The following is a 1,153,433-nucleotide window of genomic DNA, read 5'->3' on the forward strand; positions in this document are numbered from 1 at the left end:
AACCTAGTGACAGAGGATGTGGAAAAAGCTAATGTACTCAATGCTTTTTTTGCCTCTGTCTTCACGAACAAGGTCAGCTCCCAGACTACTGCACTGGGCAGCACAGCATGGGGAGGAGGTGGCCAGCCTTCTGTGAAGAAAGAAGTGGTTCAGGACTATTTAGAAAAGCTGGACATGCACAAGTCCATGGGGCCGGATGTGTTGCATCCGAGAGTGCTAAAGGAATTGGCAGATGTGATTGCAGAGCCATTGGCCATTATCTTTGAAAACTCATGGCGATCGGGGGAAGTCCCGGAAGACTGGAAAAAGGATAATGTAGTGCCAATCTTTAAAAAAGGGAAGGAGGAGGATCCGGGGAACTACAGGCCAGGCAGCCTCACCTCAGTCCCCGGAAAAATCATGGAGCATGTCCTCAAGGAATCAATTCTGAAGCACTTAGACGAGAGGAAAGTGATCAGGAATAGTCAGCATGGATTCATCAGGGAAAGTCATGCCTGACTAATCTAATTGCCTTCTATGATGAGATAACTGGTTCTGTGGATGAAGGGAAAGCAGTGGACGTGTTCTTCCTTGACGTTAGCAAAGCTTTTACATGGTCTGCCACAGTATTCTTGTCAGCAAGTTAAAGAAGTATGGGCTGGATGGATGCACTACAAGGTGGGTAGAAAGCTGGCTAGATTGTTGGGCTCAATGGGTAGTGATCAATCGCTCCGTGTCTAGTTGGCAGCCGGTATCTAGTGGAGTGCCCCAAGGGTCGGTCCTGGGGCCGGTTTTGTTCAATATCTTCATTAATGATCTGGAGGATGGTGTGGATTGTACCCTCAGCAAGTTTGCAGATGACACTAAACTGGGAGGAGTAGTAGATATGCTGGAGGGTAGGGATAGGATACAGAGGGACCTAGAAAAATTTGAGGATTGGGCCAAAAGAAATCTGATGAGGTTCAACAAGGACAAGTGCAGAGTCCTGCACTTAGGACAGAAGAATGCCCTGCACTGCTACAGACTAGGGACCGAATGGCTAGGCAGCAGTTCTGCAGAGAAGGACCTAGGGGTGACAGTGGTCGAGAAGCTGGATATGAGACAACAGTGTGCCCTTGTTGCCAAGAAGGCCAATGGCATTTTGGGGTGTATAAGTAGGGGCATTGTCAGCAGATCGAGGGACGTGATCATTCCCCTCTATTCGACATTGGTGAGGCCTCATCTGGAGTACTGTGTCCAGTTTTGGGCCCCACACTACAAGAAGGATGTGGAGAAATTGGAGAGAGTCCAGCGAAGGGTAACAAAAATGATTAGGGGTCTGGAACACATGACTTATGAGGAGAGGCTGAGGGAACTGGCATTGTTTAGTCTACGGAAGAGAAGAATGAGGGGGGATTTGATAGCTGCTTTTAACTACGTGAAAGGGGGAGCCAAAGAGGATGGATCTAGACTATTCTCAGTGATAGCAGATGACAGGACAAGGAGTAATGGTCTCAAGTTGCAGTGGAGGAGATTTAGGTTGGATATTAGGAAAAACTTTTTCAGTAGGAGGGTCGTGAAACACTGGAATGTGTTACCTAGGGACATGGTGGAATCCCCTTCCTTAGAAGTTTTTAAGGTGAGGCTTGACAAAGCCCTGGCTGGGATGATTTAGTTGGGGATTGGTCCTGCTCTGGGTAGGGGGTTGGACTAGATGAACTCCAGAGGTCCCTTCCAACTCTGATATTCTATGATTCTATGATTGTATGAATGACTCTTCAGGGAATTTAACTGCTAAAATCTAAGTCTCTGCTAAGCATGAGAAAACTGCATTTTTTCAAAGGCTTATAACTTTACCATTTGAGTAGATTTTCATGGGGAACAGTAGTCCCTGCCAAATTTCAAGTCTCTGCTTCAAGGTATTGGTCTTTAGATTATTTCAAAAAGGTAATCAGATTTTTTTTTTAACTTGGGTAGAAATAATATGTTTGTCATAGGTCTCATTCTTAAAATTAGCATAACCATTTTGGCTGAAATTAAAAAAAAATCATCTTCAGGCAGACACCTGGCATGGAAAATTTTAGCACAAACAATTAAAGTTTGGAAAAGCTATAAGTAAATGAAAACAAGGACTTATAAGAGAAAGTGTTGGGCAACCTTAATAAAAAAGTGGTGCTATCACCCCCACTTATAATAAATACAGAGATATTAAAAGGGCATGACTTATGGAACTGTGTAATATCCAGAAGCCCTTGTTCAGTGTTTAGAAGACTTTCATATCCAGTGTTGTTGATCATGAACCTTTCACACACATAAACCCTTCCTTTAAAAATAAAAGTCAGTCTCAAACACCAAGAATTTCCAGCTAAGTTAGTTTTCCTCATACAAACACTCAGTTGGGTAGGTTGAGTGTGCAACTAGCCATCCATCTCTAATTCTAAATTAACAGAACATCCAGCAGTTAATCATGGGTGATCTATAGACAAGATTCCAACCACAAGCATGTTTATTAGTGATGAAGACTTTATGAAATGTTTTAGCCAACAAAACAGATTTCAAGGTAAACTATTTCCCTTTAAAGAAAAGGAGTACTTGTGGCAACTTAGAGACTAACCAATTTATTTGAGCATCCGATGAAGTGAGCTGTAGCTCACAAAAGCTTATGCTCAAATAAATTGGTTAGTCTCTAAGGTGCCACAAGTACTCCTTTTCTTTTTGCGAATACAGACTTACACGGCTGTTACTCTGAAACCTATTTCCCCTTGTTTTCCTAACTCCCCCCCTCCCCGCCCTTCCTCAGACATTCTTGTTAAACCCTGGATTTGTGCTGGAAACGGCCCACCTTGATTATCATACACATTGTAAGGAGAGTGATCACTTTAGATAAGCTATTACCAACAGGAGAGTGGGTTTGTTTGGCGCCGGGGGAGGGAGGGGGCGGAAACCTGGATTTGTGCTGGAAATGGCCCACCTTGATTATCATACACATTGTAAGGGGAGTGATCACTTTACATAAGCTATTACCAGCAGGAGAGTGGGATGGGGTGAGAGAAAACCTTTTGTAGTGTTAAACACCCATTTTTTCATGATTTGTGTGTATAAATCAAACATCTTCTGTATTTTCCACAGTATGCATCTGATGCAGTGGGCTGTAGCTCACGAAAGCTTATGCTCAAATAAATTGGTTAGTCTCTAAGGTGCCACAAGTACTCCTTTTCTTTTTGCGAATACAGACTAACACGGCTGTTACTCTGAAACCTGTCATTATGCAAGGCACTGCATTTAGCCGTATGGAGTGGAAATCTATCAACTGCATGAAAAAACTTCTACAGATACAGACAGACATCATCTTCCGTTCCAAATGCAAACAGAAGGACATCGTACCAAAAGGACTGAAGGTAAAAAATCCATTACAGTCTACATACCACACAGACTATGCTGACAGCTTGTGCCACACGCTCTCAAAGAAACTGCGGAACCACCTGATCAACATCCTCTACAGCAAACAGGGAAAGATAAAGAATGAGCACTCAAAAATGGATACTCTCATAAAAAACCAACCTTCCACACAAACTTCCTCGTGGCTGGACTTTACTAAAACTAGACAAGCCATTTACAACACACACTTTGCTTCTCTACAAAAAAAAAAAAGGACACTAAACTTTCTAAACTACTACATGCTACAAGGGGCCACAGCAATGGTTCCCTCAACCCACCCAGCAATATTGTTAACCTATCCAACTATACTCTTAGCCCAGCAGAAGCAGCTGTCCTATCTCAGGGCCTCTCCTTCTCCCCCTCCACCCCCACGAACATGATACAGTTCTGTGGTGACCTAGAATCCTATTTTCGACGTCTCCGACTCAAGGAATATTTCCAACACACCTCTGAACAACATACTAATGCACAGAGACCTCCCTACCAACACAACAAAAGGAAGGATTCTAGGTGGACTCCTCCTGAAGGTCGAGACAGCAGACTGGACTTCTACAGGGCTTCCGCTGACGTGCACGGGCTGAAATTGTGGAAAAGCAGCATCACTTGCCCCACAACCTCAGCCGTGCAGAACACAATGCCATCCACAGCCTCAGAAACAACTCTGACATCATAATCAAAAAGGCTGACAAAGGAGGTGCTGTTGTCATCATGAATAGGTCGGAATATGAACAAGAGGCTGCTCGGCAGCTCTCCAACACCACTTTCTACAAGCCATTACCCTCTGATCCCACTGAGAGTTACCAAAAGAAACTACAGCATTTGCTCAAGAAACTCCCTGAAAAAGCACAAGATCAAATCCGCACAGACACACCCCTGGAACTCCACCTTGGATATTCTATCTACTGTCCAAGATCCATAAACCTGGAAATCCTGGGCGCCCCATCATCTCAGGCATTGGCACCCTGACAGCAGGATTGTCTGTCTATGTAGACTCCCTCCTCAGGCCCTACGCTACCAGCACTCCCAGCTACCTTCGAGACACCACTGACTTCCTGAGGAAACTACAATCCATTGGTGATCTTTCTGATAACACCATCCTGCCCTTATGGATGTAGAAGCCCTCTACACCAACATTCCACACAAAGATGGACTACAAGCCGTCAAGAACACTATCCCCGATAATGTCATGGCTAACCTGGTGGCTGAACTTTGTGACTTTGTCCTTACCCATAACTATTTTACATTTGGGGACAATGTATACCTTCAAATCAGTGGCACTGTGATGGGTACCCGCATGGCCCCAGAGTATGCCAACATTTTTATGGCTGACTTAGAACAACGCTTCCTCAGCTCTCGTCCCCTAACACCCCTACTCTACTTGTGCGATATTGATGACATCTTCATCATCTGGACCCATGGAAAAGAAGCTCTTGAGGAATTCCACCATGATTTCAACAATTTCCATCCCACCATCAACCTCAGCCTGGTGCAGTCCACACAAGAGATCCACTTCCTGGACACTACAGTGCTAATAAACGATGGTCATATAAACACCACCCTATACTAGAAACCTACTGTCCGCTGTTCCTACCTACGTGCCTCCAGCTTTCACCCTGACCACACCACACGATCCATTGTCTACAGTCAAGCTCTGCGATACAACCGCATTTGCTCCAACCCCTCAGACAGAGACAAACACCTACAAGATCTCTATCAAGCATTCTTACAACTACAATACCCACCTGCGGAAGTGAAGAAACAGATTGATAGAGCCAGAAGAGTTCCCAGAAGTCACCTACTACAGGACAGGCCTAACAAAGAAAATAACAGAACGCCACTAGCCGTCACCTTAAGCCCCCAACTAAAACCCCTCTAACGCATTATCAAGGATCTACAACCTTTCCTAAAGGATGACCCAACACTCTCACAAATCTTGGGAGACAGGTCAGTCCTTGCTTAAAGACAGCCCCCCAACCTGAAGCAAATACTCACCAGCAACCACATACCACACAACAGAACCACTAACCCAGGAACCTATCCTTGCAACAAAGCCTGTTGCCAACTCTGCCCACATATCTATTCAGGGGACACCATCACAGGGCCTAATAACATCAGCCACACTATCAGAGACTCATTCACCTGCACATCTACCAATGTGATATATGCCATCATGTGCCAGCAATGCCCCTCTGCCATGTACATTGGTCAAACTGGACAGTCTCTACGTAAAAGAATAAATGGACACAAATCAGATGTCAAGAATTATAACATTCATAAACCAGTCGGAGAACACTTCAATCTCTCTGGTCACGCAATTACAGACATGAAAGTTGCGATATTACAACAGAAAAACTTCAAATCCAGACTCCAGCGAGAGACTGGTGAATTGGAATTCATTTGCAAATTGGATACAATTAACTTAGGCTTGAATAGAGACTAGGAGTGGCTAAGTCATTATGCAAGGTAACCTCTTTCCCCTTGTTTTTCTCACCCCCCCTTCCTTAGACGTTCTTGTTAAACCCTGGATTTGTGCTGGAAATGGCCAACCTTGATTATCATACACATTGTAAGGAGAGTGATCACTTTACATAAGCTATTACCAGCAGGAGAGTGTGGGGGGAGAGAGAAAACCTTTTGTAGTGATAAACACCCATATTTTCATGATTTGTGTGTATAAAAACAAACATCTTCTGTATTTTCCACAGTATGCATCTGATGAAGTGAGCTGTAGCTCACGAAAGCTTATGCTCAAATAAATTGGTTAGTCTCTAAGGTGCCACAAGTACTCATTTTCTTTTTCCTCCACCCAAGGTGACTCCACACTTTGCTTGACACACAAGGAAAATGAGAAAATCAATAATGTTACCACTTCCTGTGGAGCATAAAATCTAGTACACAAGAAACAATAATTTACATCAATTCAAATGAATGGCACACCCAGAAATAGTGTAACAAAAGAGGAATTTTTTGGGGGGTAGAAGGAAGATAGGATCGGGGGAAGGAAAATTTAAGGTTAACTAATAAGGACTCAACATTAGCAACTCAACCAATTCTTCACCTTCTAACACTCACCACCCTTCTCAGCTCCCAGTTCACTCCCTGACATATTCCCAGGCATCTGGTACACTGGGGATGAGTCCAGAGATGAGTACAGCAGCACGATGAACATTGGCCAGATTAAACAAAAAGGGCCCCCTTATTGAGTCTTTGCCCCTGGATGTGGCAGGGTCTTCTTCTAGCACTTATGGTCTGGAGTCCCGTGGAGGTGTCAACTGGCTCTCAGTTTGCTGGCACCACGTCAGATCTCTGCCCTCTGGACAGTCGTCTCTGCAAGGCTGGAATTGCCTGACCCATGCATGAGATATCACAGCATTCAAAGATGTCCTGTGTAGGAAGTAGGAGTTAATCAGAGAGACACCCTGAGCTGTTTTGCTTCTCTCTTAGCTCCAGAATCAAAGATCAGACTAAACTAAAACTAGTCTTTTTGTCTCTGTCAGGCTATCCCCTCCCACTGATACGTTGACCCACCCTGGCTCATCATTGACCCAGCAAACTGCTGGTCACCAGACACAGATCACCCTCAACAGCAGAAGTTCCTAATCCATTCTGTTCCCACCCCTGGCTCCAAGCATGCTGGAAAGGGATGCCAGAGGTGCTCTGGTAGCCATTATTGTTGTAATCCATAAGGTAGGACTCCTTGGAGACTCAGTCTGTATCTTCAGAAGCTTGCAGATTTGAAGGTGGGGGAGGTTGCACACAAAAAAACAAAAAACGGTATTATTAATATGGAAATATTGATAATAGACACAATTCTCCCACTCTTTGTCAAACAAAATTGCTCCTCACTTATAAAATTCCATTCTTGCTATAAAGTTGATCTTGCATCTGTGTGATTCCTTAGTAACTTATAATGGCACTTACTTCTTAACTAATGGAATTTACAGAGGTAGGAGTGTTGCATGGAGAAACTGAGACAAAATAGCTACAGGTGATGAGATTTAGAGTTAAACTTTGCAAATAGGCACTATTCTCAATCTTCTGGGGTTCCTTTGCACCACTCCACTGGCACAAAGGGGCCATAAACTTGGTGGACCTGACCATTTGGGGATTTAATATTTAATTCAGTAAAAGGTTCCGTTAGTGAATATACTTGAAGCTGCCAATGAATTAAACACCAGCCTGCTGCTGATTCTTGCTGCAGAATTTAGGTTGTATTTGATGCAGAGCACATGAAGCCTTGATCTTGGGGAATCATCTAGTGAGCTACAAATTTAGTGCCAAGGTCCTTGCCATGCTGAAAATTAGGGCAAAGCAAATGATTTCCTGAATTATTTGGAAAAAACTCTGACTCACTTGCAATCCTGAGTTTGGATTTTCTGTTCCAAAGATAAAATCTTACAACAGTCTGTTTCAAACGAAAGCAGATCCTGGAGCTTACGTTTGGGAACACTCTGAAAAAAATCTGAATGAGCCTATTAGCCAAATATTTTTCAAGTACAACTGGAAACATTCAGAAAGATTAAGATATATAGGGTTAATATTACTTTATTGTAAACATAGCTATAAGTTAACTTACCTCATTTTAGAATATCCCTATCATGTGTAACTGTAGCATGTTACACTCCTCCTCTAAAAGTGGTACAAATGTGGAGAAATTTCCCATTTGAAGCAAAAAGTACGCTTTTTTTAAAATTCCTCAAAAGGAACTTTAAAGCCATCCTCCAGAGATCTTTGTGAAGCAATGCCAGATGTTCCATGGAAGATAGGATTATAAAGAAGTGACAGCGAGACATCTCACTTTTTTCTGGACTTGCTCTATGACATATTAGATGCCAGATTTACTGCTGTCCCTCAGAAAGTCAACTAGTATTAGATGGAAGTTGCCTAAGATTGGCAACGAAAGATTAAAATAGTCATAGTTGGCAAAAGTTCAGATCAACAGGTTAAGCTTGCTAAAAATGATAGCAAATATCCACAAAACATCATATGTGTTAAAGTGATGGGCATTGAGTTTAGAAATGCTGTTTGTTATAGTGTTCATATATTCATTTGTTTAATGCTATTACAATCTTTGTATAGCAGTAGAATCAATTTACAATGATAAGCCTTATTTCCAAGGCCCCTTGATATTTTATCAAACATATGTATGCAGGCATCGTGCATTTTTTACTGTATGTATACAAAGTATGACCAATAAAAATACCTATAAATACATCAAATGACATAATTTTTAAATAAATTTTCAATTATCTTAATATATTTAAAACTGTCGAACATGAAAATCCCAGAAGTTCCAGTTATGCTAATTATTATAAATTATTATTATTTTTTAACATTTATTACATGATCACCATACTGATTAATCTTGACTTTTTTAATAAGACTACAATGTATTTTTTTCACGTACAGTACAATGCTATTGTAATATTTGCACTTACCAGGTTCCATTCGGTACTTTATCAACACAGTAAACAAAACACACATTAAACAAAAAGAAAAGGAGTACTTGTGGCACCTTAGAGACTAAGTGCCACAAGTACTCCTTTTCTTTTTGCGAATACAAACTAACACGGCTGTTACTCTGAAACAACACATTAAACAGTTCACTATTCACCTCCTGAAATACACTGCACTCCATATGGCAGGAGATTCTCCAGATTTTTTGTACATCTTAATAGCAACTTTTCCCATGGACATCTCCCTTCCAATTTATGAAGGTGCAGCATCTCTGTACAAAGAGACTATCGTAGTTGCTTAACATGGAAAAATAATTTTAGGGAAGTATTTAGTGCATTTAATGCTTTTTAACATTTTATTCCTTTTGAAAAAAAATAATCACACTGTCTTCTTTTGCTCTTGATTTTATGTCCTTCTCATTAGTTCTGTCGTTCTCTCTCTCCCCATGAACATCTTTCACTGCCAGATGGTTCTCTTCTTCCCAGGAACTTTGGACATGCTGCTCAGCCACCCAGTTCTTTTCTCCTCTGAACCTGCTGTTCATAGGTCTGGCTCCTTTCTCTCCTGAACATTTCACTCCCACTAGCAACTCTGGTCCCATTGTCAACTGCTGAGAGCATCTGCTGACAGCTGGCAATTCCAATAAGACTGGTGGCTAACAGTGACTGAGCATAGCTTAAGTTTATACTCCTCAAGGAAGCAGTCTCTTTTTTCTTCTTTCTCCTCTAGGTTACTTTGGAATAAAGATCCTGAAACCTGTAGAAGCAGCTGAGAACAAGGACACGCCAATGCCATGAGACCTGTCAGTTACATGGAACACGAGCAAGAGATCCTTCTTCTCTACTAAAGCTGAGTGGAATTTTTTGGACTAAACTTTTTTTCACTGAAAAATTCAGATTAACCAAAACATTTCATGAATTTGTATTGAACTTGCCAAATTGCTTTAGATGAAAAACTCAAATGTTTCGATCTTTCAATTCAAAACATTAAAAAAAGCTTCAATTTTACTGAACAAATTTTAAAGATAAGAAACCCTTCAATAATTAAATGAAATATTTTGTTTGACCAGAAACAATTTTTTTCAATGGTTCAGTTTGGCCATAAAGACCCCAAAAATGAATTATTTACATAGCTCTAATCTCTACCATTCCTGCTCTCTCACTCTTTCACATCTCCCCATTGACCTTTGCTAGTGCCCTCCTCCTTTGATATTAATTTGCATCAATTTGCTTACATGATGTTCTAGATATTAAATAAAAGCACATCTTAAGGCATTTTCACCACCAAGATTAAAACAACCACAAGCTACCCCTCCCAGCTCCCTGAACATAAACAGTAATGGTGTTTGGATTTAAAAGCCAAGCCTATGTGAATCACTATCCCTAGTCATATGAATGAATACTCCTTCTTTATGAATACTATTGTAAAAGATGTTGCGGGGGAGCAACCTGCCTGTTGCAAAGGTTGAAAATCTCCCAAGACATCTAGACAGACTTATTTGCAGTGCTGGGAAGAAGCAAGGGGTCATGGTACATATGGATACTAATGATATAGGGAAAGGTAGGATTGAGGTCCTGGAAGCCAAATTTAGATTACTAGGTAATAGATTAAAGCCCAGAACTTCCATGGTAGCATTCTCTGAAATGCTTCCAGTTCCATGTGTAGGACCAGAAAGAGAAGCAGAACTACAGTGTCTTAATGTGTGGATGAGATGATGATGTAGGGTTTTAGGTTTATTAGGAACTTGGGTACCTTTTGGGAAAGAAGGAAGCTCTACAGGGAGGATGAGCTCCATCTAAACTAAAAATGGAACCAGACTGCTTGAATGTAAAAGTCAAAAGGTTGTAGAGAATATTTTTAAAACTAAGGGCTGGAGGAAAGCTAACATGCTGAGAAGCACATGTTTTGGGTGGAGACATCCCTTAGGGATTAATTTGGAGGGAACTCTATATCCTAGAAAAGAGGACAGAAAAGAAGCTGATAAAGTACAGATAGGAGGTAGTGAGGAACAGTCAAACATAAAAGAGTCCCATTTAAATATAGCACATGAAGGCAAGCAACTGAATACTAACAAAATGCACAAGTGCTTATGTAAAAATGCTAGAAGTCTAAATAGTAAGATGGTGAACTAGAGTGCCAGGCATTAAATGAGGATAACCAATGGGACACAGTAATACCAGGATACAAAATATAGAGTAATAACAGCGTTGGTCACATTGGTGGGGGAGTGGCACCACATGTGAAAAAAAAGCATCAGTCAAATAAAGTAAAAATCTTAAATGAATCAAGCTGTACCATAGATTCTCTGTGGATAGAAATTTCAGGCTTGAACAATAAGACCACAGCAGTAGGAATATACTACTGACCACCTGACCAGCATGGTGACAGTGACTGTGAAATGCTCAGAAAGAATCAGAGCAGCTACAAAGGCAGAAAATGCAATAACAATGGAGGATTCAACTATATGGCACCTCAGGAAGAGATGCAGGCATAACATTTCTAGACACCATAAATGACTGTCTCTTGGAGCTGCTTGTCCTGGAACACTCAAAGGGAAAGGCAATTCTTGATTTAGACCTAAATGGCGCACAAGATCTGGTCCAAGAGGTGAATATAGCTGAACCACTCAGTAATAAAGACCATAATGTAATTAAATGTAACATCCTTGTAGAGGAGAAAATGCCAAAGAAGCCGGTCCCAGTAGTATTTAATTTCAAAGAGGGGAACTAAATAAAAATGAGGAAACTAGTTAAACAGAAATGTAAAGGAACAGTCACAAGGGTGAAATGCTGGCAAATTGCATGGAGACTATTTAAAAACACCATAATAGAGATTCAAACTATATATATACCCAAAATAAAAAAGTAAGAGGACCAAAAAAATTCCACCATGGCTTAACAACAGAGTAAAAGATACAATTTGGGAAGTCATATTCCAATGGGAAAGAGCATGAACTCTGGCAAGTCAAGTGTAAAAGTATAATGACGCAGAACAAGAAAGAATTTGAAGAGCAACTAGCTAAGAGCACAAAAACTAAAAGTAAAAAAAAATAAGTACATCAGAAGCAAGATGCCGGCCAAACAATCAATAGGGCCACTCAATGATCAAAGTCCTAAAGGAACAAATTCAAGGAAGACAATGCCACTTCATAGAAGCTAAATTAATTCCTTGCATCGTTCCAGGCCAATGGGGGCTGCAGGAACCAGTGTGGGCCGAGGCATGTGCTGGCCACTGCTTCCTGCAGCCTCCATTGGCCTGGAACGGCGAACTGCGACCAGTGGGAGCTGCGATCAGTCGAACCTGCGGATGCTGCAGGTAAACAAGTCGTCCCGGCCCACCAGCAGATTTCCCTGATGGACCGCATGCCAAAGGTTGCCGATCCCTGATCTAGACCATCCCTGACAGGTGTTTGTCTAACCTGCTTTTAAAAATCTCCAATGACAGAGATTCCACAACCTCTCTAGACAATTTATTCCAGTGCTTAACCACCCTGACAGTTAGGAAGTTTTTCCTAATGACCAATCTAAACCTCCCTTGCTGCAATTTAAGCCCATTGCTTCTTGTCCTATCCTCAGAGATTAAGGAGAACAATTCTTCTCCCTTCTCCTTGTATGAACCTTTTGTGTACTTGAAAATTGTTACCATGTCCCCTCTCAGTCTTCTCTTCTCCAGACTAAACAAATCCAGTTTTTTCAATCTTCCCTCATAGGTTATGTTTTCTAGACTTTAAATCAATTTTGTTGCTCTTCTCCAATTTGTCCACATCTTTCCTGAAATGTGGTGCCTAGAACTGGACACATTACTCCAGCTGAGGCCTAATCACTGTGGGGTACAGTGGAAGCATTACTTCTTGTGTCTTACTTACAACACTCTTGGTAAGACATCCCAGAATGATGTTCGCTTTTTTTGCAACAGTGTTACACAGTTGACTCAGATTTAGCTTGTGATTCACTATGAGTTCCAGATCTCTTTATGCATACTCCATCCTAGGCAGTCGTTTCCTATCTTGTATGTGTGCAACTGATTTTTCCTTCCTACATGGAGTACTTTGCATTTGTCCTAACTGAATTTCATCCTATTTACTTCAGTCCATTTCTCCATTTTGTCCAGATCATTTTGAATTTTAATCTTATCCTCCAAAGCACTTGCAACTCCTCCCAGCTTGGTATGATCTGCACACTTTATAAGTTCATTCTATACGCCATTATCTAAATAATTTATACAGATATTGAACAGAACAATACCCAGAACTGATCCCTGCAGGACCCCACTTGATATGCCCTTCCAGCTTGACTGCAAACCACTGATAACTACTCTTTGGGGATGGTTTTCCAACCAGTTATGCACTCACCTTGTAGTAGCTTCCTCTAGCTTGCATTTCCCTAGTTTGTTTATGATAAGTTCATGCAAGACAGTATCAAAAGCCTTACTAAAGTCAAGAAATATCACATCTACAATAAATACCCCCCCACCCACAAGGCTTTTTACCCTGTTACAGCAAAGAAACATTATTTTCTTTACACTCAGATAAGCCTGGAAGCTATGTGATATATCTGCAAATGCAACAGACTTTCTTCCATTAAAAAATTCTTAATCCTTATCAGCAAACATATCCTCAAGTTAAGAGTTCTCATTACTACCTTCATTAAGCATTACTTTACCTTCCAATTTACATAATAAAGAATTAAGCATTAATATGTTAAACAAATGACCTTTCCTCTATCACCTTCACTCAAACACCCGTACACATGATCTAGAGGTTGAAATATGTATCGATTTCAATTTCACTTTATCCGTTTAATCAGTGCCATCAAAGAGAAAGAAATAATTTATTTTTGTTTGCAAAAAGACTTTAAGGTTATTTGCATGTTCCTAATTATAAGTAGTGTTTGTAACTACAGACCATTTCTTTCCTTTACAGGAAACAAGGAAGCATTTTGAAGAGGATTTTGGTTGTTTTTTTGTTTTTGTTTTGTTTTTTGAGGGGGGAGGTTGGTTGGTTGGGGTTTTTTTTAATCATGTATTTTTACTCCCTTCTCCTTAATATAGATTTCTCAATCCACTCAACTGTATAGCATAAAAATTCCTTTGAAAATTTGTCTATGTAAAAAGGTAGAAAATGCTTTTTGATCTGATTATCTCCTACTGCATTATCTTTCACATTTTTTTTTGCAGGTTTCTTCATTATGTCTGAAGCATGTCCTTGTTTCCAGTGCCTGCTGTGTAGATCTAATGTCCCTCAACACAGTATCCTAGGCCTGGGAGTCTGATGCTGTATTTACTGCATGAACAACAACTTAATTAAGTGGTACTTTAGAAATATCATCAGTGCTTTGTTGCTGGTATTGCACTTGGGCATGTATCACATTGTTTTGACAAACGCATTGGGAGAATCGCTTTGTAGTTAGTCATGTTTCTGGAACACTACTGGCTAAGAACCCAGGAACAAATTATTTCTATCACACAAGTAGGGATAATACTTTCAGTTCCAAAAATGAGCACAAAAGACACAAGATGAGGAGGAAGGTTCTTCTGAGGCAGTACAAAATCTGAATCAAAATTAAACTTACTTCACTTTCATTGACTTCTAACCTGACTGCTGTAGGAGATTAATTTTCTCTTTCTTATACTTTAATAACAAAAGGCCCAGATGTTTCCCTGCTCCCCCCCCACATATTCCCATAGCCGTGCAATGCAGAAAAAAATAGAAACCAAAGAAATAACGTTATTACTAACTCTATACAAGCTAGTGCCAGCATTTTAAACTCAAGGGGCCTGACTTTCTATTGCCTTGCACATTGTATAGTCTTTTTACCTATGCAACATGAATGTAAAACATTACTTAATAAAAAAAAGCAGATGCTGATTCTCCATTGTCTTGCAGCCTATGCAATCATTTACACCTATGAGAAGTGAGCGCAAGATAGATGCAAATTGTAACTAAACCAGAATGATAGCATTTTTCAGTCACTTGGCACCCTGTGGATGATGTGCAAAACCACAGCGCTATGAAGATGAAAACCGGGTATCCCAGAAAAGGAAACCCCAAGCTGGTGTCTATCTGTTGCTTAACCCATTGAAATTGTGAAAGCAGAACTGGGGTTTGCAGAGATATTTATATGTGAACATCTGTGGAATAAAACTCACAGTACCATTGTGCAGCTACAAATAAAAAAACACAAAAGAGATGCCCTTCTTTCTCATAAAGTAGATAAGGTGATGCTGAAAGCACAGTTCATACTCGGTGGTGTAACCCCCTTGGCTAACTATGTACACTCCATGTTTCTTCCGATACTTCACTGTTTCTTCTTTGCAAAGTCAAGTTTGAATGTTTTATGGTCTATAATGTCTCCTCACATTTTTTATGTTATTGCTTCAGTTGTACGGCTAGCTGATGCTCTATCCCCTTTCTGGTCTCTCTGAGTACACCCGCTCAGGTGAGGGGCCTTCAAGCCTTGACCACTCCTGAGCTGAGATCATGCAATTTCCCCCACTCTTAGACTAGGCTACGGTAGCCTATATATCAATCATGCTTAACCAGCAGGCCTATCTGAGTTCTTTCCTTTGGGAGTCTGTGACCAGTGATCTATATTGTGATCCAGTGGCCTTCTTAAACCAAAGTAATGTTTAGTTTCTAGCATTTAGAGAAAAAAAGGGATTTTTAAAAGAAGCTTTACACACATCTATCCTACCTAAAGTCTTTACCATCTCTTGATGGTAACCTAGGAAGGCCTAACTTCTTCAGACATTACAGTGGATACCTAAGTCTAAGCCTGGTTCCTCCAAACAATTCCCCCACAGAGAGAGAGAGAAAAAGCATAAGAACATAAGAATGGCCATACTGGGTCAGACCAAAGGTCCATCCAGCCCCGTGTCCTGTCTACCGACAGTGGCCAATGCCAGGTATCCCAGAGGGAGTGAACCTAACAGGTAATGAGCAAGTGATCTCTCTCCTTCCATCCATCTCCACCCTCTGACAAACAGAGGCTAGGGACACCTTTCACTTCCCATCCTGGCAAAAAGCCATTAATGGACTTAACCTCCATGAATTTATCCAGTCCTCTTTTAAACCATTTTATAGCCCTAGCCTTCACAACTTCGTCAGGCAGGAAGTTCCATAGGTTGACTGTGTGCTGTGTGAAGAAGAACTTCCTTTTATTTGTTTTAAACTTGCTGCCCATTAATTTCATTTGGTGGCCCCTAGTTCTTATATTATGGGAACCAGTAAATAACTTTTCCTTATTCACTTTCTCCACACCACTCATGATTTTATATACATCTACCATAACCCCCTTAATCTCTTCTTTTCCAAGCTGAAAAGTCCTAGCCTCTTTAATCTCTCCTCATATGGGACCCGTTCCAAACCCCTAATAATTTTAGTTGCCCTTTTATGAAGCTTTTCCAATGCTAGTATATCTTTTTTGAATGAGAGGGCCACATCTCTATGCAGTATTCAAGATGTATCATGGATTTATATAAGGGCAATACGATTTTCTCTGTCTTATTCACTATCCCTTTTTTAATTATTCCTAACCTCCCGTTTGATTCTTTGACTGCCACTGCACACTACGTGGATATCTTCAGAGAACTATCCGTGATGACTCCCAAGATCTTTCTCCTGATTAGTTGTAGCTAAATTAGCCCCCATCATATTGCATGTATAGTTGGGGTTATTTTTTCCAATGTGCATTACTTTACATTTATCCATATTAATTTTCATTTGCCATTTTGTTGCCCAATCACTTAGTTTTGTGAGATCTTTTTGAAGTTCTTCACAGTCTGCTTTGGTCTTAACTATCTTGAGCAGTTTAGTCTCATCTGCAAACTTTGCCACCGCACTGTTTACCCCTTTCTCCAGATCATTTATGATCAAGTTGAATAGGATTGGTCCTAGGTCTGACCCTTTGGGAACACCACTAGTTACCCCTCTCCATTCTGAAAATTTACCATTTATTCCTACCCTTTGTTCCCTGTCTTTTAACCAGTTCTCAATCCATGAAAGGATCTTCCTTCTTATCCCATGACAACTTAATTTACATAAGAGCCTTTGGTCAGGGACCTTGTCAAAGGCTTTCTGGAAATCTAAGTACACTATGTCCACTGGATCCCCCTTGTTCACGTGTTTGTTGACCTATTAAAAGAATTCTAATAGATTAGTAAAACATGATTTCCCTTTACAGAAACCACGTTGACTTTTGCACAACAATTTACATTCTTCTGTGTGTCTGACAATTTTATTCTTTGCTATTGTTTCAACTAATTTGCCTAGTACTGATGTTAGACTTACCGGTCTGTAATTGCCAGGATCACCTCTAGAGCCCTTCTTAAATATTGGCATTACATTAGCTATCTTCCAGTCATTGGGTACGGTAGCTGATTAAAAGGACAGGTTACAAACTATAGTTAATAGTTCCTCAATTTCACATTTTAGTTCCTTCAGAACTCTTGGGTGAATGCCATCTGGTCCCAGTGACTTGTTACTGTTAAGTTTCTCAATTAAATCCAAAACCTCCTCTAGTGACACTTCAATCTGTTACAATTCCACAGATTTGTCACCTTCAAAAGATGGCTTAGGTTTGGGAATCCCCCAACATCCTCAGCTGTGAAGACTGAAGCAAGTAATTCATTTAGTTTCTCTACAATTACTTAAAAAAAGGAAAAACTTTTTAAACTTCCACAGTCCTTCTGTACTTCTGCTTCTCCAGACTTTTGCTCTTCTGGACAAAACTAGCTTTTCAGATTGGATGGGGAGGAGGTAAAATCTTCAAAGCTAATAGTTTGGGCATCATCCCTTAAAAACCCTCAAGTGTTTGCTGAGTGGTGGCTTATCTTTAGCAGGGCCAGCTCCAGGCACCGGCTTTCCAAGCAGGTGATTGGGGCGGCATTGAGATTGGGGCGGCAGTCCGTGTCCCATGGCGCCAATTCGGCGGCTGTTCCGCTGCTCTTCCCGCCACGTTGGCTTTTGGGCTGCAGCTCCACTGCTCTTCCGGGTGCGGCGGCAATTCAGTGGCAGCTCCGCCACAACGCGCAGCAATTCGTCGGTAACTGCTTGGGGCAGCAACATTGGTAGAGCCGCCCCTGATCTTGAGCCATTATTTTGCTTTCCTATTTGTTTTCTTTCTGACAGCCTCCTCTGAAACTAAAACAAATATATTCATATTGTAAACATCCCAAAAATCAGGTCACAATGCAATATTACCGAATGATTACAAAGCAGCTCCAATTCTGTACAATTCCCATTATTTATTTTTGTTTGACTTATGTGCTGGAATCACTTCATCTAACCAAGCAGTTAGCTGTCATGTTTAGTTTCTTTTGTTGGGTTTTCCTTGGGACTTTCTCTTCATATTGGCTTTTCAATCTGTAAAACAAACGTTTCATCCATGTGTTGATAGCTACCTGTATTCATTATCTATGAGGTATGTTAATTAATCAACATTCATTCATTTCTTTACTCATTTACCATTTAAAATGAACAGAAAAATATGGCATTTTGAATTACAGTATCCTAGCAACAGAACTCCCTCATAAGCAGACCCTTCTCATTTCCTGGAGTCTGTGTCCAGTATACTTTAGATCAGGGATGGGCAAACTTCTTGGCCCGAGGGCCACATCTGGGTATGTAAATTATATGTCGGACCATGAATGCTCACAAAATTGGGGGTTGGGGTGTGGGAGGGTGTGAGGGCTCCAGCTGGGGGTGCGGGATCTGAGATGGGGCTGGGGATGAGTGGTTAGGGGTGCAGGACAGTGCTCTGGGCTGAGACCTAGGGGTTCGAGGGCAGGAGAGGGATCAGGGCTGGGGTAGGGGGTTGGGGTGTGGGAGGCGGTCAGGGGTGCATGCTCCATGTGGCACATACCACAAGCAGCTCCCAGTAGCAGCGGCATGACCCCCATCCAGCTCCAACGTGGAGGCGCAGCCAGGCAACTCAACCCACTGCCCCCTCCAAAGGCACTGCCCCTGCAGCTCTCATTGGCCACCGTTTCAGGCAAATGGGAGCTGTGGAGGCAGCGCTAGGGGCGGAGGCACTGTGTGAAGCCCCCTGGCTGCCCCTACGCATAGGAGCTGGAGGGGGGACATGCCGCTGCTTCCAGAAGCCGCGCAGAGCAGGGAAAGCCCCGACCCTGCTCCCCAGCTGGAGCTTGAGGGTCAGATTAAAACCTCTGTAGGGCTGGATGCAGCCCCTGGGCCATAGTTTGCCCACCCCTGCTTTCGATAAACTTAATTCTCCATTTAATTTCTCAAACTTACCATTCCTTTTGTTTACATAAGGTTTTCCTCCTAACAAAATTTCCTATCAGACAAGTAATATAATATACTATGGTAAATGTAATTAATGTAATACTGAAAAACTGCTTTTGGCCCACCCTTGGGGCTTTTGGATGCAAGTCAATCACAGACCTTAAAATGAATGGGTGTGCAAAACCGTTTTCTTTTGTTCCCATTAGCACAACTAAGTCTCTTTTGATGTATCATCTAGACACAGAGGAAGGGGTTGATTTCAGGAGCAAGACCATGTGTCTAGCTCATGAAGCTAACAGGGCATCCCAGATGCCAAATGAAGGGTGTAGGTGTTGGTTCCATACTGTGAGAGCTAGTGGAAGTAGCTTCAGTGAGAGGCTGTAAAGAAGGAGAAGCAGAGACGCAGTTGTTTCTTGGCCACAGTAGTGTTGGGGGCTCTGTCTTAGGGTTTCTCCAAAAGCCTGTGTGCATTGCTGTATTCAAAGTAGAGCTGTATGAATAACCTTTTTTTTTTTTTCTGGCAATTAAAAAATTAATTTGGAGTCAAACAGAAAATATTTTTTTCAAATTTTCCAGCAAATCAAAAGTCAAAAAAATTAATTTGGGGTTGAAGAAAATGTTTATATTTTGACCAGTTTAACATATTTTCATGGCTTTGTATTGACCTTAAAGAAATTTTGGAAACAAAAATGGTTTTGAATCAAAAGTTGAAACATTTCCTTTTAAAAATGACAAGAAAAATATCTATGTTTTAAAGGATTTTAAGGGATTTCTTTTAGTATTTTTCCCCCCTCAACTGAATGAAGTTGGAGAAACCAACATGAGTTCACAAAATATTTTGGTGTCTCAAAATCTGTATGTTTTGCAGGAAAAAAAGTTGTGATTGAAGAATTTCACCCAATTCTAATTAAAGAGTTACTTCTCTATTTCTTCAACAACCTGTATGTAATTTTTATAAACCTTCATACATTTTGGTTAAAAACAGATTACACCATGGAGTGTGCATCATTGATTTCTCAACAAAATTTAACCATCATTTCAGCTTTTCATTCAACCAAAGAGACAACAGTAATTATCTCACATCTTCTCTGAACAAGACAAGATTATTTTATTATAAACAACCACAGATAAGAAGCATTTACTCTGATTTTTATGTCTTGACCAGTTGTTTTGCAGTCTGAAATGCATCTTCTCAGAAGCATAAAAACAGGATTATTAGTTTATCTCTCAGGAGTTTGGGCACGTACAGTCTATTCAAAATTGATATACTTTATTATCATCATCATCATCATCATCCATACTGTCTGAGTGTCATCATCATGACATTAAACTTGCAAAATAAGACTCTCCAAAGTCAGGAAATTCAAAGAATTAAGGTTGATCTAGCAACACTAACTCAGCCATTTTGCAAAAGCAACATCTTCTATTTCATAGAATCATAGAATATCAGGGTTGGAAGGGACCCCAGAAGGTCATCTAGTCCAACCCCCTGCTCAAAGCAGGACCAATTCCCAGTTAAATCATCCCAGCCAGGGCTTTGTCAAGCCTGACCTTAAAAACCTCTAAGGAAGGAGATTCTACCACCTCCCTAGGTAACGCATTCCAGTGTTTCACCACCCTCTTAGTGAAAAAGTTTTTCCAAATATCCAATCTAAACCTCCCCCACTGCAACTTGAGACCATTACTCCTCGTTCTGTCATCTGCTACCATTGAGAACAGTCTAGAGCCATCCTCTTTGGAACCCCCTTTCAGGTAGTTGAAAGCAGCTATCAAATCCCCCCTCATTCTTCTCTTCTGCAGGCTAAACAATCCCAGCTCCCTCAGCCTCTCCTCATAACTCATGTGTTCCAGTCCCCTAATCATTTTTGTTGCCCTTCGCTGGACTCTCTCCAATTTATCCACATCCTTCTTGAGCTGTGGGGCCCAAAACTGGACACAGTACTCCAGATGAGGCCTCACCAATGTTGAATAGAGGGGGACGATCACGTCCCTCGATCTGCTCGCTATGCCCCTACTTATACATCCCAAAATGCCATTGGCCTTCTTGGCAACAAGGGCACACTGCTGACTCATATCCAGCTTCTCGTCCACTGTCACCCCTAGGTCCTTTTCCGCAGAACTGCTGCCTAGCCATTCGGTCCCTAGTCTGTAGCTGTGCATTGGGTTCTTCCGTCCTAAGTGCAGGACCCTGCACTTATCCTTATTGAACCTCATCAGATTCCTTTTGGCCCAATCTTCCAATTGGTCTAGGTTCTTCTGTATCCTATCCCTCCCTTCCAGCGTATCTACCACTCCTCCCAGTTTAGTATCATCCGCAAATTTGCTGAGAGTGCAATCCACACCATCCTCCAGATCATTTATGAAGATATTGAATAAAACTGGCCCCAGGACCGACCCTTGGGGTACTCCACTTGATACCGGCTGCCAACTAGACATGGAGCCATTGATCACTACCCGTTGAGCCCGACAATTTAGCCAGCTTTCTACCCACCTTATAGTGCATTCATCCAGCCCATACTTCCTTAACTTGCTGACAAGAATACTATGGGAGACCGTGTCAAAAGCTTTGCTAAAGTCAAGAAACAATACATCCACTGCTTTCCCTTCATCCACAGAACCAGTAATATCATCATAAAAGGCGATTAGATTAGTCAGGCATGACCTTCCCTTGGTGAATCCATGCTGGCTGTTCCTGATCACTTTCCTCTCATGCAAGTGCTTCAGGATTGATTCTTTGAGGACCTGCTCCATGATTTTTCCAGGGACTGAGGTGAGGCTGACTGGCCTGTAGTTCCCAGGATCTTCCTTCTTCCCTTTTTTAAAGATTGGCACTACATTAGCCTTTTTCCAGTCATCCGGGACTTCCCCGGTTCGCCACGAGTTTTCAAAGATAATGGCCAGTGGCTCTGCAATCACAGCCGCCAATTCCTTCAGCACTCTCGGATGCAACTCGTCCGGCCCCATGGACTTGTGCACGTCCAGCTTTTCTAAATAGTCCCGAACCGCCTCTATCTCCACAGAGGGCTGGCCATCTCTTCCGCATTTTGTGATGCCCAGCGCAGCAGTCTGGGAGCTGACCTTGTTAGTGAAAACAGAGGCAAAAAAAGCATTGAATACATTAGCTTTTTCCACATCCTCTGTCACTAGGTTGCCTCCCTCATTCAGTAAGGGGCCCACACATTCCTTGGCTTTCTTCTTGTTGCCAACATACCTGAAGAAACCCTTCTTGTTACTCTTGACATCTCTGGCTAGCTGCAGCTCCAGGTGCGATTTGGCCCTCCTGATAACATTCCTACATGCCCGAGCAATATTTTTATACTCTTCCCTGGTCATATGTCCAACCTTCCACTTCTTGTAAGCTTCTTTTTTATGTTTAAGATCTGCTAGGATTTCACCATTAAGCCAAGCTGGTCGCCTGCCATATTTACTATTCTTTCGACTCATCGGGATGGTTTGTCCCTGTAACCTCAACAGGGATTCCTTGAAATACAGCCAGCTCTCCTGGACTCCTTTCCCCTTCAAGTTAGTCCCCCAGGGGATTCTGGCCATCCGTTCCCTGAAGGAGTCGAAGTCTGCTTTCCTGAAGTCCAGGGTCGGTATCCTGCTGCTTACCTTTCTTCCCTGCGTCAGGATCCTGAACTCAACCAACACATGGTCACTGCCTCCCAGATTCCCATCCACTTTTGCTTCCCCCACTAATTCTACCCGGTTTGTGAGCAGCAGGTCAAGAAAAGCGCCCCCCCTAGTTGGCTCCTCTAGCACTTGCGCCAGGAAATTGTCCCCTACGCTTTCCAAAAACTTCCTGGATTGTCTATGCACCGCTGTATTGCTCTCCCAGCAGATATCAGGAAAATTAAAGTCACCCATGAGAATCAGGGCATGCGATCTAGTAGCTTCCGTGAGCTGCCGGAAGAAAGCCTCATCCACCTCATCCCCCTGGTCCGGTGGTCTATAGCAGACTCCCACCACTACATCACTCTTGTTGCACACACTTCTAAACTTAATCCAGAGACACTCAGGTTTTTCTGCAGTTTCATACCGGAGCTCTGAGCAGTCATACTGCTCCCTTACATACAGTGCTACTCCCCCACCTTTTCTGCCCTGCCTGTCCTTCCTGAACAGTTTATAACCATCCATGACAGTACTCCAGTCATGTGAGTTATCCCACCAAGTCTCTGTTATTCCGATCACGTCATAGTTCCTTGACATCACCAGGACCTCCAGTTCTCCCTGCTTGTTTCCAAGGCTTTGTGCATTTGTATATAAGCACTTGAGATAACCTGTTGATCGCCCCTCATTGCCAGTATGAGGCAGGAGCCCTCCCCTCACAGACATTCCTGCCTGTGCTTCCTCCCGGTATCCCGCTTTCCCACTTACCTCAGGGCTTTGGTCTCCTTCCCCCGGTGAACCTAGTTTAAAGCCCTCCTCACTAGGTTAGCCAGCCTGCTGGCAAAGATGCCCTTCCCTCTCTTTGTAAGATGGAGCCCGTCTCTGCCCAGCACTCCTCCTTCATGGAACACCATCCCATGGTCAAAGAAACCAAAGCCTTCTCTCCGACACCACCTGCGTACCCATTCGTTGACTTCCACGATTCGACGCTCCCTACCTAGGCCTTTTCCTTCCACGGGGAGGATTTCTTTTCTATTTCTTTTCCTTTTTGAATCTAAATCTTAATATTTTACCCTTTGTTATCAAGATACACAGAAAATACAACAGGTGTGTAACTGTGGCATTAATACCATGAGATCAAACTTAAATTTGTGCATTTCATCTTGTAACAGTCATGTAGCATTAATAGTACTGGTAGATGTTTTTAAGCATTAGCTGTTAACATAAGGCTGCAAAAATTATTAAAATTATGCTTTTTTTTCTTTTTCAGCTGCTTGGGCAGATCTGGTGGATGTATTCAAATATGCACCCGAAAGTATCTGTAAAGCTTTTATGGTGTACTTTAAGCTGCTGCACATTTTGGCTTTGAGAAGGAGCTTTACCCTGAAGGAGAAATCCTTCAGAGATAAGAAGAGAGGGAACACAGGACTCAGAAAAACTTTTGCAACTGTAGAGAATGATTAGTACCAGAGAGGAAGGAGGAGGAGACATCTGTTGGTGAAATGGTTTTTAGAGATAATTAAGTGCATTCATCCAGAAATAATAAACATTATACATCATTTGTAAGCACACGTGGTTTTCTTGAAAACTAGAGAGACTTTAAAGGAGCCCATAAAAATAATCAAGCAGCTTGGGGCCAATCAAAACTATGTTACTGGAATGACCTTCCCCTGCCTTCCATCACTGTGATTTTGTGTGAACTTCTGTGAAGCAATGGGAGCTACAGGGTGCTCAGTTTTTGAAAAAATCAGGCCACCCACGCAGGTATCTAAATATGGACATAAGAGGTTGACTTTGGACAACATTTGTTTTGAAAATCTTGGCTAGTGTGGCACTGACAGCTAGCTAGCTCAGGTCACAATCTGAAGGAAGTGTTAAGTAAACCAATTCACTTGTTAAAACAGAGAAAAAGGGGGATGTTATCACATTACCTGTACTTGGCATGCGCCCAGTAATTACATATGCTTTAAACGCATGAAAGCTCGTGACATAATAATGTTATTGTCTTCACCGATCTGTTTCCTGGGATTGGTATCATTGTACATAATTGACCCTAGATCAAAGGATGTTTAGCTTTTAGATGTAAGATATGTAAACTGCATATTAGCTAATGAAGGGTTGTTCCTGGCTGTCACATAGCTCATGAAAACCAATGGGTCAGATACCTGTTATTAACTGTATTATGTATGTCCCTGTAATTGAATGGTCCATCAATCGGGACTGAAGCTTTAGAACTTTAACGGAGAAGGTTGTTAACTTCAAAGCATGGGTCATTGTGTAGGACAATGGGAAATCCGCAAACATCCTGTGCATTGGGTCAACAAAGCAAGAACCCATGCTGCGCTACGAACACCTGCTAGACTTTTTTCAGCTTATCTTCTGTGAGCAAGATCTATAAAATACTGAATCCTGGGAGTGATTTATCATCTCTGGACTGATGAATTCTGACAGAGGGGAATTCTGAGCAATTGGACCCAGATCCCTAGAGCCATTCTAGGTAACCCTGACTATTGGAACTATAGAGACTATTGGAAACCAGCAAATTACTATATCTCTGCAATCATATTGGACTTACAAACTTTAATTCAACTGTAATGTACTTACCTGCTTTAACTTCTCAATAACTCTGATTTCTTTTCCTTAGCTAATAAATCTTTAGTTTACTAAAGAAATTGGTTATCAGTATTGTCTTTGATGAGATCTGGAGTATACCTTGACCTGCAGTAAATTACTTTGGGGCTGGAAGACCCTGTGAGGTGATTTTTGGTTTTAATAACCTTTTATCACAAGTTTTGAGGGCCTTAGGGAACTGCTTGTGGCTCCAAGTTAAACTAGCATAGTTATCCCGGAGCACACATTGCTTGCTAGTTTGGTTAAAATCTAATTATAGAATATATCACCAGTTGGATGCATCTGTCCAGTTTTTTGACAGTCTGACATGAGATTTCGGAGTAACAGCCATGTTAGTCTGTATTCGCAAAAAGAAAAGGAGTACTTGTGGCACCTTAGGGACCACAAGTACTCCTTTTCTTTTGACGTAAGATTGGCTCTCTCAGCTGTAACCCATTCAAGGCACCTGTGACAACTAGTATAATCTTCATTAACTCATTCATGAATATTTGCCATAAAGACACCATAATTCAGATCACCTCAGTCATGCTCAGTTCAGAGCAGTCTTTTCTGGTTTCCTCCAATTTCTCTAGGTCACTCTGGGCCCTGTCCCTACCCTCCAGCATATCTACTTCTCGCTCCAGCTTAGTGTCATCAGTGAACTTGCTGAGGGTGCCATCCATCCCATCATCCAGATCATTAATAAAGATGTTGAACAAAACCAGCCCCAGGACCGACCCCTGGTGTACTCCTCTAGATACCAGCTGCCAGCTAGACATGGAGCCGTTGATCATTACCCACTGAGGCCAACAATCTAGCCAGCTTTCTATCCACCTTATAGTCCAGGGATCAGCAAGCTTTGGCACACAGCCCACCAGGGTAAGCCCCCTGGCAGGCCGGGCCAGGCTGGTTTGTTTACCTCCTGAGTCCGCAGGTTCAGCTGATCGCAGCTCCCACTGGCCACGGTTCGCCTCTCCAGGCCAATAGGGGTTGTGATTGGCCAAATGTGGGGACGCAGCAGGTAAACAAACCAGCCCGGCCAGCCAGGAGGCTTACCTTAGTGGGCCACGTGCCAAAGCTTGCCAATCCCTTTTTATAGTCCATTCATCCAATCCATACTTTTTTAACTTGCTGGCAAGAATACTGTGGGAGACCGCATCAAAAGCTTTGCTACAGTTAAGGTATATAATGTCCACTACTTTCCCCATATCCACAGAGCCAGTTATCTCATCAAAGAATGCAATCAGATTGGTCAGGCATGACTTGCCCTTGGTGAATCTATGTCGACTGTTCCTGATACCTTCCTCTCCTCCAAGTGCTTCAAAACAGTTTCCTTGAGGACCTGCTCCATGATTTTCCAGGGACTGAGATGAGGCTGACTGGTCAGTAGTTCCCTGGGTTCTCCTTCTTTCCTTTTTTAAAGATGGGCACTATATTTGCCTTTTTCCAATCATCTGGGACCTCCCCTGATCACCATGAGTTTTCAGAGATAATGGCCAATGGCTCTGCAATCACATCAGCCAATTCCCTCAGCACCCTCGGATGCATTAATACTCAATGCTTTTTTTGTCTCAGTCTTCACAGACATGGTCAGCTCCCACAATGCTGTCCTGGGCAACACAGTACGGGGAGGAGGTGAGCAGCCCTTAGTGGTGAAAGAACAGGATAAGGACTATTTAGAAAAGCTAAATCCTGAACTCAACCATCTCATGGTCACTGCTGCCCAGGGTGCCACCCACTTCTACTTCCCCTACCAATTCTTCCATGTTTGTAAGCAGCAGGCCAAGAGGAGAATGGCCCCTGGTTCATTCCTCCAGTAGTTGCACCAGGAAGTTGTTCCCATCACTTTCCAAAAACTTCCTGGATTGTCTGTGCATTGCTTTATTGCTCTCCCAGCAGATGTCAGGGTGGTTGAAGTCCCCCATTAAAACCAGGGCCTGTGTTCTGGAAACTTCAGTTAATTGTCCAAAGAAAGCCTTGTCTACCTCATCCTCCTGGTCCTGTAGTCTATAGCACACGCCCACCATGACATCACCCGTGTTGCTCTTGCTTCTAAACTTAACCCAAAGACTCTCAACAGGCTTTTCTCCAGTTTCATACTAAAGCTCTGAGTAATCATACCACTCTCTTACATACAGTGCATCTCCTCCACCTTTCCTCCCGTACCTGTCCTTCCTGAACAGTTTATACCCATCCAAGACAGTTTCTATGCACTAGAAGGTTCTATGCACTAGTTTTGAAACCACTATCTGGTTCAGCCTGTCATTGGATTTCCACATGTGGAATGACTGCCTTTGTGTGGTTCAGAGAGAAGGATTTTGTCCTACATTTCTCAGGCCAATTGCCTTATAATGGTGAATTCTCAAAGACAAAGAAATGTTCAGCCAAGCACTAAAAACACAAAGTATAATATTTAAATACGCACATTGATCCAAGTCTGCTTTATAATCCTCCAGTGCTGGAGTTCTAATTTCTATTGTTATACAATGATGAGTGCATTTGAAACAGAACTGGAAAAACACTAAAATAGTCCTCCAGTCATTACACGTGTAACTTTAAATGAAGTTTTGTGCGTAGCCGGACTTCAGGATCAAGTTCTGTTTAGCACATAAATAGACTTTTATTTGAATGTGGTCAAAGTTGTTATTGTGATACTAACCTGATCAATAACGATCATATTGCAAATAAGGATAGTCTCAGTTGAAGGATCCAGAAAAGAGCCAGCTATATTTTTTTTGCTTCTCATAACTTCAGAAAAGGATTGCTAATATAAACATTAAATAATATTGCAAAGACTTAGACATCTGACAAATCAGAGATCAATGTGACAGCTATGGTAAGTTTCTGCAATATCCTGGACAAACCTTATTGAATTAAGTATCTTAAGAGTTCATTGTATTCAGTATGCAAAGTGCATATATTATTGTGGGATTGTGTATAACTTCTGTGCCAGGGAGGGGTCAGGAATACATAGTCAATACACACCTTGGTAACTGTAATGAGCTTCAAAGGACTATTTTGAACAATGTGCCAGATAAACAAAGTTAAATGGGGTTCCTAGGAAATACCTTGTAGGAGGTGAATGTAAATGACTACTTCAAGTTAAGCAAAGTCACAAACTTTTGAAACTTTGCCCCGAGGAAGGGACCATGGTCCATCTTATTACCTGTTCATGGTATCTGCAGATCAAAGATCAAAACCATATAAAGGAGTGAATCATGGGTTCATGGAGGTGCTTATTCTGAATTTACAGCTGTTATGGACTTGTGGCCACAGACAAACACTTAGTGGGTTTGAAGGACTGATCATCTGCTACTGTTCTTGTTGGAGTTGGAGGTGTGATCTCTGATAAGGTATCAGCCTATGTGTAGCTTCTTTTAGTATTTTAATATGTTTTCACTGAGCACCAATGCTTTCACCCTGAGAATAAATGTGCTTGCTTAGGAAGGGCTGAGTGGTAACTTATAGCTATGGGAAATGGTGCTGTTTATAGCCTCGGAGGAGAAAAACAAAGCATGCCTGCTCAGGCAGTCTGATGTGTTGGGGAACTTCAGGTCTGAATTTGCCTCGGTGTTTCATCTCAAACGTATAAGAGATATCACTGACAATCAGATGTCAAAAATCACACCGTTTTACTTTTTCAAAAAGTTGCTACTTGTATGAAGTTTATTTCTGACACTTTTAATGCTTTGAAAATGTATAGCATATTTGCCACTTGAGGATTTTGGCATAATTATTTAACTTAATTCCTCCAATCTCGTGACAGCTAAGAGTAAAAATTGTAAGTATTAAATGGGCATGACCTGGATAATTTTGTCCCCTTAGCCTGTAATATAATGGAATTCAAAGGTGTCTAATATTTCTTCCTTGATTCATCATAAAAATCTAGAGGTGGAAATCTCATAGAGTCTCGAGATGGAAAAGACCTATTAGGTCATTGAAACTCTTTCCCCTCTGTGCAGAATTGGTCCTGTATTCTTGTTCCATCTAATTAGTTTTAAATGCCCCAAATGATGGGGATTTGTTCCAGCGCTTCCTCTGGGCATTGGCACAGCCTACTAGGTTGACTCTCGCCACTAAGAAATTTGATACTGATCTTCATCCTAACTTTTCTTTCCTTAATTTCATCACATTTAATTCCTACTGTCAATTATTTTTGTGCCACCACCTCTTATCCCAATTCACAGTTCGCACCCTTTCAGACTGCTATCATGCCTCCTCTTTTATTGTCTCTCATCCAAGCTGCAGATATTTAGCTCTTTTAATCTTTGCTTATCATAAGTCAATCACTTCAGTCCCCTGATCTTTTTTGTTGTTACACTCACTTCAATTCATCAATATATTTCTGGCAATGAAGTGACCCAGAATTGAACACAGGCTTGAATCTTATCACTATATAATTAAAATAGATCTATGAAATAGCTTTTAACTAAGTGAATAAAGCTTTCACAATGAGAAATCGGTCAAGCTGAAGTATTAAGAAGGTTACATTTAGCTCCTAAAAAATTCTCCATTTGTTTACAAAGAGAGAGAGGTGAATTTTAAAGGAAATAAAGACTACATTTCATCTGAATCAGCTGAATCAAACATTGCATCTTCCTATACTTGTAACTGACACAAGCTGTGAGAGAACCTCTACCATAAAAGCCAATAAATGTGTGAAAAATGAACCCACAAGTTATAAAGATGAAGATCAAAAGAGGGGAAAAAAGAGAGGGAAAAGCACAAGAGGGGTAATGATGCTGAACACTTAAGGCAAGTCTACACTACAAATTTACACCTTTGCAATTGCACCGATGCAGCTGCACCACTGTTGCGCATCTGATGAAGATGTGCTAAGCCAATGGGAGCTCCCATCAGCTTAATAACTACACCTCCATGAGAGGCGGTAGCTATGTCGACATGAGAAGCACTCCTGCCAACAAAGCACTGTCTACAAAGCAGGTTATGGTTGCGATAACTATGTCGCTCAGGGGTGTAGATTTTTCACATCCTTTAGTGACGTAGTTATACCAGAGTACGTATGCAGTATAAACCAAGCATTAGTATTCCAGCATTAGGGCTCAGTCCATCAACACACTCTTCACACTTAACTCCCATTCACTTTAATGGGAGATGAGGGAACACATCGCCTCTTTGAAAGCACTGAGCACCTTGCAAAATCTGATCTTAAGAGCCAAATACTGGGAGACACTAAGCACTATGTGAACTCATTGCAGCTCCCATTGGGCCAAATCCTCTGAAGTTCTGAGCACCAATCATTTCACTAGGAGTTGTAGTGATCAGCAGGTGCTCGGAATCTCTTAGAATTTGGCCAATTATTAATTTTTGTAGAGTGTTTTAAATATTTATAATTCTATATTAACAGTAAATGTTATTATGATATGCATGTGCAAAAAGAATATGTGCAGCTTATAGAAATAATAATAATAATATGGTTCTAAAATCAAACTCAGCAAAATGTTGACCAAGGGGGAAAAAATACTTTGATTACATTCTGTATAATTTCTACAGCATGATACATCTCTCTATCTTTATCTGTATCTGTGTATTTCTATTGTGCTAAACACCACAGTACAGCATCCAGACACCAAATCTAGGGGTCTTGGTATAGGAGGCATCCAGATGCCAAATCCAGGTTGGTATTGGTATAGAAGGCAATGTTCTCTGATTCATTCACAGTGGGGTTGTAATTCCATAGGTTGTCATGGCACTGTTCCACATTATGCTATGTAAGATGGCATTGGTCTTTGCTACGGCCACCAAATGAGGGTTTAGGTGGGAATTCTAATAGGTCGCTAGAGCTCCAAAGGCTCGTGCCAATGTCAAATCAATGGTGAGCTTCACAAGGGCACATACCTCTCCATCCTGCTCTGTGATGAGATAAAATAAGTTATACTTTCCTGATTTTGTCCCCTGGCATGTCAACATGTGTATACAGTTCAAACTCTTGTTTTTACCATTTCCATGCCTTGGCTAGGATCTTGTCAGAAAAATCCACGGTTCCCAAGGGCTATGCCACCATCCGCTTTATCAATAAAGTGATTACATGAACAGGCAGAATGGTAGGAAATCATAGAATCATAGAATCATAGAATCATAGAATATCAGGGTTGGAAGGGACCCCAGAAGGTCATCTAGTCCAACCCCCTGCTCAAAGCAGGACCAATTCCCAGTTAAATCATCAATGGGGTTTTAAGTCCGGTATTACATGCTCCAACTGTGCTCTCTCTCTCCATGCTCACTCAGGAGCATCCCCAAGGCTTATCTCCCACAGCCTCTTATCCATAACAATATATGCTCGTGTTTGAAAATGGAACCCGTTGTTCCAGTTCCCTTCATTATATTACATTTTTCAGAATGAACTGTATTACTGCAGGCATGAGAGATTTCTGACAGGGATGGTGCAATACTATCCAAATATGGTTGAGTTTTTGTAAAGAGTCTTGACAATAATCCTAATCCACCCTTCTGTTTAGTGGCAACGTCTGACAATGAGATTTCACGAATGGACAGCCCCCTCTAGACTGTCACTTCCTCCTGATAGCTTGTAACAGAGTCTTCCACAGCAAGTACCTTTTATCAAGAATGTCTTGTCTCAAGCTCCAGTGAGCTTCATTCTAGTATCAACATCGGCATCATAACTGATGACTGCAATATGCAACCCTTGCACTCCCCTGATTCTACAGCCAGGACTGTGCAGTAGAGCTGGTCAAAAACTACCAATTGTTTTTCTCAGGAGATTTTTGGGAGGAAATCTTTATTTTTTAATTGAAGAAAAGTTTCCAGGGTTTAAAAAAAAACAAAAACAAACAAAAAAAACCCCACCAAAAACCTGAAACGCTTTTTATTTGCAAAAATCATTTTAATAAAAAAATCCCAGTGTTTGGTACACATTTTGGGTTTTCAAAAACTTTCACCAAAATCCAATATTTTTTTTACCAAAAAATGGTTTCTTGTTTTGAATTTCAGCCAAGATGAATTTTTTTTCCCCACAAAAATGTTAATTTTGGTTGAAAAACCATTTCTGGTTAAAAAAAAAGGTTTGACCACCTCTGCTCTGCAGTGGTAAATTAATATCCTCTGCAGCAATTAATATCCTGAATCAGGATGAGCGTGCTCTAGAAGCTTTCAGAAGGCTGCTTCATAAAGGTAGTAGAGGCACTTCCCTTGCACTCTAAAGAGCTCTGGAATGTGCACTCCCTTCTTGAATGTAAGCTGGAATGTGATGGCTCCACACCATTCCCAGTGAAGGCCTCTGCTGATAAAGCAAAATTCAGTCAGGCCCGCTGACAGGGGGGGCAATTGCCCAGGGGTCCGAGCAATTTAAAAGAACACGGGGGCCCTCGGCTGCTGCCACTGCCAGGGTAGCAGTGGTGGCGGCCGGGAGCCCCAGGCCCTTTTAAATCGCCCCAGCGGGCTGCAGGCCTCCTTGGCGCGTGTGGGGTGGTAGCTGCCCTGGCAAAGGCTGCCGGCCGGGCATGTGGAAGCCCTGGCCGTGCACACACACACACACACAATTCAGTGAATGCGGTTATCACGTCACATATTTGTACCTTAAGAAAATATCTAGCAATATTCAGGAAGGCGTCTTTGGCTATAATGTTTTCAGGCAATTCAGTATAGCACTATCAGTAAGACTGGTCACTGTGCAAAGATACAAAGCCCCACATTAAGGACATGCATACGAATAACTTTGCCTCTCAAGATCAGATAAAGTCCAATATTTTTCCTAGCAATGAAAATTTGTGTTGTATGTTTTATTTCAACTTCCTCTTCTATAGCATATGTACTGTATACGATGCTCCATATCTTATAAAGAATTAATTTCATACCAGGTAGTTGAAGGCTGCTATCAAATTCCCCCTCATTCTTCTCTTCTGCAGACTAAATAAGCCCAGTCCCCTCAGCCTCTCCTCATAAGCCATGTGCCCCGGCCCCTGAATCATTTTCGTTGTCCTCCACTGGACTCTCTCCAATTTTGCTCCACAATGTATTTATTTAATTTTAATATACAATTCAAAATAACAAATTCTACATCTTATATTTAGGCTCACAGTTTGTTTAATAGTGGTGCTGTAACTGGGAAAAAAAAAAGTTAATTACATCAAGCAGTGCCACAACTTACATATAGTGAGTTCTAATGTGTTATCAATAGGATATAAAAAGTAGTGTCATAAACCTCAGCCATGCCTTTCTAGGGGGCCCATTGACTGTTCTGCCCTGGGGCTTGGAATTGCTGTCAGCAGGCCTGAATTCAGTCATTCATTTAGGTCTTGATTCTGGAAGGTGCTAAGTGCCATCATCTTTCACTGAACTGAGGATATATTGTACAATACTATTTTGAAATCAGATCATGCGTGTAAAAGTTTATAAGGTATATGTATGCTACTAGAGTTGGGGCTGAGCTACATGAACTGCAGGCAGTTCTCCAGTCCCTGCCCCAGCTCACTAACTGCAGGTGTCCTAGGATTCAGCATTTTTATTGGGGACCACTTCTCATCCAAAGAGTTATATTTGTAAACAAAGAAGCTAACTTTATACTATACCAATTTAAAAGCTTCCATTTGAAAACTCTTTCTATATGAACTACAGATTTTTAAAATAAAAGGTGATCTATATCCCGGCCCCCCAGTTATAAGGTTTTTTCCATTTGTGAAGCTGAATGTTGTGGTTATGATGAGCATTGGAGTGATTGTGCTGTAAAATGATTACTTCTGTTTATACACAAATGAGGCAGTAATGCAAGCTTTCTTGTCAACCATGATACCAACATTTCTAAGAAGGTAAGGATAGTTCAGTCTCCAAGTCCATTCCATCCTTTTCCTATTTTCGAGGCTGTATATTCTGACAGTGTTTTTTTTTTTGGTTTTTTTTTTTTTGGTATTCTGCACACTAAAGACTGGACTGAGACCAATAATTCATTTCAAATACACTACTGAACAGTCATCAGATGATAAAACTTTCCATCACTACCAACTTTGTATTGGTTTCAACCAGTGACTTAGAGGGGAACGGATTCATAATTTGCTATAATTCCCTTTAGCTATTCACTCTCCCCATTCTTTCTGACCAATAAAATACAAAGAAAATATCCTTTTCATTATACATGGAGACCTCCAAACCTGGCCAAGTGTGTTTTGATTAAGCCTCTCTATATTGTGTATTGGCTCTAAAGAAGTACAACTACTTTCAATTGACTCATGGGGGCTAGGCACTGTAAAGACTATAAATCCCATGATGCAGTTTGGCACACTCTGGTGCACTTTGGACTTGGCTTTGTCATCCTGTATCTTCTGGGCAGAAGTGGAAAAGTTATGATATCCTGACAAGAATGCATTGAGAGGATTGGAGGGCTGAGGGCTGGGTAAGGGAAGCTGGAGGAGAGAGGAGGCTGTATAAAAAAGAACAAGTGCCTGAAAAAGAGGGACCAGAGATTCCTGAGAAAGCTCAGGCTGGAGCTGTGCTAAGTTTAGGTGTCCAGCAGGTAGGAACTAGTAGCAGTTGTCTGTGTTTAAATATAGAGGTTTCCCTAGATGTCCCTGTGGAGACCATGCAACCTATATTAAGGCCATGCTGCAGTTACAGGCCTGCTAACACCGAGTTCCAGCATGCTTACTCCCTTCTCTACAGCCAGCCACTGAAAGCTGCAGACAGAAAACACTGCAGATCCTCAGTTCTGCCCAAAGGCCACTGTGGAAAGTGTGGGTACCCCTGAGACTAGTCTCCTTATTTGCGGAGACCCTGTTTTTCCCCTTGGTGCTCTGGTGTGGAATTGCTTGTGCGAGGGACAGAGTCTCATCACAGGGTAGCCAAGGTGAAGACCAGGGAGCTTGTAAGAAAAGTGATTGCCTGTTTAGTACTGGTGGCTGTTGTTTTATATCTGGGATTACTAGTTGCTGCTGTTGTCAGTTTTAACCTACTCTATACATAAGTGCCTCACCTCTATTATCTGGCCTGCCTTAGCTGATTCACAGATATGTTGTGCTGTCCTTGAATTCCCATTCAGCAAGTGCTCCAACACAAGAAAGTGTCTGGGATTTTAAAACTACAGGGGAGTGCCCACTCCAGGAGGGTTTGAGTTCGTATAATATCAAGAGTGAATGTTCTTGTGTACATTCAAGTTTTGTTTTTACATAAGCCTCCAGTGTAGAAAGTAGTGGAGAGGTTTACTTCAATGTTTTAAATTCACCACCATTAACTGAACTGTTGTGATGTCACAGTCTTGTCACACTCATTGACTTGTCACAGTCATTACTGTAGGTTATTGTATTGTCATTACATTTTGCTAGATTACTTCTAAATCAGACTTGTCCAGGCTTCAACTTCAGTTGCTTTACTAAGAGCAATAAGTATCATCTACCTTTATCTACTAGGCCTGTTGCATGGTTTTGGCTGGAGTTGTTCCTTGTAGCTATTAAAGTACCCAAACAGAGGTATACAGTGCATATCCAGGTGGAGGTACTTACAGCTATGAGTAGAGAGCTGCTGCAACTGGCTGGATAGAAGATGCCCAACATTCCAACAACACCTCCCCAGGACCTCCATTATCCTAAAAGATATTAGGCATCCAGACAAGAGGTGAGCACTTGCCTGTGTAGGGGTGATCTGGGAAGGAGGAGAGGGTTACATACACATCAGGTGTTCTGTCTTTTGTTTGACTGCAACTCCTGTATAGAAGACATGTCTGTGACCGGATATCTATGTCACTTGCTCACCTAGTGAAATAATTGTTTATTTTAACACAGCATGTGCACTGTCTGAAATGGGAACATAATTGAAACTTGACAAAGTGTACTTATGGTAGAACTTTGTTTGATAATACATTTACCACAGGCATGGAGAATGAAAACCCTCTTTTTATAACCCATCCAATCCTTGGTTTCTCTCCAGTGGGATGCCAACCAACAATGCCAACTAGTGACAATTAAAATAGCATTTTTAGTGTTTATTGTGGGGATTTTTTGTGTGTTGTGAACACTGGTCCACCAGGATCTGGCTGAAATCACCAATTACTTCTGAATAAACCACAACAAAGGCCTCACAATGTAAGAGCTTTGGATCACCACCAACTTACACCATATTACAATCAGTAAATTAGAGGAGAAAGGCTTTGTAGCCTATTACCAATCCAGGATCCAATCATCTCAATTATTTTAAAAAATCTAACTTATTTGAAAGTCAGGTATGTACATAGTTGGAAATGTGTTTAATGCAGCTGTTCAAAATGTATCATTTTTTAAAAAAAAGTTGGAAATAGTTTCATTTTTTTCAGCCAGCTATAGTTTTCAAAACGCACGTATGACTTGTGAAATGCACATGGAATAAATTCCATCCCTTGGGTAACACCACTGAATTCAGGGTAGCCACTCAGTTGCGTAGTGGTTGCTGGATCAGGCTCTAGGTCTAACATAAATCATCAGCTTGGAATAGCATTGTGTGGCTTCCAGATGGTGCTATGTTGTGCACACTGCAACATACAGCTTTGCAAATAATTGTAGAAATGTTTGATCCATACTTTGCGAAGTGTGAGAGTACAATAGAATCCGACAATTCACAGAACGGTCAAAAATTTTTAAATACACAACATAATTAAGGAATGACAGTTTTGGATAGCTACAAAATGCCACAATATAAAAATTAAAAAAATGTTGTTTTCCTTCCTTCTGTGAGTTTGAAATTACCCTGCTACCTCTTTCTCTGATTTCCATTGAATCACCTCAATAATAGAGCATTTTACATTTTCTGTGTGCTCTGCATCCATTAACTAACTAATAGAGCTGTTTGAATGATGGTGATTTTTTTTCCCAGAAACTTTATGAAGACAAATCCTCTGCTCCAAAAAGTTTATAATCTTTGGCTCTGAGCCTGCAAAAAGGTAAATATATGAGTCACTTTACATATTTGTGTAATTACACTAAAGCCATTGCAGTTTTTGTATGGAAAGTTATGCATGTGCTTACATCTTTGAAGGTTCAGAGTCTAAGGGTATGTCTATATGTACAGCACTGCAACAGTACCTGGTGAAGATGCTCTATGCTGACAGGAGAGAGCTGTCTCTCAGCATAAAAAACCCCACCTCTGCAAGCTTCTCCCACCAACATAGATGACTGGTGACTCCCCATACTGGGGTGGGGGAGGCACAAGCAAAAGGGGAGGACATGTGACCTCCTCACATGTCTCTTCCCTGCCCTGCCCCCACTCCGGGGGCTCTCCCCACCTCCTCCCCACCTCATGTTACCTGCAGGAGAAGAGGAGACTCTGTCCTCCCACTGCACCAGCTCTCCCCCAGCACGTTTGGCTGCTCTCCCTGGCAGCCAGGCTGGTGAGGGAGCAGTACGGAGCTGCTCCCAGTGCAGCGTGCAGCTACTCTGTGCAGCGTAGCCAGCTGCCTGGGAGAGAGCCTGGCTGGGAGACAGCGGAAGCCCACTCCCTGCCTGGGCTTGGCTTCCAGGGACAGGGGCCAAGCATGCTTGGAGGGTGGGAGGGCTCCGGGTTGCTCAGCCACTGTCCCTGGAAGCTGAACCTGAACGGGAGGCAGCCCGCCATCGTCACAGCCCCAGGCACTCTCCCAGGCAGCTGCTGCGATGCACCTGGCAGTGTCCCAACAGCTGGAAGAGGCTCTGGCCCCACCCCTTCTGCTCTGGCTCTGGCCCTGCCCCTTTCTTTCCCTGCCTGGGCCGGGCGCTGGGGAGGGGAAGGGGGACTTGACCCCACATGCCCTCCCCGACGCATCACCTCTACCAACTGACATAGCACTGTACACACAAGCATTTATGTCGGTGAAACTTATGTCTCTCAGAGGCTGAAATATTCACATCCCTGAGCAACATACATTTTGCTGACATAGGCTGTAGTCTAGACATAGGCTATGTCTACACTATGCACCTTTTAGCGACACAGCTGTGCCGCTACTGCCATGCCGCACTTCCATCCCCAAAGAGAGGTGGTAGGCTTGTCGGCAGGAGAGTGTCTCCCACTGACAAAGCACTGTCCGCACCGGTGCTTTCATCGGTAAAACTTTTGTCTAAGAGGGGGTTGGGTTTTTTTTTTCACACCAACGAATGTGCAGTGTAGACAAAGCCTAAGGCCTAAGACTCTGATCCTGCAATGAGCTCTACGCAAGCAGAAGACTGCCTCCATATACAGCCCCATTGATTTCTATGGGCCTCCCTGGGGTCAGAGGAATACACCATCACAGGTCAACATTAGAGCTAAATAGACTACATAGGCAAGAGTTTAGGCAAGGAGAAATAAATAAATAAATAAATCACTGGTTGGGAGTTTTCCATCAGAATAGCTTTCTGATGAATAATGCTCTTTTTTGTAAAATAAAAATTTTCACAGAAAAAAATTATTTGCCGGAAAATGTAAGTTTTCTGGATGAAAAATCAAAATGACTTCTCCCTGACTGCTTGCCTAGAAGGGTCTTATCAATTTTACCTCCTGTGTGCAAGGAAAAAGTGAAATTGAAAAGAGCATTCCAGGTAAGCAGCCCACCAGCTGAAATATTCCACTTTGGTTTTCCTGAAATGTAATTTCTTTGGCAATCCTTTCCTACAAAAAATACACATTATTTCACTTTTCATCCTGACTGAGGAGGGAAAATTTTTCAAAAACAAGATATTTTTCATGTGTAGGGATTTCCATTTTCTAGTCCATTCTTTAAAAAAAATCCCACCATAAAGTAAAACAAACAAAAACAATGTGAACAAAGACTGAAAATAGCCAAGTATCATCATGTTAGCTGCAATATTTGGCTATATCTTGTTTGCCCATCTGTTGCAGTTAACTAAGCTATTTGGCCCTTAACTGAATTTCCTGATCCAAAGTACCTTTACATAAGAACGGCCATACTGGGACAGACCAATTGTCCATCTAGCCCAGTATCCTTATTCCGACAGTGGCCAATGCCAGGTGTTCCAGAGGGAATGAACAGAACAGCCAGCTTAAAACAGGTATTTGCTTTATAATTTTCCAAAATGTAGTAAATACCACTGAATTACAGGCTAGGGACCCTTTCCTTTAAACTATTTACTTGCATATGTAGTTTGACTGAAGTAAACAGGATTACTTATAAATAAAAGCTACTCTTGTGAATCAAGTATTTGCAGGATCAGGCCCTTGCAGTGAGGCCTCAATACAGATTAAAGAAAATCCAAGGTAAAGGATATTATAAGGTGTTTGGGGTACAATTTTCAATGGACCCTAAGTTCCATTCTCAAGAGTGACCTAGGCACGTAGGGCCAGGTCCTCAAAGGCAACTAGATACCTAAAGTTTCAGATTGGAGCCTTGTTGAATTTTCAAAAGCATCTAGGCACCTAGAAAGCCAATATTGTTGCTGTAGCCTTTGTTGGTAAATGCTTCTTAGCAAACCTCCATTGTAGCATGTAGAATGGCAAATACTAATATCCAGTCAATAGGTCAACAGAATAGTGCTGTGATGATAAGGCATTCCTGCCTGTGCACTGAGGCTGTGTAGAAATGCCGCAAAGGCTGTGTACCAATGCACATTCTTGCACCAGTACTGGTGTGAATATTGAGCACCAGATCTAGCAGAACATCTGAAACACCAGCTTCTTTCAGTGCAAGCCATAATGCTTATCTGTCAACCAAATCAAAAAGCCTCTTTGATGTCAATATACGCCACATGAAGTGGGTAGTTAAATTCTCACTAGAAGCATGTCATATGTGCTGTCAGTGTCAAATCAAGAGCATAAAATGATTTCACTTTCTGAAAAGGTCATAATCTTGCAAAGATCTGGCCTTCCTTCAATCCCTCATGACATTCAAAGGGAACATTGCGTGCTCTTTGGCCATGACTTCAGTATGGATGAAAACACCCCAGCACATCATACTTTCAAACTCTCCGTTGATGTGCAAAAGAGTGTATGTCCTCACTCTACCGTGGCCCCACCTGCAGGGCTGCCCTGAAGATTCATAGTACCATACGATTGAGCCAGATCTGGAAACTTCACTACATGATGCTGGCACAGTGCCATCAACCATGGTCACCCTGGTTGGTGCAATGATCCTAAGAAGACTATGCATGTTTGATGTTGACTAGGCACCTAACTTCCATTTAATTCAACTGGGATTTAGGCAGCAAACTTCTTTTAAAAATCCCTCTAGATGCCTATCTGTAGGCATGTAAATACCTTTAAAAATGTGGCCCTTAGGAATTTACGTCCCTCTGACTTTCAATGAGATTTAGACTCCTAAGTACCTAAGTCACTGTGATGTTTCCCTGATGTTATGCTGGACCGGTGATCTGCTAGGTCACTCCAATCCTTGACTCTGGGAGCCAGCCTTACCCTGCTTCACTGTGAGAACCCCCACTTCTGGGCTGTTCATACACAGCCTCCAGCATGTAAGCTGCTCTTGGCCAGCTGCTGCTTGGATTGTGCAACCAAATGACACTAGCCAATATCTCCAGTCCCAGATACAACCCTAGGAACCTCCGTCTTGCAGTGTCCAGTTATGCCTGTTGGACGCTGCAAGCTTATATGAGTTTGTCAATTTAACAAAGAAATTGCTATGTACCAGGCTTGTTATCCCAAGGGGAGTCTCTGACATGCTCAAACCAAATGTACTGCTTCAGATAGAATAAACAGACAAATTTATTAGCTACAAAAGATAGATTTTAAGTGATTGTAAGTCATAGCACAACAAGTCAGATTTGGTCAAATGAAATAAAAGCAAAATGCATTCTAAGCTGATCTCAACACTTTCTGTGCCCTTACAAACTTAGATGCTTCTCACCGCAGACTAGCTGGTTGCCCTTTAGCCAGGCTCTCCCCTTTGATCAGCACTTCATCACTTGGTGGTGTCTGTAGATGGAGGTGGAAGAGAGAGGAAGAGCATGGCAAACATCTCTCCCTTTTATCGTGTTCTTTCTTCCCTCTTGGCTTTGCTCCCCCCATTCTTCAGAGTCAGGTGAGCATTACCTCATCGTAGTCCCTTACTGACCAAAGGAAGGGAGGTGACTTACTCGAGAGTCCAACAGATCCTTTGTGGCTGCCTAGGCCAGTGTCCTTTGTTCCTGTGATGCTGGGCTGGGTTTGTCTCATACATGCCCTGATGAGGTGTAAACTGCCCTTCTGTTCCTGGAGAGGTTTGCCTGGGCTTGTTTTAAGCCACGAGAACACGTTTTCAGCCTCATAACTTTATACATGAAATTAAGTCCTATAACATTACCATAACAACAATTCTCCATGCATCATGAGCCTTCCAAAGACACCCGACATGACAAACTTTGCATTGGATACCACACAATCATATTCTCAGGATGAACATGGGGATGTAGGGTGTTCCCCCAAGATACAGAGTGTCACAGTCACTTTTGAAAATTTTACCCTTTGTCTTTCACCGGGGGTGCAAATCACTCCTGTGCAGAGAATCAGGACAAGGCTGAGTCTCCTTTTAAATCCTATTTCCATCATATTTGAGAGTTTAAGTGGGATATAAGTACTGCATAGGGCCAGTGCTTGCTTTCAGCACCAGGGTGAATTTCACCCGTCAGGAAGCAAGTTTACAACTACTGTACTATTGTTGTCTTTCTCATGCTATACAGCTGAGATATATTATTCTCTCAGCTTGAAAAACAATCAAAACATGACTTGTTCTACACAGAATAAAATAAAGAGAGCAGTAATAATAAGAATTATGTTACCAGATAAGGAACAGAATTAATGGATTGGGCTGGAACATGAAGTAAGCATGAGTGAGAAGATCCAGAGCAACAAATGGCAGTGTGCAAGAAGTGGTACTAACAGAAAAGATGACAGATTGTTGAAGATAATTCTAGAATGTATGCCAAGGACTGAAAATCCCAACAGAGGGGAAAAAGCAGCACCATGAAGAGAGAGAATTTGGAAAAAAATCGAGAGCAGCAGGAACGCAGGAATAACCAGATAGTGCAGAAGATGTAAGATGCAGGGAGTCCTCTGTCCTGCAGTGGATTGATAGTGGCAGATACACTAAAAATATGTTTCATTTGTGCTTCTAATGCACCCATGTGATGCTGCCATATTAGATTATGCTGCTTCACACTGAGTTAATGTCACTTATTCCAAGTCCATGTGATCTACATGATACACCATAAAGAGACACAGGAGCAGAATTGTTTTTTTTTCTATGAATTTGATGTCAGTTTGGATAACAAATATTTAATTCCAATTTTATACTGATTGCCTGGTGAATGATTATACATTAATGTATTAAACAGAAAATAGATTCCATTTCTATAACAGGTCATTTCAGTTTTTTATTCTCTGAACTGCAAGTGCAGATCCTGATTTTACAGTCTTTCCTCAAGTATAATTCCCATTGACTTCCACAGGAATTTTGCCAATGTTAGGATTTTGAAAGCCTAGAAGACTGATCCAAAGCTGTTGAAATCAATAGGAGCTTTTCCAGTGATTCTTATGGACTTTGGATCTGGCCCTTTGCACATATTCTTTTTACAGCTTCATGCTATTTTAATTATTTTCAAAGGGGGTTGGTAATTATTTTGTAAATATATTGTCCTTTGGTGTATGAAATGTATTCTTTTGATAGTCAGACTTCTATTCCTCAAAGAGTATTCTTATAATATTCATGCATGTGTTTAAGCATAAGCTTAACGCCCATTGACATCAATGGAACATAAGTATATGATTCACTTTAAGCATATGCTTTTGTGCTTTCCTGAATACAGACATTAAGTAGGTGCCATTTTAAGATGCAGTCCTTTACCCTTTATTCTTAGGTCAAGCTGCACTGAAATAACAATTTCAGGCTGGGGTAACAGTCAATACAACATTTTACAAACAAATAATTGTGCAGATGCTGAATGTTGTAAATTACCTGCCAACACAAAAATGTGAAGTCTGAGTGAAACATAATATGTTTGCAAAATTGGATCATAAATGGATGCCTGCAACCCCTATGAGAAAAAAACTAAGTGCTTTAAGAAAACTCACAAAAGCAGGACTATAAAAATTTTGTCAATGCAGACTTTTTAAATGATCCCAGATCAGGACTCTAAGAAAAAGCAAAGCACAAACCTGTAAAACCCAACACTAGCAAGTAACATTTTAAAGCATTTTGATATATTGAGCAGTTTTAAATGCTCCCTTCAGTTTTAAAAGAGACGGAGTAAAAATGGCAACTAAACCCAAGACACCTAACACATTCCTCAACTCACCTATTCTCTGCTATAAAAGCTAGGATGAGAAAACCATCTTGACACAGAGATTTAATTTGGAATAAGATACATAAAATTTGATGTGTCCTCATAGGTTTTTTAACCTGACACAGAACTGCCATATTCTACATACTGTATAAACACAATTCTGAAGGTATTTCTCACACTAAAATTAGAAAAAAAGAATGGCATACACATTTTATACCTCCCTGAAGTGTTTTACTTCAGCAATAAAACATAGCACTGAAGCAAGAAAAAGCTTGCACTTGCTTTCCCGTGCTGTTTGCCCAAAAGGATTACATTGCAGCATTTGTTTTATGTTGTAAAAGTGAATTATTTATAATGGAAATGCACCGTTCCACACCCACTCTCATTTAACAAAGCAGCCAGTTTACACAGTCCATAGACAAGATTTGATCTTTGGCAATTTGGATTTAGAAACAGTGTAGCCCTGGAAAAAGCAATCTGTTGTCAATTTAAACTGTTGGATATGCTCTTTACAAGCCTTCTCTTTTAGAATCAAATGTGAAAATTGTTTGTTGAACTCTCTCTCCAGTTACTGTATTATGCTATCAAGTGTAATATAATTAAAGTAATGGTGCAAAAAGAGAGACCCATGTATTACGTATTAACCATGTTTTTCTGGACTCATTATTGAACTCACGATGAAGTGAATTATTAGTTGCACAAAAGTACATTAGTATATTTCCATCTACAGCACTATCACAATGAAATGCCACATAACAAGTACCCTGGTGATTATGGTCTTGCTTTTGGCATGAAAGAAAGAAAATCCAATGCAACCTTTGTTCTTGTAAAAATTATTTCCATACACACATACAAACACATTCCAATTAAAAGCACTGCTTGTTCTGTGGAGAACATTGTCTTATTAGCTAAGGATCTTTTCTACAGCACTGTAACACGATGGTAGCAAAGGTTACATCTGAAAGTCACTGGACAGCTACACCAGGAGACAGGCTAACAGGAAATTGAAAGGCAATTGTGAATACTGTGGTCCAACTAAATGCCAATTTAGAAACTAGATATAACTCCTGGATTCGGTTTGCACTTTTTAAATTACATTCCAAAGTGTGACAGGCAAGCAAAAAACATGGTAAATGTTCTTCTCCCAGATATTTTATGACTTAGGCAAGTCAGGCTGCAAATGGATATGCCCTGTTAAAATAAATTAGCAAAAATAATTAAAAATAAATCATTATTTTCTAAGGGTAAGTTCTGATTTAATTTTCACTCATATAAATATGGCATACCTACACTGAAGAGAATAGACCTACATGAACAGCGGTGTAAACAAGAATTGATTGGGCTTTATCGTGCCAGCATTGTACAGAGCTTAGTAATAGCAAATCTACTGGTACATCTATCCATGGTGCCTTCTGTCCTCATCTGTGACTGTGATGGGTGTATAACCTCACACTGGAACTGAAGCAGTTAAGGAGCAACTCTGGGCCCCACCCATCTCCTCCTACAAAACCTGCTCCAGGGAACAGACAGCTCAGAAGGCTCCTGAAGAAGGATGCTATAGAAACCTTTCGCTCGGAGACAGATCCTGCCTGCTGAGCCCAGAGTGGCTGAAACTTTGGTTATTCTGTTTTTCTTTGCTACTGTTTCATTCAATAAGAGTCTGGTGAGGTAGAGAGTGGTAGGAGGTGGCCCAGGGAGGCAACCTTAAGGCACTCCTGGGTGCCGGACACTGTTGCTATTTACAGGCCCCTGGGTCAGAGTCTGGTGGACTGTGAGGGCCTGGACTCCCCTACCAACCACTTTGTTGTGGAGAATCCAAAAACCCTCTTTTCCAGACTTCCCCATGAGAAACTCACAGAGGGTAAAGACATTGCAAATTCCATGGCTAGGAGCGAACACCCGCAGGGGTCATTAAACAAACTGAATGTTCTTTCCCCTCCACTGGGAAGGCATGGGACCCACTATCTTTCTTGGTACTCTGTTACCCCAGAGAGGGACATGGCTAGTTTCAGTGTGGGAATGATTTTCAATCGCTGTCTTTTACAGACTTCACTCTCAAATTTCTTACTACCTCAAGCCTAGTCTACATTTGGGAATAGCCATCAGTGATATTACAGCTCCAGTCAAGTGCCCTCTCAGACTGCAGTCAGGGGAATACAAGCCTCTGGATCACTGTGTGGTTTAAGCCTCTGACGCTGGAATGGCATCCAGCCACTGCCCTTGTCTTGGGGTCCTTATGTAACCCACACACCTCCTGGGTGTGGTGTTCTGTCCCATCTAATGGCACCGAGACCACTTAGAGAGAGTTAAATGAGTCTTCTCTACAGCCTTAGTTAAGAGTCAGTTGGCTTTTAGCTCATGAGGTAGAGGTTCATGCACTAAGCTCCAGAGATCCCTGGTTTGATCCCACCTGCCGATGACTGGGGTCTGTCTGCGTTACACTTACACACATTCTCCAGGTGCAGATGCTTTGTCTAGTATCCCTCCTGACAACTGGAACCTTCCTTCCAGCTGCCTAGCCCTTCTGGATACAGTGTTGACCCTTCAGGCTCCCCTGTACTTAAACACATTCTCTCCCAGAATGCCACTCTTCAGGTGTGAACCCTCTAGTTTACAGCTGAATTCTCAGGAGACTCATGGTCTAAATCATGTAATACACACATGTAGATATACTTTGCCCAGAGTCTAAGGCCTGCTCTGCAATTAAAACTTAGGTCAATATAACTATGACACTCAGGGATGTGAAAAATCCACACCTCTGAGTGCTGGAGCTATGCCAACCTAACCCTTGGCAACAATCTAGCTATGGAAAAGCCCCTTCCATTACTGCAGTCTACGTCTACACTATACGGTTAGGGTGGCATCATGTTCATAGTGTAGACATGGCCTTATGTTGTTGCTCTTTTACTTAATCATGTAAAACACAAAAGAGTACAGATCATTTACAAAACAGTAAGCATCCTAACCACAATGTCCGCTACTGGCTCACCCTTCCCCTGGGATTCTGTGAGGCGGCATTCAGGCTCAGGAAAGCAGGCAGGGCCTCTAAATCACACAGACCCTACAGGTTGGGTTGTTTCTCTCTGCTCTTTGCTCTTGAGCTGTAGACAAAATGTCCAAAGACCCCAAATAGATCAGCTCTTCCCTTTTTATAACTTTTACCCCCTCTGTCAGCTTTCCCAGATGACCAAGAATCCCTGCCAGGTGATGTGGCTGCCAACTGTTTCCCCTGCTAAACTTGTTCTCCTGGTTGGGAGCCAGTGCACTGTTTAGAAAAATTCATTTTCAATAGAAGAGCACACATCACTTCAATGGTTCTCTTTTGTCATTCCTTGGCCACCAGCCTTTGGCATTTCAGCCCAATGTGGAGGCGAACAAACAACAGAGAAGACAAAAGGCTGCACGTGCAAAATGAGTTTGCAGCTTGGTAAAGATATATACAGTGACGCATTCCTGATACAGAAGTTTGCACAGTGACATTTCATAATGTCAGCCAGATTTCATAAGTTCTCAAATCATCACAAATGGCCACTAACTGCAAAAGCTGCACTAGAGATAACTGCTAAGAATATTGAAAGGTAACTGGGAGCAAATTGGGGTTTTACAAATCAGGCTAAACCCAAATTTACTCAACTGGTTCAAGCCACTGAATATCTTTGTCCACACATAGGATCAGCAGCACTAGTTTAACTACATAGATAGCTGGCCATGGATGCTGAGTCAGGGATATTTCTGAGGCCTTATACTAGCCCTTAGACCTGGATTGTCTTTGTGCTAACAAATATTTCATAAGTTTGCTATTTCATTTCCAGTAGTATTATCAGAATATTAACTTCTCAATAACTGTTTATAGATTCAATGTCGTAGGTGGTTTTCAAACCAGGCACCACATAATTATTTGTCAGTATCTTTTGGCTTCTCTGGGAAATCTGGCAACATCATTTTATGTGTGATACATATGTTGTAAATTCCTCTTGCTGTTCAAAATTGTCATCTGGCCTGGAAATAGAACTTCTTGAGTTGTAACCAGAACATGCATTATAGGACCTACAATAGTATCCACTTGAATCTTGTATTACTCAGGAAATTGCCCTAATCCATGAAATACCTTTGGCTTCATTGGCTCACCTGGAATTAGAATATTTCTGACAGCTACTACCAATTTGATCAATTTGAGATTTAGACTTGAGTTCTTAAAGTTGCAGAAGCTCATTTTTATATTTACCGATGATAGGTTTTATTAAGAAATACAAAGAGAGATTACATTATAATTATCATTATATCACATGAGCTAGGTAGATATTAATAATAATAATGTTTAATATTGTGGTAGCACCTACAGGCGCAAGCAGGATTGTAGTTCATTGTACTAGGCACTGTAGACTCATATGATGAAAAGATGGTACCCATCCCAAAGGTCATACAATCTAACAATGCTGGTTTAACATTTGAATTTTCACATGGACCCTTTTAAACTGAAATGCATCTTATTGCTATCTGATGCCAGCCAGATGGATAACAAGTTGTGATTGCTGTGACAGCTGTTACTGATTGGCTACAAATTGTGTATAAATGAGACCAGATTCTCTAGCTAGGTTACACCCTTTTGCACCACTAAGAAGGCACAAGGAGGCTGTAATCTGACTGACAATGCCCATCAGAGAATTCCTCTAGCACAGGTGAACTCCCTGCTGATGCCCTTCCTGGTGCAGGGTTGGGGAAGGAGTGTGCCAGCACTCCACCAGGACAATCGTCCACTGAATAACCTTGCTGCCTGACACTCCTCATACATTGAGTCTGCGATTAAAAAAATCCTATTATTTTTGTTATCCCTTCATCCTCCACCCCCTGGCTCATGCACTTGTTATATCTCACCTTATGGATTGTACATTCTTTGGGGCAGGGATTATATGTTTATGTAGTGCATGCATGGGTCTCAACCTGCCTGAGCCCTCTAGACAATGCCACAATAGCAACAAACTTTTTTTTTGCTATATAGCAAACCAAGCACTTTCGAAGAGTCCAGTTTATAAATAAGATTGTTTATTATAATTCAGAATAGTATTAATACCACTGCCAATTAATAGCACTGACAGAGAGCTGGGCAAGCACTAGAGGGTGTTGTGCATCTCAATACATGTTTTGATATGAGAGTTCAGGACATACGAGCATTAACCCAGAAAAATATGAGCTCAGTGACGGAGGTTGTTAAAGAAGCTGAGGAGGAGTGAAGTCCAGCAGTTCTGAAGCCATAATGATAACTGTCTAGTGACAATCATATATTTAGTAACAGGAGGCAGAACCCAGATACATTTTAAGTAACATGACCAACTGCTACATTTATATTTAGATTCTCATTTTCCCTGTAACCAAAGCTAAATATGGCTGTATAACTGGGTGGCTTGGTCCTTAACTGGGAGGCCACAGCCCAGTGAGAAGGATGCTCCTGTGGGAAACCCTGAGTGAGTTTGGGCCTGGAGACCAGAGCCAGAAGGCTGAGCTCCAGCTAGGAAGAGCTGGGAGGACTAGCTGTGAGAACAGACTGGGACAGGTGGAGAACTCTGGTTGTGATAGAAGATGCCAGAGCTAAGTAGGAACTTTTGTGTTGTGGTGATGGACTTTATCCTGAGGATTGTTTTATACTGTTTCTGTTATTAAAACAGCCCAACACAGAGGTGGTTTTAATCCAGAGAGAAGCCTGTGTGCAGATCTTTCCAAGGTCCTGAAGAGAGGGAAAGAGAGGCAGAGAGCTGCAGAGTGACCTCTGACCACAAGGGGGATGGCTAATCTTGTTACAAGCTAGAAACTTAAAACACCAGAAATGCCACTTTTTATGCAGTAGTTATAATTTTCTGCATTGACATATCAGAAGACAAGGAGAGTGAAAAACTAAATCCATTCAATTTGCTTGTGACATTTAAAAGTGCTAAGGGGAAAAAAGCCTTTTCAGAAAAAAAAAAAAAAAGAATATGAACCAAGGGCAGGTTTTAGATATTTGGGCTGTAACAAATGATGACTGAAGCCCTGTTATGTTACATTCTGTTCCCCCAGTCAGTCAAGATCCAGAATCGCAGCAGTATATTTTTGTTTCTCCCTCTAAATATGCCAGACCCAAGCATTATCCTATGATCTTCCACCAATTTAAGGAATCCCTGCTGCTGGGACAATAGCTGCAATGCCAGGTTACCACTGTGAAGGAAGTGACAGCATAACACAGCAGCATTTCTGCTGCTAGAAGAGGTCAACAAACATGATCACTGTTGAGGAAGGAAGTCAAGCTTCATTTGTTCCTTTCAATTACAACAAACAAATGCTATAGAAGAAAACAGTAGCATGTTACAGTAATATTTGTAACCTGTGCAATCTTTACCATATGTTCTATAAGCCCTTTTTTCTTTGCAAGAAAGAATGTATACCACTATTTAGACATTTTTGACACAGAACATGTGCTAACATTTATTCAGTGTAGTTTGTCTTAAGGAATAATGCTGAGGGAAAGAAATGTGTGATTTTTGAAATGATAACTGTGCTTCTTGTACCCAGCATTACAACACAATAAGCTTATATCTGAGTATTTTTTATGAGGTGAATTTAATCATCTGAGTAACTAAGCCCATATTTTCCCATTTATAACACAATAAATCCTCACTCTACAAGTTTGTGCCAGAAGTGGACTGAGATACATTTGCAAAATAATTAAATGGTATTATTAATTGATATTTTTTATTGGTGATCAGGAGTTCGTGTTTGTTCTTCTTCCACTGCTTCTTTTTAATAGATTTTTAAGCTACGTATGTGATTAGTCTAGCTTCATTTCAAATGAATTTTCTTTTCCAGAAATGTTACCTCAATTACAAAGTCAGTGTGAAGACAGCTACTATCCTATCATTGATAGGGTTTGGTATCATTGTGAGCCACTGTATCTTTTCATTTAATTTTCATTTGGTGGAATCATTTTCTTCAGTGTTTCTTCATTTCAACTCTAATCTGTTTCCTGAAAGGACAATAACACTTCTGATTTCTACATTATTTTACACCTGAGGAGCTCAAAGTACTTTACAGTAGTAACTAAGTCCCATGACACTCCTCAGAGGTAACTAGCATCCCCATTTTACAGATGAGGAAACTGAGGTTTAAAGGTAAAAGTCTCAGACCTTTACTCACATTGATTAGTACCATACTTTGCTAATAGAGTATCAGTGATAATTTACTGTGATAATCAGTGATAATAAAAGTGGTAAATTGCCTTGGGAGGTTGTGGAATCTCCATCACTGGAGATTTTTAAGAGCAGGTTAGACAAATACCTGTCATGAATATTCTAGATAATATTTAGTCCTACCATGAGTGCAGGGGACTGGACTAGATGACCTCTTGAGGACCCTTCCAGTCCTGTGATTCTATCATTCTATGTCAGAATTGCATAATAATGGGTGAGGTTTTATAAAGTGCCCAGCCTTGGTCTAAATCTGGTTCTGTTGAAATCAATGGTAAATCTCCCATTAACTGTTATTGCTGCTGTTGAATATTTATTGCTGAAATAATGAGAACAGTAATGTTTCAATAGTCAAGAACCAGATGAAGAAGAGGCATGCAACCACCTTGCTTTTTTTATAGAAGAGGCAGTATAAAGCATACAATATTTGAAAAAAAATATATATTTTATCAATACCAAAGGGGGAAAAGAAGGAAAATCCATTTAAAATGCATGTTAACTTTCCAATAATGGAAACACAATCATAAATCTTCATGCACATATTACAGCTATATATAGGGAGGTAAAAATGAATGCTGAATGACTCAGATATTGGCCACACAATTGCAACAAATGAAGGTGGTTTGCAGTCCTTCACATAGTGAATTATGTTGTTATTTCAACAAACCCAGGATTTGCACAACTTGATCCAAGTTGTTTCAATGTATTTGGATGCCAATTCCATTTTGGAATCTTGCTGATAGAAAGGAGTGTTACTGCCTGAGTCTTTTCTTCATAGCATTTTTGGTCCAATTAGCTTAATTAGCTTGTGAGTGTATGTAGACAAACACATACTTGTTGAGAAGCATACAGAACTAGAGGAGCTGGGATGTTCTGAGACTTAAGAAAGTCTCTCAGGAAAGTAAAAAAAAATCAACAAACAAAATATACAATAACAAAGAATGGATAATAATGAGACTGAAAAGCTGTAAGCTCCAGCTGAGTCAAGACTACAGGTAGCTCATATGCAAGCATTTCTGAAAAACTGATGATTATATGCTAATAACAAAACAACCTAATAAAATAATTAGGATGACAATGTAGGGGTCTCTTAGTAAAGTAGTAGCCCTTATGTAGACTCTTGGAAAGAAACACAGAGAGGAAAAACAGCCGAATATTATATTTGAAAATATTCCAGTTAAAACATGAATTATGACTTTTAAAATAGAAAACCCATCCCCTACAAAGCTAAGATAAATTGGTGTATTTGTTGCCATTTGTAACATTCCTGTTAAAATGAAGCAGCATTAGACATATTAATGTGTTTTGTTCTCCTTACTTTATGATTCCCTTCCCACTTTAATGAGATCTGCTCTACAGCCCGTAAAATAATTGTTATGGTAAACTGACTTTTTAAAATTAGCTACACACCAGTTGGTCCAGAAACCTATTCCTCTGGACTATTCATGCACAAAATACCTTTGTGTGAAGCTCTTTCCAAATGGGTAATGACTGGAGTAAGTCCAGAAGTTTGCCTGCAGAGTCTCTCTGCATGATTACCAGTAGAAGCGGTCGTACAGTTTCTTTTCTCAACAGAGTTACAGCCAGAATCCCTGCAATGTAGAAACACCACTTTCAGCCTGATGATGAAAATACTTCCTAACCATGGTACCATTTCAAATAAAAGTTAATATGCTTTAGTTGAAAGAAAGGTGTAACTGTGTCTCCACCAATGTATCACAACTTTCTGGTGGAGAATCTTTACAAGTATTTTCAGGATTTAAAAATCTGATCTTTATATTTCATCTACGTTATCATTGTCTTACACCAATGTGCTACAAAACTGCACTTTGTCCCTCAGATCATGCATCCCACTGTGATAGTTATTCTACCACAGCAATTCCTGCTGGGAGTGTCAGTCTAGGTCACAAACAATGTTTACCAATGATACTTACTAAGCAGCACTAAAAAGAGAGAGAAGCGTATCATGATATTCTGTTCCCAAGAATAATCACTCTGGGCCATCAGAGATAGCCTTTCTGGCCTAATGCAACTGAGCTATGCCATATTTTAGCATTAGAGAGCAATTGAGAAAGCCCTGCCTAAGGATACCCCATAGCTCAGTAGCTAGGATGCTCTCTGGGGAGGATGGAGACCAAAGTTCTAATTCCTGCTCAGTATTAGGCAGAGTGGAGAATTAAACGAATGTTTACTACATCTGGAGTGAGTACACTAAGCTAAAAATTGTAAGGGGCACCACCACTTCTTCCTCTCCTGGCCATTTTGTGAATGGTGCCAAAGAACCCTTATGAATCTAGCCTGAACAACTTTTGAAGGCTGATACTGTCGAATCTGTGAACTGTTTTGGGTCAACTGAACCTCCATTTTCAGCAAATAAGCTATTCTACCAAAAAAAAAATCCACCCAATTCTACTAAGCACTCCTTCTGAACAGCTGTGTGACCTGATTTCACCCCCTGATATCTCTACTTTGCTTTCCCTTTTGGACATGGGAACAAAACATAAATGAAAGATCTAGATTGGCTCATGAGAAATGCTAACCACGTTGGCAGAACAACGTTATTCTTAAAACAGTCATGATATTAGGTTTATGTGGTTCTGAACATGACTTACCATTCACACTGTTGATCACATGGCTCTGGAACCGGGGAACAAGTGAAGCATGCTTACTTGCCATTAGTGATGTCACACTCATGTTTAGAAATCCTAATTAGCCCACCGGTACATTTCCCTTACGTCTCAGTATAATTTCTATCCAGCCAGTGCAACCTTGGACTGGTTGGTACTATAGCTGGTGCAGGAACTGAAAAGGGAGGCTTTTTCATTATTCAAAGGCCATGGGGGACTGGGACTCTTCTAACCTGTGCCCCTGCTGCCAGAGCTCCATGTAGGCAGAATATATCAGTTCACATGATAACCACAACTTTATCTTTCTCTACTCATCTCCTACATATCAACCCCTGTGTGACAATGCTGCCCATGGGAGCCCGCTGAGGTCACTCAATTAGGGTGAGCTGCCAACAGAATGGGGCAGACAAACCCCAAAAGCTGGTGGATATTCCAATACTTAGATTTACCAAGCCAGCACAAACCAGCTCACATTATAGCACAAATTATACCTCACTGGTTACTCAGAAGTCCAAACAACGCAGTTCCCTTAAAGTGCCCAGCCTCCGGCCTCCATCCAGACACACATGTCAGATATGATGATGATTACTGAAAATCTTATTTCATCATATAAAAGAAAAGGTTCTTCCAATTCCAAAGGATCAGCCACACATCCAGGTTCAATTACAACTTAGATCTTACCCAAAATACACACTTATAGTCAATTCTTATTAACTAAATTAAATTTATTAAAAAAGAAAAGAGAGAGAGTGTTGGTTAAAATATCAATATGCATCCAGACTTGAGTTCAATTCTTGAGGTTCAGATACATAGCAGAGATAAGTTTGTAGTTGCTAAAAGTCCTTTTAGAAATAGTCCATGGATTATAGTCAAATGTCCATGTTCAGGGTCACTCCAGTCAGTGACTGGGGATCTCAACCCTTATGGATCAAGGTTTCCCCTTCTTGAAACCCAAAACAGATCTGAGATGAAGAAGAATCATGTCCTAAGGTTTTTATACATTTCCAGCAGCCTTTTGGCCTGAGAAAACAATAGGCTTACCTTTCCTTCTTCCAAACATCATGGCAATTAGCACAGGATAATTTATCCATTAAACAGTTCAGATACAGGTCATCACAACCTTCAAAGAGACATAGACAATAATACTATTTCACTCAAGTATCTTCCTAAATGTTAATATTCCTTTTTTGATTTTTGAATCAGAACTATAGCCATAGACAAGACTTGTTTGCTTACATCACAAGACCTGAGCAAACATCCACTCTTCTATCTCTAACAGTGCAGGCTGCATTTTAAAGCTCTATTCATTTACATATCTTCCTAACCAGTCTCTAAAGTTTGGCCATGGGTCAGGTCAGTCTGTGAGTTAATTAACTCTTTCTGGCCCTGTCACCTTTCAATGAGATATTATATTACACTCATTACGTCACACCCAGCATTGGGAATTTCTGTGCAAAGGTCACTTGTGCCACTGCTACTCCCTACAGGACCTGATGCCTTCCCAATGGTTCCTTCGCATTGGCATAGCCAGTGCATGGGAACCATAGGGCAAGGCTAACTTTTGTCCTATGTAACTCATGCGGTGTACAGTTCAAGGAGTTTTTCTGACTTTTATGAGTCACAGGCAGTTCATTCAGATGCTGCATTGTAGAGTGAATTGCACAGTAAAAGTCAATTAAATCCACACAAGGAATTGCTTGTATTAGCTTATTTGCATGAGTGGTGGAAAATGTCCATGATGATCATCACAAAAATAATCAAGCTTTTAAATCATATCAGAAATACCCTTGTGTTTAACAATTCAGTTATAACTTACTCATTTTTGCGCATCTCCTTTTCCCCAGGGAACAGATTCTCAGCAATGAAGAGGTTAAAAAGAACAATAACTCACTATTAGGTGGGAAAAATACCTCTAAAATGGTAAAAATGCTATCCCAGTAGGATGAAGATTAAGAAACTACTGCAGCAAGAGCCCTTGAGGGAGTTTCATTTCCCAGAAAATATGCAGCAAACAGAAATAAAATGAAAGCATGATAAGATTATCCAAATTGTCAATAAACATAAACATGTAGTATTCTTACCAAACAAGACACAAATCACATCATTAAACTTCCAGAAACCTCACATTTGCAACCAATGTATCATCATACTTTAAAAACCGCCTTAAAAATTAAAAGCAAATGTATCAGCATTTGTTTTTGCGGGTGTTTTTTTTTAAGTCATATTCAGGCAATGAAAGTATTTGCAAGGAGGCTCAGTAAGACATTTGAAATTTCTCTCATTTGAATTGCCTAAACTTCAAGTGTTTTTAAACACACAATGGTACCAGATCTTCTCTCTGCAACTCTCAATGTCAAAATGTCATGATGGGAAGAAAAGCTCACCCTCCCACCAATCAGGGAGGAAAAATCTGTAAAAGATATTAAATCTGTAAAATATGTAAATATCATCATCTCAACCAATCTACACAATCAGGCTTTTCAATGCAGAATTATAAATCAACATAATTACAAAATTCGACTGAAAATGTAAAATCAAATTCATAGGGATAAAGACAACGATCTCGTCTATACTTTATTGCAAATACAAACACAATGGATCAGGACCTAATCTAAAGGACATTGAAGTCAATGGAAAGACTCCTATTTCAATCAATGGGTTTTGGATCAGGCCTTTATGCAAATATACTAAGCCCAACGTTGCCACTGCCTGCCCCGTCCTGGGCAAGTTAAAAATCAATCAATCAATCAATCAATCAATAAATCTTCCCCGTATCTCAGTTTTCCTATGTGTAAAATGGGAAGACTAACACCTACCTACCTCACAGGGCTGTTGCGAAGATTAACATTTGCTTTATGGTTCCGATGCTACAAAGTATTGAGTGCCTATTGTAAGTGCTCTCCGAGGGGCTCTCTATGCCCATTGACCACAATTAGGTGAGGAGGGCCCTGACACATTGCCAGTTTGAGTCCTATAAATCAGAATAGTAGGTGGTGTTATTAGCCAGGCAGGCAGACAGAAAGAGGGAATTTTTGCTCTGCAATAAATAGCTACGGTTGTAGTCCCAGCAGCACACCTTCAAAACTTTCTGAAAAAGTCCACACGTGTCAACCCAACTCAACTTATACAGGTATGTGGGGAAAAACCACGCCTTAAAAAAAAAAAACCACCTGAGTGGCTGTCCTTGCATTTCCTTGCCTCCAGAGGAAGGGTAGTCAATCAGAGGGAATAGATTGTGGAACAACCTGTGGTCCTTCCCCACTCCCCTTTCTGAAGTGCTGGAAGAATGACAGAAGCACTCAGCCTCCTGAGTGCACAATAATGGGAAAGGTTTCAGAGTAACAGCCGTGTTAGTCTGTATTCGCAAAAAGAAAAGGAGGACTTGTGGCACCTTAGAGACTAACCAATTTATTAGAGCATAAGCTTTCGTGAGCTACAGCTCACTTCTTCAGCTGTAGCTCACGAAAGCTTATGCTCTAATAAATTGGTTAGTCTCTAAGGTGCCACAAGTCCTCCTTTTCTTTTTGCGAATAATGGGAAAGACTTCACTGGCTTCAATGGGCTTCAATACAATAGAAATACCTGTAACTAAATTATGGTCTCATGCATGACTTGTATTCCATCCTGGTTTAACAATAAACCATATTGTACTTGTGATCCTCAAGTGGAATGTGTAATTCAAATTTATAAATTCAAACATTAAATATAATATTTAATCAGTGGCTTTTAAATTTTCATTATAAAATGGATTAATGGATGGGTTTAACACAGGGATCAGCAACCTTTGGCATGCGGCCCCTCAGGGAAATCCATTGATGGGCCGAGACAGTTTGTTTACCTGCAGCGTCTGCAGGTTCGGCCAATCGCAGCTCCCACTGGCCGCGGTTCACCATTCCAGGCCAATGGGAGCTGCGGGAAATGGCGGCCAGCACATCCCTTGGCCCGCGCCGCTTCCCGCAGCCCTCATTGGCCTGGAATGGTGAACTGCAGCCAGTAAAGCAGCTTTATTAACTAGAGAAAGATAGGTTTTTAAGTGATAAAGCATTAAAATCAGGATTAGTTAGAAAAGAAATAAAAGGATCATCTAATTTCTAAACTTTACTAAGGCTAATAGCTCTGAAGCAAAATAGGTTGTCTCACCATTAGCTGCAACATATTTCACAGTCTGTTTCTTTTTCCAGCCTGGGACTACTCCCCTTAGTTCAGTGTTCTTCAGGTATTCATTGATGTCACAGGAAGTAGAGAGGAGAGGAGAGGAGAGGAGAGGAGAGGAGAGGAGAGGTGGCCAGAGGCCCTTTCCCACCCTTCTTATATTCTGATCCTTTGTACTGTAAAAGTCTTTGCTGGGTCATGGAGTCAGCAGTTTCATTGTATACATGCCCTGCAAGCTGTCCTTCAGGTGAATGGTATATACTTTGTTTATAACTCCTCTGCTGGTGAATCTCCAATTAAATAGGTAATGGCCTTTTAACCCCTAGCTGGCACGCCTGGGTGCCTTTGTCTTTGAGAAAATGGTCTGAGGGTGTTACCCAGAACAACAATATATTTCAGTAACAATCATAAATATCTCATTTCTCCACATTCAATGTCAATACACTCATTTTAACAGGACAGTGACATTCAGGACATATTGTACAAGATATAACCATATAAAAGTGATGAACATGGGGTACAGGGTTTCACACTCACTTCTTCATGTATGAACCATAGAAGAGGTACCTTGAGAGTAGAAGGGAATAGGCTTCTACTCACAATATTTCACAGTGCAAGTTGATGGGAGAGGTGGAAGGAAGCTTGGAAAAGCTGCAATAGGGCAAAGTAGCTTCTGGATAGAGTAAATGAAGTTCTTCTACATGTCCCTTCATTGCCTTGGGTCTTAGTGACTGCCTTCTACGCACCGGAATACATTTTGTGTGTATGCATGTGGATGTTCTGCCATGACACTGAGGCCCCCACTTTCAGCCTGGCTTGATGGAATGACACCAGGCTTGAAAACTTTTGCTTGAGCTAATCCATCTTCTCCTGAAATCAATGGGAGTTTTTACATTTACTTCAAGGAAGTTGAATTGTGCCCTTGCGGCGTAATGACTACATTAATGGCTTTGACAGCAAAGTGGAATATTGTTGAAGAGTCTTCTTTAAGGGGAGCAAGAGCTCATCTTGATGCAAAGTATCTTCCTCACAACCTGAGGATCTGTTCATTTGCAGCCTGAAACTAGAGTCAATGTGATGGGAAGTAGAGGAGGTGAGGGAGTGAGGACAATGCAGCTAGAAGCAGTCTTGGCTTGTATGTGCCCATGATGCATATTCATTGATGTGTTCACTCTAGCATGAGTACAGAGCCAAAACATTGTTTGGGTTGCTGAATACCCAAACATTTTTTCTATGCCTTATCTCTGTCTTTCTTTCTCCTTCTGTTCTATTTTTTTTAAAAAAATATTCTTCTTGGATTGTTTGCTTCAAATACCCCAAAGACATCAAAGTATGCCAAGCAAAATTGCTATCATTTTTAAAACAGGTAAATTTTGAGTCCTAATTAAGTCATCAGTGTCCTTTTTTAAATCATCAGTGTCTACACCCTATGTTACTGTAGTTGAATTAGTAATTGTGCAATTGTTCAGGACCAAAGAATTACAGTCTGTGACTGCAAGCTTATTATATACAATAATCACATATTTGATATTCTGAAAATGCAGAGAAACTCAATTTCTTTGTACTTCCCATACAAAAACCATATATTAATTGAATGAATATTGGTATAGAATTACTTGTAAGCTTATTGTTCTTAGCCTCAGCAGTAGTAAATGAACCATATACAGTAGGACAGTCAAATAAAACAAAATGCTAGCAGGATACTTTCCTTCAACTACCACTTTTGCAAAATAAACATTGTTCCAACTGGGCACACTCATTAGGTGATCCAGGCTTTGGAGACCTAAGATGCTTAAGCCAGTTAAGGCTGGCTGGCTGAACCTATTATGAAGGTTTCACATATGGAAGCTCTAGAGTACTATCCGTACAGAGACAGCTACAGAAAGATAGAGTGAAGTTGGCTCTGGCTTTGCAAGAATATGCTTAAGTACTCTACCTTCTCTCTAAACTCAAGCAGCATTATCCTGCAGATATCTGGAAAGAAAACAAAAAACGGAGAAGACACTAGGAGTAATAAATTATATATTTGTTTAACCTGATTCCACATTGCAGGTTTATGTTCCCCTTACATGCCCTCTCAGGGCTTCTTAAATCTCCATATCAATAAGGCCTATGCCTCAACATTTGGAACATGTTGTGTTCTCAACATTCCTATAATTCAGGAATATTAGTATCCAGGGCTACAGTCATTTGTAGACATTTATTCACATGAGGTAAATCACTAAGTTCATATCGAAATCTGTAGCTAACATCCCCCAGAGTTCAGCAGTGTTTGGGTCCAAAGATGTGGTTTAGGCCCCTTTCTAAAAATAAGTTTCTTCTTTGGTGATTTTATATATATATCAGACTTCCTGATTTCATTTAATGTGGTCTGTGAAGCAGGGAAGAAACAATGTGTCACTGAACTGCAGTCAGCAACAGTATGTAGTTTTGGCTGATTGAATAGACAGTTGTACCTTTTGCTTTCAGACCAAAGTACAGGTTTCTTGTGTAGATAAAACAATTGTCTTTATGTGGCTGCCTCCTGTTCTTTTTCATTTTGCTCTTGGGGGTTTAACACCACATGGTTGTCAGCAATTATGCATGATCTTTATCAATAATGTAGATGCAACTTCACAAAGAAGATATAGTTTAAGTGTCCTAGGAACACAAGATCATGCATTAAAAACACAGGCCTTGCACATTCACTGCAGAAAACATACACATGGAATCCTTTAAAAAAATCAAAAGCACATAAGCCAGATATCACATTCAAACCCAAAAGAAGGTAAATTACTGGAAAAACAGACTGGAAAACATGTAATTATGCCCTGGAAAGCATAAAAACTAAGTCCCACAGTGTAGGGGGGATATCCACTCTTCTTTTAAGAAGAAAATAAAAGATTATCCAGAAATAATTTTAAGTATCAATAAAGATAATGGAGTGCTAGCCACATATTAGTTAATTGGAAAATGACTTGCAATAGGAAAATGAACAGTATATAGTGATTATATTACAGAACATCATTATATTGTAGAATATCATCATCATACATTTTAGAATATCAGATTAAAGGAACATCTTCACGACTCATAGCTTCTTTAACTTGCATAACATGAAAGTATATCCACTATCAGGGCATTCAAAACCTTATTCTCATCAACTATATCTTGGTTTTGGCTACAGCTGATCGAACTATAAGTTATGGGCAATTTGTTTTTTTGTAGATGGTCCTTTGTTTTAATCTCATTGCAAATTGGACACAGATCACAATTATAATTTCTTATTCATTATGGCCAATGAGTTGTTCACAAACAGTTTGTAGAAAGTGATTCTTTTCCTATTTGCATAGATGTTACCAATATCTCCTGAGTCTGGCATGTACAGTCTAGCTCACTAAAGAGTGGCCTGTGAAATAATTTATAAATGCTTATGTCATATTTGATCCTCAATCACTGTTTTATGTATATTCAGCTGATATTTAAGGAGTTGTTTATATATACTGAAAATAAGCTTTAAAGTCTGTCAACAACCACAGAGGGAAAACAGGTTTTCATCCAGACAGGCAATAAGATGTATATCTCTCTATCAAAATGTAAATGTAGCATTATAAGCAGACTAGGGTGACCAGATAGAAAGTGTAAAAAATCAGGACAGGGATGAGAAGTAAAAGGTGCCTATATAAGAAAAAGCCCTGAATATTGGGACTGTCCCTATAAAATCAGGACATCTGGTCACGCTAAAGCCAATGCAATGGAAGACCCATTTTTAAAGTCAACAGGAAAGGAACACATAGGGAAAAAAAAGCCATAGGGTTTAGCCTGGCTATGTGCAAAGGCAATGAATTTGGTGAGGCGAGGGTACATGTAGGAGGCAAGGAAGACACCTCTTTATCCTGAACGTAGGAAGCAATAGGGCAGTGTGATTACATGCTTGAAAACAGGATCTCAACCAGACTTTGTTGAAATGCTGCAAAGAACATTCTGGGTGAGTTCAACTTCTTTAGACAGAAGGTTAGCCTATTAAGTCTAGTCTCTCGGAATTGTGTTGTGATTTTGTTTTATATGCAACCCTTCCATTATCTTGATCTTTGAGAAAAAACTGATGATTGTTTTCACAATGTATCTATCTCAGTGCTGTGGTATTATGCAAGGAGCTGATCCTGAGTTGAATCAAAGAAGCTAGCATATACACTGACCCCTTAGATACAGTAGACTTGATATTACTGTGAACGTACAGTGGATAAGGGGCTGGACATTACTGGAGAGTACTTTGAAGGGGCTCAGGGATTGGGGTACATATACTGTTGACTTGCAAGGCACAGTATCAGCTGGCATAGCTCAGAAGAGGTTGTTTAGATGGCTAACAGACTGAAGGTGTCAGGGAGAGGATTCCCAGTTAAGTACAAGCAAGTCTCCCTCTCACTGAAGACAGGGAGGTAACAAGGTGACATGCAGTCTCGGGTTTCCCCAGAACCATTACAACTGCTCGTTGCTGGTCCTCCTATTTTTTCCTGATAACAGCCATGGGAGTTAGTAGCCCTCTTTCATATCAGCACTCATTTGATACCATGTCCCCAAGCTCCTGGGTGGTTGCAGGACCACATGGATGCCCACCTTGGTGGAGACTGGTACTGAGAAATGTGTCTGTCAGTGCCAGGAAAGAGGTGTTGTTGATAGATCCAGCCATGGAAGAGCTTTACCTGACTCTGAGTATACAAAGAGTACAGGTGGCCTTCCAGGGATGGAGGAGGGGAGAACAAATATACTCGGGATTTCTGAAGATGGCTGATGGGGAGAGGAGCCATCTGGGATTCCTGAAGAGGAATTATGAAGGAAAGGAAAACCATCCAGCACAGAAAGGAGCTCAGAGGTCTCAAGAAACTAACTGCCTCCAGCCACTATTCTAGCATCTTCTTCCCTATATTTCCCGCATATCCAGAAAATGCCAAAGGCAAGGAAAATCAGGAAGGGGGTCCCCTCAAGTCCAGTGGAAGGGAGAAGGGATAGGAAGGAAGAAGAGAAATGTCCTGGAAGGAAATGAAAATCCCAAATAGTTAGGGCTCAAATGGTGACATCCTGGCCCCATCAGAGACAAGGGCAAAACTACCACTGACTTCAACAGAGTCAGGATTCAACCAAAATATTTCTGGCTTACCAGTGAGAAAAACCTGAGTCCCTCAAAAAGGTCACCATTCAGGTTAATAGTCAGGCTGAATATCCCTAAAAAATTTCCTGGTAGATGAAATACACAAGGCTGCCTCTGCAAGTAAGGCACTAGATTCCCTGACTTAGCTACTATTAAGTCAGCCATTCACAATATTATCTTTTGGGTACTGCAGGCTCACAAAGAGGGAAAATTGGTAACCAATGACCATGCAGCACTGGAGTTTCACAGTACTTTGGATGAGAACTAAAAAAAATGCACCGATTTGTGACATCTGCAGTAAGTGAGCCATAAGCATTGTATTGCTTGTTTGTTTTATGGCTAGGTCAAGTGTGTGGGTCACATCGAACAAGGGCAGCTTAGACATTTTTAAGCAATTGGGGCATTCAGAGTTACACAAGGAATTAACTTGGCTCAGCTTTCCTTTGAATTTGGGCTTATATACTAGATAACAATGAACACACATTCTTAAAACTCGGATAACTACTTAAAATTGTCATAGGCATATATTTAGACAATAAGAGAAACAGTTACAATGCCTGCACAGTACTTAGCCATTTCACTTTATCGCATGTTTGTACAAACAGGGATATTAACACACAAAAGAAAGAACTTTATTTCATGAATAAAGGTGAGGGTAGTCTTCAGAATATGCTTTTTCATACAATTTAAAGTACATTAAATAACAAGATTCATAGATTCAAAAAATTCCATTAAATTATATTGAGCAATTATGTGCTTGATAATATTTAAATATATATCATTACAAATAAATACGGTATCTATTCACATGCCATGCATTCCTAGAATGTGTTTCAATACCTGGGCATGACAGATTGATTTCAAAGTGGCTGTCATCCATGGAGCATGATGTTTGGACTGAGGGACATTACCTTCTTTTGAATTCTTTCCAGTCCTAATAGGCAACCAGAACTTGAGATCCTGTCTGGTAGCTAAAGAGCTACTTTTACACTCCATCAATCAGGCAGCAGTACAAATATTACAGCTGCAAATAGACTGTTACATTAAGTGATACAGTCAGTGAGAACATTAATTCTTCAAAACCTAATGTACAACATGCTACCACATGGGCCCAGTCCTAGCAGATGCTGAGCTTCTCCTACAAGGTGGTGATGACTGTTCTCAGCTTCCATTGTCTGCAAGGTCAGGAGAAGGTGCTCAGCTCCTTCAAGGAGCAGCTCAGCATTTTGCAGAATTAGGCCACATGTCAGCACATAAGTTCCAGGGAATCTATGTGTGTAGATCAAAAAGAGAAAGAGCTGCTAGATATGTACTTGTTAAAGTTAATTATAAAGCCGATAGTTTAAGAATAAACTACAATTTATTTAATAAATCCGGTCACTATTGTCTTCATTTTTTCAAACAGTTGCCAATGCAAGGGGCATTGAAACACTTGCAGTTTATCGTTTTTACTAATTATGGACCACTGAAGGGCTTTCATTCAAGCCAGTGGACTGAGAATCTGGCCCTCTGCTGTGTTGTCACTGTCCTCAGTGCAGTACAAAACAAAGAATGGTCCCTGCCCCAAGGAACTTAAGAGAGCATAGCAAACAGCTATACTAGGGGATTACATTTCCACAAAGCCAGTTTTGCAGAATTAGGAAATGCAGTCAGTAAATTGGGGGAAAGTGAAGCTGAAGGCTTTGGCAGCAGGATATAAACCACTTAGGGCTTGGGGGACAAGTCAAGAAGTCAGAAGCATTATCGGATTGTGAGATAAACACATTATTTGCTAAAATGATCAGCAGCAGAATATGAATAATGCTAACAATTAAATTGTTGTCTTTAGCTTTCAGAGAAAAAAAAATCCTAAATTTGTTCATCTCTCTGAGAGCTATTGTCTCAGGCAGTGTGTAGATTACGAAAGACAGTGCATTGGTTTATGCTTGGTTCACATTTTCAAGGTTTTCTTCACAGCAGAAAGGGCTAGACATTTTTCATTAATGAAAGCTGAGGTTTTGGAGCTCAAAAATCATTCTTTAGAAAGTGCCGTGTGACACAGCAAATTATTTAGCTATGGAACCACAGATTACTGATAATAGTCTTCAAATGTGTTGCGGGCTGTTGAGGAGAAGACTGTGGTCAATTGTTCTCCATGTCCATTGAAGGTAGGACAAGAAGTAATCAGCTTAATCTGCAGCAAGGGAGATTTAGGTTAGATATTGGAAAAACTTTCTAACTATAAGGGTAGTTAAACTCTGGTCCAGGCTTCCAATGGAGATTGTACAATCTCTCTCACTGGAGGTTTTTAAGAACAGGTTGGACAGACAGCTGACAGAGATGGTCTAGGTTTACTTGGGCTTGCCTCAGCACAGTGGGCTGGCCTTGCCATTTCTAAGATTCTGTGAAGCCCTGTGCTGTAGTCTCTGGGTATGGCAAGTAGCCTGACACCTCAGCAATAACTAAAGGTAACAGAGTGTGGTAAGGAGGAAGGTATGAATGCTCTTTTGTTTTGGCTGTGTGTGTTGCACAGCACTGATAGTATTGATTTGGCAACATCACAAACACAGGCACACACAGAAGACAGCCATATTTTATAATTAATTGCCTGAATTGTAACTATGTGGTCATGGAGAATCTGTCCTACCAAAGATCAGTCCTTCCTATGATCATGCTGTATATCATGAGAGTGTTCTCATGGCAATGAGAGCATTGTTTGTTATCTTCTTATGTGGCATGCATCACTGTAGTACTTTCCCCCTCCATACTGTCATCCTAAGAGTTATGCTTGGCCATGTCACCCCCCTTCTTTAAATCCCTCCAGGGCTACCGACCCCTCAAATGGCTTCAGAATTAAACTTTCAATCACTGCCTTTAAAGTCCTGTATGATTCTGCCCCTCCCTACTTATCTGATCTTAAAAATAAATGAATATTAAAGCAGCCTGTGGTTTATCTTTCCACACATTCGTTTAAATGTGTATATCTGGGGGAGGGAAAATGCACCCACCTTGCCCAACTGAGGGAAGCAGTCTGGAACTAACACAAGCAAGGCATCCACATACAGCCCAGCTTGCTCACCAATAATTGTCCGTAATGCTTGGTGCCAAGCCATGAGAGCTGAAGGAACATGTGAATAATCCTGGGCATCTATCAACATTTTCAGCCTCTGCAAGGGGGGAGAGTGAAGAACTCCTTGTCTGGCACATCAGTGAATTCCTCAGCATTTCAAGTGTGTGGGTTTTTGTTTTTTTTTAATATATGGGATTTACACAACAGTGCTAGTACCAGGCACTGAGCCAACTAATTAGTTGTAAATAAATGAGTACACACTGACTAAATATTTAGGGCCAAATCCAGAGCCTATTGAAGCGAGTGGCAAAACTCTCATTTATTTTAATGGGACTAAGACATAGTGTATTACCATATTAATGGTGAACTGATTTTTTTTTTTTTAAATTTCAAAGCTGGTGAATATATTAAAGACTTACAATTACAAATGAGTAACTCATTTAGAGTGAAATAAAAAAAAAATTATTTCACCTACCAGGATCCTAGCTTGTATTTCTGTGTTTTTCCTGCAAGAGTTGATGACAACACAAACTATGGAAGTAGATTAAGGAATATGGCTCCTATCTGGCTGTGGAAATGTCATAGTCAATTCTTACTGGCCAGAGAGGGAACTCTGTTCCTGACGGGTAAGCAAATAGGAACTAGTTTCAAATAGTCTTCTTAAAAAAGGCCCTTATTTTTAATTTTAAGGCATTTTGAGAGATGTTTAGGATCTCAAACAGTTTTTCTATTTTTAATTTGCAATTCATTTCATCTCTAGGTTTTGAAACTCAGCACAATCAAAAAATAGGTTACATTTCTCATTACCCCTTTATTTCAGTGTGTTTCTTTTTCTATAAAGCAACAAAAAACTATTACGTGACCACAGTGACTGATCTTTAAAAATATTCCTATTTACTACATCACACTATTTTGACATTACTGTAGTACCTTCTATTCTTAAAATTGAAAATACCACAGAATACTCTGAGATTAGATTAACAAACTGCAAAAAGGTAAATGCAATATTTTTTTAGGGGCCACTAAGGTTACTAAGCATGATGGGGAGATGTTTCTTTACTTCCATTTGCCAGTAGCTCCTGGTTACTCTGTGTGCATAGGTTTGCCTAACAAAGTTGGACAGATGCTGACACCCTTAATTCCTGGTAAGTGGTCCCTTGCTCCTGAAGTTCTACAGGACTCATTTTCAGTGAGGTCCGACTCACCAGAAAAGTCGCTGAATAAGGCCCTAAATGATTGCCATTTTCTCTCTGTACCTTCCTCATCCAGGACTAGGTGAACCAAATGGATATGTTTAGAAGAATAACTTATATATTCATAATGAGCCACCACCAACAATAAAGGAAATGAATGGAAATAAAGTCCCTTAGGCATTTGCCCAAGAACTAACACAAGACAATCAGGAATTCAGAACATTTATTGCAAGAGCTGAATAACTGTAAATAACGTTGAACTGGCAAAGCAGTAACAAGGATAACTGTTTAGATATTTATTCTGTCAAAGTCATCAAACACCCCTCACAAACTGACATAAGTACTGCAATAAACAATGCACCCCTAACCCATTTTATGTCTTTATACTGTGGTGGAAAAAAACTGTGAACTGCTATATACAAAAAAAAACTTCTTTTTTTTTGGTAAGAACAAATTAACCTTCAGATTACCTAACTTTGTTATTTTAAGACTGATCAACTGTGGCATAAGATAATTTTCCCTTTTTTTTTTCCTGTAAGGACTTTTTTTTTCTTTTCTTTTTTTCTTTTTTTTTTCTTATTTTTTTTCTGCATGCTATTTATTTGTTTAAATCATCTGTCATGCCTTAACAAAAACCGCCTAAGAATGTCCAGATTTGGATTTGTTTTACGTGCAACTTAGATCTTATTAATAGTAGGAGTCACTCTGCTGGTTTGACTGAAGTGACATGACGCCGGTACCTGCCAGGCATTGACCAACTATGATAACAAACAGCTAAACAGCAATAATTAGAGTTTTAACCCTTAGTTTCCCCAACTAGCCTACCAGGAGAATGCTCTGTTACATCATGAAGGCACAACACATTAAATATTCTGTGGCTATGGTCTAAAAACACTTGTGTTACTACAACATTAACGCAGATGAGGATCAACACAAACGCCGCTTTTTCAGCAATACAAACTGTCTTAGGTATAGACACACACTTGCCCAATTGGAAAGAAAATGACCCTTGTATTTTGTTTCTTCAAATTTTCCTCCTTCTACTCCAAAATAGCACACTGTTACTTTTCATTAGTTGAGAGACTACAATCAACTGATCAGGGTTCCTAAATAAATGCCCTCTGACACTCCTTTGCCACCACCCACATAGCTAACTTCTTTTTCATTTTTTTTTAAATTCCCCTGCTTTGCAAAACAGAATGGAAGTGAAATTAAAGTTTTTAAAGTTTAAAGCCCTTGCGTAAGTCCTTTTGTTTTTTAATATTTGCAAACAGTTTTGCTTACTAGAATGCCAGCATCATCTGCTGTTAAACACAAGCAAGAGGTTTTTTGTTTGGTTTATTTTTTAAACACAAGTGTTTTGAGTTCCTTGGAACTTTGTGTGTCAGACAGACTACTAACACAGAAACACCATCACTGAAATTAAAAACAAAACAAAACAACAGGAAGCAAATGAAAGAAAGTAAAAAGCAACTGTGAAACAAAGAATTATGCTACAGTATCCTTTTTAGGTGAACGTTATAAGTACACAAATTTTGTTAGTAATAATTGTTCCTATTTACAAGTATTTGAACACTGATTGACTTACAAGTGTCCACTAATGTTGTTAATAGCACAATAGGTTTAATATTTATAGTTTTAGTTGTTTTGTTTGCAGTATGATATCAAGTATAGCAGTCCCAGCACAGATCAATGACAGCAAGAGCACAGTTTTCTAACTGGATATGCTTTTTAATCATCAGAAACCACTGAACTCTCTCTCTTGCTCTATCACTCTCCAAATGCATCTTCTGTTGTTTGTAGCAGCAGTCCAGGGTCAAAAACCAAACAAACGAAAAAGGATATTTGCAAACTGGAGAGATCTCGGCAGAGTTGAATCATGTCTATTTAACAAAACCACACAACTAGTAGAAACACTCTTTTGTGTTGCAGAACATGATACTTTCCATTGGGCTAACACAAAGATATGCATCTCTCTGCTATGTGAAGCATAGTTCTAGAGGTCTACCCAGTACATAAAGCTCTGACACACACACGCACACAGTATTAGCAAGTCTAAGTAGACTAAAGTCATTGATCCAAAGTAGCCATTTCTTATAGCTGGTGCTCCTTTGGACTCTCAGCAGGTCCTGAGGCCTGTTTATAAGACTTCAAGTTAGCCAAAGGAATGTCAGTCATGTGATTGCCAGTGTTGAAATGGGCCTCACCAGAGCCATACTGCTTTCGGTCACTGAACTGGTTTCTGTTGCTATCTTCTTTCCAGGTTCTTGTCAACGTGTGTCCATTCACTAGTTTGTCCTTCTTAACCCATTCTTTCTGAGGTGCAAAGGTGGAGAGAGGCGACTTTGGCTGCTGGTATGGACCTAGGCTGGGAGGCATCCAACAGTTGTCTGAGTGACCCAAAACCAGGCATTCTTGAGTACACATCTCTGTAGCTTCAGCTAATCCTCGTGGACCAAGAGGCCCATCTGCATAAGACAACAAAAGAGACCAGAAAAAAGAGAGAAAGAAATAGTGTTAGACTTTCACTTTGGAAACATTGCTATCAAAGCTGCATGTACTCCTGACATTTGCTAGAATGGGAAAAGTAATTGCAATGTTCTTAACCCTACAACCAGCTGTGCCACTGACTTAAAAAAGGGACATTATGTCAATGTCACAGTGTCAAAATACACTTGCATGCTAACAGAGAGTGGTTATCTGTTATTAAGGTCATTGGTGAACTGTGACTTTTGTGATCAAAACATTTTGACTAGATCTTCTGTGTCATTGCCCGTATACTTCCCTGTTCCTCAAAAAGGGATAAATTAGTCATTAGCCAACAGACTCAGACACTGGATATGAATCAGTTCCAATTCCATTTTTAAGGATTCCTTACTAAGGAAGTAAACACTTGAGCAGAGGAAAAACAGTGTTGAGCAAACACATTGACCAAGATTCTCTATGAGACCTTATGCCAGGGTGAATTGGCATAGCCCAGGTGTGCTCTCATCTCGCCTCCCATTTCCAGGTATGTTGGGCCCTGGATGTAGGAGCAGGAATGATAGGGAATACTCAGCTGGCTAGTTAGGTCTAGATCAGAGGTGGGCAAACTATGGCCCACGGTCCACATCCAGCCCGCGGGACCCTCCTGCCCAGCCCTTAAGCTCCTGGCCCACAAGGCTAGCCCCCGGCCCCTCCCCTACTGTTCCCCCTTTTCTGCAGCCTCAGCTCACTGCACCGCTAACACAATGCTCTGGGCGGTGGGATTGCAAGCTCCTGGGACAGCGCAGCTGCAGAGGCCAGCCTGAGCCGGTGCTCTGAGCTGCATGGTGGCATGGCTGGCTCCAACCGGGCAGCTTGGCTGTAGCACTGCAAGCCACTGGTGCTCCAGGCAGTGCGGGAAGGGGGCAGGGAGGGATTGGATAGAGGGCAGGGGAGTTCAGGGAGTGGTCAGGGGGTGGGGGAGTGGATGGGGGCAGGGCAGTCAGAGGGTGGGGAACAGGGGCATTGCATTGGGGCAGGAGTCCCCAGGGGGCAGTCAGGAATGAGAGGAGGGGTTGGATGGGGCAGCCAGGGGCAGTCAGGGGTGAAGGGTCCGGGGGCAGTCAGGGGACAGGGAGTGGTGGATGGGGCAGGAGTCCCGGGGGGGCATCAGGGAACAGGGAGAGTTGGATAGGGGTCAGGGGCTAGACCACGCCTGACTGTTTGGGGAGGCACAGCCTCTCCTAACTGGCCCTCCATACAATTTTGGAAACCCGATGTGGCAATCAGGCCAAAAAGTTTGCCCGCCCCTGGTCTAGCTCCTACCACTCTGCAGCACCTGAGTGGAACAAAGTAAACAGAACGAGAGAATCCATACCATTGTCAAATTGTCTTGCCACATACAGATCCCCATTTGGTACAGTAAATAGATGAAATACATTAGTCCCACTGGACATTAATATGCATCTCAAAGATTTGCTATAAAACTACATAAATCAAAGGGTACACACAATGTGAACCTTCCGTAACTCACTTGTGTTCTCATGGTTTTCTTACGTTCATGAATATGAGACCACAGGAGATGGACCATGCAGTCTGTAATATGCTATGCATATTAAAGACCCATGTCATCTTTCACCCATTATGGAGAGCACAGCTGGCCTGCTTCAGAGGCCTGACTATCAGCTCAGTGGACAAGTCACCTATATCTCCAGAAAGTGCTGACCTTCTCCCCCATCTTAGCCTATTTCTAAGTGAGTGAACTTGCAGCTGAGACACTGATCTGATCAGACTGGATTTACACATAGGGTAAGATGTTCCAAAAGACTGATAAACTGCCACATGTGTCTTTGTTATCTGTTTCTCAACATCTGAGAATATACACACCCAATGACCAATGATTGGTCATGATCCCTTGCTAGATGTATGATGATTTTGATGAAGACTTCAATAGGGAATCCTTTTCTTAACTTCAGGCAAATCAACGGCCTAGATCTCCAGGCAGTCAAAGAGTTAAGAAGCATTTTTTTTCTTGATTAAACAGTGAAGTAACAGGAAGGAAATTATGGATTGATTTTGAGAATGAGGTTAGCCAGATAGGAATGAATGCTGAAGTCATGCAGGTTAGCATTAATCAGAAGAAAAATATGGACCACAGAAAGACCAGTCTGTGAGGGCTGTGCCAGCACAAAGATGCCTTTATAATTGTGAATTTGGGCCAGTAATTATCACTGAAGATATTTACATGAAGATGTTTGTGCTGCAGAGACAATGGAGATTTCAGTCTCTTCAACTGCAGCAAACGCAGCATAGCAGGTTTATTTTCAAATCCCCAGATCATCCTAATTAGTCTAATTGTAGCTGCTATTCTTTTTAACTTGCCTAATGTTTTTTTTAATCTTCCTAGGCTAATTGCCTCATGAGATCCTGTGGCAGTGAGTTCCACATGTTAATCATCTGTTGCATTTAGACTCCATTTTAGCAAATCTAATTTAGATGCATTTTCTTAAAAAACATGTCAACTATTGTTTCCTTCATCCTTATCTCTGAACATCTTTTCTTAGATTGTGAGGTCACTGGGGCAGGAACAACCCTTTTTGAATATCAGTCTCTAACAGTAGATTCTGGGTACTATGGCCAACAAAAGTAATAATGTCTTTTTAACTAGCTGAGCTATGACTGGAAGCTCCTGCAACCCTTGTACAAGCAAATTTCCCATTGCAATAAACTGGAATAATTTAAGAAATATAAAGACCCAGTGACATTGGGACAATTCAAGATGAAATAATCAGTTCTGCAATAATTTAGGGTAAAAAAGTGACTGCAAAGCAGAAGTTTAGCACACATTTCAAGGAGAGCCAATAATCTTGGTTTTAAAATAACAGCTGTGATAATTCATGGGAACAGAGAGATTCTTGTTCTATAAAAGCCCCTCTTTGAAATCGCCACTATACAGCAATAATCAAATTGAGGCAAGTACTTAGTACAAAAAGCTATAGTAAGTAAAGGAAGTAATCCCAGTATGTTGTTAACATTTCCAAAGGTTATCTATAGGTTAAAAGCTGATTTTTTTCTGCTGAGAACAGAAATTTAATTTTAATTAGGTTTTTCCCATTTTCACAGGAAGAAAGTGAGAAGTGGCAAAACTCTTTCCAACTGGTCTGATCACACAGTAAAATGCTATCTTGCTGACCCAAGGAGGAAAGGTTTGGCAGGGATTAAAACTTTCAATACACAAAGAAAAGCCTTCACCACAGAGTGACACAGTTCAAGAAATACAGTTCATGCACCCTGGGCTTCCAATTTGCAATGTAATAGCAGGTTAACAAGAGAACTCTCAGCTTCACACTCCTGAAGTGGATCTGTTATGTCGCCCTGTTTAGCTAAATAAAATAAAATAAAGTTCAAAGAGATATGGCAATCACTTGAGTTTAGAATTTAAATGGGTAATAAGCTGTTTTTACTTAGAACAAAATATGCATGTGGACCTATAAGCCATGTCATATTAATCTTGGAGAGATTTACTTCATGTGTTTAGCTTTCCTTAGTAAGAGTCCTAGAGTGATAATACAGTTAATCTCGGAATGGATTTCCTTTTAAGTTGGTGAAGTTTGTGGAGAGTTTTGAAATATTTGGATGAAAGGTACTATTTAAATATCTATTCCTAAGAATAAGGGGCTGTCTACCGAGGTGAAAGTAAGTCGGTACGCCCTGCTACGGCATTCCCGCAAGAGCTGGTGCGCTGTACCGGGGTGGATCAGCTTCCCCAGGCTCAAATTAAAGGTCCACCACTTCCCCAGGGCAGGCTCCGGGGATGATTTAAAGGGCCCGGGGCAGTAGTGGTGGCCAGAGCCCCATCCCCAGAGCCCTGCGCCGGAGCCCTGGGGAAGCGGCGACGGAGCTCTGGGGACAATTTAAAGGGCCCATGGCTCCAGCCGCCGCTACTGCCCAGGGCCCTTTAAACCGCTGCCAGAGCCCCTGGCTGCCGCTGTTACCCCAGGGAGAGGGAAGAAGGCACTTGCCGGTACAGGGTGGGCAGGGTCTGGCTCTGACCTCTCCCAACCCAGCCCCATACCGGTAAGTCCCTAGACTTACTTTCACCCCTGGCTGTCTAATAAACAGAGACAGGATGGTGCTGTGGAGATAATCACCTATTTTGGAGGAACACGGTGGGTGAGGTAATATCTTTTAGTGGACCGACATCTGTTGGTGAGAGAGACAAGGTTTTGAGCTACACAGAGCTCTTCTTCAGGTCACTTTGAAAGGGATATTTCCCATATTTCTGGTTAGCCAAATGTCACTTTCTCACTTCGACTCTCCAAAAGACTTTCTCAATCCAATTCATTTCAAAGAGGGATGTGTTTTTGTTCTCAGCTGTCCCTGTCTATAGATTTCAAATGCAGACAAGCCTGAGAGGGGTGTAGTACTCTCTGTAGAGGGCAAATCTTGCTCTTTGTGATTCACCTGCAAATATATGACTAGTGTTTTGGCTCTAGCACTCACAGTGCAGGCCTGGGAGTCAGGAACACTCCTGTAGTACTCATTCCCACTGTAGACTTAGAACAAGTCACTGATGCTTTCTGACTCAGTTTCCCTAGTCTGTAAAATGCTGAGAGGGTTTACCAGTCTCACTAGAAAATTGTGAGGTTTAATGATGGAATAATTGGACAAAATGCCTTGAATGACTATATATAATTGTTAATCAGCAAATAACATTTTGATACTTTGCCTTTAAAGCATCACAACATAAAAACAGCCTCTTACTTTTTGTTTGAAGTGATGCTACATTATGTGTACACCCAGGGGTACATTTCAGGTTATAGACAATACCTTTAATGGAATAACAGTACATTCCAATCTGGGACAAGGACAGTCTCATTTATAATATGTACATATGGTGACTATCATCATAGGCACCATGATCTCTGATTAGGGCATTTAGATGCAACCACAATACATTTAATACATCTTACTAATAATCATTATGATGCTTTGGGGGCTCTGCAAATCCCCTGATGCAAGATGTATGTGATTTAGAAGAAAAAATAATTAGTTTTGGAGAAAATATGAGCTCAGCACAATAAAAATAAAACACAGTAGCATGGTTTTCTTCTGCTCCTGTCTTGTGTAATTATGTTCTCTGTGAAGACAGTTCATTCCTTCTTAAGAGTCTTCTTAGTATTCAATGGCACAAGTGAAATAATCATGAACAGTATGATGGGGGAAATAATCTTTTGGGATACGCAGGATGGTAGCGTTAGTTATTTGTATTGAGAAAGCACGATGTTGACTTACTGGTAATTATCTTTCCCCTCCACCACTACCAAACAATAGCTTTCACCCAATTTTCTAAACTTGTTTCATTACTGCAAACAATGACACCACTTAAAAACCTATTCCTGATGCTTTAATTTCATAATTGCATTAATTTGTTTCCTTTCTCTCCAAAAAATGTCACTGTATCAAGTTTTTCCACACTGAAGTACTTTATTGATATGTTTTTTCAAAGTATTTGTTCTCTGAACAATCTGTAATGCATGAGCCTGGTTATCAGTCTTGGCTGCTTGAATACATAATGACACAACTGCTGATAAAACTGTACAAGCCATCTGTCTCTGGATTTAAATGTTTTGAAAGCAAACACAAAAGTACATAACAAACACTCCCTTAAATTGTCTTGGTTACTATTAATAAAAGATCTTATGCCTCAAAAAGGCCTTTTTTTTATTATTTTATTCTGTTAATAGCTGTCAGGCAACTGCATGGCTTGCTGCCTCAAAAGGAGACAGGTGCAAGCAGTTAAATGCCAGTCAAATGTTGGCCATACCCTAATTGTGGAAATTCGGAGTGGTCTTTTATCTCATTTTATTATACCCAGGAGCTGAACTGTTATTTCATTGATTAACTAACTGCTGCAATTAGCAACTAGCTTCTGGCATGTTGACCAGCTGCTTTTCAACCAGCTCCTTCAACACCCTCTTGCTCAAAGCTGGAGGCTCATTCTTTAAATGTGAAAGAGTCAAGACCACAAGTTAAGCTATACTCAGAGATGCTTTTCAGCCTCCTCTGTGAATTAGGATCCATTAGCCAGGATGCATTGCTGTTAGGTATGGTGGTGAACATGGTGTTGACCCTTCACCGCGGCCTGATTTTAGGGAAAGTTATTATGCAAGATTAAACTATATATCATGTATTAAAACACATTAAAATGTTTTAAGATAATAAAATGGAAGCCATTAGAGTTGTAATGCAAGCAGGGAAAACAGATGTAAAAGTATTTGTTGTAGGTGTTTCAAAAGTATGAAGCCTAGATAAAGTACTTGACCTAGGGTTATAAGATTTAGCAATATGTATACTGTGATAAGCAAGTAAAAGGAAAAAGAGCAGTTTAAGCTTGAAATACCAGATTTCTTGGGGATTTCGGCATACAGGTAACCATGGAATAACCACATTTACGTATCAAAACTGCTGGGAAATGTATGATGCTAATAGCCCATGGTAGCAATTGGAACCTTAATTATGGTTCCCTCAGAATGACAAATATGGGCAGTGTGCTTAAGCCTAAATCGTACATGGTCCTGGTTGTGTGGGGGGATGCAAGGGTTAGGGTATAAAAAGATGGTCATACCAACCCTAGCTGGGACATTGGGATGACAGGAAGGTGGTAACTAGCTCATCACTGCCCACTTACGGTGCTCTCCACTTACTATTGTCTTCATCTTAATTTCTAATGGTCACTATAGGATTAGAATCATAGAATCATAGAATATCAGGGTTGGAAGGGACCCCAGAAGGTCATCTAGTCCAACTCCCTGCTCGAAGCAGGACCAATTCCCAGTTAAATCAAGTATGCAAGTATGCCAGCCTTGGAGGTGTTTTGTAATATGTATCTGTTTTTGTACAGTTCTGCTTATGCTTTGTTTTATTTTGATTTTAAGGTAAGTCTTCATATTTCTGTTTCACTGATCTCACTCAATAATAATATTATGTAGCCACTGCATACAAAACCTGTTATTAATGACTTGCGCAATTTTGCATTCCAATTAATGAGAGGCTGCAATGGCCACAGCTGCATTTAAAATGTGATATAATCATATTTATTCAACTTTTCACACCAGACCTTTAACAAAATTCAGCTCTATTTAACCTTGGATAAAGAAAGCCTTTTGTTGACCATGCAACACATTCACACGCTGCATTGTTAAATGACCTTTCCTGAAGAGATCACATATTACAAGTTTTATAAAACCTTCCGCCCCCTCCACTTATAATTACAGAACTGATTTTCCTGCATTCCATGAAGGTTTTGCACCTATTGTATATGATTAAAAGAGGAAAATGGTTTATAACACAAAGATGGTTCTGACATATTTTTTCTCTTCAATTAATTGAAGAATTAATGTAAAAGTGCTTTCTTGAATCCTAGGTTATGTTCCGGAAAACAAAACAAAAACTCTAACGCACATGCTGTACAATTTGCTTTTTCTGATTAGTAATTAAGGGCTAGCTTCTGTCACCCATACATTGAAAGACACTGTACTCCACAGCTCGTCCCATTTGGCATTACTGAACACAAATAACGGTGGCAACAGACTCTGGTCTTTAATTGGGCTAGACTGAGGGACACATGCTGCCACCCTTACACATACAGAGTAGTCCCTTTGAAAGGAATCTGACTATTCACAGAGTAAAATACTAATCAAGAGGAGTAAGTGTGGCAGAATATGACCATGTATATGACGACCGTAGCATCACTTCCACTCTGCAGAAGTAATAGTCACATTTCCCAGGTTCCCCCACCTTATTCTAAGAGAAAGTAATTCTTTACCAGATGTAGATTACTTTCTCCCCCATGCTGCCTCAGTTGTACTGGTAAGTGTGCAGGTTACATGCTACCTGCCTTTCTCTGCCCACTCCCAATCCACCTGCGTGCAGGGAGGCAGATGGAGAGAAGATGGGTGGCCTACATCTTCTGCTCCTTTACTCCTCTGCATGGCAGCAAAAGGGCCAGATACAATTTAACCCATAAAGAGGTAGTTTTCACTGTGCATGCTATTCCAGACTTGAAGTGTAATGTACTCTATACCCTACCACATATAGCTTTCCTTCAAGGAATCTTAGAGTACCATGGAGGTGTTTAACAACATTGCCATCTTGTTTCCAGTTCTTTTACAACAGATATTGCTAACAGAGTTCATTGGGCACTGGTTTTGGCTGTTAGATAAAATCAGATTAAGGGGTGCTTCATAAACTTCAGTCCCTTTGGGGCAAGATCCTTTTGTTCCCTGCATGGCTACATAGTTTGAGCCAAAATATAGCCCCATGGTATTTATCACAGATGGGTAGCTAACCTGCTTTCAGTTCTTTACTACCCACTTGTTACAGAGGTACCTAGGTGAAATTCCATGGTCCATGTTATAGAGGAGCTCAGCACAGGGGCTTGTCTACATGGGGACACTCAGCAAAATTAATTGGAAGTCACTAAATGTGTGAATTTAAATTGGCTTAGTTAAACCACATTAAAGCCTGTGTGAACACACTCATTCAGAATTAATGTGTCCTTAATTAGGTTTAGCTTAATTAACATCCAAGTCCCCCTGTAGAAAAGCCCCAGATGATCAAATGGTCCATTTTGACCTTAAAATCTATGGATCAGCAAATATTAGCAGAAAGTGCTTGAACTTTCATAAACTTTCATTGATAAACTTAGACAAATGGGTGTGTGGGAGGGGAACTGCTTTAGAAATGTGGAGGGTGTTTGACACAAGTCCAAATTTGGGAGTGTGATTCTGGTTTCTGATTAAAAGTAAAAACTCATTCTGTGATTTAAAAAAAAAAAAAGTACTGTAACCTGGATTTGTGTGTCACATTGTGGCTGCAGAGAGAGAGTCACCTTGGGACAGCAGGGAGGGGGAACAAATAAGATCTGGCAAAATGTTTTGTTAACAAATAAATAAGGATTACACGTTTTATGTGTCTCTCATAATGATTTGATATTTTGGTGAAAAGTCAACATTTGTAAATGGAGACAGTCCAAATACAATAACACATGGGCAGCCAAAGCAGCAAATTCTCTCCCTGGGAGGATAATGTTATTTAGACAGATTTTATAGTACACAAATAACAGATAGCATATCTTTATAAATCAGCACCCTTCCTCAGCATGATATGGACCTTATCCATCTTCTTCTCATCTGCTTAAGCTATGGCTCAGGAGGGCATTATCTCAACTAATTCTATCTTCTCAAAATTAGCATTTTTTCTGCAATCCATTCAATTTCTGGGGGACAATCTAACAAATAAGATCTCCATAAAGGATACAAATAAACCTTCTAAATTTGACTTGATCGCCTATTGAGAACACAGCACCCTTACTGTTAAAGTATTTGGACTAGAACTTGTTTTTTAGGATGCATCTTTTTCCTTATTTAGCTACGATACTGCTGCCTACAAAACAAAACAAAAACAAAATGAAATAAAAAAACTCGTTCCCTAAAGATGGTGATAGATGATAACAATAACATATTTATAAAACATCCTGTAGCCACAGTCATATACAAGCTTTTCCCCCTGTACCTAATATTTATGGTTCTTGATCAAAATACTTTGTTGAACAGATTTACAGGCAATGTGCTGAAACAGCACCAGTTTTGACACGGTTACATTTTCTTCTCTATTAATTTACCCCAAATTTACATTACTTCTCTATTAATTTACCCCAACCTGCTGCCAGTTGAAATAGCTCACCTGAAGTCTCATTTCCAAAGTTTCTATCAATTATTTCTTGATTATATATGCATTCTTAAATATTTCTATAACATTTATTTAGCTAGAGGATTTTTATCAGGAACACAAATCCATTTGGTGTTTAATTGAGATCGATCATGTAGATATATTGGTTTAATTGTACTAGATTGTGACATACTTACACTGAACAGTACCTTACTCTATGAGCAGTGCCCTGGAGTTCAAGAGGACTGCTTGTGGAGAAAGGTACTACTCAGTGTGAGCAATCTTGGCCGAATGCTGACAACTACAGCAACTGAGATATGTTAGCAACACTTATAATGTTACAGTAGACCATTGTAACATTTGTATTTTTTTCATTTTATTTTATTTACAGCTACTGTATGTTTGGCCTCACAACCATGTCGGTTAACATAAATGTGAGTTTGAGCTTCAGTCTGGTTAAGGTTTTTTAAAAAAGAAGTCTGGATCAAAGACTTATTTTCCCTGAGTGTCTCTCTATATTAGGGCCAGATACTGACCCTCCATCTCATATTAAATACACATTATTCCGTGAGGGCAGGATTGGTACCCTGTGATCTTCCCTAGCTAAGGGGCAGTGTGTAACTGCACTACCCCTGGGACAGGCAGGAGCCAAAACATGACTGAGACTCACAATTCAGCCTCTGTGTTGGCCCTTTTTTCAGAAGAATCTTCTTCCCTCTCTGTTAGATATTGGGAGGAGAAGAAGGAGTTGAGTAACCTTGATCGATTGGCCCATAAGCCCTCACAGAGAGAGTGGTGATCACAACACCATGTTTATATTGTTCTAACCATTCCTTCAGCCACCTACTGGCCAGGCTGTCAGGGGCACCACATACCCGATTGGCATAATGCACCAGAGCCCAGAACCCCTGAGCTCAAGCAATTTGCCATCTTTAGCCTTCCAAATAGCCAGCATTACAGGTATGTGCCACCACGCCCAGTGAGAGGTGAGTAATCCTGTTAAAATCAATGAGTCCACTCACGGAGTAATTTTCTACTTTAACACAAATACGGGCATCAGAATCTGGCCCCTAATCTCCCTAACCCAAATATGTTCTCTCTGAATCATAGAATCATAGAATATCAGGGTTGGAAGGGACCTCAGGAGGTCATCTAGTCCAACCCCCTGCTCAAAAGCAGGACCAATCCCCAATTAAATCTGCATAACAAATTTCTGCATAACTTCCAAAAAGGGAGAAGGAGCCAGAGACTCCATGAAGTCTGCTAGACTTTGTCATTACCCATTTAATTAACATGGAAGGTGCTCAGCTACTACTGTAATGGGTGGCAATGCAAAACCCTAAAATATATCCATAATTCCAACAGGTTCCTTTGCTTATAAAAATTATGAAGTTTAATTCTAGTACTTACTTGAATACAGCAGAAATCTGGAGGCTTACCAGACATACTGCCTGAGCTATAGAGATTCATAGGTTTTTGAGGCTAAAAGGGAACACTTTGATCATCTAATCTAACCTCATGCGTAACACAGGCCTCAACATTTCACCCAGTGAATCCTGAATCAAACCTATACTGTGACTAAGCTAGAGCATATATTTTAGAAAGTCATCCAATCTTCATTTAAGAACCACAAGTGACGTATAATACATCACCTCTCCAGGTAAATTTTTCCGATGGTTAATTACCTTAATTGATAAAAATTATGAACCTTAAATCTAGCCTGAATTTCCCTAGCTTCAGCTCCCATGCACTGGATTTCAGTATGTCCTTATTTACTCGGAGCATCAGAAACCTCTCCATGTACAGTCTCGTAGACTGTAATCAACTCACCTCTGAATCTTCTCTTTGATAAATATAAACAGATTGAGCTTCCAAAATCTCGCACTGTAAGGCAAATTTTTCAGAGCTCAAATAATTTCTGTAAGGCTTTTCTGAAACCTTTCTGGATTTTCAACATTCTTTTTGAGTTGCAGACAGCAGTAATGGACAGTGGATTCCAGTTATGGTCTCACGGATGCCACCTTCCTATTTCTGTTCAACATTCCCATACTTATATATCCAGGAATCACATTAACTCTCTTAGCCTCAATATTGCACTGGGAGTTTACATAAACCCTGATATTTAAGTCCCTTTCAGAGTCACTGCTTCCCAGGATATAGTCCCCCAAATTTAAGGCTGCATTATTTGTTCCCAGATGCACGTATTAAAAGATATGTTGCTGAAATGAGACAAAATTTACCAAGCAATCAAGATCTCTCTGTATGACTGACCTATCCTTATAAATATTGACCAGTCTCTTATCTACCAATCTTTGTGTCATTTGCAAATTTTACCAAGAATGGTTTCATATTTCCTTCATATCAATGCTAAAGTTATTGAATAGCATTAGGCCAAGAAGAGATCCCTGTGGGACTCCATTAGAAACACCCCTATTGAATGATGATTCTCCAAGCCTTTTAACAGGTAGAGAAGTCTGAGATGGTTGTATTCATGAGAGGGAAGGCTGTGTATTTGCAAGTAATCTAGGCGAGACTACTGGTGGCCTGGAGAATGGAGAGGTGATAGGAGTAGAGGCCTGGAGAAGCATAAGAACTGGCGACAAAAAGGAGCAGTGATTGAACTCTAAGGACTAGATGCCATGATTCTTACTCTTATTGAATATATCTTTCTCCATAAGGTACAACATCACATGCATAAGGATGGCAGAATCAGCCCCTAAATGACATACAATTTTAGACTGGTAGAGATTGACCTGTCTATATTGCACCTATCACCAGGATATTCTGTGCACTAACATAATTAAATACACAACAGAAGACCAGAAGACTTACAGTTTCTATCCCACTCTTTAAGTAAAATGTTTGACTGTACATTGAAAAGATCATTAAGTATGTTGGTTGACACATAGAACCACTGAAATCTGGGCTCAGCCATCACACAATAATTATTAGTTTATATTCACCATCCTTGAAGATTCAATCCATATTCCAATATTATCTGTAGTCTGGGTGTACATGATGACTAAAAGCCACCTCCCTCCCACTCCCATTTTCCTGCTGCCCTAACATAGAATTGATAACTTAAGTCCAAAGGCTTGTATCTTCCATCAGAGTGTGTTTTCTGATGGAAAATATTTTACCGCTGTTCTTTACAGATACAATGTAATTCTCTTATTAAGGATAACAAAACCCTGCAAATGCCCACAAAAAACGTATTGTTTCTAACAGCGTCAAGAGTTGGAGCTGGCTGAGTTCCCATCAGAACATGTCAGAGAAAAAGATCAGAGAGCACAGGAGTGTATGAAGGGGAAAGCTCCTGCTGTCCTCATTCACCAAAGATAAAGGGAACATCCAAGAAACGTAGCAAGATGTAACCTAGTGTTTTAGTTCAAGCAGTGAAATCTGTGACCAGAGCAAATGCTTCTGAAACAGATTCTTTCACCCCATTCCTACAACTTGCTTCACTAACCTACAACTATTAAACCTCCATGGACTCCAACTTCCTGAGGTCTGCTCCCAGCTGGATGACTCAAATTTCAGTCCCTTGCCATATTCCTTCTGTCTGTCTCTTTCTTTGAATTAACCAAATCCACAAGCCAGCTCTCTCATTTAATTCTTATGGATATTGGTTGGGGTGTCAGGTTGTTTCTCTCTAATAGAAGTGGCCTGTGATGTGAACCTTTTCTTTTTAATTTAGATAGCAGTCCAAAGTTCCTAGCTCTGAAACCTTTGGCAAGATTTATAATGTTAAGCTGTCATCTAGAACAATCAGTATGGCTTCAGTTCAAAATCTATCACTTAAGTATACTTCTAATCATGTTGAAATATACCCCAAATACTATCGCTGTTGCAGTATATTAGCCAATGTAAACATCTTCCCATGACTCCTGAAAGAAATGGGAAAATCTACAGCTCACTTAAAGGCATAAATGCAGAACTGGAAAAGCAGACACTACCCAAAAATCATGGATTTTCAGTTCCGGTCAGCAATGATTTTAACAGCAGCCGATGTCATTAATAATGTCAGTTATCATATGACATAAAAGTCTATTATGAAACCAATGAATTTATTAACAATCCTGCCTTATTTTCGGGTTCGTTTTCTCTTTACCTATACCAAATGACTTTCATATTCGCTCTTTAGTTTACTCATTCTACCTGCAACCTTCCCATTATGTTTCTCCTGCAATAATTTGGTTTGATTATCCTTCCCAACCTCCTTCTCTTCCTTCCTTCCTTCCATCCTTCCATCCTTTCTTTCTCAGCGGAGGCCTTTCTATGTGTGTGTTCACTTTCTATTTACTCTCAGAACTCATTCCTTGCATTATTCCCCAGCGGACATGCAGTTTCATATGACTTTATTGTTATGCCACAATTCTTCACTTGTTTATGCATGTGAGTGACTTTATACATATGAGTAGTTCAACTAAGTTGAATGAAATTAATGAAATATGCAAGTGTTTGCAGAATTGGAGCCTTGGGGCTGGATACACAAAAGGAGTTAGGCCCCTAAGTCTCTGTTTAGGCTCCAGTGTGTTGCATAAAATTCCCTCCAAACCCTCTAGGTGCCTAAACTCGCTCTGTGTCAAAGTTTCTACAGTAAAAGTTCCCTCAGTGTCTAGTTCCTGCCTCTGAGCCACACACTGCTGCCTCCATCCAGGTATCCAGACACCTATCTCCTGCATCCAGAGCAATCCACAAACCAGAGGATGATCCAGTGTGAAACAGGAGACATTCGAAATCTGAAACATTTTCTCAGAAATGGGAAAACTATTTTCACCCCAACTCTACTTCAAACTGTCAGGCTAAAGAAAGGCAACAGGAAGCTAAAAATCAATACCAGAACTGATACAAATGGAGATCAGAAACAAATGTAAACATTTGGCTCCATTAAATACTGTCCATGCTTCTTTGCATCCAGATTCCCAAGTTATCCATAATATAGTTCTCAACAAATCACACCTAGCCATTGGAAGCTTACCAGGGAAAGCAAAAACAAAACACTGCTTCATATCTGAAACAAAATCTCAGCTCAGATTTGGGTAGTAGTATACCAAGATAAAAACAGGTATTTTGTAGTTTTTGAAAACATTATTATAGTTTAATGCTGGAGTCAAAAAGAGAGATGTAGGTTTGGGGCACTGCTTATTTGTACAGAGAGATCCTGATGGTCTCCTGGTTAGTATTATTTAATAATATAATGTATTGCCTGGGAAATCTTATTCCTTGCCTCAGCCCATAGAAGATTTTAAAGTTTACTCTAAGATGTAGTTTCTAATGTATTTACCTATAGCTTCAGTGTGGTTTTTTTCTTTTCTTTTCTTTTTGTCCCCATGAGATTGATACATTAATAAGTGGTAAGCAGTGTTTTGATATTTATGATTATATTGTTTTCATTTATCATATAATAACAATTCAATTAAATAAAATATTTAAAAACAATTAGCACATTCAAAGCCTCTGAAAACCAATATAACATGAAATTAATTTTTTTTCAGAAGAGATCTATTTAGCTGATTTATTGAAATATGAAAATGAAATGAAGAATTCCAGTTGTCAAGTTTTATTAGGATTCACTTATTCAGTGTTTCACTTCCCTGACAGGAATAGCAGCATAGATGTTACTCATCATTTATAAAATGCCTTGTCAAAACACCTAAAAATCCTTGACCTGCTTATGCTCTGTCCCAGGTTTGGGTTAGACAGCTACCATGAACTAAAGAATGATGAAAATGATCACTGGTAGTTTAAAAATTTCAGCGTCACCCCCTCCAAATCCTTTCCCGTAATACTTGGCTTTGTGCCAACAATTTAGCTTTAGAAGAGGAACTATTATAAAATTGTAGTTATGATCATTTAAACAGATTATTACCCTTGCACTGAGTGAATTAATTTATTAAGTAGCAATTTCAGAGTCAGTGAGACATTTAGAAACAATGGCAGAAAGACATTCTGATGAATGCATTGACATTATCTGAGATGTCAAAATACTTTATTGTTAGAAAAAAATCTGCTCTCTCATTCCATGGAACAAGAGACAGACCACAGCTTCTCCATGCCTTTGTTGGGCCCAACCTTTTCTCCTTTGAAATCAATGGGAGTTTTCCTATTGACTTCACTGGGAGCAGGATTGGGCCCTTTATCTGTATGTAATACTTAATGAGTGCCAATGAGGTCACTTGAACTGTAGGTGAGGTAACTTGAACTGCGCTAGGAGTACAGGCAGCAGAGGAGAAGATGTCTTCTCTAACCAACCACAGGTGGTTCCTTTAGCATAGCTCCTCTCCACTTACTGTCCTTCCAGGGGCTCAAGCTCAAGACCCACTTCTTTTCCAGGTTCCACATTCCTGCTATTCCCTGCTCTGATGCATTCCCCACTCACCTTCCCAGACCTCCCCAACACTCCTACTCATTCCCCAGTAGTCTCATTTCTCTCCCTCCCAGATGCCCTCAGTTGCCCAGACTAGCTTTGACTTTCAATGAGACTTAGGCTCCTAAGTCACTTCAGGTGCTTTTGAAAATTTTACCCATAGTTCTTTCTCTTTTTTAATTTTAAGAGTTATAAAATGGCCTATGCCTGAGATATCAGCATACTCTTGCTGTTGTGTAACAAATTATTCCTCGTTATGCAGTTGTTGCCTAAATTCTCATATATTTTTCCCTTTAACATTTGCCCCATTATTTATTATGGGCTACATTACATTTACATAATGGCAATTAATAGGGCTAGTCTTAAAAAAAAATTACAGATCATGATTACATCAGCAGTTTTGTAATGCCCTGTGTTGTGTATTTCACAGATTCCATATTATCAGAAATGACTCATATACAGTCATTCCTTAACTGAATTAGTCAAGTAATATACAGCAGTGGCTCTCAACCTTTCCAGACTACTGTACCCCTTTTAAGAGTCTTGTGTATTTGTGTCTGGGGATTTGTCTTGTATATCCCCAAGTTTCACATCACTTAAAACTTACAAATTCAGACATAAAAATACAAAAGTGTCACAGTACACTATTACTGAACATTTACTTACTTTCTCATTTTTACCATATAATTATAAAATAAATCACTTGGAATATAAATATTGTACTTGCATTTCAGTGTATAGTATATAGAGCAGTAAAAACAAATAATTGTCTATGAAATTTTAGTTTGTACTGACTTCGCTATTGCTTTTTATGTACCCTGTCATAAAACTAAGTGAAGATCTAGATGAGTTGATGTACCCTCCGGAAGACCTTTGAGTACCCCTGCTTGAAAACCACTGATGCACAGCACAGTACTGAGTTAGTCAAGGCCCTGAAACCTATGATAGTGTCACAGACCACACTCTTAATGTTGCTATGACCCACATCACTGTTGATACTTAAGAAATATACAGTAACAGCAATGTATTCATGTACAATGTACAAGGAACCAAATGAGGACATTCTATGCCCCACTTACAAGTTAAGTGAAGAGAATAGGACAGACTGAAAGGGCTCAGAAGAAGTATTAGTTTTACAGTGCTTTTATTGTTTGTATGTGTTCACTTCCCATGGACATCACAGAAGCAGTGAGTCTGGAAAGTGGAGAGGTGGTGGCTGGCTGAACCAGCATTGGGGGCATTCCCCACATAGTAGGGTGTGTGAAAAAAGGCAAGGAGAAAGGAAGAAGAGAAGTATGAAGAGTGGCAACGGATATATTTGGTGCAGAGAGCATTCTGAGGACAGTAGCTCAGAGACGTAGGCCAAAGTGGAGTTAAGAAGGTCTGCTGAATGCAAGAATAAGCATTTAAACTTGATATTGTGGACAATGGGGATCCCACAGAAATTCAAGTAGTAAATGGGGGTGGTGACATAGTTTGAATAACTCAGGAGAAAATAATGTTAGTAGCTGCATTTGGAAATTGCAACAGGTTGTGATATGAGTGTCCTTATGTTCAAGAGGCTTGGAGATCGCTGACATGGATATAACTTAAGCTGTAAATTTTCAAAACTGTGCATGGGGATTTAGTTACATATCCATTGGGCTGTCACACAGTGAACGCTCTAAGTGCCAGAGTTTACTCCTGTAGCACTTGAGGCTACTGAAGTAGTTTATATTTCTTCCAACTGATCACTAACTGGAAATAGCATTCTGTCTGGATGGAATACAGCCGTCCAATGTGCAAGGCCCGCAGACATCCTCCCCACAAGTTAGTGTATCAGTGTGCCTTTTATCCACCCTGAGACAGGGAGACTTTCACACAAATATCAAAAACTCACAATCTGACCCTCCAAGCAAACATCTGGGGTCTGACTTACTACCACAGCCCTCCACTTCTATATCAGTGTTACATCCTTGATTTCAATAGAATGATGGTGCCAGAAGAGTAGCGTTGCAGCAGTGGATCAGACCCGTGGTTTTAAAACAGAAAATCCCAGTAATAAGAATGGCAGGATTGTGGCCCATCCTAACAGCCCATGCAAGGGAATAAAAGTTATCCATTCTGGGCGTAGCTCCAAGGCAGAGAGACTAGCCTCCACAGAACACCCAAAAAGAATCTGGTGGAGCTGCTTGAAAAAATATAGAAATGATTTGCAAAAATTGTTTTTAAAATCTGCAAAAAAAAAAGGGAATTCTCAACCAGTTTCAGTCTGTGGACATTGCAAAGGCAGTTGAGTCCCACATTACTTTTGAGCCCATGCGGCACGTAAGGAGTGCAGGCATGGTGCAAAGGGGATATGTCGGTGCATGTGGTGGGCAAAGGGCAGATGTGTGGAGAAGTGTAAAATGTCAAGGTGACAGTTGAGTTTTTCTGGAAAAAAAATCCTGCTTCGAAGGGGTGAAAGGAAATTTGCTGCTGCTTTTGGACCCCTGCTCAAAACACACTTACATATAAGCATACTAAAAAGAAAACAACCCCAACCTTCAAGTGCTGATAACAGAAAACACCTGGTGCTTGCCTAGTTTTATTTTTATTAAATGTGTTTTTTTTTACTGTGCTAATTAACTGATTTCCACACAACTGTAGGTATAAACACTTAGTAAGCACTCAGGAGCCTGAGTGGCAAAGAAGCATTGCACTTTGTCAGTTCATATATTGCATCCACTCACAAAGAACGGGCATGACATATGAACAGCTTGGAAAACAATTCAGGGCTGACTCCTGCTTCCCCTCCACAATGTTCCTTTTCAGAAAAGAAATAACAGTAAAAACATTCTCTACTCCAGTGGTTATGCATCCACTAGGTATTCTCTGCTTGTCAGCTAATTTACAGTGTAATTGCTTCTGGGGTCCCATTTTTGCAACTAAAAAATGGAGGTAGTGAGATCTCACTGTTTCATGCTGATCAAGTGACATAATTGTTTAAGTAAGCTGGGAAGCACTGATCTACACAAGTGCCTTCCTCAGCATGTCCTGCAGCAATTCACAGCACCCACCATAAACGCTTGCATATACTGCATATTTACCACATTACAAGCCTGAGAATCACCTTATCCTCCCTGTCAATACTGGACGTACTTTGCTTTATTATATGTATTTCCTGTTGGATAGGCATTTATCGGTGCTGTACTAGGTCCATTATTGCTTTTTTTATATTCATGGTATGGGATACTGAGAGCAAAATTAAAAACAAACAAACACTAGCCTACCCTACTCTACCCCCAAACCCCCTAAAAAACACTCAAAACACAACCCAGACACAAAAGCTTGCCATTAAACCAACCCAATAAAAAAAAATGTCACAGAAAAATCCCACCCTGATTTTTCCCATTCATTATAGTAGAAGTGTAGCCTCCCTATAGACTTGTATCATTTTCGCTGGCTAAGGACCATCTACAATTCATGTTCAGTATACGATATATCTGCAGTATGTTAAGGAATCATGCCCTAATAGATTTTAGTTATCACCTACAATTCTTAATATAAAGCAGTTAATCAAATGCACACTATGATAATCTGCACTATTAAATATGCTGGGCTGTTTTGTTCAGGCTGCATATAGCTCCACAGGAGCCTTGGATATGGAGTCTAGGAAAACCTCTCATGACACTTTCAGTTTTGAAAGAAATTGAGAGCTAGTATAATTAGGAGTGGGCAAAGTAAGAAGTGGCCAAACCTCCACCTTTCCCCAAGTAAACCTTGATTTTTTTTTCAGATTTGTATAAATTTAGATAAATCATCTAGAAAAATTAGGCACTGGGCTCCTACAACTATATCTGATGTGCCAATTGATACATGTCTGAGAATATCTGGTGTGTGTATTCCTATTTCCAATCTTAGAGGAAGATGGCATAGTGGCTAGGGCATTAGCTAGAGACCAGGGTTCAGTTCCCTGCTGTGCCACAGACTTCCTGTATGACCATGGGCCAAAGACTCAGGTTTTCCCTACACATGAAAGTTAACCTGGAATAAGGTAGAATGTGAATTTAAAGGAGATTAACTATTCCTGATTAACTCCAGGAGTGGACATTCTTATTCCAGAACTAGAGTGTCTACACATGGAGTTAAACAGGAACATACAATCAGGAATAGAAATTCTGGAATAACTCCCCATGTAAATGAGCCCTTAGTCTCACTGTGTCTCAAGTCCCATCCTGTTAAATGGGGATAACAGTACTTCACTGCCTCATAAAGGTGCTGTGAGAGTGTTCACATTGTAGGACTCAAAGATACACGGTAATGGCGGCCATTTAAGTGACTTGGGATATGTCTGCAGTAATGCAGCTGTGCCGCTGTAAGATCTCTCTTGTAGCCACCCTATGCTGATGGGAGAGAGCTCTCAGGTCAATCTAATCCACTCCTAATGAGTGGCGGTAGCTATGGTGATGGGAGAAGCCGACATATTGCTGTGCACACTAGTGCTTATGCCTGCGTCACTCACGGGGGACGGAATATTAACTCACTGAGTGACATTTGTTTTTCCAACAGAAGTGGTAATGTTAGACACAGCCTTAAGATTATGACATTTAAAGAGATTAGCACTAATGAAGCCTGGAAGAGAAGATACACCACACAACTAGAGCTGGGTGGCATTTTTTTGACAAATAATATATTAACCAAAAATGTAGTTTTGGTCAACCCAAACTGTTCATGAACTTCACACACATTCATAGAATAGCTTTGGCCAGGAAAAAATAAAAGCAAAAATGCAAAAATTTGGGCTAGAGTCACAAAACGGTCAGAGAAGAAGGTGGTAACCTCCCCCCTAACCATTTTTAGCCATTGGTCCAGTGGTTAGGACACTCTGAAAGAAGGGGGCTCCTGTAGGAGAAAAGGCTACTAAACACTCCATGAAAAGCCACTGTTGCCACAGTGATCCTCAAAAAAAAAAGAGTTGTAACCTTGCTCTTACTTAAAACAATTTGTGCATAATATGATTTTCTGTTTTCACAAAAGGTGCTCCATTTGTCTCAGAATTCAAGTGAACAATCACTGCAACAACAAAAGCTTCCTCTGTATAATCTGCCTACTGATACATGATATATCTGTTTTAATTATCTTTGCCCTCTTTCAAGACAGCTACCAGGAAAATGTTTGGCAGTGTTCAAATCTCAGATGAAAATCTCATTGCAATGTGCTTCGAATTTTACACTCTGAGTCTTTTGACAAGCTATGTGCTCATTTCATGTATGCAAAGACTGAGAGCTGCATTCTGATCTTACTTAAACCAGACTCCATCAAACTGAGTCAAGTTACTCCCAATATCCAGCAGTGTGACTGATACCAGAATCAGCCACATACTTTTAGTTCATATTTCAACCAGAGGCTGCGTATCTCCATCACTACACTGCCTTTTTATTCCAAGGCTAGATTGGTGTACATTCAGAATTTCCCAGGAATAAAGATTTTTAACCGCATTGATTCAGAGAAACACAGAGGGTTTATTTATTTAAACTCAAGTATACTACTATTACAGTAACAGCAACAGAAGAGAAGGCTAGTATTCAAAGCCGTTACAAATACTAAAATTTGCCTTTTAAAACAAATGGCTGATGCTGGAATTTGGAGAGTGCAGAGAAATAGGCACAGAGAAAGTTGTTTGAAACAACAAGAAAAACACAGCACTGTGTTTGCAATTCACAATTTAAAGCCAAACTAGATATTTTTTTCCCCTGGTATTTAAGAAGAGTTATCTGCATCTCACAGGCCTAAATTTGAGTCATTCTATGCCACTCAAAACAAGTACTGAGATATCTGTGCTAGAGATGATGGGCTAGTAACCCCCAGGCATACCAGCCCTGTGGGCTGCCTTGTTTTCTATGTTCCTGCCAAAAGTAACTGTTTGGGAGACGCTCTTTTTTTTTTTGTTTTTCCCTGTCTTATTGCCTGAAGTAGACTCCCCATTGATACAATCAGCTATTTTTAAGTAATGGAAAAATATAGAGGGACTTTTGATCGAATTTGAAATGAATTTCCATAGGAACAAAGAACCCAGAAATATAGGTAGTTTTAAATCTTATTTTTCCTTCCAAAAAGTTGCAAGTCGAAAAAGCTTCGGCAATGCCAAACATTCACAGGGGTACTGACAAGTCAATGTAGCTAACTATATGGGGCATATCCTCAACTAGTGTGAGTTGTTATAGCCCCATGAAGTCAGTAAGGATCTGTCTGAATTGTGTATACTGTATGGTCCAAAATAACCCAGTATAAATTATTGTCAAAGGATGTAAACAGAAATTTTCAATTTGAACATTTGGTTCTACATCTGGGAACACAGATGTTTAGATCAGAAGGCTAGACAATTGTGATCATTTAGTCTGATCTTCTATACAGCACAGGCCATAGAACCTCCCTGAATTACTTCCTGTTTGAATTAGAGTATCTTTTAGAAAAAAACCTCATACAATCTTGATTTTAAAATTGCCAATGATGGAGAATACACTACAACACTTAGGAAGTTGTTCCAATGGTTAATTACCCTCACTGTTAAATTTTGGACCTTATTTTTAATAGATTGAAGAGCCCTCTATTATCAGACATTTTTCCCTACATAGGTACTAATGGACTGTGATCAAGTCACCCCTTACCCTTCTCTTCCTGAATATCATATATGGTACGTTCTTTAATCCTTTAATTATTCTCATAACTCTTCTCTGAATCCTCTCCAATTTATCAAGATCCTTCTTGAATTGTGGACACCAGAACTGGAAAAGTATTTCAGTAGCAGCCACATCAGTGCCAAAACTAACCTGACTTTGCTGCTACTTCTTCATATTCCCCTGTTTATACATCCAAGAATTTCATTTGCCCTTTTGGCCACAGCATCACCCTGGGAGCTCAGATTCAGATGAGTATCTACATCGAGTCTTTTCAGAGTCACTGCTTCCCAGAATAGAGTCCCCCATCCTGTAAGTATGGCCTACATTCTATTGTATTTGGCCCTATTAAAACTCTTATTGGTTGCTTATGCCCAGCTTACCAGGAGATCCAGATCACTCTGTGGCAATGACCTGTCCTTTCCAGCATTTACCACTTCCTGAATCTTTGCATCTTCTGCAAATGTTATGTTTTTTTTCCATATCACTGATAAAAATGATAAATAGTATAGGGCCAAAAACTGAACCATGGAAGACCCTACTAAAAATGCACCTGCTCGATGATGATTTACCATTTACAGTTACATTCTGGAGACCTATATATATATAAAACACATTCTTTAAAATTGTTGATTCAATAGCAAGTGAATTCTTCACATTTCAAGTTTAATTTGCAGGGAGAATTGGTATAGCTATGCTGGCAAAACTCTCCTGGTATAGACAGCTTCTATAGGGAACAAAAATGGCTTGTGCTGGTAAACATATTGGTTTGAGTACCAAAATAATCTATAGTGTCAAAAGCACTAATTCTGTCTAAGGTTCTTGCTGGCATAACTATGTTGTTTAAAAAAAAATAAATCACACCCATAACTGGCACAGCTACGATGCCAAATCTTTTAAGTGTAGTCCTGGCCTTATAAATTGTATCTGCCCTCTAACTACATTGTTTTTTGTAGAAATGAGATCCTGAACTTGCTGATGGGTGCACACATACAGTAACTGACTTGTTCAATTCAAAGGTAATTATGGAAATCCATCCCCTCTCAAGAATTACACTTTTGAGATGCAAAAATATTTTGTCTTTAGGCCTCCGCTGCTATTGTATACAAAGCAGCAGGTTGACTTTTCTTCTGGAGGAGGAAGCAATTGTGAAAACCCGCAAAAAACTAATTGCAACCTGGAAAAAAAAATAGCATGCAAGAGAGACAAAGATGATCGTGACTTCGAACATTTACAGATCTTTTTGGTTATGTTATAGGATATATGCTGTAGAATATATCACTATTTTGAAGCACTCTGAAATATAGATTTACTTGTTCCTAATTCTATATTTCCCCAGTTCTCAGACCAAACCCTCCCATTGGAGTTATGCTGATTTAAGCAGACCAGACAATGGGTTTTACAAAAGAAATAATGAGCTAACATCGTATAGATTCTAGACCATATAATATAGAGAATGGTGGGTGTTAGTGGACAAATAGATGTTTTCCATCTCTATCTTTTAGAATTCTATGATAAAATGTTGTATTATGCCAATACAAGCACATGCTTGCCTTCCTCTAGCCTCCCTGATGGTAAACTATCTCACACATCATGCTCAATCTGTTCAGCCTCATCTTTCAGGCTCTTCAAGATTCTTCCCCTTCCTACTTCTGTGCTCCATCCCCTCTGATTCACCCTCACACACCTCATGATCTGCAAAATCTTGCCTTCATCCTTTCTTTGGGCTTGATTTTCAGACCACAGCTTCCTCCTGTGCCCAAACAATATTGTTTGTGTGCAAACATTCTCCAGGCATTAATTCTTGAATGAGCTTGTGGATTTAAACACCTATGCACATAGGTATGCCAGTGGTGTAAATTATGGCTGCCTTTGTGCAGTCATAATTTGTGTCAGGGCTGAGTGGCCCTGCATCCAGAAGCTGCAGCTGGTTCCCTTTGTGGCTCTTCTGTCAAAGAACAGCGCAGAAAGAGTGGAGAATCATGCAACTGTCTTTGGTGGCTGATTCTTATCCTGTTCTGCTTACCGAGGGTTGGGCCTCGCTTAGGAAGTGGAAACAAATCACTTGTGAGAAGGACCCACATCTTTAATGTTAAGGCCAGAGAAGAGACTGTTGAGCCATTATTGCCATAGATTGTTAACACTTGTTTTGGAGAATGCCAACTACACTTAAACAGGCAGTGGATATGTCCTTGTTCAATAGCCACCTTCAGGCATTAGTGACCTTGCTACATCCTATCTCTTCTCAAATCTCCTATCATTTGGTCATTGAGAAAGTAGCAATGCGACAAGTGGTTTCAGCCCAATCTGTGCAACGTAGATTTTATTGATATTTCTACTCATATAGGCTTTTAACGTTGATTAGGTTACAATAGGGAGAAAGACATGGAATATAAAAGACAGTAGACATTAAGACTATCACTCACAATTCATTAGAATTTCTTGTAAAGCTATTCCATAAACACAGTTACACAGGATTGAAGATAAAAGCAATAACACTGCCTTACTGCTCCCATAATGGGAAGGCTGTTCCCTTAGGCATAGCTGTTTTCTTAGCCTGCCAGAGCTACCTCTAAATTGACATATCTTTCCCTAGTTCCAGATGTCACCCTGTTAGCCCAATCCCCTAAAACAAACACATCCACTTTTGATCTTTAGCTGTTACAATCAAAAGATATAATTTTCTTTCTCTTAATTCACAGCACATTTATACACTGCAGAGATTGTTCATAGAACATGCATCTTCCTTGAGAATTCCCTCCTTAAGCATATAGGAGGTGATCCTGATTTACAAAGGAAGTGTTTGACTCATGTCTATTTCAAACAAACTCTTTGAACTAGGTTTGTAGGAACTGAACTATCATGTGAGATGTATTTCCTTTTTCCTTAAACACTTTTTGGCTCCTCAAAGCTGAATCAACTCTTTGAACTTTGCACACTCGAACAAAATAAAACTTATCGGACAATATTCTCTTTCTCTTCCCAGCCTATAGGACAAAAAGGAACCTGTGTATGTTTTAAAATTATCTCTCTCTGGTCTGATCTGTGCTAGGGAATTTTAAGAAAGAATATTGTGCTAGCACTCAGTGATATTGACTAACAGGATGTTAAACATGACAGAAGCCTCCGAACCCTTTTCTACATTGGGGGTTTAAGGCCCTAGGTACCCCTGTATTTACACCCTACACACTACTTCCATAATATTTGTACAAAATATGCCTTCTGAGGTATCACTGGAAAACTAATAACTCACTGATCATTAATATACTTGTGTGATATATCTATGGGGTGTGTACAAAGAGCTATGGATATATGCTGGGATTATGTTCTTTAAAAGTGTTTGGCTAACAATCACAGAATATCAGGCTTGGAAGGGACCTCAGGAGATCATCTAGTCCAACCCCCTGTTCAAACCAGGACCAATCCCCATCCCCAATTTTTGCCCCAGATCCCTAAATGGCCCCCTCAAGGATTGAACTCACAATCCTGGGTCTAAGCAGGCCAATGCTCAAACCACTGAGCTATCCCTCCCACCCAAATGCATAAGCCCAGTCTGCTCTAGACAAAGGAATGTGTATTTGTTTGTCTGAGCAGCCTGACTGTCAGGCAAAGATAATGAAAGTATATTCACATAAAAGGTAAACAAAGACATCAGAAGAGCAAGTGGAGAAAAAGTGATCATGGAGGCATGGAGACTGTACCTCAGGAAGCCTTGCTGCCTCTTGAAGCAGGATCAATTAACTTTGAGAAATATACTTTTGAGAGATCTACTGGATTATAAAGAGAGGGGCAGAAAACCCCTGAGTTATCCTTCAGCCGAGGAGACAAGGAAAACCAGCACGTTGAACTCTGTGGGGATCCTACTGAGAGGTAACCAGCTATTGTTGGGAAAGGGAAGATCAGTAAGGAAACTGCCTTGAACAAAACTGTGGCTTGTTAAATTTGGTCTTAGCCATTAGAAAGCATATTTTTATTTTTGTTTGCTTGTAACTCTTTCTACCTTTATTCCTTCCACTTAAAATTATGACATTTGTTTATTAAACTTGTTTTACTTTTACTGTAAGCCATTTCAGTGCTATGTTTGAAGGGAAGGATGTTTTTAGCCCCCAGTTAAATGAATATGCTGTAATGTACTGACTCTTTAACAGAGCAGCAACCTTAATATCTTCTGTGAATGTACAGCGAGATGTGCCAGGCACTGCAGAGAAACATCTCTGAGGAGCTTGGAGGCTGGAGTTCACTGATTGTTACCTGCTAGGCAAGGTTGGGGCTGGGGGAGCCTTGAGAAGTTTGCTGGTGAAAATGATAGACCAATGTGACAAGGAGCTGACACACAGTCTAATCTCCAACAAAGCTCACTCTTCCTAAGGTAACATGGTGACTCATAGACCTGGGTATCCCCAGCAGAGAGTTACAGACTCCCACCAGTGCTAAGACCAGATAAACCACTGTTAATACTCGTCAGAATTTTTTCCAAGAATTCCCTACTGTGGACATGGTTTTTGTATGGCTGACGAGTGCCATTAGCAACTCTACATCAACCGGTTTCCACTCTGGTTAAGTAATATTTTAATTGGAAATGGTATTTGTCTCTTGTAACATCAATACTGGAATGAACATGTTCATTCTCAGTACAGTCCAAAGGAAACATAAATAATATCAAAATTAATACAGAATATTAGTAAAAGTAGGAAGGCTTTTCTGGAATTTGGCAATAATTCATTTAATAGATTTATAGATGCTAAGGCCAGAAGGGAACATTGTAATAATCTAGTCTGATCTCCTATGCAACACAGGCCATAGAATTTCCCTAAAATAACTCCTGTATGAATTAGAGCATACCTTTTAGAGGAAAAATCCAGGCCTGATTTAAAAATTGTCAGTCATAGAAAATCCCCACATCCCTGGTAAATTATTCCAGTGGTTAAAAACTTCCGCTTTCACTTTATTTCCAGTGTGAACTTGTCTAGCTTCAACTTCCAGTCACTGGATTTTGTTACACCTTTGTCTGCCAGACTGAACAGCCCATTATCAAATATCATTCTGTATGTAGGTACTTACAGACTATGATCAAATCATCCTTGGCCTTTGTTAAGATAAATAGATTGATTTCAGGATTGGAAAACTTGCCTTATGGTGACAGAGTTAAGAAACTCATTCTCGTTACTTTTCTCTGAACCCTCTGAAATCTATCAACAGCCTTCTTGAATTGTGGACACCAGTGCCAAATACAGAGGCTATATAAAACTTCCTATCCCTACTCCAGATTACCCTGTTTATATATCCAATGATCACATTAGGTCTTCTTGCCACATTGGTCGCTCATTTTCAGATGATTATGCAGCATGACCCTAAAGTCTTTTCAGAGTCACTGCTTCCCAGGATAAAATCCCCATCCTGTAAGTACAGCCTACATTCTTTGTTACTAGATGTATAACTAGGGTTGCCAAATTTCTACTCGCACAAAACCGAACACCCTTGCCCTACCCAACCCTGCCCTCCTCAGAGGCCCCACTCCTACCCCACCCCTTCTCCGAGTCCCCACCTCTTCTCACTCCATCCCCTCTTCCCTCTGTTGCTCGCTCTCCCCAACCTCACTCGCTCACTCATTTTCACCAGGCTGGGGCAAGGGGTGGGGTGCGGGGCAGTTGGGGGTGTGGGCTCTGGTGTGGGACCCGGGATGAGGGATTTGGGGTGAAGTAGGGGGATCTGGGCTGGGGGAGGAGGTTAGGGAGCGGGAGGGTGAGGGATCTGCCTGGGGATGCATACTCTGGGGTAGAACTGGGGATGAGGGGTTTGGTGTGTAGGAGGGTGCTCCGCGCTGGGACCAAGGGGTTTGGAGGGTGGCAGGAAGATCAGGGTTGGGGCAGGGGATTTGGAGGGTGGGAGGGTGTCAGGGGTACAGGCTCCAGCTGGGGATGAGGGGTTTGGGGTGCAGGAGGGTGCTCCAGGCTGAGACCGAGGGATTTGGAGGGTGGGAGAGGGATTAGGGCTGGGGCATGGGAGGGGTTCAGGGATGCAGGTTCCGGGCAGCATTTACCTCAGGCAGCTCCTGGAAGCAGCGGCATATCTGCCCTCTGGCTCCTATATGGAGGCGTGGCCAGGCAGCTGTGTGTGCTGTCCTGTCCACAGGCACCGACTCCCCAGCTGCAGAGCCAGCATTTGGGGCGAGGGCAGTGTGCCCCTATGTGTAAGAGCCGGAGAGCAGACATGCTGCTGCTTCTGGGAGCCACATGGAGCCATGGCAGGTAGGGAGCCTGCCTTAGCCCCACTTTGCCGCCAAACAGACTTTTAAAGGCCTGGTGAGCAGTGCTGACTGGAGCCACTAGGCACCCTTTTGAACCGGGTGTTCCTATGTATAACTTTACATTAGATCATATTAAAATGCATATTGTTTGCTTGCAATCCAGATCATTATGTATGAGTGACTTGTCCTCTTCATTATTTATCACTCCACCAATCTTTGTGTCATCTGCAAACTTTATGAGTGATGATTTTATGCATTCTTCCAGGTCATTGATAAAAAATTTTAAATACTGTAGGCCTGAGAACTGATCCATGCAGGACCAAACTAGAAACACACCCACTTGAAGATGATTTCCCATTTACAATTTCGTTTTGAGAGCTGTCATTTAGCCATTATTTCAGGTGCACCATGTTAACTTTGTATCATTTATTTTGTACTGTTTGGACAAACTCTCAGGAGCCATAAAAGCAAGTAATTATCAATTGAATGAACATAAAAATTTCAAGTTTCTCAAGCACACATGTTCAAAGTATCTGTTTTATGCTGCAGTGCCAATTTTCTTAATCAGATCATAACTAAATGTTTAAAAAATGTGACAAACATGTCACTCAGATCATTTATTAACAGTAAACTGATTAGCATAACATAGTTTATTTCAGTCTGAAATGCAAAACCTGTTATGGATAAATAATCTGGGTTTACAGGATTTCATCAAACACTGCTATGCTTGACCATGCTAATATAGCCTTTGTATTTCAGAAGCACAAAGGCAGGAAGCATAAAATCATTAATAATTATATAAATATTAACACCATGCAACTGGCTGTATTAATGTTTTCAAATGGTAGCATCTGCAAATTCAGCTTGTTATAAACACCCATGCATCAAGGGAGAGAAGAGTGTTGACACATGAATGGGATGCTTTGTCAGACTGGCAATAAAATGTAGATGAATTGCAGAGAAAGAAAACCAAAGAATTCAAAGGGTTTCTTGATTGCCTTCTTTAAAATGCCAAGAACTTAAGCTGGCCTTTCTTATCTTCCTGTACATGCATGTGACACTTTAGGAGGTCTTTCTTACTGTACTATAATTCAGTGATTGTTCCAGCTCTGTGCACCACGCCTTTCTTCCAAAGGGCATCATGAGATATATAATTCTGGTAATGAACAGCTGCATAATTTAAGGGTCGAGCTAGGAGGGCACTATTCCTTATTTGTATTTCCTTAGCAGTTGCCAAGATATTCCAAGCCTATTTAGGAACACAATCTTTTGATTGCACTATTTCTCACAGATGATATATGTTGGGACTTGGTCATGTTCCAGAAAGCAAATTTTATCAGCAGAAGTACCAGAGCAAGCTTTTCTTTCATTTTACTCCAAAGGGCAAAAGCGCTGTAACTTTTTCCCAGTCATGCATGTTCTCTGTTCTATCATGCAGAGTTGTTTAATCCTGTTACTGTCCCTTTCTCAATCACAGAGCTATCAAAGGCATTTCCACACGACATCTCTCTCACACAAGGCCAATCTTCCAAACATTAAAAAGGTCCAGGCAGTGAGGCCCTTCAAGATGAAAGCTGCATGCTGATTAATCAGCTGCTTTTTTATTCTGTCTTGGCAACTGTTCTCTGTTTGTAAATAAATGGTTTACCCTGAATTTCTTGTAAATTAAGAAGCATAAGGCTGCTTTGGACCACATTCACAAAGCAACAAAGCCTTCTCCTGTTGCATCCACAGGGATACGTTGCGTATTCTGTCATTAATACACTTTCAGGTGTCCTGAAGAGAATGAGCTCGTCTAAAACAAACCTCATTCCGACATGAGAAAATGATAAGGCGGCCTGAAAGTTTGTCTGCTTATTAACTGTGTTCTAAGGCTTCCAGCAGCACTTTCATTGTTGCTTATTTGGAGGGACCTGTCTGCAATCTATGCTATTACAGAGGCTCAGGTTGGTTTATGATGTGTGACACGATATAACACAAGCCCCTCACCGAAACTGTCATATTAGAAGATGAATACGTTTATTTATGGCTCAGGGTACTTTCTCCCTATTCAGATGGTAAATAGCTAGCATGAAAGAAATGTGACAGAACCAAGAAAACTAGAAAATCGTCTGCAAACTGGCAGCCACTGTGGTTCAATGATGGCCAGAATTATTTTCAGTTAGTTTGGCATGTCTCCATTTGTCACATTTAAAAGCTTAGCCAAATATATCCAATTAATACAGAATACAATATTTCTCCTTTTTTTAGCAGGGACAAATATATACATACAGTATTTAAAACTCACCACATGCATCATACTGCATACATGCCACAAAGGGATGTAAAATAATTATATGTAAAAGGTAAATAATTTAACTCACATCACACGCTTCTGGTCATCATTCACCTTGGATTATCTTCTATGCAGTGCAGCCAGCCACTGTAATATTTATTCCAATGATTTCTCATGCAGACTGAATCTCCCCTGTTGTAAATCATGCAAACTGCCAGTGTACATATTTTGTGGGTATGGAAAGTATCAGCAAATGTGCTTTTAGAAATATCCATCCAATCCCGAAAAGTGAAACTATTTTTTACCAATTTTGAAGGCAAGTTGAAGGTTGTTTATTTTGAAAGTAGCAAAACCTTCACGAATCAATATCAGTTTTTGACATTACTATAAAAATCCATCCATCACAGCATAACAATAAACGTTATAACTTTTGCTAAGACCCAATGTTAGTTTACGCTATCTGAATTATTGATAGCATAGTTATGAGGGTCAGATTTATAGAGCTCCGATATTGACACAATTTTTGTGGACTTACAGAAGTTCTCTGAAGCATTTCCTCTGTCACTGAACATGCTCATAGGAGTCCTGTTGTAGCGAAATAAAGTACTTTGTTTTTGAGGATGTGGTGAAGGAAAAAAATAACATATTCATATGTTATAAAGATAAACACTTTGCTAAACCAGAGAATCATGGCTGTGGCTCGAAGTTCATTCTTACAGTTTCTTGATGATAAATATGGTATGTAAGATCAAAATACAGAGGGCAAGACCCCTGCAATATCTAATCACAAAGGTGTGACGTATTCTGTCATTTACAAGATATCTGATGCTTATGAAGATAAATATCTTCAGTATACTAAACATCCATTAGGTGCCCACTGCACTTTTGGGAGCTAGCTAAATACATAATATTGAAAATTAATGTCAAATAATACTATATATAAAGAACAATTATCCTCAGCCCCCTCAATTTTTTACTTCCCAGCCCCTACTCATCCCCTCTTTCCTTTGTGGTTTGAACTAAAAGTAGATCCATCATCTTCCAGATAGAAAGGTTAGCACGGTGCTTATGACCTAGCCTAGGACTCAGGATTAACTCCTTGCTCCATGACAGATTTCCATTGTGACCCCGGGCAAGTCACTTAGTCACTCTATGCCTCAGGTCCCATGACTCCCATGTTGGGTGCTCACAGAGTAGTATCATGGCCCCTTGCTAGTGCTAATTAGCCAGCAGACTTTAATAATAATAATAATGATAATATTTACCTCATATAGGAGGTTTTTCATCAATAGATCTCAAAGTGCTTTACAAAGGAGGACAGCATCATTCACCGCATTTTACAGGCAGGGGAAGTGAGGTATGAAAAGGGGAAGTGACTTGCCCAAGTTCACCTTTAATGGCTGTCCCCAGCCCTCAGATTCCTTCTCTCTCCTTTTAGTCATTCTGGTGACACAAAGCTTTCCTAAACCTGTCCACTTCAGGTTTCCCCATGTGTAAACGGATCCTTTGGTGATGTATTGCCACTTTAGTAGCTCTTACAATGTCTCCTCCACCTACTAGCAGAGGGACATATCGCGGGGAAGAAGGCACATGGCCATGTTGCCCTGCAACCTGGTAATTCCGAGCTGCTGGAACATTGCTAAACAGTAGGATACAAAATGACAGGTTTCAGAGTAACAGCCGTGTTAGTCTGTATTTGCAAAAAGAAAAGGAGTACTTGTGGCACCTTAGAGACTAACCAAAGCTGTAGCTCACAAAAGCTTATGCTCAAATAAATTGCTTAGTCTCTAGGATACAAAAGGATAAAGTTCATGAATGTATAGTTGAGCTACTGGCTACTCAGTCACAGGGCTTGGTTTCGAACTCACACTGGTCAAACTCCAGTAATGTCAATGGAGTTACTTCCAATTTCCACTGATGTGAATGTGATCAGAACCACAAACTTACTTGAACTGCTTTAAATACACAATAAGCGTGATACCTTATATTGCTATCTCTCCTATATAGTATCTTGTTATCCTTGAATTTAAGGGCCAACAATCAATAAGCCAAACAAATAATTTATTAATAAAATATCTGAGAATGAGTTTTAAAGTTGCAGTTTTGGGTGGATTGAGGGTATTGAAAATCATACCGCTTTAATTATTCATGTTGAAATGCTGAGTCAGTTTTCACTCTTTTACTTCTCTTCCCTCCAAAAAATAAAATCAGGAAAGAATTAGAATTAGAAGGAGGAAAAAAACTCAATTTCCTTAAAATAGACCTGCTGAGGGTTATTTATTCTTGCATACAACAGGCAATAGTTTCATGTATTTCTGAAGCTTCACATCCTTCTCACTTTGCATTGTTATTATTTTCATACATTTACTGGATTAGGTAATAAAATACTATAGGCTAGATTGTGATGTAGGGCTAAAGGCTAGATTCTAAGGGCTAGATTGGGACATGTAGCCATCTCCCTTAATTAGGTGCAGTACCACACCATCAGAAGAGCAACTCCTCATCTTGAAAGGCAAGAGGGCTTTGTCTAGACAGGTGGAGAAAAAAGGGCAGTGACTCCCTTAAGGGTCCTCTCACCCTGAGGCTTTGGAAGGCGGTGGCTGGGAGAGAGAGATAGGTATCACCTGAGCTGGTGGGCCTTAGGTAAGCCAGTGACCTCTGCACACCTGAGGGAGGGTAAATAAACCCTGTCCCTCCCTCACCTGAGCCCCCTGGATTAGATGTTCCCACCCTCCAACTCCTGGCATTAGTGGAGGGCCAGGTTTTTCTGGGCTTGTGCTTGTCATTTTTTTGGAACTGGGAAGGATGTCCCCCACCCCCTGACAGATTGGCCAGGATGTAGTGCGTTTTCACACCTTCCCCAGAGCAGCTCAGAGACCTTGTGAGTAGATCAGGAGATATGGTTCAAGGTGCCACAACTCAGCAAAAGTACCAGAGCAAGCTTTTCTCTCACTTTATCCCAAAGGGAAAAAGCGCTGTAACTTTTTCCCAGTCATGCATGTTCTCTGTTCTATCATGCAGAGTTATTTAATCCTGTTACTGTCCCTCTCCTAATTACAGAGCTATCACAGGCATTTCCACATGACATCTCTCTCACACAAGGCCAATCTTCCAAACATTAAAAAGGTCCAGGCAGCGAGGCCCTTCAAGATGAAAGCTGCATGCTGATTAATCAGCTGCTTTTTTATTCTGTCTTGGCAACTGTTCTCTGTTTGTAAATAAATGGACATGTGTCCACTGCAAGCATTCATTTTATAGGGGTCCAGTTCCTTGATCAACCAGAATTGGAAGTGGTCTTAGGAGACGGCATTTCCTAAAAAAGCAGGAGAATGGGGCTGGGGCTCCAAATGTCTGGTCGAGAGAGAAGAAAACCCCTTTCCTTTGCCTCTTCACCCTCATATGAGGGGAGGTTGGTGAGGTCCCAGCAATGGGCTGTGGACCAGCTGTGGTGAGCTGACAGCAGCCTTCACCCGAAGAAAATGATAAAGGAAGGAATCATGACCTGTACTGCACAAGCCATTTTCAGATAGATCCCAGATGAGTTAAGTTAATAAAGTTGCAGCCTAATTAAACCACATCCCTTGTACCTTGCCTTTCATTCCGTGTGTCTGGGAAAATATGCCTCAGCAGGCAGTTTCCTCAGTGCCGCTCACAGCATAAGTACGTGTGCATGTTCCACTAACTATTACACTGGCACAGAACGTTCCCCCCAGAGTGTGCCAAGAGTATTCAGCCAATGCAGAGAGGGAGAGGTGCCAGCTTTCTCCCCAGAAGGTGGCAGGAGGAAGTAGTCATTTGTATACCTCATAGCATAGGAAAGCCAGGGACTGCTTTTGTCTTTGAGTAGCTGAGCAGGGCGGAGGGAAACTTCCTGCCTGCTCCTCCATACTTCAGCAAGGAGAGCACATTATCTGGACCTAAGATTCCGATCTTGGTCTCCCTGAAGTCAATATATATTTTTTTCCACTGGCTTGATTGGGAGCAGGAAAAGTCCTCAACAAAACGGTTGCATTTAGAAGTAAATCTGAGGGATATTTACTGTATTATAAAGAAAAATATTGATGTATTCTTTCTACACACGCTTTTAAAATATATTTTAAGCACAAAAAAGAGTCCTATACAAACATTAAAACTACTCTGTCACTTCAAAAAAAATCACAGAACATCACCACAAAATCATAGCCACTTGCTTAAAGATAGGTTTCAGAGTAACAGCCGTGTTAGTCTGTATCCGCAAAAAGAACAGGAGTACTTGTGGCACCTTAGAGACTAACAAATTTATTAGAGCATAAGCTTTTGTTTGCTACAGCTCACTTCATCGGATGCATTTTCTTTCACATTAGACTCTATAATTGTGAATTTAGAAATCAAACGGACATAGCTCTCTGTCTTTAATGAACACACCATGGAGACGAATGGAATTGAAGTCAAACAGCAAATACAAGTATTATAAAGCAGTGACTATTAAAAAGAATGCATTGTAAATAAAGTATACTGTGCAGAGAACACAAAATTCTAATATTACATCTGGAGAAAAAGTTTATTGCGGTGTTTTATGATGAGACCCTGCAGTAATGTAAGGTGAAGGCTATGTGATTTTGGCTGGATGCAAATTATTCCTTTCTGATAGTGTGATTTTACTTGATTTGTATCATAAGTGTTATATGCTAGGTGTAAGCAGGGTCTGAATGAATGCTTCCCTGACAGCTAGCTAGGAGCAGGGAAGAGACCCTAGGTGTGTTTATGTAAATACTTTGCTCCTGCTTTGCTGAGATTTGCTAGCTATTCAGCTGATGGAGCAGTGTTTTGCTCATTGTAATCAACTTGGCTGGTGTTGGGTCACAAATTATGTTAGTACTGAATTCAGCGGTAGTGAAATATGGTTACCAATGTTTGTAATTATTGTGAGAATACAGAAAAGGAGGACTGTGCTTAACCTGTCCCAAAGGAGAGAGTCATTTTCAATTTAAAGAACTTTGGTAAAACAAGTAAAAGTAAGTATGAAAGTAAGAGGGGCAGGGGCAGGAATACCAGCCAGGAGGCTACACACTCTCAAGGGTCCTCCTTAGGCTGGTTTAACCTGTTCCCCAGCCCACTATTCAAAGAATAGAGCTAAACAGGCTTCATTAGGAGCCTCTTTTGTTATTTTAATTGCTCAATCAGAGCTTAAAACCAGTTGTGATAAGACTGTGTTTCTGCCCTGCCTGCCCAGAGCTGGAAATCACTAAGAGCTGAAATCACTTGCAGCAGGACTCTGTTTCCTGCACAGAGCTAAAATCACTAAGAGACTGGCTGACAGGGGCGGCCAGCAGGAACAAGTGGCTGACAGGGGTGGCTGGTGGGCCAGCAGGGCGGCGGCAGAGCGGCATGATGAGTGAGTAAGTTGCCTCTTACTCCCCACTTTACCCTCCACCCAGGGTGGGAGGTGAACTCTGCAGATGCACCTCTGAACTCTGGGTGGAAACTGACCAAAGGCAGCAACTGTAAGTGAGGTGCAGAGAAGGGTCGGGCATGTGAAGGGGACTTTCGGGTTGCTGGACTTAAGAACCTGAGGGAAATAGGACACTGCCCAACCTACTTAGGCTGGCTCTTTTACTCATAGTTTATGTTTATGAACCCTGTTTGGTGTTTTTCCAAATTAATGCCAAGTTACTTCCCTCCTTTTATTAAAAAAATATTTTCTACACTCAGACTCTGTGCTTGCAAGTGGGGAAGTATTGCCTCTCAGAGGCACCCAGAGGTGATGTGTAATTTTCCCAGGTTACTGGGTGGGGGCTTGAGCTGGTTCTGTGTTGGACTGATGGAAAGGAACCCTTAGATATTGAACCCAGTCCTGGCTGCTGCTGGCTCCACCTGGCAGAAGGGTTACATAGGTTTGAATAACCAGAAATAAAAAGGAAATCCTACTGTATTGTTCCTGTGTATTCACCATTTAAGCTGCTGTGGAAAACAATTTGTTTAATAGTTCAGCCTTATCTGCATTCATTCAATATATATTTTAAAATAAATCTGCTAAAACTTTGTCACTTCAGACTTTAAACCAGTATCAAGTAATAGCTGGGCACTAAGATGGCCATCTATGATACATACGATATGAAAGGCATAGTGGAGTCTTGAAAACAGCAGTAATTTCACTTCGATATTTTTTTTAAAAAATGACCAGTTTATCTTTGATTTTATGATAACTCAGAATCCTTGTTCTAATAAACCAATCTTTATTTTTAACCCCTAAATGACGGGCCTGATCCTGAATCCACTGAAGCCTTTTGCAAATCCCCACTGACTTTGATGGCACAGGATCAGGCACTATGTGACAACATGTAGTACACATACCAAATATTTATTACTGCTTGTCATGGAAAACTTAATGTTAATGTTAATGATGGATGGATGGCAATGGAGATGAATAGGCCACAAAAAGTGAGCAACTAATGAAAATAGTCTTTACTGGATTTTAATTTCATTCCTCCAACTGTGTGTCCTACCTTAAATATTACTGATGCAAAAGTATCCTGGTTTATGAGACATTCCATCCAGTTCCTGGAATTACTGGCTAACCTTCACTGTTTTGCCAAGAAGTGTTTTCTGAAATATATTTATTCAATTATTTTTAAAGGAGGGGGGAAATTGTTTTACTCGGAAAAGTTTGAGATAACTTCCAAAAGAAAACAATGTAATGAAATACCTTGTCATGAATACCAGCTAGGAAGTGAAAACAATTCATAACACTTATCGGCTTCAGGATGATAGTTTAAAAGGTGACCTGGGAAAAATGTCCCCAGAACCAAAAGGTATGATCAACAAAGAAAAAGGCATTTGTGGGACAAAAAACGGCTATGCCCACTACTTGTATTGAGAAGAGGAAGTTTTTCACTGCCAGAACTCTACCACGTAGTCTTTCCAGTGAAAAAAATGAGTATTAAACATTCAGTGACTTTGTTCTTATGCACACAAACATAGTGATACAGTCTCTTTCAGAAGATTATTCTTGATATAAATATACTGAACTCTAGCAGCCAACTGTACTGAACCCCAATATGAACGTACAATTCAATATGAATGTATTGGCCCCCAAATGCAGCCTGTTGAAACTGTATTATGTCTAGAAATTTGCCTTCTGCTACTTGTCTTGTACACCTTTGTGGTATATTCTCCAGTCTAGTCGTTCTGTACTTCCCTCAGCATACCATCATTTTTTCCACAAATCATAATCCACTAAAGAGAATTTAATTAAAAGATACACCATGACATAGGAGCTCAAAAGTCTGAGTATAAACTCAGTATTGCCACACTGGCTGAGAAATAGTAATGTGAATTGAATTTATACAGAGGATTTGGCTCAGGGGTTTGCTCCTCTATCTTAGAGAAAATAGTTTTGAACTAAGAAGAATTTTAAGCTAATGTGAACTCAATAAATAATAAGGAATTTGCACAATTACTTTCTCTTTCATCTGAAACGGCTAAAGGGGATGCACTGGATTTTGAAGTAAAAAAAAAAATTTAGTGGGGAATTTATATGAATGAACAGTGGACAGTGTTTTATTAAAAAGATATTCAGCATATTATTTTCCTTTCGGATATTACTGAATACCTTTTTACTGTATTATTGATAAGCCTGGGTAAACTAATTGTGTACTGAATGTATACATTGCAAACCACATTTCTCCCTCAATTGAAGTGGACTCTTGTTAGGGTTTCAGTATTGCCAGAAAGATCATCCAAGTTATCTGGACTTCATGCTGCTGGATTCCTCACTAAGGACTCAATCAGCAGAGGAACCCCCATTAATGTCAATGAGAAATATGATTGAAGTCTAGGGAAGTATATGACCCTCAAAGCCAAGGTCCAAACAATATGTAATGTATATCATCAAATTACTTCCTATTCACAGGCTGCAACGATAGCTTTAAACTTGATACAATGAAATAAATGAGCAAAGAACAAGTGACAGGTGTCTCAGGGCCTTTTGGAAAAAGTGCGCTTGTCAAAAATGTTACTATTTTGTTTAATATCAGCTGTCAGCAGAAGGAAATTAAGAACTAGTGCCTTATTGTAAACTAGATACTTGGTAAGAATAAGTTTAGGAAAATGGATGGAAAATGGATGTCATCTACACAAAAGCTTGTATAAATATACAGATGCACACTTGTGCACAACCCCACACCCATGAGTGTCCATGGAAATACATACTCACATGGGCATGCAAACACATCTGTGTAGATAAACACACAATTAAATACGTATGTATACACGGGTACACATGTATCATGTTCATGAAACTGAGGAAGATGAGCTAAGCAAAAGTATTGCGACTTCTTTTTGGACAATTTCCTGGTGCAAGTGCTGGAGGAACCAACTAGAGGCAGAGCTCTTCTTGACCTGCTGCTCACAAACTGGGAAGAATTAGTAGGGGAAGCAAAAGTGGATGGGAACCTGGGAGGAAGTGACCATGAGATGGTCAAGTTCAGGATCCTGACACAGGGAAGAAAGGAGAGCAGCAGAATACGGACCCTGGACCTCAGAAAAGCAGACTTTGACTCCCTCAGGGAACTGATGGGCAGGATCCCCTGGAAGAATAACATGAGGGGGAAAGGAGTCCAAGAGAGTTGGCTGTATTTTAAAGAATCCTTATTGAGGTTACAGGGACAAACCATCCTGATGTGTAGAAAGAATAGTAAATATGGCAGGTGACCAGCTTGGCTTCAGAGTGAAAACCTTGCTGATCTTAAACACGAAAAAGACGCTTACAAGAAGTGGAAGATTGGACAAATGACCAGGGAAGAGTACAAAAATATTGCTTGGGCATGCAGGAGTGAAATCAGGAAGGCCAAATCCCACTTGCAGTTGCAGCCAGCAAGAGATGTTAAGAGTAACAAGAAGGGTTTCTTCAGGTATGTTAGCAACAAGAAGAAAGTCAAGGAAAATGTGGGCCCCTTACTGAATGAGGGAGGCAACCTAGTGACAGAGGATGTGGAAAAAGCTAATGTACTCAATGCTTTTTTGCCTCTGTCTTCACGAACAAGGTCAGCTCCCAGACTACTGCACTGGGCAGCACAGCATGGGGAAGAGGTGACCAGCCCTCTGTGGAGAAAGAAGTGGTTTGGGACTGTCAAGGTTCCTCCCCCACTCTGAACTCTAGGGTACAGATGTGGGGACCTGCATGAAAAACCTCCTAAGCTTATCTTTACCAGCTTAGGTCAAAACTTCCCCAAGGTACAAAATATTACCCCCGTTATCCTTGGAATGGCCGCTACCACCACCAAACTAATACTGGTTACTGGGGAAGAGCTGTTTGGACGCGTCCTTCCCCCCAAAATACTTCCCAAAACCTTGCACCCCACTTCCTGGACAAGGTTTGGTAAAAAGCCTCACCAATTTGCCTAGGTGACTACAGACCCAGACCCTTGGATCTTAAGAACAATGAACAATCCTCCCAACACTTGCACCCCCCCCTTTCCTGGGAAATGTTGGATAAAAAGCCTCACCAATTTGCATAGGTGACCACAAACCCAAACCCTTGGATCTGAGAACAATGAAAAAGCATTCAGTGTTTTACAAGAAGACTTTTAATAAAAAATAGAAGTAAATAGAAATAAAGAAATCCCCCCTGTAAAATCAGGATGGTAGATATCTTACAGGGTAATTAGATTCAAAAACATAGAACACCCCTCTAGGCAAAACCTTAAGTTACAAAAAAGATACACAGACAGAAATAGTTATTCTATTCAGCACAATTCTTTTCTCAGCCATTTAAAGAAATCATAATCTAACACATACCTAGCTAGATTACTTCCTAAAAGTTCTAAGACTCCATTCCTGTTCTGTCCCCGGCCAAGACGACTACAGACAGACCCTTTGTTACTCTCCCTCCTCCCAGCTTTTGAAAGTATCTTGTCTCCTCATTGGTCATTTTGGTCAGGTGCCAGCGAGGTTACCTTTAGCTTCTTAACCCTTTACAGGTGAGAGGAGCTTTCCCCTGGCCAGGAGGGATTTCAAAGGGGTTTACCCTTCCCTTTATATTTATGACAGGGACTATTTAGAAAAGTGGACGTGCACAAGTCCATGGGGCTGGATGTGTTGCATCCGAGAATGCTAAAGGTGTTGGCCGATGTGATTGCAGAGCCATTGGCCATTATCTCTGAAAAGTCATGGCAATTGGGGGAAGTCCCGGACGACTGGAAAAAGACTAAGGTAGTGTCCATCTTTAAAAAAGGGAAGGAGGATCCTGGGAACTACAGGCCAGTCAGCCTCACCTCAGTCCCTGGAAAAATCATTGAGCAGGTCCTCAAGAAATCAATTTGGAACCACTTAGAACAGAGGAAAGTGATCAGGAACAGTCAGCATGGATTCACCAAGGGCAAGTCATGCCTGAGTAATCTAATTGTCTTCTATGACAAGATAACTGGCTCTGTGGATGAGGGGAAAGCAGTGGACGTGTTGTTCCTTGACTTTAGCAAAGCTTTTGACACGGTCTCCCACAGTATTCTTGCTAGCAAGTTAAAGAAGTATGGGCTGGATAAATGGACTATAAGGTGATAGAAAGTTGGCTAGATTGTTGGGCTCAACGGGTAGTGATCAATGGCTCCATGTCTAGTTGGAGTACTGTGTCCAGTTTTGGGACCCACACTACAAGAAGGATGTGGAAAAATTGGAAAACGTCCAGCGGAGGGCAACAAAAATGATTAGGGGACTGGAACACATGACTTATGTGGAGAGGCTGAGGGAACTGGGACTGTTTAGTCTGTGGAAGAGAAGAATGAGGGGGGATTTGATAGCTGCTTTCAACTACCTGAAAGGGGGTTCCAAAGAGGATGGCTCTAGACTGTTCTCAGTGGTAGCAGATGACAGAACAAGGAGTAATGGTCTCAAGTTGCTGTGGGGGAGGTTTAGGTTGGATATTAGGAAAAACTTTTTCACTAGGAGGGTGGTGAAACACTGGAATGCGTTACCTAGGGAGGTGGTGGAATCTCCTTCCTTAGAAGTTTTTAAGGTCAGGCTTGACAAAGCCCTGGCTGGGATGATTTAGTTGGGGATTGGTCCTGCTTTGAGCAGGGGGTTGGACTAAATGACCTCCTGAGGTCCCTTCCAACTCTGATATTCTATGATTCTATGATTCTGTGGTTCACTCAGCAGAACCTTGCCATCTGTGAATGCTTGCTACTTTTTTCAGATCATCTTTAATATCACCAATTTGGAAACACCATTTTATAAATTGCTTCATGCTATTGTGGCTCCAGCAGGCTGCAGTTTCAGAATAAAACTGTTATTTTTGCGCCAATTCCATTTGGCAATTTATTACAGGGTCACAGTGCTCTGAAACACTTAAATTAATTCTTCTAACCGAACTATCCATTAAATGGTAATCATGACCTGGTGCATGGCCCTGATCAATACAAATGCACAAAGTTGCTGTAAAACAGCTTCTCTAAGCAGGGAGGGTAATCCACCATTTTACAGATTTGAAGAACCAACCAATTAAACAACTGGTTAAGGTCAAATATTATTGATTGTAGAGTCAATGAAATCCCTTCTTCTGCCTTTCCCTCTTTTCATTTGCTTGTAATTCAAGTATGATTTCCTTAAAATATTTTTTTCCAGAGGCTGCACTTACATAGCAACAGAAAACAAGTGGTCTTGGAGCAACCTAATGATTCTTTGACATGAAGATCAATATTGCTATAAAACTTTGGAGCCAAAACCTAAAGAGAATATATATATATATATATATAAAAAAATAATATATATAAAAATAATAATTTTAAAAAAAATAATGGCTAAATTTCTATAACATTTTAAAAAGCAGGATTTGAAAATCTAGAGAACTTTGCTAAGCATCTAGTATCCACATATTGGGCAATGGCTGGATATGTTGAGGGGAAAGGCTTAATTAATTCTATTTTGCTATTTTCAGATTCTTCATAAGAATCCTCTCCAGGTATCAAAAAATATGTTAAGACCAATTAAAGGTAACAGTATTCTAAAGGTTCAGTACTTAAATTTATAGGTGAAACTAGTTCTACTGGTACTAGTTCTTTTACAGTTTGTCTGAAACAAAATAGAAATATTAAGCAGAACATCAAAATTACATATTTTCCAAATATTTGTAAAATTGCTTTCTAGATGTCAAAAAGTGTTTGTGGTAAAGGCAGCATTTGCTGCTCTTGGTTTTTCTGATTCTCTCTTGTTTTTGCCACGTTTAGGTCAATAAAAGGCCATTTTTTATTAAATTGTTTTTCGTGTTATATGTTTCTTGCTACTCAAACTGTAGGAGATTACTATTTTTATTTTATTAGTTTTATTTATTTTTGCAGCTATTTCTTTTAGTCTAGAAAAATTCTCATTTTAGTTTTTGCATTTACCATTCTCTTTAATCTTTCTTAAACCTTGTCTTCCAAAGTTAGCTTTTCTCTGGGTTCCTAATACTAAACAATATTTTTCCTCTACCTTTCACCTTACCACTAATAAATTGTTGCTATCCATTACATTTTTGGTCTGTAATTGAATTAGTCTGAGTCTCATAGACATGCTCCTCTATCTGCAAGTACAATGACTTCCTGCTATATTTTTATCTATCGGTCTCCAGAAAGTAGTAAACAGAGAACTGGAAATATCATATTCTTGGAGAAATGCCACTTGGCACAAATTAGTCACTGGGTGGCTAAATATTGTGAACAGAAACAACTGGCAAAATAGAAAATCCACTTATTAGAATCTAGCAGTACAATTGACTTTCACGTTTAAGAGTGAAGCAAAATATTTGTCTTAGTTAATAGATTTGATGGTGTTTAATGTTTGCAATTTCCTTCCTTGTTTTTATTCTCTCACTAATGCAATATGTTGGAACTTGTCATATGGTGGGGGGAGGGGTTATTGATGCTATTTTTGATACCTTAGTTTTCATTTTTTCTAACTCTGTAGCAAAACAAGAATTGGAGAAAGGTATGTGGGATGCCTGTGGTTTTCGTGGGAAACATAAATACCTTCTCTAATGGTTCTTTCATAGTTCTATCTTTTTATCAGATTTTATTTTTTACATGAAAGGAGACATAGTATAAAATAGAAGGTTTCATAACTTTTGCAATGCTGTAGAATCTTCTAATGTCAACTGTTGCAATGGTATATACACCCACTTCCTCAAAATATGGATCCGACACTATTATAGGCTGAACAAGAACAGAAGTGAGATACCAATTGTCTGAATGAGTATCAGCCAAGGATAAAATGTATAATATACATGTTAGGGCTGGTTGAAATGTTCGCATAAAACTATTTTTGAGCAGAAAATTAAATTTTCAACAAAAGGAATTTTTTTTCCTGTGGAAATTTTCATTTTTAATTGAAAAAACAAATGTTCAAACCCCCAAAATATTTCAGTTGAAAACTAAGTATTTTGATTTTGATATGCTGCCACAGTTTCTGTGGGACCATCTTGGCTGGACTACATTTCCCATGCTGGACCATGGGTAGAGAATCCCATGATGCAACTGCCTTCCCTCTTTTAATTAAAACTACTGTAACATTGAGGCTATCTGATGGAATGAGTTGAGACCACATTATCTAAAAATCCTACACATTTTTAATATGACCATAAGTGCTAGCCCTAACACAGCAGCAACTGGCTTATAGACAACAGGTTGCACCTCCCATCAAAACCACTTTGCTTCAGTGCTATACCTCCAGCTTTTCTCTCAAACCATGCCTACCTGCAACACAGCTAATGGTGGAAGGATAGCCCATTACCATTCATAAAAGACCATCTCATGAAAATATCTAACCATAAAAGACCATCTCATGAAAATATGTTATGTAAGAGATAGCACAGACACAAATATGTGGTGACCATATCAATGCAGTAAACTTCACAGCTGTGTGACAGATTGTGTTTACTGAGTACCTTTTTGTTCTCTGCCCCACTAATTCCTTTCTGCTGGGACTAAACATTCCAAAACCTTGAGCTGTCAACCTGCCACTTAAAAAAAAACAAAACCTCCACAAAAATGTGTTCTCTTTCCTCCCACATTACCCTGCTTCAGTGTGTAGAAGACAAAGATTGCACTGTAGCATCTGCAGCAGGAAGCTACACACTGTTATACATATTCCAAATTTCAGTTATAATCTGAGTAAAATGTTTACAGAAACAATGTATTTGACAATTTTACCCTTTTTTCTCTTTGTGAATTTTCTACAGATTTTTTTGTAGGTCCTGAGCGTACAATGACTCATGGACATTCTTAGTTTGTGGTTCTGTGAGTTCCATGGGACTCCTCCACTCAGTGCATATAAAGATGAGCTTGTGTAATTCTTGGCAGGATTGTTTATAATGTAAATGTATAGTGCAAGTGGACACATTTCAGTCCATGGACTACTTTCATTAGGGTCCATGGGATTAGGTCTCTTATGTCATATACTTTTTCTGGCTCCTGATTGTCTGCCAGACCCACGAAGAGATTTCAATATAACCGTGTAAATTCTTCCACTGTAAATACACATTTGCAATAAGTATTTGTAACACTCTTCTTCCATAAACATTTTAACAAATAAAACCCAATCATATAATCTTCTAATTTCACTTTCTGCCTTGGACTCACATACACAGGTATATAAAGACACCATCATAGACTGGAATGAATTTGATGGTGTGAAAGATATAATAGATACAAGAAAGGCAAAGGCATGACACTGACAGTTATCAGTGGGAAGGACTGAGGAAACGTTAGAGCTCTTTTTAATTAAAAAAATATTATTTGTTATGAGGATTCAATATAATTATATGTATGTTAAGAAAAAGAGATATACACAGTTCTATAATCACAAATTTGATTACAATTTTTGCATCATCATAATCATTATGATCATTAGAACACCTGCTGTGATGTGTTATTGTTGAAGGAGATTTACAAAGAACATCATTCACAATACATAATTATGGCTGTTTTAGACATTGTTTAATAGCAATTCGTTCTTAAAAAACACTGCCCATTTTCTTATCCCAATGTCAACCACACAGCAATGCAATCAGATAATTGTAATCTGTCCGAGGCATCTCTAAGAGACACAATTTCTGCTTTACATTGCTTAATTATTTTATGTTGGAGACTATATGGAAAAAAAACCACATTCTTTCCCTCTGTTATTTTGTAGGGCTCGATTCTGCACTCATTAATGACCACAAATTCCTTTGGCATCCATGAAAAAAGAAATGCAAGATCAATATAAAAATTGGCTAGATTCACAGGATATACCTTGAAAATAGGTGGAGCGTTAGGTGTATGTGCATGTGTGGGCACGCATGTGAGTGTGTGCATAAGTCCCAGTAATGGTGGAACAGCAATCATTTTTCAGGCCAATTAGCTATGCTGATTTATACCAGCTGAGGATCTGGTTCATTAACTCCACCCAGGATGAAAATAAACAAATATTTTTTTCTTGGCTTACATGACTGTGGCAGAAGGGGAACTTTTTTGTGAACTTGATCCTGCAATTGCTACACATACAGTGGTGAATGGAAGTGTGAGTGTACAGGGACTGTAGAAGCATAGATAGCAGGTAGTCATCATATTTTCTACCCCTATATACAAGAAAGGAAGAACAGAGTTTCAGACATACGATGGGTGAAATCCTAATCCCAGTGAAGTAAATTAAAAGACTCCAACTGTCTTCAATGGGGCCAGAACTCTCCCCTTTATGTCCACGTACACCACACAGAGGAAAAGTTGTCCAAAGAAGCCCGCAAATATGCAGTATTGCTACTTCCAAATGTTCAAAAATCATGAGACTATCTCCCCACTCCAAAATGAATTTTTCTAAAACAATAAATGTTGGGTTCTTTTTCATTGCCTTTTGGGTTTTTTCCCCCAGCCTTTAGGGTGCATTTACAGTACTTCATGTTTTCAACATTTTCTTTGCCACCATGAGATAGAAATTTACTTTTCCTAAATAAAATGAAAGCTGAAATTGTCATGCAATAGCATGAATTCAGCAGATGGAGCTTTGAACAAAACACTAACAATTGTAAGAACTGGCAACACTACATATTGGACCATGTTCTCCTTCGGCACAAAGTGCCCAGAAATTGCATATTTACAAGAAAAATTCCAGTGGACCAGAAATGAACAAAACTGCACAGCAGTATATTACTGATTCACACATCAAGCCCAGTAAGCATGCTCCAATGGTCAGAAAATGACACAAAGAGGAGATGCAAGAGAAAAAGGAATATATATGTGTGTGTATATATATATATATATATATTCTTCAATAAAATACTTACATTGGAAAGTGCAAGAGGCTTTAGTATATTGTCATAATTGAATGGGGGAGGAAATCTGTTGGTTTCATACCTATTACAAAAATATTAATCAGCAGTACACTCAGTGTAATACATAATAAAGTGTCATTCTAATTAACATTAAATCTAATATACACAATGTATTTAAATTGCTTAAAATAAATATTTAATTTTAACATTGAGGATTGACAACACAGCATCTCAATTTTAGGTACTTTAGTATTCAATGTAGAGGGAAATATTTAAGAACTTTCATTTCAGTGAAACTGCTGATTAAAGAAAAAACTGCTATTTCAATTCACTGAAAACTTTAAAATGGTTACTTTTTTTTAATTCAAAATATCCAGCATATAATATTTAAAATGTTATTGACTTATTTTGCACTTAATATAATTTGCACTACAATGGTGCACACATTACATTAAAATATAGACCCCTATGACACCAGAAAACATGACTCTATTTCTAAGGAAATATTTAGGGCCAAATTCTGCTCTCATTTACACCAAGGCAAATCCACAGTAAAAGCCTTGAGTTCAGTAGAATTATTGCATACTTCCCTGGTGCAAATTACGCCAAAATTCTGTCCAGTATGTCTATGGCTTCATGTGTACACTCAACCGCAGAAATATATTCTATGCTTTGTTAGATATCATTGGAGCCTGTATTTTTCAGTTCGAAGATATGACTGAAGAAGTTCACAACAGGGCCTGACCTTGCTCTTTTTAAAAGCAATAGAAACAAGACCAAGCCAAAAAGCTGACTTTAGAATTCAGAGAATACTTTTAAATAAACTGAATTAGTTTAGGAAGGCTAAGGAAACATTAAGGGTAATTACATCATGTACTCTAGTATGTGTGTGTATTGTAGTAACACATTATTAGTGTTAAGTGCATTAGGCACCATCCTTGAAAATCCCACAAAAAATATTCACAGAAAGGATACCAAACTACAGTACATGGCTCAATGGCTTGTTCCATTATGGAGAACAAGAAGAACATCCATTTTTACAAACTCTCATATTCATTACCTTTTTGTATTTGCAAGGATCTATTTGGACACTATGACTTCCATAGGGATGAGGTCAATAAATTGCATTTTGTAGTTGCTTGCTGACTGTCTGCAATCTAAGGCCCAATGCTCCTAAAATACCTTCAGCGATGTTATTGTATGGTAAATGATGTGAATGACTTGTTGCTAGATTCACAATACAGATGATCTCAAAATCTATATCTATAAGTCTACATTATGTGACCTAGTTCTGAAATGTGCTACTCAGCTATTTTATTAAACATACCATGTCGAATACTTGAGTATTGCAATTCAGTAGATGGAGATCTTTAATTCATGTCATGAATAAGAACGCTCATGTGTTGTGTCACAAAATATCTATTCATTCCATGTTCTGTTGTGTTGCTAGTCATTATTTAATTAGAAAGGCTTTTAAAAACAATTAAGATATTGATATAATGAGCCAACTTCATCCCTGTGTAATGTCATCATCTTCCATGTGATTTAAATCAGGGATGATTTTGGGTCAGTATCTTCAACAATATATGCATCTAACTGAAGATGTTTATTCCTATGACACTAGCATACAGACCCAAAAGTGTCTCCTCTGAAAACACTGTGAACACCTCACAAGATACACTGAATGTGCAGCATAGGGATCACCCTTATTCTTTTTGAAGGATGATCGGGGCATGGTTTGGACTGATACTGTTGTAATAAATCAAAGTATTAGGGCAATCCATAAAAATATATGCCAGTTAAACTTTTCCCCTCGTATAGTTGGGTCATCATTCATAATAGTGAAAACATGCTGAATGTCTCTACAAAAATAAAATAGAATGCCTCTTAGGAGTCTTTCCTGAGCAACAATAAAAATATTGCAAGCTATAAAATTTGTAAGCAGGTTGTATCCTGTCTGCACAGAAGTAATGAAGATGAATTGTGTACAAGAGGAAACATCCAGAAGACCCATAGTAGTGGCACACTGGTGGGCCTTCAAGCAGTAATGGTGATGCAGAACGGTTCTCTTATCCACTGAACTGATAAACTCTGAATATGAACTCAAAACCAAAACAAAAAACATACTACAATGAAAATTAGCAGCAGTATATACCTCCTGTTGGCCTTATGATGCAATATAGAAACTGTGAGGATTTGTCTTTTTCACCTCAGATCAGGGTTACTAAACCCTAGGGATCAAACCAAAAGTCAATGGGAGTTTTTCCACTGACTTCAATGGGTGCTGAATTCAGTCCTTATAAAAAAAAAAAAAAGGACAGTGAGAGAATCCCTGTGAGCCCTCACATAACCAACCTCGTGCACACAGCAGCAGTGTGAAAAAAGTAAGAAAGAGCTGGGTGTGTTATTTCATTGAAACCGGTGCTAATGGCGAGTTATAAAGTGAACAACATTCTTTTTCTTGCCTCAACCAAGGTCATCTTCTGGAAAACAGAACTCTCACTCCAGATGCAGGAACCAGGAGAGTGTTTATTAATCCAGAAATGTGGAGCATAGGGGGTTATCAACTTCATGCCAGCTGCCATACAATTGATCTCTTTAACGTTCCATTTAACTTTGCATTTCAGTTTTCTCTTTCTTTATTAATAATAAAAGGCCCTGGTAGAGTACTTTTGATCACCCAACTGATTGATTCTGGCTGTATTTGATAGAGCATGTATTTGATGATATATTTGAAATTTGTAGCATCAGCCAAAAAAAACCAAAAAAACCCCCCTCACAAATATGTACCATCGAAGAATGAGTGCATTTCAAGTTCTTTGTACACTTACATAAGATCGTTTGAAAATACATTGAAAATCACCCTAATCCACAAACTGAGTTCCAATGATTGACTGTCATAAAGGAAGGCAGAATTCAAGGTGAAGCAGAATGACTGTTAATTGGAAAATCTGTTAACCATTTGGCTCTTTAGTTACTGTCATATAAACACATTTATATTTATATATACTACAGAATTCTACTATAGATACTAACAGAATTCCAATTATCCAACTCTTTCAGTCATTGGCTCTTATTCTTTGCAATCTGGAAAATCCTTCCCTCCCCCAACTAAAATAATTCTATGATATATTTCCATTGATAAGAGCAGATCACTGAAAGCAAGCTGGAAGACAATCCCTTCACATGGGGCTTCCACTTTGTTTCCTCAAATACTTCTGCTAAGATCTCATAGAGTCTAGCACTGGCTGGCTGATGAGATAATCTTCATAATAACATGGCCCCACTGTGTGTTTCTGCTGAATCAATGGAGCATTGAATCTGTACAAAAGCACAACTGTAATGTATTAAGGGGACAGAAACTGCAGCCCCACAATGGCTTTCTCAGCTGATGTGAAGAGTCGTACACTAATCTCATAATTATACTCCTAGCCTCCTCCATTCATTCCAAATTTCGCTTGTTAGGAGTAAAATGTGTGTAATTCTAAGGACTCTTCCTTCTGTATAAAATAAAATGCATTGCATTGTGATGTAATTACTTGCATTAAATAGGTGGACAAGAATTGTATAAATGATTCCTCAGTAACAAGAACTAGTGATGTTTCTTTCTGTTATTAAAAATGGTATACACACAGTACCTGTTCTGAAGAGATATTCATTTAGAACCTGAAAATCCTACCCATATATACTTCAAAGGTTATTATATTAAATGTGCCTTGATGCTCAGACATGATCTCAAAACAGCAGAACTGTTAACAATGATTCTGCAGAAACAGCAAACTTATGCTTCATGACAAGGCTAGTTCTGTTTTTTATTCTCAATTTTCACAATAAAATAATCACAAGCAAAAGCTTAGATTAGTCTCAATTCTGCAAGGACTCTATATAGGGAAATTCCACTGAAGTCAACTGGAAAAGGGAGAAGTTCCAATGAAATCAAGACCTGCAGGGTCAGGCTCATTGTGTCATAAGAAATGGGGTATTTCCATTTCAATTTCTAGGGTCCAGTCAGATATCATTGAAGAGTGGCTGCTATATTTTTCCATCAGTGGAGTAACATTAGAGATGACATTGGTAGAAAATATCAATATATATATCACACTTTACATGTTCAAGGAACTGTACAGATACATTAACTAACTAGTCTCAAAACCATCATGAGGCTCCATTTGGTTTATCAAAGTCACCTTCTCAGAAAAAAAATAATTGTAAATTATATTATTAGCAATTTTGAGTACTTCACTGGAAGGACACTGCCAATATAACATTTCCTGAAAATATACCTCTGATAGGGTTGCCAACTTTCTAATTGCTGAAAACTGGACACTCCTGACCCACCTCTTCCCCCCGAGGCCATGCCCCCTGCCCTGGCACTTCCCACTGAGGCCCTGCCTCCTCCCTCAGCTCCTCCCGCCCGAGGCCGCACCCTCCCCGCTTGCTTCCCCCTCCCAGGAAGCTGCTGTGATTGAGCAAGATGGTGCTGATTCATGAGACTTAGGACTTGTCTACATTACCCGCAAGATCGACAGGCAGCAATCGATCCAGCGAGGGTCGATTTATCGCGTCTAGTCTAGGTACGATAAATCTATCGCTGAGTGCACTCCCGTCGGCTCCAGTACTCCACCGGAGCAAGAGGCACAGGCAGAGTCAATGGGGGAGCATCAGCTGTTGACTCACCGCACTGAAGACACTGCGGTAAGTAGATCTAAATATGTCGACTTCAGCTACGTGAATAATGTAGCTGAAGTTGCGTAACTTAGATTGATCCTCCCCCAATCCCCCAGTGTAGACCATGCCTTAGAACAGCATGAGATGTTTAAAAGAACTGTTTGTTCTTTGCCTTTTGGAAAAAATTTTTCTAATACTTTGATTCCTTTTTATACTAAAATTCTCAACAGAAAAATCATGTCGAAAAAAACCTCTAGCCTTACAAGCATCCATTAAATGGTCTTACCTGTTCTGTAGGTAGGTTTTACTCACATACCTTCTCAGGGACTTTTTTATTTTTAAAAGAGAAAACTAAATGCACACTCAAATGAAGCAAACCTAATTAGCAGATTCAGTGTTGCATTATACAAATACATACTGACATATACCCAAAGTGCAACTATTTGCAATTGTGTCCTAATACTTAGGGCTTGTCTATATTAGAAAAGTTGTACAGACTTAACTAAATTAATTTGAAATCTGTGTAGTTAAATAGGTGATACTCCTTAATGTAGATACACTTCCACCCATTTAGTCCTTGTTTAGCACATACTAATAAATTACTAAATTAAACCAAAGAGATTTAAGTGAGGGTTAAACAGGTTTAAGTGTATCTACATTAAGGGAGAAGTATCACCACCACTAATATTCAAAAGCAAAGTTTAAAAATCTTCCTATAACTTGATTACAAACCCATCCCACCTCTTTTCTATGTGTTATTAGATACCAAACAGTACAGGGATGTGAGTTTTTTCTTGGGGTGAGGGTGAATGAGAAGTTCCACAAACATAGACTGTTTCTGCTACACAAACAGCTGTAGCTCACAAAAGCTTACGCTCAAATAAACTGGTTAGTCTCTAAGATGCCACAAGTACTCCTTTTCTTTTTAAGAATGCCTTGCTAAAACATAATATACCAAGATCATGCTAAATAAACCTGGCAGCATTTGTAATTCTGCTATAAAAAGCAATAACCCATTTGCCAGGCTGCAGCTATCTACCCATCCCATTTTCCACAGTCCTAATCTTCTTGTTTCTGTTTTAGAAATCTCTAATTTTGGCACAATTTTTCTGGCTTCTGGCATATTATGCACAGATTTGTTTTTCAGAAATTAAGTCTTTTTTGATGTCTAAATATTCCTTTGAAAAGCTGGCAAGTGATTTTTTGGCTGTTTAAGAAAGTATTGTATTTAAACCAAACTTATTTTAAAAATTGTCACTAGAATAAGCATCTCAGAACATTGTTTGAATAGAAATGTATTAAGGCACACTCTTGATAACACAAAAAATTAGCCTTGCTCTACTTCCCAAAGATGGTGGGGATGTTGCCAGTAACTGGCATTGAGAGTAGCTGGGATTGTAGGGGCACTAACTGGCATTGAGGGGAAATGCTGGGGGGGGCACTAAGATTTTGGGAGGAGCAGTAAATGCCATTGAGGGGATGTTGGGGGTGTGGAGGGAGCAGTAAGCCATTGATTGGGTGTGAGGAGAGGACTAACAGGAATTGATGGGGCATACTATGGGTGGGGTGACTATCTGGCAGAGACAGGATGCTGGAGTTGCGAGACCACTAACTAGTCGGGAGGAGGGAGAAGGGGCAGCGAGGAGGGGTGTGCTATGTGTGTGGGGGAGAGGCAGTAACAGGCAGCAGGGGGGCATGCACTGTGTGCAGTGCGGAGACAGGAGTGGGGAAATCTGGGCACAGCGGGGTTGGGAGGGCAGACAGGATCAATTTCCCCCCGGTGTTCCCCCCAGCAGCAGTGACATTGGTATCTACCTCTCCACCAGAGATGCTGGAGCTGGGTCTGGGAACCAGCCAATTCTCTCCATCAGCAGCAGCAGCTCAGAAGCTGCTGCTCTTCCTGCCCTCTCAGCAGGGAGGCTGATCACAGTTACTCTGGTAGCCAGACTTTTAGTAACCAGAACTGCTGACCAGACTCTGCCAGGTCCCCTTTCTGATTGGACTTTCCGGTCAAAAACTGGACACCTGGCAACTCTAGCCTCTGACCTGTCCTGGTCTCTCTGCATGCACCCTCACTAGCTCACGGGCTATTACTTCTCTCTTGGGGTGGAATCACTTTATTCTCCCATTTCCAGACTGGATGCCTGGTGGCAGTCCCTTGTGTATCAACTGTGACCACCTTAGGATGTCTGGCTTATGCTCAGACCCTGCAGTTTTGTTACTTCTCAGGTCATGACTGTGGTAACCAGTGACCAAACAGACTTCTTTGAGTAAAGCATTGTTAATTTAGAACAAAAAGCACAGCAGAGAAAATATACCTTAAAAAGTATAAACCAGCCTAAATGCAGAGCTTGCTTTCCCCTAATGCTTACCATTCCCTACATCAGGGAAGGACCAATTTCTTTAGACTGCTTCACAGAGCCAGTTTCTCTCTGTGTCAGCCTGTCTCTCATAGACAACTTCTGACAAGTGCCCTGCACCTTCACAGGGATCAAAACCACTTTTAAATTGTTTGTAGCCCTTTGATCAGGCATTGCAAAACAAGGTTTACAATGCATTGGAACTTAGATGCAGGCTCTCTCATGCTAATAGTTAGGCACCATTGTCTTTCAAGTGTGTACCTAGCTATTCATACCCAGAAAAACATTATGTTACTTCACGGTTTGTTCTTCCCACAGTCCTTATTGACTTCAAGCATTATGGTGTATACTAAATATTTTCCTGCCCCTAAATCAATTATACTGACTCTCTCAAATACAGGTTACTATCAATGTTGTTGCATTCTTACACAGCTGCTCCTATTGTATTTATAACATTTTTGTGCATTCATTTCTGTCACAGACCCACCTCACGATGTTCAGAAATATCATTTTAGAAAAGGACACAAAGATTGAATGCTAATATCCAAAGCTCAGTATGGATAAGCAAATCTTGACATACCTGAAGCTGCAGGTGACATACCCTCTCTCTTCCGATTAAGGATAGGCTGAAATACTGGTAAAATTTTTACTGCTTTGGGGCTGTCCATAAATTATGTAACACATTTTTAGTGATTTTAAAGACCCCTCCATCCCCTGCAACATTGAACCAAACACACAACATTAAGGCCCCACCAATCCCCTAATGTATTACATCATTTATGGACAGCCCCTTGTGCTTCAGCACTACATGGATATTGTCAGAGCTACTTCATGCAGGAGAAGACCACTGTAGCAAAAATCACCTGAGCACCATTATAAATCAGAATATATTTCCATTTATCATAGCTCTGGCCAGGGCAAGCTACCTTTTAGTGTATGAGCATCCTTGCCTAGGGGTTAGTGTTGGGCATAGGCCAAGGGGCCAGGAGCCAGTTACCAGGAATCAGGCCAGGCAGGAACACCAGAAGATCCAAAATTGACAGACAAACTGGAGGGCAGGAATCAAGAGTCAGTTACCAAGAGTCAGGGCAGGTCAGGATACCAGGATTACAGGATCAGGTGATGGAACCAAAGGGCAGGAACCAGTACCAAGAGTTAGGCTGAGTCAGGAAACTGAAAACTCAGGATCAGAAGGCAGGAACAGGTGACCACGAGACCAGCTGTATGGACAAATTCCTGTTTCCTCCTTTGGCTTGAGTAGTGACTGTGGTCCAACCAGGAGCCTTGGATCTCTCCCAATCAGCGCATGGGGCAGGATTGTGCCCCAGTTGGGCTTCATGGACCCTGGTCTAAGCTATTGTCTGTGAGCTGCCTGGTGGAGGATTGGAGTGTGATGACTCCCAGAACTCCCACAGACCCAGATTCGAGACCTGTGGGGCCTAACACACTTCCTCTTTAACATGATTTGTGTATCTACTGTTCCCTTAACTCCTATCCCAAACACACACAAAAGTCCTGGATGCATTATTTTACCTAACCCAGTGCCAGAGCCCACTAACCCCTACAACTAGTGTGAAATGGGAGTCTGTACTTGATGAACGCGAAGAAAACTAAACAATGGATCTTGGGCATTGAAGACAAAAGGGACAGGGGAAGGAGATTGAAAAGCTTGCCCCAGATTGACTTGAAGCTTATCTGAATCTCCGAAGTGTTGTTTCCTTGCTTTTTTGCTTCACATCCACACTTATAAAACAATATCATTGTTTTCCCCAGTACTGGATCAAAATGCAGAAACACTCTACTAACACTATGGTTCATAAACTAGAACGTTCTGGCCCATTACTGTAGAATAATGCAGTATTATTCTAGAGCCAGAGATCCTTTCCTCTTCTTATCATAAACTTCACTATGCCACCACGTAATATGAAAAGTCTTTCTCCTTCTTCACAACCTCACTAAATCAGTAGTCTTCCTCCTCCCCCGACACCCAACACTTTCAGCAACACTGTCACAATTTCACGGGCAACTGTATTCTCCCTCTGTGGTCTCTTGAGGGCATCTGCTTAAGATTTCAGGCTCTTTTGGGTGGAGACCTTCAGCTCTCTTTCTCCCGACCCAGGGGTTTAGGCTTGCAGTCCATCTGCCCCTTACTGTGATTCCCGCAGGAGGTTTGACCTGGGTTCAGCACCTATGGTTAACCTTTCTCCAGGGGCTACAACAGTGTATGTCAGTTATCAATCAACCTTCACAAAGCAAAATATATTTCATACTTAAGGAAAAGCATTACAGGGAAACCATATAAAATTCTTGACATTCCTACACAAAAGCTAAAGTTTACCAGAGGCCACCCATCAGCCTTATGGGGCCCTAGTAGTAAGGCAAAGTCTTTCTATGCCTTCTGCAAGGTTTGCCCACCCTCTCTTGGACAGACTGTCCTGTCTGTTTGCTGAAACAAAAGAAGGCCTATGTGTTAATTTAAACCCCTTTTTTTGTCCGTTGTTCTCTGAAAAACCCAGTCTGAACTCATATAAACAAGCCATTCCAGAGGGTGGTACCTCTTTGGAGGTGTTTATAGTTACAGGGAGTAACCTTAATTATCCTCCACTGTTTTTAGTTCCCAGAGGAGCTATGATAAACATCCCCCTGCCAGAATTGCACACAAACCCTGGCTCACAATGATACAAAACCATTAATAAACTTAGTACAATATATTCCCCAAAAATACTTCATAACATTGCAACTTCTGTCACACTTACCACTTATCACAAATTCCTTGAGGTCCAAGTTGCCATTTCCCCCAACACATGTTTTTTCATCCCGTTTCGGGCCCAGTAGATGTCCAGTATCTCTGTTGGGAGAAGACTGTTTTTTCTTTTCAAAGTTTGTGTGCTCCCTTGCCAGATATGCCCTACGATGCACCGTATATCACTGGCAGGAAACCGCCAAAACGCACCGATTAAAAAACGGGAAACCAGTCTCAGGCCCAGTACAGAATGGAAGAAAAACTCAAAAATTCTTCATAGTTTAGTTAACTATTTTAGAACTGTATGGAAGAAGATATGGCCAATTAGCTCTCTCCTATCCCTTTCTGAGGCTCACTCAGACAAGTCCTTGGCTCTCTTTAGTGTTCTCACTTGCCTTTACATTCTTATGCAGCCATAGGAGGACATGATATTCGTAAGGGATAGCCAAAACAAGTGAGTGAATACTGATTTCACATGGTAGAATAAACAACTAAGAAGCACATCCTGTTCTGCAGAATTTTGAACTAACTTCATCCAAAGAATCTAAAACATTTAAAAGGAAAAGCAAATAATACAACAATGCTGGCACAACTTGTATATCTAATACTTTCAATATCACTTCCTCAGTGACCACAGCAGTTAAAAGAAACATAAAACTGTGGTGTGAGCAACAAACACAGTAGCTAAACTGTGTCCCTTTAGATAGATTTTCTACTGTGTGTAAACAGAATGAATTTGACAAATTGGTTTCTTAATACCAGTGCAAATAGTTAACATTGCTTTTTTTTTTTCAGTTTATCACTTTAACTTATAGTATTTATTTGATTAAAATGTGTGTGCATGCTACAAGACTGTAGAGCTGCTATCATAATCCTGGACTGATGAATGAGTTTTGATATGATTACCTCCAGCTAACCAGATACTGCAAAATTGCAATCTTAGTTGATTCTATCATCATCCTGGTTTAATGCAGATGGGAAATGGGAAATGTTTAAGACCTTTACTGCAGAGAAAATGATTTTGTTCAAACAACTAGATTGGCTAGATTGTCGGGCTCAACGGGTAGTGATCAATGGCTCCATGTCTAGTTGGCAGCCGGTGTCAAGTGGAGTGCCCCAAGGGTCGGTCCTGGGGCCGGTTTTGTTCAATATCTTCATAAATGATCTGGAGGATGGTGTGGATTGCACTCTCAGCAAATTTGCGGATGATACTAAACTGGGAGGAGTGGTAGATACGCTGGAGGGGAGGAATAGGATACAGAAGGACCTAGACAAATTGGAGGATTGGGCCAAAAGAAATCTGATGAGGTTCAATAAGGATAAGTGCAGGGTCCTGCACTTAGGACGGAAGAACCCAATGCACAGCTACAGACTAGGGACCGAATGGCTAGGCAGCAGTTCTGCGGAAAAGGACCTAGGGGTGACAGTGGACGAGAAGCTGGATATGAGTCAGCAGTGTGCCCTTGTTGCCAAGAAGGCCAATGGCATTTTGGGATCTATAAGTAGGGGCATAGCGAGCAGATCGAGGGACGTGATCGTTCCCCTCTATTCGACATTGGTGAGGCCTCATCTGGAGTACTGTGTCCAGTTTTGGGCCCCACACTTCAAGAAGGATGTGGATAAATTGGAGAGAGTCCAGCGAAGGGCAACAAAAATGATTAGGGGTCTGGAACACATGACTTATGAGGAGAGGCTGAGGGAGCTGGGATTGTTTAGCCTGCAGAAGAGAAGAATGAGGGGGGATTTGATAGCTGCTTTCAACTACCTGAAAGGGGGTTCCAAAGAGGATGGCTCTAGACTGTTCTCAATGGTAGCAGATGACAGAACGAGGAGTAATGGTCTCAAGTTGCAGTGGGGGAGGTTTAGATTGGATATTAGGAAAAACTTTTTCACTAAGAGGGTGGTGAAACACTGGAATGCGTTACCTAGGGAGGTGGTAGAATCTCCTTCCTTAGAGGTTTTTAAGGTCAGGCTTGACAAAGCCCTGGCTGGGATGATTTAACTGGGAATTGGTCCTGCTTCGAGCAGGGGGTTGGACTAGATGACCTTCTGGGGTCCCTTCCAACCCTGATATTCTATGATTCTATGATTCTATGAACTGACTGAAGTAGAGACATACCCACTAGCAGGTTTTTATTATTATTATTATTCTCTCTTTTAACCTTCCTAGTAGAAGTAATATATTTAGGATATATGGAGAAATAATTAGAAATAGCTTTTTTCTGTCCACTGTATTAAATTGCTTAATTTTCTGAGAGACAGAAATGCATTCCCTGTGTCCATTGAGAAATGAGCAATATGGGGAGTAAAGATCTACTGAAGAGTAAAGGATTCAAAAAGAAAGAAAGAAGAAATAAAAAGAAAAAAAAAGCTGTGTGAAGAAAGACCAAATGGCAAGATGCTGTTACAGACTTCAAATATGTGGTTTGCAGATTGATTTCCCTACTTCCTTTGCATAGTAGATGCAAAGATTATGCTGAAAACTGGGAGAACATAATTGTACATGTGCCACAGTGAATGGAGGATTTGAGTCAAATGTCTGCCCCTTTTCTAACAAATTTAAAAGAAGGAAATAGCTCTGCAAACCATTTCTAGTAAACACCATTCAACTAATTTTGCAGCAATACATTTTAAAAGAATGCAGGCACAAAGGACGAGTCTCCCTGACTAATTCAGTTTGTTCTTTTAACTTGCCTGAATTTGTGCAGCTACCGCCTTGCTCTGTAATAAGAGAGATGTCACACATTACCTTAATTATCTCTCTATTTCTTTGCCAAACACCAGTGCATAACCTTTCCCTTTTTTACACTCACACACTCTACACAATTCATCAGTGTCAGCATTGGTGGCAGATCCTACAGCAGAAGGTGGAATTGCTGCAGGTTCCACTCCCCCCAGCAAAATTTCTCTTGCCATTCACATTCAGATTCATTGATATACTACTGCTGGAGCAAAACTCTCCACTGTTATTCCTCAGTCATCTTCATTTATATGAAACAGTTGGCTCTCTCCCTTCAGATACTTGTCAGCATTTCCGGAAGATGTTTTAACTGGCACCCTGTCATCTGACATATCTAGAGTAAGAAGGCTGACTAGCTGTGAAAGATCTGACTCCCAACCACAACAGGACTCAAAGCACTGAATATTGAAACAACCCCCTTTAGAGCATATGTTACCCTACTTGTTATGAAGTTTTTCTGACATCTTTTTAATTGCAGCCATATGAGACTTACTTGTAAGCCAGAGGCACTGAGTGTGAGTGAAAAGTCTCATGTGAAGCACTATGCGTCCTGTTTTCAGAGATACTTTCTACATAGACGTGTTTTTTGCAAAAACAGAAGGTTTTTTTTTTTCCACGTCCAGTGCTACAGAGAGTGGCCATATGACCACATAATTCCTAAATGTAAATAAACTTTAACATATATTGCCAAGCCAGCATGTTAGGACAAGAGGAACCATTTGTAGAATGCTGAGTTGAAGAATAGTGTGGGTTGGTGGGAACACCAACATGGTGTGTTGCATGCAGGTTTTTAGACAAGGACTGTGGAATGTACCTATCTCTGATATGTAGGAGCTAGCTGTAGTGGGAGTGAGACTGTTCCCCCACCTCTCGCTGTCCTGTGAGGGTCCTGACTAAATCTCAGCTCTCCAAGGACTTTGATGTGGAGGCCTCATAGTGCCTCCTCTGTAAAACCTGCTAGAGTCAACTGCCCACAATCCCTTGAAAACCCGCAAAGAGCTGGCAAGGGACCAACTGAAGATATATAATGGTAAAAGGAGGAGAGTGGTTGCATGGAAAGGGATATACAGCACACTCTGGAAAATGCAGTGTAGGAAAGAGATTTAGTGCTGCGTGAGCAGCTTTCACTAATCCTGCCAAACATTTGAGCAAATAGTTACAGGTTATAAATGGGCCTAAACCCACGCTACAGTACTCATATGGCGCTCCATTACTGACTCCTCACAGTTGTTCATGTATTTACCCTTACAACACTCCAGTGAGGTAGGGTAGTACAATTAACCTTATTTTGCAGATGAGGAATTAAGGCACAAAAGCAGAATCCACAAAGGGACTTAAGCACTGCAATACTGAGCTTCATAGCACCTAACTTTTAAGTGCCTAGAAAATCACAGGAAGAACACTGTGACCCACAAAGCTGAATTAGGCTTCCTGTACAATAACTGGGGAAAGACAGGTGCCTTAGTCCACAAAAATCAGCACTCGAGGCATAGAGCTACCTAAGCTGGGCAATAGGGGGCTCCGATGTGCTGATCCCCACCCCTCTCTCCGAGTTAGGCTGAAGAGACAGAGAGAGAAAGAGAGTCAAGTCCCCCTGGTCCAATCACTCTTCATTTATCTATCCACAGTGGAAGAGTTTCAAAGGGAGAGACTGAGGGAGTCCTACATCAGCCTACCCATAGCTCAGCGGTTACAGAACTCCCCATGGAGGTGGGAGACCCTGTGCAAATCCTTTCTGCCCGGGAGGGGGGAATTTTATAAGAGGGATTGTGGCAACACCACCAATAGCTGGCTTGTGCCAATAGGCACAAATCTGGTAAGTATACTCAGAGAGCACCCACCAAATTGGGCCCTTTGGACAAGTTAGGCAGCTAAACATCTATCTTCCTCTCATTTGTGAATTGCTCTGGGGCTTAGGTGATAGGTAGGCATCCAGATGCCTAGAGCAAGGCAGCAGTGCACATGGCCAGAGTTAGGAACATACGCTCCTAGGGAATTTTTACTTTGAATAATGCAGGCATTGAGTGAGTTTAAGAACCTTCAGGGTTTGGCAGGAGTTTTGTGGATCACACAGGGGAACTTTGGTTCCTATGCAGCTCTGTGGATTCCACCCAAAGAAACTAATTGACTTGTCTAAGGAACATAGGACATTTGTATGGGAGCATAGCACTGAACCTAATTCTCCAGAGTCCCAGGCTAGTGCCCTAAACACTGGACTGTCCTTTCTCCTGTTCCCTGCAGACTTAAACATTCCATAGAGCTTTCACAGTCCTCATTGAATCTGTATTTTAAGGACTTCTTGAAAAAGCAAGACAGACATGAAGGTGGAATTATATACCTATACCTAGGTACCTAAAGTACAGGACACAGAATTGGGGGAAGGGAGGAATGGAACCTAGAAAACCAAATAAAGAAAGCTTAGGTGTTTGTTCAAGTGAATTGAACAATCAGCTGGTAAAATGTATGCACATTTTCTGAAGACACTTTTAGAATGTCAAAAAGATGATCATATTTAAAATCTACAAATATTATAGGGGACACCTGATCAAAAAATAAAAGATAAAAATAAATAAAGGCTGATTAGAAACCAATATTTACATGGCATAAAATTGCTATATATGATTATAATAATCATGATCTGTTGTATGCGAAAGTAATGCTGGAGTTCTCTCTAGCAGGAGAAAAGCAAGGGAATTCAGAGTTAGACATTCCATTTTTAGTAATCTTGAGCTCACTAACATTGCTGCAGATTCGTGCTGGGAGGTTGCAGAATCTTATTTTCTGACAGTGCTCTGCACTATTCAATCACTTGACTATTCTGCCCCAGATCACAGCTCAGCCAGATCCAGGGCTCAACGTAAGACTTGGGACAAAGGAAGAGAATGGTGCTTCTAAAACATCCTTGAATTCCACAAATCCTGGGCCTGACTGGAAGGGTCATTTCATCCCCAGAATAACTTAGAGCAGTGGTCTAAGGGACGTACTGGCCAACGGATGTACTAGCCACCACTTCCAGCAGCTCCCATTGGCCTGGAGCAGCGAACCGCAGCCACTGGGAGCCGTGATCAGCTGAACCTGCGGATGCGACAGGTAAACAAACCGGCCCAGCCTGCCAGGGACTTTCCCTGCACGAGCGGTGGAACAAGTTTGAGAACCACTGACTTAGAACATAATTATACTTGCAGCACCTGTCTCCTTGGTACTGGCCAGGTTGTAACAGGACATATAGTCACCTAATAGTACAGAATCTCTCCTTCTCCACCCACACTCACTTTACCATTACCATAAAAACATCATAGACCTGAAACAAAACTCTTCTCTTGTAGAGATGTTAGCTGTATAGCACCACCTTTCCTGTATTAGTACTTTCTAGCAAGAATACTAAACCTTGCTGTGAAATTTGCTTTCTAGAAACAATTGTGTCAATCAACTAGATTACTGAAATGCCACATAAAATGAACAAAAAAGGTGCATGATCAGGGCAGAAGTGAATTAGTTAAAACATCTCATTTTTTTAACATTATATACCCAGCTCTTTCCTTTTTGTTCCAGATCGGCCTTCACTTTCATTTGTGTAACTCACCTCAAAGTCTATGGGTGGTGTATGTGAATATCCAAAGGCAGACTTGAGGCATTTCCTGTTTAAAAACTGTCTTACGGAAAGATGCTTTAACCCTAGTGAATTAGTGTAAGTTGTTGTCAGTACTAACAAATTGCGTCTATTGTGTTTAACTTCTGTGCATTGCATCCCTTCCGCATTCTGAAAAGAACATCTATACCTATTTATTTTCTTTCACAGAATCCAAAATTTTCAGATTGGGAAACAATGGAGTTTCACAAGGTTTCTTTATCCTTTTTGTATATAATGGAGATGTGGCCTAAAGGATCAAACAGATTAAAGTACTGTTAATTTAGTTTTGAATTGAATTGTTAGCTTTCAGGCTAATAAGCTGTTTAAATAACAGACTCTTAGGTATCAAATGAGCTCAACACCACTCTTTAACATACTATTGGCAAAATTCTGGTAGGTGTGCACAGATGCTGACAGAAAATCACTGCTCAAGCAACTAGTAATAGCATGAAAGGTGGCCATGCCTATTCTGCCTCTACCAGCTCCCACAACCAAATTGAATCCTATTAATAAACACATGCAGAAGCTTTTCCACAGCCCCACTCAGACAGGAGCTGGAAAGTGAACCCATAACAACATTTTTTTCAAATGGATTATGAGATTTGCAGAGAGAGGGTGGAAATTTGTTCCCCATCACCAATCATTTTCAGTCCCTGAACTCTACCCCATGGGTACCAAGCTACCACCAGCTATTCTTACTTTGGGCCTGCTGCTGCAGATATCTGCATCTCAGATCACATTCCTGGTCCTCTTCTCAGCAATGCTTCTACTAACCTTATCCATCTAGAGTTTTCCAATTCTTTCCTCATCCATAGTACATCCCCACCCCTGGCACTTCCTAGTCTCTCCCCCATAACAACTTTTACCACCTTCCTCCTTTCCTCCTCTTCTCTTGCAAACACTCCTTATCTCAAATTCTCCTCTCTTTTTTAATTCATCTTGCTGAATAGCATGGTTACTGTGATGCTGGCAGACCAGGTGCCAGCTCAAGCCAAGGTCCCCATGTCTTAACACTGACAAATACATAGCTGAAACCAGTCTGGATCACCTGTATGTTAGTATTGATAAAATAGGCATTAGGATTATAAGAATGTGTTTAGATTTTATTGAATGCTTTTGAGTTGCTGCATGCATTAATCTCACTCATATCATTTGTATCACATATTGTAAGGTAATACTTAAGCATTCATACTGTAAGCCTCTGTAACTGTGTACATCACCAGACAGGAGAGAGACATTCACAAATGTAAAGTGCTGGTCTCCAACAAAAGGTGTTACATCCTACCCAACAGGGATGGAACATCACACCAGACAGACTAGTGTGGAACATGAAAAAGGAAAAAAAGACTTTTTTGTTCAACTATTCTCCCACCACAAAGATGAGTCGTGCAACTGAATTACTCCCTGATTTTGCATCTCTGAGCACATGGCATGAGGGAAATAAAAAACCCTAGCAAGAAGGAACTGTATCTCCACTCTGCATGACCTTTGGGGGGCAAGATTTTCTAGGCATAAGCAAGAAAAGCTCTGTGCTTAGACTAGGTTAGCCCTAAAGAACATATAGAGCTTGCTTATTATAGAAGCTTCTCTTACCTTTTGAAACTTAAGATTGTAACTCATTTTGTGTATCTATGTTTACCTGCTTTAAACTTGTAAATAACTCTCTTGTTTCCTTTTGTTATTTAATAAATGCTTAGATATTTTATTATAGAATTGGCTACAAGGTTTGACTTTAGTATGAGATCTAAAGTACAATTGACCTGAGGTAAGTGACTGGTCCCTTTATGAAATCTAAAGTACAACTGACCTGAGGTAAGTGACTGGTCCCTTGGGACTGGGAGTAATCTGAATATCGCTGTGATTTTTGGTGTAAGGGAGCATCTGTCACAAAGGTAGGCTCCCCTGAGTGGCAAGACATATTGGAAAACCCAAGGGGACTGTCTGAGTGTTCATGTTTAGACTGTAGAGTGCCTGAGGAGTTTACATTTGATAATTGGTTGCTGAAATCTAGGTATAGAACTCACAATCAATTTGGGGTTTGTGTCCTGGTTCCTAACAATCTGCCCTAAGTTTGGTACTCATGCTCTTGAGCCACACAAACAATGTTGGAACTTAATGTGAGCAGCTGTCCATCAGTTTCCACTCTGCTTTAACACTGGAATTTCACTTAAACATTAGAGTTCTTATTCATGCTTGCTAAACCACAGTTAAAGGAGGATGGAAACTGGCTTATAGTTTGGGGGTTCTGCAGTTGTGAAAAATCTATATACCAAATCATTGCCCAGATGAAACTCATCTCTTTAGCTATCACAGCACTTCCCAATACAGAACACATCCACACAATTAATTTTTGCATTATTATTCTCCTAAACAGGGACTTTCAAACTGGCTGAAACTCTGAAGTATATCAGACAAATATAAATCCAGATAGCAGCACCATTCATTAGATTTTCATAACTGTCTTAACTCCCAACACTGTGTGTGTTTGAACATGATTTTGTTCCAGCCCTGCCCAGCTTCACTTATTTGATTTTACAAAAAAATCAATTGTTATTGCTTGTGTGACAGCTATGATAATTTCCTGCAATAGTCTTGAAAAAAACCTTATTCTATTAAATACAAAGTTTCTGTCTTATTGTGGGCCACGATTGTATGTAACCTCTCTAGGGGGAAGATGTGATGTGAGACCTGAAGTTCAAAGGTCTATATTGAAATTGTGCTAGACAAGAATGGACATTTGGAACAATACATGTGAAGTGGATTTCCTGCTGAATTCCCTAGGGAAGGTTAATGTGAATTCCCAAATTCTGGTTATGCAAAAACCTAGCCTTTTGAAGCTATGCCCCAAGAAGAGGGTCTTTGTCTTCCCCTTACCTGTTACTGAAAGCCAAGATCAAAGGCCTAAACTGTATAAATAAATGGCAGCTCTGCCCACCCTGGGTTCTGGTTATGAATCTGAGACAGTTATGAACTTGAAACACAGGGGAAAAACAGTAGTTTTGAAGGAAAAATACCTACCAAAGCCCGAGGCTGGAGTTGGGGTGACCTCTGATAAGCTTTTTAGTATGCATGTTTGTTGTTTTATTGTTTTTAAAGTTTTTTCCTGTAATGCTTTCACCTTACAAATAAATGTGCTTGCTTATAAAGAGCTGTGTTGTAATGAATAATTGCAGGCAATACACTGGTCATAGCCTCTGGAGAGAAAGCAAAGAACACATGCCTTTTAGGCAGTTTGGCTTGCTGGGAATATGACAGCTTATACAGGGAACTGTGCAGCCTGGAAAACCTCGATCAGGAGGGAGAGAAATGTGGGTCTTGGCCCAAGAGACGTGATGGCTGGGAACTGGAAACCTTTACGTGGTGCTCCTTGGTGGACCATAAGGGGGGAATACAGGTGCAATTGCCCTGAACTCTGACAGCTTTTATTCTAATAGCGTCCAAAATGTGTTAGCTGCTGTACAAATATATAAGAAGTCACAAGAGGAAAAAATCATGCTGCTATATTTGTATCATCATAGACAGACAGACAGACTGCCTTTACCAGACCTGAAGATCTGTGTAAGCTTGAAAGCTTGTCTCTTTCACAAACAGAAGTTGGTCCAGTAAAAAATATTACCTCACCCCTCTTGTCTCTCCATTATCAAAGTCATATCCATGGCTGCAAACTGATGACAAAACCTCAGGGTTACAAAAGTTGTGAAAAATAAGGTACTTATTAAAACACAAATATTGTTCAACTAGAACTTCTGCCATGACATCTATTGGAAAGGGCTAACTGGTGATGGCTAGTTTAGAGGAATACGTGGGTTTGTTAACAGATATTATGAATGATTCCCAACCATCAAGTCGGGCTCATAACTACCCTATGAACCAGGTGGTCTTATTATCTGTATCCTGTATTCTCTCCACCATGCCCTCATCGTGTTTGTCACACTCAATCAAGTTGTTGCATCTTGGCTTAGATTAGATGGCAAGCACTTCTGGGCAGAGACCATGTCTCTCTGCGTGCTTGTAGAGTATTTAGAACAATGGGGCCTCTGGGAAGGTTTTATATTGGTGGTTCTCAAACTTGTTCCGACGCTTGTGTAGGGAAAGCCCCTGGCGAGCTGGGCCAGTTTGTTTACCTGCCGCATCCACCGGTTCGCTGCTCCAGGCCAATGGGAGCTGCTGGAAGTGGCGCAGGCTGAGGGACGTATTGGTCGCTGCTTCCAGGAGCTCCCACTGGCCTGGACCAGCAAACCGCAGCTGCTGGGAGCCGCGATCAGCTGAACCTGTGGACACGACAGGTAAACAAACCAGCCCAGCCCGCCAGGGGCTTTCCCTGCACAAGCGGCAGAACAAGTTTGGGAACCACTGTTTTATACTAAATGGTGTCTTTTACAAGGTTGCTCCACTGTGCAAATCCTCCCTTTTTCGTGCTCACTATACTTAACTGCATGTGTTTTCAAGGTCTTTTATGGATTCTCTAGTTCACAGAGTACACCGAGAGTATATCAAAGGAACGTAAAACTACAGTTATAGATATAATAATCCACTGGGGGAAAAGACCATTGGCCACTCAAACTATGGCTAGCACTGGGGCTGAGGAGATAAAATAGTAACTCTGTAATTCAGAGTTTGGGCATCTTTAGGTTGAATGTGGAAATTACATAAAGGAGGATGCTTTTTACATCAGTCTGTTATACATACAGGTCACAGTGCAATCAATATGCAAGGGGTGATGAATAACCTTCAGTATACACTATTGAAAAAGCAGGTAAGACAAACAGAGCACTTAGTAGACAACTGGAAGTCCTGTCAGCAGCCTGAGGGGCACTGATTATTTTGGGATGAGATGCAATACAATGTCAGAGAGAACCTCCAAAAAAACACAACTCAAAGCAGGAATTAGAATTCAACGCATGCTAAATATAACCAATGTAGTCCAAAGTGTTTAGGCATTTATTAATAATTTGCTGTAACAGATTTTACATCACTACCTAATTCCCAAACCTATAAAAACATGGGCCTGATTCACACTCTGTTCCTTCAGATGCTAATTCTCAGACCATGGTGTTTCAATGGCAAAAATGGAGTAATGTAGCATCAAACTGGGCCTTGGGTTTTCACTGTAAGTCATACAAGAGTCTCTCTTTCTCTAGATGTCAGTATTTCTGGAAGTTATTTTGAAACAATATGAATAGTCCTAAGACTGGTTGCTGCTAGAGGAAAAGTGAAAGTGGCCTTTCCTATGAATGACATTGTAGGATGATGTTACGCTGTTCCATTGTATATAAGTAAAAATGATTAGATATTAAAAATGTATTTCCTAAGAAAGCTAAATTACACAGAAATAGAAATATTCATGCAAAGTGTATTTCTGGGCTACATTTTAAACTCCTCTTTATAGAACTGATTATGGAAATAACTTTGCTGAAAAGCTTCAAGGAAGAAGCAGAGTGCAAAACTGTGTATTTAAATGAAAATAGATTTAAACACATGAAATACTGGAATTGCTATCATTCAGCATTTTGGAGGTGTAATCATATTTTATAAAGGCTTCGCAGCACAGAGCCTCTTGTAAAGGAATAATACATCTCTGGTTCATTGGTGTTCTTAGCTCTTAGACTGCAAATGTACAAGTACAGTATTTTCCCTTTGTCTCGTTACCATTTCAGGCACAAAGAAACAACACAAGTAACTCCAGCTTCAAGATCTGATCAATATGAAACCTTTGTTTGTTTCTTCTTTTCTTAACATCTTCACAATAGTTCAGCAAGACATGTGGTTCAGCAGTGATAGTAAACACATACAAATAAATCAGAAGTCTGAACAGGCTAGACCCTGCACAAAGGGATGGACAATGCTTTCTAGATGTGCTGTACTAAGTATGGATCTGATTGTGAAAACAATGCATTAGCTTCACCTGCTATAAAGTGCAGAAAACTGCCTCTTCCATGGTTTAGGCCACCATGAACACATCAGGTTCCAATCCCCAGCTTCATTAAAAGACCAATATTTGACCCAGGGACTGCCAAGACTGCTGCACTCCTCTGGGGTGATGCAGGTGACAAAGCCCAGGGTGAAGTGTGTCAGAGGTGGGAACAAAGCATTCTTGGCTGCAGAGGTGTACCTTGGAGCAGACTTCCAAAGGAGATCAGACAAAGCTAGATTCAATTATTGAAAAATCAAACCCCAAAATATTGAAAAACAAATAAAACCCTCCAAAACTGGTGAGTAAATCAACAAAACAAAACAACTCTACCCCAAGCAGAGTTTTTAATACCCAAAAAAGGAGAAGAGACAGAGACTTCCCTTGGCCCCTCACTGCTTCCCGCCGCCCCCATTGGCCTGGAACGGCGAACCGTGGCCAACGGGAGCTGCAATCGGCCAAATCTGCAGACACCGCAGGTAAACAAACCACCCCAGCCTCCCTGCAGATTTCCGTGTTGGGCAGCATGCCAAAGGTTGCCAATCCCTGCTTTATGATATCCATGAGGGACTTTGCTATTTGAAATTCATTTTACAGGGAAAGTGCTCAGATATTGTGTTTAGGAGGGTGGTATAAAACCCTTAAACAGAAGATAGATAGAAATATTGACGGGATTGTACTTCTTATACAGCAGTTGCTCTTCATAGAACATTAGCATTAAAGGATATTTGAAAATTATAACATATATAAAAATCAAACTCAAAATAAGCTACTTTGTGCTATGACAGTGAATGCAGGTATTATTTTCTAAAAAACTGACAGATGAACTTAGCTTAATTTAACTTAAAAAATACAATATTTGACAGCTGTGTTACCAGATCTATATAGACACAAACATGTCCAACAAGTTGGGTATGTTATTAAGTGGAAGTTTTAGCCAATTATTGAACAACAGTAATAAACTTTTATTTATATGACATTCCATGCAGCAAACAAAAATATAACTAAGATATTCTTTTTAAAAACTAGACATCATCTTCTGATAAACAAACATTCAAAACAGTATAGAGCCAAAAAACAACAGAAATACTCAACAAAAAAACCAAAGTATAGCTAAAAGGGAAACCCTTTTACCTTAATTACTAATGCCGAACGGGTCAAACTTGGGAATTACCTTGACATCCTACTTCAGAAGGAATCCGTTACTTGCCGTGACAATACCTGATGCTACAAAGAATCATAAAATCCACTAAGCATCCTTTATCAACCCCAAACCAATGGTGCATAAGAAATCTCAGAGTAAATCTGCTTCCTTATGGCTTAATTCCTTACTTAAAAATGATAAAAATAAAAGTAGATAAACGTGCCTTTCTTTTTACACAGGACAATGTGAAAGTGTACTCTAGTGTGCGTTAAGGGAGAAGGGATTCCGTAATCATTTGTGCTTGACAAAGTTGGCCAGGAATCCTATCTTCTTGAGATTCTCCCATGAGATATTGCACCAATTGTAACAGCCATTAAACGACATAGGACAGCAGCTTGTCCCTCAGATACATTGGTTCTCTATTAACTGGGGCTTTCTTCATTAAAGTACAATTGAAATGCACTTGCTAGATACCAGACAACCAAAATGGTTTGGAAAGAATAAGCACAATGAATGCCAGATAAACGAAGAGACCCAGGAATATCCACTACTCAGGTATATCTCCTGCACTTCAGCATGTCCCAACTCCAGGAAATGACTGACACTTCCTCAAGCCACCCAAACCTGTGGATCACAATGTTTCCCCTTGCTTCAGAGAGAGAGATTTGGGTGACAGCTGTGATCATCTAATCTGATCTCCTGCATAACACAGGTCATAGAACTTCCCCAAAATAATTCTAGAGCATAAAACTTGTCAGTGATGGAAAATCTTGTACAACCCTTGCAATGGCTAATTACTCACAGTTAAAAATGTATACCTTGTTTCCAGTCTGAATTTGTCTAGCTTCAGCTTTCAGCCATTGGATCATATTATACCTTTCTCTGCTCCCTGTCACTTTCACATTGTTTCACACTCCTCTGTTAGCTAACCAAGACAAAATAATCAGGACTCTGTCAGCCTTTACCCTGCTTTGCAGGCAACACTTGTTGCACCCCAGTTCCTGAGCCCCCATGGAAGAGTGTTCCCCTGGAGTACCTGGTTGCTATCAATGGCTACTCACAGAAATTATCATGTTTGCTATCTCCAAAGAGACAGTGTAAACACCAGCTTGTTTAATTCAACTAAAAAGTCACAAATTGCTTGATATTACATCAATGAGCTCCATTTATGATAAAACAAGGATAAGTTTATTAACAAAGACAGAGGTTCAACTGATACTCAGTAAGGGTGGTGGAAAAAGATATGGTTACAATTAAAACAAAACTATAACACACTTATACAAGACTAACCATCATTTTAGCAGGGTAAAATCCTTGTCTAAATTAAGTTTCGCACCTAAAACGACATCTCTGTGTCACCAGCCCCTGGGCCAGGATTTAACTTTCGTGGATACAAAAAGCACTGTCCCATTTTCTTCCTCAGTGATGGACAATAAAAATGTATTTGCATCCTTTTTATAATCTAGTGAATCTTTAGCATGTATTCTTTTGAGGTGTACCCCCAGATGAGAGTTTTCCCTGTTGGTTCCACATCTCCCCTCCAAACTATTTTTTTTTTCTGTTGACTTAATAATGATATGAGGGCTTCCTTTGTGCCTGGCTTATCTGCTTCATTTTCATCAGAGACTTAGGAAGACAGGTAAATCAACATTCCCTTGTCTGGGAAAAGCTTATTTTTCAACTCTTCCTGGTTACTTAGTCTAACAATATTTTTCAGACATACAAACATATATATTTAAATATGAAAATATTTTTCAGACATACAGCCCCCCAGCCTGAAGCGAATACTTACTAGCAACCACACATCACACAACAAAAACACTAACCCAGGAACCTATCCTTGCAACAAAGCCGGTTGCCAACTCTGTCCACATATCTATTCAAGGGACACCATCATAGGGCCTAATCACATCAGCCACACCATCAGAGGCTCGTTCACTTGCACATCTACCAATGTGATATATGCCATCATGTGCCAGCAATGCCCCTCTGCCATATACGTTGGCCAAACTGGACAGGCTCTATGCAAAAGAATAAATGGACATAAATCAGACGTCAAGAATTATAACATTCGAAAACCAGTCAGAGAACACTTCAGCCTCCCTGGTCACTCAATTACAGACCTAAAAGTCGCAATTCTTCAACAAAAAAACTTCAAAAACAGACCCCAATGAGAAACTGAAGAACTGGAATTAATTTGCAAACTGGACACCATTAAATTAGGCTTGAATAAAGACTGGGAGTGGATGGGTCATTACAGAAAGTAAAAACTATTTCCCCAGGCTAATTTTTCCCCCTACTATTACTCACACCTTCTTGTCAACTGTTTGAAATGGGCCATCCTGATTATCACTACAAAAGTTTTTTTTTCTCCTGCTGATAATAGCCCACCTTAATTGATTAGTCTTATTAGAGCTGGTATGGCAATGCAACACCCATTTTTTTCATGTTCTCTGTGTGTATAGATCTTCCTACTGTATTTTCCACTGCATGCATCCAATGAAGTGGGGTTTAGCTCACGAAAGCTTATGCCCAAATAAATTTGTTAGTCTCTAAGGTGCCACAAGTACTCCTCATTCATTTTGCGGACACAGACTAACATGGCTACCACTCTGAAACCTGTTACATGACAGTGACTCTTTTGTCAGATGGCAGTGAGGGTCCCTTAGGATCATAATAATACATTGCCCTGGATATGGGATACCTGACCCACTCCAGGGAATCAGTCCTACCAGGGAAGCAGCCATGGGTAGCAACCTGGAGGTGAAAATGAACCATTTCTTGAAGATGATTCAGTTGTCCCTGGAAAGTATCACTGTATTGTGTTTGTCATTACAAATTTTGTCCCACTGTCTGTAGATTTCTCTGTTGGTTTAACTGAGAAGCATGCATTAATGGATTCTACTTTTCACCCAGAGAAGCAGATTTTAAGATCTGAAAACATACAGATTTCAACTTCAAGAATTAAAAGAAGTCTTGTAATGAAACTCAATTGCCACCTTAACTATAGAGAGACTAATTATTTCTTAATAAGAGGCACTTCAATTGTATAAAATTTGTAGAAAATGGAGCCAAGATCTATTAATAGCATACATTTCTGAAAAAGGGGAAAAGATGTATTCTAATGAAACATGTGTTATGAATATAAGACAAGTTTTAACTCTTGATATTTACCATTTGGAAGTAATAAGCACTGCCTCTGCATTACAGGCATTCACTGTAACATCATGGTAATGGTTATAACTGTAAAATAGTAACTGCTAATATTTAAATGGCAACCACTACACGATTATTAAAAAAAATGTCAGGGCTGCTCTGAGCATCATTACCACCTGTGAGCCCAATACAGTCCTTGCTAAATTTCATAAGTCACTAAAAACTTTGAAATAAAAGTGAAATAATGTTCTCTTGCTGAAGATCTCGATTTTCAACAAGTGTTTCTATGGACATTATAACTTTCTAACTGGAACAGCAGACAGCATGTCTTATTCTGAGGTCACCCTAACAGTAATGGATTGCCTCATTAAAAACAAACATTGTTTTTGTGGTCTGCAAGATACAGTCATATCTGTTTTCCACTCTAACTTCCTCACCCAGAAACATTCAGCCCTGAATGAGGTTGGAAGTGTCATATCCATGTCAGCCTTCTGCTAAGAGAAATAGGAAAGAAGCCATATATCAGCATCAAAATTGTCATCTAAAGCCATCTATTTAAAAAAAGAACAGTTGTGTGAACCAGCTTCCAATGTAGAAATAGATAAATAAATAAGAGCATAAAGAATCAAGCATGGTTATCACAGGACCGCAGCTGATGTAAGTCACTGAAATCAATGGTGCTGCACTGATTTACACCAGCTGAGAATCTGGCCCTCTGTGTCCAGATAATGGGGACTTTATTCAATATTATGTGTTACAGCTGGAAATCACTCTAATCATGAAAATGGTGCTAAAGCAGATAGGAACGAGAATAGCCATTAAGGTCAAATTAATCCACATGCACTCACTGAAGTGCAGAATTTGGTCTTGGAATATTAGGTAACAGGAAAGTATTTTGGGTTATGGCTATATTCTTTCCTATGTACCTAAAGAGAAGTAAAGAACTGTATCTTATACAAGTTGCTGAACCTTCAAATTACTGGAAAGCCCCGGGGCACACCAGACTGCTCCGCAGGGCCTTACAACAGTGGAAAACAAATAAATACTTTAAAAATAAATACTCTGAAATAACTCACTACAGTAAACTGTAGACAGCTTGATCACTGGCATAGACTGACAAGACTTACAGTAGTAGGACATCTACTGGGTATTCTCAAATGCGCATATGTAGAGAGATCAGAAAAGAAAGACCAAAATTAAGGAGATTAAAAAAATAAGATTTAGTTAGAGATATAGTATAGGATTTTAAAGTAAAATCTTCTATGAAAATCTGTCAGACACATATTTCAAGTTGGAACAAATGCCACAACATGTTATAATACAATAATTGATCTGATGAATAGAAAGCCAATTGATCAATCATAACAATCCTAAGAGCCTGAAATGATGAAGGCAGAGATTGTAAGGTGGTTCTATTCATGTGATTTTAATTATGCTAAGGGCTCATATTCCTTTCACTTCTCCTTGAAAATGAATTCACACTACACACACCTTTCAGTAAGTGGCTTATCCATCAGTATTTTAAAACTTTAGGACTCTTATCCAGATTCCACTTTAAAACTGCAGTAAATTAGACAAGAGTTCTTAAGTTGTCTCTAAATGGCTATAATTAAATCTTCACTTATAGCGATGCCATCCATACCAAGGACAAATTCACCACGATAAGAGGTGTACAGGAGGAGAATTATAACAAAGCCCTGTGACTTGGCATAGATCCATGTGTAAAGGGCATACATTAGCACTTCACTCCTTTTCACCCCCAAACCTAGTGTTGATCTTATAACTATCACTTAGAAATCCATTCATTGTTCAGTTCTGTGAAATATGACATTTTCAAACTGCTTTATAACCATGTTTTAGGCACATTGGTGACTCTAATATATCCAGTTAGTAAGGGGATACAAGACGGATAAATGAGTAGGAAAAATATGTGAACCAGATCATCCCTTGTGAAGAACAGGTGAAGACATGGATTGCCGAAAGTATAAAAAAGTGAGATAGAGGAAAGGAATCTTAGCAGATGGTTCAAATGTCTGCCAAGCTTCTGAGAGAGCTTTGACTGGAAAACCTTACTGAAAAAGAGTACCGTATATACGCGATCATAAGCTGGTTTGTTTATAAGCTGACACCCCCAAGATGGATAAGTAAACATGAAATTTTTTTATGACCCATTTATAAGCCAACCCTATAATTCAGGGGTCGGCATACTTTGGCTCCTGGGCCATCAGGATAAGCCACTGGCGGGCAGAGATGGTTTCTTTACCTCGAGCATCTGCAGGCACGGCGGTAAACCTAAGTAAACAAACTGTCCCGGCCCGCCAGCTGCTTACCCTGACGGGCCAGAACAGCAATTGGTGGGGAAATTTTTTTTGGGGGGGAGAAGCTGGGGATCAGGGGAGTAACCCCTGTGACCACAACCACATGACCCTACCCCTAGCCTGGGACCCCCATCCCTTCCCACCTTAGCTGGGGTGGGCCAGGGAGGATGTCTCTGGCTTGGCCGGAGCTGCTCTGGCAGGCTGGGTGGCTTGGCCGGAGCCTGCTCCAGCAGGCCAGACCGAGCGGTGCGGCCACAGCATGTTCCGGCAGGCTGGGGCGGGTGGTGCGGCCGCAGCCTGCCAGCCCCAGAGCTGCAGCTGCTTTGGAGGCTGGGGAGAGAGCAGCGTGGCCAGAAGCGGAGAGACTCTGACCCCGCCTCTTCCCTTCTGGCTCTGCTACCTCTCCTTGCCCTCTCTGTTGCGGGAGGGGCTGTTTCCCACCTCTCCCTCTCTCTACCCGTTCATAAGCCGACCCCCCTTCTCTGATGCTTCCCTTTTTTGCTAAAAAAAATTGGCTTATGAACAAGTATATACAGTATATAGTACTCAGATCCAGTTTTCACAAAAATACTATGTCAAAATGGCTTTTGTTTATACCCATCATTAAATCCACACTTTTAGATCTATCACATTATTTATATTTAAGAGAATTTTAGGTCTCCTTCCCAGTCTGACAATACTGGAAACTAAAACCACAAAACAGCATGGAAAAGGTAGCTGCAGTGTAGACTTTTCCACACTCTCCCAGCACTGCTCCTCAACACTGTTCTGAATTACCGACTCCATGGGTGTTGGGGGCAGTGCAATCTTCACTCTTGTTTTCTGCCTGGACCTTGAGCTGAGAATAATGTGTGAGGTAACACTTAGTTGCAATTTTGGTGCTACTTTCAGTGATGGTGATATCTTCCCTCTTAACACATTTCACAAAGACCATCAAAAGCCATCAGATGATAATGACTTTAAGGGCATGGCTACACTTGCAAACGTAGAGCGCTTTGAGTTAAACCAGCCTTCGTAGAGCACAGTAGGAAAAGCGCTGCTGTCTGTACACACTGACAGCTGCAAGCGCACTGGCATGTCCACATTTGCGGCACTTGCAGTGACATTGGGAGCAGTGCATTGTGGGCAGCTATCCCACAGAGCACCTCTTCCTATTCTCAAAAAGAAAAGGAGTACTTGTGGCACCTTAGAGACTAACCAATTTATTTGAGCATGAGCTTTCGTGAGCTACAGCTCACTTCATTGGATGCATACCGTGGAAACTGCAGCAGACTTTATATATACACAGAGAATATGAAACAATACCTCCTCCCACCCCACTGTCCTGCTGGTAATAGCTTATCTAAAGTGATCATAAGGTGGGCCATTTCCAGCACAAATCCAGGTTTTCTCACCCTCCACCCCCCCACACAAATTCACTCTCCTGCTGGTGATAGCCCAGAATGTAGAATGTGTAGAATGACTGTGGAGTATGCTTTTGGCCGTTTAAAGGGCCGCTGGCGCTCTCTATAAGGGAAGCTGGACCTGGCTGATAACAGCATCCCCGCCATTATATCTGCATGCTGTACCTTCCATAACATTTGTGAAGGGAATGGTGAAAGATTCACTCAGGCATGGAACTCAGAGGTTCAACACCTGGAAGCTGAATTTGAACAGCGAGAGAGCAGGGCTAGAGGGGCCCAGCGCGGGTCTGCAAGGATTACAGATGCCTTGGGGGAGCAATTTGAGTCTGAAAGCCACCAGTAATGTCTGGTGCCCTGCACGGGAGTGAAGTGTAGTGGGTCGAATGTTAGTAGAATCTTTTTTTGCTACGTATGATACACTGACTTGCAGTGCTGTTGCTTTTCTGGGCTAAGGTATCTGCTATGCAACAATAAAGAATATTTTAAAAGCAAAAAAAAATCCATTTAATGAAAAGAAAATACATTTATTGAAAAGAAACACAACTGCTTGGGAAACACAAAGGGCAAGGGGGTGGGGTGGGGAATGGTACAATCACAGATTTGAGTATGTCCTGTTATCATACTCAGCCTTCCTGTTTGGAGTGCTGTGCAATGAGTGCTGCACTTCAGGATGGGCATACTGCATGGTGATGGGGGTTGGGTGCAGTGGGTAAGGGTCATAGTTTTCAGGGCTGAGTGGTGAAGCTACAGGTGTTGGAGGCAGCTGGTGGTGATAAGAACCCGGATGTTGGAGAAAGTGGGTTGGAGGTGACATGGGGGCACAAGGGAAAGAGTTTTGGGACAAGGGCTGCGGGGAGCAGGGGGTGGGCATGGTAGTGCTCTGCATGCGTGGCTACGAGCACCAGGATTGAGTCCGCTTGGCGTTCCAAGATGCTTATCAGCTGTTCTGTGCTTTGGTGCCAATGATCCACATTCTGCTGGCAGACCCTCCTTTCACCCTCCCGCCATTCCTGCACTTTTTGATTTTCATTAAGGGAGTGCTGCATGACTTTACGCAGCATGTCCTCTTTGCTTCTACATGGCCTCTTCCTGATTCTTTGCAGCCTCTGAGCCGGTGATAACACGGACAGTTGAGATCTCAAGGTTGCATCTGTAAAGGCAAAATGCAACACCTAACAGAGGCAGCATTGTTCACACCAGACAGAACAATGATTCCCCCGTACTTAAGGAGGGCAAGCACAGTCTACACAATCGCATAATTTGCCTGTCCCGAAATGAGCGCACATAACTCCGAGAAGCCCCCAAATGGTGAGTAAGCACAGGGTCAAGGAGGACTGATTCTTTCATGGCTGTACTGTCCTCTGGGTTTCTGTGCCTTGGGGAGAGCCAGCAGCCAGGGCCCCTATACTGAACATTGTCCCCACATTTTCCACAGGTGTTTGTCCTGGAAGATATCTCGCTGCTGAGGGTGACCTGGGAAGCAAGGGAGGGTCTTCTACTGCAATGCGGCTTCTGCCCTGGCCCATATGCAGCTTGCCTGTGTGCAGCAATGGTCCCCCCGCCTGTCACGCCACAGTGGCACGGACATGTTAGCCTGATTGGGACAAGGACCACAGTGGCTCTCCCATGAAACCTGCGCAAGCGCATTGCCTAGGTTCTGGTTGAGACCTTTGAAGAGATCACTGAGGCCAATTACAATGATGTTAGAGAGCACATCAATGCCCTATTCCGCATCTAGGCATGTATGCAGCCCTAACCCTCCTTGCCCCAAGAGCCCGCACCGAATAACTTACTTCCCAAAATAAAAGCCGCTTACCGGGAACTTCCTCTGGTGTTTGTCCTTCCCCAAGCACTGGCCGCTGCGACTGGCTACCTTCCTTCTGGCTTGAGAACAGCTCCTGGCTGCATACATTTAGGGATGCTGGGGTTTCTTCCTCCTCCTCAGCACCCTTGCTCCCACTTTGCTCCTCCTCCTCCTCCTGCCTTGTTGGACTGTGCTCTGAAGTGTCCGTGGTACTCAGAATGGAGGTGGGATCGCCCCCAAGTATCACGTCCAGGCCTTTGTAAAAACGGCAGGTCGCGGGGGCAGCACCGGAGTGGCTGTTTGCCTTGTGGGCTTTGTGGTAGGCATTCCACAGCTCCTTTACTTTAATCCTGCACTGCAGAGTGTACCAGTCATGGCTCCTTTCCATCATGTCCCTTGACATCTGCCCAAAGGTATCGTAATTCCTACGGTTGGAGCGCAGCTGGGACTGGACAGCTTCCTCCCCCCAAACACTGATGAGGTCCAGCACCTCGCCATTGCTCCATACTGGGGATCGCCTGGTGCATGCAGGCATGGTCACCTGAAAAGATTCGCTGAGAGCACTCCACGCCTGGCTGAGCAAACAGGAAGGGGATTTTCAAAATTCCCAGAGAATTTAAAGGGCGGGTCTGATGGTTGGGCACCGGAGAGCAGGGCAGTAAAGTTCAAAGTGATGACCAGAGTGGCTAGAACAGGCATTGTGGGACACTTTTGGAGGCCAATCAGAGCACATTAACAGACCAAGGTGTCCACATTGGTGCTGCAGCGCTCTAGCCGTGGAGTCAGAGAGCTCTATGTGCCTTGCCAGTGCGGCCGTGTCATGAGTTAGAGTGCATTGGGCTGCTTTAATGTGTCTAACTCGCAAGTGTAGCCAAACCCTAAGTTACTACTGACCAAAATTTCTGTTTTTTTTTTATTTAAGAGGCTATGTATCCTACTACTAAGGTTAATTATTATGTACTATTTGTATTACAGTAGCACCTCTTGGCCCCAACCAAGACTGCAGCTCTACTATTCTATACACCGTATATAGATACTCTCCCTATCTCAAAGAACTTGCAGTCCAAATGGAGCCGACAGACAAAGAGTATGAGAGAGAAAGTATTATTATAGAGACCTCTGTATTGTTACAGAGAGATTAAGCGCCTCACCAAAAGTCACACAGTAAGTCTGGGGCAGAGCTGGGAATTGAACGTAGGTCTTCTTCCTTTCAATTCAGCTAGGTAGAAAGAAAGTTTTGTTGTTCTCTAATAATGGCTGTATCAATGTTTCCCCCCATCAACACAGGGCTGAATTTACCCCTGCTGCAATTCCATTGATGGAATATACAAGAGTTTAATTTGGCCCAGTAACGAGAAAAGAAGAGGCAGGGAAATATTCTACATACAATTAATATTTTTTTCTCTCTAAACAAAATAGAATCTTTATTATCCAACAAGACCAATTCAGGCATTTGTCAGTGTTTAGGTGCATGTTGCAAAACCATGGGAATTACGGCAGTGTAAATTTGCACCCTCCTCTTACAAAACACTCTTGACCCTCTGACGCTCAGACCAGAGAGTGTGATCTGAATATAGATCTGTGTCTCTTGATTGGGCCACCCCATGTAGATTAACCATGAAAGGGACGATTCATCTGCACAGGGCAGAGTATCAAGCAGCTGTTGATCTTAGTATTGACTCATATTACCAATGTTTTGTAGGTTTAATATGCACATTTCCACTGCAGAAGGGTGTAATATTATATATGAGAACTAATGTCTATCTTGTGACTGCAAATTATTCTTGTGCATATACAAACTGTGTAATTTGATACATATTGTAGATTTCATGTGGCAGTTTGCAGGTGCAACTGAGGCATCTGTTTCTTTTAGATGGTCATAAACGTATATAAATACGTTAATACACACTTTCTAAATATAGGTTCTGAACATTTAATAAACTAAAGCAGGTGGCTGTGGTAGACGAGGCTTTTGGGGAGGGAGAGCAGGAAGTTGAATCACTGAAATGTAATCAGAAAAGGGGCTAGAACTGCAAAGCTGGTGTGTTTTTCCAGTCTCTTCCTTTCTTCACCACCACTTTTCAAATCCAGTGTTTGACTTTCTAGTACTAATCTGACTATTGACTGGCCAGATAAATGCTTGCCCTCATTGTTCTACTCTAGCAAATTAACTAGTGAGTGCCTCCGGTTATCTAAATAAGGTGTTGATTGATCTTGTGGAAATAATTAATCAAGCTGAAGCTGATATGATCTCCAGCCACATCAGAACTTTCTTTTCTCATTATGCTTACCTAGGATAGAATTTAAATTTACAGCCTGTAGCAAAAGGTAATGGTTTTTGAGCGGTTTCTACAAGTCAAATTACAAGGAAGAAGTCAGATTTCATTGTAATAAGACTTTAAATGAGTCCAATTACATTTTAGTTCAAGCAGCTTGTTTCAAATATTGTTCTGCCTGTCTAGCAGGATTTAATAGAAACTAACATCAGGCTTAGAACACTGGGGAATAATATGTCAACCTTCTTGTGAGGAATCATGGGAAGCAAGAGTCTTTAGTGGACAGGCACTTAAAAGTGTGTAATGAAGAAATTGGAATGCTGTTACAACTGTATTTCTTCTTAGGGAAAAAATTCTGATAGCTAGACAAGGTAGTTAATGCAAAACCTTTTTCTGGACCAACCACTTCATTTTCCAAGTGTAGGGGGAAGGCATGTAAGCTTCTGTATAATAATCTATTTAACCTGAAAGATTAGATAGCACAAGTTATTACTTGGGCCAATTAAAAATATTGTATTCTCAATAGTGCCTTTTCTTGTGAACCAAGATAGTTATTAGTTACCAGTATTTTCCACAATATCTTACATGAGACACTGCCTCTCTTCTTATGCTATATTGCCACAGTTCTGATCAGCAGAGTGGCTCAAACTGGAGTTCCTCCTATCTATAAGAGAGAGCTCTAGTGGAAGAGCACTCTCTGTGAAAGGCCCTCTTACATTTCAAACCTACTTACTACAGCTGGTTGGGAATTTTTTGATTAAACTTTTTTCATTGGCAAATGCCAATTCACCAAAACTGATTTTTTTTTTTTCAGGAATGGGTTGGTTTTGATAAATTTCTTGGCTCACATTCTTTTGGAAAAAGAAGTTTAGAAATGTTTCATTTTCACTTTTTGTTTAAAATTTATGCAAATTTTAGTACAATAAGAGAGAAAAAAGATAAAATCTTCCTGATTTGGGAAAGGTTTTTTTTCCCAAAAATCTTAAAAAATTTTGCTGGAAAGGAAAACCACTTCCAGCTTTACTGCTCATTTTCCTGGTTCAAAATAATTCAGGTCTGATGACCTTCAGAATACACCATAAAGCTTCTATATTTAACTAAACTTCTGTAGAAAGAAGGGCCTTATGAGGGCTCAATTTGCATATGAGTTAGGAGTTTTGATGACAGTACACAGCTCCTCATGGCTGCTAATCTCTGCCATGTGTGTCCAAGACTGCCAGATTGTGTTTAGTGGTCAAGGTGGTACAGGCTATTTGATAATGGAGCTGGAAGAGACTGCTCGATCCTAGTAGTGGCGCAGGGAAGTTAGGCCCTACTGATGTTTCTTTTAAGTAGCATGGAATCTTCAAGATGGCCAAGCCTCAGGAGACTGTTAAGCTCCACTAGAGATTGCCTAGAGATCAATAAACTAAAACATTTCCTAGTTTTCTTTACCCCTCTGTAATGGGTTATATAGAATATAGCAGAAAGGAGGAGACCCTTCCCAGTTTACAAGCAACCAGGCTGACTATATCCAAGCACAGATGCCAAAACTGCCAGTCATGGACCCATGTACCCACATCTCGGACCAATAAGGAAGACAAACCCAGAAGGAAGACTTTAAAACCTGGAGCTTAAGGGCTAATTGATTTGTTTTTTATTAAGTAGATGGACTTAATCTACTCATTTGGGCTCATTTGAGTTAACTAGAGGAGACCCAGTTTGAGCCACCAAACAAGGGACTACACATAGTATAACTGACACCCCCCCAAGCCCTCTTCTCCCTTCCTCCCCAAAAAAAGCCCCAACAAAATGCTAGCAGTAGGTGCAGGGTGGAAGATTACTTGAGATATAAGCAGAAAGGCAATCTTATTTCTATTGCTTGGCCTGACCCCAGTTAAACAGGCTGTTGGTACATCCTCTCAAAGCAGGAAGAGAAAGGATTTGCCACATCAGTTCTCCCCATCACAGCCTTGTCTCAGAAGAAGGGGGAGCCTCTCAGAAGAAGAGGGAGCCTCTCAGGGTTGATCTAGCTCCTACTGAAGTCAATGGCAGAATTCTCATTGGCTTCATCAGTACCTCAACCAGGTCCTCAAGGCACAAACTTACATTTGCCACTTTAAGAAAAGTATGGACAGAAAATGAGTCTCCTTTTAGCTGCATTTAAATCCAGAGGAATATTGTTAAGTCTTCTCACCTTTAAGATGATTTTGGGGATGGTTGAAGAGAAGTAAACAGAGGATCTCCGCTACCGACAGCACCCAAGAACTGAAAGGACACTAGGAGCTATGACAACCCTTAGCAGGGTGAGCAACACCAGTAGCCTCAGGGAGCAAGCTGTCCTACTGATCATGTGCTGGGAGCATGGACCAAGGAGTTGAGCTCTTCTACGACCGGAGTCTTTACAGAAACATTCATGCAGGTGGTTGTCATTGAAATGTAGTATTCTCATGCCATGTGCTTAGTTTGGAATGATACCCTTGTATAGCCTTTTAAGCTCTCCAGTGAAAGGAGTAAAATACAAATCTACAGCATTACCCAAGCGGGAAAACAGTTGGTCATCTTGTTACACTTATAACGGAAGACCCCTGGCAGTGAACTGTGGTGGGGAACTTCACAGAAATATATTACCTCATTTCCAGGATTGACCATTATCAAATGCTAGCACATATTTATCTCAATCACTGGTGTCATGAATGAAAACTATAATGACATTAACTAATTTTCTAGATGGAGAAAACACGGGCCTCTTCACCCCAAAGTTATTAATCATGGGTAATGAGTATTAGAGGCCAGGGAGGTTAAGACTCCCCAAACAATTCCGGCCATGCAGGAGGGAAATGCTGTGGATGTAGCGTAAAAGTGGGGGCCACTCCCCACCCTTTCTCTGCCTCTTCCTGCCCCACTACACCTCCTTCCCGGGGGCCTACCAGCCACTGCTCACTCCTCTCCATCCACTCCCTCCCGTCGCTTGTCTAAGCCAGGAAAAAGTGATGGGGCAATGGCAGATGGGGTGGAGAAAAGTGAATGGTAGATTGGCGGGGCCTCATGGGAGAAGGTGGAGAGAAATGAGAAGAGGGTGGGAGGGCCTTGGGAAGGGGGCGGGAAGAGGCAGAGCAGGGGCAGGGCCTCAGGGGTAGAATCATGGTCCGGACACAGATGGCCTCTCCGACTTCCAGGTTGTTTCTGGCGCTCGCATGTGAGCCTCCCTGAATGGAGGACTCACATACCACCTATGTTGATAGTCCCAAAGTAAGCTTTGATTTTAAATGTGATTCTATGTTCATTCTGGAATGCACAGTTTGTACAGGCAACAGCATATGTGAACATTTTACTAGATGGTTTCTGAGGTACTGCAGAAGGCTGGGTAGGTGGCTCATTGGAGTCTAATTCCCAAGGGTAATGTAAATATCTGGAGAGCAACCTCACTCTTAATGTTATCAGCAGTGAGTACATCATCAATAGATTTAATTCTTTCATATTTGATTCTGCTCCACATCTATAACCATTCAGAATAAAGACGAATTTCTCTAAAATAATTATGCTTGCCAGCTGAAAGGAAGTTTTCCATTCTAATGGCACGGAATATATGTAATTTATGTTTATGGAAGTGAGAGAATGCATGACTTATATATGCTCATAAAAATTCCATTCCTTACTCACTGGGAGAAGAATTAGTCTATATACAATAATGATTTTACCTTCACTGAATTGAATTTGGATTGCATGGCTACTAGACTAATGTAGATTTTGCACTGACAATGCTCTGTGATGCAGATATCTAAAAGCATATTTAAAATAGTTTCAACATTTTACCTTGAACAAAAGAGGCACTGGTGATATACCCACAAAACAGTTCTGAATATAATTTACAAAACATCTTTATATTTGACATGTCACATATCCCCAGTTTTAGAAATGACCAGATTTGATTGTTTTCTAAAAAGAGAAGTTGAAGTTTTCAGATTGTATGGGCCACATCCTCAGCTGGTTTCAATCAGTGTAGTTCCATTAAAAAGTCACTGGAGCTTTGCCGATTTACAGCAGCTGAAGATCAGAGCTTTTTTTATGTTTTCTACTTTTCAACCCTCAGGCCCTGTTCCAACATTGCTAATTCTGACTTTTTTCCTTGTGATTCATGGGATTTCAGCCAAGGCTGGAGCCTGTCTTGCAATCACACCAGAACTTCAGCACAAATGTCAGCCTGGCCTGGGGAAAATCACCCCTTTTGTTGGCTGCCTTTTCCCTTACCAACCCCCTGGGTAAGAGCAACCAATCAGCTGCTGCAGAGGCAGGCAAAGCTCTCTCCCGCACCTTCCCTCAGGAACTGACACTGTTACCACAGGAGGGGAGTAGGCAGCAGAAATAACCCAACAACTCAGGGTCGCTCCACTCCCTCCCATCCTATGAGCAATGGGACTGCTCCTCAGCTCCTTCCCCCTCCACAACATCTAGCCTAGAAATAGGCAGAGGAGGGTGAAGAACCTCGGGAACTGCCCACCCCAGCCTGGAAGTGAGAGAAAGGGACCTCACTGCAGCTCCCAGCCCCACAGGCCTTGGAGGGGGGACGAAGAACCCCAGGAACTACAGGAGGAGCACAGGTGAGGCTGGGGGAAAGACTGAGGCATAATTGATTTAGTCCCTGGGGGGCACAGGATTTATTTCAGGTTTAGGGGGTGAATAGATGTGGTAGAAAAAGCTCTTGGAGAAAGGGCCAAAATCACCATACCCAATATATTTGGTGGGTGCGGGTGACAGTACTAGTCACATACTCACACTGGGGGAAGGGGCAATGGGAGTCCAAAAATTAAAAGACAGACTAAAAACAACACAATATAATATTTTTGTTTTAAATCTCATGATTTTTTGTGTCACTCTCATGAAGTTTGTACATCTGGAATTTGCAATAGGATGTTACTACTTTCCAAGATATTCTGTGCTTCAAAAAGTGCTGAGGACCCTGAACTCTCAGTGAAATCAGTGGCAAGTCAGGGTGCTCAGTACCTGGCATGAATGGCTAACTAAAAGGTTCTTATGAAACTACATATGTCTTGTGAAATCAATTGTTTCCTCCCCCCAAGAGATAGAGAAATCTTATGATGTCTATTAGAGCATTTCCACTCATAAACACATATACAAACAGGAAACCTACAGGAAGCTCTGAGTCATTATTTTCATCCTGCCTTGAAGGTAATATAGTTACTTAGATAAAACAAGTTACATATTTTGAACACAAAATACTTTTCATTTACCTTCTTTCTCTTAATATGGAATCTTGCTCTCTTAAAGAAATCTGTTTAAGTAGCATGGGCCTCATATAGGCCTATATTTACTGAAAATTTTGTATTATATTCCAGTATTAGTTTTGACTACAGTAGTCACTGAATCATACATATTCTGGAGAAGACAGACATATCCTTCTGGTACATCTTTCCACCGCAAACTCCACCAAAATAGTTTTCTTGGTTCATGATTGCACACCTTCTCCAGGTCCACAAAGCCCAAAACTTGTTGCCATGTCTTTTCTCTGAACTTCTCCATGAGGATTCATATCAGAAATCTAGCATCAATTGTGCTCTTTCCCAGCATGAATCCATACTGACCTTCAAAATTCACTTTTCAGTAATCTTCTCCCATACTTTCATAGCATGCAATGTCAGCATAATTGGGTGACAGCACACAGTGTAATATCTCCTTTATATTTTAAAATAAGCATCATAAAGCTTTTACGCCAATCATCTAGCATTTTCCCTTTACGACTATTATTGAACAAACTTGTAAGAAATTTGATGCCTTCCCTTCCCAATGACTTCACTGGTACTTCATCTGGCCCAGGTGCTTTCACCTTTTTCATTTTCCAAAGTACCTCTGCATCTTTTTCCTCCTATATTCACTCTATCACACTATCACCTTGTTCAGCTTGTTCTTAATTCCTCCCTTGGGTTCTCCTCATTCATCATTCTTTCAGAATGACAGGTTTCAGAGTAGCAGCCGTGTTAATCTAGTCTCTAAGGTGCTACAAGTGCTCCTATTCTTTCAGAATAATCACTCTAAACTTTGTTGATGCACCATTTGTTTGTAATATACCATATTCATTTCTAATGTAAGTAAACTCATTCCCATCCCTCCTCATTTTCATTCTTCCTTTGGCAAGTCTATAGATGGTTTTCTCCAGTGCCCAGCAGTACAGATGCTTCTGAGATCACCATATTCTGAAGTACATAAGCAGAGACCTATGGTATTTCAAAAGGCACTCACCAGCTACTACCTTACAAATCACTATTCATGGGAAGAAAGAGAACCTGGGGAACTACAGACTGGTCAGCATCACTTCAGTCCCCAGCAAAATCATGGAGCAGGTCCTCAAGGAATCCATTTTGAAGCACTTGGAGGAGAGGACAGTGATCAGGAATAGTCAACATGGATTGACCAAGGGCAAGTCATGACTCACCACCCTGATTACCTTCTATGATGACATAACTGGCTCTGGGGATATGGGGAAAGAGGTGGATGTGATATATCTTGACTTTAGCAAAGCTTTTGATACGGGCTCTGACAGTATTCTTGCCAGCAAGTTAAAGGAGTATGGATTGGATGAATGGATTTTAAGGTGGATAGAAAGCTGGCTAGATTGTCAGGCTCAATGGGTAGTGATCAATGGCTCGATGTCTAGCTTGCAGCCAGTATCAAGCGGAGTGCCCCAAGGATCGGTCCTGGGGCCGGTTTTGTTCAACATTTTCATTAATGATCTGGATGATGAGATGGATTGCACCCTCAGCAAGTTTGTGGATGACATTGGGGTGGGGGGGGGAGAGGTAGATATGCTGGAGGGTAGGGGTAAGATCCAGATGGACCTAGGCAAATTGGAGGGCCAACTGGATTGGGCCAAAAGAAATCTGATGAGGTTCAACAAGGACAAGTGCAGAGTCCTGCACTTAGGAAGGAAGAATCCCATGCACCACTACAGGCTGGGGACCGACTGGCTAAGCAGCACTTCTGCAGAAAAGGACCTGGGGATTACTGCGGTTGAGAAGGTGGATATGGGACGGCAGTGTGCCCTTGTTGCCAAGAAGGCCAACGTCATATTGGGCTGTAAAAGTAGGAGCATTGCCAACAGATCAACGGAAGTGATTATTCCCCTTTATTTGGCACTAGTGAGGCCACACATGGAGTACTGTATCCAGTTTTGGTTCCCCCCCCACACACACACACTACAGAAGGGATGTGGACAAATTGGAGAGAGTCAAGGGGAGGACAACAAAAATGATTAGGGGCTGGGGCACATGACTTATGAGGACAGGCTGAGGGAACTGAGGTTATTTTGTCTTCAGAAGAGAAGAGTGAGGGGGGATTTGATAGCAGCCTTCAACTACCTGAAGGGGGTTCCAAGTCTTTGTCTAACACTTGGATGGAGCTAGGCTTTTCTCAGTGGTGGCAGATGACAGAACAAAAAACAATGGCCTCAAGTTGCAGTTGGGGAGGTCTAGGTTCAATATTAGGAAACACTATTTTACTCGGAGGGTGGTGAAGCACTGGAATGGGTTACCTAGGAAGGTGGTGGTTTCCATCCTTAGAGGTTTTTAAGGCCCAACTTGACAAAGCCCTGGCTGGGATGATTTAGTTGGTGTTGGTCCTGCTTTGAGCAGGAGATTGGACTAGATGACCTGAGGTCTCTTCCAACCTTAATATTCTATGATTCTATGATTCTCTCCCTCATGTCATCCTAGTTGGTTATATAGACCTCCTTTTTTTCCACCAGTTACATCATCTTATCATCATTCAAGTCACTGGCCTGTCATTTTTTGAAAGTCTGTGCATTACTCCTTGTTTGAAAGTTTTTTCATTCCCATCTTTAAGTGCCTCCACTTAGGCCTCTCCAGTGCCCAGCAATTCAGATGCTTCTGAGGTCACCATATTCTGAAGTATATAAGCAGAGATCTGTGCTGTTTCAAAAGGCACTTACCAGGTACTACCTCACAAATCATTATTCATGATCTCTCTCTCTTATTATTATTATTGTTATTATTACTATTATTATTAAAAAGGCATTAATTGGGGGTTGTGCCCCCCATGGGCATACATTATTAAATGGCTTTCCCTCTTCTGAAAATGTATATTTGCAATCGCCAAATCCAGTTTCAAACAAGTCTGTAGAACTGATTGCTGCTCAGAGTTTTTGGTTCCAATGCCATCCATTGTTTCATATCCAGCCTTCATTGCTGCAAAGTATGCATTTAGATCTGCCCTGATAATTATCTTCTTGCTGGACAGTATGTTTCCAATAAGGCACAACAATTCGTAAAAAACCTCTCTTTTCCCTTGATTCTCTCCTTACCTGTGTTGCACGCTCACTCACTATAAGGATAGTTAACTCTTCTGAACACAGTTCAATGCTCAGCAGTTGGTCCAAACTTCTAGTAACCTCCATCACATCCCTCTGCATGGTTTCATCCAGAATAACTGTAACACCATTTGGGGAGGTTGAATTCTGAGTAATAGATTTTGTAACTCTCCACCAGCATCCTTTCCATTTTCAACCTCTCCATTTAGTCTCTTGTACACATGCCACATTTACTCTTCTTCTCTTTAAGACCTCTGATAGCTCCAAACTTCTTCCAGTCAGTGTCCCTACATTCCAATTTGCACATCTCAGCTTACTCACTTAGTTCCTTAAGGTCAGTAGCCCTTGCCCAGTTACAACAGTAAGGCAAGGCTTTTGTACATCACTTGCAGGGAACGCCCTAGCTCTCTGGGGTACATTTGACATGAACATTATCAATCTAGTTAAAAACAAATCATCCTTTGTACAATATTACTGATTAAAATCAATACTAAAATATAGCTGTCTTAAGCTATGGTTTAGATTTTCAAAACCACTTAGCAATTTTAGTCTGTGACTTTAATTTGTATGGTGTTTTAAACCTGGTTTGGGTAAAATCAAAATGCTTAGCAGTTCTTGAAGTCGATGCAGGGTGTTGCATTGCTTATCTAAGTAAATCAAGCCATGAGTCAAAAAGTTGAATGACCATTTGGGACTATAAATAATTAAAGAACCAACTTGAAATAATTTATTACAAACAGATTTTATAAAGGGAGTAACTAAGTGCACATGAGTTTCATGCTAGCAGCTCTCACTGCTGCAAGCACTGAATTTGCACATAATCATTGAGATCCTGCTGGGAGAGCATCACAGGGGCTGCTAGCATGAGCCCCTTGCTTGCTTCTGGCTCCTCCCTTAATGTGCATGTGCAAGGATTCCTTGTCTCTCTATATAAAATGTGGAGGGGTGGGCTGCTCTCTAAGATGGAAGGTGTTTGCAGCGAGAGCTGCAGGTTTGGATTATGTTAGAGGCAAATTACAAAAGTACAGTTGCACTCAAGAGGAGGAGGAGGAGGTATCAGCGGTAGCACTCATTTTGGGTGGGAATCTCACTTCCCATGTGCCTTTACTGAGTTTATACACAAAACAATGTGTTCAGTTTGTTTGCTATACAATACGGTCCACAGGGCCACTCACAATTAATTTACAATCCAAGCCCAAGCTATTAACAGCTACTCACTCCCATTTATGATGGTTTGTCATATATATTGCCAACAGAATGTTGACTGTGCTTTCCCAAGATAAAGCTTGTGCTTTTTTATATTCATTAATACTCTTCTCCCTTGTGTACAAGACACCCCAGTCTCTCACCAACCTAACAGAAGTGGAGTCAGATAGAAAGGGATTCCTAGTTTAACCAGAGAAAATTTGTGTATTACAACCATGCTGTATACAGCACTTTAGTTAAGGGGCTGTCTACATTTCTGCTCTTTTCAGGGGTTTATTATCCATAAAAATTCACTCTGGGATAAACATGGCATTCAGCGTCTAAGCACAGAAGCAAATATATTAACAACATTTGAAAAAAGAAACTGTTGCACTTTTTAAAAAGATATAAGTGCACCAAAATAAAAAGACTCCATGCACTTGCACAGAGAGCCTGGAGGCTCCAGTCTTAAACACATACAATTTATTTCAACTCCTTATGTGGTATATGTGATATAGAATACTTAAGGAACTGGCTGAAGAAATCACTGAGCCATTAGTGATTGTCTTTGAGACCTCGTGGGTGATCGGAGATATCCGAGAGCACTGGAAAGGGGCAAATATAGTTCCTATCTATTTTAAAAAAAGGGGAATAAGAATCACCAAGGGAATTACAGACCAGTCAGATTAACTTTGGTACCCAGAAAGATAATAGAGGAAATAATCAAAAATTAAGTTGTAAGTACATAGAAGATAATAAGGTAAGTAACAGTCAGCATGGATTTGTCAAGAACAAATCATATCAAACCAACCTAATATCCTTTTTTTGACAGGGTAACAAACTTTGTGGATAAGCGGTAAGCAGTAGAAGTGATATATCTCCTCAATAGTAAGGCTTCTGATACTGTCTTACATGACCGTCTCATAAGAAAACTAGGGAAATATAGCCTACATGAACCTGCTATAAGGTGAGTGCACAACTGGTTGGAAAACCATTGCTAGAGAGTAGTTATCAGTGGTTCACAGTTAAGCTGAAAGAGCATATCAAGTGGGGTCTCACAGGGATCCATCTTTGGCCTGGTTCTATTTAATATCTTCAAAAATGTTTTGGATAATGGCAAAGAGAGACAATTATACAGATTATGGATGATAACAAGCTGGGAGAGGCTGGAGGACAGGATTAGAATTCAAAATGTTCTTGACGAACTGGAGAAATTGTCTAAAGTAAATAGGATGAAATTAAATAAGGACAAATGCAAAGTAGTACACTTAGGAAGGAATAATCAATTGCACAAATACAAAATGGGAAATGACTGCCCAGGAAGGACTATTGCAGAAAATAATCTGGGAGTTATAGTGGATCAAAAACTAAATATGAGTCAACAATGTAATGCAGACATCCTTCTCCGGTGCATTAAAGAGGGAAGGATGTAAGCAAGGCACAAGAAGTATATATTCCACTCTACTCAGCACTAATAAGGCTTCACCTGGGGTACTGTGTCCAATTCTGGGCACCACGCTTCAGGACAGATGTATACAAATTGGAAAAAGTTCAGAGGAGAGTAAAAAAAAATGATCAGAGGTGTAGAAAACATGACCTATGAAAAAAGAAAAAAAATGGGCTTGTTTAGTGTAGAGAATAGAAGACTCTGGGGGACATGATAACAGTCTTCAAGTATGTAAAAGATTTTATAAAGAAGAGAGTGATAAATTGTGTCCTTAAGCACTGAGGACAGGACAAGAAATAATGGGCTTAAATTGCAGTGAGGGAGATTTAGGTTAGCTATTAGAAAAAAACTTCCAATGGTAAGGGTAGATAAGCACTGGAACAAATTACTTAAAGAAGTTATGGAATCTCCATCATTGGAGGTTTTTAAGAACCGGTTAGACAAATACTTGTCAGGGATGGTCTAGACTATGCTTAGTCCTACTTCAAAGCACGGGACTGGACTAGATGACTTATTGAGGTCCCTTCCAATCCTATATTTTTATTATTCTACGAGTAGTTAAGTTTCCCTGGCTCTGGCTCTAAAGAAGCTACAAATGTCAGTCAACAGCACATCTTTTTTATCAAGTGAGCAGGTAAATTTTTCTAGTACATAAGTGTCAACAAGGGTTATCATGTAGAGTTATGTGTTTCATTGCTTTTATAAAAGAGAAACTTCTTGCAGAACACCTGGGCTTTTGCATTAATATTCAGGCTGGACATCTAAAGGCAGTGTTGCATGGCAAGGTTTCTATGCTTATTTTTTGGTGCTATGATTTAGAGATATTTGAAATGTGAATGATCATACTCAGCTTCATAAGTGTTCTACAGCAACCTCTAAATAATAGCATTCTCTAGTACAGTGGTTCCCAAACTTGTTCCACCGCTTGTGCAGGGAAAGCCTGGTGGGCCAGGCCGGTTTGTTTACCTGCCGCGTCCGCAGGTTCAGCCAATCGCAGCTCTCAGTGGCCGCAGTTCGCTGCTCCAGGTCAATGGGAGCTGCTGGAAGTGGCACGGGTTGAGGGATATACTGGCTGCCACTTCCAGCAGCTCCCATTGGCCTGGAGCAGCAAACCGCGGCCACTGGGAGCCACGATTGGCCGAACCTGCGGATACGGCAGGTAAACAAACTGGCCCGGCCCACCAGGGGCTTTCCCTATACAAGTGGTGGAAAAAGTTTGGGAACCACTGCTCTAGTAGAATACTTCATCATGTACTAGTATGAAACTCAGTTTAGGGGCCCAGTTCTGCAAACTGTTACCTGCATGCACATAGCTACTCTGCCTTGGAGTCCCACTATATATGCTTGATTAACCATTTGCAAGATCATTTCAGAAAACATGTTTTAAGTAGTGATGGGTAAATCTACAGAGTTTCTTTGACTCAGTTCAGGTATATATCGAACAGATCCTCTCTTCTGATCACGCACATATTCCTCCCTCCCACAACATGCCCTGTTTCCTTCTCTCTGCTATGTTCTCTTTTGCACTGTAGTATTACAAAATCATAGAGCAATTAAGAGATCAGTGGTTGTGCAAGTATAAGATTTCCCCCCCCCCATCCTTGTCCCAGTAAGACCAACTTGGAGGGAGAAGACTAATCAGCTCTCCCACCCTTTTTGGAGCTACTCTCCTCTGCCTGTCTCTCACGAGAGGAAGGGAGGAATCAACCCACCCCATTTTCACTGCCCTGCATCTAAGTGGAGCCATGCTGAAACATGCTGACGTCCTCTGTTCCTTGCTGCTGCCTCAGCCTGCTCCATGTAAAAGGGGAGCTTCACGCACAGGGCTGCCCATTTTAAACACTTCCACCCATCCAGTTCCCAGGGGATGATTCAGCGTCGACATGCTGGCCCCTTGTCCCCTTTTCCGGCAGTTTTCCTCTTCCTCTACTCCAACCATAAAGCACTGTTCCCTTCCTTTGGCCAGCCAGACTAATGCCTCCCTGCTTAAAGGTGCGGTGAATCTGTCTAGAAAAATATTTCATGGTGTCTGCATTTCTATGTACTCGGGGGATTTCCAGTTCATACCAATAATGCACTGAGTTTGAGTCCATATGAATGAAAAAACGAAGTATAGCCTTTGGGAAAGGTTCTATTAAAAAAATATTGATCCACAAAGGGAGCTTATATAAAATAGTCTCTTAAAAATGCCTTGAGCCAGTGTCAGTGTGCCATATGGACACTGAGGAACTGGATTGTAGGCAAGCACTTACTGTTGGATGATAATTATCAGTAGCCCAAAACATTACCTAGCAACTCTTTTTTAATAAGAAAATAGATTATGGAATCTGAGAACTAAATATACAATTTTACTGGTTTGACCAGAAACATTTCAACATTCCAAGTTTTGAAAAAACAATAATTCAGCCATATAAAGATGTGCTATCTATGGATACAGCCATAGTAGATTGGATTAACAGTGGAAATGATTAAATTAACTCAAACAAGATTGTTTTGCCTTTTGCTACTGAACCTATACATGGGAACTAAATTAGCACTAAGTTAGGTGAATAGATACTCTGGTGATGAGGACTATATAAGTACCTACACAGATAGACAAACAGATAGATGGACAATAGTACCTTAGTTAATTTGAATGGCTAAATCTTTCCTGATGTGACTGTTCAGATATTTCACATCTGCATATACCAGAACTGTCCTTTTTCTCACTTGCCTCTTCTTTTTAATATGTGAACTGTTTGAGCTATTATACTTAATTTTATTTTTTATTTCATTCTAAAGGAAGTAGTAATTCATAATTGCACTGATGGAAAAAAAGGTAACTGAAATTTTAAATAAACAACCACCAACAAAAATGATGAGGCATGGCAGCATTAAAATCAAACGTAAAAGCACAATAAACATTTATTACAGAGGTAAGTATCTATACCTATATCTCTATATCTATTAATGCATTGTATGATTGGTGTGGAATCAAAGAACTATTAGTAAATAAACTTCAAATTACCCTTCTGCATTATACCATGAAACCCATAACATATTGTGCTAGCACATTTGTATTACATGCCAGCAAAGAGAGTTCTATAGTATTTTGTTAGACAATTTTTATGCTAGATATGCATGGGCCACCCTAATTCTGGCATTTAATAACATCTGAAGGATTCATTTTGCAGCCTTAACATTATTTTAATGTAGTTCTTGGCTATGTAATAGGCTATGGATGGTTATAAGCACATCAATAGGTGGTACAGCTGGCCAGAAGTTACCTATGGACCTAACGAACTCTACAACAACTGACTATGCATTTATCTAAATACCTATTAATCATTCATTATCTCTTTATAAACTGTGTTTAAATGTATATTTAATATAAGGTGTGCCAAATAGCATTCGAATGGTTAGTTTCCACAAAATACCCGAGATTCCTCATCAAGTTTTCATGTACAGAGAAATGGTGTGGCTTGTTTTCTAACTTGGTTTTTAGTCATTTGGCTTTTCAATTAGAGGGTGTCTATATTCAGATTTTTTTGCAAACAAATACACAAAAATCCCACTGCCTTCCATAGAAGGTCTCTACAACATGGTGCTTGAAAGAATGATGGCCACAAGTCTACATTTGTTCTTCTACCATTGCTACCACCAATAGAGCTGAAATTGTTGATAACATTTTGCTAATAGGTATAGTGTACATCAGGCTTTAACTGGGTAAAGGAATTGCCTCTTTTATACTATACTAGTGACTTACTTTCTGCTCCACACTAGAAATAGTTAAATGTGATTTTTTAAAAAAGAAACACCATTTATGGCCCTGTACAACAAAACAATGTGGTCCCATCAAGTATCCAGAGTCATAAAGTACTGTACATTCTATATGGAATATCTTCAATGGTAATTCAATGGTTAAGAGCCCACACACTTACAAAAAAAAATGAACAAATTCATATTAGAACATGGAAATGTAATTTAATCCCCTATGTAATTTAATCTATTTGATATGCAAATTCAAACTATTATTACAGGGAAGGTGGCATAAAATGGAAGATCATTTCAAGACCCTTCTCTGTTTCAGCCCAGCAGTTTTTTGTCCTTTAACTGTTCAAGTGGTTCCACAGTCCTGTGTGACCTGAAGTAAAACTGCAGGACAATCCAGCCTATTCATTGCACTGCAGCAGGTGCCAGCTGTCACAGGCTGTCTAAACAAAGGCCTGATTTAGACAAATGATCACTCTTCTGTTGCCTGTATAGTCATTGTCTTAGAATCTGCATCTCTGCTTAAAAGCAAAGCATCTCCCTAACTCACTATGATCTCAGTGGGACGCCTGTGCTACTCATCAGTCCCAAGATATGCATTACTGATTTACATATATTTTTTATTTCAGGACAAGAGATACGCTTCTCCACTTTTTTCTGAGTGATCAGAGGTGATTCTATTGAAGGGCAAAAGAGTAAATTTCTGAAAAAAGAATCAAACCTTATTATCTGATGATTTAATTAAAAAACCACAAATAATTTCCTATTTACAACAAATTGGGCCTAATTCATCTGTGATGTAACTCTATTAACATAGAGAGGAAGTGGACATAGGAATTGTGTGGTTAAAGCACTTAACTGGATCTCAGGAGATCTGGGTTCAGTTCGCCGCTCTGCTAATAATTTCCTGTGTGACCTTTGAGATGTTAGTTAATCTCTCAATGTCTCAGTTCTCAATCGTCTGCTTTTTCCCCATGCTTTGTATGCTTTCTCTAGTACCACTAGAAGTGTTCCAGAACGAAGATCTCTATTATTTTTGGGCCATTCATTGGACTTTATCTATATGAATTTGGCAATAAAGGATAAAGATTTTTTTTTTAAATATCTACATGTATGGTAAAATACATTGACTAGCATTAACAGGACATAAATATACCTGTAGTTGTTTCTTGCATCTATTGGCAATTAATCTGTATATGAACTCTTCGGGAAGGTATAAGTGGATGCACTGTCTACAAGCAATCAGTAATATAGAAAGGTGATTTATTTTCTGCCACTAAGAAATATAATTATTAACCAATAAATGTTGTACAGATATATGTGGGGAAATTTACTGATTTAAAAATTGCTTTTTAGAAAATGTGCATATACTTGAAGTGAGTCATTTGAGCTATGGTTGTACTGGTATAAATTTAATAAGTAGCATTTCTGTCACTTTATGACAAGTATTTCTTCAGACAGGCACATCTTTTTTATGTAAAAGTTATTTATGAGTATATTCATGTCCATAATATCCTATTATATGAGTAAGCTAGATCCAAAACAGGTTAGGTTCCAAACTAAGATTTTGCTGAGTCAGGAATAAAAAGCACTACATAAATCAGACATTTTATCTAAATAGGAACACATAGATGGATAGATGAAAATAAGCAAGGGTCATTAATATACAGCAAAATGCTAATATACAGCATAAAAGGAACAAAACATCACATGTTTCTCATGATAGCACATTTTTGCATGCTTGGACATCACAGTTAGAAAACAGGTAAGCAAAGAGTCATATGAAATTAGATTTTTATTTTATTATTGCCAAATCTAAATGGTGAAATCCAACTATCTACTGAACATATCTAATCTGAGAGATGACAAATGTCAGCAAATAATTCAATACAAATAATAGTCAGAACAGTTATTCAACATCTTGGCTAGTTTATACAGCACGTTTCAAGAAACTTGCTTTTAAAAATTTGCACTGGCTTTGAGCCTTTAAATGAATGCTGACTTTATTATCATGGCTTATGCTGATGTACATGCCAAGGTAATTTAAGATAACCATTAATATTCATCCTCCCAGTTTAGGTATTTGAAAGTCATAATTATTTGCAATATTGTTGTTGATTGACCTGGATTTTTGATTTATTAAATCTTGTTAATGGATGCAGCAAAGATTTAGCTATTAATTTTGTTATAAATTAAAGTTCTTATTAATACTGACATGCTGTGTGATGTGTAATATGTTAAATTCACCTATACTGAAATGTTTTGCTCCCCAATAGTTTAAAGCAAAATCATGCTGACTCTGAACTTAATCACGGAAAATGCACTTAATGTAATAGAAAACCAAAACTTAATGTAACAGAGAGCCTGTGAAACTAAACATTGTCAACATTAATATTGTACTAATAACAAAATTAATAATAAAAACAAAGTTCAGACAGGCCCTGCAACGTACATTATTTTTATTAACTTTCAAAACCTCAGGGATTTTGTTTCATCAAGGATAATGCTGTATCATTGTAGCCATAATATAGTGATTGATCATTTAGTGGAAGACCATTTAGAACAGTGCTTCTCAAGCTGTCTGATGTGGGGGAACGGCAATTTTTTTCCCCAATGTGCGCGCAGACCAGCAGCCGATGGCTCGCGGACCGGCACCAGTCCGCGGACCACCACTTTGAGTTGCACTGATTTAGCGGGAATCTTTTAAACTGCAACCTGTGGATTTTGACTTAAAACTCTACATCTGATTCTGAAATGTATCAAAATATTTTTATTTCTTTCCTAACAGTAATACCCAAGAATATCTTTGGTCCATCATATTTTCCCTTTTCCTAAACACAGTCTCAAAAAGTGCAGTGACTGAAAGCACACAGGATTTCTTGCAAACAAATCTTCTCTATGAAGAAAGTATTTTCAATGATTATGAATATCCATCAACCATAACTGTTGCTCCCATTTCCACCCACATATATACTTATTTTCTTAAAGGTTATTTCACAGATTTTAAGGCCAGAAAGGACCTTTATGATCATCTAATCTAACCTCCTGCATAATACATACCACAGAACTTTCCTGAATTAATTCCTAATTCAAGTCCAATAGCTGTGATTGGACTAGGGCATATCTTTTAGAAAAACTTCTAACCTTAATTTACAAATTTCCACTGATGAAGAGGCCACCACAACACTTGATAAACTATTCCAATGGTTAATTAACCTTACAGTTAAAAATGTGTGCTTTATTTCTAGTCCTGAAATTATCTAGCTTCAAATGCCAGTCCTTGGATCTTGTCTGCTGATAGATTAAAGAATCCTCTACTATCAGATTTCTTATGAATTGTCAGGTTTCAGAGTAGCAAACGTGTTAGTCTGTATCCGCAAAAAGAAAAGAAGTACTTGTGGCACCTTAGAGACTAACAAATTTATTTGAGCATAAGCTTTCGTGAGCTACAGCTCACTTCATCGGATTCATCTGGTGTAGCTGTAGCTCACAAAAGCTTATGCTCAAATAAATTTGTTAGTCTCTAAGGTGCCAAAAGTACTCCTTTTCTTCTTATGAATTGTGATTAAGTCATTCCTTATTTACTTAGAAAAGTTCAGTCAATGTTTTTAGATAATTCCTGTTAACACATGGCGGGGGTGGGGATGGACTGAGGTAACCAGGATTCAACTATTTAAGACTGTATATATTAAAACTATCTTAAATTGTACCAGGAAATTAATCAGAAGCCAACATGGATCACGTAGCTCAGGTATAACATGGTCCCTGTAAAAGAGACCCTTTAAAGACAGGTAGCTGCATTTTGAAGCAGTTGAAGTTCCTTAATGATTTTCAGGTGTAGCCCTAACTAGACACTGCAGTAATCCAATGTCAAGGTGAGAAATGTAAAGGTAACTGTTGCAATGCTGGCATCTCCAAGAAAACTTAACAACCTTTTGGATAAGTATAGACAAAAAAGAAACAGTTGTTATCAGAAATTTCAGGATAGAGCTGGGCAAAAAATTACCAGGACAAAGTAAATTGGTCAAAAAATGATTTTTTCAGGGCACAGAAATTTTAGCAAATAATACAAAGAGTTTTGTCCCAAAAAATATGAATTGTTTTCCTTTCAAAATGTTTCATTTCAAAATAAACCATTTTGACATTATGTTCTGAAACAACATTTTAGAAACAAAATGTTGATTCGAACAAAGAAAATGTCCTTTTTAATCAACATTCAAAAATTTTGTTCCATGTGAATGAATTTTTATTTTATTTATGCATTGGGTTTTCATTTTGCTGAGAAAATATTTTTAAAAATTCAGCTTCAGGTAGAAAATAACTGATTTATTTTTCTAGATTTTTCAGTTCAGCCACCGAAACAAAAAACAACAATCACTTGCTCAGCAATGATTCAGGAGCAGTTGACAATCAAACAACATACCCAAGCTGGGAACCCAAGTAACAAAAAGTGAATTTACTCCTATAGATAAGCAATCACCCAACACCACCTTTCAGGTCATCTGAAAGAGAAAAGAATAGAGCCACAGAAAGGAGCAACTTTGCCTATTTCTGTTAAGGACAACAGGATTAATTATGGCTGACAGATCTAAAACAGTCAGTGTGAGTACTTGATATTATATTATCAATATTATAAAATGATCAGTTTTTATGTGTAGGGCATGAATTAGAACACTTTCACAAGGCGCTAGGAGGAACACTGCCTTTAAGAGAGCAGAACAGACAAGTGACTAAGGTAAATCTGGATTTTATTACTCATTATTAGATCTGTTTCCCATGTGTAATCAGAGTCATATCAGCTTATTTTAGTGACAAAATAAGTTCACTTGTCTTTTACTCCTGAACGTATAAAAAAGTAAGCTGGATTCTTTTCAGATTCAAATATCAGCAACAAAACTTTTTATTAGGTGACAAATGAAGGCTCTTTATTACAGTGGCGTGCCATGACATTTTTAGTCAGACATTCAATTGTACACATGAATTCAAAATGGCATCCTCTATGCGGCTTGACCTTGCTTGTACAGTTTGTTCTACAAAATGGCATTCTTCATGTGTGTTTGGGGGCTTGACAGAACTGCCCCACAAGCACAGACAGTCCTGGGGCACAGAATGCATGCCTGGCATACACAGATGGCACACCACTGCTTTGCTATCAGCAATGTATGTAGTGCAGTTATAGATGTGTCAGTTCTAGGGCATTAGAGAAAAAAGGTGGGTGAACTAATATATTTTATTGGACCAGCTTTTAAAGAAGAAATGTTTGTGACTCGAAAGCTTGTCTCTCTCACTAACAGAAGCTGGTCCAATAAAAGATATTACCTCATCCACGTTGTGTCTCTAATATCAGCCATGTGTCAGCCAAGAAGAAGCCAGCCTGACTGTCAGAGTCTAGGCTGACTTTGCAGAGCTGATAGTTAGAAAATCATCATTTTGATTGTAGACTGAGCACATCTGATACAGAGATTCACACTGACTTTTTCAGTCGATGTTCAGCTCAGAAACTCACTTTAATGTATTCTTCTGTTCCAGCATCACAATAATAGGCCCTTCTAAAGTGGTCTTAGAGAAGATTGTATGGATACATCATACAAATAACTTCAGGCAAAAAATCCCAAGGAAATCTTTTGGCCATGATTCATATGACCTACATATACCAGTTAGAAAAAAAGCATCCAAGTGAAAGAAATAAAAGAAATAATGTTCCTCAGAAACAGACCTTCCATTCAACTCAGAAATGAGACACACATTTAACTTACAACAGAAAAGACCCTGCTTAAAGAATGCTAGAGGATAAAACCTCTCCAGTGAATCAGTGTCATATAACCAGATGACCTTCACCCTTTCACCTCTGATGTAAGGCATTACTGTACTAAAGTTTGAAGTGTTTGCAGAACTAACAAGGCAGGAGAAAAGAAGCAATTAGTATGCTCAGGCACAGCTCAGGAAGATTAAAACAAACACACACACATCTAGGAAGATGTATAAAAGCACTACATCACAAGTCTTCCTCTCCACTCAGCCCCCTCCCTATCCAAAACTGCCAGCACCCAGCCCCATACTCCATACTCTCCCTGGCAGATTATACAATGAGTTCAAAATGGGACACAGTATTTGGCTTCACTAATGGAGAATCATCCTTTTTTTTTTTCATCCCAAATACATTATATAACTTTGTAAGAGGTGGAAGCCAATTCTACTGCCATGCCCTTGAACAGCATTCATCTAATGCAAACAGCCATGGAGAAATCTGCTGCTGCTTCACATGTGATCCCAATCTAGGGAAAATATAATTCAAGGCTTCGCCACACATCACAGCCTTAACCATTTCGTTATGACACTTACAGATTTCATAGAAAAATGTTTATTTTCATTGTGCCTGGTTCCAAAGTAATAAAGTAAACTCCCTACAGTCATAGCAGATCTCCAGCCTAAAAGGTTTAGCTTGAATCACTGCAAGCAATCAGCTTTGCTTGAAACTCTAATCAAATTCACACTGATATTTAAAATAAAACCAGAAGTTTAAAGCACTGGCATTTATCAGCCATCAAGATTTAATTTACTTATCTGACTCTGCTGACCACCTACTATAGTTTATATGTTTAAGTTTCTCCCAGTTAATTTTTGGTCTAGCACTGCAGGCAATGTCTCTATGCCCTGAAAAACACATGAGATGATGAAACTTTCTTATCCTTTCAAGCATAGCGTCAGATAACAAGTTACAGATACAGAGTTAAGGACAAATAAAGTTGTGTAATAGAGGAGTGGAATCTTAAGCAGCAATTTTTCCTAACCTGAGGGGGTGGTCACCGAGGCAGCTCTGGGGACCTACTAATCCTGTGACCTGGGGAGGCCTCTGATTTCTAGGGGACAAATGTAAACAGTCCCCTAACCATTCCAGGTGCTATTTGTACAAACTAACTTGCCATCTGCAGAGTTTGAAAGGAAAGAGAGACAGTAATTAGAGGAAAGGGCTTGGATGAAAAAGGAATAAAACCTGAGGGAATAGTGAAAGGAAAGCAGTGATTAAAGATAGGGAGAGTCCCCATAAAGTTAAAGCTAGCTCAGATTATTTATGTATAGAAAAGACATGTGTAAGTTGATCATCTGTATTGAAATAAATACTGAATAGTTTACAGCGAGCTTTCCTGGCTCCAATTATACACTATAATGGGTTTTAAAAACTCTTTGACCTTTCTTAATATGAGGTGATAATTAATTCTAGATTTCTGCAATAATAGAATAGTCTCTCTTAGGTTGCTGTAATAGTTGGCAATAACACATTAGTCACACATTGGTTGATATCTAATAAGGAAAGCCACATGCAAGAATCTTTAAAATAGGGCTAAACCTAGAGACTGTTGTTTAGCACTAAATCTTCAGTTGCTCACCACAGGTTCTTAATGCTATACTAATCGTGAATGCAGTCCAATATACTGAATGGACTATACATAATTTTCATTGATAAATCAGTGGCATAGGACACCGATCAAACAATAAGTAGCAACAAAGAGCTACTGCAACATAGCCAACCTTGAACAATGAAAGCTGCTTCACATTTGCCTGTTGTTAAAAGAGTCCCTTTGAGATTCCTCTTGAGCAGTGGAAGCTACAGATCCGGCTGGTGTTCAGCTTCAAAAGCCAGGAGACATCTATATCTTATTAAAATTTGTGTCTGATATCAACAGCTTTTAGGAATCTATGTGTGATGCTACTACTCAAATTCAACTGGAGATGTTCAGTAATGAAGCAGTGTAAAGTAGACACAGTAAGGAATAGGCTTTGTGACCACATCTCCTTCCCTCCACAAATGGTTGGCTAAACTCAGTACACCCAGAAAATAAGTTTTAGATTTCCAATCAGACCTCTGATAATAAAGTGTAACGGTGAAGGAAGCCTGTACCAAAGGAACGCCACCACTCCCTTTATCCCCCCCGCAAATCCCCAAACAATAGCCCTTTCCCTTCCTTATTTTTTCTTTTGATAAGTATTTAAGCTATCACATGAAAATCAAATTTTCCTTCACAGCTTCATTTTATAACTACATAAACCTTTAAGAACGTCATCTTGTTAAAATGTTTAATCACATCTGCTAGTTTCCAAAAGCAGCCTGTGCATTATAAGTTGCTTTCATGTCATGCCACAGCTGTTGCATATACAATGTTTTGGAAGCAACCTAAAGATAGCAAAGTGAAAATATCACTTTAATTAAGAATTAAATACAGTCCCACAAGTGTTGGTGAACAGACCTCAGTGGTCATTGTTAACTTAGGCTTGTGCCAAATTGACTTTGTTTAGCTTAGTTATTATTGCAGTTGGCAGGGCCAGAAGCTGCCATTCAGAATGGATGAGTTCTGATGTATCAGAATAATGGAGGTCCAGCCAGGTGAAATCTTGGAAATCAGCCAGGTGCCACAATTTTACCTAAACTGCTAGCTGAGCAGATCAGCTCCTTGAGGACTGTGATATTGCTGAGCATGAAGCTAGAAACTGGTTACTGAAAAGCTAAGCATCACAACTAGGATTTGGAACTACTACAGATATTAAGAGAAAGAAGCATGTGATGCATTTGGCACCCAATGTGCAATGAAGACATCAAGAAAAAATGCTACAATATTGTTTTTCCCCCTCAAGATAGACCCCAGGGTTTATAATAATTAAAATATTTTCTTTATTGTTTAAAAAATTTTGGGAATGAACCACAAGAAATAGAGCACTTACCCCATCAAACAATAACCAAGCAGCTCATTAATCCAACAGTTATAATGGCAGACATACCAAATGCTACTGGGGAAAAGCTGTTTTTTGATTTATGGAAGCTCCCGTAACAATAAAATGCTGACATAGTTCTCCAAGCCAAGTGTGAGGTTGGTTCGTGTCAACCCACAAAGACAAGGAAAGCAATAGAAAATACAGATATATATGTGGATTTTAGAGCATTTAGAAGAACTGGCTGTTAAACAGTAAGCTCTTGTCAACCTTAACTACATTGCTGCCACTGCCCAACTATAACGTAGATATGCATAGATAGGAAGAAATGAACACCATCACTAATAACTAAATGCACCACACGGAGTGTTTTCTTGTGATAGCATTCCTTTTCTATACAAGCAGCTTTCTGCCTCAGATAGCTCAGTTTAATAAGCAATAGTCAGCTGAAACCTTGTAAGACTTAGAATGTTGAGAATATGAGAGAATTTATGTATGAAGTGGCACCAGCTGAAATGAGATGGGGTCTGGACTGGCATAGAAAATCCCAAAGAAAGAAAATTATCTAGTAGGAAAAACATCATATTCTATTTTTCAATTCAGTCAAAATGATTGGGGATCTCTCAAAGAACACAAATAAAGATGAACTCTCAACTAGTCTGCAAGTTGCATCTACTGAATGCATCAGTTCATATCTGGGCATTGTATGGCATACAGAATCCAATTATTTGCAAAGCTTAGGACACGTAGTATTCTTTCCAGTTCCAGTCTTTTCCTCTTTATTAAATTAATAATATAGAGATGGAAAGGAAAAGGAAATATAGGAATGAGGTGAAATATTTGGGTGACTGCAGAGGGAGGCAGAGATGAACAGCAAGTGTGAGGAGGAATGTGAGGAAAGGTGTGGTAGGAGAGGATGGGAAACCAGGAAGAGAAACTGGATGTGTATAATGCTGTGCAATATGGTGAGGTACTGCAAGTCTTACAGGGATAAAGAAGTTTTAGCACCCACTGCAAAGTAGAAAGAGTGGGAGGCTGTGATCTTGTATATCACTAGATCAGGGATTGGCAACCTTCGGCACTCAGCCCATCAGGATAATTCATTGGCGGGCCACGAGAGATTTTGTTTATGTTGATGGTCCACAGACACAGCCCCACGCAGCTCCCAGTGGCTGCAATTCACCATTCCCGGCCAATTGGAGCTGCGGGAAGTGGCAGGCTGCAGGGACGTGCTGGCCGCCACTTCCCATAGCTCCCACTGGCTGGGAATGGTGAACCGTGACCACTTGGAGCTGCAGAGGGCCATGCCTGTGGACGATCAATGTAAACAAAATGTCTTGCGGCCCACCAGCGGATACACTGATGGGCCGGCCATGTGCCGAAGGTTGCCAAGCCCTGCACTAGATGGTACCTGCCAAACAACAGATACTATAGGGAAACAACTAAAAACATCACTGTTTTCTATGTTCCATTCAGAGCATGCAGCATTGAGGAGACTGTAACAATGTTTCTGTCATACATAATGTTTCTAATGAATCCACTTACAGCAATTTTCCTGGAGATCTGTGAGATCCAGCACATTCCTCAAATCCAGCAATCGTACAGAATTCTGGGCATTGAAACATGTCTTTTTTTTCTCCTCAGGCTATCTCTAACACACTAAATAAGTAAACAAAGATACCCACCCCCCTCCAGAAATATCAATATGAACTCTTGTATTTCTTTTCAGATAACATGTATGATATAAGCCTTTGCACTTCTGACCAATTTCACGTGTTTTTTTTATTTCATATTGATCTAGATATGTTCTCCTGGCTACTACTAAGGACAGTGTAATCCTCAAATTTATCGCTGTGCGCAACAATTTCGCTTGCTTCCACAGAAACAGAGATAACATTATTATTATTTTAACATTAAAATGCAGAGCATTTTGAAAGGATTACTTTTCCACTTAAAAAAAATGAAGTAGATGGAGAGCCTAAGGAAATACATAAAACAACACTTCAGTGTTCACCTTCACCTCACTGTGCAAGGAGGATCAAACCATACTTTGGAAAAGAACAGAAGGAAGAACAAATGACTCCTACAATATAGATGTCAAGGTTCCTCCCCCACTCTGAACTGTAGGGTACAGATGTGGGGACCTGCATGAAAAACCTCCTAAGCTTATCTTTACCTGCTTAGGTCAAAACTTCCCCAAGGTACAAAATATTCCACCCATTGTCCTTGGATTGGCCGCTACCACCACCAAACTAATACTGGTTACTGGGGAAGAGCTGTTTGGACGCGTCTTTCCCCCCAAAATACTTCCCAAAACCTTGCACCCCACTTCCTGGACAAGGTTTGGTAAAAAGCCTCACCAATTTGCCTCGGTGACCACAGACCCAAACCCTTGGATCTGAGAACAATGAAAAAGCATTCAGTTTTCTTACAAGAAGACTTTTAATAAAAATAGAAGTAAATAGAAATAAAGAAATCCCCCTGTAAAATCAGGATGGTAGATATCTTACAGGGTAATTAGATTCAAAAACATAGAGAACCCCTCTAGGCAAAACCTTAAGTTACAAAAAAGATACACAGACAGAAATAGTTATTCTATTCAGCACAATTCTTTTCTCAGCCATTTAAAGAAATCATAATCTAACACATACCTAGCTAGATTACTTACTAAAAGTTCTAAGACTCCATTCCTGGTCTATCCCCGGCAGAAACCAGCATATAGACAGACACACAGACCCTTTGTTTCTCTCCCTCCTCCCAGCTTTTGAAAGTATCTTGTCTCCTCATTGGTCATTTTGGTCAGGTGCCAGCGAGGTTACCTTTAGCTTCTTAACCCTTTACAGGTGAGAGGAGCTTTCCCCTGGCCAGGAGGGATTTCAAAGGGGTTTACCCTTCCCTTTATATTTATGACAATAGATAAATTAAATTTTATGCCCCAGAACCTATGTTAAATGAATGATAAAACACTAAAGAATTAGAAAATGTGAAGTGATAAATGAGGGTGGAGCAAGTGTTTGTGGAAAGGAAGAGGAAGAAATGCAGATTTCACCCCCCCCCCAATCTCTGGGTTTTATTTTCATTTTTCAAATGTTATCAAATTAAGCAAAATAAAAAGGCAGATAATTCTAAGTAAAGTAAAAAGGCAGAGTGTGTTTCCCCTCACCTATAACTTGTAAGTGGGGCCATTTAAACAATTCCCCCACATTCTTATCTGACTTGCATGTGAATAGGGCTGGAATGAAGAACAAACACTGGAAGTGGATATTGTTGTGCTGCCTTTAGTCAGCTCTAGGGGAGATGAGCACTTTTGTAGGTAGGTTGATGCATTAAAGATTGATTATAGAAATGTGGTCTTAACTCATTTATTTGTGACTAAAGGACCAACATGGAAATCTACGGTGCAGTAATTAGGGTTTACCTTTGTTTTTTAAATCCTGAGGTATCAGGTGTAGCTTAACTGACTTCAGGACATTGAAATTGCTTACACCAGAGCTAAATTTTACCTTCCCATATAACCTTGTTTACCTTATAGTGGTATCTGATCTAACAATATCTAAGGTGTAGACTCTCTGTAAAGCATATATAAAAGCCTGCTTCTACAAGTGAATAGTAAAACTTCAATACAAATAAGAGAGACCCCTTTTGCTTTATAATTCAGATTCTTTTTTTTAAATGTTTTTGATGAAAAATTATGTCTAGTTAAGAGGCTTTGAGTTCACTCAAATTTTACTTCAGTCTAAGACATAAAGAGATAGAGATTCCAAGTTGGTGATGGAGATATACTCAGAAAATACTGCTGAGCAACTGTCTCCAGGTTTAAGCACTACTGTCTCAGTATGCCTTGGAAACTTAGCCTGTACATGCTATAATTGGACACAGTAATTCAAAGGTGTCAAACACACAACCAATGGACCTGGTTTGCATGACATGTTCAAATTTGGCAGACTTGAAACCTTCATAAAAAGTGGGGGAGGGGCAAAATCCTGGCCCCATTGACATCAAAGGGAGTTTTATCATGGACTTCAACGGAACTAAGGTTTCATGGTAAATTTCTAGTCCTCATGGCTGTGAGGAAAGCCTTCCAAATAGGAATCAATCCTATGAAGTGATGCCATTCTGTGTCTAAAGACAGCCTGAAACAATAACTCAGAGGTATGAACTCCCTGCTGCTAATTAACTGAATGGGAAGTTGACTCCACAGCCAATTGATGACTCTTTAGTGTAATGTAAGCATTAACTATTGAACTGCCATCACTTTAGTGTAGAAGAATGGGAGAGTGGGAGCATGGCCTACAGGAGGTGGGAACATGGAGTTTCTGTAAGGAAAAGAATGTAAAGGAAAGAGTAGAGGAGAAATAAAGAAAAGGGAGAGAAAGAAAACATAGGATGTGGAAAGAAGAGAAACAAAGAGAAGAAATAGTGATAATTATAAAGGAGAGCATATATTTCCCACTGATTGATGCTGAATGTAACAATGAATAGTGAAGATAAAGTGGATGCTTTTTATACATAAAGGCCATAGTACATGCTTGATCACTATGCAAATCTTCCATCAACATCACTGGGAGCTCCTCTTTGGATTCAGGGCTCTATCAAGACCCTACACAGATTGTGATTAAAAATGGAAATTGGCCCTCTCTATAGAGTGAGTATCTGCCTTTTTCTGTGCAATGATGTAATAAATCAATCTGGCTAGATTAATAGCTTTTAAAGGCAGACCAATTTTTCAACATCCTTTCTAAAATGTGGCACCAGAACTGGACAGAGTAGTCTAGTGTCAATCTCACCAGTGCTGTGTGCAGAGGTAAAATCTCATCTCCTTATTCCTATTCACTACTCTCCAATTTATACACCCAAGGATAGTATTGCCCTTCATGCCACAGTATTACACCAATCAGACATATATTCAAATGTCCAATGCCTCCACCTGCAACATCTGTAACTTTTGTACTACACTTACTCTTGAAAACAGGCCTTACACTTTCCCCAGCTAGATTAGTACAGCAGGAGAAATAAAAATGGGCTTTAGGTTTTATCAGCATCATGGGCAGGGGAGAGCAGCAAGGAGGGCACAGTGTTGGAAAACTGGCAGCCAACACTGACACTATCCTGTTCTTTATAAAGTTTTCTTCTGATAGACGGTACCCTACTGACACTGGACTGAGCAGAGGCAGCAGCTGAAGTGGTAGCCTGCCCCTTTACCTCAGGTACAGATGATAAACCAGTAGAACCTGCACAGCCTGTGCGATTGCTTCTATAGGAGTGGCTGTGGTCATCTTTTGCTCTTGTTATTTTCCCTTTTCCATCATGTATGACTTTTTTTAGGATAAGTTCTGAAACATAAAGTTGCTTTGCTTAGTCGGCTGGGGAGATGAGTATTTACTGAGATATAAAATAAACACAGAGAGAAAAACATCAAGGATATAAGATTCACTTTGCTCTTGGACCAGCTTTTGTTTTATAGTAAAGATGAAAAATACATATTTAGTATATCTTCACACTACAGATGCTTTACAAGACAAGTACCATAGATAAGCCAAAAACCTCAACAGGTATGCCTTTTGGCAGACATTGAAGTAGTAGGTGCTTTCTCCCTCTAAAATACAAAAATATAATTACACAGAGGAAATCTGGTTACAGCATGAAACATGGTAAATTATAGTATATTTATTATTTCAGAAATACATGCCATACTTTGAAAGAACTCATTTAAAATGCTTTCTTTTGTACTCCATGCTCCAAAGTGTTCACATTAATATGAACAATACATCGATATTAATATGACTGCAAGACATCTCAAGACATGCCTTGAGTGCAGGGGACTGACTAGATGACCTCTTGAGGTCCCTTCCAGTTCTACAATTGTTCAGTAGCATGATGGCTATGTATGCTGTTCTGTATGAATTTTCAGGAACAATATACATTTTATTTTTACAAAGTATGGAAGTGTATTTAGCCTAATGTTTTTTCTTATTTGTGTTTATTTTAAAGAGTAATGAACTATATTAAAACTATGTAAATTTATTGCACAACACACTATATACAATAGATAGAACTCATTTACTTAAATACAAGTGTATATATATATTGCACTGTGACATCATCCCAGATGTATGATTTCTGCCATACAGTAGGTCATCATACGTAATAAATCAGAAGCATCTATTTGCCTTTAACCTTTTTGCAAAGGCTCTTCAACCTTGTAAGTCTGGTTACTTTACAGTTAAATATCCAGCACTTCACCTTGTGTTTGCTTCATTCTACCAATAAGTGACAGCAACTACAGTTATATATTTTTATAATGGTGGAAGATGAGAGTTACCGTTAAACAGCATAACGGACAGCCTCACATAGGGTTTGAGATAAAATCCATTTAGTCAATGGGTGTATTTTGATTGACATCAACGGGATTTTTATCAAGATTACACAATTTCTGGACAAGGAAAATTAAAACAAGCTAACATTTTAGAAACCCAAAGAAATTTAAACAGGATTTAACATATAGAACATGGAGACTGTATTTTCAGAAATAACAGTGAAGCTGTCCCAATTAGTTAACCTGTCCTCACAGTTAATGTTCTGTACCTAGACTAATTGCTGTAAGTTAACATGTCTTGAGAGAAAATAATACACATAAATGGGCTGCAGTCTCAGGAGTCACATCTTTTACAGCTCACACCCATACTATCTCCAAGCCTCAGGTGGATGAAGCTTGCTCAACACAAGCGGTCAACTGAGTCTTTGCTGAGGGGCACCATAATGCCATTCTGCTCCAACTGCACTTAAATTGTGTGACAGATTTAAAGCTGTTCTGTAATAATTTATGAACACTGCATGTTGACCTCGTTATAGGAATGTGTACAGTATGAGTATTGGTTTAATTCAATATGGGGCTGTCTAGAAAAGCAAGCTGGAAGGGAAATAATGACTCAAGATAAGCCAGCCCTTGGTAAAGACCTAAAGATTGTTTAGAGACAATGCCTGACATATTAGCTTTGAATATTCTACTTCCTCTTCAGCCATCCTATGAAACTGGTTTGAACCAGGACAGGCAAAAGCCTACAAGCACAGAAGAACAGAACACCCACTGGGGAAGTCTGAAGAAGTTAAGGATTCCTAGGCTAATATCTAGGAATGGCAAACATTTAGGTAAGATAGACATGCATGGAGGCTGTTTTTAAAACTCCTTTTCTCCAAGAGCTTTGCTCCTACAGCTAAAATAAACAATACTTATATTTTCAAAGGGCTGTCTGATCACTGTTACATGAGGAAAGGGCAGCTATGTATCCCTCCTTCTGGATCCATAAAAGTGGAGGTTGCACCAGGAATGCACTGAATATGGCCTTCTAACTAACACCATTCAATTTTAGGGCAGCACAGAGCCCTTGCAAGTCCCATCATTGAAGGAAGATTGCTGGATCAGCAATCCTGAAACTTATGCCTTCCCTTTTTCTTTTCCTAGGATTATAGTAACATAGGTAGAAAAAAAAATCTGACATAGAGATAACTATACTAGAAGTTAAAAGAGTTAATTCCAGTGTTGTTACATGAATTTGGTAAGATGAAAAGAGAAGAAAAAGAAGAGGGAGGTGTGGAGAAAATAAGTATTTGACACCACTCTGAGTCCGGATCTGAAGAGCTAATTAATATCATGGAATGTGAGGACTCTGAGGAGTCAGAGAACAAGGCAAGGGAAAAATATTTCCCTTCCTGTCCTTCAAGTACTCTGTGCACTTTGTGGTCTGTACATAATGGGTCTTTCCACACACTGGGCAAAATTCATCCCTGTGAGGTGGGCCATCACAAAGCATATGCAAAGTGGGACTTACGCAGTGCATGGCTTTATGCATGCTCTCTGCATAGAGATGAATTTCATGCATTATGCAGGGTGGTCACACACATGAATGAGCTCTGGTGCTAGCTTCCCAGGCATTATGGGCCCGATTCAGCTCTTGTATAAATTTGTGAAACTGCACTGTTGCTAATAGAGCTGCACTTGCTTACACCAAAGCTCAGTTTTGACCACTATGTGCAATGTTCTTACACAATGAATCATACTGAACATGTTGAGAGAATACAGTGAAGGGCAACAAAAATGAAATACAAGAATTGGAAAGTAAATCATATGAAGATAGGCTGAATGATCTAATAATGTCTAGAAAAGTGAAGACTCACAGGACATGATCAGTGTCTATAAATACCTTTGAAGGAAAGGATTCATTCAGTATTGGAAGATGGTAGGACAAGGAACAGTGGCTTGAAGCAAAAAAAGGAAAAATGTGGGGCAGTTAATAAGAAAAAGGTCTTAACATTAAGATCAACTGGTTGGTGAAATAGACACCTTATGGGAAGGTGGTCCAGGTACCATCATTGCAGATAGTGAAGAAAAGAGGAGATATCATCAGTGGAGAATGATGTAGCAAATATCCTTGAAAAAATGCGAGAGATCTGACTAGATACCAGTGTGATGTGTTTTAGTCTTACCATTGGTCTATGAAGACTACAGTATCATACATGCTGTTCAGTTGCCCTTAGGTGTCACAGTCTGTACATGCCTAAAAAGAGTAAAGCCAGAAGAGAGTCCTAAATTTCTAAATAACGTTATGAATATCAACATCGAGGTGCTTACATTTTGACTAGTTCATCTGCCAATAGTCTCAAACTTTAACTTTTAAATGTTTTAGCAGCTGATTGGATTGCTGCCTAGGCTTTAATTTTACAGAAAGTTATTTTAACTTTCTTGCATAAATATATCTGTAAACACCAGCTAGACTCAGATTAACCAGAAATATAATTTTGAGAGGAACTTTTTTGAGCCTTGGTTTTTTTACACTTGTAATGTCAAATGTAGCAATGGAAGGATGTACAAAAATAATACTTTTAAAGAGTCACCATTAATTTTATTTTAATTTGAGTCCAAAGAATAATTATTTTATCTGTCTTTATTCTAGCTATCATATTTCAAGTAGGAGATTGAAACAAAGGGAAAGGAAACATGACTTCATTGAAACAATTAATATCTTGGGTAAATTCTTGATTCCATTTAAGTTAATGGCCTAAATACTTAGAGATCAGCTCCCTATAAATACATACATTTGAAGAAATAGTATTAAATCAATTGACAAAATTAGATAGACACAAGACAGTGAGAGTGGAATCCTGTGATTTTCTGCCTTTCCACAGTAACAATTAAAATCAATTCATTCCTGAATACTTGTAGTAGAGTTGATTTAAAAACAACCCCACAAAACAAAACAACCTTTGAATGTTGTTTCCTTTTAAGGGCCAAGGAAGCGTTATTTCTCCCTAAAAAATGTACATAGTTGATTACAGGACAGGGGCATGATATGATAATCAGATGTATTGAAACTGTATACTAAGGCTTTTATCATGCAGTGATGAAGTAACATCTGATAATACAATCACTTGCTTTGTAATTGTGTTGTGTTAGTCTGAAAGGAAAGCTTACTTACAGGCTCCAGAGAGGCAGAGTCTGACACAAGCAGATAATAACGAACAGTACAATATTGCAATATAACAGGCCTAGCTAGGGTGATATGAGAAGAGAAAGCTTCTGGGACTTTCTGCAAACGTGATAGATGAGCTTTGGGGTGCTTTCCTCTAAGCATGTGCTGCCACACTGCCTTCAAAGCAATATTTTGTTTAATACTGCTTTCACTATAAAATGTCCAAAAGGTAGCAAGAGCTACTTTGTCCTCTTCAAAAATATTACATTATATTCATATTTCGACCAGAAGATCCTCTTGCAAGACTTGGGGAACAGTAGACACCAAAACCTGTACTTTACTAGGTATTAAATCAAATAATGCTTATTATAGGAACTATAATATTTTTCCTCACCCAACACACCGTGGAATCATCTATATCTTTCTCATATCCCCCAACAAACACTTTTGTTTCTGAGGCTCTTGTTTTAGTGATCCCTACCAGATCTCCCAAAACCAAGGAAGTACCTAAAGATTAGCCAGTTTCCTAAACGGTTAAAATTCACCTCCATTTAGAGACTTCTTTTAGGACGAAATACACGTGCATTCCTTAAATCTCACTTATGCCCTCAAAATCAGGCATATTACATACAGTCCAGGTACTTAGTTAAAGCCATATAGTTATTGCTCAGTATATCAGATGAGATATTCATTATGATCTATCATTGTTAAACACATTTTAGAAATGCAATAAAGTGTAGGTAGATATAAATGCATCATAACTGGATGTCACTGTACGTTGGATGTATATAAAAAGCATGTCTTCAAATAAGATATTAGTGATTTATTGTTAGCCACATCTTTGCTTTTTTTTGAAAAAAAACAACATTTTAGCAAAAAACACTATTTAAAAACATTTTTGCATCCAACTCACAGAACTAATGTATTCCAACTTTTATAAATACAAATTAGTGTTTTAGGTTGACATCTTAATGCTCAATGGGAGGTCATGGAAAACATTTAAAAGTGGAGTATATGCCCTGAAGTTGAGATATAAAATGGGACTGTTGACATTTCACTATAAAGGAGCAGCACACAATCCATCTACTTTAATGCAAAACAGAAACTAAGCTGTATAATTATGCCTCAAAAAATATCAACAGAATGTTAGGATTGCATGTTGAACACTCAGAAATGAGGAAATGACAAATTTAAGGTTGCACTCACAGTTTTAACTCCACCTGTTGTGCATATTCTGTAATAGTCTTTAATTACATGATCAAATACTTTGATCTGAATAATACAATACAATATACAATTTTTCTAAAGCTTTGGCATCAGAGTGTAACATATCGTAATATTTGTTTTCTATTCCTTTCTACTTATACTAATTTTATTTTCATAGGGGTCCTAAACACCTTGATTTCTTAGGTCTAGATTTACAAGGGGGACTTAGGTGGTGCAATGCAGAGCTCAGTGGTTAGGGTACTCACCTCAGCAGTGGGAGACCTGGGTTTAAGTTTCTGCTCAAAATCAGGCAGAGTGGGGATTTGAAGAAGTAGGGTGTACACTCATGCATCTCCAAATACCAGACATTCTAATATATCTAGGAAGGTGGGGGTCCACCCTCGCTGGCATGATCTCACATGCAATGTGCATGTGAGGTCATGCTGCATAGGGATGCCATTTTGAAGAGCACATCACCCTTCCCCCAGTGAAGGTGACGCAGTGCGCTCTTCACAATTTCATTTCCCCACATCCAATAATGGACCAAACCATATCTCTTTGGATAGGGCACAAAACTTAGAAAAGCAGGACTGTCCATTTTAAAATGAGACAAATGGCCTGCCTCTGAAGAGGGGACTGGTCCAACTACTGAGCTTGTCTAAGAAGGGGCAGAGGCATGTAGGTAAGATAGGTAAGGGAATGCCTAGTTTCTGAATCCAGGCAAGGTTTAGGCATGAGTTGTGCAGCATCAGGACTTAGACAGCATTGCATATGTCCATTGGCAGAAATGTAGGTGTCCCTTGTTCCATTCACTGCACACAGTACAAAATGTACAGTACAATGAATAAACAAAGAGTTTCTTCAGAGACTGCCCTCATTGTCTGCATGTTTACTTCATTTTTAACTATGGAGATAAGTTTGCCATGCTTGCATGTGCACCACAGCCTGGTTTTTCTGTGATTAAGAAAACCACATATACCAATTCTAACAAACATGTGAAGCATAGTTTTAAATGCTCGTTATTCAATTAAATCAAAAGCAATTTAAACCACAACATGCAAAGGCATTTCTCTCTTTCCCTGCTAAAATTAAAATGTCTAGCCCCATCATCAGTGCTGTTTCAGTTTTAATTTAAAAAAACAGGCTCACAGATCTTATTTTATAGTGGGGAAAGTATACTTTTCCAAATCTCCTTATATTCCAAAACAGCTGAGCTCAAATTCTGCAGAGATTAACAAAACAAAACAAAAATACCTTCAGACACAGACCAAGTGTAGAACTTTTCTGGCCCAAAAGTGACAGTTTCAGAGAATAATAAATGATAGAAATCAGGGGATTAGAATGGAAATGCTTATATAATCTTGACTCTAGTATTTACTAGCCCTCCTTTTATAACAATTTTAGACTAAATAAGCAACAGTGTATTGATTATTTACACTCAATACACACTGAAAGGAATTCTTTGGAAGATAACTGTCATACAAAAATAAAAATAAACCACCACATATTTTCATTAGTACATTTATTAAATAAAAATTTGCAACTTTATCAACTAAATTAACACAGATTAACCTGAAATTGCAAAGTTTTAAATGCCCATTTAAATATAAGGATTAACTACAAGTTTAATTTATTAATATATGGGCAATTTTATGTTTTTTTAATATTTGTAATTATTTAATTATACAGCAATAGGTGAATTTATCTTGTCTTTCGTAAGTTTTCATAACAATTACATGTAATTAAGAAAGAATAAAATTGACACTCAGCTTTACAAAGTAGCTGTGTGGTTCCCAAGTGATAAATTAGTGGCGTAAAACCAACTGTTTTATTTCAGTATGGAAATCTGGTTGGAGCTGAGGAGAAGAGGGTATCACTCTATTACAACTATTTAGCAATGGATGAACTAACAGCATGTGATTATGCGCTCACACTGATGTAAATCAGGACAAATTCTGTTGAAATCCGTGTAAAACCAGTGCACGCAAAAGTAGAAGGATAGTCTAGTTGTTAGGGAAATAGCCTAGGATTTTCATGGCCTGGACTCAATAACTTGCTGTACTATAGACATCCTGTGTGACCTTCCTTTTGGACAAGTCACTTAGTACCTCTGTGCCTCAGTTTCCTTTCTGTAAAGGGGGATAATAGCAATTGGCTACCTTAGATGGCTGTTGTGAGGATAAATACATTTTAAAAAAATGTGATGTACTCAGATATGAGGGTGATAAGGGGCATATAAATACCTAAGATAGAGAGCAAGATGATTTGTTTAATAATTAGTTAGAATATAGATTTTCTATTTGTTAATGTATACATTACACACACACACACACACACACACACACTATTTTATATGTATACACACACATGTAAAAATAAACCTGGGGTTAGGAAGAAATTTCTCTTGTGGGCGGGTCACTACATAATTGTTCACTATGTTTTTATATTCTTATAAAGTTTAAGGTATTCTGCCTCTGATAGTGCTTGATACTGGACTAGATGGATCACTAGTCTTATGTGTTATGGCAGTTCCTACCTATCCACATTGATATTGTCATGAGTTTGTAAAGATACTAAATACAATCAGTTAATGATACTCAACATGAGCTTTTTTTCCCCTAGCCATCTGGATGATGAGTTCAGCTGGCAGCTGTCACACTGATTGGCTTAGGTCAGACACATGTCATTAAGACTGCTACTGAGCTCAGAGCTTCAGTTAATTGCTACACTCTTGTTAGAGGGAGTCTGGGAACAATGGATGAGAGGTGCATAAAATTCATTGTTTTCCCTCAGAAGAAGGGAACCCAACTCCACCACACACAGTCCTGAATCCCCTAGTCACAACCACCATCTTTCAGGCCAAAACCAATTTGACTGGTCAGTAGTGATTTTTTAAATCAGCCAGAGGTTCTACTGAAAAAAACAGCATGCCTGCTCTACATTTAGGGGCTTATCCAAAGCCTGCTGAAGTTGATGAAAAGAATCCCATTCTTCCATTGACTTCAGAGGCCATCAGATTAGTCCTTTAGACAATGTGCATTTCCCCCCACAACACTCTCTGCCCCAGTTACTCCATGAGCAACAGGCAGGGTATGTGAATCAAAAGCTAGGTTTATTACGTGAAAATTTAATTGTTTTAAACCTTATATTAATTGACCATGAAAACAGAAATCAGGGTACTGAAGGACTGGAAGGAAACTATTCCTGTTAAGTAAAAGGGGTAACTGGGGATTTAAATAGAGATTGTGGTAGTGAGCTGGAAGAAGGGAGAGAGGAAAATTTATTATGAAAGAATGCAACATTTTAGTATGAGGGGAAAGAAACAGGAAAACTTTTTTTTAAAATCAGTTTCAATAGCTATGTAGAAGTTAAGATGATGATGTGACATTGACCCAGGAAGGGAAAAAGGTGAACACTTTGGTAGTATTCTGTGAAAACACCAGCTTCTTTATTCAGAGGTAACAGCCATTTTGTGGAATAATAATAGTAGTTATTAAGCACTGTCTGCCAGGTGCTGTACAAAACAGATACCATGAGAGTCTCTGTCCAGGAAAGCATATAATGTAGAAGACATGCATGGAGAGACAAAATGGGATGGAAGACACAGAGGAAGGAGTCAATTTAGATTAGTTTCTCCCCCTACTCATATTCAGTATGAAAGGAGCCATGCATTCTGATTATCCAAGAGCCTCCACCTGCACTACACTATCTATCAGAATTTTAAAAAGTAATAAATAGTTTTACTGAAATCCTTTGTCATGGATAGACAGAGCAGCTCATTCTTGCTGTATCCTGTATCCCACAGTTTTTTGTCAACAAGATTAAAAAGACACTAGTAACTTCAGATGAGCTTTCATAACCCTGGAGGAATAAACAGGAAAGCAAAGTGCTACATTCATAACCTTTACATCCCTGAATTTACGCATCACTGAAATGTTCTTTGCCAGAGAAGGAATTAGAACTAGAAACAGCCTTTTGAAATGGGTATAGAAATCCATTAAGCCTCTACTGGATTCCTTGGTGTTTCAGGGAGCCTCAACAACTTTACTTTTTTCATTTCCGCCCCAGACAATTACAAGCTCAATAAATAAATCTGTTAATCTTTAAGGTGCCACCGGCCTCTTGTTGTTTTTACAAGCTCAATGATGTTTCGGAAAAAAAACCTAGTGAACTGAAAATGTGGATCACAAAAGCACAATTCAAAGAAAATATTTAAGGTAATGTAATTAAAAATAGAATTAATATATGCAAAACAATGCCTTTATCTTAAGGTTCATCAAGTTTAGAATCTACTGCCAAAAGGGAAGCTTCATCTCACTCGGTGGGTTGGTTGAGGTTTTAACTCCATGCTTCAAGAAAGCAAATGAGTATTTAACAATTTGATTTTGGCAACCAGTTTCAAAAAATGGTATTAAAAACATATGATAGCTATTTTCCTCCTGTCATTCCTGTTTGAGAAGGGAGCTCTGATGTTCCCAGTTTACCTTCTGTATTCTATTAATTTTACAGACTTTTATCAGGTCCCCTTTTAGTCATCTCCTTTCTAAGGAAAACAATCTTTTCAAACTCTCTTCAAATGAGAGTTTACCCATGTTTTCTAACCATTCTTGTTGCTCTGAACTTTAAACAAATAAAAAAAATGAAAATGTTTTTGCCACAAAATAAAAACATGCTTTTCTTTGAAAACAGTTAAAATAAAATAAGTCAGTTCATCTCTGGAGCTAAACTGGGGATGGACTTGGCCAGTGTTCTACCTCACTTGGCTCTGCCTCCTTCCTAGTGTCATTCAGGTAAATGTTTCAAGTAAATGACTGGTAGAACATTGCTATATGTCATTGCATTAACAGACTTCAATCTCAAGGGCTATCAATACAGCAACTTAAATAAGCACCTAATTCAGTTAAAACTGTTTTGCTTTAAATTTTTTCTATGAATTCCTAAAATAGTCAGTGATTGATAAATACTACAGCACTAAGAAATATAAATACTAGCTAGTGATACAATAATCTGTAATGGTGGGAAGCTAGGTTCAATTAAGCATTCAGGTTCATCTGCTTATTCAAACCATATCCATATCCATCAATACTTATGGTGTATGTGGCCAATTCCCAACAGTTGACAAGAAGGGGTGAATATCAACAGAGGGAAAATTACTTTTTGTAGTGCTAAGGAGGCCAATTCAATCATGGTGGATGTGGCCCATCCACCCTAATAGAATAGGCCTTGTTAGCACTGACCCCCCCCACACACTTGGGAAGGCAACTCCCATCTTTTCATGTGCTGTATATTTATACCTGCTTACTGTATTTTTCACTCCATGCATCTGATGAAGTGGGTTATAGCCCTCGAAAATTTATGCCCAAATAAATGTGTTAGTCTTTAACGTGCCACAAGGACTCCTCATTGTTTTTGTCAGGGAGGGTTTCTTAGGTCCTTGATGTAAGTTCTTGTCAAAACAAGAGCGACAGCAAGCAGATGCATGTCAACAACCCCAGATTAGCCAACAGCCAAGTGCTTTGGAAATTCAAGGGGGATGAGGGAGGTCCAAGTTCAACTACCTGCTTTGCTTAACTTGGGTTATTGGCTATTCTAGAGTGTGTTTATCTTTTTTTTTTCCATGAGAAAATTTAAAAGGTCTCAGGTTGGCCTCAATGAGAGCAGAAAAAATTTCTAAAGTCACCAAAATTTTCACGAGAGGGAAAAAAGCGTTTCCCACCCATGTCTATTTGTAATAATTGTAAGGGACTGAGACATTTGGATTAGGAAGAGCAGAAGTGATGTACGTCTAATTGCTTCCATGGTGGACGTCAGTGAGCTATCATAGGTACATAAAAAGAAAAGGAGTACTTGTGGCACCTTCGAGACTACCAATTTATTTGAGTATAAGCTTTCGTGAGCTACAGCTCACTTCATCAGATGCATACTTTCCACAGTATGCACCCGATGAAGTGAGCTGTAGCTCACGAAAGCTTATGCTCAAATAAATTGGTTAGTCTCGAAGGTGCCACAAGTACTCCTTTTCTTTTTGCGAATACAGACTAACACGGCTGTTACTCTGAAACCTGTCATAGATACATAGAACAAGCTACTGAATGAGACTGCTAGTGGTTTTATCAAAGCTAGTAATTCAGTACAAAGGACATATCATATTACTTGCTTTTGTATTACATTAATTGCTTTCTTATCATATTAACCAACTCCCCTTTCCTTACTACCATAGGAGTCAATAATATGCTAAAACGTTGATAATACTTTAAGACTTATTAGCAACTTTCATGAGATTAGCTTATTTCATTTTCACTAACATGATAAAAGCTCTCAGATCATATATAGCTAAGTACCTTTCATATCATATTAGTCAAAATGAAATCCATTAAGACAAAAGGGAGGCCGAAGATATGACACCAAAGTATCACTGTTTAAGCAACTCTTTAGATATACATGCTTATGTTTTGCCTACACCAAAGTGTTTTCCATTGGTAATACTTCCCTCATGTCATTCATGGAACAGATAGATTAATATGTTATATTTAACAGTACGGTCATGGCCGCTCCAATTATCCTCTCTCCACAGTACAGCTACTGCATTAACTCAGTATTCTAGGATACAATGACTGAAGTACAACTACAGACGTAACCAAGGATCCTCGTCTTTTTTTCCTATCCCTTCCAGAAGGTTATTCCCCAGGCTCACATAGCACCCAGCATTACACTATCCACTTAGTCCCTTTGCCACAGGGGCATGTTGAAGTTGGGATAGGGCCTGTCCCCAGGAATTTGGAACAAAAGCGGCTTTAGAGAGGAATTATTCATACAGATATAAAGAATATCCAGAATTATAGTAGTAAATATTAAAAATATTTTTGAAAGAATGTAAATCCTCATATTTCAAGGCATAAAGTAACCTCTAACTATTGGGAAGTTAGGAGGAAATTGCCATTGGGACACATTATCCCATAACTGCCTACACTGCAGTGTTTCTTACATTAATCCCTGAAGCAGCCAGTAGTGGCCAGAGTAAGTGAAAGGCTATTAGTCTGAATGGGCCCAGCTCTGACGTAGCACATCAATTCCTATTTTCCTAAACCACTTTCACCATCCTCCTCCCTCTGCAAAGTCCTGCACCAGATGAAGCTTGGCCAGACCTGAAGACCTATACCGCCAAAAATAAAGATATGGTGGGAAATTTCTAAATAAGTGATGGACTGGTAAATATTTGAGTATCACCTGCTGTCCATAGCTACTTACAGCAATAAACCGAGTAAAATGCACCCTTAGGACCCTCATGGACTATCCCTCATGGAGCTGCTACCTCCTGCTTCCAGACAGGTAGTAGGTGAGCGCATGGATGACAAGAACTTTTACTCCAACCATCCTTTGTGGTGGCTAGCACAGCTCTGGTAGCACACAAGGAGAAGTAATCTGCAGCAAGTTTAGGATGAACAAGGGGAAGAACCAAGGACAAGACTGTAATTTTCCATGTCACAACCTGGTCTCTGGTCTGCTCCTGAACAGCACACTATGCACTGCCCCACTTAGCTCTGGTGTCAATGCACCACTTTAGCCCTAACAAGTTTTTCTGATGAGTTTTAAATAAATGTAGAGGTACAGCACAGTAGGCCAAACTACAGGCTTGGATATTTGGATAGTGTCCCATTACTAAAGGTTATGTGTTCTAAATTAGTATCTTTTTTTTTTCTAGTCTTTGTAAAACAGAACTTCCCTAATACAATTTTCCTCCCAACGTTATTTAGCATAGGACCAATAAATCTTTATAGTTGAGAAACCATCTATGAGTCTCTCTCAGTAAAACTAATATTTGTGTATTGAATAAAACAGAAGTTTGCAGAAATACACAACACTCATGTGACTTGCACTACAAGCAGTCCTCAGCATCTGCAACGTAAGTAAGTTTATAACGTCTGTGCTTTCTCAAATTAGACTGGCTCTTTTAATATTGACTTTAAATGTCTTCTTTTGTTTTTCTAACAAACAATAGGCCTTAAATGGGAAATGCACCTGGAAATGTGCATTTCCTACTCAATTATATTGCTTCCTGATTGCCAGTCTGCTGTTGCATCCTATAAATACAACATCTGCAGACTTTAGAAAAAAACCTCTGTCTGTGTCATTTTAATTCCTCCATACTCTAACATTAAAATTTCACCAATTTTGTCAGCTACAGAAAGTAGACCAGGTGCACGCAGGTGCGCACACGCATGCACACACACACACACACGCACACGCACACACATACACACACACACACACAAATGGTAGAGAAGAACGTTTAATCCTTCTGATATAAACATTATTTTATGGAAAATAAGTAAGGAAAACTGGGGAAGTATAAAATATTCCCTGTACTCTTGGTTTGGAACATTCATCTTGACTAATAGTATAAGCTCTATTTCTAAGAATACATACCTATATACATACACACACACACACATTATATTAACCTTGATGGTTTATTCTGGCACTGCAGAAGAGAGTATAAATCTACTGTGGTTCAAGTAGTATCTTTATCATATGGTCACCGTTAACACTGAAACCAAAGTCTAGCATTCACTGCCAGTTCTGAAGTTTAAATGAATAGAAGGCTAAATCCTTCTCTCCTTACCCACACAGGCCCTGATTCAAGAAACCATCTCTATTCAGCAAAACACTTAAAGTTAAAAGAAAAGGAGTACTTGTGGCACCTTAGAGACTAACCAATTTATTTGAGCATAAGCTTTCGTGAGCTACAGCTCACTTCATCTCACGAAAGCTTATGCTCAAATAAATTGGTTAGTCTCTAAGGTGCCACAAGTACTCCTTTTCTTTTTGTGAATACAGACTAACACGGCTGTTACTCTGAAACTTAAAGTTAAGCATATATTAAATTCCTTTCCGGAATCAGGACAAGTAGTTCTACTGACTTTAGTTTTGGGAGAAGAATAGTTAATTCTTTTAAACAGTAAATCAGTGGAGTTATTTGATTCATATAAAGACAGCACGAGTGAAATCAGAATCAGGGCAAATGGAGCTACTCATGTGAGCCAAGTGAGTAGGATTTGGTCCTAACGGGGTTTCATCTTATGAGTATTTATAATAATGTGTGGGTAATGGTTAGGAAAAATAACTAAACTATACGTTTTCATGTTTTGTAGTTTTGCAAATTTGTTTTCCTAATGAGAGAATTAAAGATTCTTTTCCATGCTAATTACTAAGATTAAATCCTAACATCCTTTTCTCAGTAAAAATACCCCCACCATAAAGGATTCTCAAAGATGCTATAGATTTTCAGACTAAAACCTGATTAATAGTGGGACACGTCAATGTAAGGTATCTTACTATCCACAATCACAAATTCTTTTTCCCCCTCTTTTCCATGTAGAACTATATTTAAATACATTTTAACCCTTATGGAAAAATAGCAGTAAAATAATATGCCCATGCAAATTCTTAACAGCCAGGACTTTGTTTTATTTCAGTAGAGTATTCCATACATAGAAAACCACATGTTCAGAAGCAGCAAAACTGAGTTTCTAGTGTAGGGGGGCTAATTTGTGTTTGCCTCTAGTAATGCCTGTGGTAGACAGAAGGAATGGCATAGCTAAGCATCTAAGGGAAACCCCAATTTAAATATTTCGAAGCCAATAGTAAGAACACTGATTATCTGCACCAGAAGGAACAGAAACAAATATATAAATATTTACTTCATTTATTTAATTACTTTGACAACAGTATATCTAGGTGAGTGGCTGTATATTTGCCAAGAATGGTGAATCTATGCATATATGTATGTATGGTTGTGAGGACAATACAAAAGGCCGTGATCAAAATTCTGACCACACTGAAGTTAATGGCAAAGTTTCCAGCATTTCACCACAGAAATTTTGGATTCTTATTTAGTTGTCTGCTCATACTTTCAAATCCCCATATCTACTAAATACAACAGAATCTCCTAATATTTTGAAAGATACCATCTATGAATTAAAAGCACAAAAACTGTAAAACTTTTTTTTTTACTGCTGTAGATTCTCATAATAAAGTCTGTTGTTGGCTTGCCATTGCCATTTAATAAAGAGAATTTCTCTCTCTTCAGTTAGTACAGCTACCTGAGCCAAAAAATATGGGAGTGGAGACACGCCAAGGTCCCTCTGAGTAAGTCAGATGCCAAGCCATTGATGCTGATTATACATATATGAAAAGATAAATGCATTTACTGACATTTGAGGTCATTGTGACTGCCAAGAAACAATATTAAAAGATTTTCACTAGCTTGACTTTTCCTTGCCTTATCCTCATACATGGACACCGTGCCAAGCCAGTCACAGATGCTGAACTCTAGCCTAAATCAAACTTTCACTATGTTCTTCACCCTCTCTCTCTTCATTGGGCCCAAAGCAATAAAACATCCAATTCCTCACCAGGCACCAATGATGTTTCTTAATTGGCCACCCAGGGTATGAACTACCAACAAAGAAGAACTTTTTCTCCCAATGTGGGGACAGTGAGTGTGATCTCATAAAATTCTACAATGAGTTTCAGAGTTTCCCCATGCCTTGAGCTTCTAACTTATTAGTGCTTATTGATACCATGCAAATAATTAAACTAGAACAAGAGGTTTTTGTCTTCATTTTTGTATTTATATCAAATCTAGCAGCATAGCTTTTTTCACATAGTCAAAAGTAAGCCAAACAAAAATAATCATAGAAGGTATAATAACTCCCCATTAGACCAATCCTCAACCATTTTCACCTGTTCCAAAAAGCTTTGCACCAAGTCCTGAAGATCAACAGATTTAGAACCAATAACGGGATGAGTTCCAAATCAAAGGTCTCTGACACAGAATGTCCCACCAGCACTCTCCTGTTAAAACCAATGAGGCTCCATGTCCATTGTACTTTTCACTATTCTCCTCCCCTTCTCATTAGATCTCTCCCCCAGTGTTTCCTTTTCCACACCTTCAAGCTTATCCTCTTTTTTTCTCCTCCCTTTTATCGTGGGTGCCACCTCCACCTGCACACACAAAATTAAAAAAAAAACCACCTAAAACTAATGTTCTGTTATACATAAATACATACTGAAAAAAATAAAGGGAAACAAAACAGGGCATGGACCAATTCTCTTCCTGATCACTTGGCATGTGCATTCTTTTCCTTCCACCTTCTGTGTGTTTTTATCATTTTTAGATTATAAACTCTTTGGGGGTAGGGATTATGCCTTTCTGTGTGTTTTTATTAGGACCCTGATCCAGACTGGGGCTTTTGACAGCTACTACAATATGAATAAAACAACAACAAATATAGGCATCTAATTTAGCAAGGCCAAACAGCAGAAATTAAGATGTTTGTACACCAAGGCATCTAATTTAGATTATGGAGCACACAAATTGTTGAGAAACTAGGAAGTCTCAGAAACTCTAAACATTATTGTCAGCTTGTTTTGATGGTAATAAAGAAAAGCAGGATTCCTGGAAAACTTTGGCCTGTTCTACAGAGCTTAGATCTCTTTAATAAGTAGAATAAGTTTCTGTGTGTTTGTGTTTTGTAGGATCAGTATGCTTCAGGTTTCTGCAACCTTCTTTAAATCAAATTTCTGCAAACTGTTTATATTTCAAATTTCATTATTGACTAGATTATTGTCCCTGTATATCAACAGAGCAAAAGAGTCCCACTAAGTAAATTTCTTAGATACCTGAACACAAAGTAAGCACATTGTGATGTCATCATTTGTCTCCTTGAAAACAAGTCCGTTTATTACATTTTTACCCCCCTGTTCTCCTTGCAGCATTAAAGTTTCAACTGAAGTTTGACTGCCCTTGAAATAGACAGATAATTTTGTTATTTCAGCTTTTCTTGTTGCATTTTTCCATGGACCAAACCACCTCTGTTTATCTCCAATCCCTGGGTGGTGCAAGCCTGATCCTATAATCTGCTAATATCTGATTCTGTGAAAACCAGTTGTATCCCATAGAGAATAAGCCATTTTTGCTCTCCAGCACATTAAAAATTAATATTTGCCCTTCCTGCCCCTTTCAGCCTCTTCCAGAAACTTTAACAAAAGCTGGGCAAATCTCCATCCACTATAGACGGGGAAGAATAATAATAATTCCTTTTGATCTGAATTACTCTGTTGACCAGCAATGGTTTCCATGGTAATCAGGTGGTAGACAGAGTTGAAGCAGATTTCATCCGTTGTAAGACATCATTAGAATTATCCTACACTTATAATTATAACTTAGTGGGACTGACTTTTATATGTTGTAGCTCAGAGGCACACAAAAAAGACAGCTTTAACTGTTGAAAATCTTCCTCTAGGAAAGAAATGAGAGTGCCTTCCCCTAATAAAGCTGCTTTTTTAAGTCAAAAGTATTGTCAATTAGATAGAGGATTTTTATAAAAAAGGACTGAATATGAACCCAAGCTAGGCTAATGGCAGTCTTATAACAATGAAGTTTTTAGTGAGTATTTAGTGTGCTAATGGTAGCAACTTTTAATTTGCTCTAGGTCTTTAGTAATTTTATGCCAAAATAACCTACAGTCCAGCAGTTTCGGCGCGGGTGGGGGGTCGGGGGGGTGGGGGCAGGAGACAGGCGATTCCAGCAGCAGGGACAATCAGTTTTTCAAAATTGTGCTGTAAACAGCTGTACTAGATTTTTTTAAAGAAAGTCCTAGGGAACAGCCATTAAGAGAGTTTCATTCCAGTGCCCAGCTGGTTCCCCTAGCATAACGCTAGCCAACATATGATAAGCATGCCAAATCAGCACTTAATCCTTATTTTAATGGCAAATTCAGGAGTTGGTTGGTGCCTGTTCAGAATACAAATGAAATCCGCAAAGAAGGGAGCTGAAAAGGATATATAATAGGCATTTACTAAGACATGGTTTAATCTAAAGGGCGGTGATGAATTTTTAATAAAGATTCCAAGAGGATCCAGGCAGACCTAGGGGAAGAGAGAAGGTGGGGGATGGAAGGGGGAAATCAAGAATTTGGAATGTGGAGTTTATTTTGCATGTGAGAAGACTTGGGTCAGGGGTAAAGGGAGAGAGTCAATGTGTATTTTGATAGAGAGTACAGGAATAAGTAGTTAGCCAGTCTCAATCCAGCAACTTTTGTGTATGCATCTTTCTGCAAGTCCTTTTATCACAGGTAGAGTTGTGCATGGGGAAACAGGGCTGGCCTTACCATGAGACAAACTGAGGCGGCTGCCTCAGGTGCCAGACTGGGGGGGGGGGAGGGGGCGCCACTCGGACTCAGAGTGTAGAAAACTGTGTCTGCTGCTGGTGCATATGTATTCTCTCTGCCCAAGATGCACAGAGATAGTGGAGTGTTGTGCTGGAGGAAGGAGGGCACAAGAGACATAACAGGCAGGCAGGAGAAAAGGTGAGAGGGAATAACATAAAACAGCAGGAGCTTCAGGCAGAGAGAGGAGGAGGAGCCTCTGATGTACCTCTCTAGCACCCCTAGGAGCCTGGACTGATTAACACCAGCTTCTCATGGATTCACCAAGGGAAGGTCATGCCTGACTAATCTAATCGCCTTTTATGATGAGATTACTGGTTCTGTGGATGAAGGGAAAGCAGTGGATGTATTGTTTCTTGACTTTAGCAAAGCTTTTGACACGGTCTCCCACAGTATTCTTGTCAGCAAGTTAAGGAAGTATGGGCTGGATGAATGCACTATAAGGTGGGTAGAAAGCTGGCTAAATTGTCAGGCTCAACGGGTAGTGATCAATGGCTCCATATCTAGTTGGCAGCTGGTATCAAGTGGAGTACCCCAAGGGTCGGTCCTGGGGCCGGTTTTGTTCAATATCTTCATAAATGATCTGGAGGATGGTGTGGATTGCACTCTCAGCAAATTTGCGGATGATACTAAACTGGGAGGAGTGGTAGATACGCTGGAGGGGAGGGATAGGATACAGAAGGACCTAGACAAATTGGAGGATTGGGCCAAAAGAAATCTGATGAGGTTCAATAAGGATAAGTGCAGGGTCCTGCACTTAGGATGGAAGAACCCAATGCACAGCTACAGACTAGGGACCGAATGGCTAGGCAGCAGTTCTGCGGAAAAGGACCTAGGGGTGACAGTGGACGAGAAGCTGGAGATGAGTCAGCAGTGTGCCCTTGTTGCCAAGAAGGCCAATGGCATTTTGGGATGTATAAGTAGGGACATAGCGAGCAGATCGAGGGACGTGATCGTTCCCCTCTATTCGACATTGGTGAGGCCTCATCTGGAGTACTGTGTCCAGTTTTGGGCCCCACACTTCAAGAAGGATGTGGATAAATTGGAGAGAGTCCAGCGAAGGGCAACAAAAATGATTAGGGGACTGGAACACATGAGTTATGAGGAGAGGCTGAGGGAGCTGGGATTGTTTAGCCTGCAGAAGAGAAGAATGAGGGGGGATTTGATAGCTGCTTTCAACTACCTGAAAGGGGGTTCCAAAGAGGATGGCCTGAGTGAGGGATGATATCAGCGTCTTAAGGGCCTAACTGGCTCCTACTACTTCAGTTGACTGCCTGTTCTCCTCAAGTGGGTTCAGGGAAGCAGCAGGAAACAGGAAGCTCCCTGAATCATAGAATATCAGGGTTGGAAGGGACCCCAGAAGGTCATCTAGTCCAACCCCCTGCTCGAAGCAGGACCAATTCCCAGTTAAATCATCCCAGCCAGGGCTTTGTCAAGCCTGACCTTAAAAACCTCTAAGGAAGGAGATTCTACCACCTCCCTAGGTAACGCATTCCAGTGTTTCACCACCCTCTTAGTGAAAAAGTTTTTCCTAATATCCAATCTAAACCTCCCCCACTGCAACTTGAGACCATTACTCCTCGTTCTGTCATCTGCTACCATTGAGAACAGTCTAGAGCCATCCTCTTTGGAACCCCCTTTCAGGTAGTTGAAAGCAGCTATCAAATCCCCCCTCATTCTTCTCTTCTGCAGGCTAAACAATCCCAACAATCCCAGATGATCAGCATCAAGAGAAGATTGCTCTTTACTGGCAAAATGTTCTGAAAAGGCTCATTGCCATTGTGAGAATGCTTGCTACCCAAAACCTAGCACTGCATGGCACTTCCGATCTGCTGTATGTGCCAGACAATGGAAACAATGGAAACTTCCTTAAAATTGTGGAGCTGATGGCTGAGTTTGATGCTGTACTCCAGGAGCATCTAAGAAGAGTCACGACCCAGGAACTGTACACACACCACTACCTTGGAAAAACAATTCAAAATGAGATCATACAGTTACTGGCAACAAAAGTTAAACAGAAGATCTGAAGTCAGCAAGATATTACTCTGTTATTCTGGACTGCACACCTGACATCAGCCATATGGAACAAATGACGTTAATGGTGCATTTTGTAACAACAGAATCTAGTGAAAATGTCCCTGCAATGGTGACTGTCAAAGAGCATTGATGATACTACAGGAGCTGGTATGACAAATGTGCTTCTCAAAAAGCTGGAAGATACGGGAATTGCGATAGCTGACATAAGATGTCAGGGCTATGATAATGGTGCCAACATGAGATGAAAGAACGGAGGAGTGCAGACACAGATACGAGAGTTAAACCTCAAGCTTTTTTTGTCCCATGCAGTTTTCATACATTGAACTTGGTGGTCAGTGATGCAGCATCAGCTTCTAGTGAGGCTGCTGAATTTTTTAATGTAATTGAAAGCATCTATGTATTTTTCTCTGCATCAGCTCATTGATGGCAAATTTTGAAGCAACATCTGCGAACATCCTCTCTGACACTGAAACCACTGAGTGCCACATGATGAGAAAGTCAAGTGGAAGTGATAAAGCCTATCAAACACCAAATTGGGAAGATAGATGATGCCACAGTTTCATGGTCTGTGTGTATAAAAACATCTTCTGTATTTTCCACAGAATGCATCCGATGAAGTGAGCTGTAGCTCACGAAAGCTTATGCTCAGATAAATTGGTTAGTCTCTAAGGTGCCACAGGTACTCCTTTTATAGTTGACATTATGGAGGATAATGCTATGACAGAAACTGTTCGTGGGAGAACAGTGGCAGAGGGAAATGGAATCACGAGAAACATACATAAATTCAAATTTCAATGTGGCTTAGTGTTGTGGCATGACATACTGTTTGAAATAAATGGTATAAGCAAGAGACTCCAAGGTGTTGACCTTGATATATCTGGAGCAATGGAACAACTGGACAAAGCAAAGTCATACCTACAGTCAGATGAGGGATTTCAAAACATTCTGAAGAGTGAACAGAAGTTGGCAGAGGAACTTCACACTGAAGCTATTTTCCCACCCATTCAAGAACACAAGAGTCACCAAAGAAGAAGACATTTTGATTACAAGGCATGGGATAACACCATCAGTGATCCCAAACAACAATTCAAAGTTGAATTCTTTAACCAGGTGCTAGATTGTGCAATACAGTCAGTTGAAGAACATTTCATGCAGCTCAAGGAGTATATTTGGGATGTTGTACGATATTCCAAAACTCTTCACTATACCTGAAGAAGACCTACACCAGCAATGCAGGGCACTACAGACAGTGTTGACACATGATGACATATGCGGTATTGATGCGAGTGATTTAGGTGATGAACTGAAAGCCCTTTCAAGATACATTTCAGCAGAATCAACTCCAAAGGCTATTCTGGAATATATGTGCACAAAAAAGATGACCACTGTTAGGATATAGATATTCAGGCCTGTCTGTAAAGGCCTATATTCTAAGAATTTAGGTGTATTCTTATCACTTAGCTAGTTATAGAGGTATTAAATAAAGAATCAAAATCACTGTCTGCTGGTGTAAGGTCCTTCTCTTTCTGTGACAGTCTGAGGCCTGTTCTTAGGCTAAGGCCTTTGGCTAAGCAACAGAGGCAGCCATAAGCTGGGAAGCAAATGGTCACATCCTCACATTCCAAACTAGTCACATTGAAAGAAGGTGCTATTGGACTGTTAGGAATATAGTCCTGTCCTGATAGTGCCTATCACCTCCAGAGAAAGGGAAGTGCCTAGAAAATGTAAAAGGAAACTTAGTTTGATAGCATCCTGTCTGGCAAGAACTTACCTATCAATAGCTGGGATGTGAAATCCTCATTTCTTTGTTGTTCTATCACTGTAGTCCCCATTTCCCTATTGTTTGTCTGTATAATCTCTGTCTGGTTCTGTGATTGTTCCTGTCTGCTGTATAATTAATTTTGCTGGGTGTAAACTAATTAAGGTGGTGGGATATAATTGGTTACATAATGATGTTACAATATTGTAGGATTGGTTAGTTAAATTTCAGGAAAATGATTGGTTAAGGTATAGCTAAGCAGAACTCAAGTTTTACTATATAGTCTGTAGTCAATCAGGAAGTGGGTGGGTTGCGGGGGGGAATGGGAACAGGGAATGGGGATGGGGAAATTGGAATCATGTTTTGCTAAGGGGGGAAATGGGAACAGGGACACAGGTAAGACTCTGTGGTGTCAGAGCTGGGAAGGGGGACACTAAGGAAGGAAACTGGAATCATCCTTGCTGGAAATTCACCCCAATAAACATTGAATTGTTTGCACCTTTGGACTTCAGGTATTGTTGCTCTCTGTTCATGTGAGAAGGACCAGGGAAGTAAGCGGGTGAAGGAATAAAGCCCCCTAACAACCACTCTCTTTCCAAATGCTTTTGTTGCTCTGCACGTACTTCTAACACTTCCTATAACAGTTGCCAGTGGAGAACACAGCTTCTCCAAGCTGAAGGGTTAATAAAAACACATCTACGCTCCACAATGACACAGGAGAGGCTGGTCGGCCTTGCAACCATCTCAATAGAGCATGACCTTCAGGAAGCAGTTCAAATCTTTGCAACCAAGAAGGAACGGAAAGCACCACTTTGATTATTCAAATAGATAAAATGCCAGTGTTTACTATGCAGACAAGAAAAGTTACATTTGCTGTTCAGGAGTTTGAAAGTGAAGTGTTACTTAAAATTTTTGAACAAGGTATTTTAAGTTGTTAGTTCTTCTTTATTGGGGTAGGTAACAGAGCAGTACCATGAGAGAAGTAGAACAGGAAGAAGGCAGATTTGAGACCTTTCAAAGTTTTGGCCCAAGCGAGGGGACATAGGGGCATCATTTGAACTCCCCACCTCAGGTGCCAAAATGTTGTGGGCTGGCCCTTTATGGAAATTGGATAATTTTTCAGACTGTGACCCTCTCAGTTAGCCCTTTAGTGAGTTAGTGAATATTAGTAATTTGCAGGAAGGAATGATAATACAACTCTCTCTCCTAGTGGTAATTAAAGGACTGAAGGTGCACAGTGTGTTGCAACACTGTAGTTACTTAAACTTAAAATTTCATAATGTAGAATTTAAGATTATTAAGATTTGCAGGGGTTTGAATGAAGGGATGATGCACTAAAGAATCACATCCTGAGCCATTATATTATTATACTGGTTTAGTGGATTGGGGGAAGCAGTAGACATGACATATCTTGATTTTACTAAGGCTTATGACACAGTTCCACATAAGCAAACTAGGTAAAGGCAGTCTAGATTAAATCACTGTAAAGTGAGTGCACAACTGATTGAAAGACCATACTCAGAGTATTGATCAATGCTTTGCTGTCAAACTGGGAGAGTGAATTGAGTGGAGGCCTTAAGGGGTCAATCCAGTACTATCCAATATTTTGGGAAGATATTTGATTTGGAGTTTTGCTATGTTTTATTTAAAAAAATGAAAACTGATAATAAACCAATGACAAAAAAATTGTTCCATTTAGAATGGAATATTTAATTCAGCCCAAAACAATTCCTTTTTTTTTTTTTTTACTTTTACATATCTTGAAAAAAATTAAATTCAATTTGTTCAGGATTATTTTTTTGTTTTCAGTTTTGCAATTTGGCCACCAAGCTGCCCAGCTTTACTGAGATGCTTATCTCTCTTTGAAAGTCACTTTTAAAAATGGGACTTAGGTGCTTTTGAAAATTTTATCCTTAGCCCCAAACTTTTCAATCTTAATTTTGCCTAGGAGTCATGTGATGTTTGCTAAAGGTCCCTTACTGAAATGGATGATTGAGAATTTTTTTCAGAAATGCACTAAAACCTCTGATAGTTCAGTACAGATTTACAACAACTGATATAATCTGTACACAAATTATAAGTGTAATGTCATTTGAAAACTGAAGCTCTACAAGATGAGTTATAATATGGTTCAGCAAGGAGTCAATTAAAACAAAACTGCAGAGAAAACAAGAACAACAAAAGTGAAATAAAACGACTGGGAGAACTAGAAAGGTCTGGTAAAGGGATATGGTGCCTGTTCACCTATAATAGACTATTCATTTGTCTCGTTCGTTAGTATGTCCAGGTCAAACGTCATTACCATCTGATGACTGCCATCATATGGTAATGATACCATTTGATAGGTATCTGTACTACAATCTACATTCTTGTTGGCAGTATCAGCAAAGAGGCTAGGAATGTGAACAATCCAAGGAGGGATTCAAAACATGTCATCTTTCGTAAAGATTTTTTTTTAAGTGTAGAATTTTGGATAATTTTTCTAATCATATTCTCCGTACAAACAATCATGGGACTGACACTGTCAGCAACTTTAGTGCAAGATAAATGCAGCCAGGAGATGCTCAGTACCTTGTAGGACTGGTTCCTATATTTGATGATCATCTTCAATACATTGTATAGACTTTTAAAAACTTGCCCATTTTATATTAGATAAATGGATATTCCCCAATATTTGCAGTATTTCATAAATTTCCATAGGCTTCTAATAAGGTATACTGAAAATAGTCTTCCCCCGCCCCCATTTAGCAAGGTAATTAAACACATGCCAAACTTTCAGCTTGAGTAGTATCACTGACTTCAATGGCTACTACTGACATATCTGAAGTTAGGTGCATGCTTAAATACCTTGCTGAATGAGGACAATACTAAGGTAAACAATTTAAATGTCTAAGACAAACTGACAGGATTTTAAGGGTGACCGCTGTACACAAGACTGAAGAGTGCATAAAGTTTACTAAATCTTATAAAAAACTAGTCAGATGCTTATCACTGCATCTGTTTAACAGAGAGGACACAAAGCAATAAGCAAAAGAAAGAAAATGAGTTCCAGATTTGCCTTGTAATTTGCAAATGTTGGGTAATTAACAAATTAAGTTTAATGTTGCAAGGGAAAGCAGAAAAGAAGGACAAAAGTGCAACACAATTAGAATCACATTAGAGCAGGAAGCCTAAAGACCTGATTCTGTGCCCGCTGAAGTCAATGGCAAAACTCCCATTAACCTAAATTTATGCAGGATTGGACCTTTTAAAAGAAGCATTGACAAATTTCCAAAATACCAAAACACTGAGGAAAAACAGCATAAAAAGAAAACAGATGGTTTAGACACTGTTTAGAAAACAGAAAATAGAACTAAAAGGATGTCCAAACATACATGCAGTGCAAGACCCACTGCAGCAAATATTCTTTTGTGCTTCCAAGCCATACAAGAATTTAGGCCAAATAAAAATGTATTCTCACACAAAGCTTACCTTCTCTGTAAGTAAATGAAAATTATTTCTTAGGAACAAGTTGAAAAGCAATCAAGGCAGAAACTGGGATGAGATCTTCAGTACTTTATTACTTTACTAGTAGCTGAAAGCCCATGATATCACACAGGTGTAATTCAGAAAGTCATGTATGTAAAAAAGCTAGAATTGGCTGAGAACTTAAAAATTGGATGGTAACAGACTGCGAATCCCAGTTATGATTGAACCTGGTGATATTCTGAACAAAGAGAGCTCTCAAACTTGTAGCTTTCCATCGCTTCATGCGGATGTAGACATTCTAGGCTTCAGAGTGATGATTGGAATTATTGTGTGTGCTGGGATTATTTTGTTGTTCTGTGGGTGGTTGTGTTGATTTGTGTGTGGGTTGTGTTTTGATGGGAGATTTGTATTGATTTGTGAGGGTGCTGAATGAGAGGTGTGTGCTGCAGTGAAAGGGGATATGTGTTTGTTATTACTATGTATGCTGGTTGTATTGTATGAGTTGTTATGTTAATTTGTGTTCGGGGGGTTATGCTGGGAGATTTGTGTTGATTTGTGCAGGTGGTTAATGGCAGGAGTGTGCTGCCAAGAGGGGCTATGTGTGTTTGAGGTTATGCTGTGTGCTGGTTGAGTTGTGTGGGTGGTTTTGAAGAACTCTGGCAGTTGGGCCAAGTAATCAACCATCAGAGCAGTTTCCAATGAACCTGTTGCATGCAAATTAGCTGTAGAGTAAGGGTAGTGATTGAGTTGCTTCTGATACCACAATCATCTAGGACTCTTGGCATGGCATGAATAAATATCTTTCTGTAGCTTGGCACTGCACAGATGTAATTTATAATATCTAAATGGCTGAGAATTTAAAAACTGGACAGTAACAGACTGTGAAATGCAGTGATGGTTCAGGTGAGAAAACCTGGATTTGTGCTGGAAATGGTCCACCTGATGATCACTTTAGATAAGCTATTACCAACTGGACAGTGGGCTGGGAGGAGGTATTTTTTCATATTCTCTGTGTGTATATAAAGTCTACTACAGTTTCCACGGCATGCATCCGATGAAGTGAGCTGTAGCTCATGAAAGCTCATGCTCAAATAAATTGGTTAGTCTCTAAGGTGCCACAAGTCCTCCTTTTCTTTCTACTTTCCTTGAGAGTCCTTGGTGAGAAACCATGCCAAAGGCTTTCTGAAAGTCCAAGTACATTATATCAACTGGATCACATTGTCCACATACTTGCTGACACTCTCAAAGAATTCTAATAGATTGGCAAGGCATGATTTCCCTTGCAGAAGCCATGTTGACTCTTCCCAAACAGATCATGTTTATCAGTGTCTGATAATTCTGTACTTTACTGTAGTTTCAAACAATTTGACAGATACTGAAGTTGGATTTTCAGGCCTGTAACTGACAGGTGTCTGGAATCTTTTTTAAAACATTGGTGTTAAATTAGCTACCAACTAGTCATCTGGTACAGAGGCTGATAGGTCCCACAGTTAGTAGTTCTGCAGTGTTCTATTTAAATTCTTTCAGAACTTTTATGTGAATACGATCTGGTCCTGGTGACTTATTACTGACTAATTTACCAATTAAATATATTCTCACCATGTTTACAGCTTTTTCCATCACTTCACACTGATTCAACAGACATTTTAGGCTTCGGAATGAAACACAAGAGTGACAATCCCGGAATCTTTTTATATAGATAATTCTGTCCACCTATACTGGGCTTCATAACCAAGAAAATTGCTACTATTCAAAAGTATGTTCTGGGGTGATAAAATGTAAGTAGTTCCCGATAAGCCTTTGGGCCAGATTTAAAAATCTAGCTCTGAGTGAGCATACATGCTTGCTTACCTTTCCCATCTCAATAAAGAGGGAGACTGACACTGTTAATCAGATCTTCCAAAAAGTTCATCTCCCTCAGCCAAGGTCAGCCATGATTCCAGTTAAACACCAAAATCAGCATCAAGATTTTTCAAAAGAGCTCAGAATATTTGGGGCTGAGCTCTTTTAAAACTGTAGCCATATGTGTCAATGGGAATTACTACAAGCTGACCTCTTTTGAAAATATGTCTCCGTGTGTGGGTGGAAGCGGTAGGAAACAGATTGCGGGGATGACCTCTCTCCATTTTCCAAGACCCCTTGTGCATATTTTTTCTGTTCATTACTCTTCCTATTTGTGTTCACGCTCCCTGATTTCAGGAGCTGGAGAGGGGAAAGCTTTTGGTTAGCTTGTTAAAGGTATTTAGCTACCTAACCTGGCCCTTTGATCTGAGGTGTGTTGTCCCTCCATCTCCCTAGCTGACATTTGGGAAGGGCTTGATTAATTCAAGATGAGTCCCTCACAAATGCTTCTCCTGGCAGAGCAGAAGCAAAGGATCCACTCCTGAGGTTTAGGATAGGAGTAACTAGAGAATGCCTCTTTTTACATTACATAGCAAGTATTGCAAACTCCAAGCATTCAAAAATCGTAAGTCAAGCCGCCCCAAATCATTAGACTGGCTTAAAACTCATGCATTTTAAAAAAAAATAAATGTGGCTTTTTTTTCCTTTGTGTTCGAGAATCCCTAGGGTGCACTCATTTTCATGTTTCTCTCTAAAACCATGAGGACTAGAAACATCCTTGAAGAGAAGACAAGACAAGATAAGAGAAGAGTGAGATTCCCATGTAATCTTTTGATTCCAGCAGCTGGGGCTTTAGGAAATAATGCTAAATATCATAAGAGTTGGCAATACTGCAAAAAGGGATCAAGAGTAGGCTGAGGGAACCAGAGCCCCCACAGAATTTTCATTGGTCAGCTGCTGTGGAGGTTCATTCCAGCTAGATTAGACCCACTTTTCTCTGTTCACTTTCTTAATAACACGATTATACAGTATGTGCGGCAAATGTGTGTACCCGCTACCTGCAAGTATAGCATATTACAAAGAGAACATATGCTTTCTTGTGCATTATCGGATGGGCAAACCCTAGTTTAAGTCCTGTGCTTTTTTCACCACCTAGCAAAAAAGATATTGAAGTAGTGAGCAACAAGCAGGTTAATCCCTAGATTAAGGAGAATGAGTTATGAGGACACATTAAAAACCTTAATGTAAAAAATGTCCAAAACCTATGTACAGCCAGCTCTCAGTGATGCGGACATATTCATATTTAGTACAGATAAGCCACTTCAAAGAAATTGGCTCAGGAGACATAAATGGGTCTGAAGAAAAATAAACTTGACCCAGACTTAAAGCTGCAATATGGTATTTTGGACAAAAGGAAATAAATATTTGGAAATCGGACTGTGTGAGGGAGATACAGAGTTATTTAAGGAAGTAGTAGATACACAGCAGGATCTGTTTTTGGAGGCAGCAAAGGATGAGTTTCAATGTGATTTTGTTTTAAGGTAGTCATCCATTGTAAATATTGCACAAGCCAAGCTGAACAGGTTAACATATTTCATCTTGAAGTATAGCAAGGTAACACTGCCCGTTACCTTTAGCAAGACTATAGAAAGCATCTTATCTTTCAGACTCCCACAGAAGGCCACACATATTATTTTTTTTAGTCTATCATCCTAGCCTAATTCTTTTTAGTTTCTATTTTTTTTTCTTTTCAACCCCATGGCAGAGGCGAAAAGCCTGATACAAAGAAATGAAACAGTGCAGACAACCTGCTTAATGCAGTTCAGCAGGACATATCGGGGGTAGGGTGAAGGAAGCATCTGTTCTTCTTAATGATGCCTCCTAAAAATTTATCTTAGGCATAAAGGGGGACAGTAGCTATTTGTGTAGGTCTATTATGAGATGTTTTAATGTCACTGAACCTGTATACAATGATAATTGCTTTATGATGCTTCTGAATAGATAAAAGAAACTGAAAATTGTAACAGCAGTTTCATTATTCTACTATTTACACAATGAAACAATGACCGCTTCCAAGTGAATTTCATTTTTATAGCACAGGACAGAATCAAAGGCTTTCCTATGTCAAGAACATGGACTTTTTTCCTTCTTGAAGTTGTGATGTGGGGAATAACTACTAACGGTAGGGTTTAATTCTTTGGAATGTTTTAAATCCCCAATAAATTTATACATCACAATTAATCATTAGCAACTTTTGGCACAATCAACACCAGAATTTTTTTTTCTAGAAAATTCCAGTAAATAAAGAATGACTAGATTTTTTGTATCCTTTTGGTCTTATGCATACAGTGGAACCATTACAATTCACATTTGCCTGGTAATAATGAATGGAATTATTTTTCTTTGCAGTTTTCACAAAACTATGTCCCTTCTTATCATAGAATCATAGAATATTAGGGTTGGAAGGGACCTCAGGATGTCATCTAGTCCAACCCCCTGCTCAAAGCAGGACCAATCTCCAACTAAATCATCCCAGCCAGGGCTTTGTCAAGCCTGACCTTAAAAACGGCAAAAGCAGGAGATTCCACCACATCCCTAGGTAACGCATTCCAGTGCTTCACAACCCTCCTAGTGAAAAAGTTTTTCCTAATATCCAACCTAAACCTCCCCCACTGAAACTTGAGACCATTACTCCTTGTTCTGTCATCTGCTACCACTGAGAACAGTCTAGAGCCATCCTCTTTGGAACCCCCTTTCAGTTAGTTGAAAGCAGCTATCAAATGCCCCTCATTCTTCTCTTATTATGAACATATATTAACATCTATTCTTAAGCCGAAGCATATAAACTCAGTGCACAAATACTTTGCCCTACTTTATCATTCTATCCTTTCCTAAACAACTGGTCTACAACTAGAACATTGCTTTTTTGCCAAATAAGAGCATAAATTACAAAGTAGCTCATGAAGAAGCAGCCTTCAGTCCTTCCAATAATTCAATAAACATTTTTATTATTTGAAGGATACTGAATCAATAAAAATGTAGCCTGAACAATCACTTTTAGAAAAAAATCAGAATAATTCAGCTATATTACTCAGAAAAGTATTACCCCTTTTGTGAGTCAGCCCATTGAGTTTTCTACAGCTTTCCTTCAGCTGAGTAGACAGATATGTCTCAACAAAACACAAGTCCTTTTCTGTAACCAGATATTCTAGATATGCAAGCTAACAAACACCTGTGCCCTCTCTTAAAGACAACCCCAATACTGCAGTATCTTAGCACCTCACAATCTTTAATATGTTTATGCTCACAACATCCCTGTGAAGTATGGAAATTCTACTTTCACTACTTTATAGATGAGGAAGATAAGCTATAGAGGAGATAAGTGACTTGCCTAAAGTCACCCCAGAAGCCTGTGAAAAAGTAGAGAACTGAACCTGGATTTCCCAAGTCCAAGACTAACCACTGGTCCGTGCTCCTTTCTAGCCTATCAGAGACATTTTCTTTTACTGAAATAGTTAATCAATTTTAGAAACTGCTAATTTCAGTTATTTACAAGCTGCACGCCTATTTCAGGCGTGGCCTACACACAAACATTCACCAAAATCACTAGGTTGGTTTTTAGTTACACCTTTTGTCACCTCTGTGCAAGCTTTTAGGTAGACCTTGTTACTGTATTTTGGAATAAAAGTCTTCTATTTCAATATTGCAAAATAACAAAAAATATGCATTGCATTAATTTAGCTATTGCAGGATAGACCAGTCCTTAGATAGACATTACTAGAAGCAACATTTCACTCTTCCTTACATAGAAAGTAAGGGGGCTTAATTCAACACTACTTAGCAACTTTTGCAGTTATATACACCTGTGCAAATTCAGGAAAAGAGAAAGCATGTTGTGTCATACTTAGGGTGTCCTTCAGGAGCATCACTGATGAGATTTGGAAGAGAGTTCCTATATCGAGTGATTATTTTGCCATGCAAGGTTCTGTGGAACCACAAGCAGGCAGAATGAACCAGGATGGCAGAAATGGGGAGAGGATACTTTAAAACTAAAGAAATAATTAGAGGATGCTCCCTCTTATTAAAAAACAAGAAACACAGAAAAAAGAGAGAGAGAGAGGACGCAAGCACAAGAAAATCATGGTTTTATATTTTAGGTAGGGCTATAAATACAGGTTGATATCAGCAAGTTATGTCGAGTTCTTTAATAAGATACACTTAATAGTCTACCAGATTTAAGTGTGGATTCCTTACTAGATGATACACAAAAATAAGTTCAGTTTACGTTAACTTGTGTTAAAGGCATGCATCAAAAAAAGAGACTAGATAGAGCCTGGTTTCTTGAAAAGAAAAAAAAAACCTATTTTTGTTCTTTTATTTGTTTATTTGTTTGTTTGTCGGTAGTTGTGAAGGAGTGAGTCCCATTTCCATGTTCTCAGCATGAGAGCCTAATGCAATGGACAAAAACTCAGGGAAAAATGAGGATTCATCCTCAGTTCCATTGTAGCTTTGTCAACTCTGATAAGCAGATGGATTTGTTTTAGCAGCAGCTCCAGCTCCCTGGGGTCTGAGCTCATTGACAGAGAACAGATAAGTCTGAATTCTAAAACACAAGTGATACAAATAAATAAATAACCAAAAAAAAATACGCTATGACAGTATCTCAGTGATGAGCCTGCCCAGCGTGCTCTGACTCCATTTGTGGCAGAACACAGTGTAGATGTTTTAGACTGGTAACAGAGACATATACCGTATAATAACTGTATATGTATCTCTGGCTGGTGCACTGACATTCAGAAGATAACAGGTGGAATTTGCATTCTATTACACACATAACAGAGTAAAATGTAGCAAGCTGAATTCATTCCTGAAAAGTATGAAATATCCTTTGTGCTATATCTGAATGACTCAAATTGCAACATGCACATATTCACTGCAACATTTTATCTATGGATAACTCTTAAGAATTCCAGAATGTAGTGTATTTTCGATGAACGGCCATTCATTTGGCCCACACTGTACAGTATGTTATGCCATTACTTCAATTATAATAGGTTTGCCTCTTGTGCAACCTGGTCCCCTGAGGCTCAGCAGTTACAAGAGGTTAATCTAGTTTTCTGATTTTTGATTTAGTCAAAGTTCTACTATCTCCACTTGCCCGCAACTTTCCCAGAGGCTGTGCAGTGGAGTGGACACATGCACAACCTCTCATCTTTCTGAGCTCAGGAATAAATTCAGAACAAAAGGAGAAGCTCAGTTGCTGTACTGAATGGTAAGATCACAAAGACACCAAAATTAAATTGAATTTGTGCAAAAGATGCATAGTTGGAAAGGATATGGAACATGACTAATGCATTCCTCCATAATGCTTAGATCTAGGCCATTTTCAGAATATTTGTTACATGAAAGAACCAAATTCATAAAACAAACTTTTTCATCTTCCCCCAACACGAGCATAATTGTCACTTCAGCTGAAGCAACTCCAATACCCTGAGAAAAGGCCTCCAGATATAAAGGACATATATAATGCCAATATTACCAACATCTCTCCTGTAACAAATGTGCAATACTCTTTTTTCAAAGAAAAAGGAAGGAATACAAGATACTACTAACAACCTGATATTAAACTCAGAAAACACATTATGTGTACACACACCCACGCAGACGTGGAGGTATAGTATCTGAAGTGATTAGCCATCAAGAATGTATTTCAAACCACAATAAGGCCATTTTAGGGTGACCAGACAGCAAGTGTGAAAAATCAGGACACGGGATGGGTGGTAATAGGAGCCTATAAAAGACAAAGACCCCAAAATTGGGACTGTCCCTATAAAATCGGGACATCTGGTCACCCTTGGCCATTTAAATAATCATATGGGTATCACCAGCTAGAGACATTGTTTACTTTGTACAAACAAACTATGATCCAGATGGATTAGCTGCAGGCATGATTTAGCTGATGGTAAAATCAGTAGCAAAATAAAAGGGCCTAACTAATATCTGATTAGGTTATCTTCTTGGATCATTAGTTAAGGAAGATTATTTTATTCCTGTCTAGCATAAGTGGAAAAGACAAATTTAAATATAACTAGCAAATCTTTCATACAGTGACAAGCATTTTTAAGATAGCAGCTGCAATAAGGGAAGTTGCTTTTAAATGAGTGTCACTTGTAGGTGACATTTGTCGATTTTTTCTCTCTCTGTTGTAGTGATCATCCTCTCATCTCCCCATACCTCTATTTTTAATCTTGTTTTGTTACCCTTTCAGCTGTTATTTTTCTATTTCTCTTCATGTTTATAGTAAATACAATTTTATGCATCATTACTTGGATTTTTTAATAAGGTTCTGCAAACCCAAGTACATTTTTAGTAGAGTTGACAAACACACTTACACACCCTTTGTTGCATTTGTTTCTTCTGCAACTCCTCTATTTTTTTTTTAAATCCCTGGGTTTTTTTCAATAAAAGTAAAGTAAGCTAATTCAGCTAGTGTCACTACTGGGGATCACTGGAATATAAATTTTCATTTCCCTTTCTTGATATGGTGATGATCCAAAATAGTAGAACAACAAAACTTACAGTCTATCTGAAAGCCCTGTCAAATGTGATAGCACTGTCGATAACAAAAGGTTTAAAGAATAATACTATGGCACTTGTTTGAATCGAGGGCAAGATAATTATTATTTGAAAAACATGGTAATAAATTTATTTTCTATCTCCAATGTCTCCCACATACACTAAGTGTGGTAGCTCAGTCATAGGATTCTCTTGAAAAGAACTGTACATCTATTTCAAATTAAACTCAATAATATCAGAGATGTTCAGAGAAAATTCATTCTAATACCTGTGAAAATGTAAGTTATTCTATAGCTGTCCTCAGAAAGAGTATGCTTTTCTTCCCCTAAATAGTGTTTGGCAACAGAATAGTTACAAAAGCATCTTTATCCTTGAGTGAACATTACAATTCTCTTTTTAAAAAAAAGTTTTCAAAAATTAAAGTAAAACTGTTTTTGAGTGTACCTAAATTTTTTTCACAAGTCCTGTGCTAATAATTATGCAACTTACAGGTGACAAGTGACAAGAAAAAATTGTTTAGAATAAGAATGATGCATCAATGCAGAATTTTGCAAAAGCAGCAGCCATGAAAAACATCTCAGTTTAAACCACAAATAACCCATGAAGCAACATTTCCCCCATTCACAGATTTCCAATTGGTCCTGCTGCAGCTGAATTTAGGCTGAAGCATTTCTACTAATAGCCTATGGATTATACACTTAGGGGTTGGTTGCCATGGACTGTGAAAATCATCTTCTCCCCCTAAATTAACCAAAGCCCATGTCAGTTGTCATGTAGGGCATCATGTAAATCCATCCCAGCAGAACATGGTGATTATCTTTAAAGTTCCATTGACCCCAGATTCTCTAGATAGGAATGCTCCAGGCATACAGGTAAGTTGTGTGGTGTCCCACATACTTGATCTGTTAGGCAGCAATGAGGTATATAATGATAAAGAACAAATGCTGCCTTCATATTACTTTTTTTTCCTACCTTTACACATTTTTTTTAAAGACAGTAATTCACCACTTAAATCCTTTTAATAAGTGGGGCCAAATTACAGAAGCCAGGTATTCATTTCCCTCAGGATATACTCTGCTGTTGTACTAGATCAAAAGACTCTCAGATTGAACCTTCATATCACTACATTACTGTTGAAGTTATTGCTTTATTCTTTTAAAACATTTGGAGACTGAAAGAATGACTACTGCATGGGTTGCTGGCATTTTCATCCCATGCCCGTGTATTTCACTATCATAAATTGATGTGACAAAATGTTTTTTTTTTTTTCTGTTCAGCACTCACTGGAAGATATGCCTTTACCCAACATATATGCAGATTAATACTAGATCTTTGTATGGAAACCATTTTGCCACCATTGTTCAGTAATGGAAAGTAATTGCAATGTGCAGGCTTCCAGTAAAAGACAAGGACATATTTGGGGAGAATAAATAGATTTTTTCTATACTTTTTTTTAAACAAAAAACAAACCAGAAAAATTCTTTTCCATTGGAGGACTGACTCCCAACTCTGCTGCTAATTTTCTGGAAGTGTCTTTGGAAGAACATGTAGGAAGATTACTTTTGTTTAATTTCACTACTTAACCTTCACAATGTTTGCTTGTGTCCTTGTCAGCAAATACAAGTCATAAAGAACATACTCTGTTGGAAAGACAGTTAAGTGTGATGTTAACTAACTTCTCATCATCATTTAATCTCTGTGCAGATCAGGGAGGAAAAAGAACCATGCATAAAAGCACATGCATAAAAGCATCTGAAATGAACAAGAACTGATATGTGTAGTTTGCCAGCAGTGAATATGTCTTATTGATGCAAGTATCCACAAACTGATGCAAGCCTGATTTTATATGATACCATCAACAATGTAGTGATGCTCGGCTATTCATCATTTAACAGTCCTGATCTATATTTAATTATATTATTTGTTTGTTTTATAGATTCTCTCAGAGATGGAGAACAATGACATTTTTATTTCTTTACTTATGAAAAATTGTTCAAATTTATATTTCATTGGGTAACATTATAAACACTGTTTTAGTAATTGTAGAGCTACAAGGAGCATAAAGATATGTTATAGCAATTAGCTGACCTAGATAAAATTGAATATGATGCTCGGAGTCTTCTGTGGGTTAAAGCAAAATAATAATGTGTGTTAATCTACCAGAGATCCAGGAAGCTGGTAACATACCTATCTGGGTTTTACCTGTTTTAAAATATGCATTTTAAATTATGCACAAATTCAGCAGAGGGAAGGTTATTTGCACAAGTTTCTTTTAAATTTATTATTTTCTGTGTATTTAGTCTCAATACATTTCCTGGGGTGAAAAATTTCTATTAATTTATGACATTTGGCTTCCAGGGGTGTCAAACCATGTCCCTTCATACAACACAGAAGGAAGCAGAGCTGCCAAAATTCCCACTACATTCAATCACAGCATTAATTGAGAAAAGTCTGAGTAAAAACTGTGCCTTCCAGTTTTTACTGAGTAAAGACTTTCCCTTCCAGTATGATTGGTAGAGGGAAATGAAATCCAGTATCTCTCTCCTGGGCCAGAAGAGTGGGAGCTTTAGCTCCATGGCCCTCTTCTTTTTCCCCTCCCCCCTCCCAGGGTGCCTTGTGAAAGCCTTTCTGCTGAGGATCTAAGGGGAATTGGAACCATAGTATTTTGGGAGTGTAGCCAGGGACCAGCCAGTTTCTGCAACACCATCCACTGCTCTTTCTGTAGCAGGCTGGTGTTAACGCTGAGTTACTGAGAGTCACCTCCAGGGCTGCTACTGGATTGCTACAAAGGAACTAAAAAAAGCTACTCTGCTAATACAGTACCAAGGTTTGGTAACCCTATTAGTGCAAATAACTTCTCACTTCATGGTGCATAGGAGCAGGAACATGATACTGTATGGACAGCCTAGCTTTTTAAAATTTCCTTGTGGCAATCCAGTAAGCCCTTCAGAGAACTCCCGACTGGAGGGAAGCATTGCTTGAGAACTCTGTCAGTTGAACTAGGTTATTGTTTAATCCTCAAATCAAATTCCTTGTTTGTCTTCCTCAACCCCTTTGCAAAGATTCTGGTTTCTCCATTTATTCTTGACAATCTGCTGATTTCAACTGCTTAGCCTCCATTTCCCTTTCTTTCTTTCATTTTTCCCTTAAGAGGAGGCAAGGGACAATGAATAAGTGCGCTACACTTATCTTAATTTAATTGAAAATTCAGCAGAACACAAGAAAGCTACATCAGCAGAAGAATAGGGCAAAGCTTTGATCTTATCTGGGAAGTAATCAAAGACAGTTTGCACTACTATATCAAAAATGAACTGTGACATTCAAAAAGTTTGATACTATCTTGTAGTGTAGGTGATCACAACACACATGACCTTCTCTAAGATGCTACACACCTTGCATATACTAGAACAACTGTACTTGTTAGATCATCATAATGAGAAAGAACTGATCAATCAAGAAATCTCTAATTTAAATTGTGCTATGGACAGTGTAGCTAAATAAAAACAAAAATCCCACCAGCCACTCAATGTATTAATGCTCTGCTGATACTATGCAGTGCTTACTGTCCATAAAAAATATAACTTAAGTTCTATTTAGACTAGAGTAACAACCTAGTATGAAACTAAAGCAATGCTCTCTATTTGATTGTTATGGCTAAAAATAATTAAGGACTACTAGTGAAGCCTCCTGTTCTTGAAATCATCAGTTTGCTCCCCATTTATGTAAGCAAAGTCTGAATGAACTCTCCCCGACCATCAGTTTGGGGGGGGGGAGAAAGACTTCAGGAGCAAGCTGTATTTACATGAACATACCTACTCTGTGTAGGTATATAGCAGACAGGAGCTGTGTAGCTCCAAGTGATCGGAGGCTGGCAGGATCGGCCAGTAGAGAGGGACCAGGGCTGGCGGGGCGGCCAGGAGGTGAGGAACAGCGGCTGGCGAGGTGGCCACTGGAGAGGAACCGTGGCTGGCAGGGTGGCCAGACAGAACAGGAGGTCAGATGGTGCAGCTATCCAGGTGCCTTTTTCCATGGGTGGGAGGTGAACTCTCACAGATGCACCTCTGAACCCTAGGTCTTCATTGACTAAGAACAACCACTGTGAGTGGGGTATGGTGAAGGAGCAGAGAGGGGCACAGAAAAGGAACTGTTGGTTGTAGAACTCAAGAACATGAGGCAGAAGATTCTGCCCCATGCACTCTGGGGTTGGTGTCCTGTTCACAGTTTCATGATTATATATACAGTATTATCAAGCATAAAGCTTCTTGGGTAATATTTAATATTGTAGCATTTAGTAAATATGTGCATGTCATATATGACAGCAAATTCAGTATAACATACTTTGTGCGATATCACAAAACCTACAGCTTTTATGCAATCGGCATGACACAGAGATGATGCAAGACCAGAAGGAAAGAAGGTGCATATCACATGACCTAACTACATTTGTTCATCTAAACGCAGTCTACTATCTGTACTAGACCTTAAACTGACCTTAAAGTTTGCTGGCTCCAATGGCATTTATGATACAGCTTTGAGAGAAGCTACTGAGTCCAAAAGAGAACTGTACTAATACATTACATATTTTAGCACTCTTAAATCTAACTCACTTCACTTTTTATATCTCTTCACTATCATTTTTATATTTTCAGACATTTAGTGAAATATGCACTGCAGACAGTGATCTAAAACTATAAACATTGCATTTTTAAAGTATCTTTTAGCGAGATCTACATATATTATAGAATCAATATTAGACTCTAAAAAAACTGAATTAAACTATGAAACTAAATAAGGGAGCTAGGGGTAAGATTAAGAAAGAGAGGCAGAGAGAAGTGAACTGTCCCATAACTTATAAAAATTAATGGCAGGAGCCAATTGCAGAGGTGCAGCATTTTCTAATTTCTGGGAATAGCTGAAAGGTTTTATCAGCCTGCAGCAATTCTAGCAGAAACAAGTCACAGAAGACTAATATATAGTTTTCCAATAAAGACCGAATGGCAATGGCACCTTTTAAAAAACTGACACAGTGATGGCAATAGTGATGGGGAACAGTGGTAGCAAAACAAGTTCAGTTCGGAAAGGTAATTATAATGGCCAAAGTTAAGACAAAGCTCAGAATGAGGAATTAATTTTTAAACTCCCAAACAAATAGATCAATTTTCATCAGTCTGGTCTTTTAAAAATGCAAGAATCACCCAGGTTAACAGCTGTTTCTTAAACCCCTTTTGTCTCCCTAAACTCCGATAATTCTCTACCCCTTCCACTACTCTCAACCTTGGCATATTCTTCAGACTGAAAATATTTTATTATAACTGTTCTTAGCCCTAACTTTTAGTCTGTCTAGGAGGTACCTCAGGGAAGGGGTGCAACAGGTAAACGCAGTGTTCTCAGGTGTTTAGGACCGGCTCTGCTGATCATGTCAAACTAGTATAGTAATAGAAGCTGGAGAGGTCCTGCCATCTTTCATTTGATTGCACTTGCCATTAGATGGCAATTATTATTACAAGTGTTTAATAATAAGCAATTAGTGCCCTGCACATTATTTTTGGTCATTGTGAGCTACATACATACTAGAGCTGGGTGACTATTTCAAGTAGAAACATGCACTGGCCCAAAGTAGGTGCATCTCTGGGTTATATCCTCAATGGGACTATAGCAGTTAATACCAGCTGAGGATATAATACTGTATCCTTTTGGAATGTATATGTAACTTTGATTACTTGTAACAGCCTACTTCACATAACAAATGGGTATAAACCAGTGGTGGTCGTGGGCCACATGTGACCCATCAGGGTAATCTGATTGAGGGCCGCAAGACATTTTGCTGACATTGACTGTCTGCGGGCATGGTCCCCTGCAACTCCCAGTGGCCGCAGTTCACTGTTTCCAACTGTTCTCTAGCTCTTCTCAAACTGTGGGTTGGGACCCCAAAGTGGGCCATAATGCCATTTTAATGAAGTCACCAGGGTTGGCTTAGACTTGCTGGGGCCCAGGGCCAAAGCCTGAGCCCTACCACCAGTAGCCAAAGCCAAAGCCCGAAGGCTTCAGCCCTGAGCGGCGGGGCTCAGGTTATAGCTCCCCCTCCCACCCCCCACATTCCCCCCCCGCCTGGGGCTAAAGCCCTTGGATTTTGGCTTCCCCTCTTGCCTCCAACCTGGGGCGGTGGGGCTCTGGCTGTGGTGACCCCACCCGGGATGGTAGGACTCAGGCAGGCTCTGGTTTTGGTCCCGCATCCTGAGGTCATGTAGTGATTTTTGTTGTCAAAAGTGGGTCATGGTGCAATGAAGTTTGAGAATCCCTGGTCTAGATAATACTTAGTCCTGCCATGAGTGCAGGGGACTGGACTAGATGCCCTTTCAAGGTTCCTTCAGTTCTATAATTCTATGATTCTATGATTTTACACCTCAAAAGAATGGCTCAGGTGTGGGTACCTCCCTCACATCCTCTGCAGTGAAGACCAAGGCAAAGAAATCATGTACCCTCTCCACAATGGCCCTATCTTTCTTGAGTGCTCCTTTAGCACCTCAATCATCCAGTGGCACCACTGATTGTTTGGCAGTTCTTCCTGCTTCTGATGTACTTGAAAAAAAAATTGCTGGTACAGTTTGAGTCTTTGGGCAGTTGCTCTTCAGATTCTTTTTTGGCCTGCCTAATTATACTTTTATACTTGACTTGAGAGAGTCTATGCTCCTTTCTATTTTCCTCAGTAATAATGTTGTTTTCAGTGGGACTATTTACCAAGTGAGTTATTACTCAATGTTTCTTCCTACTTTATGTGCTCTTAGGAAAAAAAGAAAAAGATGAAGAAGTAGGTGAATTTTGCTCTGCTCTCTAAATTAGCTACTGTAAAATAACCTTAAGGGGGAAAAACGGTAGACAAACAAGCTCAACATGGCAAATGTTAAAGAAAAACATCCTTGTGCTCAATTATATTGCACGAAAAAAGTTCAAAAATAATTTGTTTCTGTGATGAAAGGACACTTCCAGTATTTTCAAATGTTAGTGAGATCCGGAGCAATTTGCTGAGTAAGCTGCAGCCACACAAGTTAAGACTAAATACCTTGCCTGGGTAACTTCCTACGTACAATTAGTAACCAGGTAACCTTCCCAAAGTACATACCTGGTTTTAACAAACAACATAGGCTTAGGGTGATATAATTTTGAGACACATTTTGTTATCTGACATAACAATAATAATACTATCATGAAACACATCATATGGACAATATTAACCAAGGGAAACATAACTTTCTTAAGGCTTGAAAAGAACAAGCCCTTTTTTGCCTCTGTTTGAGTTCCTCCCACACAAGCACCCACACTGGCCTTGTGTTCACTAGGACAAAAAGGTGGGTTTTACTGTGTGGTAGTTAACACATGGTAAAATCCAGTGTGAACAAGGTGGTGCGTAGTTTTCATATGAGTAAGCTCATCACATTAAACCCTCATGTAAACCCAAATTCTAACATCTTGAGCAGTCCTGGAGGGGCTTCTTGTGGAGTAAGGTACCACTCAACGTGAGTAATGGTTGCAGAATGTGGGAGCATAAAAAAGCTTTCAGGCAATTTTTTAAATGCTTGTGCAATTTTGAAATAAAATCGAAATATACATGGATACGGCACAGGGAACGTGAAAACTGTTGAGGTTGAGCCAATAATGCCCCCAAACCTCTGGTATTAATTATTGACCTATGTGAATCCCATCGGTTCAAATGCCCCAGCTGTACACCACTTGTGAGAATTAAACCAACACCTCAATACCACTTTTTCATCAGTTAAAAAGAAAAAAATATATACCCTAATATATTGATATCCCACCCTATCGTAGTTGTGGTCTGGGCTCTCTTCCTTGTACTTCAATCCAAGACTGAGGGGCTATTTTTACAAGCTTTTTATCATCTCCTGTGTCACTAGTTATTTGCCCTTAGGCAACAGTACTCCGTAATCTCAGAATTGACATTTTAGACAAATTCAGTCTAGAAATAGGATACAATGTTGTAACAGTGAGGATAATTAGACGTTGGAACAATTTACCAATGGATTGGGGTGAATTCTCTATCACTGGAAATTTTAAAATCAAGATTGGATGTTTTTCTAAAAGATATGCTGAGTCAAACTATAGCTATCGGACCTAAAGCAGGAATTAATTCAGGGAAATCCTCTGCAATGTGTTATGCTGGAGGTCAGACAAGATGATCATAATGGTCCTTTCTGGCCTTGACATCTATGTGCTACACCTCAACCCACAATTCTGGTCAACAGTTTCCATACTCCCCATCCCACTTTTATAGAATTCTGGAATATTCCTGAGCTCAAACAGTATTTGAAGTCAGATGAATTATTGTCAGATGAATGAATGTGCCTACTTCCTGGTTGGTAGGTCTCCGAATCACAAAAAGCACCAGCAACAACTAAAATACTTTTTGTCAGTCTGGGCAGAAATGTCAAGTTTTGAATGAGCACAGAGAATGAATTACTCTCTCACCCATAGCAGTAGCCCTTACATATCAGAGTTGTTGCACATTGGCTGAGCATTGGTAGAGAAGTTTACATATACTGTCTTTGCAGTAAATAGATAACTAGCATCCACAGGCTATCCATCCATGGTCACTTTGTATAAGCAATGCATTCACATAAAAATAAACAAACAGAGAAGATGCCTCTAGATAAAGAACTTGACCAATATTCTTTAAAACAAAATTTTAAATAAACAAATGCATTTTTAACTGAAATTGCTTTGTTTGAAAGTTCCCACTGATGCCTCTCTAAGCCAACAATGTGGGATTGTTTGGAAATTCCATTTGTATAAAAACCCAGAGACATTTCTCATTCCCTAGTCAAGGTGGCAGTGAGTCCAATATGAGACAGAACTCTTCGAAAAGCACTGCTGACTAGAGGTTCCTCAGCCCAGTTAAGAGTTTCATGTTAGGCTGTAGTAAATCTAATGTCATCTCCTTAACTCAGATAATTAATACAGAACTCCTTTAAAAAATAAGTATCTGAAAAATGGAACTCAGAAAGTTCCAAAAAGATTTTGTCCCACCTTCCATTTAAAAAACCCATGAATTGTAATATGAGGAGTAAGGCAGTGAATGTGTTACTCTCTGCTCTCAGGTGTTTATTCACACTCTTTGTTAACAGTCAATTCTCGGCCCTTAGATGCTCATCTCAGGGCAGATTTGGGGTCCAGAGACTTGTTAGATCATAGTCTTTGGCACATTAATTTTCTTTTAACACTGAATTTCAGCCCTCCCACCTATTTCCTGAGATATGGTTCTGATTTTAGATCACACAAGATTGTGTATCATATGCTATTAAGCCAAAGCCTGTGGCATTCCCACAGCCAAAGATTACTTGTTCACTCCTTCCTGCTTCTCCACGTGGGCACCAATGATACTGCCAAGAATGACCTTGAGCGGATCACTGCGGACTATGTGGCTCTAGGAAGAAGAATAAAGGAGTTGGAGGCGCAAGTGGTGTTCTCGTCCATCCTCCCCGTGGAAGGAAAAGGCCTAGGTAGGGAGCGTCGAATCGTGGAAGTCAACGAATGGCTACGCAGATGGTGTCGGAGAGAAGGCTTTGGTTTCTTTGACCATGGGATGGTGTTCCATGAAGGAGGAGTGCTGGGTAGAGACGGGCTCCATCTTACGAAGAGAGGGAAGAGCATCTTTGCCAGCAGGCTGGCTAACCTAGTGAGGAGGGCTTTAAACTAGGTTCACCGGGGGAAGGAGACCAAAGCCCTGAGGTAAGTGGGAAAGCGGGATACCGGGAGGAAGCACAGGCAGGAATGTCTGTGAGGGGAGGGCTCCTGCCTCATACTGGCAATGAGGGGCGATCAACAGGTTATCTCAAGTGCTTATATACAAATGCACAAAGCCTTGGAAACAAGCAGGGAGAACTGGAGGTCCTGGTGATGTCAAGGAACTATGACGTGATCGGAATAACAGAGACTTGGTGGGATAACTCATATGACTGGAGTACTGTCATGGATGGTTATAAACTGTTCAGGAAGGACAGGCAGGGCAGAAAAGGTGGGGGAGTAGCACTGTATGTAAAGGAGCAGTATGACTGCTCAGAGCTCCGGTACGAAACTGCAGAAAAACCTGAGTGTCTCTGGATTAAGTTTAGAAGTGTGTGCAACAAGAGTGATGTAGTGGTGGGAGTCTGCTATAGACCACCGGACCAGGGGGATGAGGTGGATGAGGCTTTCTTCCGGCAGCTCACGGAAGCTACTAGATCGCATGCCCTGATTCTCATGGGTGACTTTAATTTTCCTGATATCTGCTGGGAGAGCAATACAGCGGTGCATAGACAATCCAGGAAGTTTTTGGAAAGCGTAGGGGACAATTTCCTGGCGCAAGTGCTAGAAGAGCCAACTAGGGGGGGTGCTTTTCTTGACCTGCTGCTCACAAACCGGGTAGAATTAGTGGGGGAAGCAAAAGTGGATGGGAATCTGGGAGGCAGTGACCATGAGTTGGTTGAGTTCAGGATCCTGACGCAGGGAACAAAGGTAAGCAGCAGGATACGGACCCTGGACTTCAGGAAAGCAGACTTCGACTCCCTCAGGGAACGGATGGCCAGGATCCCCTGGGGGACTAACTTGAAGGGGAAAGGAGTCCAGGAGAGCTGGCTGTATTTCAAGGAAGTATTTCTGCAAGTTAAGGAAGTATGGGCTGGATGAATGCACCATAAGGTGGGTAGAAAGCTGGCTAAATTGTCGGGCTCAACGGGTAGTGATCAATGGCTCCATGTCTAGTTGGCAGCCGGTATCAAGTGGAGTGCCCCAGGGGTCGGTCCTGGGGCCGGTTTTATTCAATATCTTCATAAATGATCTGGAGGATGGTGTGGATTGCACTCTCAGCAAATTTGCGGATGATACTAAACTGGGAGGAGTGGTAGATACGCTGGAGGGGAGGGATAGGATACAGAAGGACCTAGACCAATTGGAAGATTGGGCCAAAAGGAATCTGATGAGGTTCAATAAGGAGTACTGTGCCTCATCTGGAGTACTGTGTCCAGTTTTGGGCCCCACACTTCAAGAAGGATGTGGATAAATTGGAGAGAGTCCAGCGAAGGGCAACAAAAATGATTAGGGGACTGGAACACATGAGTTATGAGGAGAGGCTGAGGGAGCTGGGATTGTTTAGCCTGCAGAAGAGAAGAATGAGGGGGGATTTGATAGCTGCTTTCAACTACCTGAAAGGGGGTTCCAAAGAGGATGGCTCTAGACTGTTCTCAATGGTAGCAGATGACAGAACGAGGAGTAATGGTCTCAAGTTGCAGTGGGGGAGGTTTAGATTGGATATTAGGAAAAACTTTTTCACTAAGAGGGTGGTGAAACACTGGAATGCGTTACCTAGGGAGGTGGTAGAATCTCCTTCCTTAGAGGTTTTTAAGGTCAGGCTTGACAAAGCCCTGGCTGGGATGATTTAACTGGGAATTGGTCCTGCTTTGAGCAGGGGGTTGGACTAGATGACCTTCTGGGGTCCCTTCCAACCCTGATATTCTATGATTCTATGATTCTATGATTCCTAACCATTATGCTGCCTTTCCCTAGGCATCACAGCACAGTATAGGAAAGGTCATGTTCCCCAGTTACATTCTGCCCATCAAACAAATTCAGAACCAAAGAAGTCAAGAAGGGCACGGTGAAGGATAACTAGACTCCATTCCCCCAAAGGAAGATACTTTTGTTGTTAATACGTGAAGGTAGGATTCAGGAGATCTGGGGTCAATTCCTTGCTTTGCCACAGACTTCCTATGTAAAGACTTCAATGGCTCTAAGCTAATTTACACAAGCTGAGGACCTGGACCTTAATCTCTCTTCCTCCTCTATGAAAGTGTAGATAATAATACTTCTCTATCTCTCAAGAGTATTATGAACATACATTCATTAGGCGCAGTAGTGATGGAAGCCATATAAGTAGACATTTCAGTGAGAAAAACTCCAAATTCAGGCTCTCACTATTTTCCCAGGGGGAAAAGAAAGTGATCCACCATTAAACTGCACAAAAGTTTGTATATGACAAATCTTTCAGACATTGAAATTATAAGATATATAAATAGATTTCCTGAATTCCTCCCGGACGTACTGAATTTCAAGTATATTTCTGATAAACAGGCTGTTAAAATATTCTGCAGAACTTCCTCTATTTGATTCTTAGAATGCACTTATTTTTCAAGAGTTGTGCAGCTACAAGCTGAAGGGACAGGGCTCTCCATCCCTTAATTTTCTATTTTATTGCATTTTTTATTAAGATACATCATTAAGGGATGTTATAAAGAGGACAGTGATCAATTATTCTCCACATCCACTGAAGGAAGGACAAGAAGTAATCAGCTTAATTTGCAGCAAGGGAGATTTAGGTTAGATATTAGGAAAAGTTTCCTAACTATAAGTACAGTTAAGTACCGGAAAAGGTTATCAAGGATGGTTGCAGAATCCCCATCAGTGGAGATTTTTAAGAATAGGTTAGACAAACACCTGTCAGGGATCATTTAGGTCAGGGGTTTCCGAATTTGGTTTGCAGCTTTTTCAGTGTAAGCCCCTGGCAGGCAGCGAGATGCTTTGATTACTTGAGTGTCCACGGGTACGGCCACTCACAGCTCCCAGAGGCTGCGGTTGGCCGTTTCTAGCCAATGGGAGTGGTGGGAAGTGGTGGCCCAGCCCGCGCTGCTTCCCGCAGCTCCCATTGGCTGGGAACAGTGAACCGCGGCCACTGGGAGCTGTGAGCGGCCGTACCTGCGGTCGCTCAGGTAAACAAAGCATCTCACGGCCTGCCAGGGCTTACCCTGAACAAGCCGTGAGCCAAATTTGGGAACCCCTGATCTAGGTATACTTGGTCCTGCCTCAACACAAGGGGATGCCCTAGATGACCTCTGGAGGTCTTTTCCAACCCTACATTTCCATTATTCTAAGGTTGTTTGCATCATTGCAATTATGTTTGCTTTGATCTTGATGCAAGAGCTAGAATTATTTGTGATAAGCAAAAAAGACCATCTTACTTAGTGTATGTCAATGAATAATTCACCATGAAGCCACTCATGGCTTATTTATCAGCATCTATCACCATTATTGGGGTTGAAGTTAACATTAAAAACCATCAAGCAATAACTTGATTGAAAGCAACAGACAAAAATAAACATGCAGAAAATAAGTACAATCTGAAGGGTAATGGGTTCCCCTCCTCCATAAACCACGTATAGAAAAGGAAGATTTACCCAAATTCTTCAAAACAAAATGAAGGCTGATTAGCACCAATGTATCCTCTCAGGGGCTAGGGAAAGTAGGCAATGAAGATAGGGAGCATGGCTCCAAAATGAAGTCTGGAGAGCTGCAGATATTCAGAGGCCCCTAAACCCCACAGATCATAAGGCAGAAACACACAAGAACTCTCCCTCTCCTTTATCATTATTTATTGATTTCTATTACTGTAGTACCTAGAGGCCCTAGTCATAGACCACCTTTCCTCCCTATTACTGACTGGACAACTTGGCTCGGTTGCTATGCTAGCTGGGCTGCAGTGGAACACTGACTCCTCAGAAGGGTGTCACAGAAAGCAGAGGTGCAGTTAATCCTGCAAGCAGCGTTAACCAATCTTTTTTAAATTCACTACTTATGCCATGGTGGTGGATGAAAATTCACTGTGGACTTTCCCTGATTTCTGACCTGATGGCTGGCTTCCTCTGAGCCTTTTTCTGCATAGAGTTGGTGCAGGAGGTCTGACAATGACTAGAGCAGGGGTTGGCAACCTTTGGCACGCGGCCCATCAGGGTAATCTGCTGGCGGACAGCGAGACATTTTGTTTACATTGACTGTCCGCAGGCACGGCTCCCCGCAGCTCCCAGTGGCTGCAGTTCACTGTTCCCGGCCAATGGGAACTGCGGGAAGTGGCAGCCAACATGTCCCACAGCTCCATTGGTGCCCACTGGGAGCTGTGGGGGGCTGTGCCTGCAGACGGTCAACGTAAACAAAACGTCTCATGGCCACCAGCGGATTACCCTGATGGGCTATGTGCTAAGGGTTGCCGACCCCTGGACTAGGGAGAGGAGGGATACATTTAATTTAGCTGCCTTGGCCTATTCCATATCTCTTTATAAGGTTCCCATTTGATCACTGTGGTTTTGTTCCCCGCCATCCAACCCAGCAGAGGGGAGCATATCAATACATGTACTATCCCTGCTGATCCATGAGCCCCCCTGATTATGTTATAAAAACCTACCACCACAGATTTCAGCTGGAGGCACTTGGACTTATTCTTTACTGAATGGGCTTGGAAATGCAGTTGCCTGAGAAGCTGGCTGGGCAGAAAGCATTTTTCCCTTTGTTGTACATTCCACTTCTGTAATGTTAGATTTAATCCTCAGATTATTTGAGCAGCCTCGAGTGAGAAAGCAACGTCTTTACCTCTCCATTACTCTTGGCTCTCAAATTGTTGAGCTGGAGTTAAGCTATTGTAACAGCTTTTTCAATCTTTTCAAACGTGCACTTGAATTAAAAAGTGCAGTCAAGTTGGTAAATTTAAATTGCCTTGACTCTGAAAATGTCAGTTCAAGCTGAAACAAAATTGTTTTGAAAACTAGTAATTTAATACAAATTGAGTACTGTATAAAGTAAGCATATATTTGAGTATGCAAGCTTCATCTAATGCTATTCATTATACTCCTTGAGAACCTGTGAAATGAATTAATAGTCCACACAAAACTCTTCCCTAAGAAACAATATCATAACTGCAAAGGAGAGGGAAAGTGCATTTTGCAAGCCCATACATTCTTAGAGCCAAAATGTCCCTTATGCGGATTATTCCTTGGCACTTCAATGTTTATGATTGGTAGCTTGATTGGTGTAGAATGGAGTGTCTCCATCCCTCCTCCCGCTTCCCCCTCGTCCCCCATTCTCTTCCCCTCAAAGAACTCAGAGGGGACTGGCCTAGAAACCTTCCTCAAATTTTGCTGGAGGCCCAGACCATGCACACAAAGACCTTGCAAATTGAAATATGGATTGTAGTGATAGGACAGGGACTTTTTTATATCATTCTGAAAGAGAAACTAGGATAAATTAATGTTGAGAAGATGAAGCTGTAAACCCTGTGGGTCAAAGGGAACATGCCGTAGGCACAGATGGGCCTACCTATGGTGCTACCCCACCCAAGTCCAGGGAGCCCAACACTCATAGAGCACCTACAGAGGCACTCCTGAGTGGCCAGGAGGAAGAGAAAGAGCATAAAGCAGAAGTGACTCTCCTCTCACCATCATTGGCCTGGATTCACAATTTTTTCTCTCCTTTGCTCTTGGAAGAGGAGTGCAACATTTGGTCTTACAAAAAATTGCAGTAGAGATTCATTCCTTACAATCCTGCAGTCTCTCCCATTTTAAATGACTCAAGCAATGGGGTTTCCACCACCTACCTTGCAAGACTATTACCATTAGGCATTCTACTTTGCATCACTTGTTTCAATATTTCATTCTGTTCATTAATATTATGCATTGCTGTAATAATATTTATTTAGTCCTCTTTTCCTTCAAGCCTTGACTTCGCCTGTTTGGAGCTGTTTGGTTACTAATTCTTTCATATGCATGGTATTCAAAGTAGTTATTTCTTCACTACTGTACTACCTGTAGTTTCCTCATTTTTTATCTCTTTCTACATTCTTTCTTGAAATAATTATGGCTTTGTTTAGCTGGATTACCATTCTTAGTATCATTGTAATTGCTAATATATGCAGTAATTGTTTACCAGTAAACATGTAGATGAACGGATAAAAATAAGACATAAAAATAATGTAATGAGGAGCAATTTGCATTTAATGGAAGGTACAATGCAACTGCATGAGAGAATGAGAGAGATTTTTAATCTTATACCCAACACCAGAAAGTTCCTCGTGACAATGAGGTCAAGCCTGCTCTCAAACAGAGGCATACAACTCCCACTGAGGTGAAGGGGAATTGATCATATATCTGGGAGCAGAGTACAGGGCTTGATGCTGAAAGGTATTTAGCACTCTGGCCTTGATTCAACAAAACATTTACAAATGTGCTTAAAGATAAGCAGATACTCAAGCTCAGTACCTTGCAGGATCCGGCCAACTGCTCTTTGACCTCAGTTCCTTTCTTCTAACAAAGCAAAATTTAAAATCTGCCCAGGGGAACTACAGAAGAACTCAAAAAATATTTGCTTCATTAACAGAGAGAACAATGCCTCTGGATCTGGACAAAGAGAGTTCAAATCAGGATCCAAAATGTGCCAGATTTTCCTGATTTGATCTATAAGTGAGAGAGTCTTGAGGTGAAAAGCCTGATCCTAACTCAGATCTATAGACAGGATGTGGAACTTTGGTCTAGGCCCATTTCTAATGCAAACCAGTAATTGGTTATACTTATTATAGCAAACTATATTTGTTTTGATTGTTAAACCAAAATCAAAAGAGTTAAAGGACAAGATTATCAGATGATTTAAACTATTATAGCTTCACTAAAATCAGTGCAGGGCACTGATTTACATGATAAAAGGATCTTGCCCCATCTGTGCTTACTGTAGCAAACACATGGAATTTTCTTAATTGTGTTTACTACAAGAATTGATCGGAATTTTTGTTCAAAACTTTTTATGGAAAAATGGTCTTTTAAAATTTAATTTCCTGAGAATATTTTCATTTCCCCTTCCCCAAAGTTTGCAGGTTTTGGTGAAAAACAAAGTCCATAAATGGTTTTTGCTCAGTTTTCAAAATCACGTTTAATTATGTTTTTTCTTTGCTTGCTCCCCACCCTTCTCTCCCTTCATTACTTTTTTGCCCATTTTTCAGGCACAAAAGGGAAAAACTAATTCAAAATATATTTTGTAAATCATTTTTTAAAAACCTGTTGTATTTTCATAAGGACTCCTCAAGCCAGAGCCTTAACTTGAAGCTAACTGAGCTCTCTCATTTTATCTGAGTAAAGGATCTGGCCCCAAGCATCTTTATTTTAGAAAAAGATGTAAGGTGTAGAAAATACCAACAACACGCACACATATCCATACATACCTGGCACAGTGCGCTAAGAAAGCAGTATTTCAGTCAGACTCACAAATAATTTCCATTCACCACATCTCTTTAGAAAATTCTGACAAATTAAATAATTAGATATACACTTGTGGTTGACAGTTTAATTTTGTTTTAATGAGGACAGTAATACACCTGTTTTCAGCACAAAGAAACATTGTGCTTTGATAAAACCACATTATGTTGTCTCACAAAGAAAGCAAAGCAGAGACAAGCATTGAGACTGTAACAATAGAAAGTGAAAACATGACAAAGATCTTTTCCCAGTCTCGTTTTATTTATGTATATTACACATAGGAGGTTGCTGGGGCATTGTACTCTTTTTCTTACTGGATCACAAGAGAGGGGAAGGATCATAACTTAAAAGAGACATAGCTTCAAATATGTTCTGCAGTTCCTCCCATTCATGCGTGAACGAGTAAGTACTAATCCGCTTCTAGCTAATATTTCAATTGCTTAAATGGCAGTATTTTTATTCATATTTTGTCACAATTATAATAGTGGCAAATAGCTAAAGAATAGAATTTGCTGGTTGCTGTTTCTTTCTACTAGAGACTGCTATGGTTACCAAGGCAACAAACACAAGGCCAACTTCTGCACAGACTGACGACTGACAACTTGTGTAGTTCCATTAAAGTCAACAGGATTGTACAGGAATGCAAGAGACAGAGCATTTGGCCCAGAGATATTGACTGGCTATAGATACAAGGTGTCCAGAAAGCCATCTTCAACTGAGATTTCTATTAGTTGAGCCAAAGAGAGGGTCCATTTTGGCTCTCTGGGAAGGACACTACTTGGGCATAAAGAAAAGGAGTACTTGTGGCACCTTAGAGACTAACCAATTTATTTGAGCATGAGCTTTCGTGAGCTACAGCTCACTTCATCGGATGCATACCGTGGAAACTGCAGCAGATATTATATACACACAGAGAATATGAAACAATACCTCCTCCTACCCCACTGTCCTGCTGGTAATAGCTTATCTAAAGTGATCATCAAGTTGGGCCATTTCCAGCACAAATCCAGGTTTTCTCACCCTCCACCCCCCCACACAAATTCACTCTCCTGCTGGTGAAAGCCCATCCAAAGTGACAACTCTTTACACAATGTGCATGATAATCAAGTTGGGCCATTTCCTGCACAAATCCAGGTTCTCCCACCCCCTCACCCCCCTCCCAAAAACCACACACACAAACTCACTATCCTGCTGGTAATAGCTCATCCAAAGTGACACTCTCCCTACAATGTGCATGATAATCAAGGTGGACCATTTTCAGCACAAATCCAGGTTTTCTCACACCCTCCCCACCCCCATACACATGTTCCTGAAAGCTGCTGACTATGGGGTTCACCAAAGTCATATAAAAGCAAGTCCAGCCACACGAATGGAGGATTCCATTAACTGGCCAAATAAAACATTCTGGCTGGCACCCTCTTGGCAAACACTGAAGTAGGTTAACTGTTGTAAGCAGTGTTACCCCCCGCCTTGAGTTTGCCAGCTCCTGGAGTGCCAGACTGAATCTCTAATGGTACATCTATACTGCAATTCAAAACCTGCAGCTGGCCTATGCCTACTCACTCAGGCTCGTGGGACGTGGGCTAAAGGGCTGTCTAATTGCAGTGTAAATGTTTGGGCTGGACTCCCCCCTCGTGGGCTCTAATTAAACAGCCCCCTAGGCCAAGCCCCATGAGTCTGATACCACAAGCTTGTGCCAGCTGCAGGTTTCCAATTGCAGTATAAAAATATCCTGCAGGGCCCTACCAAAAGAACTACAACAGGAGTGGTTGTCAGAGTTCTCTGCGAGCTTTAAGTAGAAGTGGACAGGGCAGCTCTCATGGGCACATAAAAATTACAATTTCAGAGGATTATTTTTAAAAAAACCCACAATTTTAGAGGAGAGAAATGATTATTTATTATATGTATTACCGTACCACCTAGGAGCCCTAGTCACCAGGTCTCCATTGTGATAGGCACTGTAAAAACACAGAAATAAGATGGTCCCTGGCCCAAAGAGCTCACAGTATATGAAAAGAGACAACAGGTGGACACGGACAGATGGGGCAGTACAAGAAAACAATGAGACAATATTGGTCAGCATGACAGGCTGACCTCAACACAACGGTAGCCTAACCATTGTCAGGTTTTCTGTAAGCATCAGAGCAAAGGAGAGTTTGGAGGTGGGTTTTGAAGGTGCATAACAATGTACCTTTGCACCTTCTCCCAAGCATAAGGGGTACCAGGAGAGGAAGCACAAAGGATGCTTGTTAAAAGTTTAACATGTGAATTACAAAAGACGGATCAGAGACAAAAGTCGACATCTCAGTAACAAATGAGAGATATTCGGTAAAGTGGGGACAGACTGTGCCGGGCTTGGAAAGTGAAGACAAGCACTTTATGTTTGGTGTGACACAGAAATGGGGAACAAGTGGAGGGATGCAAAGAGAGGAGTCACATGGTCTAAGTGATGAGCTAGGAAAATGATTTTTGCAGCAGCATTTTGAAGGGATATCAGTAGGAAAAGATTGCATTTGTCAAGGCCGAGGGAGAAGGATTTTGCAGTAATCAAGCTGTGAGCTGATGAGAGCCAGGACCAGAATTTTAGCTGTATAAGAGATGATATACAAAAAGAATTGGCAAAAATTAGACATAGCCTGGATATGAGTACCTAAAGAGAAGTCCAAGTCAGCGATGATACTCACATTATAGGCCTGAGTGACAGGCAGGATGGTGATATTGTCCATGGTGATTGAAAAAGAAGTCAGCGGGAAAGGTTTGAAAGGCAGAGGAATTCCAGGACTGTCAGTGATAAAGTATGAAAAAAACTTTCTATGAGATGCAAGGAGGAATTGTTATCTAGCAGTGTGGTCCAAGCTGTCTCTATGCATAGAGACAGTCACAAACAAGAAGATCAGATACGGAGTGGTAAGACTGAAAGTGTGTTTTAGTGGAATCCACCTAACATCCCCAAACAATATTATATTTCTTTATTGAAATTCCACTAATATAAAAATAGCAAAACAAAAACAAAAGTATGTGGGAAAGAAGAGTTCAGGGATCAAGCCAGTTCCCTATTGCCCTATAGTCTGCCATCATTCACTGTCATCCTATTTGACTTATTTGTATTCTTCCCACACATTCTCTGAGCCCCCTCTTTATGTCCCTTCAACTTCTCAAGCTCCCCTCCATCCCTTTTCCATGCCCTGCCATATCCTGTCTCCACTCCATATAGCCCTCCTATTCTTGCCTCCCACAGAGCACTCATTCCAATCCTGGGTAGCCCAATTTTGAGCCACCCAGTCCCCTATCTCAGTCTAAATCCCTCCTAGTCCAGTACCCTCCTCTCTATGTCCCTCATTCTTGATCCCCCAGGCTCCTTCCAAAGGAATAATTCCAAATTACATTACACATTGACATCAACTTTATGAAAATACTTTTTAATTGAAAAAGAATACATTTTTAATTACTGTGGTATTTTACTGCATATCAGATGTGTTTCTGTTCATCTCATCTCTTAAGGAGCATATGCTACCTTATAATGAACATTGCTAACAGATGCATATTGAAGTTTAACTCGTATTACTTTATTAGAATTCTACCAATAACTCCTAAATAATGCATTTATTAGACTTCATACTACAATGTAGCCTGCAATTTACTGTATAAGAGATGATAAATGACAAAAGATGAGCCCTTCAGAATCTTTCTAAGTGTCATTAGGAATTCGCTCACGTGTTCTACAAAACATCTTACAACACTTAACATCCTTGTAAAAGAAGTCCTAGCTCCAGATATTGGTATCTTTATTTAAATGCAGATCTTTAGATTCCCTAGAGATTGGTAAAATTCCTTGTTTTTCTCCTGGCAGCTCTATGCAAACTTTTCTCATTTTCCACAAAGAAAGAACTTTTCTAGTTTCTGTTTCTTTTGTAGACAAGATCTACATTTTTTTTGTACAGGTCTGCCTTTAATACTGTAACTATACCTGCAATGATGGGTCACATAAAACAGAAAACGTTTATACTACAAGTGAATAGGCAGATTATATACTACAATCATGTTACATACAGAACAATTAATCACAACATCTCCTAGTTCTTATAGTGCTTTTCATCAGTAGATCTCAAAGTGTTTTACAAGGAGGTAAGTATCATTATCCCCATTTTACTAATGGGGAAACTGAGGCACAGAGCGGTCAAGTGATAGAAGGAATATGAATTCAGCCCACACAAAATTTAGGGATTTTCTTCCTTAACCCATGTGGTTGGGCCTAGATATTTAAGGAGATTGAAATAAATTTATAACATTTTGCACCACAGCTACAATGCAGCTAATTGAGAGTTAAGACGCAGTAGTAATCTTGGAGCCAGGACTCCTGAGTTCTTTTCTTCACACTGTCACAAGCATACAACATAATTTTTTTTTAATCACAACATCCCTAATTTTAGTTTATGCATTTTTAAAAACTAGTATACATCACCAGATATTGGGACAAATTCTGCATTCAGTGACACAGCTGTAAAAACCAGTATAACTCTGGTCTGGAATAATTTAGTGGAGTTAACACAGGTGTTACCTAGCATTGAATTTTTCCCAGTGATATCAGTTGCAATGAGCATCAAGACTTATTGACCTCAGAGGTAAAAATAATTACCTAAACAAAGCTACAATCAATGTAAAGGAGGAAGTGCAGTCTAGAGAAATGAGCACTGGACTGCAAGATATAACACCAAAATTCTAATCTCTGCTGGACCATTAACTTATTATGTGGCCTCAGGCTATTTAGTTAACCTCTCTATTTCATTTTCCCAATCTATAAAATGGGATATGAATATTTACCACACAGGGTTGTTCTGAGAATATTTAATATTCGTTATGAACTTCAAAAGGTGTTACAGCAAAGTATTATTATTAATTATTATTATCATCATCACCACTGCCTGTGCAAATGAATAAATAATAATGTGTTTATGCCTAAAGACCTCTGAACCCTAGTTATAGATAACAGCAAAAGGTCACGAACTTAAAAAACACGTCATAGAATATGAACAATGAGTCAAAATTAATCCCTGGTATAATATTCTTGAAGCCAGTGAAATTACATCATGGTCAGAATTTGCACCATATCCTTAGGTATCCATAATACACAGATTATTAAATGTTGAAGTATAGTTAGGCACATAAAAGTAATAAAGTCAGTGAGAATACATGGAACTGTCAAGGAAAGACAACCCTCTTCAAAAACAGCATTATTATTATTACTTCTGATTCACAATGCAGTAGACTCAAAGATCCCAATCAGCATTCAGGCCCTAGTGTGCTAAATACAAACTTCTAGAAATACATGGTACCAGGGCCAATGAGCTTACAGTTCAAAATAAAAATGAAAGATAACTAGGGCTATGTTTTAGTCATGGATATAATCAGACTTCCAACTGATTATTTTTAATTCTTCTTTATGCTTAAACTAAGAACAAGAAAACTTTCTGAACTTTAAATTCATGTATTTTACTGACATGAAAATACACTTCATTTTGTTATTTCATTAGTTATTTTTGTTATGGCATTATCTGCAGCTTTGGTATTGCATTTTTGCTGACCAGAGGTAAGCTGTTTTTATTACAGGGTGCTCCATTTACAATTCATCTAAGAGAAAACCATTCAGTTTTGCTTACAATCCCATAACTTGGAATCAGAACTGATCACCTTTTAAAACAATAGGAGTTTCCCTCAGGGTACAATAATATATAAATTGATAGAACAGTATATACAAACTAATTTCAGTGTTGGGAGACTTGCTTTCTATGTTTCACACATAGAGACACATACAAACATGGGTAATTCACTCTGATTTTATGAATGTGTCACCTGACACTGTGATTGGTGGGATGACACCAGGCACTGCTAAGTGAAAGCATCTAACGCAGGTCAGGAATGACTGCAGCGTGTCTCTAAAGACAGATGAGTTGGCAGGTAACGCTATAAATTACCATCAGGTGCCAGTCACAGAGGGTAGGAGTCTCATCCTGCATGACAGTCATTGATCCGATGCAGAACGAAGATGTAACCTTTGATGACATTCCTTGAGGATAAAAGGTTATGATTCACATTTAGTTATGAATAATAAGGTCATGTTTGAATTAAAGTAGCATCTCCATGGAATATTAGGGCAGGGAAAATGTACAAATTAGTATGACTGTTACAACAATTGTTGCTGGGATAAGAGCCTAGTGCTGAGGATGATAATGCAGTGCAGCAGTCCAATTATATTAATGAGACAAATATCCCACCTCATTAAAATTATCAGAACTATTCACACACACAACTAAAATTGAAAAAAAAAAGGTTAAGGTTGTGATCCAAACTAGTAAAGCAAGGAAATTCATTGCTATGTGTGAAATATATTATGCATCATGCATCCTCCAATACCTCTGGACATTAATTTCAGAATATTTGATTTGAGAACCAGTGCTCAAAAATATTAAGGACTCAAACCAAAATTAACCTTGAGTCTGAAAAGCCATGACTGTTTTGTGGGTCTTCTGTGTTCAGCAGTTGAAGAGGCTTTTTTCCTAAGAAAAAAAAATACATGCTTTTTCAGTGCCCACAGAATGCTTGACTGAGTATCCTAAAAAGGGATACTTTTGGTCAAATAATGAATACATGTATTTTCAAATAGTTAGTAAATGAAAATTAATCAAAACTTTGTAACAAATATTTCTCACAAACACTTATGGCCTCCATCCAGCAAAGCGTAAGCATGTGCGTAACTTCACGCACATGAGCAGTCTCATTCATTTCAGTGGGACTATATGTGCTCAAAGTTAAACACATGAATAAGGGCTAAATCAGGGCCTTCATTACTAGCTCTTTTCAAGAGAACGTGATGTGGGGCATCATTCAGAGTATGATCAGGAAACACCAAACCACAGTGCAAGGTAGTGTTCTTCCTTGAAGAACCAGGCATCAGCCAGGCAGTGGAGAATTCTGCTGGCTAACATGTTTTCTTCTGAGTAAGCTGATTTTCTGTGATACTCAGGGGAAAGCAACTGAGGCTACTTTTTGATATTTACCTCCCCTCGCACTGCTAAATTAGAGACCAACACCGGAATTAACCTGTGTCAAGGTTCCTCCCCCACTCTGAACTCTAGGGTACAGATGTGGGGACCTGCATGAAAAACCTCCTAAGCTTATCTTTACCAGCTTAGGTCAAAACTTCCCCAAGGTACAAAATATTCCACCCGTTGTCCTTGGACTGGCCGCTACCACCACCAAACTAATACTGGTTACTGGGGAAGAGCTGTTTGGACGCGTCCTTCCCCCCAAAATACTTCCCAAAACCTTGCACCCCACTTCCTGGACAAGGTTTGGTAAAAAGCCTCACCAATTTGCCTAGGTGACTACAGACCCAGACCCTTGGATCTTAAGAACAATGAACAATCCTCCCAACACTTGCACCCCTCCTTTCCTGGGAAATGTTGGATAAAAAGCCTCACCAATTTGCATAGGTGACCACAGACCCAAACCCTTGGATCTAAGAACAATGAAAAAGCATTCAGTTTCTTACAAGAAGACTTTTAACAAAAATAGAAGTAAATAGAAATGAAGAAATCCCCCCTGTAAAATCAGGATGGTAGATATCTTACAGGGTAATTAGCTTCAAAAACATAGAGAACCCCTCTAGGCAAAACCTTAAGTTACAAAAAAGATACACAGACAGAAATAGTTACGCTATTCAGCACAATTCTTTTCTCAGCCATTTAAAGAAATCATAATCTAACACATACCTAGCTAGATTACTTACTAAAAGTTCTAAGACTCCATTCCTGGTCTATCCCCGGTAAAGACCAGCATATAGACAGACACACAGACCCTTTGTTTCTCTCCCTCCTCCCAGCTTTTGAAAGTATCTCCTCATTGGTCATTTTGGTCAGGTGCCAGCGAGGTTTCCTTTAGCTTCTTAACCCTTTACAGGTGAGAGGAGCTTTCCCCTGGCCAGGAAGGATTTCAAAGGGGTTTACCCTTCCCTTTATTTTTATGACAACCTGTCAGTCAACAACGAACATTAAAGGACCCAAGAATGGCTAAAAGATTTAATAGCAAATGACAGGAAAATACCATTGGCAAGATGTGCAGGCTGTCAGCATGGCAAACTTATATATTTATATTTCTTCAAACAGCAAAAGACAGGACACCAAGCCTGTCATTCTCCCCACTCACAGCCACTCCAGTCTATAGTGGCTTCAATCCAAGCTAAATGTTCATGTTGCAATTACTCGGCTGTCAGATGTTAAGTGAAATATAGAATACATAGTAGGTACAATAAGTACTTAATAGCTTTAAAAACAATTTCCATCATAATGTCACCAGTTGCTTGTCAGAATTAAAACAAAATTAAAATGTTTAGCACTCAATCTAGCAGAAAACATCCACACTGGAAAGTTGTGGATTCTAACTCCACAGGAGGCCACCCATAGAAACTCATTCAAAAAAAAAAAAAATCAAAACCGAAACAGCTCTCAGGTTGAAAATTGTAGAGCCGATTGGGAGGTGGAGAGATTATGCAAATGAGCTGTCCACCTCCCAGGGAGTAAAACACCAAATACTCATTTTCTTTACACTTCCCATCACCTACAGCCTTGAAGCAAAGGAGAGCTACTACAGACATATTAACACTTCCAGCATGGCTGTAGGGCTGTCTGGGCAACTAAATATAAGCAGGGTCTGCATGAGTTTTCCCTTGACATCTGGTGACAAACTGGGGGAACAGACTTCAGGAGCAGACCATATTTGCATAGACACACCTACTCTGCCTTGGTGTTCAGCAGACAGGGCTGCTTTGCCAAAGTGATCATTTGGGGTTGCAATTCACTTTAACACTGAATGCAGGGATAATGAAATATTGTTTTTCTTATTGTATGAGCAGCAGAACTGTACTTGGTTTGCCCTGACTGATGGGGTCACCCTAAACTGAACCTCTCTTGCTAAACAGGGAATAGGGATGCCAAATCCTAGTGAAAGTTAGATGGGGTGGGGAAAGATGTTCCTATCTGGTGGTGTGGATTTTGCTTAAAGAGTACTAGAGACATCATTTGACCATCCTCTCTCCAGTGCCGCTGATAAGAATCCATTATGAGCCCTTCTTTCTGTTCTGTGAGTGCTAGAGCTGAAATCTGTGATTGGTGAGGTTTAGGGGCTAAACCTTATATCTCATGTGGGGACAGTGTGCAGTGAAAGACAATGCAGAGACTGCACTAGCCATGAGGTTCCCACTACCCAGTGAAATCAGTAAGAGCTGGGCTAAGTGGTGGAACCTCAGAACATGGCATTGCAGGATCGGCAGTGACAGCAAACAGCAGCAGAGAGAGCAGCAGAGGTAGCAGTGAGCAACAAGCGGGGGCAGAGGTAGTGGCAGCAGGAGAAGCAGTGCTCACCGTCACACCCCTTTTCAAGGGTTGCAGGTGAACCCACTTGAATGCATCTCTGAACTCTGGGTCTTTGCTGATCAAGGGCAATCTCCTGTGAGTGGAGTGCAGCAAAAGGAAAGGGGAGTGGTGTGTTACAGGAACATTCATTATTCAGACTTCCAAAGCACAAGGTGGGAAACTGAGGCAAAGAACACTGCCCAACATCCTGTGGGCTGGGCATTCGCTTATGGTTACATGCTTTTAAATTGTAATTGTGGTGTTTTCCCAAATTAATGCTGGGTTCCTGTTCATAGAATACCAGGGTTGGAAGGGACCTCAGAAGGTCATCTAGTCCAACCTCCTGCTCAAAGCAGGGCCAATCCCCAATTTTTGCCCCAGATCCCAAATGGCTCCCTCAAGGATTGAACTCACAACCCTAGGTTTAGCAGGCCAATGCTCAAACCACTGAGCTATCCCCCCCCCAAAAAAATTGTCTTCTATGTTCCCTTTTAATAAAAGTTTTCTTGTTATACTCAGTGCTTGTGAATGGTGAAGTTTTACCTCTTAGAGGCACCCAGGGGAGGTGTTTAGTTTTACCAGATTACTGGGTGGGGGCTCAAGCTAGTTCTGTTTTGTAGTGTTAAGACGAATCCCTAGATATTGAACCTGGCCCTTGTTGCTGCCAACACCACCTGGCAGATGGGTTCCATACATAAATGAGAATTTGGCCTTGTGGATTGCAAAAGGCAGGCAGCAACTTTGTATGAGGGTTCTACTTCTGAACTGGATCCAGAACATCCAGCTTTAAAGCTGGGATGGAGGTGCTATCAACTTATATGTATGGCCTCCCCTGTAGCCACAATCCACATCTTCCCAAAGCAGATATTTTCTGCTGAACAGAGTCTTATCATTTTACAGCTTGCTCATTATGACAAGCAACCAGTGACATTCCAATAGAAAAATGAAAATCTTTTAAGTACTTACTTCATATATTGTGTATATTGCAGCTAACAGGAGACAGCAGCTGTGATTGAAAAATTAACACACAGTCTGGATTGAGGCCACCTGAGAAGGCTATGTGACATGTTCAAAAGTGTACACTATGAGCTAATCTTTGAGGTCACTATTTGCTTCCTATAATTTTGCACTCAACCCAATTTCATGACATCAGATGCATGTGCAAGTAAAAACACATTTAGCAAAATGCATTATTGATCTTTTTTTCCTTCCAGATTTAGTGTGTGTGTATGGCAGGGGCGGGGAGGAATAGATCTCTTATTTAAAATAAAAATATTTCTGGTAGGCATTAAGACATATCATGGGTATAGACAAGCATATGCCATGACGTAGATTTTTGTATTTCCTGGGGGAAATGTTGTTTTTCATCAAGGCTTTTTATTAACATGCTGCTTGATAGCTGTATCTATGTACACCTGCTGGGTTAAGTGATCATATTCTATGTAACGGCATGTCTACCTTGGGGAATTTGGGGACTGCAGATGGGAATACAAAACATCAACCAGTATGTACACATTGCTAGCTATGGCCCCAAGGCATATACTGACAAAAGAATGGAAATACAATTTTAAAAATATGAGACTCAGTTTGTTTGTGCGTTATTTTTGAGAGTTTCATTCTGGCTTCACTATGGAATAAATATATTTCACAAACAGCTCAGCTGAGTTCAATTTTCAAGGAACGTGTGTCCTTACCCTACTCTGCATGTATTTCTTTTCATATACCTTCTTCCAAGGTACTTTGATTCCTCAATAACACTATGTTCCCAAGTAATTTTCTTGAACTTCAGAGTAATAATGACCTACTTACCCTGTAATTGGACACTCTCCCAGTAGGTGCTGGGAGGGCATCCAAGTTCAACAGAGGGAAGAGAACAATGAAAATGTAGAGGATACAGGATGATCCTCATTGTCTGGCATAAAGACTGCAGTTCTACACATTGCCAAGTGTGAAGTCCATCTTTTTTCCTCTCTCTTATAATAAGGCATTGTTGCTATCTCTCATTGTGCTTGTGTGCCCACGTGCACTCTCTCTCTCTTTGTTTCTATTTGGCAAAACAATAAAAATCCAACTATTCCACTAAAAATACTCTAAATATGAGAAGAATTCCATATTTTCAACTTACCAAAGCCTGAACAGATATTACTAGTTTTACAGAAGCTCTTCTGGTTTATTTTTATGCCAGTTCAGATTGATTATTTCAGCACAGAACCATCTCTACTTGTGAGAGAAAATGGATCTCTAAAAAGTATCAGGGCCCAACTGCACTTGCACTGAGGTCAATGGGAATTGTGGTACTGATTCCCATGTGACTGAGAGGAATGACAGTCAGGTTCAATGTGTGGATGATTTTTCCAAGTAGGCAATTTTTAGTGACATTAGTAGCTTTATTATTAATAATTATAGCCATTCATTTCTTGGCCTAAAATTAGTGCTCTATATTTAGAAGGATATGCCAGCATTTATGAGTGAAGGCTTGCAAACTGAGTATGTTATTATGCGTGAATATCATAAACACCAAGCTAAATCTATCATATACATTAGTTTACCTTTCATCAATAAAATGAAAGCTTCTGAAACAGTGTATATTTATCTGAAAGACACGTAACTAGGATTTGATTCTCAAATGCCATATGGCTAGGGTTGCCAGATGTCTGGTTTTCGACTGGAAAGTTCGATCGAAAAGGACACCGGACACCAAAAGTCTGGTTGCCACCTGCAGGAGCAGGGGCGATGCGGGGGTCAGGGGGAGACATGCGGGGGTAAGCACCCCCTGAGGTAGGCCCACAGGGAGAGAGGGGCTCTGTCCTTTCCCACTGCCGCCTCCCGCAGCCAGACTCTCTCTCTCTCTCTCTCTCGCAGGTGGCCACCATGCTGGCTGGAGGTATCACATGCCGACACAGACTGGAGCGGCTGGTGTGAGAAGTGGGTGGTTCCACCCCTTCCTCTCCCCACCTGGGCCTGGATGGCAGGGTCAGAGGCTGAGTGAGCTGGAAATGTGCCGGGCAGTGGAAGAGGTGGCGCCACCTACTTCTCCTGCTGGCTGTTCTGCTCTGGGTCGGCATGAGAGCCTCGCTGCCCAGCAAGGTGGCTGGGCTGCCTGAGAGAGACACTTGCTGTGGGAGGCAGTGGCAGCAGGCTGCCCTCTGCCCGGGCCCAGCTGCCAGGGACAGGGGCTGAATGTGCCGGGGGCAAGTGCAGCGGGAGGAGAGAGTCTTCCCTCCCTCCCCGCTTCAGGTAACTGATGGGGTGGGGAGAGTGCAGCAGTCCCCGGTCTGGGCATGGGGGGTGGGAGGGGAAGGAGTGAGCAGAGGTCAGGGTCTTGGGGGAGGGGGGATAGCACGGGGCGGGCCTCAAGGGAAAGGGGTTGGAGCAGGAGTGTCCAGGTTCCATAAACTGGAAAGTTGGCAATCCTACACGTGGCAGAAACTCAAGGAGTGACTTGCAGGGAATTCAGAAAGACAAATGATCAGGAGATGGAATGACATCAGATTTAAATGTTCTTTCCCCATACTCTAGCCAAATCACAAGAACTCACAGCTAAAATTGAAAAAGGAAAGGTAGAAAAAGGGTTAAAAACAGAAGAAAAACAACTGAATAGCAAATACTTTGCAATTTGAACTCAAAGGAAGCTTGAAAGCCATATTTCTGGAGCGCAGAGATAGCACTTGAAATATGTTTGTTGTAGACACTGATACTACTACTGGTTTAGTACTTAATCTGGCTAAAATAATAATAAAGGCTATGAGAATATGGGAAAATTGCAATGGCAGTAGCATAGCCCCAATAAATGCTAACATTAATGACAACTTCCTGATGGCAAAAAAATGGTTAAAGTTATAGGATTTGGTACTCCTAGTTATCACCGATCCTTATCACCTGAGAAAATGTAAAAATATAATACAGATCAAAAGTCTACAATATAAAAGTATACTAATTGATTCCAAAATTATATTCCTTACCAGCGCTTTCACTGCAGCTTATCCCTGCAGTCCATATTTCAAGGATACATTACTAATATTTTAATATCTTCACTTCAATGCTAATAGGATGCACTCTTCAGTTGAGTCTATAATTACCATGCTGTGGGGTCCCTCCTCTCTCCTACCCCATAGACATAGATGATAATCTACCTTGTTTTCCTCACTGAGACACTCACCCTTCATAGAACACAATCTCAATACATTTATTAGCATGAAACTTGATTTTTAAAAGTATAAGATTGACCAATGGGATTCAGTGAGAAATATCAAAAGGCATTATAGATAGTATTCATCATCATGTTTAAAGGCCCATCTAGATATAATATATTCAGCTTTATGCTATAGTTAAAACAAACTATACTGAATCCTTTTTTAAAATAAAAACTGTTATTTTAGAATAGAAAATTATCTAGTCCCAGGGTTATTAAGGGATATTAAAATTAATATATGCATTATTCACCAGCTCTGTTCTCTATTTTCCTTTTGGATTACATTTCCCCCCTAATTATGAAACATGCCAGAGATAGTGGGCTGGCACTGTCGTATGCATACAGGATATTAATCAGGGATACACCTGATTTAGGTTCAGAGATCTCTTATCCCTGTGTGATCCATTAAACAGTGACTTTGTTACTACTAATTCCAAATCTCCTGTTCTCTAACTGACAATTTCACAGATCTTGACTTAAAACGCTGACACAAATCCTGCATTCTTTACTCAAGCCAAGCTTCCCACTGACTTCAGTTAGAGGTTTGCTTCTGTAGAGAACAAACCCCATATGTTCCATTCCTAAGCAAATTAGGTCCTGATAAAGCAAAGTATTTAAACCTGTGCATAGCTTTAAGTGTTCAGGTACCCCCACTAACATCAGAAAGTCTTCTTGTGTGCTTAAAGTTATGCATGTGCTTCAGAGCTTTGCTGAGTTTTGAAAGCAAAATCCAAGTATTTTCCACTCCCACACATGGCTGAACAGAGAGAAATGCCTTTTCCCATATATATTGGTCTAGTTAGCCTTTCCCACATATTTTGCTCCCTTTCACCCCATGCAGTAGCCAGGCATAAGACCATGAGGAAGGAATTCAGCATTTGGTCTACTGATTTTTTTTTTTTTAAAGTACTTATCTTTCCTTTTTAGATGCTGTTCCTGGTTCTTACTATTCCATGTCTCCATTTCATCTCCAAGCTAAATTCACAAAGCCAATTTGTTTCATTTATTCGTAATCTTAAAGAAGAAACTGTGAATCTCTCTGCTTGGAAAATGTTATAGACACATGTAGATTACACACTCATACATATAGACAAGTACACTTTCTATCAAATAAAGTTAAGCTAAGCAGGGAATGAGTGGGATTCTGCATCTTATGAGATTCACAAAAAGAAAAGGAGGACTTGTGGCATCTTAGAGACTAACTAACAATTTTATTTGAGCATAAGCTTTCGTGAGCTACAGCTGTGAAAAGATGATTCACTCTGTGAGTAGACTTAATCAACTGTAAGTTACGTAGGTTTAGAAATTCGTCTCTGTCTGAACCTCATAATGACAGGTTTCAGAGTAGCAGCCGTGTTAGTCTGTATCTGCAAAAAGAAAAGGAGGACTTGTGGCACCTTAGAGAGAAAAGGAGGACTTGTGGCACCTTAGAGACTAACAAATTTATTTGAGCAAATAATAAATAATAAATAATAAATATATGCTCAAATAAATTTGTTAGTCTCTAAGGTGCCACAAGTCCTCCTTTTCTTTTTGCAGATACAGACTAACACGGCTGCTACTCTGAAACCTGTCATTATGAGATTCAGGCAGAGACGAATTTCTAAACCTACATAACTTACAATTGATTAAGTCTACTCACAAAGTGAATCATCTTTTCACACTTTCTGATAAAATTGCTCATTTTGAAAAACTGACAATTTATTACTATAATTTTATTAAACACTAATTTAATTTAGGTAAATAAACATTCTTTCTTTGTTAGGGCATGCTAGATCATTGGTATTTCCAGAGAGACACAACATTATTGTGACAATGTTGTGACACTGCAGTATTGATGTTGTGACACTGCATTGTTAGGTCTCAATATCATCTTTTGGGAAGGCTACATCATAAGGAAAACATTGCAAAGCCTTGCCAGGGCAAAACATTGCAATCTCTGGTGCAACTCTACTTGAATTGCCTCATCTGCCTTCAGGGAAAGATGATGTCAGAGAGGGTTTATCTCCCTGCCATCCCACCATTTTCAGTATCTTGGGAGAGAAGAGTAAGGGACCCTAGAGACCCACAGCATGTTCCTTTGACTGGCACTCTGCTCATTCTGTGTGACAGTAGGGAGAATGAGAAACTCTGATCTGGGGACTCCATGAGAATGGAAAATAGGATCTTCAAGATACATGGATGACTCTAGGGCTATAGGTTGGATATCACTAGTCTTAATCGTTAAAAGAAGGGAGTTATATACTGAGATTTTTGGAAAACATGAGCAATGCATTCACCCGAATTATTAGGCAGTGCCTCTAGCTAAGATTTTACATATGCTCCTTGTTATGATTATATTGATTATTAAGTCAACAGAAAGCCATCACAAGGGACTGCAGATCTCTGTACCACTGCTCGGTAATATTAAAATGTCATTACTGAATCACCAACTTTTTGCCCTGCTGCAATATTATTCTCTGTTGATTGCCTGCCTGAGTTGAAATTTGAAACTGTCACCCACAGACTAGCAGAAGTGATTCAGCTTCACTTATAAGGGAAGTGAAATTAAATATTCATTCAAAGGCTGCATTTCAAGTTGAAACTGACTGAAGCTCCTTAAGGCAAAATGTATTTAAATTGCAGCAGATTTTTTTCATTTTTAAATATTCAGGATGTCTATTTATCGGGGCTGGACAAACAGTCAAATAACCATTTATTCTGAACTTTAGCAGAATAAATGATTTCCCCCCTATTTTCCAAGTAGCTCATTATTGGCTCAGCCAACTTAACTACTGTTTCCAGACTGACCATATTTTTACTGATGGGCACTCCAGTACTGCACCCAACAACTGGTAGGTGCTGTGATGCTGTGGTAAGTAATATGATACAAGAATTTAGAGCTAGACTGCAACCCTTAATCATGTAGTAGTTCCCATTTAACTTAACGGGACTACTTACAAGAGTAACTGCTTACAGTTGTGAGTCAGAGGTTCACAATCTGGCCCTTAGGAGCAGCAGTTTCTGATACAGCAAAAATATCAATTTGCAGACTCTCTTACTTCAAGGAAAACCAGTCAGATGCCCATAAAAAAAGAGACCTAAAGTGGAGATCTAAGGCTAAATTTTCTTCTGTACCAGCCTCTGCTTGGCATGGGAGAGAGCTGGAGGCCTTTGTGTCAGGAAGCTGACACCGTTTAATATACCTAGTGGACTGCTGTAAATTGCACCATTAATACAGAAAGCTTAACCGGCACCACTCTACAATCATAGAATCATAGAATCATAGAATATCAGGGTTGGAAGGGACCCCAGAAGGTCATGTAGTCCAACCCCCTGCTCAAAGCAGGACCAATTCCCAGTTAAATCATCCCAGCCAGGGCTTTGTCAAGCCTGACCTTAAAAACCTCTAAGGAAGGAGATTCTACCACCTCCCTAGGTAACGCATTCCAGTGTTTCACCACCCTCTTAGTGAAAAAGTTTTTCCTAATATCCAATCTAAACCTCCCCCACTGCAACTTGAGACCATTACTCCTCGTTCTGTCATCTGCTACCATTGAGAACAGTCTAGAGCCATCCTCTTTGGAACCCCCTTTCAGGTAGTTGAAAGCAGCTATCAAATCCCCCCTCATTCTTCTCTTCTGCAGGCTAAACAATCCCAGCTCCCTCAGCCTCTCCTCATAACTCATGTGTTCCAGTCCCCTAATCATTTTTGTTGCCCTTCGCTGGACTCTCTCCAATTTATCCACATCCTTCTTGAAGTGTGGGGCCCAAAACTGGACACAGTACTCCAGATGAGGCCTCACCAATGTCGAATAGAGGGGAACGATCACGTCCCTCGATCTGCTCGCTATGCCCCTACTTATACATCCCAAAATGCCATTGGCCTTCTTGGCAACAAGGGCACACTGCTGACTCATCTCCAGCTTCTCGTCCACTGTCACCCCTAGGTCCTTTTCCGCAGAACTGCTGCCTAGCCATTCGGTCCCTAGTCTGTAGCTGTGCATTGGGTTCTTCCGTCCTAAGTGCAGGACCCTGCACTTATCCTTATTGAACCTCATCAGATTCCTTTTGGCCCAATCTTCCAATTGGTCTAGGTCCTTCTGTATCCTATCCCTCCCCTCCAGCGTATCTACCACTCCTCCCAGTTTAGTATCATCCGCAAATTTGCTGAGAGTGCAATCCACACCATCCTCCAGATCATTTATGAAGATATTGAATAAAACCGGCCCCAGGACCGAGCCTTGGGGCACTCCACTTGATACCGGCTGCCAACTAGACATGGAGCCATTGATCACTACCCGTTGAGCCCGACAATTTAGCCAGCTTTCTACCCACCTTATAGTGCATTCATCCAGCCCATACTTCCTTAACTTGCTGACAAGAATACTATGGGAGACCGTGTCAAAAGCTTTGCTAAAGTCAAGAAACAATACATCCACTGCTTTCCCTTCATCCACAGAACCAGTAATCTCATCATAAAAGGCGATTAGATTAGTCAGGCATGACCTTCCCTTGGTGAATCCATGCTGGCTGTTCCTGATCACTTTCCTCTCATGCAAGTGCTTCAGGATTGATTCTTTGAGGACCTGCTCCATGATTTTTCCAGGGACTGAGGTGAGGCTGACTGGCCTGTAGTTCCCAGGATCTTCCTTCTTCCCTTTTTTAAAGATTGGCACTACATTAGCCTTTTTCCAGTCATCCGGGACTTCCCCGGTACGCCACGAGTTTTCAAAGATAATGGCCAGTGGCTCTGCAATCACAGCCGCCAATTCCTTCAGCACTCTCGGATGCAACTCGTCCGGCCCCATGGACTTGTGCACGTCCAGCTTTTCTAAATAGTCCCTAACCGCCTCTATCTCCACAGAGGGCTGGCCATCTCTTCCGCATTTTGTGATGCCCAGCGCAGCAGTCTGGGAGCTGACCTTGTTAGTGAAAACAGAGGCAAAAAAAGCATTGAGTACATTAGCTTTTTCCACATCCTCTGTCACTAGGTTGCCTCCCTCATTCAGTAAGGGGCCCACACATTCCTTGGCTTTCTTCTTGTTGCCAACATACCTGAAGAAACCCTTCTTGTTACTCTTGACATCTCTGGCTAGCTGCAGCTCCAGGTGCGATTTGGCCCTCCTGATAACATTCCTACATGCCCGAGCAATATTTTTATACTCTTCCCTGGTCATATGTCCAACCTTCCACTTCTTGTAAGCTTCTTTTTTATGTTTAAGATCCGCTAGGATTTCACCAGTAAGCCAAGCTGGTCGCCTGCCATATTTACTATTCTTTCGACTCATCGGGATGGTTTGTCCCTGTAACCTCAACAGGGATTCCTTGAAATACAGCCAGCTCTCCTGGACTCCTTTCCCCTTCAAGTTAGTCCCCCAGGGGATCCTGGCCATCCGTTCCCTGAGGGAGTCGAAGTCTGCTTTCCTGAAGTCCAGGGTCCGTATCCTGCTGCTTACCTTTGTTCCCTGCGTCAGGATCCTGAACTCAACCAACTCATGGTCACTGCCTCCCAGATTCCCATCCACTTTTGCTTGCCCCACTAATTCTACCCGGTTTGTGAGCAGCAGGTCAAGAAAAGCACCCCCCCTAGTTGGCTCCTCTAGCACTTGCGCCAGGAAATTGTCCCCTACGCTTTCCAAAAACTTCCTGGATTGTCTATGCACCGCTGTATTACTCTCCCAGCAGATATCAGGAAAATTAAAGTCACCCATGAGAATCAGGGCATGCGATCTAGTAGCTTCCGTGAGCTGCCGGAAGAAAGCCTCATCCACCTCATCCCCCTGGTCCGGTGGTCTATAGCAGACTCCCACCACTACATCACTCTTGTTGCACACACTTCTAAACTTAATCCAGAGACACTCAGGTTTTTCTGCAGTTTCGTACCGGAGCTCTGAGCAGTCATACTGCTCCCTTACATACAGTGCTACTCCCCCACCTTTTCTGCCCTGCCTGTCCTTCCTGAACAGTTTATAACCATCCATGACAGTACTCCAGTCATATGAGTTATCCCACCAAGTCTCTGTTATTCCGATCACGTCATAGTTCCTTGACATCACCAGGACCTCCAGTTCTCCCTGCTTGTTTCCAAGGCTTTGTGCATTTGTATATAAGCACTTGAGATAACCTGTTGATCGCCCCTCATTGCCAGTATGAGGCAGGAGCCCTCCCCTCACAGACATTCCTGCCTGTGCTTCCTCCCGGTATCCTGCTTTCCCACTTACCTCAGGGCTTTGGTCTACTTCCCCCGGTGAACCTAGTTTAAAGCCCTCCTCACTAGGTTAGCCAGCCTGCTGGCAAAGATGCTCTTCCCTCTCTTCGTAAGATGGAGCCCGTCTCTGCCCAGGACTCCTCCTTCATGGAACACCATCCCATGGTCAAAGAAACCAAAGCCTTCTCTCCGACACCACCTGCGTAGCCATTCGTTGACTTCCACGATTCGACGCTCCCTACCTAGGCCTTTTCCTTCCACGGGGAGGATGGACGAGAACACCACTTGCGCCTCCAACTCCTTAATTCTTCTTCCTAGATGCCCCTAACACATCCATACTGCGAAGAGTAGGGGGTGCAGGGCCCAGGCAGCTTATTATTTCCCACCAATGCAGAAATTCTTTGCTGGGTATTTGCAGCCAGTTTATAGCCGTAACCATGTAGAGAATCCAGGCCCGTAGTCTTGAGTGTGGCTTCATTTACAGTGTGCTCAAAGAGAGAAGCACACGAGCTTTGTTGAGCATTGGTTAGCATTCTTCTTAAACTGTCCCCTTCTATTACCACCATCGTTGCTCCTTCAGTGGGAGCGCCAGTATAGATAGAGCTCAGTCATTTTAGGCACCATATCACTTAATCCTACCCAGAGCAGGTCATAAGAACGTGAGTGCCAGCACCTTACCTACATTACTCTTCTCATTGCTACCACTTATGAACCCGGTGGTAGCGAAACAGTGAGAGATTTTTATAACATTGCTAGTGTAGACAAGGCCAGAGAAAACAACAATGGAAATGCAGATGATGGGAAATAACAAAACCCAGCCTCCTGTTAACAGAACAATAAAGGGAAAATATACATTTCTTCAGATGCTGCTCAAGACAATCTGCCATCTTACACAAAACTTTACTCATAGGCCTAAGGCAGCAGATTGGGCTGAGACAGAGGGGCAGCCAAAAAATCTGCCCCACCGCCAGGCAGTTGCCTAGTTTGCCAATAGTTAAAGCAGCCCCTGCATTTCCTGATGCTCCCATTAAATTCAATGAGAAACAAGGGGCTCTACTCCTATATGAACTAAATAATATCCACTGGCTACAGGGATGGCTGTGGTGAATAGCTGCTACCATTACTGAGAATTGGTACCGTTACCACTAAGTAAATCCTAGGTCTCAGTTTAAAAAAAAAAATCAGCCTACAGCTGAGTGGACTCTCAGATGAGAATTCTGGCTCACAGGTCAGGGATTTCTAGGAATGAGAGGTTTATTGTATCAGGCACTTTCATTCTGTGTTGCTCAGCTAAGCAGATCTGACTAAGCACAAAAATTTGGTGTGAAAATCTTGACATTTAACCTGTCTTGCAGAAAGGGGAGTGCCCGTTTTTTATTGTAGGAAGTCAGTATAATTCAAAGGACCTCTCTTTTGCAAGACATCCTGGGCTACATGGGTGAGATTTCAAGACACCAAGACTACAGAGTCAATTCCTAAAACACAAAACATCACAGTTCAGGCTTCCTCTCTGTTTAGGGAAGTTCCAACTCCCTTGAAATTCAAGATCTGATTTGTCTTCATTCCACGTTCTTTATTCAAGCTTCATTTTTCTTGGATATTAAAATGCTAGAGAGCCCTCAATGTAAAGTTAGGACATTCATGCTTATCTTCCTTTTTGTAACAATATTCCTCTCCCTAGGCTTCCCTTCTACATGAAAGCATAGGTCTTGACCTAATACTTTTCTTCTGAATGTATAGTACTGTGTAGTATAGTTACGTATCTATTAAATTTGGCTTGTGCCTAAGCAAATGTCATATCCCAATTACGAAAGAAAGAACTCAGGGTATTAACTGCAGAACACACATATTTTTTCTCTGTTTCTTTTTGATGAACAGCACAGCAAGATGCATTTAATTATTGTTTAATCATGTTTACCAAAAGTACAGACAAAAACTATCATCTGCCAAGAATACATCCTGGGAAAGATGTATTAATCCATGCAGTAAACATGGAGAATATAATTGTAAAACTTGTCAATCTTTACAGAGCCCCTTTATTCATTAATTCCTCTTAATGACAAGAACAAGGCAATTGCTGTTGGTTTCTCATGGATCAAAATGCCTGCTTCAAAAACTGAAAATCAGCTCAAGAGGATAAAAGTTATGAACAATGTGATCTAATTCTTTTATTCCTTGGGGATAATTGTGGAATATGGATGGAAAGAAAAGAAAGATAGAAAGATGGAAGAAAGCTAGTGTGGCACTCAGTGCTATATGTTCACTGATAAATGGGATAACACAAAACTCAGTTCTTCATATGAAATCTACCACTTATGACTCATTTTCATTTTGAAACACATTTTTATTATTTGTTATAATGAAAGAGACACAAATCCTACAATCCTGAAGCCTCATATATTCTGTCTGCAGAACGGCTAAACACTGCATATAGGTCCTCAAATCATAACTTCCCTTCAGTTGCAAGTGTTTCTTTAACTCATTGGTGAAATCCTAGCAGACCATCTACCTTCAAGGCAGGTTTGCATCAGGGATAAAATTAATTCTCTCATTGTGGGTTTCAACCCAAAGTGTCAAAGTGATAGGAACTCTGCAGCTGAATTATCCATTTAGTATGCTGCCATTACAATTCCGCCCAATTACCTTGAAAAGTTTCAGCACATGATCAAAACCTTTCCATGGCAAAGGGAAAAACCCAAGAATTACAACAGAAGGATACAATTTCCATCCCACCATCAACCTCAGCCTGGACCAGTCCACACAAGAGATCCACTTCCTGGACGCTACAGTGCTAATAAGCGATGGTCACATAAACACCACCCTATACCAGAAACCTACTGACCGCTATACTTACCATGACAGGGTTGGGCCAGATGGCTATAGGAGAGAAATAGAAGGCAGATATATTAGCCCCAGGCTAAGTAGGTCCCTTTTCCCTGGGTAAGATAACAGGGAAGGTTCCAGAACAATCAGGAACCTTCTGGAGACAATTAAGACAGGCTGATTAGAACACCTGCAGCCAAGCAAGAAGCTGCTGGAATCGATTAAGGAAGGCTAATCAGGGCACCTGGGTTTTAGAAAGGAGCTCACTTCAGTTTGTGGTGTGTGTGTGTGAGGAGCTGGGAGCGAGAGGCACTAGGAACTGAGAGTGAGAACGCGGACTGTTGGAGGACTGAGGTGTACAAGCATTATCAGACACCAGGAGGAAGGTCCTATGGTGAGGATAAAGAAGGTGTTGGGAGGAGGCCATGGGGAAGTAGCCCAGGGAGTTGTAGCTGTCGCACAGCTGTTCCAGGAGGCACTTTAGACAGCTGCATTCCACAGGGCCCTGGGCTGGAACCCGGAGTAGGGGGCGGGCCCAGGTTCCCCCCAAATCCTCCCAACTCCTGGTCAGACACAGGAGGAGTTGACCTGGACTGTGGGTTCAGAAAAACGGCCAAGCTGAGGGCTGCTGTGAAGCTCCAAGGCGAGCAAATCCGCCAATAAGTGCAAGACCCACCAAGGTAGAGCAGGAACTTTGTCACATTACCTACATGCCTCCAGCTTTCCTACAGACCACACCACACAATCCATTGTCTACAGCCAAGCTCTACGATACAACCACATTTGCTCCAACACCTCAGACAGAGACAAACACCTACAAGATCTCTATCAAGCATTCTTACAACTACAATACCCACCTGTTGAAGTGAAGAAACAGATTGACAGAGCCAGAAGAGCACCCAGAAATCACCTACTACAGGACAGGCCCAACAAAGAAAATAACAGAACGTCACTAGGCATCACCTTCAGCCCCCAACTCAAACCTCTCCAACGCATCATCAAGAATCTACAACCTATCCTGAAGGACGACCCATCACTCTCATAGATCTTGGGCGATAGGCCAGTCCTTGCTTACAGACAGCCCCCCAACCTAAAGCAAATACTCACCAGCAACCACACACCACACAACAAACACACTAACCCAGGAACCTATCCTTGCAACAAAGTCCGTTGCCAACTGTGCCCACATATCTATTCAAGGGACACCATCAGAGGGCCTAATCACATCAGCCACACTATCAGAGACTCGTTCACCTGCACATCTACCAATGTGATATATGCCATCATGTGCCAGCAATGCCCCTCTGCCATGTACATTGGCCATACTGGACACTCTCTATGTAAAAGAATAAATGGACACAAATCAGACGTCAAGAATTATAACATTCAAAAACCAGTCGGAGAACACTTCAATCTCTCTGGTCACTTGATTACAGACCTAAAAGTTACATTTCTTCAACAAAAAAAACCTCAGAAACAGACTCCAACGAGAGACTGCTGAATTGGAATGAATTTGCAAACTGGATACAATTAACTTAGGCTTGAATAAAGACTGGGAGTGGTTGTGTCATTACAACAAAGTAAAACTATTTCCCCATGTTTATTTTCCCAACCCTACTGTTCCTCAGACATTCTTGTCAACTGCTGAAAATGGCCCACCTTGATTATCACTACAAAAGGTTTTTTTTTTCTCTCCTGCTGGTAATAGCTCCCCTTACCTGATCACTCTGATTACAGTGTGTATGGTAACACCCATTGTTTCATGTTCTCATAGAATCACAGAATCATAGCATATCAGGGTTGGAAGGGACTTCAGGAGGTCATCTAGTCCAACCCCCTGCTCAAAGCAGGACCAATCCCCAATTAAATCATCCCAGCCAGGGCTTTGTCAAGCCTGACCTTAAAAACTTCTAAGGAAGGAGATTCCACCACCTCCCTAGGTAACCCATTCCAGTGTTTCACCACCCTCCTACTGAAAAAGTTTTTCCTAATATCCAACCTAAACCTCCCCCACTGCAACTTGAGACCATTACTCCTTGTTCTGTCATCTGCTACCACTGAGAACAGTCTAGAGCCATCCTCTTTGGAACCCCCTTTCAGGTAGTTGAAAGCTGCTATCAAATCCCCCCTCATTCTTCTCTTCCACAGACTAAACAATCCAAGTTCCCTCAGTCGCTCCTCATAAGTCATGTGTTCCAGTCCCCTAATCATTTTTGTTGCCATCCGCTGGACTCTTTCCAATTTTTCCACATCCTTCTTGCAGTGTGGGGCCCAAAACTGGACACAGTACTCCAGATGAGGCCTCACCAATGTCGAATAGAAGGGAACAATCACGTCCCTCGATCTGCTGGCAAGTGTATATAAAATCTCCCACTGTATTGTCCACTGCATGCATCCAATGAAGTGAGCTGTAGCTCATGAAAGCTTATGCTCAAATAAATTTGTTAGTCTCTGGGGTGCCACAAGTACTCCTTTTCTTTTAACAGAAGGATAAGAATTTAATAAAACAAAGATGGCTTAGGGTTTTTGAATACAGCATTCTATTATGTTGTAAATGGTATTTCATAATTATCTCATCATCTTGGATCTACTGAATCACTTTCTATTTGAAAACTTTTACAAGCTACAGAAATGACACTTTATCCAATCCTGCCGGTGAAAAAGAAGACACACAACTGATCAACTTTTTACCAAAAATAACCCTTTTTTCTTCCATCTGTAACAATGCTAAAATAAAATTGGCAGGTATCAGTAATCTCCTTTACTGGGAGGAACAAGAAAAGGTAGGGATGATTTCTCTCTGACTTATATCTGGAAGTTTACATGCTCTGTTTGTACCCTTGTAAATGCAAGCAATTAAAATTATTAATGTAACTTCAAGTTATTGCATTTCTGTTTGCCCATAGCATATAAGTCAACCCCTTCAGTTCCTGGTATATTAAAAATTATATCCTCCTCTCATCTAGTCTCAATGCATAGGCAATGTTATTTGAACCACCCTATTCTACTGGTGCATTTCAGTCTCAAAGGCTATAGGAGATAAATGTATTCTTTTGTGTGGGACTATTAATACTGAACTATGCTACAACAATTGATAGTGAATCCAAAATGAAATTACAACTATTTAAAATCAGACAAAGAATGTATGGATTCCTGCATATTTGTTCAAATATCATAAACTAACACTATGGGGATCAAGGTACTCATTTAAGACAATCACATATTGTCCTAATAGAATCTTTTTGGTCAAATAATATGAACATTATAGAAAATGGTATAGAATCATAAGATACTGGCTACATATTTGCTACATGAATTTTTATTAATATATTGAACCAAAAAAGTCATTTAAAATGGATTCCAAGTTCCTTTGGTTGTGCAAAAGCTCAGTCATCTCACTCTTTTAGTGAAATTGGCTGAATTAGCTCAAATTAACATCATGTTTATAAAATTAATGGCAAAGATTAAATATTTTTGTGTGAAATTAGGTCAATTTAACTTTTCTAATTGGAAACAGAGGAGAGGTACATGAAATTGATATGGAGTTCATATAGTGATTTAACAGTTCAGGATTTTGCTGTTTGTCCTCATCTCCATTATTCTTATGTGTTTTTATCTATATAAACATTTTATATATTAAAAGCTACTTGAATAAAGATGGAAGTAACAGATAGGAACTCAGCATATACATAAAATCACATTTTCACCAAGACCTTAAGAAATATTTGCTATCAGCAAGAAGTCAGAGAAAGCAAATTTTTAATGTATGGACTCTTTCTTTTTTAGAGATGGTTTTCCTCTGAACATATTTCAAGGAAAGTGGGGAAAAGGATATTTAAAAACCCCAAACTTCACAAGTAACCAATCCATGAAAATAGATTCTTCCATTTCATTTTATCATTCTTATCAGATATCAATAATTTAAAACTAGAATCTGGCAGGCTATAATCAATAATATAGCAATTTGTTCAAGTAGCAGGGTGTTTATGATGGTACTTAAGCCATCTGTAAGTTATTGAAAGTTGAAAATTATATTGACAGTAAATGGTTTAAAATTGATTCCTGCCATCTTCCTTTAGTGCGGTGATGAAATAGTTTTCAAAAGGCCAAAAAATCTGTGATCAGACAGATAAAAAATGTGAACTATTCTGTAAGGAAATGTTACAGCTCATCCAATGTTAGTTCTTGATCAATGAACACTACTTTAGTTTTAAATATACAGATTGGCTGCTTTCTCACATACTAATTGAACAGTACCCACTAACAAAAGAAATATAAAGCTTAAAAACAATAAATGTAACCAAAATGAAAAATGTGAAACGATGTATACAATTTACTGCATAGAAAACCTATGCCCTCCTAAATACATTATTTTCCTCTTGGTGTTTTCTGTTCCTTACCTCCTGCACCTCTCTTCCTCCTTCCGTAGTCATTCACCATTTTATTGTGTTCTTGAAGCAAATTGAGCCTTGATCCTCCTAATGCACCCGCATGGGCAGACCCTTACTTTCAGTGTGGAGTCCCATTGAAATCAATGGGGCTCACCATGGGCGAAAGTGTCCACACATGTGGATCTGATTGCAGGCCTGGGACTTTAGCTTGTGAACTCCGATAGACAAAGGACCTTATCTTTTTCTTCATGTGTAAAACATCACACATCCCTGTTGTGCTAAGTGCATATAAACAACATTGTTATTTATATAATTTCTCTACAGGATGGTTAAAAAAATAAACAGAAAGGAGATAATTTCCCATTGAATTGGGAGTTATTTCTATAGAACATTATTTTTTTTTATAGACCTATATGGGTTGCATCCCTATTATATTCTGTAGAGGTTTGTGAGGGATGGTTATAGCAGGGTAAATCAGAGAAACTCCAAAGGCTAATGGAATCAATTTCAGATTTAGACTCTGATTCAGGAAATAACTTCTATTCAGGACAGCTCCTAAGATGTACTTAAATCCCATTGAAGTCGTGCTTAAAATTAGGCAAATGCTTAAGTGCTGATCTGAATAAGGATGGACTTAAGTCCATACTTAGGTGTTTTCCTGGATCAGGGCCTTATTGAGATGTAACAGAGACAAGAATTTGGCCTCCAGTAGTAAGACCATATCAAATATACCAATATAACCAGTTTTGCTCCAGATGTATATATGAGTATATATCTATATAGACCTTTACCAGACATGAATTTGGCCATGTTTGCAAGAACTCACTGCTGACTGTATCTTTCATTTGTGTCATACCCTATGTCAACTCTCATCATGCACCATTTCTTGAACAACATTTGAAATATTCCTCACTCTCCAGATATGCTGTGAAAAATCTGTGTTTCTGGTTGTTTTTGTTTTGTTTTGTTGATTACTATAGCAGCCTTTGAATAAATATTTGTGTTATTATACTGTCACATTAAACATCTTACTGCTAGCTTTGGAGGAGCTCTTTTTTGCTACTGTTACCCCTGCTGGTATGCAACATCACAATTTGTTTTGTGTCACAAGTGAGACACAAGTGAGTATAATAACACTTTTTTTTTAAAGATGTCCATTGAGATCTCTCATTGAACTAATGTCCAGAAAGGGCTAGGCACAAAACTTGTAGATACTGAAAAAGATGTTCTGGATGCTGTTCTTTGGTTGGTCAAAGATAAAAGACAATGTCATATGCAAAGCTTTTATAAATGGTGGAAAATTAGTGAATCAATAAAAGACAAAAAGCAGACAGGCTTTAAAACATTGGTGATCTAATGATCTAAAAGGCTCCTGGTATTTAATCAGTGCATAGAGAATATGTAAGTGGCTACAGCGCCTTAAAGGTCCACCAATCCCTTCCCCCCAAATATTTCCATTCTTATATAATGACCATGGTCAGCAAGGTTCAGCATTACAATTCTCGACCATATTTAGATGCTATGGTAAAAAAGGGGTCATTGCCCAGGGATGTGTATTTAGTAGTCCTTTATTTTCAATATCATGTCAATGTATCAATTTCTCTATAACAAACACATATGCTCTGCACACATAAGCTCACATTATACCTTCAACAACTGAAGGCAAGTGCAGGAAGAGAATCCTTTTACCAACAGAATCTCTTTTCCATTCTTTATCCTTCCACAACCCCTTTTTCCTTTTATTTGTAATACCTAATATACTCCTTAACTTCCACAGATTGGTGCATTTGAAGATTACTCAGTCTTTCCTATAAATTAAATAGGGAAGCAGGTTGTCTTACTATAGCACTTGGCAGAGTTCTAAAAATCCAAAGGTCTTTGTGCATCAGCTGCTGGGGTGGTTTGAAAAGTGTGCCTCATATCAAGGCAATGAAAAACCCCAGGATGTTCTTAACCAGATCACAAGATCAGAAAGTACACCATATTGTTGGGACTTTGATATGACAGAGGATCTTCTTCACTGGCCACTGAAGCCTCTTCTTTAAGGTGCTACCATCACTCCATAGACCCAACTGCTAACCTATCAAAAGTTTTTGTGGACAAAACCTATTCTCCGATTAAGAGGACAAGAATGCTAATCTACATCAGACATATGTTCTTGTCTTGGCCAGACTGTTCTATATAATTATGTTTTCCCCTAACTTAATCATGTTTTTTTCTCTTAGCTTTTAAAACAAATAAAAAACATTTATTAAAAAATAAAAAACAGAGGAATAATGGATAAGTTGTCCCCCCATTGGAGGTCTTCTACAGGTATTGCTGAATACTACTGGAAATTTTTGAAATGAAATATTACTCTAACAATTTATACTTTTGAGAGAGAGAGAGAGATATTACACTGTCATTTATCTGGACACTGATAATGGGATGGGTGAACTCCCTATGAAATTTAAACTACACTCTTATTGCAAGACATATTCTGCTGTCAACTCAGCTCAGACATCTTCAATATCTTATAGTGCAAAGATGTCTTTTTGTGAGCCTGATAAAAAGATATGTACATTGTCAATTAAATCAATATGCCACATATGCCAAAGTGAGTAAACATGTTCATTATCCTACTTTTCATTATTATTCCCCCCCCCCCCGTAATGAAAGATATACAGATGGAGCCAAATTTTCTGGAATATCTTATGTTCATTTATTCTGTGGAAATAAGTAAATATTGTTCTTCTTTGTTTCTAACATGTTAGTCATAATGCTTTGTTTAAATTTTCCACTTAAAACAAATTGAATACATTACCTAGTAATTAAAAAAATACATTTTACTATATTGCAGTTCTGCCTTCCATACTACCTGTTCTTAAATCTTGCCGTATTTTACATAAATTTGTTCTCCAGTAAGAATTTCAATGCCCTTGCTCTGAGGTTTTAGACAAAAGATGAAGCCTATAAACACCAGGCATATCAATCAGAAACATCACAGTCAGCACTAAGTCTAATAATGAAAACCATGATTTTATAAATCATCTTCCACAGGTTGGGGTCATCTTTTAAAAAATTCTTATCAGGTACAGCTTGAAGATTTCTCGGTCTCTCATTCGTCTTTTTTAATGAAAACAATAGAATAGATGTCAGCATACAAATGATGTGACACTTTTTTTGCTTTAAAATATGCTGGAAAGGGGAGATTATACTTTGCTTTGACCTTGAAGTCAGGTGAAGTCAGGATTTTTTCCCTCAAAGACCAAGAATAACTTCCTTTCACAGCTTAATAATGAAATACATTTTTCTAATCAGATGTGGTTTTAATTTAATCAGATGCAGATTTAATTTAAAGGACTTGGTGCTCTATGAGGCTTTACCCCTTGGAGTCACTGCCCACCAATCAAATACTAGTAATTGCCAAAATGTCCCTCATTACTTCAGTTCCTTAAATGAGTCAGGAGCCCTCCACTTATAAAATCAGACATTTAAATTTCAATAGACAAGTCATTGGCACTCTAAAAACAAAATCCTTTTTTCTTCATTCTGCTCTAATACATGAAATGAAGACTAATGTCACATGTGTCTCAGTTACTGATCTGAAAGGCAGCTGGTTCTGCTTGAAAAATACAGGTCCTGATTCACCGTTGTTACTCCAGTTTTACCTTGTCTGGATGACTTACATAGTGACTTTCAAAAGTCAGTTTTGTAGTTTTTTTTCAATAATTCAGTCCTCAGCACCCTTTTGATACAAAGAAAATCTTATTTAAAAGAAGTCAAATTGTTTCACAAAATAAATTATGTGAATATAATGTAGTATAAGTGATAAAATGGATAATCATGATACTGACCGGAAATGATGAGTGGTTACCAGTGAAAAGCTAACATTTTTCAGTAAGTTTAACATTGTAGTATCTGCATTTACTAATGAGAGCATCAACAGTGTTTGCGAAGGTCTGCTGAAAGTTTGGTCACAAGTAAACAAGGAACCAAAAAGCATAAAGGAATCGTGTGTGTGTGTGTGTCAATTTCAGAGCTCAACTGCAAGCAAATTCAATTTATTCAGATACTGGGGCAAATCATTTGATTTCCAGAGAGCTTCTGTGATTTATTTAGTAAGCAATAAGCACCTGAGGGGGAAAAAAATCTTTTGGAAAGAGAGTACTATTTATAGACACGGATATCTTTTCTAACAACTTTGCTAAATTTCAATTGTAAATCTGCTTCCTAACATAATTGTGTTGAACTCATGTAATGTGTCACCTGCATTGCTCCACTAGTTAAGGGCCTGCGACCCACTGACATGCTGCAGTATATTTCTATAATAAATCTTGAGCTGCCAAAATCAATATTAAACACACATTAAAAGTCTACCATTGAACATACCAGTTTGAAACTGATGTCGAAATACACTACCACAATAAAAAGTAAACCCTCCTACTCAACTGTATGTGCATCAGTGTCAGGAATTATAAACAAGATAATCTGTGTTGTTAAATTCTTTTTATGTACTCTGTATGGGGATGAACTTTATATTTCCATTTTTCTGGATGAATAATCCATTGTGCAGATCAACTACTACAAAAAACTAGATGAAATACATAGAAACAAAATCTGTCAAAGCAACAGCCAGTGACCAAAGCAAGCCCACAAAGACTGTGGAAGCCCCTTTATAGGTGTGATGCATGGAAGATACTCTTGTTCCACGGGGTATATGGTTGTGGAAATGGGCATCAATCAGTATCTTCTGCACAGCCCTTGGTTAGCCCAGTAATTCCCATGTGGAAATGTCATTGGGAGTATCAATAATGCCTGAAAAACATGCTCTGTAGCTAATTTTCTGCAGCCACAAGTAACAGATCGTCCTGAAAGGAGTCATGCTGACAATGGAAGGGGATACCTGTAGGTGATCAACATAGAGAACAACACCTGTCTCCTTAGATCTAGTGTTGCCCTTCCTTGTGGATCCCCTAGATCTAATGGCTGGGAGATGTAGCCTTTTGACATGTTTGTGGCCTTCAAAAATACCTTATACCTGGAGAGATACTTCCAAAGAAACTCCAAAAGAGGAATCTTTTGGATTTGTATGTAGGAGTAAGTGATCTAGCCCACAGAACATGCTAAAAGCCTACAAAATTGAGCTTGGTACATCAATATTGATCTCTCCACATTATTGGGACTCATTGACTACAGATAGATGTGCATGCTACAAAGCAGGTGGAGCTGCTAACCATGACCTGTTCTGAATCCCCTACAGAAATCAGTGGCAGAATAACCATTAAATTGAACTGCAGCACGACTGGTCTCTTACAGTCTCATCCTGCAATGGATCCAGTACCTCATGCAGGGGGTTCAGAACCTTCAACACTGATTAAAATTAATAAGCACTGAATACACTCAGTCTCACAGACAGGTAGCAATTTATGGACAAGGACCTTTGTCATAAATATAAAGGCAAGGGTAAACACCTTTAAATCCTTCCTGGCCAGAGGAAAAACCCTTTCACCTGTAAAGGGTTAAGAAGCAAAGACAACCTCGCTGGCACCTGACCAAAACGACCAATAAGGAGACAAGATACTTTCAAAGCTGGGGGGCAGGGGGAAGAAACAAAGGTTCTCTCTGTCTGTGTGATGTTTTTGCCAGGACCAGAGCAGGAATGCAGGTCAGTACTCCTGTAAAGAGTTAGTAAGCAATCTAGTTAGATATGTGTTAGATTCTGTTTTGTTTAAATGGCTGATAAAATAAGTTGTGCTGAATGGAATGTATATTCCTGTTTTGGTATCTTTTTGTAACTTAACGTTTTGCCTAGAGGGATTCTCTATGTTTTGAATCTGATTACCCTGTAAGGTATTTACCATCCTGATTTTACAGAGGTGATTCTTTTACTTTTTCTTTAATTAAAATTCTTCTTTTAAGAACTTGATTGCTTTTCATTGTTCTTAAGATACAAGGGTTTGGGTCTGTGTTCACCTATGCAAATTGGTGAGGATTTTTATCAAGCCTTCCCCAGGAAAGGGGGTGTAGTGTTTGGGGGGATATTTTTTTTGGGGGGGAAGACGTTTCCAAGTGGGCACTTCCCCTGTTTTTTGTGTAACACTTTGGTGGTGGCAGCTTTTAACCTAAGCTGGTAAGAATAAGCTTAGGGGGTCTTTCATGCAGGTCCCCACATCTGTACCCTAGAGTTCAGAGTGGGGAAGGAACCTTGACAACCTTTGTTTTTTTAATTGTTTGTAAAATGGCATGTGCTCCTATAGCACCACGTAAGTAATATTTTAAATAATTATAACAGATTCAATAGGATTTGCAGTTTTGAAATGATGTTCTTAATTTTACCATTGTTAATGCCCACAATCTTATTGAGTTCACTAGTGTTACACTGGTGCCGGTTAGGGCAAAATCAGGCATCGTATTTTTAAAAGGATTATTCACCTTTACAAAACAATGAGAAGGCCAGTACAGTATCTGTTTTAATTCTTATATACCGCTGACGTGAAATATTTTACAGTTAATTTGCTTTGTTTTTCTGCTGTGATATTTCATGGATAATTTTCTATTAAGGCAATGACATAATACAATTAACAAACAGGGATACTTTTAAAAATATATAATTAAGTTTCAAACACTATCGTATGGGGGCAAATGCAATACTACACATTTCCTGGAGAAGTCATTGTTCCCATCCTGAATAATATCCTTGGAGAAAACTCTTGGGGAAAAAAAGCATACATATGTGCAAACATACACAATGTGCAAGTTTATTAAGGGTTCTCTTAACTCCACAAATGAATGGCAGGTTCTCTGCAGGACTTGACCTTGTGTATTGTGGGACTCCTGCTTGGATTATCATAAACTAACAAACATTTCTTGAGATTTGTTGTATGCAGGAAAACTCTACTCTCAGAAAGCCAACCAGAGCTTCTTTCTCTCCTCTCCCTTCCCCCTGCAAGTAGCTCTATGCACATTAGCAGGTCAACAGAGCCAGCTTAAAATTCCACCTCCCTTGGCTCCTAGAATGTGTGTGTTTCAGATCTAGCTATCAGAGGTTTTGAAAGATCTTTATTTCTCTGCACAAGGACCTAAGTGTTCTGCGTAATTACTTTTACCAAGATCAGACATAAGTCATCTTTTCTACCACATATTTCAGATCATATAACTTAAAGGAAGAATCCTTGACTGATGATTATTCGATGTTGCAAACACATCCATACTCACACACGCACCACTTAATTACATTATTTACATATATATAGCTATTCCATTTACATTTTTCTATGGCCATTTTGCTGCACTCAGGAAGGAGAGTATACTGCACTAAGAGTAACGTGTGACAAAGTGAAAATATATTGAGGAAACATCAGAAATAAGACTTGCAGGTTTCTTCTACAATTGAGTAAAGTTCTTTTATATTATAAAGATTCTTGAAGTGTCATCCTAACATGATTTAAAATCTACTGTTTTAAAAGGAATTAGTGTATCTTCAGAGATTACTTCTCTTTCCTACTTCTCATTTATTGCTAACCTGAGGAAGTTTGTAATAATTCAATTTAATTTATATTTCCCCAAAGTAATTCAACTCAATGGATAATGCATACAGTGCTTCTGTATTAATAACACCAAGCTGGAGACAGTAGAGTACATATCGTATACAGTGGTTACAATTAAGTGGTAAGACCTGAGACAGAAGCATTTAAATCAGTAGCTTTGCACTGCTTAGGAGAGTAATGGACCCTGAGGTAAAACTGAGGGATCTCTTTATCTAATATGATTAAAACTATTGATAATTCCTAAAGTGCAGGCTTCAGCTGCTGTTTTACACTGCATTGCTCTAGGTATTAATAGAAAAGTAGGAACACTGGTTAAACAATTTATTTAATAACTAGGGACCATATTCCATTTTCAGTTACAAGTAAACCAGTACAGGTCCAGAGTGGGACCACTGATTTTCTTATGAGACTGAAATGGTCTATGTGCCTCAGTTTTATATATCTGTTAAATGCCTTCCAGGTGTGTTATGAAGCATTATAAAATCCTCAGAGAAAAGGTGCTAGCTACCAATTATTCACTATTAAGGCTGGGCCTATAACCCTAAATCCTTATTCACTGTTTAATTATCACTACTCAGGCAAATTGCCATTAAAGTCAATGAGACTGCTTCTTGAGTAAGGAAAGAGTTGAGACTTCAGGATTTAACCTATGATTAATTTTAACATTACTAATATTATCACTGCTGGCCACAGTGGAGCAATTATTATCTCCAAAGTTGAGGGTGGGGATGGTGTTGGGCCATAGTACTGTTATGCTGGAAGAAGTTAATGGCTGCCATCAAGGGGATCTTTGATCTATGGACCATCATAGACTCAGATAAAACTAAGTGGAGTGCTAAACACCCTTCATTCAGGTTAAATGGAATCAGCAATTAAATGCCATTTATGTAGTGATAGCTGGAAACAGTAGACACCATCACCCAAGGCAATGGGTAGCATGGCAAGGCCTGGTCAGGATCTAAGCCATGTGGGCTGAGGGGTTGACCTAAAACTGGTGACAAATGCAGAGGCAACCACATGGATGCGGTTGACTTCCAAAAACTCTGTTTACTAACTATATGCAAACATACAAGACCAAGCTAGACAATGCTGCTCTGTTCTGGTGGCTTCTGCATTAAGACAGGGAGGCCCACTGGATTGTTCCCAATTATCTGAAGGGATACTGACCAATTCCTAATTCATTACACTCTCTTCAAGGAATAACACAGGTTCATGGTGAGTGTTGCTCCCTTGCCTTTTCTTGATACTTTTTTTACATACTTAGGTATATTTTTGTAACTTACCTCTTGTAATTCCATTTACTGATTCATTTTTTACCTCCTCTTCTCTTGTTTGTCATTGATAACTTCTTTCCCACCCTATCACAGCTTGAAATCCTCATTCAATTTTTCCCATATACCATTTCAAAGCTATTACAGATAATGACCAGGACACACTATATGGCTCACACACAATATTCTGCATCATGCATCATCGGCACACTTGAAATTGTACAAACAGAAAAAAGATCTTGGTTCCCGGCAGTGAAGACCTTACAAACTGTATGTGTGAACAGGGGCACCCTCAAAAATTCTTCACATGTCACATACAGCTGAATCACTCTCACTTTAACTGAGCATGATGCCACTCAGGTTTGGCCCAGCCACCCCTTCATCATGAGAAGGGCTGCCAGGCCAAATGTCAGTGACTGGTGTTGCAACACAGCATACAGGGTTGCAGTGTCACTCAGTTCGGTGGTCCTATCAAATGGGTGTCTGGGGCAGTCTGCCTCTCCCCCCACCTCCCCGGCAGCCCTGAAATATCGAATGTATACACTGTGCATAATGTGCCGATGACTGTGGATGTCACTGCGCGTGAGAGGCAGAAAGCAAGAGACATAATCGTGAGGTGGCCCTGAGAGGGAGCAGAGGCATAGAGCCCCTTGGGGCACAAAAGTCACCAGAAAGGCAGATTTTGAAATGGTCATCAAGGAAACTGCCTGCTGTTGTTTATTTCCTGTGTTCAGGGAAACAGGACTCTGTGTACATTCTTTGTATATAAGCAGGACTGCACCTGTCAAGAAATACCTCGCTCTATCAATTATTCCTCCTAATTGTAAAGTCCTGTATATTGGATAATTGCTCAGGTCAAAGGGCCAACAGTATCATGTCTCCCTATTCCCACCAATCTCCAATCAATATATAGTTCCTCCTATCCTTCATCCCCATTGTGAGACACACACACCGGTGCTTACTTCAGTATTGATTACCCTGCTTTGACCCGCATCAAGCTCCCCAGAAACCTTTGGCCAGATCTCTATTGTGCTTCTTCAGGTTTTCCCAATGCTGGATGGTATTTTTAGTCTACAATGCCCCATACATCTTTTAGTCTAGATGCCCCATACATCTTTCCATTCCACCCTTCACTTTTCCCTTCATGGTCTCCCACCCTCTATCTTCTCTTGGCTGCCAGCCCAATAAATCCCCAAATTCTGCAGCCTCACTGGACCTACATTCTGCACATTTTTCCTTTATGCTACGAAGAACCAGCAGGCATATAGAGTGCACAGGGGTCAGGCTAAAAGAGGCAGCAAACGACAGAGATCCTTTTGGATCTGGGTCACAAAGTGGTAGATCTCAGGAAGCTGTGGGAAGTCACTCCCTTATCTACCCCATCTTTTGGCCAGAGATAGATTACTCATCCAAACTAAAAGAGAGCACCAGGATCACCTTTAACCCATTGTCCTTACTGTTCTCTTGATTCTACATAAGGGAACAAGAGAATGTGCACAAGGAATTAGTGCTTTCTGAAACATCTTTTAATTCTCTACAACCTTTCCTTCAGAATGAACCCACAGTTTAGGAGCTGTAGAATGACATACTCCCTAGTGCAACTCCACCCCTCAATCCTGCCCACTCTTTGTTTTTATTATTATTTATTTTGCAGAGATAGAGACAAAGAGCTTTCTTCCAACCCATACAGCCACAGAAAGTATAGGGGACATTATTATGTTAGTGTCCGAATTGCATAATTCTTTATTCTGCAATTGTCTCATTCAAACTCATACCAAGACAACATACACCTATCATGTCAGGGGACCCTATGAGGACCTGGAAAGCTCTCCTCTGAATTCCTAACCTTTGGAATGACCAAAGTTAAGACCACCCTCAAATAATACATATCAAGTTTTAAACAAGACCCAGTAAGTGTTAGCACAAGATGTCTCATATTTTAGTTCGTATCACAAAGACATCCAATAACAATGTATTCAATAAAGCTGTCAGTTCTTTACATTCATAGCATAAAGTCTTTGGGAGAAGGACTGCATCCTCTGAATGTGCATGGACAGTGTCTAGCTCGTTGGAGGCACAACTGGAATACAAATAATTATAGCAACAACAGTGATGAATTTAATTAAAAACTCTTTGAAACCTAACTACCATAGAGCAACTCCCACAACCAGAGATTTACATGGATTCAGGAGAACAAACCATAAAGGTCAAACACAAGTTGCTGCTTTCCACAAAATATAAATAGATATAATATGGTGTATTATGTACTCTAAATTTTCAAGAGAACATGAATGAACAATCAGTTTTGCCTATAATATAGATCTGGTTTTAAGGGCAAGTTCTTAACTTTATAAAATGAATACAGGTACTTCAGGTCCATGCACCTTTAATATATGGTTAATTTTATTAGAGACAGACAGAGGTCATAAAAGGATGCAATTTTCATAGTATTTTTTTCTTCATTTAAATATGCCTGTTCTGATGTTTGCAGAATGTTCGCAAAATTGGACCAATTTTTCATTTAAAAAAAAAGGATGAAAGCTCATGTAAATATGTTTTTGGTAGTAGGATGACTGGGAATTTTACAGCAAATCTTTGTTTCTTTTTTAAATTTCAAGCTGTTGTCAAGCAGCTACTGGCTATACAAGTTACATGGTATTGCTCTTCACTCCCTGTTTGAATGGGCCTTCCCTGATTAGTACGAAGAGTTGGCATAAGCCATTGTGACTCATCCTCTCAGGCCTGTTAGGCGTTTAGGCTATGTGTAGCTATAGGCTGCAGTGAGAAGCAAGCTGCATCCACACTATGGTGTGTAGCTACACATCAGTGAAAGGCCTCTTCAGCGGGGGAAGGTAGTGGGTGAAGGCTCTGGCAACAGGGGGAGACTTTCCCCTTGCCAGAGCCTTTCCTGGTTGCAGTAGCATTTTCCTGCGCAGAATGGGTCTTCCGAGCAAAGGATCTGGTGATCTGCACTGCACCATTAGAAATCAAACCAACCACCCCCTCTATCATTGCCTTCATTCAACTGCCCAAACTTTTAGTCCATGGCATAGCGACTGTTTGGGAGTCTGTTGCACCCAGATAAGTAGGGGTGGATGAACTGTAGAGGAGTTAAATGTGGCAGAGGCAGGACCAAAGATGGGACCAGCACTACTGAAAATGCACTATATGAGGTGCCGAGATTTACTGCTTCCACCCCCATGGTATACCAACCACTGGCAACACATCTGCCACTATCTTCACAATGAACTGGTAGGCCTATGCCTCCTCTTGGGAGCAACACCCCCCTTTTATCTATAGACTATTATCCCTGGCTTCTCCTTTCTTTGACTCACTTAGAATGTCGATAGCATGCGTGTGTACAGTTTATCATTCTGTGTGTGTAATTACCTTCATATTATTCCCTCTTTCTTTCCCCCCTCCCCCATCTTCTCTCCCCAAGCCAAAACTGCTAGTGATGGTACAAGGTACTTCTGGGTGCCACTATAAATGAACAAAATTGCCATAGCACAACATTTTGAACTAGAGGTGGATTTCATAAGCCAGTGTATGCGTTTGTGTGTTGGGATGGGGTGAGCAAGAGGAGCAGTGGGTTGGGCCCTCAAAAATTTTGTAATAAGTGGAATTTCAAGAACACAGAAATAAACCAATTAAATATTTCAACAAAACTGTCATCTGTTTTCCTAAACCTCATGTTTTATGTATGACACACTATGGGACAGATTCACAGCTGATACAAATGGGTGTATCTCCATATAAGTCATAGAAGCTATACTAAATATACACATGCTGAGTATCCAGCCCTATATATGCATACGCATCTAGACGCACACACTAATAGTGCATGGTTAGGTTGTTCTACTTACGCTTGCAGAATGGATCTTCCGAGCAGTATCTGTCCTCTGCAAAATTTTATGCTACAGTAGCAGAGCCCACATCCGCTAAAATTCTTACCAAATGGACTGCCTGCATCACATATCACCTATTGGAATTTATGTGAACTTCATTAGACATTTTGGTGATGTGACTTTAAGGAACAGCAACAGACTACACTACAGTGTCTTTGCACGACAGAATGACTGGTGTTTAAAGATGCACAGCTGTTTTTATGTGACTCATCTGTGGCAGTCCCATTAAAACAAGATATATGTTTTCACATTATCCTGAAAAGGGATTACACTAAATAAAACATTTTTGACTGACATGAGTTTCCTATCACTCAGTTTGTCCTTTGCTGACAAAACAGGAATACAATAAGAAGGAAACCCTTGTCCTCAGGCTTTTTGAAATTACTTGGAGACATATTGTATTATTCAACTGTCCCTGAAATTCAACTGTCCCCTAAATTCTTGACTTAGGCTCTTAATGTTTGTATCTATCTTTTCTGTTTCTCAAAAGATATATTAGTGTTGAGATTTTCTTGACGATAGGTTTACATTGACATCTTCCCACTTTTACAGAATTATTCTTTCATCCCACATTAATTTCATTTTTATTGCCATATATATATATAAAATTCTTTAGTGTTTTGTTTTGTCCAGGAAATAAAAAGATACAATTAGATGAACTTCAGTTATTCCATTATATTTTTTAATGAATAATAGTGTTGTACCTGTCAATTGTGATCACAGTGGAATCAACCAAGTCCCCAAATGGATAGTTAATGATCCAGATCTAAATAGGTCTGTCGGAGCTTATGCACCTTATACCACATGTTATCACGTGGACTCCAAAAACACTAGGCTTTCTCATTTGAACTAAAGAAGAGTCTCCGTTAGTAAAGCAATAATACACAAATACCACTCATTTAATTATATCTCATGTGTCAGCCTCTCTCCATTAAGTGTTCAAAAGGAAGGCTCCCACCTGGCCAAGCCAACATGCTACATGTCACAGCTGGAAATCACACTATCCATACCTTATATTTCTGCCTTATCAGAAGCTTACCAGAGTTGATCCGATCCATGTTGCCACCTGATATATGCCCCAGCTAGATGATAGGACCTAGAATAGACTTAACCAGTTATTAGAATCCTCCAATCCATTGTTACACGATATTGCTTGTTTATCCCATACATTACTACAGTGGAGACAAATCAGAACCCTGGTGGCCAAGAGGCAGCAGGTCTACCAGGTGAGCTAAATAGGAGGGGAGAAGGAGCTGAGCAATGCTTCTCAGCTGGAAGCTGCTCTTTGCATATATTATCATTGAGTCTGAATCAGCAGCTCAAGGAGTTCCTCAGCCTAATACTCAGTGTTTCCATGGTGTCTAATGTTTCTGCCTCAGCAAATCAAACTGTGAAATATTATATCTAACTAGCCTTGTAGCTCAAGTAGGCTAAACATGTTCAGCCAGTGAGTGTCTAACTATCTCCATCCAACTATACGAGCTCATTAAGCAATATTTTTCCGCAATAATTTTGTGTATGTAAACATTGAGGAAAAGGCTAAATAGTGTACTTAAATAAATAAAAAAACCGAATACAGCACAGCATGGTTTGATGTTAGCAGCCAATTGCCTCCCCTGCAGTTGGAAGACAGCTTGGGTAACTATTCCAAAGATTAATGAACAATCACTTCTAAATTAAGCCAAGACCTATGTTTAAATCTCTCCCCTCCCACACCCTTTGCAAGTCTGAATATGAGTTATATTAGTACAGATAAAATGAGTTGGCTTTTTGTGTATTGTGGAACATTATTAGCAGTGTGAAAAAATTGCTTCTAAAACATTTCCTTCACATTTTTTCATCATTTATTTTTCTGAAAAATTTGAAAGGAAATGGGCCATGATGAGGTTTGCAGTTTCTACAACAGGATATAGACAGAAGCTTTCTGTCAGTCATTCCTAGGAATGGTACACTATTCTTCTTTGAAGCTGGAACAAAAGTAGTGGATATGTTAGAATCACAGCTGCTCTCTTAGGCTGCTTTGACACTGAATTTTGGTTGTTAGCTATTGAGAGAACATTTCTGATAACAGCACCCAGCTTTTTCTTAGCGAACATCATTAGAGGGAGTCATTACTCTTTGATGGCTCTTTCAGTGACCCAGTCTTATGCTTCTAAATCACAATAATAAAATAATAATAATATGCAAAATTTGTCCCACTTCTAGGAATGTTGGGGGAGAAGATAGACAGGATTGGTACTGTTACTCTCCATGCTGAACAGAAGACTTTAGTCTCCAAGGATGTCATACTTTTTTTCCTCATTATTAATTTAACTTTATGATTGTAAAATCCTCACTGCAGGGAGCCCAAGGACCTGCCTCTATGTTTGTACAATTTCTAGTGCACTGATGGTGCACAATACATTATACTAAGAATGTGTGTGTCCATGTGTGTTTCTGTGTATTGGTCATTAGCTGTAATAGCATGTGATGGTATATGGGGAAAACTGAAGGAGCATTTCAAGCTGTGATAGGGTGAGGGGAAAATCTATCAATGACAAACAAGAGAGTGGGAGGAAAAATGAATCAGATAATGGAGTTACAAGATACAAGAGGGTTGCAGAAATATACCTACATTTGTAAAAAAGTAGCCAGAACAGACAAGGGAACAACACCCACCATGAACCTGTGTCATTCCTTGGAGAGAGTGTAGTGTATTAGGAATAAGTCAGTATTCCCTCAAACAGTTGGGGACCATCTAATTGGTCTCCTTTTCTTATTGCAGAAGCCACCATAACCTAACAGAGCAGCAATGTCTAGGTGGGCCTTGTATGTTTATTATATACTTAGTAAACACAGTTATTTGGAACTAAACAGTGTCCATGTGGTTTCCTCATATTCTTAATGTTGTGTGAAAGAGCAAAGACACAACAGAGTCTTTCTATTCTTAGCTCTTCGAAGTTGGAAGCTATACACCTGCTACAGAGACCAACTAAGATGCAAAGAATCATAGTATTAGTAGCGCAAAGGAAAATTTAGTGCAAAGGGGAGGTTTAGAAGATAAAGTATCCCCAGTGATGCTGATCCCTACAATAGTATGAATAGTCAAACCCTCCAACAATTGTGCCACTCTGAAATCCAGGATAATCTTTTCCTTTCTGATCTTCCAACATCTGTCATGCAGGCATATCATATGTTGTATGTGAGAGGCAGAAGTAGCTCAGCCAACTAAGCAAACAACAGACCAAAATTAAATAAGAATTTCTCTCTCTATATATATTACAAGGATAGCAGCAATTCTGTCTTTGGTACAAAAAGTTGCCAGTAAAAAGAAATTAAATCACTAAGGAGATCTGGTCTAAGAAGCCATCAAGAAAGAAGCAGGTAATTCAATGGTAAAACGTGTGTATTATGTATAGGAATTCCCTGCTATATTATGTGGGGATATGATAGGTCAACCAGGGAAATGACAGCTAGACAAAGAAATTTAGATTGTAAGAGTAGAGTTCAAGCATTATGTAAAACTAGATTGTCCAACCATTGCAAAAATACATTGCAGGGAACATTTCTGCATCATCAGGGGAAAAATGAGATGACCTCATATTATTTAGTATTGAATATGTGCTTTGAGTTGTGTGAAATACAAAGAAAAAGATGGTCTCTTCCCTGAAGAGCTTACAGTATAAATAACAGACCAATAGACAACAGGATGGGAAATCCCAGGAAGAGAGAACCATTCATTTCTGATTAACACTTTTTCATATTTTCCCCTATATTTGAACATTTAAAATTTAAGCACAGAGAATCATAGAATATCAGGGTTGGAAGGGACTTCAGGAGGTCATCTAGTACAATCCCCTGCTCAAAGCAGGACCAATCCCCAACTAAATCATCCCAGCCAGGGTTTTGTCAAGCCTCACCTTAAAAACTTCTAAGGAAGGAGATTCCACCACCTCCCTAGGTAACACATTCCAGTGTTTCACCACCCTCCTAGTGAAAAAGTTTTTCCTAATATCTAACCTAAACCTCCCCCACTGCAACTTGAGACAATTACTTCTCGTTCTGTCATCTGCTACCACTGAGAACAGTCTAGATCTATCCTCTTTGGAACCCCCTTTCAGGTAGTTGAAAGCAGCTATCAAATCCCCCCTCATTCTTCTCTTCCGTAGACTAAACAATCCAAGTTCCCTCAGTCTCTCCACATAAGTCATGTGTTCCAGACCCCTAATCATTTTTGTTGCCCTCCGCTGGACTCTTTCCAATTTTTCCACATCCTTCTTGTAGTGTGGGGCCCAAAACTGGACACAGTACTCCAGATGAGGCCTCATCAATGTTGAATAGAGGGAAATGATCACGTCCCTCAATCTGCTGGCAATGCCCCTACTTATACATCCCAAAATGCCATTGGCCTTCTTGGCAACAAGGGCATACTGTTGACTCATATCCAGCTTCTCATCCACTGTAACCCCTAGGTCCTTTTCTGCAGAACTGCTGCCTAGCCATTCGGTCCCTAGCCTGTAGCGGTGCATGGGATTCTTCCGTCCTAAGTGCAGGACTCTGCATTTGTCCTTGTTGAACCTCATCAGATTTCTTTTGGCCCAATCCTCCAATTTGTCTATGTCCTTCTGTATCCTATCCCTACCCTCCAGCGTAACTACCTCTCCTCCCAGGTTAGTGTCATCTGCAAACTTGCTGAGGGTGTAATCCACACCTTCCTCCAGATCATTTATGAAGATATTGAACAAAACCTGCCCCAGGACCGACCCTTGGGGCATTCCACTTGATACCGGCTGCCAACTAGACATGGAGTCAATGATCACTACCCGTTGAGCCCGACAATCTAGCCAGCTTTCTATCCACCTTATAGTCCATTCATCCAGCCCATACTTCTTTAACTTGCTGGCAAGAATACCGTGGGAGACCGTGTCAAAAGCGTTGCTAAAGTCAAGGAACAACATGTCCACTGCTTTCCCCTCATCCACAGAGCCAGTTATCTCATCATAGAAGGCAATTAGATTAGTCAGGCATGACTTCCCCTTGGTGAATCCATGCTGACTGTTCCTGATCACTTTCCTCTGCTCTAAGTGCTTCAGAATTGATTCCTTGAGGACCTGCTCCATGATTTTTCCGGGGACTGAGGTGAGGCTGACTGGCCTGTAGTTCCCAGGATCCTTCTTCTTCCCTTTTTTAAAAGTGGGCACTACATTAGCCTTTTTCCAGTCGTCCAGAACCTCCCCCGAGCGCCATGAGATTTCAAAGATAATGGCCAATGGCTCTGCAATCACATCCGCCAACTCCTTTAGCACTCTCGGATTCAGCGCATCCGGCCCCATGGACTTGTGCTCATCCAGCTTTTCTAAATAGTCCCGAACCACTTCTTTCTCCACAGAGGGCTGGTCACCTCATCCCCATGCTGTGCTGCCCAGCGCAGTAGTCTGGGAGCTGACCTTGTTCGTGAAGACAGAGGCAAAAAAAGCATTGAGTACATTAGCTTTTTCCACATCCTCTGTCACTAGGTTGCCTCCCTCATTCAGTAAGGGGTCCAAACTTTCCTTGACTTTCTCCTTGTTGCTAACATACCTGAAGAAACCCTTCTTGTTACTCTTAACATCTCTTGCTAGCTGCAACTCCAAGTGTGATTTGGCCTTCCTGCTAAAGCATGCCAGAGCAATATATTTATACTCTTCCCTGGTCATTTGTCCAATCTTCCATTTCTTGTAAGCTTCTTTTTTGTGTTTAATATCAGCAAGGATTTCACTGTTAAGCAAAGCTGGTCGCCTGCCGTATTTACTATTCTTTCTACACATCGGGATGGTTTGTCCCTGTAACCTCAATAAGGATTCTTTAAAATACAGCCAACTCTCCTGGACTCCTTTCCCCCTCATGTTATTCTCCCAGGGGATCCTGCCCATCAGTTCCCTGAAGGAGTCAAAGTCTGCTTTTCTGAAGTCCAGGGTCCGTATTCTGCTGCTCTCCTTTCTTCCCTGTGTCAGGATCCTGAACTTGACCATCTCATGGTCACTGCCTCCCAGGTTCCCATCCACTTTTGCTTCCCCTACTAATTCTTCCCGGTTTGTGAGCAGCAGGTCAAGAAGAACCCCTAGTTGGTTCCTCCAGCACTTGCACCAGGAAATTGTCCCCTACGCATATATATTACATGCACAAACACCAAAACACTTCAGTTAGAGCGGTACATTTTGGCATTGACTTCACTGGGGCCAGGGTTTCACTTAACATGTCTCAAGCTGAGCACCCAAACTAAGACATCCATAGTCACTGGCCACTTTGGAGAATGTGGGCCTAAGTGACTGATACATAGCCACAAAGAGAGCGACTAGCAGAGCAGGAATAAAACCTAGCAATCATGACTCTCAATTTCCTGTTCTAATCATTAGATTGAACAGATAATGTATGTGCATGTACATGTATACATATTGTTTATGAGATTAAAAGCATTATTCTTTCCTTGTTTTTCCTCTCATTTTAGGGTCTTGAATTTCTGTTTGCTACCAGAATGTCCTTCTGCTTCTGGGTTCATGCACATCTGCACACAAACCCAATACGAAAAAAAAACAACCCTTTGTTCTTTGTAGTTTAAACGATTTCTCAAGGAGCCAAGCATGTCAGGAGAATATTGTACTCACCTTTAGGAAGATTTAATTTGGGCTATTTCCATAAATTCAATCCATATGAGAGCTGCTTCCACACTGTGTATTTGTTATTGGCAGGTCAAGTTTTGCCATTGTAAGTGATCCTGGTAAATGATTTACTTCATCATAATTCAGTACTTGGATATGTAAACAAGAAAAATAAAAGGGAAGTGGGGAAAATATCATAAATGAGTTCTTGTTGCTTTTGCCAAGTAAAGTGTTTATGTTATTTTATCACCATCTTGTTAGAGAGATTATTCTGTTAAATTCAAATAAATGAAAAGTAATGGAAAATGAAAAAGAGTTGAATTGCCTGTGATAGATCTTCAGAGTTTAAAAACTACTGATGTTGCACAGTGGTTATTCATTTCCTTGGATCCAAATATGCCCTTTTCTGACAGGCCTTAGATTATAGTTTTTATTTTACTGTTTATTGTTCCTCTTTCTGCATATTGATCTTGGATAATCAGACATCCCAGTTTAGCAGCAGTGTCCCAGTTTGCAAACTCGGTTCCACTGCCTCAGATAGTTTTACAAAAAAATTTGTTTCATAGAGGTCTCACTGAAAACATTTGATCGCCTGCTCACCTTACTACCCAGCTATGCTGTAGTGCCCTCTCTGACCCACAGCAAGTATTGTGCTTCCCCTTCCATCTAGTGCTCACTGGCTACCTCTCAGTGCTTTAGTTATTGTGATACTGAAAGTGATTAGGTGTGAGGGAGGGAACAGCTGCTCTGAAGCATCATTTTTGTGCTCTCTCCCTCTCCCTCTCTCTCTCTCTCTCACACACACACACACACACACACCCCCCAATACTCTGGTGTCTCCAGCAGTAGTAAATGAGCACTAGGGCAGAACAGAAGGGCAATGACATTGTTGAAGGAAAGGGGAAAATGAGAACTGAGGCAGGAAAAGAGAAGAGGGGACAGAAAAAGAACTCAGCAAGAAGAGTAAGGAAAGGAGGATTTACAGAGATAAGGAATGGGGAAATAGGAAATTTGGGGTAACAGCTAGAGAGTAGGAAAAAGTGGAAGAGGAAAGGAGAAGAGATGGAAGAAAGGAGGAGGAGAACTTTTCAAAACTTTTTCATGGCACCACTAGTTGAAGAGTTTTTAAAACAAACGAACAAGGAATATGGGGAAGATGGCAAAAGGAGGGGGAAAAACAGCTAACACCAAGGTAAAGTATATCAAGACAGGCAGATTGTAGAATGAAATAATGAAGTATCTTACATGAGTTGTGGTGGGGGCAGATAAATAACAACTAAAGAAACAAAGTGAACGGGACCTGCCAGGGTACAGGATGATATATGCATTAGCAAGAGGCACTGGGCACATTTTCTGTTGTTTTTGAGAAATGGTCACCTTATATTTATTCCATTGCTGCCATTGGAACATTTGACCCCGAGTTGCAATGGCTTTAGATATGGGGAATGTAAACATTTTCCCCTCCAAGAAATTTTAGGGCATATCTACACAGAGACACTCAGGAAAATTAAAGCCAAATTAACTAAAGGTGTGAATTTAAAGTGCATAATTAAAGTGCATTTAAACTCTGTCTCATTCAGACGTTAGGTGACCTTTCTAAGGGGATGAAAATGTACTCAAGGGTTTAATGTACATTTATTAACATGCTTTAAGTTCACACCTTTAGTGAATTTAGCTTAACTTTCCAAAGAGTCCCTGTGTAGACATACCCTTAGATATGATGCACTCATCTTTCTTTCAGTTTGGGATCTGATTGTTGAAACTCAGGTTACTCATGTGAAGCTGAAATAATCTGTGAACATTAGTTTAAATGGGGACTTGGATTCCCATGAGATCATGTGAGAAATTTGGAAATATATACTTAACAGGAAAGGTTAATCAAAGGTTAATAGTTCTGAAGACTTAGTAAAGATGAAACTAAAGGACTGAGAATGGAAAGTAGGGACACTTTAGTAGGTTTTTTTCACATTAACTCATTTCACCTAGAAATCTCAGAGGAACATAAAGTGCCTATCCTACCTCTGTTGCTTGGACAAAAATAGTCTAGGGACATACCAAGACATTAGTGTCTAATCAATTTGACATCAGCTATGGGGAAAGTTAAAAAACTATATTTAGGAAATCAAAGGAGGAATACTGAAAAAGTACAGCTTGGACTGAAACACCGAGATAGATTCAGAAAAATGGAAATCAGCCCTGCAGCAACTTGGCAGAATTCTTGCTTCCCAGAAGTCCAAAGTGAAGTAGAGCATATTGTTGAGTTCAGTGATCATTCACACAGATGACATAAGATTTGGATTCCATGCAGTGTGATGCAACATCCAAAAAAAGTGAAACCACACAAGTAAATCTCAGGGCCAGACCTTCAGCTGCACAAAGGTGCCCAAAAGATGCTTATCTGGCTACTTCAGCATTTCCCCTGCTCAAGAGAATCCCCAGATTGCTCAGATATGCCATAACAGCTCTTATGCCACCCTCTCCCCAGCTCCCAGGGCAGGAGCATGGCTAGACAAATAGGATGATGACTGGCCATAATGGAATAATGGAAACTATAATGGAATAATAATAATAATAGTAATAATAATTAATAATAATTATAATTATAATGGAAACTAACCCAGATGAGAGTGGCCTTTTATGCTTTTCTAATCTGCACCAGGGTAATGACACAGCACTGATCAGCCTGAGTGTAAACCACACCTCGGTCCTCTTCTGACGTTCACAGAAACCTCCTCCACTACAGCTCAGCATCTAGTCCTTCAAAGTACCTCTCTCTCTCTCTCTCCCTTTGCTACCAACTGAGAAAGTGTCATACATGAAGTCTGTAAAGACAATATGACCAGACTAGCAAAATGTGCTGAAATCACATGATACAGAAATTTTGCCGAGCTCCTCTCAGTGGAAATTTTTTTTCCATGTAGAAAGATGAGAAACATTTCTTCTGCGCCTTTAACTAGCCTTATAGATGCTAAAAGTGTAGGTCTATGAAACTAAGTTTACCTAAGCAGGTGTTGAATTCCCAAGGAGGCCTTGGAAATACACAGTTCATATTTTATTTTTGTCTGTCCCAGAAGCTGACAAATAAGTTTTGCCCAACTGCAAATTTGTATATTAGATACATATGTCAAGTACTGTTTTTGGTTTACAAATAACTAGCTCTTTCAGAGTTTTTTTAAGTGAAATTGCAAGGAGGCATAGCCAAATAATTGCTAGAATGATACATAGACTTTTGTTACAAAAGCTTTAGCATGTTTGTAAAGTACTTTTGCTGTTATAAGATCAAAGTGGGTAAAGCGCAGAATTACTATTCCCTCAGAAGAGCTGCCAATGAATACCATCAATTCAAACATCCTGCCTGAGGTTAAATGTGGGGTTGAAGACACCTAAATCCATGTTTTCAAGGCCAGATAGGAATACTGTTGAAGCTGACCTACTGTAGCGTGAATAGGCAACTCTATAATAATTGTGCTAGTCTGAATCCTGGGATAATTTTTCCCTCTTTCACCTCCCAATATCTGTCATTCACGAAGCTTACCTTTACTGTGAGATAACTGAACATGAGGGAAAGAGGAAGCTGCTAAAAAGTCAGCATCTCCCAAGAATTATCACCCTGATACCATAGTTAGTTTCTATTATAATCAGATGGGATTGGTAATCTCAAATGGGTGGCAATCTCAAACACCATAAAGGCGCAAATACTGGCTAATGTTGATTCTTTAATATTGAACACTATATGTGTTAATGATTTAACGGAACACCCCCTCTTTTTCTCTAACATGCATAATTTTCAAACTTAATGACAATGACAAAACTTTAGCAAACAGTTCTTTACACATGTAAATTCAATACTTAAAGATCTTTTCCCCTACCTTTCTCTATTTCAGGAAACCAATTTTCTTATTCCCATTCCCCTGCACAACTAAAATTGATAAGGTTTCAAAATTAAAAGAAAAGGGTACATTTGCACTTTAATCATTTGTCTGGGTTTGCTGAACATAAATCAGACTTTCACACCACACTAGCATGCCAGAAACAATATTCATGTAGCAGTGCTGAGATCACTTAATGTCTTATACATAATGTGCTTTAGGCTGCAGAAATTCACTGAATCTGTTCGTCTGATTGTTCCTGTGGCTTAGAGCACATACATACGGGAAAAAGAAGAGCCTTACAGAGTTTGGTTTCCTGAACAAAAATCATTCAAACAGTACCCCAACACTGACAAATATGGTCAATTACACTAGCCCCTTAAATGAGAAACCAAAATTAGGCTCTAAGAGTATCCATGCAATATTAGTCAAGAGCACAGCCTATTGCCTCCTTACAAAAACTTCATGGATTTTTAGTTGTCTCTCCCCATGCCAGGAGAAAGGGGAAGGGCCAAAGAGGAGTCAGGATTCTGGGACTCACACGGCCCCTGCCCAAAGGCCCAGTGATACATGTAGAGGAGGCCCAAGCACAGGGCGAGGGGTCAGTGAGGGGAGCAGGAGCCCACGCAGAGCACGTAACAGACCTGGCTGGGCAGGGTCCCCTGGAGGGGAGAGAACAACAAGACCAGGAATGGGGAGCTGTAGGGAGTGGCCTGGGGGACCAGAGACAGATGGCAAAGGGAATTAGGGAGATCCCAGATAAGGAGAGAGAGTGGAGCAGACAGGAAGAGGTGTGGCAGCCCAGTAACACCCCTCAACACTATCCACCTTACTGCCCTGAGACCAGCCATGCACAGGGAGCCGTGACTACCACTGGCCTGGGGAGTTCTCAGCAGCCCCTGAGCCAGGGAGAAGGTGGCAAGTCATGCAGGGTAACTGCAGCCAGATCCATGGAGGCTTGTTGGGTCTGGTGCTAAGGCAAAGGCCTGCGTCAGCTTTGGTCAGCCTAGGCAGCGGCGGCCACACCTCACAGCAGGCAGGGGAGTGCAGTGCTCAGAGAAGGGTGGTTTTTCCTTTTTGTTCCTCTTAGGACGACCCTTGACCACGGGGAGTGAATGGTTGCTCCCCCTGGCGTAGCCAGTGCATTCACCCACCTCAGAGGTAGGTCTTCATTCAGTAAAGCCCTGTGGAAAAGCACCTGGTGACCTCTCGAACCAGGGTCCCTGTTGTAGGGTATGATTTGGGGCTTGCACAAAAAGGGTGGGTCTGGATATTGCTCTGGTAGTTTGTGTGGAACACCGAGTGAAGCCGCAATCCAGTGGGCAGGGCATGAGCCTCATCACATGCCCCTATCAAACTGACGAACCAAGTTTCACCACCCCATGGAAGAGACTGTTACTGTTTAAAGTGGGTTTATTTGTATGTATACTTATAGGGTAAATAGTTTGGGATGACTTTTCATCTGTGTGTAGGAAGAAGTGTAAGTATTGCTTTAGCATATTTTAAAACCTTGTAATTACATAGTATGTTCTGAAACCTGCTAACAAGTTTTTTCCTGTTTTTAGGCTGTTCCTGAGAAAGGTAAATCTGTTTTATTTGTTGTGTGTGTTTGCTCTTTTTACTAGTTTAGTTTAAAATAAAACTGCTACCCCAGTTAGGGGTATTTTACTTATTGTGAATCTATCTAGTAACAAGGTGGGAGCCACACCACCTCACAGATCTGAGGTTGGTAAGAGGAGTAACTGAGGAAGAGGTACCATGGCGAGAGGGCAAGGTGATTTGGAAGCTCCCTCGCCATAGTATCCAGTGTTCACACTGAGGCCCAGGGTCTCACAAGCAGCTGTAACATCCCTGAAGAGGGAGGATAATTAAGTTGCAACCTTAAACTGAATCCCACAGTGTTCTGGGATCCAGCAAGCAAGGTCCTGCTGGAGTAGATTTGCTAGATAGATCTGGGGAAAGGAAGTTTCCTGGAGTTATTAGATCCACTCTGAGCCTGTCCCTCTGGGTAACACCAGGGGTAGCGAGAGATGGATTGCTTCTCGTTCCACCAAGGTAACTTAGGGTGGGAGGTAGGGTCCCATTTTACAATACTCCTACCCCAATCCCGTTTCAAGCACCTTGATAAGAAAGATGAATATATGAAATATATCTATGGTTTAAGAATGGCAGATGCAATTGAATGTGGCTATGTGTAGGATTTACTCAGTCTAAGTCAGGACTACTTCACGACAGTGTGTCAGCATTGACATCCACTAATCCCCAACAAAGCTTTTCTGACAAAATAGCTATACTACACTGGCAACCCTTAGGGAAATGTACAATTACAGAAAACGTCTGTTGTTTAATTCTGTGAATCCTGTACAAGGTGTACTTTTAGTGTTAGTGGGGGATTTAGTTGATCATCCTGTTTATTCGTGTACCTGAAAGAAAGAACGGCAATTGTAGAGCAGAAAAGTTTCTGTTATATCTCTGTTTTTGCTTGCTCCTTATTAGTGGAGAGAAAGTGGAGTGGCCCTCTGAATTTGAAAATTAATATTAAAGCTACCTCAGTACCTCAAGGCTAATTTCCCTTGAACCTTCTCAGTTTTATCATAATTTCTTCTTACTTTATCCTTATAATTAACACAATAATACTTCTAATTTCTTACAATTTAGTTGAGCTTTTCTAGAGGATGATTTATTAATATACACATACAGAGCTCTCTCAATATAATTAGTCAGCTCCATATCACAATTGCCTTCCAATATCAAAGATCCCCTTTATATTGACTATGGATCTGGATAGAATTAGAAGCATAAAATTCCAAAAGAAGATTATATACTCTATGAAATACTGTCTTCCCAATCTTTGGAAGATGCACCAAGCTCTCCCATCATTACATAATGACAAATCTCTGTAAGTTTCTTCCCCACAGAATATTGTGGCACAACACTGGCATTCCAGGTCAGCAGTGTAAAATCACCTAAACCCATTTATTTTTAAGGCCAGATAGGACTACTGTGATCACCCAGTCTGACCTCCTAAACAGCAGAAGCCATAAAACTTCACCCAGTAGTTCCTACACCAAGCTCAATAACTTCTTTTATCTAAACCATATCTTTCAGTAGGAAATCCAATCACGATTTAAACATTTCCAGTGGTAGAAAGTCCACCACATCCTGTGGTAAAGTATTCAAGTGATTTATTACAATCACTGTTTATATTTAAGACATTCACTTCGAACTTGAATTTTTCTAGTTTCAGTCTCCAGCATCCGACCTCTGCCACAAACACAAAATACCTCCCATCGACAACAGAGATGATATAAGGCCATAAATATTGTGCTTCTCACCACAACTAAGATTTCTGAAGAATCAGTGATAATACTTACAAGAATTTACTGTACCAGATATATAACTTTATCAGCTCACTTGTGTTAGGAAAAACCCACCAAATGTTTCTCGCTGTGAGAACAATATCACTCACTATGTTATAAGCATTCATTTAAAGTAACATAACTATTTTGAAACTGCTATTTAGGAAGATATTAACTACGATCATTAAGTATAAATAGTGCCTGTCCAAAAAAACATGACCGCCTACATATTTTCCTTCTATGCACTTTATCTCTTCCCCTGTATGAGAGCTTCTGAAAACTCACATAACTCCTACTGAGAATTAAGAGCCTGCTTCCTCTGAAAGACATTCTTCTAAGAGCTCATCATTTCCACAATCTCCTCGCTCATAGATATAGGTAGGGATTAAAATCTGCCCTGCAGTCACACATACTAATTCCACAGAGGAGTGGCACAGCCAACTGGTATACCATTGCCAAGGCTTGAATGGCACAGCTCCCACTCCAGCTTAGTCAGGTTCCCTGGGGACTGATTGATACCATAGTAGCAGAAAATATCTCGGTTAATCTCCTCTAACTGCTGTTGACCCATCTCTGCCATCCCCTCCGAAGTATGTAATAAATCAAGTGCATTTTACATGAAAAATGAAGTAATGACTCAGTGAAACCAATGGCTAATTGCACACAGAGGCCTCTGGGAGATGTGGGACAAATCCATGTCAGATTTGAAAAGGCAGAAAAGGAAGCTGAAGTTAATAACTCCTCAAATGCTGACAAGTTGAGGAGGACTTGAAATGCATCATTTCTTCAGATACAAACTGATTCTCACTTAAGGGGAATGAAAAATTCTAGCTATACGTGTAGTCTTTACAGCAATAACAGCACGGACTTTTGAGGAAATAACGTATCAGCACAAGGAATAATCTACTGAATGAACATTTTCTTTTGGCCACAATTTCACATTCTGGAGACAATAAGAAACTTTATAATCATATATATGTATACTAGATCTGGTCAAAAATTTTCTGTCCATTTTTTTAAACATAAAATTGGGGTTTTGACTAAACAAAATGTTACAGAAAGAATACCTGCTTCCTGATGAAAATTTTGTCTTAGAGAACAAAAAACACCTGAAAATCAAAATCTTTTCAGCCAAAAACTGAAAATTTTGATTTTGAAAAATGCAGTGCCTCATGTCCCTATTCTGCTCTATGGGCTGGGCTCCCATGAGGCACTGCAACAGCTCAGCAGGAGGGGAGACTATGGTACATCATGGGAGATGTAGTCCAGCCAGGGAACTTGGCCAATAGAAAGAACTGGGGCATGAGGCATCCAAATTACAACTCCCACAAGGCACCACAGCAGCTCAAAATTTTTGAATCAAAAGCTTTCAGCTGAAAGGTTTTAGCTTTAAGTCAAAATTGAAGTAAAAAGAAAAACAATCCATTTTCCAATGAGCTCTATTCATAGAATCATAGAAATGAAGGGCTTCAAGGGACTTCAGAAGGTCATCTAGTGCACACCCCCATGCTGAGGTAGGACCAAATATACCTAGAAGATCTCTGAGAGGTGTCTGTCTTCTTAAAAACCTGCAGTGATGAGGATTCCACAACCTCCCTTGGTAACCTTTTTCAGTGCTTAACTATCCTTATAGTTAGGAAAAAAACTTGAATATATAACCTAAATCTCCCTTGCTGATTATAATGTTTACTTAAAGAGAAAAGCTTAAATACCAAAATGAAAAGAAGACAAGGCTCTTGTGTGCTGAGGATTCTGATCTGATTTAATCAGATTGGATTTAATCAGATCAAGAAAGAAGATAGTTATTTACATAATAAAAAAATTGCAGGAGGAAAATGTGTCATAGACTCACACTTTAAGACCATCATGAGCATCTAGTCTGACCTCCGGCATATTGCATGCCACTGAAGCTTATACACCCTCTCCTGAATAGGCCCATAACCTCTGGCTGGCTTAGTGATGTCCTCAAATTTTGATGGAAAGACTTTGAGTTACAGAGAATCCACCATTTACTCTAGTTCAAATCAGCAAATGACCTGTGCCCCTCTCACCAAATCTTGGAAAACTAGTCAGACATCAAGACATTACTTCAAAGGAGTCATGTTTTTTGTCTACTTCGGCTTAATCAAAATTCAGGGGCCTGGCTGAGGCCCTCCAAAATCAAATCTTCACTGCTTCATTCTATGACTCCTTAAATCCTCCTAACCCAAACAGTTTGATTTAAAATCAGTCTAGATTCAGCAAAGCAAACACTTTGCTTCTTCTCTCCTATTTTATATAGTAAAACTTTAGTGGCAAATGTCTGCAATATGATAGATGATATATAGTATTACAGTTACAAGAACAAAGACATAAACCAGAAAGGCAAGCCTGCACCAATCAATACTACAAGGTGAACAGACAGATTTATTCTTTCACTATAGAGAGTTGTTATACCACAAATACATGACAGTAAGAAGGGCAGCCTCTTTTCCAAATAAATAGTTTCTATCTTTTTTCAAAAGTGGCCACGGATTTTAGTCGTTTCAGCTTTTGGGAGCCGAATCTGAGACACCATTTCAGACCTAAGGTTGCCAAGACTCCAGGATTGTCCTGGAGTCTCCAGGAACTAAAGATTAATCTTTAATTAAAGATTATGTCATGTGATGAAACCTACAGGAATACATCCAACCAAATTGGCAACCCTATTCAGACTAAAAACTGAGGCACCCACATTCTCCCTTCTTTCCAGAAGCCTCAGAATTGGGCCAGAAGGGGAAAGAAATTCTTGAGGTCTTTAAGGATTGCACCCATACCCTCTCTTTGTGGACACTAAATTTCTCCATGGGCTTGAGGAGGCGAGCTTCTTGGCTGATGGCTTGGGTGGAAGATGCATCATAAGCCTATTGGCTCTTGCACACCCAAAGGAAATCTTATAAGGCCTTCCCTCTGCCCAGAGTGACGTGAAAAAAATCTCTTCCACCACCACCCTGAGATAAGAATAGAAGCAGGTTTTGGGGCCTTGTGATAAGCACTGTGTCAATCACCTTTTGGGGCTGGAAATTAGTTTTTCCCCTTACTTGGTGTGGGCACTGTGGGGTTCATTTGCCTTCCTCTCAGCAACTTGTGGACCTGGTTGGGTAGGGTAGGTTGCAAAATTTATTCTGTCACCACTTTCAAGTGCTCACTGCAGGTATTCATTCCTTGGGGGGCCCCTAGAAGTGGGTTTAGGGGAAGGCATTTCCTAAAGAAGGCAGGGGATGGTGTCCTAATGTCTGCAAGGAGACAACCTCATCTCTACTCAGTTGGATCATACAGGATTTGAACAAAAATGGACAAGTTTATATATAATCTCTGTCTTCTCTTTGGGAATTATTTTCCCTGGTTCCTCAAAGGAGCATTTGATTAAAAAAAAACCCTTTAAAATATTATTTTACAATATTAGCTGTCAGCTAATTGTCACTTGCAAGGGAAGTGTCTCTTTCCCATCTTTAATTCAGATGAGGCTTAGGGACTTGATGGCCCCATTTATGTAAATAGAAAAATACCTATTAATACTGCGAGAAATAAAGATATGTTTTACAGGCACTGGTCCCCTGTTCAACAACCTTTCAGACTCTCCATTATTTTTAAGGTTTCAGACGAACAGCCGTGTTAGTCTGTATTCGCAAAAAGAAAAGGAGTACTTGTGGCACCTTAGAGACTAACCAATTTATTTGAGCATAAACTTTTGTGAGCTACAGCTCACTTCATCGGATGCATACTGTGGAAACTGCAGAAGACACTATATACACAGAGACCATGAAACAATACCTCCTCCCACCCCACTCTCCTGCTGGTAATAACTTATCTAAAGTGATCACTCTCCTTACAATGTGTATGATAATCAAGGTGGGCCATTTCCAGCACAAATCCAGATTTTCTCACCCACCCACCCCCAAAACACACACACACAAACTCACTCTCCTGCTGGTAATAGCTTATCCAAAGTGACCACTCTCCTTACAATGTGTATGAAAATCAAGGTGGGCCATTTCCAGCACAAATCCAGGTTTTCTCACCCCCCACCCCAAAACACACACACACAAACTCACTCTCCTGCTGGTAATAGCTTATCCAAAGTGACCACTCTCCCCACAATGTGCACGATAATCAAGGTGGGTCATTTCCAGCACAAATCCAGGTCTTCTCACCCCCCCACCCCAACACACAAACTCACTCTCCTGCTGGTAATAGCTCATCCGAACTGACCACTCTCCTTACAATGTGTATGATAATCAAGGTGGGCCATTTCCAGCATAAATCCAAGTTTAACCAGAACGTCTGGGGGGGGCGGGAGTAGGAAAAAACAAGGGGGAAGTGCATAATGACTTCGCCACTCCCAGTCTCTATTTAAGCCTAAATTAATAGTATCCAATTTGCAAATGAATTCCAATTCAGCAGTTTCTCGCTGGAGTCTGGATTTGAAGTTTTTTTGTTGTAAGATAGCGACCTTCATATCTGTAATTGCGTGACCAGAGAGATTGAAGTGTTCTCCGACTGGTTTATGAATGTTATAATTCTTGACATCTGATTTGTGTCCATTTATTCTTTTACGTAGAGACTGTCCAGTTTGACCAATGTACATGGCAGAGGGGCATTGCTGGCACATGATGGCATATATCACATTGGTGGATGTGCAGGTGAACGAGCCTCTGATAGTGTGGCTGATGTTATTAGGCCCTGTGATGGTGTCCCCTGAATAGATATGTGGGCACAGTTGGCAACGGGCTTTGTTGCAAGGATAAGTTCCTGGGTTAGTGGTTCTGTTGTGTGGTTTGTGGTTGTTGGTGAGTATTTGCTTCAGGTTGGGGGGCTGTCTGTAGGCAAGGACTGGCCTGTCTCCAAGATTTGTGAGAGTGTTGGGTCATCCTTCAGGATAGGTTGTAGATCCTTAATAATGCATTGGAGGGGTTTTAGTTGGGGGCTGAAGGTGACGGCTAGTGGCGTTCTGTTATTTTCTTTGTTAGGCCTGTCCTGTAGTAGGTGACTTCTGGGAACTCTTCTGGCTCTATCAATCTGTTTCTTCACTTCCGCAGGTGGGTATTGTAGTTGTAAGAATGCTTGATAGAGATCTTGTAGGTGTCTGTCTCTGTCTGAGGGGTTGGAGCAAATGCGGTTGTTTCGCAGAGCTTGGCTGTAGACGATGGATCGTGTGGTGTGGTCAGGGTGAAAGCTGGAGGCATGTAGGTAGGAATAGCGGTCAGTAGGTTTCTGGTATAGGGTGGTGTTTATGTGACCATTGTTTATTAGCACTGTAGTGTCCAGGAAGTGGATTTTTAAACTATAGGTGGCCTCTTTCTTCGAACAATATGAACAAAATGAAGGCTCAGTGCTGATGTACCAATACTTTAATTACAGTTAGTTTGAAAAAACCAATTAATTGTACATCAGAGGGGAGGGCGCAGGGAGAGAGAATCAAAAGATCTTGGCAAAACTTATTCAGTTTTTTGTTACAAATAATCCTTTTGTAAAGAAAATGTGTTTCATTTTGTTTTTCATCATCATTATGTTTGTGGTTGTTGTTGAAAACTGGAATTTTCTGAGCAAAATGAAGATTTTCCATTAGATTTCATGTTATTAAAGAAAAAATTGTTAAATTTTTTTTTAAAGAATTTTGACTGCTTCTATAGAAGAATGTATTAATCAGAATACTGATTAATGGCTGAAGTGCAATTTTAAAACATTTTTGTATTAAATCCTCTATATAATATCCTAATGGCAAAGTATTTTGTAATAAAGGTAGTGTGAAAAAAAATTAAAATGTATCAAAGTCTTTTAACTTTACCTACTTTTAGCCTTGGAACAAGTATATCATTGGGAATAAGATCTAGAAATCAACAAACTTACTTATTTCCATAAATCAGTGTATATCCTAAAGCGTGCTATAAAAATCAGATTCAAACTAAAATATTTTATGTTTATTTTGGCATTTTATTTATTCTATATACAGATCTTCTCTTTTCCCAGTCTTTGGCCTGACAATGAATAAATTGTATGCTTTATCCAGTTAAATACCATACATCTTGATCTCAACATGGATTTAGTTGGATCATAGTCCCAAGAGGTTTACACTCCGGGGAAAGTATGAAATGCTGCCTTCAGAAGTACATCACTAATCACTTTGTATAGACCTGTGTGAAACCTCTCTGACTTTTAGAAGAGGTCTTGCCTTTTGGCCCAGCACTGTTGTATAGCCTCAAAGGGAGATAATGTTTTTTTTTCTTTTCTCATTTGTTTTCTGCATACTTATTTGCATGCCAAGGGTGTCCTTTAGTTCTTACAAAGGACAACCTTACATCACTGAAGAAAAACCAATGCTGCTACACTCTGAACTGAGTTTTCCACCTTTGAACCACTTGTGCCTCACATTCTTGGCATGTTGCTGGTATTAGACTCAGGTGGTGATAAGGCATTGAGTTCAGGGGATGATAAAGAACTGAGTCTGACACACAAAGGATAAACGAGAATTGCTGATAGAAAGCTGTTCTACTTTTACATTCATTGTGAGGGGAGGTGGGTGTATTTCCATCTCCCTGTCAGGTACCTGAAAACAACAGACCTTATCCCTGCTTAATCTCAATGGGTTACCTTCATAAGCTCTTGAAAAGTTATATATGGAAGCCTAGAATAAGCCGATTAGCAATTGTTGTTTGCAATCGGACATCAGCAAAGTACATAATAAGACTGAAATATCACCAAGAATATAGAATGAAGAGGGAGAACAGACATAGTGCTGTCACTTCAAGATTTGGCAGACATAAGGGTCACACAAAACTCAAATTGCTCATCCACACACACAACCCCTTCCATGCAGACAGCCATCTTAGCTTCTCTCTCCTTGAAGAGGGCACCTCTGCTACCACTACTTAAGCAGCAAAAGCTCCATTTTTAAAAAAAGCATTGCCCACTGTAGCGGGGTGGTAACCCCGCTCCTGCCAGAAGGGGATAAAGCAGCCCTGGAGAGGGCTGCAGTGAGGAAAGCTGGACTAACTGGGAAAGCAGCCACAGCTGTAGCCAGTGCAATTAGGGCCCAGCTGACCCTTATCAGAGGGTGGTGGGCCAGAAGGACTCAGATTCTCTCTCTGGCTCTAGAGAGGGAAGGACCTGGCTGCCTGGGAAGCTGAGAAGGGTATCTAGGGTGGAGCAGTGCTGGGGAAGGGCAAAGGGAGCTCCAGTCTAGCAAAACCCCAGGCTGCAGACTGAGTTAAGGGCCCACAAAGGGTACTGGGGCAGCCCTGAGATAGCCAGAGGCAGCAGGTCCAAACTCCCCCTTGCCAATGATGAGTGGCCTTTACAGACTGCAGTCAGCCCCAGTGAGCGGGGGGCTAGATAGTCACTGGCAGTAGCTGGTGAGGTGGGGATAGGGGGTTGGGGATTCCCCTGAATGGGGAGACCCAGATTGTGCATTGCTCTGGTGGGCAGAACCCCTGGGTAAAGGGCACTGGGGTCTGGGAGGGACACGGGGTGAGGGGGGGGAGTAGTGGCAGGTGAGACATCAGAGGGCGCTCTGGGGCTGGAAAGAGCTAATTCCCTGGACAACCAGCAGGAGGTGCTGTGCTGGTGAGTTGCTGCCTGCCACACCCATACGCATTTATTCCTCTAAACTCAAATTTTGACCTTCAGGGATTATGAAACAATAATTGATCAGTCAGTTATGTTTGATCAGGATAAATGTTTTTATGATGACAGATTCATTTAAATGCCAGCTATATGCCAACTTGCTAGATCTGAGCATTTTTTATTTTTACTACAAAAAGAAAAGGAGTACTTGTGGCAGCTTAGAGACTAACCAATTTATTTGAGCGTGAGCTACAGCTCACTTCATCGGATGCATACCGTGGAAACTGCAGCAGACTTTATATATACACAGAGAATATGAAACAATACCTCCTCCCACCCCACTGTCCTGCTGGTAATAGCTTATCTAAAGTGATCATCAGGTTGGGCCATTTCCAGCACAAATCCAGGTTTTCTCACCCTCCACCCCCCCACACAAATTCACTCTCCTGCTGGTGATAGCCCATCCAAAGTGACAACTCTTTACACAATGTGCATGATAATCAAGTTGGGCTATTTCCTGCACAAATCCAGGTTTTCTCACATCCCCCCCCACCCCCATACACACACAAACTCACCCACCAGCAGGGTGAGTTTGTGTGTGTATGGGGGTGGGGGGGGATGTGAGAACCTGGATTTGTGCAGGAAATAGCCCAACTTGATTATCATGCACATTGTGTAAAGAGTTGTCACTTTGGATGGGCTATCACCAGCAGGAGAGTGAATTTGTGTGGGGGGGTGGAGGGTGAGAAAACCTGGATTTGTGCTGGAAATGGCCCAACCTGATGATCACTTTAGATAAGCTATTACCAGCAGGACAGTGGGGTGGGAGGAGGTATTGTTTCATATTCTCTGTGTATATATAAAGTCTGCTGCAGTTTCCACGGTATGCATCCGATGAAGTGAACTGTAGCTCACGAAAGCTCATGCTCAAATAAATTGGTTAGTCTCTAAGGTGCCACAAGTACTCCTTTTCTTTTTGCGAATACAGACTAACACGGCTGTTACTCTGAAACCTATTTTTACTACAGTAATGCAAATTTATTAATGTATTATGAAATATCTGCCAAATTTTTGTATCAAATTGGTGGTTTTTCCAAATCCTTCCTCAATACTGAAACCTGTGCAGCAACAGTTTGGTTTTTCAGTTTCTTTTCTTTTTTAATCTAACATGACAGAGAAACCAGTACAGAGCAAACTACAAAGCCTAATATCTTCTGAATAGAGTTTTAGCTGGCCTTGTATCTTCTGTAATGGCCTATTGAATCTTGATAGGCCATTTGTCAGTCCTAAACAACAGTGAAGATTGAGAGAGTGCAGAAAGACAGAGGGACTTGATTAAAAGTAACACAAAATAGCATGTAAGCAAGCTAAAGTGCTGTATAGTTATCCTCTGAGATTACACAACCATTTGACTTAATTTTTCTGACAGTTCAGTATAATATCACATTAGACAGATTGTCCTTGGCTATCATTTGTTTGTTCCCACTTTTTGTCCAGAGGCATCTTCTGGACACCATCACACTTCAGACAAAGCAAATAAACTAGAAACTATTGGAAATACAGGTTATGATACAAGCAGGGTTGTCCTTATGATTTGTGGGTCCTGTAGATGCTGACATGGGAAAAAGTGGGGAGATGTATCTGTTTAATGGTTTCTCACTTCAATCCTATTCCCAGATGTGGACTGTGTATTTTTTTCCAAATACACTGACCATAATGGTTGCATTACTTGTGGGTGGTTAAGTTCAGCACACACAACTTGCCCCACAGATAATGCTGATATTTTCCAGTGATATCTGAAACTACAGTGTTTGAATATGCTTTGTTTTCAGTAAGCTTATTTTTTTGTATACAGTAACTCCACATTACTGGAACATCTTTAAAACTATGATAACTTTTCAGATTGACTTGTAACGTCTCCATAATATGGGTTGGGTTTATAATAATAATAAATTACAGTTCTTATACAAGCTGTTCATCAAAAGATAAGCTATTTATTAAGGAAATATCACTATCTTCATTTTACAGGTGTAGAAACTGAGGCAAGGAGCAGTGAAATGTCTTGTCCAATGACACACAAGTCAGTGGTAGAGATGGAAATAGAACTCAGGTGACTCAACTGTCAGCCCAGCAGTGAGGTATTCACCCTGCCTCCCTTGTACTTTCTGAATTTTAGCAGATTTGAAGCTAAAGAGTCAGAAAGTGAACGTAGAAATTGTTGTACAGGAAGCAGGGCTAGATGAAGCAGTTCAGATAAACAAGAAATACAAACTAAAGCTGTGTTGAGGCTCATAAAAGCTCATATCCCCTTCTTCCCTTCCCACAGCCCACTTACAATATTTCTGCGCCTCTTGAACACATTCTAATTTCTGACAATAGGTTGTTACTGTCCCTCCTCTGGGGAAGCTCAGCCTTTTGATCCTGATAATTTAATGACTGGATCTGTTTGCTGCTTCCTTCCTAGTCATGGTGGTTGTGAGGGGTCTGAGAATGAGGCAATATCCAATGAAGAAAAAGTAGGAACTACTCCACTGAGGCCTGTAAAGAGTAGAACTAGAACCTTGGAGTGGATCCAATAAGAAGCCAATTTAGGATGGAGAAGGCTCCTCCCCTTTTTGTATTTTCTGTGTGCAAGGACTGCAGCATCCCACACCTGAAGAAGGAAACTAATGGACTGCAGTGTAAGCCACAACATCAAATTATCTCAAGAATCCACCTTTACGGGTTTTTTTAAGTACTGACAGCCAGTTCCCTCAGACTGGTGGTTGTTAATCTGATTCCTTTACCTTCCTTATCCCCTTAGAAGGGCAACATCTACCAATTAGTTAGCAATACTCTAAATCTGAAAGCAAACATACCAGTACCTCAAAGAATCTATAACACTATCTCCATAGGATGAAAAGGAAATCCTGCTGCTTAATTTAAATCAATTTTAACTATTATAGGAGGTGGCACAAGACCTAAGACCTGTTTAAGCTCTGCAGGTGTATTCATGCTTTACGATTTCAAGGTAAAAAGAAGCTGTTGTAATGAGGATGCTGGCCAAACCCTTAGTATGATATTGATTACATACAAAGTAATCTTGCACATCACAAGAACAAAAAACATATATGTCCTTTTCTACCCAGTTCTGCACAATTATGTAACTCCCCCCCAATGTGAGTCTGAACAAAAACTGGATACAAAAGGTGCCGGATGGCAGCTCACTGTAGAGGCAAATCCCTCAAACTTCTGATACAGAAGTGTAGCTTTGCATTCCCTGAAAGCATAGGTGCTGCCTATTTGGCCCCATCCAGTTCTTCATACGCTAACATGGTCACACAATATTTATTAATCAAGGTCAATCCTATTTAGCTTTTAATGTCAAAACTTTCCCTGCATTTTGAAAGTTCTCTATAAAAATTAATAAATCAATTGCATAAGAAATATAGACTATATGAGCCCTGTCAATACTGCTAAAGGAATCTAATCTCAAGCATCCAGCTATTGTCCCTTTAACTGAAATGTACTGTGGCACCTATAATGTATTAATTCTAGGAAGGACTTCAGCATCTGAAATATCAGTATTTGATATTTCAGCCCACTTTTGACTTTGGTTTGTTATAGGATGAAGCAAGAATTTATTAATTAAAATACAGAAAATTGCAATCTATCTCTGTCTGAGGTTTCCCAACTGTAAAACGGGGATAAAATACCTTCTTTTCTTACCCAATTTTCGTTCTCTACTTAGACCACAAAATCTTTATGGCAGAAACTCTCTCAATCTCTATTTATACAACACCTATCAAAATGGAGCTGCAATTTCAAATAAGGCTGTCAGTGCCACTGGAATACAAATATAAATAATAAATAGGTATTTGTTTTTGCTTTCCTCCCACATGCTATAATTATACATTAACATATTTGTAAGCAGTGAATTACAACACATGAAAAATAAACTCTATGAAATTATATCCCAATCCTCTGATGTGGGAGATGTAGCATTCTTGTATTTCCCCTGCCCCTACATTGGCCATGCATGAAACAGAACAACAAGTAGAGAACTACAGCAACAATGCAATATAGTTCCTTGAAAAGAAGCATAAGCTGTCTGCTGTAGTTGATATGCATGGCATAGATGTCCTTATTCCTACCCAGGATCATCAAACCCATCCAGGTACTGTAGGATACTTAAAAGGATTCCTTCTAAATTTGAAGAGAATCACTTCAGGCTCTGAAAATATTAGCACATTCAAATAATTTAGATGGCTTTGTTTGTAGAATACTTTCAAGGTAAAAAAGTGCTAAAAGATCTTACATACTAAACAAGCACTAAAATATAATACAATCGTGCAAATATTTATATATGTCAACATTTAGATCACTACATCGTGCGGGTATTTCTGCAACTCAGGGAAGATACTGCATGGAACAGGCATGGTCAATATGCTATTTTAAAAGACTAACAACTTATTTCAAAATCAAATTTCTTTAAGTAAAATAAAGCATATTGGGCTACATATAGCCCAAGCCTGATATTTTTAAAACACAGGTGCTTTCTATTTTTTTAGCTCAAAACAGTACCTCAATATTACATAAGGGCTGAAATACTCTTTCATATTCAGACACTCAGAGGTGGGTGACTTTTTTTTTATGAAAATTTCATTAAAAATACCTCATTGGGGCTAAAATGATTGTTCTTAGCATGAATAGTAATTTTTCTTAAATTGGTAGTGAATGATAATAAGCGGAGTTGTGTAGAAGTTCCATTAGACCCTTAGTGATGAGATCAACACCACATGGCAATAATAAATATCCCCCAGATTTAGCTTTTCATATGTTTTATATGATCATCTTACCAGTCGCTAGTATCTGAACATAGTCTCAGCCATGCTTGATTGGGGCATGGTGTGTAATCTATTCAAATGAGTGGGACATTGTGATGATAGTGAAGACAACACACAGGAAATGTTCTCACACCATTTTGTCTGTGTAATTTAATGAAAGTTATTCAATATTCAATATCTCCTGACTCTTGGTGTGTTAGAATGGATAGCAACATTACAGTGCCTTATAAAGTGGGCTCTGAACCCCGAACGGGCTGCTAGATATTACCACAATTGAAACAAGTAACAATTCAATGGCAAAAAAGCCTACATTAACGTGGTGGTATGTTGCAAATGCAACCTTAACTCTGCTTCTTTCAGCAATGTCCTGATACATCCCATTCACACATAGCTTTACTCTGCCAACCCCACTATTGCCAAAGTGTACAAGTACTTCGCCAACTTTTACAACTCATTCACTCTCACCCACAGGATTCTATCTAACACAAAGGACAGAAAAGAAAATGGGGGAGGGGGGGAAGTTTCCAGCCAACTCAGGTTCGCAGGGCTCGAGCTGTGGGGCTGTTTCATTGCTGTGTTGATGCACAGGCTCAGACTGGAGCCAGAGCACTGGAACCCTCCCACCTCTTGTAGTCCTAGAGCTCAGGCTCCAGTCCCCATCCCACCGCTGCCTCCTAGCTCCCACCCTGCCCCACCGCTTCCTGCCCCCACTCCACCCCTTCCCCAATATCCCCATCCCCACCCCTCCCCATCTCATTCCAACCTCTCCCCTGATCATGCCCCGTTCCCACTTCACCTCTTGCACACTATGGAACAGCTGAGGGCGGTAGGTGCTGGGAGGAAGGGGGAGGTGCTGATCAGCGGGGCCGCCGGCAGCTGGGAGGTGCTGGGGGGGAGAGGAAGGAAGCAAGCTGCCAGTGGGTGCTCAGCACCCACCATTTTTTCCCTGTGGGTGCTCCAGCCCTGAAGCACCTATGAAGTCGGTGCCTATAGCACCCCCTCACTAAGTGAACTAAAGCAAGTCAGGGTCCTGATTTTTACTGACAGGCATACAGTAACTCACTTTGGGATCCCGGTAGCTCAACTTCCTCTTTCCTTTGAAAAAACGTGGTGCTCAGTTTTTCAGCATTAATTCAGTTGGCCAGTTTGATTCTCAAATCAATTTAATTGTTGATCGAAACCAATCCTCATGTTCTCCTTATTAAACATAGAAGGAGAAAACTAGTCATTTGAATGTATCTGTCTTTTGCCTCTGCACTCCATTTAGCTGCAGGCAGTGCGGTGAAACTGAACTAGCCGGCGAAGGTTCAGTCACAGCACTGTTGCACTGAGTGTAGCATACATTAGCGCTGACAGAGCCTACGGTGCATCTATGAATATTGCCAGTGTCATCTGTTTTCAGAGTTATTGAAATGCATCACAAATTTAAAAATGGCTTTTTGTGAGGAGTGACAAAAAATATAGTTATTAACACCTAGTATCATTTTTCTTTGTTTTTGATTGCAAAAACAGATGCTTGAATATTGTTTTCCATTCTTTTTTGTGGCACAATATTTTCCTCCCACCACTCCTATAGGCCAGCTGTTTTAAAACACACTTCTGGCTGAAAAGCATCTGCAAGAAAGATCATCCATTAGTAGACCAAGCTGGCAAGTCAACAGTCACTAACTAAAGTCAGACTGCCAGTTCAGAAAGGATTATACTTGGTTACCCACTATACCCCGAGACTGAGAAGACTACCTCTGAACCATTGACCTTTTCATGCTTGAACTAGGTAAGTAGCTAAAAACAGGGAAATGCCCCCTCCACCGAAACACTACTCTTTAGAGCACTGGTTCTCCAAGCCAGTCCGCTGCTTATTCAGGGAACGCCCCTGGCGCGCCGGACCAGTTTGTTTACCTGCCGCATCCACAGGTTCAGCCGATCGCGACTCCTACTGGCTGCGGTTCGCCGCTTCAGGCCAATGGGGGCTGTGGGAAGAGTGGCTAGCACGTCCCGTGCCGCTTCCTGCACTGGCCTGGAGCAGCGAACCGGGAGCCGCGATCTGCTGAACCTGCGGACGCGGCAGGTAAACAAACCGGCCTGGCCCGCCAGGGGCTTTCCCTGAACAAGCAGAGGACGGGTTTTGAGAACCACTGCTTTAGAGCATAACAAACTGGAAAATGGGATCTTCTGTATTCTGTTATGACAAGAATATTTAATAGGCTGCATGGAGGGTACTTTAAAACCTTTTAGCTAGACTGCAAATACATGGTGAAATCTTAGCTTGTTGAAATCAAAGATAGAACTCCCATTGACTTCAATGAGACTACAATTTCACTTGTGATACATACACAAAAAATGTCTACTTAATTTTAAAGTAGACATGTACAATGCTATTTGCTTCATTGAATCTACACAAATATTGAAGTTAGTATTTACCTGTTTGGATAAAATGACATAAACCAGCATTACCAGTTCAAACCTTCTGAGGCTTACAATAACCCAACTGAGTTTTGTCTTCCTATATAATTATTCAAATTTGCAAATTATGTCCGTTGTACTGTTTTTTGCACAATTCAGTATTTTGTAGCAGGCCATAGAAAGTAGATTCTTCAGTTCTTCGAAGAAGAGCTAGTGAAGGGGCAAAGGAAAATCGAAGCAGATTTTTCCTTCTTTTATCTCCAATTTTAGTAACTTTGTTCTTGATCTCCCACTGAGTTCTCTGGGAGTGGTGACTGCCTCGGGACTACTGTAGAAAGGAAAGATGGTCCAATGGTTAGGACGCTAGCCTGGAAATCTGCGTTCAAGTCCCTTTTCTGTCACAGACATCCTGTCTGACCTTGGGAAAGTCACCTAGGCTCAGATTTTTAAAGGTATTTAGTCACCTAAAGATTCAGGTAGGCAGACTTTCAAAAGATCCCAGGCATCTTTCTCCTCCATGCCTTAGTTTCCCATCTGTAAAGTGTGCACAATAGTACTTCCCTACCGGACCATGTTGTGGAGATAAATATATTAAAGATTGTGAGGCACTCAAACACTACAATAATGAGCACCATATAAATAATTTGGTTAGACAATAAGGGCCGCAATTGTGCCATCCTTAGTCACAATGAGTAATACTATACTAATGAAGTAGTCCTACTGAAATCAGTGGAGCTACTTGTGGCATAAGGTATGACAACTTGAAAAAGGATTCCATAATCAGCCTGCAAATTTTGTTTTAGTGGCTAGCATTAGTTTCCATTAGAATGTGTAGTGTCCAGGTTGTTGTTGTTTGGAGTGGGGGGATGGTGCAATTATTATAATTCTTTCACAATGAATTGGCATGCTCTACATGTGTATTTTATTTTATTTACTAGTGTAAAAATCCCATTTGCAAACCACTGAAGAGTTCATCTCATTAATCCTTCAGGAAGAGTTTCTGTCAGGTATTTTAACTATCGGCTCCAAGCTACTCAATGGATTCAAAAAGAAAATATTAGTTGGATCACTAATTAAATAGCCTGAGTTTTGTTTTTAAGGGCTTTTGGGGGTGGGGGGAGAGGAAATGGTATTTTTCTTGTTAACCTTGCCTGGCATTGACTGGTGACTTTAGAAATCTTGTTACAGGATAAATATTTTACTTGCAATTGGCTGTTTACTTAAGCTTTAGATGTCCTGAACATCGTCCTTTGAGAACATGCCTTCAATTCGCCCTTTAATCACAGTTGTATTAGCTGCTGTCAATAGCCAGCAGCTTTCATGAATGTTTAATTCAGAGATGACTGTTCTTTACTGTATGTATATTTTAGGTCATCAGTTCTCAAACAATGGGTCGGAACCCCAAAATGGGTCATGATCACATTTTAATGGGGTGGTGAGGGCTGACTTAAGACTTGCTGGGGTCCAGGGCCGAAGTCCGAGGGCTTCAGACCTGAGCTCCGCTGCTCAGGTTACAGGCTGCCTTCCTGGAGCTGAAGTCCGTGGGCTTCAGCTTTGGCCCCCACCACCTGGAGCGGTGGGGCTAGGGCAAGCTCAGACTTCGGTCCCCCCTTCCGGGTTTGTGTAGTAATTTTTGTTGTCAGAAGGGGGTTGCAGTGCAACAAAGTTTAAGAAGCCCTGCTTTAGGTGAATTGTGGACAAATCAACAAGTACACACCCCAAAAGCTACTGGATACCAGTGATAAGGCAGTCACTGCATCATGTTAAGTTTCTCTTTTACAGGGTAGCAGAGGCTCATATTTCACTTCTGGTCTGTGATGGAGTTAGTCAGTTAGCTGCCCTGAACACATTTGACTAATTTAGGAATGGATTTTGGGTAGCATCTTATGATGCAAGCAGTCCCATTGACATCAGTGGAACTATTCATGGAGTTAGGTAGTATTCAGCATGAATAAGGATATTAGAATGTGACAATCTTTTAATGACAGGTTTCAGAGTAACAGCCGTGTTAGTCTGTATTCGCAAAAAGAAAAGGAGTACTTGTGGCACCTTAGAGACTAACCAATTTATTTGAGCATAAGCTTTCGTGAGCTACAGCTCACTTCATCGGACGAAGTGGATATTACTATATCATAAATATCTTTTAATGGATATTACTATATCATACTCTTAATAGCTACTGATACATTTTTGATATGGCAGCAAAAAACCTAATTGAAAACTATAAGATACAATGGACTAAACCACTTCAGAAAGGTTTCCATCAGTAGAGCTGAAGTGAGTAATTTGAACTATATTCTATATCTAATTCCACATACATAAACCTAAGGCGAGAGAAAGATGGGGAAAAGAGGGAGCATACACAGTGTCACATAGTAAATTCATTAGTGCAGGTGTAACCCACACACCTTCTGGGTGTGGTGTTTTGTCCCATCTAGTGGTACCAAGACCACTTAGAGAGATTAATGAGTCTGCTCTTCAGCATTAGCTCACAGCCATATGGCTTTTAGATCATCTAGTAGAGGCTCCTGTACTAAGCTCCAGAGATCCCAGGTTCAATCCTGCCTGCTGATGACCAGGGTCTGTCAGTGTTACACAGGGCTAGTGCATTTTTTTTTCTGTCAAGGTCCAAATTTCTTGGTCAAGGTATAGTCAAAGTCCAGACTCCAAGTGACTTCATTGACCTTGCTTTTGCTAATATAGACATATAGTCCTGTGTACGGATAATTTACTGGGGGTAAGAGCACCAACCAAAACAAAGCACTACATTGCACACACTATTTTCCCCCTGGGGAGAAGATGAGCAAAAGAATGAACTATATGCAACAGACATTAGTCACATCACTACTGCAAGGCACTCAGATACCAGTGTGATGAGGGCAGAATAAGAACCTGAATAAAAAAGGAATAGAATTGAATCTGTCCATGGCTCATCCCGTTATTGTGAAGCAATTCTGGTGGTGGTCAAATTGCTGAGTAAGCTGGGTAATTCAGGATCAGCCCATATCTCATTGCAAGGAAGACACTTAATTATTTTGCAATTTTAAAAGGTCAGATAATTTAAATTAAATATAAATAATTTGCAGGACATGACACACAGCAACTAAAATGTACCAAAAAAAATCAATGTGCCACTGAGTTGGTTCTGATTGGAATTAATCAATCAGACTATCACATAAAGCCTGACAGTGTGTGCCTCTCCTTAATGAAAAAGAAAGCCCAGAGCATGTAGAAACCACAGTGTTTAATACCATTTCTCATCCTTGCATTTTCAACTGTAATAAGAAACTCAATGTCAAACTATCTGGCCAAAGCCCAGCAACCCACTACCTTTCCCACAAATGAGAGCGAGAAGAAATAGACTACTCTTTAAACTTCTAGTCTTTCTATCTTAAACCACAGTGCTACTGCAAATAGAACGCACTATGCCTCTTTCTTACTTTTTAAGGTTACCAGTTATTCCCTTACTAGATATACATACTGTAAAGATTAACCTATAAGAGATTGGAACAGTTATTTTAATTAAAATAAATGAGTGTTTTAGTCTGGATAGCTTTGATCATTGTCATGTTAAGTAACTGAATACCAATGAAGTCTTCGAACAGCAAGCTCTGCAGGGATTTGTGCAGCATACAATGTCCAACTAGACTAAAAATCCAGGCTAAGGCTTTTGTTTCTTTATTCAGTTTCATCTTAAAGGTAAATGTTATCCAGTGTAGTTTTACATTAAACAGCATCAGTACCTGTTAAGTCTTTTATAGTGAATTGCTACTGTCAAAGGGCTAATCTTCTTTCCTTTTCATCATTCTTCTGCCTGACAAAAGATGCAGATAGGCTTTATATGGGATACAAGCAATGAAATGAGTTGGTTACTCATACTCATTAGAGTCATTCTGCTTGTCTAGGTGAGAGACAAAGGTTCACTTAAGTAAAGCTTTCCATCCTAATGTCACATGAACAGACAATGCAAATGTTTTACCTGAGCTTTTCATTAATTTAGCTCACTTACCTCTCCTCCTTCAAAGAGAGAACGAAAGGAGACAGCAGCAAACAATAGTATAAATTTGCATACATATTAATGTCCCACAACTGTGAGTACTTGTCTCTTAAAGATGCTGATATTTTCATAGCAAACATCTTCAGTTCAGAGGGCAAGCTGTTTGTAGTTTCCCTCCCCAAGAAAACTTAAACTGTGTGTGTGGTCTATTTGATTTAAAGAAAGCAAAAATGTGACGGGAGGACTTCTTATCAAATAAGGGCACTAGCTTAAAGAAGGAGCTTTTATGGTAATCCAGAGCCTATCATTCTTCATGATGCCTCTAGTTTTAGCAAGAGTCAGAGGTAAGAGTGACTTGTGATGAGCAGGAGATACTAGGCTTACAGCAGGGTATACAAAAGACAATTAAACCTTCTCACTAGCAATTAGAAACAATACATCCCTTAGCTCTTCTACTAATTAAAACCAATTAGAACTCAACCTTGCTCACATAAAGAGAACATAGATCATCAGATGAAGTTGACCAGACCCATCAAATCACAGAGTGACATCTTGACATTGTGATTATCATCTTTACATCACTCCAGGTCCAGTAGTATTGGCGCAATGCTGCAAAATGCCATGCAATGTCACAACATTGCACCACAGTGACTCATTGTGTGTCTCAGCAGCTACATTTGATGCAATGAGCATGGTGTAAATTCAATTATTTCAGAGGAGCTACAGAAAGGATGGCTCTTGCCCAATAACTCCTTTCTCTCCCCCTCTACCACCAAAATCCTACTTCTCATTGCTTTGAACATATGGGGAAGGAAAGGAGATTTCTCTGTTTTTTGCTCCTTCCCTCACACCAGCTGATCTGAGGAGACTGTTGGCTGAGAACCCACTGAGCTGACTCACATACGTTTTCATTTCAAGAAATGGAACTATGTTGAAATGTGTAGATGACTTACTGATTTTAACATAGTGTCCAAAAAAAAAGTTATAGTAATGTTAAAGACTCACTCCCTCACCTTTACCCTCATCTTCTCCTCCACCCTGCTTTCTGTAATTCCATATTGCTCACTTATGTTTAATTTTATATCACAGCAGGAATTATTCTGTTCTATAATTGCCAGAAAAAATACTTTCCAAAGTCTTCAGAATAAATTAATAGAGGCAAACTTTAAGGGCTAGAATCTCAGCTGTTGTAAACTGGCACAGGTCTATTAACTTCAGCGGAAATGTTAAGATTTCCTGAAGATATGGCCCTATACTATTCAGTGGAAGACCCTAATAGAGGATTTAAGCACAAAGCAAAATTCAGTTTATACTGACGAATAATAATACTAAATTAGCTCAATGTACCATTTGCAATTTGGTTATACACACTGGGATTACTCAATTAGTGTTAACCAGTATACCTCCACTGTCTTCAGTGGATCTGTGGCAGTTTAGAGCAGCTACGTATTTGATGCATTGAATCAACCATGCATTTAAATCTAAGCACATGATTAAGTGCTTTGCTGAATTGGGGCCATACTGTCAAAATGCCCTTCCCCCTTGCAGCCTTATAGGTCAGGACAGGGCTTTGACTAGATCAATAGGTGAAAGAAAACTCATGGTGCCTTTACACATTGTGCACAACCCCGCTCGGGCCCCTAGCTTGCCTGTGGGCTTGAGGATGGGGGGTTCTGTAGCTGATTTGCACCCTTCTGTCCACACTTAAGCCTACTGGCTCTCATGCACCCACCCCCTGCCCAGGATGTATTTCCTCCCTTGTGATTAGAATAGGATCAATGTTTGCTTTGGGCATCATGGGGATAGGAAGAAGTTTATCTTCACTGCCTAATTGACCTGGTTTCAATTTTTAATTTCTCTCATATATAATTTGCCTTCCTCTCATCACCCCACAGACCCAGTGGGTAGGTTAGATTGTAAAATCTGTCTTGTCACAAACTGGCAGATGCCCAGCACAGCTGCTTATTCAGCAGCGGGACTGGTTCCCTGATAAAATAGAATTAGAAGCAGATTAGGAGATGCCATTTCCTAAAGAAGGTGGGGAATGGGGTTGGGGCTCAATCATGGTACTGTGAGGAAAACCTCCTACCTTTCCCCTTACCCCTCTGACTAGGGGAGGGTGATAGTGTCCCAACAACAACAGTGCTAGTGTAGGCCTGAGACCGCATCAATCCCCTCCAACCTCCACCCCCATATTAAACTAGGCTTGGGTGAAACTCAGAGAGTTCACCACTAACATTGGAAAAAAAGAATGACCTGCTGCTGATAAAGCACCCCCACCTCAGGAATGTCCTTAATGAGAATTATAACCACCAAGGTTGTAAAGATGCTGGGAAATTAGGGACCCCTCTGCACGAACATGACATGCAGAGGCATCACCAGGAACCCCCAAATGAATGAATCCTGACTGGCCATCAGGTGAAAATTGTCTGTATATTGGGAGTGGTGAGAATAAGAGATTTGCTTGGTATATGTATTCTGTGTGTTGCTAATAAATGGATGTTTAGAGCACAACCACGTAAGGCTCTTTTGCTGGGAAAAGATTCTGCAGACCTGTAGAGCCCTGAGCCTCAAGGGAAAGGGTGGGTACTTCGACTCCCTCAGGGAACTGATGGGTAGGATCCCCTGGGGGAATAAAATGAGGGGGAAAGGAGTCCAGGAGAGCTGGCTGTATTTCAAAGAATCCCTATTGAGGTTACAGGGACAAACCATCCCGATGTGTCAAAAGAATAGTAAATATGGCAGGCGACCAGCTTGGCTTAACAGTGAAATCCTTGCGGATCTTAAACATAAAAAAGAAGCTTACAAGAAGTGGAAGATTGAACAAATGACCAAGGAAGAGTATAAAAATGTTGCTTGGGCATGTAGGAATGAAATCAGAAGGGCCAAATCGCACCTGGAGCTGCAGCTAGCAAGATATGTTAAAAGGAACAAGAAGGGTTTCTTCAGGTACGTTGGCAACAAGAAGAAAGTCAAGGAAAGTGTGGACCCCTTACTGAACGAGGGAGGCAACCTAGTGACAGAGGATGTGGAAAAAGCTAATGTACTCAATGCTTGTTTTGCCTCTGTCTTCACGAACAAGCTCAGCTCCCAGACTGCTGTGCTGGGCAACACAGTGTGGGGAGTAGGTGGCCAGCCCTCTGTGGAGAAAGAAGTTGTTAGGGACTATTTAGAAAAGCTGGACGTGCACAAGTCAATGGGGCCGGATGCTTTGCATCCGAGAGTGCTAAAGGAGTTGGCGGCTGTGATTGCAGAGCCATTGGCCATTATCTTTGAAAACTCATGGCGATCGGGGGAAGTCCCGGACGACTGGAAAAAGGCTAATGTAGTGCCCATTTTTAAAAAAGGGAAGAAGGAGGATCCTGGGAACTACAGGCCAGTCAGCCTCACCTCAGTCACTGGAAAAATCATGGAGCAGGTCCTAAAGGAATCGATCCTGAAGCACTTACATGAGAGGAAAGTGATCAAGAACAGTCAGCATGGATTTACCAAGGGAAGGTCATGCCTGACTAATCTAATCGCCTTCTATGATGAGATTACTGGTTCTGTGGATGAAGGGAAAGCAGTGGATGTATTGTTTCTTGACTTTAGCAAACTTTTGACATGGTCTCCCACAGTATTCTTGTCAGCAAGTTAAAGAAGTATGGGCTGGATGAATGCACTATAAGGTGGGTAGAAAGCTGGCTAGATTGTCAGGCTGAACGGGTAGTGATCAATGGCTCCATGTCTAGTTGGCAGCCGGTATCAAGTGGAGTGCCCCAACGGTCTGTTCTGGGGCCGGTTTTGTTCAATATCTTCATAAATGATCTGGAGGATGGTTTGGATTACACCCTCAGCCAGTTTGCAGACGACACTAAACTGGGAGGAGAGGTAGATACGCAGGAGGGTAAGGATAGGATACAGAGGGATCTAGACAAATTGGAGGATTGGGCCAAAAGAAATCTGATGAGGTTCAACAAGGACAAGTGCAGAGTTCTGCACTTAGGATGGAAGAATATAATGCATCGCTACAGGCTAGGGACCGAATGGCTAGGCAGCAGTTCTGCAGAAAAGGACCTAGGGGTTACAGTGGACGAGAAGCTGGATATGAGTCAACAGTGTGCCCTTGTTGCCAAGAAAGCCAATGGCATTTTGGGATGTATATGTAGGGGCATTGCCAACAGATCGAGCGACATGATCGTTCCCCTCTATTCGACACTGGTGAGGCCTCATCTGGAGTACTGTGTCCAGTTTTGGGCCCCACACCACAAGAAGGATGTGGAAAAATTGGAAAATGTCCAGCGGAGGGCAACAAAAATTATTAGGGGACTGGAACACATGACTTATGAGGAGAGGCTGAGGGAACTGGGGATGTTTAGTCTACGGCAGAGAAGAATGAGGGGGGATTTGATAGCAGCTTTCAACTACCTGAAAGGGGGTTCCAAAGAGGATGGCTCTAGACTGTTCTCAGTGGTAGCAGATGACAGAACAAGGAGTAATGGTCTCAAGTTGCAGTGGGGGAGATTTAGGTTGGATATTAGGAAAAACTTTTTCACTAGGAGGGTGGTGAAACACTGGAATGCGTTACCTAGGGAGGTGGTGGAATCTCCTTCCTTAGACGTTTTTAAGGTCAAACTTCACAAAGCCCTGGCTGGGATGATTTAATTGGGGATCGGTCCTGCTTTGAGCAGGGGGTTGGACTAGATGACCTCCTGAGGTCCCTTCCAACCGTGATATTCTATGATTCTATGAAATTGATTGGATCACACTTTGAGTCCTTGGTAGTGTATAGGTGGGGTGTCCTAAATTGACCAAGTCACACTTTGGAAAACCCCCTACCTTTCCCCTTACCTCTCAGACTATGGGATGGTGATAGTGTCCCAGCAACAGTGCTACAAACAGGTTAATGGTGTGGGGGTCGGGAGCAGCCCTCCACTAGCTAATACAAATGACAAAGGAAGGGTGACCTGCATTGGACAAGTGATTGCTGGATACTTCTCAGATATGTTACTTAATACAGTTGTAGACCTAATAAATTGCATTTCTGGTGGCTTGCCCTTCTTCCTGCCCGAGACACTGTTCTATGCGGTCAAAAATTCTTCATTATAGGCCTGATCCTAAAAGGTACTGACAGCTCTCAACTCCTCTTGAAGCCCCATCTCCTCACAAAAATTTGACCACCCCAAAAAAATCACTTCTACTCCTCTCCCTCCCTACCCCCCATATCATTCATTTAGATAATTTAAGAGCAAATGGAACATGAAAACCATGCTGCAATCTCCAGCTCCTTGAACCAACAGACAGCAACAGGAAGAAGAATAAAAAATATGCCACAAGGCCCACCACAATACTAAAAAATATTTGGTAGATTAGGGTACAGCACATGACATGGTAGTGCTGGCTTTGCAAATTTAATAATATCAGCTGAAAATTAAATTTGACCTGAACCACACATCAAACTGTCAGTTTCATTCATCCAAATTAAATATAACTTGAGCTGCCTGAACAATATAATCAGCAAATTAGTTATTCGGCATTTCTCACATGGTAACTAAAGTTTAAAGTTCTCTGAAAACTCTTGAGGCTAATCTTATATGAGATACCACTGAGGACACAATTAAAAGTTTATGTACACTTACACTGTTGATTGTCAAACAAACAAAAAATGCCTATGCAAACTTTAAACTTTGACTACTTTTGTTTCTCTCTAAGAGCAATTAATACCTATTCCCAGAGGAGCAACTGGACTGGAAGGAGGAAAGAAACCCAGGACTCCCTTTGGGGAGATAGTAACTGTAGCATGCATTAAATATGCAAAAGGCCATTCGGTATGATTAAATAATATATACTGTCTATGACACAGAATTAATAAGTGACATATATTAAGTGTGCATATATTAAGTAACAGGCTCAGCTGCAGAACCTGCTTCAGATAAAAATCTTCCATGTATCCAAACATAAGATTCTCTTTGAGAATAGAAAAGAGTAGGTTTTATATGCCAAAATACATAGTGGTAAGTTTAAATTCTGCTCTCAGGAAAAAACAAAACAAAACAGGGGGCTTGTAGTGACAATGTCACTGGTCAATGGGATCTATGTGCTCATAACCAAAGATAGAATTTGGCATTGGATACAACAATTTTCCAGACTTAATTGCGGAAGTGCTGCCTGTTATGCCAGATATAGGGGGCAAAATACTCTAACACTACCCTACCTGGCACAAAGTCCTACCAAGTTTCTGTATTCCAATAACTATCAAGGTCTAACATGATGTATTCACTTGGAACCAGTAGCAAAGGGATTAATTATAAAATAATAATAACAGCAATAATAACAACAAGGCTAAACTTAATAATGAAATTCTGCAATGAAGCATTGACAAGAGGTCTATGAACTTTTAAAACATAAGTTATTTTCCTCTGGGAGAAAAAAGTAATAATTAAAGTGTTTTCAAAACTAATTTTAAAAAGATATTTTATTGTTCTGGGAACTGGTTGTCTTTCCTGCGAAGCCTTTGAATTACTATATTCTCCTGCTGTCCCTGACCAGAGACAGTCCAAAGCAAATATGTTTGGATCCATATGCAGCTGACACCACCCCACCACCTCAATGGCCAGGGGCTGTTGGTCGGACTGACAGTCAAGAAACACACAGTCCGGAAGGGAGGGAGAAGTTGGGCACACATGCTTGGTGAGGCAGGAGCTGTGCTGCCTCCCATTGTCCAGGCTCAGGGGGCAGTGGGCAGGCAGACTGGCCCTCATGCCACTCTCCCTGCTAGAGGTTTACTCCTTCACTGAGCTTTGCAAAGGAATCACAAACTTCAGACCACCTCCCTGGGTGGGGACAGACTTTTGGTACTCACAGGCTGAAGTAAGGGGGTCAGGACTCTCTCACCCAGGTGAAGAGTGCTGGGCATGTGTGGATGTGAGGAAGCATTCTGAGGCATGGCAAAAAAAATCAAATGAGAAACAACTGCCACAGCCTGGGGAGAATTCTGATCTCCCATGTTTAAGAAAGATGAATTCAAACTGAAACAGGTGTAGAGATGGGCTACTAGGATGATCCGAGGAATGGAAAACCTACCTTATGAGAGGAGACTCAAAGAGTTTGGCTTGTTTAGCCTAACCAAAAGAATCCTGAGGGCAGATATGATTGCTCTCTATATATACATCAGAGGCATATGTACAAGGGAGGGAGAGGAGTTATTTAAGTTAAGCACCAATGTGGACACAAGACCAAACGGCTATCAAAAAATTTCGGCTTGAAATCAGGCGAAGGTTTCTAGCCATCAGAAGAGTCAAATTCTGCAGCAGCCTTCCAAGGAGAGCAGTGGGAGCAAAATGCCTAACTGGTTTCAAGACTGAGATTGATAAGTTTATTGAGGCAGTGGTATGATAGGACTGCCTAAGATTGTAGGTGGATCATTGGCAACTGCCAGTTGCAAAAAATCCCCAAAGGCTGGAGACAGAACACTAGATGGAGAACATTGATTTACTAAGGGAATTCTTTCTCAGAATTCTTGCCTGGCAGATCTTGCCCACATGCTCAGGGTCTAATGGATCACCATATTTGGGATCAGCAGGGAATTTTCCCACAGGTCAGATTGGCAGAGATCCTGGGGGGAGGGTTCTTTTTCCTCTGCAGCATGGGGCACGAGTCACTTGCAGGTTTAAACTGCATAAGTTTTGAATTCTCTGTAACTTGAAGTCTTTAAACCATGATTTGAGGACTTCAGTAATTTATCCAGAGATTAGGGGTCTATTTCAGGAGTGGGTGAAGTTCTGTGGCCTGCTATGTTCTGAAGATCAGACTAGATGATCACAATGGTCCTTTCTGATCTTAAAGTCTATGAGTCTCCACTGATGGAGACAGGCTGACCAGAACCAGGATCCCAGGGGCAGATGGTGAGTCAATGCTCCCCATTCAGAGGGTTTCAGAGGGGAATGGTGAATTCCTCCAGCCAAGGGGATGTGAAAGTGACTTCTCTTCCCTTAACTACAAAGAGCGGTGGAAGGCGCAGATTGTCTGATGTGCTGGGGTGTGACCCTGGGTGCCTGTATCAGGAAACACTGGACTCAAACACGAAGGCTAAGTTGGGGAAAAGTGATGATTAAAGGATGATGGGGTTTGAGCCTCCCCGCAGAAGCATACACATAACCCAGGTGGGTTGCAGGTTTGACACTGCAAAGGATGGAACCAGAAGCACAGCTTCCAACTCCGTGAAAGGAGCAGCTGCAGATATGCCCCACCCTAGAACAAGGGTAGCAGATAAGCAGCCCTGTAAGAGGTTGGGGGAACTTGTGGAATCTCGATCATCTTTCATTCCCATGGAGGTCTGCCCAAAGTGGGTAGTTGCTGTTCAGGAGGAAAGGCACGTTTTGTGGTACTGACAGAATCCTCCAGCAAATTAATATTTGCACAGGCAGACACCTGAAAAGGGGTGCATGGGATTGAGGCAAGATGCCCAAACAGTAGTGTCAGTGCTCCCAAAACAGCACAGGCCTTGGCCCATGTTTGTCTGCTATCAGTCACTGCATCTCTCTGTGACGTTATTGACTTGATCTGGGACTGTATAGAACATTGTTGCAACCAAGGTCCTGTTGTGGCATGAAATCTTGTATAAAGGGGGTCAAATAAGGTGTCTAAGACAAGATTATGGTTTGCTGGTTATGATTATGCTATCTGTATGCATATATCATTTTTATATTTAAAGTTATAAGTATTGGCTCTATACTGTCTATAGTTCAAACTTGTGCTATGCTTCTGGGTGACACCCCAGACAAGTTGGTGTCAGCTCTGCCTCGGCTGCTTGATGGCCAATTAAGGACCATCAGCTATACAACTGACCCAATGAGAGAAGGCAGATGCACCTTGTGACTCAGCAAGGCATGCAGGGACATGCCTATGGACAGAACTCTGAGGTTTTTCCATGCCATGTGAAGGACAGCTTGTCCTTGGGACAAAGAAAGCAGAGACCACATGGCATGAGACTATAAAAAGCTGCTGCCACTCCTCCATCTTGTCTTCAATACTGCTTCATACCTCTGGAGGGACTTTGCTACAAATGGAAGCTCTACATAAAGGACTGATGACCCATCTCAGCTATGGATGTACTCCAGAGACTTGATTTGTACCTGCAGCTTATTCCATCATTGCTACAAGCCTGAACCAAGAACTTTGCCATTACTATATGTAATTGATTCCATTTAACCAATTCTAGCTCTCATTTATATCTTTTCCCTTTTATGAATAAATCTTTAGATTTTAGATTCTAAAGGATTGGCAACAGCAAGATTTGTGGATAAGATCTGATTTTTATATTGACCTGGGTCTGGGGATCAAGAGAACCTTTTTTCTTTTACTGAGGTACTGGTTTTCATAACCATTAGTTCCCATAATGAGTGGCACTGGTGGTGATACTGGGAAACTGGAGTGTCTAAGGGAATTGCTTGTGTGACTTGTGGTTAGCCAGTGGGGTAAAACCAAAGTCCTCTCTGTTTGGTTCGCCTTAGAGGTGGTGGAACCCCAGCCTTGGGCTGTAATTGTCCTGCTTTAAGCAATTTGTCCTGAATTGGCACTCTCAGTTTGGTTCCTCCAGAACCAGCCTAGTTACACCCTCTCCTACTGAGAAACACACACATCAGACTTCAGCTATTTGTCTTTGTTTTCAGGGATCTTCACAACCCATCTCCATCATACCCATAATTTCTCACTCAGAACTGAAAGGTCCATTCCCACCTCATGATCCATCCATCGCCCACTTGTTAAATTTTCAAAAAACACCTTTGTGCTTTCCCTCATTTTGCCCCTCATGTTAGAAAGAAGCTCCTCATAAACATCCACAAAACAAATTCATTCTTCAAAACCCACCTTAAAATTCTCCTTGGCTGTGAGTCGTACAAAAAAACTTGATGATAGCAAAGCAGTTGGTATGTTGAGACCACAGCCTATCATGCTGACCAATATAATTTCATTGTTTTCTTGAACTCCTCTGTCTGTCAACATCCATGTGTTGTTTCTTGTCTTTTACTTAGATTGCAAGCTCTTTGGGGCAGGGACGGATTTTTTGTTCTGTGTTTTACAGCCCCCTAAGACAACGGAGTCCTAGTCTATGACTAGGGCTCCTAGGTGCTACAATATACACATTTTAAATAATAGCACCACAGGGGATGCAGGTGCTGATTCCTGGAACTTACAGTTCACTATAGCCATCCATCCAAGGCTGTAGCCTGTTAAAGAAAAAATTTGGAAGGGAGAGTATATAGGCGAGATCGGCCTTCTTTTTTAGAAAATTGGGGATGCTGATAAGGAAGGAAGGAAGACAAATCCAAAATTTTAATTTGCTGTTGTAACCCCCTGCTTGCTCAATGTGGCGTTTTGTCCTCCTCTAGTGGTGGCTAGGGCCCCTAGAGAATGATGAGCCTGCTACTGCTTTGGCTAACAGACGTGTGTCAGTTTGAAGGTTATTACTGTGAGGTAAGGCTGGGCTCAAGGTTGCTCCACACTGGATCTTTGAAAGGTTTAGCACAAGTTAGACTACATGGATGTGAAGGAAACGGGCTTGCACCAAGCACCTACTTATCTTGATGACTTTCTCTTTACAGGTAAATCTGGGATAGAATCATAGAATATCAGGGTTGGAAGGGACCTCAGGAGGTCATCTAGTCCAACCCCCTGCTCAAAGCAGGGCCAATCCCCAATTTTTGCCCCAGATCCCTAAATGGCCCCCTCAAGGATTGAACTCACAAACTTGGGTTTAGCAGGCCAATGCTTAAACCACTGAGCTATCCCTCCCCCAAGTGTGCCTGCCTATTAAGTTCTATTCTGTCAGTGTGGACTACAGCATAAAGTCTTCCAGAAGCTGTTTGCAACACTAATACACTTAATCTTCCAGGAAATGTTAATTAAGCTTGCTTCACATTGCACTTTTAATCATGTGCTGGAAAGTGGCTTGTAGGGGCTTAATAAACATCTGAAACTTGAAGAAAAAAATCAGCAAGCAGTTGCCTGGCTGATGTAGAACTTTCCTGATCTAGCCCTCTATCTCACCTACTCACTCCCAGCTGCAGTGTAAGACAAAATGGAACAGGACATGCCTCCAGCCAGTACTGAGATGTGGGATTCCGACTACAGTTCAGATGAAGAGGTTGCCCAAAGATTCAAGTATTCTGGATGGAAATGACAAAAAACTTGCAGGAAACTTGAGCATCATCATTGTGTGCCCCTGTTTTAATAAAATAAAATAATAATAAAGAAAAGAACATTTCAGGAGTTGTCCCCCTAGCCTCAGAAAAGACTGAGAGCCCACACAGAAGTTGATATATTTGGAAGCTGAATTGGATACAAAGAATAGTTAGCTAATGAAAGTGTGTAGATAAGTGCAATTAAAGGTTCTAGGAAAGTTACACATAAACAGTTACAAGTAATCATGGGACATCTGAATTTTGCATGTAGGGTGGTCACTCTGGGTAGGACCTTTTGTGCCAACCAGACAGCTGACACCTTTGGGGTCAGGAAGCTTGCTCATTATATTAGAGCAACCAAAGAAATGAAAGATGATTTGGTGGCATGGGAAACACTATTAATGGCTTGAGATATATATCTATTAAGTGATCTGACTGGATCCGGAGAACAGAACTTATGGTACGATCTGCTGCCTCTGTGGGAATGATTTGGAGTATATTATCAAAGGAATTGCTTTGCACAGAGGTGGCCCAAAGAGTGGGCAGCACATGGTACAACTAGTGATATTACTAGTTGTACCCTGATATTACTAGTGATATTACTAGTGATCCGATGAAGTGAGCTGTAACTCACGAAAGCTCATGCTCAAATAAATTGGTTAGTCTCTAAGGTGCCACAAGTACTCCTTTTCTTATTACTTTTCTTGATTTTTTCCCCAGTATTGGTGGCAGTCACTATTTGGGATGAGCAATTTAGAAATAACCAGATTCATTTTTGTTGTGTGAACCAGGCAGTGGTTCACATTATCAATCAGTCAGCAAAGTTGGCACAGGTAAAGTGGCTAGTAAGGGCATTTGTTTTGCACTGCCTTTTGTTTAACATTTTCATTCTGTGCAGTGCACAGTCCTGGCATAATAGCACTGCTCCAGCTTTGTCTCCAGGATGATAGATTCCAGGAGCCCACATACTTTGCCAGCTGAGACAAGTGAGGCCTCATCAGTTGGGGAATTCTGGCTCATGATTGCTGGAAAACTTCATTGCCCCTCATAGAGTTATTGGAAGTTTACCCAGAGTGTAAAGTTGTGGGTTGGTCTCATGGGACCAGCCATGCTGCAACCCTCCACATGCTGACAATAGCTTACCTAGGACCCATGAAGCTCAGCCCCAGTATGAGGTTCTACCTTAAGGTCTGACTGGAGGAAGCCCAGAGCAGCTAATTAGCCCACTGGCCCTACTTAAGCCAACAGAATAAAAGGTGGCATGGATACATCACAATGATGAATAAGGTATTGGCATTGTCTTTGAAGGACTTGGATTAGACTCAAAGAGTAGAGTATAAAGATTGAGATAGGGTGTAGAAATAAGAGCTCAGACATAAGAAGTTGCAGCAAGCAAAGAGCAGTTTGAACTTAATGAAGAGAGGAAGTGAGCTAAATAATTCAGAAAGTAAGATGGCATGCTTCAAAAGGGCTGGAGAGGAAGACTGGAGGAGGGGAAACTAAGAGGTAAGGAATTCATACTACTAGTAATAATAGTGGTCAAAGTTGGACCTCATTCTGCAAACACTTATTGCCAGATATAGTGTCTGGAAATGCTGTGAGTAGACCTGTTGACTTCAGCTGGAAGAATGAACAGCACAGTCCAGTGGATAGGGTACTAGACTGGGAGTCAGGAGATCTGCCAGTGACGAGCAAGTCATTTCACCACTCTTTGTCTCAGCTTCTGTATTCATAAATGGGGACAATTGGACTTACTGTCAGTTGTACAGCATTTTGAGATCTAAGAATGAAAATGTCTCTACAATAGCTAAGTATTACTATTACTCTTTCCATAGTATGCACTACAGCTGGCAGTGTTTTCAGGATTGAGACTTTGTTTGGCAAATCTTAACAGCACAAAATATTTTCAAAACTAAAGGAATATTGTAGAAAAAAAATAGAAGATTGTGGTTGGAATATTGCCATTACACAGAATCAGGTTTCTGTTGTTTCAAATCTTGCTAAGCTTCCCATATTCTCAAAGAAATCCAGCATCAGTCTTGCTGATAAAATTGACAGTAGTTGCTTCTAGTTTTCTATTATGATACAACAGATAGACTTGTTTTTCGTTTTCTCCACATGAGAAATATGGAGGAGCACGTAGGGGTAAATTTACAGCAAATTGCACTGGGAATTAGCTGCACAGCTCCTATTAGCAATAATGGGAATTCCATGGCTAATTCCCTATGCACAGTACTGGAAACAGAGACAATTTTCTTCTAATGTTATTTTAATTGATAACCAAGTACCAGCCAAAAGGCTTGTTGGCAGGTTGTGGAGGTTATGTCACATTTTTCTCTGGTTTCCTGTGTGTTGCATAGGTAGTTTGTACTGAGAAGGTTCCTAAACATAAACGATAGAAAGAAAAAGCTTTCTGATTTAATGAACCATGTTTACATTCAGCAACCACTTTAATTCAGTGTTAAAGAGATTTTCCACAACCAAATATAGAGTTTCTAGGGGAAAACTTTTTCTATTCACACTCATTCATTTTGCATAATGCTTTTCCTAAGGGAGTGGCATTAGGAAATGGAGAAATCAATTGCACATTAAATTGTAAAATCACTGACACATTCCTCTAGATCACTAGAAGTTAGTAGAAAATAACTGAGACATAAATATAATTTGCCAATCAGAATTTGTCAAAATACTATATAACAAATCATTAACCCATGACAATTTTAATCAGGACTGCAGTGAAACCTTTTAACTCTCTCAGTTACAATCCTGCCAAATTTCTAGGAGGATAAAAATAATGCAATGTAAGTAAAGATGTAGATTTATTTAGGCAAATTCTGCTCACCTCTACCAATGTAAATTCAGAGTAATTTCATTAAGTGTGCCAGAATTGCTCTGGATTTCCTGATGCGTTAATTAGTGAACTGGAGTCATCACTAGAAAGAAAGGGAGCCTCTCTCTCTCTCTCTCTAGATATATGCAGTTATGACATAACATGGGAAAGATAATGGAGTAACGTGAGCCGAAAAACAAAGGATTTCTTGAAACACATTTTTAGATCATTAATCCAGTTGGTCACATAATAATAAAAAACAAATATATTTCCTAATTACTTAATAAATTACTTGAATGAAATATACCACTACTCAGAGGGTCCAATTTTTTGTTGTTGATGAATACTGATACCATGACCTGTATATATGAAAATGTTCACAAAACCCAAAAGTTCATTTAAAACAAAACAAAACAAAAAAACAGGAGGCGTCTGATTTTATATTCACTATCTATCAGCCTTTATTCACCCCTTAAAAAGTTTTAATCATCTACTCGGAAAGCAGAAAATATACTATTCACCTTAATATTTTTTATTGGCTCCCAACACTGTACTATAAATGCCTACTATATTACAATAGCAAAGTGAAGGGGAGATCAGGAACACTTCAACTCTTCTCCCTTGGTTATGGGAAGGTTTGTTTACAGCTTTTATTTCTCTGATGGGGGAATTACCGGTGGCACTTTTGTAAACATAATTCTGATGTTATGTTAGACAAAAAGAGGATCTTGCTCTATATTCTAATGGTGGTAAGTATCTGTATTTGTCTGATCTCTGGAAGTCTATATCACAATCAGATCCCCTCAACTGAAAATGCTTTCTTGCTGGATCTCAGATGGGAAAGTTAATAGGACTTGTGCTCCTAAGTCATTTAAGTGCTGTTGAAAATCCCATCTCTCATGCACTTCTTCCTGGTATTTGTGATCTGCACTATTCCAGAGGAGCAGAACTTTCTTAATGCTTCACAGATGGAGGTATGGTGTATAATATTGCCTAGATCTGGCTCATTCGTGGCTATCATCTAGGCTCAGAGTGAAGTTAAACAGGGCCCCATGACCCTGAGCCTTGGGCCATATGACTTCAATAGAAGGGAAAGACAATATCTTGGCTAGCTCTTCAAAGCATTTGCCCCTTCTAACTAGCATCATTTTGGTTTTGCCTGTGTTAAGGGATTCCAAATAACCACCACCAAAAAACAAAGCCTAAATTGATCTAATCTGTGGTTTGATAAATACTGATTGACTCATTTGGCAATGATTAGCAGGTGTTTTTTGACTATTTTAAAATATACTTGACTGAAACACTGCTGTTTAACCATACACTAAGTTAATTTACGTGCACAGGTTTTTTTATTTTAATTTTTGATATATTCATGTTATTAGGAATTAATTATTAGCTTACAAATAACACTGTATTTGATGTTGTACAAACCAAAAAATAAGGATGCTCCCTATCTTAATGAGTTCACAGACTGGAAGACGGATACATGGAAGAAAGGACTCATCTATAATACCAAAAAAAATGGATTCTGTTTAAATAATATGAATGAGAAATCATAGATATTAACTGTGAATACCGTGATACTTAAACACTGCAGGAGAAAGTACTTATCTATCAATTAAATCACAAACTGTTCAAGTAAGATCAAGAAGAAAAATAAAAGGAAAATAGGTTTCAGAGTAACAGCAGTGTTAGTCTGTATTCGCAAAAAGAAAAGGAGTACTTGTGGCACCTTAGAGACTAACCAATTTATTTGAGCATGAGCTTTCATGAGCTACAGCTCACTTCATCGGATGCATACTGTGGAAACTGCAGAAGACATTATATACACAGAGACCATGAAACAATACCTCCTCCCACCCCACTCTCCTGCTGGTAATAGCTTATCTAAAGTGATCATCAAGTTGGGCTGGAAATGGCCCAACTTGATGATCACTTTAGATAAGCTATTACCAGCAGGAGAGTGGGGTGGGAGGAGGTATTGTTTCATGGTCTCTGTGTATATAATGTCTTCTGCAGTTTCCACAGTATGCATCCGATGAAGTGAGCTGTAGCTCACGAAAGCTCATGCTCAAATAAATTGGTTAGTCTCAAAGTGCCACAAGTACTCCTTTTCTAAAAGGAAAATAGTTTTAAAGTTCAAATATCTTCCTCAAAGGCCAGATTTTTGTACCCACAGCCCCCTACTCCCCACATACGCATTGTGTATCTAACTTTGTGAGCAGCCCTACTGTTTCCTTGCTCAGGTTGTAAAGGGAAGGGTTGATGCGAGCCCTAACTATTTGTTTCAGAATTAAACATCTTTAAATCACTCAAATGCCACTGGATCTTGCATAGGTCAGGTCTCTAAAAGAGTGGGTGATGCTACACAGCCCACAGAATAATGCGTTGTAGTATGCCAGGGTGAGTTAAGGACAGGGCTTTATTCTTAACTCTGATTGTCTTAGCTTTTGTGCATTGAAGTCAAACCCTTAATGTGAGCAGAGTATGGCTTTTTATGGTTTAATATTAGGATAAGTGGAGATACACGGGCACACAAAAGCATGCTCAACATTTGTAAAACCCTTTTCTTCTCTTCATATCTAATACTTGCCTTCACATCCCATTATGTCAAATCAGGTACTATAGAGCTACATGATGGATATAACGTAATGTGACAGGTTACAATGCAGTATATTATTTGGAAAATTGGGGGGGAAAGACACTTATTTTTTATGAAAGTGGCTATTAAAGATGGCTCAGATTCATTTTGTACTTTTAACCCTTAAAGGAAAAATATCTTACAGTGGCAGGGAGATGAACTAGAGGACCTAATAAGCATTTTTCCCACCTCTAACTTCTGTGCAACAGGATTTAGGAATTCTGTGTGGCAAGAGCCCTGGCTTTCTCAACAAAGCAGAAGTTTACAATGTGTAAATGGTTAGAGATCAGAGCCCTATGTCACCATTCTTTCTCAGGAGCCAGCAAGAGCTCTCAGATCAGCAACAAAAGTATTAGTGCAAGTTGAGGACTAGTGGGCAACCCACAAAATTATACGAATGTAGGGCTGGAAGGGATCTTGAGAGATTATCTAGTCCAGCTTCTTGCACTGAGGCAGGACCAAGTTTACCTAGACCATCTCTGACAGGTGTTTGTCCAACCTACTCTTAAAAGCGTCCACAGATGGGGAGTCCACAACCTCCACTGGAAGCCAATTCCAGTGCTTCACTACACTTACAGTTAGGATGTTTTTTCCTTGCTGCAGACTAAGCTGATTATTTTTGTCCCACCTTCAGTGGACATGAAGAGCAATTGATCACCACCCTCTTTGTAACAACCCTTAACACACTGAAGATTGTTCACAGGTCTCCCCTCAGTCTTCTTTTCTCAAGATTAATATAACCAGTTTCTCTAACCTTTCCTCATAGGTCAGGTTTTCTAAAACTTTTATTATTTTTGTTGCTGTCCTCTGGTCTCTTTCCAATTTGTCCACATCTTTCTTAAGTATGGTGCACAAATCTAGACACATTATTCCAGCTGAGACCTCACCACTGCCAAGTAAAGTGGAACAATTACTTTTCATGTCTTACATAAGACACTCCTGTTAATACATCTCAGAATATTACCCTTTTTACAACTTATCATATTTTTGGCTCATATTCAATTTGTGATCCACTCAAGATCCTCTTCAGCAGTACCACCCCCATTTTGTAGTTGAGCATTTGATTTTTTTACTTTCACACGTTTTTATTGAATTTAATCTTGTTGATTTCAGACCAATTCTCCAATTTGTCAAGGTTCTTTTGAATTCTAGTACTGTCCTCCAAAGTGCTTGCAAACCCTCCAAGCTTGGTGTCATCCACAAATTTTATAAGCATATTCTCCACTCCATTATCCAAGTCATTAATGAATATATTGACTAGTACCAGACCCAGCACTGACTCCCGCAGGATCTCACTAAATACACCCTCCCAGTTTGACAGCAAACTATTGATAACTACTCTTTGAGTAAGGTCTTTCAACCAATTTTGTACCCACCTTGTAATCATTTCATTTATGCCACATGTCCATAGTTTGCTTATGAGAATGTCATCTAGGGCTGTGTCAGAAGTGTCACTAAAATCAAGATATATCTACAGCAACTCCTTTTCCACTAGGCCAGTATTCCTATCAAAAGAGGGAATTGGGAAGGTATGGCATGAGTTTTCCTTAAATCCATGTTGGCTATTACTTATCCTCTTACTATCCACTAGATGAGTGTTGCGCAACCTGCGGCACAGTCAGTTTGTAAACATCTAGTGCAGTGGTGGGCAACCTGCGACCCGCGGGCTGCATGCAGACCATCAGGGTAAGCTGATTGTGGGCCACGAGATATTTTGCAGGCATTGCCCCCACCCTGCTTCTAATGGCTGCGGTTTGCCGTTCCCGGCCAATGGGAGCTGCAGGAAGCGGCAGCCAGCACATCCCTGTGGCTCGCCGCCTCCCCCACATCCCATTGGCCAGGAGCAGTGAACCACGGCCACTGGGGATTGAAGGGGGCCGTGCCTGCAGATGGTCAATGTCCGCAAAATGTCTCACAGCCCACAATCAGCTTACCCTGATGGTGGCAGGTTGCCCACTACTGCGCTAGATGCTTACAAACGGATTGTGTAATCATTTGTTGCAGGATCTTTCTAGGTATCAAAGTTAGCCTGAGTTGTCTATAATTCCTGAGGTCTTCTTTTTTCCCCTCTTTAAAGATAGGTACTGTCTGTTCCCTTCTCCAGGCCTCTGGGATCTCACCCATCCTCCATGATTTCTCAAGGTTAATCACTAACAGTTATGAGATTGCTTTAGCTAGCTCCTTAAGTACAATAGGCTATTCTCAAAGTTTTTTCATTTGTGGACCCCTAAAAATTTCAAATGGAGCTGGGTACCCCTTCAGAAATCTTAGACATAGTCTGCAGACCTCCAAGGGTCCCTGGAACCCAGGTTAAGAACCATTGCCCTGCAGTTCTTTCCATGACTGAAACAAATTATGAAAAAGAAAAAGTTTTTGAAGAGTTTTCCATCTTTTGCTGTTTTATAATTGTAGACAGATGCTCCAAAGTTTAGAAGAGGTTTACTCATGGAAAAAAACAAAAAGAAAATCTAAGGAAAAGAGGAGTTCAAGAGAATAGCAGTTTCTCAAACAGACACTATTAAAGATGCAACAGTAAACTATCTGATGCAAAGAAATGATAGGAAGAATAATAAGAGGCCAAATGGCTCTATTAGGAGCTCTTTAATGACTTGAAAGTCAAAAATTTTTCCTTCAAATAGTAGAAACATGGACAAATTGCTAACAATGAGTACAAAAGAATAGCACAAGCATGTAAGGACAAAATCAGAAAGGCTAAGGCACAAAATGAGTTATGTCTCGTGTTGGATGTAAAAGGCAACAGAAAAGAGTTTTTTTTAAATCTATCATGAGCAAGAGAAAGATGAAGGAAGTGTAGATCCGCTACTTAACAGGGAAGGAGTGCTAATAATGGACAATATCAAGAAGGCTGAGGAATGCAATCCGAAAGAGAGAAATAACTGGTTAAAGAATATTTAGATAAGTTATATGTATGTGTTGGGTCAGCTAAATGGTGGCCAAGTGTTCTGAATTGATTTGGTGTCATCCCTTGCTTTTTAGCTGGCTTGGAAGTGTGTTCCACTTTCACTGTTCCAGTTATTACTTGAATTGGAACCTTCACTACCTTCTAACAGCATGACGAGAAGCAAAGGAGAGCCTCCCAATGACAGAATTAGAAGGTGTTCTGCTAAGTTCTCTAGGCTGGAGTGTGTTTGTAAATTGCATACATCATTTCCTGTACTAAGTACCCTTATTCTTGAGTTGAGGAGTGATCCCGATTTATGCCCCTCCTGGAAATTATTAAAGTGACTTCAGGAAAGAAAAACTCTTAGTGATTAGAACTGTGAGTTACATTACAGATGTTAATCATGTTGCTGAATGCTCTACGGGAAGCTATTCTGATACTATGATGAAAAGGGTGATATAAAAACATATTTAGAATATAATAGATTGATAATTCATTAGGAGAATATATCATTTTCAGATTTCAGTAATCCAAATATATACATTAATGTGAGAGACCTGGAATGTATTTTTTTTTAATCTTTGAAGTGGTTTCTACACTATACAATGTTTCATTTCAAAGCTACACTAGCAGTGAATTTTGACATTACTATAATACTGTGATTTCATTGAAATTCTATTCTCTGCATTTCTGCCATTAGATACACTATTGAGCATTGCAACTAAATATGCATACAGCTAAGTGGAGCTGTGGGGCACTCTCTATTGTGAAACATTTAGAAGATATTCAGAGCAGAGGGTGTATTCGACGTTCCTGTCTGTATGTGTGATGAAGCAGAAAAAGTAGAGGGAGAGTCCCCTGAAAACAGCTAAAAAAAAAAAAAAAAGGATCAAAACTTAGATCAATAGAAATCTCTTCCCTGAAGGTTTAACATCAATATATTGGTGGCTGCATCAGCTAGGAGGCTGGCATGAATAAGAACAGTTGAGTTAACAGTTCTCTGTAATCTAGTTCAAGGAGGCATGAAGAGTGGTGGTTTCCAGCAAAGGCATCATTTGCTATGGGGCAAGGAGGCAGTTGCCCCACCCAACTTTGGTTTGCCTTCCCCTCAAGACTTTTCATAGGACTATATGATCCACATCCCATCCCCAACCCTCCCAAAGACTTTGCAGGATATAATATGATCACATATAATGTTCTATAAACTGTTAAAATTAACAACCCCTTCCCCTGATTTTTTCTGAAATGATGCTCCTGGTTTCCTGGTATATACCCCAAAAATGGAATTCTTAGCTCAACTGATCCATTTCTGGTGACAGAAAGTTAAAGAAGAGGAAAGAGATCCCAATGTAACAGCACTAAAGAGATGTTACAATAAATATTTTGAATAAAGATGAATCTGAGTAAATCTTAGTTTTTCCCCAGAAGAAATGTCATACCAGATGCTGTTTTCTGTACTTCCATCCATCTATAATTATGGCTGTGAGTCTGTCATGGAAGTCATGGATTCTGTGACTTTCTCTGACCTCTGTGACTTCTGCAGCTGCTGATGCTGGCTCAGGGGCTGTCCAAGCCGGGCAGCCCCTGGGCCAGCAGCAGCAGTTTGGGTGTGTGTGAGGGAACTAGGGGCAGGAGGGGCACTTACATCGGGGGGGGGGAGGCTGAAGGGAGGCTCCCCAGCTCCCATGGCCCTGAAGCGGTCAGTGTGGGGGCTCCACACCATACACTGCTTGTGCCCGCAGGCCCCACCCCTGCAGCTACCATTGGCTGCAGTTCCTGGCTAATGGGACCTGTGGCAGCCGGCACTTATGGCGGGAGCAGCGCACCAAGCCCCCTGACACCTCCGCCGCCTAGGAGCTGCAGGGAGCCCCTGCCTGCCCCACCAACCCTCCCACCCCAAGTACCAGCAGGGGTTCCAGACCACTCCCACACCAGAAGGGTCCTCCGGACCACCTCCCCCAGCATCTGTGGTGCCCTCGGAATGCCCCCCCCCCCCAGAGTACTCACGACCCCCTCCAGTCTTAGTCATGGCAGATATTTTTAGTTAAAGTCAGGGACGGGTCACAAACCATGAATTTTTGTTTACTGCCCGTGACCAATTCATGACTTTTACTAAAAATATCCATGACTAAAACATAGCCTTATCTATAATATTTCTAATGTATTTATCATCTTAGGTTTCTGCAAGCCAATCATTTTTGTTTGTATATAGGTATATATAAAGTGCAAAATGAAACAGCAGATAAATAAGAGGATGTAGGGAAAACAGAGTGGGAGAAATTATCGACATTTCAGAAAACTGATGTAAAAACTACACAAGTCCCATGATAATAACAAACCTAAAAGATGTTTTTAGGACATCGAACCTGTTAACCAAAAAGTTTAGCCAAGTTTTAGCAAAAGCACATAAAAAATAGCATCTTAAAAACTGAATGAAGACTGACAAGATACTTAAAGCTCATGAAAAAGACATGCTTGTCCCCAGAGCAAGCTATTCTGTGAGCTGATACAACAGAAATAAGATTTTGGTTTTCAAATACTGCAAAAGAGGTTTTTACTTTTACACACATATTTTTCGTAAATATAAACCCGTCTTTGAAAAAAAATTCCTCTTTTATTATTTTTATTATTATTGCTTAAGAAGGATAAACAGGCCATTTATTATGCAGCTTTTCATAATCTTTCCTAAATTTTTGTCATGGTTTTGTATCTATTCAAGCATCACAGTAGGGAAACAACATTATTACATCCATGAATCTTAGGTGGCATTTTGCAAAGGCTCATCCATTATTACCTTCCATTAACACCCAAATAATCCAGTACAATTAGCTCTATGTCATCCCTCGAGAATTATTTAAAATGTGATATTCTGGCCTTATCTACAGCTCTAATAATCAGGGTAGGAAAAAAATTAAGTAATTCTGAAATGATTTGAAAACACCTGGTGCCAGGGCTTATCTTGGATTTATTGATTGTTAAGCTTATTATTTCTCATAATTATAAGTGCTGATTCACAGCTAAAGCAGGCATTCCTCAAAAGATATGCCACATGTCAAATTTCAAGGGACAGAAAAAGTTTTGTATCTAACTATAGCCTGGCTTTTAACATTACCAGAAAACCCTTACACATATTTTGCTTCAGAAAGAGAGCAATAGAACTATGAAAACGTCTCATTCGACTCCTCTAAATGAAAAACCTTTCAAAGGAAAAAGAAGAATGAGTAGAAAAATATTGTAAAAGTTACCCGGTGGTCCTTTAACCTGCTCAGTAATAAAATACCACAAAAAGAATAACTGAGCATCTAGTCTCCTCCAGGATTTTATTAAAAAAATATATATAAATTCCAATCTTCCTTTAATAGATTTGGAGAAATCTCTCAGAAACAAAGAATAGAGAACTTATACTGCAGCACCAGGCTGACATTTCATAGTAGAATGATCTTTCGTTAGAGTTTAGGTCATTCACAAGCATACCAGAAAGATGTTGAATAATGTAGCAGCATGAATGTTTACATCTCTGTGAAAGACACTCACTACTAACTAGCACCCCTGCATTTTTCTACTACCTGATGTCTAATTAAGCCCCATGACACCAATCTGAACTCTGACAAAGCAGAGAGAATTCTTGACATTTTCAAAAACTTGGCTAGACTCCCCTTTCTTTTTCAGTGAGACAAGCCGGGACTTCAAACTGAAAATGACATTACAGCATGTCATAAATATAAAGGGAAGGGTAAACCCCTCTGAAATCCCTCCTGGCCAGGGGAAAGCTCCTCTCACCTGTAAAGGGTTAAGAAGCTAAAGGTAACCTCGCTGGCACCTGACCAAAATGACCAATGAGGAGACAAGATACTTTCAAAAGCTGGGAGGAGGGAGAGAAACAAAGGGTCTGTGCTTGTCTATATTCTGTCTTGGCCGGGGATAGACCAGGAATGGAGTCTTAGAACTTTTAGTAAATAATCTAGCTAGGTACGTGTTAGATTATGATTTCTTTAAATGGCTGAGAAAAGAACTGTGCTGAATAGAATAACTATTCCTGTCTGTGTATCTTTTTTGTAACTTAAGGTTTTGCCTAGAGGGGTTCTCTATGTTTTTGAATCTAATTACCCTGTAAGATATCTACCATCCTGATTTTACAGGGGGGATTTCTTCATTTCTATTTACTTCTATTTTTATTAAAAGTCTTCTTGTAAGAAACTGAATGCTTTTTCATTGTTCTCAGATCCAAGGGTTTGGGTCTGTGGTCACCTATGCAAATTGGTGAGGCTTTGTATCCAACATTTCCCAGGAAAGGAGGGGGGGTGCAAGTGTTGGGAGGATTGTTCATTGTTCTTAAGACCCAAGGGTCTGGGTCTGTAGTCACCTAAGCAAATTGGTGAGGCTTTTTACCAAACCTTGTCCAGGAAGTGGGGTGCAAGGTTTTGGGAAGTATTTTGGGGGGAAGGACGCGTCCAAACAGCTCTTCCCCAGTAACCAGTATTAGTTTGGTGGTGGTAGCAGCCAGTCCAAGGACAACGGGTGGAATATTTTGTACCTTGAGGAAGTTTTGACCTAAGCTGATGAAGATAAGCTTAGGAGGTTTTTCATGCAGGTCCCCACATCTGTACCCTAGAGTTCAGAGTGGGGGAGGAACCTTGACACAGCAAGTTTCTGTTCCTTAAGTCAGTCTTTTTCACAGGTGTTTGCTTAGAGAAGGGAACCACACTAATTCTGGTTTACCTTTGCAATCTTCAACCATAGTGTAAACTAACAGCACAATAGACAAAAGACCCAATTCTGCCCTTACTTGCACATACTTACACTCTCACTGAAGTCAATGGGAATTGTGTACATGTAACCAAGGGGTGATTTTGGCTTATAAGATATAGAGTGAAGCACCAATGCACACTTGAGATGTGGGGTCATGCCAATTCAATTGTCCTTATCCATTCTCTTTATAGGGAACAAAAGACAATCATCAGAAAAGAGACACATGAATATAGGAAAATAGCAAGAATGTTACTCTCTCTCCTGCTGATCCCTTGGTCATTGCTGCTCCTCCTGTCTAGCTACAGAGTAGAGTTCTCCCTACCACATGAAGTCACTCACATCTCACTTTGCTGGGCAATGAAACAGATGTGCGGTTGAGTGGACTTTGTACAGTGCAGCAGCAAGAGATAGCAACAGCAGGAGGTCATCCTTTAATTTAAGAGATTCATATCTTTAATATGAAATGGTGTTTTTTTTTTAGGAAGAGGGGTGAGAAAGAGGATGAAATGTATTCCAATCCTGTTCATGCTGCTACAATTATAAATAACTGAAGGAGGGAATGTGATTTCCTTTTAGTAAAAATGGGGGCACTACCACCAATTTGTGTTCACCACTAAAGTATAGAACTTGCTTGTACATGCCCTACAGGGTCACAGAGCTCTTAGTTGTTTTGTTGTGGTCAGTATAACATCAGCCTGGACACCATACAAAATCAGTAACCTCACTGAAAGAAACAGTACATAAATGCACCAGTGACCCACACAACTTTTGACAAATGTATGAATAAGAGGTGGTCAGACCTGTGAGGGAAAATTTCAACAATGCAGTATAAAGCCTCAGTGATCTCGCAATTTTTCATTAAAGACGAGAGTAAAAAATTAAAGTTCAAGATAAAAGAAAATCTATTGAAATCTCTCCTTGTCAATTGTTTAAGAGAGCATAATATGCTATTTTACCCCTTACTCCAGAAGGACTGATGCTTCCAGAGTGTTAGTGCAAACTTCATTAATATTTTGAGCTGTAAACTTCTGAGTCCTCTGCCCCAATAGCTTAGAGTGTTTTGCTCTTTCTCCAATTTTCTTCTAGAAATTGCTTTAGTACAGTTTTACAAGAAACATAATGCAACACAGACAACAAAACTAATTCTTTTCTTATCCAACCCTTATCCAACTATATATTTTGAAGGCAGAAACCAAACTGGTGGAAAATTTCATCTTACATTGGACTTCATGCTTATCACAATTTTTCACGATCTTTCTTTCTATCTGATCAAATCTTTTCACATCTTCCAGAAATCCAAAGTTAGAAAAGAATAGTTCAGTCAGAGAAAGATATAACATCTATGAAGACCAGACATATTATAAAAGTAGACTTAGCCAGTTGAATGCTTAAGATAAAGAAGACACAATAATCCAGTTTCATCCCTGGAGTAACACCACTGGAGTAAGTGGTACATCAGGATTATTTTGTCCATTTTAGACCTCACTGTGCCCCTTCCTAAATGGAATTAGAAAAGGAGGATAACATTTATTCTAATTGTTTTTGTTGATTATTGTTATTACAATAGCACCTAGAGGCCCCAAATGACATTGGGGGTCTCATAGTGCTAGGCACTGTACAAATACATAGTAAGAGGCAGCCCTGCCCCAGCAAGTTTATAATATAAGCAAGGAGGCAGAGGAGAAACAGAGGCACAGAGACATGACCAAGGCCACCCAGCAAGTTAGCAGCAGATCCAGGAATAGAAGCCAATGTGTTAAACTCTGAATTCAGTTTTTCTTCATGAGGTCACACCGCCTCTCTAATTGCCTGGCTTCATTTAACCTTTCAAAGAGCTAATATATTTTTGGAGATTTATATTATTCTCTAATATATAAGGGGGCACAGAACTCTTACTGAAGTCAATGAGAGTTGTGAGATGAAAAATCAGACTCTCAAATAACATTACCTGGTGGATAAAGATTCCCGAGGCTTAGAAAAACAAATAACTGAACAATCCCCCAGCCCGACATTTTTACAAAAAAAGCCATCTCTGTTTTTCACTTAATTGTCATATTTAGCAAATTTCTCTGACCAACTCTAATGAATCTCATTCATTTACATCATCTTATGTTACAGTCACAATATATGTTGACCCTTGTACAGATGAAGGTTGTGAGCATAAGAGCTTTGTTACCTACAATTCAATCAAGTGCAGTAACCTGAGCAGAGAGGGTACTGCAGACTGGTGTTCTGGGAAAAAAATAAAATAAAATAAAAAAACCTATGTCCAGAGTACAGCATGGAGCAATGAGAGGCTGACAGTGAGATATATTGTCTTCTGAGAACTTATGGACACATTGCTGTGTCACTGCCTGGCATGGCTGCCCCTGATATTAATTTCTTCTAAGTACAGCTCTTAAACACACTCCAGTAAGTCATAAGTTCTAGCTTTAATAAAATAAAATCCTAAAAATGGTCTGTAAGCTGGTGTGCAGATTCACCAGCAAAGGAGGAAAAATAAAGTCCTAGCTATAAGGAATTTAAAGTCCCTGTCCTCAACCAATGTCATGAAACAAAAGCAATCAACTCAATTCAAAATACTGGCTACTAACCACCAAGGCTCTCTCCTCTTCTTTCAATCAGAAAGAGAGGAAATATCCTATCAGTTTGATAGCATTGCCTGGCTACTATGGAGAGAACCAGACTAGGACTTTTTTTTTTTTGGACCCTGGGTCTTTTCTCTCTGCTTTCCCCGTAGAAAGCTTTAGTCCTGGTTTCCTATATGTGCTTGCTCCTAATCTTATACCCTCAGCTTATGTGACTACAGCTCTCATGTTTAAAGGGCCCAAGGGTGTACCATGCACACTGTCACGTGGCCACACATTGTCACATGGCAGTTATGCTCCAAATTTTCCCTTTGGTATCTACACCTCATCAGCAACTCCAGTATGTCCATATTCCCTCACAATGACCAAGGCTCAGTTCAGTGCAGGCATGGTCATTTGTGTATATATCTCTGAAGATGTGCCGGGGAAACACTGAACGCTGAATGCTAGTGCTTTAGTTCTCTGGGTGTCTTCAAGCAGCACTCAGGAACTCGCAGGATTTTAGCCCTCTATGCTGTTGCCCTCAAAATAACAGAAACAATGATCTACATAGGGTAGGTTTGAATTTACAGTGATGTGTAGAGTACAGTCAGCCAACTAGCACAGGCATAAATAGCAGTTTAGACAGTGTGGCAATGCTTAGGCAAGTAGAGAATAGTAGAGTGCCCTACACTCCTGAACCCTAGGGTTTATACCTTACATGGCTCTCTACACACCCAAGCAGTGACTCTCCTGTCTATACTGGCATTTACAGCAATGCCACTATCCACTACCTCCTGGCTGCCAGAACCTTTCCATGGTGCAGTAAAAAATGCTGGCAGCAAGGAAAGATTTTGGGGGGCTTAGGGGGAGAGGAGTGGGGGCAGCAGGGAAGGCAGCAGGGAAAGGCTCCTTCAACTCCCCACTGCTGGAGCCTTTTCCCGCTGCCTTGCCCCTCCTGGAACCACTTGTAGCCACAAACTACAATGATCATAGACGTAGGCTGATTTTCTCTGCAGCGTATTGTTCCATATACCCTACACTCTGCCGCAAGTATAGACAAGGTCATAGATAGTTGTATATGTATGCTAACATAGCTGATTCTGCTCTCATTGAGATCAGTGGCAAAAGCCCATCAATTTCAATGGTCCCACAATGCACCTGCGAATAATAGTTTCCCCCCTTGAGACTTATTTATTGTGTGCATCTCTGTTTCGTGAGACGAGGTGAAGCCAGGACTGATACGTGTCTGATTTAATGCCTATCTACCCATATCTGGGTGAGAACAGATGAGTGTTAAAAAAGATATGTTACACTTTGAACAGATTGTACTGAACTTCTTTCTTAAGTCTTTCCTGACACTGCTAATAATGAGTAGTTTTATTGTTAGGTAAGGCTGAATGACCATCAGCCACAAAAGTGTTTGATTAGTTTATCATTAACTATGTCTATCATTAAAATTAGTTTCAACTATCAACAACAAAATTAGTTAAACTATCATTAAAATTAGTTTATTATTAACTATGTCTTTGTAGGCAAATGCTTTCCAAGTACTCTGCCACAGTACTTTGCTTAATTTGTCACCATATAATGTGAAGTGAGAAACTTTTGTTGTTGAAAGCTATTGCTAAGTTCTTTCCATATTTTTCAGCATTTCCCTTAGTACTGGAGATACAGTTAGAAAAATCAATAATGTAAACTGGTTTGCGTATGTCAAATTTTCAGGCTGAGATACAGATACTCATCTATAAAGTTTGCTGGAAAGATCATTTGCAATAACTAAAATGCGTAGGCAGAAGCAGGGATAGGGCGTGCAGACAGCATAAAATAGAATGTACCTAAAGAATCCATATGTGCATTAATTATACATCAGACACAACAGGCAGTGCATTTCAGGACAATTGCAGCACTCCTTAGATGGTGTTATAATGCACAAGAATAAGGCAAACTACTGTCACAATTGTGAAACCATAGGGTTTAGTAGTTTGCCACTATGGGAAAAAGCCACACAATCAACAACAACAACAACTTCAAAGGCCAGGACAGATACTTTACGCCACAGAATATTTTATCACCTAAAGAACAGGAATCCATGCTGATCAATATATTCGGAGAAGCATTTGAAAAATAATTGTATCTAGTTAAAAGAGTCTTGAAAGATATTTTACAGTAAGTAAGCTTACCTGAAAAGTGCCAAAGTGCTGGAGAAAGCTGCTGAAAACTGCTGTCTTATCCTCAGAACAAGTACTGTGCAAATATCAGAGATTCAGTTACCCTCTCTCCTCCCAGTTAGCATACCAAGGGATGTAATTCCAGACCTGGAGGCCCCATGTCAGAGACAGGGCTTGTCTTCACAGCAATTAACTCAAGATATATCTCAAATGTTGCTCCAGACCCAAGTCCCATCCATACACATAAACCTTTAACATGAGTGTGGTGATGCTTTCAACTTGAGTTGACTGGCCCATCAAAGGGGATTGCCTAGCACTCAAGCTAACATAACTAGACAGCAGCTAATTCAATTACACTGTGTTATTAATATAATCAATCTGTGCTGCTACAGTTGTTATTTCACAGTCTGGCTGCTCTTTTTTGAGCTAGGCTAACTTGAGAGGAGTTAGCACCAGCGTTGGTAACTCAAGTTAATTCTGCATTGAAGACAGAGGACAGTGTCCTCCAAAAAGGAAGACGGAGTATGAACAATGTGAAAGTTGTTTTGGTGATAGTGCAGATTTGTTTATTAGGAGCTAGAGTGAGACCATTAATTTAAGCTACTCAAAAACCTCTAGATAATACTGAGCAATAATTGTACCCTATGGAGGGCAACCATTGTGCCATATTAAAGAGGCCCAGATTTGTTCCGGATGAGAAAGGAAAAGAGATGACTGAGGTGTATTCCCCAAAAGTATTCCCCAAAACATAGCCACCTCTCTACAGAAACTAGAGTGGAGAAAGAGGGAATGGATGCAGGGAGCTGTTGATGAAAGGGCTATTCATGCTTCTCTTAAATTTACGACAAGTTATGGCTTAGTTAAAGATTGTAAAACATTGATCTTGGTACAAGTCCTTTGCACACTGCAGAAGGGACATATCACTGCAGTTAGGAGGTGAGTGCAGCATGAGTCAGTATAGTAAAACTAGGGGTATGTCTACACTGAAGCATGGAGGTATGATTCCCAGCATGGGTAGATAGACTCCTGCTAACTCAGCTTGAGCTAGCATGCTAAAAATAGCAGCATGGACATTGTGGCACAGGTGGCAGCTCAGGCTAGTTGCCCAAGTCCAAGTTTGCCTGGCACCCTGGGTCCAAGCTCAGGCAGCTAGCTCGAGCCACCACCAGTGCCACAACAGCCACTCTGTGGTTTTTAGCATGCTTGCTTGAGCTGAGCTAGCACAAGTCTATCAGCTCACACGTGGAATCACACATCCCAGGTGTAATGTAGACATGCCCTAGCAGAGACAGAGTATGAGTCCCACTATACAAAGTGCCAGACCTCTGAAGAGAGGCCATCTCTACAACCCAGTGCCCCTAACTTCTGCAGGCTCCTTTACATTTCAGATCACTGGTCCTGCCTCCAAGGGGAGCTGCAAATCTGTCCTCCCTTGTTAACTTTTTAATACCTGTGAACAAGGAATTGTTCAATACCTAATTTCACTCTGTATGATCTTCCTCTTTTACTACACCATACAAAGCAGTTTTGCAAACGTTACCTCTTCTATTTTGTTACTTTTAAACAGAGGTGAAAGTAAGCCGGTACGCCCCGGTACGGTGTACCGGCAAGAGCCAGTGAGCCATACCAGGGTGGATCGGCTTCCGCTGGCACAATTTAAAGGGCCTGTGGCTCCCAGCAGTGACCTCCCCAGCCCTTTAGATTGCTGCCAGAGCCCCGCTGCCGGAGCCCTGGGGTAGCGACGGCGGGGCTGGGGTGGTAATTTAAAGGGCCCAGGGCAGTAGCAGTGGCCGAGCCCTGGGCCCTTTAAATCATCCCTGGAGCCCTGCCACCGCTTCCTCAGGGCTCTGGCAGGCTCCAGGGATGGTTTAAAGGGCCGGGGCGGCAGTGGCGGCCAGAAACCCATCCCTGAAGCCCTGCTGCCGGAGCCCTGGGGAATCGGTATCGGTGGCGGGGCTCCAGGGTCGATTTAAAGGGCCCAGGGCCCTTTAAACTGCTGCCAGAGCCCCTGGCTGCCGCTGTTACCCTGGGGCGGGGGAAGGAGGCACTTGCCGGTACAGGGTGTGCCGGGGCTGGCTCTGACCTCCCCCAGCCCTGGAGGGGCCAGAGCCAGCCCGAGCCCAGCCCCGTACTGGTAAGTCGCTAGACTTTCTTTCACCCCTGCTTTTAAAATATTATGGACAGTGGCCTCACAAATTTTGTTTTCTGTTTTTCAGCTGTAGAAGTATCATACAGTGTCTGTTCCCACTACCTGCTATATTGTTACCTTTGAACAGACTGATTAAAAATAATGCAGTTAGATTTGCTATTACAAGTTTCAGCCCATAGCAAACTTTTTGCAGCCGAATCATAATACCCAAAGAGGATTCTGCTATAATTAGTCAAGACTTCCAAAGTACATCTGAGCAACTGGAAAAAAAGGAATAATTTCTTTACACTAATGTTAACCATTCTCTGATGTAATGTGTGTTATGCAAGGATATCTGATTGTTGGGAAAATTAAAACTACAGTGTGTAATTCCTAAACAACACATTTATAAGTTCTAATCTTATTTACAGTTCATTTACCAAAAACTATTCCTATAATATGAAAAAGACAAGGTGGGTGAGGTAATATTACCACCTTGTCTCTCTCTCATATCCTGGGATCAACAAGGCTACGACAACACTGCAGTCATATAGTATAAAGCATTTACAGATGCTTCATTTCCTCTTCCACAAAAAAAAACTGGAAAGATTTCTTACTGGTATTAACAGTGACCATACAGTTGAACAGTTTTTATACACTCTTTAGAAAAAGATACATTATTTGCAAATAGTAGCAAAGTAGACGTGTGGACATAAATATTATATGCACTAATTTTACTGCCATATAAAAATCTACTTGTAAAAAAATCAAGATTTTGGGCCAGATATTCTTTTGATTTCCAGCCCTTTAACACATCTCAGAAGGGTGGACTCTGACCACAAATTGCCAGCAGAGAGTTCACCTGGCCAAGAGATGCTCCTTGTTGGCACACCTGGGTCACTGAACACTGTGTCTCTGTCCTCACCCCCCTCCAAATGTACAGGGTGTCCTGGAAGCAGGGAGGAAGAGTCATGAAGGAAATGTAGAGCTCTGCCAGGCAATCCTCCATTGGATTACGGTCTACTGCAAAGGTGGATCTTAAAGTTGGCTAGAAAAAAATAACCTATCTTTGGAACTGGGGCTGGTCCTGAGAATGGCTGTTTCTCCTGTACCAAGCAGAGCTCCTCAGTTATTAAATGATTAATTAATCCATTCAGTTTGATCACTCAATGCTTTGAGTATCTTTTTCTAGCAGATGACCTGTTATGATGCCAAGGCACAAGATGGCTCAGATAAAGAATGCCACTAAAATGTAACTCTGATTTCAGTGAGACTTAGGCTTCCAAGTCCCCAAGATGCTTTTCAACACAGGGCTTAGGCCCTTTTGAAAATTTTACCCAAATACACTCATATTTGTTGACATTCTCAGATATGACAGTGATGGATACCTTCCCAGTACGTACATAGACACAATGGGATTGCATTAGTGAAGTGAGAGCAGAATTAGTACTGTGATATGAAAATTTCACTGTCATTTCAATCCACGTTTTCATCAAACTCCTTTCTCAATAAATTGTATATGTTTATGAATAAATCATAAATCATTTTGATAAATCATTTCCTGTTAAGAAATTTAAGTGACAAATACGAGTGGATAAGCGGGTATATCATTTTTGTCGAGTCCAGTATATTCTTAGCTCACTGCAAGGATTCTTTGACTGAGAACACAAAAAAAGAAAAGAACATGTACTCTCCAGTCCCTTGCTGTCACTTTGTTATCACAGACGATGAAGCTCTGTAAAGGATAAATATGGCTGTATGATCTGACACTTTAATCATTACTTTGTAAATGAAACACCTTTGAAGTTTTATTTGAGGACACAGCCAACAGCCTCTGCTTCTGGGCAATTCCCTTCCCCCCTCTTCCCTCTCCCCCCCTGCCCTTTAACTAGCTAAACGTTTTTTAGTCTTTCAAATCACTGAGTATAACAAAACTCCTGAGGATCATAAGCAAAGTCAGGAGGACATTTCCAACACAGGAATGGTTACTCTAGGACATTTAAGGAAGTACATGTTGTGTATCACTTTGTACTGCACTTTAGGGCCTTAATAACCCTTCCAGCAATGTTATACCAACTGCTAATCAATAGAGATTATTTCCCTCACCATAGAGAGGAGGTTTAGACAACCCCTTGAGTGCCTTATCCTGATGCAACAACAATATACTTTTGACACAAATAGAAAAAATGGTATATTCACCACAGGTAGAATTTTCAGCCAATAAGTGTCTCCCCCTTCCCCCCTCCTCCGCCTCGCTTCCCCCCTTTCCATATTTTGGATGATTCAAAGGAATCAAATAGCTGTTCACAAATTCCGTAAATTAAAAGAACACTGTCAAGTTAAAAATATGTATGTCAACAAACTTTAGCTGTTACTAACAACCTATGTCCCAAACCTGCAATTGGATCAGTGATAGCTGAGGCACTCATGGAGAGCCCTACTGGTTTCAAGCATCTCTCTGGATCTCTCTATGCAGATTTGACAGGAGGACTGGGGACTTTGTTTACTAAAGCAGAAAATAATTTTTCAAATGGGGTTACTTTTTACTATTTGCTTTCATATTGCACTGAGCTGGGACAGTGAATCTAAACTGACATGTTTCTAGTTAGAGAAAAAAGGTGGGCGAGATAATATCTTTTATTGGAACAATTTCTGTTGATGAAAGAGACAAGCTTTCTAGCTTACATAGCACTCTTTTTCACACTGCAAATAATACAATTCTAGTTAGTGTCATAGAATCATAGAATATCAGGGTTGGAAGGGACCCCTGAAGGTCATCTAGTCCAACCCCCTGCTCGAAGCAGGACCAATTCCCAGTTAAATCATCCCAGCCAGGGCTTTGTCAAGCCTGACCTTAAAAACCTCTAAGGAAGGAGATTCTACCACCTCCCTAGGTAACACATTCCAGTGTTTCACCACCCTCTTAGTGAAAAAGTTTTTCCTAATATCCAATCTAAACCTCCCCCACTGCAACTTGAGACCATTACTCCTCGTTCTGTCATCTGCTACCATTGAGAACAGTCTAGAGCCATCCTCTTTGGAACCCCCTTTGGATAGTTGAAAGCAGCTATCAAATCCCCCCTCATTCTTCTCTTCTGCAGGCTAAACAATCCCAGCTCCCTCAGCCTCTCCTCATAAGTCATGTGTTCTAGACCCCTAATCATTTTTGTTGCCCTTCGCTGGACTCTCTCCAATTTATCCACATCCTTCTTGTAGTGTGGGGCCCAAAACTGGACACAGTACTCCAGATGAGGCCTCACCAATGTCGAATAGAGGGGAACTGCTTCTCTCATACAATAATTTTCAGATTGCATATATTTAAGTTATTTAGAAGGAGATAACATTTTACTGAACGTTTTCAAACACACACACACACACCCCCTAAACGTACCTTGCAGAATTCCCTTCCATTTTTATGGCAACCGTCTAGACATTTACCAATGCAAATACATTCTCTAACAGTTACTTGCTTCAGCTCAATGTTTCAGACCAAACGACTAGTGCACATTGGTTGAAAAGAACTATTTTTTTGCACTTTGGGGTATAACTAAACCTATAGCAATAATAATTAATAAGCATAGTTACTATGATTCAGGTACTAAAGTAAATGATAAACATTTTGGAGTAATTCATTTCAAGGCAAAAATGGAAACTTATCTAATACAAACCTAATCTTAAAGTACTAGGAGTGTCTGTTTCAAAGCTATTACATTCAATCCTGTCCCATTCCTATTACATTAAATCATATATGTTAAAATTAATGTCAAAACCCACACTGACTTCACTAGAACCAGCATTTCACCCTATATTTTTAAAAATGTTTAATTAAGACTTCTAAGACTATCACAAGTTTTAAATAATAATAGATAGCAAGATGCCATCATACAGGAATAAGGTAGAATATAAGGTTACTACTTTTATAGAAGAAATGTATAACATTTCACAAAGATGTCATGTTTCAAAGAGTTTAGAATTAGAGAACTGACATAATGAAAAAGATGGAAATACATATTCTTTCTACAATGGGTTTGTCAATAATATATAAGAAATTGCTTTACATTGCTTTTCCTAAGTTAACTATGGTGACATATCACTTAAATAGTTGTTTTGGAAAACCTATTCTGTGTAACCATGAGTTAAGCCATGATTACCTAAACAATCACATTACATTATCAGTACTGTGGAAGTTACCGGGTCAGTGTCATATTCTTTTACTCAGTGCAGTACCATCATGGGAGAGTCTAAAGCAGTTTACGCCAAACAGTTTAATCAAAAGCAAAGAAACAGTGGCGATAACAGACCTCTGTCCCTTGTCCATTCACGAACAGGTCTGCCAAAGTGTTCACTGCATCATTACCCTTTTCTGGCTCTCACAACAAATAAGCCCATCACTATTACTACCATCCTTACTCATTACATCTCTGACACATTGGAACCCAGAGCTGCTATAAAGGAGTACTTTTTACAGCTGTTTGAAACTGCCCTCCATTCTTGCATTGTTCTGGAGAAGTTCTACAATTAACCATGCCCACTGAAGATTTTAGACATGGCCCAGTAAGTGCAGCGTGGTGGAGACTGGAACACTTGGGCATACAGAGGCCTCTGTTATTAATGAACATTTATTTCTTTAAACATTTATTTCCCTAAAAGGGGACAATCTGACTCTATGCAGGCACACATTGGCAAGGCCTCAATTCAGCAAAGCACTTTAAGTACATGCTTCAATCTAATCCCATTTAGCAAAGTATTTAAACGCATGCTTCAGTACAGACCTTAATGGCTTTTATATAGAACTTCTCATCCACAGATCTCAAAGCTCTTCATAAAGGAGGTATGAGACTCATTGTCCCCATTTTAGAGAGGGGGAAACTCATGTACAGAGCGGTGCAGTGTCTTGCCCACAGCAGGCAATGCCAGAGCTGGGAATAGAACCCCAGCTTCCTAAGTGCCCATGCAATGTTCTATCCAATGAGCTCCTCTACCTTACTTAATTTTAAATCTTGCATTCACATACATTGCACAGTAGAGATGTCTGGCTGAAATGGGGCTAGAGAGAAGTCAAACTAGTTGGGAAATTTCCATTGAATTGATGTTCATAGAGAATTTTAAAAAAATGCTTGCATTTGTGTTTTCCATTTCCTGACCAGTACTAAAGAGAAGACAGAACAAAACGTCTTTATAGTTTCTCTGTGCTATAGTTCAAGTGCCCCTAATTTGGATATTATGGCAAAAAAAGTTTACAAATTGCACCAACAGGTGCTTGTACGATGCTGGCATGTCCCCAGCCCACAAAGGACCCACTGCCCTACCCAGAGTCTCTTTGTAGGCACAGCTTGATTTCCCAAACATAGGCAAACAAACACTAAAACAGTTCCTCAGCCCATCCTGATCTACAGCTCTCCAAGATTTTCCCCTTTGCCTCTCCCAGTCCCTCCTGCTGCAAGGCCTATGGCAGGAATCTTCTGTGCTCTGTTAACTGAGCACTGCTTCTCAGGGCTTTGTCCCTGAAGGCCCTTTTTCTCCAGCAGGTTGTCCCTATCTCACCTCCCAGGAGACAACAAGGACAACTTCTCCTCCTTCCTGACACTCTAGTTCTTTATAGTTCTGGGTGCTGTCTTGCCCTCTTAATTGGGCACACTGGGAGCATGTGTTCTACCACAAATGCCCTGGACCTGCTTCACTTAAAGGAGCCAGCCACCAGAGCTCTAATGTGAATCTGCGCCCTGAGTTGGAAGAAAACCAAGAGCTGTCAGTAGAACTGACAAGTTTGTCCATTACTTTTCCCACTCTCCCTTCAGCCCCTATTCCCATGAAAGTAACTATGTCAGGTTTCATTTCTCCACCAAAGTGTTCCTTTTTGTACACTAGACTGAGTGATCTTTAGCCATTGTAACTTTTACAACAACATGGGATTCAATTATTATCTTGGAATTATCATCTAATAATCCAAAATAGCAATGCTTCTCTTTTCAGAGACTAGCACGGAAATGCTAGGAAATATTCTGTATAGGACTTTAGCGCCTCTTGCATTCTTATTCTCAATTCTTCTTTTGAATGAAAAAGTGAATAAAAAAATAGCAAGAACATCCTTCAGTGGATTTCAAGGAGAAACTTTTTAATCTAAAAATTGAGGCTGAGAGATAATGGGATACAAATTACATGCAATTCAATGAAAGCCCTTACGGGTACTTCTTACACTTGCTCTGTTCAGCATATTATTATGGTCCTATTTATATTCAGCAACTGAGATTGAACAAAAGCCATACATCTCCTTCTCCCCTTCCCCTGCCCCCCCACCCCACCAAAAGAGTAGGATATTAGACTAGGAAAATGACAATTTGGAATCTAATACAACTTCTTAAAAATGTTCAAAAACATTTCAAAACTCAACTTTTTCTGAAAGGTGAATTGAATAACTTATAAAGACAAGCAGTTCTTTCCCTCTGGATTAGATGAGCTCTTATAGCCATCCGATGAAGTGAGCTGTAGCTCATGAAAGCTTATGCTCAAATAAATTTGTTAGTCTCTAAGGTGCCACGATTCCTCCTTTTCTTTTTGTGAATACAGACTAACACGGCTGCTACTCTAAAACCTGTCTTATAGGCTTGTTTACTGAATTACATCCATTGTATTATTCTCAACAACTTCTTTAGTGAGTTGACATTGTTAGGATGATTTGCTGGAGTAACAGAGGATCATGGGAAAAATCCCTATAAAACAATGAGCTTCTTATTAAGCAGCTATTACCCCATAATTTAGCCTATCATTTTAAATGACATCAACCATTTAATGTATTATTACATCATGAGACCTCTCATGGATGACACAGGAATTGGATATTACACAAACATTTGACTGGCTAATCACTGTGTGAGCTTGTATTGCATAAATTAATTATTTAAATTTTAAAAAAATCAATAGTCAGATTAAACTAACACTTTGCTCATTAGTGGTGTTTTGCCCTAGGTCTATGTTACAATTTCACTCAATATGAATTGATTACTGAACTAAATATTGATGGCTGTCTAGGTGTAAGGATCAAAATCTTCTTTCATTTACTATGTGCAAATGGAATATGGTCCTGACCATTAATATATATGTACATGGTGCTTTAAATAAATTTCCAAAAACTGAAAACAATTATGAACAAAATTTAGTGGATGCTAATATTTAAACATAAAGCCATGAATGGAATATAAGAATTGTTTAAGAATGTTTTATTAGAAGCTATGAAAAAACACAAATCCACAGTCATGAAAGAAAAATACTTTGGTTTAAAAAATGAAAAACAAAAACTGGTTAAGAGGGGAGGCGAAGGCAACTTTTGTCTTACCAAAAGTACTGTTTATTTTGCAGTAAAAACAAAGCACTTAGAGAAAAGAGATTTTAAAACCACAGTTTACCCTCTGCTATTTTACCTAAAGGCTTACCATCCCCTGATGATAACCGAGGCAGGACTAAGACCCCCAGTAGGGTACTGTGTCTCAGTCTGGTTCTCCCAAACAATTCCCTACATCCCTCTCTTGAGAGAATGTTTTTTAAAACCTGCAATAGTTCTATTGACTCCTATATTTACATGCCTTATTTCTTCCTGGCTTTGTCTCTTCACACACTCTTAAGTGTTTGCAGAAGGGTGGAATATTTTGAACCATTCTTTTCTTTTCTTCTTGTTTTTCCTTGCCCCCCATTAAACGAAACAAACACATTCATATAGTAAATATCCCAACAACTAAATCAACAGACACTATCCAGAAAATATTACAGAGCAGGTCCACATCCATCATACTTGCATTTTAACACAGCCAAATGCAAGGTCCTACATTCAGAAACAAAAGAGGTAGGCCACACGTAGAAGATGGGAGACTGTATCCTGGTAAGGAGCAACACTGAAAAGGATTTAGGGTCATATCAGGTAACCAGATGAATATGAGTTCACAGTGTGATGCTAAATGAGCAAACACAATCCTTAGATGAATAAGTAGAGGAATATCAAGTAGGAGTTGGAAGCACTAGTGAGTCCGTTACTATAATACTGTGTCCTATTTTGATGTATACCCTTTAAAAAGGATGTTGCCAAATTGGAAAGGGTTTGGCAAAGAACTACTAGAGTGATTTGAGGTCTGGAAAACCTGCCTTACAGTGACAGATTTAAGAAGCTCAATCCATTTAGTTTATCCATGAGAAGGTTAAAAAAGTGACTTGATTCTGGTCTAACATGTACCTGACACAAAGACATTTCTGACAGTACCCAGCTCTGCAATCTATCAGAAAAAGGCATAGCAAGATCCAACAGTTGGAAGCTGAAGCTAAGCAAATTAAGACTGGAAATAAGGCAAAATTTTAACAGTAAGGGTTATTAATCATTGTAACTAGCTCCATGGTGATGGGTTAGATAATCTATCAGATAAAGTGTTTAAATCAAGATCTGATAAAATTCTAAAAGACATGATTTAGCATGAATAGGAGATGTGGTCTTGATGCAGACATTATTAGGTGAAATGCTATGACCTATTTTGTGGAGGTCAGACTAAATGATCATAATTTCCCTTCTAGCCCCTCAATCTATGACTATTGTATTGCTGATATAGAAACCTGTGTCTACGCTCCACAGCTAGACATGTGTGCAAACGCACACACTCAGTGTTAAGTAACAGTAAAGCGGTTAGTTATGGAGGATCTTAGATTGCAAACCAACTATATGGGTATTTCTGATGGCTCAGTGTAAGAGTTTTATAATTTCAATGAAGTATATAGGAAGGACTTTTTGTATTAAAACAAAGGTGAGGGAGGGGAACGCTAATAGTAAATGGAGAATTGAGTACTTAACACTTTTATTTCAGTTTACAGGTCGAGTTTAATTTTGTATTACGGATTACAGAGAAATCTGTCAATAAGACAATGGTACAGAAAACACCAGAAGGCAGTAGAAAAAAAAACCATCCTATTATTTAATTTAAAGTCTCAATGCAAATTCTAACAATAAAAAAAAAAAACTGATCTAAGCCAGGGAAAATATTGAGATTTTCCCTGCTATCATAGACATCCAGTCCCCATTTCAATCAAAAAGTCAAACAACGAATATATTCTTATGATAGGAAAACAGAAACAAAAATGATCCTAGAATTCTATGACAGTCAGATGAGTGGGGAAAAGGCACACTATTATGGTGAAAAATATTTATTGCAGAAACTCATTCCTTAGGTGCTCTACAGTTTTCCTTTTAAAAAGTGTCAACAAATCTTGTAGACCTCACAGAACCTGATAAACTAGCCACTTACATCTGCCAGTTATGCTTATTACTTTGCCATCACACTCATTGAAGCAGCAGTCATAAGACATTTCCATTATATCACTCTGACAGGAACAGTTACTTGACAGTTGTTTGCTGCTCTGTGCCCTTTCTGTACCCCCTGGCTTTCCAGGGCGTCACTTCAGAGCACAGGTTTCAGCCACTCACCACCAGTATGCATGCTGTCACTCACACCTCTTCTACCTGCCCCCAGCAAGAGGACATGAGTGATGTTCTCTGCTAAGTCTCAGTAACTGTTCCAAACTAAATTAATGACGGTGGCAAGACAGGAAATGCACAGAAAATGAAATATCTGATTAAATCAGTGATTAATACTACTTACTTTAATGCTTATGCCTGTTTCCTCCTTTAGGATTTTCCTCCTCCTCAAAAACCAAAACTTAAACATTAACATTCATTAGGCTATTTAAAAAATGCAAATTTGACAAAACGCAAAGAAGGTACCTGTGACAGGTGTCAGTCGGTCCTCCAAGCCCCTAGGGGCGACGGAGAGCTATGGTCTCCGTGGCAGGCCTCAGCCACACCTTCCGGGCATTGGGGAATTAGTGGGGAAGGTGTGCCGGCCGGAGTCGGTAGCGCGCCCCTCAGGCAGGGGAGCGCCGGCAAGAGTCGGTAGCGCGCCCCTCAGGCAGGGGAGCGCCGGCAAGAGTCGGTAGCGCGCCCCTCAGGCAGGGGAGCGCCGGCAAGAGTCGGTAGCGCGCCCCTCAGGCAGGGGAGCGCCGGCAAGAGTCGGTAGCGCGCCCCTCAGGCAGGGGAGCGCCGGCAAGAGTCGGTAGCGCGCCCCTCAGGCAGGGGAGCGCCGGCAAGAGTCGGTAGCGCGCCCCTCAGGCAGGGGAGCGCCGGCAAGAGTCGGTAGCGCGCCCCTCAGGCAGGGGAGCGCCGGCAAGAGTCGGTAGCGCGCCCCTCAGGCAGGGGAGCGCCGGCAAGAGTCGGTAGCGCGCCCCTCAGGCAGGGGAGCGCCGGCAAGAGTCGGTAGCGCGCCCCTCAGGCAGGGGAGCGCCGGCAAGAGTCGGTAGCGCGCCCCTCAGGCAGGGGAGCGCCGGCAAGAGTCGGTAGCGTGCCCCTCAGGCCCACCCAACTCCACTGCGTTCCAGCCCAGGGCCCTGACAGTGGCGGAAGGCGAAAGTCCCGCCGCTGGGTCAGTGGGGCCGTCCGCGCCCGCTGACCAAACACACCCACCCCACGGTGTAGTTCGGCCCCTGGGCTACTTCCTACCCGGTCTCTCAGGCGGGTCGCTCCAATCCTTTCATCTCCTCCGGGTATTCCGCTGCGGGCAGCTCCTGTCCCTCCATCTCCTCCGGGTATTCCGCGGCGGGCAGCTCCTGTCCCTCCATCTCCTCCAGGTATTCCGCTGCGGGCCACTCCCGCTCCCCCTCGGTATCGGAGTCACGCTGGCCCGGGCTGCAGCCAGGCCCCTCCAGGTCCTCTGGGTATTCAGCGGCTGGCAACCCTGGTTGCCATAGGCCTTCCTCCCGGTCAGGCTCCTCCTTGCCCAGGGCTTCGCCTGGGTCAGCAGCAGGATCGTGAGGGAGCAGCCAGCAGCCTGTGTCTGTCTCCCTCCCTGGTGCTCTCTTCACTGGGCAGAGGGCCCCGCCCTTTGTACTTCCTGTCCCACCCTTCCCGTTCCGGGGATTGGCAGAAGCTTGGCCTGGCCCCGCCCACTCAGGCTGAAAGGGTGGCTCTTTACCCTCTGGTTCGGAGGGGAGCCACCCTGGCTCCCTACAGTACCAATGTGAGTTTTCTAAAAGTAGCTACAGCACTCGACCCAAGGTTTTAGAATCTGAAGTGCCTTCCAAAATCTGAGAGGGAAGATGTGTAGAGCATGTTTTCAGAAATCTTAAAAGAGCAATAGTCTGATGTGGAAACTACATAACCAAAAAAGAAAATCAACCATTTGCTGGTGGCATCTGACTCAGATGATGAAAATGAACGTGCGTCAGTCCACACTGTTTTGAATCATTATTGAGCAGAACCCCTCATCAGCATGGGCAAAGCATGACGGGACATATGAATCTTTAACGCGTCTGGCACGTAAATATCTTGTGATGCCAGCTAGAACAGTGCCAGGCAAACGCCTGTTCTCACTTTCAGGTGACACTGTAAACAAGAAGTGGGCAGCATTACCTCCTGCAAATGTAAACAAACTTGTTTGTCTGAGTGATTGGCTGAACAAGAAGTAGGACTGAGTGGAATTATCGGCTCTAAAGTTTTACACTGTTTCATTTTTGAGTGCAGTTATTTTTTGTACATAATTCTACATTTGTAAGTTCAACTTTCACAATAAAGAGACTGCACTACAGTACTTCTATTAGATGAATTGAAAAATACTATTTCTTTTGTTTCTTTTTTACAGTGCAAATATTTGTAATAAAAATATATGAAGTGAGCGTTGTACACTTTGTATTCTGTGTTCTAATTGAAATCAATATATTTGAAAATGTAGATAACATCCAAAAATATTTAAATAAATGGTATGCTCTTATTGTTTAACACAGCAATTAATCACGCAATAAATTGTGATTAATTTATTTAATCTGGATTAATCGTGATTAATTTTTTTAATTGCTTGACAGCCCTAAATAATACATTTATTATAATCTACACAATTGAAAATACTATGTCTAGATAAATCCATTAGTAACATATACGCTATTATATTAAGACTACATACCAGAGGTCTGGAAAATAATATGTGATGCTTATTTCAAAAAGTGAAAGTGAATGGGAAGCGTGACAGTAGGGCTGGCACTAGACCAAATGGCACCCCAGATGAGGAGTGTATTTGGTGACCCCCCTCCATTTGTTAAACTTTTGAATACCTTTTTATTGCATTTGTAGCTCATTTCATGACTTTGATGCACAATTTATCTCCGTTGTATAAGATGATAAATCTGTATTTATTCATGCCATATAAGCAAATACTAAAATACCTTTCCTCTAAGCTTATAGAAACTTTTTAAGAATAACTGAAATGTATTAACATCAAGAAATTAAATTATGCACCATCATTGGTTGGATCAGCATCAAATAGTGTTATGGTGTGTGACAGCCTTAGAATGTTAATCTTAGTCCTTTAGTTTGAAAGGTCAATTTTCTCACCTTTGTCCTTGCAAACTAAAGCACAGCACCAGTGATATCCAAAGACTGGCCAATGGCATTTTCAAGCAACAAAATAGCAACCAATGTCAGTCTTTTGTCATCCAACATAGATCAAAAATATTATCTAATGAGCCTGAGCTTCGAAAAGTTGTGCTCATCACTCACAACTGTGATCGGCAGTGTGAGCAAAATCCTCAAAGCTAGCCACACATTAGGAAAAGCATACTTCAGCTCTGAATCAAGAATGAATTGGAGAACTTGGGAGTGGAGAGTTCTTCCTGTGTTTCAAAATGTGATGGATGTTGTCTAATTCAACAGAGGTCTTTATCATTGATGTCGAACATTCCCCATGTGCCAGCATCTGGTACAGGTCCATACAATTGTTCACAAGTGTTTTCCTATCTGCCAGCAGCTGACTAAGGTAATGCAAAAAACCCCAGGTCTTTTCATGATGCTTAGAATCATAGAATCATAGAATATCAGGGTTGGAAGGGACCCCAGAAGGTCATCTAGTCCAACCCCCTGCTCAAAGCAGGACCAATTCCCAGTTAAATCATACCAGCCAGGGCTTTGTCAAGCCTGACCTTAAAAACCTCTAAGGAAGGAGATTCTACCACCTCCCTAGGTAACGCATTCCAGTGTTTCACCACCCTCTTAGTGAAAAAGTTTTTCCTAATATCCAATCTAAACCTCCCCCACTGCAACTTGAGACCATTACTCCTCGTTCTGTCATCTGCTACCATTGAGAACAGTCTAGAGCCATCCTCTTTGGAACCCCCTTTCAGGTAGTTGAAAGCAGCTATCAAATCCCCCCTCATTCTTCTCTTCTGCAGGCTAAACAATCCCAGCTCCCTCAGCCTCTCCTCATAACTCATGTGTTCCAGTCCCCTAATCATTTTTGTTGCCCTTCACTGGACTCTCTCCAATTTATCCACATCCTTCTTGTAGTGTGGGGCCCAAAACTGGACACAGTACTCCAGATGAGGCCTCACCAATGTCGAATAGAGGGGAACGATCACGTCCCTCGATCTGCTCGCTGTGCCCCTACTTATACATCCCAAAATGCCATTGGCCTTCTTGGCAACAAGGGCACACTGCTGACTCATCTCCAGCTTCTCGTCCACTGTCACCCCTAGGTCCTTTTCTGCAGAACTGCTGCCTAGCCATTCGGTCCCTAGTCTGTAGCTGTGCATTGGGTTCTTCCGTCCCAAGTGCAGGACCCTGCACTTATCCTTATTGAACCTCATCAGATTTCTTTTGGCCCAATCCTCCAATTTGTCTAGGTCTTTCTGTATCCTATCCCTCCCCTCCAGCGTATCTACCACTCCTCCCAGTTTAGTATCATCCGCAAATTTGCTGAGAGTGCAATCCACACCATCCTCCAGATCATTTATGAAGATATTGAACAAAACTGGCCCCAGGACCGACCCTTGGGGTACTCCACTTGATACCGGCTGCCAACTAGATATGGAGCCATTGATCACTACCCGTTGAGCCTGACAATCTAGCCAGCTTTCTACCCACCTTGTAGTGCATTCATCCAGCCCATACTTCCTTAACTTGCTGACAAGAATACTGTGGGACACCGTGTCAAAAGCTTTGCTAAAGTCAAGAAACAATACATCCACTGCTTTCCCTTCATCCACAGAACCAGTAATCTCATCATAAAAGGCAATTAGATTAGTCAGGCATGACCTTCCCTTGGTGAATCCATGCTGGCTGTTCCTGATCACTTTCCTCTCATGCAAGTGCTTCAGGATTGATTCTTTGAGGACCTGCTCCATGATTTTTCCAGGGACTGAAGTGAGGCTGACTGGCCTGTAGTTCCCAGGATCCTCCTTCTTCCCTTTTTTAAAGATTGGCACTACATTAGCCTTTTTCCAGTCATCCAGGACTTCCAAAAAAGCTTCATTTGTCCAAACCTTTCTTCAGTGGACACTTGAGCAGTGTCAATGAGTGAGCAAAAAAAAACCTCCCTCTTGAATTTTTCTTCCGAGCTTGCCATCCCCTCATCTCTGTGCTCGTAACCAAATTGTCTTTTCTTCCAATGAATATGAATTTCCTTGAAGACAGGTTCAGCTGCTAAGTTTTCTTTGGCAGCAGTTATGGCATCTTTAAAACCATTGTCTCTGTAGACCACAACAAAATGAAGGCAGCTTCTCATCAAAGTAGCAGCAGTTGTGATGTCCATTGACTGAGTTTGTAATGCCTTGCTTACAATGTTTACTTGGAACAGGATATAACTGAGACCAGAAATTTGAAGTCAGTCATCTCCTTTGCCAGGCTTTGCACCTCATGTCTGATTCCGGCTTTACTGCACCAGTTCCACAAGGGTGTGTCATAAACCTCAGTCTCTTGGTACCTCACTGGCCTTATGCTGTCAATGTGGCTCTCCCAGCAAGTGTCACTTAGTGGCTTCTTGGTCAGATTTCTGATATTGTCCATGACGATTTTCCACCTGATAGTTAATGCTGAAAACAGGACGTATATTCTTTGCAGTACTCCAAAGAGAGATTCTGAATCTAAGGAAGATGATGCTGCATGTGACAAAAGCAGGTTGAGGGATTGGCAGCCACAAAACATGAAGAAAGGTCTTGGATTCAGCACAAGGATCCTTGCCTGGATGCCACTGTTTCTTCCCTTCATGTTTGCACCATTGTCATACTCTTGGCCGCGTCAGTCCTGAAGTATTATTTTATTCTCATTCAAAATGTTCATAAACTGTTCTGTTGGGCCTTTTCCATTTGAGTCATCCACAGACCAGAAACAGACAAAGTGTTCCTTTACGTAGATACAGCCATCCTCGTCAACAAATCTTACTGTAAATGACATCTTTTCACTGTGACTAAGGTTGGGAGTGCAGTCGATCATTACGGCGTAGTACTTCGCTTTAATCATAGAATCATAGAATATCAGGGTTGGAAGGGACCCCAGAAGGTCATCTAGTCCAACCCCCTGCTCGAAGCAGGACCAATTCCCAGTTAAATCATACCAGCCAGGGCTTTGTCAAGCCTGACCTTAAAAACCTCTAAGGAAGGAGATTCTACCAACTCCCTAGGTAACGCATTCCAGTGTTTCACCACCCTCATAGTGAAAAAGTTTTTCCTAATATCCAATCTAAACCTTCCCCACTGCAACTTGAGACCATTACTCCTCGTTCTGTCATCTGCTACCAGTGAGAACAGTCTAGAGCCATCCTCTTTGGAACCCCCTTTCAGGTAGTTGAAAGCAGCTATCAAATCCCCCCTCATTCTTCTCTTCTGCAGACTAAACAATCCCAGCTCCCTCAGCCTCTCCTCATAAGTCATGTGTTCTAGACCCCTAATCATTTTTGTTGCCCTTCGCTGGACTCTCTCCAATTTATCCACATCCTTCTTGTAGTGTGGGGCCCAAAACTGGACACAGTACTCCAGATGAGGCCTCACCAATGTCGAATAGAGGGGAACGATCACGTCCCTCGATCTGCTCGCTATGCCCCTACTTATACATCCCAAAATGCCATTGGCCTTCTTGGCAACAAGGGCACACTGCTGACTCATATCCAGCTTCTCATCCACTGTCACCCCTAGGTCCTTTTCTGCAGAACTGCTGCCGAGCCATTCGGCCCCTAGTCTGTAGCGGTGCATTGGGTTCTTCCGTCCTAAGTGCAGGACCCTGCACTTATCCTTATTGAACCTCATCAGATTTCTTTTGGCCCAATCCTCCAATTTGTCTAGGTCCTTCTGTATCCTACCCCTCCCCTCCAGCGTATCTACCACTCCTCCCAGTTTAGTATCATCCGCAAATTTGCTGAGAGTGCAATCTACACCATCCTCCAGATCATTTATGAAGATATTGAACAAAACTGGCCCCAGGACCGACCCCTGGGGCACTCCACTTGACACCGGCTGCCAACTAGACATGGAGCCATTGATCACTACCCGTTGAGCCTGACAATCTAGCCAGCTTTCTACCCACCTTATAGTGCATTCATCCAGCCCATACTTCCTTAACTTGCTGACAAGAATACTGTGGGAGACCGTGTTAAAAGCTTTGCTAAAGTCAAGAAACAATACATCCACTGCTTTCCCTTCATCCACAGAACCAGTAATCTCATCATAAAAGGCAATTAGATTAGTCAGGCATGACCTTCCCTTGGTGAATCCATGCTGGCTGTTCCTGATCACTTTCCTCTCATGCAAGTGCTTCAGGATTGTTTCTTTGAGGACCTGCTCCATGATTTTTCCAGGGACTGAGGTGAGGCTGAAGGGCCTGTAGTTCCCTGGATCCTCCTTCTTCCCTTTTTTAAAGATTGGCACAACGTTAGCCTTTTTCCAGTCATCCGGGACTTCCCAGGTTCGCCACGAGTTTTCAAAGATAATGGCCAATGGCTCTGCAATCACAGCCGCCAATTCCTTCAGCACTCTCAGATGCAACTCGTCCGGCCCCATGGACTTGTGCACGTCCAGCTTTTCTGAATAGTCCCTAACCACCTCTTTCTCCACAGAGGGCTGGCCATCTCTTCCCCATTTTGTGATGCCCAGCACAGCAGTCTGGGAGCTGACCTTGTTAGTGAAGACAGAGGCAAAAAAAGCATTGAGTACATTAGCTTTTTCCACATCCTCTGTCACTAGGTTGCCTCCCTCATTCAGTAAGGGGCCCACACTTTCCTTGGCTTTCTTCTTGTTGCCAACATACCTGAAGAAACCCTTCTTGTTACTCTTGACATCTCGTGCTAGCTGCAGCTCCAGGTGCAATTTGGCCCTCCTGATATCATTCCTACATGCCCGAGCAATATTTTTATACTCTTCCCTGGTCAGATGTCCAACCTTCCACTTCTTGTAAGCTTCTTTTTTATGTTTAAGATCCGCTAGGATTTCACCATTAAGCCAAGCTGGTCGCCTGCCATATTTACTATTCTTTCCACTCATCGGGATGGTTTGTCCCTGTAACCTCAACAGGGATTCCTTGAAATACAGCCAGCTCTCCTGGACTCCTTTCCCCTTCAAGTTAGTCCCCCAGGGGATCCTGGCCATCCGTTCCCTGAGGGAGTCGAAGTCTGCTTTCCTGAAGTCCAGGGTCCGTATCCTGCTGCTTACCTTTCTTCCCTGCGTCAGGATCCTGAACTCAACCAACTCATGGCCACTGCCTCCCAGATTCCCATCCACTTTTGCTTCCCCCACTAATTCTACCCGGTTTGTGAGCAGCAGGTCAAGAAAAGCGCCCCCCCTAGTTGGCTCCTCTAGCACTTGCGCCAGGAAATTGTCCCCTACGCTTTCCAAAAACTTCCTGGATTGTCTATGCACTGCTGTATTGCTCTCCCAGCAGATATCAGGAAAATTAAAGTCACCCATGAGAATCAGGGCATGCGATCTAGTAGCTTCCGCGAGCTGCCAGAAGAAAGCCTCATCTACCTCATCCCCCTGGTCCGGTGGTCTATAGCAGACTCCCACCACTACATCACTCTTGTTGCACACACTTCTAAACTTAATCCAGAGACACTCAGGTTTTTCTACAGTTTCGTACCGGAGCTCTGAGCAGTCATACTGCTCCCTTACATACAGTGCTACTCCCCCACCTTTTCTGCCTTGCCTGTTCTTCCTGAACAGTTTATAACCATCCATGACAGTACTCCAGTCATGTGAGTTATCCCACCAAGTCTCTGTTATTCCAATCACGTCATAGTTCCTTGACATCACCAGGACCTCCAGTTCTCCCTGCTTGTTTCCAAGGCTTTGTGCATTCGTATATAAGCACTTGAGATAACCTGTTGATCGCCCCTCATTCCCAGTATGAGGCAGGAGCCCTCCCCTCACAGACATTCCTGACTGTGCTTCCTCCCGGTATCCTGCTTTCCCACTTACCTCAGGGCTTTGGTCTCCTTCCCCCGGTGAACCTAGTTTAAAGCCCTCCTCACTAGGTTAGCCAGCCTGCTGCTTTGCCGAGCCATATTAATTTGTCATCAAACACCTTCCTTGCCATAAGGTCAATCAATTTGTTTTGCATCATTTTGCTGCGGTAATGGTCCATAGCTCATGCATGACTTCACTGTATTTCCCAAGGAGCTCTGAGGAAATTACCATTATGTTCTGTGAACAACTTATCTGATGAGCCCTGGAAAGCCAAATTATTATTTTCAAGGAAGAGGGCAATTAAGATCAGACACTCGAGCGCATTCCTCCAATGCTGTGTTTCTACATTAATAATGCCCTTGTTTTCTGTGTCTATGCATTTATTCTGCTTGAGCCTGGACTCTACTTCCATCCATTTGGAGTAGGCCATAAAATGGCCAGGTGACTTTTCATGTTGCATCAGCTAAGTTATGCCAGTAATTGTACCTGGACACTGCAAGCACAAATTTGGCATTCTTGTCAAATGTTTTGCAACCAAAACAGAACACTTTCTCAGCTAATTTTGAGCAAACTAGCCAATACCAGCCAATTCAGTTTTTCACTGTTCTTGAGCACTCTTTCGCAGTGTGACTTTGGAGTAGTGTAGTTTCTGTTTATTTACTGGAAACACCATATCCTCAATTTTGCTTGGCCCATTCAAAATAGTATGATCCATATTGGCAGAGTTTAAGATCTACAGCCATAAAGCAGGATTTGATGTATCAATTTGCAGTGTGCAATTTTTCTCACTGCTGCTTCTGTCATCAAGTGAGGCTGATTCTTCTTTATTTTTTCTCTCCTTTACATGTAAACCAGATTTTTGTCATTACTCTCCTTTTCATGTGAGTCAAATTCTTCTTTATCATCACTCTCCTTTATACCATCAGGAAAACTTTCCTCACTTTTCCATTCTTTATCTTCACGTAAATCTGCTAATTCCTTAGTCATTCGACTTCCATCATTTATGCTTTGCTCCTCAATTTCTTCTGCATTGGGACAATCACTAGTGCCGAAAGCCAGGTCTAAGTTGTTCTGTTTCACATATTTTCCCATCAAATTTTTCCCTTCCAGCAAACTAGACTTCAACTGAGCTTTTCACTTCCTATATTGAGCTCCTGAAGGCATCTTTGGGAATATCTTTTATTTTCTACAGGGGAAAACAGTATTAGAGAGGGCAAAAGTCTGTGTTCTGCAGTCTTAGCCCCGGTCTACATTACAGGTTTAGGTCAAAGTTAGCAACGTTAGGTCGATTTTATAATGAATGCGTCTACACAAGCAACCCTGTTCCGTCGACCTAAAGGGCTCTTAATATCGACTTCTGTACTCCTCCCAGGCGAGGGGAGTAGTGCTAAAATCGATCTTGCTGGGTCGAATTTGGGGTAGTGTGGATGCAAATCGACATTATTAGTCTCCGGGAGCTATTCCAGAGTGCTCCAATGTGACTGCTCTGGACAGCACTTTCAACTCCGATGCACTAGCCAAGTACACAGGAAAAGCCACGGGAACTTTTGAATTTCATTTCCTATTTGGTCAGCACAGTAAGCTCAGCAGGACAGGTGACCATGCAGGCCCCCCAGAATTGCAAACAAACTCCAGCATGGAGCGAATGGGAGACACTGGATCTGACTGCTGTATGGGGACAAGAATCTGTGCAGGCAGAACTCCAATCAAAAAGAAGAAATGCTAATATATATGCCAAAATCGCACAGGGCATGGTGGACAGAGGCTGCAACAGGGACACACAGCAGTGCCGCATGAAAGTCAAGGAGCTCAGACAAGCCTACCAAAAGACAAAGGAGGCCAAATGGTTGCTCTGGGTCAGAGCCCCATACATGCCGCTTCTCTGATCAGCTGAATGCCATTCTAGGGGGGGGCCCTACCACTACCCCTGTCTGTGGAGGAGGATTTTGTGGAGAAGGAGGAGGAGGAGAATGAACAGCAGGCAAGTGGTGAATCCGTTCTCCCTGGCAGCCAGAACCTTTTCATCACCCTGGAGCCAATACCTTCCCAAGGCAGGATCCCTGACCCTGAAGGCGGAGAAGACACCTCTGATGAGTGCACATTTGTAACTACAGTACAGGGTTTAAAAGCAATAGTGTTTAATGTTTGATTTACCCTGAAGACTTGGGATGCATTCGCGGCCAGTACAGCTACTGGAAACGTCTGTTAACATGTCTGGGGATGAAGTGGGAGTTCTCCAGGGACATGTCCATGAAGCTGTCCTGGCGGTACTCTGAAAGCCTTTGCAGAAGGTTTCTGGGGAGGGCTGCCTTATTTCATCCTCCACAGTAGGACACTTTACCACACCAAGCCAACAGCAAGTAGTCTGGAATCATTGCAGCACAAAGCATGGCAGCGAATGGTCCTGGGTTTTGGTCGCATTCCAGCAACATTCGGTCTATATCTTTCTGTGTTAGCCTCAGGAGAATGATATCATTCATGGTCACCTGGTTGAAATAGGGGAATTTTTGTAAGGTAACAGTAAAAGGACCCCGTACATGCTGGGTTGTTTGCGCTTCGCTAAAAGGGATCATCCCGGAGAATAGCCACTTGGTGGGGGGAGGGGTGAAGGGATCATCCCAAATAGCCACGTGGAGGGGTGGGCGGAGGTGTGTGCTGCACATCCACCCGAAAACCACAGCCCCTCCTTTTAAATGGCAAACCCAACCGGCATTGCTTGCTATGGGAAAGAAGGGCATTGCAGTTTGAAAACATTCCACGTTATGAAGGAGTTAGAAGCCAAACCCTCTTACCCTTTGGCTTACGTGGAAACTGAATTCTGTTGCCCAGCCATGTGTGATGTGTCACCATACCGGCAGGTGCTCAATATAAAAGACAAAATGTGATCTTGTACCTAAAGCACATGTCTGCTGTGAATTGCTTGATTCACTGTGAAAGAGTCTCCCTTTTGTTCTCAGAAATGTATCATCTTAAATTTTACTCTCCCTTTTTATCCCCCCCCACAGGTGCAAATGTTTCTATGCTTCTCCTATCATCTCCGTCCCTGAGGTTATTACAGATTAGAAGGCAAAAAACACACACTCGCGATGACATGTTTTCTGAGCTCATGCAGTCCTGCCGCACTGACAGGGCACAGCTGAATGCATGGAGGCATTCAGTAGCAGAGTCCAGGAAAGCATTAAGTGAGTGCAATGAGAAGAGGCAGGATGCAATGCTGAGGCAAATGGGGGAGCAAACGGACATGCTCAGGCATCTGGTGGAGCTCAGGAAAGCCAACAGGAGCACAGATCGCCGCTGCATCCATTGGATAACCGCCTGCCCTCTTCCCCAAGTTCCATATCCTCCTCACCCAGATTCCCTAGAAGGCGGGGAGGGGGGGAGGCTCTGGGCACCCAGCCACTGCATTCCAGAGGATGGCCCAAGCAACAGAAGGCTGTCATTCAAACAGTTTTGATTTGTAGTGTGGCTACAATAAGCAACGTGGCCTTGTCTTTCCCTCCTTCCCCACCCCACCCTACCCCACCCAGGCAACCTTATCAGTTTTCTCCCTTTTTTTTTTATTAATAAAGAACGAATGCACGGCTTCAAAACAATAGTGACTTTATTTCCTTTGTTATATTGAGAGTAGCTCAGAGAGAGGGAATAAAAATAAATAGGGCCTGAGAAACTAAATCATGGAAAAGATTAATTATAAATTCCCCCTTTCCAAGTACCCATGGGTACTTCAACTCTGATAATGTGTTCCGACTACATACATGGCAGTTCCACAGATGCAGGAGGAGCAGACTATTGGAGTCAAGATAATCTGGGTAGATCAGAAGAGAGAGTTCTGCCATAAAATAATAAACTCCTCAAGAAGCCAAATTTTGTCACCCAGTTGCAGCACTGCAGTCTCATTCACTTAGGAATGTTAAATGTTTGAAGAATGTTGCCCAAATATGCCTAGTTTGTCTAAATGATGACTATGAAGCAGATCAAGGGGAAGGAATACAAATATTCAAAAGGTATAAGCTGCAAGGGCCAGATTCCAATACCCTTATTCAGACAGAGTACACCCTTTACTCTACAAATAGTTTCACTAAAGTCAAAGGAACTATTTGAGAGATAAGATACTTACTCAACATCAGTCGGGATAGCACATTCTGAACCTCAGGAGGGAGAGGAATTTTTAGAGTGGCTTGGAGAAGTATAACTATAGCTTAGAGGATGAAACTGAGCAAAAGAAAATGTTGGCAGAATATAGGAAAACATTGCTCACAAGTGAGTTATGTTATATAGCAGAATAAGTTCCATAACAAGGTGGTGTAAGCCCTAATACTATTTTCTGTTTAACAATCTATCAGGACTTTGCTATGTTCTCTGAATAAATGATACCCTACTTTTATAAAGCAGTTTGAGGACTAAGGATTAAAAACTCTATAAGTGATAATTTAGGTCAAGATTCTGAAACCTTTACTCATGTTGAGTAGCACCTTACTCCATGACCAGCATCACTGAGAATAATGGGGCTGTTTAAGGAATAAGGTGCTATTTAACATGAATAAGGGTATCAGAATCTTGTACTTATTTCTGTATTTATTATTAATTATTATTTTTCATTAACATTGCATTGCTTTTAGTGGGACTAGCCACAGAGTGTGGCATTACACAATTTGGGCAAGCATGGCCCCAGAACAACAAAGTGTGGTGATGGTGATAGTTGACAGAATATACACGCTCCAGCTCTCTCTCTTAATCACTTCCCCATTGCATATAACGCTTTGTGCTGTAACAAAAAAAGTATTTTCATATAAACAAACAAACAAGCAAACAAACTTTAAAACTGCAAGAATATGCCAGCTAATTGAAAAAATGGTAATGAAAGACCATAATTTGCATAAGTATAACAATTTTTTAAAGCACCTGGGGGGAAATACATCACCACTTTGCATAGAAATGAACACGTAAATGACCACCCCAGAGGCACCACCGTTCACCCCCTAGCAAGTTATGTAGAATCTGAACAACTGCATTGTATGTTCTGATATTCTATAGGAAACAAGTTATTACCAAGGCAACCACAGCAAAATGTGGTGCTTACTGTATTTCAGCGATTAAACTTAAGTATTTGCTGAAAAAATTCTCAACACTTACCAACCTATTATTAGACTACATTTTAACGGAAAAATGAATTTTTTTCCCTCTGACTCTCACCAGCACTTTGCCCTTGATTGTATAAATGCAAAAGGATGGTTTGTATGAGGAAAAAGCAGGGATTTAAATACACTGTAAGAAGGGGAAAATGCTTATGGAATATCAATAAAGCGAAAACATATTTCTATCCAAGCAGAATAAAAAAGAATGCGTAGCAACATTCAGCCGAATCTAATAGTTTGCGTAGCATTCTTAATTAGACTATTAGAAGCACTTTGGCTTAGATTCTGAAACCCTTATCCATATTGAGAAACACTGTACTTCATAACTAACTGCAATAATTTCAAGGGGGCTACTTACTGAATAATGTGCACAATCCACATAAATATGGCAGAATCTAGCCATTAATGCCTTTCGATAGTGGAAAAATATACTGTTTGTATTATTACTATTTTAATCTGTGTTCAAGACCCAACAATATTTTAAGTTTGTTTGATAGGTGAGACAGAGGGCCTATATTCCTCATTGAATGTTTTTTTACAAAACAGATGAGTTGCTTGTAACATGGACTATGAAACCCTCAGAAGGGCTGGTCAAAACCATTAATATTCTCAAGGGAAAAACCTTAAGGGATATCAATTATTTTGCCATAAGCTCACTCCTTTTCAATTTTCCATTCTTGTATGGCATGAAATCCTTAGAGAGATGGAACTATACAAATCCTGAATTCAGTGCTATAGCATGGGTATCAGAAAGTATTACTATGGGTAATTAAAATAAAAACAAATAAGCCTGATAGGTGAAAATGTTCAGTTAAAGGTATTATTATCACTATAAAATGTCTATTTATTTCTTCATGTTGATTTTGCATTGTTTAGTTTCTTCTGGTCTTAGAGAATACTAATTACTTATGTCATGCACTTTAAAAAAAGCATAACTTCACTAAATTATTAGCTTGCAAAATTACTTGTAAAAATTATTTCTAAATCATGCAATGATTTGACCAAACTGACTGTTTTGAAAATGTATGGTGAATTAAAGATATCATGGAAGACTTTCACTTATGAACCAATATATGATGGGATAACTGTTATCAAGTTTAAATTTCAACAACATATAGCTGTATTTCCATAGCAGAAAAAAAATAAAATGATTCACTATGGATATAGTACCAGACACATTTTTGATAGTCAATCTTATAGAATTAAAGGCAATACATGCTTCACCTGATTCCATATTTTATCTAGACTTTACCTAGCTTTTTCTAAATCTGATTTATGAACATGTCACCAAACAAAGGAGTAAAAATTGACTGCCTTACAACCAGCATTTGAATTTATAACAGTCAGGGTTTGTCTACACTTACCGTGCTGCAGCGGAGCAGCTGTGCCAGTGTATTGCTTAGTGAAGATGCTTCCTATGACAACAGGAGAGCTTCGTCCCTATATTCCACCTCCCTGAGAGGCAGTAATGATGTTGAAGGGAGAAGCCCTCCTGTCAACATAGTGCTGTCTATGGCATTAGCGCAATATAACTACATCGCTCAGGGATGTAGTTATACTGACATACGTTTGTAGTATAGACCAGGGCTCAGAACTGGTGATGTGGTTTTTTTTATTCTTTCTGTCCCAGAATACCAAATGAAGCGAGGTCAAAGCAAAGAACAAAAAACAAAAACAAACTGAAACAACCCCCCCCACCCAAAAAAAACCAAATAATCTCCCCATTCTCTCCCCCGCAAACCCCCCCCCCCCCACCAAAAACCTACAGCACTGCTTACAAGGAAAAAAAAATATAAGGCGCAAAGTAACAAAACTGAACTAACTACAATGAATTTTGACAGTCTGAAGTAATGACTGGAAGACGTATTGCAATAATTTTGCAAATGTACAAACTTACAAATAATTGTACAAACAATATAAAAATAAAGGTAATAATTGCAAAATGTGCTAGGGTCATTTATTTTTCATTTTAGATACACTGCTGCAGGTCCAAAACAGTTGCCTCCATTAACCCCAAGAGCAAAATTTGACCCTTTTCAGTTAAATCTCTCTGACAAGTAGGAAAATACTATCTGTACTGTTCATAATTTTTTTCTACTGTACTCATATTAACTTTATTTGATAAATAATTTTAAGTTGGTAGTATGACAATTCAATGTGACTAAATTGCCAATACCCCAATTTGATTTTTTTGTTTGAAGTTTTGGACTTCTAGAGTAAGGGAATATAGCATTCTTCCCTGCACATTTATTGATTTGGGGTCCCTAGTCTCTTTCTGGAACACATGAGGTACAATATGTAATATTTCAAGTCTGCATTTTCATTTCTTTTACAGCTCCATAGCAACCGAAATAGAACTCACCTGCTTTAGAGATAGAAGTTTGCTTTCCTATTTTACTAAGATGAGGTGTTTCACTTGAGCTGAACAGTAGTGTGGGTGAGTTACTAGTTAAAAAAAATATTTTCAGATCCATTGGTTTTTAGCTCTTTGTAAATGAAGACCTCCGATGTTGAATAACATTAGGTAAAAATCCAGTAAGATGTCAGGTTTGAGGGGGCGAGGGAAATGAAAAGTAGATTACACCTGTATTTTAAACTAATGAGGGAAATGAAAAGTAGATTACACCTGTATTTTAAACTAATAAATTACCATTAGGAATTCAGTTTTACTTACAACAGAACAGAGATAGTGGCCATGTAAGGTGTAGGAGAGGGAGAGAAATACGTACCCATGATGTTGATGATTCCGAGGTCCTATATAGCACTTTTCATTAGTAGAGCTCAAAGTGCTATACAATAGAGGTCAGTATCATTATACCATTTTAAAGTGTACAGTTAAAAAAACAGTATAATCCAAACATACTGGTGAAATTTTCTAGAGGCCAAACCTACCGCACCCTGAGGGGAAGTCTGGTAGGTTTGGGTGGAGTGGAGGAGTGGGTGGAGGAGAGATTTAAAGTTCCCCTCATAGAATTTTCATCAAATTGTTCCATAATAGGGGTGGAGTTTGCTGATCAACCCCCTCCTCCACACAAAAAATTGGATTTGGGGTTAATCCAAATTGATTTTGTGGAATGTGCAGTAGGTGCTGTGCCTCTATACTGACAATGGGCCCTCCCCCCGTCTCACTGAATTTCGAGCAGGAAGGTTTGGGGAGGGAATGATTAATGTCTTCCATCCCTCTTGAAGTATATCCACCACATACGTGGATTTCAGGCCTGGGAAATTTGTGGGATTTCGTATATTTGTGTATATTCAGGCATGTGGGGTGTAGGCATTGTTAGGGGGCTTATTCCTTCACCCACTTACTTCCCTGGTCCTTCTCGCATGAACAGACAGCAACAATACCCGAAGTCCAAAGGTGCAAACAATTCGATGTTTATTGGGGTGAACTTCCAGCAAGCATGATTCCAGTTTCCTTCCTTAGTGTCCCCCTTCCCAGCTCTGACACCACAGAGTCTTACCTGTGTCCCTGTTCCCATCTCCCCCTTTAGCAAAACATGATTCCAATTTCCCTACCTCCATTCCCTGTTCCCATTTCCCCCCCACACACACACCCACTTCCTGATTGACTGCAGACTATATAGTAAAACTTGAGTTCTGCTTAGCTATACCTTAACCAATCATTTTCCTGAAATTTAACTAACCAATCCTAACATATTGTAACATGATTATGTAACCAATTATATCCCACCATCTTAATTAGTTTACACCCAGCAAAATTAATTATACAGCAGGCAGGAACAATCACAGAACCAGACAGATTATACAGACAAACAATAGCAAAGTGGGAACTATAATGACAAAACAATACAGAAGTGAGGATTTCACATCCCAGCTATTGTTAAGTGAGTTCTTGCCAGACAGGATGCTATCAAACTAAGTTTCCTTTTACGTTTTCTAGGCACTTCCCTTTCTCTGGAGGCAATAGGCACTATCAGGACAGGAGTGTATTCCTAACAGCCCAATAGCACCTTCTTTCAATGTGACTAGTTTGGAATGTGAGGAGGTGACCGGTCGCTTTCCCAGTTTATGGCTGCCTCTGCTGCTTAGCCAAAGACCTTAGCCTAAGAACAGGGCCTCAGAGTGTCTCAGTAAGAGAAGGACCTTACACTGGCAGACAGTGATGTTGATTCTTTCTTTTATACCTCTAGAACTAGCTAAGTGATAAGAATACACCTAAATTCTTAGAGTATAGGCCTTTACAGACAGGCCTGAATATCTATATACTAACAGGCATGCTTGAAAGCAGCACAAACTGCCCATCATCTGGCCAAGTAGAGATCCTCACACAGCGGGTCCTCTCTGTGCGCAACCAGAAAGGCATGATATGGCCCTAGAAATGTAATCTCCAGCACAAAAGACTCAATGTGTGTCATGCAGAGACTTTTGAGTCACTAAAACCTTGTCTGTATCCCAGTTCAGATTGCACTGGGCACTTGGTTGAAATAGTTTTCCTGCTATTACTCATGGGCAGATATTCTTATTAAGCAAATGCAACCGTAAGAAAAATTTCTTCATCAACTTCCAGATTTCTGTAGCTGGTAACAACAGTTCCCATAAAGAAAATTGTCCAGCAGAGGTCTTAAATAAAAGAGCATGTGGAGAGGTAGGGTGGAACTTTTTTTAATGGAAAATTCTACCCTGCAGTGACCATGAGCCAGTCTATTTCAAGCAGGGGGAAGAAATCTGCTCTTGTTTGTAAAGTCTACTGAAGTCAGTGGGATTGCATCACAACTGAGAGTGGAATTAAGCTTGTGGTTACTTTAAAGTAACATTAGTGTCATCAGTATTAAGTAGCTTATTTTTCCCCTCAGCATGTTCTGTTTACAAAAAAACATACAAGTTTCATGATACCTCCACCCAGGAGCTTACTGAATATTATTAATAATAATTGCATTACATTAGAGCCTACAAACACACAGTGAAAGAAAGTCATCATCATCAAACACACATAGTCTACTAAGGACAGTTGCGTCAGCCAGAGTGACCATGGTTGATGGTGTCACACCTGGTGTTGTGTAGTGACAGAAAGTTCATGCCCCAAAAGCTCCCAGTCTAAATAAACAATACATATAAAACATGAAATGGGAAACAGAACATGGAGAAATGAAACAACTTGCTCAATGTCTCATCTCAGGTCAGTAGCAGAATGGGAACCGAACCCAAGTTTCTTGTGTCTAAGTCAAATGCCCTATGTACAGGACCATGCTGCCTCAGTTGGTTCAAGAACTTCAGACAGGAATTTAAAAATTATAATCTATGGCCATTTAATTTTCTTTTTTCTAGAGAATGTTGATAAGATAAAGCCATTTCATTAAAAATCAACAACAAATTTTGTCACATGGGTAGAGCTTCACATTGTTGTGTAACACAAGTGCCCAAATTTTGTGACAAGGACCCTTTTTTGACAACTTACATTCTAACCAACTCTACTCACTTTGTCCTTGCCTACATCTGCACCCCCTCTGGCCTTTTACCTTGCCACCCTGCATACCTGGAATTACTGCCGTCTAAAGCCTCTTCCTTCAGTTCACTGCTCAAATCCTCTCCTTTCACTTTGCTTTTTGCTGTTGATCTCCATTCCTGTGCTATTTATTCTCCCCTTCTTGTCTTACTACCTCACTCACCATTTTATAATATCAGAATTTATAAGCTTCTTATGTTGGGAGGATTTTGGGGGGAAAAATCTTCTTATGTATTATACTATAAGTCACAATATTTGTATTTGTTTCAATCCTCTTCCTTTATCTATACTCTTTCCTTTGTCCTTTTCCAATATTTGTTTATTTTCAGTAATATCTTCAGGAAGAGACCTTGTAATGTATTTCATCAGAGTACCATGCAGCTTTATGGTGCCAGAGTATTCAAATCATTAACAGCAGTAACCACTTTCCACAAGTTGGAGGGCACCAAGGACTAAGGCTTCAAACCTGTAAACACAAGAGTGCATGGACGTATCTTTATAAGAATTTTCAAGATAAGGGTCAAAATGTGCATATGTCAAGGTTCCTTCCCCACTCTGAACTCTAGGGTACAGATGTGGGGACCCGCATGAAAACCTCCTAAGCTTACTTTTACCAGCTTAGGTTAAAACTTCCCCAAGGTACAAATTAATTTTACCCTTTGCCCTTGGATTTCCACTGCCACCACCAAACTTTATCTGGATTCCTGAAAAAACAGAGTTTGGACACGTCTTTCCCCTCAAAATCCTCCCAACCCTTGCACCCCACTTCCTGGGGAAGGTTTGGTAAAAATCCTCACCAATTTGCATTGGTGACCACAGACCCAAACCCTTGGATCTTAGTACAATGAAAAAGCATTCAGTTTCCTTACAAGAAGACTTTTAATAGAAGTAAAAAGAAAACAATCACTTCTGTAAAATCAAGATGGTGAATACCTTACAGGGTAACTAGATTCAAAACATAGAGAATCCCTCTTGGCAAAACCTTAAGTTACAGAAAAGACACACAGACAGGAATATTCATTCTATTCAGCACAGCTATTTTCTCAGCCATTTCAAGAAATCATAATCTAACACATACCTAGCTAGATTACTTACTAAGTTCTAAGACTCTATTCCTGTTCTGTCTCCAGCAAAAGCATCATACAGACAGACACAGACCTTTTGTTTTTCTCCCTCCTCCCAGCTTTTGAAAGTATCTTGTCTCCTCATTGGTCATTTTGGTCAGGTGCCAGCGAGGTTACCTTTAGCTTCTTAACCCTTTATAGGTGAGAGGATTTTTCCTCTGGCCAGGAGGGATTTTAAAGGGGTTTACCCTTCCCTTTATATTTATGACAGCATATTTTTATCAAACACACTTACAAATACTATTAATAGTATAGAATTAAAGGCTACCTTTTGCCATTGGTTACATGTGCACAACTCTGAGGAATTTCAATAAGAGTAACAGAACTATAAATGAGAGGAAAATGTATCCCTTAAATAATTAATCACAATGTATGTATTAACATATGTAGTAAATATTGTAATTTAAAGTCTGTTTTAAAGCAATTAGTTATTAATCGATATCACACATACTGCTGGGATGAAACAGATTGAAGTTCAATGGCTTTTTTATTATTAATATAGTATTTATATTGTTGGCCTTTATATTCAGTAATTGCAACTTAACCAAATTTAAAACTGGGCTTTTGACCTCAGATGGTTTTATCTCACAGTTTTACTCAAACTCTGAAGACACAAAGCAAGAATCTCCCTTGTTGATACAGATGGGATTCTATAATGGGTAGAGCGTTTATTCTGGTTTTAAAGTAAACTTTTCATAGCAGCACAAATCTTCTACAGGATTTCAGCCTTCAATTCTATGGTTTCATATTAGGCAGATATTATTTTGAGTGATGGTTCCTTTTAACACAAGGGGAATGCATACTTCTCTGGCTTTACTTTGTTTGTGGGAGGCCTTCAAAACTCCTACTACTAAATCTGAATTAAGTATCTTTAGTGTGCATGATGTTTAACGTTTTCAGAAGATGCATTTAAATCTACAGCCTAAAACTTTTAGTCTAAGAATGAACCTAGCACTTCAGGGTTTTACATATATTTCTTTATCTTTAATTCCACTTGCCAGATGGCTGTTTAAGTGAAAAATGTATAAAAGTGCACTGCACATGGATCCTACAGGATTAGTCTACTACATCTTAGTCTGAGAGTGGTCTCTTTCTTCCCTAGCTCTTCAGTCTTTGAACTTTGAGGCTTGTATTAAAAATTAAGATGGAATAATGAGTTTTTAATTTTAAAGACATTAAATACCCTGAACAACCTGTTTAAGAATTGTAGAGACCACAAAGAGCTTAACAAATCCAAGATATTACAAAATCTAATTGTGTGTGCATGAGAGAGAGAGATCAATTTTTAAGAATATGTGCTCCTTATTTCAAACTGAACTTATTCTGAAAGACACTAGTTGCTGACAGCAATGGAGAATGAAGTCCATGGTCCATTTCCATCCTAAATCTGGAGGAGACATCTACAAAGGTGAGACAATAAAGATCTTCATTTTACTAGCATATGGTTAATCGGTATTTTTTTCACGGTTGCTACCCAAAGTGTTGATCTTCCCCGAATATTATTCAAATTAATTGAATTGACTGCATCTGTGGAATGGTCCTTCCTTTTTATTCCATTATGCTTATTTCTAAAAAACCTGGACTCTAGTTCCTTGTATAGTTATCAAAAATGCACAGACTAAGTCCAAGTATAGCTACCAATAAGAACTGTATTGCTCTAATGTGCTCCTTATGAGGCTATTCAAACTTCTGCGAGTCCAGCCCTGTTGTTTGACTGTGATTAATATTTATATTGTGAACCCCTACTGAACTAACTGCTATACAAACCATTTGTGAGAGACAGTTCCTGCCCCCATACTTTGTGAGTAGGTGGAGTGGGAAACACAGAATCTCTCCCTATGCCTATACATATAGTTGATTAAGGGGTAGATTATAGGCGGCAGAGGAGAAGGAGGGAGGCCAGGAGCCTTCATCTCCCTATTTCCTATTCCACATTCTGTGTCAGGGCTTTCCACTTTTGCATTGCAGAGGTTGAATGTGGGTAGCTAGGAATGGTAATGAGCCTGTTCCAATTGTGTACCACCAGAGGCACACATTTTCCCCCAAAGGGAGGGAGACGGATGGTGAGGAGATTGGCTCTTGGCCCATCTCTCACTCTATGCCAGCCTGCTGTTCAGGTGTGGCATACTAGAGAAATAGGTTGCACCATGGCACAGCTTACATATCCCCACCACAAGGCAGATTCCTAAACAGAGATTGATTGTATGGCTTGATTTGGCTCAAAATAATTATGATGAAAAGCCAATTAAAGTAATAGCTTATAGCAACAGCAAACTGAATTAGAGCAGTGGCTCCTAAACTATGGTCTGTGGGCCCACTGGTGGGCCTCCGAGCACTCAATGGTAGTTTATGGGGAACTGGCAGGTCACAGGCTGCCAGCTCTCCACCTGGCTTTCAGCTCCTTCACTTTAGCTGCAACAGGAATATTATGTGACAGTGAATGGCAGCAGAAGTGGTCCATGCCATCATAAATGAGGCTGGTGATAGTCCATGAGAAAATCTCTACATAAATATCTGGGTCTCATGATAAAAACAAACATGAGACCACATAATAACCCATTACCGCATGGCTATGAATTGTATACTAGTAGACAAGCCTAAAAATAGCATTTCTCAACAGCATGTATAGCATTTGTTCTGAAATGGGATTACAACATAGATCACACTAGCTGCCTTTCTCTCCAGGCAATAACTTAAGGCACACTGGGAAAGCAACATATTCTCCGCACTCAGGACTATTTTAATACCCATTTTACATGCAATTGCTGTCATCACAGCAACATATTTCCAGCTGTGAGAGAACACACAGCTTCCTGCAGAGTTTCCAATCCCAGGGCTATTTTGCAAAGCAGCCAGAAGGATGTGCTAGTGTAATGAGAAAGTTGGTAACTATTGCCTAGAGATATAACACTTCACGTCTGCTCTGTTCTTAGCCTCTAGTGGTCTGAAACAGGGATGATCTTGGGTTGGCTTCTAAATTTCTCCCTCCCTAGACACCAACATTACATTCACACAGGATAACTTAACTTGTAGGTTGCTCACAGAACCCCTGAGATACTTTTAATTATATATAAAACTAACACACAGGGTCTATAAAACACTGCCAAGTCAATCAAGAGTGCTAACTACTTGAATTTAAAGTGAATGTGCTCATTGCTACATTACTAGTAAACAGTGAGTGCACCACATTGGCAAAGCTGACCATCATATGGACAAATCTTCTCAGTGGACTGTGAAGATAAATTTCCAGACTTTGTGCATTTAGAGGACCACTAGGGGTCATTTTTGTTGGGGAGGAGAGGAGAAACGCCTGAAATCGATAAAGAAAAGGACACTATTTCAGCACTTTTTCTCCACAATAAGATAAAAAAAATCTTTGTCTTGCTTGACAGAATTTCCCTGTGGCATTGGGCCACCTCTGCACAGCCATCCATAATTCTTCTCCTGCTTGAAACAATCTCCAACATGCCACTCTCGTTAATGACTGAGATACCCCTTGATGGTGCTTAACATTTAATAGTGCTGGAGCTCCACGTTTGCCCAAACAACCTTTTCCATTTACCTTACCTCACAGGCCTTCTAATTTTTCTTCAGAGACAGAAATCCTTTAAGCCCATTGTATCCTTAGGCTACAAATTTACTGAGATTTAGGTTTCCAATAAGAACGTTGAGATGAATGCCACCTTCTCATTTATGAATCAATTTTTGCCCATCGGCTTTTCAGTGTTATTACTTTTTATTTTATTTTGCACTCAGAGGGGAGAACCTCAGGAATATATTTTTTTAAACTGTTGAGAACCACAAGAGGACAAACTTAAAACCTGTGCTGAAGGAAATGTGTGATACCATATCCTCCATGCAGACATCTGACATACCATGTACTCAGAGATATAATCTCTTTTTCATCTGCAGTGCCCTAGTTGTGATCGTCCACAGTTCACCACAAAAGCAAATATAAGGAATACTTGTGGCACCTTAGAGACTAACAAATTTATTTGAGCATAAGCTTTCATGAGCTACAGCTCACTTCATTGGATGCATTAGCTCACAAAAGCTTATGCTCAAATAGATTTGTTAGTCTCTAAGGTGCCACAAGTACTCCTTTTCTTTTTGCGAATAGACTAACACGGCTGCTACTCTAAAAGCAAATATGTTATTTCTTAGCTTCATGTATTGTGTTTTTATGTTACACTTGTAAGTGCTTAAAGAAGTACTTTTCTTATCTGTAATTCATGCAACACTATTCAGCTGACACCCTCATTTATCTTCAGCTGATAGCGTGTTTTTGGTTTAATGCAGCCAATATGGCAGTTTGCAAAACCTTGTAGTGAAGGAGGAACTGAGAAAACACATTTATTTGCCTGAACCAACTACAAATCTAATGATGTGGAAACCCCTTCCCCACCCTTTTCCGCTACATTTTCATCCAGATCAAATGATAAAATAAATGATTTTTATGACTAACTTTCAGCAGTCATGGCCTGTGAAGGTCTTTTCCCACATTCAGATTCCATTTTATTTTAATTGTGTTTTGTCTGGAATGTATATTCAACTTCATCTAAACTTCAACAGGCTGAAGAGCTCTAATTATGAGCTTTAATTATGTGGTCCAGGTCATATATTAGGTCTGGACAAACTATCATCCAGTTAAAACTACTCGCTGGAGGCTACATGTGGTGCCCAGTGTGCAGCTCAAATAAGGTGAGGAGGTCCATGAAGATGATAGGAGGGAAGCAATCAACTATTCCAGACTGCTTCTGCAGAAGTCACCATGGTTGCAAGAGCACCCACAGTGGAGGGAATGGCAAGACTACCAGTCCCTCCATTTCTACACCCAGTAGGATCACTAGCTCACTAAATCCTGTCCACTTCTGCAAACTGAACCACGTGAGTTCAGCTGCCATTAGGACTATCCACGTAAGGGAGCTGCGGTATTAACCCTGTTGATATCATGGAGACAATAACTGAAATATGCCCATTTAAACATGATATCCAGAATGTCCTTGCAGATCACTGGTATTCCACAGTAGCTGAAGTCTGAACTCTAGGAAAAAATTGAATGGTCAGGACATATCTTGATATGCAATGGTCCCTTTATTCCTACATGGAAATCAGTCGAAGCTTGGACAAAACTCTGAGGAACAGGGCTAAATTTATCACCAATAACCTAAAAAAAATAATAATAATACAATGTCAACAATAGCAATATAAGCATAAAAATTAAAAGGCATAAAAATTTTAAAAAGATGCAGTATTCGGTTTTTACTTGTGATACCCCTTTTGATCTCAGTGGTTAGCCAATATCCAGGGTATTGTGGGTTATTTCTGTTAGGAGGAAAAATTGACGACAGATTTTTTTTTATGCAATCCTGTTTATATAAATCTTATTTGGAAATAAAATCCTGTTCCTCCTGAACACATTAGGAATCAAACAATAGGAGGCAGTTTCTTTGTTCAGTTCCAAGTCTCTTTCCAGCCAATACTCTGCCACAAAAGCTCTCCTTCTTGTCTCTCTCTCAGGACCACATTACTGCTTCTGGTTGTATCTACCCCCACTAAATACCACCCAGCCACCTGCATATGCATTCTGCCCTCCACCCAGATATCTCTGCTTCTCACTGGCCTTGTATGTGTTTTGGGAGGTGGCTGCTATTACTTCAGCTATCTTACTCCAAAAAAGAGCTTAACTGCGTTTTACATTGAACACCAGCTTCAGGAAGTTTACACCCAGCCTCCATCATACCATTTCATTGGATTTCTGCCCTTGTTCTAAAGTGGCAGGTGTTAGTCAGGATATCATCTTGAAAGGCGACATTGCTGGTGTTCATATGGAAGTATAGGGAGTCAAGAAGTCAAGCAATATTGGTACTGTTCTTTTACTACCCTGTTTAACATGGCAAATTTCCACTTGTGTGTATTGAAAGTAAAAATGGCAATTCTAGAAACCCATATATGCAGCAAACAAGGATTTCATCAGCTGTCCAAGAAAGGTCAAGTGAAGTCAACACTTGAAGGAAACAATTATAAGAAAAATATAAGGTGCCACAGGAAGTGATACTTGTGAAACAGAAGGTCAGTATTCTTTCCTCTGGGATCACTGTAGGATCAAACCTCCAGCATTGTTTTAAGAGGCATATAGTACAGGTTCTGCTCTCTCTTGGAGAGGAAGTGATACTGCTCTTAAAATGACTTGTAGTCATCTAAAATTCCATAGCACCTTCCACAAATTTCTTAGCTGTTTATGATGAGTGGTACTTGCTGTCTTGGAGAATTTAGCAATTTGTCATAGTTCAGTATATTTCTGACCAACTCTAGAGGGTCACATCAACATTACTATCTTTAGGAAAATTATATTTGGGCAGAATGGGTCTGGATTCGAATATCCATTCCACACAACCTCCATTAGGGGTTCCATAAGAAAATGTGGACCTGGGAAGGGGTTACTATAGTCAATGAGGCCTACTAATTAATGGGTTTTGAACAATTTTATAAACTCTAGCATCCTGATCTAAAATCATGGTTAATAGACAAAAATCCTAGAGTTGTAACCATAGCTGGGAAATTGGCCAACTATATTGTGCATAGCTTTCCTGGTTTTGAAAGGTAACCTAATAGAGATGGAATGGAATCAGAGGACAGGGAATGAGGACCGAACCTGGTCGTAGGGAAATCACCTCTGAGATGCCCCAGGATGGGTGGGGAAAACTGGTGCTCCACCTGTGGCCAGTAGGGTCACTTTGCTCGGAATTACCCACTCAAGCTCAGCTCAGTGCTGGAAAGGCCAGCTGCATCCCAGCCTCACAGAGTTAACTGAATGATTGAATTCCTGGAGAGGAAGTCACATGGCCAGTCCACTGATGCCATATAATGTTCATGCCAAGCCAAACCACCCTAAGCCTGGGTGCTGATCCATCTGATTCCCAATGGGCATGGAAGGTGATAGCTAATGGGGAGACATTCATTGGGTGGAGAGATACCGGGGCTGTTAAGACTATTGATAAACCTCATGTAATGAAACCCCAACAAATGCTCCAAGGTATGAAATCTGGGTTAAAGTTCCCAGCGTAAAAGCCTTCACGCTACCTACAGCACAGATTTCTACACAGACCAAGGTAGATGTGTTGGCAGGCACTGGCCTTAGACAGACTGACTTGCTAAGCATATCATAGTCTAAGCCAGGGAGTTGCACAGCCTTAAAACCCAGTCAGGCAGGAGAGAGACACAGGTCTCCACCCCAGAGAGCTGAAGGCTGGGAGCCAGAAGTCGTAAGTGGTGCCTTCAAGGGACCATGACAGGTGTGGGGTGGGGAACACAGCTGCAGTTACCCTGAAACTATGACTCCTTTCACAAAGAATTCCAGACTACAGCACAGTTCCTTCTTCATTAACAAAACATACGAAGTAGACATGAGCATGGGGAGTTTATGAAGCATTCTGACAATTCCCAGTAGTTCTGGATCTTCTGGCAGTCCTAGGGCATTGGGGCCAAACTGATTTGTTAGCAAGTGTCTTAGTTGTAAGTACTGCCACTAGGCTAGGTAGCTTTAGCCTTAGAAAAGGAACAAAGCCCTCATTGTGGACTAATTGGGGAATCCATATGATGCAAAATAGTTTTTGTTCCCAATTTGCAAGTCTGGGTTCCCCATATAGGTTCATTGTGCCAATGATAATATTGGTACCTCTTAGCTAGGATTCCCCAGACTCTTCATGTATCCGTAAATGTAGATACTTCATTTTTCTCCATCAAACAAAAGGAGGAACCAAGGAAATAGCCAGGGGAAACTGAGTGCCACAATACACATTCAGTGTCCACCCACTGTTGTCAAACTGGTTTCAGCATGTTATCTGTGACATAATACAAGCATTATAGTAATTTTGTAGGTCTGGGAGCCTAAACACCTTCTCCCTTCTATGGGGAGTTGGAGTGTTTTAAATCACACTTGTGGGTGTTGACCACAGCCCATTTGGAAGGCTTTAATAATGCTATTAGATTTTACAAAATAAGACAGAGGGACATACACAGACCTCTAAGAATATAGAGGAGCCTATGCAGCATATTCATTTTTATTAAGTTAACCCTTCCCTACAGGTTCAGAGAGAGAGAAAGAGGATGCCAGGATGTTTCTATCACTAACTATTTTTGAGAGCACATGATCTAAACTTACCTTCACTAGTTTGTTAATATTTCTTGATACTTTTATACCTAGGTACTTAACTTGCATCAGTTTACTTATGAAATTCCACAGAGAGAAAGGTTTCAGAGTAGCAGTGGCCCACCTTGATTATCATACACATTGTAAGGAGAGTGATCACTTTAGATAAACTATTACCAGCAGGAGAGTGCGGTGGGAGGAGAGAAAACCTTTTGAAGTGATAAAGACCCATTTTTTCATGGTCTGTGTGTATAAAAACATCCTCACTGCACTTTCCACTTTTATGCATCCGATGAAGTGAGCTGTAGCTCACAAAAGCTTATGCTCAAATAAATTGGTTAGTCTCTAAGGTGCCACAAGTACTCCTTTTCTTTTCACGGAGAGAAAGTCCTTCTGGATGATGACTGGGAGATTTCCAATAGTTCTTACTTCCCAAATTTATTTTGCACCCAGACATTGATCAGAATGTTTGAATTAGGGATTAGCTGGAATCATGGTTTCTGGCTTGGATATATACAAAAGGACATTGTCTGCATATAACATCAATTTATGCTCCTTGGTATTGAGTTGTATGCCTCAGATATCTGGAGCCATACAACTATTGCTGGGGCCTCAAGAACCAAAATAAAACAAAAACAAACAAACAAACAAAACCCCCCAACACTGCTTGTTGTCGCTGTGCTGTATATAACTTCTCCTTTTAGTTATCCAAATGTGGGTTGCTTTTCTGGTCCATATCAGGTTCATGTAAGCAACCCACATCCTTTCATGTATTTATACCTGTTCCTGTATCTTTTACTTCATATATCTTATGAAGTGGGTTCTAGCCCATGAAAGCTTATGCCCAAATAAATTTGTTAGTCTCTAAGGTGCCACAAGGACTCCTCATTTCTTTTTATACTGTCATTATGCCCATTTATTCTCTCCCCTTGAGGGCCACAAAAATTACACATTGACATTTTTTGTTCTATTTGTGCATTGAGTGACCAGTCGTTCCAGCAGTCTGAATAAATCTGTTCAGGAATACGGCTTACAATTAACATACAGTGCACTTCAACTTATGTCAGCTATACAGGCAAATTTGTTTCTATTCCAAAGCCAAACAGACTCTAGCTGAACCAAGGTTAAGTACACTTTATTGTAAGTTTTTATTTAAAAAAAGAAAAGAAATCCTGACTAAATGCTTTAGGACTCCAGGTATTTGACTATTGTAATAGGATAAGGAGCAGGATTTATTAAAAGAAAAGAATGAAACAAAACAAAACGAAATTAAAAAGCCACTAGATGATCAACTTCAACATAACAGAACACAAAAAAGGATATTTTAAAAGAATAAAAAAATTAACACAGCTAGGCTACTTCTCTTACTAATTCTAAGTTCTAGGCATGATTTAATACTATTTTAAACTTTCCTTTTTGCATTCCCTTCCCCCATTTTTCACTCCCCTAAAAAAGATCCTGAGCAAAAATGACAAATCATGACAACCACATTTGTATTCTGCACTATTCATGCCTCCTTAGCAGACTGATATATGGGAAGGGTTTACGCTAAGCTTTGGCTAGGAAATTCCCAAAGTCAGCATAAGAGATTCTTCAAAGGCATGAAAAGCTTCAACTGGGGCGGGGGGAGGGCGGGTCTAAAGAGATTGGTATGTCTATTATAAAGATCCTTAGAGCTCATGAGCAGCCTGGAAAGCAGAGATTCCTGAGCAGGGTCTTTTTGGAGGTGGCGCATGATGGGGGAGGTATACATTCCATAAGCTTTGAAGAGTAGGAAGGCACCTTCCAGTCTCAATAGGTGAAACAAGAATCCATCTGAAAAGATTCCTAGTATAACTCCATTAACTTTAATGTACTCACATGAAGGATTAAATTTGTGGATTTTCTTGGGCTAAGATGCTAGGTACAAGTGATATAAAGAATTTGGCCCTCAGCAGAGCATTCTCCTGAATAAGGCTTATGTCACACAAGGAAAACAAAAAAACCAAAACAAAACAAAAAACTTGGGGAGGCTGGGGCTTGTATTTGGAGAATGGTGCTTACTTAATAAATATCAGGAAAAGACATTTTCAGAGGTTATCTGAATTTATGTTAAATAGTTGACTATTCAACCAAGTGAAAAACAGATCCAAAAGGATGAAATAATGCATCAGGGACGATAGATCCACACACTATTTAGCAAAGAATGAGGCTCTCTATAAAGGACACATAAGCAGTCTCTCTTACGGTACTTTGGGAAAATGACTACAAGCCAAGCCTAGTGAAACATTATTCAGTGACAGCTGTTTGCAGCTCATCCTTTTAAACTGAGCAGAGCTGTATTTCAGTGGGGTAGGTCTCCCCCCCACAAGCCTTTTCTTCACACAGGTATGCAATGAAAACATGCTCAATTGGAAACATATTAGAATTCTTTTGTAAGCAATTGTTTTGTTTAGAAAAGTGCATTCCAATACAACTTAATTAAATCTTCCCTTGGAATTTTCTGAAATGCATTTTGCAGGTTTAGAAATAAATTAACTTAATATTCAGAAAAAAAAAGGAGTACTTGTGGCACCTTAGAGACTAACAAATTTATTTGAGCATAAGCTTTTGTGAGCTACAGCTCACTTCATCGGATGCATGCTCAAATAAATTTGTTAGTCTTTAAGGTGCCACAAGTACTCCTTTTCTTTTTGTGGATACAGACTAACACGGCTGCTACTCTGAAACCTGTTAATATTCAGAATGAATTTAAGTAGTTTCCAGATAAACTCTTCAGAATTATAATTTATTTTAGATGGGGAAAAATATCTATGATGCCTCTTTCTCCCCTCCCCGCATACTCAACAAAAGTGTATTCTTTTAACCTATTTGTTGCCCCTCCGAAGTTAATGAAAGATTTTCTCCTGCAGTTATGCACTTAAGATAAGGCCACTATAATATACACATCAACCTATCGGGACACACTTCATGTAGCTTTTGGCCTTCTAATATTTTCATTTCATGTTATGTTTGCAAAGCAGGATTTTTATTTATTTTTTATTCTTGTTGTTTTACAAGAACTGGAAAAATCCATCCTAGAAAAATAAATGTTAAAAATGTGGAGGGTACTTTTAAAGCAATGGTACAGTCTAGAGTTGTGCAAAACTGGACATTTCACTTTACAAGGGTTTCCTGCTAACTTCAGTAGTTTGTTTCAGTTTACAGGGATTTGCACTGTTTACGTTTCAGATATGAACAAACAAAATATGTAAAAACTCAGCCAAAACCCATAGAGTTTTATCTAACTTTCACCCAAATAGCCCTCTCAGACACCTGAGACATGATCCAAGAATATTGAAAAAAACATCCCATGACAGTCCAAGGGCTTAGAAACCCTGGTGCGCCTGGCCTGATGTTGGGGTTTATGACAAGATGTGAAGCCATACTGTATTTGCATTGTTTCAGATAGCTACACATGATTTGCAAAACTCTTCCTTTCTTATGTGCACGTCACTCTCACCTAACCTTAAAGGGTCAGAATTGTTCTTTTGGATCTAAATTTAAGGTATTTATTAGTGTTGATCGAGAACCAGAATTTCTGTTCTGTGGGAGATTCCAACATTTTCGGGGGGGAAAAGTTCTGAATCTGAATAAAAAGGGGAAATTTTGAAATTTTTACCTATAAAAGAAAGAGTCTAAAAAATCTGATTTATTTTAAGCTTTATTACTTTGATTCATTTTGTTCTGACTTTTATAATATACTAAAACATTAAAATATATATACACATCTAATATTAGTTATAATACCAAAATATTTAATCTAAGAGTAAAAACAAAATGTTTCAACATTGTCATTACAAAATGTTTCAATGTCTTCCCGTCAAAGCTTGTCAAAATGAACACGTTCCTGCAGAAGAGATATATATATATATATATATATATATATATATAATTAACGGAATCATTCCAACAGGCACTTACAAATGTAATGATCCCCCTGTGATTAACAAGGAGGCACGAATAAGTAGGAAAGGGAGGAGGCAGTGGGTGGACAGGGAGCTCTCATGTCGAATGATTATTGTACGTTGGATTACCATAGCATCTGGGAGCACCAGTCGTGTACCAGGAGCCCATTGTACTAGCCACTGTACAAACACAGAACAAAAAGATGGTGCCTGCCTCAAAGAGCTTACAATCTAAGTATAAAGCCCCATCCTACATCTGGGAGGTCATCATTCTGGAAGAGTGGTAAAGCTAGTGATAAGGAAGAAAATCATTCACAATCTCAGGGCCTTTACATAGGATTATACAGTAATAAATCATCAACTTGGTTTAGTATAGTCCCGAATTTGACATTCCTGTGTGTACTCCAGAATTTGAGAGTACCGCAGTCAACCATATTTTATGTTCAACCATGGCCAGCTGAAACATCATATAGCTACAAATAGTTTTAGGACCATGAGAGGAAAGGCTGTGCAACTCTATGTTTGTAGTTTTTCTAACAGAATGGGAGGTTGGGACAGGGAGTTAAGGTTCCATGAAAATAGAAGGAATGTTTGGACAGCCTTGGTTTTAGGGGATTCTGACATGTAAGTTTTATTAACTAGAAATGCTTTGCTGATAAGGAGAAGAAGGAGAATTGTTATTGGCTGTTGCTAGGGAAATTGTTAACTCATAATAGCCCCTAGAAGGCTATGTACTTTGTTCGGATAAAATTTATAAAGATAGTTAGAAAGTGTGCTTTGGAGCAGTCCAAGGAAATTTTCTTTGGGCATGGATCTGACATCTAACTTCTCCAGCAGGTAGGGAGGAGGACGACAGCCTGGCTGCTGATTCCTTGAAACCATCTTAACTTTGGTAAATATAAAGGCTTAAGATGCTCTGAACCTACTGCTACAACGTGTGTGTGCATGCACGCGTAAAAGTACTTTAGTTTGTATCAATCATATATCAGAAGGAGGAACTGTGTCCCCATTGATTTATTCCTGACACTGCCTGGAGAGAAACAGTTAAGTTACCACTACTTTGGGTTCTGAAAATCCTGGGTAACAGCAAAAGGAAGAAAACTGTGTTCCAGCCTAACTTGATTGCATTCTAGTAAACGTCAGAGCTTTGCTCCAAGCTCTCTTGTTGTTTTTGATGGGAAATCAGAGTGGTTTCTCCCTCCAGGTGTTCAGCTGTACAAGGAGGAAAGACCAGCACCCAAATATTCTGTCAGAGGCTGCTCTGACCAGATCCTGCAAGCTGTATCTGAATGAGTCATCTGAGGAACAGGGAGCTATTGTTCAAAGGTAGTTTGAAAAGGGGGGAATTGTTAGTCTGTCTATGCAGTGTGAGAAGGAGCTGGTCTGAGGGGGTAAGTGTGGTAATGGAATTTTCTGGGAATGGGTGGAAGGATGTGGAAAGTTCTAATAGGATCCTGAGAAGTAGTAGCAGCATGACACTAAAGATAATTCAGCGGCAGAGAGCGCTTGAGAAGAGCAGAACAAAGTGTTTTGTGTTTCTTTTTTAATAAAAAAGGAAAAGGAAAACCCAACAAGATGTAAGTAGTCAATCTACACATTATGGTTATAGTGCTTGTGGGAAGGCATAATGAAGTGGCAGACTGAAAAATTATACTATGGGGAAAAAAACAATGTACCTGTTTTTAGCAGATTTATTGTTTCACTTGGTGTGATTTGGTGAAAGAAGTGTGTCTTATAATTAGACTGTAAACCTCCTGGCACAAACAGCATTTCTTCCTTTATATACCCAGTCCTGCAAATTCTTACTCATGGGAGTAGCCACACTAAAGTCAGTAGTATTTGCTTACATAAGTACTCCTGAAATGAAGAAAATATGTATAAAATATATTGTGCGCAGATCCACTTACACATGGGTTAAGAAGGGAAGTGACATTTTTTCCCATGATTCACATATGCTCCTGTAGAATAATGCTGCCAAGTTAACATCCACCAGTTTTCTGCTAGGTATTTTACATATGATTGTGTTTATTAATCCACTGAGGGCATCCTCAGAGATATAAAATGGGATGAAGCAGAGATGGTTTAAACTGAAGATGTTTAAAAAAAATCCAGAAATGATCTATATAACAGCCTTAACATTATGCTTCTTGTTGCAAATGGGCCCTTCATTCCTCACTGTGGAATTTCAGGATAATGACTATTGGTTTCTCTTCCAAATATGAAACGATTTTCTTAAAAAAAAAAAAATTAAAATGTAAAAGCTGTGACGGGGCAAGGCCAGTTGGCTATAGAAAAGTAGTGGGAGATAGATATATTAGCTCCAGGCTAAACAAATCCCTGGTACCGGGATAAGTGAAATGGCAGCTGCTCCAGGTCAATTAAGACACCTGGGGCCAGTTAAGAACTTTCCAGAAGGCAGGGAGAAGGCTAGGTTGATTGGGATACCTGAAGCCAATCAGGGGCTGGCTGAAACTAGTTAAAAGCCTCCCAGTTAGTCAGGAGGGTGTGCATGTCAGGAGTTGTGGGAGGAAGTTGCTGTGTTGGAGAGGCTGAGTAGTACACACCATATCAGGCACAAGGAAGGAGGCCCTGAGGTAAGGGTGAAGTGGAGCTTGAGGAAGTGAGGGCTGCTGTGGGGGAAGTAGCCCAGGGAATTGTACATGTCATGTTTCTAAAAGGTCAGCTACCATAGCTGATACTATTAGGGTCCCTGGGCTGGAGCCCGGAGTAGAGGGTGGGCCTGGGCTCCCTGATTAATCACTGAGCCTGGGAGAAAACGGAAACTATGCAAGAAAGGATAACTTCTCCTCACCTCCCTCGCTGGCTTATGATGAAAATGGCTCAGTAGACTTTGACCCTTCTCTCTAGAGAGAGAAGGGTTATGTGCAGGGTCACGGTGAGCCTCTGAGGCTAGCGAAATCCACCAGGAAACACAGGACCCACGGAGGCAAGGACAGAGCTTTGTCACAAAGCATATAGTTCTTGGGATATACACACACCATTGGAAAAAATGATGTAGAGAAAAAAATAGAAGAAAGGAAAGACATTAAATGAACAAGTTAAAGATATTAAATATTTAGCGATAAAATAAAAATGCATACATATGTCAGAAATTCCGGTTAAATGACTGCATAGGGAGAGCTTTCTTTGGTGGTTAGAGAGAACTTTTCATGCATTGTTATGATTTAGAGACAATATTAAGCCTGAGAAATGAAATAGTACATATTTATCTTTTTTTTTAAAAAACTAAATTGAAGTACTTGAGACAGAAAGGTTAAAAATGGCTCAGGGAACAACCATATTAAATAATGCTTTAAGGCCTTGATTTATGCAACAAGTTCAGTTCGATAATGAGCAAATCTACTAATCAGTGCCCACAGATATTAGATAAACTCAATAGGGTGAAATGGATATTTGCAGCATAGCCAATGCTAGTTTAATGATTTAATTAATCTAAACATTCAGAAATTCATGCTTGTTAAAATTTGTTTAGCACATGACATATTAATGGAAACAAAACTGGTAGGGCTCCTTCCTCTCCTCTTTCCCCTATCCCCCCAATAAATTAAAAGGGTGATTTTTGGAGTGAGGGAAAGACAGAGTTGCCAGAAGTTTTATAAATTCCTCATAACAACCTCAGCAGGAACTTGAGAGAACAAGATCCAGTAATTAGTCAGATAATAATTCAACTTACATGGTAGAATAGAAATTACTTTGATTACTACAGTATATCTATGAAACTGCTATGCAAGACAAGACCTACTGGTAATCAAAGTACTTTATAATTAGCAGATTATGCTGGGTTTCCCTATTGCTATATTTGTTAGAGAATGAGGTATGTTCATGCACACTTGGTTGGGGGTTTGCATCTTTAATACTATGCTAATTAATTTTTTATCCTGTCCATCAAATTAATGTGTTAATTGTGACAACTCAGGGAGCTTTTCTTCACATGTGTTGACAAAGAAACAACATCTTGGTAATAAACCAATGTATTTTCCTCTCTAATATCTTCATTTTATATTGAAGGATACAATTGATTAAAAACATGGAAATGCAATATTTCCAAGCCACTTCAAGCCCAGCACTTTAATATACAGATCAATGGGCCATTTTTAAAGAGAATTCAAAAACATCCTGGAGAACTGGTTATCTGAAAAGCTGATCTTTAACTACATAAAAAAGTTCAATAATCTTTTCAACTACTTTTTTTTTTTTACGGTAAACTCCCAGGCACTTATTTTAACCTGGATTTTTTTACTGTAGTATTATCCAGAGACATGCAATTAGCTACAGGAATTGACACTTGTCAATTGTGGATGCCTGATTCAAATTATCATAACTATGGAATAAATGCAGAAACAAAAATTCACTTTGAATTCTTTATAAACAGTGGTAAAGCCAAATTCACATTTGACAATTATCTCCTACTGCACCATCTACAGACTTGAAATGATAGAGAAAAAGATAATTTAGATGACTCCCTAAATTAACCTGGACTGACTAATTCACTTGATAATGCTTAAATAACATTAAAAAAAATTGCAAAAAAGATCTCTGTCCACCAGATTTAGCAGGTTAATTTGCAGGTTAATGAGACGTCAGTTAACTCAGTGTGGGTATATATGGACTAAGTTATTTTCAGGTGAATTGAACAGTATCTGCATAGAATTTACACATTTGGAGTAGTATCATTTGGATATTATATAAAATAAGAAAAATAATGTTCACTAACATAAGTGTTTCTACTTTTCAAGTTATTAAAGATTCCAATGTGCAAATATTTGCCTCAATACATATCTCTGGTGAGTGCCAGGCCCCTTTTAACATCAAGCCTCACATCAACAATGTTTAGTCCCTCTAGCAATTAATACATATTTACCAAAGCTCAATTTAATCTTATAGACTTTACCGTCAACTGAAGAGAAGACCACTTTCTCACATTAAAGCAGAGTAGTACTATGAGCTGTCAGCAAACTGCCAAACCTAGGTGATGCAATTCATATTACACACAGCAGAATGCTGCATTAAACAGGCTGACAACACCTTTTGATAGGTGAACAGCTGAAAAGACCAAAAAAGAAAGGTGCTGACATAAGAAATATGGCACTCATCCTTCCTTCGACTGAGCTCTCATTTTCAATCACATTGAGTTCAACCCTTCTTTGGCCCAGGCTCCAGGATTCTGAAGCCTTCTGAGGACAACTGTTCCCTTCAAGCCTATACAGCAAGCAGAATGATTCACAGACATCTTATGAGCCATAAATAAAATAACTGTCTGCTTTCTGGCCTGCACAGAGCTGTCCTCAAGTTTTTCAATATACATACAAGAATTGCCTAAAAGGTGCCAGGTCCCGTGCACAGAATCTCTCATACCCCACTCCTACACCATTATCCATCCAGGTACCACAAACACACACACAACCTTCCCCCTTCTTTCTCTTATCCTGTTCCAAACCCCCACAAAAAATCCACATTCAATTCCAGAATACACCAAGCAATGTCCATACTCTTCTTGGGTCCACTCCAAACAAAGTTGCCTCCCACCTCATCATCTTGGCACCTGATCCTCTTGTGATGGTCTTTACAGGTGTTCACCCCTTGCATACCTTTATGATAATTTTTGCAATTCCTGGTGAGGTATCATTTGAAAACTCATAACTCGCTGGTCAATATTGTCCTGATAAAATATCTGTGGCAACGCTGTATGTAAAGTTATAAGATTCTACTGTATGGTGTTACTAAGACATATTCCAAGACTGTGGAACTGCCAAACCAGTTCCTCAAACACAAAAGACAAGGTGACACCTCAGCCAGGTGTAAACAAACCAAATGGGCCAACACCTGTTTAAGTGGCTATTCATTGGCAGGAAAAGAAACCTGGGTTAAAAATCTACATCTTAAAAATAAACAGTGTGGGGTTCCTGTCCACAAAGACCTTTTGTCTCAGGAATCTCAGCTATAGATGCTTATCGAAGAAGGGCAAGAACTATAAGAAGCGATGGCAGATGCCCCAAATCATTTCTCCCTTTCTCTCTGCCCATGGCATTCACAATACCTGAAGAACAAAGGAAGCAGCACTGGACTGGGAGTGGAATCCTGAGTGAAAGAAGTTCAACCAGTAAGACTGCTGAAACATGGTGCGAGAGACCTTGCTGTTGTTCAAAATTCATTCTAATTTGTTAAGTTAGACATTGGTTCTGTTTTACTTTTATTTTTCTTATAACCAATTCTGACTTTTATACCTCATTACTTATATTCACTTAAAATCTATCATTTTGTGGTTAAACAACATGTTTTATTGTTTGAATTGAAGTGTTTGGGAAACTCCATTTGGGATAATAGGATTTGTGCATACCATTATCTATTAATAAAATGACTTCATCTGAGCTTGTACTGTCCAGGAGGGAGCTGGACAGCACAAGATATATGTTTCTGAGGAAAGTCTGTGACCAGGAGTTTGCTCTTTTTGCTCTGGAGCGTAATTCAGCAGTGGCTGGTTGCAGCACTCATATAAGTGGGAGTAACTTACACGCTGGAGGCTATGTGCGAGAACACCAGGAGTGGTAGCTCTCACAGCCATGCAGTGTAAAAGGCATCTCAGTATAGAGAGCTGAGTATGTCCAGATTGTATGCTGAGTATGTCACACACCTATACAGCTGGTCTCTAAATGGAACAAAAGGGAAGAGATTTGGACACTTATGTACTCCAAGGATTATCTTCCTCCTTCAATAAAGAACTAGAAGAGAGGCATATGTATATCATCTTCTTCTTCCCTCCATCTCCTAGCTGGATCAGTTTCTGACACCTCATTTCAAGTTCGAGTGTCTCTGCTTCCTTCCCCAGACCTGAAGAAGAGCTCTGTGTAGCTCAAAAGCTTGTACTTTCCACCAACAGAAGGTGGTCCAATAAAAGATATTACCTTACCTAGCCTGTCTCTCTTATATCCTGGCACCACACAGCTACAATATTGCAATAAACTGTGTTGTTATGGATATAAGCAAAGAAAAAAAAAGATTATCACATGTATAAAACCTTATACATGAAGGAATAAAGATAATGCTTTGATGTGTATCTGAATATAAGGCACACCAAGCGACGATTATTCCATCTGACCAGTGAACATATACTGGTACAGGAAGAGATTAGTCTGGCATGTCAACTCATTGTATAAACAGTTGCAGTCATTTGCTCAGTTAACTGTTTTCTTGATCTAATGGTAAGAAACATTTCTCTTAGAGTTAGCTTAAGGCTTAAGCTGGATAGACTGCCACATGGGGCTTTACATTTCAGAAGCCATCCAGCCAAAGACTGTGCTCCTGGATGGCATCTCTGTGAGCAGAAGCTGTGGGGAAAGGTCATCCTGGAGACAATATCCCTAAAGTAGGAGAAAAAGAAATGAGGAGAGATGGGGAATGAAAGAATGTTATGGGAGGTAAGAAGAAGAGACCCTGAGGTGTGGAAGGGGTTGGTTGTTGGCTAGAGAGGCAGGAACATCAAGAAGGATCCCAACCAAATTATTTTCTTAAGATGAAAATATGTCCTGGTTGGTCCTTAATGCTTACCAGCAAAACTGACATATTTGAAACTGAAGTCTTTTTTCTTTAAAAATTAGCAAGCCAAATTCTCTGCTGGTGTTAATGTAGCTGTACTGATACACTGACAATTTGGCCTGACCTTTCTAGGATTTCTGCTGGCACTCTTTTTAAAACTGAAAAGTGTCAAGATTTGTGATACCAGCAGTGGGACCCAGTGCCAGATTACAAACCATGTTTCACACTCCTTTAATACAGATTTGAAAAAAAGTTCATACTTCTACATCATACATTTCCACTACCAAACACATTTACTTTTCTGACATAAAAGCAGGATAGAGACCAGAAGCCAGGTTCATATATTAAGACCCCACAGTGTTAGCATCACAAAAATGGTCACATTCTGGCAAGATAACAGCTGCTCACAGGGGGATCAGAAAAGTTTATTTAATTTATAACTATTATGAAATACAAATCTCAGTTTATAAATGATGTGAAGATCTTTGTGCAAGGCAAATGAGTTTTCATTTTGTTTTATTGTTTGTTTTTCAAGAGTCACAACAGTCCACTGTGAACTTTCAGTGTACTGTAACAAGACACAATTATGTTGAATGTTTTCAAGTCCTCCCCCCCACCCCAAAAAAAAAAAAAAAAAGGTACTAGGGACCTCAGTTTGAGAGTCAGTGCAGAAGGACACTGGCTATAAATGATGCTCCTCCAAAAATGAGATAGATATGTGGAGCAGAAGGTTGTATTGCATTACTAAAATATTCTTCAAGGGGGCAAAATATATTTTTACTGCCTCTTACAAATATTAACTTCTACTGTGCTTTTATAAAGATGTGTCATTTATTTATGTAAGTTACCATGCCTCCAGCTGCTCACCCTTCAGCCAAAGTGTAAATAAAATATCTAAATGGTATGTTACTTTGGCAGTTACAGTACTCCTTGTTATTTATTAAAGAGTTTCATTACTTAACGCAATTTTCCACATAAAAAAATGGTTTCTAGTCATCATACAAAGCTACTGTTCATAAACTGGCAGGGGTAAATTCAAAATAATCTCCAACATTTCTAATATTTTTCCTTCACTCCTGCCATTTGGTCATGACATCGTCTTCACCCACTTATCCATGTAGGTATCCTGAGTTGCTGGCTGACTTTTAGAAAGAAAGATATGAATAGAGCTTTTGAGTCCTAAGGGGATCTATGTCCCTTTCACTGAATAGCTTGTGTTAATGCCTATGGGACTTAAGTATGTGTAATAAGGCCAACAGAGACCCCCTGCTTTATGGTTCTCAAGGTGAACTGCAAATAAACCACGGACCCAACCCATATACAAGCAAACCCTCTCAGTGAAGCAAAACAGAATCAGGGGACCATGAGAAGTTTTTTGTAACAGGACTTGTGAGCATAGCTTCCTAGACACCAGTTTGAAAATGCAACCATAACAGTTTGATTGAACTGCACATAGTGTCACCCAGACCGCATTAACTGAGACTTCAGATTATTATTTTATTAAACATGTCCACCTCTAACATAGGCTACTATGGAAAAATAGGTGGTATATTCTTGAGTAAATGTTTACAGTTTCAGTTATGCAATCTCCATTATTGCTGAAGAGAAGCTGGATAGCTAAAGGTCAATACCATCACTGGTAAAAATTTAGACACTAAAAGCCTCTATCTTATTCAGAGACAGACATTAAGTCAACAGATGTCAGTGTATACATTTGCCTTTTGCAACTTTCACACTGATGTTTCTTGATCTGTTATGTTTCAGAGTAGCAGCCGTGTTAGTCTGTATCCGCAAAAAGAAAAGGAGGACTTGTGGCACCTTAGAGACTAAGAAAATTTATTTGAGCATAAGCTTTCGTGAGCTACAGTTCACTTCATCAGATGCATGCAGTGGAAAATACAGTGGGGAGATTTATATACACAGAGAACATGAAACAGTGGGTGTTTTGCATTGGTGGGCCATTTCCAGCAGTTGACAAGAACATGTGAGGAACAGTGTGTGTGTGGGGGGGGGGAATAAACATGGGGAAATGGATGTGTCATTACACAAAGTAAAACTATTTCCCCATGTTTATTCCCCCCCCCACACACACACACACACACACTGTTCCTCACATGTTCTTGTCAACTGCTGGAAATGGCCCACCTTGATTATCACTGCAAAAGGTTCCCCCTCACCCCCGCTCTCCTGCTGATAATAGCTCACCTTACCTGATCACTCTTCTTACAGTGTGTATGGTAACACCCACTGTTTCATGTTCTCTGTGCATATAAATCTCCCCACTGTATTTTCCACTGCATGTATCTGATGAAGTGAGCTATAGTTCACGAAAGCTTATGCTCAAATAAATTTGTTAGTCTCTAAGGTGCCACAAGTACTCCTTTCCATCTGTTATGTGTAGCTTATGTATTAGATGTGCAAAAATATGTGCTACACATAATTTTCATGAATGTGTATGCAAACTGTGTAACTGTTCATGGAAATAGCAAATGGTTATGTTTTTAACTGCATGCACACCAAGGGAATCAAATCCACAGTTTAAGTGCAAAATTATGCTTCAACAATTTTGGGAAACAAACAAAAGAGTCCCATGATTATTCCTGGCGTAATACTATCAAAATTATTGAGCTCACACAATTTCTCAGCTTAGGCTGTTTTGTACATCATAGGGAAAAAATGATCAATGAAAATGCATTGTTCAGAGTCAATCCATCATGTTATGTTGGAACACCTTTGTAGCACCATTTAGTTCCTTTTCTGAATGATCCTAATTATCTGCACTTAAGCTTCCTTTCAAAAGGCAAGAGAAAAAAAATCAGTTTCAACTTTTTATTTCTCAAGCTAACCTACAAATGACATTAAAAGTGCTGGTAATGCTAAAGCAGTACTAGCCACCTACACATTTTTATTGAAAGACTGCAGCTACAATTCATTACTTAATGACTAAGCTCTGCTTGCCAGATCACATTCATGCTCAGGACTGGGAAGTGGCTGGATTTCAAGGGCCTTGCAATAACAGTAACGATCAAACCAGCCCCTTTTGTTGCATTTTTGCAGAACCAATATGCTTAAAATAACACTTAAATTGTATTGGCTTCTCTATGAAGACTTATATTCTATGCCATTACTTTGTCAGTATAAATTTATTTGGTGTTATTCAAGTGTATGAGTGCACATAAAGCTGTCCTAAAAATTGTGTGTGTTAACTTAGGTGACTCAACTAACTAAGAATTTGTTTAAGATAAAATTCAATTAAGAGGATACCTACAGTGGATTTATTACCTCTGCTGTCTGATACAAACATTACTCAGCCAAAGCTAAATGTCAGAACTAGTCAGTTATTCCAAAGCAGTATAATCCCGTCCATGCATATTTTTACATGTACAAAAAATAAGGCCTGTTTAATGTGATAATCATGCCTGGCACTATCTGTGTGCAATCTATGCTAATGGATCATAGATATGAGAATGCTCTTATTTATATATTTGGTTTAAAAAATGAAACATATTAAAGGAAATTTATAACTAATCTGCTATGTTTAACAGCCAACAAAGCCATCCCTCCAATAGCAAGCCCACTGACATTTTTTACATAAGCACACCTAGATCCTGTAAGTACCATACAGCACTTTTAATCCTGATTAGTTGGGAAACCAAAAGGAAAAAAATGTTCACCCTTTTTGTTCCTGTCTCATGCTTAATCACTGACTTCAGATCCATAGGTCACCAGAGAGCTACTCTCGAAGAGGAATCAGGCATATAACCAGGATGACAGAAGAGGTCTTCTTTGTTCAGAAATTGGGTTACCCTCAGAAAAATTACATTTCAAATCATACCTTGAAAATGAAACTTCTGATTTGTCAGGTCGAGGAATTTTGGGGGTTGCTGTCAACTGTTAATACCATGAATTTTTAGGCACTAGTACAATTTGATTTTTGATGAAAAGCAATGAAAATCACTTTTAAATGGTAAGCCGTCCCTTGGAGAAATACAAATGTGCACTTGGGAGATTACATCAGTCTGGATATAAATCCAAGAATATATACGTATAAAGATAAAGATAACATTTCTCCTATTTTAATACAAGTAGCAACTTCTATACTCTATGAGGATTAATTTTCTTTAAACAAGGAAATATTTCCTCAGAGGAAAAATTAATATGGTAGCTTTGAAGGTAACAAGCAATCGAACTGCATGAACCAGCTCTAGTAAAATTGCCTGTGGCACATTCTCCAGGGAGATTCGACCATTTTGTATGTGACTCCAGTAAGTACAGTCTAGAACATATTGGTTTAGGTTGTTATATCACACTTATCACCATCGTATCTGAATGCCGTTGACTGTGGCTATAGGTGATGATTGCCTGCATGTCTGCAAAATGCATAGACACAGCAAAACAAGAAATGCTTTTCAGAGTGTGTTTTTATATTGAAACAACCCCTTCTTAAAACTTCAAAACTTTTAAAGAATAATGCACAAGCCTACTGCATAAGTCGAAACACTGGATTTTGTTGTTATGATTGCAGAATAAAAAAAAAATATCCATCTCAGGCTGTGGTAAATGTGAACATGTGTGTATTCTGCCCCTCCACTCTTCCTCACACACATGGTAAATAAGTGCTAACTATAATAGACTAAGATATTATCACATCTGAGTAGCAAGGCATCTCTCCTCACTATGATTGACAGAGGTAATGGGTATTGCTGTGGTGGTGGAATCACAGTGTAATGTACTGCACATGTCTGAACATTGCAGACTTTCTATGATTATTTTCAATCTTCTTACCTAGTTTTTTTAACCGTGTATTTCTCTGGATCCATATGAGAGGAGATAAAGCCATAGTTCTAAGAGTTGATCAAAATATTATTCCTGCTTCTAGAGACTTAACTTATTAACATTTTAAAATATGAATGAATAGTCCTTTGTATTAAAAAAAAAAACCAAACAATTAGATGTGTCTTTTTCTGTTTTGGGTAAGGAGAGCAGACCAAGTTTGTGTATTGACAGGCACAACTCTATTCTGTTTGTGGAAAACACATATTTTTAAGGAAAAATACATGTAATATTTATTTTCCATATGTTAGAGAAACAAAATAAGTATTGGGTATTATGGGTTAGATTAAGGCTTGTTGTCAACTTAATGTTATAAAATAATAATGCATTTCTCTACTCCAAGGAACCTCCATGGGGAAGCATGGTTACATCAACCCATTGGTATCCTACTTGTGCAATAAAATAAAATAAAACCCCTCTCCCAAAAAAACAAACAAACAACAAAACAGACAATATAACAAATCAAGCACTGATTTTCTCTTCTCTGGACAGGGGCTGGTCAGAATTGCAGATACCTATTGTATACAAGTGAATTCAAAGGGGACCCATTATAGTAAGTGGATAGCTCCACTATAGCTAAGGCTGAGACTAGCTTACTGCTTTACAACTGAATTTTCCTGGGCCTCTATTAATATTATATCAAAACAATGGTAGGAAGAGTGTGAGGGTAAAAGAAGATATTAGAAATAGGTTTTCCACCCCTACTGTTGAGTTTAAGTCATATGGTAACAACGTCTATGTCTTGGTACAAAGAGGAAGCCTTCGTTTGAGTAATATGTAATTACATTAGGATTAAGCCAAAGAGTAAATGAAAACAAGTTAATACAGTTTTCTCTGTTTCATTCTACAAATGAAGAACCATCTCTCAGGTAAGTGGATACCACTTCAACAGAAGTGCAATTCACTTCAGTGGAAATTGTGTGATCGTATCTGAGGACAGATCTTTACTTAAAAAAAAGCACTTGAAATTAAGAGTTCTTTTCAAATATCTCAAAATGCCCTTTCAAACTATGGTATGGTACCTCTATATTGTCTATGGAAAGGCACAATTCACAATTTGGGGAGGCAAAAGCTAATTTTGCTATTTTCTTGATGAAGTTCAGTTTCTGACTAGATGGTTTTCTATTTACGGCACAAGTGTATAGTCATCAGCATTCAATAACACTGTAGAATTTCTGAGCAGCAAGATAGATTACCTTCTACTCCTCCAATGTCATGGCACTCAATAAGATAGGCTTACAAGCTAGTACATATGAAAAAAATAAACCACCAAAAAAACCCCTTGTGTGATGCATAAGTACTCAAAGAAGTAGGAATCAAACAGAAACTATTATCCAGGAAGTGCAAAAGGACAAAACAAAAACAGTTGTTGTCTTTAAACAGATGTACACTTTACAGGACACTGATAATGAATGTCCTTAATTAGTGTATGTGATTAACATGATAACAGAACAAATAAGACTGGGAATTAGACAACAACCTTGTTCATTCAAAAAAAGTCATTTAAAAATAACAAATATTGTTTATTCTCTAAAGAGCTTTTGTATCATAATTCACTAATTTTAGTTGTACATGATGCCAATAAACTTTATAGAAATTCAATTTAGTGTAATAACCTGCTGTAAATAGAGAAAAGTATTTATTCTAAATCACCTGCCAATTACAGAGGAACTGTGCGGCAACAGGCCCTCTACCTTTGCTTTTATTCCACTCATGTTATATTTTTCTACTAGTTGCCAGCATGCAGCTGCACAGGGAGAACCTGCACATGAGTGGTACAAAGTCAAGGAAACTATTTACCTGAGTAAGGGTGTTCAGGATTGCAACTTACTACTGTTGCTACATTTTGTAAAATCTGCATGATTATTTATAAATAAAGCTACGATTTAGTCATGGATGTCGCGGAAGTCATGGAATCTGTGATTTCCAGCAACCTCCATGACTTCAGCCTATGGTGGCTGGGAACTGCGGGGTACCCCCGCTGAATCTGGTGCTCCAACATTTCCCAGCCCCTGGGCAGCAGGGAACCCCTGCAGCTCCTGGCCCCTGTGGGTGGCAGGGGAACCCCAGAGCTCCTGGCCACCATGGCCAGTGGGGGTACCCCACAGCTCCCTGCTGCTGTGGGCAGTGGGAGATCCTGGAGGTACAGCTGGCAGGGGAACCCCGCAGCTCCAGCTCCCGTCTGCCATGGGCCCCCGGGGCTGCTGGCTGCTACGGGGGCACCCCAGAGCTCCCAGACTCCGCAGGTGGTACTGGGGGGCCCCCGTAGCTGCAGGTGGCAGGGATATCCCACAGCCCCCAGCTGCTGCAGGCGGTGGGAGGCCCCGCATCTCCCAGCCATGTGCTGCAAGTGGACCCTGGAGCTCTGACACCCAACCCTCAGTGGGGGCCCTGGAGCTCCTAGCTGCTGTGCAGCTTCCCTGCTGCAGGCGGTGTGGGGACCCAAATATTGCCATTTTGTCACAGATATTTTTAGTAAAAGCCCCAGACAGGTCACAGCTTCCATGATTTTTTTCTTTATTGCTCATGACCCATCCTGACTTTTATTAAAAATATCCATGACAAAATCTTAGCCTTATTTACAAATGATTTCCAGCATGGCGTGTAGTATAAGAAACTTAACTGACATTGAAACTGTGATTTTCTTTCGTTGCTCTAATTTTTAACAGTTCCTGGGATAGCTTTTAAATTGACTTGAGTTTTTCTGTTTTAATCCTAATGTAAAGGGACTTTTTGTTTAGCTGCTGAGGCATGAAGAAATACCCACTGACATCAAAACACAAAAATCTGTACAGAAGGAAATCAATAAAAGCACTGCCTGTGTTTTAGGGGTTTTATGCGGGTTTTTTTTTCCCTATTGTGGGCATTTAAGTAGAAATTGTGGTTATATCATTTTAACCTTGAGACAGTTATAAAAGGCCTGGATGATTAAGTGGTTAAGCATGAAACATTTGTCACTTTCCTCTTACATAATGTCCAGATTTGGAGTTCACACTTAAAAAAGATGTTGAAAAACGGAAAAATGTTCAGAAAAGAGCTACCAATATGAGTCCACGTTTAGAAAACAGACAGGCTAAGAAGCACAGTCTGCTTAGTTTATCAAAGTGAAGGTTAAGAGGTAACTTGATTGCTGTCTATAAGTATCTGAGTGTTGGACAGATTCTTCATCACTTGAAGTCTTTAATTCAACACTGGATAACTTTTGAAAATATTCTGTAATTATAACAGAAATTATGGGCTTGATGCAGAAATTATTGTGTGAGATTTGTTGGCCTGTGTTATGCAGTAGACCAGATTAGATGATCAAAATAGTCACTTTTGGCCTTAAGAATCTATGATTCTATATAATGAAAAGATTTCTGAGTGTAGATGGCTTTTTAGCATAGGAGACGTTGTCCAGCTATACTGACAGGAGTCATTGCATATGGGTTAATCAGGCTGCAACATTATTATTAGATTTCTGGGACTACGGAGCAGATAAAAGTGTACAGTGCAGGTAACTCTATTTCATTCAATATCTACTCAGTGGCTTCTGCCAGCCACCCTCTTTTTCCATCCTGGTCCCCAGTCAGTGTATTGCTGGGACCTTACCATGCCCACTCTCAAATGAGGGTTAAGGTGGGCTATCAAGGAAACAGGGCTCAGCTCCCTGCCATGCGAGTTATAGAAGCTCCTAGGCTACCCTCCTCATTCTACTCCTTTAAGTCCTTTACGAAGTCATTTGTCTGGTCTCTGTATCCCACCACTATGGAGTACCTGCACTGGATATCTGCCCCACACTTATGTAAGGAGTTGCACAGATCAGATTCAACTCTGACTCACATTCCACACATCCTGAATTGGTGCATGAGAAGAAAGGAAAAGAAAACAGGATAACATTTTGCTCTGTGTCTTCTTTCTAAACCAAGAATGCTGTAGAAATCTTAATGAAATGTTGATACATTTCATGCCTCTCAGGGTTGTTTTTTTTTTAAATAAAAAAACAAATACACGGTGCTAAGATTGAATCCAGTCTATTTTAAAAAAAACAGTCTATTTTATAGCTGTTCAGTAGGCTAATTCACCGAACTTGATTCCAGTTCCTCTTGCTACTATTTGCCTGTAGCTAAATGTGACAGTGTAAGATTCTGTGTGAGGTATGAACTTGTGTTTAATGAAATGGAGGAAATGTCTCAAAGGCAAATGTTCTTCTTTTAGTTCTCAGAATATGAAACACAAAAATAGCTATGGACAGTGATTTATCTGGAGAGAAAAAGTTAACATAGAGGCATCCCTGGCTACATGTTAAACTGTAAATTCTCCACTATGAACGTCAGTCTAGCCAAGTCGAACAAGCAACTTTGGAGCAGTAAAGGAAAGCAAGGATTATACAGTGGGAACAGACTAAGGTTAAAACACCATCATCCACTGGCCCCTGTCATAGTAACACTGTAAACCAGAGTTCTTTGCATGAAAGGATTAGCTTCTCCACATGGGATCTTGTCATATGACCAACTTTAATACAAGACACTCTTGCCGTAACTCTGAACTGTGCCACAGAAATATTCATGCTTATTACTGGAATTATATTACAATTTAATTCCCCTGATATCATTTCACTAAATAACTGTAGCATTAGGTTTATTCAAATGCGGGGGGGCTCGTGTTTTATCAGCCACACTGATCCAAATATTGTTTAATATACTGGAAATAAAAAGCATTGTAGATATAGCATTAATGGCAGACTTGAGCTATTTTAGACATTGCTTCCAAGAACATGGAATTGCTTCCAAATTTGTATTTTTATTTTGAATACCCTCAGGCATTATAAAACAACTTTCTTCTTTTTATGTTTAGAAGTGAAACCTTTAAAATGCAAAGGGTTTGTTACAGTTTTTCACCCAAGCCCAGTCTTCCTAACATGAAAGCATAATTCTGGGCTATGTAACGTTTATTTATATTGCTTATTAATTATGGGCAAAAAATAGGCAAAAATATGAAGGACATAAATATTTTTTCTTTTTGCTTCTTACTTATTTCCACACTACGGGAATTATTACACACGCACATCTGAAATGTATAATAGGCTTTCACCCCAGAGCAGTTCCCACACTTGGTTAAATATATGCTATTTCTCTTTATCTCTTTGAGGGAGAATGAATCACATCCACAGCTTGCAGCTATCAAAATGTAATTTCATCAAGCTAGTTCACGAAAGTACACATTTCACCTTCTTTACACTAGGAGGCACATTTTTCCTACATACAATTCTATCATACTGTTAGCTATATTGAATGTAACCATTAGATGGGTTAACATTTCCAGTTCAAATGATAGTGCTCAGCAGCCTTTGCTAAAAGAGCAGTGAAAGCAGGATCCTTAACTAACAAGGGCTCATTTAATGCTGATGAAAATCAAAACTGTACTAACAAGAAAACAACACTGAGCACCTGTCTGCTGAATTACAGAAGAAACATTCCAGATTAAAATACAGCAAATTCTTCTCTTAATGTCAACAAGTCATAAAACAGGATGTTTCTGTTAACATTACACTTTGTAATAAACACATTAAAAAGCCACAAAGCAAGCAGAAGAGATGCAATGAAGTCATGTTGGTAATATGCAATTTCTACTAGATTTTAGGGCAATTTGGTGGTTTTGCAGGTTTGTATCTGACATACTAAGAGATAAAATCTGGCAACAACTGAAACCTTTGGAACTATTTTCCCTTTTAATAGCTTTCTTAGGAAGAGTGAGAAATGAAATGAATAGACTTTTAAATACAAAAATATTCTTCATTTAGAAACAGGTTGGGTCAAAAATACATACACCAGAAATCAAAATGTGGCCAACTAATTTTTAAACCTCTATTTTTACAAATTCCTTTCAAAGCTCTGCTGCTTCTTTTATGGCAATTATAGTTTCCCTTGTATTTTCATTATTTTTCTCTTTTTAATTATATATTCTCAGTGCAGCAATCACAAATCCGTGTTCTACTTCCTCTTTGGGATTACACATAATACTTCATTTTACTGTGTTTCAAGATAGTTGCAAACAATTGGCTTATATTACATGCTGATTTCAATTTGTCCTGTCTACATTGACCACTAAGTCGTGGTCAACATGGTGTCATTTTCCATGGTGGTTCACAACTGTGTTTAAGAATGATAACATTTTACAAATTAATGTTGTGTGTGAAATTAAATCATCTCAGTCATGACTCTTGAACACTGAGATGTTCTATAATTAATTTGAATTAGTTGTTGTTACTAACATGTAATAATGCCACAGAGCTTGTGCAAATGTATGGAAGGATGCAGTTTTTCAGCCCACAATATATTGTTCACTGATAAAGAGTTCTGATAAAATAGGGATATACCGATGCATCAAGTGAAAGGTGAACTTTATAGTTGTTTAATGGACAATTAACATTGATATTAGAAGTTTGAGATGGCAAAGACCTATAGGTGGATTGGATGAAAGCTTCAAGAATATGGGATGGCTGGGACGAGGCTGGGGATTATGTGGAAATGATTACGGAACGTATGGTGACCTGCACTGTACAATTTGTGGCTGGTTAGTCCCAGATATCTTAGGTGATTAAAACTGCAGAGTAATTAAACTAAATCCATTGCCTCCTCTTTTTTTTCTGGCATGGCTGGACAATGTGAGCCTACACAAAGTAGACAGGTTACGTGCTGATTTAATTATTTATTTTCTATTTGTCCTGCCTCTCCTGTCTATCCTCCCCTAGTAAACATGTTGACAATAGTTAGCTAATAGAACTAGTGTTTGTAATCTCTCTTCCTTTCAGTCTCTCCCAGCATGAGAGACTGCTGTCTTTAATATTAGTTGGGAGAATTTTCTCTGGCTGTGTATGCCCTTTTCATTAGACTAGTGTAATTGTAACTCCTTGTCTCTTCATAGGCTGGAAACAGAACAGTGAGTTTCTCATGCAGTAGATCATTCGGCTATGAGAATCTTTAACTCATTCTTTAACATTACAGGCTGTCCAAACCTGGCCCTTGCCCACTGTCCAAACTTAATTAAAGCAGCAACATACCACTATCAGCAAACAATGGCTACATCTTTATTTATATAAATTTATGGTTTACAACAATAAAAACACACCATTCACAAGAACATTGAAGTCATTCACCAAAATGGTTCTCACCATTTAACAGGTCTTTCAGGCAGAAATAGCATCCTGCTTCAACAAACTGAACGCACCTTGCATTAGAATTAGCTTTGAAAGGGACAGTGAAGAACAAGTTTGGACCCACATGTAATTTTTGGTATAGATAAATTATTAGACAATCATTACAAATAGTCCCATGATCACTCTTCTTTTCATTTTTGTTGGAACAGTTTAAGAGCACAACAAAACCTTGCTCTATAATATTTACCACACTACATTTGCAGCAGTACTTGTGCACGGGAACACTAACATGAAATTAGATACTAGATACTGACTAAAAAAAATCATGAAATTGCCTAGTCTATTCTCATTGCCATCTGAAGAGAAATAATAAAAGAATAAATAAATAAACAAACAAACACACATTGTAAATAGAGAAAAGTTAATTGGAGTTTCAAAATCAAATATGTCATTTGTTGTAAGACAAATAAGGAACTTTGAAAAAATATAATATTCAGGCAGTCTCTCAAAAAAACCTATAAAACTAATTTACCTACCTACAATTCTTATTACACATTAACCATTATTAATGACATTATTACACCTTTATATTATGTATAAATACACAATAGTGTCATTTACTATTATGATTACACAAGAGAAAGGGCAATGGAGAATAAGGCTTTTTATCAAAGAAATATTGAATTTTGATGCTACTTTTGAGGTGTTATATATATATATATATAAGACTGGCTCTCAAAAATAAAACAAACTAACTTGTAACTCTTATTACACAGTTTTGTTTTTTGAGAGTCTGTACATATACATATATAACACCTACAGACTAACATTAAAGTTACACATTTCTTTTAAAAATCCCTCATTTATCACCTCCTTGAATTTTCTGTAAAGTGGATATAAATGTGACCATTCTGATTTGGAAACATTTTATACCCTCTTTTTGAGCATTTTGTTCCAGTGTAAATCATGGGTGTGGTGAATGAGAGGAGAATGTAAAGCCCCCCAAAAGTCTTAATGGGCCCTCAATGGGCTTTTTCTTTTGAACACAGATATAATTAAGTATTAGGATTACAAAGAAATCACAAAGCATGTCTAACTGTTTCTCTGTAGTTTTAAAGATTTAATCCAATGCATATGTTTCATTAATGTAACAATATGGGTTCTCACTAAGGATTCCTCCCTTCCACTGCATAATTGCACCTGTTATCCCACAGTATTCACAATGCTTTTTAACCATGCACACTACAGTAGGAATCACTTCAACAACCACTGAAGTCAAACTACCTCTAGGGTTGAATGCAGTAACTCTTTAACATTGCACAGCAATAATACACTACAGATGAAGACAGGAAGTGTCAAAGATTACCATATCCAATTGACACAACATCAGCAATTTAGGTAGGCAAAGTGTAATTAACTCACATTCTAATTTTGCCCTAATGCTGGGTAGAACTTCTATTCATGTGAAGATGCTGTGAGATCTTTCAGGCCCATAAACTGTCACAAACTCTATTTCACATCTCCTAATTAAAAAATAGCCATCTCCAGCCACACAGTGACCACTTCATTGGTTGCTTGGGCAATAACTCAGTAAGGACTCAAGAGTTAAGAGTGGAATCTACATAATCACCAGTGCCATTTCCTCATGCACCTACGTTTCCTGGGGTGACTTCTGTGCAAATAAATTATTACGCTCTGCTTAGCTTGTAAGGTCTGATGAGATATATGAGACACTATTTAAATGCATGCTTTAATTCAGTCTGATAAAATAATTAGTATAGGAAGCTATATTACCATGCCTCACTAACCTTCAATACAGCTCGACCATTAGTTTCTCATAGATTTACCATGAATTTAGTTTCCCCAAAGGCTAAATTTTGCATAGTCACATCAGTTACAGACATCACGAAAATAGAGATATTCATATGAGCTTTAAATACATCTGCCGACTTCGGCGAATTAGATCAATTTGTAATTAATATTGCATGATTGCACGGTGCAGTTGACACCTATTCGCAAATGCAGAACGCTCCCATGTAAGACCTTTGTACCGAGTTTACTGAGCCTGCTCTTTGCTCAGCTTTGTTTGATGGACTTTTATGCTATGTGCTATATAGAGATATACAACTCAGTATCAGCAAAGCTCATGCTACATTGCCTACAGGTAATGAATGAAGCCTTAAGACAGCCCTCTACTCTAGTTAAATATGTCACTCTTCTCTTGCATGGACAGGGAATTAACAGGATAATTCCACCTAAACTAATCAGTTACATATACTATACACATTTTTCACTTTTAGCTGCTATACTACTACAGGTCCTTGTGTTTTTGTGGACTTAAGGTCACAGTTTGAGCTGGCCAGAAAACAACATTTCCATTTTGTGAAAAATGTCAAGCTCTGGGAATTTGTTTTTGCTGAACAAGACCAAGACCTTTCAACAGTTTTAATGAAGAAAAAAAACCAACAACAACAAAAACATGTATGTGACAGAGAGACAGAGGTTACATAAACCCCAGAATAGCCAATAGCCCAGTGGTTATCGTGCTTACCTATGATACGGGAGGCCCAGCTTCAAATCTCACCTTTAAATTAAACTATTGTTTATTATAGGGAGTGTCTGTCTCTCTGTCTCTCTCCCCCTGAGAAATGTTCCCAGCAAAAGTTTTGTCAAAATGAATAGGTTTCTGCGAAAAGTTTAGGTTTTGACAAATCAGCATTTTCCAATGACAAAACACTTTATCAAAAAATTCCCAATGAGCTCTAGTCAATTACCTGTAGAGTCCTCAGTTCAGATGTATGATTCTCCCATTATCACTTGCTGAGCTGCATCTATAGTGCAGGATGCAAGCATTGTAATTCCAATATAAAATGTAAAAATGAATTAAAATTAAAAGGAAAAATGGTTTTCCAGACATATAGATGTGGTGGTTGCCAGCCAAACTGCCCATGTGGAACATTGTAGATGAAACTCACATCCATTAGAGCCAAACATGAGCTCCCCAACCTCTCAAGCTAATGGAGAATTTCCATTTACTTTTGCAAGCGGAAGGGTTTTCAGTGTGACAGCTACTATAAAGAGGTGGTACATATATGCAAACTAGCCAGATAACTATATGTGCCCTAATTTGTTCCATTTTTTTTAACATAGTTCAATGAAAAATTTCACCTACAATTCATTGTTCCTTTGATCTCCAATAGGTATTTAGGATGATTTCATACCCCATCCCACAATGAAGACTGAAGCATCATTGTAAGAAGAAAGTGTATAGGTAAATACTACACAACACTGCAAATGACAACAAAGACAAGCAAGCTACCTTTTAGAACTTTCTTCTTTCTTGTTTTTTCCACTCATCATGTAGTCTGTCTATACACGTTTCCCAAATGAGCACAATATTTTTTTTTTACTTGTGTTCCTTTTTTTACAATCAACATTGTGACATGATATTTCAGGCAACTAATTTAACATGCTGTAAAATCTTCTTAACTGCTGTGACTAAATATCCATGCACATGCTCCACGTCTCTGCAGCTTAATCATTTTTTAAAAAGTGAAAAGGGAAAACAAAACAAACAAAAACCTCTACCAAAGACTACCAAAGCCTTGACATCAACTCACCAGAGTTGGGGTCAGAGTTGCCATCAGCTTCAGTCCTCTTGTCCGGTGAGGCCTGGTCGTAGAATTCGTCCTGTGGCTGAACCAGAGGGAGAGGATGTGAGATCAGGGTTCCACTACCCACAGGCTCATGGTCTCCTAGACCACTGTCACTGCAGCTTTCCTGGGAGCCATCAGGGAGGTGAAACGTAACACGGCGCTGGGACTACAAAGAAGAGCACAGGACATGCTGATTAGTGCTCTTTTTTTTTCCTGTTCTCTCTCTTTAAAAAAAATAGACCCCTGCGGCACTTTTTTCTAACCCCGTACAGCAACCCAGGGAAGAAGACATGCAGGAGAGTGGAGGTTCAGAAGTTTCCATGAGCTGATCTGTGAAGTAAGCCTCCCATCAGAAAGCACTTTTCTGTGTTTCTTGCCATGTTAAAGGGATGACATACAAATCTTGTCTTGAACAACAGAAACCTTCGGGAACTATGCTAAGAAAAGCAGGCTACAGAACACTGATGATTGAATCATCCATTGAAGTCAGCAAACAGTGTGAACATATCACCTACACAATCAGTGTGTGTATCTTAAAACTTTTCCCCACTCTTTCCAGAACCAGAATGATACAAGTCCATCTAAATAATCTGTCCATTGTTGCGTGCAGTGTTATTGTAGACATGTTGGTCCGAGGATACTAGAGAGACAAGGTGGTCCAGTAAAAGATATTACCTCATCCAACTTCTGCTGGTGAGAGATGCAAGCTTTCGAGCCACACAGAGCTGAGGAAGAGCTCTGTGTGGCTCACCCACCTTGTCTCTCTATTTAATGATACTAACACTTAGCATTTATAACATAGCTTTGAAATTACAGTGATTAACTAGGGTTTACAGAACACATCCGTGGAGTAGCTGATTACTACAACAATTTTACAGAGGGGAAGACTAAGGTTAGATGTCTTGCTCAATGGAACAGAGCAAGTCAGAGCCAAGATTAGAAATTATCTCAAATTACAGGACAGGACTAAGGAATCTGACCAAAATATTTGCACAGGATACACTTGAAACGGTTAACAAACAATCTTGATTTTTAAACAACTCTTGGAAGTATTGGAAGATGCAAACTCCTCCTTTTACCAGCTAGTGCCTATGGAATAGAATGAGGTTTTTCATAAAAGCAGTATGATCATAATATTAAGTGTATCATGAGATAACACTACATTCTCAGACACTGGAGGCAACTAGAGAATCCCAAGAGAGGACCCTAAGCACATCTTCCCTCAAAATCTGAATTATAGTAGTGGACAGTTTGAGTGATCTGGTTAGGTGAGATGGTATGGGATCCAGGGTAGATTCACAATCTTACTGCTGAACTTTGGAAGCCTTTAGATTCTAATGCCCCCAGTCGTGGTCTGACTAAAGTCAATAGGAGCAGCATTGGTCCCATATTCATTATGATGTGGAGAAAGTCTAGGGATGATACTATTAATTGTGTGTTTTCTCATATCAGCCATTTGAAAACAACTGTACAAGATAATCCATATCCTCCTCCAGCCTCCTTTTTTATTCATCATACTTGGTCAAACCTAGATGCTTGATTGAACTCATATCGTTGGATTACTGCTTAATTTAGTATCAAATAAGCTTGATTTTTTATCTTTTAAGATGTTCCTCATGCTATAATGGCAGCTGGTGCAAAGTGGTCTAGTTCCATTGAAGTCAATGACCTTTGTCAATTTATACCAGCTGAGAATTTAGCTCTCAGTGTTTCATGACTAGGCCAACTTTTACATCAAAATATACCAGTTAGTTTATCTTATGACTTCTTTCACTCTGTAGTTGATTCTCTGAACATACTGTGTAATCAGTATTGCTAGCAGATTCTTTTCCCCTTAAAGATGAACAGAATACATTTCATTTGTAAACAAATATAACTGAATATCTTTTCCTTGTTACCTATCAGATCTGTGTTCTTGGGGAACCAGGGCGCAGTATCCAGCCTGTCTGACTCATGAAAGACCTTTCCCCCTCCTCCCCCAAGCCTCTTCTTGAGCCAAAGCTGATCAGAAGACAGAGTTACAAAAAGCAGTGAAAAGACAGAGACACACCTAAACTCCTCTGGATAAGGGTGACAGGATGAAGGAAACTCCCCTAGCCCCATTTGCATCAAAGTTGGGACAGGGAGGCTCTCCATTAGCATACAGAATGGAGAACAGAGATTCCAAGGCAAGAACTGCACTGAACTCTGGGACCAGAAAAGCAGGAAAGCACTGCATGATGGGGAATCTCTGCTCCAGATATTAATGAACCCACGCCTGCACACACCCAGCTCAGTAGTTATCAGACCAATTCTAGTAATAAATCTTTTATTGGTATACAAAATACTGAAGGTGCCTAATTGCATTGCGAGCTCCCTCGAAGAAACACTGCCTATAGCCAGGAATGGTCAGTTCCTATTGTCTAGCCGGAACAAGACAACTTTGGTATATTCCCTTGAGTCATCAGTTTACCCATAAACAAATCCCATGTTCTTCCTTGAACCATTGTTCTTTCCCTACAAAAGAAACTACCCATGCTCAAGTAAGTGCTCTGATGCCTGAATCCAATATCTGCAGCAGTTCCATGGGGACTTCATCTTCTCCTGACTGATTGTGCTGGGGGCACTGCCTGTCTCCAGCATTCCGGACCCTCAGCTACCACCACCACCTGGGAATCCCAATCGATTCAAGCTTCACAGTGTGGTGAGAACTGATCTCTCTCTCTCTCTCTCTCTCTCCCTCTCTCTGACCCTGACTTGTGTGATCAGTTATATTTTCTAACCCTGACTTTTATAATCAAATTTAAGTTAAATTTAATATTATAACTGTTTTGTTTGTTTGGCTCCCCTTGTATGGTTATTACTTGGCAATGAATAACTTTTGTAGTTAAGCTGGTTGCTTCTCTCTCTCTCTCCCAATCCCTTGTGGGTGTTTTTGGCTTCCCCATTTGCTCTGCAGCAACACTCCTCATACCTAAGCTAAATATCCCTGCAGCACCCAAAAATCCTGTGGATTTTTTGCTCATCAAGTGGGTTACTACCAGAACAATTGTAACATGAAAGTGGGGATAGGGACGTGCTGAACCTGGGCCATCTGAGGGTGGCAGCTTGGAAGTGCAGCTCAGTCCAGCCTGCTGAGTCCAGGGGCATATAAGGGGTCAGCTTGGGAGTGCTGATTAACCCAGTCCTTTCAGGCGCTCTGTTAGTGTGTGTGTTCGTCTGAATCTGGGGCTGGAAGAACCCAGCCCTGGGCAACCTAGATCCTTCAGGATATCTGCAATGGGAGGGAACATGCAGAAGGAAGAAGTAGAGCTCCATATGAGAGCAAAAGTGACACAAGCAGTACATGGATAGAATTACAGAACCCTCCCCCACCCCAGAAGAGTAACCCTAATAAATGAGTGTACCCCAAAGTAACAGGCGAATCTGGTAATATCCTCCATTTATCACCAAACAATAACATTCAGAGTTCTGTATTTCCAAAACAAGAGATGATGACACTAGCAGGACTTTCAGCAACAGAAGAAAGGCTTTTTCTTTCAATATTTGTGAAACAAAAGGGCAGCATAAGGAAATATCAACGGTTGATGTAAACAGATCTCTAAATTAGGGAGCCAATAAAAATCCTTCTCTTCAAGACCATATAAAATAGTGAAGAAACATTAGGGTCTGACTCAGCTAAACAGAAGCATCTGCAATTCCAACAGCATTCCAAAGGCCTGTAGGGTTATACAGCAAAGAAAGCTGATCGTAGTTAAAACAGTATTCCTCATACTAACAGGCATACACAATCCATTATGGCTGTTTCCACGCCATTGTCATGTCAGGGTGTTATAACAAGGGGATTGGATACATAAGAGTACCTAGATAGATATGAGTCAGGTTTTTCCTGGCTGATTAGTCAGCTGAAAATACATTTCACAGTCTCAACAATGAGAGTGGGAGCTCCTTAGCTGACAGATCAGTTTTTGAAGTTGTCCAGTGAAAGAAGAAAAGTTTCAGCTACAGGATTTTCTATGGAATTAATCATTGTAGTATTGGCGAACCTCACAAATATCAGTGGAATTATTCTCATAACTCTGAGGTCAGCAAGCATTATCTCCATTTCACTGATGGGGAACCAAGGCATATGGACATACATGACTTGTGAAAGGTCAATCAGGAAACTTATGGTAGAGCCATAAATATAATGCAAGATCTCCTAAGTCCCATTCTGGTGCATTTACCCCAAGACCACCTTTCCTTTCCCAACAGCCCCAAATGTGATCCACCCTAACACATCAGGCACCCCAAATAAGAAAGTATTGTGAGCATGCAATATTCCAAGCACCTCCCCAAGCAGCCTTCCTCTCCCTTTGTAAACCTTGTTGGCCTTCCAAAACATACTGAACTTTCCTTGCTGAATAACATCAAGGACCACTGTGCTTTTGTTTTGAAAGGAAAGTTGCCTATATTTCTTTTCCTCACTAAGTTAAGTCAAACCGTTAGCAGCCAAGGAGCTCTCACGATCATTGTTCCATCTCATCTGTACAGTCACTAAGTACAGCATTTCAAATGCAGTTTTCCTCCAGATGGGATCAGTCTATGCTGAATAACAAGCTTTATGATCAGTGTACAGCACACCTAAAACATCCTGGTCATGGATGGCAAGCCCTTATGATCTCAATGCAAGTTTTTAGCTGTATTTCATGCACACACATAATACTTCTACTAGCTTCTTAGCACTTTTTACTTTTCTAATTACAAAACCTGTCTGTGTAATTGTAAGAGTGAGCCTGAGAGCATCATCATAGTTAAGACTGAGCAACGTTTCCCAAGATAAACCATGTCTTTTTCCTCAGATACCATAAGTATGTGCTTCTAAATACATCTTAGGACATGAGGCTAAGAAAATTCAGGAGGAAAGGGCTAAGGGTTTTTCTTTGGTTTTTGTTATTTTTGTTGTTGTTTTTTTTTTAAACACCTATATCTTTAGAAGATGGGAAGAGTTAAAAATCATGGCTTGAAACACTCATTTTGCATCTAATGCAAACACCTTCATAACACACATTTGAAATAAGTTACTCCATGATATGTTCTAAACTTAGGAATGTTAACAAACAAATAAGCAAAAAAAAAAGGAAAGTATAGATGTCAAAGTACTGAGTTCTGAAAAATTGATACTCCACACATCTAGTAGCTGTTTCAATGGCTCAAGGGATGGGATCCAGACTGGGATCCAAACTGTCACCTCTAGGGCTCTAGTTCAAATCTATCTCAGGTCAATACTGATTAAAAGTTTTTTCCCATCAAAGTAACTAAATAATAGGCGTTTATGTTACAACTACCAGTATTCCAAAGGACGTTAAATGGTCTATGTGATGACAGTCTCATCATGGAGGCTAAACTATTTTTCTCCACTTAGGTGGTGTCTTCCCTTGGCATTTCTGCTAAATATTTCCCCACTTTTGCTACCACAGGTTCCAGGTAAACAGGGTTCCAGGCAGCCATTGGTGTTTTAGGTACTATCATCTATTTAAGCTCAGAAGAAGCCTGTAAATCACAGGTGCCTAAAATGATGATAAATCCAACTCAGTGGTAACAATAGTGGGAGACTTTAGTAAAAAATTCCTAAGGGAGACAAGCCTGAGAAGAAGTCTCTTTAAAATAGCATACTGGCTGCTACTTATGCTGTTCCTGGTTTGAGACTAGAGAAGGTTATTTATGGGCCTGTCAATATATGACAAATTGTCAGCACTAAATTCACTAATTAAAATATATGTATTTTTAAATAAGAGTGACTTTTTCCATGGAGACTGTATTAATATCTAAAACTATTCTATATATACCTTCTTAGCAGATACCATAGACACTCTGAAGCAGTGAGAAATGGTCCAAAAAGAAAGCAAGTCAGGAATGTACAAGTATCAGAAATTAATTAGCAACTAAATTTTTGCAGTGGCTACAGCAAAACTTAAAGAGCTGCATAATATATAACCATGTATCATTGTGTGAGCAACTTCTATTGTTTCACAAATCCATTAGATCTTGACATCATGGATTTCAGCCCCATTTGAGGTCAAGCATGCAACAATCTACATGTGATTAAGGCATCAAATGAGCCTTCAAATCACTAAGGCTGGACAAACCATTTGAAAACCTTTCTGCCCTGTAAGATTCTGCTGAACTGAATCCAAATGTTGCAAGTGAAGGTTCAATATACACCATGAGAATGTGCAGGCTGTGTGTGTCACAACATTGATGCAAACTTGCTTATGTCACATCACATTTTGAGCATGGTTTAGGGAAATACAACTTAGATGGAGCTACTAGAAGGTGGCTGCAAAATTGGTTGGAAAACTATTCCCAGAGAGTAGTTATCAGTAGTTCACAGTCATGCTGGAAGGACATGAGTGGGGTCCTCCAGGGATCGGTTCTGGGTCTGGCTCTGTTCAATATCTTCATCAATGATTTAGATAATGGCATACAGAGTACGCTTCTAAAGTTTGCGGATGATACCAAGCTGGGAGGCTTGGCAAATGCTTTGGAGAATAGGATTAAAATTCAAAATGATCTGGACAAAACCAGAAAAATTATCTGAAGTAAATAGGATGAAATTCAATAAGGACAAATGCTCATAGGAAGGAACAATCAGTTGCACACATACAAAATGGGAAATGACTGCCTAAGAAGGAATACTGCAGAAAGGGATCTGGGGGTCATAGTGGATCACAAGCTAAATACCAGTCAATAGTGTAACACTGTTGTAAAAAAAACAAACTATCATTCTGGGATGTATTAGCAGGAGTCTTATAAGCAAGACACAGGGAAGTAATTCATCTGCTGTACTCCACCCTGATTGGGCCTCAACAGAAATATTGTGTTCAATTCTGGGCCCCACATTTCAGTAAAGATGTGGACAAATTGGAGAAAGTCCAGAGAAGAGCAACAAAAATGACCTATGACAGAAGACTGAAAAAAATGGGATTGTTTAGTCTGGAGAAGAGAAATCTGAGAGGGAACAGGATAACAAGTACATAAAATGTTGTTACAAGGAGGAGGGTGAAAAATTGTTCTCCTTAACCTCTGAGGATAGGACAAGAAGGAATGAGCTTAAATTGCATCAAGGGCGGTTGAGGTTGGACATTAGGAAAAACTTCCTGTCAGGGTGGTTAAGTATTGGAATAAATTGACTAGGGAGCTTGTGGAATCTCCATCATTGGAGATTTTTAAGAGCAGGTTAGGCAAACACCTGTCAGGGATGGTCTAGATAATACTTAGTCTTGCCTTGAGTGCAGGGGACTGGACTAGATGACCTCTCGAGTTCCCTTCCAGTCCTATGATTCTATTAGTTTCGCTGACATTTATGGTCAGAATTGAAATCTAAATTTTTCTTCATATATTCAATCCTAGATTATCATTAAAACTGTGCAAAACTCTGTAGTTTACAGAATTCCTTTCAATTTATCTCATCCTCATCTACATGTATTTGCACTGCATGTGTTTGAGTTTCAGATGGACACAAAAATTGAAATTCAACTGAAACCTCCCATGTAAATCTATGAGGCAGGCCAGGTTCCCTCAACTGTTTTTTTAACTTGGGCTGAGTTTTAATTTTAACAAAACTCAACATATTTTGTGCTGTTTCAAGTGTCATTGAAACACAGCCCCCTTTAGTCACCTGGTACAGGAGATTCCATACAGCTCATGAGAATGATACAGAAAATTTCTCATGCCTTTGATGGTGTTATAGTATTGTGACACTGGCTGACCATGTGTATTCAGGTCCATTCACTTGTGTAGATCTAAGTAAAGGTTAGATGTATACGTGTGTATTCATGTGTGTTCCTCAGACATTCTTGTTAACTGCTGGAAATGGCCCACCTTGATTATCACTACAAAAGGTTTTCTCCCCCCCACCCCTGCCCACTCTCCTGCTGGTAATAGCTCATCTTAAGTGATCACTCTCCTTACAGTGTGTATGATAACCCCCATTTTTTCATGTTCTGTGTGTATATAAATCTCCTCACTGTATTTTCCATGTGCATCCGATGAAGTGAGCTGTAGCTCACGAAAGCTTATGCTCAAATAAATTGGTTAGTCTCTAAGGTGCCACAAGTACTCCTTTTCTTGTTATGAAAACAAGTGGAATTTTACTGGTATTGCTTCTGCTTATCTGTTTCTGTCCTGATACAATAACAAACATTTGTATGGTAAATACCCTTGTTACTAAATTACCCATCAAAGAAATCTTCAACAGAAAATGCTAATTTCAAAGCAGTTAGCCATCATGCATATAGTCAGAGGTCAAAAGTCTAAGTGCATCCCTCACTCACCCTCATCAAAGAAAAAGCCCACATGGGTAGAGATACTTCTTTCTCTGTGAAGATACTATAAATATGGATTCAAGGAAAGATCCTGTATCTCTGAACTGTTTGGATTCAAACAGGACAGAATAACTGAATGAGAAGACAGATCAGAAGACAGACACTAAACTGAGAGGAGTGGTAGATACACTGGAGTGTAGGGATACGATACAGAGGGACCTAGACAAATTAGAGGATTGGGCCAAAAGAAATCTGATAAGGATCAACAAGGACAAGTGCAGAATCTTGCACTTAGGACGGAAGAATCCCATGCACGGCTACAGACTAGGGACCAGATGGCTAGGCAGCAGTTCTGCAGAAAATAGGGGTTACAGTGGATGAGAAGCTGGATATGAGTCAACAGTGTGCCCTTGTTGCCAAGAAGGCTAATGTCATTTCGGGCTGTATAAGTAGGAGCATTGCTAGCAGACTGAGGGACATGATCATTCCCCTCTATTCAGCATTGGTGAGGCCTCATCTGGAGTAGTTGTGTCCAGTTTTGGGCCCCACATTACAAGAAGGATGTGGAAAAATTGGAAAGAGTCCAGCGGAGGGCAACAAAAATTATTAGGGGGGTGCAGCACATGATTTATGAGGAGAGGCTGAGGGAACTGGAATTATTTAGTCTGCAGAAGAGAAGAATGAGGGGGATTTGATAGCTGCTTTCAACTACCTGAAAGGGGGTTCCAAACAGGATGGATCTAGACTGTTCTCAAGTGGTAGCAGATAACAGAATGAAGAGTAATGGTCTCAAGTTGCAGTGGGGTTAGGGTTAGGTTGGATATTAGGAAAAAACTTTTTCACTAGGAGAGTGGTGAAGCACTGGAATAGGTTACCTAGGGAGGTGGTGGAATCTCCTCCCGTAGAGTTTTTTTAAGGCTCGGATTGACAAAGCCCTGGCTGGGATGATTTAATTGGGGATCGATCCTGCTTTGAGCAGGGGGTTGGACTACATGACCTCCTGAGGTCCCTTCCAACCCTCATTTTCTATGGTGCTATGGTCCCCAGAGTTATTATGGGTAGCGCTGAAAGACTTTTGGGAGACTGGCAGTTTAGTACATCACCACCACCCTTTGGCGTTATTCACTGTGATTTTACTTATTTTTATATTTTACCTGCTTTAAACTCTCAATATCTCTCATTTCTTTTCTAAGTTAATAAATCCATAGTTAGTTTATTATAGATTTGGCTGCCAGTGTTGTCTTTGGTGTAAGATCTGGAGTACCAATTGATCTGGGGTAAGTGGCTGGTGCCTTGGGACTGGAAGCAACCTGATGATGTGATTTTTGGTTTTAATAACCTTTCATCACAAAGTTCAGTTTTTCTGGGTGGCAAGAGAGACTGGAAAGTCCAAGGGGACTGTCTGTGACTCCATGTTGAGACTGGTACAGAGATCCAGGAGCTCACATTTGTTACTGGCTTGATGAAATATAATTATAGAACACCCCACCAGTTTGGGGTGTCTGCCCTGAAAGTTGTCTGACAGTCTGCCCTGAGGTAAGTATTCAGAGTTGTGAGCCACTCCAGAAAGCGTGACAAGCATCATCAGTGTTTTCCAACATTTAAGGATTATTCAAGTTACACTATGAATGCAATTTTGTTCTGGGGAAAGTATTTGAGACTAGTTGGCCAGCCAGCTGATGCCTTTCATCATAACAACAAACAAAATTGCAGCACACAACAGAAAAAACAGCCCTGATTGAGTTAAACTGATTTAGTTGCCTGTTGCTCATTGCAAAAAATGAGAGCTGATCGTGGCTTTCCAAGAATATGAATTTCAGCTTGCTTAAATACGGATATAAATAATTGCTATAGTATTCTGTGAATGTCAACAGCAACAACAACAAAATGCCTTTCTTTGAAAATATTCCTAATCTTATTGTTCAGGTACAGAACAATAAAGCTGTGTTTGCCACAGCATATTCAATTTTCATGGTAAACTTATTTTATTTCAAAGCATTAAAACCTATTTAAATATACACTTTAGTCATAGCTTATCTTTTCCCCCCATATATTCTGCTGTTACAGTTTTTCACACTTTTATTGCCTTAAAAATAAACAACGCAAATCTTTTAAAAAGTAGAGTCAAAAATCTGGAACTCTTTGGCTGCTTTCCAAATGCGTAGATTGGTATAAAATGTTAAATATATTGTGCCTAAGTACTGTATTTTCAGGTAGATACTAGATTTACATTTGGGATTTCCTACAGTATTCTTCAGTAAGTGGCACACAACAATCTTAAAGCCCTTACTGAGGCAAAACAATTGTCTTTAAAGTGAATTTTGACTTTAGTGGGTAATTTTGCCTGAGCAAGAACTTTTGAAACCCCTGTAACAATGTATTAAGCTTTAGGGACTGATTTTCAGAAGTGGTCAGCACCCTCTCCACCGAGCCAGACTTTTCAAGAGCTTAGCTTAATTTAAGTATCCAGTTTAAAAAAAAAATGCTCAGCAACCAACAGCTTCCATTGTTCTCAATAAGCACTTTTTGAAATCTGTCCCCTTTATATAGGTGCCGAAATGGTAGTTTTTGGGTGCAGAGCTCTTTTGAAAATCTGACCCATGGAGTTTTGTATCATTATTGTATTATGTTTATCAATAAGTGTCTAAGACAAAATTTGTATTACTGTTCTGGGTCTCTGCTTTCCAGAGCTACAGTACTGCACACAAATTCATCCTTTGCCTTAAAATGTGTCTGCACCATATAATCTAAAATTTTAAAAAGAAAGCCCTCCGGCCTGTACCGTTGCAAAGCTAACATGCTGAATGAAAACCATGTATGAAATGACATAGTGTTGTCCTCGTTAGTTATAAACCAAAAGCCTAAACAATGGGCCTGATTTTCTTCTTAACACAACTGTAAATTAAGGACCCTGATTACTCTTTCTCCAGACAGGCAAGAGTCACCAGATCTTCTTGTTCAAACCAAGTTGAATTAAGCAATGCAGAATGGCCAACCAATGACACCTATTATATCCAACAAGAGAATAGATTCTCATTTGATGCAAACTGTCATAGAGGTATTGAAGTCAAATTTGGAATATATTTGCATCACCTCACAATCTACCCTCCAACCTCATCCCCTGCAATATCAGTTTTGGATTCGGCCATGCTTTGTAAAAATAAAGGAGAGAAGAAGATTTAAAAAGAGAAACAAAGGAGGAGAAAAAGAAAGCAAAGCCAATCTGACATTTTTCCTGATGACATGACAGAATTGCTTAATCTATGGAAGCTCAGAAAACAGCCTGAAAACAATATATTCTGAATGAGAACAATGAGCAAAATATCTGTAAACCATGTATTCTACTGATTCTAAAACCCACACATGAACAATAGATAAAGTTAGATCAACAGAAAGAGGAAAATCTACTCCAGAAGGACAGGGGAAAATGGAGAAGACAAGAAGTTGTATGTGCACCTCGTTAGAGGAAAATGTTAGGTAATAAATATATGTGTGGAAAGGCTATGTTTCTACTAAGCCCCAGGCGGGGGCTGCTTTCTGAGATTGGCCCACTTTGGGTCATATCAGATATTGTCACTTAATGCATTGCAGCATCCAGTTTACTCTCACATAATTTGTTTGATAGGACTGAGCCTGTAACTGGAGCAGAAGAGATGAAGGTCAGATGTACTGAAATAATAAAATAAACTAAATAATAATAATAATACATAAACTCAGAAAAAATGGACTGACCATTTTAGTCAGAAATGACAGACAGGTTTCCAGAGTACCATTACATTTAAGTAAGTAGTGTAACAGAACACAGGCAATACATGGTTATCTCCTTGTCTCTGCTAGCCAAATTCTTCTCAGGGCTGGAGATATTTAGAGTATGAATTCTAATTTGATCATGGAATTGTGTGGTGGGGGACACCCTATTTATTTATTTTAACTGAAGCCAAAAGAGGCCACAGACATATATCATATTATTTCAGTCTTAAAATAATTTATTCCCTCAGGGTGGAAATGGACCAGATACTTCTAGGAGGCAGGTTCTCTACAATAATATAAATATAATATAAAGTAACTCTGCTAAATGAGTTTACCAAAAGGATTAAAAGTCTCCAAAAGTTCATATATATGTATGGATTATCATTGGCTGTAAAAAACATATTAAATTGTTAAAAAAAAGCTTACAACTCAGAAGGCCAGATTTTTTTTGTTTAAATTTCCTATACCATGACCGTCTCTGCAAGCCTAGAATGTACTTCTATGGGCAGACTGAAAAGTCCTCAAAACAAAGATTTATATAATTTATTATCCAGAAGTACCCCTTCCCCTACTCCCTTTCAAACAGAATTGTAGGGCAGTGGCAGGCTGGGCAGGATTTGCTAGGAATTTCCAAGAATGAAGGGCTCCTTGTCTCTCCCAAGCAATTGCAATCAGATTTGTGTTGGACCAAGGCATAGGTTGGTCTATGGAGCCCTCTTATTTATAAGAGTAGGGGAGTGGTGCCTACCTCTTCTTTAAGACTGAGCTAAGGGATAAGCAAATGGCCATTCAGTCTCTCCTGCTGCAGCTGTGTTTTCTCTCCCACCCCCATGCTGGGGCAGGGGCTTAAGCCAAGCATTCAGCTCTTTTCCTCACACTATGATATTGGTGTTGAATTGGAGCGTGCATCACTGTTATTATGCGAACTAACCCTAGGTTTCTTTATTGTTCAGGTCAATGCAGAATCTCATTTGGGTTTCCACATATTTCTGAATGTTATATTGTAACTTTGAAGATGGACATAAATTTAATGTCCTGCAAAGCAAGGGAGGGAGAGCTCTCTCCTAGAACTTGTGGGACTCAATGGCTCAGTAGTGACCTGAACCTTCTCATTGGGAATGGAGAGTGTGTTTTTATGATCCAAGCTGGATGGGTAGTCGTTTTGACTTAGAGTCAACTAGTCAGAATAAAGGGTGGCTCATAGTCACTCTGAGTGACTACAACCACCATTTGCTGCATTATATCCAGTCCTCCCTTTTTCTCATATTAATATTGCTGTCATTTATCTAATAAATGTGTAGTCTTTGTGTCATAAATTATCTCTAGTTTGTAAGAGCTTTTTCCTGGACAATGGAAAGACTGATGTACAATTAACTACGTCAGAAAATAAACACAACACTGTCATTTATTTTATTTCAAGTATTGCCTTCCTAATATCCAATTAGAATATAGATATTAGGTGCCTATTGGGAAAAGGATTATTTATCTACAACCGCCTTGACTCAAAGTAAAATAAATTTGATATAACAAGAAAATTAAGTGGTAAAATTTAATCTCAGTTAACTAAAATGGTATTACCTGGCTCAATGTGTGAGTCAGCTAACAATAATAGTAATATTTCATATTTTAGTCTTTAAAAAACAGAATTAATGTGTCTAAGGGTGAGGAAACCAGGAAAATTCTAAGTCCATGGATAGGTAAATTAGCATCTCATATGGGAGGGAGGGAAAAAATCTATATGCTGTATAGAATAAGGTAACACTCTACAATAGGAGACATCAAAAAGGTTTGCTTGTGGTAGGCAACAAAGCTAATGTGTTAGTAAATCTGTAGGACACTGGTCACCAAACTGCTGTAATCTAGTAAATTGTATTTCACCAGTACCATCAAGTGATTCTCTCTGGACATATAGCAGGGGTGGCCAAATTTACTGACCCTCCGAGCTGCATATGACAATCTTCAGAAATTCGAGAGTCTGGGTGCACCTGCCTGGTTCAGGGCTTCAGCCTTGTGGGAGGTGGCTGATAGAACTTGGAGCTTCAGCCCTACTCCTGCTGAAGCCCCGAGCACTGGCAGGTGCATCCCATGGGGCTGAAGCCTTGAGACCTCCTTCCCGCTGGGCAGAAGCCCCTACCCCACCACCCCGCGGCAAGGCAGAGGTCCTGAGCTTCCCCCCTCCCCTCTGGTAGGTGGAAAATGAGAGGGGGAGTGGGGGTCTCGGCGAGCCACACTTTAACTGTAAAAGAGCTGCATGTGGCTGTGCAAGCCAGAGTTTGGTCAAACCTAACATATAAATTGACCATTCAAATTGGATGTCTAAAGTTAGTTTTAAAAATCCATAGATAAATACTGAGGACAGTGTTTTCAAACTTAAGAGTCTGATGCTACCCTCCAAAGTTGAGGTACTCAAATTTGAAAATTTTGGCCTATCAACCCTACTATGGATTTAGCAACCTAACTTTAAACACCTGTTTGAAAATTCTGGCCATTTGCTGGTAGGATGCCTCAGTGGGGTGGATGTCAATGACAAAGACATAATACATTTACTCTACATTACTTTATCCTGTTACTCTTCTATAGTCTATTAAATTAGTTGTTTTTGCTGGGCAGAACACAAAGAATTCAGATACAATTCAGTTTTAATGGAATTATGTTATATATGCTCTTTAGAGGTTGAAAGACTTAAGTGTTCAGTTTGATTTTGGTACAAGATGCCAGAACTGCAGGACTGAGATGGCACACTGCAAATGCCCTAAATTGGAGAGGAACCACAGAAGCACTGCACCACTTACTGTAAGCTCTCCACACCCTCACAAATTTTGCAGTAATAAAAAGCCTATGTGGATGAATAATGTATACTGATTGTTAAAAAGTTGGGGCAATGCTTCTGATGCATCAGGGGCTCCAAACATGCCAGGAGAACATGCGTAAACTCCTTCCCTAGCATGGAAAACAAGGTGATTGGTCTGTAGCTCTTACATTCACTGTGAGGTTCCTTGCCCTTACAAAGTGAGAGATCACAATACTGTCCTTCCAGGCAGATGGCAAGGTTCCAGTTCTTCAATTCTCAGGGGAAAGATAGGCCAGAAGTTATTCTGCTACAGAGTCAATAGCACATTTTAGCAGCTCTGCAGGAATGCCATCAGTGCCAGCTGCGAGTCTGTTTTTCAGTTTTCAGATACCGCACTTCACATCATCTAACACTGGTGCGTCAGTACAAGTGTCTGGGTCTGAAACCACAGTGGCGGCCAAATCATCCAGCTTTGAGCAAGTAGCAGCTGGAGGGTGGTTCAGGGCTCTGTGATAATGTTCCAGCCAGCATGAGAGGATGTTGTCATTCAATTTACATGGATGGCCTTAGCAGTCAAGAGGTAGTCACTATGAATGGCATCCTGAACAACAGCCGAGATTGTGGATCATGTGGAATGCCAACTTTAAGTCTCCGCTGACTAAGCTGAGTTCAACATCCTCTGCCACTTGGTTATAATATGCCTTGTGATCACAAGGTGCCAGGGTGTTGAACTTTCACTTCAGTTGATTATGAGTGCACTTATCACTGTTCTTGTGGGCTGTTGCCTTCAATTTAATTGTCTGGAACGCCTCCTCGGATAGCCATAGTTGATGTGCTGGGCGCCTATAGCTGATCATCTGCTTGGCAGATTGGTGGAGGATTGAGGTGAACACAGACCAGGAGACCTCAACATCGTCTGGCAGGTTGTTTAGGGCCAAGAATCATTTGCTAGTGTTGATACAAAACCTGTAGGCTAAACCTGGCACATGGAGAATTGCATCAATGTCAAACTTCTACATCATTACAGAGGGTGTATTTGCTTGTCAAATCATCAGTGCCATTCAGGCAACCACTATGTCGTGACCCATGTTTGTGGCACATTCCACACTGCAATATTCTCTGCAGGAGGTGAAGAGACACCTGTCATGTGTAATGATGTGGTCCAACTCCTTCTGAGTGACACCCTCGTGAGAGATCCAGGACATCCAGTGTATGTGTTGCCACTTGAACCATGACCCAAGAATGGATTTTGGGGGGTGCAGAATGTGAGCAAGCATCAGGAGTTATTGTTGGGTATACCTGAACTGTAATGTTCAAGCCCAATTTGCAGGGCATGCGAGTAACTGCATTTAGGTCACCCAGGATAACAAGATTATCATGTGGAGGCTAGTGCATACTAGAGATTCCAACTGATCATAGAAATTATCTTAGACTAAATCAGCAGAATCCTTGTCGGTGCATCGGTTACTATGATAGTGAGGTGACCATGTCAATGTTTAAGACATGTAATATGTAGTCAAGAAGACATGGACATCCAAGTTATCAAGGAGGACTTGGCAATAGTAATGCCCCATGTAAGTGATTAGGACCACTGGAATACAGAAATAATGAATCTTCCATCTTGGGTCATCCATCATCTACCAGTCTTGCTTCCATTAGGACTGCCATTAATATGCCAAGATGGTCCATTTCATGTGAGACAGCAACCTGATGACCACGCCTCTAACAATTTGCAACTTTCCAGGTTGTAATTTTGATGGATTGGCAGGGATCCCAGCTTTCTTTGAATACATATACTGCAAATGCACCTGCTAACATGCATCGGAAGCATCGTCCCCAATAGTCAGGCTTTATGAAGGACAGGTCCACATTAGATGCCATTTTGGCCCTCTGCTTGTTATCGGAGATACAGCATGATTTCAAGAAGCCTCTGCACATGGCATATGTTGATCTTAAGGCTGAGTGTGATTCAGTTGACCAAATTGCACTATGGAAGGCCGTAAAGAGCATAGGTGTCCTAACCACTGAGATGGACTTGATTATCAAGCTGTATAATGGAACCCCTGCCCATGTACAACTTGGGAATCAGATGTTGGCACCTTTTAAATCAGTATCAGGTGTCAGGCAGAGATATGTCTTAGCCCCTGCACTCCTTTTGTCGAGCAATGGATTTCATAATGCAGCATTCCATCAGATCAATAGGCATTAAGATTGGCAATATCTCGCTCTCAGACCTTGACTATGCGGATGATATTATTCTTCTAGTACAGAGCCCTGACAGGTTTCACAAGGCACTCCAGTAAATGGAGGAGGAGTCAGTTAAAGTTGGCCTCCATGTTTCGTGATCTAAGACAAAGCTGCAAAACCTAGGATTAGGTCCACCTGTGACCCCAATCTCTTTGAATAATGAAACGGTTGAAGAAGTCTCCAGCTTTTGCTATTTGGATTCTATACTCACCAGTTCCTCCAACACTCACATGGAGGTTCTCCACTGGATTAGCATCGCAGCATCTGCCATGGGTCATTTACAACAAATATGGAATCAATATCATCTTAGCATGCCAACCAAGTTCAGAATCTATTCACGCTGTATCCTCTCCACACTGTTGTACAGCTGTGAAACATGAATACTATGTCACTCAGACTGGGCAAACTAGAGTCTTTCCACACAAAATGCCAACATTGTGTACTGGGCATAAAGCGAAAGGACTTCATTTGTAATGCAGATGTTTACAGTTGCTCCGGTCTACGGACTACTCGGGCCATTGTCTGCTGATGGCATCTTATGCTTTTAGGACATGTTGCAAGAATGCCACAAGACATTCCGTCAATCACCATTTTCGAGGTGGCTTGTAACATCAGGGATAAAATTCCACCAAACAAGGGGGAGAGGCGGTCCAGGAGCAGACTCCCTGTTACATGGGTGGATGAAATCTGTTCCGATGTTGAACTTTCTGCTCGTCAAGCCCTTGTGACTGCACAGAAATGAACCAAATGTCGAACGATCACTACGGCCCACCGTTCAGCTAAGCATTGAAGAAGAAGAATCAGACGGTTAAAAGCAGCAGCTATTGCTGAAATTTTACAGGTTCAGTGGGCCAGATCATGTCCCTATTTGAATCCTGTGGAACTCCACTAGGTTCAGTGAAGTGCATGGGGTGTAAGCCAGGACATCATTTGGGCCTTTTATCTTTATGTTGCATTTTAAAATGTGAGCAAGAAAAATAAATAATGAGCAAGAATTTGTCCCATCTGAAGAATGAGCATAATCTGGAAGTTAATATATCAACAAATCTATTATAGCCCCATCTCCATGACATGAAATAGTAAAACTGTTAACTGTTATTAAATTTGTAATGATATTTATAATATCAACATAAATTAAGGTTATATCTATTTAATTAATTACACTTGCAAATTATCAGTGTCATCAACTAAGGCTTACTAATTATATTGAGTACACTAATATATTACTGGTCTAATGTCAATAACTATTCTTGATGTGGCATCTTCTTGGCCTAGCTGCTAATTCATCTGCTATACAAATGCTCTCTCTGTTTATGGTTTCAACACTGTCAATCACTGAAGTACAAATGCAGATTCATGTGGTGCCAGAAAGCAGGAAACTTCCCAGAGATCTTCAGGAAAAAAAGAGCTGATGAAAATCCCTTTAGTATTCTGTTCTGTTAGCTTTCTTTAACACAGTGTATGACCTTGGAAATCAAGCAGGCCATGGCTCTTGTGTAAAGGTAGCAAGCGTGTGTCTGAAGGGATGTGGCCTTCACTATATATTATGATTAACCTCAGGTCTTGAACACTTGACTTACAAAATTGTTAACTTGAAGAGAGTAAAAAAATGTGCTTTAAACTTTTGCAATGTGCTGATTCAACAATACAAGATCAGTTAACCAGTAAGAACCTCTGTGATCCTAGACATTAAAGTAAGTCAGGTTAATACGTTTTTAAAAGGAAACTTTTTTTTTTTTAACGGTTGACTATTTAATTGAGTCACTATATCAAATGATCAGTAGGACCTAAATTGTCAGTATTAACATCAGCAATTTAGCATTAATCTTCACATTTTAGCATTTTGTGAATAAACAGGACTTCAGAAAATACTGCATTATTCCTGGATAAAACAAACACTAATCCGTGCTAAAACAACTTTAATCCTCACAATGGCTCTCAGGATATTTAAAAGTGCAAAACATAGAATCTCAATTTAAGGCTGCTGAGGGGGGAATAGTACATTAGAACATTGCCTCTTGAACTAGTACTAGTGCATGTAATGGATATCTGTCACTGACAGTTCACTGGGTTACACTTAATTCTGAGTCATCAGTCATGTCTTTTCCTGTGAGCATGGGAAGTGGCAACAACAGCAGGATTGCCATTTGAGGATAAACCCTTCTATATACCATGATTCTCATAAGCAGCCACACATCTATTGACACAATGGACATCATAACTCTCATGTTAAACAAATGGATCCATGTGGAAAAGCCAAAAGTGGACATGACTGTCAAAGATAATTTGGTTCACTAAGTACATAAGGTGAAATATGTGCATTATGCAATATTTTAATGTAGAAATGAATCTCTTAATCATCCAGATCTATTACATATATTATATGCTAGTTAAAATATCTGGTGACCCTGTTGCATCCCTATTGTCTAGAAAGTTCTGGCAAGAATGCAATGCTGCAACATGTGTTCCAGCATGCACCTGTGTTTAGCCATTGTGGACACCGAGCGGTCCTGAAAAGCTGCTCAGAACACTGCAGACTTCTAAGCTGGTCACACCACTACGCTGAATTCTAGCACGTCAGAATATTTTGTTTTGTTTGCTAAAATAGAAGTTACAGAGTTTGGATAACATATCCAAAAGTGTCTCTTGTGATTCTTCACCATGCAACACATATGACAGGAAGCAGCAGCTACAAAACATCCCCTTCATTTGCTTGTGTATGCACGTGTGCACACAGAAAGATCCATACATATAAATATCTCCTGATATCAAATCTTGAAAAACTAAATCCATAAGAAAGTTCAACTTTGTAGTTTCTCAGTGTGTGCTTTATTCCAGTGCCATGCTCATTACCTAGTGGAAAAGACTTGTGCTTGATGCAAGGCCTGAAAGTAAGTGAGGAGTAACCTGTAAAGCCCTCTCTGTGCAAAGAGATTCCTTATAAGCTTGTAAAAGATGCACATACATCTGTAGCTGCATTTTTTAAAAATACATCTGGAATCTCATTTATTAACAAAGCATAAAGAAAAAAATAAAGCAAACAAGGTCCCTTGGTCCTCTTGTACAGCAACATGTATAAAACAGGGCTACTACCAAAATACTAAAGCAGCACAATCTAATATAATCTCTGTTTGATTAGGACAGAATTAAAATGAGGAGCAAACAAACCACTGGGGACCACCACTACCCCCAAACACTTGACCCACTTCAGTCATTTATGTAGCAGATGGTGTGCTCTTGCCCTGTTTAAAATTATAGGGAAAACAAGAGCTTTCTTACCAGCAGGCTGGCTTTAGAAACTGCAGCCAAATCTGCAGCCACAAGTGTCTCCACCAGATACAGATTGAGATGCTGGATTGATATTCACTTCATATACTTTTGTGCTGCTGGTGTAGAGCCTGAGCTGATTTTGCGCTTACTCAGCTCCGTGGTGATAATCTGAACCCATATGGGTGAATCTTTGACTTTGCAGGTGTGGGACACTATAGAATGCATTTGGTGGAGTCTCAGAGTTGCTTCAGCTGACTCGGAACACTTCTGCTTAGTTTCCTCTAGTGCAGGGGTTCCCTGGTTCGCGGCTTGCTCAGGGTAAACCCCTGGTGGGCCATGGGACACTTTGTTTACCTTAGCATCTGCAGGTACGGCCTTTCACAGCTCCCACTGGCTGTGGTTCGCCATTCCTAGCCAATGCTGGAAGCAGTGCGCTGGCCCGTGCTGTTTCCCGCAGCTCCCATTGGCCAGGAACGGTGAACCACGGCCACTGGGAACTGCGAGCAGCCGTACCTGAGGATGCTCAGGTAAACAAAGTGTCTTGCGGCCCGCCAAAGGCTTACCCTGAAGAAGCCATGAACCTAGTTTGGGAACCCCTGCTCTAGTAATATATGCATTCAAGAGCATACATCTTTAAATATTCTTGGCACACTGTGAATTCTCCCTATTGTACACATACAGCCACAGAGGGTTGAGGAAACAAGACACTGTGGGCATCGAGTTTGGTCCAAAAACATTTTCCGATTGGTGAATTTCTCCCTCCCCCTGAATTTACATGCTACTGTTTAAAGTAAAGCTTACATTTTTAATGCACTCTGCACCTCTTGCCTTTGGGCCCCACATTTATGACAGACAGCCTAGCTCCTGATGTGGTCATTCATCATACCCTCGTTCTATATTTATTAATACTATGCTAAACTATGGTACTAGCCAGGTAAGCTGTTCTTAGTGTGAGTTTCATGCCTCGTTTCACACAATTCATCTGATGCTGCAACCTTTGATTCTAGAGTTTAAAGTGGATTGACTCCTCTTTGTATTTGAACCACAACACCTATTTATATTCAGTGTGATTGCTGACTTTAAAAAAACTTTCCAGTTGTACTGACCACCTACCAATATTAATCTCTACCTTTTGTAGTTGTTACCCCTTTGTTATGTACTTTGACGAGACAGCAAAATCCCCAATGTAATATTTCACATTTCTATTTTGTGATAATAACCATATTTTAAATTAAAGCATTACAATCAAGGTGCAAATACTGAAGGATTTTATACACAAATCCATACAAAGCTATACAACTGCACCTTATATGGTGGAGAGCTATACATGACCATGACATTTCAAGGTCTTTAAGAGGGAGTAAACACAGAGCAACCTATGCACAAAAATGCACATTCATACATAAAACCACTGGTGTAAATGCATTATAGCTTTGGAATGCTCAGTATTTGTAATACATGACGTTACTTGGTTAAGGCAGTATAGACAAAGCTCTTTTTGACTTTAGAGTTCAACTTTAGTATGATAGTTAAAATAAACTGGATGTATTTAGAAGAAAATTGCACCAAGTTGGCCTCATCATTTTAAAGTTAAATGTTTCTTATACCAAAAACAATCCTGATCCACTACATGTCCTCCTCTGACAGATGAAAGAAAATTTGATGGTAGTTTTGGATTTAAGGAGTTATCTCTCTATGGAATACATCACAGAGCTTAATGTCTGTAGAAGCCATCTTATCTCAGGCTTCACACGTTGACAAAATACACAGAATGAAGCTCAGACTCCTGGTTTGTTCTTTAACTTTGACAGATCACAGATTGGGACATTTGAACGATTTTCCACAGGGCCTGTGGGTAAGGTGATAACTGATCAAACATGGCAGTTAACCATAGCCTACTTCAGAAGAATCTTGAAAGTGGAAACTTTTTTATCATATGAGCATAACCACAGGCTTTCATTTTTTCCTAAGATGCAACTTTGCATAGTCATGAACACAAGTTTTTAATGCTGCAGGAGAACTTGAGACTTCCCCAACACTTCTGAAAATCAGTGAAAGTGTACAGCTGATGGAGCCAAATTCAAAGCAGACAGAATTGATTGGCTTCAATGGAATAAAGCCTGTTTGCACCAGGAGAGCTAAACATCAAAAAAGAGACACAAACTGAACGGAAAAACTCATTAATTTCAATGGGCTTTGGATCAGGCCCTTTACCACTGTCCACTAACATAAAAGACAGTAAAGGCTCAAATTCTTATGGATAGCTAGTAACAGTCTTTCTGTCCTAAATTAACAGTTATACAGTCATTTGTATCAAGATGCCTGATCTCTCTTGAATGAGTACTCCCTTAGATGCTTTTTTTAGCTATGAGATAAGTTGATATTTTTACATTAAAAAAGTCTGATTAGGACTTATTAAATAAGCTTTAAATATATCTAAATAAACTTTTGAGAATGACATAGGGTGTTATTTGGTGAATTCTCTGTTTTGTTGTTCTTGAATCAGACAAATTCTCTTCTAATAGCTTACTTCTCCAGTTTCCAAATGGAGACCTACTCATTATGCACAATTAAGGAAGCATATGTAAAATATGCCCTAATACTCTTGAATTATATCTTGACCAAAAAACTCAGTCAAATAGTAACTGAAAAGTGAGGTCAACAGTACAGTACAAAGTGCTACTCAGTAATGTCTTGTTTCATTAAAGACCAATTCCTGAAGCCATTCCTCAGAAGTCAGTGGGAATCCTGCCAAAAAAAGACTGTAGATTTGGCTCAATGGCAATTCTTCTAGTGGCATTTCCGTAATTAAAAAGAGAAAGAGAGAGAAAGAATGAGAATATGGTGGCTGGCACAAAGTATTTATGTATGGGCCACACTAGGCCTTAAACTTCCATACAGTGACTGCTTTATCTGTGCACTGCCTAGGGTGCAAAGGCAAGGGACAAGGAGCCCATGGCTCCACCCTCCCAATGTGTCAGATAGTGGCACTGAGAAGGCACACAGTGGGAGAATAAATCTTGCCTTCTGGAGGAATATGGCATTAGGCAAGCTTTTCCCTGCCTGCCGAGAATTCCTCATGGAGCACAATAGTACCCTGAGACTCTGCACCTCTTCCAACACAGGTCTGTGCCTTTAAGGCGTAGTTGCGCTCCAGCTCCTTATATAGATTCATAGATATTAAGGTCATAAGGGACCATTATCTAGTCTGACCTCCTGCACAATGCAAGCCACAGAATCTCACCCACCCACTCCTGTGATAAACCTCTCACCTATGTCTGAGCTACTGAAGTCCTCAAATCATGGTTTAAAGACTTCAAGGAGCAGAGAATCCTCCAGCAAGTGACCCATGCCCCATGCTACAGAGGAAGGTGAAAAACCTCCAGGGCCTCTTCCAATCTGCCCTGGAGGAAAATTCCTTCCTGACCCCAAATATGGTGATCAGCTGAATTCTGAGCATGTGGGCAAGATTCACCAGCCAGATACCCAGGAAAGAATTCTTTGTAGTAACTCAGATCCCACCCCATCTAACATCCCATCGCAGGCCATTGGGCCTATTTACCATGAATATTTAAAGATCAATTAATTGCCAAAATCATGTTATCCCATCATACCATCTCCTCCATAAACTTATCGAGTTTAATCTTAAAGCCAGATAGGTCTTTTGCCCCCACTGTTTCCCTTGGAAGGCTATTCCAAAACTTCACTCTGATGGTTAGAAACCTTCGTCTAAATTTCAAGTCTAAACTTCCCGATGACCAGTTTATATCCATTTGTTCTTGTGTTCACATTGGTTCTGAGCTTAAATAATTCCTCTCCCTCTCTGGTATTTATCCCTCTGATAACACCTGGGATAAGGAGTGACTTTAGAATTCCAATAATAGTTGGGATTTCCACCCCTGCAGAGCAAGGTTAGCACGCATAGCACAGTACAGTAATTCCTCACTTAACCGTTGTAGTTATGTTCCTAAAAAATACGACTTTAAGCGAAATGATGTTAAGCAAAGCCAATTTCCCCATAAGAATTAATGTAAATGTGGGGGTTAGATTCCAGCAAAATTTTTTTCCCCAGATAAAAAACTATATATTATACACACACAGTATATGTTTTAAACAAACAATTTAATACTGTACACAGCAACGACGATTGTGAAGCTTGGTTGAGGTGGTGAAGTTAGAGGGTGGAAGGGAATGCCTTACTGCTAAATGACGAACTAGCTTTTGGCTGAGCCCTTAAGGGTTAACACATTGTTGTTAATGTAGCCTACAAGGCAGCACAAATGGAGGGATGGGAGACAGCATGGCAGACGGAGACACAAACCCTGTGTGTGGGAGAGGGAGAGAGAGATGTGAATTGCCACTTTAAGTACACGGACCCCACTCTTAAATACATTGTCTTTTTAAGTTGATCAGGAAGTTGAGATAGCAGCTGCTGCCCCAAGCTCTCTCTATCTCTCTCCCTCCGTATCCCCACCTTGCTCTATATGGAGAAAGGGTAAGTGGGGTGCAGGAGCAGGGGGGAGGGGGACACCCTGACATTAGCCCCCTGTCTCCCCCTGCTTTCCTCCCCCCTTGCACAGCAAGCAGGAGGCTCCTGGGAGCAGCTCCAAGGCAGAGGGCAGGAGCAGCACATGGCAGTGGGGGGAGGGACAGCTGAACTGCCAGCAATTGATAGCCTGCTGGGCAGCTGCTGCACAGGGAACTTAGGGGAGCAGGGAGCTGATGAGGGGCTGCCGGTTCACCCTGGTTCCAAGCCCCCACCAGCTAGCTGCAACGGGCTGCTCTTCCTGCAAGCAGTGGACAAAGCAGGATGCTGCCAAAGGACTTGGGAGGGAGCATTGCACAGCTTTAAGCGAGCATGTTCCCTAATTGATCAGCAATGTAACAATGAAACAGTGTTAACCGGGATGACTTTAAGTGATGAGTTCCTGTATAATTAACAGAGAACAGTGGAAATATGGTGGGAAAAATGACAGGCCAGAATGATGGGGTGGGTGACAACTTAACACCTAACTAGATCAATCTCTTCTGACTGATTCACTTGTTTGGAAGAGAACAGTTTCCTGATGTGGAATAGGCAAGGCAAAGGTAAAGGCATGTTTGAATGTCTTAGGCCTTGTCAGAGAGACAAGGTGGGTGAGGTAATATCTTTTATTGGACCAACTTCTGCTGGTGACAGAGACAAGCTTTTGAGCTTCTTAAGGGAAAATGGAAATCTTAAAAAGAAAAGGTAATCGTCACAGGTTGTTTGTTTATCTGGATTATTTAAATGAAAAAAAATCTAATTTCTGAGAGAAATGTATTCAGTACATAATACAAATTGCAGCCTAAAAACACACACACACACAAAACACATTAGCCAACCAAGCTAGGAATACATTGCAAAAGATCAGTATGTACAGTCTTGACCCCTTGTTTTTAGAAAAAGGTAACACTATCTATTTAATGGAATTTCAGAGGAAACTTTATGGTTCAATTATCTAAACAGCAAAATGTTATTAAATAAAATAATAATAATAATCCAGAGGCTATCTGCATATAGTCAACTTCATAATGAAGAAGTCAAATGCTTCCCATGCCAGAAAAAAATCTGATCGAGTGCATGCTCTGGGTTGACAGATGGAAGGAAAAGAAAGACAGATGTGCTCTAATTTCTTGATTTTTAAAAAAATGAATATTAGGCACAGATGAAACTGTTTCTGCAATACATTTGACTGAAGATATATACCAGAGCAACAACACCGGATATTCTCCAGGATTTTGCCCACCGGTGTAGTCTCAAATGGAGTTCAGCAATGAGTAAACACCCAACAGCTGTCACTTTCCTCAGGAATGACAGAACACCAGACAGGTCCAGTCTGTGCATCGTTTTACCACAGAGGACCATATGGAATGTTAGCCTGAATTTTAACAATGAAAATCAGGGGCCAGGTCAGACAAGCGGCACTTTAAACAATTCATGATACTGAGTTTCTAAGTTAAACTCAAAATGACAGATAAGCCAACATTTGAGGAAATATAAGGAGTCTCTCCCACCCAGAGGAGGTGTAATTGAAGTACAGGACTGGGAGATAGGAGGCCTAGGTTCTATTTTTGGCTCTAACAGATTTCCTGTGTGACCTAATAGAAGTCCCTTAGGGCCTGATCCAAAGCCAATTCATTTCAATGGGCTTTGGATCAGATCTTTAAGGCTTGATCCTTCCAGGTGCTGAGTACCTCCTGAGGTGTGCCAAATGTCCTCAGCTGTCACTGATTTAAAACCGAGATGCATACATTCTTTGTTTGTCTGTAAACTGGTGACAGCATCACCAGAGAGGCACTGGGGAACTAAACTCCATGATGCTTGTAAAGAAATGTTATACTCTCAGACAGAAAACACTACACAAAACTATGTTATTATCATCATCATTATTTTGATGGGGGAGATATCAATATCACGTATTTTTGTAGTGGCAAAAGGCCTCTGAATAAGCATTGTGTTAGGCGCTGTTCAAAGCATACAGGGAAACACTTGTTCTTCCAAAAAACTGACAAGCCAGCTCAAGATTAAATGGAGCAAGCCATACAAGAGCACTAAGGGGCAATGATGATGCTGTCAAGGTTCCTCCCCGACTCTGAACTCTAGGGTACAGATGTGGGGACCTGCATGAAAAACCTCCTAAGCTTATCTTTACCAGCTTAGGTCAAAACTTCCCAAAGGTACAAAATATTCCACCTGTTGTCCTTGGACTGGCCGCTACCACCACCAAACTAATACTGGTTACTGGGGAAGAGCTGTTTGGACGCATCCTTCCCCCCAAAATACTTCCCAAAACCTTGCACCCCACTTCCTGGACAAGGTTTGGTAAAAAGCCTCACCAATTTGCCTAGGTGACTACAGACCCAGACCCTTGGATCTTAAGAACAATGAACAATCCTCCCAACACTTGCACCCCCCCTTTCCTGGGAAATGTTGGATAAAAAGCCTCACCAATTTGCATAGGTGACCACAGACCCAAATCCTTGGATCTGAGAACAATGAAAAAGCATTCAGTTTTCTTACAAGAAGACTTAATAAAAATAGAAGTAAATAGAAATAAAGAAATCCCCCCTGTAAAATCAGGATGGTAGATATCTTGCAGGGTAATTAGATTCAAAAACAGAGAACCCCTCTAGGCAAAACCTTAAGTTACAAAAAAGATACACAGACAGAAATAGTTATTCTATTCAGCACAATTCTTTTCTCAGCCATTTAAAGAAATCATAATCTAACACATACCTAGCTAGATTACTTACTAAAAGTTCTAAGACTCCATTCCTGGTCTATCCCCGGTAAAGACCAGCATATAGACAGACACACAGACCCTTTGTTTCTCTCCCTCCTCCCAGCTTTTGAAAGTATCTTGTCTCCTCATTGGTCATTTTGGTCAGGTGCCAGCGAGGTTACCTTTAGCTTCTTAACCCTTTACAGGTGAGAGGAGTTTTCCCCTGGCCAGGAAGGATTTCAAAGGGGTTTACCCTTCCCTTTATATTTATGACAGATGCCAACAGCAATTTTATATGTGCACAACTTGAAGGGTCCAAATTATTATGGGTATCAATTTTTTGCTTCTTTGTTTAAAAAGTCAGTTATTTGATCCTTGTCAATATCCACTTTCATAACTCTTAGCTATTTTATTAACCTCTACCTATTTTTAGTTTCAAGGTTTTTCAAAGTTATATATATTTTTTTCTCCTGGCCATTCAGTTCCCAATCGCTGCCCATTTCCAACCCTGTTTCCTGATGTTAGGCATTAGGATGTCATCTGAACATACATGTGTGATACTGTATGATTGAAATATGAACATGTATATCATTGATATCGCCACTTGATAGACAGTTGTAAGGTGTCAATGGAAAAGTTATGATTTGCTAAATAAGATTATCCTGTTTAAATCCAAGTATCATCATTGTATCTCTATCATAAATGTGTTGTTCCTGGGGTAACATAGTTTACGTCCTGCCTAGCCAGCACATTGTGAACAGACTATTCAAGTTTGATGGCCCATTAAAGGACACTTCTCTCTAACAAAAAGAAAAGGAGTACTTGTGGCACCTTAGAGACTAGCACCTTAGAGACTAACCAATTTATTTGAGCATAAGCTTTCGTGAGCTACAGCTCACTTCATCGGATGCCGATGAAGTGAGCTGTAGCTCACGAAAGCTTATGCTCAAATAAATTGGTTAGTCTCTAAGGTGCCACAAGTACTCCTTTTCTTTTTGCGAATACAGACTAACACGGCTGTTACTCTGAATTCTCTCTAACAGCGGGCCATAGAAGAAGCTCATCCCACACAGCCTTCCGGTGAATGCTCCAGCCTAAATATGGGTATTGGCTGCCCCTGTGAGTCAGCAAGCCATGTAAGGGCTTGCTCATGTGATCCTGAACTCCTCCTTGTGCCAGTTATTTTCCACAAACTGTGCTGTGAGCTTTTTTTTGGGGGGGCAGTAAAATTCCAAGCACATGGCAGAGGGTACAAAGAACCCTTAAAACATCTCCATGTTGCTGCTTTCCTTCTCGGATTCTCTAGTCTGTGGATTTACAACTAAAAGGAGCATATTGACTATGGACTAAGGATCTTCCAGTCTTTTGGAAGTTACCAGACACATTACAATCCAACAGTCTGTAACATGACTGCTACAAACCTGATATGAGAACTTTGCAGTTACTCCATGTATATGATTTATTAACCACTTTTAACTCTTTTCTTCTTTTCTCTTATAAATAGACCTTTAGATTTTAGTTACTAAAGGACTGGCAGCAGTGTGATTATTGGGTAAATTCTTAGTTATATATTAACGTGTCTGTCATTGATCTCTTGGGATCAGAAGAACTCTTTGTTTGATTAAATGGTTTTCTATAACCTCTCATGAAGTCTAGCGTCTGGGTGGTGAAAGAAGTGCTCAAATGCCTAAGGAGACTGCATTTCTGAATTCTTGTTAATCAGTGTGGTGAGACGTAAGTTTACTTTTGTTACTGGTTTGATATATCTAATGGTAAAACAACAACCAAGTCGGATGAATCTGCTCTATTTCTCAGCTGTATCTCCTGAATCCAGTATTCTCAACTGTGACCCCTACTGAGGCACAGTGACAACATATACAAGGAAAACTTTTTGAAGATAGCTTAAGTTTAGCTTTTGCAATTACTGAAGAAACATCTTGAACAAAATCCCAAAAGGAACTACAGCTGTAAAAATCAGACACTATAGGTCTCTAGTTTTTATACTTCCAGATATCAGTCAAGAACTCAGGCTTTTCAGATTTAAGGTTTTGTTTTTGTTCTTTAAAAAAGGAAGACAAAACCCAAGAGCTATTGGTACCCAAGCAAAATTAAACCTTCACCTCAAGCCCACAAATGATTTGCAGATTTACAGACATAGGCTCCAGTTCTGCAAAGACTTATGTGTGCGCTAAACATATGTCATGTCTCCTACTGAGGTCAGTGGAACTACTCATATTTAAAGTTTGGCACATGCATACATCATTGCAGGATGTGGTCTTGGCCATTGTGTCATTGGCCAGATCTTCGTTGCATTTATATTTTTGGCAAAAATCCCCTACATTTCAGTAGTATCAGGATTTAGCCCCTTATATTTTTAAACAGTTAGTGCAGAAAACAGAACAAACAAAATGGGCACCAATAGCCTAATCTGCAAAAATAAAACTGTCTCATCATATGATCATTTCCGACTAAAAGCGAACATGACAAATGTGTGTGCTGTGCCAGTCCTCCGACATAAATTTTTCACAGTCTACAAATGGCAATTTTTGCTGGCATCCAGCTCACTGCCTGAGTGTGTTTACTTGTGATTGCATTTAATTTCATATTGCAATGATTAATCAGAGCAAATGTCTTTATTTTCTGCTGTTTTAACTACAAGAAATGATCTCTTCTGTTTTTATCCTATTATAAGGATCGTTACAAAAATGGGAAACAATTAACACTGGGTTTAATGAGTGAATGCTATAGAGCTGAAGTAATTGCACTCAAGGTCTGCTAACTTTTTAATCAGGCATTTGGTTGCAAGCTGCTCACGATTGATTCTGAGAGAAGAATTAACACAGTCTAAGGAGGAAAGCAGGTGTGCCAAAAAAGCAGACATGTTGGCAAAACAAATGAAAGTGTTTAATAGGGTAAAAACACAGAAACCAAAGGAAAATTATTTCAGAGAGACCATTCCCTAAAATCTGACCGTTATTGAATGAAACCAATTGCAGTGCACAAATATGTGCAGATTCTGACAAAAACAAATGCAAACTAACAACAAAAACCCATAAACTCCCACCCACAAAAGCACAGAATGAGGAAACCTTGTCAGTCAGAATGTTAGTGAATCAAGTTAATTAAAGGAAGCAGAGTTGAAATTTCAACATGCAGTTGAAATACAGTTGAAATACACCAGCTAAAATATACAGGCAATGCATATTTTATGCCTTCAAATATGCAAGAAATGCAGTTGAAATACACCAGTTAAAATACACCATGAGATGTTTCCCTAGCATTATTCAATTAGACACTTTGGTCTTCAGTCATTAAAAAAAAATATTGTTTTTACTTTCCATAACTTTTTCACCACATTAGTAACGGAGTCTTGAATCTGAGTGCAAGGTATATGCACTCAGAACATCAGGATGTTGATAAAGTCTATGACCCCTGCAACCAGATGCATGTCTATGGTTTCAATGGTGCACCACATGGGTGCAAGGGTTTGCAAAGGACATTTACTTGCAGGATTGGGGTCTAAATAATCAACATGATACCTGCAACTGTTAGGGGAAAAGATAAGAGAGAGGAATCTTTTCCAGTGAGAGATCACAGCTGTAAAATACTGTCTCCTAACTTGAAATACACAAAAGCAAAGCAGCGTCATCCTTCAGGATTAAGTTTCAGAAATGGTTTCATTTTTAGGTGTTTTTTTTTTTAAATCTTGGTTGCATATGGAGTTTTTCCTGGTCAAGTTTCATCCAATAACATCTCCTATTTACTAGCAATTTTTTTATGAAGACACCCAGAGATATTTGGGCAGAACACCTAGAAATTACAGCCAATGTTTCCTAACTAGGGTGCCTAAAATCAGGCACTTAAATCTATGGTTAGTCAGCTAAATGTCCCAATTATCAGAGAAGCTAAGCATCCACAGCTCCTATTGATGTTATGGGTATTTATTACCTTGGACAATTAGACACTTACCAAGTTGCCCAAATATGGATTTAAGTGCCAAATTTCAGATGCTCAGATTGATTATTTTGGGTCAATATTTTCAGATGTTCACATCTGAGTTTGGGGCCCAGATTAAACTCTGTAAAGAGTGCCTGGATAAAGGAAAGTGCAAGAACATAACCAGTTCTTGATAGGAAAGGTGCAGCAGTTCCAGCATCCGAAACACCAGCAAGAGCAAAAGGGCAGGGAAAATAACAGTGAGTAACTTCTTGGTTCTCAGTGTTCTCTGTATTTTTTCATTAAAGTGGATTGCCTAAACTACCTACAGGTTTCATTACCAACCCTCCCTAAACATACATCTCTTCAAAAGAGGTGTCGAGATGCCAATGGTTATGGGAAATGATATCCAATTACAGAAGCAGCTTTCCCACCTAAGGAAGAGCATGGAAGAAGAGTCTCATTTGTGTGCATCTGTCGACTCTCCAATGATAGCTATCTGTCCACTTTGCCTCCTCTGACTCTAACAAGGTCTCTCACGCAGCAACTCCGTCTGTCATCTGTAGGTGAAGGGCTTTACACAAATGAAAGGAAGTGGTCTGGCACATGGCCACCCACACACAGTCTCTTAATCAGAAGGGACTTTCATATCTCTCTGATCTGGGAGCAATCCAGGAAGGATGCCAAAAGGAAGAACAACAAAAACTGGCGTTTGAAAATTCCCCTGGTGCCTCAATAATACTGCTGAGATGGCTTTTGCCAGATTAAACAGACATGCTCTGTTGTTTTCAGAGTAATATTTAGAGTCTAAGTCCCCATGCATTGTTCAGAGTTTAACAGGGTTTGGGATACCAGCAATAATTAATAAATAAATACACAAATAAACAAATAAATAAATAATAAAAGCCTTTAATAGGAAAAAGGAAAGCTCAGACTCCGTCATGGCTAAAATCATAATACAGAAAACGAAGACTATACATGTTATAGGTGAGGTTGGTAGCACCTATTGTTAAGGTTGACTGGAATGTGCTATTATCAGACCTTGTTTTCAGTTGTTTTAACTTTGCAAAACTCTGGAATGAAATTATCCATGTTGGAAGTCTGGTGTCTCTTTCAGGCAGCACTCTGCAAAATCAGGTCCTAGGTATCTCAGTGACTATGTTTGATCTTAATCTCCGAAATGGGGATTTCTTGGCTCACAGTGAGGCCAAACTATCCACAAAAACAGTAGAACATGTAGTACAGTACCAGGGTAAAGGAAAGCATAGGCACTGAATACAAAATATATAGCACTTAATACTTTTTTAGTCTTCTTCCTCTCTGCCCCCCACTGTTCTTTTGTTTTTCTTTTTGAATTGTGGTTTAGGTTTATATCCGTACTTTTCTAGCCCAGAGTTTAATTTGCGGTCTTCTTTTATAAAATAAAACAAAATGAAACCAAGCAGCATATTCCAGATTTTTATTTACATTTTGCCCTGCATAAGCCATTATGTGACACTCCCTCACTCTTTACCACAATGTAGTTTCTATGTATACATTTCATGGATTGCAAACTGAGACACTTCCACTTGGCTCAATTTGTATGCTGATCCAATTGACAAGAGACAGCAACCACCTTCAGGACTCTCTCCCCTCTTGGAGTGAAAACTGTTATGGAAAGTGAACCTCTACACCCAGTCATTGAGAAATCTGAAAATACTGTGAATGGAAGTGCCAATATGGCTTGCTTAGTAAGGATTTGTTTTGAATGTGTAACTTCATGATTATTTACTAATTAAAACTGTTTTACCATACAGAAATCCCTCAAGATTTGCCTCTTGTTTCCTGAAGTGCAGGAGCGTGAAATCATGGATGAACAAACTATAGCGCCATAACTTGCTTCTGTCAGTTTAAATGAAAAGGTTTGAAGTGAACTGGTGAAAGTAGTTTACAACAATTTTACCCACCAGTAAATACAATTTTACTTTATTGTAAATTGCAAAAATATACCCAAGCTTTCACAGACTCCTAATCTGACACCAGAAGGAAAGGCTTAGCTACTTTTTTTTCCTATCTACATATACATTGGGGAAATGAAGGTATCAGCCTCTGAAGGAGATGTTTATAATAGAGCAACGAGTACACATTCTTAACACCCAGCATTCAGACAGAATAAGATGATTGGATCTGTATCAAAACGAAGGCATTTTTGCCCCTTACTAAAGCGTAGGCTCTTCTATTCTCATGTTCTCTGTGGCTGAAATCTATCTACATGATGGAGGAAAAGGGAGGAAGGATCTGAGCTTGCAACAACAGAAATAATTTAATTGTGATTCCATGTTCAAAATGTTGTGGAAATCCCATCACTGGAGATTTTTAAAAGCAGGTTAAGCAAACACCTGTCCTGGATGCCTAGGTATACTTAATCCTGCCTCAGCACAAAGGGACAGACTAGATGTCCTCTTGTGCACCCTTCTAGGTTTACATTTCTATGATTTTATCAGAGACAGATGAATTCCATCAGACTGGGGGAAGGGGCGGCTAATATCATTTCCACTATTTCTTCATTGTATTTCACCCAATCTACCAGCATAACCACACACAAACCAGATTGAGTCGCAACCATTTCCCTGAACTCAAAGCCTCATCACAGCAAGACACTATATAGCCATAAAATACCTCCTTTCAGGTCTACAGACTGATAGCTAAGTGGCATTTATACGTCACAGATAAAACACCTTATCTCAAATGTTGAGCAGGAGTAAGTGGGTCTTGGGGCAGATAGACAATTGCTCCACACTATCCTCAGTCATCTTAGCAAGAAAATAATCAAATTACTATCTATCCTTGTCAGGGTCCACAGCTGTGCCATCTCCATCTCTATGGGCAAGAGACACCAGACAAATCTGACAAAGTCAACAGAGATACTGGGTTCTCACGCATTGTAAGCAGAAGGTCATTGGCCTTTATGTAATATCCATATCTAAATTCAATTATGTTGTTTGAACACACTTTCAAGATATAGCCTAATTAAATCTCAGGGCACAATTCTTGCCTTCTAAGAATGTGGTGAATGGACTGTGGCAGGGAAGAGCAAAGCGGTATCTCACTGTGCCACCCTGCCTCTGCAGGGATCTGAAAGGCAAAGTGGTCTGCACCACTGCTAAAGACATAGTATGCACTCCACAAGTGTCCACTGCTGGTGGTGTTACACATACAGGGAGTCAAGGGCCTAGGGCAGGGGTGGGCAAACTTTTTGGGCCACATCTGGGTGGGGAAATTGCATACAGGGTCATGAATGTAGGGCTGGGGCAAGGGGTTGGGGTGCGGGATATGGGAGGAAGTGTGGTGTGCCGGAAGGGGTTCAGGGCAGGGTGCTGGGGTGCAGAGTGCGGCAGTGGGCTCAGGGCAGGGGGTTGGGGTGCAGGAGGGGTTCGGGATGCAGGTTCTGGCCTGGCGCCACTTATCTTGAGCGGCTCCAGGGGTGGCAGTGGGGCTAAGACAGGCTCTCTGCCTACCCTGGCCCCATGCCACTCCCCAAAGCTCCCATTGACCGGAAATGGGGAACTGCGGCCAATGGGAACTGGAGGGGGGGGCCGTGCCTGGAGGAGAGGGCAGTGCACAGAGCCCTCTGACCCCCTACCCCCAGGGGCCGCAGGGACGTGGTGCTGGCTTCTTCCAGCAGCAGCGTGGGGCTTGCAGTGCCACAGGGGTGGCAACCCCTCTGGCTGGATCCAAAGTCCTGATGGCACCACAGGGGTGGCAATCCTGCAGGCTGTAGTTTGCCCACACATGGCCTAAGGTGACCAGGTGTCCAGTTCTTGACCATAACACCCTGCCAAAAAGGGATCCTGGTGGCTCTAGTCAGCACTGCTGACTGGGCTATTAATTGTCCAATTGGCGGCGTCATGCAGTGGGGCTGGTAGGCTCCCTGCTAGCCTCCATACTGTGCAGCTCCCGGGAGGCAACTGGCATGTCCCCCACCAACTCCTATGCATAGGGGCAGCCGGGGGTCTGCATGCTGCCCTGCCCCACGCACCAACTCCCCAGCTCCCATTGGCCAGGAATCACAGCCAATGGGAGCTGCGGGGCAGCGCCTGTGGATGCAGCAGTGCGCAGAGCGGCCTAGACACGCCTCCATGTAGGAGGTGGAGGGGGGACATGCCGCTGCTTCCAGGAGCTGACTGAGGTAAGCGGCGCCCGGAGCCTGCACCCCTGACCCCCTCCTGGGCCCTGACCCCCTCCCATCTTCCAAACCCCTCGATCCTAGCCAGGAGCACTCTCCTACACCCCAAACCCCTCATCCTGAGCCCCACCTCAGAGTCTGCACCCACAGCTCTTACCCCCTCTCTTATCCCAACCCACTGCCTCAGCCTGGAGCTCCCTCCCACACTCTGAACTCCTCATTTCTGGCCCCACCACAGAGCCCGTACCCGCAGGCGGAGCCCTCACCCCCTCCTGCCCTCTGAGCCAGCCTGGTGAAAATGAGCGAGTGAATGAGGGTCGGGCGAGCGCGCAACAGAGGGAGGGGGGATGGAGTGAGTGGGGGTGGGGCCTCTGAGAAGGGCCAGGGCATGGGTGGGGCCTTGGAGGAGGGGCAGGACAAGGGTGTTTGGTTTTGTGCGAGTACAAAGTTGGCAACTCTGGAAGGGCCTAACCGTGCCCATGAAACGTTGCTAGATGGAATGAGCCTGCTGCCCTCTCCTGTCTAGCACACATGTGAGTCCCAGATACAGATCATTCCCTGTCCCTGCATAGGTGGTAAAAGAATGGAAAGATCCACAACCCCACATTAGGATACAGGACTATTCTTGTCACCTATCCTGTTATCAGGAGATACAGAACCCTGAGGAAAGTTGCTGAATATGTTCTGTTGACTCACTCTGGACTAGTTTGTTCCCATCACCATATGCTGTTCGAGGTGGTAGTGGACCCTTTGGTCAAAGAAAAGTAGGGTCATAGCAAGAGAGTCCCTGCTGAAAATCCTAGAACATACAAGGCTTGGGGAGAATGCTTAGTCTAGGATTTATGTTCTTTATTATTTCATTTACCATCACTAAAGCCAAACAGGAAGAGGTTTAACTTGTCCTTCAATAGCATTCATTACCTTTATTTGAAGGACAGGATTGCCACATGCTAAATGGCTTTCTTCATCACAACAGTGCATCTAGACGAGAAAGAACAGCATTGCCCCTCAGTTTCTTTTAATTGTGCTTAGTGAAGAGCCTGGTTTTTCCCATCCTCTTCTTTTTTGTTTTGTGAAACTTTAGTTAAGTTTTTGACAATGACAAATAAATTAATAACAATGAATTGCTGGGAAATAAGAGCTGTTTACAGCAATACAATTTTATTAACAGAGCCTTTGTAGCAGTCCATTAGGATTACATAGAGAGCAACAGATAGCTGTTTTGTATTTGGTAGCATGTTTGCCACCGTTCACATTTACTCAGTATTCTTTAGGTATTATTACACCTCTACCCTGATAGAACGCTGTCCTCGGGAGCAAAAAAATCTTATCGCATTATAGGTGAAACTGCGTTATATCAAACTTACTTTGATCCACTGGAGCGCACAGCCCGCCCCCCCGGAGCGCTGCTTTACCGTGTTATATTCAAATTCGTGTTATATCGGGTCACGTTATATCGGGGTAGAGGTGCATCAATATGGTACAATTACCCTAAAACATCCCTAAAACAGTGTAAGCTCCCACAATCAGACTCCCTATATAGAAAAAGGGGATTGTGATAGTGACAGCCTTTGTAAAGTGCTTTGGGGTCTGTTGATTAAAAGTGCTATAGAGGAGTTAGGTATTTTATTTTTACTTATTTTTGTGGGAGATCCTTCTTGATGACACAGTGAGTGCACTGACCTTTTTCTTAAATCAAAGCTACCTAGGCAAGTGCAATATTTTGGCCTTATATTCCTTTTTGTGCTTCTTGATCAATTCAAATTTCACATGTTTTTACTTGCCCAAAAGGAGGAAATCTCAAACTCTGGGTTCTGCAATATACTCCTGTTTATCTGTTAACATCGCAGTCCAACAATAGCGCCATTAAGATAGTCCCTTCATTCTACTGAAATTATAATGATTAATAAAACTACCACATTAAGGGAAAAATGCAGGTGGGAGGTTGTTGCAAAGACTGCTGAGTTCTGATATGAACATTTCTGCTTCAGCACCAGGAACTTCAGCTTCTCATAATCAAAAATGTGGACCAAAACTGGCCCGCTCTAAAAGTGTCTGCTGTTTTACTGCCCTGCTCATGTCTACTGACTGCTAAAAAACTTCATTTTAAAAACAGCAGCATAGTTACTTCAGTAAGCCTGTTATTTTTTACTGCTAGTTAATAAGGAGAGCTGGTCGGAAAAAAATTACAGAATCTTTTTTCATTGAAAAACGGGGTTTGGTCAAAATCAAAACACTTCACAAAATTGTGTTGATTACTGCCAAAACTTTGTTTTCAAGAAATTAAAAAACAAAACAAAAAACAACCCACAATATGATTAAAACACACGCCCCTTTGACATTTTTGGAACAAATATATTTATATTTTTTGTTTTAAGATGACTTTTCCATTTTTATTTTTTTCTATTTTGTATAATATTACTTTTTAAAAATATAAAATATAGTTAAAATTAAAACAAACTGTGAATTCAACTTCAGTTTGAACTTCAGTTCAAATAAATTGTTACAATCAATCCAAACCAATTTCCTTTTTCTTCAAATTTTAGTTTGCAAAGAATTTTGAAATTTCCAGATTTCATTCCAATTTGAAATAAAGCCAAATTTTTAAATCTTAAACATTTCATATTTCATGCCATGGAATTTCCATCTTCTCAGCTCTCTTAACAAGCACTCTTAATGAGAAATTGTATTATAAAAAAAATTCTGCTGCTCCAAAGTTCTTTCAAATAAATCTGACAATAAACCTATGATGGAATCTGCGACAAATAATAAGTACAATCCCTACTATTTAACTGTGAATGGAAACCAGCAGGGAAACATTAGGTAAATTAGGTAAAAAAATCCCAGCATTCTGAAGTAAAAACATACTCCTATCTCTGTGCCCATACTGTGTATCTGATAGTTTCTGGAGACCAAATATTTGAGATTAGAAGTTGCTCTCATACACTAATGACAGGTTTCAGAGTAGCAGCCGTGTTAGTCTGTATTCACAAAAAGAAAAGGAGTACTTGTGGCACCTTAGAGACTAACAAATTTATTTGAGCATAAGCTTTTGTGAGCTACAGCTCACTTCATCGGATGCATCCAAAGAAGTGAGCTGTAGCTCACGAAAGTTTATGCTCAAATAAATTTGTTAGTCTCTAAGGTGCCACAAGTACTTCTTGTCTCATACACTAAGTGTATCTTCACCATGCAAGCTAGAGGAGAAAATCATTGAATTTAATAGGAATCAATCTTATTTTGAAGTCACATGGTACAGTACATTTAATAGATCCCAAGGCTTCTGGTATGTGGGATTCAAAGCTGTCACATATGAAGTAGTTATGCAGTGCCCCTTTTATTTTTTTTTATTTATTTTACACTGTTATTTTTATAAGCATGTCCTATGGCTGGGAAAAGTGATCTCTATACTAATTAGTAATGAATGGCCGGAAAAAATTGTTTTTGAGCAGGTTTAATAACTGTTATATTTGTAACTGCAAGGAAATGTTTTTCTATGTCCCCAGAACGTTTTTTACATTTCTTTCTTCCAACAGGATTTCATTTGTTACTCAGAAATATATATCTTAATCCAGAAAAGCACAAAATAAAATACTGTGTACAATCACATTATGAATACAGCTATAATGGCTCAAATGTCTGACATTTAAAGTTATAGTGGTTATTCTTTCCCCTATGGAAGGTAGAGCCAAGTTCATGCAGGCCTCACTTGTCTACTTTAATTCACAAGCTCTTGGATAAACTGGAATATGAATGACACAGAGATATTTTCACACATTTCAGTGTTAATCTAACACACCAAAACCCATTTTGCCTCTTAAATTAGTATACAATATGTAATTTTGTCTTCAATTAGACATTCAGGTGAGAATCTCATTTTGTATCTTATTCATAAACAAAAATGCTAAAAGCTGTTAGAAAATACTTGAAAGCAGAGTTTTATTACTATACTAAATCATACCTCTGCTGTAAAAGTTGAGGGGAGCATAATGTGAGGTTGTATTACACTCCAGGATTTTATAGCCCAGAAAAATCAGCAGTACATTTGAATAAGGCTAAGAAGGGAAGCAGCTGGAGCTGCATAAGACAAGTGACACCTTTATACTTTATTTCCATTCACTGTTTATCCATCCTTTTTGTTTCCACATATTAAGATTTGAAGCCTTTTTTGCATAGATAAAATGACAGTGACAACTTTCTATTTTCACATCCTAGGATGTCAATGCCATTTTGCTTTAGTAACTACCACAGAACTCCTCCTAACTGTTGTGTTTCTTACTTTGAAAAAATAATTAATTTTTATTTCACTTTCATGGGAAAGAAATGTGTTTACCTATCCCTTCCCCTTTTTTAAAGATTTATCACTTGTCCCTCAAGAAAATTGGGTCAGAGCTATAACAGAATTCAGTTTAGACAAAAAAACAAACAAACTAGCTCGTTAGCTGAAAAAACCCCTAACATCTAGAACTTAGATCTTTTCATTTAAAAAAATATTATGTAAATAAATATAGAGCAGATCATACCATAAATTTTAGGTCTAAAACCAGATCTGAACAACGATGAAGTACAGAGGGGGAGGGGGCGAAGGGGCAGTTTGAGCCCACGTTAAAATGGGGATAATAGAAGTTCTGAGTTCACACTTCATGGTTTTTTTTTAAAAATGTTCAACATGCCACAAACCTTTAAAATAATTCTACTACATTATTTCAAAATCTAATCCTGAGTCAAAAGTGTAATCATAATCCTTTTCTAAATAGCTCTGGAGCCTATTATGCTAGTACAGAATTTAGTACAGGGGTTAGACACCTCTATAAGGTTTCAGCAGTGTTTTATAAATTCCTAATTTTACCAGTTCATAATTTACAAATCCATCTGCCTAAACCAGACATACTAACAACAGCCTCTGTTGGTACCTCTAGAATATTAGAATATTTATCACAAAAAAGGTTTCTGTGCATTTTTCAGTGTTCCAATTCAAAACATTTTTAACACCAAATTTGAAAAGCTATTAAACAATACAAACAACTGTAATTACCATGTTTCAGAGTAACAGCCGTGTTAGTCTGTATTCGCAAAAAGAAAAGGAGTACTTGTGGCACCTTAGAGACTAACCAATTTATTTGAGCATGAGCTTTCGTGAGCTACAGCTCACTTCATCGGATGCATACCGTGGAAACTGCAGCAGACTTTATATACACACAGAGAATATGAAATACTACTTCCTCCCAGCCCACTGTCCTGCTGGTAATAGCTTATCTAAAGTGATCATCAGGTTGGGCCATTTCCAGCACAAATCCAGGTTTTCTCACCCTCCACCCCCCCACACAAATTCACTCTCCTGCTGGTGATAGCCCATAGTGTAAAGAGTTGTCACTTTGGATGGGCTATCACCAGCAGGAGAGTGAATACAATCGCCCTTTCTCCAATTCTGTGGCATGAAGAAGATGAAGGGAATGTTGTGTGCCTTCTCTGTGTACAGTATCTCCCATTTACAGTTATCTAAGTGATTTAACATAAAATAATAATGAATAATAAATAACATAACATACAGTTCAAAACCTAAAAAGGTAATTTCAGAATGAAAAACTGAAACATTCCACTCTAATAATGCCAAAACAATGCATTTTTATTTCTTTCCTTGTCAAAATCGACAGGATAGCAAAGTAAGTTTCGATTCTGATGAAATATCATTTCCTGATGGAAATTTTTTGATCAGTTCTACTTCATATATACCATAATTTGTATTCTTCTTTAGCTGCCTAGTTATCATATTAAAACAAACAGCTGCTTATGAGATACAAAAATGAGAGCAATTTCATTACCTCCCACCATTGCCTAGAATGTGTATAATGGTAATTGATTTCGGCCTCATGAGGTCAAAGAAGAATGCTGGGTCTTATAGGCTATTGGAGTGATTGTATTTGGGAAGATTTTTTTAAATATAGTTATAGTGGTTTCCCATATCTGTTTGTTTTAAACTGTGAGAAACAAGCCTGTTTATAGTCACAAAAACTATGTCCAAAGGATCACTCTTGCAGTGAAATAAATAGTTGTTTCTCAGAATTGATACAAGGCAACAGATCTAATTGTGGAGTAAGGGAGTATTCAAAGTCAGTAAGGGTGGTAAAATGTGCCCCACAGAGTGCTGCTGAAATAACAAATGGATATGAGTACAGTGTGCAGAAATTTTCCCAATGACGATGAATTTGTTGGTTTAATTTTTTTCAGGATTTATTTCCCCATGTTGTTGACAAAATATATTTGACACAAAAATGTCAAGTTTGAGTCCCAGAAAATGTATTTTGTTTCTCTCATTTTTTACCTTTCCTTCATTAAAATATAATAGAGCGAGACGGGAGGAGAGAGACTAAAACAGTTTTAATTTGTTTGTTCTTTAACAAAGATTTTAGTTTTCTTTCATTTCAAAATTTGTGTAGAAGAAGTGAAAAACGTAGATAAAATAAAATATTTTCTGAGAAAATTTATATTTTTGTCTGAAGGACATTTTTACCAACCACCGCCACCAACTTTTTGATTAAAACAAGTTTGCCTAGTTCTAGATATGAATATTACGGATTGCTACATATATAAAATAAGTTTTTCAGTTCCTGGAGTTTTCTCCCCCCCCCCTTTTTTTTTTTGCTTTCTTGCTTAATATCTTTTAAAGGTGCTGAACTAACAGTCACAGACACTGAAGTCCTCACCACAGAACAGTAAATCCATAGAAGCTTCCTCAGACTACTCCAGTAAGTACGACTGAAACCATGAGCAAACCAAATACTTTCAGTTGAATCTTTGAAACAATTTTGTACTGGAGCTGTAAAATCAAAGCCATTCCTCTCAACCTGCTAAGTGCTTATATACAAATGCACAAAGCCTTGGAAACAAGCAGGGAGAACTGGAGGTCCTGGTGATGTCAAGGAACTATGACGTGATTGGAATAACAGAGACTTGGTGGGATAACTCACATGACTGGAGTACTGTCATGGATGGTTATAAACTGTTCAGGAAGGACAGGCAGGGCAGAAAAGGTGGGGGAGTAGCACTGTATGTAAGGGAGCAGTATGACTGCTCAGAGCTCCGGTACGAAACTGTAGAAAAACCTGAGTGTCTCTGGATTAAGTTTAGAAGTGTGTGCAACAAGAGTGATGTAGTGGTGGGAGTCTGCTATAGACCACCGGACCAGGGGGATGAGGTAGATGAGGCTTTCTTCCTGCAGCTCGCGGAAGCTACTAGATCGCATGCCCTGATTCTCATGGGTGACTTTAATTTTCCTGATATCTGCTGGGAGAGCAATACAGCAGTGCATAGACAATCCAGGAAGTTTTTGGAAAGTGTAGGGGACAATTTCCTGGCACAAGTGCTAGAGGAGCCAACTAGGGGGGGCGCTTTTCTTGACCTGCTGCTCACAAACTGGGTAGAATTAGTGGGGGAAGCAAAAGTGGATGGGAATCTGGGAGGCAGTGACCATGAGTTAATTGAGTTCAGGATCCTGAGGCACGGAAGAAAGGTAAGCAGCAGGATACAGACCCTGGACTTCAGGAAAGCAGACTTCGACTCCCTCAGGGAACGGATGGCCAGGATCCCCTGGGGGACTAACTTGAAGGGGAAAGGAGTCCAGGAGAGCTGGATGTATTTCAAGGAATCCCTGTTGAGGTTACAGGGACAAACCATCCCGATGAGTCGAAAGAATAGTAAATATGGCAGGCGACCAGCTTGGCTTAATGGTGAAATCCTAGCGGATCTTAAACATAAAAAAGAAGCTTACAAGAAGTGGAAGGTTGGACATATGACCAGGGAAGAGTATAAAAATATTGCTCGGGCATGTAGGAATGATATCAGGAGGGCCAAATCGCACCTGGAGCTGCAGCTAGCAATAGATGTCAAGAGTAACAAGAAGGGTTTCTTCAGGTATGTTGGCAACAAGAAGAAAGCCAAGGAAAGTGTGGGCCCCTTACTGAATGAGGGAGGCAACCTAGTGACAGAGGATGTGGAAAAAGCTAATGTACTCAATGCTTTTTTTGCCTCTGTCTTCACTAACAAGGTCAGCTCCCAGACTGCTGCGCTGGGCATCACAAAATGGGGAAGAGATGGCCAGCCCTCTGTGGAGATAGAGGTGGTTAGGGACTATTTAGAAAAGCTGGACGTGCACAAGTCCATGGGGCCGGACGAGTTGCATCTGAGAGTGCTGAAGGAATTGGCGGCTGTGATTGCAGAGCCATTGGCCATTATCTTTGAAAACTCGTGGCGAATCGGGGAAGTCCCGGATGACTGGAAAAAGGCTAATGTATTGCCAATCTTTAAAAAAGGGAAGAAGGAGGATCCTGGGAACTACAGGCCAGTCAGCCTCACCTCAGTCCCTGGAAAAATCATGGAGCAGGTCCTCAAAGAAACAATCCTGATGCACTTGCATGAGAGGAAAGTGATCAGGAACAGCCAGCATGGATTCACCAAGGGAAGGTCATGCCTGACTAATCTAATCGCCTTTTATGATGAGATTACTGGTTCTGTGGATGAAGGGAAAGCAGTGGATGTATTGTTTCTTGACTTTAGCAAAGTTTTTGACACGGTCTCCCACAGTATTCTTGTCAGCAAGTTAAGGAAGTATGGGCTGGATGAATGCATTATAAGGTGGGTAGAAAACTGGCTAGATTGTTGGGCTCAACGGGTAGTGATCAATGGCTCCATGTCTAGTTGGCAGCCGGTATCAAGTGGAGTGCCCCAAGGGTCGGTCCTGGGGCCGGTTTTGTTCAATATCTTCATAAATGATCTGGAGGATGGTGTGGATTGCACTCTCAGCAAATTTGCGGATGATACTAAACTGGGAGGAGTGGTAGATACGCTGGAGGGGAGGGATAGGATACAGAAGGACCTAGACAAATTGGAGGATTGGGCCAAAAGAAATCTGATGAGGTTCAATAAGGATAAGTGCAGGGTCCTGCACTTAGGATGGAAGAATCCAATGCACTGTTACAGACTAGGGACCGAATGGCTAGGCAGCAGTTCTGCGGAAAAGGACCTAGGGGTGACAGTGGACGAGAAGCTGGATATGAGTCAGCAGTGTGCCCTTGTTGCCAAGAAGGCCAATGGCATTTTGGGATGTATAAGTAGGGGCATAGCGAGCAGATCGAGGGACGTGATCGTTCCCCTCTATTTGACATTGGTGAGGCCTCATCTGGAGTACTGTGTCCATTTTTGGGCCCCACACTACAAGAAGGATGTGGATAAATTGGAGAGAGTCCAGCGAAGGGCAACAAAAATGATTAGGGGTCTAGAACACATGACTTATGAGGAGAGGCTGAGGGAGCTGGGATTATTTAGCCTGCAGAAGAGAAGAATGAGGGGGGATTTGATAGCTGCTTTCCACTACCTGAAACGGGGTTCCAAAGAGGATGGCTCTAGACTGTTCTCAATGGTAGCAGATGACAGAACGAGGAGTAATGGTCTCAAGTTGCAGTGGGGGAGGTTTAGATTGGATATTAGGAAAAACTTTTTCACTAAGAGGGTGGTGAAACACTGGAATGCGTTACCTAGGGAGGTGGTAGAATCTCCTTCCTTAGAGGTTTTTAAGGTCAGGCTTGACAAAGCCCTGGCTGGGATGATTTAACTGGGAATTGGTCCTGCTTCGAGCAGGGGGTTGGACTAGATGACCTTCAGGGGTCCCTTCCAACCCTGATATTCTATGATTCTAAGACTCAAATATGGGATTTAATAAACCCAAAATGACAGACACAAAAATCTATTCATGCAGAAAACTTAAAATGACATGGAAGTCATTCCTTTACTGTGAAAAATAACTCTATAACCTTAGTTCAGATATTCTGAAGGAAATGATTTTCAACTATAAAAGTGAGGCACGATCCATTGTCTGCAGACAAGCTCTACGATACAAATACAATACAAATACAAATACAAAACTGTATTTGCTCCAACCCCTCAGACAGAGACAAACACCTACAAGATCCGTATCAAGTGTTCTTACAACTACAATACCCACCTGCTGAACTGAAGAAACAGATTGACAGAGCTAGAAGAGTACCCAGATGTTACCTACTACAGGACAGGCCCAATAAAGAAACTAACAGAAAGCCACTAGCCATCACCTTCAGCCCCCAACTAAAACCTCTCCAGCCCATCATCAAGGATCTACAACCTATCCTGAAGGACGACCCATCACTCTCACAGATCTTGGGAGACAGGCCAGTGCTTGTTTACAGACAGCCCCCCAACCTGAAGCAAATACTCACCAGCAACCACACACCACACAACAAAAACACTAATCCAGGAACCTATCCTTGCAACAAAGCCCGTTGCCAACTGTGTCCACATATCTATTCAGGGGACACCATCATAGAGCCTAATCACATCAGCCACACTATCAGATGCTCGTTCACCTGCACATCTACCAATGTGATATGTGCCATCAGGTGCCAGCAATGCCCGTCTGCCATGTACATTGGCCAAACCGGACAGTCTCTTTGTAAAAGAATAAATGGACGCAAATCAGACGTCAAGAATTATAACATTCAAAAACCAGATGGAGAACGCTTCAATCTCTCTGGTCACTCGATTACAGACCTAATTGTCACAATATTACAACAAAAAAACCTTCAAAAACAGACTCCAACGAGAGACTGCTGAATTGGAATTCATTTGCAAACTAGACACTATTAAATTAGGCTTGAATAAAGAATGGGAGTGGATGTGTCATTAAATAAAGTAAAAGTATTTCCCCATGCTTACTTTTCCCCCCTACTGTTCCTCACACATTCTTGTCAACTGCTGGAAATGGCCCATCTTGATGATCACTATAGAAGGTTGTTGTTATTCTTTTCCCCTCTCCTGCTGGTAATAGCTCACCTTAACTGATCACTCTCATTACAGTGTATATGGTAACACCCATTGTTTCGTGTTCTCTGTGTATATAACATCATCCTACTATATTTTCCACTGCATGCATCCGATAACGTGGGCTGTAGCCCACGAAAGCCTATGCTCAAATAAATTTTTTAGTCTCTAAGGTGCCATAAGTACTCCTGTTCTTTTTGCGGATACAGACTAACATGGCTGCAACTCTAAAACCTAAATTAACTTAATTAGTTTTGGGACTAAAATGAATGATGTTCCCCTGAAATAAGGGAGAGCTGAGTTATATTCAGATCTGTAACATGAAAGAACAGTTTTTCCTCGGTAACTACTTACAAAAATATTTACTTATTCAATTATTTATATAGCGACTTTTTGCCCAGCAGTGGATGTTGGAGTTGACTCTAAGTGAGGCAGCAGTCAGACTGAGGAAGAATTGAATAAGAATTCAGATTTTACATAGCTCTCTGTGATCTGTTGAAAAGCACTTTAAAGGGATATAGATAGATATTAATTAATCTTTTATGGAATTATGAAAGACAAATGCTGATTAAATGTTAACCTTAAACCGACTCTGGAGTAGAGTAGGGGAGTTTCTTACCCTTCTTACAGATTGTAGGGGGAGACCATGTTTTCATAGGTTTGTTGCACTCAGCACAACGGGGCTCTGATCTTGACTGGGGCATCTGGGAGCATCTGGGAGCTATGGCATTGAAAATATTAAACAGCAGCAGCCCAATAGGTGGTAATCTGAGAATTAACGGTTTCAGTTCTGAGCGTTTTTTTAAAAATCCAGACTCGTCAAAGAGACTGAATTTTATATTTATAGGAAATATGAAGGAATCTAACAAAGAATTGCTTGTTGGATAAAGCTGTGAAATATGGGACCACCAATATTCTGACGTTGAAGGAAAAGGTTTGTAGACTATTAATCTTCTGGTTAAAATATCAAATCATGCACTTTCTGAATGCATTTAATTTATGCCTCTGGCCAGACACCTGTCTGTTGTTACTATCAAAACTAAGTAAGCGTTCAATGTTCAGAAAACTTAATAGTGACACTGCGTGTTTACTATAGCAGGTATGCAACACATAATTCCTGCCCTATCTCCCATCTCCCTTTTATCTCTAAGCATACTGAACATGCTGTCAATCGCAATCTGGAGTTCCTCTCCTCCAATTCCATCTTAGATGCTCTCTCATCTGCCTTCTCCCCCTTGCAATTCACTGCATCTGCTTCTGCCAAAGTCTCTAATGACCTTTTCTCAGGTAAAGCTCAGAACCAATATTACATCCTCATCCGCCTTGACCTTTCTGCTACTTTTGACACCATTGACCACATTTTTCTTCTTGAAATCTTGCCTTCCATTACTATGTCCTCTCCTGACTCTCTTCCAACCTTGCTCATTCAGTGTCCTTTACAGGATCCTCCTCATCTGCCCTCCAAATTTCTGTGGGGGTTTCCACCATTCGGATCTGTTTTTGGTCCCCTTCTTTTCTCCCTCTATACTTATCTCTGAGTAATGTCAGCCATAAACACAAACAGCCATCTCTAGGCTGACAACTCACAGATCTCAACTCCAGACCTTTCTCATTCTTTCCAAACTAAAATCTTGGCTTGACTCTCTGACAACTCCTTCTAGATATCTAGCCATCAGCTCAAGCTCAACATGACTAAAACAGAGCTTTTAAGAGGTCCCCAATACCTTCCCCCCCCCATCACTGTTGACAACACCATATTATCTGTCACTCAGGCCCATGACATGGGCATCATCTTCGACTTAGACCTCTCTCTAGGTCCTCACATCCATGCTATGTCTAACTCTTGCTGATTCTTTCTGCATGCATCTCCAGCTTCACTTATCCATTCTCACAGCTAAACTCTTATCGAAGCTCTTATCTCACATCTTGATTTCTGTAACATCCTTCTTTTTGGCCTTGGCAAATGCAATCTTGCCCCACACAGATCCATTCAGAAGGCTCTTCACAGTCAATCCCCACCCTATCACTTGCCATTTGCTATCCAGCTGTTGACATTCAACGTGGATCAGCCCATACTGCCAGCCTAGAGCACCCACTTATCAAGGAGAAACTTCATGTTTTTTCTATGTTGTCCCTCACTTGGAAGGTGCTCCCAGGAAACATCCGCAAATCTAACTCATTATACAACTTCAAATCCCTTCTCATAACAATTCTTTGCTATCATGCGTACAAAAAAACAAAAACAAAACGAAACAAAAACTTGACAATGGTTAGGTTGGTTGTGTTTTGCAATCACTGCCTATTATGCTCACCAATACAGTAACTCGTTGCTTAATGGTGTAACGTTCCTGAAAAATGTGACTTTAAGCAAAACAATGTTAAGCAAATCCAGTTTCCCCATAAGAATTAATGTAAATGGGGGGGTTAGGTTCAAGGGAATTTTTTTTCACCAGACAAAAGACTATACACACACACACACACAGTATAAGTTCTAAACAAACAATTTAATACTGTACACAGCAATGATGATTGTGAAGCTTGGTTGAGGTGTTGAAGTCAGGGGTGGAAGAGGGTGGGATATTTCTCAGGGAATCCCTTACTGCTAAATGATGAACTAGCACTTGGCTGAGCCCTCAAGCGTTAACACATTGTTAATGTAGCCTCACACTCTACAATGCAGCACGAATGGAAGGAGAGGAAACAGCATGGCAAACAGAGACAGAGACACACCCTGAGAGAGACAGAGAGGTGCATTGCCCATTTAAGTACACTTGCACCACTCTAAGTACATTGCCTTTTTAAGTAGATCAGCAAGTTGAGACAGCAGCTGCTGCGAGCAAGCTCCCCTCCATCCTGCGCCCTGTCATGTTCCCCCCTCAGTCTATGGAGATGGGGTAAGTGTGAGGCAGGAGCAGGGGGACACCCTGACATTAGCCTCCTCCTTTCCCCCTGCTCCTGCATGCAGCAAGCAGGAGGCTCCTGGGAGCAGCTCCAAGGCAGAGGGCAGGAGCAGCACATGGCAGTGTGGGGAGGGACAGCTGAACTGCTGGCAATTGATGCCCTTTTGGACAGTTGCCACACAGGGAACTTACGGGAGTGGGGAGCTGATAGGGGAGCTGCCGGTCCACCCTGGTTCCAAGCCCCCACTAGCTAGCTGCAATGGACTGCTCTTTCTGCAACCAGTGGACAAAGCAGGCGGCTGCCAAACAACGTTATAAGTGGGCATTGTGCAACTTTAAACGAGCATGTTCTTTAATTGATCAGCAACGTAACAACAAAACAACATTAACCGGGACAACTTTAAGTGAGGAGTTACTGTACTATCAACTGATTAAGGTAAGAACTATCTTTTTGTTCTATGTTTGCACAGCACATAGAACAATGGGATTTGGTCCAGGACTACGAAACCTAGGTGCTATGATAATACAAATAATAAATAATAAAAAACAAATGGATCTACTCACCATGCCAAGAATAGACTAGGAATTTTAAACACCTTCAGCATTAATACATTGGTAATACAGATAAGTAATAATGATATCTCTGTATAAACATTTATCGACAAACTCAGGGTCTGATTTTATTCTCAACTCAATGGAGAGGCTTCCATTGATTTGAATGGGCTTGATTAGGACCCCTGAGTGAAGTAAGATGAAAACACTGGGCCAGTGAAATGAATAGAAAATCTCATTTTGGTTTTAATGGGAGTAGGGTCAGGCACATTGTTCCACACAATGTTTGTCTTTTCTTTTTTATTGGGACATTTTATGGCCAGAGCCATCCCTTGGTTATGGTGAATTGGGGCGACCGCTCTGGGCCCCGCACTTTTTAGGGCCCCACCCTTCAGTGTGTATTGGGGTGCCTAGGGGGCTAGGCCAGCTCAGGAGGTTTGCAGGGGGCCTGGCGCCAGCAGCAGGGGTCGGGCCTCCACTCACCAGCGGGAAGAGATTTCTGCAGCACCTGCCCTTACGGGCTGCTCCCGGGGCTGTTTGGGGCTCAGTGGGGGGGCCGATGGGGGTCCAGTGCTGGCCCTATGCGGGGCAGGCCAGCAGGCCCCTGGATGGCTTTACCCAGCTGCGGCAATTTTAATATAAGAAAAGGTCAAAAGAATCACCTCTTTAAAATCAGGATGGTAAATACCTTACAGGGTAATTAGATTAAAAACATAGAGAAGCCCTCTAGGCAAAACCTTAAGTTACAAAAAGACACAGACAGGAATATCCATTCTATTCAGCACAGCTTATTTTCTCAGCCATTTAAAGAAATCATAATCTAACGCATATCTAGCTAGATTACTTACTAAATTATAAGACTCCATTCCTGTTCTGTCCCCGGCAAAAGCGACAGACAGACAGACCCTTTGTTTCCCCCCCCACTCCAGCTTTGAAAGCATCTTGTCTCCTAATTGGTCATTGTAGTCAGGTGCCAGCGAGGTTATCCTAGCTTCTTAACCCTTTACAGGTGAAAGGGTTTTTCCTCTGGCCAGGAGGGATTTTAAAGGTGTTTACCCTTCCCTTTATATTTATGACAGCTGTAGTCACTGGTATGCTCCAGCTGCTTTGCATCACTGCAGTATCACAAAGCAATCATAGACCTAGCTATACTAGCCAATTCAAACAGACTTGTGATGCAAAACACCCAGTGCTCACTGGTGAATCTGAACCCATAATTTTAGGAACAACACTAGTCTTCAGTGTCACCTTGAGGTTCTATATTTTTTAACTCCAGAAGAGATTCTCTGTATTTAAAGTTTTTTCATATACACACACGGCTGCACTTTTGTGTTGCTGCCTTTATGAGTTAATGGGTCAAATTCAGACTTCTTGTGAGAAGGCTCACACCAAAGATATATAGGTCTTATGCATCTACCTGAATGCATTGAAAAACTCAGGCCCACAATTTCAGACCAGTACACATGTGAATCTGACTAACAAATTCCTCAATGTAAATGTCATAAACATACAAATAAGGGTAGCATAAAATCCCTCCTGGGCAGCTGTACTGAATCTTTACCTGTAAGGGGTTAAGAAGCTCAAATAACCTGGTTGGCACCTGATCAGAAGGACCAATAAGGAAAGCAGATACTTTCAAATCTGGCTGGGGAGGGGTGTGTGTTTGTTTGTTTGTGCTCTTTTTGTTTGTTCCCTCTCCAGATGGAGAGAAAAGCCAAGCAGGGACACCATCTCCTGAAAATATACCACGAATAATCTAGCTAAGAAAAACAGAAATTGTAAGTGAGGCAAGGAAATACATTAGGTTATCTTTGGTTTTAGCTTGTGAATTTTCCCTATGCTAAGAGGTAGTTTTATTCCTGTTTTTTCTAACTGTGAAGCTGAGTCAAGAGGGGAATCCTCTGTGTTTTAAATCTTTTTATTTACCCTGTAAAGTTACATTCCATCCTGATTTTTCAGGTGTGATTCTTTTACTTTTTCTTTATCAATAAAGTTCTTCTTTTAAGAACCTGATTGATTTTAGTGTACTAAAGATAAAGGGTCTGGTCTGTACTTATAATAAAGGCAATTAGTTGGAATATTATTCTCAAGCCTCCCCAGGAAAGGGGGTGAAGAGGCTTGGAGGATATTTTGGGGGGATAGAGCTCCAAGTGACCCTTTCCTAATTTTTTGTTTAAATCACTTGGTTGTGGCAGCAATACTGTCCAAGGACAAGGAAAGGAATTTGTCCCTTGGGGAAGGTTTTAATCTAAGCTGGTAGAATATAAAATTAGGGGGTCTTTCATGTGGGTCCCACATCTGTATCCCAGAGTTCAGAGTGGGGAGGGAACCATGACAGTATATTTGGAAGTCTTGTTGCCTGTGCCCATGTTTATACAGTATGTGCATAGACAAACCTGACCTAAGCTTATGCATCAGGGGACTTATGCACCTATGTCAGGAACACACAACATTGTGTGTGCATTCAGACATACATGTACCTGAAAATTTGGTTCTTAATGTTCAGTCCCTATGAATGGGGTCAAAAGATAGTATGCCATAATTTTCCACTGTTCTTATTTCTTCTGTGAAAAGAAAATATTTAGTGACACAATTCCTGTGAGTATCCTGGACGAGTTCTGCCATAAAGAGGGATTTGAATATAAACATTAAGAAACAAATATAAAGGTGAAAAGTCTTAAAATTAGGCTTAAAAGCCCAATTATACATACCTTCAACAAAAATTACCCCCGTAGTCTTATGCTTATGAGGGTAAATGGAAACACAGGATATGATTAAACCTGGGTCCTTCCAATTTGGGTCATTCATGATCATTTCCCTCCCCCCCCCAAAAAAAGCAAACAGATGCATGAGGAATCCAAGGAAGGAGCACCTCAGAAACTTTAATGAATTTATCATCACAACAGCCTTAGACATAGTAATGTATTGTTTACGCCCATTTTACAGAGACAGTTATTTGCCCAGTGTCACACAGGAGGTTTGTAGTAGAGACAGAAACTGAATCCAAATTCTCCTGGGTCCAATCTAGTATCTCAACCACAGTACCTCCTCCCTCTTATATACATACATACTTCCTACAAAGAACTCACTTGCCTGGCAATTTGGAAAATGCAAGTGTACCATAACTGGATGTTGGTAATAGATGTTAAAAGTAGTTATGCCCAAGATAATTTTCATTTATTTGAATTTGTTTCTGGCTATGTAAGTAACTGTTCCTAGCTACATTTTATCTGAAGGACACATTCATAAAATGAGACCACACTGTTAATTATCATTTAATGTTCATTTTAATGACATTTGAAAAGCTTTTGTAGCCTCCTAAATGAGGCTCTTGGTCACCTTTTCTGCCTGGTTAGTGCCTACCAGCAAGTACAGCTCAGATACTCTAATTACTGGCAAAAGCAAAGGTCACCTAATTCCAGGCAATGCAAATAGCCTAATTACATTGTTAAAGACTCTGCTGGACAAGTGTCAATCAGCAAAAGCAGCAAATAACTGAAGAAATAGTCATACACTAGCATACATTCTATAAGATTCCATGTAGCACAAGGCAATGAAACCACACCACATGAAAATGGTTGATATGGAACTTAATTACTGTGGTTATACTGGACAATCTATAGGGTATTTTAAAAATGTATAAGAAAATATTTACATAAAGCTTTTAGTAGTTATTGCTATATATACAGTTATGTAGCAAAAAAAACTATGAATTACAATTCCATTCATTATTATTCTAAAAATATGAAACATCTTTTAATTATCAATATTTCTCTTTGTTAGTCTGGAAGCTAGTAAGAAGGAGGAAAAAAAAAACCCAAACCAAACACTATAGAAATCTTAACTACAACTTACATTACTTCAAAGCTATTTCTACTGCATACTTTGTGACAAACTGAATCAAACATGTACCATGAAGTTCTATCTGTATCCGTGTCAATAAAGCAAATTTCAGTCCCTTCACCGGGACAAGTATCAGGTGTATATATAGAACTCAGCACCTACCTACATAAAGGTTTTTTTGTTTGTTTTAAACTATGTCTATAAGCCTAATGATGTAAATCAGCTTAGAGGTTCTCTACACAAAATAGTTTAATAGCATCTCCTACAGATAGCTAATTGAAGAGACACCCTGGCACATGAACACTATGGTAATATTTGAACACAATTCCAACTAAACAGAGGCATGGTGGGATACGTGATCCTCAACAGGAAGTAGAAAACCCTGTACTAATGCTGACAGGCAGCCACGCCGTGATCCCTATTAAATATGTGACCATCCAGAACTAACATCTCATTTCAGCGTACAATAATTACAGGTACTGCACAATCTGCTTCCAGCATAGCCCAATAAAAAAAATTATCTCACCCACCTTGTCTCTCTAATAGTCAAGTACAGTTTAACAGACTGATTGTTTTCTATGGAAGATATTGAAATATTGACAGAGATATTCAGCATTGGGTTGATGCAGTCATAATTCTCCAGTGTTATTCAATGATATTTGATTAAGGGTCTGTCTGCACAGGGATATCCAGGAAAGTTAACCAAAGGTGTGAATTTGAAATGGATTAAACTCCTGTGTGAACTTCCTCATTCAAAACTAAAGTGGTCTTAATTTGGTTTATCTTAATTCACTTCCATTAAACTAAAACAAACTAAGGCCACTTTAATTAATAGCAGCCACCAAACAGGGATTTAAAGAGGATTAACTAATCCATTTGACATTCATTCTTTTAGTTAATTTAGATTAATTTTTCCTAGGTGTCCCCCTGTAGACAAGCCCTTAATGCTGGGATACTCTAGTACTACCTGTGTTTTAGCTATTCCCTCTCCACCCCTCCAGGTTACATAACAATTCCCAGTGCTGCCATCCTCTGCTCACACTTTTAGGGTTAGGCAGGCTTTGCAGGTGCTGCAAACAGCTCAGTATGGGTCCAACAGTATTATTGCAGTTGGTTGTAGGCAACTTGAAAAATAACATGTCGTGTGATTAATGCTATTTTCCAGTCACTGCGGTGGAAAAACAAAACAAAACAGAATCAAGGCTACTGTTCCTTCTCTTCTCTCCTTATTAGTGCACACAGCACTTAGGAACAAATGTTATGGGTTTGGCTGGTTAGCATTTTTATAGTACCTCTGAGAACTACAGACTTGTTAACTCAACCTATATTGGCAGTTGTCATTTAAATACAATGTTACAGCCTGTTATGACACAGAAGGTGGGCTGCCTTTAATGTCCACAATCAAGAAAGCTTCAATTATGGCAGCAAGCCTATCAGACACTTCCAATTTGTATTTTTTTTTCTTTTAGCCCAACGAGCATTCAAATGATCAGACTAACACCAGTTTAGTCCAGACATACTGTCAATTCACATGGCTTAACTGACAAGTCATGCTTGTCGCCTGTCACTAGTTACTGTTCTCAATGGAACTGTTCCCACGATATCCCCATGAGATACAAATAGGTATTAGAACAAGAGACACACAAATTTCCAGCTGTACATTCTATTCAGCCTTCCCATTATCCAGCGTAGAACAGTTTAAACCAGTGGTGGGCAACCTGCAGCCCTCGGGCTGCATGCAGCCTGTCAGGGTAATCCGCTGGTGGACCGCGAGACAGTTTGTTTACATTTGCATGGCTGCCCAAAGCTCCCAGTGGCCACGGTTTGCCATTCCTGGCCAATGGGAGCTATGGAAAGCGGTGCAGGCAGCAGGGATGTGCAGGCCACCGCTTTCCGTAGCTCCCATTGGCTGGGAAGAGCAAACTGCAGCCACTGGGAGCTGCAGGCAGCCCTTCAAATGTAAACTAACTGTCTTGAGGCCCGCCAGCGGATTACCCTGATGGGCCACGTGCAGCCCACGGCTACAGGTTCCCCACCACTGGTTTAAACACACATACAGTGTGATCCTACACTTGCTAGATTATCTTATCATGGTGACACCACAGTACTATTACCATTTGTGATTGGTGGGGTTTATTCTTTACTACTTAGCATATTTGCACATGCTAACATGGTAATTATGTTATCAATGTAATCATTCAGAGCTCATTTTACACCGACTTTCCACAGGTGTAAGTGACTGCACAAGGTTCAAGGCAGTGAAGAATCTGATCTGGTATTTTTAATTATAGGAAAATACTTGATAAGAACTTTTCTACTCAGTTTTATTTCCCAGATAACTGAAATCTCAAAAACCAAAAGTAAGAACAGCAGCAGTGTTCATGTGGGGAAGTGTCCATTATGATGTTTAACAGAATAATTTACTACCTGAATTGACTGCATCCATGAACTAAATGTAATGACATCAGATGCTCAGCAGATGGTAGACAACAGACAGTAACTCTTTGTTGAATATATTGCTGGAATATACAATTTGCCCTGATAAACTGGTCCATCAAACCCAACATTCTGCCTCTGGAACAGGACAATACCTAATCCTCCAGAGAAAGACACACCTCCCCCTTAACACACTTGGTCCATTGTTCAATGCTGTAATCTGAGAGGAAAAGAAAATAGACATACAAAAAGGTCATCCTTGTGAGTGGAATTTGTTTGTCATATCAGAAAAGAGCTTGAATGTAGCCAAATAAATTATAATTCATATTAACAGCTTGATCTTTAATGAGAAAGCTCAGGTGGACACTAGGTGAGAGACGTGTGTATAGGCTATGCAATGAAATGGTATGAGCCATGATGCAAATTGCCCCCATCATGGAAAAGCAGAGATGATTGTGTCATGTGACACTATGTCTGGCGAGATACTCTCAATCTTTGTGTCATCTGCAAACTACATGAATACAGAGGGAGGGATAGCTCAGTGGTTTGAGCATGGCCTGCTAAACCCAGGGTTGTGAGTTCAATCCTTGAGGGGGCCATTTAGATATCTGGGGCAAAAATTGGGGATTGGTCCTGTTTTTTGGGGGGAGGGATAGCTCAGTGGTTTGAGCATTGGCCTGCTAAACCCAGGGTTGTGAGTCCAATCCTTGAGGGGGCCATTTGGGATCTGGGGCAAAAATTGGGGATTGGTTCTGCTTTGAGCAGGGGGTTGGACGAGATGACCTCCTGAGGTCCCTTCCAACCCTGATATTCTATGATTTCTATGATTGAATATCTAGTAGTTATGGGGCAATGACCATAATGAAGATTCCCCCAAAAGGTGTTTTGAGATGCAGAAGGAAGACACGAAGAGGGTCAGTGTCAGTTCGGAAGGTGCGCTTGACAGGAACTCTTGGAGATGAAGAAAAAGAGCTGCCAGCCCTGACTAATGGAACAAGGCGAAGGCAAAGAAGATTAAGGTTTCTAATCCTGCATCTCCAATCTTATTGATTTCACTGGAAGTTCTCCACCTGGAAGGTTTTCAGAGGACACCTATTGGATTGAGAACCACAGGTGAGTTGACACAAAACAGTGGCGGAGAGGGGTAGGAGGAAGACCTCCCTCATAACTAAGCTCAATGGTTAGGAAACTCACCTGGGATATGGGAGACCCCTGGTTAAAGCTCTAACCATTGGACTAAAGGATATTCTGATGTGCGGCTCATTGGAGTATGGGGACTGCATCCTGGGTCTCCTACACACTGGAACAGTGGAACTGTCATTGGCCAGAGAGAGAGAATGAGACTGACTCTGTAGTCCACACACACCTGGGCAGTGGGAGACCATGGGTCCAGTCCCCGTTTCAATCACTCTTTCATTATTTATCCAGAATGTAACAGATTCAGTAGGAGAACTGAGGGAGCCCACACCAGAATATTCCATAGCTCAGTGGTCAGGAGGATCACCAGAGAGATAACAAATCCTCTCCCCCTCAAGTGGTTGGGGGACTTGAACTGGGGTCTTCTACATTACAGGGAAGTACCTTAACTGCTAGGCAAAAAAGTAACAAACGAGCTCCTTTTTCTGATTCCCTGTTCCCCACGACTCCAGCTTCTTCTTAAATTGGTGGCCGTAACTCTAGGAGATGGTTCATAACTGAAAATCACTAGGAGATATAAATACCTCCCTGCAGCCTGGATTTAGGGACCTATCTCCATGAGAGGGGTGGTATTTAGCACACACCCTTCTGGTCAGTATCTCCCATAGGTTATTTTAGGGGCAGTGGCGCTGGAACACTTAATAGTGGGGGTGCTGAAAGCAGTTTTTACTTTTTACCTCATGCTCCCTCTTACCCCTGTCCGCACCTCCCCTTATCCCCCAGAGCTGGGGCCAGGAGAAGGGCTGTGTCTTCGGGAGGGGGGAACCCAGGCAGGGGTAAGGGGGCCAAGGCTGGGTCCACAGCTGGGAGTGGGCACGGGGCCAGGAATGGAGCCCTGGGTGCGGGGCCAATGGCTGAGACCCCAGGAGTGGGGCCCCAGGCACAAGGCCACAGGCACAGGGCCAGTGGCTGGGGCACTGGGCTGATGGCTGGGATCCAAGCCCCAGGCATGGGGCCAGGGAGCAGAGCCCTGGGGGCAGGGGCAGGGAGCAGACTCTCAGGTCCAGGACCCCGGGCGCAGGGCTGGGTGCCAGGTGCAGAACCCCAGACACGAGGCTGGTGGCCGGGACCCCGTATAAATCCTGGGGGTGCTGCAGCACTCCTGCACTTCTAGTTCCCGTGCCCATGCTTAGGGGGCTCCCTGCCTAGCATAACCGTTTTGTGAACCTATATCTCCCTATTCATTGTACAGGGAGCCAAGGCACTTAAATTTGTGAATTACAGTGATTTTCTAGGTCACTAACACTTAGGCACTGTGATGCTCCAGGCCTTTGAGTCTCTCACTATGAGGTATGTTTTCTAATCCTTTAATCATACTCATGGATATTTTCTGAATCCTCCCCAATTTTTCCAGCCTCCTACTTGAATTGTGGAGAGAACTGACAGAGTATTCCAGCAGTGGTTGCATCAATACCTAATTCAGAGACAATATAAATTTGTATATTACTACTCAACATTCCCCTATTTATACACATTAGTACTTGTAGCCACAGTGTTGCCCTGGAAGCTCATGTTCAGCTGATTATCCACCATGACCCCCATGTCATTTTCCAGACTCATGGCTCGCACTGTTTGTTACTAGATGTATACATTTACATTTGACCATGTTGAAACACATAGTTTTTGCTTACTAAGGAATCTATATAGCTCTGTATCAGTAACCTGTCCTCTTCATTATTTACAATACTCTCAATCTTTGTGTCATCTGCAAACTTAATCAGTAATGATTATATGTTTTCTTCCAAAACATTGATAAAAAATATTAAATAATGTAGGGTCAAAGACCAACCCCTGCACAATCCCTCTCATGAAGTGCAGAAGTCCTCTTGGGTGGTTTTCTTTTCAGTTTGAAAGTTCAACTCTCACTTTATTTGTGTAATCAAATAAGAATCTATTTGATGCAGTTTTGTCATACTACTCACATTAAATTCTGGGAATCCTTTTATATAGTCAGCTAAATCAATAATAGAAATTAAATAACTGTGGTATCACATAATTTCTTTTTCCCTTTAATACTTTAAAGGACATGCCAGTAATGCACTAATGTTTCACACAGCTCCAAGACATCATCTGGAATGGTCAATTCATGGGATGTTAAGCCCTGCTCTGTGGGATTCTGAGCAAAAATATTATCATTAAATAAACCTTTATAGACATTAATTAAAGGAAAAAAAGTATGTTTTTAAGTTCTGTATAAATTTTCCACTAATATGACATTATATATGATGTGCAATTACAGAACAAAACACATGTGAATTGCAAACATGACCTACAGTCTCTAAAGATAAAGTTGCTATTTTTCAGATTACATTGACATTCTAGTTTGTTTCCCTTTAGTTGTGATAATAGCATGAGCTTCTGTTACATTTTCCACTTGTCTTTTTTTGTGTTTGTTTTATTCTGTATAGTATATTAGAAAGGAAGATCCTTTTGGTATTCCATTTTACAGTGTTTACTCTAGACTCCATGTTATCATTGCTAAAGCTGAAAAAACAACAGAGTTGTTGGGAAGTTGCTGAATCTGATTCTGTTTGTGGCTTTTTTTTCCCCTCTTCCCAGACTGACTACGTATTGTTTTCTTCCCTTGTAATGAATACATCACAACATATCCTGTCAGCACTATATTTTGTCAGTGGAAGCACAAGGAAAAGGCTTGCTTTTCTCCCTTAATTTAAAATGAAATCCATTTGATTATAGTCACAATAAAGAGTGTGGTTAAAAAAGCTGATCAGGGAACACATTTCGTAAACATTTTCAATTGAATACAGTATCCTTCACTCCCTGCTTTAAACTGTTGTGTGATGTTGACGCACATTGTTAAACAGCTGCCACATTCTACCCCAGAGGTGGCTGCATTTCAACAGCATGTGAAGTATCTCTATGAATAATACATACCTCAGTTAATTAAGTTCATAAAGCATTTGAAAGGTGCTATAAAATCTAAGTCATTACTAATAAAGAGGATACTCAGTTAAGATTTTCAGTGAGATAACTTAGGCAAAGGGGCGCAGTACTCCATACAATTCTAGGGGCAAATAAAATAAAACAATATCTATTTCTGCAAAGTGTCTGTAAAAACTTTTGAGAACAGAATTTGAAAGTGAAAAATGTATTCAGAGATCAGAAATGATAAACATACTTATAACTGTCCATACAGCTACCTATGCAGCTTTTTCCTATGTAGAGGACTTAACTCCCCAAGTTTTGAACTTGCACAGTTTCTACCAGATTTCCCCTCTTAGGGGTATAAGGTGTTGTCCCCATATGAATCTAGCAGTATATTTAAACCACAAAAATAAAGATTAATAAATTAAACTCAGAGCTCAAGATTCTTAAGAGCTCTGCTTAATGATAGGGAGACCCATGTGGAGGTCTTGTGCCTCTGACCGTCCTCCTGTCCTACCCAAGCTCTGTAAGACAGTGTGACCCATGAATTCCCATGAGAGAGAATGAGAAAGAACATGCTGATCCTATGGGTTTCCAGGATGATGATGTCCTGTATGGACTTCGGTGGGGTCTGGAGAAATGGAAAACTATACCACAAAGGCGGCACTCCCTTTCTTTCACCTTTCTCACTCCCATTCACGAAACTAAACAGGACGGACTGCCCCTCTGTTTTAATGCACTCTTATAAATCACCTGGCAAGGCAATGTCATCATTACCACTCGCTGCCATCATCAATGCCTGTGTTAGTTCAAGGTTTGACAATTGCAGTGTCCTTTACATGGCATACACCTAAAATTGGAAACAATCTGGTTTAGAAGGTAGCAGTCCGCGTGTTAAGCTGAAAGTCGTTTTGTAAGCATGAAACAGCTGCTCTCCAGATTCTGCATTGGCTGCCTCAAGTTTTCCAGGTGGAGTTTAAGTGTTGTTTTTGACTTATGAATCCCTAAATGCCTTGAGACTAGCCTACCTGAGAGACTGACTCGCCCCATGTGTTGAGATCATCGGAAGCGCTTAAACCAGAGCTCCCTTGGCATAAGAAAGAGGGAGCTGCTGGTAGGTGGTACTGTGTGAGGGCTCCTTGACTTTACAATTCACTTCACAGCCCAACCAAAGTGACTCTAATTTGTTGACTTTTTAGAGGATACTGGAAAACCCATCTATGTAGGCATGTATGGAGGGCTACATGTGTGCAATACAAACAACAGATGAAGCATTACTCTAAATTACCAGAACTCAGTTCAATAAAACAAAGGTTACAGTTAAGTTTAGACCACCATCCCCCACATCTTCCCACATTTTTTTTTAAATTAAAAACAAACAAACAAAGCTATTTCCATTACAGGTAACTAGAAAAGACTGACACAGCCCTCTTGTGTTGCAAAACCTCAGACCCCAACTATAAATAGACATAAGCAATACTAATCTCTGCCCCTCACACACCCCTTTGCTAGAGAAACACTATTGACAATACTACTGCTGGGCATACAGATTATTCAGATAACTTTGGCAGACAGCTCTGCACTGCTCATTCTCAAAACACAAGGGAGACAGTACCAAGTACAGGACAGCTTAGAAACTGCCTTTGTTATTAATAACTACAATATTTAAAAAAAACCCACTCAGATAAATCAATTTTCTCCAAGAGAAAAACAAAACCCAGAGATGAATTTAATTTGCTGTGTACTTGTTTAAACAGCTGACTGGAGAGTTTATTATGCCCGATTGCAGGCCTTCAACAACAGTGACAGTTTCTTCCTCATTTACCACCCCCCCCGTTCTTTCTCAGCAAGTTTCCGTTGACAAAGCCTACAGCTATACTCTCAAAAATCATATAAAACCTGACACTGCCAAAATTTCAACCACAAAAAAAGGTGTTCTAAGGTGTTGCCTTTCAAATCTAATTTTAACAGACAACTGTGTTCTGCGAGCATAGAGCATGATAATGTGAAGCACACAGGGCTATCCATGGGCTGCAGATGGAGCTGTTGACAAACCAGTTCTAGTCACTGGAGTAAAAGCCTGTGCTGGGGACTGAGCACTCTGGAATCTCTCCCCTCTTTTCAAGGAGCATTGTCCTAAATTCTTTTCAACTGCATTCTTGGAATGACAGCATCCAATGACACAAAAGTAAGACATGCTTATACACACTAATTAGTGAATGAAGATTAAACTCAGAGATTATCTGACAAGGACAGAGAAACACACAACAGTACTACAATACATTAACCCTCTCCTGACTCATCTAGGAGGTTCTATAAGGGGGCAGCCAGCTCCTACTGCTTGTTTGTTAACTGCAGGCATGTGTACAAATGACATAATGAAGTATGTGGTTATTTATCATAAAACCTGAAATTTTACAAGGCTTTTGTTAGCAAAGGTAAAACAGGATCGAACTCCACTGTGCTCTTGTGTACTTTGCCACTTTCCACAGTTGTAGCCCTATCACTGTGCCAGCTGACTGCTAAAGCGCAACAGTTATGTTACACTTGAAATTTCCCATAACTATTGCTTGGGGAATGAAGAGAAGCCCAGCTGTTATATTTACTAGCAGAGGATGTTCATTCAACCTTCCTTTGGACAATTCAAATTAAGGTTTCAGATCACAATTATACAAGGCAAGAATGATGTTTCGCCAGAGCTTCGCGAACCAGCTGAGCAGCGGCGAACCAGCTGAGCAGCACACAGCAGGAGTTTGCCTGGGACTGGTAAGTATCCGTGTGTGTTTGTTTGCTTGCTGAGGAAGTATCCGAGCGCGTGTTTGCTGGGGGGGCAGTGTGAGAGCCTCAGTGAGTGTCTGATTGGCTGCTAGCCTGCAGGGGGCAGGCTGTAGGGTGACTGTTTGTTTGCGTCAGGGAAGCCTGGCTGTTTAAAAATAGCCAGAGTTTCGCAAACCAGCTGAGCAGCGGTGAACCAACTGAGCAGCGGGGACAGCAGAGCAGCACACAGCAGGAGTTTGCCTGGGAGTTCGCCTGGAGTGAGCCCAGTGAGGCTTACGTCTTGCAAACTGCTCTGAGGAAGCTCATAGTAGGAAGGTGATATGGAAGGGGGGGGGGGTTCAGCTGTTGTGACCTGCACTGGATGTGCCATGTTTGTCTTTCTTCCACAGGACAGAAGCAACTTTGTCTGTACAAAGTGCAAGCTGGTCTCCATATTGGAAGAGAAGATTGAAGGTCTGGAGCAACAGATAACGACCCTGCGTTGCATACGAGAAACTGAGGATTTTCTGGACAAAACTCAGGATAGGCTTCTAGGGGCACAAAGCTCTACAGATATAGAGCAGGTTGCACAGAGGAGCCAAGAGGCCAGTGAAGAAGCGTGGCAACATGTGACCTCCAGAAGAGGTAAGCGGAATGTCCGGGTTCCAGTAACACAGACACAGGTAATTAACCGCTTTCATGTTCTCTCCACAGGTATCGTTGCGGAGAGTGGACCAGATGATATGTCTGGGGCGAGAAAGCAGAAGGAGACTCCGATGGTTGGAAGGCATGAGATGCTATGTCCTGAGGTTGGGAGTTCCACGACCACCACTCCCAAGAGGAGAAGGCGGGTGGTGGTGGTCGGGGACTCTCTCCTCCGGGGGACTGAGTCATCTATATGCCGCCCTGACCGGGAAAACCGAGAAGTCTGCTGCTTGCCAGGAGCTAGGATTCGCGATGTGACAGAGAGACTGCCGAGAAACATCAAGCCCTCGGATCGCTACCCCTTCCTGCTTCTCCATGTGGGCACCAATGATACTGCCAAGAATGACCTTGAGCAGATCACTGCGGACTATGTGGCTCTAGGAAGAAGGATAAAGGAGTTGGAGGTGCAAGTGGTGTTCTCGTCCATCCTCCCCGTGGAAGGAAAAGGCCTAGGTAGGGAGCGTCGAATCGTGGAAGTCAACGAATGGCTACGCAGGTGGTGTCGGAGAGAAGGCTTTGGTTTCTTTGACCATGGGATGGTGTTCCATGAAGGAGGAGTGCTGGGCAGAGACGGGCTCCATCTTACGAAGAGAGGGAAGAGCATCTTTGCCAGCAGGCTGGCTAACCTAGTGAGGAGGGCTTTAAACTAGGTTCACCGGGGGAAGGAGACCAAAGCCCTGAGGTAAGTGGGAAAGCGGGATACCGGGAGGAAGCACAGGCAGGAATGTCTGTGAGGGGAGGGCTCCTGCCTCATACTGGGAATGAGGGGCGATCAACAGGTTATCTCAAGTGCTTATATACAAATGAACAAAGCCTTGGAAACAAGCAGGGAGAACTGGAGGTCCTGGTGATGTCAAGGAACTATGATGTGATCGGAATAACAGAGACTTGGTGGGATAACTCGCATGACTGGAGTACTGTCATGGATGGTTATAAACTGTTCAGGAAGGACAGGCAGGGCAGAAAAGGTGGGGGAGTAGCACTGTATGTAAGGGAGCAGTGTGACTGCTCAGAGCTCCGGTACGAAACTGCAGAAAAACCTGAGTGTCTCTCGATTAAGTTTAGAAGTGTGTGCAACAAGAGTGATGTAGTGGTGGGAGTCTGCTATAGACCACCGGACCAGGGGGATGAGGTAGATGAGGCTTTCTTCCGGCAGCTCGCGGAACCTACTAGATCGCATGCCGATTCTCATGGGTGACTTTAATTTTCCTGATATCTGCTGGGAGAGCAATACAGCGGTACATAGGCAATCCAGGAAGTTTTTGGAAAGCGTAGGGGACAATTTCCTGGCGCAAGTGCTAGAGGAGCCAACTAGGGGGGTGCTTTTCTTGACCTACTGCTCACAAACCGGATAGAATTAGTGGGGGAAGCAAAAGTGGATGGGAATCTGGGAGGCAGTGACCATGAGTTGGTTGAGTTCAGGATCCTGACGCAGGGAAGAAAGGTAAGCAGCAGGATACGGACCCTGGACTTCAGGAAAGCAGACTTCGACTCCCTTAGGGAACGGATGGCCAGGATCCCCTGGGGGACTAACTTGAAGGGGAAAGGAGTCCAGGAGAGCTGGCTGTATTTCAAGGAATCCCTGTTGAGGTTACAGGGACAAACCATCCCGATGAGTCGAAAGAATAGTAAATATGGCAGGCGACCAGCTTGGCTTAATGGTGAAATCCTAGCGGATCTTAAACATAAAAAAGAAGCTTACAAGAAGTGGAAGGTTGGACATCTGACCAGGGAAGAGTATAAAAATATTACTCGGGCATGTAGGAATGATATCAGGAGGGCCAAATCGCACCTGGAGCTGCAGCTAGCCAGAGATGTCAAGAGTAACAAGAAGGGTTTCTTCAGGTATGTTGGCAACAAGAAGAAAGCCAAGGAATCTGTGGGCCCCTTACTGAATGAGGGAGGCAACCTACTGACAGAGGATGTGGAAAAAGCTAATGTACTCAATGCTTTTTTTGCCTCTGTCTTCACTAACAAGGTCAGCTCCCAGACTGCTGCGCTGGGCATCACAAAATGGGGAAGAGATGGCCAGCCCTCTGTGGAGATAGAGGTGGTTAGGGACTATTTAGAAAAGCTGGACGTGCATAAGTCCATGGGGCCGGACGAGTTGCATCCGAGAGTGCTGAAGGAATTGGCGGCTGTGATTGCAGAGCCATTGGCCATTATCTTTGAAAACTCGTGGCGAACCGGGGAAGTCCCGGATGACTGGAAAAAGGCTAATGTAGTGCCAATCTTTAAAAAAGGGAAGAAGGAGGATCCTGGGAACTACAGGCCAGTCAGCCTCACCTCAGTCCCTGGAAAAATCATGGAGCAGGTCCTCAAAGAATCAATCCTGAAGCACTTGCATGAGAGGAAAGTGATCAGGAACAGCCAGCATGGATTCACCAAGGGAAGGTCATGCCTGACTAATCTAATCGCCTTTTATGATGAGATTACTGGTTCTGTGGATGAAGGGAAAGCAGTGGATGTATTGTTTCTTGACTTTAGCAAAGCTTTTGACACTGTCTCCCACAGTATTCTTGTCAGCAAGTTAAGGAAGTATGGGCTGGATGAATGCACTATAAGGTGGGTAGAAAGCTGGCTAGATTGTCGGGCTCAACGGGTAGTGATCAATGGCTCCATGTCTAGTTGGCAGCCGGTATCAAGTGGAGTACCCGAAGGGTCGGTCCTGGGGCCGGTTTTATTCAATATCTTCATAAATGATCTGGAGGATGGTGTGGATTGCACTCTCAGCAAATTTGCAGATGATACTAAACTGGGAGGAGTGGTAGATACGCTGGAGGGGAGGGATAGGATACAGAAGGACCTAGACAAATTGGAGGATTGGGCCAAAAGGAATCTGATGAGGTTCAATAAGGATAAGTGCAGGGTCCTGCACTTAGGACGGAAGAACCCAATGCACAGCTACAGACTAGGGACCGAATGGCTAGGCAGCAGTTCTGCGGAAAAGGACCTAGGGGTGACAGTGGACGAGAAGCTGGATATGAGTCAGCAGTGTGCCCTTGTTGCCAAGAAGGCCAATGGCATTTTGGGATGTATAAGTAGGGGCATAGCGAGCAGATCGAGGGACGTGATCGTTCCCCTCTATTTGACATTGGTGAGGCCTCATCTGGAGTACTGTGTCCAGTTTTGGGCCCCACACTTCAAGAAGGATGTGGATAAATTGGAGAGAGTCCAGTGAAGGGCAACAAAAATGATTAGGGGACTGGAACACATGAGTTATGAGGAGAGGCTGAGGGAGCTGGGATTGTTTAGCCTGCAGAAGAGAAGAATGAGGGGGGATTTGATAGCTGCTTTCAACTACCTGAAAGGGGGTTCCAAAGAGGATGGCTCTAGACTGTTCTCAATGGTAGCAGATGACAGAACGAGGAGTAATGGTCTCAAGTTGCAGTGGGGGAGGTTTAGATTGGATATTAGGAAAAACTTTTTCACTAAGAGGGTGGTGAAACACTCGAATGCGTTACCTAGGGAGGTGGTAGAATCTCCTTCCTTAGAGGTTTTTAAGGTCAGGCTTGACAAAGCCCTGGCTGGGATGATTTAACTGGGAATTGGTCCTGCTTTGAGCAGGGGGTTGGAGTAGATGACCTTCTGGGGTCCCTTCCAACCCTCATATTCTATGATTCTATGATTCTATGATGGCATAAACACCCTCATGTGATACGTGGTACAGAAAGGTTTCAGAGTAACAGCCGTGTTAGTCTGTATTCGCAAAAAGGAGTCCTTGTGGCACCTTATAGACTAACCAATTTATTTGAGCATAAGCTTTCGTGAGCTACAGCTCACTTGCATCTGATGAAGTGAGCTGTAGCTCACGAAAGCTTATGCTCAAATAAATTGGTTAGTCTCTAAGGTGCCACAAGTACTCCTTTTCTTTTTGTGATACAGAAAGAGAAAGCTACGTGGTAATTAAAGTTGTGAGCATGACATTGTATTGCCACAACTTCAGTATTCCTCATGCTCCATTTTGAACAAATAAGTGAAGAAAAATAAAGGTTATTGCCACATTGAGGTTTGAATTGAAATGTACAAGTCAGGAAATTAAGTTAAGGTTACTTTGTAATTAACTCACACATATTGCAATTCTGCTCTCAGTTATTCTGAAGGTATTCCTGTATAACTGAGAGAAGAAATTTTGTTTGTTTACTACTTAGGCCGTTAAAAGCATACCTAAGTCTACACAGCAAGCCAAATCGTAAGGTCACTGGGGCTGTGTGGTGTGTAAGTCAGAACAGCATCGGCTTTTATAGTTATTAATTTTTATAGTTAAAGGCATGCTAGATACTTAGCAAACATGATGGAAAATCACAATCCCAGCCCAAAAGAGCTTACACCATATGTTCTAGACATAACACAATGAGTGGGAATGATGAAGTATGGTGGGAATGGGCTGTGGAAGATGAGCTATATGACATTATAGATGGATTACAGAGTACCCAATTTTATTTCCTGATTTCTGTGCATTAACATTTGTATTCCCAATATTGCATTAATGTAACTTTTTTGCCATTTTTTTGTTGTGGGGCAAGGGGAAGAAGAGAAATTGCTCCTTGCATGCGCTGTTAGCATTTAAATGGACAATATTTAAAACTGAGGTCAGATTTAATTTCTTTGTGTCTCAGTTTCCAATTGTAAAATGTGGATTCCGACTCCTTAATGCTCCTTAAAATCTACTGGTGAGACTTAATTCTTGTATGTGTGTAAGTACTTTAAGGGCCTCTCCTGGATGGTATATGAACAAGGCAAACATATTATAAGACCCTAAGGACAATGTTGTTATTTTTATTGGGCATGATTTTCAAAAGTCTAGTTATTTTGGGTGCACAGCTTGAGACACCTTAAAGGAGCCTTCATAATATGCTAAGCAGCTATCTTCTGGGTCTTTTTAAGGCAATGCCAAATGAGTATCCAAAAACCAGGAACCTACATTCACTAGCAACTCTTCAAAATCTTGGCCATTATTTATGCACAGGTTTATAATGACAGTTAACGGAATGGGGAGGTCCACTCCTTGGAAGGCTTAACTCTGTATAATGTTGTATACACTTTATACATAACATTTTTAATTATTTATATTACTATTAAGTTAATCATTGTTCATAATAATGCTTTATTCTTCTGGAAGTTCCTTCCAACTGAGAATTGATTTGAATGCATACTGGTTCACAACAGCAGAGGATTAAGCCTCACTGCCATGTCTTTACCTGGCCTCAGGGACATTAAGTTAATTGCCCATTATACAGAATTGTACAGAATTGTACCTGCAGAGTTGTACACAGAGTTGTACCTGCAGAGCTGCAGCAGAACAGCATAAAAGATGGTCTGGAAACAAGGTGGGGAGAAGGATGTCACGGGAGTGGTGAGACGTCACATATCGGCAAAGCAAAGTAAGCAAGGGTAGAATAAGAAAGTACGTCAAAGATAATTAAAGGCCACGTAAAAAGATTTTAGCTGTAGAGACAAAGGGAAAGGACTGATTTTAAAAAAGTGCTTTTTAGGAAAATCTACATGATTTGGTGACACACTGAATATTTAGTACAAAAAGGAGTGGAAGAGGATTCAATAGCTATTTTGGATAGGCTGGTATCGGGAACAGGGGTGCTAGAACAATTTGTATAGTGGGAGTGCTGAGAGCCATTGGACAAACTGCAAATGCTGTATATGATAGAAACCACTTGAAGTCAGGGGTGCTGCAGCACCCATGATCTGGAGAGTTGAGAGTAAAAAGACCAGAGCAGAGATTACTATAATCAACAAAAGAGCTGACCAAAGTATATGCAAAGTTTTGAATATAGGTGGAGAGGAATATTTATTGTACTAAGGACTGCTGTGATTGCTAGATTCTGAGCTAAATTCTTGTGAGCTTACGTTGACTAGTACAGTAGAACACCTCGCAAAGGGAGATTGTAACTGAAATGTTCGTAACTCTGAACAAAACGTGATCATTGTTCTTTCAAATGTTTACAACTGAACATTGACTTAATATAGCTTTGAAACTTTACTATGCAGAAGAAAAATGCTTCTTTTAACCATCTTCATTTAAATGAAACAAGCACAAACAGTTTTATTATGTCTGTCAATTTTTTTTTAACTTTCCCTTTTTTAATTTATTTTTGTCTCTCCTGCTGCCTGATTGCGTACTTCTGGTTCCAAATGAGGTATATGGTTGACCGGTCAGTTTGTAATTCTGGTGTTCATAACTCTGAGGTTCTAGTGTATCTAATTTCAATAGGACTTTAATTGTGGACTAAGAGTTCATTCCAAATGAGAAAGACTGGCTGAATCAGCTCCATATGGAAAAACTATAGTCTCCTCCTCTTATTTTAATGAGACAAATACAAAACAGAAACAAAGTTGAAATCCTGAGCCCACTGAAATCAATAGCAGAACTCCCGCATATGAATATACTGGGTGAAAGTCTAGCTATACTGAAATCAATAGGTGTTTTGCTATTGGTTCCAAGGGAGCCAAGATTTCATCCAGGGAACATGCAATATGTTTGTAAAATGTTATCAGTATTGTAAAACCACAATTTGTAATCTAATCCAGGTGACGTCCTGTAGGCTTTGTGGATATTCACAGACTAGAATTGAAAGATTGAAAAAGACAAAGAGAAACCATCAGCAAATTTTCTAAGTTAATGAGCTTTGGACCTACATTCACTAGATTCAACTGTTCAAGATTTCAGGAATGTCATTTTCTGATAATTATACTACATTCATTGCAAGTCAGAGAACTGAGAAACAGATCTGTGCCTACTATCGTTACATATTCAGACATACATTGAGAATGTAATTGAAAGGGAGCATACATTAACTTCAATAAAGTATTTGCTGTATTCATGAAAATCACAGAAATTAGAGATGGAGACCTACTGTTTAATAATGCACAACACTGAAGAACCACCTAGGACAAGAAGTGAGTAAGTCTAAAACGAAGCTTCAGGGGGAATTTAGAAAGGCAGAACTCAAAGTAAGCTTTCGGCAGGGAAGCTGAAGTTAACTCATAGGCTAGTGAAAAGAACTATGGTATCTTTAGTGACCTCAAGTAATCGGAGCCTCAGGTTTGTATCTCCCTCAAAAAAGACAACATCCTTAGAACAGTCTGCAGCATTTGATTAGTAGTGACTCAGTGGGAACTCCTCAGAGCTTAACAGGAAAGGATTTCTTCTTCCACAACAAAAAATAACAAAAATAAAACTTTTTTTTTACAATGAAAAATAGAAAATGTAATTTAGTTTAGGGAAGTAGTTCCCCAACTTGTTCTGCCGCTTGTGCAGGGAAAGGCCCTGGCGGGCCTTTGTTTACCTGCCACGTCCACAGGTTTGGCCAATCACAGCTCCCAGTGGCCGCGGTTCGCTGCTCCAGGCCAATGAGAGCTGCTGGAAACGGCGGCCAGTACCTCCCTCGGCCCACGTCGCTTCCAGCAGCTCCCATTGGCCTGAAGCAGCAAACCGCGGCCACTGGGAGCCGCGATCGGCTGAACCTGCGGATGCGGCAGGTAAACAAACTGGCCCGGCCTGCCAGGGGCTTTCCCTGCACAAATGGCGGAACAAGTTGGGGAACCACTGGCTTAGGTGGGTTAAGGGCAGTTTTTTGGGGGGGAGGAATCAACACGAACTTTTATTTTTAAAAATTTCCATTTTGTTAAAAAAATCCTGTCAAAACATTTGTAAAGGAAAATGTCCATCTTACTCTAGAATAAGGACTTCCTCTCGATCACTGAAAAAACTTACAGTAGAACCTCAGAGTTATGAATACCTCAGGAAAGGAGGTAGTTCATAACTCTGAAATGTTTGTAACGCTGAACAAAACATTATGATTGTTCTTTCAAAAGTTTACAACTGAACATTGACTTAATACAGCTTTAAAACTTTACTGTCCAGAAGAAAAATGTTTGCTTCCCCCCAGCCCCCGCCTTTTTTTTAGTGGTTTACATTTAACACAGTACTGTATTGTATTTGCTTTTTTACACCGTCTCTGCTGCTGCCTGATTGCACGCTTCCGGTTCCAAATGCGGTATGTAGTTGACTGGTCGGTTCATGCTCTGGTACATCCTGGTGTGACAAGAACAGTCCAAGAAGTTGTGATCATGTGACAACCAAAATACACAGCAACACATCAGCCTTTTTATATATCAAGTGAACTAATCCAAGATGGATACCCTCTGCATTTAATTTTATTTTTTTAAATGCAAGGATAACAAAACCCCAGTTATTGTTTCTTCCTGAGAATATGTTTGATGTTAATTACAAGTTAGAAAATAAAAAATCTATGCCTTCTGTTTATTCACATATATTCAGAACACAAGGTCTGATTTCTTTACTACCTTGCACCTTGTGTAGTCATTTACATCTACACAAATTGAGTGCAAATTGGATGTAAAATGCTACTATTCTCATCTGGAAATATGTTACATCTATTTTCACTTATCGGCACAAGTGTAAATGACTACAAAAGGTGCAAGACAGTGCAGGATCAGGGCCACAGTATGTGGAAAGTTTGCATAAATTAATGTGAAAAAAGTGTTTGCTGTGTTCATAGAATCTCAGAAGTCAGAATGGAAGAGACCTATTAAGTTTTCTGCCATTTCTGCCTTCCTGTAGATTCAGGATTTCCCTGTAGTAGATTCTCCAGTTCTTTGTCTAGTCCACTTTAAATGATTCAAGCAATGAGACTGCCACTACTTCCCTTGACAGAGTATTCTACAGTTTAATAGATCTTGCCATGAAGAAACTTGTCTTTCTATTCTTACTGCATATTCAGGCTGTCTTTATTTTTTTCCCATCAGCCTAGATCAGCGGTTCCCAAACTTGTTCTGCCACTTGTGCAGGGAAAGCCCCCGGCGGGCCAGGCCAGTTTGTTTACCTGCCGCGTCCGCAGGTTCGGCCGATCGTAGCTCCCAATGGCCGCAGTTCGCTGCTCCAGGCCAATGGGGGCTGTTGGAAGAGGTGGCCAGCATGTCCCTCGGCCTGTGCCACTTCCAGCAACTCCCATTGGCCTGGAGCAGCGAACTGCAGCCAGTGGGAGCTGCGATTGGCCAAACCTGCGGACGCTGCAGGTAAACAAAGCGGCCTGGCCTGGCAGCGGCTCTCCCTGCACAAGCAGCGGAACAAGTTTGGGAACCACTGGCCTAGATATTTCCTTTGGACCACCCTGAAGTCAATGAGCAGCCTCACACTGACTTCAGTGGCATTGGGATCAGGCACTTATTGTTGACTCTTTCTTCCTTATGAAGGAACACTAAACACTTCAACAGAAGTGTAGGATCAGCCTGGCCTTACTGTTTGTCTAGTCTGATGTGTGATTCTGTGTTTGTCTAGTCAACTGGAAGTTGCTAAAAATGCTGTTTATAAATAAATCTTTAACCAGTCCCCTGCAAAAAAAATCACTCTACTATTGTTTAATTCCAAAACAATTCACAAGTCAAATCACTAAACACATCTGCTGCTAAGTGTGCCCGTGATATTGGAACTACATCACAATTTGCAATTAGAACCATTCAATCTTGTCTATGAAAGAGGGGAAAAAATCTGACCTGAATTTTAAACAAAATTCAATGACGACAGACTACAGGCTCACACCAATTTTATTTTCATTTTACATCTACCTGTCATTCCTGTATTTACTGGTGCAATAAGAGTGGGCATTAAAAACGGGGAATGACAACACCCATAACTGTCCTAACCTTATCAATTTTAAGCTCTTGTAAGCTGTGTAAAACAGTGCATCATCTCCTCCAAAGCAATGGCTGTTTTATACAGTTTGACTATGTGATGAAAGAAGCTAGTTGACATGCACTTACCGTATCAGGCCCTGGCACCTTCACTGCAGACACTAATCAAAGTGCTCCTTCAGAAGGGTGAGAGAATCACCATTTGTAATGCAATAATTAGGCTGGGTAGAAGGGCCTGAAAAGTAAATCAATCTAGTCTGCTCTCCAAATCTGACACCATTCTCTTGGCAGATTGTTAACATAATGAGACAGAAGCCTACAAAAGGTCCCACAAAAGACCTATGTCTTTCTTCCTTCTTCCCTTACTCTTGTAATGCTACTTACAACATAATTACAGACAATCCTACACCGGGATAAAAGCAGCAACTTCTAAGAAGCTCATCAAAAATAATTTGGCAGAACAGACGGGCAATATAGCACAGCAGCAGGCTAATACTCTTTGTCCTACTCAATAGAGGTTATTTTAACCTATTCCCTCCCAGAGCTACCATGATAATTTCTTACAAGGAACAATCACGAAAAATTCCAAAAATAGGACAAGGAAGATAATTCATATAGTAGCTTAAAAATCCTGGATCTTATTTTCCACTTACTTAAACTTGGATAAATCAGGAGTAACTCCAATGAAGTCAAAAGCATTACATAGGAGTACAAAATTGTGACTGTAGAGAATCAGGCCTGATGTGATTATTTTGAATTTTAACAAGGAATAGACCAGCCATTTGTGAAGATAAGGTTTTCAAACAGACTTGTTTTCTTTGTACAACCATTATAACGGAAAGAGCATAGCCTGATTAGCAGGCCCAGCCTATCAATTTAATTTCATTAAGTATGACAGCTACACTATTTAAAACTAAGGCTACGTCTGCACAACCACTTATGCCGGCAAAACTTATGTCATGCAGGGGTGTGAATATTCCGTCCCCCCGAATGATGAAAACTACAGTGACATAAATGCTAGTGTGCACAGCGCTATGGTAGTGGGAGAACTTCTCCTGCAAACATAACTTATCCCACTCACGGTGGTGGGTTTTCTCTGCTAATGGGAGGGCACTTTCCTGTTGGCACAGAGCAACACTGCACCGTTGCAGTGTTGTACATGTAGATATGGCCTATGCAATACTTACTTATTTCTTGTACTACCATAGCAAACTAAGATCTCCAGATATGGACCAGGACCCCACTGTGCTAGTGGCTGTATAATCACACTTTAAAAACCACGCGCAAAAAAACCAAACAAACCCATCCCTTATGCTAGGCATCCCTTTATTGCATATAACAGTAAACATATATTGTATGAGCACTGCAACATAATGAATACGCTAATCTTTCTTCTACCTCAATCACATAAATATTAATTATTGTATATCATTTAGCATCACTCTAATTAGCCACTTCCAGCTCCATAAACACGATGTAATCACTGTCTTATGTCACTTAGAGGGTAAACTTTGTATCGTTATGGCTTGATAGACTCTTACAGTGTATTCACCTAACTGGCTTACAAAAATATTGTTGTATATACAACAAATACACAATACCTGACTAAAGGCTGTAATTCAATTTCAGGATTCTGCCATCATTCAAAAACTGTTTGAGATGGAGTCTTGTTCTTTGACTTTAGCAGAACTCCATGATTAAAGGAATAATATTACATTCATTCAAACCATCTGTCTTATTCTGGATGTACTTCCACAGTGCATTTGCTCAGTTTTCCTTTTTTTTTTTTTTTTTTGCCTATGGTCATGCGAGCAGCATGACTAACTTCTTTCAATACTCATTGTGGGCAATGTTAGTGATTAAATTAGGTAAGAAATCAAGAAACTCATTGATAATTACTGCCACTGGCTCTTTTGAGCAAGATGCTTATATTCAATATACAACTATATTCTATCAGGTGATACTAGGTGGATTAAGGGTTCCAGAGATTTGTCAAGAGTTTCTCAAAGACAAAGAGATTTTGAGGACTTCTGGGAAGTTTCGCAGCTCCTTTTTGCAGCACAGGAAGCACATTGCCTACCATTCAGAAGGGTGATCTCTGCTTGCAAAAAATCTGCAATGTTGGACCCTAATAGTTTAAAAACAATATCTTATCCTGATTTCATTTTCTCTACAGTATAATACCTTCAAATTATATATTTCACCTACCACTGCATGATGCATGACGTCTATTTAACAGCACACTGAAGCTGGACACATCGGTAGTTAAGGACAAATTAGGCTGCATATCCCCTCCAATCTGAAACTTCTGGGTAAACTTTGGTAATCAAAAGGAGTTTGGCCAAGATACCAAAGTCAACATGATCTTTAATGAACTCAAGTGGTTAGAACAATAATTATGTCTCATGGAAAAGTTGACACTACCAGCAGCAAAATGTCTCCACTCCAACAGCGTTATGGAGCGAACACTCATTCAATACTGATTCATCTGGAAGGGCACCACCTACTGAATCACTTATATACTACCTAAATTAGATTATCAGAGCACACACCCAACTGCTTTACTTACACAAGTGAATGGATTTGAGAGGATGTGATAAGTGACCTGCCTGACAGAATCATATGACAACACAATATACTGTAGCAAGTTGGCCATTGTAAATTGGTTGCTTTGGTATTTCTTGGCTTGTCAAGATGGATACCATGCTAAGTTGTTTTTATTGTAATTCCCTTTTGCAAAGAATATTTGACTTCACATATTTGAGAAGCCAAACTATCAAGTAATGTTACATAGCTTTTTATATTATGATTTTAAATGGTTTATTATGCATTTTTTTTATTTAAAATTATTTGTTCGAAGCTTCTCTCATGAAAAAAGCATATTTGTTCACTCAAGGTACCTCATCCACCTATCAGAAATGGATCCTGACTGGTTCATTCATAGAGACATATTTATGAACTCAATGTGTGATTTTGCATAAAAGAAGAGATCAAATAATTCTCTCCGCTTTGTTAAGTGGTCATGCCTTCTATTACAGAACATACCAGCACTCTAGTTAAGGCAGAACTTGATATCATCTTACACAGTATGTGACAAGTAGTATTATTGCCTTGGGCAAAACTGATAAGGGTCAAGAAGACTAGGCGTTGCTTCTTTGTGTAAGTTACTAGACACACACTGATGATTCATGTTTTACTGCACAGCTCAAATAAATGCAGTTTCTATAGAGTTTGTCTTTTTCTCAGATAAAATCCAGAAAGGAAGAAACAACCACCAAAAATAATATTTTGGCTTTTGGAAGAAATCTAAGGTGAATAATAATTGAAAATAGTATTTCCAGTTTATTTTTTACAGAAAGAAGTGAAAATGATTGCAATAGAAACGGCAATGACATCAAAAGGACAAAAAAAAAGGGGAAGGGGAGCTGCAGATAACTTTACAACAGAAGAGTATGTGTCTCCCCTTTGGATGTCTGGCAGATAAGAATCATAGCATACAAAGGGAAATCCATATCTTTTGTTAGAAACTTCTGAAATATTAAATAAGGCAAAATTCTCTTCCTGGACCACACTGCAAAACTCTTACCTGCAGGTCAGATCTCTACTGTATTGTCTATGCACCCCAATGCACAGTGTCAGAGTAGTTTATGCAATAAAGATCTGCATCAACAATCAGTGCTCCCTGCTTTGACAACACAGCCAGGGGAAGATACTCAGAAATTGCTATTAGTAGCGAACCAACCTCTAGGTTGTTCTTCCTTATGCCCTACAGCCCCAGTACCGAGAGCAGTGGCGGGCAACCTGCAGCCTGTCAGGGTAATCCACTGGTGGGCCGCGAGACAGCGTTTACATTGACCGTTGCCAGGCATGGCCGCCCGCAGCTCCCAGTGGCCGCGGTTACTTTAAGAGATTAGAATTTTTGTTTGTCCACTGTGTGCATTTGACATCACTTATTACCAGTCAAATTTGATTGTTTCTACTATGTATCCAGTCAGTCTCCTGCTTTGTGTGGGTCTTCATACAGCAGGAACAAAGATAAAAACATTTTTAAAACCACAAAAGAAAAATGGCGGGAGGGATTTGCAGAGAAGGAGGGGGGGCTATGAAGGCTTTGACGATGTCTTTGGGCTCTGTCATTCCTGGGCTGTGGGGGCCCCAAGCTGCATACTTTAGACTGCATTAAGGGCCTGTCTGCATTACAGCAGCCTCTTCGGGCTGCCCTCTAAGCTGTGGCATTGCTTAGAATCTCTGCAGTGCTATGAGACTGCCCCCAGTCATGGCTCCTATCAGGGTCCTTAAGAGGCAACCTTATAACTTCAGTAGTTCTTGTGCTTTTGGAGCCTTTTATGCCATAACATTCTTTATATGCAGGGTAATGGGGCTAGAGCAGGGGTGAGAATCTCGCTAAGTGTCCCCATAAGTGACTTGCCCTGTGCCACACAGCGAATCATTAGCACAATACAAATACAACCCAGGAACACTGTTCTCTCTAAGATGTGGTGTGTGCGCATGCACACAGATCTTAAACCCCCCACACATGGTGAAACACCTCACGCACAACAATTTGCACAGAAGAAATTTTTTGTGCACACGACCTGTCAACAATTTGCACAGAAGAAATTTTTTGTGCACACGGCCTGTCAACATTTTGCACAGAAGAATTTTTTTGCACACACAGTCTGTCAAAAGTTAGAGGGAACATTGCTTAGGAGCCCTGTCTCTAACCACTCACCACACTTCTGAGGAATGTGAAATCAAAGACCTAGGAAAGGAATGCAACTGTATATGTTTCTCTCTAACCAAGTAAATGCCAGTTCTGAAAATAATGCTGCAGATCCCAGTGATAATCTACTATGTACACAGACACTCACTGTTCCCTATTGCTTGTGTGGGACTTTCACACAGCAATAGGAGAGAGAAAAAAACATTTTTAAAAATAGAAAAATGTGATTTTAAAACCACAGAATAGGGCTCAGGAACTCACAGACAGGGAGGGAGGGACAATGGAAGCTTTTTGATAAACTTTGTTCTTGGGCTTTTAAGACCAGAGTGGGCTGAGAGTCGGAGTATGTTTATGGGGAGCCTTTGATATTGTACTGTGCATTTTAATTGATGGTAAGTCTATCATTTTAAAAAATCTGAAAAAATAAATATGGCATGGAAAGAATAGAGTGTCACCAGTATCTTTACCTATTGTATTAGTGGCTTTGAGATGGCAAAGAATTCATTTAGAGAGACATCTGTCCTCCAGGGGGAAAATTCTGTCAGCCACATGAGTGTAAGCCCAGAAAACTTCCACTGATTTCAGTGCAGCTATTCCTGTATTAAACCGGAGAAACAGAGTACAATTTGGTTCCAAATCTTCAATAGATCTACTACAATATGTGATTTGAGGATAAAAAAAAATAATCTTTTCTGTCTTATGGTTATGTGAGGATAAGCCCATTTCAGACGTGGGTCCTGTCTTACAAAACAACTGGCTCTATCATGCATATTTTCATGTTTCAGAAAATGCAGTCCTGAAGTAGAATGTGAAATTATTATTAAATTATTAGGATAGTGCTGTACAAACACATAATGGGAGATAATCCTCCCTCCCACAAAGAGCTTGCAGTCTAAATAAACAAGACAGACAAATGGTGGAAAAGGAAAGAGATACAAAGATATGATAGGCCAATAGAAGAAATGAGAACAGAACCCAGATTGCCAGCTAAGTTTGTTATCCGCTGAACCACATTGCCTCTCACACAGCATATGTACACTCCCACAATCCTGGTGCTGTAGTATGTTGTCTAACCATCATGAACCTAGTTAGTTCTGACTTTTATTGAAGCTAGGGTGACCAGATATCCCAATTTTATAGGAACAGTCCTGATTTTGGGGTCTTTTTTTATATAGGCTCCTATTACCTCCCACCTCCTGTCCAGATTTTTCACATTTGCTGTATGGTCACCCTAATTGAAGCTACAGATTTTTATGAATTTGTCAGGTTACAGATGAATTCCTCTCTTTTAGATGCTAATTAAGTTTTTCCTGTGCTCTCTCATGAGCCTCCACAAAACCTTTTATCAGAACCATTGTCAAAACAAAGAGGCCATCAAGGCAAAAACTGTCTTTCAACAGAAATTTATTTTTTTTTTAAAAAGAGCAGATAATAAATATCTTCTAATTGTAAATTAACCCCCAACTGAACACCTGATTATCCATTTATCTTGCATATTCCTTAATTTTGTCCATACTTATAAAGAAGAAATGCCCATCACTTTTCCTAAATAACTTGCATCACTCTGGAAATATAATAAGGAGGCTGTGGGCCCAGTTACTAAACTCTGATAATACATCCAACTTAATTGCTTCAATTAGGTCATCCAAAGGGAATAACTTTATACAACCTATAGAGATTAACAAGATCTTCATGAAACACTACAAACAATTACGCAGGAATGACAGACTATCAGAGCTGGCAGAGGAACAGAAGTGACTTCCTACAGTTAGCTGTCTTTGCTACTTTGTGTGCTGGTCTAGTACAGAAGGGATAGGAAGTAGCTATTGTTCAGGTCATCCAAATACGAAAGAAAGTATGGGCCAAGACTGGTCTGAAGCACATTTCTATAAAGACTTTAGACTGGCCTTCTCTTAGAATCCCAGAATTTCTAAGCCAGGAGAAGAATTTCTTCTCCTCACACTGGATGTGTTGCAGAGCAGAACACAAGATCACGGCGTTAATATTTTGACACTGATCTTTCAGATTCTGTTTTCCCTTCCTATTCATTTTCTTCTTTTCCCCCAGAAGCATTTATCTCAGGGGTTGGCAACCTTTGGCACCCGGCCTGTCAGGGTAAAACTGCTGGCGGGCCGGGCCAGTTTGTTTATCTGGAGCATCCGCAGGCATGGAACCCTGCAGCTCCCACTGGCCGTGCTTCGCCATTCCTGCCAATGAGAGCTGCGGGAAGCAGTGGCTAGCACGTCCCTCGGTCTGCACTGCTTCCCGCAGCTCTCATTGGCAGGAATGGCAAACCACGGCCAATGGGAGCTGCAGGGCTCCGTGCCTGCAGACACTCCAGATAAACAAACCGGCCCGGCCCGCCAGCAGTTTTACCCTGACAGTTCGGGTGCCAAAGGTTGCCGAACTCTGATTCATCTGGTATAGCAAGAAAGTGAAATTCAAAAATTTTTAACCAATAAAAATCAAAGGGATTCAATGTTCACAAAAAATGAATACAACCAATGTATATATTTTTTAAAATTGAACAAATATTCACAATTTGGGTTTTTTAGAACTTTATTTGCCCAATTCTATAGACTAACTCTGATACTTAAAATCAAATCAATGTTTTTACAACTCAACTTCAGAGGATTAGAAGGAAATTAGTATGCCCAGATCAAACAGGTTATTTCCTGTGCGGCAGACCGTAGTTTTGTAGCTATATATAGACACATGTACAAGGAGTACAAATGAATATGTCCAAACTACTTTTTTTCCCCTTAAATCATAGAATATCAGGGTTGGAAGGGACCTCAGGAGGTTGTCTAGTCCACGCCCCCGCTCAAAACAGGACCAATTCCCCAATTTTTGTCCCAGATCCCTAAAAGGCCCCCTCAAGGATTGAACTCACAACCCTGGGCTTAGCAGGTCAATGCGCAAAGCACTGAGCTATCCCTCCCCCTAGTAGGCATCATCACTCCTAAGGATACTAAGCCAAATTTAAATTCATGCTTTAGGCCTAATATCCAAGAAGTGGAATGGACGCAAACTATCTCCTGAACACAGACATTCCACCTTGCAGCTAAATTCATGACATCCAACAGCTGTTGCGAGATTATACATGCTGTATTGAGACTAGGCCTGTAGAGGGAGACTTGCACCCCAGTTAAATTTATGGTGGTTGGGATGAGGGAGATGCTTACATTACCCCAACGTGTTAGGCAAAGCACTTTGTCATACCTTATGGGTTCATGCTTAAACCTCTAAATTCTGGGATATGATCAGGAATGCAACTTTATTAACTTAACACATCTGGCAATGATTCATTCAGTACAGGTCAACCTCCCATCTATAATCCATACCACCTGGGAGACTACTGCCCCCCATATACACACACCATCCTTCCTCCAAACCCTTAACTTGGTTCCAGCACCATTGCTCAGACCCTTATACAACTCTCCCTCCCCCTTATACAAGGATTGAAGATATGGGAGGTGGGAAAAGTGAGTGATCCTTTGCTGTACTAGGAGCTGCAGCGCTCTCCCCATCCCAACACTCACCTAATCATGATTTCAATTCTACTGGACCCCTGTGAAGTGGGAACAACAAACACCTAAATAATCTGACTGACCTGCTGGGTCTGAAGAGAGGAAGAAGAAAAAATCCACACCATTTGGGCCAGTCTGGCAGGGAGAGAAACTTTCTTCTCAGCCCAAAATATGACTGGCACATAGCCAAGAAACCCAGTCCTACTCTAATCCAAAATGGGGGTTGGGGCAGAGGTAGAGAGGGAAGAGAACAGTTGCTCACAAGCGTGGAATGGAGTCCTCGGAAAGGAAAAGGTCTGATAAACTAAATCCTTTAATGTATTCAATCAGCCACTATTCTGTGGATATAAAACCCTTTCTAGTCCCCTCCTCTAATTCCATGAAGATGCTGAGTGCCCACGTAAGGGTGGAGAAGAGGGGAACAACCCTTAAAAAAGCCCCATAGGTTTCTTTTCCCCACTGGCCAAGACAAATCACCCCACACCGCTGAGGCTGCTGGGGGTGACGGGGAAAGAGTTGCATGGTTAAATTGGAAAATTTGCCCCTCAAGGCCCATGCTTCTCTGGCTCACATGGGTGAAACTTCCACTGAAGAAAATGAGAACTTCATTTCTCCTTGTGATGGAAACACTGGGACTCACTCCCCACTTGTCCAGCAGGGCCTGGATTTGTTAATCTTTCCCAAGTCTTTTGAGGAGAAGATAGTGTGGAGGTGAGAGCAATATGAGAAAGAATGCCTCTTTAAATATTGGCTGCTTCGTTGAGCCATCTATTTTTTTCTCAGTTCAGGGTTGGTGTGGATGGTAAGTAAGATGCATTTGGGATTTTTATCCTATACATTCGGCTTATTTTAATTGTCTGTGCAAGTGTCAAGAGCAGTGGGCAGGCACTTTTAAATACATCTGAAGAAATAAGTGAAAATAGAGGGCAGAACCTCTAGGCATTGGCTAAAAAGGCAGATGTTCGACTTATTATTTAATATATGCTGTTACAAGAATTTAAGCTTCTTTTCCTGTATAAAAATATAAAGCTTTTATTTGTGGTGTTTTCTAATTCTGCTTTATAGCTTTTTAAATTTATCATTGTTCAGCAGTAGCTTTGCTTTAATTTCATTTTTGGCTACGTAAGGAAACGGAATGCAATGTGTTATCCTGACACTCTGAAGAATGTCTGACCTTGTTTCAACTTTTTTTAAAATGGGAAAAACCCATGAGACAACATGACAAGAATGCTCCTTTTGCCATGTACAAAATTAGGCTCTCACTGTGAAACAGACATGTTTCTCCATCTGAAAAGAAGAGTTCATTTCCCATGCCCTTCATTCTTTAAAGGCATAATAACAATAGCATACATTTTGAAGTTTGCTTCCTCCACTATCTCATCCCTAAACTATGAACAAAACCTGTGTGTTCTTGAGGTAGCAACAGGGATTAATGAGCAAAGGGCATTATTGAAAAAATGGTATAAGCCTTACAGAAAGTACTATACTTAGAAACATTGGAAATCCATAATATCCCATAGTGAATTAAATCTTAGTGATCTGGAGGCAAGTACACATGCAAGCACCCAGACTGGAGCAGGTCAGAAAATGATGTGGGTTTTATTCTCTCCCAACATTGAAAATTCAACATTGTATTTAAAATGCAAAAAAAAAACCAAAAAAAAAACCAACCACATATGTTTGGTTTCAGTTGGAAAGTTTTCTGGATTTGTCCAAACACCCCCATGTTTTTAGTTTTTTTCCACAAAAGGTCAACATTTTCCACAGAAAACAGACACTGTAGATACTCTACAAATGTGCAACACCTGCCTCAAATTGCTTACAATGTATGAACTTGATTGTGACCTTTGCTGATCATTCAAACAAAGGAATAAGGGAGCATAAGGATATGCAAAGGGTCACACCAGCAGGTGACCCTTATTAACTCCAGCCAGGATAGATGAGATACTGGAATGTCTCTTGGAGACAGAGGAAGCAGGACAGAAAAAGGTCTACAAGGAAATGCCTAGGAATAGCCAATATTGAGGAGAAAGCTTAGGGTGAGTTTTATGCTTTGATGTCACTTAAATTAACAATAAAGGTAAACCCCAGGAAGGGAGCAACTTTGTACTATATTCCTTGTGTGTATCCTCTGTTCAGGGCAGGTGGGATTGCCACCTGCTCACAAGGATGATGCAGCATTTAATGAAATTCACAGAAGATGCTGAAATAGGAGGGGATTAAAAATCAGCAACAGACATAGGGTGATTAGAAATAAGAGAAAACTACAAAATGAGATTCAAAAACACATGTAGTCAATAGGAAAGAGAAAATTTAACAGTCGTAATGCTGAAACAGACTTCCAAATGATAGTCTACAGCAAATTAGATGTGAGTTTGCCGTACTGTATGACAGGAAAAAAGGGCAACACAAACAGGCTGCAGTAGCAAAGGCATCTTGGAACAAGGAGAAAATATTCTATTTCTCCATATTGCTCTGGTGCAACTATACGTTCAAGATTAGGGTCAGGGTTGGACACCACAGAGTTATTGATAAATTGAAGAAAGCTCTGGCAAGAGCAACAGAATTGAGGAGTGACATAAATCTACAAAAGTGTCAAGACTATTAGCACTAAAAGAGTAGAGCAATTATTATGAAAGTACACATTATAGTAACTGTGAGTGTAAGGGTAAAATTATAACAGAAATTTTAAGCTAAATTTCTGGGAAAATAATGACACTGAAATCCATTTGGCTGTGGAATAATCTGGCAAAGATAGTGGTGGAGGTTCATTATTTGAGACATATAAAACTAGACTGGACAAAATGTTGGAAACTATACAACAGAGAACAACAGACGGGTGGGGCAAAGTGGTCTATTAGATCTTTTCCATCTGTATGAATCAGAATGCTTCATATTGCCTGGGCTATTACTCACAATATTAAACAATTACAAAGAAACAGGTGGTTAAATTTGGGATGCTCTTATAATTGATCATGGTTGGGGAGCCTGCTTTAATTTTAACCTAACTGGTTCACCTATATTCCTAATTAGCAACTCTCTTTGAGAAATGCCAGGAAAATGGAGTTCACTTTGATAAAAACAAAGCAATTTGGAATTTAATTTCCTATAAAGGGAAACATAACACCTATTTTAATCAATGAGCCCCCAAAATCACAGTTACATGAAGATATTTGTCCATAAGAACAGAACATTTTTACAAACTCGTTACAGTGAAAGCTCTATTAGAAGCTATCTTTATTAGCCAACCTTCTGTCTTAAGACACCAACCTTAAGTATCACCAAACATATTGAGTACAACTCTGCACCATTTCTTTTTAATCATCACCTCAAGCAACTGATTTATTTTAAGTCAGTAGAGTGGTCACTTAAGATTAGCTTTTATTGACCATAAGAAAGTGATGCTTACAATATCTATTGCTAAAGTATAAACAGTTGCCAATAAAAGAAGAATTACGTGTTTATCCCTTAGCCAATCTCTCTGACAAATACATAAAGTTTCAGTGGTTGGGAAAGGTCAGGTGAGAAGGAGGATTATTATTCCTTTTGGCTAGTCGGATTTTATATTCATAATGTGTTTATCACAAACAAATAAATAAAACCCCCAACCTCTTCACAAAGATTTTACAGATATTCACATATCACACACACACATTATATATCTGGGTGCATTATACAGATGCATTTAAAATCTTTATGCGAAAGGGTGGGGGTATTTATAAAACAAGGATTTCAAATGTTAACATGTTTGTGAAATTGAAAATAAAATCAGGAAATTTTAAATGAAAACCTACCCTTCCATATTTTTCTTATGCCATGTCATGATGCCTCTTCCTTTATTTGTTCTGTTGATATGATTTAAGAACAAAGTGTTCTTCATTCTGTACTGCAGGTTGTGTCAGTTTCTTGGGGAAAATTAACCTGGCAAAGAAACTGCTGTGAAACATGTACTCATCTAGCCCTTTCCCTGTCATACTCCTGAATGCACAAATTTGCTGTTTGGAAGAAGTATGAAACTGAGAAAGGTGTTCAAATGTAACCTGTGCTTCTTGTCCAAGTCTTCATAGGATGTAGGAGAAGTACTAAGGGTGTCAACTCCTGACTTCAATTTTATACTTAATATGCCCACCATCACAACATCTCTCCCCCATACATGAGATTCTCCCACACTACTTCCTCCTTTTGTTACCAGGCTTTCCTAAGTTCTCCTTCCCTAAAAGTCACCTCCAAAACAGTTACACCCTATAAGTTTCCCCCTGTGCCTTCACTCATGAGGTCTCCACTGCCATTCCCACAATCAGCCTGTGAAGTTCCCCTATGATACTTCTTACTCTTCCCCCTAGGTCCCCAGGCAATACAACTCACCCCGCCCCTTTTTTTTTCTTATGAAACTGTAGGCACACTAGCTCCCCTCTTTCTTCTGTTGCTTCTTACTGACTCAAAAAAAGTTGGGGTTGCTGGAGGGATTCGAATGCAAAGGGGTTATGTTCTGCTGGCCCTAAATCTCTGATTTACTGAGTGAGGAAAGAGAATCATAGAATCATAGAATATCAGGGTTGGAAGGGACCCCAGAAGGTCATCTAGTCCAACCCCCTGCTCGAAGCAGGACCAATTCCCAGTTAAATCTACAGAAACTACAGTCAATCTGTCACCACGTACAAACACAGAGGGTGGAATGTAATTTTGTTTTCAAGATCAGTATAAAGTCACTTAGAGCTCAATTCTTCCACACTTATTCTCACTGAGTGGTACTTAATACTCAATTGGGATTACTTGCAACATAAGGGTGTCAGAATCAGGTCCTTAGCATTATTCTTGAATTTAAAGTTATGTATTAGGAACCTAAATCCAGTGCCCACTGAAGTCAATGGGAATCTTTTTTGTTAATCTCAATGGATCAGGTCCCAAAGAAGCACAACATAGACTGTATTGATCTAGCAACCACATGTCCCAGTTTACAGAAATATCCAGAACTGGATCCAATCCACTGATCAATGTCTTGAACTTTTCAAAGCATAGCACTGACCCTGCACAGGTGGATCCCGAAGTAACTTTTTTTTAAGCACAAAATTTGTTTTAATCATCAGAGAGGGGTCCCCATCTGTAGACAGGACATTTGCTTATTATGTATGACATTAAAATACTATGTGACACATGTGGGCTGAAAAATATGAAGAGATGGGGGGAGGGATAGCTCAGTGGTTTGAGCATTGGCCTGCTACACCCAGGGTTGTGAGTTCAATCCTTGAGGGGGGCCATTTAGGGATGTGGGGTAAAAATTGGGGATTGGTCCTGCTTTGAGCAGCAGGGTGGACTAGATGACCTCCTGAGGTCCCTTCCAACCCTGATATTCTATGATTCTATGATATTAGTTCATATAGGATACATAAGTCCAACATATCATATTTATGGTTATGCACAAACATAGTACCGTGTGTAAGTCAACATTGGTCTATACAAAATTGGTGAAATCCTGGCATCAGTGAAATCAATGGGAGTTCTGTCATTGAATTCAGTGGGGCCAGGATACCTAACATACCTAACACAAAACCAAAAAAGCAAGGAATGAAAAATGCATCTATCATTACAACCCCCCACTAATTCTGACACTCAGAGGCATACATACCTCCACTTGAACACTCGCCATACACACCAGACAACTCTGCTTCTTCCCCAAGCTCCCTAACACAACTAACTAACCAGACTTCCCCTATATTTCATTCCTACTATCTTTTCCACACAGTTGTGCAGAAACTCACTCACTCCTGTTTGGGACTTTGGCCAATGACTTCAAGTGAAGGAATAACAGGCTTTAGCAGGTTTACAAGTTTAAAAATGTGTTAAAAATGGAAAGTGCAGAAATCTCAGAGAAAATGTTTGAAATCAATAAGGAAAGATTTGCCTAACACAGGTTCAATCCTTAACCGTTGGCATAAATGGAAGTTTCTATCGACCTCAATGGGAGCAGGATGGTGATGAGAAAAATCACAAGAATTACAGTGAGACCTTACATAGCCTTTTCTAAATTCCATTGTAGTCAATGGAAAGACTTTCATTGATCTCCCTAGGCCCTCAATTCATTATGCGGAGAAGTCCAGCGGCCTCACCTGTTAGTCAGAACCATTCTCAAATGTAAAGCACTGTGCCAACAAAACTCTCCTGTCAACAACTATAGAAAAGTATACAAAACTCAAATCACTACTTCTGGTCATGCATCTATTAAATGTGACACCAACTACAATTGATGCATACAATTGAACAAACTTTACAGCTTACAGTTCTGTGTGAGTATGTCTCTGGTATACAGTGGCCCTGGAATTATTAACAGAGGTTGAGTGCAGTATCTGTAGTCATTGATTATTTCAGCAGTTGGAACTGGTATTTGACCTCTGCTTGTGAACAGCTATATATGGCTGAGATTTGATCCAAGCTAACAAAGCAGCATCTTTAACTTCCATTTTATGTTTGTTTCTCAGCTCTCAGTTATAGCATTTCACAGTCCCTTTCCAGCTCATGAAATATCCTTTTTTCCCCATTATAATCTCCTTCATCGTTTATAGAACAAGAGCCTCGATAAAAATCCTCACTTGTGAATTGGAATTTTGTTTAGCCAATTATAGTTCTGAAGTATCAAAACACGAATAAAGCTTGATCTGTCCTTAGTGGAAATCTAGAACTAGTTTTAACTTTAAGCAGGCCTGGTCCTGCTTATTCCTGATCCCTTCTCAGTGTTTATCCACCAGAAGTGATTACTTTTCTTGGGTTTAGATGATTAGTCAAGCCACAATAGCAAATGACATTTTATTTTGCTGATAACTGACAATTATAAGGGACATGGGAGCCTTGAATAAGCTAGGTTTCAGTGTAGGAGCCATGTTAGTCTGTATTCGCAAAAAGAAAAGGCGTACTATTGGCACCTTAGAGACTAACCAATTTATTTGAGCATAAGCTTTCGTGAGCTACAGCTCACTTCATCAGATGGCATCTACAGCTCACGAAAGCTTATGCTCAAATAAATTGGTTAGTCTCTAAGGTGCCACTAGTACTCCTTTTCTAATAAGCTAGTTATAGTAACTACCATTTGTTTGTGGTATAGATGTTGCTTTAGATGTGGTGTCCAATAACTGTCTGGGTAAGAGCATAGAAACATATACAAGAAGAAACATAGCTCTTTGCCAATATTTAGGTCTGGTTCATTTCATTTTGTTATTGCTGCTGCTGTTGTTTTTTTATTAATCTTTACTGGAGCAGACCTGCCAAGTGTCCCATGTTTGGCAGACCTGTCACACGTTCATGGTAAAATGTAACACATTTTTGACAAGAGAAGGAGAAAGCAAACACCCTTCCTCTGCCTGCTGTTAATATGTCTGTGCACTTCACAACCTTTATTAACCAAAGTCACTTTTCTCTACCTTAGGGGAAGGCAATCATCTTTCATCCATTTTACAAATTAGATAACTGAAAGGTTTCACAAGGTCTCTTCAGGAAGAGAAGGGACTAAAAATCCCCTATTCCTAATACAACAGACCCAAGGGTCATCCACTTCTCCAAACTGCTTTTTCGAAGACACAATTTACATTAAGTGCTTATGTGACCCACATTAACACAATGTTAGTCTTTAGTCCCCTTGATGGTTAGATTTCAAATAGAGGTTTGTGTGTCTGCTACCACCTCCATGGTAGTTAGCCTCGTCCTCAAAGACAACCCAAACATGGGCACTGTTATGCTTGCTAAGCTGTCTCCAACACAGACCAGTTCCTAATAGGAGAATTCAAGCCCAGCTGATTTCTCCTCTGGTATTGCTCCCAGAATCTGAGAATTACTGAGGCGGAGAATTTCCTTCTCCTGCCCCAGTATAGAGTGCAGGGGGCTGGCTTGTGCCTTCTTCAAGATGCACACTCATGGTCTGTGCATAGTGCTTACAGTGTAGGTAAAAGAGTTGCTGCTATAAGAAGAAATCAGAAGTGTTCCACTGAGAATCCATTTTTGAACAATGTTGTGTAAATTCAATCAGTGTCTTTCACTTTATACCATGGGCAATATTATCTAAACAGTAATGGAAATGAACAGTTTTTGTTTTCTGAAGATCAGGCGTGATTTTATAGAGGGTAGCTAGGGAAGGAAAATGCCTCCATGTCTTAGTCTGTCTTTCAATCCATCTGAAAGAACTTGCACAAGCTACTAAACCAGCTAAATCATCAGCATTTAAATCCAATTTATCCTTCAAGGGCTGTGTTGGAATCATGAAATCACCACAGCCTTAACTGTATGGCCTTGCAACATGAAGATATTTTAAGATTTAGATAAAGGTCTCCTATGCTATCAAAACTTAAACCCTCTCTAAGACTTTATCCCTAATTATGTTATTACCAGGTATAATCATGTTATTATCTGTATTATAATCTTGACAACAGCCAGTCAGGAAAAGATTTGTATCTTTAAGATGCATTGTCATGAATGTTAACTGCATACATGGGGTCACTAAGGTTTATGTCATGAACAAATGTATAGTTTAACTTTGCATTCAGACAGCTATAGATGGGAGTGCAAAAGGGGCTTGTTTTCTTTCGTCTTTAAAATTTATAATTTAAAACAAGTGGCTTGCTTCTTTTATCAATATTAGATTAATATGCAACTGATGCATTGCATAAAATTAAGAAAAACACCCTTCTTGTGGAAAGAGAAAAGGTTTGGGTTTCCCCCCCCCCCATTCCTGGTGATAATCAAGAGGGGTAGAATTAATTGCCAGAGCACATTCAGGCTAGGGCAGGAGAATTAGTTGAGTTCTCTGTTCATAGTACCAAATGCCGCTGAATTTTTACATAACCCTTTTTATTATGTCCAGTGCTCTGGCTTGCTATTGACATTTCCTTCAGAAAATATCTGGCAGATATAGATATGATTTTATGTAATATTTATTAAAAAGCAACATATCCACACAAACACATACACACACACAGTGGCTCCTATTGAAAACCAAACCAAACCCTTACACGTAGTTCAAAATAAAATGCTTGTTAAAGCAAACAAAAAACCTGCACAGCAATGCATGATTTTATATCTTTCAAAAATTTCAAAACTAATAAAAAACAGTTGTTCTGATGATACAGTGGCTTAATTCGTTAGCCTGAGAGCTCTGCAGAAACAACCTCTACGCTTAGATCAATAGATTTAGTCAATATATTTGCCTTTGCTACAAAGTTGCTCTACAATTTATTTGTCATCAGGAAAGGTGCCATCTACTGTTCCACAAAAGGTGTTCTTTACCTCTGCAGGAAACAGTAATCCAAGCCCTTCTAAGTTTTGAAGGCTTTCACAGATGACACATTTTTGCTTTATATAGCTTTGTATACAGATATGAATCATATCACCACTATAGCAATTCTTATAATACGAAGACATAGCTAACTAACAATCCCCAATGGGAATCTCCAACTTTGGCACAACTCCCTGACTTGCCACTATTAAAAGTATATGAACCAAGTCCTACAAAAATACACTTCCTTACTTTGAGAGACAATTAACAAGCAAAATATATTTTAAGAGGTATAGGAAGAACTGGTACAATACTTTCTGGAAAGATGGTTCTTTTTGTGAAAGAAAAAGTTAAAAGTGCCTTAGAAACCCTAGTAAATTGATTGGACATATGCAGTCTCAGATGCATCAGAGCTTTAGATAATCAGTTATGTTACACCAGCCTACTCCTTCTTAGAAATCCCTCTTCCAAGCACCAGCTTTGTCACAAAAAGCTCTCTCTTTTCCAAGGATCCCAGCACAAGCTGAGACTAAAACCATTCTCCTTGGTGTGTATATATATATACACACACACTCAAAACTCCATGTGGCAGAGGCCTGAGATCTGTTAGTTTATGTTCAAGTCAAGGAAAAGTTGATACAAGAGACTTAAAAAAAGCAAATCCATGTTACCTCTGTGATCAACTATGATAGAAACTAGATACTCCCTGGGCATGAACTAACACCTATAGCCCAGATGGACATGAGAATCCAAAGTCAGTCACCAGAACTGAAATTCAAAATGGGCTTTGAAATTCTGGACTTGGAGGCAATAGCATGGCCGAGCTCCTCAAAGTTACCAAAGGAACAATGGGACAAAGAATTTAGCATTTCCTCCAGGTAGTACTCCTGACCAAACACTCCACTGTTCCATACACTGCAACCTCATCCTTAAATGATAATGAACTCTATCACCTGGTACAGGGATACACAGAGGTCAGGTGGGGAATATACCTGCACTACTCTGGACACAGCAATGGGAGGCTGTATCACATCTGACTGCAAAATGATCAGGGGGAACTGATTTCTATAGATATTCCTTTCTTCAGAACTAAGCTAAGGAAAGCCTACTTCACTGGCCTTTGCAAAATAGTCAGCTAACGTATGCTATACAAACTTTTTCTTTTGTTTTATTATCATTTTCTCTCTATTTCTAATAAAACTTATTTTAAAGAAGATTTTATTCTGTCTGCGTGAGATTAACCAGACAACAAGATGAGAACACCTCTACCTCTATGAAAAGGTGCTGAAGGGTATGGAATTTCTGTAGCCTAACCCTCACACTCCTGATCTGAGTCATATGAGGGGCATTGGACAGAAATGCCCTCTCCCATTAAGGTGTACTGGGAGCTGTAGCAAGCAAAGACCGGGGAGAAGCCTAAAAATAAAGGAAGAGACATGAGCTGATAGGGTGCAGGTGAATTTCATTCCATTGTGCCTACTACCTTACATAGTTCCATTGTAGTCAACTGTAGTTGGGCTCTTAGCTTGAAGGTGCCAAAGGAAAAAATGACCTGTCAGATAAAGGTTTTTGCCCTCTGTAGTTGAAATCAACAAATACCTCCTGGTATTTCTTATCAAAGAAGCTTTTAAAAGTGGGACACTGTGAAGCCCAGAGTAAAAGTGGGCTTCACTTTCGACATTGGTGAGGCCTCATCTGGAGTACTGTGTCCAGTTTTGGGCCCCACACTTCAAGAAGGATGTGGATAAATTGGAGAGAGTCCAGCGAAGGGCAACAAAAATGATTAGGGGACTGGAACACATGAGTTATGAGGAGAGGCTGAGGGAGCTGGGATTGTTTAGCCTGCAGAAGAGAAGAATGAGGGGGGATTTGATAGCTGCTTTCAACTACCTGAAAGGGGGTTCCAAAGAGGATGGCTCTAGGCTGTTCTCAATGGTAGCAGATGACAGAACGAGGAGTAATGGTCTCAAGTTGCAGTGGGGGAGGTTTAGATTGGATATTAGGAAAAACTTTTTCACTAAGAGGGTGGTGAAACACTGGAATGCGTTACCTAGGGAGGTGGTAGAATCTCCTTCCTTAGAGGTTTTTAAGGTCAGGCTTGACAAAGCCCTGGCTGGGATGATTTAACTGGGAATTGGTCCTGCTTTGAGCAGGGGGTTGGACTAGATGACCTTCTGGGGTCCCTTCCAACCCTGATATTCTATGATTCTATGATTCTATGAAAAGTGTGTGAGAGTTGGAGACAAATCTTGGAGACAATCTTGGAGTTGGAGACAAATCTTTTTAAATAGAGGGGATATGGCTGTGGAATGAACATCCACATCAGGTTGATAAACCCACAATCTGACCATCTTTGGGGTAGAGGGACACCTTGCCATTTGAGAAGGCTTTTCCACCACAACATCACAACCACCAGTCTCCATTAGGCAGAAGGAACTCAGACACTGCAGAGTTTTGTATTGCTGCACATCACTAAAATACATAGGTAGAAAAACCTATGAGGTAGAGGTGGTGTTTGTTTGTTTGTTTTCGGTTGCATGTTCAGATTCTGAGAATTTGGGCCTGACTCTTCTCTCACATTGGTGTAAATCAAGAGTGTTGCCACTTTAAGAAGAAAAGTGGTGTAATTGAAAGGAGAATCAGATCCCTTGTTGGCTACATATATCGACACTTTCTTTGTTACCAAAAGGGAAATTAGAACTATTTTAAGCATAAACATAAAGATTGATCTTTGAAATCAGAACTCAGAAAAGATCTCCAATTTAACAGGCTACAGCATATTATCTTATTTTATAGGAGTAGAGAGTAATTTCACAGTCCACCAAAGCAATAAGGAACAGCAGTGAAAATGTGAAAATTAGCAATAAAACACCAGGGTGTGTGGCCGTAGTATAAAAACAGCATGCCTAGATTTTCACCTTGTGTCTCTGACCACCCAGGAACAGGAACATCCTTAATTAATACACATTGAAGCCTCATGTAATGGGGAATGTGTGTGTGTGTGTATATATATTAGGTTTTCCTCTTATTTAGAATAATAGCAGGTTTCTGACGTGTGACTTTCTGCCAGAAAAAATGAGTTGTATTCAAAATAATGATCTGGAAAATCTAATTTAAAAAAAAACAAACAACAATCACCAGCAGGAGAGTGAATTTGTGTGGGGGGGTGGAGGGTGAGAAAACCTGGATTTGTGCTGGAAATGGCCCACCTGATGATCACTTTAGATAAGCTATTACCAGCAGGACAGTGGGGTGGGAGGAGGTATTGGTTCATATTCTCTCTGTATATATAAAGTCTGCTGCAGTTTCCACGATATGCATCTGATGAAGTGAGCTGTAGCTCACGAAAGCTTATGCTCTAATAAATTGGTTAGTCTCTAAGGTGCCACAAGTACTCCTTTTCTTTTTGCGAATACAGACTAACACGGCTGTTACTCTGAAACAACAACTTTGTATACCAAATAGAAACATTCTACTGTTATAATTTACACTTCTGCAAAGTAAATGTCGGTCATTACCCAATCAGATTATCCACTCACATTCAACAGTGATCTTCAGCTGATATAAACTGTCATCATTTCAGTGAAGTCAATGGAACCCTGATAGTGCATGGAGCCTGAGGATCTGCCCCCAAAGTGCTTTGCACTCTACACAGGTGTACATGACTCTGCAAGGCAGAAGAGAATCAGGCCCCCCGATCCCACACACAACCTGCAAGTGGTAGCACCAATATCTGGTAGAAAGGCTAATAGAGTTGTTGGCACACTTGGACAGAGTTCTTAAAAGTATAAGGATTAGGTGGGATCTGCAGGGGAAGAATGCACTACAAGTGTGCCATGAGGGAGTGCAATGAATTGATGGCCATCATTGAAAACTGATGGCCCCGGCCTGAAAGGTGCTGAGTACTGCCTGAGTAATGTTGAATGACCTTAAATACACTACAATGTGAGTAGGGGCTCAGCACCTCACAGGAGATGCATGTTTTAAAGTGCAGTTCTGTTCTGAACAGTGACAAGGTAAAAAGGGCACCTTTTACTTAGCAGATTAGCTCCCTGTGTGTATTCAGATTTACATATGCTGACTTTAGTGACAATAATAAGAGTCTGCTTCTTTTTACTAAAGAAAAGTAAAAGTTTACTGAAAACCAAACACAGCTCAGTGGAAGGGAGATTTTTTTTTCTTGTGCCTGAATCCAGTTGTTAACCAAGTCCCATTTCTTGGAACACATTCTGCTCTCTGTTACACCAGTGCATTGAGGATAATGGGTAATTGTAACTGAGAGCTAAACTTGGTCTCAGGACATTTATTTGTGGAAGAATCATAAAGAGCACAGCTTTGTAGTGGTTCTAAGAGGACTGCAGGCAAGTAAAAGGATTTAAAACTGAGTGGCAATTTTTGTTGCTTGCTTACACTGATTTCACATTTTAAGAAGAGCATAACTTTCTCTGTTGTAAAGTTTGCATTCCAATCAAATATGAATAATTGATTTTTCCCTCCTGAGCCTCCTAACAACATGTATCAAACATTTACAACAATTTAATGTAAGATGAATCAAACTGAAATCTGATGTCATAAACAATACAGGTCTTTTTATGACAGAAGATTATATTTGTTTCATCTGAGAATGGAGAAAAAGTTTGAGGAGATGTTTGATATTTGTTTATTTGTAAACAGGAGGATAAATAATTTAGTGGTTATAAGATTTCATTTCACAATACACTTGAACTACATGTGATTCAATAATCAACTTTCAACTTCCTAAATGAACTGATTGCTAACTGGGTATTATAATGACGCTGGTGTTATATAGGTTTGATTTCTCATATTTGGTTCTCTCTCTTTCCCTATCCTCTTGTCCAGAATTTTTTAAAAAATACCACAAATTAAATAATTAACAAACACACAAAAACATACCACCCTGTCTGGTCTTTATCAGATTCCGTCAAGGAATGTAGGCATAAATAAATTATAACAAAGATAAACAAATAAATGTAGCTTTAAACAGATACAGACAGTGGATGGATCAATATGAGCTGAACATTAGGGCATGCATTCAGTCTTTATAATGCAAAGGAAATTCAAAGGAAACCTCCACCACTCAAACAAAAAATCATTGCATTTCCACGGCACCTACATCTTCTCATTAAGTAGTTGTCATAGAAAATGATGAGAAGAATTTGTCTCAAAAAACAGCAATTTTCTCAAAGGTTCAAAGGAATATCACATGACATCATACTGTCAAGCTAGATACATTTTAAGACAAACTTAAAAAACAATTAACAAGGCTTGAAATGTCACATTGTCACGATGCATGAAGAAATGCATGGAGAAAATATATCAAAAATGGGATTAACAATGCCAAATATTTGTGTTGCTGCTCAAGAAATAATTATTATTGTGTTAAGAAATATTTCAGAATATCTTTTATACTATTTTTCCATATGACTCAAGCTAGGTTCTATCTTTAAGGCATATACCCATGAGATTGCTGAGGGAGATAGATCTCAAACCAAACCAAGCATTGGAGGCTCATAATAACCCAGCAACTTGTTGCATTATCTCTAAGAGAAGGTTACCTAAATATTCTACGTCAAGTAGTCCTTCCGCAATGTTTCAAACTTTATCTACCACCCCCCCACACCCATCTCTGAGCCTGCAATTGGAGATCTGGCAATGTGTCACTCAGCAGCACAATTTCAACAGCGGTTTTTAAATCAGAGTTTCTATTTAGTTACATGGGTATAAGAAGCTTCTCTACCCAGCTATAGCTAACACAACAAGATCAGAAATTATTTCAGTATTCCCAAGATTTATTACCATCCCTTTGGTTGTTTTAATGTCTGACGTTAATTTTGCATGGGCAACAACTGTAAATATCATCCGGAGACTTTCAGATGCAAAATCAGAACAACCAAGGGACACCTAAATGCTTGGTTTAAACAAACAAACAACCCCCCCTGAAATCTTACAGATAGATAGTTCTCTTTTGCACAGTGAAACCTCACTGCAATGGCATGGCCCTCCTGAACCCCACAAATAAAGTGCATATTAACCCAACAGATTCATTTTCCTTGTTTGAGACACTGAAGTACTGAATGTATGGAAGAACTGTGCCACAGATCATAACCTGAAAGCTTTAACAAAGGATGTTGGTATCATGACATCAGTTACTTTAGAGCCCTTCTTATGAAGGTCAGCCACCGAAGCCAGACCTGTCAATGGCAGATAGACTCACACAACAGCCCGTTCCATTATGTTGTCAGGACTCAATTTTGTTTGTTTTGTCATGATCTCTAAAAGTCAGTCAAGCATTTGACATCCTCTTTTAGTGTAGAAAGGCCTCAAATCTTGAGAGTGTACTGAAAATTGGGAGGAAGAGAAGAGTAAATACTGTATACAGGTTGTCCCCAGAAAAATGAGGGGACTAAAATTACAACAGGTTTGAACTATAAAACATCTATAATATCATATGCTACTGAAACCTTTAAAGTAGGGGAAGGGAATTGTTTGTTTTTTAGTGCTAGTTGGGAGGTTCCTGGGGCTATAGACTAAAAGATAAGTTGAAAGCAGAGCATCGGTGAAGTTACAAATGAATAAAGTCTGTTATGCGAACGCTAAAAATCCAGCTTGTTTTCTGGATGAAAGTACACCTTCCTGAGCACAGAACACCGTTGATGAAAGTACTTTGCTGATTAATAGGAATCAGTTCCTCACTTACATCACCAAGGTTATAATTTGCTCATCTCAACCATTGCAAAGAATAAAATACTATAATTGCACTAGAAGTTGGAGTCTTAAAGAAGCATCAGCTGATTTTATTTCAATATTTTTTTGCAGTACAAATCAGTAATGACTTCAATGTGTTCATAGTTACATTCTTCAGACTGTTAGGAGCCTGGTGGCTCATGGCCAAGACTGAAATAACTCCAAATGTTATATGGATATATAAAAACACAGTTTAATGAAATGGCACTTTCATAATACTTGGGTACATTCCTTTTAGGAAGAATAAGGCCGACAGGAATGAAGCATCTATCTTCTCTATCTTCACAGAACAAAGAACATCTGCCACTGTGAAGTGAAAATGGGCTTTGAACTACAACAAACTATACCAGAACAGGATATAAGGTATAATATGAAACAAATTTAGGGCCTCATCGAAGGCCCATTGGAGTCTCCCCCAACATACTTCAGTTGGCTTTATACCTTGGTATACTTTGCCAAAGGTTAATGAGACACATATTGTACAAAACCGTTGGTTCTTGTAGTTATATATGCAGCTAGATTCTGACATCCTTACCCATAGTGAATAGCATCTTAACCCATTGATCGTGCTTCTCTTGGTGTAAGGTACTGTTTACCTTGAGGAAGAAGATCAGAATGTTTCATAGGGATTTCACCTGAAGGGATAAGTAACCATGAGATCAACTGGTTCTTATGCTTGTTCCCAAACTCTGTATTCTCCAGAGCCACTGGACAGTTGTCTTGTTCACCTACAAGAAGTTTTATAGAGGCTTCTGAGTCTCGTAAGTGTACAAAACTAGAAATGCCCACAACTATTGCACAAATGTAAATCAATGGAGAGGTAGACATGACAATTTGGGAAACCCATTATATCATTAACAGTGGCAGTATACTGAATAGGTAGAGTGACACAACAATACCTTAGTAATAGTGGTGTTCCACAAAAGAGATTTATATTTTGGTTTCATTTAACTTTAGATTTCTTCAGGCACAGATCAATGAGATTTACACTGCTTAACATTAATAATCCAAATCCTGAAGTATTTACTCAATCATAACACCAATTGGTATCAATAGGACTGTTATCTAATTAACAACAGAGTGAGAATATCAGGATTTGTTTTTTTGTTTTTTGTTTTTTTTAAAAGCACAGTGAGGAAGTGAAGGAAAGGGTAGATTCAGGTTAGGACAGTTTTCTAGATATCATCCCAAAATAATATGTTACTAAATGGTCCTTCCCATGGCTCAGATTTAAATCTACACAATTTCCCAGTGGTTATTTTGAAAAACATAGTACTGAATAAAATAATTTGGTTTCTGATTTATGTTGTGACAGAGTATTAGATGTGGTTGATCGCTGTCGCCCCTGCAAATCCAGACAAAAACAAACAAACAAAACTAACAAGATTCCCCTCCTTTTTTCTCCCCCTTTTGCCAACCTGCTACACTGAGACTAGCATTCTGGAAAATTAGAAGTGGTAATCTTAATCAAAACATTGATTTTAAAAGTCCTCCATGGTCTTGCCTGTCCAAACCAATCTTTTTCTATGCTCCAACTCATTTCCTATATTCCCACCAATAGGAAATCTCTTTCTGTCTCACCACCTTAAAAGTGGTAGAAGATCCTTCTTCCTCATTGCTTCAGCCTGCTGGAAGAGTCTCCTCTACCTCTGCTCTTACCACAAGCATTTTTAGATCCCATTGGAAGAATCAAATTTTCTGCACACCGAGGCCATTCAATTTCCCTGACCTCAGTCAAAAGTAGTCACTGCATTCAGCTTTCCTTCTGACCTTGCATACTATAATGTAACCTACCATACTTCACCTTCATTTGCCTATCGAGGCCATCACTGTTTATAAGATACACTGGGATATTTTGTATGAAACTTGAAATTATATTATACACGAATTGTTTTTGATTCAAGGTTATTTAATAGTTTAGTGTTCTGACTTTGCCAATGGTAGCAAGGTGGAGATAGTGGAAAAAAATAAAGATGTTCTTGAGGAAGTAATAATTTCTTAAATTTTGTGGAAGAGCTATTAGCTTCATAGTTAAAGGGAAATTAAAGAAAAGACAGCTAAAATGTGAAGATCATAGACTTCAAAGAACATAGACTGTTTAGAGACCTATAAAACCCTTCCATAAATATCTATGAAGATGTGGGTGAGTTGTGCAGAAAAAATCACCAAATTCTTATATATACTACATAATTTTCTATTAAAAAAATTAACATTAAAAAGGATGTGTGCAAAAATCCAATTCCATGTTGGAATGATGAATGGTCAGAGGCTAAGTGTAAAAAAATAAGATGTTAAATAAGGTTAATAGAACAATGAATTCTGTGGATTTGATAGAATATAAGAAAGCAAGCTAAAGTACACAGAATCATTAAGGCTACTAGCAAAAGGAGTTGGCAAGATTTCTGTAATAAAATTAATACTGATAACTCTGCATTATTGGTGCAGAAGTAGAATCGGGATTCAGGATTAAAAAAAAAAAAGAACTATTCCTTGTTTAAGCACTGCTGGGACACAATAACCTGTACTAAAAAAGTCAATATTAATAGGCCAATCTTTTCAGTGAGTTGGAGAAATACAATGTAACTGAAATAAGTGTAAAGATTAATAACTTCAGAGGGGACAACTTTGCACATTATACATTTATTAGAGGAATCAGTTAGGGTTAATCACCTTGATTATCATGCACATTGTAGGGAGAGTGGTCACTTTGGATGGGCTATTACCAGCAGGAGAGTGAGTTTGGTGGGGGGGAGGGTGAGAAAACCTGGATTTATGCTGGAAATGGCCCACCTTGATTATCATACACATTGTAAGGAGAGTGATCACTTTAGATAAGCTATTACCAGCAGGAAAGTGGGGTGGGAGGAGGTATTGTTTCATGGTCTCTGTGTATATAATGTCTTCTGCAGTTTCCACAGTATGCATCCGATGAAGTGAGCTGTAGCTCATGAAAGCTTATGCTCAAATAAATTGGTTAGTCTCTAAGGTGCCACAAGTACTCCTTTTCGTTCTGGGGAGTGTGTCTTTTGTGAACATTCTGCTGCTCGGGCCAGCCTTCCTCTGCATCTTGACAGAGTGTCTCATCAGCTCACTCACTCCTTTGAGATATGATCTGTTTGGAAACTTATTTTCTCCTAAAGCTGTGCCTCTTGATTTCTCTCTCTCTTCCTGCATTTATTTAACCCTGTAACTGTGTCAACAAGTTATGAAATGTTTATGTTACAAAATTTATGAAAGAGAGTATAAACACATTCATTGCAGCAATTTCACTTCTCTGCCTAAAACTCGACCAGATTACCATTCAAAACAAATCAGAACAATTAGACAAAGCATAATAGAGTGATGCAGAATATTCCATGACTGGACAAATGGTAGCCAAAGAGTAACAGTACAACACTACACAGCAGCCTAAAAGGTAGGTTTTGTAGTGGAGACCACATAACTAGACAATTCAGCTCAAGATCCTTTCAAAATGTAAAGAAAGGGAAGGGGGGCTGTTTGATTTTGAAGGGATTTCTGTGGTGGAGAGTTTTCATTATGTTTTTAAAAGGTGTGGCTGTATAGAAGGAAAGAGAATGAAAGAACAAGAAAGAAGGAGGGGGGAGGGAGAATATAGTAAGAAAATAGAAAGGAGGTCACAGCTGAACATTTAGGACAAGATTTTCAAAAGTCACTAATCATTTTGGGTGCCCAAACTGAAATATCTTACCAAGTCCTGATTTTCAGAAAATGCTGAGGGCCCACCCTCTGGAAAGATAACCTTCTGATCGTTAGGTGTGTCAGTTTGGGTACCCCGAAACTCTTTGCTTCCAGTGTTGTTGAAACTATGTTGGACCCAGGATATTAAAGAGACACGGTGAATCAGGTAGTATCTTTTATTGAACCAACTTTGGTTGGTGAAAGAGACAAGCTTTTGAGCTCACACAGCTCTTCAGGTTTCAGAGTAGTAGCCGTGTTAGTCTGTATCCGCAAAAAGAAAATGAGTACTTGTGGCACCTTAGAGACTAACAAATTTATTTGAGCAGAAGCTTTCGTGAGCTACAGCTCACTTCATCGGATGAATGCAGTGGAAAATACAATAGGGAGATTGTATATACACAGAGAACATGAAACAATGAGTGTTACCATACACACTGTAACGAGAGTGATCAAGTAACGTGAGCTATTACCAGCAGGAGAGAGAGAGGGAAAAAAACCCTTTTGTAGTGATAATCACGGTGGGCCATTTCTAGCAGTTGACAAGAATGTGTGAGGAACAGTGGGGGGGGGGAATAGTTTTACTTTGTGTAATGACACATCCACTCTCAGTCTTTATTCAAGCCTAATTTAATGGTGTCTAGTTTGCAAATGAATTCCAATTCAGCAGTCTCTCGTAGGAGTCTGTTTTTGAAGGGTTTTTTTGTTGCAATATTGTGACAATTAGGTCTGTAATCGAGAGACCAGAGAGATTGAAGTGTTCTGCGACTGGTTTTTGAATGCTATAATTCTTGACGTCTGATTTGTGTCCATTTATTCTTTTACATAGAGACTGTCCAGTTTGGCCAATGTACATGGCAGAGGGGCATTGCTGGCACATGATGGCATATATCACATTGGTAGATGTGCAGGTGAACGAGCCTCTGATAGTGTGGCTGAGGTGATTAGGCCCTATGATGGTGTCCCCTGAATAGATATGTGGACACAGTTGGCAACAGGTTTTGTTGCAAGGTTAGGTTCCTGGGTTAGTGTTTTTGTTGTGTGGTGTGTAGTTGCTGGTGAGTATTTGCTTCAGGTTGGGGGGCTGTCTGTAGGCAAGGACTGGCCTGCCTCCTAAGATCTGTGAGAGTGATGGATTGTCCTTCAGGAGAGGTTGTAGATCCTTGATGATGCGTTGGAGATGTTTTATTTGGGTGTTGAAGATGACAGCTAGTGGCATTCTGTTATTTTCTTTGTTGGGCCTGTCCTGTAGTAGGTGACTTCTGGGTACTCTTCTGGCTCTGTCAATCTGTTTCTTCACTTCAGCAGGTAGGTATTGTAGTTGTAAGAACGCTTGATAGAGATCTTGTAGGTGTTTGTCTCTGTCTGAAGGGTTGGAACAAATGCGGTTGTATCTTAGAGTTTGGCTGTAGACAATGGATCGTGTGGTGTGGTCTGGATGAAAGCCGGAGGCATGTAGGTAAGTATAGTGGTCAGTAGGTTTCCGGTATAGCGTGGTATTTATGTGACTATCGCTTATTAGTACTGTAGTGTTCAGGAAATGGATCTCTTGTGTGGACTGGTCCAGGCTGAGGTTGATGGTGGGATGGACATTGTTGAAATCATGGTTGAATTCCTCAAGAGCTTCTTTTCCATGGGTCAGGAACTCTATAGTCGTTGTAGTGACAGAATCAATTCTCCAGGGCAATTTTCAAATACCTTTACAATCCGACTATCATTTCTTTTCCTTCAATTCCCTGATTTATCCACTACACACCTTCGAATTCCTGCAACAAAGGAGGTGGGTGTCCTACAGACAATCTCTTTCACTACCCAACCCTGGTTCATCCCTGATCAGCTCCAAATAGTACACTGAATGAGGCAAATGTTCTTTGGAAAAAAATTGTATGTGTTCATGTAATTATAAACTATCATACACATTTGCAAAATAAGAAGGAAAATAAGGTTGCACAGGCAATTTTAATTCTGACATGTCCTATAATTTGAGTGATTGATTTTGCAAATGTAATAATATTCTTTTAGCACAGGTGTTTTGTTTCAGTGTGTTGTGTAATTGCTTTGTTTATTTTTAATTAAAAAAGCAAACTGGGAAAAAACAAAACAAAACAAAAATCCAGAAATTCCATCATGTAGCATTATATTGAGAATGACACTGGTCATCAGCAAGCTTGGAGCTTCCAGCTCTCTACAGAGACGGCTGCTCCTTGAACTAAAAATCTACTGATAGCAGTAATAGATTGCCATCTCCATGCTGAGACCATTAGAGGGGGATGGGATATTTTGCCAGTGTTGAGGAATGGTGAGACTCATGGATCTTGGATTCCATTCAAGGGGAGTGTACCCTAGGGGACACAGACTAGTCTGTCCACTTTCTACAAATGTGACCTTCTGTGCCCCATCACTCCCAAAATGACCTTGTCCCAGCATTATCTTTTCCACACCCCTGGCTCCACTCCCCAAGCTTCTTATCCCAGTCCCAATCTTCTTGCCCAGAAAATGCTAGTCTCAACCCTCCAGATTTGCCATCCCAATCTTCCCCCACTCCTGGCATCAATCTCCCATAGGTGCTGGAACTAGGGGTGCTGCCACACCCCCTGGTTTGAAATGGTTTCCATTATATACAGGGTTTACAGTTTGGTTAAGTGGCTCTCAGCACCCCCACTATAAAAAATGTTCCAGCGCCCCTTCAGTCTCCTTGCTCAGCCAGTCCCAGTTCCTCCCACTTCTGACTCCTCATCCAATCTGTCTCTCTCCCTCACTCCTGGCCTCCAGTGACACCCATCACATAAACATGGGCTTCATGTCCCCATCTGTTCTCAGTCCAATCTCCTTTCCCGAGCTTCTCATCCAGTCTCAGGGTATGTCTTCACTACACACCGGATCGGCAGGCAGCAATCGATCCAGCAGGGATCAATTTATCTAGTCTAGATGCGATAAATCGAGCACCGAGCGCTCTCCCATCAACTCCTGTACTCCAGCGCTGTGAGAGGTGCAGGCAGAGTCGACAGGGGAGCGGCAGCAGTCGACTCACCGCGACGAAGACACCATGGTAAGTCGATCTAAGTATGTTGACTTCAGCTATGTTATTCACGTAGCTGAAGTTGCGTAACTTAGATCGATTCCCCCCACAACCCAGTGTAGACCAGGGCTAAGTGTCACCCCTCCAACACTACCACCTTCTTGTCTCAGTCTCTTTGCCCAGCAATTCTCAATTCTCCTGCTGCATCCCTACTCCACATCATATCTGTCTCTTCACTTCACATCCTTCCCTCTGCTCCACTGTTTCTCAAGACCAGAAGCCTCGATTTATCAGAACCACCCAGTCTCCTCCACCACAGCTCACTCACACCACACACACACACACACACCCCTTGTGTGCTCAGATTCCAGTCCCACTCTTCTTGCACCTCCATTGGCTCCCAGTCCCATTCTCTGTTGCCAGCTCCCAGTCCCGACCAGATCCCAGTCCCATTCTCCTGGTTCTCCCCCAGCATTCAGTCCCAATTTCCCTCTCCCTGCCAGTCATCCTTAAGTCCCAATCCCTCTGTCCATTCTCTTTGTTTCAATGTACTCTCTGCAGGTCCAGCTGTTGTCCCCTCTGCATTTGAATAGGGCAGCTTCCTCCTCCACTGCCTAAGCCCAGTAGGGCAGTTACTGAGAACCCAGGAGAGACAGACTTCCTGTTCTCAGTCCAGGTGCCCAGATCTGGACCTGGCACAGCCCAGAGTTGCAATTCTAGGTAAAGTCCTGCTCAGTCCCAGGCTGCCAAAAAAATAGTTCCCAGAAAAAAAAATTTGCCCAGCTTTACTTACAACTCCCATTTTGGGCAGATTTTAATGCAGTGGCAAAAGGCACATTCCTGACACACAACTCGGCCCTTAAAAGCTTTATGGTGTTCCGTTACTCACAAAAAATTCCGGTAAAATTTTAGTCATATCTTCAAACTGAAGCATCCACTTTTTATATATAGCAAAATATATTCTGTCAGTTCAAGTGACCCAGTATTTTATTTTCTGAGTTTTGTATTAGGTACCCTGGGGGAAAATGCTTCATATAATGGATGTAGCAGGGGAAGGCAGGGTGAGGGAGCATGGAAGCAAGAACCCACTACCTGCTAGTAAGAATTTTTTTTAGAGTGCAAATTTCACAGCTGAAGCTGCAGTCACAAAATATTACTTTTTATGTAAAAGAAAATCCAAGTCATTTGAAAATTTTAACCAAACTGCAGTTTGCAAATAGTGATATCTTAATCCCACAAGGCAAGAACAGCCACAACTATAATGCAATCAAGCTACTTTTTAAAAACATACATGTAAACAATGTTATGTTCCTCCTCATAACCAACATAGCTTTACTAACTTTATTTCTTCCTATTTAACAATGAAAGTGCCCATAAACAGGCTCTGAGCATCCTGTCAATTATTTAAATTATAAAGGCAAACACTGACTTCAGTCAGTTTACCCCTTGTGCCCAGCAGCAGCTCTGAATACAAGTTAACAAGCACGCAGCACATGGCCAGTATTGTCCTTAAAGGCCAGGTGAAAAAAAGTGGGCCCTCCAGTACACCATGTAATTTAGAAAATCCAGGTTACTTCAGACCCGAGATGGAAGGGTGCTCCAAGTTTCTCATGGTCTTTACAACGACCTGTTGGGACCACCCTCTCCATTATATCAAATAGTGTCTAGCATCAGTGTTTACTTAACAGCGGCAAGTGTATCATGAGGAGAGAGTTGGTCTCTTAGATAGGAGAGTTCTAAGCCCTTTTGGAGCACAGGTATCACGTGCTTTCTATACCGCTTACAAAATGGTCATCCCAACTTCTGAATCAGTTTAAGGTGCAGAAATGGAAAATATGTAGAAGGTTTCAAGGCAAACCTTTCTGAACATTTCTGAACAGAGGTGGGCAAACTACAGCCCGGGTGCCACACCCGGCCCTTCAGATGTTTTAATCCAGCCGTCAAGCTGCCGCTGGGGAGCAGGGTCTGGGGCTTGCCCTGCTCTGCGAGGCTCCCAGAAGCAGCAGCATGCCCTCCTCTGGCTCCTATGCATAGGGGCAGCCACGGGGCACCGCACACTGCCCCTGCCCCAAGCACTGCTCATTGGCCAAGACCTGCGGCCATTGGGAGCTGCGCGGCGGCAGCTTCAGACAGGGTGATGCACAGAGTCACCCCAGAGCCCGCACCCTCACCCAGAGCCCTCACTCCTAACCCCACCCCTGCATCCCAACCGTCTGCTTCAGTCCGGAGCCCCGTCCTGCACCCTGAACTCCTCATTTCTGGCCCCACCCCAGAGCCTGCACCCCCAGTCGGAGCCCTCACCCCATCCCACAGCCCAACCACCAATTTCATGAGCATTCATGGCCTGCCATACAATTTCCATAACCAGATGTGGCCCTCGGGCCAAAAAGTTTGCCCACCCCTGTTTCTAAATATAAATCAAAGTTTCAAGATATAACAAACCACTTGACTGATTACCCTGAAGCCACTGTAAATACTTTGACAATAGCCTTATAGCTTACTTAACTCTATGTGGATATACATATCTACATACCTACCACAGAAACAGAGTATATACATTATATAGGGTTGTCGCTCAGAGAAAATTTGGAACCACAGTCTATTACATTGGTCTCTGCTGTTCCTCATAAGGCCTCTGCCATGCCATGAACTGTTTTATATTGTTAACAGTTAGAAATATTTAGCTAAGATTTCTGTGTTCTAAGAAATGTGGTGGAAGCTACACAGAGGGGTGAATTATACTGCAGAAGATGCATTAGCTCTTCACCTCATGGAGGCCTGATTTCAAATATCACAATGATTCACTCAAATGTATCAGCCACTCTTTCTCAGTAACTAATCTAGTTCAATGGAGACAACATGAATTTCCAACAATGCCAAAGAGAATTCCACAATAAAGTGTCCAAAAATAATGTATAAATTGTATAAATGTATAAATCATTTCAAATAAATAATGAAATTCTAAAATTGTGGTCAACCTGGTTCCACTGTAGCAATATGTCTGTAACCTATAGTCATCAATCAATCCTTGTGATCTCTCCAATCTATTGAATTATGGCAAGGTGTCCATATTCTTACATAATGATTTCCCAGGGTCTACAACTGGTACACTAGACTGTAAACATATATTTTATTAAACCTAGTTTCAGTTTGTTGCGTTCTGGCATTCTCATGCCTTTTAAATGTCGGGCCTGTTTCTCCACTCACACCACTTTTATACTATGAGGTATCCTTTGATTTACCTCAACATGTGAGATGAATTGGGTCTTTCATGTACTACAAGTATTTCTATTTCCTGTGGGGGCCTCAGTTACTCCACAGGTCTCCCTATCATTAGTGGTATGAAGAGGAAAAACCTCACTGTATATATGCATGTAACTTATGCTGCAAGAGAGATAAATCCTAATGAGTTTGAATAAGATATTTATATCCCACAAGTGAATAAAGTCCATATAATTCATGAGTAGCACAGGCTCAAGTGAGCCATAAATGATACATTATAAATACCTCACATTAACATTATTATTATGAGGTTTCAGTATGTTTCCTATTTATATAGTTGGCTTTTTCTAAATTTTGATTTTTGTAATACTTAAAAATACTGCTGTGCCACTATAAGTTAAGAAACAATTAAATTCATGCTATCTAAAATGAAAGAATAATCACTGAGTGTCACATTCCTCGGCATTCATAGAATCATAGAATATCAGGGTTGGAAGGGACCCCAGAAGGTCATCTAGTCCAACCCCCTGCTCGAAGCAGGACCAATTCCCAGTTAAATCATCCCAGCCAGGGCTTTGTCAAGCCTGACCTTAAAAACCTCTAAAGAAGGAGATTCTACCACCTCCCTAGGTAACGCATTCCAGTGTTTCACCACCCTCTTAGTGAAAAAGTTTTTCCTAATATCCAATCTAAACCTCCCCCACTGCAACTTGAGACCATTACTCCTCGTTCTGTCATCTGCTACCATTGAGAACAGTCTAGAGCCATCCTCTTTGGAACCCCCTTTCAGGTAGTTGAAAGCAGCTATCAAATCCCCCCTCATTCTTCTCTTCTGCAGGCTAAACAATCCCAGCTCCCTCAGCCTCTCCTCATAACTCATGTGTTCCAGACCCCTAATCATTTTTGTTGCCCTTCGCTGGACTCTCTCCAATTTATCCACATCCTTCTTGAAGTGTGGGGCCCAAAACTGGACACAGTACTCCAGATGAGGCCTCACCAATGTCGAATAGAGGGGAACGATCACGTCCCTCGATCTGCTCGCTATGCCCCTACTTATACATCCCAAAATGCCATTGGCCTTCTTGGCAACAAGGGCACACTGCTGACTCATCTCCAGCTTCTCGTCCACTGTCACCCCTAGGTCCTTTTCCGCAGAACTGCTGCCTAGCCATTCGGTCCCTAGTCTGTAGCTGTGCATTGGGTTCTTCCGTCCTAAGTGCAGGACCCTGCACTTATCCTTATTGAACCTCATCAGATATCTTTTGGCCCAATCCTCCAATTTGTCTAGGTCCCTCTGTATCCTATTCCTCCCCTCCAGCGTATCTACCACTCCTCCCAGTTTAGTATCATCCACAAATTTGCTGAGAGTGCAATCCACACCATCCTCCAGATCATTTATGAAGATATTGAACAAAACCGGCCCCAGGACCGACCCTTGGGGCACTCCACTTGATACCGGCTGCCAACTAGATATGGAGCCATTGATCACTACCCGTTGAGCCCGACAATCTAGCCAGCTTTCTACCCACCTTATAGTGCATTCATCCAGCCCATACTTCCTTAACTTGCTGACAAGAATACTGTGGGAGACCGTGTCAAAAGCTTTGCTAAAGTCAAGAAACAATACATCCACTGCTTTCCCTTCATCCACAGAACCAGTAATCTCATCATAAAAGGCGATTAGATTAGTCAGGCATGACCTTCCCTTGGTGAATCCATGCTGGCTGTTCCTGATCACTTTCCTCCCATGCAAGTGCTTCAGGATTGATTCTTTGAGGACCTGCTCCATGATTTTTCCAGGGACTGAGGTGAGGCTGACTGGCCTGTAGTTCCCAGGATCCTCCTTCTTCCCTTTTCTAAAGATTGGCACTACATTAGCCTTTTTCCAGTCATCCGGGACTTCCCCGGTTCGCCACGAGTTTTCAAAGATAATGGCCAATGGCTCTGCAATCACAGCCGCCAATTCCTTCAGCACTCTCGGATGCAACTCGTCCGGCCCCATGGACTTGTGCACGTCCAGCTTTTCTAAATAGTCCCTAACCACCTCTATCTCCACAGAGGGCTGGCCATCTCTTCCCCATTTTGTGATGCCCAGCGCAGCAGTCTGGGAGCTGACCTTGTTAGTGAAGACAGAGGCAAAAAAAGCATTGAGTACATTAGCTTTTTCCACATCCACTGTCACTAGGTTGCCTCCCTCATTCAGTAAGGGGCCCACACTTTCCTTGGCTTTCTTCTTGTTGCCAACATACCTGAAGAAACCCTTCTTGTTACTCTTGACATCTCTGGCTAGCTGCAGCTCCAGGTGCGATTTGGCCCTCCTGATTTCATTCCTACATGCCCGAGCAATATTTTTATACTCTTCCCTGGTCATATGTCCAACCTTCCACTTCTTGTAAGCTTCTTTTTTATGCTTAAGATCCGCTAGGATTTCACCAGTAAGCCAAGCTGGTCGCCTGCCATATTTACTATTCTTTCGACTCATCGGGATGGTTTGTCCCTGTAACCTCAACAGGGATTCCTTGAAATACAGCCAGGTCTCCTGGACTCCTTTCCCCTTCAAGTTAGTCCCCCAGGGGATCCTGGCCATCCGTTCCCTGACGGAGTCGAAGTCTGCTTTCCTGAAGTCCAGGCTCCGTATCCTGCTGCTTACCTTTCTTCCCTGCGTCAGGATCCTGAACTCAACCAACTCATGGTCACTGCCTCCCAGATTCCCATCCACTTTTGCTTCCCCCACTAATTCTACCCGGTTTGTGAGCAGCAGGTCAAGAAAAGCGCCCCCCCAGGTGGCTCCTCTAGCACTTGTGCCAGGAAATTGTCCCCTACGTTTTCCAAAAACTTCCTGGATTGTCTATGCACCGCTGTATTGCTCTCCCAGCAGATATCAGGAAAATTAAAGTCACCCATGAGAATCAGGGCATGCGATCTAGTTCCTAGTGTTTTTTTTAGGACATCACATTATTTTCAACAGAACAGCACAAATGTTACAATGTCTGCAGTCTTAGATCAGCTTCATGACCAGGAACACTCCAGGAGCTAAAAGGACATTTTTGGCCAGAGGGTTTTTATTTTTTTTTCTTTCCCCCATCCCCACAGCTGGAAGAAGATTGCAGAGCCAACACATTGTTTAAAACACAGAGAACATTAGTTCCCATTTTATTTTCCTATTTCACCTTTTCAGTTTCCTTCATAGAAAGAAAGATCACTTTCAGCATATTTCTCCCCACTTCCATTATCTCTACCAGTACACTCAAACAAAACGCACCATCTTCACAAACCCTGTCTGGTACCTATCTGTTACACCTATGTACTTCTCTTGCCTTTCAACTTAATCCACTTTAAAGAACACTGCTAATTCTCCCTCTCCAGCTGATCTTAATTTAAATGATCTTAGACAAAGATCTGAAAAAGGTGATTTACTTCTTTTTCAGGGCCTAGAGAAGTACAGTTTAACAGATTTAGTACCCTATGGATGTTGTAATTGTCACAAAGAATGATGTACTCCCAGAACAGTGGTACCAATATGTCATTTTGAAAATATGCCTCCAAGCATTCCACTGAAATTAATGGAGCATCATTAAACTGCTGTGGCTCTTAATCCTGTACTACACACCAGCACTCAAGGAGTTATTGATAAATTTCAGGATGTAAAGCGGTAACATTAGTCAATCAAAAATGAACACAAACTGACGTGTAGATTTAATATTAGCCTGTGTTCCAGATTTTTACCATTAAACTTACCAATCTAATGGCTCAGATTCATTTATTTTTGGTTTTGTTTAGTTATCAAAGTACAGGTTGAGATGCTAAGATTAATATTACTCCTTTGGTTATACTCTATAGTGCCAAACAAGACACAGAAAATATCAGAGGTAATATAAGATATCATGATGATATAGATTTGGCTGTCTGGGTTTGAATATAACATTGAACACAAAAATATATACCTTTTTATAACCTCAGTTTTCCATACATCAGTGAATATTTATATTTCATTTATATACTCAGACTATTCAAGATGTCTTCAATTCTCAAAATGTTCCTTTAAATATAACAGGAGACTGAAATTTCTACAGCTCCTTGAATTTCTATTAGCTGTACACATAGGTAGTTTACCACCACATTTTTTAATAAAAAAAAGGCCATTCAATCATCCTATAGTTAATTGGTTGGACCAGGCTGCGTCCACCTGAATCATTTTTAATGGATTCTTCATTGATCAGATTGCTAAAACACACAAAGCAGAAGCCCAGAGCCAAGAATTTATGGCCTGAAATGACAGGTGCAAACCACGGAATGTACTACCATATGCTACAAATTAACAGCAAAGGTAAACAACTCAATTTGTTGCACAGACCCTGAAGATGCTCTTCCAAGCATCGAGATGGACAAAATGATCACCTGGGTGGCATAGCGACAGCTGTGGAGGCCTCCATTTAGTTGACAGAAGCATGTGTCAACCAATATGACAGCGTAAAATGGCAACATCCATTTCCTTAACAAGTAAAATAGCATAACAGCACTTTAAAGGTTTTAATTATTTTAAACCCAAAGTTTAATTCTGTAGACTTACTAATAAGCAAAGTGATTGCAAAGGAGCAGTAGTATATGAATAAAGAAATAAACAATTCAGAGTACCCCACCTTTTTGTCCTAGACTTCCTGTGTAATAAAATTCTTGCACACAGAAACACTACCATATTCTGTATTTTATTTTCAAAAGGTTGCCTCATGCCAACAGAGAAAGAAGAGAGAAATGTTTTAATAGTTCTTACCCCAGAAAAGGGACACAGATATTATAGTGTTGGGTGCCAGTACAATCATCTTAATGAGTAATTTGATAGGCTACAGAACAAACTTCCAGGGATCAGGCAAATCTAGAATGTGACCAATTTTAGGGAACGCTGTAAAACCTTCCTCTTCAAAAAGCCTTTCCACCATAAGAATGATGGTTGCAACACTGACAACCCTTTCAACCCCTACCAAAATATACCCTTTCCTCAAGCAGAACTTTGGGAGAAGCACTGGTAATTCCAGGAAGTGCATTATGGCCTTTGCTGTTGCTATTCATTTTATTTAAAAGGTGCTCAAATATTACCGTGATGAGCAGCAGTGTAGAACACTAAGATGGGTAACATTAGATTTTGTGCCTTCCTTCCAAGTCCAGAGGCAGAGATACTAGAGAACCTGGAGACAGAATGACTGAAAGTGAATAGGCTTCCTGCCATATTCTCCCACACCTGGTTGCTCAATTACTGTCTGACTGACTCCAAAGGGAAGGAACTACCCATCATCCCTAATGGGGAGCCAACCCAAAGAAAATGCCTTAATAATGTTCTGGCTTCAATTGCTAGAGGAAGGATGCTCAACTCTTTTTTTTTTTTTTTTTTTACTAAAGCAGGACCTTGGTTTTTATCAAACAGCATATTAACATGAAGAGCTATTCACACATGATGCAAAGTATAACTACAATATTTTTTCTTCTTTTATCCTTGAGCTGTGATACTTCATTTCTTCAGTTTGTAAGGCAGGCAAAGCAACAGCACTGAACTGTGAACAGGACAATGCCATTTATTCAATAAATACTTAATTGTTTCAGCACACAAAAGTCTTCCTAATTTGACTCAGAAATCAGCCAAGCAGGAATGACATGCGTCCAACACCTCAGCACAATGCTAACAATTTTGCCTGTTGAATTAATAGGAATGAAACATGCCTGATTTCAGCAGTTGTTGGGAACAGCAGGGTCACTTCAGCAAGCATAAGGAGAGACTGCCACCCCTCAAATAGATGCATTCATATCAAACAATGCATTCTGACATTCCGTCTATAGTACCCTGGTCTTATGTTAACAATGATTACTCATATTGTTGATTGGCACTCAACAGCTCAACTGTTCTATATATGTGTGCAGGCAAGGTTGCTAAACTGCTCACTAAACAGAAATGTTATGTGGTCTAGGGAGAAAGGAAGTGGAATGGAGATCCCTGAAGAATTAAAATAACCACTAGTAAGTTGTGTTTCCCAATATGCAACCTTTTTAGCATTTATACCATTTTAACTGAGACCAGACACCACATCAATGTCACCTGGAGTTCCAAGGTCAGTATAACTTTGCATCCATGTGCTCATTTGATGATTACCTGTTCTGTTCATTTCCTCTGAAGCATCTGGCATCAGCCACTGTCGGAACATAGGATACTGGGCTAGATAGACAGTTGGTCTGACCCATTATGGCTGTTCTTATGTACTCATTACTTTGTCTGAATAGCTCAATCCAGTATAGCAAAAAAGACAATTGACTGTAAGAGCCTTTTAAATTGTTTGTTTGTAAAATGATGCATCACACAGATCTTGAAAATAAGTAGGACTAGAATGTTATGTTTACATGCTTTAGCCAAACTGGGTGGCTAATTAATTAACAGGTAAGTCATCAGACACCCTTTAATCTCTTATTCTGGTCACTAATTGTTGGCAAACCAATTCTCATTTTATCAATTTTTTTATTCAGAATTGTTCACCAAATAATACATTTTGATAATTCTTGGTCTTTACTTTGTGATCAGTTTGTCACAAGAGTTTAAAGTTCAAACTACTTAGACTGGACACATATATTATTTATGTTCTTCTTCTTTGGTTCCCTGATTAGATGAGTGTATTGGTAACTCTTCAAATTGGGTGTAGAAATTGTATACTTACCCACTATGCCAATACATTTGACTTTTGATAACTGAAAAACCTAGTCTGTGAATAAACATTCCAGAAATGATCTCATCAAAGCTTTGCTATAAGTAATTCAACACATTTTGAAGTAGACCGTTCTAAAAACATCTAAAAGCTACCTTCCCACACATCCTTGTGGATTTTGGTCTCTGTAAGTCTTGACAGTTGCTTAAGTCATTAATGTATCCTCATCAATATAATCATTACCCTAAGGCTGCCATCTCTCTCAAATTCACAGTCTGCAATCCTGCTCACTTCAGTGCTTTGGGCAGATCAGCAGCTCAACCCTTTTTGCTTTGATGTGCATGTTCGGTACCACTGACCCCAAAATATGCAGGTCTAATGAATTGGCTTTAATGGGTTTTTTTTAACCCACTTAAATGTTTTTGTTTTAATTGGCTATACTGCCCTCTGTCCTGAACTACATTGAAAAGTTCACAACAAAGATGGTAATGTTCCCTTTCTAATTACTGCATAATGAACAAAGGTCTGACAGAGCAATTTCAGAGGTTAGGCTCTACAATTAGTAACCCTCTTTACATTTAAGGGAAAAAAATCCACCTACAGTCTTGCACATTCAATGTAATATAAGGAATTAACACCCAGAAGAACTTATTTTAAAAATATCTTAATTTGTTTTCAAATTTGTATAAATATGTCTGGTTATATGAAATTTACAGTTCTTTCTTTTCCCCTCTAATCTACTTGTAAGCAGTTTGCAATCTCCATTTTTCACACTCTCCCATAAGTGTACTTAACTTTCATGGATCACCTCTCTGGGGTTGAATTTAACTGAATTTCTTTGTTCACCTCCTGGGAGCATGTAAGGCAGAGAGGAAGGGGTCATACTATGTACTGGCAACCGGAAACCAATACGACATTTTAGAAAATAGTAAGGCCTTGTCTACATTAGACTTGTTTTTCCAAAATTTCCCACTGTGGCAACTCTATGGGTGCTAGCAGTGTAGTGTTCTCTAATCCAGAGAAGGAGCCAGCAGCTAGTCACATTTCATCCATACCTGCTAAGAACAATATTGTTAAAACACCAAACATTTTACACTAGTGCTTTCAAGATAGATCTGCAATTGTGGCAAGTAATGATGGAACACTATAGGATAAAAAGTCAGCAACCCCCAGGAACTTGACCAAAGTCCATTGAAGACAATGGTAACACTCCAATTGATTTAAATGGGCATTGGATCAGGCCCTATGTCAGGTCCATATTTGAGAGCTAAATTATAATGCTTGTCCTTCTCTAAGATTCCTCGAGTTTCATGAGCAATTAGGGGAATCTAGCAGTATATTTATCCATCCAATGTTGATGCATATATAAAACATAACATCACAACACAATGTCTAATGTAACAATAAGGTTACAAATGTATAAGCTACAAAGACAGGATTTGCTAAAGTTAAGATTCAATGAGCAAAATTAAGTCTGCCTTTTATGTTTGTGAATTTCAGTACAATCTCCAGTTACATGATCCTATACTATTTCTCAATAATAGAGTAAGGGCATACTTTTTTTCCCCTGCAAATATAGATACACATGTGTGCAATTTGCTGCCCCACTTCCATCTGGCTAAGAGGCCAATTTTAGAATTATATAATGGTTTTATTAAATTAACCCTTTGAAACTAACATGACCAAAGCTTCTTCTGTTATTGCTGATTAACTAGAAAATCATGACTTAGGGTCACAGAGGGTAAAAAAATATATGTTAACTGTGCTGGATATTTTCTGACCTCCTTTGAAGAAATCAAGAATCACATCTGCTGATTACTGACCTTCTGTTCAGTTAAAACTTGTAGGTGTCTGAATCTATTGAGCGAGAGAGGGAAAGGGGGACAATAAAAAGCAGCCTAACATGAGCTGATGCCTTCCAACAAAAATAAGCAGGACAAATAATTTTTATTTGAATGTCACTTTGAATGGGACAAAAGAGCACATGACAGATACCCAAATTTGCAGGAAACTACCTGCCCAGAGTATAGCCAGTGGACTTTTTTATTTATTTACTTTGTGGTGGTTGTTCAAACCAATATTAAAGTCACTTTCTATTTCCTACAGACAAAATAATTCAAATGCCAAAACCACTTTCACATACACACACATACACACTGAAGTCACAGATTACTAAAAACTATTATGGGTTGCGGGGGGGGGGGGGAGGAGGGGAGGGAGGATAATGAACTGATTTTAAACAGGAGATGTGGCACAGCCAGTCCGTTTAAATATCTACTGCCTCCCGCTTTGGAGAGAAATATCAGTGGAGAACCTTTCAGAGAACTCTCTTACGTTGGCCCATCAAGGGCAGGGTAGGACTTCTCTCCCACTCTTGCAGGAAAGGCAGTTGAATCCACCCACAAATTACATGAATCCCAAAGACCTATGCTTTCTCCCCCACATAGACTCCTTGGCTGCAAAGCTCTATAGGAGCTGCACTACTAGGGACTTCCCCTGGCCATAGCACCCACCATAATCCTGGAGAGCAGAAAAGAAAATCCAGTGCTCGGCTATATTATCTATTTTGACTAATATCCTCTGGCCCTGCCCCACCTCTTCCTTCCTTCAGTCTACTTGTCTTCACCCACTCCTCTGCAAGATGCTCTGGAGTGCTTGAACAGTGAGGTGACATGTACAGAAACAAAGAGGAGTTTCCCTCCATTCCTAATTCCTGGAGGGGATTTATCTGGCCCATCATTTACTTGCCTACGGAAGCTCAGAGTGATGCATTATCTGATTTCCTACCCAGTTTTCTGGGTGGACTGGATGAAGCAAAAGAAGATCAAGAGATTTATCCAGGGTTAGAAAATAGCCCAGTATTTTGGGATCAAAATGAAAATTTTCTTTGCACTGATGCCTTGTGCTCTAAAATAACATTGACCTGTTTATGATTTGTACCCTTGCTTGCTGTACAGACTATATCAGACCTGTTCTTTGTAGAGTAATTCTTTCCAGTGGCTATCCTATTATCAGCTTCCTTTGTGCTTTTGGAGCTGAACACCATGAGCAAATGATTTTTATTATTTTATTTAGACAATTAATCATCTTTTGTCATCAATCATCTATACTTATTATTGTTTCCAATCAGTAAGCTTTTCTATTTAGACACAAAGAATAATATGTACATTATATATTGCTCATGATAACAATCTGGCATTGGTGGCTAAACACCGACTACTCCCCAAATATTAAATTACGCAACCAATATTGGCCAATAGTTTAAACTATTAAACACAAATTAAACAAAAAGTGGATATAAAAATTGATGTAGTTGTAAAAGGAACTCATGTGACACTGGAAGAAAAGAGAAATCTATTCACTGAAGTCCCTTATGACAGATATAAGTACTGTAGATCACAGTCATTTGCTGGCTAAGTTCAACATTTTAAAAGACCACAGTTGATCACTTCTTTCCCAAGCATTCTGAGAATCATAGTTCCAGTGGATAAACAGTGTGATTTCTGGTGAAATACAAGGAAATATCACTGAGTACCCAAGAAAGGAGTAAGTACTGACAGAGGAAATATTACAGTTTTGTATCATATGTAGCGCAGCTGATGTATGTGGGAACGAGGAGCTACATTTCCAAGAATGTTCTGCTAATATTCTGTCTAATGGCTACTTGTATTTGGTCTGCTTGTCATTATGTAATTACTATTTAATGCTGCTTTTTAATGCAGTCATCAGAAAAGTAAGAGACTAAAAAAAAGTCACTTCTTAAGCATTGCAGAGGGTCTCAGCATCTTTTGTAATCTGACCATCCATTATTTAATAATTTTGTGACTTAGTAAAGAGGAATAAAAAGAAAAGAAAATCTAGTTTAAAATAATGCTGAAAAAATTAGGCTTAGGATATTATTCTTGCTTGACCCCATGTCATACAAATAAGACCAAATACTCTTTTCTTAGCATCATGTGTTCTACGTACATAACAGGTGACATACGAATACACAATTCCCAAAAAGCTTACTATCTACACTTTATCCAAATAAGGGTGACAAACAATCAAACATATGGATGAGAAAGGCTAAGTGATTACAGTTATACAGATACTCAGGAAGGGCTTGATCCACGGCTAATTGATCCACGGACTCTTTCCCTTGATTTCAGTAGACTTTTTTTTTGGGGGGGGGGGGGGCGGGTGGGTTAATGTGTATACAAATCTGGGTGATTCTGTGAAGGATTTTGGTTTGCATATTTTCTTTAATAAAAGTAATGGAAACTAAGGATGTAATTTTTTACTAATACGTTGTGAGGATCACAGAAGAAATCAGATTTAAGGGCCAGATCCTGCAAGCTGCAGGGCGCTTACTGGAAGGGTCAAAGTGTCATCTGCTCCTCTTCACTCCCTCTCCAACGCTCCTTCCCTTCCACCCAAATTATTCATTTTTTGCCATCTCCCCCACAGCAGACCCTAAACTGACAAGTGCCTCTGCAGGATATACAAAGAAGGGGACATGGAAATGGCATGTCACAGAGATGGCTCATTTCTTCCCCACCATTCCAAACAAAAAGAGGAGAGGTCCATACATAGAAGGTCCCTGCTGCATAGGAATCTGAAGTGGACAACCTAACCCGGTGGGACTGATTTTTGAAGTAAGGTAATTCTCAACATGCAAAAGAAAGGCAGGATCCACTGGCCCTTCAGTGAATAGATCATTGCATGAATCAGTAATTTTTACATGTGGTATATACTACTATAAATATTTTGGGTCGTATTATTAATATACATATTTATAGTGCTGTTTAAGCCTTTTAGAAAGTGTTAGCTGCCTAGGATGAAATGAAGTTCTGGACTCTAGGGTGTTTCATACATACAAGGGACATGTAACTTGTCTGTATTACAGGCTGTCCAATTCCTGTCACCATCCACAAAGGACATGATTGGCTTAATGGTTATAGATATAGAGGAGAAGACAACAAAACATCTGGTCAATAGTGAATAACTCTCTCTAATTAGAAGAGCAATACACTGCTACTGAGTGTGGAAGTGGCTTCTTTCAAGGAAGGTGCTAGGGGTCAGAGTGTTGGATCATATTAAAGAAGTTCTGTATTAAAATTACAAATGAGTTTGATTCCCCATAGTTTAAATTCCAGGGTATTACTAATTAAGAGGTCTCTTGGTTTTTGGTACTGTTTCTCTCCCTCTATGTGTGAAACTTGCAAGCTGCTAATTGTGTTAGTACATTCTAAGACAGAGTCTGTTCTCAAAGCAATTCTTTGTAACAACAACTACTCACACAGACAGAGACTCAAAGCAATACTCTGTAACAACAGAAACAGCACCCAGAGACTCCCCGCCCTTTTGTTGTATTCATCTCGCTTTGTTAACAGTTGTGATTAAAATAGAGATAGAGGATGTATGTGGATGGATGCTTGGTGTGGATACTAACTGAATGATCAGGGAGGTGCCAGCCTAAGAATCCAGTGTCCATCAGCTGAAGAAGACATCAAGTGGAAATAACCAGAGGACCCCCGGAGGGCAGACTGGAATCCACCCAACAGCCTCAAGAATGGGAGAACCAAAGAACAAGATCTGGCAGCACGGAGCTGTCAGGAATGTGTCATCTGCTGAGTGATTTAGCAACAGCATGATAAAGCAATTCCCATAGACTGGCATAGGAAGAAATTCCTATAAAAATGGACTCTAGAAAGTGAGAACTTTGGGGTCTGATTCTGCAAACCAACTTCCAGGAGCATCAGATGAGCATCTGACAAGGCCCTGCTCCCTCCTCATGTCCAGTGGCCATGGCCAGTGGCTTGGCATGAGCAACTCTAAGGCTGGTAACTATGATAACAACCTTGCAGAACCTGTGTGTGTGTGTGTGTGTGTGTATGAATGAATGTGTGAATAAATATGAAATTGAATGGAATGTTATAGCTATAACTAACTGCTTACTATGATTCTTTCTGTATTCACAATAAATGTGGCATTTTGCCTTTTCCCCTTTAATAAGATCCTGCTGGTTTCTATTTTATTGGTATAACAAGAGGAACATTATGGATAGAGGCAGCAGTGAAGTCATGGGATATACTGTGCTATCAGTAATAATGAATTAATCCTTCTTTAAATCTCTTTTATACTCAGTAATTTCTCTCTCACCAAACAAAGAAAAAGGAAAAGATCACTTCAGATCTAACTTTCTCCTTTATATGTATTTTATATCAACTTCCCTTAAAATATAAATTAATGTCTTTAGGGATTTAATAAACCACAATGGTAACTCAGAGGGTGCATAAAATGACAAATTCACCACTGATTTTCCCATTTTGCAAGATTAGACAAAAGATTAATGTGCAGTAATAAGAAAAAAGTTGAATGTTGAATAATGGCTTTAAAATATCAGAAGTATGCACAATCATACTTGATACATATTTACATTTAATTTTCATGCTTAAAGGACTTGCATTTTGCTCTCTACTCGGAACTTTAGTGCAAGCTCTGGGTAAAGAGCATCATCTTCATTAATCATCAACTAGCAATCAAACAAACAAGAAAATGTGAAGGTAGTATTCCCACCCTGCAGGGTTCCAGTAAAGGAAATAATAAAGTGAAATTTGAAAAATAAGATTGTTCTTCAGGAGGAACAGCTCTAATTAAAAAGGAGGCCCTAACAACTTCATGGATTAATTGGGAACCAACTGAGATAATTAGACCTTTGGGAGTATGATTACACCCATCATAAACTGCTTTTTTCACAACTACAGGTTAAGTGCTTAATGCTTTAATTGGGAGGAGCACTATACGGAAAGTAGAACTTGAACAGAAGAATTAATATTTGGTAAGGCAATCTCCTGAAATACTTTGGCATCATTAAAAGCCACATTATTCCATCCTGATCCCTCAACACAAGTGTGTAGGGTTCTTGGAGCCAAGCTGATAACTGTGGTTACAATTTGTACCAGTCAAAAAACTGTTTTGGCTATTATACCTTGACCTATAAACAAGAGGTAGGCTACTCTGTACATTAGTAGTTCAAATAACATCTTATACACTGTGACTACAGTTAAAATGGGTTGATATTTAACTATAAGGGGTAGCTTTTTCAGGCTCCCCCTTACATACACCTCACAGTAGTCACTAAAGGTATCTACTAAAATCTAATGGTCTTTTGCTGGAAATCTATTCCGAGGATGCTCATTCATATAAAGAAGTGAAGATAATCATATCCAGAGTCCAGGTAAATTATTGTAAATAATAACCACTTCTCACAATTGATGTGTGGTCTAATTTCACTTATATAATTTAAAATATAAATGATTCAATACTATACAAGTAGTTATGAGCCCTCGGTATCCAGCTGGTAGTCTGTAATTGTATGTTCATTAGACCACCTGGTAAGCACTGTAGAGAGCTTTATTACTACAGTAGGCTCTGTATATAAACCTGGTCAGATTTGCTGTTGCAATCACCCCTGTGTGCAACAAAAGCACCTGCAGGGGGAAGAGAAATGATGCTGCTATACACTTCTAAAACTCCTGCTGTCAGAACCTTTGCTAAGTTCTAATTTTCAAGGCAAAGTCCAAGCCCAAATTCTTTTTTTCTTATTTACATGCAGGAAAAAAATGAACAGTGTCAGTATTGTTTCCCTCACCTCCTCCTTAAGACTATCTCCATCATATTTTGTGTTTGAAATGTGTAAGTGTTTAAAAATATCATGAAATACATGGGCCTGATTTATCATTATGTTACTCTAGTTTTACATGAGTGTAACTCCACTGAAGTCACATTAAAAGAGGGGTAAAAAAGTGATCACGAATCATTCCAAAGTCTCCCATTTAGAATAGCACTTAATCACATGGGTAAGATAATTGTCTGGGTACACCGCAAGAAGGACAGGAGACTTGTTATGGGTTTAATCAGGCCGCAACTTTATTATATAGATATCTGGAACTACTTGGCAGATAAAGTGTACAGTGCAGGCAAATCCATGCTTATTCAAATCAATTCTCCGGGGCTTCCACCAGCCCCCCTTTGTTTCTATCCAGGTCCCCCAGCCGACCCATGGCTTGGACCTTACCATCCACCACCCTCATAAGAGGGTTAGGGTGGGCTATGAGAACGGGGGTTGGGGGGTGGGGGTGGTGCGCGTTGGCTCCCTGCCCCCTCCCCTGTTCTGTTCTTTTATCCAGTACCTCCTTTTCAGTTCTTTACCAGGCCATTTATCTGGTCGAGCAGCAGTTTCACTTGCTAAATCACGCCCCTTGTGTCCTACTTGTAATTTGCCTCTGCCTGCTCTTCCCTGCCTCTGGAACTGGGGACGGGTAACAGCCCCCTGTTTTCCCGAGCTCACCCTTCTCCGTGCCCCTGGAGCCATGCTGCTTCACAATCCTGTTTGCTGGCTTCCTCCCTGCGTGGAACAAAGAAACTTGCCCCACCCAAGTTTTGTACCTTTATGCACATTCCGGGGTGGGGGTTGGGGGAGTCACTGCTGCAAAGCTGACCACCGAGCACCTTTTTAACAGAGGTTTCTGACCTCCTTCCTCCTCCCCCCCCAGCCCCGCCCCAACCACAAAGCAGAGCTGCCCTTCCTGGGTAAGCCCTGACAAACTCTGCACCACCTTAGTTGTGGTGCAGTCATTTACATCAATGAGACTTACACTCTCGCTTAATCAGGGCCTAAGTCTTTAACTGCATACTCACTTCATTCACATAATGCACTTTAAATTGTCTCAGACCAAATTCCTTATTTTAACATATTAAGTTACTGGATCTGAGATTTCAGATTCTGTATAGGCCTCATCTGTGTAATGACTGCATGCATCAGACTTAGTCAATAAACTGCTATGGCCCATGGGGATTTGTTTTAGGCATTCCAGTTTACTGTGTTTGAGGAGGATAAGCGTAAACATGGTTGATTATGATGGCAACTGATTTAGAATTTGATCCTTGTAAGTAAGAGCTCCGTGACTCACTAGCTCTCTTGGAAGACGTATTCCCCACTGCACAGCTTCTAAATGTCCCTCACACTACTGGAGAAATCACAAAAAAACACTGTTAAACTATTTATCAGTGCATTGCATTAGAAGCCAGGATTGTCAGTTGCTTCTAACTACTTCTGGATGCCTTCTGGATGCCGTTACTAATGAACCAATAGCTATCAGCATGACTTTTGCTATAATACTGTTACATTAATTAGTTTGAATCAGCTGTTCAAATGGGTTGGCTAAAAGAGACGTCTGCCTAAAATAAAATATAGAAAAAAAAAAACAAATGTTATTATTTTAGTCCTTTAAATGTAACTGATTACAATAACGATACCTGGAGCATTTTGGATTAGGAAAACATTAGGCTCTATATAAAACTCCTGTTTATCTTCCCTATAGAAATGTTTGGCCAAATTCTCCTCTCAGTTACACAGTGCAACCCTATTGATATAAATGGGTTACACCAGTGTAACTAATGGGTGAATTTGTCCCCATCATACTAAAGTCAATAGTTCAAAATCAAAAGTTGTTCTCTCAACTGTGGTATACACCAATATCCTCTCTTAGGCTCTGCCCTGACACAAACTCCAACAGGATCACATACCCCTAAAAGAATTAGAATTAACATTTTGGTACTAAGAGGCAACAGAGACTTACCTACAACATTGCTTACATTAATTCCTTTTATTATCTACTGTAAAGTACTTCCCTGGAGTACTTCAGTCATATACCCCGCATGGAATGAGAAAGTTCTCTCTATATTAGTCAATTACAGCAGCCAACATATGAATCACCAAGTATTCACACAACTTAGTGGAAAGACACCTTATAATGAGTAGGCTATCCCTGAGTGAGTCACTGTATGTGCATATGACAAGATGAAGATGACATACCTTAAGCAGATGGGAGAAAGTGGGGTGGGGAAGTGATGTAGCTATTTTTTTCCTATGCATTATTACGCTTTGCTCTTAAGAAAAATCAGCAAAATTTAAAATATGTTTAATAGAATGAACCAATCCTCTACAACTGGACAGACTGAAGTTGGAACTCCAAACACAGTTTATGAGTTCAAAAAATATTATGTATATATTTTGGTGACACTCATTTTATATAGGAAACAGCTGTATTTATCATGTTTAAGTCAGGTACCAACACTAGGGCTTTGTTCATCCCAGGGTTACATCACATATCCCTTGAGGGGACTCACAATACACCAAGTGACGTATTGTTGTTATCACCATAAGCACTAAAATGAAACATATTCAACCAAACAGTACTCAGTGGACCACAACTCTATTGTGTATAATTACAATAGTTTTTTTCCCACTATTTAATCTGTGTTCATATTTACACAGATTCATCCAGGGAGGTTTGTTATAACGTTTAAACAAATGTATCTTGTCTCTTTGAGTAAATCTAACTCAAACTATTACTTTTCTCCATGAGCAGCTAGCTTACTTCCTGTATTGCCCTTCCTGTATTAAAATGGGATATTATTTTCAGAGTATGACATTGCAATCCGGTATAAATTATCAACTACTATTTGCATTATAATTAAAGTCTTGGGTTTTTTTGCCGATTACTGTAAATGTATTGACAAAAGCAAGGGTCTTTTAAGCTATACCCAAACCCTTTGCTGCTCAAAATTTATGAATTATGACAGCTTACACAGCACTGTTTGCACCTACGGTTTAGCAAAAAACTCATCTAAAGATATAAGGCCAATTTCTACACTCAGTTATGCTTGTGTAAAGCCAGAATAACTCCACGGAACCAACCCCCCGCCCCCATTCAAAGGAACTCCCTGCAGGCATAAGTGTGAATCGTTTTGCAGGATAAGAGCCCCACCTATGTATTTTGGTTGCTCAGAAAATAGTAATCATGCCTTGAGACCAGAGGCTAAGGTTCAGAAGCAACCCTAAAATATAGGCTCCTTGGCCCTGTAGGATGAAATTATCTCACAGAAGGTTGGCTCTCCAAAGGTAAATAATATTTTCTCAGTAAATTACACCTTCTGCCATCTATTTAGAAACTGTGATAACTCCTACTAGCCTGAGAATATTATCTCCATAACAGTACTGTGACACACAAAACCTGCGAGAAGATTTCTGTGCAAGAAAGTATGTCTGCATTTGTATGCACATAAAGAGCAAGATATGTGTGACCACATTTATTCAAAGAAAACTATGTAGAGTATATAAGCCAAGGGGGATCATGCACACACCACCTCCTTCCCTCTTCACTAGACTGATCTGGGGTAAAGAGGAATTTCCCAGAACTGCCCTGAGTATAAATCTGCTCCCTTTCCAGGCAGCTGAGGTTACAGGCACCTGCTCAGTCAGCTGCTTCTTCACTTGTACAGCTAATCCTCTCAGGGATGTGAGAGGGGGACACTGACCTCTTTCCTACCAGTCTGCGGGAGAAGCCCCCATCTCTGCAGTTAAAGGGAGCAACTTGCCTTCTCCTTTCAGATTGACGAAGAGCCCCACTGCTTAAATGTGTGATGAAGACAATGTCTGTGGAGGAGGGTAAAAACTCAAACCTCCATTCAGACCAGACAAGTATGTTGAACCTTTTCAGCTTGTGTAGAAAAAAAGACTGGCCCCCTGCTGCAAGTGCAACTTGCACCCACAAAATTTGCACTTACTCCTGTGGTCAGTTCTTGATTTGTGCCAGGGACTGCCAGGGCTGAGGCCTGGCATCTCTGGGCTTGGCAGTTCATAGCCCCGGCACCTCTGAGCTTACTGTGTCAGTTATGAAAGTAAAAAAAACTGCTTGAGGAATTGTCTCTCTATAGCTGCCTGATTGTGGGTGTAAATCAAGTAACTAGAAGCACAAATTCTAGGATTTACATCTACAATTTATGTTGCACCTATGAAAAAGGAGACTCTGCCTCAACCCTTTTGAAAATATATTACCAGAGAAGGCCTATAGCAAAAGTAGATGTCAAACAAAACAAAAGAAGAAATGAGGCAAGAAGATTTACATTTCAGTCAGACATTTAGAAACACTGCTGAAAGAGAAGAAGAATAAGATACTACCAGCGCTGGATTCACCTTGCTGTTTTACACACATTTGAAATGGCACTAATAACAAGCACTGCATGCATGAAACAACTGCAAATACGAACTTGCAGCCTTTCTAATTGGTCTTGCTTGTCACACTTAATTTGTCCTGATTTTATTTTTTAGCTATTATTAAATACAAATGAATACACTAAAAGCTATTTTGTTCCATTAGCCTTGTGAATTCCACTCTACAGCCAGCCCTTACATCAACCACCACTGCAGCAATCCTGCTTCTTTCATAGCAAAGACAAATCATGGACTACATCCAATTTTTAATCAGCAGTACAGATGGGTTTATTTCACAAACGCACTATGCTGCACAGATGGAAGTTCCTGAAAGCCTGACAAGGTGTTATAACTGTTACCAAGATTACAAAGGAATAAAAAAAGCAGCATTGAAAATTATAATGAAGGGCTTATTAGTTCAGATCTTGAATTTTGTCCTTGGTGTATAGAAAACAGTTAAGAGAGGGGAGAAGAACGGTAAACCCATATCAGATTACATATTAAAACAGTTCTATGTCATTTAAAAACATACGCAGTCTTGCAAATATCTAAATCATTATGATACTTGTTATAATACCCAAGTCAAAAACTTAACACAATAGACACACCAAATTGTGGTACATTCCGCAACATTTATAGAAGGAAGGATCATTTAAGGTTAACTTGCAGGTATCAGATCTAATTCTAGAGAAGGGACTGTGGTCCTAATTGTGCCATTTTGCTGTAAGATTTTCTATATTGTTACGTTATTTTGATTAGTTATTTTGAGTCATTTAACTTTAACTCACATATTTCATGCTTTAAAAAAGTTAACTGAAGTGGTATACCTGACTCACCAGGTGACAATGTTCATCCTTTTGTGTAGTACTATGCCTGTGGATCATCATGGGTTGAAGATATTGTACTATGTTTTGGAAGAGATACAGTCATACAGGAGTCTTGAACACTCCTTGTCATACATTCCATGGCACTGTTTGCAAGAACAGGGATATTAGGAATGGTGACCTGGCCAAGCAGGGAAATCCTGTCTTACCCTTTGTGTGACTAAGCAAGGTTTAAACCTGTGAAAGCATCACAGGGCCCCTATATGAAGGAGACAATCTATGAGGGACAATACCAAGGCTTTGATGAGTGGGGTTATGATTGGCCAGGGAAGAGAATGGGACTGCAATGTAGCCAATGGGACTGCAAACAACACAGATGCACCAGCTCAAAACCAAGTCTAAGGAGCATGCAGCAGGCACTAGTCTGACTTGTGAATTTTAAGTCCTGGCTGCAAAGTAGTTGCATGAGTGCCTACAGGTTGTAGAGAAATATTACATACCTAATAACATTGGTATAGGTTATTGTGTAAATCCCTACTACTATGGCTTTGTACAAGTGATGAGCTAACTCTAAATTTTCACTCTAGTTTTGGTTCTGTAAACTATAAATTCTTCTCCTGGTGCTGATGGTGCAACTCAGGTTTCATCCCAGCATTAACTGCATTTCAGTGAGGGGTGACAATGTACAAATCTACTGAGTAGCTACATGGCAAAAAGGAAAACCCATTTTAGGTTAGATGTATCTCAGTCAATTGGATTGTATTTACAAAACCAAAGGTGTAATGCATTCTAACAATCTATGACATACCCTACTTAGTACATCTTCTTCTGTACCAAAGACACTATGTATAAATGCAGGGCATTCTGTTTTACAGCCATTACAGATTATCAACCTCAGAGAAAGTCACTAGTGCAGTGGTTCCCAAACTTGTTCCGCTGCTTGTGCAGGGAAAGCCCCTGGTGGGCCGCGCTGGTTTGTTTACCTGCCGCGTCAGCAGGTTCGGCCGATCGCGGCTCCAAGTGGCCTCGGTTCACTGCTCTAGGCCAATGGGAGGTGCTGGAAGCAGTGCGGGCTGAGGGACATACTGGCCGCCACTTCCAGCAACTCCCATTGGCCTGGAGCAGCGAACCGTGGCCACTGGGAGCCGCGATCGGCCGAACCTGCAGATGCAGCAGGTAAACAAACCGGCCCACCAGGGGCTTTCCCTGCACAAGCGGTGGAACAAGTTTGGGAACCACTGCACTAGTGTAAATAAAAATACAATATGAAATTGGTTACTGGATTAATGTTTGTTGATGGTACATTTTTTCAGAAATAGTTGCATTTGAATTTGTAGGCCATGATTCTCCTCTCACTTAAATCAAGTTTACACCAGTACAACTCAATGGACTTTACCAACTACAGTGTCTTGAGACTCAAATTGAACGGATGGTCCGAGATCTTTTTCCATCTCCAAGATATAACCGAAGAAAGGGGTATGCAAGGGAGCCTGATTTAGGCCACCTTGCATTCTTGTAATTTTGGGATTGCTCTGTACCATGGCCAATCCCAGGTGCAAATTAGAGCAGCTGGCTATAATTTGCAGTGGCTGCATATGGTCTCAATGGGTTGTAATGAGGTCCACTGAGATGCAGAGATGCCTTGGCCATGCCTGCTTACCTAGCTATCCCTCCTGCACCCGCCATGGTGGAGAGGGAGCTATTACCACATAGCAGCTACAGTCACTCTAAATTACTTAAGGATCCCTTGCACAACAAAATATCCAGTGTCCAGGTAAGTCATCTTTAAGGAAGTTTGTACAGGTAAATCAGAGCAAAGATGCCCTAGCATACCAGAGGAACTGGCTCAGTAACTTTATGCAGAGTTTCTGTTAAGAACTGTTAATGTATAATCTACTCCTATGTGGTACTGTGTGCTTTCCATTACCAGAGGCATCAATAGAAATAGAGAACACTCAACATCTCTCATGTAGCAGTCTACACTGAAGGCCCAGTCTGAGGACAAGAGTACCCAATGAGTTAAGCACATAAATCTAACTGGCTGATTGTGTGCAGTGTTTACTTTTTATAGAATAATCTGGTTAAAATATTGGTACGTTTATTTACAAAACGGACCAACCTTCAATTAAATGTAATTGAGAAAGGTCTACATTTTATATGTGGGACAATGATGGGATAATATTTAAGTGTGTTTGGATGAATTAAAATAACTGAATTAATCACCTTATTCAATAGACTTAATAGTTTTGGATAATAATATTGAGTACTTTAATCACATTTCATTTGTATAATTTTTAAATGGTTGAGTTTGATGTCAGATTAAATTCATTTCTGACTGATAAATGGACTTGAATATTACAATTTTTTTAAATTAAAATAAATGTCTATGGTTTGTGATTAAAGAACATGAAAAAAGAGTTCCTGTTTGCATCATTAAAGGTTCACTTTCAAGGTGAAATGTGTTAGGGTCTGGATCCTGTACTGTTGAAGCCAATGGGAGATTTTCTATTGACTTCAATGGCTATAGGTCCATGCCCTTAAATGGGAAATGTACTAACCCAAGGCCTGTGAGCTCATCAGATCTCAACAACTATACAGAGTTTGGCTTGGGAAGTATTTCGATGGAAAGCAGTCAAGCCTATGTACTGTGGATGCTCTTCTTGCTCAGCTAATTTAGAAAGCTTCAGCATAGTGACTGAGTCTACTGTGATGCTGGAAGTGCCAGATTTCAGATAAGAAAGAAAAACCAAACTGGTGATTATTTAAAATCCAATGATATTTTTCATAATAGTAGAGAATGGCCATACTGGGTGAGACCAAAGGTCCATCTAGCCCAGTACCGTCTTCTGACAGTGGCCAATGCTGGGTGCTTCAGAGGGAATATGTTAGCCTTACTGTCCTCGCCAAACTTCAATCTGAGTAATTAAAAGTTGGCCTACTTCAGACATTCCCAGTGTTACACATTTTCATTTATTGAGCAGCATGATTGATTATTTTCTAGTGTGCCCATTGCTGTGGCAGGTAGGCATTCATTTACAAAATTAATAATAATTTACATACACTTCCCACCATTAATGATGCACTGCTGCTGCCTACAGAAATGTTAGCAAATATGTCATCATTTGTCTAAAATAAAAAGGGGCAAAAATCAGTCAGTGCTCAACTAGACACATTCTTGCATGAATAAGATATACTTCATTACTTGTTCTCAGCTGTGGCACAGTGTTGTTGGGCACTGTTTATTGGTGATTTCAGCCCACAAATATCTGTACTTTGATACAGATACAGAGATTCGGATGCAGGATACATACATACCCTTTAAATCCTAGTCAAGGAAAGGGAGTAAAAAATGTGAGATCATACAAAGCTTGTGAGGTTCTATCTTCAGCATATTCAACTATCCAAACAAAAAAGTTCCATTCAGTTTACTGGAAGGCTATGTAACCCAGCGATCAGAGTGTGTTACATGTACCCAACTGTGCCTAATCCACAAAGGACATGTGTGCGACAACCCCAAAGTACAGAGGTTGTCTTTTTAGATCAAGACGCTGGGACTCATGCTTTTAGCTCTGGAAGTCTTCAGTTCGATCCTATTAGCCAAGATAATGTCCAGCACAGATGTATAAATAGTGGATATCATAAAAACAGAAAAAGGAGACAATGAATTACAAGCACAAGTGAATAGCTTACTCTTTAAAATATTGGTCGTGGGTTTAGAGTACTGCCATCTAAGCCTAAACTGTGCTCTCAGAAAAAAAAATTTGGGTCATATATATATTAGTTCACTCTGATGAAGGTAATTTCCCTATCTGAAACACTCTATATGAACTGAAGAGTTGAAATCACTTTCTTAAGGAGAAAACAATATAAATTATCTTGCATACTGTCATAAATATAAAGGGAAGGGTAAACCCCTTTAAAATCCCTCCTGGCCAGAGGAAAAATCCTCTTACCTGTACAGGGTTAAGAAGCTAAAGGTAACCTCGCTGGCACCTGACCAAAATGACCAATGAGGAGACAAGATACTTTCAAAAGCTGGGAGGAGGGAAAAAAACAAAGGGTCTGTGTCTGTCTGTATGTTGCTTTTGCCGGGGACAGAACAAGAATGGAGTCTTAGAACTTTTAGTAAGTAATCTAGCTAGGCATGTGTTAGATTATGATTTCTTTAAATGGCTGAGAAAAGAGCTGTGCTGAATAGAATGACTATTCCTGTCTGTGTGTCTTTTTTGTAACTTAAGGTTTTGCCTAGAGGGATTCTCTGTGTTTTGAATCTAATTACCCTGTAAGGTATCTACCATCCTGATTTTACAGAGGTGATTCCTTTGCTTCTATTAAAAGTCTTCTTGTAAGAAAACTGAATGCTTTTTCATTGTTCTTAAGATCCAAGGGTTTGGGTCTGTGGTCACCTATGCAAATTGGTGAGGATTTTTACCAAACCTTCCCCAGGAAGTGGGGTGCAAGGGTTGGGAGGATTTTGGCGGGAAAGACGTGTCCAAACTACGTTTTCCCAGTAAACCCAGATAAAGTTTGGTGGTGGCAGTGGAAATCCAAGAGTAAATTAATTTTGTACCTTGGGGAAGTTTTAACCTAAGCTGGTAAAAGTAAGCTTAGGAGGTTTTCATGCAGGTCCCCACATCTGTACCCTAGAGTTCAGAGTGGGGAAGGAACCTTGACACATACTGAAAAAAATATGTCCAACACACTGAGTACCTAGCTGCATAGTTTGTGATTAAGAGACTACAGTCAATCTTTTTGATGTATTTTTTCTGTCATTTTCATGTACATTTAATAATAATATTAATAAATAATAATAAATCTAACAAACTATCCTCTTCATAGAACTAAAAAAAAAAATGGATCCTCTACACTTCCAGAATTCTTAATTGAATCATGATGTTTCTGGACTGCATGCTGCATACCAGAAACGTGTATCAGCCTTTTGCATATAATCATATTCCATATAACCTTGCTTCGGAATCATAGACAATGCAGCAAATCATATGAACTCAGAGCAGACATAGTGTAGTCATAGAAGAGTATCATTTATCCGTAGTTAAAACATGTTCCTATTCCAAATCTGAAGGTAAACTGTGGTAACTAATATCACCATGTGGTAACTTGGTAAAATTTGACTTTTTAATGCTGACAACTGTGAATGTTGTAAATAAATAAATATTTGCAAATATTTTTAAGTGGTATCCACTATACGGTGAATGAACATCTGATATATTACATGCAGAGGAAATCAACTAGTTAAATAACGTTATCTATACACCACGTGTATTCTTCAGCACTGATACTGAAATAGTTCTACCTTCTAACTGATGGTCTACTATAGTATAGGAAAATTTATTTCTAGCAGGGAACACTTCAGCAATAGAAGAGGTAAATGGTACACAGTAGCCACATTTCATGGGTGCATTATTATTGAGAAAGGGGTTCTACCTCAGTAATAAATTGCTCTCCCAAAAGATGTGCACTCCAGGAGCATATCCCTAGTGCAAGAAAAAATTAGTTGACAAGACAAGACAAGCTTCCTGACCAAGCAATGGAAGGGGAGGGAAAGATGGAGAAAGGAAGAGCAAGGAAGGGTGGGATATAAAAAATGCATTATTTACATAAGTGAACATCAATTACTAGGGTAGATTTCAAGATTCTGTGCTGAAGGTTTTTGAAAAAAATGTACTGTAGAAGACATGTTTATGTGAAGGAAATTTGCAAGATAAATATTCTATTCTTGCATTAGTACATATAAGCTAATGACCTGAAAAAAAACCTCAGCCACCAATAAACCAGCAAGTTCTTTAATTTCAAAAACCACTATTCCTGACAAACAAGAATTTTGTTTTATTCAAAGTAACTGAATCTAGTGAACCATCTCATTTCAGTGCAAGAGATATGCAACGTATTTACCCTTGTATCGTCTTCCACAGAATTTAAGGGTTATTCCTTTCATCATTTGTTTAGGTGGGCTTCAGTGGATTTTGTTTGGTGGATAATATGAGGTTGTTTTTATTGTTTCATAACTTACTTTCATCCTGCATAAAAATAAATAGGTTTTTATAATTCAAAAGCAGCAAAAGAGATAGGAACTCAATTTCTCTCAGAAAGAATTGCACTGCAAATTTAACCATCTGGAAGTGCTCGATTATTGAAGCTTTAGTTTCCTTGGCTTCTGAAAACTACTACCACACTCAAGCAAGTAGATTAAATGCTATTAGCTTTAATACTCTTTTAAACAAAGTAATCTGTTGAAGTGATAATGGATTTTAAAGTAAGTATACTCATTAAATTGGTTTTTACACTATGATGGTTTCCCTGTTGGCCACATGAATCTCTAAACCTGACATTGCTAATTACAATTATAATATGTGGTATGTGAACACTTGATTAACTTCATGCTATATTTAAGGCAGATATAAAGGTAATTGAAGAATTCCACCGTCAAATATAATGGGTGTTATCAAAGAAGCCAAAAATGCTGCTTGCCATTTCATTTGCCTTGGAAATGAACAGCATAAGGTTTCCAGAGCAAAGCTACCAATCTTCTCAAGCCCTGAAAATTATTTTTTTCCCTGAAAGGTGATCTGCTACTTCTACAGATATAAGAAAGGCATTAGAACTCACCAAAATTACATTGATGGGGAAAGGTCTGAAGCTGTTGTGCTTTTACTTGTATATCCCAATTTAGTTACTTTTTCTTGAAAAATTGGCTCTTCCTCTCCAAATGGCTTGAGGCATAGCTTCAATACGACTTTTTTTCTGTCAAAAACACCTGCCTTTCTACTTTACTGTCAGAAGGGCTTAGCATCTTGTCAGTGAAGCAACACAGCCTGCACACGTATAGGTCTCACTCATTCTACCATCTGTTTCTTAGGATAACAGTCACCACCATCACCTAACCTCTACTCAGAGTCTTGTCAACTGTCTAAATGGGCCATTTTAATCATCACTACAAAAGTTTTTTTTTCTTCTGCTGATAATAGCTCATCTTAATTAAATAGCCTCTGACAGTTTGTGTGGCAAATTCCACCTTCTCTGTATATATCTATCTAGATCTAGATCTATGATAGATAGATCTTCTTATTATATGTTCCAGTCAATGCATCCAATGGAGTGAGCTGTAGCCGATGAAAGCTCATGCTCTAATAAATTTGTTAGTCTCTAAGGTGCCACAAGTCCTCCTGCTTGTTTTCTGGATTATGGTTTAGATCTACCGTAAAGAAGAGCTAGCAGCATCCAACCAATTCCAACTCATTTTGTGTGTACTCTGACCTCAACTTTTTGCACACAAAATATGACATGAGCTCTATAATTTGTGCCACCTAAAATTCTGTGTTGCGAGTACACTGCCATTTATCCGCAGTATCGGTGAAACAATTAATATCCAGTCAATATCTTCATGTTTTATACTTTCAAAAAAAATTGTGAAAAAAAAAACCAGCCACGTCCAAATATACACCACTGGTTGTTTGCTTGGTATCTTCAAGAGACAAGAGGCAATGTTGCCACTAGTCTTGAATTAGATTTCAATGCTAAGATTGTTAAACAGATGATTTTGCAAATGAGGGATTAACCACAAATATGGAATGAAAAACCAGGCTGAATGTATCTGCTAGTAAACAACAAGATAGCATTATGCAAATATACTGGTTACATATCACCTAGAAAAATAAAGTTTGTTATTTCTTCTTAGAAATATAAATATGAGGAGGAGGAGGGAATATTTCTACCCTTCCACACCACTACCCTGGAAGTGTTGTGGAGCCAATAACCCTGGGAATGTAGCACAGACATACAGGGCCAAATTCAGAGGTGACACAAATTGTGTGCAAATGATGTGTCAATATGCTGCTGTGAGTGAGTGTTTAAACTAGTGTCATTTAGGCCCCATTTCAAGAAAACATCCTAATGCAGGAAAGTTCTTAAGCACATGCTTCAATGGTTTCCTCAATCAGGGCCTTATATACTGAGGGGCTTAGAAACAAGGATCCAGGTTGTAGCAGGAAACGCAACCAATGGGGAGATAACATCATGCAGGGAAGGTCTGCTTGATCTCACCTCCACATCTGCTATAATCCCAGCCTTTCACTCCTTTGGCGTGCAGATATCACCATTTTACACTCACTCTGAAGCCAGTCTGCCAATGAGTAACTTATATTACAATTAATGTCACCAACAGTTTATGGGCCATAGCATGAAAAAATATTTTGAGTGGTTCAAAAATAAGATAGAACAAGGGAGTATATACAATATATTCGCTTCTAGTGGTAATGATTTGTTTTCTAAAAAAAATCAATGACTTTATGCTAAGCTAACAGGATAAAAATAGTATTGAACCCCTCTACACATTAAAAACTACCCTTGCTTAACATAAAACATTGACCTTTCCAACCCTCTTTCTCCAGGCCCAACTTATGACACTGCATCCCTCCCACCTCATTGCTATCTATATTTACTTATAACGAGACATCTGTATCTGGTGGACAGTGGTCAGGTAGGTAGCTCTGCGGCTACCATACCATTCCAAACAAGGTGTCTTCCTTTCCCCTGGAAAGCAAACAGCTGCTGTCTCCTATTTCTCCATAGCTGGCCTGCATCCCTGCCAAGCCAGCTAGTCACTAAGAATTTAAAACAATGGTGAACATGATCGTATTGTTAAATTGAACTCCTGTCTGTGCAGTAGACGTGGCTAAGACCATTTTGTTCTACAGCTGAACATTTACTGTAGCCATTAAACAACATAGCTTAGTCATTTTGAACAGGGAGTTCAGCTGCACCCTGCATTTCCCCACATTTCTTTGCTTCAGGTCCATTCCGGTATTTCCTGGATGAAACCTGCTTGTTTACCCTACGGGAGACAGTGGCTGCAGTCCAGCATTTCTCTCGGCAGGTTCCCTGTATGCTGCATCCACTGGAATGGTTTCCTTTTATTCTCATCTCCTCCCATCTCTCTTTTTAAAAGAAAAATGGGTAACACAGTCATCTTAATATATTATCACCATGACTCAGCAATTACTGTGACCTGTATGTAGACATTTTTCTAGTTATTGTTAGATGTTAGTTAAGTGGCACTCCTGGCTTTCAGCTGTAGCTGGACGGCATTTTTCCACCAGGCCCAATTCTCTCCTATTTTGAATGGGAATGGAAAAAGCATAGAATTTCTAAGCCAAGTCAGCATGTATACTGCATTAGGACATTTGGGTTGTGTGGGTGGTAGGGGGAGAGAATAGTAAATGCACTGCCATCTCTATAAAACATGGTAGTCTGTCACAGAGCAACATGAGAGTGTCAATGCAATGCTCTCATTACTGCAGAAATATTACTTGTAACCATTAGCGTTCTCTCTTCATTTAGTGGCAGTCAGTTAAGCTGTGCCCCCAGCCTGCTGTAGCTGCTGGCAGCTTACCATGTCAAGCGTACATCTCTCATTTGGAAAGTAAATTGAGGAAGGCTAGTGTTCACCAGCCACAACTTTTGGGTGTGTGAAGAAACAGGAGCAGAAAACAATGGAGTACTACTGTTTGAAAATCCTACGTAACTAATGGTGTGTGGATACATAGCACTAGACAAGGTCTAACACTAGCCTAGCTTGGTCCTTGAAGATACATTTCCTGGGTTCTATTTTTGTTTTGTTGATGGCTTTTTATGGGGAGGAAGAATATATAAAAAGTGCCAGGGTTTGAACTAATGAACCCTGGAAGGAGAAGCTTTCTTTTTCTCATCTGGATCACATTAGCATAGGTCTGAAAGGTCAGTTGTGTAAAGCAGACCTCTCTTTACTTGAAATTCAAATAAATCAATGGAAAAGAAAACACACACACACACACACACACACTCTACTCCTGATTTGGTAAAGGAAAAGCAGAAATACAAGCATGTCTGATATGGTATAAATATTGTAGGCCAAATTTGCTGCTGGTGGAAACTAGCGCAGTTCCAACGATGTCAGTGAAATTTCACCCATTTGTACTAGCACAGAAATTGGCTCTGTGTCTACATATAAGTGATTTGCAGAGGAGCTGGTTCCGGCATATCACTTAACATTTGTCTAGGGCAGGGGTTCCCAAACTTGTTTGCAGTTTGCTCAGGGTAAGCCCCTGGCGGGCTGCAAGACACTTTGTTTACCTGAGCATTTGCAGGGACGGCCACAGTTTGAGTGCGGACCAGGCCACTGCTTCCCACAGCTCCCATTGGCTGGGAACAGCAAACCGTGGGCACTGGGAGCTGCGAGTGGCCGTACTTGTGGACGCTCAGGTAAACAAAGCGTCTCGTGGCCCGCTGGGGGGTGACCCTGAACAAGGTGCGAACCAAGTTTGGGAACCCCTGGGTCTAGGGTAAGAGTTTGAGTATGAGGCTGAATCAAGGGCAGATTTTAGATTTAAAAGCACCATCATCTTACTAGATGTTCAAGATATTGGCCTAAAATTACAGAATTCTGTCAAGTTTTGTAATGTAAAAGCTTTTCACATATTAAAGGCAGGTAATGTTGAAATCATATCCTAGTCTGTATCCTCTGGCCATATGAAATAAGATTTTGGCATTGCAGCATAAAAGGCAGATAATTAGAATGTTTTGTTTGTTTTTTGCACACTAATCCAAAAGCCCAATGATGTTAAACACGAGGATACATGCATTTACTCACTCTGTTATTCACAGTATCAAAAAATTCTACCTTCCTTTGATCCTTCTCTCTCTCTCTCTCTCAGTGCACAACACCTGTTGATCGCAAGCTCATTGCCAAGGTTTATGCAAGCTGTAACATAGCTGTGTTTTGTATAATTACAATGAATATTGAAAAGATGCTCTTCGCAGAATCTCTTTACATATTAGAAAGCACTATAACCTTTTATTAGGCTTCTTTGTGACTTCACAAACAATGTTTTACCAAATCTGGTCCCATGTACCTGCTCTATATTGAAACAAGATTTGTTTTCACATAAGATACTTTCATGCACATCCTTTCATATATCCATAATACTGTAGATATTTTTCACTGCAAAAGGTCAGGTATCAATGGCACAGATTGAATTATGAGCACCGGTCGACACACTGCAAAAAGCCTGCAATCCCAAAATTCTGAGAAATGACAGATGGTTGGCAACATGCTAGGAGTCCACTTTTGAAGACACTTTGAAAAACAATGCATGAGCAAGGTATAGGTATTAACATACCCACAGTGGTCAGACACCTGTGGATGTTTGACCTACTTCCCACCATGTCCACCTACGGTGAGACAAGCTTTTCCTTTCCTCAGCAGGTAGTAATTTTCCACTGTAACCTGCTGTGAACTGCAGGTATCTGTTTGCTGACTTCCCAAATTGTTTCTTGGTGGTAAAGGCATCTCTGCAGTGCATGTGTCTTTGCTCTCTCTTAATTTCCTTTTTCAGTCTCTCCTGACAAAATAACTGCATGGTACAAAAACATTTTAAAGGGCTCTGAGGGGGAATAATCATGTGATATGGACAACCTCTCCTTAAAGCATCACAGTTCCAGACAACTTCCATTTGTAGCACATTGCATTTTACACTTTCAAAGTGCACAGTTCCATATTCCATCACGAACTGGGCAGAATTTGAATTTTTTGGCCATCAGGCTCGATTCTTATTATTGATTACAATAGTCCCCCCCTCCACCTGTAGCTTTGCCACTGCAGCCTTGATCAGCTACACAGAGTTGAGAAATCTATGATCCTGAAGCTAACTCTCAAATGTTGGGCTTCAAGGTATCACTCCATAATATGGCTTAGGCGAAATTCAGGTCTGATGGGAGCAGGTAAAGGTTTATTGAATTCAATCCTGCTTACACCAGGTTGGAAATTATATACTTAAAAAAGCAAAAAGGAATCCATTTCCTGTTCAAAGTCCCTCAGGAGGTCAAATGGACAAAGTAGGCAAATATTGCTATCAATTATTTCCAAATAATCTGAGGGTTTAACGGGAACAACACAGAAGAATTTTGTCCTCTTTCTTGAATGCTTCCATTCTCCTTGATCTAGAAACTTACTGCTTTTTCTTCTACAACTTCACTTTGTCTCCACTGTGCTGCATGGAACACCACTGTTGACCTGATCAATCCCATCCCCCTTGGAGTTCACCACTAAAATCAGGGGGTCGGGGCATGAGGAAGTTTAGACTTGAAATTAGACAAAGGTTTCTAACCATCAGAGGAGTGAAGTTTTGGAATAGCCTTCCAACGGAGCAAAAGATCTATTTGGCTTGAAGATCAGACTCGATAAGTTTATGGAGGAGATGGTATGATGGGATAACACGATTTTGGCAATTAACTGATCTTTTAATATTCATGGTAAATAGGCCCAATGGCCTGTGATGGGATGTTAGATGGGGTGGGATCTGAGTTACCACAAAAAATTCTCTCCTGGGTGTCTGGCTGGTGAATCTTGCCCACATGCTCAGGGTTTAGCTGATTGCCCTATTTGGGGTCGGGAAGGAATTTTCCTCCAGGGCAGATTGGAAGAGGCTCTGGAGGTTTTTCGCCTTCCTCTGTAGCATGAGGCATGGGTCACTTGCTGGAGGATTCTCGGCTCCTTGAAGTCTTTAAACCACGATTTGAAGACTTCAGTAGCTCAGACATAGGGAGAGGTTTTTTGCAGGAGTGGTGGGTGAAATTCTGTGGCCTGCGTTGTGCAGGAGTTTGGACTAGATGATCATGATGGTCCCTTCTGACCTTAATATCTATGAATCTATGAAGAAAAGAAAAAAAAAAAAAGAATGTTCTGCTGCTGATAAAGCAACCCCTCCTCAGGAATGTCCCTAACGAGAGTTATAACCACCAAGGTTGTAACGTAGAGACACCCAGGTGCTGGGAAATTAGGAAGGAGACAGAAAGCTCAGACCAGCGTTTTTGTGCTGACCATCAGCATAAACAGAGAAAGTCACAACTAAGTTACAATTTGGGCATAAAAGATGAAATGTAAACTAGGGCAGGAAGGAGGACCCATAGGTGCTAGTGTGCAATTGGTTAACATTTTTGTTATTTAGGACTGTGGGATAATGTGATAGGTTTAGTAAATTTGAAGGAGGGAGCTAGTTTTACCTATATAATGTAAATGAAAAACGATGCTCTTTGGGAATAATTTCCGGACTGCAATTCAGCATCAAGCTGCTGGAATTCTGACCCCTCTTCATGACCGTGACGTGCAGGGGTATTGCCAGGAACCCCCAGATGAGTGGATTCTGACTGGCCACCAGGAGAAATTTGTCTGTATATTGGGAGTGGTGACCATAAGAGATTTGCTTGGCATATGTATTGTGTGTGTGTTGCTAATAAATAGTTGTTTAGAGCACAGCTGTGTAAGGCTCTTTCACTGGGAAAAGTTCATGCAGACCCAAAGAGCCCCAAGTCTCATGGGTAGGGGCAGATACTTAAATTGACCAGGTTTCTCCCTGAGCCCTGTGGGACAGGGTAGGTGCCTTATACCCCAAGCACTCAGTAGTGAAAGGGTAGGGGTGCCTTAAATTAACCAGGTAACAGTTTTGCAGAAAATATCATGCCAGATTTCATAACTCAAGGGCAAATTGACAAAAAAAAAATCTCATCTTAAACTGTGCAGGTCCTTCTAACAGTATAAAGAGTTAAGGATTATAATAATACAGTATTTGAAAATGTAATAAAAGACAGCACTGAATTCTTTGGCCTTAACCAACTCTTCTTGTCAAGCTGTAGGTCAGAAATAAAAGAGCACTATAGAGTTGAAGCTCAAACACTGTTTGAGACTGATTAATACAATTATACACAGTTGTATTTGCTCTGTAACAAATTTCCATCTAAAAGCAAAATGAAGTTTACAGTTGCTCTAGGCACTATCCAAATTAGCACATCATTGCATATTAATGAATTATGTTTTGTGACCAATTGTTATGCAAATCATACTTGTGTCAGAATTTATAATTATATTTAGTTGAGTATAAAATTTATGAAGAGTTAAAAAAATAGACCCCCACAATATAGTGAGCAAATCCATTAAATAAAACTCATGACTTACTCTTGTTAAATTAGTGGTTTTGTTTCTGATTCTGCACCAGTATTTATAGGCTTTGCAACAACTATGAAGCTAGTTCTAATAAGGTGAAACTTCAACAGCAGTATCTAGGCGTGGAAAGTCCTGTAGCTTTCTCTTTACAAGTTTAATCTGTGTGGGAGCTTTGACCTAAATAACTTCTTTGAATCTGTTCAAATCAAATTTATATTAAAAATCTGTGCTAATATCATGACACAATTAATATATACAAAATATTTTTTTAAATACATTAACAGACAAAGTCAGCTGCCTTTTTTTTTTTTTTTTAATTTAAATCTTCTCAGTCCTAAGCACTCCTGCGATCTGCTCTATGCAAACAGACTGCTAAGCCTGCGCAGAGTAACTCAATCAGGGTCCTGATTCAGCCTAGGGGAAAAAAGGAAGTGTTGCCAAATAATGACAATGCTAGTTAATTAGTATTGCTCGTATACAAATCCTGTCTCTTTTCTTTGCTTGGATCAGTAGTATGATTCAATATGCTTCTTAAACACAGGTCAAACAACCTGCAGAGATGCAATTCCTTAAAACAAAGGTTTTCAATATACCACATGAAATGGGGTGGGGGGGGAGAAGTGTCCTAGATTTTTCTATTATTTTTCAAGGAAGCCTGGATTACAAACTTGTGTTGTCTGTGTTGTTTCATGACCACCTGAAATGTAAAAAACAAAACAAAAACCTTACTTTTCCTTCTAATTCAGTCATAGTGTTGGAATCACCCCAGATGGGTTCCCCTGGCATTGATAAGAAAAGGTTAACTGCTAAGAAAGCAGTGCGGAAACTAGCACATTAGCAGTATATAATACAAATTACATCGATAAAATTTCATTTTTAATTTTTTTTTATTTCGCCTCTGTGTTTCGGGACTACACCAACAGAGAGCTCTTTAATTTAACAGTATAGTCATAAAGTACAGAAGCGGTTACTAATCTCATGGCACACTTCTGGTGTTCAGGTTATTAAAGTGAATTATATAGTTTTACAAATGGGATCAACTCTGAGTACACAGTAAAGCCAACACTGAATTTCACTACTATGAAACAAATGGATATAATTAATTATGGTGTCAGCCTCTCTAGAAGAGGGCATCATGCCAGCAGAGGTACAGAACTAGCATGTGTTGTTTTCTGCTTTTTGCCATAATGGCAATTGTTTCCATGTGCTCTTTTTTTCTTCTCGCTTTCATACAAATGTGTGATCCCTGGTACAATAAATAGTGAGTTTAAAAAGCCATCAACTGCAGAAAATGGAATATGTATTGGCATTGCCTGGCTGCAGCAGCAGCAGCGAGCAACTGTTAGACACTGAGCTACACTTATGAGTTATATTAACCAAGTATCCTTGTCCAAAACAAATTTACAATGACTATCAAGTCTAATTTCACATCACTGCAATTTCATAATATTCTGGAACAGGAAAGCTTCATCTAGAACTCTACGCAGTTAATGCGGAGCTATTAGCCATGCATTAGAAGAGGGACTAGAAAGTCCCACCAGCAACTTAATGCATCCACCTTAGCCAAAGCCATGCATTCACTGAAGCAATAGTTTTCCTTTTGCTGTCAATCTTCAGAACCAGAGCAGCAGGGTTTTATTTTATCTTCCCTCTTCCCCCATTTCACAAGGGTATTTAAAATTTGATCACAACAATGGTTCAGTTCATATGCATATTACAAACTGCTTTGGGGACTGCTCAGTGCAAAATGGGCGGATAATGTTACAGATTAACTTGACTCTAGAGTGTGAACTGTCAGCTATATCCTTTGGCTGGGGAATAGATTTTAAACACTACCTGGTAAATTGTGAGGCCTAATCTTTCTGCTGTGCTGGCTTGCAGTATAATCCACATCATGCGAACGTGCTTTCTATTTGACTGAGGCAGGCATGCTGTTAAGTGATTTGAGTGATTTGCCTGGTGTAATACCTGTTGTCTCTGGCTCACTGGGTGCCAGGAACTTCTTGAAAAGCTCTGTCTATGGCTTGAGGTGGACTGCTGAGTAGCCACAAAACTGTTTGATAAAAGCACCAGTTTTGTCCAGTTTAAATCAATAGAATCCTGTGGCAATAGCTGTATTTGGCTCTAGCGCTCTGCTCTTATCAATGAAGGGCCCTGTTCTGACTATTTTAACGTCCACGTTATGTATCTTTCTTCCCAGCTGGTCTTCTGCACAGGAGGGCGGTTCTGCTGCGTGCTTAGTATTTTTGCCAAGGAATGGTCAAAATGCACAGCAATTTACTGGACTCCAAACAGAGTTTAACTGACAGGAAATTTCAACTGTGGGCATGGGGAATGACCACTTTTCTTAAAGCATATATAGGAAAAGTGGTTGTTGAATGTGCACTTTGAACAGAATGATCTAGATTGGAGAGGTTTTCTAGTGAGTCATCTGGCTTCCCCTGTAATACCCTCCCAGGGAAATTCTCACCAGAAAGAGGAAGAATCTGCACACAAACAAAAATGCTTGGCTTCATGGGAAATGTTTGGCAGAAGTTACTATCAACACAGTCCACTCATAATGACTCTCCAGATGCTATTGAATGAAAAACTATTGTCTCAACACCCTCTGTTGCTGTTGCTCATATACAATCTTTGAGTGACCGGACAAGGAGCATTCTCTGGATATTCCCAACTCTAAGTTAAAATAATTGCTTTATTCCTTCCATAAAATTGTAATTATTTCCCGAGGGTAAAATATGCATAATCCCAGAACTTCTGTGTTACCAGACTTATGTAGAGGACCCACAGTAAAAATACCTTGTTTCTATTATTATTTTTTATGTGTCATTGTCCGCAGGTTCTGCTTCTGAGCCCGGAAGTATCACCAAGTGGCGAGAGTCTGCAGGGCTGATGAAAGGGGAATCCAGGCCCTTCCTGCTCTACCAGGTTCCAACCCATGGCCCTGTGAGTGGCAGGCTGGGTATGTGGCCTGGGGGTGGATACCATCAAGCTTGCTCTCTGGGTCACTTCCTACTATGGCCGCTGCCCCTCCAGAGTCTCAACAGGGGTCTGTTTATCCACTCTCCTGGATGCAGAGTTGCTTGTTATTCCTTGGTTCCCCAGTGTGAGGAGTATGTGCCCAAACAGAGTCACCCAAAAGTTTGCTAGGTACCTCTTTGCTGAAGAGTGTACAGTCTTCATAGACAAAGAGTGGGAAACAGAATTAAGGGACTGGTCTGGGATTTGAAAAGAGTGAGCTGATTTCCTGCTTCTGCTTGAAACTTCCTGTACAATACACAGTTAGTCAATAGGGGCAGGTTTTCATTCTATGGAAATTTTGCCACTGAATTAACTGGGGCCAGGATTTTACCTTTAAGCTCTTGGTGCCTCAGTTTTCTATCTATACAATGGGGATAATAATGATTCCCCATTATATGCTACGATAATGCTTTTTAATATTTGTGAGTCCCCATTACAGCAATAGGGGCCATAGAAATATTTAGATAAAGGCCTATTTTCTACTAGTTACCTATGATCTTTCAATCTGATCCTTCTAATATGGTTCCAAGCAACCATTGACAGCAACATTCACAGACACTCTAATAGTTATTCAACAAGTCTTCCATGTGGGTATCTCCAAACATTTTATTAGTATTAATTAATTAAACTTCTAAGCACTTCTTACGTGTGTACACTGAGGCACAGAGAGGTTAAATGTCCATCAAAATCCACACAGAACATGGCAGAGCAGGACAGAGAATGCCCTTTCGGGGCTTCCTTCATTTAAGTTGGATGAAAAACCCTCTCAAGATTTTACAACCACCAATAAATGTCACTGTTTGAAAGATGCTTCTTCAGCATGACTAGTGTGGCACTGCAAACCAATGCTTTAAAATGGGAGTAATCGGTGATGAGCTGCCAAAATCTTAACCATGGGTTCACTCCTCATTCCACAAGGGGGTCTTTGCCCACCCCCGGGACTCCTGCCCCATCCAAACCCCCCGGGTTCCTTGACGCCCCCGCCCCGGAACCCTGCCTCATCCACCTCCCTCCCCTGACTGCCCCCAGAACCGGGCAGGAGGGTCTCATGGGCCACCGTAGTGGGTGTCCATCCCACCCCTAAGAGTCAGAGGCACCTGCCGGGGGGCGAGGTGGGGAGTCCTGGAGGTGCTTACCTAAGGCAGCTCCCAGGAAGCATCTGGCAGGTCCCTCTGGCTCCTAGGGACGGGGGAGCGTAGCTAGGGGGAGCGGCCGATCCCCCCACTGATCACATCAAAAGTGGCGCCTTAGACGCCGACTCCCTGGGTGCTCCGGGGCTGGAGCACCCATGGGGAATATTTGGTGGGCGCAGAGCACGCACTGGCAGCTCCCCACCCCGCCCCCCAGCCCCAGCTCACCTCCGCTCCGCCTCCTCCCCTGAATGCGCCGTCCCGCTCTGCTTCTCCACGCCCCTCCCTCCCCAGCTTCCCACAAATCAGCTGTTCGGCGGGAAGCCGGGGAGGACTGAGAAGCAGGCCGCGGCTTCCCGCTCAAGCCAAGGGTAGCGGAGGTGAGCTGGGGTGGGTAGCAGTTCCCCTGGGCGCCCCCCCACCCCGGGTTACCTGTTGCGGCGTGGGCGGCCCTCCTCGTGACCCCCCTCCCGCCCCCAACCTCTGCTCTGCCTCCCTGGGCCTGAGTGGGAAGCCACAGCTTGCTTCTCAGCCTGCCCGGCTTCCCGTGTGAACAGCTGATTTGCGGGAATCCTGGGGGGGGCAGAGAAGCAGAGCGGGGTGGCGCGTTCAGGAGAGGAGGCAGGGGCGGAGCGGAGGTGAGCTGGGGCCAAAAGGTGGGGCGGGGAGCTGCCGGTGGGTGCTCTGCACGCACCAAATTTTCCCCTTGGGTGATCCAAGGCTGGAGCACCCCTGGAGTCGGCGCCTAAGGCGCCACTTTTGGCTGGTTAAATTTAGAAGCCCTTTTAGAACCGGTTGTCCCTCGTGGAACAACCAGTTCTAAAAGAGCTTCTAAATTTAACAACCGGTTCTAGTGAACCCATGCGAACTGGCTCCAGCTCACCACTGGGAGTAACACAAGTGCTTTAAAATAGAGGTAACACCAGTGGTTCACTAATTATATTTTGAGAACCACTGGGCTGGTTGAAAAGCATTCAAACACATATCTGCACATGTTTCTAGGACACTCTTCACCTTTGCTTCCATCTCAGCCCAAAGTTTATTTCAACAATTGGCTTCTAGAATAGATCAGGATAGTTTGAAATCAACCATTTAATTTTCTGATCTGGATCAGAAAATGCAAATCTATCTTTTCTGTGGGGGGAGTGAAGAAGGGGTAAATTGTAGAAAAAACAGCTCGAACATTTTTGTGCAAATATGACAGATGATTACACCCAAACCCAGTGACAGCCAAAGGAATCTGCTGTTTAACTGCCTCTTAAGGGATTTACTGTGAAGTTGCCTTTATATAGTTTTACGTTATGCAAACAAATCTTCCCAGATTTTCCAGAATATTACAAAGGTGAATATCTGTAGCGTGTTTATTAGTACTAGTTTCTTCCCGTTTGCAACTGTCCTTCCGTTTAAAATCCCCTTGATAATATAATTTATCCAAACAAGACTGGAAAATATTTTTTTAAAAGACAGCTTTATCTCCTTGTGATGAATAAATAATGGTAAGGAAAGTATACTGAACAAAGGTGTCTATCTTCCATACTCACACATCCTTATTAAAAATGATCATATGACATTAAAAATCCATGTCACTCTGTACCTATATGATTAGACAGATTCTCATAGGCAGTAGAATACTTTAAAGATGTTGTCATTTTTGTGGGGGGAAGGAAAAGTGGTGCTGTAGACTTAATTGTCACAAACTAAACTACACACATTTGGCACAGGGAAAAGAATCTTCTTTCTCAGTCCCTAGGTCATTACTGTCTGACTCCTCTATTGTACTGCTAATGGGTGACATTCAACCTGTGAAGAGAGCTGGCACACTTATATCCTACTTAATACCTTAATGGGCTTATAATAACGAGACAATAGTAATATATAATATTAATAGAGTTATATAGTGAGACAATAGTAATATACTCTTGTATAGCACTTTGAAGCAGCAAATCTCAAAATGATTTACAAATGAGGTATCATTATCCCCATTTTACAAATGGGGAAACCAAGGCACAGAAAGGGTGAAGTGAGTTGCCCAAGGTCACCCAGGAGGCCAGTGGCAGAGCCTGGATTTAAGTGGTGCACACACTTTATGTGCTTCAAGATAATGGATTTAAGTAGAACTTAAGTGGTGCACAGACCTGTAGCCAGCCATCTGCACAGGCCGAGTTTCACCCAATATGAACAAGTTCTTATCTCCCACTAGAAAGCGCACTTGCTACATTTACAAAATCTCCCATTTTGCTCACAGGCCAATTCAGTTGTCTGGTCTGCTGATATGGTGAGACATCCATAGAAAAGCATACCATTTACAACTTCCAGACTTGCTTGCCACTCTGCTTCAGTCACACATCTAAAGGTATACACATCCCAGTATAAAATAATTTTGAGGATTAACCTGGGAAAGCTATAAAGGCCACCGTTAAAAAGTATGCACCTTTTTTCCAGCACATATTCACACACTACATATACATACATAGTGCTTCAGGACTCATTTCTTTGTCTTGACCTGAGAGAGTTATTTGAGGAGGAATAAATCATTCATGTTATTTTGCATCCAAAGGCATATTTGTAACCGGGCATTTGCTGGGAGCTTTGTTTCTCAGTTTGTTTTTCAAATAATAATAGAAAAAGCACATGTGTGTAGAAGAATAGGTATCATACACCTGACTTACTCTGCAAAACAAATGTTATTCATTATAATTAAATAGATTTACATTATCTATTTTTGTGCTCAAATCTTGCTACTTCTCTCTCCCCCTCTCTCCAGGTCACCGACAGCACATGGCAGGGTTGCTATGAGACAGAACTATAATCAATTCTTCACAGAATGGAGAAAAATACTACAATGTCATAAGTAACACAGGCCAACCAGCAAAACATACACCAATGCCCATTGCCCAATTTTAGCATTTCTAATCTATAATGTGTTTGCTTTAGCAGCATCCACTTACATGCATTAAAAAAGAAAAATGTTAAAAATCATCTTCTTTCCCTCACTCCCCCCGGTCAATAAAATACATTTTGATGGTTAATTCTACAACATTAAAAAGGTTTATGGAAATAGTGAAGCTAATGCTGAAGCTATCAGCAGGCTTGTTAATTTGTGGTGGCTATTTCTCCTGACCTAATTTCCTTTCCCGCTTGAAAATTGTTTCAAATTTTACCATAGTACAATCAGGTTTATTGGAATTATTAATGTCTGTGCTTTCCCCACAAGCCACCAGCAGGCTAATTGACTTGAGAGATGAATTACAATGTCTGCATTAACAGAATGCAGATTAGCAGTACAGCGTCTGGCTTTTTGTCCCCCCTTGAATGTGCTTCAGGCAATCGAGAACTTTCAGCAGAGGAAGCCCCAGGAGGGCATCTTTAATAACAGATGTTATAAACTGTGATTTACAGTAGAAAACTGTTTATCCTACGGGTTGGAAAGGGTTATGTTATTGTGAAAAAACAGGGTTTTGGATAAGCAGGGGAGCAACACTTGCCGCCATTCATGGATGTAGGATATAAGAAAGGTTTGGTAATGGGATTTGTCTGTAAATGAAAACATATTCCCTTGCTCAGAGAAGGGTCATTTCCCAAGTTCCTCGATGGCAACTCTTCCAATAAGAGGTGTATAACAGACTGACACCATAGGCACCGACTTCTTCTGGCGCTGGTGGGTGCTCGACCCCGCTCTGCCCCTGGCCCAGCCCCGACTCCACCCTTACCCTGCCCTCTCCCGCCCCCATTCCAACCCCTTCCCCAAAGTTCCTGCCCCAACTCCGCCCCCTCTCTGCCCCTATTCTGACTCCTTCCCCAAATTCCCTCCCCGGCCCCACCTCTTCCCCGCCTCCTCCCCTGCACACGCCATGTCCCTGCTACTCCCCCCTCCCTCCCGGAGCTTGCTACAACTGAGCTGTTTGGCAGCAGCAAGCACTGGGAGGTAGGTGGAGGAGCCAGGACGTGGCCTACTCAGGAGAGGAGGCGGAGGCAGGAGGCCAACCATGGCTCTGTGGCTCCCTGAGTCAATTTCCCCACGGGTTGTCCAGACTAATCTACAGAAACGTATGCCCAATAACAAAACTCCAGCTTGTGGACTGGTTTATTAACATAAAATCTCTTCTGACCCACTGAGATCGGAGGGAGGAGGACAGGGGCACAAGCCCCTTTCTTGAGCCTGTTTCTGCTGAACTCCAGGCTGCTCTTTCAGCAGCTTCCCCAACTGCTACCTTCCTGAGCCTTTTCAGCAGTAGCTCTCCACTATCTCTCTACCCATAGTGCATTCATTTCCCTTTACAAGGCCAGGTGCCTTCCCTCAGGCCAAACTGGGCAGCAAGAATCAATCATAGGTGCACTGGACAGTCACCCTGACACAGTCTGCCATAATTTTAAAGTGATAATACTCCAAATGTGTCAAGGTTTCTGTACGTGTGTTTTGAGGACTTACATCTGTAACTGAATCATGAATGGTTTCAGAGTAACAGCCGTGTTAGTCTGTATTCACAAAAAGAAAAGGAGTACTTGTGGCACCTTAGAGACTAACCAATTTATTTGAGCATCAGCTTTCGTGAGCTACAGCTCACTTCGTCGGATGCATACTGTGGAAACTGCAGAAGACATTATATACACAGAGACCATGAAACAATACCTCCTCCCACCCCACTCTCCTGCTGGTAATAGCTTATCTAAAGTGATCATTCTCTTTACAATGTGTATGATAATCAAGTTGGGCCAAAACCTGGATTTGTGCTGGAAATGGCCCAACTTGATCATCATACACATTGTAAGGAGAGTGATCACTTTAGATAAGCTATTACCAGCAGGAGAGTGGGGTGGGAGGAGGTATTGTTTCATGGTCTCTGTGTATATAATGTCTTCTGCAGTTTCCACAGTATGCATCCGACGAAGTGAGCTATAGCTCACGAAAGCTGATGCTCAAATAAATTGGTTAGTCTCTAAGTTGCCACAAGTACTCCTTTTCTTTTTGTGAATCATGAATGCCAGCCTAGTAGATTTCTCACTGTAAAAAAATATTTTGTGAGTCCTTCTACGCCTTTCAGTTTGAATTTTCCTTATTTATTATGTATTCTTTTTAAGGATAGGACAGGAATAACAATTTGTTTTTGCGGGGGGGGGGGATTATATTACCTTAAATCAGAAGAAGTCCCACTAAATCACTCACTCAATATATCTATATATTAAAACAAAGTGAAAAAAAGACTGCTGTTACAAAGAAATAGCACAGTTCTTAAATGGATAAAATATGAAGGCTATTTAGTTTGCCTTGCATGTGGGAACCAGACAATTGATTAGCCTGATAAAGGAACTAGATTAGTCTGAACGTTGTTTAGTTTATCCAGGCACAAGAATCAGACAACTGCCTGGAAAATTAGGGCTCATTCATATTATCATTCATATTACCAATAAACATGTATATGTTTATTAACATACTTTGCTGATGACTCCACCACCTCAGCTATAGGACAGCATTCCTTTCTCTCTTTAGAAATCAAAATAAAACAATGAAATATACCCTGGTTACATAAGGCATACATAAGCTAGGCCCATGGTAGATGAGGCAGCACTGAAGTGTTAATATAAACACATTACTAGCTGTCTTCGCAGCTCAGTAACCACCCTTCCTCCTATACTCCCTGCCTCACCCTTCCCCAAGCCAACCAAAGAAAAGCACCCACACCTTTAGGGCCAATTTTTGCCCTTAGTTATACCTACCTATTCAACCTCACTGACTTCAAAGGGGAAGAGTAAAATTCCTCCTTGACCCCCATCTCTAATTACTACTGTCCCATTATTCAAAAATAAAATATCAGGGTACTCTCCCTCACATAATCAATAACTCCATCCCTAGTTTCAGGGCTGATTCCTTATTAAAAAAAATAGAAATATTTTAAAAACTCTCTCTCTCACACACACACACGCCCCCCCCCCCCCCCACACACACAAACACCCACACACATCTTTCTTCCTCAGTGCTAGAGGACTGGTGGTTTTTTGTTTGTTTGCTCTCTGCAGCCTCAGTACTGTGTTGGTCAGGCATTGCTAATGTCATCTGTTAGTGCACTGCTTTTATTCAGACTTGTAATGAAATTGTGATAGTTATATATAAGAAAAACAAACTGTCAAATGGCTTGCTAAAACCTGTCACATAAGAGATCAATAAGTTTCAGATATGTACCTTCTCATATTTGAACTATACTGAGATTTTGGATTACGTTAACCCACTAGATTACATACACAAGATGTTAGGGTTTTTGATTTCAAAAGGGCTGACTTTCAAAAATTAAGAAAATTAGTTAGGGAAGTGGATTGGACTGAAGAATTTATGGATCTAAAGGTAGAGGAGGCCTGGGATTATTTTAAATCAAAGCTGCAGAAGCTATCAGAAGCCTGCATCCCAAGAAAGGGGAAAAAATTCATAGGCAGGAGTTGTAGACCAAGCTGGATGAGCAAGCATCTCAGAGAGGTGATTAAGAAAAAGCAGAAAGCATACAGGGAGTGGAAGAAGGGAGAGATCAGCAAGGAAAGCTACCTTATTGAGGTGAGAACATGTAGGGATAAAGTGAGACAGGCAAAAAGTCAAGTAGAGTTGGACCTCGCAAAGGGAATTAAAACCAATAGTAAAAGGTTCTATAGCCATATAAATAAGGAGAAAACAAAGAAAGAAGAAGTGGGACCACTAAACACTGAGGATGGAGTGGAGGTCAAGGATAATCTAGGTATGGCCCAATATCTAAACAAATACTTTGCCTCAGTCTTCTTGCCTAAAGAAGATCTTAGGGATAATGGTAGCATGACAAATGGGAATGAGGATCTGGAGGTAGATATTACCATATCTGAGGTAGAAGAGAAACTCAAACAGCTTAATGGGACTGAATCGGGGGGCCCAGATAATCTTCATCCAAGAATATTAAAGGAATTGGCATATGAAATTGCAAGCCCATTAGCAAGAATTTTTAATGAATCTGTAAACTCAGGGGTTGTACCGTATGATTGGAGAATTGCTAACATAGTTCCTACTTTTAAGAAAGGGAAAAAATGTGATCCGGGTAGCTATAGGCCTATAGTTTGACATCTGTAGTATCCAAGGTCTTGGAAAAAATTTTGATGGAGAAGGTAGTTAAGGACATTGAAGTCAATGGTAAACGGGACAAAGTACAACATGGTTTTACAAAAGGTAGATCGTGCCAAACCAACCTGATCTCCTTCTTTGAGAAAGTAACAGATTTTTTAGACAAAGGAAACGCAGTGGATCTAATTGACCTAGATTTCAGTAAGGCATCTGATATCGTGCCATATGGGGAATTATTAGTTAAATCGGATAAGATGGGGATCAATAGGAAAATTGAAAGGTGTATAAGGAATTGGTTAAAGGGGAGACTACAACGGGTCCTACTGAAAGGTGAACTGTCAGGCTGGAGGGAGGTTACCAGTGGAGTTCCTCAAGGATCGGTTTTGGGACCAATCTTTTTATTACTGACCTCGGCACCAAAAGTGGGAGTGTGCTAATAAAGTTTGCGGATGATACAAAGCTGGGAGGTATTGCCAATTTAGAGAAGGACAGGGATATCATACAGGAGGATCTGGATGACCTTGTAAACTGGAGTAATAGTAATAGGATGACATTTAATAGTGAGAAGTATAAGGTCATGCATTTAGGGATTAATAACAAGAATTTTAGTTATAAAGCTGGGGACGCATCAATTAGAAGTAACGGAGGAGAAGAAGGACCTTGGAGTATTGGTTGATCATAGGATGACTATGAGCTGCCAATGTGATATGGCCATGAAAAAAGCTAATGCGGTCTTGGGATGCATCAGGAGAGGTATTTCCAGTAGGGATAAGGAGGTATTAGTACCGTTATACAAGGCATTGGTGAGACCTCATCTGGACTACTGTGTGCAGTTCTGGTTTCCCATGTTTAAGAAGGATGAATTCAAACTGGAACAGGTACAGAGAAGGGCTACTAGGATGATCCGAGGAATGGAAAACCTGTCTTATGAAAGGAGACTCAAGGATCTTGGCTTGTTTAGCCTAACCAAAAGAAGGCTGAGGGGAGATCTGATTGCTCTCTATAAATATATCAGAGGGATAAATACTGGAGAGGGAGAGGAATTATTTAAGCTCAGTACCAATGTGGACACAAGAACAAATGGATATAAACTGGCCACCAGGAAATTTAGACTAGAAATTAGATGAAGGTTTCTAACCATCAGAGGAGTGAAGTTTTGGAACAGCCTTCCAAGGGAAGCAGTGGGGGCAAAAGATCTATCTGGCTTTAAGATTAAACTCGATAAGTTTATGGAGGAGATAGTATGATGGGATAATATGATTTTGGTAATTAAATATTCATGGTAAATAGGCCCAATGGCCTGTGATGGGATATTACATGGGGTGGGATCTGAGTTACCCAGGAAAGAATTTTCTGTAGTATCTGGCTGATGAATCTTGCCCATATGCTCAGGGTTTAGCTGATCGCCATATTTGGGGTCGGGAAGGAATTTTCCTCCAGGGCAGATTGGAAGAGGCCCTGGAGGTTTTTCGCCTTCCTCTGTAGCATGGGGCATGGGTCACTTGCTGGAGGATTCTCTGCTCCTTGAAGTCTTTAAACCACGATTTGAGGACTTCAATAGCACAGACATAGGTGAGAGGTTTTTTGCAGGAGTGGTGGGTGAAATTCTGTGGCCTGGGTTGTTCAGGAGGTCAGACTAGATGATCATAATGGTCCCTTCTGACCTAAATATCTACGAATCTACATACTCATTGTCTTATTTTTCCAATTCAAACTCTATCTTCCAATTAGATGTTAGCTTTAAAAAGCTCTGTTAAATGTTAGAAAATCATGACCACAACAACAACAGCGAAAGATTTCCAGCTAGCTCTGTTGAAACTATTTTTGAAAAAAACACCTATGTATATTGACTTGGGGTTTCAGTGAACATCAAAATTCATAGTCTCTCTAGTTTTATATTGACCTTAATTTCACCTCAGTCAATAGTTACCTTTTGGGTCAATAACTCCTGATGATCACCTCAACAGAAGTCAATATTATAGCAAGTTTCTGATAGTGCCAGCTATAGTTAAGGTTGAAAAATAGTTTCCATTACAGCTGCCTGTTTCCAAACACTCATCTTCTAAATGTTGCCCTGATAATATTCTGGTGAACTGAGAGCACTCGAATTCTTAGTTTTATTTCAGTTATTGGTCTCTAAAACAATTTCATTTCCTCAGCCACAGAGGAAGGGATTATGGATAAAGTAGATGGTTTCTCAAATCTACATTTTGTCATGATTCCGACAACACTGTTTACCTATGAGTTGTTTTATCCTTATTTGACAGACACTGTAAGAAAGAATACAGCAAGCAATGAAAATATGTCTCTCAGATATCAGTCTGTTTTCAACGTTTGTTGTTGTTAAAACTTTGCGCTTTTTTTTAAGATGCATTTTTGGACATGTTTTTCAATAGTTGTAATGATACTTAACTGCTGTGCCATGTTGTTTTGTATTCCTTATAACGGAAAAATCACAGTTCATTAACTTACTGAAAGGCTTACTGATTTCTAAGCCTTTAGGAACAATGTTGTGGCTTCTGTTTACTTTGGGATGTTCAGTAATAACAACATTTAACAAATTCCTCCCAAAGGAATACGGATATGCAATAAAAATGTGTTTCTTCTAAGTTGTATTTTCAGGCTTTAGGTGAAAGATCCAACAGCATAAACAAAAGTACTTTTCAAAGGTTTTATGAGAGAAGTATCTGAAGTTCAGGGTCTAAATTCTCAGTTACCAAGAATTTACACCACTTCTCAATTACCAAGAACAAAACAGGACTCTGGGCCTAAATGAAGCTTTTACACAAACACTGTTCTTCACTCATTGTCATAACATCCCTTTCCAAGGAGATATCCACAAAAGAATGCAAATTCTATTAAAATCCCTAATATTTTCTTGGAGAGGATCCACCTGATCACTCCATTGGTAGGACAGGGTTTCTTCCATTCCAGTATAGTAAGCACATCCTTCAGTCCGTTAGAACTAGAAGATCTTAGGAGAATTACAGAGTCCAAGAGTGACCTGCACAGAAGCAGAAAGCTCTCTGCACCAGTCTCTTTCATGAAAATGTAACTCCCTGTGGAGTTGTGCTATGCAGTCCACACAGAGCACTGCCCTCAAATTCCAGGTCTGAGGGGAAAACAGGGAAGGGGAGTTTCATGGTGCATGGAGATATCACTACATTACTTAATGCTGATGGGTAATTATCATCTTAACTAGACAAATCCTTGTGGAGACGGAAGGGGGATGACATCACAGAAAGAACCATTCAGTGGGATTCTGAGCAACAATAGATCACCTCGCAGAACTACCCAAATAGATTCAGCTTGCAGAATTGGGGCATTTGTGTGTATCTATGCATGTGTTATTGTCTTCTGGTGGCTCGCCTACAGAACTGACAAAAGATCTCCTACTATATGATCCATTAATTGTGATTTTTAGTAGAAAGATTACAGCTCCCCCAAGCTATGGAGAAGTATGAGAGATTCATTTCTTAATATGTCTGTTGTCTACAGGACATGGGTTAACCACAGCCAAATTCTTACCTAGACCTGAATAAAATGGAAGCATTTTTTAAAACTGGAATTCAAGTAGGCTTCGCAGAATTTGCCTTTTTTTAAAAAAATAATTTCACCGGATAATATTGATGTTTACTGTTAAACTTTTTCCCCAATTTTTATCTATTAAAATTTTCAGCTATGGGAAACTATGGAGGATCAGATAATATTTGTTTAATGGCAGTAGATGTTGAGATTCAAAAAGTTAAAGTTTTATAACTGATAAAACACAAACACTTTATGTCAAAACATATGAAGTACATCAAACTCTGATAAGTTTTCAAGCAGCTTTTTTCTTACTTTGTCTATCTCTAATTTTTGATCATCAAAACAGAAATAGATGGAAATATTTATTCACCTTTTTGTGTGTGTTTGGTGAAATCAACATTTACGAATAAAGATGTAACCTTTCAAGCCTAAATACCACTGTAAATCCTCTCCCTAGTTCCCAGAACATTTTTAGCTTATTTGGGGAGAAAGGCAAAAAGGCAAAGAGAGCGCTGTGGTGTTCTTGAAGCTTGGGGGGCACTTAAATTGCAAACAACCACTGGTCCCTTCAGTCTCCTCTAGAGGCGCTCTGTTTAAATAGGTAGTTTAAAAAACACAACAACAACAACAAGAAAACAATCCAAAAACTTGCCAACAGAGAGGCATGTCAAATTTAAACTATAATGCAAATGTGGGAGTTCATTCCCAAAGTCTGTCCATCTAGGGTATGTCTACTCTGCAGCTGGGACTGAGCCTCCCATGCTGGGTAGACAGACTCGGGCGAGTCGAGCTCAAACTAACACATGAAAAATAGCAGTGTGGAAGTTGCAGCTCAAGCAGCAGCTTCGGCTCTGAAATGGACGCAACCCTCTGGGTCTCAGCAAACCCGTTATCAAGCACTATTAGGAATACTGAATTAAATGGACAAGTAGTCTTCTTTAAGCAAGGTGGGACACATAGTGCTGGTCCCATTTAGAACAGCAGAGTGGAACTTGTACTGATATTGATTTCAGCAGAACTTCACATTTAAGTCTAAAAAAAGATGAATTTATAACTCTAAAATAATGTAGGGAGGGAATTTTGCATACATTTATCGAGTGGTGAAACAGTACCCTACAGACATAGCATGTGTCTGTGGCAATGCTAATTCTTATTTCAATTAGAGCTTACTAGCTCTCTTGTGCCTCATTTTTACAAGGAAAAAAATGAGAAAGGCATCCCTGTGATTAGCTCCTACAGCCACCTTTTCTGTGTATAGTCTGAAATGACAGCCACAGGGGTAAAAATGATTGCACTAAAATGTCTACTAATGAGGCCCCTGTAGTACTGCTCCAAGAAGGACCATATTACCTTTGTCAATTTCATCTCTCTCGCTTTCTTTTTCCATCAGCTGGAAAAATACTGATTGAGAGGGGTTTTTTTTTAAAGGAATTATTCTTGTTTAACCTTCGTAATAATGATGATTGCCTTTTTGTAAGCCTAAAATATTCAACACTGAAACTAAAACATTAACTGTTAAAACTTCCAACTGACTTTTCTTCTCTGTTGCTAGATATTGTGGGTTATAGCAGAGACGTATTGTTAGCCAAACATACATCGAGACTGTGAGGCATGTGAAATGAGTGCAATATCCTCACTGATTAACAGCAAGCCATAATGTGTAAGGAAAGACTAGTATAACTTCCTATACCTGTTAAAGATGTGTTCTTGAGAAAAAGTTTCTACCTGGTCTTAACATATGAAAGATAACAAATAAAGGAAAGGAAACAAGACAGAATTAAAACAAAAATCATTGAACAAACAGAATAAGGACATAGTAAGTAGGTACAGATGAATCATGTGAGGACTAAGAAAAATGACAAGGTGGTTGACAGGGGTTGGATAAATGAGGTGGAGGAAAAGGACAAAGAGAGAAACCCAGGAGCTAATTTTAAAATATGAAGGGTAACACTCAAATCAGTATTTATCTGCCGAATTCAGGTTTACTCCAGTCCTATAATAACAATGTAAGTGACCACAATACTGCAACAACTGAAATTGACTAAAAATAGTAACAGAGTCTTCCTCTACTATAACTATTGGGAGCATCCATTGGTTTGTAAAGGACCCAGAAAGGATGATCAAACATTCATATGGGATCTTTTGACTTTGAAAGTCTCTAGCTTGGATCTTGTCAGAAAATGTGGCACCTCCAGAAAGAGAAAACAAACAAACAAAACAATTTGCTCCTGGTACTGTGCAGCAGTGCCAGACATGGAGAGGATGAAATAAACCTTTCCTCCCTTTAAATACTTGTACCAAAGACAGATAATCCCAGTCCTTTGCTAAAGGACAAGGAGTGGTCCAGGTTAATGTCCACAGCAACATTAGCCTACCCCATGGAGACAGGGCTATAGGGCAAACTCTCTCTTCTTGCTACAATACACAGCAGAAGTAACCTCAGAGGGTATGTCTACATTGCGTCCAGGAGCAAGCCTTCTAGCCTGGATCAACAGACTGTACTACAAGGCTTGCAACAGTGTACTAAAAATAGCTGTGTAGGTATTTTGACTTGGGCTGGATCTCAGGCTCTCAAACCTACCTCTTCCCTCAGGCTTGAGCGCCTGAATTCCAGCCTGGGTTTTCAATGTCAAAGCAACATCAACATAGCTGTTTCTAGTCTGCTAGTGCAAGCCCTGCTACCACAAATCTATGGACCCATGCTGGGAGGCTCACTCCCAAATGCAGTGTAGACATACCCAGAGAAGAAGTACATGTTGCGTCCTGTAAAAGGCAGACTAAGGACACCGACACATATCCCAACACTGTTCCTGGAGGTATTGTGTCTGCCTTAGGTTCCATGCCCCTAAGAGACCCCATCAGGGAGATCTGCCTCCATTTCTCTCTGACAGCAGGACTGGGCTTTAAAGGTACCATCCCTAAACCTCTAATGACAACCCATACAACCATCTAGACTCAGAGAGAAGTTAAGCACTTATGTGCACACCGCTGTTTATTGTTTTATATAAATATCTGTGCTTCACTTTATTTCTGAAGGCTACATTCCTGTCAAGTGACAAATCATGGACAGCATGTCCTCCCTTGATTACAGATTGCTCATCATATAGTATGAACCTATTATTTTTAGCAAAAGTGTTATTACCTCTTGTTAGTATGTACCACACTTTTATTCCACTGTACTTTGGCACTTATAGTAGGATGAGATAATTGCATCAGTCTTTGAAACACCTCATCAATGGGATTCGTGTGAAAAGATTCAGGAGGAAATATTTGTAGCTAAGAGGAATAATTGTTTGGACAGCCTCTTGTTGCTTCAAAACATAGTGGGCCTGATTCTATTTACACTTTATACCACTCTAGAGTTTTAAAAGTGCCTTAAAGAGGGTATAAACAGTAATTTATTTTACAAATTTACTTTACAAAGCCAGAAAGGAGTAAAAGTGGCCTTAGTATAAATAAGAATCAGGTCCAGAATATTTAAACATTTCCATAGAATATGTTTCAAACTCATGCTGCTGGTAGCAGAGAACATATTTGTCACTCTTTATAACTGCAATATTATTCCTGATTTTAACAACCTGTTATAATGGCTCTTCTCACAAGGTTGGCAGTGAGGTAAGAAGAAATGGTATCTATGAAGTAAAGATTAGTAGACAAATATCTTAACTAGAGGTACTAGAAGAGTAATTTCATCTATCCTGTAAATTCGACATCTTGTGATTAAGAAATGACAAAATCCGAAAGAGTTGTCAAATTGTTTTGAGGCCTACTATAATTTGTATCTGTGTGTGTGTGTGCGCATGCACGCATGTACAAGGATACTCCTAAAATAATTGACTCTTTCCATATAGTTAGTGGAGCTCCTGAAAATGAGAAGGGCCACAATCAGCAACATTTTTGAATAGCCTAAAATTCTCCTTACTCCATATTTAGGCCCCTGCTTGATTTTGAAAAGTGCTGAGCACTCACCGGCTCCTATTAACTTTCTTATTAGCTTAGGGTTCTAGGCTCTCTTCTCTGTGTATGTAGAAGTATTGGTATGAGACGTTAAATTTCAAATCAGTTTTCTTTAGCACTACTTAGTAAACTGAATATGGTTTTTGATATCCCCCATGTGACTCAGACTCCTTGGATCCCTTGCTCTTTGCAAATAACTCTCACCTCCAACCTGTTAAACTCACTACACCAAACACATATCAATATTTATCCATAAAGATTAACATGTAAGGTATCTACAGAAAGCTCATAACTTGTCAAGACTCAATCACTGTGAGCTATATGTACAGGAAATATTTAAGGAATAATGTATTTATTTTGAAGTATGCTTTACGTATGCGGAGTAGAAATTAGTCACCAGGAAGTAATGTGTCTCAGTGATGACCCATTCAAGCAAGAGGGAGTTGTCAACCCTTCCTAGTCAGCCACTGAGGTAATGCAAGTTTCTTTTGTCTACACTTGCCACATCCCAGAACAGTCCATGAAAAAGAGTCAAAGATAACTGCAAACAACTACAACCACTTAGAGACGAAAAGGAACATTATAGCAGGCAGGAGATCTCTATGGCTATCAATAAAGACAAAAGATGGAGTGTCGGAAAGAGCGCTCTATCCATTCACTAAGGAAACCCCTTACGCAATTAAGCACTTTCATGAACAGTTGGATCCTGGTTCTTGTGAAACCAACCAGCTCTGAAACAGACTGAACTCTATGGGAAAGCCTACTTTATTAAATAGGAGAGGTAACTATTGATAAGTGTAGACCTAGGTTCGCATTTTATTATTTTGTTTTGTGTGGTAACCATTCGCGTCCATCATTTTCTGTCACTAATAGTTAAATCTTTACTCTCTTATAAATAAACCGACTGCTGTTTTATTATAAGTGCTCACAACTGCTGTGTGGTTTACAGGAGCAAGAGTTCAACATAAAATTGGTAAACTGTGGTACTCTGGGACTCAGGTATTGCGGTTCACCTATTGTTAACCTGCAAGGCAAAGTTAGGGCTGACATAGCGACTAGAGTGCTTGAGTGGCTCAAAGGCTGGAAGTGTCCAGGAACTGACACCCATCTGCTACAAGAAAGGCTCCCTCTCACTGGAGGCCGGGGTATGAGGAGACACCCTGTCCAGGATTCCCCAAGAAGAGTCACACCCAACTTCTGCTGTCTAGTATTATAGCTTAAAGGCTGTGCAGGAAAGGGTTCATGGATCTTTGCTGTGCAAATGAATTCATTACCTTATTTATTTTTTATCAAATCTGGGGAAGCATAAGTCATATAGATTAAATATTTATATCCCAGCCATATGATCAGATTAGTCCAGCTATTTAAATCTGCTGTCAGTTTTCTCAACAATGGAACAAATTTGGCTTTACATGATGATTTCTGCTCAGACACTGCTTAAAAACCTTTTGTTGCTATGTGAAAATGATAGGATGGGGGAGGGTAACAAAGTCTGTATATGTGCACACATGACGTGTGTGTGCACGTGCATGCATATAAACAGAAGTACCCAGGAATCCTTTTAAATTGAGTCTGAACCTTGAAATCTCACTATCAGTTAAGCAATATTTAACCAAGAGGTTAGCAAACTTTTTGGCCCGAGGGCCACATCTGGGTGCAGAAATTGTATGCAGGGCCATGAATATAGGGCTGGGGCAGGAAGTTGGGGTGTGGGGTCTGGGATGGGGTGCGGTTTGCAGAAAGGGGCTCAGGGTAAGGGGATGGGGTGCAGTAGGGCTGTGGGGTGCAGGAGGGGTGCAGGGTGTGGCAGTCATCTAAGGGCAGGGGGCTCAGGGCAGGGGGTTGGGATGCATAGGGTATGTGGCAAGGGGCTCAAGACAGGGCATTAGGGGGCTCAGTGCAAGGGGTTGGGGTGCAGGGTGCAGGAAGGGTTCGGGGTGCAGGCTCCGGCCTGGCACTGCTTACATCAAGCGGCTCCAGGGTGAGCTCCCTGCCTGCCCTGGTCCCACACCAGTCACGGAAGTGGCCAGCATGTCCAGCAGTGGCTCCTGGGAATGGGGTGGGACAAGTGGCTCTTCCGCACGCTGCCCTCGCCTGTGGGTACCATCCCCGAAGCTCCCGTTGGCCGCAGTTCCCCATAGTTTGCCCTCCCCTGATTTAATCTATTCTTCAACATTTATACAATCTAATCAAGTCCATCCAGTGCATACTGTGTTGGCAAGACGGTAGACTCCTTCACAACCATCTGAAATCAGTCAGAAGGTTTAAAAGAGGGCGTTCATGAGCACGCAGCACAAAAATTGAGAAGTTGAGGACAAAATTAATCAAAGAACCAATGGACATGAAAAGAAGTTTAATTGACTATACATCAGTGCTAGGAGTCTGGGTAACAAACAAGAAGAACTGGAATTGCTCACTTATGAATATACATTTGATCTAGTTGGTATTACTGAAACTAGGTAGGATGATTCACACTACTGGAATGTTAAAAATCAATGGTTATAATGTATTTAAGAAGGATTGAGGGGGCAAAAGGGTAGGGGGAGTGGCACTCTAGGTAAAAAAAATGGCATTGCTTATTTTTGAGTCACTAAACTCAGAAGAAAATGATCTTGAATGCTCATGGATCAATGTCTAACAGATAAAGCATGAGAAGTGGTATTAGCTGGTGTCTGCAACAGACCACCAAATTACACTAGGGATCAGGATGACCAGCTCCTTATGCACCTACCTACAATGTGTAAGAAACAAAAGCTGCGTGATCATGGGGAACTTCAATTTGAGTGACATATGCTGGAGGTCTCATGCTGCCAGTATTAAAATATCCTTGAAACTTTTAAATATTATAGATGATAATTTCCTAACTCAAAAGTGTTACAGCAAACACAGTGGAATTCTTAGCCGTTTTCCTAACGGATAACAAACCAAAAAGTAATGCCAGCTTATGTACAAGTGCTTATGACATGATTTATAATGTGCAAGCAGAATAAAGTCCCAACCAGTAATAGATATACTTAGTGCTTTAATAGGGTTAATTTCACAAAGCTGAAAACAATTATGAGACAAATCAGCTGGGAGAAATATTTTCATCAGAAAAATGTGAATGATAATTGGGAACTATTAAAGAACACCATACTAGATGCCGATAAAACCTACCTGGTTTAGAGGGGGAGGGAAGGCATCTGTAAAAATAAAAATAATATATAACAAATGAAAGAAGCAGTTAGGAATTGTAGAAAATTGCTAAGAGAAGCCAAGAGACACAAGGAGCAATCTATGGCCAGTAGAGTTAAGGATATATGAATTAGTTTAAATATAGATAGATAGATAGATAGATAGATAGATAGATAGATAGATAGATAGATAGATAGATAGATAGATAGATAGAAACAAAATGAATCGAGAAAATGGTATTGGTCTGTTACTAGATGGAAATAATAGAATTATCAAGAATAATGCAGAAAAGGTAGAAGTGTTCAATAAATATTTCTGATCTGTATTTTGGAAAAACCAGACAATACAGTCTTATAATGTGGTGATAATACTCTTTCCATTCCCCTAGTATCTCTGGAGGATGTTAAATGGACACTACTAAAGTCAAACTTTTTTAAAATCAGCTGGTCCAGGTAACTTGAAATTCTAGAATACAAGAGGTGTTCAGGAGATTAGTGGACCATTAATGTTGATGTTTAATAAGTTTTGGAGCACTGGGAAAGTTCCAAAAGACTTGAAGACAGATAATTTTATGCCAATTTATTTTAAAAAAGGGTAAATGGGATGACCTGGATAATTATAGCCAGACATTGATCCCAGGCAAATTAATAGAGCAGCTTTTTATGTGACCTGATTAATAAAGTAGTAAAGTAATTAATGAAAATCAAACATGGTTTATAGAATATGGACCCTATCAAAATTACTCGATATCTTTCTTCTTTTTTCCCCCATGAGATGACAAGTTTGGTTGATAAAAGTAATAATGTTGCAATAATATACTTAGACTTCTGCAAGGCATTTGATTTGACAATGCATGACATTTTGAAGAAAAAACTAAAATGATATAAAATTAACATTGCATACCTTAATGTATTAAAATGTATTAAAAACTGACAGGTGTCAAAATTAACTGTAAACAGGGAATCATCATCGAACAATAGCAGGCAACAATATTGTGTGTTTATTTCAGCAGTGAGGGATATAGGTAGGTTTGTTTGAGAATGATTATGATTAGACCTAGTCAAATTTTTCTAAATTTGGACTAAATCTTGCATTGAAATTTTAAATTTTGATGGAAAAAAAGACAGACTTTTTTTTAAAAAATATTTTTCAGACATTAGCTTGAAGTTGTCTATCCTTTGAAACTGAAAATATAATTTTAGTTGAAATGTTGATTTTTAAGGGGAAAACAAGAGGCATATTCACAATAATATCCTCTGTTGTTGAACCAGATTTCATTACTTTTAAGAGACAATGTTTCTGATTTAAAAGACACAACTGAATGTGTTCCACACATCTGTGCCTGCCATTTCTATGTCCACCTCTGTTAATACATGCTTATCACCACATTCTATTATCCTTAAAAACGTTGTCCACTGTGTAATTTTTGCATGAAAAGAGATAATTTTTCCTCTGCAGTAGAATGTTTCCTATTGGCTGGATTTGTCAAGAGTGAGACACAAAAAACAGTCTCTTAAATTTTCAAAGCTAGAATGAGTTGAAGATACACAATTATCAATTCAAGATTTTGCTTTAAAACTGGTGTTTAAATTTCAGTGTGTCTGAAACAGCGTCACCTAACATAGTTTAAGTTCTTACTGCCTTTTCTTTATTTTTAAAAAATGTCTGTGCCAATGACTTGTTTCTTTTTCATAAAAAAATCCAGTACGGCCAATCAACTGCTGTGTTTTGTAAACTTTTCGTACTTTGATTTCCCCTATTATCTTCTGAATTTTTGTTAGACTAGATCTTAGGGGACTTTTTATGTTGTAATTCTAGAGGTTTTAGTCATTAGTTTTGTTCATCCATACATGCCAGGTGCAATCTTTTACATCAAGCTGAGACAGAGATTAGTTTGCCCCTTAATAAAGTTTTGGCTGTGTCCCATAGTATGGATGTCTTAGCTTCAGATACATCATTTGTTTTTAAGCAATCATTTAATATTGAACATACCTCATCCACTACCACTGTATACTTCAATTGTTCTTGTTTGTAAACTAATTTGAGGGTCATTTTTGGTGGAGATTTTGAAATTAAATTCCACTATTATCAGAGCATGGTCAAACTGTATTATTGTGCCAATTTCACAATTATTCAACTTGCCATTGTTTTCTCTGTTGATACCGAGTTTATTGAAGTGTATATGTTATGACTTATTAAAGATATTGCTTCCAATACTCAAATTCATATTCAAGTGTCTAGGGATCTCAGTACGATATGGATGATATAATCTTGAAAGCATGCTCAGATATGCTGAGGGCTTTATGTTCTTTATCAGATTAATGCTTTATCAGCACTGGTCATCATTTATTTAAGACCCACTCCAAGTCCTAGAAAAGTTAATTGGAGAATTTCCACTGGCCTTGCTGAGAGGTTGATCAGGCCCATAGTGTCAACAGCATACTAGGTGTAACAGCATATTATATGTTTGAGTAATGTGTGGAGACAATGTCTCTGCTCTACAGTGCTCCACAAACCATATTTTTTAAAATGTGCATGCCAGTTGTGTAGGAGTTTCCTGCACAGGAAAGCAATAGAAATATGGCTGTATTGTGAAGTTGTTTCTTACCAGAGAAATTTCTACTTTGCATTCCATTAAAAATGACTGCATGATTGTCTGCTTCAAAATCTGTGACATGTAACTGAAATAGGAGGGTACTTTACCCAGCACTCTGAACACCTTTCGAAACCTACTTCTGGGTCCTTTGGCTGTCAAGATCCTACAATGGGTCCTATTTTAGAGTGCCATGGCAGGTTCTGTTCCTTCCTCTCTCATACCTATCAAGGTTCGAATACCATGGCAATAAGTGAAGTTCTCAATTTCATCCAGAGAGAAGTCCATGTCTTCTTCTCCTTTTTCAAAGTTGAGACCTTTTTCCCCATATGTATACTAGCAATTTTTGTTTTGCTTAATAAATATGTTCTTTTGACCCACCCTTGCGAAAAATTGTCTAGCTCTCTTTTAATCTCTCCCATTTGGTCACAGTGTTGGTTAATGTCACTGATAATGAAAAGGGGTGAAATTCTGCCCCCAAATAAGTCAATGATAGTTTTGCTATTGATGGTAAAAGAACCAGGATTTCACCCAAGGTGAAGACAATCATGGAGCAAAGGAAAGTGAATCTACTTTCTGAACCCACCCCATGTGACATCACAATGCACCCAGTGTGACAAAGTTCCTCCTCTGCTTTGGTGGGTCCTGCGCTTATTAGCGGATATGCTTGCTCAGAGGTCCACAGCAGCCCTCAGTTTGGCCACTTTCGTGGCTCAAATCTGCCATTCACTCAGTTAGTCTCATCACTGGCCAGCATGGGGAAAAGGAAGAAGAACAATCCCCGCAGTCTCTGCTGATCCACTTAGTGAATCGAGGAACAGGCCAGAGACCTTCCCCTCTAGTGGAACCCACAGTCCAGGTCAACTCCTCCGGTATCAAGTAGGGAGTTGGAGGGACGGAGGGAACCCGAGCCCACCCTCTCCTCCGGGTTCCCACCCAGGGCCCTGTGGATTGCAGCTGTCTACAGTGGCTCCTGTAACAGCTGCAACTCCCTGGGCTACTTCCCCATGGCCTCCTCCCAACACCTTTATTCTCACCACAGAACCTTCCTCCTGATGTCTGATAATGCTTGTACTTCTCAGTCTTCCAGTAGTATGCCTTCTCACTCTCAGCTTCTTGTGACTCTTGCTCCCAGCTCCTCACACACTGAAGTGAGCTCCTTTTTAAACTGAGATGCCTTGATTAGCCTGCCTGTCTTAATTGATTCTAGCAGCTTCTTGAATGGCTGCAGGTGTTCTAATCAGCCTGTCTACCTTAATTGTTTCCAGAAAGTTCCTGATTGGTCTGGAACCTTCCCTGCTACCCTACCTAGGGAAAAGGGACCTACTTAACCTGGGACTAATATATCTGCCTTCTATCACTTTCCTGTAGCCATCTGGCCTGACCCTTAATCAAACATTAAAAGCATTTATTAGCAGCCTGATTTATGAGGAGATTCCCCCCTTTCCTCTTTTGTCTTCCTATATTGTGGCAGTTAACTCTTCTACTTACGTAAATTATATTCAATTTTATGAATCTGTATGCTTATATTGACAAATGGTTGTCACACCAAATTTTGTGGTATTAGTCAATTTGATTTAGTCGGGGTATGATTCTTGAGAATCAAGTCATTATTAATTGAAAAATATATGTCATTAAAGTTTTTGCAGTTTTGGAGTAGATCCTGGTTATTGAGTATAAAATGTAGGTGAAACAATACACTAAGGCAGATTCTCATTTTTCCCTACATAACTTCTTCATTCCTTGACAAAGTTTCATCATCTAGGTTTGAAATCTTCCATGTTCAGCTAGTTACCCTGGCAATATATACTTCTCCTTTGAATACAGTTCTATGGGTTTTACTGTTTCTCATATCTATGGGGAAAGAACTCATCAGCTTGGGAGAATGCCAAAGTATGAATTTTAATAAAAACATGTCAAACAACAAACTTTCCTTAAATCAGCATATGGGTCTGGGGAAGTTTTTTTCTTTTAAGTTTGGATTGCTCTACTTACTATAGTTTGCTGCTGGTGTTTTAAGACAGAAGGGAGGAAATTTTAAGCCTTAAAATTCTTTTTCAGCAACACCTATAAATTATTTTTAGGATATCATATTCTAATGAACTTAATGGTTAAATGTTGGACTCTGCATTGTCCCCCAGTTCTTCATCCAGCCAGTAGAGAGATCTATAATACCCAGTGTACAGGAAAAGAAAATACAGTCTGAAGCCAGGCTCAAGACAAAGTCAGAGGATATGTGTGGGCCACAGGCAGTAAGCTATGGAGGCAAGACTAGGCAGCAAACAGCCCACAGCTGGAAATGGAACATCGAAGAGCCAAACAGAGACACATCCTGTTGTTGCCAGGCCACACCAGTTATAGGAGGAAGACATAGGGCAGCAGCATCCAGCCAGGATATTATGGAGGGGTTCTGAGACTCTTATCTTTCAGAGACTTGTTCTAAGGATCTGGTTTGAAAACTGTTGATTTGATCTTTTGTGTTGCAATTTAAAGGAACTGTGCCTATTTCAGTTTCTGGCAGACCTAGTAAAGTAATTCTCTGCCACACAGAATGTAAAAAGTTGGAACTCACTGGACGGTTGGAGTCTGTACAGCTGAGTGCTCAGAGTGCCTTCAGCACTTACCTCCAAGTTTATTATATATACACAGTGTATGCTACCAGACCGGGGTGGGGGAGGGAGGAAGGGTATACAGTACTATATATGGATACACCACACCCACACCCCCTCTCCCTCTCCCACTCCTCCTCCCCCTGCTCTTTGGGAGATACACACACACCCCTCTAGTCACTTTTGAAAATCTTGGCCCCATTATTCAAACATATTACAAGAAATTTGATGAGAACAGTGAAAGTCAGAGAAGTATCATGAGCCCTTGTTTTGATGCACCATAAGCAGAACCAAGAAAATGCCTTTTCAATTCAACAAATGGAAAGAGCTAAACTGGAAATATTAAATAAATACATGGATCAATGATGCATTCAGCATTTCTCTGTCCCCCACATATCATTTAGTTACACATGCTGAAAAAGTCTCATAAATAAGTAGAGAAAATAAGGAATTCCTTTACTCCTGAGTATCTTATTTCAGAGAAAGTTCTTGGGATTTAAAACACAGCCTAAAGCAAGTGATAATGCCAAAAGATTAGAAGTAAATATCCAGCTAAGAAAGAACTGTGTAGGGCAGCCAAAGTAAAATGATGTTTTATAGCTCATCAACTTCTCAAATGGAGCATAGGGGTGATGGTGAATATTTCTGCAATCTTCACTTTTATAGATGCAGGAACATAAAACAAGTTTAGAAGATCTGGTATTTTAGTAAAATGCATATGGTGTGACTGAATAGCTCTTTTCTATAATTTTTGTGAGGACAAGACTGGTCAGACAGCCTTCTTCTGAATACATTATTCACGAATGTAACAATCACCATATTTCTTCATAGGATTTATTATTTTAATTCACTGAAAAGTTCTGGATAAAGGGAGATAAGATTATGCCTCTAAATATTGGTTGTTGTTAATGTTTGTTTTCATTCCCTTCTCTGTCTGCTGAACCAATAGAAAAGACAATCCTGCAGGAATAGACACGCTGGAGCAGATTTCCCTACAGCACAGCTCTGCCAATTTTCAATCATTACTTGAGCTAATGTGTGCCAGCTTCAAAATACCAGCTTTCCTCAAAAATCCTCAGTCTTGTTTTCTACCCTAAGCAGCATTCCTTTGCATCTGGCAGGGAGGAAACCACAATTGATAGGTACAGTGTGCTTTATGATAAGGCACCAAGTTAAAGGTCTGTTCTAACTCCTTATTCAAACCCAGTCACAATTCAATACTGAGAATGCCAACACCTTTAAAAGAAAACAGCATATGGCAATGGTAGATACCTAATTACCTTAATGAAATGATATAGTTCTCATGCAAAGGGTAAATGAAAGTTTAGATACACTATACACTAATATAAACACACCAAAATCTACTATCCTCATAAAAATCACAACATTAATTTAATAGACACCTTACAGTTTTGTGAATACTTACCAATATTTATTATTAAAAATCCAACCTCAAAAATTAGACAAGAAACTAAAATAAGGATAATACTTCCTGTCATCCACCTTTTGTCTGATACAGTTGCATGGTCTTTAGGGCACGGACTACCTATAACTGGGAGAATCTGATCTCGGGTGGGACCTTAGGCAATACTGAAATAACAATTTATAATAAAATATTGCTTTCTCCAACACACAGAGCTAAGCATAATTTTTCTTCCCCGGGACTCATTTATTTCAACTTGTAGACTCTGTGCATTACTCTTAGGTTCCAGCTATATTACTCTGGTGTAGAAATGTTCCTGGTTTCTATACCCCTTGTCTTACGGGAAGTCTATTTTGAATTTGTTGTTACGGGCACAGACTCCTACAATTTAGTCAAGTGGTTTGGATGTAACTAAATCAGACATGGCAATTGCCCTTCTTGTGTGTGTGCGCGCGTGTGTGTGTTAATGAAATATAACTTCTGTAAAATTTCAAATCCTTCAAAATATGGGTTTGTACTGTTTACAGAGCAGGAAATGGACAACTAATAATCCCCCCTTAAAGCCATCCAGTAGATCAGTAAAGTATAAATTTGGAATGTTTTATAGACAGATGCTCTCGAAAACTTCATTTTAAACACAAACCATACTGAGTTACATTTTCAATATCTCCTTCAACACAAAACTTCCCCTCTCCAAATATACGACACGCCGGCAGCTCTCTGCACATTGGGAGGACATAGGTGGCTGAAAAGGTGTAGAGGTTTTTATTTTGGGGGTGGGATAGCTACACTCTACGGCAGTGGTGGGTAACCCGAGCCCACGAGACATTTGGCTGACATTTACTGTCTGCAGGCACTGCCCCCCGCAGCTCGCAGTGGCCGCAGTTCCCTATTCCCAGCCAATGGGAGCTGTGGGAAGCGGCGCCTGCCGGAAAAGGGGTGCAGGGAGGTGCTGTCCGCCGCTTCCCACAGCTCCCATTGGTGCCTGTGAACTGTCAAAGTCAGTCAAATGTCTCGTGACCCACAAACAGATTACCCTGATGGGTTCCATGCGGCCCAGGGGCTGCAGGTTGCCCACCACTACTCTATGATACGTTCTCCTGGAAACAATCCAAAATGGAAATGTCAATGGACCTCAAACCAGTATTAACGACCCATAAAGGGGACTACAATATATATTTGCAATTAGGAAGCTAGAAACACTATATATGGTCTAGGGGGAGAGGAGATAGCCAAAGTTGCCTGAAGATGACTGATTTATACCACTACTGGGAGGCCCCATCCCCTTCCCTTCTGTAAAGTTCCCGTCTCATGCAATCAAAACATGTTCTGTTAGGGAGCAATCTGAAAACATAACAGCTGAAAACAGTTTTTGAGCAGGGGGATGTTTGTTTTTAGTTTAACGGAAGCTGTACATTTCTATATCTTCAACAGATAAAAATGATATATCAGTTCATCATATGTTGGTTTTTAACTGTTTGGATTTATTTATTTTACAAAACAAATTCCACCAACAAACACAGGAAAAAAGGGAGTATGTGTGGATGATAATGACTTCCACTTAAGAGAGTGCAACTAGGTTCAAAAGGATGCACAGCTAAACACCTGGATCACAAATAACTTATAATTTAGTCTCTTATCTGCAAAAAAAACTACACCCAAAATGATTACCACAACTGCCCTGAAAGTCACATATATTGACAGACATATGTAGATAGGAGTGAAACTAACAATTTTGATAAGTTAATATTGGATTTATGTGCACAATTATAGTAATATTTCACAAAACAATATCCATGGCATCCATTTAACACACTTAAATTTAGGTATGAGCATTTAAAATGCACTTGGCAATTAAAAAAGACAAACAAAAAAACCCCACCTTAATCTCAAACACAGCATTCATTATCCTTGTGGTGGAATTAAGTGAAATTTTAACACAGAAAGAGCTTAAAACATATAGAATGCTTCTGGGGACTGGGAAGAATACAATTACAGGATTTCCTCAATGGCTTCCAAATTTGGGTCATGATTTATGAAAACACTTAAGCATGTGATTAAGTCTCACTGACTTCACAGGAATTAAGCCCATGCTTAAGTGCTGTCATGAACTGAGGTTTTATGCAATTCATAAATACTAAAAAAATATGTAACTAAACCTTCTGAGACAGACCTTCCCTATCAATAACTTTGGTGAAGTTTTCTATGTAGTCTGGAGTATGAATATGGCTATATTTGGGCTCTTGTGTCTTATACAAATTCCAATGTGATGCCCATAAACACCAAGAAACTTGGTGTGAGTCCTTCTATACTTCTTTTTATATATGTATTGTTTATGCATTATATATGTAAATACTTACACACTGTAGGCAGACAGACAGATTCATTCACTGGTTCCACATTTATTCTCTTTCCCTCCTATTTTCAAGTATGACAAGAGTTGTGAAAGAGATGAACAATATATAAGTTACTTTTCTGTCTACAATAATTGTAGTAATCTATTGAGTTCTCTTTTTTTAAATCAAATCAATTATATTGAAACCTTGATTTTTTTTATATACATTATAACTCAATGATGATTTACAGATGTCTGTCACTTTGCAAATGTTAGGATCTCAAAATATATAAAAAGCAGACCCTTAAATTTGAAAATCAAGCTGTTTTTTCCCCACACACAAAATGTGCCGTAATTCCAAGTAAATTTGTGTCTGGTGCTGTGTCATCCCCAGACTGGATTAATGTAATACCCTTTATGTGAGACTACATTTACAGACCACTCAGAGTCTTCATGTGGTACAAAATTTGTGGAGGGGACAATGGAGATTAAATTGCACTGGCCTTCTGTTTGCTTTCAAGTGTACTTCAAGTTGTTTATTTTAATCTTTAAAAGCATATTGATCAAGAGGCCACCTCTTCCGCTGCACCAGCTGTGGCAACAGATATCAGCAGATGCATTCACAGTAACAGTTCCTTGATCTGAACATCTAGGGGCAAAGGTGTATGGCCGGCAAAGGTGTATCACATACAGATTACAGGCGTAAATGTGGATATATGAATCCACATATATTATACTATACTATACTATCATCATGGCCAGCGTGCCAAGGAGCTATTGTACTAAAGTGCAAGCAAAGTGTGGTTGTTTACTTGTCAAAGACAATATTTACTTTATAGTAAGCTGATGATAACCGAACTCATGTTTTTAGCCACCAAAATATCCAGAGAGACTCAGAACACATCCATTGGTGGTGTCAAGGTTCCTCCCCCACTCTGAACTCTAGGGTACAGAGGTGGGGACCTGCATGAAAAACCTCCTAAGATTATCTTTACCAGCTTAGGTCAAAACTTCCCCAAGGTACAAAATATTACCCCCGTTATCCTTGGACTGGCCGCTACCACCACCAAACTAATACTGGTTACTGGGGAAGAGCTGTTTGGACGCGTCCTTCCCCCCAAAATACTTCCCAAAACCTTGCACCCCACTTCCTGGACAAGGTTTGGTAAAAAGCCTCACCAATTTGCCTAGGTGACTACAGACCCAAACCCTTGGATCTGAGAACAATGAACAATCCTCCCAACACTTGCACCCCCCCTTTCCTGGGAAATGTTGGATAAAAAGCCTCACCAATTTGCATAGGTGACCACAGACCCAAACCCTTGGATCTGAGAACAATGAAAAAGCATTCAGTTTTTTACAAGAAGACTTTTAATAAAAAAATAGAAGTAAATAGAAATAAAGAAATCCCCCTGTAAAATCAGGATGGTAGATATCTTACAGGGTAATTAGATTCAAAAACATAGAGAACCCCTCTAGGCAAAACCTTAAGTTACAAAAAAGATACACAGACAGAAATAGTTATTCTATTCAGCACAATTCTTTTCTCAGCCATTTAAAGAAATCATAATCTAACACATACCTAGCTAGATTACTTACTAAAAGTTCTAAGACTCCATTCCTGTTCTGTCCCTGGCAAGAGCAGCATACAGACAGACACAGACCCTTTGTTTCTCTCCCTCCTCCCAGCTTTTGAAAGTATCTTGTCTCCTCATTGGTCATTTTGGTCAGGTGCCAGCGAGGTTACCTTTAGCTTCTTAACCCTTTACAGGTGAGAGGAGCTTTCCCCTGGCCAGGAGGGATTTCAAAGGGGTTTACCCTTCCCTTTATATTTATGACAGGTGGCTAGCATATTAATGAGACAATTTGAAAAGGTGGGCACAACTCTTAGGCCTAGATTCTGATCTTAGTTGCTGAAGTGTCAATCAGGAGTGACCAGGGTTTAAATTCAGCTGGAGCTGTCCAGAGCACAACATCGGTAAATAGTCCCTCCCTCTCTCCCTCAGAGTTTTTATAGCTTGTTGGGAGTATATGGGGGGATCCAGGAAATACTGTTAGAATTTAAACCCTGGGTGTGACTCTAGTGAAGTCAATGAAGTGGCAGCATTGTGAAACTGCTGAGATAGGCTTTAGGATTTATATTTCATTCCATTTCTGCTCAGTCTGTTAATCATTCTTTGTATTTAAGTCTTGTTCTTTTCTAAGTACACTAAAGGGAGTTAACACAATAAATGTAACCACTCTCCCTAGTCCCTGGATTATAAACACGCTAGGACCATCTATGCCAATGGTGGCCACACGTGACCAGTAAGGGTAATCCACTGGCGGGCCGCAAGACCGTTGGTTTACATTGACTGTCCACAGGCACGGCGCCCACAGCCCCCAGTGGCCACTGTTTGCTGTTCTCGGCCAATGGGAGCTGCAGGAAGCAGCGTGGGCTGCAGGGACATGCTGGCCGCTGCTTCCCACAGCTCCCATTGTCCGGGAATGGCTAATGGCAGCCACTGGGAGCTGCGGGTGGCCGTGCCTGTGAGCAGTCAATGTAAACAAACGGTCTCGCAGCCCACCAGCGGATTACCCTGATGGACTGCGTGCAGCCCACAGGCTGCAGGGTGCCTACCACTGATCTACGCCTTCCCAATTGGCAGACTATTTCTTCAGCACATTTTCCAGTATATTGTCTACTTTAGTTTTAGATGTCTGAAGTAATTGTGCTTTCAGTCCTTCCCTTTGGGATTTCTTACACAATCTAGTAAAACATCACTATGGAGACATTCACTGATATGCAACGTAAAGTACCATTTAAAAAAAATTCTACCTATTAATCCTGTTTATATCCCTTTGTACTAGAGCTAAATCATTCTTCTAGATGGCTAGAATATATTCATTTGTATTGTTTAAAAAAACCACAAAAACACACATTTAGTCCTAATTTTACACTCCTAGAGCAGAATCTGAAAACTTCCATTTATATATAGAATACAACAGTACAGGCAACGATCACAGACAAGCGCCTCATGTGCTCTTTCACATCCCAAGTGGCAAAGCAGTCCCCAGTGTAATGCTCGGGATAGTGTAAGTTACACCAGCAGCCAGGTTGTTCCTTGGCCAATCTGTGAATCAGGTGAATAGAACAGTGGTTTTGAGCCACATTTCTCATCACAAAAAGAAAAGGAGTACTTGTGGCACCTTAGATACTAACTAATTTATTTGAGCATAAGCTTTCGTGAGCTACAGCTCACTTCATCGGATGCATACAGTGTAAAATACAGCGGGGAGATTTATATACACGGAGAACATGAAACAATGGATGTTACCATTCACACTGTCACAAGAGTGATCTGGTAAGGTGAGCTATTACCAGCAGGAGAGTGGGCGGGGGGTACCTTTTGTAGTTATAATCAAGGTGGGCCATTTCCAGCAGTTGACAAGAACTTGTGAGGAACAGTGGGGGGCGGATAAACATGGGGAAATAGTTTTACTTTGTGTAATGACACATCCACTTCCAGTCTCTATTCAAGCCTAAATTAATTGTATACAGTTTGCAAATTAATTCCAATTCAGCAGTCTCTTGTTGGAGTCTGTTTTTGAAGTTTTTTTGTTGAAGAATTGCCACTTTTATATCTGTAATCGAGTGAACAGACCTAAAAGTGGCAATTTTACTCCTTTTCATATCCTGATATCACTAATTCACCTCAAGTTATTCTTCTAAGCTTTACATCATAAAGAGACATTAATTTCATACATCTGTTGAAAAATTCTTCTACATCTGTGATACCCGAGTCTTCATTTTATGTCAAAAAAATGAAAATTGATCATAAATTCCTTTTTTTAAGCACAATTTTCAATTTTCCCCCAAACAGAAAATATTCTTGCCTAGCTCATGTCATCTTTTTCTTCTAATGAGCTATCCCTTCTGTGTGCACTCACAATCTTGTGAACCTACTTTCACTTTTTCTTCAGATGGAGATAAAAGAAACACAACAAAAAAATCAATCATTAATTCAGTTGCTGTATTCCAGAATGAACCTTGACCTTGCAATTCATCTGTGTCTTCAGTGCTTATGAGTTACAGCTGTCTATCTTTCTTCAGGTATAATTTGACATTTCACAAAAATTACTGTAAAACTTCCATAGATTTTATGCTACCATTCTGGGGTTCAATAATTTACTTCACTGAGACAAGGTAGCAGTCCCTCACTGCTATCAGTGTTCACAAATCTAAAGTAGCAAATGCACATATGGGTGATTACATTTAGGCTTAATACTAAACCTATTTGTATCTTTAAGGGAAAAAATAGAAAAAAAAAAGAAATGCCCCCCTCCTGCTTTGCCTATTACATGCCATGACCAGCAGAAATACAGCAAGGAAGTAAAAGTGGGCATTACTATTAAGTCGAACTATAATGTAATATCACTCAACAGTATAAGACGATCTGGAGCTGTACATCTTGATTTTCCACACTCAAGACATGAAAAACTCCCTTTGACTTTAACGGGATTTACATAGAGAAATCAGGCCATCTGGAAGCTGCAGTGTTACTAGAAAGATTCTGGCCGGGATCATGGACTTCATAGGATGGAAGAAATTTACTAGGTTATTTCATTTTTGTTTGCATTTATTAAAGTTTTGTTTTGAAAATAAGTAACTTGAGCCATATTTACTTGAAAATCCTCTCCCTAGGGATACTAGTGACAAGTGGTCTTGACAGAATATTTGTTTTTAAAAAATCCATTTTGTAACACTACTGAACATTTAATGAGTACTATTGTGTTTAGGACCATTCATCCTCTAAGATGAAATCAGTGGGAATTTTTCCATTGACTTTAGTGGGTACCAAATCAGATTTTCAATGTCATTTTCTAAAATCTAGTTGGTACTGTTACATAGTGTCTGTAATATGGCTTCCGAAGCCTTACACTCGGTTTCTGCCTCAACTGATTACTGCCCATAAACATATTTATAAAAATTGCTTCCAACGAAAACCAATTGTCAGCCCATCTGCTTATAGTTCTGTTAGCACAGAAGCATATGCCACTTGGTGATCATCTTAAAGGACAGCTGATAACCCCAGAGCTCACAACAGAGACCTTACATTCTTCTTTAATCAAAATATTTCAGGTTTCAGAGTAACAGCCATGTTAGTCTGTATTCGCAAAAAGAAAAGGAGTACTTGTGGCACCTTAGAGACTAACCAATTTATTTGGTTATTTATTTATTTCCACAGTATGCATCCGATGAAGTGAGCTGTAGCTCACGAAAGCTTATGCTCAAATAAATTGGTTAGTCTTTAAGGTGCCACAGTACTCCTTTTCTTTTTGCAAAATATTTCAGTGACAACTCCCCATGGCTTTTCACAGTCTTCCCAGTTCCATTCTGTACCACCTTCAAGCAGCATTACAAGAGGCATGCTTAAATATGACAAATTACACATGAGTATCTATGTTAACATGTCCATGAATCTCTGTAAAGATTCAGTTTTTGGATACTTTCCATTTGTATAACTGCCTGCATGTTACTTGGATATGGTTAAACTCTTTCATCAAATACATGTCCTACATGTGTCCTAATTCCATTCAGCCAACTCAGAAACTTGTTCTGTTGAAAGTTCTTGTCTGTGGCCCATTGCAGAATATTACACACAACTGGCATGCCAATGATCAATATCAACAGACTGTGGTGGCTATTGTTACATTGCTCATACTGCCATTCTCTTGTGTAGCCCAAAATAGTCTTGAGTGTGGGACTGGATTTGTGTTGTCCACTGGACTTTGGTCAAGTCAATAACCACTTCCACATGAGTTTACTAATGCTTAGCTCACTTTTGCAAAACACTGTTAATACACCTTTTGTATCTGTATATATTATTAGATCTCTTTCCACTTACTTTAGGGCGAGAGACGATGTGTGCATTTATATCCTTCAGTTCCACTGGGATATAAATGTTTCAGCAGTCAGGATTTTCATCCCAGACAGGTAAGACAGTTCAGTGGAAAGCACAATTTGCTATGCTGTGCACATTGTGATTAATTTTTGTTTGTGTGTATCACTTTGTAGTATACAAATACATCTGTGGCCTTTTACATTCCAACAATGGTGTGACTTTATCACTAGCTTGATTTGAATTGGGGGTAGTGGAGGGTGTCGGAGCAATAGGCCTCCCAGCGAGAAAGCCAAGCTTTTTCAGAAATTCATCTGTGTTAAATATCCATTGTTTTTTTTTCCTTATCTGATATTTGTGGGTTTGTAACATTATAATGTATGGTAATGAATGATACTGTGATAAGCTTTCTAATGTTTTTCACCAAAGTTTGACAACAGTGGCATTATGTGATGTGGCTGCAGGCTGGGGAAATGAGCAGTGTAAAACAGAAAACAAAACCTAGATGTCAGTTTGGCGTCAAATCAAAACTATGGACTTTTAACCACTGCAGCTGCCTCGGCTTCAGTTAACCTCTTGCTGATCTCCCCAAATAGGATTTCATCTAAAGCACCAAATTAAAAACTGAGACTGAGGGCTGGTTCTGTAAATTGAAAAGTGTACAAATGAATTGCTGGCAAACACACTTGGCAGCTGTCAGCCCTCTCAAGCTTCTGATCTATGTCACAGTATTGGGGGGGGGAGGGTTAGTTTTCATGGGGTAAAATGTAAGGATTATTTTTACCCCATTTCAGACCAGTTTACAGCAGACCACCAGGGACTATGTTAACAGATTTACAGTTTTTGGCAATGAAATGGCATAATGAACGAAGTACAGTGGAGATCATTAAAAATGGCTGCCAATAAATCCCTGTGATATGCAACATGCTGTTGCACCAGAGAACACTGGAAAGCATTGCTGTTTTCGCAACCATATTCACTCTAATCCAGACTTCTTCGTAGTTGTTGTGTTCATGCATGTATGCTCTGTGCATGTATGCCCAAAAGGTCCTCAAAGAGTTAAAGGTGACATGAGCTAGTACATTTTTAACAAGGCTACTCTCTGACAAATACTCCAGCTCAGAACAAACACGGTGTTAAGTGCAGCTGGCTGACAAAAGATTGATTGTTTTAATTTGACACTGATGAAACACTGTGGCATAAAACTCTCCTCCTCCCCACCCCCACACCTTTCTTTAAAATTTGCTGGCTACTGATCCTGTCCCCTGCACTCATAAATCAACTTTCAGCAACTACAGGCAGGTACGAAATTTAAACTCAACATTAGGGCTGGCCAAAATTGGTTAAAAAAGGCTAATGCACCGTGGAACTCAACCTTCCTTTCTCTTTCTTTTTTTTTTTTTTAATATAGCATTTCCCCACATATGAAACGAGAAATCCTTTTAGTAAGGGGAGAAAAGACAAAGAATACCTGTGAAGTAATAATGATCTAACGGCTGACATCACAGGCTCATTTCCCCCATATTCATTAGCTTCATAAAAATACAAACAATGGTGTACACTAAATAACAGGATGTAACCTACACAAATGCCATGGTGATTTCTCACCACTCACACGAGTGACACAAAGATAGTTTGGTAACTGGAGAGGCACAAGTCCCATAAGATCTTGCATCACAGGATCACCAAAGTCATGCACACTGTATTTAAAAGGCATTATTTTTGCTTGGAACGGTTCGTTGGCCATTAGCATTTTTCAGCTGTAAACAGAGCTTTTAAACCTCTCAAGTAGCTGGAGGGAGTAATGCAAAATGTCATCTCAGATATTGGGTCCCACTGTTCAGCTAGGCTTTTGTCAGTGGTGACACTATATAGGTTGAAAGTTTTCCTTGAATTTGGAAGAAAGAAAATGTTCCTCACAAGAAAATGTTCAGAACATGAAAATTTCTCAGCATACCAAGAAACAGATCTTCAACATAGATGTGTTGAATACATATATATATATGGAGGGTTGCCAGGCATCCATTTTTTGCCCGGTACGGTTGCCAATTTTCTAACTGCACAAAACAGAACACACTTCCCCCACCCCTGCCCTGCCCCTTCCCCAAGCTCCCACCACTGTCCTGCTCCTTCTGAGGCCCCGCCCCCACTCACTCCAGCCCACCTCCCTCCATCACTTGCTCTCCCCCACCCTCACTCACTTTCACTGGGCTGGGGCAGAGGGTTGGGGTGCGAGAGGAGGTGAGTGCACCAGCTGAGGGTGAGGGCTCTGGGGTGGGGCTAGAAATGAGGGAGTGTGGGAGGGGGACTGGAGTGAGTGGGGGCAGGGCCTAAGAGAAGGGCCAGCTGTGAGGCAAGGGTGTTCCGTTTTATGCAATTAGAAAGTTGGCAACCCTGTATATAATGGCACACCAGCCTATCCACAATAAACACCTCCTTCTCTACAAGAAAGAAAATATTGCAATCAAATTGGCCAGGCATATGAATGATCTCTGCTTCTCACTTCCATGATGTCATACGATGATTTGAGATATTTGAAATATCAGACTCAGATAACAGTATCAATAGATTATACAGAATATATAATCACTGAAGAAAAATTCCTAGCTACATGGGAAATACTAGGTACGTTAAAAGCGGCAAAGAGTCCTGTGGCACCTTATAGACTCTTTGCCGCTATTATAGATCCAAACTAACACAGCTACCCCTCTGATACTGAAGTACACTAAGAAATTGTAGGTATCCTCTCCCTCCCTTGCTCCATTATATTGTGTGTAAAAATACCCACAGATAGACACACATTGTGTCTATGTGAATATATATTTCAGCATTATGCACAGATATTATGAACATGCCCAGCAATCATTAATATTTAGACTCAATATATTCAATACATTTTACTGCCTTTTTGTTGTGCTTCATTAAAACCAGAATGGATAATAAATAGGGCAATTTTCCATGCAAACACAAACCTACAACACATCAAACTGAGACTTTTTCCTAAATGAATTATTTTAATATTAAAATACTGTTAACTTATGAGTTTATAGTACAATGGCTATTTTCATATACCTACATGAAAATAAATATGTTTGATAGACCTGTATTTCTTCACCCCATAGAGGGGAAATGTCATAGAATTATTTTCACTCCAACGACTTGCTATGCCTCTGTTTGTGTTATTTACAGTATGTAAGGTCTCATTACCTCAGACTCACCCCTCCTGCAGAGAAACAAATGAGAAGGGACTAAAAGGAAACAGCCTCTGAGAGGTTTTCCTCTAGGAGTGCTCTCCAGTTGTTCTTTTGGGAAAGTAGGGCTTGCTCCCCCAATACAGCAGGTAGAGGGACAATCCCAGAAACCTCACAGGACCACTGGAAGCCATAGGATTCTGTAGGCTCAGCGGGAAGCAGAGACTATCGATATCCACATTGGCTCTGGCTCTCTAGCAACCCCGACTGCTCTCCAGCAGCTTGGTTCCTGTGAAGCCACACAGACAGGGCTTCTACAGATAGTGGCTGCTTTGGGGACCCCTCTTTAATGGGAAACAGTTCCAGCTGTGGGAGAATGGGGAAGAGACAACCTGAGACAGTACTATGGGAGGTGGGGGAAAGAAATTTCCTCAGGGCCAATGGAAGGCAATTTGCATCATCCCTGCTATTTGCCCACTTCTCACCAGTATCCTCATTCAGATCCTAGAGTCATGGAGCCCTTGGAGGTTTCAGGGGAGCTCAGGGGTTAACCCAAAATCAGAGGGCAAAGAGGACTTCCTCACATAAAGGGCCTCTTCTGAGCATACATTGTGAGGGTACAATATATTTGATTGCAGATATTTTTCCATCGTGCTGTAGCGATCATGACATTTAAATGAATGGCTGTTATATGAATAATGCAAACTCTTCCCCCTCCCCCAGGGGAATTAAATCTTTAATTTGAATAATCTGTAAAATGACTGATGGAACCAAATTAATCTCTAATGTAAATCAATGAATTCGGTCCCCATTTGACTCAAGTCCCTGAAAACTGAGATACAACCGAGCTATAGAATGATTGGCTTTCCTCTTGTCTTCTTTTAAGTATATATCAGGTCTTTCTTATTAATTTTAAAATAATTTTAAGGACTGTGTTACCTTTGTGGGTAACACTGGCTAACACTGCACTGAAGCACTGGTGGAAAGAAGTTTCAAGGAGCTTTTCCCTCCCCCACCTCAGCACACTCACTCTGAAGCCAAGCACAATACAGAACTAGTGTCTTTGAGCACTCGCTAATGTCCCCAATTATACTCCATGGACCCAAGGGCCCAAAGACTTACCCTGCCTGACACTGAGAGCTGCTGCTAGCATCTGGCAGCAGGAACAAAAGGGAATATATGATGCTCCTTTCTAAAGCAAGTGTAAGGAAATTGGTGCAGCACTCGGGTGTCCTGCAGAATCAATGCAAAGGTAGAATGTCTCAGAACAGCCTCAGCAATGCCTGAGGGAGCAAGACCACAATTAAACTGGACTTTCAGTTTTTAAATTCACATCAGAAATCATGAAAAATGCACATATTTTATTGCTGATCACAGAAATCAGATATGCAAAAGTTCCATTAAATAATCAACTCTTATCCTCCTGACAGTGTAGGATCTACAGTAGTCCCCTGACAGACCAGATGACAGATATTAAAACTGATATCAGTTAAAATACCAAGATGATGCAATAACTACTACTATTGCACTTATATATTTTAGATATTCAGGAAATCTAAATACACATTAATTTAGAGGTAGGTAAAGAAAAAAAATCAACAAATCTATTTAAAGAGACAATGAATGAGAGCAGGACTCAGCAACCCCTTAACTCAGTGCCAAAACTCCTAGGGAGAGTCTTCATTAGGAAGAAAAGTGTGTTTTTACCTCTTGTTGGCTAACAAGTGGTAACTAAGGCTACAGCTACACTAAGAGCTAGGGGTGGGATTCCCCTGCTTGTGTACACGCCTTCAGGAAAGCTCTCACCCACCTGAAACTGGTGGGTATGTGCTCAGCCGTGCTTCTGCTTCTCTACACATGCTACCACAGCTACGCTGTTATTTCTATTTGCACTAGTTCAATGAGAGCTAACGTGAGTATGTGTACACAAGCAGGGGAATCACAACCCTAGCTTGTAATATATAGAGATAGTCTAATATTAGGCAAAATCCTACTGAAGACACAGGCAGTTTGCTGTGTTAACATGAGTTAGCCAGGTCAATGTAAACCCTACAGTCCCCCATGTTGTTTACCTAGGGTGACCAGATGTCCCTGTTTATAGGGACAGTCCTGATTTTGGGGTCTTTTTCTTATATAAGCTCCTATTACCCCACACCCCCGTCCTGATTTTTCTCATTTGCTGTCTGGTCACCCTATGTTTACCTCAATTTGCTAACACATGAAAATTACAACTGCTTTTGTCATCACTAGGATTTTACCTCAAGTAAGTTACCATGTATTTGCTAACATGAAGCTGAAATGCATGTTATTTTGCTAGTAAAGATAAAGCTCTACTGACTTCAGTGGTGAAAGATATGGCTTTGAAATAAGGAATATCCTGCTTGGCCATCTAGAGACAACTTCAGGAACTACTCCCTCCCCTTTCCCGGCTCCAACCAAGATCAATATTATACTGATACTATCCTCGCAGTTGCTCTGTATATGCATTTATGTAATGACTGGAAAGGAAACAGAAGTAGAATATGAACCCAAGAGGAAAGAATGGCTCCTATGCATTTGTAAATAAGGCTAAATTGTGACTTCTACTACTCACCAACAGAAGGAAGTGAAGGGATATACAAAATCCCCATTTATACTCCTGCATGAGCTACCAGACCTGTCATGACAATGGAAATAGCCAACACATCCTGCCTGCTGGAGAGTCCAGCAAACCCCTCTTACCTATACCTCAGACAGAGGAAGCAAGGAGGGAATGTATATCAGAGGGTGTCTCTGAAGTACACTGCCTCCCGACACTAAAGAATGGGAAAGAGACAAACCTTTGCACATTGTAAATATACATTGCAATGATTGTGTATACTGTAGATCAGGGGTCAATAACCTTTGGCAAGCGGCCCATCAGGGTAATCCACTGGCGGGCAGCGAGACATTTTGTTTACATTAACGGTATGTGGGCATGGCCCCCCGCAGCTCCCAGTGGCCGCAGTTTGCTGTTTCCTGCCAATGGGAGCTGCGAGAAGCAGCAGCCAGAATGTCCGTGAACCATGGCCACTGGGAGCTGCAGGGGGCCGTGCCTGCGGACGGTCAATGTAAACAAAATAAGAGTTACAACGTAAACAAAATGAGAGTTAGAGGAATCCTTGCATAAAACCAAACATGTCAAATTTGGATGCAATTAGTTCATAAATAAAGGCACGATTACTTCTATTGAGTATATCACCTGTAAAATCTAGGTCAAAATTGTTCACACCCATTAACTGTTACCCAGCATGGATCTTCAGGCTTTCCAAAAAGCTGGAATATATCTCATGATAGGTTTTTGTTGCTGTTATTTCTTTGTTTGTTTTTGTTTGCTTGGCTTTCTCGTGACATCAATGATTTGCTTGAAAAAGAATGATTTAGCCGAGGAAAGTTGGAGAAATTTTGCGAGTTAAATCCCACAGTCAAATTAAACAAACTTTTGAGACTGAATTTTCAAAGGGGAGCTGGGCACCTAACTTCCATTGAAACTCAATAGGAGTTGCATGCCTAACTCCTTTAGCCTCTTTGAAAATCAGATCTTAAAAGTAGAATGTACAAAACAATACTGTTCCTAGAAACTCAATGTGGCTTTAATCTTTCCATATTCTATTTAATATTAAATTAAACACAAATCATTAATGGAAGTGTATGAGAGGTCATTTGCTGCAGAGTTGTTACAATTTATCATATAAATACATACACAAGAACATTTGAAAACTCAGATCAAGAGTGTAAATACACATTTAGGATCATTGACTTTATAGAAAGAGACCCTGGAGCCATTACCGTTCATCGTGTAAAAACATAAATATTAATTTAAGTGCTTAATATTCATCCGTAGACCATAAAGACTTCAAGAGCCAATATTGCTTATTATTGGATATAGAAAAACAACTACATTCAAAAATCATTAAGATAGCAAAGCCAAGCACTTAAAAGTTAGAGAATGCCAGAATTAAGGTTGCCTCCTGATTGTTGGGAAGCTGTCCTGGCCCTCATGTAACTCAAAGTTGCTGCAGGACAGTTCTTAGCTTCCAAATAGTAACTAACTCACAGTAAAAACAAATATTCAAACTGCAAGCTTGCAGTTTGAAGAGCTGAAGGAATTATAATCTTTGTAGATTTATAAATTGCATCAAAATTCAGATTTTATTTAGAATTTTAACCTTTGAAACCTTGTGAATTTATAAGGATCTAAATGGGCTTGGATCATTAATACAAATTCGACAATGTCCCCTTTTCACAAACTAATTAACAGATGCTGCCACCTTTGCTTGAGTCCTTTGAAACCAAAGGGCAGACTGTAGCTTTGCACAGGGAATGAACTATACTTCTGAGTTTAGGAACATGTTTACCCCTGACTCTAGGGGAAGTAGCAAAGTACCATTTACCTGCATTGACTCAGATGTGGTGGTCAGTGCTTTAGGGGGTAGAGTCTTCTCCTTCCTCTTGGGTTGCGGGGAGAAGGTAGCAGATGCAGAGCACTAACTGGGCCTAATTTCTGGGTATTCCACACAGGGCCGTAAGGAAAGTTTTACTCCCCTTATGCCTCAGCATGGGCAGTACTTACTTTGTGCAAGGGCTGAGCCTCGGCACCTCTAGGCTTGGCAATTTATAGCCCCATCACCTCTGGGCTTGCTGCTTCAGTTATGAATGTAAAAAAATTGCTTGAGCCCTGGTACCTCTTTCATGAAAAATTAAGCACTGAGCACAGGCATGTAGGTGACAGCCATTTGAGACTAGTGAGACTTGTGGTAGCACAAGGTACTATTTCGTGAGCCAGACTGACCCCCTTAATCTTACTGGTCAGAAGATCTCACAAGAGTGACTAAAATCCATGGGATTAATCATATGAGTAACTGCTTGGCAGTGTAAGAGTGGTAGTAATAGACCCATAATAATTTTGTTAAAAATAAAAGAAATAACACACCTTCCATCCTAAACTAAATCTTACCCACCTCACAAAAATCAAGTTTCTTGGCTACTTATAGGGTACAGATTACAGTGTGTCAAGTGTCAGAGTATTTGAAAGCATGATTTAGACTTGCAGCATGACCAATTTCTGCTTCTCCCGAAGTGCATGGTCCTAGTTTACCACTACATTATTTCAGTTTTACCCCAGGGTGATGCTACTGAAATGAACAGCGTTACAACACTGCAAAATCACAGTAATCCAGTTGCAATCAGCCCCATGGAAGTTATGACCAGTGACTTCAGTGGGAACACAGCCCACAATATTTAACTTTTAAAAATATATATTTTTTGTTTATTAATTTCATTGATCTGATATCTTACCACCCACGGTTTGTCAGGTACCCAAATCTCCCACAAGTACTTCGGCATATCTCCAAAATTCAGTGCCTAAAAAGCAAGTAATATTTAAATAAAAAGATGTTACTTTTAGTACAGATTTTCAGATATCCCTCCACCCGTTGGCCCAGTGTTGGCTAATATATAAAGCAGAAATATGGGCAAATCTCTGGCAGGGGAAATGAAATAATTCTCTCTTGGGTGTTCAGGCTTCTGAAAGCTCATATCTTGGTTATCCAAGTACATGCTTGGTAACATTTGAAGTGCTACATCAAGGAACAATTTACTTTAAGGCTGATTTTACAACATTGTGCTATACTTTGCTGCAATCAGGCAACAGATTTTCAAAACAGCAGAGCAGGTTTAGTTTTCTGTTTAGTGAACTACCCACTGAAATTGCTGTCTCATAAGAAGAAAAAACTTATTTTTTAATTTAATGCACTATTAAGCTTTTTATTAAGATATTATTAAATCAACCCTCAGACTCTAAAAAGCAAAACCAGCAGATCTTTAAAACTGCAATTAAAGTTGTGTTTAATATGGGAGCATTAATGGATGTTCATGCTCTGTTACCAACTGCTGAATATAAATAGCACTATGTAGTTCAAATCCCCTTTTGGGTGTAGGACTTTGATACCTCAACAATAATCTTAATCCATGTGTGTGGAATGAAAACAATATCTGTGGAGAAGAAGTTTCCTGGGTTCCAAAAGTTTGCAGAATCTTCAGTGCTGTATATTGCTCTAGGAAATGGCTCTTTGGGTTATTTATTTTGACAACAGATCAGTAGTGCGAGAGTAATTTTAAGCAGTTATAAACAGGAAAAAATCATGTACTCTACTTGAGAAGCAAAGGGAGAGCAAGAAATGTATATTTTTATTTTCTCCTCTGTGTATTGTGTTGCTCAGATATTCAACTATTATTTTATTAGAAAAGAAGGGCTTCCTGGACGTCTAACATTAGGTTAAGAATAACACATGTGGAAGTTAGATCACTTCAAATCCACTCTCTACAGAGTCATGATTCTGAATTCCGTACAAACATCTTTGTACAATATATTCAAGGAGGACATTAGTATTCTGTTCAGAATTGTTTGCCCACTTCTTTATCATATGGTAAGCAAGAACATCAGAAAACTTTACATCAAAAAGTGTTGTCAATCCCAATGGAAAAAACACGTCTGTTCCAAACTACTCCCAGCAGATATCTCGATATCTTACGTGAGTCTTGTGTTCTTAGAGCGTTATATCACAGTTCTTAAAAGCTTTCTGAAAAACCCTGCCTTGAAAGCAGCAAGTCTTCTTAACTATTTATATCCACTTAAAGCAGTCTCCTCTGATACCTGACATGATGTTTCTGACTAATGTGGGGAGATCCTTTCTTTGCGAAGTAACACCTCATTTGAAAGAAAACTCACTTTAAACCAAAATAATTCTTATGCTCTTTGAATCAAAAGTATTTATGTACTCCATGGAGATTAATAAATATAATTTAACCAAAAAAAATAAGGCAACTGAAAATGTTTTAAAATACATTCCACATTCAGAAGATTTCTTCTCTTGCTGGTATTTTATGCCTGTTAGTCTTTCTACTTGTACAGGTATAAATCAAGTGCAACTCAGCTCAAGTCAATGGAATTACACAGGTTTAAAACCACAGAGAGGCGAATCAAGCCAAATGCTGCCTTCAGATAAATGTGTGCAATTCCCACTCACTTGGATAGGAGTTATATGAATATATTTGAAGGTAGAATTTGGCATATGTTATCAAATACATTATCTTAAACTATCAAAACTCCTCTAGAAAGCTTTCAGAATTATTGTTTCCTACAAGTGGTTTTGTAAAGAAGTATAATAAAAACAGTAATGTTAATAAGAAAATAATGTATTCCCCTTCCAGGTAAAGACGCTGCAGTGACCATTAACATACAAATATTATATTATATATAATATTTATAAAATGAACAAATGTTAAATAATATGTGATTATTAAATCTAAAGGACTGTAACCTTACAATCTGCCTTGAGTAAAGGAAGACACATAGCTGCGCTGAGAATGTATTATGACCCAAATGTACACTTCCTCCCTTAATCTCCCTTTGCTCTGTGGAGCAGCTTATTTCATTCTGTGTGCTACCTATTTGGCCCCAACAAGGCTGGGGATACACAATCCCATTTTGTCTAGACAGGGGAGTAAGAGGGACTTTACTTCTCTGCCCAGATAAATTAAAGCTAGCCCAAGAGGAGAGGAGCGTCTGAGAGAGGCTGACAGTAATGAAAAATAAAACACCTCTAAAAAAGAGTGGCTTTAAAAAAAAGTGTTAAAAATGGTAAAGGATTGTTAAAGATGGCTGTCATAGCCGCAGATGAGACCCATAACCTAGAGTTCAAGACAGGGAAGACTCAGTCACCTCCTGACCTACAGTGTAATGAGAATCCTTGCATGGTGGTTGTTGTCAAAGAGCACACACTTTTCAGGTTCTGCTGAGGTTCAAGGAGATCTTGAATATATCTAGTTACTTCCCCAGTAGGGGTTTAAAAGCCAGCAAAATTTAAGATACCATAAAACATGTAAGATTTGTACCTGTAGACCACAGTCCACTTTTCTAATCTTTTTTTCTTTCTGACTGTGCCTGGCTTTTATAAAATGACATTAGTAAAATCTTTCAGCTGAAATACAGTCGGGCAATCCATTTAATCTAACATTCTCCATCTACAAACAGAAGGGTTGGGAAAATATCCTGGCTGAATATCAATTTGGGGGGGAAGTGACATAAAATCAGCATCAAGGGTGATGTACTGCAATCCAACAGCAAGGGAGATAACAAGAAGCAGGTCTACCAACTGCTCTATTTCCCAATAAAATGAGCAGACAACCACAGACCTGCAAAATGTAATGAAAACTGTCTACAGTGTCAACACTTTATGCACAAAAGTAAGAGTAAGGGCAGATTAGTCTAAAACTCCCACAATAATCATGCTTTTGTCAGCTAAAAAATCCAATACATAGTAAAATCCTGTCCATGCTCTATTTCTAATTATTCTACATCTTTCTTGTTTATTAAAGGAGCTTGATCTTGCAGTCCATAAACAGGCAAAGTTCCCAGTAAAATTAATGGAACTGTTGCTAGAGTATGAACAGCAGGATCAGGTCTTAAATCTCTCTTTTCCATGCATCCATCCAAAAATGTGTAAGAGTTTGAATTTTTTTAATATATTAAAAAAAAGAAATCAGAATCCTGAATTAGGGAGATCTGAATCTAAAAGACAGATAAATTTCAGATTTTAATCCGAACACTGTCAAATCTTCCTTCCTCTGGTGAGGAGTTCCACAACTGAGGTCTCGGTGCTGAAAACTGTTGGCTACCTAGACCTGAAAGTCTTAACCTGGGTCTCTTCAGCCAAATCATACAGAGAGATGTGCATAATGCTTGTGGAGTTTAGCAGCCTCAATTCCACAAATTAAATGTCTATGTATGTCTTTACTTAGGCACAACTCCCACTGAAGCTAAAGGAACAAACATAGGAAATGCTGAACTTGTGTCTCTTGCTGTCATCAATGGGAGTTGCACATGCTCTACTTTTCTGCTGATGTAGAGGGAAATAGGTGAGACAGATGACACTGTCTGGCTAATGGATAGGATAGGGGAGTTAAGAGACTTGGAGCTTGTCTACACAGTGCCTTAATGCACAACAGATGAAGTGTAAATTCTAATGAGCACTAGAGTGTTGCGCACTAACCATCCGTGTAGACTCTGCTGGTATGTACTAGAAGTTCCCCAGTGCACATTATGTAGTCCTGTTTCAAACTGTGCTATGTTAACATACACGAGGGAACTTTTAGTGCACAACAGCAGGGAGTGACATGTTGGTGTGCATTAAAATTTACATCCCAGACTAAGGGACCATGCAGACAAGACTTTGGGTTTTATTCCCAGTTCTGCCAGAGTTTTCTATGTGATTTTAGGCAAGTCACAATTTTCCAACCTGGAAGCCTCAAATGAAAAACCAAAATCTATTTTAAGACATCTAAACAAGTGACCTGATTTTTGGAGGTTCCACTGAAGTCAACGCCACTACCTGTGTGAAAATAGGCTTGCAGAATCAGGCTCTTAATCTTCAGGAATCTGATGTCTGTTTACTACTTATCTACTGTCATCATGTACAATATCATCACTCTGAAGACAGATCCAGCTTCCCTAGCAGTAAATGCTGTTGGGTATGGCCCCACATATATTAAAGGGAATAAAATTATAATATAACAATTAGTAAAACCAAGAAGCATTTTATACAATAGTCTAAGAAGAGACATTAGGTCAGATTTATGGCCAGTCCCTTTCATGGGTATGTGTGCACAGAGACTCTTCCTCATTCACCCCTACACTCCAGTGCAGCTAAGCCACATTGCAGTCCTTCAAGTGTCCTTCAGATGGGTGTTAAAATGGATGCACTCACAGGGGTAGTTCTGGGGTGATGAGGCTCTGCACTGCTGCCTACACAGGACTAGTCCTTTATATGCAGATATAAAATCATCTTAATGGAAGGAGACCTTGTCAAAAACAGAGGGAAAAGTTAAATATCCCCCTTTATTTATGGCAAGGAAATAAAAGATCCAAGAAAGAAGGAAAAATAATAAAACAAGGAACCTGAATATAGTTGTGCCCTGACATTTTGATACACACAAAAATACCTCCATAATAAGCACTTAATTCAAGGAAAGAGCACCAGATAAGCCCTTGCCAATTTATTCTGCTCCTGTGTATGCCAATTGGCATGACCTATACTGTCTTCATCATTCGGTTGCTTGCAACTTGTCTTTATTGTTTGTTCAGGGAGGAATGGGCCCCACTGTGCAAGGGAAAAACAACCACCAAGTTTTGTCTATAGAAATTGCAGTATTTTATTGTACAAAAACTTTGGAAAGCCAAAAAAATTGTTTGACATTAAAAGAACCCAACTCCACAGAAAAATGTGAAATCAGTTGTGCCTTATCGTGAACACCACTGCTATCTTGGAACAAATCAGCTGCGGCAGATAGCCATTCATTCAAAGTTGCTTGTTTTCAAAGAGACAAAACACACCCACTCACTGTGTTAAAGACAATGTCAAAGGGCGTCAAACACATTTTTCACCAATAAACTTTCCTATGACCTATTGCCTGGCAAGAAATTGCCTGGGATGGTTTCACATTGGTGTTAATGGCAGTTATGGAAGGGAAACTCCCCCAATCAAAGTGGAGATCTGTTTTGCAGATCTGAGAGAAGCATCTGAACTACAGAAGAAGTATCATGATCCAAGTTCCACTTTCAGAGTGTGTTATGATTCCCCTGAGTGTGACTGTAGTCTGCCGTAACACTGTAAATCTTACTTTAAGTTACTTCTGTTACTCAGCATTCCATTCCTGACCTACACCCAACCTTCATTCCGGACACCATAAAGTATCATGTTAATTGCTTTAAAAACCTAAAAAGAAACTAAGACAAAACAAAATAGTAAACACAGACTCAGACTTTAAGACCAGAAGGGACCATCATGATTATCTAGTCTGACCTTCTGCATATTGCAGGCCACAGAACCTCGCCCACCCACTCCTTTAATAGACCCATGAACTGTGGCTGAGTTACTGAAGTCCTTAAATCATGAAACCACCATTTACATTAGTTTAAACTTGCAAGTGACCTATGCCCTATGCTGCAGAGGAAAGCAAAAAAACAAAACAAAACCAAAAAAACCCAGCCCAGGATCTCTGCTAATCTGACTCAGGGGAAAATTACTTCCCAACCCCAAATATGGCAACCACTTGTACCCTGAGCATTTTGGCAAGACCGAACATATAGTAACTCAGAGCCTCCCTATCTAGTGTCCCATCACCAGCCAATGGGGATATTTGCTAGTTGCAGTCACAGGTCAGCCATATGCCATTGTAGGCAGCCTCGTCAAACCATCCCCTCCATAAACTTACCAAGCTCAGTCTTGAAGCCTGTTTAGGGTTGCCAACCCTGCAGGATTGGCCTGGAGTCTCCAGAAATATGTCCAACCAAAATTGGCAGCCCTAAGCTAGGTTTTTTGCTCCCATGGCTCCCCTTGAAGGCTGTTCCAGACCTTCACTATTCTGATAGTTAGAAACCTTCACCTAATTTCAAGCCTAAACTTGTCAATAGCCAGTTTCTCTCTCAAGGTCTTCCACTGTTGCAACCCTTCTGTTCTTATTCCCCCTTTTTACATTTGTTTATTGTCTATGTAATGTCTAATTAAGACTAATCTTGGAATGAGGATTTATCTTTTTAGGTGTGGAAAGCTTCATCACAACTGTGGCACTGAATAAATAATACATGTGAAGGTTATTTTGAGGCTCTCTTTCTTATTTGGGGCACAAGAAACCTAAATACATTCAATTCTTAAGGACAGCACTTGGTAATTCTGAACTAAGGATTCTTTGTTTATTTTTAATTTACACTTCAAAGAATTAGGTTCAGGTTAAATATACCTACGTCTGTAGCCTGCATCGTGCGGGAGGTCAGACGAGACGATCATAATGGTCCCTTCTGACCTTAAAATCTATGATTCTATGACTGAGGAAGGGCTGCAAGATGTGGCCCTCTATGAACAAAAACAAACTGTATTCCAGCCAAGGAGATACTGTGAGGCACTATGTGAAATTACATCTATGTGAAATACATTAGTGTTTTCAATCTGCTTCAAAAGTGATGCATTCTAGATTCCAAAACACACTATCACAAGTGGCATGCCTGTTGGTTGTCTCAGGCAAAAAGAGGTGAAGGATTCAAACTGCTCTCTAGCCCCTTGAGACTGACCCTCAAGATCAGGGTTGGCATACACTCTTGCATCAGTGTGAAGAAGTTTGCATTGCTGGGCACTGCACTGCACCTGGGATAAACAGAGGACTTTAGCCTCCAGTGTTGTCAAATCTATCACCTTTCACTAGTATAAGTTTCATTTAAAATTGAAAGCAGTGGAGGCTATATACGGATCTGCTATTTGAAGACATATCAGCAGTCAGGGAAAGCTACAGTAGTTCTGACACCATAAGACACTGACAAACCCAAATGCCCTAAAAGAAAAAAGGAGCATGCCTTTGAGACTGTACACTCCCCATAGCCCCTGCAAGTGTTTTACCCAGAGCAGTAGCAGCACATTCTTCAAGAGAAGCTTATCCCTTCAGAAGCAATAGCAATCTCTCTTGCTCTCGCATTCAGAGAAGCGATTTGCTATGCTGAAAAAGAGAAAGGTCATTTCTTTACACCTCAGAAGAGGGCTGCAATGTGATAGGAAGAATATCAGGTATGAAATGCTACATTTTGCTAGAACCCCAAAGGAAGCCAGGCTTCAGCTGTAAAACTGGCACTATGACTCAATGCTCTAATTTATCCCAGTTTAGTGCATTGACTCTACTTAGTACCATGAGCTAGAATCCCAGCTGAGAACAAAATTGGACAGTCAGACTTCCTGGATCTCATTTACAGAGGTGGCAGGGTCATTCCAAGTTACCAAAAGAGTGACAACCTTGGGCGGTGTGCACGGATGGTACAGAGAGAAAGACAGTCATAGTATGTGAATTTCCGTACTTTATCTGATAATGAAGGGTTATACTTCTGATCCAGGAATGAGGATATGCAGTCTACTGTGACAGGTTTTGTTTTCCCACCATAAACTAGCGGTGCCAAAGCAATCATACTGATGACCCTTGGGATACAGGGGAGATAAATCAAGTCTCAGAAAGAAACTCAGAAATTGTTCTGATTACAGTGCCTAAGGAACAATTGATTGAACCCTCCCTCAGCAACTTTTTCCCCATCACAAAATGGAAAAATATTTTGTCAAGATTTATCTAAAGGAGCTGCATTGTTACAGATGTTCCTCTTCATTTATTCATACATTCTGTTTCTGGTAAATCTTATCTGATTCTCTCTTCTTTCTAAATGTCATGAGTTTTACCCTGGCACTTGCACTGATGTTAACATTTGAAGGGGGAAAAAAGACTGTACTTAAGTTTAATAGAATTCATATTTAATAATGTAGTCAATAAAGTCAGATCACTTAATCAGTATAGGCTGCTCTACTCTGGACACTAAAATGCCTTAAATGAAGTATGTTGATCCCATTATACATTATTCACCCATTATTTCTGACCCTAAAGACGAAAAATAAAAATTAACACCTTCCAGACTACACTTCATCAATAAATATGGCTGCTCTCTTAAATAAATGAAATGGCCTTCAGTTGACTAAACAGTGTTTTGCTCTATAAAATTGAAGTTTATCCTAAGGTGAAAATAGAGGACAAGAAATAAAAGCAAACTGTATTTGCATCATTTCAGGTTATTCTAAAGAAAGATGACAAGTACCAATCTGAATCAAAGGGTGTGAAAACCAGCTAGTTCTACCATCCTACACTAATCCTGACATTACCAGCATTTGATTTGTATCAGTGAGTATAACAATATAATGTAATTAGTAATGGTAATATGACTGAAAATAGTATAAACAGCATTGCTCCACTGCCTTTAAATTAGTTTTGTAAGCATGTTAATAATATACCATCAAGCATCAATACAAATCCTTGACAGCCCCACGAAAAGAGATTGTGCATGTCTAAGCAATTTTCTCATACACAGGTTTTCTTTAGAAAACATGTTGTCAGTATTCCATTAGCTCAGGGGAGTGTATACACAAAAGAAGCTCTGCTAAAGAAGTTTGATTGCTAGCCAAGAAAGCATCTGTTCAATAGCCTGTGTTTACTGCTGACTGGGATGGGTTTATAGGTGTCACTATGTCCAGAGAATTTCTGCTTTAAAGAAATCCTGCTGTTCAGTGAACACATTTCTCATTCCCCTGATAGGTGCAAAAATTTCCCTTGGACAATATTTGCACACAACCTGCTCAATGTGTGTGTGTGTGTGTGTATTATACATTCATACACACACAAAACCTAGTAAGGGCCTGATCCAAAGCCCACTGAAGTCAACAGGAGTCTTTCGACAGTTTACCTTGGGACTTCAAGCAAGCCCTAAATGTGAAACACTCAAACAGAAAAACAAATGTATTCATATTGTTTTGCTATATTTCCTAATAATGAATTCAGAGTTCCCTAATTCTAGGAGTGCGGCATTATGGGCAGAGCTGAAAACACCACCTTTGCTTAAGTTTTGCTAAACATTATATATTAGAAGCATTCTGGATGCCTTAGCATGCAGTCTATGAAAATCATATACCTGCAGCTTTAGCATTCACATACATGCGTGAAAAATATTGTCCATTACATCCATATTTTTATTAAAGTAATCTTAGGGCCCAACCTTTAACTCATGTGAATAATCATTACATGAATAATCACATAAATATCAAGGGACTATTCATTCACATAATTAAGGGTTTGCAGGACTGGTCCTGAAGTATTGTTACAACAAAGCATTGGACATTCATTGGCCAAAGCTCTTTTCCAATTTGTCTGTCAGTGAGCCAGATTTATTCCATTTCAATTATGTAAAAACTATGTGCTAAATCTGGCATACAGCGTGGGTATAAGTAGGTTACTTGCCTTACTACTGTGCAGTAGCTATGCTATTATAAATGAAGACATGTTTGTGTTTGTGGACCCAGATTAAACTGATTTTTAAAGAAATTATTTTCATTCCCCCCACCAGCCTGACTAAAGTGTAGGCAAAGTTAAGGGGGACTTTAGCCTTATCGTAGTGTGCGTTTATATATAAACAGCGCTCAAAAGTTAGGAAGTATGAATATTGAGGTAACCTCCGCCTCGCTCAAATGTTGGCAGATTTTTACAAGGATCAGTGGTGCCCACAGCCACACATGCACTAAGCACAGTGCATACCATTGGGAGGGGCACCATGCCAAGGCGTCAGCATTGGGACTTCCCAGTGGCAGCAGTGAGGAGGATCAGTGCTGGCTGCTCCACTGCCCACTCAGATTTGGCCCCACAGGGCTGCGTACCAGGTTGGAATGCCTCTTACTTAATTTTGGCCCTGACATACACCCGACACAATGCTGTGGCTGTAAGGCCAAGCCTCAGCAGCACTGATCCCCCTCCCTGCACACCAGGTTGCCATGACACCCAATTTTGGCTCTGCTACCCCATCATCATGACCGAGAGGCCATGTGGAACAATTTGAGTGGGGAGAGGGGCAGACAGCTTCTGCGCCAGGCCTCCCTCCAGGGACCTTCCCAGCCTTGCGCTGCTTCCAGCGGCCCGTGTCCTCTGTTCTACCTGCAAGATATTCTTATTGACAGTCTCAAGACTGACAGACAATCAAGTGCCCCTACAAGGGAGCCAGCCAGGAGAGGGGCAGCAGGAGTCCTGGGGCAGACCATGACACCAAGGTTGCAACCATGCCACACTTATGCCAGAGCATGGGAGCAATAGAACTTCTCAACAAAATGGCTGTACAAATTTTATTTTTAATATGGGCAAAACAGTCCCCCCCCAACCCCATTCTTGGAAACAACTGAAACAATTTAAATGAAATTTTCCCCACAACATGTCAGCTTGAGGCAGGCACCCATAATAGAAAATTTCAGGGCAAATGGTGAAAGCTTGGTAACGTTATAAGTAACTGTAAATGTAGTTTTACACTGTCAGGCAACCTTCACTCTCTCTCTCTCTCTCTCTCACACACACACAGTATTTTCATTTGATTCATGATGTAGAGCTAAAGGAGTGCATATTTCCAGTACCAATATGACAGCACATACTTTCTTGAATGGCATTTTATTATGATCAGAACAGGAAGATCTTATTGTCAAGCAGTCTTCAAGTTTACATTATTTGTTCACTACTGGATTGGGAAGACAGAGGTAGGTCTCCTCTAGTGTATAATCAATGTCAGGAAACATCCATTTCAGAAAACTTTAGGAGGAGATAAGAATCCAAGAGTTTTGAAAAGCGTGAAGCTTTAAGGCTCAACAATTGCAGGTGAACTCACAAGTTTAAGCCCAATTTTCAGGTGAAAAGCTCTTAAAAGCTGAGCTCTCAAGATGTTTGAATGTCTGGACAGAGTTCTACTTTTATTTGTTTTCTGCAGTACATGTGAAAGATGAACTTTTAGGCTAAACTGCTGTCTAAGAGATAAGCTGTGATGATACAAGCACAAATTCCCAGAGCGTCTCTGTTTTGGCACCAGAGAGACTGAACAGAACAATCGTAAGAAACAATTCTGGTGCCCTAACCCTCCAGACAAGAACACTCTGAAGACATTCATTTAAAATATGAAATCCTATTCTTTGAACTTTTGTTCCCCCCTGTATTCTCCCAACTCTACTTGTGACTTACTGCCATCTTACTCAGGGAAAACCACAATGAAGTTAATGGGAGTTTTGGGAGAGCAATAAGTAAAAGACTGTCAGATAGGACAGTGTGTGGTCAAAGAAACAATATTTATGTAATAGCTTACATTTGTACATATTACAGGAATCTAAACAAGACCATTCCTAACCTTAATAATTCAGAATCTAAGAGACAAGTTATGGCTGGCTGGTTACTCCAGAGATGTGTATATTTAGGGTAGGTGCTCCCTCTGTCCCATCCCACTGCTCACTTTCTCAGTCAATGAGGTGGATGCAGTATGGGGACAACTGGTTGTTGTTGTTGGAAGTTAAGGGTTTGGCAAGAGCTATTTCTCACAGCACATAGTCCAATGCCTGTCGTCTTTATGTCTTACAAAACCATAATGCTTTAAGTAAGCATTCTTGGGCAGTAGGCTGCAACTATCTGCTTCTGTTGCTAGTACTTTCTCTGTTGATGCATAACAGAGAGATAAGAACAGTCATCTGGGGTCAGACCAATGGTCCATCCTGTCTTCTGACCATAGCAGATGCTTCAGAGGGAATGAACAGAGCAGGGCAGTTTCACATGATCCAATCCCTGTTGTCCAGTCCCAGCTTCCGGCTTTTGGAGGCTTAGAGACACTCAGAGAATGGTGTTGTGTCCCTGACCATCTTGGCTAATAGCCATTGATGAACCTGTTCTCCATGAGCTGATCTAATTCTTTATTGAATCCAGTTATAGTTTTGGCTTTCACAACATCCCCTGGCAATGAATTCCACAGGTTGACTGTGTGTTGTGTGAAGTACTTCCTTATGTTTGTTTTAAACTTGCTGCTTATTAATTTCATTGCGTGACCCCTGGTTTTAGTGTTATGTGAAGAGGAAAACTGCACTTCCGTAATCACTTTCTCTATACCATTCGTGATTTTTATATACTTCTATCATATTCCCCTTTAGTCATCTTTTATTAATCTCTCCTCGTATGGAAGCTGTTCCATTCATTTTCTATTCATTTTCATTGCACTTCTCTGTACCTTTTCCAGTTCTAATAGACCAGAACTGCACATAATATTCAAGGTGTAGGCATACCACGGATTTATATAGTGGCATTATGATATGATTTGAAAGGTGGGAATTGAGAATAGGATGCAGATTAGAGATAACCTAGGCATGGCCCAAATTCTAAATGACTGCCTCCATTTTTAATGAGGGTAAGGAAGATCTTAGGGGTAGTGGCAGGTTGGCTAATGGAAATGAGGATGTCAAAGTAGAAACTACAACATCTGAGGTGGAAGTCAAACTCAAATAGTTTAATGGGACCAAATCTGGGCACCTGGATCATCTCCATCCAAGAATATTAAAGGAAATGGCACATGAAATTGCAAGCCTAAAAGCAAGGATTTTTCATGAATCTGTAAACTCAGGGGTCAGACCCAGGAATGGAGAATTGCTAATACAGTGCCTATTTTTCAGGCAGGGAAAAAAAGTGATCCAGGAAAATAGAGGCTTATTAGTTTGACTTCAGTTGTATGCAAGGTCTTAGAACAAATTTTGAAAGAGAGAGTGAAGGATACAGAGGTGAACAAAAATTGGGATACAACAAAACACAGTTTAACAAAAGGTTCCAGACCAGCCTCATGCCTTTCTTTAAGATAATTAATATTTTAGACAAAGGAAATACAGTGGGCACAGGCACTGACTTTCTCATTTCTTCAGTGGTGCCCGACCTCTGCTCCACCCCAGACCCCACCCCACCCCTTCACCCAAGTGTCCACCCCTGCCACGCCTCTTCCTGTTCCTCCCCTTCTCTCAAGCGTGCCCTGCCCTCACTCTGCCCCTCCCTCCAGCACCTCCTGCCCACTGCTGAACAGCTGATTCCTATTGGACAACCTTAAAAACAGGAATAATAGAAATGAAATGAAATTTAATAATGAAAAGTGCAAGGTCCTGCACTGAGGGACTAACAACAAAAAATTTTGCTAGAAGCTGGGGACAGATCAGTTTTAAGCGACAGAGGAGGAGAAAGACCTGGGTGTATTGATCAGCCACAGGATTACTATAAGCCACTCGTGTGATGCAGCTGTGAAAAAAGCTAATGCAATCCTAGGATACATCAGGCAAGATATTTCCAGAAATGATAGGGAAGTGTTATTATACAAGGCACTGGTGAAATCTCATCTGGAATGCTGTAGTTAGTTCTTGTCACCCATGTTTAAGAAAGCTGAATTCACCCTGGAACAGGTGCAGAGAAGGGCTAGTAGAATGATCAGAGGAATGGACTACCTACATTTAAGAGGAGTAAAGGGTAGATTCTCTGTAACTTGAAGTGTTTAAATCCTAAATTTGAGGACTTCAGTAACTGAACCAGAGGTTATGGTCTATTACAGGAGTGGATGGGCGATATTCTGTGGCCTGCAACATGGGTTTCTACAGGTATGTTAGCAACAAGGAGGTCAGGGAAAATGTGGGACCCTTACTGAATGGGGGAGGCAAACTAGTGACAGATGTCGAAAAAGCTGAAGTACTCAATGCTTTTTTTGCCTCTATCTTCACAGACAAGTTCAGTTCCCAGACTGCTTCTCTCGGCAGCACAGTATGGGGAGGAGGTGAGCAGCCCACAGTGGTAAAAGAACAGATTAAGGACTATTTAGAAAAAGCTGGCCATGCACAAGTCCATGGGGCCGGATGCGGTGCACTGAAAAGAGTATAAAAATATTGCTCGGGCATGTAGGAATGTTATCAGGAGGGCCAAATCGCACCTGGAGCTGCAGCTAGCCAGAGATGTCAAGAGTAAAAAGAAGGGTTTCTTCAGGTATGTTGGCAACAAGAAGAAAGCCAAGGAATGTGTGGGCCCCTTACTGAATGAGGGAGGCAACCTAGTGACAGAGGATGTGGAAAAAGCTAATGTACTCAATGCTTTTTTTGCCTCTGTTTTCACTAACAAGGTCAGCTCCCAGACTGCTGCGCTGGGCATCACAAAATGGGGAAGAGATGGCCAGCCCTCTGTGGAGATAGAGGTGGTTAGGGACTATTTAGAAAAGCTGGACGTGCACAAGTCCATGGGGCCGGACGAGTTGCATCCGAGAGTGCTGAAGGAATTGGCGGCTGTGATTGCAGAGCCATTGGCCATTATCTTTGAAAACTCGTGGCGAACCGGGGAAGTCCCGGATGACTGGAAAAAGGCTAATGTAGTGCCAATCTTTAAAAAAGGGAAGAAGGAGGATCCTGGGAACTACAGGCCAGTCAGCCTCACTTCAGTCCCTGGAAAAATCATGGAGCAGGTCCTCAAAGAAATAATCCTGAAGCACTTGCATGAGAGGAAAGTGATCAGGAACAGCCAGCATGGATTCACCAAGGGAAGGTCATGCCTGACTAATCTAATCGCCTTTTATGATGAGATTACTGGTTCTGTGGATGAAGGGAAAGCAGTGGATGTATTGTTTCTTGACTTTAGCAAAGCTTTTGACACGGTCTCCCACAGTATTCTTGTCAGCAAGTTAAGGAAGTATGGGCTGGATGAATGCACTATAAGGTGGGTAGAAAGCTGGCTAGATTGTCGGGCTCAACGGGTAGTGATCAATGGCTCCATATCTAGTTGGCAGCCGGTATCAAGTGGAGTACCCCAAGGGTCGGTCCTGGGGCCGGTTTTGTTCAATATCTTCATAAATGATCTGGAGGATGGTGTGGATTGCACTCTCAGCAAATTTGTGGATGATACTAAACTGGGAGGAGTGGTAGATACGCTGGAGGGGAGGGATAGGATACAGAAAGACCTAGACAAATTGGAGGATTGGGCCAAAAGAAATCTGATGAGGTTCAATAAGGATAAGTGCAGGGTCCTGCACTTAGGACGGAAGAACCCAATGCACAGCTACAGACTAGGGACCGAATGGCTAGGCAGCAGTTCTGCGGAAAAGGACCTAGGGGTGACAGTGGACGAGAAGCTGGATATGAGTCAGCAGTGTGCCCTTGTTGCCAAGAAGGCCAATGGCATTTTGGGATGTATAAGTAGGGGCATAGCGAGCAGATCGAGGGAGGTGATCATTCCCCTCTATTCGACATTGGTGAGGCCTCATCTGGAGTACTGTGTCCAGTTTTGGGCCCCGCACTTCAAGAAGGATGTGGATAAATTGGAGAGAGTCCAGCGAAGGGCAACAAAAATGATTAGGGGACTGGAACACATGAGTTATGAGGAGAGGCTGAGGGAGCTAGGATTGTTTAGCCTGCAGAAGAGAAGAATGAGGGGGGATTTGATAGCTGCTTTCAACTACCTGAAAGGGGGTTCCAAAGAGGATGGCTCTAGGCTGTTCTCAATGGTAGCAGATGACAGAACGAGGAGTAATGGTCTCAAGTTGCAGTGGGGGAGGTTTAGATTGGATATTAGGAAAAAACTTTTTCACTAAGAGGGTGGTGAAACACTGGAATGCGTTACCTAGGGAGGTGGTAGAATCTCCTTCCTTAGAGGTTTTTAAGGTCAGGCTTGACAAAGCCCTGGCTGGGATGATTTAACTGGGAATTAGTCCTGCTTTGAGCAGGGGGTTGGACTAGATGACCTTCTGGGGTCCCTTCTAACCCTGATATTCTATGATTCTATGAAAGTGCTGAGGGAGTTGGCTGATGTGACAGCAGAGCCATTGGCCACTATCTTTGAAAACTCGTGGTGATTGGGGGAGGTCCTGTACGATTGGAAAAAGGCAAATCTAGTACCCATTTTTAAAAAAAGAAAAGGAGAATCTGGGGAACTGCAGACTTGTCAGCCTCACCTCAGTTCCTGGAAAAGTCATGGAGCAGATACTCAAGGAATCCATTTTGAAGCACTTGGAGGAGAGGAAGGTGATCAGGGACAGTCAACATGAATTCACCAAGGGCAAGTCATGCCTGACCAACTGATTGCCTTCTATGGAGGAGATAACTGGCTCTGTGGATATGGGGAAAGTGGTGGACGTGATATACCTTGACTTTAGCAAAGCTTTTGATACGGTTTCCCACAGTATTCTTGCCAGCAAGTAGTGAGATCATAGGGCTCAGCAGATAGTGATCAACGGCTCTATGTCGAGTTGGCAGACTGTATCAAGCAGAGTGCCCCGGGGTAGGTCCTGGGGCTGGTTTTGTTCAACATCTTCATTAATTATCTGGATGATAGGATGGATTGCACCCTCAGAAAGTTTGCGGATGACACTAAGCTTGGGGGAGAGATAGATTGCTGGAGGGTAGGGATAGGGTCCAGAGTGACCTAAACAATTTGGAGGATTAGGCCAAAAGAAATCTGATGAGGTTCAACAAGGACAAGTGCAGAGTCCTTCACTTAGGATGGAAGAATACCACTGCTACAGGCTGCGGATTGACTGGCTAAGCGGCAGTTCTGCCGAAAAGGACCTGGGGATTACAGTGGACGATATGAGTCAACAGTGTGCCCTTTTTGCCAAGAAGGCTAATGGCATATTAGGCTGCCCTAGTAGGAGCCTTGCCAGCAGATCAAAAGTAGTAATTATTCCCCTCTATTCGGCACTGACGAGTCCACATCTGGAGTATTGTGTCCAGTTTCCCCCCACCCCCCCAGTACAAAAACGATGAGGGCGAATTGGAGAGTCTAGTGGAGGGCAATGAAAATGATTAGGGGGCTGGGGCACATGATTTATGAGGAGAGACTGAGGGAACTGTACTTATTTAGTCTGTAGAAGAGAAGAGTGACAGTGGATTTGATAGCAGCCTTCAGCTACCTGAAGGAGAGTTCCAAAGAGGATGGAGCTCGGCTGTTCTCAGTGGTGGCAGATGACAGAACAAGGAGGAAAGGTCTCAAATTGCAGTGGGGGAGGGTCTAGGTTGGATATTAGGAAAAACTATTTCACTAGAAGGGTGGTGAAGCACTGGAATGGGTTACCTAGGGAGGTGGTGGAATCTCCATCCTTAGAGGTTTTTAAGGCCTGGCTTGACAAAGCCCTGGCTGGGATGATTTAGTTGGTGTTGACCCTGCTTTGAGCAGGGGGTTGGACGAGATGACCTCCTGAGGTCTCTTCCAACCCTAATCTTCTATGATTCTATGCAGGAGGTCAGACTAGATAATCATGATGGTCCTGTCTGGCCTTAAAAAGTCTATGATTTGCCTTAACACAAAGGCTAAAATAGTGAAATGGTATTTCAGTCTTTAAATAGTTTAAATACATCAACTTGAAACAAATCATTTTTGTTGGTAAAGTAATACTCAAATTAGAGGAGAAAAATAAATCAATATTGAGAGTTTTGGTTTTCAAACACATTTCTTTGAATGCCAGCGTTACCAGACACCTGCACGACATCTTTCATTTCAATGACAACAAAAATATTGTACTAAAAATTACTCTCATTTACATATTCCCCCTTCGCATGAGACAATCATACAAAGATTCATCAGGAGTTGGGCTGGGATGCTACTGTTAAGGCTATTGCAATAACAAACTTCGAACATATTAGTTAAACGAGTTTCAAATTATATTGACTTTAGTCTCACATCACAAAAGCCAATATAATTGGAGAGCTGATAAAAGGCTTTTAACATGTAGTGCTGTGTTAACTCTGAAACTCAGTATGATTTTAGCATTTTCACAGTTCATTTCAATATCATATGAAAACATTAGCACACTGATGAAATTAGAAATCATTTTATCATATCCATTACTTTTTTCAGAGATTTTACAATAGCAAAAACTACAGAACTGACATCTGTGTAAAGCCTGCAAATTTTGGTTTTATTGATTTCCCCCCTCATATTCTATCCGCAAAGTGAAAAAAACAAAAAAACCCATCATGCTTCCATCATAAACACAAAAAGAAATCCCTGCCCTTGCATTTAAAATGCACAAGCAACTAAAACAATAGCAGGCGTTAGTAGTCACGAAGTCTTTTACTGTTTTATTGGATAACAATAAAAAATTAGCCAAAGCTATTTTATTTTAAAAGGCAGCACTTTTGCTGCCAAAGAATCATGTGCAAAGAAACCTCTTTTAAAAATTGTATTTTAGATATGCATTTTTCTGTTTTAGCACAATTTGGTAATTTTGCAGGCACAAACAATATTACATTTGTCGTTTTGCTTTGATTCCCCCCCACCTCTACCCCCAAAACAGCATCATCAGTGTGCATCATCTAGTGGTGTCATAACGTTTAGACAAGACCTAACACTCTATAATCGTTTAGAAACTGCTACAAGCCTTGAACAGAAATGCAAAGAAAACTAAATAGCTCACAAATAATATAAAAAGTTTAAGTAAAATGAAACAGAGTAAAACTGTTGATGAAATCACCTCTCCCGAGTTCCTTTTCTTAAAAAAAGCTATATTGTTTTGTTTACATTCTTCTGTGAGGCAAATCAAAATGCATACATTTTGAATCAACACCCTGCTTCCACTGAGGTCAATGGCAAAACTCACACTGGCTTCAAAGAGAAAAAGATCGAGACATGCACAATTTTCTGTGATAAGTGATAGTTATGGATCGCAGGTTTTTACTTACTGAGATTTATCAGTCACCACTGAAATGAAAACAGGTACTAACTCCACTGAATAGAGTCTGTTTTTGGCAGCCTGTACCATCAAGAGGAAAGACTATTCTCAATGAATGGTAAAGTGGTGATATGAATGGGTGAAAACAAATACACAGCCTTTTCAATATCTGTGGCAGCTAGAAAATGTGATAAATGTAAAGTTTTCAGGTCACATCTCTGGCTTCTTTGAGCTACCCTGAGGGTGCCATGCATGGAAAGCTGGTTTAAGCAGCCAGCTGCTGAGAATCTCAGGTTACATAGCCCATTTTACACTCCCTCCCCACCCCCAATCTGTTGGCATATAGGCCATTCTGGAGGACCAAGGAGGTTAACCAGAGCATGCTATCCTCCAACAATCCCCCGAATGTGCAAAGGGCTATTGTGGCTATTACCAGCTGATATAATTCAGAACCATCCTGAAGCTGCTGTAAGTGGCATCAGGGAAGAAATCAGCACCAGTTACCCCCAAAGGATGAAGGAAGTGCAAAAGTGGGTTAAAGCCAGTTTACACCCTCCTTTTACCAAGTGCTAGCACTTCTGAGGATCTGGCTAAGAGATTAAAGCACACATTTAGACCATGAACAGTGCTGTGAAAAGAAGAGTCAAAACAGCAACAAAGCAGCACTGTAAGAGTCTTAAGGGTGAAATGTCCACTGTTGAGAAAAAACACTGAACTTTTTGTTATGGTTGTTAATATTAAATTTTTACATTGACCAACTAGTGGTAGCATTATATCTGTCTGTCATAATTGTAACCACTATATACAGAATGATTTCTATAATTCAGCCTGCTGCTGCTGCATATCATTTAAAAATAAAGTTTGGATTCAACAAAACAGTTTCATAATACATATGGTTTGATATAAATGCTAGAAAGAGAATGTGCAAAAGTGGGAATATTTTGTAATATTTTTAGGAGTCCTGTTTGTGCCTCAGTTTCCCCTATGTGTTACATCAGGGATCGGCAACCTTTGGCACGCAGCCCATCAGGAAAATCCGCTGGTGGGCCGGGATGGTTCGTTTACCTGCAGCTTCCGCAGGTTTGGCTGATTGCAGCTCCCACTGGCTGCGGTTCATGGTTCCAGTCCAATGTGGGCTGCGGGAAGTGGCGCAGACCAAGGGATGTGCTGGCCACCGCTTCCCACAGCCCCCATTGGCCTGGAATGGTGGACCACAGCCAGTGGGAATTGCGATCAGCCAAACCTACGGATGTTGCAGGTAAACGAACTGCCCCAGCCCACCAGCGGATTTCCATGAAGGTCCACGTGCCAAAAGGTTGCTGATGCCTGTGCCATATGCTTACCCAGTGAATGGAAGGGGACTCTTTGCTCTCTCGGGAGGCTGAGACACATAGGGTGTCACCTAGCTGTGTGGGCCTTGGTTCAGTGATAAGGAGACTATCTGAGAAAACAATGGCAAATCCAGTCGCCAGGACATTGACACCTAGCAACCAAATTCCCAGAGGGACATGGACTTCCGACCTCTCCTTAGAGAAGCTCAAGCTGAACAATATCCCAGCTCCTTATCAAAGGATAGGAGAGGTATGATGCGGGGGATAAAAGTTGGCTGCTAGAAGAAGGGGGCTCTCACCCGGATTGAGACAAATTAAATCAGACAGAGAGACAGACAGAGTTTGAACCAAGGGGCTCTGCATTAACCAGAATGGACTATGTCCTAACCTTCAGTTGACTAATTACTCCTATTCTGACAACGCTGTGTGAGCGTCACTGCAAATGCTGGGTGAGGTACATTAATCCCTGAAGAGAGTACAAGTGTCCATCAGCAGTCTGTCTCAGTTGGACTCACTGAATGGAGCTCACAGTGTGAAGCAGGAGTGCTGATGGCTCAGTCTAAGGAGGCGGTGAAGTCGCGTGGGGTGTACGCTTGAGAGGGTCTGGCACACTGAAGGGGTTCCTCCTACAGACTGTTCCAAAACTGTTCCCTAGCATCAATCCTGTGGCTGTGACAGAGAACACAACACGACTAGCTTGCATGTAACAAACCGGTGGCTGCACACAGAGACACACCATGCATTGTCTTCAGGGATAGATTTTTTAAACTTCAACATTAAAAGCACAAGCATGTACCACATGAGACAAATGAGGAACAGATGTTTATCCTCTTTGCTATCCACCCACCTCAGAGAGGCATGACTACATATGCTTAGTCAATATATTGCATTTGCCCCACAGTGGACACGACTTATGTGAAAAAAAGGAGTACTTGTGGCACCTTAGAAACTAACAAATTTATTTGAGCATAAGCTTTCGTGAGCTACAGCTCACTTCATCAGCTTATGTGAAGTATTTGAGGTCTACAAGAGTTTAAGGCCCTGATCTGGCAATTTGCCATATTCTCATGGAGCCTCAGTGAATTCAGTGAGGCTCCAGGCAGATGCAGTGGTGACCCAATATGTACTGAATTGCAGGATCAGGACCTCAAAACATATTTTGGTTGTCATTTTGTAACCACAGATCATTACTGAGGACAGAATCTCAACCCTCTGCACCAAAAGCACATGCCCCTCACATTAGAGTTAAAGGAGTAATGAGATGAACTGTTAGTAAGTTGCATTCTCTTATTTATCCTCTGTGGAGGCAAACAGGCTCACACACCTGCACTTGTGTTACAATTGCAAAATGCTCACAGTGCGAATTTGCTTGGTTTCAGGTTTTGTTACGTCAAACCTTATAACAAAGGTGTCACTGTTTTAACAATTCTCCTTTGCATTTTTTTTAAACCTATTGGTTTAAACTAACCTAGCCCAGCTACTTACTCTTCTGGATTATTTCTTTCACAAACTAATAAACGTTACATGATCATCTCCTTTGCAAAGGAGCATGCATAGGAACAGAGGCTGGCTACAGCTGAACTGAGGCAAAGATAGCATTTTCCTTATGTCATAGGATAAGCAAAATGCTTCAAAAGAATTTGCCTCCACCATAACATCTCCTGTTTTCTGTCCTCAGCCTTAAACCTGCACAACATCCATCCATGATTGCACTTCATCCTATCAGACCATGATCTGGCTATGGTGAGTTGCACATTTGTGACTTATGTACTTAATTATTCTGATCATTATATGCAGGAACAATCCTAAAAAAACCTCCTATTGGTACAAAATGAAGCAACCCATCTATTTTGCAGCATAGATCACTGCAAGCACAACACCCACATGCTCTGCTCTCTGCACAGGAGCTCTTTAATACACAGTTCAGCTGAAGGTTTCTGTCTCTATATTCATCACATTAACTACTTGAGAAATCCTCTCTACCACTATGATGTTCTGGAACATCTAGGTTCAACTGAAGTCAACAAGAGTTAAGAATGACCCTAGACCTCATTACTTTCACAACTAAATGCAAAAACTTGACTTAGCCTTCCTTTGACAAGTTCCTTCATATATACACAGAGAGACACTCACTCCCACAAACCTTAGAAACTAATCCAACTGTTTGTTTTTAAACAGGCTGGAAGGTATTTTATTGCCATTTCTATTTGTAAATGGTTGGAAAGTGCTCAGACATTACAGTACTTGGAGCCACAGAGGTGCATGGTGAGATACTGGGGCAAAGGTAGATTGGGTCTCATTTTCTGTCAGTCATTTTTCTCTACTCAGTTTCATCTATTCTATTATCTATAAATATAATTCCAATAACTGTGAATCTCCTTAATGTCATGTCACCAAGCAGCTTCTGAGTATACTCCTAGGAAAAAGTACACAAATAAATCCTAAAATAACAAAGTAGTAGCTGCATCTGAAAAACAAAACAAAAAAAAATGACTGCAGGTTTTTTTGTTTTTTAAAGACCAAACACTACCTGGGTCTTTCCCCACTCAACTAAAACAAACAAAACCAGCCTCACCCATACAAGAGTGATACACAGCTCTCAAACTAAATTGCCTGGGAAGGTAGGTTGTAGGAGTAAGACGACAACACAGCATCATCATCCTGTGAAGTGAAACTTCGTATCTAAAAGCCATACAGGTGAGCGAGTGCCTCACAGGGTTTCAGAAATACATAAACTTGGTATTCTGAAATCACTTTTTCACCTCTGGTTAAGGCAGAATCTTTGTCACTCTAGCTCTCATTTTGTTTCTAAATCCAGTCTCATGCACAGCCGAAGACAAAGGTCTTGTCGCAGTGTGGCTCTAAGGTCCCCAAATTCTTGTGGAGATTTCATTTGCAGGATTAAAGCTTTTAAAGCCCATCACTTGATGAGCAGTAGACGCCTGATCTTACAGCCATTGCTGAATAAAATGGCAAATTTTTGTGTTTTGATCTCATCTTGCTGAAGCAGATCCAGTAATCTCTGCCATATATAATAACATGCCTCAAAGGAGATTTTATTCTCTTAGGCTGTTCTAGGGGGGACTGATGCCATTTTTAGATGTTACTAAGCCCTAAGATATTCGGTCTTTTGAGTCAGTGAATTTATACTAAGGGAGTGCTTTGTAGCTGAGGGTTCAGGAGGGTTTTGTGTTAATTTACATTTCGGCCCCATTGGTTGGTAATTCAAAAACGTTTGTAGACACTCCGTATTGAGCTTTTATGTTGCAGTAAAAACAAACAGATTTCTCCAATCCTAACCACCTTTCTAGAACACTGACGGGGCAGACTGGCCCTGCATGGGTACCGCAGGTGTTAACCCTTGCTTCCTGGCAGAGGAAGCCCCGCTGGGCATGCTCAACTGGAGAATAAGTATAAAAGCCTGCAAAGGTGCTCAGTCTGGGCTGACCACCGGAAGAGTAGGATGCACACGGCCGGCTCCTGAGGAGTGACAGCCAACGCTCCTGGGTCCAGGAGCCGGCCAAGCCGAGACACACCCGGCGTCCCAGATGGAGGTCTCGGCAGGAGAGGACAGACCGGAGGACATCCCCACACTGGAGTGGAGAAGATGGCATTGAGGGCAGGAAGTGACCCAGGGGCATTTTAGAGACAAGCAGCGTTAAAGCTGCACTGATGCTCGGCGTGTTGCGGGAGGATCCCTGCCGAGCTAAGCGCAAGGGGAAACCCTGCCAATAGGAGAACCCTGGGTCGGGACCCGGAAGAGAGTGTGGGCCTGGGTCCCCCTATCTCTCAGGCCATTGGGGTACACTTCTGCACCTGAGGGTGAGTTACATGGACTCTGGCTATTGGGCCACAGTGCCCGGAGACTTGGGGGCGCAATACATGGACTCTGGCCATTGGTCGGGGTGGCGAGACCTAAGGGGAGAGCATGGGAAAACCGGCCATAAGGCCACATTGGAATGCCCTTACAGGACGGGCGTGGTAACGTAAGAGTGGTGAGGCCCCAACACCCCATCTGCCCCTGCCACAAAGGAGCGCTGCAGTGCTGGATCCATCACAAACACCACCAACTGGAGTGGCAACAAGACGTAGTATTGCTTTTAAATAAAATGCTGGGGATTTTCAAACTGAATAAGAATGTTGATAGTGCAGGGAACTACTGTAAGGAACAAATGTAAAGCCCATGACTTGCAAACAAATGAAAAGTCACAATCCACCTAAAACTCTAGTTACAAACAGTATTAGCAGATAAAAATATAGTTCCCAGAACAATTTGCCATTGGTATCCTGTACCAGTTGTCTCTACTCCAGTGTGAAAATATGGAAGTGTTCCCCAGCTGTTCAGAGGATACAAATGCATTTGGGCTTTGATTAATTGCACACAAAAACCACAAATGTAAAGCCTCCACAGAGGGAAGTGGGTGGTTTGGACATTTTTTGCCTCCTATTACAATAGTGTATCAGTTTCCACTCTGGGACTATGCCAGAAATACTGAAACACATTATAAATGCCAAAGTATCTGCCAGAAGGAGAACACTCCCTTTTTGGCAAGAACTTTACATTTAATACATTGAAAAATGATGATGATTTTTCAGTGCTAACACTTTTCCCCAGTATTCTGCACTACTAGCAGCTTTTCTCTATGCATTTGCTGTACACTTTCATATTGATTTCCTATTTCCATAGTCAATTTATTCTACTCTTTAATGTTCAGTCCCTGTCATATTGTTTGCAATCCATCCTGGTCACCAGAGGTCTGGGTTTTTTGCATGAGGTGTCTGTATCATATACTGTACTTGCAACCTTGTAGTTTTATGAAAGATAAATTGCTGGATGAGAGTTTGTCAGCAATACACAAAGAATCATTACAACAAATTCAATAATTATAACAGCAACCCACAGCAAATCAAGCCCAGTGCCATGGAGCAGGGAACCTCTTCAGCTTTTTTCACAACAGATTTGAGTTATAACATGAGCTAGTGAGAATATGAAAAGTACATACCACCTATACCCACACAATTACTGTGCATCTGTCTTCACAAGTGAGACGAGTGAGGCCTGGTCTACACTGCACAGTTAGGTCGACGTAAGGCAACTAGAGTGACACAGCGTCTTTGTAAATACTGTGCTCCGTGTAGGCACTGCACGGAGTGTCAGGACCGTGAAATTCACAATAAAGCCGGGCAATTAGAGCTCAGCTGCTCCCCACTCCACTGGAGATTGAGGCTGCTGGGAGCCAGGGGGAGAAGCTTGGGCAGATTGACCCTGCTTCCTGCTGGGAGCTGTGAAACTGACAAGGCTGCCCGTCTCTTGATGGAGGGGGGCGGAGGTGAGGGAAGATGACAGGGCAGCTGAACCCTGCTGCCCAGGGGTGAGAAGCCCTGGGTAGCTTCACCTCCCCTGCTCCTGGCAGGGAACAGGGAGCAGGGAGATGGGCAGCCTGCGCGGAGCTCGGGACCTTGGGGGGCAGCCTGGCTACCAGCAGAGAGCTGCCAGAAGAGCTGAGAGACCAGGCTCTCAGCTCCCCACACTGCTCACTCCTGGTGAGGATATGCACCACTGACCCAAGGAGGGTAGTGTGGACATGCATCTCCCCAGTAATAACAGAGGTGGCTGTAAGTCTACCTTATAGATAGGATATGTCTACACTAGAAATGTAAGTCTGAGAGATTGTCCTATATCAGACATTAGATTTTAGAGGCATTGAATAGGAAGAATTTCATATTTTACACACTTCCATAAAAGTGTAAAGAATGAGTCTTAGGAAAAGGTCAGGGACTCTAAAGTGAGTGGACACCCTAGTTAGGCAATGTCCCTATTAATGAAACCTACAGTTTTCTAATGCAAGACTTTGCAATTTGTGTGTTTAGGGAATTTTTTTCAAAAGTGAAAAGGCTATTTTTGAGTGACCAACTTGGGACATTTTAAAGTGTTTTAAGTTAGTTATCCAGAAATTGAATTACCCAAAATTAGAGGCCAATTTTTGAAAGTGTGTTGCCATATGCTTAGATATCTGAGAAGTGGAAGATGTAACCCAAATTTAACACGTGTACCAGAAAATTATTAATGGGCAAAGTACATTGCAAACTGGTTCAGACTAACCAAGACTGGATACCACTTTAATGTCTAGTTCCAGTTTCATTTCCATTATCTCTATAGTCCTAGCAGCTCGACATCATGTGTTGAAGGAGAGAGGGGGCATGATTATCATCCTAATATATCTGCAGGACTATTTTAAGTCAACAACACCTTCAAGTTTGATTTGGTGAAAGAGTACACAATATTTGGGAAAGGAAAGCATTATTATTAATTATTTGTATTACAGTAGTACTTAAAGGCCCCATTGCACTATGCAGTGTAGCAACACATAATAAGGGATAACCCTTGCCTCAGAGAATTCAGTGTTAACAGATTGATAACACAAAGACTGGAGAAAGGTAGTATCCCCCATTTGTAGATGGGGAACTGAGATACAGTGAGACAATGATTTTCCCAAGGTCATGCACGACTTCCATTGCACATCTAAGAATCAATTTCAGATCTCCTGATCCCAGCCATAATACCACCTACCATTTCGTCTGCCTAGTGAGAAATGGAATCTGAATTTAAAAAAAAAACAAACCACCACCACATCTGCGTGATGTCAGAAGTGTGGACCCTCTTCCTAGTTACAGCCTTTCAGCTGTTACAATTCCAGAAGAATGAAGAGGAGATCACTAATAAGGGGTTAAGGATGCAGCTATAGGCTCAACAAATACAAGCTGTGATTAGTACTGTGGAAAAAAAACAGTACAATAGAATGACAGGTTTCAGAGTAACAGCCGTGTTAGTCTGTATTCGCAAAAAGAAAAGGAGGACTTGTGGCACCTTAGAGACTAACCAATTTATTAGAGCATAAGCTTTCGTGAGCTACAGCTCACTTCCTCAGATGCATATCGTGGAAACTGCAGCAGGCTTTATATATACACAGAGAATATGAAACAATACCTATTCCCACCCCACTGTCCTGCTGGTAATAGCTTATCTAAAGTGATTTCCAGCACAAATCCAGATTTTCTCACCCTCCACCCCCCCACACAAATTCACTCTCCTGCTGGTGATAGCCCATCCAAAGTGACAACTCTTTACACAATGTGCATGACAATCAAGCTGGGCTATTTCCTGCACAAATCCAGGTTCTCACATCCCCCCCACCCCCATACACACACAAACTCACTCTCCTGCTGGTAATAGCTCATCCAAACTGACCACTCTTCAAGTTAAAATCCAAGTTAAACCAGAACATCTGGGGGGGGGGGTAGGAAAAAACAAGAGGAAACAGGCTACCTTGCATAATGACTTAGCCACTCCAAGTCTCTATTTAAGCCTAAATTAATAGTATCCAATTTGCAAATGAATTCCAATTCAGCAGTTTCTCGCTGGAGTCTGGATTTGAAGTTTTTTTGTTTTAAGATAGCGACCTTCATGTCTGTGATCGCGGGGCTGTCTGTAGGCAAGGACTGGCCTGTCTCCCAAGATTTGTGAGAGTGTTGGGTCATCCTTTAGGATAGGTTGTAGATCCTTAATAATGCGTTGGAGGGGTTTTAGTTGGGGGCTGAAGGTGACGGCTAGTGGCGTTCTGTTATTTTCTTTGTTAGGCCTGTCCTGTAGTAGGTAACTTCTGGGAACTCTTCTGGCTCTATCAATCTGTTTCTTTACTTCTGCAGGTGGGTATTGTAGTTGTAAGCTTTCTTCTTAAGCTTTCTCCTAAAGGATGACCCAACACTCTCACAAATCTTGGGAGACAGGCCAGTCCTTGCCTACAGACAGCCCCGCAACCTGAAGCAAATACTCACCAACAACCACATACCACACAACAGAACCACTAACCCAGGAACTTATCCTTGCAACAAAGCCCGTTGCCAACTGTGCCCACATATCTATTCAGGGGACACCATCACAGGGCCTAATAACATCAGCCACACTATCAGAGGCTCGTTCACCTGCACATCCACCAATGTGATATATGCCATCATGTGCCAGCAATGCCCCTCTGCCATGTACATTGGTCAAACTGGACAGTCTCTACGTAAAAGAATAAATGGACACAAATCAGATGTCAAGAATTATAACATTCATAAACCAGTCGGAGAACACTTCAATCTCTCTGGTCACGCGATCACAGACATGAAGGTCGCTATCTTAAAACAAAAAAACTTCAAATCCAGACTCCAGCGAGAAACTGCTGAATTGGAATTCATTTGCAAATTGGATACTATTAATTTAGGCTTAAATAGAGACTTGGAGTGGCTAAGTCATTATGCACGGTAGCCTGTTTCCTCTTGTTTTTTCCTACCCCCCCTCCCCCAGATGTTCTGGTTTAACTTGGATTTTAACTTGAAGAGTGGTCAGTTTGGATGAGCTATTACCAGCAGGAGAGTGAGTTTGTGTGTGTATGGGGGTGGGGGGGATGTGAGAACCTGGATTTGTGCAGGAAATAGCCCAGCTTGATTGTCATGCACATTGTGTAAAGAGTTGTCACTTTGGATGGGCTATCACCAGCAGGAGAGTGAATTTGTGTGGGGGGGTGGAGGGTGAGAAAACCTGGATTTGTGCTGGAAATCACTTTAGATAAGCTATTACCAGCAGGACAGTGGGGTGGGAATAGGTATTGTTTCATATTCTCTGTGTATATATAAAGCCTGCTGCAGTTTCCACGATATGCATCTGAGGAAGTGAGCTGTAGCTCACGAAAGCTTTGTCCTCACAAGTCCTCCTTTTCTTAGTACAATAGAACGGACATACATACATGCACAGTCAACAGGTTTTTGTTTGGGGGAAGGAGGGAAGAAAGAGAAAACAAGGCATTGCTCGGGGGGTGTGGAGGAGGGGAATTACAGCTATTCAGCTCCATTCAAGAGGACAGTGATGTTGACACTGGAAGCAGCAGATACAGTATCCAACAGCAGCAACCAGGCATGGAGATTGAGAGTCAATGTTTTGCTTTCAATATACATATTTGCTAAAAAAATTGCTAAAAAAAATGCTACAACATTGGAGTTGAGCTTATTTAAGCATATGAAGCTGAGCTTGTGGTGTTCCTGTTGTCCCAAACTGACACACCCAGCTTCCACTCCAAACGCTCACTGATTGGAGGGCCCTAATCAATGTCAAGGGCACCACTGCACTTTTGACCAATTACAGCTCAGCTTTGTATCAGGCAGTGTGATTGGTCTCCTTCTTTGGTCCTCTGATTAGCTCTACACTCCTGACAAATCAGATTTGGGCCAGAACAGGAGAGGTGTGGATCACTCTTCCTTCTTTGCTGGAACAGAAAGCATTCATCTCCCCTTACCTCACCCCACCTATGGGCTGAAACAGAGGTTAAGCAGCTTGCTGTTGCATTATCACCACCACAAAACAATGACTTTGAGAGTCTGTGTTCAAACTCAACCCAAGGAAGACCAGAGTGATGCTTGTTGAAAGGAAAAAACACGTTGAAGAATTAAAATGGGCATGTATCCTCTCCTTGAATTGAGGTTTTCATTTGTCAAAGTTTCAATATCCCATTTCACTTACTACTAAGCTTTGATAACAAGGCACTATCAGTATCTAAAAGCACCTTCTGTTTTCTAGCAAACTTCATCCCTTTCTCCTGGCCACAGGGACACATGCATTTCTCACCTCCAGACTGAACTATTGGCAGGTCACTGTATCTGAAGCTGACTGTGAAAATAAAGTGCAAATGCTCCAGGTGGTACAGAAAGCAACTGACCACCTCCTCTGTGTTTAGGCCACTATGAAAACATCAAACCTGTGTTCCATTCCCTCCATTGACTACCCCTCTGCTTCTACTGCCAGTTTAAAATCTTGGTCCCAAACTTCAAGACAGTTAATGGATTTGACCCCAGCTACATTAGAGATCACATTTCAGTGTATGAACTACAAAGACAGTTGTACTCCTCTAGAACTATGAAGATCAAAGTCATGAAGGAAGCATGTGAGTCAGGGATGAAGCAGTCACACTCGCCCCGGAGGATCCGTCTTAGACAAATGTACTGAAAAAAAAATCTCCACTCACTGTTCAATACATTTTTGCTACTGTAACTAGAATGACATTCCTATAGACTCCAAGGTCAGAAGGGACCATTGTGATCATATATTTTGAGCTCCTGCATAACACAGGTAATAGAATTTCTCCAAATTCATTCCAAGAGCAGAACTTTAAGAAAACATCCAATCTTTATCTAAAATTTTCCAATGATGAAGAATATACCATGACACTCAGTAAACTGTTACAATGGATAATTACCCTCTCTGTTCTAAAGTTGCAATGGCTTGAATTTGTCTAACTTCAAAATTCCAACTGTTAAGCCATTGGATCAGGTTGCACCTTTCTCTGCTAGATTAAAAACCCTATTATCAAATAATCGTCCCCTATGTAGGTACTTATAGACTGTAATCAAGTCATCCCTTGACCTTCTCTTTGTTAAGCAAACTAGATTGAGTTCCTTGCGTGTCACCCCAGAACATGTTACAGTGACAACCACTCCCTCTGCACCTCTTCTTCCAAAAAAATCCTTGCATCATGAAAGCAGTCTGGATCATTCTTTTCTGTGAGAATTATATACTTCAATTCCTGCTATGGATTTGTTTTTGTCACTTATTTAACACAGTGGCAGTGTTTGAGCCAAGCTCAAGTATTGTATAGACATCCTTATCGGAGGTGGGACTCTCAGAACAGATTAGAAAATGGAATTTCAGAAATCATGACTCTCACCTAGTGGATGTTGGATGCCTTATGCTCAAGGCATGTTCTCGACCTCAGGAAAGGGATAGTGGACTGTTATTGTTTTAGATAAAGCCTGTCCTCTGTAAAACAAAATTTGTTTCAGAAGTTTCAAGATTAACAGCCATGTTAGTCTGTATTCGCAAAAAGAAAAGGAGTACTTGTGGCACCTTAGAGACTAACCAAAGCATATGCTCAAATAAATTGGTTAGTCTCTAAGGTGCCACAAGTACTCCTTTTCTTTTTTCAGAAGTTTGAGAGTGCATAATGGCTAGACATGCCTGGAACAAGTTCTTCAGATGAAGTTCTTCTTAAAACACATGTGGGTGTTTGATGGCCTACAAGCAGGTGATTTGGTTTGCTGCCAAAGCCAGTATCTACTGTACTTTATCTTCAGAAGACTGTCATTTGGCTGACTTGGTGACATCACTTCAGGAAATATTACCTCCTGAGGACCACATCAAGTGCAATTGTTCAGAGAGCTATGTGCAGTATCATACAAATTAGTGAATGGCACCTGCCAGCTGGCTCTAAATTTAAATAAAAAAAAAAACCAAGACAAAAATACATACATGACAGTAAACTATATCCCCAAAGGAAAAAACAAGGAAGGGAGAGCATGAAAACTGTTCTAAGACAACAAATTCTAACTATGGAGAGAGAGAGACAGAAGAGAGAAAGACAGTATGTTCAAATTATGATGCTAACATACTAGTAATATAAAATTAGAAGACAAAGTAGGTAATGACAAGGAAGTAGTTTTTAAACTAGAAATGATTTACATGGCAAATAAATTCTGGAACCAGAGGATAAAGAAGGAGTATGTGCAAGCTGAAAAGATGCTCCAGGATAAAGGACATAGAAAAGTGGTTCGAGATTTATTATTGCAGGAAAAATCTCTGAAGCTCTCAACCCATTGCACAGAGGCAGTGAATAAGTCAAACAAAATCTGGGTAGAATGGCACTAGTAAAGCACTAGTGCATAAATCAAAGAAAACAATGTTTATATAAAGCACTAGTTGCAATCCCAAGTGCTACGTAGCATTTTGTCTTAAAAGCTATGATAAGAGGTAGTTCATTAACTGTGGAGTGCTGTGTGAAGGAAGGAAGCAAGGATTTTCTGCATCCCCTGAAAAAGAAACTCTTAAGGGCTCTTCAGATTTCAAAACAAAATTTCTGCATGTGATCCCATTGATGATCAGGACATAGAATGGGGCACCAAAACACAGCTGCCTAAAAAAGCTTCTGGATATAATTGCCCTCTGAAGGTCACACCACAGATCACTTATGACAACAGGAGACTTGGAATGTATGATAGGAATGTTGAGATCACGCAGCAAATTTAATTCACATTCAATTCACGTTTTCAGAAAGTTATAGAAATCAAATGAGTTCTAGACCAATACATTAATCAGCCAAAGTGCAAGAAGTGAGGACAGAGTAAAATAAGGTTGACTAGGCAGGTCATGCAAGACTAGAGTGATTTTAAGATTAACCTACATATCAGAATGTATTAACCCCAACCTTATTACATAAACTACCATATGTTTAATATTCCTCAATTAATCTTGAAACAAATATTAGTTTTACTGAGTGGTGTCCTCTCCATATGAGGATTTATTTATTTTCCCTGTTAATTCTGAGTTTTCCTGGAAATTCAGGCATAGCTTTCAGATTTTATAGTACCACGGGGAAGTGGGGGGCAGGGAAGAAGAGTGAGGGAAGGTTTATGTTTATGAATTAATGACACTATTATAGGTTATATTCTGCTACTCTTACTTATGCTAAGTAGCATCCTATTCCACAAGATCCCCATTGAAATCAATGAATACATGGAGTAAGACACCACTCAGTTTGAGCAAGGATATCATAATATGGCTCTACAACAGAAGTGGTGATAAAAGGTATCGTTAAAGTTGCATAATTTTCCATTTTCCTGCAAAGCTGCCCATTTTCATTCCTCTTGTGTTTTGTTTTTGCTTTGTTTTTTTAAGACCAAGGAAAATGGTTCATCCATTAATGAGTGTCATGAGAGTGGGGGAAAAAACCAAAACAAAAATCAAACCCATACTTTTCCCTGTTATTGAAAAATTACTTGTAGTGTTTGGTTGCTGCTGTGTGCTTCCTGTTCTAGTGCTGAGATTGCTTAGTGTATGTGTATAAAGCTAAAGCTTGGCATGGAGTTAGATGTCATTGAGCAGAAACGCTTAGTATTCTGGTGATGACTGGTTTAGAATTACCTGAGTTAAAATCTACTAAAAATTGCACTCCCTGGACATGAAGTACATTTTTCACAAAAAACGGCTGAAGTCAATGGGACTACTCACATGCTTAAGTGCACAGGTAAAGAAGGCAACACTTTGTGTTGTGCTTGGATAACTTTCCTATGCAGGGAAAAATGTGTTGCAGGCATTTAGGCCTAGATCCAAAGCTCATTGAAGTCAATGTGGAGACCTTCTCATATTCACTTCACATCTTTTAAGGTACGCTGCGGAATCCCTGCCACATTTTCACCCGCAGGGAAGGAAGAGGGAAAGGGAGAGGGGGAGATAGAGAGATCCTTATTGCTATGTTTATTTGAAGGAAGCACTGTGGTGGAAGGGGCCATATAAGAACTTAGAGAATTAGATTCTTTACATGTCTTGTACATTAAAACCTGCAGAAGAGATGCTCTTTCCTACGGTCTTCCTAAGGTGAGCTGTAAAAATGCCACTGCAGATTTGTCCATGGTGCTTGCATGATGTCTAGCCATATAGCTGCACTATGAATTTTTTCAAACTTGTTTTTTCTATTAACCAAAAAAAAAAAAAAAAAGCCACACACCTTGGTTAAAAGACCATGAAAACTCATAAGTAGAGATGCTCAAAAATAGGAACACTTTTCACCAGAAATGTATAGAGTTGTTCATATTTTTCAGTCTTCTCTAGTTGTGTCATTTTGTGCTCAAGTCAAGAAATGAAGTTAAGGTTGTATATGCAACACCCAAAAAAGGCTGTTTTAGCAGGATTTCCCGGCCAATTTTTTAGACCACGGTTATTTAGATTGTCCAGAAAGGTATAAAAAAAGCTTCAGAAATTCTGAAGATCCTTTTGATGTTTGCTGATCATCACTGCTTATAAATCACTAAGCTTCTGAATCAAATCTATTATATCCAATATAATAAACAGGCAAAGAGCTCTGATAGGAGAACTAGATGCATTTCCATATGAAGGATGATTAGAAAGCAGAAACAGAAAGAAAACGAAAAAGCTGAATGTGCTTAATGGTATTTCTCGGTTGTTATAGTTACTGATGCTGTAATATTGTTTTCCCATTTTCCTTAAGCACAGCAGGTAACAACCTGATTGATAGTTAATGGACAAGCAAATTTGCCAATAAGTTCTTTTCAGAATGGTCAAATGCAAGTTATGCTTGCAGAGCAGGAGAGAAGGAGGGGGACGAAGAAGGAAAGTGGGTGGGGGGAGTGCTACCGTGTCACATAGATGATGTTGATAAAATTTATAGCTAAAAATTTAATATGTTTAGGACCATGATGAAATGCTTATCATCTGCTTGCATTGCCTGGAGTACTTGCTGATCCCAGCCTGCTCAGCATGTCCTGGTAATGAAATGAAATAGCATGGGCCCTGTGCCTGCAAAATAAAATTCATTTCATTACAGTTCAAGGTTTTTTCTCTTTCAGGCTGGGCTCAGGAACTTACAGATCAAACTATACAGAATACTTAATATTTTTCAAACCATACTCTTCATCTGGCATGAAAAAGATAACCAAAATCTAAGGTCTCAATTTAACATCTTATTGTCATTGATCCCAGTAGGGTGTGTTTATTTTATTTTTTTTAAATATAGACCTCATTTCCCCCTCTCCCCCAACAAATGCTGACAAGTAAAGAATCTCATTCAGAAACAATGCAGAGGTTTGTTAATATCTTAGCTCCTTCCCCCGCCCCGCACGGCACCTTCCCTCTCATGTGACATCCTGCACGCCATTGTTAAATGGTGAGATCCTTAGGCTTTATAACATTTCCCAACGTCAGTAGGCCACAGCAGGATCTACTGGCTCATTTTTTCCATCCCATCTTTGTTAAAGAAAAAATCCTAAATTTGAGCACTGACCCAATATAACACACATGATTTAAAATTCCTATGGACCAACATAGCTAAAGAAATAAATTGCCACAAAACAGACTGTTTTCATCCCAGGTTCTCAATGCACTTCACAAACAATTAATTATGCCTCATAACATCCGTGTGAAGTAAATTTTAATTTAGCCAATCTAAGACATAGAAAATGTTGGAGATACTTCTGCTCTGACAGTAATAAGATCAGGATTAGTCTCTCAGTTACTTTTGCAAGATCATGCAGGAGGTCAGTAAAAGTCCTCTCAGTCCCTCATTTGACAACTTGTGAACTTTGCAGGTAGGGTTAAAGAAAAATAAAGTTTGTCATAGCACAATGTAATGATTTAAAGGCAAATTCGAGGGACTTCTACCCTGTGGAAATTCCTTTGGTTCAGTTAAAGAGCATGAGGAGTAAGTTCGTCTTGAATTTGTCCCTAAGTATTTCTGGAATTCAATATTAAACTAAACAAAACCAGTGGATGAGTTTTCTGTACTATGGATGCAAATTTAACTCAGAGGCAGTGTGTGTCCCTAGTAATGACGTAAACTAGTGAGGAATGGTTACCACTTCTTTCTTGGGACAAACCAAATCTGTAATGATAAGGCCCTAAAGACTAGGATTTAAATTGTATTAAGGATAACAGATGTTGTATTAAGGATAACAGATCCTTTCCGTGGATGTTTGTTGCTGTTTTATGAGGAAAGTCATTAAGAGGCAGCTTTGGCATTGGGATGGATGGTATGATGGCTGAAGTGCTAGCCTGGGACTCTGGATATCTGGGTTCAGTTCCCTGGTCTACCTCCTTGACCTTTTGCAAGTTGCACAGCCTCTCTGTACCTCAGTTCCCCATCTGTGAAATGGTGAGAATAATGTACATCTGCCCTGTGTGGCCGGGAAGCACTAAAGATTGTTCGGCACTCAGATAGCAAGGAGGCCATACAGATACCCAAGATACAAAGATTAAATGCAACCATTTTAAGATTTTTAGTATGGACAGAACTTTGACGTCAGACCTCATGGGCAAGATGGTGAGTATGGAACAGAAATAGTTCTGAAAATCTTTTCACAGGACATGTTCAGATGGGTTATGAACTACCCCCAGGGCAAATGTCCGGGCTGTGCAGAATCTTCCAGACTGAAAAGTGCTGAATCTCGAGGCTTTTCATTTTAGGTTTTATTTATTTATTGTTAATTAAACAGAGCATGTCGTAATTACAATTCTCATTTCATGGCTCATTCTAACCTTAAATGCTCTGACTCGATATCTTTTTTTTTAAGCCTCAATCTAGTCCTATAATCCAATTTGCCTGCCATTTTCCATCATCAAACCCACTCTGAGAGCCCTCATTATAGCAAATGAGGGAATGAGTGGGCAGCAAAGTTACGTAGTGCCAATTTGGCCTCACATGAATGAAAAGCACAGCTAAATCTAGGGGGAGGGGAGGAATCTAACACTTTCAAAAGCAGAAGCACATTCAGCAAGGTGCTGCCGAAAATTAATTGTTCAACAGGACTGGGTTACTGACCTCATTAAAAATCCCAGTTGCAAACAGCTACCTGAATTTTTCCTGATGCATGTCTGCTGCCCTCTGATAGCACATCCCTTGTTGGTAAATTTAACGCAGGCCTTTTGGAACTTCAGCAGAATGTTTTTGACAATCATTTTCCAGGGCCTTGTAGTGATTGTCATTCCCTCCTCCCCATACAGGCGTGCACTCCTCCAGATTATTTTAAGCACTCCACAAGGTAATGCTTTATATATTTATTTTTTTCTGAGTTGCAATTCTGCCACTCCAGCACCACATGCAAATACTGGATTATGCCCACTATGAGTGTAAATCTGGGAATCCTACCACTGAGTTTGACCAGTTTCAGTATTGGTAGAGGGATGATGGTATTTTATTGCCTATACCACTCCTTTCATTTGCCCTTTGGTTAACTAGTGGTGCTATGGATCTTAATGAACCAAAACATCTTTTCATGCATTGACAACTGTAGTCTTGCATTAGAAAAAGGCAACAGCCCATTTCAGAAATGGGGTATTGAGCCTTTAGCTTCGACATGTTGATGGAGACCAAATGTTATTACTATCTGATGTTTGTGCAGCAGCCTATATTTCACCAAGAAAGTCACCCAGATCTGTAATGATCCAGTGGGCTACAAAGAAAACATCTGCAATTGGCCAGAGGATTATGCCATATTGTAAGAAGGGCAGGCCTGTCTGGAGCAGGCTGTGGCATGAAACATGCATTTGCCTCAGTTTCTCTCCTTCAGAAACCCCTATCCCCCCGATTATCCAAAACATCTTTCCTAGTACAAATATAGCCCTTGTAGGGTTTATTACAGAAGTCCCATGCACAAAAATCATAACAAGAGTCCCATAACTATAGTCCAAAAATCCCCATTATAGTCCAAACCAGACATGTAACATACCGATCCCACTCCCCTGCCACACTCCTGCTCAGTCCTCTGCTGTCTTAGACTAGGACAGCCATCCAAGGCCTTCCAACTGGAGGCAATTCTGCTCTGCCCAGTGGGAACTATGTACAGCATTTACTGGAAGCACCCCTCACTCCCACTGGCCCGCTCACAGTTCCTGTGGGTCCAATGGAGATGTCAGTGACAAAGCTCCTCCTCTGCTCCCCAGTCTTCATCCCGCTCTGGCCCTTGGCTCCATCTTAGAGCCCACAGGCAACTCCCTCTGCTGCTCCTCCTGCCTCTAGCTCTAGGAAGTCAGCCAGCAAACCCCTCTTGCTGCTCTTCTTGTCTTCAGTCCATCCCACTGGGAATACCTTCTGCTCCCCTCTGGGACCTTTCCCAGTCCCTTAATCTCTGGAAACTCTCACCTGGCCTTCCTGACTGAACCAGTTTGCTGTGACTCATGGGACTCCCTCTCATCAGGTCTCTCCCTGAACCTGTATAGCCCCCCGTGCTGCTCTGTTCTCTTAATTGGCCAAGTAGGAGCACCTGCTCTGGCACAGAGGATCTGGACTTGCTTCTTTTACTGGGGCCAGCCACCCTGTGACCTCAGTCTGGCCATAGTGACACATGACTGTGTGATATCAGGATGGTTGACTAACTCACATATAGAATGAAGCCACATACCCTGAAACTCTCAGGTACAAAAAGTAGTAGACGATCACCCCAATACTTTGGCCTTTTCACTGTCTCCCCACTGTCTACCAAGATCTGTGCAAGCTTTCTGTTCTGATATTCTCACCTCTCAATGGAATTGGCTCTAGCTAGTGGAGAAATTGCTCCTTTCTCTGTGACCACTACGCTTGCTGAAACAATGAAATGGCTGACCAGGAGTGAGAGGGTTAAAGGCAGGAAACATTTTTACAGGATCTTGGCCTTGAATATTCAACATAAGAATGGCCAGAAAGGGTCAGGCCAATGGTCCATCTAGCCCAGTATCCTGTCTACTGACAGTGGCCAATGCTAGGTGCCCCAGAGGGAATGAACAGAACAGGTAATCAAGTGATCCATCCCCTGTCACCCATTCCCAGCTTCTGGCAAACAGAGGCTAGGACCACATCAGAGCATGTTTTTGCATCCCTGCCCATCCTGGCTAATAGCCATTGATGGACCTATCTTCTTTTTGGAACCCTGTTATAATCTTGACCTTCACAACATCCTCTGGCAAAGAGCTCCAAAGGTTGACTGTGCGTTGTGTGAAGAACTACTTCCTTTTGTTTCTTTTAAACCTGCTGCCTATTAACTTCACTCCTACAAGATAGGTTTCACAGTAGCAGCCATGTTAGTCTGTATCAGCAAAAAGAACAGGAGTACTTGTGGCACCTTAGAGACTAACAGTTATTATTAGTGTTATCTATAATTACATATTTGGAAAGTGTTCAGATAACATTGTTATGCGGGCAAATATACTAAATGAGGGCTGGCAGGTGGAGGGATGGGATAGAAGTTGGTGGTCTCTGTACCGTGGCAGCAGTCTACATTGTAATAGGCAGTATCAAATGATGCACCAAGACTGAATAGCTATGGGGACTGAAGCTACTCTTCCTGCAGAGTTTTCTCCTGTTTAGACCCACACTGGCGGGTGGCAGAGCATATACTGTTGCTACCAATGCAACAACTGTTCTGTGAAAGGCTAGAGAACGGTCTTACACTCACTTTTCACGAGAGCTAAAATTCATTTTAAAATAAAACACCTCTGTGCACAATATCTCTGACAAGACTGTAGATTAAATACATTAATAACAGTAATCTTTGAATGTGAAGCTTCCTGTCATTTAGTTGCCATTCTGTAGATTTTTAGAATAAGCCAAGTAAATCCAGGCTAGGAAATTCACCTTGCAGATGTCCTTCCCTCTGCTTGTATTTGATGAGATAAGTTGCCTGCAGAATCATCATCAGTAACTGCTACAACCTCCAACCACAATCAAGCACAGATAACCATAAAGTACTATAGCACTGACCAACTAAATACTGCACTAAGGTCTATTAAAGAAGTCTTGATTACTGAGAAACTGAACTCCTCCAACCAGAGCCGAAGCAGCACAAGGTAGTTACAGAACTTATCAGGTCTTTAAACCAAACATATCCACCCGCACTCTTCATTTTTATTTTTTACTTGCAACTAGCAGAACATATTCTTCTTTTGGTTTATCACAAGGTGTCTGTCTGTTCCATCCTCCAAGTCATTTGTCACACTCCCCAAGGTCATAGGGGAGACTCAGTAGGAAAGTATTTCTGTTGATTGATTGATGCTGTGATGCCTATGTTTACTGGCACTGCTAAATTAGCTCCCCTCAATAAAGCGATTGAACTTTAAGAAAAAAAAAAAAAAAACCCTCTTGTGAATCCAGTTAACAAGATTCATAAAGAGGTCTCTGAACCTGAGATCCAAGTTCATTGCCTCGCTAATTCCTGGTCAGCTGCTGAGTCCCAGGATGAGAATTTTGCCCTAAAATTGTTGTTGAGATAACATCAATGATTAAAAATGAAGCTTGGGGAGACTAAACAAGGAGGCAGCAGCCATTAATTTAATTTCAGGAAAGAAAGCTCAAAAAAACAAAGCTCCTCCAAACACTTCCATTTTAATGCTTCTTTTTATTTATTTAAAATATTCATTAGAAGAGATAGAATCTGAGACACTAAAAATGCATTGCCATATGGACTCTTTAGTTACATAGGAAAATTATGTATATTTGAACTGTATCACTGAGTATATCAGATACATTACATTAAAAAAATGTGCTTCTTTGAATAGCCACTTCCTGTTCATCTCTCACAAACTCAACAAACAGATAGAAATGCCAAACAGATTGTATCTACAGCATCCAGAGTCACTATTTCAATTTCCCAGAGAGAAGAGACCTGATAGTTCATGATTGTAGCAGGCATCAGTGGGTTGTGGATTATCATCAAAATCTCCAATATAAGATCTTTGCTTAAAACAACTTACATCACTCTAGAAAAGCAAAGCAGATGCCCCAATGGTATATGCTAAGTACTCATGAGTATGTGTTAAAGCTTCTCTCCAAGGAGTTGATCTCACAGCTGCACTCCAGTGACACTAACAAAACCTTACTGTTTTTCCCCAGGAAAAACTCCAATTCCCACCCCCACCCCCCAAGTGAATTTGGCACCTTCAAATGTGTGAGAGTGTGCACGCACATGAGTGAGTATGAAAAGGTGACTTTCCAACCTCTGTTTAGATTCCAAATTCTCTCTCACACACAACCCACCACCACCTGCACTATGAACAATTAAACAAATTAGCAGTAAAACAAAGTCTGATCTAAACCTTCTCTCTAGGATTTTTCACTGCTTCTGCCCAACCTCTAGGTCTCTATGTTCAGACCCACCCAGGTTGAAGCCTGCTTCTTGTAGGATATGTCTACACTGCAGCTGGGAGTGTGCTTCAACCACAGGTAGACAGATACATGCTACCTCAAGTAGAGCTAGCATGCTAAAAATAGTACCATGGCCCTGGTGGCCCAAGCAATGGCTCAAGTTAGCCATCCAAGTACAATCCTGCCCCAGCTCCTATATAGCCTCAAAAATGCTGGCAAGGCTAGCAGAACAGGAAAGCATCACTACCTGTGTGACAGTCTGCCCTATTATGGTCAACACTTTTACAAAATGATGATAAATCTTGTGCAAAGTATGCTTTGTAAGGTATCTTTGGAAAAGGCATAATCTGTAGACCATTACTGTCCTGTTGAAATGTATCATCATTGTATAGGACTTTGAGATTTTGCTATATGTAGGTTACTGAAACATGTTGTGAGTCTGGGAAATGCCCACAGACTAGCTCTTCAGTGACAATAAAGTAGTGACTAATATCCAGCCAGCTGTTAAGTGACCATCACTGGACATTCAGCAGCAGGGGAGTTGAAAGCAGATTTACAATTAACATGAAAGACAATTGCTCGAGCACATACACCGTGGGGCTGCTTAATCCCCATTACAAAGCAAGGCTCTTTCCATCCACAGGAGGAGAATATAAAATAAGCAACAGTGACATCATAACTTCACATCCCCTGCCTTACCTACACTGAAGGAAGAAAAAGACATGTTTAAACTGGGGAGAGTGGTCATAACTGGAAAAACTTTTCAGTTAGCACAGATTGTTGTTGGTTTTTGGGTAAGATAAACCCTATTACTTCAAACTTGTCTTAGCTTATAAAAGTTAGGAATTAGACTGCAATTTTACCTTTTATTTCCTTTTGTAACCAGTTTTGAATTTCTATGCCTATACTACTTATAATCACTTAAAATCTTTCTGTAATTAATAAACTTGTTTTAATGTTTTATCTAAACTAGTGTGTTTTTGATTGAAGTTTGGGGAATGTACTCAGGTTACAAAGGCTGGTGAAAATTCATACCCTTTGATGGTAGGACAAACTAATTCACTAGCATAGTAGTGTAAGAGACAGCCTGGGCAGGAGAGTTAAAGGGGGCACAATGGTTCCACAGTCCAGATTGCACTCTGGGGAATGTCATAACCTGTTTTCAGGTCCAACCATTTTCTGCTTTGGCCCAGGATGCAGTTTGTGCACATACACTCCCCCCCCGCCCCCCCCCCCCCCAAAAAAAAAGATGGGGCCTCATTATCCCCTAGAGGACAATAACCCATAGGGGAGCCGGAAGGCCATGGGTTGGGACTCAGGAATGAAACAGCAAAGAGAAGCTGTTGCTACTTCTCTCAGAGTGTCCCCACAGAGCAAGGAGAAGGCACATACACCGTAGAAGACTCTTGTCTCAGTCCTGTTCTTATTGAAATCATTATGAAATCTGCCACTCCAGTGGGTATGAATCAGGCCCTAAGGAGCAAATTGAGATTACTCTGTGTACAAGGAGGGTAGGAGAAGGGCTTGTCGGGTGTGTATGCAAGGGGTTAAACATCTCCCTAGAGCTGATCAAAAATCTCTACATTTCAGAAGAAAATGTCCACATTTGGAAAATGTTGACTATCTGTACCTCCCTCAACTTTGCAACAGGCTTCTGCTCTCATTGAGCAAAACGGTGTGTATGGTGGGGATAGGACAAGGAGGACCTATTGGTGTCACCCATCTTCCCACTTTACAGAAAGGCCTGAGTGGAGAATTTCTTCCCTGCCTCTCCCTACCCAATTTGTACTCTCCCCTTCCTCCCCACCCCACAAGTCATCCAAACCAAAGTCCAGCTTAACTTTCATGGCTCCTTATGGTTCTGTTTTTATCCAACCACTGCCAAGAACTAAACAGCATATCCATCAAATAACTTTCTTGCATAACTGTGCAGTAAATCTTTAAAGATTTGATTTCATGCATGCATGCATCACAGTCCACAAAGATGTTCTTTTAGCAAATTAAAGACTATGTGAATAGCATTTAAGGATATTGTTTTCCCATGGATCGATAATATATCCGTACCCATAGTTAAAAAAAATCTTTAGAAGCAAAACTAGTATATGAATGTATCTTAATATTGTTACATCTGCTTATAAAACTAAGTTCTTTATATCGGAACATCAACTTTTAGTGGCACGACAAACCATCACACTTTGTTTACTGAACAAATGTTACTATAAATGCAGTACAAGCAAACCTTTAAAACATTTTTAGTTCTCCATCTGGAAGACATAGAAATATACTCACTCTCCAAATCTAGGGAGAGATAGTGAATGCTTAAATCACTGTGACAATTAGGTGGTACTCACAAATAGTCTCATTTAAATAATTGAGTTAGGTGATTAGTTATATAGACAGGATATCAAATGCTAACTATTCAAAAGAGCACTGACCATGTTTCTGAAAACTATTCAAACAATTATAAATCAACATATCTGTAAAAAAATGTGTTCAATTCTCTTACAATTCACGTTCAGAAAGAAGGGCTAATCTAAAGGACAAAGTGTTTATAACAAATGGGTTCAACGAGTTGTGGTACTGAGCAAAATTGCTTTCCCCTAAAAATGAATTTCACAGACATCATTAGAATTGTATGGAACCTGAAAGATAAACCTGAGGTTATGTGGACACATCTAATATTTATGAGGAATATCTAACAGTTTCCAGTAGGATAATAGGAATTATCCCACAAGTCATGAGTGAAAATAAACAATGTCACCAGAAGGCATTACATGTCTCTCCACATATAGTACAGGATATATAATAGACAAACAAATAAAACAATGATAGAAACATTCCTACTATAAAGCAAAGGAAGAATACCCATTATTCTTATTGGGAAAGAGTCCCTGAAGCATAACTGCATCTTTCCTATCTGATGTCTTTTTATAAGTAAACAAAGACATCTTTGAAATGTGTTCTAGGCCTATCTCTCTCTCTCTCTATATATATATAAATATTTTTTGGCAAGTGAATGTTGTTTTTCCACTGCAAAATAGAATGAAGAAGCTGGCTAGGTAGTAAAATCTAACATGAGCTTAAAATCAGGGAGGTGTGTAAAGGCGTGTAATAAAGCAATCCCAACTGGCACATCCTCCTGCAGCAGGCCATGCCATGAGCGGTGTGCCCAGCTGAGTACCTCAGGTAACACAACCACTCTCCACCAGGCTCACTTGCTTACCCATCGTGGGAGCCAGTTTAACAACAAACATAGTGCAAATAGTCTGTAAACAAAGCCCCAAAACACAGTCCATATCACCCCCAGCACATGCAGTCCTTAAACCTCTGCTCAGCAGATGGCCCTAGCAGCCTCTCTGCTGGGAGCCCTTCCACACCATACTCGAGTGTCTTCCACCACACCTAGACTCCTTGTCAGTTCTCTTCTTCTGCCCTAAGACAGCCACCCCAGCCCTTCCAAGTAGAAGTGGAAGCCCACTCTTCCTAGCAGGAATCCCCACAGCCTCTTTGCTGGAAGCTCATAAATACCAAGGGAGATTCCCTCACTCCTTCTCACCCTCTCACTGTTCCCTGGATCCAACTCTCCGGTATGGAGACATTAGCACACAAGCCACTCTACTGCTCCCCTGCCTTCAGCCCTCTCTAGCCCTCAGCTAAGGCTCTCCAGAGAACCAGCAGGCAACCCCCTCTGCTGCTCCTCCTACCCTCACCCCTTTAATTCTGACTCTCTGAATTGGGGGGGGCACCCAGAAAACCCCTCTTGCCACTCTCCTTGCCTTCAGTCTTCCCCTAGGAAACACCTTGTGGTTCCAGTGACTCTCACCTGGCTTTTTTTCCCAACTGACTCTGGCAGCCCAGACTTACCACATCTCACACTCTTACTGGATCTCCCTGATCCTTTATAGCTCCAAGCACTGCCCTGCCTCCTTTACTGGTGAAATGGGAGCACCTGCTCTGGCACAGGGGAGCTGGATCTTCTTCATTTAACAGGGGCCAGCCACACTCTGACAGTGTGTGTGTGTGATTTCTTGGCAATAACAGTAGAAACATCTGCTTTGGGACACTTTTGGCAACTGACTGCACTGTACTATCAGCTATGTTAACTATGTATCAGTGGAGAAGAGAGAAATTAGATGCAGTGAAATCCACATTCAATCAGTAATAAAGAGTTATTCTAAAAAGGTTTGGTTCACAGTAACATTCCAACTTTTGGTACTATCTAAATCAGTCCGACTTGTAAAATTATGCTGGAAACTTTTAAAGAGCAAGCTCTTTCCAGAAATTTCTAATACTCCCTGCTCCTGTCTAGGATGGAAACATTGTCAATATTTCTGCTTCTAGGAAGCACTGGGAGGAATAAACTAGTGTTATTTTGTTCCCCTCGTGCCTCAACAATTGTTTAGTTTGCATTCTGGGGAAAAAGATTGGGCTGGGTTTTTCTCCCCTCTCTCACCCTATCTGAACTGGTTCATTCATCCCTAATGAGACCAACTGTTAGAAAAAGAATACAGAAACAGATAAATGACCAAGTATTAATGAACTTTCCTGCATGATTAGTGTCCTCCCCTGTCTCAGCCTATCATTGTATTGTGAGGTTTGTATATCCAAATGTATTCTAGCCCTCCATCCAGAGGTGATAATCTTCCCCACCCTAAGAAAAAGTCTAAACAAAAATCAAATGGGACTAACAAAAATGCATTACTCAAAATGTCACCATCTCAATCTCTTGATTTTTTGCTCCTAGCTTTATTTCTACATTGCCCATTTAAATTGTAAGCAATTTGGGCCAGGGATCTGTCTTCAAACCTCTCAGTAAAGCACCTAGCACACAAGTCACACTGTACAAGTGAAAAACAATTCAATAAATAATTATAATAACAAACAGTGTCCTCTAACCACACTGCATCAGAAAGGAAGCTCTCTCTGACAAGCAAATGGGTGCTCTCTCTCCATCTAATTCCCCACCCAATCTCTCAACACATTTCTTAAGCAAGTACCTTCTTTTCTTTTCTTTTCTTTAACTCCTCCTCCCAGCCTGTCTCCAAAGCCATCAGATCTAAGGCACCTCAATAAATTATTCATGGCCACGCTTCTCTACATCTTGCTCAAATGTGGGACTTCCTGGCATGCTTCCCCATTAATATCCATGGACATGCACACAACCTACAGAAAATCATGAAGATTTGTATGTTAAATCCATAAGTAAATCCCTAGGCCCGCATTAATCACGGGAGAATACAGCGCCAGTTGTCTTACAAAGTATTCATGGGGCAGCATGTTTGCTTTCCCTTATTCTCACTTTCACTCTCATTCATTCTCTCACTCTCCTTTTATGTCTAATCTACATTCTGATTCTATACATTTCGATTTCTACCTTTTCTTTTCTCTACTCTGCATATTTATTATAGCTCAGGATGGCTTCGGTGCAAGACACTGGAGCTGTCACTTGTTCTAAATCCTCCTCAACCTCAGCCTCACCCCCCTACATACTCCATTCTTTTCACAAACAGCTGCATCACAGCTGTCAGTGTGAATGGCAAAGATGTCCTTTACTGATTAGACTGTGTCTGTGGCACAGAGTTCCTTCGAACAGCTAATTAGCAGGAGGTAGGCCACAGCAAGGTTTGGTGCTGTCCATCAAATTTGCTGCCAATGTCAACACCATCAAGTGTCCTGTCATGTGTGGCTTCTCATTTGAGAAAAGTGGCACACCCTCTTTTTGTCACTAAGGAAAGGTGGTAGAACGCAGGTTTAAAAAAATATTGAGCAAAGTGGATGCTCATTCTCTACCACAGTGTTCAGTGAATAAGGGAATTTCACACCTCATACAGATACATTCATTATCTAAATGCTTTACAGCTTCTGGTTAGTGGTGAAATCCCTATGCTGGTATCTCAGAGCTAAGAGGAAATTTATACTTATATATATTAATATCTTAATAAAAATATCAGCAGTAAGGGTATTATAGTTGGTGAGACTTTGTTTCAATGACTTGTAATTACTGTAGGCTGTTCACTACATTTCTTCCCCGCGCCCAACCATATCTCTAATAAAAACAATAATCCTTGCCTGAGTGTAGAGTCTCTTCTGCTCTTTTCTAAAACAAAGTTTATTTTATGTACACTGAGCACTGTTAGGAACTCACAATTGTAATTAGATGAAGCTAAATTCTAACTAGAATGGTGAACATTAGACTGCAGAAGCTTTTTCATAAAGCAAGAGGGGAAATACAAAAAAGATAAATTGATAATTAGGTCTAATTTCGACAAATTTTACTCGACTGAACTCCCACTGTCACTGAGCTCAATTGCAGCATTTTTGCTACAGCCCTCGGCTTGGGGGTGGTGTGGGTATCTCACTGAGGCACAATCCCACAGGATTTAAGAATAACCACTTTGCTGACTTTAAAGACAGTCAGTGCATCCCTCTGTGACTGACCAGCTCTGTCTGCAGCAGAAGAACTAGGAGTGAAGCCCTGGCTCCTACTTTGCCACACTTCGGGCACAAAATAGCACTGACAGCAGCATTAGCCCTGAAGAGTTGCATTTCCTGAATGTTGGGCAAGAACCTTGCACTAGGTATGCAAAAGAGGGGAAGTTCTCTTGTGCCCAATCCCTTGCACACTCATGCAGAGGTGAAGGAAAATATGTCCCACACAATTTAGATAGTACAAGGATTTTGGGGACCTGATCCAAAGCCTATTGAAGTCAACAGAAAGATTCCCTATGGCTTCAATAGGTGTTGGATAAGCATTATATCCCCCGCATTATAATACATCATTTAGTGCAGTGTTTCTCAACCTTTTTGATACCAGGGACCGGATTGCTACCTTCCTAAACTGTGTGAGGGAGATCTCAGGGACCAGCACTGATCCACAGACTGGTCATTGAGAAACACTAATCCATTGCATTCCAAGCCAAATTGTCCCTTGCAGTCATTTTCCAGCCTAGGCTTTTTGTTGTTGTTGTTGTTTTTTTAACTATGATAGATTTTTTTGTATTTTCTTAAAATATATACGAGAAAGTGGAGACAGATCTCCAGTTTGACATTAGTAGCCACAGGGCCCGGCTACTGTGATGACAAGGCTTCTTATGAAATTCCATCTCTTCTATTAGTAATTTTATTACTGCCTTTTCATTTGATACTTCCACTGTTACCTCAAGAAACAGAAAACTCCTTTAAGATAACTTTCCACTATTTTCACATGAATGATTTGCCAATCATAGTTTTAAATTAGCTCCTTAAATACCAACATGAAATGTATTATATAAAGAAACACATTTTTTAGCAAAGCCAGAATTGCTGGGGTAAGCATGATGAGACAATAAATCAATAATGATCAGAGAAAGGTATATTTTATATGCATATAGTACTGCAGTAGATATATGTAACAACTAAAATCTTTTAATTCACAGAGATTCTAGGCAATCACTACCAAAATCAACTCTGGCAAGCAAAGAATGTGTATGTATTGCCCTGATGAATACAATTTAACAAAAAAAAAAAAAGACAGAAATTGATTCTAAATTGTGCTTTTTTATTTATTCTGTCCTGCAATGATTTTGGTACAATATATAAAGACTTTCATCTTACTGATCCACTCTGCTGGCTATTTTAGTATTCCTGCATCCACTTTGTCTTTGTGTGTGTGTGCGCACGTCTGTGTGTAGTTCAAAAGTAAAAAAAAATAAATAAAAAAATAGCTACTTGAATAGAAGCAATTAAGTTTTATGCTCTTTTTACTGAGAGATGTTGGAATGTTATCATTCAGTTTCACAAAGGTGCAGGAAAGAACTTAATTTTCTCAAATTCTCAATGCCAGCAAAGTCTGTGTTATAAATCCAGGTGAAACCGAGAATATTCTCTCATTCCATCAAAATGTTATTCCCGATTTTGATTTAGATCTTCTTAGTACTATGTCTTCAGATATCTTAATCAGCCATCTGCGCCCATGAATTTCACACTTGGTCTATCTGACAAATTTCTCAGGGTAAAATCTAAAATTCACACTTATTAAAACCCTTTCCACTAATCCCCCAAACTCGGAGAGTTTAGATTTCAATCTGACATTGATTTTGGGATTTCATCCCTACAAGGAAAGAAGTCTTATCGCAGAAATGCATACACTGCACACCAGATCACTTTGTAAAACTACTTCAGGTCATGCGTCAAATACAGTGACAGGGAACAGATATTCATACTGAGATCCAGCCTTGTGTGATGTCTAATACCAGTGAGGCATCCTAGCAGAGATTCCAGAATTGGCAACAGTTGGTTGCTGTATTTGATTCAATTCTTCAGTGTCTGATGGGTCTGGGACATTTACATGATGTGGGGATGGGAGGGCAACATGATTATGTATTTCATCTTTTATTTCAGGCTGTATAACAGAAGTCTCTGGATTTAAAGCCATTTTCTATAACAAAGCTATACATTTAATTAGATGCATTGCCAGGTTCTTCTTTCACAACTTACTACATCTACACTGACAAAACTGAAAGCGTGTCAGCTGTTACTTCTCTAAAATATTTTAACAATTCAAAACTATATCAACAGCATACAAACAGCTAATTATTTTTGTTTCTGTTAGAAATGGGATTCTATCAACAATATGACTAGATGTTGAACAGCAAACATCATGCATTACGGAACTAAACCAAAGTGTGCATACACACACACACATACACACTCACTCACTCAAATCACCCACCCATTAACTTCAGTGGGCTTTGGATCAAACCTTAATTGATGAGGAGCCAAACTCTGTTCAGTTACCCACCTGACCTCAGTGAAATCAACAAAGACAGAATTTGTTCTGGTGGGTTAAAAGACACAGATAATCCATTACTTTAATACGTTGATCCATTTATTTATTGAATTCCATCTTCACATCAATGATTGAGTCGATAGGGTATGGACACACAAATAGACACACTATTTCTACAATTGTGGGGACAATCTTGAGACATACTTGCATACAGTGTTCCAGCAATTGAAAAATCAGGTGTAGGCTGTAGCCAGAAAGGATGATAAGAGAACTGGACAGTTCCAAGAGCTAAGATCAGAAGAGGAGAAGAGCAGGTGGAAGGGCAGACGAAAGGATAAGTCCAAATAGACAACATACAAAGCAGCCTGGCACTCAAATCCTGTTTTCAAAATCAATGTGTTCTGAGGGGCTGTCTGGAAAATTTCATGGAAAAACCAAGAGCCAAAAGTCACAAAACTGAATCTCTCCTCCCACCACCCTATTTTCTAGCCAATTCTAGGACACACTCAAATTCTGTTTGTTCCCAGATCTTTGGCGCATTACACTGATTTTCAACCTGCTGGCACAACCAATGGGATTTCTGAAAAAAAGCATTACTCTGAAGATGGACATTGACTTCTGTTTTTTTTTCAATTCAGTTACTACAGTGATGTGGTCCATAGCTAAGAATGCCTAGCTAGATAAAAGACATACCTCCAGAAACCACAGAGGAATTTAAACCACTTCTGGAGTTCACATGATTACTTCTGAGAACTTTTACTCAGTAATTGTGAACATTCAGTACTTCTGAGAACTTTCAATTTCTCAATTTCCTCCACTTGGTCAGCTTCTCGTCTCTGCTCCCCATCCTGCAAACCTTTACACATGCATGCTTAACCTCACACATAAGTAACTTTTTGCAGGACTAGGTCCTATGTTTTTAATCTTTGTTTAATAACTGAGAATTGTGTCCACTTTTCCTTTCACAAGTAAGAGACTAATCCAGCAATCTGTGATCAGAGGAATAATCCTCCCTCACACAAGTAATCTAATTGACTTCAGTGGAATTACTCCTAAGAGTAAAGTTTACTCATTCATTTACAGGTACTTACTTCTGACAGGGCTTCAAGAGTAGCTCCTTAAATCAAATTTGGTGACATAGCAGGAGTGATGATCATGGTAATTTATCAGATAAGCAAGATAACATTTAAATGGATAATGACAGCTCCAATTTATCTCCAAATTCAGTTTTGTTAAATATGTTTTTACAAAATGTAAGATCAATAGAAGTGTTTTCTAAAAACAAAACAAAACAAAAACAATAGACAAACACACCCGGTTGGAAACAATGCTTTTAAAACAATCGATCAGTTTAACAAAAGCAAGCATTCAACCTAAATACCAAAGCACTGTGCTCATGCATAAATACCAAACAGTAAAACTGATGAGAAAGTGATTATAAACAAAAGTGAAACTGTCTAGTCTGTAACAACTGGTACCTAGACACCACAATGGCTGGGCATACTAACAATGCACAGAGACAGCTATTCAGAAATATAATTAGTCTCTTTTCATTTTCCAAGCAAAGAGAACTGCAAAACTTAAAAAAAAATAGAACAAATTTTAAAAGTATTTTTAATCAAATGCTTTCAAGTGTTGTAAGTAAAAATTGTAAGGAAATGCATGCTTTTAAACCTGACAAAGGTTTAAATTATTGCCCAACTCTATGTTATAAATACTTAAATTATATTACAGATCTGGCAGTCTCCTTTAGAAATCAGATTTTCAGTGTTCTCTGTACAAAGAGAGAAAACTTGTAACAATCCATCAGTTAAGATACCAGCTCTTCTGTACTTCTGTGAAAGGCAAGGCAGGATTGAAGTTTGGCTGCCCCTTGTTTTGACTTATGGGATATTACATTGTGTTCCTGTGTTACGTTTTTGGAAAGTTTAAACAACAAATATTAGAAATGAATGTCTCAAATAATAGATGTTTATTTGGCTATACACTGCACACTAAGACAAACACTTACTGATGTGCAATTCTAATGTCACCCATTTCTATGGTTAGTTTCATGCCATGCAGTTGTATGACATTACAAGAATTCATTTACATTCTGTGGGCAGTGGAATACCGAGACTTTGATTTTCATATTATTTTAGGTTTAGTTTTCAAGGGCAAAAAACATCCGAAATTTTTGTATCACTGATATTGCCATCTATTTCTGCTGGAAAAAGAAAAAAGGAAGTTAATGCACTGAAGTAGAAGGTAAGGTCCATTTCTTTGCTGAACATCCAAACTCACAACTGGGTTGAGTGAGCAAACAAAGCAGATAAATTAAAGACGTTTCTATTCCCCCCTCCTCCATTTACTTTAAAATGGTATAATAAAGTCTGCAAAGCTCATCCTTTCCTCGGGGGCATTTTGGGCCTGACCTCATCCTTGACTGACTTCAACAGGCTTTGGAGAGAAATCAAATTTATGGAATAGGGAGGTGGCTGAATTGTTGATGACTATTGTTAATAATTAGCTTTTTATGTTGTTGTCCCACACAGTCTATTAATTTCATAGAGTGCATTGAATTCACCATGTAATAAGATTTTATTTTTGGCTTGAAATGGTAAATCTGCCAGAGCTTAAAGATGGTTCTATAATTAATCAAAATAAATAAGTAGAGAAATACAATTGCCATGTTGTTCATGATGGGCTTCTAAGGCTCCATGAAAACAGTCTCCGTTAGCTGATCTGTGGTACCTGTACCTACAAAGATATAGGGGAGGTAGAAAGAGGTGCCTGTCAAATCCATGCATTACTTCCTTCCCAGCTTGCTCACTCAGAAATGTATTTACCTAACCGTAATGAAGAAGGGGCAAACAAATTTATACTAGCTATGCTTTTCTGCAGGGGTTGATACTTTGTTCAGAAAAAAAAATGTTAAATTACGCTAAATTTAATTGGACATTCCACTTGTGTATTTCGAAAGGTGGTAACTTGAAGAAAGATAAGTAGGGAGGCTCTATTTGGAATATTTGATATTTCTTTTAATACCAGCCATTTGGGGAAATCTGGTCCTTTTGAAATAGAAGTCTGTTTATTCTTCATTATAAGAATATCATTCTTTTATTAGTCCCAGCAGTGTCTTATTTTTTTCTCTCTGTGTACAGAATGACAGTTTGACTGAACCAGAGTGACTCACACTTACCCTCTTGCATGCATGCATGAACCCACCTGGACACAGGTATCCACATACACACTCGGGCATCTACTCACTCATATTTATACGCACACACTCATTCAGCCACGCATATGTAGAGAGGAACTCTTGTATTATTCTACAAAATGCTAATCTCAGACCCCAAAAAATCATTAACCTGGAAAAAAAGTGGTAAATATGATTCAGTACAATAAATAGAATGCTGCAGAATATATGTGTGTGTGTGTGTGTGTGTGTGTGTGTTACTAAGTATGGAAATGCAGAGTTAAATTTACCCAAACAACTTTAATTGGACTCTTGTATTTCTCAGGTAGTTTCCATGCAGCAATTATTCCAGATGCATAAAATTCTTCCTTTAAAACCAAACTACCTTAGAAGTTCTGCCAGACCTCCTGGTAGCTGGAGAAATCCTAAACACCAGTGGCCAGATTTTGTCATCATCACTCAAAGCGTGCATGATCTTATTCTGTGAGTAGTCTGATTCATTTCAATAGGAAATAAGTGGCGTAATTATATCAGAATGTTGCCTCAGATGAATACAATTGAGTTGACAAAGATCTCTAGTTTTTCTTGGATTCAAGGGCAATTCTTAAATCATATCTGCTGATAAATTATCATGATTAGCAGATTTCTAGTTTATCAGATGATAATTGAGGTTGAGGCTCTCTAGGTTAAGAGAACATCAGTACTTTGAACTCATTCTCAGAGTAGTTTTTTGTATGTTTGTTTCGGTGCATATCTTAGAGCACATTTGTACCTTAGAGCAGTGAAAAAAGCGAAGGCATTTATTTGTTGTGTATTGTTCAGTTTTTATATAAGCTGTATTTATTTATAAATGAATAACATGAACAAAAGGTCATGAGAAAAGCAGAGTATGTAAAAAGGCAACATAATGAAGCAACGATAACATAACAGAAAGCATTCCAAGTGATCAAGGAGAAAGTGATCAGTACAAACATGCCATCTCCTTAGAAATATACCTCAGAATGTCTTTCTCCCGTCTTTAGCATGTGTGAAACTATTGCACAAGGATTCCAGAGTAGTGAGAAAAATACTGTTGCCCTTACTAAGTTGTGTTACACTGCATTACATTACAAAATGATCATGACAAGCTAGTCAACTACATATAGTGATTATCACACTGATGAGCTGTATTTCAGGAAAAATAAGATGTAATATGCTCCAAACAAGGCAAGTCTATGCAAATGGCTGCAGATATGTAAAACTTAAGCATAAATACACAGACAAAATCGTGTAATATTGTATGATGAAGTCATAATGTCGCCTTTGCTAAATCAGCTATGAGAACCAGACTGTGGATCATAAAAGTCAGGTTGTACCAGATAGTGTAGTGACAAGGACAGTGATAAGAAATGCCTACTTCCACCGTTAGTTACCCTGTAAGCTACACCCTTTTATCTTGGATGAGAATATGGTCAAACAATTCCATGCTTTTAAACCATCAAGACTAGATCACTTTATCCACTATATCTGGGGTTAAATGTAAAGGTTCTCCAGTAAATGCAAAACGTATCTGCCCAGTTTCTTTGTGAGAAAACTCCCTAAGAATAGATAACACCATTGCTTCACACTCTCCATTGGTTCCCAGTTCAGTACTGGTGTCAAATGAAGGTCTGGGTCTTAATCCGCACAGCTATTAACATTTATGAGACATTTACATCAAATACTGCTTCAAATTCTATAACAGTCACAGATGGCTACTAACCACTAACTTCAGTGGGAGATTATCTTGCACAATCACCACTGAGTTCAACCCCTAGTTTCAGCTTTCTCCCAAGCAAACTGAATTCCTGTAACACCGCTATAAATATCTATTTCCTAATATTGCAAAATGTCTTTCTTACCTTTTTTCAAGGTAATTGTTTCCACTTTGTGAGACAGAATTAATTGTCTTAAAACAGAATATATTCTGAGATCTCAATAGTACAAGTGAATATAACAAGTTATAACAAGCTTCTTATAACTGCTTATTTTCTTGAAGAATATTTACATTATCTTAAATATTTGTTAAATTGAAATAATGTAGCTTGAATTCGTAATAAAATATATTTTTACTGCCATGAAATAGTGCTTATAACTTGTCAGATCCAACAGAGGTTTGTCGCCCTCCCTCTCCCCCCTGCAAAAAAAAAAAATCATAGAAATGTAGGGCTGCAAGGAACCTCAAAAAGTCAGAGTCCAGTCCCCTGTGTTGGCAGGACCAAGTAAACCTAGACCATCCCTGACAGGTGTTTGTCCAATTTGTTTTTAGAAGCTTCTAATGATGGGGAAACTATAACCTCCCTTGTAAGCTTATTCCAGAGCTTATCTACCCTTATAGTTAGAAAGTTTAACCTTTCCTCATCAGTCAGGTTTTCCAAATGTGTTATCATTTTTGTTGCTCTCCTCTGGCTTTTCTCTAATTTTTCCACATCTTTCCTACATTGTGGTGCTCAGAATTGAACAGTACTCCAACTGGGACCTCACTAATGCCGAGTAGAGCAGAACTATTGCCTCCTGTGTCTTTCATACAACAATCTTGTTAATACACCCCAGAATCACGTTAGTCTTTTTTTTTTTTTTGCCGCTGCATTACATTGATAATTCATATTCAGTCTGTGGTCCACTATAGCATGCAGAACCTTTTCACTAGTACTACCACCTAGCCAATTATTCCCCATTTTGGAGTTCTGCATTTGATTTTTCCTTCCTAAGTGGAATACTTTGCACTTGTTTTTATTGAATTTCATCTTGTTGAATTCAGACCAATTCTCCAATTTGTCAATGTCATTTTGAATTTTAAACCTGTCCTCCAAAGGTGCTTGCAACCACGCCCAGCTTGGTGTCATCTGCAAATTTTATAAGCCTACTCTCTACTCCATTATCTAAGTCATTAATGAAAATATTGACTAGCCCTGGACCCAGGACTCATCCCTGTGGGACCCCACTAGATACGCTCTCCTAATTAGACTACAAACCATTGATAACTATTCTTTGAGTACAATGATCTTTCATCCAGTTGTGCACTCACCTTATAGTAATTTCATCTAGACAAGATTTCCCTAGTTTGCTTATGAGAATGTCATGTGGAACTGTGTCAAAAGCCTTACTGAAATCAAAATATATCACATCTACTGCTTCCCCCCATTCACTAAGTCAGTAATGCTTATCAAAGAAGGAAATTAAATTTGTATGGCATGATTTATTCTTGACAAATCCATGCTGACTATTCCTAATAACCCTATTACCTTCCGGGTGCTTACAATGATGCATGATATTTAGTATATACTGTATTGGGCATTTTGATGTTTGCAAGTGATGGACTTTTTTTCTTTTATGATCTTTTGCTCCTATTAATGAAATATCCTCTCACAAATCCTGCTCATCTTAGTCACAGGATTAGCACTCACATAAGTCAATGGGACTTATTTCTGTGAGTAAAGTGAGGAGGACTTGGCTCCATGCTGTCCTCTTTACAGTCAGAGCTTTGAAACTGATTAAGTAGTCAGCAGCTGCTTCCAAACCATTCTTACAAGGAACATTATTGGACCTGAAGACATCACATGACCTGCAAATATATATAGATCTGTATTTTGCAAGGAGTTTTTCAAGATCTTGTGGTACACATGACAGATCAGTAAAAAAAAAGTATTCCTAATATGTAGGAGGATTTCTGTAAATCAAGTTCAATTATACAGACTACATCACTACTTTGCACTACAACATTAATTGCTCAACACTAGAGTTGGATACTGCAAAAAAAAAAAAAGAATTGCCAGCGTTTGTTCAAATAAAATCCATCATCATCTAATCTCAAAGAAAAATAACACCATATCAGATAGGTAATTAATCACACCACAAATAATGAATGATGAATAGTTAAATATATAGTCAAAATAAATATATAATGAACAATCCATGAACAGTATAAATCTTCAAATTTTAAACTAACAAATTCTTAAAGGTCAAAGCATTTTTGCAGATAATTTGAGAACTAGATGGCAAAATTAATTGACTAATTAGCTGTAAATAGTTCATGTAACTTTATCAATTAGACATCACTTTGGGATCACTTATCTATCACTTGTTTCCCCAGAAGTCTCCTTTCAATTCATGGAGTATTTGCTTTCATTTTAACATGTAGCCACTATTTTTAATGATTGCCTAAAGTTCTTCCCAACACTATATTCAGTATGCCAGGGACAATCTGCACTGGCTACATAGCATTACCTCATCTCACAAGAATTCTAAAACAGCTACATGCTCTCTATGGAGATTTTTGGACGTAATTTCCTGTAAATTACAGAAGCTTGTAATACTTCTAGTCATGAAACAGAGATATACTGAATTATTTTTGGACTGTTGAAAATATATTCTGCATCAGTAACAAATAATAGCTTCTTTTGTTAAAGCAGCTTTTTAAATACTATTTCCCTGCTGGAATTCAATAGTAGTTGTGCTATTATTCACTTACTCCTTGTACCCTTCCTAACAAAATCAGCCTTGCTTGCAAAAAATCAGTAGAGTCATTATAAAATGTGTTTGCTATAATTAAGGAGGCAGGAGGCTTATTTTCATGTGGCAGGCTGCGTTAAAATCCCAACCAACATCAGGACTGCTTTAGCACTACTTCAGCATTCCCCGTTATTCAGTGCTGTAGACATCCAGTGCTGAAGCTCCTTGTATTTTATTTCTTTGGCAACTCTTTTGCTCTCCTAAACAATGTTTCTGTATCACTTCCTGACTCCATCAAGAAGCTAGAGTGAACCCTTTTGTCAATATTTGTCAAATGTCCTCAGTCTTCTGTGATCCAAGTTCCGAAGGAGGTGGAGTGAACGGGCTATGTCATTATTCCTCCACCTCAACTTGTTAAGGAGGGAAGGAAGAGTTTTAAAATGAAGAAGGGGGGGGGGGAGGCTATCACACAACCTTATTCTGTCGTGTTCTCAAAGCAAAAATCAAGTGCAAATTTTCTACCAAACTAAATAAGGCAGGCCAAATATAGTTTAGGCACCAATCCTGCAAATTCTTATGATGCGCACAGCTTTATACATGTAAATACTCCACACTGCATTCAAAGATGAACTTATTCACATGAATAAAGTGACTCATATGTAAGTGTTTGTAGGAGCAAGGCCTTAGACAACAACTGCTTTCAGTCAGCGACTGTGCCTTCTTCTATGCTTGTGCAGCCTCTGAAATAATGTGGTGTTACCAGAAACAAATATCAATGATAAACAAACTGAGAACTTATTTGTTTATTCTGAAATAACCACATTTGATGCAGGGCACAGAACATTTTTCACTATGGCTGATATATGCTTGGTCAAGTTTGGTTCATGTTAAATTTGCTTGGAACACATCCAAACCAATTTGATTAAGCATGCAATTACTGAGACAAAGACTATACCAGATACCACAACAGACTGAACAGACCAACAGGGGGAAAAACAGCATAAATTACCTTAAATAACAGCACATATTTTAGTGTAATAACTGTGTTTGAAGAGAAAGGTTTGAAACATAGTGATTTCTTTTTAGCATCATTTATTATCACAGTGTTTGGTAACTGCAAAACACTTAAGGATCTGTCACATATAGTGGGGTTTAACATGTCGGTCATTTTGAAGTGCATTGTGCCACAAGTTGGCACAGAAATGATAAGCACAAAAGAGGTCAGATATTTCTTAGTAGAATTCCCCATGATTGACAGTGGGACTGCATAGAAACGTCACAATATGGCCCCTGGAATATTATTTGTTTTCCTCAGAATATTTATCTATCTAATATCTATCATTAATATCTATCATTACTGATTCAAAGGAACTATTAAAAAAGTAACATTTCCATGATTTTGAAATGTTTATTAGTTAATAAAAAAGACTGAAAGAAGTGAAAGAATTTATCTGGCACGCATTTAGGATACAATCCTGCTCTCAGTTAAGTCAATGAAAGATTTCCAGTTTCTTTCAACAACAACAGGTTAAGTTCCAGAGTCTTTACTATAAACAAACTGTTTATCTTTCTTATTCCCCCACCAATATATAAAATACATGATTGGGACTATATACCCATAACTGGGGAATGGTAGGTGAGCCCCAGGGCATATGCACACACTGGAGGTTCTGCACACTGCATCTCTGGGGCCCATGCTGCTGTGAGATCCCCTACACATTTAGCCTGAAATTACAAGGTGTGGTCAGTTGCCAGCTGGTGCCAGGAGGAGGCACTCCAAGAGTCTTGACTGTGCAGAAGCTATGTGCCAGCAAGTAGGACTTATATATTTTGTCTTTCTTTTGCCAAGGCTAGCTGGAAACTGGGTATGAAGTGAGAAGCGGAACACAACACACCGCACTAGATGCATTACACAGTCCTGTGCCGAAGCACCACCATACTAGCTAGGGCCATACCAAATTCATGGTCCATTTTGGTCAATTTCATGGTCTTAAGAGTTTAAAAATAATAATGTTCATGATTTCAGCTATTTAAAACTGAAATTACATTGTGTTGTAATTGTAGGGGTCCTAACCCAAAAAGGAGTTGTGGGGGGGGGGGGGGGTCACAAGGTTATTTTAGGTGGGCGTTGCAGTACTGTTGGCAGCAGTGCAGCCTTCAGACCTGGGCAGCTGGAGAGCGATGGCTGCTGGCCGGGAGCCCAGCTCTGAAGGCAGAGCCGCTGCCAGCAGCAGTGCAGAAGTAAGGATGGCATGGTATGGTATTTGCCACCCTTACTTCTGCTCTGCTGCCTGCAGAGCTGGGCCCTCAGTCAGCAGCCGCCACTCTTTGGCCACCCAGCTCTGAAGGCAGCAGCATATAAGTAAGGGTGGCATGTTATGGCACTGCCATGCCTACCTCTGGGGTGCTGCTGCTGGGGCGCTGCTTTCAGAGCTGGGCGCCCAGACAACAGCCGCCACTCTCCAGCCACCAAGCTCTCAAGGCAGCACAGAAGTAAGGGTGGCAATACCATGACCCCCCTAAAATAATCTTGCGACACCCCCTTCCAACTCCCATTTTGGTCAGGATCCCCAGTTCGAGAAACACTGGTCTCCCCCCGTGAAATCTGTATAGTATAGGATAAAAGCACACAAAAGACCAGATTTCATGGGTGGAGACCAGATTTCATGGCCTGTGATGAGTTTTTCATGGCTCTGAATTTGGTAGGGCCCTAATCATAACTATGGGTAAACAGTCCCAACCATGGACTAAATGGCGAAGTTGGCTATCCCTTAGTATGAAGAAGTACAACTTCTCAAAGCAACAAGTTAGAACCTAGCTAGGGGTTAAATAGCTGTGTCCCCACCAGTTGCCCTGCTTGTTGCAGCTTTCTGTACCAGTTGGGCATTTGTCTGGCCAGCGTGAGAGACTGGGATTGGCCAATGCACCAGCAATTCCCTCTTAAACCCATTCAGTGTCCAGGCAGGCCATTTGTCTCAAACCAATTCCTGCAGTGACAGGGGAGTGGCAACGGGGGAAAATAGAGGATGCTATTGGGAGCCTCCAGTAAAAAAATCTGCATGCATAGTGGCGTGGGCATGATGGATGCTCATCATAGCCACTGCATCCTGTCCGTGCGTCAGAGCAGGGACAGAGCTGCTCTCCCCAATCTGAGGTAAGGGCATAAAAGGATTTCAAACAATGCCTGCTCCATTTCCTTACCTAGTAGCTTACTGCAACTGGGTGATCATCCTTGCAGATTTTAACACCAGGGTCGTTTGTAATCAGACAGCCCTGGAAAAATATCAGCCATCATGGCATTAGCGACAAAAACTTCAACAGTACTCTTCTTACCACCTGCACTGCCAATAGATTAATCATTACCAATCTTGTATTCCAGCAAGTGAACAAATTTAAAACAATCTGGATTTATCCTCATTCCCGCCACTGGCATTTGATAGACTTTTTCACACTGTGCCAGAGTGATCTGCAAATGTCAGACTGACCAGTGTGACGAGAGGTACGGACTGTTGGTCTGACCATAGCCTGGTCCAGATCAAAATGCAGCTAGTTATATGTGCCAAGAAGTTTTGGCACCAAGCCAAAACCATAAAGAAATGTAAGGTCCAAAAGCTCAAGCTCTTAGATAATACAAAGAACTGCAGCAAACATTTTCAGAGGTTTTTCCATCATCAGACAGCTCTATAATGGATGTTGAGGCTGAATGGAGACGGCTTCGCAATATAACCCTCAGTTCTGCCAGTGACGTGCCAGGCTTTAGACCAAGGAAACATCAAGATTGGTTCAACAAAAATGACTCAGATAATGCACGTACTTGACTCGCTGCATGTGGAACATAAAACATGGTTATCTGACAAGACTTCGACCACTAAGAAAGCCACCTATCACAGCTTTAAGCAATCTGCCCAGTCTAAGCTGCATAAAATGAAAGATGATTGGTGGAAACACACAGCAGAAAATATCAAACAGGCTGCAGACCAGAAAGACCGTAAACATTTTTACGATCAATTGCAATGTTTTTGGTCGCATATCTCTTGGTAGCATTCCTATCCATAGTGCAGATGGCAATATACTACACCCAGCCAAGAAAGCCATCATCGATTGCTGGGCTGAACAGCTCAACAGTCTATTCAAACTGCTGCTGTCAGGATCCCAACAAGAGCAGTCAGGGCCGGGGCAAACCTCAGGCTGGGAGGAGCCGAGAAGTTCATAGTCAGATCCAGGCCAGAGTCAATACAAGGGTCAGAGTCTGAGTCAGTTTCAAGTCCGAGGCAGGGGGCTAAGCCCAAATCAAGCCCAGGTCAACCCAGGAATTCCAGAGCAAGGGACAGGAATGGTCATGGCAGCTAAAGAAGATCCATGCTGTTGCCTGGGCACTTCCTGGAATGACCCCTTGGGCTTATGTAGGACAGTGTGCTAATCAGTAGCCATGGGGCTGCTGTCTGTCAAATGCTTGAGGCAGAACTTCCTATGATCTTTGTCCACAGCGGACCATAGGAAATGGAACACAAATTGTGTACAGCTGCTGCTGGGTGGAAACCTGGAGACACCAGCTGCCTGGTAGCTCAGTAGGCCTGGGTTTTAGACCCATGGGACCTTAAAGCTGTTATAGATAGTCTACCACAGTTCCCAACACACAAAGAAGTAACTAGATTGTTAAGTATTATTGAGACAGAAGTCACTATCAAACACTTGTTTCAAGGAAAGGCACCAAGCTCAGATGGAATTCTGCCAAAAGTCTATAAGGACAGTGGTTATCATATCTCAAATGTTCATGCAGCTCTGCATGCCATCTAGGATCAGGAGACCATGCTTCAAAGATGCCTCAGTTGTCCATATATACAAACATAAAGATGATGGAGCAGTCTGAGACAACTTGCTTTTTTCCATTGATGTGAAAATTTTGGTGCATTCTTGCTCAATAGACTCTCCACCATCACTGATCAAATCATTTCAGAGTCAGCATGGTTTTTGTGCAGGATGCAGAAGAGCAGATACTATTTTTGCTGCTCCCCAAATACAGGAAAAGTGCCAGGAACAAAACCATGATCTCTGTGTGGTGTCTGTAGACCTGAGGAAGGCCTTTGATGCTGTTAGTTGCAAGGGTCTTTGGTGAATCTTGCACATAGTTGGGTGCCCATATAAATTCATAATGAAAGCATGCTGGCTAAAGTGCTGGAAAATGGCACTTCTTCAGAGCCTCTCTGTCAAGAACGACATTAAGTAGGGCTCTGGGCTTGCACCTGTGCTATTTACCATTCTCTTTGGTGGTATGCCACTAGGTTCTTTCAAACACTGCAACTAGGTTTTGGGTGTTTGAGGCCTATCTTCTGAAGTGCTAGTTACCCACAAGTCCAAACTGAAGATAATGGGACTTGCAGATTTTCTGTACCTATGGTCTCCCAAAAATCATCACAGATTTGTATACAGCTGTGGAACAAGGGCACATTTTTGTGGTATTGGTGTTTATGTAAACAATATTGACAATATTCATATCCTAGAAGCATGCTTAATACTACATAAAAATGGGGATTTTGTTCAAAGAAAGTTAAAACAGGAGGAGAGACCTGCCTAGAGATGTTATGGATGTATCAATGGAAGCTACTGTGACAGTTTCCTCCCAACCCTTCCTTCCATCCAGAATTCAATATGAGCCATACTGTCTGAAAACCAAAACGGTTATGTTTTGTAGTGCTCTACAGTGCACATGCTCTGGAGGGGAAATGGTAAGGAAGGATTTCTGATTTTTTTCCAGCTTCAAAGGGGTTATTAAAAAGAAAAAAAAATAAGAAAAAAATTGTGAAAAAATGCATTTTCAAAGGATTTCAACAGCCTAATATAATACTTCTCAAACTTTTTTCCTCCTTCCTCCATATTCTGGATCACTTTTTACGGTGAACCATTTCCCCTCTCAATCCCAGTTTCACACCTTCCTTGGGGTGAGATGAACACGATCATATTAGAACTGTATTAAGTTTAAAATACACTCACTTTAATGCTATGAGTGAGTCAGGAATCAGGGCCTGCAGCAAAGACGGTCTCCAGGCAAACTAATATGCACAGCTGGCCTGTAGTAGGCTGCCTGATTGGTTGGCAACTCCTCTTGGTTTGAAGGGTCAGCAGATTGGCTCAGCAGCAGTAGAAGTTCAGTGGCTGCTCAGAGCATTTGCACATGGCTATAAAGGCTCCTTTGCCTGATTGTTCCCAGCCCTGCTCGCACCTTGTTCCAACCTCACTCCTGCCTTGGCCCCAGTCTTGGCCCTTCCTTGCTTAACATCCAGATAACTGAGTCTGAGCCTTGGCTCCAATTCCTGACCCCTGACTTCAGCTCTTACCCATGGCTCTGGCCTCTGACCCTGGTTCTGACCCTGTGTTCCAACTCCAGGCTCCTGACTCCAGCTCTGACCACTAGGAGTGACTCCTACTGACCACTAGACCTGACTCCCGTTCCAACCACTAGGCACTACACTCATTTGTCAGTTACATGACAGGATGTGGTTGTTTTGGTTATAACTCTCAGTATTGTATCTGAGTTGTTTATTTCCTCTCTTTCTCTGATTCTAGGACTATATATTTATTAATATTGACTCTTCAGTTGTTTCTTGTAGTCCCCAAACCCTAAATATAATAATAGACTCAAGGAGTAAAATCTATTTAGCTTGACAAAGAGAAGATTAAGGGGTGACTTAATTACAGTTTATAAGTACCTACATGGGGAACAAATATTTAATAATAGCCTCAATCGAGCCGAGAAAGGCATAACATAATCCAACAGCTGGAAGCTAAAGCTAGACAAATTCAGACTGGATTTAAGGTGTAATTTTTTCAGAGTGGCAGTAATTAGCCATTGGAACAATTTACCAAGGGTCAAACTGTATTCTCCATTATTAACAACTTTCAAATGAAGGTGGAACTTTTAAAAAAAAGATCTATTCTAGGAATTATTTTGGAGACGTTCTCTGTCCTGTGTTGCACTGGAGGTCAGTCTAGAGGATCACAGAGGTCCCTTCTGGCCTTGGAATCTGTGAATCTCTTCAGATTGCTTTGCAACCTGATTTCTGTCCACTTGTGTGATTGCTAACCCTCCAACTTGTTGTCAGCAGAAGAATCTCATCCCAGCTGGATTTTCAAAGAAACACCAGTAATCATTCATACAGGTGCAGACAGGGATTTGTTTAGGGAGTTTCCTAGACCAAAAAAAAACTTCTGGAAATCCTGAAAGGGCTGCAAGTAAAACAAATGTCATTACATGATGGCCGATGGATGCTTCGCTCCTGTGACAAAGGATGCTTTAAATGCCACCAAGAAGAGCTCTCTGCACCACAGCTTGAAAACCTCAGTCTAACATATCAGAAAGCAGGAAAATTCAGGATTATAAATATTAATTCCCTGCATTACCAGGCCCGGATTAATGCAGGGGCTTTAGGGGCTGCAGCCCAGGGCCTCGGGCTAAGAGGGGCCTGCAGGCTCATGGGCCAGATACAGCTCACTGCTTCTTTTCATCCGGCCCGCGGCAAGTCTCCGCCCTGCGGGCTGGACACCGTTCCCCAAGTCTCGGAGCCCAGGGGCTGAAACCACGAGCATTGGCTCACCGATGTGCCCCTGCAGCCTCTAGCTGAGAGGCGTTCAGGGAATCTATGCGTGCTGCCCTCGCCCCCTGTGCTGGCTCCGCAACTCCCATTGGCCGGGTACCGCAGCCAATGGGAGCTGCGGGGGTGGCACCTGCATGCACGGGCAGCGTGGATCGCGCAGAGCGGCCTGGCACCTCTGGCTAGAGGCCAGACATGGTGGCCACCCTCAGGGAGCAGATCAGCGCAGAGTCAGGGCAGGCGGGAATCCTGCCTTAGCCCTGCTGCGCTGCCAACCAGGAGCTGCCCTAGGTAAATGCCTCCCGGCTGGAGCCTACACCTCCTCCTGCATCCCAACCCCCTACCCTAGCCCAGAGCCCCCTCCTGCACCCAAACTCCCTCCCAGACCCTGCACCTCCATCTGCACCCCAACCTCCTGTTCTAGCCCTGAGGCCCCTTCTGCACCCAAACTCCTACCCAGAGCCTGCACCCCAAACCTCCTGCTGCACCCAACCCCCTGTCCCATCCCTGGCCCTGCCACAGAGCCCACCCCCTCAGCTGGAGCTGCACCCCTCCTGCACCCCAACCCCCTGCCACAGCCTTGAGCCCACTCCCCCACTCCAAACCCCCAGGGGCCTCACAGGAGAGTTAATTCGGCCCTGTCCATTACATCTAGTTCACTGAATATGCTCTGTAAAAAAATGCACCCACTCTAAGTACACAGCCAGCAAAGTGCTGAGCTCATCAATCCTCATTAACCTCAAAGAGAGTGGATGGTGTCACCACCTTGCAGCCTTTAACTAATAGGAAACAAAAAGTTGGCTTTAAGGGAGCAGTCTCATAACTTTCCTTATTTGGTTATGATCTGTCACACCCTGAACACTTATGGTTAAAGTATGACAGACTGAACAAAGAATTTTCACAGGGCACACCTCAAAACAGTCAACAAATTATTCCTTCTAGTCTATTAAGTTAACTTAAAAAAAAGTTATAATAATAATGGTAATATAAATGAGGCCAGTGTATATATTTGAATGGTATACAGATTGCGCCAAAGAAACACAAAGTCAAAGAACTAAAGTCAAGGTCAAAACAAAGGAGGGGGGAAGTTTAGGCCTATGGCTAGTTCTAAATCAGCCCTACTGACAGCTGTTACACAAAAATCTCATCACAAGTATACACACAATATTGGATTTTTTCTCTCAGTTCGAAGAGAACAGAGGCAGATTTTCAGCATAGGTATTGGTTATGACAAGGGCTAGTCAATTTCTCCAACTCCAAAAGGCTGATGTTCAATCAGGATTAGGAGATAAAGAGATTACAAATTGTTTTTTTATTTTGTTTTGTTTTAATTCCCTTTGTATTTTGTACTCAGGATACTCAGAACTGCAGTCCCTTTGACATCGTTTGAAGATATTGCTTAAAAATATCCAAGGAAATGTTGCTAGTAAAAGTATGTTTGTTTTCAAAATTTTTCCTTTAACAGGTGAATAAAAAAAAAGAAAAAAATACTTGCTTAAATTATGATACAATTGGTGCTAGAATTAGCCCTGATTCAAAGAGATGTGTGTGTACTATTTATGTCATCACACTTGTTATAAGAAAAATAATGACTTCAGTTACTGCTGCAAGTAATCTAGCAAAGGTTTGCAAGAAACATATTAAAAAGTGTACCATTACAATGGAATTCTCGGTAATTTAATTAAGAATTGAACAACAGCACCCGGTGTGAAAGTTACACAGCAGGGTCTCTCTAAATGTGCTGTAATATACAAGCTAGACTAGACTTGCTAGAATTCAACAAAAGCACTAAGTATGCCATGGAAACCTTGCAAAGTAGGGGGTGTCTGGGCAAAATGGGAAACAAAGCCTTGCTCTTAGAAGAGCCAATCGTTTGTTTCTGAAATCCAACTGCAAAGACCATTCGCATACAATTACTGTCCACCATTCCATCTTAATATGTCCATGCCAGATGCAATTTCAAGTCATTACTCACAAAGCAGAAGCAATGCAAAACCCAGCTGGTGTGGGCCACAAATGTTTCCTGTTCCGCGCATATAACAGTGACCAAGTTTAAATGGTTCGTGCGGTTATATTTGATTGTTATTCACCTGTTCTGACCTAATTGCTATGGGTATGTATTTAAATAAAATGTATATCAAAGTGTACTTTCTATTTCTTTGTTTGCATCTCCCTTTTACTCCCCCATGCACACACACTATTATTTCCCTGCCAAAAATCCATTTCATAGAAAGGAAAATGTACTGAAAGGTTTTAAATTTAAAAAGAAGAACACGTTGGATTGGCTCTTCGAATCTGCATTACAGGCCACTGTGATTTCTTGACTGCACCTTAACATTATGTTTTAAATAAATTGTTGCAGGAAATATAGGCACTTGTAACTTCACATCCAGCTGAATAAAAATGCCATTTTGGACCAAAGTCTACCTAAGTAATATACATCAGATATGTTCATTAACAGATAAAGGAATTCATTCAGCATGTTGCTAAGTAGACTGCCTCTACTAAAGAATTCAAGTGTTATAAGTACAGCTCATATCTGACTCGGATTTGGCAATTTTGAGCTCTTTTCTATACTCTGGAGGATTAACCCCTTTTATATCTTGAGGGGGAATTAAACCTGCTCTGTACTTCAACAGATGTACTTTCCAACCCGCTGAACTACCACAGAATAATTCTGGTAGCTGGTAAAAAGAACTGACTGAACATCTGCTGGTATGTGGAACTACAGTGCCTACTCCCTGTCTTCAGGTTTTAGCTTTACTTTCTGTCCCCAAATGGTTGTGCAGTTTTGATGAGAGAGAGTTTAGAAAATAGCTGTTATGATCCACCCCGGAAGCATCTGCATTTCAGTGGATAGGGTGGTGAGTGAAGACAGGATAATTAGTCAGATAAATGGATAGGGCCAAATTCTTCCACAGCTATAACTGTATAATCCCACTGAAGTTTACAGGGTAATACAGCTATAACATAAGGTATAATCTATCAGTATATTTTAAAAAGTGACTCAGGAGTCGTTTAAGATGAAAGACACTCTCTGAATATAGTATAACCAAATGGTTATAAAGACCTGGTCACTTCGGATTTCATGAATTCAGAACAGTTTCTTTAATTCTGGGGATTGGATAATGAAAGGGATAAGAATAGCGCAATAGACAGAATTTTGAACTCTGGGCAATAATGTAATACCAATGTATAATTAAAAAAAACCCAGAAAAGGTCATTTTCAATTTCTAAGACAATTCCTTGAGAGAACCTAGTGACAAACTAATCCACGCAACATTCTGACACCTCAGAAGCCCTAAAAGATCCCAATGCTGAGATATGGCCCCGAGAGGACACAAATATAAATCGTTCTCAAAGACAGGAAAGAGAGAATACTAACACTGACAGAGTTGACATTCTTTTTGCCTCAGCAAAAAATACATCCTTACTTCCTATGTTCAGTAACTTCTATTACAACCTGAATGTCTGCTAATGGACTTCTAAAGGAAGAATCAAATTGATCTGGTAGGGTTGAAATACATGTTTTTCTGCTGATAGGTCAAGAAAAGATAATCTCTGTAATAAGTTCAACCATGTCAATTAACAATCCCACTATCACCAAGAAGATAGAATAGAATAAATGATGGATCCCAAAAATAAAGATAGGTTTCAGAGTAGCAACCGTGTTAGTCTGTATTCGCAAAAAGAAAAGGAGTACTAGTGGCACCTTAGAGACTAACCAATTTATTTGAGCATAAGCTTTCATGAGCTACAGCTCACTGCATCCGATGAAGTGAGCTGTAGCTCATGAAAGCTTATGCTCAAATAAATTGGCTAGTCTCTAAGGTGCCACTTGTACTCCTTTTCTTTTTGAAAAATAAAGATGTTAACCAAGATTTTCAGTTCCCCCTGAAGACACTCTAGAGGTGACTGATTTTGACAAAGTGCTGAACATCCACCCTCTTAAAATCAGGCCCCTTTAAGGAGTCTCAAGTTGGGCATCCAAAAAAAAAAACAACAACAACAAATCAGGCAAACCAACCAACCACAGGACACCTGAAGTAAATAGTAATTTTTATGAAAATTTTGGGTATTGAATCTTTGTTTGCGTCAGGATTTCCCTTTGGTTCAGTTTGTAGAAATCAAACGAAATAGGAAAGTTACCTATTAGGTACTCCTTACACTGTGAGTAACTATAGTCAATAACTGAAGACAGTTACTACTAACACAGATTTCCCACCGAACTCAATGAGAATTTTGTGTGAGTAAGGAATGCAGAATCAAGTCCTTGGGCTTTATTTGCTTCTTTTTTGGAGATAAAGTATAATTGTAACTGAGATTTTTTTAAAAGGCCAAAAACAAGCTCCTTCAGAATTTCTTTGACTGTAGAGTTTCTTATTCATGCTCTTAAAATCATATTAATGCCAGTGTATATTCAAAGGTAGACTGAAACCTTCCTTTAATTTTATTTGTCATAGTGTCCTCCCACATGACCCCTGCTCAGTTCTCTTTTTAAAAGAGCAGAAATGATTGAACTGTCTCTTTGATGCTTCCACCAGTATTTTATTCTAGCAACAGAGAATGTCTATGGTTTCAGGACCTGCTTTGAGAGTCCTTTTATAGTCAGGAGCTCAATAATTCCCATGTTTAGGCTTCAAGAGAAACAAACCACAGTGATCTTTGAGGCAAGATCCTTATCTTGATTCAGACACTGTTTAACTTTAGCCAAGAACTCAGATTAAAGGATGATGCTTAGACAGTCTTTCCATCTAATTCCCCTATAAAAGCTTGTATCTCTTAAGAAGCATATCCTACATACATGTGGGCCACTTTTCTTTTTATACTCACTAAAAACTGATCTTCTTATAAGCTTGGATAGGAATCTTCGAATGAAAGAGATACTTTCTGAGGAAGCAGCTATGGACTAAGTCACAGGTGAAAAATTCTTCCCTTTGAAATCCTTTTTTTGTTTGTTTTAGGCACAAAACATGTACTACCTCTGCTCAGCTACTTTAGACTTTATTCTTTAAATCTCATACAGCAACGGTGGGCAAACTATGGTCCGCAGGCCACATCCGGACCATCAGAGCTTTTAATCTGGCCCTTGAGCTCCCACCAGGGAGCAGGGTCATGGGCTTGCCCTGCTTCAGCACTCCTGCTGGGAAGCGGGGTTGGGGGCTTCCTCTGCTCCATGTGTGCCGTGGCTCTGTGCGGCTCCCGGAAGCAGCAGCATGCCCCCCCCTCCAGCTCCTGTGCATAGGGGCAGCTATGGGGCTCCGCACGCTGCCCCCACCCCAAGCGCTGGCTCTTCAGCTCCCATTGGCCGGGAACTGCAGCCAAAGGGAGCTGCAGGGGAAGCACCTGCGGATGGGGCAGCGCGCGAAGCCGCCTGGCCAGCACCGCACCTCCACATAGGATCCAGAGGGGAAACATGCTGCTGCTTCTGGGAGCTGCAGGGATAGTGCCTGCGGACGGGAGGAGCCGGAGTAGGAACATGCCACTGCTTCTGGGAGCTGCTTGAGGTAAGTGCTGCCCAGAGCCTGCACCCCTCACCTCCTCCTGCACTCCAACCCCCTGCTCCAGCCCTGATCCCCCTCCCACCCTTCAAACCCCTCGTTCCCAGCTCGGAGCACCCTCCTGCACCCCAAACCCCTCATCCCTAGCCCCACCCCAGAGCCCGCACCCCCCCACACACACCCCAACCCCCTGCCCCAGCTCGGAGACCCCTCTTGCACTCCAAACCCCTAAGCCCCAGCCCGGATCTCCCTCCCCATGCCCCCTGCGCCAGCCCAGAGTCCCCCCGCCCGTACCCCTCATTTCTGGCCTCACCCTGGAACCAGCACCCCCAGCCCAGAGTCCATACCCCCTCCACACCTGAACCCACAATTTCATGAGCATTCATGGCCCGCCATACAATTTCCATACCCAGATATGGCCCTCAGGCCAAAAAGTTTGCCCACCCCTGTCATATAGCCATAACAGTTAGTTCATTCTCAGGGGGGAGTTAATTACCCTCTATTAGTCCTAGCAACTAGCCTTTGCTGTGGTCAAAGAAGTGAAGAAATGTAACATTGGAATCTATTACAAATTAACATAAAGCCACCATCTCCCTCTGAATTATATAAACTGAACTAGGATGAAGGACAAGTGAGACATCAAGGTAAATGTGTGGCACAGTACCCCATGAGAGAGAAGGAACTGTCTGTGGTACTGGTACCTTCCACTGCACCTAAAGCATCCTTTAACAAACTACATGAGAGTTTATTAAGTCTTCCTCTCCTCCCACAACTCCTGTGCATGAACACACATGCTTTTCCAGGAGGGTGACCCCAAAACAACAAAGCTTTCATCATGCACACACTCATGATAAATGACTATTAAAGATATGCACAGCATCTCAGCACCATTATGCAGCACCGCAGCGAGGTAAATCTGTGAGATGTGACCCCTTCCAGTTTATAATCTGATGTCGAGTCTGATTGTGACACCTCTGAAAATTCATCAAAAGTTTCAAAACAGAGAGGGGCAAAACAGGCAGGAACAAAAATGTGTTATGTATTGTGATATGAAGTCCACTAGAAACCCCATCATGTTGTTCTAATTAATCTGAGTTGTGCTCAGATACTATAATGATAATAGCCTATGCAAAATGTTTGAATATCCACACACACACACACACGTACAGAGGACACCACTCTTCCATGAAAGATTACATTTCTTAAATTCCCTCCCATTACCTAAGCAGTTTGGAAAATGGAAGTGGCTAAAATTTCAGTCTCCCACTATTCTGGAAACATTCTTTTTTTAATTTTATAAATCTTTTCTGAAATCTGATAGTTAATTAGTCATTTGATTATCATAATCAAACACTAATCATTGCAGTCTTGATGAAAATTTAGTGATTATCCCAAGAGGGCTGCAGTCCAGTAAATGTGTTGACAGGCTATTTGTTATTATGATGGTGATACATCATGATGCAGTGTAGAAGAAAACAAAAGACAAGCACTGGTAAATACTGTGCGTGATAAACCTATATAAGAGAGAATCTAAATGATCCCTGCATAAAGTCCTGTGATCCTTCCTCAAACAAAATTCTTAATGACATCAGTGGGAGTTTTGCCTGTTTGAGGACTACAGGATTTAGTGCATGCAAATGAGATAAGCATTAGCCAGTGGTAATCAGGGTTTGGTTTCAGTGTCTCTTTCACAATTACCACATAGCTAACTGAGCAAGTTAAGGAGCAATAGTTTTATTGTTTATAAGTGTGATCAAAATATAGCATGAAGCAAAATATATTGAAGAAAGATCATCTTATCTTTCTTCCTCACCATTGCTTTTATAAAGCACAGATGTCTGCAAAAGTAATTTATTATTTGTTATTAATTTAAACCTTTATATTGTCACATCATAGGAACCTCCTTTGTGATAAATGTTTAGTAACAACAGATCCTTCCCTGTGAGCATTAGAGCAGAATTTGTGCCAGCAGAGCCACTCTTCCCAAAGAGGTTATGGTTCTGTCAACCCCTGGAGATGGCTCCCTCTTACCCATTCCTTCAGATGCCTAAATTTGGAAGTGAGAAATTACATCTTCAATTTAGCAGGCTGTAATCTGAATGATATCCAAGGACTGAAATGTAATAGATTTCCTTTAAAGTACCAGATTTTTATTATCTGCTACATGTGCTAAAACCCCTCCTCCCTCCCACATTCTTTTTTAGTTAATTAATTTATTTCAGATGGCAAAATTAAATGTCACCCAAGCACTACAAAAATATCAATACTACTCCCCTCCCCCAAAACTAACATCTGCCAGAATTGCTACTGTCCAAACTAGCAGCTGGAAACTTTTCCCAGGCCTGCCAGAAATTTAATTGGAGATATGCAAATGCAGTTCCCAGAAACATTAGCCATTATAGTACCAAATGATCCAGGAGACCCAAAGAGAACAACTCAGTAGATTGCTTCCTTTGCAGCTCTATCAAATCATTTTCCAAGCCAACCTGAGCCCGCAGAATTAGGACAAAGGACTTCAAGATGTCACTTCCACAATGACTTCATAGAAGTGCATTTATGTTCCCCCCCATAGCTGTAGTTTCTGAGCACTTCATAATGTTTAATGTATTTAATACTCAACACCCCTATGAGGTAGGAAAGAGTTATTATTCCCATTTAACAGCTGACAAACTGAGACACAGAGAGACTAAGGGCCAGATTTTTAAAGGTATTTAGACGCCTAAAGATACCATTAGGTGCCTAGATGTTTTGACTCAGCCAAGGTTATGACAGGAACTCTATGGGAAAGCAGAGAATTGAACCTAGGTCTTCAGAGTCCCAGGCTAGCATTGTAACTATTGGACTACACTCTTGTATGCTTTTCTCTCGTGTTATATACCATTAATATTTATCTGTTAATCCACAGATCTTTTAGTTGGCTGTTTGTTTTTTTCATTGTTTGTTTTTGCTAGCAAGGTTATACAGTGGGTCAAAACTCTAATTTATTCAATGAATCTTACTTTCTGCAAAAGTTAATGTAAGTATCTCCTCGAATAACCTTATGCTTTATATGTCACTGGCAGTGTTGTAGCCATGTTGGTTCCAAAATATTAGAGAAGCTAGATAAGTGAGGCAACAGTTTTTATTGGAAAAACTGCTGCTGGTGAAAGAGTCAAGCTTTGGAGGGTTGCAGATCTCTTCTTCAGGTCTGGCCTTTTGTGCTTTATAAGTTATCATTGGTCACTGACCATTCAAGTACATGCCTAGCATAAATATAGGTACTATATTTTCTAGAGGGCAAAATATTTGATAACTAAACTTAGTTTGCATTCTGTTCTATGATAGCTATTTTGAAGAAGCTTGGCTTGCAACTTGAGTTCAGGTCACTTGGGTACTGTGACTTTTTAACATTTGGTAGTTGGTAGGAATGAGACCTTGTGTCCTTTAAATTGCACAGATTAGAGATGTGGAAGCAAGATGAATATTAACAAAATGGGATTCCAGAGAAATGTTTCAGGTTCCATAAATTATGGAAAGGAGTGAACATGCAAGGTAGAATATGAAAGTCAATAAACCTATATAAAGAAAAGCAATAAATGTATAGTTGTCATTAATCCCCAGCCTTAATGTCAAGGCCGTCTGAAAAGACCTTAGCAGGAGCATTAATTCCCTTGAAATTTAGACAACATTTACAATGTATTTTGCATGTATCTAAACAAGTCTTGAGTGATGAATTTCACTGTCTAGCAGAGGTGGTTTACCTCAGCAAATAACTTCTCACATTAATAACCATACCTACAGGAGTTGAGTGACCATCTATAAATAAAATCTGTTCTTTCTATCAAAAATTAAAACATGTAACACAATTTGACAATCCATAATTTCCCCACGCCCACACTATAATATTTATATAAAAAAGGTATGAGTGCCAACTCCACTCTCTATATAACATACAATTATGAGAACATATGCACTGCTACAGCAGGGGGCTATTCTGATACAACCCTCTAGTTTCCAAATTGGGCTTTTTAAAAAAAATTAACTACTTCCCAATAGAAAACAATTTTAGGAACTGAAAAACCACTCCTTCCCAAAATCCACCAAGAAAGCCATGATAATCACAGGAAAGGAGTATTTTGTTTTACAAAACAGACTAACCTTATTTTAAATCTTGACATAGAAGTCCAGGATTGTGAGTGCTAAGATAATATAATGGCCATTAGTACAGTTGGAAGTCAAGGGACTCTTGCCTGATAGCACAGATATTGTCAGAATGAAGTCTTATCATAAGGCTCAAATACAACATTCATCAGTTAAAAAACAAAACAAAAACAGGATGACTTCAACATGTAGGTTTTGAACATAATCCTGATGATTTGTTGGGAAGGCAGACGCTTGAATAAGGAAGCGATTTCAGGTGATAGCTCTTGTGATCTGAACACAAACTAAAGATGGATACCATAAAGCTGCTTTGTACAAGCCCTATTTGGACATTAATGGGAAATATTAAACAGCCTTTTACATAGTGGTATGTATAAAAAAGAATCAGCCTTGCACAGGCAGATTCCATTGCCAAAACTAAATGTCTGTACACAGCTGTAAGCAAAAGATTAGTTCTATTGATTTCAGTCAAGAAAGACAGGTGTATATACCCCTTTATAAGTGCAAAATTAATGTACTAAAAATGGTATGAGCACAATTAAAAAGAAATTTGTTGAACCTGACACTGAGAGATTAATGGAGCTGGATAACAGATTACAAAAAAATTGTCCACTAAGTATTTTGTTATGCCAATAAGATCATACGACTAGATTGGATCGTAAGTATTCTAACTCAGAGTTTTGTCTCTGTATTGAATATATTTTCAAAGGTATTTTCCTTCACTTTCAAACATGTAATTATTTTGCATACTGGTTATTTAAATATGTGTTTATATATAGAACCATATCACTTGACTCAAAGACAAAATTTGGTTCCTTGTATTATTAAGAAAGTCATGCTCCTTTGGAACAATGCTGCTACAATATTCAGAACAAAGTGTGTAAGAGATGAGATAAAGCATTCTTGATCAAGGGGCGCTTATTTATGGAACAAACTACTAGAAGAGTAGCTAAAGGCAAATGAATTTTACAGCCTGCTGCAAGTCTCTCCCATTTGTTAAAGCCTTCCTACCAGATCCTAGCGGTTAGAACAAAAACCAAACAGACAAATGAAGACCTTCCTAAACTTTGGCAAGGCTGTGGAACAGAATCCTCTACAAATTCACAGTTTGCAGAACACATTTAGTTTCCAGTCGTTATATGTTACAGTATTGGATACAATAGGAAAAGGACATTAGCAGACACATTAGATAAAGGTTACTGACCATGGTAAATTTATGGACAGAGTTCTGTGAAATATTCACAGTAAAACAAAACTATTTGAAAAACATGGTACAGTTTGGATATTGGTAGAAACCAATTTCATCCCAGGGCTTCTGGAAAGTTCATTAAAATTAAAAAAAAAAATCCCATTTAAGGAGTCCAAACCATTGACTGGACCAATTTAGATCATTGTGGCTAAATCATGTGAGATATACATATGGTTTCATTGTGAAGTCAGGTGAAAATCAATAGTTTCAACTATCAATAAAGATTTATTTTATGTTTTATTTATGTATTTATACTCAGTGAATTCTATGGAATGCAAATTAATGTAGATTCACCGAATAAAACATTTGTTGAAGTCCTTGCAAAGGGAAACACAACTTGGTCTTTTCTTTTACATTTTAATTTACTACCGCTGTAATACATTTCAATGTCTGTTTCTTTCCCACAGCCATATCACTTGAACCTACTACGGAACTTAGAAGCCCAGTCTCCTATTCATCACTTGCTCTCTAAAATATATGACTAACTTTTTGTATTTTGTATGCGCCATATAAACGTTATGGTTTCTAGTTCTAGTCCCTCCAGAGATCTCATGTGGATGTTACAGCAAACACTAGCCAGTCTCACTCCAGATCTTGTCACCGTCTCATATGAGCTGGATCTCACTTCATGTATGGTCTTCGTAGCTCAATTCTATGCTCTTGCGCCAATATAATTATAGTTTCCTTCAGGTAAGGTAACCAAAACTAGAATGTATGGCCAAACTGAGTCCTGGTGTAAGTGAATGCAAACATTTTACAGTTAAGGGACTTGACCCAATCACATTATTTTTGAATTTGGCCCTACAATTAACATATGTTTAGTCAGTACATTATAATGTGATAGCAGAATCTACAGCCTTATCGTACCCACAGAGTATTAATATGTGTCCCTTAATACAATACTTGACCCTATTAAACTTATTTACTACTATTGCACATTTGAGTGTTATTTTAATTTTTGGCTCTATCATTATGCATAGATCCTTCTACTCTACCACTTGAACTCATTCCCATGAAACTATACTTGCCTTGGACCTAGCACACCCCCAATTCTTTATAACAGGAGACAGGTGCTTAGGGATATAATGTGATGTAGGGTTGATGACATCCAGAGCACACAGGGATCCCACCTCACCTTGGCCAATCTGGCAGTGAAGGAGAAAATCCTTCCCATTCCTCCGAGAAAAGAGCAACTAGCATAATGCCCACAGCAGAACATGACAAAATCTGGTATTTAACTACTACAGTCAGGAGGGTGGGTACTACTTTGACTGGCCCTGGTAAAAGAGACCTTTTCCTGTACCATCATGGCCCTCCCACTTCCAATGATCTGGGGGAAGATAAATCGGACCTGTCTCAAACTGCGGCAGCAAGTCACTTTGTAGCTATCTAGCCCTTGAAGGGTCCACACACTTTTCCCAACAAGCCAGACAATGGCTTCCAAGGCTTAGTGTGTGGTAGGTCAAGTCAAACCCTTTTCCACCTTCTAACCAATTACTCAGACCCTTCATACAACAGGACTAGGCTCTGACTGCCTTTACATGGGTGTGGATGGGATGTCATAAGGACCCGCTTCCATATAAGAGCCCAGAAGAATCACAGTCCCTATGCTCAGAGGAATGCAGTTGTTCTCCCCCTAGTCTCCTCCAGGTGTCCAGTGATGAGGCATAGCCATGGTGTGCAATAGTGAGGATAAAGTTGCAACCTCTCTGGGGAGAAGCACTGGGTGTACAGCCACTTCATGATCAGGAGCTCCATCAGGCATTCTCCCCTTGAGGATGTGTGGCTCTAAGACACCCCTGTTAGGCTGTGCCCAAATGTGGCGATCAAGTCCTCACTTTTATAGAGTTCATACAATAACCCTTCAGGAGAAACTTTGTCAAGAGCTTTCTGACAATCCAGCTATGTTAAATCCACTGGCCTCCACCCCTGTAGGTCAGCAGCTATTTAATTAAATCTCCTTATCTATTCCTTGACCCAGTCAGTCCCCAAAATAAAGGAGTATTCTCCTGCTGTGTTCACAAAGCTCATCACCTTTATGATGCTGGCAGACCAGCTCATACCGAAGCCCCAGGCCTTTGTAAATGCTTACAAATGCATAGCCAGGCCAATATTCTTGTGTATTAGTTTAAATCAAAGTAATTGTTAAATGTGTAAGATTATATTTGGTGTTTAAACCTCATGAAAACTAATCGGATGTTACTTGCATTGTTTTCACTTACCCATATCCCATTATAATGTAGTAGCAAACATTTACATTGTATATACCCCTGTAACTAAATAACCCATCAAATGAGAAATGCAAATGTGTAATGCAAATGAAAAACTCACAGAAAAGTGCTAATTTCCAAGCAAGTGGTCATTGTATGTGATTATCATAGTCAAAAACTCAAAATGCATTCCTCACTCTCCCTCATTAAAGGAAAAGCCCACGTGGGTAGTGACCCTATCAGCTTGTTTTCTGTGAGAAGCTATAATTGTGGATTCATAGAAAGATCCTTCCTCTCTGGACTGTTTGGACTTTTACAGGGAAGTGTCCCAGATGCAAAGCACAGATCCGCAGAGACAATCTGGGTACACTGAAAAGCCTTTTGGGAAACTGGCAATTTATTACATTACTTCCACCATTTGACTGTGACTCACCTGTCCGTACATTTTACTGGCTTTAACCTTTTGATAATGCTCATTTCCTTTTCTTAGCTAATAAACCTTTAGATAATTTACTATAGAATTGGCTACCAGCATTGCCTTTGGTATAAGATCTCAAGTACCAATTGATCTGGGGTAAGTGACTGGTCTCTTGGGATCATAAGCAACCTAAATGTGATATGATTTTGGTGTAAGTGACCTTTTATCACAAACTCCAATTTGTCTCGGTGGCAAGACAGACTGGAGAGTCTAAGGGGAGTGTCTGTGACTCCCAGGTAAGACTGGTATAGTGATCCAGGAGTTCACATTTGTTACTGGCTTGGTGAAATCTAATTATAAAACACACCACCAGTTTGGTATATCTGCCCAGTTTTCTGACAGTCTGTCCTGAGATAGACACTCATGGTCATGAGCCACTCCAGACAGCATGACACCCTTCTTAACATGGAGTGCATTTCAAGCAGATAGGAAGAGGTGCAGTTAAAAAAAAAAAAGTCCTTTAGAACCTAAGAACAGCCATATTCAGCCAGCCCAATGGTTTACCTAGCCCAGTATCCTGTCTTCTAACAATGGCCCATGCCTCAGAAGGAATGAACAGAACAGGGCAATTATTTAGTAATCCATCCCCTGTCATCCAGTTCCAGCTTCTTGCAGTCAGAGGCTTAGGGACACCCAGAGCAAAGGATAAACAGATCTTCAAGAAATAACTCTTTCATGGACCCAAAATCACTGTGGTTTCTGGCTTGATCAAGTTTGTTGGTAGATAAACACTGCCACTCCCTCATGCTTGAAAAGTTTTGAATGTAATTGTCTGTCAATTATATGATTTATAACACAATCTGCTGCTACTTCTTCTGCTGCAGATAACTCTAATTTGCCTCTACTGTATTAGAAATGATGAACCTGACAATCACTTTCAATTTCCCATTTGACTTTAATTCCGGTTCATGTGGCCAGTAACAGTAAATTTCCATTGTTCTCCCCGCAAAGTAATAAAGGGACAGGAGCTTGCTATATATAGCAGTTGGCTATTGCTAAAAGACTCATTTATTGCACAATGAATCTTTGGTCCAGTGCAGTGGTTCCCAAACTTGTTCCGCCACTTGTGCAGGGAAAGCCCCTGGTGGGCCGACCGGTTTGTTTACCTGCCGCGTCCACAGGTTCGGCCGATCGCAGCTCCCAGTGGCCGCGGTTCACTGCTCCAGGCCAATGGGACGGGCCGAGGGACATACTGGCCACAACTTCCAGCAGTTCCCATTGGCCTGGAGCAGCGAACCGCGGTCACCAGGAGCTGCGATTGGCCGAACCTGAGGACGCGGCAGGTAAACAAACCGGCCCGGCCCGCCAGGGGCTTTCCCTGCACAAGGAGCAGAACAATTTTGGGAACCACTGGTCTAGTAAAATGTTTAGAAGAAAGTGGAGTGAGGAATGAAAGTTTTATGTTAGAGTTTTGACTTGATCAAATACAGTAACACCTAGAGACCAGCTGAAATCAGGGCCCCATTGTGCTGTAAGAGACAGACAGACAGACAGACAGACAGACAAAGGGTATGGGAGGTTACAATATAGAATCAGAGGGGGAGAGCAGAGATTGGCTTTTGGTTTTGCTTTATTTATTTTTATATTTGGGGTTTATTAGGAAGATTAGGTATACAGAAAGAGGAAGGAAGAGGAAACACTGAAAGGAGCATACTGTACATAACATGAGGTTAGTAATACTATTCCAGGAAAAGCAAGTCACCATTTGAGATGGCTTTTCAATTTACAGCTCCAATACCTTGCTATGAATGGAAAAAATATTCTGCTATTCTTGAGAGTAAATCCATAGAACTGGCTCAGCCTTAAAATGACAAATTGTAGCCTATGAAAATCATTTATGATCTTGGGTAACTTGACTTCAGCTCTCTGTGCTTTGTTCTCTCCATCTGTAAAACGGGAATACCAATACCTCCCTGTAACAAGCACTTTGGGATCCCTGGACGAAAATGATGATGTAAAAAAGAACATTTTTTTCTTTACCATATTTGCTCCTTGTTTGTTGGGTCACATCTGTTTACTGTATTGATAAAGAAAGTTTTCACAACTGTTAGCAACAAAAGTCAATACAATTACTGGATGGAAGACTGAGCTAGCTTCTATTCTGCCCCATCCATCATCAACAGAATTGTCATCTAAGTTTCAGTATCGGAGTCTTTTATTGTGTGGATAGGGTGTGTGAGTCAGTTTTCAAATCTCAGCTGCAGTTGCACAGCTGGCAGTTAGAAAAAAATCATCTTTTGACTCATAAGCTGAGCAAATTTGATAGGGAAGCCGTAGAGAGAGAGAATAAATATGGAACCCCACACTGTCATTTTCACGCAGTCACTTTTCTGACTATAACTGCTTTTTAAGAATGATGTGATTTAAAATGTCATGCTCTGGGCGTACAAGCAATAATCCCATTATCACTCATCCACAATGAACTGTACCGCTTTCGATATTAATTTAGCCTCTATGTAATATAGTGGAGCTATCTGAAGGCAGACTAGCTAGAAGCCCAATCCTAAATATACCAAAGGTTTTGGGAGTATTTTCTTTACATTTTCTCTGAACTTGATCAAACATCCATGCTGATTATGTTTCATATGTGGGTATATTCAACATCAAAATTAGCACAATCCACTGAGTCTACACGGCAGACAAAATAGAAATGAATTTTAGCTGGTTTAATTACCTCTATCTGTGGAGCCTGCAACAAAGGCTACGTCTACACCACGAGTACACCTACTTGTACTAGCTCAGCGACAGCTAACGTTAGTATATATAATAGCATAGCCACACAACATGGCTAGCATCAGCACAGGCCCGTCACAGCTGTGCAAAGCACAAACCCACCTGAAACCAGCGGGTACGTATGCAGCACCGTTTATCCGGGTCTTCACAGCTGCTACCTGTGCTACTGCAGCCACCCTGCTATTTCCATTCATTCTAGCTGAATGAGAACTGGAGCAAGCAGGTATACAGGAGAAGGGGGATCACACCTGTAGGTCGGAGTGTAGACGGAGCTGACTTGAGAGGAATTAACACTAAATCCGCTTGCTTCCAATTTAATCCTCATAAAGGCAAGGCATGTTAAAATGTCTGATTGGTAGTTTAACTGTTGCATGAATTTATGGGGGGAAATAACTAGATTTTCATCATCATTTAGTTTGAGCCATCTACACACTTACAAAATAGAACACATATTTCAGTGGCACACCACAAACACATATTGTAGGCCAAAAAGGTTTGGCAGTGATAGGAAAAACAAATCATCATGCATGCTTGATCAATTTAGAAAAAAAAAATGTAAGCGACAGTGGTAAACTTCCAATCTCTTCTGCAACGTCAACTTGGTTGTATCATGAATATATTGTTACACTTTAGAAAATAATTTGGATAGTTTTACTTTTAATGCCAGGCACTTATAAAAGAAGAGACTTCAATGGGTGACCCACCTGCAATGCCCTATTTGAATCTCAGAACTGTAGAATAGCAAGGATTGAGGGCAGGGGACATGAAATTACATGAAGTGAGACAGGAAGATAATTTAATGAGATTTAATCTCCAAGAGGTAGCCTTCCTTTCATCTTAAATAAATCAGATGGAATTTTAACTCTAATCTTTAACTAACTTTTAATAGACTGTCACTTACTTTTACTTTTTGCTTTATATTGATTGATATTTATAGACACAGACTTAGAGGAGTGATCTGTCACTGTGTCCTATGAGAGACAGTATGGATTTCAGTTCTCTACACCTGTCAAAGCGTGTGCTCTGAGCCTTCACATATGAGGTTTCCTTGGTTTAGAAACTCAGTGGTCAACTTCTATTAAGGTCAGATCCAACATCCACTGACATCAATTGCAAGACTTCAGTTGACCTCAATGAGTGCTTAGTGACTGACCAGAAGTAAGTGAGAACTTTAAATGAAGCCCTGGAGCTCTAAACACCTGGGTCTATACTTTGCCTTTCTTTTCTCCCATTGAAGCAAAGAGCTCCCTGGGTGTAAAAGAGTGTACTTGTAGTTCACGTAGCTTGCTTTTGCACATACCATTCCCAATCTTCAACTACCATTCAAGTCCTCCTAAAGCAGCAATAAAAGCATACTGCAATTTTACTGAGGACTGCAGCATAAAAATCCACTGCAAAAACTGGGCGTGATGATGCATATTTCCTTAGTACGCATTTGATATCCTAAATATGCTTTTAGAGGACACCTAACTCACAACAAGTGGTTTGGAGGGTCATACAGCAGATGGGGGAAAAAACCTACTGAACCATATATTGGATACTGCTGACAATTTCACTTGGTATCTCATTTCCTCCTCCTCAATATCATGTTTGTAAGGGTAGGTTGTTTGGGGGTATTTTTTCTGCCTAATATGCCAATGCTTATTCAAAATAATCCTTGTTCTACAATGGTTCCCATTGGAAGATGTAAGCTGGCAATGATACAAACATCCCAAAAATACCTACACCGGAGACATCTCTTTTCAGACACATTGTAAGAGCAGAAAGCTGAGATCTACAAAAACTGTATTTTTCCACATGCAGTTGCCAGTATGGCACCTGAAGTTAACAACAAAAGATGTGAAATCCCCTGTGCATTTAAGTGATAATATTTAAATGGCAGGCTGAAAATTTGTTGAAAAATGAAATGCCGCGTATATAAGCTAAGCACAAGGTTTAATTTTAAAGTTAGCCACTGGGGTTTGCATTTTAGCTATACATGCAAACTTTCAGCCTTATATACTGTAAAAGGCAGCTAGATTTTTTAGGAGGTTTTTATATCCTTGTCTGGATGCTTGGAGATTGAAGTGTTTGACTTCCTCTATAATGCTAATGAGACTTGTGCGCATAAATTCCCATGCAGAGGAAACTTGTTCTTTGTAAGAGTAGCCCCCTCACGGCTTTGTGTCTCTGCTCATTGCTGCTCTGTCCAAAAAACAAACAAACAAACATAAAAAACACCTTCCTGTGTGCAGCCATTGCTGACTGTGGCAAGTGCTAGCATGCACCTGAGTCCTGTATTGTGTATACTGTTAAAAAAAGTTAGCATCGGAGGCTCATACGAATGTGTAAATGATCCAATGGCAAAGGCAAAACTTTTTACAGATTTACTATGCAGCACCATTAATGCAGCAGCAATGTCTAGTCAAACCGTTCAGCTTTCCTAAAGAGCTGCCTTCACACATCACTGAGTGAAATAAAATCTTAACTGTCTAACAGTGTTCAGATAGAAACAGGGATCTCCCCTACCATTCTCATTCCTGATCATTAGCTTCTCTTCTCTGCCCTGCAACGCTACAGTGTGTATAGGCCATCATTTCCAAGGTTATATAAATATAAAGATATTTTTTATTCAGGTGCCTCAGTATGAATTTAGGAGCCTAGAATTAGGCACACAGGTTTAAAAAGGTTGGCCATGTGGCGGATAGAATCATACAACGGGGTCAGAATATATAACACTAAATTTTCATTGTATCTCGATTGTAGTGCATCACAGAAACTACAATGAGTGCAGGTCACTCTGCAGAAACACAGGAGATTTTTAAAAGACAAAGAAAAGGAGAGAGGAGTATTATTATTAATAATTATTATTATTACTGAACTGTAACTGAACTGATAAATAAAATGTCATGTGTGAATTTAGTTCTCACACCCGGTGCTTGACTTTCAGTCCTGGAGACTGATGTCTGATTTACAGACATAAGAACAAGTAGGAATGCCAGCTTGCCTCCACCTTCCCACTGATAAGTCTCAACTGAGAATCCTACCATTGAGGATGAGAGGATAGTTCAGTCTTCAAGAGCAGACTGCCCAATCCTGCAATCTCTACCCTACTTTTACGTGAACAGTCAAAATGAAGTAAAAAGCATTGTAAGATGGGCCCTAAATCTTTGGTCTCTACTGAGCCTGCCAGCACAGGTGCAACTGGTCCTGTAGTGAATTTTTGTTATACACATTTATGGTTAAAAACACATTTCATGATCCAGTCTCTGAACAGCCATAAAATAACTTTATGTCAGATGTAAACTGAGTTTCAGCTGCCATCCTGGAAGTGAAGGACTCTAGAGAGTAGCAGCCTTAGGACCCATTCTGCACTCATATGACCTGTTAGTCACAAGCATCTTTAATGGTTCTCTTAACCTGTTCCCTCAGATGGTTTAGTCTCCTGATTCAAATTATTTCAATAAATGTTTTGCTGTTGCCTTTTTCAGTCCCTTCCTAGTGGCATTGACATATATGAGGGTTATCAGAGACCACAAAGTCTCACAAGAGTGGGTTGGCACAACTTAGGTGGTGTCTCTTATGCAGGGAGGTGATGCCTTGGAGTTGTTGTGGTAGAAGAGCCCTACACAAGCAAAGCATGGCTTTTCCCTGAGCAATCAATTTGTCCAGTGGAAGACTTAACTATTATCCCATAGAAGCAGGCCTTCATAAACATATATATAAAGAGACAAAACAAACCCTTGTAACCTCAAGGATTTTTCTGCATGATTTCTTATTGCTGAAAGAGTTCTAATTTATGATCTTTTCCTGGAAACCCATCATTTTCTTCTTTAGGGGTCAAATTTTCTTGGGAAATTTGTACGCTTTATCTCTGGCATCAATGATGTTTTCATCAAAAAAGATTATGCATCATTAATGGAAGGATCATGATAAGATATATTTAAAGCAACAAGATTATCAGAGTCCAACAGGGAGGAATAACCCCAATTTTTTAAAACGCTACAGGAAACATTAAAATGACATTGTCAACAGTATATATTAACACCACAGAGCTGATTTACTTTCATAATCCAAATAGTACAGGAAAACTTAGCACTTGTGAATAAACCCTTTCAAGATTTAGCACTGCAACCACAATAAAATAAATTGATTGAGCCTAATTTCCTAATGGGGTGCATGAATCCCCAAGTGGATTCACAGAGTGGATTAAAAAAAAAGTTTTAATCTAAATGTCCAGTGCAAGGGCTATACTGCTGGCTATACAAAATCTGACTTCAGAATATTTCAGCCAGATCATATAATAGTGATGAGTGCAAAATAAAGACCTAGACAGATAAGAGTATATAGAGACAGATTAGATATACAGATATATAGACAAGATAAGTTGCACCTCTCGGTTTGGATACATAGTGAAGTGAGTTTCTTTCCCCGAGTGTTGTTGCTGCTGGTTTTTTGTTTTCTTTTTTGCTATGTGAAATGATCAGGCCTTTCAAGAATTTAGCATTTAGCAATTATGAAAAGGATACTAGGAAACACTTGGCAGGGAAAGAAAAGAGGCGGAGAGGATGAACTGAAATAGAGAGATTTTCAAGATAAGTGAAAATAATAGGAATTTGATTCTAAACAGCAGTATCTGTTCAGTGCATCACTTTCTGCCTGGATAGTGTAAACCTCAGGTCACACAGCCAAATACCAAATGTACCAAATGAAGCTCCATTTTCTTCCTTGATAAGGTGTCCCCTCCTGCCACTTCAAGACGAGCAAATTACTCCACCTGTCTAACTGATCCCCAGCATCCAGCCTGACCCTGACAATGGCAGTGCACCTGTTAGTATGATGGACAAATGATTGGCAGCATGACATTTGACGCTTTCTATAATAAGCTGGTTATTATACAACGATGCTTGACAATCTAGAGACCTAGCAAATACGAAAGTGCAACTAGATGTCGGTTTGAAAAAGGAAAACAGGATAAGGGTGAGACATGCCCCTGAATACTTTAGTGCAAAGGGCTTCTTTCATTTTGATTATTTTCAAAAGTTTGTGCTTCTCTTTCTCCTTAGGGCTGAATTACTCCACTTACTTGTAACTGTCAACAATCAGTGTGAAAGCCAAGTCCTGAGCTTCCTTACTTACTGAGAATAAACTATGTGTAGGATAACAAGACACTGTCTTGCTGCAGTGACTCAGGTAGACTACCACTGTGAATGGCAGGGAGTGCAAGCCAGAGACACTATGGGTATGTTTACACTACAGTTAAAAGCCAGTGCTGGCCCATGCCAGCTGGCTCAGGCTAAGGAACTGTTTAACTGTGGTAGAGACCTTCAGGCTCATTCTACAGGTTGAGCTCTGTGGCTCTTCCAGCTTGCAGGGTCCTAAAGCCTGGGCTCCAGGCAAAGCCTGAACATCTACACCGCAGTTAAACAGCACAGGCCAGTCACGTGTGTCTAATTGCAGGGTAGATATACCCTATGGCTACAGCCTTTGAAAGAATGTGCAATTTCCTCACAATAGACCATCTCCTTTGGTTGCTGCAGGAGGCAGAGCCATCACACTCCCAAGTCTCCATCCAATTCCACCTCCTGCTTCCTTTGATAGGTTAGCACTGCCATGGGCACTAGCCTCATGCAATCCTTGCACTCAAAGCATAATGACTGGATCAGTAGCTCCTGACCTGGGGCTTCTTATGACCAGCATAGGGGTAGACACAAATCTAGCACCAAGTTCTACACGCAGAATTAAGCAACAAGCTATGTACGCAGAAACAAAGGAACTCTCATAGTGGATTAGTAATGTGAATCATCTAGTCCAGTATCCTATCTCCCTCAGTGGCAAGTGCCAGATGTTTCCAAGCACAGTGCAAAGAAAAAAAAAAACATGTTAGGCAGATGTGAGGTAACCTGTTCCCTATAATCTTTAATAGTCAGAGATTGGTGTAAATCCTGAAACACTACCTTTTATCTCCCTTCCCATACTGTCAAGGATGGTCTCAAACACCTGCCAGGGATGGTCTAGATCAAGGGTCGGCAACCTTTGGCATGTGGCCCGTCAGGGAAATCTGCTGGCAGGCTGGGATGGTTTGTTTACTTGCAGCATCCGCAGGTTCGGCCGATCGCAGTTCCCACTGGTCGCGGTTCACCGTTCCAGGCCAATGGGGGCTGCGGGAAGTGACGCGGGCCGAGGGATGTGCTGGCCACTGCTTCCCACATCCCCATTGGCCTGGAATGGAGAACTGCAGCCAGTGGGAGCTGCGATTGGCCGAACCTGAGGATGCTGCAGGTAAACAAACCATCCCGGCCTGCCAGCGGATTTCCCTGACGGGCTGCATGCCACAGGATGACGATCCCTGTTCTAGATTTACAGTAGAACCTCAGAGTTACGAACATCAGAGTTACGAACTGAACAGTCAACCACACACATCATTTGGAACCAGAAGTACACAATCTGGCAGAAGCAGAAACAAAAAAAAACCAAAACAGTACAGTACTGTGTTAAATGTAAACTGCTAAATAAAAGGATGAAAAAGGAAGCAGCTTTTTCCTTCTGCATAGTGAAGTTTCAAAGCTGTTATTAAGTCAATGTTCAGTTGTTATGGTTGTTCTTTCAAAAGTTTACATTTTGTTCAGAGTTACGAACATTTCAGAGCTATGAACAGTTCCCTAGAAGTTCATAACTCTGAGCTTCTACTGTATTTGGTCCTGCTTCAGCACAGGGAACAGGACTTGATGACCTCTTGAGGTCCCTTTCAACACTGCATTTCTGTGATTATTAACTAATTATTATAACATTGGATATTCTTGCTATCCATATAAGCATCCAAATTCTTCAAAGGTGCAGGGTTATTGTTAATTATGGAATGTTGTAAAGCATGGCAATGCCAAATTGTTATTGTGTTACATGATAGCTACTCACTCTGGAGAAAGTTACTGGGATTTTAAGATATATTTCTAAAAAAGTCACCTATATAAAAGACTGAAAATGATGACCCTGCACTAGTCATGTAAATTTTTCCTTTCTGTAGCAATGATAAAGTAAACTGATATAAAATGAACTAAAGGCTATATTCAAAAAATGATGTCAAATTTCCACAAGGCTCTCTTGAAATTGTTTGTCCTTGTTCCAGTCTTGATCCCTGGGTCAGGCTACTTCATTGCCACACATTAACTTCTTTCTGTTCTGAAGAACATCCTTTTACCATAGCTCTTTGTTTTTTATCATCTAAACAGGTTTTAATCCACAAGTCTTAGTTTCTTAACCTGTGGTTATTTATTTCCCTTAATAGTCTTCTATCCAAAGCTTTGTGAAAAGCCAAGTAAATTGTATCCATTTGGTTACTGCTAGCTGCTATTTTATTAAACTTTTCAAAGAACTCTAATAGTTTAGTAAGGCATGATTTTCCCTTACAGATGCTAGGCTAGTTTGATGAGGTCAAGCTATACTCATCCAAATAACAAATATGTTGTTTATTATTATTATCATTATTATTTTATTCCATAATTTTTTACTGGATTGTTGGTAAATTTCTATTCTAAGGACTCTTTCTCCCATGATATTATGAGATATGGCAGAATACAAAGGGGACTATGGAGCGATGGAGTTACTTGAGAAACTCATGTGGGAATGCTATCAGAACCACTATTTGACTTTGGTTTCTGTGTTATATGAAGGTGTGAACTCGTAAACCACTAGAAGTTTACTAGGGGTCATGGTGGATTCTCGCTCACTGACAGTTTTTTAAATCAATACAGGATTTTTTTCTAAGCGATGTGATCTAGTAATTATTTTGGGGAAGTTCTATGGACTGTTAAAAAAGGAGATCAGACAAGATTCTCACAATGGTCCCTTCTGGCCTTGAAATTTATAAATATATGAACCTATGAATTTGTAGGTGTAAATTCTGTAGATTGTCTGCTTTTGTTCACATACCAATAGGGTTCCTGAAATTAATTTTACTGTGCCAATACATTATGATGGAGATTTCAAGTTGTCTCTGCTGTCTCACTGCAATAATGCAACTCATTCAAGTACCTTTAGTGGCATTATGTAAAAATGCTTATTTTAATCACTCTTGGTGTTTTTTTTTTCTTTCTGTAAATAGATTATACTGTCATGCTATTCTATTATACTATTATTAATATATTAACATTTATTGTATTCTCTGCTATGACCATAATGATCCAAGCTAAAGCCTGACTATAATCTACCATCCAAACGGTATTACTGAGTATGATAATTTGCTTTTGCAAGAAGCAGTGATTGGAAATCCAGGATGTATAAACTGAGTGCTAAAAGGAATTAACACTACTTGCTGTGTAGGTTTGGGACAGGCTATGACTGGTGGCTTTGGGACACATACCTTTCATAGTTTACTTATGGTGAGAAGTGCTTCTAATCCTGTGAACTTTTACTGCTGAGCTGCAGAGACAGGGTAAAGATTTCTTCTGAAGGCACCAGTAAAGGCATGAGGCTTGATATCTCTCTTTCTCTTAAATCAGTGAAAATCAGGAATAACTCCACTGAAATCAATTAAGTTGCACCAGTATAAGAACAGTGCAAGCGAGAGGAGAGTTATGTCCATGATTTGTTTACCCTTTACTCACATATAAGGCTTGATCCCCGTGTTCATTGAAATTAATGGTAAAGCTCCCATTCAATTTAATGATGCAGGACCAGGACCATACGTTGCATTTTGCCTCCTACTGTAACAACCAGAAGTAACATTTGTAAAACTTCAAAACTGGGGGCCAGGGAACAGCAGTGGGGTGGAGACACCAAGCCAACAATTTTCTACTACAAGTGAGCCGAAACCAAAATCCTTCATTCAAACTTCCCCCTAAGTTGGTGAAGTTTGCTCTGTAGTTAGACTCTTTAGCTGGATTCTCCTCTATAGTGAACTGCATTAAAATCCCAAATCTAAATACATCTGAATCTTGCATAAATTTGGATCTGATGTCAAACTTGCAATAGTCCATGATGTTTGTGGTTTTGTTCTGGTGATGTGATCCAGCTCTGCATAAAGATAGGAGCCAGCTGTGAACTGCAGACATGGATTTGAAGATTTTTCTAGCACCAGTGTAGAAAGATAGATGTGGATATAAACATGCACATGCATATGCATGCACACAATTATCATCCACTCGTATTTCATGCACTCCATCACTGTAGTACCTGAGCACCCTTCATTTGACAACATTTTGTAGCATGTTAATTACCTGTCGTGAGAACATAAATCTCCTCTTCTCCTTTCCCTCCTCAGAACAAATTCAGGTGGTGGCTGTAAAATTCAGTTAGGAGGCTCGTACAAGGAGGTGAATCTTGCATAATACCCTACAAGTGGACGCAGGTTTGTCCACATAATTAATTCCACAGGTTCAAGCTCTCCACTAAGAATTCCCTGACCACCACCACCCCCAACTCAAAATTAGGTACTGTCATCAAAGTGTCCCAGCTGCTGCCTTAGGGTGCACAAAGACAAGCAACCTCTAAGATAGCCAAAACCTAATACATTTAAGTTACTGAAGGTAAGTACCTGCTCCTTAATGTGGACCCAGTCCTGAACTAGCAATTTATACTGAATAGAGATCACAGCCTGGTGACCTGATTAGCAGGTAGCTACAGCATGGTGCAGCAGATGTTGCTTTATGGGTGGGCCTTGAGGGTCAGCCCCAGGTAAAACACATTGTGACAGACTAGCCTGGAGGTGGCTATAGATACATATATTCAGTTCTCTTCTCACTGAATTTATATTAACTTCTGCAGTATACTGTTTCCAGTACACTGGAAATAAGTTAGTTATACACGCTACAGAGAACCTAAGAAATTTGAATTACATAAAAAACAATAGGGCACAGTATAGCTTTAGAGAAATGGAATAAACACGGACATACTCATGACAATCATATTAAAAATCAAAAAGAAAATAACAGTGCCCTCTTACCTGCAAAATCTCATATCTGGACCATTTTCACACAGAATAAATGCAGAATATGTAACACTCAGCATAAGAGAACTGCTATTTAGATCAAGGAGGGGGTGTTTCCCCGCTAAGAGAAGTCCAATTGACAAGTCATAACAAATGCTCATACTGATTTTAGGTATCTTACTAATAGATGAAGTCTTCAAAACATCATCGCTAGAAAAGAAAAAGGAAAAACCTAGAACTTAAAGTATTATATGCTATATGCATATATAGGTCGCACTTTACTATAGCTCCATTTATAAATAGTTTATAGAGATGATAAATGACTAATAGATATTTTAATAAATGGATAATTGTTGATCGTTAAAGAGTCCAACTGGTCAATAGATTTTTTTTAATAACCAGCATCTTTTCCTGTTACTATATTACATAGTACTCATCTTGGTAACATGTTTATTAATCATTTATTAATCAGTTATTAATCAGTTATTAACCCTTTAAAACAATTTCTAAAAGGAATCTTAATATAAAGTATGAATGATTTTATACTCACACAAGAATAATATATACACATATATTTCAAAAGCATTATAGAAGTAGCAGAAAAGAAAGATAAAGACTGCAAGCTAAAAAGAATGCTGAAATAAACAAACACATACTATTGAATTATTGCTGCGATACAACCCCACCCCCAGTCTGCACAAAACTTAAATCTACAGTATAGAAACTTCAATTCTATTTTTTTTAATCCCAGTGCTATTTTTCAATTCACTGGGCCCCAAGCTCTTCAGAAAACTGGATCAATTTGAAGCTACTCATTCAAAAGGATTCTTAACAGCTAGTTCCAGAATTCATCATGACAGAAGAGTGAGAGAGTCAGCTTCATTCCCTTTCACAAGCAGCTGTGCACACAATTCCTTTTAATTCAAGAATAGTACGTTGTGCTGTGGAGGTAAGTCTCTAAGGAAACAAATAAGTGTTCCATATTTTTAATGATGACAATTTGGATGAGATTATACACCTATGGAAGGAAGACTAATGTGGCTTTCTTTCATTCCCTACTTACTCCAGTCACTGTAGTGCATGATTAGAAGGAATGCATCATTTTAACCGGGCTTCTGCATAGTAAATTCTTCCCTAGCAGGTGAATCCTGCAAGGACATCACTTACTTCACTCAGGGCTTAGCTTCTTTCTATTACTCACTTCTCAACTCTCTTCCTGGCCTATTGGATATGTGTCCCTAATGCACACTTACTGGCAACTCTATTTATGCAGCACTTGCGGTCCCTACTTACACATGCATCCAATTAACTAGTCCTATACCACAGATCTAGTTATAGACGCTGAAGAACCTCGATGTGGGCTCTTCACAGTTTACTTCGAAGTGGCCAAAAATTGGTGTTGCCCCGATAAACTTATCCCATAGCTCTGCAGTAGTCACTGTAATGGTTCTGCAAGAGTAGGGTGGGGAAGAAAACTGATCGGATAACTTCAACTACAGGATTTTTATGATAATTTTATACTGCAAGTGAAGCTGTATTTGCAGCACAGGGTGGCTAGCCCTGCCATCTTTAATCTAGCTAGTACAAGTAACAGTAGTAGTGAAGATGTGGCAGTCTGGGCTTGCCACCTCCAATAAAATCCCACCAGGGGCCCTGGGTATGTACTTGGGTTGCTTGCCAGCACGGAAGCCAAGGTCACTACATCTTCATATCTATTGTTACCTGTGCAACCATGATTAAAGCTAGCAATGGGTGTACCTCCCCAACCTTCAGACACACTTTAGCTGGCAATATAGACATATCATTAGAATCTTCAAGAGCAGCTCAGTGGTGCACCCTGCATGGATATTTCCTCCATCTCTTTGGTTTTGCCCGGCAGCCCTCTACTATGGCCCACGTACTGTCTGAATCCTCAACCAGCAATCGCATCACCTCAGCTCCATCTAGCAAAGCCTGTCTCTTTCCACACAGACACACTATGTTATAGATAGAAAGAACTGAGTTGGTGGAGGGGGGTCCAAGAATGCATTAGGCCTGGCAAGGACAGGACACACTCTATGCAAGGCCAAAGAGCTGGGAGGGGAGGGCCATGTTTTGATAGGAGTGTTCTAATATGGAAATGATTCTGGAGTGTACAAAAGGTCTGAGGGAGCACAAAGAAGAATGGATAGGATAAAGTGTGTGGAGGGGAGATGATGGGGGGAGTAACACTGTGGGGGAAGGACAGGGAGGGGAAAACACTTAAATATTTTGGAACCCCGTCATACCTAGCGTGTAAATATTAACATTAAGAGTTTTTAAAATGGATGTCTAAAATAAGACATCTCAGATTTTGATGAAATCTGCTGGATACTGTGTATGATTGGATTTTTTACCCAGTGAATTTCATACCAAATGTTTCACTGCTTTCTTTTATTCTTCATGTTTCTATAATTTTTATATTTTCCTCTTTATAAGAAATATTAGGTTCCCTACAAGTACAAAACACTTACAATCTGTGTCTGTATATATATATATATATATATTCAGCAAGGCATAGAGTCATATGTATTATTGTAATACAACAAGCTGGCAGAAGAAATGCCATGTCAAAAAGACATGATGGCTCAGGTGCCCCTCCCTTAGCTCTTCCAGTTGTTTTGAAGTCTGATGTCATACTCCCTCTCATGAGGTGGGACCCCATCTGTCCTGTTCCTTTGAAGTGCTAAGGCATCCCATAAGAGTAGTCAGTATTCTGACATGTCTTTCTCAGAAGGATCTCTGCTCTACTGTGATGCCATGGCATCCCATGGGACGAAGGCTAACATGTCTACACCTTTGTGGAATAAGGGGAAAATGCACTGAACTGTTCTGAAAATGCATTATATTGACCCATTTAACATTATGCACATTGAGCTATTAAATTATATATAGATTAAAACCTTTTCATTTGTAACAAAAGGCTCTATGTGGGACACCTGTCTTGCTCCTTATGAGTTCAGTAGCATCCAAACACAGCAAAAACCATTCTGGTGAGTGCCCTTCTCACAATGTAAAATATGTGGCTAACCAGTGCTTTTTTTGCTTTGTCTCTGACCCCTAGCTGATGGTCCCATTAAATCTGTAGTTTAAATGGCAGCCTATTGGCATGCAGCACTTTCGTGGAAAAGTACTAGAGAATGTAACAGGGTAAAACCAGAGTTCTATAGAAGGTATGCTTAAAACCTATAGAATTGAATATTTATTGAATATTGAGTATCTATCTACATTTATTTTAAACCATCCTCTAGATTTCAATAGTAGGAATATAATTCTCGGTTAGAGTCTGAAAGTATTTTTAAAAAGCTAGAGAAAGATTACATTCTAATAAATACTATGGGGTGTTTCCTTAAGGGCAGGTCATAGCACCGCTAGGAAGGCTGTTCAGACTGGACATGTCTTGCAAATAATGTGCTTAGTTTCCTGGGAAGGGTACCAACTGCATCAGTCATAATGTACACTCTGCTGGATACTCAATGGTAATGTTGGCTCGCAGAATATGAGCAGACATTTGGAAATTATTTACCTTATTTCCTCATCTGCTCCCTGGACTCTTTATGTTCTCCCTTTTGCTTGCACCTCTGCACAATACGTTCATACACAAACTGTCACCTTTGCAACTTCCTTGATCCACCACTGGTCAAGAGCCTGGGAAACTCAGCTCACTGTCACAAGCTCACATGCCTCTGCCTTTCTGACATCTTCCTTTGGAAGGGATTTTCTCCCATCAAGCCTCCTTGCAGCAACACAGAACAATGAAACCAATCAAGGACAGGATCTCTGTTAGTACTTGTTTCCCTCCCACCTGCCTTCCTCGCAATAACAGAGAGAAATCAGAGAAATAAACCACATTTGATCCTAACTCATGTACATCTGCGACTGACAGAACAGCAAAATAGAATCCTCCCCACTGAAATCAGATTCCACTTCTTTTGTGACAAATAGGAAAGACTTCTACTGTTCACTGCTGAAATACTTTAGTAATGAATCACAGGGAACACATACTGTATCACTCAAACAAGATACAATATTAGTAAACTCCTCTTTTTCCCTATCTGAAGGAAGGTTTTTTTCCCCCTCTCTGTGGGTCTCAAAGGGCTGTTTTTGTTTTTTTTTATCCTTTCCCCATTAAGGCTCACAAAGGCAATCTTATTTAACAGGCATTTATTATAGCTCTTAAATCCACATTAAGAGCCCAATCCTTTATCACTGTAACTAAGCTCCATATATATTTTTAGTGTGTGTGTGTTGGGGCCAGGGGTTGGGGGGTGGGGGGAGGAGCTTTGATTTAATGGAAGTGGGATTTAATTTACAGGGCCTAATCCAAAACCCACTGAAAATCCTTCCACTGACTTCAGGGGAGGTTGGCTCAAGCCCTTAATAGCCAGTACAAGACAACATAAACAGAAGTGTCATTGTAGAAAGCCCTAATTGTTACATTATTCAAAGGCTTTCTTCATATACAATGCCACCCTGCAAGGCGCTGAATGCTCTCAGTCCTCTCTCAAGTACATGGGAGTTAAGGGTGCTGAGCACCTTGCAGGATCAAGCCCTCAAAGCTGGAGTTTTATTTTTAAGGGGAGAGTTAAGGAAATTCTCCCTCCTTGCTCCAGCTAAATGACTCTTCCCTCCTTATAAACATCTAATAACCTTCTCCCCATATTAATTTTTCCCTCCAGTTTGCATTATCAGAATATATTATGACATCATGTGTATATCAGTCTGCAGCACTTAAACCAATGTGGTATCTTATCCTATTCACCATTCTAGGAATTCTGGAGCAGTGAGAAAAATATCTACTCAATAACACAATTTGTTAGGCTTTAAATATATGAAAATATGATGTTTTTTTAAAAATAAATAAACAAAAACAATACCTTCTAGCACTTAGTTTTTTCAAAAAGCAAGTTTCTAAATCCTCCTTGGAGACACTGACATCTGTTGTCACCATTTTACCTTTAAACTATATAAAATCATTCATGCCCACTCTCAGGAAGAAAAAGTGAAGTGCTAGATTTTGCATTCAGCCTCTGGATTTATAGGCTATGTTCTTTTAGTTTACTCTCCAATGTTGCAGAGAATGTATGACAAGGAAAGGCTTATCATTAATTGTAGGCATTGTGCCAGTTGACTCCCTCAGTACAATACCTTCTCAGAACCTGAGGAAAATGAAATATGTAAAATAGAAGGAGACGATCTAAAGGCTGAGAGAATTATGCAAGTATTCAAATGAGAAGCAAATCAGACACTTTAAAAAAAGAGTCTGGAAAATAATCCTACATTGTGCAGACAGACAGGGAAATGAATTGATTAATTAGTTGGGGTTTTTGCATACACAGTGCTTTGCTTCCTATGACAAAAGATACACAGACACAAACATTTTTACATTACAAATGTATTTCCTGAGTCAAGTTAGTTTTTTTTTTAATTGATCATCAACATAGCTAATTAAAAACATTTCTGAAATATTCAGCTGTTTAGGCTTGAACCACACACTAGGTTGTCTGTTTTGCATACAAAATTACTATGAGGAAGCACCTAATTTGATCCATTAAATGCTAAATTGACATTAAAAGAGAGAGATTGTTATTCTTAATTTTCTACTCTGTTCAAACTGCTAATAAAAAAAAAGAAGAATTGTCTTTTCTAAACATGGTTCATATAAAGAAGTTGGCAGTTTTGAAAAAAACTTAAAGTCTCCCTGGGTTGATTTTATGATTAATTTTAAGTGAGGAGGTTATCATAATCTAGCCAAGCAACCATTTTTTCCCCGATTTCCCTCCCACACACAAACACTTTAAGGAGTAGTTCAGCAGAGCATTGAGAACATGACATTCCCAGACAAGTCTTTCATATTGTGATGACTTAAATTTACTCCTCCAAATGTGTTGATGGAAAACACATTTCTATTCATTCAAGGTATCACACATCAATGTAGAAAATATTTTAGATTCAGCTCAATTATCAAATAAAGAGACTACAAACTGAGTTATTGGGACCCCCGCTCTTAACAGGAAATCCGTCTTTTAAGTTAAAAATCATAGAGCCAGCATTGAATCTTAAAATGTGAATGTCATTTTAAGAGGAGTGTGGCATGTAAACCACACGGTAAAGTCACATACCAGAAATGAGGCAATACTCCTATATTGCATGTAATCTCAACCTTACATATGCAGCTGTTGAGCATATGACTCTCAACACAGTCAAAGGTGGCCAAAAATTTTCTTGCAAATCCAAAATTTAGGCTAGATTCACAAACTTGTTAGTTGAATCTTAACAGTGATTATGCAGAACCTAGAATTTATAATTTTGGGTAAAATCAAGCAAAACCTGATAATTTCAGTGGAGTTTTATCCTGAACTGAAACCAAAGAAAGATTTGCACAATGCACTTAGAACTTGTGAGCCACCAGGTCAACCTGCAGGCTGCAATGGGTTGACCTGTTTGCCCAAAAGAACCTACAGGCCTGTATCCAATGTTTTACAGCCAGGGTCAGCAACCTTCGGCACATGGCCCATCAGGGTAATCCACTAGCGGGCTGCAAGACCTTTTGTTTACATTGACTGTCCATAGGCACGCGCCCCTGCAGCTCCCAGTGGCTGCGGTTCGCCGTTCCCCCCAATAGGAGCTGCGGGAAGTGGCATCCAGCACGTCCCTGCAGCCCACGGCTTCCCACAGCTCCCATTGGCTGGGAACGGTGAACCGCGGCCACTGGGAGCTGTGGAGGGTCATGCCAGCAGACAGACAATGTAAACAAAATCTCTTGCGGTCCGCCAGCAGATTACCTTGATGGACCATGTGCCAAAGGTTGCTGACCCTGGCTGTAAGACATTGGATTAAGCGTTACTGCTAAACAGAATAAAAGGCTAAACTAGCTCTATGCGCTAGAAACTGAAGAGGTCATAATTATAAACTAACAACTCTATGTACATATAAATATACGGAATAACATGTACATTGCGCGCACAGTTCTAATGATACAGCAGTGTGAGCAGTTTCGCTTTATCTTTGGGTTCCTTAATATTCATTTTTCCCCAGATGGAAACAGTAACAGCAAGTTCACCAGCCAATTAGCATTTGCCAACAAGATGAAAGCAGCCTAAGTCATACGTATATACAATAAATATGAGATGGGTATATATGTTTATTTGTTTTTAAATGTTTACAGACATTTTATAGAAAGCTAAATGAGTTAACATCACAACCATACATCATATTCATACTGCAACATGTTCCCCATTCATTACAAACCAACACCCATCCACAATCCACAAATTACTCAAAATCAAACACACAAGTAATTCTGACCTGAAAGTACTCATATTTCTAGGAAATATATTTAAATAATAGATATACCTGAGAAATTTATAATATTAAGTAAATGAGAATAGGAAGTTGTGACATTATTGACATGAACTGGGACTGTATAGATCATTGTTGCAACCAAGATCCAGTAGTGGCACCAAATCTTGTATAAAGGGGGTCAAATAAGGTGTCTAAGACAAGGTTATGGTTCGCTTGTTATGATTATGCTATCTGCATGCATGTATCATTTTTGTACTTAAAGTTACAAGTATTGGCTCTATACTGTCTGTATTTCAAGCTTGTGCTGTGCTTCTGGGTGACACCCTAGACAATTTGGCATCAGCACTGCCTAGCCTGCTTGATGGCCCATTTAGGACCATCAGCTATACAAATGACCCACAAAAAGAAGGCAGATACACCGTGACTCAGCAAGGCATGCAGAGACATGCCTATGGACAGAACTCTTAAGGTTTTTCCATGTCAGGTGCTGGATAGCTCGTCTTCAGAACAAAGAAAACAAGAGACTATAAAAGGCTGTTGCAGCTTCTCCATCTTGTCTTCAATCCTCCTTCTTGCCTCTGGAGGAACTTTACTACAAACTGAAGCTCTGAACAAAGGACTGAATGACCCATCCCAGCTGTGATTTGATTTGAATCTGCAGTTTATTCTATCACTGCTACAAGCCTGAACCAAGAACTTTACCATTACTGTATGTAATTGATTCCATTTAACCAATTTTAGCTCTCATCTATATCTTTTTCCTTTTATGAATAAACCTTTAGATTTTAGATTCTAAAGGATTGGCAACACTGTGATTTGTGGGTAAGAGCTAACTTATATATTGACCTGGGTCTGGGGCTTGGTCCTTTGGTTATGAAAACCAATACCCCAGTCCTTTTTTACAGGGGTATTGGGTTTCATAACCATTCATCCCTATAACATGTGGCACTGGTTATGATACCGGGAAACTGGAGTGTTTAAGGGAATTGCTTGTGTGACTTACGGTTAGCCAGTGGGGTAAAACTGAAGTCTTCTCTGTTTGGCTAGTTTTGTTTGCCTTGGTGTGCAAAGGAACCCAAGCCTTGGGCTGTAACTGCCCTGCTTTAAGCAATTTGTCCTAAATTGGTACTCTCAGAAGTGTCCCACCAATGCCAGCATCATTACAGAAGTAAAACAGAATTTCTGTTTTAATAGAAAGAAGTTAAGATGACATGTTCATAGTGAATCATTGAAAATAATGAGAATTTTTTGTTTTCTTTTTGTTTTTAACTTCCACATAATCGTTTCTACCATATTTTACTATAGATGCCTATTGAATTCTCTGTAGTAATTCAGCCCTCCCCATCTTGACTTAAAGATGTCAAGTGATCCACCACATCCTCAGATAAACTGTTCCAGTGGTTAACTGCCCTCACTGTAAAACTTATTTCTATTCTGAATTTGTATAGTACATTTTCTGCCACTTCCTCTGTCAGGCTAGATCAGCCTTGGATTTTTGAAAGTGAATTATGGTGCCTCACATGGCACCTATTCCTGATATTAGGAATGTTAAAATTCAGAACATATTAGATATTATAGTGTTGAAATTAATGGTAGTGACAGACATCCAGTGACCTGGCAGAGGATTGTGAAAAGAAGAGAGGAGAGGCCTGAGTCACAAAGTTTGGATCTTGATTTGAATGTGAACTTCCCAAACATTCGAGAGTGGGCAGATCTGTGGGTTTGAATCAAGCCGCTCACTAATGACAACTAGAATTTCAAAAACAAAATTACATTCACACTTTAACAAGGTCAAGTAAATATTAGCACAGCACATGAGGAGAACTATGATACTGAATCTGTCCTCATTGTCAATAGGAGTAATAATGTGTGGGATTCCCCAGATAAACATGATGCAGGTGACTATAATATAAGATGCAGGATCTTAATTCAGATCAAGAATTTACATTTTGTGTTTTTCTTGGTCATCACTTAGTATAGTGTAACTCATTTTGTAGTAACCAGATTGCAGAAAGCTGAAATGGGACCATAGTGAAAATTAGGAAGACTAATTTCTTCCCCCTACCCAAAAAAAGACTTCAGATCTCAAGGCTCAGTGAAGAACAGGAACATGAAAACTACTTTATAAATTTGCTGCCTACGGTAATGATGTTTGTTGAATACCTTCCTTGAGCTGTGCTGTATGATTGGACAGCCAGATTGAGCATGACCAGGAAGGTGTTTGGCAGGAGATGTATTTCAGCTGTTTTTCATTCTTGTGTATCTACCTGTTTTGACAATGTTCTAATATGAAGAGTGCTGCTGTCAGAAATAATCTGTTGTTACTATAATAAAGCCTTTTGGAAAACTTTGCTGAAGTGTTAAATAAGTTACTGGCTTTAGGAAACATTGCCTTAAACTGTTTAATCAAATCCTCCCTATGTTTACCATTTGAACTACCAAGCAATAAATCCTTCTGATCCAACACTTGAATTCATAGCATAGAGTACAAAAGTGTGTGTGTGGGGGGGGAGGGAGACTGCGAATGTGTGCACAGTCATCTATTTTATTGGGAAATAATTACAGACTACCTATTGGGAGCACCGATACCTGGTGCTTATTTTCGTTTATAAATTTTTATCCTTATAACAACGTTTTTATAATGACAAATTAAAAGCAATATCCTCAAACACATTGTGCTACATTTAAGGGCAGTTTTAGTAATTCAGACATATTAATATAGCATTTTCACAGAATGCGTTGCTACATGCATTGTAAGCAGAAATGTGAAAATCTCTCCTTTAAGGCCATGAGTTTCAAATGTGTAACAGTTTTTCCTTCACAACTAACATTCTATATAAGAGATGAAGTTGGCAATACAGAACACCTACAGTTCACCTCCCAGAAGGCAAATAGGTTTTTCTAGGCTTCATGGCAACTAATAAGGATTCACTTATTTGCATATGAGACCCAACTGGTTAACACCATTCTGTGCCTCAGGACCATTCAACCCAATAAAACTCCTGGATACATTTCAGCAAAACAAGGCGATTGGTTAAGACCCGAGAGGAAAGATACTTATCCAAGGTGATCTGCAAACACAATCAGATATAGTTCATTTCCCATCAAATCAGCTTATCCTTTCCTACCTAAGGCCCCAAATCCTGCAAATATTTACATAAGTATTAATGTTAGCACTGCAAGGAGTCAATGGGACTATTTAGAGTGCCTAAAGTTAAGTACGTGTATTAAGTCTTTGCAGGATCAGGGAAAATAACTACTGGCTACACATTGTAACAATGGCGTCCGCAAACATCACACATACTGGCCCTGATCCTGCAATCAGATCCACGTGGAATGTCACTGACCTCAATGAAGCTGTATGTTTGTATACAGGAACCACTTGCATGAATCTGATTGCAGGATAAGGGCCTAAAATTCAAGATCTTTTGTGTGTGTGAGTGTGTGTGCATGTAAAATATTAATAACTTCATCCTGAAGGATTTCAATCCATCTTGCTTTTTATACATTTACAGGAATAACTAGTTCTGACATCCAGCCACTATCAGAGTGGAAAGTGTTACATTTAATAGCACACTGAAACAAAACACCTTTTTTTCCACCCTTACTCTAGAGAACCTAGATAAGGAATATGATCACATTTTAAAAGGATTTATTTATAGCTTTTCTGCCCATTTTCTCTCTCTCCCTCTCTTTCCCAATTGTCTTGTAAAATTCTACTGAATGAAATCATTTTGTATGGACATTGTCCATCACTTTTTACTGTATGTCATTTGAAGCTTACTTGAAAAAAAATCTGGATACAGATGAAAACACAACTCTCTTTAAAATAGGGAGAGAAGTGCCAATTTAGGCTTTAGGTAAGCTGAATATCATTACGTATATGGAATTTGCTCAACATACTGGGACTACTGACTATTTTTTTGCTGAAAGTGCACTCGCATTCTTAATAACCACAAGTAATTGGTACCGTAAATTAAAGAAAAGAGCACCCCTGCTCCTAGTGCCAATACAGATTCTAAAGGAAGAGTGACCCTTTCTGAAGAACCAACCCACAAGATTTTCACTGAAGATCTCCTTTCCAAGCACTGACGAGGCCTGATCCTACTAGGCTTGTAAAATCTGACAAAAGTCACAGTTCAGAATCTGTCTTCCTTGAGAAGCCTTTTGTAGCGGTCTAAAAAATCTTCAAACATTTTTAATGGTTGCCCAGTCATTTTAAAGTATATAGTAATATCAGATTCTTCCCCCATACACTTATTTACTTTGTGGATACTCTACTAGAATATAAAGACTAGGGCTGTAAGATATTTTTTGTGAAGCCACTTGTAAATCCCATTTTCATTTGTACATTGATCCTTCAATATATACCATGGTCCCTAACTTCTAGGCACTTTGTTATGTCTTTTAAGCCAAGAGAAAAGGTGTGGGGGCACAGAATTCTAAAGTGATTTCCTGGAAGCATTCTACATCAGGCATCCTCATGCTGCTAGCTGCACTAAGGTAATGTGCACAACAGTGGCTGCTGTTTCATCCTTATATAGGGTTTAGTGGGAGAGCATTGTCATGCTGGCTCAGCTATCAGTCAATGCAGTATACCAGGGTGGCCAACCTGTGGCTCCAGAGACGCATGTGGCTCTTCAGAAGATAATATGCAGTTCCTGCTAGGAGCCGACTCTGGGGGGAAAATGGTAGGTGCTCAGCACCCACCGGCAGCCCTATCAGCTATCAGCCCTATCCTTCCTTTCTCCCCCAGCACCTTCTGCCTGCCGGCAGCTCCGCCAATCAGTGCCTCCTCATCTTTGCCCCGTGCCTCCCTCCCACCACGATCAGCTGTTTCATGGCATTGAGGAGGCTTGGGGGAGGAGGAAGAGAGAGAGAGAGAGGGAGAGAGGACATGGTGCGCAGCCTCACCCCTCCCTCCCCCAGCACCACCTCCTCCCACCCCATGCCACCTGCCTGCCGCAATCAGCTGTTTTGTGACTCTCAGAAGGCTCATGGGGGGGGTGGGGTGGAGGAGCAAGGACAAAGCTCACTCAGGGGCAGGGGCAGGAAGAGGTAAGGCGGAGGTGTAGATGGGGACTTGGGGAAAGGGGTGGAGTGCGGGGTAGGCCCTGGGACAGAGACAGGGGTCCAGCATCCCCTGGCCGGCACCAATGTCTCCTTGAATAAAGCACACGGTGACTATCTGGTGTGGAAATTTTTAATCAAAGTTTTTCTTACACCATCTAACAATGGAAGGCAAGTGCAAACAGAAAAGAAAATACACAGATGAAAATCAAGGCTTCCCACAGGAGTGGGAGAATAAGTACTTTTTCATTGAACATAATGGTAAGCCCATGTGTCTTCTTTGCCAGACGTGTAACTCTCACTTCAAATCTTCAAACTTGCAGTATCATTTCGCTTAGAGCCATGCACATATGGATCAAGAATTCCCACAAGATACTGAACTCTGCGCTTTAAAACTGAAAACTTTGAAAAAACAAGCAGATGTAGAAGCCAGGTTCTTCACCAGATTTGCCAACCGATCGCAGACCGTAACGTTAGCCTCCTATTATGTGGACTGGCACATAGTCCGTCTGAAAAAGTCCTAATCTGAAGGAGAGTTTATGTGCCTCACCGATGTGGTTTCAATTCTGTCACCAGAAAATGAGACTCTACAGACAAAAATTTCTGGCCTCCAGCTTTCACACCACACAATAGAACACAGAATCTCTGACCTGAACAGTGACATTGAATCACAACTGCACTTGCAACTTCAGCAGTGTGAGTATTTGAGCATCACTTTGGAAGAGTTGTGCCATGCACAGGATAAACCTTATTATCGGTATTTGTCTGCACGGTGTCTGACGACTGTGTTGTAAGGGAAGAACTCCTCGATATCATAGAATCATAGAATCATAGAATATCAGGGTTGGAAGGGACCCCAGAAGGTCATCTAGTCCAACCCCCTGCTCAAAGCAGGACCAATTCCCAGTTAAATCATCCCAGCCAGGGCTTTGTCAAGCCTGACCTTAAAAACTTCTAAGGAAGGAGATTCTACCACCTCCCTAGGTAACGCATTCCAGTGTTTCACCACCCTCTTAGTGAAAAAGTTTTTCCTAATATCCAATCTAAACCTCCCCCACTGCAACTTGAGACCATTACTCCTCGTTCTGTCATCTGCTACCATTGAGAACAGTCTAGAGCCATCCTCTTTGGAACCCCCTTTCAGGTAGTTGAAAGCAGCTATCAAATCCCCCCTCATTCTTCTCTTCTGCAGGCTAAACAATCCCAGCTCCCTCAGCCTCTCCTCATAACTCATGTGTTCCAGTCCCCTAATCATTTTTGTTGCCCTTCGCTGGACTCTCTCCAATTTATCCACATCCTTCTTGAAGTGTGGGGCCCAAAACTGGACACAGTACTCCAGATGAGGCCTCACCAATGTCGAATAGAGGGGAACGATCACGTCCCTCGATCTGCTCGCTATGCCCCTACTTATACATCCCAAAATGCCATTGGCCTTCTTGGCAACAAGGGCACACTGCTGACTCATATCCAGCTTCTCATCCACTGTCACCCCTAGGTCCTTTTCCGCAGAACTGCTGCCTAGCCATTTGGGCCCTAGTCTGTAGCTGTGCATTGGGTTCTTCCGTCCTAAGTGCAGGACCCTGCACTTATCCTTATTGAACCTCATCAGATTTCTTTTGGCCCAATCCTCCAATTTGTCTAGGTCCTTCTGTATCCTATCCCTCCCCTCCAGCGTATCTACCACTCCTCCCAGTTTAGTATCATCCGCAAATTTGCTGAGAGTGCAATCCACACCATCCTCCAGATCATTTATGAAGATATTGAACAAAACTGGCCCCAGGACCGACCCTTGGGGTACTCCACTTGATACCGGCTGCCAACTAGACATGGAGCCATTGATCACTACCCGTTGAGCCCGACAATCTAGCCAGCTTTCTACCCACCTTGTAGTGCATTCATCCAGCCCATACTTCCTTAACTTGCTGACAAGAATACTGTGGGAGACAGTGTCAAAAGCTTTGCTAAAGTCAAAAAACAATACATCCACTGCTTTCCCTTCATCCACAGAACCAGTAATCTCATCATAAAAGGCGATTAGATTAGTCAGGCATGACCTTCCCTTGGTGAATCCACGCTGGCTGTTCCTGATCACTTTCCTCTCATGCAATTGCTTCAGGATTGATTCTTTGAGGACCTGCTCCATGATTTTTCCAGGGACTGAAGTGAGGCTGACTGGCCTGTAGTTCCCAGGATCCTCCTTCTTCCCTTTTTTAAAGATTGGCACTACATTAGCCTTTTTCCAGTCATCCGGGACTTCCCCGGTTCGCCACGAGTTTTCAAAGATAATGGCCAATGGCTCTGCAATCACAGCCGCCAATTCCTTCAGCACTCTCGGATGCAACTCGTCCGGCCCCATGGACTTGTGCACGTCCAGCTTTTCTAAATAGTCCCTAACCACCTCTATCTCCACAGAGGGCTGGCCATCTCTTCCCCATTTTGTGATGCCCAGCGCAGCAGTCTGGGAGCTGACCTTGTTAGTGAAAACAGAGGCAAAAAAAGCATTGAGTACATTAGCTTTTTCCACATCCTCTGTCACTAGGTTGCCTCCCTCATTCAGTAAGGGGCCCACACATTCCTTGGCTTTCTTCTTGTTGCCAACATACCTGAAGAAACCCTTCTTGTTACTCTTGACATCTCTGGCTAGCTGCAGCTCCAGGTGCGATTTGGCCCTCCTGATAACATTCCTACATGCCCGAGCAATATTTTTATATTCTTCCCTGGTCATATGTCCAACCTTCCACTTCTTGTAAGCTTCTTTTTTATGTTTAAGATCCGCTAGGATTTCACCATTAAGCCAAGCTGGTCGCCTGCCATATTTACTATTTTTTCAACTCATTGGGATGGTTTGTCCCTGTAACCTCAACAGGGATTCCTTGAAATACAGCCAGCTCTCCTGGACTCCTTTCCCCTTCTGTCACTAAAGGACAGAACTCATGGATGGATGAGACTTAAAGGAGGCGTTTTCGTTGCGTTTAAAGCCACTTGCCTTTACAGAAGCTCACTGCCTTTGCAACGGACAGGGTTCCGTCCATGTGGGAATCTGCAAATTGATTAGTAGAGCTTTGTAAGCCTGATAAGAGCATTCCTAAATTTTGGACATTTCACTGTATTATTCATCAGGAGCAACTAGTATCTAAAAATTGCAAATTTGATCACGTCATGAAATCTGTCTTGGTTATTGTGAAATTCATTCTCTCAAATGCACTCAATGACAGACAATTTAAAACCTAACTGAAGAACTGGATGAAGGGGACTCCCCCTGCTGATTTGCCGTTTCACTGTACAGTTTGATGGCTCTTGAGTGGCAACGTTATTTCCCGTTTTTTGAGCTCCTGTATCCAGTAAAATTGTTTATGGAGGAGGAGCGCAGACTACACCCCAAGCTTTCAGATCCTGGATGGGTTCTAGACTTGGCATTTCTTGTAGACATGCTGCTGCATTTGAATAAACTAAACATGGATTTACAAGGAAAATTCCAGTTGCTGTCTGATCTAGTGCAAAGCGTATTTGCATTCATGAACAAACTACAGTTGTTTCATCAACAAATACTTGAGGGAGAGCTGACACATGTTCCCTCAATGTCACAACTTCCAGCCAGATCAAAAGCAGGTGCAGCAGAACCCCTAAAACAGAGCACAACTAGGTATGCGAGCATGATTAAAGATCTTAAGGACAGTTTTGAGGGAAGATTCCAAGATTTGCAGCAGAAAAGACCTCATATCAGATTTCTGAATAACCCTTTTAGTGCTGAAGCAGATTGTCTGAAGCCCCCTTTAGTCACTGATGAAGCAACATCCCAGACCGAAATAACAGAACTTTTGGAAGATGACAGATTGAAATCTGTTCAGAAGACTGAGAGGACCCTTACTTTCTGGAAATCTGTACCAAAGGATAAATACCCCAACCCCTAAAATTAATCTCAGTGTTTGCCTCGACCTATCTTTGTGAGTCTGTTTTCTCGACACTCAAACATGTGAATGCAAGCACCAATCCGTTTAGACAGACAGCCACTTAAGAGAACTGCTGCATGTGAGCACAAGTGAACACAAACCAAAACTTCAAGGGAATTGTTGAAAGCAAAGATTGCCAGAAGTCCCACTAAGTAAAAGATTAAGTTGTTATTATCGTTAACTATACATTATAAATTTATTATAAATATACCTGATCAACGTATAATGATTATGTGTGTGTATATGTATGTGTGTATACACACACACACACACACGCATATACATATACGTATAAAATCATCACATATTACTGTGGCTCTTTGGCAATGTACATTGGTAAATTATAACTCATTCTCAGGCTCAGGTTGGCCACCCCTGCAGTATGCAGTGAGGTGACAGCTTCACCACCTTCCCACACTCTTTGGAAAAAGAAAAGGAGGACTTGTGGCACCTTAGAGACTAACCAATTTATCTGAGCATGAGCTTTCGTGAGCTACAGCTCACTTGAGCTCACTTGGCAAATTCTCCAGCTCCTCATGCCTCATCCAGGGATTACATGGACTAGGATTGTGGCCAGCCCTGGTTCAGAGCCATAAGTGAGTGTGTGTTTGATGGTTCTTTTTGTTCTCCCTCCCTATTTCTTGCAAGCCCATGTAGGGCTACTCAAAATATACTCCATACCAGTATAAAATTCTTCACTTTACAGGCCATGGATGTATTCCTATCAAGATTTTAGCATGCCCTATTAACTCTGCTTCTTGCTGGTTCTCCTCTTCCTTCAATGTCACTGAGTTTTGGTCTTCTATTCCTCCTCCAAGCTCCAGGATTGAGACCTCAAAAACCCATTGAGATGTCAAGGGTCAAGCTCGGGCAAGCATGAAATGAAAGTATTTTTTGCTGGGCTACATGCACCCCTGGTCGTATGCTGTTCACTCAAGTTTAAACAGTTGTTGAATAATTTAATGGGTACCTGCCATATCAAATGGTGAATTCTAAAAGAAAAAAAAAAGCTTTTCTTTGTTTTATTAGCATTCTGTACTGCAGTGAAACATCTCTACATAAAACTTAATCTAGAAAGTCTACTGACTGCTGATCTCTTCAGAGTAATCTATTCTCTTTAAAGTACCTAAATCATAATGACAAAGCAATGAACTGTATCACTTTGAACTCAAAGATCATCCAACACCATCTACATTGCTTGGTGGGGACCGGAACATGTTTACATGCTTCTTTCTCACTAAACCAAACAGCAGATTAGAACTTTTGCTGTCTACACATCTGTTTACCCACAAACTTTATACATGAAATTTACCACCTATTGGTGATGCAGGTTCCAGTTCTTCAGGTCAATTAACAGTAATGTGTGTGAGTTTCAGTGGCCTGAATTTTGAAAAATACTTTAAAATTCTTTTATATTTAAGGTAGAAAAATGACATTTATTCCAGTATTCTGCATTGTTGACATACCTCACCACTCATAAAATAGTAAACTGTGGCATTTGGTCCTATTTATCCCACGTAGATTTCTACTTCTGTATGAAGAAAACAGCAGCTGCTGTGACCACTGCAAGTACAGGCAGTCTTCTGACTTCCTAGTTTTGTCAAGACAAGTTAAATATGAATCTGTAAAGATCGTATCAGTGCTCCTGTTGCAAATGAATTGTTACTCTGTTTTGCATCCATGCTACAGAAATAGGAGCAGGTTGAGTTTCTGTTCGAGATTTATCATATCTAGCGTTAAAACTGAAAAGAAAATGTTTCCTTGTCTGCGTAGGGGAATCCCACTAAAGTATACAGCAACCAAAGTATACAGCAGAGGGCTCTGATAAGTTGTTCCTTAATATGACTGACTACAAGAGACACTATTTTAAATCATCCTTTGGGAAATAATTTCATTTGTATTAAAAAAGAGAGCCTTGAATAATTGCTCAATATTTTACAGTTTGGATGATCACAGCAAACCTAAAAAAAATGTAATAATTTCTCTTATTTTCCTATTGAAAATTACTAGCGATTTAATAGTTGCAGAGTACAGTTTTACCATCAGTTCCATTCATGTAGTTCAGCGTTTCAGTTCCATGGGGGAAAATGTCAATGGGGATTCCTCTATGGAAGATCAAATTGGACCCTAATGATTTACTATTGTGTGGAGTATAATATGGATAGTACGCTATAAGATGGCATTAACAAAAAGATACCACTGGGTTTTGACCCACTTTCTATTACGTGAAGCTAGTCTCTCTTCTCTCCTCTGAATTTGCAAATATGAGGTTTATGGAAAAAGACAAATATCATAAGTATCCCAACAAAGCTATTTTTTAAAATGTCACCAGGTTTAATAAGGTAAGTAATACGATGCCTGAGCAAGTAGCATGTGACCCATTTTGCCTTAATGGACTAACAGCCTTTTAAAAATGTAACAGTTATTATTAGTGGAATTACTCCAGATGTTTTAAGTTGCTGTGACAGGTTTCATTCTGAGTTCTATCATTTGTATGAATTCAGATACCCGTGTATAGGTGCTTAGATTCTATGGGGATAAATGAAAATATAAGAACTAAGAAGGTTGGATAGATCGCTGAATCTGAACTTTGAACTTCAGTGAAACCATGTGTTTACCTTCCTTGATATCTGAATAAATCAAATACATAAATAAATGAATCAATGAAGAAATAATAAATAAATAAATAATGCCAGATGTGGCTGATTTTTGACTGTGTGTTATGTGAAATAGCTTGGAGGATATAGAGCAGAACCCAGTTTACCTAATTGGGACCGGGACAGATCGAATAATCAAAAAATTGGATAATCTGGAGAATGGTAAAGTGCCATTTGACAGCCACAGGAAAGATCACCCACTTCTGGATTTGCATGCACTGGTTGTTCGAGTAATACAGAGAGCTGGATAATGGAGGGTCGAAGGAATAGGGTTCTATTGTATATATTCCTACAGCCTCACAGAGGTGGCGTGAGTTCCAGTAATTAATGGATGTTTCTCTAGCGCTTTAAGATTTTTGAATGAAAGATTCAAAACGCGTGAAGTATTACTATTGCTCATTATCATTCAAGAGAATGTCTCAGATGCTCACTAAAGATAATGTAACTGTGATGTGTTTGAGAGAAAGTCTAACTACATCAATTATTTACATTTAAATGGAAAAAAACAAAACAAAAATGTGGTAGGAGTGAATATGTTAGGCTATATTTCTTATTGTTCTATAACCAGTTCTAAACAGATATCTTACTGAGGATGACTTGCAGTGTGTATTATGTCTCTGCTGAAGAGGTATATTTCGGTAGCAGGAAAACTACACAAACAAAAATGTTGCAAGAATGCATATATTCACCTTAATATTCCAATGCTGTAGAATATTTATTCTATTTCTCATCCATTTGACTGGTTATTTTCTCTCTGACCCATTCAGAACACACTTTTTGTCTTCCTCACTATCTGGAGATCATTTCGCATTGAAAATTGAAAACAAGACATGCTGTCAAACAAGGAGGGCACACCTAGTGGAATCCCTCAGGGTTCAATCCTGGGTCCGGTACTTTATTTTCATTAATGACTTGAGAAATGCCTGGGGAGAGTATGCTTACAACATTTGTTGATGACACCAAGCTGGGAGGGATTGCAAGTGCTTTAGAGGACAGGATTAAAATTAAAAACGACCTTGACAAATTAGAGTTTTGGTCTGAAGTCAACAAGGTGAAATTCAATAAAGACAAGTGCAGTACTTCAGAAAAGGACTGCACTTAGGAAGCAAAAAAATCAAATGAACAACTACAAAATGGGGAACAAATGGCTAGGTGGTTCGACTGCTGAAAAGGATCTGGGGTTAGACTCATAGGGTCAGAAGGGATCATCATGATCATCTAGTCTGAATTCTTGCAATTGTAGGCCACAGAATCTGGCCCACCCACTCCTGTAATAGGCCCTAAACCTCTGGCTGAGTTACTGAAGGCCTCAAATCATGGTTTAAAGACTTCAAGTAATAGAGAATCTGCCATTTCCACTAGTTTAAACTTGCAGGTGACCCATGCCCCATGCTGCAGAGGAAGGCGAAAACCCCCTAGGGTTTCTGCCAATCTGACCCAGGGGAGAATTTCTTCCGAACCCCAAATATAGTGATCAGTTAGACCCTGAGCATGTGGGTATCACCAACCAGCCAGAAATCTGGGAAATAATTATTTGTAGTAATTCAGAGCCCTCCCCATCTACTATCCCATCACTGACTGTTGGGAAACATTTGTTGTGAGCAGTCACAGATTGCAATGTGCCATCCCTACACAAATTTATCAAGCTCAGTCTTTAAGCCAATCAGGTTTTTTAACTTGATGACGAGTTTATATCCATTTGTTTTTGTGTTCACATTGGCACTTAAATTAAATAACTCTTCCCCCTTCCTGGTTTTTATCCCTCTTGATGTATTTATAACGAGCAATCATAAGTCCCCTTAGCCTTCTTTTGATAAAGATAAACAAGCCAAACAAGCCAAATCTCCTCTCAGATGGCAGGTTTTCTATTCCTTGGATCATCCTAGCAGCCCTTCTCTTCACCAGTTCCAGTTTGAATTAATCCTTCTTAAACACGGGAGACCAGAACTGCACTCAGTATTCCAGATGAAGTCTCACCAGTGTCTGGTATAATGGTACTAACACTTCTCTGTCTCTAATGGAAGATTCACCCGATGCACTGTAGGACTGCATTAGCCTTTTTCATGGTCACATCACATTGGTGACTCAGTCATCCTGCGATCAACCAATACACCCAGGTCTTTTCCCTCCTCTGTCACTTCCAACTGATACAGCCCCAACTTATAACAACAATTCTTATTGTTAGTCTCTGAATGCATAACTTTGGAATACTAAATTTCATCCCATTTCTATTACTCCAGTTTACAAGGTCATCCAGATCTTGTAAGATATTGTGATCCTCCTTTGTACGGGCAACACCTCCCAACTTTGTGTAATCTGCAGATTTTATTAGCACACTCCCACTTTTTGTGCCAAGGTCAGTAATAAAAATGTTAAATTAAAATTGGTCCCTGAGAAACTCCACTAGTAACCTCCCTCCAGCTGGACAGTTCAGCCCAATGAGTTCCTTATCCACCTTTCAATTCTCATATTAATCTGCATTTTCTCCAATTTAACTAATTTTCTATGTGGACCTGAACAAATGCCTTACTGAAATCCAAATAGATTAGATTTACTGCATTTTCTTTGTCTAAAAAATCAGTTATCTTCTCAAAGAAGGAGATCAGGTTGGTCTGGCATGATCTACCTTTTATAAAACCATGTTGTATTTTATTACAATTACAGTTAACCTCTATGTCCTTAAAGACTTTCTCTTTCCAAATTTGTTCCAAGACCTTGCATACAACTGAGGCCAAACTAATAGACCTGTAGTTTCCCAGATCACATTTGTTTCCTTTCTTAAATATATGCAAGTATATTTAAGTATTAGCAATTCTCCAGTCATATGGTTCAGCCCCCAAGTTTACCGATTCATTAAAAATCCTTGCTATTGTGCTTTCAATTTCATGTGCCAGTTCCTTTAATATTCTTGAATGGAGATTATCCAGGGCCCCGTTTTAGTTCCATAAAGCTGTTTGAGTTTGACTTCAGCCTAGTTTGTGATGATTTCTACCTCCATATCCTCATTCCTATTAGCCTGCCACTACCCCAACCTCTTCATTACCTCCGTTTTTAATGAGGCAAAAGTACCTATTTAAGTGTTGGGCCAGCCTAGATTATCTTTAATCCTCAGTGTTTAGTGCTTCCACTTCTTTCCTTGTTTTCTTATTTATATGGCGATCAAACCTTTTACTATTAGTTTTCATTCCCTTTGCAAAGTCCAACTCTGCTTGGCTTTTAGCTGTTCTCACTTTATCCCTACACTTTCTGATCTGCAAGAGGTAGCATTCCTTGCTGATCCATCCCATCTTCCATTCCTTCTTGGCTTTCTTTTTCTTATTCATTTGTTCCAGATGCTTGCTCAACCAGCTTGGTCTGCAACCTTTCCCTCTGTTTTTTTGCTATTTTGCTATTGTGGACCACAAATTGAATATGAATCCACAACATGATGCAGTTTGATAAAGGCTAATATAATTCTGGGGTGTGTTATTAACAGGCGTGTCATATGTAAAACGTGGGAGGTAATTGTCCTGTTCTCAGCTCCGGTGAGGTCTCAGCTGGAGTAATGTGTCCAGTTCTGGGTGCCACACTTTAGGAAAGATGTGGATAAATTGGAGAAAGTCTAGAGGAGAGCAACATAAAAGGTTTAGAAAACCTGACCTATGAACAACGTTAAAAAACAACTGGGCATGTTTAGTTTTGAAAAAAGAAGACTTGGGGGACTGGATAGCAGTCTTCAAATATAAGGGTTGTGAAAAGAAATTGTTCTCCATGTCCACTGAAGATAGGACAAAAATTAGTAAGATTAATCTGCAGCAAGAGAGATTTAGGTTAGATATTAGGAAAGACTTTCTAACTATAAGGGTAGTTAAGTTCTGGAACAGGACCCCAAGGAAGGTTGAAAAAATCCCTGTCACTGGAGGTATTTCAAAACAAAAGTTGGACAAACACCTGTCAGGGATAGTCTAGGTTTACTTGGTCCTGCCTTAATGCAGGGGACTGAACTTGATGATTTCTCAAGGTACCTTCCAGCCCTACCTTTTTATGATTCTAAGATACACAGTGTGCATATTCTCGCTGAGTCTCACAAAAAGACAAGTGGAGAATGATGGGAAGCCAATTCTTCATTCTCACAGTGGTAACACAGGGAAGGAGAAAAACACTTAAAATATAATATATTTTAGACATATGGTTGTGTAAGAAGATATCTATATATTTACTTATATCACATCTAAGCACAAAGCTACCAGACAATCCCTATTACCCAACCTCTTCTTAACTGAAATGTTTGGATTAGGACAATTGCAGGTCTTTTACATCCCACCAGCAGCAATGTGCACAAAATATTGCAACTCTATTTAGTCAAAGCTCCATTTCCCAAGAAAGTGTGGGGTTTTTGTTTTTGTTTTTAAGTTTGAGACCTTGAGGCAAATCCAATTTGTATTGTAACTGTACATTGTTTTATGCAATATGCAAGTACAATTTTGCATAAAGCTATACTGATGTCCCATTTAATTTATGAAGTGATGCCAGATTACAATCTTGTCTGTCTACCTGTTTGTCAGAGAGGCATATACAGCCACCACTACTACCTTACAATGCATTTTATACACCATGCATTTAAGAGAATAGTCCTCATTGGAAAAATAACAGCCATCTCCTATTTTACCAACAGAGGCAAATTCTGCCTTTGAAACATTTCTGCAGCTCCCATTTGTTTCACCACTGAAGGTGTACCACTACTTCTCTACCTTGCCATTCAAAGGCAATTATATAATCTGTGTCTATTAATGCCCAAATAGTGCTATTTAGAATTCCAGACAAAAACTCAGCGGAAGCAAATTTCACACAGCCCTAAATCCAGTTTTCAGCAATCTACACTATCTGGCTTATTAACATAAAATCAGACTACAAGACACTCCTTTACAAATGAAACAGAGTAGTTATTTATGAAGAAATCAGTCATCTTAACTCATGAAACATACACAGAAAATTCCATTTGTGGTGAGTAATTAGATCATAACCAGAAAAACTTTATACTACACTACATTTTATTTACATGTCATGCAGCATGGTGCTTAGAAAAGGGCTATATGTTTTAACTAATTATGGTAACCAAAAGAAAATTAAGATTTGTTTGGAGATAAGGGGACAAGCATGAGAAATGCAGGATTAATGAGACTTGTTCAACTTGGCTATTTTAACAGAAAGCCCTTTATAAACTGAGATCTATTTATAGCTATCTCTTCTTTAAACAGATGCCCTCATTTCTTTTTGTAACTTTTAATATGCTGTTTGTTTTAAATAGATGTCACTTTCCTCTACATTAGAACATCTGGGTCACTTAACGTACCTGGCAACAGACTCAGAAAATACCACTTGTAATGTGAAATGGAAATTTGATCATCTCATCAATATATACTAAAGTAACCATATGCTGTAACAATACATAATGTATGTTCACACACACACTTTCAAAGGTTCTAAAGTAAACTAATGCTCTTCAATCTCTGTCTTTATTTTATTCTTTTACAGATGTTGAGGAAATATAATATTAGTCAAAGCTTTAACGTGAACAACTGGAATAGGTTTTCACAGTTTCCTTTGTGTTCCACTTTGCATCTTTCCCTTTTCTTGTCTGAAATTCTCAGCCAGATGGCTCTCAGTGATGAGACAAGATACAAGATGATTTCACTTGGGTGTGAATTAAACTAAACCAAATTAAAGGCACTTTAATTCTGAATTGGAATGTCTACACAGTGGTTTAATGTGGTTTTCATATATTTAAAGCCAGAAGGGACCATTGTGATCATCTAGCCTGACCTCTTGTACAACACACACCATGGAACTTCCCCAATATAATTCCTAGAGAAGCCCCCAAAATAATTAATGAATCCATTTTTAATTCACACCTTTAGCTAATTCAGATTAACTTTCCCGATTGTCTCCATGTAGACAAACCCTCAGACTCCCACAGACACTCCAAAAAATGTGACCCCAAGTGCAATCTGTATTATTCTTTATTATTTGTACTATGAGTGTCTAGAGTGTCTAGGAACCGTAGTAACAGACCAGGACCCCATTGTGCTAAGCACTGTACAAAAACAGAGCAAAAAGAAAATCTATAGCCCTCTTATTTTTAAGTAGGGCATTCAAGAACACTCATAGGGAGTATGAGCAACTTACTCTGTATTTACAGTTATTGAGGCAGACATATTCACTTTAAGGAATGCCTATCAGCTGACCTATAACAAAATTTGAATGAACTATACCAAGTACATTATTCCTAATAAATAGGGCCCTACCAATTCATGGTCCATTTTGGTCAATTTCATGGTCATAAGATTTAAAAATAGTAAATTTCATTATTTCATCTATTTAAATCTGAAATTTGAGAATATTGTACTTGTAGGGGTCCTGACCCAAATCAGAGTTGTGGGGGGAGGGTGTCACAGGGTTATTGTAGGGGAGGTTGTGGTACTGCTGGCCTTACTTCTGCCCTGCTGCTGGTGGTAGCACTGCCTTCGGAACTGGGCAGCTGAAGGGCAGCAGCTGATGGCCAGGAGCCCAGCTCTTAAGGCAGAGCTGCTGCCAGCAGCAGCACAGAAGTAAGGCTGGCATGGTGTGGTATTGCCACCCTTACACTTATGTGCTGCGGCCTGAAGAACTGGGCCCTCAGTCAGCAGCTGCCACTCTCTGGCCGCCCAGCAATGAAGGCAGCAGCGCAGAAGTAAGAATGCCATGCTATAGGGTAAAAGCACACGAAAGACCAGATTTCACAAGGGGGAGACCAGATTTCATGGTATGTAATGCCTTTTTCATGGCCGTGAATTTGATAAGACCCTACTAATATATGGTAGGATTCATTAACATCTGGAATACAAAAATAAGATTTTAAATATACAACTGAAAAATTAATAATGTTTCATGAAAAACTGTCTTGTGTTAGCCTAGGCCTAGAATCTTTGGGACAAACAAACAAACAAACAAACAAAACTGTTACAAAAAAAGTAGAGAAGAAATCACGAAGACATAAGCACATTCCTTTTGATCAATGTTCATCCGATTTACACAGCCAGAATATGTCAACATGTTAGCTGGAGGAACACTGACCTTAGAGTCTGGTGTTCTATTTTTTTAATTTTTTTTTTGAAGTGCAAAATCATTTTTAGTGTCCAGTACTAACTGCATGAAACAATACTGTCTGCAGGTAAATTAAACACTGTCTTTCCAGGACAGTTCTTTACCGGTGAGAGATAGAGGAATTAATGGAATGGTAACTCACTGCAAAGGGTCTGTTTTAGAGAAGACATACATAAACATTGGTGCTTTGATCAAGAGTGTCCTTCAGTTATTTCCTTCTATTCTCTCCCAACTGTCACAACAATATACACAATTATAGAATAGACATTTGCTCTTAATATTGACTATTAAGTTGAAATACATCTGGCAAGTCTTTGAAACTTACATTTCCTAAGGAACATATTATCTACCTGAGATTCAGTCATAGTTTGTCTAACAATTCTTTATATTATAAAAGCTTCCTAGGAATTAACTCATCTGAAAATTTGTTAAAACACAGATATCATTGATAACATGACAGAAAAGTTGTGAAAAATATGCCAAAGAATCTTCCCTTAGTATCTGGGAAGTCTCTATAATTTATAACAAGCAGATTGTTGTGGAGAAGCAATATGTTCCAAGTCACTTGTGCCACTACGTCATTGCTATGTCACTGCTCCATGCCTATTTCCCTTCTCACACATTTGCTTCTCTATTTAGATAGGAAGATCTCTGGTTGTGTCTACCCTGCCATTAAAATCATACTACCTGGGTTTGCCAACCCTCCAGGATTGTCCTGGGGAGAGGTGAAAGTAAGCCAGTCCAGTCTGGTGTACCTGTAAGAAAGTGGCCACTGGTACACAGCCGACCATACAGGCTGGGCTGCTGATGGGGGTGGGGGGCAAAAGGGGCAGCTGCCCTGGGTCCCAGCAATTTAAAAGGGCCTGGGGCTCCCGTCAGTGGCTCCTTTAAATCGCCACTGGAGCCCAGAGCTCCCGGCCACCGCTGCCGCTACCCGGGGCTCTGGTGGCAATTTAAAGGGCCTGCAGGTCTCAGCCGCTGTTGCCACTACTGCTACCACACCAGTGGTCAGTGCCCTGGGCCCTTTAAATCACCGCTGGAGCCCCGGGTGGTGCAGGCCAGGCAGCGCTGAAGGGCTGGCTGAGGAGGCCTGGTCCCAGCCCCGCCTCTTCCATCCCTTCCGGGGTCCTAGAGCCCCCCCACCACCACCACCTTACCCAGGACACCGGCCACCCTGCATACCAGTAAGTCTGTTAAGTTACTTTCACCCCTGTCCTGGAGTCTCCAAGAATGCGTCCAATGAAAACCGGCAACCCTAGTGCTAGCTGACTTAGGCTTGCAGGGCTCCGGCTAAAGGGTTGTTTAATTACAGTGTAGATGTTCGGGCTTGGACTGGAGCCCAGGCTCTCACCCTATGAGGTGGGAGGGTCCCAGACTCCACAAGTTGTAACTTAGGGAAGAATCAGGTTTAACTGTTTACTGTTTCACCATTCTTCCTAACCTCTCAGTGGAACATGGGTAGAAAAGGAATATGGACCAATTAATATGGGCCATTCCTAATTATAATAATTTGTCTCCCGACGGCCTCAAAGCACTTTTCAAACATTAAGTAAATAAGTCTCAACACACACATAAAGTAAATATATTATTTTAGTGAATGAACAGACACATAGGTTACCCAAGGTCACAGAAGTCAGTTGTACAATCCCAAATATGTCCCAGGAAATAGAAAAGGAGTACTTGTGGCATCTTAGAGACTAACCAATTTATTTGAGCATAAGCTTTCGTGAGCTACAGCTCACTTCATCGGATGCATACTGTGGAAAGTGTAGATCTTTTTATACACACAAAGCATGAAAAAATACCTCCCCCCACCTCACTCTCCTGCTGGTAATAGCTTATCTAAAGTGATCACTCTCCTTACAATGTGTATGATAATCAAGTTGGGCCATTTCCAGCACAAATCCAGGTTTTCTCACACACACACACCCCCCACACAAACCCACTCTCCTGCTGGTAATAGCTTATCTAAAGTGATCACTCTCCTTACAATGTGTATGATAATCAAGGTGGGCCATTTCCAGCACAAATCCAGGGTTTAACAAGAACATCTGGGGTGGGGGGTGTAGGAAAAAACAAGGGGAAATAGGTTACCTTGCATAATGACTTAGCCACTCCCAGTCTCTATTCAAGCCTAAGTTAATTGTATCCAATTTGCAAATGAATTCCAATTCAGCAGTTTCTTGGTGGAGTCTGGATTTGAAGTTTTTTTGTTGTAATATTGCAACTTTCATGTCTGTAATCGCGTGACCAGAGAGATTGAAGTGTTCTCCAACTGGTTTATGAATGTTATAATTCTTGACATGTGATTTGTGTCCATTTATTCTTTTACGTAGAGACTGTCCAGTTTGACCAATGTACATGGCAGAGGGGCATTGCTGGCACATGATGGCATACATCACATTGGTGGCTGTGCAGGTGAACGAGCCTCTGATAGTGTGGCTGATGTTATTAGGCCCTGTGATGGTGTCCCCTGAATAGATATGTGGGCACAGTTGGCAACGGGCTTTGTTGCAAGGATAGGTTGCGATATTACAACAAAAAAACTTCAAACCAGACTCCAGCGAGAAACTGTTGAATTTGGAATTCATTTGCAAATTGGATACAATTAACTGAGGCTTGAATAGAGACTGGGAGTGGCTAAGTCATTATGCAAGGTAACCTATTTCCCCTTGTTTTTTCCTACCCCCCCAAGACATTCTTGTTAAACCCTGGATTTGTGCTGGAAATGGCCCACCTTGATTATCATACACATTGTAAGGAGAGTGGTCACTTTAGATAAGCTATTACCAGCAGGAGAGTGGGGTGCGGGGAGGTATTTTTTCATCTTTATAAAAAGATCTTCTACACTTTCCACAGTATGCATCCGATGAAGTGAGCTGTAGCTCACGAAAGCTTATGCTCAAATAAATTGGCTAGTCTCTAAGGTGCCACAAGTACTCCTTTTCTTTTTGCAAATACAGACTAACACAGCTGTTACTCTGTCCCAGGAAATGTAATTCCGAGTCCCCTGCTGTAACCCTTAAATCACACCATTTTTCTGTAATGGCACTACCTGCAAAAGCCCTCTCATTTCATTTTCTACACACTGCCATTCCCCTCTCACCCCTCTTCCTACTCCCCAGTCACTAGAAAAGAGACATTAATCCACTTCTGATATGAACGCCTGTCTCCTTGACATACTGATGTTCATATAGATGCACCTCTTCTTAGCTTTTCTTCCCCTTGTGTAAAGCTGAAGGTGTCTTTAGGTTGAACTAAAGGGTAAACACAAAAGCAGAAAGAAATAAGAAAGATGAAAGAGAACAAGATAAGAAGCAGAGAGCGGTGCTACAATTCTCCTCAGCGGTTTATGCTGTGTTGTAACAAATCAGGCTAGCATGGATTCTGTCATAAACTAGCAAAAAGACAGTACAACTTCCAAAGGTCATTTCGGTTTTTAAAAACCTGCATTAAAACAAGATGTTGCCCTTAATTTCTTTTTTTATCTGTCAACTAGAGAGAGAAAGACAGACAGAGATGCCACCCATGGCTTCAGAGCCCAAGCTCCAACCTGAGCCACAACTTAAAAGTGATGTGTATACAGCTATTTTTAGAGTGCGAGCACAAGGCCCACTAGCCCAAGTCTGTCAACCGGGCTGGAAGGCTCACTCCCCAGACTCCAAAATGCTGTGTAGACCACACCCTGTATGTCGGCATCATGATAGGCCTCCCAAATATGACTATTTATTCTCACAAGATGCCTGTGAAATAAGAAAGAATTATTCCAGTTTTATAGATGGGTAAACTGAGGGGAAGGCACAGAGGAAATCACTGGAATTTAATCCAGAACATTTGAATCCCAAATCCAGTGCCTTAATCAAATCAGAAGACCATTCTTCTTCTCTCATTGCCAATCCATTGAACTAGTAATCCTCCATCTGAACTGAGACAAGTGTACACTGAAACCCTCTTCTTTATACGTTGATTCTAAGTTCTAAGTTGTTAGCCCCACTTCCACACCTTTTTCTATCTTCACCCACTAAACTATCAATCTCAGAAAATTCACTGAACAACAATTATGTAATTTAGTATCCAAACCTTGTTGACGTGATCCAACTGCATTCTCTCAGATATAGTGAACTCTTAAAAATCAGACAGACTACTTAACTAGAATTCAACAGCGTATGATTTTCAAAAAAGGATGTATGGTTGTGAAGTGTGAGTCATTACCATGGAGTGACCTGAAACAACAGTGGTATTATTGTTTGGGCTATCAAGTGATTAAAAAAATTAATTGTGATTAATCACACAATAATAGAATACCACTTATTTAAATATTTTGATGTATTCTACATTTTCAAATATATTGATTTCAATTACAACACAGAATGCAAAGTGTACAGAGCTCCACTTTATATTCATTTTGATTACAAGTATTTACACTATAAAAATGTATTTTTCAATTCACCTAATATAAGCACTGTAGTGCAATCTCTTTATCATGAAAGTTGAACTTACAAATTTAGAATTGTGTATAAAAAACTGCATTCAAAAATAAAACAATGTAAAATTTTAGAGACTGAAAGTTCACTCAGTCCTACATCTTGTTCAGCCAATCACTCAGACAAACAAGTTTGTTTACATTTGCACGAGATAATGCTGCCCGCTTCTTGTTTACAATGTCACCTGAAAGTGAGAATAGACATTCTCATGGCACTATTGTGCCCAGTGTTGCAAGATATTTAGTGCCAGATGTGCTAAAGATTCATATGTCCCTTCATGCTTCAACAACCATTCCATGGGACATGCATCCATGCCAATTATGGTTTCTGCTCGATAACAATCCAAAGCAGTGTGGATCGATGCATGTTCATTTTCATTATCTGAGTCAGATGCTACCAGCAGAAGGTTGGTTTTCTTTTTTGGTGGTTCGGGTTCTGTAGTTTCTGCATCGGAATGTTGCTCTTTTAAGACTTCTGAAAACATGTTCCACACCTCATCCCTCTCAGATTTTGGAAGGCACTTCAGATTCGTAAACCTTGGGTCGAGTGCTTTAGCTATCTTTAGAAATCTCACAGTGGTACCTTCTTTGCGTTTTGTCAAATCTGCAGTGAAAGTGTTCTTAAAACGTTCAACATGTGCAGGGTCATCATCTGAGACTGCTGTAACATGAAATATATGGTAGAATGCAGGTAAAACAGAGTGGGGGAGCGTACAATTCTCCCGAAAGGAGTTCAGTCACAAATTTAATTAACACATTATTTTTAATGAGCATCATCAGCATGTCTCTGGAATGGTGGCCAAAGCATGAAGGGGCATATGAATGTTTATCATATCTGGCACGTAAATACCTTCCAATGCTGACTACAAAATGCCATGCTGTTCTCATTTTCTCGTGACATTTTAATTAAGAAGAGGGCAGCATTATCCTCCTGTAAATGTAAACTAACTTGTTTGTCTTTGCAATTGGCTGAACAAGATGTAGGACTGAGTGGACTTGTAGGCTCTGACGTTTTAAACTGTTTTGTTTTTGAGTGCAGTTATGTAACAAAAAAACCCCTACATTTATAAGTTGCACTTTCACAACAAAGATTGCACTACAGTACTTGTACGAGGTGAATTGAAAAATACTATATCATTTTTACAGTGCAAATATTTGTAATAAAAATAATGTACACTTTGTATTCTGTGTTGTAATTGAAATCAATATATATGAAAATGTGGAAAAAATTCCAAAATATTAAATTAATTTCAATTGGTATTCTATTGTTTAACAGTGTGATTAAAACTGTGATTAAATGCGATTAATTTTTTTAGTTAATTGTGTGAGTTAACTGTGAGTAATTGACAGCCCTAATTATTTATGTAAACAGTCTCTGGTATGGAAATTAACACAAATAAAAACTAAACACTAAATTCCCAAATTATCATCAGCTGCTTTTGGCAGTTAAGATTAATCATTTCTTATAACCACTTAAAACATTTTTCTCCTGTTCTTAAATACACATCTAATAGTATCAAAGATGTGACATGAATGCATTGGAGATCCAAATGCCTGTATCTAATTTCCTTTTCAAAATACACATTTAGATTATTCAATCTATATCACCACTGAGCCATTGCTACATTTTGGCACAGCTAGTTGCTTATACTGGGATGCCTGTTTAATAGTCTCAACCAATCTACGAGAGGTTGGTAACCTAATACACATATGGATAAGCAGAGGCTTCGTCTATCTTTCAGATCTCCCCTTCAGAAGTTGATTTTTGTGATGAATAGTAATCTCCCACTCTCCACAAAACAGAAGAAAAATGAACTTAAAGGTTTTGAGAGCTGCAAGATGTACAAGAGCAAAGAGAATAGTGGAGTCTCTGTCTGTTTTTGAGTTCTCACAGCAACTAAGTTGAATCTGCAGTCTCAATGCCATAGTATTTTACATTAACTATACATGTTCAGTCACGCTATATGATCTCAGCACAGTCCAACAGTTTTGTTTTGTGTGCATGGGCCAAGCTGTGCAGAAGAAGCCTAAATCAAGGTTTAACAGCATCAGTCAGAAATTACCCTAACCATGATCTTCTTGTCACCTCTTACTCACGCTACCCAGCTGCGACCCACAACAATGCAGAGAACGTTGACAAGCAAATTAACTTCCACTCACATTAACTTTAGCTAGTCCTCAGCTATAGCCACATTCCTGCTAACCACAAAACATGCTTTCTGTCCTTCATGAGGCTGGAAAATATTGTTTCAGGTCTTAGGGAAAAATGCATCAATGTCATTTTATTTTGATACTCCCATTCTGTGTAAATGAGATTTTTTGTGTAGGGAGCTGGGTGGATGGGGGAATGGTAGGTCTCATTTCACTGGGAGACAAGGAGCAGTACAAGTCAAGGAAATTACAGTAAGATCTACTACAATATGTTAAACTGAGTTTTCAGGCCCTGTGGCATAAACAGTCTGAAGATGTTGCAAATTGACATTCTACATTCTGTAGGCTAATTATGAGTGACTGCACTAGTAATCCTCCATGAACTGTTCACCTTCTCATTGACAACAGTGCTATGACATAACCTGGCTTTAATAATGGACTGTTGTATCCCACATTGTAGTTTAATGAATTCTGATCTGACACTAAAATAGCTTGCCCCATATTAGTGTATTAGTGATGGCCTGTGGCCTTTAAAAAAATAAGGGAATTACACGAGGCTCATAGAACAATAGAATGAGCTTAAGTCTCTTTTGTAAATCACAATCATCAAATAAAAGAGATACATTAATCTACAATATGTACTAGAAATAGTCCCTGCCCCCCATCCCTACTATGTGGGATAATTGACTCAGCAGGTCAAATATTCAATAAATGTAGTTGTGCCCACTAGAATGTATGTGCATTTTAAAAAGTTCACTGCATGTGTAAAGGGGTATTTGGAATTGCAAGTGCCTTCCATGTGCAAAGTTGCCCTCCTGTAGCTATGCAAATGTGTATTTTGTTCATCCTAATGCATGCTTTCTCCATGTACATACACATTTTGTGAGTACAACATAGGCACCTTAAAAAAAAAGTTTAGCTCAAAAATCATCCCGATAAGGGAAAATATATGAGTTGAATTCTGATCTCTATTTCCCAGGAGATTTCAGTAAAGTTACTGCATCATAAAGCCCGAGTATCTGATCTGGAGATTTATGAAAGGCTGCACATTTTATCCTCAATCAAATAAGCTGACCAACAGATTTTTTTTTAACCTGACTACCATGGACAGCTACACTTAGCCATCCTCAGACAGTCAAATTGTTCCTTCCCTGTAAATAGGAAAGACTGAAAAAAAAGGTGCCTGATTATTTTTTGCTTCAAGTAAAATGGCCTTTTTCTTGGGGGAAAAATTTAAACTAATCACCAGAAGCAGGTTATCCTCCATCAGATAAAACCTCAAGTCATCCCATCAGTAGAGATTCTAGGTTTGGAATACAGATAGTCCTCATGCATGGTAGACCTTGTCTTGGATTACTTAGTCATTTTTATATGTCATTCTATAAAATAGCTTGAGATTCCTACATCTCCCACTGGGTTTTGCTTGAGTAATAATGTATATCTTCCCTTCACAACTACATACAGCACTTAACATTTCTAACATCTTCTAATGTCTCTCATATTTTCAAAGGAAGTGAAAAAATATGTGGGACAGGGGAATCTGAGATAAAAAGCTAACAGCCTATTTGCATTCTCTGTCCTGTGTTACAGACCATGTGTTGTTTAACTACATGAGCAAAGAGCCAAAGCAATTGGGTGAGAAGACCATGTTCAGCTCATAGTTGCATGAACACAAGATACATTTCAGAGGCCCAGTTACTTCACCTGTCTCTTCACTGAACACAACAGGCATGTCTATTTCAATTCTGTTGTCTTCAAGTTTACATTAAATAACTGCTCAGGGTAGGGTGAATGCATTTGTTTGCCAGAATACTGCCGAGATTCTTCTCTGGTTTCTCCAGCAGGTGTCTTTCTGAAGTGTTTATTTTAAACAGAATACAATTAAAGGAGACCAGAAAGAGCAATGTTGACAACTAACATAGCAAGCTGCTACTCAAATTACAACTGAGTACAAGGCCTATCTTGAGTACCTCAGATCTTTGTTGTGGTAGCATCATTTCTGGTAGTTATCCAACCTTCATTAGTAAAGGTTTCTGAAAAACTTGAATTTCTCCCAAATTCAGTCTTGGTTGAAAATGTAATGCACTGTTCTAGGCCACCAGATCTCCTAGAGGAGATGATTTTGCAACTGTAACAGAATATCCACTATGATAGGCAAAGAGCCAAGATATAATTGGTGATACATAGCACAAATTACAAGCAATGTAAATAGAAAATATGTTTCAAGGAAAGACCCTATTCCATTCTAGAAGCATTTTTATGCCATTATATAATGGGCAAAAAAATTAATGCTACTATACACAGAATAATTCCTGATCAACTATTTTAATTTGATGAGTGCTATGTGTTAGATTATGTTGTATTCTAAATTACCTCACCAATTATCTCATTTCATTCATCATATTAAAAATCTCAAACATATATTGTAATTTTAAATTAAAAGTACCAAACAGCTGATATTTTATGTATGTTATATGCATGTATGTTATATTATATTATACATTTGACATTTTTAATGGGAACTGCAGGGACATGCTGGCCACCGCTTCCCGCAGCTGCAATTGGCTGGGAACGGCGAACCATGGCCATTGAGAGCTGTGCGCGGCTGTGCTTGCAGACAGTCAATGTAAACACTGTCTCGTGGCCCGACAGCGGATTACCCTGATGGTCTGCATTCGGCCTGCAGGACGTAGGTTGCCAACCACAGTGTTATACATGCAGGTGGGCTATATAACCTAAGACTTCTTCAAACCCTAATTTTTACTATTTCATGAAAATCCCTACTGAGTCAGCAGGAAAGTAAAACAGTTCTGACACAAGCTGCTGAAATGTAAGGTAGTGCTCTGAGCAAGATCAGCTCATACTTATTCAGAAAGGTAATTTTGGGCACATGTCTGAGGCAAGCCTGAGGCCTAACCAGTGACTTCCAAAGAGAAAGGAGAACGGGCTGCATGATGTGAGCCTCACAGCAACACTTTCAAGTGCTGTGTTTCAAAAATGAATACAGGAGATTGCATGGGAGGGAGGACACGGAGGCAGAAGTATTAATTAACACTCCAAAGCACAACTTTTAATTGTTCTTTCCTTCTCTTTTTTCTTTCTTCCTTCCCTTTTCCAAAAAGACATTTGAAACATTTTGAGAGCAAAGACAGTGAAAAGGAACTATGGACTAGGAACTAGAGGTGAGCACAGTACAAAATCCTACTGCTAACACAAACAGAATATTTTCAGAGTTGCAAAACAGATTTGGCCATCCTTGCTTCCTGAATAGTCACAACTAAAGAAGGCTTAACTACTTGCAGAGTGAAGTATTACTCCATGCGAGCAAGCATGGCAAAATTAGGCCCTTAATGATTTTATTTTTCACTGACTTAAGATTGAATAATGATGTGCCAAAGAATATTATGTAAAGTTGCTCTTTTTAAAATATGGGATAAGATTTTTCAAAAGTTCTCAGTTCCCTAATTCTGGTTTCACTTAAGTTACCATTTAATTGGAAATTTCAATCAATCCTCAAGTTTCCTGACTAATTTATGCTTCTATCCAACATGTTTACACACTGGTTTGTTATTGTAGGGTTGCTCAGAAGTGGTACACTGATTTTATTTTTTAAGAAAAAATCCATCACTTCTGTATTTGGTTGATCCAGTCTTATATAGGTAAAAAACTAATTTCAACAAATACGTCAAATAGTAAAGCAGTGTCATTTTTCACTTTCACCCTATAATAGTCTCCATAGACTGCTGTCCTTTAACTCTTCCGAAAGGACAATAAGACAACATTCCTATACATGGAAGTCACTACAAGTAGAGGAGTTAGAGAGACATTTTTTTTTCTGGAGAAACAGCCAGCTTCTGGAACTCTGCTATCCCATCCCCATATATGTTGATCTGAGTTGATGGTCTACCTGCATCTTCCTACTAACCCACCTTACAGTGGCAACTATCCATTTCTTCTCCACCTACACATGAAGGAGATCCATAACTCTCACAAAGGTAGAGGTCAAGAAAAGTTTAAGATGGTTTTCTAGGAAACGATACTAGGGAAGCCTGCATGTATGTCTGCATACACTTCTGTGAGGCACTACAAAAAGTAAGGTGTGGAATCTAGTGACTGCCTCTATATCTGTTTTCTAAGCTTCTCTTCACCTCAGAATTCCCTGACCACAATCCTGTGTTTTGACCTGTCAACTTTATCAGCATCTCTTTTTTGCCTACTATTCATTTGTGAACCTGGCAAACGTAGAAAACAGGTTTGGGTTTTTTTGTGGGGTTTTTTTTTTTGGTTCGTTTGTTTGTTTTTCTTAAAAAGAAAAGAAAACAAGAAATATTGCCAGGCAGATTCTTCTAGGCTTTTCCCAGGATAAAGAATAATGTCATAGCATCTCTTTGCTGACATTTCTTGAGGTCTCCACTCTTTTTTTACTAAATGTCTCCTCAGACTTTTCAAAAATTATGCAAATATCTTTTGAAAAAAAATTAAGATTTCAAGCAAATCCAATTGATCCTACACTATTTATACTTAAGCTTCAGAGGAGCCTAGAAAAAAAGGGCTACTAAACACACAAAGTTATCATCACTGGGAAGGTAGAGAGATTTGAGAATTAATTTTGCCAATGGAGACATATAATGGTGAGGAAGTGAAAGAAGCATCACAAACGGTGGAAAGAGATCACTGATATCTCAGAAAGAAAGCACAGGTATGCTTTTTCTTATTTGTTTCTTTAAATTCTCAGCTTTTACTATAGTTAGGTTTAATCTTTAACACACTGAAAATTCAAATATATGGTCTAATTAAAACCAAGGGCCTGATTCTCAAATATGCCAAACACCCAGAACTTCTGCTGAAGTCAACAGGAGCTTGGGGAGCTTAGCAACTTCTCAAATTAAACTGTAAAAGTGATTCTGTGATAAATGTGGGTCTAATTTTCACACTCAGGTGCCTAAACTTAAGAAGAAGAAGAACCTTAACTGACATTTTGGTGCCACAATCAGCATTTAAATACCTAAAATATGTATTTAGGTGCCTAACATTATAACCCAGAAACTGAGGTAGCAACTCTGGAGAGGTCCTGCAACTGGATTCTATTCCCCTTCCCCAAGGACCTTGCAGTTCCCCAAAGCCAATTTTACCTGATTCATAATTATGTGTGTTTTGTGTTTGGGAATGGGAAATGGGCTGGATTTTCAATCAGTGTTGACCAACGATGCACTTTGTACTATCTTTATACTTGGCTTTTTTTTTCTTTTTAATGTTATTTTAAGTACTTTGTATTTTAACTGTGTATGTGCAGTCCTCTGAGCATCAGAGTGGAAGCAGAGAGATTTCAGAGGTTCATACATACATTTACTTACATTAGTAGTAGCACTAAAAATAAATAATATTCTAGAAGTACTAATTAGTAGGAATACTATTGGTCATTAAATGTAACAGTGTAGACACTAAAGTGTTTATAATGTCTGAAAATTGGACCCTAATGCTATGCATGTCTGCACTAAAATCTCTAAATTAAAATAAAAAATGTCCTTGTGTCATAGCCAAATGGTGAAACGTGTCTGACAGTTTTAAACCTGGCATTCTTATTTGGCTCTTCTCAGGTTATATTTAGAGACTATTTAACAATTTAGAATACATTCCAAAAACACAACCACTGGAATCCTGCTGAGAAATCCATGTTCCTTGAGCCATAGTAATCTAATACTTCTGCTCCCACTTACTACTTATTATTACTTATTACTTATTATCTCCTCCCACTCATTACTAAGACTAGATGTCTACTCATCTGTGGCAAAGATAACTGACAAGCTCTAAGTAAAAATCAGTGCCTTATATATATTAAGAGTGTTATGAATTGAAGAGCAACATGGGATTCAAGAATAGAATCAATGTTTGATGGAAAAATACAGCACTCCTTTGATTAGGCTATTAGAGGGGTGTGCTTGCGTAAAAGGAACTTAATAATAGACTGAACATAGGTTGAGAGGGCACAGCAATCCCATAGTAAGGTCAGCCATACAAAAAGCCCAAGAGAACGGCGAAGCAGGGAAGTAAGATTTGGGATGTTCTTTGGACAATCCCCGTGGTAGCCAAATAACAGATACACATTAGCATTAGAGACCATATTGCCCTTTCTTAGCCAAAGGGAGGACTGATCACAGTAGCAATGTGATTGGTTGTGGTAGAGGAAAAATGGGAAAAGAGAGGGTTGGGAAAATTCATTGAACCCAGCCTCCAAGGTAAGTTTGTCCTCATTCCGATGGCAGAGAAAGGGCTCTCCAGATAACATCAGATTTTAACAAAACTCCTTGTATTACACTGATGATTTGGGGAATTTGACTGTACAATTTATAAATTGTGACTGATATTATGAAGTTGTTACAATGAAAACTGCTGAATCATTGAATATCTCCATGGAAATATGGAATCCATCATGGGCAGTCAGGACCAGTATCATGGACCCATGAGACTAGTGACAATGGAGAGTAGTTAAGTTTAACCACTCTACGGTGGCTGTACAATGGATACGCTAAAGAGGCTGGCTAAAGCAAGTTGAACCACTTTTCTCCAGGCCGTAGACCGGGGGCTGGCTTTTGGAGAGCGCAACATTCTCAAACAAGACAGACACGGAGGAGACAGAGCAGGGAGTTAAAAAGGACTCATGGGGGAAGGCTTTAGAGAGAAAGGCATGAAGTTCTGGGCAGGAAATGGACATGATTTCATAACAGGGGTAGGACCGGTATAGTTGTAGGACCAACCAACATCAGAAGAAGCAAGCTGACCAAGTGAAATAGAGTGTCCATAGATCAGAAATCAAGAGTTGCAGCACAAGGATCCAGGAGACCCCCATATTACACTGACCCCAGCCCAAGTAATGCTCCAGAGTGGTGAGGAAACTGAGGCAGGGGAATATATGTAGGGTTTATTACTTTTTATAGACCTGTGTATTTCTCATGCTATTAAGTAATGAGCAATAGTGTTTTAGAATCATGCGCAAAGTCTGTGTGTGTGTTATATGTTACACCTGTCATGTGCCCCCAAAGAGTTAAGCTGGGAACCCAGAGCACCCACAAAGCTGGAATTCTGGAAGAGAGGGTGTCTAAGCTACGTAGGCATCTGAGGGGTCATCTGGACCACAACATCTCAACTCTCAGGACGGAGTGCTAGACAGATGATTTGCACCCCAAAAGTGTGCCTAGAGATCCCAACCCAAGGGCAGTGCTTGGACTCTGTTCAGATGCTGTAGGCTTAAAGCACATAAGGATTTAGCATGTGGATCCCCTCACAGCAGTCTGATGCGTTCAAAAGAAGGAGTTCAACTAGATTGGTGACAAACACATACACTATATAGTACAACATTTTCACACTTTTTCTTTCTGCTTCACTGCATAATGTAACAGGGACCAGGAACTGGTTTCACTGGCTACGATTTAATATTTACAAATATGTCTGTAATATGTAATATTTATTTACATATTTACATTTTATTTATTAGAGGAGCATCTACAGACCCCCCCAGTGAGATTTTTGGCCAAATTGAGCTAGTTGCTATATAAAACACATGTTAAAAGACAGGCCCTGCTCCTAAAAATTTACAGTCTAAATAGCAAGATGAATAAGGGATGAATAGAATGTATGATTGTGCCAATATTATTGATGAAAAACTGACACAGAGAAATTAAGTGACTTGCCCAAGATCATTGAGGAAGTCTGGGAGTCAGAGATTGAACCCAAATCTTCTGAGTTATAGTTAACAACTTCATTCTATTTATCATGTACAACATGATTTAGCACCTAATCATTTATATTATAAAAATATACACTAGATCATCTTCTAGAAATACACAATATACAAAATGTGCAGATAAAAATCAGGACAATAAGAAAATTTTATATAAAATCATGAACATGCATCAAATGATTTTACATACAATCTTGAACATGCATCAAATGTTCTGCTCATCTCAGGTAATTACATGTTTCAAATGATGAGATGATACAGATACTTTACCAAAGTAAAATCTGCCATTAAACATTCCTATAGCTAAAGCACTATTCAAACACTCTCAGTTGCTCACTCAAATACAAGATGTGAACACCTGGAGGGAGCAGTAGATGTGGGTGTTACTAGAGAAGGGGGAAAGGATCAGAGGAGATTCACATAAGTATTAAATATAAGACTATTATGATGGCTTCACAATTGGGCTGAGGAAGCACTTTCCTTTCACAGTGCTCTGGGCAGATGCGTGCTTACCTACTGTGACCCACAGTACCCAGAGGGATGGGATGGTTTTATTTTCCCCTTAGGTAAAGGAAGCAATTGGAAAGGTCATCATCATTGTGACATTGTCAATGTTTCATTATCTGATAGTCCTAGATGCCTCAGTGTTTTGTCCCTCGTGCCATTAGCAGCATGTGTGTTTGATTCTGAATCTCATTTCATAACAACACAAGAGTAGCTGAACTTCAGAACAAGAGGACCAGCCATCACCCCTGCCTAAGTCATCACCCTTCATGTTTCCTAGACCCCCATTTCTTCTGCGGTGAGGCATCCCTCCAGATGGACCTGTGGATATAAATTGTGTTGAGCTTTGGGAACCCTGCCAACAAAGACCTAAATTCACAGACGAATGATATCTACTCTTGATTTATCACTGTTTGGATGTCCTCATCAAAATAAAAATGTGTATCTTTCTCACTGTACCTTAAAAGAAGTAATTTGCCCTCAAAACATGAGGTAAATATTAATATAGCAGGAGAAAATGGTGCAAATCTAATTCAAATCTATTCTAATTCTGACCTGTTAAGAGCTTGCTATCCTGGCCATGCCACTAACCATCTACTGTGACTGCAGGACTTTGCAAACAAAATTTACAAGTGAATGTACATTAAATCAATGAATGGAAAGGCCTATTTCAGTATCTACAACAACCCCTGCTGGATGCCCTAGACCTGAGGCCTGATTTTCTTCCTGTTCCTCAAAACATACAGTATTCAAAGACCATGAGCTCTGCCACTGCCTGTGGCTGGAAACTGCTCATCAATGAAGGGAAAGCATCACAGAAATTGCAATAGTTCTCCTGAGTATTTCAAATAATTTTTCCCCCATCACTATCTTCAGTAATAATAAGTATAAGAAAGGAAAGAGACGTAGAAGTAGTCTGATGTTGTCACTGAAAGGGGTTATGATGAATTAATAAAGTTCAGTGGTATAAGCAAGAGGATAATGCTAAAGGCAGGTGCTTTTATCAGCTCACACATGAACGGGCAACTACAGATGAGGGAAGAAGCTTTTTCTCAAAGTTTATTTGAAGAAACATGCATTTTAAAGATCTGGGCCAAACTCTTTGCTGGTTCAAATGGGTGAAACTCCACTGAAGTCAATGGAGAGCATCCTATTTACACTCGTACAGAATTTGGCCCTCTACTTTCCATGAATGTTTGCACCCTACCGAACATGAAGGATGTTAAAGTTTACTAAAGAATCTAGTTCTACCATTGACTCAAATTAGATAAAGAGAGACCAAGAACCAGTGTAGCTTATTTCATATGGCTTCTTTTTCATAGAAAAAAAAAAACAGGTACCTGAATGAATGTATGCATGGTTAACTCTCTTCTCTTTCAGACCTTGTAGCTGCAAAGGCAGCACAAATCAAAAACAAGATATTTTCACTGGTTCAGTGCAAAGCAGAAGGGGTGGACCTTTTTTTGGTATATTCATCAATTTGAATGAAATGCTGCACATTATTTATGAGATGTGTGAGAAACAATCCATTGTGCAAAACAACGATAGTCAATCCTAGCCATAAATCCTCTGCTGGTCGATAACCACTATACCCCATTCCCTTAGCCATGAAAATGACCTGACAGAGCCATAAATTCACATATTTCCCATTTTTCACAGACTATCTCCCCCACAGAAATTCTGCTGTGTACCAGTCATGACATTGGGGTAAACATTTACCCACTTATTAATATGCGCTGAACTACTTTTCAGTTCCTTGCTGAAGAGCAGCAAGATGACAATGGTAATACAACTGGGGCATCCAAAATGCAGACTGAATAAAGACGTTAGGGATCGTAATGTGGTAGGTTCATTTCACATCCCAGTGCCACACACTGGAACTGACAAATACGGATCATTTTGCACCAAAAAATCCACAAAACCAGAATACGTCAGTTCAAGGTAGTAAGGAAAATGCCTCTGGTTGCTGGTTTCTTTCTGGGAGTTTCCCAAAGAACTTAGTCACTGAAAATCTTATTAACATCTGGCATCAACCCAAAATCCTTCCAAAGAGCCCACGTAATAATTAGTGCATTTTCACGATTTACCCCTTTTGGGGCCAGTGCTCTAATGGGTTTTAGTGCCTGCAAATTGGTGCTAAGATTTCTTCTGTTGCATTAATGTGCACAGAGCGTTAAGGTATTTATTTGTAACGATACTGTTCCAGTCAGAAAGCCTGCCTTGATTGTTAATGATATGTGAGGCTTTCAGAGATTAGAAAGAAGGGAGGGGGAGACAAGATGCACGGTGTGGCATAGTCTGCTACACAGATTGTCAGTTACTGGAATGCAAATCCTCACTTAATTCCATTGGTAGCAGTCTGCAAGTTCTATAACAGGCATTTAAATTTTCTAAACAAAGATTTTACAAGCTAACCCAAGCTATCAATTTATTTTTGTTGGGTTTTGCTGTCGTCTTGTTTTTTGAAGTAGTGTCTATTCAAAAAGCGATTCTTTAATAAAATATTTCAAAGAAACTTGTCCTTTCCTTCCATTATTCTAGTGCCAAGTGCTATTATATTTTTGATCCAGTAGCACAAAGAATAAAACAATACTGCATTTTTTTCCTTTTATACCAATCCAGAGATCAGTGGCAGGATCAGTAGTGTTATTGCACTGCTGCTTAATACCTTTTGCTGTTCATACATTAATTGGTTTATTGACTACTTTAAAGATTGAGAACCTCAGATTCATCCCAATGTGACTCTGTTGTGAACTTGCCCAAGAATCACCATGCTCAATAACCTACGGTATATTCATTAGCATAATAGATTTATGTAACGAAAAAGCAACAATCATCCTTACCCAATGCTTACAGGGCCATATTCTGCCACCCTTAATCAAATTGAGAAGAACCGTACTGCATGAATAGGTGTGCTACTTGATGTGAGTAAAATGGGAGAAAGTGACCCATGTATGCTACTTGATGTGAGTAAAATGGGAGAAAGTGGCTTCACATGTAAGACTGGTCAAGAATTTTCCCACAGAACAGTTTTCCATTGGAAAATGCTGACTAGATGGAACCAAAATGTTCTTCAGAAATGTGCTGATTCCATCAAAACTTTTGATGGAAACCGGGCAGGCTGGCCAATCAGACTGCCTGCCTGGTTTCCTGACAGAACCAGTTGGCTGGTGGGTGGGCTGGCAGGAAGCCAAGATCTCTGGGGCTGCTCAGATGGCCCTGAAATGTTTCAAAAGTTCCATTTTGCAGTAAAATTCACAATTCTGACTTTTTGTTCCAATTTGGAATTAAAAAAAAAACAACCCAAACACCCTGAAATTGCAGAATTTTCTGTGACACAGAAATTCTAATTCACATACAGTTCTATTCATCTGACAGCGAAGATTGAAGGATTGGGCCCTGGATATCCTATCAGTGATCACACACACACATATTATATATGTTGTAAGATTACACACACACACACCTAATGCACTAAAGCGTGTGTGAGAGTGTGTGAGAGAGAGATTTACACACAGATCTTAGCATTTGCTGTGGAACAGTCAAGCTATCAATGTTGGCACCTATAAATAGGGTATATTTCGCATATCAAGACTGTTAACATTTATAAGACATTAAGTTACATAATGCACAGTAGAAGTTATTTGATGTCTGTAAATATGAACATGAGAAAGCAATGTTAAGTAAACAAAAGCACCACAAAGTAAGTAGAAAAACAACTAAGCATATCAAGAGGATGTGCACTCAGTTGATGTTGCACAAGATAAAAGGGTTCAGGTTTCAGGTGAAATAAAACATTGAAAACGAGTCAAGTGACCTAGTGACTCTGTGGCTGACCTCATACCAAACCCAATCCTAAAAAGAGTGAATAAACATCACTCAGTAAATGACTGGAAAAGGCTTTAAAGCCATGGATCTCAGGCTTGGTAACTTGTGAACAGCCTTGAGCAGCACATGAATTATGGGAGGTGTCATCACAAAAGGTTCCTCCCACTGCCCAAATTTCACAAATTAAAAAATAACTAAATAAAAAAATCTGTATAACAACCTCTGTTGTCACTGATTGCTGAGTTTCCACATCCAAATACAGCTATCTTTGCAAGAGGAAAATTGTTTAAAACAAACAAACAAACAAACAAAACAAACCGTGGATGCAATGAAGGTTCTGTTTTAAAAAAAAAAAGGAACCCTTACTTACTGCTTTAAAACCAGGTCAGTATTCAGTGTAACCTATAAAAAAGCTTGAAACACTCAAGTAAATTCCAGGTCATGTCCTGCCAGGGCTGGCCCACAACATTTTGGCACCTGAGGCGGGGAGCTCAAATGACATTCCCATGCCCCCTCGCTTGGGCCAAAACTTTGAAAGGTCTCTATTCTGCCTTCTTCCTGTTCTACTTCTCTCATGGTACTGCTCTGCTGCCTACCCCAATAAAGGAGAACTAACAACTTAAAATGCCTTGTTCAAAAATTTTAAGTAACACTTCACTTTCACACACCTGAACAGCAAATGTAACTTTTCTTGTGTGAATAGTAAACACTGACATTTTTATCTGTTTGAATAATCAAAGTGGTGCCTTCCGGGCCTTCTTGATTGCAAAGATTTGAACTGCTTCCTGCTGAAGGTCCACAGTCTGGGCCAGTTCATGCTCTATTGAGATGGTTGCAAGGCCGACTAGCCTCTCCTGTGTCATTGTGGAGCGTAGATGTGTTTTTATTAACTTCAGCTTAGAGAAGCTGCGTTCTCCACTGGCAACTGTTACAGGAAGTGTTAGAAGTATGTGCAGAGCAACAAAAAGCCTTTGGAAAGAGGGTGGTCATCTTATTTGTGCAGATATGTTCCAGAACAGCCTTTGGAGTAGATCCTGCAGAAATGTATCTTGAAAGGGCTTTCAGTTCATCACCTAAATCACTCACATCAATGTTGTGCATGTCGTCATGTGTCAACACTGTCTCTAGTGCCCTGCATTGCTGGTGTAGGCCTTCTTCAGGTATAGTGAGGAGTTTTGGAAATCATACAACATCCCAAATATACTGCTGTGTTCCTTGAGCTGCACGAAACGTTCTTCAACTGACTGTATTGCACAATCTAGCACACGGTTAAATAATTCAACTTTGAATTGGGATCTTTTCTGGGATTATCCCATGCCTCGTAATCAAAATGTCTTCTTCTCTGGTGACTCTTGTATTCTTGAATGGGTGGGAAAATAACATCAGTGTGAAGTTCCTCTTCTGTGCACTCTTCAGAACATTTTGAAATCCCTCATCTGACTGGTAAGACTGTAGGTATGACTTTGCTTTGTCCAGTTGTTCCATTGTTCCAGATATATCAAGGTCAACACCTTGGGGGTCTCTTGCTTACGACGTTTATTTCAAACAGCATATCATGCCACAACACCAAGCCACACAGAAATTTGAAGTTATGTATGTTTCTGGTGATTCCATTTCCCTCTACCACTGTTCTCCCACGAACAGTTTCTTTCATAGCATTATCCCCATAATGGCAACTATGGCATCATCTATCTTACCAATTTGGCATTTGATAGGCTTTATGGCCTCCACTCAACTTTCCCATCATGTGGCACTCAGTAGTTTCAGTGTCAGAGAGGATGTTCCCAGATGTTGCTTCAAAATTTGCCATCGATGAGCTGATGCAGAGAAAAATACACAGATGCTTTGAATTACATTAAAAAGTTCAGCAGACTCACTAGAAGCTGACGCTGCATCACTGACCACCAAGTCCAATGAATGAAAACTGCATGGGACAAAAAAAGCTCGAGGTTTTAACTCTCGGATCCATCTCTGCACTCCTCTGTTCTTTCCTCTCATGTTGGCACCATTATCATAGCCCTGACTTCTCATGTAAGCTATCGCAATTCCCGTATCTTCCAGCTTTTTAAGAAGCACATTTGTCTTACCAGCTCCTGTAATATCATCAAATTCTAGAAAATGCTCTGACAGTCACCATTGCAGGGACATTTTCACTAGGTTCTGTTGTTGTTACAAAATGCACATTAAAAATCATTTGTTCCGTATGCCTGATGTCAGGTGCGCAGTCCAGAATAACAGAGTAATATGTTGCTAACTTCAGATCTGCCACAACCTTTTGTCTGACTTTTGTTGCCAGTAACTGTATGATCTCATTTTGAATTGTTTTTTCAAGGTAGTGGTGTGTGTACATTTCTTGGGTGGAGACTCTTCTTAGATGCTCCTGGAGTACAGCATCAAACTCAGCCATCAGCTCCACAATTTTAAGGAAGTTTCCATTGTCTGGCACATACAGCAGATCGGAAGTGCCATGCAGTGCTAGGTTTTGGGTAGCAAGCATTCTCACAATGGCAATGAGCCTTTTCAGAACATTTTGCCAGTAAAGAGACTCTGATGCAATCTTCTCTTGATGCTGATCATCTATGGTGGCCTTTAACTTTAGTCTCATCTCAAGCTCTTTCCACCTATGGGATGCTCTCTGGTGATTTGATGCCTTCTCATGGCATGCCAGATTTCTAGCCAGATTTTTCCAGTCCTTTGTTCCAGTAGAACCCAATGTGGCTGGAACATTAGACTGGAAGAGTTTGCAACAAAAACAGTATGCAACATTCTGGGTTTTTGAGTACATAAGCCATGGCCTCTCCACTTTGTCACCACTGGGGATTTCATGCCAGTAATGTGTTGGATGGAAACTTCTATTTTCATTATCTTTGGGAACATGAAGTTTTTCACTTGTTGTGGCCCATGCAGTACAAGGAAGTCCCTCAGGCTACTGCTCAAGTGGGTCCACAGTCCTGGATCATCTAGACTTAAGGGACTAAACTCAGCAGCAGCTGTTTCTTGCACCTCCACCACACTCTTCTCTGATCTACACTTTTCTTCAGGAATGTGCATGGTTACATCCATTTGAGATGGGGATACGGATGCTGCAGTAGCTGCCAGGTCACCTGCACTCTGACTAACTAGAAGATCAGGCATCGCCTCACCACTCACATCCTCACTGGGGCTGGAAGGATCACCGTGAACATTTGTGTCTATGTATCGCAGGAGAGCTGCTTCCTGCTTAGATAAAAAAAAAAAGCTTCCTTTGCTTTCTTTCTTTTTCTGAATGCTGCCCCAGAGGGGTGTTTTCTTCTTTCACTCATGACTGCTGTTCTGTGCCAGCTGTAGTGGCTCTCAACACTCAATTAAAGGGGAAAAATAAGCAGGCTGGTAGCAGGGCCTGAGTGAGGGAAGATATCAGCGTCTTAAGGGCCTAACTGGCTCCTACTACTTCAGTTGACTGCCTGTTCTCCTCAAGTGGGTTCAGGGAAGCAGCAGGAAATAGGAAGCTCCCTGAGAAGCTGGTGTTAATTGGTCCAGGCTCTTGGGGGTGCTGGAGAGGTACATAAGAGGCTCCTCCTCCTCTCCCTCCCTGCAGCTCCTGCTGCTTTATGTTATTCCCTCTCACCTTTTCTCCTGCCTGCCTGTAATGTCTCTTGTGCCGCCTTCCTCCAGCACAACACTCCACTATCTCTGTGCATCTAGAGCAGAGAGAATACATATGCACCAGCAGCAGACACAGTTTTCTATACTCTAGTGGCGCCCTTCCACAGCCTGGCACCTGAGGCAGCCACCTCAGTTCGCCTCATGGTAAGGCCAGCCTGCGTCCTGCCATTGTAGTACAATTGGAGTGTCCACTGAAGTCAACTGGGATTTTTGTGTAAAAAATTGTCAAGAATAAGACTTGTCCTTCATTTATTATGGTTTGACTTTAAAAAATGAATGGTTATGTAGCAGTCCTGTGACAGTGTTTCCAATGTGAAAAGAACTTCTCGTTCTCAACTCAGGATTGACTTACATCTCAGCAAGATCTATGCGTTCCATGACATTCAGAAAATGACCCTCTCATAATGTACGAAGGACGAGTACCATAGGAAGTATTTAAATAGACAGAACATACCTACTTACTATTCTTTCAATTATCAAACAAGCATTTAGTTCACTTATTCGTATGGCAGAAATGTTGGAAAGCTGATTGAAATATCTTTCTTTGAAGTCAAATAGGTTGCTTCATAAACCTTTTACACTAGTCATCAACTTAAGTGTGAAGGGGTGTATTTGTCTTTTAAAGATTGCACAAGGAAAAGATCATTGCTGAGGAAATATTTGAAATCAGAGAGAATAGTTGTTTCATTTCAGTTTTCTTAATACAAATCCATAAAAAGATCCATTTTTGAAGCATTATAATGAGGAAGAAGTGTTTGCCACACAGATCTCAGTATAATCCCTGGGAATTCCTGGGATAAACACCTACATAATGCTTTAGGAATGTATCTTCAATACTGCTCACCCCTCTTTGCTGTCAGGTAGTGAGTAAAGGAGTGTTTACCCGCTGGCATGAGCTGATTCTGGCATACATGGAATCTCTAGCAATACTGCCATTGGCAACAATGTTGCCCAGTTCTCAATATGTTCCCTTGGCCGTCATTTATCCAAGGATCCCTTGGGGGGCTGGCCCAAATTGCTCCTTTTAAAGGTGGTGAAGTAAGAGTGACTGACTTTGATGTCTGGCCCCAATCAAGTAAGCCTGGATTAGAAGTCTCACATTCTGAACATCCTCACAGCCATCAGTCAGGTCCAGCCACCCATAGAGCTAGTGGAAAGGCCCAGAATTGTGTGGTCTGGCCATCTGGGATTTTGCTTATCTTTGTGTACAGGGGTCTTTCACAAGTCCAGTATGACCAGTTCCTCTTCTTTGAAAGTGAGCAAATCTACATATTCTCCATTTTGATTCTTCTTAAGCCAGATGCTTACATATTATATGATGTGGTCACTTTGTGGCCATTTTGATACTTTAGAAGAAGATGTTATAAAAGTCACTCTCTTATTCAGAACTCAGAGACTGCAGGATTAGATTCTGTCACACTGTGGGGTCACGGAGGAATTTCCTGATTGGGTTTTGTTGTTGCTTTTTTTAAAAAAAACAAAAAACATAATTTGATGTTTCATGGTTGGATTTGTCTCATCACAGATTCTGCTATTCTCACAATCCAGATACGCTGCTCACTTTTATATTTCTAGTGCAGTGCAGTTTCCGTTTTGTTTGGCCTGTTGAGTGGTCCTTGCAAATAAAGCAAAGTGCAGTTGAATCAAATGACAAGCCCTTTCTGTACACACATGGTGTTGGGATATGTGCCGAATGAACAGCTGGCATTTGGGGACACACTATGTAAGAAGATCAACATAGCAGACTGAACTATTGTTTGGTCATGTGCAAACCAGTTCGCAGATGCAAACCAGAGGATGTGAAGACTCCCCCACATCAGATTGCAGACCAAAACAGCTCGTATGTTTCCATAACTGTGTGCCTTACCAACAGCAGTTTGACCCCACACCATGTGTCTGTCAAACTGGTGCTGGGCAATGTCCCAAAAATAATGTTAGAATTTTTATTAATATATACCGTTTCCCCCTGAATTAAATAGTGTAGCTAGTAAAGTAAATAGATTCCAGCACTCCGCTTTCATTGCTCAAATGGTGTTTTCACAAATGCGAGCTGTTTAAGAAATTGTCTTCAATTTATTTATTTATTATTTATCAAATAATGAATACAACTTTCTGATAATGGAAATAACACTTTATGAAATTACCCCATGTTCCTATGAAGTCCCATTCATAATGCCACTTTACCAGATGGAGTCTCCTCTAAGTATCTGCTCTGAGCTACACTTCTTAGGAATAATGAGCTAACAACCCAATGTACTTGTACGTTATTTTAGTTACCTAATTTTTTGTTAGAATTTATTTTCTCACTTCATGTGACAGAGTGTCTAATCTGCTAAACTCTTGACATACCAACTGCCACATTCTTTTTCCTAAGACTTTCACAGCATATTAAAGGGAAAAAAAAGCCAGGAAATGAAATAGTGGCATGATGGAACAAGATTATAGTAGAAACATTAATGTTAGTACTGTTTTAGCCTGCAGGTTGGATTAGTTGAAAGCTACTTCTTTGCAGGATATCCACTGCTTTCCCTAGGAGACATAGACATAGCTTCCCAGAGTAATATACCTCAAAGAAAGGTTGGAAGCAATTATATTTCAAAACAGCTTAGTTAAATAAATATAACCACTTTCATTTGTGACATGCTGCATTCAACCAAAAAAACCAACAAAAATATTTTGGGAGGAAGGCAAAAAGGTTGATATATTTCATTAGCCTGCCACAACAGTGTAACTTACGTATATATTGTGTTAAAGAGAGTTGATTGTACCTTAACTGGATTTGATAAATGTCTGCTAAAGAGACTCTGGACGTTTTGATGGCTAGCCAGGAAAAAAAAAAATCTAGATATAGCATGCAACATTTCCCAACAAAACATTTGCTTCTATTCTTCTCCTGAGATAGAAAAATCTTGATACTTCAAACCAAGATCAAGCAAGCTTAGGAAACAAACATCAAATGATTATGTCCACAAAATTCTCTCTATGAGTGAGACAACAGGCACTGTATTCTGGAGTATACTACAAGAAACACACGCATGTTTAAGCGGGCGAATGGTCCCGCTATTGTGGGGAACTTTCCTGGCTTGTACACTACCCTAGTGAAATGAGCTAGCGAAAGGATCTGTCCCCATTCCCACTTCCTTTACCCAAAGGCCTGCCTGATTTTGAGGGCTCCCCTTCCACTCTCCTGTGTGGCAGGGTCCTCGTGACCCCAACAAGGCTGTGCCCAGGATTCCTAGGGGGCTTGACCCCCAACCTTGTCATGGTCACTTAGGGCAGGGGCTAGGGTCCCCATTCCGGAGAGCTCTCTCTGCACTGGATGCTTCCCTGACCCACTCATCATTACATACAGTTCAAAGCAAATACAATTTATTAAACAGCAATCAATTTTTAAAAAATAAGGAAAAATGGGAAAGATTAAACGAAAATGCATAATCCTGCTTTGTTGCAAGGGGACATCACAAACAGAAGTCTCTGGAATGTAAGGGAAGTTCACAGTGTATTCTTCACACGTCCTAGGCCTCCTTCTCAGGCCCTGGCTGTGCTACAGGGATGCTGTGGGTCAGACACTTGCTCTAGCGGTGGCCACACGCCCTCAGGCTTTAGGTGACAGGACCCTTTTTCCCAGCGTCGCCCCCACCCCATCAGGGTTATGATCCCCCTCCAAGTCTGGCCTGCAAGGCATCTTGGCTGGGGGCATCTCCCTGCCTGCTGCCCAGGGTCCCCCTCACTCTCCTCAGCTCCTCCTCAGCTGCTCACTACACCTAGCTCCCAACTGCTCCAGCCACAGCTCCAGCTCCACTCTGCCTCAGCACTGTTGCTGCTGCTCTCCCTCCAGCTCCCTGGGCTGCTTCTCTGGTCTCTCTGTCTCCAGTTACTGCAGCTCTGCTCCCAGGACAGGTCTGCTCTGTGGGCTGCTTCTATGACTCTGCTCACAGCACTGACCTGCTTCCTGTGCTGCTTTTCTGGCCCCTCTGGATCTGGCACAGCTCTGCTCCCCAGCTCAGCTTGGGTCCCTGCTCTCTCCTTAGCTCTGCCCCACTCTGTCTGACCCAGGCAATTCCAGCTCACACTGAGGACGGGATCCCCCTGGCCTTCTGACTCCCTGATTAGCCTGCCCGCCCTGTCAGGCTGACCTGGGGCATTGGCCTCTCCCCATTGTTTCTGGTGACTGTCAGTCTCAGAGTCCTGTTTTTCCCATCAACCCTTCCCCTTTCTTTTGGTACTAGGAGCTGGCCAACCAAAACACCCCTACTGAGTTTTAGTAAGCGGACAACAGTCCCCTTACACATACATGCACGCACACACGCTCACCCTACCCTTTAGTAACCATAGTAAACAAGAGGAAAGCTTGCAGGAAAATCATAATAAAAATGGAGATTCAAAGTTTCAGATGATTTCATAAGTCAAAGACACTTCAATGTCAATCAAATGTAATGTTTTCAGCGATCACTCTGTATTTTGAAAAGCAGGATGCCCACCTAATTACTTTCAAGTATGGCCCTTCTCTTTAAAGGAACTTTGTAAAAATGGCACAGCGCAATTCCACATTGGCTGCCCATCAAAATTTGCTCAGCTTATCTTCCAGTACTGTAGTCTCAGCATGCTATTTGAAAGCCAAGCTGTTGCCTTTCTAGCTCATGCACGACCACCAGCAATACAGATTCTGCAGGCCAAATGCTCTTCTCAACTGCATTTGTGAAACCCTATTGCTCTCAGTGGGGTTGCATGGGTGTAACTGAAGACTTAATTTGAAGAAAGTGGGGGTTGAACAGTCTTGAAACTGGGATATGACTAACAATTCTTTTGATGATGACACAAAAGAGTCCAATTTACTCTCCCATAGCTGCATTGGGTCTGCAGGGCTGACAGTTGCATTAAAGAAGAAAAACTAGCTGGCACGGCCTGGTGCATACAAAACTGTCATTTTTTACCCAGTCGATTTCCAGGGTAGAGCTGTGATTTAAGTATGAGTCTTCTTAGCCCAGCAGCTTCCCTTTCTCAAGTAACAAACGACAGGAATATGCACATTTTCCTTCCTTCATATTCTGTTTTAAACTTGCTTTCATATACCAACTCTCATCCCTGCCCTTTCAGCATCCAGCTCTGAACACTGCTGTGAGCATCCAAACCAATGGTGCCCTGGTATACTCTTTCAGTTGTAAGTCTCCTTTAGGATTTGCTACTGGGCCAATTCCTTGGCTACTGACTTCAGGGTAGGGATGCCAATGTACATCAGCTGAGTATCTGGCCTAATGCCTATTATTTCATTAACCAGCATATTCCTGTAATCCATACCAGTCTATTTTAAAATTATTTTTACTTCAACCCACCTATTATAAATCTTATGTGGATCACAGTTCAGATAATCCTTTCTTATTTATTTTCCAAGAGACACTGCCCTGAAATCTGTCTACGGTCCATAAATGATGGATATATCTGACTGAACCAAGGCTGAGCTGGTAACTATCAGCAGGTGCACACTCAATATTGCAAGACCAATCCATAAGTATCTCAACACTATTAATAGAGTTGAGAAGATGAAGCACATCTTTTTTCCATTCCAGGGGACAAGAAGCTGGCCATCTTCTAGGGAAAAAGGTATATCACAGCCATTAGGGCCGGGAGAGACTCTGGTGAATATGTCCTTATCAGAATGAGAAACTCATCCCCCGACAGAGAGAAAGTTGGTGTCAGGAAACATATTTTATCATCTTCCTACCATGGTATTATTGAAGCTAAGAGCTCAGTAAGATTCAAAAAAGGATTAAACATCCACAGTAGCACTGGACAGGATACATTGTTTTATATAAGGGGATATAAACTCTCATTCTTCATGCATAAGCCAACCATTAACTGATGGCTTAGAAAGAAATATAACTGTCCATTTTGGAGTTCTCTGCACTTTCCACTGAAGCTTCTAGTATTCTCTGCTGTTAGAGAAAGGATAATGAATTATGTGGAACGCTACTCTGAGGCAGTACGGCAATTCCTGTGTTCCTGTATAATAAGCCTGAAAAATCTGGGAACTCAAAAAGGAAACCTGAATGTCTAAGTTCCATGTGCATCTCTATTTTCCCTTTTTTAAAAAAAACTGATATCACTGTGCTATCCTTAACACCTCAAGCCCATTTTTAAAAATTGGATGCCAATATCCCACATTAGGGTGCTCAAATACTCACATATGAAAATGTGCATTTTGAGTGCCAAAGTGTGGCATTTGAATGCTGAATTCAAACAGTCAAATTAAAAAAAAAAAGGGGGGGGGGGGGAGTCCTGGCTTTCATGTGCTCAGGCAGTCGAGCAGCGTTAAAATGGAAGAAACAACTTAGTTGTATACATCTGAGAAAAGCAGTTTTGCCATCTACTTGGAATAGGAAATAACTGTGGGACCTCACATAGTTTGTTAACAAGGGCTGATTTTTAAACTGCAACTGATGTATTAAATAGAGGCTACTGTTGTACTTAAGGAGAAAATAAGGTTCACACCCTAAAGAGGAGAGACACTAAATGAGGAGAGGGCACATCCTTCGGCTTGGATCCAAGAGTAGTAGGGAGAGTTTGTTTAATACTGTGACAGATCACCATAAAGGAAGATTTTTATTCAGTAGCAGCAACGTTTTTCCTCATTCAAAATTGTATCTGTTTGTACAGCAGAGTGGGGAAAATGAGATGAGTTGTCACTTCAAGATTCCGTGAAAAACAGGGTGTATTGACTAAGTGGTTCTGAGAGAAAGAGTGAGAGAACAGTAAATGAACAGCAGTTAATTGTACATATGAGATTCATGATAATGAAATGGGAGTGGGAATCCACTGAGGACACAGTTTAAAACCACATCTCCTTCCATGTGGGTTTCTGTGAAATGTTTTTCATTAGGATTCCAACATCTATAATAATGCAGCCTCTTACACTGTATTCAATTTTTGGCCCTTTCAAATCCCTCCTGTCCTGCAGGATAAAACTTATTGAACAACTTGGGGTTCTTTAAAAAAGGTCCCTCCTCTCTTCCCGCAGCACAGGGGAAATTTTAAAAGGTGCAAACTTAGGTACATTCTGCATGCCTGTAGTATTAGAATTAATCTCTTTAACAGAATAAAGGAGAAAAGAATGAATTTACATGATCTCCCATTTACTTATATAAAACTGGATCGGACTAGTATTTTAAATAGAATATAACTTAATAAATTTGCCTTTGGTTTCTATCAAAGAGACGAGATACTATATGTTCAAATTAACTTCTAAATACCTACAGACTTACTGCAGTAATTCTTTCTGTGCACTTACTGTATCTCAAAGACAAAATCTTAATAGCGCATCTATGGTGAACACTCTTATAGGAAGTCTGCACTCAAAAAGCTATCCACTCCACACACCACCCCATAGAATCTAGTAGTGCTCCTTGCAGATTTAGCAACTGTAATGTGTGCACACATACACACTGAACCTGATTATTCTCAAGGTATCTCAGGAACAGCTCCACTGATGCCAGTTGGTCTAAAACTGTTTTAAGGGGAGCAGAATCAGGCCCTCTATCTGTTAGTCTAGAACCAGATTTTTTTTTCCTCATAGATCTGGGGTTTTTTAGCTTCCAAATGATAACTGGCAATTTTTTCCCATTTAAAAAAATATCTACTTTGAACTGTAAATGCACGGCAAAGCTTTTTGTAAGGCATTGCCTCTAGGAGCAGGCCTGTATCTTTCTTTCAAAATACTTGGAGTAACAAAGTAATGAGTCAGGACCTAAGACTTTAGAAAGCCAGGGCTCAATTCTTCACTGTCATTCTTCTTGTGTAATACTACTACCCAAGTCTAACACTTTTCATGAATAGATCTCAAAGCACTTTACAAAGGAGGTCAGTATCATGATCCACATTTTACAAATGGGGAAACTGAGGCACAGAGCAATGACAAGAGAAGTGACTTGCCCAAGGTCACCCAGCAGGCTGGTGGCAGAGCAAGAAATAGATTCTAGGTCTTCCAAGTCCCAGTCCAGTGCTCTATCCACTGCAGTCATTTATGCCTGTGCAAGAGAGCCTGTTAACAGCATCACTGCCAAACTCAAATGACGGTGTTTTATGCCACCTTTGCACAGGCATAAATGACTGCACACACAAGGTGAAAAGCAGTGGAAAACAGTAAGGAATATACACTGTAGTTTTTTCCTTTATTAACTCTCTTAATTATATTATCCCTGGCTATCAAGAACTCTAATGAGACTATAACCATTTGTTTTAAATGCCAAGTTAACGCTTGTTTAGCAACAGAATCCCTCTTCATAGATGTGATTTTCTAGATTCCTAATAGTAACTGACATGCCTTCCCCATTTGGATTTTTTTGTTTCTTTGCATTTTGAATGTGTGGCAAAGCTCTATGAAACGGGCTGCCTCCACAAGCAAAGCTGTATGTTTCTTTTTTTTTTTTAACAAGTGTGGGAAGATCAAAATGCAATTTATTTTTATTATTCCGATTATTACATTCCACTACACAATTGCAACCTCTTCAGAGACGTCATCTGCAATATAATACTGATTTAATATGCCACTTGATACACTTGACATGTCCGCAGATTAAAGATTTAAATTAATATGACAAGTGAAACACTAAGAAATTCAACAAATCACCAGATAGGCCTATCCACACAGGGTACACTTTAGGGTATAAAAAGCCCAAAAGCAGTAGCAGAGGCCTAGGCTAGATTTAATTTGATTGATAGATCTTGGGTTCTTTGAGCATAAATTCATTATTCTGTTCTTAACTATTATCATTACTGATATTTATAAGGAACTTGTAAAACTTCCACACTGGGTATAAATGTTGCAATCCATTTATTGAACATGCCAGCAATGAAAAATTTATTATTAAACAACTGCCTCAGGAAAACATCAGTGGCCTTGTCACCTAGGCACAAGATTGATAACATGTCACATTCCGAACAGCAGGGCCCAATGCCTCTCAAATTTAAACCTTGAAAGGGTAATACTGAGCATGTCACAGCATAAGTCACATTTTTAATTTAATGTTTTATTAAATGTTAGATAGAAAATATTCATCCAGGCCTCACAGACTCTGTCTTAATAAATGAGTTGGCACTCTTTAAGATGTAAAGAATTGTCACAGCTTCTCAAGGGCATCAGAAACCCTGAAGCATAAGACACCAGTAAACACAAAAGGCAAAGGCAGCATGGACAGTGATATATTCACAAGCACCGTGGGTGAGCAGACGCTTTCAAAATGCTGAGGCTAACAAAACAAGGGCAGTGAACTCCCAGTATAGGAAAAACACCTGCCATAAGAAGCTGTGCTTGAGTGCTGTTGCGTGACAGTGTCCACTACTGAGAAAACGGAAAAGGGGGCAACTTTATCACCCTGCTGCTACTATATTTCAGACTATTTATGAATTTTTAAGCACACAAAGCATGATTAATATATTTATTTTGCTCCCGTCTTTAATTTTTTAAACTTTGTTTTCTACTTTGAGCACAAAAGGCAGGCTGACAGACCTGTTCCATTATTCTCTCCCTTCTCTATGCTTCTATTCAGTACCTACACCACTATGGCTTGTGTCCCACCTACAGAATTGATGTCAATATCAATATACGATTTGGCTTCGGAGAAAGGTTACCAAGTCCCTCAGTCAACCCCGCCCCCCACACCACTTCCAAACCAGCCCCAAAATTTTGAGAATACTGGGGCCAATGTTGTCTTTAATTCTTTCGGCTACTGTGAGGGAGTGCAGCTTAGCACCACTGATAAAATACCAGGATGTCATGGCACAGCTGAACGCTTCAATATTTGTCTGTTGGGTTTAATATAATTTATTTCAATAGGAACAGTATTGCTCCTTAAAAAAAACTGACAGTGTTACAACAGGCAGTAGACTTGATTTTTCCATTGAAAAAACAAATATACTTAGCACTATTTTTCCTAGAAGAGTAAAAATTTCAGAGTTCAATGCCCATTAATCTCCAATTTCCGCACATGTAACAATGCTCTTTAGCAATAGGACAACAGGCCGTAATACCAGATATGCAAAAATACTGACTTAAGATATCCTAAAATGTTCTCTCTTGTTTCTGCTTCTTGTTCATGTACTGTTGATGTGTTTCTACTGCACTAATAAGAGCATGTTTAAAAGGGAAGATGTTTCCAAAACGTTCTTTGAACTTGGCAATATCCAGGATGTAAGAAAGTGAATGCCCAGGATGTAGGGTAGACAACTTTCTGATTGCAGAAAACCAAATACCCTGGCCCTGGCCCTGCCCTGCACCATCACTTCTCCAAGGCTCTGCCCCCACTCACTCCATCTCACTTCCCTCCATCGCTCGCTCTACCCAACCCTCACTCGGGCATTTTCACCAGGCTGGAGCAGGGGGTTGGGGTGTGGAAGGGCATGAGGGGTGCAGTCTCCGAGTGGTGCTTACCTCAGGCGGCTCCCGGGAAGCAGCTGACATGTCCATCTGGCTCCTAGGCAGGGGTGCAGCCAGGCAGCTCTGCAGGTGCTGCCCCTGCAGTTCCCATTGGCCGCAGTTCCTAGCCAATGGGAGCTGCAGAACCAATGCTCGGGGCAGGAGCAGCTCATGGAGCCCCCCTGCCCACTCCTGCACTTAGGAGCCGGACATGCTGGCTGCTTCTGGGAACCGTGCGGAGCCAGCTGCTGCAGCCAACTGGATTTTTAGCATCCCAGTCAGCTGTGCTGACCAGAGCTGCCAAGATCCCTTTTTGACAGGATGTTCTGGTCGAAAACCAGACGCCTGGCAACCCTACCAGGATGTGTACAATAGAAGACCAGGTGAGTAACAAAACAAAGCATATGAGTGTGATGAAATTCTGAGTGTCAAGTCAACCTCAGGCGCACTTCTGTATCTGATTCAAAAGAAAGTACTTCTTCTTTCTCCTTTAAAACAGTAAAATATTAGCAGAGGGAGGTGGCAGTGAATATGAGGTGGTGTAAAAACAAGAACAGAAAGATATACTCATTGCTAGTAAAAGTGATCAAAGAACCATATTGAGTAAGGCCGTACTCAATACTATCTCTATTTAGGTAATAAAGTCACAGTTTTTATGTAGTACACTATAACCTCAGAATGAGTAGTTTCTGATGAAAATTTTCTATCTATATGGTGATCTGATTCACTTCCTGGGTGCAAAAATGAAACACCCAAAATGTTCTTCCTCTATTATCTGAGTATATAATAACTTTGGCAACAATGGGGTTATCCTAGGGTCACAATGGTGCAACTGAGAACAAAATTTACTCCAAAGCTTTTGAAACTGATACAGGCGATACTTCATATGCAGGGTATGACTACAAAAGGATGAACTTATAAATGCTGTTTACTTGTTTATTATTATTTGTTAACCTTTTGTTATTATGAAATCAGAAAAAAATACTTTAAAATATTAGCATCTCTTATGTAGCCCCCTTTGTTTCACTAGATTATTTTTGTTATATTTGGTACTGAATCAGATTTTCTTTGGTACTAGGAAGAGTGAGGAGTTTACTCAGTTTAAATAGCAGTTATTTTGGTCACCCTTGTGAGAACTCAAACAGGCCAGACAATTTCATCTTCACAAAGTGCACAGCAGTAGAGAAGTCCAATATTGATTCCTCTTCGAGAAGTCCTTTACATCCATGCAAAGTGGATGTAAAATATCACCATTGGAGAATGGTGATACTTTACACCACATGGCACAGATGTAAATAACTATGAAAGGTAAGAAGCGGTAGAGAACCAAACCCAATATCAGTTTTTAGACAGGACTAAAGTACCTGACCAGGATAGCTGCAAGTACCTGATCATTTTTTCAGAGACAGGAGAAAGCACAATAGATATTACCTAGCATAATGAGCCCTGCATATGAAATCAAAGGCTTCTTCATCAGGAGCAGAGAGGAAAATACCTACAGTTGCTACCTGAGCTCCAAAAAGTTCTTTGTCTAATAAAAATCCCAAATTTTGAACACATGTAAAAAGGTGGTACAGACAGTGATACTAAATGCAGCACAGTCCATGACCCTTCATCACCCCTCCCGAAGATGCTATGCACTCATTGAGCAGTAACACCTGAAAAGTAAACTCCCTGCAGATCAATTGCTCTGAACTACCCTCAGATATCTTACCAAAGAAAGGAACACAAAAAGATAGCACATCCAACACTGCTAGGGAACACAGACGTTTTAGGGAAACTTCATGGTCAACAGGATCAAAGGCTACAGACAGAGCTATGCTAATTCGCATGGACACTATAGCTTCATACATCACTGAGAGGGTATCATAAGCCAAGATAGCTACGGCAGTTGCTGTCCCATGCCAGGAATGAAAACCTAATTTACATGACAATGAAATTTGAGGACTCCACATATGAGAGCTGCCATGCTACAATCTATTCAGTCTCTTTCCTCCTCCTCCCCACAAAAAAGAGAGCTGAATACAGATTGATCCCCAGATGGCCACTTTCAAGACTTCCCTAACCCATCAATGGGAAACACTGAACCTCAAACAACAATGAGCCTTGTACTTCCCTAGTGGTCTTCACCAACCAGAAAAGCTGTGGAACTAACTCACAGTTAAGGCCTGATAAGCCCTCAATACCTCCAGATCTTCAGCGAGTGACTAAGTGACTAAGGTCACACCCAGGCAGAGGAGACAAAAGGTGGCTGCATTCAAGTAAATGGAAGAACTCCTTTTGACTTCCATGGGACGAGGATTTCACCTTCAGCATTTGCCCTCTCAGAATACAACTGTTCTCAAGGAGGCAGACAGCTCAGACTAGATCTGAGCAACTTTATTCAAAAATAATACGACAATTTTTTATTTTAGATATAGCGAGGCATCCACAAAGGAGCTCCGGTTAGAAATTCCCTTTCCACCCATTATATGCTATGAAGACACCTGAAAGGATTTTAACTGTAAATTAAGTCTGCAGAGTGTCCTTTAGTAACCTTCAATTTTGAAGATGAAAAATTGAGATTTCCCATCCACATGTACAGTGACTAATCACCCAATAAATTTGCAGACAGCTGGTTGCAGAATTCCTGAATTCTCTTAAAAAGGTGTCAAATAATCAAAATGATTTAAAAATATAAGAGCCATAAATAGTGTATAAGAACTAATTCTCTAAGAATGCCACTGATTCCTCATGAATGAAAATGAGACCATTTACTACAATACCACCATTTGTAAATAGAAATGATAGTTTTATCGCTGAAAGTAAAGGCTTTCATAAATGAGTGGCCAAAATGTGTGTGTATTGTAAGTTCTCTCTAACTCATGCAAACCACATTACAATCCATGGAATGTCAGGAAAAAATTACAACACCCTGTGTCACTTTGGGGACGTCACTTCATCTCTCTGGGCCTCTATTTCCCCTCCCACCATCTTGTTTATTTTGCACATAAGCTCTTTGGAGCAGGGACTCTCTCTTATGTTTTTGGATAGTGCTTAAAACTTGCCCCAGTCTCCGTTGGTGATGGTACTATTATAGCACAGTTAATAAATAATAATAAAAGTGTCCATACACATGTTCAAGTATTTGTGAAGGTATAATACCAACAGCCTGGAGACAGATGCCTATTATGATGTTACCCACCTGCGTACACATACTGTGTCAAGTATGCCCGTGCCACTTGCATCAAACAACTTCATTATCTCACTTCATTCAGTGCCAAGACCAAAATGGACCGTTTTTTTTAAGTTCATTATGGAGTTATTCAGCATATTTCATAGACCTTGTCATACTATATTGCTCTCTTCACTCACTCCACTTGTCTAGCGCTTGTTTCCTTTCTGTTCCTTCACAACAAATGTTTGTGTGAAAGACTTAACCTCTGCAGTTCCTGAGTAACAGCCATGTTAGTCTGTATTCGCAAAAAGAAAAGGAGTACTTGTGGCACCTTAGAGACTAACCAATTTATTTGAGCATGAGCTTTCGTGAGCTACAGCTCACTTCATCGGATGCATGCCGTGGAAACTGCAGAAGACATTATATACACACAGAGACCATGAAACAATACCTCCTCCCACCCCACTGTCCTGCTGATAATAGCTTATCTAAAGTGATCATCAAGCTGGGCCATTTCCAGCACAAATCCAGGTTTTCTCACCCTCTGCTCCCCCCCTCCACACACAGACTCACTCTCCTGCTGGTAATAGCCCATCCAAAGTGACCACTCTCTTCACAATGTGTATGATAATCAAGGTGGGCCATTTCCTGCACAAATCCAGGTTCTCTCACTCCCTCACCCCCCTCCAAAAACCACACACACAAACTCACTCTCCTGCTGGTAATAGCTTATCCAAAGTGACCACTCTCCCTACAATGTGCATGATAATCAAGGTGGGCCATTTCCAGCACAAATCCAGGTTTTCTCACCCCCCCACCCCCATACACACACAAACTCACTCTCCTGCTGGTATAAGCTATTACCAGCAGGAGAGTGAGTTTGTGTGTATGTTTTTTGGAGGGGGGTGAGGGAGTGAGAGAACCTGGATTTGTGCAGGAAATGGCCCACCTTGATTATCATACACATTGTGAAGAGAGTGGTCACTTTGGATGGGCTATTACCAGCAGGAGAGTGAGTCTGTGTGTGGAGGGGGGGAGCAGAGGGTGAGAAAACCTGGATTTGTGCTGGAAATGGCCCAGTTTGGTGATCACTTTAGATAAGCTATTACCAGCAGGACAGTGGGGTGGGAGGAGGTATTGTTTCATGGTCTGTGTGTGTATATAATGTCTTCTGCAGTTTCCATGGTATGCATCCGATGAAGTGAGCTGTAGCTCACGAAAGCTCATGCTCAAATAAATTGGTTAGTCTCTAAGGTGCCACAAGTACTCCTTTTCTTTCTGCAGTTCCTGTTATCAGGAAGTCCTCCTGTAACAGGAACAGTCTGATTCATTGACTGACCACCTATTTTCAGATCTGACGTGATTTTTTTCCCCACTTGCCTACTTCATATGTCTTAATTTGTCTCTTCCTCTATTTTGTATATCTATATGTATCCATTTAAACTGGCATAAAATATTGTTTGTAAAAAAAGCACTATACAAAATAAAGTGGTGATCTATAGAATTGGCTAAAACACTGCCGGTGGAAATAAGAGTTGCCCCTGCCCCTTATGGCCTGCCAATAAATCTGAATCCTCAGCCAGTGGTGCCACATCACTGGCAACTTTTATATCACAGGAGGTCAGACTAGATAATTGCAAGGCGAGAAGGCCTTGTGATCTATGCAGCTACCTAGGGATAAGATGTTACTTCCATCTCCCATGCCCAACTGAGTCTTGACCTTTCTGCTGAAATTAGCTAAGGTGTCAATTAGTGCAGTGATGGCATTGATTTGGTCTTCTGGGAACTCTGTTATTACCAAGAGGACAAAGTTCAGAAGCTTCTTTTAACGTTGGGTTCCCAAGAGACATTACAGGCCAATATCTTTCAGTAGAAACCCCCTTGGTGATATTTCTCAATCATTTCCAGGAATACTGAATTTGCTTCTATCTATCACCACTTTCCAATACTGGATGATTTAAGAATGTATTCAGTCCCTTTAAACTCATGATTTAAGTTTAAAACTGATAGTTTCTACATATCATCATCAGCTCCCTAAGCCATAAGCCAACAAGTCTCAGCTAAACTTGGTCAGACCAATGGACCAGGTATTCAAGACCAAGAAATGATGGCTTGTGTCATCTCTATCACAATTATACAGCCTTTAAACTATCCGAATAAAATGGGATTAACCCACATATTTATCAAATATTACCTTGTTTTGTCATAGGGGATGTGGCAATGGTGAGCATAGAGAGAGGCTGTCTCTCTGTCTTACACAATTGTCTCATTTTGCCATAACTCAGAAAGAATCTTTAGTTACACAAGTCTAAAAGAATGTATAGTTAAATTAGTACCATGTCCACTGAAATCAAAAGCAGAACAATACCTATGGAGTGGTATTCTGCCCTTATTAGGTGCATATAAAAACTTTCCACTGCCTTGAGTTGGAAACCAGCTGGGGATTCCAAAGGAACAATCTGACATTAAGTTTGCAAATCTCTTATTTTTAAGTAAGGTAGGGAAATATTTAACTAACATAGACATACCTTGTTTGAACGCAACGCAACAGACATTATACTCTTGGAGAAAGTATGCAGTTTCTTCCTAATAGGACTCAGCAACATTTCCAAAAATTAAAAATTTCTGACTTAATTAATTAATTGCTCAAAACTTAAATGAAAATAAATAGGATGAATTCTTAAAAAAAAAAATCCCTTTTCAACCCATTCTACTTCCCACCATAGGAAAGAGAAAGACCTGCATAAACTCTCTGAACACCTAAACAAACCTCACCAAGAGATCAAAGGATGTGAGATCTGTATAGTTTGTGCATGTGTCTCTGTATAAATTGATTACAAATATTTCTGAAATTAAAAGTTACATGGGTTGGCTGGTTTGTATATACTAGACTATGGCAGGTGTGAGAAGGTTATTTCACACATTCTGTCCCCATTTAAAATTTCATATTATTGAGTTAATGCCTAAAAAAGTTTGAGTTACATAGGTGGCAACTATATGTGAGTTTTAAGAACATAAGAATGACCATACTGGATCAGACCAATGGTCCATCTAGCCCAGTATCCTGTCTTCCAACAGTGGCCGATGCCAGATGCTTCAGATGGAATGAACAGAACATGGCAATTTATCAAGTGATCCATCCCCTGTCATCCAGGCAATCAAAGGTTTAGGGATATCCAAAACATGCAGTTGCATCCCTGCACAGCTTAGCTAATAGCCATGGTATGACCTAACCTCCATGAATTTATCTCATTCTTTTTTTAATTCAGTTACACTTTTGGCCATCACAACATGCCCTGGCAACAAGTTCCACAGGCTGACTGTGCATTGTGTAAAGAAGTACTTCCTTATGTTTATTTTAAACCTGCTGCCTATTAACTTCTTTAACTAAGAAGCTCTAGTTCTTGTGTTATCTGAAGGGTTAAATAACTCTTATTCACCTTCTAGACACCATTCATGATTTCATTGACCTTTATCATATCCCCCCATTAGTGATCTCTCTACCAAGCTGAACAGTTCCAGTCTTTTTAATCTCTCCTTTTGTAGAAGCTGCTCCATACCCTTAATCATTTTTGTTGCCCTTCTCTGAACTTTTTCCAGTTCTGATACATCTGTTTTGAAATGAGGTGACCAGAACTGCACACAGTATTGAATGTGTGGGTTTACCACAGATTTATGTAGAAGCATGATATTTTCTGTCTTATTACCTATCCCTTTCCTAAATGGTTCCTAACATTATGTTAGATTTTTTGATTGCCACTATACATTGAGCAGCTGTTTTCAGAGAACTATCCACAATGACTTCAAGATCTCTTTCAGAGGGGTAAAAGCTAATTTAGACCCCATTGTCTTGTAATGTAAAGTTGGGATTGTTTTCCAATGTGCATTACTTTGAATTTATCAACACTGAATTTCACTTATCAATTTGTTGCCCAGTCACCCAGCTTTGTGAAATCCCTTTGTAACTCTTCACAGTCAGTTTTGGACTTAACTATCTTGAATAATTTTGTATCATCTGCAAGCTTTGCCACCTCACTATTCACCCCTTCTTCCAGATCATTTGTGAATATGTTGAACAGCACTGCTCCCAGTATCGATTCTTAGGGGATCCTGATATTTACCTCCCTCCATTGTGAAAACTGACAGTTTATTATTGCCCTTTGTTTTCTAGCTTTTACCCAGTTATTGATCCACATCTTTTCATGTATTTATACCTACTCCTGTATTTTCCACTCCATGCATCTGATGAAGTGGGTTCTAGCCCATGAAAACTTATGCCCAAATAAATGTGTTAATTTCTAAGGTGCCACAAGGACTCCTCATTATTTTTTTAGCCAGGAGAGGACTTTCCCCCTTATCCCATGCCTGTCTACTATGCTTTGGAGTCTTTGGTAAGAGACCTTGTCAAAGGCTTTCTGAAAGTCGAAGTACACTACATCCACTGGAACACTCTTGTTGACATATTTGTTGACCCCTCCTCAAATTGTAATAGATTGGTAGGCCTGATTTCTCTTTAGAAAAGACATGTTGACTCTTCCCCCAACATATCATATTCCTCTAAGTGTTTCACAAAGTGCTTCAGAGAATTTCAAAGACAAAATAAAAACTAACTGTTGCTGCTTCATAAACAACCTACCTTCATGATTAGGCATGGATATAGTGTATTTTCGAACCATTTATCTCTTTGTCAATTACATATTTGTCTAAGGGGCTTCGCTGAATGAAAAAAGCATGGGTGATATGCAACATAAAATCTGTTGCGACACTGACAGTGTTACTCTTATTGACAGTTATGGTTAGAGAGAGGAAATGTATCTGGCCAATTAGCTCTGTCACTTTGAAAATCCAATATTCCCATGCATCACAATTTTAAAGGAAAACATTCCAGTATCTTTGAGCCACAACTTAGTTCTGATAAAATAATGAAAAAAAGAAAATAATTGAAATTTAAAATTTAATAGAAATATTTTAGTAATTAAAGAAAAAAATCAATTTTAAGAATTTAAAACTTTCTTCATTTGTGTTTGTTGCCCAAACATAATAGTCCTGTAGATAAAGGAAAAATCAAATGGAAATTGACTAGATACAGACCAGTCTAACTTCAGTGTTCACTGATGTATGCCAGCCGAAGATCTGGCCCTAAATTTGTAATAATTGTTTCATTAATACTAAAGCACACAGGTAAGGATTTTTATTTTAAATATAATCTTTTACACAACAGTGTCCCTTTCAGCAAACTACAAAGGTAAATATAGGAACTCTGGTCTTGGGACTGGAGCAGCTTGCATTTAACAAATTATGCATTTTTAGCAGAGGTAAAATTCTTTGAGTTTTTTCATAATGACTTGACTACACAGGGCATGAACTTATTGCAAGAAATGACAGCAGTTTATTTTTTTTTACAGTAAAGGACATAGAATAAGCCTTCTCACTGATTAAACCCTGAGTTTCATATCTATTAAACAGAAGAACACTGGCCATTATGTTTTCAAAAGAGAGTTCCCATGAGAATAAATATCATGTGAGCAAGCTGGTGTCAAAGTGTAGTTTGCTATATACTATTTTTTAAGTGTCCTATATTCCGGGTTAAATATGAATATCACATCACAAAGCAGACGAGAACATCAGTCTTTATGAATCAGAGACACTTGTATGTATGAAACTGTGCAAGTATCTTGTAATCAGAGACAGGTGGCAGAGGAATTTCTTTTCATTATAGCTAACGGACAACATATTTTGTACATCATCTGTTAAACACCAAATTTGATAGACTCTCTATTTCTCCAAATTGAAACAATATGAAAGGAATTTGAAACTAACATTAATTAATGGATTTGTCCATCTAGCACTACAATTTTCAGCAGTTTCTTTCTAGGAACTGTACATAGTTCTGCCGTACAATTTTTTTTGAGTGGAGGGTTTTGTTTCTTCACCCCCGATCACAAGTTATTTTATGCAGACATGAATAACTAGAACTGTACAAAAATGATATCAAAATATTATACCAATGTATTTGAAGGATAATGGGCTATCAAAGACCATGGAGCAGATTCTGCTCTCACAGTTGTTGGGTCAGATGATGAACCTGGTCAAGGTTCATTAAAGAAATATTTCCTGAAGCATTTTGCTGGCTCTGGATTCTAGAGAAAACTTATCAGAGAGTTCATGAATACGTTTTCAGTAAATAGCAAGTTTCATCTCTGGAGTCTCCTAATTAAACTTATTTGCTTAGCAATAAAATAGAACACATCTTTGTTCAGACTTCATCTTTAGTTTTGTGTTAGTATGAACCTGAAAGCCAGAGCATAAGAGAGGGGTGCAAAAAATGTGAGACGAAACCTGCTGCTAAGATTCACTGAATCTCATGTAAATGGAAACTGATAGGTTTTTCATGGGTCTAAAAATATGGAACAGGATCTTTCAGAGTGTCCTCTCCACCCTAAATCCTTTCATAACTCACTCACACTATGTCATTTCACTTACTCTTCTATATATTAAAACTGTAAACTTTAAACACCAGTTTCTGGGAACTATTACCAGTCATTATTAGAGGCTAACAGGATAGAAGAGCAAAAGCTATTAAAAACACTTTCTTTAAAATATAATATCTGTCAGGGGTTCTGATTTGCTGCTAATCTCTTGGGAAGGCAGATGGATGTGTACCGTTCTCAGTGTAAGGGAGATCTAAGAAACCTGCCTGAGAGCCTCTGATAAATCTTCTCTATGTTCACATTAGTTTTGATGAAGGTTCTGTGTGAAATGGAGAACAAAAAAAAAAAAAATGCCTGTGAAAAATGCTCCCATTTTGTACTGGAGTATTTTCAGGGTTTATTCCTTAAGGAGAAACAGCTCCTGACAATATTTTACCTTGTATTTCTTTGATGTATTAAATCATGGTGGGTTACATTAAAATTGTGTGGGCTAGAAGCACCATTTAATGAGTGACAGCCTCCAGAAATACCAACAAATATTCTGTGATTCTCCCTCCCCCCCCCCCAAACAATGCACTCTTGAAAGAAGCATATATTCATTCTTTATGCTATTTAACATGAAAGCAGGTCAGAAGATATATTCCACTCAAGCATACGCAGATAACATATTCTGAGTTTGAGCCAGCCTGGCGTGGCAAGGTGCTCCCAAAGTTTCCCCATGTACATTCCAAATGCAAAGTGGCTGAAAACCTGAGCCTTCATTTGCCTAACATAAAATAGGTTTCTCAGGTTTGGCTGGCAAAATAGTTATGAATCAGATTGCAAATTTGCCTCTGGATGGTTCTTTGCTGTGAGCTCAAGTATTTGACATTTGTACTTTTGTAAATTAATGATATGGTCGTCATTTACATCACATGGTGGAATTTTTGTTCTTTGATTGGATTTCCTAACCTTCATTAATAGGAGGAGTGTCTGAACAAATTATGATCTCCTATCCTACTCAACTTCTTATATTGCATCCACACTGTAGTATTTTAGTGTCTTCCAAAAATAGACAAGATTGCTAGTATCAAGCAAATTTTTCTTTTCAGTCTTCCATCAAAAGAGTAAAGTTATACATCTTTGTTAAAGTTGTTCTGTTTAATATCAAAAACACTTGATATGTTCTGCATTGCTATGCAGGGCAAGGAAGTCACTGTAGAGAATTTTACTTATCCCTTTCTAGACCTCTTGACATCTTGTGATGGACTCTGTGAAATGCTGCAGAAAGGTTGACGAGTGATAATATGGTTGAATGAGTATGAAATATATCCATTGGTGAATCTCCCATGTCACATTCACACAAAGCTAGGTCTTAAGTGTAGAGGGTGGGGTCCTGACTAATATCCTAAGTGCCAGGGCTCTTATTAAGACAGTGTTTGGAAATGTTGTGATAAATGTCACTTCAATATGTAACAATATTTAATGTATCTGCCTAAAGCATAGATTGAATTAACTAATCTCCCATCTTCTGTCAGTATTCCCCACAGTTACAGACACAGTTTAGTGGTCTCGTATATACGCTTGATCCAGTCACGACGGAAACAGCCCTCAACCTTGTTAGACTCATTTGAATAGCTGTAGTAGTGACAAGGTCCCTGACAAGAAGCTATTAAAGGAATTAAGTAGTTATAAGGTAAAAAGCAAAGTACTGCTAATGGGTCAAAAACTGACGGGGGGGAAATAAACTCCCCAGAAGTAGGAATAAATGGTACAGCAAAAGTTAACAGCTGTGTGCCCCAAGGTTCCATACAGGGCTCAGGTTTTTAATACATATTAATGATGTGAAAAAGTGAGTGAGCAGCAAGGTGACAAAATCTGCATATAACATAAACTTGTTTACATTAGCCAAGTCCAGTGAAAACTGGGAACTTCAGAGGGACCTAACCAATCTAGGTGAATGGACAACAGGACAGCAGATAAAATTGAAATTGGTGCATGTTGGAGGCAGGGAATATAACTATTCATACACTTTACAGGGATCTAAATTAACAGCATAAATTCAAGAAAAGGACCTGGGCATCACTGTAGACACCTCAATGAAGAGCTCTGTTCAATGTGCAGCTGCAGTCAAAAAAACAGCACAATGTTAGAATGCATAAAAATGAGATGGAGAATAATAAAGAATAGTATTATATAAAACCAATACTTTGTCCTCATCTGGAATAAAGTATGTGGTACTGGTTACCCCATCTCAAAAAGTATATTACTGAATTAGAAGGGGTTCAGAGAAGAGTCATCAGAATAAACGGGGGGGGGGGGGAATGAATATGAAGAGGGACTGAAAAAAATAGAATAATTTACCTTAGAAAGAAGATAAATCTGAGGGAATATTTAAAAGTATATAAAATTATAAGTAGCAAAGAAGAGGTAGATCAGGAGGGTCTATATTCTTGTCTCAGAATTCAAGAAGAAAAGGACATGAAATGAAACTGAAAAGCAGCAGGTTCAAAACTGATAAAAGTACATAATTTTTTCCACACAGCACAGAGTGGTGTAGCTCACTGCCAACAGGATATCAATGATGCCAAGAATTTAGCAAGATTCAAAAAGGGTATGGACACTTAACTCTGGATTTTCTTGTGATCTTTATATTAGCAAAAGTTAAAACAAAGTTTTGGAAGGGATATAAAGCCTCATATTGCAGGGCTTAAAGCAGATTAGCATAAGATTTCCGTGAAGGCTGGGGAACTACTCCACCTCTACCTACTTCAAAGGTTTTTTTGCCTTTTCCCTTGCGGCCTCTCATTTTGGCCACTGTCAGAGACAAAATATTGTACTAGATGGAGCACAAGTCCGATCCAGTATGATAATTATTGTATTCTGAGTGCTGTGTTAAGTGTACAATCCCACATACAACAATATTCCATTTACATACCAGTCACTAATTGAACATACTGCTCTCTGTTTATATGTTATCTACCACCATTTACCATCGTCATCATTACAAAGAGTATAGTAGTTTTGTGTGCATCTCTGGAGTAATTGAAGTATGTGATATCTGGATGCAGGACCACACTCGTTGCTGTGACACTTGACACACAATCTAAACGCCCAGCTACACTACAAACATCTTGCTCCATGTTCTGTGCCTGGAACACATGTGCATACTGCCTTCAAAGAAGGAACCTTTTTCTTTCTTATGCCTTGTGCTGCATCTCAACATTTCCTCCTTGCTAACATTCTTCTCGTCTCCTCTTCATTGTTGCTCATAATAGTTGGTTTTTGAACCACTTGTTTTCTCATTCTCTAGCTTCTATTTCCCCCCACCCTTCTCTTTCTAAGAAGGCTAGATGAACACTTCTAATGCAAATACAAATCTACGAACAAATAACGGTATTCATATAGACAGAAAGCTCCTCCCCAAACAAACTATCTGCTCACAGAAGTGTGAACCAAAGAGAGTGTGCAAATATGGCTGGACTGAAATATAATTATTAATTTGTGATAATGTTCTGAAACACACACACACACACACACACAAAATGTCCAGCTCACCCCATTCAAGGAAAAAACCCTCAGAGCATTCCAATTAAATGCCTGGTATGTGTAAGTAAATAGTTGTTAACGTTCTGACTTAACTGTAGCCTTACAATCACAAAGACGTTGGTTGTGTTTTGCTTGGTGTTTTTTTATTAATTTGATTTTTTGGTGGTTTTAAGGGGAGCAAAAAAAAATCTTTGTTAATAATCTTACCAATAAAATGGTACCATCTAATCTTTGAAGTTCACATTTCATTTAGCGGAAAGGTAGACAAAGGGACAGAATTCACACATTCCATGGAATGAATGGACTGTGGAGGGGACAGAATTTAACACTTTACTAAATGCCTGGGATGAAAGAAGGATACAGGAAGGGTACATGGATACTTTTGTTATTGTTTACTGGAGACTTTTCTGCAAGTAGCATTTACAGGGAAGCAACACATCTGCTTACATTATGATGGCTGTATCATGCCAACAGAAACAGATAGCAATGCATGTTAAAAATATTTTAAAAGCTTAGAATTTGTAGAATACTCTGCACCACAGCAAAAAATGGCATAGAAACACTAAATTCTGGGTGTTTTTGGAGGACTTTATCAGCGTGTGTTTCAATGAGATATTTACATGTATAATGTTGTGCATGTGTTCACCAAACAACAGCCACTGTGACTGCCCCATAGGGAGACTGAGGAGGGAAGTGTACCCCAGGAAGCTATGATCTTTGCCTAAACTCCAATGTGTTGGGAGGCTGCCTACATAACCCTGCCTCTCCAACCCCTTTGCAGGGATGTGGAGACATTCTGAGAATGCAGTGCAGGGAGCGAACATGTGATAGTCCCTTATTCTACTTGCAGTCACTCCAATGCATACACTGAGCACCTGCACACCAGCCAGTAATAATCTGGCTCTTTGTCATTATCCAATTAAATGTGGCCAAGATTTTCAAAAGTGAGTAGTTATTTGGGGACCTTCAGTTTTTGGCTGAGCAACTCTAGTCACCTTAAGGGGCTCAGCATCAAAAACCTAGCCTTTTTGAGATGTTACGGTGGGCATCAAAAAATTTTGGCATCCAAACATCAGTAGTCACTTTTAATTTTGTCGCCAAAATTTTCAAAAGAACTAAGGACTGATTACGTACTGAATTTGAAGTTTCAAATTCAACCATTATGTATTGTTTGCATGAGGAAAATGGTGATTAGAGAGGAATATTTTTTTCAGGCTCTCATAACTCAAACATCGGGAGTGTCAAGGTTCCTCCCCCACTCTGAACTCTAGGGTACAGATGTGGGGACCTGCATGAAAAACCTCCTAAGCTTATCTTTACCAGCTTAGGTCAAAACTTCCCCAAGGTACAAAATATTACCCCCGTTATCCTTGGAATGGCCGCTACCACCACCAAACTAATACTGGTTACTGGGGAAGAGCTGTTTGGACGCGTCCTTCCCCCCAAAATACTTCCCAAAACCTTGCACCCCACTTCCTGGACAAGGTTTGGTAAAAAGCCTCACCAATTTGCTTAGGCGACTACAGATCCAGACCCTTGGATCTTAAGAACAATGAACAATCCTCCCAACACTTGCACCCCCCCTTTCCTGGGAAATGTTGGATAAAAAGCCTCACCAATTTGCATAGGTGACCACAGACCCAAACCCTTGGATCTGAGAACAATGAAAAAGCATTCAGTGTTTTACAAGAAGACTTTTAATAAAAAATAGAAGTAAATAGAAATAAAGAAATCCCCCCTGTAAAATCAGGATGGTAGATATCTTACAGGGTAATTAGATTAAAAAACATAGAGAACCCCTCTAGGCAAAACCTTAAGTTACAAAAAAGATACACAGTCAGAAATAGTTATTCTATTCAGCACAATTCTTTTCTCAGCCATTTAAAGAAATCATAATCTAACACATACCTAGCTAGATTACTTACTAAAAGTTCTAAGACTCCATTCCTGTTCTGTCCCCGGCCAAGACGACTACAGACAGACACCCAAACCCTTTGTTTCTCTCCCTCCTCCCAGCTTTTGAAAGTATCTTGTCTCCTCATTGGTCATTTTGGTCAGGTGCCAGCGAGGTTACCTTTAGCTTCTTAACCCTTTACAGGTGAGAGGAGCTTTCCCCTGGCCAGGAGGGATTTCAAAGGGGTTCACCCTTCCCTTTATATTTATGACAGGGAGGAATTTCTATTTCATAGTTTATAAATACCAAGCACTGAAAACTTCAATACCAAATGTAAAAGTCTGAGGAAATCATGACGATATGCAAACAAGAATTCATCACTGAAAGGGGAAGAGATGATGGAAAAGCACAAACAAACTCTGACAGCAGAGAATTTAGCTTTTCACTCTGAAACTGCATGACCACTATCTGAGACACAAGTTGTATTTAGACAGACTGACCACGTTTCCCCTCACCCCCAACAGCTACTCATAAATTTCTCATACCACTCATCTTGGGGCTGAAACTTACCATGTTTTTTCTCATGTCCAAAGATCTCCCTACCACCACCCCAAAGAATGAATTGAGCTATTGTTAATGAGTTTTTGAGGCTGTTTTTCTCATAGGTTTCAGTGAAATACATTGCGCTTGTGTGACAAAAAATATGATAGACAAACTTCAAGCTGAGTTGTTTTTTAGATCCCATTGAGACTTTAGAAGCTGATAACTTTAGAACAATTTTTCTACAAACATGCCTTTAAAGTTATGAACTTTAAAAGTTAATAATGTTGTGCATGTATAGTTGAACTTTATGATTCACATTTGTGCATTTTAAGTCCACTACAGTGTCATTAAAAAAAAAAAAAGCATGAAAAACTTGAGCATGCATCCTGTTCTTGAAACACATCCTGGGTGCTTGGCCTTAAAGTGCACATTATAAACTACCTTGTGCCTTTGAAGCTTATGCAGCCCAAAATACAATTAAGTTGCTCGCTGACATTCCTACATAATAATGTAGGCATTTTCAAATAAACTAAAACAGATTTTAATGTGTTTTAAAACTTATTCATAACATGCCTGAAGTTCAGCTATTATTCAGAGCTTACACACAAGGGTCTTGGAAGTCCAGATCTATCTGAAAACCCTTAGTCCCATCATTAGGCCCATGGGTTTCACTACTCACATGTGAGTAGGAGCACTCATGTGAATAAGGGTTGGTAGACCAGGCCCTGAGATCATGACATAGCTCCAAACTAGCAGTCATTTCATCAGGAAGACCAATGTTCAAAGGTTAATCATGTTTAAAAGCCTCCATAAAGTCATCTTGTGCTATACAAACAGACAAGTTATTACTTAGAGTATTTTTCCCTAATTCTCACTGAAAGGGAGAGAGATGATGGAAAGCAAAAACAAACTCTGGGACAGCACAATTTCTCCTGCTGAATGAACACTGATAAGCAAATTCTGAATCATTGTTTCACCTGGCTTATGCTATTCAGTGGCTGATGACCAGAAAACCCACAAATAAATTAATCAGTTTGTGAACCACACTACCTTCCAGATCATGAGTACCAGAGAGAGCTCTGCTCTTATTTCCCTTCTCCTAACCTCCATAATTCATGGAGTTTAACGTGCTAGGCAATATTCTCTGGCCCAATCCTCCTTTCCCTTCACAAAGCTCTGGGAGCAGAAAGCAAGCATGGTACGGGGAGTATCCAGAGAATATAGAGCTAATGTAGCAGGTTTCTATGCCAATTCACCCTGTCACTCCAGCTGCTTGGGGGCACATAAGGAAAGGAGAAGGAGAAAGGAATGGAGCACTGTCTCTTCCTGTTGGTCAATGACCACTTGGAGTTATAACCACCTGATGTAGATCAGCACCCAGGATATTCTAACTTATGCCAAGGCTATTGCAGGACTGGTCCCTAGCATCAAGGAGCTATAACTGACAAACTTATGCCCCAACCTCACCTACATATCATGAATTTGTATCTGGCTGACAATGTGGCTTCCAACCTATCTATTTATATGGCCCCTACCCGTGTAGTATCTGACATTTTATCCCCACTATGTGACATGCACAGCTAAATTAAAAAATATATTTTCTACACGTTTCGGAAGTCATCTTTCTTTAGCTTTTTCCTGTGTTGCCAGTGTGGTGTGATTTAACATTCCCTCAGTCTGCATTGCAATGTAGTATGACAAAAGCTGAAATATCAGCTCAGGGTGGACACTGCAGAAGGTAAGTGACTTAAACAGAGGATTCAAGTACTTAAGGGAGAGAAACATTTGTAGAGGAGGAACACAGTAAAAAAGGTAATGTAAATCACAAATGGGCAAGTGTTGAAAAAGATGTAGAAAGATAAAGAAGGGCATGATCACTCTTGCAAACCTTAGCACTGTGTTCCATAGTGTCCTTAATTCCACCAGCCAAATAAGAATTGTGTCTATTTCTAGACCATCCAACATGGCAAAATACCAACTGAGTTAATTCTGAGTAATCCCATAATGCAACTACTAAGCAATGACTTTGGATGCTTTATGCTCCCTCCTCTGGGACAGTGGTGCTGACTAAGACTGGGATTATTTGCTCTACCAGAGATCAATAGCACACCTGGTGTGCTCACCTGGCATCTTGTAATTCTGAGATAGTGAGCTACACTTGCTGATTTTTTTTCCTTATTTTCTATCTTAAATTTTAGGCAAGTTTGGATAAAGTGAATCCTCATGGATAGTGTGATAACTTGAACTACCGCCTTGATCTTGACATACTACAGTCTTCAGCCAGGCTCAGCTTCTTCCAATAACTTTGCAATGCACTTCACACCTGTCCCAGCACACAATATCCTTGCTGTTTCAGTGGACAGGCCTCTCTTGAGTGAGTTAGCCAGTGGCACAAAAATGAGTGCTGGCTTCATGATGAAGACAAGCTTCCTACTGAGGAACTTTTCATTTCTCAGTTGGATTTCTAGGTGCAAAATTACAATAGCCCTTCTTTAAGAATACACTTTCCATATTTTATTCCCTCATTTTCCACACTTTCAGTAGCTGCTATCTTGAAGAGTTTTATGTCTGTTTATTACATAAAGAATTTCCCTTAGCATGCTGGGGAGGACAAAATAAGGAATGCACTCTCCAAAGGCTCTTAAACAGATGGATTTTTTTTTTAAGCCAAAGCATGAAAAAGGCTAATGAAACACATATACCAGGAAAAAGACCACAAGAAAAAAAAAGGCAAACTGTTGAAATTCTCTTTTTTTCATCTTGAAAAAGTGGAACATATTTTTTTTCTTCTGTTTGTGTTGAACAATGAGCTGGCAACTATTTGTCATAGAATCATAGCACTAGAAGGGTCCTTGAGAGGTCATCTAGTCAAGTCCCTTATACTCATGGCAGGACTAAGTATTATTTAGACCAGTGTTTTCCAAACTTGGGACGCCGGTTGTTCAGGGAAAACCCCTGGTGGGCCCAGCCGGTTTGTTTACCTGCCACGTCCGCAGGTTCAGCTGATCGCGGCTCCCACTGGCCGTGGTTCGCTGTGCCTGGCCATTGGGGGCTGTGGGAAGTGGCGTGGGCTGAGGGACATACTGGCCGCCACTTCCCGCAGCCCCCTCATTAAGCTTGTGATCTACTATGACCCCCAGATCCTTTTCTGTAGTACTCCTTCTTAGGCAGTCTTTTCCCATTTTGTATATGTGCCACTGATTGTTCCTTCCTAAGTGGAATACTTTGCATTTGTCCTTATTTCATCCTTTTTCCTTCAGACCATTTCTCCTGTTTGTCAAGATCATTTTGAATTTGAATCCTATCCTCCAAAGCACTTGCAACCACTCCCAGCTTGGTATCATCCGCAAACTTTATAAGTGTACCCTCTATGCCATTGATGAAAATATTGAACTGAATCAGATCCAGAACTGATTCCTGTGGGAGCTCACTCGATATGCCCTTCTAGATTGACTGTGAATCACTGATAACCACTCCCTGAGAACAGTTTTCAGCCAGTTGTACACCCACCTTACAGTAAGTCCATCTAGGTTGTATTTCCCTAGTTTGTTTATGAGGACAACATGCGAGCCAGTAACAAAAGCCTTACTAAAGTCAAGACATACCACATCTACTGCTTCCCCCTGTCCAGAAGACTTGTTACCCTGTCAAAGAAAGCCATTAGGTTGGCTTGACATGATTGGTTCTTGACAAATCCGTGCTGACTGTTACTTATCACCTTATTTTCATTTAAGTGTCTGCAAATTGATTGCTTAATTGTTTGCTCCATTACCTTTATGGGTACTGAAGTTAAGCTGACAGGACTGTAATTCCCCAGCTTGTCCTTATTTCCCTTTTTATAGATTGGCACTGTATTTGCCATTTTCCAGTCCTCTGGAATCTCTCTCATCTTCTTTGACTTTTTGAAGATAATAGCTAATGGCTAGGGCTCCGTGTTTGTCACCGAGGTTGCAGAAGTAATGGATTCCATGACTTCCTGTGACCTCCATGACTTCTGCAGTGGCCAGTGTGGCTGATCCCAGGGCTGTCCAAGCAGTTGGCCCCGGAGCCAGCTACTGCTGTAGTGGCCCTTGCCCCAGCCCCTGCTCTGGTGGCCCCAGGCAGCTGGCCCTGGGGACCACCTGAGCAGGGGCCGATGCAGCTGGCCCTGGGGAATGCCTGAGCAGTGGTCCCCCAGGCGGCTGGAGCAGCTGGAGCTCTGTGGCTCCCGGCAGCAGTCCCAGGGCAGCCAGAGCAGCATCTGGCCCCCCGGGCTCTCTTCCGCCCCCTCAGTAGCAGCTGGAGCAGCCGCTGGCCCCCCAGTGCTGCCTCCATGGTGGTGACCATAGCAGTCGCTACCCCCGCTGCCACCACCCCCAAAAAAAGATTAAATCAGGGGTATTTATGGTATAAATCATGAACAGGTTACAGACCGTACTTTTTTGTTTCTTGCCCGTGACCTGCTCATGACTTACTAAAAATACCCATAATTAAATCATAGCCTTACTAATGGTTCAGATATCTCCCCAATCAGTTTCTTGAGTATTCTAGGATGCATTTCAGGGGAGCCCACTGACAATTCAATTATTTTTCCCCATAGCAAAACCTAAATATAAGTGGAAGTTCACTGTGGATCAGAATTGTAATGTGTACATTATTTTGGGACTTTTATTCTAATTCTCTTCTAATTTTGGTGGAGTTTCAATGTACCCAGAGTCAGTGCATGCAGATAACCCGACATTATACTGAGCATCCCCCAACTGACACTTTATGTACACAGGCCTGTCACTCTTTGAGGTAACCTGCTGCTCTTGCACGAGCAGAGGGTAGCATTCTAATGAACAGGCCACCTATGAAATCACATTTTCCTTCAAGAAGACTTTCAAACGGTTTTCAAACACAGAAGTGGCAAGTACTTCTACCCAAGAAGAGCCATTTGCTCATAAACCAGGGGCTCTAGTTGAAATCTCAACAAGAAACTGCTTTTATGCTTCCTCATTAGAGAAAAAGCTTGCATGGTTTAGCTTCCATTGTGTCAGGTGGAGGATTCACTGTAATGTCCCCTCAGCTTAAACATGTAAAATTTGATTATAACCATGACAGAAATCCCATTTTCCAAGCATACTCCATCTCCTGCTGAATATACAAGGTTTAAATGTGGATGCAGTCTAAATCTCATTAACGACTCAGATGAACAGCTGCTATTGATTGTTGAAAGGCAAATGCATTGACTTCTAAATCTTAAAACAACATAGCAGCTCTGCACGTTGGCAAATGAGAAATCTGTGAATAGAATGTTAAGATTCATGAATTTTCTCTTCTTACTACATATATATTGCTGTGTTCAGCTGAGTCTGTTAAAAATAATAAGATCTATTTAGCTCCAATTTAAAATTTTTCACATGCATCTATTTAAAAAAATGAAATGAGATCTAGCCTCTCCTTGATGCACATGGTAACTGTGTGTACATCGCCTGTGGACTGATATCAGAATACAATGCAATGCTTCAGATAGTCTAGCATCCAATGTGAAAAGTAGTCCGATTTGGAAAGTTGTTTATTTTTTAAAAGCATAGTTGCTTTCAAATTTACACATCCCTTGAAATGGCACATATCAGTGGACTACAGACTTGAAACTGCCAAGACAGGTGAGCAAATATCTGATTTACCACCAACTGTTTTGAATGCAAGCTGGGTCACAAAGGTGGCAGGTAACACGACTCTCCCTCTGTGCCTGTCTGCCCTATCCTTGTGAGCAAGAAGTGTACTGAAATTTAAACAAACCCTGCTCACCAAGCACTTCAGAGAACAAGCTTCTGGTACACTTCAGCATGCTGCCTGCTCACACGGACGGGGCATGCCGGGAAAAGAAAAGCTATCTGCCCCACTTGCCTGTGATCCTGGACATTATGCCATGATCTGCATTTGTTTGGGCAGCGTTGCCAAGAAGCATCAGCATTTTTTATTTCCTATATTAAAACGTTGTTCCAGTGGTTCTCAGTGGAAAGTGGAAAATAGCAAAAATCTTCTTTTTAAAGGATGTCTATTTGAAGTTTATATCTTTGACATTGCTCCTGTGAGATTAGATTGACAGCTGAATGAGTGACGTGCAACCTAGGAAGGATTTAAACAAGCTATGGAAAACAACCATAGTCCCACTCTGTTCTGGAACAACCAGAAGGTTCTCACCAAGCAGATCTCAGAACTGTTACCCCATTTTTTTTGAAGGGGCAGGGTTGTGGTGTGTGTGGCGGAGCAGGGGCATCTGAGTTAAGGCCAAGTGCTTTCTGAGCTCACCTAGGCTTGCCAACTTTCTAGTCACACAAAACCAAACACCCTAGTCCTGCCCCATCCCTTAGGCTCCACCCTTGCCCCTTCCCCGAGGCCCTGTCCCCGCTCACTACATTCCCCCTCCCTCATTCACTTTCACTGAGCTGGGGCAGGGGGTTGGGTGTAGGAGGGGGTGAGGGCTCTAACTGGGGGTGTGGTCTCCGGGGTGGGGCCGGGGATGATGGGTTTGAGGTGCAGGAGGAGGCTCCAGGCTGGCGGGCTGGGGCCAAGAGATTTAGAGTGCTGGAGGGGGCTGTGGGTTGAGGCAGGGAGTTGGGGCATAAGGGGGGTGAGGGCTCTGGGCTGGGGGTGTGGGCTTTCCTCCGGTGGCCCCTGGTCACCAGCGCAGCGGAGGGGCTAAGGCAGGCTGCCTGCCTGTCCTGGGACTATGCTGTGTGCCTCCTGGAAGCAGCCAGCAGGTCCGAGTCCTAGGCGGGGGGGCCAGGAGGCTCCGTGCACCGCTCTCACCCGCAGGCACTGCCCCCCCCCACCCGCAGCTCCCATTGGCCAGGAACCATACAATGGGAGTGCAGAGCTAGTGCTCAGGGTGGGGGCAGCACGCAGACCCCTGTGCCCCGCCCCCACCTAGGACCTGGACCTGCTGGCTGCTTCCGGGGCACAGTACGGTGACAGCCAGGAGAGGTAGGAACTAGCCTGCCTTACTGCCGCCAACTGGACTTTTAACAGCACCATCGGTGGTGCTGACCGGAGCCACCAGAGTCCCTTTTCAATTGGGTGTTCCAGTCGAAAACCGGATACCTGGTCACCCGAGGCTCACCGTGCAATTCACCCAGCAGTTGCACCAACTCCGTCCCCTGTCATGGGGAGTTACAGCCAGTCAGATAGATTTCCACTCGAAAAGCAACAAAGAAGCTGTTGTTCTGCCCCACATTGTTGGGCACTGTATAGTGCAATGGAGGAAGAAGGAACATGCTAATGCTCCAGAATAACCAAGGCTTTAGTCATGGTGGCCCTATAGCTTTACCCCAGTGCAAAGTGAATGCATTCTGATTTGGTCATGTTTTGTATCCACTTTGTGGGGTAAACAAGTACACAACAAGCTGCAGGGCAATGATGAATCAGGCCCTACATTTTCTGATGCTGAGGAACTGGACGTATCAGCACTTTGGGTGCAATTAGGGTGACCAGACAGCAAGTGTGAAAAATCAGAACAGGGGGTGAGGGGGGTAATAGGAGCCTATATAAGAAAAAGACCCAAAAATCTGGACTGTCCCTATAAAATTGGGACATCGGTCACCCTAGGCGCAATGTAATTGCAACTCTTAATCGAGCTGGGCACAAACCAATGTTGGATCCTAACATCCCAAACTTTAGTCAAGTTTGAATTTAGTTACAGATCTGACCTTTGTTGCAAGATCTTACCATTTAAATGAACCCAGCTGAAAAATCAGATCAAATGGCCCTGAATTTTGGTGAACTTTATTTCTCAGTTTGCTCACCTAGGTACACAATACAAAAAATAATCCTTGTTAAAAAAAAATGTTTAAGACTCAAGTGAAATTTGCACACTCCAAAAGGAAACTCAGAATGGGCACTTAAGCTTTTCCAGTGTACAGCTATACTGCAGTAGGAGACCTGGTTCAAATAAAATAAGAACCAACCCCAATCATTGCACAGAATTTGAAATGATTTTGCTGCTGCAGACAAGTCTCTTTGAGTGAAGTCAATGGGAATGCCTAATGTGAAATGGCTGCATGACCGGGTCCTGAATGTGTGTGAGAGTATGAGCAGCTGCAGTGCTGCACAGCAGTAATCACAACTGTTTAAGAGGCTAAAAGGCAAAGAAAGGAAAAAGTTGTAAGCATGCTAACCTTCCCCCACAAGAAAAAGAAATGGAAAAAAATGCACACTGGTCTTTTGCACAGGTTTAAAGCTGCCACTTTAAATTACACATCCATACATCCTTCATCATTGTCCTGAAGTCATTATGCCTTATTCAGACACACTGTTTTCCTCAGTCACCATAAGCCCCCTCATTCTCAAGTTCCACTCACTCTCAGTGCTATAATTTGACTCCAAGCATTCAAGAAAATTAGGTCATGGCTACACTAGTAAGTTTACACTGGCTCAGCTGTACCGATGCAACAGGGCCACTGTAAGACCACCCATGTCGTCTCTCTCTGCTGATGGGAGAGAGCTCGGATGGGAGAGAGCTCTCCTGTGAACACAATAAAACCACCTCCACAAGCACTGGTAGCTGTGTCGGTGGGAGAAGCTCTTCATCTGAAATAGCACTGTGCACACTACCACTTGTGCAGGGGAAACTTATGTCACTCAGGGGGTGAGCTTGTTGTGTACCCCTGTTTACCCCTGAGTGACATAAGTTTTGCCGACATAAGTGGTAGTGTTGACATGGCATTAGTGACGAAGGATTTAATTCTTCACTTATCAGTTTAGTCATTTACACTTTCACAAGGTGGCTGTAAAAAACATTTTGATCAGGTAACATTTTACACCCATTTTGTACTGCCACTCATTTTCACCTTGCCAGGCAAGTTGTGAAGAACATATTGTAAAGAGTGAGCACAATGGAATGTGACATCATTCAAAATATCCCCCTCATTGCAGAAGATTAAAAATGTTCCCATTCCCCGCCCCCCATCTCATCCTGAGCTAAGGGGCTACTATTGTTTCTACCTCAATACACATATCCAAGAGCGAGCCAGAATGGGCATGTTATATGATTCTGCAATCTACTTGTCGTTGAGCTAGCACAAACAATCAATGGAATTAGGGTGCAGGCAGGAAGTCAGTGAGCAAAGTAACTGTTATTTATTAGTACAAAAAAGCAGCTCCCCTCCTGCTGCTGGGGTTGCTCTGCAGTTACTTAACATTTTCATTTCCTACAGAGGAAGAAAGAGCAGACACACCCTTGAACTCCCTTTCAGAATGATTTCTTCACCATCTATCAAGGAGCCATACCTCTGGAGACTGTACATGTATGCATGCACCAGTGAATACTCATACACCCAGCACAATAATTCCATTCCAGGAGTTTAATTTGTTTGGGTGTAGCTATTTTGATTTGACTGTTCTTCATCCATGATTGCAATCCAAAGCCATTAACTATTACCAATGACACATAATCCACAGACACAAGCAAACACTCATACTTGGCCCAACGATTCAAGAAATAGCCAGGTTTAACTTGTGATCATATTTACCAATATTTCATTTAAACTATCACCAGAACCATTGTCTGTATCATTATCTAAGTTTGATCCCTCATATTCAGTAAGTCAGTGACAGCTTCTAATCATCTTGTTATAAAAATGGCTAGAAATAAAAAAAAAGAAAAAGAAAAGATAAATCAATCCTCTGTCATCTTCTACTGAGCAGGTCAGGGCCAATAAAGATTTCAAAGAGGAGATGCTTCACCTTCCTTAACAAGCTGATTAAAAGGAGCCCAAGCTTTCAGAAAGTAAAAGAAGACTCAGAGCAGATTGTTTACCAAGAAAGCAGCTGGCATTGTAAAATCAGTAAAAGCTGGCAGCTCACGCTGGCACTGACTAACCAAATGCCTTCAGGGTAAAGTGTCTTATACATTTCTGTAAATGGACACTGATTTGACAAGAAGTCAGACAAATCCACCTATAAGAGTGATGAATTCCTACAATATTTGAAGCAAAATGGTGTATTGAGAAACAGAATGAGAAAATTCCATACTATATGAACAGGACAATAAATAAACGCTGTGAATTCAGTCTTTAATATACTACAATAATTAATATGTTTGCCCCTTTTGGATATGACATCTTAGCTAATATTCAGGGCCTTACCAAGTTATTCCTGTTGGGAGGAGAAAGGGATAATATGTCAGATATTTCTTTTCTGCAATCTTGTTAATTTATTAAGAGTACACACAAAGTCATGTTTCCCAGAACACAGGCAGTTCCCTTGCTCAGAAATTTCCAACGTATGTTCTACATGACTAATGTATTCTTGACCACAAAGTAGCAATCACTGAAAACAGTACACCCTATACAATACTTGAGAGGACATTTAATTTTTTTCTGTCAGTCATCCAAGCTGAAGTATCTCTTTCTTATCCTGAACTTCAAGTTCCCTCAGAAGGGTTGAGAAAACACCTTTAAACGAAGGCTGCATCAGCTTTATCCAGCCCAACGTTGTATTAGTTTGCATGGTAACAAGAACCCTTGTCACCATGAATAAACTCAGAATTGTATTTCTTTCTTCAAATGAGCAATAACCATTGGTGTTTTTGAGTCTCTGCCTTGACTTGGCACCAGTTTTCCATTGACTTCAATGGGAACAGAATCAGGCCATTGTAGAGAGTGCCATCTTACTGCAAATATATGTTTACTGAGACATGAGCAATATGGGAGTCCAAGTGTAAAGGACAGGAAGTCAGTGTTCAGTCTGTTTTAATGTTGGTTTTACAGTCTGGATGAAAATCGTGATGGTTAATATTTAAATATCAAACATTTGGTTTAAACATCAGAGTGTTAAATCAATATTAAGGCAGGTTGAAAACTAGTTTCTAGTGTCTTCCATTGGTCTTTGATGACACTGTGTCAAAAAATGCTGCTCCAAATTTGTCAAGTAGCTATTTTTCAGCAACTGGCTTGACCCCAGGTTCACAAATGTCAACTGTCATTAAGAATAGCATTTCAAAATTTATTCATACTGCTGGACTGAGCAAAATAGATGCAGATTTGCATTAAGGAACATATCTTGCAGGGTGCTGACTTCAACTGGAATTGAGCTTAACAAATTGCAGAGTCAGGACAAAAGTTACCCCATTGGTCCACTATATACACACGCACAGGACAACATGAGGTAAAACCCAGATGATAACCAGGCCTTACCATACAACCGAAGTAGATAAATAATTTACAGTCTTTTTCCCCCCAGGACACCTGGTATCTTAAGAGCAAATATTGGGCTGAATCTCCTCTCAATTACATCACTGTGTGGAGAACAATTGCTCACCAGAAGGAACAATGAATCGCCCCTTTATGCAGTGATAGCTGGTAACACTGAAGTAACTCCAGTGAGGTTACACCAGTGTATAATGATGTGAGTCAGAGCACATGGTTAATTTTAGAAAGGAAAACAGGTTTGTCCCTAAAGTCTATTTAGATGAAAAATATTTGGTTTGGTCCAGATAAGCCTTGGATAAGCTTTTACACTATGGGTATTTCTACACTGCAGTTAGACACCCAGGGCTCTCCTGGCCTGTGCCAGCTTACTTGGGCTCACAGGACTCAGACTAAGGGGCTGTTCAATTACAGTGTAGATGTCCGGGCTTGGACTTGAGCCCGGGCTTTGGGCCATCGTGCAAGTAGAATTCATTTCTTACCAGTATGCTGCACCAGCTAAAGGGAGGGGGGCACATGACCTCACCACGTGACTCTTCACATGACTCCCCCCCCACCCCACCCCACCCACAGACCGGAGCCCTGTATTCTCCTCTTTTCCATCCCCATAATCCATCCCATGTTACCTGGTGGGAAGGCTTTGTCCTCCTACCGCTGTGTTAAATCGCAGGGCTTCCCAGAACCGCAGTGGCTAAAGGAGCAGAACGTGGGGCTGCAGCTCCTCCAATGCATCTGTATGGCCCCCAGCCCTGTCGTCCCACAGGGCAGCTGTACAAACCCCAGACAGGACTCAGGAGACACAGCTGCGTGGAAGGGCTGGAGACAGTACAGCTGGGCTGGAGGAGTTGCCGGCATGGGATCACCCAGCTGCCCCACGTTCTGCTCATCCTGTGTCTTTCTGGCATGGCATACCAGTTATAAATAGCTTACTGGTACGGCGTACCGGACCGGACCACCCTACTTGCACCACTGGCTCTAGGACTCTGTGAGGTGGGAGCTGTCTACACCACAGTTAACCTCTATGAGGTTCCGCGAATCTCAGTCAGCTGGCACAGGCCAGCCGCAGGTGTCTAATTACCGTGTAGACATACTCTAGGAGGAATTATACAAACCAAACCTGTGACTCTCCTGAGATTCAAATTTCCCCTCATTCTCCAAAAATACAATGGTATCCCCACATCATGCATTTATAAAAGCTCACTTCTGTTCCCACTGAAGTCAATGGTAAATCTGCCATTAACTTTAGTGGTACAAGATTATTTTATGCTAAATAATTTCTCAGCCTCCTTGAGATATGTAGACAGGTGTCGTGTGTCCCCCACCACACACACTCTACTTTACATACTCTATTGCAGTGTTACAAAACTTCTGTAGAATGCTGTAGTATTTAAACATGCACACACACTACTTTTTAAAGATAAATGTAACTATTTTCTTCTCCCCTCTCACCAGCACTTGCTAACAAGTTAGTCTACATTTTGGAATAAATTTATATCAGATCATATTTTAAAAAATGATGTTATGCAAAAGTTGCAGCAGTGCAAAAAACAGATAAAACCAGAAAATGTGTACAGTGAATATCTTGGACTCATTTCAAGTCAATCGGAGTTTTTCTATCAACTTTAATAGAGCCAGAATTTCACTCTTACTTTTTTGTCCTCTTTTATCACTTAAAAATTGAACTGTGACATTTTGAACATAATAAATAATACTCTGAATACTTATTTATTATTTCTATAGCATCACAAGTGTTCATGAAATGTCATGGACACATAAGACAAGTTTCCTATCACAGAGTCTGCAATTTTTACAAAACAGCTCATAGTTTAAACTGAATCTTAGTATTTGAAGCTTTTAATGTATGCTTTGATACTCAAGATTTAATCTCACGAATTTCAAGGAATTAGAATGGAAACACATGCTCTTAATTGTATTTGTCCTATCAGTGTATGCAGATGTATGCAGACCATTCCATAAAATTACATATAACACACACACATATCTATATCTATATAAACCCAAAGCCTTATTCATTTGAACAGTTCCATTAGAGTCAGTGAAATTATATAGATGAGTAAGGCCAGCATAATTTGGCCCTCAGCAACAAAGATACTGAATCATAAAACTTAAGCTCCAACTGCCTTTAAAATACAAAGTGAGCCTCTGGAAATTATTTGCACTGAACCTTCTTAAACAGAGACTTACACTTAAGATTGGAGTTTGCACATCTCAGCCTATGATCTCAAAAATTTATCACATATGGACTGATGCTGGTTGCACACATGCCCCCTGCAAGCCCCAGCTGGGTTTCTCCTTCCCTCCCCATCACAGCAGTTTGAACTCAGATCTCGAAACCCACAGGGATTTTCTTCCAACCTCCAAACAACCCTTCAGGGTTCAGACTGTGAACTCATGCAAAACAAACCCAGTAGGGTTTGCAAAAAAGCCCTACCTAGAAGCCAAATATTTTCAATCCTAAAAAACTATATGGATTGCAAAGGAGAATAAATGTTAATTGTCTGAGTGTGATTGTACATATTTACACGCTTAACCAGTTCTTTGTTATATCATATGTTGTAAATTAACAAAGTGTAATTTTCAGTGCATTAGGGAGACGACACATTATGCTTCCAGCTTTCAGTCACATTTAATAAAGCTAAATCCTTCTGGCGAATGAGCAGCACCTCTTGGTTACTTTGAAGATTACCAATTGAGAATAGCTACATTATTCTGTGTATTTATAGAGTGGATTGTTTCTTTCCAGGAAGCAGGCAGGAGAAACACTACTATTAAATGTTTTAAAATAAAAGGCCAATGCCATCAAAGTTATTTTGGGGGGAGGAGGGGGTTTGCTATAATTATTGACAACAGTGAAAAGACTGTTTAAGACTGGCTGCATCAGAGTTCTGGATACCAAGTGTGAGAGGCTCTGCAGGTATACAGTGCTTTGTCTATTGATACAAATTGAATCTGAAAATAGCAATTTATTCAGCAAATCAAACCAATCACTACACTTCAGTTTTCTCCTTCAGCTCTCATTTCCCATCCAACTACTCTTAACCACTTTGCTACTTCTTCTTTACAAAGAGTTTTCAGCTGCCGTTAGGGATTGACTAAAGGGAAGATGCGGAGTCTTGAAATATTTTTAAGACTTCTATATCCTGCATCATCCACACCTGTTCTGCATTAGTCTCCTGTTTCCCACCACACCCCAAACCCATTCAAAAGGCAATCACTTCACTATGATTTGTAAAGCAATTCAAAAACGTCGAAGAGTAGAATTACTTGCAAGTGAAGTTTTCTATTATAAATTGCATATAGAACAAGAACAAGTTTCTCTTTTTTTTGTGTGTGTGGGTGTGGGTGGGTGTGAGAGAGAAGAGCTATCCTTAAAAACTGGATTTAAGTAATTGTTTCTTTAAGTTATTTTCCTGAAGGCACTTAAAGACACCGACAGTCCAGTTCCTGAAAATAACCACAGCCAAATTAAGAATCACAAGCATGAAAATTAATGGTGGGTTGCCTGACAGGAATGCACCTGGAGAAAGTGCTACCAGTTCAAGAAAGCAGCATGGCAGAAGGGAGGAAATTAGAGCAATCTTACTGTGTTGAGCCAGTATAGAGCCTTGGATTAATAGCTAGCCTTGGCAAGGCTTAAATGTGAGGATGTTCACACTGGGCATCCCAGACTCATTGCTATTAGAGGTTGTTGCTATGGTAACCAGTGACAAGCAGCCAACAGGAAAATGAATTTAGAAAAGGTAGTTCAGAAATATTTAAAGAAAAATAAAAATGAAGGAAGTTTGACATTTATGAGAATATACGTAGCTTCCCTCTGGAGGTACTCACTCCTTAGCAGGAAAAAAAAAACCCAGCAGTGAAATATAATAGAATTTCCATTTATCCCAGCCATATTTAAAGGAGATTGTGTGTCTGAGTTTCTAATTGAAATAAATTGTTTCCTTGTTAATGTGACAGCTTGTCAGTGACTCAGCAAAATAAGCAGCCTCTGAAAACTGCACGGAACTGTTAGCACATTGTTCTCATCTAAATTGTTTACAGGAAGCCTGGAGTGGCCCATTTCTGTCTTCTGCCTTTAATTCAGCCAGGGAATAGTTCTGTCCTGCCGTGTAAAAGGCTCAGTGGAAAAACTATTAGTCATTTAAACAAAAAAGATGTAGAACTTTACAAATCTGGTGGAAAATTCAGTTGACTTTTTTTGAAAGAACGACAAAGCACAGACTGATCATTTAAGAGCAAATTTTGATTCAAAGTAGGTTGGCTGGAATTGTGTTCAATGGCCTGTAAATCATGGTATCCATGCCCAGCTGTGAGCACAGCATGGAAGAAGAGGTTTCACAAGGCAGTGTCCCGTAGTGATAGCTGTGGACATGTATGGCAGAGAAGTAGTTATTGTTGTTTACTTGCTGTGCTATCAATCTGTTATGCACTGTTTAGAAATCATGTGTGAACTATATTATCTTATCTCTCACAGAACATCATCCTATCCCTCCCATAAATTCCTGCTAGAGTACTGTCAAAAAGAGATAAAAACGAAGTACTGTGCCTGGTAAAACAGAAGTGCTGAATGATGCTTTCTTACAACATCCTAGATCTGGAGCATGCTCTTTTCTCCAAGAATGCCAGGAAGGAAAGGGGAACAGTCCCAGTTGCAAGGGAGGGAGACACTCACCAAGGGACAATCAGAAGCTCACCCCCCAGGAATCTGATACCCATTGGCCAGCAGAGGAAGAACAGTGTTGATTGGCCAGCATTCCCCAATTCCCAGCTCCCAGGATTTAGCCCAGCACAGGGGCCATATGGAGCCTTTCCTGGCTCTGTTCCAGCAGCCCACCCTAGCCACCCAAACTAGGAATGGGAACCAAGCCTGACAAATTCTGTGGCTCTAACCAATCACCCATTTGGGGGTCAGTAAGGAATTGTTTTCTCCCCTGGGGCAATTTGCAGAAGACCAGGATTATTTTTTTTTTTGCTTTCCTCGCAGCACCTTCAATCCACAGAGGGTTGAATAGGAACCTGCTTAGTACCTAACTGAGGTACTGTGGTGGAGCTATTTATTCATCGCAACTTGTGGCCAGTTTCCAATGCGGTTAAGAGAATAACATGAATGATTCCCAGAGGACCTGGGATTTTGGATGTTGGGCCTTGAGCTCATGTGATAGACTGAGACCTTGTGGCCTTTGTTGGCCAAGGTCAGACTGTGTGGCCCTTGCAGGTCGAGGTCCTCACCCTGCTGCACCCTCTGTCCCTTTTGTGGGGGTGAGAGGGAGGGTTCTAGGACTCAGTGAGAGCTGAACCCTAAGGGGTAAACTGAAGGGGTAAACTGTCCCTACCGCACGAGCCCTGTAACCGCCATGCAGTAACCAATTAACAGGGCCATAACTAGGGCGGGCAACTGGGGCAGCAGCCCAAAGCCGCAGCGGCAGAAAAATGGGGTGAAAAAAATGCTGGGGGAAAAACGGCAGGGGGTGCAAATATGCGTGTTTGCCCCAGATGCTAAAATGTCTAGTTACAGCTCTCCTTTCTGCATTGAAGTTTAATAAAAGTTGTGGCCTGCTTCTTAATTACATGCATCTGTCCTCCTTTTGCTGCTGCGTCCACCCACATCAAGTGACTGAATGCCAAAATGAGAAAGACAAGTGAAAAAGCCTACTACATGGTGCCTAAAATACTTAAATAGTATATCTCAATCAAGGACATTGCAAAGAAAAAGGATGAAGTTGTGGTGAAGCCAAAGCTTATGGTAAGATATTTTTTATATACACACACATATCACTAATGCACATACTCATACATACAAAGTATTGACAGTGCTCCCATTTCTTCTAATCTCAGATTTAGATTCTGCTCCAAAAAAACAGATAAATAATGTTGTAGATTCTTTTTGATTCTTCACCTGTCCCTCTGAGGCCACTAGTTACCCGCCTCTTCACTTTCTAAAATTCTTATTTGACAGTCATCATTTGTTTCTTTGTTGTGTATTGTGTACTTTCTTTGTTGTGTATTGTGTATTTTCAGGAGCAGCTGTGTTTCCCTTTATAGATTCCAATCATGGGCGTTCCCAATTTCACCAATGTCTTGCTAGTTTGACCTCAGACAAGTTACTTAGTCACATCCTGCCTCAGGTTTTCCATAAGCAACATGGAGAAAACACATGCCTTTCACCTTTTAGAAGTGCTTTCATTTTAAATAAATGAAAAGTAGTGCTATGCAAGTGCTAAGTATTGCTTGGATTTATTGAGAAACATAATAAATCTCTGCTTACTCATCATATTTCCCAGAGCTAAAAAAAAACATAAGGATAGTCTGTGAAGACATTTTAAAATAAATATTCTAGGCAGAGTGATGTCTATGGTTAAGGTTGCATAATGCTTTAAGTACTTGTTTTCAGTTACTTATAATTGTGCCAAACACTTTTTTCTGTTTGAAGCTAAAATTATCTATGCTTATGTTCTGCATCAACTGATTTTTGTTTAACTCAAACATTGATATGGAACCAGATTTCACCTTCAAGTATCTAAAATGTTATCATATAAATAGAAGTGAGAAAATGCTTTTATTGCATATTAGAATAGTACCTTGATAGTGCCCTTTTAAATTTTGTCAAGCGTTTAGACCTAAATGCTTCTGAGCAGCCCTGTAAGCAGAAATTAATCAAAGGAGATAAATGTCAAAAGCACAGAAACAATGTAATCTAGCTGAATTTTATGGACAGTAAGCAGATGCTTAGAAGTAGAACTGCTTACAGGTTCATCATATTCAGGGATTATGGGGGCAGGGAGAAATTTGTATTTGTCAAAACCTGTAATTATTTGCCTAGCAACTACAGTCCCCAAAGGCCACATCACCCATTCCCCTGGGAAAACCCACCAAAAGGTGCTTTGGGGAAGAAGTACATTGTATAAGGTTCCCTGTGCAGAGTTGTCTCTGAATCATTTGCCGCTCATGGGTTTGAATGCCATGGAATGAGCCCACTGATCCCCTAAGATTTGCCAGCTGTGAAAGGCGCTCCATGAAGATGACCTGTACCTCCACACTGGCTCCAGGTTAGCACTCATACTCCTCTCACTAACCTTCCCTACCTACAGGTCCTGGGTCTACAAAGGACATGTGTTACAGAGAGCAGGGGTGGGTAGAGACTCTGCTGTGGCAGCTTCCACACCAAAAGAAGTGGGTCTTCCATTTACAGAGCCTGCCTGGCAACCTCTCACTTCCAAGAGTCAAAGATATAAAATGTAAGTTTGGCACATATAGATTCACTCACGTAGTATAAGTGGGGGTGTATTAGATAAGAAAACACATTTAAAAAGATGGATCTTTGAGCACTGAACTTTCTTTGCTTGTCTGTAATTCCCCAGGGTTCCCTCAGCATGACATCATGCACTACTTCAACTGATTAAAATAGTTGTTTAAGTCATTATAGGGCATTGGACAAACTGCTATCAAAAGTAATTCTGCTCAGAACTGGCACTGCTGGCCCATCTCTGTTAAAAGGGCAAAAAGCTGCAGATTCTCCTGTTAAAGTGGAAGAAACGACAACAGTTGAAGAAAGTTTCTAAGTCTTAAGTGGAGTAAAGCTACAGAGAGGCCATGCACACCTACAAAAATAAGGATTTACTAATTAGCCCACAGATCTACACCATCTGCCACGTTAAAATGTGTGGTGAGAAAAATCTAAAAGAAACGTACGTGCAAGACTTTGAATTGTAAGTTCTAGGGCAAACTTTACTTCTGAACGGGAAAATATGAACAATATTGGTTCCTTAATTACAGGAACATGACTGTTTTTTCATGGATTTATTTTTAATTACCTTTGAAGATTTTGACACTGTTCCTGAGTTTTACCGCAAAAAGCCCAGCTTCAGCTTTATATACAGTTAGAGGCCAACCTCATTCTGCTATTGGGAAATTAGGGGTTTGTGAATCTGACTCATTCAGTTCAGCCTAATGTGATAAGCCATGTGATTATGTGACATGAGAAAGGGAACATATTCTATACTTTCAATGGATCTGGACTGTCTTTATTTGTATTCTTTTAAGGAAGTTCTTTTTTTGTTGTTTCCTCATCTGAACCCTGGATTGGGTGCCAGGAACTCATGACTTCTGATCTTAACTCCCTCTATAGCACTTGGCAAGTTACTAGCATTTACGGTCACACAAGTGTCCACTGATTTTAAGTACCAACAGATTTTAAGTACGGGTTTTTGGGGTACCCACCTGGAGACACCTAGGACCTGATTATCAAAACTGCTGATTGCCAACAGCTCCCACTGATTTCAACTGGAATTGCACGTACTTGCTTAAAAACAGTACCTAGTTGTCTTAAAATTAAGGCACCTAAAACTTAGTGGATGTTGTGTAAAATGTAGATCTTCAGTTCTGATAAAATATGCCACCATCCTCTGCCAAGGCTCTCAATTCTTCTTCGGTTCCGACGGCAGGGTTTATATGATAAAATTTTAATGACTGCAGACCCGCATAACAATGTGAGGTGCCAGCACATTTTCAGTAGTGCTACACGTCTGTGAAGACTGGCATCGGGTGATATTCCTACAGCTGAAGCCTACGTGTCCTGAGAGGCAGGCTTACTGGAGATAGAGGCAGCTCCAGAGAAAGCTCCATTATCATGCAGCAGTCATACAGATGAAATGGAGATTTATGAATCCCTGCCAAAGAAACTATATTATGGACTGTAAATTAAAATGGGGGTTTAACTCATACCAAGCTACATGTTGGAGAGGACAGTTTCCAGATTACCCCATCTATTTAGGAAGAGGCAAGCTGTACAGGTCCCCCGATTAGACATTCCTCAGCTCTCTGTGAGATTCAAACATTTTAGATTATGAAAGATACCTGACTATAGTTTCATAAACAATGTAAAAATATCTCCAGTAATTTCAGTGGGCATTTTAACCTGTGGGGTATTTTTCAACTTTTGTTCTTGTGAACTGGATTTAGCTCCCTTATTTTCACAAGTAGTCCCACTAGTTCAGTGAAGTTACTCCTATTGATTTACACCAGCATAAGCAACAACAGTTTGAGGCTCAGAGAAGTTTATTCTGGTGTTGGAGTCATTATTGCCATCTGTGATTCACAACTTTGTCAGATCAGCCACTGCATATGGCTGATACTTGCATTTGAATGGACAAGTCTGAGTAATTCAAGTTGCTCTGCTTACCAAGATACATATTGCTGAGCATCTTTCTGAAAGCTACTTTTGGTGAGAAAGCAGCTCTTTGTATAGTTGCTGCTCAACTTCTTGTCAGAGAGTTGTTAAAAACTCTTAAAAGGCTGCATAATGATACTAAGCCCAGTCCAAAAATCCAAGATGAAGAGGAGAATTCTCTGCTGACTTTCATGTGGTACATCCTCCATTGTGTCCACTGACATGCACATGTTGTAAATCAATAGAGAATTCATCTCAGAATATACCTACTAGGTCATCGGCCCCTTGGCCACTGCAGGATTGTTCACAGTGAAAGCAAAAATAGACCATACTTTTCCTGCAGTTCTTCTGTCACTTCAGCACATGCAAAATAAAATCAGTTCCTTCTCTCTCTGTACACAGCCAAGCAGAAAATTCCATATTATGCTAAATAAAATGAATTTACTCTCCACACCCACCAATCAACCTCAAGAGGCTTAGACTCCCTTTCTCTTTCCCACCATTTTTATTTTACTTTGTATTCCTTTGAAAATGAGCTTGGCCACATGAAAAAAGAAAATAGCTTCATTCCTAAAAAAAACAAAGGCCAAATCCCCCATTGCCCTGAAATGGGGAAGAGAATACTGATCAACTTACTGCTTTTTTGTGCCGTTTAAAATAAAATTCACTTCACATTTCAGACCACTACAAGTAGACTTTGCCTCAACTGCAATTAGTTCCACATGGACCATTTTGTGCTCATCTTATGTGTAAAGTGCCATTTTATGTGGAAGTAAGTATGGGTAGCTATACAGTACATACACAGTAACTTAGTTATCATTGCAGTCCTGCAAGTACCATGCCCTAAGGCATGCCACAAGCCATGATTTATAAAGCAAACCCCAAATTTTCAATGGACCATCTGAAGTGGTATGGCATACAGTACAGTACCTCCAAGGACCTGGTGAAATGCTATATCCCTGGAACACATAAGGGTTATATATTTTGAGATCGTTTTTTTATGGAGTGCACTAGAGAAATGCAAGAATATTATACGAGATCTTATCACTTTCTATAACCTCACAAATGTTAGCAGGAGTTTTGCTCTGTAAAAATAATGTTGCCTATCCCACAAACAAGCTTATCTGGGTAACAGGAAGCCCCCATTCCAACTATCCAGAAATATTTGCATTGCCTGTTAAACAGATGAAGTCAGATGAGCCAGAGCAGCACTTGGCACACCTGAGCAGGGACAGCACAAGTTGCTTTATGTTACCGTTTTGCCTCTCCAATCCTCAGAACTGCTCTAAATTTGTGCAGTAGACAACAGCTCCCAAGAAGCCTCTCTTCTGGCCAGAACTGCTGGATTGCTGAGCAAAAGCAACTGAAATAAGGCTGGCAGTAAGTAGCTTTCAGTCTCCTTTAAGTCCTGCCGAGATTGTAGATCTGGTCCATTTTTTTCCTCCCCCTTCAACAGGGTTCTGCTGGATTGTCTGATAAGAAAGCCACCCAACACATCCTTGTCTCTCCTCCCAATGCTGGCAAATCACTTTTTGGCATGTGTCTGTGAATGAGGGTTTGTTTGTTTTTTTTTGTTAAAGATCTTCCTGTCTCCACTGTGACTAGTGCCAGACAATGCATAGCACCAGAAAGAGAGAGAAACACGTAAGGGACAGTGATAATCTCTGAACTTGCTCTGCTCCAGCAAAATAAAGACAAAAAGAGTGATTCCCCCTGTCTCTCAGGAGGTTTGCGGAAATATAATCCAGGACATTTTCCAGCACCCTTTCCGAACAAAGCGCACCACATGTTTTGAGTTATTTAATCTGTGATCCCAATACCAAGTGGCTAACACCAGCATGTATATTGTTGCACACTCAGAAAATGGTGCGCAAGATACAAAACTAACAACAGTGGACAAAGTACTGAAACTATTCAAGCTATTTCAGCACATGGAAATAATTTCTTCTCAACTATGATTCTCCGCTCCATTTCACCAATAAATCCACTGGTGTAACAGAGTAGATAGTCAGACCCATGTTGTATGTCACCAGCTCATTATAAGGCTGCAAATTCCAGAGTACCAAAAATGTAGGAATAAGAGGAGACGATCATACAAAAGTAAAAATATGATGACAAAGATTAGAGAAGCAAAAGCTCTGCTCAGTTTGCCTCAGATTTTCCCTACCCAGAGTTCCAGTTTCATGCGAGTCAGTTTCTCTTCACCCTACTACTACCCAGGATGATTCAGGGTAAGGGTCACTTGGTGCCAAAAAACTGGAAACCTTCCCTTAGTTTCTTCAATTGTTTTTGATGATTTATTTTATCTAGTGAGGATCTTCACTGAGACAATGGCTGCTTGTACACAGGGCACCTGCAGCACACATCTCCAATCATAACCTGTAAATGGCATCAGGAAAAGAAAAGAGTGACACTTTTTTCCCTTGATCATAACAGAATAAACAACATTTTAAAGGTTAATTTATTCAACTTTCACAGTTAATGTGGAAATGTGAAAATGACGCTTCTCGGTATCTTCAGATTTCTAACATCCAATTACTTTGATTTTTGTATCCCATCCTGCATTCCCTACTACTGCTGCATAAGAAAAAAAAAAGAGGGTTGTAACTAGTGGCAACTCATTTACTTGCACAGATAGCTACAGCGACCAATGCAAGGCCTTCTACTGAACTCAAAGAAGTTAGATGAACTGTACAACAAATTATTCTAACAAAACCAGACAGCACCTAAAAGCATGTCACAAAGTCTTGTGCACTAAGGCATCCCTGTTTGAACAAATGTCAATGTTAACTTTCTAGGGTCAAGCAAAATGTGAGTCATGTGGGGAAGGAAAGTTTAAACAAAACCTAAAATAATCTCTCTTATTGTACTGTCTATAACTAGTTAGCTAAAGATAATAACAAACAAAAGATATGAAAAAATTCAGATTGAAAGAGTGGGCCAGATTCTAGCTGATGTAAATCTGTAGGCGGCTAGCTACAACCTTTTTCCACATGAAGTCAATGGAGCTATGCTGATTTGCACCAGCTGAGGATCTACCCTTGTGAATCTATGGAGTCTTGACCTCCAGAGAATATATTATAATCTCTGTGGAATTATCCTTCCATTTAAAAAAGGCCACTAAAAGTATGAAAGTCTGAGATTTGAACAGTTAAGCAAAGCAGCCATTTCTGTAGTATCCCTTATTACGACCTCATGCAAGTTACACCTCCTCATCCTGCCTAAAACATGCCACACTGCTGTGTATATAACAATATTAATTCAGTTACAGATGATGTCTGCAAGACAATAAGAAAGAGAATCACATAACATCCTGGTAAGTAAAATTAAATCTGGACTAAGGAAAAGGGATGCAGACTGAGGTTTTCCAAAACTTTTGATCTTGTTTATAAATGTGAAGGCTTGATGCCAACAGTAAAACGAAATGTCTCCAGGAAGGGTGGGTGGGAGGGAAGGACAAAAAAAAAAAGAGAGAGATGTCCTATTGAAACCTATCTAATCATAATCTACCAGGTTTCTGATTTTAAAGCACACAACATGCAAATGCCTTCCATATACTATTTATTTTATGCCAAACAGCCCTACTCTTCATTATTTCTTCAGACACAAATGTCTGCTTTATGTTACATCAAGTGAAAATAAAAATTAGCAGGCTAGATGTTCAAGACATCTTAATAAAGTAGATGTCCTGTTGCCTGACATATGATGCTGTGCTAAGTACATATAATAGTTTCTGTAGCCATAACCAATGTATTAATATGTAAAAATTACAGTAATCCTCTGTATTTAAATCTGAGTCCTCACCAGCTGGGGAACAACTGAGCCTTTCATTTCAGAATATGTCTTGATGTTTAATTTTTTTGTATATTTATTAGCTTCAACTTTGATTGCATCTTATCAGTTAGTAAGAAATCATTTCATTTTTAAAGGCCAATATATGAAATCTTAGTATAGATTAGTGCCACCCAAACACTGGAAATGGAGTATGTAGTGGTTTTACTGGAAATCAATGATGGATTTATTAATAAGATGAGTAATGATTCTGTTTCTCATATTGTATTTAAATTATAAATATAAATGCATATATTTGACTCATTTTCCCATTAGAAGAACAATACCAATCTTTGCCTCCATCAAAATAGGTCTCCCATGCAACACACACACTCAAACACAAGACACAATATTGGAGGAAATACACCAAATGATGGCTTATGTTTACATTTTCACTTTCCAGGGTTACCCAAAGGATTCGTGCCTATGCATTCCTGCTTTTTTGTACACCCAGAGACATACATATACTAGATGTAAACAGAAATTGCTGTTTAAATTATATGCATGGCTTGACAGGGAGGGGAAAGTTGTCAGATATTTTTAAAACAAAACAAAAAAACAAACAACAACAAAAACAGCAGGGAAAAGAAGAGGCCAGAGAGTCATTCCATTCACTCCCACATGACTCACGCACCCTTCATTTATTCAGATTGGTTAAAAAAATATGTCTATCCACCTGTCAGTATCTCTTTAATGTGCCTTTAGGCAAACTCCATTGAAAGTAATGGAAAGCCTCCCTTGTGCTTGCGTGGGGCAACATGAATTGAATGTGCAACAGCCAGAAGGGATTAAAGAGCCAGGATAATTTTCTAGCGTTTACAATGCTAACATTTTATTTAACTTTTGACCTGGATCTGATAAGATGAATCTGGTTGGATGTTTTAAATTATAATTGCTAGGTGACAGCATCGGATCATAACAAAACAACATAATATTTTGGGGGACACAATATATTTTTCATCTGTATGTTTTATAATTTATTATTATATCAGGCCATGTGTACATTTTCCTGTAAAGTGCCTTGTGCAAAGACAAGGTCACTTCCATCAGCTGCATTAAATCTAAGTGAAAATGGCAACACAACGAAACGACAACAGACTTTGATGGAGAATGAGTAGAGAAGTGCCTGGAAGGAAACCAAAAATCACCCCTCTTGGAAGAGTGCAGTTTTCTAAGAGCAGCTCCTAAAAACTTTGCAGCTTTGTGTGAATATATAATTTAAAAATTAAATTTCTTCTACCCAGGTGAGATTTTTTTCTAAAATGCTTCATAGAAGAGATGACTTAAGGAAGTATTTGAATGAAGAGAGTGCAATCATTTGGGCTAGGATCCAAAGCCCACTGAAGTCAATGGAAAGATCTAGAATAAAATGCAGCACAGAAGAAGGCATAAAGACAAAATAAGAGGGTTAAAAAGAGACCAGTTAGATAAGAGGTTTACTGAAGTAAAGGCAGTGAGAAGAAAGGAAGAAACATGCAAATATACAAGCAGGAAAAGAGTTGTAGAGAGTGACTAATATGGCCTGGATGCACAAAGGGATATAGATGCCTAAATCTGGGATTAGATGCCAAAATCCCCCAATTTTAGGCACCACTTCAATGGACAACAGCCCCACTTGACTGCTGCTTAACCCTGTAGGGTCCTCAACTCAGTGTTTATGTTTTTCACTAAAAGTTGCCCAGTCACGTAAGTTTCTGTTTCTAGGCATGCGCACTGCAGCCCCATTGTAGGCATAGATGGACTATCTCCCACCTAAGCCCCAACATGATCCGCAAAGCAGGGGAAGATAGGCACTGCTCTGCCTATCTCACCTGCAGGGCCTTATCCGGTAGGTGTGCTCAAAGGCTACCTGACTATACAAAATGGCAGGGGGGAGATTTGAGGAGGAGAGGAGCTCTGTTATACACTTCAGCGCTGCTGGGATGTGGAAGACCCCCAGTTCACTTCCCCCTTTGCCAGCTGAGAAGAAGGAATCTGAACAGGCATCTGTCATCTCACAGGTGAGTGCCCTAAACGCTGGATTAGGGAGTGATTTTCACTCTCTGACCTAACTAATATTTAATTATTCAATTATTTCATCATGTGGAACAATTTCAACAGGAGAGATAGAGAGACCTATATCAGAATATCCCATAGTCCAGTGGGATTGTTCAAATCCTCTCTCCTCATCAGGCAGAGGGATGGTTTGAACCAGAGTCTCCCAAATCGCAAGTGATTACCCTAACCACTGGGCTAAATTTTATGAGGGAGCTCCTTTTCTACCTCCAGCCACCACCATTTTGTGCAGAGTTAGATGCCTGCCAAATGACTTCCAGGAGAGGGGTTCCCAGCTGTGAATGACTAGCAGAGCTAGATGCTTCCCAACAGCAAGGATTTAGGCACATCTCTCTGAGAGACGGAGCATAGCACACACCCCTCTCATCAGCATCTACCATTGGCTAGTTCAGGCAACTCCCGGTGTAGTATGCTGGCTTTTGTGGATCACATTCTTATTCACTTCTCTCTTCCCATTCATTGTACAGGACCCCTAGGAACTTATTTCAGGGTTTGTGGAGCTGTGAAGGGGTCAAGTCACTTGTGCCACTTCCTCATGGCCAGGCTTGGTGTGGCAGCTCTCCCTCCACTTGCGTCTCCCGCCAGTGGCTGCTCTGCCTCTGTGGTGGCCTGCCTCTTCCTGGGGCTTGGATCTCTGGTCAAGTCTCTTCAAAGTCTCTCCCCTTCCAGAGTAGTCCATGAACAAAGAGCAAGGGGAATTAACACAAATTAACTGAGTTAGTCAGAGAGAGAGGGGAGGTGAAGGTGTATCCACCACCCCATGAAGGTGTATCAGAATCTGTCTCTCCCATGCCTCAGGAGCAGTAGTTTTCTGCAAAGGTCCTGCCTTCAGCCAGCCCTTTCCTCAGGAGCTGAAGATTAAAGGTTTGTTCTCTTCCTGGGGCTGCCAACAAGTGAGCTGTTCTGCTCTTCTTTCGAGCTTGTGAATGTCTTGCAGATGTGGAGGGGCAGATCTAGCGGAACCCAGAGTAGCTCTGTAACCCCTTGTGGTCCACTTTGGGGTCTGTATACCCCATCCCAGGATTACATTACTGATCGAGTGATTTTCTATGAGCCTGAGTCCCTTTGTGTATCTGGGCCTAATCTGAAGTCAACGGGTGTTAACAAGACTCTTTCTGTTGACTTCAATGGACTTTGGTTCATACCCTATGGGGTTCAAATTGATGGGGAAGATGATAGCTAGTGAAGAGATTTAGACAGGGCTTCAATGGCATTCTGAAGACAGGGAAGAATAATAGCGCATCCCATTCATGTTTTCTGATATAGCACAGGTTGATTAACAAGAGTGTAGATTGTTTCAAAGGATCATCATGAATCTAAATACTATAGATTTACTATTGTCAGAACAATATTATCCAAACTTCAGGGAGCATCTTGAGCCAAGTGCTGTGTAAAGAGGCAAAAAATGTGTCCTGAAGACATGCAAACTAGTGTTGTCCTGAAACACAGTACTGCATCTGAGGAATAACTGGGTAGGGCTCAGCAAACAGTGATCTGCCCTGTGTTACTGTAGATTTTTTTTCTTCCTCTTTGCTAGCCAGAAGAAAGGCCAAACTCTGCTCTCCATTATACAGATGTCAGTAGAGTTGCACCATTCACAATGATGAAACAGAAAGTAGAGCTTGGCCCAATGAATTTCAGCTCAATTTCAAGAAGAATGAGCAGCTTCCTGTATGCACTTTCCTTTCAATATTTGTGACCAGGTATTGCTAACACCTACAGCATCCTATGTAGGTGATGTATTTGATCAGATGTATTGATCATTTAGCATGACAGAGTGTAATGAAATGGCCCAGGTGTTAAAAGGTAAATATATTATTTTTCCCAGCAGGAGACTGGCTGTTTGTAGATATAGTTTTCCATCCAAATTTAAGTAGATGCATTGAGGTTCTAAGAGCAGGCAATCTGAAGTGCTCATTAGACAGGAGCAAATAATTCATACCTGCCTGCATCTAATTTAACCATATTTTCTTCTTGAATAAAGCTTTCCCTAGTGGAAATCAGCGATCCAACCCACACACTTCCAACCCTGTTGGTGCTTTCAGTTTACATTTGCAAATTCTCCAGAATTCTAAAAATGAGTCTCTCTCTCTCTCTCTCTGATCTCTACTGGGTATTTATAGGCATCAAGTATAATTATGCTTTTGGCAAGCCTGTGAAAATTAAACCTTTGCAAGCAAGTAAAAAGGGGGGAGAAGATGGTGAGAGGAGAGAGAAAAAAGCCATTTTAGAATGAAGTTATCACAAGCTTACCCATGTGTAAGCGGAAGGCAGCTACATATTGTAATCTTACAGCACACTTCGAGGAGATGGTGACATTTGGCTCAAACTTAATGAAAGCTTAGGATGGGTATTTCAATGATTTGAACAGGGTCTATATCTAGTAGACGAGACATAAGTAATGAAACTGGCAAGTTGTCTTCTTTGAGATAGCAAATGATCTGCTTCCAAAAATCAGGTCTCACTGACAAGCAAGCGAGTATTTTGCACAGCAGATCTTGCAGCACTCTACATACTCCAGCTCTCTGATTTTCATATTCCTCACTTTCACCTTCTTTCCCCTAGACAGAACATAGCAAGTGCTTCTATTGTACCTCCCTGCTACCTATTTTAATTGAAATCTTCGCTGAGTCTCATTCTTTGAAGAGTTTACAGCAAAACCATAACTCAAGGTAAAGCAAACAGTATGTGAGGTATTTGTGGGAATTTGTATACCAGGGGTCGGCAACCTTGCAGAAGTGGTGTGCCGAATTCTCATTTATTCACTCTAATTTAAGGTTTCACGTGCCAGTAATACATTTTAATGTTTTTAGAAGGTCTTTTTCTATGTCTATAATATATAACTAAACTATTGTTGTATGTAAAGTAAATAAGGTTTTTAAACTGTTTAAGAAGCTTCATTTAAAATTAAATTAAAATGCAGAGCCACCCGGACCCGTGGCCAGGACCCAGGCAGTGTGAGTGCCACTGAAAATCAGCTCACGTGCCACCTTTGGCATGCGTGCCAGAGGTTGCCTACCCCTGCTGTATACTCTAACATCTCAGCAGTCCCCAAGATTCCAAGAGCTAGAGATTCTACCATCTGCTGTGCAGTTCCACTTTGGCAGAGAAGAATACAGGTACAAAGAACCTCTTTCCACTGGCAGCTGCACTGGTATCTCAAGACAGCACTACGGTTGAGGCTTGTTTATCATAATGAAAAGCATACCAGAGGTCCAGAGAGTAGGCAGCATATGTAGGCCAGCAGAACAATATAGCTGAGGTGCACACTAGTCCTTTCTAAAGAAAAATACATTAGAACAGTGAATGCTGCCAGCCCTAAGCCATCTAGCTCTTCTACCAGATATACATCCAGCACCTGTGTTTGTCCCCTGCCCCCTGAACCCCAAACACACCTCTCTCATTGAAGGGCAGGCTTTTTCCCTGAGACGTATGCTACAGAACTAATGATTCCTCCTGAAAAAGGCACCAGACAGATCTAGCCATCTCAGCCTCTCTATTTAAGGTTGTGAGAAGCCACATTCAATGGCTGAAATGTCACTGATGAATCACATACTACTTTAGCTGTGCAGAAGTATTAATACATCAGTCAATCCTCTTGAAACTGTTGTATAGTGTATTTATTATGTTTGTTCGGTACAATATGCATTAGAAACTTTTCATGGCAGATAAGCAAAACAAGAACCTCACAGTATTACAGAAGAACGTTAATGAATTCCTTTATGCGGCGATGTTCCTTGGCAAATATTGAGCGCTTAAGAATACAACACTGTTCAATGACAGTCTAAGATGAAGACGATGAAGAGAATTAGCCATCATGCTAATGTTTCCTCTCATGCTAATGTTTCCTCTCATGCTAAAGCTGCTCTCAGCCAGATCCCATGGAGGAACAAACAAAATATGAACCTCTGCAAAGAGCTAGTATTTTGCATATAGAAGACAAATAAGGTAGCATTACTGCAGGCCTATTGGGAAAGTACATAAAAAGAAATCAAAATGAGAGAAAACACTGTGGAAGATGGAAAACTAGAATGAAAGGTTAAAAAGTAGGAGCCTACAGTTTTAGGGCCCAAATTTCTGATACACCACTGTAAATGTAGGGCCAAGAAAGAGCAAGACCATATTTATTTATGAAGAAGATATAGATATTCATGTAATAGAAAGATGTTAAAAAAACCCCATGATTATTAACATTGTTGTGCAATGGGAAGGTTCAATTGCGTAACTTAGTTCCAAAATAGGCGATTGGGTGTGTACCACTGGTTGAGAGTCCCATTTGGTAGAACAGCACAGCCACTCTTGAAAATATGAGGAGAATGGGGCCAAGAAGAAGCTGACACAGAGATGGAAAAAAAAAGGAGAGACACAAGATCAAATGAATGTTTGGAGAGATGTTTTGGGTCCTTTAACATGACCACAGGACACTTCAGCTTTACTGAGTAAACTGCGAGGCAGTCAGATAAGGCCAATTCAAAGGGGATTCTAGGTAAATCAAACTTTACAATATTCCTGTTCTAGAAGGTGAGTCCTGTCCAGGGAAGTTATTGAGGCACCAGAAGGAGTTTTTCCAGTCTTATTACAAGTTCTGTTCAGCTTCTCAAGGGGAGTGTTTCTATGCCTGTGTATGCCTCCCAGCCTTCACTTCTCTTCAGAGTGCAGAATAAACCCAGAGTATCCCCACTGAAGTCACTGTTTACTGTGATCAAAGTCAGAGTCTGGCTTTTAAAACAAAATAATATGGGTTCATTTGGAACTACCATTATTTCTGTTATTTTTATGAGTTAGTCATAATCATAGAAATAAGAGATGTAAAATACCTATTAGAGTTAGGCCATCCAATCCATCCTCCTTTATACTGTATTTTCTAGAGTATTCTCTAGAGCTTTGTGCCACCTACTTTTAAATGACTCAAGTGACGAGGCTCCCAGCACATCCCTTGGGAGGTCACAATTTGATATTCAGCCAATATTATCCCGTGCATATATTAAATATCACTCCAAATTATACCCCATTTGGCCACATGAAAGAATGTATCATGCTCTTTGGATGGTACCTTTGAACACTGGCATTTGTGCATAGCAAAAGATATGCAGTATCTAGATACTTTGATGATTAGTACTCCATAAACATGAAAGAAAAACAGAGCTCACAAATGACCCTGCAATGATCTCAGCTTTTGCTGCTGTTAATAGGTTCTGCCTGTAAAAGTCCACTTGTGCAGATTCAGCTTTCTGCAGCTCCCCTCATCTCTGTGTCTGCAGAATTTTGCCTGTCTTTCTATACAATCTGAATGCCAACTCCTTGCAGCCAGACATGTTTCTTTTCTATCTGCTTCAGTCATGCTTTCACCTACCCTTCACAGTAAGAAACTATTACTGCCAATTCTATTAAAACACATTTCATGTATTTTTCAGGCAGCTTTATTGGCTGCAAGATTAATATGCATCTCTAGTTCCAGAGGTCACATTGGCTCTCTACAAAGGAGCACTTCCTCTTTTGGTCTTTCATATTTATCAAGAACTATACAAGGTAACCCACCTAACCTGGAATAAACCGAGGGAGAAAACCTACTACAAGGCTAAAGCTATCTATTAGCAGAACCTTGTCCTACTGAATGATCCTGATCTTGATTTCTGAATATAATATTATTGATAACTCCAGAACAGACACATAATGGTGTATGTGCAAGACATAAAATGGATACATGAATCACAAACAATGGTTAGAAAAAAATAATTCATTTTTTTTAAATATGGCAACTGGAAAAACAATTGCTTTCAGTTATGTGAGCTTTGATATCCTGAGGAATTTCCCCATCTTTCACAGGATACCACACATCTTCTATTTGTCAAAAAGTAAATAAAAACACCATTTTGTGCAGTGTTGGAAGTGATGAGTCTAGTCATACAATAAATACTTATTGTTTTTAAAAATAAAATGACTTGTCTTAAGAAGACAGACTTTTATGAAGTAGTTATTTTTCTACAGGTTGGTAAGCTATGTATATACCATGCAAATACACACACAATACAGTGAAGCACTGCAGTTAAAACAGCTGAAAACTGGAGAGCTGGTCTATTTCTTACACAATAAGCATGAAGGTTCCCTGTCCTACTGCAATGACCCCATGATCTCCTGTGCCAAGTGCTCAAGTCCCCGCTGTGGATTTAAACTCAATCTCATTCTGAGTTTCCATTCTGCTGGCACAGGAGTCATTCTTCACTGCACTGCTCAAGCCAGGAACAGGCTGCTGACTAGGAGGCAGACGCTGATAAGCAATGGCTATAAGAGAACTTGTAATTGCACAGGCTTTTCCTTCCCCCCAACAGGTATTACGACAAATGAGCAACATGGAAAATTCTTGTGAGCTTTAAAAGGGAAGATAAATTTACAGTTTTGTAGGAGGTTAACACTATTCCCAGAGTAACAAATGGGTGTGTAAGGTATGTGCAGCTTAACTTCCTTCACTGTTGCATGCATTTTGGTAGCAGCTCTTTACAGAAAGCCTGCTGAAATGAACAGAATGCTACGGGGATGTAAAAGGTGGGCCCCAATAATTATAGAAAAAAATCCCGTGTTGAAAGAATATTAAGGTGCAAAACTGAGTACCCAAAAGTTCAGAAATGCCTGAATTAAAGTTGCCAGTGCACCCTTAATTCACCACCCTTGTGCATCTGTATTATCATACAGTCTTTAATTACATGATCACATGCTATTTTTTCCACAGGACCCCCGTTTCATTAAGTTCAGTGCAGAGATTGGACAGTGCTAGCTGAATGGGTAGCTATTCAATGTTGTTGTTTTTCTCCTCATCATTGTCAAAATTGTCAGCCAATTTGGGATGCCAAATTTGAGAAGTCATAGGCCTGACTTTTCAGAGTAGTTAGCATTGCATAGCACTTCAGAGCACAATTCCCATTATTCTGGTTACAGATGTGAATGCTCAGTATTTCTGTAAATCAATGCCCAAGGGCTGTTGATTAATCACAGTTAACTCACACGATTAACTCAAAAAAATTAACTGGATTAAAAATATTAATCATGATTAATCGCACTGTTAAACAATAGACTACCAATTGACATTTATTAAACATTTTTGGATATTTTTCTACATTTTCAAATATAGTGATTTCTATTGCAACACAGAATACAAAGTGTACAGTGCTCACTTTATATTATTTTTATTATAAATATTTGCACTGTAAAATGATAAAATAAATAGTATTTTTTCAATTCACCTCATACAAATACGGTAGTGTAATCTCTTTATTGTGAAAGTGTAACGTACAAATGTAGATTTTTTTTTTACATTTACAGGAGATACTGCTGACTGCTTCTTATTTACAATGTCACCAGAAAGTGAAAACAGGCATTCACATGGCACTTTTTTTAGCCACTGTTTACGTGCCAGATATGCTAAACATTCATATGCCCCTTCATGCTTTGGCCACCATTCCAGAGGACATGCTTCCATGCTGATGATATTTGTTAAAAAAAAATGCATTAATTAAATTTGTGACTGAACTCCTTGGGGGAGAATTGTAGGTCTCCTGTTCTGTTTTACCTGCATTCTGCCATATATTTCATGGTATAGCAATCTCAGGGGATGACCCAGCATGTGTTCTTTGATTTAAGAACACTTTCACAGCAGCTTTGACAAAACGCAAAGAAGGTACCACAGCACTCAACTCAAGGTTTAAGAATCTGAAGTGCCTTCCAAAATCTGAGAGGGACAAGGTCTGGGGAATGCTTTCAGATGTCTTCAAAGAGCAATACTCCAATGCAGAAATGACAGAACCCGAACTACCAAAAAAGAAAAATCAACCTTTTGCTGGTGGCATCTGACTCAGATGATGAAAATGAACATGCGTCAGTCCGCTCTGCTTTGGATTGTTATCGAGCAGAATGTGTTATCAGCATGGACGCATGTCTTCTGGAATGGTGGTTGAAGCATGAAGGGACATATGAATCTTTAGCGCATCTGGCGCATAAATATCTTGTGATGCCAGCTACAACAGAGTCATGCAAACGCCTGTTCTCACTTTCAGGTGGCATTGTAAACAAGAGGTGGGCAGCATTGTCTCCTACAAATTATAATCAAACTTGTTTGTCTGAGTGATTGGCTCAGAGTGACTGAGTGGACTTGTAGTTTCTTAAGTTTTACATTGTTTTATTTTTGAATGCAGTTATTTGTTGTACATAATTCTACATTTGTAAGTTCAACTTTCATTATAAAGAGATTGCACTACAGTACTTGTATTAGGTGAATTGAAATATACTATTTCTCTTGTTTTTTACAGTGCAAATATTTCTAATAAAAATAAATATAAAGTGAGCACTGTACACTTTGTATTCTGTGATGTAATTGAAATCAATGTATTTGAAAATGTAGAAAACATCCAAAAATATTTAAATAAATGGTATTCTATTATTGTTTACCAGTGCGATTAAACACAATTAATTTTTAATCGTGATTAATCACGATTAATTTTTTTAATCAGTTGACAGCTCTCGTTTATATGACTTGCCTAGTATAATACAGCAACTCTGTGGCAGAGGCAGGGATAGAATCTAGTTCTCCAGGGGAGCATTCAGCTGCCCTAGCTATGAGTCCATCATTTCTCGTCCTGCAGTTCCCTGCCACATTTACGACATACTTTCCAACTTATGCATCAAATGTGGCAGGGGTCCTATAGACAAGAAGCCCTTCATTAGACAAACCTCACTCATCCCCAGAGCAGCTCCAACCTTCAGCTCTTCTTTCCCCCTTCCTAACTATTTTCCCCTGCCACCTTCTGCCTGTTCTCCCTCCGCAGTTCTTCACTCCTCCTCATTCTGTCATGCTGCTGCCTCGTACTCCAGCTACATGATGCTTGGGCTTGAACAGGGGGAGTTCTCGAATCCCAGAGCACAGGAGACTCTTCCCACTCTCAGTACTGGTGTCCCACAGTGACAGACATGACAATATCCGGGACAAACCTTACTGAATTACGTTTAAGCATTTTAGGAGTTCATTGTATTAAAAAACAAAAAATCCCTATTGAGGGATTGTATTTAATTCCGTTGGGGAGGAGGGCCACAGCCCTCTAGGAACTAAGAACAGTGGTGGGTGATTAGGCAAATTCACTCGGATTGTAACACCTTCAGAGTGCTACCACCACCTTAATCGATTAGTCTCGTTAGAGTTGGTATGGCAACCCTAATTTTTTCATGTTGTCTGTATATCTTCCTACTGTATTTTCATGTATATCTTCCTACTATATTTTCCACTGCATGCATCTGATGAAGTGGGCTTCAGCCCACGAAAGCTTATGCTCAAATAAATGTGTTAGTCTCTAACGTGCCACAAGTTCTCCTCGTTCTTTTTGCTGATACAGACTAACACAGCTACCACTCTGAAACCTATCACCTGAAGAGAGGCTCACAAATGGCAAACTGGATTTTTCAGGGACCAGGGAAAGAAAATATTTTTCATTAAATAGCCTGAGTTAAAACTGACTTGGAGCTTTCTTTCTGATCCAGCAACCAGACCGGCCTCCTGGCCCAATGGGATGCCCAATTTAGAAGAGTTGGCAGGTCTTCAGCCCACTGAGCCCCACATGATTTAACGCAGGTTCTGAGCTGAAGCTGTGATGAACTTGTGACCAGAGGAAAAACCCCAGCGTAGGGTTTCAGGAGCTAGTCACCAACCAGAGCCCTAGGTTGGAGTTGAGGTGATCTCTGCTAAGCTTATTAGCATACATATTTTAATATGTTTTCTCTGTAATACTTTCACCTTAAAAATAAAAGTTCTTGCTTGGAAAGGGCTGTGTGGAAACTTAACTGTGACAATAACACAGTGATGGTCTCCGAGGAGAGGAGAGAAGCGAAGCAGTGGCTGCTTAGGCAGTCTGTCTTTTGCAAGACAGTCAAGTAGTCAAGGAACTGTGCAGCCTGGAAATACCCGAGTCAGAAGGGAGAGAGACATGCATCTCCACCCAATTGAAGCAACAGCCGGATGAGCCATAAGCCTAGAGTGGATACCCTTGCAGGACCATAAAGGGGGAATACTGGTGTTGTTGCCCTGAACTGTGACAGCGACCCCCACAATGGCTCCTGGAAATTGGAAGGAGTTATTGAAGGGGAAGTCCTTCTCAGCACCTACAGCCCTGGGATGGAACATGCTCAGTTGCTCTTTTGGGATGGCGCATGAGAAGTCTGATTGCAGATAGGAGCATGTACTGGAACAAGTTATTTTTAATGTGGGCAAAATAACGTTTTCCCTAACCGCCCATGTTCTTGTTTCAGCTAAAATCATTCATCCATTTAGTTTCCAGAAACATTCAACCTCAGGTAGATACTCTGTATGGAAAATTTCAACCGGAACAGTTTAGGTTTGGAGAAGTTATAAGCAACTGAAGACAGGGTCTCATAATGGAAAGTGTTGAGCAAAATTTATCATAGGTGTCATTATCTACACTTCCATAACAAATACATAAATTAAAATAATATAATTAGCTCATATAGGCCCATTTCCTTGATCTACTTAATGGAATAAACTCACATACCTCATATGTTGTACTCTGCGGTAGTGAATATATTAAAACATGTTAAACAAGCTCAGCAGGCAAACTTACTGGACTCTGTGCGCCTGATCAAATATACCCTGGAGTTTGCCTGTGTGAGGGCAGCAAGATCAGGCCTAAATTCTTATTCTTCATACTCAGAGGATTAGCTGAACCTCTAAAGCTCCACTCCATCTGCTTTGTTATCTAATCCCACTCTCCTGGAGATACCACCTACTCTATTGTTCCGCTAAACACTGTGTGCCAGCTCTGTTCTCAGCAGACACTGCCAAGTATGCCAAACCCCTTCAAATTCTCTGTGGTAGAATTTGAATGTAGCCTTTCAGGTTTTAAGATTATTTAAAGGGCAAAAAGGGTTAGGAGATGTGACACTATAAAAATGGCAACATTCTTGGTGCTCTGTTTATCCTATCAGTCATTGTCCAGAGTTAAGTGGTTCTTTGTTTTGCTCTATTCCATCCCATCCACTTTCAAGAAAGACCAGTTAGGATTGTAACATGAATCAAAATGCTTTAAAATGTTCAACAATTGTGAAGTACTTTTATATGTAGAAAAAGAAAAGCTGCTTTCCTCCCCTACCTAGCATAATATTTTTTGGTAATTGTGTGAAATAGATGTGAGGGCAAAATTCACTTCCTTGAAGTATGCCTTTGGGTCTAAATCCAAAAAGCTAAAAGACTAAAATAGGGAAATCAATTCCTGCCAACGTGTCCCTGAAAAGCTCCAGCTAAATGAACTGATGTAATCTCAGCACAGGATTTACAGTCGGCGGCGACAAAGGAATTCTCATTATTTCCAGAATCTCAAGGAAAGAGAAGGAGCTGGATTGAAACGCGAGTATTTGTACATGGTAGAAATCAGGGATTATTGATAAGGCATGGACCAAACTAATACTTTGTTACTTCAACCCTGACTGCATGTCACACTGCCTCACTCAGGCCTCATGTGACCTTATTTATGCCAGATAGTGAAATGCAGATAAGTAAACAAAGTTGATAGCTAAAAAAATATATTAAAAGTGAACAATCCGAGTGGATAATGTCTCTCTACAGCAAGTGTACATCTATGGGTGAGCGGGTACAGTGTTTCCTTTCATGGGCAAAATATCAGAGTGAAATATTACAAGCTAAACCAATAGCTTTTGCACTGTCCAATTTTGCTGCCTCATCAAGCTCAAGACTGACATCAGGACTTTTATTGCTTGGCTGGTTAGGAAAGGAGCCCAGCCTCCAAATCACAAAAGGACATAGTGCCTCCCTGTCATACCAGACCACTCTCTCAGCTTGTCTTTCCACACATTTTGTGGGGCAGGAGCAGCCCTATCCCCCCAGAGATCCTTGTTATCTATTCCCACCAGTCTGTGGGAGGGGGACACAATGACTGCAACTCTTCCGCAGTGTGGCCTTAAATGATACTTATGAGGGGGAATCCCAAACCCTTGTCTACACAGAAAACATGCACTTGTTTAAAATCAGTTCTTAATTTGATTTAAACCAATGCAAAACCCCACACAGACACTGCCTTATATCGATCTATCAATTTTGTTAAATGTTGCCCCAGTTTAACTAAATTGATTTAAAAAAACACATCTTTAAACTTGTAATATCAGCAATGCCTGAGACAGATGATTGGATCTCTGCATGGAAAGGGAAGGCCCTAAGTGCTACTCACAGGCAATTAAGTAGCTACAGATTCCCCCCACCCCTTCTATGGTAAAGCATTTCAGCAAATGGAAAAGCTTAATAATATTTTTACAAAAGGGGAAAAAGCATTTGTAATTTGTTGCAACACAAGCACAACCAGGTGACATATAATCAAGCATTCCTAGACTGATGTATTACAATGCTTTTCTGCCAACTCATGCCCTGCATCTATGATGTAAGAATTCCCCATCTTTTTTTTTTATTTACTCATGCAGATCATTATGACCCTGCAAATCATTGTGATGTTAGATGATAATATAAAGTCCTTTCCAGCACAGCAAATGTTTTCCTTGAGCATATAAAAGGTTTGTTCATTAAGCACCAGAACAGAAATTATTCCTCAGTGAAAGAGAAGGAACAGGTACTCTGATTCATCTATAATGAGCTATAGGGAAGCCAATGAGCATATAAAAGGTTTGTTCATTAAGCACCAGAACAGAAATTATTCCTGAGTGAAAGAGAAGGAACAGGTACTCTGATTCATCTATAATGACCTATAGGGAAGCCAATGAATCGACAGAATTTGCTTCTTCCAACAGGAGGCCTCCATTAAGAGGCCCCCAATAATCAGACTTCAGGAATAAAAGAGAAAAAAAATACTTATAAATTTATTCTATAAGAAAAAGAAATCTGTGTATGCACCATCTGAACTTTTCTTTGTCTCTATTCTGTGTATGGAGGGCTCTCCCCATTCCAATGTTAACATTCAAAAACAGTTCCATCTGGTCCTAACTGTTAAAGAGGAGCAGACCTCTGTTCAACAGCACCATATTCAAAACTGAAAAGCGTTCTAATTCCTCTAGATTAGAAAACAGTAGACTGGAAAATTGCAGGAGATTGGTTTTCATAGGACCCCTGTTTACAGCTGCTGTCTGTAACAAGACAGCTATGATTTGCTCTGTTAAGGAGCCTGCTTGTGACAAGTGTCCAACTATGAGAGAGAACTTTTGGCTTGCCCAGTAGTACACCTACAGCACTGTCTTTCTTCTCCCTCACCTATTCCCCGCCCCCCATTTTTTTAAATTATTGTAGCTCAGGAAATCAGACTACATACCATTAAAGAGATTAAAATGTTAGCAGTGCAAGAAAAAACTCTTATGAGCAGAAAAAGTTACCCAAGTAGTAGCAAAATAAAAAAAGAATTATTATAAAAAATCCTCTCATAATCAGACACTGCTTTTATCACATCATATGCATTAAACTTCTCTGAACTGATGTCCTTTTCATCCTAATGTACTAAATTAAATATCTGTTCCTTGTAGAATTTGATTCATCTAAACTAGATTAAAATCAAATCATGTACAAAATCAATTTCACTTAAAGTACAATAATCCTAGCCCACTGAGGCCCCCTTCTAGTAATCACAATAAACGCTGCCTCTCCCCCAGGGCCACCCCTTCTTTCTTTCCCCTAGCCTTTCACTGGATGCATAATTTTCATATCCCATTATAAATTGTGACCTTGTATATCTTATTCATATCTTGTCAGAGCAACTTGGCCAAGGAGCTGGAGGCGAGACAACCTCATTCAAACATTCCTTCAGGATTTTCAGGTCAAGTTATTTTTTTTAAATTGGGATTGGTATAAACCTCAAGGGATTTCTTGATTTAAGAAAGAACTGCAAATATTTAAGCTGTCTTGGGGGGATTATGCTGACATTGGATCGTGGGATTACCTCTCCTATAAAACTCAGGGGATTTGGACTGGTTCGGCGTCTCATCAGGAAATTGGGCAAAAAGGGTTCTTACATGATGTTAATCAGATATTCAATCACTCTTTACTGTAAGCGCCTCAAAAGGTAGCAAACAAATGAAAAGAAAGAAAAAAAGCATTGGTTTGCAGATCTCTCTGAAACAGAAGTAATCCTCCAGCATGCAGTAATACTTTGCCTTTCATGTCATCATGGCTCCTCCCAGTAATAAAGAGCCAAATTCTGAAAAAACGTGAGCACTGGTACCTCCCAACAACTTCAGAATTGTTAGATTTGCAGGTGCTCACTATCATGAAGGATGCATCCAATTCAACACCAATACTAGTAATTAAGAACAGTCGGCACTTCTACTGCACTGCACCTGTCATTTGAGCATCTCAATGCACTCTACATTAGTAATTAATTCTCACAACAATCTTTTGTGAGGTAGGAAACTATTATTTCAGCTTAGGTGCTTGGAGCTGGCAGAGGGCTTTAGGGATAAGCCCCCACAGTCTGATTCAGAACTGGACTCTGTAACCATACAGCTCTGAGACAAAGGTCAGAGTAGAGTTGAAACCATGCTAAGAACTGTTCTTTTATTGGTTTCACAGTTCTAACAGTTTCCTTGACTGGGCATGACTAGCTGTGAAACTAGACCTTTCTTCTCAGGATATATAGGAAAAGTAGGGGTCACGGTGGGAGAAACAACAGGAGTTAAGAACACTTACCTGCTAGAAAAAAGGAGCTGTTGTAAGTAGCATCCAGTTCCAATGTGGCCATATAAGGACTCCAGTTGCTTGGTTCTGCCAAATATAAAGGGCCAGCCACAGGAGAGCATGCTGGGAAAAAAAGTTCCTATAAGCGGGCAAACTTTCACTTAGCCAAAGTTAGTAGGAACTAGGAAGTCATTCTTAGGAATGAGGTGCCTGTCATAAATGGAGCTGGGCAAATAAGTAATTTTTCAGTTCATCCAGCAAATTGAAAAATCAGAAAAAATGGTTCCAAAAATGTTTGGAATTTGTCAACAAACCACATGCATTAATTCCTCTCTTTATAACTTTTAGCCTATGGGAGAGAGCATTTGCCTGGGATGTAGGACACTTAAGTTTGAATCCCACTCTAGAACAGGGACTTGAACTCAAAACTTCCCTGTTTTTAGGTAAGCATCGTAACCACCATGTTATAGGGATGCTCTCATTTGAGCCTCTTAAAGCAGTTCTACTTCGGCTAACTACTTATCCATTAGGCCAAAGAGCAAACAGCTCTACAACCTGCTGAGTAAGCATTCACATTGGAGGAGAGATGGATTCAAATCCCTCCTTTGAATCAGACAGAGAGATTTGAATCCACATCTTCTACTTGCTAAGTGAGTGCCTTAATCAGCAGACATTAGAGTCAGTCTCACTTGCTGTCTCTTTGGCTCAATTAATTTTGAAGTATTTCATAAAAAGTGGAACAGCTTCAGCAGGAGAGATTTCACATCACAGAACAGCCTATAGCCTGGTAGTTAAATTGCTCAGGCAAAATCTGAATTGAAGTCTATGCTCCAGAGTATAGCAGTTCAAGCCTCCACACTCTAGTTAAGTGCACTCATTAGTGGTCTACTGACCATAAGGAGGAACACATACACACTTTGCTGGCCTGGAAAAAGGTGTTGTTGTTTTTCCCCAACCAAAAGTAATCCGGGCAAATTCTCAAACAGTTTGGGTTCAGCCAAAACTGCATTTTTTGGCCAATAAACTATTGGTCCGAAAAATGTCACCCTTTTTACTTACTATAGGGATTCTTCCTCCTTCTCCCCATTCAATCACCTCCTCCCCAGAAAGACTATGCTACACTTCTGTTATAAAACCATCTATCAACTAACAAAAGAGATAATCCATACCATAATTTGCTCAACAGGAAACAAAAAAATCTCTGATCAGGAAAATGGTACTACAGTTTTCCTGGAGCTGTGTCAACCACAGTATAGAGAGATGTTCCTGTTTCAAAGGAACAATTTTTTTGCCTCCCTTCCACCCAATACATCATCAGATACATCTCTCCCCTTTCTTCCATGTGTATAATCTCACATATCCCCGGTTCAACATGTTGCAAAAGATTTCAAGACTAGGTTCAAACTGGAGAAGTAGAAGTTAAAATAGTCTGGGCTATAATGGGATACTCAATCATATGGCTGAATTTTTTAAAGGACTCAGACAGGTCCCACTGATTGAAAAAAATCTCTCTCTCAATGAGAAATAATCTACATGACATCTCTTATCAAATCAGAATTTATCTGTATTGGTCAGTTTGAAAAAAACAGACAAGATTTTTTCTTTACATCATTTTTAGGGAAGCCAGGATTAATGTACAATTTCAATGTGTACCAAACAAGGACAAAAGGCTTACACTGGGAAAAAGAACCCTAACTAAACTTGACAGGAAACCGCTTTCCATTCACTCATGGAGAGATTCCAGCACCACTGACAACAAGCCCTGCTGATTCGGGTCAGTCACTTTTCAAGCCAAAGGGAATAATCTTTTCTAACTTCGCTCACAGTCTCATAACTCCTTTATAAATAAACATACCAGAAAAAAAAAACAGAGAAAACTAGCCATAACAATGCAAACACTAGCCGACAGCACAATAGAATCTGCTAAACTGCAGTGATAATGTTCATGTTCTCGGATGTCTGGAGAGGAAAGATTCAGTCTCTTTCACACAGATGAAACAAGTTTTATTTGCACCATGTTATAACTTTGAATGGTTTGGTAATTTTATGAGCACATCTGCCTGAGCACATGCATTATAAATGCTAAGCACCATCTAAGAAGCCTCTAACTTTTTAAGTTCACACAAGAAAGACTACAATGGAATGTGTAGGATGTTCAACGAATGCAGAGATGGAAGTTCATATTAATGCTCACTCTGGTTGTAAAGTTATCTTACAAACAAAGAGGATCATATTGTCTGACTGCATCTTCTAGAACCACGTACAAACAAGTCCTCTTTCCACTCCAAACAAAACAACACAGAATAATTTGTAAAAGTCACTCTTCTAGGGGACAGATATTAACAAAAATACAACTGTAAATAATACTAAGCTTTTCTTCTAGGGCTATTGTTTGTACCGAACATACTGGCTAGATCCACCTCCCTTATACCTTGGTGGAGCAATAAGACAGCTGTACCAGTGAGTGAACAAACCCCAGTTAACACTTTCTCAGCAGGCTCAACATCTGTAACAGGTTGTTTGAAACAAAGAGTTGCAGCCCATTACAAAAGACAACTTATTTACAGTAGTGAAATGTTGCAAACAATTCCCAATGTTGTTAACAATGGTGGAGATCCACCAGTGGTAACAATGTTGTGAGCCAATAGCTGTTGCCAGCATTTTAAGCACTATGTTAATGAGACCAGAGATAGACAAAGTGCTTAAAACGTTGGTGGATCATCAACACTAAACAACACTGCTCATGCTGGAGGAGCTAAACTATGTAGACAAGGCTCACAATAATATCCAGCATCTCCATTTATGTATACTGTGACTCAAACAGTTCTGATGACATTTGGAAATGTAGCAGTCATTTCCCAGAATTGGCAAGGTAATAGATAGATTAATAGCTATGCTGACATTCTGTCTGGTGTTTGAAAGGTGATATTTTCTATCATGTCAAAGAATCTGATGTTTCATGTTTTCTTTCTGACTAAACCCAATTTATTAAAGTCACCAAAGTAAGTGTTTTCATTAAAATCTTGTCACCATATCTCTTTAAAAAGATCTCCAAATAAATCTAATCACCTAAAGAACAATCTTCAGTTAATTTTCAAAATGCTTTGTTAACATTTTACAGTTATGGGATGCTTTGATGTCTCTCTTTTTTATGAACTTGCATCATATAAAGCTGTTGGTTTCACACTTAATACCCACCTTTTAATGCATATTATCATGTTAACTGGTAGCTAATTTGTTTTTGGTTGTTGGTATTATATTTTCAAAGACCTTTTAATCATTTTGACAATGTTTTCCCCAGCCAGTTTATATAGCAAAAGTTTTGATCTCCTAAAATGATGTTACTCCTTATGAAATTGTTCTCCCATTTAGCCCTGGTCTACACTAGGACTTTAGGTCGAATTTAGCAGCATTAAAATCGATGTAAACCTGCACCCGTCCACACGATGAAGCCCTTTATTTCGACTTAAAGGGCTCTTAAAATCAATTTTATTACTCCACCCCTGACAAGTGGATTAGCACTTAAATCGGCCTTGCCGGCTCGAATTTGGGGTACTGTGGACACAATTCGACGGTATTGGCCTCCGGGAGCTATCCCAGAGTGCTCCATTGTGACCGCTCTGGACAGCACTCTCAACTCAGATGCACTGGCCAGGTAGACAGGAAAAGAACCGCGAACTTTTGAATCTCATTTCCTATTTGACCAGCATGGCAAGCTGCAGGTGACCATGCAGAGCTCATCAGCAGAGGTGACCATGATGGAGTCCCAGAATTGCAAAAGAGCTCCAGCATGGACCGAACGGGAGGTACGGGATCTGATCGCTGTTTGGGGAGAGGAATCCGTGCTATCAGAACTCCGTTCCAGTTTTCGAAATGCCAAAACCTTTGTCAAAATCTCCCAGGGCATGAAGGACAGAGGCCATAACAGGGACCCGAAGCAGTGCCGTGTGAAACTGAAGGAGCTGAGGCAAGCCTACCAGAAAACCAGAGAGGCGAACGGCCGCTCCGGGTCAGAGCCCCAAACATGCCGCTTCTATGATGAGCTGCATGCCATTTTAGGGGGTTCAGCCACCACTACCCCAGCCGTGTTGTTTGACGAAGAAGATGATGAGGAGGAGGAGGTTGTAGATAGCTCACATAAAGCAAGCGGAGAAACCGGTTTTCCCGACAGACCGGAACTGTTTCTCACCCTGGACCTGGAGCCAGTACCCCCCGAACCCACCCAAGGCTGCCTCCTGGACCCAGCAGGCGGAGAAGGGACCTCCAGTGAGTGTACCTTTTAAAATACTATACATGGTTTAAAAGCAAGCATGTGAAAGGATTACTTTGCCCTGGCATTCGCGGTTCTCCTGGATGTACTCCCAAAGCCTTTGCAAAAGGTTTCTGGGGAGGGCAGCCTTATTGCATCCTTCATGGTAGGACACTTTACCACTCCAGGCCAGTAACACGTACTCGGGAATCATTGTACAAAAAAGTATTGCAGTGTATGTTTGCTGGCGTTCAAACAACATCCGTTCTTTATCTCTCTGTGTTATCCTCAGGAGAGTGAGATATAATTCATGGTCACCTGGTTGAAATAGAGTGCTTTTCTTCAGGGGACACTCAGAGGAGCCCATTCCTGCTGGGCTGTTTCCTGTGGCTAAACAGAAATGTTCCCTGCTGTTAGCCACAGGGAGGGGGGAAGGTTGAGGGGGTAGCTACGCGGTGGGGGGGAGGCAAAATGCGACCTTGTAACGAAAGCACATGTGCTATGTATGTAATGTTAACAGCAAGGTTTACCCTGAAAGAGTGTAGCCACTGTTTTATAAAATGTGTCTTTTTAAATACCGCTGTCCCTTTTTTTTTCTCCACCAGCTGCATGTGTTTCAATGATCACAGGATCTTCTCCTTCCCAGAGGCTAGTGAAGCTTAGAAAGAAAAAAAAACGCACTAGCGATGACATGTTCTCCAAGCTCATGCTGTCTTCCCACACTGACAGAGCACAGACGAATGCATGGAGGCAAATAATGTCAGAGTGCAGGAAAGCACAAAATGACCAGGAGGAGAGGTGGCAGGCTGAAGAGAGTAAGTGGCGGGCTGAAGACAGGGCTGAAGCTCAAATGTGGTGGCAGCGTGATGAGAGGAGGCAGGATTCAATGCTGAGGCTGCTGGAGGACCAAACCAGTATGCTCCAGTGTATGGTTGAGCTGCAGCAAAGGCAGCTGGAGCACAGACTGTCACTACAGCCCCTGTGTAACCAACCGCCCTCCTCCCCAAGTTCCATAGCCTCCAACCCAGATGCCCAAGAACGCGGTGGGGGGGCCTCCGGCTAACCAGCCACTCCACCACAGAGGATTGCCCAAAAAAAAAGAAGGCTGTCATTCAATACATTTTAAAGTTGTAAACTTTTAAAATGCTGTGTGGCATTTTCCTTCCCTCCTCCACCACCCCTCCTGGGCTACCTTGGTAGTCATCCCCCTATTTGTGTGATGAATGAATAAAGAATGCATGAATGTGAAGCAACAATGACTTTATTGCCTCTGCAAGCGGTGATTGAAGGGAGGAGGGGAGGGTGGTTAGCTTACAAGGAAGTAGAGTGAATGAAGGGGCAGGGGGTTTCATCAAGGAGAAACAAACAGAACTTTCACACCGTAGCCTGGCCAGTCATGAAACTGGTTTTCAAAGCTTCTCTGATGCGTACTGCGCCCTCCTGTGCTCTTCTAACCGCCCTGGTGTCTGGCTGCACGTAACCAGCAGCCAGGCCATTTGCCTCAACCTCCCACTCCGCCATAAACGTCTCCCCCTTACTCTCACAGATATTGTGGAGCACTCAGCAAGCAGTAATAACAGTGGGAATATTGGTTTCGCTGAGGTCTAAGCGAGTCAGTAAACTGCGCCAGCGCGCCTTTAAACATCCAAATGCACATTCTACCACCATTCTGCACTTGCTCAGCCTGTAGTTGAACAGCTCCTGACTACTGTCCAGGCTGCCTGTGTACGGCTTCATGAGCCATGGCATTAAGGGGTAGGCTGGGTCCCCAAGGATACATATAGGCATTTCAACATCCCCAACAGTTATTTTCTGGTCTGGGAATAAAGTCCCTTCCTGCAGCTTTTGAAACAGACCAGAGTTCCTGAAGATGTGAGCGTCATGTACCTTTCCCGGCCATCCCATGTTGATGTTGGTGAAACGTCCCTTGTGATCCACCAGAGCTTGCAGCACTATTGAAAAGTACCCCTTGCGGTTTATGTACTCCGCAGCTTGGTGCTCTGGTGCCAAAATAGGGATATGGGTTCCGTCTATGGCCCCACCACAGTTAGGGAATCCCATTGCAGCAAAGCCATCCACTATGACCTGCACATTTCCCAGGGTCACTACCCTTGATATCAGCAGATCTTTGATTGCGTGGGCTACTTGCATCACAGCAGCCCCCACAGTAGATTTGCCCACTCCAAATTGATTCCCAACTGACCGGTAGCTGTCTGGCGTTGCAAGCTTCCACAGGGCTAACGCCACTCGCTTCTCAACTGTGAGGGCTGCTCTCATCTTGGTATTCATGTGCTTCAGGGCAGGAGAAAGCAATTCACAAAGTTCCATCAAAGTGCCCTTATGCATGCGAAAGTTTCGCAGCTACTGGGAATCGTCCCAGACCTGCAACACTATGTGGTCCCACCAGTCTGTGCTTGTTTCCCGAGCCCAGAATCGGCGTTCCACAGCATGAACCTGCCCCATTAGCACCATGATGCATGCATGAGCAGGGCCCATGCTTTCAGAGAAATCTGTGTCCATGTCCTGATCACTCACGTGACCGCGCTGACGTCGCCTCCTCGCCCGGTATCACTTTGCCAGGTTCTGGTGATGCATATACTGCTGGATAATGCGTGTGGTGTTTAATGTGCTCCTAATTGCCAAAGTGAGCTGAGCAGCCTCTATGCTTGCCTTGGTATGGCGTCCGCACAGAAAAAAGGCGCGGAATGATTGTGTGCCGTTGCTCTGATGGAGGGAGGGGCGACTGAGGACACGGCTTACAGGGTTGGCTTCAGGGAGCTAAAATCAACAAAGGGAGTGTCTTTACATCAAGCAGTATTTCAGGCAGGACTTCACGGAGGGTTCCAATAAGAAATGGTGCACCTAAGTTATTGTTCTTATTGGAACAAGGAGGTTAGCCTGGCCTCTGATTGATACATGGCTAGATTTACCTCGCTGCACCTTCTCTGTGAGTGACTGCAGTGTGACCTAGAGGAATGAGTCCCCTAGACGGGAGGAGGCAAATGAGTACAAAACAAATCTGGTCTATTTCTTGTTTTGATCCACTCCATCTATCTTTTACATCTTTGGCTGGCAGCAGATGGTGCAGAAGGACTGCATGCCATCCACATCTCATGGCTGCTCGGCAGAAGATGGTACAGTACGACTGCTAGCCATCCTCATCTCTTGCCTGACCGGCAGAAGATGGTACAGTACGACTGCTAGCAATCCGTATCGCCTGCCTGCTTACCATAAGATGGTTCAATAGGACTGACTGCAGGACTAAAGAGAATGACCTGGTCAAGTCACTCCAAATTTAGTCCCTGCGCCCATGTCTGCCCAGGCGCTCCCAGCTGACGTGGCCAGGAGCACCTCGGACATGACGATGACGGCTACCAGTCATATTGTACCGTCTGCTGCCACAAGGCAAGGGGTTGCTGCTACTGTGTAGCAATGCCGTATCACGTCTGCCAGCTCCCAGGAGACATAGGATGACAGTTACCTGAGCGGGCTCCATGCTTGCCGTGGTATGGCGTCTGCACAGGTAACTCAGGAAAAAAGGCGCAAAACGATTGTCTGCCCTTGCTTTCACGGAGGGAGGGAGGGAAGGGGGGCCTGATGATATGTACCCAGAACCACCCGCGACAATATTTTAGCCCCATCAGGCATTAGGATCTCAACCCAGAATTCCAATGGGCAGCGGAGACTGCGGAAACTGTGGGATAGCTTTCCACAGTGCAATGCTCCGGAAGTCGACTCTAGCCTCGGTACTGTGGAAGCGCTCCGCCGAGTTAATGCACTTAATGCACTTAGAGCATTTTCTGTGGAGACACACACACTCAAATATATAAAACCGATTTCTAAAAAACCGACTTCTATAAATTCGACCTTATTCCGTAGTGTAGACATACCCTTAAAGTCAGTGGCTTCTACTGTCACAAGCAGTACCCCATTCACATAAAATTGAAAGAAGCTCAGCATTCTGTGTAAAGGTTTAGTCCAAACTGATTCGATAGCAGTAAAAACTGTGTTGGATCACAAGCACAGCAAACATGGTTTTATTCCCAGAATATTATTGTCCAAATTTTCAGTCTATGTTTCATCTGACCTCTACATTTCTTGCAGTCTAGTGCTCACAGCATTTATATGCACACAAGGCATTCAGGGTGAGCTCCACAAAGGTGCTTTGATCCTCAGGTTTAGGGCCTAAGTCTCGGGTTTAGGGCCTAAGTCCAGTTTTGGCTCCACTGTGATCCACAAAACTCCCACTGAACCCTATAGACACTTCTACTCACTCAGCAGCTAAGTTTTCAGGATAAAAGTTCCCTCATGGTATCCACTCTGCTGCCTCACTGTAAGCATCCAGATACCTATTTGCTTTCTAAGTCCGAGAGAAATTCAGACACCTAAGTCGCATGCAGGGTCTGGTCCAGTGGGCATGCTCAGAGGCTGCCTACTGGATCAGTTCCCATTCAAAATCTGCTATTGGTGCCCACATTAGAACTTTTAGTGCAGTGGTCAGAGCACTCATCGGGGATGTGAGAGACGCTGGTTCAAACCCCCAGCTCCCACCAGAGAGGGCGAAATGATTTCGACAGGGCAACCTGTCATGTGAGTGCGCCAACCCCAAGCTATGAGATATTCAGTCTCTCCTGTTGAAGATGTTCCTCTATGGAAAAATAATGGAAGAGTGATTGGAACAGGGAGACAGGACCTGGGATCTCCCATATGAGTGCTCTAACCACTGGACTACAAAGTCCCTCTCTCTCAGTGACTATTTATCCACAGTGGAATAGTCGTTGGGCCAATTTTGAAGATTGGTCTTTAGAGGCAGAATGTGTGCAGATACACAGATTGCCACACAGATCTGCCAACATACCTCAATTGTGACCAACAACACATCAGCTATTCTGGTCCTGAGCATCATTTGAACAAATGCTGTTAATCATACTAAACTGTGCATGTTTTTGTGACAGGCACAACTGGGGACTGGGATAGGCCAGCAAGCTTATTTCCATATGTGACATAAAGCCAGAATTTTAACTTGGGTTTTTTAACCACAGCAACAGACACCAAACAAATATTTTAAATGTAATTAGAGTGAAATTTAGGTTTTACTAATTACAAATTGATTTGTGAGCTGGCTAGATGACCTGGTAGGGGCATGGTTATATGCTGACTTTGGAACAATCGAGTACATAGCCTATTATTTCTGAAGCTGAGTGATGTGGAGGCTGTGCCCTTGCTCTGGTAGAGTGAACACTGTATCAATATCATTCCATCATGATGACTCAGGTGGTAGCATTATTGCTTCTGGGCCTGGGGGCCGTTGGTCCAAATCCACATGAGGACTAAAGAACAAACAGTCTGGCTATGGGCGTTTTGGAAGTGAGACCACTAGATTCTGAAATAGCTCTATGCCAGTAGGATTGATTTCAAAAGATTTCACATATCCATGATATAAAGCACATTTTAATTAAGGAAGCATTTACGCAATGAAGCATTCAAAGGAAGTAGCAACTCGCCTTTTGACCTTGCTTTGTGGCAGCCAAATCTGAAGATAAAAAAAAATCTCCTAAAAAAACTTTTTACAAAGAGTACGGAATAACCAGACAACATCCCTTCCTCTCTCTAAAACAGGTTCTAATATACAGGGCTGTCTATGCTAAGCATGGGGTATTGTCTTCCTTTGCCTTCATGTATTAGTATTTAATTCATTACTCTATAAAGCATTTGAGGTACCTTGAGGATAGAAGGAAGTATAGTAAACCAAAATCCCCTCCATTGTGCAGCTGTGAGAACAACTCTTGTTGGCTTAAAAAGAAGCATCATTCACAGGCTTTAAGAGGCTGCTGCACCCTATCCTCTCAGCCTCAAGGCACTGCTGTGGTTTGGGCTGACTGGAGGGAAAGACTGGGGGGTGAGAGGCTCCTTTAGAAAATGGTGATGTGAAGCAGGACACAAAGCCAAATTGCAGCAAGAGTAGGAAAAATCTGGGGAGAAAGTGCATGAAAAATCAGACACTTCAAGAACCACAAAGCAACCAACCAACCCTCTTTGATATACTGCATCAGCTGATAGCAGCTGCTGTCTATGGGAAAAGATGAAGGGAAAATGAGAGTTGGGACAAGTTGCTAAAATACAGAGTGTGAATGCTTAGTGATGCTTGCTTTGTGTCCACCAAAACACATGGCTATTTTGAGCTGGCAAAAACAAATGCTTCACTTTCTGTTTAGAACCAGCTCTTTACAGGAGAATCTGTAAATAGAAAGTGGAAAAGCTAGCATACAGTTAACCTCTACTTGTTGCTAAATACAGCTATGCATATAGTAATTCATGTCAATGTTAGCAATAGACTATGTCACTTCAGAATGAAGCATTCTTGCTGAAAACATTCTACTTTAATCAGGAGCTGACCTATGTCATTAGACTCTTGAAATCAGTAACTTTGCTACTGGTACACCTATAGAAGAATGGTCTTTTAATTATAAGTTTGTGTGACATTAACTCATTTGAATTATGCATAAAAGTGGCTCTGGTATTGATAACCTTTTTCGCTTTAGGCTGGAATTTGTTTCAGTGACTAAGGTAATGTTGGGTTTATTTGTTTACAATGATTTCAATGAACAATCAAAACAAAGCCAATGTGTTTGAGAACTTCTCCACCTGTCACAAGCATTACAATGGTCACTTATTAAATTACACACAGGCCATCGTTCAACAACTTGAAGTGATTGTCTCCAGGATCAAGACTGGATTTTCTGTATAAATTGAAGATTTGAATATTCGACTCTCAGGTCTCTTATTTCCTCTTAAAATGTCATAATGAATTTTCAGCTTTCTGTATTTCCACAGAATAAGTATGGGATTTTTTCTCTCTTTTTTTTTTTTTTTACAATGAACCTGGTGTCCCCATTAGTGAACCATGATCCCTTACCAAAGGGTTATCCCTCTGCTCTAATTCAAAGCTGATTGAGAGCAATTTAATAGTATAATTTTTGGCTCCTTCAGATTCTGCCTTTCATTTTCTACCACTCAGTTCAGCCAGGAGATACTTACATCAGTAAAATTTACCCTTTGAGGAACAAAGGCATCTGATCCTAAGATATCTGAACCTAATCTCTCTTGCCCTCACCAACAATAGGAAACTAATTTGAGCGAAGATGTCCACACTGGAGGAAGTGAGTTACAGAAACCAAACCTTCCCCTTTCTTCTGCTTGTGCTACTGACAAGTTAGGCTATTGGAATCTGCAAAAAATAAAAAATAAAAAAAAATCTCACTGGGAGTTCCCAGGACAAGGTGTCAAACACGTATTTCAAATGGATGAATCTCTGGGTGAGTGAAACAGTTCACTTCAATCCCAATAAAACTATTGCAGATTAGAAATTGCAGAACTCATGTAAATGTTGCAATTCAAGCGCTCACGGAAGAGTTTGCAATGCTCAAATGTTTATGTACATATTAACAAGTCAGAGTTCTTTCCCTCTTCAATGAGGGTTCTTTGTTTTTGTTTTTTGCTTCTTTATTGGCTTCCTTTAAACACCACTCTTAACTGGGGAACAAAATTTAAGATCTCTCTTAAGAAAGTGCTGACTAGGCAAACAACTACTAAAGTGGCAGTAATAAAAACGGCCCAAAGAAATTATAGTTCTTTTTTTCTGAACCCCATCACAGGAAAGATCTTTACTGGTGCAGCTCAGGAAGGGTTTGTGCAAATAGGACTAAACCATCTTTGTGCTCTACCAGTCCCGGGCTGATCTGTACTGGGCCAGCATCAGGGCTTTACTCTGGGTTGGCTGTCTATGGCCTCACAGGACAGTTCCTTCTGACAGCTGGAGATCACCAGGAGCTACACCCCAACACCCTAGGGCAGTTGCAAGAAGGTGCCACTACATCAACCCTCCAGCACCAGAGTACCATGCTATACACAGAAAATCCTCTGGGGCCAGGTATGGCAGCTTTATGAAAGTTTTACACTTAGGGCTGGTCTCCACTACCTGGGAGATCAACACTGCTGCAATCGATGCTGCAGGGATCGATTTAGCAGGTCTAGTGAAGACCCACTAAATCAATGGCAGCATGCTCTCCGGTCAAACCCAGTGCTCCGGCTCCCCAAGAAGAGTAAGGGAAGTCGACTGGAGAGCGTCTCCCATCAACTCAGCCTGAAGACATTGGGGTAAGTTGACATAAGCTATGTTGACTCCAGCTATGTTATTCATGTAGCTCGAGTAGCATAACTTAGGTCGACTGACCCCTGCAGTGAAGACAATCCCTCTCACTGTATAGATACAAAGCTACACTCATACACCTGAGTCTCTGTCCTTGTGTATCTATCCTGGACCTGCCTGAACTGTGAAGTGTTTAGAAGTGCTTCATGGACTCTGTACTGTCTACTATCTACTAAACCAGTGCTAATTTTGTGATTTAAACCTCTGTTTGGTTTCTGGCTACTAGAAATATCAAATAGACAAATCAGGTCAAACACATTTGGGGACAAATTAAGGGGAGAGGGCAGCAACAATGTAGGCATTTTGTGAGCACAAGAGAAATGATGGGCTTAGTGATGCTGCCAGGTAGCACTCAATGTCCTAAAGAGGTTGTGTCTCCTTGGGTGGCAGCATGGCCATGGTCTTCTTCCCACTGTGGATTAGCAGCTTCAGGGCTTTGCCATGGGTTGTGCATGCTACAGCTTTTCACAAGGCGTAAAGAAAAGGAAGCACTGCCAATGCACACAGATCTCCCCAGCGCCCCAGGAGGCATTATGCCTACTCCTAGCCTAGGCAGTCAAAATACCTTTAGCAGCCACTGCTCGATACCGCATGTCCTCCACTGCCCCTCCCAACAACTCTCTGTCTTTAAGAGCCAAAGTATGCACACAGTATACGAGTAGGATGCAACCTTAATGGTGGGTAAACCTCAGTATATATTTTCTTCAAGTAGACTAAGTTTCAACCTTTTTTGTCCTTGGTAAAGTAGCTTTAAAGAAGCAACAATTTTTATGGATGCAAAAGAATTCTGCCATTTTAAAATAATTCAACATTTCCAATGTTCAATCCCAGTGCAAACCGCCTGAGCCCTTAAAAGCCACTATTACATTTTCTTATAGCCCCAAGTCCTGCAGATACCTTTTCTTACCCATCCCCATTTACTTTCTCTTTCTTCTATCTTAATAACAGTGTCTTAGTGTCTCTGCTGATAATATTCTGCTCACTATAGTATTGTTGTTCCATAAAAATGAAAGTTACTCCATATGCAAGAGTGGGGTTAATAACAGGGGAGAAAAAGAACAAAAGAAAGAGGTATCTACCATCTGGTTTCTAATAAAGTGCAAGTCTGGGAGACAGTATCCTGGGTTTTACTCCCTACTCTAAGTCCCACAAAGCCTGTGTATGATTTTGGCAAATCACGATGGGGAAGACTGTAGCTCTTAGTTGGCATTAGACTTGGGGGAAGGGAACGAGGCAAAGCTGTGTACAGGAGACCAACTGATGAGGCATTGTGCCTGTGAAAGTCATAATGTCTGCTAGGAGCACTGGAGAGCATGTATAGCTCGCAGCTCTTGCTACACCCTTTTATATGGAGCAGCATTCATTCCCCTGTCACATTAGCCTAGGTACATGGCCCTTCCCTTCTCTGCTCCTCTACCTTTGGAAGAGGAGTAGCATTGTCGGCACTAGACTCCTTACAGCTTTTTCCAGTCCTTGCAGTTCTGGAAGGCACTTTGTCTATCCCTATGAATATGTAGAAGAGCGTGGGTGAAGGCTTCTTATATTCTCTCTCTTATACACTTGTGCAGGACTAGGCACAACATAGCCCTGTATTTCTCAGTTCCCAAATTTATCTATTTTGAAAAAGAGACTAATAATACCTGCCTCACAGAGGGATTGTGAAGCTCAATTAAGTAATGTTTTCAGAGTGTGAACTTCTCAAATGAAGGGCACTATACAGGTACAAATTATTATTATCAATTCAGGAATGGGGGAAACCATTATACCGTGGACTGAACGCTGCTCTCTGCACTTAATAGAGAGAATGCTGAAAGCAGCATCAATGGAGACTGTGGTCTTCAACATATATTAGTTTATTCACACAGCACAAACCAGAAAGAATTCTCCTGGCACCTGCTCTGGCACTCAGTTCTATGAACCTGAGTCAGAGACAGGATTTGCTCTTTGAAAATGCAGACATTTCATAGATACCTTGTGTGGTCTCTATGGGGGAATGAATAGGTTGTCATGGGTACTTTCTGTTTACAATCCCACAGAGTGGAACCGGCATCTGCTACGAAGAGAGGCTCTCCTTGAAAGCAAAATACTTGGGAGCAGATATTGGCTAGAGGGATGAAAGAGCTGCAGGGGAAACTGGACAAAAGGAGAAGGAGTCAGAGGAAAGGAATGTAGGTATTAGCAGATAAAAAATTAAAACTTACATTGAAAGAAGTGGGGCTCTAACAGAATTCATGTTAGTTACTATAGCTCAGCCATTTTCCTGTATTGCTCATGTACTGAATATGTACAAATATTTTTCCCTAGATGTTTCAAACGTGTAAAATTTTATCTTAATTGCTGTGTCAATTATTTCACGTAAACTGAGCACAGAATGAGGAGCCAGTAACTTTTAATTGGAACACTGTCTCTTTTACTGACTTGCTCTGAGACCTTGAATAAGTCACCTCAGCTTCCTGAGGACGAGTCTCCCCATCTGTAAAATGGGAGGTAATAAAACATGCCTGTGAAGATTACTTAATGTACTGTGAAATACATTAAGTACTGTGAAGATTACTTAATGTCTGTATAGTGTTCTGAAGTTGACAAGAGCTACATATGGTAAGGGTCAGATCCTGCAAGCCCTCCAGGTATGGAACTCCCATTGAGGTCAATGGAAGTTCAACCCCAGAGGGCTTGACAAACTGGGCCCTATGTGCAAGTATTAATAGTTGTCAATCTGTGGGCGTGAGAGAGAGAGAGAGAGAGAGCAGTAGAAAAAGGGAGTACAATCACTTCAAAACGTGCTTTGTTAACCTGATACTATCATGGCTTCCTTCATCAGACACATTTTAATCCTAAATTAAACAAACATGTTCCAAACAAATATGAAAATAAAATAAGTGAATCCTGATGGGGGAGGGGAGAATACTCCACTGTTTCCTTTTACAGATGCTCCTATTCCCAAAAAACCAAAAATCCTATTCACTTTAACATTACATTAAGTTTTTTCACTCCAGATTTGTTTTTTGTCTCAGGCTCAGTTGTAATGCCTTGGTAAATTGTCAAATCACTAGTATGGAGAAACCACAAAACAGTGGTGTCCAGGGCATTTCACTTGTATTGTGCTTTTATTTTATCATTAGACAGACTGGACATATTATCTTCAAGGGTTTGTAGGCAGAGAGAGAGAGAGAACAATGAATGGGTCCTACTCTGCCAAAAATAAATATGACCTTCCAAGCCTCATAAAGCCCAGAAGGCGCCAAAGAGGCTATTGAGAGGGAAGGTTGGTTGGCTGTGGAAAGAGGAAAAAATAACCATTCCATAGATGGAAACTCTTCCATAGATTCATAGATTCCAAGGACAGATGGGACCACTGTGATCATCTAATCTGATCTCCTGCATAACACAGCCATAGAACTTCCCCACAATAATTCCTAGGGTAGATCTTTTACAAAAACAACCCATCTTGATTTTAAAATTGTCCATAATGGAGAATCCACTACAGCCCTTGGTAAATTTTCCCAATGGTTAATTACTCTCACTGTTAAAAATGTACACCTTATTTCCAGTCTGCATTTTTTTAACTTTATCTTTCAGCCATTAGATCATACCTTTCTCTGCTAGATTGAAGAGTCCATTATCAAATATTTGTTCTCCATTTAGCTACTTACAGACTGTAATCAAGTCACCCATTAACCTTCTTTTAATTAAGTTAAATGGATTGAGCTCCTGGAGTCTGTCACTAAAGACTTGTTTTCTAATAACTTTCATCTTTATTTTGGATCTTCTCCGAACCTTCTCCAGTTTATCAACATTCTTCTTTAATTGTAGACAGAACTGGACACAGTATTACAGCAGCAGTCACACTACTGCCAAGTAGAGAGGTAAAATAACCTTTCTACTCCTACTCAAGATTTCCCCGTTAATTCATCCAAGATTGCATTAGCTCTTTTGGCCACAGCATCACATTTGGAGCTCATGTTCAACTACTTATCTACCACAACCACCAAATCTTTTTCAGTCACTGCTTTGCAGGATAGAATCCCCCCCCCCCATCCTATAAGTATGGCCTACATTCTTTGTTATTGGATGTATACATTTGCATTTACCCATATTAAAACATATATTGTTTGCTTGTGCTCAGCTTATCAAGAAATCCAGATCACTCCACAACTTCATAACCCGTATGCAACTGTCCCTACCAAATCTCAACCTCTAAGGCTCATGTAATTCCCTTGTATCGCCAAAGGATTGTCTCACTGTATCTATCAGACTGGTGAGAATGTTAGAAGTCCAACTACACCTTTTTACATTCCCAGCCAAAGAACCTTTGACAACTTCATTCACACTCTACCCGCTATCTATGCCTTCTCGGACTGGACTTCTGTGTTCATTTTAAGCAGCTGTCTGCTTTAAAACAAAAACAAAACTGCCACAAAATATCTTTCCCTCCAAAGTGAATTTTCCCACCAAACTACCAGTAGTTTTAGCTATAAGATGTGTAGTATTCAACTCAGGACTAGAGATGGGTTTGAGGTTTATAAAGGCCATTTTTGGAGATTTTATGTAATTTGAGTGCTTCCTATATGCAGTAGAAATCCTCCACCAACAGTGCATAAGCATATTCCCACTGGAGCCCTACTGGCAGGACATGGAGGAGGGTTGCAGAAATCCTCTGTGAAGATGGCCTTCATTTCCAATTTATCTCCTAAGATCTTCACAGTTTCCCCACAGTCCTTAGGCCCTAAGGGATTAATACAGCATAATCACTAACATATATCGACAAGCTGTGTGGTACTGTAATTACTAACATCACCACCAAAGCTGAAAGGGAAGTGCAGGAACAGATAGTTTTAAATATGGAAAGCACCAATGTAACAATGCTGGAATTAAATGGTAACTCTTTTGTTCTTACAGAAGAACCACATGATTATTTGTGCTCTGCAGATTACAAAACAAGGAATAGTTAGGAATAACTAAGGCTTTACACCACAAGATTACATGCATTTATGAGAATATGGTTCTTCCAGAATGCCACTATGACCCACTCTGAATAAATGTACTGTTTCTCTGTAGGGTTAAGGATTGGGCACTGCATTTTATTAGGTAAGTAAGGCAGAACCAGGTCTTCAGAGCGTAATTATTTATGACATATCCTACCAAAAAAAGGAAAAGAAAAAAATAATGCAAAACCACTTCTACTTAAGTACCCTAAAGCAGCCAAAACATTCAGCAGCCAGCCAGATCATTTCATTTAGTCTCACAGAGAACACTCAGGGATTTTACAACACAAAGTAAACAGTGAATATATAATTTTGCAATGTCATTTTCAAATTAAACCAATTGAATGATACAAACATTAAAAAGTTGTGACATTAGTATTTTGTTTTTTCAGCTATCTTTCCGGTTTTTTGTGATGGGGTCTTCTTGAGCAGTTCACTATTGGTTTCTCTGTCGCCAGAGGCCTGATTCTGCAACAAACTGAGCTTGTCCCAAGAGGTACAGTGTGACCGCATTTTTGAGGTGAAACAGTAGGTGGGGATGTTGACTGTTTTGGTAGGAGCTCTGGAAGGTTTGGGTGGAAAGAGGAAATGGCCTCTCTTCTTTGTTCTTCTCTTAGACAAGATATTCTGCCACCTTCTTTTACATTTCCTACCACCCTCTACTTTCTGAGTAAAACCCAGGCTGTTTGTTTACAGTAAAGGACATGTTGGGAGAAAATAGTAAGACGAGATTAAGCCACAGAAAGGAAAGAGATAGAGAGAGAAGCCTTATTATCCTTACATACAGAGATTGCTCGGACTCATTAATCTTAAAGATATGTCCACCCTGCTACATGCTGTGTAAATCAACAGTATGGCAACTTCTCTGGATACAAAGTCAACAGGGAAAAATCTATTTCTATGTCTCTAGCAATGGCTGGATCTATCTGTTGCAGAGATAGTGTGATCTAGATGAGGAGAAGCAGTCTGGCTTAGTGGATAGAACATCGGATTGGGAGTCAGAAGACCTGCATTCTATTCCTGGCTCTGCCAATGACCTTGGGCAAGTCGCTTCCCCTCTCACTTCAAAACCTTACATATGAAAAACCTCACACACTCTAGCCTAATACTGAGAACTTATTTAAACATTCAGAGAACTAAGCAATGAGGAAAATATCACTATGCCCTTTACGGTGGAACTGAAATTGGGAACATAAAAATTGCCCTTAAACTCCTCTGCTTTACAGTCCTGCTCCCAATAAAGATCTCAGCCCAAACAGTCCATAGTTCAAATGAACTGTTTCTTTGAAGAAAACAAAGACAACTGTCTCCCACAAAATCATGGCGTAATAGCGACCTATTTGCTCTGCAACTGTACTACTTAGACTAACATTTGAAGGCCACTGTCAGAGACAGGATACTGGGCTAGATGGACCATTGGTCTGATCCAGTATGGCCTTCTCAGGTTATGTTCTTATGATGCTATCAAATCAGATGCCATGCTCAATTTTAAATTTTGGCTTAATAACAAAACTACGCTTGTTCATGAGGAATACCAACAACAGAGTAATTTTGTAGCACAAGGTGACCTTGAACAAAAGTTTATCCCTCTGCAGGGGTGAGATGTAAGTGGACTTAACATGCAGACTGCTGGTAGTCTTCATGAATTGAAGGCGTAGTACTTTGCATCTCATTCAAATGACAAGCATACAGATTAATAACTAATGTATTATTAATATGCATTTATTTCCTCTGCTGTATCCAGTTTTATAACAGGATGCATAATTAATGTGCTATTTTAATCATGTTATAATAACAAAAGTCTCACAAAGGAAATTCACTACTGGGTTAGGTGCAGTCAATGATGTCTAGTGGGAAACATTTTCATGTCAACTATAAATAAATAATTAGAAAGATAAACAAAAATACATGTCACTGGCATAATTAAGGTAAAAAGATTTCCTACAGTTATGTTAAATATCAATGTGAGATGCAGCAGGAGTTTTTAAATTTTATTTTCTTTTATTTTCAATACAAGCCACACAACTGAAAGACAGCAGAATGGAAAAACTCAGCTAGCTACTGAGTTACTCATTGGTCTACCAACCTTATAAAGTCTGATGTGCCTCAGTGGTTTATTTCTCATAACCTACTCACCAGCAACAAGAAAAAGAAAACTGACAAGAAAAACAGCCAGCAGAGAAAAGGGCATGAAGCATTGATGCTTCTAAATGGAGAATGCAGGTCCCTGTACTCTGATAGCAAAATGCAGTGATGAACAAGAAAAACCACTAGACCAGTTATGGCAGTCCACTGTAACTTGTGACAAATTAAATGTACTAGACTTTCCACCTCTCTGTGCAGATTTCTGTGTTTGTAGTAAAATATACTCCTATGAGAGTACATTTTCAAAGATCTGCTTTAGCTGAGTGACTCTCTAAATAGCAGTGCAATGTTGAACTAGGTTTGGTGCTTTCAAAATTTACTGTCTCGTGTAGAAACCTCTCTCTTAAATTATTATCAAAAATAATGACCGAGTTACATAAATAAATCTGCTTAGCATCAATTATATCAATACTGTGTGTCAGAAAACCTTTCTAAGTCTAATACCTGCTGAAGGTTTAAACTTCCTAATCTTCTTAAAGGAACAGATTTTTAATACAATTGACCTGCTATTACTGACATACATAGACGTGAAATTTCCCAGGACTTTTTGTTTGTTTGTGTTTGTTTTAAGAGAACTTTATCCTTTATCGACTGCAAAACCTCTTAGAAGTTAGAAAATAGTTGTCTCCCTTTCTATTTGTGAGATATTGATCTCTCTCTTCCTGTCCCTTATATTTTTGTTTGTTTGTTTGCTTGCTTTTAATCATCGTCATGGCCTTTCTTCTATTTACTTAGGTAGACTCATAAAATTGTAGATGGCTGTGACATTCTGACACCCAGAATCGAGAGCCACTGTGTAACCACTCTGCCTTAGCAAGAGTGAGAGCTTTGCCACTGCTAAGCTGCATGTCAGTTTCCTAACACACCAACCCATCTGCCTTGCCAGCAAACTCGACAGGACTCTGCCAGTCCAAACCTTCCCTTGCAGGTAACAACCAATGAATCCCAATTCCTGAGTTCCCTAGACATGTCTCTCAGGCAACATCCTATCCCTCTTACTGGACACTCAGAGAGGTAATACCAAGTTCACTGCCTCCAAAGAGCCAGGATACACAACAGCTTGTTAGCTCAGCTGGGGTTACACACTCCAGCTTAATACACAGCACTGAGAAGGTTTGTGTAAAATGAAGAATAAATTTATTAACAAAGACCATAATTTAAGTGATTTCAAGGAAGAGTGAAAGAGATATGAAAGGGTTACAAACAAAACAAAAATAACACACTTTCTAGTGACTAAAATTTAATTCTAGAAAGATAGAGCTTTGCCTAACATAGTTTCTTAATCACCCCAAATTGTCAGCATTCTCCAGTCTCTTTTAGCAGAAAGATCCATCTTTCATAGATATAAATCGCTGGTTTCTTTGCCCTCTTTTTATAGTCCAGTAAACCTTTGGATGTATTCTTTGAAAAGTAAGTCCAGACAAAGTCACTAAGTTCCTTGTTCCTGCTGCTCCTTCTTCAGGGTGCAGGCTCCAAGTACTTTTATTCACCCTCAGGTCAGTTTGCTTTTTTGATAAGCTTGACGACTTTGTTTACCTTGTATACAAATGTACTTCTATTGTCCTTTGCTTGCAAAACCTGACCCTCAAGGAAGGGAGAATCCACATTTCTTTGTCTGGGACAAACACGTTTATCTGTTCTACTCATATTGCTTGGTCTGAATATATTTTAGAAACATAGTTCTGGACCACATACATAATAATTTATACAATGACCACACATACATCACACAATTATATTAATGACCAGCGTGTCATTGGCGTTCATAAAAAAAACCTTACTCCATGCACTTTTACAGTACAATACTATTGTATACAATCAGTTGATTCAATTGCTTATTCTTTGGGGGTCAGAAACCCTATTCTCCCCATGGGCTGTCTGGACCTTGATTGTCAAAATTCTGTTATCAATGATTTAGATCAGGGGTCGGCAACCTATGGCACGCGAGCTGATTTTTAATGGCACGCTGCTGCCTGCCAGGTCCCAGCCACCGGCCCTGCTCAGCCTGCTGCCGAACCCAAGCTGGGACCCCGGCAGGCAGCAGCGTGCAATTAAAAATCCTGCCCGCCCCGGTCCGCTCTTCTCCACTCCCTCCCCACCCCCAGCTGCTGCTGCAGAGCAGGCAGGCTCCCCCTTCCCCCGCCTCTTCCTCCAGCATGCTGCATTCCTGCCCCTCCTCCTCTCCCTCCCTGCCGCCAATCAGCTGATGGCCCTTGCAAGGGAGGGGGAGAAGCAGAGCCGCAGCGCGGTCCCTGCTCCAGGGAGGAGGCGGAGAAGAGGTGGGGACGGGGCCTTAGACACATACCCAGCCCCCCACACCCCATGCCCTGACTCCTGCACCCCCCTCACATGCCCCCAGCCCCCTGCCCTTACTCCTGCACCCCACACACATACCCAGCCCCCTCACACCCCATGTCCTGACTCTTGCACCCCCCACATTCCCACCCCCACCCTGAGCACCAAACGGGAGCTCCTGCACCCCCTCCCACCCCCACATTCCCACCTGCACCCCTTGCACCAAATGGGAGCTGCCCAGGTAAGCAAGCACTCCACACTCCACACCCAAACCCTGAGCCTCCTCCCTCATTCTAGCTCTTGGCCAGACCCTACACCCCAACCCCCAGCCTGCTCCTTTACCCCCAGCCCTGTGCTCAGTGTACTCCCACCCTCAGCTCAGTGCAGAGAGAGAGGAAGATAATGGGCTAGAACCAGAGAGAAGGCAGGTACCCACTCTACGTGGGCAGGGCCAGGATCCCAGACCGGCAGTGGGCTGTGTGGGGCTGGCAGCCGGGACCCTGGCTGGCAGGAGTCGGCGGACTGAACCCCAGATCGGCAGTGGGCTGAGTGGCAGCGGGCTGAGCCGCTCAACCCACTGCCAGTCTGGGATCCCGGCCGCCAGCCCCGCTCAGCCCGCTGCCGGTCTGGGGTTCTGGCTGCCAGCCCCGCTCAGCCCACTGCCAGTCTGGGGTTCTAGCTGCCAGCCCCTTGCCAGCCAGGATCCCGGCCGCAGGCCCTGCTCAGCCTGCTGCCAGCCTAGGTGAACAGAACCCCAGGCTGGCAGTGGGCTGAGCGGGCCGGTGGTATAAGATCAGCATTTTAATTTAATTTTAAATGAAGCTTCTTAAACATTTTGAAAACCTTGTTTACTTTACATACGACAATAGTTTAGTTATATAATATATAGACTTATAGAGCGAGACCTTCTAAAAAACATTAAAATGTATGACTGGCACTTGAAACCTTAAATTAAAGTGAATAAATGACGACTCGGCACACCACTTCTGAAAGGTTACCGACCCCTGATTTAGATATTGGGGCCAAATACTGTGCTGCTGTAAAATGGAGTTGTACCCATTCACACCAGCTGAGAATTTAACCAGTAGCCATTCATTTTCCATTGAATTTTTGATTTGACTTATGGATTTGGGAAAAAGCAGGATTGGATTCCATATGTTAAAATAATGCCCAATTGGTTTCAGAGGTGGATTGTCAGCCCAGGCAAGTGAGGCACAGCCTAATCAAGAAGTCCTAAAAGCTAAAAAATACATTTTGCATACTCATTTTTTCCCCTTTATCTGATAAATACATACAGATTTTAGGGCAAATGCTGATTTGATTTAAATATCACAGCTCACTCTTGCCATTGTAAAATGCAACAAGAGAAAGTTGAGGTTTGAATCTTGGTGCCTCATGGAGCTGCTTTGTTACCACAGCAACCCAGCAGGCTGAGAAGCTCTTTGTAATGGTGCTGCTGTGGTATTTACTGATTGGTGAGGCCACAGCAGAATTGTAGCAGTTAAGCCTAGTCTGCAGGTGGTTTGCAGAGGATGAGATGAGGCCTGTGCCCCCCCAACCTCCTTCCCACAGAGCAGGCCCTGTGCATCCATGAGGAGCTCCCAGCTCTGCCTACTGTTTCTTTACTATAAAGTAAGCTTTTAATATCTATTAAATTATATACTGGAAGAGGGTGGAAATAACTATTTTGTGATTTGTGCATGACTTGTCAAAAAAGTCAACAGCTGCCACAGTTAAGTTTATATATTTGTTTTATTATCACACAGTACTGTATTACATCTCTCAATCCATCATGATTATATATCAAATCCGCTACTTTTTAAAACAATATGCCCTGCAAAATGCAGATGATTAAAAAAAAATGATAAAGCTCAATATGAATAACTTCATTTCCTGAGTTGTCCACATGAACTCTGATAGAAAGGTTTATACTGAGGATCTGATTATTAAATGCGGCCTCCCAATACATCACAATTGTGTAGTTACAACTGATGATAGTTAGACATATAACTAGTCCACTTACTTTTATGGGTATACTCTGGAAACGATATGTTTAAACGGCATAATTTGCACTCGTAAATATTTGTACCCACAAAAAATGTGAATGCAAAATTAGAGGCTGGACTGAGGCTTCTGTCAAAATCAGGCTAATAACAATAATACCTAGATCTTAAATTGTTCTTTTCATCTGTAGACCTCAATGCACTTCATAAAAGCAGGAAATATGCACATGGAGAAACTAAGGAAAAGAGAGATTCCGTGACTTTCCTATTGTTACAGCAGGAATAGAACTCCTGAATTCCTATCCAGTATGCTACTTATTGGGCCATATACCCTGCTACAGAATGGAGAAGGACAAAGGGAAAATGTACTAAAAATTATGTAACCTGAAAGCTGTACAATAAATTGACAAATGCAAGCAAATTAAAGCTCAGAGAATTAATAGATAATGGATTATAGGCCTTTGCTATGGTTACTCTGTCAAATCCAGTCCAGTTTGGGAATAAATTAAGTTGGCACCATTTGATGGCTATTCATTATACGGTATAAGTTTGTGAGATCTCAGTCCAGTTCCTAATGGATCAGTGCCCACATTAGGGAAAGTAAACACCTTTGTAATTGGCACCCTTTGTGGTTGGCTCTGCAGAGATTTTAGCAGCAGCACCGTGGATTGATAGGGGGAGCTGAGAAGCAGTGTCGCCAGAAAGAAGAAGATTTGGAGTAAAAAGCACATGGACAAGGGTTTTTGGCAGTAGAAACAGTAAAGAAATATGGATTTTTTGGTGAAGTCAGAATGAAGCAGTTTGTCTTAGCAAGAGCTTGGATAAGCAGAGAGAACAGTCAAAGATTACACTAAGATTATGGTCCCAGGAGACAGGAAGAATAGTGAAGCTGTAAATGGAGACAGAGAAGGGAGGCAGAAGAGAGGGGCTGAGAAGTAAGATAAGAAATCGTTTATGTTTCTAGGAGTCTAAGTGTCACACACTTTTTTTTTTACCTTTTCAGTTTTAACAAGTGTTCTGAAACACGAAAACATGGATAATATCAGGAAGGTAAGACCTTCCTGTGGGACTATTGACACTTTAGGATTATTTTTTTATACCTACCAACTTTGACAAGTGTTCTTTTAGGCTGATGCTCTGCTCTTAGCCCTTCCAATTTGTGCCTTAATAATTCGAGGGTCTCAGAGCAATGGAATGCTGTGATGCAGAAACAAACCAATGAATTAAGGAGAGAGTCATTTTAACTTTAAAATTAAGGCTGTGACTCAAACTTACATAAAACAAAGGAAAACAAAGATGTGCATGTTTGAATAGGGACTGTGTTTGTGTGGAAGGTAGATTCATATGTACATATACACACACTGAATGTTCCTTTATGTACATATACATTAATGTAATTATCTGCAGATATACGCAGGAGGATAAAGCTCAGACATTTTCTGTATGAGTCCACTGATCACCTGTATTTCTATAACTCCACAACTTAATCCTGTACTCTGTTTCCCCTGTCCAAAGAGAAGTTTTCATTGCAGAATGACTTTGTGGGAGAAATCTGCTCCTTGTTAGCTGATGCTGTCTTTACTGTCCAGATATATTAGCACTCTCTTACCAGTTAGTCATAATGTGTGGTGAAGTGCACTATATACTGCTAAACTAAATTATTTTTTTCCATTATATTATTATAGTTTATTTCACATAGAGGCAGAATGCAACAGAAGCCAAAGCTCCATGCTCCAGATCACTATATTGTTCAGTTTTACAAACATCCAATATTTCTTTTCCCCTCGCCCTCTAAAAAATAAATGGCATAAGCAATGGATAGAGTATCCATTTTTCCCACAGTGAGACATCATTCCTGTGGTGGTGTGTATTATCAGAGCCACATAGTGATTGGAAGTCTACTATCCACTGATTTATGCTACTGAGCAGTGGAAGAAAAACAAAAGTCAACTTTTAAACTATACCATGTAGAAATCAATTCCTGAGTAGATAATAACAAGAGAATGATAGGAGACATAACACTGCCTGATTGTTTGAAAGCTAAGTTGCCTTTGTAGTCATAGTTGGAAATATTGGATTTTTACACCAGGAACAATATCCACTACTACTCTTTATGTGAAGTTTCAGCATTATCAGTAGAGAAGATCATGAAGAAAATAATTGCTGAACTTCACATAAAGAGTAGTAGTGAACATTAAGTGAGTGAGTCCAAGAAGATCACAGAACATTGAGAATGCTTATCTATTGGAGGCCTTATCCCAAGATCATCCTCATGGTTGTTTAAATAAAGGAGGATAATCTGTCCAAAGTTCAGTTTCTTGCTACAAAGAAAGCTGGTCCTAAGTCTCTTTTGAAAGAGACTTACTCCACTATGCCTGAATGAACTGTGTTGGAACCATGCAATACGCTGCATAAATAGCAAGAAAAATGTAAGACAGGAAACAGACCTATAGCCCCCAAAAGGGTCAACAAAGTCATCAGCACAAAAACTGCCTTCATCATTTGTTATGTATACTCCTCCTGCCCACAAAGGACTTTATTTCAAACTTCAAAAAGCTCATTCATGGAAATGATCCCTTCAAAATTGTTTTTGACCATGCTCCTATGTTCATTCAAGCATGACAGGTCTATGGCAGAAATAGGTTTTACTTTTTTTTTTTTATGACTCAATCTGGCCTTATCTCTATTTAGTTCACCAGTCACTCAGACTGTCTGGAGTAAGGCTCTGCTGAAGAAAGTTAGAAAGAAATATATACTTGTTCAACAATATATAGTCAAAAAACCATATAAATGTCACAAGAGTGAGTCAGGGGTGTATTACTAGGGTCTATTTACTTTAAACAAAATAATCCAACTATGGGTCATCTGAAGATCACCAGTTCTAATCTGGTCAAGGTCAACAGTGAAAATTATTAGCACGCAACATCATCAAGTAATGGCTGCTTAATCATCCTGGTGAAATGACTTGGTGGTCTCTACCCAGTTCCCACTGGACATGTATTTGGGGTTGGGAAGGAATTTTCCTCAAGGGCAGATTGGAAGAGACCCTGGAGGTTTTTCACCTTCCTCTGTAGCATGGGGCATGGGTCACTTGCTGGAGGATTCTCTGCTCCTTGAAGTCTTTAAACCACGATTTGAGGACTTCAATAGCTCAGACATAGGTGAGAGGTTTTTTGCAGGAGTGGGTGGGTGAGATTCTGTGGCCTGCGATGTGCAGCAGGTTGGACTAGATGATCATAATGGTCCCTTCTGACCTTAGTATCTATGAATCTATGAACTTGCACCTTGTTGTCCATCTCATTAACAGGGCCAAGAACTGAATGATCACAGAGGCTGACCCACCTTCTCTTCTCCTAAATGTGATCTTTCCAGGTCAGGTTTAAATTACACTTGCTAGACATGTGGGGAAATAAGCATTGCGATTTGCCTGCATGGAAACCTTCTCTATGGAGAGAAGACAGCTGTCTACAGGGCTGGCCAGCACCTTTTAGAAGCACAACATACATGGAGTTTTATTACAAGCTAGGAGCTTCAGTCTTTACATGTTTGCTTCAGTCTTTACATGTTTACAACTCTGCTCTTGAATGTCTGGATGCAGTGCCTGTTATCTTCACTTCAGTGGGAGCTGTACATGTATACACCTGAAGGAAGAATGTGCCATAACATCTGGAGTAGTTTAGGCAGATTTCCTCAGTCTATTCATTTCTTTGTAGTACATCATTAGAAAACACATTTCCATTTTCTGGAATGGACTTTGTTTTGGTATGTACATTCCAGTCACACCTCTGACTGTCAAATAGAGGCACAAAGTTAAGGATTACTCTAAAATTAAGTGTCCTTTATATATATCAAAAGGATGGACTATTTAAGATAACTGGCAAAAGACATGGCCATGTCAAACATGTTAGTATGTTTAGCTACTTAGTTTAAGAGTGAACAGTTTCTCTGTGATGTAAATTGCTGTTTATGAAAACATGTCAGCTACAACTTCAGAAATCTTTGCTTGGCAAAGGTCCCAATGCAATCTATATACACTTCGATAAAATGGAAATGTACTGTAAAATAAAAAATATATTTTTCTCACAAAAAGTTTATTTAAATGTAAACTGAGGGACTATTAATATCTTGATGACTCTACACAAGCATGGTACATTTTATTTTCATTGCAAAAGGTATACTACAGTTAATTTTCCTGGGAATATACAATGGCACTATATAATATGTCCCTGCCATCTGGACACAAAGCCGTGGGATAGGCTAGGGGGTAAGCTTGTACATTAATTTTTAAGTATTTATTTATGCTCCTTTCATTGCAAAAATCTTTGGTGAGTTCTTATTTTCTTGTGTATGGGAGTGTAACAGCAGGCAGTGTCTACTAAAGGATGCAGTGTAACCTAGTTTGTAGGGGCACTGAACTAGGCCTTGGGTTAAATTCCTGGCTTGGTGGCTGCTTTACTGTGTGACCTTGGGGAAGTCACTTCCTTCCCTGTGCTTCAGTTTCCCCATCTGTAAAATGGTGATGATAATAATACTAACTTCCTTTGTAAAGTGTTTTGAGATCTATCGATAAAACGTACTATAGAAGAGCTCATTCAAAAGCCACACACCACTCTGTAACACTGATAGATTAATACTTCTCCTGGATAGTAGGAAACAAATTATAAAGGGAAGGGTAAACACCTTTAAATCCCTCCTGGCCAGAGGAAAAACCCTTTCACCTGTAAAGGGTTAAGAAGCTAGGATAACCTCGCTGGCACCTGACCAAAATGACCAATGAGGAGACAAGATACTTTCAAAGCTGGAGGAGGGGGGAGAAACAAAGGTTCTCTTGGTCTGTGTGTTGCTTTTGCCGGGACCAGAACAGGAATGCAGGTCAGAACTCCTGTAAAGGGCAAATAAGCAATTTATTTAGATATGCGTTAGATTCTGTTTTGTTTAAATGGCTGATAAAATAAGCTGTGCTGAATGGAATGTATATTCCTGTTTTTGTGTCTTTTTGTAACTTAAGATTTTGCCTAGAGGGATTCTCTATGTTTTGAATCTGATTACCCTGTAAGGTATTTACCATCCTGATTTTACAGAGGCGATTCTTTTATTTTTTCTTCAATTAAAATTCTTCTTTTAAGAACCTGATTGTTTTTTCATTGTTCTTAAGATCCAAGGGTTTGGGACTGTATTCACCTATGCCAATTGGTGAGGATTTTTATCAAGCCTTCCCCAGGAAAGCAGGTGTAATCTTTCCAGGTTTGGGAGGATTTTGGGGGGTAAGACGTTTCCAAGCAGGCTCTTTCCCTGTTATATATTTGTCAGACGCTTGGTGCTGGCAGCAATAAAGTCCAGGGGCAAAAGGTAAAATAGTTTGTACCTGGGGGAAGTTTTAACCTAAGCTGGTAAAAATAAGCTTAGGGAGTTTTTCATGCAGGTCCCCACATCTGTACCCTAGAGTTCAGAGTGGGGAAGGAACCTTGACAAAAGTGTTTTGAGATCTATGGATAAAACGTACTATAGAAGAGCTCATTCAAAAGCCACATACCACTCTGTAACACTGATAAATTAATACTTCTCCTGGATAGTAGGAAACAAATTAGTATTCAAAAAATTAAACAACAGAGAGAAAAAATAAAACATGCTCCCCAAGTCATATGCAACATGCAGATAAACTCCTTTATATTGAAGTGTAAAAAGAAAGCAAAAATTCATGACTCACTCCCTGCTTTGGAACTGATGAAAAGTTATAAACACTGTAAACAGGGTCTGAATGAGCTCTCCCCTGACATGTAGTGATGACCTGGGAGAGAAGACTCCAGGAACTGACCTTGTTTGCATAGACATGCCCACTGTGCCTAGGTGAGTAGCACGATGGAAATGCTTTGCCCAAATGATGACTTTTGGCTGGTGTTGGATCACAAGTTAATTTGTTATTTGGGGGTGGGAGGGTCAGAAGTAATAAAATGTGGTTACTCTTGTTGTATGAATAAAGAGCAGAGAACTGTGCTTGGCATGCCCTGATTGAGGGACTCATCCTCAACTGAACTGCTCTTGCTAGGCAGGGGGAAGGGGTGCCAAAGTCCAGTGGAGATGAGAGAAGGTAAGGATAATGATGGTATGGGCTCTGCCTAAGGGTCCTTGACACGATTTGACTCGCTACTGTGTAATGACAGAGCTGATTAAGACTCAACTGAGAGTCTTTTCTTGTGGATCAAGAGAGCTGAAATCACTGAAAACCAGATCTGAGCATTAGACCTGCTGTAGGACAGTGTTTCTGGTGAAAGAGACTTCCCAGCCTCCACCAGCAGTGAGGCTTCCCCACTAACAGCTGAACTCACTGAAAGCCATGTCAAAAGGTCAGACTTCAAGACATCCCAGAGATTGTGGTGGAGCACAGTGGGGCCACCAACCGACAGCAGAGGAGCTGAGGGTGGAGCGAGTGAGACGGCAGCTGGTGGCATGGTGAGCAGCCCACAGAAAGCAAGTGGGTGGTATAGCAGCCAATGGTGGAGTAAGTAGACAGTGAAGTGGCCAGCAGAGGGAGCAAGCTAGCAGCAGCTGGCGGATGGAGAGGCTGGCTGACCGAGCGGCCACTGGCAGAGCAGCCAGCGAGCGAGTGCCTGATTGCCAGACTGATCCAAGTGCCTTCCCCCTCTCCCCAGGGTGGGATGTGAACTCACACAAATGCACCTCTGAACACTGGGTCTTCACTGACCAAGGACAACTGTGAGTGGAGTGTGGTGTAGGGAGAAGGGAGGGGCACATTAAAGGAACTTTAGTTTGTTGGATTTTTTCACCGCAAAGTGAGAACCTGAGGCAAAGGACACTGCCCAATGTACTGTGGGATGGGTGTTTTGCTCATGGTCTTATGCTTATGAATTATGCTTGTGGCTTATGCTTATGAATCATGCTTGCGGCATTTTTCCAAGTTAATGCTGGGTTACTTTCCTCTTTTTATTAAAAGTTTATTTTCTATACACAGACTTAGTGCTTGCAAGAGGGGAAGTATTGCCTCTTAGAGGTGCCCAGGGGGTGGTGTGTAATTTTCCCAGGTTACTAAGTGAGGGCTCAAGCCGGTTCTGTGTTCTGTTGTTAAAAAGGAACCGCTAGCTATTGAACCCATCTGGCAGAAGGGTTACAACACAAAGGTCCCTACCACTTAGGAAATGAGGAAAATTCCAAAAACAGAATTGACAAACATCAACAAACCACAGTTGTGTAATAAATCTGTAACATTTAAGTTGTCCCTGTTGTTGTGCTGACTTTACTCAACATAACTTCAACCAAAATTTTGTCTCCAGTATGCAAGGCTAGGGCACCAAATGGCACCAACTGGACAGTAGCACCCACAACAAAAGATGACTGTTGGACTAGGAAAATAAAACAGACAATGAATGTGAAAGATATTTTTTACAATTGTTGGAAGTTAGATTTGTTAGATTCCCAACTCCCAGCCCCATTTAAAGGAAGAATTTTATCAGCTTTATATCAGGGTTAATATGACAAGTGCAATTCTTTCAATATATCTTTTGCAGCAGAAACCAAAATTATTTTACACTACATTACAGAATGCTGAAGATTTCATAGAATCATAGACTATTGGGATTAGAAGGGACCTCAGGAGGTCATCTAGTCCAACCCCCTGCTCAAAGCAGGACCAATCCTCAATTTAACATCTTTGAAGTGCTCTCTTGAGCTGTTCTGTAGTAAAATGTTTATTATTACTTTTGTAACGTTTTGTATTTACTTCTGTGCTTTCTAAAGCCATGGGTAAGTTATGGAGGTCTGGTTCATCATTTTTACTCAAAACCAGAAGAGCTGTCATGTGGCTTGATATTATCATATGTTGGGGAAGGGGATGCGACTTTGCCAATGGATTTTTTTTTTATTTCTTTCTTTCCACACCTTTCCATTAGGGATGTAAAATGTTAACCAGCATTAACCGTTAACCCTTGGCCATGCCACGCCACCTGGACCCAATCCCCGTCCGAGCCGTCCAGACCGTGGCCCCGGCTGCACCCTGGCCCCCGGCCAAGGCTAGACCCTGGACCAAGTCGCACCATCCACACCCTGGCCCCCAACCCCACACTACCGGATGGCCAACTGGCCGCAACCCCTGTCTTGCCAGCCAGAGCAACCCCAGTCCCTTTCCCTTTAACCAGTTAACCGCTTAAACGATAGAATTTTAATAGTTTAAGTGGTTAACTTTGTAAACGATATTTACATCCCTAGTTTCCATGGCAATCCCCTGTTTTAAGCAATCAATACATTTGCCAGTCATTGTAACAGAAACAAATGTCTTCGTACCAGGGAGACCACTTACTTCATGACAACAGTTATGCTAATGTCCCAAGACTAGAGCCTCATGTTGTCATAAAAGTCAGGATGTAGATATTCAGCATTATCAGAGGGAGAGTATTTTCTTGGGGGCTTTCTGGATTTCTAAGTGAATTTCTAGTCTTGGGCAGTTCATGTAAATCTCTGAAGATACATGTGAAAAAATAGAATAATGTGGCTCTGGTTCCTTTTGAAATGTACAGCAAAACTAACTGCCCTGCTCTCCTACCCAACATTCTAAGTGGCTTAATTCAGAGAAGCTACTTAACCTGACTCACTCTCTATCTGAACTCTGTGAGAAGTTTATGTCTCAATTTAAGAAAAAGGTTAAGATGAGGAGCCAGAAGCCCTTTAACAATGCTGCCAATACCAACATGTCCCTAATGACAAACACAGTCCAGTTTTTAACTTCAAAGTATGTTTGTCAATTTCTCCGATTTTTACTCTCCAGCAAGCAAGGATGAGCCACGTATCATTCAAAGCATAACAGACCTAATCCCTGGGCCACATATATGTTTCTAAACAATTATGTCATGCTACTGTTTCTTACCCAGCACACAAAATGAAATATTTCTCTTTTTTTCTTAAGCAGGAATTACATTGAAGATATCGGACAAAACCTATAGCATGTCACAGAAAGCAGAAACAAAGGCATGAAGTTGCCTGTGGAGCAAACAACAGGTCTAAATGGAGCACAATAGGAGGGGCTGACATTACAAACTGGATAACATCCATGTGCACTGGTTGCAAACGGAGAGGGAGTGAAGAGATTCTAAGGATAATAACTTAAAATCCTTTCAAACTCTTCATCTAGTGTCTTTGAAGACCAAAGGTTAAAAGTAAGTTTGACACCTTGTTCTATTGCCTGCACTTACCCTCAGGTAATAAAAGTACCAATGAAATATAATAATGGGTCCCTGTGCTCCATGCCACTCTATAATTTCTATTATATACCTCAGGAAGATCAAACATACTCTTAGGGGGAATTTTAATTCACTGAAATATTTTTTAAAAATTGCAGCAGCCGCAACACTTTTTTATACCCTCGCTCTCTTTTTCTCGCTTTCTCTCACACAATTGTTCTTCAATTATCTTTAATTGTTTATCAAATGTCTGTGACATTCAAATTTTCAGTAACATCTCACTTGATAAACTCCTATACATATATGTGAATATATTTATACTACTATTTGACATTCCCTTTTACCTTTACTGTAAGCTCCGTCCCAAACATATATTAAAACACTATCTTGTATTATAGCAGATAAAAGACCTTATCTTGTAAACACCCTGGGCCTGAGTCTCCCCTGCCTTGCTCCTTGTGGAGTCATTTACCCCTGTGCAAACTATGCAAAACACTATGCTAGTCTGATTTGGGAGCATTTTACACCCACTTTGGACAGGTTTAAATGAGTACACCAAGAGCAAGAATCAGTCCCAGTGAGCAAACATTACCTTCCTCACCCCATTGCTGGGAGGTGATCCAAGAAGCTATTACTTGAAGGATTAGACTGTTGAATATTGACTTAGATGGAGTTATGACAATTTACAAGAGCTGAAAATTTGCCCATTAAGAGCACTCCAAGAACAACTGACAGGAAGAATGTTCATTCTCCTTTCAAGATGCCCATATAAGGACTCCTGTTCGTGTTAGTGAGAGATAATAATACATCATACTTCTATAGTTAAAAAGTTTTAAAAATGCTTTGCAAATATTAAAGAGTTAAGCCTCACAACACCTATAGGAGGTAGGTATTATTATCCCACATTTAAACATGGGAAATGGAGGCACAAGAGACTTATTAATTTGCCCAGAGTCATACCCTGAGGCCCCATTTCATGAAAGCATTCCTGAAATCAATGGGATTTAACTATGTGCTTAAGTGCTTGTTTGAGCCTTGGATGAGTGAGTGAGAGTGACAGAAATAAAACCTAAATGGCTGCCAGTCTCATGTTCTAGTCACTGTAGGAATGAGGGAAAACATTCTAGAAAAAGAGAGAAAACACTTAATGTCTGCATATTCTAAGCAAGAATATTGCTCAGCAGATATCCCAGTGAAATCCGAGGCTGGATAAAATTTGACTTACAAAAGTAAGTAACTACTCTGGCTTCTCTTTGGTTTGGAGAAATAGTTATTAAAATTGCCTCTAGAGTCTTCTCTCACTGCTCTAGTTCCGTTGCCTATTCTTCCTTTTCTCTTTTTATCATTGTAAAAGCCGCTAACATCCGCTGCTTCTTTGTGCGTTTCTCTTTTTGCTTGGTTGCCTACAAATTGCTCTAAGCTCTTCATTCCCTCTGAACCTGTTTAGCTGGAGCAGAACAGCTGTACTTCAGGCTGTTCATACAGCACCTCTGGAAAAATTTCTTGGCGCACTATGATGCTAACAAGCAACATAGTCAAAAGTTGTTTTATCTTTTGAGGATATGTGTGTGGGGAGCTTTTTTTTTTACTTTAAACTGAAAGCACTTAAGTGAGAATACACTTGGGAAAGAAAAACAATCATTCAAAAAATGGGTACATTTCTCCAGAGTGTAAGAAGGCTAAAGAGCTCAGTACCTGATTTAAGCCCTCCAGTGTGTCAGAGGATGTCTAACTATGTCTCCTGGAGTGGAAAAATACTGCATGTCAGCACAAGAAGGCCTGATTGGTATAAAATAAATGTTTTTTTTGCAGTTCCTCCAGGAGCCTCCTGTCCTGACCCTCCCGAAAAATTAATCCTCAAGCAAAATTCATCTCTGCTTAACAGACCCACATTCTTCCACTTCTCTGTAGGCTATGATTGAAGGTGAAGTCCATGAAAATTATCTCCCTTTTCATAAAACATGCCAGTATGTTATTTAGTTCTACTGATTTTTGGTTTAATAGCAAAGAGAACAAAGCAAGAGACATGAACAAGGTCAATAATCGGGCAGATACCTGTAACCAGACTTGACATCAGCTCCTGGCTTTATCTGCAGTTCCCTGAAGGGATACCTTTAGCTGACAAAATTTGATCCAATGCTTAAAGTAGTCTGAAGACCATAATCTGGGAGCAGCATCTTTGGCAACAGAGTGTTTAAAGTGCACCCCTCAGGGACCCAGCTCATTTTTTAATTTATTTTATTTTATTTTTGCTTGGTCTGTGAGCTCCCCTCACTTTAAGCATTGCTGGTATTCTACTGAATTCAAAGTGCTTTGGATCTGGCCCTAAGACCTTGTATACACTGGGACGAGTGTCTCAATTTATTCCACTGGAGACCTGCTACTGGCATAGATGTACCAGTGCAAATCCCTAATGTAAACAAGGTAAGTAGTCATTTGTAGCAATGTTGTTTATCCCTGGGGTTTACCTTGTCTACATTAAGGGTTTGCATAGGTACAGCAACACTGCTCATTTCCCGTCCAAAGTTGGAATGGGGGCAAATCCCCAGTATGGATGGAGTTAATGGAGATGTGCTCACTTATGCCAGGGCCAACTTGGTAGACTTTAGAGACCGCAATCTGAAGGTGATATAATCACTTTGTGGAAGAAGAATTATGCAATTCAGGTATTTTGATAATCACATAAGACTTTTTAGCTAACTCACTACATTGTGCAACATTTATTGTTGTCTAATCTGTTTTGGGAGGATTAGCAGACTGGAAAGCACAGTTACTCTAGCTCTGATGTCATTCAGCACATAAGAGAGCAAGTTACAATCTGAAAGTCAAATAAAATCCCAGAGCCTACCCATTGATAAAGACCAACTAATAACTGCGGGATAGCTCATTAACTTCCAAAGTGTGCAAACTATAGTTCTTAAGAGGTTGAAATTCTCTCAAAAGTCTGGCTTTCTATAGAAGCTGCAAACCTGACATGAGATTTAATGAGTCTCCTGTATCAACATGGAATGAAAGAAACAGTCTCTTCTCTAATTCAGCTGTCCCTTTACCTCTGTAAATGCAGTGATAAAAGAGCTAAAATTGGAACTTCTTTTTTCATGCTGTCTTCTGCTTAAGTAATACTTGTTAGCAGAAAATGCACATGGCTCTTCAATAGTTAAAAAGCAAGTTTTCATACAGCAGTCAATTAAATTTGTTCTAGAATCTATTTTTATTACTATTTTTCTCCAAGAAAAAGGAAATCAATGATAGAGAGGATTTCTCCAGTACTAATCATAGTAACATATATTAGAATTTGCTCCAATATTCCAAGTGTTGAAGTCCATTTCACTGGTTTCTAACCACTGACAATAATGTGTCCTTAAGATGATAGTACCTATCGCACGCTGTCCAATCTCTATCAAAATCAGTGCATGCAGTGAAGATTGATTTAGTTCTCACACAGAGCAGACTGTAAAGTTATAATGTAGCTCAGAGTAAGGAGCATCATTTATTATTATTAATTACTATTATGTATTTGCATTACCATAGCACCTAGGAACCCATATAGCTGCACTACGACACAAACAATCCAAAGAATAAACTGTGACTCAATCACAATTCCTCTCCAGCTACCCCTTAATCTGTGGAGATAGGACTGTGTGTGGAGGAGAGATAAACGACTTTGTTCCTCCCTGATCTTGGCCATATACTATGGTCTGTGAGTTGGGGTGGAATTTAGGCTCTATCTTCCTGCATTCTCCCCATCCAACACTCATAGTGTCTGATCAAGTACTTGTGGCACCTTAGAGACTAACAAATTTATTTGAGCATAAGCTTTCATGAGTGATGAAGTGAGCTGTAGCTCATGGAAGCTTATGCTCAAATAAATTTGTTACTCTCTAAGGTGCCACAAGTACTCCTTTTCTTTTTGCGAATACAGACTAACATGACTGCTACTCTGAAAAGTATCTGATCAGTAGCCCTGGCTCTCCTACCCAGAGCTGGAGTCACAATCTGAGCAAGGCCAAAAGAGGACTAGGGGAGAGGGCGGTGGCTGGACTCACTCCCTTTTACTCCTCCGTGGTCCCTGGGAGTTGAATCAAGGCTCTGACAACCTGACCATAACAACTGCTCTTTGCACTGCAAACCAAGAACATGTCAGTTTATACAGTTAAAAGACTCAGACTTTAAGGCCAGAAGGGATCAGCATGATCATCTAGTCTGACTTCATGCCACAGCACCTCACCCACCCACTCCTATGATAGGAGTTACTAAAGACCTCACCTCTTGATTTAAAGACTTCAAGTTACAGAAAATCCAAACCCATCAGTACATCCAAAATTCTTAGGCGATTTGTATGTCACATCTTCCATCGCTCCCTTTAAAGGAGTAAAGTGTGAGATTATTAAGTGAAAAATTTAAGATTCTGTCCAATTTCAAGAGTGATCACTATATTTGTGAATGCAGAGTTTTATAACCTTTATTATTAAATGGTATTTACTGTTGAAATGCTAAACCAAGTTAATAAAAAGCAGGCGTAATTAACAGTATTTCAAAAAAATGGGGCTGTGACGGGTCCAGCACAGCAGCATCCCTTTGTGGCAGGGGTGGATGGGGTGTTGGGGCCTCTTACATCCCCACGCCCGTCCTGTAAGGGCGTTCCGATGTGGCCCAATGGCCGGTTTCCCCATGCACACCCCTTGGTCGGGGTAGCAGGATCTAACGGTCTGAGTTCATGTGTCGCGCCCCTAAGTTCCAGGGCAGCGTGGCCCAACGGCCAACGTCCATATAGCTTGTCCCGAGTTTCCGGGCAGTGTGGTCCAATGGCCAGAATCCGTATAACTCGCCTTGAGTATCGGGCAGTGTGGCCCAACAGCCAGTTTCCATATAACCCGCCCCACTCAGCGGGGAGGGTCCTCCAGTTCGTCCTCTCCTGCCGAGACCTCCGTCTGGGACGCCAGGTGTGTCCCGGCTTGGCCGGCCGCTGGACCCGGGAGCTTTGTCTGTTCCTCCTCAGGAGCTGGCGGTGTGCATCCTTCTCCTCTGGTGGTCAGCCCAGACTGAGCACCTTTGCAGGCTTTTATACTTATTCTTCAGTTGGAGCATGCCCAGCAGGGCTTCCGGGGCGGGGCTTCCTCTGCCAGGAAGGAAGGGTTAACCCCTGCGGTACCAGTGTGGGGCCAGTCTGCCCCATCACAGGGGCTATCAAAGTTAATATGTTCATATGAGTAAAAAAAATATTTATACATATACCAGGCTATAGACGTTCCTGAATAGTTCTCGCACAATTCCAGAGCCTTAGATTTTGTTTTGCTTTGATTTCTAAGGTAGTTTAGTATCCAGTTATAGGTTACGAATAGGCTTGGAAGCATTAGATTGTCATTGGTAAATGTCAGCAAACATTAATTTCCCATTTCACACACACATTTTGATTATTATAAATGAAAAATATTTCCATCAATAACAATAAAAAATTTACAGATAGAAAAAGTAAGAAAAATGCTGCTTGAGAAATTATTAACACTGATTTAAGGATATTTACATTTTGACATGTGATGTTGACAATTTGTGTTTTTACAGTTATAATGCTTTAACTTCTTGAATCTCAATGTCTACTGTCATTAAATAATTATGGTGTGCCCCCCTCTCATTTCCCGCAACTGTGAAAATTTAAATAGATAAACATTGGCAAAATGCTTAAAAATGAACATTGATATTCTCCATCAAAATAAAAATATATATAAAAATTGAATTCTGCCAAGCCTAGAAATGGGAAATGAAACTGATCTCAGCGCACAAAGCCTGCGAGAGGACCCTGTCCTCACCTAAGGCCCTTTTAGGGTTTGCGCCTACTCATGCTCTAGTTAATGGATACGTTCCCAATGACTTCAGTGGCTGAAGGAACAAGCCCTTAACATTACACTGAGGGCATGGCTACACTGGAAACTTGAAAGCGCTGCCACGGGAACGCTCCCGCAGCAGCGCTTTGAAGTGCGAGAGCGTTCCCGTGGCAGTTGTAGTTGTGCAGGAGCGCTGGGAGACAGCTCTCCCAATGCTCCTGGTAATCACCTCCATGAGACTTGCTGTGCTCAGAGGGGTGGTTTTTCACACCCCTGAGCCAGCAATTTAGAGCGCTATAAAATGTAAGTGTAGACAAGCCCTTAGGTAGTGTAAAGCAGGTAGGGGGCTTTAGGTGCATTTTGAAGTGACTAGGATAGGGGTTGCTGAGAAACTGAAATGAGCGTTTAAGCGTTACTTGGAATCTTTTCTCAGCGCTGGTCCCTCAGATCTCCCTGACATACTTTAGGAAGGCAGCAAGCTGGTCCCATGTATCAAAAAGGCTGAGAAAGACTCGTGTAGAGGAACTAGGACTGGATCTCTGCACTGAGGAAAATTTCAGCCCAAATAAATAAATGCAGTCTGTTAACTTTATAAGAAAAATTAGAATCTGTTCTGTATTAGTGATTAGACACTTGAGAGTGATTGGACCTACCCTGTTGCTAAAAGTTCACTATGAACACTCTAACTAAGTCAACTGAACGATGGCACTTCAAAAATCATAGTTGACAGCAGCAATGGGGTGGTTAATCCAGTACATTTTCTGGAATCAAAAGCCCTAAATTAAAAAGCATTAGTTATTTTATTATTTGCTGTTTAGTCTACTTTATTCCTTTATTGTGTTTTGCCAACACTGCACGCCATTCAAAACAGTGTTTGATTAATAGGATATGATGAAATCTACAACACGTATAGGGTAGCTGCATATTGAATCAACTCTGTTGGTATTATCTTGGGGAGATTCATTTCATCCTTTTGAAATGTGGGACTGTGATAAATTAGTATCAGACAGACTCAAAATTACCCATGTATGCTAACAAATGGCACAAATGTCAGATGCCTAAAGCAGGAACAGCACTCCTTTCACCCTGTTGCCTCCAGCAAGCAGGCATCCGACATCACCTGACCAACCAGGAGCAAGCAGTTCTTGGAATTAAACAAAAACCGAAACAAACAAACAAAGCAAAACAAAACAAAAAAACCTGCTGGCAGCAACATTATGCTCTCTGGATACTGATGAGTTAAAAATATTGTTTTCTTCTCTCCTTGTACAAAATTTACTGTCATTGTAAAATTAAATCTGATGCTTTCAACCCCTTAGAAATTATTATGGCTACATTTTTGGCTGTTAGAATCTCCCAAATTTAGACATCTTTGGCATGGAATTTAGTTATCACAGTTTCAGAAAATAGCCCTTAAGTGCTTATGGTGCACTAGCAATCCTGACACATTACTGACAAACAATATTATAACAAAGGACTGTTTTTCTTTGCAGTTGTCTAGTTACAATAACACAAGCTGAAATCTCTTATGACCTAATAGCACTGAAAATTGTACACAGTCTATTTCAGCTATAGCAGCTGATTACTCAATTACTCTCAGCATGTCATCTATACGATATATACCTACTGCAGTATACAGCTTTAATAACATAGTCTTTTTAAAAGATTCCACTTAACCCTTAAAAACTCATTTCAATTCCTCAGCCACCCCTCTTGTAGTCACTTCAAAATTCACCCAAAGGTCCCCTAACTGCAGGTTTCTCCTTTCACCTCCCCAAAAGAGATCCCAGTTCCATAAACTACAAGCTACCTCCTCCCAGAAAGTGACCTTTCCAATTATGTGATGCCATGTCTTAATCTAGATGTAGGCTCCCCTACTTTCCATAGCCAACACTCTCCTTCTCCCCTTCCCCATCTCCTGACAAACTACTTGGAAACCCTACTTGTAAACCTATAAGAAACTGGCCTATTTCCAAGAAGGTCAAATGTACAAGCTGTATAGAAATTTCCCAAGCGTATCACTAAACATAAGATTATACTTTATTGTTTCCAATTAGTGACTTTTTACTCCACTGGAAGGAGAGAGACTCCTTTCCAATATTGTACAGCCCACAGGATACTTAACTCCTCAGCTCCTCATCCTGGACATATGGAATTTAGGAGAGTAGTCTCCCGCTCACTGGTTACATTGTCAAAACCATTTCAAGCTTGTACAGAGCTCTTCTTCAGGTCAGAAGAAGGACCTGAAGAAGAGCTCTGTGTAAGCTCAAAAGCTTGTCTCTTTCGCCAATAGCAGTTGGTCCAATAAAAAATATTACCTCACCCAGTTTGCCTCTCTTTTCTTATAACATGAAACTACATGCATAAGACACTGCAGAAGTGTTAGTGATTTGACTTTTGACAAGACCATAATCCCATGCAAATCAACTGGAGAACTCCCTTCAAGTGCTCTGATCCAATCAGGTTAAAAAAACAAAACAACTCCTCCCCCCCATACCCATAATCTGGACTATCCAACCTTATTCTGTAGCTGTGCATGTTGGAGATTTTAGAGCTGAACCTTCAACCTATATGCATGGAAAGCCCAAAAAGTTATGATCCCATAAGTAAGCATGTCAGTGTTTACACAGAAATCTGAAATTCTGGGTTATTATTTTACCATATTCAAATCATAGTGTTTATTCCATTTGTTTTCAAAATGGAGACTAAATCAGATTCGAATTTCAAAGCAAAACTGATTGAAATATGGTATTTTTAAGGCTGACAGTGCTGCTTTGAATGCTGCTCTCAGAAATAAATCTAGGAAATGGAGCTATGGAACTAAAAAAGGGTACAAAAGCTGGTGCTTTGAAAAACATACTTGCATGCAAATGAAAATACTGTGATAATGAGCCACACGTCAGAAAAATGTATGTAAGAGATAATATGAATGGAAACCATTCTTAAGCTCAAAAGGGCACCTCAAAAGTGCCAATGCTAAAAATTATTTATTTTTAGGATTGCAAGTTACAGGAAAGAATACAGGCCTACTGATAAGGTGAATTTTTACATGGAAACACTCTAGTACATATACCTTCCAAAACAGTATATTATCTGGAATGAAGTATTCTCTAGTACAGTAAAAATCACTCTGATTAATATATTATAAACAAAACAATACCATGAAGTGATGTTAAGGCTCTGTCTAAACCAGGGGCAGGCAAACAATGGCCTGCGAGCCATTTTAAGCCGGTCCGTGAGCTCCAGCTGGGGCACCAGGTCGGGGGCCGCACCACGCGGCTCCTGGAAGCCACGGCATGGACCCGCTTCAAAGATCGGAGGCCGCTCCATGAATAGAAGCCAGAGAAGGGACATGCCACTGCTTCCAGGAGCCACTTGAGGTAAGCGCCGCTCGGAGCCTGCATCCTTGAGCCTCTCCCCATGCCCCAACCCCCTACCCCAGCCCTGATCCCCCTCCCGCTCTTCAAACCCCTCGATCCCAGCATGGAGCACCCTCCTGCACCACAAACCTCTCATCCCCAACCCCACCCCAGAGCCCGTACCCCCAGCTGGAACCTGCACCCCTTCCCGCACCCCTGCCCCAGCCCTGATCCCCCTCTGAATCCCTCCGTCCCATCCCAGAGCACCCTCCTACACCCCAAAATCCTCATCCACAGCCCCACTCCAGAGCCCGCACATCCAACCAGAGCTCTCACCCCCTTCTGCACCCCAACCCCAATGTTGTGAGCATTTATGGCCCGCCATACAATTTCTATTCCCTGATGTGGCCCTCAAGCCAAAAAGTTTGCCCACCACTGGTCTAAACCAACACAAATTCAGATCAAAGCTTAATATATGTCCTTGTCTGTCTTCTTTTTTTATAATTATCGTTATTATAGATATAAATGTATGGATATATGGGGGTATGTGACATTACTGACATGAACTGTAACCATATAGATCATTGTTGTAACCAAGGTCCTATAGTTGCATCTAATCTTGTACAAAGAAGGTCAAGTAAGGTGTCTATAGAAAGGTTGTAATTTGCTCGTTATGGTTATGCTGTCTGTATGTGTGTATCATTTTTGTATTTGAAGTTATTAATATTGGCTATGTACTTGTATCTCAATGTGTTTGATTTTAAGTAGCCTCAGTGAAGCACTTGGTCAGCTTTTTGAGAATGGGCACTCACTGAGAATAGTCCTAACAAGAAACACTTAACTGACAATGGACTTTGGGAGACGCTAATCCACATTTGAGCTTTCCTGGAAATGTTCAAACTAACATGTAAACAATGGCATCGGCCTGCAAAAAGCTGAATCTTTCATGGAGATGTGACTTGCCCTGGTGGCTACAAACTCCATCTTGTTGCTGTGACTTTGCACAGAAGAACAAAGGGGTTTCCACCCACAAGAGAGAGAATATAAAAGGCCCTGGAAGCCTCTCCATTTTGTCCTCAGCTGGCTTAAGAGATGGCATCTCCACCCCAAATAGATGCCTGAAAGAAACTGGAACAAAGAACAGTAACTTCGGGTGTCTGAGTGATTGCTGCACCCAGACTAGGAAAGAGTCCAGTCTGTGAAAGAAGATAATTGGAACATCTCTGGGGGTGAGATTTCATTTGTAATCAGTTTCTTAATGTATTAGGCTTAGACTTCGTGTTTTGTTTTATTTTGCTTGGTAACTTACTTTATTCTGTCTGTTATTACTTGGAACCACTTAAATCCTACTTTTGATACTTAATAAAATCACTTTTGTTTATTAATGAACCCAAAGTAATTAATACCTGGGTGAGCAAACAGCTGTGCATATCTCTCTATCAGTGTTATAGAGGGTAGACAATTTATGAGTTTGCCCTGTATAAGCTTTATATAGAGTAAAACAGATTTATTTGGGGTTTGGATTCCATTGGGAGCTGGGTGTCTGGGTGCTAGAGACAGGAGCACTTGCTAAGCCATTTTCAGTTAAGTCTGCAGCTTTGGTGGCATGGGTCAGACCCTGGGTCTGTGTTGCAGCAGATTAGTGTATCTGGCTTGACCAGGCAGGGTTCTGGGGTCCCAAGCTGCCAAGGAAAACAGGCTCAGAGGTAGTCTCAGCATATCAGGTGACAGTCCCAAGGGGGTCCCTGTGACAAAACCCATCACAGGGGTTAATTACTTTTTCCCTGAGGTTTTTGAGAGCTATTTTTCCATGAATGATTGTAAAATATATTCCTGAATTATTGACCCCAGAAAAGTAGAGTTCATGTTTAAGGAAATTTTTAACCAGTTTAGTCATAACATATGTGTTTTACCAATGCATTTTGTGCAGTTTTTGAGTGCTCTCTGTTTTGCTTTTTGTACATTATGAGGATTCAAAAAATCATCTTGTACAATTCCCTTCGAGCTTGAAATTTCCATGCCTCCAAAACTTGGCACATTTGAAATTTCTGATGTAAGTATCATGGCAAGCTTCTTAGACATTTTTTTTTAATTTTTGGTAAGAAAAAAAAGGGGGTTGACAAAGTAAAAGACAGTCCCAGACACACCTTTACATATTAGACATGCAGCTAAGCTGAGGAACAAGTAACGAGAAATGTTCTTACTTTGGTCCACCTCCAGAAGTAGTATAAGGATCTGTACTAGGTTCTAACCCCCACCCCAGGTTTCCTCACTTGGTGGTCCAGCAGCCTCTTGACAGGAGAACTAGTGGAAGAACTATATGACTTAACTAGAAGTAGCATTCAGTAAATCAGAGTTGCTGTAGTAAAGCTACAGTACATGTGAAAACATGCTGTAAAGCACACTCATCATAACTTAATGTCCTTCCATGTGACAGAGGTATAAGCTTCTATAAGTTTGACACAAGTCATATGGCAGGAGCCAGGAGATTAAGATCAGGCTCTTTCCTGTGTATCACAGCTTCATTACATTTATTATCAAAAATTGGCACTCAAAAATAATACAAAAATACATTTCCAAGAAAAATAAATTCACACATGTGCAATACTTATGAAATAAATACCTAGTATATGAAATATAGAAGTGATCAGCTGCTTTGCTGCATGTGCAATCCTAAAAGATGAATGTATTTTGTTCTGCACCAATTTACATCAATATAATGTGAGGCTGTGTTCCTCCTAGTCAAATATCTGATAAATGAATATGTTAAAAGAAGCAATTGAGTATAGAGCAAGCCTATGAATAGGTTTCCATTGCATTTGTCACTACAATACATTTTAAATAATCAGACTTTGAAATCACCATTTCTGATGAATTCCCACAACCCTGTCATGAAACTTGAACTGCAACATTTTAAGATACTGAAGGTTACTCGTTGACAAACAACAAGCATGCTAATTGCCTTGCTTTGCCTTTCATCCTCAGTAATTACTTTTGTTCCATATGGTACCAAGCTGAGCACCTTCTATTTGCTTTTCTGTAACCAAACTGTTTGATCTTCGATATCACAACTGTGCATACTTTGTCTCATGGTAGTACAATCACGTAGGCCTTGTCAATACCAGGAAATTGTTGAAATCTCCCAATTTTACTATCAATGGTTCAGGTCCAGTGGCGGTAGCAATAGTGGAAGAGATAACATTGGCCAAAATCCCTGCTGCATATGTGGTTAGATGACATGGAGCCTGATTTTCAACAGAGCTGAGCACCCACAACTCCCACTGACATCACTTAGAGTTACGAGTGCTGGGCATTTCAGAAAAAAAAACAAGCCCATGGTCACTAAAATGCCAGAGCTTTCCCAGAGTCTTGCCTACATTATTGCATCCCATCAACAATGCAGCTGAAACAGTAGTAAAAATGGTGGGAAATTTTAGCAAGAAACTCAGCTTTAGGGGAAAAAAAGCAAGTCCTATTTGCTTACTGGAGTGAATTGAACAAAGAGAGAACAGACTTGGATTTCAGCAGCACTGCTCTTAAACCGTATCTACACTAGAAATCAAACAAATTATTGACTACTGATTGTTGAAATGATTTTGCTGAACTGGTGATGATCACGGTTCATCCCTGTCCTGACTAAGAACTAAGCTGTGGACAACACCAGTTCAGTTAAACCATTTCCAAGTGCAAACAAATCTACCCTAAGTTATTTAGTGCAAGCCAGAGACACAGATAGAATGTTCCAAAGGTTTACTTCATCAATCCTAATTTTGGTTCTAATCCAAAGCCCATTGAAGTCAATGGAAAGACACCCACTGCCTTCATTGCACTTGCAAAACTGTAAATTACAAACATAGCATTATTAAACTTCCACAATCATGTTTCGTGCTTAGATGAGAAGACTCAGAGTTTTCCACTGACTTGCTATTAGATTAATTCTCTCCCCCCGAACACCTTAAACTTAGATCTGCTTAAAATAAATGACAAGATTAACTATTAAACATATTTTGTCAGGTTTTTTTTTTTTAAATTCAATTAAAAGCTCATGTGGTTTCAAAGATTCCCTTGTAGTATTTCAACCTAAATATTGCAGTCTGGTGCTAGTGTAGGGGTGGGCAAACTTTTTGGACTGAGGGCAACATTGGGGTTGCAAAACTGTATGGAGGGCTGGGTAGGGAAGGCTGTGCCTCCCCACACAGCCTGGCCCCCCACCCCCATCCGCCCCTCCCACTTCCCAGCCGCTGACTGCACCCCTCAGAATCCCCGACCCATTCAACCACCCTGCTCCTTGTACCCTGACCGACCCCTCCCTGAACCCCCTGCCCCTATCCAATCCCCCCCGCTCCCTGGCCCCGGCCCCCTTACCATGCCACTCAGAGCAGCATGTCTGACAGACACGCTGCCCAGCTGAAGCCAGACATGCTGCTGCGCTGCCCAGAGTGCTCCCTGCACGGCGGCGTGGCTGTGGGGGAGGGGGGACAACAGGGGAGGGGCTGGGGGCTAGTCTCCCTGGCAGGGAGCTCAAGGGACAGGCAGGACGGTCCTACGGGCCGGATGTGGCCCGCAGGCCGTAGTTTGCCCACCTCTGTGCTAGTGTATGTCTGCCAGTGAATTAAACTACCTAATGTTAAACTCTTCATTTTCATTTTTGTTATTCAAATAGAGTAAAATGGACAGAATAAACACATAGCTGAGCCTAAATGATGAAAAATAAATTTAATTTTTAAAATTCTTTCCATTATAATAAACCAAGTGGTACCAACAGTCGGTAAAGAAATCTGTGTGTTCTCAAAAATGTATAATTTTTAAACCGATAGTGTCTCTTTAACCTCTGTGCCCGAGTTTACCATCTATAATATGAGTGTAACTGTACCTAATGCACATGGCTTTTGTAAGGCGGGATCGGCAACCTGTGGCCCGCAGCCCACCAGGGTAAGCCCCCTGGCAGGCCGGGGTGGTTTGTTTTACCTGCCGCGTCCGCAGGTTTGGCCGATCACAGCTCCCACTGGCTACGGTTCGCCGCTCCAGGCCAATGGGGGCTGCGGGAAGTGGCACGGGCTGAGGGATGTGCTGGCCGCGTGCCAAAGGTTGCAGATCCCTGTTGTAAGGCATAGTTAATGTTAGAAAAATGCTCTGAGAATCTCAGATGGAAGTCACTTTACAAATGTCAATTATTATTATGTTACATACAAATCCTGTTATTTTGAAACAAAGTTTGCTAATTCCCTGTCCTGTCCCAACGTGACTCCTTCATTGCCCTAGTACATGTTCACTATCTATAATACTACTTATGCTCTCTCCTGCCAGGGATATCCTGTCTTTGCTGCCACTCTGACACCAATGCAGTGATGAAGAAACTCAATCACCACCACTCCCTTTCCCTCTCTCCTCCACCTCTTTCCCCCATCCCCCTCACTGCCACCCACCCACCCACACACACACACAAATAATAAGCATTTTAAGTTTTGGAAACAGTGCAAAGTTCAGATTGATTCTCTGATGCATGACCCCCAAAGCAAAATTTCTAGTTGACTAAATAGTTCCTTACAACCAGAATATTCCTTGAACATAGCAACCACGAATCAAGGAAAGCCTCTCTCTCTCTCTCTAATCTCCATCTTGTAAATTACATTATTTAATTAGAACTTCCAGGAAAATGATGCATTTATCTAAAATAGGGCTCCTGATAGTGTTTAATAAGACTCTTGAAAATCATCCAGGGGAGCCTCTCAAATTCATCATAAGCGTTCACCAAACACAGGGATATATAACTGAAACTACCACATCTGAATGTAATACTAATGGTTTTCATCCTTCACTCCTGGGGACTGCAGTGAATATTTTATGGTAGAAACAATGTGGGGAATTCTTATGGGAAAAGAAACCGAAGAAATTCTTTTGAAACAAAGTTTCCTTATGAATATTTCTCTTACTCCATACCTATCTCAGAATCTTAAATACTTGAACATCTCTTGTTCTCCCCCCTCTTAAAAAAGAACCAAGGAAGAACAGGCTGTAAAAACCAGTATAGTCATGATTAGGAAAAAAAGAGGTTAATTCAAAATTATATGGTCCATTGAACCCAACATCCAAACGTTCCCCAAAGCAACAATGAATGCACCAAGGAAATGCAATCAAGGCATCAAACCCACCATAGCAAACATGTTGTGCCAACCCATTATTAATGTTCCTCTCAGGGAAATTCTATATCAACATGAACTCGCCCAAAACATTATTCACAACTTCATATTTTCCTATTTCTCTTACATTAGATGCCAAAGAAGGCAAATTAGAAGGGGAATGAAAGAGTGGGAGAGATTTAAAGATGTCCTCCAATAATGAAAGTGATCTAAAGAACAAAGTGTCTGGACACATTTGTAGAAGGTTTATTATGCTGACAGTAATTAGTGGCAAATTTGACAGGTTATAGATAAGTGAGCTGTCTTTGTGAAGAGGGCTTCTGTGGACTAGTTTTCTTGTATTCCTCCCCATGCCATGCATAGGAGTAAAATACCGGTGAACGAGCAAAGCTGAATTAAGCCATTCAATGCAGGAGTAGAGAGCTTAATTCTGTTCTCTTGTATCTTTTCCTACTGCCAAAGAAAAGCACCATTGTCCTTACTGAAGGATTCCCTTTCACGCCTCAAGGCTCTTTGCCAGTTTAATTGTGAAACTCGCACTTCATACCCAAGTGAAAATGAGGGGGTCTCACATCTCTGAGCCCCCTACACACACTTTCTGGCAATAGAATTTGAATGTAATAAGCATCACTGATCACTCATTTAAAGTTAGTTCGACAAATGGCTGCATAAGAAAGTATAATTTTATGGTGTGAATGCAAGCTACATTGAAAGCTCTCAATGAATGTTGTCTAAGTATGCATGCTATGAAATTACACTTGTTAACTGCCTCAGAGACTCTAAACTTCAGAGAGCATATCTTATCTGAGGCAATAATATCAACTTCCACTTTCATAGATGAATGGCTACACAGGGCAGTGGGCGGGGGAGAAGAGAGGAAGCACTTTCCTTAATGTGACCTAATTAAGATCATAGATTAAAAAGGGGATAGGTGTCATAAAACTGTCAGCTATGTTTAAAAAAAGATTAGAAATCATTCTCAGAACTAGAAAGAATACAAGTATTCCCTGGGCGACTCCCTCAGACCAGAAGATGCTGGAGAAAATTTCTGAAGAAAATTCTGTAACACGAATGGTTAAAATACTCCAGAGTCTACAATATATTGTTAGAAAAAGAACATTATTCCACAAATGCACAACAGCCCAGATCTGCAGCTGATGTAAAATGATCCAGTTATGCTGATTTTTACCATCTGAGAATCTGGCTCAACATTTTTCACTGGAGCTGTTTAGTAATCCAACTAAAACTGTTATAAGAAAACCTTTCAAGAAAGACACTTGAATCACCTTTAACTATGGTGAGAATGAACTGGGATTTTTCAGAAAGATTAAGTATCAGAGAAAATTATAAAAGACCATAACAGGGGAAAACCTTCTCATAATAGAGCAAATAGAATTTTATGTTCATTGCCTTACATTTCTTTATGGAAAATCAGCTTTTGGCACATGTCATGCAGCTGGGACAGAACTAATCTGTAATTTCATTCGCTGCTTCAGTTGGATTTGATTTCCTAACACCTCCTGTGACAAGGACAAACTGTTGTTTTTGCAGAAGTCTGGCAACTAACCCTACAGAAAACCTCTAAAAACACACTGGTTGCGAAAAGAGGAAACTGTGAAATTTACAAGCCAACAGTTTTATTTGATAATAAATTCAATCTTTTGGCATAATTGCCATATGGTACACTGGATCTTTGTTATGTTTAACAGTTTTTCATTAAAAATGGGTCCTCAGCATTTCTTCTTTTGTTTCAGAAAGACTTTTCTAGTGAGGAAAATGTGTTTTTTTTTATTTAAACTTCAAAGCCAAGGGGAGCAGACTTCTTCAAAGTCCCTTGCTATGTGGAGAAACATCAGCAACCCAGTTAAGAAGAAATGTTCCGGGCAAGATGGACCAGAACCGACAACAGAAATTACATCAAACTCATAAAAATTGAGATTCATAGCACATTTGCTCCTTCAAACTACAGCTCATTTTTTCTAAATACCTTTTCCTAATGAGTAATTTTCTGGATGTCACCACAATTTACTAGGGGCAGAATCCAAATGTAGTACAAGCAACATATTTAAATTAGTTTATTTAGTCAGGAAAGAGCAACATGACCTGGCATGCATCATATAATTATTAATTTGGTTGTTCTTAGGGATTTAAAACAGTTCCTCTGCAGTAGCAGGTGGTTTATAACACTGAATTTAAGCACAAAGATTTGTAGGATAATGTTTACACCAGAGGTTCTCAAACTGTGGTCCGTGGACCACTCCATTCTGGTGGTCCACGGATAGTTTGCACACAAGAGAATGAAGGGCCACTCTCCGAATTAGTGAAGCCGTGCAGGCACAGCTCCACTAATTAGGTGCCTGGACTCTGGAGAAGACACACATGTAAGGTGATGTGGTGGTCTTGGGTCAATTCCCCTTGGCTTTTGAATCTACCCTGCTGAAGCCCTTCCATAGAGAAGTTTCCACGAGTGCCATATAGCTGAAAAAGGTTGGCCAGAAATGGGATTATAAAGCAGGACATCAAGCAGTCCCCTCCGGCTACTAACCCTTCCAGACCCACAGGGAGGAAAATTAACACAAGCTTAATACAGTTTTAACTTGTCTTGATTTCTTCTTCGGTAGTATGGAGCTTCTATTTAGGTTAGCCTTTTCTGTGTAAGGGAGAATGGGAGGTTCAAAAATAGCTAACTTTCCTTTTAATTAAAAGTCTGTCCTGGTAGCAGAACAGTAAGTAGGACAAACTCTCATAGTCTGCTAAATACATAGTGTAAGAACACTGTATGATAACAGAAGTTTGCATTTCCTAGTTTCTATCCACGTGAACTATACTAACAATACAACAATGGAAACATCATAGGTCAAATTCCAACTCTCCTAAGTACCTAATTTCCTAACACAATCAATGGGAATTTGTGTATGTACAAGATATGCAGTAAAATGAATTATGAAAATAGCTATTGCACAAGCTATTTTTCAAATACGAGTAACTCAAACGTTCTTCCCACTGCCACTGTGCAGTACAGCTCCACTGCCCCATTACTGAAGTCCTACTGTAAAAAACACAGTAGAGTCCTTAGGCAGGATATCATGAAACATTTCCTAACGATGCCAGGTCTGTTAGATTGTGAAGCAATCTCCCCACAGAAGTGGTTGGAGCCACATGACTGGGGACATTTAAAACAGGATTGAACAAGGTACTAGAAAATATAGCACTGTAAGGAATGAACAGCATTGGGAGTGGGGACGACTAAATGCCTACTTCCATCTTTCTCCTACCTGTTCGTATCTCCTCTGATTCTTCAGACAAGATTCTATGATTCCAAGTGTAAGGCTCTAGGGGAAATAATAGCTCTATCTGGAGAGAATGCTGAACAATTAAGAGAATGCTAATAACAGTTCCTACCCAGAGCTCAGTATGTAAATCTAGATTTTCTTCCCCTCTCATGAGGCTTTCATTACACATTAGATTATGCTGGTTAAATATGACCTATGATTTTACATAAAAGGGCTCCCACAATCAGTTCTAGTGACATTTATATGCTTCTCAGCAACTAGACAATGACCCTCACAATGCACTGTCTGAAGTCATGTCACAGCTCTGTCTTTTACTCTTGATTTTCCACTGGGAAATACACATTTTCTTTTTACAGCTCCGTTAGTTTTCAAGACAGGTGAATGGAGAATGAGGTCAGTATATCAATGGTTTTCAGTACATTTTAAAAAAAGATACTTCTTGAGCTTCCTAATGACTCTCATACTAATGAGGCTCATAATGTTATTATCTAGCCAGAAAACTTTCATTATAATTTAAAATTTATTTCTCACATAGCAGAAGCCACATATAAGCTGACTTAAAGAAACACTCAGGTAAAGGTGATAGTACTATATTGGGACTTTTCATTAATTAAAAAAGAGGTCTCAGATTCACATGAAATTACTGTGATTGTATGAGATAACATATGATAATTGCTAGCTAGGCATCCAGCCATTTATGAATGCAACCGTTCCGTCTTCATATATAATCATGATAACCGGCAAGCCAATGCACATACGCAATTGCACACATATCTCAGGACTGGTTTGGATTTTGTTTTGTTTTTTTCAGTGTAGGCCCTTTATTTTTCAAAAAAACACAAAGAAAATATATTGAGGTTAATTCTAATACCATTAGTTGCTGCAAATAAAATATAGCATTCACCAGGAAAATAAGAAACGTGTCAGAGGAAGAAGCTACTGTTTACAATCAGAGAAATCTTTGTCTTGGCTAATACTGGAAAAATTTGCAGTTATGTGCATTTTTAGCTGAGGATCTCAAAGCTTTCACAAACAATAGTTAAACAAGACTCACAAAACTCCTGCGTGGTAGATCTAATTAGTGTGGAAACTGAGGCACACAGACGTTAACTGATTAGTTCAAAGTTAGCGGCACTGTAAGTTAACGGCAACTCCATCAACAGTATTTATGTATAGTTCTTAGGAGGCTGTACTGACACGCCCCAGCACAGTATCTGAAGACTCCCACCTTAGTTAGATTAGAAAAGTAAGCTCCCTAATGGACTTCATAATGTCTTCTCCTTTCTCTGGTTTTACAGGACTAAGCTTATAATAGGGATTTTACTTTGGTTTTTCACTCCTAGGCTTCAGCTACTTACAATAATATACTCCTTTCTTTCCTTCACATTGAGCAGAGAAGTTACCACAGTAGCTAAAAGAACAGAAACTCCTCTTATTTATTTTTCTGCCTCTGAGTGAGATGAAGTATTTTACATTATACAGTTCCCCACTCCTTCACCACAAACTCTTGCATTTTCTGCTAACACTGGAAGAGGGAAAATGTCTGTTTATGTGAGCTAGGGCACTCCTCAAAATGAGATGATAAACCTCAAGTAGCTGTGTCAGAGAAATATTTATTTTGTTTAAAATTAATGGAACAACTCTTGGATTACAACTGGAACACTATATTGTAAATCCGATTACTGAATAATACTGCCTTAGAACAACCACTGTCCTGGGACACACATTCGCTGCACAATGAAACTTCCACAAAAACAACTATGGAGTCTGTTGCTAATCATAACAACTGCAAAACTAGAAATGGGTTTACCTCATTCAACCTGCTTTGGGCTTAACCCTATGAAACCATGCAAGGCAGCCAAAAATCTACCATGAAGGCTAAAATTAGTGGGAGTCACGTTTAGGCCCTTTCTTGGACTTGTTTTTCTCTATTAACATTAACGCATCATATTTTTAGACCAAACTAAATACTATATGATCCTGTTAACGATTCTTCTTTTGCCAAGGAGAAGATCACATAGGAATTCTCATCACAGTAATTAGGTTGTTGTTGTACTGACTTGGCATGTGACAGCTAATGCATTCCATTAGTGGAATTGTAGCCCTGCAGGCTTGTGGGGAACTTAACTTCAGACAAACAGAAGACCTGAGAAGCTACACCTTCAAGTTAACTCTCTTCTGTGCTTTTTTAACATTGAAATGAAGCACTATCAAAACTCATTATCTTCATAAGAGTGGAAGACATTAAAAAAAATAAAAAGTGGAGGGACTGCACTGCCAAAACAGGGGCAGTTGGATATTCTGAATTTTTTCCAGAACTCCAGACACGCCAATCAAAGATAATGCAATGCAAGAATATGTGAGTGACACTTCAAGCTGCATTCATAAGCAACCTGCCTCATTCAAAGTCAATGAAGAGACCTTACAAGCCCATACTGAAAGTTATTGAAATGTGACTGACATCTCAAAGGAAGGGTATCAACAGGATAGAATGACCCTGTGCTGAAACACAGCAAGGTTAATCAAAATTATGGCAGTTGAGAGCCACAATGATCTCCCTTAGATGGAATTTTCTTATTCATAGCACTCAGTGGGCTACTCTCTCCTTTCCACTACCTCTGCCACTAACATTTACATCCCAAGCGTCCATCATTTATTGTCAATTCCTCTTTTGGTTACAATTTAGAAAGAGGAGATAGTTGATAGATACTTGTTGTCAGTCAGAGGTTCTATATAACTGAACAGTGGGAGGTCTCTCTCTTCCTCTCTTGAATTTCCTTAGGATTCCACAGGTGCCATGGCATACATAGGCTGAAACAATGTACCACTGTGAGAAGGATGAGAAGTGCTGGAGATTCTAGATATTGTTCAAAAGGGACTGACTAATGCTGAGCTTAGTGATTTATAGAACTCCTCTGCATTTTCACAAAGGGCCATGAGTAAGTAAATTTTTAGCCTGTCTGCTATAGTTATGTATGTTCTCAAAATTAAGAGCGACACTGACCAATCTACTGCTTTCTAGCTGACTGAGGGCAACTAATTTTCCTTTTGGACGTGCCCATATCACAAACTGCAATGAACCTTTTTTTAATTTTACAGTTCTGTGAGGATAATTTGTGGAAACATGGCATTAATCATGATTTATCATCTCTGCTGCTATGTTTATATTGTCAACTGGAATACCTGTGCAGCTTTTTTTTTTTTTGATAGACCTGAGGAGCACACATGATATGTCATCACATAGCAAATAACAGAGCAAGAGATTGAAGATTAAAAGAATACAGTAAGTTCATGATAAGCATGTTTGCAGTTTCAAACATTTATGCTCCATCATTAAAGTAATTATGATTTATATTTATACTATTCAAGAGACTGTAGGATAGCAGCGATTATATATATATATATATATATATATATATATATATATATATATATATATATATATGTTGTATATTTTTTTCGTTTTTAGTCAACAGTTTTGCTCCATCCAAGTTTAACATTTTCCCTTCAAATGTTTCTTTTTCCCTTATCCTACCAGCCCATTGCAATACGCCAATGAAGGAAATAGCACCATCTTGACATTGCATATGATTAGCTAAAAGTGGGAGTGGCTCTTCCTTTGGCTTCCTTCCCTTCTCTAGAAGGCAAACAGTCTAGAGCAGTGGTTTTCAAACTTTTTTTCTGGTGACCCAGTTGAAGAAAATTGTTGATTCCCATGACCCAATGAAGCTGGAGATGAGGGGTTTGGGGTGTGGGAGGGGCTCAGGGCTGGGGCAGAGGGTTGTGGTGCGGGGATGAGGGCTGCAGGGTGAGGGCTGGGAATGAGGGGTTCAGGGTGTGGGAAGGAGCTCTGGGTTTGGTCAGGGGGCTGGGGTGCGGGAGGAGGTCAGGGATCTCAGCTGGGGGGTGCAGGCTGTGGGATGGGGCCAGGGATGAGGGGTTTGGGGGGCTCAGGGCTGGGGATTGGGGCGTGGAGTTGGGGTGCGGGCTTACCTTGGGAGACTCCTGGTCAGTGGCCAGCAGCAGGTCCAGCTCCTAGGCAGAAGTGCGCCAGCCGCTCTGCGCAGCTCTCGCCCGTGGGCATCTCTCCCACAGCTCCCATTTGTCGGGAAGCCGGTGCTCAGGGCAGGGGCAGCGTGTGGAGCCCCGTGGCCTAGGAGCTGGACCTGCTGCTGGCTGCTTCCAGGGTGCAATGTGGTGTCAGAACAGGTAAGGACGAGCCTGCCTTAGCCGGGCAGCACCACCAACAGGACTTTTAATGGCCCAGTTGGCGGTGCTGACCATAGCCACTGCAACCCAGTGCCTTACATTCCGCAACCCAGTACTGGGTCATGACACACAGTTTGAAAACCACTGGTCTAGAGAGTAATCTGCTCCTTCCCTAGGGCTTAGGAACCCAGTAACCTACCTACTAACCTAATCGTGTAGTCTGTATCTGTTAGTCTCTTTCTGTAAAAAGAAAAGGAGTACTTGTGGCATCTTAGAGACTAACAAATTTATTAGAGCATAAGCTTTTGTGAGCTACAGCTCACTTCATCAGATGCATACAGTGGACAGAAAGCCACTAGCCATCACCTTCAGCCCCCAACTCAAACCTCTCCAACGCATCATCAAGGATCTACAACCTATCCTGAAAGATGACTCATCACTCTCACAGATCTTGGGAGACAGGCCAGTCCTTGCTTACAGACAGGCCCCCAACCTGAAGCAAATACTCACCAGCAACCACACACCACACAACAAAAACACTAACCAAGGAACCTATCCTTGCAACAAAGCCCATCGCCAACTGTGTCCACATATCTATTCAGGGGACACCATCAGAGGGGCTAATCACATCAGCCACACTATCAGAGGCTCATTCACCTGCACATCTACCAATGTGATATATGCCATCATGTGCCAGCAATGCCCCTCTGCCATGTACATTGGCCAAACTGGACAGTCTCTACGTAAAAGAATAAATGGACACAAATCAGACATCAAGAATTATAACATTCAAAAACCAGTTGGAGAACACTTCAGTCTCTTTGGTCACTCCATTACAGACCTAAAAGTGGCAATTCTTTAACAAATAAACTTCAAAAAGGGACTGCTGAATTGGAATTAATTTGCAAACTGGATACAATTAACTTAGGCTTGAATAAAGACTGGGAGTGGATGTGTCATTACACAAAGTAAAACTAGTTCCCCTTGTTTATTTCCCCTCCTACTGTTCTTGTAAAGCGATGGAAATGGCCCACCTTGATTATCTCTACAAAAGGTTCCCCCTTCTCCCCCCTCGCTCTCCTGCTGGTAATATCCTTTCCTGATCACTCTTGTTACAGTCTGTATGGTAACACCCATTGTTTCATGTTCTCTGTGTATATAAATCTCCCCACTATATTTTCCACTGTGTGCATCCGATGAAGTGAGCTGTAGCTCACGAAAGCTTATGCTCAAATAAATGTGTTAGTCTCTAAGGTGCCACAAGTACTCTTTTTCTTTTTACGGATACAGACTAACACGGCTGCTACTCTGAAACCTACTTCCACAGAATGACTGTCTGTACCCATTTCCAAATCAATGGCTGAACTGAATCTAATAAAACATTTCCACTATGGAATCAGTCTGCAAATCATGTATTTAATTAAAGAAAAATTTACTAAATAATACCCTTTTTCCCCCAGGAAAAAGATAAAGGAATAATAGGATAGCACAATGCTTATTTCCTTATTATAAATTATTTTTAAACCAAAGATGAGGGAAAAAATCAAATGTGGGAAAGATCACCTTGGGAATAAATTATATCAAATGTGACCAGCAAGAACTTTTCTTTTAGGAAGAATTATGATTTAATGTTTAATTAATCCTATCCATTTCTGCCTTTATGGGGAGGCAGAGAAGAAGAGTCTGTTTTATAATGCAGAAAATTAAATATTAAAAACTTGGGGCCTATTTGACTTTACATTTTCTTGTTATGAATGGGTATTTTCACTGTATTTCATTTCCCATAAGCTACAAGAGACAGAACTGCTTATGGCACCTCTGCTGAACTTTTGTATTTTGAATGAACCTTTGATACTACTTTGCCATTCTCAAAACAAAACAAAAATTATAAACCATTTAATTTATTAATAGGATCTTTAAAACTCACATTCAAACTGATGCAGGTTAATCAAGATTTTAGAAGACTGGGAGTAACTTCAGAAAGACTGAACAAGGCTAGGTGATTAAGAAACACAATAGAAGATAAAATTCAGTGTAGACAAGGGTGAGGTAATACACATGGGAAGAAATCATGTGAACTACTTTTATACTTATGTAGGTTCTAAATTAACTGAAACTACTCAGTGGTATTAAGAACATAAGAATGGAGTTAACTATCTGGAGTGATTTTGTACCATCTGCAGACTTTGCCACCTCACAGTTTACCTCCTTTTCCAGATCACTTATTAATATGTTGAACAGCACTGGTCCCAGTACAGATCTTGAGGGATCCTGCTTTTTTCCATTCTCCACTGTGAAATCTGACCATTTATTCCTCCCCTTTGTTTCCTGTCTTTTAAACAGTTGTTGATCCATGAGAGGACCTTCCATCTTATTCCATGACTACCCACTTTGCTTACAAGCCTTTGATATAGAACCTTGTCAAAGGGTTTCTGAAAGTCCAAGTACACTATTATACTCCTGGCGGAATTCTGCACTGCTGCACCTGCAGAATTTATGTCCCCCCACTGATTTCTTTGCTTTCCCTGCAGAAAATTGACTTTTGGACAGGGAAGCAAAGGGAAGCCACAAGAGTGGTCACGTAACCCTCCTCAGCAGTATGTTTCAGGTGGCCAGGGCAGTCAGCAGAGAAGGAAATCACTGTGGGGCAGAGGGCAGGACTGGGGAATACGCGGCTGGTGGCTCCTATCCTGGGCCAGGCTCAGCTGCAAGTCCCAGCTGGGCTGGAGAAGACAGAACTTCCTCTTCCCCTGCACAGCATCCAGGGCTGTGTCAGACCCACCCCAGATTTCTCTCCCGGCTGTAGGAAGCTCTTCAAACTAACTCTGTCACCCCTTGTGCTTCCTGTGCTCATCACTCTCCAGCTGCAGAGGGAGGGATCACTGTACAGGGAGCTGCTCCCCCATTTGCCCAACCCCTGTGCATCCAGACCCCCTTATACCCAGAGCCTCCCACTGAGCCTCACCCCAACCCCGCACCCAGAACCCCGCCCCTCCTCCCCCGGACAAGCTGCACTCCCCCTGCACCTGGACTACCCCGATGAGTCAACTGCACCCAGATCCTCACTGTCCCAAGCCCTGCTCCCCCAGCATCTGGACCCGAACACTCATAGGTGCCGACTTTTGTTGGCGCCGGTGGGTGCTTGACCCGCCTCTGCCCCAGGCCCTGCCCCGACTCCACCCTGCCCTGTGTCCTCCTGCCCCCATTCCAACCCTCCCCCAAAGTCCCCGCCCCAACTCCACCCCTCCCTGCCCCTATTCCGACACCTTTCCCAAATTCTCACCCCAGCCCCACCTGTTCCCTGCCTCCTCCCCTGAGTGTGCCACATTCCTACTTCTCCCCCATCCCTCCTGGAGCTTGCTACAGCTGTTTGGCAGCAGCAAGCACTGGGAGGTAGGCAGAGAAGTGGGGACACGGCGTGCTCAGGGGAGGAGACGGTGGAGGAGGTGAGGCAGGGTGGGGAGTTTGGCTGCTGGTGGGTGCAGAGCACCCACTAATTTTTCCCTGTGGGTGCTCCAGCCCCGGATCACCCATGATGTCAGTGCCTATGCCAACACTGAATCCCCCAGACCACCCTACCAAGCAATATCCTCCCCCACACCCAGACACCACCCCTCAATACTTGGATCCTGCCTTTCTGAGCCTACCTGCCCACACCTGGTGCACTTGGCATGGCGGGGCAGGCCTCTGGGTGTTTCTGGGGCAGGCCTAGTCCTTGTGCTGTGTCTGGGTGGGTGCAACCTCACCCCTGAGTCCGTGACCCGGGGGAAGCTGCACAGTGATCTCCCATCTCTGTGCAGTCAGTGGCCTGTGCTTCCCAATGCCATGCTGGAGCTTCCACATTTATTTGACAAATAAAATGTGCAGAATTTTGCAGAATTTTAAAAAATTGTGTGCAGAATTTTGGGGGTTTTTTGCGCAGAATTCCCCCAGGAGTAAGACTATATACCAACTGGATTACTCTTGTCCATATGCTTGTTGACACCCTCAAAAAATTCTAATAGATTGTTGAGGTATTATTTCCCTTTGCAAAAAATGTGTTGACCCTTGCCCAACATAGCATATTTACCTATGTGTCTGATAATTCTGTTCTTTACTACAACTGCCAGCATCACCTCTGGTGTCTCTTAAAATTAGTGTCACATTAGCTATTCACCAGTCATCTGGTACAGAAGCTGATTTAAGCAATAGGTTACATACCACAGTTAGTAGTTCTGCAATCCCATATTTGAGTTCCTTCAGTGATACAGCATGGCCAGAGGGCAGCAGGAGTGTACTAGAAGGGAGCCTTATTCGCTGTAGAGGGAAGAAAGTTTGCTGTAGACTAATTAAAGCACCTGAAGCCAATTAAAGCACCTGAAGACAATTAGACCACCTGAAGCCAGACACGATACCCCCTGCGCTCCCCCCCCCCCACGCCTGCTTCAATCAGACCAGGAGGAGTTGGAGCAGAGAGCAGTTTGGAAGAGTTGAAATAGAGGAGAGTTTGGAGAAGTGCTGTGGCTGGCTAGAAGACCAAGACCCTAGGTAAAGAGACACCCAGCTTGTGCAGAGAGAGGGGGAAGGAAGCCCCACAAGCTGAAGAGCAGGAGAGGGAAGTAGCCCATGGGAAGGAAGAATAGTTCAAGTGGTTTACCACTATCCCTAGGGCCTCTGGGCTGGGACCCGGAGTAGAGGCCGGGCCTGGATCCCTCCCTCTCCACTACCCTTCTCTGGGTTACTAGTGGGACATTGGATACCCTAGTTCAGGGGCAGGAAACTGCGTCCTGAACCCCCCACCCCACCCCAAAGAAGAGGAAGCACAGAACGCATCATAATTGTACCGGCAATTTTCCACACTTCAGAACTCCTGGATGAATACCATTTGGTCCTGGTGACTTATTACTGTTTAATTTATCAATTTGCTCCAAGACCTCCTCTACTTCACCTCAATCTGGGACAGTTCCTCAGATTTATCACCTAAAAAAAATCTGTTCGGCATATAAAAGTAGTCAAAAAAGAAACAGAACAGAATGAATAAAGGGATGAAAAATTCAGAGTACTAAAATGGTTAAAGAACAATAATGAAAAAAATGCCTGTATATACATACATATATAGATAGATTTGTGGAACCTTAAATACTCTGTTCAGTTCTGGTTACTTTGTCTCAAAAAAGAAGAATTTTTTTAAAAAATCCAGAGAGGCAATGAAAATAACTGGAAGCACAAGAATATTTCCATATGAAGAGAGATTTGAAAGAATAACAGCTATTTATTTTGGAGAGAAGACCAAGCAGTAATATTGTAAAGGTATATAAAGTAAGGAATGGCCACTCTCCCCTTTTTGTCTCTCTCTCTCTCCTTACCAGCACTTCCTTCTTTGATCTCCTCTCATTTATCATCACAGTGCCAATACAAGCAGCACCACTATTACTCTATTGAGGGATGATTCTGCTTCAGTGCTGCTTGGACAATTACCAAAGATGCAGGAAAATGTGGGATTCTCAAGATTCAACACTGCCCTTTTTAAAGCCCTGTAAAAAGTAGGAGAACAGTTCTCAACTCAGAAACATTCTGCACCTTTCTTACTGCTCTCCACCCTCTCTGGACAGGCTAACAGAAGCAGCTACGCTTGAGTGGTCCTTGAACTCAGGTGAGTACCATTGTGCCTGACCCCTGTGTGAAACCTGATCCTCCACTGAAAGCTCTTTTCATTGACTTCAGTTGGCACAGGATCAAGCCCTGAGTGAGAAAGGAGTATAGGTCAGAAACACAGGCTCCTTTTACACTCATCCATGCATTCCTCATCCTTGCAAAGGTAGACACAGCCCTTAGTTTCAGAAATCATTTATAATGGGCTTGGGAGCTTGGGCCTCCTTTCTTCCTCCCCTCAATGCCTATGTCTTCCTAGCTCCATGTAGTCCTTTCAAGTGTTCTTTTTGCTTCCTCTTCCTTTACCATCAGTTTTTCTCAGTTACCCATCTCATCCAAAAAGCCTTTGTCATCCCTACCTTGAAAAAACTTTCAAAGTCAATGGCCTTCCCATTCTCATTGCTCTTGATCTTCCTGCTGTGTCGGAAAATCGGTCACTGGCTCATCCTCCTCTCCTTTTGCTCACTGTGGCTCTGTTCTCTACGGATTTCCCTTTCATTGGATGGATCAAGTTTAAATGGAGCCCACATCAATCACAATTTCAGCTCTCCCAGACAGACACGTCCTCCAACCCCACTAGTATTTACTCTCCCTCCTACCCTTGAGCCCTTGACTTTACTCTCAAGGGAGGCAGAAACAGTCAGCAGCCAGCTGAATGCTGTGTTGCACCAACTACTCTAAATCTAACTTACTCAAGTTACAGCCAGGCCCCATCTGACTAGAAGATTCCTTTCCAAGTATCCAGGAACTTTGTATTAATCTACCCCTGTTCTCTAACCTCAGTGATCAGTTCCCCGTTGTATGCTTTAGGGGAGAGAAGAGTATTCGTCATCAATTTGTGTCCTTCTCTCTTGTCATAGTTGAACAGAGTTCCATCCTTGACCCATTCCATCTCTCCCTATATATGCTCTTTCTCACTGGGTACCCAGATACCTCTTTGTCTTTGAGGCTCAGGGTTTGTCTACACAGGAAAATTGCAGCCATTTATCTTAAGATTTGATTTTGAACCAATTTAATTCAAGAGTGGAAAGGCTGTGTGGAAACTTATTTTGGTTTAAATCATGTTTAGCTTGGTTTGACTTAAGCTTAAAGCAGTATAAATTTTTTGCACCAGTTTAACTAAATCAGATTAAATAATTTAAATTAAACTGGGGTAACTTCTGCATGTAGACAAAGCCTAATTCTCCATCCCTGACTTTTAGCCACCTGCCCAGTCTAGTTTCTCTAGCTACCCACCTCTCCATTATCTGTCCATTTGCATCCTGTTTCTTTGGACAGCTCATCATCACCACAATGCGAGTTTAGCATCTTCCAGCAAAATCCTGTCCACTGAACTCATTAATTCATTGCTGTTAACAACATTAATATTCTCCCCACAGGCTCACAATCTGGGGGTCATCTCTGGCCCCTCTTTCCTATTCTCCATTTCATCCAGGCTGTTTTAAAATCCTGTTGCCTGTTTATTTACACTGTCCAAAATGTGCCTTTCCTTCCTTCAGCCAGCACACCACTGTATGCTCTAGCTATTTCCTAGCTCAAATAAGGTAACTGCTTACTCTTCTCCAAAAGGCAAATGCAAAGGTCATCTTCTTTTTCCCACTGGCCATATCTCTCTTCTGCTTCTGAATTTTCTTTCACCAATGTCCAAACTTCTGCTAACCTGTAAGTGCTTTCCATAACTCTGCTCCCACCTACATCTCTGCCCTCCTCTCCTCCTGCACTCCACGATGCTCCCTACACTCTGCTCAAGCTTCTCTCCTGCATGCTCTGTCTCTCTCTCTCTCTATTAGCCACTCTCCATTTTGTAACTTTTTCCATGTTGCCCCTCACTCTTGTAATAACATAACAACTAATGTATCCGAGGAACCCCTTTCTTCCACTTTCTGAAAACTCTCTCTCTTCCACAAAGTATCACAGTTATGACAATCAATAATTTTCAGCCACTGGGTATATGTCCTGTACTTCACTGGTCTGTATTGCATCTGCTGCTGTCTTTTTAAATGGCAAGATCAGGAATTCGGTTCTTTGGAATATTTTATTTACCGTAAACATCTGACAACATCCCCATCAATATACAGTGCAAATAAATAACACTAATAATTAGCCCCCTAAATGTTGGGATTTCAGGGTGGGAAGATGTGAGAGGCACATTTCAGACCACTCTTCTCAAAGTACTGTGCTATTTTCATGTCTGTGTGATTTTATTTCATCAAGTTTCATTGAACGAGATAGTTAGATAACTGGATAGATATTTGAACAAAATACCTTGCTTAAAGGGAGTTAGTGAGGCCTGATGGATAGCACATTGGACTGGCGCTCAGTAAACTGAGGTTCTACTCTGCACTGGCCTGCGGGGTGACCTTAGGCAAGTCACATCTCTCTGTGTACCTCAGTTTCCCCATCTGTAAATTAGAGATGATAATGCTGAGCTCCGTTGTAAGGGATTTTGAGATCTACTGATGAAAAGTGCTATATAAGAGCAAGGTATTCTTTTAAACCACAAAGCCTGCATCTTTAAAACAACAAGCCACTTTACAGACTATTGCACATTTATTCCTGACCCCAGTGCTATATGTGAGTTCTATATATAAAGTGTGTGTGTGAGAATGAGAAATAGACAGACAGACAGACAGATGGACAGACAGACAGGATTTGCTTAGGAAGCTAGACACTCTTCAAATGTTTGGATTGAGTCCAAAATATATTACTGCTCTGGATGGAAAAAAAAAAAGGGAGTGAACATTTCTGGAGCAAGGCTCACTCAGACAGGAGACAAAGTATGTGATTTAGAAAATGGGGTTGTCTGGCCAGGAAATGATTATTACAGAATTCTTCAAAGAAAATAAAGGTTTCAGAACCAGGCTTGATATTATGGCCAATAAATTGAGGATTAGAAACATTCAAGTAGTTGGTCTTTCTTCTGATGAAAGTTGGTGGGGGGAGGGGAGCAGGGTGTCAGACAATGATTGCCTCCCTCACTTGAGATGCAAAGCCTTGCATCTTAACTGATTTTTTTTTCAGTCAAAGCCTAACTAATTACAAACAAAAATGGACAAACCTGGACCAGTACTACAGCAGTGCTATTCTTGAGTTATATTTTTCCTGAAAAGTCATTGATTAGAGAATCTGTTTTACACACAGTAATTTAAGAAAGATTTCAACACAAAATATCCCCTGCTTCTACCAGGCATCACACCAAATGACTACCCCAATTTCAGTAATGTAACACCACAGAGGGCATGAGTGTCACTGATGGAAAAATTCTGGCCACAGAATATGTCACAGATTGCACCTCCAATGCTCCTCCATGTGCTAGTGGCCTCTCACACCTGAAGGACAGACATTCCAATGGACAAATGACATTTCAAAAGAACACTGCCCATCTCCCATTGTCACAAACTATTTTTGCTAGGAATGGGTTTAAACTGTGTTCCCAATTTCTCCAAACACATATTGTTGTCTCTCAAAACTGGAATTAAGGATGCACGAACGTAGTTTAAATTTTGAGAATGCCCTGTAGCTTTCAACACGATTAGCAAACAGTGTTTATGCCCACTGAAATAAGGCACATTTTGTCAAACAATCCATAACCCGCTATGTAAGGAAAATTTTATATCCTTATTTTCCCTAATCTTTACTTTTAAAAATTAATCCAAAATGAATATAAAAAGGAACAAAAGTAACCAAGAGAGAGGGACAGAGGCATAAGGAGCATGTGGATTGTGCTAGATAGAACAGTTCTCTTCTATGCCAGTTTGCTGATTTCTTTTGATATTGTGATAATGCAGCAAAATGGCTGCTAGTTATATTTTCCTGATCAAGGGAGCATGCGGTTTGCCTTTAAAATATAATGAGAGTATGGTTTCTTCCATGCTCAGCTTTACCTTTGTTTGACCATTGTCAAGAGTCATGGTACCAATTTACATATATTAAAATCACTTGTTTTTCAAGCACCCTAAAACGATTGCATAAAAGTGTGAGGGATAGTAAAATGAAGGAACACAGTGGTTACTGAAGACCTATCACTGACTTAGAATATTTTGTATTACTGTAACCCTCTGTATTGTTACAGTAATGTCAAATATTTCTTGATAATTTGTGTGTTAATTTGTTACCACAATAGCTTGACATATCATTAAACTGCGGAAAAGAAAAAGAAGAAAGATGTGCCAGTATCCATTGAAGTTTAACTGAAACAGAGCAACATAGAAATGACCTTCCGGCAAATTAAACTAAAACACAGCAGCATAGAAGGCTAGATTCTATTAAATGCATTCAATAGATCAGATTCTCCCTTGAGTTATGTATGTGCAACCCCACTGAACTCAATGGGCTTGCACCAGCATAAACACACAAATACAAGTAACAGTGAGAGGATGTTGAGGAGACAGAAAACCTCCTCTTAGTAACATCTCCTATGCGAGGGGATGGTAATGCTCAAGAAGTAGGTTATTTGATAGGGTAGGGGGTGTTGCCAGAGCAAATGTACTGGTTGAGAATATCCCTCTAAAAGCCTGATCCATAAAGGTTAAGACACAGCACAGTCATTTTCAAAGCTGTTCTTCTTTCTCTAATTTGGCAGAAACTCAAAGAGTACATGGTGGTGATAATACTCTTTGTCCTTCTTCTGGTTGAAGCCTACTGGGATCAGGGTGGCAGGCTGATTTAGGGAGATAAATTACACTTCCATGTGAAAGCTTCAGTGGTCTTCTCATAGTTTGATATGCAAAAAGAGCCAACAAACCTTGTCCCACAAAATTTGATTTTGGAGGCTTCTGTAGTGGGGAAATGGGGAGGAGCTGTTATTGAATTAGGCCACAGCTAGATACTTTGTAGATGGTGGGGCTTCTCAGGAGTGAGGCTGGCATTGTTAGGTTTCTTCGGGTTTTTTTCGGGGGGGGGGCGGTTGAAGGGGGAATTTTATTACACATAAGGCAGCAGATGTATTAATATAGTACTTTCCCAGTGAAATGACATATCAACATACACTAGTAGAAACTATGTCACCTTTCTCAGAACAATCCCCTCCGTCACTCTGGGTGATTGTCAAGGTTCTGTCCCCACTCTGGACTCTAGGGTACAGATGACGGGACCTGCATGAAAAAACCCTCTAAGCTTATTTTTATCAACTTAGGTTAAAACTTCCCCAAGGTACAAACTATTTTACCTTTTGTCCCTGGACTTTATTGCTGCCACCACCAAGCCTCTAACAAATATAACCGGGAAAGAACCCGCTTGGAAACGTCTTTTCCCCAAAAATCCCCCCAAGCCCTACACCCCCTTTCCTGGGGAAGGCTTGATAAAAATCCTCACCGATTTGCATAGGTGAACACAGACCCAAACCCTTGGACCTTAAGAACAATGAAAAAGCAATCAGGTTCTTAAAAGAAGAATTTTAATTGAAGAAAAAGTAAAAGAATCACCTCTGTAAAATCAGGATCGTAAATATCTTACAGGGTAATCAGATTCAAAACACAGAGAATCCCTCTAGGCAAAACCTTAAGTTACAAAAAGACACAAAAACAGGAATATACATTCCATTCAGCACAACTTATTTTATCAGCCATTTAAACAAAACAGAATCTAACGCATATCTAACTAGATTGCTTATTAACCCTTCACAGGAGTTCTGACCTGCATTCCTGCTCTGGTCCCGGCAAAGGCAACACACAGACCAAGAGAACCTTTGTTTCTCCCCCCCCCCAGCTTTGAAAGTATTTTGTCTCCTCATTTGTTATTTTGGTCAGATGCCAGCAAGGTTATCTTTAGCTTCTTAACCCTTTACAGGTGAAAGGGTTTTTCCTCTGGCCAGGAGGGATTTAAAGGTGTTTACCCTTCCCTTTATATTTATGACAGTGACTGTGTAAGCTCTGCCAGCAGTGTTTTTTAGCGTTATTTTATGATGTTTGCCAATAGGTTAGCAACGCCATAGATTAAAAACAAACAAAAAGCCCAGAGAGAACTCAAAAAGGGTTTCTGGTTTCAAAGCTTACCTTGGACAGAAATCTGAGCTCTAGCTTTGTCTTACTTGCATTTTCTGCAGCCCTTCTTTGTCACAAGAACATGACTTTTAAAATACTTTGCCAAGCACAGGTTAGTAAACAGACCATGCAAGGAGCTTCTCATGCATATGGGAATGACCATGCATGTATTAGACTGCTGATCCCTAGGTCCAGCCTCCATCGCCATACTGTCTGAGAGAGCAACAGTCTGTGAATACAGATCCAGCATGTTGCTATTATAGGTATAAAACCTTCCAAGTAGGTGGGGGAATTCTAACTTGTTCAATAAAATGCACACTTATGGTAGGATTTTCTAAATAAAGGAGAACAGTACACACACACACACTTATTTGCATCTCCTGTAAACCTGCTGCCACCTAAACAGCCCTATTATTCAAAATGTACAATGAACATTTGTTTACTTTATTTAGGGTACATGGTGCCCTAAGTGTGCATGATGCTCTACAGTCTACACCAAGTGTAGAGAGAGACAGTCTCTACCCTGAGAACCCTAAAATCAACGTCCTTCATCCTCTGTCAGGTCTGCCAATTCCCTTCACCTCTTCACTACTTCAGTCCTATGCAGTTTTTATGATGCAGCAATATAGTGGCATGCTTTTTTTTTAAAGTACTATGGCTCCACCGGGACATAATAGATACAGTACAGGGGACAGATCTGCAGAAGCATTTTGCCACACCTACCTGGTACATGGCTAATGTGGTAGAATGGCACACATTTGATGTAATGGGCTAAAGTCAGCCCTGAAGTAATGGATGCTATTCCACTGATTTCAATGGAACTGAGCCAGAGTTACAGCACAATTCCATTTATTCTAGTATATGTGTGGCAGACATTTCTAGTTTATGGGAGTTCTTATGAGATATGCTACTTCTAGCAACTATGGAACTGACAGAAAAGAGTTAAATTACAAAAATTATCTGCAGAAAGTATGCCTACTTTCAGTGAGCTGCTGCACTGTATCAGATTAGCTGACAGAATTTGTCACTTACTCCATATAAGTAGTATGCGTGTACACTACTGGTGTGTGCATCATTTACTTGAATCCGGTTTGCTGCCTCTCTACTATTCGGCTAATAATGACAGTAGGGAAGTTGGTTAGCAGAGAAGGCAAGCTTCCTTAGCCACAAAAAAAACTGTAGGATGTCTCACCATTCATGACAGGTTTCAGAGTAGCAGCCGTGTTAGTCTGTATTTGCAAAAGAAAAGGAGTACTAGTGGCACCTTAGAGACTAACCAATTTATTTGAGTGTAAGCTTTCATGAGCTACAGCTCACTTCATCACCATTCATGGGTATTTAATCTCTAAAACACTAGAGGGCTGCACAAATACAGACATCTGCATATTCCTGTCCTGTTATGTAACGTGTCTTTCATACTCCTCACCATCTATGTAGATTTCAGAGCCTTTTACCTTTAAACATTTTTTGATTTTACTCTGCAATGGCAGAGGCAGAGTTACTGTGATCCTCTCCGCTTTGGTTATAGATACACAATGTAACAATAAGGATTCCTTTCTCCAGGAATGTGCTTGCAGTCCCTCAGAGAAATTAGTCCATCTACCCAAAATCAAACAATTTGAATTAAACAAACAGTGTGTGTCCTTTTTCTCTAACATTATCTTTATTGGATAATACTTTATTTATTTTTGACATTATTGGGCTCAATTCTAAACAAAGTGAACATACCTCTAATTTGAGTAGACCTCAAAGTGAACAGACCTCTAATTTGAGTAGACCTCAATTTCTCCTTCATTCAGGAGACTGATCAGACTGAACAATACTTCCTCCACCAATGTCAGCTCCCTGCTCCAAAAACAGATATTTGGTTATGACAAATTGCCTATTGCTTCTCTTTTGCTGGATAGAGGTTTTTCATTCATGATTCATAGATTCTAAGGCCAGAAGGGACCATTGTGATCATCTAGTCTGACCTCCTGTATAGCAGAGGTGACAGAACTTCTCCAAAATAATCCCTAAAGCATATAATTATACAAAAAATATCCAATCTTGATTTAAAAACCTGCAAGTGATGGATAATCCATCATGACTCTTGATAAATTGTTCCAATGGTTAATTACTCTCACAGTCAAAAATGCACGCCTTAACTCCAGTCTGGAAATTCCTTTAGATGAAGGAAAGGAATGGAGTAGTTCTTCCCTTCCCAATTATATCTCCTTACTCAAGGGAAAGCAATGATCAGGCCACCAGAGGCTGCCCACTTGTACCTATTTTGTGGTGTGAGGGGGGAGGATTAAACTGGGATCCTCACCTATCTTCTTGGGCACTGGTGAAGGAAGGAAGGATTGTAAAAAAAGCCTCCACTTCTTGTGTTCCCTAAGCTCAACATTTTATCATGAGGCTTGCAATATTCCTTGTAGCCCCAACCCCTGGAGTTATAGAAATACACGTGAATCTCAGCTTTCCTTAAAATAAGTAAATGAAGTTTCTAGCCCTCATAACTGCAGAGAAAAGCTTGAAACATTACCCAAGTGGACCCCAAATTCTCAAAAATCCAGAAGGCCAACACAAAATCTCATGTTTTTAAGTTAATCTCATGATTTTGGGAGCTCAACTTGTGATTTTAGATTGCTTGGGGCTGGCAATATTATGCTTTTCCTTCTTTCTTTGTTGTTTTTTTGGGGGCTTGACAAAATTTGGCAAAAAGGGCCATATTCTGTTGCCTGGGGAAGATGAACGTGCATGAAAGCAAAATCCCTCCCTTAGAGGGCCAACTTGAATAGTTAGACCCATGCAAAAATGGGTCTCTATGTGAACTGTCAAAGGATATTCTATATCGGGTGGATGTTTCAGAGAATGAAAGCACATGGGGCATATGGCTCAGAAGGGAAGCATGCATGGTGAAGGGGAGTATCTTATGGTAGATGAGCATATACAGGGAATGGATGTTTCCTGGAAAAAGCAGTTTCTCTTATGAGATGTATATGGGGGAAGGCATTCAAGATAGAGTTGTCACTATGGGAGAGAGAAGGCCGCCGGCAGCCTATCTCACCATGATCCTGCTATTACCAGAGAAAGGGAAAGGAAGTTACTAGCATGCTCCCCAGAATAACCCCTTGAGCACAGTCTAGCAGCTCATGACACTTTATGTACATTTAGTTTTTTACCCATCTTTGATTCTATGTAAATCAAAAGTGGCTTCTGTCAAGCCAGCTAAAACGTAGCACAATAGTCTCAAATATGATGTGCAGATTTTTCTTCTGACATTGTTTGTCATATTGTATGTGCATTAAATTTGCTCCATTAAAGTAATTCATTTCTTGTTCTGACTACTTTTCAGTCCTTGTCTGTGAGCAACTTTATAGACTCTCATGACTATTAACAAGGCTGAGTAGTTTAGAAACGGAGAGATGTAGGATGAGGCAATCAGAGCAAATCCCCCACATTGGAGTGTAACAAGAGGTTACAAAACACTTAACAATGTAACTCTGAAATCTCAGCCTCACTCCTCTTTCTTCAAATGAAAAGAAATAGAGTTATTTTAGAGATGTAATCATTTGAAATGGGAATGACATGAAAATATGTAAAGATCAGTAAGAACTACCCACGTTTTGCAAGCATATGCAATTTAAAAAAAAACATTTTAGACAATTGGCAATTTTGTTCTTTAAAGAGCATGAGATGTTCATCTGGTTACACAATCCAATTGAGAGGTAATGAGTTTAATAGGTTCAGGTTGCGCTGTAGCACTGGTATCTATTTTACAGCACCAACTTTAACTGTGGATATGAGGTCTTAGAAAAAAAGCTATTATGTTTTTCATTAACTGCAAAACTGTCCTCATCAGTCACAAATTATGACTATCTGGCACTAAAGCCATCTAGCAGGTTTCAGGTAAGAAGACTCTTCACATTTTATTTTTTGTTTCAGAAAATGACCCTGAAACATCCAGGCTTCTTTTAGGAGCTAGTATATTTCTTTCCCAAACTACATAGTTGTGGACTTCATTTGTTCCAAAACCAAACCTTTCCAACAAAGATGTTTACTATTAGGCACCTATCTCCACATGTAGGCACCTAACTCTAAGGCAGCTATTTTCAAAGGGGCTGAGCTTCTCAGTGAAGTTGATAGGGGTTGCTAGTGCTCAGCACTTCTGAAATTCAGGCCACAGTGACTAGGACTTCAAGAATAAAATAGTCACAATAATTCCATTTCTGTGGTTGGCCACCAATCATGTTCTAGCCAGACCACATTTCTACCCTTCACCATTTCCGCCCTCAGGAGGAAAATATGTCACTAAGTAACATGGTTAAAGGTGTGGAAACTCATTACACCCAAAGCCAGGTCTCCCGCCACTTTTATAAATGATGTATTTGTCATCTTGGGGTTAGGTGGCAGGAAACTGGTAACTCTTTATAATCAAGCAATGGAAGCCTGGAAATTCACCTGGCTGGGTGCCTGCTTAGCTGGTGAAGTGGGCTCACTTGGAGGAATACCTCAAGCGTACATAGATTGAACAAATCACTTTGCACTTTTATCAGCATGCCAAGAGGCTCTGACACCATCAGTTTCACAAAGTATCATTAAATAAAGCATTGTATTTTTAGGTTTCCACATGCACAGCTCATTCCTCTCTCTGCCCTGATAGAGCACGACAGCACAGTCCAGTAAACGCAAACTTGTGGTGGAGGGCAGGATATACAGGGTATAATCCCTATAGCTCTCCCTTCACAGAATTCCTACAGAATTTGATGCCTAGGGAGATGGTATGTTCCTGAAAAACTTGAATGTCCCTGTTTACAGGGCCTGCCCCCGCATTTTGTCTTGCTTGATATAAACACTTGCAGGCCCTAGGAGACCTCCAGGAGAGCCCACTCTCTCTCCTCTGAATGCATCCTCTGACTAGCTCTACCCTGCACACAGAGACAAACCTGCAAGGTGGCAAGAGGAATATGTTCTTACTCAGCTCAGGAGGGAATAGGCAACCTTTTTCTCTTCCCCTCCCCAGTCACCAAACATCTCCTGTGCCTACCTCCCTGACGACCACCAAAACCACTCTACATTCTGACCCCAACAGGTCTCCCACCTTTCACTTTGAAAATCTAGCCCCTCTATCAATGTAATGTTATGTACAGGAGTCTGAGCCCTCAGAGCTGGGCTGCATAATCCATTACACACCTGGCCCCTATATTGGTTGAGAGAGTGGAATGGCTAACAGCATTACTCATAGTATATCCAGCACAGGCAGTCGTAATAAATGCATTAATTCTATTTGTTTATTTACAGTTTTACAGAATTACATACTTAAAAAAAACAGACAAAAAACAAATGTGCCAAATTTGGATAATACCGCTTTGGTGTAAAGTAACTTCATTGTAAATCACAGAGAGGTTCATTTTCTGGTTTGAAATAGAAGGGGATGCAGAGGTAAACTACAGATAATACCATTCTCCGTGTTTTGCTGCAGTGAGATCATTCACATGGAACTTTCAGGCATTTTCCCCTCAATTTTGTAGAAGTTTAGCTTTTCAAAAGACAGGAAATGAATAAAATATCCTTACGGTGTTATTGATATTTAAATAAATGGCAATTGTAAAGGGAAAGTATTTTTACCTTTACTTTAAAACCTTTGTTCTCCTTTCTGAACAGCAGTTGTCTGTGACAAGAAATGACAGCCCACTTCCATTTCCATTAGTGATTCCAGACGCTAGGTCACACAGCAGTAGTAGCCGCAAGCTGAGAGAGTGAGAGGATTGCTCATTCTGTTTGTGGGCTGTGGATGCTACACAACAGGAGAAGGGCTATTATTGGCCTCTACCCCCTCCTGCTCTCTAATTTGGGAGCTAACTGGTGTAAATCAGCATAGCTCCACTGATCTCAATGGAGCTATGCTGGTTCACTTCAGCTGAGGATCTAACCCATAGTGTACAAAAAATATACTTTCTCTATAGAAAATACCTATATTTTTTTCAAGCAGCTCTCATACTTGATCATAGTCAATGGGAGGTGGGGGTACACAACACCTATGAAAATCAGATGCTCATATATTTAAACAATTTCTGGAGGGGAATACATTATTTTATTTTCCATGGGGTCTCCTTGTCCATCTCTCTAAACTGCCCCAGATTTGTAGACATTTTGGACTTTGGAATAGCCTCCCTCTTAAAATGTACTTTCAATCCGCTCTGCTTAAAAATGCCCCCATCATATCATTGTGTGAAATATTATGCCACTCTGCTTTCCATTACAATGGACCATCAACACAAACCTAGCTGGAAGTTTAATAAACTACTCCAATCTTCGGACCAGTTTGGGGCTGTTAGATACATAACAAAGTGTCCTCACAATGAATCAAGTAATTCCCTGGCATTCAGCTACTGTACATCTAGGAAAACCTATTGTGAATGACAAAGGCTGTCTAAGAATATTCTGCATGCTTACTATTTCCCTCCTGAGGCAACAAGCATTGTCTGAAAGGAAAGCGCCGTGTCTTGATTATCCCTTGAGAACAATAATTACTATAATAGAGAAATATGCCATACATTTTATTCTAAAGTAATTGAAAAAGTCTGACAGGCTAAAGCTTTCTGTATGTCCACTGCTCTGGGATTAGATCCTCTGAAAGTTAATGTATACGGGCAATGGGCCAAATTCAGCTTCAGATTTACAGGATTTAATTCCATTGACTTCAGTGCAGCTATACCTGCTTATAATGTGTCTGAATTTGGCCCAATGCCTTCAGCTACAACCAAAATGAATACTGAAAAACAAGCATCGAACATGTTAGTTCTGAATAATGACCATAGTCCTTGGCATACAAGCAACAGCTTTCCCTAAAAATAAGAGAAACCTATCTACTGCCCAATCTTTAATAGAGACACCCAAGTCTATAAATACCATGCTGAATCCAGTCTAGGATATGATTAACTAAAACACACAGGCAGGGTTAATCAGCCAAATGAAAGAAACTAAACGATACCTGAAATTTTACAGCATGTTCATAATGAAGAGTGTTTGGAGAGTAGGAGAACAACACAGGCCACACAGATTGGGGAAACGTAGCATCACTTTGCAAATATAATGATGACACCGCTAAGAACAAAACAGTCATGGATACAAAGCTCATTTTAACTCGAAGGGTAAATGGGTAAATGATTCATGCCCCTCTACTCTGATAGCGCTACAAAAATTTTCTTATGGATACCAGGGGATGAAATCCTTACCCCAGTGCACATTTTGTTGTTGATATCAAGGGGGCTAAGATTTCACCATTGATTCGGCAATACATGTGTGCCGTGACTGCATTCTGCAAGACACAAAATTCAGGGATCATTTAACTCTATTCTCTGATACAAGCCACTTGCAGAAGTTGCATATACAGTTATTTATTGTCCTCCTTCATTCCCCATTTTAAATTATTTGAAAAAGAAATCGCAAACTATGGTTCATCCTTTCATGGGTTTATATGCATTATGGGGATGATAAACGATTTGACTAGTCATCAATTAGGATGGTAAAAGCTTAAGAATTTTAATAAAGACAAAACACTTAAAGTACTTTAATAGCTAGAAATAAACTGTCATCCCTAATAAGAGCAGACTCTAATACTGTCCAATGCAAATTAATCACATATATGTATAGTACCAAGTATCTCATCAGTAACGTTCTGAATGACTTTGACATAGACCTGATGGACTTTTCTGTCATGTTAGTGATAAAATAAAAATTTCTAGTATACTATGCAGACATTAATCCAGCCTGACCGATAATTTTGGAGCTGCAATTACTAAGCAATACAAAAGAAGGCAACATAATACTTTAGTATTACATCAAATACAATTTGCCAAAAGGTTGCACATTCTGCAGCACAACAGAAAATATGCATAAGTATGATAAACTGTTAGTACTGGCCAATTTAGAGGTCAATAACAGAATACCAAAATCTTGGGTGCAAGTCAATAGCAAAGCTCCTATGTATTTCATTTGAGCCAGAATTTTATTCCTCATATTTATATTAAGTGTTCTTGAAGGATCAGAGCAGAATAATGCAGGGACAATAACTCCATTCCCTTGCTGCTGCCTTGAGATTTTCCTTGGAGAGGGAGGATGGCCTTATGGTTAAAATCTTAGACTGGGACTTGGAAGAAGTAGGTTCTATTTCCAAATCTACTACAGGGTTCCTCTGTGACCTTGGGCAATTCACTTAATCTCTCTTTGCCTCGGTTTCCCCATCTGTAAAATGCAGTGGATGATAATGCATTCTTTTTCCTCCCCTTTGCATCTATCTAGATATATCTATCTATATAAATAGTAAGAATTTCTTACCTATCTAAGTGTTTGCAGATTGCCTCACTCATTTGGGTTCTGATCATAGCTGTAGTCTTCAGGGGCTATTGTAATGCAAATAAATATTTGAATACCTTTAATATAAATTATTTCATATTTACTAAACAAGATTATATATTCTAAAGGTTAATTTGACCAGCGATAATGTTGACTTGTCTTTGTTCTCAGATCTGGTCTCATTTTGCCCAATATTTTGGAAAAGGAAACAAAGAAGTGGTTCAAATTCAATCTCAATCAAGCTGACATTGAGACAGTGTCAGCCGTTTCCTGAGACTTTAAAATAAACTATTCATTGCACCATTTGATAATTAAAATAAAAACATCAGCAGTGTTGTACTCCCCACACTACCTTTATCATAGCAACTCAGTAAACTACACAAACATTAGTCAGTTTGTACAGCACTTGGAAAATGTAAAGCACTACATAGGTGTGAAGTGTTATTGCCACAAATAATTTAAACAACCACATTAAGCATAATAATTAAATTGTGATACAAATTAAAAAAGAGAGGTAGCGACTTAAGATTTTTCTGGATGAAATGAAGGAAGAAGATCAATTTGGGGATCTTTGAAGACTTCATTCCGAACTGGGGTTAAGAAGTAGTCACAGAGGCTGGCAAAGAAAAGTAAGAGCAGACGACAAACTACAGGGTGCAGGGAGTAAGAGTTCAGACGCAGCAAGACAGATGTACAGTCAGGATAATTTCCCTTTAATAACAGAGTCTAAAATATTGTTCTCTTTGTGAGATTCTAAAAATGCTACTTGTCACCTCTCTCTGTGTCTTGCTGTGTCCAGACTCAGTTACTGCCCACACCCTGTAGAGTATTTCCTCTGCTCCCTGACCTAACCCAACATATAGGTTACTCACACTGCCTTGCTGGTCAGTGTTCATACTTTACGGGGGTACATAGGAGAATCATCTTTTAAAAGAAAGCCTAAAATCTCTTTCTTCGTTAGAAGTCTACATATTCTACTGCACAGGTTTCCTGGTAAGGACCAAGCAACGTTCAGAAGAGACAGGTTAGTAACTTATTTGTCATCCTGTTTGTCTCTAGAAGGAAACACAGGACTCTGTTTAGTAAATACTCAATGATTCTTACTTTTACATTTTATAAAACATTTTGAACTTTTTATTGGGCTTCAAATATTTGAACATTTATTAGGCTATTCGTGACCATACTGTTTTGTGGCAGTAATACAATACTGGCTATATTCCTTCCAATACATTTGCACATGTATGTGCATCAGACTGTAGAATAGTAAAACAGAATACTGTGGGCTGATGGCAAGACAAAATACTTGTCAACCCTTGCTCATGTTAGTGATCATTGACTATTTTATGTTGTCTAGACTTGCCCAAAGTTTTAATGGTAGTGCTTTGTATTGACCTATGGATTCAATACCTCTCCCACACTCTCACTTCTAGACCTGAAATGTCAAGGATGGAAGAAGTGTCATGACAGCAACACCACCAAACATTTTGGGAAAGAATGCTCCACATTTCTAGACAGTTAAAGAGCTTCATTCTGCATGAAACAATGGATAGCTGATACTGTATTCACCAACAGCCTTATGTTTATCAGCATGAAGTGCAGATCTGGTTTTCTGACACACACCCTATCACCCCAACAGATAACAGACAAAATGTATGGACCCTTAACTATCTAACACAAGATTTCCTCCTTCCAATGGTTTCTTCAGCCTTGTCTCCCATTATAATGTACCACAGGGATCACGCAAACAAAGACCTCAATGCAAGTCCCTCACACATGTGCCTACATTTATTAGAGCAGAATATTGTTCTACCCTCTTAGCCACCTTAAAATGCATCATTTCTCAAATGGATACCTTAATTAAAGAGGAAGTATGGCCTCATGGTGTAGGCCCTGGGCTCACACTTGGTAGATGTGGACTCAATTCCCCACTCTACCACCAATTTCCTTGGAAATACTGTGTGAAACTCATGCTCAATCTGGATTTGAATCTTGTGAAGGTTTTTTCTGGTTTTGTCTCCCACTTTTTGCTTATACTTTGTTTATTTCTGTAATAGCTATATAACCTCTTTCTCTCCTGCCTATTTAATGTGTTCTTTATAAACAACCAAATATTCCTTGATATGCTGAGAAGAAAATATGGATCTCATAGGCAAGATAAGAATGACTATTTAATAAAGTTATTGCTGGATGATCCCCTCATGAATTATTATTCTTGCTTGATGTCCAAACAATAAAATTGTACCACAGGAAGGAAATACAACTTTCCAAGGACTATGGAGCGAGTATTGAGTTTTTGTTTTTGATCTATATAAAGTCATTTAACAAAGATAAAACTTTTCCAATTCTGTTTGCATATGGCTCATTTGAAATTATAAGAAGAATTCACATTTATGCATATAACAAATTGTTTGGAGGTTGGTTCATTTCTTTTGGTGTTTTTTTTTCTCAAGAAATGACACTTCTTTTTGCAGATGAATCCCTGTATCTGCATGAACCCGTTCTTATGTCAGTGGGGTTCCACATAGTGGAAGAGTCCATCACCATGAAGGAGCTGGCAGGATTGGGAAAACAAATTGGCCAGTGTGCACCATGAAAAAACATCATTTACCAGTTGCTACCACTCAGTGGCATCTGCTATACCACTGTAGTCCTCTTTATTTATTTCAACCACAATAGCATGTTATTCTCAACCCTCTGATGTCGAACCATGCCATTTCAATGTGAACATGATCGTCAGCTACTGAGTTAACCATCTGATTGTGGCATGTTTAGCCAGCAAGCTTCTTTCTCATTTATAAGTCTACTTACTTGATTACCTGCAACATCTCATTCTATTTGGGACTAGGGTTTCCTGTGCAAGGTCATTTTAAATGCAAATATATATTATCACACACACACACACACACACAAACACCCCCTTTGGACCAGATCCTCAACTTGTGTAAATTGTTGTAGCTCAATGAAGACAATGGAGCTATGACAATTTATACTATCTGAGGATCTGGCCCCCTTTTTCCCAGCAGATTCAACTCAACTTCCATACTTATTCTTTCATTGCTTGTGAAAGGTGCAAGGTTGAAGTCCCCCAAAACTGCTATCCTTGAAACAGGCACAACATAGGCAGATGCAGCAATAATTACACTATCTTTGACCTGAAGCAACTATTTTGTGGCATGAGAAGATAATTTAGTCTTAATATGCATTGAGTCATTCTTTTGAGACTGCCTATAAGCGTACTTATTAGTGCCAAGTGAGTTTTGCACTCTGGACACCTGTCCACCAGGATCTGGGTTGATTCAGTGTTAAACTGATGGTTTTTATAACAGAAGCAGGTATACACAAATGTATTTCAACCCTCTTCTAAACTGTTTCATGTTTACAAAAATAACGATTCTGGTCCTTTAAATTACAGATTACCATAGAAGCACTAGTCTGAGCCATGTGCAGTTTCCTTTTGCCAATTTTCTGTGAGGCATTTGCTTAGACATTTTACTCACATTCAGTCACATTGAATTTCTAATCCCACTTCAAGACTCTTTGTACTATGCATTGTCTTTTACCCCCTCATTGGGAAACATGAGAATCTGCTCAGACAGACTTTGTCACATCACGTGTTATGGCTGTTTTGTTTTACATCATCTACTGAGGCGCAGAACACACTGACTATGACAAGAGGCTTTTTTCTGCTTAAAACAGGGGCGGGGGATGGGGGGCAAGCACATACACAAGTGAAAGTCACACAGTCCAAAAGGAAAAAAAAAGGCAAATTATCACTTATCATACTACTTAAATAGGTGTTGGCTAACATGCTAGTGATCTGCTGTGAAGTCAAGTTGCAAATAGATTCTATTGTGTTAGATTTGTATGTACCACATGTTACTCAGCTTTTGAGGCTGAGCCATTTATGTTTTTCATAATTATAACAAAAATGTTCTGTGACACTTTTATAAAGGGAAAGTTCTGCCAGGATTATGGTGAACAGTCTGTTTTATTTTTATATATAGATCACTGTCAACTAAAATTAAAGAGAAAGAACAAACGGGCAAGTTAAGCCCCTTTGTTACTGATGTTCCAGTGGACCTAGGGTGTGCCCATTGTTTCATTTGTTTCACATTCCACCTAATGTTCATAAGCAGCAACACCTGGATATACCCATAATATTCAGCAGCTCAGCAGGTATGGTTTACCTACATAGGGTTGGTTCACCAAGCAGCAAAGCATTTTCTGCCTGGATTGTTCAGAGGTCAGCAGATGCATGGACATACCTACTGTAACTGATATATTTAGCAGCAGTCAAGGTTTGTTATTGTGTAAGTTATTGTGGAGGGAGAATTTCAAAGCTGGCTAGATGACGATCTCCCATTATTTCAAGAGAAGCAACGCATTTACTTTATTGCACTCAGCACTGAGTTACACACAAATCTCTTAGTGGGAATGGTTCCTATACCACTGGTGCCAAATTCTAGTCTCAGATACATGGCATCCATCACTGAGAAGCTTGAAAAATCAGCTGTTGGGTTGATATTTTTAGTGCATGCACATATGAACTGAGCTACTGAACTTAAGCTCTGACCTTTTCAACCTGTTGTCTTCCTACTTCTGCTTTGTATGTGATCTTTTCCATGACCCTTTTAGCTTCCTATGACATATCGCACACTTAAGGTATATCTACACAGCAAACCGGTTAGTGCAGGTAACAATATAACAACAGTAGTGACACAGGATGTAAATACAACTCTGGGGTAAACAGCACCATTTTTGCCCCCTGTCTTCCCTACAGAACCTCTATTTTGTGCTGATAGTGACTGCTCTCTGTGGAAATAAACAGAAAAACTACTGAAATTATCTAAACTAAAACTGAGGTACTTTATTTTTGCCAGTAAAGAGATTTAGGGGAGAATATTGCCTCATCTATATTGTGCTACCATGTGCGGATATGTACGTAGGTCTTAGCCTTGCTCAGTCCCTCGGAGGAGGGATGTGGTGAATATCACTTTCCTGCAACCAAATTCTGGGTGACATTCAGAAAGGCATTGGCAGGCTTGAGAGAGAGACACAACACTCTGTAATTAGACAAAGCACTGTCCTGACACTTGGGTTGAGATTGTGAAAAGAAGTAAAGGAGCAAAAAATTGGGATATCCTAGAAACCTTCTCCAACAAAAGCTACATTCACACACCCTTATCCTTGCTCAATGAGACCTAGCACAAGTATATATGGTAGTGTAGCCACAGTAGCATGGGCAGTGGTTGCACAAGCACGGCTCAGCCCTGCCAACTACAAACCTGCCTGAACCCCATGTATACATACTTGGCACAGCTAAGCCATGCCACCACTCCCACTGCCCTTCTACCATGGCTACACGGCTATTTATATTCATGCAAGCAGTCATCAAGCTAGTGTATGTGCACACGAGCTAGGAATCACACTCCTTGCTCGTAGTGTAGATGTAGCCAAAGATAGATAAAGTCTGATTTTCGATCACACTGAACACAGATTTAAACCAGTGCAATGCCATTGACTTCAGTGGAATCACTCCTGATTTGCACCATTTTCAGTGATAGGCGAATCAGGCTCATAACGTCTACATTCCAATCATACATTTATACATAACTGTTACTCTATGTACTTTATGCCAGCTTGTCAGGATCTCCTTTAATCCTAACAGTTAGCAGGTGAACTGCTGAATGTCGGCTTGAGGAGGATGGAAAACTGTACTATGTGGTCCTTGTTTAGTGACCTTACAGTGAGAACACTGTTTTTTTTTTCTTCACAGCAGATGATTAAGCATTACAGATAGGATTAAAACCTTCACATCCTTAAACAAATGTCTTTTTCAAGTATCTAATACAAAGCAGGTCTAGAAAGTCTGCAGCTATAATGATTTCATGTTTTGCTGATCCGGGCCTTTTCTACTGAAAGACCTTTTAGTGGTCCCTAGTGGAAAGTTGAGATCAGCATTTAAATGCAGGTCTACCTTTTCAACATAAGTCCTCAGAAGCCAGTATTTCACAGTATGCTGAGAATACATAGATATAGATATTTTGAATATACATATATATTGTTGTCCTTTATTTGTGATGTCTCCAAGATTAATTAATTTTAATCAAGGGTCCGGAATTTGTGCTTGTTTTTCTCCTCTTCTCAGTTTATGTAGAAGCAAAAACACCTCCTAATAAGACAGCACATATTTAAGACACTTTCTTTGTGTGAAACACCTCTTTCCCCAGCCAGTTAGGGACCAATTATAGAAATTTCCTCTCTCCTTTCAATTTCTACAGCTGAGGAGCAGTCCTTCCTCTCCTAGGTAACAAGCATGCTGCACATGTGCAGTGGGACACAGAAAGCAAATGTGTTTGTTTTCTTTTCATTCTGTACAAGTAACCCTCACACTCTGTTATAAAGCCACAGCTAATTTTTAGTTTTAATTAAACAAGAATTCTCATTAAAGAAAATAAGCACACTGCAAAATCAATGAGGATATCAATTTACCTTGCACACCTGCCATCTTCTAGATCTGTCATTTTCCTCCCCCTCCTGCCTCCTGCAAAAACTCCCAGTAATGACATTCTCCAGGCAAAGGGCTCACAGGCTCCTCCTCCCAGCACTGTGGGTCCTACTGATTACATCATTTTAAACTAAAGTAATGTTCTTGTCCATTGGGAGGCCTTTAGGAAAAACTGATCAGTGCAAAAAGTTTCATGTTGTAAAGTTAATAGAACAACTGGCCTGCTCATTCAGTTCCTTCTTGTGTTTTGTGGTCTAAAGGAACCTAGTTAAATCAATCTCAGCCTACCTAAACTAAGGCCTTGTGTCATAAATATAAAGGGAAGGGTAACCACCTTTAAATCCCTCCTGGCCAGAGGAAAAACCCTTTCACCTGTAAAGGGTTAAGAAGCTAAGATAACCTCGCTGGCACATGACCAATGAGGAGACAAGATACTTTCAAAGCTGGAAGGGACCCTTCACTCTGTTTGTGTGATGCTTTTGCCAGGACCAGAGCAGGAATGCAGGTCAGAAGTCCTGTAAAGAGTTAGTAAGCAATCTAGTTAGATATGCGTTAGATTCTGTTTTGTTTAAATGGCTGATAAAATAAGTTGTGCTGAATATTCCTGTTTTTGTGTCTTTTTGTAACTTAAGGTTTAGCCTAGAGGGATTCTCTGTGTTTTGAATCTGATTACCCTGTAAGGTATTTACCATCCTGATTTTACAGAGGTGATTCTTTTACTTTTTCTTCAGTTAAAATTCTTCTTTTAAGAACCTGATTGCTTTCTCATTGTTCCTAAGATCCAAGGGTTTGGGACTGTGTTCACCTATGCAGATTGGTGAGGATTTTTATCTAGCCTTCCTTAGGAAAGGGGGTGTAGTGCTTGGGGGGGATATTCTGGGGGGGAAACGTTTCCAAGTGGGCACTTCCCCTGTTTGTCGTGTAACACTTTGGTGGTGGCAGCATTTAACCTAAGCTGTTAAGAATAAGCTTAGGGGGTCTTTCATGCAGGTCCCCACATCTGTACCCTAGAGTTCAGAGTGGGGAAGGAACCTTGACACCTTGTCTACACTAGAGGGGAGATTGATCTAAGTTACGCAACTTCAGCTACATGAATAACGTAGCTGAAGTTGGCGTACTTAGATCTACTTACTGCGCGGTTCACACTATGCGATGTTGACAGGAGATGCTCTCCCATCGACTCCCCTTGCACTTCTCGTTCAGATGGAGTACAGGTGTCGATGGGTGAGCAATTGGCGGTTGATTTAGCGGGACCCATTAAATCGACTGCCGATGCATCAATCGCTGCACATCGAACCCCCAGTAAGTGTAGAGAAGCCCTCAGTATACAAGACAAGCAGGCTCATTTGGTGCTCTATATCCACATATTGCAATTGTACTTCCCATTGTGAATGTGAAACAATGCATACCATACGGTATGACCTTGTCAAACTCACTGAGTAGCAAATGTAAGGATCAGCATTCTCAACCACTGCTGTATACCTTTAAAGTTCTACTTCTGAGAAGCTCCATTTCTTAGCTAAAAAAGGCACATGCCATTCTTTCAGTGCATGAAAGCTTTATGTGGCAGATCCTGGTGAGAAGAGGAATGATCAAACTTTGGAGTTTGACTTATATATCTAAGCCAGGATCATGAAGGTGATCCTTCAGATCAGGGAGTTGGGTTTTGAGTTGTTTTTTTTTTCTCCTTCTCCAAGATATTCCCTTTTGGTAATTGTCTCTAGGTAGTGACAGCTTTAAAACAGTGCAAACTGTGTATTCTGGGTCCTACTGTGGAAAGAAAAGCCTCATTCCGCAGGTCATGGGGGAGGCAAAAAAAAAAATATTTTGACTAACTTCTGCCTTGAGATATGCCAACGGCACCCCCTAAAATTTGACAAAGCATGAAGAGAATTCCCTTCACTACACAGAACCTCCAAACTAATGCCCTAATCCTGCAACAGACCCTGTACAGCAGATTCCTGTGTCCACACGGAGCTCCACTGACTTCAATAGGTTCTGCACACGTGCAGGACTCTGCCCAAGCACAGCAGCGTGAAGGCCTAGGATATTAAAAGAGTCAGCGTGTGGAGAAGGTGCTAAAGGATCTATAGGGAAGGAAAACAAGAACACAAACCAGTCCTAGGTTCTGAACCAGTTTTATGGGAAACACAGCAAAAAATATTTCAGTTTCACTATTCTGTGGCCTGCTTTGCCGGCTGCTGCAGTGACTTGGTTGGCTTCCCCAGTGCTGGTATGCAACAAGTGTAATCTTTATCAGTGCACACATACAACACTACATACAGTGTGTTACACAGACCCCTAAATACATAGACACATACATCAAATAATAAATTAACAGTAAATACTTGTAGCAACTAAAACCTCATTCTTCAAGGCTAAAGCTCTCTGCAAGCTGAGCAAAGAAACAGCTACACTAGCTCACCCTTACAGTAACTATCAATATCTGTCTAGAGGGCATGACTAATATTTAATACTGCTTAAATTATTATGTAAAAATTAGCATTCACTAATATAAATATGCGCTGCTCCTTCTACCATCCTCCATCTCACTGGTTAAGATTATTGTATATCATGTCCAAAATATGTGCTTTGAATATTAGTTTAATATCCTAATTGTAATAATCGACTCCAGTCACACGGATACAAATTTTCAGCGAAGTGCGCAGTTAATTAAGAGTTTGCTACGTTGAACATGTGTTCCCCTTTGAGGCAACATCAAAAGCAAACTTGGACCAATGTTAAGAAATATATACGAGTAGCTCAGATGTGATTCACCTGCAAGGTAATGTGCTCTAGAGGACTGCAGGCAGGGTTAATAGCTCTCAGATCAGAGCTCCTGAGCTCTAATCTTAGCTCTCACACAGATTCCATCTGGGGTCTAAGACAAGTCATTAACCCTCTCTGCTTTTATTTTTTTTTCACTTGTAAAATAGGGATAATAATAGTTAACGGTTGCCATGAAAAAGTCAATATCTACCAATGGCAACCACCCCATCTAACCTGAGATTCCACATTTAGGGCACGCTCCTGCCGTCTTTTAAGTCAATGGCAAAATTCCGTATTTCCTAATCTAACCATCTAGAAATTCTGTGGTAACTCAAATATTACAGGATTGTACCTATTGGCAAATGTCCTCTGTTTAATGGTGATTACTGTACTTAGCTGCCTCAGAGGGAAGTTGGGAGAATTAATTAGTTCATGTTTGTACTGAATTTTGAAGAGCTAAAAAAATAAAAACCACAATGTGAGTGGTTTATTACCTCAGGAATTTTGCATTTATGGCCTGATCCTGTTCCCACTGCAGTCAACGGAAGTGTTGTCATTGGCCTCAATGCAAACAGCTTCAGGCTTTCATTAAGTCTGTGATCTATCACAAATGAAATGATTGTGGTGGCCTCAACCTCATGTAGTGTCTGTCTGCCTAAACCAGAAAAGTGTAGCATGATTTCAAATCGTTATTATTATTACTTATGATTTGTAAAGCCCACATAGTTTCCTATGATCTATATAGACAACTAAAAACGAGACAATTCATGTTCCAGGAGCTTGTAGTCCAGACAGACAGTACATACTATTGTAGGGAAGGGGAAGGGAAGCAACAAGCAGCAGTGCTGTGTGATATACATTGGCCTGCTTTGCAGTGACACCTACAAAAAACTAGACAAGTTAGACTGATGCTAAGCAGAGACCACAGCCTATGACGCTGACCAAAATTGTCTGTTTCCTTGTTCTTCCCGATCTGTCCATATCCATCTGTTGTCTTTTTCCTTATAATTAGATTGTAAGCTCTTGGGGGCAGAAACTGACTTGCTGATCTGTGTTTGAACAGTGCACAACAGGATCCTGGTCCATGATTAGGGCTCCTAGGTGTTATGATAATATACAATAATAAATAATGGCCCTGCAACTTTCTTTTTCTTAAGGGGGGATTTAATATGAAGAGGGGGAAGACACAGAGGATTCAGTGAAGGGAGAAGTTCCATGTTGATATAAGCTACAGATGCTGAGGATGAACCAGAGGAAATATATAAACTTGTCAGTGTGCATTACCACATACCACACAACAGAACCACTAACCCAGGAACCTATCCTTGCAACAAAGCCCGTTGCCAACTGTGCCCACATATCTATTCAGGGGACACCATCACAGGGTCTAATAACATCAGCCACACTATCAGAGGCTCATTCACCTGCACATCAACCAATGTGATATATGCCATCATGTGCCAGCAATGCCCCTCTGCCATCTGCATTGGTCAAACTGGACAGTCTCTGCGTAAAAGAATAAATGGACACAAATCAGACGTCAAGAATTATAACATTCATAAACCAGTCGGAGAACACTTCAATCTCTCTGGTCATGCAATTACAGACATGAAGGTCGCTATCTTAAAACAAAAAAAACTTCAAATCCAGACTCCAGCGAGAAACTGCTGAATTGGAATTCATTTGCAAATTGGATACTATTAATTTAGGCTTAAATAGAGACTGGGAGTGGCTAACTCATTATGCAAGGTAGCCTATTTCCCCTTGTTTATTCCTACCTCCCCTCCCCCCAGACGTTCTGGTTAAACTTGGATTTATGCTGGAAATGGCCCACCTTGATTATCATGCACATTGTAAGGAGAGTGGTCACTTTGGATGAACTATTACCAGCAGGAGAGTGAGTTTGTGTGTATGTGTATGGGGGTGGGGGGTGGGTGAGAAAACCTGGATTTGTGCTGGAAATGGCCCACCTTGATTATCATACACATTGTAAAGAGAGTGGTCACTTTGGATGAGCTATTACAAGCAGGAGAGTGAGTTTGGGGGGGGGGGAGGGTGAGAAAACCTGGATTTGTGCTGGAAATGGCCCAACTTGATTATCATACACATTGTAAGGAGAGTGATCACTTTAGATAAGCTATTACCAGCAGGAGAGTGGGGTGGGAGGAGGTATTGTTTCATGGTCTCTGTGTATATAATGTCTTCTGCAGTTTCCACAGTATGCATCCGATGAAGTGAGCTGTAGCTCACGAAAGCTCATGCTCAAATAAATTGGTTAGTCTCTAAGGTGCCACAAGTACTCCTTTTCTTTTTTCGAATACAGACTAACACGGCTGTTACTCTGAAAAGTGTGCATTATGAATCCCCATCTGTGCCCGATCCACACAGACTGTGAGTCTGTTACAGCTCTCAGCTTCAGAACCTCGTTCTATAGCTCAGTGGTTTTCAAACTGTGGGTCACGACTCAAAGCACTGGGTTGCGGTGGCTCCGGTCAGCACCGCTGACTGGGCAGTGAAATGTCCCGTTGGTGATGCTCCCAGGATAAGGCTGGCTAGTTCCTGTCTGCTCTGACACCACGCTGCACCCCGGAAGTGGACAGCAGCAGATCTGGCTCCTAGACATGGGGGCCACAGGGCTCCGCACGCTGCCACCACCCCGAGCACCAGCTCTGCACTCCCATCGGCTGGCAAGATGGTGGCTGTCACACCTGTTGTCACCATTCCAAACATTCACTTCCTGAAGGACGACACCTTTTGCCAATCCCTAGAACATAGGGTGATTCATCCAGAAGTTGCAATTCAGCACAGTGGAAATGAGGGAGTATACAGACTATCAGGAGGGGCTAAATTCAAAGAATAAAGGAAGAATTGACATATCTTTTTTTTTTCAGAAAACAAGCAGAGCAAAACTACTACTTCCCCTTTAAGAGAGGGGAGAGGGTAAAATGGCGACAAAACATCTCTGGACAGTGTTAAGCCACTGGCAAAGGACTATCATTGGCTGAAATAGTGGCGGAGAATTTAAACACCGTTAGGAGAGCGAAGACAGAGTGTGCAAAAGACAGGCACCCGTGTGGAAAGCAGAACATTTCTGAGCATGTTTTATCTCCAGAAAAGGAAAACTCTATCAAGAGGGGACAATACAAAACTCCTGCTTGAAAGGCAAAGGATATTTCTGAGCCTACTCCTTTTCTTCTCTCCATAGCAGTGTTTCAAGGGATTCCCACATTGCTACAAACACTTAAGAAAACCTGCTAACTAACCATTTAAACCAGAAGAGCAACAAGGGACAAACTCTATTTCGTCTGTATTGGTTCCACACTTGGCCTCCTCAGTAGTCATATATCATTATTCATCTCAGCTTCGTGTCACAGTCCTTTTCAGATCTCTATTTTCAAAAGCCTGATAGCTCACAAGCAGCGTTTCTAAACATAAGATCTCCTGCCTTTGAAACCACTATCTATAATGCAGCCACATATTCAAGTGAGTGCTGAGTCCACACTGGGGAACTGAGTATCTCTACTTCTCAATGCTATAAACACCCATTTCTAGCCTTGCTGTGAGGTTTTGGAATTTAAAGCTCTTACATTCTTTATTTATAGTAAAGGTTGTTTCAAGATCCACGACTGAACATTGCCCTTGCTGGGCCCTGGGCAGAGGTAAATTTGGGTAGGAGAGAAGGGTATCTGCACATATGGAGGGAGGAGGAGGAATATTTCTCCAATAGTTGATTTCTCTCTTTAAAAAAAATAAAAATAAGTGGCAGCTTTTGATGCTGATCTGGGGTTAAGGATGTTAAAGTCCCAGAGAGATGAATAAGTGAGCAAAGTGACAGTCAGAGAAGTACATGATACTTCTTATGTGGCTCTGCATTTTCTTATATGGGAATCACCTGTATATATACATGGACACATATGTGTATATGCATGTGATAAGCTGTAGAGCTATGTGAGAAATTAATTTATTATTGTTAACCACCTATGGTGTCCTGTGTCCACTTTTCATCACCTCTAGATTTACACTAACATTCCAAAATCCTGAGGAGCAGCCATTTACACACACACACACACACACACACACACACACACACACACACACACACATCCATTTTATGAATAACAAATTGCAATGCAAATTCTTGACATAAAATTTTGCATTAAAAATTCTCATCTGTGTTACAGGCAATGGTTTAAAAAGTGTTAAATCACTTAGGTGCCTAATTTCCATGAGACTTAGGCACTTCTGAAAATGTTTTATACTATTTCTTTACTTTTTACTCAATTTAGACAGTGACATTCTATTAGGCAGCTTAACTTTTGGTTTACAGCCAATTTCATTTTCTGGTTCTTGTTCGCAATGGGCTAACCACAGAGAAAGGATGACCCAACAGTTGCGGTGCTGGCTTTGGGATTCAGGAGTTTGTGTCTGAGTCCCTGTTCTAGCACACAATTCCTGTATGACCTTTGCTGAGTCACACAGTCTCGCTGTGCTTCAGTTTCTCATCTGTAAAATGGGGCTAACCCCTTCCTCACAGGGATATTGTGAGGATAGATACAATAAATAAATAAAGATTTGAGTCACTCAGATCCTGTGGTTACAAAAATGTTCACATCTTCCAGCCAGCTCTAATAAAAGCCCATTTTAAGTCAATAGGAGTCTCCTATAGACATCAGTGGTTTTTATATCTGGCCTTTGCACAGCAAAGTGATGTTTGGGTTTCCACCATTGGAAACCCACTGCAGGATAATATTTCAATAGATAACAAGGTTGGGGTTTTTTTTCCCCCACTGAGGTGATTTTGTTTGTTTGTTTTTGTTTTAACACTGAACAGTTCTATTTGGTTTTGTTTCTGTAAAATCCTTTGTTTACAGCAATTTAGTCTTGGACAAAAATACTTGACAGTGTCCCTTCTCACCAGTGAAAGAACCACAGGGGAAGAGAATCAGAGGGAGGAGAAGAAAGGAAAATGGTGATGGGAGTGAGAGTTGCAAAAATACAGCAGTGATGAGAACTGCCAGGATAAAGAGCCACTGTGAGAGACATGAAAAGGAAGAGGAGCACTGCTACAAGAAGCGGAACTTGGATAGTACAGTGTTTGAGTAGCTGCTAAACAAATATTCACTGTAAAGCAAGTGAAGGAAAGAGGTACAAGTGAGGAAAGGGAAGGAGGGGGCGGGGAAAGTCAGAGGGTTTGAAGTAAAAGGAAGAGCAGAAGAAATGCATACTGTATTTGCTAAGTCTCAGGACTCTGCCACATGGATTCATGGTGAGCGAAACATTACTTTATTCTCAGCCATACAACTTTTCATTCGCTTCAACAAACACCCCACATCATACCATTTCTCATTCTGTTACAAGGTTTTTAGTTAAGTTTCACATTATTTTCCAGCTTCTCTCAGACCCCATACAAAGACACTTTGCCCACACTAGCCTTTTCACACTATGTCAGTTATCATTCATTATGAAGCTGAAAGTCTGACACTGTTTAACTGAGCACAGCTACAGACCCTACACTGTTTCAGAATCTTCTGTAAACTAATCCAGTTTGTTATAAGTATGATAATCATAGAATCACAGAAGATTAGAGTTGGAAGAGACCTCAGGAGGTCATCTAGTCCAACCCCCTGCTCAAAGCAGGACCAGTCCCCAACTAAATCACCCCAGCCAGGGCTTTGTCAAGCCTGATCTTAAAAACCTCTAAGGATGGAGATTCCACCACCTCCCTAGGTAACCCATTCCAGTGCTTCATCTCCCTCCTAGTGAAATAGTGTTTCCTAATATCCAACATAGACCTCCTGCACTGCAACTTGAGACCATTGCTACTTGTTCTGTCATCTGCCACCACTGAGAACAGCTGAGCTCCATCCTCTTTGGAACCCCCTTTCAGGTAGTTGAAGGCTGCTATCAAATCCCCCCTCACTCTTCTCTTCTGCAGACTAAACAAGCCCAGTTCCTTCAGCCTCTCCTCGTAAGTCATGTGCCCCAGCCCCGGATCATTTTCACTGCCCTCCGCTGTACTCTCTCCAATTTCTCCACATCCTTTCTGTAGTGGGGGGCCCAAAACTGGACGCAATACTCCAGATGTGGCCTCACCAGTGCCAAATAGAGGGAAATAATCACTTCCCTTGATCTGCTGGCAATGCTCCTACTAATGCAGTCCAATATGCCATTAGCCTTCTTGGCAATAAGGGCACACTGCTGACTCATATCCAGCTTCTCATTCACTGTAATCCCCAGGTCCTTTTCTTCAGAACTGCTCCTTAGCCAATTGGTCCCCTCAAAATGCCTCGGGCTCCTCAAAATAAGTATATGTAAATTGTGTAGTGCAGTTGAAAGGCAGCAGTTTGGTATGTACTAGATATTATAAGGTCAAGAGGCAACTATCTCACTGAAAAACATCAACATTCAAAAATATGTCCCCAAATCATATGATAGACAGTTAGGGAGTCTGTGTACTCACCATTAGTGGGTCATTTGACTGTGGGTCTGTGTTTTCTCCATTCATGGATCACATGTTAGACACACGGATTAACAGTGAGCAAGACATTACTTTATTGTCAGCCATAACACTTTTCATTCGCTTCAATAAACACCCCACATCATACCATTTCTCATTCTATTACAAGGTTTTTTAGTTCAGTTGCACATTATTTCCCATCTTCCCTCAGCCTGGTAACCGCATACAAAGTTTGCTAGCTGTCTCACCGCTTTGCCCACATCTCAATGAAAAACACTAGCATTCAAAAACATGTCCCCAAATCATTCGAGCGCTTCTCTTTTTGAGGAGTCTGATACATTTGAACAAGAAAACAGAAAGTGTTCCTTTTACTCTTTCCCACACTGTTCATGCTATCCATTTATCACCAGCCAATCTTGAGAGATGACTGTGGCCTGTTCCTGTCCATCTGTAGTAGCATATGTAGATTCTCCTCCACATGATATAAAAGCAGCTGCAACTGTAAAAGACAAGATTCTGGAAATAGGTGGAGGTAAGCAGCCAGTTAGGAGAAAGCTATGAAGGCACTACCATTATTCTAGCTTTGAACTAACTGACTGCAGTCTGGCTCTGATTGAGCAGAGCACTTAAGCACACGCTTAGCCTTAACCACATGAGCAGTCCCATGGGCTTTAATGGGACCACATACTTAAAGTTAAAACACATGCTGAAGTGCTTTTCCAGATTGGGCCATAGTGTTCTGAACCTTACAGGATCAAGCGTTTTATAGTGAAAGAAAAAAACATTGCACAATCTTTACATTTTTAGTTGACTTTAAACTTAAATAACTACAGCCAAGTTTACAGATATGGTACACCTATCACAGTAACTAAAATAATCATGAAATATGTATAGTCATCACACTAGAAGAGATACAATTGCCTATATTCATGGGAAAAATTATTGCTGGCAACGTTAGCTCTTTGCTAGACATTTTGATGGTCTCCTTTACATCTCTGGAGCCAAATTCTGCAATCATTTGTCTAAATTCCCTGAAAATCTCAACTTCAGCATTTAGGAGGTTGAGAGGTATGTCTGTCTGCAGAAAGTAAGTGAAGGAAAGCAAAAATTAAGATATGAAGTTCAGATTGATTATGTGTGCTTACTAGACTAATGGAGTGCACATTTTGTCCTACTTCTGAGAAGCATATCAGGAACTTCTTGCTCCTATAGTACATCAGAAGTAAAATAACTGATACTATATGAGTTATTGTAAACTTGATCTTATACTAATTGTCCCAGTGCTAGTGCAAATTTTCAAAAGTATTCTGCAACCAGTATACTGGATTAAAATCTTTTTCCACCCCAATCCTGAAAAATGAATCAGAATTACAAAAAAGTTCTAGAAGTAAATAACGTATCTACTGTACACTTTCAAGTTGTTTGTTAAGATGTACAGGATTCCTTCCAGTTGTTTTCACTCCGAAAACTGAAAACACTGACTAAACAGATATATGTATTTTTTTCAAATGATCTTCAATAACTAGATTGTAGAACTGTGTGAACTCTTTGATGTAAAATAACAAACACTTGAATTCGCCTACGTATGAATTCACAAAGTTCTGTGAACATACAGTGATTCGTACACAATTTTCCTTGGCAGAACATAAGGACAAGATTTTTATGAATGGGTGTCTAAACGCAGGCTCCCAAGTCGGTATTATTGTGCTGAACCCATGTCCTCCTGTTAGTGGAAAGACACATTTTAAAAGCATGCTATTGATAATTCCTGTACCTCCCTCAAGCTCATCTGTAGTCAGTGATCTGTTCAATCTGCCTGAAACTGGGTGGAACAAGGAGCTCTCTCTGGGAGTTTATGGGCTCCAGTACAGCAACATGCAGAACCCTAAGTAGAGATTTGTGGCTGTACAGGCACAGACTGAGTTATCACTGGTATAAATTGCGTGGAATATTTAATTTAGGGTGGTTACACACAAAATATTCCTGCCCTTCTGAATGTCTTTACCATTTTTGAAAGTTATTCCTCACAGAGCTTTTTCAGGCCTAGCCCAGCCCAGAATCAAACCCGACCAAAGTACAGCTGAACTGAATCCAATTGACGCATGCTGTCCGTTTTCAGACCCAACCTGATCCCAACACTTCCCCCAACCCTGTGTCAGGGCCAGGTCCACTGCCTCGTCCTTGGCATTCAGCATGGTGGGAGCTTCCCGCTCTCTACAACCTGTGCTCGCAATCTATCTCTGGCTGCTCCTTGCCCCTGGGGTTGGCGCAGTGGTGGCTGCATGCCCCTCAGACTGAGAGGTGCTGCGACTTAACAGCAAACTCACTCTGCAGCACACACAGTGCAGAGAGGCAATGGCAGCCATGAGTGGGACAAGCAACTTTCTCTGTGGCAACTCTATAGGCAGGAGGATGTGATCAGAGATGACCTGAACCAACCCAAGCCCGAGAGGGTTGGATTATTTGCAGACATGACCTGACCGAAACCCAACACATGGAGTTGAGTCCCATCATGTTCAGGGTGGGTTACCAGGCTCTAAGTTCTCTTACATATAATGTGGAAGAATGGTAGAACTAATACAAGCTTTCAAACTTCATACATCTGCCCAGGGTACAGGAAAACTATTTCCTCTTGGATTAAAAAGGTGGCTGCAGCATTCATTGCACCCATCAGATGCAGCGTTAGATATATTCCACTCCACCAGTTTTCCAGCACACCCACACCCACACACCCCTGGATTGTCCGATTTGTTAAGGCCATGTTTCTCCAAGTAAGTGAAGGTTCATAGCATTTAAGGCCAGAAGGGACCATTATACTTATCAAGTGTGACCTGCTGCTTAACACAGACCACAAGAAACTCACCCAGTGATTCTTACCTCAAACTCTATAAATTATGGCTGAGCTAGATCATCAAGTGATGGAGAATCCACCATGTCTCCAAGTAAGTTGTTCCAAAGATTAATTACCCTCAGTGTAAAAAAGTATCTTACTTTCACTTTGAATTCATCTAGTTTCATCTGCCAGCTACTGGATCTTGTTATTCCTTTGTCTGCTAGCTCAGAGAGCCCTCTACTCTCTGCAGTCTTCTTCCTATGTACATATTTATAGATCATGGTCAAGTCATCTCTTAACTTTTTCTTGGATTGAACTTGGATTTTCAACAGGTTGATCTTGTTTAGTTTCTCACTGCAAGGCAGATTTTCATTTTTGTGGCTCTTTTCTGAACTCTCTCTATTTTTTCCCAACATCATTTTTAGAGCATGGATACTGGGACAGAACACAGTAATCAAGTAATGGGCTTGCTGACTCTCAACTGGTAAAGGTTCCTTACGGACCCTACACCAGTGAGGTGAGTCAGACATGCTTCTGTGAAGCTCTACCTTGTGTCATGGTTGGGTGGTTGAGGTTCAGGGAGCCATCAATGGCTCTCTGCAGTGTCCCCTCTCCACTGCACTTGAGCAGAGCTCAAGCAGGGTGGAGAATCTGCCTCTAAGATCCAAGAGCCACACTGTGACAGCCCTTCGTGCAAGTGCCTTATTCGTGTAAATGTCTGTCACAAACGCAACCTCTGCTCTTGAGGAAACACAAGAACTCTTCCCTCAGCACAACCTTGGGAGAGTGCAGGCAAAGGTGGGGACATGGCGCTGCCCATGTCAGCACCCACACAGAGTGGGGATGGACACACTAGGGATTCAGACTCTACCACTCCAAAGAATGCTGCAGCCTGCACTTGCATCCTTTGCTGGTCGGAGCCCTTCAGGGATGAACTGTGCATCTCTACGACCCAGTCTCACCTGAAGTTCCCCATGGGCTATTGCAACTGCTGAGCACCCGCCTCTCAAATCAGTAGGTAAAATCCTCATTGCAGTTTGACCCTATCATTTGAGGAAGCACATCATATGTAAGGAGAGTATAATTTTACTGTACCCTTGTATAGGGGTTGCAAAGATGGGGTGATATAATTTTAGCAGGAGCGCTGAATATTCCAATGGCCATGTTAAGCTTCTGTCCCTACCCATAGAAGCCTGAGCAGAGCCATAATGAGCAGAGAAATCATGTTTTCTTTCCCAACAAACCTGGAGTGTACACTGGACATTGTGGGTGAAATCTGGACCCCATTGAATTCACTAGGAGTTCCCACTGAAATTGATGGCAGAACTCCTAGTGAATTCAATGGGGTCTGGATTTCACACTCTCTCTTTTGTTTGACTGATTTTGATCAGGAACCAAATTGACTGGATTTCGTACAATAATTTCTCTAATTGTCCAAGAAAGGGAGAGCAGCCTGAAGACATAAGGTCACTTCTTTTCTAGTAAATCCATTGCACAGTATCCAGTGTCTCTAACAGGTTGCAGAGACATTTTTTTTTTTTTAGAGATTATCTGGCTTGTGACAGTGAGGGGTGAGAAAGGTGAGGTCCTGCAGGATGTAACCCAATTTCTTTCCTCTTTATCTTCCAGGGCTTTTTAAGGGATGTCTGTCTCTTCCGACAGCCCATCTCTTTGAGAAAAACTAGATGCCATGAAAAAAGCAAGATAGCACTCACTCAGGATCCCCACAACTCCACTCCTGAATATTCTGCCCTCTTTCAGGATATTCCTAGATAATTTTCTTGCTCACAAGTGATAAAGCAAGGCATTTTTTCTTCTCATCCACAACTGAGGAAAATGTTTCTTTCCTCTGGGCTTCAGAAAACATCTGAAAAATGGGTGCAAGGCACCTGAGACCTAGGGTGCAGTTAAAAAAAAATCTAAAACCCACAAGCAAAGAGTGCTATTTTTATTTTAAAATGAGTTTTGTTTGTTGCATTCAATTGTTAAAATGCCACATATTGACTGCAATGCCCATGGAATGCTTTGGGCATTTATCCCACTACAGGCCAAAGTTCTGTATCAGCGACTGCAGGGGCATAAGCAAAGAGCTTGGCTCTTAAATGGGGACTGGCTCTGATCACAGCTACATCAGAGGCTTAGCCTCACAACAGAATCTGTTTGTGGGTTTCTCCTCAGAACATTCATGAAGCACTGCAGGATGACATGCAGTCCCTACCGCTGTACAATGGAAGCCTCGCTTTCCCTCTGTTATTCTGGTGAACAGGGCAGCTTGTGGTATTCTCATAAATAATTTTTGTTATCATTTAGGAAAAAAAATGTGTATGGGAATTCTTACTATTCTCTTCCTCTGGAACTTCATGGAAGCTTTCACTCCCCATCTGGAGGGTCAGCTGGGACACTTACAGGGCCTCTTAAGTTTGAATAGATCTCACATATAAGTTTCTTTGCTGATGGTAGAAGTGTCAGAGGTAAAAAAAACCACACACACACACACACACACCTCACAGCAAATGAAATATATCAGCAAGTGGTATAATCAATAACAATATAATATTCTTACCTAAATAATGGTACAGCAGCAGACATGTGTAAGGCAGAGATGAATTATTCAGTAGGCCTGCTTTGCTGGTACATTGCTCCTTCCATGCTTTAAGCTCTTTTATGACTGACACAGCACTCTCTAACTTTACCTCCCTCTAAATATCTAAATCCTTTTTTTCCCCTCTTCTTTGAAAGCTAAATTAGCTGAGGAGCATCAGGCTCCATACAGCTCATGTGATGGCAAAGTTCTTTCAAGCATCTGGAAGCTTTTTGAGTGTTTCATTTCTTAACAGCCATAGTTTCACATGCATGTTTGTTATGTTTGTCAGCAGGCACATGCATGCTAATTATGTCAACAGGTGCCTGGAGAGACTATATGGGATTTTAATGTACTACAGATTATGGGGAAGTGTAGGAAACAGTTTCTCTTGTTAAAATTAAGTGCCAGATTCTTATGCGACTACTCTAATTAAAAAAAAAAAAAGCTTGTAATTTACATTTACTTTTCCTAGCTCTAGCAATTACAGTTATAAAAGACTTATTTAAGCGTCTAGTCCATCAGTCTGCTGGTGTTGGATCGTTCCAGTCAGTATATTTTCTTGCACTACATCTAGTTCAGTTTCAAATGTCCAAGAAATGCAGCTTCCGCATTTTCCCCAGGGAAGCTATTTCACCGTCTAACAGAGTTCATCATTAGGCATTTTCTCTGATGTTCCAGCTAAGTTCCTTTCCTTCATTCATTCTCTAGTCCCATTAAGTTTAGTTAACTCCCGCTAAAGAGGTGTGTGTGTAGCTATTATCTATAGCTAAATAGCAGCTTTGATTATTCAGGCTGATTTTGTGTCAAAGAATGCACACAAACACATAAAAATTGTCATCTTGGTTTGGAAAAGTCAGTGGATTCACACTCTGTGGTTCTCAGCCAGGGTTACATGTACTCCTGTGGGTATGCAGAGATCATCTGGGGGTATACCAACTCATCTAGATATTTGCCTAATTTTACAATATGCTACATAAAAAGCACCAGCAAAATCAGTACAAACTAAAATTTCAGACAACTATTTGTGTATACTGCTCTAGATACTATACACTGAAATGTAAGTACAATATTATATTCCATTTGATTTATTTTATATTTATATGGTAACCATGATAAAAGAAGCAATGTTTCAGTAATGGTGTGCTATGAAGGATAGCTCAGTGGTTTGAGCATTAGCCTGCTAAACTCAGGCTTGTAAGTTCAATCCTTGTGGGGACCATTTAGGGATCTGGGGCAAATATTGGGGATTGTTCCTGCTTTGAGCAGCGGGTTGGACTAGATGATCTCCTGAGGTCCCTTCCAACCCTGATATTCTATGACACTTTTTACTTTTTTGTCTGATTTTATAAGCAAGTAGTTTTTAAGTGAGGTGAAACTTGGGGTACGCACGACAAATCAGACTCCTGAAAGGGGTACAGTAGTCTGGAGAGGTTGAGAGTCAATGTGCTATAATAATATGGCAACAGTGTTGCAAATGTCTGTGAAATTCTTAAACCTCAAAATATAATTGCTTTATTAGAGAAGTATGCCTGCTTGTTTGTCTGTTTAGTGATGTCTACCAACTACTGTTTAAAAAAAGTTTACTTTAAAGCAACAGCACTCACACAACATGGCCAAACAGCATAAGCGCTATGCGTTTTCAATTGTTAGATTCCCAATCCACATTGCAGCCATCAAATATAATTTCTACTGAGCACTAGAAGGGACTGTACATGGAATAAGGTCAGAAGGTCTTGACCTAGATTCTACTCTGCCCGAGTCTGCATCAGAAAATAAAAAATAGCCTCACTTCAGTACTCTTGGCTAAGAGACTACAGGCCTGAGTGGGTGAAGAAGATAAAGGCTCTGTAGTGCCTTTAACACCATTCACTGCATCACAGAAAAATGAAAACTGATTGTGCATTCCTTGGTCTTCACTGTTTTGGTGCTAATGTATTTAGGGGAAAAAAATCCTTTCTGTGAAACAAATTGCTCCTGCAAGCAGAGAAAATAGTTGTTTGGCTCATGACCAGCAAAACAGAAAATCTTTGTTAAATGCACCATTAAATTTTAATATCAACGTCTGAAAAAGTTAACAGGAAAAATCTATGTAAAATTGTTTATATACAAAATGTACTTTCCCGATCACCCATCCTTCTCTACTTTCTCCTGAATTTGGCTAATCTTTCTCAGCAGTTAGACCAACAAATATGCTTGCACAATTGCCATAATTAGGTAGACATCTTGTAGAACAAGTAGCTCTTTTAAACTGGGCCCATTATTCAGAAGAATGGAAATCAAACAAAAGCTTTGGCAGATTTAGTTACTGTAGTGACTTCATGAGCATGAATGACAATTGGAATACATCAAGTATAAATAACTACATAAAGATTATTACCAGTCCTGACTACATCAAAATGAGGATGTAAAAAACACATTTTTTTCTACTGAGATTACTTCTACTCTTTCTTACATTTTAAGTTTTATTCAGAGTAGAGGAATAAAGCTCCTTCCGTTACATAGAAGGATTATATTTATTAAGGGAAGTATCTCAAAGACCATATATGAAAAATATATTGTATTGTGGTTGTTCAGTAAAAAGATAAACCAGGTGCTTGTATAATCTCAGGTGACAATTGAAATCTATTAAAATTATCATCTGTGTTTACCCAAACACCGATAATCTTAAATCATCACAAAAGCAATTTCTTTATTCCTTCAAGTTCCAGTGAAGTTTTTCATTAGCAAGCTCTCATAAAACAAATATGTAATTCCCCAACTGAAAATGATACAGCTATGAAATGATTTAATCTTATACTAAAGGGCTTTTGACAATGTCTGCAATATCTCATTGTAAGTAGCCTTCATGTATACTAAGAGCATCTTAAAAGAAGAGATTGTTGCTTTTAATTTCTTACATTATTGGAAGTCATCACAAGCACTGAAATTAAAGCTTGCCTGTCTTGGGTTTGCCAAGAACAGTTCTTCAAGTAACACATTACATGAAAGTTCCTAAATACGCACTTAATTAAGCAACGACTATGGTCCAGATAATTTCTTAAGAATTAATGAATGGCTGGGATAGCTGATGGAATAGCACAAAACTTCAAGCGACATCAAGAGCCAAATCCAACTTCTTATTCTCATTCCTTAAACAGACAAAAGGCCATTGATTTCAGTGAGAGTTTTGCCAAATTTGAGAATGTGTAAGAATTGCAGGAAATATCCCTAATTCTTTTAATGCTCTGACCTAAACTTGTCAATGCTTATTATAAAAGAAGGAATCAGCAATAGATTTGTTCTTGTTACTTGTTAGAAAATAAACTTACTATTGAAAAATACGACTTGAACATGCCCACAACCTATGTAGAAATAAAACAGATAGATAGATCAATAGCAATCGTCCTGTCCACAACATCCATGATCAAGGATTTCAAAAATTAGGATCTTAAAATTAGACTTCTAAATCCATAGTTAGGCACTTAAGTGCCCATATTTTCAAAAGTGCTGAGTATCCAACAGTACATTACAGTTTCTATCTACTTCCACAGATCTTCTGATTTCTAAAGAGCACAGAAGACCACTCCCTAGAAATGCTAGCATTTTTTCCTAAGGATCTCATGTATGCATTTTAAATTGGAAAAAGAGTCTCTCCTTTGGTAAATTTGTCTCACTTTCTTTGCCACAAATTACCACTGGAGAGGTCTAGACACTGCTTTTGATAAGTGCATAAATTTACTAATTTACAGTTTGAAAAAACAAAGGTGCCCAACATTGTCAGACATAATTAAAAGAAAGCATCCTAACTTTGTTCCTTGTACTTGTGTCCCAGCAGACTGCTCTTCTGGTTCTCTATTGGAACAATACATTTTGAACAAGGAGTTTAATAGTATCCTTTTTAGACCAAACTGAAGGAGTTAAGTAATTGTTTTTGGTGCTCACAAGATCTCTGGGTAGATGGCTTTACAAGGAAATCACTTTAACGTTAGAACAAAATTATGAATATGCATCAGTCCTCTGTATTTCAGTTAATATCTCTAGTACATAAAAATCAACTTTGGTGTAACATTAATAGAGAATAACTAACAAACTATTGCTTGAAGTAGAGAACTATCTTTTAAAGTGACAGTCTCACCCCTCTTTGCCCTTAGATGAAGGACAAGAGCCTAAAACAGTCATCTATCCTTTTCCACTCTCCTCTCTATAGTCTGTTCACAAGGAGTGCCATTAGGCTCAGTGCTTGCTGACGCCAACATTTTTGTACGATACTCCTGATGACAGCTATTAATGCACCATCAGTAGACTTACAATAGTAAACATACATTAAGGAGCTACTACTTTCTAAGCTGTCTGGAATTTCTCTAAAATAATCAAGAGAACTGGCATTCATCCTAGTTTATCTTCATGTACAAACCAATGCAATGTGTCTTCATCTAAAGGAGCAAAGAATAAAACTTTTGCAATGGTACTAATTTTTTTTAAAAAGCAGGCAAGCAGGGGATTTTCAATGGTTTAATATTATATATTCAGGGAGAAGATCACTGCTTCAAACATAAATAAATGCCTGGATATACAGCAATAGATAACCAAAGTTCATATGGGAAAAAATCATAAATATAACTTTAACTGAGCAGAATGCAAACTGATAAGCCAAACAATGTTATGGACTACCATTGGGGGATCTCACTTATCATCCTCCAGTATGTGACAATCCATTTCCACATCTGTGACAAGTCATGACAAAACCTTTGTTCTCATAGATTTCTCTTAACGTAAAATATCTGATTTAGTAATCATTTCAATACATAATCCCCCTACTAAGCTTCTGGATGATTTCACTATCTGACATTGCTGTAGTGCAGCAACATAGATTTGGAAGGCTGATACAGAATAATCATCATAACCACAGCAGTAAGAAATAAAGAACTGACAGAAACACAGAGAAATAGATCAATTTGCAATGTAAATATTAGAAAAGATGCAACAGCAACTGCAGCACTAAAGAGTGTATGGAGAGAAGCACAACAGGCATCCCAAATCATACTATTTAGACATTGTGATGGCAATACACACAGGAAGAGGAATATATTCAAAATGCAGACCAAAATCAAAGACACAATGAGGTAACTATTGTCAAAGACTATTTTATAAAAGTACAAAATACAAGGAAGGCAATGCTGTGACATCCTAAAAAAGTTAGTCTTTAGTTTCATTGAGTATTATTTTGCCATGGCAGTTTATTTGTCCATAATCATGTTTGGAAGAGGAGCTTAATTAGGAAAACTTAAAAAACTGATATTTTCATGTGCATCCACATCTTCACTATAAAAAAAAAGCTCTGTCTGCACTTGATTTTCATTTGGAAATTAAAGATCTTATGCACTTGATTGTTGCTGGGAAATTAATCCTTTTTTCACGGCTTGTTTTGGCCCCTCAGACTGAAAGTTAACACAGCTTCTGAAAGGTTAAAAAGTCTCTCTTATCAACCAAACAATGGTTTATTCTAGAGCGTACGGTCCAGCCACTGAAATGTACATGTCAAGGCCAAGGTAAAATGCCATCATACCAATGCCAAGCTAATGTGGAAGAGTGTTCAGACACTTCCTGAGCCGAAGTGTCTAACCATTCTCTCCTTCATAGCCTATTTGCAAACCAGCAGAATTTCCATCTGTCCAATAAAGGCTAACAGAGTGGGAAACAAAATGTGAACAGCTCTGTTTTTGTGTAGAAAAGCACTACAACTTGAGTCAATCAGTATTCAAGTCTTTGGCATGTCACTATCATAACAGCTACTCTGTACTCTGTAAACCCAGATAACACCACAACTTTTGTTGATAAGGAAGTTATTTTTCTTTCTTAATAAATGAAGACCTATGGGAGATTCTCCAGAGTGGTGGATCTGATTGCTATTCATATAGATGCAGTAGCAATATTCCAAAAAAGGTCACATATGCTGTCCCAGAGGCAAGTTATTGTTCTTGAAGAATCAGTTCCTTTAGGGAACTGTGACTGGAATCCCATTGGTACTTGTTTGTTCTTTGGGGAGCTCTAGAATGGTAAAATTCCCAATACACCAGCCATGAGGTCAGTGCTCAAGATCATTATTCCCAGGTTAGTATTTGCAGCACTGCAGTAATTTTAGGTCTGTTTTGGGTCTGTTTTGGGTAATTTGGGGTCTATTCCATCTTGGGAAAGCAGTCCAAAGAGTGATAAATTAACTTATTCGGTATTGAACTCGGTCCAGGATGGCGCAGGCTTTATAAGAAACACAATCACTTCCTTTAAGACTGTCTACAGTACTTACTTTAGATGCTGTCAGTAACTGATGCTTAGATATTACATTGCCCTAGAACTACCAGCAGACAGAGAGACAGACCTGCCAGCTCTACTAACACTGAGGAAAGAGTTCTAACTCCCCACCTAGTCTGATGAAGGATTACGGCTGGTCTCTTGGCCGTTGATAGTAACTGGAATAGTTGTTTATTCTAAGTATTGTACAAGACAAAGCAAAGAAAATGTTAGTGTAGATAACAGTTTTTAAGTCACTTGGCAATAGACAGTCTCAGAGCTTCAGGAAGGCTGTTCTGAAGATCTCAACTGGGTAAAATGCTTCCTAGGACCACAAACCCACAATTATAAATCTTATCTTTTTAAACAACTTTTTGACAAAGAAATGGATGGAAATTCCCTTTTTGAAGGGAGCATGGAAGCTGTTGCAATAGAAGTTCAGGTGGCAGCCTAGACCTAATGGAAGATGAACACATTCTATTACTAAGCGTCTCAGAAATTTACTACAGGGAGGAGGTCAGAGGAAGAAAGGCCAAGGTCTTTGACATTCTTGTCCATTAAAATCTGACCAGCATCTGTTTACAAGAGTAGAGTAGTCAAAGAAGACAGGCCAGCAATGTGGGTATCAGGACACTTGGACTTGTCATCCTTATATCATGATCACTGGAGTCAAAGGGACATCAGCGGAGCAGGCAACAAGGAGAGTTATCCTAGAAGCAACTCAGCCACCTGGATGGAGCAGTGCTCAGGATTGAATAAAATTCCACTTTTTCAACTTAAGCAGCACTCAGCTTCATTCTTTGTGAAGGAAACATGGCGACAGCATCAGAGCTGTGAGTTCTCTGAAGTGCAACAACTGGCAGCCTGAGCCATGGAACTGAAGACCCTGGGAGCCCTGGATTTTGCAGACACAAAGGAGCTGGTAGAAGGAGGAGTTCCAGCTGTACACAGACCTGGCCTTGCAGGAGGATGACAATAGGAAAGTAAAACTAGCGTTGTACTTTATTGGGGAACAAGGCAGACAGGTCTGCACCACTCTGAAGCTCAGCACTGCCTCTAGCCTCACAACAATCCTAGGAGTCCTCGGGAACTGTTGCTCCGCAAAGCAGAACAAAACTGTTGAGTGACACAGGCCAATCTGAAAGAGAGGGAGATAAACCCCTACGTTACTGCCTTATGCACACTGGCTGCTACATGCAATTTTGAGTATTTGACACACTCTTGTAACTTGGGACAGGATAGTCTGTAGCACTTGGGATCACCACCTGTGGAAGTGGCTGTACCAACAAGGCATAGTGGTTTCCATCATATGCAGGGTTTACAGTTTCGTTCAATGACTCTCAGCACCCCGCACTATACAAATTGTTCAAACACCCCTGCAGCAAGGCAATCTGACATTAGACAAGGGGTGTGCAGCAGAAGCCCCAAGAGAAAGGATGAAAGTCCTAGGAGGAACACCACCCCCAGAAGTATATGCAGTAAGACAACAGTGAAGAAGAGCAGGTACCCAGGGTACCCATAGTGAAATGCATTACTGTGGGAGACAGCCTGAGGGGGTAAAGGAAAAAGTGCCCTGCATTAGTACAGCATTGCCAGGAATGTGGCAAATTGAACCATTTTAGCAGTGTGTGCAAGAGCAGAGGAAGGTTTCAGAAAGATTCATTCAGACCTGTACAAGAGAGGGGATGGCACATTGGACAGCAGTGATCATATTCTCTCCTTGAGTCAAAGAGCTTATCAGGTTCAGGCTTTCAAGACAGGAAAGCAACAAGGGATAATGCCAATTTCCGTGAAGTTAACAATTTTAACATGGAAACACCCTGTGTGATTTCTTCTGAATAGTGGGGCCTCCTGCAGTGTGATTCCTCTGGGTGAACTGGATTCCAACACACCCATTACAAAGAGCAGGCACAATCTAATAATGTAAGAAAAGGGCATAATGCAGCACACAGGAAAATGTGACCTCATAGTAACGAACCCAAAAAAGAACGGATGTTACCAGCTGACATTTGTGTTGGTGGATGGTAAGCACCACAGATCCCTCTATACATACAAACCATGAATCTAATCAACGTGCAGCATCAGCATTTTATAACTGCAGTGAAAGAAGCAAAAGGAGGAGTTCTGTGGACAATGGAAACAATTTTAAAGGCACATGAGGATGTTTTCAAAAACAACAGATGCCTCAGAGGAAAGCTGTGACTGGAAAAAGACCCCACAATGGAACCTGTGTGCTTACCATGAAGTAAAATTCCAGTCGTACCATGTAATCCAATACAGAAGGAGCTTTATAAGTGTGCATCTGTAAAAGCCAGTAGAGCCTGGGTAAGCAGCATGGTGGTAGTAAAGAAGCCATCTGGCAAATTATGCTTCTGCATAGACCCCAAACCACTGAACTGGGCATTGAAAAGATGCCACAATTCACTGCCCACAGTTGAGGACAACTTGGCAGAACTTTCCAAAGCAGAATCTTTATGGTCTGATGTTAAGAACGGTTTTGGCACATAAGCCTGGAGAAAGAGTCCAACATGCTGATAACTTTGACCACACCATTTCGTTACTACAAATGCCTGCACATGCCAATGGACGTAAGCCTGGTATAAGAGGTGTTCCAGAGAAGACTCACCCAACGCTTGCTTGAAAGACTACCTTGGGTGAAAATAATTGCAGAGGATATCCTCACTGCAGGTGAAGGGAATAATCATACAGAAGCTCTAACAGAATCATGGCCAAAATCTACAAGCTTTTCTACAGCAATGTAGGTGCAAGGACATAAAATGGAACACAGAAAAAGTGTGACTCAACCAGCATGAGGTGACATATACTGGACATCTGCTCATAGCAGAGGGAGTGAAAGCTGTTCCCAACGAGATTGAAGTGGACAGAGACAAGCCAGCTCCAGTGAATGTGAAAGGAGTACAGCACTTCATAGAAATCATAATTTTTCTGTCCAATTTCTGTCCACACTGGGCTGCAGCAGCAGAACCCATGTGTCAGCTCACAAGGCAGAATGTTGAGTAGGACTGGGCAGGTCCCCAACACCAAGCATTTTACATGCAGAAACAAATGATTCATCAATGCCCCGTCCTGAAGTGCTACCAGCCACAGGATCCAGTGGCAGTCCAGCGTGATGCCTCAAGAAAGGATTGGGTAGAGCTGTTTTGCAGGAGCAGCTGGTTGTTAATGCCAGCAGAGCTCTAGCTGAGACTGAACAGGGGTAAGCCAAAATAGAAAAGGGCTTTTGGTTGTAGTATTTGAAGTGGAGTGATTCCATCAATACACCCACAGCCACCCGTAATAGCACAATCAGAGCACAGACCCTAGAGACAATCTGGGCAAAGCCTCTTCTTAGTGCTCCACAGAGATTACAGCCCATGTTGATGAATCTCCAGCACTACTGGGTAGAAATCAGATATTGTCCAGGATAATTACGAGGGTTAGCTGACACTCTGAGTAGGGCACATATACCCAGCACCAGTGAGCTGGAGAAAAGGCTTACATTTTCCACTGTGAATTTCAAGTCCAGGACAAGAGAGAAACTCTTCCGGGGTGATGGATTTAATTAAATGACCTGCCAGTTATTTGGTGGTATTATTATTTTACTTTAAAAAACAGAATAAAACAAAAAGTCAGTTCCGGCAGAGCTAAAAGAAATCTTTGTGGAAAAAACAAGAACACAGCAAACATATTGCATTTAATTTGCACAACAAGACTTGTGCTACTAAACTGAACTAGCAAAGTGTTCGACTTTAAAGGGAAAATCTTCATACAGATTCATTAAATTACTGCAATTACAGTATGTTAACAGCTTCCTTGAAATACATCCTGGGTGAAAATAAAGAAAAGAGAAGGCAGTGAATTAGCAACATACCTACTTACTCCAAAACTGCATAGTGTGCCTGGTTTTCATTAACACTGATTATATTTGTAATAAAGCAAAGAGCTCACTCAGATCATCTCCGTTTAAAATGCACATACATCCATAACTATGTGAAACTATGAAAGATGTATTTTAGATTACAGTTTTTTGCACTGTTGATGCTTTTTCATTCTATCATGGCTAATGTCTATCACAATTAAGCCAGGACTTCTATCCATAACCTTTGATTTTTAACATGATTGTATATATGAAATGTATTTGCGAATATTTGCTCTCTAATATTTGCTATCCCAATAAAAAATACTGTGTTTGTGTATTAGTATGGCCAGCACTTAGAATAGCTGGAAAAGTGACAGGAACTTCCAATGTCAGGTGATGGGACTGGAGCCAGGTCGAGTGAGGTGGAGTAGTGTGGCTATACTACTTAACACCCAGTGCAGATTTGTAACACACCCCTCTATATCAAGCTTCTATGTAAAAATGACAGCCTAGAGCTAGTAGTTTTTAGGTAAAAAAAAAAAAGCACTAATCCTAATACGTACCGGTAGTAAGGAGGAAAGCAGAAATACCCTATGGCTTAGACATTCCATGTACTACATAGTACCTAAGTGTCCTTTAGTGTAAAGTTCAGATTTCACGTGAACCGTAAATGTCAGATTACTGTGTGAATTTGTGATATTCAGTTCTTTGCTCCAGGAATCTTACTTTCCCCCCTGGGGCTTGGTAAAAATGTTTGCCCTGCCTCAACCTCTCAGTGTGTTAAGAGGAGCTCCACTGAGGTAGTATCAGTATCACAGTCAAATGTCACCCCCCCAAAAAAAAAAAGTTTTGCTGAGCTGCAGCCCTAACATGGAAAAAAGCTGCCCTCCTGAGGAATGGCACATGCCCAGCTTCTGATACAACCTTGCTTTCTGGCCCAGCTATTTAGGATTCAGCATCATTACTTCAGGACAGCAGCTGACCTTCCTGAGAAAATGTGGGTTCTATTTTTCAAATGTTATCATCTGCCATTGATCAATGTACTTTCATCACCATCTACCTTCAAGATAGCGTGCCATCCCACGAAGATGATCCTTTGTGGAGACAGTGCTCTTTAGAATCTGCATGTTCTCTGGTGTTCTCTCTTCAAACCATCGGAGGTTCACAAATTCATATATAGCATTGGACATACACAAGTTAAAGAATGACTATTATCTGACCTGCTCTCTGCAACATCTGGGCTGTCCCACTGGTGCTGAAGGCTGGAACTGGATCTCTAACCATTATTTGAACTTATAGGCAATAGGGCAAAGCTGCTTTGGACGGAGCCTCAGCATTTCCTAGGGAAGGCAGTTTCTCAGACACCACCTTTAAAATACACACCATTGTATTTTGACCGCTCTGATTAGGGGTTAACGGACTATTATTTGACTATAGATGACAATACAAATACTTTAGCGGGGCTGCTTTTTCATCTCCCTCAGAAATGTTACATGATTGAGTCCACTTCTGCTAATATTGCTATTGTAAGCTTTTGCTATCTCAGCAATGAACTATTACAGTTCACTGTTGGTTTCCTTGATGCTTCACTGTGCACAATGGTATTGCTATTATTACAGACAGTAGATGCCCGAGGAGACACTTGCACTAAATCAACCCATCACATTACTCCAGAATTTAAGTACCTTTCACTGGCTTTTACTTATAGATTTTAAGATTTCCCTTGTTATCCTTAGGGCTCTGGTCTTTGTTCATATTTACATTATTGCTCTATATTTCCTAGTCTGTTTTTAAGAGCAAGTTTTGCTAGATGTCCCCTAGTTCTGTCCTACTAATTCACAGTAGCTAGTGTTTTGTTGTTGATTTTAATCTACAACATCCTCCTTCCACCTTTGTAAAGAACAGATTGGAAAGACTAAGTCAATTAGTATTTTCAAGGCAAAGATGCATTAATATTTTCAGCTTGTCTTGTTCTGTTTGCATGCCCAGTATATTTATCATGGTGAGGAGAACTTTGTGATGTTGGTTCTTGGCTATCATAAGAACAAACTGGCATGTATTCACTAAGTTGTATTGTTCTTTTACAGCACCTTAAATAACAGTAAGCAAAATAATTTATAAAGTGAGAGTTCTTCAATATAAACATGTGCAAAGAGGGTAAATTATATTAATTGCAAACATTTTATTTGTAGCATATGACCAAATCAGTTTGATATTAAGTTACAGTAGGTAGAGGGGGAAACAAATACTTTTGTTTAATTCTAGATATTTCTTCTCACTGAAAAAGTTGAATTAGCCCTGCTAAACATAATTTTCCATGTTATAATAATATAATTTAATTTTAGATCTACATAGGTCTAATATGTAATTGGAATGTTGCCTGAGTAAAGAAACATACATATAGGCCTATTTGAGACAAAGAGGTTTCAAGAATGTTAGATACTTAAATTGGATCATAAGAAGCTGAGTGCCATCAAACTGTTCTACAACTGGAACAATGCTCAGGTTTTCATTGACTCTTTGGAGTGTATAACATCCAACATTCAGGGTAGAAAGCAAGCAAGAGAGCAAGAGAATAAATCTAGTTTTGCTGGAACTATTAGAATGTCATGCAAAGAAAAGATGGCTGTTAAATTAAGCAAAGCTATTTTGACTTCAACTCATAACTAGTTCTAAATGTATGGCACAAAAGGTAGAAGGGTTATTTTTCAAACTTAGACTTAGATTTAAAACAGCTTAAATTTAGCATCTCTCTTCCTCCCCTCCCCCAAAAAAATTATAAACGTATGTTATAAGGTTAGAGTAATTTACTTTCTTAAGTGCACAATATCTCTGAAAAAGCTGTTGCCCTAGAAGCACTTGCACCACTTTTAAAAACACCAGGAAGATATTTTGGTGTGTAACTAATCTACTCATATTTGGCTCCCTTTTTGTACCATAGCGACTATTCTATGAAGCACTATCTCATTTTCATGTTACTTTATAACTGGTGCATCACCAAAAAGAAGCTCTGGGGAACGGACTCACAGGCAGACTCACCAGTAAGCTCAAGGGTGAGACAGACTTGGCGTTGCATTGTCACTAACTCATACGTCCCCAGTAAGACAAAGTTGCATCCAAGGTAACTTTAATAAAGGAAGCACTGGTGAAAGAGTCTTTGCTCTCCTAGGAGCTGAGAATGCTTGCTGATGGTCCTCAGTTATAACATTACTTTGAATAAGTTGTAAGTTGTTACTGGGATTAATGACGTATTAGACTCTTGCTCACCAGGACAAACTCATGAAATGCAACGTCACGTTTTCATTATGGTCCTAGGAGACAGCAGACAAACATATAAACCTATGGCATATGCACAAAGGCCTCACGTACCTCACATGTACTACACCATTACTAACAATAGTAGACATTCCATGTACTACATCTTTATCTGCTTGAACATTACATGGCTTATTTAAGTTCAGGGATAATAGGCTGCAAAGGAAAGGATGTTAAACTAATCTGTGCAAGTTATTTCTGGGTCTAAGCAGATACACAAGTAAAGAAATAATAAACAAATGTTAAATAGTATCAAAATATGAATGGGGAAGAAATGTTAGGGTCAAACTCAGCCCGCAGGTAAATATGTTCTGTGGTCACTGACACCAATGAAAACCTGTGAATGCACCCAAAGACTAAGCTTACTTTTAAAGTGACTACATCATGTGTATGTTTCTCTGCTAAATGTCTTAGGCCAGGTCCTCTCTGGTTAAAATTGGCATAGCTCCATGGACTCACTCCAATTTATGGCAAAAGAGGATATGAACCTTATTTTCTCGTAAAAGAGGATATGAACCTTATTTTCTCGTTTCCACAAAAATGCTTAGGACAATTATGCAACGTCTGATACATATGCAATAAGGATTTGCAAAAGCACTTAAAGCTATTTCCCCCCTGCAGAATTATTGAGTTAGCTAAAATTTATTGCGCTTAGGAAGACTGGAAAGAGATTCTAGAAGGAAAAGGCCTAATTATGAGCTAACATTATACTGGGTAGCTGATTCCAATTAACAACAGTTTTAAAATGTTGCTCAAATTCATTTCAATAAAAATGGATCTAGGCATATGGTGCTTATGCACCACTGTGATAGGCATGATCGAAAAGCTGAAAATAGATTCGCTAGATTAGACTGGACAGATAAGATAGGTAGGTAGACAGTATAGGCAGATAAAATATGTAGATAAGAGCGACAGATCAAATAGATAGACCAACAGACAAGTAAGATCTATAGACAGGCAGATAATATAGACAGACATAAATGTGATTCAGTTTCAGTGAGGTTTCATGTTGGATTGTAAAAACAAAGTTTTATGTGGTATGGTTTTCAAATATTTTGCAAATAGTATAGCAAAAAAATTGCATGTAGCATAGTCACTCTAGGTTATAAATATGATAATATATTTTTTTACTTATTAATTTTTTGTACCCAGAAAATCAACACATCTGGTGAAATATGACATCTCTATAAAAGTTGTTTCAGAATCTAAGCATTCTAAGCATCCGGCTGGGGGTGCGGGCTCTGGTGCGGGGCCGGGATGAGGGGTTTGGGATGCAAAGGGGGCTTTGGGATGGGGCCGAGGGGTTGGGAGTATAGGAGGGAGTGCAGCATGCGGGCTGTGGGAGGGAGTTTGGGTACAGGCAGGGGCTCAGGGCTGGGGCAGGGAGTTGGGGTGCGAGCTCTGGGCAGCGCTTACCTCAGGCAGCCCACAGAAACGGCTGGTATGCCCCCGCAGACCCTAGGCACAGAAGCAGCCAAGGGGCTCCACGCGCTGCCCTCGTCTGCAGGCGCCACCCTGCAGCTCCCATTGGCCAAGGTTCCTTGGGGGCCACAGAGATATACTGGCCGCTTTTGGGAGCAGTGCAGAGCCAGGGCAGACAGGGAGCCTGACTTAGCCCTGCTGCGCCACCAACCAGACTTTTCACGTTAGCAGTGCTGACTGGAGCCACCAGGGTCCCTTTTCGACTATGCAGTCCGTTTAAAAACCGGACCCCTGGCAACCCTAGATGGGGCTAAAGGCCACAATCTAGCCGAAAATGTATTGTTTAATTTAGGGTTCTGCAGTCTGGTAGAATAACAACCCAGGCCCCATAGTGAAAGCAAACAGCTAACAGTCTTTTTCACACAGTGGAAAGGGGTCAGCATGAAGGAAGATGAAAAATAAAGCCATTTTCCAAGTTGTCTGAACACTGATAGAGAATCAATTCTTAGGTGACACTAATGAATAGGGAAGTGTTTACACCGGCTGGAGATGAGCCACAACTGTCCACAAGGAACAAAAATTTATCAACTGCCCATTGGGTCACAGACCTGCCGTAATTCAATGCTTTACCAGTTTCAGCTGGGGTAGGCTGTCTGATCAGCTTGACCTGAAGCTAATGAAAACTTTATATGAGCTTGAGTGAGCTTGGGAGTTCTTTGCTCTATGAGGTAAATAAAAGTTAGTAGGAGGTTTAGCAAGTTTCCATGCAACCCTCACTTTTAGCATTACCAAGTGCCTCGCAAGGCACAGCCTCACTCTCTTCTGCATAAACTTCAACACCAGAACAGATCTGTGTAAACATATTTCCTCCCTTCTGCTGCACTGTGTTTCTCACCTATCCCCAATTGGCATCTTGGACTCAGGAGGCACATAGCGGCCAGGCTGTTCTGTGCGCAATGACAGACAAACAAAAGAACAAACAAGCCTGGGAGAGTTAGTATGTGAACCTTAGGGACCTCTCTGAGTTTCACTGTGCCTCTGTGATCCTCCCACTAAACACAAGCACCCTTCTTCAATAAATGAAACCAATAATACGCATCTTTTCTCATGTTTCCCTGAGACCTCAGGGAACTGTGCAGTGTCAGGGTGTTGAAATCTACATAAACATGTCCTCTGACAGAGCTGACTTACACTGTAGTCTCAGTGTTTTTAGCCTGCCAAAACCGGGAAATGGGATGTCTTAAGACACCTGTCGTCTGTAGCCATTAAAAATCCTTGGATCAGGTGCATATTGCTGCTGTATTACAAAAAATCATTTGATTCCATCGAACTAATTTTGAATCATTCTTGACTGTTACATCTTCTCTTGATTAGAAGAGGGCAGTGAGAAAAAAAAGTATTCAACTTTCTTAAAGTTCTTCTGTTTGAAGCATGACGAAAAGATGACACATTAATTATCAAACCTAGGTTTCCAAAAACATTAAAATGGTACTCTTTCAGGAACAAGGGTTAGAACACCAGATAAGACGAAAAGATTGACAATGAAGTCCAAATGTCCAGTCTAGATAAAGTATACTATACAAAGACAAGCCTCCAAAGTGTCATTTACATTTACTTGACAGAACGAATAAGATAAGTGATATGTTCTATGATTTAGGCCCCAATCCAAAGCCAAATGGAGTCTTTTCATTGACTTAATGGGTGTTGGATCTGGCCCTTAGTGATTAACATTTAAGTGTGGTCATAGTTGGAAAAGTAACTGTTATAATAATAAAAGGAGTACTAGTGGCACCTTAGAGACTAACCAATTTATTTGAGCATAAGCTTTCGTGAGCTACAGCTCACTTCATCGGAGGCATTCAGTGGAAAATACAGTGGAAAATACTGTATTTTCCACTGAATGCATCCGATGAAGTGAGCTGTAGCTCAGGAAAGCTTATGCTCAAATAAATTGGTTAGTCTCTAAGGTGCCACAAGTACTCCTTTTCTTTTTGCGAATACAGACTAACACAGCTGCTACTCTGAAACCTGTTATAATAATACCTTCTCTTCCTACTTACCTATCTGCTCAGACTGTTTGCAACTCATATTCACTTATTTTATCAACAAATAACAAGTTTTTACCACTGTTTTCACTATATAGACAATACCGCTGTAGAAGAATGACCTAAATTCTGTTCTAACTCACCCATCATCAACAAAATGATTTATCTAAATTTGAACTGCAGAGTTTTTTTTTATTAGGGATGATGTGAGAGGCACAAGGAATACACATTGATTTTCACATCCAAGACTGTGTTTGCAGAGCTGCCAATTAGAAAAGTCATCTTTTGGCTTCTGAACTAAACTGACATGGAAGTCATTGAGAGAAAATGGAAATAGAACTCCACAGTGTCATTTTTACAATCGCTTTTCAGCTCAAATTTCTGGGAAGCTTTTCTTATCTCTCTATATGTGTGCAACTCCCTTTAAGGGAACAGGAATTATGTATACATGTGGGAAGACAAGACACTCCTAAAATTGTAATTTGCATGCTAAAGGTAACTATCTGTATTTATATATATCCCTGACAGTTTTGCTGTATGGATGCAAGTCCATTGACTTCTAATGAGTTGCTACCGATTACACTGGTGTCACTCAGTTCAGAACTGGATCCAGAAAATTGTGGGAAGATTCTACATTTTACTATGAATTATTTAAATGGGTAACTCGCCCCATTTCTGCTCCCACTGAAGTCAGTGGCAAAATCCCTATTGATATGCAGGAGGACAGGACTGACATTGTTTCAGTCTGGAAAAGTTATGTTATCAACATATTCTGCTTTCATATGATGCAGAAAATGGATGCTAAACAAAATAGTAGGGCTGTCAAGTGATTAAAAAAAGTTAATCATGCTTAATCACATGATTTAAAAAATGAATCGTGATTAATCGTGCTGTTAAACAATAGAATAACATGTATGTAAATATTTTGGATGTTTTCCACATTTTCAAATAGATTGATTTCAATTACAACACAGAATACAAATTTCAGAGTGGTAGCCATGTTAGTCTGTATCAGCAAAAAGAACAAGGAGTACTTGTGGCACCTTAGAGACTAACGAAAGTTTATACTCAAATAAATTTGACTCTTTGCTGCAAGTACTCCTTGTTCTTTATACAGAATACAAAGTGTGCACTGCTCATGTTATATTTATTATTTATTATAAATATTTGCACTGTAAAAATAAAAGAAATAGTATTTTAATTCACTTAATACAAGTACTGTAGTGCAATCTCTTTATCATGAAAGTTGAAATTACAAATGTTAAATTATGTACAAAAAATAACTGCATTCAAAAATAAAACAATGTAAAACGTTACAGCCTACTAGTCCACTCAGTCCTACTTCTTGTTTAGCCAATTGCTCAGACAAACAAGTTTGTTTACATTTGCAGGAGATAATGCTGGCTGCTTCTTATTTACAATATCATCTGAAAGTGAGAACAGGCATTCGCATGGCACTGTTGTAGCCAGCATTGCAAGATATTAATGTGCCAGATGTGCTATAGATTCATGTCCCTTCATGCTTCAACCACAATTCCAGAAGACATGCGTGCATGCTGATGATGGATTCTGCTTGATAACTACCCAAAGCAGTGCAGATCGATGCATATTCATTTTCATCATCTGAATCAGATATCACCAGCAGAAAGTTGATTATCTTTTTTGGTGGTTCAGGTTCTGTAGTTGCTCTTTTAAGACTTCTGAAAGAATGCTCCACACCCCGGAACTCCCAGATTTTGGAAGGCACTTCAGATTCTTAAACCTTGGGTCGAGTGCTGTAGCTATCTTTAAAAATCTCACATTGGTACCTTCTTTGTGTTTTGCCAAATCTGCAGTGAAACTGTTTTTAAAATGAACATGTGCTGAGTCATCATCCGAGACTGCTATAACATGAAATATATGACAGAATGCGGGTACAACACAGAGCAGGAGACATACAATTCTTCCACAAGGAGTTCAGTCACAAATTTAATTAACACTTTTTTAACGAGCGTCATCAGCATGGAAGAATGTCCTTGGGAATGGTGGCCAAAGCATGAAACGACATATGAATATTTAGCATATCTGGCATGTAAATACCGTGCAATTCTGGCTACAAAAATGTCCTGTGAACATCTGTTCTCACTTTCAGGTGACATTGTAAATAAGAAGCAGGCAGCATTATCACCCGTAAATACAAACAAACTTGTTTCTCTTAGCGATTGGCTAAACAAGAAGTAGGACTGAGTGGACTTGTAGGCGCTAAGTTTTACATTGTTTTGATTTTGAGTGCATTTATGTAACAAAATAATCTACATTTGTAAGTTGCGCTTTCATGATAAAGAGTTTGCACTGTGGTACTTGTATGAGGAGAACTGAAAAATATTATGTATTTTGTTTATCATTTTTACAGTGCAAATATTTGTATTGAAAATAATATAAGGTGAGCACTGTAAACTTTGTATTCTGTGTTGTAATTGAAATCAATATATTTGAAAATGTAGAAAAACATCCACAATATTTAAGTTCAATTGGTGTTCTATTGTTTAACAGTGTGATTAAAACTGCGATTAATCACAATTTTTTAATCTTAATTAATTTTTTGAGTTAATTGCGTGAATAACTGCAATTAATCAACAGCCTTACAAAATAGCTGCAGGGGGTATGGGTATGTTTTCTTTTTGCACAAGCTCTTGTAATGATTTGCTGAAATAAACAAAAATAATAATGAAAATCACTTACCTGGCCAGTGCATCTTTAGGAAGATATGAAATACATCAAACATTTTAACCTTCCTTAAAATGTTATACTTATGTACACTTGTTAGGAACCAGTGCTTTTATTACTCATATAGTATCTGTATTTCACTCTGCCACTTGCAACTAATGCACTCAGTGCAAACCCATGTAAATAAATGTAGTATTCTAGGGAAAGAAGGGGGGGGGGGAGGGAAGACAGGCTGACAGACAAAGACAGACAGAGACACAGAGAATACTGCACAAAAGCAACTCCAGTGTATTCAGTACAAACAACTACATTCATGGAATATTAAGGAGAGATTTAAAATGCTTAAGGAGTCAGAAAATGCATAGCTAAGGGCCACATTCAGTCCTTGAGTTCAGACACAGAGTTCTGATTGACTCTAATGGATTGGTCCTGCACCTGTATATATGAAGGCAGAATTTTACCCTCAAGCAACCATGACAATCTTATTGTGCACCCAGTGTACACATATTATGCAAGGACCTAGACAGCCAAATTTATCCCTGGTGCAACTTCCATTATCCACAACTGACTTACATCACAGAAAAAAACTGGATCTGGGACCTTCATTCTCACTAGTTATTATTCTGATTACACTTTAATATTTATTTTATCAGCACTGACAATAAGCTCACCATTATGTTAAACTCAAAATAAAGACCATATCTCCACCAAAGAGCTACGTGACTGTACACAAGCTGATAACCCTGAGCAAAATGTTTGTTTACACACACATTAAGATGTGAGAAGAATAAGAGTCCTTGTGGCACCTTAGAGACTAACCAATTTATTTGAGCATAAGCTTGTGCTCATGAAAGCTTATGCTCAAATAAATTGGTTAGTCTCTAAGGTGCCACAAGTACTCCTTTTCTTTTTGCGAATACAGACTAACATGGCTGTTACTCTGTAAGATGTGAGAGTGTCAGAATTTTGAGCAATAGGATGAACCCATAGATGATGTGGCAAAGATAAATGGTTTTCTCTTTTTAAGTTATAGAGAGCTATTGAACTTATTAACAAGAAATCATGATGGGCTTGATCCTTTCCTGAGCCTGAGTTCAGGAGAGGTGAAAAGAAGCCAGTTCTAGCTCCCTGACTCTCAAGGTCTGCCCCAGCCATTATGACACTTAGAAATGTTTCCAGGCAGCTTTAACTTGTGAAACTAGCCCAGAGTCCTTAATAGTCCCGATGCCAATGAAACAAAGGTGTAGTGGAATGGATCTCCTTCATACTGGCCCCTCCAACTCCTGCCCCCAACACACCCCTGGCAGAGAGGGAGAGGCCTGAAGCCAGTAGACTGACAAAAGCAGGACATTCATCTCCGACAGAGCCAGTTTCTAGACGCTTTTAACTTCCTAGATGGCACACAGGGGTCACATTGGATAACACAATATGGCCATATTTGGTAAAATCTTAACATTAATTATAAATGTTTGGCTATCATTGCTATTGAATAAAATGTATAATGTTTCTGTTCAATCATATATATGTATTATTAATAGGAAAATATTCTTAATGATTGATAGGTCAGATTAAATTAGGTTGGACGAGTCTAGATCAGACTGCACTTGGAATGATTACCACATATTTTTGTTAGTTTTCATTGTGGTTTTGGATAGAAGAATATTGATAATCTTTAGCATTCCAGGACCAATCTTCTCTGCTCTTCTCTTCAATTAGAGCAGTAAAGATTAAACCACTTGTGACACTCACATGATGTAATACAAATGGACTGAGGACAGGCTTTTAGTTTAAAATTTCATGCTGGTTGCCTATCTGTTTATATTTTTGACTATTGACTGACACAGTTGAGAACTGCTCATCCTCCATTTTCCAAGTTACTTCTGAAATTGGGACCTGTTCTTAAAAACACCTGCGGGCGTGAATAACTCTAGTTCCATAAACTTGAGTGTTATTAGGACTAAGCCCGTACACCCCAGCAATGCAAGCTGCTCCACACAAACAGACTGCTGGGCACATACAGAGTCCTGCTGGCATCAATTGGTATCCACATGAGACCTGGGGTCTGCCTGTGAAGAGCTGCTTCTATGATGAAATCCCTTACCTGGTAAACTCTTTCAGGCACTGACTGATTCTCCTTGTGTGCACTGGCAGCTCCTACCGCATGGTAAGCACTAACAAAATGTACATAACTAATAAGTTACTAATAATGATGATGAATGGTTTCATTTCTGTTAATGAAAACTTAAGTTCTTCACTAATATGATTATCTTCCCTTGGACTTTTTAACATGCATTTTTCTGCAAGTGCAAAATGAATGATAATGTCTCTGTTGATGGTTTTTTACCTAGTTTCCTCATACCTTAAATACTTTCCACAGTCCTTCATTTCATCCTTCCTTCCCTTCCTATAATGCTCAAAAATATCAAATTAAGATAACCTTTCATTTGACCTTTCAACAGATAAATATTCTATAAAAAAATCAAACTGATTTTTTTCCACCTTCCTATTTTCAGAATCATTGACAGCAGGAAAAATACTTCTGAATTGTTGCCTGGTTCTTTTTTGTGTGTGGTCAAATCACCAACCCCCATTTTAAGTGAAGACTTTGACCTACTTTAAGCATTTAAAGCCATATTTTCTTTTATTTTAATCTTGAAAATTCACATTTGAGCACTGGCAATTTTAATGATGTCCCACTTCCTTTGATGACAATAATAAAGTAAGAGAAAAAGCACTGTGCAAATAGAGGCCATCTTTTAAAAAAAAACAACAATATACCTTACAAATGAATAGACAAAAGGCTACATTCTGGTCCCACTGATGCCCATGGCAAAACTCCCAATGACATCAAGATTTGGCCTAGTGACTGGACCTGATTCCCCTCTCATTTAAATGGAGAACAATCAGGAGTGAGTCCACTGAAGTCAATATCTTTACATGGATGTAAAAGTAGTGTAAGGCAGGGGAGAATCAGACCAATTGATCCTGGTTAAGGGTTACTCACTTGCCAGACATGGTTTTCTAAAACAAATCCAGACGATGTTAAAAAAAAGGTCTAGAGTGATCCAACGTGATTTATACAGTACAGGAGTGCTGGAGCCATTTGTATAATGAGGGTGCTGAGAGCCATTGAACCAAACTGTAAACCTGTATACAATGGAAACTACTTCAAGCCAGGGGGTGCTGCCACACCTGCAGCACACCTAGTGCCAGCACCTACAACATAGTAAGTAATTCATTTAAAAATGACTCGTCTGCATTTTTTCAGGTTGACTCCCAGGCAAACACCAAAGACATACCCATCCAGAGATGTACCCACCCCATCTCCACAACTCCCACTGACTTCAAAGCAAGTTAATACAGCAGCTACAGAATCAGACCTTATATCCACCACATACTGGAGTAAAAGACTTGTAATCAGAAATCCCTACCAGTAATACTTCACAGCAGAAAAATAATGAAGTGCCCCAAGGGTTTCTGTTACCATTTAAAAGATCTCATTTTTGGTCTCTTACTCCCTGCAAGACGAGACTTGAAGTCATTGCTATTCTTTCCATTGACTTTGATGGCTTTGGATCAGGCCCAAGATGAAGGGAGAGAGAGCTGTGGATGCTGCTTAGAGTGCAGCTTAGCAGCAATGTCTCTGACAAAGTACATAGCCTCTGAAAGGAATCTAGTTCAGTATTTCTTCACCAGAGAAATGAGAGCTCTGACACAAGAGCTTCTACGTCGGGGAGGTAGAAGCAGTGGGACAGAGGACTTCAGTAGGGATTCAGCAGATTGCTTAGGGAAACAATAGTTCACATAAAAGATGTTGTCTGGCTGTCTATGGTCAATATTTGGTTTGATTTCCGGAATAATCATGAAATAGGACATTGTCAGACAGGGGGGTCTGACTTCAGTAGCAGCTCAGGTAATCTGAAGACAAGAAGAGCTCTCCATATAATAATTCAATGTATTTGAATTAATTTGTATTCTGTAGATTTACTAATTAAGGCTGAGATTTTTGAAGAGCTGGCAGGAGTTAGACACAGTGCAGTAGAGCTGGGTATCTATCTCCTCTAGGGCCCTTAGAAAATCTCAGCCTAAAATTGCCTGGATCATGGGCATCTTGGTAGTCCAATATCTGTGCAACCTGTTCCCATCCCACCTGGGTCTTGAGCTGGCCAAAGCTAAGAAACAAAGAAAAGAGCAGAAGGGAACTGTGTCATTTCTAGCAACCTTGTCCAATCAAACCAGGAGCAAAAGCTGACAGATTCCCGCTCCCTTCCTCTGGAATCTGGGGAGGCTGAAATTAGCTAGGAAAATGAGATATCATGGCGAATGCCACCAAAGTAACAGCACAGCAGTGAAATACATACTTGGGATGACTACAACAATATCCACGAGCAGGCAGTGCAGAGTTAGTCATAATGCCAAACACTCAGAAAAAATTGTAAACAGCCTTTTACATAAATGTACTGAGGGCATCAAACAACAATATAAATCACCAGTTGCTTGTTGCCAGGAGCTCAACTTGTAGTTCCCCCACAGCGCACCATTGCATGTTTATACTTTTTTATAATATTTGAATGTTTCATGTCTATTCAAAACGTCTTCCGTTTAAAATGGAACATCTGCATGTCAGGATTACAGTATGGGCCAACTGTGCTGACCCCCACCCTGGACAGTGCCCTTGACATCAGTGATATTGCACAAGGCTCATCTGCAATGATCTGTTTTTGATTACCAGCACTCTAAATGACAGGAAGAAAGCCATATAAAGCCTATTCAGGTTGAACTGCAGTCCAGTTGATAACTAACCTCTGCTTTCCCACTTGTCACTTCCTAAACAGATTTTCTGCTCCTACAGTGATTTATCAGATGCCTTTCTACAGGAAAGCAATTGACTTCAGGACAAGCTGCAGGTCCTCAGCACCCTTGAAAATCAAGCACTAGTTGGCTTGGGATGGGGCGTCCAAAACCAGAGGCACACCAAAGTAAGGAACACTTCTGAAACTTTAGCCTTAATCTGTCTGAGTCTCAACTGACTCATTTCCAAACTCAGAATAACAATATCTACCTACCTCACAGATTGAAAGGCTTACTATAGGTAAAGCATTTTGAGAGCCTTGGATGAAAGACACTATGTAAGTACTAAATGGCAATGAAGAAGATGAGAATGAAGAAAGAAGAAGGAAGTGATCTCTGAGCCTATTTTCATTATGACTTGTTCTACTCTACTACTACTTTTAACTTTATCTCGGTTAAGGATTCCTACATTATGTGTTACTTCTCTACCCTTACAGGAAAAAATAATCCTATAGAATTAAAGGGAGAATGATATATTTTCTATAGAATTTTGTAACAGGTTAGAGATTTTTTTTGTTTAATTATCGGATGTTTTAAAAATTCTCTAGAAAGGAGAGCTAAGAAAAAAAAACTAGGATAGATTAACTTCTATAGACTTTTACAGTAATTTATATAGAACCCTATTACTTTCACCTCTATTATACAGAACTTGCCCATAAAGGTATCTCTTTTGCTGCATAGTTATTTTCACCTTGTTTCATCACTGTGTGTGAATGAGTTTGTATATAAAGTATTCTAGACAGCAGTCTGTTGAGGCTGGGTTTATGGCCTAAGGTGTAGACAGTAGATGAAACCACAGCAAATGGAAACCTCAGCCACAAATCCTAAAAGGTTAGCATGCTCAGTATAAAAGCTCAGCTATTCACAACAGGAGGCAAAAGCAGGGAAAGATACCAAAGAGCTCTATTGCAGGCCAAACTTAACAATACAGCTGGCTTTGACATATACATTCATCTCCTTCCTAGCAAAGGCTTGCATTAAATTAGAAATAACATTTTAAGTGTCTAGCACTTAAAAGATAGAGATTGGATTCTAATTTAAAACAAATCTCATTGTTCAAGCATTCTGCAGCTTCAAAGGCAGACTCTTTCAAAATCATAGTTTGAGAGTTTCCTGTGGTTTCCATGGAAATGACCTTTTACTATTTCCATGGATCTAGTTTTATATATTTCTCTTCTACGAGACTTTATTATCTCAAGAAAGCTAACGTTCAATATGCAGTCCTTAAGTTACAGCTGCCCACTCACAAAAGAGAGAAATGATCTGACTCCCGGACCTTATGGGCACAGTCAGTTTTTGTACATCTTTTTAATACCATGAAAATGAAAGAGCATTTTGAAAAAGATCACCTATTGCATGCTCTAAGTAGAGAGCCGTTACATATTGTGCTAGAGGTCCTAAAGGGCCTCCGGACTCCTTATGCTCCCATCTTTTCAAAACCACTCCACAGCTTCCACAGAGGCAGAACAGCTGGAAAAAAGATGGGTCTGAGAGTCCAGTGCCTCTGTAGGACTCGGGAATTATATGGCCGTAAGCTTGCAGCTCCTCCTTTCAGAGTTTACATTTGGAAATATTTTTCTTATCTTTTTTTTACATTCCTTCTTATTTGTTTCTTTTTGGTATATACCCAAATCCTCTCCTCCACCATCGGGGTCAGAAGGGATGAAAACTTGATGTTTTCCAAGAGACAAGGTACAAAGGGAGGGAATACCACATGAATAGCATTGCCTCTCCCTCGCTTGGATCTTCCTCTGTAGCAATCCAGATTCATGCATGGGGAGGTAATGGCCTGGGAATGGGTGTGATGAAGGAATGACAGTTTTCATGCATTGTCACCCCATATTAACCCAGCTGAGATTCAGCATAAAGGTCACAAAGTACCTTTGGAGAGCACTACCTCCATGCTGGAGCCCCCTCTGTGGTGCCATAAGCTGCAATGGAACGGAGGGGCTCTGAAAACAGTGCAGTTCCATACAGATTACACAGGACCACCCACATTTTTGGGTTCAATCCACCTTTTCCACACGGAAGCAAACCCCACCTTAGCCCCATAACAAGGGCATAATTTGAAGACCCAGGATTTATTCCCATGATACTGAGAGCAGAATTTGGCCTGACGGCCAGAAGCCAGATGAGTCTTCTGGGCTAGCCATTAGAAAAATATCTTTTCTGAATAGCAAAATTGGGCACATTTCATATGCTAATGACCGAGAGACAAAGAACTTGGAACACCAGGATAACACTCCGACACAGTCACTTTCCAGAACTGAATCCCACTGTAAGGATAAATTGGCTTTATTGTATCAGGTTTAAACTTAATTGTCTGTCAGAATTTAAAATGCGTTTAATAGATTTTTTTCAACTAAAAAAAAATAAGTGTAATTAGTTATGCAGGGTTTTAACTGCCTCGAAGCGCCTGATTCTAGAAATGTCCTAGGAACAGCCTTTTTCCATCTATTTCAAACAAGCTACAGAAACAAAAAGCACCTAATATTTAACTATAAAACTTTAGTTTTTACAGGGACTTTGTATTTATGAGTCTAATTTTAAAAAATGTCCTCACCTGTATTACACATAGCACTTTAAATTATTAATGTGAAAGAATCAGATAAATACAGCTTCATCACTTATGCTGTTTACTGGTGTATTTCACTCATAATGGACTATCAGGGTCTTATTTCGTGGTCACTAGACGAAGCTCATCAATATGCAAAGGGCCAGAGCAAAGTTTATGCACCATTTCAGTCCCACTGAAACCTATGCCTTAAGTGGTATTTAACTGATACAGCGATACGGAACCTCTGCAGAGCAGTGAATTTCACTCTCTGTACAGAACTCTCAGTACTTGAATACAGTGATAGACACTAGAGAAATACTATAGACTGAGTAGGTAGACAGACAGACTTGGGAATATCAAGCATAGAGTAGCTACAGAGGCAGACACTGACTAAGAGCTGCTTAGTCAGGTTCAGCATTAAGTGCTCTGGCACTAATACAATGAAGTAATGTTTGTGTTTCCAACAGTGCCAGAGAATATCTATGAAGGTTTTATTGAATTATTTTATTTAAAGCATGAAAGTATTTTTGTTAGCATTGGTAAAACTTTTCCATTTTCAAACTTATGTGTTTGGCCTAAACTTATTGACGGTGTCCCTTTAATTTAGGCTTGAGAGTTTCAATCATTCAAGTGAAACGACAGATATCTACATTTGGCAAACAACTATTTTTTTTGCATATAATCAAGTTATTATTTCTTGTAAATGATGCTAATTTCCCATTCTCTTGTACTCTAACTTGACATTCTTGTCACGTTTAAAAAAGAACACTACAGCATTTCACTGTATTGGCCCCACACGCTGACCATTGCTGTAAAATACTGACATATTCCTTTTTTAAGAGCATACGTTTTAAAGATGTCAAAATTTGTCTCTAACAGGATGACACTGTGTCGCTGTAAAAAGAAGCAATGTCAGCACAGGTCTAGAGAGACCACATAAGAAATAATATTAATTAAAAAAAATATGAAACATAGTCAGTGCAAGCCTATGGGGACCATTCAGATCAGTAGAAAAGAAAAGAGAAAGAAGCAAAGCACAAAAAAGCTATGTCAAAACAATTTTATGAATAAAATATAAATACACACAGAAGCATTCAGAGGTAACACTGCTGAAGCACTCTTAATTCAAGCCTATTGTGAGCCGGTATTACGGCACAGGGCCTTAAGGCTTCTATGGGCAGCTCCCAAAATATGGAGCAACCCACTGCAAAAATAATTATTTTACAAACAGGGGTTAAGACCATGTATGGAGATAAATTCTCAGTGCACAAGATACATTGCAATATCTCCCAATCCTGCAATAATCCCCACGGAAAACTCCCACTGTTTTCTGTAAACATCCCACATGCAAAACCATAGGAGGTCCGAGCTGTGACAGTTTGTTTTCAAAGAACTATAGAGTGGGCAGATCCTGCATTCCTCATTCAAGATTAAATTCCCACTAGCCACAGTGGTCATTCAACCTTAATAAGGAATGCAAGATCCTGCTCAGGGGATCTTTGTTGTTAGGACACTACCAGGAAAGATAAACTTCCAAGTACAATCCTTGTGTAGGATATGTAAAACAGAATAGGGGGGGAAAAAGAGATTCAGCATTGTCAGAGCATTTTGCTGTGTATTCTCAGATTGAAAATATGGTGCTACTGACTCTTGGAGGAACTAAGGCTCTTAAGTTATTTTGTAATTAACATGTTCAGAATGTTGGATTGTATTTCAAGTACTTAACATTAAAATAAGAATGGAAAAGGTAAAAGGAAGGATGATATGGCATGGGAATTGGATTCTACGTTTGTCATAATCTTTCTCCAATATATTTTCTGATCCATCTAAACAGCTTTATAACTGGTTAAAACATGCTCCATACTTACTAACTCTACAAACTGTCATAGTCATTTGGATTCAGCAAAGGATTATGTTCTTCTTAGTTTTTAATTGACGCCACAGCTTGACTGGCCATAGTCAAAGCAGTATTGAACAGTTTCCATTTAGCATTTCTCATACATCCAAATTCTAATCCACCCACTCCTTTTGATAAGACAGTGAGTTGTGACCTGAAAAAAAAATCTAATAATGTAGTTTGAGAAAAAGACTTGAACTTTTTTTTAAACACTGTTTAAAAAAACCCCGTTAACCAACGATTACATATTAAATTGCTTATGAACAAGACTTTATTTACTTGCAGATCTTTACAAAGCAATCTCCCAAATATAGCTCAGTGTAAGTATTTGCATTTGCAGGGGAAACAAGCTACAAACACAAGCAAGAACAGCTTTGCTAGTAACCAGTGGCAATGAACGCAATGGCTGTGAAGCTCTATGATGGGACATGACATACATTTCCCCCATATATTTAGATTTAAAAGTTTTAATGTATGTATCTTGTCAGGGACCGCCAAAGCACATTATGTTTCTTCCCTCTGCAGTACAGTGACAAAATTCTGCTTCATGTTCCATGCAAGAAAACATTTTGTATGAAATGCAAAGTGAACAAGCAAGAATGGAATTGAACAACTTCTTACAGTAAATCTGCTTCCCATCAAATCTAAGGGAAGCCATTTTCAAAGAGAAAAACATTTGACTTCATTTCCTATTAAGCATGCTTTGTCACACATTGGCTGTTGGAAAGTTCACTCCAGCCTTGGCCTCTTCTTTCAAGTAAACTGCAAGACAAAGATGCTCAAGCACTTTCTGCAGTACTTCATGGGCAAAAGAAATGTTTTGTTTTGTTTAAAAAAAATCCCATTAAATACATACATACACAGGAAAGTGGCTGAGTCTAACTTTCAGTTGCTTTTGTTAACATCTAACTTGATGGATAAATAAATGTCACATAACGTAGAAAAAGTATGCAACATCAAACAACTGAGAGCTGACAATGCTGTTATGTTTGTTCAGTCACAGTAGTGCCAGATTTAAAGTTCAACACTTCTGTAGAATATTGCTACTGAGCCTGAATATTTATTACATTCCGATTGGATACATAACAAATTTGCCATTTTTTCTTGTTTCTTGGGCCCACATGGTAATCATCATATAAGTCTTTAATGTGATGCAGCTGCAAAAAAAGCTAATATAATTCTATACGTAAGGCACAGGAGGCAATTGTTCTGCTCCCCTCTGCGTTGGTGAGACCTTAACTGGAGAATTGTGTCCAATTTGAGGCACCACGCTTTAAGAAAGATGTGGACAAATTGGAGAGAGTCCAGAGGACATCAGCAAAAATGATAAAATGTTTAGAAACCTATCCGATGAGGAATGGTTAAAAGAACTGGGCATGTTGAGTTTTGAGAAAAGAAGACTGAGGGTGGACCTGATAGTCTTCACTTACACTAAGTGTGTTATAAAGAGGATGGTGATCAACTGTTCCCCACATTCATTGAAGGTAGGACAAAACGTAATCAGCTTACTCTGTAGCAAGGGAGACTTAGGTTAGTTTTCGGAAAAACCTTCTAACTGTAAGGGTAGTTAAGTACTGGAATAGGCTTCCCAGGGAGGTTGTGAAATCCCCATCACTGGTGGTTTTTAAGAACAGGTTAGACAAACATCTGTCAGGGATAGTCTAGGTTTATTTGGTCCTGACTCCGCGCAGGGCTCGGGACTATATGACATCGTAAGATCCCTTCTAGTCCTACATTTCTAAGACTCTAGGATTCTGTGACTTGAAAAACTGGATCTTGAGCCTGCACTCTGGTTTGTATGAAGATAGTACCGAGCTCTGATTCTGATCTGACACATGTGGATAGCAGGAGAAATTATACCATGAAGTTACAGTATTGTAAAACTGATATTTTATTATCAAAATTGGGCCCATTGCTCAGGGACAGCAGGTTTAACTCTTTAATAATGAACAAAGGGCAATGTAACCTTTACCAAGTGCAAATTCTGCACAGATGAACCAATATATTAAGAGCCAGATCACACAACCTTTCACACGTTATTGAGCACTCACTCACAAGAACACTGTGTGATATTGAAATTAACAGGACCATTCGTAAGATCTAGAAGTGCCCACCAACTTGAGTCGAGAGTATGCGATCTGGATCTAAATTACAGAAATCATTTGCCATTGTCACTTGTATTAAAATAAAAGATATTAGAGTATATGGTGAAAAGGAGGAGAGGGAATGTGAACACCAGTAACAGCCTGCAACAGAAGGACATTCATCAAAAGACAATTACAGTATGAATGACATGGAAATAAGACAGACAGAACTGATGATGGGTAGCATGAAAATAGGCAATAGACATTGGTATGACATTATTTTTTTGAAAATTATGAATAATCATCTTTAGTTATGCTATAGAATAGCACCAGTGTTATTCCTTGACCCTGGCTATATTTGTAAGACACAGACAATCCAGCCTACCTCCTGTTCGTCCTGAGTGTTTCCTCGCATGAGACTACTTCAATATCCTTTTCCATTTTAGGGATGAAAAATGTTTGCTTCTCTCTTGCTTGGAGTATCAAGGCTTTTATTCAACTGAGCATGTGGAGAGAGGCTGTCTATACCATAACTTTAATGATGTAAATGGTACTAAATGTTGCAGAAACAGCGAAGCATGGAGATACTAGGTATCTCTGCAATGACCTGAAGGTGTTTTAAGAGCATGAATTTCAAATTCAGCTTTTCAAATGACAATTTGACTTTCTTTTTCAGATTTTTTTAAAGGAATCATGCTATAAAAAAGGGGGGGAGGGCAAATTCTCCACTGGTGTAACTTTATTAAAGTTGTTTGTCAGTAGTGACTTGGCCAAAGTGTTTTCTACACTGGGATCCAGTGTTGACCTGGCTCTTACTGGGAACCATACATATAGAAAACAAAGGATGGCAGAATTTGACCCTTCAATTACATAGCTTTGCCAGGTTCTGATTATAAAATCTCCATTTGAATTAGCCAACAGTTGTCTGAACCAGAGTTTAGAAAATATATTTGGATTTCTGAAAGAAATCCTGAAATGGGCATGTTCCTAGATTTCAAAAATGTAAATGTGAATGACTGCACTGTAGAGGGTTATACATCTCCATACAGGTTGGAACTGCTCAGTATTCACCTAACTCTGCTCCCATGGAAATCAGTTGGAGTTTTCAAACTGACATCCATGGGAGCAGTGTTAGGCTGACACTGAGTGTTTCTGAAAATCCCATCTATAAAATCTAAGGACCTGATCCCACTCCCACTATAATGAATGGCAAAACTACTGTGGACTTTAATGGGAGAAGTCTCAGTCCCTAACAATGTGTTGTCAAAAAAAATTTTTAATATCCCTAATTTTTTGTGTTTCCCAGGGAAAAATTAAAATATGTTGTGTTCTTGGCTAGCTCTGCCACAGCAGTTAGCTGAAATAGACCTCTATTCCTGAGCAATGCTGTTCCAATCAGCTGATGATGCTTATAAAGGGTGATGATATTTTGTCAAGAAAAAGAATACTGAGAGGTTTTATAAGCAAAACAATGTCACGTTTTAAATTTACAAACGGGGTGTCATAAATATAAAGGGAAGGGTAAACCCCTTTGAAATCCCTCCTGGCCAGGGGAAAGCTCCTCTCACCTGTAAAGGGTTAAGAAGCTAAAGGTAACCTCGCTGGCACCTGACCAAAATGACCAATGAGGAGACAAGATACTTTCAAAAGCTGGGAGGAGGGAGAGAAACAAAGGGTCTCTGTCTGTCTTTATGCTGTCTTTGCCGGGGATAGAACAGGAATGGAGTCTTAGAACTTTTAGTAAGTAATCTAGCTAGGTATGCGTTAGATTATGATTTCTTTAAATGGCTGAGAAAAGAATTGTGCTGAATAGAATAACTATTTCTGTCTATCTTTTTTGTAATTTAAGGTTTTGCCTAGAAGGTTTCTCTATGTTTTGAATCTAATTACCCTGTAAGGTATCTACCATCCTGATTTTACAGAGGTGATTTCTTTACTTCTATTTCTATTAAAATTCTTCTTGTAAGAAAACTGAATGCTTTTTCATTGTTCTCAGATCCAAGGGTTTGGGTCTGTGGTCACCTATGCAAATTGGTGAGGCTTTTCATCCAACATTTCCCAGGAAAGGGGGGGTGCAAGTGTTGGGAGGATTGTTCATTGTTCTTAAGATCCAAGGGTCTGGGTCTGTAGTCACCGAGGCAAATTGGTGAGGCTTTTTACCAAACCTTGTCCAGGAAGTGGGGTGCAAGGTTTTGGGAAGTATTTTGGGGGGAAAGACGCGTCCAAACAGCTCTTCCCCTGTAACCAGTATTAGTTTGGTGGTGGTAGCGGCCAATCCAAGGACAACGGGTGGAAGATTTTGTACCTTTGGGAAGTTTTGACCTAAGCTGGTAAAGATAAGCTTAGGAGGTTTTTCATGCAGGTCCCCACATCTGTACCCTAGAGTTCAGAGTGGGGGAGGAACCTTGACACGGGGATAGAGAAAGGAAGTGAAAAAATTAGGAGCTTTTAAGAGCCTGATCCAATACCAGTTTTACTCAGGAGAAATCGCCACTGATTGTCAACGAAAGCTTTGCCTAAGTAACTACTGCAGGATGCGGTAATAAAAGAGCATTAAAAACAATAGGTACGTAAAGAGCAAAATGAAAGGCTATAAAAGCGAGTTAACAGTGTATTTTAACATTGTAAATCTGTGAATGATTTTTTCCTTTCATAGTAAGTTATAAAATGGTGATTTAGAATTTTTAAATGAATATACTCATTAATATATACCCAATGTACCTAAATGTTTTCCTCCATGTTTATTCCTTTAGCCCACCTACCTTCTTCTGTACCCTTTACTGGCTAGAACTGACCCACCAGTTACTGTATAAATTTCCTCATCACTGAGCCCAGTACACTGAGATACTAGGAGTTCTTGGCTTTTGCCTTCTCAAGCATAGATTGCATAGGTGTCAGTAGTTCCCTTCTTCAGCAGAGCACCCTTCTCTATTTAAAACAAGACAGCTCTTCACTGAATGGAGATATGGCCATTTCTCATATGACAGACCCAATTTAAATCATTATGATGTGAAACAGATTTACACACGCAGCTCAAGGAATGGACCTTACCAAGGTATCAGTACAAATAAATTTCCATAATAAAATTCAACACAAAACCTCAGCATTGTATAAAACAAATTCTGAAACTTTATTGTGAATTTTAAAGTACATATAGTAAAGGACCTTAACCTTAATATCATTAATGAAAAATAAATTTGAAAGAAATCCACATACTAGTAGTTTAAGCAAAAGTTCAGTACATACTTTTGAAGTCACAATATATACATTTATGAGAGTGCAATAAGCTTCCAGTTACATTAGGTAAATATATTTTTGAATAAATAGTAGGACTTTTGATTTGACATGTGTGAGACGCATACTGTTTACATTGAAAATGTTTTACAAAATATAGCAAAAGAAAAATGGAACTTAACACATTTTAATTGTACAACTATTTGAATACCTTCTTTTATGAAATCAATTCTTAAATCAAATCAGAATGCACAAAGGTCCATTTTATAAAGTACAGTTGTTGGTTTTCGCTGCCCAACATTGATTAGAAACGATGAATTGCAAGATGTATTACTATACACATCAATGAATTCCCATTCAACTCAGTGGCCACTACAATGAAGAAAATATTCCAGAATCATTGACATCATCTTCTTCTCTTCTAAACTATGCCTGTAATAAATACATAGCAATGGTATCTACTACTACTTTAAAACATTGAAACACTTTACCTGATTTTTTCAGCTATTTCTTGCATATATAAAGAGAGAGAGAGACAGAGAGAGATTCAACAATCGGTAATGTAAAGAAGAAGTAAATACACTGCTATCCTTAAATATTTTCTACCTTGTAGTGGCTCATAAGAAAAGAAAAGAAAAGAAAAAAGAACACTGTCAGATTTCAATTGTCAACTTGGGGGAAGAATATCCCTCAGCTGGGTAGATACTACGTATACAACATGTTAAACCATATTATGAATACATAGCGTCCACCGTATAAATACATAACAGGAGTAATATAGTATACTGTGCCTACTAACTACTGAATAATAATTATAGGAAATTGTCACATCAAGTGTTTTACATTTATGATTACTCATACGTTATATCACACAATAGGGGGAACCTTTTCCCAGACAGACTCCTTTACCACATTTTGTCATCTTTCATAGAATAATCATTTGTTACACAGTGACAAAGGATTTCTCCAGAAATACGTGAAATGCATTTTCTTTTGCAACATCCGAAAATTAGCAGTAACCTGAACATTTTACAAACAGAGCTTAAGGAATAACAGCTTTAACAGAGTGTCAAGTATTTGGCACTGACCTTAAACAAATTAGGAATTGTGGGCATAAGGGTGTCATTCAGAAAGTTTAGGAAACACATAACCAGAAAACTAGTTAAGCAATGATGAATGAAAAGAAGTTCTTTCCATTCAAATAGCGCACAGTGGGCCTATTTGAGTCATGCCTAACTACCCTGCCGTGCGTTATCTGAACAGCTCAAAGCATGGCGAAGGACAGCACAGCTTTATATTCATTATTGTTAAAATAAAAGCAACATACTGAAATGTATATTAACTGAAAGCTAAAGATTTTTAAATGCCACTAAGGCTTTATGGTGTATTAAGATCTCAAGAGAGAGCAGGCTATTTTTATGTAGGCTATAGAGCGGAAGAGCAAGTTAAATTCTTGTGTACCTCTCCAGGACTCACGCATCACAGTTAAATATGAGGCATTTCACTCCAAGCAGTCTTGCAATCTTTTCAAGGTAACGGTCTCTTCTACGTGAGAAAATAAACTTTTCTCTGCAGGGCACTGTTTCATAACAGTGCCTGGCTTAGAGGGCAGACACACGCATGCAGATACGATCTACTTTTGACTGGGCTCATAAGTCAGGAATATCTCCTTGCCTCTCATTTACTAAATATAGTACATTCTGGTTCTGACCATCACTCAGACACAAAAGCCATCAAAGCAACTAACAACCAGTTAATATTAAGAATATATACTAGTGACAGACAAAACATGTTCGTCGTTTGTCACTTTTCCTTCTCACTTACCCACCAGAAATTTTAGGGTGAAATGATGGTATAAAAAAATATAGGCCCCAATCGGGCAACTGGATCCATGTGGGAGGAAACCTGTGTGCCTTCACAGAGCACCACCGGCTTCACCTGTACTCTGCACAAGAATCTACCCACATGGAGCAGTGTGCAGGATCTGGGCCACTGTATGTATCACTGTGCCATTGGGAAGGAGAAGAGAACTCCTCTATCTGGCTATTAGAAAGAATACAGGTTTGGGTTTAGAGAGAACACTGTAATGGCTTCAAGACTCATTTAAAAAAAGAAAATCAGAAACTTTGCCAGTTAGAAATTTACTCAGCGTTTCTGTGCTGGAATGTCACTTTAAGTTAACAGTGAAGTTGAAATCTTTTAGGATAGGTTCTGTAGCACAAAGTTCTCTTTATTTCTACTTTTTAAAGACATGAAATAACCCTCCGTGCCTACTGATATCGCCAAACAGGATAACAGAACCCTTACAGAAGCCTTGACAGCTTAAATATACTGTAGGAATTGTTGACAATTACATCTGCACGTCTCAGCCTGCGGAGTGGATAGCTAATGGAATTAATGAATTGCCTGCTGGCCTACGAGCAAAAAGCCTAAATAACAACATGACCTTCAGTCAACACTGCTGCAAAAGCACTTCCTAAACGATTCAAAACACATGAGCTATGACCTCAGCCACTGATAAATGTTTGTGATTTTTCTTCTTTCACTAATTTTGTCCCTCTTGTGTAGTTCTTGCTAGACTGACATGACTTGTTTTGTAGTTTTTTTTTAATTAATAATTAAGCGCTCACATTAATTTCCATGGAAGAAGGATGTTCTAGGGACCAGGTTCTGCCGGCATTTACACCAGCATAAATCTAAAACCAAATGTACTCCAAATTTGTGCCAGTGTAAAAGAGAAAAGCATCTAGCTCTAATTATCTAAATATGCTTGAAATGAAGAGTCAGGATTTCCTGTCACAAACCAAAACAAGTGTCATTCTCCTAGTCTCTTTGTTTTCACCTAGATGTAACTGCATTGCAGTCAATGGACTGACTCCTATTTTACACCCATGTGAGAGGAGAACCAAACCCAATACTGGCAATCCCCACATGCCAATATTGTTACTAATATACTCATATTCCATGAGAAATAGGGCTAAAATATATTTTTGCTGTGAGATGGACATTTTTAAAGGGATGGGGAACTGGGGTCTTATTTAAAAGCATGTCAGCAAATAAATGCAGACAACAAACCTATTTTAATATCAGTGTTTCTAAAATTCTGAGGCTGGAACATTCCTACTGAACAGGAATTATATTCCTTAATTAATCTTAAAGAGACTTGGCCTAACCCTACATTTTAATCTTTTTTAGGATTTAGTTTGGCAGGATAAGAGGTTATAACAGAACATAAAATGATTTAGTGCAATGCCTACAACCTATTGATGCTTAATGTAGTTGATCACTGAAATACTTAAAAAGATAGTATTAAGTGATTTGTACATTTGAGACATAAATGATCATGACAGCCTTAGCCACATAGTTGCATTCCGCTTGACTTTCCACACACTTTATTTGAAGACATGCATGTGTAAAGATCAGTAGCAATTGCCAATTTGCCTGGCCTACCACATCACCATAGAGAAACTGCGACAGACTTTTCCCCCTTAGGTGCAATTTTGTCATACTCCATTAATCCCCTCAATCCTCTCCCAATCCTGTGGACTTGTTATATTGTAATCCATGATTGTTGTGGTAAAGGAACACTGGAAAGTCTCTGTTGTCCTCAAGGCAGAAAATTACAATGATAAGTCTATTAAATTTGGCTCTTACAGTGTCCACTTGGATCAAGCCTGCTTGTCACAATAATAACCAATAGCCACAATGTCAGTACAAATTATCACCAACATCCAGAATGTCAATGCAAAATTAATTTTGTGTTGCACATAGCCTTGTCTGTTCAGTTCCCAGACAAAGGCAGAACTCCAGCTGTATTTTTAAGGAGGAAAAATACTAAATCAACACATCACATAGGGCAGGTTTATTCACTTATGCATGTCAGGTTTTCGGTTTTCAACTCCCAACTGGAAACTCTATCACATGATTGCACCTATTGTGTAACAAAAAAACTTGGCATTCTTCCACCTGAATCTGTTAAAGAGTGATTACTGAGAGCATTCCCTTTCAGGGTTGTTTTAGTTAAATATGAGATTCTTGATAAATGGTACTATTCCTCTCTCTTTCTCTTTCTCTCTCTCTCTTCTCACTCACACACACACACAAATTAAAACTTGTAAAACTTGGTTTTATTCCAGTGACAGGAAGAGTTAACAGCTGAATCCAAACATCTAAAAATCTATGACTGATCATCTAGTGAACTCTGCAATAAAAGCTTGTTAAAAATTAACTGCACTGAGGTCCACTTTCAGTGACAAGTTTAACAGCATTTTTTAATTCGGTAAAAACTTTCCCTTCCACATATTAGAGCTCATTAGAATTTTAATTCTGAAATAAAAATAAATAAGTAAATCAACCTCAAAATAACTAAATAGTAATGATCAAATTACAGGAAAATTAAAAAGCATTGTTCCTCTGATATCTTAGGTGTCTGAAGTTGATTTATTTTACCTCCTAGGTATGGCTCCTCTTTTTTATTTTTTTAAATTAAGATTGTATTTTATTATTCTCTAGAAATCTGCAACACCTTGTGCCCTAAATAAGAACAGCAGCCATGAATCTGATTACATGATCTACATGCACTTCACACACTAAACAATTTTGTTAGCAGACTGTTGCAAGAATCAATCTCATTCACCCATGGGCACAGTGTACACCATCTCTAGATCACTGAGCTAGTTTATTTTATTCTGTAATGTGCACAGAGGCTAACCTGCATACAATTCTGCAATGTAGAATTATATTTAAATCTGATGTTACTCCATTCAAACCTAAACCACACTTAACACATTCATTACTGATAGGAACACTGTAAACGTTATTTATGACCAGTTTCAAGGATTATATTGGAAACTTAACATGAGGTGGCCATATTTTAGCACATATAAAAAAGTGCCATTGTGGAAACCAGCAACAGAAGGCTGGAATATTCAAAACACTATATAAAACAGCAGGATGCCTCTTGTGGTAATGGGGGTATCAAAATAATACATTTCTAAATATATTTAGAGAGTTTACATCCAACTGAGAAATTCTGCACACCAGAACAGAGATGGCAGGCAAAAGACAAACTTCTATCCTGTGCTGCCTCTAGCAGAAATATTTAAGTGCATGTAAGAAATGTGGGTCCTTCTGAACAGGTCACCACAGTCTACATTGCAGCTTATGTTAGCCAATGCCATATTCAAATATGAGGTGCTAGGATAGTTTCTCTCGTCAGTGTAGACAAGGCTTAGCCAAGCTATAACCATTTAAACCATTCTACAAATCTGTGCTCTTGATAATGATTTCTCTAGTCTAGCACAATTTAAAAAAAAAAATCACATGCATGCCAAAGCCCTAGCTACATTGGGGAAATGTTAGCTCCATGCACCATCCCAAAACACATTTCTGACAAGTGCATTTCCAGGATTAATGCAGACAGAGCTTTTAATAGTGAAGGTTTGAAAAGATCTGCCATTGTAGTATGATAGGAAAGTTCCATTTGGCTCCTTTCCTGAACTCCTCCACACACTGCGCCAAACTTTACCACATTATATATATAAAAATACTATAAATAAAATTAATTATTAATAATAAAACCTAACAGTAGCATATGAGATTCATACATGGTTGTGAACATATTGCATGCTCTCTCACTGTTATAATTCTCTTCCTTCCATATCCCATCCACTGACTACCTAGCTATTTTATTTCTAATTTATATTGCAAGCTGTTTCAGTCAGGGACTGGAAGTTCACAACTTGATATGCCTTTTGTCTTTTATCTCCCTTTGATCTAAGCAATTGCAAACTGTTATCTCTTAGGGCCTGATCCAAAGACTCCAGTGTAAATTTTTCCAGTAACTTCAGTGGAAGTGGGACAGTGCCCATATCATAGTTCATTGCTATAAAATGTTCTGCACCCTTCTTTTAATCCCACAAAATTACATTTTTCCAAAGTTCATAAGAAGAGATCCTCATCTGATGTAAATCAGCATAGCACCAAACACTTTAGTGAGCTATGCCAATTTTCACCAGCTGAGGATCTCTAGTCAATTTTTGTATTATAAAGATGAAAAGTAGTTTGGGATTTCTCAAAAGAGAAGTAAAGCTGGTCTTAAAAGTGTTGAAAGTGACTCTGAACTCTGTGGTAACACATTCATAAATTGCCTATATGCTGATGTTCTCTGGGTAAGTTGTACAAAGCCATATTTCCTGGTACAGTAGAATAACTTTGTCTTACTCTCCTGATGCAAAGCTCCCTACATATCTCATAGGATCATAGAAGATTAGGGTTGGAAGAGACATCAGGAGGTCATCTAGTCCAACCCCTGCTCAAAGCAGGACCAACACCAACTAAATCATCCCAGCCAGGGCTTTGTCAAGCCGGGCCTTAAATACCTCTAAGAAAGGAGATTCCACCACCTCCCTAGGTAACCCATTCCAGTGTGCTTCACCCCCCTCCTAGTGAAATAGTTTTTCCTAATATCCAAACTAGACCTCCCTCACTGCAACTTGAGACCATTGCTCCTTGTTCTGTCATCTGCCACCACTGAGAACAGCCTAATTCAATCTTATACAGTGCTCCATACATGCACAGTGTTGTGAGACAATTGTTATATCATCTTATTCACTTTGCCATGGATATTATTTGTTGTAACTTCTGAAATTATAAAGAAGCAGTAAAAACAATATGAGATACAGAGAAATAAGATGGATGAGGTAATATGTTTATCGGACCAATTTCTGTTGGTGAAAGAGACAAGCTCTCAAGCTACACAGAGCTCCTCTTCAGATCTTTGCAGAAGAGCTACATGTAGCTCGAAGATCTGAAGAGGAGCTCTGTGTAGCTTGAGAGCTTGTCTCTTTCACCAACAGAAGTTGGTCTGATAAAAGATATTATTTCACTCACCTTGTCTCTCTAATATCCTGGGCCCAACACACAGCTATAACACCAGTGAAAATAATTTGACATAGAGTCAGTGAAATGTTCTAAGCTAAGAACAATTGAGTGGGATTTTGCAGACAATGTTGCTTAATGTAGAGTAGCCAATGCAAGGAGCTTTGTCCCAATGCAACATAACAGTTAAACTGTAAAACAATATTTTCCATAGTAGCAGACAACATTTTAGGTTGCAGTACTTGCTGAACAGATTTTAAACATAATGGTTTCTGTCTAATTTTTCTCAACTATTTCTTCCCCCACTAAAGTGTCCATTAAAAATGTTCTCATTTATTCTCATTTACTTTTAGATAAAAGTCCTGCACAAAACCCATAGAACTTGATTCAGTGACCCTTATACTGAGTGACACTTACTCACATGAGTCATCTCACAGCAGTCATTGGAAGGGATTTTCCAAAGCATTCACCAATGACCTCACTCTGCTGTCATGGGAGTCAGTAGTCAATAGTTGAGTCACTGACTTCAATGGGAGCAAACGCAGGCCAGTGCAGAAGAGTTTTGAAAATACCAGTCTTAAAACGTAAATTCAGAGACTCAGGTATATTTTGCTTGGAAATCAGTGAAACTACTCGTAAAGCAAGGGCTACCCAAAGTGAAGAAGGCTTGTAAAATTTATTCCAGGCGTTCACATTAGCGGGCTGGCCTTAACCAGTAGTATAAGCATTACAACATAAAGATAAAATAATCTTAGAGGGAAAAGGAGCAAGTCAAAGCAGGAAGCAGTTTAATTTTCACCTTTGACAACAGGAGGATTTTCACTTCCAGCTGCTTCTGTGTTTAACTGACCATTTTTTATGTAGTGAGTGAAAGCCAGCCAATTTTCTTCAGAGAAGTTGTACTATTCTCTTGACTCAATAAGAGCTATATGCTTCTTATTTGTCAGTGGCACCATGGGGATGACATAAAACATCAGAGCAAAGATTTCTTTTTCCAATATGCAAAATTAACTGTTAAACTCAATGGGGAGCATTTAGATACCACCAATTTAGTATCAAACCAAAGCAAATAGTCTTCTTAGGGAAGAAAGGGACCAAAGGGAACACAAAATGGTACCTGAATTAATTCAGTTGTTTCTTATAAAAGCAGAAGAAGTTTCTTTTATACTCAAGTGGATTACATGTTTCCTTTTATAATAAGCCAATTGTTTGGAGATTTTAAAGATAATGTCATGAGTAACCTCACGTAAGAGTACAAAAGGGAGACTGAATTTTCCAATATATTTTAGCAAAAGGGTCATTCCAAAACATGGCCTGGATTTCTTTTTTGAAAAGGAGATTATGATTTCAATCCTCCATTGATGTAAACAGGCACAGTTCCATTGAACTCAGTGTTACTGAATTATAATGTTAGACCACGGATAAGTTTCCTATTTCCTTTAAATTTGAGGGACCTGATTCACTGAAATACATGGAGTTACCCTTATTTATGGCACACTATGGTTTAACCAAATAAATAATAATCCAAGGGTGGGGTTTTGGGGGTTTTTCTTTTGGGGGGGTAGTAAAGAGGGTTTGTTTAGGGAGTTAGGTCTATTTGTACTGCCAGCCCTGGCTAATGATTCTCTACTTATCCACATTTCTAAAGACCTAAGATCTTTTGTTTGAAAAGAAGCTTGGAAGCAATTGTCTTGTGTTCATTAATCCATAAACATTTGATTTCAAATTAGATTGCTGGCAGACATAACCTCTCTGCATTGTTACAGTGGAAAATTGATTTGATTAATCAAACAGCTTTGTCTCTAGAATAGTTGTCCCTGACCGTGCTATGCAAAAAACTGCTAATGCAATTGCCAGTGCTGGCATGCTCATCTTTCACCTTGCAAAATTTTCCCTCATGAAAACATCAGTTGTACACCTCATACAATTAATTATTCTACATAATGCTCATTGCACTTATTGTGCATCGTACTGAGTATTAATAAAAAGCTATATTCTATTCCTGGCTCTGAAAGTGACCTGCTGTGTGATGTTGAGCCATTCACTGCTCTGTGCCTCAGTTTCCCCATTTGTAAAATGGGGATATTAAGACTTACCATCCTTCATAAAATACTTCAAAAACTATGCATGAAATACTTCTTTTTTATTTAGTGTATTATTTTTATTTTCATTATGTTGGACACTAGCTACCTATTAATAGAAGATTATATATCACTATTTACTATCTATTTTATATTTAACTGGTCTCATTTATCCTAAGGACATTCAGCATAGGTCTGGGAATGCAAAGAGGTCTTCATATGAGTGTAAATATAATGTACTTCTACTTTTATGCTCCTGTATACTACCAAAGTGATGTAAATTGGCCTTCATGTAAACAAGAATCAAGCTCGACAACTCTGCTTCTCATAACTCGCAGTTTTAGATTTCAAAACCAACAGTTCCTTTTCCCACTCAAGGTCTCCCTCCCATCTAAAGCACTATATACGTGTGACAGTGAATACTGTTATACTGCTGCATTAAGAGAATCTGTGCATGTATGCGAAAATATTGCACCCACAGACAACACAGAATTAACCAAACAAAAATCCAGCAAGCGCTATTTTTCTTTCATATTGGTGTTATTATCCTGTAGCCATCTGCAGTGAAAAGCTACGAATGTTGTGCTGTCTGGGCCATTTAAACAGTGAATTGGTTATTTTAATCTGTAATACAAAAAAGAATGTATAAGCATTTTTGGATTAAACTGGGTCTACTGAAACAATGTGAACACAATTTATTTAATGATAGGCAACATCGTTGACCTTCCAGTATTTTTATCATCTTTACAAAATGAGCACTATGAATATATATCTTTCTCCATTATTAATCCAAATTTCATTTTATCATGTTGTCTAGGTAATCTGAGCACATTAGCTGCTTCACTTTGTATGAAGAGTATTTGTTGAGACAAGAAGCAAATGGGAATATTAATTCTAGACAAAACTGTAGGGATCTCGCTAAAAAAATGCTTCTCTAGAATAATGGCATTATCCAGAGACTATGGTTAGGTCAAGTATCCATCCCCAGACCGTCTGAATGTGTGCCAGGATGTCTAGAGAGCCTTATAAGAAGATATCCTGATTACCTCCTCCCTTGGCAAAACCTCCTGCAGGCAGCTTTGGAAGAAGGTCTCTTTACAGAGACATGTCCCATGGATGTGATAGGGCAAAAAATGGGGAAAAGGTAACAAAGTTCACCACAAACCTGTTTCTTGCAGGATCTTATAAAGATCAAGGCCATCAAGTAGAGGCGCTATGCCTCCTTCCCACTCCCTGGTACCTCTTGAAGCTGTGATATCAGGGCTTCTGCAGCCAGCGCTTGCCCTGGGGACATCCTAAAAGGGGATTTTCACCACAGAGGGGGCCCACATGAAAGATAACGTGGAGCTGTATTATCAGGCTCAGAAAGAAGGTGAGTAAAAGCTAGGAATGGAGGACATCTTGAGAAAGCACAGAAAGGAGAAAATTAGTGAAAAAATGACCACATAGTGGGGCAAGCTCCATTGGGACGAGTGGGCTCCTGCTGAAATCAAGGCAAGTGAAATAGGGCCAAGTCGTTTGACTCAAGACAATTTTTTCATTATTATGAACATTATTTTTTTCAGACTGCCACTGAATGGAAAGAGTTATTCACCCAGATCTAGTGCAGGCTGACTAAATCTGTCTGGAAGGGAGCTACAGCAAGGCAAGTGTCCTGAATCCTCCACTCTGCCTGATATCCAGCAGAGAATTGGCGCAGTGACAGCAGTGGGTAGTGCTGTCCTGCGGATGCCTTCCCTTGGGAATGGACTCAATCAAAGGACACAACAGCCCCTGCAGGCACAGCAAAGTGCAATGTGTGCTAGCAAATCTACAACGCTGGTCTGAAGATAATTTACAGCTGTATCTCGATAGAACTTCTTTTACCGAGCAAGCCTTTGTCTAAGCCACCTACACGCTGAAGTCCACATAGTAGTAACACCCACGCTGACAAACAACACCATGGCAACAAAAAAAGCAGGATTCACTTCTCTCAGGTTTATTTATTGCAGTTATCACTTCAAGCCAAATCTCAGCCCCTACTAGTAAAAACTTTTACTTCTTATTAAAGAGCACACACTTTCATTTATATGTATTCCTCCTGCCAAAGCATGGAGATATAACTGAGGAAGAGGACAAATGTGCAAGGAATAGATGAAATTCTGTGAACGATGCAAATTAAACTAACATACTGAAAACAGCAGGTTAAAAAAACCTCCACTTCTGTGCAGAAGCCCCAATTCTCCTCACACATTTATCAGTTTTACACCAGTGTATCTCCACTGTCTTCTCTGGATTTGCTCCTGATTTGCATCAGCACAAAAGAGATCAGAATCAGGCCTGGAATTCCTGCTGGTGTTCAAACATGGAAGATAGAAGACTGTGCTGAACATTACACCAGCCCTCCTCATCAACTAGCATAGTTATCTTCTGGTGAAATAATGTGAGTCGAAGGACATACCAGAGAACTGCTTTTGTCCCCATTTGTTTTACTTCACAAAGTTAACGAGTCTTGCCTGTAAGAATTTGTTTATTTTTCTGTGAAATAAAACAAAGGTAACTAACTGTGAGTAGTAGCCCAGAGGAGAGGGGGGAGTACCATCATGCTCCCCGCCGTTAGCAAACATGCAGAGACGCCAAAGTCCCCAGAACAGAAAGAGGGCTTAAGCCCGCTGCAACATCAGAAGTGCTAAAGTCACAAAGGTCCCATAAGCTAGTTTTCAAGAGATGGCAGAATCCAGCCCCTAGACTCCATGGACCCAGGGGAACAATGGGGAATCGGGGCAAAAAATTATCAGGGAAAGCAATCATATTTACTTCTAGGCACTCTGAGCATGCTGATTCCCACTGGAGGCCTGGTGTAAGCATACGGTTCCTGCCAATCACATCCTGCGTCCTAAAGGTGCATCCTAAAGATGGAGAGTACTTAGCTACTCAATGGAGGTCTCCGAGCCTTTCTGCCCTCTCCTGCTCCCCGTGATCTACAACGTTTTTGCTTTGTACTATCAAATCCATGAATAATTGCAAAAATAAAGTCACAGTAACAATGGCAAGTTTTGAGTATAGTATTAAATATCTGCTTTAATTGTAGTAAGAAAAAGAACTCTGCCAAAATACCAAATCATCAGATTATAGTATTTCTCACTTCTTATTCAACATGATCTATTTCTTCTTGTGACTCTCATAGCAACCAAAGCATGGAGCTACTGGTATGATCTCAGCCTAATGCCCGCCCTGTTGGGTCTACTGGTTTCACTAAGCTCTTTAACAAATATTATGGGTCCATAAATAGAATATATTCAATACTTCTCAGAGAGAAATTCACTTCCAAACATTGTTTCCATGTACCCTCCAATCATTTATTATATTAATCGAAACATTTACTGGATCACTGAAATGTTGTTTAAATTTTACAATCAATGTGTATTAACCAAGAAGTACTATTAGGGTTTGCATCACTTGTTTGTTTGCAATTTACATAGATTTTGCTTTCTGCAGTTCTTTGTGCTCATAGCATTTGAACCATGGTGTGTGTTCAGTGATAATTGCCTAAAGAGCTGCAGAACAGTTGGTGACTTCTTTTCATATTTTTTGGCACAAATCTAAGAATTTACCACAAGCTTGAGTGCAAGTGGAAAAAAATCCCTCGCTTGTTTTAGAAATCATGAATCTAATTCTTTCTCTTTTCACACTGGTATAAATCATGAGTAATTCCACTGAAATCAATGCAGTGGGTGAGAGGAGAATCAGGGCCTGGGTCTTTTTAAAAACTGTGTGAGAGAGGTCCCACTTGCACAGTGCTATACATGTCTTTCACCATTAGCCACCCTGGTTCAAATGTAAATCTGGTCAAAAGTGGAAGTGGGTTTAGACTTTAAACTATTCTCTCTTGGATGCTTGCCCACCACGCAAATTTGCATGAAAGACTTTCTGTGTCAAAGAAAGATCCCAGACTCGAACAGCAGGAGTGCTGCAAGTCAGAAGTGAGTTACTCTGAAAGAACTGCACGGGAAGCATGCACATGACATTCATTTATTTTTGTTTTCATTAATAGAATCAACGTGCCTAATTATATCCACGTATTTAGCCCAGCGATCTGTCACCTGACTTCGTAAGTGATGTTACATTGCTTGGAGATGCTAATCACCCTCTAAGCTTAAAATAATAAATTCTCACTCAGTTGAAATGCAAAGGCAAAATACTACATTTCCTTTTCCAGCTGAGCTTCCATTTAATGTACCAGATGAAGGAGCTTGCTCCGCTTTACTGGATCAGATTCAAAATGGTTTGTCCAAGGAACACAGTGATTACGGGAAAACAGTCCTTACTCAAGCAAAACTCTAAATGATGCAAATGGGTGTTTCGCCTGAGTAAGCCCTTTGTCTTCATTTTAATATATCAGAATGGCTACTCCAATCCAGGCAAGGGACAAGCCAACTTCCTCTTGCTGGTGTTTTTCTAAGGGTTGGTTTACAATACCACTTAAGTTACATCACTCAGAGGTGTGAAAAAGACACCCCCTTGAGCGACACAAGTTACAGCAACCTAAGTGCTGTCCACACCAGCGCTTTCGTCAGGAAACACTCTCCGACCAACATAATTACTCCATCTCCACAAGAGGCAGAAACTATGCTGACAGGAGACTGCTCTCCGGTCGGCATAGCGCATCTTCACCAGATGTGGTACACTGACGCAGTTGCATTGGTGCAGCTGCGACGATGGAGTGCTGTAGTGTAGACTTGCCCCAAGAGTCAAGTAAGTAATTTCTCTAAAGCCTCCCCTAAAGTACATTGCCACAGTAAGTGGGAGAAGCATAATTTGACATTCTGATGGTCTCAGATTTAAAATAATGGATGTCACTGTTTTGTTACCCTACCTTAAATTACCACAGGTCTCCTACACTAAACTTGAGATTCTGTTCTCACACATGATCAGAAAATCATGGCATCTATTTCATACCAGTACAAGCTTGTGTTAAATGTACAACTTCTTTATGTCCTTTACTAAAGTCTGACAGCAGTGATCTCCCCAAACATGCATCTAATCTTTATATCTACACATGTAAAAATACCTTTGGGTCTTAAAACTATGAGTGCTGAATTATTTAAACTAGTATGTTGGTTAAAGATTTTTCCATAGTTTTGGCATTGTTCCTCTGTCCTTAAAATGTCAAAGTGCCATTAACATGTTAAGGAACATATTAAGGATACATTAAAATGAATCTCAATTGGAAATTGCATGCATGAGATGTGTAAGAGGAAAATGTAGGGCATGACAACAAGTGGCATGTAACATCAGAGATTATTACAATGTGTTTACAACTACTCACTATACTGCACATCACCTCTAGTGAAACACACCACTACTTAGATCTGTACTACTGTTAGTCCTCTGATACCACATGCTTCTTCAGCAGTGGAATTTGAGCTCTAGCTTTTAAAGGCCATATGTAATACTTGGAAACCCCATGATAAAACAATCGAAACACAGAAAACAGAGCTAGATGTTAGATACAGCACTGAAGTGAAGATATTATTGCAATAGCATCAAATGGCCAGCCTACTGGTCATGCTCTGAATTGCCATACAGGGGAAGGACTTAGCCTTCTTTTCTTGCATTCTTGCTATTCAAAGAGACAGAATACCTCACTTTAATGAACAGCAACCACTCAAGAGTGCCCACGGGACTGCCATCCAGACAGCCTCAGTAGAAGAAGGATGGCTGTAACAAGGTGCAAAGAGGAAAAATGGGTGCTGGCGATTCTGAGGGCTCCAGAAGGGTCGTAGAACTTTCCTCCCATATCATGTGTGCTGTGGGGTGTGTGAGAATGAGGAGGGGGAGAACTGTATAGAGGCTATGGGTCTGATTCTACTCTGCCACACAGGACAACATCAGTGACATAACTAGAATTTCATTAGTGGAAAACTAGTGTGAGACCAGAATCATGCCCACAGTAAATTCTGTTTATACCCTATTTAAGGCCCCTTTCCACAACCAGAGCATTGTTAAATAGCCTTAGTGTAAATGTGAATCAGGCCCACCGTCTCTGGTCATTCTCAGTGCCAAGATGCAATGTATAAAATGCCCATTCCTCTGGTAAAACACCAATACCCAAATTCTGGGAAACAGTACCATTAATTCATATCAAATAAATCCATATGTACCACAGGGCCAGGAACACACAAAAATAATGCACCTACTTGATCAAGGTTAATACTATATTCCTAGTAGAAGGGAAAGGTTATTTTCATTACCTACAATCATCTGATAATTAGCTGCAGGGCAGATTCAACAATATCCCGGGATGTGATTTCACAATATAATGAACAAATGTCTAGTTTTTTGCCATCTAAGAAAGCAACAAAACAAGAGCAAGACTTGTCACTATTTTGCTTATGGCAGGAATTAGACAATGCCCAGAACCCTGTAGCTACCCTGCAAGCATCTTAACTAGTTTGATTACATCATTGATTCCGTTACTTCAACAGTTCTGCTCTCCAGTATAGGCCATAATTGAAAGCAGCAGCCAGCAGGTATCAAATGTGAGTGAGAAATGTCTCCTGCTGAGTAAGTACTGACTGTGAACCAGATTCACTGTCTTGTAGGCAGTTTTGAAACGAAGATGTTATAAAGGAGAGGATCCTCAGATGGGTGGAGCATCTGTGGAGGATAAAGAGGCAAGCAAATTACCAAGAATGTTCAGAAGCGGAAACTACATTTAAAAAATGGCTATGAGGTAGATCAAAAGCGAAGAGATAAGATATTGTAAAGGATTTTTTTTCAAAGAGATACAAGAGAAATAAAAGGGAAAAGTTGAAGCACAAGGTATAAAACAACACATTTATTCTGACCTGCTTGCCTTCTTCATTCTGTAACTGGGAAGAAAGTCTTGTCCAAATGTTTTCATGCTAAGCAAAAAAACCAACCCCTCTTTTGATTAGTGATACTGAAGCTGAACAGCACAAAAATGATTAGTTCAGTGGGCCAAATTCTGCCCTTCCAAAGGGTCTGTTTCAAAGCCTACTGATATCAATGGGAGTCTTTCCACTACCCAAAGCATATTCAGGTTAATGGAAAGACTCCCATTGATATCAATAGGCTTCTAATCCTTGAAATCTCAAGCATGAGGTCAGGAATGGGCCTAGTGAACCTTGAAGTGTCATGATACTCCAAAAAAAAAAATGATGGTAAGAATGGCATCATGAGGTTCTGTGGTGGAGCTGGAGTTACTAAGAAGCAATAAAGGGCTTTATTTAAAGGTAAACATTTTTTTCTCTAATTGCTAAGACTGCAAATCAATCTGGGATTGTTCTAACTCAGGCATAATGATCAGTAATATTTTGCAATTGGATCTTGGTTAAAAATGTGGTTGATAATATGTGAGCCAGAAGAGGATACAACTTTCTCTCTACCATTACAGTGCTGGTGTGCTAACAGAATTAAAAGCAATAAACAGTTTGCCTGTTTGTTTTTTAGAAAAGGCAAACAGAATAGACTCTGAATGCACACAAGGAATAGATCTGTTGAGAAAAATGATGCTATTTTTACAGTGATTTTTCTAACAATCACCAAACTTTAAAAAACTTTAATAGAAGTCAAAACTGCAAAACTTCTGGACGGTGTAAAAGAGAAAGGCTATGAATAGCTACCTCTGTTAGTGAAATTAAAGATTATTGCATTTGTTTGGGTTCAATGAGTTACCTTCACTGAATGGAGCGACAGTCACTGACGCAACAATGAATAGTTTGCAGAGTATGGCATTGACATTGAAGCTGATATGAAAAACGTATCAGCAGCATAACAGATGGTGCTGAAAGCCTGGCAGGAGTTTTATGGAGTTCTGCCGCTAGTGTCATCGGGGAGATATTTGAAAACCTAACAGTAGTGCTATTTCACTTCATGAACCACGGGACCAAATTCCATGAAAGTCTGCCTTAAAGGTATCAGGCCTGATTTTCATTTACACTAAGGCTATGTCTTCACGGGGGAAAAAGTCGGTGTTTTTACACTGAGATAGCTAATGTGAGACAAACTCTATTGAGAGTTAAAGTACTCAGTGTACCTAACTGACCCCAGTACTACACACCTAGTGTTGACCTCAACTGGTTATGTACAGGTTAAAAACCACAGTGCCCATCTCTACTACTATTTTATTTTAAGATGGCTACCACAGTATAAAGCCACACTGTTTTCCTGTAGTGAAGTCATAGCCAACTGCCACTTTACCACTGCTTGGCAGTATAAAGATGCCTTAAAGTGGGTATCAATCACAGTTGGGCACACTTTCCTGTGATGTAAAAAGTCCTTAGTGTTGATGAGAATCTGGCCTGATAACTTTAAGACAAAAATCACACTGAAACTGGTCCGGTGGTTCAATTACATTTAAAGTGTAATGTGTGAACCGTATGGACAAACGTAGCTCTGATAAAGTTTATTGCAGTCAGTTCATTTGCTCCCACTTAGACAAGAGCTAAATGTCTCCTACTGTACTTTCAGATGTTCTGCAAAGCAGCAAAATTTGCTGGAGAAAATGTAAAAAAAAATTGGCTTCACCATCACAAAAAAAACAACAACCCACAAATTTTCTTTTCTTAGGGGATTGCATCTGCTTGTGCAAGCGTTAATGCACTTTGTGAGAGTTATTATACCTTGGTTCATGTGTTTCAGTAAGACAAGTTGGCAATTCAAATTTCATGACAAAATGCTAACTTATCTTCACTATTGAAAAAGCTAATGAAGTGGTAAATAGCTGCAGAAGCAATGTTACATGCAATGTTCTGCAGGTTTTGAGGGCCTGTCATTATCTGTGAAACTGTATAGATGGAAAAGTAATGAAAGCCCACTAAGAAATCACAACATGCAAAAAACCCTTAAAGCTTTGAAACTTAGGACAGAATTATGTTTAAATTGTTTAAAAAGGAATATGATTAATTTAGGCCTTCCAAAAGAACTGCCCTAGATATTTTGGCCTGGATTCTCAGCTGGGACCAGTGTCTGCTGGGTGCTGCTTTGGAGAAGACCACAAAGTGTCCAGAGCAGCTGCCTTATTCTGAGATTGGTTTTGTGCTACCTTCAGCCCTGGCATAATGGAGAGCAATCTTGAGGCTGCTTTACACTATGCTTACTGGCTATGGTTCCAAAAGAGATGTCCAACAAGTAACAACTGGCAGGTCACAAATTTCATTAGCAGAAATAGTACTCTAGACATGCCTTCTCCTCCTGCTCACGAATCATTTAGGGTTGCCAGGCATCCAGTTTTCGACCGGAACGCCTAGTCAAAAAGGGTCCCTGGCGTCTCCAGTCAGCCTTGCTGACCAGGTTGTTAAAAGCGTGGTCGGCAGCGCAGTGGGGATAAGGCAGACTCCCTGTCTGGCTCCATGAGGCTCCATGAAGCAGCCGGCATTTCGCTCCGGCTCCTAGGTGGAGGCGTGGCCAGGTGGCTCCGCACGCTGCCCCCGGCCACAGGCGCTAGCACCACATGGTTCCTGGCCAATTGGAGCTGCAGAGCCAGCACTCAGGGCAGGGTCAGCACGCTGAGTCCCCATGGCAGGGGCCGGGCCTCGGGGAAGGGGCAAGGCAAGGGTGATCGGTTTTCTGCAATCAGCAAGTTGTCATCCCCTATACTGGGGGACGCAGGGAGTTGGCTACACAGGCTCTATGGTAGCTAGGGACTCTTTGAATATGGGCTTCAGTAACACTGCATTCTTACACCAGGCTTGCACTTGGCCCAAAATGTGAGTGCATGAGCAAAATGCCTAGAATGGAGAAAGAGTAGCAAGTAAATTTTACCAAACATAGAAATGGTTTCCAATGCGAGTCATTTCCTTCTAAATTAATTCACAGACTGAAAGCTTTACTGGGCCTAAGTTCCAAAGGCAAGAATTGCTTCTGTCACTTGCTTATGACACAGACGGACATCAGAAATCAGCTCCAGACAAAGTAAGCCCTTTTTGTTGCCATCTGTGATTTGCGCCATATACAAAGAGCCCCTTGAGGGATCTTATGAAGCTGTACTATGAAAAGTTTTCAACATACTGTTTTAAACAAGCAGACTCAAGAGTCAGTGTCATCCTGTGTATCATATAAGCACTGCCAGCTTTCTTATTAACATACCTATTTTGTTTCCTGCAAGTTCAGACAGTCACACTGAGTTTTTAGCCAAACGACAGCCGTATGGTTTCATAAGTGTTTTCAGATTTCATCCCAATCTTCCTTGCAAACTGTTGAATTCAAGTACTGTCCACTTACTGAACCTCAGTTTGTATGGTCCTGCTTTGTGGTTGTTTATATTTTTGTTTGCTTGTTTGTTTTCTGAATCAATCCTCTTTCATAAATCTCCGCAAGACACCAGACCTACCATTGATGGTGCCCTCTGCCAGTGTGGTATCAACAGAGTCTGTCCAAAAAACATTAATGAGATATTTTGTGTGCCTGCCTCAACTATCACAAATATAGTATGGCTACAGAACTAGCCAATAGATTACAGAAGACTACTTCAAAACAAATATTTCATAGCTCTCCAAAAATGGCAACATTTTAAACTCCAAAATCCAAACATTTCTGGCATACGTGTTAGGTGCTAAATATTCTGAAAGAAAGTGATTCAAGGGAGTTACCGTACCAGATCATACTAGTAGCCTGCCCTTATTAGTGGCCTATTATACCTAGAAGAGGTCATGGGGTTCATATGAAATTTAGGTTAAAAGTGAATCAGATTTAGTCAAAATTAAAAGAAGCATATACAACAGTCCACAACTAACAGTCTCTGTTCATCTAATTAGCACTACATTTTCAACAGTGTCTGTCCACTACTTTAGGAATACCTCAAATTTTGGATGCACAACTTGAGTAACATAGAAGTCTGACTTTTAGCACCCACAATTCCAATGCAACTAAGGGGGGCAGCAACCAGTTAGCACCTCTGGAAATCAATATCAAGTTATCTCAAGCTGGGCACCTGATAATGGAGACGCCTACAAATAATGAGTATTTTTAGGCCTTAGTTTCTCTCTCTCTCATTCTGTCCCTCATTCTCTCAGACCAGTTCTTCAAACCAACCCAGTTCCGCAAACTTCAATGGGAATTTTTCCAGAATAAGTATTGCAGGGCTGGGTTCTCTTTTTTTTTCCCTCTGACTTTCATTATCATCCCTAAATCACTCTATTTAATTTGATGTTTTTTTTAAAAAAAATACAGTAATGTAGGAACAAGTTCAAGCAAATATCTAGATAGATTAGAAAGCATTTTACTTCATATTATCAACATTCTATAAAAATACTCCTCCAAAAGCACTCTATTATTCAAATTTTAAAGAAGCCACTTAGTTCCTTTAAAGTGCTTATTACAGTCTATGCTTTTGAGTTCACTGTGCAATAACAGATCATACAGAAAATCATTTGTGTATCATTTCTCTGATCATATTCATTTGGGGGGAAATCTCAGATTTCTAATATGTGCATGCACACCTCCTACAAAAATAAATATCTCCAGATTTCATTTTCTGAGTATTAAAAAGAGAAACAAGAAAGGATAGTGACAATAATTTAGTAAAAGGGAAAGATGGATTTAAGCATCAGCCAAGAGACTCAATTTTTCATACCATTTACAATGGAAGCTTAAAGACTAAAATACTACACAAGCCATTAGTTTCTTAGTACCCTGCAAGGGATTAAAGTATTTCTTAATCAACAGCTAAAGCACAAAAGAAGGCCAAAGCCTAGACTTTAGCAAAGCTGGGTAATAGTAAAATTTGGAAATGTTCAGATAGCTTTGATACCATCACAACAAGAAGCAAAGGATACAATCACAGCAAGAAGTGCAGCAGTTATTCAAATCTACTGAAAACCAATTAGTAACTTAGCAGTTTCTTAGTCTGCAAAAAACAGCTTTGAGGACCCACATGACAGTAACCAGTGCACTAATTTTTAACAAGGTCACACAAAGCTGACCACACCAACACATTGTTGTTATTATTTGATGCTTCTAATGACAGAGGGCAACCAAAATAGCCAACTCAGGAGAAGTGGATAAAGGAAACTACTTTTTATGGCATTTAAGTAGCTTTCCAAAAGACCTTGACTGCACCTATGCCATATGGGTCATGACTGCTAGGCAATCCATGTAGAAATGGTCTCACTCTATCACTCTAAATGTGATGGACTGCATGAGGTAAACTTTAATGCATCAATACAACCCCCTCCCCCCACAAAAAAAAAAGAAAAAGAAAACAAAGTATGTTCACCTCTCATTCACATAATGGCTAAGGATGAAAAAACAGATCCATGATAGATTAACAGCTTAAATGAATGGCCAGTTCCGAATGCTCTACAGTGCTGCTCAGCTACAGCTGCACAAACCCCATAGACTGAACCACCTCTTTCAAAAGGATGCCTCCAGGAGAAAAGAACAACAGTACCAGGGCATATTAGAAGTGACTTCCCTTGGCCATATCCACACCTGTCATCTACTTTCACAGGAAGGCCATGTTATAATCAGGCATTGCTATTTTTAACCAATCTTGGTTTCAGGAAGAAAAAGGGAGTGTAAAATAAAATGCCAATCATGGCAACATGTCTATCCTGTCTCACTCTGTATTTCAGGTGATTGACAGCCCTGCGCTCCTGTAGCGTACAAAGGCAAAAAAAAAAAAAAAGGTAGGCATTCTTTTCCGTCTGAAATGTTTGACAGATTTAACAGCTTTCTGAAATAAAAACTGATGACATCTCAAATAGAAAAGTCCACCTCCTGTACACATGAGAGATTACATTTCAACAGGTGAGGTTTACTACTATCTCTTAGACAGATGCAGATTTCATTTATTAATTTATTTATTTGGCAGTTGTTAAAACTGTAGGGATGACTACAGCTTTACTATTGGTGCACAGTCTACCTCTTGCTGCTCTGGATGCTGAAGACTTCAGCGTGAGGCATGTTTCAGGATACTGTTGTCACAACCTGAATGCAATTTCAAGTCCTGTTACCGACTAGACCAACACTTCACTGATATTTTGACCTGTATTTCTGACACGGTTAAAGTGAACCAAACTGACAAGCTCCTGAAAATTCAGGCAGCTGCAGACACATGCACAAAATGAAATATGGGAAGTAGTTTAACACAATGGCCTGAATAGTCAAATAGAATAGTATTTTTTTCTAAAAGCTACTAGTTATAGACCAGAAATCTATAGCACACTTTTTATAGTGATAGTAAATTCATAAAATGTATCAAGGAATCATCTACAGTTAGACAAAACATAGGAAGCTCACTCCCTGGTACAAAGGCAGCAAACCAAAATAGTGCACTGGAATCAAGCGGTCTTAACTACAGGAAGAGAACTAACTGCACATAGGGCTGAATCCATTGTCCATTCAAGTCAATGAAAGTCTTTCCATTGACTTGAGGGGACATTGGATTGGGCCCATATTACAAAGAAGAACTTTTCAAATGTTCCTGTGTACTGGGTTCATGTTTCTCTACATACACACCATGGACATATACTTTTTAAAAGAGAGAGCCAGATCCTGCACGCGTTACTATTGACTTCACTGAGAGATTTTGGCTTGAACCTGCAGTGTTGAAATTAACATATATAGAGAGCTTGAAGGATCAGGCCCAAAACACTCATACACAATATTGAAGTCAGTACAAAATGTGAAGGTATCTACTTTCTGTGCTTTAAAGTTAGAATGAAGCCAGTGAATGTATAGCTATTGTAACCAACATGAGCATATACAGTTAAGATACACAAAGTTATTTTGTTTCCAGAAGTTTGAACAATGTCAATAAATAAACAAATAAATCTCCAACTGGATGAATCAACAACAGGGTCAGGCTGAAGGTAAATCTCTTTCACAACTGAAATAAGAATTTTTGTTTGGGTTTTATTTGTATTTCAAGGACAATATTACTATATAAGGCTAAAAAGTAAGAATTATTACTGATAGAAAAATATTTATACACACTTTTTCAGGAACTGATTCACAATCATACAATTGAGAATATTAATAAAAATACCTGGCCTGGCCGGTCGTGAACACTTTCTACAAAATAATATCTTTCAACTCTCATTGACTTCAACAAAAGTAGACTGCACTTAGCACCTTCAAACAACAATGGTATTAAACCCTAGATAGATGTATAGACAGATAGATAGATAGATGGACAGACAGTCAGATCTTCTATTTTAGTGGTATCTGGGAATCTTGCAACATTCCTATAATTTCTGGCATTTGAGCAACTTACAAATTGATTTCAATGAATACATAAAACTCTGTATTTCTCACCTTCCATCCATTAATCAGCAGAAATGTTTGTTTTCTTTGTTGTTGGTTTTTTTATGTTTGTCTTTGTTGCTGTTTGTAGGTGCTATCTAAAACCTGCTCCTACTGAAGTCAATAAAGGTGATAGACAAATACAGTAGACTGATTTCAGGAGGTGCTCTGCACTGTGTTTGATTGAATTCAAAATGGATTAATCTGGAGTTCAATCAAGCCCACATTTATTTGACTCAGAGTTATTTTATATTTTGGATATTTTATATCAGCATCACCTGCTCCCCCCACACTAGTTTTTTGTAAAAACAAAAATATCAAACAAGATCCTCAGCTGGGTTAAATCAGCATAACTCTACTGAAGTAAATGAAACTGTGCTGATTTACCCCAGCTGAAGATTTGGCCTCAAATTTTTAATTCTTACTATTAAGAGTGTATGTAAATGAGAGCTTATTGTGTTCTTCCTGTAGGTAGAGCATGCATATTCGAAAACAGTACTACAATAGTGACATAGAGATTTTACTAATGCAAAGTACAGTGTGGTATTTTGCAAAATATAACATGACTACAAAGAGACTTCACAGTAAACTACAGCAACTGCATGACAACTTGAAAGAATGCTAATCTCCTGACAAAGGGTGAACTATTCAAGTTTCACTTTTCATGTGGTATGATAGCAGAAACACTACAAAGATACACAGAGGTTTATAATAACTTTTCATTCTTGCTAACCTTGCTAACTGTTGAAGTAGCAAATGATCTACTTTATAGGCACGATCTTTGTAGGGGAACCTGCTAGCGTTTAGACACCTAATTACCCGAATATGCCTACAAATCAGATAATCAAACAACCAAATGTATTTTCACTCACAATTCACTGTGTTCCCAAAACCAGAGGTTAGACTGAGTCCACTTTAAAAATATGGAGATAATTGACACAATGGGCCAAATTCTTCCATGATTTACACCGTGAAACTTTCTTAATGAGGACAATATGAAGCTGACATAAAGAGACAATGGGCCTTACGTTTATCTGACTTACATCCATGTGGTGTGAGCCTCGTCTGCACGGTTTTTGTACCAGTATATCTATTTTGATTAGAGCTACGGTTTTTTTTAGCAAAATAGTTATACTGGTACAGGACACAGTTATATCACTATAAAGGTGCCTTATCCCAATTTATCTTATTCCCCTTCCCATATAGAAATTATACTGGTTTAATGCATCCCTATAATGATATAACTGCATCCACACTAAAAGGGTTATATCACTCATACTATAATGGTATAGTTAACACAGTACAACTTTTGTGTGTAGAGAAGCCCTTAAGGTCACAATTCTGCAAGATGCTAAATCTTAAGCAAGTGCGTAAGCCCTGTTAGGACTAGTCATATGCTTTAACTTAGACAAGTGCTTAAGTTCCTTGCTGATTGGAATCCTGTCAAGAGAAAAAAAATGGCACGTTATGTGTTCATGTTGATTTCTAACAGAAATACACCAATGTCTATAGATATGGGGTAAATTCCTCCATGATTTACATCCTGGGTAATATCTTTCTTGTAAATGGGATTGAGTAAATCAGAGAAAACTAGAACGAAATGTCTACAGTGATATACCTAGCATATATGATTTTATAGATCATCCTCAAGACATTCCACCACAGGCTGTGAATTAAAAGGAAAAACCAAGGCTGCAGCAGGAAATGCTGTTGATGATTTAGTTTCACTTTTTCCCTCTGTGTTTGTATTGAATCAACACCTGCACTAAAGGAAGTACCAGAGAGAGCTGTAGTTCAGAGGTGAATGAATGAATACAGGTTTTAAAGGATTTTAGGATGTTTTTAGATGGAAGATGCTAAGTAAATTCAAATATTATCTATGGCTATTACTAGATTTTTCAGAATACACTGCTTTCTGACTGCTACATTATATTCAGTTATGTTGAATACCAGATGGGTCAGATGAGGCCCACAGTAAGCAGGCACAATGAGACTGCACTGAGCAGGCACTTTTGTAAATGAGAGCTGTATATATATATATATATATATGTGTGTGTGTGTGTGCATATGTGTGGATAGATATACAGATATATGGGCATATGTGTACGTATATATGTATATATAAAATATGTGTCAGTGTATTACATGCTTGATATATGGATAAACAACTCTAACGTGAAAATGAATAGTATAGCATTCATGGAGCAATTTTACCTATTATTCACCATTCCTCACATTAAATTTTGTATGTGTTTGTTTTCTGCCCCAATATGAACTTCTGTGTAATCCATACAGGTAAACTGTGTACTTAAAGAGTTGTCAAATGTAAATGGGTCACAGTTTTCATATCTTTAACATCTGTTGTTTATATCCAAGAAAGCACACCAGGGGCAAGAAAATTAATTCCCCAATTGCTGTCAACTGAGTTAGGGAACAGCAATAAACAGCTTACTGTAAAGCCTCTAGCTACAATGAAATTGCTGTCAATAAAGTGTGGCTGATATGGTTTTGCTAGAAGAATAGATTCTTTGAAAATGAAAATCTGAAATGGTAACTAGAAAGATCCCTTCTTGTCCCGAAACACAAAAGAACAGTACCACAAAACTCCAATAGCATTAAACTCTTAGGATCCTGTTCTCTCTACCATGTGTGATGTGATTCTTATTAGCATTTATGAAAGTTAGGCACTGCACATCCAGGTGAGAACAGACTGCAGTGATTCAGACAAAAATTCTCTGCATGGAAAACTGATTTCAAGAGAAAGGAAGCTTGCTAGGCTTTTACTGTATGTAGCTGTATACACAAAATGTTCCTTATTATAGCTTAGCATTTACAGTGCCACAATTGAAAACAGTATTATAGCTTAGGGTTATGTTCAGATTTCCATTATAACCGTGAGTTTTCACATGCTCTTAACTTGCTGAAAAACTCTCCCTTTCAGCTGAAATTTTCCATGCTTAGTCTCAGTTCAAAGATGAATTTCTTTAGCCAGTTGAGCAAAATATGTTATCCTATTTTTGAGCTATGCAAAGATGGAAAAACATACTGTACTTTTTCAGCATTTCCAGTTTTTTAAAGACATACATAACTCAAAAACAGCTGAATTTTATATGTTGAAGTTCTCTCAGTGGCTAGTCCTCACCAAGGACTAATGTCCAGGCTAATGTAAAAATAAAATAAAAATAAGCATAAATAATTGAAAAATGAAATTATAGTTGATAGAAAATGCAACTTTGTGCATCTGCAGTAAAAAATTGCCACTAAGAACAATACTATTTACGGGACTATGGAATGCTATGAATATGTAATGGCAATCTTTACAAGGTATGAAAAATTCTGTACTGCTATTCCACTGTGGATTACCACAGTTGCACACACTTTCAACTTTGCAACTGTGGAAGAACACATTAAATGCATTAGTGTTTTAATCTTTTTTTCCTTAATTAACAGAGAAACTGAATACAAAAGCTTCAGGTTACAATTTTAAACACTCCAAAGTCAAAAATGCCAAACATTACATTTGACAGAGCAAGCTTAAGTGATCTTCACTCATAATAGTGAGTCTTCATTCTTCATATTCACGCCTTACTCAGCAAAACTCCCACTGACTGAATAAGGAGCACAGAACTGGCCCCACAGAATACACTGCATTACTGTTATGCAGTTAAATACATACTGTAATATGCAATATGGAAAATGTGTGTCAATTAAGGTTACTATGAGATCCTTAATTTTTTGTATTTTTTGTCTTTTGAGTGCTTGAAAATGTAGGGCCAAAGTCAGTGCTTGTTTACCTTGATTGAATTCAGTGGAATTGTGCACATTTCCGAAAGGGTTTAATTTTGGTCCAGATACAGAAAAGTATTAAAGCATGTACTGTAGTCCATCCCAACTTAGGATAACATTTTAGCAGATGATTACCTCTGATCCTGTGCTTACATCCATTGACTTCAATGGAATATATGTATGCACTTTAAATTAAGCACACACTTAAGTGCTATTCTGAATAGGAATGCTTCCATGAATTGAAGTCTTTGCTCATAACTTTCCCTGTGACATCAATGTAAGTGTTTAGCCCTAAGTTACTGCAGTTTTACAATGGTGTAACTCCTTCCAAATTTGTTGGGACAGAGTTACATTAGTGTAAAATTGGAATACAGTGTGGTGATTTGACTTTCATTGTCTATCATTTCACTATTTATCCTATTGCTAATATTATGACCCTGAGTAGGGTTTTTATAAAAGAAAACCCTTTCACACACAAAAATGCAACATGCTGTCTTCTGCTGTATTTTGTACTTAGTTGTTTGGTGCATTGGCTTAATATTTTGGATACTGTTTTTATTCAGCTGAATACTGAAATGAACAGTGACGGAACACCCTGCATAGATTTCAGTATTATTCATGGGTCATATTAGTGACTACAAAATCTGAGCAACAAGATCTGACAGTGGGTAACATTCTTTTCATGCTCCTAATTATGTTAATTAGCTCTGAAAGACACTCCCAAGTTCAAGTATTCAAAAGTGCTCTGCTCAGAGCAGCTACCAGGTGTTCTGCATCATAGGCACTTGGGGAGGGCTTTGGTTTTTATACTGGGCACTTTTTGAAACACCAACCAGCATAATTCAAAGTGGTGAACAGAAGTTTAGCCAAGCAATTTCCATTGGATTTGATGGCAGTCACATAGCTAAAGCCCAACAAAGTATTCTGAAAATTTAGGAGTCCTGAAAGATTTTATCATGGGACCCAGTCCTAGCAGATGACTTAAAGTCAATGGGAGTTTTGCCTGAATAAGTGTGTTTTAGTTTATCTGCAGTACCTAATGCAATGTATAGGTGTTTTCATCTTGGATAATAATCTCAAATGACATTTTTAATGGAAAATATATCATGATAACATTTCTCAGGTAAATATTCCCCTAACCTTCTCCCTTTTTTATTCTCTGCAACGTTTCATGGACCCTTTCCAAATTACAGAAAGAAAAACTTTCTGCAAAAGATGCTTTTCTATAGCTTTATGGCATAAAATACAGAAATCCTCAATTCTAAATGCAAGAAAACAGTACTATGCACGGAATTAAACATTTTTTCACAGAGGACTTTAAAAAAATGCATTTCAGATCTTACATTATTTTCACCTAACATTCTATAAGAAAGATTTTATTTAAAATTTTATATTCTACTTTAAGGACATACTCTATATCAACAAGGCTTTAAAAAACCCCAACAACCCCTACCTATGAAACTATATTTAATTTCTGTATCGTCACAGGGAACAGTAGCAAAGATACATCCTAACTCTAGAGATCATAGATAAATACCAGACTGCTAACTCACGCTGCCACTGTTGGCTGAACTCAACCATCAGAAAATGTTATAAGGTCAAAAACCTCAGTTCCTGTACCACTGATCAACTGGAAAAACTCTTTTAAAAAATCAGGCTTATGAATGGAAAAGCTCAATTATAATAATTGTTTATATTGTTTATGTTTTATATAAAAAGAGTAATAAAATACAGTTGCATTTTCAGTCCCATGTAACATTATACCTCTTCTATAGACTGATTCAAAGTCCATGGAAGTCATTGAGAATCTTTCCATTGCCTACAACAGGATTTGAATCAGGTCCATAATAAGAGTGTGAGTATACTGACTTGTGTTATTACTAAAACTCAAGCAACATTTGTTTAATGTAAAGAACAAAAAAAAGTGAAAATGTTGCCTGTAGGTTTTCTGCCCACATTCAGCATCACTGTTCAGTGCTGACATATTCTGTCAGCTAAATCATTTTGGTGAGCTTAATTTCCTTTAACTTCTTTGGGACGCTGAAGGGGATTAAGAGTGATTCTTTTAACAGAACATGGGAAGTTAATTTAAGTAAAATTATCAGCACCTCTGAAGACCAAAGAAGGAGGTTTTCAAATTTTGTAACTAAAATGAGGGAAGAGAGTATTCCCTCATCTGAACAACCACAGATTACCCAGAGCTGCTCTGCACTGGAGGTTTTGTAAATCAGCATTTTTAAAAAAATGTATGCTGACAGGAGTGCTACTGTAGTGCATAAAACATTCTGAGAGTTTACAGTGCTTTAAAGTCCTTGTGAAAGATAGATTTTTTGGGTGGAGAGTTTTCTAAGTGTTTCTTCAGTGTCTCATTTCAAGTCTATTGACGATTTTTGGAGTAGTTACTTAGAGAGCAGATGCCTTGTAAGTGCCTGTTTAAAACAAGGTGTCTTGTTAGTATGACAGCTTACAGACACCCAAAAGTCAAGACATGGTTTGGGGAACATCACATTCATCTTAGATAAGGCTAATTAATGCAACAGCAAGGAAATTACTTGGTCCTAAACTTGCTACTGACAAAATCTTTTTGCAAAGACAAATTTAAATGTTCCTTGCCTGCTGCTCTAAGATTCATACTTTGTGGACCCCTAATAAATTCAGACAAATCACCATATATTGAAGAATACAATGCCTACAGTAACATGAAGTTGATTGCTAAACCCTAGAAAGTTGGTGCAGTGAAAACTAAGCACTAAGAAGCTGCTTTGCAAACCTGTACATTTAACTACTGGTTGCTCCAGTGCAACTATGATTAAACAAAAGGTTTCTTTGGCTGTAGTACTACTTTGATCCTCCCTCCCCCATTTCCTATCTACTGCAGGATTGGCACCTGGCCAGCACAAGCGACACAGTACCTTAGTGCCATCTACAGGCTATACTGACATTCTAATTTAGTGGCAAAAGACAAGCATCAATGAAATAAATTAGACAGCGCTGCATTTAAATCTTTATTAGCAAGGAATTATTAGACCTAAGAAAAACTAATGCTGGATTTGGTTGAAATGTGAGTTTATCACCTTCCTAATCCCTCTTCATATGGCATATTTCACAGTTTAAAAGGAGTTATGACAGATCACTTATGCATAACTAAGATGAGAAAATACGTACAATGGGCTGATTTTTTTCTGCATAATTAAGTTGTATTTAGAGCAAATGCATTTGTTTTGAAAGTATACTTTGGCCATTTTTGAAAATATGCTAAAAACTTTCTATTAGATCCCCTACTTTACTCTATAACAACAAAATAATTACAAATCAAAACAGAGGAAGACTTCTTTATGGCTTAGTTATATCCTACCAACAAACCATATGCTTCACAGATGAAGTTCCTTGGAAATTCTGCTATCTTTGTAAGTGAAAAAATAAGAACCCCTTTAACAACAGTAACTTAACAATATTCCAAATTAGTTTGAAATATAAAAGACACTCAAACCAGCCTCACTTGAAATTTAAAAGTGAATTTACATATCCCCAAAGTAACACATTAATCCTGAAACAGTCAAATTTTCTCTTTGAGTGGAATCTGGCATATTAGAAAACACAGTTTTTCTTCTTCAGTAACCTTTACACTGGGACACCCTTGGGAAAACAATTTGGCTTTTAACAATCTTTTTCCATTTTTGATCTGTTGTTTATGCACACACACGTGAGAGTGTGTGTGTGTGTGTGTGTGTGTGCTTGCATGTGTGTGTATATGTGCACGTTCTTTTTAATAATCAGTGACTCTTAAAACTGTGAAATATCAGAGGCAATTTACAAGTCCCCAGATAGATGGTAAAGTGGTCTTTTTTCTCTCTCTCCATATTATAACCAAGCTAAAAGTAGACCTAAACAAAAGACAAACTGGCACTTTAATACTGGTTGATTGGGCACTTGTATGCAGTACTTATAGACCAGTAAAAGTGCTCATTTACCTGTCTGGTGTGTAAGGGGCCCTTTGTCTTGAAGCCTCCTTGGGAACTGCACTCTGAGGCACTGAAGTGATCTGAACTAGTGGAAGAGCGTTTGGAAAGGGTGTCACAACCACCAACAAAGGTGTTGTCCAATGGAAGTTCCTGAATCACATGATGCTTTTTCACTGATACTGGAGTGTCAGGTTTAAGATGAAAAGCAGACTGTGGAGAGGCAGATTTGTAATGCTTAGCAAGATCAGGACTGTTAGGCTTAAAGGTTGTTGGTGGTGCTGTGCCCCAGTCAAATCTTCCTATACTTTGCTCCTCCAGCTCAGCTGGAAGGCTTATCGTCCCGTTGATAGGTTCATGAACAGCATCATCAGGTTTCGACTCCTCAATGGTAACAAAGTTCAAAAGAGAACTTTTAGGAGACTTCCTTTTCTTCCTTTTCTTTTTCTTGTTCTGTTTGTTCTCCTGATTGGGAGACATCCATTCAGCACCTTGCTTGCTCCTTTGTGCCGCTTTGAACCTAGAGGCATGTCGACAGCGAACCAGAACTGTGACAAATATCACCACTATCACAACCATAGCACCTGCCACTATAGCAATCATGATAGTAAGATAGTCCTCATTTTGATAGGGTTGGCTACTGTCCCCTATATTCCTGTCCAAGGGTGTTTCCATAGTCCTACGTATCAAGTCATAAATATAAGAGGCATTTCCAGCAGTGTCATTTACATACAAAAATACAAGCACAAGAGTATGCAAGGATTTAGGATAACCCAAGTCACTTATGTTGACCACTAAACGATGCAGCCCCACATCAGTAGGAGCTGGTTTTTCTTCCAAAGTAATATTACCTGTCACTGGATCAATACGAAATAAACCTTTGTTATTTCCACTTACAATTGTATATTTAAGTTCAGCATTCATTCCAGTGTCTATATCCACAGCAAATACTTCTGCTACGACAGAGCCTGGGATTGCTGAGAGTGGCACCAACTTAAAAGAAGTATTAGAAGGTGGGTATATGACAACTGGGCTGTTATCATTAACATCCATGACATTTATTGTTACTTTTGCTGTAGAAGAGCGAGGAGGTTGTCCTCCATCAATGGCCTTGACATCAAAGGTGTACGAACTCTGCTGTTCTCGATCAAAAGAAACATTGGACTTTATAACTCCAGAGTAAGGATCCAGCACAAAGTTCTCATTATCATTCAGGATGGAAAGGGTCACTGCTTTATTTTCCCCGGCATCTGCATCGGTCACTGTGATCACTCCCACAGTGCTATACTTTGGTAAGTTCTCAGATACAAAAAACTGAAAGTGATTATGAGTAAATTTAGGACTGTTGTCATTTTCATCCAGCACAGTAACAATTACAGCCGCTTGACTCTGCAGAGGAGGGGTGCCGTTGTCCCTTGCTGTTACAGTGAAAATGAAACGTTCTTGCTCTTCTCTATCAAAAACTCTGGAGGCTGTCAAAACTCCCGTCTTTCGATCCAGATCGAAAAAGGAGGCATTAGGGCCAAGCTGATAAACAATGTCTGCATTTTTCCCACTGTCTTCGTCTGTGGCACTAATAGTTGTTAAGTATAGACCACGACGGTTGTTTTCAGAAACTGACAGCTCAATTACAGGCTGGCTGAAAATTGGAGGGTTGTCATTTTCATCCTCCAGTTTAACTCTTACCAGGGCAGTCTGGTTCAAACTGGGCTTGCCAGAATCAGAGGCAACAATTTTAAAGCTGAATTCTTTGGTGCCCTCATAGTCCAACAAGGAAGAGGTCTCTAACAAATACTGGTTGTCATAAACTGCCTTCAAGTGAAATGGGACCTCTCTCTCAATGAAACAGATCACTTTGCCATTCACATCAGTGTCCTTATCTGAAACTGTAATTAGGGCAATCTTTGTATTGACAGGATCTTTCTCAGATAAGTATACTGTGCCATTGATGGGACTTATAATGTACCTGAGGTCTATGTTAGGAGGGTTATCATTTACATCAGTGACATTGATGGTAACAGTTGCCCGAGCAGGAGTAGAGCTACCGTCACTGGCCAGCACTGTCACTTTGTGAATAGCAGTCTCTTCTCGATCTAAGGACCTCTGAACTGTAATCAGCCCTGTTGTGTTATTTAAAGCAAAGAGCCTTTTGGTTGCAGGGGCAACTTGGGCACCAAAAATATATCTGATTTCTGCATTGCTTCCTACATCTGCATCTGTAGCATGAAGCTGAATTACAGAGGTGCCTACTGGGGCATTCTCTGGTATGTGAACCTCCACCTGACTCTCTTTAAAAACTGGCCTGTTATCATTGACATCACTTACTGTGACTTGCAGTATGGCTGTGCTGGATTTCTGAGGGGTTCCTCCATCCTCTACTTTGATTTTCATCACATAGGTGTCCTTCTGCTCTCTATCCAAGTTTTGCTGTACAATTAGTTGAGGCCATTTCTCTCCTTCTGGAGTTTCAACAATATCCAGTCCGAAGACACTCTGCCCATTTAACAGTTCATAGTGCTGTACACCGTTGAAACCAGTGTCAGGATCAGTTGCTGATGGAATTGGAAAGCGGCTGTTGATCAATGTGTTTTCAGGTATGGAAATATTAATGACAGGGGATGGAAACATAGGTGCATTGTCATTGGTATCTTTTACAATTATTTTTATTTTGATCAGTCTAAAAAAGTCATTGGGGAGAATCACCACTTCAAGTTCAAAAAAACACTCATTTTCTTCAGCATAGGAGGCTCCAGCACAGAGTTTTTCTCTGTCTATTCTATTAGAGGTGGTGAAGATTTCCCCGGTGGTGCTGGACACTTTGACCAAAGGGGCATCCCCTGCTTTAGAAACCAGTCTGTAGACAAGGCTGGCGCTGGTCCCTGTGGCAGCATTGATGTGAGAAATGTTCAGATCCTTTGGTATGTTTCCTATGGGTACATTTTCAGGCAGCTCCTCTCTAATAGTGTAAATAAGTTCTTGAGCTATAGCTGAATCCAGCCTTAAACAGGCAATCAGAGCGGCCAACAGGTAAAAATCCCTCAGGTCCATGATAATGTGTTTATTCTCTTTTTCTGGATTTTAGGATTTAAAGGTTTCCAAGGAGGAATGGTGCACGATTTGCAAGAGGAGGCGTGCATAGACTGCAGGATGCATTACATCTCATTTCTTATTTGGAGACAGCAACTGTCAACACAATCACACAGAGGAGCATTATTGTTTCACAAAAAAAACCAAAACAAATCCACAACCACCAAAAACTACTACTCATTTTCGCAATGCACGCTTGCACACTGTACATACCCCTGCTCCTCCCTTTTACAAGCAATCCCGGACGAATGCACCAATATCCCGTTAGTTACACATACCGAGAATGGAATTAACTATTTGCCATACTAAAAGGCAGCTACAGTTTCAACACGTACTTTCCAAATCGTTTCTTAGCACTTGGTGTAATAATCAGTAATGTGCAATCCCCCCTCCACCTAGCCATTTGGTGACAGTGAAAAACCTTGCTGTACTTCTATAGGATTCTGTGCTAACTGCAATGTCAGCTGCCAATCGTAATTTGTTGTTTCCTTCCGTGCGGGTTTTGGTTTTTTTTTGTTTTGTTTTGTTTTGTTTTTTTTGCTAACCAGATTTTTCTTTCCTCCTGGTGCCTTGCATACCCCACTATTGCTATCGTACTGGGAAATAAGCACCCGGACATGCTGCAGCAGCAGTCGTCACTGGCTACTTCACATCCCTATTAACTAAGGAGACAATAACAGGACTCACAGTTTCTTACACAGTGAGCTCGGTGTCTCGGCTCCAGATGTTGGATACTTCACCTTATGTTTAAACTTTATCTGATTTTTAAAACAATCTAAATCAGAGGGATTGGGGATTCAAAATGCAACTTAGAAGCAACCTAAATGTTTGCAAAGAACATGTAGAAAAAAAATATGTTCTGATCACAGGAGGAGGGGAAAAGGTGCAGTCTTTTACCATTGACACTGATCTCCCCTCAGGATGTTATTAGCAGCTGTCACACATAAATACTGCAGACTGATAATGCAGGTTAAAAAAAAAAAGACTTCTGCCTAAATGCTCTATTAACCGCAAATTAAATGGTGCACGGCTCCAGGCATCTACATACTTTAGTGGAATTGGTCAGCGCCTAAGCACTACATCTTATCTGCATTAAAGCTGCACGGTAGCTGATGCCTGTGATCACTTCCAGCAGAGTGATGCAGGTAGGGATGCAGAGACAGCCGAGTAGGTGAGCCTTTGCCACGAACAGCAACTGAATCAGAAACACAGATTCTCTACCTAGATAAATATATTTAGTATTTTTGTAGAAAAAAAAATCAGAGACACGGTGCATGTGTAACTTTGCACTTACACTGGTTGTCTACCTTTGCCGATCTGCTGCGGCTCAGCAAGGATCTGATCCAACACATACAGCACAAAGCATCTGCTAAACCACCGGTTTTGGAGAAATCAGCAGCAGCCAAACGCTTGCTCTTTGCGAAATGTGTTGCTTCGGGGTGGGAAATTAGCAACTCCAGAGAACAAATTCACAGTTCTGTCGTTAGTCATCCTCTCCACGTTTCATTTCTATCCGGCGACGATCCTTCTGGTGCTTAACGTGCATACACCGCCACAACCAACCAGCAAGCACAAAAGCCAGTGCACTTCTTTAGATCAGGGGTATTTTCCACTCTACACTGCACACATTTTCCATTCCTGTCTCCTCAGTGTAGAGAGGCGGGCATGTTAAGTCTGTAAGTTCTTATTAGAAATGTCAGAGTTGGGCTGGTTGCTGCTGCTCTCTCCTTCTTTGCATCTCTGGGGTGATAGGAGCCAAAGGATATCCTAATAGGTTATTGCTTTAGTGATGGAAGGAAGCTACAGCGCGTCCCCTGCCTTTCTCCCTCCTAGTGTCTCTTTCTTTTTCTCCTTCTCTCTCTCTCTCTCTCTGAACTGAAATTTCTTGATATAACTCTCAATAAGCCCAGAGGGAGGGTGTGAGCATTGCTAAGCCACGCCTCCTGTGGCACCCGATTGGCCTGCAGCAGCAGGGGTGGAGGCTGGAGCGGCGCTGCCCTGGCATTGGCCGCCAGGCGCGTCGCTCGGGCGGCCGGGGCCGCGGGGAGGCGGAGCGGAGGAGGAGGAGGAGGAGGAGGGTGAGCGGAGCTTGCCGCCGCCGCGCGGGATGGTTAATGGGTTTGCGGGCAGCGGCGGGGGACAGGAGCGCGAGGGATGGCGCGGGAGCCGGGACCTCTTGGGTTCAGCCCGGGGAGCCGCTGCCGGGCTGCCGGGAGGAGGCTCCTGCCTGCCGCCGCCGCCGCCTTCCAGACGTGGGCAGGAGGGGGGGGTCCGTGCATGCGCCCGCCTCCCAGCGGGACGTGGCTGTGTGCTCCTGAATCGCAATGCGGGGGAGGGGAGCGCGGCCCCAGATTGCAGGGGCGGCCGGCGGCCCTGCGTGGTGCCGAACTGCGCCGGGCCGGGGGCTCGGCGTGGCGTATTCTCAGCGGGCTTTAGCGGCGTGTGCACGCCCCCAGTTAGCCTGCGGGGAGCCACGCGAGGGGCCACATGCGTTTTAACCGCGGCGTTGGAGCGGGGAGCCCCGGTCCCCAGTCACACCAGCGCGCGGGAGGAGGCGAGTGGGGGGCGCTGGATGGCGTGAGCGGGTGCAGCCTTTACAGCAACTGCAGCGGCGGGGGTGGGGGGGGGGGGTTGGCTGAGAGCAGAAGCCCAGTCTGCCCCGGGTAGAGCTATTGCCTCTGGTTCTCATGGAGCAGTCTCCTTCGGTGCTCTTAACAGGGGAGGCTTCCCCGCCCCCCAACCGTGCACCGCTTCTGCGGGCTCTCCTAGCTCCGACGCCGCAGGAGGCCTGTGCTGTGCAGGGTACGGCTACTTGTGCGTCAGACTCCCCTATCAGAGTTGCTGGAGGGCTCTCGCCGGCCGGCATCGCTCCTCTCGCTGTAGAAAATATCGCTCCCTTGTCCTCCTCCAACTTGTTTCAACTTTATATTTAATACATGCCTCTTCATCTATAATTCAGATTTCTCTGACTCCAGCTCAGTCTCGCTTCCCGTTGACTCCTGCACGCCTTCCTCATTTTCCTTTCTGAAGGCTTAGAGGAGAATTTGCTAAGAACATGTGGGGTTTTTTTTGTTTTTGTTTTTTTAAACCCCCTGCAGTAGTGAACGGAAAGACATTCGCTATTGTCTAATCAATAATAAAAACAATAATCTCTTCTAGCCTGTAAGTGACACATTTACTTTGTTCTAGCCTGGAAGACCCTGCTATAATAAAATGATAACCTACTCTGCTATTACCTTTAAAAGTGTCACAAGAATAGGATCATAATGCATTTCTTCAACATCTGCAGCATGAATGAACCTTTTATCTGAATATTTTTTGAAATCCCTAGGCTTTCTCAGCCTGAATTTACCTACCTTATCATCTAACACCTATGAAACTTAACAACTCAGGTTAAAATGGCCACAATAAGTAATTATGGTATTGTTTATGACCACCAAATCTATGTATATGAAAACAAGAATAGCATCAATATAAGATTTTCAGGTCTTAAACCATAACATGAATACATACTGTGCCCATTTTAAGTTGCGTATCTTTGACCGATTACAGTATATGTAGACTTTTATCTTTATCGTGGTTTGTTAGGTTTCCATATATATGTATGTATGTACAAATACAGAAACCCAATGCATTCAATTAAATTTAGGAGGTTACTATATATGTAGGGGGTACATCCTGATCGTCACAGTCACATACATAAACATCCTTGGTAGTCACACACTGGTGCAGATGCTCCTGATATAAGTGTGCATGAATGCTGCAGTCTCAGTAATCACATGCTGTGTACAGATAAAACCTTCCTGTCACTGTTTTATATTTGTGTCCAAAAAGTTTGTATTACACACATAGAAATAATTGATCCTGGTTTTGATGACATTAAGTAATGGGAGCAAACAGACCTTAATCTACCTGAAAGGTGGATCCAATGAGGATGGATCTAGACTATTCTCAGTGATAGCAGATGACAGGACAAGGAGTAATGGTCTCAAGTTGCAGTGGGGGAGATTTAGGTTGGATATTAGGAAAAACTTTTTCACTAGAAGGGTGGTGAAACACTGGAATGTGTTACCTAGGGAGGTGGTGGAATCCCCTTCCTTGGAAGTTTTTAAGTTCAGGCTTGACAAAGCCCTGGCTGGGACGATTTAGTTGGGATTGGTCCTGCTCTGGGCAGGGGGTTGGACTAGATGACCTCCAGAGGTCCCTTCCAACTCTGTTATTCTATGATTCTAATAATAAAGAAAAATGTTCATTATGTAATACAGGAAGGATGGTTGTAACCTTAGCATCAAAAGTCAAGGAATTGACAAGAAAGAGTAACCTTTCTGCCAAAACATTTAGAAAGAATTTTCTGTGAAAGAATTAAGTATATAATTCCTTCATCATATTACAGTACAAAGCACTACAACTACTAATAAAGAAGATAATTAGAACTACCAGAATTTTGTATAACATATTCTGCTCCTGAAATACTGTGCCTATGTATTCATTAATAATGCACACATTTTTTCTGACACAAGTCATGTCACAGTGGAATGGCACAACAGACGTTTTAGTCTCCTAGAAACATCACAGACACATAACATTTTTATTCTAAGCACACTACAGTCATTTCAAAGTCACATTGTAGTCACATCACATAGTCTAATAATAATTATTTAACTTTATTGCTAAACTGAAGTTTTCTGTTTGCTTAGGGATGACTTTAACTTGTAGTCAGAACTGATTATCTTGTGCTCATAAATGAGCTCTTCACATGTACACAAGGTTAGCCCTACGAAGGGTTAGGAAGAGAAATAATCAGATTTGATTAAACTAATGGCTACTGGACTTAAATGTAACGCATTCACAAGTCAAAAAAAGTTAAAGCATGTCTGCTCTTTTGAGAAGCTGAATATGTTAAAAAGCCAAAGATGTTTGCTTGAAATACAGTCTGTCATGTTAATGTTTGTGTGCTTGCTGTAAAGTGCTGTTGTTCTTTAACTAATCTGACACTGTTAACCTCTTGGAAAAGGTAGGTCCTCTTGGAAAAGGTAGGTCTTCAGACTTCACTGTTTGCATGAGTATAGTACAATAAATTGTGAAATTGTGATTCCTGGTATCCAATGGGTTAGAACTGTGCTAACTACTTTCTTAATCTTCTAGAAAGAAAATGAATAAAGCCAGTATTCTGGCACAGGAATCAGGGTTGCTCAGTACATTGTTATGCAGCCTTTTAAATGTGAAGAATAGCTCTAAAACATCCTTATTTTAATGTTTGCTTGAAGAGCCATGTTTTATCTTCTAGTAAATGTTCCTCCCAGTACACTTATTTTTTGAAAAAGTATCGTATTTGGAGTTATGATTTGTTCAGCTATGTACTATTATTTATACTGTTCTTTAATAGTCTCCTTTTTCATAATGTATTAGCCTTTTGTCTATGTATTAGGTTATAATGTGATTAGGGGCCTAAATACTCTATTAGACTGCCTTCTGTATTCTAGCATATTAACTATTCATCCACAGCATTATGTGGTCTCCTTTTCATATTATTATGTATCACGTTCTTTTCCATATCATATTTGACTTAAACTGGAGCATGCTAGAAACTGACTCCAATTATTCTGTATTAGCTATAGTCAAATTGCACTAAATGGAATTGGTTACATTGTATCACAAAGGCTCACACAATACATTATACATGAAACTGACTCACATTATGCTTAGCTAACTAAAGATTTTAATCTTGGACTGTTGAGCGTAAAATGCTATCATGCCTCACTGAACTGGCTGTGGTCACTTGATCATTTTATACCTCATATTGCCTCTCCTGGTCTGTTACGATAGAGGCATAATGCCTTTTCATCTATTATGGTTGCCAGTTTTGGTTAGACGGATTCCTGGAGGTTTCATCACATAGTGTAATCTTTAATTCCTGGAGACTCCAGGACAATCCTAGAGGGTTGGCAACCTTATAAGATCATTAACACTTTCTGTGGATTGCTGATTCATATTTTGGTGAATGAGCTCCTCTACTGCATGTCATCACGATGTATATCAGAGCCTAACCTAGTATACTTATGGTGTGCCTGCTTTCTAACACATAGCAGGAAATGAAATAAATGCAATACAGATTTCCCCATGTGCTTACATGAAATATTGTATGCTAGCAAATATTTGGAGGCTTTGTTTTTGAAATGCTGCTTAAAAATTACCAAATTCAATTGAATTTCAATCATAACTAGGGAATAACTCAGAGTGAGGTTGCCAGTCCTGCAGAGACCTCCTGGAGGTTGCCAGGAAACCCTTATGAGGTGACTCCTCATAAATGAGGGATTTGGAGTCCAATGGAGTTGGCAAAGGGCAATACCTCCCCACCCTGTGAATGCTACTGATCCGTGGAGGTAGGAGACCCTACCTGGAGGGCTCTTGCCTCCACTTTGTTCAAACTTGGCTCTACTTCTCATCCCGTGACTGGCTGGTTCCGTCCACTGCTGCTGAGTAATATGGCAACCTCCTGGAATCCCACAGGCAAATCTAGAGGCTAAGACGAGGATAGTGACACAGAATAAGGTAGTCCTCTGCTTCACCCCCTTTCCCAAAACCTCACCAAATAATACCACAAAGGATGGTGTCCCCACTTTCTGTGCAGACCAAGGGAGATCCGTATACAGAAGGGACCATATAGCTCTAAGAGATCTTAACAGTTGTATTGTTGTTTTCTCCTCATCACTGTAAAGATGATATTGCTTCTACTTTTGTTCATATTTTATCCGCGATAGTTTAGATTTTACGATTCCTTTTTTATTCATGTCTTGTATGAGAAGTTCCTTAAAAAATTGCTTGTCTTCCTCTCCACAGTGCTTTGGCCTGATTTTTTGAGCCCTTACTTGCGTGAATAGTTCCACTGAAGTCAATAAAAAAATTATTTCTGTATTATTTAACCACATGTAATTACACTATTTTTAAGAGGCCAAATAATTGCATTAGAAACAGTGCTCGTTTATTATTCTCTTTTTGCCATTTCAAAATTGATTTTCGTTGTTTTTCTAAATGATTGTCCAAGTCCTGGGAGGGGGAAAACACTTAAGCAAACAGTTCCAGTCTGTACATTAATCTGAACTTTTAAATAAACAGCAATAAAAAGTCAATTAATGTTGAATAATTGAAGCCCAGTGGGACTGGTCAAATGATTAATGTCTGCAGGATCAGGCCCTTTTAATGGGTCTCCCTTCAGGAAAATAAATTCATTCCCGGGTAATCAAATCACAAGACGGGCAGGTGACAACCTTTATTCCATTTGAATGACAGAACTAAATTTAACTGAATTTGCCATATTTTTTGATTGACAACTATTACAAATGTCAGGTTCATGGTTCTAACTGGTCTCCAAATGCAAAAGCTGAAAACTGGCATTTTGCAGTGCCAGTGTTTAATCACTGTCATTGTACAATGCAACAAGGTGCTGAACTCTCATTCATTATTGCTGTTTATTTAAAGGTACAGATTAATGAACAGACTTAAATTGTTTGCTTAGGAGTATTTTTCCCTCCCAGGGCTCTGTCAACTATTTAATAAAACAATGGAAATCAATTTTGAAATGGCAAAAAGAATAATAAACAAGTACTGTTTAAAATGCAATTATTTGGCCACTTAAAAGGGGTGTAATTACATGTGGCACATAAAACATATGTTTTATTCTTTGTCACCCTCATGTAATTTATTTTTGATGTAAGTAGCTTTTGAATCAGAATCTAGAAGCAGAATACAACCAATTTGTTGTTATAGAAGGAGAAAATATTCCAAGGCTTGCAAATAAGTTAGCTTACTGAGGGACTTTCTTCCTCTCCCTTCCTCCCAGAAACTAGCCCAACTGCAGTCCCTCCGTGCATCTTCAAGACACAAGATACCTCAAAGACAAGGAGAGGATCCATCTGCCCCTGCCTTCTTCCTTCCCATGCACACACTACAGTTAGAGCAGCAGGGAAAAGCCTTCTGCATTGACTAAAGAATGCATAGTGAGCACACTCCCTCTGCTTGCTAGCATACCTTACTTGGAATTCTGCCTTGTTGAGGCCTAATTCCTCTCAGAGCTCCCTTTAGTGTTGTGTGATTCCAGAAAGAAAAGGAGTACTTGTGGCACCTTAGAGACTAACCAATTTATTAGAGCATAAGCTTTCATGAGCTACAGCTCACTTCATCAGATGTGATGAATCACTTCTATGCATCTGATGAAGTGAGCTGTAGCTCACGAAAGCTTATGCTCTAATAAATTGGTTAGTCTCTAAGGTGCCACAAGTACTCCTTTTCTTTTTGCGAATACAGACTAACACGGCTGTTACTCTGAAACCTGTGATTCCAGAGTGTTCCTAATGCAGGGCTGTGCCTGAATGTCAGGATTGAACCAATTGAAGCTAATAGCTCATTTAGTCAGTGGGTAGAACTTGCACCTCTGTAGGTGCTATATTTTCAGTGTGTTTCTGTAGGTGTAAGGAGAGCTGTGCATTCATTAACATAATGATAACTATCTTTGCAACTAGAAGAATTTAGAGTCTGGCAAAGAGTTCAAAATCTGCTGAAAAGGCCTTAACTCCAGAGTGTGGCTTCCCCAAGCTCCATGATTTGCACCTCCCATCCAGTGATTGATTAAGAAAATTCTTTAGATAGGCATAAACTACACAAAGATTACAAGCAAGGTAAATAGTGTGTTGTAATATATTTAGCAAACGATAATGCAAACCACAGAAAAAAATAGAGGATGGGATGGTACTCTCTATTGCTGGGAAGTTATTGAATGGTTGCAGCCTGGAAACAGTTTAGGGGACGGAATTGGTGGTGGATTTCCGTGGCTTCCCTTAATCTCTACTAATAAATCACGGGTCCTCCCTCCCATATAAACAAACAATAGATTTTTTCAACACAAACACAATCAAATTTCATCATTTTGCCCTCTTCCTTATCAATGTATCTCCAAGGGCAACATGCTTTAGGAGGTAAACAAGCACCTATCTGTAGGAGCATCACTCAGTTGTGCTTACACAATTATCACAGCAACAGCATACCACAGACTGATCAGTAATGGATTTCTTGACAAATTTCTAGATGTCGCAAGAAACATCAAAGAGAGGAACCAGACTAGAGCAAATTATGGTGCTGCTAAACCTTGTCTACACAGATAGATTAGATACGAATGGGACTGGGCTCCCAGACTCCTAGCAAAACTTCACAAGCACTGAGTTTAAAGCCACTGAACAGCTAGTCCAATGACTGACAGCCTGGGGTATGAGACGATTCCTCTGGTCTATGCTGGGGATGAGAGAGTAGAATTACAGGAAAGCAAAATTCAAAAATTCCCAGAATTACCACTGTGTTTTCTGGCAATGTTTGTTCTGCTTTCATATGCCAAGAGGTTTTATTTTCAGATGTACTTACAGGGCTCAGTACTTGGATTCTCCTTCACATCCTGCATTTCCCCCTTATCTTTCTAAATCCCAAACAGCTTTTAGACAAGATTGAGGGCCTTCTCTCTGAAGTGTTAACCCTGATCGTCTCATACCCAAGTCTGGTGCTGCAGAGACAAAGCCTACTTCCCACTGGGTCATTTTGGTCACTAGTTTTATGTGGAAATCCTTTAACTTTTTTGTTGTACATCTTCTAATGACATTTTTCCATTGAAATGAACAAATTATGTTTATATAAGGTATATAGTTCATTTAGCATTTTATGTATATCTCTAAATTGTACACTCATTTAGGGTATCTCCTTGTGTTCAGCTTCCCTAGACTGTTTATCACTGAAGATGGGATATTCATATCATAAAAAAGCAAACCTACTGGGATCAAAGTTCCTAATGAGATATATTTGAAGCTAGGGGAGGAAATAGAGAAGCATAATATGCAAAATATAGCTAAGCTTCTCTTCTAGCTCATATTGGGGAGGACTTTTTTTCATTTTGAAGTATATTACTCATTATAAATTCAGATTTACCTCTCCGTTCCACTCCAGATGTTATCATACTGATGGGAAGCAATAATCACAAAGCTAATTGTTTTCCACTGTTACCCTGGAATGAATCTAAAGTAACTCCTATGAAGTCTTTGGAGTTACTCTGGACTGACATCAGTTTAACCAAGAGCAGTATTTGGCCTACAATTACTGTTTGACTCGCTTGTGTTACTCTTTATTTATTCCTGTTTGTAACAACACAGGGAAACTTAAGAGGTAAGATTGTTCCTCTTGTGGTATTAGTTCCTGGGAGAAGTTGTAGTGGATGTGAAAAGAGTATGGCTAGGCATGTTTGGGGCATTAAAACACTGCTGAATGTTGTCAGAAATAGGAAACTTTGAAATTGATATTATAGAAAAGTTGTTAAAATACGTATTTAAAATGAGCGTAGTGTTCATGAAAGTAGTCGGCTTCATAGGCCAGGGGACTGAAGACTTTTGTTCAATTACAAAAGGTATAGCATAAAGCTCAGCAGTGCAAATGTTCCCATACTTTTCCACTATATGTTTTTTCATCTCTGAGTGGAGGGACCACCTTTAGGGATGTGAAGCTAGTTCAGTTGTTATGCCTATTCAACGCATGGCCTCTAAGCTAAGCCTGCCAAAAAGGTGCAAATTTATGCTGATTGTAATGGCACTATGCTGTAGTGTAGACATACATGAGAACTATATGCATGTTTAAGAGAAGATGCTCACATTGCTGCTTCTTGTTATTTTTGTTGTGTGCCTTGTGTAGGGTCTTTTTTAGTGCAGTGGAGAATGTTCTATTCAGATCTGTCAAGGTTCCTCCCCCACTCTGAACTCTAGGGTACAGATGTGGGGACCTGCATGAAAAACCTCCTAAGCTTATCTTTACCAGCTTAGGTCAAAACTTCCCCAAGGTACAAAATATTCCACCCGTTGTCCTTGTACTGGCCGCTACCACCACCAAACTAATACTGGTTACTGGGGAAGAGCTGTTTGGACGCGTCCTTCCCCCCAAAATACTTACCAAAACCTTGCACCCCACTTCCTGGACAAGGTTTGGTAAAAAGCCTCACCAATTTGCCTAGGTGACTACAGGCCCAGACCCTTGGATCTTAAGAACAATGAACAATCCTCCCAACACTTGCACCCCCCTTTTCCTGGGAAATGTTGGATAAAAAGCCTCACCAATTTGCCTAGGTGACTACAGACCCAGACCCTTGGATCTTAAGAACAATGAACAATCTTCCCAACACTTGCACCCCCCTTTCCTGGGAAATGTTGGATAAAAAGCCTCACCAATTTGCATAGGTGACCACAGACCCAAACCCTTGGATCTGAGAACAATGAAAAAGCATTCAGTTTTTTACAAGAAGACTTTTAATAAAAAATAGAAGTAAATAGAAATAAAGAAATCCCCCCTGTAAAATCAGGATGGTAGATATCTTACAGGGTAATTAGATTCAAAAACATAGAGAACCCCTCTAGGCAAAACCTTAAGTTACAAAAAAGATACACAGACAGAAATAGTTATTCTATTCAGCACAATTCTTTTCTCAGCCATTTAAAGAAATCATAATCTAACACATAGCTAGATTACTTACTAAAAGTTCTAAGACTCCATTCCTGGTCTATCCCCGGTAAAGACCAGCATATAGACAGACACAGACCCTTTGTTTCTCTCCCTCCTCTCAGCTTTTGAAAGTATCTTGTCTCCTCATTGGTTATTTTGGTCAGGTGCCAGCGAGGTTACCTTTAGCTTCTTAACCCTTTACAGGTGAGAGGAGCTTTCCCCTGGCCTGGAGGAATTTCAAAGGGGTTTACCCTTCCCTTTATATTTATGACAAGATCACAAAAGGGTTGGATATCAAGTTGGTTTGACACTCAGTTGCGAACCTCAGCCTGTGCTCAAGTAACTTTAGTAGACATGGACCAGGGTTGTTTGTAAAGAGTCACTTCTAGCCAGTCTCCCTTGCTTTCTCCGCAAACAGATACCCTGCTCTCCAGCAGTGAGCACTGACATGAAGATATCAAAGGGAAGAAAAGGGAGATCCCAGAACTTAATGTGAGGGAGGAGATGGCTTGATGGATAGAAGTAGCCAGCTGTAAGGATTTCTCTTTGGATGTTTGGGTAAAATATACGCAAGCCTCTAACACACCTACAGTGACTGAACTTCCTTAAACCCCTCTGTGAATCAAAAGCCTGGCGTTTGCACTCCTAAGCCTACAGCCTGGAATGATGACCAGTACATTAACACAGGATTCCACCCACACAAAACTCAGTACAGGATCAGGGCCTGTGTCTCCATTTAACGTCTGGGTCCTGGAGTGAAAATTGTTTGATATTGATAATCCATACATCGCAGAAATTCAAGCAAAAGGTCCGTGTTATTTTTATTGATACAGCATGGAGATAGAGTTACAAATGGTAATGGTCGGGTGGCATTAATCAAGGAATAGCTGGGATTAAAAGTACAAGGGAGCAAATTTGGCTCCGAGTTAGCCTGACACAACTGGGGTTTTTCTGGTAACACAGCAGAATGTAGCCCTCATAACTCCAAAGCATACTGTATGGGATCTTGGAAAATAATGGGGAACATTTTCCAAAGCTCTTAAGTGACTTAAACACTTTGCAAAATTTTACCCAAGAAGTATTTGGTGGTAGAGAACTACAAGACGGAGTTTCTATTACTTCTTTTCTTTCAGAGAAATGTCAGAGATTGTCTTTATTATCCTGACTATAAAGGTCAAACAAACAAACAAAAAAAGCATAATTAATCCTACATCAAGACATATACATCTAATTAGGGCTAACTAATCTAATTAACGTAAATTTGCTGTGCTACAATGAATGTAGACCACAGAACAAAGAATAGTTAGAAAAAAATAGTAATATTTATAGTGTCACTATTTAACAAAGCCAGTCAGGATAATTAACTGGGAGTGGCATGGGGGCATGTTAAAAATCTTAAGAGACATCACATTTCATTGTTTAGGATTTGATAAGAACTATTTTTCTCAATTTTAAAGGTCAGGCTTTTCTGTTAAAAGAAAAAAAAAATTCACTAAACTAATAGTGGGCCTGTTCCTGCTCCCATTGAAGCCACTGAGATTTTGGCTACTGATGTTAGACATCAACAGGGGCAGGATTAGACTCAGACAGTTTATCAACTGTATTTTGTTTAATTCAGGGCTCTTGCTTCTATAGCCTTGCAAGTCTTTTAACTGCAGTAAACAGTGTCATCTAGAGGATATTTTGTGGTACTGCATGTCATTGACAAACCAGTATCTTCCATACCTACTTTGACAAGCAAAGTAAAAGCATGATGATAGCCAGTTGCCATAGCACTATTTTTTTAAGTACTATCAAATATGCTCTGCTTTCTGAACACCAGAAAGCCTAGTACCCTGTCACAACAAAATGCTTGGATGCCTCAAGGCTGTTAATTTAATCACCAGGCTTTAAAGAAATTAAAACTAACACTCTTTATTGCTGTGAATCTTTGGTTTAGCTCAATTAAGGTGACATAATATTATGTAAAACTGCTATAATCGAAAATAAGGCAATGGGCTGTAATATCATGTAGTTTTGACCAGTGCATGTTAAAATAATTATCTCTAGTTATTTGTCCATAATCTAAAGCAATTCAAATTGTATTAAAATGCTTTACAAAATAATGAAAAGGTCTAAGTAACAGTAAATAAAAGTTGATAAAATTTATGTTGATCCATACCATATCTTTATTGCCAAACAAAACAAAGCTGCACTGACGATGAATAGCAGCAGCATATCCCGTTTTCAAATATATTTACACATGGAACAAACAAGTAAATTACTTGTTACAGATCCCTTGTCATTCATTCCTTTTTTTTAACTTGACAATTTTTATGACCCAGTGTTCCATTAACTTACACCATGTGCTGATTTCAAAGATATGCTTTATTCAGAGTAACTCATTGATGAATAGCAGCTGAGGCACTATTGGACATTGACTCTTTAAAACGATTAAAAGGGAGATACCCTGTGGCTCTCCTCAACTTGACATTAGCAAGAGGTTTCCATTTCGAACATGAGACGTATGCTGTGAATAACTAAAGTAATAATAATAATAATAATAAAAAACATAAAATTAAAAAAATCCTGAATATCAACTATACAATTTGGTCCCAATCCTGTTTTTTCACTCATGTCCTTTTTAGGATAAAAACTCTATTAACTATTTCCTAACAAAAAAGTTGTTTTTGCATTTGAATAGAAATAGTGCTCCTTTGTTTCTGGAAAACAAAACTTTCCTCATGCTCCCACTCCACAATCCACTGCCTTTACAAGGGGAGTGAGCTGATGTTCAATGCTCTTTTTCTATTTCTGGCTACCATAAGAGTGGCCATACTGGGTCAGACCAATGGTCTATCTAGCCCAGTATCCTGTCTTCCAACAATGGTCAATGCCAGGTGCTTCAGAGGGAATGAACAGAACAGGTAATTATCAAGTGATCTATCCCCTGTCGCCCATTCCCAGCTTCTGGCAAACAGAGGATAGGGACGGGACACAATCCCTGCTCATCCCGGCTCATAGCCATTAATGGGGCTGTTCTCTGTGAACTTATCTAGTTCTTATGTGAACCCTGTTAAAGTCTTGGCCTTCACAACATCCTCTGGCAAGGAGTACCACAGGTTGACTGTGCGTTGTGTGAAGAAATACTTCCTTTTGTTTGTTTTAAACCTGCTGCCTACTAATTTCATTTGGTGACCCCTATTTCTTGTGTTGTGAGAAGGAGTAAATAACATTTCCTTATTTACTTTCTCCATACCAGTCCTGATTTTATAGACCTCTGTCATCTCCCCCGCCCCCCCTACTCATCTCTGAAAAGTCCCAGTCTTACTAAACTCACCTCATATGGAAGCTATTCCATACCTTTAATAATTTTTGTTGCCCTTTTCTGTGCCTTTTCCAATTTTAATATATCTCAAAAAAGATTGGAATTAGAAAAGGTACAATGATCCTATATTATTTTGCAAGAATCTAAATATCTGTGGCTCAGTTTAGTTTAAGTCATGGGTCAGGATGGCAACCTGAAAAGAACATATAGTGAGACAGGCTGATTAGAACACTAGTTAATATCTGTTTTATAAATGACCTGCATTAGGAGCATATCATTTGTTAATCAGGCTATAAAGTTAATTAAATTAATTAAAAATGCAGTATGAAATAAAATCAAACAAGACAGCTACATGATACAAGAATGTAATTATACAAAGTTTCAGTAAAGCTGTCAAGTTAACTAGTTGGAGATGAAATCTTTGACAAGATAATACGGGCTAAAAAGCTATTTTCTTTTTATAATTCTGTTATAATTACAGTGACCATCTATTATGAGGGTTGACATCACTTGCATTCAACAATAAGCTTACATTTATGTAAGTACAAATTACAGGAATAATGATAGTAATGGGATTGTGACTGCTGTAATTATGAGCAATATTGCGTTTAGCACATGATTGTCTAACAAGAAAAGTTGCAAATAACCAACTGTTGCAATGAGAAGGCACCCAGGTGAGGAAGGAAGAGGATTACATTCAGATGAGACTTCCCTGTTCTATTGGTTTGTCTAATTTAGTGTGGGTAAATTTCTATTCTAATTTGATTTGTCTCCCTAAAATTTTGGTTATTGGAATTAAGTGATACTGGCATTTCAGAGCATTAAATATATGTTGAGCCAGATTCTGTTCTGATTTATATTCTGTGGAACCCCATCAAATTGCATGGGGTATAAATTGGTTCATAATTGTTCATGACTACAAATAGGGCTAAATCCTGCTCCTATTCTCTTCAGTAGGAGTTTTGTAATGGAATTTAATGGGATCAGGAACATGCAGATAGTCTAAATTAATTTTCTGTTTTTCTGTGAATACTTCTTAGAATGGGATACATTTGCACACACAACTGTACATGGAAGCATAAAATATGTCTTATTGGTTGCTATTGAAAATATAATTTAACTACATTTAATACATTTTTATTTTGTGAAAGAAAATCTAATTCTGAACTTCAGTTGCAAAGTACAGTACCTGCACTTAAAAAGTTTTACTGAATTGAAAGATTCTCCTATCTCTTTCTTTCATATGGGGAATGCTCTTGGAACTATTATAAGCTTTCAAAGTGATGGGAATTTTTAAGATTGCTTATGTTTCATTGTTTCTCATATACTTTTCCAAATTCCTTTATAGACATGATTTCCACTATTAATTTAAATCACTCGTGTGCTACACTTTACTTACCTTCCCTTCTCTTTTCTTTTTGATGACTGTGTGTACAATTTCCGTTCAGCTAAATTTATCTGATTTTATTTTACTTTTAATGTTTTGATTTCTCTCTTTCATGTATCTAATATTTTATTTGTGTTCTATTATTTACATTTTTCATAGAAATTTTAAATGTATACACTTTCTTCTCCATAAAATAGATTAATTTTATAGCAGATAGTTTAGTAGTTTCATTTGATTGTCCCATCATCTAGGTGAGTACAGCACAGGCCTGCAATGCAGAAGATTAGGATTCAGTCCCTGACTCTTACAGAGGCTTCCTATGTAACTCTGGACAAGTCACTTAATCTCCTGTTGCTTATCCAGAACATGGGATGGTAATATTTTCTTTCTCTTGCTCTTAGTCTGTCTTGTATATTTAAAGGGTAAGCTCTCAGGGCAAGGACTGTGTCTTAGTACATGCCTGTACAGTGATAAACACAACAGGATTGTAACCTCATTTGAGCCCCCTAGACACTAATCTAATAATAAAAATAAATAAATAAAATCTTTGTTCAGCAACTTGCTTATCATTTTTTTTAAATCAAAGTGAATTTCACAATTATTTAAATCCTAATCTATTTTAAATAATGGGATAATGGATGGAGCCTGTTATTGCACCAAGATCCCACCCATTCAGATGAGGGAGAGGCCACAGAGCATGGAATTTAACTGAGTGTATAACAGGCAAAGAATGAAAAACAAGGACTGGGGTGCAGGTCACATGGTCAAAAGGGATCCAGAGGGGGACTCTGAGCAATGAATGCCCACTACCTCAAGAAGAAGTCCAAAAGTCAGTGGACATGATTCAGAAGAACTATGCATGGACAGAAGACTAGTAAAAGGTCCTGCAGTCACAGTGACCCACCCCTTCTCTCCATCCACCTTTCTCCTCATAGATTGACCACACTGGATAATGAAAACCTCTTAGGGCTGATCTACGCTGGGAATTAACATCGGTATATCTATGTCGTTCTCTAAAAATCCACACCTTTGAGAGACATACCTATGCCAACCTAACCACCAGTGTAGACAGCGCTAGGTCGATGGAAGACAGAATTCTTGCATTGGCCTAGATACTGCCTCTCAGGAAGGTGGATTACCTATGCTGACAGGACAACCACTCCTGTCAGTATAGGTGGTATCTACTGAAGCACTACAGCGATGCAGTTTCAGCTGTGTGCTGTAGTGTTGTAAGTGTAGACATACCCTTATATCCAGAAGTTGGGGTCAGTATATCTTGTTGCAGTGCAAGCTTCTTCACATTAGCCCATGTGATATACCCATTAATGTTTGCCTTCATCCATAATCTCAGGGGATACCACTTCGGGGTTTGGTGTAGGGTGCCAGGCATCTCAGCCAAAGGACTGGGAGGGAAAGTGAAGACCCTGCAGAACAAAATGAAGAGCAACAGGCACCTGGGCCTTCCAACAGGGTAGAGCAGAAGGGGAGGGGAGAATGTCAGAGGAAAGCAAATAGAAAGTGTGGTCCTTAAAAAAAACCTTTATTATTTAACCTCAAATAGTGTGTTCACATTTGACACTAGTGATGACGTTTGGTAGGAAAAAAAGGAGCATTTGGTAGAAAAGAAGTTGGAAACTATTCTAAGCAGAGAGGGCAGCAGTAAAGAAGACCAAGAATGAGACAAGATGAAACAGCAAGGGAAAAGAAAATATGGAGCAAAAGTAAAGTTAATGACAGGTGAGATGTATATAGGGGCATATAGGAGATGTGATGTGATTAAAGAAAAAAAGCAAATTATAAGTTTCAAGGTTGTAATGTCGAGAGGAAAACAGTTTTATCAGAGGCATTTTGTAAGAACTGGGAGTGGAGGATAGGTATACACAGAAAAGAAAAATTTAAACAAATTAAATGGGAGTTAACCAAGGTGACCAATATGATAGAAAGGGAAGGATGGACTGCAGTTATATTATAAAGGAAAAACTGACAGGACTTAGTTAGAGACTGGATAGGGAGGAAAACACTCAGGGAAAAGAGTTGTTGCAGATTGCAGTACACACCACACAACGTTGAAGTAGGGCATTGGTGGTGATCAGAAGGAGCTTTCAGTTTAAAGATTATGGGTAGACACATGGGGGTGGGAACATTCAGGAAAAAGGAGTATCTGAAGCTATGGGACAGGATGAGGTTACATAAAAAGAATATATAGAGAATATAGAATACAAGAATAGATATATGTATGTATATATAAATGTACTCTCATTAATTTACCTTACATTAGTAGTGATTAGCTATTTCTGTTAATTTTCTCCCCCTAAAAAAATAAATCTTCTAGTTACTTTTCCCTCCCTGTTACCTTATTCTTACCTGTTTTGCACCCTCCCGGATTGGGAGCTCTCCCCTTTGGGAGTATGCTGGGGTCTCCTAGGTGCCTTTCTTGTCAGGAGGCTTTTCCCATGAGCAACAGTCACACATGGTGCATCCACTGCCTCAGTGAGGGCCATGTCACACCTAAGTGCACCCATTGCATCAACTTGACCTCCCGTGTCCAAAAGAACAATGAACTCTGACTGAAAATTCTCCTCATGGACAGTTCTCTAGGTCCAGATGGACCCTGGCCCTCTGGGACAGCTCTCTCCCTTGGCTCAATCAGCCAAACCCCCGCTCGCCACGGCCATCCAAGAGGAAATAATCTTTCCTGCTCAGACAGGAAAAAATGGACCACTACATTGCCTGCCAAGGAACCACCTCAGAGAAAGCCATCCCTTGTGAGGCCAGTAGCCTGAACTGTGTTGGGTTTGGATGGAGCCTTGAGGTATAGGGAGCTTGCTACAGTGGAGCAGAGACTCAGGTGTATGAGAGACGACCAGGTCCCTTGGATAGCTGAACTGCTGTGGAGCAGGCAGAGCGTCATTGGCACCAGTGCTTGTTTGGAAAGTGAATGATCTATCAGTGCTAAGGGTGGAGTGCATTCCCATGAGCGGTCAGTGGATGATGTAGATCAGTGGTTCTCAAAGCTGGTCCGCCGCTTGTTCAGGGAAAATCCCTGGCGGGCCGGACCGGTTGTTTACCTGCTGTGTCCGTAGGTTCAGCCGATCGCAGCTCCCAGTGGCCGCGGTTAGCCGCTCCAGGCCAATGGGGGCTGCGGGAAGTGGCGCGGGCCAAAGGACGTAGATGGCTTACTTGGTGCCAAGAGCTTGCACAGTGCTGAGGGTGTTGTCAGTGCCGAGGATTTGGTCAGTGTCAAGTGGTCGGTGCCGAAAGAGTTGTCGATACCAACATTGTTATTGGTGCCAAAGCACCTGAGATTGTCTTGGATGATGCACTTGGTACCTTTTGGAAGCTCTTGCACAGTGCTTCTCGGTCTTGAGAGACAGTGTGTCCGCCTGTGGTCCTGCCCATTGAGGGTCCCTGGACTTCTGTTTAGCTCCAGTACCTGAGGTACCTGGACAGCTGTAGAACCTAAGTCTCATCCCTGAGGATGTTGAGGCTACTGGTCTCTTTTCTCCAGCCAGCACTGTCCCTGATTCTAACAAATGATGCCTCACTAATTGGTTCGGGAGCATACCTTCAGACCCACACAGTGCAGGAAATGTGGTCCCCCACAGAATCCTCCATGCACATCAACCTTTTAGAATTGCAAGCAGTTTGCAACATGTGCCAACATTTCCTACCACTGATCAGACATTGGACCTTAAAAGTAATGAAGGACAATATCGCCTGTACTTTCTACATTAAGAGACAAGGCGGAGCAAGGCCCTATTTCCTAGCCTCAGAAGCACTGAAATTGTGGAAATAATGTATCCAGCATGACATCAAGATTTCGGCCACATACCTCCCTGGACTCCAGAACACCATGGCAGACTCATTGACCAGACAATTCTCACAAGACCATGAGTGGGAATTAAATATGAGACTCTATCAGTGCAAATTCATCTGCTGGGTATTTCCCCATATAGATCTCTTTGCCATACCAGAAAATGCCAAATGCCCTCAATTTCTGCTCATGAGCAGGTCTAGGTCATGGGTGTCTGGGAGATGCCTTCCTTATTATATGGGATGCTCCACTACTGTATGCCTTTCTACCTTTTCCCCTCTTGTTCAAGGTACTTCAATATGAGCATTGTTAACACCTCGCGCATTATCATGCAGTATATGCAGAACCAGCACCTGCAAAAGCAGGCAAGGAGGCGATGGTAGTGCAGTGACAAGAGTGATGAAGACATGGACACAGACTTCTCTCAAATCACGGGCCCTGGCAGTTTGGCCATCCTGGTGGCAATGGGGCAGGCTCATGCCATGGAATGCCGATTCTGGGCCCGTGAAACAAGCACAGACTGGTGGGACTGCATAGTGTTGCAGGTCTGGGATGATTCCCAGTGGCTGCAAAACTTTCTCATGCATAAGGGCACTTTCATGGAACTTTATGACTTGCTTTCCCCTGCCCTGAAGCACAAGAATACCAAGATGAGAGCAGCCCTCACAGTTCACAAACGAGTGGCGATAGCCCTGTGAAAGCTTGCAATGCCAGACAGCTACTGGTCAGTCAGGAATCAATTTGGAATGGGCAAATCTACTCTGGGGGCTGCTGTGATTCAAGTACCCAATGCAATCACTGAGCTGTTGCTATCAAGGGTAGTGACTCTGGGAAATGTGCAGGTCATAGTGGATGGCTTTGTTGCAATGGGATTCCCTAACCGTGGTAGGGCAATAGACAAAACGCATACCCCTATCTTGGGACCAGACCACCAAGGCAGCCAGTACATAAACCGAAAGGGGTACTTTTCAATACTGGTGGATCATCAGGGACGTTTCACCAACATCAGCGTGTGATGGCCGGGAAAGTTACCTGATGCTCACATCTTCAGGAACTCTGATCTGTATGAACAGCTGCAGCAAGGGACTTACTTTCCAGACCAGAAAATAACCTACCTCTTAATGCCATGACTCATGAAGCTATACACAGGCACCCTGGACAGTAGTTAGGAGCTGTTCAACTATAGGCTGAGCAAGTGCAGAATGGTGGTAGAATGTGCATTTGGATGTTTAAAAGCGCACTGGCGCAGTTTACTGACTCGGTTAGACCTCAGCGAAATGAATATTCCCATGGTTATTGCTGCTTGCTGTGTGCTCCAGAATATCTGTGAGAGTAAGGGGGAGACGTTTGTGGCGGGGTGGGAAGTTGAGGCAAATCGCCTGGCCACTGATTAGACGCAGCCAGACATGAGGGCGGTTAGAAGAGCACAGCAGGGCACGCTGCGCATCAGAGAAGCTTTGAAAACCAGTTTCATGGCTGACCAGGCTATGGTATGACAGTTCTGTTTGTTTCTTCTTGATGAAAACCCACCCCCTTGATTCACTCTACTTCCTTGTAAGCCAACTGCACTCCCCTCCCCCCTTTGATCACCACTTACAGAGGCAGTAAAGTCATTGTTGTTTCAAATTCATGCATTCTTTATTAATTCGTCACACAAATAGGGGGATAACTGCCAAGGTAGCCCGGGAGGGGTGGGGGAGGAGGGAAGGACAAGGCCACACTGCACTTCAAAACTTATTGAATGCCAGCCTTCTGTTGCTTGGGAAGTCCTCTGGGGTGGAGTGGTTGGGTGCCCAGAGGCCCCCCGCCCCGCGTTCTTGGGCATCTGGGTGAGGAGGCTATGGAAATTGGAGAGGAGGGCAGTTGGTTACACAGGGGCTGCAGTGGTGGTCTGTACCTTTCCTGCACCTCAACCATATGCCGGAGCATATCAGTTTGGTCCTCCAGTAGCCTCAGCATTGCCTCCTCAGCATCCTGCCTCCTCTCATCGTGCTGCTGCCACCTTTCATCTTGATCCTGCCACCTGTCGACGCGCGACTCCTGTCCCTGTGTTCATTTTGTGCTTTCCTGGACTCTGCCACTGTCTGTCTCCACACATCTGCTGGGCTCTTTCAGTTTGGGTAGACCTCATGAGCTCAGAGAACATTTCATCGCAAGTGCGGTTTTTTTCACCTTCTTATCTGCGCTAGCCTCTGGGACGGAGATGCTAGTGGCAGCATTGAAACGTTTTCAGCTGTGGGAGGAAAAAAGGAACAGTAAAATTGAAAAAGACACATTGGCCATTTAAAAGGAGGGGCTGATGTTTTCGGGTTAACATACAGCACCAACCCAATTAAACCCCCCCCCCACACACACACACACACCCCAATTCTCTGGGATGGTCGCTTCACCCCTCCCCCCTCCGCATGGCTAACAGTGGGGATGATTTGTTTTCAGCCACAGGCAAACAGCCCAACAGGAACAGCCACCTCTGAATGTCCCCTTAATAAAATTCCCCTATTTCAACCAGGTAACCATGAATGATATAACTTTCCTGAGGATAACACAGAGAGATAAAGAACGGATGTTGCTTGAATGCCAGCGAACACCGGGACCACACGCTGACATGCTTTCTTATGTAATGATTCCAGACTACATGCTATTGGCCTGCCGTGGTAAAGTATGCTACCATGGAGGACACAATGAGGCTGCCCTCCCCAGAAACCTTTTGCAAAGGCTTTGGGAGTACCTCCAGGACAGCTTCATTGAGCTGTCCCTGGAGGATTTCCGCTCCATCCCCAGACACGTTAACAGACTTTTCCAGTTGCTGTACTGGCCGCGAATGCATCCCAAGTCTTGAGGGCAAATTAATCATTAAACATGTTTGCTTTTAAACCATATATTATATTTACAAACTCACCACCACTTCACTCACCAGAGGTGCCTTCTCCGCCTTCAAGGCCTGGGAGCCCGGGTTGGGAGGGTACTGTCTCCAGGTTCATCAACAGTTCCTGGCTGTCAGGGAGAACGGTTTCTCCGCTTGCCTGGTGTGTGCTATCTCCAATCTCCCCCTCATCATCATCTTCCTTGTCCCAAAAATCCTCATCCCTGTTGCGTGAGACTCCCTTGCAGGAGTCCACGTGCAGGTGTGGGGTAGTTGTAGGGGCACCCCCTAGAATTGCATGTAGCTCATTATAGAAGCGGCATGTCTGGGGCTCTGACACCGAGCGGGCATTTGCCTCTTGAATTTTTTGGTAGACTTGCCTGAGCTCCTTAAGTTTCATACGGCACTGCTGCGAGTCCCTGTGATAGCCTCTGTCCTTCGTGCCCTTGGAGATTTTTTCAAATATTTTGGCATTTCGTCTTTTAGAACAGAGTTCTGATAGCACGGATTCATCTCCCAGTACAGCGATCAGATCCAGTACCTCCCGTTCGGTGCATGCTGGAGCTCTTTTGCGATTCTGGGACTCCATGGTCACCTCTGCTGATGAGATCTGCACGGTCACCTGTGCTGATCAGCTTGCCATGCTGGCCAAACAGGAAATAAAATTCAAAAGTTCGCAGGGCTTTTCCTGTCTACCTGGCCAGTGCATCTGAGTTGAGAGTGCTGTCCAGAGCGGTCACAATGGAGTACTGTGGGATAGCTCCCGGAGGCCAATACCGTCAAATTGCATCCACACTAACCCAAATTGGACCTTAAACCAATGTTGATTGGCATTAATTACATTACCCTCCTTTAATTTTGATTAATTAAGTCCAGTATAAGATGCTGCTTTGTCTTGCCCAGGATTGATTTCAGACTGGCCAGCATATAATTAATCATTTACCCTTTCAAAACTAGCACAACATTAGCTTCCTCAAAGCCTTCTGGAACTTCCCCAGTGCTCCAAGACTTTTTGAAAATCAACATTAATGGTCCAGCGAGCTCCTCAGCCAGCTCTTTTAAAACTCTTGGATGAAGTTATCTGGACCTGCTATTTAGAAATGTCTGACTTTGGTAGCTTATGTTTAATATTCTCCAGAGATCCTAGTAGAAAGAAAAGAGCATTATCATCACCAAATAATGAGACTATATCACCTTTATTTTTCTCAGTACAGAACAGAAATTTTATTGAACATTTCTGCCTTTTCTGAATTATTATTGGTAATTTTCCCATTTCCATCTAGTAATGGACCAATACCTTGTCTAGATTCTTTCTGTTCCTAATATATTTGAAAAAAAACTCCTTATTGTCCTTAACTCAGCTGACCAAAAATTTCTCCTTGCATTTCTTTGCTTTCCTTATCAATTTTCTACAATTCCTAGTTTCTGATTTATATTCATTACTGTTAATTTAATCTCTTTTCCATTTTGTGTGTATGTGTGTGTGTGTGTGTAAAATAGCTACATTCACTTTCACACTAAACTAAGTCATTTTTTTTAACCAGCTTGGCCTTCTTTCTCAGTTGTCAAATTGTGGCTTTTTCGGTATCTAATAAGATCTTAAATGATTCACAATGATAATTTACATTTTTTTATTTAAATTCTTCCTTCCAGATGATTTAACTCATAATTATTTTCAGCTTTGTGAAATTGGCCCCATTAAAGTACCAAGTTTGTGTGTGTGTGTGTGTGTGTGTATTGTGACGGGTTGGATCACAGAAACCCCCTTGGGGCTGCCAACTGATGTGCCAAGACTACTTCTGCCTCTGCTTTCCTGCCCTGGCAGCTTGGGACTCCAGTGCCCTGCCTGGTTTGAGCCAGACATGCTAGCCTGCTGCAAACCCAGACCCAGGTCTGAATTACGTCCCCTAACAGCTGTAGGCTTAATTGAAAACAGCTTAAGAAGTGTTCCTGTCTTTAACACAGGATGCCCCTTAAGAAGTGTTCCTGTCTTTAACACAGGATGCCCAACTTCCAATGGGGTTCAAACCCCAAATAAATCCATTTTACCCTGTATAAAGCTTATACGGGTAAACTCATAAATTGTTCACCCTCTATGACACTGATAGAGAGAGATGCACAGCTGTTTGCCCCCCTTCCCCCCCCACAGGTATTAATACATACTCTGGGTTAAATAATAAGTAAAAAATGATTTTATTAAATACAGAAAGTAGGATTTAAGTAGTTCCAAGTAGTAGCAGACAGAACAAAGTGAATTATTAAGCAAAACAAAATAAAACCTGCAAGTCTATGCCTAATACAGTAAGAAAACGGAATATAGATAAAACCTCGCCCTCAGAAGAGTTCCAGCAAGCTTCCTTTTACAGACTAGTCTCCTTCTAGTCTGGGTCCAGCAATCACTCACACCCCCTGTAGTTACTGTCCTTTGTTCCAGTTTCTTTCAGGTATCCTTGGGGATGGAGATGCTCTCTTTTGAGCCAGTTGAAGACAAAATGGAGGGGGTCTCCCAGGGGTTTAAATAGACTTTCTCTTATGGGTGGATACCCCTACCTCCCCCTGTGTAGAATTCCATCTACAAGATGGAGTTTTGGAGTCACATTGGCAAGTCACCTGTCCATTCATGACGCAGAACTTACAGGTAGCAGCCGTGGTTCACATGCTACCTTGAACGTACTCATATAGACTTCTTATGTGGATTGAAGCCTTCCAAGATACTTTGTCCATTAAGTGCTTCTTGATTGGGCACTGAACTTGCACATTCCTTTCTCAAGAAGCTGACCAAATGCTTTACTAAGGCTACTTAAAAAACAAGCAAGTACACAGCCAATATTCATAACTTCAAATACAGAAATGATACATGCATACAAATAGGATGAATAGATTCAGTAGATCATAACCTTTACAGAGATATGTTACATGGCATATGTAGCATAAAACATATTCCAGTTATGTCATATATACATTCATAAGTATATCCCATAAAGCATTACATATAGATTGCTGGTCTGAATTTTATTCTCTTTGCACATTATAAATGTGATCAAATAATGGTCACTTGTACCTAAACTACCATTAATTTTTAGTTCTGCGATCAGTTCCTGTTTAGCTGTTAGGACAAAGTCTAATAAAGAATTCCCTGGTGTTGTTTGTAACACTTCTTGATTTAGGATATTGTCACCAATAATATCAGAAATTGCAAGGATGTTTTAGTACTGGCAGCATGAAACCTCAGTTTGAAGTTCCCCATAATAATGCAGGTTTTTTTTTTTTCCCACCGTACACATTATAGATAGGTGTGTAAGGAGGAAGTCATCCTGTTGATTATGGTGATTTGGTGGTGTATAGCACCCCAACTAATACTCCATATTGTGCTTTATCTGTTAGGACATTGATCCATAGGCATTCAAAATCACTTTCATTCAAGTTATCAGTGACTCAGAAATAGACAATGTCATTTTTGATACAGAGTGAGATTCCCCCTCCCCTTTTGCCCCACTAGATCCTTTCTAAATATGTTATAAACATTTATTTTCACATGCCAATCATGTGAATCATCCCACCATGTTTCAGTAATACCAACTAGATTGAATTTATACTCATAACTGAGCAATTCCAATGTCTTTTATTTGTTACCCAGGCTTCTAGAATTGGTACTCGATAATTTCTTCTCTTCGTCACTGACTTTCTCTTCTAAAATTTGTGACAGAAGTGATGCATCTGTTTTTCATTTTCAAAGCTCTCTCTTTACTAAGAAACTTAGGCAGAGATGCCTTCTTTACTGTAGAAAAGATCCAGAAGATTGAGAATCACAGGCCTTTGAGATGGATAAACTCCATATTTATGTTTCAGTGGGATTACCATCCACTTGCAAGCATTAGAACAAAAATCCTTTCATGAATGCCCAGCCTTCCACATAGACAACCTGAAAAACTTGAAGTCTTAAAACAACTGTAAATAAATATATAAAATACAATTTGCAAAAATAGACCTTAGCAAAAATTTCAATTGTATTCATGCAGTATGCATGCTAGCTTCTGAAATAAAATTAAAAAAAAGTTCAAAACATTTAAAAAGCATAAGATTTTTGTAGAAATGCATGATGTATTAGGTTAAAGTCTTTGGTTTCTGTTTTACTTCAAGATTATTTACCAGTTAGCAGTAGAGCTGGTTAAAAATAGAAAAACAATTTCACTCTCACACACACAAATTAAATGTCAAAGGTTTTCTATTTTGCAGAGCTCAACATGGAACAGTTTTTTTTATAAAAGTATTTTTTTAAATAGAATTTTTGAAATTTCAAAAGTTCATTTCCTGCATTTTATTCCCCCTTCCCCTTTTTCTGCTTTTTGCCATAATGTGCACTAAAATGAATGATGTCCATGTTTTGTTTTTCACTTTTGCCTTTTTCATTTTGCTACTCTGTAAGAAAGAAAGAAGTGGGTAGGGGGAGAAAAGGGGAAAACAACAAAACTAAAACCTCCACATTTACATTCATGTTTGAAATTTATTGGAAAATTTTGGAAAACCAAAAACTTTTTGTCAATTTTTGTTAAGCTATTCTTTCTGTCTTAAAAAAGGTTGAATGCAAAAGTCCTGCCAAATCTAGTTATGACACTTGTCATCCAATTCCTATGGTTTGTGGAAGTGAAAATGCTTGTCTACTTAGACTATATCTTGATTTCAACAGGGTTAGAATGGCCTCTGAGGCTGTGAGTTTCTTCCTCATTATATCTATCTATATAAGTCTCTTGAAGGGGTGGGGGGGTTGCTAACAGTAAAAAAAAAAAAAACTCATTCTGTCTCCTCCTAGTTTACACTTTCTGGCATTCAATGTAGATACCATGGATCTGACTCTAAACATTCTCTTGTCCAAGGGGAATTTCATAGCAAATACTTATCGAGCAGTGATGTCTGCTCTCTTTGTCACACAAAGGATTTTTGGCAAGGGTTATAGTAGGCTACTGGAGTCTCTAGTTGGTCTATTCCCTGTCTTTCCAAATATCATTTTTATTACAGAAGCAACCAGAGGGATTAAAAAAAAAATAACCAATTGGGAAGCACTCTGTAAGGGAAAAGGAGTAGTCAACCAACAGGTTTTCCTTCTCACAGTTTTATTTTTCAGATTTTAGAGTGCTCTAGTGATAGGAGAAACAAACCTGGTTTAATGTGACAAAACAGCAGATAGATAGATAGCCCTTATAACAAGTGAGGCCATACTGTCAGAAGCTCTTGCACATAGGCTGGGAGAGAGTATGTTGGGATCCCCTGCCCCTTCCCTTGCTTGTCCTGGACAAGCGCCACTAACTGTTGTAGGCCCAGCAGCTGTAGGGATTGTTCTACCAAGAAGCCCACTGCCACTAAGGCTGTAGGGAGGCCAAGGCCCCCACATGCTCTACACTAGCCCACAGAGTTTCTTGTAGAATACTACAGGATGGTAAAGCCCGCAGAGTCCCACTGCATATTAGGTTGCTTGCACCCTGTCCCAACAAGGGCATAGATCATAGAATCATAGAATCTCAGGGTTGGAAGGGACCCCTGAAGGTCATCTAGTCCAACCCCCTGCTCGAAGCAGGACCAATTCCCAGTTAAATCATCCCAGCCAGGGCTTTGTCAAGCCTGACCTTAAAAACCTCTAAGGAAGGAGATTCTACCACCTCGCTAGGTAACGCATTCCAGTGTTTCACCACCCTCTTAGAGAAAAAGTTTTTCCTAATATCCAATCTAAACCTCCCCCACTGTAGATACCACAGTTTGGCTTCTATGTCTGATTCTGCCTTCTCAAAGGCTTTTGGTCTTTAACTATTAAACAGATATTTATATTGTTTATTAGCCACCATGATTGGGATTTCATTCTCCTGCCTTGCATTTTTAATTTAACCTGAGACATGAGAGGTCTTTAGCAGGGGGTTGACCCTTACTTAATGGGAAAGAAACAGGGATTTTGGTCACAAAACGTCTAACAATAACAGTCTCATGTGGAGGAGAAGGAAATTAATGGTCTTGTAACCAACATCTTCTTACCCTTACCTATCCCAGAGATCCTGCAAAAAAGTTCCTCAAAGACAGAGTGGGGCCTTCCTCAGTTTCCACAAAATATTTGAGTCGGAGAACTTGTCAGAGGCCCTATTAAACACAAACAAATTGGTTTCGTTCGAATGGGTACTAATAATCCAGAGTACCCAGATTCAGCTGCTGTCAGTAGATATTACTGACTGAGCAAGGGATCTAGGTCTGAATAGATGACCAACCTGACCATATAATATTGAGGTAATACTACAGCAGAAAGTACTTTTCCATGTTCAACACTCCAGAGGCTGTGGCACAGGTTTCAGGGGCAAATGCGTACAAGGAGAACCCTCCCTCATTCTGGATATTTTTCTATGGTTAACTCCAGAGCTAGAACTATTTGCCACCCTTCACAATGGCAAAATTAAATTTCTTCAAGAGTTTTCCTTTGAAATTGGCAGTAAGAAGACACAAATTCTCCATCCACTGGGTGCTCTTGCAAAGTTCTTGCCAGTTCTTTACCTATTACCAGTTCTAGCTGTATTCCCCATTTTAAGTATAAGGAACATCTCTGAAAACTTTTCTCTCTCTAAAACTATAAAGAACATTTTAAGGGAATCCCCTCTATGTCCTCTTTTCTTTATTCATAAAAGAGCTGGCAAATGTAGTGAAGCGCTGTCTTCCGGTCAACTGTCAAATCTCAAATGCTCTAACATTTTGCCCTAATTATTTGTCTTTATACTTAATAAATAGTTGAGGGAATTTTTTAATAGTGCTGTTGTAACTGTAATTAGCAGCCTAAGGGCTCTGGGCATATGACATCTTGAACCACAATTAAACGCTTAATGTTGTGGCAGTAATCAAGGGTTTTATTAACTTCTTTAACCCATGTGAGCATGGGACCTCCCCCAACTCCATTAATGGTATAACTCCTAACTCTATATTTAGGTACCTAGAGAGGTGGTGTGATTTTCCGAAGTGCTGGGCAACTGTTAGCTCATCTAGACTGATAGCTGCATGATGCTAAGCACTTTTGAAAATCAGATCACTTATTATGGTGCCTAAATATGGATTTCAGGGATATAGTGTTAATGGAGGTGTGGGGGATCTCATGTCAAAAGGCTTTAAGATCTTAATAAAACCCTTGTTTACTGCCACAACATTAAGCAGTTAATTTATTTGCATAAATATTGATTTGGTAACCTAAATTTAAGCACCCATTTTTGAAAACTTTTGTTATTTGAAAACTTAGGTGCTCCCTAAAACTTGACACAAAATCTTCTTGTTACTCCGTGGAGTGCAGTGTAAATGAAGTCAGAATCTGATGTGAAGTATATAACATAAGAACAAACAACCATACTGGGTCAACCAAATGTTCATCTAGCCCAGTATCTTGTCTTCCTTCAGTAGCCAATGCCAGGAGCTTCAGAGGGAATGAACAGAACAGGTAATCTTCAAGTAATCCATCCCCCCTCACCCATTCCCAGCTTTTGGCAAACAGAGACTTGAGACACCATCCCTGCCCATCCTGACTAACAGCCATTGATGGACCTATACTCCATGAATTTGTCTAGTTCTTCTTTGAACCCTGTTATAATCTTGGCTTTCACAACATCCTCTGGCAAAGAGTTCCACAGTTTGACTGGATGTTACGTGAAAAACATACTTCCTTTTGTTTGTTTTAAACTTGCTGCCTATTAATTTAAGTATTTGCCCCATTCCTGATTTTTTTTTCATGTCCAGTGCTAAACTGTTATATGGAGTAGTGTGCTGTTAAAAAGCTGTTGCATTTACCTTAGGGGGACTGCATTTCATTAGTGACTAAACTGATTCCTATGTTTGTAAAAGGATTTGGATCCTCTGAAATGAGCAGAATCATACAAATAAAATGTATTTATTATTATTATTATTATTACCAAGTCAGATTCAGTCCTGATGTGACTCTATTGATTTTATTAAAGGGTTAAAATGCATACAAATACATTACACTGGCTATCGATACCAACACTCTCAGCGTAGGAAGGAAAGCGCATTCTGCACATCTGCAATGTTCCATCCTTATGCAGGTGGGTGAGAAATAGGAAGGAATGGACAGAACCTTGTCTCTACTTATCATAATGTGCCCGGTAGGGTATCCATGGATATGTTGGGAAGCATACAGGCCTTGGTACAAAAATACTTGGAGTCATTTGGACCAGGGAGAGCTAGAGTGTGAGAAACTCAATAGCCTGGTGGTTAGCGCACTGACCTAGGATGTGGGAGACCCAGGATCCAGTCCTTCTGCTATAATGACTCTTTAATTATTGAGCCACAGTGCAACAGCTTCAGCATGAGAGACTGACAGAGGATTACTTCACCCATCAGAGTATCCCACAGCCCAATGTTTAGGGCACTCACCAGAGAGGATGCAGATCCCTATTCTAATCCCTTCTGCTCCTCAGGCAGAGGAGGGCCTTGGGCTTGGGGGGGGGGGTGTCGCCCAGATCCCTGGTGAGTACCTTAACTGCTGTGCTAAAAGTTGCAAGGGAGGTGCTCCTTCTGGCTAAAACGGCATAGGTGCCTAACTCCAGGAGAAGGTTCACAGCTGAGAATTGCAAGCAGAGATAGGAGCCTCCCTACAAGGTGGAATTAGGTGCCTAGCTCCATGAGAGGGTTGGGGCTTAGCACTTTCCCTTCTGTTCAGCATCTCCCATTCATTAGCTCAGGCAGCTCCCTGTCCAGTGTGCTAGCTTTTGTGAATCCCGTTCTTAGGCACGTATCGCTCCCCATGCAACTTTTGTGAATAGCTGTGACTTTCTGGGCACGTAAAAGTTAGGGACTGTGACACTAACACTGTGACACAAACTCCTTTTGTGCCTCCAGGCCCCGGTGACTTAATGAGTCACAATCTCTGGCCCTGTCTGTTCCAGTAGCAGTGCAACAACACACTACTGTAGCTCAGATCAGATCATTAACTCACTAGCTATAACATTTTTGGTGGAAACTTTAGTATTGTGCATTAATATTATTCTGAAACTAACAAACAGGTCCCTTTGGTGCAAGTTTGTTGTACTGTCATTAGTGTTACTTGTTGGAGGACCAACAACCTGATTTCAGGACTTGCCTTCCTGCTCGCTGCAGTGATGATCCAAGAATCATTCAGTAATAATTCCAGATGGCTGACCATAAAGCAGTATTGACGGAGGAAAGATGTGGTTCTTACACTCCTCGTGTTTTATCTGTATTTCAGCAGAGTGAAGAAGCAGTTTAAAGGGGTAAAATGGTGAATGCCTTTCAGAACCCCATCTTGCATGGTCCTGAGCTAGTTAGTGCTAAGGTATCATGATTCCTAAAAAAGATCAACATTTTCTGTAACAAAATTTTTCTTTTCAATAAGACTCATTGCTATTTCCTGTTGGTTCATAGATGTCAGTAACATTCATTAAAAACACAGAAACATTTTAGAATGGAAAAAGTATTTTCAGTACATGCTCTTGTATCAAAAAGAAGTGCATTCCCCTGTGTTCTGAAAGAGATCCAGTTTTCTCAAGACTTCGTCAACTTAAAAAGGCAAAGAAGAACAATAACAACAACAAAGGAAGTGTGATTCAACAGATCACAAGAAAGGTTTGCAATACCTCTGCAGAGCAAAAATTTCAATTAATTTATGGAGACTTTTGGACTGCCTGTCAAACTCTGCATTTTATGAAATCAAGGATTATTGCTGCTGAAAGTTGTACCATAACTTCTGAATGCCTGAAGAAAACATAATATGGAAATTTGGATAAGAAGCAAGACTATATTTAAAAGTTCAATCTGGGAAAATTGGCCCAGATGTAACTAACTGTATTGTTTAAATCTGGTTTGGAAAAAATGAATCAGTGTAGTAAAAGGAGTCAAATAATGTGCATTTATGCATAAGCAACATTTATTCCTGTAAAATATCTCTTGGGATAATTACTAGGCTTTTAAAAAAATAAAATAAAATAAAATAAGGCAGTTCAGAAACAAAGCTTCAAATTCTGTGGTCATATATATTGAGCAGCCGTGCTGGGTTCAGTGGGGCTAGTGGGTTTAAATGACAGCAGATATTACCTCCACAGCTTATCATTTAGATTCCATCAGTAGCTAAATTGGGTTTGGGTTTTTTTTTTTTTTAAATCTTTGAAGATCTTTCCATCTGGGAAATAGAACTAAAGGGCCAGATCAACAATAACCTGCAAACTGGATTTATACATAAGTTCCATGTAATTGAAAGTGTGACATAGCTCTCCAAACTACTGCTTATGCTATAGATGCCATGCACTGACAGTGAAAACAAAATAATGATCATATTAAATCCTTCTTATTTAACATTCAGTGTGGCGCTGTCTGATAGATACATCCTATGGACCAAATTCTGGTGTAAAGTGAGGCAGTTCCACTGATTTCAGTGGGGTTATACCAGTTTATGCCAGTAAAAAAAATTGGCCCTTTATGAATTTATCAGTGTGGTTGTTGGTCAACCTTAATTTCAAATTAATTATGTTGCTGTTCTTGGTCCATGCCCTTGCAGTACTTTATTACTTAGAAGGCTAGTTCAGCAGAAATAAATACTAGATTTGCAGGCTCAACAAACTTCTTAGTTCCAGACCAATCTGTCCCAAGTTTCTACTCTAATTTTCACCCCCCGTTCACGTCCTCTTCCACTCCTGTCTTTTCATTTATCTTTTCATTTTGCATTTCATCCAAATTTTGCCATTTGCAAAATGTTCTCCCAATTCCAGTTTCCATTAGGACAATATTCTCTACTCATTCAAAGTTCTTCTAAAAAACACTTCTTCTGTATTGGCTCTAAGAAATTAGTTTATTATATTTAAGGGGGTAAATTAAAAAAAGAAAGGAAAACAAATTTATTTCTGTCTTGATCTCTTAAGGTCTTTAAGGGAAAGGTTGTCTTGATTTTTGTGTATTGCATAGTGCTAACATAATGTTGATGATAAGCAAATATGAAATAATATTATTATTAACCATAACAATCTTCTAAATGTGCACAAACATCCAAATTTGGAATCATATACCTTTTATACTCTTATATCTGGAAAGTGACCTCAGATAATGGTATCAGATTGGCTGATATCCATATAAGCAGAAAGAACTATTCAAAGCTGATTGGCATCTATTTTCATCTCTAAAATCCTGAATGCAGTAACAGGAAGATTAATGCTACGCATTAATAAAATGTCGATTGAGGTCATGGAGTCCTTGCTGAGAAAGTGAAGGACAATGAAGTGAGCTGTAGCTCACGAAAGCTTATGTTCAAATAAATTTGTTAGTCTCTAAGGTGCCACAAGTACTCCTTTTCTTTTTGTGAATACAGACTTACATGGCTGCTACTCTGAAACCTGGCAAAAGGACTCCCTTGTGATTATACAGGATGTCATTTAAAACAAACCTGAAAACAGTTCTGGGCACCCAGCTAGCAATCTGTGATTTTTGGAGGGTGCTAATCCATTTTCTTGTTAAAATTTTACCACTATGGATGCTGTTTCTTGACCAACCCAAATTAGTGCTGTACAGGGGGAATAGAATTAAAGAAACTGGTCTAAATGAAATCATAGTCCCTAGCAGCTTTGTGCTAGGGACACCAGCTGAAGTAAGCAAAATTGGTTTCCATAGTCCAGCTGCATTTCTGCTGAGTAGTTCAGCCAGGTGTGGAGTCCAAATCCATGACCTCCATGTGCTCATGTACCATGAGAGACCATGAATCGTTCTGTTGAATAGAGCTCATAGATAGAAAAGGAACGAAAGAGATTCCTAAGAGTCATTATGACTACAATGATAAAATGTGATTTCATTAAACCCTTTTATTATATTCAATATTTTAAAGGTCTATTTAGATACATAAATATATGTGGGCATATATATGCTTAATATTCCCTTATAGGGATACTTGCATTTGTGCTAAGGTCTCTGCATTCAAAATCAAATTCAGAATAAACTAACTGACATTTTCTAGAGGCCTTTAATATTTTTCTTCTGTTCCTTCAAATTTCTCTTATTCATCCTCTTAAACACTGTCCTCACTGAGGTTTTGTGATTCTGGTTTTGGATTGGTTTTCTTCCTAGCTCTTAGACCACTTCTTCAATGGCTTCCTTACTGGAGCATAAGAATCGCCATACCAGATCCAACCAGTAGTCCATCCAGTCTAGTGTTCCTTGTCAGTGGTTAGAACCAGATACTTGGGACGCTGAAATGAAATGGCAATTATGAATCAGTATGCCTATGGGGGACAGTTCTTCCTATCCCCTGTTAGTTAGGGGTGATTTATGTCCTTAAGCATAAGGGTTTATAGCCTTTCTGATAAACTCAGCATTGCAAAATCAGAATCTTTCATTGTCCCTTCCAAAATCTCCCTATTCCCTCTTTCTCCATCATTGTAGATAATTCCAACATGTTTATGGGACTCCCAGGCCCAGAATCTCAGCGTAATGCTGATTTCTCTCTCCTTTAATCCACATGTACAGATTGTTGATAAATTCCTCTGAACTTCTTCCAGTTTTGTTCTGTTCTCTCCACCCTTTGTTAGTGTCTCAGAGATCTCCCCCTCCTCCCTTCCGGTCTATCTGGGTCCCAGCCTCTGTCTATGAAATGCTGCTCTTTCCTATTGCTCTGAATTGGTCTATTTCTTCTTAGAGTCACTGTTTCCATATTTTCACATTCAAGATGGTGTTCTCATCTTCACATCTCTACATACCTTTGCACCTCTTACACCTGTCCCCTGTCTCCCTCAACTCTCCAGCTCAGGCTCAGTGTTCTGCTAATTTCAATTCCCTCTTAGCCCTTCCTGCTTTCTGGCAACCCCATCATTATATGATTTTTCTGACAAATACATCTGTGCTTTCTCTTATGCTTCCACTGAACCTGGCATGTACTTCATCATCTTGTATCCCAGACAACCCTCTCCTTGTAATCCTTCTTCAGAACACTCAGTCTCTCTAAAAATTCCATTCCCAATTCAACCTAATGAAAGCAGAATAAAAACAAAATAACAAAAACTTAACCAGAAAAGGGAATTATAATATGCTCCTGATATGATCAGGCAATATTTTAACACCTGTACAAACCTCTCTCTGCTTTCCTGACATCATTTCTTCCAACGTCATGTCATGTCCTATCTAAGATAGACCGCCAACCCTGAGTACATTTACACATGTGAGTAACTTTACAAATGTGAGTAATATCACTGAGTGTTTTGTGCATAAGTGTTTGCATGATCAGGGCTGCAAACTGTAATCTCTAGAGTAGGGACCCTGGCTAAAAATCCTGGTCCCATTGAAATCAATTAGAGTTTTGCCATTTATTTCAATAGGGCCAGGATTAAATCTCACACCTTTATTTGCTCTGCAAAACACCGGGCATAATTATGACATTATATACAAATAATGATTAAATAATAATCTAACATATAGCTATGGAATTTAAAGAATCGTCCATGCTACATTGTCCTTTGTTATGTATTTCATATGTCAGTGGATATGGATCTTGTCCTTTTGTTTGTATGGTAAAAAACATTTTTCAGTACATTTCTTTGACTTGTGGTTGTTACAAAAGCATGACGCTTTTATGCTAGTTTTACAAAAAGTGGCAAAACTGAAGCCACACATTTCAATAATTTTATGCCCCATTTAGTAAGTTACAGCTGTGGATATTCAAGGTAGGACAAAATAAATTGCCCTACTTTAAGTGCAATTTCCATTTTTTAGTTGCAAATGCTCGCCTGCACATGCGTTGCCTTCAGGGTTGGCTAGCTACAGTATACAAACCAAACAAGCACAGGCTAAACAGGTTATTAACTATGCCCCAGAATGTCAAGGACTCACTTCTCTGGTGGACTTCTCCCATCAACCTCGGCACCGGGATTCCCTTCCAACAAGATCCCCCTTCAATTGCCATCACCACAGATGCATCCCTCACAGGATGGCCACCTCACCACTCAGGGTCTCTGGACCACTTCAGAAACCAAGCTTCACATAAATTTACTAGAACTCCGAGCTGTACGCAATGCCTGCCTCCATTTCCTTCCCATCATCCAAAACCGCCGAATTTGAATCATGACTGACAACATCGCGTGCATGTTTTATGTCAACAGACAGGGGGAGCCCGGTCCCACTCCCTCTGCACAGAGGCGGTAAAACTTTGGAACTGGTGCCTTCAACACAATATCCATATATCCGCATCAAACCTGCAAGGTTCTCAGAATACCACTGCAGACAAGCTCAGCCGATCGTTCCCCATACAGCACGAGTGGGAACTCAATGACACCATTCTTTCCAACATTTTCTGCACCTGGGGTTATCCCCAACAGGATCTATTTGCCACAGCAACAAACAAAAAATGCCTGACATTTTGCTCCAGAGCAGGCTTGGGGAAACATTCACGGGGAGACGCCTTTAGGCTCCTTTGGACCGAAACCCTAATATATGTGTTCCCACCAATACCTGTATTGCATCGAGTAATTCAGAAGATACGCACAGACAGAGCCAACATCATTCTTATAGCCACAGCGTGGCCCAGACAACCCTGGTACCCCTTCCTCCTCCGCATGTCGATCAAGCTACCTATTCCCCTTCCCCCCCTCAGCAACCTCCTATCACAATGCAGGGGACAACTATTTCACCCTGACGTACAACATCTCCAGCTGAGGGCCTGGCTGATCAATGGTTCTCTAATGCAGAGCTAACATGTTAGGACCCAGTACGCAATGTCTTGTTACACAGCAGAACACACAACACGTGCACTACCTACCTGCATAAATGGAAACGCTTCACACCTTGGTGCACTGACAAGCAGACCTCTCCAGTTTCTGCTTCACTTCCACTGATACTTGATTACCTTTTACACCTTAAAACATCTGGCCTCTCTACAAGCTCACTCAAGGTCCACCTCATGGCAATCACAGCCTTCCCACCATAAGACTGACAACGTAATGGTCTTTGCCCATCCAATGACCAAAAGGTTCCTGAAGGACATCCAGACACTGTACCCAGACGTGAACCCTCCTGCTGCACCTTGGGATTTATACCTAGTCCTCAAAGCCCTGATGGATACACCCTTTGATCTGATGGCTACCTGCTCCCTTCTCCATCTATCCATGAAGACTGCCTTCCTCATAGCAATCATGTCTGCCAGACGAGTAGGTGAAATGGGGGTGCTTATGGCGGACTCTCCGTATACCACGTTCTTCCGCGGTAAGGTCACACTATGCACGCATCCAAGGTTTTTACCTAAGATACGCTCTTCCTTTCACCTCAATGAACCTATACACCTCCCAACATTTTTCCCAAACCCTCACACTAATGCCTTTGAAACAACAATGCACACTCTTGATGTTCGCAGAGCATTATCCTTTTACTTGGATAGAACAAAACGCTTCAGAAAACCCCCCAGACTTTTTGTCTCTACTACTCAGCATTCACAAGGAAATGCTATCTTTACACAGAGACTTTTCCAATGGATTGCTGACTGCATATGCCTTTGTTACCAACTCAGGCAAATACACCCTCCTAAATCAATTAGAACACACTCTACCAGAGCTGTCTCCACCTCCACGGCCTTTTGCCGTAATGTCCCACTGTCTGACATATGCAAGGCAGCTACCTGGGCATCGAACCTTACCTTAGCCAGTCACTACGCTCTCATCCACACTGCAGATTGGGTAGAGCTTTCTTGTCAACAGCCTTCTTGCCTCATCCGAAGTCCCAACCATCCTAAGGGATACTGCTTTTCAGTCACCTGAAGTGGAGCACCCACAGGGACATCTCTCGAAGAAGAAGAAGAAGAGGTTACTCACCCTGTGCAGTAACTGACATTCTTTGAGATGAGTGTCCCTGTGGGTGCTCCACTATCCACCCTCCTCCCCTCTATTTCTTAATTCGTAACACACTCCATTGTAGAGAAGGAACTGAGGAGCCCGGGCTGTGCACGCACTGTTCAAACACTGACAGCTGGAGAGGAAGGCACAGCACGTGTGCAGCCCGTAGGAGTGCTGCTGTAGAAATCTCTGTTCAAAGGCCTGAAGTGGAGCACCGACAGGGACACTCATCTCGAAGAATGTCAGTTACTGCACAAGGTGAGTAACCTACTCTTCGCCCCACCCAACCCTGACTGGCTTCTAAAGATGTTTTCACTGTGGGCCAAGTTCTACCCTTGCCTATGTGCCTGTGAAGTGGAGCACCCACAGGGACACTCATCTCGAAGAACGTCAGTTACTGCACAAGGTGAACAACCTCTCTTCCCCCCACCCAACCCTGATGTTTTCACTGTGGGCCAAGTTCTGCCCTTGCCTATGTGCCTGATGTCAGCAGAAGTATACATGAGTATATATTGAGTATAGAGTATATATTGAGTATAGTATAGTAATCACTGTACTCAATATATACATGTATCCAAAGGCAGACTTCTGCTCTATGTGTGGTAACACCAGGGTTCAGTTCTTACTCCAGAATGGTGGAGTGGATCGGTCATGTGGCCTATTTAGCAAATTTATTTATCTATCCCAGATACCTCTGAGATGTCCATCACTGCTTAATACATAGTAAACTGATTCTCTGGCACACATGTTTTCTTTCCACATTTGATATTAAAGTCTTAATCTTATTCTTATGAGGAAGGTAAAACTGATCTTGCACAACCCTGTGTCATTAGTCTTATGTAAACTTTTCCTGAATGTCTGTGCTGATAGTGCCTCAGTCCATTCTCCTGGGCTTTTCTTTTGCTGACCAATTACACTGAGAACCCAGTTCAGCCTGCTGTAAGTTGGGACAACTCCAGAGAATACAATGCAGTTGTCCCTGTGTACATTAGGGTTGTGTTTAGCCCTTATTATGCATTTAGGAACCTTTTCTTAAAAACTAGCCTAACTTTTCTCTTCCTTAGTTTCTGGCCACTGCTTCTTATCCTAATATTTTCTGAGAATGTGACTAATTAATTTCCTTCCTGTATATTACCTTAAAGACAATAATACTTAGTCTGAGGCTCAAGAAGTTAAAGACAAAGCTTTTCAACTTGAAATCTCTTGGGGCAGTGTATGCAGCTGTTCAAGAATCTTCAGTGTTTGACTGGAATGAACAGAGTGAGCAATACTGAGCATAGGAGCACTTCCCACACTTCTTGGTACATGGTGGGGCTTAAGAAACAGACTGAAATAATCAGGAGCCTTCCCCATTACTTGAGTGATGGAACTGGAGGAGAAGGAGGCGGCATCCACACATAGAAAAAGATATCAAACAAAGGCAAAAAAATCTTGGTGTAATGTCCTGATATTGTTTTGTGACCCTGGCACTGTGGTGCCACTCAATACATGATGCTGACATGTTGCAATGAAATGGCTTTACAACACTGCAATTATTTTATGATTTTCTGTAACTCAAGCCTATTCCAGTTCTGAATAGGTACTCATTAACAATGAACATAGAATCTCTTTATATATAGATGTGAGAAATAAACAGCATTTCACAATGGACTTGCACTGGGAGCTCTTAATTAGTTTGTAGCTACTATTCCCTGCAGGTCTTTCTGGGATTTGCTGCTTTCCAGATGTCTCTTCCCTAATTTTTACCTCTCTTTATTTCTGTCTTTATTTGTATCACTTTACTTTTCTCATTGCCTATAGCCCACTATTCAAATCTTTCCATATCACATTGCAGTTTGCTTCTCTCCACTTCTGTTGTTTTATTACTCCAATTCTTCCATTATCAGCAAATTTGATCATGGCTGAATTTACACCCATGATGATAAGGAAACTCTCTACCCTGCACCAACACAAGGAAACACAATGGGGGAAAAAAGCATGAACACTCATTTGACTTATACTTCGGGACTTATGTATCACTGAATTTATTTGTGTATTAATTTATGTGGACTGTACTTCTGTGTTTAACTCAGATGGTATTGGTAAGTCTTTGTGGCATGCATTGTCTTCCCTATTCTGTGCACTGCTGAGGACAATCACTATACTCAACACAGAACAATAAATGGGCTTCAGGAGAGAACATGCTCCAGGATTTGTATGTGTTGACATGATAGAGAGAGCATGTAATGACATACAGCCCTATAGCTGTGCCCGTTAGGATGAAAAAAAGCAAAAATCTGTGTGTGTGTGTGTGTGTATGTATATATATATATATATGATGTGTGTATGTGCATCTATCTATCTATCTCCACACACACATATATATGATGACCCAGTCCTCTCACTTCCTTTCTAGAGCAGGAAGTCCACAAACAGAGAAATGAAAGAAAGAATTGCAACAATATACAGTGATGAGGAGAAGATAACAACTAAAGGAATTACCAAAGGAATTACCAGTAAGTAATTTTCCCTTTCTTTTAATATTATTATTTTCAGTGCTTAAAGTGATCTGAAAAAGGTCTAACATGTTCTACAAAAAGGAAAGCGATATCCCATTTTACCAATCCCCTTACTCCCACGTCAGTTCTGCCCACCTCTGCACCCTCAACCAATTTTGCCCCCAGTTTTTTTCCCGTCTCTCCCTACCCTCCAGCCTCAACACCACTCTCCCTGCAGCTCCTGGGGCTCTTCAACCCCCCTCTCCCAAGCCTGGAGTGGGCTGCTGTGGGGACTCTTTTCCCTCACCCAAAGCTGGGTGTTTCAGGGAGGAAAAAGGGGTGGAAGAAGATCAGAAGAACCATTCCCTTGCTCACAGACTGAGAAGAAGGAGCAGAGTCACCCTGAATTGCAGTGCTGGCCTGGGCTTTTTCTGCTCCTGAGAAGAGCTATACCTACTTTCTGCTATGGATCTGATTGGCTGCTTATATCCCGGGAGGTGGGGAATGCAACCAATGAGAGGGTCCCCACCCCCAGGGATGGTTGAAATGTGTGCCTCTTAGGAATCCAGCTCCAGCTGTAGAAATGTTTCAGAGTGGTAGCCATGTTAGTCTGTATTAGCAAAAAGAACAAGGAGTACTTGTGGCACCTTAGAGACTACACATTTATTTGGCATAAGCTTTCATGGGCTAAAGCCCACTTCATCGGATGCATGCAGTGGAAAATACAGTAGGAAGATATATATATATATATATATATATATATCAGAGAACATGAAAAAATGGGTGTTGCCATACCAAATCTAACAAGACTAATCAGAATAAATTTGTTAGTCTCTAAAGTGCCACAAGTACTCCTCATTCTTTTAGCTGTAGAAATGTTATTTGTGGGGTCAGCAAACTCTTTTGACCAGACACACATGAGCACTGGTTATTTACAGGAACCCACTGGTGCTTTACAGTCAAGTTTAAAAAATAGCAAGGTCACTGTCTTGAGGACTTTACAATCTAAACTCCCCCTTTTTTATGTAGGGCTTGTACTAGGCCCTTGAGAATAGAATTCCTAAAAGATGGGAGAAGATTGAAAGCTTCTATTTTGTATTTTCTTGGCTTATTTGTTTTATATGTCCAGGGAGCAAGGTCTTTGGAAGAAAGCATTGGTGTATGGGGCACCACTACATTTTATTCTTTTTCTCTCTGGATAATAAGGATCTAATGGCAAGTGATTGTAATTGGGGGTAACAAAGCACTGTAGAACTGATTCCCCTTAAATGCACTGGTGTGCATTGAGCCCCTATCAATAATCATTTGAATCCGAATTGTGGAAAAACATGATTATTGCATGTTTTCATGGGTTTAAAAATATTTTAGCTAAAGAGATTGAGATTGGGCTAGGGAGCCTTTCACCTCTGGTGTCAGTCCAGTTCCTAATGCTCTCTATATAATCTGACTGCAAGATCCATGAAAGAGTTATGGAAAAATAAAAAGTATTTTTACTTCATCAGCTCTGTAATAATATGGGATTTAATTGTCCTCACTGCAGCAAAATTTCTAATTCTGAAATAAAGAAAAAAGTGGAAAGTCAGGGATCTTAAATTTTGTATTAATAGCTCTTAATGCAATAAATGAATCACCCTGAAATAGCTTGGTGAAAGATATCAGAACACTTTCAGCCATTTTAGTTTGCCAGTAATCCATTTCTTTGCTGAAAGATGGATACGTTTCCCCAAGTTTGGGAATACAGAGAAATGATATTGTACACTCCCATTTTATATTTTATTTTCTTACATAAGTGATATGAGATCAAAGATTTCAGCATGCATTCTTTCTTCTTGCACCTTTAAGAAAATAAAACTATCCTACACTAGCTTTAAAAAGGCTTCTGAGGATAAATTTCTTGTCAATCCATTTTCTAACCAATAAGTGTATAATTCAAATCCCTATTACTAAGATATATTTTAATTTTGGCATTTATGATATCTGCTCAGTAAGGGCTTGATCCATTGAAGTCAATGGAAAGACACACATTTTCAGTGGGCTTTGAATTAGGCCCTGTCAAGGTTCCTCCCCCACTCTGAACTCTAGGGTACAGATGTGGGGACCTGCATGAAAAACCTCCTAAGCTTATCTTTACCAGCTTAGGTCAAAACTTCCCCAAGGTACAAAATATTCCATCCGTTGTCCTTGGACTGGCCGCTACCACCACCAAACTAATACTGGTTACTGGGGAAGAGCTGTTTGGACGCGTCTTTCCCCCCAAAATACTTCCCAAAACCTTGCACCCCACTTCCTGGACAAGGTTTGATAAAAAGCCTCACCAATTTGCCTAGATGACTACAGACCCAGACTCTTGGATCTTAAGAACAATGAACAATCCTCCCAACACTTGCACCCCCCCTTTCCTGGGAAATGTTGGATAAAAAGCCTCACCAATTTGCATAGGTGACCACAGACCCAAACCCTTGGATCTGAGAACAATGAAAAAGCATTCAGTTTTCTTACAAGAAGACTTTTAATAAAAATAGAAGTAAATAGACATAAAGAAATCCCCCCTGTAAAATCAGGATGGTAGATATCTTACAGGGTAATTAGATTCAAAAACATAGAGAACCCCTCTAGGCAAAACCTTAAGTTACAAAAAAGATACACAGACAGAAATAGTTATTCTATTCAGCACAATTCTTTTCTCAGCCATTTAAAGAAATCATAATCTAACATGTACCTAGCTAGATTACTTACTAAAAGTTCTAAGACTCCATTCCTGGTCTATCCCCGGCAGAAACCAGCATATAGACAGACACACAGACCCTTTGTTTCTCTCCCTCCTCCCAGCTTTTGAAAGTATCTTGTCTCCTCATTGGTCATTTTGGTCAGGTGCCAGCGAGGTTACCTTTAGCTTCTTAACCCTTTACAGGTGAGAGGAGCTTTCCCCTGGCCAGGAGGGATTTCAAAGGGGTTTACCCTTCCCTTTATATTTATGACAGGCCCTAATTTCCTCATCATCCCATTTTCCCCTGTAATATAAGCCTATCACCAGGCCCTTGGAATGTCAGAAAAGTGCTTAAAGAGACAAAGTGGTTGATGTAATATCTTTTATTGGACCAACTTCTACTGCTGAGAGACAAGCTGGGTCCAATAAGACCAAGAAGAGAAGTTGGTCCAATAAAAGATACTACTTCACCCTTTCTCTAATATCTTGGCACTGACATGGCTACAAGAACACATCACACAGTAAAGAGCTTGTCCAGCCAGTTCAATATGTGTCTCTCTTCCAGCTAAGTGAACAAAGACCATATGACCAGAGCTCTGTAAATGATACTTGCTTTCAATTCCAATACCAGATTAAACTCAAGATCTTGGTCTTGATATGCAAATGGGCTTCACCCAAGCATCACAGGGACCTTTCTTTGCAGCATTAGGTCCTACCACTTCAATTACTTATGCTGAAGAATGGAGCTGTCAGTGTCTATGGTGAGAATTGTAGCAACAGGGAACAGAGCTTTTATAGCATTGGAGAACTGTAGGAACAGGGAACGGAGATTTTATAGCATTTGCCCCGTAGCATAGACCTCCTTCTACAAGAGACCAGAAGGATCACAAATATGACTTCATGCAGGATGATACTCTTCTAAATATATTTTCATAAAGCAGTGGCCACCATGTGCTAGCTTTATTAGAAGATGTTAAGAAACAATAACAAAAGAAAACCCCAAACGTATTAGCTTTATATAATTTTGTCAGGCTTTCAGATACAATGGTGATGACTGCGGGATAGATTAGTCAGAGTATACTTGATGAAATGACAGCAAACCAGGCATTCAAACTCCAAGCTCAGACTTGGAGCAAATACTGGAGAAATAAATGGCATCAGGACTAGTGGCTTTTTATCAAAATTCAGGGACAGGAGATGATGAAAGGAACTCAAAAGGCATTAGGCTATCCTCTTATCTCTTCAACCAAGTGTTGTTTGCTGGGGGATCAGGGGCAGGTATTTGGGGACAGTCTATAATAAAATGGTCCCAAATTTCCCACTGTTATGAGCTTGTGTACCTCTCTCGACTTCAGTGGAGATTCACCCACTTAGAGTCAAATATCCTGTGAGTTTAAGTGAGTACAGAAACAGGTGATTTTTTTTTAAATGACCCTGTAGGTACAATGTTCTCATCTGGAGGGACTAGTTAATTTTCTTCCTACTTTTTCAGTTATGCACAGCCACCTCAAGTACTTGGGCTTTCCTGAATATGCACCGGATTCTAATGCCGCCTGCACATAATTAGAACAAGGAAGACCTTAGAGCCAATTTTAATTCACAATACGCAAAAATCCAGAATCCATTTGGTGTAAGTCAAGGCAGAATACAGCCTTTTAAAGTTTAATTGTGGCTTTCCTATGATATTCATAGCATTTTTTTATTTTTAATAGAATTCCTTCTACCAAAATTTGGCTCAAAACTGTAAGTTGTTTAACAGATATAATTAGGTTGCTAAGCATTAACAGTTAATTATCATATTAATAAACATTTATTACTCTCCTCTACATTCAACCAGGCCAAAGCAGCATTATTATGCATGCATTGCTCTTGGGCATGTAATTGTCCTTAAAGGAAATCATTACAATTTAAATGAAATTGGGAGTTACTGGTTAGGGAAGGCTGTAGGGTATGCACAATACATACTAAGCAAGGAACTGTAATTTCCCCAATTCACATCTTTTCAGTAATTTCAGCTATATCTGTTTGGTTAAGAGGAAAACAGTTTATTTTTGCCTTGCAATTGTACAAGGGCATCACATACCCAAGGACAAGGAAGGCTCAAGAAATTCAAGCAAATGCACTTTCACTACATCATACCATTTCATATGGGTTGGTAAACTGTTGCCAGAGTTTATATTTCTTCCAATTTAGGACTATAAACCACAGCAGGATGTGTATTTGCAGGTATGTCTATACTTTGAGCTGGAAGGTATAAATTCCAGCTTGAGGAGACAAACCTGTGATAGCTCTGATCAAGCTAGTGTGCTAAAAATAGGGAGTAGAGATGGGTGTGGCTAGCTGCCCTTTGTATGTGTAATACCGACAGACCCCTGTCATTGTTGGTGCAATCAAACCTGGGACCTTTGGAGCTTAACACATGAGCCTCTACTGCATGAGCTAAAAGACAAATCTCTCTTAGCCAAGGCTGTAGGAGACTCATCAATCTCTAGCTTAGAGGTTCTCAAACTGTGGTCCATGGACCACCAGTTTTCTGTAAGCTCCATTCTGGTGGTCCATGGATAGTTCCCTCTAAGGTGCACGCCTGGTGGCTGCACACGAGAAAATGAAGGGCCACCCACCTAATTAATGGAGCTGCACAGGCATGGCTCTACTAATTAGGTGCCTGGACCCTGGAGAAGATGCACATGTAAGTGAGGTGGTGGCCTTGGGGGGGAATAAGGGATAGGTGGGAGGGGACAGTGGGGTGAGAAGAGGGGATGGGGAAAATTTGGGACATGCAGAGCTGCAGCGGTCAGAGAAAGAGGTGACTTTCCACAGCTCCAGAACTGTGGCTGCCGGGGAGAGACGACCCTCCTTCCTAGCCCCAGCTTGAGGGCTGCCACAGCAGGGGAGAAAGGGAGAGACCCCCTCCTTCCCAGCCCCAGCTCGGGGGCTGCCGTGTGGCGGGGAGAGAGGGCACATCCATCTCATTAGAAAGGTAAGACTACAAATTAAAATATTAAAATATGAGTTGTGTGCTTTTATTTGTAGGACAAAAAAAGTTAATTATTATTAAGTTTTTTTTTATATAGTGCTTTTATCCAAAGCACTTTACAATAGCTAATGGTACAAACAACATTTAGAAAGATCATTAAGTGGTCCGCCAAGACCCTCAGCCATTTTCAAGTGGTCCGTGGAAAAAAAAGTTTGAGAACCACTCCTCTAGCTGACCTAGCTGCCACTAGAGGGGGACAGAGTGCCATATTAAGCAGGCATGGGTTACATATGCACCTCGTGTCTCAGCTGGGATTGTCCTCAGGGCAGCTAGCCTGTGCTGCTGCTCATGCCACCATGGCTACACTCTAGTGCACTGGCTCAATCAGAGCTAGTGCGGGTATGCCTCCTCGAGCTGGAAGTTATACTGCCATCCTGAAGTGTAGACATAGCTACTGGAACACGTCTCAAGTGCCATGTGAGTTATGAGGCCAAGGCTACAAGTACTCTGAGTAATGCCTTGCATAAATTCTTCTTTCTACATATTTCCCTATACCCTGATGTGGTTTATTGTTGTTTTTTTTGTCCACTTCCATTGTATGTTGTTGTGCAGAAATGCAAAAGGGTCATTCTCTGATATGATATTTTTCAGTCACACAAAGGTTAGTGATTTGATTTAATCTCTGACTTCTGTTGAAATGCAAAGAGTTTGAACATTGCTTGACTATTCTTTGATTGATAATGAATGAATGTTTTACACAACCTTAAACAGGTCTTTAGTTTAAGTCACTAATATGTTAAAAACAAGGTTTTAATATGTGTGGGCCTTCAGCATTTTCAGATGAATTAGTCCAATTTTGTGGCCAATCTGTGAGTCCTAATACTTTAACAAAAACCAAAACATAATTTGACTTCGTGATTTCAACAGCAAAATAGATATTTTAAAAAAATTAAAAGAAAAATAGGAAAAAAAATCTCAAACCCAAAATAGCATCAGAAATATACAGTATGTCCTTTTCTTTATAGTACTTGGGCCCGATTCTCCTCTCATACAAATGTACATGAAGAGTGACTCAGCAGAATTCAGTGGAGTAGCCAGGAAAAAAACAAGTGTGAGTGAGAACAGGCTCGCTGTATTAATTTAAAATATAGATTCAGCATAACATAGATCAAATTGGGTCTTCTTGCTCCTCTTTTTCCACACTGAAAGCAATTAGAGTTATTCATTGTTTGTAACATAGGTAAGGGAGTTTCTTGCACTTTTGTCTTCCACAAATTTCCAGATGCTACCATCTCCTTTATGCTTTCTTTTTTTTTTTCTTTCCTTTCTCGGTAGTGCTAGTCAAAATATTTTCATTCAAAACTTTTTTTCAATGAAAAATAGCTTTTTTAACAAAAAATGTCATGATTTTTTTTTAAATATTTCTGATTTTTTCCCAAACAAAATTAAAATAAAATATTGTTGTCTTCCTTCGAAATTCACAACAAATTCAGAAAATGATATAGTGATTTTCTTTGCAAAACATACCACTTCCCAAACTAGCTTTTTTTGTTCTTGGGGTTCAGTCACTGGTGCAGCACTCTCCAAGGATCAGAAACTTATTAGAGCTATGCCATTCCACAAGAACAGTATGCTTAGGCCCACCAAGTGTCATGAGAGCCATGCATACTGACTGTGTTCTCTAAAGACTGTTTCTGGCAAGAAACAGAGTCACTGCTCTGAAATGCAAGTCTTTCAGGGTCAGATTCTGCTCTCAGTTACATCAGTATGAATCTGGAGTAACTCCTGGGCCACTGTTACAAACAGAATCTGACTCTCATTTGGTAAGGGCTGTTACTCCCATCTGTGTCACCAAAACAGGACTTGCTATGCTTTCCAAAGCTCTATTTATGTTGTTTTAAAAAGCATTACTAAACTTTTTTCGTATCTAGAGGTTCTATCAGTGGCGTCCATTATCCCTATATTTATTAGCATTTGCAAGCCTATGATTTAGTGCTAACATCTGAATTTCTGATCTTACACCATGCTCTTATCATTGCCTTTTTGTAGCTTGTGCGGTTTGACTATCTAAAAAGGGTGATAATCAAGGCTGTTGGTTATGTCACTCCAGGCTGGCACAGGCTTGGGAGAAAGAACTTCTGATTTGACGTGTGCCACTGTCAAGGATGTCAGAGTTCAGATTATGACTTTGAAACAGAAAACGGCCCCTGCCTGTCCTGTTGCATTGCTCATGTAGCACCACTTAAATGACATAGTGTTAAGACCTATGGAGACTAAGGGTATGTCTATATTAGCCGCCGGATCAGCGGGCAGCGATCAATCCAGCGGGAATCAATTTATCACATCTAGTCTAGATGCAATAGATCGACCCCCAAGCACTCTCCCATCGACTCCTGTACTCCACCGCCGCAAGAGGCGCAGGCAGAGTCGACAGGGGAGAGCAGGAGTCGACTCACCGTGGTGAAGACACCACGGTAAGTCGATCTAAGTACGTCTACTTCAGCTACTTTATTCAGAGACATTTTGTTACAAACAAGCAGTACATCATTTCCTTGTTTGATTTCTAAAGAAAAGAAAAGGAAACACATTCCAAAAACATTATTTGGAATGTGGACTGAAAGGCAAATTTATGAGTACTTTCTGTTTCTAGCAACAGGGGCCAGTGGTATAACTCCAGTGAAATCAATAGAGTTACTCCCAGGATAAATTTGGCCCGATATTGGTATGACTCTACTGAAATCAATGGAGTTGTACCAGGAATAAATTTGGTCCAGTGTTTTCATCCTGTACAGAACAAGGACATGTACAGCCTAATATCCCCAGCTTACCCCCACCATTCATTATTTATATTACAGTAGGCCCAGATCCTCAGAAGTATTTAGGTGCCTAACCAATAGGAAGGAGAGCAATCTTCCACTCAGGAGAAAACTTTTTCCCTGCTGCCACTAACCCTGCTGCTGCTTATCTTTCATTTCTCCCCTCTCCTCTCTCACCAGAAGACAGGTTTATAAAGGTCACTGGCCTCAGGTGTCTCCAGTTAACCTGAGGTAACCCTCTGATATATCTGTCATCCACCACTCTTATATCTGTCAGAACTGACTTTATCACAATAGTTACAAAAAAGAAGAGAGAGAGAACTTAGGTTTCCAGACTACCTAGTTGAGAACTAGTTCACAGGATTGGTTGATTGCACTGTAATTTCAAACACTATTAAGCTATGAATATCAGAATGGCACATCAGGTCTGATAAGCTTAAAATATTGGATTAAATGATCTCTTGATATCCCAACATTTTACTTAAAACGGGATGGGGAAGAAATTTTGATCCTGTTTCCTGGTGAAAATAGACTTCAAACTGAAAGGTAAGGGGGCTGGTCAGTGGAGATAGGTTAATATTTCCATCACAACAGACATTTGTCAAACAATGTATTGTAAATTAAGGCTCATTTTCAAAGTCGTTGTCACCACAACTACAATCTTCTAATACTTTGTCAGACCCTACCTTGAGAATATTTTAAATTAAGTGTATTGGATTCATTTTATCTACAAAAGGAAATGTCTTCATGCTTTTCTGTCTCCAAAGCCCTCTTCTAGCCCCTGGAACCGCCACTTACTGCAACCACCTCTCTGAATGAGGTGCAGGGATTGGTGTGAAGGGATATGTTGGGGTGAGCAAGGAGTCTGAGAATGCTGGAGAAGGGAAGAAAGAGAAAAAGAGCATAGTGAGGAGAAGGAGGAGAGAGGGAGCATGGGGGACAGCAGAGTAGTGGGCCAGGGAGAAGGAAACCATGGGGACAGCAGCGTGAAGGGGCTTTCCAACGTATCTGCATAACTTAAGAGATTTAAGGCAGAGAACTTAACCCTATTTCTGTACTGGCAAATGCTTTTGATTTCCTCACTCCTTAATGCTTACTTTTTTTGCTACTGTAACTACTATAATCTTAGGTTTCAGAGTAGCAGCCGTGTTAGTCTGTATTCGCAAAAAGAACAGGAGTACTTGTGACACTTTAGAGTCTAACAAATTTATTTGAGCATAAGCTTTTGTGAGCAGCTCACAAAAGCTTATGCTCAAATAAATTTGTTAGTCTCTAAGGTGCCACAAGTACTCCTTTTTTTTTTTTTTTTTTTTTTTTACTATAATCTTGTGAGGACTGTCACCTTGAGATGACTGCTGTATATTCTCAAGCATAAATTTCACCTAAACAAAAGGTTTTTTTATTTGGGAATATAATGTATCTCACTTGCCTGCTTAGACTGTAAACTCTTCAGAGCAGCTGGAAGAATTCAACCCTGTATATGCTTGAATGGCTCTATGAGCAATACAAATGAGTTATCAACGAGTTTACTGTGCAGCAGGAGAGTGAGAGAGCTGGGAACCAATACATACTGGTATATATTTGTATAGAGCCTAGTGCACAATGGGGCTTAAATCATGGCTCTGGGCATTACACTGATGTAAATATTTAATAATAACAATAAAAAGAGACATTTCATTTGCATCCCTTTTCCCATCTGGGTGGATTGAGTCAGCATCAAGTATATGTGAGGCTACATTTACCCTTCTCTAAGCAGTATGTCTTCACTTGCTGTAAAGGACCTGTAATTTTTAAAATTTTCCAGTACATTTTCATCTTTGAATGCAATATTTTTCAAAACTGCTCTGCTCTAATGAGCACCAACTGTAGACTGGAATTAAAGGTGATACACATGTAAAGTTGCTGTTTTGTTTGGTATTCAAAATATATAAATGATAATTTTGATGCTATTCGATCTGTTTTTGAAAGGGAGGTGTCATAATTATGGTAAGGCAGGAGCATGGAGATGGCTGCATGACTGTGCGGATGGTGTAGATGGGAGGGCTTTGGCTTCCTCAACTATGGAATGCTTTTTCCATGAAGGAGGACTGCTCGGAAGAGATGAGTTCCACCTGACCAAGAAGGGGAAGAGCATCTTCATTCATTGACTCATTAACCTGGTGAGGAGGACTTTAAACTAGGTTCAAAAGAAGCAGGTGAAAGCCCACAGGTAAGCATAAAAAAAGCAACCTTTACAGAGGGCTAGATGTTGGGGGGACGTGGAAAATTGCAGCAGGGTCATATGAGTAACAAGAGGGAAATCAGTGGGACAATCTGCCCAACATTGTATGTCACACACAAATGCAAGGCGTATGGGGAATAAACAAGAAGAATTGGAAGTATTAGTTCATAAGCTAAACCATTATTTAATTGGTGTCACAGAGATATGGTGGCATAAGTCTCATGACTGTAATATTGGTATAGGGGAGTGTAGATTGTTGAGGAACAACAAGCATGATAGAAAGGGAGGAAGTGTTGCGTTGTACTGCATGAATATATACACTTGTTTTGAGGTCCCGAAGGAGGTGAGAGGCAGACCAGTTCAGTCTCTGGGTAAAAATAAAAGTGGAAAAATAGAGGTGACAACAGGGTAGGTGTCAGGAAGAGGCAGTGGATGAGAACAAATAACAGAAATATTCAAAACATAAGTCTCATAATAAAGAGTGACTTTCACTACCCAAACGTCTTTTGGAAAAGTAATACAGCAAAAAAAAAAATTCCAATAAGTTCTTGAAATCTACTGGGGGCAAATTTTTGTTTCAGAAAGCAGATGATGTAACCATGGGGACAGCCATTTTAAACTTGATTCTGACCGACAGGAAGAGATTGGTTGCAAATTTGAAGGTGGAAGGCAATTTGTGTGAAAATGATCATGACATGATAGATTTAATTATTCTAAGAAAAAGGAGTGAAAGTAGTAGAATAAAGACAATGGACTTCAAAAAAGCAGACTTTAACAAACTTGGAGTTCTGATAGGTAAGATGCTAAGGGAAGAAACACATAGGGAAAAAGGAGTTCAGGAGCTGGAAGTTACTCAGGGAGACAGTATTAAAGACTAAACTATCCCAATGTGAAGGAAAGATAAGAAGAATAGCAAGAGGCCAATAAGGCTTCATTAGGAGCTCTTTAGTGACCTAACAATGAAAAAACAAATGTGGATGAATTTCTAAGGAAGAGTAGAAAAGAATAGCACAAGTATGCAGGGACAAAAATCAGAAAGGCTAAGGTACAAAATACCTTACACCGAGTAAGGGACATAAAAGAACAGGTTGGATAAACACCTGTCAGGGATGGTCTAGGTTTATTTGGTCCTAATGAGAAGAGGTTCTTTAAATACCTTAGGATCAAGAAAAAGATGAGGGAAAGTGTAGGTCCACTACTTAGTGAGGAAGGAGACTAATAACGGACAACATCAAGAAGGCTGAGGTGTTTAATGCCTATTTAGCAGTCACTAAAATAGTTTAATGGTGACAAGATACTCAACACAATTAATATTAATAACAAAGGGAAAGGAACACAAGCCAAAATAGGGAAAGAACAAGTTCTAGAATATTTAGATATATTAGATGTATTCAAATCAGCAGGGCCTGATACAATTCATCCTAGGGTATTTAAGGAACTAGCTGGAGCAAATCGTGGAACTTTTAGCAGTTATCCTGAACAATTCATGGAAAATGGGTGAGGTCCCAGACGACTGGAGAAGGTCAAACCTAGTACCTATCTTTAAAAAGGAGAACAAAGAGGAACTCAGGAATTATAGACCAGTCATCCTACCTTTGATACCTGGAAAGATATAGGAACAAATGATTAAACAATCAATTTATAAACACCTAAAGACTAATAGAGTCAGAAGGAATAATCAGCATGGACTTGTCAAGAACAAATCATGCCAAACCACCCCAGTTTCTTTATTGGACAGGATAACTGGCTTAGTGCATGGGGGAAAGAAATAGACATGATCTATCTTGATTTTAATAAGGCTTTTGACAGTCCCACTTGACATTCTCATAAGCAAACTAGGGAAATGTGATCTAGATAAAATTAATATAAGATGGATGCACAACTGTTTAAAAAACTGAAGTGAAAGAAGAGCTATCAACAGTTTGCTGTCAAACTGGAAGGATGTATCTAGTGGGGTCCCGCACAGGTCTACCCTGGGTCTAGTACTATACAATATTTTTATTAGTGCCTTGGATAATAGAGTGGAGAATATGGTTATAAAATGTACAATGATACTAAAATGGGAGGGGTGGCAAGCACTTTGGAGGACAGGATTAGAATTCAAAATAACTTTGACAAATTACAAAAATTGTCTGAAATCAATACGATGAAATTCAGTAATGACAAGTGCAAAGTAGTACACTTCGGAAGGGAAAATCAACTGCACAGCTACAAAATAGGGAATAACTAGCTAGGTGGTAGTACTGCTGAAAAAGATCTGGGGGTTATAGCGGATCACAAATTGCTTATGAGTCAACAATGTGAGGCAGTTGTGGAAAAGGCTAATATAATTCTGGGGTGTATTAACAGGAGTGTTATATGTAAGACATGAGGGATAACTGTTGCCCTGTACTCAGCATAGGTGAGGCTTCAGCTGGAGTACTGTTTCCAATTCTGGGTGCCACACTTCAGGAAAGATGTGGTTACACTAGCGAGAATCTGGAGGAGACCAACAATTATAAAAGGTTTATGTGACCTGACCTCTGATAACAGTCTTCAGATATCGTAAAGGCTGTTATAAAGAGGACTGTGATCAATTGTTCTTCAGGTCCATTCTGCAGCAAGAAGGATTTAGGTTAGGAAAAACCTTTTCACTATAAGGATAGTTACATTCTGGAATAGGCTCCCAAGGGTGGTTGTGGAATCCCCATCACTGGAGGTCTTTAAGAACAGGTTGGGCAAACACCTGTCAGGTCTAGGTTTATTTGGTCTTGCCGCAACACAGGGGGCTGGGTGCCATGATCTCTCAAATCCAAATCTAAATTTCTATGATTCAATGTTGATTACATAACAAAGAGAAGTATTTGTCACGGATGACATAGCATATGTATGGTAGTATTTTATTTTTTACTAAAAATAATCAATGGTGAATAATGCACATTAATTTGTAGGATATATTTGCACTCCCTCTTCCATCCCTCTACACACACACACAAGTTAATAAGAGTTCTGCCTGACTGAGAACTGAATTTTTCCCAAAGTGAATAAATAGTTTTTAAAAAGGCAAGGATAAGTCATCACACCTATACATTGTTCACGTATTTGAAAGAAGTTTTACTTATTTATTATAGTACTTCATAAAATACTAGTACATTTCTCTAGTTTATTTTGTAAAAGTAAAGAAGTCTTAGTAATATTTCATATGGGAAACCACTACAGCACTCTGCTGTTAAACAGTAACAGACAAGTGGGGAGAAACTGCTGGGTTTTCTGTGAACTATGATGCAAGTAGATTAGTGAAGTGCAAATTAGCAAGGTATTTTCCGCATATGCATTTTACTCCTGCATGTCTAAGTGCTTGAGAGTCATATGACCTAAAATAATGTTACACTGTTGCCCTCCTAGCTAGTCAAGAATTTCCACGAAACTATTGGCCAACTAATTGATCGCTGAGACAAGGTCACCTTACCTTCTTATCTAAAATAGGAAAGTGTGAGCATGAGGTAAATGGATTGCACAGTGCACTAGAAAATAGACTGCAGGTGATGGAAAAGGCATTTTCTGTCTTTAATATCTATGAGTCAAATCCAGAACTGCTGTGTGAGGTGGTGTCTGTTAGATCTCTTCCCTCTTACACTCAGTTGGACTCCAATACATCTACTTCAAGTCTGATCATGTATAAGTGAGTTTAAATTGATGCTGTTTATAAGTCAAGATTGGGGAGTTTATATGTCAAGATTCTTCCAGCTCCTTGCAATGTAAACTACATCTCCTTAGGCCCAGATTCTTAAAGGTAAATCAAGGGGTGCAAGGCACCATAATAGCTTTGAAGATCTGGACCTTGGTTCCTGTCTCAGTTAATAAAATACAGAGGATATTCAGAGTTTATCTATGTCAATGCAGTTTAATCAGTGGAAAGCTCTAATGTAGTGGTTCCCAAACTTGTACTAACATGATTACCAGCTGCATTTTGTCTTTTTTTGTAACCCACCATTACGTATATTCACCCTTCATCCTGGCACTGCACCCTAATCCTGGCCTGTTACAGAGGGGAGGCTCAAGGATCAGGGGAGAGAATAAGCCCACCCTGCCCTCACCCTGCAGCAACTCCTGTCCAACGGGTCTAGGCCTGGCTTCCTGCTCCAGGTGTTTCAATCTGCTGCATGGGGTTACAGAACCACTCAGGTTTGGCTTGGCCACCCCTCCATCATGATAGAAGATCAGCTGGGCCAAATTTGAGTGATGGTTGTGTGACCTGGCACAGAGGATCACAGTGACACTCAGGTTTGGCCCATATGACCCTCCATCATGGAGGGACAATTGGGCCAAATCTGAATGGCTCTGTGATTCTGTCTGTTAGGGTTTCAATGTCCAGAGTGGGAGCTGGGCCCGGCCCCCTGGGACAGAGCTGCTGCTGAGGGGTGTGTGCCTCCCCTCTGCACCAGGCTGGGAGAAGTGTATGTTTGCCTAGGCTAAGGCTCAGTAATGGGTTAATTTGGACCTAAGTGTGGTGACAATTTAGAATCTTCCCGCAACCCACCATTTGGGACCCACTGCTCTAGCTTATATGCACTGTCCTGGCACAAGGCAGGGCTTACACTGCCATACAGTGACAGCTTTTAAAGCTAAAAGGGGCCATTGCGATCATCTAATTCGATCTCCTGCATAACACAGGGCATAGGACTTTCCTGAATTAATTCCTGTTTCAAGTCCAGTATTATGATTGAAACAGAGCTTTTAGACAAAACATCTAATCTTGATTTAAAATATTGCAGTGATAAAATTTGTAATTACACCAGTACAAATTTCCATAATGTCAGCAGGGCCTAAGACTCATATGTCAGTAGAGTGGGTGTAAGTAGGGCTAAGATGTGTAGGAAGTATAAGTGTGTAAGGGAATCTGACCTGCAGCACTTTATACATCACTTTTAAATATATACCAACGTATGCTGGGGGATTTGTATGTCTACCCAATTACTGAGATCCCTACTCCTCTCAAGTCTGTGGAGAAGTTTTCCTATGTAAGGAGTATAATATCACAGAATGCCACAATTGATTATGATATTGCTCATTGCACAGCTTTAAGGCCAATTCTGCATGTGGAAGGTTGTCACACCACCTATGGAATGAGGGCGTATCAAAATAAGTACTAAGCTAAATGTCTATCAGGCAGTTGCACTTACAATGCTTCTATATGGTTGTGAGACATGGACAACATATTGCCATCCTATTAGGAAACTTAATGAGCTCCATAGGCACTGTCTTCAGTGTGTTTGCCAGATCAAATTATTTGGACAATATTCCCAATATTAAAATCTTTAACTGCTGTCAGATGGCTGGCATTCAAAGCATGCTCATAAAAGCTCAGCTTTATTGGTCTGGGCATCTTGTTTGTATGGCCAACTCGGGAATACCAAGGATGTATTTTATGATCAGCTAAAGTAAGGCACCCTTTCTCATGGTGACCAGTAAAGACACACTGAGGTCAAATGGAAAGCATGTCAGGTTGACCCCAGCAACTGGAAGCAACAGCCCAAGACCGAGCAAGGTGGCCTCTGATCAGTCATATTGCTGTTAACTGCTTTGAAGTAAGATACATGTACCTCTAATTTTACTAATAATTACATGAAGAACTAATCAGTATTTTTCACATTTTAAGGACTACAGTGATTTAGAATACAATAGCTCATCTGTTCTTGGCATTGGATAGTTTTCTGGATGAGTTACAGCATTTAGATTACAATAGTCTACACAAAAGTGGATTTCCCCAGCTGGTTTGGGAACCAGAACCACTGGAGAGGCCCATGCACTCTTAGAGGGGTGGATTACACCCATCTGTAACATGCCCTTGATCTCCCTTTCTATTGAGGTTTTGGCTTTAGGAGCTATCTGATAGGGTTGGACTCTAATTGGGCAAGCACCATCTGTATCAAGGGAGTGGTACACCCATTCTGTCCATCCTGGGGTGGCTGAAAACATTGGCGTGAAGCTGGTGCACGGCTCCTGGATTGGCTGTCGCTGCTTATGCCCAAGGGTTATGGAAAGGCTCACTTTTTCTATGCCACCGTTGCTTTTTCCTTCACAGTAGACTCCTTCAGGCCACTCAGTGTCATCTCTCTCCTAGGCTGTAAACTGGAGAACCTTGATTTCTCGGAAATAAAAGGGATTTAGAGAATTAACATGGTATACTTTAGGTTTTAGGGTAGGGTCTGGGAACACTATGAGGTAATTAACAACTCCCAGGTGCTCTTGGACCATACATGGTCCCTCCCATGATGCTTCCATGTTATTGGCCTGGAACACTTTCAGGACCATGACTTGGTCACCTTCTCTGACAGAACGTCTCTTGCATGTTTATCATACCAGACCTTTTTCTCTTGTTGAGCACCCTGTAGGTTTTCTCGAGCAAGGGCTAGAGAGTCTTTGAGGGTGTTTTGCAGGTTGGTTACAAAGTCCAAAATGTTAGTTTCTGGAGAAGATGTAACCATCTCCCATTGCTGCTTCACAAACTGTAATGGCCCCTTAACTTCGTGGCCATAAACAAGTTCAGAGAGTGAAAAATCCCAAACTGGGATGCGATATAGCCCTGTAGACAAAGAGCAACTGCTGCAACAGTAGGTTCCAATCTGGCATACCACACAAGACTGGACATAGGTAGAAACATCCTTGCCAATTCCCATTCCCTGGGCAGTGGAATGACTTCCCCAGTCGGTCTTTGGTCTAATTCACACCAGCATGGCCACTAGGGTGATCATGGGTTAATTTCAACAGCTTTTCCTTATACTTAGTTGGAACTACCAACTGTCTCTGAGGATGTCAGTCCTTCTTGTGCCCACTAGAAAGGGTTTCCTTGTATAAGAGTCCTCCTTCTACAACAAACCTGGGCTTATTGGAAGAGCTGAGAGGAGGTGGGTTGCTCTGTGCCACCATCCAAGCTCCCTTGAGGCTTTTATCTGCTTCCTGCTCTGCCTGGAATGGCTCCCTTGATGCTGGAGACATTAGTTTTTCTATTTGTATTATTTGTATGTGTAGAGGCTTGTAGGGGCTTTGTGGTGGGAGAGAAGCTGAGCCCTGATTAGGGGGCAGGGCTTCACTGACTAGGGGTCCTATAAAGGTAACCAGCCAGTCAGGCAGCGGCACAAACAGCTGCAGCAACAGAGGAGCCAGCAAACAGAACTGTAAACAGGGGAGTTTTAGTAGGAGTTTGTAAGGGGAGTTTGTATTGTGGTGCTTGTTTAGGGTTTGTTTTTGCTGTGGGTGGCGGTGTTTTGGTGTGGTTTGTGTTTTCCAGATTAACAGGATTTAGGTAGGAAGGCTATGACAGATGTAGAGGCAGCAGTGGGAGTGATCCATGTAGTGGAAGACACAATGAAGATGACTGGATGTGGAAGCTGTGGTATGTACATGATCCTGGAGGGGGTACCTGGAAAGAGTTTTGTCTCCATGAAGTGCCGTCTGATAGAGCTGATGGAAGAAAAGATCAGAGGATTGGAGATGCAGGTGGAAAGTCTGGTTGAGTTTAGAAGGGGGTTCGAGCAGATTATGGAGCAAAGACATCAGGTGGCTGAAGGGAAAAGCTCAGACTTGCAGATGGAAGCAGGACTGAAGAATTCTGAGGGGAGACTGCTGGGTGAAGAAAAGGGACAGTGGAAGCATGTGACTAAGAAAACCAGGCAGAGGAAAAGATGGGCTAGTGAAGAAGAAATAGAGCTCAAGAACAGGTTTGCAGAGTTGGAAGATGAAGAAGGGGCTCGGGAGGTGGTCACTGAAGGTGGAAGGGCAAGGAAGAAGAGAAGCGTGGCTAGCCCTATAGGAAAAGGGGAAGAATCAATGGAGACTACACCAAATATAAGCCCCAGGAGGATACAGGATGGGTTGAAGAGGATTACAAGGGAGAATAGGAATGGAAAGAAGTTGCAGCCAGAGGAAACAGGGGACAGACCGGAGAATCGCACTGTCACCAGGAAAAGGCAGGTCTACGTGATCAGGGACTCCTTACTGAGAAGAATAGACAGGCCTGTAACCAGAGCTGATCCAGAGAATAGAAGTCTGTCTTCCAGGTGCTAAGATATGGGATGTGGACCTGAGGTTGAAAAGGATCCTAAAGGGAGCGGGAAAGAATCCGCTGATTGTCTGTCATATGGGAACAAATGATACCAGCAGATTCTCACTGGAACGTATCAAGGGAGACCATGCCAGGCTGTGGAAGACGCTTAAGGAAATTGAGGCTCAGGTGATCTTCAGTGGGATTGTGCCTGTTCCTAGAGAAGGGCCACAAAGGTGTGACAAGGTTATGATTATCAACAAATGGCTCAGGCAGTGGTGCTATAAAGAGGGCTTTGGGATGTATGGCCACTGGGAGGCATTCATGAACAGAGGACAGTTCTCTCGGGATGGACTTCATCTGAGTAGAGAGAAGGAAATAGGCTTCTAGGATGGAGGCTGGCACAACTGATCAAGAGAGCTTTAAACTAGGAATCTGGGGGAGATGGTTGGGAGATGTCCAGGTAATCTCCACACCGGATTTTAGCATTGAAAGGGAAGAAAACAAAGTCAGAACGGATACAGCTGTGGGTAGGAGAATGGACATAAGGAGGAAGGGCAGTGTGGATACCAGTCTAATAGGTCATTCTGGCTGTAGAATGTCCATGCCTAATTGGGTAAAGAATGTGAGCGAGGCCAAACAGCAAAAATTAAGATGTTTGTACATCAGTGCGAGGAGCCTAGCTACCAAAATGGAGCAACTAGGGCTACTGGTGCAGGAAGTGAAACCAGATATTATAGGGATAACAGAAACATGTTGGAATAGTAGTCATGACTGGACTACAGGTATTGAAGGGTATGTGCTGTTTAGGACAGACAGAAATAAAGGTAAAGGTGGTGGAGTAGCATTGTATATCAATGATGAGGTAGAATGTAAAGAAATAAGAAGTGATGGAATGGATAAGACAGAGTCCGTCTGGGCAAAAATCACATTGGGGAAGAAAACTACTAGAGCCTCCCCTGTGATAGTGCTTGGGGTGTGCTATAGGCCGCCGGGATCTAATTTGGATATGGATAAAGCCGTCTTTAATGTTTTTAATGAAGTAAATACTAATGGAAACTGCGTGATCATGGGAGACTAACTTCCCAGATAGAGACTGGAGGACAAGTGCTAGTAATAATAATAGGGCTCAGATTTTCCTAGATGTGATAGCTGATGGATTCCTTCATCAAGTAGTTGCTGAACCGACTAGATGGGATGCCATTATAGATTTGGTTTTGGTGAGTAGTGAGGACCTCATAGAAGACATGGTTGTAGGGGACAACCTTGGTTCAAGTGATCATGAGCTAATTCAGTTCAAACTGAATGGAAGGATAAACAAAAATAAAACTGCGACTAGGGTTTTCGATTTCAAAAAGGGCTGACTTTCAAAAATTAAGGAAATTAGTTAGGGAAGTGGATTGGACTGAAGAATTTATGGATCTAAAGGCAGAGGAGGCCTGGGATTATTTTAAATCAAAGCTGCAGAAGCTATCAGAAGCCTGCATCCCAAGAAAGGGGGAAAAAAATCATAGGCAGGAGTTGTAGACCAAGCTGGATGAGCAAGCATCTCAGAAAGGTGATTAAGAAAAAGCAGAAAGCATACAGGGAGTGGAAGATGGGAGGGATCAGCAAGGAAAGCTACCTTATTGAGGTGAGAACAGGTAGGGATAAAGTGAGAAAGGCTAAAAGTCAAGTAGAGTTGGACCTTGCAAAGGGAATTAAAACCAATCGTAAAAGGTTCTATAGCCATATAAATAAGAAGAAAACAAAGAAAGAAGAAGTGGGACTGCTAAACACTGAGGATGGAGTGGAGGTTAAGGATAATCAGGCATGGCCCCCAATATCTAAACAAACACTTTGCCTCAGTCTTTAATGAGGCTAGTGAGGATCTTAGGGATAACGGTAGCATGACAAATGGGAATGAGGATATGGAGGTAGATATTACCATATCTGAGGTAGAAGCAAAACTCAAACAGCTTAATGGGACTAAATCGGGGGGCCCAGATAATCTTCATCCAAGAATATTAAAGGAATTGGCACATGAAATTGCAAGCCCATTAGCAAGAATCTTTAATGAATCTGTAAACTCAGGGGTTGTACCATATGACTGGAGAATTGCTAACATAGTTCCTATTTTTAAGAAAGGGAAAAAAGTGATCCGGGTAACTACAGGCCTGTTAGTTTGACATTTGTAGTATACAAGGTCTTGGAAAAAATTTTGAAGGAGAAAGTAGGACGTTGAGGTCAATGGTAAATGGGACAAAATACAACATGGTTTTACAAAATATCGATTGTGCCATGCCAACCTGATCTCCTTCTCTGAGAAAGTAACAGATTTTTTAGACAAAGGAAATGCAGTGGATCTAATTTACTTAGATTTCGGTAAGTGTTTGATACAGTGCCACATGGGGAATTATTAGTTAAATTGAAAAGATGGGAATCAATATGAAAATTGAAAGGTGGATAAGGAATTGGTTAAAGGGGAGACTACAGCGAGTCATACTGAAGGGTGAACTGTCAGGCTGGTGGGAGGTTACCAGTGGAGTTCCTCAGGGATCGGTTTTGGGACCAATCTTATTTAATCTTTTTATTACTGACCTCGGCACAAAAAGTGGGAGTGTGCTAATAAAGTTTGTGGATGATACAAAGCTGGGGAGGTATTGCCAATTTAGAGAAGGACTGGGATATCATACAGGAGGTCTGTATGACCTTGAAAACTGGAGTAATAGTAATACGATGAAATTTAATAGTGAGAAGTGTAAGGTCATACATTTAGGATTAATTACCAGAATTTTAGTTATAAGCTGGGGACGCATCAATTAGAAGTAACGGAGGAGGAGAAGGACCTTGAAGTATTGGTTGACCACAGGATGACTATGAGCCGCCAGTGTGATATGGCCATGAAAAAAGCTAATGCGGTCTTGGGATGCATCAGGCGAGGTATTTCCAGTAGAGATAAGGAGGTGTTAGTACCGTTATACATGGCACTTGGTGAGACCTCATCTGGAATACTGTGTGCAGTTCAGGTCTCCCATGTTTAAAAAGGATGAATTCAAACTGGAACAGGTACAGAGAAAGGCTACTAGGATGATCCGAGGAATGGAAAACCTGTCTTATGACTGGAGACTCAAGGAGCTTGGGTTGTTTAGCCTAACCAAAAGAAGGTTGAGGGGAGATGTGATTGCTCTGTATAAATATATCAGAGGGATAAATACCAGAGAGGGGGAGGAATTATTTAAGCTCAGTACCAATGTGGACACAAGAACAAATGGATATAAACTGGTCATTGGGAAGTTTAGACTTGAAATTGGACTAAGGTTTCTAACCATCAGAGGAGTGAAGTTCTGGAATAGCCTTCCAAGGGAAGCAGTGGGGGCAAAAGACCTATCTGGCTTCAAGATTAAACTCGATAAGTTTATGGAGGAGATAGTATGATGGGATAACATGATTTTGGCAATTAATTGATCTTTAACTATTCATGGTAAATAGTCCCAATGGCCTGTGATGGGATGTTAGATGGGGTGGGATCTGAGTTACTTCAGAGAATTCTTTCCTGGGTATCTGGCTGGTGAATCTTGCCCACATGCTCAGGGTTCAGCTGATCGCCATATTTGGGGTCGGGAAGGAATTTTCCTCCAGGTCAGATTGGAAGAGGCCCTGGGGCTTTTTTGCCTTCCTCTGTAGCCTGGGGCACGGGTCACTTGCTGGAGGATTCTCTGCACCTTGAAGTCTTTAAACCATGATTTGAAGACTTCAGTAGCTCAGACATAGGTGAGAGGTTTATTGCAGGAATGGGTGGGTGAGATTCTGTGGCCTGCATTGTGCAGGAGGTCAGACTAGATTATCATAATGGTCCCTTCTGACCTTAATATCTATGAGTCCCTTGCTGGGTTGTGGACTTGGGCTTGGTCCCACTGGAAGTGATGCAGGTGATGGGGTTTCTGTCAATTGTGAACTGCTTTCCACTGGTGCACTAGGTTGTATTTCAGGCTCCAGTTGAGCTTATGCTGTTTAGCTGCTGCTGCAGGTGCAGGCTCTGTGGCGCCCTTTGGTGCTGGCTCCCCAGACTCTGGTGGGGTTGCAAGCACTGGCTCTGGTGCTGACTGCTCTGCCAGTTCTGGTCCATGGACTGGTTCTGGAACTGGGTCTGCAATCGCTGTCATAGACTTTGGTCTGGGGTCTGGTTTCACCACCTCTGACTGGGTTCCTGTAGGAGGCTCAGGAATGGAGTTAGGTGTGGAGGCCTGTTTGGCCTGGCTGTGGGTGACCATCCCCACCCATTTTGTTAGCCTCACATGGTTGGCTAAGTCTTCTACCAGGAGCATGGAAATGGGATAATCGGCATAGATGTCAAAAGTCCATATTCCTGACCAGTCGTTGTACTGAACAGGCAACTTGGCTGTAGGCAAGTTACATTGTCACTTGGGCTCTGGGTCGATGAATTTGAGGTCCACCAGGGAATGGTGGATAGCTGACACCTGTGCTCCAGTGTCTCTCCATGCAGTAATCTTCCTCCCGCCCACACTCACAGTTTCCCTTCACTATGGGAGTATTTGTGAACTTTCTGAGCCTGAAGGCTCTGGGTAATGAGTTGCAGTTGGTTGGTGCTCTTTGGGCAGTTGGCCTTCACATGCCCCAGCTCATTACATTTAAAGCAATGCCCAACTGACTGTGGGCTGGGACATGTCAAGACTGATTCCCCACTCTGGGACTTCAAGTGCAGAAGGAGGGGGCCCACAAGGATTTTAAAAATTAATACTGGCCACTCCAGGCTTGTATTAAACTCCTTAGTTTACTGCTTCTCTCTGACCTTGGATGCATAGATGCTGCCACTACCCAAAGCCACTTTAAAACCAGAAAGACGCACTTGGGAATTCCTTCCTGTAGGGTACCCTCAAGCCCTTTCATCCCCCCCCCCCCCCCCGGGGAAGAGCTGAGAAAGAAAACAAAGGAAATCAGCTGTTGCCACCAGCTAATTAAACAACATATGCACAAACCTCTTAGGACACAAAAAACCCAGTCCTGTTCTTAAAAAAGATAAATTTTATTAAAAATTAAAGAAAGAAAATACATCTGAAATTTAGGCTTTTTGCTAGCTCTTAAAAAAAAAAACAGTTACAAAAATTAAACATCAAGACAGCTCTCAAGAGGTTCAGTTTAAAGGTTACAAGCAAAACAAACGCATTTGGGTTAGCACAGAGGAATCCACAAGCCAATACAAAATAAAAGAAATAATCCTAATCACATCTTCCTAGACATTCCCTAATTTACTTACATTTCTGGGGTTCAGCTAAGCAATCTTTAGGTATGATTTGATGGTTTTTCATACCTGGCTTAAAGCTTCTCACAGCATAACTGCTCCTTGTACCCCTCTTTCCTGGAAAACAACAACACACAGACAAAGGGAAGTTTTTTCCCCATTTTAAAAAGTTCTAGCCGTCCCATTGGCTCTTTTGGTCAGATGCCCACTCCTTTCCTTTTACCTGTGGGCTTGTTAACCCTTTACAGGTAAAGCAAGTAGAGAACAGCTGCTAAGAGGAATTTTATAGCTAACTGGCTGGCTGGGCATCCATAAAAAGGAGCTACACCCCCCGCTTCATTTATCACAGAAGCAATGTGCATTAACGCCTTGTTTGTGGTTCTCCCATTGGTCTGGCCTCATATATACATATTCACCTATGAATAGTGTGCTGAATCCCCATACACTGACATCAGAGTGAGACTCCATCATCAGCAAACATGACCCTATGGTTACAAAATCTCACATTTTTTTACTGTATTTGCAAAAAAGCCAAAAATAAAACTAAAATTCATTGTTCTCTTGGAGTAAAAAGTTTTGTCAGTGCATGGCAAACACAAAACATGAATATTATAGTTAAAGCAATGAAAGGGGAAACATGAGATTAACAGACAAAGGGTATGTTTTGCATTCTGTACTCCTTGGCATTGATATGAACATGACTCTAAACCACTAAGCATACATGATTGTTTGTCTTTAATCTGCCCATAATTCATATTTGGGATAGGGTAAAGTGAATGAAGAGAGAATTATAAGAATTCTATGAGTCCTGTCTTTTTAAATTCAGAAGCCAGACAGACAGGGAGCTGGAGCCAGGTTAACCCCTGCAAACAGACCAATTAACACACAAAGGCAGGGTTGTTAAGCCAGAACACAAAACAGGCAGCCCTCAGAGGAGAGCATGCTTAATTGTGTAATAAGATGCAAAGGTGGCCTGAGAATCAACTATTGTGTTAATACCTCTTCAAAAAAGTTAAGATAGGAATAGTGTAGAGAAAAAGAGGAGCCTAAAGTGTTTATTCAACACAGTGATTATAATGGTGAATAACTTGGGAACAACATGAGAGGCAGAACAGTATCCCTCACTGTGGAGACAGGAGGGAACATGGCCATCACTTTTTGCGGGGTGTCTGGTATGGTAATGAGACAGACATATCAAACAAGCAGAATATAACAGGATGTGTGTCAGGCAGGACAGGGGATGACTCAAGACACCTGACACCAAACGTTGTGCCTCTGATATGTTGCCTGCAAAAAAAGGAAAAGAGAAGGACGAGGATCAGTTGGGTTAAAGAGAATCAGAGCACTTGAGAAATGTTAGACTTTGTTTCTTTATCACAACATGGGCCTTTTGCAGAGTTTCAGACTAGATGTATTGTCCAAACTTCTTGTTTTGGCAGGATTTCCTCTCTATTTGTAATCACCTTTCTCTAACTGCAATCCTTGTGATTTTAAATGGTTAGAGAATTTTATGCAAAACTTCCCAGACAGATGAAACAACCTCCCAGACCTTGTCTGCATTGGGGTTTTCCCTTAATTTCAGCCACATATGGCTAGCCATGGATATAGCATGAACTCCTACAACAGGCACACAAAGGCTATGTCTTCACCGATGAAACAAGGAATGTGTCTATCATAGAATAACCAACATGCAGTAGCTATCCCAACGTAAAACCATAGTGGACACAAGGAGCTTTAGTTGTACTGCGAGGTAAACTAGTTGAGGTCAACCATAGGTGCGGGGTGTAGTGCTGATCTCACCTAGCTTTCTCATGGTAAAAGCAAGTAGTGCTTTGGCTCTGCTTAGGATTTTACATCAAGATAACTACTGCACATTAGTTAGCTCACTCTAAAAAAGCACTTTTGTGTCAGTTCAGCCAAAGCTTTATTTAGCAGTAGCGGTGTTTACCCCTTCTTGAAACTGGAGTAACCTCCACTGATACAAATAGCAAATTTGTCTGTCTACGCTAGGGATTTTCACCTGTACAGCTGGCTTCTGTTGACTGTAGTTGGGGTAAGTAAAGTCCTCAATGTAGACAAAGGATAGTGAAAGAAGGGAGTCTGGAGCCTAAACTATCTTGGATTCTCATTCAAAAAGGGCACAGGCTATCAGATTCCATGAAGCTGTAAGAGCTATACAGGAAATGTCTAATGACCATGGATGGGAAATGAGTTTAAATGGCCCAACCTAACAATGCTCACACTCAGAAGGGTTAGTGCAGGGGTGGGCAAACTTTTCGGCCTGAGGGCCACGTCGGGTTTCCGAAATTGCATGGAGAGCCGGTTAGGGGGTGCTTCCCCAAACAGCCAGGCGGGGCCCAGCCCTTACACCCTATCCAGCCCCCCCTGCTTCTTGCCCCCTGATGGCCCCCCCGGGACTCCTGCCCCACCCAACCCCCCTGTTACCTGTCTCCTGACTGCCCCCGGAACCCCTGCCCCTGACTGCCCCCCACTGCCCCATCCACCCCTCTCTCCTTCCTGACTGCCCCTCCGGGACCTCTGCCCCCATTAAACCCCCCTGTTCCCCGACCCTGACCACCCCTCCCCCTATCCACACCCCAGCCCCCTGTCCAGCCCCCCAAACTTCCCTGCCCTCTATCCAAGGCCCCCTGCCCCCTTACCGCGCTGCTTGGAGCACCAGTGGCTGGCAGCGCTACAGCCGCGCTGCCCAGAGCACCAGGGCAGGCAGCCGTGCCACCCGGCTGGAGCCAGCCACGCCACAGCACAGCACAGAGCACCGGGTCAGGCTGCGGCTCGCCGCTCCGCCACCCAGAGCATTGCAACAGCGGTGCCGTGAGCTGAGGCTGCGGGGGAGGGGGAATAGCAGGAGAGGGGCTGGGAGCTAGCCTCCCAGGCCAGGAGCTCAGGGGCCGGCAGTAGGGGCCGGCAGGCCAGACGTGGCCTGCGGGCTGTAGTTTGCCCATCTTTGCGTCGGTGGAATTTTCACCGGCATCCTGAACTAAAGAAAACAAATTCAGAAATTTGTTTAAAAATATGCAAAACCAGCTTCTGTTGCATATCTAGATTTTAGATTGTTCAGAAAGTTGTTAGAATGTTGCCTGTGAATAAAAAAGGAAATGGAAAAATGTTAAGGGTTGTGTTTGGGGGGAAAGGATGGCTGAAGATGCTGATGCAGTGAAAACATACAGGCAAGTTACTATGGCAGAGGATCAAACATGATGAAATGATACGGGGAAGTGGAGAAACAGAGAAAAAGTAATGAAGGAAGAGGGAGTAAATTCCCAACACCTAGAAGATGTCCAATATAAATATGAAAAGCAACTAAACAACAGGGCCTGTGTAAAGGGGTAACGTGGCAGTGGCAGCAGCAGCATCCCTCCCCCTTGCTAGTTCTGCTCACCTTCTGTGATACCTGACCTACCTCCATTACTAACAACCCTTCAGTCAGTCTTAGGAATCTATACACAACAGCATAGTGAATTTGGCATCTCTAGCAAAATAAACAGTGAGTTCTCATTACAGCTGATGTTGAGGGAAAATGAGATGTTGCAAGCATCACAATTACAGAAAGAGTGGCCATGCGTGAGCAGTTCCCTCTTTATGGTCAAACTTAGTAGCAACAGCTGGAGGAATTCAACCCTGAAAATGCTTGAATGGTTCTATGAGCAGTACAAATGAGTCATCAATGAGTTTAGCATGTTGCAGAAGAGTAATGGCTTTGAGAAACAATACATGCAGATATGCACTAAGATATTTCAATAGGCTCTTATGGAAAGTCCAGTTATCATCATGAGCCATTTTGGGGAAGACCACACAGCTAATAGACTGCATTAATGTTGGTTTTGATCATTCCTGATGAATTAGCTGCTGGAGAAAGAAAATGTGACATATGCCAAAGTACTTCGAAGTTGTGTTGCTATTCCTGCTGTTTATTTGGAGGACAGCTTAATAGAGACACTAAAAAAGGACTCCCACATTTCCTACTAAAAAGGCCAGATTACACTTTTAAAATCAGCGTTTCAAGGACTTTTTACTTGCCTTTCCAAAACAGGGTGAAGTCGACCTCTACACGGCCACAGGTTTTCACAGATAAGGTTACTGACTATATCTGAGCTCTTCAGAGAGAAAGGAAACAAAAATCAAAACTTCTCTTCCACATACATGACAGGCCAAATAGGAGAAACTGGATTAAGAGGGAACTTAATAACAGCTCAACACTTAGTAAAGGACAGTCCACTATAGCATTATCTCTGCTTCCTAGAATGATTTTCCAGTAGAACTCAGTGTATACGTAACAAAATAAAATAATAATAATTAATAATAAATCTGAATAAACAAACAGAAGTGGCTTTGGTTGTATTCATTTGAATTCCAATTCTGCAAATATTCTAGTTAATAGGTTACTAGTAGGAATATGTTTCTGGCTAAAATAGCAAATTTTCGCCAAATATTTGAGAAAGTAAATTCTGAATTTGTAACTGAAAGTATTTGCACCAGAAATCTGACTCATGCTCAGCTAATCAGGGAACAAAACTTTGTGTCCAGTAAAAAATATCCAGTGCATCTCAAATACCAAACACTCAACAGTGATCTAAAAATCAAATTATTGACACAAATTACTTGGTGAATAGTTTCAGATAATTCATACATTTGAGAAAATAGCAAGCTACTTGTGGGCACTTTGAAAACTGAAAAAGAGCTTAAGTATTATGAAATTATTCACTATGAAGTATTTGCTTGGCTCTTTTTCCCATTTTCTTCCACACACCCACAAGTCACTCTATGATTTTGATCATGTGGTGCCAACAGAGGGTACAGTGCCGGAGGAATGTGTCACCCGTGAATAAGAAGTTTTGTCCTTATTATCTCACAACAACTGATGAGCAGTGAAGGAGCTGTGCTGTCTACCTTGAACTATGATTTCTGTGTTGCTAAGGCCATTGTCAATGACAGAAGATTGTCTCTAACACTAATCTCTAGAGACTGTGCTTCATAAAAATGAATAAAGACCTTTTAATTGTAAGATCCATATTCTGCCTGAACATTTTGTATGTGTGTGCAGTGGGGGAGAGAAGGTAGACAGGATGTAAAGAATCCTCTCCCGTTACGTGCCCTGTGTAAAGGACAAGTAGAATTTCAGCCCCCTGTGCTCTGGGGAGTTCAAGGACTGTTCCATCTCTACCAGTGCTTAAAGTAGATTGAAACAGGAAGGAGAGCTCTCACTGCACCAGCCAAAGGGAAGAGGGGAATGCTGCTCCGCAAGCCAGAAGCCAAGAAGAGAAGGGGTAGTCTTTCTCCCCAACACTCCCTTTTACTTTAACCCTGATTTCTAGTTTCCTGGGAGCCAACAGTGCCTCAGGGAGGGAAGGAGGAGGAGGAAGTACTCAGCACCAAGGACTATCAGTGTTGATGCGTACCAATTGTTTTGTCATGTGCGTAATGCTTTATGCCTATATGTTTGCATTTTGAAAATCTGTAATATACGAAAAAATAAATTGAAATGTGGGTGATTCTGTTCGGTGTACTTGGAATTTCTCCCTGCACTTTCAATTGGAGAAGTTTTCTTGTTGCCCCCTAAAAAACAAGCAAGCAAGCATTGTTTAAAGTTGCTGCTGAGGGTTCACCGCCACATACTAATATTTGCTTATCCATCAGGTGCTCTGGCTTGAATCTGTCTCCTATTTTACTTAGCCAGGTATGTCTAGGGTAACAACAGCCTTCTCATTAAGGAGATTTAATGGAAAATTAAAAATAACCTTTAAAAGCAAGAAAGACAAGTTTAGTGTCTTTCTCTCCCTCTGCTCCCCATGAATATAATTTATAATAATTCCCCTGAGGCATCAGTTGGTGGTTCAGAAAAAGGGCCTTGACACAAGAGACAGGAACAGTATATCAGATATCCTTTATTCTCTACCTAGCATATTTCCTCTTCCCCGACTCCATGCAAGATATATAGGGCTCACTTTTTCTTCCTATAAGGCTGAGCCAGTTTAGGAGTGGGAAGGGTGAATACCCTAAATTTTTCAGGATTAGAAAGGCATAAAGCCTTCTGGGTACTATGGTTGAGGGGAGCATGGTGCACATTGGACCTTGTTACGTGTTTAAAAAACTATACCAAGTGCTCTCTCTAGCACAGCCAATCAGGGACTCAGTCCTGCACCTACTGGAGTCAATGATCAGACCTCAGGAGTGTAAGTGGGTGGGGCATGGCTCTGTCCATCTCTTGGTCAGAAACACCTACCTCTAGAGCCAGTCAGCATTAGCCAGACCCTTCCTTACATGTCTGAGTGCCTGGATTATGAGTGCCCTCTATATGGCTGCACTGGCAGGGAATATGAGGGGGACAAGGCTATCCACACTACCTCCTCCCTCTGTTGCAACTGTCTGAGGGTGTATGTGTTGGGGAGGAGATATAACTTAACCAACAGATTTTTAGTAGGTGTTGAGTGGTGGTTTTATCTTATACATCGAAGTAATGAGCTTGGGTCTGTAACTACACAACATCTTCATGGTGCACTTCTGTTACACAACACCCTCTACTTGTGGTTACTTTAAAGAGGTTCATTATTCATTATTTAGTTGCTGTGTAAGGAAAGTATTTCCCCCTCTGGATGGGGAAAGATGTCTCCTCCAGAGGAAAAATTGCTTAATGCCTCCCAGGTGTGCAAGAAATGTGAAAAACTATAGCTCATACAATGTAATGCTTATGACTTACTGTGCTTATTAGTTCCCTGAATGAAGAGTCATTTGCCCTGCATTTCTTCAGTTTAATTTAATGGAGAGACAAAAAATAGACTGAAATAAAAATGTATTGGGTTGCTCATGCCAAAAAGCAAAAGAAAGGGATTTAATATTTTTTTATATCTTTCAAATGGTACGTTATTTTAAACAATCCCAGTTTTTCCTGCTAACTTTATTATTCTCTTGTCTGATTTTCAATGCCATCTGGTCCCTGTGCAGGGGAGGACTGTAAGGGAAAAGCAGAGCTAATTTTCTGTGTCAGCTTAACAAATAAAAGCTGTGCACCATGGATAGCAATCATTAAAGGGATCTATCATAAAAAATTGATACGAAATGGGTTTTCTTTGTCAGCGTTTTGATATGAGATGGTAATTAGGATTGTGTGAAGAAAGATGAGTGTTAATGTGGAAGAGGTATGCTGTATTGATTTAGGAAGGTATTTAAAAAAACACAACTGCTGTTTTCTAGGCATTTCTCTCACTTTCACTCAGTAGATCCTCTTAACTGCAAATGTTGTTGTCACCAGCCCATGACTGAGTAGGCTTACATTTTGCTGATGTGGTGCTAAATGATTAAACTGCAGCAACTAAATGGTTTATTAAAACTACAAAAACAGTTGTAAATAGGAGTTGATTTGTTTGTATAAGGTTCTTCCAGGCTACAAGAAACTTGGTTACCAATTCTGCTCTCACACTAATTTTACCCTGGGATAATTCCACTGACTTCAGCTTCCACTGACTTCTGAGACCATCCTGTCCTCCCTGGAGCATCTTGTTGCTTGTTGCTACTACCTCTTTCAGGTCAGTGAAATCACTTTGCTTCTATCATTCTTTTGCTGTCATAAACACAGAAGATAGAGGCTTGATTTGCAGTATTTACACATTCCAAACCACTGTTGTTCAGTGGGATTTGGGTGCACAAGGAATAGTCTGTATTAGTATACATAATGAGCCATGTTGCTCCTGGTTTATGCCTATTGATTTTGGTGGGCTGTCATGAAGTATGAATTTGCCTCAATGTGTTTGTGTCCTTTAGCCTTACTCATACAATTCTTGAACTGGAATCACTTTTATCCCTTACCTAGCAAGTTTCAGTTTGTTCAAGTGGAGACATCTCAATGTTTTCCCAACTCATAAATTTTGTTACCACCCATGAACAAAAGCATTAGATTTCTGAGTGTAGAAATAAATTGTACCAGATTAAGAAAAAAATATAGAGTTTGGGGTTGGAACCCCTGAATACTTCCTATCACTACATCTGTGGAGCCCCTTTTAATCAATAACAGCTACTTGAGGATGTGAATATTGGTGTACTTTCTAGAGCTGTCAATACAAAGACTGTCCTGAGCACTAAATTAGTTTAACTCCAGGAATAATATTACCCAGTCAGCCAATCAGTACTGGGTAATGCAATGATCCATGCAGGGCAATCAAAGAGCTATAACTGCATTTGGATTCTGAAATTGTAGGAGTGACTTCAAAAAAATGATGGAATCATTCATCAGTGAGAAGGAAGACAGGGTATGCAAAATCTCTCCACATTTGAATGAACCTATTTAGATGTCAGGGCACGTATCTTACCCCTAAAACATGAGCTTAAAAAAAGTATCTTTGAAAGAAGTCATCTATGACACAAACAAAAATAAATAAATAAAAATCTCAGAATGCTCTAGTTACAATGAACTTTAAATAGGAGAGTGAACTATTAAATTATCTGTGACAAATCTATATTCATACATTAGCAATATGTTTTTTGCAGCTAGCTCTGTCAACTATTAGAAGACAGTTGCTCACTCGTTGAAGTATCCTTCAGTTAATGTTGTAAAGATGAGTTGCAACTGATGCTCTAATGCTGACTTACTTAATCTTCATGTATAATTTATTCATCATACTCTGTTGTTGCTAAATCATTTAAGCATAAATTTTCATTGTAAGGGGAGCATCAATTAAGTTAGATCATTACCGTATTTCCAGGAAAATGTATTGCTTCAGAGTGAGGAAAATATTTTGGCTTCTCAATCTTCCTTTTCTGGGGGGGTGAGGAGGCGGGGAGTGGGGGTGTATATTTTTGGCTTCTCAATCTTCCTTTTCTTACTCTTGGTTTCCTCTCATTTTTCTCTTCTTGCTTTCTCCTCCTCTCTTAGGCCTGGTCTATGCTACACAGTTAGGTTGATGTAAGGCATCTTAGGTTGACCTAATTATGTCAGCATCTACACTACAGCCTTGCTCCCACCAATGTAAGTGCTCCAACTACACCAACATAACACCACCTTCATGAGAGGTGTAGGGCTCATGTCAGTGTAGTTAGGGTGATGCAATGTCTGTGTAGACACTGCCTTACTTACATCTGCTGTTGGCTGTCTTGTCAATTTCAGTGCAGGAGCTATGAAATTGACAAGAAAACCAGGCAGTTAGAGCCCAGCTACCTCCAACTCCCCTGGAGAGCTGGGTGGCTGGACCGCGCTGCTTGCCGGGAGCTCGGGAAAGAAGCCTGGGTAGCTGGCCTCCCGTTCCTGGATAGGAGTGGGGGCAAGAAGCCTGGGCTGCTTCCCCACCCATTCCTTGCTGGGAACGTTGACCGTCTTGTCAATTGACGGCGGCTGTTGATGGAGAGCGAGTGGTGTGGGGCCTGAGAAGCTGTGGCAGCTGGACCTTGCTCCCCGGGAGTGAGAAGCCCTAGGCAACTTCCCCCCCCCCACTCCTGGCAGGGAATAGGGAGGCAAGAAACTCCAGGTGGCTTCCTCCCTGCTCCCGGAAGAGAATGGGGAGGCAAGCAGCCCCAGGTGGCTTCCCTGACTCGCAGCAAGGAATGGGTAGCAAAGGGGGGAGGGGGGGACAGCCCACTAGGAGCCCAGGGGCTTGTGGTGCAGCCAGGGTCCTGACAGGGAGCTGCCAGAGGAGCTGAGAGACGGGGTTCTCAGCTCCTCACACTGACCCTCGTAGATTGATAGAAGAGCTCCTGGTGAGGACACGCACCACCAACCCAAGTAGATTAGTGTGGATACGCACCACCACAGTACTTAAGTTTCTAGTGCAGACATTCCCCTAGGCTCCAACTCAGCAAAGCATAAGTATGTGCTGAACCTTAAGTATAAGCTTAATGTCAATAGGGCTTAAACGTGTTGTATAAGTTAAGGCCATGGAAAAGTGCTTTGCTAAATAGGGATGGTTTGCTGAATCATGGCCTTCTAAAATTCCTCTCTGTGCTTATTCTCCCTTGTAGCAAAAGTCTACTTCTGTTTGTTGTTTGGGGTGTCTCTTTTAGAAATGAAGGTGTGCAAGGAGTGGGAGAGCGAGATTTCCTTTGCTTTAGACCAGGGCTTTTCAACCTTTTTCTCTCTGAAGCCCCCCCCTCGACATACTATAAAAACTCCAGGGTCCAGCAGGGTTGGGGAGCTTCAGGGCAGCAGCCTTGGGAATAGGTATAATTTGACTTCTATTGGGGGTGGGGGGAGAAGCCAGTGGGACTCAAGCCACCTCAGCATGGCCAGATCCAGGGAGGGAGTGCCACTTCCACCCTTGGCCCTGACTTACTTTAGCAGGCCACCCAGCCTGTCTGAATTGGGGGAGGGGATCACAACCAAAAATTATAACTCAAAGGTGGGAGGTTTAGCTCAAAAAGTTTGAAAACAGCTTAGGGTACAGGGAGGGGGGTTAGTTAGGGGATGTGTGCAGGCAGCGGGTAGCTCGGGGTGCAAGGAGAGGGGTGGCTAGGGTCTGTGTGTGGGCAGGGGGGTAGCTCAGGGCAGGGAGGGGGTAGCTGGGGCTGTGTGCAGGAAGGGGGGTCGCTCAGGTTGCAGGGAGGGGGCAGCTAGGGGCCATGTACAGGCAAGAAACCTAGGGTGAAGGGAGGGCATAGCCTCAGGGTGTAGGGAGAGGGCTGTTAGGGGCTGTATGGTGGGGGGGCTCACCGTGGTCCCTGTCCCTGGAGGGGTCTGCCAGCCACGGAGCCAGGTCTCACTACCTGGGCGGCTCTTACTGGCTGCCTCTGCAGGAGCAAAGGGGGCTGGGAGCTGAGGAGCAGCTTCAACCCGGGGCACCAGCTGGAGAGGAGGGAAAGCTGCCGCCATCTGCTCCATGGCCCCAGCCAGAGCAGCAGCTGCCCTGCACTGCCTAGCTCCGGCTTCCCACCTCCGACCTGGCCAGGGGGCTGGGAGGAAGAGATGAGGGGTGTGGGGTGTGGAGTTGCCCCCAGGACTGCGGTGCTCTTGCGCTGCAGTTTGAGGGTCAATGATTGCCAGGCCCCCGAACTCTGCCCATGGGCTCAGGGCTTCTGCCCCACAGGGAGCACCAAGGCTCGAGGCTCTGGGATTCAGCCCCACGCCTCCCAGCTTCAGCCCCACGGGGAGCGCTGGGGCCGGGGGATGGGTAGGGGCCTGGGATCGCTCTGGGTTTCAGCTGCAGGGCCCCGCAGACCCCTGGAAGGGCTCATGGACCCCCAGGATCAGCAGACCCCGGTTGAAAACCACTGCTTTAGACTGTAACAGACTTTTCAGTGCCTTGTGACCCATCTGACTGACTTTCATGACCAGGATTGCGACCCACCAGTTGAGAGACACTATGTGTCTTTGCAGTATCGTTTACACTGTTTTTTTTTTTTTTTTCAAATCTGCTTGTACTCTATTGTAATTTCCTGGTTGTCAAATATTTTGTCCCTTGTAAAATATTCCAACAGAATTGTCTTAAATTAATAGAAAGCAATTTATATCATTTTCATCTTAATTATTTTTGTATGGGCATTTCCCTTATTTTGTAATACAAGAAAACTAAGTCTACTAAAGTAACATTTATTCCTAGTTCCATTTTTAAGATATCTCAGTCAGGAAGCTTTTTTTGAAGTCCCACTCTTGCAGAGAACCTGCTAAGCAGCAGCTCTGACTCAAACCTGCTCCTGGGGACCTTTTAAGAGTGGTATATAGACTAGCCCTGGTAGTTCTGTCTGCTTTTGTAAAGCTCATAAACTCCACACGCCTCACAAGGACACTAGAAAAAAAACACATTTGGAATTTCTACACCACGCTGTTTTGGGGATATGCTGTTATAAAACACGTTAAGATAATGTTAAAAAAGCAAATTACCACTGATTTTACACACTCTCAAATCTCACAAATGCCATGTCCAATTACCCTTCAACTTTCAAGGAAAAAAAATTCTTCTTGCAGAACACCATGCATGAGAAATTTCATATAGAATGGTTCAATGTTCCTAGAATTAGAATCGGGCTTATAATGGAAGATACTTACTACCTTAACAATTGAATAACTACTATTGCTCTATAATACTGTTAATTTCAGAACCTGTAGAACACAGATAAATACTCAGCATAAGAGATGTATAGACTATCTAACTAACAGGCTGTACGGAAGCTGGGGAGGGGAAATCACACCTGTTAGCCCATGACAAGGTAGTGTCACTATGCTGACAGAACACTGCATCTTGTATTGTATCTGAAGAAACAGTAAGCAGCTTTGTGCTGATAATCTTAATTTAACAGGGTTAAAATCCATTTTAAAATGTTCTTTTAAAAAATGTAAAATGTAAATATTCTTTCCACCCAGCCATCCTAGGAAATTCAGGGCCAAATTTTGTCTCTTGTCAGACTAAATCCAGAAGAGCTCAATTGAAATCAATGGATTTTTTTATATGTTAAAATGCCACTCTATAGCTTTGCCCCCACCATATAGTCTGCAATATATGGACATTACAGTATTTAATCTTGGCCAGACTGCCTTGGACTACATGCCTGGCCAGGGGAGCAAGACCCTCCTTTACACAAGCCAGCCTGAGCTTGGGTCTGGGTGAGCAGGAGTAAGTGGGCACTGTGTGATCATGACTCCTACCAGGAGGGCAGGGAGTGTGTGGGAAATGAGCAGATCCTTGGCTCCACCTTTATATTGCACTGTCCACCATAGCTGTGCCTTAAGAGGGTGTTGTCATGTCCTTCTGCTATAGGCCATCTGGCCATCTCCACCGGAACAAGTAGGGGCACAAGGATACATGCCTCAGAGGGGCATCTCTAAGTCACAATGTGTCTCAGGTTTACTGAACTATTTATGCAGCATCTCTTGCTCAGGGCTTGGCTTGGAGGCACCGCAAGTGTTTTCTTTACATAAGTCTTTTTTTAAATCTTGTTTTAATATAGCTGAAGGGGTGAAACATCTCATGGACCTATATGAGGTTCAGGAATGTACATAGTGGAGGGGCTACATTTTGCCATGTGAGTAGATACAATGCTGAGCTGTACTGTCTCTTGCATTACGATGCTGTAATATACAAATGTTGGAGTTTGAATATGTTAACTTGGAGCATGTGGCATTTTTAATCTCATGATCAGAGTACTGTAATGTTAAGCTTCTATTTCAGCTACCAATAGGTGCCAGAGTTTACCCAGTTCCTCTAGGTAGTGAAGTTGCTCATGTAACAGTAGGATGCACAAAAGCACACATACTGACATGGCTGACAAATTTTGTACTTTTTTCCATCTGGAATTTTATTCACATTGTCACATTCACTGTAGCAATTTGTTTTATATGCAAAGTTTTCTGCTCTGTAATTTAAACCTGATCCTGGACTGCATCTGAATTGCACTTAGAACAGCTTTGGGGAAATAGGGGCGAGGGGGAAGGAGGGTGGGGAGCAAACCAGCTACCTGATCCCATGCTGACAGGCTCTTGATTCATGTAGCCTTTTATAGTCTGCTTTCATATGGAAGTCCCAGGTCTCTGATTTGCCTGTGCAGTAGGACATACTGGTTCCCTTTACTGAGCCTATGAAATTCATGGGCATATTTGGTGTGCTCATGGTGCAGTTAAGTACTCATACAGTCATTATTTGTTTTCAGGCCATATTAAGTACAAAGTGTTCTTCTTAAGCAAATTCTTTACTTGTAAAGGCCACTCCTTATACTGGCTGCAACTTTCTCAGAAGCAAAGATGGCTCTTTTTGGGTTCTCTACAAGTGAATACAGTAAACGTTGATTTCAAGCCATGGGCCAGATCCTCAGCTGATGTACATCAGTTTAGCTCCTTGTATCATGGAAAACAATGTGAACCAAATTCTGTATTCAGCGACAGCTGTGCAGCTCCATTGAATCCAGTGGGGCAGCCTGGGTAGCTCTGAAAGAAGGATTTGGTTTTTAATGTAGCATATCCATTTGTTTATGAATATTGTACCGAATAGCTCTCCTCACAATGACAGAAAGAACACAGCTTCCATGTAGTTCATGGAGGTGAAAGGAATGAACTGTGCAAGAAACTTCTCTCAAGTAACTGACGTGTCCCTTAAGTTGAATTGTCAGAAATAGAGACACACACACAAAAAAGGTAGATTTTCACCAAAAATATTTTTTTTTCAGTTTTTCATTGTTCTGATGGAAATTTTGCAACCAGCTTGACTTAACATATAGCATTTCCTTTTGGACAAGCTAACTGTATTGTAAGCACTGTACATCTAGCTAGACTACAGCACTTTCAGCATGATTCCATTCTCATGTTCAAGGCTCTGTTCTCATAATCAGGCCTTCAGCTTTTAATTTTGCTGACTCCCATTTAAGAACCTACCAGAACTATTTGGCTCTCCTTGAAGCACTATATTTCTTATGAAACAGGGCATGGTATTCACTTGGTGAATTTCTGTTGGTGGAAGACTGAAGAGGCTACTTCAAGTGGTGAACAATCCATTGGAATGTGAGTGATGACTGTATTAAATAAGAAATAGTGCACAATATGGCTAAGATGATCACGTTATGTTTCCATTTATAATTCCTTCATCTTTCAGGATTAAAATAGAGCCCACCCAACACAGTCGTGCAATACTCTTTTGCAATATTGTTTACATAGCCCTCAAATAATCTATGTTAAGATACATTTAGGTCTGCATTGCTACCTTCTCCCACACAGCTCCTCATTCTTTTGCATTCATTTCACTGGTGGCATATATTCTATATTGTGTAGTACTTTATCCACAACATGGCACCTTTGAGATGGCTCACATAGCTAAGGCCCTGACTACCTCAGTGACAATATTTAGCTCTGGAGGCTTAGAACCTGGGACTATTCAGTATGAGTAAGGGTGGCAGAATGTAGCCTGTTGTTATTATGGTCCTGAATATCGTTATTGATTTAGACTTCTTACATGTAAGCAGTGACCTGGAGAAGATCTCTGTGTAAACTCGGAAGCTTGTCTCTCTCGCCAACAGAAGCTGGTCCAAAAAAAAAAAAAAAGATATCTCACCATCTTGTCACTTCCTACATGATCATTTATCTTATTTTAATGGCATTTATTATAATAATTCAGGCTCTGACTTAGGACAGCTTCACCATTCAGGACAGCACTGAAGCATGTGCTTTAAATTTAAAATTTAAGCATGCTTCAGTGCTGTCTTGAATAGGGAGGGGTTTAAGAATGTGCTTAAATGCTTTCCCGAATCAGTGACTTTGTCAGCCCATATATTATGCACTGTACATTTTCTTTGTCCCTATCAGCACAGCTTTCCTCAGGGCAATTCAGGGGATCAGACAGTAAACTATAAAGGTAATTTAACTGTGAGTTTACATGTGCTACATATGCCAGTAAATTTTAATGAATAATTTCTGCTGTTGTACTTAATCTGAAATATTTTGTGTAAGCAGTGTCAGGATGAGCTCCACCCTGGCATCTGGTGGTGAGGTGTGGCAAGTTGTGGAAAAGAACTTCAGGGGCCGATCCCATTTGCATAGGCACACCCACCCCGCCTAGAATGAGGCCATAGCTGCCCAAATGGTCACTTTGGCTGCAGTGGGATCCCCAGTGTCTCTGTTATTGGGGCAGGAAGAATAAATTGTTATTACCCTGATTATGGGAACTGTGCTTGGAACTGTACGTGGCCTTTTGTTATGATGGAAGGACTCACCATCAACTAAGTAGCACTCGCTAGGCAAGGGTCATGGGTTCCAAAACTGTGTGAATTGAGAGAGGCTGGGGACAAGTATTAATACTTGGTGGCATGGGCCCTTTGGTGAGGGCCTTACATGCTAATTGCACTTCCTCTTCTCTCCACTGTGGAATGTCAGAGCTAATTTTGATTCCATTAGGAGTCTAGTTACAGGCTACTGAGCTCACTTTGGGCTAATGGTGTACTAACACTGAGGCTCCCCTACTACAAGCTGAATTCACCTAAGAGCTGAAATCACTGAGCGTTGTGTTAAGTAGTGGGGGAGCCTGAAGATATATGGTGGAACAGTTTCTGGGATGGCTGGAGTGCCTTGTGGACAGGCTGGTGGAGCAGTTCATAGGATGGCGGGAGCTGCTTGTGGGACGCAGAGCGAAGCAGTTTGTGGGACGGCGGGAGCTGCTTGTGGGATGCGGAGTGGAGCGGTTTGTGGGACGGCGGGAGCTGCTTGTGGGCTGCAGAGCAGAGCGGAGCCAAACAAAGCAGTTTGTGGGGCGGCTGGTGGAGCGGAGCAAAGGCCTATGGAGCTGTGGGGCGGTCAGCTTCAGATCATGTAAGGTGCCTCTTACCTCTCTTCCCCGCCCCCCCTCATCTCCACCCAGGTTGGGAGGTAAAGCTCTGCAGATAAACTTTCGAACTCTGGGGCTGCCCTGACCAGGGACAAAGACTTTTGGGTCATTGGACTTTTGGGACTTTGGGTGATTTGGGGTTGCTGGACTCAAGAACCAAAGGGAAAGGGCATGCCCCAAATTTGCTTGGGGTGGGTTTTGCTCATGGGTTGTGTTATGAATCCTGTTGGTTGTGTTTCCTCAACATAATGCCACATTGTTTCTCTCTGTTATTAAAAGACTTTTTGCTACACTCAGACTATGTGCTTGCGAGAGGGGAAGTATTGCCTCTTGGAGGCGCCCAGCGGGGGTGGTATATATTTGTCCCAGGTCACTGGGTGGGGGCTTGAGCTGGTTTGCATTGTGTTATTGGAATGGATCTCCTAGATATTGAACCGGGCCCTTGTTGCTGCTAACTCTGACGGACAGAAGGGTTACATGTGTGTAAATATTATTTGCTGTCTATTTCTTCGATAGATGAGAAAGAAAAGAATCATATAGGATCCCTTCTGTAGCTGAACCTTTCTGTATGTGTTGCTCAGTGTTGAGGCTCGCAGTGTTGCAAATCTCATATGTTCAAAATTCATATTCAAGAAAAAAAGATTGTGTTAAAAATCAGGAGATTTTTTTTAAAAAAATACCTGTTAGATTCTTTTTATTTGCCTTTGCTTGTTTATCAGCATTCACACTTTTTATTTTTTTTTCTGCAGCACAAGTACTAGGAAATTACTTTTAAAAAAATGCATGTTGAGATTGTCATGCAAGATTCCAGTAGCTGAGGCTTCAAGAAAAACACTAACAATTACAGATTTCTCAATCACATTGTGAGAGATGGCAAAACTGGGCTGAGATCTCTTTGTTATATAGGTAATTTTGGTTAGTTTCCATTACAGAGAGAGTGCATTGGCTGCAATAGGATCATGGGGGAGTTGGCCACTCCCACCTTAACATATTTCAACATGTGATTCCTTGAGCCCCTCTCTGTGCAACTGCAGACCTGGTAAGTATTGTGCTTCCATACACAGAGAGAAAGGCTTACTTCTACTCCCAGACATAGCTGGATCATTAAGCAGCAGCTTTGTCCACTGTGAGCAAAATTATCCACTAACTGAGACCACTGACCTTTCTCTATACCGGTATGCAAAGCAGAAGTGTGTGTATATGGCAGGATTGGAGGAGCCTGTGCAGGGGGTCTGGATCCTCTGCACACTTCAGAGCTATGCTCCCAACAGCCTACTATACAGGACAGATTTAGGGGTAGGACAGGATGGGGACAGTAGATTCTCATAGGCACAGTATTCTGGCAAGTTCCACCCTTGAGATTAATCCAGTAGTAGCCACAGAGTGATGGGATGATGAACAAGTCCTTCTTCTCCTCTCCTGTGCCAGTGAAGAAGATTTGAACACAGCCCAAGTACTTGAGCTGTACAGATGCCAGCATTTGGTCTTATGTTAGCGTTGTGATTGCTTTAATGGCTTGCACTCTAGCACTAAAGAGCTAGTCAGAGAGATAGGTGAGAGAGCAGAGCTTTGTAAAAGCCTATTCTTGGATGCATTACGTCATTGATTGTATCATCAGGGATGCAGAAGCAAAACTAGGGGTAATACATGAAAAGGAGGCATGTTCACTTTGTCATAAGAAACACAAAGGAAAAAAAATTGCTATGTGAACATATAATAAGTATGAGGCAAATGGAATAGTTTGTCAAGCTTCTCTAAACTATGGGGTGAAAAGAAAGAAAAGAAAAGAAATTGGTTTTAAAAAGTACTTTGGGCATCTCTGTAGACTTTCCAACAGATGAAGGTAAGACGTAGCTAAGAAACAGAGGGCCACATGATAGAATTCAGCAAAAGAGTATCCATAAAAGGAGGAAAGCATGAAAATATCATCTTGAGTCATTTGAAAAGAATGGGAAAGAGGAGATGGACTCTCAGTACAGTTGCTGGTGGGTAGAAAAGGGAGCTTCTGAAATAGGGGACTCCCATTGACTTCAATGAGCTTGGGAGGAGCGCTTAATTGGACAACTGAATGTTGGAAGTTACCTTGACAACAACTGTAAAAACTGCAGTTGAATATAATCTTAAATGTCTTTTTAAAGCTTCGTTCTTGGCATCATTGGTAGAGCAAACTGGGTTGTTGTATATCACAGCTGTGCTGAGATTGACAGTAATATTGCAGCAAAATTAATATGTTTGTATTTGAGAAGGCAGGTACTTAAATCTCTATAATTAGGCTTTGATAAGGAAAGCAGTTAGTGGGTAGCTATTTGCAGTCCTATTGTGGAGGGGGTTATGCCTTTCTGAACTGAAAGGGTCAGATGCAATCACTTTTATTACTTTCCAAATGCTAATTAAATGAGTCTATCTGCATCTTAAAGCATTGTCACAGTAATTGTGCCATATTAGTAAGAACATATTCACAAGAAGAATATGAAAGATCTGTTTGATTACAGTGGGAAATCCTGTTTATATAAAAATTGCTTATATAATAATACCTTTGTTCTCTATTAGTAAAGAGTCTTTCTAGCAGTATTTTCTAGGGGCAGCATAAGATAACTTTCACTCTGCAATCACCATTTTGGAAAGTTTGTTTGTTTGTCTCTTTGCAATGCTAAAGTGGTAGTATGACATTTTTGAAAGCTAAGTGTGTGGCACTTGACGAAACAGAGTGGGGCGGAGGGGAAGTATCTGTTCTTATCAAGAGCAACAGTTTCCTTAACTTTCAAATCTTTCCCCAGGGAGTTTTACTCAAATGGAATTTTGCTACAGTAAGGATTACAGGATTTGCTCATGTCAGTATTCTGAAGGTACGTTGAAATATGGGTGGTAAGATCTGCCATTCAATAGTTTAAAAAATTATGTTGCAGCAATATTTAAATAAAAAGAAAAGGAGTACTTGTGGCACCTTAGAGACTAACCAATTTATTTGAGCATAAGCTTTCGTGAGCTACAGCTCACTTCATTGGATGCATACTGTGGAAAGTACAGAAGATCTTTTTATACACAGAAACCATGAAAACATGGGTGTTTACCACTACAAAAGGTTTTCTCTCCCCCCACCCCACTCTCCTGCTGGTAATAGCTTATCTAAAGTGATCACTCTCCTTACAATGTGTATGATAATCAAGGTGGGCCATTTCCAGCACAAATCCAGGTTTTCTCCCCCCCCACCCCCGCACAAACCCACTCTCCTGTTGGTAATAGCTTATCTAAAGTGATCACTCTCCTTACAATGTGTATGATAATCAAGGTGGGCCATTTCCAGCACAAATCCAGGGTTTAGCAAGAACGTCTGGGGGTGGGGGGTGGGAAAAAACAAGGGGAAATAGGTTACCTTGCATAATGACTTAGCCACTCCCAGTCTCTATTTAAGCCTAAGTTAATTGTATCCAATTTGAAAATGAATTCCAATTCAACAGTCTGTCGCTGGAGTCTGGTTTTGAAGTTTTTCTGTTGTAATATTGCAACTTTCATGTCTGTAATCGCGTGACCAGAGAGATTGAAGTGTTCTCCGACTGTTTTATGAATGTTATAATTCTTGACATCTGATTTGTGTCCATTTATTCTTTTACGTAGAGACTGTCCAGTTTGACCAATGTAGATGGCAGAGGGGCATTGCTGGCACATGATGGCATACATCACATTGGTAGATGTGCAGGTGAATGAGCCTCTGATAGTGTGGCTGATGTGATTAGCCCCTCTGATGGTGTCCCCTGAATAGATATGTGGGCACAGTTGGCAACGGGCTTTGTTGCAAGGATAGGTTCCTGGGTTAGTGGTTCTGTTGTGTAGTATGTGGTTGTTGGTGAGTATTTGCTTCAGGTTGGGGGGCTGTCTGTAGGCAAGGACTGGCCTGTCTCCCAAGATTTGTGAGAGTGTTGGGTCATCCTTCAGGATAGGTTGTAGATCCTTAATATTTAAATGTTGATGATAAAGCAGAAAGAACAAACGGAACTAAGATCTTAAAGGGGAAGTGCTAACAGTCTGGATGTTATATGTGATATACAACATCTATTGCTTTCAGGATACCCACAGTTAGGAATAGCGTTCAGTGTGTGTGTGTCTGTGTGCTTGCAAATATCGTTGACCATCCCTGGAAGAAACATTAACAGATGTAATTTTAATACCACAAAATTCAACAATGCTTCATGAAATATTAATGGGGTTTTGTAACATATTCTAATTTTAAAGTCCATTACTAAATTATTCAGTAGTGTATAAAAAGACATATGGTATAACAGCAACAAGGTGCTGTATCCAATTATACAATTAAATTTTTGTAATGTGTTTGTAATTTCTTCTTTAAGCCTCATAAGCCATTGGTGGTTTCCAGGTGTTATGACTCACCTTTAGTCTCCTTGTTCCCCTGAAATATTTTACTTGGGTACATTTACTATCTGCTTCAGCATTAAATGTCAGACTTTTATGGTTAGTTTAATTGGTTCTATTGCTGATTACTGGTGGGCATGCTTCTCAGGATGATAGCATTCAAAGGCAATCTTGTATTTTTCCTGCAATCTTTGTTTGCTTTTGTTGGAAGTAGGGGGTGGAGCAGTAGCATCTCTGTCCCAGCCACTGTGGGTCTCTGATTTAAAAAATGCCCAGATAACGAACAAAAAACAGTTTTGAAAGCATTTACTGCAATTGGTTTCTTAGGGCCCAAGCCAACCTGAAAGGAGCTGATTTGCCTTTATCTCCCATTAATGTGACAGTGAAAGTCAGGAGAAGTCAAATATGATCTAGGTTGTGCATAAGAGTGATGGGATGATAATGGTGGAGCAGTGATGGACAGGAGGAGATGAGAAAGATTGGGAGGTTGTTTTTCATCAACTTGAATCTGAATTGGTGACAGGATATTCCAAATGACTCGTGAGTATCACATGAGGTGAGTGATTTAATGGAGGGATAGTGGTTGGAAGCGGAGAGGTAGATTTGGCTAATGATCATAATTGAAACCATGATAGGTGATGAGGTTATACAGGTATAAAACATAAAGAGAGAAAAGGTGTGAAAGGCAGCAACCTGCTGGACACCAACATTCATTAATGACTTGGATAATGGAGTGGAGAGTATGCTTATGTAAACAGACTTCTCAGAGTAAGGTTATTTTGGTACAATTGGGAACACCATCCCCAAACCACTGATGAAGATTTAGTAATGGTCCGTCATAGTGGTGATGGTCCCAGGAGATGAGAGCTGTGGCAGGTGTTATACCGTGATAAAAGGTTATTTAATGGAAGCCAAGTTAATACAATTAGTTGTCAAAAATAATATAACAGGCATTTTATTTAAACCAGAACAAGGAAAACTGGATTCCGCTACCTACAATAACATTAAATAGATGAAGAATATATATAATAAAATGTAATAACTGTTCAAATTATATACTATATATACTATAACTTACTACTGAGTGTACTTACCTAACTATAACCCTCTAAATAAAGAAATATATCTATCTCTGTATACACAGGGTATTATTTTACAGGTTATTATTATTATTTATTATTTATTATTTCAAGGTCCCCTTCCCCCAAATCTCTCACTAGGTGCTGTCTAACACCCAAGTCAGTCTTTGAGCCTCAAGTGCTTCTGATGACTTCCTGGAGAGGTGGACTTGATACCAGGGATGCTTGGTTGCAGGGGTGCCCATTAGACCAGACCCACTGGGTCTGAAGGACCTTTGATACTCCTGTTCCAGATCCCCAGGACAACACAAATCAATGATAGAAGATGAGCAGAACTGATAATCTGGAACAAACAGGAACTGATGTTCAGGAACATGCCATCAAACATAGACTAACTTGACCAGCCAGCTTTAAACTAAAGGGACCCACTTCTGCATGTCTGTCTGTCCTGCTTAATCTCACTCTCTCCACTTACTTTTGGTTTCTCTCAGTCCCAATTTCCCTCCATCCCTCTCTCTGTCCTCCCCGCTTTCATCTCTCTGCCCTCTCTCCCCACCTCTCTATTTCTCTCAATTTACTCATAGACTCTCTGTTTCTCTCCATCCTAGGCTCTGTCCCTCAAGTGTCTCCTTTTTTCTCCTCCAGCTCCCTATCCAACCCCACTGTTCACTGTCCCCTGACCACCCCCTCCCGGGACCCCTGCCCCTAACTGCCTCCCGGGACCCCACCCCTTATCCAACCCCCCATGCTCACTTTTCCGTGACTGCCCCGACCCCTATCCACACCCCTGCCCCCTGACAGGCCCCCCCAGGACTTCCACCCCCTATCCAAACACCCTGCTCCCTGTCCCCTGACTGCCCCCCCCCCACACTCTCTGCCCCCTTACCACGCTGCTCAGAGTGGCAGGAGCTTGCAGCCATGCTGCCGCCCTGCCTAGCAGGAGCGGCGGGCCAGAGCGCTCGCAGCGCGTTGCGCTGAGGCTGCACAGGAGAGGGGACAGCGGGGGAGGGGCCGGGGGCTAGCCTCCCCGGCTGGGAGCTCAGGAGCCGGGCAGGATGGTCCCATGGGCCGGATGTGGCCTGCGGGCTGTAGTTTGCCCGCCTCTGATCTAGAGGGATGGGCCAGATGCCACGAGAACATCCGACCCAGTCAATTATTTGCAGGCTGTGAGGAACATTACATAAAATCTGCCAGACTTCACATCCCTTATTTTTTAAATGGGCAAACAATGGGAAAACACACAGCTAAAACTTTAACAAGGTGTAGTCCCAAGTGGCAGGAAAAAGGGCACTTCATATTTTTGTAATCAACTGAAACAGCATTCTGAAAGACCAGACAGTTGGCCCAGTCCAGATGTCAATGACCAAGTGAGAGAGTCTGTCACTCCATAAATGGCAAAATGGCAAAGACCTGATCTCAAGTTAATAGGTTAATTGCTTTAATACTGCATTTTGCATTGACGTTTGTTTTAATGTTGTGATGGATGAAAAGAGGTCATTTTTTTAAAATACAGGCCTTGGAGAATTGCAAATGCCTATCTGGCAGCTTGATGAAAAAACATCTTGTAGGTGATAAAATGTGCTGCATGCAAATGACAAGTGGGCTTGATGTGCCCTGAAAACATTCAACTCAGAGTGACCTGTGATTGTAAATTACTGGCACAATGCATCAGATCCTAGACTTATAATTTCATCAAGATCAACAAGATGCAATCTTAGAAACTGTTTGCATGGTGTGAGGACGAATTGATGCCCTTGTCCTTCCAGACTGCTGGATCTGATGCTCAGGAGCCTGACTGCTTTGTGTCTCCAAGTAGCAGTATAGGGCCATTGTAAATAATTAAGTAGAAATTTGTTACCTTTTTGTCAAATGTATTTCTGATGTTGCTCTTCCTTAGCCTCCATTAAGAAATCCCTTGATTAAATTTTAAAGTCTTAAACAATTTGAAGGGCTGAGAGCACAGGACACAAACGACAATTTGAATGTTTTGCACAGGAAAGTCATATTCTCTTTGGGAGCAAAGAAAATAATGTCAAGTATTTAGTATGCAATCCCATGATTCCTTTTCAAGACATGACGTTAGAGATTTGATTACCGACTTGTAGGTCATTTATTTTCTCAATTACTTTGCTTTTACAGGCTTGCAATTTCTACCTTTTCCTGTATTTACAAATATTTCTATTTAAATAGAATCTGTAGCTGGAAATCTAAACCAATGAAGTCACATAAAGAGGTTACATATAGAGTACATTGCATATTAATATAGAAAACACAGGACAAATGCTCTCATTCATAACTTAAATCCACAGTTCAACCAGCAAGTCTGTTCTAAGCATATGTAGAAAAGGAGATTAAAAATAAAAGTATAGAAACAAAATCTCTAAAAAATAAATCAAGTGATTATGGATCTGATAAACAAGTTGTCCTTGTCTTGACTTCTGCATCTAAGGCCATGAGTAGTAGTTTTGGGTTTTTTATATCTTTCCTAAAAAGTAGATACATTCATAACACTCATAATTATGCAGGACTTGACAGCTATATAGCACTGATACTGGGAAAAGCCATATACGTGAACTGAACATAGGACACAATCTGTACTCAAAGAAGGGGAAAATAATATCAGGGAGAAGGAAATAATCCTGGAGCAGAGGGCTAAAATCTGGAGCAGAGAACATATAATTAAAATTGACCTTTTAAAGTTAGCGTGAGCATGACTGTGCAGGTGTGATTCACCTACACAAATAAATCATTACATATTCTTTTCTTTCCATGATCCTTGTATGCTCAGATACAAATACGTAGTCTTCATCCCTTATAGCTAAATTTCATTTCCCCTCTTGCTTCAGAGGAAGCAATAGAAAATAGAAAAAGTCCAGTACGGTATAAAAACAGTGAAAAAGCACTCTCTTGAGTTACAACTCCCCAGTCATGGTACTACATGTAAGCAGTGTCTGAATGAGCTCTCCCCTGACAGCTAGAGATGCCCCAGGGGAAGAGACTTCAGGAGCAGACTGTATTTGCAAAGACACTCCTTCTCTGCCTTGGTGTTCAGCAGACAAACCTGCTTTGCCAAAGTGATCAATTCTGGTTCGTTTTGAGTTAAAATTCACTTTTGTGTTGAATGCAGGGGTAATGAAATGTTGTTATCCTCACTGTATGGGTAAAGGCCAGCAGAACTGTACTTATCATGCCCTGATTGAGGGTGTCACACTACACTGAACCTCACTTGCTGAAGATGACAGGGGACAGATGTTCCTACCAGGTCATGTTCCTACCAGGTCATGAACCAGGTCAGGCCAATGCCTGGTCATGTGGACACTGTCTAGATACCAGTTGACCCTTCCCTCTCCAGTGTTTAAAGACTGAGCTGATTGGACTCAATTAAGAGTCCTTATTCAGTGATTACTAGAGCTGAAATCACTGAAGAGCAGGTCCAGGGACTAAGCCTTAGGCGTGGAATGGGGACAGTGTTACAGTGAAAGACAACAAACAGGCAGCAGGACAGAAGTTCCCCGCTATCCAGTGAAATCACTAAGAGTTGAGTTAAGTGGGGGAACCTCAGACTGCATCGTAGCGGAAGTGGAATGAGGTGGCAAGCAGCAGCAGTGGCAGAAATAAGAGTGGCAGAGGTGGTGGTGCGTGAGTGACCAGTGGCAGCAGAGTGAGCAGCTCAAATGGCGAGCAGCTGCAGAGATAACAGTGGCAGCCTCAGAGAGCTTTAGTTGCAGAGGTGGCAGCAGCAGAGGCAATGTTCGATGTTCTTGCCCCCCTGGGTCTTTGCTGACTAAGGACAATCAACTGGGAGTGGGCTGCTGTTGAGGAAAGGGGGAATGGCATGTTAAAGGGACAGTCATTCATCAGACTTGTGCTGGCAAACCGGATGCCAGCTCCTGCCGAGGCTTTAGGCCTCAGTCGAGCACTGACACATTCATTGCTAGAAACCAGTCTGTTTCACCTGTGTGCTAGTAGGGTTAAGATGGGTATGGAATTTATGACAATGTGTTTATGAAATGCTTGTAAGTTGCTGCAAACATTCATCTCATAATATCGTAATCATGTGCTATAAGGAGGTAATTAAGTTTTTGCTTCATACGTGTAAAAAATGTTTCCTCTGGAACTGTGAACCTGTCAGGGGGGATCATCTGGTACACATCAAGAAGGCTATCAAAATTAAGTGGGCCATTGTGGGACATTGCAACACAAAGACCTAGCTAATTGCCCCTACACACTCCTGAAGAGACACAGCAGACAAGAACATTTTTCATCTCTTTTTCTGTTTGGACTCTGACAGGGCTGAAGCTACAAAAGAGAAGCAGAGATCCTCAGGGTCAGCCTGGGTCAGCCCTAAAAGACATGCAGAGATGACAGATTACTACAGTTTTGTCACCTTTTGGAAACCATAGGCTATAACTCATCTGTGTATATAAATGTGCTTGCTTTAACCTTGTAATAACTCTCTCATTTCTTTTCTAAGTTAATAAATCCTTAGTTAGTTTACTATAGGACTGGCTACAAGTGTTGTCTTTGGTGTGAGATCAAACTGACCTGGGGTAAGTGACTGGTCTCTTGGGAGTGGTAGCAACCTGAATATTTTGTGATCTTTGGTGTATAGCAACCAACTATCACAAAGTCCAGCTTGTCGGGGTGCAAGATATACTAGAATGCCCAAGGGGACTGTCTATGACTCCATGGTAAGACGTTTATAGTGCTTTAGGAGTTCACACTTGTTACTGGGTTGGTGAAATCTAATTATAGAACACACAACCAGTTTGGAGTCTCTGGCCTGCTTCTTGACAGTCTGCCCTGAAGTTGGCACTCATGGTCATGAACCACTCCAGACAGCATGACAGAACTTTCAGTCTGCAAGATGGGAAACTGAAGCAAAGGGCACTGTCCAATGTATTGTGGGGTATGTGTTTGCCTATGGCTATAGGTTTTTTAACAAGGTTGTGGTGCTTTCCCAAATTAATGCTGAATTCCCTTTTCCTTTTCTTAAAAGTTTAATTTTCTTATATACAGACTCACTGCTTATGAGTGGGGAAGTACTCTCTTAGAGGTGCTCAAGGGTAATGCTTAGTTTTCCCAGATTACTGGGTAGGGGCTTGAGATGGTTCTGTATTGTATTGTTAAGAGGAACCCTTAGATCCTTCCCCCATGAAAAATAACAATTCCTCAGTTACATTTTGATTGTAGAAATAAACTCCTCCAGTACTATCTGGACCTGCACTCAGATCACCATAGGTATTACTGTATATTGTGTAATATATACACTCCCGGACTTTTATGCTTTGAAATACATACTCTTTCATCAGTTGTTTTCATGAAGCGATAACTCCTCCAGTTTTCACATTAGACAGGCTCTATTACATTTTCATAATTATAAACGTCTATTTCAGAATTTTACAACAGTTGAATACTGTTTCCTCAGGAGAACTTTTGTGCCTCTTCAATAACTTCAAAGCTCTACCTACCACCAACCTTGAGATGGGTCCATTGCTCTTCCAGCTGAGGAGGGCTGTACATAGTTTCCTCAGGAACACATCTGCATAGCCTCAAGAGTTGTTATAGATGTCCCTTGTCCTCATTGGCTGACTGAGCTGACTCCACCACAGTTTCAGACCCTGCCAGTTAGAGAGCGAGAAACCAGAGTTAAATATTGAACTTGAAAAACATGTCCAGGAACTGCTAGTAATCTGTAGGCCAGGGATTGGCAACCTTTGGCATGTAGCCCATCAGGGAAATCCGCTGGCGGGCCGGGCCGGTTTGTTTACTTGCAGCATCCACAGGTTTGGCCGATCGCAGCTCCCTGAACTGGCCACGGTTCACGGTTCCAGGCCAATGGGGGCTGCAGGAAGTGGTGTGGGCCGAGAGACGTGCTGGCTGCTGCTTCCCGCAGCCCCCATTAGCCTGGAATGGCGAACCGGGGCCAGTAGCAGTTGCGATCAGCCAAACCTGCGGATGCTGCAGGTAAACAAACCGTCTCGGCCTGCCAGCGGATTTCCCTTACGGGCCACATGCCAAAGATTGCCAATCCCTGCAGTAGGCTGTATATTGAGTACCACGGAGAACATTATAAACTGCATGCTAAGGAAAACTACAGCGCTATAAATTAAATTATAATGGTCAATGTGTGGTAGACATTGTAGCACAGCAAAGGAAAAAAAATCTGCTAGAATGCTTATGCAAAATTGTGGCCAAATAGCCGATTATTTTAGTTTCCCATTGGAGAGCCTGAGAACTCTTCAGCCATGATTGTCCAAAATATAGTTCTTAACATACAGCATAAAATGTCCTGAAATGTAGGCTCAAATTCTACTCTCAGTTATGCTGGTGTAAATCTGGCAGTTACTCTGGATTTAGAGCAGTGGGACAGCAGAATTTGTCGGGTATTATTTCGTATTATGGAATACTTCACCAGTTCACAAGTAAACTTTAAAACTAAAAAGAGCTGTGGCTATTGAACAGCTGATAAAATAAAGAATGTTTCAAGTTTTTTTAAAAAATGATTCAGTATGTTCTTAATTCTGAATCTTTAACTCACTTACAGTAATTTATATTGTAATGTTGAATGTACAAATAAACATTTCCCAGAAGAACTTTTAAAATAATCTTTTTGATCTACTTTTATCAATTTTTAATGCACAGAGTTTAAAGTTGCTTTGCAGTTTCAGCAATGGAATAAAGCACCCACAAAAATAACAGACAGATACTGTAATCCTGGTTCTGGTACAACTCTGTGAGTCATAAAACAAGTCTTGACTGCTTGTGGTCATAAAAGATACAGAGTAACAGCAAATGATTGATCCTAATTTCAAATCAAGTCATTATATTCTATCCAGCTAAATTCCCCTTGTAGTTTCAATAAAGTAGTCTTCAGGTTCTTTCCAGATTGTTGAATTATGTTAAATACCTGCCAGGTTTCACCTTAAAGAAGGCTGTATTTCATTTGTGGGCCAAATAATCAGAAATGTGCCTCAGGCTTAATTAATTGTTTTGCTGTGGTATGAGATCCTTGGATGGAAAGGGCTCCATAACTGTTGTGATAGCATTATTAATTATTATTTTGAATTTAGTATTACCCATTATTTTGTTTAATCCACTGTAGCTATTCCCATTTAAAAACAAATCAATACTTACCAATAATTAGCTCATTGTGGTATCTGAGATCTCTTAGGACAGGAAAAAAATATGGTGTCTCAGATATCAATTTTGGCAAATGTTGACCTTTCATAATGACCACTCTATATTTTGGTAGCTACCCAGATGCTTTTGAGCATGGAATATATTATGCATGTTTATTGTTAGTGTTGGTACAATACACTGAATAACTAAAGGAGGTGTTCACAGGTGTTCTTTCCTTCAGCGTTCTGTGCTGTGGAGTTTCAGACAAGTGACTTGTTTGGGGAACATGGTGGAGTAAGCAGGGGGGCATGGCATTCCAACCTGCAGTTATACCAATAACTATGGGAAAATCATGGAGATCTCTGAGAATCTACTGTAGGCCGAGGTATTAATTTAGAGGGACGGCCCTTGTTCACTAGGCCCCACCTGGTAGCATGACTTGATCTGGCGCTGTGCTATTAAAGTATCTCTGTCTGCACCTTGTCCCTTCCTCAGAGACAATTTATCCCTGTGGAGTGGGAACCGCACAGAAATCAGTCCTAACACAGACAGCATTAATTCCTGTGGGTATTGACCCATGGGTGTATCAAGGAATAGGCCAAATGAAGTGACTCTTCCTTGGCTACTTACCCTCACTACTTACCCACATCCCTCATATCCGCAGAATCCTAAATCCATTGCATTTACAAGTAAGGGGCTTGAACAGAGGTGGAGGGAAGGGAGATGCTGTGATTAGACTTATTGCTTCTCAGTTTGGTAGTTTTGTAGGTGGGACGTCTAGCCTTAGCTCAATCCTCCAGTATTTGGGTAACAAATACTACGGGGTGCAGTTTATTACATTATATGGTTATTTACAAAGATGCCTTTGTGAAAACCTTCCTAGTGACCTTCATTTTGTAAAAAAACCTGTTTACATTTTGGGCTCAGTTGGACTTGGCAATTATCCCTTTCCCTTATAAAATCTAATGAAGAAAGCCCCAACTTCTACCACATTGAAAATAAAATCCTTGTCTACTATAATAAAGACCAAATCAGTTGACTACATTTTGAAAGGTAAAGTGAGATAAGATTGTCATGTTGTTTAGCAGGTGATTTAAAATTTGTGCCTGTGTTATTTTGCATATCAAAGTGGAACATCTAAAAGTGGCACAGAAAAGAACAACTGCAAAGCAGCCACAGGAAACCCTTCATCCCCATACTTAACAGGCTCCGGTGTAAATTTGAGAGGTATTGACCTCCTACTGTTTATGTTCATGTTGGCCTTAAAAACAGTAGGGGGGAAAATCACATTTTGGAACTCTTCGGCTGTGCTGGCCAAAAACAAAAATTCTTATCGAGGAGCTGTTCATTGTATTGATAAATGCACATATCCTTTGCTGCTGGTTACTTAAGTTCCTTTTGTATGAATTTCCCCATTTCTGGGCTTTAATCCTACAGTCTAACTGCCTTATTTATGCTGCATATCCTAGATGGCATTTTCACTCAGTAGGAAACTGTCCCTCCCTCTCATCAGAGAAAAACTGTCCCATTCAGAGTAACATTTAGAAATGTGATTCTTTTCAATGAATATAAAGGCAGCATTAGGCTTTTTATTTTTTATTTTTAAACCAAGACAAACTAGGCAGCTGTCTCTCATTTTCTACCATATTTTTAAAAGAGCCAAGTGGAACAAAGGACTCTCTATAAAAATAACAGAATTTCACTTTCACCTAAACACATAGTCACAATGGCCAGATCCTCAGCTGATGTAAATCAACATAGACTTCAATAGAGGTACACTAACTGAGAATCTAGTCTACATTTAGGCCTGGTCTACAATGAAAAAGTTATATCAGCACAGCTACATCAATCAGGGATGTGCAAAAACCACATTCCTGACTGTTTTAGCAATGGCAACGTAATCCCCAGTAAGAAAAGGAGTACTTGTGGCACCTTAGAGACTAACCAATTTATTTGAGCATGAGCTTTCGTGAGCTACACGAAAGCTCATGCTCAAATAAATTGGTTAGTCTCTAAGGTGCCACAAGTACTCCTTTTCTTTTTGCGAATACAGACTAACACGGCTGTTACTCTGTAATCCCCAGTGTAGACGCAGCTGTGTAGATAGAACAGGGCTTCCATCGATATAGCTACCCTCATTTGGGGAGGTGGTGTTCCTACACTAACAGAAAAACTCCTGTCAGTGCAGGTGGTGTCTTCTGAGATATGCTGGCATAGCTAAGAAGACAGAGCTATGCTGGTATAGTCTTCAGAGTGTAGACATTCCCTTAATTTAGCCTGAATCTCTGCATTGTAATGAAATATGAGCAAACAGAAATGCTTCCTTTCCTTGTGCATAGATTATATAATAATTTATTTTCAGTGACAGGAAGATTGAAATTGTAATTCATTACTTAACATTCTTCTATGATGCAGATTGGATTACTAATCTGAAAGGTGATGGAGTTTACAAGGGGGGTTGGATTTAACCAGGTCCATCCTTATGCAGAACTACAGGCTGTCACACACCTTGTTAAAGAAAGGAGGGAAGTGTGCAAATCAATAATTTATTATGAGAATTCACCAGGAGGATGAATATCAAAATCATCAGCACCCTATGCATATGGACCTTGTCAAAGGGTGAGCTGAGCTGAGCTCGTCAAACACTCTTATGTATAACTCCTGGTTCTTCACAATGGCTTGGCCACCTGACTGACAAAATGCCTAGGATTCTTATAGCACTTTTATTCAGAATAGCTTTAGTAACAAACCACCCCTTTTGCCATGGAGTCAGAGCAGCAATAAAACTTGGGGTAGTTAATGGAGTTACCAGTGACCACCTGCTCACACACAGACAAGCTTTTCTGTCTCTTCTCAGAGCTGGCTTCTTCTTTCAAACTCTGTCCTTCACTTTTTTCCTTGTTATACTGAACACACTTTTAATTGACAGGTTTCAGAGTAGCAGCCCTGTTAGTCTGTATCCGCAAAAAGAAAAGGAGGTCTTGTGGCACCTTAGAGACTAACAAATTTATTAGAGCATAAGCTTTCCTGAGCTACAGCTCACTTCATCGGATGCATTCAGTGGAGAATACAGTGGGGAGATTTATGTACACAGAGAACATGAAACAATGGTTGTTACCATACACACTGTAAGGCGAGTGATAAGGTAAGGTGAGCTATTACCAGCAGGAGAGCAGGGAGGGGGGAACATTTTGTAGTGATAATCAAGGTGGGCCATTTCCTGCAGTCCGTTTCCCCCTCTTCCTCCACCCTGCTGTTCCTCAGACATTCTTGTCAACTGCTGGAAATGGCCCACCTTGATTATCACTACAAAAGGTTTTTCCCCCCGCTCTCCTGCTGGTAATAGCTCACCTTACCTGATCACTCCCGTTACAGTGTGTATGGTAACACCCATTGTTTCATATTCTCTGTGTATATAAATCTGCCCACTGTATTTTCCACTGAATGCATCTGATGAAGTGAGCTGTAGCTCATGAAAGCTTATACTTTTAATTGACAGGCACAGTCAGGAAACTTACGACAGGTTTGGGAGTTACGCCTATACTGGCTTATAAATTCCAGTTTGGTTTTGTGAATGCCTTGTTGTAGTTCAGACTCCATTTTGAACGTAACCTTTACTGTGGCTTTGAGCAGTCATTTTGAAGCAGGAACTTGACACTTAGTGAAGAGACTATGTCTCAGAAGCTGTGACAGAGCAATAAAAGGTCATCAACATTGAATGACTGCAGTGGAATGATGGGTTTTCTATCAGTGGGGCCCTTGACTTTGAAAGACTCTCTACTAAGAAGCTGAGGGGAGAGAGGGGACTGGAGCTTGGAAAGGTCCAGTGGAAGTGCAGGGACAGAAAAGGTGTCTGAGGCTGTTTTAAAAGAGGAATGTTGTCTAAGCAAAACATTTCACTGCCAGAAACATGATACGTAGGCCAAGAAGTTAGGCAGGTCACTCATCCAATATTAAACAGGAGTGTACTCCTAGGGAAAAAAAAACAGGAGTACTTGTTGCACCTTAGAAACTAACAAATTTATTAGAGCATAAGCTTTCATGGGCTACAGCCTACTTCGAGTGGAACATATCGTAAGAAGATAGATAGATAGATAGATATACGTACAGGGAAGGTGGAATTTGCCATACAAACTGTAAGAGGCTAACTAATTAAGAGGAACTATTATCAGCAAGAGAAAAAAAACTTTTGTAGTGATAATCAAGATGGCCCATTTAGACAGTTGACAAGAAGGTGTGAGGATACTTAACATAGGGAAATAGATTCAATATGTGTAAAGACCCAGCCACTCCCAGTCTCTATTCAAACCCAAGTTAATGGTATCTAGTTTGCATATTAATTCAAGCTCAGCAGTTTCTTGTGGTTTCAGAGTAACAGCTGTGTTAGTCTCTATTCGCAAAAAGAAAAGGAGTACTTGTGGCACCTTAGAGACTAACCAATTTATTTGAGCATGAGCTTTCATGAGCTACAGCTCACTTCATCGGATGCATACTGTGGAAACTGCAGAAGACATTATATACACAGAGACCATGAAACAATTACCTCCTCCTACCCTACTCTCCTGCTGGTAATAGCTTATCTAAAGTGATCATCAAGTTGGGCCATCTCCAGCACAAATCCAGGTTTTCTCACCCTCCCCGCCCCCCCACAAACTCACTCTCCTGCTGGTAATAGCCCATCCAAAGTGACCACTCTCTTTAAAATGTGTATGATAATCAAGGTGGGCCATTTCCAGCACAAATACAGGTTTTCTCACCCCCCCACCCCCCTCCAAAAACCACACACACAAACTCACTCTCCTGCTGGTAATAGCTCATCCAAAGCGACCACTCTCCCTACAATGTGCATGATAATCAAGGTGGGCCATTTCCAGCACAAATACAGGTTTTCTCACTCCCCCACCCCCATACACACACAAACTCACTCTCCTGCTGGTAATAGCTCATACAAAGTGACCACTCTCTTTAAAATGTGTATGATAATCAAGGTGGGCCATTTCCAGCACAAATACAGGTTTTCTCACCCCCCCACCCCCCTCCAAAAACCACACACACAAACTCACTCTCCTGCTGGTAATAGCTCATCCAAAGCGACCACTCTCCCTACAATGTGCATGATAATCAAGGTGGGCCATTTCCAGCACAAATACAGGTTTTCTCACTCCCCCACCCCCATACACACACAAACTCACTCTCCTGCTGGTAATAGCTCATACAAAGTGACCACTCTCCCTACAATGTGCATGATAATCAAGGTGGGCCATTTCCAGCACAAATCCAGGTTTTCTCACCCCCCCCCCCCACACACACACAAACTCACTCTCCTGCTGGCAATAGCTCATCCAAACTGACCACTCTCCTTACAATGTGCATGATAATCAAGGTGGGCCATTTGCAGCATAAATCCAAGTTTAACCAGAACGTTGGTGGGGGGTGGGGGGGAGAGGCGGTAGAAAAAAACAAGGGGAAATAGGCTACCTTGCATAATGACTTAGCTACTCCCAATCTCTATTTAAGCCTAAATTAATAGTATCCAATTTGCAAATGAATTCCAATTCAGCAGTTTCTCGCTGGAGTTTGGATTTGAAGTTTTTTTGTTGTAAGATAGCGACCTTCATGTCTGTGATTGCGTGACCAGAGAGATTGAAGTGTTCTCTGACTGGTTTATGAATGTTATAATTCTTGACATCTGATTTGTGTCCATTTATTCTTTTACGTAGAGATTGTCCAGTTTGCCCAATGTACATGGCAGAGGGGCATTGCTGGCACATGATGGCATATATCACATTGGTGGATGTGCAGGTGAATGAGCCTCTGATAGTGTGGCTGATGTTATTAGGCCCTTTGATGGTGTCCCCTGAATAGATATGTGGGCACAGTTGGCAACGGGCTTTGTTGCAAGGATAGGTTCCTGGGTTAGTGGTTCTGTTGTGTGGTATGTGGTTGTTGGTGAGTATTTGCTTCAGGTTGGGGGGCTGTCTGTAGGCAAGGACTGGCCTGTCTCCCAAGATTTGTGAGAGTGTTGGGTCATCCTTCAGGATAGGTTGTAGATCCTTAATAATGTGTTGGAGGGGTTTTAGTTGGGGGCTGAAGGTGACGGCTAGTGGCGTTCTGTTATTTTCTTTGTTAGGCCTGTCCTGTAGTAGGTGACTTCTGGGAACTCTTCTGGCTCTATCAATCTGTTTCTTCACTTCTGCAGGTGGGTATTGTAGTTGTAAGAATGCTTGATAGGGATCTTGTAGGTGTTTGTCTCTGTCTGAGGGGTTGGAGCAAATGCGGTTGTATCGTAGAGCTTGGCTGTAGACGATGGATCGTGTGGTGTGGTCAGGGTGAAAGCTGGAGGCATGTAGGTAGGAATAGCGGTCAGTAGGTTTCCGGTATAGGATGGTGTTTACGTGACCATTGTTTATTAGCACTGTAGTGTCCAGGAAGTGGATCTCTTGTGTGGACTGGACCAGGCTGAGGTTGATGGTGGGATGGAAATTGTTGAAATCATGGTGGAATTCCTCAAGGGCTTCTTTTCCATGGGTCCAGATGATGAAGATGTCATCAATATAGCGCAAGTAGAGTAGGGGCGTTAGGGGACGAGAGCTGAGGAAGCGTTGTTCTAAGTCAGCCATAAAAATGTTGTCATACTGTGGGGCCATGCGGGTACCCATCGCAGTGCCACTGATCTGAAGGTATACATTGTCCCCAAATGTAAAATAGTTATGGGTAAGGACAAAGTCACAAAGTTCAGCCACCAGGTTAGTCTTGACATTATCGGGGATAGTGTTCTTGACGGCTTGTAGTCCATCTTTGTGTGTAATGTTGGTGTAGAGGGCTTCTACATCCATAGTGGCCAAGATGGTGTTATCAGGAAGATCACCGATGGATTGTAGTTTCCTCAGGAAGTCAGTGGGAGTAGCTGGGAGTGCTGGTAGCGTAGGGCCTGAGGAGGGAGTCTACATAGCCAGACAATCCTGCTATCAGGGTGCCAATGCCTGAGATGATGGGGCGCCCAGGATTTCCAGGTTTATGGATCTTGGGTAGTAGATAGAATATCCCAGGTCGGGGTTCCAGGGGTGTGTCTGTGCGGATTTGATCTTGTGCTTTTTCAGGGAGTTTCTTGAGCAAATGCTGTAGTTGCTTTTGGTAACTCTCAGTGGGATCATAGGATAGTGGCTTGTAGAGAGTGGTGTTGGAGAGCTGCCGAGCAGCCTCTTGTTCATATTCTGACCTATTCATGATGACAACAGCACCTCCTTTGTCAGCCTTTTTGATTATGATGTCAGAGTTGTTTCTGAGGCTGTGGATGGCATTGAGTTCTGCACGGCTGAGGTTATGGGGCAAGTGATGCTGCTTTTCCACAATTTCAGCCCGTGCACGTCGGCGGAAGCAGTCTATGTAGAAGTCCAGTCTGCTGTTTCGACCTTCAGGAGGAGTCCACCTAGAATCCTTCTTTTTGTAATGTTGGTAGGGAGGCCTCTGTGGATTAGTATGTTGTTCAGAGGTATTTTGGAAATATTCCTTGAGTCGGAGACGTCAAAAATAGGATTCTAGGTCACCACAGAACTGTATCATGTTCGTGGGGGTGGAGGGGCAGAAGGAGAGACCCCGAGATAAGACAGCTGCTTCTGCTGGGCTGAGAGTATAGTTGGATAGGTTAACAATATTGCTGGGTGGGTTGAGAGAACCATTGCTGTGGCCCCTTTTTGAAGCTTTTCTGTTGCAAAATTGCCACCCTTAAATCTTTTACTGAGTGGCCAGAGAGGTTGAAGTGTTCTCCTACTGGTTTTTGAATGTTATGATTCCTGATGTCAGATTTGTAAAAGACTTAAAGGTGACAATTATGCAACAGAAAAGCTTCAAAAACAGATTCCCACAAGAAACTGCTGAGCTTGAATTAATATGCAAACTAGATACCATTAACTTGGGTTTGAATAGAGACTGGGAGTGGTGGGGTCATTACACATATTGAATCTATTTCCCTATGTTAAGTATCCTCACACCTTCTTTGTCAACTGTCTAAATGGGCATCTTGATTATCACTACAAAAGTTTTTTTTCTCTTGCTGATAATAGCTCATCTTAATTAGTTAGCCACTTACAGTTTGTATGGCAACTTCCACCTTCTCTGTATATAAAAAGTATCTTCTTACTACATGTTCCATTCAATGCATCCAATGAAGTGGGCTGTAGCCCACAAAGCTTATGCTTTAATAAATTTGTTAGTCTCTAAGGTGCCACAAGTACTCCTGGGTTTTTTTGCAGATACAGACTAACACGGCTACTACTCTGAAACCTATCCTTTTCTAGGGTTTGTTTCCCATCCAGTACTCAGACAAAACTGGACATGGCTTTGTCCGGTACTGTACGGGGATGCCCATTTGAAGAGTGCACTGCTCCGCTTCCACCAGTGTGACTTGGCGTGGAATTTCATGCCAGTGGGTGCTGGGTGAAACACTTTTAAAAGGCACCCCCTGTGCAGTGAACCCTTCAATGCACCATATGTTTGAGGTTATGCCAGGGTTATGCCGGTAGGGGAAGGGCCACACCATTCCTGGAAGTACCCAAATGTCTGCTATATAATGTGTGAGTGGCCCCCCTACCAAAAAGGCCAGAAGGGTTAGCAATGTAAAGGGCTCGGACCAAATTCAGGACTCACAGGGGTAGTGAGGACACTGAGGGCAATTGTGTTCAGGAATTTGTTGTATTCTATAGATCTGTAATTCTCTTCTTCAAGAGTAAAATGTATGAGTGCATGCCCAGGTGCATGTGTTCAAAGGCTTGTCTATATGGGGGCACTCAGGAAGGTTAATCCAAATTAACTAAAGTGGATTAGTTAAACTGCATTAAACCCCTGTGTGGACACTCTCACTAAGAATTAAAGTGACCTTCATTCAGTGTATTCCAGTGAATTTAACTAAACTGAATCAAAGGCACTTTAATTCTGACTGAGAGTGTCCACACAGGGTTTTAAAGCAGTTTAACTAATTCACTTTAAATTTATGCCTTTCGTTAATTCAGATTAATTTTCCTGAGTGTTGTCTTGTAGACAAGCCCTAAGAAATCCCTTTGCTAAACTTGTGTTGCTTGCCTTACTGCTATGTTTTCCCTGAAGGGAGTAACTAGGAAACCAGAGCTCCCATAGCTAGGAGGAACGTTTCTAAGCAACTGGCGGCTTGGGAGGGCTGAGGTGCTGGTGTAGTCAGATAGACAGTGGGCTTCCACTGCCAGAGAAAAGTGTCAGACCAGGGCCTTCACGTTGGAAGTGTGCCTTGGAGACCCAGAGATATGATCAATGATCAGTTACTATCCAGGCCCAAGGAAGCTTACAAGCACACAGGATTCAGTGATTAGAGCCAATCACAACAGACTGGGGTCTGTTCAGAGAGGAGGACTGGGACCAGGTTGTGACAACAGTTTATAAGGTAATTTAATAGAGTACAATCTACTAAATATTAGCTCAGGCATATCTGTATATTAATAGACAGATTTCTCCTAGAAAACAAGGTACAAAGGGGTTGTCACATATTTATATGGATTTCTTTTAGCTAGCATAACCTGATGATATGACAGTTGCTTAGGTAACTGAATGTGTTTTGCTTAAGAGCAGTAGAAAAATGCCTGTGAGAATGTGCATTTAGGGTGAAATTCACCACTTCACCCAAAAAGTCTGAGAAGTTGGGCTATGTGCAGAATGCGAAGCGGGGCTCCTGACCCCGTACAAAAGTTCCCAGCCAATGAAACCCTGTACATTAAATCTGAATACTCCTCACCACAGTGCTCCCCTCCTCCTGTCCTATTCTAAGCTAGCGTGGAGCCCAGCTATATGGCATGGAGGGAGTGCCCTGCCAAGTGGGTGCTGCACCCACAGTCTAAGACTAGAAGCCTTGTGCATCCCTTGACACAGGTGAATTGCAGATCCTTTATGGTGCAGAAGGCCTTTTGGGGCACTTCTCAAAGTTATTTCAACCATGGCTGGCATTCATGATTGTTATACTATCTGTCTACTAAACACTTCATGAAATAAAGGTGGGGTTTATTCATAGAATCATAGAATATCAGGGTTGGAAGGGACCTCAGGAGGTCATCTAGTCCAACCTACTGCTCAAAGAAGGACCAATCCCCAACTAAATCATCCCAGCCAGGGCTTTGTCAAGCCTGACCTTAAAAACTTTGAAGGAAGGAGATTCCACCACCTCTCTAGGTAACCCATTCCAGTGTTTCACTACCCTCCTAGTGAAAAAGTTTGTCCTAATATCCAAACTAAACCTCCCGCACTGCAACTTGAGACCATTACTCCTCGTTCTGTCATCTGCTACCACTGAGAACAGTCCAGATCCATCCTCTTTGGAACCACCTTTCAGGTAGTTGAAAGCAGCTATCAAATCCCCCCTCATTCTTTTCTTCCGCAGACTAAACAATCCCATTCCCTCAGCCTCTCCTCATAAGTCATGTGTTCCAGTTCCCTAATCATTTGTGTTGCCCTCCGCTGGACGTTTTCCAACTTTTCCACATTCTTCTTGTAGTGTGGGGCCCAAAACTGGACACAGTACTCCAGATGAGGCCTCACCAATGTCGAATAGAGGGGAATGATCAGGTCTCTCGATCTGCTGGCAATGCCCCTACTTATACACCCCAAAATGCCATTGGCCTTCTTGGCAACAAGGACACACTCTTGATTCCTATCCAGCTTCTTGTCCACTGTCACCCCTAGGTCCTTTTCTGCAGAACTGCTGCCGAGCCATTCGGTCCCTAGCCTGTAGCGGCACATGGGATTCTTCCGTCCTAAGTGCAGGACTCTGCACTTGTCCTTGTTGAACCTCATCAGATTTCTTTTGGCCGAATCTTCTAATTTGTCTAGGTCCTTCTGTATCCTATCCCTACCTTCCAGCGTTTCTACCTCTCCTCCAAGTTTAGTGTTATCTGCAAAACTTGCTGAGGGTGCAATCCACGCCATCCTCCAGATTATTAATGAAGATATTGAACAAAACTGGCCCCAGGACCGACCCTTGGGGCACTCCACTTGATACTGGCTGCCAACTAGACATGGAGCCATTGATCACTATCTGTTGAACCCGACAGTCTAGCCAGCATTTTATCCACCTTACAGTCCATTCATCCAGCCCATACTTCTTTAACTTGCTGGCAAGCATACTGTGGGAGACCGTGTCAAAAGCTTTGGTAAAGTCAAGGAAGGCAATCATGGAAGGCAATTAGAGTAGTCAGGCATGACTTGCCCTTGGTGAATCCATGCTGACTGTTCCTGATCACTTTCCTCTCCTCTAAGTGCTTCAGAATTGATTCCTTGAGGAGCTGCTCCATGATTTTTCCAGGGACTGAGGTGAGGCTGACTGGCCTGTAGTTCCCCGGATCCTCCTCCTTCTCTTTTTTAAAGATGGGCACTACATTAGCCTTTTTCCAGTTGTCTGGGACCTCCCCCGATCGCCATGAGTTTTCAAAGATAATGGCCAATGGCTCTGCAATCATATCCGCCAACTCCTTTAGCACTCTTGGATGCAGCGCATCCGGCCCCATGGACTTGTGCTCGTCCAGCTTTTCTAAATACTCCCAAACCACTTCTTTCTCCACAGGGGGCTGGTCACCTCCTACCCATGCTGTGCTGCTCAGTGCAGTAGTCTGGGAGCTGACCTTGTTCGTGAAGACAGAGGCAAAAAAAGCATTGAGTACATTAGCTTTTTCCACATCCTCTGTCACTAGGTTGCCTCCCTCATTCAGTAAGGGGCCCACACTTTCCTTGACTTTCTTCTTGTTGCTAACATACCTGAAGAAACCCTTCTTGTTACTCTTAACATTTCTTGCTAGCTGCAAATCCAAGTGTGATTTGGCCTTCCTGATTTCACTCCTGCATGCCTGAGCAATATTTTTATTCTCTTCCCTGGTCATTTGTCCAGTCTTCCACTTCTTGTAAGCTCCTTTTTTGTGTTTAAGATCAGCAAGGATTTCACTGTTAAGCCAACCTGGTTGCCTGCCATATTTACTATTCTATCTATGCATCGGGATGGTTTGTTCCTGCAACCTCAATAAGGATTCTTTAAAATACAGCCAGCTCTCCTGGACTCCTTTCCCCCTCATGTTATTCTCCCAAGGGATCCTGCCCATCAGTTCCCTGAGGGAGTCAAAGTCTGCTTTTCTGAAGTCCAGGGTCTGTATTCTGCTGCTCTCCTCTCTTCCTTATTCTTTGCCTTAGTCTCTCACTCGCCTTTGGAGCACCCCCCTCACACAAATCTTCTTCAGTCCCTCCCATCTCAAAAAAACCCCCCAGGCTAGACCCCACTGGCCTCTCCAACTGCCACCCATCTCCGTTCTCCCTTTCATCTCTAAGCTCACTGAATGTACTTTCTATAGTCACGGTCTGTAATTCCTCTTCTACTGATGGGGTATACCAACCCCACAGTGAGCCAGCAAGGGTTAATAAGCTGTTGTGGGCCCGCTCAGCCCTGCCCCATAACACCTGCACTCACTACCTCTGGAGCATCTGGTCTGTGAGCTAGAGGCAGTTAACAAGGAAAGAGGACAGTTCAGTAGTGAGCTGAGCAGGAAGGACAACATGTGTCCTGTCCTTTGCTCCCTGAGGAAAGGCTCATCCCATCCCAACCCAGCATAGCATAGCATAGCGTGTCTGCAGAGACTGTTGACTGCCAGATGCCTCTGGAGGAAGGTAGGTCTGGAATAGGACTACTGAGTTTGTTTTTTGGACTATTACATTGTTTTACTACTAAAAGATGTATTGCGGTGTCTGTACTATCTGGAATAAACCTGTGTGGCCTAAAGGCTGCTGGGTTGTCTGTGCTGCCTGGAGCAGGCCCGAGGGGCCTAATGTGTCTGTGGCAAGGAACCTCTGCCTAGGAGTGTTGTAGAGGCCTGCTTCAATAAATTCTGTGGACTTTTGCACCCTATTTGAGTTTCCCCTCCAGTTTGCTGTGGACCCTGAAGAGCATGTGGTCACATGTGGTAGAAAATGTGAGCAGGATCTACTTCCTGCAGAAGATGAAGGCCTGAGTGATCTGTATCTTCAAGGACCCCACAGTGGGGAATGGCAGTTAGTCTTGCTGGGGACATCTGTCTGTGAGCTAGGGGGCAAAAGCAAACATTGGTTCAACAAGTCATAATCCATTTGCAGCCACTAGGAGAGAACAACTGTTCTGATGAGGCTTGTCTCAGACAAAGATGGGGTTGTCTCATGACCTTTGGAAGGTTGGTGACAGTAGCCCAGTGGTCATTTTGCTGCCTCCGTAACAGATTGGGGCACCCCACCCATATATTGAGGCCTGGATGCGAGGGCTGCATAAGACTATGCACTGGTGGAGGTGGACATATTGGATTACCTAGACATAATGGAGGAGGAAACCTGCCAGCAGCAGTTCCAGGAGGAAAAAATATCTCTCGGTAAACTGGTCTCATGTGGTTGTCCAAAAATGGAAGGCTCTGTGCTGGAGATAGCTGCAGCCTGAAAAATGGATTGTTGTATAGGTCACTGAATGTATACTCGTAGAACAGTTTGCACAGATACTCCTGGCTGGGGAAGAGACTGGGCACTCAGGAACTGAGCCAGAACACTCGCTGAGGCAATTCAACTGATGGAAGATTTTATGACTGCTCAGGGGCACCCAGGGAGAGGCAGCCTGAGGCTAGAGGGTCAGCTCAGAGACTTAGCTAGGAGTCTCAATGTCAGAATAGCCAAACTGCAGGTGCAAACCAGTGACCCTTGAAAGCCCTTAGCAAGTTTCAGGGGCCCTGTCTGGGATGGGTAGGGAAACCTGGATGACATAGGTTTGAGCCAGCCCAAAATCATGGCGCCACCCACAGTCCAGCATCTGAAAAGACTAGGGACCTGGCACCAGTTTGTCACACAAGGTAGAACCTGCCCAAGTGCTAGAGTCATGGACTGACTCCATCTCTGTCTTTCAAGTGGACATTCTGGCCCCATGTATCACAACTGAACTTTCATGGAATATAGTTTTGGATTGAGGAAAACTGGGCCTGAAAACCATCAACGGCCAAGTTGACCATTCCCATCCAAGTAAATGGGATCAAAATCACAGGTCTTGGTGACTCACAATGTGGCAAGACCCTGGTGTAGGACCACTTCATAAAGGGCAGGAACCCCTTGGGGGGATGATTTATTTACAGTTTATCAACAACAAAGTTAAGTCATATCCTAGTGCCTGAGTGCAGCTGACCATAAGCTAATATATGGAGTTCCTCACTGTGCGAGTAGCCTCAACACTGACCTACCCAGTGACTTTTGGGCTGGGACTTGGAATATTTTGAGGAAGTGCTGGAAAAATTCAGGGAACTGTAGGAAGCCCCAGGACACTGACCACAGACAACACAGAGAAGAGAACCAAAGGGCCCATGAATTGGGTAAAGAAAGGTGAGGAGGCAGACACTGGGGAAGGTAGGTCAGGTCATCTGGAGGCTTCCTCAGTCTCCCTTCTGGGTAAACAGTCAAGGCATCCCCCCTTACAGGACACAGAACTTCTGTCCATGTTCTCCAACTGAAAAAGAGAACAATGGGCAGACGAGACCCTGAATGGGTCCACAGCAAGCCAACCAATACCCAAATTTGAACTCCAAGTGGAAAGTCTACTAACTCAAGAAGGACAACTAGAGCTGAGAAGTGTGAACATAGCTCCTGTTCTCACCAACATACTTGCAGAAAGTCCTGTGGTTGGCACGTCACCCCATTTGTTATGCATTTCAGTAAAAAGAAAACACTTGAAAGAATCTTAGGCTATTTTTTTCTGGCCTGGAATGTACAAAATGGTAGCAGACTTCTGTGCTCCTTGTTTTGAGTGCCAACTTGTTGCGCCCAAAGGAGCAGCAGAGGCTCCTTTATTCCCTCTCCCACTGGTGGATACCCTTTTTGAGCAGATAGGAGTGGATCTGGTAGGACCCCTCAAGAAAAGTGCAGGGGGATATCTCTCTATATTGGTAACTGTGGGTTATGGTACCCGGTACCCAGAGGTGATCTACTTACACTAGACTAGTGCAAAGACCATTGTGACTGAGCTGATAAAATTTTTCACCCAGGTGGGTTGTCCTGGGAGGTCTTAACAGATCAGGGAACCAACTTCATGTTACGGCTCATGAAGGAGGCATGAGGTATGTTAAAAAAATGTAAACTCTTTGAACCTCCTTGTACCACTCCCAAACAGATGATCTAATTGATCATTTAAATCAGGCTCTGAAAATTATGTTAAAGAAATTTATTGCAATGGACTTCCACTATTGGGACCAACTGCTCCCCCCACCCTCTTGTTTGCTATGTGGGAAGCTCCCCAGTCATCAGCTGGATTTTCCCCTTTTGAACTTCTATCTAGGAGGCAGCCTCGGGGAATCCTAGAGCTTGTGTGAGAGATGTGGGAGGATCAGGGTCTCAAGACTGAGAATGTAGCCCATTATGGCCTGCAGCCAAGTGGCAGAGGCCCTATGAGGTAATCTGGCAGGTGGGGCAAGCAAATTATGTGCTGAGGCAACTGAACAAATGGATAACAACACAGATATATCACGTGAACCTCCTAAACCCATGGAAGGCCCAGGAGGGATGTTTATGGCCCTTACTCACCAGAAATGGAATTAGGAGCTTTTGGGAATTCGAGCCTGTACAGGTCAGGGACAAAGTCTACCCTAACCAAAGGGCACAAGTCCAGCAACTGGTAGTCTCCTTCTCAACTCTGCCAGGTGGGACTCACTTAATACAGCACCACATTCAAACAGAGCCAGGGCAATGAGTTTGGGAAAACCCTTTCCCTCTTCTCCTGAAAAACATGAGCTCCATGCCATGCTAGCGCAGAGCTTTATCAAAGAATCCTGCAGTGAGTGGCACAGCACTATTGTGTTAGTTTCCATATCAGATGTGACCACTAGATTTTGTATCAATTTTTGGAAAGTAAATTTTGCCATTTACAAATTTGAACATGAACTACTAGACCAGTTGGGGAAGCCAGATATATCACTACACTGGACCTGACCAAAGGGTACTGGCGGATTCTGTTCATACTGGAATCCTGCAAGAAGGCAGCTATCACCAGGCCATATGGTTTCTACCATTTTCAAATTATGCCTTTTAGCCTGCCTGGGGCACCCACTACATTCCAACCGCGACTGGACTAAGATCTCCAGACCTAGGGCACATATGATGCTGCTTACTTAGATGACGTCATTGTGATGCTGGCAGGTCAGATGCCAGCTCTTGACAAGGCTGCAGGCATTAGCTAAGAACTGACAAACTCATAGCTGGAGACCCAACCACTTCACTTATGTGTTAGTGTTGCTCAAAATAGTCTTATAAGAATGTATTTAGTGTTCAGACTTTATAGAATGTTTGTAGGTTGCTGTATGCATTCATCTTATTTGTAATGTCTGCATTCCATGCTAAAAGGAAATATGTAAGTTTTGCTTCATAACTTTGTTTGCTCTAAACTTGTGACCTCAGATGGGAAGAGTGTTTTCCCCTGTGCCTCCAGAAGAACTATCCAAATCAGATGGGCCATCAAGGAACATCACAATAAAAAGGATTGGTGAATGGCCCTATCACATCTTGGAAATCCTTTGTGAAAGGAAGCTCCTCCTATGGACTTGGAGATTGAATGAAGGAAATAAAACAAAGACACAGGAAAATGTTCCATCTGTTTGTTGTTTGAACTGTCACAGGCCTTGAGATGCCAAACTGAAGCCAGAGACCCCCAAAGGTTACCTCTGGGTCTGCCATGGAAGACACTTTGAATTGACAGATCACTACAGCTCTGTCACTCTTAGGATTTAGATTGCAACTCATTTGTGTCTATGTTTGCTTGTTTTAGCCTGTAAATAACTCTCCTTTCTTTTTCATAGTTAATAAACCTTTAGATACTTTATTACAGGACTGGCTACAGGCATTGTCTTTGGTGTAAGATCTAAGGTACCAGTAGATCTAGGGTAAGTGACTGGTCTTGTGGGACTGGAAGCAATCTGAACATTGTGGGTTTTTTGGTTTTGGGTTTTTTTTTTTTGGTGTAAGAGACCATTTATCACTCTGTCCAGCTTGTCTGAGTGGCAAGATAGACTGGACAGTCTAAGTGGACTGTCTATAATCCCATGGTGAGACTGTTGTAGTGATCAAAGGCTTCACACATTTGTCACTGGGTTGTGATGAAATCTAATTATAGAATTTACCCGCAGTTTGGGTTGTCTGCCCTGTTTTTGACAGTCTGCCCTGAGGTAGTCACACCCTGTCATGAGCCACTCCAGACAGCGTGAAAGTCATCATTTATAGCTGAGATTGGGAGACCCACCTTGTTCATGTATCAGCTCTGGTCCCTGGAGGAGGCAGGGCTGATGGTGAACCCAGCCAAATGCAAAACTGGAAAGGAGGAAACTATTTACTTTGTACACACTGCAGAGAAGGGCTAAGACCTGCCCTGATAGACAAGATGCAGGCCTTGACAGTCTGTCCTGCCCCAACGATGAAAAAAATAGGAGCAAAGTTTCCTGGGGCTTGCCGGGTATTATCAACAGTTTGTGTCAAGATTTTTAACAATAGCAGCCCCCTCATGGACCAGATCAAAGAAAGCTCCCTGAGCAAGGTCTGCTGGTCCGATGCCTCTGAAAGAGCTTTCCAGTCATTAAAGAAGTGCTTGTGTGAGGAATTGGTCCTGTATAGTCCAGATTTCTTGAAGACATTTAACTTGCAAACCGATACTTCAGATGTCAGATTGGAGGCAGTGTTGTTCCAAGAAGTCCAGTCAGAAGAACGTCCAGAGCTATATATTAGCTGCAAGTTCTTTCACAGGGATTTGGCCCCTTCTGCTATTGAGAAAGAAGGCTTGGCTGTAAAATGTACAATGGATGACATCGTTATTACCTCCTTGGGAACTCATTCAGCCTGGTTATGCATCAGACCCCCTTAAGATGGATAAAGTTTATGAAAGAAATACACCCCCGATTAATGATGTGGTACCTAGCCCTTCAACCAAGTGTTTTTCAGGTTCAGCATAAAGCAGGGAAAGCACCCCTGAATGTTGACTTCTTCTCTCATGGGACTAGGGGTTGGAGGGTGAACAGTCGACCTCTATGTCCAGTCCCTTGGGAACTGGCTTGAGAGAGAGGGTGTGTGATGGGGTATATGTGTGGGGAACTCTCTCAATAAACTCTGTGGACTTTTGCACCCTATTCAAATCTTCCCTGTAGTTTGTCTTGGGTCCTGAAAAACATGTGGTCATACGCCTCACAATTCCATCCTAAACTCTCTCCAATCCTTGTGTTTCACTGAAATTGCTCTCACCTAAGTCTCTAATAATGACGTTTTCCTAGCTAAAGTTCAGAACCTGTACCCCTTTCTCATATTCCTTGATCTGTCATCTGTCTTGGACACAGTCAATTATGTTCTTCTTTATTTTAAATCTTGCCCTACTTTGGTTTCCTGCGTCTCTCCCCATTCCTGGTTCTCCTCCAACCTCTCTAATCACTTCTTTAGAGTGTCCTTTGGAGGATCCTCCTCATCTGCCTTCCAGCTTTCTGTGGGGTGCCCCAATGCTCGACCCTTGTTCCCCTTCTCTTCACCCTTTACACCTTATCTCTGGGTAATCTCATCTGCAAACACAAATTCAACTACCATCTCCATGGTGATGACTTATAGATCTACCTCACTACTCCACACCTGTCTCCTTCTGTCTAAGCGAAAATATTGGCTTGTCTCTGACATTTACTTGCAGATGTCTAGCTGACAGCTCAAGCTAAACATGGCTAAAACAGAGCTCTTAATTCCCCCCCGCAACACGCCCCACTGCCTGCTTTTGTGATCACTTTAGAGAATATCACCATTCAGCCTGTCACTCAGGCCTGTAACCTGGGCAGCATATTCAGCTGGGAACTCTTGCTAGGCCCTCACATCCAGGATATGTTTAAATTTTGCTGATTCTTTCTGCATAAGATGTCCACACTGTAAAGTGAAGGTGTGATTTTTAGTATGGGTAAGCAGACCAGTACCAGCTTTTATCTAGCAAGACTGGGTAATGATAGCAGTGCAGCTGTATTGGCATGGATTTCAGCACAGGCAAGAAGCCAGAGTATAAGCCCTCCAGGGACCTTGGGTAAGTACTCTGATTGGTAGCCTGTGCTGAAACCTGTGCCACCATGTCTACACTGGCATTATTATCCATTCTAGCTAGATTAAAGCAAACATGTGCCCATGCTACAATCACACCTGCACATGTCAGTATCATACCCTAAGATACGGCCTTTCCTATTCATCCACATAGCTAAAACTCTTGTTCCGAAACTCTTCATCATGCATATTAATTTCAGTCACACCCTTCTCTTTGGCAGTGACAAATGCAGTCTTGTCCCATTCATATCCACTCAGAAAGCTGCTGCAAAGATTATTTTCCTAACCTGTTGCTTCACCCATGTCAGCTCTCCCTCTGAATCCCTCCCTCTGAATCCCTCCATTGTCACCTCCTTCTTTATCACATCAAACATAAGCTGCTTGTATTCATTCTTCTCACTCAATCCCTACTCTACCTAACATCTCTCATTCTCCATCAAGTTCTCGCTGCTCTCTTCCAGTTGGCCAATGATGTCAACCTCCACTGCCCTAAATTTTCAAACAAACACCTTAGTGCTTTCTGCTATGCTGCCCCATATGCTTGCGAGGCAGGCACTCTCTGTAAACATCCGCCAAGCTACTTCACTAGCCACCTTCAAATCCCTCCTCAAAAGTCTCCTGTGCTGAAACCTACATAAAGCTTGACAATTATCAGGCTGCTAGCGTGCAGAGACCACCACCTGTCATGCTGACTGATATTGACTGCCCTCTCTGTCTGTATCTATATGTTGTCCCTTGTCTTATACCTACAGTTTGGGGCAGGGAAGATCTTTTTGTTCTGTGTTTGTACTATGTGGCTCTTGGTCCATGACAATGGCTCCAAGATGCTACAGTACCACTCCTGGGTGTTTTCTGATATAGTAAAGGATAGCATTTTGATAAAGAATAACCTGGAGGCAGGTTCTTCCCTACAGTAGAGAGAGACATTGTCTACAAGATCGGGAGGTGGCAGATGTATTAAAAACTATGCAAAAAAAAAATCTTGTAAAGCTGTAGCTCCTTTCCTTTGCGTCTTCCTGCATTCTAGTGCCCTTCAGCTCCCTTCACATTCCTGTCCTCCTTGCCCCTCACTCCTCTGAAGAGCTGCTGTCCTATCCCTCACAGTACTATCCTTATAGATGCTACAGAAAGGACCAGTATGATGACCCAATCTGACCTCTTGAAGAACACAGGCCATAGAATTTCAGCAGTAATTCTTGCATCAAGGTGTTATGTAAGACCACACATTATGTGGTAGCCATGCAACACCTAAAAATATTACAAGATGAGTTAAGAACGGGTTTTAATTTCTTACCCTGTTTTTTGGGGGGTTTAAATCAGACCATTAATGTTATCAGTGTATTCTTCTTGTTCTTGTATTTTTCATTTTTTTTATTTTGTTAGAGATAGGATCAAGCCAAACAGTGTTTATCCAGATTGAGATTTCAAACACCCAAAGGGTTGGGGGTGCTTGTAGCTGGGGTTTTGGATTGAGACACTTGCTATTTATTATTATTTATTTAGATAGCAGCCACCTGAGCAACTGTACTGTGAAATACACAAGCTGGGCTGAGAAGCCTACAGAACTGATCCTGGTAATCCTTACTCAGGTGAGTAGTCCTTACTTACTTGAGTATCTCTAAGGAAGTAAATGAAATTACTCACAAGTAAAAGTTTCCAAGGTCCGGCCCTAAAGGCACAATGGGTACAGAGACAGAACAATGCAATATGGAACAAATGGATAATGGAGTGTGGTCATTAGAGTTGGTATGTTTCATGGCATAGATGGATTTTTCACAGTAGTACTAAAAAAGAAAGCTCTCATTGAAATCTAAAAGAGTTGGCTACTTTTTTTCAAAACAGACCCTAGCGCTTGTGGGCACTGCTTTGCATCAACAGATCACAAGTTTTTTATTTAATTGTATGTGATGCAGGGAGAAGCATTAAGGACAAACAATATTCCATCACATCAAATCAATTTTAAACTAACAAACCACGATTCTGGCTGAAAACTGATGCTAATGGAGGGCCTGATGCTGCAAATACTGAGAACCTATTGCCAGGTATGGATCACTTTTGACTCTCATGGACTACAGTGGGAATAGAGGGTCATGCTCCACCGTTTTTAGAAAAAGCTCAGGACCCCACAGGATCAGCCCCTGCCCTCTTTTCCTCCTGCGACCAAACTTTTACTTTAGTCAAGGATAAAGCCTTCAGTTTTAGGCCCTGATTCAGCAAGTGCTTAACATTAAGCACAGGCTTAGCTTACTCCTGTGCTTAGGTGTAAGAGCAGTCCTGGATAGGGAAGGAATTAAGCATATTTAGATGATGCACTGACCTGGGGCTCTGGTTGTTTTAATCTGATCTTGCGCCCAAGTATCATTTAGGAAGGAAAATTGTGTCTATTTTTGTTTCACTGTTGGAATGAACATAAATAAATCTGACAGAAGAAATCATTAATAAAAATAGTTCTTCATATAAATTATCGTTTAAACAGATTTTTTAAAACGAGAGTTAATCTCATTTTCAGTTTTTTCTCTTGCTAAAATCCAGAAGGACAAACTAACAAATGCACGTGCAGTCCCAGTTACCAGGGCTACAAATGATGGCCATTTTCTCCCACAATCATAGAAACAAGACAACAACAAACACAAATTACCTGTAATTTTCTTATTCCCATAATTCACTTCACACTTCCATGGCTAAAGATGAATAAAGGAAAATAGGATTCATATTTCCGTGAAAAGGTGTTAAAACCTGTGCTCACTCAGACCTTAAATGAAAGCTGTCTCTTACCATAAATGTGAAAAATTAAAATAAAATCTTTGCTAAAATCGGGAGAAATGCTTAAGACCTTTTCAGTCTATTTGAGTGGAAATGTAACTTGCCATTCCACAAATGGATGTTACACTCTTTTAAAACATAAAATTCCTTTTAAAGGGCATTCTGTTTTTTGTGTGTTGATACCAGTCTCACTTTGGAGCACGGTAAAGTACTCTGGATCTTAAAAAAATCTTATCTTAGAAAAAGGTAACTTATAGTCCTAGCTTCTTCGTGAACATCCTGTTTCAGAGCCAGGGATGGCCCTTATGCACAAGCAAGTGCACAATCAAGCACCTGCTCATTTGGGGATCCAAATCCCATGCAAGCTCTACAGTTATTTGGCCAGCACTGTTTCCCTTCAGGTATGTCTACGCTGCAGCTGGGAGTGTGCTTCCCGGCGCAGACAGACATATGTCTGTCTCAAGCAGAGCTAGCACACTAAAAATAATGTAGCTGGGAGGTGGTGGCTCAGACAAGCTGCCCAAGTACCTATACAGCAGATCCAGACAGGTTTTTACCCAAGCAGCTTAGCCTGAGCTGCTGCCCATGCTACCCCTAGCTACTCTTCTATTTTTAGCATACCGTAGAACCTCAGGGTTATGAACACCAGAGTTACGAACTGACCAGTCAGCCACACACCTCATTTGGAACCAGAGGTACGCAATCAGGCAGCAGCAGAGACCAAAAGAAAGAAAGAAAGAAATACAGTACAGCAGTGGTTCTCAAAGCCGGTTCACCGCTTATGCAGGGAAAGCCCCTGGCGCGCCAGACCGGTTTGTTTAGCTGCCGCGTCCGCAGGTTCAACCGATCACAGCTCTCACTGGCCGTGGTTTGCCGCTTCAGGCCAATGGGCGCTGCGGGCAGTGGTGCAGGCTGAGGGATGTGCTGGCCGCCCTTCCTGCAGCCCCCATTGGCCTGGAGTGGTGAACCGCAGCCAGTGGGAGCTGTGATCGGCCGAACCTGCAGACACGGCAGGTAAACAAACCAGTCCGGCGCGTCAGGGGCTTTCCCTGCATAAGCGGCGGACCGGCTTTGAGAACCACTGCAGTACAGCACTGTGTTAAATGTAAACTACTAAAAGAATAAAGGGAAGGCAGCATTTTTCTTCTGCATAGTAAAGTTTCAAAGCTGTATTAAGTCAATGTTCAGTTGTAAACTTTTGAAAGAACAACCATAACGTTTAGTCCAGAGTTACGACAACCTCCATTCCCAAAGTGTTCATAGCTCTAAGGTTCTACAGTACTCATGCCTGACTGCTCGCGCTGGTAAGCATGCTCCAAGCTGCAGTGTAGACTTAACCTTACTGGTACTGAAGAGGAAAGAAACAATACATTGACAGACACCTGTAAGCAATGCAGAACTACAGCGTGAAGCAACTCATGGCCTGATGCGTCTGCCTCTGACACGTCCAAAAGTTTGTAAGTAAGCTCTTAATGGTGTTCCAGAAAATATAAGGCTAGCCCTCTATGGAGCACAGTGCTGCAAGATATTCATCACACTGCATTCTTAATGCTACACTGAACTCTCTTCCTTCTCCCTACAAGCAGTGAGCCCAAGCTGTAGATGTGAAGGTGGTTCCGCTTTCTAATTAGGCAAAGCATGCCTACAGCATTTTGCTTCTATAAAATACCTTTGATAAAAGAAGTATTCACTGAATGTCTGCTGGAGGAACCACAAGATTCAGTGGAAAGATTCCCGTTGAGTTCAGTGGGCTTTAGATCAGGCCCAGAATGAAGAGAATTCCTTTATGATTCCTGTGTAATTATTATATAGCTAGTTGAAAACATTTTCAGTGGAACGGTTTTTCATTGAAAAATGTAATTTAGTTGAAGTTGCAACATTTCATGGGAACATGTTGATTTCCACAAAATTTTCTATGGGAAAAAGTAAAAAAAAAAAAAAAAAAGGTTTCATATTGTCAAATAATTTCATTTGCACTTTTATATTAAAATCTTGATTTAAATATTAAATTATATTTGCATATAATATTTACTTGTAGGCGTATAAATATATATATTTAATATGTTATATAATAAACATGTAAAACAAAAATTATTCAAAACAATAACATGAAACATTTCAACACGTCCCAACTAATGTTTTAAAATTTTCATTTCACTGCAATTTTGGCTTTTCATTATGATCTGGAATGATTTTTTTTTTAAATGTCAGAATTTCTCATGGAAGAGAAATTCCAGTTCCTGATAACTCTAAAAACCCTACCATTATGTAGACAGTGGGATGACATTGCTTAGTTACCAATCAAATGAGTACACCACTCTATAAATGATGGCACCCGAAACATATTTTTGTTAAAATATCAACAATGTTGCTTAAAAAAATACCATTTTAACTAGAGTGGCCACATTGAAAAATCTTTATGACACAAAAAAATCAATAAAAGACACCATTATGTCTGTAAAACTAAAATAATAAGGAAGAAATAAGGGTAAAAAATCATGGCCATTGGTTTCCCAAGTACTATTGCTGGGTATTGGGCAGATATCCGAAGGAAGAGAAGAAGAAGCATCTGCAATGTCTGTTGTAGCTTGGCATGCTTGTAACACCTTCTCCCCACATTCCCATCCCTGCAGTGGGGAAGGACCGGAGGATCTTTGTACCAGCCCCACTTGAAATGTATTCAAAATCTAACAGTAAATTTAAACTTTAAATGGAATCCTAACTGCTTTTCTTGTTAACCAGAGAGTTTAAGAACAGTAAATAGGGAGATAATATTTTTAAAAAATGTCAGTTCTCTCAAGTCTTCCTTTGCTGGATAAAGTCTTTTAATTAAATTACTTTTAATGTAAGTTTCTCCAAAGATAAAAGGTATTAAGGGCTTGATCCTTCAAGCTTCTTAAAGCTGCTGACAAGAAATGTAATGAACCAAAGCACTAGAACTTCGCACACTGGGTGAAATCCTGTCTCAGTGAAGTCAATGGGAGTTTTGCCATTCACTTCAGTGGGGCCAGGATTTAACCCTCAGTCTTTGCTAAGTACCCATGCCAGTAGGCTTTAAAACATTGTGGAGAATTTATGCTGTACTTAACAATGTGAGCAAATCCATCACTGAGGAGAGCACTGCTGAAGGGAGCGGAGTTGGCAAGGCTGGGTACAGCCCATGCCTGGCCAGGACGTAATCTGCTTTAATGCAATCCAGTGAATGCACAAAAATATGTGAAGAGCCAATTTTAGGATTTTCAGTTTCTCCCACTGACAGTCACTGCTTGACAACTATTTGACTGTGCTTAAGAGCTGCACTTAGACAAAACTTAGAGCAGGGGTAGTCATCATAAGCCATTGCCAGGCATGCTTCCAATGGAACATTGTTTCTCCTGTATAGCTGCTCTGTGCTTCATGTCTTGTACAGCACACAGAGTTCTTGAAACAGTCTGTCTCCTTCGTTTACCACACTTTTTTAAATCATGTACAAAAAAAGCACCACCCTCAGCAATCTTACTGATGGCTCAGTATTTTTCTCTCACAAACCTTCTACTTACAAGACTGAGACCTTAAAATCTGTAGGGTTCTGAACTTGCATCACACGCTCTTAAAGAGTAAGCGTAAGCAAAACTAGTTCCAATTTCAATTATTCAAATCCTTAGTTACTACAGTTGCTGTCTTTGTTTTGTCAAAGTCAGCTTATGTTTTCCTTTCCAGATTGAAAAGGCTTCCTATAATGGGCTAAGAAAGGAGAAATTGTTAATTACTTATTCTCCTTTTCAGTTAACGGTGATTCACCGAGGCTAAGGCCAAATTTTCGTCTTGCCAACTAAAAGCATTCTTTGCTTGGTCCACTCTTATTTCGGTGCTCAAAGTCTTCTGTGTTTGGTGGTTATGTCCCAGGTTCTTCCTTAAAGAAGACGCTGTGACATATGGGTGAAACCCTGCTAGACTGTGTGTGAGCTGCAGCCATAAAGACTATTCAGCACACAAAGGCACATGTCATTGTGTTTGCAGATTTCACCTCTGTTTTGTTTTGCTGATTTATGAATCATGGAGTTATGACTCCTTCTTGGAATTACTTTTCACAGCTAGTCACATTCTGATAGGCTCAAGGCTATTAGGGATCTTTCACATGCAGATGAAAGTGGTGACTGACAGTTTTGTGCTACATATTAAAAAATGTGCACATAAACGTACATGCATTTCTGCATATACTTCTTTGAAGTGGACCCACTTTTGGAGCAAAGGCAATAGAGAAATGAAGCTAATACCAAGAGTTACATGGAAAATATGCGTGGGGAAATCAACAATTTTCACAAAACATTTCCCCAGCTTTTGTTGAATTTTCATTTACTCATTTTCTGACCAGCACCTTGACTATAGGGTTGCCAACTGCCTAATCGCACAAACCCGAACACCCTTGCCCGGTCCCCTGCCCCAGCCTTCCCCGAGGCCATGCCTCTTACTTTCCCCTTCTCCTAGGCCCCTCCCTTGCTCTCATTCATTGAATAGATCATTCATTGCCTCACTTACTTTCACCAGACTGGGGGCAGTTGCACTGGGTTGCAGGAGGGGGTGCGGGCTCTAGGAAGGAGTTTGGGTGTGGAAGGGGGTGCTGATTGCAGTCTCTGGGAGGGAGTTTGGGTGCGGGAGGGTGCGGGATGCGGGCTCTGGGAGGGAGTTTGGGTTCAGGAGGGATTGTAGGGAGCAGGCTCTGGGAGGGAGTCTAGTGCAGGAGGTGGTGTGGCGTGCGGGCTCTGGGAGGGAGTTTGGGTGCGGGGTGTGGGGTCTGGGCTGGGGCAGGGAGTTGCGGTGCAGAGAGGGTGAGGGGTCAGCACTTATCTTGGGCAGATTCCAAAAGTGACCAGCACATCCCTTTGGCAGTGGCTCCTAGGTGGGGGGGAGGAGAGGGGGGTCTCTGCATGCTGCTGCCCCTGTCCTCAGGCACCTCTCCCACAGCTCCCATTGGCCTCAGTTCCCAGCCAATGGGAGCTGCAGAGTCAGAACTCGAGGTAGGGGCAGTGTGTGGAGACCCCATGCTCCCCTCTCCCAGGAGCCAGAGGGGATTCCTTCCTGCTTGCTTTCAGTGCTGGCTGCTTCCAGGAATGGTGTGTAGCCAAGGCAGGTAGGGAGCCTGCCTTAGCCCCTCTGCGTGCCAGACTGTCAGTGCCTAAACTCTCCCGGTTTGGCTGCAGTAGCCTCTGGGAGATAGAGCATGATTCTGATAGACTCATGGCGAAACTAGGAGAGTTGGCAACCCTATTTGAATAACGGAGTCTGAAATAATTGAATAACTAAAATAAAATAATGGATCTATCTCAGAATGGGTTTAGCTTCAGGAGCTACACTTGACCAAGATCTTTTGCAGATACTTGGATTGGGCACTGTCTTACGCATTCATTGCCACACTGGAATGTATTTTTCTAATAGAAGACATTTTCATAATGCAGTGGGTGGGAGTAACGACTTTGCTTGTCTAAGCAACATGACCCACAATCTGTACATTGGTGTTTATTGGCTACTACGTCACTGGCTATAAGCAAAAGGTTTGGAATAAAACATACCCCTGAATAACAGGCTAAGCACAAAATAACTTTTTAATGTATTTGGAACAGAATAAAGACACATGGGGAAGAGTTGAGGCACGTTCACTCTAAAAGGAGAACAGAATATGCTGGGAGCACAGAAGAATTCCTCTGTAATAAGAGTAAGTGTTGTACAAGCTAGATCCAAAAGAGCATGGATTGCATTTATAACTAGCCCTTCAGTGAAAATGTAGTTGGCCCTTGTGCAGTCTGAGAAAGTGGAGATTTCTTGGACACTCCGACCCTGATCATCCATGTAAAACCAGCCACAATGTGACTCTTTGTGTTAAATCAAAAAGAAAAGGAGTACTTGTGGCACCTTAGAGACTAACCAATTTATCTGAGCATAAGCTTTCGTGAGCTACAGCTCACTTCATCGGATGCATCCAATGAAGTGAACTGTAGCTCACGGAAGCTTATGCTCAAATAAATTGGTTAGTCTCTAAGGTGCCACAACTACTCCTTTTCTTTTTGTGAATACAGACTAACACGGCAGCTACTCTGAAACTTGTGTTAAATCAGTGGTTCTCAAACTTTTGTACTGGTGACCCCTTTCAAATAGCAAGCCTCTTAGTGCAACCCCTTCCTTATAAATTAAAAGCATTTTTTAAGATATTTAACACCATTATAAATGCTGGAGGCAAAGCGGGGTTTGGGGTGGAGGCTGACAGCTTGGGATCCCTCATGTAATAGCCTCGTGACCCCCTGAGGGGTTCCCATCCCCGGTTTAAGAACCCCTGTGTTAAATATTAAACTCACATCTAACATTGTGTACATTAATATAACACAATGTATACACGTATAAATAAAATATCATCCTTTCAGTGTATAATGTGCAACAGAAGCATTTAAAATGAAGTAACAATTATATTCAAATCACAGTGATATTTTCCTAGTGATTCAAAACAAAAGTTCATCCTTACGAATATTAATCACTGAAAAGGCTCAACAGGGGTCTGAAAAACAATACAAACTTTTAGGGCTAGATCCACAAAGGGATTTAGGGACTTGTCACTTCAGACACCTAACTCTACAATTTAGATTCTTAAAACTCCTGCTCAGTTGCTGCCTAACTCTATGAATTGGGCCAACAAATGTGCAAGAGCAACTCTGTAACCAAATGGCTAGGGCACTCACCTAGCAGATGGGTGACTCAGGTGCCAGTCTGCCTGGCTCCCTTTCCTAGTTAATTATTGATATGCAGTGGAACAGCTTCAACAGGACAGCTTCCTTCCCTAGAGCAGTCTGTAGGCCAGTGATTAGGGCACTCTCCTGAGGGGTGGGAGAGCCAAGTTCAATTCCCTACATTAGTCAGGCAGAAGAGAGAAGTTGAATCTAGGTCTCCCAGGGTGATTGGTCTAATGGCTACGCTAAAGGCTATTAGGTCATCTCTCCTCAGTATTTTGTGAGAAAGTGCTTAGGCACCTACCTCCTGCAGAGGGTTCACAGCTGTGAATCCTGAACAGAGATAGATGCCTCCCTCTAGCCTGGACATAGGTGCCTAACTTCCTTTGGAGGGTGGGGCTTTGGCCACACCCAGGGTGACCAGATGTCCCGATTTTATAGGGACAGTCCCAATTTTGGGGGCTTTTTCTTATATAGGCACCTATTACCCCCTACCCTCTGTCCTGGTTTTTTACACTTGCTATCTGGTCACCCTCGCCACACCCTCTCTTTGGCATTTCCTTCTGTCTATCTTAGGTGGGTCTCCACACAGCTTGCTGGCTTCTGTAAACCCCTTTTATGGACCTAACTCTCCCTATGCATCGTACAGGAAGCCTGGGTGCATAATTGGAGCTGAGGTGTCTACTCAGCGGCAGGGCACCTAAACTTCAGGTGTTACAACACTGAGTCTAAGTTCCCTTTGGGGATTTAGCTCTTACTGTTGAAAAAATTTAAAGGGTTAAGGGCCTTATCCATAGCTCATTGGAAAGACCTCAACTAACTGCAATGAGCTTTGGATCAGGCCCCAGGTAGGCTCTCTCTGCCATGTGGCCTTGAGGGAAAACTGCAGAGAGTAGCTAGCCAGAGACGCCCAATAGTAGGAGCAGAAGCAGCCAAAGCAGGGACTGCTGTACTAGGGGTGAAGGGGTAAAATGCGGCCCAGCTAGGGGGCCCCCATCTCCCAAGCACTGCCAAGGCCCAGAACTGTGACGGGGACACCCCTCCCCCACATACGGCAGGCATTAGGACCAGTGGCATGCTGTGGCATTTTTAGTGAGGAATGCAACAGGGCTGGGACAGGGGTAGGGTTACCAGGTGTCCGGTTTTCGACCGGAACACCGAGGCGAAAAGGGACCTTGGCGGCTCCAGTTTGCACTGTTGACTGGGCTGTTAAAAGTCGCTCCCTACCTGTCCTGCCAGTCCTTCCCTACCTATCCTGGCATCGTGCTGGGCCCCGGAAGCGACCAGCAGGTCCGGCTCCTAGGCGGGGAGGCCACGGGGCTCCATGCACTGCCCTTGCCCCGAGCACCGGCTCTGCACTCCCATTGGCTGGCAACCGCGACCAATGGGAGCTGGGGTGGTGGTGCCCATGGGCGAGAGCAGTGCACGGAGCCTCCTGCTGGCTGCTTCCGGGGCGCAGCACAGTGCCAGGACAGGTAGGGAGCTGCCTTAGCCTTGCTGCGCTGCTGACCAGGAGCTGCCTGAGGTAAGCCCATGCCCCTACCCTGAGCCCCAACCTCCTGGTCCAGCACTGAGTCCCCCCCAAATCCGGAATCCCCCATCCCTGGCCCCACCCCAGAGCCCGCACCCCCAGCCCAGAGCCCTTACCCCGCCTCAACCCACAGCCCCCTCTTGCCTTCTGAATCCCTTGGCCACACCCCCCAGCCTGCAACTCCCTCCAGCACCCCAAACCCCTCATCCCCCGCCCCACCCCAGAGCCTGCACCCAGCCCAGAGCCCTCATCCCCTCCCACACCCCAACCCCCTGCCTCAACCCATAGCCCCCTCCCACATTCTGAATCCCTTGGCCCCACTCCCAGCCTGGCGCCCCTTTCTGCATGCCATACTACTCATCCCCAGCCCAGAACCTGCACCCCCAGCTGGAGCCCACACCCTAACCCCCTGCCCCAGCCCAGTGAAAGTGAGTGAGGGTGGGGGAGAGCAAGCCACTGAGGGAGGGGGAATGTAGTGAGCAGAGGCGGGGCCTTGGGGAAGGGGTGGGGCAGGGCTAGAGTGTTTGGTTTTGTGTGATTAGAAAGTTGGCAAGCCTAGACGGGCATTTACCTGGGAGCCAGTTCATTCACTCCTCCCCTCTCTGTAGCAGAGTCTTGATGGGCTTCTCTTCCAGACACATATGGCAGTTCAGCGCCAACAGCAGTATGAAGTCTCCTGCTATCAGCTCAGAGGAAGACTCAGGCAGCAGTTCAAAGTCTACTTTGATGCTTCCCCTTGAGGAAAAAGGGGGGCTGGGGCCAGGGCACAGCAGGTGGCATCCCAGCGCTGCCCCAGGCCTGTTGATCGCCCCACAATACATGTGCCTTCATGGGGGTGGTGGCGGCTACTGCCTAGCCCCTCCTCAGGGATGCCATGCCAGCCCCACTGGAGACTTGAGGGTGGCTCCTCGCTCCCCTCCAGACTCCCTGGGGCCCCAGTGGGAAATGGCTCCTGCTTCCTGCTGCCAGGCTCTGGGTCCTGTGACTGGCAGCCTCCTGATTGGGTTCCCAGGTCCCGCCGGCCAGGATCAGTACCTGAGTTATGGCTCTTTCCCATCCAGCCACCTCCAGCCTCGCTTGTGCTTTTGGGTCCAAAGTCCCACTCTGCAACCCAACGGATGATTCAGGTCTAAACTTGCACGCCTCAACTACTTTTTCCAATACAGCCCGTCAGGAAGTCAGCTGCCTACAGAGTCATGTTGCCTAGGCAACATGGTACAACTTGGAGCATTGTATGCCCTGCCAGCAAAACAAGAAGACACCTGACATGAACAGATTGCTGACATGCAGGGCTTTCATATTCTTGTAGAATATAACTTTTGTTTTGGATTCTGGGGCATGCAATGCATGCATTGAATACCTAGACAGCATTCCACACTAGGACCCAGGTGTTGCCTCCCCACCCTACCATGTGGGCTTGAGTAGGAGCAAAGTGCAGGGAGGAGTCAGCCCGGGACTCCAATGATCATAGGAGCAGCTGCAGAAGCAGCAAAAGCAGGGACCTTGTGACATTCAGAGAAGTTTCTACAGTTTCAGCTGAACTTCTCTGCTCTGTGCTAATTGGCGGCTTGCTCCCACCCTCTCCCTCCCTCTCAGTCTCTTCACTTCAGTTTAGGGTGACCGTGCATTCTGGTTTTTTAAGCCCTGTCCTGGCTGTCCCGACTTTTTTGGAAAAAAAGTGAGCATTTATCCTGTTTGCCGTTGCCGACTTGATCAGTTGGCAAGAGCAAATGGGACAAATGCTCATTTTTGTCAAAAAAGTGGAGTGCAGAGGCAGGGCTGTCCTTACCCATACGCAAAGTACGCAGCTGCTTAGGGGACCAGGAAATTTGGTGCCCCAAATTTCCTGGTGCCCTGCGCATCTGCATGCTGCTCCACCCCTGCTCCAGCTCTTCCCCACCCCTGCTCCACCCCAGCCTCTCCCCTTCCCTGCCCCTGCTCCGCCCCAGCCTTGCCCCCACTCCCTATAGCTCTGCAGCAGGGTCAGGCCTGCACTCACCGGCGGCGGGAAATGCAGCGACCCAGCTCCAGCTGCGCCACCGGTGAGTGCTGGGGGGTGGATCCCCCCTGCCCCTCCATCCTGCGGAGGCCTGGGGCCTGCCCCCCCGCAGATGCCTGGGGCCTCCCACACCCTCCCCTTGCGGGGTGTGTGTGGTTGCATAGGGCCCCAGAACAGCTAGGGATGGCCCTGTGCAGAGGAACGTGTAGGGGGCAAGCAGCAATGCCAGGGGGGAATCAGGGTTTGTGCAGGGGGGTAGGTAGGGTTCCAGTGACAGCCTCTTGCAGGGGGCAGGCAGGGTTTGAGCCACCAGTGACCCAAACTAAAAGAAGTTAGTTTAGCCTAACTAAAAGAAGGTTGAGGGGAGATATGATTGCTCTCTATAAATATATCAGAGGGATAAATACCAGAGAGGGAGAGGAATTATTTAAACTCAATACCAATGTGGACACAAGAACAAATGGATATAAACTGGCCACTAGGAAATTTAGATTAGAAATTAGACGAAGGTTTCTAACCATCAGAGGAGTGAAGTTTTGGAATAGCCTTCCGAGGGAAGTAGTGGGGGCAAAAGATCTATCTTGCTTTAAGATTAAACTCGATAAGTTTATGGAGGAGATGGTATGATGGGATAACATGGTTTTGGTAATTAAATATTCATGGTAAATAGGCCCAATGGCCTGTGATGGGTTTTTAGATGGGGTAAGATCCAAGTTACCCGGGAAAGAATTTTCTGTAGTATCTGGCTGATGAATCTTGCCCATATGCTCAGGGTTTAGCTGATCGCCATATTTGGGGTCGGGAAGGAATTTTCCTCCAGGGCAGATTGGAAGGCCCTGGAGGTTTTTCGCCTTCCTCTGTAGCATGGGGCACGGGTCACTTGCTGGAGGATTCTCTGCTCCTTGAGGTCTTCAAACTACAATTTGAGGACTTCAATAGCACAGATATAGGTGTGAGGTCTTTTTTAGGAGTGGTGGGTGAAATTCTGTGGCCTGCATTGTGCAGGAGGTCAGACTAGATGATCATAATGGTCCCTTCTGACCTAAATATCTATGAATCTATGAATCTATGAAACCTTGCATGGAGAGGGGAGGACTTGGGTGAGTGGCTCGGGCCAGCCCCATGGGAGTGGGGGGGAGGTGGGGGAGAGGAGGTGAGGGCTCAGGCTAGCCCTGCGCAGTGTCCTGTTAGCCCTTTGGGAAATATGGTCATCCTAATTTAGCTTCACTCCACACCTTCTCCTCTTACTGTCTTCTGCCCTGCACTGTCCCCATCACATCTTTCCCTTCCCATTTAGTTGATCCCCTCCTAAGTAACCCCCGCCCCCCCCAAAATATTGAAAACATGACATTTGGAGTCATTACACTGTTCGTTCTGCTGGTGTGTTGTACCCATTCACCTACCCCAGATTTCTTGTCTATTTCATTTGGAAGCTGTTTGTGGCAGGACAGCTGATTACTCACTTTTGCAGAGCCTTTCACAGTAGGTCCCCATTCTTGGTTGGCCTTTAGGCACTACCTTAATAAACATGAATACTACTAGTACTAATACTTTTCAGATACACACAGATCTTTGACTGTGAGTTTGGGGTGTCTATTTTTCTTTAACATTTGATCGCCGTTTATTTTATTTAATAAAAGTCTTTAAAAAATGTATTTTACATATTTCAGATACTCCAAATTTCTGTGAAGTTTCAAAGGAATGCAGAAAGAGGAGAAAGAAGTGCTATTACCGTCAATGTATTTAATTGAATTTATAGAATAATAATTGCAATGCTCAAAATTTCCAGCGCTCTTGTGGCATTCAAATAATTTAAGAATTTGCACAGTATCAAACTTATTTCAAAATATCATATACCAGACTGACATTCATATTTCACTAAATGCCTGTTAACAAACTCCTTCATAAGCCATATGTCTCTCAGCCTACCGCTTACTAAAATGCCCAGGGAAAAAATACTGGCTTTGCTGCTTAATCCTAGAAAATATGAAAGAAGGGTAAAAGGCTTGATGTCTGAAACTGCTATGGGCAGAATTCCAGGGTGCTCATGATGCAGTGTCTTAACAGCAATTGAAATATCAGGCAATTAACACTGAAAGCCTTTTTAATTAAGGTGAGTCATGAAAAAAGGAAATATCAGGTAGATATATCTACACAATCACGATATTTACCCTTTGGTTGGAGCTGTGATTTAAGCCTAATCAAGGGGGCCATGTCCAGCACAAATCCAGGCTTTCTCACCCCCCCCGCTTTTTTTTTGGCCCACCTTGATTACCATGCACATTGTAGGGAGAGTGGTCACTTTGGATGAGCTATTACCAGCAGGAGAGTGAGTTTGTGTGTGTATGGCGGTGGGGGGGTGAGAAAACCTGAATTTGTGCTGGAAATGGCCCACCTTGATTATCATGCACATTGTAGGGAGAGTGGTCACTTTGGATGAGCTATTACCAGCAGGATAGTGAGTTTGTGTGTGTGTTTTTTGGAGGGGGGTGAGAGAACCTGGATTTGTGCAGGAAATGGCCCAACTTGATTATCATGCACATTGTGTAGAGAGTTGTCACTTTGGATGGGCTTCAGAGTAACAGCCGTGTTAGTCTGTATTCGCAAAAAGAAAAGGAGTACCCGTGGCACCTTAGACACTAACCAATTTATTTGAGCATGAGCTTTCGTGAGCTACAGCTCACTTCATCGGATGCATGCCGTGGAAACTGCAGCAGACTTTATATATACACAGAGAATATGAAAAAATACCTCCTCCCACCCCACTGTCCAGCTGGTAATAGCTTATCTAAAGTGATCATCAGGTGGGCCATTTCCAGCACAAATCCAGGTTTTCTCACCCTCCACCCCCGCACACAAATTCACTCTCCTGCTGGTGATAGCCCATCCAAAGTGACAACTCTTTACACAATGTGCATGATAATAAAGTTGGGCCATTTCCTGCACAAATCCAGGTTCTCTCACCCCTTCACCCCCCTCTCAAAAACCACACACACAAACTCACTATCCTGCTGGTAATAGCTCATCCAAAGTGACCATTCTCCCTACAATGTGCATAATTAAGGTGGGCCATTTCCAGCACAAATCCAGGTTTTCTCACATCCCCCCCACCCCCATACACACACAAACTCACTCTCCTGCTGGTAATAGCTCATCCAAACTGACCACTCTCCAAGTTTAAATTCAAGTTAAACCAGAACATCGGGGGGGGGGTAGGAAAAAACAAGAGTAAATAGGCTACCTTGCATAATGACTTAGCCACTCCCAGTCTCTATTTAAGGAGAGTGAATTTGTGTGTGGAGGGGGTGGAGGGTGAGAAAACCTGGATTTGTGCTTGAAATGGCCCAACTTGATGATCACTTTAGATAAGCTATTACCAGCAGGACAGCGGGGTGGGAGGAGGTATTGTTTCATATTCTCTGTGTGTATATAAAGTCTGCTGCAGTTTCCAAGGTATGCATCCGATGAAGTGAGCTGTAGCTCACGAAAGCTTATGCTCAAATAAATTGGTTAGTCTCTAAGGTGCCACAAGTACTCCTTTTCTTTTTGCGAATACAGACTAACACGGCTGTTACTCTGAAACACACACAAAGGTTACACACTTTCTGTAGCCCATAACACACTCCACGGTGTACCTTTGTCAGTCTATAAATGTGTTTCTTGAGTGTTCATCAACAACTTTCATATGAAGTCTGCGACAGTCATCTTATGCTCAACATCCCTGCTGTGCCTCATGCCTCCACAGATCCAAGGTGTGCAAATATTGACTGACCTGTTTAATAATCTGTGATGAATTGTTGCTTACATGTTAGCTGAGGAGGGTGGCTGAGTATTTTCTAGAATTGGGGATGAAAAGAGCAGCTGCTGGTTGTCTTGTTTGTATACTTGTGTTTTTTATCTCTGTAAAAAGTGCTCGGAGACTTGAATTTGTACGAGTCATTATAAATCTAAATAAACACATAAGTGATTCATCAGCCAATGTGATCCTGCTGAATGCAGTTGTCATTCCAGGGCACAGATAGGAGAGGCTTTGAGGCAGGTGTCCGTCCATTTAAGGCTTTGTAGATGAAGGCTGGGACTTTGCATGTGGCCCAGGACTGAATTGCTGACCAATGTAAATTGCAGAGCTCTTGTGTGATATATTCTCATTAGTCTGCTCTGCTTAGCAGGTGTGCTGCTACAGGCTGTACCAGCTGCAGCTTCCTGGTGGACTTCAGAGTCAGCCCAAGGTACAGCATGTTAAAATGATCTAGCCTGCAGGTGATTTAAAGCATGAGCATGGTTCACTGTGGCTTTCACGTGACGGGAATATACAGTAGTTTCTTGGTTAACCACAAATGAAAATATGCTGTAATATGTATGCACTTTTTAATGTCTTTAAATGCCTGTACTTTACCAATAACAAAAGGACAGACTGAAAAAAGTCAGACCCAATAGGAAATCGTAAACTGCCCTAAGAAATACCAGGGAAATAATATTGTGTAATTAGCAGGAAAGGCAGTGCACTGCATCATTAGCTGTCAACGATGCAGAAATCTTAATTTAGAAGTGTGTGTGATTGCCAAAGAAAAGTAATTGAAGAAATGCCGCACTAGATAGTCTAAAATCATATTTGCAAGCACTGGAAAGTTACAATATCCTTGCGTGTGTTGTTCCTTTGTTACTTTGCATTATGCTCCATAGGTAGGAGTTAGTGTCAGAAATTCCCTTTTACTTGAGCACCATTTCAGCAATCCTAGGTAACAAAACAGATTAGCTTAGCAAAAACTTATTTAAGCTATAACTACTTGGGCAAGAATTAAGATCTAGAACAACCCTGACCCTACTGTGTGTGCTCAGGAGGGGAGAGATCAAGGAATCATCTCCCCCACCCCATCTCTTTAGATGATATACACAAGAGCTCAGGTCAGCACAGGAATCATACACTCCTGTGGGCAAACATTGCCCCAGATAAAAATCCGTTTTACCAATTTAAGTTAAATTGATATAGGGTACTTTTATTCCAAAATATTCTACACACTTTGACTTGTACTGAAATAAAGAAAGGTGTGAATTAAAACCAATTTAGTTGTTATGGTTCCAGTTTGTGTGTACACAAGTCCTTAGACATTTATATCTTTAGAAGGCCCATTTCCCTGATTCTAATTATAAAATAAAAGCCTGTACAACATGGAAACTCTCACTCTTCTTTTAGCCCCAACCGACCAAATTAATTGTGATTACTTCTGGAGCTGGATGATAATTAGAGCTGTGCAAAACTTTTATAATGAAGGTAGCACACTGAGAGGCAGCATAGTCTAGTGATTATCACACAGGGCTGTGAATCTGAAGACCTAGCTTCTAGTCTCAGCTCTGCCAATGACTAGCTTCATGCCTTGGGCAAGTTATTTAACTTCAGTTTATCTCTCTGTAAAATAGGAATAGCAATATCTAACTACTTACTTTGCAGGGATGCTGTGAGGAGTAATTATCTAATGTTTGCAGAGTGGCCAATGCATGTTCAGTGCCATATCAGTGCACTCAATGTATGCTTGGTGTTGGGTTTAATTTTAAACCTGAAATTTGGACCGGGATCACCTTAGGTCATAAAAATATTGCTTAGCTTCAGCTGCGTTTTGAGAGAGTCTGTGCCATGGTATGGTTTCATTTGAAGCCATCTGGAAAGTCAGTGGTTTCATGTGATTTTGTTCAGAAGCTAAGGAAACTTTTGAAGTTTTGCCAAGTTCTGCACTGAGATTTTGCGTTTGTTTAAACCTCAAACTCAAAGTTAAACTTAGGCGGTCGAGACGCACATGAAGCAAAATAACAACAAAAAATTATCATGAGCCAATACAATCACTTATGGCTAGAAACATAAAGAACCCATGAAACTATTAGTAATTAAGAGGTTAGCCCTGTATTATCTGAGAGAGCAGAAGTCCTGAATGCAGTGGAAACAGTGTGGCAAGGATGTGGGAAAGAAGAAGGATGTGGGAAGCTTGACAAGTGGGTCTCCAGGTTGTGGAGCATACCAGAACATCCAAGTCAATGGAGTATACACTAACAACATAAGATACACAGATTAACTCATTTGGATTGCTTCAATTAGGGAAGAACTTCAGAACATGCTTAGTGCTGTGAATAATGCCAGGAAGAAATATGGAATGTTGATTAATATTAGGAAGACAAAATGTATGAAATTAAGTAAGCACAATAGTGCACAAAGTAGGAAATATCTATATCTGGACAGTCAAGTGGTGAAACAAGTGAATAGCTCTCCCTATTTAGGGAGTTCAATAACATCAGATGCATGATGGGACCAAGAAATAAAGAGAAAGATGCAGCTTGCAAAATAAGCATTGAACAACTTCAAAAGACTTCTATGTTGTCAAAAGTTAATATTACATATACACATTATATTGCTGAAATGGGACATATGGTCAGCACTCTTATACGGATATGAGAGGTGGAAACTTAGAAGGACACCGAGAGATGACTCAGGGCACTTGAGTTTCGGTGTTACAGTAGAATGTTAAATATTTGCAGGCTAACCAAAACTATGAACAATGAGGTGATGAGAAGGATGAATTTTAAAAGAGCGCAATTATTTCAGACCTTAGGGAAGAGAACAACATCTTTCTGCAGACACACTGCTCACTGATCACAGAGCAATTTGATCCTAGCACTTGTACTGTCAGATAAGATTGCAGGGAAACCAGGAGGAGTAAGAAAGAGAGCCAGCTGCATCAGAAACATCACTAAATGGACTGGTATCCAAAGAAGATGGAAGTTTTACAACTCTGTTGCAATTGTGAAAGATGGAAGGTGGTTGACAATCTCTGTATTAGAGATCTCACTTGAAAAAGAAGATTGTGGAGCTCTGCTATTTTGGGTTCTGTATGCCTCACTGTGGAGTTGGGTTTTGAGTGCTGGTGGGCCCAAGACTACACAGAACCACTGACCAGACTCATATGCACTAGAGATAGAGTGGGGAACAGCTGATGTGGAAGATATGATTGCCATCTTGGAGTCTGTGGCAGGATTCTAGGCTCTATGGAACATTCCAGAATGCAGCCTTTTCACTTGGTCTATATGTTGAGTCCAGGATTGTATAGTCAATGGATAGATTCTCGTTGACTTCAGTGGAACAGACTGAAGAGAAGAATGTTTTTATTGAAATTACAAGATGACTCCATTCAAGATTTGTTAGTTATTCCAAGTGCTACACCCGCTCCTTTCATAATGGTTGTCCTTGGCACATGATAAAAAAACAAGTCTTAATTCTTGACATTGTAACGTTATTGTGTAAAGATCAGAATAACACACAAGTGCATGCTTACATTTACCCTTTCAGAGCTACATGAAAAATATGCAGTCTACTGGATTTTTTTAATGTAACCTGATCCAAAAATGTATAATGAAGATTACAGTGCTGAATGGCAGAGCAGACAAGTGTGCTCTCTCCTGGGTCTTTCTTTTAGTGCTGTGGGGTGCAGCTTTATACTATCAGTGATGCTCACTGAGAACTCTACTGGAAGAACCTAATGAAGGATTAGTGCAGTCCCTGATTAGTGTAGCCATGGTCCCTTCTCAACCACTGCCACACACTTTTTGGACTGTGCTGGTCCCCTGTGGTTCCTCACAGTGGAAAGGAGGTTGAAGCTGTTGTCTGCTCTTGCAACCCCTCCCTCTCAGTGGTCTTTCCACTGTCGTGGCTCTTCGCCTGGCCATATGTCAGTTGGAATAAACCTTGTTTGCAAATGAGCTCTCTAAGTCAAGCATATATAAAATCATTATAATCCTATATCAGGAGAAGAAGCATGGTCCAGTGGTTAGAGCACTAACCTTGGACTTTGAAGACCTTTGTTCAATTCTCTGCCCTACCCTACCACAGAATTTCAATGTGATATTGGGCATGCCTCAGTTGCCCGTTTGGAAAATGGCATGTCCCTCCTCACAAGAGGTGTTGTGAGGATAAATACATTAATGATAAGAAGTCACTTTCCTACTCTGCTGATGGGGGCCATTAAAATGGAAGAGATTGATATACGGGCAGTATCTGCAAAGTAGCTCTGTGCCTTCAACAGCACAGCTCAGCCCCTCTCAGGAGCAAGTCCACAGTCTGAGTTGGTAATCTAGGTTTATATATGTTGGCAATCACAGGAAATAAATCTTTTGATTCAGGTGCACCCATGCAAAAACAAGTTTTTGTTTTCCATCTCATTACAGCTTCAGCATATGGATATGCACTTACAGAGCTAAATGCATGTAAATTTCACCAAAAGTCTCACATTCCTTCCTAATTATATGCAAATTAACAGCAGTAAAACACCTCAAATATGATATTATCTATATGGTTAATAGCGCAAGCAGGAAAGATGAGATTTCAGGTGAAACTAGATCAAAGCCTTATGAGTTATTCAACTCACAAACACATATGCATAGATAGGTGCACATAACTGTGTCTGCAGTCATAGCTCACAGATCCTAAGGGCCTATAATAATAAATGTAAAAGTCAATAAGTCAGCTATTCTTAGATTACTCTATATTTACATGCTAGCAATAGAATAGTTCTCTCTCCCACACCTCCGCCCCCTTCCTGCTTCTTGTGCCCATGTCATTTTAATAGCAAAACATTTTCAGGCCAAGCTGTAAAGCAGCTCTTGCCTCTAGCTGCCACTTGTAAGGTAGAGTCCACCCTTTGATGGATCCTGATTACTTATTAAATGTTTAATAAGCTCTGAGACCCACTTGGGGCTGTGTTTCACTCTCCTTGAGTGATTTTGATGCTGCTTGTGAAGGAAAGAATACAAGCAGCACGGTGGGCAGATAATGCTAGTTAGCAGTTTGCATGCGTGTCAGTAGTAATGACTTAAAGATGCATAATCAGTTTTTTTCCCCTTTAGCTTACATAAAGATGCATTTAAAAGCATCATCTGGGGGAAAAATAAAACTGCTGAAGCTAGATAGAGAAAAACACACACCTCAACATGTAGGTGGAAAGACTCCAAATTAAAAAGGACTTTTTCCTGTGATCGGCACAATCTTTAATATATTAAGAAGCAGTAAAAAAGGTCACTAGGCTCAACAAGAAACCTCCTGTTGTTTTCCTCATCTCTGGTTCCTTGCTTTCTCCTTATATTCTTTCTTTCTTTTGTCTAATATGTATTGACTTTCTTATTTCAGGTTCTCTGTGATATTTTGCAGCAAGGGTAGTAACCCTGAACATTTTCTTCAGTTGCTGGGGAAAGAGGTTATTCTCGGAAAGTGTTTCATATGTCCAACTATGAAAATATTGTTTGGAGTGGTGGATGGGAAGGCTGCTGGCTGTTTGGAAAATACAAGAGGTCTGTTTGTTTCTTTTATTCTGCCACATCCTAGGTCAACTTCTATTTGACAGCACCCTAACCACTTCAGGTAGTAGTCCCTGGGCTAAATGTTGCTTGTCTTACTCATGCAAGTAGTCCCATTAACTTAATTTATTTCAGTGGGAATGTGACAATTTGGGGCTCTATCTATGTACAATGGATGAGTTCTCATTGATATTATGAAATTGTTATAACAAGGAATGCTTCTATGTTCATGCAGAATCCACCATTTTCTGACAGGGCTATCACACATCTCTGCAGACTAGATTAAATGGAATCTTGCTAACCTTAATAACTGTGCTCTGACTGTACAATGGGTATGCTAAGAAGTATGCTCCAACTTCTCGGCAGGGACTGGGAATGGAAAATCCTTAACAGAAGAACAAAGAAACCAGGTGTTGGTAGGAGACATATGAACTTGAGAGGCTTTTAGAGACACTCAGGAATCTTTGGGTAGAAGAGGGGATGAGATGGAAAGGCTTTCATAGCAGGAGATCTCAGGTTCAACTGAAGGACCAGCCAAGGGCAGAGAAAGTTAGCTGACTAAAGAAATCTCCATGGTTCTCAAAAGCAGTGATGGCTGGTAACTTTGGGGCAAGTGGGGCATAGAAGAAAAAAATTATGCCCACTTGCCCCCATGGCACCACCTCTGCCCCTGAACATGGAGAAAGGGAGGATGGGCCCTTGGAAAGTTGCCCTTTATTGACCAAAAAGTGTAGCCAATTGTTTGACTACACTCGTGGTTCATTCTTAAAAATGTTCAAGAGACCAAATAACCAAACATGGCCAATGTATTCTCTAAAGACAAAGCAGTACGAAAAGGTGACATACATAATTTCCTTCGGGGAAACAAGTTCTTGCAGCATGTTCACCTTCCACAACAGTATTCTTCAAAGATACACATTTCAGCTACATATATATACGTATAGGATGATTTTATGGGTTACAAAACTCTTTACATGTCACTAAAATCCAACCCTCCAGTTTGTTTTGGTTCCTTAACTTGTTGATCTGTATCTTCCTTATCTTTGTTATGGAGTCTAGCATTCCAGGTACTGGTCTATGAAAGTACCTTCCTATATGTTCCCATATCTTGTTTTGATACTACATTCCAAGTGTTGATTAGCCATGAAAGTACTACTTAACTGGACTTGGTACAAATTATTGGTACATCTTTGCTTTGGCAATATTATGACACATACAATGATGCATTCTAAATTAGCTAACCAAGAAAGAGATCGTGGACTCCACACCTGGAATACTGTGTCCTGTCCTGATTGCCCCATTTCAGTGAAACTGGAAAAGGTTATGAGAAGGGCAACAAAGATGATCTGTGGTATGGAATAGCTTCTATACGTGGAGAGACTAAAAGGATTAGGGCTGTTCATTTTAGAAAAGAGATAACTAAGGTGGGGGATTTGTTAAAAGTCTATCAAATCATGAATGGTATGGAAAAAGTGAATGGAGAAATTTAATTTCCCTTTTTCCACAATACAAAAACCAGGGGTCACCCAATGAAAGTAATGGGCAGCATATTTAATAAAAACAGGAGGAAGTACTTTTTCACAGAATGCACAACTAACCTATGGAACTCATTGCCATGGTATGTTGTGATGGCCAAAAGTATAACTGGGTTAAAAAATGGATGAAGGTCATGGAGGATAGGTCCATCAATGGGTATTAACCAAGATAACCAGAGACACAACCTGATGTTCGGGATGACCCTAAACATCTGACTACCAGAAGTCTGGAGTGGAAGAGGGTGGATCACACTCCATAATTGCCTAGTTATCTACACTGCCCCTGAAGCTGTGGTATGGGCCACTGGTGAAGACAGGATACTGGACAAGATGGACTTTAGTCTGACCCAGTATGACAGCTCTTATGTTCTTATATTTGTAAGTTTCCTATTTTCTCAGCTTTGTGAAGTGTAGTGGGATACTGGACATGCATGAACTGAATCACTGGAAGAGTATAATACATTCAGTTTACATAACTTCCCAACACTTATTAATGCAGCGTATACTATGTTTAGTATGTATTGGCTAACACCTCCTTTGCCACGTAGGTCCCTTAATTACCTTGGCTAGTCCCAGGCCTGGATGTTCTTTCTGGGATCCTTCTCCTCATCTCCCCGTGTTGCATTCCCTCTCCCAGCTGTTGCTGCCACCTCCTCCTGTCCTGCCTGGTGAGGCCTTCTCCAGCAGCTTCACGGCTTTCACTGAAGCACAGAGTTGCACATCCCCAGCTAGTGGAGCCCAAGGGAGGGAGCAAGGGCCTGCCACCTGAGCCAGCCCTAGTGCCCAGTGGTTCCCTGACACACCACTACGCAATTGCTCAAAGTCACTGCATCCTGTTGCTTGGGCAGTGAATCCAGTGTGCCAACCCCATGGAAGATTGCCTCTTGTCAGACCTTGGCTGTGCAGTCTATGCATGTGTCACAGGGGTCGTGTGGAAGGATGCCTTGCTACTAAATATGAATAACGGAACTGCAGATCTTAGAACATTTCTGTAGATTTGTTGTGTTCACGATTTGTATTTAGTGACACACCCTACAACTGGTGGGGCAGTGCCCCAATGCTCTCTGGATGTGAGCCACCACTGCTAAAGAGAAACCAGGAGCAGTAGGGAAAGGATCCCAGACACGCTAGAGGACTCTGTCCAACATTAAAGTACTCACTAGAGTTGTGAGGAATCTGAGGCAGGGAAATACAATAAGTGTGTTTATTATTTTATATAGATTGATGTATTTTTCATACTAAATAAAGAGTAATGGTGTTTTAGAATGCTGTACAAACTGTGTGTGTCTGTTTTACTTTCGCTGTTGTGTACCCCAGCCGAGTTAAAATGTAAACCAGAAGGCTCACACTTTGATGTGATTCTGGGGAATGTGGAAGAGCTGCTGGTGAGGCAACTGAGCAGCAGAGACCAGAGGGATGTCAGACATGAGGTTTTTACCTGGAATGCATGCCTAGAAGCCAAAATCCAGGGACAGTGTCTAAACTCTGTTCAGCCCCAGCAAGCTAAAGACATATGGGATTCTGTATTTAGATCCTTCACAGCAGTCTGGCAAGTGTCCAGCAGGGAGAGCTCAACTAGATCTGTGACAGGAAGTGTCATTTGAGTTAACCAAGAATGATGTTTACAGCTATATGGTTAAGGAGGATCAATGCGGGAACATTAGAGTAAAGATGGTATCAAGCGCAAATTGATTGAACAATTAGATTTAATCAGTTTACCCATACTATGTCTTTCGTTAATTTGTTGCATTGCAGATTACTTAGCTAAAATTAGGGTGACCAGATGTCCCAATTTTATAGGGCCAGTCCTGATTTTTGGGTCTTTTTCTTGTATAGGCTCCTATTAACCCCCATCCCCTGTCCCGATTTTTCACACTTGGTGGTCACCCTAGCTAAAATATAGGTTTGAAAATTCTAATAAACTTAAGATTTAGTCATAAAAATAGTATTTAAAGATAAATAAGAAACCGGAAGGAAAAATGGCATAAATAACTGTTTAAAAGTTTAAATGAATGAATTTAACGTAAAATGTTTTAACACTTATCAAGAAGTAAAAAGTTAAATGACAATAAATCAATGATCTTATCAGAAAGTGTTAACTGACTCTAATTCTCTGCTATTCTGGGGAGGTTATTTTGCTCACAGTATGGAACTGTGACTCCTTAATATAGGTCCTTACCAATTTTCAATAAAGGCTTAAAAAAAACCCCAGTCATACGTTGTTAGTCTGCCGGTGACAGTGGAATCAAAAGTAATTCTAAAGTTGGAAATGTAATAAACAGTTACTTTAATTACTGAAATGTCAATTCAATTCAAAATTCCTCTACTACAGTGACAGTGGCACTGTGCATGTGGTAAATATGATACTACTCAACAGGAGAGAGAGTTATAAATTCTGCGTCTGGGATTCTAAATACCATGGAATTGATTCTTCCGATGTTTTTGTACATTATCAAGCATGCCCTTAACAAATATTGCAGACCTGTGTATCTTCCCTGTATAATGGCTGTTATTATTAATTGGTAATGGTTGTTACTATTGTTTATTAGTGAGGAAAGAAATATAGGTTTTATTAATTCCTGGTCTCGGATTGTTCTTATAAAAATGTTACTACTGATAGCTTTCCACATTACTTCATAAATTTCACTTCACTGTAAAACAAAGAGACATTTTCTAATGGGATACCCTTGTTGGAAGGTGCACTTTGTACTCTCAGTATTTGTGCCCACATTGTATGTCTGCAATTCAACTGCGGGTAAACATCAGAATAATTGTATCATACAGAACTTGTTTCCACCGTCAGTCACCACTGCAGGCTGGAGCACAGGATGTACTTGCAGGTATTCCAGAGAATGCACGTGATCCTGGCGACAAATAAAGCCTCTAGACAGATCCCCAGAATCCTGCCTTTCCCTGCATAGTGGAACTGCACTGGCTTCAAGGAAGGCAGGATTTGTCCCCAGTTGACTAAGTTCAGTTGAAGTGCTGGGCCACCAATTTATAAATATGAAACAGGCTTCTCATGTCAGTTTTTTCAGCTCATGGTGTAGTCATTGCATCTCCTGAAGTTAATGCAAAAGATTTTTTTCTGTGCAACTCTCCTCATATATTTACACATTAAAACATGAGTTCTAGAAATGGGACAAAGAGAGAATTTATGCTGGGGAAGAGTGAAACACCATTCAATTTTACACAGATTAATACCCTATCAATAAATACAAAGCCTCAGATTGCCATCTAATTATTTCCAGAACAACCCTCCTGTTTTAACTCCAACCATCTTGTCTGGTAGGCTATTTCACAAATCCTATTACTGTTTCCATGTCAGAGATGAAAATATTTTCTGAAGCTGACATGAGCTATACTGTTTATATTTGCATACACGTCAGTGAATTCTTTTTTCACCATCTTTTTTTTTATAAGATTTTGTTTTTTCAATGTATCTTTATAGTGCAAACATTTCGCTCTCTGGATCAGCTTTGTTGTTATTCTTTATATTTTCCCCCTTCTCAGTATAGTACTTTAAAAAATACTGTGGCTGGAAATCAACAGTAATAGTGGAGGCTACAAGATTATTTTATCAGATGAATACTTTCCTGAGACCAATATACTACAAAACAACTTATATGCATCCTATGAACCTTTGGGCTTCTTAATTATATTCTCATTGCATAGAAGGGTCTACTATAATTAAAACTTACCTGTCAAAATACAGTACTCTTCTACAGTTTATGCCTCCATTCATTTTGCATCTGTATCTCTGATGCACAGTGGACCAAATTCAGCCCTGGTGTAACTGGTCAAAATCCCCCAAGCTTCTGTGAAAGTTATGTTCCATAATGTTAGGGCTGAATTTGGGCTATTGTGTACTGCTTCTCATTTTGTCATATTGAAGATACTCTGGAAACGTTCTGGTCACCTTTTCAGTTCTGGAGCCTTAAAATTCCATGTGTTCTGTTGGGAACTTCCTGCCTTTCATACCTGCATTGAAAAACACTGACTTCCTGTTTAAAATAAATAAATACATTAACTCTCCTTTCCTACAGGTGAGCTGGAATTCTGAAATTGCTGCAGAACTATAAATGTCTAATTGTTCAGCAGACCAAATATTTTGCTACTATTTCCTGGAGTTGAGCAGCTTCTCTGCGGCCAGGCAGCCCCCTTCTCCTACAACACCAGCAAAGCATATATCGCTTTGAGGAGGAACTCAAAAGGTGAGCAGACCAGCTCAGGAGTGCAGCAGACAGTGGTGGAGAACTGATCTGCACTTTGTGCTTCTTAGGCGTGAGGCCTGTCTGTGGCGATGTTGCCAAACTCAAAGGAAAGAGATGTGAGTCTCAGAAGGTCTGAGACTTTATATTTAATTCCAGGTACTTTACCCATTGGAAAAGAGGGGTCTGGTAGGAAATGAGGCAAGGAGGCTGCAGTGTAGCACTTTGATGGTACTTATACTGGGCCCTGGATCAAAACCTGGTCAAGAGCGTGGGCCCAGGTTCCCCTACCAATCCCTAATGAGTGCTGAAGCCAGAAGCTAGCCTCTGATATGGGAAGTCCAGGGGAGAGAAGGCCATGAGGAGAGAAGGTCAAGAATCTCAACCCAGGAGGGAAGCCGTGGAGTTCCCTCACAGAACCCAGAGGGCTATCTGTTGCAGGACTCTTAATATATGGTGGACATACAACACTTGACCTGGCTGGAGGGCTGTGGAATGGAAAGGGCAGACCACCATATGATCAGACTGGCTGCCATCAGAGGGGTACCAGGAAAGAAGAGATCCTGCCACACCCTGACTGACCACTGCGTGGTGCTTGTGGTGAGTGACCGACCTCCTTTACAAGGACATATTGACTGCATAGGAGCTCAGGAATTTACGTATCTGCCAGGGAGACAGTGATGAAAAGGAGACAGATGAACAAAAGAATGTATACCAGAGCAACTGTCGAGAAAGTGAACAGTCAGCCATGCTGGAGGTATTACTGCTGGAGAGATGGTGATGTATCCTGGCAGGCAGAAATATTCCTTCTGGACAAAGAAATTGATTAAAGGCATGGAAAGGCTTCTGTGTTTAAGACTGATTAGTATCAAGTGGAGGTGAATGATAGAGGTGTATATAATAATGAATGGTATACAGAAGGAAACAAGTGCTCCTGTTTACGCTTTCTTATAATAGAACAAGGGACAACCAGTGGAACTAAAAGGCAAAACATTGAAAACTGATTAAAAGAAATATCATTTTACACAGTGAACAAAGAAATACTTTCTTCCACAAGGCATAAGTGACCTGTGAAACTCACTGTCACAAGACATAAGTAGGGATTAAAGAAAGGATAATGAAAATGTCCGGCTGGCCTCAATTACCACTGCAGGAACACAAGACTTGCCTCCCTGAAAGGAGGTGACAGAAGAGAGGGTGCAAGAACTGAGTGTTTGAGCAGCAGGACTGGCTCTTATGCAAACCTTCAAATATTTGGATCAGTGAGTCTTTTTCCTGGCATTTGTTGTTTTGGCTGACCCAGAAGAAGCCATTTATTATACTCATTTGTAATGTTTAGACGAGGCTTCAGGGAGAGACTAAATCAATTTGGTCCATCCTAACAGAGTAGTTGAGGCAGAACTAGAGATCCTGGGGGAAATAAAGTGATTTAAGAAAAGAGCTAGTTGAAAATCAGAATTTCTGTCCCATGGAAAATTCTGAGTGTTAGTCTCGAGTCGGGACAAAAAAATCTCAATTTTTTTTCTCAGAATGAAAAGTTCAAAAAATTTCAATTCAGAAATGTCAAAACATTTTTTCTGAACTGAAACATTTCATTTCATTTCAATATTAATTTGTATCCTCCTATCTTCTGCAGAGCCTCATAGGAACTGTAGTTTGCATGCTTTTTGTGTCCATTCTCCTCTATAGGCAATGTTCCGCAGCGAGACTACATCTCCCATGACGCACCATGGCAATTAAGCCAGAAGAGAGACTGTAGGGGATGATGGGAGATGTAGTGCAACCAGAGAGACCAGCTTATAGAGGAAAATTAGGGCATGAGGCACCTGAACTATAGCTCGAATGGCAGCTCAGGCAGACACAGATTAATGTTTAACTGATTCAAAAATTAAACATTCTGATTTGGTTTGAGAAACCAAAATATTTCAGTTAAGGTCAGCCTGACCCAAAATGAAGTATTTTGTTTTGATTTTCCAGATGGAAAATTGAAAAATTGCAGTAAAATTGAAATTTTCCCAATGAAAAAATATTCCAATTTGTGGATACTGCATTTTTAGTTGAAAAAATATTTTTTCTGAAAATTTCTAACCAGCTGTATTTAAGAGTCTGGTATAGGGCCAGAGTGGCTGGAAAAGATCAGTGTGGACTCTTAGTGGGGCTACTCTGATGAGATGAGGGGCAATCACTGGATAGAGTCACTGACATATACCAGAAATGGGAATTGTTTTGATCTAATGTGCTTTACTTTGGTGAGTATCAAGAGGGACAAAAGGTTGTCATAAAAGAGATCCTGTGTCACTTGGCCCTGCAGCTAGCCTCTATCCAAGAGCACCTTAGTGTAAGGAGGGAACAGCAAAATAAATCTCAAGAAGCAAGCTGAGTGGCACCAACAGAAAGTGCATCAGGCAGCATGACAGTGAAAGGTCAAGCCATGGCTACCGGCACAGCAACAAACTTCAACAACATAAAAATAATGGCTTGATAATTATTCAAGATTAGTCAGGATGCATTGGTACTGGTTTGGGAGGAGAGAGATATCTCTTGGGAACAAGCTCTACAACCCTACCTTATTGGCTTAGAGACTTGCTGCTGGAGGTAGCTAAGGCCCCTGTCTCAGTGCATAACCCAGGGGTGAGAACTGGTCATTTTTGGAATAATTCCTACACATCCATCCCAGTGGTAGGAGAGAAGGGTGTGTTAACACTAGGTGAAGTTTCTGGCCAAAGCAGTCTATCAAGCCAAACAGTATATGGTTGCAGAGGTAGCTCCCAACTCTTCAGGATAGCCCAGGGCTGGTAACTCCTAGCTGGACTCAGCAGAAACCTTCCAGGATGTGGTCCAGGGACAAGCTTTTCTCTTCCTTGAAGAGGATGCTGAATACTGATAGATAATTGCTTCTTTCCACGAGACTTATTTTTTATATGAAAAAAAGCCATTCTAGCCTTCAGACCCCAGTATTTGGGCTAACCTCATATGTCAAAAGATCTTTTGATCCCCCAATATTTATTTACCTCGCTGGGCATAAATTACCTGGCATGGCAGGAAGGCTAGTGTGCTTTGGCATTATACTCTCATACAAAAGTTTCACAGATTGAGAGGCCAAATCCTGAGGACCTTACTAAATCAAAACTCTCAACATACTGGTATACATTTCACATTTTCATCAAGCAACTAGTGGGTCTCAAGTAGAGTTTGTCATTCTAGACCAACCCAAAAGGGTTTCAGGCACAAAAGCTGCTGTTTTCTTAGATGAGGTGAATGAACTTCAAAAATTATACCTGGAAACTCTTAGACTTCTTTAGCTATCCCATGTTGTGAATAAATAATCTGGAGCCTCATGGTAGACATTAGGAGATGCTGCTAAGCAACCACCATGTCCTGCAGAACCAACTGTGCTTCAGGTTCTGCACTTAACTACTGAAGTGCCTAACCAATCCACAATGGACACATTAAATAAACCATAAAGCAATTTAATGAGGCAAGTATTTTGAGTATTTTGTGATAAGAGAAGCAAAGATGACTCCTTCAGCATCACATATTCTTGCAATACACATATTAGCCCTGGGGCTAGAGTAGGCAAGTATGAACATGTAACATTCTATTAGACCAGCACTTTCACATCTGGGTGCTTCATGTTAGAGTTCTAAGTTCATATTTGCGTACCTTAACAATTGTGGCCTGATGATCAGGAGTACTGAGCACCCACAAATCCTAATGAAGTCAATGGAGCATGTAGGTGCTTAGCACCTTTGAACAGCATGCCACTTTTATTTACGTGCATATGGATATGCAAATATGGATTTAAAAACCTAACCTGCATTGCAACTACGTATACATACATGTACATGAATCAAGTATCAACCTGTCATAGAGCCCTTATGAGAACTCTGACACAAATATAGGTACTTTTTAAGGCTTGCAGTCCTTGGGCCAGTTTTATTTGTGAATCTATTTTGGCATCAACTGGCAGACTCTTGTTCAGTCTTCTGGCAATGGAAAGCTTGTTCAGGGGAGAGAATGCAGTGGCATAAAGTAGCCACAAACATCAGCTTGTAGGGAGAGGCATAGGGTCAACACCACCCACAAAGTGGCAACTGTTGTTGTGTGGTGAGAGGGTGTGGCCAGAAGATGTGTTGATTAAGTACAACTCCATAGCAGCCTCCTTTCACAATAGTCATATGGAGTCCAGCCATAAATTAAAGCACCCACCCTATCCAAACAGAAATCTTGAGGCCAGCATGGGGCCAAAGTCACTTGGCCTGACTCAGGGAGAGTTTCTCCTGATAAGCAGGTGCCTCATTGCAGCAGGAGGTGTATGTCAATCTTCCTTGCACCAATACTGGCATGCGTTTCCTGCAAATACCCAGGTTTGAGAGACACCTTACTGCCACCTACCCTTTGTGTGAGGAAGCCTTGTCTGTGCCTGCCATGGGCAATGCAAGCACTCCCTCTAGGCCCTGCTATCACTCTACAGGTTAGCGAGCCCTCTGAGCCTCTCTAGGGAGTGGCCAGCCCTTGATCCATTGGTCCCTTGCAGATTTGCTGCTCTTAAAGGAACAATACACCCCAACTTACCAGTTCACGTCAAACCACCAAACCACTTGACACACAGCACTTAGATATGTTTATAGTGAAATCAAATACAAGTTTATTTAACAAAGCACAAAGATTCAAATAACAGCAAGTAGAAGTTGTCATAAATATAAAGGGAAGGGTAAACCCCTTTGAAATCCCTCCTGGCCAGGGGAAAGCTCCTCTCACCTGTAAAGGGTTAGGAAGCTAAAGGTAACCTCGCTGGCACCTGACCAAAATGACCAATGAGGAGACAAGATACTTTCAAAAGCTGGGAGGAGGGAGAGAAACAAAGGGTCTGTGTGTCTGTCTATATGCTGGTTTCTGCCGGGGATAGACCAGGAATGGTGTCTTAGAACTTTTAGTAAGTAATCTAGCTAGGTACGTGTTAGATTATGATTTCTTTAAATGGCTGAGAAAAGAATTGTGCTGAATAGAATAACTATTTCTGTCTGTGTATCTTTTTTGTAACTTAAGGTTTTGCCTAGAGGGGTTCTCTATGTTTTTGAATCTAATTACCCTGTAAGATATCTACCATCCTGATTTTACAGGGGGGATTTCTTTATTTCTATTTACTTCTATTTTTATTAAAAGTCTTCTTGTAAGAAAACTGAATGCTTTTTCATTGTTCTCAGATCCAAGGGTTTGGGTCTGTGGTCACCTATGCAAATTGGTGAGGCTTTGTATCCAACATTTCCCAGGAAAGGGGGGGGGTGCAAGTGTTGGGAGGATTGTTCATTGTTCTTAAGATCCAAGGGTCTGGGTCTGTAGTCACCTAGGCAAATTGGTGAGGCTTTTTACCAAACCTTGTCCAGGAAGTGGGGTGCAAGGTTTTGGGAAGTATTTTGGGGGGAAAGACGCGTCCAAACAGCTCTTCCCCAGTAACCAGTATTAGTTTGGTGGTGGTAGCGGCCAGTCCAAGGACAACGGGTGGAATATTTTGTACCTTGGGGAAGTTTTGACCTAAGCTGGTAAAGATAAGCTTAGGAGGTTTTTCATGCAGGTCCCCACATCTGTACCCTAGAGTTCAGAGTGGGGGAGGAACCTTGACAGAAGTATTGGAGATAAATGGTTACATATAAAATAAAATCATTATGTATTAATTAACTGGATATCTCATGTCTTGCAGAGTAATACTCACCCAAAATCCTTGCAGTATTTTACAGTCCGGCTTAGCTATGATCCTCTTTTTGTGAGACAGACTCACTATCAGCTTGTCTCCTCAGTGAAGAACCCTGTGTGTTTCCTCACCCCCTCAGGTATACCTAACAATCCTTTGTCTTTAATCATAAAGAGGAGACACTCCGCTGTTTGTTTTCTCCTGTGAATTTTCTGTCTTCTAGATTTTGCAATCTCTTTTTGCCTGTGGTTCAGTATGCAAATAGACCTACCTTGTGAGACATACAATGTGCATCACACAATGGCCAGAAAGGGAGATAAGCATATGTTACCTTCTGCCTGAAAGGAACATGTCCTAGGCAGGTGACCTGCCTTAACTTCAAGACCTTAAGAACACAATTTTCAGTATAGATGCATAATGTCTGAAATATTATCTGTACTTGCATTTCACAATGATTATAATGGACCAGTGGGCTATTGGCTTATGGTGGAGACCTCACATGCCACACTTTGGTGAACTGTTATGAATATATCTGATCCAGAGTATCCCTGTAAACAGATGTGCCCTCTGCCAGTTGGCATCAAGAGGTTCCTGGCTCTCAGTATTTATTTTGTGCTCTCTTTCGATTTAACTGATAGATGGGTGCCTTTGCCTTGGTCATATGATCTGTAGATTTTACCACTTTCAAGCATGAACACTGCCCTGTGTAAAATCTCAATAAGTTACTTTTTCAGCAAATAAACTCTGGTCTAATTTTTTAACCAGTTCTTTATCCATTCCTGCGTCTTAATCTGGATCTCTGCAGCTTGTAGTTTTAAGGAGAGGCCTGCTGTGTAAAACGTGATCAAAGACTTGCTGGAAATCCTCATAAAATATATTATATGCACAGCCATTATCAACCTTGCCTGTAAAATGAAGATATAGGTACAACAATCTCAGGCTGTAGCAGCGTATTTGCAAGCATTACAATATAATCTGCTACAAAGGACTACTCTTTTGATGTTTCATTTGTTGGATGTATTGTTCTATGAATAAAATAATCCCTAATATCTCTTTTTACTGTACAGGGTGTAAAAAGAATGTCAATGAGCAAAGAGATTAATGTAAAATGATTCAATTTCTCTATAAAAACAGTATATTGAATTTTTTGGTTTGAAGTGTGTATTTGAGTTATAGAAAGATCCTCAGAACTGGCCTTTTTTTAAAAAAGTGTAATGATTGCTGAACATTGCACTTAATTTGCAATGATTTCACACAGAAAATTCTACACAAACTTACACATTTCACCAAGTGTTTTTTTAAACTATCCCATCAACATGGATGAGGTCTGAAAGACTGAGAATCATGGCTGGTGTTAAAAAATCTATTGCACTGTGAATCAGGAGGCTCTGTTCTTCAGGGTAAATGTCTTTCATTTTTGAGGTGTTCCATGATTACTGGTGAGTAGAGGGCAGTGAAGAATAGTCCTTAGTACCTAAGTAGCCTCTACACATATTTTAAGTTAGATGTGCATTTTTAAATCATCTGTTCATTCTGTAAAAGGTACATGAAAAGGATCACAGGACAGCACAGGTGTAAGTTCAGTTCTTTACTGTTGTCTGTAAAGCCTTTTGCTGCTGTTGACCTCCTTGCTCTTCAGTTGGCTCAAGGCAGGACGTTCTCTCAGTAACTGAAAAAAAGGGATTGATTCTGGCAGTAACCATTCAGTGCAGCAAGGATAAGCATATTATCAAAGATGGTAATGGCAGGAATGCAAGAGTATGGAACAAAATTTCCATCAGTGTGTCACAGTTACAGAATGAGCTGTGCTTTGAAACCCTTTTAGTTCCTCTCTGTGGATAGGTTTTGCTACCTTCAGCCTTGTATCAGTGCAACCGCATGGTTCTCATGATCCACTCTTAGACTGAATTTCTGGGCTACTGACTCTTGGTTAACAACCACATCAACAAGACAGAATCAACTGTGTTTGGCACCTGCAAGCCCTTTTACTCTGGGAGTTGGTGACAGCAGCTGATTAAAGTGACTAAAAAAACCCCCAGCTTCTTCAAAACAAAGCATTATTCATTCCTGCATCCAAAGGTACATATCAGAGAAAAGGGTTAAAGTATAAATGGCCTACACCTTAATTTTTCCTTGTCAGCTATTGTAAACTCCTCTCAGTCCAGTTGACCCCATCCCTGGCAGGTGTAGACAAACGGCCCTCTATAGCATGCTTTCTGTGACTTTTACTACTAGTGTGCCTCTCTGTTACCATGCTGACAACCCACTCAATATCCCTTTCTTCTTTTGGACAGCATCTTTAATATTTTAGCATTCTTTTTGGTCCTAGGTTTAGGTATGGAAAGAGTACAACTTGCCAGGCTAGTCGGCAACAGGCTGGGGGTTATTTCCTACTTAATTTCTTCCCCATCGTATCTGCAACTTACCTTATGTGATAGCACCTTGTCTTCATCATTGTTTTGTTTCCTCTTGGTTTCCCTCTTACAGCTTCCTTTGATTTAACTTTATGTAGCCGGGCAGGATAATATCACACTGGTAAACAGAGATGCAGATGATATTTATAAAAATCTCTTACATATAAATTCCTCATTCACCATATATCATGAGTGGAAGCTTCCATAGAGAACTTTATTGGCTACAAATTGTAAGACAGGCATATGTCGAGAGACCAAAATCATATGGAAGGCTAAGATAACTGATAAAAAGGGAAGAAAAATAACAGGAAGCTCTTTTAAATAAATAAAAAACTTTGAAAAGTAAGACAGTTGTGGGACCAGGATGGCTGGCTAATGAAGGATGAGGTTAATATTGCTAAAGGCCTTCTTTTTTGAATGTTGAGGTGAAGCAGAAGGTAGCATTGTAGAGACTAGAAGCGCTTCCCTTTTAGGAAAAAAAGTGAAATAGTAAAAGATTTTATTATTGCACTGGAGCAGATAATTAGGAAATTACAGTTATTACAAGTTGATAAATTTCCAGAACTCTGAAGCGTACCTGCCTGCAAATTCTCAACTTTTAAAGCTAAGGCTAGACTTTTGAAGCATTACCCCAGTTTTTTTTATCCCCCTGTACTAATTATCTTGTTGCTGATAAGAGATGGTTTCTGTTACTAAGGAGTCCAGGCAATTTTTAGAGGGCGGAGAAAGGAGGTTTGTTGTGCCATTTAGTAACAGAGATAGGGTCGGAAGGCAGAGCAGAAATAATGCTGGCAAACTTGCCAAGATTTATGAGTTAAAATATGCTGTCACGTTTTTGTTTTCCCCAAGGACATGACAATCTTGAAGGAATCATTAGATTAGTAAAGGAAATCATAGAGAGATAAGGGGGTGGGGTGGGTGAAGTAATATGTTTTATTGGACCAAATTTGGTTGGTGAAAGAGACAAGCTTTTGAGCTACACAAAGCTCTTCTTCAGGTCCAAAGAAAACCTGAAGAAGAGCTCTGTGTAGCTCAAAAGCCTGTCTCTTTCACCAACAGAAGTTGGTCCAATGAAGCCTCTTACCTCACCCACCTTGTCTAATATCCTGAGACCATCATGGCTACCACACTACCAAGGAAACATAACAGAATTTGGATCAAGAATACATCAAGCTCACTGCTGCAGTGTAAAATCAACTTAGTCCATGTGGAAACAACAGTAAGCATCCAGTACTGTCCCCATTGACATCAATGGAGTTTTACCATAGACTTCATAGTCTTGCTTTGGTCTGTGTGCTGGTAAACTTCCCTCCAAGAATACCATATTCATATTAAAACCAGATTGCTATTCCTATGACTCTATTTCTATCCCATCAAGGTGTGTGTTGGCAACCTCTTACACTGAATATCCACATAGTGAAACCGAAGTTAGCTATATATTTTTGATTTCATAATGTCCAGCTTCTGGAATGGTACGCGTGTATTAAACACTCAATACAGTATGACCAATGGAACATCTTTAACTGAGAGGTGAACCTACAGGCCTCCTGCCTATGTACCATGATAACCACAGGACGTCACACCACATTTTTACAGGGATCAGTGTCTTTTTTGGATCAGTATCAGGATCAGAGAGGCAGGCAATGGATAATTGGGTATAAGTACAGATGGTTTGTGGTTCAAACATTATATTTTTCCCTTCAAATAATCTTGTTTAAATTGCCCTGGCCTTAAGACTTCTTCAACACACTCAGCCTGATAAAGACTTAAAATTATTTATATTGTAAAAAGACTTTATTTCAACATGGGTATTATTGTGCCTATGTTAATGTTTTGTGTTTATTCAAAAATAGTTTTGAGCCTTAGTCTGATTTATTTGCTTCTCCTGCTATTTGCTCTGAGGAGCCTGTGTCCAGCAATCTATGCCACTAATAATAATACTTAGTTCTTATATAGGAATTTCATCCATACATCTCAGAATGTTTTACAAACAAAGATAAGCGTCATCCTCCCAGTTTTACAAATGAGGAAACTGAGCTGTAACGAGGGGAAGTGACTCATCTAATGTCATACAGCAGGTTGGTGGTAAAGTTGGCACTAAAATCCTGAACTCCCAGTTCAGTTTTCTATATACTAGAAAATGCCGCCTCCTACATTAAAATATATTGTTCATCAATGGAAATACTTTTTTTTTTTTTTAGTACACACTAATATGGAGCTTGAGAAACTGATCATAACAGAATGAATGTGTAAAGGTCAAAGTTGTCACAGAGCTCTGAGCTCAGGTCTTGGTAGGTAAATAAAGGAAGAACTGTTTTAACGATACTGTTTTAAAGATATTTACTTACACATTTTAAGGGCCTGTTACTTATTCAGGCAAAAGTCTTGGACTTCAGTGGGAATTCTGTCTACATATGGAGTGAGGGCTCAGGCTCATAATCTAAAGTAGTTAAACTCTTAATACCAAAACTCATCTTTTCAAAGAGAACGTTGTTTATTTTGGGAATTCCAACCTTTTGCTTCACTAGTTTCTTGCAAATAGAGACCTCCTCAGTGCCCATCTAAAGGCCAGCCTCCTCTTGTAACATCAGGTAGCACATACTGAACACTCTAGTTCATGGGTGTCAAACTCATATATTGGGCCTGATTTGATACCCTGCCACTTGTTGCAGGCCAATTTTGCAGGATCGCTGCACAGTTGTCTTGGTTGGTCTTTAATTACAAACTAATATTACTTATCGGGATTTGAACCCATGTTCCTGTAGATATCAGTAGGGGGCTGCTCTGAGTTGATCACAATAAAAAATAAGAAAGTCTTGTCTACTTAGCCCTGGAGTCTGAACATGAGGGGTATCATTTGTAGAGTGCACCAGTGTGATCTAACTCCCCCATGTGGGTTCTCATCCATTGCAGCCCCTCTCACCAATCTGCTCAAGAACAGCAGACCAAGAAAGGTCCATTGGACTGAAGCCTGTGAAAAGGCCTTTCAGATCCTAAAGGCTCACTTCTGAAGGAAACCCATTTATACAGCCCAGTCTTCACCAAGGAATTCCTATTACAAACTGATTCTTCTGAAGTTGGGTTGGGGGCTGTCTTGTCCCAGGTGATTGATCGTGGGGAACAGCCCATCTTCTATCTGAGCCAAAAACAGTTCCCAAGAGAGAAGGCCTACTCTGTTATAGAAAAAAGGGGGCTTTGTTGTGAAGGGGGACATGGAGGGACTCTGATATTACCTTCTTGGCAAGAATTCACTCTGATCAATAATCATGCCCCTCTGTGATGGCTGCTACTCGATTCATAAGCAGGTATGTATTCCTCCAGCTCTTCTCATACCATGTCCAGAGTAGGGCTCACAGTGCTCACCAAAATGCAGACTTTTTCTCTCCAGGTAGAGGGGAGCTGGCAGAGGAGACCAGTGCCTCAGGGTCCTGATGGGGAGAGTGTGTGGTAGGGCAGATTAACCCTCTTGCTGCTAGTGTGGGGCCAATGCACCCAATTAGCCACACTCTACTACACCTGCTGCAAATGTTAGGCATGGAGAGTGGAGTTTAAAGGAGGAGACCCAGCCTAATTTGGGGCTGCCCAGGAAGGACAGCAGAGTTCCATTTCTCCTGATTTGAGAGAAGCCTGGTTGTAGCCTAGAGACTGAGCTAATTTGTCAGTTGGTTGAGCCCCCTGCTAGAAGGGATGATGAGGCCCTGGGGGACAGGCTGAAGTATGAACTGTTTGAAGACAAGCTCTGAACAGAAAAGCGGGGTCTCACTGAAAATTCATTGGATGACCATGTTTTGAGCTGTGATTTTCTTTGAAACTTAGCACCGTCGGAGAAGTAGGACTAAAATCTTTTTCAGCTAGAGGGCTAAAGCACAGCTACCTCAGACTTGCAAAGACAGTGACCTACCAGCAGAGACCTGCAGATGGACCAGTCAGGTCTTGACAGGCCACAAGGAGGTGCCACAGAAACAAACCTGGCCACACGCTCAAATACTTTAGGTAGGCTCTAGTATGAAGTATTCTTATCCTTCATATGTTAGATCATGAACATACCCATTAAAGATGGGTAGGAAACAGTTTTCCTGTCCAGTGAATCATTTTGAGATTTAAACGATGTGCTCGTTTCACATGGATACCTTTCAGGTTTTTTTTGTTTCTACAAAGAAACAGGGTGAGGAAGAGAGATCCCAGAATAGCCAGTAGCTTGGTGGTCAGGGCACTCACCTGTGATGTAGAACACGCAGGAGCAAGTCCCTGATCTGAATAAAGCAAAGCAGGCACTTGAATTTGTGTCCCCCACAATCCAGGTGAGTGCCTGGACTACCAGGCTATTAGATATTCTGGGGGCTCTCTCTCATTTTGATCAGAAATTCAATTCCTAAAGAAAGTTTAGTCAAAACTGATACATGCCCACAAAAAGTTTTGGTTTCACTGAATTGGCATTTTCTGACTAAAAATCATTTTGTCAAAAAATTAACGACGAGCTCTAATTCCCATTCATAACACCAGACCTTCAGATATAGTTCTCTTTCTTTGATTATTTATTTTAAGCAAGTTTATAAAGTGTAAGGTAATAAAAATGTTCACATGTAGTTCTGGTATTAACTCCTTCTAAGTGGGTTTAGAATTCTTCAATGAATACAAAACAGTTCAGCAGGTCTATGGAGAGATTTTTTCAGGAAGATTCTTGATAATTTACTTACAATCTTCATCAATTCATTTGTTCCATAATTATTAGGAACAACTTTGGTCTTTTGTAGGGCAAGGTAAATATGCAAATAATTAATGCTAGATAATTGGAAATGGAGTGATTGCAATTCATTGATATAAATTATTAGGAAAATTATGGAGAGATTTAACAATAGTGTGAATGGTGTCCTCATCTGCTGGAAATTAACTGTATTTTATATAAGACAGTGAATATGGTGATACTATTGCATATTAGATTCATGGATTTGGGAACGAAAACAGAAGGAATGTTTTATAGTTAGATTTTGTGCTGGTGCTCAACATTGCTTACTATTGAGTTTATCACAATTACAATATTGAAATTAACTATAATTTAAATTTTTTGCATAAGATCTTATGTTATTCAAATGGAAAATTAGTCCTTGCAAAGGCTTTTGGATTTCTGTGATGCAATAATTTTTCCTGGTTACTAACATTCTGATAAAGTTTGTATTTAGAATCAATTTAAGTTATAATTTCAAAAATAGGTCAAGTGCATTGACCTAATTAATTCTAATAAGCCAAGTAGGTCACAATTAAAACTCTTCTTTTCACAGATAAATGATCTGTCTTCTCAATTTTCCTTAATAATTTAAGTCTGGAGGGCTGGTATAGTTATTTTTGCTGTGTGTATTGTACTCTCTTTCTGAGCTAGTCCTGATCGGTAGATCTATTCTAAGATACTCTGTGCAAAAACAAACCAACCAACCAACCACCCCCAGCCACTTCACTCACCAAATAAGTTAGTGCTAGCCAAAGAGTTTGAGGAGAAGTAAGAAGGGCCATCAGTAAATGAGGTGCGGGATGAAATTAATGAGAACTCTGAAATGGCTGAGATGGCTGAACTCCTTTTTTAAAATCTATCTGCAACATGAAAAATACAGAAAAGAGGTTTGGTAAAGAAAAAATGACTGTGACAAAGTTGGCATCAGAGAGAAATTGAATCATTTTTTACTCTGAACATAGATTAAAGTAGGCATTTCTGGACACTGCAGCTATGTGGACTCTAGGAGCAGATGGAGATCCAGAACTACATTAACATAGCAAATGTCCATGCTAAAGAGCAAGGATAGTGCCTCAATCATGGGGGCAGAAACCATTCCTGACAAACCCTCTGAAGGCTTCCTCCAGCTAGCTAACATGACATCTGCCTTACATGGACTAAGCTTCAACCTCTCATTCTAATACAGATTATAAACTCATCCAGGCACTAGGAAAGCAAATATACTACACTTTCTGGGTTTAATTAAAAAGAAACACAGAGCAAAGTGTCAGCCCCATACTGATTGACCATAGCCCAAACCATCTACTAACTCTTTTTCCAGAATTAACTCTACAATGAACAAGAGAAGTGACAGAATAGAAACCCTGTAGAATCCTGCTGAAGAGAGAGCCTTTGCGGTAGATGAGCAATTCCCTAGCACTATTATTCTGGAATGTTTCTGAGTTGTGGGAAGGAACCATTCAAGTGTGATTGTATCAACCTCTGTCAAAATTCACGAGTAAACAAAACCCTGTGGTCAGCAGTCTCAAAGTCTGCCGCTAAACTTAAAACAATCAGCATGGATTGTCGACCACTGTCCTTTGGGCAAAGAAGTTCCTCAACCAATAAAAAATCTCCAAATCATAGTCAAGCCAAAATTTTGACTGCATGGAGTCAAGTAAATTTGTGGCCTCCAGATGACACCAATATTGTTCTGCTATGTTCTTGATAAACCTGGCCAATAAATGGAAGTGCTGGGGACTAGGTGATTGCCAGCCAGAATATCAAGATCAAGAAATGGTTTCCTGAGCAAAGACCTAATAGCTATTTGTCTTAGGGGTTCTGGAATCACTGGCAGTTGAAATAAAAATACCAACTAACAGAAGATCCAGTTCGTCCACTCTTGAATTTTACATGGCCCAAATCATGGCAGCAATCAGAAGCTCTACAAGGACATGATGGCATGAACCAAGGACAGAGCCCATTCAAATCTATTGTGATGAAAACAACATCTTGCTCAATTGGTTCATTGCATTACCAAGCGGCCATCAGTTGGGGGTGTTTCTGTGGAGTCCACCATACAAAACTTCCCTCTCCCATTGGAATCCAAACTGAGAGTTGTGGTGCAAACACTATGTGCTGTCCTCCAGAGATTAATCAATTTAATCCTCTGCCTATGATAAATTAAGTCTGATTTCAGCAGATTTTTTCAAATTGTTCCAGTTTATTTCAAATATTCTTTTTTTTCATAGATTTTAAGAATGGAAGGTACCATTATGATAATCTAGTCTGACATTCTGAATCTCACAGTCCATAGAATTTTCCCCAGTGGTTAATACTTGTATAAATGCAATAAGAAAAAAAACAACCCTTATCTTTCCTTTTTGAAACCTGGTAAGACATCAACAGTTACCAGTTTTGCTTCAAATTCTAATTGCTTTACAGAGCTCTACAGAATGCACTAGGTAAACCCGCCACCCCTTACCTTTTTGTCACCCAATAAAGTATAGGGAATTGTTACTATCTTTCAAACACAAACCTCTCCACCAAGGAAACGACATCCCAGGACTATTTCTCTTATCCCAACTAGTCCCTTCGTCATAACATCCACCTGTAATATGCGAATTCAGACTGAAGCAATTCTGCAAGGATTGTTCATAAATCAGATTGTGTGCATAATTAAATGTGTGACAGATCACTTAAGCTAGCCTTTATGAAAAGTGTGAGCTATCTGCCCAGCATATCTTCATATATAAATTACATACAGCATTTCATTGTCTATGAAATGGCCTAATTCTCAAGTTAGCAGCTGGGATATGTTTGTAGACCTGAAAAATATCTGTGAGACAACTTGTATCTTGGAAAACTCTGTGTTTCCTGGTGAACAACTGAGCCAGAGTATTTTCAAAGCATAAAATGTTCTAAAGGGCAGAAAAATCAAGCTAAAATAGCTTAATGATTTTATGTTAAACTACAATGTTAAACTCCAATTATGTTATGTCAATACTTAAAAAAAAGTGTTATTTTTGTTGCCATGGAAATTAAATGACGCCTTATTTTAACACATCAGGCTGCAACCGTAACCCTGTAAGTATGAGCACTTGATATTTTTCTCCGTAGCTTTTTTTTTTGAGAGAGAGGTACAGCTACATGGCATAGCAAAGCACCAACACGTGCTACTGGACTTTCACAAGCTGTGGTCAACTGATAAACAGAACTTCTATTTTTCCCTTTCCCTGCCATGTAGGGAATTTTCATGAAAGAAAATGCTTTTCTCAGTCTGATATAGTAGAAAGTGAATTTGTGTTTTGACTGCTGTAAAGTCAGTAATGCTTGTAAAACTGCCCTTTTCAGTCACAGTACACCTATATAAAGGCTTTGGAAAATCTAGTAGCGCTTATCCTTGTTTTTTAAACCATCCAACCTCTACGATAGAAATACCCAAATCTATCTGTTGGATGAGAGAGACACTGGAACTATATGGAAAGCAATTGTGTACCTATCACAAACTGTTTGACTAGAGACAATACTGTTAGACCATCATCCTATCAGATGTAAAGGATGATCTAGTGGCTAAAACACTAGCCTAGAAAACTCAGATTCCTTTCCCTGCTCTGACACAGACTCTCTGCATGACCTTGGACAACACACTGAGTCTCTCTGTGCCTCAGTTTTCTATCTTGCAGATAGCCATAATAATACTTCACTACCTCACAGGGGTGTTGTGAAGAGAAATATATTAAATATTGTCAGGTTTCATGAAGTGAGCTGTAGCTCACGAAAGCTCATGCTCAAATAAATTGGTTAGTCTCTAAGGTGCCACAAGTACTCCTTTTCTTATTAAATATTGTGAGACCCTTGAATACTTATAAATATCTATACCATATATGTTAGATATCTTTGTTTTGATTTTCTGGAGACAGATTTCAAAGATTAGCTGGGGAATTTCCATCTACTAAAGAGTAAATAGTTTGTGGCACCTGTTAAACCTCTAATTATAAACAGGTTGGAACTGTTATGAGTCTGACATGATCTCAGATTATTACAGATAACGCAGAGAACTCAAGTACAATCTCTCACAATGAAATTAATCTCTGGGCAGAGGAGCCACCCACGAATCCGCCCTACTTAAGTGAAACATAAGCCTGTTAACATAAGGGAGACTTGAGTGATTGATAGACTTTATGTGGGTCCTTTCCACCAAGGTGAACTTCACCCTCAGGAAATGGTACTGTCTTATTTTATCCAAACTAGGGGGAACCAGATCAGCACACATGGCCAACATGACCATAAAAATCTGGAAGCAAAGCAGAAAATGTAATTTAATTTAACTGCTCAGAGCACATTCTGGGGACAGAGAATACAGTGGCTAATGCCTTACCAGGGAGCAAAGGCATGTGGTAGGAAACCTTGCAGAGCCTGTAGATATACCTCAAACTGTGCCTCCTCTGAAAAACCTAGAGTTGGATCTGTCTGCCAGACTTCATAATCGTAAAACTCTAAGATCCTGCTGTGGAGTTCTAACTCACGATGCATTCAGGACAATTAGACTGCTCATGTGATTAAATGCACAGCAATGTGAGTATGGACCAGTACAGCGAGGCGCTATATTATTAATGAGGTTTCTCCACAACAGTCTGATTGAATAACCTTTACCAAGTTGGCAGGACTGTTATGGGTATCTGCATGGCCCCACAGTATGCCAACATTTTTATGGCTGACTTACAACAATGCTTCCTCAGCTCTCATCCCCTAACATCCCTACTCTACTTGCACTACATTGATGACATCTTCATCATCTGGACCCCTGGGAAGGAGGCCCTTGAGGAATTCCACCAGGATTTCAACAATTTTCACCCCACCATCAACCTCAGCCTGGACCAGTCCACACAAGAAATCCACTTCCTGGACAGTACAGTGCTAATAAGTGATGGTCACATAAACACCACCCTATACTGGAAACCTACTGACCCCTATACTTACCTACATGCCTCCAGCTTTCATCCAGACCACATCACACAATCCATTGTCTACAGCCAAGCTCTAAGCTAAAATTGCATTTGCTCCAATCCCTCAGACAGAGACAAACACCTACAGGATCTCTATCAAGCACTCTTAAAACTACAATACAATTCTTAAAAATACAATACAATAAAACTACAAAACTTCACCTGGTGAAGTTAAGAAACAGATTGACAGAGCCAGAAGAGGACCCAGAAGTCACCTACTACACAACAGATAACAGAACACCACTAGCCATCACCTTCAACCCCCAACTAAAACATCTCCAGCCCATCATCAGGATCTACAACCTATCCTGAAGGACGACCCATCACTCTCACAGATCTTGGGAGACAGGCCAGTCCTTGCTTACAGACAGCCCCTCAACCTGAAGCAAATACTCACCAGCAAACACACACCACACAACAAAAACACTAATCCAGGAACCTAGCCTTGCAACAAAGCCCGTCGCCAACTGTGTCCACATATCTATTCAAGGGACACCATTAGAGGGCCTAATCACCTCAGCCACACTATCAGAGGCTCGTTCACCTGCACATCTACCAATGTGATATATGCCATCATGTGCCAGCAATGCCCCTCTGCCATGTACATTGGTCAAACTGGAAAGTCTCTACGTGAAAGAATAAATGGACACAAATCAGATGTCAGGAATTATGACATTCAAAAACTAGTCAGAGTACACTTCAATCTCTCTGGTCACTCGATTACAGACCTAAAAGTTGCAATTCTTCAATAAAAAAACTTCAAAAACAGACTCCAAGGAGAGACTGCTGAACTGGAATTAATTTGCAAACTGGACACCATTAAATTAGGTTTGAATAAAGATTGGGAGTGGATGTGTCATTGGACAAAGTAAAACTATTTTCCCATGTTTATTCCCCTCCTCCCCCCATTCCTCACATGTTCTTGTCAACAGCTGGAAATGGCCCACCTTGATTATCACTACAAAATATTTTTTTCTCTCCTGCTGGTAATAGCACACCTTAATTGATCACTCTCCTTACAGTGCGAATGGTAACACCCATTGTTTCATGTTCTCTGTGTATATAAAATCTCCCCACTGTATTTTCCACTGCATGCATCCAATGAAGTGAGCTGTAGCTCACGAAAGCTTATGCTCAAATCAATTTGTTAGTCTCTAAAGAGCCACAAGTACTCCTTTTCTTTTTACTGTTAATTGAATTGTCTCATTAGACTGACCCCCCCACCTGGTAAGACAACTCCCATCTTTTCATTTACTATGTATAAATATACCTGTTACTGTATGTAGGAGCCTAGGTAACAAAATGGAGGAACTAGAGTTACTGGTGCAGGAAGTGAAACCAGATATTATAGGTATAACAGAGACCTGGTGGAATAGTAGTCATGACTGGGCTACAGGTATTGAAGGGTATGTGCTGTTTAGGAAAGACCGAAATAAAGGTAAAGGTGGTGGAGTAGCACTGTATATCAATGATGAGATAGAATGTAAAGAAATAAGAAGCGATGAAATGGATATGACTGAGTCTGTCTGGGCAATAATTAAATTGGGGAAGAAAACTATTAGAGCCTCCCCTAGGATAGTGCTTGGGGTGTGCTATAGACCACCGGGATCTAATTTGGATATGGATAGAGCCCTTTTTAATGTTTTTAATAAAGTAAATACTAATGGAAACTGTGTGATCATGGGAGACTTTAACTTCCCAGATATAGACTGGAGGATGAGTGCTAGTAATAATAATAGGGCTCAGATTTTCCTAGATGCGATAGCTGATGGATTCCTTCAACAAGTAGTTGCTGAACCGACTAGAGGGGATGCCATTTTAGATCTGGTCTTGGCGAGTAATGAGGATCTCATAGAGGAAATGGTTGTAGGGGATAATCTTGGCTCAAGTGATCATGAGCTAATTCAGTTCAAACTGAATGGAAGGATTAACAAAAATAAATCTGCAACTAGGGTTTTTGATTTCAAAAGGGCTGACTTTCAAAAATTAAGGAAATTAGTTAGGGAAGTGGATTGGACTGAAGAATTTATGGGTTTAAAGGTAGAGGAGGCCTGGGATTATTTTAAATTAAAGCTGCAGAAGCTATCGGAAGCCTGCATCCCAAGAAAGGGGAAAAAATTCATAGGCAGGAGTTGTAGACCAAGCTGGATGAGCAAGCATCTTAGAGAGGTAATTAAGAAAAAGCAGAAAGCATATAGGGAGTGGAAGAAGGGAGGGATCAGTAAGGAAAGCTACCTTATTGAGGTCAGAATATGTAGGGATAAAGTGAGACAGGCTAAAAGTCAAGTAGAGTTGGACCTTGCAAAGGGAATTAAAACCAATAGTAAAAGGTTCTATAGTCATATAAATAGGAAAAAAACAAAGAAAGAAGAAGTGGGACCGCTAAAAACTGAGGATGGAGTGGAGGTCAAGGATAATCTAGGCATGGCCCAATATCTAAACAAATACTTTGCCTCAGTCTTTAATAAGACTAAAGAGGATCTTAGGGATAATGGTAGCATGATAAATGGGAATGAGGATATGGAGGTAGACATCACCATATCTGAGGTAGAAGCGAAACTCAAACAGCTTAATGGGGCTAAATCGGGGGGCCCAGATAATCTTCATCCAAGAATATTAAAAGAATTGGCACAAGAAATTGCAAGCCCATTAGCAAGAATTTTTAATGAATCTGTAAATTCAGGGGTTGTACCATATGATTGGAGAATTGCTAACATAGTTCCTATTTTTAAGAAAGGGAAAAAAAGTGATCCAAGTAATTATAGGCCTGTTAGTTTGACATCTGTAGTATGCAAGGTCTTGGAAAAAATTTTGAAGGAGAAGGTAGTTAAGGACATTGAAGTCAATGGTAAATGGGACAAAATACAACATGGTTTTACAAAAGGTAGATCGTGCCAAACCAACCTGATTTCCTTCTTTGAGAGAGTAACAGATTTTTTAGATAAAGGAAACGCAGTGGATCTAATTTATTTAGATTTTAGTAAGGCGTTTGATACTGTGCCACATGGGGAATTATTAGTTAAATTGGATAAGATGGGCATCAATAGGAAAATTGAAAGGTGGATAGGGAATTGGTTAAAGGGGAGACTACAACGGGTCCTACTGAAAGGTGAACTGTCAAGTTGGAGGGAGGTTACCAGTGGAGTTCCTCAAGGATCAGTTTTGGGACCAATCTTATTTAATCTTTTTATTACTGACCTGGGCACAAAAAGTGGGAGTGTGCTAATAAAGTTTGCAGATGATACAAAGCTGGGAGGTATTGCTAATTTAGAGAAGGACAGGGATACCCTACAGGAGGATCTGGATGACCTTGTAAACTGGAGTAATAGGAATAGGATGAAATTTAATAGTGAGAAGTGTAAGGTCATGCATTTAGGGATTAATAACAAGAATTTTAGTTATAAGCTAGGGAAGCATCAACTAGAAGTAACGGAGGAGGAAAAGGACCTTGGAGTATTGGTTGATCATAGGTTGACTATGAGCTGCCAATGTGATATGGCTGTGAAAAAAGCTAATGTCGTCTTGGGATGCATCAGGAGAGGTATTTCCAGTAGGGATAAGGAGGTTTTAGTACCGTTATATAAGGCACTGGTGAGACCTCACCTGGAATACTGTGTGCAGTTCTGGTCTCCCATGTTTAAGAAGGATGAATTCAAACTGGAACAGGTACAGAGAAGGGCTACTAGGATGATCCGAGGAATGGAAAACTTGTCTTATGAAAGGAGACTCAGGGAGCTTGGCTTGTTTAGCCTAACTAAAAGAAGGTTGAGGGGAGATATGATTGCTCTCTATAAATATATCAGAGGGATAAATACCAGAGAGGGAGAGGAATTATTTAAACTCAATACCAATGTGGACACAAGAACAAATGGATATAAACTGGCCACTAGGAAATTTAGATTAGAAATTAGACGAAGGTTTCTAACCATCAGAGGAGTGAAGTTTTGGAATAACCTTCCGAGGGAAGTAGTGGGGGCAAAAGATCTATCTTGCTTTAAGATTAAACTCGATAAGTTTATGGAGGAGATGGTATGATGGGATAACATGGTTTTGGTAATTAAATATTCATGGTAAATAGGCCCAATGGCCTGTGATGGGTTTTTAGATGGGGTAAGATCCAAGTTACCCGGGAAAGAATTTTCTGTAGTATCTGGCTGATGAATCTTGCCCATATGCTCAGGGTTTAGCTGATCGCCATATTTGGGGTCGGGAAGGAATTTTCCTCCAGGGCAGATTGGAAGGCCCTGGAGGTTTTTCGCCTTCCTCTGTAGCATGGGGCACGGGTCACTTGCTGGAGGATTCTCTGCTCCTTGAGGTCTTCAAACTACAATTTGAGGACTTCAATAGCACAGATATAGGTGTGAGGTCTTTTTTAGGAGTGGTGGGTGAAATTCTGTGGCCTGCATTGTGCAGGAGGTCAGACTAGATGATCATAATGGTCCCTTCTGACCTAAATATCTATGAATCTATGAATTTTCCACTCCATGCATCTGATGAAATAGGTTCTAGCCCACGAAAGCTTATGCCCAAATACATATGTTAAATTTGTTGGCCCAAATAAGGTGCCACAAGGACTTCTCATTGTTTTTGCTGATACACATGAACATGGCTACCACTCTGAAGCCTGTCACCATGTTTGAGAGTACACTTATTCATGAAACTAGTTCCATTGAATTCAGTAGCATTGCTTGAATCTTATTGTTATTTATTGTTTGTATTGTGTTAGCCCCTAGGAGCCACAGTCATTGAGCATGATCCCACTGTGCTAGATGTTATACAAGCACAAAACAAAGAAGATGGTTCCTATCCCAAAGAGCTTGAAATCAATATAATGCAGATTACACAGCTGTGCATTGATGAGTGATCCACTCAAAACCCACTGGAACTGCTTCTAATTTCTTTACCTGTTTCTTCCTGGTACTCTACAAAAGGCTGGCAAAGGTGAGGAAGGTTGGACAGTGCAGTTTCCGCTAATGCTACTTACTGACTCAGTCATGGAAATCCATGATATACTTCCTATAGACTTGGGAAGCTCGGCAGAGACAATTGTACTGTGATGGATTCTTTTAAGCAATGTCAATCCTGGCTATGCCATTTCTCTGTCCAATACAGTCCACTTTGGGGGCTGAGTTGGCTGTCTATTACTTTCCACGTCACAAGAGGGATTGGGGGTACTTACCCTACTGCAGGAAGTGGTGCAGGCCAGGCCACCACTTCCTGCAGCTCCCACTGGCCGGGAACAGTGAGCCACGGCCACTGGGAGCTGCGAGCGACCGTACCTGCAGATGCTCAGGTAAACAAAGTATCTCACGGCCCACCAGGGACTTACCCTGAACAAGCCGTGAACCAAATTTGGGAACCCCTAGTCTAGCCTAAAGTGTTCTTCCGCTACACGTGCTTGATTTAGATCTTCCAAGTGTGGCACATTAAATCTATGCTGTGTTTGCAGGGATCTTCTCTTTTGATGGTAAGAATATGCTTAGGGGGTCTTTCATGCAGGTCCCCACATCTGTACCCTCGAGTTCAGAGTGGGGACGGAACCTTGACATGGTGTTAGAGGTGGGATCATTTTGAACCAGAGATCATTTTGAACCAGAAGCATAGTAGGATTTTAAAAGGACATTTTTTTCCCTTTGGGCTGCTTGGAAGCAGGTTTTAAGCTAAATGCAATCAGAGTTTTTCTGTCTCTCTGCCTGGGGGACAGAGCATCTCCATAACAAAAGGATTTTTCTGTAAGCTGAGAACAGCTATCAGAGAAAAAAAGGTATCAGGTTACAGCACAGCAAAATTTTACAAGCCAGGTTTTCTTTCTTTCTTTCTTTCTTTCTTTCTTTCTTTCTTTCTTTCTTTCTTTCTTTCTTTCTTTCTCTCTCTCTCTCTCTCTCTCTCTCTCTCTCTCTCTCTCTCTCTCTCTCTCTCTCTCTCTCTCTCTCTCTCTTTCGGAAATAGCTAGGTTAAAACAGAGGGGCTAGGATGATAGAAAGCAAGACCAAACAAAGGCTGGAGTTAGCCAGACTGGAAGCCAAAGAAAAAGAAATGGAGGCAGTGAAAAAGCAGAAAAAGCCCAGGAGGCTGCTCACCAGAGAGCTATGGAGCCAGAGAAAGCCCAGGAGGCTGCCCACAGGAGAGCTATGGAGGCAAAGGAAAAAGAAATGGAGGAGAGGGAAAAAGAGAGAAAGCATGCACTGGAGATGAAGACGGCAAAGGCTCAGGAGAATATACCGGATAACCCTAACAATCCTTACTCAACAATCCACAAATGGGAGCGACTATGTCCACAGTATGATGAATCCAGTGATATTGCTGAATATTTTCTCACCTTTGAGAGACTGTGCACACTCCATAAAATTCCCGAAGCTCACAAGATGACCACATTGGTCGGAAAATTGACTGGAAGAGCTCTGGACATATTCAATAAGATGTCTATTGAGGAGGCTTCTGACTATAATAAATTCAAGGATTTGGTTTTAAAGCAATTTCAAGTTACACCTGAAATGTACAGAGTAAAATTTCAAACCCTGAAGAGAGGGCCTGGTCTAAGTAATGTGGCTTATGTAAACCAGATGACAAATCTGTTTGATAAATGGCTCAACAGACAGGCTGTAACTAACTTTGGAGGAATGCGGAATTTGATGATACAGGAGCAATTCCTGAATATGTCCAAAGATAATATAAAACAGTGTTTATGGGATAGGAAAATCGACTCAGCAGGAAGTCTTGCTTCTTATGCTGATCAATACGTGCAGTCCCAGACCGCCAAAGAGGCGGGGCAAACCGGAACAAAATGGGTGGAGGGAGATACCAGTCACAGTTGGAGCGGATATCAGAAGGGACACCCTCAGACCATACCCTTCTACTGGGGGAATCCCAAGGCCCCAACTACACCCCAAGGAACACTGCAGACACCTTATTGCCCTGCCACACCATTCTCCAGCAAACCACCTCGTCCCAGTGACTAGTCAGCTGGACGATGTTTTAAATGTAACAAGCCGGGGAATGTAAAGGCCAACTGACCCAAGAACCCCAACAGACTACAGATCATTGCACCAGAATCACCCCAGAGGGCCTCAGGTCCAGATGCCTCCGAGATACCCTCAGAGCAGAGGGAAACTATAAGTGTGAGCGGGAAGAAGGTCACAGCATGGAGGGACATCTGAGCACAAGGGTCGGCTATCCATGCTTCCTTAGTGGACCCCAATTTAATCCACCCAGAGGTCCAAGTGATGATTCAACCCTTCAAGTCAAACACTTTTGACTTGCCTACAGCCAAGTTGCTGGACCAGTGCAAGAGATGGTCAAGAACATGGACTTTTGCAGTCTATGATGATTATCCCATCCCCATGCTGTTGGGGGAAACTTGGCCAATCATGTGAGGCTAGCCAAGAGGGTGGGAATGGTCACCCACAGCCAGGCTAAGCAAGCTGTCACATCTAGCTCTGTTCTGAAAACTTCTACCAGGACCCAGTCAGAGGTGATGGAACCGGACCCCATGCCAACACCTGCAACAGCAGCAGTGGATCCAGTTACAGAGACCCAGACAGAGCCAGTCCCAGAACCGAAACCGGCGGAACAACCAACACCAAAACCATTGCCAGCACTGCATCCAGTACTTGCAAGCCCAACACCAGAGGGCCCCTCTGAACCTGCACTGGCAGCAACAGATAACCCTAAACCAGAAGCTCATCTGGAGCCTGAACCGCAACATAGTCCACCAAAAGAGAGCGGTTCACAGTCAACCGATTCAGCCCCATCCCCTGCATCGCTTCCAGAAAGACCAAGCCCAGGTCCACAATCCAATGAGGAACTGTTGTCTCCAGCATCAAGGAAACAGTTCCAGACTGAACAGGAAGCAGATGAAAACCTCCAAAGAGCTTGGACAGTGGCATGGAGCAACCCACCACCTCTCAGCTCTTCTAATCAATCCAGGTTTGTTGTAGAAAGAGGACTTTTATACAAGAAAACTCTTTCTCATGGACACCAGGAAGACTAGGAGTACTTGTGGCACCTTAGAGACTAGCACATTTATTTGAGCATAAGATTTCATGAGCTACAGCTCACTTCATCGGATGCATTCAGTGGAAAATACAGTGGGGAGATTTATATACATAGAGAACATGAAACAATGGGTGTTACCATACACACTGTAACGAGAGTGATCACTTAAGGTGAGGTATTATCAGCAGGAGAGCTGGGGGAAAAAAGCCTTTTGTAGTGATAGTCAAGGTGGGCCATTTCTAGCAGTTGACAAAAACATCTGAGGAACAGTGGGGGTTGAGGGGGGAATAAATATGGAGAAATAGTTTTACTTTGTGTAATGACCCATCCACTCCCAGTCTTTATTCAAGCCTGAGTTAATTGTATCCATTTGCAAATTAATTCCAATTCAGCAGTCTCTCATTGGACTCTGTTTTTGAAGTTTTTTTGTTGAAGAATTGCCATTTTCTGCAGCACTGCTATGGGTACCCGCATGGCTCCACAGTATGCCAACATTTTTATGGCTGACTTAGAACAATGCTTCCTCAGCTCTCATCCCCTAATGCCCCTACTCTACTTGCGCTACATTGATGACATCTTCATCATCTGTTCTCATGGAAAAGAAGCCCTTGAGGAATCCCACCATGATTTCAACAATTTCATTCCACAATCAACCTCAGCATGGACCAGTCCACACAAGAGATCCACTTCCTGGACACTATGGTGCTCATAAACGATGGTCACATAAACACCACCCTATACCGGAAACCTACTGACCGCTATTCCTACCTACATGCCTCCATCTTTCATCCAGACCAGACCACATGATCCATCGTCTACAGCCAAGCTCTACGATACAACCACATTTACTCCAACCCCTCAGACAGAGACAAACACCTACAAGATCTCTATCAAGCATTCTTAAAACTACAATACCCACCTGCTGATGTGAAGAAAGAGATTTGCAGAGCCAGAAGAGTACCCAGAAGTCACCTACTACAGGACAGGCCCAACAAAGAAAATAACAGAACGCCACTAGCCGTCAACTTCAGCCCCCAACTCAAAACTCTCCAACACATCATCAAGGATCTACAACCTATCCTGAAGGATGACCCATCACTCTCACAGATCTTGGGAGACAGGCCAGTCCTTGCTTACAGACAGCCCCCCAACCTGAAGCAAATACTCACCAGCAACCACACACCACACAACAAAAACACTAACCCAGGAACCTAGCCTTGCAACAAAGCCCGTTGCCAACTGTGTCCACATATCTATTCAAGGGACACCATGAGAGGGCCTAATCACATCAGCCACACTATCAGAGGCTCGTTCACCTGCACATCTACCAATGTGATATATGCCATCATGTGCCAGCAATGCCCCTCTGCCATGTACATTGGTCAAACTGGACAGTCTCTACATAAAAGAATAAATGGACACAAATCAGATGTCAAGAATTATAACATTCAGAAACCAGTCAGAGTACACTTCAATCTCTTTGGTCACTCGATTACAGACCTAAAAGTTGCAATTCTTCAACAAAAAAACTTCAAAAACAGACTCCAAGGAGAGACTGCTGAATTGGAATTAATTTGCAAACTGGATACAATTAACTCAGGCTTGAATAAAGACTGGGAGTGGATGGGTCATTATACAAAGTAAAACGATTTCTCCATGTTTATTTCCCCCCACCCCCCACTGTTCCTCAGATGTTCTTGTCAACTGCTGGAAATGGCCCACCTTGATTATCACTACAAAAGGTTTTTTCCCCCCAGCTCTCCTGCTGGTAATAGCTCACCTTACCTGATCACTCTCCTTACAGTGTGTATGATAACACCCATTGTTTCATGTTCTCTATGTATATAAATCTCCCCACTGTATTTTCCACTGAATGCATCTGATGAAGTGAGCTGTAGCTTACGAAAGCTTATGCTCAAATAAATTTGTTAGTCTCTAAGGTGCCACAAGTACTCCTTTTCTTTTTGTGAATACAGACTAACACGGCTGCTACTCTGAAACCAGGAAGACTGGCATCCTCAAAGACAGTTTGTAATTCCAACTAAGTACTGGGTAAAGCTCTTAAGCTTAGCCCACGATCATCCTAGTGGTCATGCTGGGGTGAACAGAACCAAAAACCATTTGGGAAAGTTGATCCCCTGGGAGTGAATGGGCAAGAATGTTTCTACCTTTGTCCGGTCTTCTGAGGTATGCCAAAGAGTGAAAAAATCCCAAGACCAGGTCAAAGCCCCTCTACAGCCAGTTTCCATCATTGAGGTTCCATTTCAGCAAGTACCTGTGGATATTCTGGGTCCTTTTCCAAAAAAGACACCCAGAGGAAAGCAGTATATACTGACTTTCACGGATTTTGCCAAACCAATGGCCGGAAGCAGTAGCTCTAAACAACACCAGGGCTAAAAGTGTGTGCCAGGCATTAAGAATAATTTTTGCCAGGGTAGGTTGGCCCTCCGACATCCTCACAGATGCAGGAACTAATTTTCTGGCAGGAACTATGGAAAGCCTTTGGGAAGCTTTGGGATAAATCACTTGGTTGCCACCCCTTACCACCATCAAACAAATAGCCTGGTGGAGAAGTTTAATGGAACTTTGAGGGCCATGATACATAAATTCATAAATGAGCATTCCAATGACTGGGACCTAGTGTTGCAGGAGTTGCTCTTTGCCTACAGAGCTGTACAACATCCCAGTATAGGGTTTTCATCATTTAAACTTGTATATGGCTGCGATGTTAAGTGGCCATAACAGTTGGTGAAGCAGCAATGGGAGGGGTTTACACCTTCTCCAGGAACTAACATTCTGAACTTTGTAACCAACCTACAAAACACCCTCCAAACCTCTTTAGCCCTTACTAAAGAAAACCTAAAAGATGGACAAAAAGAGCAAAAAGCCTGGCATAATAAACATGCCAGAGAGTGTTCCTTCAAAGAAGGGGACCAGGTCATGTTCTTAAAGGTGCTCCAAGCTCATAAAATGGAAGCGTCATGGGAAGGGCCATTCACAGTCCAAGAGCGCCTGGGAGCTGTTAATTATCTCATAGCATTCCCCACCTCCAACCGAAAGCCTAAGGTGTACCATATTAATTCTCTAAAGCCCTTTTATTCCAGAGAATTAAAGGTTTGTCAGTTTACAGTCCAGGGAAAATATGAAGCTACGTGGCCTGAAGGTGTCTACTACGAAGGGAAAAGTGCTAGTGGCATGGAAGAGGTGAATCTCTCCATGACACTTGGGCATATGCAGCGACAGCAGATCAAGGAGCTGTGCACTAGCTACGCGTCGATGTTCTCAGCCACCCCAGGACTGACTGAATGGGCATACCACTCCATTGACACATGTAATGCTCACCCAATTAGAGCCCAACCTTTCTGGGTGTCTCCTCAAGCTAAAACTGCTATAGAACGGGAGATCCAGGATATGCTACAGATGGGTATAATCTGCCCCTCTGGCAGTGCATGGGCATCTCCAGTGGTTCTAGTTCCCAAAACAGATGGGGAGATACGTTTTTGCATGGATTACCATAAGCTAAATACTGTAACTCGTCCAGACAACTATCCAATGCCACGCACAGATGAACTATTAGAGAAACTGGGACGGGCCCAGTTCATCTCTACCTTGGACTTAACCAAGGGGTACTGTCAGGTACCGCTAGATGAATCTGCCAAGGAAAGGTCAGCCTTCACCACACATGTCGGGCTGCATGAATTTAAAGTACTCCCTTTCAGGCTGCGAAATACACCAGCCACCTTCCAAAGAATTGTAGATGGTCTCCTAGCGGGATTAGGAGAATATGCAGTCACCTACCTTGACGATGTGGCCATATTTTTGGATTCCTGGGCAGAACACCTGGAACATCTACAAAAAGTCTTTGAGCACATAAGGGAGGCAGGACTAACTGTTAAGGCTAAGAAGTGTCAAATAGGCCTAAACAGAGTGACTTACCTTGGACACCAGGTGGATCAAGAAACTATCAACCCCCTACAGGCCAAACTGTATGCTATCCAAAAGTGGCCTGTCCCAAAGTCAAAGAAACAGGTTCAATCCTTCTTAGTCTTGGCCGGATATTACAGGTGATTTGTACCGCAATACAGCAAAATCGCTGCCACAATGAGAGACCTAATGAAAAAAACCCAGCCAAATGCAGTTCAGTGGACTGAAAAGTGTCAGAATGCCTTTAATCAGCTTAAAGTGACACTCATGGTCTGACCCTGTGCTAAGGGCCCCAGACTTTGACAAACCGTTCCTAACAACCACTGATGCGTCCGAGCGTGGTGTGGAAGCAGTCTGAATGCAGAAAGAACCGAATCAAGAGTTCCATCCTGTCATGTTTCTCAGCAAGAAGCTGTCTAAAAGGGAAAGCCACTGATCAATCAGTAAAAAGGAATGTTACGCTATTGTCTACGCTCTAAAAAAGCTAGGCCCATACGTTTGGGGATGGGGTTTCCACCTGCAAACTGACCATGCTGCACTACAGTGGCTTCATACCAGCAAGGGAAATAACAAAAAAAAACCCTTATTCAGTGGAGTTTAGCGCTCCAAAATTTTAATTTCAACATACTACACTTTTCAGGAGCTTCTAACAAAGTGGCTAATGCACTCTCCCGTGAAAGTTTCCCAGAATCAACTGGTTAATATCGTCCTTGAGATGTAAAAAATATTGTTAGTTTTTATACAGTTAGTAGTATATTTAGAGATGCATGTGCCTTATTAACTCTGTTTTCCCCTAGAGCTCCAGGAAGAAATGACAGCCAGTGTTTCACCCTATCTGTGATTTGGGGGGGCGTGTCATAAATATAGAGAGAAGGGTAACCACCTTTCTGAATACTGTGCTATAAAATCCCTCCTGGTCAGAGGCAAAATCCTTTCACCTGTAAAGGGTTAAGAAGCTAAGTTAACCCCACTGGCACCTCACCCAAAATGGCCGATGGGGGACAAGATTCTTTCAAATCTGGAGTGAGCAGGGGGAACAAAGGGTTTGGGCAGTCTGTGTGATGCTTTTGCAGGGAACAGATCAGGAATGTAGCCTTATAACTCCTGTAAAGTTAGTAGGTAATCTAGCTAGAAAATGCGTTAGATTTTCTTTTGTTTAATGGCTTGTAAAATAAGCTGTGCTGGAGGGAATGTATATTCCTGTTTTTGTGTCTTTTTGTAACTTAAGATTTTGCCTAGAGGGATTCTCTGTGTTTTGAATCTGATTACCCTGTAAGGTATTTACCATCCTGATTTTACAGAGGTGATTCTTTTACCTTTTCTTTAATTAAAATTCTTCTTTTAAGAACGTGATTGCTTTTTCATTTTCTTAAGATCCAAGTGTTTGGGTCAGTGTTCACCTGTACCAATTGGTGAGGATTATTATCAAGCCTTCCCCAGGAAAGGGGGTGTAGAGCTTGGAGGGAAATTTTGGGGGAAGACGTCTCCAAGTGGTCTCTTTCCCTGTTCTTTGTTTAAAATGGTTGGTGGTGGCAGCATACTGTTCAAGGACAAGGCAAAGTTTGTACCTTGCAGAAGTTTTGAACCTAAGCTGGTAAGAATATGCTTAGGGGGTCTTTCATGCAGGTCCCCACATCTGTACCCTAGAGTTCAGAGTGGGGAAGGAACCTTGACAACTTGTCTGAGTAGTTATTGTTTCTGGGCATTCTGAAGTATTTTCCTCCCCATATCCATGGCTTCTACTGTGGGTTCCTCCCACAAGTTATTCCTGAGAAGAGGCTGTTTCTTCTTTATGTAATGACTTTGGAGGACTGTGTTCCTTACTGTCTCTAGTGGTTAGGATAATTTTGGAGTCTTTCAGATAGTTGACTGTCCTCACTCTTACAACAAGCCATGCTCTGATAAATTCTTTGCTCGTCTGCCCAATAGCCACAGCATTGGATTAGGTAATACATATTTAAATCATTTGCTGACTCAGCTGTTTCTTGATTGTGTATTTGAAAAGGTGCCTGCCCAAAAACCACATTCCGGCATGGCATGAAATGATTACCCAATTCTTCTTTAATTGTATCGAGCTATTTCATCCGAACAGCTGTGAGACTTCCGGAAAGGAATGTCCTCTGTTGCTGGTTCCATTGTATAGAGCAGGGTATTAACTTATTTCTCCTCTGACTCCTAATCGCAACCAGAAGCTTGACAGCACCTCCGGAATCTACTTCTCCAGGGTGGCCATCCCTCAGCGTTCTGGAAATCAAATTCTGCTGGGGTTGATATATGGAAAAAAGCTGGGTCAGATGTAGCCATCTCTCTTACTTTATAAGATTATAGATTCTCCCTTTTTGACTCTGTTGTCTCTGGAGTAAGGTGGTGGGGCTCCCTAACCAAGTGGTGTTGCTGTTGACCTAGCCTTAGATCAATTTCCCTTACTTTCCTAGCCTCCTTGGTGCAGTCTGGACTCATCCTAGCAGTTCTCTCTGGGCTTTCTGTGTTTTCAGGCCTCTTCTCTGCCTGTTGTGCTGCTAGCTCTTTGCAGCTTTTCAGCTGTTCTGGCTGGGCAGGAGGGCTCACTTGTCTGTTTTCCCTTTCCTCTTTTCCATTTCTGCTGGGGTGTTCTGTGATCTGTTGTCTCTTTATTCAATCCCACTTTGACACCATATAGAGGTTATAGAGACCCAGGATACTGTGGCTGGGGTGAATGCAAGCTTGACTTTATTTCCTGTTTATACAGACTCTTATCACCTTGCTATATGCTCCCTTGTGGAACTCTACACATTCACAGCTAACACCACAACTACTATTGTAAGCAGCTGATCTGAACCGAAGGGTAATGTGTGGGAGTGAGGATCACTTGGGGAAAATAATATATCTTACTGGTTTTGTAGTGTCTGGACATGATGCTATCACATAACTTAAGTTGACATTTGGGAACTAGTTCATGAAGGTCACACATTTTCAGCACTCTGCACAGCAAAAGTAACTTTTAAAATTCCTTATATCTGTGGTGGGGTGGCTGCTCCTCACTGGTATGTAAGGGGTTAAAGCAACCCTGGGGAGGCTGTGCGGAAGGCAGCCAGCAGAGGTGCCGGGGCTGGGGGAAAGTGGCCCAGAGAAGGAGACAGTGGAGTTGGAGGAGGGGCAGCAAGTGGCTGCTGGCGATAGGGTCCCTAGGTTGGGACCTGGAGTAGCGGGCGGACCCGGGGCCCCTTTGCCCCACTTGCCAGAGAGGGCAGTGGCCAGTGTATGGACTGTAGTTTGTCACTGAGATGAGCCGCTAAAATCTGGACTGCATTTTGCCACTGAGGAAAGTGGTTGGACTGAGGACTGTTGGTCCCCAGGGATGAGGGAAAGAACTGAGCAGGGCACAGTCGGAGGGCTGTGACCAGAAGAGGACAACACAGTCCAGGGAGCGACATGGGTCCTGGAAGTGAAGACAGAAGTGACGATGGCCTGTGTTTCACCCCACTCCAAGGGCAGCACAGTAGTGATCATGAGGATCACAGAGGGGGGGCTTAATAGTCATCCCCCTCTGTGATCTGTCCCCCTGAGGAGGGCACACTGGCAACCCTGAGATTATTCCCAGGATGGCCAGCAGGAGGCACCATGGTGGTGAGTCAAACAAGCCCTGTTATACATGGTGGAGAATGCGGGCAAATGGTCACCTCTAATACAGGGGGAGGATAGAAGATTGTGAGGACTAAGGGATACATAAGGTGGAGAATGGAATTGGGGTATATTGAGGCCTTCTTTGCGGAGGGTTCTGGGGCCTTCCCAAACTGAATTCCGAAGTCGGTGTCGGAAAGAGTCTGATAGGCCACAAGGACAGCTTCAGGCTCTGCTACAGCAGGTGCTCACTACCCAGCAGAGACAGTGGGAGGTACAGAAACACCTTCAGGCCTACATGGCTGGGTTAGCAAAATAGCAGCTGTGCTTGTTTAGGTCGCTGAGAAAGGGAATCCATGAAAGTCACAGGGAGTGAGAGGGGAAGCCAGGCACCAGGACCAGGAGGCCAAGAAAATGTTTCACCTGTGGGCAGCTGGGACACGTTAAGAGGGAGTGCCCCTACCAGGATGGGAAACAGAGGCCCCACCTAGAGAATAAGAAAGCAAAAAAGCCCAAGAAAGACCCCCCTGCTGTGAGAAGAACAGGGAGGCACTGGGCATGTTGGACCTGTGGGCAACAGGAACACGTGCAGACACAGTGCCCTCTGGGTTGTAGGAGCAAGGCTAGTCCAGGGGAAGGGGCTGAGCAAAAGAAGAAAGACCATAAGAGGGCCATGGCCAAGGGGAGACAAGGGACATGCTTCCATGGCCATGAGACAGGCCATATAAAAAGGCATTGTCCCCGGAGGAGAAGGAGAGGAATGCCTAAGGTCTGGGCTTGGTCAGGGGCTGCTCAGAACGAGGGAGCAGTGAGGACTGAGGTCCTGATAGACAGCCCTCTCCCACACCCAGCAGGGGGAGGTAGGGAGGTGATAGGTAAAATAATTGGGGCAGAGAGGACCCAGAGAAAGAGGGGAACTCATGGGGGAGTAGGACAGGCTACAGTGGGGACCCAGACAGACCGGGGAACCCACACAGGAGGAGGACAGGCAACGGTGGGTACCTAGACTCTGAAAGAGGGAGACAGGCTGCTCCTCTCGGTGAAGAGCCTGAGGTAGGAGAAAAACATCCTGCGGGCCCAGCTGCAAGGGAAGCTGGGAAAATAGAACACCCCCCCCGGGTGTGTGGTCTTAAGGGCGAGGGTATGTATTGGGGCGGCTGCCTCTCATTGGTATGTAAGGGGTTAAACAACCCTGGGGAGGCTGCGCGGAAGGCAGCCAGGAGACGTGCTGGGGCAGTGGGAAAGTGGCCCAGGGAAGAAGACAGCAGAGTTGGAGGAGGGGCAGCACGTGGGTCCTTAGGTCGGGACCTAGAGTAGCGGGCGGGCCCAGGTTCCTCCCCTCTTTTCCCCCACTTACCACAGAGGGAAGTGGCCAGTGTATGGACTGCAGTTTGTCACTGAGATGAGCAGCTAGAATCTGGACTGCAGTTTGCCACTGAGGAAAGTGGTTGGACTGAAGACTGTTGGTCCCCTGGAATGGGGGAAAGAATCAAGTGGGGCACAGCCAGAGGGCTGTGACCAAAAGAGGACAACGCAGTCCGGGGAGCGACGCGGGTCCTGGAGGTGAAGACAGAAGTGACGACGGGTGAAACACCACCTGAGGAAGGCGCATTGGCAACCCTGAGCTAATTCCAAGGATGGCCAGTAGGAGGCACCATGGTGGTAAGTTGAACAAGTTCCGTTACAATATCATATTAAGGGGTTTGACAGGACCGGATTCCACATAAGCAACCTGTACATGAGGGGTAAACCTGCAATAGATTCACAGATTCCAAGGCCAGAAGGGACCTTTTTGATCATCTAGTCTGATCTCCTGTATAGCACAGGCCATAGAACTTCCCCAAAATAATTCCTATAGCATATCTTTTACCAAAACTTCCAATCCTGATTTAAAAATTTCCTGTGATGGAGGCTCCACCACAACCCTTCATAAATTGTTCCATGGTTAATTGCTCTTGTTAAAATTTTACACCTGATTTTCAATCTGAATTTGTATAGGGCAGTAGTTGAGAAGTATTGCTAATGAACTACTCACAATAAGTAAATGTCCACTTATTGACAGGTCACAAGGTTATTTCTTATGTTCCATGTAATCAAAAGCATCTTCTGTATTTAGATGCCACTGTATGCCTCCTAGTTAAATCAATTCAGCGTAGGGTACTTTGCATTTTAAGGTTTTCTCAGAGAAAGTTACCTGGTCTCCAAAGACCTATAAGCCTGAATTACAGGCTAGGAAAGGAAAGGTGACAGTACACTCCTAATAGTGCAAACTTTATTTGCAGTTATTGAAAGAAGAAATCACTGGCATTTCAGAAACTGTGATATTCTTGTTATAATTGCAGTTTCATGTTTTCTTTCAGGTGTTGTTGCACTAATGTACTACAGACAGCATCAGCTCATTGATATAAAAATGACACTAGCCTAGACGCAAGAATAGCCTCAACCATTTCTTTGCCACACGATTTATGGGCAAAAAGCTCTTGAAGCATTCTGCATTTCTTGGGTAGAGAAATTAAAATGTTATGCGTGATTCATCAAAGAAAATGCAGTTAATGCCATTACTTTTCTATAAAGAGTGAGCTGAGAAATCATATCCATAATAATCTGTGTAGAGGTGACCTAAATATAAATAATTATTCTCAGGCGCACATGAGGAACTTTATAAGGTCTGAAGGACACCAGCTGCAATATCGCTGGCACTTTTTTGGACAAAAAAGGAGAAATGGGTTTAAAGAACATTGTCAGAAAAGGCATATCATTTAATTGCTTTTGATCTGCAATGACATGGAGGAGCCAGCATATTGGGCTTGTGTATTGTAACTTCAGCTGAAGTATTGGCAAAAAGATTAGCTATAATAATAGTTTTTAATAAGTTACTGGCATCATTAAAGTGAATACAGTCCATTCGTGCTTTTGTTCCTGTTTATCCATCTTTACACTACAGAATCTGTAATTTTTTCCTCTTCTGTTTGGGGTAGTTTTTCCCTATAGAGGAACTCTAAATCTTTCACTATCCCATAAATATGTGAACATAAAACTGTGATTTATTGGAATTTAGCTCCTGTTTCAGTGGAGGAGGTTTACAGTGCTGAGAAAACTCATTAATCTCATTCACAGCTCATCGTATAAACATAACCTTTACAATACAGAACAGAAGAAATTATGTGTGGGTATGATTTACTGTTTGTATTTTGGAAGGCGAACCAACTGCAAACTTGTTTTTCCACTTCCAGTTTTAATGCTCATTGATAAAGTTGCTGAATTAAAATGAACCCACATTAAATAACAATCTATGCATATTTTACTTTTTGATACAACTTTTGATTTTTCTAACAATAAAGAATATTAAAATGCAGGTGCTGTGTGAGCAATGTACCATAAATCAGACACAAAATAGCTATAATATCATAATCTTTCGTAGAGATGATATTATCCTGATTACCTGTTACGATAGTGAATCTATTCCACTGGCAGATTTTTGAGGATGTCTCTTTTTGAACTTTTGCACAATGAAGAAAAGAGTAATATTAAGTAACTGCATTTTTAGGAGCCCAGAAGAGACATGAAGAACTCTTCTTTTAAGTTTCATTATAAATGGTTTATTACAGGTTCTATTCTGATATCCTTACTTATATTGAGTAGCACTTTACCCCACAAATTAGTCCCACAGAAGTCAATGGGAGCACTTGTGGATTAAGGTACAAGTCAGTGTGAATAAGGGTGCCAGAATCTGGCCCTAAGTGCCTATAGATTTTCCAGAGACCTATCAGTTGTTTGCAAAAGAGTCACAAACAGCAAGGTAACCTAAACTGGTATTTTCAAAGGGAGGTAGGCACCCAATCCCATTAAATTATATAGGAGTCAGATGCCTAACTCCCTTAAGCATCTTTGAAAATCCCAGCCTCAAAGCAGCACCATTAAATCATTATAAAGCATGCTACAAAACATTTTTCTTGTTTTATGCCATTGCAATGTTCTGAAAGTATTTTATCTAATTCTCTTAAATTTCCTGATAATTAAATTTACTGCAACAGAAAATCCTCTGTAACGTTAGCTGTACTCAGTTGTAAAAATATTCCTGCATCAATGTAATGGACTGACAAATTTTACTTCCATCAAGTGAGAGGAGGAGAAGAGTACATTTTAAATTCTAGCCAGAAAAATATATTGAAATCTGAGGGAGTAAAGTAGCAGAGAGCAGTAGAACATGTTGATCATGTTGATGAAGTGTGAATCAGAACAGTTAAAATGGCTGGTAAATGATTCTGAAGATTTAAATACGTAAGGGTCATATACTGCCCTTGAAATGTGTGAACAATGCATGATGACACAATGAGTTCTGCCCATGAATCAGGGTACCTTTACTGAAGTAGCCTAAGTAGAAAGAAAGTGTATTCTAGAATGCTAAGTCTATCTTGTGAGTAATGTATAGATCACGCATAAACACCATCCCCAGCTCAGCTTTCATTTTCTGGATTTGTTAAATTGCACATGTTTCAGAAAGGGGCTTAATATAAAAAAAAGCCTGTTTAAATCGAAAAGCCTTAAGTATGTATTTAAGTATTGTAATATCCACAAATCCATAAATAAAGCTCCTGGGGTGTTACACAAATTTGCAAGTACATTTCCTCAACATCTGAAAAGCACAAGAAGACAGTTGGCTTACAGCTTGTGGGACTGGGGCTTTACTCAATCAAAAAACTGAAGCTAAATGATTCAAGATAATTCAGATTGCTCAGAGAGGATATTTGATATGACATGGCTTTTTCCTATCTAGATTTATGTCAGGTAAGATATCAAGGCAATTCTATGCAAGTCTCCTATTCCCATCATTCTCATGAATTCATTCTGAAAATGACTAAAGAGAGAAAATAAGGAAAAAAAGCAAATTGTCTGCCTTAGCTTTCAATGACACATTAACCCTGAGTGTGACATCTGCATCTTCCTTCTGACTAACAAAATCATTTGTCTGGTAAAAAATATCACTTAGGGGTTTATTAATGTAGAGATTTTAAATTATGATACTTTGTTTTTATATTGTCTAACTTCTGCTGCTCTGTGCTCAGTGCTGATATCCTTATTCAACTTCAGTAGCAACTTACTCCACAGGCTGCTCCATTAAAGTCAATGGGGCAGCTCATAGTGAAAGGTACTATCAAAGTTATTAAAGGTATCAGAATTTAGCCCACTGGTTATATTTTTGCTGTGCAGTGGTCTGAGAGTCTTCACAGGGGCGAGAACACTTAATAACATTATTATTATTAATTGTTTGCAGTGGTGCTGTAGCTGTGTAGGTCCCAGGATATTAGAGAGGCAAGATGGATGAGGTAATATCTTTTACTGTACCAACTTCTGTTGATGAAAGAGACAGGCTTTGGAGCTACACAGAGCTGAAGAGGAGCTTAAGGTGATGTTTCTGAGGCACCACCAACTGTCTCCTGGTACCCCAAGTCTCAATCTCCCTTGGTGGAACTCATTTTCCATAAAGGAGCCCTGTATCCCACAGGAATCTTTCTCCATTTTCCTTGGCATGAGGATTTTTAGTTTTTAGAACTGGGGCTGGCTGCTTCAGCCCTCACCTTCTCTAAGGAGAAATCAGCCAGTTTGGAACTGTACAGCTGGGCAGAGAGTGTAGCATGCTCCCCCCAATAGACTCATTTCCCTCTCTCTCCCCCCCACAGTCCCCAAGCTGGGATCTGATCCATTGCAACACTGATTTTCCTCTAGGGCACACACTCTCACAGGCTCGGGCCAGCGGCTCACTGCCACCCATTCTATGTGCCTACATCCATGTATAATAGCTGGCTAAACTCTCTGACTCCAGCTCCTTGTAAATACCAGGGTTCAGTGTATGCTGCCAGGCTAAGTGTGCAACTCATACTCAGACAGGACTCCATGGATAGGTGTTCATTGACCTTAATATCCTGGGGTCCTTTCCTTTCACCCCACTTCAGATATAATTGAATTACATGTATCTTAAGTGGAAGGCTCTCTAACACCTGCAGTGTTGTGTGCTTACTGAGCAAAATCTTAGCTTGGTCCACTACATTGACTTGAGATAGAGTCACAGCACCAATGTCTCTCTAGCCTGTGGACCTTTTCCCATCCAACTTGCCTTGTGGTCACCCCCTCTGGGGCTGAAATCACCATGTTAACGTGCTGCACCCTTGTGCCAGCTTCCTAGCCATCCTCCAGTTTGACTGCCAGCATGTTAACCTGGTGTAGTGCATTGCCAGTCTCCTGGCACATAGTCACTATGCAGTTTGCCCACTTGTGCACTGTCCCTGACAGGGAAAACACCTCAACTCCTTGGGAATCAGATTGTGGCCACTGTTCCCCACAGCCTGGGCTTACTTCCAATTTCCATGCATGGGACATTCCTCTTTGGGCTTCCACTCTGAATCAGACTTGTTATCTGTTTACTCTTGAGTAACTTCATATCGAAGGAGAAAAGCTGCTTTAAACTGAATCGATGGCTTTTCCATAGGGAGTTAGAAATTTCAGACAATTTGCCAGGACTACATGGTATAATTTACAAGCCCTCTGAAAGGCTGGGAGATAGGAATCAACATCTACCTGCTCCTTAAACTGGAGCAAGTATTTAGCATCCGCTTCCCACAGGATTGGTGATCCAAGTTCCACCCCACTTACTGGATTACAGGACTTTGGCTCCTCAATTGCTTGAAGTCCACTTCATGCTTTCTTGTTGCAGCTCATGCAGATGCTTGTGCTCTGTTTCAGCAAAACACTTGGCCTCCAGGCCGGCTGCTTCTCCTCCATGAGCAGCTTCCTTTCCACCAGCTTCTTCCACTTCAGGTCCTGCCATTTTGAGGCCCCCGTCCTGGATGAAGATTGACCATTCCTCCTTGTCTGGACACCTCGTGTCCTCCAATGAGTCCCTGGGACTGTTTGTGGAATGGTCTCTGTAATGGGACTACAAGTCTCCATGCAAGGCAGAAGGGGACTACTGAAGGCACAATTAGCCCAAATTCAGACACCTGGAGTAGGAGGTAGGCTTTTGGGGAGGGGCTTAAAAAGAAGAGCCCTGCTCAGTTGGGAGGAGCAGGCAGAGAGAGCAGATGTAGAACGCTCCTTGTGGGAGAGAAGGATGGCTACAGACAAGGACTGGCAAAGTCTGGTGCCTATAAGCTCTCCTGGGGGAAAGGACAAAATTTGTGTTGCTTCGTGCTCATTTTGGACTTTGAGAACAATGGAAGGGCAGATCTATAAGACTTTGCAACCCAGGAGATGCTGCAGGATGGGTGAAGCAGTAGAAAAGCAGCTGGAAAATGGAGGCTGAATAGCTGCTGCACTACACAAGGGGTCTGTGCTGGCAAGGATGCACTATAACAGTCTCCTTGGTCATCTGCCCATAGGAGGACTGGGGGGATCTCCTCTAGGTTCTGGTTTGTGGTTGGTACCCCACTTTAATTCTAGTCATCTTTATACAGCAGAGACCAGCTCTGTGGCATACATTTACAAGCTGCTCTTATCTAAGGACTTCATAATTCATGTTTGCTTGCTTTTGATTTAAGAGCTGCAGTTTGTTTCCTTGCAAAAGCCTGCTTTAAAAACGTTATCCTCTGCCTTGGTGAACCCACTCTGTTGCCAATATGTTACAAACTGGCCTAGTACCCCACTGTGTGGTTACCAGTTTGTTGCATGTTTTGGGACCCAGCCAACTGGGTCTGGGTAGGCTCTTGTCACAGTTTCTAGGTCTGAGACTCTTGAGCATAGTCCTGGGTTCAGACCTCTTGTATGACACCCTTTCTTAAGACATGGGCAACTGTCTGGAATGAAGTAAAATGGGCTGCCCTGGGCAAGTCCTGACTTGTGCCCTCACAGTGACAATAGTTCCACACAGAGTTCAACACAGAGTTCATAATCTGATACAGCCATATCCCACTCTAACACAAACTTGTCTCTGGCAGCTGAAAAAGGAAAAGCCTGCTAAAAAGAACAATAGAATAATAGAAATCTTGAACTGAGTTTACACCCATTGTAAGAGCCTGGATAACAAACAAGAAGAACTGGAAGTGCACATTTATGAGCATAAATTCAATCTAGTTGGTATTACTGAAATATGGTGGGATGATTTGCAATCCTGGAATGTTAAAATCAATGGTTATAACACATTTAGGAAGGATCAAGTGGGTAAAAGGAGAGGAAAAATGGCAGTTAATGTCAAAGATAGCATTATCTGTTTCCCAGTCACTGATAACTTGGAAGAAAATGATCTTGAATGCTTATTGATCAGCTGATTGCCCTAACAGATAAAGTGCATGATGGTGTTTTAGTTGGTGTCTGCTACAGATCACCAAATCACACTAGTAGACAGGATGATCACCACCTTACACATCTATTTATAATGTGTAGACAAAAAAACTGCATGATCATGGGGGACTTCAGTTTGAATGACATATTCTGGAGGTCTCATGCTGGCAGTACTAAAACATTCTTGGAATTTTTAAACAATTTTGTAACTCAAAAAATGTTGAAACCAATACAGCTGAATTCTATATTAGATGTTGTTTAACAGATAAAGAGGAATTGATCACAGAACTACAAATTAACAGTCACTTAGGTGCAAGAGAGCCTGACTTGATCACATTTATAATGTACAAACAGAATGAATTCTAGACCGGTAATATATACACTTGGCGCTTTAAAAGGGCCAATTATGTAAAGCTGAAAATACTTATGATCCAAATCAGCTGGGAGGAAGAATTTAATAAAAAAAATGTGAATGATGATTGGGAATCATGTGAGAATATCTTACTAGGTACTCAAAAAGCCAAAATCCGAGATAAGGACAATAATAATAAGTTTTTAAGATGTTTTAATAAGAAAAAGAATCCTGACAATACTACTGGTCCACTACTAGATGGAAATGGTAGAATTATCAGGAACAGCACAGAAAAGGCAGAAGTGTTGACTAAATATTTCTGTTCGGAATTTTGGGAAAAGCAGATGATATAGTCTCATCATATGGTGATGGTCACACTCTTTCCCTTCCACTAGTATCTCAGGAGGCTGTTAAACAGAATCTATTAAAGTTAGACTTTCTAAATCAGCAGGTCCAGATAACTTGCATACAAGAGTTTTAAAAGAGCAGGAAGTCAAACTAGATGATCACAATGGTCCCTTCTGACCTTTAAGTCTGTAAGCCTATGAATCTGTGAGCTGGTTGAGGAGCTTGCTGAACTATTAATGTTGATTTTCAGTAAGTCTTGGAGCACTGGAGAAATTTCAGAAGACTGGAAGAAAGATAATGTTGTGCCAATTTTTAAGTGTAAGCAGAATGACCAGAGTAATTATAGGCCTCTCTGTCTGACATCAATCCCCATTAACATAATGGACCAGCTGAAATGGGACTCTATTAATAAAGAATTAAAGAATGAATATAATTAATGCAAATCAGCGTGGGTTTAGGGAAAATAGGTCTTTCAAACTATCCTGATATCTTTTTCTGATGATATTAGAAATTGTCTTGATAATGGTACTGTAATAGTGTTGATGTAAATATATAGTCTTCTGTAAGGTGTTTGACTTGGTACCATACAACAGTTTGATTAAAAAACTAGCATGATATAACATTAACATGTCACACATTAAATGGGTTAAAATTTGGCTAAGGGATTGGTCTCAAAATTCAATTGTAAACAGGAAATCGTCATAGAGTGTAGCTGGACCCCCCCCCACCTGCATTTGCTCTTTTGAGTGCAGTCTGCACAGTTTCCTGTTATGCCCTTACAAAGCCACAAGCAGCGGAAAGTCCCCAATGATGTTAGACACTTGCTTAAAGCTGCATTGCTCTATTTAATCAATTATATTCATTCTTATGATTATGTAATCAATTAATGTAAGGAATGAGTGAGATAGTGTGAGTGACAGCCAATGACAAAAGAAAGAGGCAGATATCGCCTTTTATGGAACCATGGCATTATCTTGATGAAGGTATAAATCTCGAGATGGGTGGCCAGGTCAGGGGCACCAACAAGGAAATGTAACAGCACGCTAAACTCAGGACCAGACCAGAAGCAGTAGAGCCCTCCCGCGATTCTGAAGGTACTTTGGGGACTCTTGTTGCCTTGCGGTCGATCTCTGGGCAGCTGTCGCCTGGCCAGTCTCAGCCACCTGTGAAATCGAAACCAACATCCATGCTTGCCAGCCTGCCAGCATGAAAGTTGTGTGTGTGTGTGTGAGTACAGCCGTATTAGACAATCTTAGCTCATGCCAATAAATCAACTCTCAGTGCTGCTCACATTCGACCTTTGTTTGTGATTATTTCTTGGCTGGTTCCAAGAACGGGTAACATTAAATGGTGGAGAATGCAGGCAAGAAAGAGTTACATTTAACTTGAGCAGCATTTGACAGGCTTGGTGTCCCCAGGACCCAACTATTGCATGGATAGGCTAGCAGTCCCAGATAGTGTCGGGCACCCCCCCCCTTGTTCCCGGAGTACCACAGTGGGAATGTCGACATACCCCAGATAGGCTAGGTGGGAGGGGAAAAGGGGGCACCATGCCAATGTTCAGAAAAGGCAAGAGTGAGAAGAAAAAGACAGAAAAATGCACATGGGGTGTGCTCAGCTGCCCTTGCCCTTTTTGGCATGGCTGCAGAATTTAGGCACAGATCCCTGGAGTGATCTTGGGAGAGGGCACGATCCCAGAACTGGAGAATAATTATAAGTAGTATTTAGCATTATATAAATCCAATAAAGGGGGCAGACCGCCGTGGGAGCATGGTTTCTATGGCAAATATGTTAGGCTTGGCAAGCCACTAAAGTGGAGTGCACCAGGGAACTGGACTTAACTGAGGTCCGGTGGGAGGGCCCCTACTTCATTATCAACATGGGAATCCCGAAGGTGATTCAAATAAACAAAGGCCTTCATGGCAAGTGGGTCCACAGGAGCCAGCTTAAAGCTATAGGAACACCAGCCCCATAAACAGACTCCGGTAAGGAAGGGGAGGACATGTGGGGGAGAACTAAAATATTGCTTTTCTGTCTCCCCTCTGTAGGTCAATCATAGGAGGCCTTCTGGGACTGACCATGGCAGAGTGGGACTTCTGGCTGTACGAAAGAGCTGGAGGCACCCCTCCTCCATTTCCAATTGCTTACACCCAGGGGAGACCTCTTGCCAGTACATTGGCCCCGGGGGTGACCCATGGATCCTCAATGCAATGTTGTATCCATGGAATCACTCCCGGATAGTAGCAAAAGTGCCCCTCTCCGTTTCCATCGCCAAATGGGTGGGATGCCCTAGGAATGCCTCCTGCCCATTGCTGAGGACACTGGAGACCCTTAGCACCCCCCCCCAGACACTGGGATGGGGAATGATTTTGGGATCACTTTCTCATGTGGAACAGAGGGGTTCCCCAGGAGGTCTCAGTAGCGCCCTTGGTATTCTCCTCACCACTGCTAAAGTGCCAGGTCTAATAAATTGGCAGCCATGGGGTCACGCCTAGGGGAATGGGCAAAGCTAACACCTGACAGCTCCTCCGACATAGCTGCAGTGGCAGGTCACATCACAACTATCACTCTGGATGGCTCAGTGCTCACCCCAGAAATCCTCCAAGCAGTAGTGTCCACATGGACTCGCTCCTTCTGGGATCAATTCTGCTTGGCAATCCATTTGCAAATGCAGATTTGGTGGGAGGGTCAAGTGTCCCAAATGAGCATTGGTATCATTCCCCTTTGGGTTCAGCAGGACCCCAAACTGGACTGGGATTTTAGACACAGCTCCTCATGGACCTCAAAGAGGCCAAGGTGGGGTTTGCTCCACTTACAAATTCAGGATGGCACCAAGCCAGCTACTGTCCCTTGCCAGCTAGTCAAAAATGCTTGGCTGGTGTCGGACCCGTTATGGCTTCCCCTTAGAACACAATCCCACTGGACTCCAGCTCTGGGACACTTCACCCCTGCTGTTCACTGATTACAGGTTAAATTGGGTTTTTAGGTCTGTCCACCTGGCTCGATGCTCCAGGATGCCTGCTTCTCTGAGCTGGGCCCCAAGAAGGAGGGTCTCTGTGTTTTCCTACCATTGCAAAATAGGGTATCATCACTGGTGGGACATTTTCAAGCGCTGGTCCTCACAGAGCTTCGGGAATTCTAATGGTCTTAATGCACCCCACTGTCGTCTTATTAATTATTCTTGGTATATATTTCATTGTATTTTTATACTTATGTTGTTATACCCGGTCGTTGGTTCAGCGAGTCACCAAGCTCCACCAGCTGTTTTGGAAGCCTGCTGTCCAATGGTCCTTATTGTGATCCATTTATCAAGGGGGGGGGTGTATCTGGATGCGCCCCTCCCATTTGCTTTTTTGAGTGCAGTCTGCACAGTTTCCTGTTATGCCCTTACAAAGCCACAAGCAGCAGAAAGTCCCCAATGATGTTAGATACTTGCTTAAAGCTGCATTGCTCTATGTAATCAATTGTATTCATGTTTGTGAATATGTAATCAATTAATGTAAGGAATGACTGAGACAGTGTCAGTGACAGCCAATGGCAATACAAAGAGGCAAATATCACCTTTTATGGAACCATGGTATTTATTATCTTAGTGAAGATATAAATCTTGAGATGGGCAGCCAGGTCAGGATACCATCAAGGAAATGTAACAGCATGCTAAACTCAGGTCTGGACCAGAAGCAGTAGAGCACTCCCAAGATTCTGAAGGGACTTTGGGGACTCTCGTTGCCTCGTGGCCGATCTCTGGGCAGCTGTTGCCTGGCCAGCCTCAGCTACCTGTGAAATTGAAACCAATGTCCACACTTGCTAGCCTGCCAGCATGAAAGCTGTGTGTGTGTGTGAGTATAGCCATATTAGACAACCTCAGCTCACGCCAATAAATCAACCCACAGTGCTACTCACGTTCAACATTTGTGATTATTTCTTGGCTGGTTCCAAGAACGGGTAACACAGAGAAGTATGTTTCTAGTGGGGGCCCTGCAGCGATGGGTTCTTGGCCATATGCTATTTAACATTGTTATCAAGGACCAGGAAGAAAACATAAAATCATCACTGATAAAATATTTAGATGACACAAAAATTGGGATAGCGGTAAATAATTAACAGGACAGGACACTCATACAGAGTGATCCTGACTGCTTGGGAAGCTGGCCAGAAGTAAACAATATGCCCTTTAATATGGCTAAATGAAAACGTATACATCTAGGAACAAAGAATAAAGGCCATACTTACAGTATGGAGGACTTTGTCCTAGGAAGCAATGACTCTGTGAAAGCTTTGGGAGTTGTGGTGAATAATCAGCTGAACATGAGCTCCCAGTGCAACTCTGTGGACAAAAGAGTGAATGTGATTTTTAGATGTAAAAACAGGGAAATCTCAAGCAGGAGTAGAGAGGTTATTGGTGTGATCATTGCTGGAATACTGTGTCCAGTTCTCATTTCCACAATTCAAAAAGGATGTTCATAAATTGGAGAGGGTTCAGAAAAGAGCCACGAGAATGAGCAAAGAATTAGAAAACATACCTTATACTAATAGACTGAAAGAGATCAATCTATTAGCTTAGCAACAAAAATATTAAAGAGTGACTTGATTACAGTCTATAAATATCTACCTAGGGAAAAATATTCTTCTTGCTGAAGATTAAGCTGATTAATTCCTGTCCTATCTTCAGTCGGCATGTAAAACAATTGATCAGCATTCTCTTTGTAACAGCCTTTAACATATTTAAAGACTGTTATCAGGTTCCCCCTTGGTCTTCTTTTCTCAAGACTAGACATGCCCAGTTTTTTAAACCTTTCCTTAGAAGTCTAAGATTTTTATAATTTGTGTTGCTCTTCTCTGGACCCTCTCCAATTTGTCAACATCTTTTTGAAGTATGGTACCTAGCCTTGGACACAGTACTCCAGCTGATGCCCCACCAGTGCTGAGTAGAGTGGGGAAATTACCTCCTGTGTCTTACATAAAATACTCCTACTAATACACCCCAGAAAGATATTAGCCTTTTTTGCAACTGCATTATGTTGTTGGCTCATATTAAATGTTTGATCCACTTTTACCCCAGATCCTTTTCAGGAGTACTACTCTACAGTCAGTCAGCCCCCAGTTTGTAGTTGTTCCTTTGATTTTCTTTTCTTTTTAAGCATAATACTTTGCACTTCTTTTTATTGAATTTCATCATATTGATTTTAGACCAAAGCACTAATTTGTCAAGGTTATCTTGAATTCTAATCCTGTCCTCCAAAGTTCTTGCAACTCTGCCCAGCTTGGTGTCACTGGCAAATTTTATAAGAATTGTTTCCTCTCACTCATCCAGGTAATTTGTGACTGGAACTGGAAAGACCACTGCAGGACCCACTAGATACATCTTCCCCATTTGACAGTGAACCATTGATAACTACTGTTTGAGTATATTTTTTCAACCAGTTATTGCATTTGCTTTATAGTAATTTTTTCGAGACCATGTTTGCTTATGAGAATGTCATGTGGGACTGGGTCAAAAGTCTTACTAAAATCAAGATATATCACTTCTATAGTTTCCCACAATCTACTAGGCAAGTATCCTATTAAATAAGTAAATTAGGTTGGTTTGGCATGGTTTGTTCTTTACAAATCCATGTTTACGTTACTTATAATTATATTAATCTCCAGGTGCTTATAAATTGATTATTTAAGAATTTGTTTCAGTATCTTCCAGATATCAAAGTTAGGCTTGACCAGTCTGTAATTCCCAGGGTCCTCTTTTCCCCACCTTTTCCAGTCCTTTGTGTTACCCCAAATGTTATAGAATAATAAGGAGGTGACATATAAATAACAGGTTTGATTCCTACCAGCATCTATCAACTGGGAGAGTTAGAAATCTGTATGTCTCCTGCCTGTGTTGCATTGGAATAACGACTAGAGAGAATATAACCTTAAACGGAAAGAAGATTTATTAAGGGATAGTTACAACTGGGGCGGCGGGAGGGAGGGGGAAGATTCGCTAAAGGGATCACTACAACTACCCAAGAATAGATTCCAGCAGGGGGCATAAAGCCCAGACCTTTAAACTGTCCCTTGGTTAAACTATTAAATGCCTGAAAACCAATAACTCTCTCTTTTCCACTGCAGATGGAGGTTACCGGTAACTGATGGACCATCTCAGAGTCTCAGGAACGTTGGAGGATCTGGCTTTCTACTGCTGAAGCAGGAGATCAACAGATTTGGGCTGATGGTAAAATCTTCACTGGATCCGTTGATGGAATACAGGAATCAGATATCAGGTAAGTATTAAAGTCCTTGGCAGGTGTTAATGGCTGAAGTCTTGATCTGATGTCCATACAAAGAAACTGGATGTGGCTGCCTTGATGGTGGACAGCCCCTGCGTTATCACGGACAGTTCCTTATATGCTCTCTCTGGCGCGAATTCTTGAGGCACACTCTGGCAGACACTGCCCCCAACCAGTTCCAGCCAGCTCTGAGTCCCTCAAGTTCTGGTGGGAAACTGCCATGAAGAAAGGATACCAAGATGGAGTTCAAACCTTTCCTACCACATGCACCATCTTGAATTTTAGACTCCATTTTGAATTTCAGCTACATGTATTATAATACATAACAAAAGTATAACCATACACCCATATTACCTTACATTTGCTCCCTTGCCCATCCTCTCAAGTTCTCAAAGATAACCACTAACAATTCAGACATTGCTTTAGCTAGTTCATTATGTACCCTATGGTAAACTTCATCTGCCCTGTCGATTTGAATATATCTAACTTTTCTAAAAGAATAATGACTAATTTTCTGATACTGGATAGAAGAACACCAGTTCCTCTTCCTGTGATTCAGGATCTCCTGTTCCTTTTGGAGAAGAAGAAGACCAAAAGTCCCAGGGATCCCTGGTTCGGCTGTTGGAGAAAGTGGGTTGCCTGCCTTGATATAGGTCCTTTTCTAGAATGCAAGCAGGTCATTAGCAGCCTGAGTCCTGATGCTTCCTCTGGATGAAAAAAAACGGAACCAGTGTCTTCTGCTTGCAGAACATGGGGCTGAAATATGCACTGGCCTCTCTCTAAGATCCCTGCTACTACCTCTGGATAGGAAATGGGTTCTGAAATAGACTTCCCAGTTGTTTCTTCCTGTACTAATTTTTCTGTGCTGGAGGAGAACAATGTGTAGTTTGTTTACTCTTGACATTGTAGTGCTACACATTGTTAATGGCAGCAAGCTGTGCAGTGCACATCATGAGATTTCTTCACCTGCCCACCTTTTTCTTTCTACAATACATTATCTTCAGTGTCTCCTTTCTTTGCCCTTGGACAGCTGATCTCCATGAAGAGAGATGCCCACACATCTCTTTATTTTACATTTTCCCTTCACACAGATGGCAACTCCACCTGCAGATCTGCCTTTCTCATGCTATTACCAGCTTCAGACCCTGTTTAAACTGTGTGATGTTTGCAAGCAGGTCACCTGCTGAGGGTATGGCTACTTGTGAAAGACCCAATCGTCTATCAAGAAAATGAGAAACAGACACAAAGGCCCAATTATTATTAAGTGTTAGCATAATTGCAATTATAAGTAGAGTGTTTCATTATATTACAGCTGTTGAGACTTTAATGAATTCCTGTAATGTGCCTTATTAATAAGCTGTATAGAACTGCTGACTTCACAATTTTCTGGATCACATTTATGTTAACAAAAGAGGGCATGAAAATGAAATCACTATGAGAGCCCTACTGTGTTAGTTACTATGATTCACAAGTTTATTATGGTAATAAAGCAACATGAAGCGATAATGTTGAGAACTGAAATACACTAATGATGTTTCATATTGTTCCAAAAACATTATGCAGAAGTGGTGAAAAGTGTTATGACTATCAGAGTATCAAATGTAGCAGATGTCATGCTATTGAGTAAAAGCAAGAGATACACCACCCCTTGCCACTACTGTGCTTCTTGCTTCCACCTACAGTTTTTTCAAGTGAGGAGAATATTTACAATGGTTCTATCCCTTACAAGGAAGTGGGTGGGATTATGTAGAAGATTATGCTTGGCTTGTTGATCTACAGATGACAAGGACATGATAGAGACCGTGTGTGGCTCATGGTGGGAGCTGTAGTTTTTATCTGTCCCCACTGATTTCTCTGGTTGGATTTTTAAGTGGGACTATGAGATCTTGGCTTCACTAGACTTCTTTATCCTGAGTTACTTGGCAATCATAGGCTGATCGCTAGACTAAAGAACAATGTTTTGGGAGTGTCCACACTAGTCTTTACGTACCATGAATTCATTGACAGTCAGTTAAAAAACTGTGATGAAAACATATTTCAATTCTATAAGGAGAAGAGTGATCAGAGCTATAAGATAGACCACAAAAAAACCCTAAATTTCCAAACATTCAACAAGTCCACAAACTCAGACAAGCATTTTCACCTATATTGTATGTAGTGTGCAAGCAGGGCAACACCAAGACTCACTATAGCTGGCTTATAGTTTGTCTGACTTTAATAGAATTGTCCACAAATGGGACTTCACCCCTAACACCAGTGACTAAACATGACAAAGTTAAATCCAACAGCATCCAGACAAGGTGTGTACAGCTATCACTCAATAATGCGCCATAAGAAAGTAATGCACAGTAAGAGATGTGGGGCTGGAGGAGACCTCGAGAGGTGATCTAGTCCAGCCCACCTGTGTAAAACCATAGCATTTCTGATAGGTATTTGTCAAAAGTGTTCTAAATCTCCAACGAGATTTCATGACCTGCCTTGGAAGCCTATTCCAATGCTTAGCTTTTCTTATAGTTTAGAAAGTTTTCCCTTTAAATTTGCCCAGTTTTTTAACCTTTCCTCACTTCCTCACTTTCAAGTAAGATGTAGAGAAATTGGAGAGAGTCCAGAGGACAGCAACAAAAATTAGAAAAGGTTTAGACCAGCTGAGGCCTCACCAGTGCCAAGTAGAATGGGACAATTACTTCCTGTGCCTTAATATGACACTCTTATGAATACACTCTAGAATTATGTTAGTCTTTTTGCAACTGCATTACATTGTTGGTTCATATTCAGTTGGTAATCCACTATAACCCCCAGATCCTTTTCAAGAGTACTACTCCATAGCCAGTTATTTCCCAGTTAGTTGTTGTTCCTTAATTGTTTAATTACTAAGTGTAGTAGTTTGCATTTCTATTTATTAAATTTCATCGTATGGATTTCAAACCAATTCTTCAATTTGTCCAGTTTGTTTTGAATTCTAATTCTGTCTTCCAAAGTGCTTGCAACCCCTCCCAGCTTGGTATTATCTGCAGATTTGATAAGCATATGCTCCATTCCATTATCCAAATAACTAGTGAAAATACTGAATAGTACTGGAACTAGAAAGAGCCCTGTGGGTCCCATTAGATACATCCTCCCAGTTTGACACGAAACCGTTGATTACTCTTTGAGTAAGATTGTTCAACCAGTTTTGCACACACCTAATAGTAATTTCATCTAGGGGAGCATGCCCCCTCCAAGAAGGTGTGGCATATATTTGCGGGAGGGGGGTATGAGAAGCTTTAGGGGAAAAAAACCTTATTGTGCACATTCAGAGCGGGGTGGCTAGTGAGTAGCAGCTGCTGGGTGCCCGGGGAGCTGGGCGGGCCTAAATTATTACAGACACAAAGAAGAGGGGGCACGATCAAATAAGTTTGAGAACGACTGATCTAGATCATATTTCCCTAATTTGCTTATGAGAATGTCATGCTGGAGTGTGTCAAAAGCCTTACCACAATCTAGATATATCACATCTATAGTTTCCGCCCATCCGCTAGGACAGTAACCCTGTTAAAGAAGGAAATTAGGTTGATTTGGCATGATTTGTTCTTGAGAAGTGCATGTAGGCTACTACTTACAATGCTATTAACTTCTCAGCCCTTGCAAATTGATTGTTTAATAATTTGTTTCAGTATCTCCCCCACTGACATTTTTATGTATTGACATTTTTATTTCATATACTGAATCCACCACACAAAAATGTTGGGATTATACTACCTTCCAACTCTTGCAGCAAAGCCACTATTGTGCTAAGGAGGTTTTATTCACCTTTGATACATGGGGACTCATGAGGACTCATGGTGGAGACTGGAGGAAGCCATGTACCACAGTATGGTTATGAGAATGCTCGGTGGCATGGAAAAAACTCATATGAAAAGAAATAAAAAATAATGAACGGTATAAGGAAGGTAAAGTGAGAGCTTCTGTCCTCCCTGTTTCAGAACAGAAAAATAAGAGAACATTCCATGAAATTAAAAGGTGCCAAATTCATAACTGATTAAAGGAAATACTGTTCCATACAATGTGTGATTGGACCATGGAACTCATTGCTATAGGAAATTTGTTAATGCCAAGAATTTAGCAAGGTACAAAAAGAGATTGTAGATTTATATGAGTAACAAGAATGTTATAATTAATGATAAAATTTTTGGATGTGACATTAAATCTCATAGTTCAGAGCTTATGCCAATTACTAACTATTAGAGAGCTGGATGAACCCTAATTGGGGGGCTGAGGGGGTAGATTATCCAGTATTTGTGGGGTTTTTACACCTTCCTCTGAAGCATCTGGTGGAGGCTGCTGCTTGAGACAGGAAACTGGTGTAGGTGGACCTTGGGTCTGGCAATTCCTATGTTCCTATGATGGACATGTAATCCTTTCTTTGACTGCTGATGTATTGTTCTGTTTTGATGTGAGCAACTATAGTCCTCAGATTAGGTACCAGTTGTGAACAGCAGTGGTTCACTGGGAAGCCTTGTGGGAGGCAGAAGACAGGGCACTTACTTGAGGCTTGCTGTAAATTTCCTCAGCTGAGCTGAATGACAGCTCCTTTAAGAGGACAGCATCTGCAGGGACAAACTGGTACAAACAACATATTGTGGAAAAGATGACCTCTCTGTCTGGGGCAGGCCCTGAAAACAAGAACATTCTCAATTTTCAAGGACACATGGTCAATCTATGTGTAAGCAGAGGAGGGATGAAGCTGTACATTAGAAATGATTCTGGATTCAAACACCCCTAAAATTTGGGGTGTTTAATATCTCAATATGTTTCTGCATTTTGTGGAATGAGCCCCATCTCTAGTTCATATATTGGGGTGAGGCCAAAGAAATGGAGGCTGTCAAGGTTCCTTCCCCACTCTGAGCTCTAGGGTACAGATGAGGGGACCTGCATGAAATACCCCCTACGATTATTTTTACCAGCTTAGGTTAAAACTTTCCCAAGGTACAAACTGTTTTTCCTTTTGTCCCTGGACTAAAGCGTCTAACAAAATATAACTGGGAAAGAGCCCACTTGGAAATGTCTTTCCTCCCAAAATCCCCCCAAGCCCTACACCCCCTTTCCTGGGGAAGGCTTGATAAAAATCCTCACCAACTAGCATAGGTGAACACAGACCCAAACCCTTGGATCTTAAGAACAACAAAAAAGCAATCAGGTTCTTAAAAGAAGAATTTTAATTGAAGAAAAAGTAAGAGAATCACCTCTGTAAAATCAGGATGGTAAATACCTTACAGAGTAATCAGATTTAAAACATAGAGAATCCCTCTAGGCTAAACCTTAAGTTACAAGAAGACACAAAAACAAGAATATTCAGCACAACTTATTTTATCAGCCATTTAAACAAAACAGAATCTAACACATATCTAACTAGATTGCTTACTAGCTCTTTACAGGAGTTCTGACCTGCATTCCTGCTCTGGTCCCAGCAAAACCAACACACAGACAGAGAGAACCCTTTGTTTCCCACCCACCTCCAGCTTTTAAAGTATCTTGTCTCTTCATTGGTCATTTTGGTCTGGTGCCAGCGAGGTTATCTTTAGCTTCTTAACCCTTTACAGGTGAAAGGGTTTTTCCTCTGGCCAGGAGGGATTTAAAGGTGGTTAGCTTTCCCTTTATAACATAGGCCCCTGAAGCCAAAACCTTGAAAAGTCTCTGTAGGTAGATACTTGAACAGCTGTGTGAAAACAATTTATCCCAGTGGTAAAAAAATAGTGAAAAAATGTTGTATTCCTCTGATT

The 1,153,433-nt window shown here is 40.6% G+C and overlaps 2 protein-coding genes across 15 annotated transcripts; one reads left to right on the forward strand and one right to left on the reverse strand.

Moving 5' to 3' along the window:
- Positions 1–67,062: 67,062 nt before the first annotated feature.
- On the reverse strand, positions 67,063–959,804 carry PCDH9 (protocadherin 9). Of its 14 annotated transcripts, XM_073346311.2 has the most exons (6): positions 959,228–959,804; positions 954,859–958,029; positions 867,384–867,466; positions 399,740–399,815; positions 398,894–398,950; positions 69,245–69,322 (listed from the first exon to the last, which is right to left on the reverse strand). In XM_073346311.2, exons 2-5 carry the CDS (start codon positions 957,892–957,894, stop codon positions 398,933–398,935), a joined length of 3,213 nt encoding a protein of 1,070 aa, XP_073202412.1. In that variant the 5' UTR covers positions 957,895–958,029; positions 959,228–959,804; the 3' UTR covers positions 69,245–69,322; positions 398,894–398,932. The 14 variants fall into 14 exon arrangements, with proteins under 14 accessions (XP_073202353.1, XP_073202345.1, XP_073202361.1 ...); XM_073346252.2 differs by lacking the exons at positions 398,894–398,950; positions 867,384–867,466 and adding an exon at positions 586,245–586,310 and having other exon boundaries at positions 67,063–69,322; XM_073346244.2 differs by lacking the exons at positions 398,894–398,950; positions 867,384–867,466 and adding an exon at positions 852,749–852,844 and having other exon boundaries at positions 67,063–69,322.
- On the forward strand, positions 796,129–798,114 carry LOC140907184 (uncharacterized). The gene is made up of 2 exons (XM_073332533.2): positions 796,129–796,917; positions 797,506–798,114. Exons 1-2 carry the CDS (start codon positions 796,380–796,382, stop codon positions 797,961–797,963), a joined length of 996 nt encoding a protein of 331 aa, XP_073188634.2. The 5' UTR covers positions 796,129–796,379; the 3' UTR covers positions 797,964–798,114.
- Positions 959,805–1,153,433: the final 193,629 nt, after the last annotated feature.

Source organism: Lepidochelys kempii, chromosome 1, assembly GCF_965140285.1.
Source record: "Lepidochelys kempii isolate rLepKem1 chromosome 1, rLepKem1.hap1, whole genome shotgun sequence".
In the NCBI taxonomy this organism is placed as follows: Eukaryota; Metazoa; Chordata; order Testudines; family Cheloniidae; genus Lepidochelys; species Lepidochelys kempii.

Coding starts and splice junctions, on each gene's coding strand:
- LOC140907184 (XM_073332533.2), top strand. CDS start 796,380: ATGCAGAGCTCATCAGCAGAGGTGACCATGATGGAGTCCCAGAATTGC. Junction 796,918..797,505: donor AGGCGGAGAAGGGACCTCCA/GTGAGTGTACCT, acceptor TTTCTCCACCAG/CTGCATGTGTTTCAATGATC.
- PCDH9 (XM_073346237.2), bottom strand. CDS start 957,894: ATGGACCTGAGGGATTTTTACCTGTTGGCCGCTCTGATTGCCTGTTTA. Junction 399,942..954,858: donor GCCCCTTACACACCAGACAG/GTAAATGAGCAC, acceptor TCTTCTTTGTAG/TCCCAGCGCCGTGTTACGTT. Junction 69,323..399,739: donor CAACTCTGACCCCAACTCTG/GTGAGTTGATGT, acceptor TGTCTTATGCAG/ATGGGCCTCTTGGTCCACGA.